The sequence below is a fragment of the Protopterus annectens genome, chromosome 4.part0 (assembly GCF_019279795.1).
Source record: "Protopterus annectens isolate FY-2018-M chromosome 4.part0, PAN1.0, whole genome shotgun sequence".
Classification (NCBI taxonomy): domain Eukaryota; kingdom Metazoa; phylum Chordata; order Ceratodontiformes; family Protopteridae; genus Protopterus; species Protopterus annectens.
The window spans coordinates 5273005-6253004 of record NC_056733.1 but is presented as its reverse complement, the minus strand read 5'-3'; the positions used below and the strand labels follow the sequence as shown (position 1 = coordinate 6253004).

General features: G+C 40.5%; 2 protein-coding genes across 2 annotated transcripts in view; one reads left to right on the top strand and one right to left on the bottom strand.

Annotated features, from left to right (window-relative positions):
* Positions 1-71189: 71189 nt before the first annotated feature.
* CRLF3 (cytokine receptor like factor 3) lies at positions 71190-818113 on the top strand. The gene is made up of 9 exons (XM_044068040.1): positions 71190-71386; positions 361463-361594; positions 498771-498978; positions 556655-556742; positions 665291-665468; positions 667784-668006; positions 711639-711771; positions 724514-724626; positions 816530-818113. Exons 2-9 carry the CDS (start codon positions 361478-361480, stop codon positions 816784-816786), a joined length of 1317 nt encoding a protein of 438 aa, XP_043923975.1. The 5' UTR covers positions 71190-71386; positions 361463-361477; the 3' UTR covers positions 816787-818113.
* Positions 818114-968592: 150479 nt separating this feature from the next.
* The window catches only part of SUZ12 (SUZ12 polycomb repressive complex 2 subunit), a 2970550-nt gene continuing 2959142 nt past the window's right edge, over positions 968593-980000 (bottom strand). The window contains exon 16 of the mRNA XM_044068039.1: positions 968593-973172. Within this exon, the coding sequence (XP_043923974.1) occupies positions 972773-973172 (400 nt within the window). The 3' untranslated portion in view covers positions 968593-972772. The remainder of the gene's footprint in view (positions 973173-980000) is intronic.

The following is a 980000-nucleotide window of genomic DNA, read 5'->3' as shown; positions in this document are numbered from 1 at the left end:
GATGAAAACGTAGGAAGCTTACAATCACAAACTCCCAGAAGATTGTATTTCCTCTCTGGGAAAGTAACCACTTAGCCACCAACAATAACATTACAAATGGAAGCAAATTACAACCACCCAAGTGGGAGACTTCACCCCCCACACCCCCCTACTTAAATATACCAACTCCAAGACTGCACTACAGCAGAGAAAAGGCAAGGTTCACCATGGTGTCCAAGTGCTTACTTTCCCGGAGAGGAAATATGATGTTCCAGGAGTTTGTGATTGTAAACTTTTGATGTTTTTGTGTCCCTGTTTTGAACGTCAATAAAATGATAAGTTGACATTATGAAGGGAACCTATATATGTATATATATATATATATATATATATATATATATATATGTGTGTGTGTGTGTGTGTGTGTGTGTGTGTTTGTGTGTGTGTATGTATATACATATATACACGTGTGTGTATACATGTATATGAATGTGTGTGTATATTTATATATATATATATATATATATATATATATATATATATATATATATATATATATATATATATATATATTGTACATACACACACACACACACACACACACACACACACACACACACACACACACACACACATATATATATATATATATATATATATATATATATATATATATATTTATATTTTGTATGTATATATTGATATATACATGTACATGTAGATACACAGGCAGATATAGAGAGTTTTTCTCTTTTCTTTCATTTCAGAGCCTGTGGTCACTACATCCAGTTGTGACCCCAACAATGGAAGAGCTCCTCCATAAAGCCTAGCCCATGAAAGCTTTCACTGAGAAATTTTTTCATGTTTCTTTTTTTAACACCTTTATTGAGTTATCAGTTAAGACATAGGCAAACATGCATGTATATAAAAGTAAACAAGCCATGTTAACAGGTTCACAATTACAAACATTATACATCACATATATTTGCATATACAATTATTATCAATTTAACATTACATAAATTGTTCCCTTCATACCTTCCCTTAAACCTCACTCCTCCTCTAAAACATTATTCTGCATGTGTTGTATGTGTAGTTCCCACAATTTCCATTCATTTCTTCCTAATTTGCTCCTATACTTTTCTAAAGCTCCAATTATCATTTATTTTATCTCTGTAACAATATTCATTACTTCAAATACAGTTGGTTTAGACTTTGATTTCCATTTTCTAGTAATTGTTTTTTTTAAAGTCACCAAAATAAACGTAACAAGACCCTATCATGTTTAGGCAATTTAGATCCTGTATCACAGCTCGGAAAAATAATTTTCCCAGTTACATCAGTTTGCTCACCCAGTATTTCTGACAGAGTAGTCTGCAGTAAATTTTTAAAGTCTGCCAACTCATTACACTCCCAAAATATGTTCCCAATTACCTCTTTCTTCCTCGTCACACCTGCAACATTTGCTGTGTAACCCAGGAAAAATTCTCTGGAGTCTATTTGGGGTATAAAATATATGTGTAAACATGTCCAAGCAAAAATCATAAATCTTCTGGATTTTGTTGCATATTTGGGAGACAAACATATCTCTCCCATTGTGTCTTTGTGAATTGCTTATCCAATCTCTCTTCCAAATCCTGTCTAATCTCCTCTGACTGATTCTTATAGTTATCGTGCAATATTTTGTATGCTCTACTAATTATTCCTTTTTTAACAGCAGCTTCTGTTCTAGATTCAACTATACACTCTACCAGTGCTGGTCTTTCATTTAGGACCCCCCATATTTATTTCTGTTTGCCTACACTCTAATATCAGTCCTTGATAGGGAGGGCAATCTCTGACCTGCAATCCAAATAAATTCTTGGCATCTTCCCACTCTATTACTTTTCCTCTCTAGATATTTGTTTCCAATATATTGGTTCCTTTGCCAGCTTTCTTCAATAAATTCCAGCTACCTCTTGCCTATTACATGTATCCCCAGTTGCAGTCATCCCTATTGGCAGAATCTTCTTTCTCCATTCCAGTGTTGGCTTAGTTCTTAGAGTACTTTATGCTACTTTAGGAATATAATATTCTGTATGATTATTATTCTCCTTAAAGGGCTGCATCCAAAATCACAGTCTCTCCTTGCTTCATGAGCTTCCCTGTTTCATTGTCATCTCTTTCCACTTTGAATTATGGTTTTCTGCTTGTGCTATTTATAGGAGCCTTAACTGTGTAGCTCTGAAATACCTGTTCAAATCGGGCAATCCCAATCCGCCTTGTTCTGTTGGAATAATTAGCTTACCCCACTTGACTCTTGCCATCTTTCCCTCCCAGATAAAATCATTCACCTCTTTATTAATCGCTATCCACAATTTCTTCTCTGGTTGATAAAAATATGCCTGACGTGTATAAGACTAAAGGGTCTAAAAACATTTTAATTGTTTGTATCTTGCTATCCATATCCATATAACAGAGCTTCCATTTTTTCAGTTTTTGTATTATCCTTAGATGCTACACCAGGATCATTTTAATCCATACTCCTAAATACTTTATTTTATCATGTCTCCATAAATATGAATATTATTGAACGAGTTTGTGTGTGGGTTTACAATTTATCACTATTGCCTTTGTTTTAACTTCATTAAGTTTGTAGCCCAAAAAGATCTGAAACTGTCTCAGAATGTTCCACAACACTGTAATATCCTTTTCTGGTAATCAGGTATAAAATAATATCATCTGCAAATAGAGCCATCAATTCTTGACTACCATACCAATTATATCCTTAAATTTCTGAGTCCCTTATTTTCTTTGCCAGTGGTTCTAAATATATTGCAAATAACAAAAGGGAAAGAGGAAAACCCGGCCTGGTTCCTTTGCTAAATCAAAAATGATCAGGGAGGAACACACCCACTTTAATTTTTACCTCTAATCCCTCGTATATTCTCCTAATCAACCTTATAACTTTATCAGGGGAATGCAAATGCTTCAGTGGCCCTACTCACGAAGTCCCAGCTTACTTTGTCAAATGCTTTCTCTCTATCAAGACCCACCAACAACAGTGGTATTTTCTTATATTCTGCTTCCCTCTGGATCATCAGTTTTCTGTTAATGTTGTCAAATGTTTTTCTCCCCTCCACAAAACCACATTGATCCACATCTATCAATTTTGGCATCATATTTACCATTCTTTTAGCCATTATAGACATACACACTTTATAGTCATGGTTTAGTATTGAAATGGGCCTGTATGAAGCTGGATGTGATGGATCTTTACCCCTTTAGGTATTACTCCTACCACCACTTTCTTCCAGGATGTTGGTACTTCTCCTCTTAACAAACTGTTTAACAAAACCATACAGCTCTTTATCAGTTTTTTCACTCCTAACTTCCAACCTTCCACAGGAATACCATCTAATCCTGGGGACTTTACTGTAGATTGGTTATATATCACCATTTTTATCTCATCTCCTTCTTTCCTGTTAGTAATTGTCTCATCTGCCTCTAACCCTGGCATATTTAATTATTCCATAAACATTTCCATTTGTACCTTATATTGATTTCCATATTTGTCTGCTTTATGCATACTTTCATAGAATGTCCAAAATATTTCTAATACTGCTATAGGATCTTTTGTTATCTTCCTTGTTATAGGCTCCAATCTTTCTAAACTCATGCATATTGTCAAGGTAATCCCTTATTTTCTCTGTAGCATTCTGCAGTTGCTATTCTTCTTGTTCTGTGGGATTCCTCCTATTCTGCAATACTTTTTTGGCTGTCCCTCTAAATAATTCTCATTACTTCTTAATTATATCTCCCTTTCTTTTATTTCCACCCTATTTCTAAACTCCACTTTAATTTTATGTCACTCCCTATCTATATTTTCAGAAGAAATTTCTATTTTCTCTAATAGTTCATGAATAATTTCTACTACTCATTCATTAAAGTCCTCTCTTTTCAACAGATAGGTGGGAAAGTGCCAGTGTCTCGTTTTTATTTCATTGCCCTGCGTTTTTATTTTAGTTATTATTGGCACATGATCTGAGATAGTTATTGGGTGCGTATCTTGACCTTCAATTAAATGCACATATTCTTGTGAAATATAAATTCTGTCTAGCCTATCCCACTTTTTGTATCTTGGGGAATAATATGTAAATTCAGTCCAAACCCCTATCTTCTATGCCAAATATTTTTATAAATCTCTTGAAAAATCTACTATCCTTTGTTATATTTGCCTTCCTGGGCCCCCAGATACATCTTCACTGTTGCAAATCAGATTCCAGTCTCCACCTATAAATAATATTCCTTCCTGAATGCTGATTATTTCTCTCAGAATTTTCTTAAGCTCCATTATAGCAGTTTTAGATGTAATATAAATACATGCCAGTGTAATCTTCCTCCTTTGCCAGTACTGCCCCTTAGTACTACAAATCTACGGATTTCTATTACGTGATCGAACTTTTACAAGTTTGAACGCCATATGAAACAAAACTATTGTAAGCAGGGGGAATCTGCCCTGCACCCCCCCCCCCACACCCCCATTCTTTAAATATACCAACTCCGAGATCACACTACAGTGCAGAAAGGGAAGATTTCCCTTTACTGCACTGTAGTCCTATCTCAGAGTGGGTATATTTAAAGACTGGGGAGTGTGGGAGGTGCAGCCACCCATGTGGGGTGCCCCCTGCTTAAAACAGTTAGTTTTGTTTTTTCTTTTCTTTTTTTTTTATTTTATGTGTTCAAAGTATTGAAACTTCGAACATAAGGGTTTGATCTTATTACATTCGAAGTTTCAATACTTTGATCACATAATAAGAACCCAAAATCTACCATTATTATTTTTTTTATCCTCTTCTGTTACTATTGAAGCTTGTCTTGCAATTAATATAACTACTCCTCTTTTCTTTTGTCCCATGTATTCTGCTGAATAACTATCCTGAAAAACTTTCTTTATCAAACTCACATGTTTAGTTCTTTCTAAGTATGTCTCCTGTAGAATAGATATTTTTCACTCTGCTTTTTTTAATATAGTTCACTACTCTTTGTATTTATCTCTGAAACCATTGACATTTAAAGACATTACAGAAAGCATCATTGTCTTAAAAAGTTATTATTCCCACCTTTTATCTATAACAGCTTTTTTGTCAAATGTCTAGTTCCAGCTTTTGTGTTACATGCATACACTGTTTGGCAGGTTGATCTTTTATACAGTTGTTTATTGTTATATCCATTATGTTATGTCACATCTTACAAAACTTTTTGTTTTATTGAAAGCCCTCAAAAAACACACACCCAATATCACCTAAAACATATTAACTTAATATTAACACACACAACTATGTACATATTCAAATATGGAAGTTTTACCCTCCTAACAGGAACAAATGTTCCAAGCTGACAGCCACAGTTAAAGACTTGAGTTAACCTAAAATAAAGATAATCCATGTTAAGATGCATGGTGCAGCCTGTGCTTCTTCTAAGTGCCGTCTAGTTTTGTCTTATCTTTATAGCTCTTTCAACTAGGAAAACACTTGAATGCTTTCAAAGAACTTTATCCCCTAGCCATTTCCTCTTTATCAGATTCTCTCTTAGAGACATGAGAACCAGATACAAAATTGCTAAGCAAAAATAGCCTTATAATATTCAATATTATTTTTCATTTACTTGCTTTATCTTAAAACTTGTTATTAAATCAAGCTAAGGGCCTTCATCCAGTCATTCCCTATGCAAGAATGAGAAAAAGCACACATTTTTTTCTTTTGTCATACTCTTTTAACCAAATTTCTATTCTTCTGTTTCTTCTTCTTTTTTTTTAAATTGCAGTACCTACATTTCTGAAAACTGAACAAGGAGAAAGAGAGAAGAAAAAAGAAAAAAACATTAACACCTATTTACATTAGTTCTCCATTATACTTAAAAATAACTGAGAAAACTTTACTTCAAAGCATGAAAAGTCATTCACTATTGAAATAGCAATAGTAAGAAAAAAATGTTTTACTTACAGTTAACTTTCTCCCTCCTCATCCCCGCGCCTAAGTATTTTTCTGAACATTAATGACATGAAGTAGGGCATATGCTTTAGAGTCCCCTAGAAGTTTAACAAAGTCCAAAAAAGTCAAAACATTTTCAGATTTTCTTGTTCTATCTTGTTTAACAAATATACTTATTGCTTTGTAATCCCACATTTATCAATTTCCAGGTTACTGGTTGTATTCCTGTTCATCTCCATCTCCCAAATCCTGTTTCTAATTCATTTCCAGTGTACTCTTGATTCTTCTAGTCAACTCTTGTGTTTTTCCTTCACTCAGACATTTTGCATTGAAACATTGGAGAAGGTTTCACTGTCAGTCTCTCTGTGTTCTTTATTACCAGAAGAACAAGAAGCAGAATCCCCTTCTGCTACATAGTTCACTTTTTGTTAGACACACTTTTGTATTTCCTCCTTAGCATGTACTTCATCAAAAATAATTTTGTCCCTCCAGGAACAAATATGTTGAAGATAGCTGGGTACAGCAATTTGAATCTCACACCTGCTTCTTGACATTCCCTGATACTCCTCTTCTGCCTGGTGTACAATGAGGGGTCATTCTCCAGAAACACTCTACTGTCTCCCACTTTTAGTACTTTGTCCTTCTGCCATGGTTTTGTCAGAATGAACTCCTTCTGCTGGTAAGATTGCAACTTTACTATTAAAGGTCTAGGTTACTTTCTCATAGCCAGGTTTGGAGAATACACACAATGTGCCCTTTCAATTAACAATTCCTCTGGTGAAATACCAGTCCAGTTGCTTATTTGTGCTTTCATAAAATTAATACAGTCTGTTCCTTCCAGCTTCTCTGGTGCAGCAGAAAATCTCAGGTTTTCCCTATGTGCTCTGTGCCCTAATTCTATTATTTTTTGAAACATCTCTTCTTGTGTAGTCTCATATTCAGCCAGCCTTTTCTTCATTTGGACCTCTGAGTTTTGCAGTTTTATCTGAATATCTGTTTAAAGCTTCTTCCATTTTTTCAGCCTTTTGTCTGAACTGATATACTCCAGCATTGTTTATTTTAATCAGGTCTGTGTGCAGTTGTCTTATAATTTCCTCTAGGCTACTGGAAGTCATGTCTAAAGATTTCACTGCTTTTTGCTGAACAGCTGCAGTACTTTTCCCAGTCAGTGTTTTTTCCTCACCTTTTTTAGCTGATTTCCCTCACGGTCCTCTGTATTTCTTGTTTCCTAGCATCCAGACAAAGCACTTACTAGCCAATTAATTACATTTACCCAGAAGTCTAGGACCACTAGCTTTCTCTGTTAAATTTCTCTTTTTACACTAGGAGAACTAGAATTAAGCTATTGCTCAATGTATAGCCATTTTGGAAGTCCTGAGATTTAGTCTAATATTGAGAGGAATTTCTATGTTGGAATGTACCTCAATAGACATATTTATTTATTTATTGCATTTGTTTACCGGGAAAGTCTACTGGGCCTTGGAAAGTCCATTTTCAGTGGAAGCCCTGGGAGAAAAGCTCCACATACAAATTATACAGAACATACAGTTTCAGTTACATAAATGGTTAGAAGGCTATACATTAATAATAATAGGCACAATTTTAACACTGTATTAACAATAAGTAGCTGGGAAATGGATTGATGAGGAGAATATCAGTGCAAAAAGACAGGGAGGAATAGGTTCAGGAGTGGTAGTAAGGTAGGCATAGAGAGAGAGGGTGGGTATCAATGTTGGGTAGGTAACAGGGGTAGGCACATCTGGGATGGTTAGAGTGCTGGTTGGTTAGAAAGAGGAGGATGGGAAAAAGTTGGAGAAAAAAAGCAGAGGGGTATAGTCGGGGTAGCAGTGTCTAAAGAGAGTTATTTTTGGCATGGGCATAGCCAGCAAGAGGAGAGATGTTGTCTAAGAGACCTTTTAAATAGGGCAAGACTACTGATGGAGGTTATTGTGGATGGGAGGGAGTTCCAGAGTTTGGAAACAGTAAAGGAGTAGAGCATTTGACCGGCTGTTAGTTGAGGTTTGTCTACTTTGAGCAGGGTTTTATTTTCTGATCTAAGGGGACTATTTGTTTGGTACGAGGTCAGCAGTGAGAAGAGAGAGGGGCATGATGTGGGTTTGTATATTAATTTATGTGCAATAGTTAAGTGTAGGAAGCTGAGACAGAGTGGTAGTTCTAGCCAGTTTAGTTGCTCTAAAGAGGAGCAGTGGTGTGGAGAATGTCCCAGAGGATCTGAACTATGAAGATCACATGTGAAAAGTTTGCAGATGATTGCAAAATGGAAGCAGTCATAGAATCCCCCAAGGAATTAGCATATTACAAGAGGATCTAACACATACAAATGACTGGTGCCAAAGCCACAGCTTAAAACTTAATGCCTAGAAATGCATTATAGTACTTTTTGGGAAGTTGGCCTCATCAGGAAACTATGTCATTGATAAAACACCCCTAAGAGATGACCCACTAGTCAGGGATCTAGGAACACATGTATATAGTAACCTGACCTTCGAACAACATGTATCCAAGGTAGTAAAGAAATCCTTCTATGTTGCTTAGCTTATAAGTAAGTGCATGGCATCTAGGTCTAGGGAAGTCATTGTACCACTATACTCAACTCTTCAGACCCATCATTGAGTATAATGCTCCCTTCACTATGTACCTGACTAGACACATGCAGCAATTAAAATGTCCGCAAAGATTCCCTACAAAAGAATACAGGGCTTAACACAATGTCCTCTGCAGATTGCCTCAAAACCATATCTCTATACTTGGTCTCCTACAGATTACTAAGAGATGATCTATGCCTGGCATACAAGGCATCCCTGGACCACACTCTGATGAACCTTTTGCACATCTGCTAAACAAACATCATTAGAACTACTATATCTAAAGACCCAGATTTTGTCTGTAAAATAATAGGACATTTTGGAGAGACAGATATTTATCTCAGAGAAATTTCTTTCTCTGGAACAGGCTCCCCATCCATGTGAAACAAAGTCCCCCCTAACCCTATATAAGTGTAACTTGGACCATAGGATGGGAATTCAAAACTTCACCCCTGGTGTGCTGCCCACATCTCTGATAGACAGAGGCAGTCAATAAATCATTTTGTAACCAACAATCACCCCTATATAAACATCTAAAACATGTAACTTGTGGATACATTTGGGTTGCATGGCAAGGCTTATTAAGACCCTATTGGTTGTTAGCTTAGTATACACTTATGGACCTGTGAGCCTAACATGCCTCTGAAAACTACTGGATATACTGTGCCTTTCTCATTGCATATTCATCAGAGTTGATGTATGGCTTTCAGCTCCATCTCCATATGCCTGTGGGCCTGGTGCTACTGGATCCATTGTATGTCTACAACTCACAGTGGTTTGTTAATGAACAACCAGGAATATCAGTGTTTACCAACAGATACATAAGACACAATGAAGAGCAACATTCATCAAGAAGTGTCTTTTCCCACCTGTGAAACATTCTCCTCCACAAAATTAAGTCATGTGACACATTATTTTTCCTCAAAAGGAACCAGTATGATTGGATGTGCACTCATAAACTCACTCCATGTTTCACCTAACTAACACACCATGACAGATGGAAGGACAGTGTAGGGCTGTATACTGGTAAGGTGAAAATGGTGGCATTACTCTATTACCCTATATATGATTACATAATATGATGCTAAGATCAAGACAGAACAGTTGTCCTGGCAACAAACAGTAAAAATCAGAAGAAGCTATGAACTTAGATATAAAGATGACTACTGAAACTTGTTAATAACTTCAAATATGTGGAAGGGACGGATAAGGAGAAGGGAAGTATGAAAAAGGACATGTATGCTGCAATCCGTGGTGATGCTGCAAAATATCACAGATGCCAGGGGTACTGGTTTACAGAAATATGGCAACAAAGCTGAACTGTAATGTGTAGGAAAACACTGTTGTGAGCAGTCCTTCTCTGTGCCATACAAAGATGACCACTGAAGGCAAAGCATTTTCTTATGTTGTGGTGATCAAAAGGAAGTGCCTGCTATGGATGTTCAAATCCACACTGTGGGAGAGATAAATAAATCAGGACATCAAAGCAGATGTCAAGGTAGCACTGACTGCAGACAAAAGCAAGAACAGCTTACAGTATTTTGGTGACATGGAGAACAACAGAAAACAATTTGGTAAGGAATATTTTCCAGAAACCAGAATAAGGCAAGAGGAAACAAGGATGTCCAGCCAACATATACATGGAATGCATGACAGAACACCTGCAGCAGTAATGTCTGACTGTCTAGGAAGGCAGGAAAGTAGCACTTATTCCACAGAGGTGGCAACTCTTGCTCAAACAGTTGTATTCATATTCAGTCATGAAAACAAGGGAGTTTGTGATGATGATTATAGTATGTGTGTGTCCATTTATGTATAACATGGACATTAATTGTTATAGCAGCCCCTGTGAATGATGAGAAAATGTCTTGCTTATTCATCACTAACAACACTCATTAAGGCATGAGTGCTTGACATGCTATTAATTTATTTTATTTATCCTTTACTGGCCATCAAGTCCCACTAGGAAAAAGTTATCTTTTTCAGAGGACACCCAAGGTGGAACACCTACTGACTAGGGGAAATTTGATGAAGGGAGCATTGAACTTTTCCTAGGTTTTCTTCAATAAGTGCTGTGAAATCTTGGATATCCTTCTGCGCTACCAGCAAACAAGCCAGATGAGACAGAAGGACTACAGCACCCCCTAATGCTGCATGGTTGTGCCAGTACTGTGAAATCAGTCCAATCATAGGTTTATAGGTTCATAGGTAGGTACTAAGCTATTGGCCCTAGGGCCTATATAAGCCTAGCCAAACTGTACCCTGGCTTTTGCCACCCAAGAAAATTATTTTTCTGTGCCCCTGTCAAGCAGAGCTACAAAAGTGATCCTTGGGGTGAATTTCCTATCTGCCATACAATCATCAAGATTTTTCTTGAAGAGTGCTAATGAGGAGCTTTGTTTGATATAGACAGGTAGTTTGTTCCAGAGTATGGGAAGTCTCTGAGACAAGAATCTATCCCTCCAGCATGTTCTGTTTATTGTGGTGACAAGGTTTAGGTCCCTAGAGCGTGTAGCTCGGAGGGATTGGGATTTCTTTACGTGGAGCATGTCCAACAGCTCTGGGTTTGACATAGCTTTGTATGTTAGGCAGAGATTGCCTCTGAGTAGGGGATATGCGACAGAGTAAAGCTGGAGTTTTTTGAGACGGTCTGTGTAGGGCATCTGTTTGAGGCCAGTAATCCTCTTTGTGAGGTGTTTCTGTGGCCTTTCCAGTTGTTGTAGATGTCTTGTGAGGTACATACCAAAAGGGGCGTTGTACTCTATAATGGGTCTAATGAGCAATGAGTAGAGGGGAACAATGACCTCTTTTTTTCCTTGATGCGAAACCTTTTGTGGTGAGGTGTGCCATGTAGAAAGATTTCCTGACTACTGTGGCGATGTGATTATCAAAGGAGAGACTACTGTCCACCTGTGTCCCAAGATCTCTTATCACACTTTCGGTGTTAAGTAGACTACCGCCTATGTGGTAGTTCATGGGTACAGAGTTTTTACCAAAAGGGATGACAATGCACTTTTTGACATTGAGCTTGAGGCCATGGCTTTGACACCAGGCATCTGTCTCAGTGAGGCCCTTTTGTAGGATGTCCACATCGTTAGGAGATTTGATTATGGTTCCTAGTTTGCAGTCATCTGTGAACTTTGTTAGCCAAAGACCTTCCGTGTTAGCCTGTACTTCAGAGAAGTAGACACCAAAGAGGAGAGGACATAGGACTGAACCCTGTAGTACTCCACTTGTCACTGTTCTGAAGTTGGATTTAGAGTCTGCTACTTTCACAGTGTGGGTTCGGTCAGTGAGCCAGTTGGCAACTCATCTTGTGACATAGGGATTTATACCTAGTTTAGTGAGTTTGTCTATAATTCCAGAGTGGGGGATGATGTTGAAAGCCTTGGTGAGATCTAGATAGGCTGTGTGTACCACCTTACCCTCATCTACAGCTTTGGTGATCGCTTCAAAGAAGTCTATCAGGTTTAGGAGACATGATCTGCCTTTTACAAACCTGAACTGGGTAGGGTCCAGAGTTTGGAGATTACCAATGTCATTGTTTATAAGTTCCATGATGATATGATCCATAGCCTTGCAGACCAGGCTCGTCAGGCTAATGGGGTGGTAATTCCCGGGGTCCATGGTGGCTCCCCCTTTGTGGAGTGGGATAACTGTTGCTGTGTGCCATTCAGTGGGAAAAAAGCCTGAGGTGAGGCTATGATTGAATATGGTACTTAGGTGGGGTGCCAGTTCTTTCTGTAGTTCATGTAGAAAGCAGCATGGGATGTTGTCAGGTCCCATGGATGCTGTGTTCTTGGCTTTGGAGAGTGTGTTTTTTACCTGTGCAGCCATGATTACAGGTACTTTGCATTCTTCTGGTATAGAGATGGGCCCTTTAGCGGATGAGAGAGGGGTAAAGTTAGCACTGAACCTATCTGCCAGGATGTTGGCAATATCAGTTGGTTCTGTATATTAAGTGCCATTGCGCTGTAACTCACAGCAGATCTGAGTGTTGCCATTGAGATTCTTGACATAGCTATAGAATGCTTTGTGGTTGTCTTTAGAATCAGTGGCGATTTTGTTTTCGTAACTAGGTTTGGAGGATTTTATGAGGGATCTCAGCCTCTTACTGAGGCTGACCACAGAGTTCCTCCAATCATGGGGATTTTACTCTTTTTGCAACAGTTTCTTTCTTCTGTTGTAGAGTTTGTTTATAGCAGGGGAGCACCAGATTGGCTTCCTTTTTTTGGAGGATAGCATCTTGGTTCTGCTAGGGATTGCACGATCCATGCACTCGTGTAAGTGCTTATAAAGTGCAATTGTATGGGATTCAGCAGTCGTATCTCTACTGTCTGTCAGCATGGGTGTCGTGAAGTTTGCCAATTCTGTTTTAAGAAGTGTGAAGTTAGCTTTGGAGAAATGTTTTACGGTGGTTTCCCTAATGGGGAGTGGGGCTGGGATGTGGATGTTTAGGGTGATTTGCTTGTGGCCGGATCTGACCAATGAGGAATTCACCTCTGGTGTGGAACACCGGTTGCCCATGTTGGTAATGACCAGGTCTAGGATATTGCTGCCCCTGGTGGGGGTGTGGATAAGTTGATCCAAGGCATTAGAATTTATGAATTCCAGAAAATGTTGAGCACAAGAGTTGGTACTCCCAGTTAATGGTGGGTTAGTTGAAATCATCCATTATTAGGGTGTTAGGTTGTACCCTAATATTTTCCAGTGTATCAAGAAATGAGGAGTGGGAATCCTGGGGCATGGTGGGGGATTTGTAGCAAGCTACAATTTGCATTGCGGTCTTGCCCAGAGTTAGTTGCACTTGGATAATCTCAGATGCATTATGCTGAGCAACTAGCCTGGAGGTGTGGATATCCTTAATGAATATTGACACGCCTCCGCCTTTAGTGCTTCGGTCCAAGTTAGGTGGCTGAAAGGTGTGTTATGAATTATAGCCTGGTAATGCAGGGGTGCTCTCTGGAGCCTTGAACCAGGTCTCTGTCACTGCACAGATGTCGATGTTCTCCATTTTAAGGAGTGCCTCGAGTGAGTGCATTTTGAGGTTTAGACTTCTAGCATTGAGTAGCATTACCCTCAGATTTTGCTTGCTTGTACCTGTTATGGTTGTGAATTTGTCATTTGAATCTTGCCTAAAAAAGGCACTATAGGAGTGGCAAGGGCCTTAGCCAGTATCTGGAATCCCAAGGGTGACAGGTGCAGGCCATCTCTGGCAAAGCATCGTGGTTTGTCGATCATGTCATCCCAGGCAGACAGATACTGGATCCCCTTAGAATGACACCACAAGTTTAGCCAATTGTTGAAGTCAATCATTTTGTCCTTGCACTTTGGTATCATTCTGAGTGATGGCAGGATGCTACTCAGGGCTAGGGTCATACCTGCCTAGGCTACAAAATCAGAAAGCTCCTCCATGTCTCTTTTCATGTAGTCCATAAAGGTATGTCTCAGGTTATTCACACCAACATGGACAATGACAGAGTCATATTTGTACTTGCTGTGGAGTGACCTGAGTGCATGCATTATGTGGCGGATCCTGGCACCTGACAGGCAGCTGACCGTGACTTTCTCCTTGTTTAGCCTTATGAGTGGAACATCAGTGTGCCTGACTATAGAGTCACCTATGACTAGAGTGTTAGGTACGTTGTTATGCCTTATGGGCTGTGGTTGAGTGGCACACTGAGTTTGTGGGCTATGTGTCATTTGGGTTGTGCTGTGGGGTGAAGGTCGCTTATGTTTCTGCTTTGGAGGTCCCTGTTGCTTGGGTAGATTTTTTTTTGAGGGCCTCCATGAATGTAGGTGTGTGTTTTGTGTTTCTATGTGAGTGTTTTGGTTGTGTAGGTTTTGAGGGACTATGTGATGAGTGTGGTGTGGTGCAAGTGTTTACCTTCTTCTCTTGACTGTCTAGTCCAGTCTTGGGTGAAGAGAGCTTTGCTCCCAGTTTGGTTATATAAGTGCATCTCTCACAGGTTGTAGTGTTGGGTGGTAGGAGGAGAGGGTTGCCTGTGTACATGAGGCAATTGCTGCATTTCCCCAAGATGCCCAGATTCATCAGGTAGACAGGAGAAAACATCGGGAGCTGACCCTTAGACATGCCTGAATAGGTGCTTATTTATTAAGTACTAAAAACTGTTTTCCTCTAGACAAGTGAGGAAAGCTGAGTGCTGTAGTAATTTTCTAGCTTATTTAGTGCCTACAATGAGTTCTGAACAAGTGCTGAGCTCAACGAAACAGATTTGAGTGCTGAAACTAGAAAACTGGCTAGTTCTAAGAAACAAAATTAAGCTATAAGGCTTCCCTCCAACACAGAAAGGCTTGGGGGCTCAGAAGCTTACAAACAGTCCTGGATACAGCAAATCTGTATCTGGACTAGACAACTTATAGGAAAGGCAGGAAACAAGCTTAGAATTTTTTTTTTTTTTTTTTACTGGGTTGACCTTCTCAAATGTTCTCCCTGGAATAGGTAGAATGAGGTAATGACACTAGACTGGGAGGAGTGTCCCAGATCAAATTTACAGTAGGGGTGGGCAACTGCAAAGCCGCCAAGTATAAAAACTGGATATCAAGAGGGAGGGAGGGTGGGAAACAAAAATCAGAACAAACAAACCCAACCAGATGCTTAACAATTGTAGAAAATTCTACTTAATACCTCACACACAGTGAGTAAAATAAATGTGCTATAAATAACTGGTGTGGTAGTAGAACCCACAACCTTATGCTCTTCCAGTAGCAAAGATGATTGTGCTACCAGCTGAGATATTGACACCAACTGACTGTATCATGCACATATTAATATGTACCTGAAATATGAGAGCTCAATAAATAAATGAATTATTCTTGAAAAAAGAAATAATAAGATAATAAACATGAAGATATCCTTATGAGCAGAGGCCACTGGATAGCATCACTGTACTACCGTTTACAAAAAAAAAAAAGAAAAAAATATACATTCACATTGAACCAATGATACCTTGCCATGTCAATAAGAATACTGATGAGAAAATGTTGTACTTGCTGGTACATAAATTAAAAAAAACACATCACTACTTCATAAGAAATAACATGTAATATCAGTACTCACAAGTGATTCCAATTAAGTATCCCATTGCTTACAACATTTTCTGGATGGACCAGTAGTACCATCTTGAGAAAAATACTCAGTCTTAGGATCTAAACCGCTCCTGCAACATCAACAGAATGGTTTGAAGGGACAGGTATATCTCACAGAGGAAAGTGCTCCTCTGGAACAGACTCCCCATCCACATAACTTCATCCTTGTCCATTTTCAAATGCTACTTGGATCTATGGATGGGAAACACAGCTTACCCGAGGACTGTCCCCTGTACTACTAATGGACAGAAACAGCTACTATATACTTTATCCCATGCATGGGTCCCTTCAAATTATCTATGATATGATCCCAGTTATTTTTATTAGAGGTGATATATAATTATTAACCATGAGATGGGTAAGGCCAATCTATAACCAAACGGAATATGTTATTTTGAGCACAAAAAGGGAAATTGGCTAGGCTTAAAATGGCCCACAAGAATAGCTAGCCTAGTACTTACGTATGAACCCCATTTGAAGATGTTCCAACAAACACTGGCATCCTTTATTATGAGAACTGCAGAACACTTCAGCTGTTGGTACTTGGAAAAAAAATTATCTTCTGTTTTATCAGAGTTTTAAAGTTGAAATCAGAAAAGTGTGCCGAGTAAATCTGGGAAGAAATCCCACTGCTTAGCTGGTGCCTTGTCATGGCTGGAAAATCTGAAAAGTATGGCTTTATCAAAATGTACATTTCTGCACTCAACATCAACACAGTAAAAAAAAATTATAACTTCTTATATACCAACTTTCTGTAAAGCAAATCAGAATGAAGGATTACATAAAAATGTGAATGGAATACATTGGTATGCCAGAAGCTTGGCTGTCAACAGTAGATGGTGATGACAACAGCGGATAACACCAACCAAGATAACAAAATGATATGCAGATGCCAAACAGTTTTAGCGTAGAGATTCATATATTACAAAAAAATTAGGCAATTTCAAAATCAAATGCCTTCATGCAGCTTTGCTGCTTCATGAGTGAACACACAATCCAATAGCAGTACAAAAACATCAAAATTCTATCAATCACATGTATACATAACATTTAAAGATACTCAGATAAACATTACTTTTGAGCTACAGCTACTTAACATTCACATAAATACAGTAAAAACACTCTAGTCTGACGTATTTTGGAATTAAAATGTGAAATACATTTATAAACAACGCAAACAAAACAAAAACAATTATACAAGGGTGAGCTTTACTGAGCCATTAATGCAGTAATGGACTGTAGAAGTAATCACAACAACCACATGGACAACATTTCCCACTTCTCTACAATTTGTGTTTCCCTAACTTGATATCAACAGAGTAAGAGTGGCTAAAAGAAAATGCACAGAGGTGCAGCTACATTGCCCACAAAGTAAGAAACAAACAATTGAACTTATGAAGAACAGACTGAGTTTTTAAACTAGATCAGAGCACTGCAAGAAAAAAAAAGATAGGTAACAACACTGTGATACAAACTACATAGTAAGAAATGAACAAATGGCTCAAACTTCATTAGTCATGGTTTTAAACGACAAATGCAGAAAATGTTCATGTGAATGCAAGAGACCTATTGCAGCAAACAAATAATAAATATATGCTAATTTGGTAAAAGAACAACAGAGAAATTGGTAACAAATGTAGGAGAATTCAACCTCTTACACACACTAAAGTAATATCAAAAGTCAGATGGAAAATAAATTATTGGAGGAGATGAGATAGAAGTGGTGATGTGCAGTCAGTCTGTGGGGAGGTCTCCATGAGTGTATGGTGTTCCTGTTGATGTTTGGAAGCTGGGAGGCAGGAGCGTGGTGGGATCTGCAAAGTTTTGTTTGGCAGTGTTTTGAAGGAAGGAGAGGCACCAGCATCCTGGGGGAAAGCTTTGGTGGCTGTGTGCCTGGGAATGGTGGACACCAACTGAGTTCAGCTTCGTGTGGGTCCATTTCAATTCTGGACTATGATTGTAAAGTGTTTGTGTCTGTAGTGGCTGGAGGAGTGGCAAAGGTGATGCCAGAATTGATGGATGTGGATCAGTCTGGTTTTGTGGAGCGGAAGCAGACATTTGACAACACTGGTAGAGTGGGGGTGATCCAGAGGGGGCAGAGTGTAGGAGGGTGTCACTGTTGTTGTTGGTTCTTAATGCAGAGAAAGAGAGTTCGGCAGAGTGGTCTGGGATTTTATGAGTGGGGAGGTGGAGGCATTTGCATTCTCTGACAGGAGGGTAAGGTTGATTGGGAAGGTGTGTGAGTGACTGGAGGAAAGGGTTGGGGTGGGGGGGTTCCTCCCTTGTAGGCTTATTTTGGATGGAAGAGTTGGACAGGGGTGTCTTCTTTCCCCTTAGTTGTTTACATTATATTTAGAGCCATTGGTGAGGAGAATGGGGGATTCAGAGGTTCAGGGATATAGTTGGTGTGGTGGTCGGGAGAAGTTGGCTTTGTTTGCAGATGGTGTTCTTTAGGCTTTGGTGGTATAGAGCATTCTGGGATAGTTTCAAGTCTTTTAGAGCTGCAGTGTTCATGAGCATAGAATGGGGGTGATGACTGTGAACTGTGTGCCCATGCACAAGTTTTTAGCAGTGCCTATATTTGTGGAGACATGGTGGGGCGAGATGCTTGCGAGTATGGGTTGAAAGGGATTCTGTTGTGGTAGCTGGGAATGTGTGGAAAAAGATTGAACAGGGGCTGATACAGAAGCTGAGAGACTGGGGGGTTCTATTCTGTGGATGTGGGTGACAAGGTGCAAGCTGCAAAGGTGTTTTTGGTCCTTCTTGTTTTAAATGCAGGTCAGGCATGCTTTTGTTGGCCGGAGAAGGGGCTGCAAATATCAGTTGATGAAGAGGTGGGGGATTTTGTCTGGGGGGAGGACAGGAGTTGGGTGGGATGGGCTGGTCCTCCTGGTGGAGCAGGATGGTTTGGGATTGCCTAATTTGAGGAGGTATTTTAGAGATACACTGTTGAGGCTCCTCTGCATGGTGAAGGACAACTGTAATTCAGAGTGGGGGAACGGTGGTGGGGAAGGGAGAGGCTCAAGAGATGCAGAAAGACTGGGATTTTGGATGTGGATCCCTGGGGAGAGTGACAATAGCCATACAGAGTGTTGTATTCATGGAGTGGCAGAGGGTTTTCTGGGAGCTCTGGACCAGTGTGGGAATGGAGGGCATTCTGCCACTGGAGATGGCTACAGCTGGGGGTGTCGGAGGTCTGTAGGAGGGGGATGGAGTTTGCTCGGGGGGCTGGTGGGGGAACCAGGGTGTTGGGAACAGATGGCTGGAGGGGAGGTGGAATGGGGGGGGCAGGCCAGGGGTTCATTTGGACTGCAGAGGAGTTAGAAAGGTTTGGGAAGTAAGACTGGATAAACAATTCATAAAGAAACAATGGGAAAATATATGTATGACTCCCAAATATGCAACAAAAATCTAAATTTAACATCTTTGTATGGAAGTATCTGCATAGGTATTTACATATATTCCACTGAGAGGCCAGTCTAGACTTCTGTCTGATGATGGTACAGAAAGAAAGACAGTCACAAGATCACACACAAGAGTGGACAACATGCAACTCAGGTAGACTCCTGCTAGTAAGGAAGGGCCACTGGGATAGAATCAGTGATTGCAAATTCATCCCCAGTGAAACAATCGGCCTACACATATCATCATTAAGCAATGGTCAAAGAAGGCTCTTAGGTCAACAGAGAGCCAGCTGAAGAAAGACGTGGACGTTCAGTGGAGAAAATGTACAACAGTTCAAGGAATTACTCAGAGCTCTAGCACACCATGAAGAGGAGGAAACAGATGGCATTGAAGAAGAATGGCAGCACCTCAAAACAGCATGCGTGAGGACTACAGAACAGGTATGTGGCTGAGCCAGGTATGGAAATAAGGTACATAAGGGAAGCTGGTGTTGGAATGCAGAAGTCCAGGAAGGCATCAAAAGAAAGAAGGAGTGCAGGGAAAAAAGGTAAGATAGAAAAGATGGACCAGGCTAGGAATGAATACTGGTTGTCTAACAAAGAAGGTAAGAAAGGAGTTGTAATAGCAAAGAGCAGGGCATCTTGGGCACTCTACCAGCTTCTGGAAAGTAACTCAGTAGTTGGCACAAACAAACAATATCAGGTTGGAAGGCAAAGACAGAAGGATAAAGAAGACAATCAGACACCCTTCATAAGGGATGCCAGCAACAACCTACTCAGCTGTCCACAGGACATGAAAGGCAGATGTAAGGAATACTTCCAGTAGCTTCTGAATGAAGAAAACCCCACAGAAGCTGTACTGCCCCAGAAACAGCCTACGATGAGAGAAGAAGAGGAGCCCACCCTAGAAGAAGTAAGGAAAATGAATTCAAGTAAAGCAGAAGGCTCAGGTAAGGTCACAACAGAGATGATAAAGATGCTGTGTGAGATAGAGGAGAAATGGCTCCTGAGGGTACTAATAGCAGTGTAGAGAGAAAGGCATATCCCAGATGACTGGAGACTAAGCATACTCATGCCAATGTACAAGAACAAAGGGGACATCCACAACTGTGGGCAGTACAGAGGTATCAAACTCCTATCACATTGTATGAAAGTTCTGGAGAGGGTAATTGATAAATGGATAAGCAGAGTAGTAGAATGTAAGATGGGAGATGAACAGTTTGGATTCAGATCAGGATGCAGCACAACTTACCCAATGTTTGCAGTGAGATAGATAGTTGAGAAGAGGTTAGAGATGAGGAAAGAATCCAACTGGGCATTCCTAGACTTGGAGAAAGCATATGACAAGGTCCTAAGAAAGCTAATTTAAGCAGTACTGCAGTGGTTCAAAGTCCCAGAAACATTGGTAGATTTATTGTAGGCTATGTACAATGACTCAAGTATGAACACTGTTCGGTCTCACAGAGGGGTTTCCAGTGGAAGTGGGTGGGCATCAGGGTTCATCTGTGAGCCCACTGCTGCTCATAATGATGATGGACTACATTAGCAAACAGGTTGGAGAGGACAGATCAACAAAGATGCTGTATGCAGATCATGTGGCATTACAAGCAGACTCAGAGCAAGAACCTCAACAAAGGATCTGGGAACAGAATCAAAACTGAAAGCACATGGGATGAAACTAAGTACAGATAGTACTAAGGCAGCAAATTGTGGAAATCAGAAGAGGCTGAGAATTGAGATAGAAGGATGAGAGTGGAACATGTTAATAGCTTCGAGTATCTGGGAGGGGTGGTTGAGGAGAATGGAAGTCTGAATAAAGAGGTCAAAGCTAGAATCAGAGAAGCTGCAGCCAAATGGAATAGAGTGTCAGGTGTAGTATATGACAGAAGAATGTGAAATAAGGTGAAAAGTAAGGTGTACAGCACAGTGGTGCAACCAGTATTACTGTATGGTACAGAAACCTGGGTAGTAAAGGCAGAGCAGATGAGAAAGCTAGAGGTTATGGAAATGAAGTGCCTGAGAAGAGTGGTAGGATGCACACTGTGGAATAGACGAAGAAATGAGGACATAAGAGCAGAAGCCAAAGTAGCTCCAGTTGCAGAAAAGATCAAATAAAACAGATTACGGTGGTTTGGGCATGTGCACAGAAAGGCAAAAGACAATCTGGTGAAGAAGATTTGGGACAGACAGGAAGAAGGTAAGTGGAAATGAGGGCATCAAGCAAAGAGGTGGATGGATTGTGTGACTGAAGATCTGTGACATTCAGACATGAGTGTTGAAGAAGGTAGGAGTGTGGCATTGAATCAAGAGAGATGGCAACAGCTAACATGGCACCCTGACCCATGTAGAAAATAGGAAAAAAGGGGGTTGATGATGAAGATGATGATGTTTGGATAGTAGAGTCCAAAGAATTTTTCTTCAGTTAGATTGCAAATGTTGGAGGTGTGATGAGGAAGAAAAAGGTAACGGGAACATATTTTTTGGGAGTGTAATGAGTTGGCAGAGTTTAAAAATCTGTACAGACTACTCTGTCAGAAATACTAAGTGAGGAAATTGGTGTAACTAAGGAAATGATTTTTTAAGCTGTGATACAGAATTGGAATTGCTTAGACTTAGTAAAGCCTTGCTGAATTTAATTCTGGTGGCTGCCAAAAAAAGCAATTACAAGAAAATGGAAATCAAAGTCTAAACCAACCATACTAGAAGTAGTTAAAATAGTAACAGAAATAAAAGAACTGAAAGCAGAATCTTTAGAAAAGGGTAGGAACAAATTACATAGACAAAATGGGAACTGTGGGAACAATAAATGCAGAATAATGTTTAGGAGGAGGAATGAGGTTTAAGGGAAATGCGGGAATAGAATGAGCTATGTAATGTTTGACTAACAGTGACTGTATAGAAGATTATATGTGATGTACAATGTTTGCAACTGAAAATATGTCAGTATGGTTTGTTTTCATTTATATAAATGTATGATTGCCTACGTCATAAGTGATAATTCAGTAAAGATGTTTCTTGTTTAAGAAAAGACTGCATTAGTAACAAAAACTGAGAAACTGGAAGCTCTTGTCTATGGATATGGATAGCAAGATACAAGCAGTAAAATGTTTTCAGTCCCTTTAGTTTTATACACACTTTAGGCATATTTTTATCAAACAGAGTTGAAGTTGTGGATAGTAATTAATAAAGAGTCGAAGGAATTTATCCAGTGGGGGGAGAGGGCAAGAGTCAAGTGGGATGAACTGGTCCTCCCAAAAGATCAAGGTGGCTTACAATTATCTGATTTGAAGAGATATTTTAGAACTACACAGTTAAGGCTCTTATACATATCACAACAGCAGGAAGCTGCTGTTTGGAGTAGATGGGTGGTGGTGGGGATAAGGGAAAAGTTCAGGAGGTGGGGAGAGAGTGGGATTTTTGGATACAGAACCTTAAGGGAAGTGACAATGGTCATGCAGAATATTATATTTATGTGGTAGTGATGGGTGTTCTGAGGGCTGGGCTGGTGCAGGCTTGGAGAGGAGAGATTCTTCTGAAGTGGGTGGCTAAAGTTGGGGGGTGCAGGGAGTGGGCAGAAGAGGGCTAGAGAAGGGGCTAGGGTGTTGGTGGCAGGTGGTTGGAAGGGGGGAGGTGGAATGGGTGGAGGCCGGGAAGGTGTCTGGGCTGCAGGCTGGAAGCTGCCTTCCCTGTTGGGGGTTGGTATTTGTGGGTGGGGAGGGAGAGATGGGTGGGAGAACTGCACTGGTAGAGTTTTTAGTTGAGTTTGGAGTGGAAGCTGCTGTTGGGGTAGGGATGGTTAATGGGGCATATGAGGTATTACATGGTAGTTGTGGGGATCGATCAGTTGAGATTAGAGGGGATTGAGTGGAGGAACTGGATAAATGGTTTGTGGAGAGGCAGTGGGAAGAAGTGGGTATGTGTCGCTCCCAGGTATGTATTGGGGACTTGAGGATTTAGGATTTTTACTTGGAGCTGTTTGCTTGGGTGTTTTTGTACTCTCCAGGGAGTTTTTCCTTGGATAGATGGCAGATGTTTGAGGTGTGGAAGAGGGGGGAGAGGTAGCTGGGAGGATGTGTTTTGGGGATGTGGTGAATTGGTGGACTTTGGGGATTTCCTGTGGAGTGGTCTGTCAGGGGTGTTGGACAGGCAGATGAGTGTAACAAGGGAGATGATTGTTTTGGGCTGGGATGCAGGATTTTAATTGCCTGGATGTGGTGGGGCCTTATTGGGTTTGGTTCTGGTGACTGCCAGGGTGAGGTTGCTGGATGGTGGAGGTTGAGGTCCGGGCCAGCTGTATTTCAGCTGGTTAATGTTGTAGCAAGGCTGTGGGGGGGATGGGGGGATCTTTGGAGGGGATGTGGGACCAAATTGCATGGAGGCAGTGGAGGTTGTGGGAATGATGCATGTGTGGAGGTGTTTTGTAGGAGGGGTGAGGTTTGGAAGAGGGTGACAGTTGGGTAATTTGTGTGGTATTGGATTGATTATATTGTGTCCAGGAGTGTGTGTGTGATGTGTGCTGTTTGTAGATGTGAACTTGTTAATGCGGTTTCTTTGTTTTGTGTAGGTGTAGGCTTGCCTGTTTCACAGGTGATGATTCAGTGTTTTTTTTTACATGAAAAATAAATTATCAATGAAGGCAGAACTTACTCTAAAAGAAATTGTCAGAGTTACATATATGTAGATGGAAGTAAACGTGATGTGGGGTACAACAAGTCAAAAAAAAAAAAAAAAAAACACTTAAGTCAGCATCCAAAGGACTGCTTATCTTTATACATAGAAAAAAGAGAAAAATCATTCCCGTCATTATCTGTAACTCAATGAACATATGTTAGTAGCACAGAGCATATGAATAATAGGTATCCTAGCAGGGATAGAGGGTAATAAACCTTCAGCCTTTATACAATCCCTGTTTCCTGTGCTTTTTATTGATCTGCATTATTTATAGTATAGGAAGTATATTAAGTTTCAGCTAGGGCGAGGCAGTATGGAAGGGAGACTAATGGTTACCAAAGATTTTCATATGAGCAAGATTTTATAAAAAGTCAGATTGCATGCACCAGGACAAACACCAGACCTTTGAACATTCCACTCTTCCTTATTTATATTATTCCATCTGACAGTGAAAAAAACCTGACGCCTTTGAGATTTACATACAATGGATATAAAAAAGTTTACACACCCCTGTTAAAATGCCAGATTTTTGTGATATAAAAAGAATGAGACCACAATAAACCATTTCAAAACTTTTCCCACCTTTAATGTGACCTATAATCTGTACAATTCAACTGAAAAACAAACAAATCTGTTAGGGGAAAAATATAAAAAATGTACAATAAGCTGGTTGCATAAGTGTGCACACCCTTAAATTAATATTTTGCTGTTTGTGCACACCCTTGAACTGATACTTTGTTGAAGCACCTTTTGATTTAATTACAGCATTCAGTCTTCTTGGGTACACACCTGCCATCAATTAAAGACAGACTGATTAACCCCAAATAAAGTTCAGCTGTCCTAGTAGGAATTTCCTGACATTTACTCAATTGCCTGCTACAGCAAAAGCCATGGTTCACAGAGAGATGACAAAGCAGCAAAGGGATCTCATTGTTGAACGCTATCAGTCAGGAGAAGGTTACAAAAAATTTCCACAGCATTGGATATACCATGGAACCCAGTGAAGGCAGTCATCAAAAAGTGGAGAAAATATGGGACGTTGCAAAGAACTGGACGCCCCTCCAAAACTGATGAAAAGACAAGATGAAAACTGGTCAGGGAGGCTGCCATGAGACCTACAGCAACAGTGAAGAAGCTGCAGGAATTTCTGGCTAGTACTTGTTGTGTACTACATGTGACAACAATCGCCCATATTCTCCATATGTCTGGGCTATGGGGTAGAGTTGCAAGACGGAAGCCTTTTCTTACATAGAAAAACATCCAGGCCTGGCTAAAATTTGCAAAACAATACATCAAGTCTCCCAAAAGCATGTGGGAAAATGTATCTAAGACCAAGGTTGAACATACTGGCCACAATTCCAAAAGGTACATTTGGCACAAAAACAACACTTTGCATCACCAAAAGAACACCATCCCCAAGGTGAAGCATGGTGGTGGCAGTATCATGCTTTGGGATTGCTTTTCTTCAGCTGGAACTGGGGCTTTAGTCAAGGTGGAGGGAATTATGAACAGTTCCATATACCAGTCACTTTTGGCCCAAAACCTTCAGGCATCTGCTAGAAAGCTGAAGATGAAGAGGAATTTCACATTACAACATGACAATGACCCCCAGCATACATCCAAATCAACAAAAGAATGGCTTCACCAGAAGAAAATTAAAGTTTTGGAATGGCCCAGCCAGAGCCCAGTCCTAAATCCAATAGAAAATCTGTGGGGTGACCTGAAGAGGGCTATGCACAAGAGATGCCCTCGCAATTTGACACATTTGGAGTGCTTTTGCAAGAAAGAATGGGCAAATATTGCCAGGTCAAGATGTGCCATGCTGATAGACTCCTACCCAAGAAGACTGAATGCTGTAATTAAATCAAAAGGTGCTTCAACAAAGTAATAGTTTAAGGGTGTGCTCACTTATGCAACCAGCTTATTGTACTTTTTTTTATTTTTTTATCTTTTTCCCCTAACAGTTTTGTTTGTTTTTCAATTGAATTGTACAGGTTATAGGTCACATTAAAGGTGGGAAAAGTTCTGAAATGATTTATTGTGGTCTCATTTTTTTATATCACAAAAACCTGGGATTTTAACAGGGATGTGTAAACTTTTTATATCCACTGTATAACAACTCTTTTCTAATGTAGTTAAAATTAAAAATAGTATATTAAGGCAGACAGGATATTTTCTGGTGTAGACACTCAGAAACTTTGTTAGTATATACAGAAATAAGCACATACTGCCTTGGAATCATTGCATATCCCATTTGTTGTTTTTACATCAATATATTAATGTGCCATGTGCTGCTTTTATATATATTTGTATAGCTGTGGCATGTGTTCTCTTAACATCACTGCATGTCTATGGGCATATGCTCTATTAAAATCAATGCATGTCTGTGGGCATGTGTTTGTTTCCTTGGCATTATTGAATGACTATGGGCATGTGCTGCCTTGGCATTAATGCATTGCTGCATGTACTGAAGACAGATAGCTCATCTAGAACACCAGGGGATGATGGCTTGTCTCTCTACCACCAACGGCTTCCTGTTGCAACATTCCAAATGAAACCTTGCAAGAACACAGCTACTGGGTTGCACTAAAAATAAATTATGATCTGCAGAAGTTTCATGAGCAGACAGAACAATTTGATGTGAGGTTGCTTCATACAGCTTTTGGGGAAGTAGGCTTGGAGCAAGGAAGCAAGCTGGTCGTAAAATGGTGCTTATGCCAAGAAAGGATGAAAATTAGCATTCTGTACTGCATAGCAGCTTCTTAAATAAAAATGTAAGGAATTTTCACATCTTAAAAACACTAGGCTTCTTGGATGCAGCTGCAAATGCTTTGCACTGTATTTATTACAGCACATCTAAAATAAGTATAAAGTCACTCCACAGAATGTTCAATCCTTCCAAATGCACAGTCACCTAAGACAATGCAACACTCCTCCATCCCCAACATTTTAATTCTCCTAACTTTCCTGTTTTACAAACTCTCTGTGCATCATCCTATGTATAATGTGTGCCTGCCTTACAGCTTCATTAAAACAATGCTACCATTCAAGGTTTAGCAGAGGACATTGACCAGAATCGCTTTGGAGTGTAGGACATATTCACTTACATATACATAAAAGAAAAAAAAAGGAGTGAACTAGTCTCCCAGACACGCTCCAAAAGTGTTCCCAAAATGATCGAAGGAAGCAGTGGAACAATAAAATCATTTTATTAAGCGATAAAAACACTGGTAAAATAACTGGTAAGCACTTTTGTTTAATAAAATATTACATTTCATTAGACACCATGTTCTTTACATCACTTCCTTATATACTCAAACAGTTCAAATTCATTGGATGAGAAAGATGCAAATCAATCAATAAACCCACCACCATAGTCTTCTTAAAAGGTACCACATACACAATAAACCCAATGAGTTGTATATATGTATATGTGTGTGCTTTCCAATAGAATAAGCTTAATAAAATAGAATAAAATACTGAATAAGCATTACTAAAACTTGTGTATAAAATATACTGTCTATAAAGTGCTAAAGTGTTTCTCTCCAGTGCTTTTAACCTTAGCACTGGGGTAATGGAGCTATGCTCATTTATCCCTGGCCAACTGTCAGCCTGCAAACAGATTTGCCATCTAACTTCCTTAGATTCTAACAGTCGCCCCCATGTTTTTTTGTCATTAATTTCAACCTGATCAATAAATAAAAATCTAAACCGATGCTCTACATTGTCACGGACATGGTTACCTAAGGCATTATTTAAGTTATGTTTTTTATAGCATAGTCATGTTCATAAATCCATTGACTAAATTTCCTCATCGTTTTGCCTATGTAAAAGGCTGGGCATGAATCACACGATGCTAAGTAAATCACTGCTTTTGAATTGCAGTTATATTTTCCCTTTATGTAGTATATAGAATTTCGTACCATAAAATTGTTTGTTACTTGTATTTTATGGCACCATGCACAAGCCTCGCACTTAAACATACCATGCATACTGTGACTATTCATGAACTGTTTTTCCTTAAATATGTCTTTAAAATTCATTCCCTTTCTGTAGGTAATAACAGGTCTTTCACCTATTTGTTTTCTAATGTTAGAGTCATCTGTTAATATAGGCCAGTTCTTTTCAAATATGGACCTTAACTTTCTAAAGTCTTCACTAAATGTAATAGTTAAAGATCTTGAAAAATCGAAGACTTGTTCAGCACCATACTTTTGCATGCCTGTAGTTATACCAGGCTCTACCATAGAGTGAACAACCTCTTCTACTATTACGTCTGTAGAGTGACATTCATCTCCCAAAATGGGCTGAAAATGTCCATTCATTTTTTTCCTTGTGACTTCCTGAATCAAGTCATCGATTAATTCTACAGGGTATGCTCTTTTAAGGAACATTGAGCGTAAAGTGTTACACTCCTGAATAAAGTCTTTGTATCTGCTGACCATTCGAGCTGCCCTAACTGTCCTTTCACTACAGACCTTTTTTGTTGCTGGGAATGTGAACTACTGTAGTGAAGGAAACAGAATAAGTCTCTTTCCTGTGAATTGTGGTGACATATCTCCCTTTCACTTCATCCTTAAATAAGTGAACATCCAAATAATTAATGAAATTGAAGTTCACATTCGAAGTAAATTTAAAGAATGAAGTATATTTTTACATATACATAGCAGATAGGGTTGGATTTCTGTCACTACCTCTTAACAGCTAATAAAGAGGGGAACTGAGCTGTGCCTTATGCCTTGCAGATGAAATGATCCATGGGTAATGTTCAGGAGTTAAGTGCAGTGATTAAGACTGGATCTTGTGAAATGTGTCAGGTGGAAAGCACTACATGCAAGTAATTACTTACTTACTCAGGGCAAGGAGAAGTGAAACAGGTGTCTTGATCTTTAAATCCTAGAAGGGGCAACCCAGAAGGCTATGGCAAACAGAAGGCAAGTTAGATGTGATGAGTTTTAAAACATCAAAAATGGGGTCAAGACATCAGGCTAAGAAAGAAATAAGAATGACTACTGTAGCTGGATATTATGAATTCCTTAACAGAAACAGGGAACAGAAATGACTAAAGTAAGGAGCACTTCTGTGACTACATTTTTTTGTTACTGTCATGCAGTGAAATCTTGCCTGCATATAATCTAAACTATGCACAATTACTGTTTCATATATTTCCTTCCTTTTCAACATACATGTAGATACGTACACACAGATACACACCCCATTGAATACTGTTGCTTCAAACAAAGAAACACATTAATTCCCTGTTTTTGTTTATTGCATACCGCCCGCTCTCAGCATAAACTAAGAAAAGTTTGATTTTGGTTATGAAGACCAAGTTTATAAAGATAACCATATGCTTTGATGCCTATACTGCAAACAGAGCAGCAGATAAAAAAAAATATCTGTAATCAAAACAAAGACACAATGGTTTTCTTTTTACATTTTTTACCTCAGTCATGAAATGAAACAAAAATTGTAGTGGATATCATTCTGTAATTTGAAATTATGCTGTTCTATGCAAACCAAGTAAGTTTTGGACCTTCTAGCCAGTACTTATGGTCAGCTTCAGTACTGCAAACAGCTGAAATAATGCTGAGTTGTCAGACTTATCGAAATGGCAGTTTCCATACCCAGCAAAAGCCAAGTGTAAACTATTTCTAATCAGAGAAACCTATTTCAGCACAAGGGATGATTTTATGGTATACATGAGAAAACAAATGAAATAAGGCCTGCATACTGCACCAGATTTATAGAGGAAATGATACAAAAATGAAATGCTGAGTGAAGAGGCAAAGGCAGCAGTGTGTCATTGTTTTAATAACTCCTCCCACCCAGTCTGTGCAGTCAGCAACACAACTTCAATAAATGTGGAATATTTTCAGAATCTGCTGGCAACATTTGTTAATACTATTTTCCAGGAATGGTCTTGTCAAACAGTAATATTATTCCATAAAAACAGAGTTTGCAAGCTCCACAATACAAGCTGTGAGATCCTCAGGCTATATTGTCCAGCTTTCTGCTTTCTTTATGTCCCATAACTTTCCTGATTTTCCCTTGCTCCCCAAATTTATTTATTTTAGTATAGCAGCTTCACAATACCTGCATGCACTTTGCATCCCATGCGATTCTGGTGAAACTATACTGTGGACCATCATCTTTAGTTACCAAATCATTTAAACAAAGTTCGCAGTGTTACATTTTTAATAGGTTAAATGCTTTCAGTATATGAAACCACTTGCTGGTAAATTAAAATGATTCTAATTTAGACTTTTGGGAACCAAAATAACGGTGTTATCAACTATTTTGTGTACACTGGAATTTTACTGCATGCAAGAATAAAATATTTTATACAACAAAATATGCTGCTGCAGATTAGATGTAAACAGCAGAAAGATTTTCCTTCATTGGCTTACAGTCTGTAAACAAATTTGAAACACAAAGCTTCCATTTTTGTGAAAAAAAACAACTTTTTTAACTTAATATGTACCAGTCTCTGGGAATAATATATTGTGTCACAAATTAAGGTTAGAGCCCTTTACTTCTAGGGTAATGGTTTTGGAATATCACATAATTCACCCCACCCCTTAACTAAAAGGAAAATGGCATAGTGATATTGAAATTAATAGAATTCCTATATGCTTCTCCCAGGACCTACTTTGGACGTACTTACATGTCTGACCACATTATGTACAGAAATGAGGGGATTGTGAGGACAATCCATTCAAAGGATTTGAATACCACAAGACATTAGAGTGCCACTGTTATGGATAATTATAGCAACGTTTTCCCCCTGCTTGGAAGTACGGCATAAATGAGATGGACGACTGTCCAATGAACAAGCGTGTGAAATGCAAACTGTGTGAGACAAATTAAGTTGTGTTACATAGGAATAATCATCTTTACCCAAGATGTAGTGACCTCAGAGCAGATTATATTAAGGGGGGGGGGGTGCATTGATGAAGTCTCCTGCATGAAGGGGATTTTACCCACAGAATACATAATACCCAGATTGACGCAAATGCCATTCTGCACAGTTTGTTTCACAAAATGTCATACAAACGCTTGTCTTCTGATTTCAAGCTCTAGACTCTCCCTCGCTACTTGCCTAATAAGGCTATTGTTAATGTTTATTAATATTGATTAATCATAATTTTGACATATGTGCAAACATTGCCCATTATACTGTACTGAAACACATCCCAACTTTGCCTAGGTTGAAATAAAGAAACAATTCTTCCTACAGAATATGGCAACATATCATAATGGTTGAAGTTTTGGGCTCCAAAAGAAACTTGGGTTTGTATCCCATCAGCACTTACTTACATATTGTTAAACCCTAAGCAAGGCACTTAAGTTCTTTATACTGTCAAATCACTCTTGAAAAGGAATAACTACACCTCAGTTTTCATTTAATTTATTAATTTGTTAGCCAAACAGTATGATGCACAGGAGGCACTCCAGGTGCAGTTAATCATTGACAAGACCCCTATTCAAATTATAGGTAGCCACAGGCCCCCAAATTTGACTCAAGATGCCCACTCCACCTATCTGGACCTCTTCAAATCTATCAAGATTCAACCCTTTACCCTGATCCTGGGTGACTTTAATTACCCAACCACAGATTGGAAAAACATTTCATGCCAGAACACAAATGCCCAGAGATTCCTCAATTTTATCAATGCAAATGCCTTGGAACAGCTAGTTGATACGTCCACAAGAGGTGATAATATCTTGGACTTGGTATTAACCAACATGAGTAACCACTGCATCATCCCTGCAGTATCATCCTCCTTGGTAAGATCCAACCATAAAATGGTCACTTTTGAAGTCACCATCTTCCCTGACCCCCCCCCCCCCTCTAGCTAGGGTCAAACAAAAAAAAACTTCTCCAAAGCTGATTACAACCTCATGAGGGATGGTATAAACAGCTTCACAACCCCCTCCCCTAGCATAGGAACCGTCACCAATGTCCAAATCTACACCAAGGTACTATACCAGCATATATGTAAATGCATGGAATCTGGGATACCTGACAGGACAAAATCATCCTCTGCAAGGAAGAGTAAACCTGTCTGGTGGACATCTGCAATAAATAAACTATATAACAAAAGGAAAAAAAATTGCTGTCCAGGACCAAGAAGGAACAGGTGCCCAACTGGAAGCAATCTCTCCTTACCCTGAACAAGCAAATAAGAGCACTAGTGAAATCCTCTAAAGCCAACTTCATGTCCAAATTGGCCACATCTACTAGAGACAATCATAAGGCCTTCTTCACATATGTCCGTAATCTCAAAGGAAGCACCCAGATCTGGTCAGAACTGGTGGTCAAGGACACCATATACACAAATGCTGTAGATATAGCCAATCTACTGGCTGACAGATTCAGAGAAAACTTCTCCCCTCTGTCCCCCCCCCATCAGTAAATCAGGACATCCCCAGTACCTGGTCCCCACCCCTTATATCTAGGGAACAGGTCATCACTGCCTTCTCAAAAGCAAAAAAAAAACAGCTTCCATGGGACCCGATAACATCCCAGGCTGCATCCTAAATGAACTCAGGCATGAACTTGCAGCACCATTAGGCAGTCTATTCAACCAAAGCTTGAGTACCAGCTTTGTACCAACTGAGTGGAAGATAACCACTGTTATCCCTTTACACAAAGGTGGAGCATCCACTGATCCAGGAAATTATAGACCCATCAGCCTAACTAGCCTGATCTGCAAGGCCATGGAATGGATTATCATGGACCTCATTAACAGGGACATTAGCAACCTCCAAACACTTGACCTCAGACAGTTTGGTTTTGTCAAGGGGAGGTCATGTCTGCTAAATCTGGTCAACTTCTTTGAGACAGTCACCAAAGCCATGGACAAGGGGAAGACAGTCCACACCACCTACCTTGACCTGGCCAAAGCCTTCAACACTATTCCCTACTCAGGCATAGTAGATAAACTCTCTCATTTAGGCATCAATCCATATGTTATCAGATGGGTAGCAAACTGGCTCACTGATAGAACCCACCTAATCAAAATAGGGGAAGCCATCTCAAGCAGTAGACCCATAATGAGTGGCATACCTCAGGGATTGGTCTTGGGGCCTCTTATTTGGGATACACCTCTCTGAGGTGCAGCCCAAAACCAGTGGGCTATGGTTAACCCAGTGTGCAGATGACTGCAAGCTGGGCACGGTCATCAATTCCCCAAATGATGTGGATGTCGTCCAAGAGGGTCTCACCCATACAAATGACTGTTGCCAGAAACATGGCCTCAAGCTGAATGCCAAAAAATACATCATCATCCCCTTTGGGGAGAGTGACATCCCCACATATTATCACATTAATAACAGTGTCCTAAGTACACAATCAATAGTGAGGGATTTGGGCACCCAGGTTGATAGCAACCTGACTTTTGACCACCATGTTGCTTCCATTCTACGGAAAGCTTTCTACATGGCTTACTTCATAAATAAGGGTATCTCATCCAGGGAAAAGGAGGTCATAACATACCTGTATTCTTCCCTTATAAGGCCAATTATTGAGTACAATGCCCCCTTCAGCATTTACCTCGCAAAGCACATGCAGCAGCTGGAGAGACCACAGAGGTTCCTCACCAGGAGAATCCAGGGCCTCAAACATCTACCCTACACAGATAGGCTAAAAGCCCTGTCCCTCTACTCAGTTTCATGCAGACTCCTCATAGGTGACCTCTGTCTGGCATACAGATCAATCTCAGACCCTGTCTTGGTGGGACTGCTGCATATCTGCAAGTCAAGCTCCACTCGAGCAACCCATACATGCAACCTCAATCTGGTCTGTGATATCAATAGGACTTTGTGGTACAGATTTGTGTCCCAGAGACTCCCCCATCTGTAGAACAGACTCCCTCTTCACATCAAGCACAGTGCCTCATTATCCCTTTTAAAGCGCAACCTGGATAACTGGATGGGAAACAGAAAATACACCCCTGGGATTCCACCCGTGTCTCTGCTGGACAGGGGCTTTGGGTGCTGACTTGTCTACACATGGGCTAAACTCTTGGCTAGGCTTATAAGGGCCTCAGGGCCGATGCCCTAGCAACCTCCTATGATCCTATGAAATAAGTGAACTGGACATGGGCCACAAAGGTGAGAGTAAATGTAACATATAATGAGGACAAATCTTAAGCAATATTATTGTCAATATGCCCAAGAATGAATGCCCACTGCCAGTGATATTCCATCAAATACTTTGAAGAGTGACTGAAACATACATTATTAGTATGATTAGTGTCATATGCTTTTATAGATTGTCACAGGCCTCCCTTTATGCATAACATGTCCACATCTGTCTTTTGCTTCCTGTGTTAATATATACCTCTTTGTTTTCCTGTATTCCCTTATGCCCTGCCTTGGGCCTGCATGCCATCTATTTTGTTATTTTTTTAATGCATTCTTTCTTAGCTCACCTATCTAGCTCTCGTATAATGCTGTAATCTGTGAGTTGTATATGTAGGGGATATGCTTATGGGTTTATTTATTACTTACTGTTTCACTGTAGGAGTTAGTACCCCATACACTGCTTATTACATTTAAGCATTACTTTTCCTCTTACTATTATGAGTCAGTTTGCTGAATTATAGATCTGTCTTTACTGTTACTCTTGCTTTTTCTCATTATGCTGTTAAGCAATTCAAGTTCTGTGTTTATTTTAAATGCTAGACAACTCTGGATATATTTAGTCACTAACTAGTATTTATTCACCAAAGACAGTAAGTTCCTGTTTTTATGAAATGAACAGAACACTTGATCATTTCGAAACTGTTGTATAGAATTCCTGACCTCTAAATAATTTTAAGCTGGTGCACAGTATTTCTCTCTACATTTCTTGTTTCAGGCTGTTTTTTTTTTTTTTTAAACAGTCTCATATGCTGTGATAATGTACCCTTTTGGACATGTCATTGGCAAAGGTGTCTAACAAGGACAAGTCCACTCACTTGATTAAAAAAAAAAACAACATCACATTGCCCATTAATTATAGGAGTATGCATTCTTCTAGACAACATAAGCAAATACTGATCTATATAAATACTCCAGCACATAACTGCTTAATTAAAAACAATCATCCAATCACATAATTGACATCTTCCATTAAGAACTTTGAGCATAAAATATTAAACATAAAAAACACGTACTTATTTTATGCACTTTCAATTTCAATTCTGTTTTAAGGGTAACAACCTCATTATGACTTGGCCAGGCAAAAAGATCTAAAACATAAAATCCACTTAATTTCTTCTCTTTCTGTTAGATTAATAATATCACTCCCTCTAAGATACTTAGAAATATGTTCCAAAATTAAGAATTTAAAGTTATGAGTATTGTCTGTTTCACGTATATATTTATATAATGAGTTTGTTTCTGTACCTCTCCTTATATCTGACTTATGACTACAGATTCTGTCTTTTAATCTTTGTTTGTTTTTCCTGTATAATAAGAGGGACATTTAGTGCATCTGGCCATATATATCAAGTTCTTAGTAGTACAATCCCCATATGCATAAATATAAAAAAACTTATTATTAACTGGATGTTGAAAATTATTCTTGTTTTATATTACATCTGTAAGTACCCATCTACCTATTCGTCTGCTGTTTAGCTTTTTATTTGTTCTTTGTATCATAATTTATTTTTTAATGTTGTACTCCTCTTGTAACTAAATAATGGGTTGCTTGATATGGTTTCCTTTAGCTCAGGTGCCTGTGTTAATAATGGCCAGTATTTTCTAATAATGTATAATATTATTTGTGTTCTGATAATAAGTTAATACAAACCTGCACCGGGCATCTTTTCTATGTGTTCTATTGTTATTTTTCTTAACTTTATTTGTAAAAATGGGTGGATGCAATAAGCCCCTCTCATTTATAATCTCACATTTAATATTTTGAACCTTATCTATATGGTAACCTCTGTTATTAAATTCATGAACCTTATCTTCTAATTGTTGTAATAAATTTGTTTCTTGTGTGTTAAGTCTACTGACTCTAGACATTTGATGTTTATTTATTTATTTATTTATTTATTTGTTTATTTATTTGACATTTGTTAACTGGGTTGGTCCAACTGGACCAGGACCCCATTTTCAGTGGAGAGCCAAGGAGAGAAGCACCAGAGAGTATATAGAAAAAATAATTGTAAAGCAGTCACAAAAATAAATATAGAATTAAAGAGAAAAATAGAAATCAAGATTGCTAATGTTGACAGTATTAAAAGATGGAAGACAAGTTTAATCATTGTTGTACATGCTCTTTTTTAACAAAGGTAATAGGTGATATAAGAATGTTGGAGAGAGAGCAGTGTAAGTGTAGAAAATAGTTAGAAGGCATTCTAACTATTTTTGTATAAAAGGTTGTTTGTAACTGACCTTTAACATCCTTCTTTAAAGTAATATCCAAAAAAAATCTATACTTTTATATTGTACATTCTTTTTAAACCTTAAGAAGGATGTTGTAGTATGGAGGTATGCAGTAAAATCATTAAGATCACATAGACAGCCATCCCACAAAAGAAAATGATCATCAACAAACCTCTTATAAAAAAACTACATTGTTGAAAAAAATATTTTTGGTCTTAGATAGAATAGTCTGTATTTCCCAAGAATTCATAACCAAGTTTGCATATGAATTTGCTTATGTTGTCTGTTTTACAAGCCTGATGAAGCAGTTTTAACTGTGAAAGTTTGTTTGAAGTTCTACTTGTGAATAAACATCTAATTGGGGGATTTGATGTACTTTTAGAGTTGATAGGTTGAATGCCCTAATTCCCTCATAGGCATAAATACTACACTGATTCCCTGTTTATTTGAATAAGTATATAATACTTCTATTACTCAGATCTGACTAAAGCTTTTGTAAGAATACGATTGGATTCTACCTTTTCTTTTTGAACCTATCCAGTATTGGATTAAGATGATGACAGGCTTGTCCTGTTCGTCCTTTGATTGGAGGGCTTTTGGTGCTATTTAAAATGCAATTGGTTAAACATTCTGCTTTTCTTGTAGGGGTGAATAGTCTACTATTTTATCATCTGTTTTAAGACATATCCAACACATGCCCACTGGTTAGATCTGTTTGGTCCTTTATGATGAAAAATGATTGGATAGTATTTTTATTTGATTCATTTTGGTATTAAATTTAGGTGGTGATTGGCTTGATTTATTCACCTTTCTATTGAAAAGTTTGGGTGATTGGTTGAACTTATTTCCCACAGGAGTAAATATTATACTCTTCGGGCATCTATTTGAAGATGTATTTAAGACACGCTTATTGGTTACATTTGATTGGTGCATTATGAATAACTATGACTGAATAGTATTTTTATTTTGATCCAATCAAGTATTAGATTTAAGGAGCTTGTCTGACACATTGACTTGATTGGTGGATATTGTAGACAAGAAACCTTTTGAGGATAGACTATATATTTTTAAATCTTTTTAATGACTGGGATATGTATACTGCATCATTTTATTTAAATACTCTCAATTGGTCCTGAGGTTAACCTTTTTTAAGTAATTGTTTCAACATGAGATTTTGTTTTCTAAATCTGACTGATTTATCTTTCTACTAAATATGTGCTTTGAGTATGATTTTAATGGTCTGATGAAGCAGTTTTGCAGTACTGTATAGGTTCATAGGTTCATAGGTTGGTACTAGGCTATCAGCCCTAGGGCCTATACAAGCCTAGCCATAACAATTCCCTGGCTATTTCTTCCCACACTATTTACTTCCCTGGACCCCTGTCTAGCAGGGCAACTGATGTGATCCCTGGGGTGAATTTCCTTTCTCTCATCCAATCATCAAGGTTCCTTTCGATGAGGACCAAAGAGGCACTCTGCTTGACATGTATGGGCAATCTATTCCAGAGTCTGGGGAGTCTCTGGGTCAGAAACCTATCCCTCCAGCATGTTTTGTTTATTGTGAAGACAAGGTTTAGATCCCTGGAGAGTGTGGCTCTGAGGGATTGGGATTTCTTTAAGTGTAGCATGTCCAACAGCTCTGGGTTTGACATGGCCTTGTATGTTAAGCAGAGATCGCCTCTGAGTAGACGATATGCGACAGAGTATTGCTGGAGTTTTTTAAGGCAGTCAGTGTAGGGCATCTGCTTTAGGCCTGTGATTCTTTTAGTGAGGTATTTCTGTGGCCTTTCCAGTTGTTGCAGATGTCTTGAGAGGTACATACCAAATGGGGCATTGTATTCTATAATGGGTCTAATGAGGGATGAGTACAGTGGGACAATGACCTCCTTTTTTCTGGATGAAAAGCCCTTGGTGATGAGGTGTGCCACATAGAAGGATCTCCTGACTGTTGTGGTGAAGTGGTTATCGAAGTTGAGACCACTGTCCACCTGTGACCCTAAGTCTCTTATCAAACTTTCGGTGTTTAGTGTACTGCCACATATATGGTAATTCACGGGTACATGTTTTTTCCCAAAGGGGATAACTATACATTTTTTGGCATGAGCTTGAGCCCATGGCTCTGGCACCAAGCATCCATTTCTGTAAGGCCCTTTTGTAGAGTATCCACATCATTTGGGGATTCAGTAATGGCTCCCAGTTTGCAGTCATCTGCGCACTTTGTTAGCCAGAGTCCTTTAGTGTTGGCCTGTACTTCAGAGAAGTAGATGCCAAACAAGAGCTGTCCCAGGACTGAACCCTGAGGTACTTCACTTGTCACTTGTCTGGAGCTGGATTTGGAGTCGGCTACCTTTACAGTGTGGGTTCTATCAGTAAGCCAGTTAGCAACCCATTGGGTGAGGTAGGGATTAATGCCCAGCTTAGTAAATGTATCTATGATTCCAGAGTTTGGGATGGCAAAAGCGCTTACTGTCTTAATAAAACCTTTGTTCATTAAGTTGTGGTAGTCTGGATGTTTTTTTGCTACATAGTGATATTATTAATCTAACAGAAAGACAGGAGAATAAGTGGATTTTACATTTTATGTATTTTTGTCTGCCAGGTCTTAATGAGGTTTTTACCTTCAAAACAGAATTGAAATTGAAATTGCATAAAAATAAGTATGTGTTTTTTATGTTTATTATTTTTTATGTTTAATATTTTATGCTCAAAGTTCTTAATGGAAGTTAATTATGTGATTAGATGATTGTTTTTAATTAAGTGATCATGTGCTGGAGTATTTAAAGAGATCAGTATTTGCTTATGTTGTCTGTTTTACAAGCCTAATGAAACAGTTTTAACTGCGAAAGTTTGTTTGACGTTCTACTTGGGAATAAATAGTATATATTCCTCTTTGTAGTTCCGGAATATCAGTTTATATTTATTTGTTTTTCATGTAGTTGCTCCAGATTTAATGTTCCAGGACTCTTATTTAGTTTCTCAAGAAGAACTGATTAAAAAAAAAACAGTGTTAGAAGACAGAGCACACTAAGAAGACCTGAGATTTTCTGCTGTACCAGAGAAACTGCAAATAATAGACTGTATTCATTTTATGAAAGTACAAAAAGGCACCTGGATCGGTGTTCCACAGCAGGATTTGTTAATTGAAAGGGCACATTGTGAGCATGATCCAAATCTGCCCATGAGAGGACAGCCAAGACCAATACTAGTGCGATGCAATCATACCAGCAGAAAGAGTTGCATCAGAAAAAATTATGGTAGAATGGAAAAGTATTAAAAATTGGAGACAAAAGAATGTTTGTCAAAAATGATTATTCACTGAATACCAGGCATAACAGAAGCAAATTTATCCCAGGAATCAGGGAATGACAAGAGGCAGGTATGAGATTCAAGTGGCTGCATCCAGCTGTCTTCTGTTTTTTTTTTTATTGGAGGATCAATGACATATTAATGCAGAACAGTCTAAACAGAAAAAAATGTTTATCCAACAAAGTGTGAGCCAGTAAGCAGAAGGGGACTCCACTTCTCATTCTTTTGACAACAACAAAGCCATAGAGAGACTTTGTCTATGAAATGTTTTCCATTTCCTAAAGGAAAATGCTTGAGAGACAGAAAAAAAGCACAGGGGTTAACTAGAAGAACCAGGAGTATGTTGGAGTTGACCCAGAGACTGTTGTTGGGGAAACTGAGATGATCAGGAAGAAGACCAGTATCACTGAAATTACTAAATAAATTGGAGACCCTAAAGCATCCATCCTACTGAGTATAGGAATAGACGTGAAATATGGTATTGCAAGTAAAAAATGGTTGAGAAAGATGGGAATTTAGTTGACTTTGTTAAACTTGTGGATGAACTATAAAATATGTAGCCCACTTTATGTCAATGATCTTTACAAGGACATTGAATGGAATGAAGAAACTGTAAGGAAATTTTTTTTTTGCTTTTGTTTATATAAATAAAAATCCATACTGTAAATTGCATGTCATACTGCAAAGCAGTTTTGTATAGTGTGCAGTCAGTGTTATTTTAACTCATTCACTCCAATGGAGCTCAGGAAATTTGCACTGTAACTTCCAATAGGCTTAGCCTAAGCCTTTTGATAGAAACAAATTACCTTCTCACATTTTAAACAAATGTTCATATCTCTGGAACCATAGGTGTTATGAAAGAAGTATAAATGGCAAACCCTTCATTACAAACTATTTTTATAGTGGTAGTATTCTTTAAGTTCTAGGTCATAAACTGAATTTTATAAGACCCAGTAAACACTGTGATGAATATGTTTGTAATATTTTGTAAACAACTTATAATATCTCAGCAAAACTCAAGTTACACACATACTATCAGCAGCATTTTATTCATCTAGCTTTCATATGAGGCTAAGGACTTCTGTCTGAGTTACTTGGTTGTTGAAATATTTAGAAAAAATGTGAAACTTATGCCTACATAAATGAATATAAAAAATGACAGTTAATATATCTTTCCCTGCACTAGATAGAAGTCAGATATTAACATAGTTGAGTTTGCCATTGTCTATGCTTCAAGATGAAATATTTTAAAATCTTATACATAGCATGGTTTTGGAATTATTGATGCAAATATGAATTAGCAATATTTGATGCCTAGAGGCATCAGTAGGAGTTACATGCAGCTGCATCTGGAGGCGTAACTCAGATGTAATGAGTTAAAAGTTTGGTTGGGAGTCTTATCAATCAATGCTGTATATGTTAAAAAGATATTAAAGCAAGAAAATACTTTTTCATAGTTGTAAGGTATAGCGACTTTACATTGTTACAAGATAAGAAAGGATGGACAGGAGCAAGATAAAATTAATATAACGTTGTGATCTTGGACGGCTGTGGTGGGTGGATGGGGTATGAAATTGTATCAGTCATATGAGAAAAAATATAATTTTTCTTGTTTTTTAGGGATGGCTGTCTAGATTAATGTCCTTGTTTTAAACTACAGATAAGTTTTTTAGCAAATAGGCTTAAAATGAGACAAAATGATGAAAGGCATGGAAATGGTAAGTTTCTTACATCTGCTTAGTTTTAGCTTTTTTTTTGTCAGTGGGACACAAAATATCTGCAGGTGCAGGCAGTTGGCCAGTGGAAGGTTGTGCATTGTCTTTTTGATATAATTTACAAAGACTTCTTCATGCATCTGCAAAGTTGTTAACTGTTTTTTTCTCATAGCTGGCTGTTTTTACATGGATAGAAAGTGTTAGATTCTAAAAGAGTTGTTCTCAATTCAAGTCTGCCCTGATTCTCTAAGACTTGTTCTCGGTATAAGGGACTTACTTCATTGTAAGGCTTATCTATAAACTGGGGGTCTGATTCCAAAAGACCTGCTCTTAGCCTGCTCTCAGTGTTAAGTGGCCATTTACACTGAGAACAAGTGTTTTGGAATTGGGCCCAAACTGTCTGCAGATGCAAGCAATTAATATTTTTTAAACATCTTTATTAAATTATCTCCAATTATACCATGACCCCCATTAATATTCCAAAACGTGCACGCTGATTGGTCAGCGTGCACGTTGTAAATCGACTTATACTAATGGAAAAAGGTCCGGTTGCCCAGACTTTTTCCATTAGTATAAGTCTTTTTTAAAACACTGTTTCATTATGTTAAAGGAGTTTAACATAGTGAGACAGGTTTTAAAAAAGCAACAGAGATCTCTGTTGCTTTTTTTAAAGCTGTCTCGCTATCTTAAACTCCTTTAACATAGCGAGACAGTGTGTAAAAAGCAATTCAGATCTTGCTTTCTCTGTTGCTTTTTTTTTAAACCTGTCTCTCTATGTTAAATGGGTTTAACATAGCGAGACAGCTTTAAAATAAGCAACGGAGATCTCTGTTGCTTTTTTTAAAGCTGTCTCGCTATGTTAAACCCATTTAACATAGCAAAACAGTTTGTAAAAAGCAACGGAGATCTTGCTTTCTCCACTGCTTTTTTTCAAAACTGTCTCGCTGTGTTAAATAGGTTTAACATAGCAAGACAGCTTTAAAATAAGCAACGGAGATTCTCCGTTGCTTTTTTTAAAGCTGTCTCGCTATGTTAAACCCATTTAACATAGAGAAACAGTAAAAAGCAATGGAGATCTTGCTTTCTCCATTGCTTTTGCCCATAGCTCTGATGTACTGCGCAGGCATACGCATGCGCAGTACATCAGAACTGCCGCAGAATACCAGACAGTCTGCTGCGGAAGGGCAGCAAGGAGGCATTATACAATGCCATTATTAAAGAAAAGTAATTATTTTTTTTCTTAAATAATGTCATTGTATAATAGCAATAACCCACTTCTGGGTGTGGGTAAAGCTGGATTTACCCACGGTTGGCTTTGTTTGGCCACTCGGGCTTCGCCCTCGTGACCAAACCACGCCAACCGTGGGTAAAGCCAGCATTACCCACACCCAGGCATGGGTTATTGCTATAATATACATGTACACATACATTAATAGAAAAGAAAATGGAGCGTATTAACATTTTTGTCATTTACATAAATTATACATCACATATGTTTTCTTTATAACAACTGTCATTCATATAAAATCTGTCAACGTATTAGCAAACAACTATTCTTGAGAGTTCTAAGGACACTTTTTTTTGAAAGAAATGTAGCATTTAAAGCTACAGTGACAATCAGTTCAGTGAGAAATAAAGCTTGAAATTGTGGGATGCAGATAAGAAATAATAGCCTTCCCAACAGCTTTAATACTTTAATGCATGTAATAAAACAGTGAAATTTATTTTATTTATTTAAATGTAACTAACACATTTTTCTTAGGGATAAAATGTAATAGTTACAAAAAGCATGCAAGCTGTTTTTTTCCACATCTTGGAGCAGAATAGAGATAAGAAAATAACAGAGAGCAATCAATGTTAAGTGAATACACAGGCTTTAACACACGCTTTAGAATGAGCAATGCTAATTTTAGATTAGGTAATGCCTGTCCTTACAGACATCAATGGAGCAGCTGTACCTATCTGGTTAAAACAGAATGAGGTTCTGGAAATGTATTTATTTATTTACTTTGTGTGTGTGTTTTTTTTTTCATTAAAGCAGAAAAGTCTTTAAAAATATGATTTAGGTTCAAATGGAGATGAAAAGAAGCAAATGAATAAAAGATAAGCCTGCCAAACATTATTCTGTACATGTAAGTCAAATATTGGAAATATGCATTTAAAAGGACTGTCATGAATAATTGGTAGGAGTAATAGCGTTCTATCTTAATTAATACTGTGGTTATATTATCATGGAATGTAAATAGCCTTACAAGTATAGACAAAAAGCAGAAAGTCTTCAATTATAGTAAGAAATGAGCGTATGAATTTCACAAAGAAAGGTTTTCAGGATGGACATTCAGCAGAATATCAAAGACAAAGAAAAACAGAAATAATAACACTGATTGCTAGAGAGTATCCAGTAGTAATGAAAGAGGAAAAAAACAATAATGGTAGATTTGTGTTAGTAAGAGACTATTGGCAAGGGAGGATGGTTGTGCCTACATGTATGTATAGTCTAACAATAACTGCTATTATGGAGCTTAAGAAAATTTTGGGAGAAATAATTAGCTTTCAGCAGGGAATATTATTTATGGATGGGGAATGATTTGCAATAACTAAGGATGATTTAGGGAGACCTAGAAGGGAAAATATAACAAAAAAGGCAGATTTCTGAAGAAATATATAAGAATACATGGTATGGAAGATGTTATCTCAGTAGCAGGAAATGAAACAGATTGTACATATTGTGACGCCCCTCCTCTGGGCCAGTATTCAAGGAGTTCCCAATCCTCACCACGGACACTGGTGAGGGGTGTTCACTTGGAACATTTCACGATGCAGCTCTATGCACCAAGCACAATTTCCCTTATGAGCACACAGGGAACACATTCCTGTCCTGGGGCTGGGTTTCCCTCTTTATCAACAGGCCCCAAATAAAACCCCACACTGACCACAGCTGTAGAGTTGAGTCCTCAGCTGAGTGTTTCAAGCCAAGTCCTCCACCACCCTCTCTTTGAAACCAGCAGTCTGTGTTCTTGCTCCAAGTAGCTGACACACACACTCTCTGAGATTTGATTTTCACACACACACACACACACACACACACACACACACACACACACACACACACACACACACACACACACACACACACACACACCTGGGAAAAGCTGACACAGATTTACTAGTTATGCCCCCTCTGCCCAGACTATAAGGTAGATACTGCCACCAGAACACTCCAAAGCCAGCTACTGAAAGGCTCTTACAAGGGTACCCAATTATACTGAGTAACATTAATACTAATACAAATTATAGTGTTTGACCAATGCAGCAAGGCTTTCAGGAGTGACCACAGTGTTACCAAATAAATATAAGTGTTCTCAAAGATTAAAAGAGCAGCCACAATGAAAAGTGTAAATATATTTAATAATAAATAATAGAAAAACATGAAAATACTAAATATTTATTTACAATAAACAGCAGAGTACCAGTCATAGGAAATATTAAAATAACACAGATGGATAGATGCACACAGATACAGAAAAACAGTACTTAACTAATCTCACTCTATTTTTCTGACTGATCTAAAGAATTATTATTTTATGGTTACTTATTAAACCAAGGCAAGATGAGGTGGGTGAGTGCTCTTCCTCCTTTGTCGGGTTTCAAAAAGAGACTGCTCTGAGACTTCTGTCTCATCTAGTATTAAAATGTCATTTCAATGCTGAATTACAGAATGACATCACATGCATCTGGTCACTTAACTTCTGGTTCCCTCACTATCCACTTTACTAGAAACTGAAAGAGAATCTAGCACCTATGTGTTACCATACAAGCACATAGAGCTTTGCTAGGATGTGTTAGAGCACCTAGGAGCTATAAAACCATTTCAAAAACATCCAACCATCTATCAGTTCATCCCTGAGGACAATACAGTAGGATTCCTAGTCCTGATTTTTACAGACATTTTGTCTCTCGCTGCAATCAGAACTGTAAGACACAATATTTATGGCCTAAATCAGGTAATTTAATTTCCGACTAGTTTTCAAAGTTAGCTGGATTGAGATTAACCGCTTCTCTTCCAGTATCTTCTTTATATATTAATTTCAACAGTTACAATACAGCCTGACATGCAGTTGTATTTCTTTTCTGTCCAGCAGGACCCACTGTTGGTACATTTCTAACTCAAGTAGCTTTATGAATATATTTCCAATACAAGCACCAGTGCAATACACAATTCCAGCTAGCTATGCTGGCATATGTTACACATCCACTGCCCTACTTCTCTTGGCATAGCTGGCACTACCTCACATCATCACACATATTACTCCCAAGGTACAATAACTGGGCTAGACTGGAGAGAAATTATATTTCACATGATGTGTATTTAATTTAATGCTTTGGAGAGCAGTCAATAATTATTTCAGTGCACTGATAAAAACAAAATAATGATGCAGGAAAATTAAGTAAAAATGAGACACTGCCACTTTCCTACTTACCTGATTAAAACAAGATAAATTTAAGGAATGGACTGCGGAAAGCACTTGAAAGTTATTAAGGAAGATATATATTTCTTCAGAGGGGATTGGTAGTGAGTGGATAGAACTAAAAGAGAAAAATATTTGAAAAATAAGTACTAAGAATTATTTATATGGGCCAACAAAGGTTAAAGTATTGCAAAATAAGGGGAAGAGCAGCAATTGCAAAGTGTTAAATGGAAAATAATGGAGTGTTTGGATAATATGCATGAGCTTAGAAAGCTTGCTGTTAAGCAACTGTTTACTGATAACAACTCCAGAGCATAAAAACTCTTAACACAAAGAGTTAGTCAGCAGAAGTAGAAAGGTTTGATGTTAAACCAAAATTAGGGAGCCTATGAAAAGAAAAATAGTCAGGTGTCTTATGGAGGTATTAGAGATGTTTTGGGAATTTTATAAAAGTTTGCATAAAGCAGAGGAATGTGGAAACCAAGTAAAGGCATAAATGGAAATATTTATGGAAGACCTACTTATGGCAAGGTTAGAGGACATTGAGGCTCAGCATGTAACAGTTAATGCAGGGAACGATCAGATAAAATAGTGATATATAACCAATCAACAGAGATATCTCCAGGGACAGATGGTATTCATCGAGGTTTGGAAGTTAAGAGGGACTAAATTAATAACACTCAAGAAGGTTTTTCTCTATTTGAAGCCTATGTTCCCACAATATGGAAAATATCCCACATCATTCCCCTCCACAAAGGCACCCCCTCCACCGACCTCTCCAATTACCATCCCATTGCTATCCTCTCCCCTCTCTCCAAGATACTTGAAAAATGTATCAACATCCAGGTCTCCAACTACCTCCTAGCTAGTAATCTCCTCTCCAAAACCCAACATGGTTTCAGGTCATATCACAGCATTACCTCCACTCTGCTCTCCTTCACCAACACTAAACTACATCACAAAAACAATGGCCTCTTCTCTACTGCCATATTTCTAGATCTCTCAAAGGCCTTTGACATGGTATCTCATGAGCTACTACTCTCTACTCTCCCCAACTTCTCATTCTCACAATCAGCCTGCAACTGGTTCCACAGCTATCTACATGGATGCCAGCAATCAGTAATCTGGAATGATAACCTATCACTTAGCCTCCCAGTTACTCTCGGAGTTCCCCAAGGGTCTGTCCTTGGCCCTCTGCTATTCTCACTTTTCACTAACAACCTACATACTGCCACCACACGAGCATCTCTTATACAGTACGCAGATGACTCTACTCTCATCTGCTGTGCCCCCACTCTACCAGAACTACAACAAATCACACAGGAATCATTTTCTTCTGTAGAAAGCTGGCTATCCAATGCTCAGCTCCTACTGAACCCAAGTAAGACAAAACTTCTCCTGTTCCAACCTTACAAAGCCACCCAAAACACCCCCCACTTCAACATTCTCGCCAAAGACAATACCATCATCTCTCCATCAGAACACACAAAATTACTTGGTGGGGAAATAGACAACAAACTTAGATTTGACACCTACATATCTCTCACAATAAAAAATGTTCACAAGAAACTTGGTGTATTATATCGAAGCCGCCAATTCCTAACCAAGGTGGCTAGAATCTCCATAGCCAATTCCCAACTAATCTCCACCCTACTCTATGCATCCCTCATACTTACCAACCTTAGACAGACAAACTTACACAAGTTGGATGCTTGTTACAACAAAATTGCTAAATTTGCCACTGGAACCTCCTACCACAGCCATCATTGTATCTCCCTTAAAGAACTAAACTGGCTAGAACTCCCACAACTCCTTCACTTTAATCAACTCACCCTTGCTCATAAACTAATTAACCACCCCCATAACATCCCTTCCCTTCAAACCCTTCTCCAACCCTATCACTCCACTAGGCCCGTACGATCAAGCAACAAAAATCAACTCAATGTTATCAAACACAAAAACTCAGCAGGAGAAGCCATATTTTCATGTACCATATCTAAACTTTGGAACAATCTTCCACCCTCTATAACAACTCTACCTTCCAGCAGCCTTTTCAAGACTGCACTCAAATTCCACTTAAATTTGCACTGGCTTTGTCCATGTTCTAATCCAGACCAACACCCCCACCCTTACCCAACCACCTAGACTCTTAACCCAACTATACTACCACCACTAGTAACCACAGTCAGAATTAGCTAGTCATCTTTACATGCTTTAAAATCATGTCTGACAACTTTGTTACTAATATTATAAACAACAAGAAACTATCTTAACTTGCAACATTTACTGTATATACTGTTGATAGTCAATATCTTGTTATTGTATTAAAGCCAACAACCTGTAATGTTGTTTAATATTGCTGCAACTTTGTATCTCTATTTATCATGTACATGATGTGGAGCTTTTCTCCCCAGGCATCCGCTGAAAAAGGAACTGCATCCAGTCGGAATTTCCTGGTAAACAAATATAAATAAATAAAATAAGGTTTTATTTAATAATATTTTAAAAGTAGGGAAAGCACCAGCATCTTGGAAGTAAGCTGTGATAGCTATATTACCCAAAGATGGTAAAAAAACATAAGACACAGTTTCATAAAGACCCATTTCAATTTAAACCATGATTATAAAGTGTTTATGTCTATACTATCTAAGAGAATGGCAAAGGCATTGCCAAAATAGATATGGATTAATGTGGTTTTGTGGAGGAGAGACAAACATTTAGCAATATTAACAAAACAATGATGACCCAGAAAGAACCTGAATTTAAGCACATATTGCTGTTGTTTGTGGGTCTTGATGCAGAGAAAGCATTTCAACAGAGTCAGCTGGGATTTTATGACTAGGGCAACAGAAGCATTTGCAATCTCTGGCAGAATAATAGGGTTAATTAGGAGGTTATATGAAAGGTTGGAGCAAAGAATTAAGGTGGGACAATACCTTTCTGACAGGCTGCGTTTGAACAGAGGAGCCAGGCAGTGTTGTCCTCTTTCTTTTTTGTTATTTGCTTTGTATTTAAAGTCATTGGCAAAGAGAATAAGGGCCTCACATATTCAGGGATAAAACACATATGATAATTAAGAAAAGGTAACTTTATTTGCAGAGGATATAATTTTGTATTTGGTAAATCCATAAAAAAACACTTCAGCTTTGTAGAACATTTTGAGACAGTTTCAAGTCTTTTTGTGATACAAAATGAATGAAAACAAAACAAAGGGTGTAGTGGTAATCTGTGTATATCACCATGAATTGCTTCAGCTATGCCAATAGTTGTGGGAATAACATAAAATGACTTATTCAGTTGTATGGATTAAAAATAATTCTGTTGTGGCAGATAAGGATGTGCAGGCATAGACTAAACAAAAGATAATAAAACTGAGGAACTGGAAGCTCTTAAATATGGATATGGAAAGTAAAATGCAGGCAGTGAAAAATCTTTTTGCCCCCTTTTAATTTGTTTATTAGTCAGGCATATTTTTATTAACCAGAGAAGAAGTTCTGGATGATAATTAATAAAGAGTTTAAGGAATTTATTTGGGAGGGGAAGAGTATAACAGTTAAGTGGGATAAGTTGATCCCCCCAGAAAACAAGCTGATTTAGGATTACATGATTCCAATGGATACTTTAGAGCTATGCAGTTAAGGCTCATATACATAACACAAGCATAAAGTTATAAATCAAAGTACAAAGGGATGGTAATGAAATGGGGGAGGGGACTTCAAGAAAAAAAGGAGAGAGTAGGATTTTGGATTTCAGATCCTTAAGGAGAATAAATGCAACCATATAGAGTATGATATTCATAAAGTAGATGAACAAATTCTAAGAACTAAGTCAACACTGGAAATTATTTTTTTTAATAAGGATGACTCAAAGTAGAGAAATATAAAATAGGTAAGAGGGGGTAGAATTTACTGAAGAAAACTGGCAAAGAATCCAAGGTATTGGGAGCAAATAACTAGAGAGGGAAAGGTAACTGAGTGGGATGAGGTCAAATAAAGTTTGGACTGCACATTATATTGCAGATAATGCTAAAAATCCACCACAGGAGCCAAGAAAAGATGGAAGACAGACTGGAAAGGCATTTTACAAAGGAATATAGAATGACATTTGTGTGGCTCCCATGTATGCAACAAAGTCCAGAAGGTTTAGGATTTTTGCTTGGAATTGTTTGCATAATCAGTTTATACCCCAAGCAGACTTCAGAGAATTTTCCTTAGGTAGACAGCAAATGCTGAAGTTGTGATGGGAAACCGGGAACTGAACGGTAACTAGGAACATTTTTTTGAGAGTTCAACAAGTTGGCACATTTTGAAAATTCCATACGCAGTATTCTGTAAGAAGTACTGGGGGAGCAAATGGCTGTAACTATGAAAGTGATTCTTTTAAGTTGGAACACAAGATTTGAAATGCCTAGATATAGTAAGACCTTAATAAGTTGAATGCTGTTTGCTGCCAAAAACAGTAATTACTAGAAAATGGAAATCAAAATCTAAACCATCTGTAACTGAAGTACTGAATGCTGTAAAGAAGATAAAAGAACTGGAGGTGAGATATTTAGTAAAGGGAATAAGCAAATTACGTAAAAATAAATAGAATTGGTGGGAACAATACATACAGAACAATGTTCAGGAGCAGTGATGAGGTTTATGGGAAGGCAGGAATTGACCAATTATTATAATGTTGGTGTGAATTATATTTGATAAAAAGAAAGAAAGAAAACATATGTAATGTATAATGATTAAGAATGAAAAATAACAATATGATTTTTTTTGTTTACTATTAATGTATGTGTGCCTATGTCTTAAGTGATAATTTAAAAAAGATGTTTAAAAAAGTAAATAAATACTGACACTGATAAGGTATATTTTCAGTCAAAAGCACTAAATACTGGTTATTATTATATTGGATATTATTATATAACAATATATAATATATTATATATGATATATAATACAGGAATCCATACTACTTTGTTGGCTGCCACTCTAACATTCCTTTTTATTTCTTTTTTTTTTTTTGTCACGAGTTCATGTGTTAGGCTACTCATGTGCAATATCTGACTCTCTTGTGAAAAGACTACTCCATCTAGTTCTTACCTGAAACTTTCATTGTCCCAGTGTTGTAGTTGTATTACTAGGTACTGTCACTTGGAAATATGTCATATTTGTCCCAGTTGTGCTTGTTAACACTGCATTGTAATTTTCAGTCATTTGTTTTGCAAAAAAAATAAGATCGGCATAAGAACTTGTACTTAATAAATGTAAATCCTGTCCTAGAAAACTGTACTTGTTTGTTTGATGTAGCCTACTCTGTTAAAGTAAATTCCTTTCACTTGCAATACACAGCACAAATTTAAGCAACATATATTTAATTTCTAGTCACTCGTACCTGTCTCCCAGAGCTTTGTTTTGTTTTGTCTGTAGAAAGTGCGTGTAATGGACAAGCACGCACACTGATTGGTTACTGTTTAGCCAGGTTCATAAATATTTTCCTATACTGAATGGAACAAATAAATAACCATAAGGAAAACAGTTTTTGCTTTTGCTTGTATAAATAAAAAATCATACTGTCTTATTTCATAGTTAGCCTGACGTGCTGACCCCATTTTTTGATGTTTTATAACCCATTGCAGAATGCCCAGAGCCTTGTTTCAATATGAATTCAGATTTTAAACAACAGAATTCATATAACTTTGGAGGAGACAGAAAGAGACATGATGTCAATGAAACTTTCAAGAATATATACATCCTGTCCTAGGAATCTGTGTACTTGTTTGTTTGACATAGCCCACTGTATTAAGGTACATTCCTTTCACTTCCAACACACAGCACAAGCTTAAGCAACCTATATTTAATTTCTAGTCACTCTTACCTGTTTCCCAGAGCATTGTTTTGTCTATGGAAAGTCCATGTAATGGACAAGCACACACACTGATTGGCTACTGCTGAGCCACATTCATAAATATTTTCCTGAGCTCTCCAGATTGTCCAGAATTTTGTTTCAATATGAATTCTGATTGTGAACAACAGAATTCATATAAATTTGGAGAAGACAGAAAGAGACATGAAACTTTGAAGAATACAGAGGTTTTCACTTTTTTGTTTGAGTATGTATGCTTTCTGACTAATTGATTTTGATTATGTTGCTGTTGATTAATTTGTTTTTCAAAAATTATCTACAGTTTATAAGCAAAACTAAAATGATGGATTTTTTTTTTATAATTCTATAAAGAACAAAACAACTGTGCCTGTATGCTAGGCTAGCATTAATATATTTTTGAATTACTTAATTTTGTGCATGATTTGCACTTGTTTTTTTTTTTCCTACAGTAAAAATTTTCTCTACTGGTATCTGTAATAAAAAAGTACAACTGTGTAAATAAACTTAACATACGAGTAGATGTTCAAATGATCACTGCTGCAGTAGCCTTAGCTATATGGGTTATATCCTGCCAAGAATATAACAGCTGGCCAGCTAACAAAGCTTCAGGGCACCTTCCATGTACCCAAACTGTCAGGCAACTTGAGCTGAGCTGACTAAAAGACAAGTTTGAATTCCAAGCCCTTCAGAGCTTTCCTGCCAACAGAGAGAGGGAGACTGAGCCCTGAAAAGGCATGCTAGGACGAACAAAAGTAAATGACCACACCCTGCATAAACAACACACCAAAAAACTAAGAGGATGGAGGGAGGGAACAACTGCAGCAGTAGTGATCATTTGAACATCTACTGTTATGATGCGTTTACTTACACAACTGCATTATGCTCATCATATTGATCACTGCTACAGTAGCCTTAGCTATATGGGTAGATTAGCCTAGCTTACTATATTTGAGAGGTGGAAGGAGAAGAGTCCAGGAGCCCCTGAAGAATGGTCTTTGCAAAGACTAATCTAGACCTAGAGAAGGAATCAAGCTTATAGTGTTTTGTAAAAGTATGTCAAGAGGATCCAGTTGCAGCTTCTAGAATACTTCCAGAATTGAACGCTTTCCAGAAAGCCATAGGTGAAGCCAACATTGTGGTAAAGTGGGCTTTGACTTTACCTGGAATAGTTTTATTGTAGTGATTATAACAAAAGGCAATAGCCTTAGACAACCATGTGGAAATAGTCTGCTTTGACACAGGTTGCCCCTTCTTTTTACCTTCACAAGAACTGAACAATTGATTTGAAGATCTGAAAGATTTAGTTCTGCCAAGATAGTACCAGAGTTTTCTATGGGCATCCAAGATATGGAGTATCCTTTCTCCATCATTTTTGGGTTCAGGAAAGAAAATTGGGAGATGAATAGTTTGGCTTAAAATAAACTCAGATACCACTTTAGGAATAAAAGAAGAATTATTTTTTAAAGAAATCATGACTCTGTGGAAAATTAGATAGGGTTGACTCACTATAACAGCTTGCAACTCAACTATCCTTCTTGCAGAGGTCAGAGCAATCAGTAAAACTATTTTCCTGTTAAGAATCTCAAGTCATCTAGGTTAGATGGCTCAAATGGAGCAAGTGTTAGCTTTTCTAACACAAAATTAAGATCCCAAGGAGGGGTCACCAGTTTTCTTGGAGGTCTGTTAGGCTGTTATGCAAAACCCCTTTCAAAAACATTTTGACATGAGAATTCATTGAAAGAAGAGGATCCAAGAGCAGACATGCTGAAATGGCCGCTAAATGAACCTTGATAGAGGAGTAAGAAAGGCCATATAATTGTAACTCACACAAATATTATAAAACCAGAAAACAACTAGCCCTGAATGGGTGCTGGTTATGCTGTTGGCACCAGCTAGAAAACTGTTCCCTTTGCTAATATATGATTTTCTAGTAGCAAGCTTTCTTGCCTCCATTAGTACCTACTGCACATCCTCAGAAAACAGGTGCCATAAAGGAGTTAAAACCCTATCATCCAGACAGTCAACTGAAGTTGATTGATGACAGGGTGTATCAAACACCCCTGTTCTTGTGTGAGTAGATCCATTCTGTGAGGAAGCTTGTGATAATTACCCTGACCCTTTCCAAAAGAAGAGAGAGCCAAGGTTGCCTGGCCAATGAGTGAGTCACCACAAAAATCCTGGGGGATCCTTCTGAATTTTCAGAAGTACCCTGGATATTAGTGAAAATGATGGAAATTCATACAAGGACATTCCTGTCCAATGAAAAGAAAAAAATGTCTGTCTTCTAGGCCTTCTTGCATAGGGTTTTGGAGCAGAATCATGCCAGCTAATTGGTCACAGAGGAGGCAAAGAGGTCTACTCGAGTAACTCCCCACAGATGGATCAAAACATGGAAGACCTGCTGATCTAGTCTCTATTTGTGAGGGTCTACCCTTGGCTGCTCAGCTTGTCTACCACACAATTTTGCTCTGACAGAATGTAGGATGCCAGTAGATTAAGATTTTGCTGTGAAGCTATATCCCAAGCTAACATGACCAGTCTGTAGAGGGGGTACAACCTTGTCCCCTATACTTATTGATGTGCTACATGACTGGGGTATTGTCTGTAACAACTTGAAAAGGTCACCGGGACCAAAGATGATTCAAAGAGTTGAGTGCCTTGATCAGGGCAAGCATCTCTTTTATATTTATGTGCTTACATCTGTCCTTGGTGTCTCACACACCTTCCACTTTTAACTCTCCTGAAACTGCTCCCCAACCAAAATTTGGGAAGTCTGTGATGGCTGGCTGCTTTGGAACAGGGAGAGAGAAGAGCAAATCTAGACTGAGGGATATCCGTTGTCTCCACCAAGTTATTTCTCTTCTGACAAACCACAGCACTGGTATCTGGAATGATAAGGGATGTTGATGTTGAGGCCAAAGAAAATTCAGATACCACTGTATCTTTCTCATGTGGCGTCTTGCAAGGGGTATCAAAGAAGCCACAAGACCCGCAATCTAGAATTTTTCCCATACACTAACCAAAATCTGAGTGGAAAACCCTAAAAGTAGATCCAGATATACATCTATTTTTTTCCTGTGGAAGAAAAGCTCTTTGAATTGTGGTATCTAGTTAACACCCCAGAAAAACAATCCTGTGAGGAGTCAAGAAAGGTTTTTGAATGTTCTTTTTGTATCCTAGCTTGTGTGAGATGTCTCACCAAGTGAGAGATTCCTGACACTTTGAAAAACATTCTGCAAAGATAAGCAAGTTGTCTAAATGTTTAAAAATGTTGATACCCTGTAACCTGCTATGAGCTAAACACTAGCTAGACATTTTGTGAACACTCTTGGTGCAGTGGATAGTCCAAAGAATAAGGCAGAGAACTGATAGTGTGATCCACACTCACAAAACATTAAGAAACGCATGACATCTGGATAAATAGGAATGTGATGATAAGCATCTTTTAAATCTAGTGTGCCAGGAAACTTGAATGAGGAAGAATGGGTAACAGGTTATAAACTGACATCATTTTGTATTTGGGTACTATGACAACAGGTTTAGGAAAGAAAGATCCAGAACTGGTCTCTGAGCATTTTCTTTTAATGGCACTAAAAATATCCTTGAACAAAACCCTTTCCCATCTGGGAAGAGGGAACTGGTTCTATCATTCCCTGGACAGCATGTGAAGAAGAACATGTGGAAACAAAACAGTCTGGTCTGGAGAATGATGAATCATTCCCTGTGAAGGAGGAATTTCCTCCCATTACTATTTGTAACCTTAATGAATGATCCTCAGAAAGGAATTTCCTCCCATTGCTATCTGTAACTTTGATGAATGATCCTCAGAAACCATTTGTTTGAAACCATCTGTTTCCAAAGAGAAAAAGTGGATATTCAGATTTCCTGGAAGAAAAAAGGGGTTGCAACAGTGGGACAGTGGCACAAAGTCTCTTAAATATTCTTTCTGATTTATTGGACTATCTTTGGTTTTTAAAGTTTCAGGAATTCTTCTTGGAACCCCCATTGTCATTTCTTCTTAAACATTTGTTTACCTACATTTTGTTGAGACTGTTTATTTTGTTCCTCACTTAAAATGGATATGGAATTAGAGAATCCCTTGGAAATTTTGGAAAAGGAGGGCTATAAAAATCTTAGAGGTTCCCTGTATCAGCTTATCCCTTTCACCACACTTAAAAAAAAACAACTTTATTGAATTCTCACTTGTGACATAGACAAACTTACAGGGTGGAAGTGGTTTCTTAGCTCAGTTGTCTTGTAACTCCTACGATCCCATGAAGGAAGGCTAGTAAAGGCCAAAACAATTATATTTTAAAAATTCCAGTGGAAAGGCTAGAAAAGTATTTTTTACAACTGATGCATTTTGTTCTAGAATAGTATTTGCAGTCTAGAGCATATACAATTGGGTATTTTGTGTTATTCTAGGCATTCTGATACCCTGACTATAACTTTTCTGATGTTCCATGTGGCAGAAAGGTTTGGGAAATAAATGCAGTAGGTAGATGGGCATTTTTTTTCATTAGTGCTCCACTATATTTCAGAACCACGGTTACTGTATGGATCAGTAGAACTCAGCAGCTTGCATTGTTTAGCCATAATAATGTATAACTGACAGTATTGTCTATTTCAGTTTGTAGTAAAGAGAACTGTGGAAAAACAGGGATCTTTTTTAAGCGGCAGGCACTTAAGGCAGCATGCATTTTTCCTGAGCTCAGCAACGTCTATGCATTAGGTTTTACTGAGGCATGTAGCTCTCAACATCTTACTTCAGAAATTATGGACAAAGCTAATAATAGAGACAAAGGCCCCAAATCAGGGACACTTCTAAAATATTATTATTCAGAAAGTTGACAGAATATGTCAATATGTTTTAATATGTGTTTTCCTGACAGTAACACAAATTTTTGAGGAGAATTCAGAGGCATCCCTGATAGTCAATGATAAACATCAACTAGTATTGGACTAGAGTGTGGAAAAAGACACATTTGCTTCTTTGTTTCACTTCAGTGCTGCAGCCTACAGATCAATGTTATTGATGGTCAACACTGATAGGCAACTGGATCATAACGCTGAAAAAAGAAACTAGTACTGCATGGATTTTGAAAGCATCTTTAGGTGTTAACCACTTCAACTTCATTGCCTTCACAGACTTAAAAAAAAAGGAACACTCACATGCACACAGAAAACAATTGTACCTAATATAACATTCAAATAATTATATCATCAGATGTAAAGGAAACTAAAATACTCCTTTTTTATTGCCTTTCTAAATTACATAAGAATCTGGTGGACCCACGTGGTAACCTATTGTAAGTGGTTGTGGTAGTTTCCTTGAAAAGACTAGTGTGTTTTTTAAATCTTTCAGCTTAACCATGGTTTTTAAATGCCCTTCTTTTTTATGAGTCTACTGATTAATTGTGCTGCCAACAAATGAGACGGAATCCAAGCTATGATTGAATTACTGTGGATATTGTTTGCTGATATACATGTATCCAACATCATGATGGATTACAAGCAGCACATTCTTTATTGGGGATTATCCATTTTCTTTTTATATTTTGGAACTTTTAGAATTTTGCTTGAATAATAATTATTTTATGTTTGATGGTGAATTTTATTTACAAACATAAAACACAGCAATGGGGGACCCATTTGTTTGAAATTATGATAATCTTTATGGGATTTTTTTTTAAGATAAGGTTTTCATTCCCATTTTTTAATAATTATTATTAATATGAAAAAAGGAACCCTGGGTATTTTAGCAGTTTCTTGCTGATTAAAAATGATTGTTGATTTAGCATATACTATAAATATGGATAGAATTGTTTTTGTTTTCAAAGTATTTCATAAATATGGTCATGTACATAGAAAATTATATAGAAATCTCAGTCTTACATATTGTTGTATGCATGGCACCAGTTGCCAGCCTAGACAAACTACTACCATTTAAAAGGAATATACAAATAAGATTGCCTTATTAACAAAAACTAGGCTGGGTACTCCCCCCCTTTCACTACACCAATAAGCTAAGAGCCACATTCAAATCTGTAACGTTCTAGCTCCTGTATATATAACCTCCCTTTCACCCCCCTCCTCCTTTAACTTCCCCTTTTCCAAGGTTCTCTACTCAGCTAATCTACATCTTACTCTAATTCTTGAAAGCTATATATCTCACTACAAACCAAGTGCACTTCCTCTCATCTACAGCTGTGATCCTGTTATATATCTCTGAGTTTATAGTATATAATGATTATATTCCAACGCATATTTATGCTGACACAAAATAAATAAGAAAAACAGAACAAAAAATATTGCATTAACATGCATTTTCTGAAGAATAACTAGGAAACATTAATATCTATTATAATTGATGATTATATTCAATGATTTTACAGAAGATAAAACATTTTACATGAGCAAGGCAAAAGTATGTGGCAAATCAGGGACAGTTTTGAGAGCTGTAACCGAAACATCCAGAATGGTCCCTATTGACCATATCAGTGATTTGATGGCTGACGTGCAAAAGCTTTGTCAGAAGATCTGAAACCAGAAGGCTAAATAGAACTTATATACTATACCTCTCAGCCTGTGAAACAGAAGAGCGAAGCGAGTCCAGGAAAACCTCGGAAGGCAAAAATAGTGTAAACGTATTTTATTAGGAACGTTTTCGCTTCTGTGCAACAGAAGCTTCTTCAGACAAAAAGAAGCGCCAAAAACCACTGTTTAAATCCTAAAATGTTGCTACCATGATGTCATTTCCTTAACAACCAGGATAATTGATTCATGGTTACTGAAAACACTGTTTACTAAAAAGATATATACATTTACCATCAAACACAAATGGAATAATATAAAAATCACATTAAAAAATGTTATGTTAACCACTTCAGTAAACAAGAATAATATTGTAAGTTTTATGAATAAAACCAATCTAATAAAAACCGGCTAACGGTATTAAACGCCTTTTTGAAGGCTTGGAATTTATAAAAACATATTGGAAGGGACATACCAAGAAAAAAGTCCTATCTAAACAGGGAAAAAAAGAGAGTAAAAATCTCATGTAAAATACAACTTTTAACAAGTAGAATACACATCTAATACCTAAGGTAACTTTTATATTTTAAAATAACAGAAATGTTGCAGGCTTCATTTAACCCAGGGGGAGGGAAAGCGTTTAATAACAATTGCCATTCCAATTCCTTTATTTCAAGCAAAAGGGGTTGGGGACCCCCTCTAATCCCAACCCTTACAAGGTCAATGCCCATGAAACAAAAACTGTGCCCAACATGATCTATAATGTGCTTCGAAAGAGCATTGTCAACTTTTTTATTTTTTATGGCATAATTATGTTGGTAAACCCGGTCCCGTAACCTACGGTCCGTTTTACCAACATAAAATGCAGGGCAACAGTTACAGAGTGCAATATAAACCACCGACCTAGTGTCACAACTGATCTTGTGATTAATATTAAATTTTTCCCCTTTTATGGTAAAAGAACTCCCTACCCTCAAAAGTCTACACCAATTACAGGCCCCACAGGAGTATGTCCCCGTTTGTCTAGATGTGGGGTGTAAAAAATCTCCTGTTTGCAACAACTCTTTTAAATTATTGCCCCTTTTAAACACAAAAGAGGGGAAGGGGCCCAAAATCTCAGATAGGAAGGCATTGTTTAAAATAAAATGCCAGTTCTTCTTAACAATAGAACACATATTATTAACATGTCTATTGTGTGTAATAATTAAACTAGTCTTAAAATCACAAGCTGGTATGAGTTGACCATGAAAGGGGCTACTAGGTTCATGTTGAATGGGTGCAGGTTCCATGCTACAAGGGGACGCACCCAAAGATTCGGTAGCGCCAAGGGTAACCTGTTTACTACCCTGAAGGAGGGGTTGGTAAAATCCCATATCTCTTTTTAAAGAAACCTCCTCAATTAAATTGTCTAATAACTCAATAGGGTATCCCCTATTCAAAAACATATTTCTAAGGGTGGAACACTCATCTTCAGAGGCCGCTAAGGTGTTACACATGCGTGTAGCTCTAACTAGCTGGCCTTTAACAATTGACCTCCTCTGTTTCCAAGGACGGTTGCTTGAAAAATGTAAGAAAGCATTGCAATAAGTAGGCTTCCTAAAAATACTAGAAAGAAGTCGATTGTTATGAAGATCTTTAACTAATTTAACATCGAGATAATCGATTTCACTGACTGAAAAATGGTAAGTGAATTTTAAAAAGGTACATGACTCATTCATGTATTTAATCAAATTTGCAGCAACATCTAAATCGCCCTGAATGAATACAAACACATCGTCTAGAAAGCGTGTGTAAAACTTAATAACGTTTTTAAACTGAGGGTTATTTAGGAGGAAGGTTTTTTCCCAATAAGCAACCACTAAATTAGCCACACTGCCTCCACAGGGGGAGTCCATGGCAATTCCCCTTTTCTGCAGGTAGTGGCAGTTATTAAAAATGAAAAAATTAGAAGATAGAATGATGTCAAGAAGAAGAGTAACAACATCAATCTCATCTTTCGGCGCTTTTAAATCTACCAGCATTAGCTCAACCCATTCCACCGCCTCTTGGTGTGGTATGGAGGTGTATAAGTCCACCACATCGATGGTTAAGAAATTAAAAGACGGGTCAAAGGGGATGTCATTTATAGACTTTAAAAAAGACCAAGAGTCTTTACAAATTTGAGGTAGTAACATAAGGCATTTACCAATGATGTAATCAACCACTTTGGCACAAGGGTGGGTAATAGAACATCTCCCATCCACTAAGGCTCGCATCGGTGGATCAGACAGGTTTTTGTGGATTTTAGGGATCCCAAACATAACTGGAACTCTTGGAAAAGAGATGTTTATAAAATTGAAGGTGTCAATGTCAATCCTCCCTTCAATAAACAGATCCCTAAAATACCCTTTGATCCTATTATATTGGCCTGTTGTCTCATTTAAGGATGAAATTTCATAAGCAGGAGAGTTCAATACAGTTAACATTCTTTCAATGTAATCATCCTTGTCAAAAATGACAAGGCCCCCACCTTTGTCTGGTTTAATCACCCTAATTGGTAGATTACGTAAATTTTTCAAACTTGATCTTTGGTCAAATGAAATGTTGCTTTGGTAGTCAAACCATTTAACATTTTCAAAAAATTGTCTAAAATCTAGTTCACAAACATTCTCAAAGGTGTGCAGAATGGGGTGTAAAGGAGGATTAAAAGCACTTAACAACTTGAATGGAGGTTTATCCTTTGTTGAATCCCCATTGAACAGCACCTTGAGGTTTAGACTACGTACAAAACATTTAAAGTCTATTAAGAGCTTAGATAAACAAATCTTCTGGTCAGGAACAAAAGAGAGGCCAAAAGCCAGCAGTTCAATTAGATCTTGTTTTATATTGACATGGGAGAAGTTGTAAACTGTGAAGTCTCCCTTAATATTAGTCAAAATAGTAGGTTTAACAAAGGAGGCCACCATAGACCCAAAAGTGGACTCTATTTGAATTTGTTCTGGTTGTTTTGTCGCTGGTAGTTCTTGCGCCCTAAAAAAGGCTTCTGTTGGCCTCTGTAATTAGGGCGGTTACCATGGTTGTTGTAATTAGCCTTGATTCTGTTACTCCTCCTTGGTTCCTGGAATGATTGACCTTCATCCCCGTCATCAATTTCATGGTCATGTTCATCCAGGGCAGCATCAGGGGGGTACCCCCTCTGTCATTAGCACCTTTATTGTGTGCTTCAGACAAGTTTCTGATCCCATTAATGTTCTTATAAAGATTAGGATAAGCAAGACCATTGGCATAGGCTTGCCTATCTCTGGATAGTTTTTTATTTTTGTTAGTTTTAAGTTTAACCAATAACGCATCAATGCTCTCAAAAATCCGATGATAGTGCAGTATGCATGTTTTCTCTCTGTTTATGTACTTTCCTTAGTGCTCTGTTTTCCTCCTACTTGCTTAAACGTGCGAACACATGCATTGCCCTGCTTTATCTCTCTGCAGTCTGCATTATAACTGTACCAGATGGAAAATTAGCATGTTCTCTTGTGATGATAATTTGTATAACCGTCACCAGACAAACCTTGCTTACATCTGCCAGGAGAGCATTTCCTCCTGCAGGAGTTCTGCATGCTTGCCATGCCATATGGAGATCAAAAACCATTGTGCTCTTGTAACAGATTAGCATGTTTAAATACTAAGAGTCCACTGCAAGAAACGCTCCTTCTGCAATGTATTATCATTTTGCATTTGTCAGTTTTTGCATCTGTGGCTGGTGCTTACTATATCACTCATAAATTGATATACTTTTCTACCTAAATCCTGGGAGGACATTAAAGAAGGATATTCCTGAGCACAGCTGAACTAAAGGCTGCTCTTCCCCTAGAGACAAATCTAATTTGCAATGAGTAATAACTGCTGTGCAAATATCATCCAAAGAATTTCTAGATAAAAAGGCTGAAGACGTCACCATAAACCTGGTGGAATGGGTTTTTGGTGGTATTGGAAAAGGCAAACCCACTTTTTCATAAACAAAGATAATACAATCAGCCAGCCATTTGACTAAAGTCACTTTAGAAACTGGTTTGCCCAATTTTGATTTAGGAAAGGAAAACATAATTGTTCAGATTTTCTCAATTCTTTGGTTCTTTGGAGATAAAAATGTTGTCTATGAACACCTAACAGATGTAACATATATTCTCCTTTGTTTGAAAAATTTGGAAGGAAAATTGGAAGAGTGATAACCTGATTAATATTAGATTCTGACACCACCTTAGGTAGAAAGGAAGGTTGTGAAAAATTAAATAAGGAGGTTTAGAAGACAGAGCCTGAAGCTTAAACAGTCTTCTGGCAGAAGTAATATCAACTAAAAAAATAGTTTCCAGGTCAAAAAGTTTAGTTCACACTTTGCCGAATGTTGGGTTAAAGCCTATAAAACAATAGTTAAATCACAAGGGGAAGTAGGATACTTTAAAGGATGTCTAATTAGATAAACCCCCCTGAGAAAAGCTTTACTAAGCTTGGATGAAGCCACATTAGAGTTATCTATTACCATATGGACTTTGGAAATGGCTGCTAATACTATTTTCACCGGCTAGACTTTCACTGAAAACTGAAGTAAAAAAATCAAGAACCTTAGGAATTGGTGCTGAAAAAGGATCTATATTCTTTTTATGTGTTCAGTAAACAAATCTTTTCCATTTAGTTGTGTAAATGTTTCTGGTGGAAGCTTTGTGGAATGATAAAAGAATATGATGGACAGGAAAGGAGAGCCTAGACTGTCTAGCTGTCAAAGGAATTGGAGAAACCATGTGGTCAACTTGAGACCCGATATATCAGGATGAGTCATTCCTGTCAGATGAGACTGTAGGTCTGGAGCTGGATCCAGAGTCTATGGTGGTTGAAGAAGAAGATGAGGCCAAAGGAAGGAAACCAGATCTGGCGAGACCAGTAAGGGGCAATGAGGATAACTATGTTCGTTCTTCAGTAGAGATGCTTTTTGTAGAAATATGGTTAATAGGGGTAACAGGGATAAGCATAAAGGAGACTGGGGGGCCAAACATGAAGTAGAGCATCCCTCTGGGATTCTCTCACTGGGATGATTAGAGCAAAGAACCAGCTGCACTTGTGTTTTTTTCACTTTTATTGAATTATAGGCAAATTTACATTCATATAAAAGTAACCAAACTATATTAACATAACAAACATTATACTTCACATATATTGCTATATAACATATAACCTAAGCAACATTACATACATTATTTAATTCCTGCCTTTTTTAAAACAAGAAACATCTTTAAACCATCACTTACTACATAGGCAATCATCCATTTATATAAATGAAAACAAACTACACCAATACACTCCTAGTTGAAAGCATTTTACACCACTTATAATCTACCCAATCTTACTCATTCAGATATTACATAGCTCATGTAAGTCCTGCTGCCTTTTAAACCTCATTCCTACCTTATATGTATTGTTCTCACAATCCCTTCTGCTGTGTAGATGGCATTTTCCATTGGAGTTCTCCCTCTGTCCCTAAGGGAACTTTCTCCATGTGGATCTTGGAAAGGACCCTAGGATTTTTTGGACCACATTTTCTATCCACCTCATTGGTTCCTAGAAAAGGTCCATTGAAAAATGTATACCCACAGCAGACAGGGTCTTCCCTTCCAGTTCACACCTGTATATTTTACTCTGGGCCAAATAAGGAGGCTCTGTCAAATGGAGCATTGATGAAAGAGAATTTGAAGGTTTCCATAAAATCGCAAAAGCACATCCAGGTATGTCTCCTTATGGAAATGCCCGAACCCATTGCCTGTGAGGTACCTTCAGCAGCATGAGAAATAAGCCTCATGGACGAGTTTAAAATAGATTGAAGGGTAGCCAACTGGGAGGAGATAGTAGTCTCTGCCTCAGAGGAAATGGTCCCAGAAACAGAGATTTGGAAAATTATCTGATCAAATCCCTCTGAAGTCTTGTGAAATGTGCAAAATAATTCAGTGACCTAACAGTGAAAGTTGCAGAAGCATAGACCTGCTTCCCAAATCTGTCTTTATTAGGGGATGGGCAGAGGAACTCTGTTCTGCCAGTTCCTTCTTAGTGGCTGCTGCTACAACTATGGCATCAACAGATACTCCCTTACTCCAGTGCAGTCTATTCTTAGGTGGTGCCAGAATCCTATCTGTTCCCTTTGGAATTAGCTCAGTCATATCAGGTTCCTTCCACTTCCATTTACAGACTAAATCAAGAAGCTTGTCAATGGGCGGAGTCACCCAGGAGGTAGATGGGACAACTGCAAAAGCCTCCAGGAATACCAACTCCTCTTGGAGAGGATTACCAGGGACCAACCACCCTTTGTTTAAGGAGTTCTAAGATGTCTCCAAATGAGATATCATCAGATGGTGATCTGGGGGACCATTCCTTTTATCAAAGTCAGTGCTCTCTGTAACAGACTCTTATGGAGAGTTTAACTGCCTCCTTTTGTTGCACTTCCTCTTCGTGGGGACATTTTCAGTGGGATGCTCCAGAGAAGTGTCTTAAGAGATTACTATACCTTGCTGGGTTGTGTGGTAACTGGTTTGGGCTGGATGTCCCAGTGGAACAGATGACAGAGGCTCTGGACGAGAATCGAATGGGACAAGGTAGTCAGAGCTGAAGAGGGAAGAGTAATCTAAACTCTGAGAGCAGAAAAGGCTCTCTCCACTACCTTGAAGGCAGAATACCATGGAGAAAAGGACACCGATGGATCCAATAAGACAGGCTTACGAACTGTCAGCTCCTTCCACCCCGAAGGCAACTACTCGAGGCGAAGGTTAAAGCTGAAATGTCTAGCACCGAAACTACGAGGGGTAGAGACTGCTCTGACAACTTTGGAGTTGAGTCCAACACTGTACAGCCAGCTCTGATGCTAAGGATCTGAGAGTCCTCTTGCTCTGAAGTACTTGGTGCCAGAGTACCCAGAGACACCATCGGAGTCAAAGATGCCAACATTTTCATATCCAATGCAGATGACTCTAGGACTTTCAGATCCGATGGCTCCAAAATTGAAGATCACATCAAAAGAACTAGTAATGGGGGAGTAGTACTAACAAAGGTCTCCAGACCAGATGGGGTCAGAGCTGGGAGAACTCCCATTTGAATTTGCATCCTGAGGAACTTCCTCATTATCCTATCCACATCAGCTTCTGTAAAGCTCTTGGAAGAATGAATGGATGAGGCCGTGGAAGATCGTCTTGAATGGTGTCTAGTAGATTGTTCCAAAAAGGGAGATGGAAGTCAAGAGGAGATCAGATCTAGCAGAAGTTGAGGTGAAATCATCCAAGGAGATTTTTCAGATCTAGGTTTCGGATATGACTTTTTAGCCACTTTAATAGGAAGTTCAGACACCGGTACCATAGAAGTTGACAGATCCGGAGATCTCTTTTGTGATTCTTCAGAGTGAGAATCTCCTTTTTTATCAACTTCTTGGGGTTTGAGCCCCAGAGGCTGTTGAAGCAGGTTTGGAGGGCAGCAATTCTGTAAGAATCAACTTATTTTTCCTGTCAATCAATGCATGAGAATTAAATCCTTTACATATGTTAAAATCTGAGTCAAGAAGAGATGGGCCTAGGCAATGGACGTACTTACAGTGCGTGTCAGAATTTGGAATTTTATGGCCATAGGTCATGTACTTTTGATAGCCTGAAGGCTTATCAGACATAGTAACTATGGGAGAGAAATAGTTAAGAAAAGTTTTTTTTAATAGTTGAAAGGTAGGAGGGAAAAAACTACCAACAATAGTAATCAAGATACTATAAAATATTACACAAATACCAACAATGATAACTAAGATATACTCAAAGAGTAAAGGATTTAACAGTAACTTTTAAGTTTAATAAAAAGGGAAGAAGAGAGCAAAAATATTAGAATGAAAATAATCCTACCTCATAAAAACAATCTAATGCTCACTCCAGAGTTGTCAGCAACCATGACCATATGCTAAGGTGGCAAAGGTTTTCTGAGTAATGTTATGTGACTAGGGCATTATGGGTATAGGGAAGAGCTCCAGAGTTTTAAGTGTTCCACGAGCTAGAAAAAAACAGTTGAGGACCGAATGAAAATGACATCTGATATGTTGTTACTTGATAATTGCAGGTTTAGGTAGAGTTTAGCAGACACTCATTGCTGAATCATATGTTTGCAGGATTGTCACTTGCAGTCAGAGCAACAAACCAAAGTGTTTCCTATACGTGTGAAAGTCAAGAAAGACAACAACTCCAATAGGATGACAACAAGCTTCAGTGGTAAAATATATAATAATGTGCAATGAAAGCTAAAAAAAAGCATTAAAAGTTTCCAAATATGTTTACAGAGCTTTGTTTAAACTTTGATACAAATGACACTTCCCCTCTACATAGTTCTCATCTTTCCAGTGCCCCAAAATGTGGGAGGACTGCTTCTCACAATGTGGAATAAATTAAATGAGGAACCCTAACACCTTTGATAAGGAAACATACAGCATTGTTAAATGTGCTATTTTATACTTACACTTACTTATTTTGATGAATTCATGTGAGCCAGTATTAGCTCCGCGGTGGTGCATCAGTAGCGTTGTTGCCTCACAACAAGAGGTTCTCCCGTTCGATTCTCGGCTGGAGTGCAGGGAGTGCCTTCTGTTTGGAGTCTGCATGTCCGCCCCGCGGTTGGGTGGTCATTTGAAAGACATGCGTAAATGGGCGTGCCTTCGTTGAAGGTTGAATGTCGAGCTGGCACCTCGGCGTTTATGAAAATCTACTGCCAATCATTAGCGGACCGGAGTTCCGCTGTGGCGACTCCTAACCGAGAAAAGCCAAAAGACAACAACAACATGTGAGTCAGCATTATTTACCAGGAATAAATTGTTAAAAAAACAAATTCTCAGGAATAAATTTGTAACAAACCATTCCAATGTGGAACATGGCATTTTAAAACTTAGAGTTCCTTGTCATGAGGTACAATTGAGAAGTATGCCCAGCAGGGACTTTATGGATCAATAAAATGATCAAAAACAAATATTACCCACATTGTTATGGTAAGAAAAAAAATAAAAAGTACAAGCACAATTTTTTTTTATATAGGATTAATCCACATTTAATAAACAAATAAATATATAGTTACAAATTAAAGAAATCTAATATGGAAACATAAGAAACTATGAACAATTACAATAAACCAAATAAAAACGTTTACACTGTATAAATTCTAATTTAAGAAGGAGAATAAAGAAATTATTAATCACTGAATATATTTGAATAGTAAGATATTTATCCATCAATATCCCTTTTGTGATAACTACAAATGCAATTGTCTTATTAAATGTTTAAAAATCAGTATGTTTTATTGTGGGAGTCCAAAAAATGTCATAGTTTCCATGGAGACATTTTTCTATGGTAAGGGGAAATAAATAAGGAACACTGAAATTGGAACAAATAGCCTCTCAGAATCCTTGTAATCTGTGGCATTTTAAAAAATGTGCTCAGAAGTTTCCAATTGCTAGCAATCTTTATAAAAACAAATTCTCATGGGTAAAGGCTGATAGACTAAAGAAGCACGGATTGGCAATCTAGCTAGAGAACATCTCCAAAGTAAGTCTTTCCAGTGTTGGAATGTAGAATAATATTTTCTGCTGTGGCTTAACCCACAATTTAGATGTATTGAATAAGCTGAATATGCATCTGTAGCATGAAAATTAGTTAAAATACTAAATTACCATTAACAACGGGTCTCTGGAAATGGAGATTGCATAATTGTATATCGAAAAAGTACTAATTGTATATCTTTGAGTTCATCTTGTGTTAATGTCTTATATGTTTGCCAGATAAACTAGATGGCCAAAAGTGACCTGTCACTGCAGGTAAAAGTCGTCCTATTAAGAATAAATCTGGTGTGTGTACATATAAAATTAAAAAAAGAACTAATGTGTGTAAAGATAACACTGGATGTAATAATGAGAAGCCCCCTTTTTATGGAGGGGAACATATTATGCAGTACCTTATGGGGTTTAAGGTTGTTCTCCAAAAAAAAAACTAAAGACTTCAGTCAATAATTGTGATGCCCAAGACAGGGGGAAAAGGTAGACAGAAAATACATATCCTAACATGCTTAGGAAGGCTCCATTTAGAAGATATACTTAGTGAATGATAAAGGAAAGGTGTTCCAAAAATGTAAACATTCATATGTTCGTGTAACTATTGTTCTACATCCAACAGAAACATAAGGGGGGGGTTCCAAAGGGAATACCCAAAATAGTAATTCCCTTGTCTGAAAGGGAAATACCATTAAAGTGACTTGCAGTTAACAATGCATTGGTATAACCAAAGAATTTGGAGTAATTAAGTGTAAGTCCTACAATATTAAAAATAGGTAACAAAACGTTTAACAGTTGTAATAAAACAGAGGGTGTTTCAGCCACAACTGTAATGTCATCTGCATAAGACAAAAATCTTGCAACTAAAGTATTCACACATAAAAATTAATAGGGAACTAAACACATTTCTGCATGCATTTTAAAGAAGACTGCCCCATTATTAATGTTAATAGATAGATGCTTAATGGACAGCCTTGTCTTATACCATTATTCATTTTAATTTTTGAACCTAGCCAACCATTAGTTATTGGGATGACAACAGTATACGAATATATAGAAGTTATGCATTTTTGGAATAATTTTCCAAAGCCAAAGGCTTTCGGTATGTTAAATAAAGGTGGATGGGCTATGTTGTCAAAAGCTTTGAGTAAGTCACAAGATAAAATAAGAGCCATATAAGAGTCTGAAATATAAGATGCAATGGATTTTAAAAGTATTAATGTCTTTCTATGGAAGTCCAGAAATGCCATGTATTCCAGGGTCTAATAAATAATGTATTCGTGAACAAAGTCGTAGTTGTAAAATTTTACGGAAGAGCTTATAGTCTATATTACATAACAAGATGGGCCTCCAGTTAATCAGAAGTTTATGATCTCCCTTTTTCCAGATACATTTTAAAGCTATTTGTAAATAATCAGGATGATTAAGTCCTTCATTTAACCATTCATTAAATAGATTAACAATGGGCTGTAATTGTATATCTGATAGCGAATTATGGAAATCATAAGAAATGCTATCGGTTCCAGGCAAATAGTGTTTTACATATAATGAAGAAATAGCTTTTTTTTAATTTCTTATCTTAACGGGAGCTTCTGTTAAAGCTTTAAATGAAGGCGGTATGGGTGGTATAGGCCAATCATCACTGAGTATCGGTTTGCTTTTATATAGAGCAGACAGATATTTGTTTACAGTTCTTAATATAACTACTTTATCAGTAGCAATGTCACCATCTGCTTTTTTGTAAACTATCAATAAAGGTTTCTTTATTTAAGACTTTCTTTCCTACATAAGATAGGAATTTTTCTCCTTTACCCTTAAGGAAATGTGCTAAAGTTTGCAATTTGGATTTAACATGTGCCATATTATAATAACGGAGTTTGCGTAAACAAATAATAGCTTGATCTACATCAGAATTTAAATATGTCCTGAAATCAGAACACACCTGATTAGTAAACTTCTTCAAATGGGAATGAAAACGCTTTGAAAACCATTTGTATCTCTTAGCAAATTTAACTTTAAAGCATAACCACCAACTGGAATATGATGGATATAAGGGAAGCAGTCTATAATGGTCTTCCCATACCTCTTGTAATACTTTATTCCAAGCAGTTGTAGTTAACTAAGAATCATTAAAATGAGGTAATCCTTTGCCCTTACTAGTAAATAAAGCAGGACCAAAAATGTATGACATTGCTTTGTGGTCAGTAAATGGTAAAACATAAGAATTATTAGCAATACAAACAAATGTCAGAGAATAACAGCCATAATCTACAGTTGTATGAGTATTTCTGTGAAAATACGTAGAACCATTCATACCTCCAACAGTTTACAGGGTAATCAATTACAAAATAAGGCTTTAACATAGGAAAAAGTTTACATCTATCAGTGATGTCAACAAAAGGATAAACTACTACTAACGTAGAAAAACTCCCCTACAAAAGATATCTAATATTAAGACTCTTCCTGGAACAATATGTAAAATACCTCGAGCAATTATGAAAAATTTGAAAAATAAAAATAAAATACCTCTGTCACTAAGGACCAGACTGATCCGTCGCCTCATAGACATTTTTTTAGAAAGGATGCCAGTGTCTAAAAGACAAATAATGTCTTGTTTTAAAGTATTGACCCACTTACATATTTCAAGCCCACAGGACAAAGGAAGCATAATATTAATATTGCAAAATAATAAAAACAAATCAGCCATTAGAGTCTAAAGAGTGCAGGTAAAGCCAATTTGTTGCTGTCTTAGCCCCAGTTTTTTTCCCATTGAGATGCATCTGTCCATACGTGCATTTTCCACGGATACGTCTGAATCAGCAGGGAATACTTCCACTCATAGCCGGCCTTAGGCATAGGCCAACTAGGCGGCCGCCTAGGGCGCTGCTCTAGTAGGGGCGCTTTTCCAGTATTTATTTGGTGTAGATAGACTAGAGTGGGGGCACTGTGGTGCCCTTTTGCCTAGGGTACCAGTTGACCTAAGGCCACTCCTGCTTCCACTGACAGTCCTGTAGTACTTGGTCCTTCACCAGGTAACACTGGATATGAAGTAGAACATTAGGAATAGTCCTCTGGAGCAGGAAGATCCAAATTATAAGTCTTATCAGCTGTAAGCGGGGAGAGACATGAGTTGTTTGAGCTGAAAAATTATTTAAAGTATTGGACGTTGTAATTCCATATTGTTGGTTTTGCTGTGTCGAGGGGGGAGTTACCTGTAAAGTGTGATTATCCACTAAATTTATTCCACGTATAGAAATACTCTTCGAGTTATCCGATTGTTTTACATTTGGGGAAGCAGTGGAAGAAAATATTTTTGGCTGTAATGTCAACTGAAAGATTGTAGCTGTTGCACACTAATCCCCACAAACCACCACCAAGCGTTGCCCGCCACAATTCTGCTCACAGACATTCCTTTCACACCACAGCCCACTTTGAAACCCTCCCACCATCTTCTTAGTTATTTTAATTGGTGTAAAAGAACAACAATCATCAGACTAAACACCTAGGAAGTTATTCATTTTCTGGCTGGTCGATTATTCTGTCTATCATAAGCCACGCCTTCACCCTCTTCCTTCCTATCAGGAGCTTCGAGCGAGAGGCAGAACTTGGCACGGAGCTAAGTAGTGTTTTTGAGTACCCTAATGCGAATTATCATAGCGCAATTTTATCCGTGAACTGCGGGTTATTCATCTTGATGTGTCTTCCACACTGCTTACCCCGCAGAATACATCATTAACCCGGGCTGCTGGGTTAGTGGACGCTTTGGAAGGGGATGCGGAGTGTAGGTAGGAAGTGGCCGTTTTACACTTTTAGCGAAATACTTCTGTCACTTAGTCTTGCCTTCAGAGTTCGTGCATGTCTGCTAGGTGGGGTCAGCATGCTTTAATGTTATTCGACTTGGAACAGGGGTGCTGCCACAGATTTATTTTTTAATGAAGAGTGTATATAAAGTTATGCTGATCCAATAATTAAAAAAGTTTTGTTTGTCATGCCCGTTATCTATGTGTAATATGGAGGTCTAATGGTTTGCATGCGTCAGGCGGAGTTGCTGAAATGGGTATAGACTTATGTGAAAGTACAATTGTAGTGTCATTCAGAGAAAACAAAACGTGCTTGTTGTGACTTTTGAAACATCTTTATAAGAAATACAGATCTGATTATTAGCACTGTAGATAAAAGTCAACGTTTATAGCGTGGATCCGGTGTTTATAGTTGACTTTTGTAACTTTGATTAAACAGGACAACTCGAATAGCTTGAAGATCTATTAAATGTTATTTGAAAACGTTGTGCTGCTGTTTTGACTCCAGTTTCACCGTCCGCTTTTGTGAAATTCGCTTTACAGTTGTTAGCACAGCCACGTTTTCTGTGCAGTGGCATTTTTAGTAACATTTATGACAGATGGCAAATCTCAGGCCCGCATGTGGGGAATCTGTTGGATAAGATGCAAAATCATATGTCATTGCGTACAAGATTCCAGAAGTTAAACTAGATAATTCCACAATTTTGCTCTTATTTTGTTTGAATGACAACTCATTTTCCACCCAACGTATTGAGCTTTCTTTGCTGTATAAAGCTTTTCTTTTTGTAGGGTAGCCCTCATTCAAGGAAATTATACCGTCAAAGCATTTTATAAAAAAAAATGTATCTCTGATTTCTGGAATTGTTGTAGACAGTTCAGAAAGCCAAGCTACGATTGTCTTTTGTTATCTTTCTGGGGTTAAGAAGAGAGAGTCTGCTTTTGAAGCTGATGTTTTAGGCTAAAATAGATTCTGTAGGGGGGACTATGGATAAGTATATTTCATAACAAGAGTCTGAAGGATGGGCGCTTTAAGTTTAGTAGTTCTGAAAGGAGCATCTATAATCTTTGTTCATTTGTTTGTTACATTTGTGGGTAGTAGTATTGCCACCTTTTCAAATGCCCAAAGTGGGACATTTTTGGTACAAGCGTCAGATTTTGCAGGCCAAAATATACCCATGGCCAGTACAAAGGACAGAACTTCACTTTTTTGCTTAAATAAAATCTTATTCTTGTAGCATTTTAGTTGCTTATTCTGTTTCTTATAACATTTAGGTGTTTCAGATAAAGAATAACTGTTTTATGCAACTATTACATAAAATGTAGGAAATGTGTTTGTCTTAAAATCTCAGGACATTTGGCATTTTTTCAATTTCTTTGCAGGACACAACTACCCAAAGAGGGACTGTCCCTCGCAAAGTGGAACATGTGGTAACCCTAGTGGGTGGGTTCCACATGAAGCACTAGGTAGTAGGCCATATGGTAATCACAACAAGAACCTGAAATTTGGGGAAAAGATCATGAGAATTACATAAACCACAGCCAGAGAAGTGGTCGGGAACAACAAAAATACTTATTTTATTAAATAAAAGAGAACAGGATGTGAGCATTCAGTGTATATACAATGTTTGACATTGTTTTACAAAATTGTTATATGCAAACTTGGACATTATTTAAAAATGTTTGTCTTTGGTTGTCCACACAGTTTAATTTATGTTTAAATAGTTAAGTTGCATCACCTGGGTGGTCCTTGTGAATCATTACCTACCAGGCATGTCAGATATGTTCTGTTCTTGAAACCTGTTAAGTGTTTTATGCTGTACTGTTCTACCCATAAAGTTAAGATTGCGTATTATGGAGCAGGACTGAATGAGCAGCAGTACAGTGAGGCTGATATATTTATAGGAAGCACAGAGGCTGGTAGCAAAGGAGGAACAACAAAGAGTAAACAGCTGTGACAGTCCTACACAACTTCTAAATTATGTATAGGTTCATAAGTAAGTACTAGGCTATCTGTCTGAGGGCATTTATAAGCCTAGTCAGAGTGTGTCAACTTTTGCCACCCCATGGATTAATTAACTGATCCTCTGTCAAGCAGAGCCAATGAAGTGATCCCAGGGGTGTATTTTCTGTTACCCAACCACTCATCAAGGTTTTTCTTGAAGAGTGTTAGTGAGGGGCTCTGCCTGATGTAATTTGGAATTTTGTTCCAAAGCATCGGGAATCTCTGTGACAGGAATCTATCCCTCCAACATGTTCTATTTATTGTTGTGGTGAGGTTTAGCTCACTAGAGTGCGTAGCTCGCAGTGACTTGGATTTCTTTAGGTGGAGCATGTCCATCAGTTCTGAGTTGGACATGGCTTTGTAAGTCAGGCAGAGATCACCTCTGAGTAAGTGATATGCCACTGAGTACAGCCGGAGTTTTTTCAGTTGGGCTGCATAGGACATATGTTTGAAACCGGTAATCTTCTTGGTGAGGTACTTTTGTGGCCTTTCCAGCTGTTGGAAGTGTCTTGTGAGGTACATCCCAAATGGGGCATTGTACTCTATGATGGGTCTAATGAGTGACGAGTAGAGGGGCACTATAACCTCTTTATTTCTAGATGCGAACCCTTTAGTAATTAGATGGGCCATATAGAAGGATTTCCTAACGACTTTGGCAATATGATTGTCAAAGGAGAGATTACTATCTACCTTGGTCCCCAGATCTCTTATTACCTCTTCTCTATTAAGGGGGCTGCCACCTATGTGGTAATTCTTGGGTGTTTTGTTTTTCCCAAATGGGATGACTATGCAATTTTTGGCATTTAGCTTGAGGCCATGACTTCGACACCATGTGTCCGTCTCAGTAGGGCCCTTTTGGAGGATGTCCGTGTCAGCCGGAGAGTCAGTTATGACTCCCAGTTTGCAGTCATCGGCGAACTTGGTTAGCCATAGTCCTCCTGTGTTTGCCTGTACTTCTGAGAAGTATATGCCAAACAGTAGGGGTCCCAGGACCGAGCCTTGCGGGACACCACTTGTGACTGGTTTAGAGTCGGACCTGGAGCCCGCTATTCTTACCGTGTGAGTTCTGTCTGTAAGCCAGTTGGCAACCCATCTCGTGACGTAGGGGTTTATGTTCAGGCTGGTGAGTTTTTCTGTAATTCCTGAGTGGGGAATGGTGTCAAAAGCCTTGGAGAGGTCAAGTTAGGCTGTGTGAACCACCTTTCCCTCGTCTATGGCCTTGGTGACTATCTCGAAGAAGTCAACCAGGTTTAGTAGGCATGCTGTGCCCTTAACAAAGCCAAACTGGGTCGGGTCAAGTGTTTGGAGGTTCCCAATGTCTTTGTTAATGAGTTCCATGATGATGTGCTCCATAGCCTTGCAGACCAGGCTAGTCAGGCTTATGGTGCGATAGTTACCAGGGTCAGTTGTGGCCCCTCCTTTGTGGAGAGGAATAACCGTTGCTGTGTGCCATTCTATGGGCACATAGCCTGTGGAGAGGCTGAGGTTGAACAGCGTGTTTAGTTGGGGGGTTAGTTCATTCTGTAGTTCGTGCAAGATGCAGCCTTGGGGCACCGTCTGGTCCCATTGACGCTGTGTTTTTGGCTTTTGAAAGGACTGTTTTCACCTGTGTGTCTGTGATTTTCGGGACACTACACTTTTCCAGTATTGTTGTGGGCCCTTTTGGAGGTGAGAGGGGGGGTGAAGTTTGCATTGAATCTGTCTGCCAGGATGTTGGCAATATTAGTAGGTTCAGTATATTTTGTGCTGTTTTGCACTAGTTCAGTGCATATCTGCGAGTTGCCACTTAGATTCTTAACATAGCTAAAGAAGGCTTTGTGGTTATCTTTTGAATCCTTGGCTATTTTTCTTTCGAAGTTAGCCTTGGATGATTTCATGAGAGGTCTCAGTTTCTTACTGATACTAATCAGGGATGTCTTTCCTTCTTGGGATTTGCTTTTTTTTCTGAACTAGTTTCCTCCTTCTATTGTATATCCTGTTTATTGCAGGGGTCCACCAAACTGGTTTCCTTCTCTTAGAGGAGTGAGTCTTGGTTTTGCTAGGGATGGCACGATCCATGCATCCTTGTAGGTGCTCATAGAGTGCATTTGTAAAGGTTTCTGCATCTTGGGCAGCATTATCCTTTAGCGTGGGGGCTGTGAAACTTATCACCTCTGTCTTAAGTAAGGTGAAGTTTGCTTTAGAAAAGTTTTTTACTGTGATTTCCTTAGTTGGGGGTGGTGGTGGGGTGTGGACATCCAGAGTAATTAGTTTGTGGTCTGATCTAACCAGTGACGGTTTGACCTCCGGTCTGGAACACCTGTCGCCCATGTTGGTGATGACCAGGTCCAATGTGTTTTCACCTCTTGGTAGGGGAGTTTACCAGCTGATCCAGGGCGTTTGAGTTAATGAATTCCAGGAAGTGCTGGGCCTGGGAGTTTGTACTCGAGTAGTTTTCCCAGTGAATGGTAGGGTGATTGAAATCGCCCAATATCAGGGTGTTTGGTAGGACCTTCCAGTGTCTCCAGAAAGGTGGAGTGGTGGTCCTGGGTCATGGAGGGTGATCTGTAACAGGCCACAATTTGCATTGCAGATTTGCTCGATGTTAGTTGCACATGGATGATCTCAGAGGTATCATGCTGTGCCACTAATCTGGAGGTGTAGGTATCCTTGATGAATATGGATACACCCCCGCCTTTTGTGTTTCGGTCAGTGTTCTGTGGCCGAAACATGTGGTATGAGTTGTAGCCCGGTAGTGCTGGGATGCTCTTGCTTCCTTTTTACTTTTGCAAAAATTTGTAGTACTAGATAATTTTTGACTTGGCATGAGAATTGAACATATCTGTGAATGCAGTAATTTTGTCATATATTGGGTTAGATTTGGTACAACATAAGCTGTTAGAGTAGGATCCCAGTGGTTTGATCTAGAAGTTCTCATGCAAGACTTAAGTGTCATAATGCAATTAGTTGCAGAGCTGAAGATGCTCTTGCCTTGATAAACCTCACTCTTGTTAAGTGTTTCATATGACTTCAAGTTAGAAATGTTTGGGAGGTGAAACTCACTCTATAAATTTGTCGGAGCCTGCCCTGTCATCCCCTGGATTGGGAACTGTCCAGTAGTATTCAGCAGGAAATGATTTCAGAAGGTGTATAATACTATTCTGATAATTCTTGCTCATTTAAATTATGGACTTTCTGGATCCTGTTAGAATATAATATTATTTATAAATTTTCTTATTATTTTATTTGTATACCAGAAGCCATTAAGGCAGAACTTGGCTTTTAATGGTTGGCATTTGTGCATTGTAGTTTACAAAGACTTCTTTAAAAAAAGAAGGGCTCATGCACCATTTGTGTTTTGGTTTTATCCTGTAACTTACATGGATGTCCACCACATTTCTCTGTGACCTCACTGACAACACTGGAAGTGGCTTTGGACACTGACTGCAAATACTGAGCTATTATAACTTCTAGTAAAGGTGCTCAAGCTGGAACACAGCTCAACAGACCTTAGGCCAAAATGGCATTAGAACAGTATTTTAAATAGTGCTGAGAGTTATCTTTACATACAGACTTGCAGTGTCTGAACCTGATGCATTATTTGAAACTAGCAGATTAAACTCTGATGCACTGCTTAAACTATTAATAGGTATAAATAGTGAATGCAACATGAAGTGAGAATTTAATTCTCTGATGTCTGGACAAATAACCAAGAACAAGATATGGTCTGTTAGTAAACTGCCAATGTACATTTGTCTTAACATTAGACGTCCTTCTGACAGAAGTAGAAATGCATTGTTTATGTGTTGGCAGGTTCCATCTCATATTTACCACCTTCTCAGTAACACAACGCTGCTTGCAATGGTAGACTTGGTACATGGCTGGTCAATAGAGCATCTGCATCTTTTCTGCAGTGAAACTGGAACTGTTTATAATTTGAGAGTATCACCTTTGCTTTGCTTATTCTCATTAACGGTATTTCAGCTTCATTGCGTTGTATTGCACTTTGTACATAACTTGTATTATTAACTGGTGAATCAAATGCACTCACGTGTATGCGCTATGCTTTTCTTCAGTGCTGAATTGTTTGATCTTTTGTTACAGTCTTATTCTTTCATAAGCATCATGATCTGTTTATATCTGTATGAAGGTACTGCCTTTAAACTTCTCAGTGAAAGGGAACTCTTCTCTTTTTTTTTTTTTTTTTTTTTTTTTTTTTTTAAGGGAATATGTGGACCTGTCCAGGGATTCTTTTCTGCCTCAACTCAGGCCGAAGGCAGACAGTACAGAAAGCATAATATATGGAAATAATGGTGTATAAATTGTTTATACATATTGATTTATTTTTACATATATGTACTGTAGTATAATGTGACTGTTCCCTTTAAATGTGTAACTTTAGAAGGGCCTTACAGCATAATGGTGGATGGTCTATGGAGATTCTTCTTCTTCTTTCGGCTTTTCCCAATTAGGGTTCGCCACAGCAGATCACCTGTCCGCTCATGATTGGCAGTGGAGTTTTACGATGTCGAGTTGCCAGCCCAGCGCCCAACCTTCCACAGAAGGCACACACATGCACGCACGCACTCACACCTAGGGCCAATTTAGAGTGTCCAATTCACCTACAGCATGTTTTTGGGATGTGGGAGGAAACCGGAGCACCAGGAGGAAACCCACGCGACATGGTCTATGGAGATTAACAGAGAAATAAGCAAGAGTGTTAGAGATAATGAGGAACAATTACACAGAGATGTATTTAAAGCTGAATTCCGTAGTGAACAGCAGGTTCATGACAGGTGTGTTTGAGGAAGATCTGGGGAGGACGTTGATTGGAGATGCTTAGACCAGAAGGAAGTCAGGCTAGGGTGTATCCCTATAAGGGAAGGTACTTGACAGTTAAGAGTAGAAACAAGATGGTGTTATGAAAACCTCAGTAGAATATGAAACTGTTTTGTGTTCCCTGTTGCTGGAATTGACAGTGAAGCTGTTCCTACTTGCTGGAAGTGGCAAGAGAACTACTGTGCTGTTTCGGGGTATTTTTAAGTACTGCTTTATGTTTGCCAGCTAGTCTGTAGAGTCCTGTTTAGAAAGGAACACTGCATGTAAGTGTAACTGTTGTACATTAAAAAAGCCTGCCTGAGAGGTGACTTTATATTGATTGCAGACTGACTTATTCAGTAAGAAATACATTTCTTTAAAGAACTTCATTCACCAATAAGTCAGAAAGACACCCCTTGGTTTTTCACAGATCACCATAAATATTATAGTACTTATTAAAAGACATGGATGTAACACATAACAGTTAATAGAAAACTTGCGTCAAGTAGTAGTTGTGATTACCTGGCAGCATGGATTATTCCTGTTTCAGCTACCATTTTTTTTCTAACTGAGGTGACATGGTATAACCTTTTATTTTAATTGAGTTCATTTTTCTTTGAGCTTCTGTTTCATTGGGAACCAATGAGCCTTTTGCTTTACAATCCAAAACAATTGGTTACTAATAACATTTAACTGCACTGTCGGAGAATGTGTTTTTTTCAAACCAAGGAGCATACATGGTATATTGTTTATCTTGCATTCTGAATTCTGAGTGTCCATGGACCTGTGTCTGGATATTGACTTATGAATTGTTTAAAATTCAGGACTGTGAGAATTTAAGGATGTATGTTTATATATTCAGCCGTTGCACAATAGGGAATCTTCCACAGTCTGTAAACTTTTTGTCAGGGGATCTTTGTTATTGCTTTATAGACATTCAACAATTTATTCTGTCTACATCATTGTAATAGCAATGTTCAGGTTTAAATGATTACTTCAGACATATTTAAATGTTTTCTGGTGCATGATTAGTTTCTGCTTCACATTAGTATGCAGGCTTCTGTACTTTCTCTATCTTATTGAAAGCCAGCTAGTCAGTTGTCAATTCTTTGGGCCCAGGGAGTTTCAGCTGTCGATATTGATAAAAATCATCAGTAGTTTATTTTTCTTACAACTTCACTCATGGACAGGCAAAGAAACAAATTAAGTAAAATTACCCATCATGTGGGAGTACCTCCACACCCTCTATTGCTTATATGTGCTAGTTTCAGAGTTGCATAGACCCTGGAAAGGGGAATCCATTCTGTCCAGTTTGTCTCGATTGCCCATAGCCTCCAGTTATATTTAGCTACATTGGACACTCCCTTTCTCTGCCAACCCGGATAATAATTTGTAATTACTTTGCAGTGCAGTTTTTCTGTTTATTTTTTCTGCTAATCTTGTGCGTTTGCACTTCATTTCACATCTTGTCTGTCTCCTTGATTACTTGCACTGTCTCCACTTATACCTACCTTTTAAAATGTTGACACCCCCAGTTACTTATTCTGTCCTTCTTATATATATAGTTTGGTTTACAGATGCATTTCTTATTTTGGGGACTTTGTCTTAAACATCGTAATCTTTTCTTCCATCTCAAAGGTTTGAGATGTTAGTGAATTAATATTTGCAGCTTTGTTTGGTAACTATTTATTTATTTACTGTAAAGATCTTGACTGCCCATAGTTGCATGGCAGCTGAGGATTAAGCTGGCCCACCCTCCTCGCAACTGCCACTTAAGCATACCTTAAAATTTGTAGTTGTCTGGTAAATCACTGAGAATGGAAGTCTCTAAATAATGACATACATTTTAATTTTAGACTTCATATCCTTCTGAAAATGCATGCTAACACAAATCCTATTATTCTAGCAACTTTCTAGGTTTATGAAATCAATATTTAAAATATGTCCCTATTTTTGGGGCTTAGATCCCCCATTATTGCCTGGCTTGGTCCAGCTTTCTTGTGTTAAGAGTTTGAGAGGTATGCACATAAGTTTCAACTACCTTTATTGCCACTGCAACGTTACATCACTTTCTCTTTCCCTTATATCATGCTGGTCCCACTGCAAAACCTACTATACCTCAGTTTTTTATTACAGTTATGTCTTATCAGTTTCACCTGTACTTATATTTTTTTAGAACTTACTGCCTTATTAACCAACCCTTATCTGATGTCACCCTCTCTTATCCATCTACCTGAAATCACACCCTTAATTGTACTGTTTAACTGCTTTGCATTTTTGAAAATATCCGGTACTTATGTATTATCGCAACCAGTTTTTTGCTTTAATACCGCTTGCTTCCCGGTGTGTGACTGTAACTATAAATATATACAGAATCACACTGACAATGTTAACTTTATTAAAAATCATTGTTTAGATAGGAAAGACAGTATAACATGTAAGAAATGAGTGCTTGTTTCAAGCTATGCCTTTCCCCAACATCTTGTCACTGGAAATACATTTTCCTATAGCAGTTATGTGTAACACATGTTCCATATCTCAAGCTGCGAGCCGGTAAATGTTGTTAAAGTGAAACTTTGACATTTTGCAGACAATTTCTCCCCATACTACCAAAAACTGCAACCCAGCAACTGCCATCCACAAGTATGCTTCCCAAATCATCCAGAAAACATCCACAAAGATGCTGCCCACAGCATCCGGAAGACATCCACAAGTATGCTATCCCAAACCTCCAGAAAACATTGCAAGAGTAACTACTCTCCAAAAAAATAAATCTGCTGCTGTCAAAAGCTATGCAAAACATCCAGAAAACATAGCAAGACTAACTAATACGCCAAAAAAATGAAATCCGGTGCTGTCAAATACTACATACATATTTATCATACTGCAACCTAACACCACATGTCATATTCAGTTTAGCCGCCGTCGTACAAGACGTTTACCGCTTTTTAATTGTTTAATCTGTTATTCCGTTTTACTTATATTATTTTGCATAGTTTTTTTTTGTTAAATAAAAGCTTATTTACCCAAAAAATGTGCTGCTCCACATATGTTATTCTTGTACAAATGTACAGACAGTGTTGTAATACTTCTACTCCCAGTACACCAGCAGTACAAAGAAACATTTCCCAGGCGTCCTTGATTCATTTCCTGCAGTATGACAGCAGTGCAACCAGTGTTGAAGTACGCAAAGCAAGATTCACATTTCCGTGTACATTTAGGTTATGAATTTGGGACAAACAAGGTTGTTCCCAACAGAAAACATCACATTCAACCTTATTTTATTCCAACAATCTGTTTTTTCAGCCAACAAGCGTAATACTGCAACCACGAAAATCTGGTTGCGATAATACATAAGTACCAAATATCCTTTAGACAGAAAACTTTTGTTATGTATCAATTTTTCAAACAAAAGATGCATGGGCAACAAATCTGGAAGACTTAAGGAGAAATGGTTTTGGTTGTTGTTGGGTAACTCAGTCCTCTGTTTCCAAAATATCCCTACTTCAGATTTTTATGCCTCCGTGTGGAATATCTGGTAATTTATGCTCAACTTTCATTTGTCTCTAAACAGCAAACCTCAGTAACACTGTCTCTCACAAAGCAAAGTGTCTTCATTGATCATAGGATCATAGTATCATATGAAGTTACTAGGCTAATGGCCCTAGGGCCCTTACAAGCTTAGCCAAGTTCTACCCTTATTAGCATGAACAGCACCTTTTGCCACTGTCCAAGAGGGCCACAGGTGGAACCCCGGGTGAATTTACAGTTACCCATCCAATTACCCAGATTGCATTTGAAGAGGACCAGTGAGGTGCTCTGTTTGATATGAAGTGGGAGCCTGTCCCAAAGATGTGAGAACCTCTAGGAGACAAATCTGCCCCTTTAGCAGGTTCTGTTAATGTCACATACCAGGTTAAAGTCTTTAGAGCAAGTAACCGGTGTAACATTTGACTTGCGGATATGCAGCATTTCCAGTAAAGCAGGGTCAGATATTGCCTTATATGCAAGGCAGAGATCTTCTCTGAGTAGTCTGTATGAAACAGAATAAAGTGGCAGTGATTTCAGATGATCCACGTAGGACAGATGCTGAAGACCTTGAATTTTCATTGTCTGGAACCTTTGTGGTCTGTCCAGTTGCTGTAGATGAATGGAAAGGTACATACCAAAAGGGGTGTTGTACTTGATTATTAGCCTGATGAGGAAAGAGTACAGGGAAGTTATAACTTTTTTTTCCCTGGAGGCAATGAACTTACTTATGAGATTAGCAATATAGCATGCCCTTCTTACCACTGTGGAGACATGGTGATTAAAGGTAAGGTTGCTGTCAACGTGTGTGCCCAATTCTCTCACCACTGAGTGCATACTTAGGGTGTTGCTATTGGTAGTTAGCAGGAACATCGCTCTTATCGAAAGGGATGATAATACATTTTTTTGCATTGAGTTTAAGCCATGACTTTGGCACCAATCATTTGTTTGTGTAAGACCCTCTTGTAGGATGTTGACATCATTTGGAGATTCTATTCTTTGAGTGGCACCAGAAGCTTAGCCAGTTGTTGAAATTGATGTTTTTTTCTTTGTACCGTGCTGTCATTCTTGGTGAGGGTGGGATGTTGCTCAGGGTCGGGGTCATGCCGGCCTGGTCTGCGTGACTGGAGGGCTCTTCCATGTCTCTTTTTGTGTGGTCCGGGGAGGTGCGGCTCGGGTCGTTCGCGTCGGCATGGACAGTGGCATAGTCATATTTGTGCTTGTTCTGGAGTTACCTGGGTGCTTGTGTTGTGTGGCTGATCCTGGACACGACAGGCGTCTGGCAGTGGCCTTCTCCTTGTTCGGCCTGGTGAGTGGGACGTCAGTGTGCCTGGCTATGGAGTCGCCTATTACTGGTGTGTTGGGTATGTAATTCTGCCTTGGGGGCTGTGATTGCATGGCACGCCGGTTTTGTGAAGTGTGTGTTTCATGGTTTGTGTTGGGGGGGGTGGAGGTTGCTTGGGTGTCTGCTTTGGAGGTCTCTGTTGCTTTTGCAGATTTTTGTTTAGAGCCTCCGAGTATGTTTTTGTGTGTATTTATGTGTGATTTTTGCTGGTGCTGGTTTGATGGGTCTGTGTGAGACTGGTGGTGTGGTGCAGGTGTTTTCCTTCTCCTCTTGGCTGTCTGATCCAGCCTTGGGTTGAGAGAGCTTGGCCTCCAGTTTGGCTGTATAATTGCATCTCTCGCATGTATTGGTGTTTTGTGGTAGGAGGAGAGGATTTATATATATATATATATATATATATATATATATATATATATATATATATATATACTTACATATACACACATACACACACACGTATATATAGATAGATATAGATATGCACATAATCTTCATGTGTATCTCTATATTGATACAGATATATAGGAATCTTTCAGTAGCCACAGCTTTGTCTGGCTTTGCTTCATGATTCTCTGATGGTCAAGCAGTGACTGTATGAAAGTATTTTTTCAAACTACTTTGAAAGTTATGCAGATTGCAAAGGCCAGTGACTTAAGTCTTGGAATTGCATTGCCACTGGCCAAAGGTAATTGTGATCTCAAATTTAGAATAATAAATAGGGGAGTGTAGATATGGAGTAAAGACCCTAAAGTGAAAGTTTCTTCTTATGTGACACACACTTTTCACTCAAGGAAAATCCAAGTTTTGTTTTTTGTAATTATAGTCTCAAACAGTTGCATCTGAAAGCCCACGCACACACACGTGTTTGTGTCTGCATCTCCTTTAACATGGATTTGTGTACGTATGCCTACAGGTAAATATGTAAACCATGTTGCATGGCGAAAAGATATGAGAAATGTGAGAACAGGGGGTGATAAATGTCAAACAGAGCACCTCACTGGCCCTCTTCAAGGGAAATCTCGGTGAGTTGTTGGGAAATATAAAATTCACTCCAGGGATCACCCCAGTTGTTTTGCTCGACAGAGGGACTGGGAGCTAACGTCGGGTGGGATGATGCCAGGATAATCCTATTGGCTAGGCTTGTAAAGGCTCAAGGGTCATTTGCCTAGTACACACCTATGACTGCTCCTAGTTTGCAGTCATCAGCAAACTTTGTCAGCCACAAACCTTTAGTTTTTGCTTGTATTTCGGAGAAATAGATTCCAAACAGTAGAGGTCCCAGGACTGATCCGTATGGAACACTACTGGCTGCATGTCTGCATTTGGAGGTGGATTCCCCTATTTTGACTATATGTGTTCAATCAGTGATACATTTAGCGACACATCTAACGATATAAGGGTTGATACCTTGCTGGGTGAGTTCATCAATGATGCCTGAGTGAGCAATAGTGTAAAAAGCCTTGGCTAAGTCTAGGTAGGCTGTATGCACAGATATCCCCTTGTCCAGGGCCTTGGTGACTGTCTCGAAGAAGTCCACCAGATTTTGCAGGCATGATCTCCCTTTGACAGATCCAAACTGAGTAGGGTCAAGTGTGTGGAGATTACCTGTATCTCTGATGACAGGGTCCATGATGATTCGCTCTTTGGCCTTGCAGAGATAGCTAGTCAGGCTAATAGGTCTGTAGTTCCTGGGGTCAGTGGAAGCACCACTTTTGTGCAAGGGAATAAAGGTGGCCATTTTCCATTCAGCTGGGTCGAAGCCGGTGCTTAGACTATGATTGAAAAGAGTACCCAATGGTGTTTTTAATTCTTGTTGGAGCCCATGTAGGACACAGTCTGGGATGTTATCAGGTCCCATAGAGCTGTGTTTTGACCTCAGAGAGGGTGTTTATGACATTCTATTTAGAGATACAAGGTAGGGGACAGGTGGTAGGGATGTCATGGGGTACGTGTGGCAGGGACAAGTAAGTGAAGTTTTCACAGAACCTGTTTATCATAAGGTTAGTTGTGTCCATAAGCTCAGTATATGTGGTATCCAACTACCAGTTTGGCACAATTCTGGGCCTTTCCTTTTAGGTTACAGATGTAACTAACGAATGCCTTATGGCTGTCCTTGAGGAAGCTAATTTGGATTTGTAGTTTGCTTTAGAGGACTTCACAAGAAGCCTTATTTGCTTGTTTAAGCTGAGGAAGGAGTTTTTCCAGTTTAGGGCACGCTCCTTGTTACTCTTAGACAGCGATTTCTTTCTCTTATTGTAAAGCTTGTTAATGTCAGTTGTCCACCAGGCAAGTTTGCTCTTTCTTGAGGATCTTGTTTTGGTCCTATCAGGTACGGCCAAGTCAATGCAGTTATACAGGTGTTTGTAGAAAGCATTGGTGTAGAACTTGGCATAGTTGCCAGTTCCATCTAAGGGGGGAGGTGCAGTGACGCTATTTATACCATCCCATGAGAGGTTATAATCTGCTTTGGAGAGGTTTTTCAGTTTAGTTGCTGCTGGGGTGGGGGTGGGGGTTAGGTGTGATAGTTTCTTTGAATGAGACTGATTTGTGGTCAGATCTCACCAGAGAAGACCTCCCAGTGGGTGTGCTACAGTGGCCTCCCATATTGATAAGCACCAAATCCAGGATGTTGGTAGCCCTTGCAGGGGTGTCAACCAGCTGGTCCAGGGCATTGGAGTTAACGAAGTTGAGGAATCTTTGGGCAAGTGAATTTGTGCACTAGTAATTTACCCAGTCGATGGATGGATAGTTAAAGTCACCCAGACCCTTGGTGTTCGGATGTATCTTGATCTTGTACCTTGATAGACTGAAGTAGATTCAGATATGCAGAGTGGGTGTCCTGCTTCATGGAGGGGGTCCTGTAGCTGGCAGTGAATTGAATAGGTGTCCTACCAGCAGTTAACTGCACCTGAAGTATCTACAGGGAGTCATATTGTTTAATCAATCTGGGGGTGTATTTATCTTTAATGAATGTCGATACACCGCCTCCTTTAGTATTCACGCCTTCAGTTTGTGGTCTGAATGTGTGGAAGGAGGTGGAACCCGGTATGGCTGGGGTGCTCTCCACAGCCTTGAACCAGGTCTCCGTGACTGCACAAATGTCTGCGTTCTCCAAGGTGAGGACTGCTTCCAGTGAGTGCAGTTTCATGTTAAGACCCCTAGTGTTGTTTTAGATGGAGTTTTTACATTGGGAATTTTGTCCTTGAGACTCTGCCTAAAAAAGGCACTATGGTGGTGGCAAGAGCCGTAGCCAATAGTCGAAATCCTAGGGGTGAAGACCATCTCTGGCAAAGCATCATCATCATGTCATCCCAGGCTGACAGATACTGGATCCCCTTAGAGTAACACCAGAATCTAAGCCAGTTATTGACGTCAATCATTTTCTGTTTGTATTGAGGCTTCATCCTACACGAAGGTAAAATATTGCTTAAGGCTAGGAACATGCCTGTCTGAGACACATAGTGTATGAGCTCAGTCACATCTCTCTTCATATAGTCCAGTGAGGTATGTCTCAAGTCGTTCACACCAACATGGACTATGACAGTGTCATAACAGTACCTGTTATTGAGAGACTTGAGTACGTGTGTGATATGGCAGATTCTGGCATCTGACAGATAACTGACCATGACCTTTTTTACCTGTGTGTCTCATGAAGGAATCACCTATGACTAATATGTTTGGTTTTGTGTTTTGTCTTAAGGGCTTGATAGATGAGACACTGGTGTGTGACATATTATGTGTATTGTGTTCTGCAGAGGAAGTATTATGTGCAGTATGCTTGTGTTTGTGTTTGGGAGGTCTCTGGTGTTTAGGTGTATTTCTGGTGAGGACCTCCACATATGTAGGTATGTGTGATGTGGGTTTGGTTGGAGTAGGAGGTGAGGTGTGCATCCTAATAACCCGCTCATTGTCATATGTACTGAGTACTGTGTGAGAGAGCATGGATTCAAGGTTCTTAATATAGTTGCACCTCTCACATGTTGAGTTTGCGTGGACTAGGAGTAGAGGTTTGTTGGTGAATATGAGACAGTTGCTACACTGCCTGAGGATGCCCATGTCTACCAAGTTGGCTGGAGACACTGGGAGAAATTGTCCATTCATAGTGTTAGGTAAATTTATATGGTCAGGAAAAGAGGTCGCAATTAGGAAAGGTAGTGAGTGAGAGGTGTGTTGGTGCCTCTGAAGCTAGGCTTAGTGTTCCACCTGACAGTAGAGGAGGGCCTCTAACAACCTCTGAAAAACCACAAGCAAAGTGCTAAGGGAAAACTTAACAAGCAAAATGTTTGCTTCTATAACCACCAACAGTAACCACCACTGAGCGGCAGTGCATGACAGTGCGCTACACACAAACAAGCTCAAAAGCGGGGCTTAAATAAAACAAGAAATAACCCTTTTAACTCAAACTAGGCAATAAGGGCACTCTCTCTGAGCTGTAGTCCAATCAACCTCAATTAGATGGGAACCAGACAGCACTGTCCTCCCACAAGGGTGCAGAAGGTCTTTCACCAACAAAGATGGCTCGAATTTGATGTTCAGAGGTTACAAAACAGACCCAGAAACAGCAAACCTGGAACTGGGCTATGCTACAGCTGAACTAGTACAGTTGTTGCTGTTGTTGTCTTTCGGCTTTTCCCAGTTAGGGGTCGCCACAGCGGAACTCAGGTCCACTAATGATTGGCAGTAGATTTTCACAGCTGAACTAGTACAGTATACAGTAAAATGTGAGAAAAAACAGTTCAGACAATTCAAACAGACAGCAGAATGCAAATAAAAATTAATAGTGCACTCACTATAATAGCAAAAATAGGCACTTATAGTTAGTTGGAAGCAATGGATGCTTAGCTCTTTCAGTATCTCAGTGAACAGCTGGTGATACTTTACCGGGCATAGTCTCCAGAGATTCTTTTTTATATGCTAAGTAAAGGCTGCATGGTGTTCCTGAATGTTCCCTTTCAGTGCTAGCACTGCCTGGAGGTGGGAGGAATAAGGTGGATAGGGCTTCTGGTAACATTTCCTTTTTTTTAATTGAAAGGGCTCCTGGGAATATATCTTTTTTAGTTGGGGAGGGGGCACATAGGGACATGTATTTTACAGTGGCTATTCCCTTTGGTATTTTTTGTCTTTGTTGATGACTTTAATACAGTTGTAGTGTCTAGGCAGGATAATCATAACTCAAACACTGTTTCTTCTTTCTTTCCAGGATAGGGAAGACTGAGCTAAACACAGTGTAAAGTTTCTGTCCATGAGCATACTGATTGTGAAAAACAGTTGCAAAAAATGGAAATCATGTCCAGCTCCATGGCAAGGAGGGATAAAGCCTTGACTTGAATCCAGACAACCAGGACTTGCTTCACAACCCAGGAAATGGAGAAGTTGGCCAGCTTGGGTAGCAGCTAGTGGTTATGCTGATGCTGCCATCCTGGACTTGTCTCACTCATATGCTAACTCCTGCTGAAAGCCAGGCAGTAGAATATGCACTTGACTATTGTAGCACTTTCACTTTTGGTGTGGGAGGATGATGCAGGCCCCTGCTTCAGCAGGAGCTTATATCAGACTAACAGGATGAAGGGAGAGGGGCTAGAAACCTCCAAACGCCATGCAGATAGCAGCCTTGATCCTTAGGCCTTGCCTCATTCTCGCAATCCCTGTGTGTTGTCTTTCCTTCAGCACTAGATAAACATGGGGGAATGATCAAGGAAAGAACTAGATGGTCAGGACAGAGTAAAACAAAATTCACTATCTGCTACTATTGACTTACTTCCCCTCCTATGCAAAGCTCAGCATTAATGTGAAACTTTTATTTTTGTATTCTTGTCACCTCCCCACCAAAAACAGCAAAATGGTTCCCCTGCTTACACATTTCTAACAGTCTACCCCCGTAGAACGGGGTTTAATATCAAAATGCACGTCATTGAGCTGTTAATAGCGAGATTGCGGTACAGTGAAGATTGGAAAAGTTGCCCTTTCCTCACTGTAGTGCGATCTCGGAGTTGGTATATGTAATTAGTGGGGGGGCTGTGCCCCCCACAAGACTGAGTTTTATGAAGTCCATTATGATATTAAATCCCGTTCGCTTAAATTATTTTTCGATCATGCGATACAGACCCGTTCAGCACACTTTTTTATGTGGAAAGTGTGTGTAAAACTAAAATGACTTATTTCCATTTGATTTGTCTTGTTAACAAGAATGTAGGTTTGTAGTGTTGTTCACTTGTGTTTCAAATGTAGCATTCTGATGCTGTTTTGCCATTTCTTAGCTTTCATGGGATCTTGAGTTTGTTTATAACTACATGTTGAAAATGTTTCTGTAGCATAAACCCTCTTTTTCTGCAGTTAACATATTTAAACAAAGTATACCTTTTGCCTCCAAACAGCACCCATTGGCTGAGGTATAATGGGGAATGAATGGGCAGACTAGTTTGGGGGAAGGGACTCAATTGAGAGTGGGCATGAGGTGCCGAAAGGAGACAGAGAAGTCATAGCAGAAGGCCAGAAAAAAATCACTGTATCCATTTTGTCTACTCCATGGGAAAGGGATTCCTAGCCAAGGCTACAACCCACAGTGGAGTTTAACTGTGGATATTCAAATCTTTTCATTTGTCCTTATTTTCATTGTGTGTGTGGCATCCACAGGGCAATTCAGTCAGTACTGCTAGTGGAGGCACGATTCTGAGCGTCAGAGTTGTTGATAAGATAGTTGTGGAAGAGGAGTTTGAAAATAGTGCATTCCTGAGGGTTATTATTTGGCTACCTGTTAGCTTCACACTTTCCCTCATACAAACTTATTTCACAGTGCTTTTCATATGCTTCCTCTGTTTAGAGTGCCATGGTAATTTGTAGTGTGTGTAAGGGGTTGTGGCATTCTGTGGCTTTTTGCAAATGCCTGGATTGAGAAATTTAATGGATTTGGCCTTAATGCTGAACAAGTACCCAAATTTCCAGAATGTAGGCTGTTGTAGCTGCTAATTTGATGTTATGTATTGAAGATTAAGTGTACAGTAATTTTTTGGGGGAACCCACTGCTTCATAAGGGCCTATTTTCAGGGTCTTACTCTTGCAAGATAAGACTGTTTGTTATATAAAAGGGGAAAAGCAACACCTGGTATAGATATTTTGTTAATGTATACTTGGGGAAACTGAAACCAGGAATGTGCCTTTATGACCTGCAGTCTTTGGTGAAGTAAACATGTAGGTTTTTTTACTAGAACCAGATGTACAAAGCACACTGCATGCAAACTGCTAGTTTGTTGCAGGAACTGGTATTCAAAACCTGACAAGTCAGCATTTTTCTATGTAACAGAATTGGGTGCCCATTTTTGAATAGTGATAGCCATGCAGCGTGCCCCTTGATTTTTGACCAAGCTTATGATTCTGTACCCCTCCCCCCACACACACTTCTCTTTTTTTCTTGTCTTACCGAAAGAGAAACATAAGTAGTTCTCTTTCTTGCTAGTAGAATTATTATTTTTTTGTCAGCTGATAAGGCAAGATCTTCATTGCCAGACTGTAGCTTGGCATGAAAGGAACATGTTTGCATACAGGACATAAGAACTTATCTTTGTACCCTTGTTCATCAAGTGGAACACATCATACCTCAAAGCAAGGTCAGAAGATGGAATATTACCTTTTTATTTTCATAGGAAATGCTGGCTTGACTTAAATTGACTAGCTGTTTTGTAAATTTGTAAACAATCTCTCTAAGAATATATGTATCGCTCATTGTAGCTCATAAGTTTAACAGCCTTGCAGCATTTCAGCTGTTGAGCCACATTGCTCAGTTTGTAAGAGCTTGTGTTCCTGGTAGTAGCATCTAATTTTACTTTTATGTTTTGAGGAAGCAGACTGTTTTTCATTGATGCATGCAGATGTCATTTTTAGTATTGATTGTACTTCATTATCCATTTGCACATCTCTTGAGAGCTTTGCCTCTGGCTAACAGATGCTTGCATTTTTATACAGTTTGCTTTATGTTAGAAGGTTTGATTTCCAGAGGCTAGAGTTTTGCAAATATGTTTTTGCAATTTCTAATGATTTATATTGTGTTTTAATTTCCTTTAAAATGTCATTTTAACTTTCATGAATACATTCTTTTGTTATGCATCATATTTTCATTGCACATATTCCTGCCATTGTGAGCTGCCCATCCCTGAAGATGTGCATGTCACAACTTATTTAGTAAGATTGATGTTGCCAGATGAAGGGTTTAATCCAGCATTGCTGAAGGGTGTAGCACTGTCATGTTTCGTAGCACACTGCAGCTGCAGTAGATTTACAGTGGGTGGTACGTTTACAGACTTTTCCTTCAAGCACGGTCAGCAGAATGTTTTCAAGATTGTAGGCCATGAGAAAGTGTGGGGGAAGACTGGAGAGAGAGAGAGAGAGAGAACGGAGGGAGAAAGTAACATTGATGATTTCATTTGCAAGCACAAACCCATTCGTTTATATCCTATGGTGACATATTTGAGCTGCATAAGTATGTTTCTGTCTTTCTTTTTTTTTCTTTGCTTACCATTAGTAATAAAGCTTTATCATCTTTGGTCATTCAAAGTTTCTTGCCTTGCTTTGTTAATCACATTTTCATTGTCTGCTTTCTTAATACTGAATTTCTTCTTATATTCATTCTGTAGAGTATTTTTGGTAGATGTTTTCTTTTTTGGTTGCAGGGATTTGAAATCCTACCACATTCCATTGCTTTTCATTGTAGTTTTACATAACTAAACTCTAAATGCTACCTTGTAGGCCCACTGTGTACAGCCACAGAGGGGCTCTTATTCCACAGGGGTCAAAGAATCTTGAAGCAAATTGTATTATAAAAAGATTTTGTTGCCACTTAGAGATGACAGTTTTCTGTGAGTTGTAGATTAAGTTAACAGTTGTGAATGAGCCTGTTAACATTTGATGTATGCAGCAGTCAGACCTGCTTCTTCCTTTTCTTACTTTACCAGCATTCAGCCAGGTATCCAGTAACCCAAAGATATCTATTTTACATTTGTACAACCCTTGAGAAAGAGAATATTTGGTTTGTCTTAAAAAGGCGCACTTTTATCAGTATCATAATGTGGCATTTTATATGTGTAATATTCATATGTACATAGGAGTCTGTGTTAATGTAATTGATGTGTGATTGCACTGTATTTTATGCATATCTTGGATGGCTTTTTCTTTATACTTTTGTCATTGTACTCTGATTGGATCTTTTTAATGTTACTATATCTGCATTGAATCTTAACATTATGTCCTGAATTGTACCATTTATGCATTCTGTATATGATATTGTTAATTAGTAAGATCCTATTGTATTTTCTGCTCTTTGACCATGGATCATGGTTGAAAAGGGTTAATAGACCAACCCACTTACCTGTTGAAAAATATCAATTAATCAATCAATAAATACATACATAATTTACAACATAAATGCTGGGGTGGGGGCGGAGCATCCCTCTACATGCTAGTAATTTATCAGATGGAGTAAGCCCTTCATTAATATAAGTAGTGCACTCCAGTAATAGCTGAACAGAATCTATACATTTATCTTGCTTTTTCTAGATAGGGATTGTCACTATCAGACTTTATGGTAGGGAGGAGTCTGGCTTGGCTCACCTTTAGCAAGAGAGAGAGCTGACCTTCTTGTATGGTATATTTATTTATTTTATTTATTTATTTTACATTTGTTGACCGGGATAGTCTAACTGGATATATGTCCATTTTCAGTAGAGGCCTGGGGAGAAAAGCTTCAAAAGTATCACAAAGCAGTAATAAAAAAAGCAGTCTTAACAATAAGCAAAATAATAAAGGATTACAAAGACAGCAAAGCAGTAGTAACAGGAAGAAAAGATTACAAAACAATTGGTATATAGGATAAAACAAAGCATTTAAGAATAAGATACAAGAGATAATTTACAGTAAATAGTACATGATGTTCACAAAAGGTAGTTCATTTAAGTATCCTAGATTACAGTACGCCTTTCTGAAATAGCAAGCAATATTGAGTTAGCATACAAGTAGGATCATGGAGATATTAGTAGTAAAAACAGAAGATTAGTCAGGGTTGCTGCAGGGGCATAACCAATGTGTTTTGAGGTGTCTTTTGAGATTTTGTTTAAAGAGGGGTAGGGAAATAAGTGAAGTTAGTTCACTAGGTAGTAGGTTCCAGTTTTTTCCTGCAATGTTTGAGAATAGAGAGTCCCCTACCAAGTTGTTGGATTTGCTTATGCTAACTCGAAGTTTGTTAGAAGAGCGTAAAGTATTAAGATTTTTGTAGGGGATTATGAGGTTTGAAAGTATAGGAGTGTTATTAGGTTGATTAAGGATCTTATGGGCAATGGTAATTTGGGAAAGTTGTAGTTGGTTTTGAAGTTTGAGCCAACTTAGCTGCTGTAGATTCTGACAGTGGTGGGTTCTGAAGGGGTTCCCAGTGGCAAATCTGGCAATGTTATTGTAGTAGTTGGCTAGTTTGAGAAGGTTATTTTTTTCAGGTTAGTATATATGGGTGAGGCATAAAGAAGAGTTGAGATTAGGTGGGAGTGGGCAATTGTGGTTCTAGCTGTTGGAGTTAGGAAGGATTTGATCTTGTATAGGGAGCCCATTTTTTTGTTTACTGTTTTTATAGTGTTGTTAATATGGCTATCAAAGTTAAGGTTATTATCTATTGTAATTCCTAAGAGTTTGGTGGTAGAGTCAGGGGATATGAGGGTGCCGTTGTTAGAGATGACTGAGAATTCTATAGGGGAGGACTTGCTGGTAGGAGTAAAGAGGAGAAGCTTAGTTTTTTGGGGGATTCAAGAGGAGGCATAATTTTAAGAACCATGTCTCCACCGTGTTAAATACTTTCTGAGTCAAGGATTGCAGTTCAGATGAGGAGTTGGCTGAACATATGAGCGTAGAATCATCTGCATATTGTATACAGGTGGCTTGAGGAATTGCTGTGTATAGGTCATTGATAAAAAGTGAGAAGAGAAGAGGTCCTAAAATGGAGCCTTGAGGGACTCCCAGGGTGACTGGCAAGTGGGATGAAAGATTGTTCTCCCAGAGCACTACCTGCTGCCTATTGCTGAGGTAGGAATTGAACCATTGAATAACCTGAGTGTCAAGAGAAAGGGACTTAAGAATATTTATTAGCAGGGGGTGGTTTACCATATTGAAAGCTTTTGAGAGATCAATGAAGAGTGCAGATGAGAGGATATTATTATTACGGTTTCTGTTAATGGAATTGGTGAAGGATAAGAGGGCAGTAGTGGTACTATGAAATGGCCTAAAGCCATGTTGGCTATTAGCTAGTATGTTGTGTTGAATTAAATGGTCTAGTAGCTGATAATGAATACATTTTTCCATGACTTTTGCTAAGGGTGATAGAAGGGCTATAGGCCGATAGTTAGAATATTCATTTGAGTTACCTCCTTTATGTAGGGGGATAATGTGTGAGATTTTCCAGATGTTTGGGATAGTTCCCTCATTAATGGTTCTGTTTATAAGGATAGATATAGGATAGGCTACTGCTCTGGATCCTTTTTGCAGATATTCAGATGGTAACTGGTCAGCAGAAGGAATACAAGGCTTAAGTTTTTGGATAAGTTTATAGATGAAGATGGTAGAGATGGGTTGCAGTTGGAATGTAGGGAGAGAGCTTGGAATGGAGGTAGGAAGGCTTGGGCTATCTGGGGAAAGCTGACTTGCTAGAGATTGTATGACCTCTGTGAAGAAGGTATTGAAGGCATTGGCAGTTTGTTGGGGAGTATTATGATTGGCCCCTAGAGGGGTTGGTGTACTGGAGTGTCCTGGGTGAAGTAGTCTATTGATACTAGTCCAGAACCTAGACTATTTAAGTTGTGATATCTGCACTGTTACAGGCTTCTTGTCAGTAAGCTTAACCTGCAAGATCAGCCCTATGTCTTACTGTCAATAAGCAATTAATTTACTTGGACCCAAAAAGTAACAGTAAACTTAGGTTGTGTGATTTCTCTACATTTAGTCTAGCTGCATTGTAAAAATCTCTTTACTGTTTAAATGCATGGGTTTTCCCTTATTTTGCTTTCCGTGAAGATCTTGTGTAGATCTTGTGTTAATGCAGTTAGTTAACTGTCGTAATAAATGATGTTTTTTATTTGTCTGAATAAGTTGTAGTTTTATTAATTTGCTTATTGTTCTATGCTACTATGTTGTATAAATTCCTACTCAAGGCAAGCAACTTGAGAGGTCTTGGAGATTTCGGATTTAATCTTTTGGGCTTTCCCAGGAGAAGGGCAACCTTAATCCAGGTGTGCCATTTCAACCTTGCCTTTGTGGTTTGCTGCAGTTCAGGATGTACTAGGGCTTTAGCAGTCTTCATAGCAGGTAGTTTAGAGCATAAAGTGATCGATTAACTGGATACATTGGTGTTTATTTCCTCTGTATGTTAGCTCTGGGTGCCACCACAACATACTTCACAGATTTGTTTTTAATAATTAATTTAGATTTTTCTGTTCCTTTGCTTACAGTTTTAGCTTGTGCAAGTGGTTGATATCAGACAGTTTCTTGAGAAACGCAAGACATCAATCAGCGCAGCAGAGCTTTATGTATTCTAGTTATATATGATGTTCATCTTATGCATCACTACTGCAATAGCTTTAACAAATGTCTTGTTAATGATAAAAAGTCCACCAGCTTCCAAAAATTCAGGGCACCTGAGAAATTCCTCAAATCAATTTACCTCTGTCATTACACTAATTAAGGGCCTCTCAGCAGCTGGTCCAAAAACTGTTATTTTGGGTAACAAACCTTTCAGAGCTTTCCAGCTAATGAAGAGTGCTCCTTTTGGGGATCGACTGTCAGTTAATGCTTTCCATTGCTAAGCAAATAATATTCCTTCAGGGAAGCCTTTCACATTTATTTTTCATGACAGAAGTTGAATTTTTTCTATAAAAAATATTTTTAAACTAGGAAATGTGTTTTTATTGACAATCATGTGACATTTAGTAACTTTTAAACAGGTGCTGTTTTACTTTTGGGGCCTGGGGTAAGTGTTTAAAATGTTTTTACTGTGTTTTTGAGTGGAAAAAGTGACTTTTGCTGCTTACCTGTTTTATTGACTACTACTGCAAGGCTTCCATTGGAATTGGGCATCTTTTTAAGCGAAATCATATAACAACCTACTTGTTCCTCGATTCTTCCTTATCCTAGCCACAAAAAGAAGAAAATTAATAAAACAGTGTTTCACACCGTACCAGGCTGCTAAAGTGCCTTAGCTTTATGTGAGTGACTTTGTGTGAGTGACTTTGCTGTGTCCATTTCTGGCTCTTCAGATCCTTCTTTTTTCCTTTCCTCCCTCTGATGTAGTCCACCCTTGAAGGGTAAGGGAGAACCGGACTTGTTGGTCCTGGGTGAATTGGCTAAAAGCCCATCCTTGGGGAGGTTTTCCCCAGTAAAAATGGGTCTGCTTCAGAAATTCCTGTCAAAAAGAAACAAAAACTTAAAACATATATCTTCTCCTGTTTCTGTCACTTTGGATAAGAATGATTTATTGGGCTCGTGGTTTAATTCTGGCTCTTGACCCTTCCAGTTCATCTCTTTCTGGTAAAAGAAAAAAAAAAGTGTTCTTCATTTGCTGAATATGTTCATGAATTTGAATGGCAAAATGCTTGTGAAAGAACATTCTATTTTGTATCCTCGTGTTTTTGATTCAGATTCTGAGGAGAGTATAGCCTTTCACTTTTTTTTCTGAAATTATTTTCAGAATGAGTCACTTGTTTCAGTGGGAACATAATGACATTTTGATTTATTGCAACTGGATTTTCCTGGACCTACCCCACTTCCTCCTTTCCTTTCGGCATTGGAGGATGTTTTTGTCATGCCCTGTAACTTGCCTGACTGCCAGCCTGCTGCTCCCAAGTATGGAGATAGATTGTATAAAGTTATTCAGTCTCATAAGTTTGTATATACTAATCCTAGATCAGACACAGCAACTATTGCTGTAGTAAACCCAGCTGCTATTAAACAGCTGGTTAACACCTAATCCTTCTCCTTCTGATAAAGATGGGAAGGCTTTTGATAGATTTTGGGGGATAAAAGTGCATTCTACTGCCAGCACTTTTTTTTTTTTTAGAATTCTCAGCTATCAAGCTCATATGTTAACATTTATGCTTGCCTCTTTTATGAACATGAGGAATATTATGCCATCTGTTTATTTTTCTGAGGAAATTTTTTTTGTGTGTAACTTAATTGCTTCTCTGTCTCAAGTAGCTGCCATCCATTTAAAATATGCATATGATTCTGCTGATACCTCGTCCAGGGCTGCTGCCACTGGAAATGTCATGAGGAAGTTTGTTTGATTGCATACTCAAAACCTTCCAGAATATTTAAAGCTGAAGGTTTGAATTCTCCCTTAGACAAAGCATTGTTTTTTGGACCAACTGCTGAAAGTCCCTTAAAAAGTGAAATGACAGAGATTAGCCGATCCAAGAAATTTCTCAATTTTTTTCAGGCCTCTTTCTCCAAATTTACCCAGGTAGTTAATGCTACTCCAAAAACCTATTTTACAAAACAAAATAAACAAACACAGCAAGCTGTTGGCAAACAAACATTTCAAAAGCAATGACAGGGAGGTTCTAAAAAGAAAGGAGGCACTTCCCAGAATAAAGGATAGTCTAATAAGTCTGACTGTTAAGCAAAACTCCCCACCCTGGCAAACCCTTAATCCTTCCCGAAAGTCCTAACCTCCATTTCTCTCTTTGGCAGCAGTTAGTTTCAGATACGTGAGTTTTGAAAGTAATCCACCAAGCTTACAGATGGCAGATGGAGTTTGTCCCTCCTTTTAGAGGGACCCCCCCTCCTATTTGTCAGACCAAACATTTGTTTTCCCATCTGTTCTTCAGCATCAGTCGTTTCAGGGGATGATAAAACTGGTCTCACTTCCCCAACTAGGAGAAGGATTTTATTCAGGAATGTTTCTGATGTCAAAGAAAGAAGATTCATGGAGACCATTTCTGGATTTTTTTCTTTCTAAAACTATTTGTGATAGGTCACAAGTTTAAGATGTTATCTCTTCACAACCTGTTACCTCTCATTTCCCATTTGAGTTTTCTGGTGGCCTTAGATTTGAAAGATGCTTGTCATATTCCTATAGATCCAGATTTCAGACTTTTCTTAAAGTTTTCTGTTTTTGGATCACACTAACAGTTCTCTGTGTTACCCTCTGGTTTATCCACTGTTCCAAGGGTATTCACAAAGTGTCTAGCTCCTGTGATAGCCCATTGCTGACTGCAAAGTATTCACATTTCCTTATTTAGAAAACTTAACCATCTTTGCAAAATCTCTTTCAAAGTGACAGGAATCTCTCACCTGAGTAGGAATCTCCTAACCAGACTGGGGTTCCAGGAGAACATACAAAAGTATTGTGTGACTCCTTCTAACAGAGTTGTTTTCCTCAGGTGCCTCCTAGATACCTCAGTTCAAAGAGCTTTTATTTCACAGGAAAAAAGTAGATCTGTATCTAGATCTGTTCCTGAGTGTTTCCACTCATATTATGGTGTTAGCGAGGGAATATCTCAATACTTTGTGTGTCATGGCTTTTATGATTCTCATGATGCGTCTAGCAAAAGTCCACATGAGAGAAATGTAATGATACCTAAAATCTGTATGGTCACAACATCAAGATCCTTTGACATTCCAGAATTCAGTTTTAGAGGTTTGTGAGAAGTGAGATTTTTTTTGGTGGAAAGACCAAATCTGTCAAAATCTAGATCTCCTATTTTCCCTTCCAGCTCTAGCACAGTCTGTCACCACAGACACCTTGGACTTTGCTTGGGGAACAGTGTTGATGGTGATAAAAATGGAGTGCCTGTCGTTTGATTGACAGCACTTTTGTTGAATGCTGAATTATTGAATGAAAAGGAGTGAAAACAGCTTTTGCTGACCGTGGAGTTTTCTTTTTTCTCCACTGTTGTATGACCTTGGAGTAAGTATATTTAAGTTCAGCAACAAAAAAAAAAAAGAAAGAAAAAATTAAAAGCTCCATTTGTTTTGATTGCTTAACAGTCAGTAAAACTGCTGTCAATCAATCGATATATATCCTAAAAGTGTAGTGTCTTTTGTACAGAAAAGATAGACCAAAACACATAAATGTAAAAGAGGTGCTGTCATTTACAAATGCTCTCAACTGTATCGGTCATCTGTGGTCCCCAGGATCATTACAAGTGTATACAGACTGCTACAGTGACGTGGTACATAAACAGATGGGGTGGGCAGATCTTACCCACTGTGCAGACTAGCCATGTTAATCTGAGGTAAAGCTTTTCAGCACAGTCTCAATCTACAGATACGGAGCACCTCAAACAGATCTTTTCACTTCTGCTCGCAACAATCAGTTGGCAAAATGCTGCTCCAGGACTCCATGCAAGAAGGCCTTCAAAAACAGATGCTTTTTCTTTTTCTTGAACAGTAATGCTTCTGTGTGTTATTTCACCCTTTCCACTAAAATCCAGAGTAATTCTGAAGATTCAGGACTCCCCAAAGATCATTGTGAGGACTCCCTTCTTGCCCAGGCAACAGTGGTTCTCCCTTCTTTTGGAAATACCAGGGGCTGGTACAAGCTTCGTCACTGACTGGACCTACTCACACAGGACAAGGGGTGTTTGATACTTCTCAACCCCAAACAACTGCAGCTAACTGTCTGGATGATAGAATCTTAATACGTTTTAGGTAACTATTTTCTGAGGATGTGGAGCAGTTATTAAAGGAGACAAGAAAACCTGCCTTTAGAAAATCATATTAGCAAATGTAAACATTTTTCTGCTTGGTGCTAAGACAGGAACCAGCACCCTTTCAAGGCTAATGTTTCTCAGGTTCTACATTATTCGGGTGAGTTTTTATCCTCTAGCCTGTCTTACTCCTCTATCAGTGTTCATTTGTCTGCCATTTCAGCATGTCTTTCCATGGACCCCTCTTTTAATGCAATCTAATGTGAAAATGTTTTTGAAAGGGGTGTTTAGTAAATAATCTCCTAGAAAACAGGTGGCTGTTCCTTGGGAATTTTAAGTTTATGTTGGAAAAAATAACTCTTTCTATTCGAACCAACTCATCAGGCTGCCTTGAGGTTCCCAAAAAAGTGTCACCGATTGTTGACCTGTGCAAGAAGAGAAGCTGAGTTGCAAGCTCTTATTGTGGGTCAACCTTATCTCATTTTCCCTCAAAGATGGGGTTTCCTTCAGAATTAATTCTTCATTTATGTCTAAAGTGGTATCTGAGTTTACTTTAAGCCAAGCTATTCTTCTCCCTGTCATCTTTCTAGAACAAAAACAGTGGGGAAAAAGGCTACTTTATACCTTGGGTATCCACAGACAACTTTGTTATTATCTTGACAGAACAAAATCTTTTAGGAGATTTGACCAGTTGTAACTCTGATCAGTTGTTCATTTCTTGTGAAGGTAAGAAAAAAAAAGACAACCCATGTCAAAATAGTCTATTTCCAAGTGGTTGTCTTATTCTTTTACATTTTATTTTGCCCCAACATAACAAGGGAATACCATATAGGGCCCACGGCTCATTCCAAAAAGGGCTTGGCTTCATCTGTGGCTTTTTGGAAAGTGGATTCTAGAAGCATAAACTTGGTCCTCTGTACATACTTTATTATAAAGCACAGTAAACTAGATACCTTCTCCAGGTCTAGGACAGTTCTCCAGCAGCTCCTCCCAGTCAGTCTAATCTGTGGCAGTCTACCCATATAGCTATGGCTACTGCAGCAGTGATCTTAATGAGGAACATAGTACTGCTACAGTAGCTTTGTTACCAGGCTGATATGTACGGATATATAAAAAATATAGTTTATATATATATATATATATATATATATAGGTGTGTGTGTGCATGTGTGAGTGTATATACATATATATGTATGGGTTCCCTTCGGAATCTCGAAATCCTAAAACTTCGAATTTCATATGGTTGAGACCATGTAGAAGGTGCACCATGTGCAGATATATATATGTACGGATGGCTGTTTCGAGCATCCAGTTACTAAAATGAGATATGTTAGTAATCTGTATGCAGATTGCACAACAAAGAATGTCATATACCTAGCCACTTGCCTAGCATGCGACAATTTCTATGTCGGAAAAACGATACGACAGATGAAAGAGAGACTGTCCAAACACATCAGTGATATAAGACTTAAAGACTATAAAAATCCCTTGGCCAAGCATATTAGAGATAATGAAGGATATAGTTTTGTATTTAGAGCTTTACATATTATATATATTTCAAAGAGAGGGGGTGATGTGAATAATAGACTTGAACAAGAAGAAATGCTTTGGATAGGGAAACTGAGAGCACATCAAAAACCTGGGCTCAATACAGCTTTCCCTATGAAACCCGCCCTGAAAGGGCGGAGATTGAAGAGACATCTATGACACGTCAAATTGAAGATAGCTGTTCATTGGTTGAAAGTATTTTAAAAATCAAATACTCGAGAGACACAAGTTATATGGATCTGAAGAAGGGTTGTTTGGAGTAACCCGAAAGCGCTTATCCCTCTACAGTTTTATTGTTTTTATTTCTGCAAGCTGAATAAATGTGTCTATACTTTTAGCTATTCATCTTGGAGCATGTTCTTTATGCACATCTACTGAAATGCTGGCTAGCTGTTAAACTGAGTCATTGGAATTGTTTTCAACATTTGAACTACGCTGAATTTTTTCATTTATGCTTTTGTTCAGCATTTGATACATACGCTGAAGGCATACTGGGACTAGATATTGGCTGGCCCTGGCTTTGTTAGTTGTGCTGTTTGTGCTGGATTTTTAAACATATATATATATATATATATATATATATATATATATATATATATATTTGTAGTATTGTCCTTTTTCAGGACTTTAACCTCCCTCGCTCTGTTGGCTTGAAAGATTTGAAGGGCTTTTCATCAGTACCAATACCTCTCTTTTTAGTCAGCTCAGTTCAATCTGACTAATGGTTCGGTTGTGTGGAAGTCGCCCTGAAGCTTTGGAAGCTGAACAGCTGTTATATTGTTAGCAGGATATAACCCATATAGCCAAGGCTACTGCAACAATCATCATTCAAACATCTGTTGTTATGCTAAGTTTACTTACATAACTGACTTTTGCAGGGTAACTTTATTCCCTTTCACTGACAGAGAGTGAGGTTTTGCACTCCTGAAGTACTGTTCTTTTGATGAGACGTTAAACCGAATCCCTTCTCCATGAAATGTTGGTAGCTCAGTGGGATGTTAAATAACCCATGGCACATACCAGAAAGAGCAAGGATCTTTTTATTAATATATAACTCATAACACAACAGAATAATGAACAGCATAATCAAGCATAAACAACATTATTACAAAGACTTCCGGTTAGGACAGGGAACATATGAGAAGTGCTTGAGCAGAGCATCCTCTCCTTCCATGACCAAAACCGTAACTTAAAGCCAAAAGAATGAAATTGTGAATCGCGATTCATCCCTGAGGCTCCTGTGATGTTGTGGTTTATTAATTCTGCTTGTATGACAAAAAGGCAAAAAAAAGTGAAAAAAGGTGAAAGGTGATTGTAGCAGTTTGGAACTACCACAAGCTCAGGCTTGTCTTGAAACTAACACAAAGAATTTGCTGAATAGAAAGATAATGGGCTGCGTGGAAGAATAGAGATTTGAGTCAGTAATGATGGAACACCATAAAATTTAATACTAATTTTAATACTATTTTTTTTGGACTATCCTAAAAGGTCAGATAAAAGAGTAGAAGAAGTGGAAGCAACCTTGAGTTTTCCTGTTGAGCAGCTGGTAGATTTGAATAGGGAGCATGAAGGAGGTGAGACAGAAAATCAGCATTTCAGAAACAATGTTGGAACTTTTGTAGTCTAAAGTTGTGAATATAGAAGATAGAAACAGTCGTGAAAACCTACACTTTATAGGTATTTCAGAAAAGGCTGAGAGGTGAATTATGTGGTGTTTATGAAAGATATGTTGGTGGAATTAACTGGTCTAGTGAGAGAAGATACAGGAATTGAGTCTCTCCTAGCCAGAGTATCCTAGATTCCTGATACTTTGCTTCCATGCCTGTGAACTTAAAGAAGGACATTTGTCAAAATTGTGGACTTCTAGAAAAGAATTAAAGGTGGTGAAAGAAAGAGTGTGGTGTAATCAGGAGTATTCATCTGAAACAAGGCAAATGGAAGAAGCTTTTCATAATGCAGTTAAGTCGTACAGGAGCTGAAAGTTTGAATTTAAACTACTGTATCTAGCTTATTTCAGCGTGAAGCTTCCTGAGAGAGCAGTCACATTTTATGCTTCTGAAGATGCAAAGGCTAGGTTCCATCCACTGCTTCATGATGGAGGTGAGGGCTCTTTGTAGATGGCAAGTGTTGCAGAAGAAGACTCTCTAACTACTTCAGGGCAGTTGAAATGCAGTAAAATGGATGGTTCCCCTCTTTAAGAGAAGGGTAATAGAAAGGTAGAAAACAGTTTCTTCAATGAATTAGAAAAAAAGTACTACAGAAAGATTGCAGTCAAAACTATAAAATTCTCTCAGTGATCACTGACCTAAGAAACTGACTATTACTTGAAAGGCTGGACACTTGAAATGATGAAGTGTGATTTAAACTGAATGTTGGCATAATAATTGTTTTACCGAAGCTTTCTGGTTGAATTTTAAATAATTGGATATACAAGTCAGTACTGACTTACTGATTTTAAAGCAAGGACAAATATTGCCTGGTCAATGTTTAGGTGAACAGGCACTGTAACCTTCAGACAGTCCAGGGTGTCTAATCACCTTAGGAGTCCAACCTCAACATCGGCCCCTGAGAGATGTAGGCAGCCCTTTTCTACTTATCTGCCTTACACTTTGATAATGTGGTGGTGGTACTGTATATCAGTAAACAGGAGGGGGCCTAGTCTTACCCTTTATACTGGGAAGTCATGGGGATCTAGTAATGGGCCATTCAGTCCATTTGCTTCCTGGTGACTAGCCACCTTCCAGGCTAGGAAAGTTCCATTACAGACAGGCTAAGTCATTGTTGTGTGATGCCCAATGAGTGGTCCCTCAGTTGTTGCTGTATGGATAGAAGACTATTTTATTTATAGGTCAAGCAGCCCTGCAACTTGTGTGCATCTCCAACCAATGTTAAATGCATAGTTTTATTCACTTTTACTCCTACTCTGAAAGGGTTACCAAAGGATGCCATGATCCAGAAAGGGCTCTTAAGAACTCTATGCTTTCTCCATTTCTTCTGTTGACAGTGTTCATTCAGAAAGACAGATTCCACAAGAGCAACTGATTCCAAATAGACCCATACTTGATTTTGACAGATGTGCTCTCCCTGCATTGCCCTTACTTTCTGGAGAATTCCCACCAAAACCCTTTTTCATCCCTCTGGCAAACCTAGCTTGGAGATTCACTTCCTAGTAATAATGGCATGTCTTCTCTAGTTCAGTCTTTCTGTTTCCAGTTGTGTAATAGAGATCCCCACCTCCTTACAAAAGCCTTCTTCTCACAAGATGTACAAGGACAAGTAGACTTTGTTTGGGTGACTCCATGCTGCACAAATTCCATTACTTTTAGACTGTCTTTCCAGTGTGTTTGATTCTAGACTAAGCTGCTTTTGTATCAGTCTAGCTTGCAGTCATTTCCAGTTTCCATTATAGGTTAGATTGTACCTCGGTAACATCACTAGAGAGTTGCAAGATTTTTTTTTTAAAGGAAACATTTCTCTTCTTGCCTTCCATAAGGTATCCTGTTACCCTGTTGAGACACGTTTCACGTTAGAGGAGCTTACGTTGCTCCATTCAAACTAGGCTTTTCAGTGGCTCTCAAATGCCTGTCATGGAAAGTGCTCTTTTTTTTATTTTTAAACACCTTTACTGAATTATCACTTGTGACATAGGCACATTTACATTTATATAAAAGTAATCAAATTGTATTATCAAGTTAAAATTAACAAACATTACGGTTCACATATATTGCTATATTTTAAATAACCTAAGCAGCATTACATACATTATTCAGTTCCTGACAGTTTTTTTAAACAAGAAATATCTTTATTAAACCATCACTTATGACATAAGCAATCACACATTTATATAAATGAAAACAAACCACACTGACACAGTCCGAGTTGCAAGCATTTTACATCACAAACCATACTGACACACTCCCAGTTGTAAATGTTATATATCACTTATAATCTACCAAGTCATTTTCAGAAAAACATTACATAGCTCATTTAAGTCCTACCTTCTTTTAAAATGCATTCCTCCCCTGTATGCATTGTTCCCACAATTTCCATTTTTTCCTATGTAGTTTGTTCCTACCTTTTTCTAAAGATCTCTGTTCCAGTTGTTTGATTTCTGCTACTATATTCACTACTTCTCATATAGTTGGTTTAGATTTTGATTTCTATTTTCTAGTAATTGCTTTTTTAGCAACTATCGTAATTAGGGACAGCAAGGCCTTACCATGACTAGACAGTTCCAATTCTGTATCATATCTCAGAAATATCATCTCCCTTGTCACACCAATCAGTCCACACAGCATCTCCAACAGTGCATTATGCAGGGAATCCTTAAAGTCCACCAGCTCACTGCACTTCCAGAAAATATGTTCCCAAATACCACTTTCTTCCCTGTCGCATCTCCAGCATTTGCTATCTACCTGAGGAAAAACTCTCTGGAGTCTTATTTGGTGTATAACAATATATATGTAAAATTTCCGAGCAAAAATCCTAAGTGTTCTAGATTTTGTTGCGTATTTGGGAGACATGCATATATCCTTCCATTGTTTTTTTGTGAATTGCTTATCCAGTCTCTCTTTCCAATCCTTTCTAACCTCCTTTGCTTGATTCTTACAGTTATCATGCAATATTTTATATACTCTACTAATTATTCCCTTTTTAATGGAAACTACTGTTCTAGAGTCTACTAAAAACTCTACCAGTGCTTGTCTTTTTTTAGGGCCCCCTATTTCTTTCTGTGTGTGTATACTCTGATATCAGTCCTTGATAGGGAAGGCAATCTCTAACCTGCAGTCCAAGTAAATTCTTGGCATCTTCCCATTCTATCATCTTTCATAGGTTCATAGGTGTGTACTAGGCAAATGGCCCTGGGGCCTTTACAAGCTTAGCCCATAGAAGTGCCCTGGCATTTTGCCACCTGTCTTTAGTTCCCAGTGCCTCTATCAGATAGAACCACTGGAATGATTCCCCGGGGGGAACTTTCTATTTCCCATCCACTCGTCAAGATTTCTCTTGAAGAGGGCTAGTGAGGTACTCTGCTTGACATGTATGGGAAGTCTATTCCAGAGCATGGGCAGTCTCTGGGTTATGAGCCTGTCCCTCCAGCATGTTCTGTTGATTGTGCTAATGAGGTTGAGGAGGAGGGATTGGGATTTCTTTAGATGTAGCATTTCTAACAGAGCTGGGTCAGACGTGGCTATGCAAGCCAAGCAGAGATCACCTCTTAGTAGACGATATGAGACAGAGAATAGCTCTCCAGTTATTTGCTCATCATGCAGTATTTTATATGCTCTACTAATTATTCCTTTTTTAATGGTAGCTTCTGTTCTAGATTCTATTAGTTCTTAGAATACTTTCTGCTACTTTATGGTTATAATATTCTGTATGATTATTGTTATTCTCCTTGGAGGCCTGCATCCAAAATCCCAGTCTCTCCTTGTTTCTTGAGCCTCCCCCCTGTTTAAACATCATCCCTTTCCACTTTGAATTATAGTTTCCTGCTTGTGCTATGTATAGGAGCCTTAAATGTGTAGCTCTGAAATGCTCCTTCAAATTGGGTAATCCCAATCTGCCCTGTGCTACTGGAAGAATCAGCTTACCCCATTTGACTGTTAAGTTTTCCCCTCTCAGATAAAATCCTTCAGCTTGTTATTAATTGCTATCCACAACTTCACCTCTGGTTGATAAAAATATGCCTCACGTGTGTATAAGACTAAAGGGACTGAAAACATTTTGACTGCTTGTATCTTAGTAGCCATATCCACACAACTAAGCTTTCATTTTTCTCAGTTTTTGTACTAGCCTTTGTTTAGTCTTTTCCCAAATATCCTTAGCTGCCACACCAGAATTATTTTTAATCCATACTCCTAAGTACTTCATTGTATTATGTCCCCATAAATCAGGATATTGATGAACCCATTTGTACGTGGCTGCATAATTTACTGCTATTGCCTTTGTTTTAGCTTCATTAAGTTTGTATTCTGAAAAGATCTGAAAGTGTCTCAAAATGTTCCACAACACTGTAATGTCTCTTTCTGGTTTTGTCAGGTATAAAATAATACCATCTGCAAATAAATGCAGCATTTTTTTAATACCATTCCCATTATATCCTTGAATTTCTGAGTCCCTTATTTTCTTTGCCAGTGGTTCTAAATATAATGCAAATAACAAACTGGAAAGAGGACACCCCTGCCTGGTTCCTCTGCTCAAGCAGAATTATCAGAAAGGACCCCACCCACTTTAATTTTCACCTCCAATCCCTCATATATCCTCTTAATCAGCCTTACATTTTTTTCAGGAAATGCAAATATTTCCATTGTCCTGCACATAAAATCCCAGCATACTCTGTTAAATGCTTTCTCTGCATCAAGACCCACCAACAACAATGATAGTTTCTTACATTCTGCTTCCCTGTGGATCATCATTGTTCTGTTAATGTTGTTAAATGTTTGCCTCCCCAGCACAAAACCACATTTATCCATATCTGTCAATTTTGGCATTACTTGTGTCATTCTTTTAGCCATTATAGACATGAACACTTTATAATCATGGTTTAGTATTGAAATAGACCTGTATGAAGTTGGGCCCCATGCATCTTTACCCTCTATTGGTATTACAGCTACCACTGCTGTCTTCCAGGATGTTAGAACTTCTGTTTCTCTTAAAATACTGTAAAACAAAACATTCCAGATCTTTATCAGTTTTTTCCCCTCCTAGCTTCAAAACGTCCACAGGAATACCATCTATTCCTGGGGATCTTCCTGTAGATTGATTATACATCACATTTTGTATCTCATCTCCTCCTATCCTAAGCATTAGTAATTGAGCTTCTTCTACTTCTAACCTTTGCATATTTAACTCCTCCATAAACATTTCCATTTGTATCGTTTTGTGATTTCCATAGTTCTCTGCTTTATACAGACTTTCATAGAATTTCCAAAATATTTCTAATACTTCTACAGGATCTCTTGTTACCTTCCTTGTTATAGGCTCCCTAAGCTTGGCGACAGCCTTTTCTGCTTTCTGTTGCTTGATTTGTTGTGCTAAAAGTTTTTGTGCGTTAGTGTTATTATCAAAAAACAGTTGCTTAACATCAGTCTTTCTAAACTCGTGCATATTATCGAGGTAATCCCTTATTTCCTGCTTTGCATTCTGCAGTTGATCTTCTTCTTGTCCTGTGAGATTCCCTTATTCTGCAACAATTTAACATTTGTCATTCCCTCTAATTAATTCTTGTTACTTCTTAACCATAGCTCCCCTTCTTTTATTGCCACCCTATTTTCAAACTCCACCTTAATTTTTTCCCACTGCCTAACTATATTTTCAGAAGAAATTTCTATACTCTCTAACAGCTCCTGAATAATCCCCACTACCCATTCCTTAAATTCCTCTCTTTTCAACAGATAGGTGGGAAGCACCAGTGTCTCATTTATATTTCATTACGCTGTGTTTTTAGTTTTGTTATTATTGGTGCATGATCTGAAATAGTTATTGGGTGAGTATCAAGACCTTCATTTTAAATGCACGTTATCGTGAACTGTAAATTCTGTCTAGCCTAGCCCAGTTTTTATATTTTGGGGAATAATATGTAAATTTGCTCCAAACTCCTATTACTGAATTCACATCTTCCCTATTACACTTAAAAATAACTGAGAAAACTTTATTTATAGCATGTAAAGGAAACCACACACCACAAAAGAATACTACTTAAGAAAAAAAAACTCTTTCTCCCTCTTCTTTCCCTCCCCAAAGCACTTATTTGTACATTAATGACATGAAGTAGGGCATATGCTTTCGAGTCCCCCACAAGTCCAACAAATTCTGAAAAAGTCCAATATTTCCAGATTTTCCTCTCACATTTCACATATATAGTTATTGCATTGTAACCCCACATTAGTTACTGGTTTTATTCCTGTTCATCTCCATCTCCCAAATCCTGTCTCTCTTCATTTCCAACATACTCTTGATTCTTCTAGTCAACTCTCGTGCTTCTTCTCTTCTCTCCAACATTTTCTGTTGAAACATTGGATAAGGTTTCACAGGCACAGTCTCTCTGCGGTCTTTATTACCAGAAGAACAAGAAGCAGAATCTCCTTCTGTTTCACAGCTTACTTTTTGTTAGACAAACATTTGTATTTCTTCCTCAATATGTACTTCATTTCATCTTCAGCATGTATTGCATCAAAAAATGATTTGTCCCTCTAGGGAAGAATACCTTGAAGACAGCTGGGTACAGCAGTTTGAATTTCACACCTGCATCTTGACATTCCCTGAATAGTGGAATAAGTTTGCTTTTCTTCTGCCTGGTGTACAATGAGTAATCATTCTCCACAAACACTCTGCTGTCTCCCACTTTTAGTACTTTGTTCTTCTGCCACCGTTTTGTCAGAATCTATTCCTTCAGCTGGTAGGGTTGCATCTTTACTAGTAAAGGTCTAGGTTGCTTTTTAATGGCCGGGTTTGGAGCATACACACATTGTGCCCTTTCAGTTAACAACCCCTGCTGTGGAATACCAGTCAAGTTGCTTATTTGTGCTTTTATAAAATTAATGCAGTCTGTTCCTTCCATCTTCTCTGGTATAGCTGAAAATCTCAAGTTTTCCCTACATGCTCAATCCTCTAATTCTATTATTCTTTGAAACATCTCTTCCTGAGCAGTCTCATATGTAGCCAGCCTTTTCTTTTATCGACCTCTGAATTTTGCAGCTTTATCACCTCAACTGAATATCTTTTTAAAGCTTCTTCCATTTTTTCCGACCTTTTGTTGTTTGTGTTGATATACTCCAGCAATGTTTCATTTATTTTAATCAGATCTGTGTGCAGTTGTGTTATATTTTGCTGTAGGTTATTGGAATTCATGCCTGAGATTGCACTGCTTTTTCCTGAACAGCTGCAGAACGTTCCCCAGCCAGTGTTTCTTCCTCACTTTTTGAAGCTGATTGTTTTTCCAGGTCCTCTATGTTTCTTTTTTCCTGGCATCCAGGCAGTACACTTACTAGCTAGTTACTGAACTTTACCCATAGACACAAGTTTACTGACCTTCTCTGCTGAGTTTCTGTTTTCACACTGGGAGAGCTAGAATTAAGCTATTAACTCAATGTGCGGCCATCTTGAAGTCCCTATGAAAAGTGCTCCTTTTGGTAGCTGTTAATCCTCCTGCCAAGAGAATCTCTGATCTTCATGATCCGTTAAATTACATATGTGTTCTTTCATAGAGACAATAATTTCACCTAGGGCTAATCTCTATTTCCTGCCAAAAGTGGCCATGCAGATCACTCTAAACCAGAGTTTGAAACTACCTGATCTGATACTCTTTCTTGTCAGTTCCTCAACCAGTTGGTCTTGGATCCAACTTTGTCCACTTCTAAAGACTTGGATCCATAGCACAAGCTCCTCCCCTTACACATAATCCTCCTTTCTTGCCAGAATTACTTCAGATCTCAGTTGACCCATCAGCAATGGCCATTGTCTCCATAGCTCGGTTTTTACCATTGTAAGCAATCTCTTTCCCTTACTGTTTCTTCTACTGTTCTTTTTCTTTTTCTAGGTAGCTGCAATGTTGGATAAGCCGAATGGATTAAAAAAAATAACCCCCTTTGGGCATAAGATTGCCAACTCTGATGCCCACCTGGAGTGGATATATTGCTTGGACTCTGCCCATTTGGACATTAAATGTGAAATAAGTGCAGGTTTCAACCACAGTGCCCTGGTTGAACTCCACAACAAGTTGCTCCTGAAGGGTCTCTTACCATCCATCTCTTCAACTTCTACTTGAGTTCCCCCTTTCAAAAAGCCTCCTGAGAAGGCTAAGGGACAGTCATCAATCAAGGGCAAAGAGGATAGGAAAGGATCCCCCAATTGCTGTCCCTCTTCAGTTTTGTGTTCAGCTCCACTCAAGAAAAACTCTAAACTGTTAAATCCTAAAGGTCCATCGGATCTAAAAATGCATCAACATCCCCTTTGGGGAGAGAGATGTCCCCACAAATTATCTCATTAATAGCAACGTTCTAAGCACGCAGGATTTGGGCACCCAGATTGATAGCAGCCTGACTTTTGACCACCATGTTGCATCCATTGTACTCAAAGCTTTGTATGTGGCCCACCTCATAAGTAAGGGTATCTCATCCAGGGACAAGGAGGTCATAACATCCCTGTATTCTTCCCTTATAAGGCCCATTATTGAGTACAATGCCCCATTCAGCATGTACCTCGCAAAGCACATGCAGCAGCTGGAGAGACCACAGAGGTTCCTCACCAGGAGAATCCAGGGTCTTAAAAATCGACCTTATGCAGATAGGCTAAAAGCCTTATCCCTCTACTCTGTTTCATACAGACTCCTCGGAGGTGACCTCTGTCTGGCATACAAGGCGATCTCAGACCCCGCCTTGATGGGACTGCTGCATATCTGCAAGTCAAGCTCCACTCAAGTAACCCCCACACGTGGCCTCAACCTGGTCTGTGACATCAATAGGAGTTGCTGGCGGGACAGATTTGTATCCCAGAGACTCCCCCATGTATGGAATAGACTTCCTCTCCACATCAAGCAGCGTACCTCTTTACCCATTTTTAAGCGCAATATGGATAACTGCATGGGACATAGAAAATACATCCCTGGGATTCCACCTGTGTCCCTGCTGGACAGGGGCATCGGGTGCTTATTTGTCTATGCATGGGCTAAACTCTTGGCTAGGCTTATAAGGGGCTCAAGGCCAATAGCCTAGTAACTTCCTATGATCCTATGAAGGTTAAAGTCTAAATTCCCCCGCTCAGTGCTCGCTTACCTTGGAGGTGATTTTTTTTTGGATCAATTCACCCTTCCTTCAGGAGCCTCCAAGAAGAACTTCCAGGCCACCATCTAGCTCATCGTTTGTCAGTTCATCTAGGAGCCTAACTGAAACTGATGTGGAAAGGGCGATGAGGAAGTTTCTCTGGGCCCAGATTCAGTTGTGAGTTCTACCATCTCCTTCTCGCATCAGACTTGTGAGCCTGCTACTCTGATCCATCCTTTGGATGTTCTTCGTGTTTCACTTTTGCAGTCATCACCTGTGGGTTATCCCTAATGTGGTAGCCCTCGGCCGGCCTGAATACCAGAGTCAATGTTTTTCTGTGTCGGCTGCTGTCGCTTGTTGACTGACGTCAGGTCATCAGTGCTATAAAGCAAGGCAGCCAACGCCATTACACCAGTCTTTCTTGATGTGGAGCCCATAGCAGAAGTAGTTCGCAAGTGTGCCGGTCGGTTGCTACCAGAGTTCGAATTACAGCTGAAAACGTCTAAAGCTAAGTACCCCGTTGGGGGTCCTTTTTTCATGCACTAACCGATGTCCGAAAAAGTTAACAATATTCTCGCCTGTGGAAAGCAGATCCCACACCGAGACTTCCATTCATACTGTGTCACTTGTTTAGGCCCAGACCACGACGTCCCCTGTTGCTGGTTCTGTGCCCTCTTTCACACGAGAACCATTCATCGTAGACCTCTTATTGTAGAGATAAAGATAGAGACAGGCCACACAAAGCTAAGCCTTCCGAAGACGCTACCGCTAAGCAGGTCGTCAGTTCTCTGGAATTCAATAAGGCACTTTTGCAGCCCCTGATGCCCAATATGATATCTACGCAGGTCTCTACCGAGACCCTTTCAGAGTCCAGTATGCTGCAGAAATCTTCTTCATCTTCCTAGCCTTTGGTTGTCTCTGCGTCGGTTGGGTCCGGAGCCACGATGCAGGCACCAGCTTCCGAGAAGGCCTTTCGCACTACCAATTCTAGACAAAAAATGACGCTTTCTCATCCGACTACATTTATCTCTGACCAGTGGATACTGTTAAGCCTAGAAGCCAGGCCACTCCTAGAAAATCTACCTCTAGCCACTACCTTACTCCTGTTTCAACACCCCAAGCCCAAATGCTTAAGATGGCAGAGGATCTTATCCCTCTTATCAGGGTAGTCAGGCCACAACTTCTAGAAGGAAAGGACACCCATCTCCTGAAATAATGACAGAGCAGGATTCTGTGGAATTTGATTATTCAGATTTTGAAGAGGAACAACAACCTCTGACTGCTTATGAGGATTCAGATGCAGAGGAATCCATTCTCTCTACCTCCCCACCAGAAGACCTTTCCTTTGGGGAAACCCTTCACAGCCTCAGGGAACATTTCCACTGGGAATCTAAGGACTTCCCTCAGTCTAAGAAAAGACTAAGAGAGTTTCTAGATCTGCCCCAGCACAGACCCCTGGCCATCCCACCCCCCCATCTTAAAAGTGGTAGATGATGTTTTCTATGAATCCAGCTTAGCCCCTGACACCCTCCAACCTGCTCCCAGTAAACCTGACAGGTATTACAGAGTACCGGATTCTCACTAATACCTGTACAGAAATCCTGCTGCAGACCTGGAGGTCTTTACATAGGGACCTAAAGGAACTAAGGCTAGTTCTGCAAAGAGTCCTATTCCTTCTGGCAAGGATTCCAGAACTCTGGACAGATGGGCTAAAAAAGTATACACCTCTGCAACCTTAGCTATCAGAGCACTCAGCTGTCAGTTCCATATGTTAAAATATCAACAACACACTTTGGAACTATTAAAGCAAAAGATTTCTGCCTTTCCTGACTGTGCCAATTCGAAAGAGTTAGCAGATTGACTACACTCTACTTGTCAAGTGGCCAAACACTCATTGCACTGTGGATATAACGCCCTAGAAGCCTCAAGCAAAGCAGCAGTGTCAGGATCTGTCATTAGGAGACATGCATGATTGAAGGAACAACCTCTCCCTGATCATGTCTAAATTAATTGATGCACCCTTGGATAAGGACTGCTTGTCTGGAGTAAAAGCAGAAGAGGTGCTTAAAAAGATGGAAGACAAAGCAAAATCTATGCAAACAGTAAAAGATTTCTTTCAAGTTCAACCGGTTCAGCAGGAATTTTCCCTCTAAGCACTGGTCCTTTCCTGCACCTAGCAGACAGGGGCAAGGTAAGCCCCGCAGTGACAGACCACCCAGGCCCTTATCCCAGGGACAGCAGACAACCAAACAGTGGACCACTTCTGCCTCAAAGGCAGGGAGTTCTAAGCCATCCTTCTATGGCAAAAACTCTCAGTGACCCCCCCCCCCCACCCTCCTTTCACTCACCAAAAGCTAGGAGGAAGGCTCTCTCTCTGCAAAGAAAATTGGCTTTCTGTAACAAAGGACCAATGTTTCTTAAAGATAATTTTTCAGGGATACAATTTCTCTTTCAACGAACTCCCAATTCCAAGAGGGTACCCAGACTTACCTCCAAGTCAGTGGGCAGAGGAATTGAAACAAGTCCAAACTCTCATATCCCAGGGGGCAGTAGAACCTGTTCCCGCAGATCAAACAGGCAAAGGTTTTTATTCCAGACTATTCCTTGTTCCCAGAATAGAGGGCACTTGTCGCCCCGTCCTGGATCTATCCATTCTGAACACCTCCCTGATTGTCCCCAAATTCAAAATGCTAACTTTGCAGCAGCTGCTGCCTGTGCTGACAAAAATTGCCTGGTTAGTGACCCTAGACCTAAAAGATTCCTACCTCCACATCCCCATAAGGGAATCCTGCAGGAAATTCCTGCACTTCGGAGCAGGCTCACAACACTTTCCATTCTCTGCGTTACCCTTTGGCTTATCTACTGCTCCCAGGGTATTCACCAAATGCTTAGATCTGGCCATAGCATTTTGCAGACAGAGAAATATACAGATTTACCCTTATCTGAACGACTGCCTCATTCAGGCAGAGTGCAAAGAAAAGCTGCTCCGGGACCTCCTCTTTGTCAAAACCCTCCTAACTTCCTTAGGGTTCACCATCAGCAAGAAGAAATCAAAGCAAACACCCCCCCAGTAGGATCATTTTCTTGGGAGCGCTGCTGTACACAGAATCTCAAATGGCCTTCCTATCCCCAGAAAACCAGAGCTTCCTGCCTTTTTACTTTACCCAGCTGGCTTCCAGAAGTCACCTCACGGTGAGGAAGTTCCTGCAAGCCTTGGGTTACATGGCATCTTGCATCCTTCTAATTCCTCTGGCCAGGCTTCACATGAGAAAACTTCAGTGGTATCTAAAGAACCTTTGTTGTCAGCACTCTCAGCCTCTAGAGACCTCTCTCACTCTGATCCCCTGTATAAGGAATGGGTTTCTCCAGTGGGCAGGGGCCTGTGCCAAGAACAAGGGTCTTCCCTTCATACTCTGCCCTGCCGGCCAGATCGTCACCACCGACGCCTCAGACATTGCTCGGGGCACTCACCTAGCAGGCAGGTGCACCCAAGGTTTTTGGGATGACCAGCACCTTCCCTTACACATCAACCAAAAGGAAATTATGGCAGTACAAAAGGCTCTGGCATCCTTCAAACCCCATTTCAGGCCAGGGGTTCTCCTTATCAAAACAGACAACACCACAGTAATGTGGTACATCAATAAACAGGGAGGGACCCAATCTTACCCTCTGTGCAGGCTGGCCATGAACATCTGTCTGACAGCCTCCTCTGTGGGATTACACCTAATAGCCCAATACCTACCAGGGATCAACAACACCCTGGCAGACCACTTAAGCAGAAACTTACTGGACCCCCACGAATGGCAGCTCCACAGAAAAATCTTTTTGGAAGTCAGTCAGGAGTGGGGAACTCCAGAGTTGGATCTCTTTGCTTGTACCTCAACCACCAGCTAAAGAAATTCTGTACCAGGGAGTATCACCTCCTAGCATGGAAGGTGGATGCCTTGACCTTCCCCTGGAACTCCCTCTTTGTGTACGCATTCATTCCTCTGCCTCTTATTCCCAAGGTATTGATCAAAATAAGGGAGGAGCGACCAAAGGCCATCCTCATTGCTCCAGATTGGCCCAGACAGCATTGGTACCCCTTACTGCACAGCCTGACATCACAGCCTCCCAGGGAGCTTTCCCTGATCTTAGACCTCTTGACTCAGGTGTGTGGGGGGTGATGCTGCACCCAGACTTGCAGACTCTCAAACTGTTAGCATGGCTAATACTCTAAAACCAAACAAGGGGCCCCTGTTAAGCAAACAGGTCCTAGACATTATCACAGAGGCCAGAAGGCCCAGCACCAGAAAGTCTTACGCAGGGAAATGGAAAAGATTCTGCTCGTGGAGTCAGTCCAGAGGGGGCAGTTCCTCTCAACCTTCCATCCCTCTTATCCTGGACTATCTAGCGGAGTTACTCAATAGTGGTCTGTCCTATTAAAACCCATGCCTCAGCCATTTCAGCTCATTTCGATACAGACCAGCCCCTGTTCTTACATTCTTCGATTAAACAATTCCTCAGAGGGGCTTCTAATATCAGACCTCCCAGAACGCCACCCACGCCAGCCTGGGACCTGAATTATGTTTTGGAAAAACTAACCTTACCACCCTTCGAACCTGCTGCTTCAGCAGAACTGAAATACCTCTCCAGAAGACTGCTTTCCTACTAGGTATCACCTCAGCCAGAATGGTTTCAGAACTTCAGGCACTGATGGCCATTGAGCCCTTCATCATTTTCCATGCAGACAGGGTCTTCCTGAGGACTGACCCCTCCTTTATGCCCAGGGTGGTATCTAATGTGACTCTCAACCAGGCTGTACATCTACCCACCTTCTTCCCTAACCCTCAAAACAAGGGGGAAAGAATTATCCACTCACTAGATGTGCACAAACAGCTTAGCTACTACCTGGGCCATACTAAACCCTTCAGGAAAACAGACCAACTTCTTGTCAGCTTTGCCTCAGGGACAGAGGGGAAGCCCATTTCCAAGCAAACCATTTCCAAATGGATATCACACTGTATCTATTTCTGCTACAGATTACATGGGAAACCACCCCCTAAGTCTATTCGTACCCATTCTACAAGGGCAGCCTCCACTTCCACAGCATTCCTCTGAGGAGTTCCCACCAAGGACATCTTGGAACCTGCCACCTGGACCTCTGTCCATACCTTTACAAAGCATTACCACCTACCTCTTTTCTCTAAGGCTAGGGCAGGGTTTGCCTCTGCAGTTCTGCAGGGCATGCTTATCCATGCCTAGGTCTCTACCTAATCCTTCCACCCTTCTCCTCCGCTTTGGGAATCCTCCCACAGGTGATGGCTGCAACAGTGAAACACGAAGAACTTAGTACAGTTGTGTACACTTACCATAAATGTAGATGCTCGAGTGTATTCACTGTTGCAGTCCTGGTTTCCCTCCCTCCTTCCTTCCCCCTTATATCCTCTTTCCTCAGGGAGACATAAGCTTCTTATGGTGGCTTTTAGCCATCAGGACCACTTTACCATATTTCCTTGGGCTTCTAACTGGTTGGGGCAAGAAAAACTGATGTAATGGCGTTGGCTGCCTTGCTTTATAGCACTGACGACCTGATGTCAGTCAACAAGCGTCAGCAGCCGACACAGAAAAACATTGACTGGTATTCGGGCCAGCCAAGGGCTACCACAGCAGGGATAACCCACAGGTGATGACTGCAACAGTGAATACTCTCGAACATATACATTTATGGTAAGTGTACACAGCTGTTCTTTTCGGAGCCACTAGACCCAAGACTCCTGAGTCTGTCTACCTCGGATCTGAAGACTTGGCCTTCTGCGACTCTGTCGACATCTGTGATCAAGTCATCTCTGTCCTTGTCGAAGCCAGAGGGATCTCAGAGTTGATGTGTTGGAACTGGATCTGGGGTGGGGGGGTTAGGGTGGACTCTGATGCCCTTGAAGCTGTCCCCTCCTCTCAGAGCCTCTGAGCTTGTCAGCTGGGCTCCATCTTCTGCCTTGAGAAAGAAAAAGTGTGATGCTCTGAGCCATCCTGGGCAGTTGTCTTTGACTCCTACCAGGGCAGCTTTTGCTTCTGCTATGTCTTTGGCCTTTGAGGTAGGAGACAGAGCTTTTTCCATCTCTGCAGATAAGACGTACATGACCCTCTTTGGACTGCTGCTTCCACAGCTGTCTACCATGGTCTCAGAGCCTTTACATCCTGTCACATCAGGGCAGCTGGCCCGTACAGGCCTTGAGAAGGTTCTCATTCAGGACTGTGCTCACACATCCAAGCCCTGTCTGGAGTATCCCACTGGTGAGCCCCCTCGTAAGCATACATGCAAGAGGAGGCTCTTAGATTCCTCACAGGAATCCCAGACAGAAGACACTGACTTCATTGAAGAGGAAGGGTCCCCCAGATAACCCTTGAGGATATTTCCTTCAATTAAATAATCAAGCTTTGGAGACAGAAAGGTGGTTGGTCTTCTATCCCCCCTTCCTAATAGAAGTCAGTGTTTCTTGAGGCTTTTGGAGCCAGCTCAGCTGCATCCTGGGTAGTCCCCTGGGGGGGGGGGGTGTGAGATGGTGGATCTCATCAGCCACCTGGCATGGAGGATGTCACAGTGCCAATTTCTAAAAGACTGGATAAGTAACTGATTGCACCTGAGGATCGGGCCCACTGGAGCAAGGGTACCCCAGTAGATGCTGTTAGCAGACGATACCAAGAAAGAACTTGCTGAGCAGAGGTCTGCTGTATATCCCCTCCCCAATAGAGAGTCCAGGGCATTGAAAAGGTTTGGGAAGCACATATATGTGTCAGTGACCTTTCCCATCAGGTCGCTGAACTGATTGGCACATATCACATGATTTCAGAGGGGCTTGATCAAAGAGTTTTCCAGTGCCCTCACTGGGTCTATGTCTTTGGGAATAAGAAGACCATTTCTTCGCGACTGGCCACCCTATACTCCATATTGAACACCTCTATGAGACTTATTTCCCATCCCTCAGAAGATGCTTTGAGAGCTGTGGGTTTAGGAATAGCTGTCAGATGGCATGCCTGGATGTGCATCACTGACTTTGCGGAGACTTTCAAGTCATTGCTCATCAATGCTCCCTTTGATGGATCTACCTTATTTGGCTCAAAGGTTAAGGAATCCTGTCCAGGAGTGAACAAGGTGATGCATTTCTCTGCATCTCAAAGAAACTTTTCCTGGAATCAGAGAGGTGGCAGGAAAATGTGGTTCTGGAAATCACAAGGCTCTTCCTAGGACTTCTATGGGGACAGATTCCCCCGTGGCAGAGGGGGGTACTCCAGTAATAGACAGCACCCTTGTGGCAGAGGAGACCTGCAAAGTCAGGGTTTTAGAGGTCCCTTCTCTGAGAAACCCTGTCAGCCCTCCTGAAGGATTGCCCGACTGCTCTACTTTGCAGGTAGTCGGGGGTGCTTATCTCTGCATCCACAAACCTGGACAGCCATGACAAAAGACACTTGGGTGCAGCGGACTCTTTTCAGAGGTTATTACATACCTTTTTCCCTACAGTCCCTTAGTCATTCTACAAAAACGTATCGATGTTCCAGTCAGTCAGAGAAAAGCAGCAGCTGTAGAAATACAAAAACTGCTGGAAAAAAAGAGTTATCCAGGTGATCACCCCAGACCAACAAGGATTCAGAACTTACTCATGGTTATTTTTGGTTCCAAAGAAAACTGGGGACCTTTGAGCTGTCATGGATCTCAGCAATTTAAACCAGTATGTCAAAACGCCCCACAACTATGCATCTGTGTTGTCTGTTTTCCTTCCTCAACCTCCCACCCACCATCCCCCTTCCTACATTTCTAAGTCTCTTAGTTTGACTGAGTAGTAATGTGTTGCCTGTCTGTTTATGAGCTCCAGCTGTTTCCTCCTTTGTTTCCTACTTTATATAGTTATTTCACTGGGATGTTGTTTTACCCTCTCTGTGTTGTTCCCACCTGGTAGCTGTTTTACACACAGTATAGACTGAAGGGGGGGAAAACTCAATCTGAAGTAATTCTGGCTAGAAAGGACGATTATGGGTAAGGAGAGGAGCTCAAGCTACAGATCCAAGTCTTTAGAAATGGTTGAAGTTGAATCTGAGGTTGGATCCAAGACCCATCGGTTGAGGAAGGACAAAACAGACAAGACAACACAGATGCGTTGTTATGGTGATTATATAACTTCTGTTATTTTTCCTGACTGTACTAACAAGGGGAGAGCATCTGTTTTGTTGTATGCGTGTTTAGTACTAGATTAGGTTCTATATTAACTGAACTAAAGGTATATGTAAGGACAATCATTTTCTCCCTATTGTAATGTTAGGGCCCTCAATGCTAAGCCCAAACACGCAGAGAAAAAAAGACAGAAAATCCAGGAGAAGAGGGAATATCAAACATCAGTTTTCCTTTTAACTTGTTTTTTGCAGGAGGAGCTTGCTCCCTGCATCCCCCTAATGTGAGGGGGCAAGACCCCCCCCCCAAATTTGTATATACCAACTCTGAAATTGCCACGCCTTGAAGAAAAGTGAATATTCTGAGAAACTTCAAGTTTCGGACCTAGTGTATGTAAGCCCAGATTTTCAGTCATTCAGTTTACACATTTCGAGACTCAGCATTGCTTGTTTTCTGTTTTAAATGGTTACCAAATCACCTCTTTATGCCCTTTGCTAGCACCACATTAGATCAGAAGGTATCCCAACTCACAGTAGTGGTTGTCTAGCTGCATATTGAAGGTTGTGCGTTAGGCCCGGCAAGCCAGCACGTAAAACTCTACTGCCAATCATTAGCCGACCAGAGTTCCGCTGTGGCGACCCCTAAACGGGAAAAGCCGAAAGACATAAACAAACAAAATTAAAGTATACATTCGCATTTTCTCGCTTATCTTATATACCACGGCATGGGGTACTTTCATTGCTGTGCTGCAATTCATTGCTGTTTGTGCTTGTGTTAAGGCAAAATCCTTAAAGTAAAACTGCCAAAACTCTTTAATTTTCCCTCTGTGATGTCACTGAAAATTACTTTGAACTTTGTCCTCCTTGGTGATGTCATCAGAGAGAGTACATCTGGCTGCATCCATAAATTGTAATAGGCGTACCACAGCACAAATGCAGCGGCAATTCCATTAAAGTCTATGGACGCATCCCCATAAAAGCTGTCTTGTAACATCAGTTAGCGATTCAGTAGAATTTTGTGGACGAGTACTTAAAAAGTTTACAAAGCTTTTTATTAAGAAACTGCCTATGTAATTCTAGTCAGATTGGGTAGAAATATATTGCAGCACTTAAGTTAAAAAGTGCAGAGATGTATACCAAAAGTGTGACTGTGCACTTTAAGCTTGGGAGTCCTGTTCTTCGGGCACCCATTCCACCTCTGCAGCCATCTTCCAGCGTGCACCTTTGGATATCTGTGCAGCAGCATCGTGGTCTTCTGTCAGTGTTGTACCAGGCACTATAAACTAGATGTCATATCCAGGTACAGTTCTTCATTTGGGACCTTGTAATCCAAGTAATGTTACCACAGGGATATCCACTAATCTATACTGGGGACTCTTTCTTTTTGTTTTGGAGGATGAGCCTCCTCTCACCAGATATGAAGTTCAGATACTTACTATAGCAATAAATCTGTAAGATGAAGGGCCACCCTCCATAACATTCCATCCCCACTTCCCTTGCCTACAGCATATCTGGCCCTTCATTCTGTCCTAATGATCGTTTTTTTGCTTCGTAGAGCTTTCATAGAAGATCTGGGAGACAGGGCATCTTTGTACATGATAGGAAGGTGGTAGGATTTGTAACATCCTTAGAAAGTTTTATTGGCTGAGTGGTGCTAACTCCTGTGGCATTATCTGTGTTTTTACAGAGGATAGGCCTACCTCTTACAGATCTACCGTTAGTGATAGTTATATGTTTGACTTGTACATCAGCCTGAGGTGTGGCCCTTGGTATAGGTCAACATTGTAATGTGACTTCATAAGCAGGCATCAGGATACTTGTTTTTGAGAAGTAATTTTTTTTCGGAGGGGCAAGACAAGAGGTGGAGTCAGAGCAATTGTGGCGATGATGGTGCATAAAGACAAATGCTCAGTAAAAATCATTGGATTCAACTTGCTTTTGCTTTGTGAAAGTGGCAATCCTCCCATGTGCATCCTTTATTGCTTGAATAGGCCAATCCAGTGAAACAGGCTCTTGAACACACTGCCAGCAACTAGAGTAGGTTCGTAGTTGAGTTTCCTGAGGTAGAAGTTAATGATAGTTATTCAAATGAAAACCTTTCACTAAAAATGCAAATGGTCTTTACTGAAACACAGTTTACTGAAATAGTAAAGATGTGAAAAAGTAAAATACTTAAACTGAAGAAAAATGCAGTGCAGGGAGCAAGCAACTTGCACTCTTTTTTGGGGGGAGCTTCACCATGTGTCCCCAACTTCAGTTATTATTTTAACTGTAAAGTCTGAATAAGTGTGATTGTTTGCACTTACGAAAAGCTGTTTTTTTTTAATTAACACTGGAGTTTGAGTAAATAAATAAGGGGTTTGGGATGTGAAACCATCTACATTTGGGTTTTAAGAGGGCTTTCCTCCTGCATTATATTCTTCAAGTTTTCCTTTGATGTAAAAAAAGTTCACATTTCTGGCTTTTTATTATTTGTGTGCGTGTTTTCATTCTTGTTTTTGCAGTCATTTGGACTGGTGGACTTGTGAATCAGTGTATTCTTTATCATTAAAATATCTTTGTATGAATGATAGGGTAACTGAACATGTTTTGTTATGTTTTGCAGGCACCTTAATATTTATTGATGTCAAGCTTGAGCTTAAGTTATTTGTTTCTTAAATATAGCCAAACAGTCCACTTATGCTATATTGATAAGGTCAGCAAAAACTAAAAAGCGGCGGCGTGTCTACAGCTAGTGGGGTTTGGCATTACTGGCTTGAATGTACTCATAAAGACTTAAAAAGTAAAAGTCATGAGCATTCAGAAGCCATGTAGCTGAAACACTGGTATGTCCTTAAGTAATCATTTGCATATATTCCATGGGTCTCCACTACAGAAGGTTTAAGGTATTACACAGTGAAGACTAGTTTGGCTGGATCTTTCTTGCAGTTTTTACAGAGTAGTCTGTGAGACCTTTTTACCCTTTCATTTGGATTATACCAGCTTCTACTGATAGTGTTTGCTGCCATCTATTGTTGTGTGCGCTTTGCTTTGATATTTTCAAGAATGTTTTAGTCAAAATTTATCTTTTATTATACCATGATCCCCCCAAAACGTGCACGCTGATTAGCCAGCGTGCCCGTTGTAAATCGAGTTATACTAATGGAAAAAGGTCCGGTCGCCCGGACTTTTTTCCATTAGTATAACTTTTTAAACACTGTCTCGCTATGTTAAATGGGTTTAACATAGCGAGACAGCTTTAAAATAAGCAACGGAGATCTCCGTTGCTTATTTTAAAGCTGTCTCGCTATGTTAAACCCATTTAACATAGCGAGACAGTGTTTTAAAAAAAAGCAACGGAGAAAGCAAGATCTCCATTGCTTTTTTTTAGTGTTTCGCTATTTTAAATGAGTTTAACATAGCGAGACAGTTTTAAAATAAGCAACGGAGATGTCCGTTGCTTATTTTAAAACTGTCTCGCTATGTTAAACTCATTTAACATAGCGAAACACTAAAAAAAAAGCAACGGAGATCTTGCTTTCTCCATTGCTTTTGCCCACAGCTCTGATGTACTGCGCGCTGCGCAGTACATCAGAACTGCCGCGGATGCCAGACATCTGCGGAAGGGCAGTAAACAGGCATTATACTATGCCATTATTTAAGAAAAGTAATAGTTTCTTTTCTTAAATAATGTCATGGTATAATAGCAATAACCCACTTCTGGGTGTGGGTAATGCTAAATTTACCCACGGTTGGCTTTGTTTGGTCCCTCGGGCTTCGCCCTCGGGACCAAACCACGCCAACATTGGGTAAATTTAGCATTACCCACACCCAGGCGTGGGTTATTGCTATACTGACATTTGGTCCTAGGTCCACGTTATCACCTTTGCCATTTTTGGATGTTTTTCTCTTTTCTGTTGTAGTATGATACTTTTTTAACTTTATTGCAGTCTTCTAATGTTAACAGCTTTCTTTTCTTATTTGACTGTTGTTTTTAGGGGAAAGAAAGAAAAGTGTTTTTTTTTAATAAGCTTAGGCTGTGGAATTACCTGCTGTACCACGTTCATGACCATTGCCATTTTTATGAAAAAAAAAACAAAAAACATGTACTCATAATCTTAGTCTGTGAGATTTCCTGTTATTCTGCAGCTTTCTAAGGTTTTGGAGTTTGCTTCTCTGGCCTTCTAGCAGTGGAACTTGTGTATATCATTGGTATTATTAAACTTTGTGTTGTTTGTATGGTGTCTGTCCTTGGTTTTATGGGTATGCCTGTGCAAAGAAAATCCATCACTGGATAAGCATAAGACGGAATTTGATTGGGAAGAGCCCTATTCCTTTTAAGTGTGAAATTTGTGCTGAATTCTCCTCTTCTGCATTCTGTCTCTTGGGGGGCAGATTACAAATTAATTTATATAATAAAAAATGTTTGCAACTCACAGTTCTGACCCGAAAGGTAGTGCTGAACCCAGTACTTCCTCAAGACCAGCTAAGCTTTATAGTAAGATACAAAAATATCTTTAGTCCCTTTAATTTTTATATACTGGTTAGACAAAGGAGAAATTGTGGACAAAATTTAATAAAGTGTTGAAGGAGTTTATCTGGGAGGGGAAGCGGGCAAGTGCTAAGTGGGATAAAATGATCCTTTCAGTAGAACAAGGGGGGTTAGGATTACCTGATTTGAGGTAATGTTTTAGAGCTGCCCAGTTAAGGTTCACATATGTAACACAATATATGTAACACAAGCAGAAGGTTATAATTCTAAATGAAAAGGGATGATGAGGAGGGGGGGGGGGGTCAAGAAATAAAGTAGGATTGTGGATGCATATCCTTAAGGAGAATAATACATACAGAATATTATATTCACAAAGAAATGATTCTAAGAACTAAGCCAACACAAGAATGGAGAAAGAAGAGGAAGGTTGAGTGGGCTAGTAGAGATGCCTGCAAGTAGGAGTACAGAAAATAATAAATTGGTATTAGGAGCAAATAACTAGAGAGGGAAGGCGTTTACAGTGGGATGAGTCCAAGAAGACATTTGGACTGCAGGCTAGAAACTGCCTTCCCTACCAGAGATTCATATCAGAATACAGGCAAAGAAAACATGATAGGGGAGTCTTAAGCAGAAGACCCTCTCTGCTGAAGTTTTTGTTGAATCTAGAACAGAAGCTGCTGGTAAAAAAATGGAATAATTAGTAAGGCTTATAAAATCTTGCATGATAACTATAGGAATCAATCAAAGGAGGTTAGAAAAGCTTTGGGAAGAGAGACTGGAAATGCAATTTACAGGAGAACAATGGAGGGTTTTATCTATGACTCACAGGTGTGCAGCAAAGTCCGGAAGGTTTAGGATCTTTGCTTGGATGTGCTTGCATAGGTATTTTTATACCCAAAGTAGATTTCAAAGAAAATTTTCCTCAGGTAGATAGCAAATGTTGGAGGTGTGATGTAGAGGAAGTAGGTAACTAGAAACATATATTTTGGGAGCGTAATGAGGTGGCAAATTTTAAAAGTTCCCTACAGAGTACTCTGTCAGAAATATTGGATGTGCAGATGTCTGTAACTACAGAAGTTATTTTTCTAAACTGCAATACAGGATCTGATATGCCTAACATAGTAAGTCCTTTTATGTTTAATTCTGTTGTCCAACAAAAACAAAGTAATAGAAAATGGAAATCGTGGTCTAAACCAATGGTATTTTAAGTAGTGAAAATTGAAACAGAGATAAAAGAACTGGAAGTGGAATCTAGAAAAGGGTAGGAGCAAAGTACATAGACAAAATCGAAGTTGTGGGAACAATACCTGCAGAATAATATTTTGGAGGAGGAGTGAGGTTTAAGGGAAGGTAAAAATTGAACAATTTATGTAAAGCTGGATTGGTGATAATTGTATTAAAGGATATGTGTGATGTATAATATTTGTAACTGTGAACATGTTAACATGGTTTGTTTTCTTTTATATAAATGCATGTTTGCCTATGTCTTAATTGATAGTTCAGGACAGGTGTTAAAAAAGCCAGAAAAAATTTTGTTGTTCTTCTTTCGGCTTTTCCCAGTTAGGGGTCGCCACAGCGGAACTCCGGTCCGCTAATGATTGGCAGTTGATTTTTACGGTGCCAAGGTGCCAACTCGGCACCCAACCTTCAACGAAGGCATGCCTATTTACGCATGTCCTTCAAACGTCACTCGACCACGGGGAGGACATGCAGACTCCACACAGAAGGTGCTCCAGCCGAGAATCGAACGGGAGAACCTCTTGCTGTGAGGCGACAACGCTACCACTGCATTGTATTAAGCCATATTAAGCCATTGTCACAGGTTACTAAGGCTCATTTTCCTAGAGCTGTAGTTAGTTAGCTCAGTAGCTATATATTTTTTTTAAATACAGCCCTTGATGATATTTATGTGGTAGCTACATTGTATTTCCTGAATACATTTGCACATCATTATATGCTAGATCTCATTTTCTGGTTTTGATTTGTTTTTGAGGTTATATTTATTAAGGATGTATTCTTTTATGGGTCCCAAGAAAAAAGGTGTGGGACCCTGTCCTACAGGTTTCCAAGAGTGGACTCACTTTTCTCAGATACAGAAGTTATGCATTTGCCATAATATTGGATCTGTAAGAGTGGGTCTTTGCTCAGTAACAACCTAGCCCATCTGCTCCATCCTTAGCTGAGAAAAGTCTTACGTGTGTCTTCTATTCTTTATCTTTAGTGTGGCTAACCTTAGATGTAGATATATGGGGTGTGGCATGGTGCACTACTGAATGGGGAGAGATACTTAGCAGCTTAGGAAAGTTTAGATTGCCAAGCAGTCCTAATAGCTGTGATGTTAGTCCTATGAGCAACTGAGGATGGACCCACTCTTACAGATCTGGTGTTATGCCATTATGGTAAGTACCTATATTTAATTTCCATTTCAAAAGAAGGACTCCAAATGGAAGCCTGGTAAATACTTAAGTTACTTGGAATAACTTAATAAGATGAGTGGAGACTTAGCACAGCAACTGCTTACATACTGAACCCTTACCTCTAGCAGCCTGATGTTGCACTGGTGAATGTATTTTTTGTGGACTTAGTGCACACAACTGCTATGGTACTATGGAAATGTTGCCATTTAACTTTGAAACATACACATGGTAGGCTGAGCGTAAGTTTGCATTGTTTTTAGACTTCTGAATTGTTCCATTTACAATTAGGTGGCACTTAACATTAACAGCCTGTACTTAGACTGTATATGTTCGGACCACTGATAGTCATGTTTATTGTTTTTGACACTTTTCCAAATTGTACCCCAAGTTTTCAGAAGAACTGTTCTTTACTTGCCAGCAAGGGCCAAAGCCAATATTTTTGGAATTATACACCAACTTGTACAGTGTACCTCCAGTTAGTGATTGCGCTGCAATCTGTACCAATGAAAACAATTTATATGAAGTGGTTAGTCTTAAGTGTACATGGCAAATGAACATTGCTGCTTGGGCTGTGACCAGTGCCTACCACAGCCAAATACGGTTTACAGTGTACCACTGGAGAGCTAAGCCATAACCAGTGGCTTTCTATGATTTCATACACCTCACTCCAAGCCAAGTGCCTTTCAGTGCAATGTTAAAAACAGCAGCTGCATCACTCTTTAAATTAATCCATTTACATGCACAGTTATTTCAAGGAAGGGCACTAATAATGTATTTTCAGTGCCACTACAGCTTACTACTAATATAGTAACACACTGCCAACAACCAGACCAATCTGGCATACACATGACATATTTACTATACACTCTTATAATGAGGTAGCTGTACTGTTAACTTATGGCAGCTATGGCTGAACAGTCTGTTAAAAATGATGATGCCAGCAGTTATAATTCACCAGTTTTGTGTAATCACCCGTATATAAGTTAATAAACAACTATAGTACAGGGTCATTTATCCGAACTAATTGGGACCTAGGATAGTTTGGCTAATCAAACTGTTCAGATAATCGAACATACATGGAACAGGATAAAAAAACTTGTAAAATCTTCTGCATGCAGGGAATACACTTTTCAACCTTTCAGCAATTCCAGTGGACAGTAAAGAATATTTTTCAAACATGAGTGGGCTACAAGCTTAAAAAACATGCACAAGTAAATACGTATAAAGTTTACATATTCAGACTTTATGATTTTTCCTACCCAATAACTTTGTAAGGCTACGTTCAGATAATTGACGTTTCAGATAATCAACTCTGTACTGTAGACACAAGCTTTTGAAGTTGATTGATAAAATTCTTTACTTAAAGAAATTAAGCAGTACAGTTGGCATATTAAATATGCAAACGTGTATGTTATTGTATTTAATAGTCAAGTGAAAAGTAGGGACTAACTGACCTGTGTTGCTGTATTAAACGTTTAGGGAAGAGCTACTTTATTTGTAGGATTTCCAGAGGGGTGCCCTGGAGTAAAGCAATATTATAGCAATAACCCACGCCTGGGTGTGGGTAATGTGGATTTACCCACGGTTGGTGTGGTTTGGTCATGAGGGCGAAGCCCGAGTGGCCAAACAAAGACAACTGTGGGTAAATCCAGCATTACCTACACCCAGAAGTGGGTTATTGCTAATTATACAATGACATTATTTAAGAAAAAAAAACTTACTTTTCTTAAATAATGGCATTATATAATGCCTCCTTGCTGCCCTTCTGCAGCTGTCTGGTATTCTGTGGCAGTTCTGATGTACTGCGCATGCGTATGCTTACTCAGTATATCAGAGCTGTGGGTGGAAGCAACGGAGAAAGCAAGATCTCGGTTGCTTTTTACAAAGTGTCTCCCTATGTTAAAGGAGTTTAACATAGCGAGACAGCTTTAAAAAAAGCAATGGAGAATCTCTGTTGCCTTTTTTAAAGGTGTCTCGCTATGTTAAACCCATTTAACATAGCGAGACAGCTTTAAAAAAAGCAACGGAGAAAGGAAGATCTCCGTTACTTTTTTAAAGCTGTCTCACTATGTTAAACTCCTTTAACATAGCGAGACAGTGTCTAAAAAGCAACAGAGATCTTGCATTCTCCGTTGCTGTAAAAAAAGACTTATACTAATGGAAAAAGTCCAGGCAACCGGACCTTTTTCCATTAGTATAAGTCTGATTTACAACGTGCACGCTGACCAATCAGCATGCACATTTTGGAATATTAATGGGGGGTTGTTGTATAATGGGAAATATTCAACCTGCCTTTTCAAACAAATCACTTTTTATGGTTTTGGTAAGTAAGCCTTGACTCATTTCTTGCTGTGTCAGACTTTCAGATTCAAGTAACATCCTCCCAAGCAGAGTTGCTTAGATGACTAGAAAGTTAGAGAGATCTAAGCTCTGTATGAATATGGGTGTGTGTGTGTGTGTGTGTGTGTGTGTGTGTGTGTGTGTGTGTGTGTGTGTGTGTGTGTGTGTGTGTGTGTGTGTGTGCATCTGCTCATGCGTATCTGTACTAGTTTCATTTTTCACAGCTCTACTGCGTTTTTATTAAAACAGCTAGAGGTTTTCTGCAGTTTTTCACCTTTCACATATCTGCTGCATCTTTACTGAAAAAATAACCTCAGGCCTTATACAGATTTTCATAACTCCTTATATGCACAGGCATAGCCCTGGGAATTGTATAGTCAGAGTCCAAGTAGATTGACAGACTTTTCACCTAAATTTCTTAACTTCCTCAAAGGTTGTGCATCCATGGAGGATGTTAATATCAGATAAGGGGAAAATGTCTGATTATCTAGCTGGACTCGGTGCTATAGCTGTAGTCCCATGCTACCCAACCTTGGACTGTGCATGTTTCTGATAGTATACCTTTTCAGTATTGAAAAAAAAAAAACAGACATGGCAGGTTTAAGCAAAAATAAATGTAGCTAACCAGGCATTCTAAAAAAAGACATTTAATAAAACATACAAGCATGAAACATAAACATACAAGCGTGAAACATACTGCTGCGGTGGTACAGCGGTAGCGTTGTTAGCTCACATCAAGAGGTTCTCCCGTTTGATTCTCGGCTGGGCTTGGGAGTGCCTTCTGTGTGGAGTCTGCATAAATAAATGTAGCTAACCAGGCATTCTAAAAAAAGACATTTAATAAAACATACAAGCATGAAACATAAACATGCAAGCATGAAACATACTGCTGCGGTGGTACAGCGGTAGCGTTGTTAGCTCACATCAAGAGGTTCTCCCGTTTGATTCTCGGCTGGGCTTGGGAGTGCCTTCTGTGTGGAGTCTGCATGTCCTCCCTGCGGTTGGGTAGCGTTCGAAAAACATGCGTGCGTAAATGGGCTTGCCTTCGTTGAAGGTTGAGCATCGAGCTGGCACCTCGGCGTTTCGTAAAAATCTACTGCCAATCATTAACGGACCGGAGTTCTGCTGTGGCGACCCCTTACAGGGAAAAGCCGAAAGACAAACAACAACAAGCATGAAACATACTATTGATGCCATGGCCTTTGTTTTAAATTTAATGTTTGGCACTTCACATTGCACAGAATATGAACATATATGTATATATATATATATATATATATATATATATACATGTATATCATTTTTATTTATTTATTTATTATTTTTTTATATAGCACAGCATTGCATATATGGAGTGTGCCTGGCTGTGTCCATGTTTGACAGGCTTCTCAGATCATGAGGAAGATGTTTTTAAAAGTGTGATATGATATCACTTTTCCTGTGAGAATTTGAACATCTTTGGTTTGCTGGGAACACTTGGTAGGATATCAGGAAAGCTTTAACAGAAATTAAGAAATGCAGTAAAGTACATTTTATATATGTCTGTTTGATGTAGGCAATCAGCTTACACACACTTCTTTTGCCCCCATGTATGCAAATATATTTAAGGGACTTTTTGAAATTGAGCATCTTTATAAATTGGAATTTTTTCAACGTCATGTTGTCAAATATTATAGATTTATAGATGATCTTTTTTTATGCAATGAGGGACAAGATTTAGTAGAATCTTTTGTTTGTGAGTTACATGAAAATAGGTTTGGGTTGGCCTTTGATGGTCTCCATGTTGGAACTAAGGTTGTTTATCTGGATGTAGAGTTAAAGGGTCAGAATGTTGGTTTGGTTAAAACAAATATTCATAGGAAATTTAGCAATATAAATCACTATTTGGATGGTAGAAGCTGTCACCCCCCCATTTGATTAAGGCTTTGCCTTTTAATGAATTATTACATATTAGTAGATTATGCAATGATAATGACGTTCTATTTGATGACTTGTTAAAAACTTGCGAGATGTTTAAGAAAAGAGGATATTGAGGCTAAACTTTTTCAAGAAGCGATCGACCAATTGATTTTAGGACAACTTTATGTCACAATATCCTTTAAAGAGATCAAATGAAAGTGTAAATAGGAATTTGGGCATTCATCTCATAAAGTGTTTTTTTGTGACAACTTATAATCTTCTTGCTGATAGAGTAGTAGATATTATTATGTATTATTGGAATTTTCTGTACAGGATAAAAATCTTTGCAAACATTTGCCTAATAGACCTATTGTGTCCTTTAAAAGAGGGAGAAGTGTGAAGGACATGATTGTGCATAGTCGTTTTGTGTTACCTGTACAGTTACAGGTTATGCAGCCCTGTAATTTGGGGTTAATACCCTGTGGACATTGCTCAGTCTGTAGCCACAGGCATACAAATTTTCCCTTATATTAGTAATATTCCGTTTAGCCCTTGTGGGGTATTCAGTTGTAACACGGAATGAACTGTATATATTTTAAAGTGTGACTGTAATTTGTTTTATATGGGGGAAACAAAGAGAACTTTCAGGGTTAGGTTACAAGAACATTTGAGGGACATTAAAAATAAAAGGGCAGAAAGTCCCCTGTCAGTACACTTTGACTAGTATCATGATTGGGATGGTGGCTGCTTAATGGGGAGTATTTTAGAAAAGGTTAAAACTAGCCCTGGTATGCTTTTGAAAAATCGGCTACTTGGTAAGGAAGCAGTGTTTATTCTTAAATTTGGAACACTGGTTCCTGAGGGTCTTAATAGTGACTTTAATTGGAAATTGTTATTATAGTTGTATTCAATTATTGTCTAATTGTGTTAATTGATTTCTTAAGTTTTATGTATTTAACTGTGTTTTAGTGTGTTTACTCACTAACTCTTAAAAGGCATAGTGTCTGAGGTGCTAGAGATTTGATATTTTAATAAATTTCTCTGGATTTATGTGGATTTCTTGGCGTTGTGGTTTTTTAATCAGCTTACATATAGCTCATTTTCAACTGGTGTTTTCTTAAGGGAATTATATCATGACCCATTCCATCTGTAAAAGGCAAGACCTCCTTCTAGAACCTTGCCCCCGACTAAAGCTAATAACCCCCTCAGGCTGCAACATCAGACAACTGGAGCATACCAAGTGAAAACTTGTGAATCTGATGTTATCCATGTTATTATTAATCACGGATGGGTCTTGGATCCGACCTCGGATCCGAGCTGGCAACTGAAAGTAAAAGGACAGCTCCAGAACTCAAGCTCCTCCCCTTCCCATGATCCCTTGCTACCCACAACTGTCAAATCTCATTTGCTGCGATTTCACTCGAATGTGTATTCTGCAGCTCAAGATTCCTGTATTAAGATAAGTACATTTTTTTCTCTTTTTCTCCTTTTTTTTCTCTCTGTTGACCTGCCTTCCTTCTGCCTTAATCTAGTTAGGCTTCCTCCCCTCCTGGTAGTCTTAGGCTCTCTTTTTGAGCTTCTCCCTGGGTTCCCACCCTTCTTTTCTCCGGGGTCCTTTGGGTAGATCTTAGATTCTATGCTTCTTGTTCTTCTATACCCCTTCCCCCTTTTGTGTAGGGTGTGGGTACTGGGTGTTTGTGTGAGTGTGTCTGAGTTATGTCTGAAAAGCCCTCCGGCTTTAAAAGATGCTCCTGTGCGGTCGGAAAATTCCCCATTCTGACTCACATGAGAAGTGTGTTTATTGCCGGGGAGAACCTCACCTGGAGGTTGAATGCAACATTTGTGCCGGATTCAACCCCAGGGCTCTCCTGGAATGCAGGAACAAGCTCCTGCTTAAGGGGCTTGCTAAAGGGGGTCCTGTGGTCTCTGGTTTCCCTTCCAAGCCTTCCTCCAATCCCAAGAGGAAGTCTTCTTCCTCCAGGGATTCTCCCGCCAAAAAGCTGAAGCTGTCAGATCACAGTTCTCTGACTTCGAGTCCAGCCTCCTTGGCTTGGGATCAGGGCTCTTCTGCTCTGAGATCCCCGGCACCCGGCTCCTTCTGTCGGCTCTGAGGCCTAGGAACCTTGGAGGCACTTGGATTTGACTCGACATAGACAATCTTCGGATCCGACCCACCTGTCGGATCCATCCACAGCACCAGCAGCTCCTGTGGAGCCACCCAGGCCTTTGGATCCGACGGTTTTATCGGATCTGATCGCTATTGAGTTTTTTCCCCTCCAGACCCAGGAGTTCAGATCCCAGGTGCACAAGACAGTCTCCCTCCTGAGACCACAGGCCTTCAGCCAGGTCAGGACACTCCTCCGTCTCTTCCAAATCCACCACGAGCTTGCTCCCCTCAGATGTGGATAGGATGATGAGGAGCTCTCTCAAGGCCCAAATCAAGTTGGGTTTGTTGTCATCCCCTGCTCAGTTTCCAAGGGGATCCTCTCCATCCGCAGGACTCATCTCTCCTCATCTGCCCCATCCAGGTTTGGACCCTCAGGATCAGAGCATTCCCTGTGACAGGCCGATGTTGTCTGGCATATCTTCCCTTCCAACACTGTCAGGGTCCCTGGCAGGCTCGGTTCTGTTGCCCTTGGAACTGGCTTTGCCTTGGCCCAGCAAGGTCGATGCTGGTTTCTGGGGGTGGGATCTGGCCCAGAGTTTTTGGACCATTTCCTCCCTCTGGGGGCCTCCCCACTGGACAGCTCAGGGCCAATATAATCTGGAGACAGTGCCGCATCAGGGTCCCCCCTTCCGTCCTGGGTGGCTGCAGCTGTTGGGGAGGAGTGGGGGAGGAGGGGGGGCTTTGTCCAGTCTGTTGGTCTTCCGGGCGGTAGAGAGGACCTTCTCTGGATGGGCAGATATCCCTCCTTCGGCTCTGGGTCCTCCCCAGCTCCTCTTGATGTTGGGTGGTGAGACTTCATCATCCTTCCAGGGTCAGCCCTCCCATGAGTGCCTTCAGACGGACATTAGACCCCTTGGGCTCCCTACCTCTTCCAAGTCCTCTCCAGAGCCCACGAGGCAGGGGCCTCCTTTTAAGAGGACATGCAAGAGGAAACACTTGGACTGCCGTGCAGAGTCCCTTACTGAGGACACAGATTTCGAGGAAGGAGATGGGTCCTCCAGACTTCCATCTGCGGAAGTGTCCTTTGGAGACATGAGGATCCTAAAGCAAAGTGGCAGTTGGTCTTCCCCCACCCTGTCTTCAGAGGAATCCATGTTTATTAAGGCCTTTGAGATGGGCCAGTCTTCTACCTGGGTGTCTCCCCCTGCCAACGAGCTCATACAACTCATTGCCAGCAGGGCGTGGAAGGAGTCCGACACAGTGGAACCAGTTCCTAAAAAGGCTAAGTTTCTAAGTCCCCTGAAAGGTAAGGCCTTTTGGAGCAAGAGCATCCCCGTTGATGCTATTGTAGTGACCACAGCTACTAAGAAGGAGTTCTCTGAGCAGAGCTCCATGGTCCATCCCCCACTGAACAGGGAGTCTCGGGCGATTGGCCGTTTTGGGAAGCATGTGTTTGCCTCAGCTACATTCGGACTGAGAGCAACCAATTACATGGTACACTTTACCCGGCTGCAAAGGGATTTGGTATTGGAGCCCTCCACTTCCCTTTCTGAGTTGCTGCCTCTGGATAGTCTCAAATTGGTCTCCCCGAAGTTGTCCACTCTAATTTCCCTGGCTAATGCTTCGATGAGGTTGATTTCCACCTCTCAAGTAGCAGGCATAGGCAGGCTTCACCTTTGCAGATTTGCGGAACCCTTTAAGTTATCCTTTACTAACACCCCTTTCGATGGGTTAACCCTGTTTGGCCTCTCTGTCAAAGAGACTTTGACCCGGAGTAAGCAGGAAGAAAAGACTTTGTCTGCGGTGGGGATCAGGTTTTCTACACCCCAATGATTCTTTTCCAAAAATCAGAGGGATAGTAAGAAACTTTGGTTCCACAGATCTCAGACTTCTTTCCAGGATGCTAATCAGGAATCCTCTTCCTCTGGTGGGGGCATGGGATTTGATGACAGATGCCGCCCAAGAGGCAGAGGGAGTCCGCAGAACCAGGGCTTCCAGGAGCCCTTCTCAGAGAAGCCCCCTTAGTGCTCCTGAAGTGCTGCCCAGCTGTCCTGCCCTGGAGGCAGTCGGGGGTTGACTCAACCTCCAGTCACTAGCCTGGACAAGTATCACCTCAGATCAGTGGGTGTTAAAGATCATTTCTGGGGGTTACGTCATACCCTTTTTTCAGCCCCCTCCAGTTCAGAGTTCTCTCCAGGATGCTCCACCCCGCCAGAGGGAGTTGGCCCTTCTCGAAGTCCAAGACCTTCTTCAAAAAAGAGCCATCCAAGAGGTCCCAACAGGACAACGAGGGTCTGGAACTTACTCTCACTTCTTTTTAGTGCCCAAGAAAACTGGGGATCTGTGTCCCATTTTGGACCTCAGCAAACTAAACCTGTCGGTCAAGAAGTCCAAGTTACAGATGGTCTCTGTTCAGTCCATTCTGTCTCTTCTGTGCAAGGATGACTGGATGTGCTCAGTATATCTCAGGGATGCATACTATCATGTCAGAATCGACAGATGCTCCAGGAGATACCTGCACTTTCGGCTAGGGGCCAACCACTATCAGTTCAGAGCTCTATCCTTTGGACTCACCACAGCCCCCCCGGGTGTTTACTAAATGCATGGCAGTGGTGGTAGCTCATCCCCTGCTGCAAGGTTTCCAGGTCTTCCCATGCCTGGATGATTGGCTCTTCACGGTCCCCACAAAGCATCAGCTCACTATGACCACAGATTATACTCCGTCTCTTTCAGAATGTAGGCATCACAGTCAACCTGCCCAAATCCATCTTTCCCCGTGTCAGAACCTAGAGTTTAGTGGGGTCCTTCTGGACATAGTGTCAGAGACTGCATCACTTCCCCTAAGCAAAGTTCAGATCATTCGGGACCAGGGCCATCAGTTGCTGGATCTGGATCATCCCACGGTCCACTTAATCTTGCAAGCGCTAGGTTCAATGTTGGTGGCTATCCAGTTAGGGCCTCTCGCCAGATATCATATGAGGGTTCTGCAGTGGACCATAGCAGTACAATAGTCAGCTCATTTTCACCCTATGTCCATGACCATCAGGATTTCTCAGGTGTGCAGACGTCAACTTGCTTGGTGGCTCCAAGTAAAGGATCTCGTACTATTCAGACCCTTCTGTCTTCCCCAACCCAAGGCTGCAGTGACCACGGATTCCTCCCTGTAGGGGGGGCATTTTCGGAGAACGACAGTTCAAGGCATGTGGTTGCCCTTAGAGACCAAATTGCACATGAATGTCCTGGAGATGACAGCAGTCTTTCTAACGTTGCAAGCCTTCCTGGAGTGTCTCCCTCTCGGGACTTATAGTAGTTCAAACAGACAACATGGTGGTGGTCTGGTACATCAGCAGGCAGGGAGGAACACGGTCTTATCCCCTGTGCAGAGAGGCCATGAGAGTATGGGAATGGGCAATGTCTTCCAAGCGCTTTCTTCTTGCAGCACACATTCCTGACAGTTCCAACGTGTTAGCTGACAAACTCAGCAGATCTATTTTGAATCCTCATGAGTGGTCCCTGAATCCATCAGTGGCACATCGGATATTCGACCGTTGGGGTCTTCCATGCTGCAGTCTTTTTGCCTCCCTGGAGAACCACAAATGCAGCAACTACTTTGCCCTGATCTTCCCTCGGAGGAGTCAACCAGGGATGCTCTTGTCTATAGTTGGCTGCCGGGACTTCTATACACTTACCCCCCCCCCCCCAACTCCTCTCATCTCCAAAGTCTTACAGAAAGCCCATCTGAATAATCCACTCATCCTTATTGCCCCCTTTTGGCCTCATCAGGCGTGGTTCTCCCTCCTTTGGTCTCATCTGAAATACCCACCCTTGATATTAGATCCCATTCCAGATCTCTTTTCCCATCCATGATAGTGACACTGGATAGCACAGATTCCAAGTTATGGTAAGTACATAACTATTTTTTTTTTGTTAGATGACTTCTTATGTGCCAGTCACTAGTCAGGTGCCCAGAGCAGTACTTAGAATGCTCATTTTTTTAATATAAAAAGAAGACTTTCGGCTTTTCCCGGTTAGGGGTCGCCACTGCGGAAATGTGATCCGCTCATGATTGGCAATGGATTTTTACGGTGCCGAGTTGCCAGCCAGATGCCCAACCTTCAACGAAGGTACGCCCATTCACGCTCGCACCTACCTGCATGTCTTTAACGTCACTCGACCATGGGGAGGACATGCAGACTCCACACAGAAGGCGCTCCAGCCGAGAATCGAACGGGAAAACCTTTTGCTGTGAGGCGACAACACTAACCGCTGCACCACCGCGGCTTTTACTCATTTTTTTTTTTCATCAATTATATCAATTTTGATTCAAAACATTTAAATTTGATGTTTTTCTTTGCTAGTTTTTTAAGCATGACAGATGTTATCTGAGATGCCTGTTCACCCTTACTCTTTGAAGTTATATTTTGTTGAATGTGCTATACTGTTTCTGTTGATTGTAGTAGAAGTCACTGAATTTATCATAAGTCAGAAAAAAATAAAACAACTGGAATTAAAGGTAATAGTGGCTGTCTAGACCAGTCTACATAGAAAAAACAAAAAAAACAAAAAAAAAACAAAACAAATAAAATAAAAGGCAGTTTCTTTCATCATGAGCTGTTTTTCAGTTTTAGTTTTCAACTCTAGTGTGTCAGATTTCAAGAGTCTTCTGTAAATTAAAAAATTGTATGTTATGGAATTTGCATGCACTTACTAGGCTTATAAAACATGAACTTTGGCATCATGGGTAATGTGTTACTTCACTGAAAGTTTAAGAACACTCACATTCATGTCTTAAGCTTTACTTCACCTCTAGGCATAGTTTTAGATCCTGCAGTATATATATATCCTGTCCTGGCTTCTTCACAGCTAAGAAAGAAATAATAAAAAAAAAAGTAGCATGTAATGCAGAATCATAGTACATAGGAACATCTTCTACCTTTTCAGCTTGCTTATTAAAAAATATTCTGTTTTGTACCTTTTTTTGGATTTCAGTTCTTGTTATCGTAGAAAATTTCTTACAGAGCTAAATTTTACATCTTCATTTTTCAACGTGTGCTTTGTTTCTTTAGTAGTCTGAAAATACCAGTTACAAGAAAATGAAACAACCTAGTCTTGGTTCCTCTTATTTGTGGTAGACGTGAAATGATTAAAAAGAAATGTATAATAATGCTGAAGCCTAAGTTGCAGTACACACAGAATGCCTACTATTATAATTTATATGCTGTTACAGCTTTAGCAGGTGAAAATGAAAAAGAAAAACTTGTAACTTGACATGGAAGTGGTTTTAACTGGAAGTTTCACTGACAGTATGGCAGTACCCTTGTTTTTCTTTGGATTGTCACTTTCTTATTGATTGATTAGTTGAGATGCTGAAGGAAATATGTTAAAACCAGAAGTTGTTTTCGGACCACATTTGTCTTCTCTGCAGTTAAATAGTTTACACACTGCAGTATAAAACCTGGCACTTTTCTGCAACAAATGCAGATGCTACTGTACTTTTGTGATGTAAGTTAAGTGTTCTGTAATATATGGAACTAACTAGCAATTTCATATGTTCAGAATGATATAGCTGCGGAAATATTTTAGTGAATTCACCCTGACAGGCTGTGGATAATTCGGTATTTACATGATTGGCATGGTTTGATCACGAGGATGAAACCTGAATGACTAAACACAGCCAGCAATAAGTACTGTGTTACCCACACGTAGGAGGGGATATGGGTTATTTCTGTTATACAGTAACATTATTTAAGACAGGAATTCCTTATCTTTTTAAAATAATGCCATTGTATGATCAGAGTTTAGTGCTCTTTTGAATTTTCTTGGCCACAAACGTTTAACTGACGCAGTACGCATGCTTTGCGCAGTGCAGCAGTAAGTCTAGCAGCCTAACAATATGCTTGATATTACTTAGGTTCATGTAGTTGAAAGGAGCTAACTGAAGTCTGTAGAAATAAAAGAAACAGCAAAGCAGTAAAGTATGTTATGTAAAAATAACATAAACCCTTCCTAATGCAGAGAATTGGCTGGAAATGTTTTCTGTAATTTTTACAGGGTATACAGCCTGGATTTTTTCTTTAATCAAGATAGTTTGTTTTATTTCTAAAGACATCAACATTACTGATAGGACAACGTCCTGCTATTGAAAGGGTTTCTGTTATTTTTACAGGATGTACTGCTTGCATTTACGTTTGCACTTTATGAGACTGCTATAGCTGGACTTTTTCCTGTCTGTAATGCTCAGTTTACAATAACCACACTGAGGTCTTTGTTGAATCAGTGTGCACATTTCTGAATACTTACTAGTATTCATTGTATAATCTTGAGTCCTCACTGTCAATGGATAAAGTATGTGAGAAATGGAACCTGTCCCCCATTTAGCCGGGATCCAGTTCATTTGATCGATTAAACCAGATTGTTGAACCCTGTATGGTCGACCATTTCATTTGTCAGTCAACTAAAAGAAGACTAACAGCACCCAACATTAAATTTCTGTAGGGGTGCAAGCCCCCTTGAATCCCTTGATAATTATATATACCAACTCTGAGATCACACTGCAGTGGGAAAAGGGCTAATTCCCCAGTTCCTGCTATACCGCAGTCTCAGACACAACGGTTCGATGAAGTGAATTGTCGACCATATGGTCCAATGAAAGGAACCCTTTAACAGATACTGAATTTTGCAACGCTGTCTTATAGCAAGACACATTTAGTATTGAATTTTTTGGGGTTGTAGACTTAATTAAGAATGCTCATTTCTTAAAAATGATCATTAAAGATGAGGAAGAAAATTTGTTGGTCTATGTTTGAAGAGGAAATCACCGATTATTCCTTTCCAAAAGCAAGCTATTGTTCTTGTGATGCTGCTGTTAAAGTCCTTATCTGTTATTGGTTGATTTGTAAAGCTTACCTGTTTGATTTGTTTCAGAAGCTCCTTTAAATTTGTGTTGAGTTTGTAGAAGGCATTAAGTCAGAATGACAGAAAGCTGGATAGTGCTGTTAGACACAGAAGTTCTAAAGTACTCCTTCAAAGCAGGTAGCCCTAAATCACCTTGTTCTATGGGGAGAATCAGCTTATCCCACTTACTTCTTGACTTCTTCCCCTCCAAATAAATTTATTCAGCACTTTATTAATAATCAGTCAGAATTTCTCCCCAGCTGATAAAAATATGCTTGACCTGTATGCAAGATTAAGTTGACTAAAAAATGTTCACCGCTTGCTACTTATCTATAATCAGGAGTTTCTACTTTTTCACTTTTTTGTATTATCTTTTGTTTAGTTTCTTCCCACATGTCCTTAGCCTTCATAACACAATCCTTTTTAATCCATACACGTAAATACTTGGTCATCATGTCCCCTTAAGTATTAGTATTGGTACTGCAAAACCATTTCATGTGTGGGTACGGTTTCACTTCAGAATCTCAAATTCCTGAAAACTCGAACTTCATATGATCGAGACCATATGATCGAGTTTTCAGAAATTTGAAATTCCAAAGTGAAATAAAAAAAAAATCATCAAACACATTGTTTCTGCAGGTGAACAAGCCCCCCTGAACCTCCCATACCCCCCCTACTAAAAATACCAACTCCAACTACAGTGGGGAAAAGGGATATCTCCCATTTCGTGCGGTAATGTAGAAGCGCAGAACAGGAAATTTCCCATTTACTTGCTATAGTGTGATCACGGAGAAGGTATATTTAAGTAGGGAGGGTGCAGGGGGGCTTGCCCTCTCTCCAAAAATGTTATATTTAATTAAATGAAAGTGGTTTTTTTACAGTTTAGACTTTTGAGTTTTTGACAACTCGATCATATGGGCTCGACCATATGAGGTTCGAGTTTTCAGGAATTCGAGATTCTAAAGTGTTCCCGTGGGTACACAATTTACCTCTGTAGCCTTTGTTTTATCATTTTTAATATTGCCAAAAGATTTGAAACTATTTAAAATGTTCCACAACACTGAAATGTCCTTTTTTTTTCCAAGTACAAAATAACATCATTTGCAAATAAAGCTAACCTTTCTTTAGTACCATACCAGTTATATCCTTGAATCTGTGAGTCTTTCATTTTCTTTTTTCAGTGGCTATAAATATAAAGCAAATAACTGTGCAGAAAAAGGACATCCCTGCCGGGTTCCTCTTTTCAAAAACAGATTGTCAGAGAAACGTTTCAACTTAATACTTGCCGCTGACCCATCATTTATCCTCCTTATTAACCCTATTATTCTGCCTGGGAATGCAAATGCTACCACTATTTTAGACAAAATTCCAGCTGACTCAACTGAATGCTTTTTCTGCATCAAGACCCACCAACAAGAGTGGTGTTTTCTTATGCTCTTCTTCCCTCTGGTTCAACTTTGGCAACACCTTTGCCATTCTTTCAGTTAATGTTGATATAAACACTTTATAATCATGGTTTAAAAATGAAATTATTTTATATGAAACCAGATCTGCAGGGTTTTCTTTGAGTAATACAGCCCCTACAGTTTTTTTTTCCAAGATGTTGCCCCCACCCCCCTTTTAAAATGTGTTAAACAAAACCTTTCAGATTTTCATTACTTTCTTCCCTCCTAACTTCCAGATTTTCACAGGAATACCTCTGTTCCTGGAAACTTCCCAGTTGATTCATCACAGTTTTATCTCATCTCTTCCTACCGTAGCTATTAATTGTTGAGCTTCATTTCCTTGGCGCAATTAAGTGTCCCGTAAATATTTCCATTTGTGAATTTTCTTGTAGTTTTTCATTCCTGTGTTTTATGTGCATTTTCATAAAATTTATTATTTATTTATTTATGTATAGTTTGTTTGCCAGGATAGTGCATAGGGCCATGAGGAGCCCGTTTTCATTGGAGTCCTGGGGTGAAAAGCTCCAGAAAATTACAAATTACAGATGTAACATGAATAAGTTATTACAGAAATGTAATGTGCACAAATGAAGCAAAATTAAACAAATAGAAAAACACACATTATAGAGTGCACATATTAGTACAATGCAGTAAGAGTACAATTTACAAACGGTCAAAGTTTTTAACAGTTTTACATAGTAGCACAGTGCAATAACAAAAACAGTCTAAATATTTTAACAGTTATGCTAATTCATGCAGTTAATTTCTAGGCTACAGAATTGTACCAGTCTAGGAGTTATGTTAATTCCTAGAGTTTATTAGGGGTACAAAACAATGGGAGGCAATTGTGAATTATAGCCTATAGTGAGTAGCTATAATGTAGAGAGATTATGTGGGGTGGGAGCAGGAGCATTTCCATAGTGAAGTTAGGTGTGTGTGAAGTAAGGTTTTGAATGAAGAGAGGCTGCTGGTGGTGCGGATGAGAGGTGGGAGGGAATTCCAGTGGCGTGCTAGAGAGAAGGACATTAGATGTTTGCCTGGTGGACTGGCAGGTTTATGCAGTTCAGTTAGATTTTGGGAATTAGATCTCAGAAGTCTGTTTGGTTGGTGCATTTTAAAGGTGGTGGCAAGAGTGGGACAGAGAGGGGGGGGTGAAAATAAGTTTGTGTGCTTGGATAAGTTGAATATAGATGAGGTAATTGGACAGCTCAAGACAATTCAGTTGGTGTAGGGCACTGCAGTGATGGTAAGTGGATCTATGGCTGGTTGCAAATTTTTTTATTTTATTATAGCAAGAGGAATGTTTAGTCTTGAGGGAGGATTGCAGGTTAGTAAGGATAGAGGCACCATATAGGAGGGATGGGATAAGGTAAGTATTGGCGAGGGTGAGCCTAGTGGAGGGAGAGATGTAATGGTTGTGGTGGTAAAGCATGCCTATTTTTTGTGTGTTTTTTTGATATTTACTTATAGATGGTTATCAAACTTTAGCTGGTCATCGATCAGGACTCCTAGTAGTTTAGCATTATAGACTATTTCAAGAGGAATATTATTTTGACTGGTGACTGAGAATGAGGTTTTATTTAGGGTGGTGGTTTTGGAAGTAGTAAATATCATGAATTTAGTTTTAGTAGCATTGAGTGCTAGATGGTTGCCCATCATCCATTGCTCAGTGGAGGAGAAGCCATCTTGGGTTAATTTAACTAGAGTGGGTAGAGAAGAGGCAGAGCAGATTATTATTGAATCGTCAGCATATTGGACAAGGTTGGTATTTGGGATGGCTTGGTAGAAATTGTTTATGAATATCTTGAATAGAAGTGGCCTAAAATTGAACCCTGGGGGACACCTGTGGGAGTACTGAGAAAAGGGCAGGTGACTTTTTTCCATCCGACTGCTTGTTGCCTGTTTGAGAGGTAACTGGTAAACCAGTTAATAGAGGAGTGGGATAGATTTAGTTTGGAGAGTTTAGTGAAAAGAAGGTTATGAGAGATAGTGTTGAATGCCTTAGAGAGGTCAAGGAGGAGAGTGGACATGATGTGGCCAGTGTCACGGGCCTTATTAACTGTTTATAGGAAGGAGAGGAGAGCTGTGGTAGTGCTGTGGCTAGGTCTGAAACCATATTGCGCAGGGGTTAGAAGGTGGTTGTTTATGAGGTAAGGTAGAAGTTGTAGATGGATGCATTTTTGAGAAGTTTAGAAATGGGGGATAAGATAGCGATAGGTTGAAAGTTTGTGATATTATTGCTATTACCACTTTTATGGAGTGGAATAGTAAAGGCCTTTTACCAGAGCTGAGGAACTTAACATACAGCAGTAGATCGATTTATAAGAATGCAGATGGGAAGAAGTATGCCTTCTGTGGCAACTTTAAAGAAATATGATGGCATATCATCAGAGGCATTGGAGCCGGGTTTCAATGTTAGTAGAAGTTTTTTTTTTTTATGGTGGCTGGCTGTAGGGATGGGGTTGAAGGGGAAAGAAGGAGGTTGGGAACAGGAGATGCTAGGGGAGGGAGGGATAGGTGGAAATAAGGGTGGGGAAGCTGAATGGGAAGTGAAAGATGATGTAAGTTTACTTATGGAATCGATAAAGAAAGTGTTAAATTGGGTGGCTAAGTCCAAGTCAGAGGCATCTGGATAAGGGTAGGGGTTTTCTTTTTTGCCAGGGTTGAGAAGGGAGGAGATTCCATGCCAGAATATTTTGGGGTTGGTGTTATGGTTGGTTTGGAGTGTAGAGAAGTAGGCTTTGTGGTCTGAGATAATAAGTTTTTCTTTTTACTTTGTTACGAAGTGTTTTAAATTCATTAAGAGTGGTGATAGTTTTATTTTTGGAGAAACGTTTCCAGGCTTTATCCCAGAATCGCATGGCTAGTAAGGTATTTTTGGTTAGCCAAGGTACAGGATTGCTTCTTATGCGTTTTGTTTTCAGAGGAGCAAAGGAGTCAAGCAAGTTGAGGAAAGTTGAGTTAAAGTAGGTAATAGGATTTTGTAAGGGAAGGGTTTTTAGTGGGTTCCAGTTCATTTTTTTAGTGCATTTGAGTGTGCTAGGATTACAGTTTTTTAGACAGCGAGTGAAGGTGTAGGTATGAGTTAGTTGTATGCAGGAGGGAAGATGATGGGCAAAAGTGGGGAAGTGGTCACCTAATGGGTCGGACAGACTGCCACTATCAGAGATGTAATGTGGATGAGAAACTAGAATCCAGTCCAGGGTGCTTCCAGTAAGGAAGTTTTTGGAAGGCATAGTTATTGAGTTAATAAGCCGAGTGAAGTTGTACAAGTTTATATTAAGTGAGTTTGTAGAAGACTGAATTGTTGACCAGTTAATATTAACATCACCCAGGATTATAGTTTCATTAGTGATGTTAGAGAACCAGGAGAGAATATCTTCAAGGGTTGAGATATTGTCTCCAGGAGGGATATAAAGGGAGACTATGCATATAAGTTTATGTTTGTTTATATGAAGTAGGGCTGGAATTAGTTCTGCCTTGCCAAATTTGGGAATAGGTTTGGTATAGGGGGTAACTAAGTGGGATGATGAGTATAGGAGAGTGACCCTCCCCTCCTTTTTTGTGTGTTCTATCTTTCCTAATTATGGAGTAGTTGGATGGTGTTAGTTCAGAGTCTTTTATATGGGGTTTGAGGCAGGTTTCTGAGATGGACAGAATATCGAGTTGGTTATGGAGAACCCAGGCATGGAGATTAGGAATTTTGTTGCATATGCTCTGAGCATTTACAGCTGAGAAACAGAGGGGTTTACCAGTTGGGGAGAAGGATGGGATTGGGAGGTTGAGATGTGTGGGGAAGAATGGCCAGGGTTTGGGTGAATGTCACCGGAGAGAAGGATAGAAATGAGATGGCAGAAGAGGTATTTAAGTTGCTTGGTATGTAATCTATGGGGTGCAAGCTTTATAGGGATGTGGCTAATATAGATGTGAGTAGAGTGTTTGGGGTTAAGTAAGAATTTGTAGGTGAAGAGCATAGTATTATTGAAGGGGTAGAGACTGGGTAATATGCAGATTGAGGAATATGTGTGCATCATGGAGATTGGGTTAGTTGTATGAAATGGGGGTGGGTGGTTTGCACTGAGAGGTTGGGTGAGATAGGTTATGTAAGATATGGTAATAAGTAGTAGTAGTATTTGAGTTGGAAGTGAAAGATGTTTGATAGACATGATGACTATTCAGGATATAATGGGGAGTGAGTTTGGGAGTAAGTAGATATTATTAAAAATTTAAAGTATGGGTTTGGGTACCTGAGAAGGTAATACGGATAGTCTGTGCTAATGTGATAGGAAGTTTTGGCATAGGAGGGGTGGATTATAATGTCACATATTCAATGTTAGAAGTTATGTATGAGATGTTTGGGGTGTTTACTGGGTATGTTTCTATTGGGTAGTTGCTATTATGTGTGAGTGCAAATGTATTGTAGATAGGTAGTAATTTGTAATGGGAGGGGTATGGCTTGGTCAAGTTTAAATTACAGGTATTGGGGGGGGTGTGGGATATGGGGGCAGGGGGCGGGAGGGAAACGGAACAGGATGAGCCAAGATCCAAGCAGTGGCAAGTTTGTGTATAAGAAACGCTCAGAATTGACCAAGGACTGCTCTCTAGTTGTATGTCATTTCTTAACCATTTCTCAGATGGAAGAACAGGATAACCTTGTATCAGTAGGCTACTGTGGTCTCGGTTTAAATTAACAAACACACAGTATTTTACCAGTTATGGATACTGTTTGCTAACAGAAGGGATAAAAGAGAAATGGAAGATGAGTGTGAGTGTGGGGGTGGGGGCTGCTTACAAGCCAAAGCAGAGTGCTCTCCAGGGGATAATAAATATTAGCTCAAACAGGTAGACATATACATAAAGTTAACTTTAGCTGTTTGTGTTTGCAGACAGTTCAGACCCGGACTGCGCTTTTCTTATAACAATGTATCCACCGATCGTATAAAAGATAAAGGTGGTACAGCAGCTGAATACTTAGAGTGGTGTTAGGTACAAAGTTAACTTTAGCTGTTTGTGTTTGCAGACAGTTCAGACCTGGACTACCGTTTTCTTATAACAATGTATCCACTGGTCGGATAAAAGATAAAGGTGATACAGCAGCTGAATACTTAGAGTGGTGTTAGGTACAAAGTTAACTTTAGCTGTTTGTGTTTGCAGACAGTTCAGGCCCAAACTGCACTTTTCTTATAACAATGTAAAATTCAAAAATATCTCAAATATTTATGTAGAATCTGGTTATTTTTTCTTATCATAAACTCCCAAAGTTTAGCTACAACGTTTTCACTTTCTATTGCCAAGTCGTTTTGCTAAACATTTTTTCACTGTAGAGTTGTTTTAAAAATACTTGCTTAATTGCAACTTTTCTAAAGTCATGCATATTGCCCAAATAAATATGTCATTGTTTTCCCTTTAGCACTCTGCAGTTGCCCTCTTGTTCTGTGAGATTCCACTTTTACTGCAATGCCTTAACCTTTGTGAACCCCTCTAAATAATCTATTACTTTTTTGTCATGTCTCATTTTCTCTTATTTCTGCTGTGTTTTATACTCCATTCCATTTTGTTCCACTCACTAGCTATACTTTCTGAAGTAATTTTTATCTTCCCTAATAATTCTTGATTCATATCCAACACTCATCAAAACCCAAAACAATGAATCCTCTATTTTTAACAGATAAGTAAAAAGCACCAGTGTCTATTTTTCACATGATTACCATGCATCTTGATTATAGTTTTTATTGGAACATGATCTATTACAGTTATTGGATGGGTCTGAAATCTTTTAAGTAAACACATGCTCCCTTGAAATACGATTTCTAGGCAATCTAGAAGAATTATTTTATCTTTGGAAATAATGTGTAAATTGTGTCTGAGTTTCTGAAACTGAATTCACATGTTCCTTACCAAATATTCTCATATATATATATATATATATATATATATATATATATATCTTCAGAAATCAAACCTCCTTTGTTATATTTTCTCTTCCCAGGCCCCCTGATACATCCTAACAAATTAGGTTCCAGTCCCAATCCATAAATAATATTCCCTGCCAAAAGTTTATTATTTCTCTCAAAATTCTCCTAGGCTACATAATAGCAGTTTTAAGTGGAGTACAAATGTACAAAATCTTAATCCCACTCCCTCTGCCAGTAGCCTCTTATTGCCACAAATTTGTTTTTTTCCCTGTTCTATTCCTGTTGAGCCTCCCTTGCAGTCAGTATTATTCTAGTTTTCTTTTGTCCTTAATTGTTCAATGTCCATGCTGTAAGCCTTTCTTAGTCAAATTCATATGCTCATTTCTCTCCATATGTATTTCCTGTAACACTGCTATTGCACCCTACCATGTCTTAGTATAATTCTTTTTATTTGTGTTCATACCTGTAAGCCCATTTACATTCCACATTAATGCTGACAAAGCAGACTTTCTGAAAAAAAGCCATTACTCCTACATCTGTGCCCATCCTTACTAATGAGTGCTAACCCTAACCCTGCCCCTCCCATAACCTGATCCTACACCTTGCCATAGACAATCCTTTTCCATAACACTGCCAATATTCAGATTTGTTCTGAAAATAATGATAAGGTTTTGGTTCAGATATTGTAAAAGGAAACTGTTTTCCTTCTGCAGTCTTTTTGATCTGATGTTATCCCTGTCATTATTCATCACTGGTGGGTCTTGGATTCGACCTCGGATCCAAGCCAGCAACTGAAGGACAGATCCAGAGCTCAAGCTCCTCCCCTTCCCATAATCCCTGTCTGACCTACGACCCCCAGATCTCATTTGCTGCGGAAACACTCGGACGTGTATACTACAGCTTAAGTAACTTCACTTCAGATAAGTGTAATTTGCCTTTTCTTTCGGGGGTTCTTTCTTTTATTACTATAGTTTTAGTGTTCCCTTTCCTTCAGTGTAGTTTGTTTTATTTTTCCTCCCCCTCCCCGTAGCTTTTCTACGTCCTTTTTTGTGGGTTCCCACCTTTTCTTCCTGGGCCTTTGGTAGTGTTTCTCCCTCTGGGGTCTCTTTTTACTTTAGCTGTCCCTCTCTTAGCTCCCTTTCTGCCAGTAAAGTAGTTTTTCTATCTCCTGACCCTGTAGAGAATGCGAGTTTTGTACAGGTGTGTGTACAAGTATGTGTGCTTTATTTCCAAAATGTCTGAGAAGTCTTCGGGCTTTAAAAGATGATCCTCGTGCAGTCAGAAAATGCTCCATTCCGACTCACATGAGAAGTGCATTTATTGCCTTGGACAGAGTCACCTGGAGGTTGACTGCGACATTTGTGCCGCATTGAACCCCAAAGCTCTCATGTTGTTGATGTTCATCGTGCATACAGCTGCAGTCATAACAGAAGGGTTCTCCTGCTTTCAGGCTGGTCCTCGGTCGATTGAATTCCAAAGTCTAGGTCCGGCGTCGGTTGTCGTCGCTTTCTTTCCTGACGTCAGTGCGACAGGGGTATATAAGACACAGCCGACGCCATTTTCTTCAGTCTTTTTTGCCGCGCGGTGCCCGAAGCAGAAGCAGTTCGCAAGTGCTGGTCGGCCAGCTCCTGAAATTACGAAAATTTGGAAACCGAAGTCTTCTTAAAGCTAAGTACCCCGTTGGGGAAACTTTTCTTGCCTCAGACCGATGTCAGACAAAGTTAACAATTGTATTTCTTGTGGGAAGCAAATACCGCATAAGGATTTCCATTCCCTCTGTATACCTTGTTTAGGCCCAGACCATGACGTCTCGGGCTGTCGCTTTTGCGCTACTTTCAATAAACGCACTATTAAGCGTCGGGCGGAGTTCGCCCAGCACTTTTGGTAAAGCTTTTGATTATAAAATGTCGTCGGAGACTCCGACTACCGTTTTGTCCAAAAAACGCAAGGACAAAGACTGACACGCGAGGTCCGCGGTCTCCACCTACACCACGCCAAAACCGGCTACACGTGGTCCGGTTCTCAGCGAGGTGCCTACGCAGCCCCTGACTACCGACGACACTTCTCTGGCGGTGTCTTCTGTAACCGAGACCGCAGGTGCCTCGGCCCATACCCAGACTACAGCTACCAAAGCCACTGTGAGTGTTGAGCCTCCTAATGTGGACAGGTCCACTTCCACCCATGGTGTCTTTAGACCCTCATCTTCCTTTTCCATAAAGGCCTTTACTAAGTCCAAATCAGCCATGCATCCCAAGAGGCCTGTTGCACAGGGCCCATCTCCAGGCCCATGCCTAAAAAGCAGATGCTAAAAATGGCTGAGGATTTAATTACTCTTATCAGGGGTTCCCAGCCCCCTCCACACAAGAGACCCAGAGAGGAGGAAGATTCTCCCTCTTCTGACCAGGGCTCCATTATTTCAGAACATTCTGATGAAGAGGAACACTCGTACTCCCCTTTTGAAGATTCTGATGCAGAGCAGTCCATTCCTTCTGTATCTCCCCCAGAGGATTTTTCTTTTGGGGAAACCTTGCATACCTTGAGGGAACACTTCCATTGGGAAGGCCAAGACTTTTCTGATTCCAAGAAAAGACTTAGGGAATTTCTTTTGCTACCTCAGCACAGACCTCTGGCGATACCTCCTGTCTTGGACATACTTGATGATGTTTACTCGAGGCTTGCCTTAATCCGGATTCCTGCCTCCTGCCCCAGTCAAGCCTGATGGGTACTACAGAGTTCCTAACTCTCACCAATTTCTTTACAAAAGCCATAATGCTGACCCTGAAACCATTTCTCAAGGGCCCAAGGGAATGAAGGCCTCTACTGCTAAGAATCCACTACCTTCCGAAAGAGAGTCTAGATCCTTAGAAAGGTGGGGAAAAAGGTATATACCTCGGCCACCCTAGCCATGAGGGCCTTAAATTGTCGGTTCCATATGCTTAAATATCAGCAGTTTCTGTTATCACAATTAAGGAATAAAATGTCACAACCTGAACAACCAGATTTGAAGGAGTTGCAGGATATGATGCATAGTGCAGAACAAGTGGGTAAACACACCTTACAATGTGGCTATGATGCTCTAGAGGCCTCAAGTAGAGCTGCTGTTACAGGATCAGTCATTCGTAGACATGCCTGGCTTAGGGAACAAACCTTGCCTGATCATGTTAAAGCTAAACTACTAGATGCTCCTTTACAAAAGGATGTATTATTTGGTACTAATGCTGAGGAGATACTACGGAAAATGAAAGAAAAAGCTAAATCTATGCAAACTGTCAAAGCTTTTCTACAGGTTCAACCACCAGCTTTTAGCAGAAATTGGCCTTCAAAAAACTGGTCCTTTCCAGCCACGGACAAGCCCCAAAGAGGTAGATACAGGCGCACAAGGGGCAGAGGACAATCTCAAGGATCATATAGAGGCAGACAATGGCAAACTCCAGCACCAAGAGGTGGTGAAGACAGTGCACAACAATACAGGAAACAAACCCAATGACTTTCCCCTTTTCATGCCAAGCAAGTCTCAGCTGGCAGCACCCTTGGGAGGAAAGCTGGCATTATTTACAAGAAATTGGTATATTATCACAACAGACAGATGGATCCTGGAAATTATAAACAGAGGCTACAGATTTCATTTTCACACTCTTCCAAAAATGAGAGGCATGCCGAACCTGCCACACAATTAAAGGGCAGAGGCTCAAATACAAATTTCAAAGCTCATGGACATGAAAGCTATTCAAGAGGTACCTACTCACGAACAAGGTCAAGGTTTTTATTCCAGACTATTCCTGGTACCAAGGAAAGGAACCGACTGGAGACCCATTTTGGACTTATCCATCCTAAACACATTTCTACTCGTACCAAAATTCAAGATGCTCACCTTACAGCAGCTTCTTCCCATGCTGGGCAAGGAGTCTTGGCTGGTAACATTGGACCTCAAGGAGGCATACCTGCATGTCCCAATCAGACAAAGCTGCAGAAGATACCTCAGATTTCTTGCAGGTTCAATCCACTATCAATTCTCTGCATTGCCCTTTGGCTCATCTACTGCACCCAGAGTATTCACGAAATGCCTGGCATCAGTAATTGCCTACTGCAGACTTCAAAGGATACAAATTTACCCTTATTTGGACGATTGCCTGATCCAAGCGGACAGCAAACACATACTTCTGGAACATCTGGCTTATGTAACGCGGTTATTGAATTCTCTGGGATACACAGTCAACAAAGAGAAATCCAGGCTAACACCATCTCAGAAAATAACTTTCCTGGGTGCCAACTTGGACACAAACACCCAGATGGCCTATCTTACGCCAGAAAAACAGAGGCAACTAACTCAGTACTTCAAAATACTAGCAAGTTGTATCAGGCTAACTGCAAGGAAAATCCTGCAGGCTCTGGGCTTCATGTCATCTTGCATTCTTCTAATCCCATGTGCAAAGTTGCATATGAGGAAACTTCAATGGTACCTAAAAAACCTATGGTCTCAACATAGCCACAGTTTGGAAACAATAATACCAATAATCCCATGTTTGCAAAAGGAATTTCTATGGTGGGCCCAAGCATGCCAAACAAACACAGGTCTACCATTCTGCAAGCCTCAAGCAAATCAAGTCATTACAACAGACGCCTCAGACTACGCCTGGGGGGCACACATGACAGACAGGTGCATTCAGGGCAAATGGTCCCAAAAGGAAAAGCACCTTCACATCAATCAAAAGGAAATGCTAGCAGTGATAAATGCAATTACAGCTTTCAAGGACCTCCTGCATCTAGAGCAATTATTGATAAGAACAGACAACACCACAGTAATGTGGTACATAAACAAACAAGGAGGAACACAGTCATACCCCCTGTGCAGGCTAGCCATGTCACTTTGGAACTTGGCTCTGGAATGGCAAATCGAACTTCAAGCACAGTACCAGCCAGGATTGGAAAACACGCTGGCAGACAATCTAAGCAGAAATATGACAGACCCACACGAATGGAAGTTGCATCCTCAAGTGTTTACAAAGATAATCCAAGCGTGGGGAAGGCCAGACATAGATCTCTTTGCCTCCCACAGGAATCATCAATTGACAAAGTTCTGCTCAAGAACCTTCCATCCAAAGGCCTGGAGAGTGGACGCCCTTTCTTTCAGTTGGGCAGCACGGACAGTTTACGCCTTCCCACCTTTGCCTCTTCTGCCCAAGGTGCTCTTGAAAGCAAGAGCAGACAGACCGAAGATGATACTGATTGCTCCAGACTGGCCAAGACAACACTGGTACCCACTCCTGAGGAGCCTAACACATACTCCTCCCTGGACCCTACCTCTAATGCCTCTTCTACTGACTCAGCACAGCTACAAAACTCTTCACAGTCAGCTGAAAACACTCAATCTGGCTGCATGGAAAATTCCTTAACACCACAACAGACCCTACTCTCCAAAGAGGTGCAAGATGTCATTTTGGAGGCCAGAAGGCCATCTACTAGAAAGGCTTACTCCGCAAAATGGAAACGGTTTTGCTCTTGGAATGAGAAAAAAGGCCAGGATCCTAGAAAACTGAATTTGCCTCAGATATTACAGTATCTAGCTGAGCTGTTGAACAATGGACTTTCATTTTCCTCCATCAAAATTCATGCCTCAGCCATTTCTGCAGAATACAACACTGATCCACCCTTATTCTCTCACACACTCTTAAGACAGTTCCTCAGAGGGGCTAAGAATATAAGACCTCCAAGGAAACAACCAATACCGGCCTGGGATCTTAATTACATTCTAGAAAAATTAACATTGCCTCCCTTTGAACCAGCTGCTTCAACAGATTAGCAATATTTGTCCTGGAAAACAGCTTTCCTTCTGGCCATTACCTCAACTCGTAGGGTTTCGGAACTACAAGCCCTCATGGCTGTGCAGCCCTTTCTCATCTTCCATCAGGACAGGGTTCCCCTACGAACCAACCCGTCATTTATGCCTAAGGTAGTATCTAGGGTAGCTTTAAATCAGGCCATACACTTACCTACCTTTTACCCCAATCCTCAAAACAAAGGGGAAAGGCTGCTACATTCCTTAGACATCCATAGACAGCTACGTTACTATTTGGACAGAACAAAGCCTTTCAGTTTGTGTCCTATGCTGTAGGAGCTCAAGGGAAACCAATTTCCAAACAGACAATTTCGAAATGGATAGGCCACTGCATTTGGTTTTGTTACTCCTTTCATGGTAAATCTGTACCTGCAGGCATCAGATCCCACTCCACAAGGGCCACAGCTACCTCTGCAGCCTTCCTCAGAGGAGTCCCTACCAAAGATATTTTGGAGGCAGCCACTTGGAGTTCTGTGCATACCTTCACTAAACACTACCACCTACCTTTATACTCCAAAACTAGAGCAGGCTTTGCTACTGCTGTGTTGCAGGGCATTCTGGCTCCTCCCAGTTCCACCTAGTGCCTACCACCCTGTGCGTAGCTTTGGGATTCTACCCATCTGTTATGACTGCAGCTGTATGCACGATGAACATAGTACAGTTTTGTACCTACCATAAATGTAGATGTTCGAGAGCTAATACTGCTGCAGTCCAGGTTTCCCTCCCTCCTTCCCCTCTGGGTACAGACCTAGTGGCTAACTCCTCATTTTACAACTTGATTGGGTTATCCTTCTATGGTGTATTTGCTTGCAACTACTGGTTTTTGATTATATTGTAATGCATGATTATATATTATATATATATATATATATATATATATATATTTTTTTTTTTTATATATATTGCCTTCCTTCCGGGGGCACCTGACATCTGGGGCAAGAAAGACTGAAGAAAATGGCGTCGGCTGTGTCTTATATACCCCTGTCGCACTGACGTCAGGAAAGAAAGCGACGACAACTGACGCCAGACCTAGACTTTGGAATTCGGCCGACCGAGGACCCGCCTGACGGCAGGAGAACCCTTCTGTTATGACTGCAGCTGTATTAGCACTCGAACATCTACATTTATGGTAGGTACAAAACTGTACTTTGTGTCTTTCGGCTTTTCCCGGTTAGGGGTCGCCACAGCGGAACTCCGGTCCGCTAACGATTTTCAGTAGATTTTTACGTGCCGAGTTGCCGGCCCTGACGCACAACCTTCAGCGAAGGTACGCCATTCACGCATGTCTCCACACAGAAGACGCTCTAGCTGAGAATCAAACAGGACAACGTCTTATTGTGAGGCGACAACGCTACCGCAGCACCACCACCGCAGTCCCAGGGCTCTCATGGATTGTGGGAATAAACTATTAAAGGGACTTACTATGGGGAGTCTTCTAGCCCCCGGCTCCTCCTCTAATCCCCTGGTGGATCCCAAAATGAAGACCTCCTCTTCCTCTTTGAGAGATTCCCCCTCAAAAATGCAGAGGCTGTCAGATCGCAGATCCCCGGATCTGAGCCCAGCCTCTTTAGTTTGGGATCCAGGCTCTTCCACTCTGAGAGCCTCAGATCAGTTTATTGGATCAGAGGCCTTGGAGACTAGGAGGCCCTCGGATCCTACTCAGTGCAGGCCGCCTTCAGATCTGGCCCATCTGTCGGATCCATCTCCGATGCCAACTAAACCATCTGATCCATCCAAGTCTTCAGATCCAAAGATTATATTGGATCTGATAAACCTTGCCTGATCATGTTAAAGCTAAACTACTAGATGCTCCTTTACAAAAGGATGTATTATTTGGTACTAATGCTGAGGAGATACTACGGAAAATGAAAGAAAAAGCTAAATCTATGCAAACTGTCAAAGCTTTTCTACAGGTTCAACCACCACGTTTTAGCAGAAATTGGCCTTCAAAAAACTGGTCCTTTCCAGCCACGGACAAACCCCAAAGAGGTAGATACAGGCGCACAAGGGGCAGAGGACAATCTCAAGGATCATATAGAGGCAGACAATGGCAAACTCCAGCACCAAGAGGTGGCGAAGACAGTGCACAACAATACAGGAAACAAACCCAATGACTTTCCCCTTTTCATGCCAAGCAAGTCTCAGCTGGCAGCACCCTTGGGAGGAAAGCTGGCATTATTTACAAGAAATTGGTATATTATCACAACAGACAGATGGATCCTGGAAATTATAAACAGAGGCTACAGATTTCATTTTCACACTCTTCCAAAAATGAGAGGCATGCCGAACCTACCACACAATTAAAGGGCAGAGGCTCAAATACAAATTTCAAAGCTCATGGACATGAAAGCTATTCAAGAGGTACCTACTCACGAACAAGGTCAAGGTTTTTATTCCAGACTATTCCTGGTACCAAGGAAAGGAACCGACTGGAGACCCATTTTGGACTTATCCATCCTAAACACATTTCTACTGCATCAAAATTCAAGATGCTCACCTTACAGCAGCTTCTTCCCATGCTGGGCAAGGAGTCTTGGCTGGTAACATTGGACCTCAAGGAGGCATACCTGCATGTCCCAATCAGACAAAGCTGCAGAAGATACCTCAGATTTCTTGCAGGTTCAATCCACTATCAATTCTCTGCATTGCCCTTTGGCTCATCTACTGCACCCAGAGTATTCACGAAATGCCTGGCATCAGTAATTGCCTACTGCAGACTTCAAAGGATACAAATTTACCCTTATTTGGACGATTGCCTGATCCAAGCGGACAGCAAACACATACTTATGGAACATCTGGCTTATGTAACGCGGTTATTGAATTCTCTGGGATACACAGTCAACAAAGAGAAATCCAGGCTAACACCATCTCAGAAAATAACTTTCCTGGGTGCCAACTTGGACACAAACACCCAGATGGCCTATCTTACGCCAGAAAAACAGAGGCAACTAACTCAGTACTTCAAAATACTAGCAAGTTGTATCAGGCTAACTGCAAGGAAAATCCTGCAGGCTCTGGGCTTCATGTCATCTTGCATTCTTCTAATCCCATGTGCAAAGTTGCATATGAGGAAACTTCAATGGTACCTAAAAAACCTATGGTCTCAACACAGCCACAGTTTGGAAACAATAATACCAATAATCCCATGTTTGCAAAAGGAATTTCTATGGTGGGCCCAAGCATGCCAAACAAACACAGGTCTACCATTCTGCAAGCCTCAAGCAAATCAAGTCATTACAACAGACGCCTCAGACTACGCCTGGGGGGCACACATGACAGACAGGTGCATTCAGGGCAAATGGTCCCAAAAGGAAAAGCACCTTCACATCAATCAAAAGGAAATGCTAGCAGTGATAAATGCAATTACAGCTTTCAAGGACCTCCTGCATCTAGAGCAATTATTGATAAGAACAGACAACACCACAGTAATGTGGTACATAAACAAACAAGGAGGAACACAGTCATACCCCCTGTGCAGGCTAGCCATGTCACTTTGGAACTTGGCTCTGGAATGGCAAATCGAACTTCAAGCACAGTACCTGCCAGGATTGGAAAACACGCTGGCAGACAATCTAAGCAGAAATATGACAGACCCACACGAATGGAAGTTGCATCCTCAAGTGTTTACAAAGATAATCCAAGCGTGGGGAAGGCCAGACATAGATCTCTTTGCCTCCCACAGGAATCATTAATTGACAACGTTCTGCTCAAGAACCTTCCATCCAAAGGCCTGGAGAGTGGACGCCCTTTCTTTCAGTTGGGCAGCACGGACAGTTTACGCCTTCCCACCTTTGCCTCTTCTGCCCAAGGTGCTCTTGAAAGCAAGAGCAGACAGACCGAAGATGATACTGATTGCTCCAGACTGGCCAAGACAACACTGGTACCCACTCCTGAGGAGCCTAACACATACTCCTCCCTGGACCCTACCTCTAATGCCTCTTCTACTGACTCAGCACAGCTACAAAACTCTTCACAGTCAGCTGAAAACACTCAATCTGGCTGCATGGAAAATTCCTTAACACCACAACAGACCCTACTCTCCAAAGAGGTGCAAGATGTCATTTTGGAGGCCAGAAGGCCATCTACTAGAAAGGCTTACTCCGCAAAATGGAAACGGTTTTGCTCTTGGAATGAGAAAAAAGGCCAGGATCCTAGAAAACTGAATTTGCCTCAGATATTACAGTATCTAGCTGAGCTGTTGAACAATGGACTTTCATTTTCCTCCATCAAAATTCATGCCTCAGCCATTTCTGCAGAATACAACACTGATCCACCCTTATTCTCTCACACACTCTTAAGACAGTTCCTCAGAGGGGCTAAGAATATAAGACCTCCAAGGAAACAACCAATACCGGCCTGGGATCTTAATTACATTCTAGAAAAATTAACATTGCCTCCCTTTGAACCAGCTGCTTCAACAGATTTGCAATATTTGTCCTGGAAAACAGCTTTCCTTCTGGCCATTACCTCAACTCGTAGGGTTTCGGAACTACAAGCCCTCATGGCTGTGCAGCCCTTTCTCATCTTCCAACAGGACAGGGTTCCCCTACAAACCAACCCGTCATTTATGCCTAAGGTAGTATCTAGGGTAGTTTTAAATCAGGCCATACACTTACCTACCTTTTACCCCAATCCTCAAAACAAAGGGGAAAGGCTGCTACATTCCTTAGACATCCATAGACAGCTATGTTACTATTTGGACAGAACAAAGCCTTTCAGTTTGTGTCCTATGCTGTAGGAGCTCAAGGGAAACCAATTTCCAAACAGACAATTTCGAAATGGATAGGCCACTGCATTTGGTTTTGTTACTCCTTTCATGGTAAATCTGTACCTGCAGGCATCAGATCCCACTCCACAAGGGCCACAGCTACCTCTGCAGCCTTCCTCAGAGGAGTCCCTACCAAAGATATTTTGGAGGCAGCCACTTGGAGTTCTGTGCATACCTTCACTAAACACTACCACCTACCTTTATACTCCAAAACTAGAGCAGGCTTTGCTACTGCTGTGTTGCAGGGCATTCTGGCTCCTCCCAGTTCCACCTAGTGCCTACCACCCTGTGCGTAGCTTTGGGATTCTACCCATCTGTTATGACTGCAGCTGTATGCACGATGAACATAGTACAGTTTTGTACCTACCATAAATGTAGATGTTCGAGAGCTAATACTGCTGCAGTCCAGGTTTCCCTCCCTCCTTCCCCTCTGGGTACAGACCTAGTGGCTAACTCCTCATTTTACAACTTGATTGGGTTATCCTTCTATGGTGTATTTGCTTGCAACTACTGGTTTTTGATTATATTGTAATGCATGATTATATATTATATATATATATATATATATATATATATATATATATATATATATATATATATTTATATATATTGCCTTCCTTCTGGGGGCACCTGACATCTGGGGCAAGAAAGACTGAAGAAAATGGCGTCGGCTGTGTCTTATATACCCCTGTCGCACTGACGTCAGGAAAGAAAGTGACGACAACTGACGCCAGACCTAGACTTTGGAATTCGGCCAACCGAGGACCCGCCTGACGGCAGGAGAACCCTTCTGTTATGACTGCAGCTGTATTAGCACTCGAACATCTACATTTATGGTAGGTACAAAACTGTACTTTGTGTCTTTCGGCTTTTCCCGGTTAGGGGTCGCCACAGCGGAACTCCGGTCCGCTAACGATTTTCAGTAGATTTTTACGTGCCGAGTTGCCGGCCCTGACGCACAACCTTCAGCGAAGGTACGCCATTCACGCATGTCTCCACACAGAAGACGCTCTAGCTGAGAATCAAACAGGACAACGTCTTATTGTGAGGCGACAACGCTACCGCAGCACCACCACCGCAGTCCCAGGGCTCTCATGGATTGTGGGAATAAACTATTAAAGGGACTTACTATGGGGAGTCTTCTAGCCCCCGGCTCCTCCTCTAATCCCCTGGTGGATCCCAAAATGAAGACCTCCTCTTCCTCTTTGAGAGATTCCCCCTCAAAAATGCAGAGGCTGTCAGATCGCAGATCCCCGGATCTGAGCCCAGCCTCTTTAATTTGGGATCCAGGCTCTTCCACTCTGAGAGCCTCAGATCAGTTTATTGGATCAGAGGCCTTGGAGACTAGGAGGCCCTCGGATCTGACTCAGTGCAGGCCGCCTTCAGATCTGGCCCATCTGTCGGATCCATCTCCGATGCCAACTAAACCATCTGATCCATCCAAGTCTTCAGATCCAAAGATTATATTGGATCTGATAATCATTGACAGCTCCCCCTCAAGGTCCAGGAGTTCGGATCCAAAGCATAGGAGTCGATCTCCGTCCCGAGATCACAGGGCAGTGTCAAGGCCTCCGGTCAGGTTGGGACATTCTTTGGATTTTTCAGGTCTTCCAGAAGTCTGCTCCCCACATATATGGATAGGATGATGAGGAGTTTTCCTCAAGGCCCAAATCAAGTTGGGCTTGTTACTATCCCCGGCTCAGTTGCCCAGGGGATCTCCCCCAACCATGGGACTTCACTCTCCTCGTCCGACCTACCCAGGTTTGGATCACCAGGGTCAGAGCATTCCCTGTTAGAGGCAGATGGTGTCAAGTATCCCTCCCTTTCCAATACAGTCAGGGTCACTGGTAGGCTCTGTTCCACCGCCCTCGGAACTGGTTGTGTCTCGGCCCCACAAGGTCTATGCTGGTTCCCAGGGGGGGTTCTCGGAGTTTTTGGACCGGCCCCTCCCCTTGGGAGCCTCCATGTTAAACAGCTCGGTGGTGATATCATCTGTAGACATCGGTGCTGAATCGGGGTCCCTCCTTCCTTTCCAGGTGGCTGCGGCCATGGCAGAGAAGAGGGGGGCCTCATCCGGTCCGACGGCCTTCCGGGCAGTAGAGAGGACCTTCTTTTTCTGGGCATTTACCTCTCCTTCATCTCTAGATCCTCTTCAGCCCCTCCTGACTTTGGGCGGCAAGCCCTCATCGTCCTTCCAGTGTCCTCCCTCCCGTGAGCACCTTCAGACGGGTATTATCCCGCTTGGGGTCACCGCCTCTTCCAAGTCCTCCCCAGAGCCCACCATGGAGAAGCCCCTTGGAAGAGAACGTGCAAGAGGAGGCACTTGGACTTTCCTAGACAGTCCCTCACTGAGGACATGGATTTCGAGGAGGGAGACAGGTCCTCCAGACTTCCGTCTGAGGAAGTATCCTTTGGAGCATCCTCGAGATTCTAAAACAAAGAGGTGGTTGGTCTTCCCCACCCTGTCTTCAGAGGAATTTGTGTTCCTGAAGGCCTTTGGGACAGGCCCAACTTCTGCCTGGGAGTCCCCCCCTGCTGATGAGCTCTTAGAACTCATCACTGACAGGGCGTAGAAGGAGCCGGACACAGTGGAACCAGTTTCCAAAAAGGTGGACAAATTGCTTAGTCCCCCAGAGGATAAAACTTTTTGGAGCAGGGGTTTCTTCATTGATGCCATCGTGGTGGCTGCAGCTATGAAGAAGGAGCTCGCCGAACAGAACTGCACAGTCCATCCCCCGAACAGGGTGTCTTGGGCGACTGACCACTTTGGTAAGCGTGTGTTTGCCTCAGCTACATTCGGACTGAGAGCAACCAACTACATAGCACATTTTACCTGGCTTCAAAGGGATTTGGTCTCGGAACTCATCACCTCCCTTTCAGAGTTGCTGCATCTGGATAGTTTTAAATTGGTCCCTCCAAAGCTATCACTCTAAATTCCCTGCCTAGTGCTTTGATGAGGTTGATCTCCAATGCAGGGTAGGCCATCTCTCAAGTGGCGAGCACAGGCATTGCCATTAGATGGCATGCATGGCTTTGCCTTTGTGGGAATGCAGAACCCTTTAAGGCATCTTTTACTAATGCCCCCTTCAACGGGTCTACCTTGTTTGGTCCCTCCGTCAAAAAGATGTTGAACTGCAGTGAGCAGGAGGGGAAGACTCTGTCCGTGGTGGGGATCAAGTTTTGTACTCCCCAACGATCCTTTTCCAAGAATCAGTGGGGTAGTAAGAAACTTTGGTTCCACAGGACTCAGACCCCTTCCAGGATGCTCCACAGGTATCCTCTTCTACTGGTTGGTGTAGGGGATTCATTGGCAGGTGCTGCCCCAGAGGTGGGGGGGGGGTCCACAGAACCAGGGCTCCATGGAAACCTTCTCGGAGAAGCCCACTCAGCACTCCTGAAGTGCTGCCCAGCTGTCCTGCCGTGGAGGCAGTCGGGGGATGACTTTCCCCTCACTCAGTAGCCTGGACAAATATCACTTCAGATCAGTGAGTGTTAAAGATAATTTCCAGGGGATATTTCATACCCTTTTTTCAGCCCCCACCAATTCTAAAATCTCTCCCAGATGTTCCACCCCACCAAAGGGAGTTGGCCCATTTCAAGGTCCAAGACCTTCTTCTAAAAAGAGCCTTCCAAGAGGTCCAAACAGGACAACAAGGGTCCGAAATTTACTCTCGCTTCGTTTTGGTGCCGAAAAAAACAGGGACCTGCGTCCCATTTTGGACCTCAGTGAGTTGAACCTGTCAGTCAAGAAGTCCAAGTTAAGGATGGTCACTGTACAGTCCATTCTGCCACTTCTACGCAAGGATGATTGGATGTGCTCAGTGGATCTCAAGGACATGTACTATCATATCAAAATCGACAGATGCTCCAGGAGATACCTGCGCTTTCAGTTAAGGGCCAATCACTACCAGCTGAGATCCCTGCCCTTTGGACTCACCACAGCCCCCCCGGGTGTTTACCAAATGCATGGAGGTGGTGGCAGCTCATCTCTGACTGCTAGGATTCCAGATCTTTCCATACTTGGACGATTGGCTCCTCACAGCCCCCATGAGGCATCAGCTGCCTATGGCTTCCAACTATACCCTCCACCTCTTTCACGATCTTGGCATTACAGTCAACCTCTCCCAGTTATATCTTTCCCCGTGTCAGTGCCTAGAGTTTATAAGGGTTCTTCTAGACATGGTGTCAGAGACTGCAGCACTCCTTCCCCGCAGAGTTCAGATCATTTGGGTCCAGGTCCATCAGTTGCTGACGCTTGATCATCCCACAGTCCACTTAATCTTGCAGGCGCTAGGTTCAATGGCGGCTGCTATCCAGCTAGTGCCTCTTGCCAGATATCACATGAGGGTCCTGCAGTAGACCCTGGCAGTTCAGTGATCTGTTCCGGTTCACCCATGTCCATGATCATCAGGATCTCTCAGGTGTGCAGAAACCACCTTGCTTGGTGGCTTCAGACTCAGGATCTGATCCTAGGCAGACCCATCTGTCTTCCCCAACCCAAGGCCACGTTGACCATGGATGCCTCCCTGGGGGGGGGGGTCATTTTCAGGGAAGGACGGTTCAAGGTACATGGTCCCCTGTAGAGAAAAATTGCACGTAAATGTCCTGGAGATGAGACCAGTCCTTCTAATGATGCAAGCCTTTCAGGAGTGTCTCCTTATACATGTATAGATATACAAAGATGTGTGTACATAAGGTATACATACATGCGCACACACACATGCATATGTGTATATATACGTGTGTGAGGACTTAAACTTGTGGTTTGGATCAAAATTCTTTCTACAGCTGCTATAAAAATTGACTAATTTTGTTTATTTACCACTTTTACTGGTTAATACACTGGTCTAAGTACATTTTTTCAGGTGCATCTCAGGCCAAGAAAGCAGGTATTTATAAAGTGAAAAATATGGTATATATTGAGCAGAACATGAAACAGACTAATTTTAGCAGGTAAAAATAGCTGTCTTTAGGCAACTGTAAGCACTATGAATGTAAATTTTGCAAGTACATAAGGGAATACAGGTAATTATTTATAGCTAAAGATACTCCTTCAGAAAAATAAAAACAAAAGAAAAATATATTCTTAAAGAGTACTTAGTTACTATCTCTAGTTACTCTAGTTATGTGAAGGGTACATAGAAATGTGAATCACTTATCAAGCCTATATTGAGAGATGTCTGAAGCTACCCAAGCTTGATGAAACAGTTGCAGTTAGTTGTTTTAAAGAGGTTTTCTTATAGAAGTGATATAAATTGTTGTGAGTTGCTTGTATTCCTGATTTTCTCTGGGAGCGCTTTCCTTGTAGCTGGGGTAATTTTTGAAGAGGCTCTTTTGATTTTTGTTAGTTTGAATGGTGGTCTATATAGTGCAGTATTAGCTTTTTTTTTTTTTTTTTGGAGAAAGGATAGTAGTTGTCATAAATTGGCTGAAAGCTACATGTGTTTAATAAAAAAGGTGTTTCTTGTATGGGAGTCCATTTAGCTTTTGCTAATGTGTTGCAGTGGTGTTTATAATTTCTTAAGGGAGTAGTTTACTGGAGCCAAGTTTTGGAGGCGCTAGACAGAGATGGGAGTAACAATCTGAATGGGGAGGATGTTGCAAGGCCTTATTGTTGATTGACATATTTGAATGACATTTGCAACAGCAGCCTGCCATAGCATAGTGTGCAGATACTGTCTAGTAGTACAGTGCACTGTAGCTGGGTTGAATGCGTGGAAGAGTGCACAGGGCAGCAGTACTGGAAGTTTAAATATGGCAATATGCGTGTTGTCTGATCACCAAGGCAGTGGGGAACATATGGGATACATAATTTACATTGAAGTGCAGAAGTTGATACTGCACTAAAGCTGCTGTGTAGTTCCCTGATCTAGTGACATTTGGGCCTGCGCTCCTGGGTACCCACATCCCCGTGGCAGCCTCTGCTTTGTGTCTGATCCCAAAAGGAATGAGGAAAATATGGGATACACAATTTTCATTAAGTGCAGAGGTTGATGCTGCACTGAAGCTGCTCTGTAGTTCCCCGATCTACATTTGGGTCCGCGCTCTTGGGTACCCATGTACCCTGTGACAGCTTCTGCTTTAAGGGGTAAGCTGGATTTTTGGGTCAGTAGAATGAATGTAGCTGCAGGAGGCAGACTGATAATCAAAGTACCACCTGGAGAAAAATAATAATAAAAAATCATTAGCGGACCGGAGTTCCACTGTGGCGACCCCTAACCGGGAAAAGCCGAAAGAAAGAAAGAAACAAATAAACAAAGTAGAAGCAATTTTTCATGGAGTTCATTTTTAAATGTGCACAGTTTTGATGAGTTTTGGTTAAAAACATTTTATTCCATGTGTAGCACTGGCCCTTGTACAATTTACTCTTAGTGAACAGTAAGTAATTTTGGGTATGATTTTGTTCACTGCTAAACATGAATCATTTAGTTAAGTCACTGTTCCTTTTCATTCAGTTTTTTAGTCAAAAGATGATATCTTGAAGAGGAAATGCTTAAAATCATACCTCTGGTCTGGGTGGAATTTGTCCCCTTTAGTCCCAACATACAGTGAGTTCTCTGTTATTTTTAATAGGGGATTCAGGGGCACAGACACTTGCATGGGGGATGTGGCTGGGACAGCGACTGTACTTTTAGGTAGTACAGTCTGTCATTGCAAGAAGGGCTTTTTGTCTTTGCAGGTTGTTTAAGTACTTTGTGTTTATTTTATTTTCTCACCAGTTCTCCTACAGGCTATTAATTCCCTCCTGCTGGCCACAGAATAGGCTCAATTGTTCCTCCAGGTGAGAACCATTCTGTCCATTCATTCACTAGGTATGAGACTTGAGTATAGCACTGTGCAGTGTTGTTATGCTTGTTTGGGAATTTTTTTCTTTCACGTAGGCCCTACATTCCCTGAGTACATGCCTGTAACATCCAGTGGAAGGGTGTGCAGTGAACTCCTGTGAGGTACATTCACCCATCCACATATGAAGTGCTCATAGCCTCCACCCCTTATCATGACAGCACCTTCAGTAAGATCCCTGGTCTCTTCTAAGGATTGTAACACACACACACTCCAAAATTCCTTCCCCAAGAGTGGGGAGCAGTCATAGTGTCATCTGTTCTTTCCTCCATCAGTGCAAGCTACTTGAACTTAGGTCAGATGAGCAGTAGTCAGGGGCTTATACCTCTGCACCATCAGAGCTGGCATAATGTTAATATTTTTACTAAACTCTGTATTTTATCGGAACAGTCCTTAAAATTTAGATATCTAGTATTATGCTTGGATCTAATAAGGTTAAATAGGTTCATCTTCCATAACTTGTAAGTTCAAGGCCATAGGCATTGCTGCCATACAGCAAACAAACTTTCCCAGAGTGCTAAGCATCTCCCCTCTCCAGCAAAACATCACTCAAGTCTCCGTCTCAAGGTCTTCATTATACAAAAAGCTTGAATGAACTTGCAACATGGCCCCAGCCTTTTCTGCTTGTATTAATTCGTAGAGGTTTGTGAGTGACATTTCAACTCTTTTTGGCTTCTACACTTGTGTAGTAAAATAATGTTCTGTTTTCTCATTTACTTATTTCTTCTCAGAAATCCATTTATTCTGCCTTTGGGAGTGGTCCCCTTCAACTGCAGTTGCAGTTTTCAGTAATATACTACTTAACATTTATCTTTACGGTTGGATTTAGGTTTAAAGATATAGTATGTTTTCTTATAAAAACAATTGTTTTCTTGCTGTGCTTTCTTCAAATGGCCTTTGCCATTTTTGGTAATGATTAAAAAGTGTGCTTCTTACAGTTATGGTTCCATTCTTTTATGGAGAATTTGTTGTGATCTACTGTATTGGTTTTGAACAGCTGCCCCAAGTTTAAAATGGAGCCAGCATTTCACATGTGTATCTTTGGGAATAAAATTCTTCCCCAGCACAGGGATATTCAAAGTGTGATTTGCTTGAATGAGGGTAACACTCCCTCCCTGAGTTTTCCTCCTTCACAGACAGTGACAAGAAAAGACCAGATGGCAGTTACATATATATAAAAATTATTTTTGGAGGTGTTTTCTTATTTCCAAGGTTATGGTGAACTGGACTATTCCCGTTTGTTCTTCAGACCTTTTGTATCTTTGCCTCAAAGCCCTAGAAAGACCTGTCTCCTGAGAGTTAAAAAGCAGAAGCTTTCAAAGCACCCAAGAATCTCATCTCCAGTACAATCAAAAAGTTTCCATTGAAAATTAATAAAGCAGCTGTTTGTCTTTAACAGTGGATACAAAACCTCCAATGTTTAGTGTGGTGGCTTATTCAGCACCAAATAAAGAAGTGGACATTACTATATTATTAATTTTAAATTCCGTAGTCCAAGTCAAGGCCCTCACTTAGTGGTTTTTGACATTAACTATGATAACTTTAGCTATTCCATTGGCATGGACAGATGAAGCCTTGACTACAGTCTGGGTGACCCTGGATCAGGTTATGACTTAGGTGAATGACTGAGGGGCAGAGAGGATGTATGTTGTCCTCAGGGGGGGGGGGGGGGTTATGGTGGGGTGTGGATGATCATGATGGTGAAGGAGAACTGCTTCTGTAGCCCTGGTAGAGGCCAGAGCTAGGAGCAGTGCTGATGCTGGGTGTGTGTGGAATGCTCAGGGAGGTGTGTCTGCCCTGGACCCCACGTCAGACACATACTCACTGCCCATGCCTCATTGAGTAGCCTGCTTCACAAGTAAGACACCACTACGCAATGGGTGGGACCTGAGAAAAGTCCTGGCATGCATGACAACATATATGATTCTGCCAATGATAGTTCTGCTCCCTGTTTCCCCTTCCCAACCCGCCAACAACCAAGGTAGTGTTCCATCCCTGGGGTTAGTACTGGGAACTAGAGAGCAGAGCATTAAAAAACAGCATCATGCAGCTGATGTCGGATGGAGAAATACCAGGATAAAAAAAAAAAAAAAAAAAAAAGTAAGTTTGCAGAAGCCTTTTTCAGGGCTCATCAGAAGTGTTCTAATCCCTCTTCACATTCCATATTTCAGCAGGGAGTGGAACAAGGAATCAACTTCTGTTTACTCTCCAAAACAGGACATGAATGTTTTCTTTGCTAGTGCCTGTGTGTGTGGTAGTGGCCCCCAAAAATACTAGCATTGTTGACCGTGCTACATCACTTTGGATGCTGCACTTATGCTGGCAGCCTTGACAGTGACCCTGTCAGTCTTGACAGTATACTTGTGATCAGAGCTTTGGCTTGAGTTGTCATTGCTAATATTAGTCCACTGCATTTTCAGAGCTGATGTTTGTGTTTTTTATCTTGATACTTACACATTTGACCTAGATTGACTCAAAATTCAACATCCAACTCTCGAGCTCCACCCTCTACCCATAATTCCCCAGTCAGCCTACAATACCTCAGATCTCATTTGCAGACATCGCGCACAGATGCGGATTCTCTCTCAAGAGCTTCATTTGACTTAGTAGAATTTTTTGTGAGTGCAAGTATTTAAAAAAAAAACCTTAAAACTTCTTTAGAACTTCTGTTCTAATCTTTCTACTACCATCACTCTTCTGTTTGGTTAGTCTCCTTGCCATACCACTGATAGTACCAGTCTTTCCTTTTTGCTCCTTTCTTCTACCCATTGCAAGGTACTCTTTCTGGGGTCTACTTTATTTAACCGAAAGCTGATTCTGCAAATCCATCAACACAAATGCATTGAACCGTGAAATAAGTGAACTCACAAAACCACGAAATTACCGCGAAATTCGAAATGTGGAAGTGTTTTGGTTGGCCCATATGAGCTACAGATCTGTAAGGTAAGTGTGCGATAGTTACGGACATTAGGGTGCAGGTTAAGGTAAGTGCATAGATAGGTAATGTAATATGGGTAATGTATTTAACGTTTAGTGTAGGGTTTGAGGTAGGGGTTTGGTTAGTGTCTGTGTGTGGTTTATTTATTTTGTTTGGGTATAGCTCTGTAGGGTAAGTGTGCGGTAGTTACGGACCTTAGGGTTAGGGAGGGGTTAAGGAGAGTGCATAGATAGTGGTGTATGTGGGGTTTAGTGTAGGGTTAGAAGTAGGGTTTTGGTTGATGTATGTTTGTGGTTTATTTATTTTGTTTAGGTGGGTAGTGTGTTTCGGGTGGTGGGGTTGGCAGAGTATGACAAATCGGTATTTTGAGTTTCGCGGTTTTGTGAGTTCGCTCATTTCGCGGTTCGATGTATATGTGTCGATGGATTTGCATTCGCTGGAATCAGCTTTCGGTTAATTAAAGTAGACCCTCTTTCTGTCATTGCTGGTAGTTGTCTAGTCTAAAAAAAAAGTTGTTTTCTCTTCCCTTTTATTTGTATCTGTTTGTGTTGCCAACTATGGCCATGAAACTGACCAGCTTTAAAAAAATGCATTTCTTGTGGGCACAGAATTCCTAATTCTGATGGCCACAGGGAGTGTATTTATTGTCTGGGAGTGGCACACCTGAATAGTGATTGCTTTGTGCCGCATTTAACTCCTGGACAATTTCAAGTAGAAGAAATATGTTAGTCCTTAAGGGCTTGCTACTTCCCTCTTCATCTTCTTCCTCAGGGGCTCAAACCTCTGTAAACATTCTAAACCTGCTTTGGAGACCAAGGAATTTCAAAAGAGATCCCCTACCTGTTCTCCGAAGACCTTGACTACCATAATGGCTTCTTAGGAGCCTACTCTAAAAATCCAAAGAACTTTGGGTGTGACTTCATTGGATCCTAAAAGAATGCTGTCAGATCTTAAATCCTCAAATCCCACTGTGATACTGACACACTCTCCAAATCAGCTGTCAGATCCAAAAACCTGGGATCCGACTATTACATTGTCAAAGTCTTCTCAAACTCGCTCACCTGGGCTCAGAGTTGACCCAGTATCTCCTCGATTCCTATCTCCATTTCTACAAACAACACAGAGGAGAGAGTCTAGACCACAGTCTACAACTTCATCCATCAGATCCTCCAGAAGACTTTCTGAGGCTGATGTGGATAGGCTGATGAGGAAAGTCCTCAGAGCTCAGATTCAGGTGGAGGTTTTTCTGGCTCCATCTCTGATCGGATCTGTGAGCCTCCCCCCCCCCCACACTTCCCATGTAGTGATTTTTCCTTCTCAGATCTGTCCCACGGCTTTGGAGCCCTCAGAAATGAGAGCTCCGAGAGTATAGATGTCTGATCTGAAGACTGCTAGGTCTTTGACTCTGACAGCCTTCCTGACTGGTTTCACTCCTGTCTCCTTGGATAGGGATACGTCTTAGAGCCAAAATGTCGGTGCTGGATCGGGGGGACCAGGGTCTACTCTGATGTTGTCTTGCCTCTCAGAGCTTCGGTGCTAGATAGCTCTGGTCTGACTCTCTCTTCAACGTACGGATCTGGGCATGGTCAAGGCTTGGCTGCTTCTGAGGTTTCTGCCCCAGTGCGGCCTGCTACTGCTTTTCCCAGTACTTCTACCTTTGAGGTAGTGGAGAGGGTTTTCTCTCGTCCAAGAGATTCAGTTACTCTCTCTTTTCCTTGGTCCTATATCTCTTCCTCCAGTGGATTCGAGCTCTGATCCCATCAGACCTACTCCACAGGGAGAGCCCATACCAACTAGCATCCTGACACTCCCTGTAGAAGAACTTCCCCTCTCTTTGGATACTTCTGCAGATCATCCCACTGAGGAGGTTCCCCAAAAGAGAACATGCAAAAGGAGGCACATAGATTCTCCCATGGACTCTCTTATAGAGGATACTGACTTCGATGAAGGAGTAATTTTTTCTGGAAGCTTTTGGTACTGGCCCATCTATGTTTTGGGTGACACCCCCGGCTGATGAGCTTATTGACCTAGTCTGTCACTGGGCATAGAAGGAGCCAGACTCTGTGGAATCAATTCCCTGACACCCAGACAATATTTTGGCACCGCCAAAAGACAGACCCAGTTAGAGCAAAGGAGTCCCTGTTTGATGCAATGGTTGTGACTGCAGCCACAGAAAAGGAGCTAGAGGAGCAGAGCCCCCTTTTCCATCCCCCAGTAGAAAGTTGATGGAGTTGGACAGATTTGAGTAGGGCATATTTGCTTCAGCAACCTTTGCCTTGAGGTTCCTGAATTATTTAGTGCACTTTACGAGACAGCATTGGGATTTGACCAAAAAACTCTCCAAATCCCTCTCAGAGTCCATGTCTATGGAGGACTATAAAAGATCATCTTCACAACTGGCCACTGTATTATCCATTTCCAGTGCATCCATGAGGTTAATATCCCATGCTGCAGAGGGTACCTCACTGGCTACTGGTTCAGGCATTGCCAGTGGAAGACATGCCTAGATGCAGTTATGTGATTTTGCTGAGCCTTTCAAGTCTTCTTTCATCAATGCTCCTTTGGCTGGAACGTTCTTGTTTGGCCCTTTTGTGAAAGAGACGCTTTCCTGGAGTGAACAGGAAGGAAAGACCCTGTCTGCCATAGGGATTTGCTTTTCTATCCCTCAATGATCCTATTCCCTGAATCAGAGGAGGCAAGAAAATGTGGTTCCATAAATCTCAGGGATCTTTCCAGGATTCACATGGGAACAACTCTTCCAGAGGCAGAGAGGGGAGTTCAAATGGAAGATGCCATTCTCTTGGCAGAGCAGGCCCACAAAACCAGGGTTTCCTAGATTCCATTTTGGATAGACTCTTTCAGTGCTACTGATGAGTTGCCCAATTGCTCACCTCTGGAGGCAGTCAGGGGGTGCCTGTCCTTTCTCCCAGAAGCCTGGGCTTCTATAACAAAAAATTCCTGGGTGGTAAAAATAATATCCAGAGGTTATTTCATACCATTTTTCCAGATTCTCCCAGTCAAAAGAACAAAGCTTCCCGACCTACAGCCCAGTCAGAGAAAAGCTGCAGCTCAGGAGATTTAAACGCTGCTAGACAAAAGAGCCATCCAGGAGGTCTCACCAGACCAAAGAGAATTCAGAACTTACCTGAGGTTCTTTTTAGTGCCAAAGAAGACAAGGTGATCTTAGACCAATCTTAGATCTAAGCAGCCTGAACTAATTTGTGAAGAAGTTAAATGTTCTGAATGGTCACTGTTAAGTCCATCCTGCCCTTTTTGCTCAAGGATGATTGGATGTGCTCAATCATTCTTCAGGATGCATACTATCACGTCAAGATGAACAGATGATCCTGAAGATATCTGCTCTTTTGGTTGGGAGCCAGTCAGTATCAGTTCGGAGCCTTGCCCTTTAGTCTCTCCACAGCCCCCAGGGTGTTTACCAAGTGTATGGCAATGGTAGCAGCTCACCAGAGACTGCTAGGATTCTGAGTGTTTCCATATGTAGATGGCTGGCTCCTCACTGCCCCAACCAGGCATCCCTTAGAACAGTCCAGGGACTATTTGCGCCAAGGAATTTTGGTCAACATCTCCAAATCTCAGCTACAGCCAGTACAGAGCCTGGAGTTCATTGATGTCTAGTTGAATACAGTAAGTCTGATTGCTGCTCTTCCTTCACATTTTGTGGACACAGTCAGGTTCCAGGTACAGCAAGTTTTTGTTCATCCTGCTCCGTCAGCCAGATTTGTTCTTCAGACTTTAGATTCGATGACAGCGGCTATCACCTTAGTTCCTATGGCACATTTCTATATGCATGTCCTCCAAGGGACTGTAGCTGTTCAGTGATCTATTCTGCAACATCCTCTGTCCTTTCCAGTCATACTCACTTGAGTATGCAGAAAACATCTTCATTGGTGGATTCAGTCGGATGCGATTTACCTGGGCCGTCCTTTTATTTTGCCCCTCCAATGGGTATGGTGACCATGGATGCCTCCCAGTTGGGGTGAGGGGGACATTTCTTGGGACAGAGGGTCCAAGGCATGAGGCCCCCCAAGAGACCAATTCACACATCAGTGTCCCAGAGATGTAAGCAGTCCTGTTAGCATTGCAGGCTTCTCAAGATGTTCACTCTCTAGGAACCATTGCAGTATAAACCACCAACATGTCTGTGTTCTGGTATGTCAACAAACAAGGGGGAATCCAATTTTACCCCCTTTGTCAAGGGTCAATGAGAGTGTGTCAATGGGCGAGATCCTCAAACTGCTTTCTTATGACAATCCTTTATACCTGTTCCCTTGCTTGGCATCAATTACAATGGATGTGTCAGCTCTAGATTGGGGTGGGGGCATTTAAATGGGTGGACTGTTCAAGGTGTGTGGACTTCATCAGAACTCTGTGTTTTTATATCGGTACATTTGAGATGCATAAAGTTCTGCTGACCCCCCAAGCCTTTCAGACCACCCTCCCACTGGGGGTTCTTCCACATATCAGACATTATGGCAGTTCTCTGGCACATTGGCAAGCAAGGAGGAACTGAATCATACTATTGAACTGGTAAGTTACAAGACTGTGTGAATGGGCAGTGTCCAGCAACCATTTTCTTTTTGTTGTCCATTCAGGGGGGGGGGGGTTAAAGTAATTGGTAAATAGGTTAAGTAGAGTATTTTGCTAAGTAGTTTGTCATACAGTCATTAGCATTGAAGATATTCCAAAAATGGGGAACACATGCTATAAATGTTAACCTTCCTGGATAGCACAAAGTAGAGTGTTTCTTTTTCCTTCAGTCCACCACCATGGAAACATCTGAGGGACACTGTCCCACAAGTTGGCAACTGGACTGTCCAACATTTCCATTATTCCTCTGCTGATAAGACTTTTTCAGAATGCAAAACTCCACAGGGTCCAAGTCATTTTCATAGCTCCTTACTGGCCCTAGCAGTCCTTATTATTGAATCCCTCATGAACATTAGTGGCCCATCCTTCCTGGATGGCTCACTCAGACATCTGTTTTTTGTGGGTTGCTGCTAGGTTTCTCTACTTTCAGTGGTTGCTAGTTATAGTTTTTATGGAAGAGTGGACAAGATCTTGTCCTCTTAAATGCCCAACACAAGGAAATCAAAGATACAGATGGACAAGTCCCAGAGACTTCCCATACTCTGGAATAAGCTACCTATCTATATCAAACAAAGCTCCTCATTAGCACTCTTCAAGAAAAATCTTGATGATTTGATGGGAAATAGGAAATTCACCCCAGGGATCACCCCTGTGGCTCTGCTCAACAGTGGTACAGGAAAATAATTTTCTTGGGTGGCAAAAGCCAGGGTACCTTTTTGGCTGGGCTTGTATAGGCCCCAGGGCCGATAGCCTAGTACCTCCCTATGAACCTATGAACATACTTTTTCAGTTTGGGGCTGGTTTTAGGCTAACACCATGGGCACAAATCCTTTTTCTGCTCCTGTTTTTGCAGTCCTGAAATTTTGTGCAGTCATGTTTGAAACTGGACTGTTATTCACCCATTACAATGCATCTGCTGCCGTTTCTAACTTTCGTTAAAGACGAGATTCAAATTCATTAGTCTTGCTGAAGGTATGAAGTCTCTTTCTCAGAGGCATCTTTTTGCTAAGACCTCTGCTGTGAGACTAATTACCCCAACTGGGTTTGCACTTTATTCTGGAAAAGCTGACTAGCGCTTTTTTTCAAACTTGCAAGTTCAGCAGACAGTTTCTTATGTGGAACACTGTCTTCTTGATAACTATTACAGCAGCCAGAATAATTTCTAAGCTTCATGCCCTTTTGGTTGACCTTCTTTATCAGGCATTTCCTAAAGACAGAGTAACTATTAGGTGTAATTCTGCTCTAATGCCTAAAGTTTCCACAGGGTCAAATCTAAATCAGTACATTCATTTGCCTCTATTCTTCCTTACTCAAATTATGCTAAGTACTTTCTATGCTTCATGGACGTTTACCATCATTTGGGATATTATTTGGACAGAGGAAAGTGTATATACAGACTTCCAATTTATGTTTAATTTTCTTCCAGATAACTAGTCTGTAACTTGTGTAATTTATTTTGCTAGATGACTGCTTGATAAACGTTTGCTATCTTGAGTACAGTAGGTTATTGCCATTGTTCACTAAAGCTTATTGTGCTAGACTGAGGTTTAGCTACTTGGGTATTCTTTTTCAAAAATTCAGCTCTTGGCAACATTTGTGCAGCAGCTGCATTGTCTTCTAATAATGTTGTGAAGCACTACAAGCTGGATTTATCTCCAGATCCAGAGCTTCCTTTGGGGCTGCCATTATCAAGAGTGTATCCTCCTGAGAACTCCACCCCCCCCCCAAGTAGGGAGAGTTTGGGACTGTCTTACAAGTTCGAGATGACGGACCTGTTCTTATCAGATGTGTAATTTATGCACTTATAACTGTAGATCTGTAAGAGTAGGTCCATTCTTGATAGTGAGTTCAGGTATCTGCTCCCATCTCAGAGAAGAGTGTTTTGCAAGTCTTATAATATTTTCTCCAGTGCAGCTAACCGCATACCTAGAGAGGAAGAGCTGCATGGTGCATTATGCAATAGGGGAGGTGCTTAGCAATCTGGAAATGATTTGTTTGACAGACTGTACTAATACCTGTGGCCTTGGGTATATAAGTTACTGAGGCTGGACCGACTCTTACAGATCTGCTGTTATGGGAAGTGCATTTAGCTCTTTCTAGAATCTTTCTTCCAGATTTTGTTTCTAACATTTTAATCATTGTATTCATACCTCTTAGTGCAAAATATCTGGACAAAGCCCAAAATAATGGGGAGACAAAGGCCCAAAAATGGGGACAGATTTCAAATATTGCTCTTATAAATGTAGAAATTTGCCAGAATAACAAGGTTTCTGTTAACATACATTTTTCTGAAGGATGTGAAGTCTGAAACTCAAATGTACATTATTATTTAGTGACTTCAGTCATCAGTGATTTGCCAGAAACCACAAATTTGACAAGGAACAAACCAAAAATATAAGGCAAAATTCTGTATATTCTGTGAAATTCTGAATAGTTGAGAGGTATGATTGCATTCTTTGCTGCTTAGTGATCTGTAAGTGATTCCTTGTTAGTGTGTCTGAGCTTTCTTGTTAGTAATAATATTAGCAGCTTAATGTCACCAGCAAACTTTATGTATTAAATATTAATTGAGAAATGCAGATTAGTAAGGTACAAATTAAATGAAATGGGACCCAAGACCTGTCCCTGCTAAAATCTTAAAACCATATCCTTGGGTTCCCAAGAATCACCACCACTTCATCTTTACTAGTTTCTGTTTTAAACCCTATTCACTTTACACATTCTCATTTGTACCAAGCTGTAATAAGGCGGATATCTACCTGTTATGCCATATGATGTCAGATACCCTGTTCAGCTTCAAACATATTGCAGCCCTTTGAAGACTTTCATCAATTAAGTATCTAAAAAGAAATGAAGTATTGATGGTGAACTCAGTGTGCTAGATCAGAGATATGTGGATCCAAATGATTCTTATTCATTAGCTCTGTTACTCACTGTTGCATGACTTGAGCTGGAATACTTATACTAATTAAATTCTATCTCTTAGTTAGTTCTACGGGCCTTTTTCCTTACAGGCAGAGGCACCGGAAGCTGTTGAAAGCTGGGGGGGGGGGGGGTGAGAGGGGCACTTACTGATCTAAAAAGGGCAATTTTTTTAAAACTATTTACTGCCACAACATAGGTTCACTTGGAGGACATTTTAAGCTTAGCAAATATACCTTTTGTTGCCTGAATTAACGTTTCCTTACCTATCCCATGGCTGATAATTGTCCATTAGCCCTAGTGAGAATAACTGTGATCATACCATAGATAATTTGAGGGGACCCATATAAGGGATGCAGCATTTAGGAAATGCCTTTATCCATTAGTGGCATGAGAGGCAATCCTGGAGTACATGTTCTATTACCCATCCTTAGATCCAAGTTGCATTTGAATATGGACAGGGATGAGCTTTTGTTTTACTTGAATGGATAGTCTGTTCTAGAACAGTGATAGCCTCTGTGATATATATCCATCTCTCCACAACACTCAGTTTAGATACCTGGACTGAGTATTTCTGATGCCATTTGACTTGCTGATGTTCAGTAGGTCCATCAGTATTAGGTCAATGGATACCTTGTATGCCAGACTCAGGTCACCTCTAAGCACTCTGTAGGTTACGGAGTATAGTGGTAAGTCTTTGAGGTGGTCCATGCAAGACCTATTGTTTTAGGACTTTTATCCTTTTAGTAAGGTATCTCTGTGGGTATTCCAGTTGTTGCATGGGTCTGGACAGATACATGCCAAAGTTGGCATTATTCAGAATGATTTGTAAAAGGGGAAAATAACATCTCTAGATCTAGTCACAATCAATTTGTTTATAAGCTGTGCAATATAGAAAGACGTTATGACTCTGGGCACATGTTGGTCAAAAGTTAGGTCACTGTACTCACAAGTTCCCAAATGCCAAACAACTGGGCAGTTCTCAGGAAGTATTGTCAATTTGGCAGTTCTTTGGAGCAGATGATTTCCCAGAGGATGTTTAGTTTCAGTTCATGATTCTGGAGCCATTTATTGTTTGGGACAAACCTTCCTGCATGAATGTTGTCATTTGGGGATTCAATAACTGCTTCTAGCTTGCAGTCATCTCAGACTTAGTCGGCCAAAGCCCTTTGGTATTTCCTTTTAATTTTGAGATGTATATGCCAAACAGGAAAAAGTCTCAGCATCGAACCTTGGGGGACTCCATTGGTGACTGGTCTCTTTCTAGAGGTAACTTGTCCTATTTTGATACTTTGCATCCCGTGTGTAAGTTGGTAATCCAGATAGTGATGTAAGTGTTTGCTCCTAAATTATTCATCTTTTGTACTATACCTGAGTAGGGGAACCTGAGTAGGGGATTGTGTCAAAAGGCTTGGCCAGGTCAAGGTAATGTGGCATGAACTGTTTTACCTTCATCCATTGCTTTGGTGACAAGAGTAAAGCTTAAAATTTGCCCATGATTTTGAGCCTTTCACACTTTCTTCTGATTCTTGGCCTAAGAGGTTGAGAGCTCAGAGCATATGTTTGACAGTCCCTGATTTTGTGCCATATTTTTGGTCTGTTCCTCATGTGTGATTTTCTGGCAAATTTATGAGGATTGCAAAACTTAAATAATGATAGACACTTGAGTTTCAAACTTCTATCCATCAGAAAATGCAGGGTAATGCAAAACCTGTTGTTCTAGAAACAAAGCATATAAGAACAATGCTATATTTAAAATATGTCCCAAGATTCTGGACCTTTGATCTTTATCCTGACCCAATAAGTTTTTGGCTTTATCCCTTGAGCTATGAGGTTTTGAAGTTTAAATAAGAACTGTGAGCAAAAGCTGTTTACCACTTTCAAGCTTGACCTGTTGCATTTTTTTTATTTGTTCAATTAAGTAAAAAAGAAGTGCAACAAAAATTGAGCAACTTGAAAAATAGCAATAGTAATAAATAACCTAACCGAAGGCTTAAAGTCAGAAGAAGCTTTGATAACTTTTTTATAAGCAGAATAAAAATCACACAGTATTTTTATTGTTCTTTTAAATAAATTAATGTTTCTGGCATGACTAAAAATCTAACAAAACTGGGCCAGCTTGCATTAATGACAAAAAAAGAGTTAAGGCAAAGAAGAAACTGTATTAACTTCTGAAAACACAGTAACAGCAAAGTTATTCCAGTTTCTTACCTGCATTAAGTCTTATTTTATCACCATCATCATCATTATTTTTACTGCTGCTACTTCATAAATGACTGCCCAGAATGTACCTGGGTGGGCTGCTGCCACTTCAGTTGAGGTCCACAATCCACAGAACTTCCACTGACGTGTTCAACAATATGACTGTTATTAATTATTAAATAACAGTGAAAACCATAAACTATCAGAAGTTGGAATGAAACAACAAAGTGTCAGTTGTAAAAAAATAAGTGTTTTCTTTCATTTAATGTCAAACACAGAACAAAAGTGCTTATTATTTTTTACAACTGACACTTTGTTGTTTCATTCCAACTTCTGATCATTTATAGTAAACAGTGCAAAATACCAGAGCTGGATCATGATTAAATGGGGCCCTAGGCAGGGTAATAGATTGGGCCTCCCTAGAGCAACCCCTCCTGCAGCAACCCCCTACCACTCCAGCAGCAGCCCCCTCCCCAGCCACTCCAGTGTTCCATTAGTTGGCTATTTCTCCTCAGTTACCATAAACACTGTTCAAATCTGTCAATGTGCATACTGTTTTCTTGTTTACTTCTACAGTAATTACAGAAATTGAAATACAATAGCACAAACACTGAGCCGTTTGCTAAACAAACAATACAGTCTCTCAATGAAAACAGACTTAGCATGAGCAGTAAAGTTCTCTGCCATTGAAACCCACATTCATTTTGCATCTGGCCAGCTTACCTCTGGGCTGTTTTCAAACCATAGGCACCTTACACATTTTAAGGGCCATGCGTACATGTATGCATTCTTCAGTTTAACTTTGTGATTGTATTAATTTATGTTCCATGTATAATACAGCACCACTTGTTAGAATGTGTTTTAAATTTGTAGTTTTGAGTAGTCTTCTAGTGAAGCAAAATGTATGAACCATTAATGACAAAACTACCAGTTTCAGAAAATTTCATCCATAAAAGGCCACTCAAACTTCTGTCATTACAATCCACCAATATCAGTAAATATGCAAAATCTCTGCAGAAGTAAAGGTCATCTAAATAATTCCACATTAAGGGATCTGTAACTAATGAAGAGGTTGCTGCTAGCAAACAACTTTATATTTCATTGTTTCATCTACAAAATAAAGTGCCAGTTGCCCTTGAAAACTAAATTGCTTATGTTACATTAAAAATGATAAGCTAGTAATACTGTAATAGGGAATGGATGGAAACTGATAACAGGTTCATAGTTAGAAGGTAACTCCTCCAAAGGAGGACATTCACAGGACTGCAGCATCCACTCCCTTTGAAGTACAACATAGCATAATAGCAGAGCCATCTGCATACTGTGGGAGTAGAACCCACAGCCTTCTGCATCAAAAGCAACTTTACTACCTGTTGTGCTACTAACAATGCAGACAGGTTTGGCATAAGCAGCACTAAACTTCTCTTCCCCTGAAGCTGTCAGCTCCTTGTAAACTCCACTTGACACTCAACTAAATCTCTCAACTTCGCAGCACAAGAAATATGGAAAAAGCCAAACTTTATTTGGGAACGGGGGACAAAGGCCAAAAGCAGGGACACATTTTAAACATTGCTTGTATAATCTTAGAAAGTTACTAAAATTAAGTGTTTTGTGTCACCATGTGTTTCCTGAAAGACTGAAACTTAAAGGGCTATCATTATTTAGTGAATTCAGTTCTCGCTGATTTGCCAGAAAACCACAAATTTTAAGAGGAACAGACCAAAAGTATGAGCCAAATATTCTGTGAAAATCTGGACCGTTGAGAGCTATGGATGCAACTCCTTGAATGACAAGTGGTAAAGAATTCAGGTGGTTGTTTCTTGTACCTAAGGTACAGGGTTTGAGCCTGAGTAACACTAACCACCAGTTATACCTAACTTGGGGATTTCACACACACACACACACACACACACACACACACACACACACACACACACACACACACACACATACATGAACCCACCAGCATATGTGACAGACACACACACACGAACCCAGCAGCATATGTAACAGACACACACAGGAACCCAGCAGCATATGTAACAGACCCACACACACGAACCCAGCAGCATATGTAACAGACCCACACACACGAACCCAGCAGCATATGTGACAGACAGACAGACACACACACACACACACACACACACACACACACACACACACACACACACACATGAACCCAGCAGCATATGTCACACACACACACACACACACACACACACACACACACACACACACACACACACACACACACACACACACAAACCTAGCAGCATATGTGACAGACAGACCCAAACACACACACAAACCCAGCAGCGTATGTCACACACACAAACCCAGCAGCATATGTGACGCACATACACGAACCCAGTAGCATGTGTCACACACACACACACACGCACACACACACACACACACACACACACACTCACACACAAACCCAGCAGCATATGTGAGCAGAAAACAAAAAAAACTCTCCTTACCTGGAAGCATTTTGGGGGAAAAGTTGTGCCTGAAACACACTCTCCTTAAAATCTGGAAAACTCTCTCCTTAAGAGCTGTACCTTGGGCAATAACAAATGTGATCAGGTAGGCACTTGCTCACACACTTACCTCCCTCAACGGAAGTTTAAATTCTGTGCGTAAGTGTGGACTGTGTTTAAATCCTCCTTAAAGACGACGCTGCCACCACCATGGATTTTTTTATTTTTTTAATTGTTGAAGCTGCCACGGGGGTCCTAGGCAATTGCCTGGTAATTGCCCATGTCACTTAGTGCTGGACCAGGCTAGACAAGATGGTCTTGCAGCTGTAAAAGTGGGGGGCACTCCCTCCCCCTCCCCCTATGGTTCCGGCACCCTAGCTTGCAGGCTAATAAAATTAATTTTCTGCCTGTATTTGAACAGAGCACCATTTTCCATTTATCAGTTAAGAACAACTATTTAACTTAGTATTGCATTACCAACCAAACAGAACAAGTGAACCCTGAGCCTTGTATGGGGAGCGAACCCCAGGACCCCTGCAGTCCATGGTTATCACTGCCACTGTACCAACAAGGAGTCTCAGAACAGCTAGGTACCTGGTTTTCCTCAAGAGCAGTTGTTTCTTCTTTCAACTAGGCAATGACAATGATGGTGATTTTTTTTGAACACTCATTAACTCTTGGAGGAAAACAGGCACCTAACTGTCTAGACTCCTTGTTGATCTAGTGGTAGTGACAGTCACTGAATGATTATGTCTTTCTAACCTTCTTAGTGATTTGTAGTAATCTACTATGGGTTCAGCAGTTTACAAATACTGCATCCAGTACAGCAAAACTGCCCATCTGGAAGAGTGTAGGAATTATTAATCACTGTGATGGAGGGGGCAGAAAGCAGTTTGTACTTTCATCGAAGGTTTGAATCTGTAGCTTACACAGTTCTGAAAAGAGTATACTTTGTGGACAAAAGAGTGAAATAAGATTGCACTGCATATTGTAAAACACTGATAAATGTGGCAGCTTTAGTCATGTTGCTAATTGCATTTCAGTCACTTGTATCCTTTAAGAAGCCTGGAAGTATAGAGCAATATTTCCGCACTAGGCACTCTGCATTAAGCCCTATGAACATTTCATGTGTACAGGTGTAGGATACCAATCTGTGTTGTTGACCTAAGCAGTCTGTAGATATGTCACATGCAGTCTCTTGTATAAAGGATTTCTCTTTAATATTGACTCCAGGTAAATGGAGCTGTTACTGAGATAAGCAAATGTACTGCTGTATTAACACATCTATAACAGTGCACTCTGTCAACATTTAGTGGTAAAGTCCAGTAAAGAACAGTGTGGGTATCATATTTATGTATGTCTAGCCTTTGTACCTCCCGCCCTTTTTTTTTTTTGCAGTTTTTGCCCTGGTTGCCTGCTCATCATCAGACCTTTTCTTAACTTGTCAGCACATATGTTCTCCACCAGGAAGAGCCAACTGGAGCGGGGGGAGGGGAGGTCATCCATTCAGTCATCGAGGGTGGTTTGTGATTTTTCCCTTTTTCTCCTTGACCCTAACTGAGCATATTTTTGGCAAGGCACTAAAGAGGGGATGTGCAACAGGCTGTCTGCAGAAGATGTCCCCTCACTTCTGCAAGGGTAATTGCCTCCAAGAAGCCCTGACCCTCAGTCCACAGCACAAGCAGTGGTCTCTATAATCTGTACCAGGGAGATCATACTACCCTGTATGTTTGTGGTAGCACTCAACCCCACCTTTCGCAAGGCAGAGGTGAGCAGGCAATGTCCCTTCACACCTCCCCTCCTTGCCTGGCTCCTTCAGTGCCAGAGCCACTGATCCAGCCGTGATCACCTGGGTTGCCTTTGTACTTTTTTTTTTAAGCTGTTGCAGAGTTGTGTTAGGAACTTATTATAATTGTAGCTCTTCAAGTATAGTCAGCTTTGCAGTCCCAATTTTCCCCCACCATTCACCCTCTTTTTTTACTTTGGTCATCTTGGGGTTTGGGCGCTCCATATTTAGCCACCCCCCAGCCTTTGCTCTTTACCACATTTCAAGCACCCTCCTTTCTCTAGACTCACCTAAAATCTGAAGAAGTGGATTAAGACTTTGTGGTTAGGTTGCTACTCCCAGTGGATGACTCTCCAAGATCTAGTTGTGTTCTGACACCTCTGCACATGTCTACTGAGCAAGAAAACTTTGAATATATTGTTGCTGATACCCCTCTTGTACTACTGATGTCCTTACATCTGAGTAGGAGGGAATCGGATGAAGCCAGACAGGGGAAGGTATAGCTCTGTTAGTCTAAATGGCCTTTCAGGCTCCCTGTAAGTATGAATCTCGAGATGTCATGACTACAGCAGTAAATATACTTGAACATCTCTTATTACAGTCATTGCAGTTTATCTGAAAATGAAGCCCACACCAAGATTCTATCTCCAAAATACCAAACATGCCTTCTGCATACCCACTATCTGAGAAATCCCTCTCACTCACCACAAGAGTAAACTTCAATCTATCTGCCTTCAAGAAAGATCTCTCCTCCCACTTAAAAGAATAAGCCAAATATACCTGCCTCCCACATTACTTAAACTCTCCATCCTCTCTCTTAACCTGTCTAACCTCTCACTTTTTCTTTCATATTACCCCCCACTCCTTCTCCTTCCTAGTTTCACTCAAACTCAGTGCTCCTTCAACCAGTTCCTTTTACTTATGTTCTAGTTCTTTCTAGAATGCAAGTGAGTACAATATGTAGATGTTATGTCTCCTCTTTGTTGCAAAGTAGCTCATTGTGTACCTGGGGTGTACTTGTAAATGGTCATTGTTGAGTAGTGTACTACCCCAGAAAAATAAATAAATGGAATGAATGAATGAATGAATGAATGAATGAATGAATGAATGAATCTACTGTTATGGCAAGTTTGTCACACAGCTGTACTTTACAAAACAATAATGTAAAACTATCATTGTTTTTGTCAGCAAGAAAAATAAGTGCCTGATAAGGGTATTTACCTTAATATGTAATTGCCAGCTGTCTCCCACTAGTAGTGGACACTGGACAGGTTTCAGTAATGTAGAGGATTATGATGGGGTCTCTGATTGTAACCATGGTATTATGTGTTCAAGACATGGATGCTAAGAAATTCACCTCAAGTGTGAAGGTCGAGAGGTCAATCTTGGCATCCATATCGAGAAGACATAATGTAGGGCTACGATTGTAGATCGTATCATAATTCTTACTACATGGAACTTCATCTGCTCCTAGTACTAGTAGTTACAGAAAAAAATCTCAGAAGTGTTTTGGTGGCTTTCAGAGCTGTAAAGCACTTTGTAAGAGCCATCAAAAAGACAGCGTAAAACATCTTATGCTAGGGAAAAATGTCAGGGACAGATTTCTGGCACAAACTGCAGGCAGAAAGAAAACTGTTTTTAATTCAGCTGCTGTCGTTTGCTGCAGATTTTACTGCCTAGCACAATACCCAATTTTAAGAGCTTAAGCAGGGATACTTAGCAATTGTTAAGTTTGGGCTTCACTCTACAGAAGTGCTTAATTGGTTTGTCTTTTTGTGATATCAGAGAGTGATCATAGTGCTCCATGCATTGCAATAGTATTATAAGTACTAATAGAGAAGTGATCGGGGTTTATAGGTGATTACTGGGCTAATGGTGCAAGAGCCTTTAAAAGCTTAGCCAAATATACCGAGGATATGACAGTATTATGTATTAATTCCCCAAATATGGGATGGGAGTAGTATCAGGGTACTGGGTCTTTGGGTGTTGGAGCCCTGAGTCATTTTACAGACTGACTTAGTCCATAAGGGACATGGGCAGTAACTCGGGAGTGAATTAACAATTTCCCATCCTTTTATCCAAATTCTTTTTGAAGAAAGTGAGGGATGGGCTTTGTTTTACGAAGATGTGAAGTTTATTCCATAGACAAGATAGCCTTTGGGATACAAATCTGTCTCTCCAGCAAGTTCTCTTAGAGTCACTAAAAAGGTTGTGGAACACAAAACCCTTGTTTAATTTTTCTTGCGAATGTGTCACATTTTCATCAAGGCTGGATCAGAAAATGCCTTGTAGGTCAGGCATAAGTCACCTCTCTATAAATGAAATGAGACGGAGTAAAGGGATAGGGATAGTTGGTCTGCATAAGACATGTGTGTTATGTTTTGTATTTTTTTTAGTGAGAAACTTCTGGGGCTGCTTCATTTGGTGTAAGTGCCTGGTTAGGTGCATGCAGAAGGGAGCATTGTATTAGATTATGGGCCTGATGATGGTCGAAATACAGTGGTACTATGACTTCCTTTCACCTTGATGCCATGCTTTTAATTATAAGTTGAGCCACACAGAAGAATTTCCTTACTACCGTAGCTACCTGGTAGTCAATGTTTAGGGTACTAACTATCTGTGTTCCTAGGTCCCTCACCACTGAGTCTACTTTTACAGATATGCTATTAATGGTATAATTTGCAGGGATATCTGATTTACTAAAGGGTATGATTACACATTTTTTAGCATTTAGTCTCAGACCATGGTTTTGGCATCAGTTGTTTGTCATTTTTAGGCCAGTTTGTAGGATGTCAACATCATTTGGGGATTCGATGATTGGTCCCAACTTACAGTTGTTGGCAAACTTGGTGATCTAGAGACCCCTGACACTGGCCTTCACTTCAGTGTTTTTGTAATTATTATATACCAAACAGGAGGGGTCCCAACACCGAAGCCTGTGGACACAGCTGGTAACAAGTTTCTTATTGTAAGCGGATTTGCCTGTCTGGACAACATATATCCTGTCACTTCACCAGTGACAATCATCTAGAGCCAAGGTTTACACTATCAGGTGGCTAGCCCAATCTTGTGCTGAACTAGTGACTAATGGTATCATGCACACTAATCCTGCAGAGATAGCAAACCTGCTGGCAGACAGATTTGGCGAAAATTTCACTCCCTTATCCCCTCTAAACTTATCACAAACCTTACCCCCAAATCCCACCCCCCACCTTACATATCCGAAGAGCAGGTCATTAAAGCCTTGTCTAAGGCAAAAAACACAGCCTCTATGGAACCAGACAGCATCCCAGTCTGTCTTCTAAACAAACTAAAACATGAACTAACATCACCATTAAGTACCCTATTCAATCACACCTTAATCACTGGCTTTGTACCTGCAGAATGGAGAACAGCAACAGTTATTCCCCTCCACAAATGTGGCTTAGCAACAGACCCAGGGAATTATAGACCCATAAGTCTGACCAGCCTCATCTGTAAAGCCATGGAATTTATCGTCATGGACCTCATATGAAAGACATAGGTGACCTCGAAAACCTGTATCCGACCCAATTTGGCTTCGTCAAGGGCAGATCCTGCTTGTTAAACCTCATGGATTTCTTTGAAAATGTGACCGTGACCATTGACAAAGGCAAATCTGCGGACACAGCATATGTTGACTTGGCAAATGTGTTTGACACAGTCCTACACTCAGGCATTGGCGATAAACTTAGCAAACTGTATGTAAATCCCTTTCTTGTAAGACGGGTTGCCAACCGGCTCACAAACTGGTCACACACTATCAAAGTGGGTGACTCCACATCAATCAGCAGACTTGTTGCCCACAGGGTGCCACAAGGGTCAGTGCTGGACCCCCTACTGTTTGGTATGTACTTCTCAGAAGTTCAAGCCAAAACTAACAGGCTCTGGCTGACCAAGTTTGCAGACGACTGCAAACTGGGTGAAATTATTGAATCCCCAAATTATGTCAGCATGCTTTAAGAGGGACTTACACAGACCAACGACTGGTGTCTTAGTCACAGTCTCAAACTGAATGCAAAGAGATGCATCTTCATTCCCTTCGGTAAAAACAATCTCCCTTCACGCTATCAAATTAACAACAATACCCTGTGTACCTACGAAGTGGTAAGAGGTCTGGGATCACTAGTAGCCTGCTACCTTAACTTTGACCACCATGTGTATACTGTAGTAAGGAAGGCTTTCTATCTAGTACACTTGATTAGCAAAAGCACTGTCTCTAGAGCAAAGGAGGTTATAACCCCTCTATACTCGTCACTAATCAGGCCCATAATTGAGTATAATGCCCCTTTCGGCATGTACCATAGAAAACACCTGCAGGAATTGGAGATACCTCAGAGGCTTCTAACTAAGAAGATCAAGGGACTCCAGCATGTATCTTACACAGACCGACTAAAGTCTGTGTCACTATACTTAGTAACGTATAGACTTCTTAGAGGAGACATATGCCTGGCTTACAGAGCAATCTCCGACCAAATCCTAATGAATTTGCTGCACACGTGTAAATCAAACAGGACTAGAGCTACCCATTCCAGGGACCTAAATATAGCCTGCGACTTGAATAGGACATGCTGGAGGGACAGATTTGTCTCCCAGCAACTGCCACATGTTTGGAATAGGCTGCCAATTCATGTAAAGCAGAGCAGCTCTATGACACTGCTTAAAAGGAACCTGGGTGAGTGGATGGGGCACTGTAAATTCTTACTGGGGATCGTGTCCACAACCCTCCTGGACATAAGCAATCATTACTAAATACAATCCTGGGTATTGACTAGAGTATCTATGGTATTACATTAGGATGAAACGACTAGGCTTGAAATAACCTCCAAGTCAGTCTCCTAGTAACATGTTATGATCCTATGATCCTATATGTTTGAGTTGCATGTCTAGGCTTATAAGGCCCCAGTGTTTGTTAGCCTTGTATATACCTGTGATCCTGTAGTGAGGAGAATTAGATGAAGTAACAACTTGTGATAACTAGAACTTGTGACAGATTTTTTTGTTTGTGTGCAAAATACAGGAAATGATGCAGAGGTGATACTTGCTCTGGGGAAGAATTTCTTTCCCAGCGGTTCACCTTGTATCACTAGCTCTCAAGTGACAGTGGGTAGGCATTTCTTAGTTATGTTGTGATTTTTACTGCATAGGATATCAACACGGTGTGAGAAAGTATGGTCAAACTATAAACCAAAGTACGATATGTTCTACCACTGCTGAAAGTAGCTCAAATGAGTCGGTTTGATGGTCAGTGAACTAGGAGTGAGCAACTTTGATGCATTTCAGACACTGTGTTAGTACGAGGTCCTTGCTAATTTGAGTGGAGATTATAGTTTTGAAGGGGCTAGCTATATAAAGGACAAGCTGATCTGCATAAAGGACTGTGCTGAGACGGTCAAGAGTGAGGGACTTGTAGTGATTTCATTGAATGCCTTGAGTAAGTGACTTCAGTTGGGATAGGACACTGAAGAGTGATTGTACAGAAATGTTTGGAGAAGCACTTAAAGCTATTTTGATGGGGTCCATTATGGCACACAGAAAGTAAATGCATCAGCAGTAATATTGCAAAAGGTAACCCGTCCATATGTAGTTTCAGATGATGTCTTTCAGTGAATCAACACTAAAAATGCGTTCTGTTGGGAGAAACCTTTTTGCTCCCCCTTACTTACATATACAAACCCATTGAATACTACAGCTCAAAGAAGGACCAGAATGTACTTTAAAGGGTACGTCTGTGCTCTTTCCTCTTTTTTTTTGTAAGATTCCATGAATTTACATAATTTTCAAAACAACCATTAAATCATTGCCTTGAGCAAGTTAGTAGAAATGTACTTTGGAAGAAACACAACTCAATGAAAACTAGACTTTTTTCATTGTTAAAGGGAACCCTCTGTTTAATGCAGGTTATATTTAGTAAGCACTAGAAGCAACTGGGATGACATTTTATTCAGTCTAAGATTTGTTGACTGTGTTTTATTTTGATATGAAAGATGCATCTGAATCCTACTTGCTACCCTTTAATATAATTTTAAAGGCCCAGTTCACACTTGGAGCAGGACAGAAGCAGAATGAGCAGAATTCTGACATCAGCCTGTTAGTGCCACATGCCCATGCTTGAATATGAACTCTGTTCAGTGGTGAATCAAGAATATCGTTTGTCACACATTTGCTTGTGATGTAATCCAGCTATCCTAATGTGCATTTTGTAACAAACCCAAGCCAGGGTGAGGTTAAATGGGGTGAGTTTGTGTTTTTCAGTTTTTAGTAGACTTTAGATGACTTCCTTTATGCTGTGGTATCATTTCACTAGTAGCACGAAAAATGCTAAATTCTTTTTCAGTATAATTATAAGGGTTAGACCCACTTACTTTTTGTAAAAATACTGCGGAGCTAGAGTTCATGTCAATGGATTTGCAGAAAAGCAAAACTTGGAGCTACAGCCCCCAATTACAGCTAAATGGCACTATCAACATGTGTTATAAATCTTAGAAATAACAATCTTTATTGCTTCTGTCTTTAATTTTGGTACCATTAAAAACAGTGATGGTATTTTTCCTTTCCTCAGGCAATGAAAGATAACAGGGAATGGACATAATATATTTCTCATTAACTCTTGTGGCTTTAAATATTATAGAGATTTCTGCAGATACGTATTGAACAGCATACCTCTCAAGTGTCTCTTTTTTTTTACTCAAATTTTAGCTCTGTCCCTCTTAATCCCTCCTAAAACTGGTGACTTTTGGAGATAAAGTGGCAAATTACACTTAAATAATGGCAATTAGATTTTCAAACTGCTTTAATTCAGAAAATGTGTACTAATTCACATTCTGTTATTCTGTCAATGTCTGCACTTAACACTAATATTTTAAGTGACCCGGATTGTTCCTGATTATTTCTAGATTTTCCCTGATTTTGTTGAGATTTGTCCCTGATTAATTGAGATATATGATATGCAGAAACATTAAGCTCTTCTGGAGTTTCAGGTTGGCACAGCATCACGTTAAGAACAAAAACAGTGCAGAATGCAGTGTCATTTTATACTTAATGTGATGCTGGAACTTGTGCCCTATACATTTTTTTTTGCTTTTCATACTAACACAGGCACATTTAAAAGATGCATATTTGCACTGCCTGTGTTAAGGACAAAACATACAGTATGCAGTCCTTGTGCCTCTGTTTACCATGTTAACTCATTCATGCCTAGAGTGCCAGTTGTGCTGTGTTCTGCTTCATGTCTGCAGTACTGGTTGTGTGGGCTACCTTGTCTCACTCAAGCTTTCATTGTAGACAGACCATACATAGTAATGTTACAGAATTTTTGGTATTCAGTACCATACTAAAGTACCCTAAATATGAGACAATAAATTAAAAAAAGTAAAAACTGATTTACTTATTTTTTGTTAAACGTTTATCTCAGATTTAAACGTGATTGACTAAGAGTTTAAATATGATTGACTAAGAGCTTCAGGTATTTATTTGCAGACTACTAGCATACCAGCAATCAGGAATTTGACACTTTATATGTTTCCTTGCAGGAGTGAATGAGTTAAAACTCAGTCTGCTTGTGGATTTGAAAGTTGCAGCTTTTGCTGATTTTTTTCTGAATAGTAAAACAAGTACATACATATCAATATTGCAAGCCAAGTATAGAATTCTGAAGAAATAGGAAGGTTATAGTTATATGTGTAAGTGCTTTCTGTCTGTAAAGAAATGTTGGCTATTGGTGTATTAGGAGGGACTGTACCCCCACACGCCCACTGACTTGTGTAACAATACTCTAGGATGTATAGGTTATTGAGAAATGGAGAACCACCACCTAGTTTGTTGTTTGTCTTTTCGGCTTTTCCCGGTTAGGGGTCGCCACAGCAGAACTCCAGTCCGCTAATGATTGGCAGTCTATTTTTATGGTGCCGAGTTGCCAGCCCAACCTTCAGCGAAGGCACGCCCATTCACGCATGTCTTTCGGAGGCCACTTGACCGCGGGGAGGACATGGAGAACCACCTAGTAACACTCACCATCTCAGTATGTTAATATATGTATAGATATACACACATACACGGACACACACAAACATGTGGGGATCTGGTTTGTGATATATGAAAAAACAGTGCTGTGCATTTGCATGTAAAATAAATAACACAGTCCCTTATTAGCAATGCATATAAATCAATCGGTCAATAAATAAGCACACTTTCTTATTGGCAGTGGATACACCTAATTTGTAAGTTTAATTTATGTTAAATAACTTAACAATGCTCGTGGATAATAAATAAGTAAACTGATAGATAAATAAATGTACTTCCTTATTAACAATAGATACTGCTAGTTTGTAAAACCATTGATAAATAACTTGCCAAGTCATGCAGCTCATATAGTCTTCTGAATACCTCTTGTTACACTTTCATATCATTTCATAGTATTCTCAATCTCTGATACTTGAGGCTTACAATATAGGGACTGAATGTTTTCAGAATGCAGAAAAGGAACTGTAGAAACTGCAAAATCCATTTCATGTTCTTCAGACTCCACTTCTGTACCTGTTTCATGATGAAAATCAAAATGAAAAGCCACCATAATCTCTGTATTTCAACACATGCAAACAAGCTCACTAACTTCTTCTTCTTCTTTCGGCTTTATCCTGGTTAGGGGTCGCCACAGCGGATCACCTGTCCGCACATTGAATGGCAGTGGAGTTTTACGGTGTCGAGTTGCCAGCCCGGCTCCCAACCTTCCACAGAAGGCACACTCACGCACACCTAGGGCCAATTTAGAGTGTCCAATCCACCTGCAGCATGTCTTTGGGATGTGGGAGGAAACCGGAGCACCCGGAGGAAACCCACGCAACCACAGGGAGGACATGCAGACTCCGCACAGAAGGCACCCCAGCCGAGGATCGAACCGGAGAACCTCTTGCTGTGAGGCGGCAATGCTAACCACTGCACCACCGTGGCCGCCCGCAAACAAGCTCACTAACAAACATACAAAATGGCAGGCAGTATCTCCTTCGGGAAGCATTTTCTTTCCCTATGGTGATATCATCAATTGTAATTAATATTAATGACCTGTGAGAGGACCGGTAAATGCACATGCAAGTGGTCATGTTTAAAACTAAAACAGTAAATAACGTAATAAATTTTTCTAGTTTTGCTTATGAATTCTCTTTCTACATTGGAATTGTTATTTCCCGTAACAATAATTTAAAACAAAGGATGCAGACAACGTCTCAATGAAATGTGTTTTTTTTTAATAATTTGAAGAATGTGAAAAAAATTGTATGTAATTTAATTCTTGGTCTGTCATCCATGGACTTAGTTGTTACCACCTTTTTACCACTGTTCCAATTGAATTGTTTACATGTTTTTTTACTTTATTGTTGTTGCTGTATGCCAGTTATTATAATAAAGTTTAAGCATTTAAAAAAAAAAAAAAACACCGAAATCTATGCCTTTTGACTCAGATAGTAAAATAACTTTTGTTTAAAAACAGAACAAATGGTGCCAGTGACTCTTTATGTATTATAGAAACTTATTCCGGGATTCAGAAAGGTTATTGCCAGCTGTAAGCCCTTTTTACCACTGGCAGCAACCATTTTTGATTCTTAGACACCACTACCACAGTACGTATCTCAAAGAGATGGAGCATTGCTAGGGGCTGTTTGTCTGACATACCGCAAATGCTAATGAGACATTCCGGGAGACAGGTATATGGTAATTAGCCATATACTCTTACCCCCCCCGAAATGCCTCTAGTAAGTGCTTTATGCCACTGAATGATTCATAGAACCATTCGGCTCCATAAATCCTTACCTTCATCTGCGATAATTAATGCAGCCAAAAGCTCAAATTCACTTTCAATGGGTAAGATCATGTTAGACATAAGTGCCGGGGAGTATACAGACAGGTAGTTTTGGGGAAGATATGTGTGGGTTTGTGTGTGTGGCTGCATGTGTGCAATTATGCAGAAGTATGCGTGGTATCAGATGTGTGTGTGATGGGGATGTGTGCATCTCCATAGATTGTCACAATAGTAAGGTTAGGTAGAGCAGAGGCAGAATAGGTGTATGTGGATGAATCAGGTGGGAGATGTATGAGACATGGTGAGTATCTACGCATGCACTTGTGTGTGTGTGTGTGTGTGTGTGTGTGTGTGTGTGTGTGTGTGTGTGTGTGTGTGTGTGTGTGTGTGTGTGCATGAATGCGCGTGCACATATATGTGGGTGTATGGGGTTTCTCTGCCATACCTTGAAACTCCCCTTGAGCAATATGCAATTCCTCCAATACAGGGAGGGGACACTAGACACCAAGGTCAATCTTAAATATTACTCAGATTCACTTAAAAAGTTAATAGAACCTAAGTTTTGCAGCAGGAAAGACATATGGGGGATCACTAGATACCAAATCCCCTTAAAAAGACATATTGGGGTGGAAAGCTAGATCCCAGGAACAGTCTTAAATAATAGAACAGTGATTTTGTGGTACACACATGGAATACCAAGAAGTACAGAAAGCTTCTGGCTAGCATTGTTTATTTATTTTTTAAACACCTTTATTGAATTATCACTTGTGACATAGGCAAACTGCAGACTTACATTTATGTAAAAGTAATCAAACCATATTACCACATTCACATTTGCAAACATTATGCATTATATTTTTGTTTCTATACAATATAATAATCCAACATTACAGAAATTGTTCAATTCCTGCCATCATTTAAAATCATAGGAGGTTACTAGGCTAATGGCCCTGGGGCCCTTACAAGCCTAGCCAAGTGTTTATCCCCAAAAAAGAAATGTCAGTCAACACCTTTTGCCCCTTTCTGTGAGGGACACAGGTGGTACCCCCTGGACAAATGTGTGGTTTCCCATCCACTCATCAAGGTTACGCTTGAAGAGGGTCAGCGAGGTGCTCTGTTTGACATGTATGGGTAGTCTATTCCAGAGATGGGGCGGCCTCTGGAGGACAAATCTGTCTTTTCAGCAAATTTTGTTGATATCACATATTAGATTTAGGCCTTTCAAGTGGGCAATGCGCGAGGAGTGAGACTTACAGATATGGAGCATCCCTAGTAGGGCAGGGTCCAAGATTGCCTTGTAGGCGAGAAAGCTACTGGCTAGCATTATTTATTTATTTTTTAAACACCTTTATTGAATTATCACTTGTGACATAGGCAAACCGCAGACTTACATTTATGTAAAAGTAATCAAACCATATTAATACATTCACATTTGCAAACATTATGCATCATGTTTTTGTTTCTATACAATATAATAATCCAACATTACATAAATTGTTCAATTCCTGCCATCATTTAGAATCATGGGAGGTTACTAGGCTAATGGCCGTGGGGCCCTTACAAGCCTAGCCAATAGTTTATCCCCAAAAAAGAAATGTCAGTCAACACCTTTTGCCCCTGTCTGTGAGGGACACAGGTGGTACCCCTGGACAAATTTGTGGTTTTCCATCCACTCATCAAGGTTACACTTGAAGAGGGTCAGCGAGGTGCTCTGTTTGACATGTATGGGAAGTCTATTCCAGAGATGGGGCAGCCTCTGGGAGACAAACCTGTCTCTCCAGCAGGTTTTGTTGATATCACATATTAAATTTAGGCCTTTCAACTGGGTAATGCGTTGGAGTAAGACTTACAGATATGGAGCATCTCTAGTAGGGCAGGCTCCAAGATTGCCTTGTAGGTGAGACACAGATCACCTCTGAGCAATCTGTATGATACCGAGTATAGTGATAGTGATTTGAGCCTATCCGCATAGGACAGGTGTTGGAGGCCATGAATTCTCTTTGCGAGATATTTCTGTGGCCTTTCCAGTTGGTGCACATTTTTGGAGAGGTACATACCAAACGGGGTGTTATACTCAATTATTGGCCTAATGAGGGATAACCACCTTTTTTTCTGGATGCAGTCCCTTTACTTATCAGATGAACCAAGCAAAAGGCTTTCCTGACTACTGCCGCTATATGATTGTCGAATGTAAGATTGTTGTCAACCTGTGTACCCATGTCTCTCACCACAGGTTGTGTGCTTAGGGGGTTGCCGTTGATGTGGTAATCGGTAGGGACCGTGTTTTTGCCGAATGGCATGATAATACATTTTTTTGCATTTAACTTAAGGCCATGACTTTGGCAGCAGTGGTTTGTTGCTGTTAGACCCTCTTGCAGTATGTTAACTTCATTTGGGGAGCAAGTGACAGCACCCAACGTACAGTTGTCTACAAACCTGGCCAGCCACAAACCTTTTGTCTTTGCCTGGACCTCTCAGAAGTAGATGCCAAACAGTAGGGGCCCCAGGACAGATCCCTGTGAGACACCACTAGTGACAGGTCTGCTATCGGAGGTGGAGGTGCCTATTTTAACCCTATTGGTGAGCCAGTTGGCCACCCACCTGATGAGAAAGGGATTTATGCCAAGTTGTGTTAGCTTTTTGATGATGCCTGAGTGGGGGATTGTGTCAAAGGCTTTGGCCAAGTCAAGGTAAGCTGTATGTACTGACCTTTGCTCATCCAGGGCCTTGGTGACAGTCTCAAAGAAGTCAACCAGGTTCAGTAGACAAGATCTTCCCTTGACAAATCCAAACTGGGTGGGGTCAAGTGCCTAAAGATTGTCTATGTCCTTGTTTATGAAATCCATAATAATAATGTACTCCATGGCTTTACATATCAGACTTGTCAAGCTAATGGGGCAGTAGTTACCAGGGTCAGTAGAGGCATCACCTTTATGCAAGGGGATGACAGTGGCAGTTCTCCACTCTGCTGGATTGAAGCCTGTACTTGGGCTGTGGTTGAATAGGGTGCTAGTGGTGAAGCGAGTTCTTGCTGGAGATGGTGCAGAATACAGCCTGGGATACTATCAGGTCCCATGGAAGTTGTGTTTTTTGCCTTGGATAGGGCCTTCAGCACTTGATCTATGGAGATGTGAGGTGCGAAACAAGTATCTGGGATGTCGATTGGGCTTTTGGGGACGGGGGGGGGGTGAAGTTAGCACAGAACCTATCTGCTAGCAGGTTGGCTAAGTCAACAGGATCAGTGTAAGTGGAACCTTTAAGTACTAATTCAGAACAAACCTGGGCTTTGCCATGGAGGTTCCCTGATGTAACTAAAGAAGGCTGTGTGGTTTCCCTTTGTTTTGGAGGCTAGTTTTGATTCATAACTGGTTTTGGAGGTTTTCACTAGTGATCTAATTTGCTTGTTGATGCTAAGGAGGGAGTTTTTCCAATTTGGAATTTGTTCTTTGTTACCCTTAGACAACAGTTTCTTCCTTTTGTTGTAAAGCCTGTTGATAGAGGATGGCCACCAGACAGGTTTGTGTTTCCTTGAGGAGCAGGTTTTTGTTCTGTTGGGTATAGCTGAGTCCATGCAGTTTTACAGGTGCTTGTATACCACATTAGCGTACTGTTCAGCATAGTTGTCTGCATCCTCTGAGGGGGGGAGGTCATATGAAGCTACTGATATCCTCCCTTAGGATGTTGTAGTCAGCTTTTAAACCTCATTCCTCCTCCAAAACATTTTATTTTTCTGTATGTATTGTTACTAAAATTTCCATTTTTTTTGTAATTTACTCTTAAAAGGTCCCACTTCCCATTTTTTTATCAGTGTTACAATACTCACTTCTTCAAGTATGGTTGGTTTAGACTTTGATGCAAAGTTGTTCAATTTCACCTTCATTCTTACTGATGGGTTCGGAGCTGATCGTTGGCTCAGAGTTGGCCAATTTGCAGGTCTGAAACAGCTCGAGGCCAAAGCCATATCCCACAATGCACCACTACAAACCCCAGATCTAGTTTGCCGCTGCAACTGATCGTGTGTTCTCTACAGCTCTTGGCCATTGGAGAGATAAGTTTACTGTTTTCTTACTAATTTTTCCTTACAATTACCACTTTTACTAGTTAGTTAGGTGACAGCCACGGTGGTGCAGCGGTAGCGTTGTCGCCTAACAGCAAGAGGTTCTCCCGTTCGATTCTCGGCTGAAGCGCCTTCTGTGTGGAGTCTGCATGTCCTCCCCGCAGTCTAGTGGCATTCGAAAGACGTGTGAATGGGCGTGCCTTTGTTGAAGGTTGGGCATCGAGCTGGCACCTCAGCACCATAAAAATCTACTGCCAATCATTAGTGGACCGGAGTTCCGCTGTGGCGAGCCCTAACCAGGAAAAGCCAAAAGAAGAAGAACAACAACTAGTTAGTTAGGTCTTTAACAGTATTGTGCTTAGTACAGGTTATCCGCTTTTCGGATTTATATCCTTGTTCTGATAGTTTTTTATCTCTCTAGTTTTTGGGCTTGGCCCTGTTTGTTCAAGTTAGCCATTTGGCTTTATTGCTCTATCCCAAGCCGAGTTAGGCTTTTGCAGTTTCAGCAATTTTCTGTTGGTTAGCTGGTTAGGCTCTTGGCTGTTTGTTGGCTGTTTTTTTTTGTTTTTGTTTTTTTGTTTGTTTCCTTAGCCTGTTAGGCTTTTTCTATATACAGTCTTAGAGTTTCATAGCAGCTGCGTTTGTATACTTTTATCCGGTTAGGCTCAGTTTTCTTTAGACTAGTTGTTGTTGTACTTGCTGTCTTACAATGCAATGTCTGAAAAGGCTAAATCAGGGTTCAAGAGATAACCTAAATGTAGTCAAAAAATGTCGATTACTGATGGCCACTCTACATGTGTGTACTGCTTGGGTGAGACCCATTTACAGGAGGTTTGTTCCATTTGTCATGGGTTCAGCTCTAGAGTTTTAGCTGAAAGGAAGCGTAAGCTAGTGGAGCAGGGTTTGATTAAGTCTGCTTTCCAATCAGACTTGGATTCTGCTCTGGGTCAACCAAAACCTTCTTCACCAACCTCTTCATCTAGTTCAGCTCCGAAGGTCTCTTCGGTTCTGAAAGCTTCTAAAAAGGCTACGGTCTTGGCTCCAGTGTCCTGGGAACCGACCATTCAGGTTGCTGGTAGGAGCCGGTCCCCAGTCTTGGAACCGGTATCTCCTACCCTGAGGTCCCCGATTTTGGGTTCACCGTCAGTGGTCTCCTCTCGGGCTTCCAGACTTTCTGATTTGGACGTGGACCGAGTGGTACGGAGACTTTTACAGGATCTGGCGCTTGCTTAAAGTCTGTTGGTTTCGACTCTAGCAACTTCGGAATCAATAAAGTCCTCTCCTGTTGTTGCTGCTCCTCCTCTGACTCAAATCGAGACATCGGAGTCGGAGGAGGCTATTCAGTCATTGGTGTAACCGTTGGTACCAGCACTCACTTCTGACCTGTCGGTACCTCTGCTCCGGTGGCGGAATCTGGAAGCCAACACACTCCTGTCGGTTTTGGGGGGGGGGGAGGAGTCGAACCGATACGTCGGTTCCGACTCTTCCTCTTGGAGCTTCAGCACAAATGAGTTCAGCTCCTACCTCGGGCTTGGAGCCGGCAGTTCTGGTGCAGGAGGAGTCTTCAGTGTCTTCGGACCCGGATGCTTCCTCGCATCAAAGCCATGAGGCCTTCGATGCCATGAAGAGGGCTTTGTCCCCCCGGACTTCCACTACCACTGATATGGCCACCTCCTCTCGAAAGGCACCTGCTTCTTCGCCGCTACCACAAGTTCACCATAAGCATAGGGATCCAGAGCCTCAGGACGCTCCTTTGGGGGAACCCGGCTCTTACGAGACCTCCCCAGAGATTCCCACTGAGGAGGTTCCTCGGAAGAGGTTATGTAAGAGGAGACATCTAGATTCCCCTCAGGAATCCATCACGTCGGACACCGATTTGGAGGAATCGGAAGGGTCCCCAAGGTCCCCCTCTAAGGATATTTCCTTCGGGGATATCCTTGAGATCCTTAAGCAGAGGTAAACCCTACCGTGGACGAATCGGTGCTCTTGAAGGCTTTCGAGTCCCAACCCTCCACCTCTTGGGTGTCTCTGCCCTTCGATGAGTTGATGGATCTTTTATCTCGAAGGGCATGGGAGTCACCAGATTCTATGGAGCCTGTTCCTAGAAGGCCCAACAAGTACATTTCAGCACCCTAAGATAAGTCCTTCTTATCCAAACCCATACCTGTTGATGCCATGGTGGTGGCGACAGCCACTAAAAAAGAGATGTCGGAGACTTCTACATCTGTCCATCCTCCTATTAGAGAGTCTAGGATAATGGACAGATACGGGAAGCGCATGTTCAATTCTACGACCTTTGCCCGTAGGTCATTGAACTACCTAGCCCACTTCACAAGACTTCAGAGAGATCTCCTCAAGGAGCTTGGAGATACTCTCCTGGGTGCAGTAGCCGATTCTGTGGCAGACAAAGTGACGTCTCAGCTTGCTACCCTCAACTCCATCATAAACTCTTCCATGCGCCTTATGTCTTATGCAGCTGATGGAACGAGTAGGGCTGTGGGTACAGAAATTGCTTTGCGAAGACATTCCTGGATGCGCTTATGTTCTTTTGTTTAACCTTTTAAGTCATTGTTTGTGAATGCCCCCTTCGATGGTTCCTCCTTATTTGGACCAAAAGTTAGAGACCCTCACCAGATGTGAGCAAGATGGTAAGACTCTATCTGCCGTAGGAGTCCACTTTTCTACCCTTACTAGACCTTATCCCAAAGGTCAACGGGGTGGGAAAATGTGGTTCTGTAAGACCCAAGGAGCCTTTCCGAATTCACAAGGTGAAGCCTCCTCCAGTGGCAGAGGGGGAGACAATGGTGGATGCCCACGCGGCTGAGAGGGTCCGCAGAACCAGGGTGACAGGGATCAGTTCCTTGGAAATGCCCTAGCAGCGCTCCTGAAAGGAGGCCCGACTGTCCTGCTCTTGAGGCAGTTGGGGGACATTTGGCTTTATACGTAGGCGCCTGGCTAAATATCTCAGAAGACCGATGGGTACAAAACGTTATATCCAGAGGATATTCCATCCCCTTTCTCTCACAGCCCAGACCAACAAAAGGAATCCCAGACATTCCACCCAGTTTACGGGATGTGGCATCCACAGAGATCAAGAAACTATTGCAAAAAAGAGTCATCCAGCCAGTCCCAGCAGACCAGCAAGGATCCAGAACTTATTCATATATTTATTTATTTTATTTTACATTTGTTAACTGGGAAGATCAGACTGGATATATGTCCATTTTCAGCGGAAGCCCGGGGAGAAAAGCTCCATACAGTAGACATAAGACAGACAACATAATATACTGTAAAATACAATAGAGAAATACAATCCAGAGACATTTTTACATAATTACATAATGAAACCATTCCATTATAAGAGTAATTCAAGAATAGAGGTTATACATTGTATTTGAAGGTCATTTTCAAAGTTCCCAGGCCAACATTCAAGAGGTGCATATATAATTGTGTTACATAATATACGTTCTAGATTTCACTTAATCACATGGCAGTACAGAGTAATATAGGTAGGATCCAGAGACACTGCTAAGAGACCATAGTTGGGTGAACAATAGCAAAGTGTGGGGAATTAGTCAGGGGTAGACCAAGGACAGAGCCATCGCAAAGTGAAGTATTGAGTAAGATTCTTTTTAAATTGGGTTGGAGAGGGTTGTAAGGTTAGTTCTGTAGGGAGAGAGTTCCAGACTTTACCAACTGAGTTCATAAACAGAGCTTCCCCAGCTGAGTTGTTTGCTTTGAAGGTGAAAACTAACATTATGTTAGAGGATCGGAGAGTTTTAAGGTTATGGTAGGGGGTGATGAGTGTTTTAAGATCGGGTGTCCATTCGAGCTGATAGAGAATCTTGTGTGCGATTATTAGTTGGTTGGTTAGTAGAAGGTTAGGTAGTTCAAGCCAGCTTAGTAGTTTGAGGTTGTGGCAATGATGGGTCCTATAGGCAGAGGCGGTGGCAAATCTGGCAATGTCATTATAGCAGGTTATGAGCTTGTTCAGGGAGGTTTTATTCAGGTTGCTGAATAGGGGGGAGGCGTAGAGAAGTGTGGATAGGAGATGAGTGCGAGCAAGAACAGTTCTGGCAAGGGGAGTTAAGAAAGGTTTGATTCTATGTAGAGAGCCAAGTTTTTTATTTACTGTTTTGATGGTATGGTCGACATGCAGATCAAACTTTAGGTTGTTGTCTACTATGACTCCTAGTAGTTTGGTTGAGGGGTCTGGTGAGATAATAGTGCCATTGTTATCTTACGAGATGGGGATAACAGCAGCAGTTTGTTTTTTTGGGGTTTAATATTAGACGGCGATAGAGGAGCCAATTTTCAACCATGGTAAATGTGTTTTGAGATAGTGTCAGTAGTTCTTCTGGGGTTGTGGCGGAGCAGATCAGGGTTGAGTCATCCGCGTATTGTATACAGGTAGTGTCTGGTATTCATTAATGACTTGCATAAAGTAATACCAGACACTACCTGTATTGTATACAGGTAGTGTCTGGTATTACTTTATGCAAGTCATTAATGAATATGGAAAATAAGAGGGGCCCTAAGATGGATCCTTGGGGGACTCCAAGAGTTATAGGTAAGAGGGTAGATAGGTTGTCTTTCCACAGGACTGCCTGTTGTCTACCTCCCAAATATGACTTAAACCATTGTATAACATGGGTGTCTAGGGAGATTATTTCTAGGGTTTGCAGGAGAAGTTGGTGGTTTACCATGTCAAAAGCTTTGGAAAGATCTAGGAAGATAGCTGAGGAGAGTTTATTGCTATTAAGGTTGTGATTTATGTCATTGGTAAAGGACAGTAGGGCAGTGGTGGTACTGTGGTTTGGTCTGAAGCCATGTTGAGAGTTTGACAAGTGATTGTTATCAAGAAGATAGGCTAGGAGTTGTTTTTGGATACATTATTCCAGGATTTTGGTTATAGGAGAGAGTATTGCTATGGGTCTGTAGTTTGAGATGTCAGTGCAACTGCCTCCCTTGTGGATTGGAATGATATGGGATACTTTCCAGGTAGTGGGAATGGTAGCTTTAGATATGGATCGGTTGATCATAATGGATATAGGGTAGGCTACAGCATCTGCTGCTTTTTGTAGGTAGTCTGCTGGTAGGAGATTAGCAGCAAGGGTAGTTGGTTTTAGTTTTATAATTTAGAGTAAGGATAAATGAAGTTGAGACTGGTCGAAATTTGAAGGTGGTTTGGATAACGGGTGTAGAGGCAGAGGGATTTAGTGGACGGGATACGTTATTGGCTAGGTTTTGGATAGTTTCTGTAAAGAAGCTATTGAAGGAGTTGGCTACCTCTGCTGGAGAATGTGAGTTGTAAGTTGAGGAGACAGGGGTGGTAGATTGTCCTGGATGGAGCAGTGTGTTTAGAGTTGCCCAGAATTTATTTGGTTTATTCTGTTTTTTTGTGTTGTAGGTTGTGATAATAGTTCTTTTTTCGGTAGTGACAGATTTTTTTGTGTCATTCCTTAATTGTCTGTAATGGAGTTGATCTGTGAGGTTTTTTGAGGTACGCCAAGTGACCCAAGCTTTATTTCTTAGTAAGTTTTTGCCTAGTTGCAGCTGTAAGCCATGGGGTGCTTTTGGTTTTAGTCATTTTCGTCTTGACAGTAGATCCACAATTTGTTGTTGAAGGATAATCACTCTTTTGGGAGGGAGCTTCAGAGACATTCCAACTTACTCAGGGTTGTTTTGGTACCAAAGAAGACAGGGGACTGGAGACCTATTCTGGACCTCAGTAGACTCAACAGATATGTGGTAAAGACGAAGTTCCGGATGGTCACGCTTCAGTCCATTCTTCCATTTTTAGGGAAGGACAATTGGATGTGCTGTATAGATCTCCAGGATGTGTACTACCATATCAAAATGGCCAGACCATCCAGGGATCATCTGTGCTTCTGGCTAGGAGACAATCACTTTCAGTTATGGGCCCTGCCCTTTGGTCTCACTACAGTCCCCAGAGTGTTCACCAAATGTATGGTAGTGGTCATGGCTCACTTGAGACATTCAGGAATCAGGGTGTTTCCTTACTTTGACGACTGGCTCCTTACCTCCCCCACCAGGCAACAGCTTATTTGGGCAAGGGATGCTACCATAGATCTATGCTTACAGCTGGGTATTATGATAAATTCAGAAAAGTCTGCTTTATTGCCATCGCAGCATACAGTCTTTATAGGAGCAGACTTAGACACGGTCAGCATGTCCCTGAAGCTCCCTCCCGAAAGAGTGATTATCCCTCAACAACAAATTGTGGATCTCCTGTCAAGATGAAAAGCACCAACATCACCGATTCTCAAACAGTTCGGTACTATGGCAGCAGCGATTATTGCAATACTCCCTTGCAAGATCTCACATGCGCATTCTTCAGTGGCTGCTATTCCCACAGTGGGCATTTCAGGACTTACTGATGAATCACCCAGTTCTGATTACCAACTCTTGCAAGGACGACCTTTGGTGGTGGCTAACGTCCAAGACGGTGACTATGGGCCGTCCATTTGTTCTCCCCACTTCAGTTACTACAGTAACCATGGATGCCTCTCTGATCGGGTGGGGGGGGCGTTATCAGGGATGGACAACCCAAGGTACGTGGCAGGCTCACGAGGCTCATTGGCACATAAACGTCCAGGAGATGAGAGCGGTTCTTTTAGCATTGCAGGCCTTTCAAGACTCTCTTCCCCAAGGCACGATTGCAATCCAGTCGGACAACATGTCCGTAGTCTGGTACATAAACAAACAAGGAGGAATCAGATCTTACCCCCTGTGTCGAGAGGCTCTAAGATTATGGAAATGGGCAGAGTCCACCCAGCATTTTCTGTTAGCAATGCACATTCCTGGGAAATCCAACGTGATAGTGGACAGACTCAGCAGAGCTATTATGTTACCTCACAAGTGGTCCCTCAAGAATGAAATAGCGGAAATGATTTTCCGCAGATGGGGCCAGCCTTGCTGCGACCTTTTGTCACTAAGTGCAGCGACTACTTTGCCCTGATCCCTCAACAGGGAAAACCCCCGAGGGACGCACTCATCCACGATTGACCTCCGGGACTCCTATATGCTTTTCCCCCATTTCCTGGGCACAACAGAATAACATTGACCCTTTCCTGGCATCCATTTTGGATATTTTGGAATTCCTAGCAAAACTGCTCAATGAAGTAGCTGCAGCAGCAACCATTCGTGTCCAACTGGCTGCTATTTCTAATTTTCATTTAGGTGCATCTGAAAATGGTATGTCTCATAAGCTGGCTAAGGCTTTTTTGAAAGGTACGATGCACGTAAAACCGCCGATCAGATCTCCTACTACTCCCTGGAACTTAAATCTAATCCTGTCCAAAATTATTCTTCCGCCCTTTGAACCTGCCTCTTCTTGTGAGCTGAAGCATCTTTCTTGGAAGACCATTTTCTTGGTGGCTATTACATCAGCACGCAGAATTGCGGAATTGCAAGCCCTTTCTATTAAGCCACCTTACTTAACATTTCATAAAGATAGGGTTTCCCTCAGGACAAATCCATCGTTCCTACCAAAAGTGTGTTCAGAATTCACACTAAATCAAAAAATTGAATTACCTGTTTCTTTCCCAGTCATTCAAACCAGTTGGAATGTATGCTTCACAAACTTGATGTCCATCGGCAACTTCGCTTCTATTTGGACAGGACAAAAGATCACAGAAGGGCTGATCAGCTGTTTGTTTCCTTCTCGGATTCTAAAAAAGGCACACCTGTTTCCAAAACTACCTTGTTGAAATGGCTCTGTGATTGTATATCTTATCTACAGTGAAGCTGGTATTGCATTACATAACAAAGTCAAGGCTCATTCTACAAGAGCGGTTTCTACTTCTGCAGCCTTCTTGACCAGGTTACCTATTGATTCAATTTGTGCAGCTGCCACCTGGTCAAATCCACATACCTTTATATCTCACTACAAAGTGGACAAGGCCTCTAGGGACAGAGTTACATTTGGGTCTGCTGTCCTAAAACAGGTACTCCCGTGAGCCACCCAAGGTTGTGGTGCTGGGGACACTACCCAGTAAGAATGAAGGTGAGATTGAACAACTTCACATAAAGAAGTTATGTACTTACCATAACGTTCCATGTGAGTTGTTCTTCTCGCCTTCATTATTACGACCCCCCCCCCCACCTACCCCCTTCCTATGTCTGGAAGTTCGAGAGGTACCATCTTGGTTTTGGTTTTCCTGAGGAGATTCCTTTCACAGTGGCCTGTATGATTTCCTTGAAATCTGGAGTAGGTTTTTACACTAGTTGGCAGTAAACAAGATCTGGGGAATGTAGTTGTGCATTGTGGGATAGGGCTTTGTCCTCGAGCTGTTTGAGACCTCGAGCTTTGCAAATTGGCCAACTCGGAGCCGTCGATCAGCTCTGAACCCATCAGTAATAATGAAGGTGAGAAGAACAACTCACATGGAATGTTATGGGAAGTACATAACTTCTTTTTTTCCATTTTCTAGTAATTGCTTTTTTGGCAGCCACCAGAATTAAACTTAACAAGGCCTTAATATGTTTAGGCAATTCAGATCCTGTATCCCAGCTCAAAAAAAAAAAAAGAAATAATTTCCCTGTTTCACTCATTTACTCACCTAGTATTACTGTCAAAGTATCCTGTAGGGAATTTTTAAAATCTGCCAGCTCATTACACTCTTAAAATCATATGCTCACAGGTACTTCTTTCTCTCCAGTACGCCTCTAACTACCCTAGGAAAATCTTTTTGTCTTACTTGAGGTATAAAGTACCTATGCATACACTTACAGGCAATATCCTAAAGTTTCTATAGACTTTGTTGCATATTTGGGAGCCATACGTATGTCCTCCCATTGTTTATTTCTAAATTGCTTACCTAATCTTTATTGCCAATCTTTCCTGACCTTCTGTGATCGACTCCTGTAGTTATTTTGCAATATTTTATATGCCCTACCAATTAACCCTTTTTAATAGCAGTTTCTGTTTTAGATTCAACTAAAAGCTCAACCAATACAGATCTTTCGCTTAGGATACCCCTATCCCTTTCTCTTTGCCTATACTCTCATATCAGAGAAGGCAATCTGTAGCCAGTAGTCCAAATGTCTTCTTGGCCTCTTCCCATTCTGTTAACTCTCCCTCGCTAACTATTTGTTCCCAATTCCTTGGCTCCTTTTTTAACAAGAAACATCTTTATTAAATTATCACTTATAACATAGGCAATCATGCATTTATATAAATGAAAACAAACCATACTGACAGAATCCTAGCTGCAAGCATTTTACATCACAAACCATATTGACAAAATACTAGTTGCAAACATTATACATCACTTATAATCTACCCAGTCATTGTCAGTCAGTCATGACATAGGTCATTCAAGTCCTGCCTTCTTTTAAACCTCATTCCTCCCCTGTATGTATTGGTCCCACAATTCCCATTTTTCCCTATGTAATTTGCTTCTATCCTTTCTTCTTTTTTTTTTTTTTTGTCCTCTACATCTTGCTCTGTCACACCATACCTGAATGTCCTCTCTTACCACATTCATATAACTTATCTTAGGCCTTCCTCTTTTCCTCTTACCTGATAGCTCTATCCTTAGCATCTTTCTCCCAATATAATCAACATCCCTCCTCAGCATATGTCCAAACCAATGCACTCTCACCACTCTGGCTTTGTTTCCAAACCATCCAACCTGAGCTGACCCTATACTAGACTCATTTCTAATCCTGTCCATCCTATACTAGACTCATTTCTAATCCTGTCCATCCTAGTCACACCCAGTGCAAATCATAACATCTTTAACTCTACCACCTCCAGCTCTGAATCCTGTCTTTTCATCAGTGCCACCATCTCCAACCCATATAACATAGCTGGTCTCACTACCATCTTGTATACCTTCCCTTTTCACTCTTATTGGTACCTGTCTGTCACAGGTCACTCCTGACACTCTTCTCCACCCACTTCACCCTGTCTGCACTCTCTTCTTCACCCCTCTTCCACACTCACCATTACTCTGAGCTGTTAATCCAAGTATTTAAATTCATCCACCTTCACCATCTCTACTCCCTGCATCCTCACCATTCCTCTGTTCTCCCTCTCATTCACACACATATATTCTGTCTTAGGCCTGTTGACCTTCATTACTCTCCTCTCTAGAGCATATTTCCACATCTCCAGGGTCTCCTCAACCTGTTCCCTGCTCTCACTACAAATCACAATGTCATCCGCAAACATCATAGTCCATGGGGACTCTTACTTGATCTCGTCTGTCAATCTGTACATCACCATTGAAAATAAGAAAGGGCTCAGAGCTGATCCATGATGTAATCCCATCTCCACCTTGAATGCCCCAGACATCACCACTGTCACACTGCTGTCGTACATAACCTGTACCATGCTTACATACTTGTATGCCACTCCCGACTTTCCCATACAATACCACAACTCCTCTCTAGACACCCTGTCATATGCTTTCTCTAAGTCCACAAAGACACAAAGCAACTCCTTCTGACTTCTGTATACTTCTCCATCAGCACTCTCACAGCAAAAACTGCATCTGTAGTGCACTTTTTTGGCATGAAACCATACTGCTGATCACTAATCATCACCTCCCTTCTTAACCTAGCTTCCACTACCCTTTCCCATAACTTCATGCTTTGGCTGATCAGTTTTATCCCTCTGTAGTTACTACAGCGCTGCACATCTAACCTTTTTTTAACAATCACAATTCCAGTTGTTTTATCATTGTCACTGTATTCACTACTTCTGGTACACTTGGTTTAGACTTTGATTTCCATTTTCTAGTAATTTCTTTTTTGGCATCCACCATAATTAGACTCAGCATTACTATGTATAGACAATTCCAGTTCTGTATCATAGCTCAAAAGAAATAATTTCCCTAGTTACACTAACTTGCTCACCCAGTATCTCTGACAGAGTAGTCTGCAGGGAATCTTTAAAGTCTGACAACTCATTACACCCCCAGAAAATGTTGCCAGTTAACTATTTCTTCCCCATCACACCTCCAACATTTGCTATCTACCTGAGAAACAATTCTGTGGAATCCACTTGGGGTATAAAAATATCTGTGTAAATATTTCCAAGCAAAAATCCTAAATCTTGTAGATTTTGTTGCATATTTGGATGACATATGTATATCCCCCATTGTTTGTTTGTGAATTACTTATCCTGTCTCTCTTCCCAATCCTTTCTAACCTCTTCTGATTGATTCTTATAGTTATCCTGCAATATTTTATATGCTCTACTAATTATTCCTTTTTTTAATGACAGCTTCTGTTCCAGATTATACTAAAAACTCTGCCAGTGCTGGTCTTTTGTTTAGGACCCCTGTATATTTCCCTCTCTTTGCCTGTACTCTGATATCAATCCTTGATAGAGAAGGCACTCTCTAAACTGCAGTCCAAATAAATTTTTGGTGTCTTCCCATTTCTTTACCTTTCCCTCTGTAGTTATTTGCTCCCAGTGCCGTGATTCCTTTGCCAGTTTTCTCCAACAAATTCCAGCCCCCTCTTGCCTGTTGTCTGTAACCCTAATTGCTGTCATCCCTATCAGCAGAATCTCCTTTCTCCATTCCCATGTTGGCTTAGTTCTTAGAAGACCTTCTACTATGTAGGAATGTTGTATTGTGTATGATTATCGTTATTCTCCTTAAAGATCTGCATCCAAAATCCCAGCCTCCTTATTTTTTGACCTTTCCCCCATTTTATCATCATCCCTTTCCACTTTGAATTATAGGTTTCTGTTTGTGCTATGTTTGGGAGCCTTAACTCTGTAGCTTTGAAGTACCCCTTTAAATCGGATAATCCCAATCTGCCTTGTTCTATTGGAAGAACCAGTTTATCCCACTTGATTGCTGCCTTCATCCCCTCCCGGATAAAATCCTTCAGCTCTTTATTAATTGCTGTTCACAACTTCTCCTTTGATTGATAAAAATATGCTTGACCTGTATATAAGACTAAAGGGATTAAAAACATTTTAACTGTTTGTGTCTTACTATCCATAGCCATATAACAGTGCTTCCAATTCCTCAGTTTTTGTATTATCTTTGGTTTGGTCTCTACCCACATATCCTTAGCTGTCACACTGGAATCATTTTTAATTCATACTCCTAAATACTTTTATCATGTCCCCATAAATATGGATATTACTGAACCAATTTGTGTGTGAGTACATAATTTACTGCTATTGCCTTTGTTTTAGTTTCATTTATTTTGTGTAGAAAAACATTTGAAACTGTCTCAAAGTTTTCCACAACTCTGTAATGTGCCTTTCTAGTTTTACCACGTATAAAGTAATATAATCTGCAAATACAGCCAGCTTTTCTTGACTACCATACCAATTATATCCTTGACTTTCTAAGTCCCTTATTTTCTTTGAAAGTGGTTATAAATATAATGCAAATAACAAAGGGGAAAGAGGACAATCCTGCCTGGTTCCCCTGCGGAAGCAGAAATGATCAGAGAGGACCCCATCCACGTTAATGCTCACCTCTGATCCCTCATATAACTTTCTAATTAACCTTATAATTTTATCAGGAAATGCAAATGCTTCCATTGCCCTGCTCAGAAGTCCCAGCTTACTCTCTCATATACTTTCTCTGCATCAAGACCCACCAACAACAGTGGTATTTTCTTACATTCTGCTTCCCTCTGGATCATCACTGTTCTGTTAATGTTGCCAAATATTTGCCTCCCCTCCACAAAACTACATTGATCCATATCGATCAGTTTTGGCATTCCTTTAGCTATTATAGACATAAACACTTTATAATTATGGTTTAATATTGAGATGGGCCTGTATGACGTTGGATCTGATGGACCTTTACCCTTTTTAGGTGTTACAGGTACCACCACTTTCTTCCAGGATGTTAGTACTTCTCTTCCTCTTAAAATACCGTTAAACAAAACCTTCCAGATCTTTATCAGTTTGTTTCCCTCCTAGCTTCCAAACTTCCACAGGAATACGATGTATTCCTGGGGACTTTCCTGTAGATTGGTTATACATCAACATTTTTTATCTCATCTGCTACTGTCCTAACTGTTAGTTATTGAATCTCATCTACCTCTAACGTTAGCATTTTTAATTCTTCCATAAACATTTCCATTTGTACCTTTTCTTGATTTCCATATTTCTCTGCTTTGTACAGAGACTTTCATAGAATTTCTGAAATATTTCTAATACCTCTACAGGAACATTTGTTATCTTCTTTTGTTGTAGTCTCCCTAAGCTTGGTGACATAGTCCTTTCTACTTTCTGTTGCCTGAGTTGTTTGTGCGAAATGTTTTTGTGCTCTAGGGTTACTATAAAAACAGTTGCTTAACAGCAATCTTTCTAAATTCATGCATATTATCAAGGTAATCCCTTATTTTCTGTTTATCATTCTGTAGTTGCGCCTCTTCTTGTTCTGTGAGATTCCCCATATTTTGCAATACTTTAATATTTGTCAGCACCTCTAAATAATTCTTGTTACTTTTTAACCACATCTCCCTTACTTTTATATCCACCCTATTTTTAAATTCCACTTTAATTTTATCCCACTCCCTAGCTATATTTTCAGAAAAAGTTTCTATCTTCTCTAATAGCTGCTGAACAATTTCCACTACCCATTCCTAAAACTCCTCTCTTTTCAACAGATAGGTGGGAATGCACCAGTTCCTCATTTTTGTTTCATTACCCAGTGTTTTTATTTTAATTATTATTGGCACATGATCTGAAATAGTTATTGGGTGTGTATCAAGACCTTCAATTAAATGGACATGTTCCTGTGAATTGTAAATTCTGTCTAGTCTAGCCCAGTTTTTGTATTTTGGGGAATAATATGTAAATTCACTTCAAAATTTTAGTACTGAATTCACGTCTTTCATGCTGAATGTTTTCATAAATTTCTTTAAAAATCTACTCTCCTTTGTTATATTTCCCTTTCTGGGCACCCAGACACGTCTTCACTGTTCCAAGTCAAATTACACTCCCCACCAACAGTGGCTATAAAAAGTGTACACACCCCTGTTAAAATGCCAGGTTTTCGTGATATAAAAAATGAGACTACAATAAATAATTTCTAAACTTTTCCCATCTTTAATGTGACCTATAACCTGTACAATTCATTTAAAAAACAAATAAATCTGTTGGGGGAAAAATATAAAAAATAAAAAACATACAATAAGCTGGTTGCATAAGTGAGCACACCCTTAAACTAATACTTTGTTGATGCACCTTTTGATTTAATTACAACATTCAGTCTTCTTGGGTAGGAGTCTATCAGCATGGCACATCTTGACTTGGCAATATTTGCCCACTCTTCCTTGCAAAAGTGCTCAATCTGTCTGATGGGGGGGGGGGGGCATCTGTTGTGCACAGCCCTCTTCAGGTCACCCCACAGATTTTCTATTGGATTTTAGTCTGGGCTCTGGCTGGGCCATTCCATAACTTTAAATTTATTCTGTTGAAGCCATTCTTTTGTTGTTTTGGATGTATGCTTGGGGTCATTGTTGTGCTGAAAGGTGAAATTCCTCATCTTCAGCTTTCTAGCAGACACCTGAAGGTTTTGGGCCAAAAGTGACTGGTATTTGGAACTGTTCATAATTCCCTCCACCTTGACTAAAGCCCCAGTTCCAGATGAATAAAAGCAACCCCAAAGCATGATACTGCCACCACCATGCTTCACCTTGGGCATGGTGTTGTTTTGGTGATGCAAAGTATTGTTTTTGCGCCAAATGTACCTTCTGGAATTGTGGCCAAAAAGTGGTCTCATCAGACCATAACACATTTTTCCCATATGCTTTTGGGAGACTTAGTGTGTTGTTTTGCAAATTTTAGCCATGCCTGGATGTTTTTCTGTGCAAGAAAAGGCTTCTGTCTTGCAATCCTACCCCATAGGCCAGACATATGGAGAATACAGGAGATTGTTGTCACATGTAATACACAACCAGTACTTGCCAGAAATTCCTGCAGTTCCTTCAGTGTTGCTGTAGGTCTCCTGGCAGCCTCCTTAACCAGTTTTGATCTTGTCTTTTCATCAGTTTTGGAGGGACGTCCAGTTCTTTGTAATGTCACTGCTGTCCCCTATTTTCTCTACTTTTTAATGACTGTCTTCACAGTGTTCCATGGTATATGCAATGCTGTGGAAATTTTTTTGCCCTTCTCCTGACTGATAACATTCAATAATGAGATCCCTTTGAGGCTTTGTAAGCTCTCTGTGAACCATGGCTTTTGCTGTAGCAGGCAACTGAGTAAATGTCAGGAAAATGCTACTAGGACAGCTGAACTTTACTTGGGGTTAATCAGTCTCTTTAATTGATAGCAGGTGTGTACCCAAGAATGCTGAAATTAAATTAAAATTAAATTAAATGCTGTAATTAAAGCAAAAGGTGCTTCAACAGAATATTAGTTTAAGGGGGTGCATACTTATGCAACCAGCTTATTGTACGTTTTTTATATTTTATATTTTTCCCCTAAAAGATTTGTTTGTTTTCAATTGAATTGTACATGTTATAGCTCACATTAAAGGTGGGAAAAGTTTTGAAATGATTTAGTGTGGTCTCATTTTTTTATATCACAAAAACGTGGCATTTTAACAGGAGTGTGTATACTTTTTATATCCACTGTATAAGTAATATTCCTTGATGAAAGTTGATTATCTGTCCCAGAGTTTTCTTTAGCTCCATCATAGTAGTTTTCGGTTGAATATAACCGGTTTGGGACCATTAAATAATTATTTATTCATTTTTGTTTTGTTGTTGTGCTTTTTACACCTTGGTGCTGGCCGCTTGTTCACCTGTTCCTGAATATAAATACATGCCAGTGTAATCCTCCTCCCTTGCCAGTAGCCCATTAGTACTACAAAGCTACCAATTGTCTTTTTTTCCTCTTCTGTTACTATTGGAGCTCCTCTTGCAGTTACTTTATGTACGTCTCACTTTCTTTGCTCCAGGTATTCATCTGAATACACATCCGGAAAACCTTTATTTATCAAGTTCACATGTTCAGTTCTTTCCAAGTGTTTCTCCTGTAGCATAGCCGTTTGCACTGTACATTTTTTAATATAGTTCACTACTGTCCAGTTGCTTATTTGTGTTTTCTTGAATTTAATACAGTCTGTTTCTTCCAGCTTCATAGGTACAGCTGAGATTCTCAGGTTTTCTCTTCGTACTCTGTCCTTTAGTTCTATTCTTTTTGAAATATCTCTTTTTGTACAGTCTCATATTCAGCCAGCCATTTCTTCATTTCAACCTCTTGAGTTTTGCATTTTTATTTTTTTTTTAAATCATTACATTGCCTATGTTTCTCAAAACTGCACAAAAAGAAAAAGAGAAGGGGAGAAAAATACAAACAGCACCTGTTTACAATCCCCATTACACCCAAAAATAGCATGCAAAGAAACCCATGCAACACAAATACAGTACTATTAAGAAAAGAAAGTGTTTTCTTTACTTACAGGTTAACATTCTCCCCTCTCTTCCCTCCCCAAAGCATTTTTCCGAACATTAATGACATGAAGTTGGGCATATACTTGAGTCTCCCACACAGCAAACAGATTTTGAAGAAGTCCAATATTTGCAGATTTTCTTGTGCTATCATATTTCACAAATATAATTGTTGCATTGTAATCTCACATTAAGTTTTTGATTTTATTAATGTTCTTCTCCATCACACATAACCTGTCTCTGCTTCATTTCCAGCGTACTCTCGATTCTTCTAGTCAACACTCGTGCTCCCTTCCTTCCCTCCAAAATTTTCCGTTGAAAAACTGGAAAAGGTTTCACAGGTGCAGTCTCTCTGTGATCTTTATTACCAGAAGAACAAGAAGCCGAGTCTCCTTCTGTTTCACAGCTCAGTTTTTGTTGGACAAACTTTTGTATTTCCTCCTTAGCATGTACTTCATCAAAAAATTATTTTGTCCCTCCAGGGAAGAATACCTTGAAGACAGCTGGGTACAACAGTTTGAATCTCACACCTGCTTCTCAACATTCTCTGAATAGAGGAATAAATTTGCTCCTCTTCTGTCTGGTGTGCAATGACTAATCATTCTCCACAAACACTCTGCTGTCTCGTACTTTTAGTATTTTGTCCTTCTGCCACAGTTTTGAGAAAATCAATTCTTTCTGCTGTTAGGATTGCATCCTTACTATTATAGGTCTATGTTGCTTTCTTATAGCTATATTTGGAGCATACACACGATGTGCCCATTCAACTAATCAATCCTGCTGTGGAATACCAGTCCAGTTGCTTATTTGTGCTTTCATACATTTAATGCAGTCTGTTCCCTCCAGCTTCTCTGTTATAGTTGAAAATCTCATGTTTTCCCTATGTGCTCTGTCCTCTAAGTCTATTATTTTTTAAAACCTGTCTTCCTGAGCAGTCTCGTATTCAGCCAGCCTTTTCTTCATTTCGACCTCTGAGTGTTGCAGCTTTATCATCTCATCTGAATATCTGTTTAAAGCTTCTTCCATTTGTTCCAGCCTTTTTTGTTTGTGTTAATAGACTCTTATCAGTATTTTATTTTAACCCGGTCCTTATGCACTCATGTTATATCATCCTGTAGGTTATTGAAAGTCATGTCTGAAAGTTGCATTACCTTTTGCCGAACAGCTGCAGAACTCTTCCTAGCCAGTGTTTCTTCCTCACTTTTTGTAGCTGATTTTTTTTCCGGTATTCTGTATTTTTTTATTTGCTGGCATCCGGACACTGCACCCACCCACCAGTCACTGAAATTCACCCATAAACACGTCTACCGGCCTTCTCTGCTGAGTTTCTGTTTTCACACTGGGAGAGCTTGAAACAAGCTGTTAGTGTGCAGCCATCTTGGAGCTCTGGGTTTTGCAGTTTTATCATCTCTTCTGAGTATCTGTTTAAAGCTTCTTCCCATTTTCTCCAGCCTTTTATTGTTTGAGCTGATATACTTCATCAGTGTTTTATTTATTTTAGTGAGGTCTGTATACAATTACTTTATACTTTCCTCAAGGTTACTGGAAGTCATGTCTGGAGCTTGCACTTATTTTTGCTGAAGAACTACAGTACTTTTCCCAGTCAGTGTTTTTTCGTCATCATTTGTAGCTGATTTTCCTTCAGGTCCTCTGTATTTCCTTTTTATGGCATATAGGCAGTGTACTTACTAGTTAGTTTTCTCAGAACTCCAGGTCCACTGGCTTTCTCTGCTAAGTTTCTGTTTTCATACTGGGAGAGCCAGAATTAAGCTGTCACTCAATGTGATGTGCAGCCATCTTGGAAGTGTCAATGCACATCATCTTGAGCTGTACTGCAAATGCACAGTTCTTCAGTATGACTACAGTGCAAGCTTGCACCTAGTAAAGCTGTGGAATGCTGGACCCAGAATAAATGCTGTGCTGTGAAGTAGCAAGAGTAATCACTTTCCTAGGCATGCGTTTTATATTTTAGTTTTTGGTCTAGCATTGCTTTTTTTAGATAGACAGTTATACAGATAAGTAGATAGATCAAGCAGATAGATAGATGTCACAAATATGATTTTTGATAGGTATGAAAAAGCACTAAATGGGTCTAATGTTCTACAGTAATACCTTGAAATAAATGAGCCCCCTGTTGGAGGAGTGTACATCTGGACCTTCTGCCTGTAATGTTCCTTCTGTAGGACCAAACCAACTCTCTACCCTTGGATGGTTTGAGCATGAATCACCTGCTAATGCTCACAGGTTCATAGGTTCATAGATGTTTAGTAGGCAAACGACCACAAAGGCCTTTTTAAGCTTAGCCATGTATCCGAAATCTCGGACAAGTTCTGGTACCCTTGATAAGCGTAAGCGGGGGCTTGGGAGATGAAAAATTTACAAGCATCCATTCACAGCCAACGTCTTTAGTGACTGTGCTGCTGGTTGAACCTGGATATGCTTGACCACAGTCAGGATTTTGTTCCCTTGAACAACAGAGTTTCTGTATTTGTTTCCTGTTTTTTGCTTATCATTGTGTATAGTAAATTAAAAGACCTTTAAGCTTCCTCTTAATTATGTGGAGAGTATACAGCTACCTCAGCAGCTTATGTTTTACATCTTTTCTTGCTGTATGTCCAGAAGAATATAACTGCCTACCCTCCCAGAGTCCTTTCTAGAATTTAAACACCTTACACATCCATAATATACCCTGTATCCAGCTAACTTTTCTTCGGGGTTTTAGGGAATCATATGTTTTCTTTCATTTTTTTCAGAGTGTGAGCATTTTATTAGTAGTAGGAGCCTCTGTTTTTTATCACAGGTTTCTGAAGCTGTGCAGTAATGTTTTATTTTGTGTCTAGATAATCAACAGTTACAGAATACAACTGGAAATGTTTTTTTCAGTTTAATAAAAAAATCAGTTAATATGTCACAGTCCTGATTGGTTTTGAGTCCTTCCACCCTTCTTCCTAAAATAGAAATTCCAGCTGAGAGCCTGAGCCTTTTCTACTTGCTGAGCACTTCATCTCCTTTGTGATCTCTGGGCAGTAGTGTGTCACAGGGGCTACATTCATTTGGTGCTAGAAGTCCACCTTCTTTAGTAGCTACCTGGCAGGTTCATGACTGAAATTCTGTGTGGTGGTTAGGAATGAAACTTGATTGCTACAAGACTTACCAGCATTACAGAAAGGATTTTTTTTCACTGACCTCAAGCCACTTAACCATATGACCCCCTGACTGGCTTTTGCTCCCAATCTCCCAACCTGCTGCTGTCTTGATTGGTGCAGTGAGAGAACCATGGGATATACCATGTCACACTAATGCTAACAAAATAATTTTTATTACACCCTGTGCCTGTGCCTCTTCTACATGATAGTCTGCATTGTGTGCAGCAGATATATCTGTTTGTATTCCTCATTAAGAAGGAATACAGACCCTGACATAGCTGCATGCTGTTAATGGAAGCGAAAAGTGTTTGTGTCTGACAGATGACATCCCATGGAATAGTGTCGGTCTAGTAACACAGTGACAAACCAGCACTACCACATCACCAGTAGACAGAGACCTCCAGTTTGAAAAATCGTTCTTGAATGTTAGATTGCTGGCAATTATGTTTACAGTAGCCAAGACAGGTTGTGGTCAAGCATTGCCGAATCAACTGAGGACATCCACTAAAGAAACAGAAATAAAAAGAAATAGAATTCTCACTGAACTGCAGCCTGGAATTCTGTTCTTCTGCTGCTGGACCAGTAGGTAGTGAGTCGTTTATCATATTGATCACTGCTGCAGTAGCCTTAGCTATATGTGTTGCATCCTGCATAGGATATAATAGCCGTCCAGCTTACAAATCTTCAGACCATCTTCCACGTGCACAAACCATCTGTCATTTCTCACTGAGCTGACTAAAAAAGACAGGCATGGGCACCAAACCATTCAGAGTTTTCATGCTGCAAAAGAGTACACTTCTCTGAGGCTTCTGAGGATCAACAGTTCGCTTGTGCTTTTCCTTTGCTGGGCAGTTAAATTCCCTTTGGGGAAAAACCTTCCATTTAAAAAAAATATATATTTGCTGAATAATACTTTACTGATCTGGAAAGTTTTTTTAAAGTTATGGAGTTTGTGTTGTAATGGACGGTCACAAATCTGTACTATACTTTTAAATGAAAGTGTTCTTTTTTCCTATTAGTTTAAAAGTTGTTTAAAGTAATTGAAAACTATTTTTCTGTGGAGAAATTGGGTTTATTTTACTTTTTGGAGTTGACACAGTGTTTTAAAATGCTTTGTACTGTGTTTTTATTTGGTAAAAGTGACTTTTAAAGAAATGTTTTACCAGCTTTTGGTGCTTGTTTTCCCCAGGAATGAGGCACAATTTTCGGCTTGGCTGTGGAACAGACTGTCAGGTCTATGGGCGGTCCTTTGTCCAGCCACAAAAAGAAAAACTTAAACAGCTGACTAGATTTTGAAGAGCTTCAAAATTCTGAATCTGAACAGGAAGATAAAGGAAGAGATGCTGTGTTTTTTTTCCCCTCAGATTTCTGATTCAGACTCAGAAGAAATCTCAGTCTCTGATTTTCCCTGTGGGGGAGTTCTGATTCTCTGAGACTATTTCTAGAATGTACCAGTCATTTCAGTAGGAGAAACCTGAGGCTTCTTAATCTTAGAAAATAATATGAGCTGTTAACAAAGTAATTTCCTGAACCTTCATCCATTCCGCCAGTTCTGTCAACTTTGGAGGATGTGTGTTACTGCCAGCAATTTTCCCTGATAGTCAGCCAGCTGTCCCTAAAACGGAAGAAAGGAATTATAAAATTCCTTAGTCTTTCAAGTTTTTGTACACTCTTTTCAAATCTGACACAGCAGCTGTAGGTTTAGTAAATGCTACTGCTGCTAAATCTTTAGTTAATTCCAGTCCTACTCTTTCTGATAAGAATGGAACGATTATTGATACTTATGGAAAAAAGTATATGCTTCTTCAGCTTTGCTTTTTGGAATTTTGAATTGTCAGGCTCATATGTTAAAGTTTGTTCTAACTGTGAAAGTATGAGGAATGTTTTGTCTGCAGTTTCTTGTGAAAAAAAGTCTGCTTTAAATAATTTAGTTTCTTCCATTGTACAAGTCACAACTCAGTGATTAATGTGTGTGTGTGACTCAGTTAATACTTCATCCAGAGCTGTGGCCATGGTACCATTTTGGGGAGGTTTGCTTGGCTTGCGTTCAGAACCACCCATATGATGTCAAAATAAGATTTTAAATTCTCCTTTGGATAGAGATTTAGCTTTTGTCCTCTGTGCTGCACAGGTGTTCAAAAAGTGCGATGAAAGGGTTAAGTTGATACAGGGATTTTTAAAGATTTTTCCGCCCTCCTTTAACAAATTTTCTAAGGGATTCTCTAATTCCTCATCTGATTTTGGCAAAACAAAATAAACAATCTCAAGAAACTGTAGGTAAACAGACATTTAAAAAGAAATGGCAGAGGGGTTCCAAAAAGAATTCTGGAACCTCCAAAAACCAAGGGCAATCCAAGAAGTTAGAATGACTGTTTATGGGACTTTGCCCCCCCCCCCCCCCCTTACACAAAGTCTTGTTTCTCTTTGGCAGCAGATAGTTTCAGACAAATGGGTTTTGAAAGTCATTAATAGGTTCATAGGTTGGTACTAGGCTATCGGCCCTAGAGTCTGTACAAGCCTAGCCATAACAATTCCCTGGATATTTCTTCCCGCAATATTTACTTCCCTGGACCCCTGTCTAACTGGTTACATTAAGGTTTCATTAAGGTTACATTAACGTTACAGATGGCAATGAAAGGAAATTCCTCCTTTCCATGGGGGTAATCCCTTAACCACAAGTCCAGACTTCAGACTCTTTTATTTCCATGGTGTGGTTAAACCAGTTAATTCTTCCCAGGTGGGGAAAGGTTTTTATTTATGGATGTTTTTAGTGCTAAAGAAAGAAAATACTTGGCAACGAGTTCTGAATCTTTCTTTCCTGTTTGTAATGGTGCTCAAATTCAAACTGACGTCACTTCACAACTTGTTACCTTTTCTTCCTCATTCAAGTTAATTGGTATGGTAATCAAAAAAAGTTGGCTTTATTTGCAGATGATATTATTTTGTACCTGATAAAACCAGAAAAGGATATTTCAGTGTTGTGGAATGTTCTGAGACAGTTTCTAGTCTTTTTGGGATACAAAATTAATGAAGATAAAACAAAGGCAATAGCTATAAACTATGTACCCACACACAAATTGGTTCAGCAATACCAATATTTATGGGGTCATAATAAAATGAAGTACTTAGGAGTATGGGTTAAAAAGGATTCTGTTATGGCAGCTAAGGGTAAGTGACTAAACAAAAGATAATACAAAAACAGAGAAATTGGAAGCTCTGTTTTATGGATATGGATAGCAAGATACAATAAGTGAAAATGTTTTTAGTCCCATTAGTTTTATACTCAGGTCCAACATATAGTTATCAACTAGAGGAGAAGTTGTGGATAGCAATTAATAAAGAGTTGAAGGATTTTATCTGGAAGGGGAAGAGATGAAGAGTCAAGTGGGATATATTGATACTTCCAATAGAACAAGGAGGTTTGGGATTGTTGATTTGAAGGAGTATCTCAGAGCTACATAGCTAAGGCTCCCATACATAGCACAATTAGAAAGCTATAATTCAAAGTAGAAATGGATGATGATAAAACAAGGGAGAAGCTCAAGAAACAATGACATCCTGGGATTTTGGATGCAGATCCTTAAGGAGAATAAAATAACCATTCAGAATATTATATTCATAAAGTAGCAGAAAGTATTCTAACAACTAAGCCAACTCTGGGATGGAGAAAGGAGATTCTGCCAGTAGGGATGACTGTAATTAGGGGTACAGAAAATAGGCAAGAGGAGGCTGGGATTTACTGGAGAAAACTGAAGAAGGAACCAAAGTATTGGGAGCAAATATTTAGAGAGGAAAAGGTAATAGAATGGGAAGAGGCCAAGAATACATTTGGACTGCAGGCTAGAAAGTGCCTTCCCTATCAAGGATCAGTTTCAGAGTATACGCAAAGAGAAAGGAAGAGGAGGATCCTAAATGAAAGACTAGCACTGGTAGAGTTTTTTAGTAAAATCTATAACAGAAGCTGTAGTTAAAAGGGATAATTCATAGGGCATATAAAATATTGTGGGCTAAATATAGGAATCGGTCAGAGGAGGGGCTAGAAAGGATTGGAAAGAGAGTTTGGATAAGCAGTTCACAAAGAATAAAGGAAGTATATATGTATTGCTCCCAAATATGCAACAAAGTCTAGAAGATTTAGGATTTTTGCTTGGAAGTGTTTGCATAGATATTTTATAACCAAGACTGCAAAGATTTTTTCACTAAGCACAGAAAAAAGAGAAAATTAAAAGAAAACAACAGGCTACTGAGCCAAAAATATTTATTATACACACTTCACTTTAGCACCTCAGCTCAACAGCCTTCAAGAAGTAACAAAAATCCCAAGCATACCCCTTATATATAAAACTAGCCAACAATTACTTAATTATTCAATAAAACAATTAGATCAAATATTTCCAGTTTATTTCAGAATTAAGGCCATAAGGCACTAAGGTATTATAGTTCAATATAAAAATAGATTCCTTAAACAAAAAAATATCTTTTAATATAGAATTATCTCCCACTTTGATTTGTATTTTTTCAAGAATTGTACCTTGCAATAACGAGTAATCACTATTATGATATTCCTTAAAATGGACTGCAACAGTACTTTCCAGTTTTTGTTTCTTGATATCCCTATCATGTTCCTATAACCTTGTTCTAAACATCCTCTTACTTTCCCCAACACAGAATAGGTTACAGAGACATCTAAGGACATAATTAATGCCCTCAGCATTACAAGAAAAAAATCCAGTTGGATAAAATCTAACATTGTTTATCTTTTCAAAACAACATACCACACATTGATAAATATTACAATTACTACAGGGAACAGTACCAAACACCACTAGAGATCTGACAATATTAACATCAGGAGACACAAAATAAGCTTGAACAAGCATATCTTTCAAATTTTGTCAATGTCTATGTGAAATAAAAGGCACATTATAAAATATTTTAGAAAGGTTCCTATCACTAATAAGAAATACCTAATAATATTTAATACTTCCCCTATTTTTTCACTTAAAATTGTATATATAAATCTTAACAAAATACATGTTTTTTATTTTCCATAAACTATGTTTCTGTCCTTGCAAAAAATATTTTTCTTTTCTTGATCATCATCATCAAGACCAACAATCTTTTGTAAGGCCTTATTAAATCACATCATAATCATACCCCCTCTTCAAAAACTTAGTAACTGTTCTCAAAGTTTCATCATGGAGATCATCCTTATTATTACACATTCTGTGTAATTATAATAGTTCCCCATAGGGTAAAAATGCTATTAACTGGAGGGGGGATGCCCCATCTAAAAGGCATCCTATGTATGGACGTACAAATTTCTCCACTTTCAAAACCCTTCAGACATACATCTAAAAATGTAACTTTGCTACCACATTGCAACCCATCAAAAGTTAAATTATATGCATTTTTATGTAAATCAACCAAAACATTTCCTACCTCATTTTGACCATCCTGACAAATAATTAAATCATCAGTGTATCTATAATAATGTAAAACATATTTTTCCATAAACTCATGTTGGCATAAATAATCCATCTCAAACAAGGCCATCACTAAATTTGCATACATGGAGGCAAAAGGTGCCCCCACGGCAGTACCTCGTAGGTGATGGTAAATCACATTATCAAAAGTAAAGTCATTATTCAAAAGACAGAAGTGTACCAGCTCTATAATATAATTGGAAACAGGGCTAGCACCCAAAAAGCAATGTAACACTCTTATACTATACCATCTTTATGTCTAATGTTAGTAAACAAACTTCTAACATCTAAAGTAACCCAATACATCCTTTTATTCCATTTTATCATAGAAATTTTGTTCAGGAAATCAAAAGTGTCTTTAATATAAGAAAAACGTTTTTCAACAAAGGGGAGAAAAAAAAGTATGGACTAAAATGCCTATATTGTGTAACAAATAACTATATATAAATCTTAACAAAATACATGTTTTTATTTTCTATAAACTATGTTTCTATCCTTGCAAAAAGTATTTTTCTTTTCTTGATAATCATCATCAAGACCAACAATCTTTTGTAAGGACTTATTAAATCACATCATAATCATACCCCCTCTTCAAAAACTTAGTAACTGTTCTCAAAGTTTCATCATGGAGATCATCCTTATTATTACACATTCTGTGTAATTGTAATAGTTCCCCATAGGGTAAATATGCTATTAAATGGAGGGGGGATGCCCCATGCAAATATTGGCCCCCCCCATCTAAAATACTTCCTATGTATGGACGTATACATTTCTCCACTTTCAAAACCCTTCAGACATACATCTAAAAATGTAACTTTGCTACCACATTGCAACCCATGAAAAGTTAAATTATATGCATTTTTATGTAAATCAACCAAAAAATGTTCTACCTCATTTTGACCATCCTGACAAATAATTAAATCATCAGTGTATCTATAATAATGTAAAACATATTTTCCATAAACTCATGTTGGCATAAATAATCCATCTCAAACAAGGCCATCACTAAATTTGCAAACAGGGAGGCAAAAGGTGCCCCCACGGCAGTACCTCGTAGGTGATGGTAAATCACATTATCAGAAGTAAAGTCATTATTCAAAAGACAGAAGTGTACCAGCTCTATAATATAATTGGAAACAGGGCTAGCACCCAATAAGCAATGTAACACTCAAACTATACCATCTTTATGTCTAATGTTAGTAAACAAACTTCTGACATCTAAAGTAACCCAATACATCCTTTTATTCCATTTTATCATAGAAATTTTGTTCAGGAAATCAAAAGTGTCTTTAACATAAGAAAAAAGTTTTTCAACAAAGGGGAGAAGAAAATTATGTACTGAAATGCCTATATTGTGTAACAAATAACTGCAAGCTGAAGTAATCAGCCATCCAGGTGGCTTCTTCATGTCTTTATGTATTTTCGGTAAACAGTAAAAGGTTGCAATACTGTAACCCTCCACACTAAACTTCTTTAGAAAAGTAACCCAGTCTCAAATTTTTCTCATATAAGCATTTAAATTTTGTTAATGCATCATTATATAAACTACTATCACTTTTTTCATAAACCCTCTCATTATTCAGATGTTCAAAACACATCTGAGCATACTGGGTATTGTACATAATAACTATCTTATCTTGTTTTATTTTATAGGTTCATAGGTAGGTACTAGGCTATTGGCCCAAGGGCCTAAGTAAGCCTAGCCAACAAGGTTCCCTGGCTTACGCCACCCAAGAAAGTTATTTTCCTGTGCCTCTGTCGAGCAGAGCCACAGAATATCCAATAATTACAAATCAAGCAACTTCTTCTGCTACTACCTGTATACTGGGGAGGCATATTTTGAGGTAATAACTCACAATACTCAGAAAATACAACCAAGAATGTCTGAAATAAAATCATTATGATAGTTTATTGGATTTTCAGAAACAGCACTGGTACTGCAAAACTTTTCAGTGGTACTAAAAATATAAAATCACATCATATGCCATTCACTCAGTGTCACCAAGTGTAAAACTCCACAGACTCCATAGATAAGAATTTTTATAATGGAATGGGTCACTGAAAAATATTCCACTTCCTTAATCTAATTCTTCTATATTTATTTTCACTGAAAAAAAAAAACAATTCTTTTGCAACAATGACTTTTTGTCATATTTTGCACAGGCACAGTAATGCAGCCAGAAAATGTCACTTTATATTTATAATCTCATACTGGTCTACTATTTAAAATGAGTGCAGCTCTTCAAATGTTATCTCCTAGATACTTAATTACTAAATGCATCGTTTCCAGCTACTGGTCCCTACAAAAGAGAGGAGTTTTCAGAGAAGTAATTCTGTTCTAATCACAGTTCATGCTAATCTGCTGCAGACATTTTAGACAGTTGCAGCCATCTTTCAACCTCTGTAAGGTGCAATGTTACCAAGTTATTTAGAAGAAAAATGTACATATTAAAAGTACAAAGCACACAATATCCTTTTTCTGCAACTTAACTTTGTACAGACACCGACTTATTAATTTAAAACATTTTAAAATTGTAGAAACAAAAAAATTGCTTTGATGTCCCCTAAATGTCCACCAAGTCCACAAATACAACAGTGGACCATTTTCCTTTTCCACTTTAGAATTGCAAACAAGAGTCCTACTTGAATGAGCCTTTCTGCAACCACAACCAGAACTGTAAACATCGCATAATTAAGAGAACAAGACAAAGCAGCCTATATTCTATCAATTACTGCACACAATGTGATGTCATAACGTCTTATTTGCCTTATAGCACATGCTAAATAAGCAAGTCTGGTTGCAGACCTACAGCCAAACAAAAATATTTTTCATATAGATTTCAAATGAACTTCCATAAAGACGATAAGATACCAGTCTCAATTTGATCAGTTACCATCACAAGGAGACCACACGTCAAAAAACAGTTATTATTTTCTATGGCGTGTGATTCCCAATGACTTTTTTTTTTGTTTTATGGAAGGAGCACACCATTTTTACCAAAGGACAAATATGCACAACAGTTAAAGCAGTTTGCATGACTTAAGTACAGCTGTTTATCTGTGGCCAACTTACACATCAAATGGAGAAACACTGTGTGAATTAAATGAATATATTTGGCATTAACACTGAACAGACTAATGAAGCACATCTGCTCTGTTTTTGCATGGTTGATTTAAACATACACATGCACGTCTGTACTTGGCAATAACCTGGATATTTAAGAGAGAATTATGATACTCTTCGTAAGGAAAAATACATACAAAAAGGTGCATTACTTCACTGGGTCAGTCATTTCACACACGAGTACTTACATAAGGTGACCCATTGATATATCTTGGTCACATACAGCAAGCAATACAACAGTTCACTTTAAGACTGTAGAATACTAAAAGAGGAGTCCAGAAATAAAGACTACACATACAAAGAATCCAATAGTGACAAAATGCTTTGCACAGAGATTTCTTGCAATAACCGTCAGTTCCATGCTCACAATTCAGGAAAACACACTGGACATGTTATTATAGCTTTAGTTGTTGTGTCTTTTGGCTTTTCCTGGTTAGGGGTTGCCACAGCGGAACTTCGGTCCGCAAATGATTGGCTGTAGATTTTTACGTGCCGAGTTGCCAGCTCTGACGCACAACCTTCAACGAAGGTACTTCCATTCACGCATGTCTGCACACAGAAGACGCTCTAGCTGAGAATCGAACAGGACAATGTCGTACTGTGAGTATTATAGCTTTAGTGACATTCAGAATTCCAGTTCTGATCATATTAACTAAGGATGCCCACGCTGATGGGGTGTGCTTTACCCATCAATCCTCCCCTTTTCTCCTCATTTCAGAGATTTCAGTCTTCCCCATTTCATTTTACTGTGCTCTCTGTTGTGTACTTTGTCTTTCTTTTGTTGGAATACAAGCTCTTACAGGCTGAAGAGCTCAGGAAAACAGGGCAGCTACTATGGCAATGGGGTATGTGACACTCTTTGGCTTGAAACTCCTGAGAGCAGGAAGTTTATGAAGATGCAGAAGCAAAACAAGCATACAAGGTAAATATGTGCCAAACTGTGAGCATAAAGAATTCTGTTATTAGCAGGAAAAGGTAGAGTTTGGGAAAACTACTGCTCTCCAATTTATTCATTTATTTATTTATACAAATAATTTTTCCTTTGGTAGATTGCAAGGGAAGAAAGAGGTAATTGGAAACATATATTTTTTTGAGAGTGTAATGAGTTGGCAGACTTTAACTATTTCCTGCAGACTACTCTGTCAGAAATACTGAGTGTGCAAATTGGTGTAACTAAGGAAATTATTTTTTTGAGCTGTGAAACAGAATCAGAGTTGTCTAGACTTAGTAAGGCCTTGCTGAGTTTAATTCTCGGGCTGCCAAAAATCAGAAACTAGAAAATGGAAATCAAAGTCTAAACCAGCCATATTAGAAGGAATGACTGTAGTAACAGAGGTAAAAAGAAGTGGAATTAAGTGGGATCTTTAGAAAGGGGTAGGAACAAATTGCATAAAAATGGGAATTGTGGGAACAGTACATACAGAATAATGTTTTGGAAGAGGATTAAGGTTTAAGAGAAGGTATGGATTGAATGAGTTATGTGATGTTTGGCTGACAATGGTTGTATAGAAGATTATATGGAATGTATAATGTTTGCAACTGAAAATGTGTCAATATGGTTTGTTTTCATTTATATAAATGTATTGTCACCTATGTCATAAGTGATAATTCAATAAAGATGTTTCTTGTTTTTAAAAAAAGTTTCTTGATAACACTATAATTAAAAGATCATTGTCATCACATCCATGTTCATCCAGAATTCAGGCATATGCTAAGGATGTTCTTCGTTTCCCATTGCTGCAGTCCTTACTATTGGGGTAGTCCGCTATCCAGTCGGCCCGAATACCAGAGTATAAGGCTGACGTCGGTCAGGGCGCATTAGACTGACGTCAGTACGTCAGGGTACTAATGCGCATGACCGACGTCATATCCTCAGTCTTTTTTGCCGCATGGTCCGATGCAGAAGCAGTTTTGCGAGTGCAGGTTGGCGTTCTGAAATATTTCCGAAACCGGAGTTTCAGACCGAATCAGAGTTGGCTAAGTACCCCGTTGGGGAACATTTTGTTTTTTTCTTGCCTCAGTATTTAACCGGATGTCAGAAAAAGTGAATAACTGTATTTCTTGTGGGAAACAGATACCTCATAGGGATTACCATACATTGTGTATACCTTGTTTAGGGCCTGAGCACGACGTTGTTGGTTGCCGCTCTTGTGCTAGGTTTAACAAACGCACTATTAAGAGGAGGTTAGACTGTGCCAGGTTAGTGTTTGGGAAGCGTTGCAATTATAAAATGCCGTCGGATGCTCCGACGCCCGCTTCGTCCAAGAAGCGCAAGGACAAAACAGCGAAGCCTAGGGTTGATGAACCGGCAGTCCCGGACGTCGGTCCTTTAGGAGGCTCAGTGGAGCCAGAGGTTTTGCCAGGAGTTTCTATGGAGTCCCAGGCAGAAACTTTCCTGTTACAGGATGTACCCTCTCAGGAGGCAGGCCAGGCTGAGGGGGCTTCTCAGGTAACTATTCTTCCCTCTCTTCCCAAAGTAGTTAGAGCCTCTCCTTCTGTTGCCAAAACTTCTTTTAGAGGTAGGCCAAGTTCAGCTTCAGTGGGGGCTTCTCCTAGCATTTCGGGTTCTGTACCTAAGAAACATATGCTTAAAATGGCAGAAGATTTGATTACTATGATTAGAGGTTCTATGGGCCCTCCTGATAAGAGGCCTAGGGTGGAACCAGGGTTTGACAGTTTTGAACAGGGTTCAGAGGCTTCTGAGTCTTCTGCGGAAGACTTGCAGGAGTATCCTCCTTATTCTGATTCTGATGTGGATGATGCCACTCCTTCGGCTTCTCCTCCTGAGGATTTCTCATTTTCAGAGACTCTGCATTCCATGAGGGAGCACTTTAAATGGGAAGGCCAGGATTACTCTGATTCCAGGAAGAGGCTTAGGGAATTCTTGTTTTTACCCCAGCATAGGCCCTTAGCTATACCTCCTGTGTTGAATGTGGTGGAAGATGTTTTTGCAGAGGCTTCCCTGAACCCTGATTCTTTGCCTCCTGCTCCTGTTAAACCTGATAGGTACTATAGGGTGCCCGAAGCTCATAAGTATTTGTTTAAGAGTCCTAGGGCGGACCCAGAAACTATTTCTCAGGGGCCTAAAGGTGTTAAAGCCTCTGTGGTTAAAAATCCTGTTCCCACTGACAAAGAGGCAAGGGCTTTGGATAGGTGGGGTAAGAAAGTGTATACTTCTTCCACTCTAGCCATGAGAGCGTTGAATTGTCAGTTTCACATGCTGAAATATCAAAATTATCTCCTTTCACAATTGAAATCTAAGGTGGATGCTTTGGCGGAAGGTATTGAGTGTAAAGAGTTGCTGGATTTGGTTTATGTGTCTGAACAAGTGGGCAAGCATTCTTTGTAATGTGGTTTTGATGCTGTGCAGGCCTCCTCGAGGGTGGCTGCCACTAGTTCTGTTCTTCGCAGGCATGCCTGGTTGAGGGATCAGAATTTGGCTGAGCATGTTAAGACAAGGATTTTGGATGCTCCTTTACAGTCTGATGTGTTGTTTGGTTCGCCTGTGGAAGCAGTTTTAAAGAAAATGGAGGACAAAGCTAAGTCTATGCAAACTGTTAAAGATTTTTTGCAGGTACAGCCACCGAAGTTTAGTAGAAATTGGCCTGCTAAGGGGTGGACATATCCTGCTTATGATTCCCAGTCTAGGGGTAGGTCTAGCCGTGGTAGGGGCAGAGCTCAAGGTTGTTTTAGGCCTAGAACAGGAGTTCACCTGCTCAGACTTCTGGTGAGGGCAGGGGTCAGTCCTTTCGTAAACAGACCCAATGACCTGCCTTTTCAGCTGCCAGTAGATTCTCGTCTGGCAGCTCCTTTGGGAGGACGACTGTCTCTTTTCAAAGAAAATTGGGATTTAATTACTCAAGACAGATGGGTGTTGGACATCATTCACCACGGTTACAGGTTTTATTTCCATACAATGCCCCCTTTCAAAGGCATGCCAGACGTTCCTCCTCCACAAAGAAAAGAGGCTCACAAGCAGGTTTCTCAGTTACTCCAAATGGGGGCCATTCAGCCAGTCCCTGTATCAGAAAGGGGCCTAGGATTTTATTCTCGCCTGTTCCTAGTACCAAAGAAGGGGAACACGTGGAGACCAATTTTGGATTTATCTCTCCTCAACACTTATCTGGACATTCCCAAGTTCAAGATGTTGACGTTACAACAGCTTTTACCTCTGCTGGGCAAAGATCACTGGATGGTAACTTTAGATCTCAAGGAAGCTTACCTTCATGTGCCTATCAGGCTAAGTTGCAGGAAGTATCTGCGGTTTCGAGCTGGAGATTCTCATTATCAGTTCTCTGCATTGCCCTTTGGCTTATCTACTGCCCAGAGTATTCACAAAGGTTCTGGCTCCAGTGATAGCTTACTTCAGGCTACAAGGAATTCAAATCTATCCTTACTTAGACGACTGCCTGATTCTGGCTCAAGAAAAGGAAGACCTTCTACAGCATCTGGAATATGTTATAGCAGTGCTAAGATGCCTAGGGTATTCTGTGAACGAAATAAAGTCCAGTCTAGTACCCTCTCAAGACATGTGCTTTCTGGGTGTGAGACTGAATACAGCAGCCCAGATGGCCTTTTTAACCCCGGACAAACAAAAGAGTCTATCGCTTTACTTCCATCAACTATCTCATCAGTCCGTGCTGACTGCAAGGACAGTCCTTCAAGCATTAGGGTTCATGGCATCTTGTATTCTGGTGCTTCCCAATGCCAAACTGCATATGAGGAAGTTACAATGGTATCTCAAAAATGTATGGACACAGCACTGCCAGGATTTGGACACTGTCATTCAAATAATACCTTGCCTTCAAAGAGAATTTTTGTGGTGGGCTCAGGAATGTCACCTAAACAAGGGACTCTCTGTGACCCGGCCAGAGGCGAGTCAGATTTTAACGACAGATGCCTCGGACATTGCTTGGGGTGCTCATCTAAATGGAAAGTGGATACAAGACAAGTGGCCTGCCAGACTACAGCATCTACATATCAACATGAAGGAGATGTTAGCAGTCCAGTTTGCATTACTGGCTTTCAAGGAGTTACTTCTTCCAGGGCAGGTGTTGATTCTAACAGACAACACAACTGTCATGTGGTACATCAACAAACAAGGGGGAACACATTCTTATCCTCTATGCAGGCAAGCAATGATTTTATGGGAGACTGCGCTACGCTTGCAACTAACTCTTCAGGCAAGGTTTCTGCCAGGAGCACAGAACTCCTTAGCAGATGTGTTAAGCAGACAAATCATGGATCCCCACGAGTGGAAACTGGATCTTCATGTATTTCAGAAATTGACAGTGTCATGGGGAACTCCAGACATAGATCTGTTCGCTTCTCCACTAAACCACCAGCTGCCAAAGTTTTGCACAAAGGGGTTTCATCACACAGCTTGGAAAGTGGATGCTCTGTCTTTCAGTTGGACAAACCTTCATGTGTATGCCTTTCCACCTCTGCCTCTTCTTCCAAAGGTACTGTTAAAGGTCAGACAAGACAGGCCAAGGATGATTTTGATAGCTCCAGATTGGCCTCGGCAACACTGGTACCCACTACTACGGAGTCTGGTAAAGAAGCCTCCATGGCCTTTACCTTTGATTCCACATCTGTTATCCCAGAAGGACGGTCATCTGCTCAATGTCAAGCTTCACTCTCTTCATCTAACAGCCTGGCATATTCTGTGTTAAAACACAGCAGGTCTCAACTTCCTCAACAAGTTTTAAATGTGATTATGGAAGCTAGAAGACCTAGTACAAGGAAAGTGTACGCAGAAAAATGGAAGAGATTTTTATTTTGGAGTAAAGCAAAGAATTTGGAGATTTCTGAGCCTAATTTGAGTGTGGCTCTTCAATATCTTACTGAGTTGCTGGACAAGGGTCTGTCCTTCTCTTCTATTAAGATTCATGCTGCAGCAATCTCAGCTCACTATGATTGTGACCCACCATTGTTTTCGCATCCTTTGTTCAAGCAGTTTCTTAGAGGGGCAAAGAATATAAGACCCCCACGTAGAGCTCCTACTCCTGCTTGGGATCTCAATTTTGTGTTGGAAAAACTTACTCTACAACCTTTTGAGCCTGCGGCTACTGCTGAATTGAAATATTTGTCATGGAAGACTGCTTTTTTGTTGGCTATTACTTCTGCAAGAAGGGTGTCTGAGTTGCAGGCCCTTATGGCAGTCGAGCCCTTTTTGATTTTCCATAAGGATAGGGTATCATTACGTACTAATCCTTCCTTTATGCCTAAGGTGGTTTCTAGTGTGGCTTTAAACCAAACTATTCATTTGCCTACTTTTTATGCAGACCCCCAAAATAAAGGGGAAAAGATTTTGCATACTTTAGATGTACACAGGCAATTGCGTTATTACTTAAGCAGGACTAAGGATTTTAGGCAGTCTCAGCAGTTGTTTGTTTCTTTTGCTTTGAGTTCACAGGGCAAGCCTGTGTCAAAACAAACTATTTCTAGGTGGATTGGCTTTTGCATTGCATTTTGTTATTCCCATCATGGCAAGGAGATTCCAGCTGGGATTAGGCCTCATTCCACTAGGGCTACTGCCACTTCAACAGCATTTCTAAGGGGGGTGGCAACTAAGGATATTTTGGAAGCAGCTACTTGGAGTTCAGTGCATACTTTCTCTAAGCATTATCACCTTCCTATCTACTCTAAGTCTAGGGCTGGTTTTGCCACAGCTGTTTTGCAAGGCATGTTGTCAGCTCCTGCTTCTTTATGATTTGCCAGCCTCCCTTACCTCTGCTTTGGGATTCTACCCAATAGTAAGGACTGCAGCAATGGGAAACGAAGAACATAGTACAGTTTTGTACCTACCATAAATGTAGATGTTCGAGGATCCCATTGCTGCAGTCCAATTTACCCTCCCTCCTTCCCCTCTGTGTTTAGGGGTGGTTGTGTAGGTGAGGTTACATACTGATATTTTTGTATATGTTGTACTTATTTTTGGTACAGGTATTTTGGGCCTTGTCTTTTTAGGGTCTTCTGACATCTGGGGCAAGAAAAGACTGAGGATATGACGTCGGTCATGCGCATTAGTACCCTGACGTACTGACGTCAGTCTAATGCGCCCTGACCGACGTCAGCCTTATACTCTGGTATTCGGGCCGACTGGATAGCGGACTACCCCAATAGTAAGGACTGCAGCAATGGGATCCTCGAACATCTACATTTATGGTAGGTACAAAACTGTACTTTTCATGTGTCTGGATCACATTATCAGTTCTCTGCCTTATCCTTTGGACTGTCCACTGCACCAAGAGTGTTCACAAAATGTCTATCTCCAGTTATAACTCATTGCAGGCTACAGGGTGTCCGCATTTTTCCATAATTAGATGACTTATCTTTGCAGAGTCTTTTTTTCAATGTGTCAGGAATCAATCACTTGAGTGAGAGATCTCTTACACAAGCTGGGATTCCAAGAGAACATTCAAAAGCCTTTTTTGACTCCTTCACACAGGATTGTGTTTCTTATTGACCCCTAAATTCAAGAGCTTGTCTTCCACTGGAAGAAAGAGATCTAGAGTTTATATCTTGATCTGTTTCTAATGTTTTCTACTCAGATTTCAGTCACTGCAAGGGAATACCTCAGACTTTTGTGTTTCACGGCATCTATGATTCTCTTGCTATCCCTGGCAAAACTCCACCTGAGAAAGATACAGTGGTATCTGAAGTCTCTTTGCCCCACCACCATCCTTTGTCTTTTCAAATCCCATTTCTGGGGTTTGTCAAAAGAGAAATCACTTGGTAGAGACAGCAAATATCTTTAAATCTGGGTCTCCCTTTCTCCCTCCCTGTTTCAAACAGTCAGTCACCACAGACATGGGGAGCAGTTTCAGGAGAGATAAAAGTACAAAGTGTATGGGACACCAAGGACAGATGTGTGTCCTTAAATGTAAAAGAGATGCTTGCCCTGATCAAGGCAAACAACTCTCTGAATCATCTTTGGTCTCCAGGACCTCTTCAGGTTGTTACAGACAATACCACAGTCATGTGGCACATCAACAAATAAGGGGGAATCAGGTCATCCCCCATTACAGACTAGCCATGTTAGCTTGGGATATAGCTTCACAGCACAGTCTCACTCTACAGACATCCTGCATTCTATCAGAGCAAAACTGTGTGGCAGACAAGTTGAGCAGGATTCTCGAATGGAAACTGGATCGGGGGGGGGGGTCTTCCAAGATTTGATTAATCTTTGGGAGTGCCTCAAGCAGACCTATTTGCCTCCTCTCTGTACAATCATCTGGCAAGATTCTGCTCCAGGACTCAATGCAAGAAGGCCTAGAAGACAAAAGCCTTTTCTGTCTTGGACAGGAATGTTCCTGTATGCTTTTTCACTCTTTCCACTGATATCCAGGGTACTTCTTAAAATTCAGAAGGAATCCCCTAAGGTTGTTGTGGTGACTTCCTTCTGACTCAGGAAACCGTGGTTTTCCCTTCTTTTGGAAATGGCCAGGGGTAATTACCTCAAGCTTTCTGACAGACTAGATCTACTCACACAAGAACAAGTGTTTGATGCATCCTGACCACAGTCACCTTTATCTGATTACCTGGATGATAGGGTCTTAATTCTCCTCAGACACCTGTTTACTGAGAATGTGCGGCAAGTACTAATGAGGCAAGAAAGCCTGCTACTAGAAAATCATATATTAGTAAATGGAAAAGGTTCTCTAGTTAGTGCCAACATCATTGTCAGCACCCATTCAGGGCTAGTTGTTCTCTGGCTTTACAATGTTTGTGTAAGTTACTGTGCTATGGCCTTTCTCACTCCTCCAGCAAGGTTCATTTATCAGCAGTTTCAACATGTCTGCCCATGGATCCTCCTCTTTCAGTGCTTTCTCATGTCAAAATGCTTTTGAAAGGGGTTTTGCTTAAGAGACCATCAAGAAAACCGGTAGCAGTGACCCTTCCTTGGGAATCTTAATTTTATGTTACAGATGCTAACACTCTCTCCGTTTGAACCAGCTAACCTGGCTGACTTGGGGTTCTTAACATGGAAAACAGTTTTACTAATTGCTCTGACATCTGCAAGAAAGGTATCTGAGTTGTAAGCTCTTATGGTGAGTCAGCTCTCTCTCTGTTTCCACAGAGACAGGGTTTCTTTGAAAAGTGTAATCTTTTCTTTCCTGAACATAAAAATCAGTGAGAAAGGATACTCCATATCTTGTATGTCCACAGAAAACTCAGATACTATTTTGCAAAACTAAATCTTTCAAATTTTCAGACCATATAATCTCTTGTGACGGTAAGTAGAAGGGACAACCTCTGTCAATACAGACTGTTTCCAATCTGTTGTCTAAGGCTGTTAGCTTTTGTGATGCTCACCACAACAAACCTATTCAAGGCAGGGTCAAGGCTCACTATACCAGAGCCTTGGCTTCATCTATGGCTTTTTGGAAAGGGTTGGATTCTAGAAATGTTAGAAATTGGATCTTGGTCCTTTGTACATAACCTTTACAAAGCACTATAAGCTTAATTCCTTCTCTAGGTCTAGATCAGGCTTTTCTAGTACCATTCGCCAAGGGCTGCTGGACTCTTCTCCTTCCACACCCCAAATATAGTATGCTAAGGTAATCTACCCATATAGCTAAGGCTACTGCAGCAGTAATGAATATGATGAACATAAGTACAGTTGTGTAAGTAAATGTACCAAAACAGTAGATGTTTGAATGATCACTGTAGTAGTAGCTGCTTCCTCTCTCCATACAGCTTGTTTTTTGGTGTGTTGTTTATGCTAGTGTGTTGACATTTATTTTTTTGCTTCTCCTAGTAGTGCCCTTTCAGGGATCAGCCTCTCTCTCTCTGTTGGCATGAAAGCTCTGTAGAGCTTGGCCCCCATACTTATCTTTTTAATCAGCTCAGCTCAAGCTGACTGATGGTTTGAGCACTAGGAAGGTGCCCTGAAGCTTTGGAAGTTGGCTGGCTGGCTATTATATCCTATGCAGGATATATGTCATATAGCTATGGCTGCTGCAGCAGTGACCATTTGAACATCTGCTGTTAGGGTAAATTTACTTACACAGTTGTACTTTCTTTTAATGCTTCTCTGACATAGTTGTGCAAATTTTCTTTCTGTACGTTTTTCTTGGCCCCTTGCTGTTAGGGTTATAACAAGATTTGTCCAAAACAAAAAGTACAAGCTGAGAAAGAATTCTAAGGCAGCTGCAAGTTAGGTAAATATACAGTTATTTTTGGCATACAGTTGAAATTCCCAAGGCGTTTACTTGAAATATTTACCCTAATGTCATCTGTAAATGAAACTTCCTGTGACCTACTTTTCTGAATACAACATGAACTATTCACCTTTATGTATTCACATGAAATGAAAGGATTCTTAAGCTAGAAAGTCCTGCTAGATTAGTTTTCGAAGTGTGACCCACTTCACAAAGCAGCTAAACAAATAGCCTGAAAGTGGGATTACGTTTGATATTTATTAGCCAGTTGCAGATTAAGTTGTGGTTTAAAAGTAACCATCTTTAACCTCTAAGTGTGAATCTTACTAGCAAAGGCTCCTTGCCAATAAATGTGTCCTGTGTGAGGTGAGTCAGTCAGTAGAATACCAGCAGTTAGCTGTAGGAACATTATATGGAAGCTTGGTTTATGAATATTGTACAAAACTCAAAAGTAAATTAACATTTATGTTTATCACAGTCTTTGTAGAATAATGATCTCTTTGTTTAGAGATTTGTCTACTGATTATGTATCTACTTATCATTTCATAATACACATTGATATGGGAGAAATTCCATGGATTTGAGTTTTCCTGGAAGAGATTAAGCATTTTAAAGCATTAACAGCCTAATATAAAATATATTGCTGAACCACAGCTTTAAGACAGAACTGCTCCAAATTATTGCAGGTATGTGCTGTTTATAGACCTAAGGATTACTGGAATTGGAATAACTGTATCAGTTACATAATGAAGTGTGTGTGTGTGTGTGTGTGTGTGTGTGTGTGTGTGTGTGTGTGTGTGTGTGTGTGTTTGTGTTTGTGTGTAATGGCATGAAGTGGGGCGTCAACAGAGACATTTCACTTCATAATCTGCTGTACATTCAGGGCCAAATTGAGAAAATTCTTTTTAAGTAAAATCGTGGTATTCATCATAGGTGTTGCAGTTCAGCGCAAATAGGGTTTAAGTAGAAAGACATTAAAACTATAAGACAGCTTTAAATAGACTGAGTATGTGATGCCTGCTGAACTACAAGGTAACTACACGTGATTCATTATAACAAGCAATAAGAAAGTCAATCTTAAAATAACATTGAAGTTAAAGGATATTATCTCTCATAGAGATCTCAGAGCAAAGACCTCTAGCATGTTATGTTGAAGTAACTGCCGCCGGACCAATAACAGCTTTTGGGTAGATAGGTGTTGAGATTTTACTTAAGAGCCATCGCCTTTCATCTAGGAATACTTCAGTATGATGACGTAATTAGTACTTCACTAATTAAATCCTGGAGAAGAAGAGTGCCCTATACATTTGCTTTATGGCATGCGGTTTTGTTGTATGTAATTGTCCATGCACATATTATACTTCAGTTACTTTATTGCACTGCTTTAAAAAAGCATGTTGCAAATGAGTATTTAATGACATCATCCTTTCTGTCCTTATCCTGACTTGGCTATCAGGTCATTAAGCCCATTCTATCATTCTTGCTGCTGGCTTCTGAATCAGCCAGGAGGGATTAGTGAAAGTTGGGGACAGAATGCACTGTTTTTGATGACTCCTTATAAACCTTACTGTATCACCTAGCAGAATCAGTGCTTTGCTTGTCTAGTCCGAGGTGTTTGTGAGTGCATGCTACTGCTTATCCATGATTCTTTGCTAGTGTGAATGCTCTGTTTGGCCAGAGTATTGGTTTGAATTTCTTGTGTGTTGGGAGTAGTGCTGGGCCTTCTCAGCAAGTTTTTCTGCACAAAAGTTAAACATACTCTCTTCCATATGATGAGCAAACTAACTTAATGCTGTTCACTTTCATTTCTGCGTGCTGTTCATGTCCAAGTAATTTGGGGATGTAGTCAGGGCTCCATCACTTTACACCACAAAGACAAGCATACAGCATGTATTATGCATAAATCAATAGTTTTGGAAAAGTAGCATGTGACAAATATGTGCTACCGTATTGCCCACACGTGTACGAGTTAGCCAGTCACTATAAAGAGCACACTATATTTCTGTGTGTGCATGTGTGTGTATGTGTATGCACACATGAAAACTTGTTTGTGTGTGTGTGTATCTGTGTACCATAGAGACATATGTATTACACATGGGATTATGATCGGGTCCCTGATCATGATTATAACTAGTTTGCTAAGTGGTCAAGAAGTGGATGTCAAGAAATTTGACTTGAGAATAGAGTGAAGCCAAGCTTGACGTGAATCTTGATGTTCGCGTCAACAGCACATAATAAGATGTTCATGATCAGTAAGGCACATTCCCAACAGCTTGTAGTACAATGAGCTTTAGCAGCATCGACTTACTGTTTACAGAAAAAAGTACCTGAGCGCAAATTGCTTTACATCCTTGAAATCTATAACACACTTGATATTTCCACACAACCATCAGCTTTAAAAGTAATTAGACATGTCACTCTGCCAAACTTTTACTTGTGTGGGTGCAGAAACTTTAGAATAGCTTTTAAAGCACTTTTGCTACTTTTTACCTGGAAAGTCCAGCTGGCATAAAACCCTTTTTTGGGGAGGCCTGAGAGAAAAGCTCCACATTTAACACCAGTTTTGATGTATACATAAAATACAGATACATGATATCAGAAGGAATACAGCATATAGGTAGGTATATATACATGAGAGAAAAAGTTTTACAGTAGCTTAAATAAACCTCACAACTTGCATACGTATATACAGAGTTGAACATTAATTCATAATAATAATAAGCAAAAGCTTTTATATATATATATATATATATATATATATATATATATAGTTTATATATATATATATATATATATATATATATATAAATATACACATACAAAGAGAGATGTAATATTGCAAAATATACTGTAATATTACCTGCAATTTCTAGCAATCAAAATAGTGAAAAAACAGGGAAGGGATTTGATAATGAAATATAGTATAACAAGTTAGTAAAGCAGTTATGAAAGTATTGTTACATTTAAGATTGAGAAGAAAGTAATTAGGAAAGTAAGAATTGTTGGGGCTACTTGGACTGTTATAAGGAGTATTAGTTTTGGAGAGATAAAGAGAGAGAGGGAAGAAATTGTGACAGAGCGGGAACAGTGAGATAGTGGCTGATGTTATTAGAGAAGAAGAGATTGAGTCTTGTCACTCAGAGGCTTTGATTAATAACATTTTATGTAAACAAAGTCACTCCTTCTGGTTTAGTAAGTACCTTTCTGGCCCAATGGAGAAAAAGGAGGAAGTGGGAAAAGCAAGTATTTGCAGAAAAGTTAGTAGATGTGGCCAAAAAATATTCACATTTATGCTTAGATATTGTTTTAGTAGTAACTTGAAGGTATCTGAGATATTAAGGGTTTTAAAGCTGAAAATTGCAGCCAATGCTGTTCTTTGAAGATTGACATGCATGCTGCATTGTGAGAATTGATCAAAACAGCTTTAAAAATCATTGTTATGCACAGTTTAAACCTGTTATGATCAGGTCTCATGGAAGACAAGTGCATAACCAAATAATCTTTTTCCCAATTTCATAGCACAGTCCATTTACTACATAGAGGATTGTGTTGGGATCTCCAGTTATAACCAAGTTTTTATGTGCCCAAGAAATGTGTTCAGATGCCCTCAGCTCATTCCCAGTGAGAGAAAAAAGTGAACTGCACACACAAATTGCGAAGTAAGCAAATGCCCTGTAAAACAAGACTGACAACTAAATCTGATTCCTAGAAAAAAAATAGAAGAATGAAAAAAATGAAATGAAACAATCTGTAGCTAGCCAGATGGAAAGTGAAAAAACTAACAAATTGGGTATGGAAATTGGAGAGAATGAATGCTATACCTGATATCTTTATGATAACTAGAAACTATAACTAAACTAAAAGATAATAACATAGCTTACACTACAATAATTATAGTCCTCTATGTAGCTGTTGCACTGTGTCTGTGCATGTAATTTAACATGTATGTTCAGCACATTGATGCAATGTTTTTTTTTTGTTTTTTTTGTTTTGTTTTTTTGGCCAAGCAAAAGTTGTTATGATACCTGCTGGGGGGTTGCTCTTGAAGCAGTGCTAGTTTGGTGTGTTGTGTTAATTTCAAATTGCAGATTTGCCTCCTGTCTTGTGATGGCAGCAAGTTATGTTTCTTTTGTCACTTGCTGAACAGATCTTTTCGTGGTGGTGATTATATTTTACCTCTGCTAAAAAGGCTGCACAGTGAGCTGGAAGACACTAAAGGAAACAAGCTCTGCAGTTCATAACATCAAGAAGCTATTTACAGCAGATATGGATGTCCACAAATAAGTAAATAAGCATTTTTTTCAAAGGGACACAGTTTCATACACTGTGCATCCCCTTACTTGGGGGCACACCCTTATTTAACTCATTGCCTCTAGTAGTACTCTGGAAGGTTGCACTTAACTTCCAGTAATCCTTATCACAAAATCAAGTTGTCAAGTTATGAACTCATAGTACACATGTTCATTTTTTTTTTATAATTCTAAGTGATTCAAAAGAAATGAAAACAGCAAACTGATCTTCCCAACCTCAGCTCTACAATTATAGTTTTCATTATAGTCTAGTCATAAAAATGGATTTTGAAGATCAGAAGAAGCACAATAAGTAATATTTTTTTATTGTTTTTTGTAAACAGTTGATAATGCCAATATCTACTTATGCTACATATATACCATCAGCAGCATTTTGTTCACTTTGGTATAAGCTTTTCTGTGAAGCTAACAGTTTCATGTATGATGTTTGGTTGCTGAAATATCTACAGAAATGTGAATATTATAATATGCATAATTAGCAAATTAAACACATTTAATACCAGTGCAATTATAGTAGATAAAAGTCATGTGTCAACTGCAAAGGAAAAATGGTACCAAAGACACGACTGGTTTCCGCATAAAACACAGGTTTAGTAAAAATAAAGAACAGGGTAAGCGCTTTCACACAATAAAATGTGCTTCTTCAGACAGCTCATTGCATAGACAGTTTAAATACCAAATTCATCTCAACTCATGAGCACAATCAACCAATGACAGAACATTCATAATAAAACAATTATAAAACAATTCAAGGACAATTGTTTATTTAAAGAGGCCTCTAGGTTTCAATGCTGGTTTTATGGAGGCTCTCTCATTAATACCAGGGAACCTATCTGCCTGCATATTGATTATCCAAGACAGTTAGTTCCCGCTCTTCTGTATAATTTCTAAGATCCCCACCCCGAACATTGGGGCGTATCATTTCAATTGCCCTAAAGCCAAATATATGTTGCTCCCCACACTCAGTAAAATGCTTCGCCAGTGCATTATGCTCCATATGCTTAATGTTCCCTCATTCTTTAGAGTAGGGACCTATTAGTCTTGCCTATGTAGAAACAGTCGCAGGCCCGACATTTAGCTAAATAAACTAAGTTTCTGCTGTGACAATCAGCTACTACCCTAAAACAATATTTCCTATTTGTGACAGGGTGGACAAACTCAACAGAAGGATCTATATACCTACAAAAGTTGCATCTACAACAGCTTTTCATTGACCGTATGTCCTTAGTCCATTCATTTTTCTTACCATTCCTATAGCATAACTGTCTCTTAAGAGACTTTTTATTCTTAAAACAGAATCTGGGTTCTTCGCACACTAAAGAATGAATATCCTAGTCCGGATGTAAAATGGGCCAGTTGTTCTTAATCACTTTCATGATTTCAGTTATATCAGAAGTGCACAATAGGGTTATAGGGAGAGGTTCCTTAACATGATTAATCCTTCTCTCCTTTGTCTCAGATGTTCTATGTGAATAATAATGTTTCCCTTTTCCTCTCCTGTTTCTATAGGTGAAATTAGTTGCATCATCAACTTCTTTCTCCTTATATCCCCTATCCAATAGTTCCTGTTTAAAATAAGTCACAGCCTTCTCAAAAAGCATGTCCTCATTATTTAATCTAGATAGGCGTAGACATTGTCCCTTAGCAACATTTTTGAAAACATGTGGTGAGATATCCTGAGGAGTCAACCAACACTTTCACATCCAAAAAAATCTAACTCTTTATCTGATATCTTGTATGTAAAAGACAAAAAAATGCTCTGTACCACTACGGTACCACTACTCTGTTTATAAAAGAATGTAGGAAAAATACATTGTTACAGCATAATGCATGTATGCTAAACATGTCATCACTTTCTCAGTAGCATTGTTTAGTACTGAATAAGCATGCAGTTAGAAGTCTTAACATTGTCCTGAAATGAGAGCCAGTAACAAGTCTAGCATGAAGGTGGACTTCCAAGATGCTTGCATACTAATCAACTACTTAATTTCAACTCTTCCAGTGTGAAAACAGGAACTGAGAAAAAGGAGTGCAGTTGAAACTTTTAAATGGGTAAAATTATGTTACTGGCTAGTAAGTACACTGTCTGGATGTCAGCAAAGAAGAAATTTGGAGAACATGAGAAAAAAATCAACCAGAAAAGGAGAAGAGAAAACACTGGCTGGGAAGCATCCTGTAGTTATTCAGCAAAAAGTAGTTCAAGCATTAACGTTAGTTCAAGAAATGGCTTCCAGTAATTTAGAGGAAAAATAGACCAAATGTACTCAGAAGTGATTAAAATAAATGAACCACTGAAGGAATATATCTACTCAAATAAAAGATAGAAGCTTTAACTGGTTATTCAGATGAACTGATAAAACTGCAAAAACCAAGAGGTATTTCAAAAATGGTAGGGTTAGAAGACAGAATGTGTAGAGAAAATCTGAAATTTTCTGCTGTACCAGTGAAACTGGGAGAAATAAATTGTATTAATTTTATGTGAGTGCAAATAAATAACTAAATTGGTGTTCCACAGCAGAATGCATTAATTCAAAGAGCACACTGAGTGCATGCTGCAGACCTGACCATGAGAAAGCACCTATGACCTGTGTTTGTAAAGATGCAGTCATAACAGCAGAAAGAGTTGATCCTGACAAAACTGTGGCAGAATGGAAACTTATTAAAAGTTGTAGACAGGAGAGTGTTTGTAGAAAATGATTATTCACTGTACACCAGGCAAAAGAGAAGCAAATTTCTCACAGCAATCAGGGTATGTCAAGGTATGGGATTCAAGCTGATGTATCCAGTTGTTTTCAGAGTATTTTTTCCTGGAGGATCAAAACCATTTTTTGATGCAAAACAGGCTAAGGAGGAAATAAAAAAAAGTTTATCCAACAAAAAGAGAAATAGCAAACAGAAGGGGACTGTGCTTTTCATTCTTATGATAAAGCTCATAGATTGACTTTGTCAGTGAAAGCCTTTCTAAATGTTCCAAAGGAAAATGCTTAAGAGACAGAAAAAACACAAGAATTGACTAGAAGAATCAGATGCACTTTGGATTTGAACCAGAATCTACTTATGGTAGATGATCAGGAAGAAGACTGGCAACAATGAAGTAGTGATTAAATGGGAGATTTTAAAGCAACAGTCACATGTATGAGTCTGAAAAAAGACGACTTTTTCTGACTTTGTTAAACTTTTGGGTGAACTGTAAAGCGTATACCCCACAATGTCTTTAATGTTTAGAAGGACACTAAAGAGAAAAAAAGAAGTCACTCTAAGTAAAACAATTTTTGTTCTTATTAGTATTTGTATAAAACATTTCATAATATAAACTGCATGATATATTGTAAAGCAGTTTTGTATAGTGTGCAGCCATTAGTATTTCAAAAGTAGGGGTGTCTTCAGTGTCTGTTGTATACTAAAGATATTAAAGTAAATAAAGTATATTTTCATAGTTGTAAGAAATGTACAATTTACAGTATAACAAGAGAAGAAAGGAGCAAAAGTAAATGTAAGTTAATATAATGCTGTGATCATAAGCTGCTGGGGTGGGAGTGCAGTATAAAAGTGTACAGATTATATTATAAGTGAAAATAAAATGATAATTTCCCTTGTTTTTACAAGGGTGGATGCCTGATTAACGTCCTTGCCTTAAGCTAAAAACAAGATTTTTTGTAAGCAAATAAGCTTGAAAAGTAAGACAAAATGATGAAAGCTACAACATGCTAAGTTTCTTGCATCTGCAAAGTTATTAGCTTGTTTTTTTTTTCCATTAACAATTCTTCTCAGAAACAAGACATCTGCAACTGAAAGTGGTTAGCCAGGGGAATTTTTCTGTTCTCGATAAAGTTTATAAAGATTATTTCCATGCACCTGCAAGTTGTTAGCTGTATTTTCTTCTCATCTCTGACTACTTTTACATGGAGAGAAAGTGTCTGCATGTGCAAGCAATTAATCTTGAGAGTTTTGAGTATTCTTTGGTAAGGGAAATGCATAATTTAAAGGTACTGTGACAAGCAGTTTGGTGAAAATAAAAGTTTTAAATTTTGGGACGTGAATAAGAGATAGTAGCCTCTCCATCAGCCTTAATATTTTAATGCCTTTAATAGAACATTTGTATAATTTAGTATTATTTAATGGTAGCCAGTGCACTTTTTCTTTGAGATAAATGTTAATGTTTTCTGAAAGCATACAAGCTATTTTTCATGTCTGGGAGGGGAATAAATATTAAAAAAGAGCAGAAAATAATCGATGCATATGAGAGCATATGCGATAACATGCACTTCACTTTCAGATTAAGTTATGACTGTGAGTGCAGCTATCGATTTGAGGCAGTTTGAATCTGGAGGTTTAAACTTTATTTCTTGAAAATGTATATAGTTTTGCATGCTTGTTCTATTTGGGGATGGGGGTGTTCTGAAAATGTATTTAGTTTTTTGTTTGTTTGTGTGTTTGAAGGTTTTCTTTAAAGCAAAAAGTGTTGAGAAATGTGGCATAGTTTCTGATGGAGATGAAAAGAAATAACTGTATAAAAGATCAGCCTACCAAACATTATTGTGTGCATGTAAGACAAAAGTCGGAAGTACACATTAAAAAAACACTGTTGTGTATAATAAGTGGGAACAACAGCTTTTTATCATAACAGCTACTCTGACTATAATATTTAGAAATGTAAATGGCCTTACATTCCAGAATATATTAATAATTCTGATTAAGAAATGTAGACTGCAAATAGCAGTGCTGCAGGAGATACATTTGGAAAGAAATGAACATGTGAATTTGACAAAGAAAGGATGTCAGGATGGATATTTATCAGAGTAATAGGGATAAAGGAAAATGTAAGTGATAATACTAATTGCTAGATGTCTGCAGTTGTGATAGAAGAAGAATAAAAGACAGTAATGTTCAATTAGTGGTAGTAAGGGGCTGTTGGCAAGGAAGGAAGAGTACGCTGGCATATATTTACATTCCACCAAAAACTGCCGTGTTGGCGCTTAAGAAAATGCCGGCAGACCTAGTCAACTTTCAGAAGGAAATATTACTCACAGGTATGAACTGGAACTTCGTTTGAAATAGTGAGGATGTACCAGGGGGACCTAGAAGGGAAAATATAACAACAAAAGGTAGATTTCTGAAGAAAGTTATGAAAATATTTGGTATGGAAGATGTTAATTCAGTAGTTGGAACTCAGACAGAATTTGCTTATTATTCCCCAGTAATAACTGGGCTGCATGTAGAAATTATGTTTCAGAGGAAATTTAATTGAAGGCTTTGACACACATATCCAATAACTATTTTACATCATGCCCCAAAAAATCTAAGATAAAATGCTGGGTAATGTAGTAAAAATGAGTTACTGTCTCTTCCCCACCTACCTGTTAAAAAAGAGGTACTTAAGGAATTTGTAGTGGAAATTTTTTGAGAGTTATTAGAGAAGATATAAATTTCTTCAGAAGGAATAGCTAGTGATTGAGATGAAATGAAAATGGAGATAAAAATGTGGTAGAAATAAAACGGGGATATGGTTAAGAAGCAATAGGAATTATTCAGAGGGCCTGACAAAGGTTAAAGTATTGTAGAATAAGGGGAATCTCAAAGAACAAGAAGATGTAGAACTGCAGAACGCTAAAGAGAAAATAAGGGAGTATTTGTGTAATATGCATAAGTTTAGAAAGATTGCTGTTACGCAACTATTTTTTGATAACTCCAGAACACAAAAACTTTTGGCACAGTGACTCAGACAACAGAAAGTATAAAGGGTTGTCACCAGATTTAGGAACCTATGACAAGAAAAATAATCAGAGATCCTTTAGAGGTAGTAGATATTTTGGAAATGTTATGGAAATTTGTATAAATCATTGGAACATGGAAGCCAAGAAAGGGCACAAATGGAAATATTTATGGAAGACTTAATTATGCCAAGATTAGTGGAAGATGAGGCATGACAACTAATAGTTAAGCTAGGAATAGATGAGAAGCCCCCAGGAACAGACAGTGATCTTGTGGAAGTTGAAAGGGAAGAAACTGATAAAGATTTGGAAGATTTTGTTTAATAGTATTTTAAATGGAAGGGAAGTACCAGCATCTTGGAAGAAAGCCGTGGTGACTGTATTACCCAAAGGTGGTAAAAGACTCAACCACATATAGACCCATTTCAATTTTAAGTCATGATTATGAAGTGTTTATGTCTTTACTAGCTAAATGAATGGCAAAGGTGTTGCCAAAATTGAAAGGTATGGATCAGTGTGGTGGGGAGGCAAACATTTGATAACATTAATAGAACAATGACGATCCAGAGGGAAGCAGAAAGTAAGAAAATACCACTGTTTTGGTGGCTGTTGATGCAGAGAAAGTATTCCACAAAGTAAGTCAGGATTATATGAGTAGGGCAATGTAAGCATTAAAATACCCTGATATAATAAGGTTAGATAGGAGGATATATGCAGGGTTGGAGACAATAATTAAAGTGGGAGATATTTTCCTATGTGTTAAGCTGTGATTGAAGAGAGGAGCCCAAGCAAAAGTTCTCTTTTGTCTTTATTATTTGCTTTATATTTAGAGCCACTTGAAATCAATATCTAAACCAACTTTATTTGAAGTACTGAATGGTGTAAACGAGATAAAAGGACTGGAAGAGGGTTCTTTAGAAAAACGAATCGTCAAATTACATAGGAATAAATGGAATGTATGGGAACAATGCATGCGGAATAATGTTCAGGAAGAGGAGTGAGGTTTAAGGGAAGGCTGGAATTGAATGATTTATGTAATGTTGAATTGAAAGACACTTGTTATAAAGAAAGAACACATAACATGTAATGTATGTAAATGGAAAAAATGTTAATATGGTTTGTTTTCTTTTCTGTTAATGTATGTGTGCTTATGTCTTAAATGATATTTAAGCAATGGTGTTTTTTTGAAAAAGAAAAGTCTACCATGAAAGTGTATGTGCGATTTGTGGTGGAGGGTTGGATCATCACAGATGGAATTTTGGGTGGAAGTATGAATTTTATCTTATCTTTAAAACAGAATCTGAGACGAATGTAGATGTCAGTTCTGTTCTGGTCTGATGTAAAATATATCTTGTTCCTGATAACATCATATACAGTGCTGTGATGACAACTTTTAATTCTGTCAGAAGTGGTAAAAATGCAGCCCATTCTAGGGACCTACGGTTTCTAACTTTGAACCTGTAACTTCAAGCTTTAGGGTCAATGTTAAAATAATTAGAAATGATTTCCATATCAGACATTTTCTAAGTGCAGATAGTACTCATCAATATATATATATATATTTTTTGAGTGTGTCGTTGGCACCAGTCCGCCCTAGACAACCATCAAGCACCATTCCGTAGTAGTCATTCATTACCTCTCTACTCCTGGCATCCAGGAACATGAGGTAAGGGAAGTGGAAACTGCGAATCATGGGGATCGCTCGTAACTTCCACTTTGCTTGGCTAGAATACAGTGCGGTCCTTGTTTGGGCTCACACCTTTGAGTGTCACTTTCATGTACAGAGCATTCATGTCAAGCCTTTTACCTAGATGCTCCTTTTGCAGCAGGACCTGTACCAACCCCCGTCCTCTAGTATAGGTATCTTTGTTGACCTTTTACTTCTATCCCTTATAGCTGACTGTTCCAGCACCTGTAGGCTACTAGTCAAATCTGGATTGTTTAAGGTGTAATCAGGAGTTCATTCCCCTGTGCCATGGAGCTTGCTTTAGTCACTGAGAATGCTGATTTTTGTTGGCATCCATTTTCTGAATAAAAAACAGGTTGTATAGTCCAACATTATCTGATCGATTAGCACTTTAAATAAAACAACTGGAATTGAGATATTTAGAAAAGGGTAGGAGCAAACTACATAGGAGAAATGAGAATTGTGGGAAAAATACATACAGGGGAAGGCATGAGGTTTAAAATAAGGCAGGACTTAAATAGGCTAGTAATGTTTGACTGAAATGATTGGGTATATTATAAGCGATGTATAATGTTTGCAAATGGGAATGTGCCAGTATGGTTTGTGATGTAAAATGCTTGCAAATAGGATTGTGTTGGTGTGGTTTGTTTTCATTTATATAAATATATGATTGCTTATGTCATAGGTGGTGGTTTAGTAAAGATGTTTCTTGCTTTTAAAAAAGGGGCAGGAATTGAATAATGTATGTAATGTTGTTAGTTTGTATGATATATATTAATTTATGTGTAGTATAATGTTTGTTAATGTTAATTTGTTAATACAGTTTGATTACTTTGTATAACTGTAAATTTCCCAATGTCACAAGTGATGATTCAGTAAAGATGTTTAAAAAAAAGAAAGACATGCCTATGCCTCTGCCAGCTACCAGAAGAACTGTGATAACTGACTTTGTGGATTTAAAGTCCAGAACACAATGAGAGCATCATAACATTTATTACTAAAACTGTGCAATGACATACAGCAGTTTGCCTGAAGGATCTCTTAAAATGACAACCTTGAAAATTGCATATATGCTTTCAGCAGATAAAATACTGTAATATTGGGTAACGTTCAAGTAGTTAAAATGGGCAACATATTTTAACATTATTTTCAAATGATACCAGGAAGTATGCCAAAGCTTAACATTTTGAGCTGAGATTTTCAACATATATGGATCTCTACCATCGGAACTATAACACTGAAGTTGTAGAATTCGTGTCAGAAACACAGTTTGTGAAAACACCTGCAAAACATGTACAAATGGAATTGCACAACAGCACACAACAGTTTGACAGAAAATGGCTACCCTAACAATGTCATTGTGACATTCCACAATTAAAAATTGCAACTGTGCTACAGTCATTTAGTTAAAATGGGCAGCACATAAATTATGGCAGTGAAAATAAAACCACTTGTACTAATTTCTCCAAAGGCTTATGTATGCGCTCTAACCAATGGTAAAGGGCATTACCAACTCATTTCCTTCCTGTTTTTTTGCCTTTTAAAGCTTGACTTCTTATGCCATTAACTTTCACTTTTCTTCTATAGCAGTTAAACAAACTAAATCCCTCGTTTTAAAAATAAATTCACGTAGAGCTAGATTCATCAAGCCACATCCAACTTCTTCAAGTTTGCAGCTGAAAAAATTACAAACTCTGTGTCATATTTTTAACTGGTCTCACACATCTGGCACAGTACCATCAGCCTTTAAACATTCCATAGCCATGCATCTGCCAAAAATCCCTTTACCCACAGAGCTTAAGAATTATAGACCCATTTCCAGCCTCTGCCGACTCACTAAAATGTTCAAAAAATGCTTTACAAATAACTTTTCAAGCATGTAAACTAGTCATGGCCTATGCTGTGATTAGCAACATGGTTTTATAAATTCCTTTAGCACTATGACAGCCTTACTGTCAAGTTGATACTGTTTATAGTATCAGTGATGACCATGTCACAGCTAATGTCTTTCTGGACATGACTAGGACTTTTGAGAAGATTAATCACAATCTTCTCTTGGGTAAACTGAACAAACTAAACTTTGGCAACAACACAGTTCAGTGTTTTTTAAACTGTCTGAAAGATTGTCTCTTTAAAATGTATGCTAACAATTCAGTTTTAGAAATAAGCAGCATTCCTGACATTGCAATGCCCAAGATTCAGTTTTATGGCCTGTGTTGCTGTCACCATTTATCAATGGCCTGTGTTGCTGTCACCATTTATCAGTGATATCACCCTTGATCTTCTTCTTCTTCCGGCTTTTCCCGGTTAGGGGTCGCAACAGTGGATCATCTGTCCGCTTATGATTGTCAGTGGAGTTTTACGGTGTCGAGTTGCCAGCCCGGCGCCCAACCTTCCACAGAAGGCACACACACGCACACACTCACGCCTAGGGCCAATTTATAGTGTCCAGTCCACCTACTGCATGTCTTTGGGATGTGGGAGGAAACCGGAGCACCCGGAGGAAAGCCACACAACCACAGGGAGGACATGCAGACTCCGCACAGAAGGCACCCCAGCCGAGAATCGAACCGGAGAACCACCAACATTGATATCATAATGTATGCAAACAATATACTTATGCTAAAGGCAAGTAAATGCAATACTCCCTTCAAGCTAACCAACATACTAACTTGTCAGAATTATGTAGATGTTTTTATAAAAACAGACTCATAGGCAACTCTGAAGGGACCACATAATAGTATTCTCAACTCCCAAAAAAGTACCCTACCATATCATCCATGTTCATCATTCACATCACTTCAAAAGCATATGGGTTCTGTACCTGCACAAACTCACACTCACAGCTTTCCAGAGTGCAGAATCCCCTCCTTTGACTCTCTGTTGTAGAGGACTGGCTAAGCATCATGGGAAGCCTAACCTATGTCGCAAAAAAATCAGTTCAGTGTTTTAGTGCTGCTGTGGGAGGTACACAGTTGAATCTCTTCAGTAGCTTGCACTGGTGAATTACAGCTAACAGACTCATTGGGAACATCCCTTCCTCTTTATTCTTGTATTCTTTTGATTTCTTTCTGTGTTATTTAAATGTATGTGTATATGTATATAGATATGTATGTATACTTAATATACACACATTTAAATAATACAGAAAGAAATCAGAAGTTTATATATATAATAAATATATATATATATGTATATGTGTGTGTGTGTGTATATATATATATATATATATATATATATATATATATATATGTGTATAGATGTGTGTGTGATGTGTATAGATGTGTGTGTGTGTGTGTGTGTGTGTGTGTGTGTGTGTGTGTGTGTGTGTGTGTGTATATATATGTATATATATATATATATATATATATATATATATATATATATATATATAATATATATATGTATGATACCCAAACTACTGTATGACACAGAATTTATGCAGCTTTGATCCAAAATGTCATATGTGATTTAATAGATGAATAAATATGGCATTTATATAGGGATTTGTGCAAAACACATAACAGATTGACAAAGAGTTTCTAACATGAGTAGTCTAAAAATCTGAAAATTGCATACAAAAAATCCACATATTTAAAAAGTTATAGCTGTGCTTTACAATTAGTTAAAATGTGCGAAGTTACTATTGTAGATTAAAGAGCACCATAAAATGTGTAACTATCCTACATAAACTACTAAAGGTGAAACTCAAATTGAAAAAAAAAAGTAAGTACACCTTTTGTAAGTGAAGTAAAACACTTAGGGATGTACATAGTACAGATATTACCACTCACAATACCCTTGGACATGTGGCAATATCTATAACATTTACACCCTTTTGTGCCCAGTAACCTGTGTGTGTGTGTGTGTGTGTGTGTGTGTGTGTACAGTACCCTTCAAATCATCCAACATAGCTTTTTAACTCCGTCACCAGATACCTTTCTTTCACTGGCTTGTACTGTCAGGAGATGCCCCAGCTGTCTAAAAATTGTAACTTTACCAGCTGTTCTGATGCCTTTGTTAGACATTTTGTGGATTACCTCAAACTAGTCCCTGGGTTACCTGCAACATTTATGTGGAGTGAGGGTAGAGGCCATTGGCATCTCCAGCATCCATCATATTTATTGAGCTCTTCTGTCCTTTTTTTCCACAGGTTTATAGAGAATAGTAGAACCAATGAGTTCTCAGGACTGACTGGCCAGTATGGATGTGGCCTATGTGACAAAGGATAGAGTCAAGGATGAAGTTCTAAACAGACACTTCCAGTTATTGTTCTAAGCTAAATACTGTAGTGGCCCTGGCACTGAGATCCTCTCCCTCCACTAAGAGAAGCTTTTATTTATTTGTTTATTTTTAGTTTGTTCATCAGGCAGAAAAAATACTTATTTTAGCCATGATTCAGACTCTGAAAGCATACAAACAATTGTAGTAGTTGTATAAATTAGGTGCTACAGTACTAAAATATAGTATAGTCGAAGTAATTTACACAGAAGCAATTGACAATAAATATATACAATCTATATTTTAAAAAGCGTACTCTTAACGTGTTTTGACATTTTAACAATACATATATAGTTTGTTTGCAGTTTTTGCATAGTAGTCCATATATTGGTTGTTCTTATTTGTTAGGTCTGTTTACTGCTGTGAACTAAGACTTGAAATACTGAGTTTATATTTATTTATTTTATTTATTTTATTTTACATTTGTTGACCGGGCTAGTCTGGCTGGATACATGTCCATTTTCAGCAGAGGCCCGAGGAGAAAAGCTCCACTATAACTGGTACATTACATAAAAAAACATTACTGTACGATACAACTTATAAGGATTGATGAACTAATTGAATGTAGGATATTAAAGATACAGAAAACATATTTACAGAATTGTACAGTTCTTGAATTACATCATTTTTTACAGAATATGTATAATACTTAAAATACTAAATACTGAGTAGAAATTCCTAATCACATGTTATTAGGAGAAGCAGGAGTAGTAAGTTTTGAAAAGAAAGGAAGAAAGAGGTAGCACATACAAAGGTCTATACTATATAGTATTGACAGCTAAGATAATACATTTGTGCCAGGGCACCAGTTCTAGGAAATAGAATTGCATGGCAGGGAGCAAAGTGTGAGTGTAAGTGAGAGGGTAGATGACAGGATCCAGAGGTGTATTGAGTAAAGAGAAAAGATGTTATAGGAAAAGTAATATCTAAGTGGATGTAAGGTGAGCTATAGAGGAGGAGTGATACAAGTAGTAGAGACAAGCAGAGAAAGTAGAGGAGGGAGTTGTAAAGAGAGTTGGGCAGTAAAGTCAGTCAGGATTAGAACAAGGGCATAGCCAGTTGGATTTGAAATGGTGCCTTAGTTGTTTTTTGAAAAGTTTTGATGAGCCTAGGGAGGTCAGTTCTATGGGTAGTTTATTCCAGTAAGAGCCAACAACATTTGTAAACAAGGAGTCACCAGCTTTATTGTGTGATTTGAGAGTAGTGACTAGCAGTTTGTTTGCTGAGCGGAGGAAGTAAGATTCTTGTAGGGGGTGACAAGGTTATTAAGTATTGGTGTATTATTAGGGTAATGGAGAATTTTATAGGTGATAACTAACTGGTGGAGGAGAATTAGATTTTGAAGTTCAAGCCAGCTGAGTTTTTTGAGATTATCACAATGATGGAGTGCGAAATGGGGAACCTGTGGCAAATCTGGCAATGTTATGGTAGGTTGTGGCAAGTTTCTGAAGGTTTGATTTTGAAAGGTTGATAAAGGATGGGGAGGCATACAGTAATGTAGAGATGAGATGTGTTTGGGCTAGAGACACCCTGCTAGTTGGTGTAAGAAAGGGCTTAAGTCTATAGAGGGCACCTATCTTTTTATTTACAGCTTTGATGGTTAGGTTAATGTGGGAATCAAAGTTCAGTTGATTATCTATTGTAAAACCTAGCAGTTTAGTTGAAAGGTCAGGTGTGATGATAGTGCCATTATCAGAAACAATAGAGAAGGAGAAGGGGTAGACTTAGGGGTAGGTGAGAAAAGTAATAATTTGGTTTTTTTGGGATTGAGGAGGAGACAGATATGTTGGAACCATTTTTCTGCTGCTGTAAAGACTTTTTGGGAAGAAGAATGGAGTTCAGATGGAGATCCAGCAGAGCAGATGAGAGTTGAATCGTCTGCATACTGAATACATGTGGATGTTGGGAGTGAAATAGATAGGTTATTGATAAATATGGAGAAAAGAAGGGGACCTAGGATGGATCCTTGAGGAACACCGATAGTGACTGGGAGCTGAGAAGATAGATGGCTGGCCCAAAGCACAGCTTGTTTTCTATCCTTCAAGTAAGAGTCAAACCAGTGCAATGCCATAGAGTCAAGTGAGAGAGATTTCAAAGTGTGTAGCAGAAGTTGATGATTCACCATATCAAAGGCTTTAGACAGGTCGAGAAATAAAGCAGAGGAGAAAAGGTTGTTATTGCGATTTTTGTTGATATTGTCTGTGAAGGAGAGAAGAGCAGTAGAAGTGCTATGGAAAGGTCTAAAGCCGTGTTGGGAGTCTGCTAGTAGGCTATTATGTAAGAGATGATTTAAAAGTTGTTGGTGTATACAACGTTCCATAATTTTAGATAGAGGTGATAGAAGGGCTATGGGACGGAAATCCGTAAGCTCATTAGTGTTTCCTCCTTTATGCAGAGGAATGATATGGGAGACCTTCCAGAGGGAAGGAATAGTAGATTCAGTTATTGTTCTATTAATTAAGATGGAGACTGGGTATGCTAGTTCTGCTGCTGCTAGTTGTAGATATTCGGCTGGTAGTTGGTCAGCTGATGGAGTGCATGGTTTCAGCTTTGAGAGTAATTTACATATGTAGGTAGTGGAGACTGTCTTAAATTTTAGTGTGGGGGTATCTATTTGAGGAGAAGTCTTTTGAGGGGAAGTGGGGGGAGCCATTGTGTTTGCTAGTGAGGTGACTGTTTCAGAGAAAAAGTTGTTGAATGTATTGGCAATTATGTTGGGAGGGGTTTGAGCTAGGTTAGTTGGAGTAGGTGTTTTGGTATTCCCTGGATGGAGCAATTTGTTGATTCCTGACCAGAATTTCTTAGGACTAAGATTTTGGTTTTGCTGATATTGAAGGTAGTAATTTTTTTTATCAAGATAGGTGAGTTTTTTTGTGCTGTTTCTAAGTTGTTTGAAGTTTTGATGGTCAGTTTGGTTTTTTGTTGTTCTCCATTTTGACCATAGTTTGTTCCTTAATAGCATGGTTTGCTTGGTTTCTTTAGAAAGCCAAGGGGCTGCTTTGGATCCTATTCTGATTAAGCGAGAGGGGGCGTGATGGTCAAGGATATTGAGAAATGTGTTGTTGAATAGGGTAACAGCTTCATCTAGGGGGAGGTATATCCACTGTCTTTAAAGCATTTACAATAGTGGTCTCCAAAAAGAGATTTTTTTTTATTGTTTTTTGAAAGCTTTGATGGAAGTTTAATTTTTGCTCTCTTGGGGAATTTTGTTCCATGTGGCGGGCCTATTTTGGAGAACAATGTTTCTCTTCCAGTTTTGTCAATTGGGGCTTGGTTAATTCATAGCCATCATCTATATTACTTTTTAGGGAATAGCTCTTTGTTTTGATAATGTAGAGAGAGAGGATGTGGGCAGTATTTGAGTTTAGGGATTTTGAACAGTAATATACTTAAGAGTAGGTTGGCTCGATGGTAACAGATAGCCAGTTAAGCTTTGTTAGCAAATCACAGCGATGATTCAGAAGGTCGGCAAGAAAGGCAGATTGGCAAATTTTGTTAACTGCTGTTTGAAATAGATGTGTGTTATTACTGGAGTGTAATTCTGCCAATGGTAGACCACATTCCGTTTTGAGGATTAAAGGTATTCTTTGCCATTGCATTTCTGATCTGTGGAGCTAATGGATGAGAACCCAGGGTTCTGTTCCGGGATCTCTCATGTTGGGCATCTACTTTTCTGAAGTAAAAGCCAAAACCAAAGGGCTCTGGCTGATTAAGTTTGCAGATGACTGTGTCATTGAATCCCAAAATGACTTGGCTATCCTACAGGGAGGTTTGTCCCAAATTAATAACTGGTGCCATAATTATAGACTGAAACTAAATGCCAAAAATGCATTATTGTATCATTTGGGAAGTCATCTACCCCAGGAAGCTGCCACATTGAAAATGCACCGCTAAGAGTTGACCCAGTTATTTTGGATTTGGGAACTTTTGTGGACATAACTTTTGACCAACATGTGTCTGTTGCTGTAAGAACATCCTATATTGCATAGCGTATAAACAATGGGATTGTGTCTAGAGATGTCATTGTCCCTTTTACTCAGCCCTTTTGGCATGTATCTGTCCAGACACAAGCAACAACTGGAATGCCCACAGAAATACCTTACTAAAAGGATACAAGGCCTAAACAACATGTCCTACATAAACTGACCCAAAGCCATGTCAGTATACTCAGTATCCTACAGACTGCTAAGAGTTGACCTATGTCTTGCATACAAGGCATCCTCCGACACATTACTAATAGATTTACTGCACATAAGCAAGTCAAATGGCTTCAGAAATACCTGATCTAGGGATCTAAACCTGTTCTGCAACATCAGCAGAACAGTTTGGAGGGACAGGTACATCTTGCAGAGGATACTGCTGCTGTGGAACAGACTCCCCATTCACATAAAACAAAGTTCATCCCAGTCCATACTCACGCCCAGCTTAGATCTATGGATGGGAAACAGAAAATGTGCCCTAGGACTGCCCTCTGTACTACTAATGGACAGAGGCAGCTCCTAAATGCTTCATCCCATGTATGGGTCCCCTCAAATTATCTGTGGTATGATCCCAATTTATTCCCATTGGGGTAATATATAATTATCTACCTTGGGATGGGTAGGGCCAATCTATACCAAATGGGATAGGTTGTTTCTAGCACAAAAAGGGAAGTTGGCTAGGCTTAAAGTGGCCCACATGGGCAGCTAGCCTATTTACTTACCAATAAACCTTTGAGAAAGTTTGTATCTTGATTTAAGTAGTTATGTAATGCTTGTACTCTAGTTTCTGTTTGCACATTAAAGATGGGTAGGTATCAAGTGTTACGACAGGGCACTTTTGTTAATTAACATTGGGAATTAGATTGTTTTGTTGGTCTTGTATACTTAATGGGAATGAGTACACAAGTTTTGTGGGGTGGCAAACAGCCACCAGTATTCCTGATTTATTGGTGTTACTGATAAAGTTGTTTTGTTAATAGAGTTATAAAGTATTGTAAAATTAGTTTGTAATTCTTCTTGCAAATCTGCATTTTTGTCTAAGCTGAATAAAAGAGTCATCTACAAAGAAGTCAACTTTATGCCCTCTGCATTTTGTGGGGAGCAATGTGACATACAGCGTATCATTAGCAATCTAAAGGCTTTGGTATACTGGCCGGAGGTCAGACCATCCTTAGGAGAAGATCGCTCATGTTAAGAATAGTGCAACAGTGAAGAGAAGGACATCTACTGTTATAGTAAGCTTTTACACAACTGTACTTTTGTAATTCTTCTTGCAAATCTGTACTTTTGTCTAAGCTGATAAAAGAAAGTAATCTGCATAAAACACAAAGTTTAGATATATGTTTTTGATAAGCAAGGAATCCAGAATTGGGCCTATGACCAAGCTTCGGGAAACATCACATTGAAATGTTTCTATTAACGATAATGTGAAATTAACAAGAGACTGGAAAAGATGCTTAATGATTTATAAAGAGCCATCATGAATATTTCATTAGATTGATGGAAGTGTTTTACTGGGCCATCTTGTTACTTGGAAAAAACATCTTGCTTGTGTTACCTCATGTTCTATGCCATTAAGCTGGAGTTGCAGATCTATAATAAGCTTGTCGAATATTAGGCATGTGTGACTCTATTATTGCATTAATCGGCAAAAAAAGTGAAATGCCAACACTAGCTGTAGCTGCACAAGACAGCTGCAGCAACATATCAGGATGGTCTATGTGCATCTAGTGCACAGAAATGCATCAGCACACAAGATATAGACTGCTGGGACGCAATGCTGCTGCTTTACAGATGAACGTTAAATAACTACTTGTATGTACTGAATACACATTGAGGTTACTGAGCCAAACGCTGCTTATTTTCTTTCAGCATAGGATCCGTCAACTTGCCTCCATCTAGCAACATATGCACCTTATGGCTATATATAAGGTTTTATAATTTCCATTTTGAAATAAATAAATACATACCTGCCCCTTATGGCTATATATAAGGTTTTATAATTTCCATTTTGAAGTAAATAAATACATACCTTAATCTGAGAAGTCAAGGTTATTTATGTATGTGTGCATTAATGGAATGGCTAACTACATTAATGGTAGGCAAAGATGTGGAATCTAATAAAATGCATCTTCAGGCTCTGAAGGACCAGGAAGAAACCCTCTCAGTACTAGCCACCCCTATTGAATCTTCCCCACCAAGTCCCAGGAAAGTAGTTTAATTGCAGAAGAATAGAGGACTGTGACTTATCCCACTGCACAAGGTTGAAAGTCTGGAAGAGGAATCAGAAAGTTGCATCTGTTGCTTAATGACATGTTCAGGAATGCACTGGATCATCAGAATGGTGACTATGGCAAGAAAGACTAAGGGTCCAGGCATGGCTTTCTTTATTTGGAGAGCATTGTTTAGTGCCAGGTATGCCTGTGTTGGAATCTTGGCAGTATTGTCTCACAAAAGTCCTTACCAGTGAGAATGTGAGTGGGCACTAGTGTCAGTGACATTACAGATATAGAAAAAAATGACATTCTGCAATCACATGCTGCTTTTAGGGGTCACACACACACACACACACACACACACACACACACACACACACACACACACACACACACACACACGCGCGCTCACACATACACCTGTTATGTGACTGGCTGCCAACATTTCTGTGAGAGGGAGCTTATTCTTTTCAGAAACTCTGTTAAGACTGACAAAAATGGAATCAGTTGCAGGAATTAAAAATAACTGAAAGCTGCAAAGAGAAATAAGTATAGCTGCCTGGCTTCACTGCTTTAGTTAGCAGGTTTGTAAAGCCTTTACTGAGGGAAATGGTCATAATATGTCTGAAATCAAGTGAGCAGTGAGATATTAGACCAAATGGCTTTAGAGTGGATCAGTCTGAGGAGACAATGCAGAATTAATGCCAATAGCAGCAGTTGAATTAAAACATGGGGGGACTGTATTCTGTTAGGAATATGGTGTATCTAAGCAGAGTAAGGATTGGGCTTCATGGAAGCAGTGCTGGCTTGAAGTGTAGTGTTAATTTTTAATATAAAAAGCTGATACTGATGAAAACAGCTAGTTTAGCAACTAAAGGTAATATAGTTATTTCCTACACATGCGTGTTTGTTTGGGAGTACCATTTGGAGAGTTGCTTACATTTTTCTGGTGAGGTAGGGGACAGCATTGTGCTGCTGAAATTTGAGGTATATACAGTACAGCACAGTACAGATATGAGATGTCTCTCCATAGCAATACATGTACAGATAATAGTGTTGCTGCAGGGCTCACATGTATGTGTTGGTATAAGCTAAAGGCAGACATCAGTCCTTCACAAATCTTTTCAGCAGTCTAATATCCCCTAGTGTGTGGTTTTGCAGTGTTAATCCATTGTCATTAGAGGGCATTGGTAGAAAAGACAGCAAACTATGAGGACTTCTGGTATAGCTGTGTGGTAATATGCTGTAAATGGTTGCTGTTTGTAGTTCTACTGGAAAGAAGAGCTGATGAAATGAATAAAAATCCAGCTTTTGTAAAGTAATCATTGTTAACTGTCCACCAGGTAAAGACCTATGAGATCAACATGGAGTTTGAGAAAGAAAAACTCTGGTCTGCTAAGGGAAATTAATAGCAAAGTGAATACTAAGCCTTCTGGAAGTCAAGACCTCATGGCACTGGGGGTGGATCCTAGATGGCCAGCTGAGAGCAGTGAATTTTGAGAGCTCCATAAACTAGTATAATAATATAGGAAAATATTATTTTCAAGTTTAAAACTTCAGAAATCTGTAGATAAACTACTAAACTACATAAATATCAATTTTGGTGGAGATATACAAAAATTTTCCCGTCAGGTAACTTGGAGATATATTGAGTCACTGAATATGAACAACTCAAGGAATTCTCATCTAGATGCTGCTTTGAAAAAAAGAACTGTAATTGATGACATCTACCTTAAAGGAACGATCTTTGAAGATGGATGACTTTAAAAATGACTTAGAAAACCTCAAATTAAATTCTCAAAAACAGACTGATACTCTTAAGGAACTATTACAGCAACACCATACAAAAATAACAAATATAGAGACTTCTCTAAATGACATTGAAGGGCGACTCAAAGAGGAAGAATTCCAAAAAGAATTTCTGCTTAAACAGAATACATGGCTGCTTAACAAAATAGATGACTTAGAAAACAGGGAAAGGAGAAACAACATAAGGATCTTTGGTCTGCCTGAAAACACTAAAGGAGAAGTCATTATTTCATTCTTAACGACCTGGATTCCTGAATTTTTAGACTTGAAAGAGGGACTTTCATTTGGAATTGAAAGGGCACATAAAGCACTGAGGAAACTGCTTCTAACTCAACAAATACTCCACCTAGATCCATAGTTATAAAATGTCTTTCATTTCTGGACAAGGAACTAATATTAAAATCTGCTTGGAGAAAATCACCCTTAAAATTCAATCAAAGCCTGATAAGGTTTGACAATGATTATTCTTCCAGAATACTAGAACAAAGGAAAAAAATCTGGCCAGTAATAAAACTGTTGAAACAAAACAACATTAAAGCACAGCTGGCCTTTCCAGCCAAGATAAAAATACATTTTGCCAATGAGATGAAAACTTTTAATGACTTAGAAGAAGCTATTATATTCATCAAAAACAACAACATAGTGTCTATCCCAGAAGAAATGGAATGGATGGCCCCTACTCTTAAAAGAATAAAAGAAACAAATCCTTGGACTGATGCTAGAAAGAAGAAACAAAAAACTCATTCCCAGATAGCTATCCCAAAAAAATAACGCTTGCAACTATATCTGTCAAAGTATCAACTGATATGGTACATAACAAAGAGGAATATATCCCTCACCACCAGATAAAGCAACTAACGTGTAAAATAAGTACAAAAGAAAGAAGAGAAAAACGTGTTGGTTACACACAGCAGGTTCCTTTAATATAAAACAAACTGAATATACTAGTAAGCGCTTTCATGGATCCACTTTGCTTCATCAGACTAATAAACTACAGAAACAAAATCACACTTAAAAAGCCTCCTAAATGCAAACATACCACATGTATATTGCTGGCATAGGGGGCTCATTAAGTTGATTCTTGATTTAAAAAAAAAAAAGCGCAATTTTATATTTAAAATGTATTTTGGTCCAAACACATTAAGGACTTACATAACAGTGGAAGTCTGACTTATTGTGGAAGACTAAGAGCATTTGGTCTTGTGCAGAATCCTTTGCAGTGGACTGGGAGATGAGCTTGCTCGGACGTGTTGCGCATATGGGGATAGCTGATTCTAGGGGTGTTTGGGGTTGCCGGGAAGTGCTAGAGAGTCATCAGATTTCCTTCGTGGAAATATCTGTGGGAATGGAAGGTTTGTTGAGTGCTTCACTGGTAGAGTGACCACTACATGGAACAGGCTGGTAAAATGGAACAGGACAAATATTGGTTTGGATATTTTAAGAACAGCCTGGAAACACACCACATGAACTAGTGAATGATATTCTGGCAAAACTGGATGGGTATTGTTGCTGATGCTTGAAGTACTGATATGTGTGTATGTAAGGACGGAAATATAACAAATAAAAAACTAGAAGGGTCTCATAATTTAAAGTCTATGGACTGTATAAACATGCTTGGAAGGAGCTAATAATAAAAATAAGCATTACAGCTTGTGGTCTCTCAAATAACTAAGCAACAGCCAAAACAAAAAAAAAACACACAATAGTTATGTAATGTGTGATTTTAGTAAATCTAGATATAAAATATATAATCATCATATAAGATGAAGCAGTCTGCTGAATTTAGATATTAAAGACAGAACTGGCTTATGTATAATAACACTACTGTCTTAACTTGTCATAAATGACATACACTACATTGAACATCAAGGGGATGCATGATGATTTTTGTATATAAGTAAATATGCATAACAAGTCATGTAATTGCTTTAACTTGAATTGTAGTTTTTGTAACCAATCTTGACCATATATAATACTTAAGTGTTTACCAAGGTAACTAATGTTTATACATGACATCAAACTGACAAAGTTGTTTAAGAGAAACAATAGAATGATCCTGAAATGTCACAGAATGTAAAAATCATATTCTGAACAAATAGTATTAAATTGACAATAGACACTCAGTTTAATAACATGGGTTTGTGTATAATAACACTACTGTTTTATCTTGTCATAAATGACATACGCTATGTTGAACATCAAGGGGAAGCATGATGATTTTCTCATATAAGTAAATGTGCATAACAAGTCATATAATGGCTTTAACTTGAATTGTGGTTTTGTAACCCATCTTGATCATACATAATACTTAAACTGTTACCAAGGTAACTAATGTTTTATACCTGACATCAAACTGACAAAGTTGTTCAAGGGAAACAATAGAAGCCTGAACTAGGAATGTCACAGAATGTAACAATCACATTCTGAACAAATAGTATTAAATTGACAATAGACACTCAGTTTAATAACATGGGTTTGTGTATAATAACGCTACTGTTTTATCTTGTCATAAATGACATACACTATGTTGAACATCAAGGGGAAGCATGATGATTTTCTCATGTAAGTAAATGTGGATAACAAGTCATATAATTGCTTTAACTTGAATTGTGGTTTTGTAACACATCTTGATCATACATAATACTTAAGCTGTTGCCAAGGTAACTAATATTTTATACATGACATCAGACTGACAAAGTTGTTCAAGGGAAACAATAGAACCCTGAACTAGGAATGCCACAGAATGTAACAATCACATTCTGAACAAGTAGTATAAAATTGACAATAATCACTCAGTTTAACCTATGCTGATTATACAAAATAGAATGTTGCAATTTAAATCTAAAAGCATTCAGTGTGTGCCATAAAATGGCAATTTATGAATATGGAAAGGGAACTTGTAATCATTAATCACAATAAGTGAATTTGTTGTTTTTAACCTATAATTTCACTCATTTTATAATAAGAAATGACAGCTATGAAAATCCTTATGTGTAAGAAATGTGGGGAAGAGGGATGCACTGATAATTAAAATGCATTAACTTTCATCAATGTTCACATAAAACAAAATTGATGCTTTAAGTAAGTTAGCAACAAACAAAATGATTACTTAAATGCTGGCAAACAGTGAAATATAACTTCTGATATATCCAGTAAAATACATTGCATTATAAACATTAGGTATAAACATTATTACCATCTATTTATATTAAGTAATAAGTTTTGAAAGACGTCATCAATAAAGGTGAATATGTTAAATAACTGTGTGCTATAATCTTTTACTGAGGTTTTATATATGATACATCCTACTTTACTATGATTGAATTGCTTGTCATCTATCTTTCATATAAATATTAATTGGTTATGTGACAAGTAGACATTTATATTGTATTAGAATTCTGTCTAATCTACAATAGTACTGTATATGTTCAAAATAATATAAATATTGCTTATTCCTATTACAAATATTCTCCAGATGATAATTTATTTATTTATTTATTTATTTATTTATTTATTTATTTAAATTTGTTGACCGGGAGTGTCCGACTGGACGTGGGTCCATTTTCAGCGGAGGCCCGGGGAGAAAAGCTCCACAGTCAAATAAACAGACAGTAGTTACATTGGATTACATAGTGATTAACAATTTAACATAGAAATTACTTACAACATATTTACAGATGAAGAACATAGTACATCAGTAGACAACTAGAATCTATATCTGTGAAGTACATAACAGGCATTAACAAATGTATTAATTCAATGTATAATTCAATTTATGGAGCTCAGATGTTCTGGATTGTCAAGGTATGAGTGATAATCTGATGGATTTAGGTTTGTCCATCAGATTAGGATTGATTTTCATTCCATAGCTAGTGTGGATCTTAGTTTTGTTAACATTTATTAATTTAAATTTATTTCAGAAAAACATTTTTAGTATGCCTGACCAAAACATTACTTTATTGGTAAATACTCAAAGTATAAAACTGGTAATTTCCTTTAAAAGCTCAAACATATACTTTATAGTTATCATAAGAAAATGTTTAATAGTCACAATAAAACAAAAAATACATAATCTAAATAACCTAAGATGGATTTAACTTTATTATCTTTAAATACCAATGGCTTAAACAATCCTAGCAAGAGAGCAAATCTACTGAAATATTTAAAATTGAACAAAGCACAAATTGTCTTCCTTCAAGAAACTCATTTCAAAACAAATGACAATTACAAATGGAATCCTAAGGAATATATGATATTGGCACAATCCACTTATAAGACAAAGACAAAAGGGCTAACAATTTTATGGAAAACAAATGTGATTAACCCAAACATCATTTATAAGTATGAAGATAGGGAAGGCCTTATGGCATTAGTAATAGTTAAATGTAATAACAGAATGTGGACCCTAGCCAATCTGTACTGGTTCCCAGGCATTGAAACAGGAACAGTTAAAAAAACTCTTGGATTTCTTTTCAGGTAATTATAAAGGAAACTTAATATTAGGAGGAGATTTTTAACTGTATATTTCATATTTCTGAACTACAAATAAAAGACCGCTGCATACATCTGCTGTATCAAAAGCAGAATCCTTTCATCTTGTAGATACTTTCAGATTTAAAGAAGATAAATCTTTGTTTTCACATCAAGATCACAGATTTGGTACCCAAACTAGAATAGATAAAATATTTGCTACCCATGACTTATCACTCTAAAATCATTAATTTCTCAATCACATCCTGCCCCTTTTCAGACCACAGTTCATTGATACTAAAACTTCAAAATGGGTACAAACCATTAATCTTTAACTCCAGAATTCTAGCTTATATAACTAAAATTAAAGAGTTTAAATCCTGGTTATTATCTTAATTACAGTTCTTCTGAAATAGTAATTACACCACAGACATAAATAAAACAATGATATGGGACTCATTAGAAGCTAACATATATGTTAAAACCCTAACTTGGTATAAAGAAAAAAAATCAGAGAATGGGATTCTGAATGATCAAATCTACAATCCAAACTTTTGTCAGTAAAAGCTGAAAAAAATCAAAATCATTTGGAGATGAAAAAGAAAGTAGAAGTATTAAACAATAAATACAATGAAATTCTAACACATAAAACTAATTTAGCTTTCGAAAAACTAAAAATTAATACCTTGGCCACTTCTCCCAAATATCTACATAATTTATCCACAAGAATCAAAATACAACCAAAAGCTAATAACATTAAAAGTATCTTCCATGAAAAGAAAGGGAAAAATGTCTTGGATATAGGTGACATTCTTGATGCCTATAGAAATCACTATATGGAACATTTCCAAAATGAAAATATACATATCGATCTATTAAATCAAGATGAAAAATGTTCTAATATAAAAAATACCAGAAAAATTAAAACTAGATCTGCAAGCACCCATATCCTACAAAGAAATTACAGATACAATAAAAGAGGGTAAAAATAATAAAGCTCCAGGTATAGAAGGCATAATTATGGAAATATATAAACTTTTTCCTTCAAAGATACTATCCCTCTTCCATAAAGCTCTATTAGAAATTCAGTCACTAGCTTTAATACCACCCTGTTGGAGATATTCCTTAATCACACCAATCCTAAATGAAAACAAATCCCCAAACTTCTGTACCTCATATAGACCTATATCATTATTAAATAATGACTATAAGATATTTATGACATTATTAACTAACAGAATGACTGTGGTGGTGGTGCTGCGGTAGCGTTGTCGCCTCACAGTTAGACGTTGCCCATTCGATTATCAGAGTGTCTTCTGTGTGGCGACATGCGTGAATGGGCGTTCCTTCGTTGAAGGTTGTGCGTTAGGCCCAGTAAGCCAGTACGTAAAAATCTACTGCCAGTCATTAGCAGATGGGAGTTCCGCTGTGGCGACCCCTCACCGGGAAAAGCTGAAAGACACAAACAAACAATTAACTAACAGAATGAAAATACCACTATCCAAAACAAGAAACACACACATGACAATATTAAAAGGATAATTTATCTTATAGATTATGTTAATAAAGAAAATAAACACTCATAATTGCCTTAAATATAGAGAAAGCTTTTGATTCCCTAAATTGGGACTGTTTATTAAAAATCCTAATGCTGTTTGAATTTCCTGCATCCTTTGTTCACCTCCTAAAGAATATATATACAAATAATATAGCGTATATCAAGTTAAGTCCTTTTACCACTGAATATGTACATATAACAAAAGACACTAAACAAGGATGTCCCATGTCACCGATTCTATTTGCTCTGGCTATTGAAATATTGGCAGATTCAATTCATAACAATGTAAAAATCAAAGGAATAGATGTTTATGAACAATACAATTCTAAAGTAATGATATTTGCTGATGACATATTACTAACATTATCTAATACAAAAGAGGCATTAGAAGAATTAGATATATTAATTGACAAATTTCACATGACTTCAGGATTCCATTTCAATAAATCAAAATCAAAATTTTTATTTTTAAATAAAAAAAAGAACTGCAGACTAAGGGGGATCACATCATAGGGAAACAAGAATCTATCTTAAAATATCTAGGAATTGAGTTATGCAAGGATAATAATGAATTAGTCTAAAAAAACTACAATAATATCATAAGTACAGTTAAACTCTCTGTGGAAAATGGAACAAAATAATATTAACATCTGAAGATAGACTACATTTAATAAAAATGGTTTTACTGCCCAAGATCCTATATATAGCCTTGGCAATACAACTGTTACTAGAAAGGAATATACTTAAAGAAATAAATTCATGCATAATAAAATTTCTTATGGTTTCCCAAAAGAAACAGAATAGCTTTAATACATCATATCAGACCGTGGAAACAGGGAGGATTAAACTTTCCTGATATAGAAGCATATATAAAAGCATCAATATCTAAAACAATCTCAAACTGGATAAGTCCAAATTACTCTGCAAATTGGAAAGAATTACTAACTGTAATATTAGTAAAATAATTTGATTTACAAAAAAAATTTCAAATAACAGATAAAAACAATTTGCCATGGCACATATGTATTAGTATGCAATATAGCATAACTAAACCTACTAAAAGTCGTATGATTAATTATTATATTGACTCATTTAGGAAAATTATTAATGCAAATATAGATTTAAAAATCAGGTTTGATCTTTTAACACCATTTATAGTCACAAAGAACTTTCCACATAAAATATGTAGAGAAGTTATTAATTCTTGTGAACAGAAAGGATTTGTTTGTTGGCTCCAATGTATCAAAGAACTAAAAGTTTTAGATATGCAAGTAATAAAAACAACATACAAAATTCCACAAGAGGACTAGCTAACTTTATAGAGTATTCTGTCATATTCACAAGATTTAAGTAGAATAATTAACAATTCTTCATTTAAAGAAATACATAAATTTACAAAATACATATATGAAATCATATATAATGACTTTGACATGGGGAACAATATTTCAAAATTTTACAAAATATTGATAAACTATACAACAACACCCAAAACCTCATATTGGAAATATATAACAAAAGGACACTCAATGTAGTTAACTGAAGATATTAAAACAAATGTCTTATTATCAATAAAATATACATCCTTTACAAAATACTGGAAAGTTTTTAATTGGAAATGCTTGCACAGAGCATTCTTAACCCCAGACAGAATCAGTAAAATTAGTTCTTCCATAAAAGGAATATGTTGGAGATGTCAGTAAGTACACAATGCAGATTGGAACCACATATTCTTTGATTGTGCTAAAATTAAACCATTTTGGAATGGTATTAATAACTTTCTACAAGCTTTACTTAATGAATCATTTTATTTAGCTAAAGCTGTTGTATTATTAAATGTGAACGAAGGTCCTCATTTGAACAGGTCAAACATGTATCTAGTTTGGACTATACTTGCAATTTCAAGGAAATGTATAACAAGGTGATGTAATGCAAGCACAAGACCAACTTTGGAAGACTTCTACAGCCTACTGAAGACCACAGCATTATTGGAAATTAAAATTAAAGAACTAAGAATTTATCCAATGCCATTTATCAACAACCCTTGGGGAAAAGTCTTATCTTTGATTGACACTATACAATAATTGATCAGACACTCTGATAATGGATTGGACATACTTATAAAGTAACTGCATACATTAAGATCTATTATAGTGTCAGGGTAATGTCAATAGTGTAAATAGTTATTTGTTATGTATAAATACTATTATGTATAAATACTATGGAATTCATTCAGATGTATTTGAAAAATAAAAAAAAAATTGAGAAAAATAAAGACATCATGGCACTCACAAGCAGGCCATTTGAACAGACAAAATTAGCTGTGGAGATGGATGATGCAACATTGGAGAAGAAAACTAACAGACATGCACACAGAAATATTTATAATAAACAGCAGACTAGAGGCTTACGTTAAAGCAAACAGTAAAAGCAGGAAGTAGAAGAAGCTTTAAACCGACACAACACTTAATTAGAAAAGCACAGGAAACGGAAAAGTGCATGAAAGACTAGTGGTGTAGGTGGGATTACAGGAGGAAATAAAATCTAAGCAATTTTAACTGGAAGCTCATTCTAGGAGAGCAAACATCAGGTTTACTGTGATACCTGAAAAGACTGATGGAGCTAACAGCAAGCAATTTATGACTGAGGTTATTAGCAAATGGACTGGAGTCCCCTCCTACCAGAGATCCAGGTTGAGAAGGCCCATAGAGCGTAAGTCCCATTTAGCTGGCCAAAAAAGGCATCAAGGCCAACTGAAGCCTTATAGTTAAGCTTCCTTAGACTCTCTTGTCTTTTTTTTTCTTTAAAAAGGGTGTTGCTTACATTCTGACAAATGCATGTTCAAAATTAAAAACTAAAATGAAAAGAAGATCTGTGTGTTAGTCCTGGAATGGTACCCTGACAGCTTTTGGGCTGAAGAGGTGGCCTGTTTACTCAGCAGTCAGGTGAGCAAGGTTTTGTAAGGGAGGATATGTTCAGAGAAGAGAAATTTATTTTCCATTGATGATGTGGTAAGTGTGGAAAGATAGGCAAAAGTGAATAAGATACTTTCCAGGCAAAGTAGTATGACTGAACTTACTGATGACTGAAAATAGAAAGCTTTCATTACATGATTAAATGACTTGACCACCCCCTGGAGGGAGCCTTCAAGTTTGAGCTTAAATATTCACTTAAAGAGAGAAGTAGCTAGTAAGGAAGAGAAAGGAGATTGCAAAGAAACAAGAGCAGAATGTAAAATATGGGAGACTGGGATGATGCAAAGCAGTAAGGCAGACTGCAAGGGATGGGGGGGTGCACAATCATGAAGGAGAAGACAGTGGAGAGGCTAAGGATAAGGACACATTCCTGGGGAGAAAAGTGTGTGACAATTTTAAATGTGCAATAAGAAATCCTAATTTAAGAGGGACTCTGACTTCTAAGGGAATAACCTAGTTAATAAAGATGGTTATACTTAAATGAAAATATGATTGAAAGGGTGTATAGAACTTATAATTGAAATTTTAGCTACTATAAAGACAGATATACATCTCGTTTATGGGTGATATCTCTGAGAATGGAAGTTGAATGGACAGTGCAATTTATGTATATAGTTAATAATGTTAAAAGCGTTTTTGAATGAGATGGATGTTTAAAGCAGATATTCTGCTAGTAGGTGAATTTTTTAGTGTATCATACATTTTTTATTTCTATTCAGCCAGCAGTACTTCAGTGGAAGAGGAAATATATAGCTCAGGGACCTTAGAGAGATTTTAAGCAAATAGAAATTACAAACTAAGGGAGTGGTATGTACAGAGAAAAGGAATGCCACTACTTAATATGATTTTGTGTAATGGTAATAGATTAGTGGAATTGGGGAAAAACAGAAAGTCGTGTCATGTTTATAAGAATAGCTTGCAGGTAGCATTGGTGAAGAAGATATATCAAAATTGATTGAAACACCATTAGCTGGAAGGGAAAAGGGTAATTATTTTAATAAATAGACATGGACATAGTAAAACTGAAGAAGAAAGAGAAGATAAGCAGGATAAGTTTCTGATCGTGAGAGGGTGCTGGGCTGGGAAAAGTATTAAAGTCATAAATGTGTATGTACCATCTAGGGCAAGCACTATAGAACTGAAGTCAATGTTAGGAATGAATACTGAATTTCAACAGGGTCTATTGGTGATTTGGGGAGACTGAAATTTAACTTACAACATAAGAGATGTTGTGTGAGGAACCAAGAAGTAAATATGTATCTAAATAAGGGCAGTACATTGAGAAATACATGAACATGTTTGGACTGAGAGATGTAGGCAGCATCGTAGAAGTAAGAGAATAGATTCCCCCTCCCCACTGTAACACATCGACAGAAGTTAGATTCAGTATCACAGCTGGGGAAATAGAACAGAGGTACAGCCAATTACTCTGTCAGATCACGCTCCAATAAAAATGAATTTGAAAAGTCAAGAGAAGTCTGGGGGACAGAGGCTTTGGTATTTCCCCATTCATTTGCTTAAAGATGCAGGACCTACTGAGTGACATGATGGCTTAAGTTCAAGGGCCAAACGTGAACTTTGAGAGAAAGTGGGTTGAAATAAAAATTAAGTTTAGAATGCTAGTAACTATAAGAGAAGGAGAAACTTGGAGGAATGGTCACAAAATGTACAGGGAGGGATTGACCATTTTAAAACAGCTACAGCATAAAATGGGAAGGTTTAAATCTGGAAGAGCAAGAAACAGACTGCTTTCAGACTGTATTGACAAATTAAATGATGTTAGGAAAACAGCATTGAGGTATTTCTGTTTTGATAGTCACCCAAAGAATGTGAGATACCTGGCACAAAAATTACGACAACAAAAATAGATTTATTATGAAAATTTGTAATAGTAAAGATAAGAGAATGGAGACTGAATTAGAAAATATTGTAGAGGTAATGATGAATTAATATGAGCCTTTGTAAACAGAGGAAGGGAAAAGGCTACAATACAGAGAAAAATGGCATACTTAAATGAAGTGCAGCTACTAAATGTGGAAATTAATAAGGGAGATAAAAACAGGTATTTTACTGCTTGTTTATCTCTTCTAGCTTTAGGAAAGTCCCCAGACTTGGATGGGATACCAGTTTGAGTCTAGAAATTAGGTGGTAGGGTGATGGAGTAGTTGGTTGTATTGGTTAATTATCTTCTGAAAGGGGGATATTCCAGATTCAAAGAAGGAGGCTGTTACAGACACAAAAAGGAGGGGGAAAGATCCATTGGACCCAGGATCTTCTAAGCTAGTTTCAGTATTCAACCATGACTACAAGATTTTATGACAGTTTTAGCTAAAAGACTCTCCCTGATTTTTTAAAAAAAAAAGCTTATAAGAGTGGATCAGTGCAGGTTTATAGAGAATAGACAAATGTTTGACTATATTAAAACTATGATGATCCAGAAAGATAGAGAACAAAAAAAAAAAGAGAGAGAGAGAGAGAAGGAATTAATGTTAATAGGGCTAGATGCAGAGGAGGCCTTTGATATAGCAGACTGAACATTTTTGTGAAATGCCTTGGGTTTGGAATACCAGATAAGTTAATAGAAGTTATTATCAGAATTTATCTAGAGGCATTTGCTCAGTTAAAGTAGATGGGAGACTACCTGAAAGATTAACATTATCAGCAGGCACAAAGTCTGGATGCCCTCTTTTCCTGTTGCTTTTTTCAGTGTGTTTGGAACCAGTAGTGATCCATGTAAGGCAATCAAGCATATCTGGATATTATTTGTCTAGTATACGAGAGAAAATATTATTGAGCGCTGATGATATCATTTTGTACATAACCAATCCTGTCCTAGTCTTACTGATTCATTTTCATCTGTTGAACAGGTTCCAGAAAGTTGTGGAATATTAAATAAATAAAAACAAAACAAAGGCTATAATTATGAATCCCAGCTCTTAACTAGATTTGATAACAAAGTTATCCATTCCTGTGGACGTGAGAGAAATAAATATTTGGGCATATGCATTAAAAGGAAGCACAACAGGCAGCCAGAGTAATGTGGATAGAAGTAAGGATAATGCCAGACAATGGAAAATGTTATGTATGAACAAAGATAGCAAAATTCAGGCAATAAAAATGTTTCTAGTGTCATTTGTTCACTATTCAGGACAATCATATCTCTACCAGCTAAGTGAAAAGATGTGGGAAGTAATCAACAGGACGATAAGGGCATTTTGGGGGGGGGATAAAAAAGGCCTAGAGTGAAATGAAAAAGGCTATTATTTTAGAAAAGAGGCTTGACTCTCCCAGAATTAAAAAAAAACTTTTTTTTTGGCTACACAGCTCAGGTTAGTATATTTAGCATAGTATCAGAATATTTTTTTTTAAATAGAAGGAAATGATGACCATACAAATGCAGACTGCAGAAGCAAAACCCATTCTGCATCTAGACTAGAAATGCATTTTGTATATTTTGAGAAAGTGTGACTGAATAAACGTGTTGCAGCCTCAAGGATGCTTAGAGCAGATAACCCCCTGAAGAAGCCTACAGTGGTAGCTGCTGACAGGGTAACTGGTAAAGTGAACCCTAACATCTGCAGGTAATATGTTGTCTTTATCATAACAGAAATCAGTGCAGATGGCTAACCATTTGCTTATCTGATTAGTTACTGTCTGATATTATTTTCAGTTTGTCTAATAAGTATTGACGCTCTGTGTACATCCGTGCAGTGTAAATTTTTTTTCTTTATTTTCCTTCTTGGTAGTCAAAACTGGAAACTAAATAGATTGAAATCAGGGTAATTTTCGTGCAGCGGTGCAGAGGTTAATGTTGCCGCCTCACGGCAAGGGGTTCTCCAGTTCAGTTCTTGGCTGGGGTGCCTTCTGTTTGGAGTCTGTTTGTCCTCCCTGTGTTTGCGTGGGTTTCTTCTGGGTATTCTGGTTTCTTTCCACATTCCAAAGACATGCGTCTGGAGCTTTTCTTCCCAAGCCTCTGCTGAAAATAGGCTCTGTCTTAGTCAGACATTCCCGGTCAACAAATGTTAAATAAATAAATCAATAAACTTCAGTGTCTTGTTTAGTAGCAAAAAAAAAAAAAACCTTCACTTCTAAGAGTGGTTCAGATCAGTTACGTTGGCTGGCAGAGGTGAGGCAAGTCAGTTTCTATAAAACAAAATTTACAGTTGTAAGCCAGGGCACTGGAGCTAGCTTAATATGTGAGCAATCTTAAACATTAAAGACATTTCAGAAATTGCTTGACCACTCTGTAACTAAAAAGGCTTTATAAGCAGAAAGGCAGAAGTGACTGATAGATGTATTTTTAACAGATGAATAAGCCAAGCCAATCTTAAACATTGTACATGTGATACTGAAGTACCTGAGGAACTGAGACACTTTCTACATTAATGGACATATTCTGACAGCGGAAGAAACATCTGGTCTATTTTGTAAGGCTACGTTTTCTACTATTTGGTCTATAACCTGTTTAAAATTGGTGACATTTCACTAAATAGTTAACAACTATTAAGTCTTAACTTGCAGTCTTCCAGTTTGTTAAAGTAAGAATTTTGGAAGTAGATGCAGCATTTACCTTTCCTTTCCTGCAGGAGCTCCAGTTTTTTATTGGGAGGTAGTGATTAAGTCTTAGCTACTGACATCTGAATTAACAGGCAGAACCATGATGGTCTTGGTTGTAGAAGTGTAATAGGGGTTATATTTTGTTTTTACTCTCATTTTTGGATGCACTTTAATGTTAGGCATGCTGGAAGAAAATGCATGCAGATTCCTTGGAATCGCAAAAGCATGTATTGCCATTTGTCAGAGGTTTAGTCAACTGTGTAATTATTGTGTTGCAGACAGACCAATCTGTGGACAAGCTCCCTTCTTTAATACTTCTGTTCAGAGACCTTTCATGAGAAGTTGATATTTTTTTCCTTGGAGCATCTGCTGTTGAGCTTTCCTGCCTTGGAATGTAACTTGCTTCTAGAACTGTTTTCAACTGTGTTATCTGCTCCCAAGTTATTGCAACCTGCCTTAACTTCTGTAGGAGAGAGTGCCTCTTTGCTGTTTATGTTTATGGGGTAGACATTTAGTGCTCCCACTAGGTGCATCACCCATGTGGTGAGCCAGAACCGCTTCACTGGGAGCAGAAAGTTCGACTGTTGAATCCTACACTAAGGCACTGTACGAGCACATCCACTCATGCATGAATCGTGCCATCCCAAATAGAACCAAGACGCTGTCCTTCAAACAAAAAAAAGAAGCCAATCTGGTGGTCCCCTGCCATAAACAAACTATACAACAGAAGAAAGAAACTGTTGCAGAAAAGAGGAAAATCCCAGGATGCAGAAAACTCCCTTACCAGCCTCAGTAAGAAGCTGAGATCCCTCATAAAATCCTCCAAAGCTAGTTACGAAAATAAAATTGTCAAAGATTCCGAAGACAACCACAAGGCATTCTATAGTTATGTCAAGAATTTAAATGGCAATGCTCAGATGTGCTCTGAGCTACAACAGAATGGCATTAAATATACTGATCCCAAGGATATTGCCAATATCCTGACAGATCGCTGTAGTGCCAACTTCACTCCCCTCTCACCCCCTAAAAGGCCCATCTCAATACCAAAAGATTGCCAAATTCCAGTAATCGCGGCCACACAGGTAGAAACCGCACTCTCCAAAGCAAAGAATACTGCATCCATGGGACTAGATGATATCCCGGGCTGTGTACTACATGAACTACAAAATGAACTGGCACCTCACCTAAGTGTCATGTTTAATCATAGCCTCACCTCAGGCTTCGTGCCCACTGAGAGGCGCACAGCTGCAGTTACCCGGTTTACTCTCAAAATTTCGAACCGCACTCCGTCGACTGTACTATCGTCGAACATGGAAATTCGTAAACGGGAATGTCGAAGTAAAAAAAACAATCTAGGAATGGGTTTTAACATGGGTCGAGGTAGGTGTTCAGTATTATTCCGAACTACAAACATCTCCCCTACCTCGACCCATGTTAAAACCCATTCCTAGATTGTTTTTTTGACTTTGACATTCCCGTTTTCGAACTCCCATGTTCGACGATAGTACAGTCGACGGAGTGCGGTTCGAAATTTTGATAGTAAACCCAGTTATCCCACTCCACAAGGGGGGATCCACCGTGGATCCCAGGAACTACCGTCCCATCAGTCTGACGAGGCTGATCTGCAAGGGTATGGAATGCATTATCATGGAACTTATAAATAAAGACATGGGCAACCTTCAAACACTGGACTCCACCCAGTTTGGGTTTGTGAAGGGCCGATCTTGTCTCCTGAGCCTGACTGACTTCTTCGAATCAGTGTGCAGAGCTGTGGACGAGGCTAACGCACTCCACACAGCCGATCTGGACCTTGCCAAGGCCTTCGACACCGTCCCCCACTCTGGAATCATAGACAAACTTACTAAGCTGGGCATAAATCCCTACGTCACTCGATGGGTTGCCAACTGGCTTACTGACAGAACCCAGACTGAAAAAGTAGCCGACTGCAAATCCAGCTCTAGACAAGTAACAAGTTGAGTACTTCAGGGTTCAGTCCTGGGACCGCTCTTGTTTGGCATCTACTTTTCTGAAGTACAGGCCAACACTAAGGGACTCTGGCTAACAATGTTTGCAGATGACTGCAAACTAGGAGCCATTATTGAATCCTCAAATGATGTGGATATTCTACAAAAGGCCCTTACAGAAACAAATGCTTGGTGCCAGAGCCATGGGCTCAAGCTTAATGCCAAGAAATGTATACTTATGCCCTTTGGGAAAAACCATGTACCCATAAATTACCACATAGGTAGCAGTACACTAAACATCGAAAGTGTGATGAGAGACTTAGGGACACAGGTGGACAGTGGTCTCACCTTCGATAACCACATCGCCACAACAGTAAGGACATCCTTCTATGTGACACACCTCATCACTAAGGGCTTATCATCCAGAAAAAGGAGGTCATTGTCCCACTGCACTCATCCCTCATTAAACCCATTATAGAGTACAACGCCCCGTGTGGTATGTACCTCACAAGACATCTGCAACAGCTGGAAAGGCCGCAGAAATACCTCACTAAAAGAATCACAGGCCTAAAGAAGATGCCTTATACTGACCATCTAAAAAAAACTCCAGCTATACTTTGTGGCATATAGTCTACTCAGAGGCGATCTCTGCTTAACATACAAGGCCGTGTTAAACCCTGATCTGTTGGACATGCTCCACTTAAAGAAATCCCAATCCCTCAGAGCCACACGCTCCAGGCAGCTAAACCTTGTCATCACAATGAACAAAATATGCTGGAGGGATAGGTTCCTGACCCAGAGACTCCCCATACTCTGGAATAGACTGCCCATACATGTCAAGCAGAGCACCTCCTTGGCCCTCTTCAGAAGGAACCTTGACGATTGGATGGGAGATAGGAAATTCACCCCGGGAATCACGTCACTCGCCCTGCTAGACAGGAATCCAGGGAAGTAAATATCGTGGGAAGAAATATCCAGGGAATTGCTATAGCTAGGCTTGTTTAGGCCCTAGGGCCGATAGCCTAGGACCAACCTATGAACCTATACTCCTCTGCAAGCTCCTACAGGCATCTCAGCTGCCTTTCAAACTCAGGTCACCTGTGACATAGTCAAGGCTTTATCCATGCCATGGTGTGGCTCAGAGTTAACATTTTGAACTTTTTTGTTTTTGTATAACTCTGTTCAGATTTCTCAGGTCTCCATTGAGTCTGTTTGCTATAACACAGATACTGACTAAAGTTCTGCTCTTCTTTCTACTTTTAGAACTGATTCTGTTGTTTGGATTTCCAGAAATTCTTTCAGAAATGAGATTGTTATAGCAAGCTGTTTCAGTGTAGAAGGCAACTGGATTACAGCAAAACTCTGGAGTATCCCTTTCACACTTCTGCCCTGATGCTGTCTGTCCCCAGTGAATTACATCAGGAAGTGTAGGAGCTACATCTCGCTTCTAGGTAAAGAAAGATCTAGCCTGGTGGGAAGGGGATGTTTCGCGGTTTGCTTTCTTATTGAATCCTGCTACTTTCTTTGAAACTGCTTCTTATTTCCTAGCTGCAGTTGTCTGTTATGATTCTTTTAAGTTCACCAGTTTTATTGGATAGATTCTGTAATTTTTGAAATAGGAAGAAGTAGTAAAAAACATTTAATTTGGTGCATACTTTTTCATTTTTGCTCTCATTTTTGCAAAAAAGAATGCTCTTCCATCTTTCAGTAGCTGAATGTTCCTCCTTCCCCACCTTTATTCATTCCCCTATCTCTGATCAGTGCAAGTGCACACCACTGATCGTAGATCTTTTATTTTCACAGCATATTGATTATTCCCTTATATACGTAATAGTCTGCTGTCCTACTGTCATCCAGTACTAATTCCTTGCTCCAAAGCCACATCCATCGAGTGCTCTCCTCTCAATCTCTCTGTTCATCAGCCATCAGTTTTCATGTGGGCCATAGTTCACATTCTGCATACTAAAGATTAGTGTAACCTGGGTTGCTACATAATAGAATTCCAATCCTAACCCTTTGTTCTACTGGCAAAACCACTCTATCCCATTTCACTCTTTGCTCCCCTTCTTTCCATATGAAGTTTTTAATTGCCTTGTTTATACTTAACCGTAAGGACTTCCCAGGTCTGTAGAAGTATGCTTTCATATGTGCAGTATTCTGTGCACTATAAACACCTTGATAGCCTGTACTTTCCCATGTAGATCTACGTACATTATTACCATTTAGTAATATTCTAAGTTATCTTTTTATAGTATTTTCCAACATGTCCTTTGCTGCCCTTTCTAGGTCAGCTTGTAGCCAAACCTCCAGTTATTTCATTTTATAATATCCCCAAAGTTTTCCTTTAGTTAATCTTATACTGTACTAGCCCATTGTACTGCATCAAAATATCAAAAAAGTTTTGGATATCAGTTGGTGGGTCTGTTATGTATAACATAACATCATTTGTAAATAGTACCTTATTATGCTGACAGCCATACCAGTTATACCCCTGTATAGAAGAGTCCCTTCTTGTTTCTGCTAATGGTTCAATGTATAGAGTAAATAATAACAAAGAGCGAGACATCCCTACCTGGTATGCCTTTTAAGAGTTAAGCCTCTCAGTACAGCACAGTGGTGTAGAGGTAGTGTTGTCGTCTCACAGCAAAAGGTTCGCTAGTTTGATTCTCGGCTGGGGTGCCTTCTGTGCGGAGTCTGCATGTCCTCCCTGCATTCGTGTGGGTTTCCTCTGAGTGCTCCGGTATCCTCCCACATTCCAAAGACATGCATCTGGAACGTTTCTCCCTGGGTCTCTGCTGAAAATTGGCTTTGTTCCAAGTCAGACTTTTTCGGTTAAATAAATAACCAATAATACATTTTCCATTACTTTAATATACTGTATGCCTTCTCTCCCTCATAGATCATCATAACTAAACCCACTCAATCTTTGGGGAACCAAACCTTATCGGCACTTGATACGGGAATCCTGAGCTTACCCTATTGAATGTCAACACCAGTGGGTGTTTTTTTGTGTGTATGCATTTTACTGCATTAATAGTGTTTTATTGATATTGTTGAATGTATGCATTCCTTCGATAAACCCGCACTGGTCCAAATCTATTACAACACCAAACTTCACTTTGTTATTTTTGTCACGAATATTTTGTAAATCATAATTTAACACTGATGTTGGTCTTTATGAATTGGGGCCTTTTGGGTCCTTTCCTTCTTTTAAGATAACTATTATCACTAATACCTTCCAAGATTCTGGGATTTCCCCCTCCAGTATTTCTTTGAATAACCTCTGCCAAATGTCTAGTAGTATTTTTATTTTATTTTTTTATTTATTTTGACATTTGTCAACCGAGTTAGTCTGACTGAGCCAGTGCCCATTTTCAGAGGAGATGCAAGGAGAAAAGCTTCAGAGCAATTTCAAACATCATTAGAAAATATGGATTGAAACAAAATTTTAGACATAACTTGTGGCATAACTTAGTTGTATAGGCCAAAAAAGATACATAATAATGGAAACATTATAGGAGGCTAATACATCATATCAGAGAAAAAATAACTTTACAGGAGGCAAAAGCAACATTATGTCAGAAAAAAAGGACATTTACAGGAAACACAAAATGAGACAATTCCATATTTAAGTACACAGATGGATACATCATAGTGAAACAGTCCTGGAAGCCCAAGATACAAATGTTTTAATTATTAAGAATAGTTAAGGCGGCAGATATAGAGTATTGTAAAAGGTAAGAACCATAAGATGAGAAGAGAGCTAGATTAGGAGTTGGTGGGTATTTAGTAGAGGTGTTAAAAAGGTAATGGGAAGGAAAAGGGAAGGAGGTAGGGAAAGGAGTAGGGTCGTGGCAGGAACAAGATCCACGAATTTGTGAGGGTAACTGTTAGTACTTTTTTAAAACTATTTGTGAGTGTAGTAACTCTTATGTTGTAAGGGAGTTTGTTCCAGGCTAGGGTTATTGAGTATTTATAGAGAAGTTTTCCAGTGGTTCTTTTGGGCTTATATACATCCAAGAGATGTTGGTCAGATCTTCGGATGGTGCGTTTTGGGGTATAGAGGGACTCTAGAAAAGAGCGAGTAGAGCAGGTAGTGGATTTGTAGAGGATGGAGTGAATTATTTGAAGATGTGATAGAAGGAGTTGTTGGGGGAATTCTAGCCAGTGAAGGTTTTTTAGTAAAAGGCAGTGGTGAGAGGTTTAAGGTTGATTTGAGGCAAATCTAGCAGTTTTATTATAAATTTGTTCAAATTTGGAAGTTAGAGTAGTTTGTAAGTTTGTTAGTATAGAAAAGGTGTAAAGGAGGCTGGGAAGAAGGTATTCCTGTGCCAGTGAGAGTTTGGATTCTGTAGTGAGGAATTTTTTGTTCCTGTAAAGCAGACCTAATTTTTGGTTAGTCTTTTTGATACAGTGCTGAAACGTGTAAGTCGAATTTTAATTGATCATTCTCGGCTGGAGTGCAGGGAGTGCCTTCTGTGTGGAGTCTGCATGTCCTCCCTGCGGTTGGGTGGGCGTTTGAAAGACATGCGTAAATGGGCGTGCCTTCGTTGAAGGTTGAACATCGAGCTGGCACCTCGGCGTTCATGAAAATCTACTGCCAATCATTAGCGGACCGAAGTTCCGCTGTGGCGACCCCTAACCGGGAAAAGCCGAAAGACAACAACATCTACGATAGTAACGAGGAGCTATCTATGGGATTCTGCTTTAATAATAGTGTTATTAAGTGATGAGATAGTAAAGGTAGCTTTGTGATGAGAGAGAGACTTTGGAAGGGAAAAGAAGGTTGTTTTTTTTTCCACACCCAAATTTCATGTTTCCACAGATATTTTATTTATTTTACATTTGTTGATTGGAGAAGTCCGTCTGGGTGCAAAACCCCCTTTTCAGCAGGAGCCTTCGGAGAAAAACTCCAATACATGCAGCGCAATCAAAATCTTTCAAGTTATTTCTCAACAGTGTCATGTTCATAGGTATATACTAGGCTAATGACCACCAGGGCCTTTATAAGCCTAGCTGTGTAGTCCAACCCAATTGTGTCCCTCTGTATCATGTGTATTTATTAGGAGGTTGCATGTTATTTAGAGAGTTTCTAGAGGTTATGTGGGGGGGGGGGTATGTTAGTTTGGGGATTACTGTCTACCTCTGTCTATTAGAGACATGGAGACCAGACCTGGGGTGAATTACTCAAATGGAATGATAGCACTGTGGAGTCTTCAGCAGAAGAGGTATTATCAGCAGTTGATTCAGATGTTGGGACACCATCCTGTTCACCTAAGGCCAAAAAGAAAAATGTAACCCCTTTAGACGAACTAGATGGGCTGGATGCAAGCATCACAACCGGGGCATCAAACTTAGAGACACTGTTGCAACTCATGGTGTCCAAATAACAGCTAATCAAAATGTTCATAACATTTCTTCCATATCATTATCCATGGTGGAAGCCTTCACTCAGGATATTATAACATTATGTAGATTACTAAATTTAAAGTCACAGATAGAGTGGGACAGTTGCACATTTGAGATTAGACCCTCCACGTTTGTTCCCCCTTCGAATAAATATGTGGATGTTTTTATACAACAAATTCTGAGAGAGTTATATTTTTCCTCATTATTCCAACGGAAATGTTGTGAGAAATAATTTGTCTTTATCACAGTGTCAAGCTATGAAAAATTTGAGCAGGAATAGGCAAATTGTTGTCAATTCTGCACATAAAGGGATGCGGCGGTTGTACTGCTGCAGGATAGCTCCTTCTGTGAAACAGCCACCACACCAGTCCCATCTTCAGGTATGAGATCTGTTTGGGTCTCCCCCAGGCTACCGGACCTACATGACTGTCTCCAGCCTGACTGCATGTCACTGCATGCACACAAGGTACTGCATCATCAAAGTCATTCCCTGTCAGGACATCTGCAGGAATATCCTCACACACCTATCTGCTTGCTTCCTCTTCCACTCTGCCATTCAAAATGAACCCTAGCCAAAGCTGTTTGGAATGGGGTCCCTCCCAAAGCTCTGACTGGAGTGGACTGTCCAGGCAAGTACTGCTGTTCTCTAACCACTGCAGGCCTCACAATGGTTATATCAGAAGCTCTGTCTCTCTTAGCAGTAACCCGTTTACCATCTACTAAGAGAGGATACAAATTTTGGTGATAGTTTGGTGCCCTTGTTGTTTCCAGATGATTACCACTGGCAGTTTGTTATCCCCACTTGCTGGCTCGCTCAGTTTTTGTTTCACACCTTGCCTTGATGGACATTTGGTTGCTGTGAGGCCCCTCTGGTCACATTTGAAACATCTAATCCCTAAACGTGTAGTTGGAGTAGTAGTTTTCTCTGTTACTGGTGTACTCTGTTGGAGTGGCTTAGACTGCCCCCCCCCCCCTATGGTTCCCTTATGTCCATATGCGGCATTGGGTATCCCTTTCTTATTCATTGGTACTCTACGTGCTAAGTAGGGATCCCCTTTTCTTCCCAACTCCTCTGCAGAGTTACACTGTCGGTCTGCTAACCAGATTCTCATGTCATCAGGCAAAGTACTGAGGGTTTGTTCCCTCGCCAAAAGATCTGACAGTCCCTCAGAAGTGGTGACCTGACACCCACTCACCCATCTGTGAAAGTAAGTACTTAGACCAGCAATATAATCTCGTACACTTTCATCTGCCTTGCGTCTGTATTCACGGGACTTTTTTCTATAAGCTTCAGGTATTACTTTAAAATGATCAAGAAGACAGTTTTTAATTTTATCATAATTCAAACAATCTACATCAGACAATTTTGACATGGGCTGAACAGCTTTACCATGGAGTAAGCGAATCAGGAGCCAAACCCAGAGCTCATGGTCAACATCATACTGTTTACCTACCCTCTGAAAAATATGAATAAAAATGTCAAAGCCATTCCTATGCCTATATTGTGGAAAAGGTTTGCTGACCTTTACAGCTTCTAGGGTCTGGTTAGTCCCTTCCCCAATTACCTCCATGACCCTTTTGAAGGGTAAGAAGCTCCACTTCATGCCAGCTCTGTCTCTCATTTTCCTCAGCTTCTAAATGCCTCAGTCTGTCTTCTAATTCCAGTTCAAGATGTTTGGCCTCCAGTTGTTGGGCTTCCAGGTGCGGTTTCTCTTCAGTCTCCAGTCGTTTAGCTTCCAGTTCATATTGACACTGTTTCTGTTCAGCCTCCAGTTTATATTGATTCTGCTTCTCCTCAGCCTCCAGATGTTGCATTCTCTCCTCATCCTCCAGTTCCAGTCTCCTTAACCCCAGATAGATTCTCATGTCCTCTGATGAAAATGTAGACTGTCCTGTCTCGGTAGGCTGCACATCCCCAATGCCAAACTGGATATCCTCCGAATGGCTGATCTGAGCTGTGGCTGCAGCTAAGACTGAAATCATTGCTTCCTTAGTCAGGTTCTCATGCATAAGTCCTCTGGCTTCACACTCCTTGGCCAGCTGATTATTTGTCAGCTTGCTACAGTCTTCTGCTGACATCTTTGCCTGATGTCCCTGACTGACTAAAAATAAGTAAAGCTGTGGTGGACTGAGATTCTGTATGTTTACCTTGTGGCTGTCAAGAGTGCACACCATAGTGATAACTACCTTCAGTCTACTGAAGTCCAATTAAAACTCCCACTAAGTTGCCACCAAATATGTGACATGTGGTCAATATCCCACCGCACTGCCACCAATATGTGACATCTCCTGCTATCATGGGTCAGAAATTAAGGAGCTTCATTTCTCACTACTGACTTCATTGAACAGGAGTAATATTTCACAATTTCCCCTAAGAGCATGACAGGAACATGTGCTGTAACCTGGGAATGGGCTATATGTTTCTGTCCACCACAAATATAACTCCTTATTACACACTTCAGAGCAGTGTGTCCCAGTTTAATATCTCTGATACACTCACACTTAAATAAATGTAATCATACACATCCAAACACTTCTGGGAAAGCCTGACACAGACTTCCAGCTGTGTCCTTTTCCCCAAATGATACAGTAAAATACTGCCTCCAACCAGAGCATACACATGCCATTTCAAAGGAGTTTCCAGTTGTTAAAATTAGGCATTAAAACACATGGTAGAAAATTACCTAAAGCAGCCAGGCTTTTCGGAGTGGCCCGGGAATTATCAAAGCAAGTGTAAACACTCTCAAATCACTAAAGAATACACTGATTGATCAGCCACAGTGTAAGATAAAATATTTAATAAATGAGCAAAATTATTAAAAAATGTAGAACAGTAATTTCAATAAACAAACAGAATTCACCAGGAAAATAAAATTAATACTGAAGGATAGAAATCCATCATTTAGAAAAACTCTTGACTAATTAGCTATAATTTCCTATCTAACTGAAGAACACTGTCCCTGATCTAAACTAAATATTACAACAGAACAAAGGCAGGCTTACAGTTCTTGGTGAGTCCTTTGGGTATCCACTGCTCAGTACAGATGTGAACTGAACTCAACAACTACAACTAAAACTGACTTCAGCTGCCTTCAGCAGACTGTTTTATAGACTGTGTTATGTCTCAACTGTTCCAGTTCTTATTTTCATTTCAGTGTTTGAAAATCAACAGAAAGCTGTTTATTAAAGTTCCATCCTGTATTTCAGTCTCTGAAAATAAACACAGCAACTGAAAACATTCCGATGACATCTGTAAATCAGCTGACTCTGAAACAGCCTGCAGTTAGAATTACCTTCACAAACATGCGCAGTTAGACATGTAATAGAACACTGTTCAACTCTTTAAAACATCCTGTAAAACAGAGCATTAATCAACACACATGAACTTATTTACAATATCATAGCATAGCTAGTCAGGCTGGCATATAATACACTGGTTATTCTGAAATTATGTACAAAACTCCAGCCAGACATGCTAGCATAGATGATAGTGACTAATTTCTTCACACACCATACCGTACCTACGTGGATTGTTTGGTTTGTGAGTTGCCAATTTCCCATCCATTGGTCAAGTTTATGCTTAAATAGGGTTATGGACTCTGCTTCACATGAATGGGGAGGCTGCTACAGAGCAAGGAGATCCTCTGAGACACATATATGTCTCACCGGCATGTCTCATTTATACCACAAGCAGAAATTTTAAATCCTTGGATTTAGTGGTTCTGATGCTGTTCTTTTTGTGGATGTGCAAAAGGTCCATTAGAACTGGATCTGAGGATGCCTTGTATACCAGGCAGAGATCGCCTGTCAGTAACCTGTAGCAGACATAGTATAGAGATGGGGCTTTAAGGTAGTCCAACTAGGACAATTTGTTTATACCCGGGATTCTTCTGGTAAGAAACCTTTGTGGTTGTTCCAACTGCATGTATCTGGTCAGGTATATGCGAGAGGAGGCATTATACTAATGATGGGTCTGATAAGAGATGAATAAAATAGCACTGTGACTTCATCGGACCTGGATTCCTTACCCTTACCTATAAGTTGGGCAACAAAGAATGATTTTTTTTACTATCTTGGCCATATATTGGTCAAAGGCCAGATTACTGCCTACATATGTTCCCATGTCCCTGAGTACCAGTCAACTCTTATGAGTATATTTCCAACCGAGTAATTAGCTTGAGTGGCAGTTTTCCCAAAAGGCAATATAATGCATTGCTTAGGATTGAGTTTAAGTCAGTGACTTTGGTACCAGTCATTTGTCTGTGTTATACCCTGTTGTAAGGTTTTTGTGTCATAAGGGAAACTATGATAGCTCCCAAATTGCAGTAATCTGCGAACTTGGTCAGTTAAAGGCCCTTGACATTAGCCTTTACTTCCAAGAAGTAGATGCCAAATAAGAACGGTCCCTGCACAGAGCCCGGAAGAACCCTGCTGGTGACCAGTCTGTTAGTGGAGGTGGTATCACCAATCCTGACTTCCGTGGTCCTGTCTGTGAGCCAGCCTGCAACCCAGTGAGTTATGTGGGGGTTTATGCCCAAGGGAGTTTGCCAACTATACCTAAGTGGGGTATCACATCAAAAACTTTAGTCAGGTCCATGTAAGCGGTATGCAACATTTACCCTCATTCATTGCTTTGGTGACCTTCTCAAAGAATTTCACCAGGTGTAGTAGGCATGACTTTCCCTTGACAAAGCCAAACTGGGTTGAGTCCAGTGTCTGAAGGTTGCCTATGTCTTTTTTTAATGTTTTACCAGATTGATTGATTGACTGACTTAAATTTGTTGACCAGGAAGAGCACTAGAGCTCTGAACATTTGCCAATAGAATTTGGAACAGAGTCAAAACTTAACTAAGGAAAAGGCCCCAAGTTGGGGATGCATTTTAAATGTTGGCACTGTTATCTTAGATATTCTCAAAATGATTTCCAGTTTTACGAGGAATGGATCAAAACTTTGAGGAACATCAGGGGTGTTCCTAAAATAGGGACAGTTGAGAGGTCTGTAGAATGCTAGTACAACATGACCTATTTCAGTCTCATCTCGATTGTATAATATATAAAATGAATGCATAACGATATGTTAAAAAATCATAGCTGATAAGAGCAGTGAATACTTAGTTAAAGCAGTTGAAAAAATGACAGAGAAATGGCTTATCTATGCATCTATTATGTATTTAACAGAACACTAGATTTATATGGTCCAGGACAGAACATAAGGACTGGTCACCTTTCACAGCCATGAACCTCTTCGTAAGTTTTTTTGTTTGTTTGTTTGTTTTGTTTTGTTTTTAACAAGAAACATCTTATCACTTATGACATAGGCAGTCACACATTTATATAAATGAATACAAACCATATTGGAATATTTTTAGTTGTAAGCATTTTACACCACATAAAATCTTCTGTACATTCATCATACATCAAACATTATATAGCTCATTCAATTTCTGCCGCCATCCCTTAAATATCATTCCTCCTCCAAATCATTATTCTGCATGTTTTGTTCCCACAATCTCTGTTTTTTCTTATGTGATTTGCTCTTACCTTTTTCTAAATATCCCACTTCCAGTTCTTTTATCCCAGTTACTATATTCACTACTTCTAGTAATGTTGGATGTTCTTCGTGTTTCACTGTTGCAGTCATCACATTTGGATTATCCTGATAGGGATAACCCTCAGTCAGCCCGAATACCAGAGGCTTAGTATTTCTGCATCGGTTGCTGTCGCTCCAGGACTGATGCCAGTTTGTCAGTGGTATAAAATCAGACAGCCAACGCCATTACATCAGTCTTTCTTGCCGAGGAGCCCGAAGCAGAAGCAATTCACACGCATGCCGGTCGGCCGCTACCTGAATTTTCGTTTCCAAATTGAAGTTGAAGTCTTCTAAAGCTAAGTACCCCGTTTGGGATCCTTTTTCTTGCTCTAACCAATGTCAGAAAAAGTTAACAATTGTCTCGCCTGTGGAAAGCAAGTACCACACCGAGACTTCCATTCTTACTGCGTCACCTGTTTAGGCCCAGACCATGACGTTCCTCGCTGTCGCTTTTGTGCTTTGTTCAACGCTAGAACTGTACGTCTTTGGGCCCTTGCTGTAGTTAGATATTTTCACTCTCAGTCCTCGAATTCCGATATGGCTTCGGTAAGCCATCTGACTACCGATCTTCCAAAAAAGCATAAGGATAAAGACAGAGGTAGACCACACAGGTCTAAAACTGCCGACGACGCTTCCACTAAGCTAGTCGTCAGTTCTCTGGTCCTCGGTGAGGTGCTTTTGCAGCCCCTGATGCCCGCTTCTGTGGATTCACATGCCACTACCGAGACCCTTTCGGAGTCCAGTATGCCGTGAGACTATTCTTTGACTAAGGATCCTGCGGATGTCTCTACCTTGAATGGGTCCGGAGCCGCTGAGCAAGCACCAGCTTCTGAGGAAGTACTCCGCACTACCAACACTCGACACAGACCGACGACTTCTTTCACATCTTCAGTTCTTTCAAAAACTATTGAGTTTCTTAGGCCCAGGGTATGAACTACACCAAAAAAAATGACGACCCAAGCTCAGGTACCTGCTTCCTTGCCTCAAACTCAAATGCTTAAAATGGCGGAAGACCTTATTATTTTTATTAGGGGAAGCCAGGCTACCCCTTCCAAAAGAAAAAGAGACTTGTCTCCAGTAGTTTTATCTGAACAGGAGTCCGATGACTGTGATTCTTCTGAATATGAAGACATGCAACCCCTCTCTGCTTACGAGGATTCTGATGCAGAGGAATCCAGTCCTTCTGTCTCTCCACCCGAGGATTTTTCATTTGGGGAAACCCTTCATACTTTAAGGGAGCATTTCCAATGGGAATGTCAAGACTATCCTCAGTCAAAAAAGAGGTTCAGGGAATTCTTAGTTTACCACAGCACAGACCTTTGGCCATTCCTCCTGTCCTGCATGTTGTGGATGATGTTTTTATGGAATCCAGTTTGACTCCTGACACCCTTCCTCCTGCTCCCAGGAAACCTGACAAGTACTACAGAGTCCCTGACTCTCACAAATTCCTTTTCAAAAATCCTACTGCTGTTCCAGAGGTCATCTGTCAAGGATCTAAAGGAATTAAAGCAACCTCAGCTAAGAATCCCACCCCCTCAGACAGGGATTCCTGAGCTTTAGACAGATGGGGTAAAAATGTATACACCTCTGCTACTCTTGCTATTAGAGCATCAAGTTGTCAGTTCTACATGCTGAAATATCAGCAGCATACAATGGAGCTCCTCAAACAAAAAATATCTTCCGGCTTGTGCAGAAAATAAAGACTTACAAGAGCTAATGCATTCTGCAAGTCAAGTTACTAAGCACTCCTCGCAATGTGGCTTTGATGCCCTAGAAGCATCTTGCAGGGCAGCAGTCAATGGTTCTGTTCTCAGAAGGCATGCTTGGCTTAAGGAACAGACCTTGCCAGACTATGTCAAATCCAAATTATTGGGCACACCATTGAACAAAGACAGTTTATTTGGCACCAAGGCAGAAGAGGTCTTAAAAAAGATGGAAGAAAAAGCTAAATCTATGCAGACAGTTAAAGACTTCTTATAGGTCCAGCCTCCGAGGTACAGTAGGCATTGCCCCTCCAAGCACTGGTCCTTTCCTGCCCCCTCCAGGCCAGCTCAGCCCAGACCCAGGGGAAGCAGACCACCCCGCCCCAGACAGCAGCCACAGGGAATGCAAAGATCTAAGCAATGGAGTTCATCCTCTTCAAAAACAGGGAGTGCAAAGCCACCCCATTATGGTAATAACTCACAATGACTTTACACCTCCACCCCTTACCTCTACCCACTTGTGCCCCTAGGAGGAAAACTCTCCTTCCATGCAAGCAACTGGGCCTCTATTACCAGCGACCAATGGGTCCTCAACATAGTGTTCCAGGGATACAAATTTTATTTCCACACCCTGCCAACCCCAAAAGGGTTCCGAGATCTTCCTCCGTTTATTTCCACACCCTGCCAACTCCAAAAGGGTTCCCAGATCTTCCTCCAGACCAGTTGACAGAGGCTAAAAAGCAAGTCCTTTCCCTGCTCTCCATGAGGGCAATACAGCATGTTCCTGCAGAACAGATAGGCCAAGATTTCTATTTCAGACGCTTCCTGGTACCCAGAAAAGAGGGCACCTGGTGTCCAATCCTCAATCTATCCATTCTAAACACCTTTCTGGTGATTCCAAAATTCAAAATGCTCACCCTCCAGCAGCTTTTTCCTATACTTTCCAAAGATGCTTGGTTAGCCACCCTAGACCTAAAAGAGGCCTACCTACACATCCCAATCAGGGAATCTTGCAGGAAATATCTACGTTTCAGGGCAGGATCTATGCACTTTCAGTTCTCTGCGTTTCCCTTTGGCTTATCCACTGCTCCCAGAGTTTTCACAAAATGCTTTGCTCCAGCCATGGCTTTTTGCAGACAAAGAAATATTAAGATTTACCCCTACTTAGACGATTGCCTGATTCAGGCAGACAGTCAGGAAAAGCTGTTACAGCACTTGACCTTTGTAAAGGACCTACTGACCTCTCTGGGGTATACTATCAGTGAAAAGCAATCAAAACTAGTACCCACACAAAAAAATGTATTCCTGGGAGCAAGCCTGGACACAGCATCCCAGATGGCATTTCTTACTCCAGAAAAACAAGCCTACCTGACAGGCTACTTACTTCTCTCAACTAGCCACCAGAACCCAGTTATCTGCAAGGAAAATCCTGCAAGCTCTAGGGTTCATGGCCTCCTGCATTCTACTCATTCCATATGCCTGACTGTGTATGAGGAAATTACAGTGGTACCTAAAAAGCCTTTGGTGTCAAAACTCTCAAGACCTGAAAACGATCATACCAATGATACCTTGTCTAAGTAAAGATTTTCCTTGTTGGGCAGCAGCATGCAACCACAACAAGGGACTTCTCTTCTCACAACCCCACACTCCCAGACCCTCAACACAGACACATCAGACTATGCCTGGGGTGCACACCTGCATTCAGGGCCATTGGAGCCCAAATCAAATACATCTGTACATCAACCAAAAAGAGATGCTAGCTGTTCAGCACGCCCTGACAGCTCTCAGAACCCTACTCTCCCCGGGGCCTCTACTGATCAAAACAGACAACACCACAGTGATGTGGTGTATCAATAAGCAGGAAGAGACTTACTCTTATCCTCTGTGTAGGCTCGCCATGACCCTTTGACACACGGCCTCAGCCATGCAACTACACCTGCTTGCACATTTCCTGCCAGGCTCCCTAAACTGTCTGGCAGATAACTTAATCAGAAACCTGCTAGACCCACACGAGTGGCAGCTAGACCACATAACCGTCACCCTTGTAACCCCCAAAATGGGGCACCCCATAGGTGGACCTCTTTGCCTCCCACTCCAGTCGTCAGCTCAGCAAATTCTGCACCAGGCAACCTCACAGCAAGGCCTGGAAAGTGGATGCTCTATCCTTCCAGTGGGTAAATCTCTCGGTCTGTGCATTTCTCCCTCTACCACTCATTTCAAGGGTACTGCTCAAAATAAGGGTGGAAAAACCGAGGGCAATCCTGATTGCCCCAGAGTGGCCACGCCAGCACTGGTACCCACTGCTGCACAGCCCGTCACCCCTGCCACCATGGCACCTACCTCACATCCCAATACTCCTAACCCAGAGGAATGGAGAATTCATGCATCTCCAGTTGTAGACCCTCAGCTTGGCAGCCTGGCTTATTCCCTGACCTCTCCTCAAGCTGCCAACCTAAGCAAACAAGTCCTAGATGTTATACATGAGGCCAGATGCCCCAGTACTAGAAAATCCTGTGCTGACAAGTGGAAAAGGTTTTGCACCTGGATCCAGGCTAAGGGGCCAGAACGGCACAGCCCTCCCTACCTCTCATCCTGGATTACCTAGCAGATCTACTACACAGGGGTTTATCCTTCTCTTCTATTAAAATTAATGCCTCTGCCATCTCTGCTCATTACAGCACAAAGCCACCTCTCTTCTCACACCCTCTCATCAAACAGTTTTTAAGAGGGGCTAACAACTTAAGGCCACCCAGAAGAGCTCCTACCCTGGCTTTGGACCTTAACTTTGTGTAGGAAAAACTCACCCTACTGCCATTTGAACCTGCGGCTTCAGCAGAGTTAAAATTCCTTTGTTGGAAGACAGCCTTGCTTCTGACCATCACTTCAGCTAGAAGAGTATCAGAGCTACAAGCACTCATGCCTGTAGAGCCCTTCATCATTTTCCATGCTGACTGGGTCTCCCTCAGGACTAACTCATCCTTCACGCCTAAAGTGGTGTCCAGTGTGGCTCTCAACCAACCCATTCATTTGCCCACCTTTTTCCCTAACCCACAAAACAAGGGGGAAAAGATTCTGCACTCTCTAGATGTGTACAGACAGCTCAGATTCTATCTGGACAGTACTAAATCTTTTAGAAAAACTGATCAGTTGCTAGTCAGCTTTGCAGCGGGGGCAGAGGGCAAGCCCATATCCAAACAATCTCCAAATGGATAGCACACTGCATCCATTTCTGCTACACACAGCATGGGAAACTGCCCCAAAGTGGGTCAGGACACATTCCAACAGGGCAACCTCCACTTCTGCAGCTTTTCTCAGAGAGGTCCCCACCAGGGACATCCTGGAGGTTGCAACATGGACATCTGTTCATACCGTCACCAAGCATTACTACCTGCCTATCTTCTCCAAATCCAGGGCAGACTTTGCCGCCGCAGTCTTGCAGGGCATCCTAGCCAGTCCCCAGTCTTCTTGACTGCCTCCACCCTTTTTTTTCAGCTTTGGGAATCAACCCAAATGTGATGACTGCCACAGTGAAACACAAAGAACATAGTACAGTTGTGTACACTTACCATAAATGTAGATGTTCGAGTGTATTCACTATTGCAGTCCTGGTCCCCCCCCTCCAGCCCCCTTGTCTCTCTCTCTCTTCCTCTCTCCTTACAGGGAATTTTTGGTATTTACTTTCTACTGGTGGTGTTCTTCCACCATAACCTAGCTTCCTATTTGGGGGATCCTGACAGTTAGGGCAAGAAAAACTGATGTAATGGCGTCGGCTGGCTGATTTTATACTACTGAAGACCTGACGTCAGTCCTGGAGTGACAGCAACCAACACAGAAATACTTAGCCTCTGGTATTCCGGCTGACTGAAGGCTACCCCTGGCAGGATAACCCAAATGTGATGAGTGCAACAGTGAATACGCTCGAACATCTACGTTTATTGTAAGTGTACACAACTGTACTTTTAGATGCTTATTTCCAAAAGCAGTTTCTTTTGGCTTTTCCCGGTTAGGGGTCACCACAGCAGATCACCAGTCCACAGATTGATTGGCAGGTGTGTTTTTACAGTGTTGAGTTGCCTGGCGCCCAACCTTCACAGAAGGCACACGCATACACACACGCACCTACTAGCATGTTTTAAAACTCAGTCGACCGCAGGAAGGACATGCAGAGGCTGCACAGAAGGTGCTCCAGCCAAGCATCAACCGGAGAACCTCTTGCTGTGAAGCAACAATGCTAACTGCTGCACCATGCACTGATTTCCATTTTCTAGTAATTACTTTTTTGGCAGCCATCAGAATTAAACTCATCAAAGCCTTGCTTTGTCTAGGCAATTCCGATTTTGTATCACAGCTCAAAAAATAATTTCCTTAGTCGCATCAATTTGCTCACCCACTATTTCTGCCAGAGTAGTCTGCAGGGAATTTTAAAAATCTGCCAACTCGTTGTACTCCCAAAAATAATGTTCCCAGTTACCACTTTTGTACCCATCACACCTCCAACATTTGCAGTCTGCCTGAGGAAAAAATTTTTGGAGTCTGCTTGGGGTATCCCTATGCAAACACGTCCGTGCAAAGATCCTAAATCTTCCAGACTTTGTTGCGTATTTGGGAGCCATACATATATTCTCCCATTGTTTCTTTGTAAATTACTTATCTAGTCTCTCTAATCGATTCTTATAGTTATCATGCAATATTTTGTATGCCCTACTAATTATACCTTTTTAATAGCAGCTTCTGTTCTCAATTCAGTTAAAGACTCTACCAGTCCTTTCTCTTTGCCTATACTCTGATACCAATCATTGATAGGGAAGGCACTCTCTAGCTTGCAGTTCAAATGTATTATTGTCCTCTTCCCATTCTATTACCTTTCTCTCTCTAATTATGTACTACCATTTCTTTGGTTCCATTTCCAGTTTTCACCAGTAAATTCCACCAACCCCCCATTGATTATTCTCTTTACCCGTAATTGCAGTCATCCCTATTGGAGAATCTCCTTCATCCATCCCCATGGTGGCGTATTTCTTAAAATACTTTCTGCTTCTTTGTGAATATAATATTCTGTGTAGCTATTGTTATTCTCCTTAAGGATCTGCATCCAAAATCCCAGTCTGATTTTGTAGCTTGAGCATCCCCCTGTTTCATCATCATCCCTTTCCACTTTGAATTGTAGCTTTCTGCTTGTGCTATGTATAGGAGCCTTAACTGTGTAGCTCTGTAATACCCCATCAAATCAGGTAGTCCTAAAATCACCTTGTTCTGTTGGAAGGAGCAACATATCCACTTGACTCTTGCCCTCTACCCCTCCCAGATAAAATCCTTCAACTCTTTATTATTTGCTATCCACAGCTTTTCTGGTTAATAAAAATATGCCTGACCTGTGTATAAAACTAAAGTGACTAAAACATTTTCGCTGCTTGTATCTTGGTATGCATATCCATAAAGCAGACCTTCCAGTTTCTCAGTTTTTGTATTATCGTTTGTGCAATCTCTTCCACTTATCTTTAGCTACCATAACAGAATTCTTTTTAACCCATACTCCTACGTACTTCATTTTATCATGACCCCATAAATATGGATACTACTGAACCAATTTGTTTGGGGGTACATAGCTTACAGCTATTGCCTTTGTTTTATCTTCATTAATTTTGCATTCAGAAAGACTTGAAACTGTCTCAGAATGTTCCACAACACTGAAATAACTTTTTTTTGGTTTTATCAGTTACAAAATAATATTATCTGCAAATAAAACCAACTTTTCATGATTACCATACCAAATATATCCTTGAATTTCTGAGTCCTTTATTTTTTTTTCCAATGGTTCTAAATATATATAAGTGAGAGGGTGCTGCCTAGTCTTGCTGTTGCAAGTAATACCTCATCTACCTGTAATGGTAGCTGAGGATAAGGTTAAAAAAATGTTGGGTAACTTGCAAACGGTGGGAATATTTCAGGATTCTCACTTGATCAGTCCGTTGCTTTGTTAGGTTGATCCTCATAAGGAAGTTGAAGTTGCTAGGTTCCCACTTTGAAGCTTTGATAAGTGTTTGTTCTATGCTCAGAAAAAAATCACTCATACTAGTCGTTGTGAATTAGAAATTCTTTATTGGGCAGATAAGTGCTGCTCAGAAGACTCTCACACACTTAAAACTTGTTAGATCAACCCAAGGTCCTTAATCCAGTCGTTCCCGTATGCATAAGTAAGGAAGCATATCAGTTTTACTTTTATTATGCTCTTTTGTCAAGGCTTTCTTCTGTTTTTACATTGCAGTGCCTACATTTCTTAAAACTGAACAAGCAGAAAGAAAGAAGGAGGAAAAAGGGGGTACCTGTTTACTTTAGTGTATCTGTTATACACAATAATAACTGAAAAAAGCTTTACAGTATAACATGCAGTATATGTCATGCTTATAAAAATACTAAAAACAAAATTGTTTTACTTACAGTTACTTGTCTCCTTCCTCTTCCCCTTTCCTTAATATTCTTCCAGACATTAATGAAATGAAGTAGTGCATATGCTTTGGAGTCCCCTACAAGTTTAGCAAAATCAAATAAGTCCAGTATTCCAGGTTTTCTTGTTCTGCCATATTTCACAGATGTGATTAATGCTCTGTAATCACACGTTTATTCATTCATTTCTGAGTTGCTGTTTTTCTTCCTGTTGCTCTGCATCTTCCAACTCCAGTCTATGGTTCATTTACTCCTGGTTCTTATAGTCAACTCCTCTGCTTCTTCTGTCTTCAAGCATTTTCCTTTGGAACATTGGAAAAGTTCTCTTTATGAGCTTTATTATCAGAAGGCTTAGAAGCAAAATCTCCATATGTTTGCTAACTCACCTTTTGTTGGACAAACTTTTGTATTTCCTTCAAAAAATAACGTTGAGCCTCCAGGAAAAATATTCTGAAGATAGCTGAATACAGCAGCATGAATCCCACACCTGTTTCTCGATATTCCCTGATTGCTGGAATAAATTTGCTTCTTTTCGGCCTGATGTACAGTGAGTAATAATTTTCCACAAACACTCTACTGTCTCCAATTTCTAGTACTTTGTCCTTCTGTCACAGTTTTGTCAGAATCTCATCTTCCTGCTGGTAGGATTGTATCTTTATTATTAGAGAGCGTGGCTGTTTTCCATACCTCTCAACCTCTTAGAGCAAGAAATCTGGACAAAGCCATCAAAATGGGGGAACAAGGGCCCAAAAATAGGGAGACTTTTTTAAATACTGCTCTTACAAACTTAGAAAATTGATAGAATGACAATGTGAATTAGCATGATTTTCTGAAAGGTATGAATTCTGAAACTCAAATGTCTGTCATTATATTTTGAATTCAACCCTCAGTGATTTGTTAATGTTTTGCCAGAAAACCACAATTTTATGAGAAGTGGACCAAAAATATAAGGCAAAAAATCTGGACATTCTGCGAAAATCTGCACAGTTGGGAGGTGTACAGTGCTTTCTCATGGCCAGGTTTGGAAGGGTGAAGTTTGAGCTGAATCTGTGCCCTTTCAGTTAACAAGTTCTGCTGTGGAATACCAGTCAAGATGCTTATTTGTGTTGTCATAAAATGAATAGTCTGTTTAGGTTCATAGTTCATAGGTGTGTACTAGACCAACAGCCCTGGAGCCTTTACAAGCCTACCCCATAGAAGTGCCCTGGCATCATGCCGCCGTTAGTTCCCAGTGCCTCTATCAAGTAGAGCCACTGGAGTGATCCCCAGGGTGAACTTCCTATTTCCCATCCACTCATCAAGATTTCTCTTGAAAAGGGCCATTGAGGTGCTCTGCTTGACATGTATGGGAATTCTATTCCAGACCATGGGCAGTCTCTGGGTTATGAACCTGTCCCTCCAGCATGTTCTGTTGAATGTGGTAATGAGGTTGAGGTCCCTGGAGCATGTGGTGCAGAGGGATTGGGATTTCTTTAGGTGTAACATTTCTAACAACGCTGGGTCAGACATGGCTTTGTAAGTCAAGCAGAGAGCGTCTCTTAGTAGACAATATGAGACGGAGAAAAGTTGGAGTTTTTTGAGTCTGTCCATGTAGGGCATGTGTTTAAGGCCTAGGATCCTCTTCATGAGGTACTTTTGTGGCCTTTCCAGCTGTTGCAGGTGTTTAGTGAGGTACATGCCAAATGGGGCATTATACTCGATGATTGATGTAATGAGGGAAGAGTAGAGAGAGATGATGACCTCTTTCTTCCTGGATGCAAAACTCTTGGCAATGAGATGTGCCACATAGAAGGACTTTCTGACCACAGTGGCAATGTGGTCGTCGAAGGAGAGGTTGCTATCAACCGGTGTCCCCAGATGTCGTATAACGCCTTCAGTGGTCAATGGGCTACCATCAATGTGGTAATTAGTGGGAACTGAGTTTTTTCCAAAGGGAATGATGGCACATTTTTGGCATTAGGCTTAATGCCATGGTTTTGACACCAGTCGTTGGTCTCAGTGAGGCCTTTCTGTAGGATACCTACATCACATGGGGAGTTTATAATGGCTCCCAGCTTGCAGTCGTCAGCGATATTGGTCAGCCAGTGTCCCTCCGTGTTGGCTTGGACCACTGAAAAGTAGATGCCAAACAGGAGAAGACCCAGGCCCGATCCATGTGGGACTCTACTTGTGACTGGTCGGCAGTCTGACTTGGAGTCTGCTACTTTCACACTATGGGTTCTATCTGTGAGCCAGTTTGCAACCTCCCTAGTGATATAGGGGTTGATGCCTAGTTTGGTGAGTTTGTCAATAATTCCTGAGTGGGGAATGGTGTCAAAGGCATTGGCCAGATCAATGCAGGCTGTATGAACTGCCTTGCCCTCATCCACAGCTCTGGTGACTGACTCAAAGAATTCAACCAGATTGAGCAGGCATAATCTACCCTTCACAAAACCAAATTGCATGGGATCCAGAGTTTAGACATTCCCTATATCCTTGTTAATTAGGTCCATGACGATACGCTCCATGGCCTTACATATCAGACTCGTCAGGCTAATGGAGCTATAATTCCCAGGGAATTTCTTCCAGTTTCTCTGGTACAGCAGAAAATCTTATTTTCCCCTATGTGCTCTATCCTCTAATTCTGCCATTTTTTGAAACATCACTTCTTGAGCAGTCTCATACTCAGTCAGCCTTTCTTCATTTCGACCTCTGATTTTTGCAGTTTTATCAGGTTGTTTGAATATCTGTTTGCAGCTTCTTCCATTTTTCCTACATTTTGTTATTTGAGTTGATATATTCTTTCATGGTTTCATTTATTTTAATCAGCACATGAGCACATTTGACTTATATTTTTCCCTCTAGCTTACTGGAAGCCATGTCTTGCACCAAAGCTGGAGCTTAAACTGCTTTGTGCTGAACAGTTGTTGGAGTCTTCCTAACCAGTGTTTTCTCCTCACCTTTTGTGGTTGATTTCCTTTCAGGTTCTCTAAATTTCTTCTTTGATGCCATCCAGGTAGTCCATTTACTAGCAAGTAACTGAAATTTACCCAGAAAGACAAATTCACTGGCTTTCTTTTCCGAGTTTATGTTTTCACACTGGGAGAGCTGAAATGAAGCTATTACTCAGTGGGCAACCAACTTGGAAGTTGTTGCCTATGTCTTTGCTGATCATTTCCATGATAATTCATTCCATGACTTTGCATAGTAGACTAGTCACCGTAATAGTTCTGTATGTTCCCGTGTTGGTTGACAGTACACCCTTGAGAAGTGGGGTAACTGTTGCAGTCCTCCATTCTCATGGTGCAAACCCTGTTTTGATGCTGTAGTTCAAACGTGACTAAAGTAGTCCTGATGGGTCATTTTTCAAGCTATTTTAGGAGGCATCCCAGGATATTGGTGGGCTCCATTGAGGCTTTGTTTTTGGCCTTAGAAGGGCCATAAGGACCTGCTCCTTGTCAGTAGTGGGAGGGGGTATGCTAGTAGGTATTTCATGGGTGAAGGCGTGGAGAGTTGGGGATGAAGTTTAAGCTGAATCTGTTGGCCAGCAAATTTGTTATGTCGTTGTACTCAGGGAAGGTGGCATCACTGACCAGCAGTTTGGCCCACTGATGTGTGCTGCCTTTGAAGTTTCAGACATAGCTGTAGAAGGCCTTATGGTTGTCTTTAGCCTGTGAGGCTATTCTGACCTCTTAACCGGCCTTGTTAGCATATTTAGTCCTCTTAGTTTCCTGTTTAGCTTAATTAGAGAGCTCCTGTCATTATGGTGGTTGCTCTTCCTGATTTTTCTTTTTTTATATACCCCCTTTGGGCTCCACAGGGTGTAGGCATGTGTGTGGTGTTTGGTGTTGCTTTTGATGAGTGCTTTAGAGATGGCTGAGAATAGGCATTGCCATTTATAGGCTTAAGAGATGTTTGAGGTTTGAGAAGATTGCTTTTTAGTGCTTTGGCATAAGTTGGTCTATTTGTGTGGTGGATGTAGCATCTGTTTTCTTGACAGCTGTATGTGTATGCAAGACTTTTGCCTCCTGTGAAATTGTGTATGTGCATCTCTTGCATACTTTGTTTCTTTAAGGATTAAAAGGTTGTCTGTGAACATGAGATAACTGCTACATTGCCCCAGGAATCCCATATCTACCAAGCTAGCTATGGAAACATTTGGAAATTGCATGTCCATGTTGTCTGGACCTGTGTTTGGGTGGACTGCTGTAGGACGTGGGTTGAGTTGTACAGAAGTCTTCTGAGTGGTCTCTGGGATTTGGCAAAAGACTTATATTGTGTAAGATTTCATAGTAGTGCTGTTTAATGTACAGACTAGCTATGCTAAGCTTGTCTCAGTGCAGTGGCTTTGTTTTAGCCACACTAAGTTACAGGTTTCAGTTCCAAGGGAAGTTTTATAGATAACATTTATTTTCTGGGTGTTTGTGTCTGTACAGGGCACTGCTAACTTCTTGATGTAATAACACCAAGAAAGACTGCATGCAAGTGTAATGCTACAACAAAACAACTTATACAAACTACCTTGACAAGGCAATTTCAAGTATTGGGGGTCTTTAGAATGATGTAAAGGCAAACTCAGCAAATAAAGCAAAAATAAAACAGTAGCACTCTAAACAGTTAACTGAAATGCTGAACAGTAAAATAAAATCTCTTATCTGCCAAGGATGGAGCAGGATTGGCTCAGTACCCCCTCATGAGTGTGGTGATGGTGCCAAGCAGATGGAAGCTCTACGAAAATGAAGAAGAGATATTTTGCAGTAACAGAGGTTTACTCAGGTGCAACATTTTTAGCTGGGTGGGCATTAAGTATTATGGATATATAGAAAACAGTCAGTAGGACAGTACTTAATTAGGTTACACAAAAGATAACTGAAGTGAAAGAGGAAAGGGAATGACTTTGTCACCAGATTAATGTAAAGGGCAAAAGCCAAAGACACAGCCTTTTCAAACCACAATAAAAGAAGGGTGGGAGAGTTTGGGAAAAATTCAGACTTGAGCTCTAGTCATGTTGTTAGAATTTTAGAAACTTTTAGCTTAATGTCTCAGTGAGGGTGAGGCCGGCTCAAAGAATAGGGGAATAATCAGTAGCAAGGTAAACAGAAAGGTACTGGAATATAATTTTAAGCAAGTTTGTATAGCTTTAAAAAATACTGAAGCCTAAACCCTTGATCAAAATTCACAGTACTGCCACCACTGCAACCCTACCACAGACTAAGGCACCAGACTATGCCTAAGTTTACCAGTAACACGGTAGTAAATTACTTCAGTGTGGCTCAAAGCTGGCAGTAGATCACAGTTGTTCCACAACTGTGAAAGAAGCTACAAGAGTGATTGAGGCCCCAGACTGGGTTCAAAATACAAAGAGTTACCTTTTACATGTAATGCTACTTATGGAAATAGAAGTACAATGTAATGCATAAACAATGCTAAAATCTTGCAGTTATATACAATCTTCACGCAACTGCAAATGAAGCTACAAGACTTAAGGTCCCAGAACAATCTAAAAAATGCAAACAGATAACTTTTTTGGCTAAACCGTGGACATAAAGCAGAGAGGTGCAAAAAACGTATTACCACACAGGTCACTATAAGTGCAACTTAAAACATTTAAGCAGAATTTAAATAAAATATTTTTCTTTCCTTTTAAATGAAAAGCTTGAATCTCATACCTCTAAGAGGCAGAATGCAATTAAAATAAATTTTACAATGTGAAAAATACAACAAATAGTAACAATACATACGGTAATAAGGCTTCTTATACTAATTGAAGTCTACACAGATGTAGTTAAATAAATAACTATGCAGTTGGGTAGATGTCACAGTACAGAGTACCAAGTTACTTACAATGGATGGATAGCAAAAGGTTGATTTAATTTTGAGATACAAATGAAATGTATGGTAAAAGAGTTAAGAGAGAGGCATAGTTAGAAGGTAGAGTTGGTGAAGACAGAGTGATAGTCGATAACAGAGTTGAGGAGAGTAGAGGTATAGCAGAAGAGGAGGAGGAGGAAGCAGAGATGATGTACTTATCCGAGAGATGTACAGATACAGAGACAGGATGTCAAATGGTGTTCTTTTGGATGTGTTTTAAATGCCTGTTGGTCTTCAAGATGCCTGAGAGCATGTAGGAGGCCATTCCAGAGAATAGCTAGAGAGTTTGAGGATAAGGAGGCCACAATGTATTTTGGGCCTTAGTGGCGGACGGGAGGACTTTTATCATTAGAGTAAAAAGCTTTGGTAGGATGGTAGTGTTGAAGCATGCTTTTTAGTGCTGGATTCTTCTCAGGGTATTATATTAAGAGTATGAGCTAGTAGTAGCTGACTGTAGAGGAGGTGATGTGGGAGTTCATTCCAATTTAGTTGTTTAAGGGTAGAACATTGATGAGATCTCAAGGAGCCAACTACAGCAAAGTGAGCTGTTTTATTGTAACATTGTTCCAGCTTTGTTTGTGTGAGAGTTTGTATGTTAGCAAAGAGTGGGGAGGAATACAGTAGGATGGATATGGTTTCTCTTGTTCTAGCTGTCTGTTAGGATTTTGTTGTATGTAAAAGGCTAAGCTTTTGGTGTTTTTTTAATTAATACCATTTAACCCTAGTGTTTATGCAGTAGCTTGCTGTTGTACTGCCCCCTTGTTATTTTATTTATTTGACTTTTGTTTATCAGGAAAGTCCTGCTGGGATAATATCCTGGTTTTCTGCAGAGGCCTGGAAGTAACACTCCACAATGAGATAATATGATTACAGTTAAAGTTATTACAAAGCCTAACACAGAAGAATGACATATCAACTAAGCAATAATTTAGCTTCATTTCATACAGTGTGAATCTATAGATACATATTGCAAATATGTGGACACCTATAGCAAGCTGAAAAAGAACATCGTCAATAAAATATTCACAAGTTGCAGTTCATAGAGATGACATTAAACACGCCGAGTACACTCTTTGGAATAGAGATGATTGGATAATATAGACCAGGCAAAAAAGTATTTGTTTTTTGTCTAAGAAATAGATTTTTTGGTTTTATTAGAAGAAAGATACTAGTTCAGCCTGTTCAGCCAGTTCTTTCTAATATCCTTCATCTAGTTTTTATAACCTTGACTCCTTAGGAAAATTTACAGCCTGCTTAGCCGCATCTTCTGACAAGGGTCATCCCTATATATGTTTTCATAGAATTTGCATTAACCCTGTAATATTTTATTCCCCCTGCGAGTAATTCACCTGTCGTAGGGTCTTTTCATTTACTGATACCTCTTCCCACCTTTTCTTGTCTTAGTCTCTGCACCAGTAATTTTGTGTATTTCAGCCTGGAATCAAAATATGCTTGTTCAAGAGCTGTCTTCCAATGTCCATTGTTTCCAGCTGCTCTTCAAAATCATTTTTTGCTTTACACAGTTCCTTCTTTTCACTGTTTTGATATTCACTCACTTTCTCAAGCCCCTGTCTGTAATTCCTATTCCCTATTTCCCTTTCCTGTCTTTCCTTATCCAAGATCAAATGTTTTAACCTTGTTTTTACCCTCTCCCAGGTCTCTGACAAGTCACCTTCTTTTTCAATTAAAGCTAGTAACTGGTGTTGCAGTGTAGTCTCAGTTCAGCTTCTAAATCATGAGTTTTTTTTTTTTTTAGTAAATATGTTGGAAAGCACCAGTGGTTTGAACCGCTCACTGGTTACAGTGTTTTCAGGTGTACCAAAACTGGTGCATGGTCCAGTAATTTTATATGATGCATTTCATATCTGAACACCCCATCTCCATGTTCCTGTGATTATGTAAAATCTATGTAATAATCTAGCGCAGTTCCTGTATTGCTAGGTAAAGTATGGAAAGTTATCACTGCATTCACCTGCCCCTATAATGTCTAGCAAACCAATATTTTTATATACTTTCCTAGAAATCTTCGCATCCTGCTTATTCTGCGTCTGCATGGGTCCCCTTCCTCGCCTGTGTCATCTGGCAGATCTTTGATTAAGTTCCAGTCACTCCAAAACAGTAACAGACGCTGTTGATGTATTACAGTCTCCCCATCCAGCTTTCAATTCTCCTTTACTTTAAGCAGTATATAAACATTTGCCATTGTTAATCTTCTCCCTTTCCAGTTACCTTTTACTATTGCATATTTGTCTTTCTAAGTAATTTCTTCTTCTTCTTCCTCACAAAAAAAAAAAAAAAAGAAAGAAAACAGCCTTTTTCAGGTGGAGTCAGTACTCCTCTGCTCCTGTCCTGTCATTTGGGAGATCTAGTCCCTCTTGTCACTGTTTTGATAAATATGTTTCTTGTAACATGAACACCTGTGCCAAACTCTTACACAAATACATCGTTATCTTTTCTTTTTTAATTTGACTTGTCAGGCCATTCATGTTCCATGTCATGATTTGTAAACTATCCATATCCTGAGTGGCTATATTGCTTTTCCTGTTGTTACTTAACTCCCCTTATTTCCTAGTCCATCCTGTGTTTGCACTGAGAAACAATCCTGAAGTTCCTAACTATTATTGTTGCTGCTTTGTCATTAGCTACAGTAGTACCTTTTTCCACTGTTCCTCCCTGTAACACAAATTGACAACATCACAACACAGTACTATTGCTACAAATCCTATATGCACTCTCCCTCTACGAATCATCATTTCCCAGTGTTGGAGCAACTGCCACATTGATTCAGTAGATTCTTCCAGATTAGCTTCCAGTTGCTTCCAGACTTCTACTAGCTTCTCTCTTCTCTCCCACTGATCACTCCTTGCACTGTTGGCATTAATTTCAACTCAGCAGTATCATCCTGATTCTCATTTCCTATATGTGTAAATGCTTTTAAGTCAAAACATGTGTTATTGGCTGTCTGTAATATCTTATGTTCTTGTCCCCTTAATGGTTATATGGTACTGCTTTTTAGGCATAATGGTTAATTTTTTTAATTCTGCTTCTGTACAAGTTAAATTTAAAGCTTCTCTCCATATCCAGTCTGTCCCAGGGGTCTTCTAGTACTACCTAGCTATATGACCAATCAGAATTTCCATTTTTCTCTAAAACCCACCCCTTTTTTTGTAAGAGGTCCCAATTGGTTCTTTCCCTTTTTGTCACTAGGGAACTAAACACTGACTTGTTCTTATTATGATCTTGCTTCATACTGTTTTGAATCTGTCTAACTCCTAAACATTTTATCTCTTTTTAAATTAAAATAGTGGAAAGAAGGCTAGTGTCATTTAAACCTTACCTTAGCAGAAGCTTGGATATGTCTTAATCTGACCCAGAAACTGAGCAATGTTACATCCACACCCAATATTACTTTGACAGATGAAAGAAGAAGACTTCCACTATGATTCCCTGATGATTGCTATCTTTTTGTTTTACACTTCACAGCACAACATTTAAACAGGCCAGTCATTTGTACCTGGAGAGATTGAGACTTCACACTTCTCACTTTACCATGCCCTACTCAGGCAGCAATGGCAACTGGTCCACCATTGAGGCTAGCATGGTTTTCCTGGAAAACTCTCTCTATTTTTTGTTTGTTTGTCTTATACACTGTCTTAAATAGAGGCATCTTTTCTGCTAAGTAGTTGTGACAGATTGCCACATTCTCTCTCCTGACGTCTCCATTGCTGATGCCTTCCACAGTACCCACCCACACACGAAACTACTTCAGCTCCAAAAAGTACAGTTGTGTACACTTACCATAAATGTAGATGTTTGAGTGTATTCACTGTTGCAGTCATTACATTTGGGATAATCTGCTGGCAGGTTGCCCTCAGTCGGCCTGATTAACAAAGTCTTGGGTCCTGCGTCAGTTACTGTCCCTTCTTCCATGACGGCAGGTCATCAGGGGTATAAAACATGCAGCCGATGAAATATACCTCCAAATAAAAGCAAATACAACAAAAAGGCTTTTGAGCATAGTAACAGAAAGAAGAGGTATAAAAAGGGAAAAGTAGGGGGCTGGCAGGTGGGTAACCAGGACTGCAGCAGTGAATACATTCGAACATCTTCATTTATGGTAAGTGTACATAACTGTACTATGTTCTTCGTGTTTCACTGTTGCAGTCATTACATTTGGGTAGAATCCCAAAGCTATGGTTGGGAGGATGGAATTATACAGCATTAGGAGCAGCTGTAAGACCCTGCAGGACAGCAGTGGCAAAGCCTGCTCTGGATTTAGAGAAGAGAGGTAAATGGTAATGCTTGGTGAATGTATGAACTGAGCTCCAGGTAGCAGCTTCTAGAATGTCTGTGGTAGGAACCACTCTGAGAAAGGCTGCAGAAGTAGATGCAGCCCTGGTGGAATGGGATCTGATCCCCTTGGGGACAGGTTTACCATGGTGCATGTAGCAAAAACGAATACAATGGCGTATCCATTTTGAAATAGTCTGCTTTGAAATAGCCTTTCCCTCTGCTCCTGCAGCAAATGCCACCAGTAGTTGCTCAGATTTTCTTAGAGATTTTGTCCTGTTCAAGTAGAATCTTAGTTGTCTGTGTACATCCAATGAATGCAGAATCCACTCCCCTTTGTTCTGTGGATTTGGGAAAAACGTTGGCAGATGAAGGGACTGATTAAGAGCCACACTAGATACCACTTTAGGCATAAAGGATGGATTGGTCCTGAGAGCTATCCTGTCCGGGTAGAAAATAATAAAAAGCTGCACTGCCATGAGAGCCTGTAGTTCTGAAATCCTTCTAGTTGAAGAGACTGCTAAAAGAAAAGCTGTCTTCCAAGAGAGAAATTTTATGTCTGTAGTAGCAGCTGGCTCAAAAGGAGGTAGGGTGAGCTTTTCCAACACAAAATTGAGGTCCCATGCAGGAGTTGGTACTTTCCTGGGAGGTCTTAAATTTTTGGCCCCTCCGAGATACTGCTTTAGCAGGGGATGAGAAAAGAGGGGAGGCTCTGTGTTGTAATGAGCTGAAATGGCAGTGGCATGGATTTTTATGGAAGAGAAAGATAGGCCCTTGTGAAGCATCTCAGTTAAATATTGCAGAATCTGAGGAATATTGGGCATTGCTGTGCTTATTCCTTGTGTCTGATTCCAGGCACAGAATCTTTTCCATTTATCAGCATAAGATTTTCTAGTACTAGGCCTTCTAGCCTCCAAAATGACATCCATCACAGGTTTGCTGAGAGATGTAACTGGTGAAATTAGTTGATTAGCCATGCTGCAAAATTCAGAGTTTGGAGCTGAGTGTGCAGAATTTGATAGTTCTGCTGAGACAGTAGATAAGGTGTCTGAGGCAGGTATCACGGAGGAAGGTATGACATATTGCGTAGGAGCGGGTACCAGTGTTGGCGAGGCCAGTCTAGAGCAATCAGAATATTTTTTCGTTTTTCCTCTCTGACTTGTAGTAATACCTTGGAGAGCAAAGGCAGAGGGGGAAAGGCATTGACTGATAGGTTTTCCCAGCTGAAGGACAGAGCATCCACTTTCCAAGCTTTTTTGTGATGGATTCTTGTGCAGAATTTGTCCAACTGATAGTTTTGGGGTGAGGCAAAAAGATCTATGTCCTGGCTCCCAAATTTGCGTGTCAACATGCTGAAGATTTGTGGCTCCAGTTTCCATTTGTGTGGGTCCATAAGATTTCTGCTTAGTTCGTCTGCCAGAATATTTTTCTTTCCTGGCAGGAATTGAGCTTGTAGATGTATTTGGTAAGTCAAGGCTGTGTTTCACAAAGCCATGGTTAGTCTGCAAAGGGGGTATGAATGGGTAACCCCTGCTTGTTTATGTACCACATGACTGTGGTGTTGTCCGTCTTTATCAGTAATTGTCCTGGATGAAGAAAGTCCTTGAAAGCTGTCAGAGCATTCTGTACAGCTAGCATCTCTTTCTGGTTGATATGCAGGTGCATTTGATTTGGGCTCCATTCATCCTTAATGCATCTCCCTGCCAGATGCACCCCACCCAAGCATAGTCTGATGCGTCTGTAGTCAGGGTTTGGGTGGCAGGGGGTGGAATGAATAGCAGTCCCTTGTTTTGGTGACAGGCCTCTGCCTACCATAGGAACTTTTGCTGCAGGCAAGGAATGATAGGAATCATTGTTTCCAGGCTGTGACAATGTTGACTCCGTAAGCTTTTTAGGTACCATTGAAGTTTCCTCACATGCAGTCTTGCATATGGAATTAGTAGAATGCAGGAAGCCATGAACCCCAAGGCTTGCAGAATTGGTCTTGCAGATAACTGGGTTTTTGTGGCCACTTGTTTGAAGTAAGTCATCAATTGGATTTGTTTTTCTGGCGTGAGGTAAGTCATCTGGGCAGTTGTATTCAAGCTTGTACCCAGGAATGTAATTATTTGAGAGGGTACCAGTTGTGATTTCTTTTCGTTTATGGTGTACCCTAAGCAAGTTAGAAGCCTTTTTACAAATGCCAGATGCTGTAGCCTGCTTTGAAATGGAGGCATCTTCTGCAAGATTCCCTGATTGGGATATGCAGGTAAGCCTCTTTTAAGTCTAGAGTTACCAACCAGGTATCCTTGCCTAGCATAGGCAGTAACTGTTGTAGAGTCAGCATCTTGAATTTTGGAATGTCCAGGAGTGTATTTAGAATGGATAAGTCCAGAATTGGACACCATGATTCGTCTTTTCTGGGCACCAGGAAAAGTCTTGAATAAAAACCTTGTCCCTTTTCCTTTTTCTGGTACTGGTTGAATAGCCCCCATATTCATGAGGGACATAACTTGTTTCTGGGCCTCTGCCCACTGATTTGGAAGCAGATCTGGCCAGCTGTTTGGAATTGGCAATGTGTGGAAATGAAATCTGTATCCCTGGGATACTATATTTAAAACCCACTTGTCCTGGGTAATTAGATGCCAATTTTGTGCATGAAGTGCTAATTTTCCCCCCAAAGGGGCTGCCAAAAGATAAGTGCTTAGAAATGGCAGAGGAAAGTCATTGAGACTGTTTACTGTAGGAGGTCCCTTGCTACTTCCAGATTTGGAGGTGGAGGCACCCCATTGTTTTGTTCAGTAAGTCCCTTGTGACTGAAACCTGGAGCCTTTGGAGTGTCTGGGTTTGACCTGAGCGGCTCTGGTGGGTATTGGAAAGGACCAATTCTTAGTAGGCCAGTGCCTACTGAACCTGGGTGGATGCACTTGTAGGAAATCTTTTACAGTTTGCATAGATTTAGCTTTAGCTTTGTCTTCCATCTTTTTCAAAACTTCTTCTGCCTCATTACTAAATAGACTGTCCTGTTGTAAAGGAGCATCCAACAATTTTGCTTTAACATGATCAGGCAGATTTTGCTCCTTGAGCCAAGCATGCCTTCTTATCACAGATCCAGTTACAGTGGCCCTGCAAGAGGCCTCCAAAGAATCAAAACCACATTGCAGATAGTGCTTTCCAACTTGTTCAGCTGAATGCAATAAATCATGTAACTCTTTATTTTCCACACAGTCAGAAATCAACATAAGTTTCTGTTTAAATCAGCCCATGAGATGCTGCTGATATTTAAGCATTTGAAATTGACAGTTTAAAGCCCTGATTGCCAAGGTTGCAGATGTGTAAACCTTCCTACCCCATCTATCCAGCGCCCTGGAGTCTCTATCAGAAGGGGTAGGATTTTTAGCAGTAGAAGCCTTAACACCCTTGGGGCCCTGAGAAATTGTTTCAGGGTCAGCAGTAGGGTTTTTAAAAAGGAATTTGTAGGAGTCAGGAACCCTGTAATATCTGTCTGGCTTACTAGGAGCTGGAGGCAGGGAATCAGGAGCCATGCTGGATTCTGAGAAAACATCATCAACAATGTCTAGAACAGGAGGTATAGCCAAAGGCCTATGCCGAGGAAGAAGTTAATCCCTAAGCCTCTTTTTGGATTCTGAAAAGTCCTAACTCTCCCAATGAAAATGTTTCCTTAAGGTATGCAAAGTTTCTCCAAAAGAAAAATCCTCAGGAGGAGAAGCAGAAGGGATGGATTCTTCTGCATCAGAGTCCTCATAAGGGGGAATAGAAAATTCCTGATCTGAAGAGGAATCAGAAGAAATGGAAACCTGATCTGAAGATTCATAATCAGTACCTTACCTAGGCCTCTTAGCAGGAGGGGGTTTGGGAACCCCTGATCAAGGTAATTAAATCCTTAGCCATTTTGATCATTTGTTTTTAGGTATAGGGGCCTGTGCACGTGGCCCAAGCGTCATTTTTTTAGACATAGAAATTGATTTTGGCCTTGGTTTTGAAGATGGCGTTGGTTTAATATACAAATCTTTAGGCCTGAAAACACCCTCAGAAGCCGGTGCCTGCTCAGTGGCTCCGGACCCATCTAAGGTAGAGACAGCCGCGGGTTCAATACTTAAAGTGTCTCGCGGCATACCGGACTTCAAATGGGTCTCAGTAGAGGCCTGCAAATCAAAAGTAGCAGGTATCAGGGGATGCGAAAGTGCCTCACTGAGTACCGGCGAACCGGCAACTGGCTTAGGAGAAGCTTCGTAGTCGGTTTTGGACCTCGACGGTTTGTCTCTGTCTTTTTCTTTGCGTTTTTTTGTGAATTCCGGTAGTCGGATTACTAACTGACGACATTTCTGGATAGTTAAATCTTGAGCCAAAATGTTTAGATGCAAAAATATACCAACGCTTAATAGTGCGTTGGCTAAATTTAGCACAAAACTGACAGCAAGGCACGTTGTGGTCAGGGCCTAGGCAAGGAATACAGTGCAAATGAAAATCCTTATGAGGTATTTGCTTCCCACAAGTAATACAATTATTAATTTTTACTGACATCGGTAAGGAGCAAGAAAAAGTTTCCCCAACAGGGTACTTAGCTTTAGGTTGAAGACTTCGGTTCTGAAACTCAAAAACGAAAATTTCAGGAGTCGGCCAACCGGCACTTGTGAACTGCTTCTGCTTCGGGCACTGCGCGGCAAGAAAGACTGATGAAAATGGCATCGGCTGCATGTTTTATACCCCTGACGACCTAACGTCATGGAAGAAGGGACAGCAACCGACGCAGGACCCAAGACTTTGTTAATCAGGCCGACTGAGGGCAACCTGCCAGCAGATTACCCCAAATGTAATGACTGCAACAGTGAAACACGAAAAACATCTACCTGTTCTGCATCCAAGAAAGTTTTATAGCCATTTGGGGAAAAATATTTTCATAACTGCAGGATACAGCAGCTTGAATTTCAGTTCTTTCTCCTTACTTAGTCTAATTACAGGGTTAAATATATCATCATCGTGTTTGCCATTGAAAAGTCATTATCAGTAGAACTCTTTCTGTGTGCTTATAACTAAACTTCTTATCTTTTCTCCAAAGGGCCCAGTAAGATCTTTTCCTTCAGAGAGTATGTTTGGAATTTCTGACTGGCCTCAGTGCTTTCTTAGAAGGTGCCCTTGAGAATGACACTCTGTGCTCTCTTTCAGTTAGTTTTTCACCCTCCTTTAGGCCAGACCAGTGCACAATTAGCTGTATCATAAAGTCATGCAGTCCAATCCCTCACGTTTCTCTGGTACGTTTTTGTAAAGTGGAAGTTGTCTCGGTGTGCCCTGTCATCTAACTCAGTCATTATCTCAATTAATTATTTTGCTGCACCTCAGGATCTGTTATTTGCACTTTCTCCAGTTCATCAGTGCCCCCACAGTGCTTCCTCCACTTCTTGTAGCCACATTGAAGGGGATTTCAAAGTGACTTATCTAACCAGCATCATACTGGAAGTCCTAAAGTTATAGAAGTTTCAAGGCCTGAACTAGGAATCTGGGGTTAGCATCTGAGAAAAGTGATGCTCTGTTATAGTACAAGTTTCTTCATCTTGAACCTTCTGCAGTTTCTGATGTTCAGCTGAGGTGGGTTGCCACAAACGGTCTTGTCTTCCTCTAAATCCCCAAGAAAAATATGGGTTCTAATGAGAACAGGGGAAGTAGAGGCGGCTTATCTGGGACAGTGGGTGGATGAACCTGAACTCCACCATTTTGCAAGGTAGTGGCAGTACTCAGACAGATAGGCCTAGGAGTACATGTGGCATACTAAGAAGATTATATGGCTCATCATTTTTAACTTTATATTTTTAGAGCTAATCTCCTGCCTTTTTTTGTGCTTACAACTGAATTGTTCTGTACTCACATGATGTTGATAAGGAATTCCTCCCTCCCATCCTTCAAAACCATTCAGACTTCCTAGACAAAAACTGGCTCTGTTTTTGCTCAACACCAGGATAAACTACATTCCTAATGTGAACAAATACTTATTCATGCCTTACATCTCCTTAATCTCCCTTCTTCACTCACTTCCTAACTGCTATTAATTTTCTCTTGGCTCTCTGTCGAACTATACTATAAGCCTGCTTTCCTCTGACTTCATATTGCAATTGCTGTTTGTACTACAGTAACTTACCTTTAATTTTTTTATAAACTGGCTAAAATTTCTGAAACTATTAAATCATTTGCATATAACTTGTATCTATTCTTAACCAATGTTTTCCTGTTATGCTAATTTGGTACAATTATTTAAACTGTATTTGTTTTTGTATTATTTTTTAAAGATTGTAAAATTATTCTTAAAATATTTTGTAATACTTTGTAGCTTTTCTCCCTGGGCCTCTGCTGAAAATGGTCTCCTACCCAGTCAGGCTTTTATGGTAATCAAATGTCAATAAGTAAACAAATATTCTGACTTTTTTAAAGCCATATCTAAATGAGAAGTATATAGTGTACCGGAGGAAACGTCTTGCATTTTTTTATGTTTAGTAGAGGCTGTTGAGACTCTTGGCTGTCCTGGCTATTGCCTTTTTATTGAAGGCTTGCACAGGGAACACAAAATTTTATATCTTCCAACCAAAAAAGGATTTGAAGTTGAGAGAAGTGGGTGGCAGCAGGAGTGCATGTTGGTGACTTTCTCAGAAGTAATTTCATCCTCAAAAGCAAAACTAGTTTTCTTCTTGTCACAGAGGGATAAAGCCTGATTGCAGCCCAGAGGGCTCATGTGTGAGTACTGGCTCAAGTGCTGGATGAAAAAGTGCCAGGAGTTTGGGTGTGAGTGGTCAGTGCCAGCTCACCCATCATGTTAGGGACAGATGGTAGCCTGGTCTGCTGCAATGTGTGGAAGTGAGTAGACGCAGGTGTCCAAAACAAAAGCATCAGACCTGCAACAATGTATGCTGTGTAGCAGGCTTTAAGGCATATATGGAAGCATGAATGCCATTGGGGCCTGCTTTATGGGAACTGTTCTTGCTCATGTTACAGTATGTGTGGTTAGGGACTATATATCTTCCTTCATGCATTATGACAAGAATGTTGCATCACTGAGAAAGGGGGAACTTGCTGGGTAGTTCATTGACCTGGGGGCATTTAGGGTCCACCCTTAAACTCCAATGGCCATGTTATATAGGGGGTGAAGCCAGTCCTACAAATTGATGGGATGTTGGCACCTCTGTAATGTGGTGATAGCTGAAATTAAGGCGTGGTGCAGTGGAATAAACAACCTCCATGACTGCCTGAATTATGACCCCATCCCTATATCAACTCTCATCCCTGCCATGGATAAAAAGGGTGGAGGAGAAAACAAATGGGATCAAGACCTGTTGGAGAGGGTTAATGGTTTGCCAGCATGGCGACAAAAAGAATGTATAAAAAAGAGAAAAAAAAAAAAAGAAAAATTTTTACTAAAAGTATGAAGCAAGATTAATATTGTCAGACTGAGATAGACTGCTATGAGACAAAGCCTAGAACAACTTGTCCACGATGCAAAGCTAACTAGAACAAGCACTGAGTAAAACAGGCACATTGCTCTTCTTTATAATTGAGCTGCATTATAATCGAGATTGCGGTGGCATGTGCCATGGATTATGGCTGCTGAAAAGCTGTGGCTGAAGACTTGAACCTCCGTAAATGTATATATATATATATATATATATATATATATATATATATATAGAGAGAGAGAGAGAGAGAGTGTAGATGTGTACACATACACATTTTATATATTTATAAATATGTGTGTGTGTGTGTGTGTGTGTGTGTGTGTGTGTGACTCATACCTCTCAATCTCTTAGCAAAAGAAATCTGGACAAAGCCTAAAATAATGGGGGGGACAAAGGCCCAAAAATAGGGACAGATTTTAAATATTGCTGTCATAAACTTAGAAAGTTGATAAGAGTAGTAGAATTTGAGTTAGCATGCATTTTCTGAAGGACATGAAGTCTGAAACAAACATGTGGCATTATTTAGTGACTTCAATCCTTATTTGCCAAAAAAACACACATCCCCACAGCACACTCCACAGTGTGCTAGAATAGTGCATTTGATGAAAATTACATTCCCAGAAATCGTCTGATAAAATGATGATCAATAAACTGAGGGAGGATAGAGAGAGAGAGATATATATATATATATAGATAGATAGATAGATAGACAGACAGACATATGGATGCCATTGAGGTGGTCAAATGTTGTGATGATAACACCAAAAAAGCCCTTGCTGTCTGTTTTTTAGTGTAGATCATGAATAGTGGAGAGTGGGCAATTTGCCCTTTCCCAGCTGTAGAGCGATCTTTTAGTTAGTATGTATAATTAGCAGGGGGTTGTAGGGGAGCTTCCCCCCTGCAAAAAAGACTGTTTTTGGGGGGGGGGGGGTTGATTGACCAGTTTGTATCGATCTTGTCGCCCTAGATTATATGAGTATATGACTAAGTGTCTTATGCTCATGTATTATATGTATACGTGCACCCATCTATAAATTTATATACATATAAATTAGTATATGCATATATGTGTGCTGTAGTAGTGATACATGTGGTACACATATTTGGCTACAGCGTAGGGCACACTACAACCACCTTTCTCCAGACTGTCAAGGTTGTATGCCCTTCTGTTTCAGTACAGCCATTTACATTTTTTAAACATGCCGTACAAGTTTTCAGATGTTAGCACAAATGAGTATTTAGCACGTTTATACCGTTAAATTTTATACATCCACCTAAAGTTGGAGAATTAAAAAAAAAAAAACAGTAAAACATAACAGAACTGTTTAATGAGCAGCAGTTGTACCCCACCACCCCATTCTAGGAGCAATTTTACTTATGATTGGATTTTCTTTGCATCTCTTTCTGCACATTTTTTTTTCCCAGCTTGTAATCTACTAACTGGATAGCACGACTGGGGCTGCTGATCTAAAGTATCCAGAGCAGTTTGTGCACTAATTCAAGAGGCTTGGCAGTGTGCCATACATCTGGAGGTACTTCCTTTCTTTTTGTGCAGACATTGAGCTAAAGAAACCACAGGATCAGTTAAGTTCAAATGGGCTTCCTTTCACAACCAGTGGTTGGTTATGTTTAGGGTGTAGTTATAGAACTTATCCTTCCATGCTACTTCACCACATCACATTACAAAGTAGAGTACATGTGTATTAAACAGTCTTGCCTACCACATTCATTCTGTTTTGTCTGCGTAAGAGTTGTATTACTGCCTCTCTCTGATCTCTGGCATGCAACTTACTACAGTGTGGTAATAGTTTGTGACAGTTTGTAAGTATTTATATCTAAGAACACACACTCAATAATGCATTCATTTACCTGTATATACTTTAAGTATATGAATATATTCTCTTTCAGGGAAACATAGCATTATTGTCACTCAACTATTCAGCAAAAATCCATGGACTTCATATTCAGTTGGACAGACTGAAAAACAAACAAACAAAAAAAAATCTGTTTTTTTGCAGGGAGACAAGCCCCCGCCCCCTTTGTCCCCTCAGTCCCTTATTTATATATCCCAACCCCAAGATCTCACAACAGTGGGGGAAAAGGAAAACTCCATAAACCCCTCTGTTAAGAAATTTTGTACAAATTCCATTCCTGCATGTTTGATGATCTGTGAATCAGTTAATTGACTAAACCATTCACAGGTCGACGAAAGCACTCACTCAACAGAAGAAACTGTACCTATGTAAGTAATATATATTTATAGGTTTATAAATTTATATATACACATGCGCATGCATTTTATATATATATATATATATATATATATATATATATATATATATATATATATATATATATATATATACGTGTGTGTGTGTGTGTGTGTGTATAAGTATGTCAGTTAAAAACTGCCTCGTATAACTACTATGCCAACTTATACAGGCCCTACTATATTATTAATCTTCCTTGTTCTGCCTGTCTTAACTCATGTCATAAACTCAGTGTCCAAAGTTTACACATATCTAAATAAATATTGACTGTAACCACATCATGCTGGCCTGGTCTATTAGAATATACCTAGCACAGTTCTATAAAACAATACTAAATTATGTCCTACTACTTAGAAATAAAACTATATGGCCAGTGTCCTGCTACATAAAGTACTACACTATATGCACAGTAAACCGTGGCAGTTGTGTATCCGTTCCCTGTTGTTATTACTGTGTGTCAGAGACATTCAGAGTAACTCTGGACCAAGTACCCTCTTTCTGTCCACTAGTTCAGAAAAACAGTCATTCCATTCACAGTACAGTATGTAAACGTATTAGAAATTATACACCTTAACATCATAAATATATGTAACAAGACTGACCAACTACAAGCCTGGCTTTAACATCATAGCCCCAATATATTAGATTATCAGTAAAAGTTGGCTTAAAACCTCATATTCCCAACTCTTTGGTAAACATGCCTAACTATCATATCTTCAGACATGAGTGCACCAGTAAAAGAAGAGGAGTCTTGGTAATGGTTAAGAACTTGTATCATCATATCTCTACACACCACTCAACCCCACAATATCCCAAGTGTAGAATCTGCTGTAGTTACAGTAACAGTATTGTACAATAAACACCTCAACACCGTCGGCCTATACCTACACCTCATATCAGCTGTTACAGTGCTGCCTACTATCTTAAACTGAATAATTGCACCTCTGAACTAATTTTCCTAGATGATGTTAATATGCGCTGAACTTCACAAACTGAATCATAGAATACAATATTGAGGCTCATGACTGCTCACAATTGCTCAGTTGCCAACAAGCAACTGTGCATGAGTCAAGAAACAGCTTTGGTTTGGTACGTACAAAAAACAAACAAGTTAACAAATAAAACATCATTTTTTGCAGGGGTTGCAGGCACCTTGCACCCCCCCCTGATAATTATATATAGTAATTCTGAGATCGCAAAAATATGGAGTAAGGGAATATTTCCCAACCCTAGGAATTGTTCGTTCATGGATACTTGTTGACCAGCTGTTTAGTCACTTATAAACTGTCGACTAAACAGCCGTTGACCAGACACACACTCAACCAATATGATGAAATCCGTATCCCTCTCTCTGTCTCTCTCTCTCTCTATATACATATATATATATATATATATATATATAGAAAGATATATATATATAGAAAGAGAGAGAGACAGACAGAGAGAGAGTGCAATAAAAACCCATACAAACTAGTGTTTTCACTGTGTGATACATTAAACCTGTTGTAATGGAGGCTCATGGTATACGTGCAGATGAGCACTTAAAGACACGTGTTTCAGCTACAGTACATGGCTTCTGAATGTCTTTGACTTTTTTTACTTTACTTTTTTTAATCGTTATGATTACATTAAGTCTAATAAAGCCAAGTCCAACTAGCAGTGTATATGCATGTTTCAGCCTTTTTATCAATCTCGTCAGCACAGAATAAATGAATAGTCTGGCAATACTTCAGAAAAGCAGAGTCTTTAAACACAGCTGACGTCCATAAAAATTAAGGTGCCTGCAAAATGTCCCAGAAACACCCAAACCAAAGTGTAACAAGGTCACACAGACAAACCATTTGTTGAAAAATCCAACCAAGCTACAGTTTTCAGTATGTGATACCTTAAGCCTCCAGTAATGGAGGCCCATAGGATGTATGCAAATGACCCATTAAGAACATCAAGTGTTTCAGCTGTGTGGCTTCTGAATGTCCATGACTTTTTTTTTTTTTTTTTACTTTTTAAGTCTTTATGGTTACATTCAGGCCAATAAAGCCAAACCCCATTAACTGTGGGCATGTATGTTTTGACCTTTTTTATTGACCTTATCAGCAAAGTTAAAGTTATTTAATCAAGAATATGATCCATATTTGGTGAAGCCGTACTTGTTATATCGGATAACTAATGGGAGGTTATTTCCCATCTATATGGAAGGAGTCCAAAATTATTCCGTGTTCAAAGGAGGTGAAAAGAACACAGCTGATAGTTATAGACCAGCCTATGTCATATGTCCCCTATTGAAGATACTAGAAAGAGTGGTGCATTCTCAACTATTATATTTCATGGTAGTATGCAACAAAGTAAACAAAACACAACACTGTTTCTGCCCTGGACTCATTTCTGCACTGGTAGAAATAGATTGCATTGCATCAGAATGTAATAGAGGCAATATTGTTTGTTATTGCTCTCTTTGTTGATATCTCAAAATGTTTTGATATAATTTCTCATAGTTTACTCTTGCAAAGGCTTCATACCCTAGGCTGAACAGCGACAGTTATCAGCTAGTACAAAAACTACTTGGCAGCAGAAGACAGATTTTTTTAATGGAGCACATCACATTCATTCAAAGCCCACCCTAATACTGCAGTGCCTAAATGTGGCACCGCAGTCTCATTATTATTTACCGTCTTTATTAATAGCTTGTACATTGACACAAGCAGCCTCAAATTAATACAGCATGCTAATGACCGTAGTATAATCCGTAGGGGTCATAATATATCCCATCTTTCCTCACATGTTAAAAAATATTATATTCCTATTGTGGCTTCAGGACGTTCTATAGTTAATCATTGAAAAGAAAGACAAACTTATAATCTTCAGCCTGAAAGACAAAACAGACACTCCCATCCATATAAACAATACCATTATTAAATTAGTTGATCACTTCAAGTAACTGGGTGTAATCATAGATACAAACTAACTTTTTTAGCGAATGTTGTGTACACTTTGCAAGGCATCCACAAAATGTTTGTTGCCCTGTATTGCATAAAACATTGCCTGACTCTCTCTCATCAACAGTACCCTTGCCAAGTCACACTACTATTATCATAAACACTTTATGGAGTAACAGCGATAGGCAATCTCTACAAAAACACATTCTATAAATTAGAATCTACATACTACAAAATAACAAAATTTGTGGCTCGACCACTATGGATTCAAAACACATGATATACTAAAGAGACTGTGATGGATGTCTTTGACTCATAAACTTAATTTCATTTACTTTACACAAATAATTACCTGCAACTGTATATAAACAGTGCTGTCTTCTCACCTAATACATTATAAAGTTGAAAAGCTGTTAAGCTCGTCTAGTAAAAATGTACTGGTGGTGAAAATCAAACATACAAACAGAGCCACCAGCTACTTCCTATACAATTTATGGAATCTTTCGAAAGCGCATACAGAAATTTCATCACAGTAGTATCATGTAGTAAATAGGATGTCAGCTAATTTATTTCTTCTCTCCTAAAGCTTTCCATGTACTTACATTTCTCTTCTCCGTCTGGGTACAAAAACAATCTGTACTAAATCAGAATGACCCCCATATTAATCTTTTTTCTTCAGTTTGCTTTCCTTCCTGATCCCACTCTTTTCGTTTCTGTTCCTCCGTTGAACTAACCGCCATGTTTTCCAGTAACACCCTGAACAATGTTACTTGCCATCCTCAGCTAGAGAATTCCTCTATTTGCTTAATCTTCTCTCCTTTCTTTCCCTTTCTTATACCTTCTCACAACATAGGTATATATTGTAAACCATTTTCTCTGTGCTTGTATATAGAGTGTAAACTGTAGTGTCTATGGTCAAACATTAATGTAATCCACTAGTGAACAGCCACTGCATAACATCAAAGTACATTCCATCGAATCACCTGAACAGGCTATAACATGAGTCATGCAAGGGCGAAAGTCCCATTCTTTATGCAGGATCCAATCCACAATCACCTTTTTTGACATTGGAAACAAGTAACTGGAGTTGGAGAAGTTAGAAGTCTCAGCAATGAAATGGCCACCCTTGAGGCTTACTGGCATTTGGAATGCATCAATGGCTGTGTAGTTACCGATACATGGTTTAAATGTTCAGAAAGTACTCCCTCTGTACCTGTTTTTGCACCTACCGTGCCTTCAAACACATGGCAACTGTGGTGCCATTTCTATATTTGTTAGGAAAATATCACCATGAGGCAAATTCTTAGAGACCCACAAACAGAGCTTATAGGTCTACACATCACACTAAACAAGACCAACTGTCAGTTTATTAACTGTTACAGGACACCCACTGTGTCCTCATGCATACACTAAGGTTGCTAAAGAACTTGACAAACTTCCTATAAACAACTCTTATTCTTGGAGACATTAACTACCCATGTTTTAAAACTTTTAGTGAATGACCATCCGTTAATACCTACAATTTTTGGAATACCCAAGGTGCACAAAGATGTGCACCCCCCCCTACAGATTAATAGTAGTTGGACAGAATAGTTCGACTCACTCCTTAGGGTTTTTTGTGGATCGTGTGGTAAAATGGGCATTGCTCCGGTCACCCATGTATTGAAAGATTCCTGGGACTTTCTAACTAGAATTAAGGGTGATTTTTTTTTCAGATGTTACTAGGTTTTTGACCATTGATGTAGTGGATCTTTTCAGTTCTATTCCACATGAAGAGGGACTGAAATTATTTCATGAGGCATTAAATGAATACACTACTCTAAGTAATACCATGGTGAGTTTTATAATGGAATTAATGGAATTCATTTTAAACAACAACTATATCACCTTTGAGAATGAATATTACAGGCAAGCCAAAGGTGTTGCAATGGGGACAAGTTGTGCCCCCATTTACGCTAATTTGGTAATGGCAAGGTGGGAATTTAACCACGTATTCAATTCTAGATTTGCCCAAGATTGGCTATTCTATGGTCGATACCTGGATGACATTTTTATTTTATGGAAATGTAGGGAGTCCTTAGTTTACGATTTTGTCGAATATATCAACGGAGTTTTCCATATTTCAAGTTTACACACAAATTTAATGTGGATAGTATAGACTACCTGGATGTCACTATTTCCAGGGATATGGACTCAGATACTTTTACCACCACAGTTTATCGTAAACCTACCTACTCTAATTGTTTTTTTAAGTTACAACAGTCAACACCCCCACCACGTGAAAAGAAACTTGGTCAGGGGACAAATGATCAGGGGAGCAAGGATGTGTTCCACATTAGACAACTTTAAAAGGGAACTAGGCAAATTAAGTCAGATGTTTATAGCCAGAGGCTACCCTGAGAATTGGGTTTACCAGACCAGTGTGGATGGTTGGGGGACTACGTTTAAACCACTACTGGGGCAGGATGACCTTCATTTGAGACAGGGTCAGCCTGAGGTTCAGAACACAGCTGAGAGTGCTGTTTTCTCGCAAACTATGTTGAACAATTTGGCACCTTTGGTAAAAAGGTGAGAGATGTTTCAAACAAGAACTGGGTGATTTTGGAATGTAACAATGAACTTGTTAGTTTGATGGGTCGCAAGCCTGCCTTTTCATTCAAGGTGGGAGGTAATTTAAAAGTTTTGTTGGAACACCCTATCAAAATTAAGGACAGTAGAGGAACCAGGTCATGTGGTAGATGTAACTATTGTAGGTATTTGGTGAATGCAACAGAAATGTGGGTGGGGGTACCCCCGCAATATGTTAGACTAGCAGGAGATAATTGTACTACTCCTGGTCTGGTTTACCTGAGTGTTTGTATGGGATGCAACAGTTATTATGTGGGTAAGACCAAGAGGGCAATTAGGAAGAGAATATATGAGCATTTATATGCTATTAGTATAAAGAATTATAACAATGCCCTTTTTAAGCACACTCTGACTTGCCCGTTTTTTTCTGGCTTTAAATTTGGTATTTTAGAAGTAGTAGTTAAAAATGCCAGGGGGGTAACTGGTCAAACCAGATTGAGAAGGTTGAGTTGAAGTGGCAACTCCATTTAAATGCTTGCCGGCCCCCTGGCATGAATGAAAATGTATCTGTTAAGCCTATTTTGGTTGAAAGGGCTTCGACACTTTAATAAAAGTATTTTTATATTCTTCATGCAACTAGTTGTTTTTAATGTTCTGTCTTTTTAAGAAAGGGCTGTTGTACTAATTGGTGTAATTATATAAACGATGTGAAGTTAAACACTTTTGGTTGTGATAAAGTCTGCATTGAGACAGACGAAAGCGCTCACCTACTGGATTATTTACTGCTTGGATTTTTGCTTGTCCTTAACTTTTTATCTACCTACTGGATTGTTTACAGCTTGGATTTTTGCCTGCCATTAAACTTTTTATCTTCATTGGAATACAGGACTACTGAATTTTTTTGTGACTGCTGTGGGATTTTGGCTTCAGGTGTGTTGTTTGTTTTACCAAACACTGGACCCTACCCAATTCAGCTTTGTTAAGGGCACATCATGCCTCCTAAACCTGGTGGACTTCTTTGAGACAGTTACCAAGGCTATAGACGAGGGAAAGGTGGTACACACAGCCTACCTAGACCTTGCAAAGGCCTTCAACACCATTCCCCATTCTGGTATTATAGACAAGCTCACCAGCCTGAACATAAACCCCTATGTCACAAGATGGGTTGCCAGCTGGCTCATGGATAGAACCCACATGGTGAGAGTTGCAGGAGCTAGGTCAGACTCTAAACCGGTTACAAGTGGCGTTCCCCAGGGCTCAGTCCTAGGACCCCTCCTGTTCGGCATATACTTCTCAGAGGTACAGGCAAGCACAGGAGGACTATGGCTGACCAAGTTCGCAGACGACTGCAAACTAGGGGCTGTAATTGACTCTCCAGCTGACACAGACATCCTCCAAAAGGGTCTCACTGAGATGGATACCTGGTGTCAAAATCATGGCCTCAAGCTAAATGCCAAAAAGTGCATAGTCATCCCCTTTGGAAAAAACAAAGTACCCACAAACTACCACATAGGTGGTAGTCCCCTAAATACGGAAGACGTAATAAGGGATCTGGGGACCCAAGTAGATAGTAATCTCTCCTTTGATAATCACATTGCCAAAGTGGTTAGAAAATCCTTCTATGTGGCCCACCTCATCACAAAAGGGTTCGCATCCAGATCAAAAGAGTTCATTGTGCCCCTCTACTCATCACTCATCAGACCCATCATAGAGTACAACGCCCCATTTGGGATGTACCTTACAAGACACCTGCAGCGGCTGGAAAGACCACAGAAGTATCTCACCAAGAGGATCACTGGCCTCAAACAGATGCCCTATGCAGCTCGACTGAAGAAACTCCAGCTGAACTCGGTTGCATACCGCCTACTCACAGGTGATCTCTGCCTGACATACAAGGCCATGTCCAACCCAGAATTGATGGACATGCTCCACCTAAAGAAAACCATATCCCTCGAGCCACACGCTCTAGGGATCTAAACCTCACCACAACAATAAATAGGATGTGCTGGAGGGATAGATTCCTGTCCCAGAGACTTCCCATGCTTTGGAACAAGATTCCAATCTACATTAGGCAGAGCTCCTCGCTAACACTCTTCAAGAGAAACCTTGATGAGTGGATGGGAAACAGAAAGTTTACCCCGGGGATCACTTCAGTGGCTGTTTTGGACAGAGGCACAGGGAACTAATCTAAGGGGGTGGTGAAAGCAAACACATTCTGGCTAGGCTTATAAATGCCTTCGGGCAGATAGCCTAGTACCTACCTGTGAACCTATGAACATATTTAACCTTAGTTTGATAGCTGAATCATAATCATATTCACAATATTCATATTTGTTCTCATATAAATCTGTGGACGTAGGCAAACTATAAATTCATTGTTTAACCTCTGACAAGTAAACTGAAACACTGACTTTTGCCAGTGAGTGAGCTCTGTGTGCAAGGAAAAAAATGTTTTGAAATAGAATTTGGCCTTGAACACAGAACACACTTTTCCTGCCTCTGTGTATCTTAAAGAGACCTTCACTGTCTCATGACTACAAATGGGATCACAAGGTACACATATCAGAGAGTTTGTGATAGTGTTAATTTTGCAGTCATCAGCAGACATTGTCAGCCAAAGTCCCTTGGTGTCATCCTGAATATCAGAGAAACATATGCTTGAAGAGGAGTGGACCCAGCACTGAACTCTGTGGTACATAATAGGTGACAAGCCTTTTAGAAGAAAATGTGCCACCAACCCCACTTTGTGGGATCTGTCTATGAGTCAGTTGGCAATCCAGCAGGTTACACAGGAGTTATTTAAGCTGGTAAACGTCATACCAGAGTCTGGGATATCAGAGACCTTTGGCAGATCAAGGTAGATGGTGTGCATCAACTGACAGCTATCTAGTGCTTAATTAACCTTCTCTAAGAACTCCACCAGGTTCAGCAAATAGGACTTACCCTTGACAAGTCCAGATTAGTTTGGAGTGAGGAACTCAGGCTGAATGTATTTTTATGAATTCTATTAAAACACATTTTGTTACTTTACAGATAATACCGGTAACATTGATGGGTCTGCATTTTTCTCTAGGACAGTAGTAAGACCATCTCTTTAAAGGGGCATTACTGAGGTTATTTTACAAGCCTTCAGCACATATTTAGCAGAGAAGATGAATTTAAAACATTTTACAAGGTGATCGGTGAGGTTATGCTTAGTGCTGACATGGAGATGGCCTGCTATTTTGTTGGACCTTTACTGAGCTAGTGTTTTGGGTTTTGGAAAGGCTTGAGGAAAGAGAACTTGGTCCTCAGTGCTACCACTGAGCCACAGATGAAGGCTGTATGAGTCCACACCTCAGGGGGAAATCAGTCTTAAGTGGCCACTTGACTGGTTAAAAGGGCAGTATTTGCATCATGTAATGCACCTCTTGGACTTATTGACATCCTGTCACATAGATGTCAAGTGTTAACTTGAGTTCTCTCTAACTAAAGATGAGGATGTAATACATTGGGACTATGAGACTACCATCTCAGGGACAAGACTCATCTCCAGGAAGGTGTTAACTTCTGCCCTCAGTTTCTTTTGCCTTCTAATAGGGCTATGGCATAGGCCTGCAGCTGTGCAGGGGAATCTCTAACCACTCCCCATACTAAACAGTCTCAACAGTTATAAAGTTTTTAGAAGTGAATAGGCCAAAATTCTTTCTGTCTAGATTCTTCAAGTGGTTGGTTTCACGTGATGTTTCTCTCCTGAGAACAAACAATGCCAGTACAGGCCTGTCGCGTTTATATTACGCTGTCGAAAACTCAAACTGTCGACAGCATAATAATCGACACAAAAATGTCGAAACCCCCGAACATCGAACATACACCCAAAAAAAAAAAAAACCCACCCAAACACAACACAAGTTGCTCTATGCAGGGGGGCAAGCCCCCCTGCACCCCCCCGCTACTTAAATATACCAACTCCGAGATCGCACTACATTGCAGTAAACGGAAATCTGCCCTTACGGAGATTTCCATTTGCACGCGCAATGACTTTTGCTTTTGACATTTTGGTGCCGACAATATCAGCTTCGACATTGTCGGCCTTAAACAGGGTGAAGTAGACCCGGCCTGTCTTGATGATCTGGTGAGTATGTGAACACTAAGAACGCTAAATTTTTTTAGGCACGTAACACAGGAAATTTTCAACAGTGAGCATCGGGACCAGTATCCAGCCTGCTGGAGAGGCAGAAAAGAACTTGCTGGTGCAGGGGCTGGGCATGCTGTCCTAGTTTGTCATATGATATTATGGTGCATGTGCTTACAACATGAGATCTTCAAAAAACAGTAGCTAAATCCCCAACCATCCAAACCTCATTAGTAAATGTGCATTCAAATTAGAAATGTGCATAAACAGTGAATGAATATGTACCCCATACACCTTTGACATTTGTGAGCACTCTCACCAAACATGTCTCCAAGTTCATTTTTTCCCACATTGATGCTAGCAAAGTTAATTACTTTGAAAGGGAAGCTAGCTCATTTTAATTTGAGTTAAATATGCTTGAAGATTTTTTTTTTGTTACGTAACCATATTTAATGAGTCTGAATCTTTAGGGTCTAATAATTCTGCATTCTGATTTTTTGCGAAGTTTGGACAGCGGACTGTAGAAGCACAGTTTGTAGTGCATGGAGCGTGCTGATTACGCCCCTATATTTGGAAAAAGACAAATGATTTAACGCCAGAATGGCATGCAACCTAACCTTAACAAATGTTAAATACCCCCTACTAAAGTTGTTAAGGTAGGGTCCCATGCTAGGCAGTAAAATCTGTCTGTACTGGCTAGCAAATGACAGTGGCAAACATTTTTTTCTGCTTGCTGTACATACAGTTAACATGTCCCTAACTTCCCGGAAAAACTGGCACCTCACCTAAGTGTCATGTTTAATCATACCCTCACCTCAGGCTTCGTGCCCACTGAGTGGCGCACAGCTGCAGTTATCCCTCTCCACAAGTGAGGATCCACCTTGGATCCTGGGAACTACCACCCCATCAGTCTGACGAGCCTGATCTGCAAGGCCATGGAACGTACTGTTATGGAACTTATAAACAAAGATATTGGACCTCACCCAGTTTGGGTTTGTGAAGGGCCGATCTTGTCTTCTGAACCTGATTGACTTCTTCGAATCAGTCTCCAGAGCCGTGGAGGAGGGTAAGGCAGTCCACACAGCCTATCTGGACCTCGCCAAGGCCTTTCACACCATCCCCTACTCTGGAATCATAGATAAACTTAATAAACTGGGCATTAATCCCTACGTCACTCGATGGGTTGCCAACTGGCTTACTGACAGAACCCACACTGTAAAATTAGCTGACTCCAAATCCATCTCCAGACAAGTGACAAGTGGAGTACCTCAGGGTTCAGTCCTGGGACCGCTCTTGTTTGGCATCTACTTCTCTGAAGTACAGGCCAACACTAAGGGACTCTGACTAGCAAAGTTCGCAGATGACTGCGAACTGGGAGCCATTATTGAATCCCCAAATGATGTGGATACTCTGCAAAAGGGCCTTACGGAAACAGATGCTTGGTGCCAGAGCCATGGTCTCAAGCTCAGTGCCAAGAAATGTATAGATGTTCATCGTGTTACCCTGCTGCAGTCATCACACTTGGGTTATCCTGCTGTCAGGCGGTCCCACAGTCGGCCTGAGTTCCAAAGTCTTGGTCCGGCGTCAGTTGCTGTTGCTTCTTCCCTGACGTCAGTGCGCCAGGGGTATATAAGAGGCATCCAACGCCATTTTCTTCAGTCTTTTTTGCCGCGCGGTGCCCGAAGCAGAAGCAGTTCGCAAATGCCGGTCAGCTGACACCTGAGATTTTCGATTCGAATTTTAGTACGAAGTCTTCAATAAAGCTAATTACCCCATTGGGGAACCTTTTCTTGCCTCAGTCCGATGTCAGAAAAAGTTAACAATTGCATTTCTTGTGGGAAGCAAATACCTCATAAGGACTTCCATTCTTATTGTATTCCATGCCTAGGCCCAGACCACGACGTCACAAGTTGTTGGTTTTGTGCTGGGTTTAATAAACGAACTATCAAACGCCGTTTTGACTTCGAACGGCATTACTTTGGTAGGAAATTTAATTATATCATGCCGTCGGAGCAGCCGACGACCGGCATGCATAAAAAAATGCAAGGATAAGGACAGGCAGCCTAGGAACAAGCCAGACTCCGAGGCCTCTGCTGGGTCTGTCGCTGGTTCTCCGGTTTTCAGTGAGGCACCTACGCAGCCCCTGACGACCGCAGAATTGGAACCCCAGACAGCTTCGGATTCTCAAGCGGAGTGTACTAGGCCATCGCAGCCATCTTTATTAGGCCCTTCCGACACCGGAGCAGAAGGAGATCCCGGTGCAGTAGAAACACCTTCGGTTGCAGAATGTGTCTTCAGACCGACTACACTCACCATTAAATCTTATGCTAAGCTTAAAACTCCATTAAAACCAAAAAAGACTGTACATCAGTCTCCAGTTCAAGGCCCCATGCCTAAGAAACAGATGCTTAAGATGGCTGAAGATTTGATCACCCTAATCAGGGGTTCCCATCCCCCTCCAGATAAAAGACCAAGACAAGAGGAGGATTATGCTTCCTCTGACAGGTTTCTATTTCCTCAGATTCTTCTGAGGAACAGGATTATGCTTTTCCCCCTTATGAATTCTCTGATGCTGAAGACTATTCCCTCAGCATCTCCCCCTGAAGACTACTCCTTTGGGGAAACTTTACATACCATTAGGGAACATTTCCACTGGGAAGGCCAGGGCTACTCTGATTCTAAGAAAAGGCTCTGAGAGTTCCTTTTACTACCCCAGCACAGACCACTTGCTATCCCTCCAGTTTTAGACATTGTGGATGATGTTTACTTGGAGACTAGTCTAAATCCAGACTCTCTACCTCCTGCTCCAGCCAAACCAGACAGGTACTACAGAGTACCTGACTCACACAAATTCCTTTATAAAAGCCCTGTGGCTGACCCAGAAACAATTTCCCAGGGTCCCAAAGGGGCTAAAGCTTCTATGGCTGAAAATCCTGTGCCCTCTGAAAGGGATTCCAGAGCCCTAGATAGATGGGGAAAGAAGATATACACCTCAGCTACTCTGGCTATCAGAGCATTAAATTGTCAGTTTCACATGCTGAAATATCAGCAATTCCTTATGTCTCAATTAAAACAAAAAATGAGCACACATTCTGAACAGTCTGAATTCAAGGAAATGCAGGATCTGTTGCATGCAGCTGAACAGGTGGGCAAACATACTTTACAATGTGGATTTGATTAATTGGAAGCTTCCTGTAGAGCAGCTGTTACTGGGTCTGTCATACATAGACATGCTTGGTTAAAAGAGCAAACCCTACCTGATCATGTTAAAGCAAAATTATTGGATGCACCTTTACAGCAGGATGTATTATTTGGTATCAAAACAGAAGAGGTTTTAAAGAAAATGGAGGATAAGGCAAAGTCTATGCAGACGGTCAAGGATTTTTTACAGGTACAACCCCCTCGTTTCAGCAGAAATTGGTCAACAGAAAACTGGTCCTTTCCAGCTTCTGACAGATCACAGAGGGGCAAATACTGACGCCCAAGGGGCAGAGGTCAGTCACAAGGCCCTTACAAACCTCCCCAATGGGGCACTGCTACCCAGAAAGGAGGAGAAGACAGGCCCCAAGCTAGCAGAAGACAAACACAATGACTCAACCCTCAAACTACCAAGCAAATCTCTCTTGGCAGCTCCCTTGGGAGGAAAATTAGCACTTTTTGCAGACAACTGGCACATCATCACAAAAGACAAATGGGTCCTAAACATTGTCTCACAAGGATACAGATTCCACTTTCATACCTTGCCAAGGATAAAAGGAATGCCAAACATGCCACCAAATCAATGGGCAGAGGCATAAAAACAAATTACAGCTCTCATGGACATGAGAGCCATTCAACAGGTACCTACACAGGAGCAAGGACAAGGATTTTACTCAAGACTCTTTCTAGTCCCAAGAAAGGACAAAGCATGGAGACCCATTCTGGATCTTTCAATTCTGAACACCTATCTGCAAGTACCAAAATTCAAGATGCTAACACTACAGCAGCTTCTTCCCATGCTGGGCAAGAATGCTTGGCTAGTAACGTTGGACCTCAAGGAGGCATACCTGCATGTCCCTATCAGACAAAATTGCAGAAGATACCTCCGCTTCATTGCAGGTTCAACCCATTATCAATTCTCTGCACTGCCGTTTGGCTTATCTACTGTGCCCAGGGTCTTCACAAAATGCCTGGCACCAGTAATTGCATACTGCAGACAAAGAGGAATTCAAATCTACCCATACCTGGACAACTGCCTTATTCAAGCAGAAAGCAAGGACATTCTTTTAAAGCATCTGGCATTTGTCAAACACCTTCTAAGTTGCCTAGGGTACACAGTAAACGAAAATAAATCAAGACTAGTGCCCTCACAAAACATAATATTCCTGGGTGCCAGCTTGAATACAATGGCCCAGATGGCTTATCTCACGCCAGACAAGCAACAACAGCTGACTCAATATTTCAAAATAATGGCAACAAAGACCCAACTCCCTGTAAGAAAAATTCTGCAGGCCTTGGGATTCATAGCATCTTGCATACTACTAATACCATTTGCAAAACTGCATATGAGGAAATTACAATGGTACCTGAAAAGCGTATGGACTCGGCACAGCCACAGCTTGGAAACAATGATGCCACTCATTCCCTGCCTTCAACAGGAGTTTCTGTGGTGGGCACAGGCATGTCACCTCAACAAGGGTCAGCCTTTCACCTTACCCACAGCCAGGCAAACTATGACAAAAGATGCATCGGACTATGCCTGGGGAGCACACATGGCAGGACAGTGCATTCAGCGCAAATGGACTACAGATCAAAGGCATTTGCATATCAATCAAAAAAGAAATGCTAGCAGTACAGAATGCCCTAACAGCTTTCAAGGACCTCTTACACCCAGGACATCTAATAATAAAGATGGACAATACCACAGTAATGTGGTACATAAACAAGCAAGGGGGCACACATTCCTACCTTCTATGCAGGCAAGCAATGACCTTGTGGAACACAGCACTGTCTTACCAAGTTCAACTACAAGCACAATTCCTGCCAGGAAAGAAAAACACATTGGCAGATGACCTAAGCAGAAACATCATGGATCCCCACGTGTGGAAACTAGATCCACAAGTATTTGCAATGATAACTCAAAAATGGGGACGCCCAGACATAGATCTGTTTTCCAACCCCCAAAACTACCAACTTCAAAAATTTTGCACAATGACATTCCACCCACAAGCTTGGAAAGTGGACGCCCTCTCATTCAGTTGGAAAACATTAACAGTGTATGCCTTTCCTCCACTGCCTCTTCTAGCAAAGGTACTGCTGAAAGTCAGATTAGAGAGGCCACAAATGATACTCATTGCACCAGTATGGCCATGCCAGCACAGGTATCCAATTCTAAGGAACATGGCCCATGGCCCACCATGGATTTTGCCACAAATTCCTCACCTGCTCACCCAGCGAGACAATCAGATTCTACACAGCCAGCTCAAGACTTTAAACCTGGCTGCATGGCAAATTACCTAAAAAACCAGCCAACACCTCTATCCAAAGCTGTTATGGATGTCATTCTGGAGGCCAGGAGGCCCAGCACCAGGAAAACCTATTCAGACAAATGGAAAAGATTTTGCGCCTGGAACCAGGCTAAAGGCCAAAATCCCCTTTATCTCAACATTCCTCAGAGTCTACAATATTTAACTGAGATGTTGCACAAAGGACTTTCCTTTTCATCTATTAAGATCCACGCCTCAGCAATTTCAGCTCATTACAACACGGATCCTCCTTTATTTTCACATCCACTCCTACGACAGTACCTCAGAGGGGCTAAGAACATAAGACCGCCCAGGAGAGCACCAACACCCACTTGGGATCTCAACTTTGTTCTGGAAAAGCTTACACTGCCGCCCTTTGAACCAGCCTTTTCAGCTGACTTAAAATTTCTTTCATGGAAAACTGCCCTGCTACTAGCAATAACTTCAGCTAGAAGAGTCTCAGAGCTACAGGCACTAATGGCAGTGGAGCCTTTCCTCATTTTTCATCAAGACAGAGTCTCTCTACGAACTAACCCTTCCTTTATGCCAAACGTGGTATCCAGTGTGGCCCAAAACCAAACAATTCATTTGCCCACCTTTTTCCCAAATCCCCAGAACAAAGGAGAAAGACTCCTTCACTCTTTGGACATTCACAGGCAATTACGTTACTACTTGCATAAAACTAAGGCTTTCAGAAAATCTGACCAGCTCTTTGTAGCCTATGCTGCAGGATCACAAGGAAAAGCTATCTCAAAACAGACCATTTCAAAATGGATAGGACATTGCATACGTTTCTGCTACACGCATCATGGGAAACCGGTGCCTGCTAACATTAGGTCCCACTCCACCAGGGCTACAGCTACATCAGCAGCCTTTCTCAGGGGGGTGCCAACCAAGGATATTCTGGAAGCTGCAACTTGCAGTTCAGTGCACACCTTCACCAAACACTATCACTTACCTCTATATTCTAAGACTAGAGCTGGTTTTGCCACTGCAGTTTTGCAGGGCCTACTAGCTTCTTCTAACCCTGTTTAGCTCCACCACCCATCCTTAGCTTTGGGATTCAACCCAAGTGTGATGACTGCAGCAGGGTAACACGATGAACATAGTACAGTTTTGTACCTACCATAAATGTAGATGTTCGAGTGTTCACCCTGCTGCAGTCCAGGTTACCCTCCCTCCATCCCCTCTGAACTAGCTGGACTTATCTATACTATTCTATCCTATACAACCTGTGTGGTGTATTTGCTTGTGCCTGAAGGTATTGTTTTATTTTTATATATACATTTTTATACAGCTCTATATATATATATATATATATATATATATATATATATATATATATATATATATAATATTGCTACCAATTGGGGGCACCTGACATCTGGGGCAAGAAAAACTGAAGAAAATGGTGTTGGATGCCTCTTATATACCCCTGGCGCACTGACGTCAGGGAAGAAGCGACAGCAACCAACGCCGGACCAAGACTTTGGAACTCAGGCCGACTACGGGACCGCCTGACAGCAGGATAACCCAAGTGTGATGACTGCAGCAGGGTGAACACTCGAACATCTACATTTATGGTAGGTACAAAACTGTACTTTATCCCCTTTGGGAAAAAACATGTACCCGTGAATTACCACATAGGTGGCAGTACACTAAACACTGAAAGTGTGACAAGAGACTTAAGGATACAGTTGGACAGTGGTCTCACCTTCACCAATAACCACATCGCCACAACAGTCAGGAAATCCTTCTATGTGGCACACCTCATCACTAAGGGCTTTTCATCCAGAAAAAAAGAGGTCATTGTCCTACTGTACTCATCCCTCATTAGACCCATTATAGAATACAACGCCCCATTTGGTATGTACCTCTCAAGACATCTGCAACAACTGGAAAGGCCACAGAAATACCTCATTAAAAGAATCACAGGCCTAAAGCAGATGCCCTATACTGACCGCCTTAAAAACTCCAGCTATACTTTGTCGTATATCGTCTACTCAGAGGCGATCTCTGCTTAACATACAAGACCATGTCAAACCCAGAGCTGCTGGACATGCTACACTTAAAGAAATCCCAACCCCTCAGAGTCACATGCTCCAGGGATCTAAACCTTGTCATCACAATAAACAAAACATGCTGGAGGGATAGGTTCCTGACCCAGAGACTCCCCAGACTCTGGAATAGACTGCCCATACATGTCAAGCAGAATGCCTCTTTGGTCCTCTTCAAAAGGAACCTTGATGATTGGATGGGAGAAAGGAAATTCACCCCGGGGATCACATCAGTCGCCCTGCTAGACAGGGGTCCAGGGAAGTAAATAGTGTGGGAAGAAATAGCCAGGGAATTGTTATGGCTAGGCTTGTATAGGTCCTAGGGCCGATAACCTAGTACCAACCTATGAACCTCTGTTGTTGTTGAGTCTTTCGGCTTTTCCCGGTTAGGGGTCACCACAGCGGAACTCCGGGTCCGCTAATGATTGGCAGTAGATTTTTACATGCCGAGTTGCCGGCCCTGACGCACAACCTTCAACGAAGGTACGGACATTCACGCATGTCTCCACACAGAAGATGCTCTAGCTGAGAATCGAACAGGACAACGTCTTACTGTGAGGCGACAACGCTACCGCAGCACCACCACCACAGTACACCAACCTATGAACCTATAAAAAAAAAAAAAATTAAAAGAGAGTTGATGGAGTAACAGTATGTGTGTTCACCCACATAATTTGAAGAATGCAAGTGCTGAAACTCAAATGTATCTCATGATGTAGTGATTTCAAGCCTCAGTGGTTCGTCTGAAAACCAGATATTTTATGAGGAACAGAGCAAAAATATGAAGCAGTAATCTGGATGTCCTGGGAAAATCTAGACAGTTGAGAAATACAGAGGTAAGTGTAAATGTAACAGACTGCATTACTCTACCTTCCTAATGAGTGCAGGTCCTTCTGAGAATGTATTGGATAATTATGAACATACATTATAACAGCCTTTAGAGTTTGATTTGCTAAGCTTGTGGCCTTAGAAGGCAAAACTCCATACTAGCAAGGTTCAGTTATAGAAGGAAGGTATTATAGCAAATAGTTAAAACACAAACACAGATTTTATCAGAATTCAAAGCAATATGGATTGATAATTAATAGTATATGTATTTTTTTGGTTTTAGAATCAACACAGCTATAAGACTACCGAAAAGTGAAACTATGTTGCTGTCCGTAGTAAGAGAAGTTAAAATATTCAAATATTTAGAGACAAGAGATCTGAGAATGTAAGATAACAATCGTTAGAGAGCAGATTAGGCCAGAGGCCTTACCAAGGAAAATTCCATGTTTCCTGATAAGAACTAGATCTATCCATATTCAAACTAGCAGCCCAAGACAGAATGGTAATCAGACGTTAGGGCCAGATTTAATCAGGTCAGCAATTACAAGCTCCTTGGCCATCCCTCTGCTAGCCCAGACGTAGTCAAGTACAGGCAGTGCTAGAGACTAGAATGGAACTCTGAAACAAAGATGAGGACAGTGCGTATGCAAGCTGTATAGGCAGCATTAAAATGGAGGTGGAAAAAGTATGAGTTTTAATCAGGTCAGCCATTTCAAGTCCCTTGCCTAGCCTTCTACTAACATGGATGTAGTTTAGCGACTGGAATGAAACTCTGAAAAAAAAAAGCCAAAAGGAAATACAAGGAACGTGCATAAGCAGGCTGCTTAGGCAACATTAAAAGGGGAGAAAAAAAACATCAGTTTTAATCAGTAAGGATTTCTGGTTTTCCTTCACCAAACAGATGGAGTATATAAACATGTGCTTTTACATAATATTAGTCAATATTTGCTTTACCTACTGAAACCTCTGGTTATAGTTCTGTTGTCCACATTTGTTTTCCTAAGGTTGACAGCTGGTTATCTACCCTCATGTTCCATAACCCTTGCAAGGAAGTGGACATTTTTTTTTTTTGGTTTGGTTTGGTTTGTTTTTTTTAAGGGTAAGCCTGTTCCATGCTGGCTTGTTAAGTAAGCTGGGTAGTTTTTTCACTTCCATGCTCTATCCTCATCCCTCTAACCCCAACATCATCTCCTTTCTTGACAGCTATGTCTCGACATCCCAACTAGACAGGTGCATTTTTTTTCCGGTTTAAAACCCTGCATTTACAACCCTTCCAAACATTAATATATCTCTTGACCCTGTAACATAACTACTGCCACGCCATATACATTTTACTGTAAGTAGCCCTCTACAAGGAATTTCTCAGCTGACTAAAATAACCAACCACCTGTATTTTCCACAACCAAAAGTCAATCTTATGTACTCCAATTACAATATGATATATTATCATATTACATATATAAAATATATTAATATATATTAAAATTAATATAGTAATATTATATAGTATATATTATATTATACAGTATGTCTTCTATAATATGTATGATTATAAGATACATATGATGTATTATTATGTATGTAATGTATAAAAAATATATACATATATATTAATATATATATATATATATATATATATATATATATATATATGTATATATGTATATATATATATATATATATTTATATGATTATATTATATGGTATATCTTAGCCATATTCTCCACTATAACCTCTTGCATCCCTAGTAACCTACCGGCTGTCACAAAACCTTCAACTCCCAGCAAAGGGTACCACTACTGAGCCTACAACTACACTTGACAACTATACCCACCAGATCTGTGCCTCCCTCTATAACTCCAATTATTAGCTGTTAAAAAATGCATTCTTCTAAAACAAACAGATGACTTTAATAAACATAGGGTTACATTCAAAAAGTAATAAACTGTCTGATTAAACCAAACACCTGTACTGCACAAAATTCTAACAATATGTGATGACATACTTCCAAATCCAGTCATTCCACCCTAAGTAACAATCAACCCCCAACCCTCTATACTCAACCAACAATGCATATCCAATTCAACATCCAGCTGCTATAATAGTCAATCCCCCACCCCTCCAAACTCAACCAGCAATGCATATCTAAGTCATCATCCAGCTGCTGTAATAATCAACCCCCCACCCCTCCAAACTCAAGCAGCAATGCATATCCAAGTCATCGTCTTAACTGCTATAATAGTCAAACCTTCACCCCTCCAAACTCAACCAACAATGCCAAGTTGTCATGAAATTACTATATATCCATAGGCCCCCTAAAAGACAACAAACAAAAGCTTACCAGATTAGCTCACTTCGGCTCTAACATGTATAACATAAATGCACACAGCATTTGCAATAAAGTTAGTGAACTTTATCCTAAGATTCTTACCCACTATCTCAACATACTTCTCAACCCGCAGACATTGAAAATAGGTACAAATGCCCTTGAAAATTAGGTACATCCAACCAAAGTTCTGGACATCTAATTAGCATAAAATTTGAATACCAAATAGCACATAACTCTTAAAGCTTCCATTAGGAATGTTGGATACTACTCAAAAATACATATTTAAAGAACAAAGTGACAAAAATGATGGAAAATTTAAGCACATTGTCAAAGAGGCATCCTAACTTTGTGACTACCATCCAACCTACATAATGAGACTTTTTAATCAACAAAGACCAGCACCTAAACTCTGTAAGAAAGCTTACCATCTTAAAACTTTCATTGAGACCATGAAATATTGCAACTAGACCCCACTAAAACGCTACCACTAAATGATGCCATCTGATATTTCGATGTTACCTTTCTACAAGTGTTAAACCAACAGTCACCTCTGTGAGTTAAGTGGGTCAAAGTGAGAACTGCACCCTGGTCAAAATGAAAAATAAAACAATTAATGAAAACTAGGGATAGTACTTGAATTAAGTGGCACAAAGACCCAGAAAAAAAAAATTACCAGAAACTATGGGCTCCTAATAAATGTCACTAAAAAACAGGTCATTCTAGATTAAAAAAAAATATATATATATATATATATATATATATATATATATATATATATATGTAGCACAGTGGCACAGACAACACACTTCAATAATTATAATCCCAAATGGTTCTGGTCTACTGTCTATAATCTGCTAAAGCCAGATACCAAGTCCATCCCTAGCCCTCTTTCACTAAAACTAATGCACCCAGAGCTTGCAAGTTCATTGAACACTTTAAGGCAACTACCTTTCACATTTGCCAGCAGAATGTGAACATACACTCTCTTACCTTAAACTGCAGTACTATTCAGGTTAATAACTTATCATTTTAACCAGTCCCGGTTAGTAAAATAAAGATGTACTTGCACAAATTAAAACCCATCACATTAGCAGCAGATAATGCTCCTCCAGAATATCTTAAGTTAGGAGTAGATGAAATAATCTATCCAGTTTCTATATTAATCGGTAGATCCTTACAAGAATTGTACATGACAGTAATACGGGAATCCTCTTGCATTATACCAATACATAAAGGAGTTACCTCCACTGAACTTTGAAACTGTCAACCTATTGCGATACTTCTACTAGAAGTTTGGGTCCATCATCATATCCTGCATTTTCTCTTAGACACTTAGTTTCCACTGCACAACACTGACTCTGGCCCCATCACAGCCCTGAAACTGCCCTGCTACATTTTCTAGATGCAGTCATCTGAAAATGAAATGTGCATAACTATGTCTTCAGCCTATTTCTGGACCTGCCATTGACATTTGATACCATATTTCACACTATTCTTCTTAACAAGGTCTCACAACTAAGACTATGCAGCACCACCATTGAATGGTTCTTTGGTTTACCTTGACAACCATACCAATCTGTCAAATGTCAGGACTCCTACTCTGCTCACCTGCCATTGCAAACAGGAGGGCTGCAGTGGTCAATACTAGGTCCCCTCTTATTTAACATTCATAAATCACATGCCCTGTCTTATTCATAAATAACGTGGCATTCATGAATATGCTGATGACACAACTCTTGTTTGTTAAGCTACAGCACTATTCCAATTGATCAGCCAAGACTTATTCTCTTTTGAGACCTAGCTAGAACAATCTCATTACCCCAGAACCTCCTCCCAGCCCCCCTAGTCCCCAAAACAACAAAACAAACTTAATCGTATTTACCTCCAGTAACCTCCCTTCGGCTAGCACTGCACTAAATTTAGTCTCATCTAAGAACAACTCACCCATGCCAAGTTACTGGGTGTCATCTTAGATGACAAACTTAAATTTGACTGACACATCAATATTGCCCAAAAAACTCACCACAAATTAAGATTACTTTATAAAGCCATGCCATATCTTACTGAACAACAACAAATCTACATTCAGATTCTCAAACCGAATACCTGAACTGGCTAGAACTACTAGATGTCATATATGCAGGCTCATAATGGTACATACAGTACTGCAACATCACTAAAAACATTTCAGCCATCAATAATATAATAAAATAGTACAAACCCAAAAGGAACCTACAGTCAAAGTATCAACACCTAATATAATCTAAAAAAAGCAGTTCAGATGGGAATTCCTTATACTCTGTAAGTATAGCTAAACTATGAAACAACATTCCCTTTACCATCAGACAAAGAACCTGTTTGGTTTTAACGCCAATCTCAAATTATATCAAAAATCACATTAGAATTTGCAATTGTTCTGAGTCTCCAGGATAAAAAAATGTTCTTCCTAATTGACTTATTTTAAGTAAATAGCATTTCTTCCATGATAAATGCATGTGTTATTCTTCACCCATCAGCTCACTTAGCACAAATATTGATGCACAGTACATTATTTTTGCTTTCATATTTTAGACTGTGTACTGCTTAGTAATGTTGATGTATTTATATTGATAATTTCATGCAGCAGTGACGTTCTGCATTGTATGCCAGTGTTTTTAAGTTCACAGGTGCGAGTGTTCAGGCCCATAGGCCGTTTAACACTTGCTTCTTATAACACTTTATATCTTTTCAGGATAGTTCCTGTTTATTTCATTTTTAATGAATTTCATTATTTTTGTACACTGTCCTTTATTTAGAGTCTGTGTACATTTTGTTACACTGTACATCTAATTTTTGGAGCTTTTCTTCCCAGGCCTACACTGAAAATGAGCACTTTAACATGGACAGATTTTCCCTTTATATAAAAGCAAATAAACAGAATTCTCATTTGCAGAAATATTATAAAATGCTTTGAGTAATGTACTCAAATTGAATCGTATCTGATAAAATCACGGCAGAATATCACCAGTTTGTCTCTGAACAGCATATTTTTGTTCTACATGTTTGATTGCATTAACATTACTAAGAATTTCTAAAACACTTAAGGAGTCTTCTACCTGTGACAGCTTCTCTTTGTCTTGTTAAAAACTTCTTAGCGAGAAAAATCTAAATAAGAAACCATGTAACATCTGAAGGTAGTCCATTATATAAACAAATTTGTACTTGAGAGTTCATGCCAGTATTCAGATTTTTTTTTTATTTTTAGCTCCTGGTTATTTATTAATTTTTATTTATTTATGTATTTATTTACATTTGTTGACCAGGAGTGTCTGACTGGACGTAGGCCCATTTTCAGCGGAGGCCCGGGGAGAAAAGCTCCACAGTTAAAATAAACAGACAGTAGTTACATTGGATTACATGGTGATTAACAATTTAACATAGCAATTAATTACAAACATATTTACAGATGAAGAACATAGTACATCAGTGGACAACTAGAATCGTTATCTGCTAAGTACATAACAGACATTAACAAATGTTACAATAAGAAGTTCCTGCTGTATAATAAGTACTAGGCTTATGAGCATCTGAGCTTGCTATAATCAAGGTAGTTAGTGGGGTGGAAAAAAAGGTAGTGGTTGGATGGGGTGGGTGATATTAGAGTGGGAGTTGCAAGGGCATAGCCAGCATGTTTTTAGGTGCGCTTTTAATAAAATTTTGAAGTGGGTGCATGATGGTATGGAGGTAATTGTGGGTGGGAGGGAGTTCCATAATTTGGCTATAGTGCAAGAGAATAGTGCTTCACCAGCAGAGTTATTGGCTTTAGTGATCCGCAAGTGATTTTTGTTGCTGGATCTTAGTGGTCTGGTGGTGCGATAGGGTTGGAGTAGATTCTGGAGGGATGGGACATTTAGTGGATGGTTTACTAGTTTGTGGGCGAGTGATAGTTGATACCATTGAAGGAGGTGAGGGAGTTCAAGCCAGCCCAGTTCAAGTGAGAGACAGTGGTGACTACGGTAGGATACCCCTGTGGCAAATTTGGCAATTTTGTTGTAGCAGGTCTCTAGCTTGTTTAGATCGCATTGCCTTAGGTTGGTATATATTGGAGAGGCATAAAGTAGGGTGGAGATAAGGTGGGAATTTGCTATAGAAATATTTGCTGCTTTGGTGAGAAGTTGCTTATTTCTGTATAATGCTCCTAGTTTTCTGTGGACTTTTTTATGGTCATGGATATGTGAATGTCAAATTTTAGTTTATTGTCTGTTTCCACTCCTAGCAATTTGGTGTGTTCAGTTGGGTATATAGTGGTGTTGTCTTTTGCTGTGATGTTAAAGTGAGAGTTGTTTTGAATATGTTTGGTGGGTGGAAGATGAGTAGTTTAGTTTTGTTTGGGTTGAGTATTAATTGGGTATGAGATAACCAAGTTTCAACAGAGGAAAAGGCTTCCTGTGTGACTTTTTGCAGTTTGGGTAGGGACTGGACTGAGCAGATGATGGTTGAGTCATCTGCATATTGTATGAGTGTGCCATGTTTGGTGGCAGAGGCTAGATTATTGGTGAAAACAGAGAAGAGTAAGGGTCCAAGGATGGATCCTTGGAGAACCCCTGTGGAGACAGGTAGTTGGGGAGATATGTCATTCTGCCATACAACGGATTGCTGGCAGTCAGACAGGTAACTCTGAAACCAGTTGGTGACTGATTGAGAGAAGGATAGGTTATTGAGGACAGAGATGAGTTGTTTGTGTGGGACCATGTCATATGCTTTAGATAGGTCTAGGAACGTAGCAGAGGAGAGATAGCCATTGTTTTTATGCTGAAGGATAGTGTTAGTAAAGGAGAGTAAGGCAGTGGTGGTGCTATGGTTTGGTTGGAAGCCATGCTGAGTATTGGAAAGGAGGTTGTTAGTAAGGAGGTAGTCTGAGACCTGAGAATGTATGCATCTCTCTAGTATTTTGGGGAGTGGAGAGAGAATAGCTATGGGGCGGTAATTGGTTAGTTCTGTGGAGGGGCCGCCCTTGTAGAGGGGAATTATATGTGATACTTTCCACAGTGTGGGAACGTAACTTTCTGACAGAGATTGGTTAATCAAGATGGATACTGGGTAGGCCAGAGCATCAGCTGCGATTTGTAGGTATTCACTTGGGAGGTTGTCTGCTGCTAATTTGGTGGGCTTAAGTTTAGTTAATAGTTTTTTTATGTTTGAGGTAGGTACAGGAGAAAAAGAGAAGGCATTGGGGAGATTACTAGTTGAAAGTGTGGGTTGGAGGGGAGGGGGATTGTGTTGTTTAGCTAGTGATAGTATGGTTTGTGTGAAGTGTGTGTTGAATGAGGCAGCAATATATTTGGAGGAGTGAGGGATGTTAGGAGGAGGGGTACTGACTTTATCTGGGTGGAGGATGGAGTTTATGGAGGACCAGAATTGTTTGGGGCTGTGTTGGGAGGAGTCTAGGGCAGAGTGGAAGTATTAGAATTTGTCCTGTTTTATTAGCTTTTTAACTCTATTGCGTAGTTCTAGGAATTTCTGTCTAGTTGAGGAGGTTTTGGTTTTGCAATAGTGCTCCCAGGCTTTATCCCTGTTTTTCATTTCTGATCTAATGGTTTTCTGTAGCCATGGGGAGGGTTGTGCTTTCGTTCTGGAAAGTCTTAGGGGGGCATGGTAATTAAGGATCCTCAGGAAGGTAGTATTAAAAAATTCAACTGCGTCATCAAGACTGAGGTACTTTAGGGGATGCCCGTTACATTCTTTGAGGGATAAGATGAATGTGAGTGGGTTAAAGTTTAGTTTTTTACGTATTTGACGGTAGATGACAGGTTTAGCTTGGTATAGGTATTTTTTGCGTAGGAATATTGGGGAGTGATCGCTGAGGCTATCTGATAAGCAGCCTGTTATATATGACTGGGGGCTCTTACTGACTAGTATCCAATCCAGGGTAGTGTGCTTGCTGAAGTTTTTATTTATCCTGGTTGGTTGCTGCACTAGTTGGGTGAAGCCATGAAGGTTTATATGATGGGTTGGATTGTTGCCAGAACAGGATTGCCAGTCAATATTGAAATCACCTAAAATGATAGTTTCTTGGGGGAGATGGTGAGGAGGTTTTCTAGTGGAGGGATGTTTTGGCCAGGTGATGTTGATGGTTTTGTTTTGGTTTATTTTGAGGTTGGTATATATTATTTCTTCATTGCCTATTTGTGGAGCTGATGATTTTAAGATCTGGATGTTTAGATACTGTTTAAATATTATAGCTAGACCGCCTCCTTTCTTGTTTAGCCGGTCTACTCTTAGTATGCCATAACCGGTAGGGAGTATTTGCTCACTGGTAATGTGAGGTTTTAGCCAGGTTTCTGTCAGGATGACTATGTCTGGAGAGTACAAGTCTATGGTGGCATGGAGTTCATGGGCTTTGTTGGATATACTTCTAATATTTAGGCTTAGTAGAAGGAAGTCACTTGGCTTTCTATTGGCTATGATGTGAGAGACATTGTGGTTTCTAGTCTGATTATCAGGATTGGGGTTGGAGATGGTAGGGCCTTTGATTTTGATTATTACAAATCAAAAACTCAGTTATTAATTGTGAGTGATCTGTAGGAACGACAGAATGTTAGCACCAAAGAAGAATGTCTGGGGAAATAAATGAAGTTTAATACCAGCATTTTTTAGTATTGGTTAAAGTGAAAAGGAAGTCAAGAAATAGCCCAATGTGGAGAATTTTTACATTTATTATCTTAATATGCATAGCCCTTTTCTGATGGAAATTTATGTTTGCCAAACATGACTAAGACTGTTCTGCTTATAAAAATAAATAAATAAATAAATAAATAAAAGAACTTTTGAAAGACTTACAGCCCTCTTAGCTGTTCATCTCACATTAATTAATTCATTAGGATGAATCATATGTTAAGTGAGAATTGACATCCTCTGCTAGACTAATAATGTTTACAGAATTTAACGGCATTCTCCAGAGCTTGTAACATGTTTATATCATACAAAAGGTGAATAAATTGACGTAATTGCAAAATAAGTTTGAAAATAACAAATATTTAATGTAAGAATACAACCTAATTGATCCTGAAAGGACTCAGCAACTTCAAACTGTTTGTTATGCAACAAAATCAGCATCTCTGAAGAATTATTGTCATTGAATTTCACATGCACTTGTCAAGAAAACTTACCTCTAAATAATATCTTATGCTTATTTTCTTGTAGAGGTATGTCCTGCAAATACATTTTTGAAATATATTGAATAAAGCTAAAATAGGATTTATTTTCATGTAGTAGTTCAAGTCATTGTTATTAGACTGTGTTTTCATATAAAATAGAAAAACACAATCAGATGGTATGGACAACAAACCAAACCTAGTGTTAAGTACTGTGTCACTGTTGGCTATCCCTCAGTAGTAAGACATAACAAAGTATTAAACTGAGAAATTCTAATTAGGAAAACAATAATAAAAATGTTCACTTGAACTTTCCCAAGACAACTGGCCTTAAGTTCTTTTTAGCATCCGTGACAGAAGAAAAGGATATTATACCATGACCCCCCATTAATATTCCAAAACGTGCACGCTGATTGGCCAGCGTGCACGTTGTAAATCGACTTATACTAATGGAAAAAGGTCCGGTCGCCCGGACTTTTTCCATTAGTATAGGTCTCTTTTAAAACACTGTCTCGCTATGGTAAAAGAGTTTAACATAGCGAGACAGGTTTAAAAAAAGCAACGGAGATCTCCGCTGCTTTTTTTAAAGCTGTCTCGCTATGTTAAACTCCTTTAACATAGCGATACAGTGTGTAAAAAGCAACGGAGATCTTGCTTTCTCCGTTGCTTTTTTTTTTAAACCTGTCTTGCTATGTTAAATGGGTTTAACATAGCGAGACAGCTTTAAAATAAGCAACGGAGATCTCCGTTGCTTATTTTAAAGCTGTCTCGCCATGTTAAACCCATTTAACATAGCAAGACAGGTTTAAAAAACGGAGAAAGCAAGATCTCCTTTGCTTTTTACTATTTCACTATGTTAAATGGGTTTAACATAGCGAGTCAGCTTTAAAATAAGCAACGGACATCTCCGTTGCTTATTTTAAAGCTGTCTCGCTATGTTAAACCCATTTAACATAGCGAAACAGTAAAAAGCAACGGAGATCTTGCTTTCTCCGTTGCTTTTGGCCACAGCTCTGATGTACTGCGTAGGCATGCGCAGTACATCAGAACTGCCACGGATACCAGACAGCTGCGGAAGGGCAGCAAAGAGGCATTATACAATGCCATTATTTAATAAAAGTAATTATTTCTTTTCTTAAATAATGTCATAGTATAATAGCAATAACCCACTTCTGGGTGTGGGTAATGTGGGATTTACCCACGGTTGTCTTCGTTTGGTCCCTCGGGCTTCGCCCTCGGGACCAAACCACACCAACCGTGGGTAAATCCCGCATTATCCACACCTAGGCATGGGTTATTACTATAGTAAAGCCTCCTCATATTTAAGCTCCACAATTGCCAGATACTGAAATGTTGATAAGAGCCGCTTTTGTCATAAGATCCTTCTTATACAAACAAAACCTTCCCTTTGTTGAATTTGAATAACAGCCCGATTAAAGGTGAAGCAGCTAGTAAAAAGGATTAATACTGTGAACTGTTAATGAGCTGACTCATTTAATGCAGGATTTGATTCCCTCAGTATCCATGTACTCACTGAGCAAGTCACTTAACCAGACCTTCCTAAAAATGACACTTATATCCAATGAACTTATCTGGTTAATAAATAAATGGTGGTGCTGCGGTAGTGTTGTCGCCTCACAGTAAGACACTGTCCGGTTCGATTCTCAGCTAGAGCATCTTCTGCATGGAGACATGCGTGAATGGGCGTACCTTCGTTGAAGGTTGTGCGTCAGAGCTGGCAACTCGGTACGTAAAAATCAACTGCAAATCATTAGCAGACCAGAGTTCCGCTGTGGCGACCCCTAACCGGGAAAAGCCGAAAGACACAACAACAACAACAACATTCATCTGAATGAGACAAAAACTCTCAATAGTCCTGTTAGAGCCCTGTTTAAATGGATCAGTTATATGGATAGTGTTCACTGGGATGAAACACATCACGTGAAGCACATGATCAAAAATGTGAATTTTTCTTTAAATGTGAAAATCGGTTTACCTTTACATGTGCGTATTGCACAAGAGTGAACAGCAATTTTCCGAAAGGCAATTTGCAAACGCCAAACGGAAAACAGTTCAAATGTGCAATGAGCGAATGCACAATGAGATTCACTCATTGCACATTCGCCATTCTGGGGCAGATTGCAGTATAGTGGGGATCGGGAAATGGTTCCTTTCCCCAATGTAGTGCGATCTCAGAGTTAGAATAATAAAGTAGGGGGGTGGGGGGTGCAGAGGGACTTGCCCCTGCATTACACTTTATCTAATTATTTTTTCGACATCGATTTTCGAAAATCAGCTAATCGGATTTTCGAACATGTACAACTGTCGCTGCTTTAAGTTTCATGGTTACGATTCGCTCATATGAGCAATCGCACCACTGTGTTTCGCTGTTATGAAGGTAAACTGTAAAAATCTGACCAGTCTAGCTTCTGTGTGTTGTCCCAATGTTCTACCAGCCCAACCAAGTGTAAATTAAGTGTATGAGAATGCAATTCAGGTAGACATTACTAAGACTAAACTTGCATTACTTCTTTCTAATGCTGTATAATATCCATCTACAGCATTTGAATAGCTGATAAAACAGTTTACATCATGTGTTATGCTGTGAAATATCAACCTTCACCATTTCAATACCTGATGAAATTGAGCTATCATCATGTTATTTGTTTATAGTTTGTGACTTCCTAAAGAAAGTCAGAATTTTTGCTGAGAGATTCTAATTTTTGCAACATATTAGAAGCCCAGTGGAGGATGCTTTATGTGTTTTGTTGCTAGTTACCATTCCCAGTTACTTAAGCACATCTGTTAGCAACATTAGGGGAAGAATTGTTTTTTAACTGCAGGGGAAGAAGTTTTATTCTCTAAGGAGAGCAGACTAGAGTTTCAGAATGCACTACTAATTTAATATTGCCTTGGAAGTTGAAGTATTTGACAGTCACTTGTTAACAGTAAAAAATAAATACTACTGTACTATAAGCATACCATTCTTGTGTCTCAGTGACTACAGATACTGGTAAGGGAGCTTTAGAGAGTGCTCAGTCACCCTTGTAATGCTGCTATCCATAAATGGCAAAATGTCCTCGGAAATGGTGTCTTCTGCTGTTGCTGAAGATAGAACACCTGATCAACTCTTCCTTAACAAGGATACTGTTTTAGTTAAACCAGAAATAAACCTTGGTAGTTCTTCAGGCGCCATTGTTTTGACATAGTTGCCACTTAGTTTAGGAGGCCAAGAAAAATCTACGGGTTGTGTCTGTATTATGCTCATTTAGTTTAGCTCTCCCAGACATTTCTAAGGAAGCCCAGAAAAATCTACAGGTTGTGTCTGTATTATGCTAATTTTAGCTGATCTCTCCCAGACATTTCTGAGAACACTATTTATTTATTTGTTTAATTATTTTACATTTGTTGACTGGGAGAGTCTGACTGGATACATGTCCATTTTCAGCGAAGGCCCGGGGCCTAATTATTTATTAAAATTCCCTCATGTTCTGCTTTCATACGTTTAAGAAAGATTCCACTATTTGCACTTTAGGTAGGGACTCTCTGGTCTCTATTGTATAAACATCTGTTTGTAAGCTCTCTGCAGAATTATATACTTCTTATTGTGGTTTCAACAAATTAACACGATAAATTTGCTTTGTTTTTCTTTCTTGGCTGTTGACCACCTTATAGTTAACTGTATTTATTATTTCTATCATCTAACTTTTGATTGCCATTTGGCCAGAAATTTGTTTATCATGGTGGTCGGTAGTAGATGAACTTATGTATTAAATTCTCTGATATTTTTATTACAAACTCACTGTTGCATTTACCGTTTACAAGTACTGCCTTACTAAAAGCATTAGCAGCTTTAATCTAGCCTGCAAATTAACCTAGTAATCTATCATATTTTTAAATGGTGCTTTTTCCAAGTTTCCTTAGCAATGTCAAACATCTCTTGGATGCCTGCCATAAAGATGTTCAAATGGAGTAAAAAAGGTGAAGCTTCTTACGCCTCTGTGATTTCAAACAGTAAGAAATGTAACAGGTGATTTCAGTTTTTAACATCTGCAACCACAGCTTTTCTCAGCATGGATGTCTGTAATTAATCAACCCTTTCTACACCAGTGTTGTGGTGTAGAGGGAGAAAGTCCTGTCTAAGGTCCATGTGACCAGGTCTTGATTAGCAGTTTGGGCATCTGAGGCACTGGTAGGGAAGGAAGGAAGGGCAAACCCATCTTAGGGTGATGGAAGGGCAGGGCTTATGTCCAGGGCACACAAAGCAGTTCAGTCTCCCTGGTAGAGGCTGAGGAAGATACTGCAGAGTGCAGCCAGTGGTGGACGTGGCATCCTGCAGACATCAGCTCCATCAGGAAGTGAGGGGGGTGAATCAGCACTGACTCCCATTGCATGATCCATCCTTGGAACATTGTTGGACATGTGCAGGTGTATAGGTTAATGGGGAAAATGGCAGCATTATGAAACTATACCTGACTGCATCAGTCTCTTCCCTGGTCCCAATCCAGTTCTGGAGGAAGTCCAGGGGAGTTAAGAAAAAAATGTACAACAAAAAAGAAAACTTCTTACTACTCCATCAGCTATTTTTGGTAGACTGTTATCTTCAACTGCTTGACGTTAAAGCATTGACATAACTGATGCAGTTCCCTTGATATAAAGGACATTGGATGGTAAGTGTCTCCCTAGGGTTACAAACTCTAGAGAGTAACAGTGCCAGCTATATGGCAATAGTATTAGCATTTGCCTTGCATAGTGACACTGCTTCAGGAAATATGAAAGTATAGTCCATCATTACTAGATTGTACTGATACCCCTTGCTGGATTTTACTAATGACCCTAAGATGTCCATAGCAGCATTTTCAAAGGACACTTCTATTATAGGCATTGAGATTAAAGGGCTTTTATAGCCTGGGTGAGGTACAGTTTTCTGATGCTCTGGAGAGGAAGCACAGAAGCTCTGTATCTTATTTATTGTGCTAGGCCAGTGAAATCTGGCTAATACCCTTGCTGTTGTTTTGTCCATTCTCAGATGAGGTAATGACCTAACATAGGCTATGGGCTAACTTGATTACTAGTGTCCTGTAAGGTTTTGGCACTAGTAATCTTATGCCTTCACATCAGGGGTATGTTCAGAAGGGAAATTTTGCTTCCAGAATCTAGCAAGGCTTGAATCTCCCATACTTATAAAAATACAGCAGATTTTACTATCTAGGTTGTAACATAGTGACATATGCTCACTCAGTTATCCTAGATGTTGGAACAACCTTAGTTAAAGTATGCATTTCGGTGTTCCCATTTCTGTCAGAATCATTCATTCTAGTGTTAGCAGCACAACATTTTCAGTGTGAGCCTTCCCCCACATTTGTAACAAATTAACACATTACTTGCTGCTTTTTTAACTATGTCATTTTTGCCCCAGCTCCTGTTGATCATCAAGCCTCTAAAGGGTTGTCATCCAGACAACAACAGTGGTGCTTTGTGCTCTCACCAGCATCCCAGCAATAACAGTTTTAGTTTAGGAAACTAATATGCACCTAACCCCCAGAGGAGAAGTGAGCACTTGCATTATCTCGAAAGCCACCTACGTTCCGTTATTCCACATGTCACTCCCCAATGTAAGAGGGGCTACCATCATTATTTTGGGGAGCTATGGCCACACGCTTCCAAACTAGCTCCCACTACAGAGTTAAACTAATAAGCAGACATTTCTTTTTAAATATTGTGTCATTAACTAGTAAGTGTTCTACTAAAGTTTCTACCTAATTAGAGTTTTTATATCACATTGCAGCATCCATTTTCTTATTTTACCAGACAGTGCTATTCTAAATGTGTCTACTGCTAAAATGTCTAACATTTTTGTTGTGGTATTGCTATCACATTCAATATATAGGTTTAAAATATAGGTTAATAGATATGTACTAGACTAACAATCGCTGAGGCCTTTTTAAGCCTAGCCATGCATCCCAAATTTTAGACAAGTTCTGGTATCCTTGGTAGTGTAAGAAGGGCTTGGAAGATAAAGCATTTACAAGCAGAAGCCTAGGATATGAACCACTAACAGGCTACCTGTGTCCATTAGCAGGATCTACTTTGGAGTTGGAAGTTCAAACTTTCAAAACTTTGAACTTCATATGGCCGAGACCATAACATCGAAGTTCTGAAAGTTCGAAACTTCAGTAAAAAATAAAAACAATTTTTTTTTACATTTATCACCCCCACACCCCCATTAATTAAATATACTAACGCCAAGACTGCACTACAGTGAAGAAAACGGTAAATTTCCTGTTCCGCGCTGTATGGTGATCTCCATTTAAAATGTTCAAAGTTTCAAAACTTCAATCTTATGGTCTCAACCATATGAAGTTTGAAGCTTTGAAACTCCGAGCTTCCAAAGTAGACCACCGTTAGAGAGATAGGTCCCAAACCAGGGGATGAATTTCCATTTCCCCATCCAGTTGTCCAAGTTACACTTGAATTGGGTTAAGGAGGAACACTGCTTTACATGGATGTGGATTCTGTCCAGAGAAGGGGTAGTCTCTGGCATACTTACACGTCTCACCAGCAGGTCCTATTTTATATCACAGGCAATGTTTTTTGTCTTTAGAACAGGTAATTCTAGTGCTCTTTGTAGATGTGAAGGAGGTATATCAGAATGAGGTCCAAAGATGCATTGTATGCCAGGCATAGATCTCCCTTCAACAGCCTGTAGGAGTCAGAATATAGGGATAGGGCTTTGAGGCAGTCTGCACAGGACATGTTATTTACACCCTTAGTTTGTTTAGTGAGGAACCTCTTCGGATGTTCCAGTTGCTGGATGTGCCTGGTTAGATATGTACCAAAGGGGGCATTGTACTCAAAGATAGGTCTGATGAGTGCCAAATGCACTGGAACAATGACCTCTTTGGACCTAGATGCCATATCTTTGTTTATATGTTGCACAACATAGAATGATTTCCTCACTAACATAGATGCGTGATGGTCAAAGGCTAGGTTACTGTCTACATATGTTCCCAAGTCTGTGACTACTGGGTCAACTCTTAGGGGTGTGTTGCCAATATCATAATTACCAGGGGTGACTGACTTCCTGAAGGATACTGTTATGTATTTCTTGGCATTTAGGTTTAGTCCATGGCTCTGACACCAGATGTTCATCGTGTTTCACTGTTGCAGTCATTACAATTGGGTTATCCTGCTGGCAGGCTACCCGCAGTCGGCCCGAGTTCCAAAGTCTAGGTCCGGCGTCGATTGCTGTCGCCTCCTCCCTGACGTCAGTGTGCCAGGGGTATATAAGATGCAGCCAATGCCATTTTTTTCTGTCTATCTTGCCGCGTGGTCCCCGAAGCAAAAGCAGTTCGCAAGTGCCGGTCGGCCGACTCCTGATATTTTCATATTCTAATTTCCAATCCGAAATCTTCATTAAAACTAAGTACCCCTTTGGGGAAACTTTTTTCTTGCTCCAGACCGATGTCAGGAAAAGTTAATAATTGTATTTCTTGTGGGAAGCAAATACCTCATAAGGATTTTCATTCTTACTGTATTCCTTGCCTAGGCCCTGACCACGACTTTGCTAGTTGTCAGTTTTGTGCTAGATTTAACCAATGCAGTATTAAGCGTCGGTACGATTTTGCATTTCATTACTTTTTCAGAAGATTCAATTATATAATGCCATCGGAACAGCTGACTACCGGAGTTTATAAAAAGCGCAAAGAAAAAGAAAAGGACAGGCATCCGAGGTCCAAAAATGACGACGAGGCTTCCGCTAGGCCTGTCGCTTGTTCGCCGGTTCTCCGTGAGGTGCTTTCGCAGCCCCTGACGCCCACTACCTCAGAGCCACAGGCCACTTCCGACTCCCACGTGGAGCAGAATAGGCCGCTGGAAACTCAAGGTATTGGACACTCGGAAACTATTCCCTCAGATGGGTCCGAAGCTGCTGAGCAGGCATCGGCTTCTGAGGGTGTTTTCCGACCTACACAGTTATATATAAAGTCAACTTCAGCTACAAAGGCAAAGACTAAAGCAGCTCTAAAGACAAAGAAACAAGTACAGCATTCTCCTGAACAGGCCTCCATGCCTAAAAAACAGATGCTCAAAATGGCCGAAGACCTAATTACTTTGATCAGGGGTTTCCATCCCCCTCCTGATAAGAGACCTAGGCAAGAGATAGAATATGAATCTTCAGATCAGGTTTCCATTTCCTCTGATTCCTCTTCTGAACAGGAATATTCCCTTCCTCCCTATGAGGATTCTGATGCTGAAGAATCTATCCCTTCAGCCTCTCCTCCTGAGGATTATTCTTTTGGGGAGACCTTGCATACTATGAGGGAGCATTTCCACTGGGAGAGCCAAGATTACTCAGAACCCAAGAAAAGGCTCAGAGACTTTCTTTTATTACCTTAGCAAAGGCCCCTTGCTATTCCTCCTGTTTTAGACATTGTAGATGATGTATTTTCAGAGTCCGGTCTATCTCCTGACTCTTTACCACCAGCTCCTATTAAGCCAGACAGATACTACAGGGTTACGGAATCACATAAATTTCTTTACAAAAACCCTGCTGCTGACCCAGAAACTATTTCTCAGGGTCCCAAGGGGGTCAAGGCTTCCACTGCAAAAAACCCTATCCCCTCTGATAGGGATTCAAAGGCCCTGGACAGATTGGGGAAAAAGATTTATACTTCTGCTTACCTTGGCTGTAAGAGCTTTAAATTGTCAGTTTCATATGCTTAAATATCAGCAATATCTTATGTCACTGCTTAAACAGAAAATGTTGACAAATTCAGAATGTGCAGAAAACAAAGAAATGCAGGATTTATTGCATGCAGCTGAACAAGTTGGAAAGCATACTTTGCAATGTGGTTTTGATTCTCTAGAGGCCTCCTGCAGGGCCGCAGTTACAGGTTCTGTCATTAGGAGGCATGCTTGGTTAAAAGAACAGAATCTGCCTGATCATGTTAAAGCAAAACTATTAGATGCTCCATTACAACATGATACCTTGTTTGGTGTTAAAGCAGAAGAGGTGTTGAAGAAAATTGAGGACAAAGCTAAATCTATGCAAAGAGTGAAGGATTTCTTACAGGTACAGCCTCCCAGATTTAGCAGGAACTGGCCTACAAAGAATTGGTCCTTTCCAGTGTCAGACAGGCAACAAAGAGGCAGATACAGACGCCCCAGAGGCAGATCACAGCCCTAAGGCTCATACAGGCCTAAACAATGGGGTGCTTCTACCTCCAAAAGTGGAGAGGAAAAATCACCGCCATACTGGAAACAGTCTTAATGACTTTCCCCTGCCAGCACCAAGCACTTATCTTCTGGCAGCTCCTTTGGGGGAAAAACTAGCACTTTTTTCACAAAATTGGCACACGATCACCCAGGACAAATGGGTCTTAAATATCGTTTCTCAAGGCTACAGGTTCCACTTTCCCACCCTGCCAAGGCCAAACGGTATGCCAGACCTGCCACGCAATCAATGGGCAGAGGCGTAAAAACAAGTTTTATCCCTCATGGACATGAGAGCCATTCAGCAAGTACCACAGCAAGAGCAGGGACTAAGAATTTACTCAAGGCTATTCTTGGTACCCAGAAAGGACAAAGCCTGGAGACCAATACTGGACCTGTCTATCCTAAACACATACCTGGATATTCCAAAATTCAGAATGTTAACTCTGCAGCATCTTCTGCCCATGCTGGGCAAGAAGGCTTGGCTTGTGATTTTAGATCTAAAAGAGGCATACCTGCATGTCCCAATCAGACAATCATGCAGAAGATACCTCAGATTTATAGCTGGCTCAGTGCACTACCAATTCTCTGCACTGCCCTTTGGCTTATCTTCTGCACCCAGGGTCTTCACAAAATGCCTGGCACCAGTAATTGCATTTTGCAGACAAAGAGGAATACAAATATATCCTTCCTTGGACGACTGCCTTATTCAAGCCGAGAACAAGGACACTTTGCTACAGCATCTGGCATTTGTAAAAAGGTTACTAACAGGTCTAAGGTACACAGTAAACGAAACAAAATCAAAACTCATACCCTCTCAAGAGATAATATTCCTGGGTGCAAGCTTAAATACAACTGCCCAGATGACTTATCTCACGCCAGACAAACACAGACAACTGACTACTTATTTCAAAATGTTGGCAACAAAGACCCAGTTATCTGCAAGAAAAATTCTGCAGGCTTTGGGCTTCATGGCATCCTGCATTCTGCTAATTCTATATGCAAGACTGCATATGAGGAAACTACAATGGTATCTAAAAAGTGCCACAGCCTGGAAACAATAATTACCCTCATTCCCTGCCTGCAACAGGAGTTTCGATGGTGGGCAAAAGCCTGTCACCTCAACACGGGACAGCCATTCATCTTACCCACAGCCAGGCAGACATTTACAACAGATGCATCAGATTATGCCTGGGGGGCCCATATGGCAGGAAGATGTATTCAGGGCACATGGTTCGCAAGTCAAATGCATCTACATATCAATCAAAAAGAGATGCTAGCTGTTCAGAATGCCCTGACAGCCTTCAAGGATCTACTTCATCCAGAACAACTACTGATAAAGACAGACAATACTACAGTCATGTGGTACATAAACAAGCAGGGGGGCACACATTCCTACCCCCTCTGCAGACTAGCCATGAACTTGTGGGACACAGCATTGACTTACCAAGTACATCTGCAAGCACAATTCCTGCCAGGAAGGATAAATACTCTGGCAGATGAACTAAGCAGAAACCTAATGGATCCCCACGAGTGGAAATTGGATCCACAAGTCTTCAGCATGATAACAAAGAACTGGGGATGCCCGGACATAGACCTATTTGCCTCCCCTCACAACTGCCAACTACAGAGATTCTGCACAAGGACTTATCACAAGCAAGCATGGAAAGTGGATGCTCTATCTTTCAGCTGGAAAAACCTAACAGTATATGCCTTTCCTCCTCTGCCTCTCCTCCCCAAGGTACTCCTCAAGGTCAGACAAGAGAAGCCAAAAATGATACTGATTGCCCCAGACTGGCCCCGCCAGCACTGGTACCCAGTCCTAAAGAGCTTGTCTCAATGCCCAGCTTGGGCATTACCTCAAATTCCTCACTTACTGACCCAAGAAGACAGTCAGATACTGCACAGCCAGCTCAGGACATTAAACCTGGCAGCATGGCGGATAATGTAGCCATTCAAGACACACCTCTCTCTAAAGCAGTGATGGATGTTATCTTGGAGGCCAGGAGGCCTAGCACCAGAAAATCTTATGCAGAAAAATGGAAGAGATTCTGTGCTTGGAACCAGGCACAAGGTATTGACACGATTGTTCCAAATATTCCTCAGATTTTGCAATACTTAACTGAGATGCTGGATAAAGGCCTTTCCTTTTCATCAATTAAAATTCATGCCTCTGCTATTTCAGCTCATTACCATACAGAACCACCTATTTTTCTCATCCATTACTAAGTCAGTACCTCAGAGGGGCCAAAAACATAAGACCTCCAAGGAGAGCACCAATGCCTGCATGGGACCTCAACTATGTCTTGGAAAAACTCACACTGCCTCCATTTGAGCCAGCCTCTGCAGCTGATTCTTATCCTGGAAAACAGCTTTGCTCCTAGCAATAACCTTCGCTATACGAGTCTCAGAGTTACAGGCACTCATGGCTGTGGAACCTTTTATTATTTTCCATCCTGATAGGGTTTCTCTGAGGACAAACCGTACGTTTATGCCTTAGGTAGTGTCTAGTGTGGCACTTAACCAAACAAGTCATTTGCCTACCTTTTACCCAAACCCACAGAATAAGGGTGAGAGACTTCTGCATTCTTTGGATATTCACAGGCAGCTACGCTTCTACTTGGACAGAACCAAAGCTTTCAGAAAGACTGAACAACTTCTAGTGGCATATGCTGCAGGATCACAAGGAAAGCCTATCTCAAAACAGACTATTTCAAAGTGAATAGGCCACTGCATTCGTTTCTGCTATTCACAGCATTGCAAATCAGTGCCTAAGGGCATTAGGCCACATTCAACCAGAGAAGCAGCCACTTCAGCAGCCTTCCTCAGAGGAGTACCAACCAAAGACATCTTAGAGGCTGCAACTTGGAGTTCAGTGCATACTTTTACAAAGCACTGTCACTTACCTCTCTACTCTAAATCCAGGGCAGGCTTTGCCACTGCAGTTCTGCAGGGCCTGATAGCCTCTCCTAATCCTATTTAGCACCAGCCTCCCAACCTTAGCTTTGGGATTCAACCCAGTTGTAATGACTGCAACAGTGAAACACGATGAACATAGTACAGTTGTGTACCTACCATAAATGTAGATGTTTGAGTGTATTCACTGTTGCAGTGCAGGTTACCCTCCCACCATCCCCCTTTTCCTTGCTGGGACTTATCTGTACTTCTTTATTCTATACAACCTATGTGGTGTATTTGCTTGTAGATGAAGGAAAAGTTGATTTTTCTGTATGCATGCTTATTGGCATAATTTAGCCTACCATTTTAGGGGCACCTGACATCTGGGGCAAGAAAAACTGAAGAAAATGGCGTTGACTACATCTTATATACCCCTGGCGCATTGACGTGAGGGAGGAGGTGACAGCAACCGACGCCGGACCTAGACTTTGGAACTCGGGCCGACTGTGGGTAGCTTGCCAGCAGGATAACTCAATTGTAATGACTGCAACAGTGAATAAACTCAAACATCTACATTTATGGTAGGTACACAGCTGTACTTTATTTGTCTGTGTCAGCTCTTCTTGGAGAACATTAGTGTCAGTGAGGGATTCTGTGACTTCTCCTAATTTGCAGTTGTCTGCAAATTTGGTCAGCCAGAGGCCCTTTATATTGGCATTGATGTCAGAGAAGTGGATGCCAAAAATATGTAGCCCCAGAGCTTTAGAAGGAGTAGGTGCTTTATGTCACATGCTTGTGCACATACAGCTTTAGCTACATTAAAAGTTCAGTTATGAAATTCATATCAGCACTGAATAGAAATTCTTTTTTAAGCTGTCATGGTTCCTGCATTTGGTTTCTTGCATGTCCTTGTATGCTTTCAGTGCCTCTTTTGTCAGCTGAAATGACATGATTTTTGCCCAGTCTGCTCGTCTTCAGTTCTTTGCAGTGGTATAACCCTCAAATATTACTAGGTAAGGTTTTAGGTCATATTTCCTGGATAACTTCTTCAGAGATGGGCAGTCTCAGGGCTGGAGGTTGTGTTGGCCACCAGAATTAGTTTCTTGTTGTAGTTGGAGCACATTTTGCTTATAATTTCCTGCAGTTCTGCTGTTTTCCCCAATAATTCATTAGTGGTTGCAGACACCCCGTAACCATACCAGGAACACAACAGTCACAGTTCTAATGGGAATTTGTAGCCCAAAATATAGTCTTCAGTTGATAACAGAGGTATTGCAAGGATCTAAAATTTGGCAAGTCTCTGACCAACTGTCCATGGACACACCACCAGTATAACTCCCACACCACTGTTTTATAAAAGACACTGGAGGCAAGACTGTGTAAAGCAAAGTTTTATTCAGTACTCCATCAAACCAAAATGTTAGCCCACTTGGTTTTACAGATTCCAGTAAAGCAAGTGGTACCTTATTTCTCATATCAGTGTTCAAACTACTAACCCTTCCAAGATGCATGCTGTTTGGAAAAAGAAAGTGTAACACTGCAGAACATTTCCAAGCCTAGCTTCAGCTGTGTAAATAAGTCCTTTCTCAGGTACAGTCACCAGGTTAGCCCAGCTGGGCTGCCATTCTGTGCTTCCAGATTATTCCTTTAGATGATCTTCTTAGTGATGGACAAGTTTCCTACCTGCTGCTTTCAGGCAAGTTTTATCAACCCTGGCTATCAGTTAAACTATTGTTACCTAGCTTAATACTGCGAGAATATTGCCATGCTGCATACTGCACTATGCATTCAGAGTACATATATTAAAGCACATAGATATTTTTCATAATCATCATGTTACAACAAGTAAGCACCAACACACACCCACATGTGCGTAATCATTAACAAGGTACTTAATCAATTAAAAACAGCAGTTTGGCTAACATTTGTCTCAGTATCTCCATACATAACACACTTGCCTGTGGTGCTGAAGGCTGTGGGTTCTGTTCCCACACCAGGTAGATGGATTCATTTTCAATACTGATAGTGCAGGGCAGAATAAGGAGAGATGCTGTGCTTCCTGAGTGTGCCATCCTTCAGATGAGACGTTACACATAGGCCCCATTTGCCTGATTTGTTGGTATCTCACATAGATGTAAAAGGTCTCACAACACTTATTGAAAAGAGTCGGGTTAGTTCCCCAGTACCCTGGCCAAATTTCCCTAAATCAGTATAATTATCACCTCAGGTCTGTCCGAAAAGAGGTCATTGGACTAGTGAGACTAGCCCAGTCAACAAAGAAGTGCAAGTAAAAGGAAAGAAGAACAAGTAATGTTCTCATTTGTGATTCACAAATTTCTATAGTCAAAAGCATTCCAACATAGCTTGCACTAGTGGTGTAAAGGGCTAAAATCCTGACTGTGTCCCAGGAGACCTGAGTTTGGTTAGGTGCTTCTGAGCTTGAAGGTGTGGGCAGGGGGAGTGGACATGTGCATCAAGGGAGGAGGGATAATGGTCCCAGCTGGCTTATACCACTGCTCTGCTGATACAATACAGCTTCCATCAGGGAACTGGGATGTGTGAGGGTATAGGGAAAACAGTACAGGGCATGGGCATGACTACCAAAGCGGGTAATGGTAGACATTATTGACACATGTGAAGGAGCGTGCATGTGAAGAGAAAAAGATATAGGCAGTCCTTGCAGTGAGACAAGTGCTCACATCTTCAACAGAGGAAGGGGTTAGGCCATTCACAGTAAAAATAAATAAATCACTCATAGACAGGATGCTAACAAGGGCAGAAATAATCAGATGTCTACCTGTATGATGGCCCCCGGACAGCTTTTGCACCAGTATATCTAGGGATGTCCCATCACTAGGGACTGAGTAGACATCCAATAGGGAGAGGCTTGATGGTCAGTAAATTGAGGGGGAAAGTATACAATTTTTAAAAAATCTAACACTAAAACATGAATATGCTACTGTCTTGCTAATTTCTCTGAGAAAATACAACAATTACAAGATTTTAGACAATACTGTTTCAGACAATGCAAAATACAACTCCCAGAAGTCGCATGTAATTGCACATAATCCTTTCCACTGGTAGCTTCAAACAAGTAGACTGGCAAATAGATGCTTCTATAGGCTGTCAAAGTAATCAAGTTTGTATGCCTTCAGTTACTTTAAACACCTTAACATCTACTTTCTGTAAACATTTCTTAACTTTAGAGTTAAAATGTGTTTTCCTTCATAAGACATTTTTAATTGTGCTGGTATTAACTCACAAATACTGTAAGATGTACACTTAACTCTTATTAGTATCAAGAGTTGTACATCTTTTTGCCTGGTGTTGTGTGCCAGTGCAAGTCCAGCCTAAAAAAAAAGAAGAAAGTTAAGTCAAGAAACATAAAGGATGTCATCTTCTTATTGCTGAATGGAACAACAGAACAACATGTCACAATCTGGTAATAAGCACAAAGGATTAAAACTATAAGCTGTTAACAAGCTGCTTTATGTAGGCCACGGTGTGATTCTGTCATTCATTGTTTGCCTACTCTGTGACTCTGAGCAAGTCACTTAATTAGACAGTGCTTTGGGGCAGTTGGGAAGCTGGGCTAGAATCCTCAGTGGTCTCCTGGACTGTTTGTCAAGTAAGTATCTGTGAAGTGTAAACCCTTTTAAATGATGATTTAATATTTAAATAGACTTTAATATTGATTGGAACTCCTGCATAACACCAAAACCCACCTATCACCTCAACCTCTTCAATTTTCAACAAACCATAAACTCCCCAACTAGAATTAACAAAACTACCAATAAACAAGCCATCCTGGACTGGATATTAGTCAACAATAATCACCTCTTGTATAAAAGTGGAACACTCCCAGACAAGATCAGCGACCATCTCCTCACCTACATCACTAAACAAAAAAATAACAATCTCAAACAGGCTAGCTATCGTACTATACGTAACAAAAAAAACTTTAACCTTCCTTCTTTCCGTAATGAACTCAAAGAGTACAACTGGTCAGCTCTAAAACACCACCCCCTAGATGAAGCTGTTACCCTTTTCAACAACACATTTCTCCATATTCTTGACCGTCACACCCCCCCCCCTCGCTTAATTAGAATAGGATCCAAAGCAGCCCCTTGGCTTTCGAAAGAAACCAAGCAAACCATGCCATTAAGGAACAAACTATGGTCAAAATGGAGAACTACAAAAAACCCAACTGACCATCAAAACTTCAAACACCTTAGAAATACGACAAAAAAACTCACATATCTTGATAAAAAAAAATTATTACCTTCAATATCAACAAAATCAAAATCTTAACCCCAAAAAATTCTGGTCAGGAATCAACAAACTGCTCCATCTAGGGAATACCAAAACACCTACTCCAACTAACCTAGCTCAGACCCCTCCCGACATAAGTGCCAATACATTCAACAACTTCTTCTCTGAAACAGTCACCTCTCTAGCAAACACTATGGCTCCCCCCACCTCCCTTCAAAAGACCTCTCCTCAAATAAATACCCCCACACTAAAATTTAATAGTCTCCACTACCTATATACGTAAATTACTCTCAAAACTTAAACCATGCACTCCATCAGCCGACCAACTACCAGCCGAATTTCTGCAACTAGCAGCAGCAGAACTAGCATACCCAGTCTCCATCTTAATTAACAGAACAATAACCGAATCTACTATTCCTTCCCTCTGGAAGGTCTCCCACATCATTCCTCTGCATAAAGGAGGAAACACTAATGAACTTACTAATTTCTGTCTCATAGCCCTTCTGTCACCACTATCTAAAATTATGGAACGTTGTATACACCAACAACTTTTAAATTATCTCTTACATAATAGCCTACTAGCAGACTCCCAACATGGCTTTAGACCTTTCCATAGCACTTCCACTGCTCTTCTCTCCTTCACAGACAATATCAACAAAAATCGCAATAACAACCTTTTCTCCTCTGCTTTATTTCTCGACCTCTCTAAAGCCTTTGATATGGTGAACCATCAACTTCTGCTAGAAACTTTTTAATCTCTCTCACTTGACTCTATGGCATTGCACTGGTTTGACTCTTACCTGAAAGATAAAAAACAAGCTGTGCTTTGGGCCAGCCATCTATCCTCTCAGCTCCCAGTCACTATCGGTGTCCCTCAAGGATCCATCCTAGGTCCCCTTCTTTTCTCCATATTTATAAATAACCTATCTATTTCACTCCCAACAACCACATGTATTCAGTATGCAGATGATTCAGCTCTCATCTGTTCTGCTGTATCTCCAGCTGAACTCCATTCTTCCACCCAAAAAGTCTTTACAGCAGCAGAAAAATGGTTCCAACATATCTGTCTCCTCCTCAATCCCAAAAAAAAACAAATTATTACTTTTCTCACCTACCCTTAAGTCTGCCCCCTTCTCCTTCTCTATTGTGTCTGACAATGGCACTATCATTACACCTGATTATTCCACTAAACTACTAGGCTTTACAATAGATAATCAACTAAACTTTGATTGCCACATTGACTTAACCATCAAAGCTGTTAATAAAAAGATAGGTGCCCTCTATAGACTTAAGCCCTTTCTTACACTGACTAGCAGGGTGTCTCTAGCCCAAACTCATCTCATCTCTACATTACTGTATGCCTCCCCATCCTTTATCAACCTTTCAAAATCAAACCTTCAGAAACTTGCCACAGCCTACCATAGCATTGCCAGATTTGCCACAGGTTCCCCATTTTGTACCCATCATTGTGTTAATCTCAAAAAACTCAACTGGCTTGAACTTCAAAATCTTATTCTCCTCCATCAGTTAGTTATCACCTATAAAATTCTCCATTACCCTAATAGTACACCAATACTTAATAACCTTGTCACCCCTTACAGGAATCTTACTTCCCTCCGCTCAGCAAACAAACTGCTAGTCACTACTCTCAAATCACACAATAAAGCTGGTGACTCCTTGTTTACAAATGTTGTTGGCTCATACTGGAATAAACTTCCCATAGAACTGACCTCCCTAGGCTCATCAAAACTTTTCAAGAAACAATTAAGGAACCATTTCAAATCCAGCTGGCTATGCCCTTGCTCTAATCCTGACTGACTTCAGTACCCAACTCTCTTTACAGCTCTCTCCATTACTTCTCTACTTGTCTCTACTACTTGTATCACTCCTCCTCTGTAGCTCACCTAATATCCACTTAGATATTACTTTTCCTATAACGTCTCTTCTTTACTCAATAGACTGCTGCAACCTGTCATCTACCCTCTCACTTAAACCTACACACTGCTCCCTGCTGTGCAAATCTATTTCTTAAAACTTGTGCCCTGGCACAAATGTATTATCATAACTGTTAATACTACTTATATTGTATAGACCTTTGTGTGTGTTACCTCTTTCTTTCTTTTCAAAATTACTACTCCTGCTTTTGCTAATAATATGGGATTAGGAATCTGCACAGTATTTTAGTATTTTAAGAATTTTACATTTCTGTAAAAATGCTGTAATTTAAGAATTGTACATTTCTGTAAAAATGCTTCTGTATTGTTAATATCCTACGTTCAAATACTTCCTTGACCTTATAAGTTGTATCTTACAGTGATGTCTTTTATGTAATGTACCAGTATATAGTGGAGCTTTTCTCCTCGGGCCTCTGCTGAAAATGGACATGTATCCAGCCAGACTAGCCCGGTCAACAAATGTAAAATAAAAATAAAATAAAATAATGATAGTAACTCTTCTAGTCAATGGAAAAGACTTGCTGCACAGGAGTTCTTTTTGTTAAAAAAAAGAGAGTCAGTGAACCCATCTAGCTCACTTGAACAAAGTGTATGTTTCCAGAACAAACTTATTTTTGATGTAATAAATAAATGTGACAAAATCCAGTACCTGAAAGGACTATAGAAAAATTTATTAAAACACCTGTAGCATCTTGGCAAAAATGCCTTCAGTGGAGTTAAAATCACACAGAAAATCAAACCTTTTATAAACCTTTCTTAAACACATAATTGCTGTGTTTAAATAATTATTCCATACCTAATTAGATTAAAACGTGAGGTGTTTTAATAAAATTTTCTGTAGTCCTTTTGGGTACTGAATTTTGTTGTGTTTATCATTTTTGATATACTGTGTCATCGTACACAAATACAAACCATCCTTTATTAAATTTGCCTAGAATTCCACTTTAGTGAATCTATCTTATCAGTGGCATAGAGATGTGAAGCTACTAGCCCAGGCAATTCACATTTGATTAGTGGTTTGGGCATTTGATGTTGAGCCAGAGAGGATAGGCTGCCTATCTTGGGGAGATAAGGAGTAGGCTGGACATTTCTGCGAGCTGTGACAAAGGCCAAAGTTCAGAGAGGATGACAGCCAGCTGGTAGGCAGGAGGTTAAAGGAGATGTAACCACCCAGTGGGTTCCTGGTGGAAGCACACCCTCAAGCCACTCCCTATTCCCCGACCAGACAAACGATAATGGCATCAGCGTGCCAGGGAGAGAAGTTTGGACAACAGAAAAACCCTTTGAGCTCCAGTATGACTGCGTCTTGCTCGATCCCTGTTCCTTTCCTGGTGCCCTTGTGCCTCGCATCCCTGCTTAACCTGCATATGGGGGACTGATGCATCCCACATGTGGTGACGTCTGCCCATAGGGAGACCTGCTAGCAGAGGGTTTTAGGGAGACAACATGGTTCATAGACTTGAGAGAAGGAATGATGGGGATAAGCCATCTAGGAATTTTAAAGTCAGCATTGGAAGTCAAAATAATAAGATTTAGGGGGGGGCCACCTTCTGTGATTTTTGCACTAGAAATGCCAGCTCTTGAGCAGTCACAGAAAGAGTTCCTGTTTTACTTTACACCTTATACAGCTTCTGGTCTGTCTTCCTCTGAGATTTTTGTGAAACTGAAGACCCAGGCCTGAGCAGCTCAGTGAGAATTGAGTAAGCAAATGGACTCCTGGTATTTGTATAATAATACATCCAGGGATTTCATCTCATTCCCTACTTTTCTCTAGGAGTGAAAGGAGATTTTATCTCCAGTATGGAACAACCATTGCATTTGAAAAAAGGAAGAAAAAAGACCAGTTAAACCCTGATATCCAGCTAGAGCTCAGAGACTTGAGCAAGCATGTTTGCACAATCCAGTGCCATACTGGCACGCACCACTTTTGAAATGTATTTATTGCTTTTAATATTGCATGAGTATGTCAGGGTGTGGGAGGCTGCCTGTGTGCACAAACATGATATTTAATGTCATATCACCTCTCCAGTAGGCAAGATGCTGTGATGCAGAAGAAACAGGTTCTTGTGACCTGTACTGCTTTCTCCATGCTAATTCTGCGTGTTGGGATTGTATCATGTGAGTTCTCTTCATTGTATGAATTCAGGACATTGTTACTGTATATGTGTACCAGTTTGATTATAGGACATTTTCACTCTATTTATACCAGTTACCAATGAAAGCGAATTGAAAGGCATGCAGTAAAATTGGATCAGGGAGCTGTTGTTGGAGTGTTTGAAGACTCCTGGTGGCATGGTGCAGAGCTTTATTTTGTAGAGCATTTGGAGAGGAAATGTTATGGGGTGAAATTAGTACATTAAGTTTCACTTCTCTTGACATGTGAAGTTAATTCTAACGAGAACATTAACACAATGTCTGAAACAAATAAGTATCTTTATGTCTGCCTACTTAAGAATATATTCTGGCAAATATTTTTTTTCTAATGCTGGCTTCATGGTGTTAATGTTTCATTATTAATGTTTAAATTTATGCGTGATATGTAATCTGCAAGAAACATGACATATAAATTAAATGTACTCTCTGGATTTCCAGATGAACATGTCTTAAAATCTGAAGCTTTACAGAACAGAAATTAGTTTCATAGGAGAGGTAAGCAGTAACTCATACATTATTAAAAGTTTGAGTATTTTAAAAGACGTTCACGTTACAGTGAAGCAACTGTGTAATTATAATGCATTAAATGGGCATTTAAGTGTTATTAATATGTCTGGGTATTTTATTTCTCCATCTCTGCACATTCCTCTTTTTTTATTTGGAGATGTACCAAATATGAGAGAGAACCAGGCAATAATATATTTTCTTTCTGCAGGGAGAGAACAGAGGAATGGAAATTGAGGCAGAGTTACTGCTACAAGAGGCGAAGGAGAGCATTGAAGCAGCCAAGAACTATAAACGTGAGCTGCTGCAACGTCTTCAGGGTCTCAACCAAGCACGCAAACAGGTTAGGATAGCATTTTGCTTTTACATCCTTTAAAATGCACTGACATACTTTATGCTTCCTAAAACTGTTAGTTACAATACACTGCATAGTTTTTAGACTCTACCATTTGATAGGTCTCTGAAGTATTGTGAAATAGCTGTAGCTTTTTGAATATAAAATGTAATTCACTTGTTATATTTTGCATTTGTGAATATGTTGTTCTTGTTTTTTTGCAATCATTGCAGCTTACAGTGCAAATCACTTCACATAAGCCAAGATAGCTGGGCTGCTTTGCAGCTGGAAACTGCACTCTCTGCCACCGGATCTGTTATTCCAGAAGAACAAAAGTTCAGAAATAAAAGGGGTGCAGGAAAAAAATATTTTATTCTGTTTTCACAAAATATATGTTTCAAAATGCTAGTTGCAGATATTCGGCTGGTAGTTGGTCGGCTGATGGAGTGCATGGTTTAAGTTATGCTTTTTTATTCCAGGATGTCAGCACTGACTTGTTATGACTTGTTATGATGACACTCTTGTTGAAGGGCAGCAGATTGAGCTTTGGTTGATATAATGCTGAAACTCAGAGGCGAACTCTGCCTAACATACAAAGCTATGCCACACCCAGAGCTGTTGGACCCTTAAAGAAATCCCAATCTCTTCAAGCTACACTCTCTAGGGACCTAAACCTTGTCACCACAATAAACAGAACATGCTGGAGGGATAGATTCCTGTCCCAGAGACTTCCCATACTCTGGAACAAACTACCTATCTATATCAAACAAAGCTCCTCATTAGCACTCTTCAAGAAAAATCTTGATGATTGGATGAGAGATAGGAAATTCACCCCAGGGATCACTTCTGTGGCTCTGCTTGACAGGGGCACAGGAAAATAATTTTCTTGGATGGCAAAAGCCAGGGTACCGTTTGGCTAGGCTTATTTAGGCCCTAGGGCCAATAGCCTAGTACCTATCTATGAACCTATGAACTTGCTTATCAGACTGTTCACGTGTGAAAACCATTTAGCGAATAGTCAAAAAATAGTCAGTTGCACATATCAGCCCTAGGATTCAGAAAGGCATAAGTTATGCACTGTGCCAACCTCTCCTGCACAGGTATTCACAATGTGTTATGCCTTAAGGATTCAAGGACTTCTGTACCTCTGCAGTGGTGCAAAGGTATTGACCTGTAGTGCTACAGCAGTCAAATGTGGCAGTCTGGGGGGGGGGGGTGCAGCAAATGCAAATTAGCGATATGTTCATCCCTAGAAATTTTGACAGCATCAGATTAGCATGGTGGAGCAAGTCAAAGAATAGTTCTACCATGATATTTGAACACTAAAGTGATAACAGTGTCCCCTATCTTTTGACAGCCTATACCCATTCACTTTTGTGGTAAGAATGGGACTGTTAACACTGCCCTGGTTAAGTAGTGTAAAGCTGTGTGCATGCCTATAGGGATATGATTGTAGCTGTGTGTGTGTGTGTTGTGTGTGTGTGTGTGTGTGTGTGTGTGTGTGTGTGTGTGTGTGTGTGTGTGTACATGTGTGTGTGTTTGTGTGTGCGCAAATGCTTCTGTGTACGCTTGTATGTGGTGTGTGTGTGATGTTCATCGTGTTTCACTGTTGCAGTCATGACTGTAGGGTTCTCCCCTGCCGGCAGGCAGCCCCAGGTCGGCTAGAATCCCAAAGTCTGGGTCCGGCGTCGACTGTTCAACCATGCTCCCTGAAGTCAGAGCGCCAGGAGTACAAAGCTGACAGCCGACGCCATCTTCTCCAGTCTTTCTTGCCATGCGGTGATAGCAGTTCGCATTTGCCGGTCGGCGGACTCCTGACGAATTTTACTGATATATTTTGGTCCGAAGACTTTCTTCTCCACTCAAAGCTAAGTACCCCGTTGGGGAAACTTTTTTTCTTGCTCCACCCCGATGTCAGAAAAAGTTAATAATTGTATTTCATGTGGGAAGCAAATACCTCATAAGGATTTTCATTCTTACTGTATTCCTTGCTTGGGCCCTGACCACGACGTAGCTAGTTGTCAGTTTTGTGCTATATTCAATCAACGTACAATTAAGCGAAGGTACGATTTTGCTTTTCATTACGTCGGTAGGCGCTTTAACTACAAAATGTCGTTGGATACGATCCCGGCTACCGGAGTTCATAAACGTCACAAGGATAAAGACAGGCCTCCGAGGTCCATATCTGATGATAGCGCACAAGCGGAGCCAGCTTCAGGTTCGGCCGTCGTCAGTGAGGCGCTTTTGCAGCCCCTGTCGTCGGCCATTTCAGAATCAACGGCCGAAACGGACTCTCATGAGGAGCCAACCAGACCTTTAAATATTTCTGTTGCAGGACCTTCGGACAATGCTCCTTCGGATGGGTCCGGAGCCGCTGTGCAGGTACCGGCTTCCGAAGGGGTTTTCAGGCCTACTCAGCTACTAATAAAGGCAAAGACAAAGGCAAAGACTCCTTCAAAATCAAAGACTTCTACACAGGCTTCTTTTGAACCAGCTCCCAAATCACAGAAACAGTTACTCAAGATGGCGGAGGATTTACTCACTATGATTAGGGGTTCTCATCCCCCTCCAGACAAAAGGCCAAGGCAGGATGTTTCTTATGATTCCTCTGATCAGGCTTCTGTTTCTTCAGTTTCTTCTTCTGAACAGGAATATTCTTTCCCTCCTTATGAGGATTCTGATGCTGAAGAATCCATTCCTTCAGCTTCTCCCCCTGAGGATTTCTCTTTTGGGGAAACGTTGCATGAAATGAGGGAACATTTCCACTGGGAAGGACAGGAGTATTCGGAATCCAAGAAAAGGCTGAGGGAATTTCTTCTTCTTCCCCAACATAGACCCCTGGCTATTCCTCCTATTTTGGATATTGTGGATGATGCCTTTTCGGAGGCTAACTTAACCCCTGGCTCTTTTCCTCCTGCTCCTGTGAAGCCTGATAGATATTACAGGGTCCCTGATTCCCATCAGTTTTTATACAAGAACCCTTCTGCTGACCCTGAAACCATTTCTCAGGGCCCTAAGGGAGCTAAAGCCGCTTCTGCCAAAAATCCTACCCCTACTGAAAAGGATTCTCGATCCTTAGATAGATGGGGCAAAAAGGTGTACACTTCTGCCACTTTGTCCATTAGGGCTTTAAACTGCCAGTTTCATATGTTTAAATACCAGCAATTTCTATTGTCTGTCTTAAAACAAAAGCTTACTTCCATTTCTGCCTGTGCAGAGGATAAGGAATTACATGACTTATTACATGCCACTGAACAAGTTGGGAAGCATAGTTTACACTGTGGATTTGATGCCTTGGAGGCTTCTTGTAGGGCTGCGGCCTCTGGCACAGTCATTAGGAGGCATGCATGGCTAAAGGAACAAAATTTGCCTGAACAGGTAAAGGCAAAATTATTGGATGCTCCTGTTCAGCCTAATGTTTTGTTTGGATCAAAAGCTGAAGAGGTGATTAAAAAGATGGAGGATAAGGCGAAATCAATGCAAACAGTTAAAGATTTCTTACAAGTACAGCCTCCTAGGTTTAGCAGGAATTGGCCTTCTAAAAATTGGTCCTTTCCCACTTCAGACAGGCCTCAGAGGGGTAGATACAGACGTTCCAGAGGGAGGCCTCAATCACAAGCTGCTTATAGATCAAGACAGTGGACTGCTTCCACCCCTAGGGGAGGAGAAGACAGATCACAATCTCAAAGGAAACAAACTCAATGACTCCCTCTGTGGGACTACAGGAACTTCTTCCCTGGAAGCCCCTCTCGGAGGAAAACTCTCTCTTTTCTATCAAAATTGGACTCAAATAACCCAAGACAAATGGGTTTTAGATGTGGTTTTAAGAGGTTACAAATTCCATTTTCATACCTTGCCAAGGCCAAGCGGGTGGCCAGACCTTCCAAAACATCAATGGACGGAGGCCTTAAACCAGGTGGAAAAACTTTTGGCTATGAATGCCATAGAACTGGTTCCTCTTTCAGAGATGGGAAAAGGGTTTTATTCAAGGCTCTTTCTAGTCCCAAGGAAGCAAAACTCATGGAGACCCATTTTGGATCTGTCGGTCTTGAACACCTTTCTAGAGGTTCCAAAATTCAAGATGCTTACTCTGCAGCAGCTACTTCCAATGCTGTCCAAGAATGCATGGATGGTAACTTTGGATTTAAAGGAGGCATATTTACACATTCCCATCAGGCAGGATCGCAGAAAATACTTCAGGTTCAAAGCCGGATTGAGGCACTTTCAATTCTCTGTGCTGCCCTTTGGATTGTGTACTGCGCCCAGGGTCTTCACCAAATGCCTGGCTCCAGTAGTTGCCTACTGCAGACTAAAGGGAATTCAAATTTACCCTTATCTGGACGATTGTCTCATTCAGGCAGACAGCAAGGATGTAGGATGTCTTACTCCAGCATCTAGAATTTGTACAGAACCTCCTCAAGTTCCTGGGATTCTCTGTAAACATAAAAAAGTCAATTTTGACACCATCGCAACAGATAACTTTTCTGGGTGCTCTTCTAAACACCACAACCCAGATGGCATTTCTGACATCCGAAAAACAGTTACAGCTGGCTTCAACATTCAGAACTTTGGCAACCTTAACTCATCTATCTACAAGGAAATTCCTGCAGGCTTTGGGTTACATGGCCTCCTGCATCCTTCTCGTGCCATATGCAAGACTACACATGAGTAAAATACAGTGGTACCTAAAAAGTGTATGGTCTCAGCATTGCCACAGTTTAGACATACTGATCTCCATTCTTCCTTGCCTTCAAAAGGAATTTCTTTGGTGGTCTAGGGCATGTGCTCTAAACAAAGGGAAGCCCTTCCGTCTGCCTCCTGCCTCTCAGATTCTAACTACGGACACCTCGGATTATGCTTGCAGGGCCTTTGGACAAAGGATCAGAAGCACCTGCATATCAATTTAAAGGAAATGTTAGCCGTTCAGAAAGCTCTATTGGCCTTCAGGAATCTTTTACAACCAGGACAACTGTTAATACGGACAGACAACACCACAGTTATGTGGTACATAAACAAGCAAGGGGGATCTCATTCCTACCCCCTTTGCAGACTAGCCATGGATCTATGGGACACAGCTCTATCTTGCAATCTGGACCTTCAGGCTCAGTTTCTACCAGGGAAACAAAACCTTCTGGCAGACAGTTTGAGCAGACATCTTTCAGATCCACACGAGTGGATGCTGGACACCAAAATATTCAAGATGATAACAGCAGTCTGGGGATGTCCTCACATAGACCTCTTTGCATCCCATCTCAATCATCAGCTACAGACTTTTTGCACCAGGATTTTCCACCCAAAAGCTTGGAGAGTGGACGCCCTGTCATTCAGTTGGAGGAACCTCTCGGGTTATGCCTTTCCGCCTCTCCCTCTTCTTCCACGGGTTTTATTGAAGATAAAACAGGACAAGCCCAAGATGATCATCTTGCTGGCTCCAAATTGGCCTCAGCAGTTTTGGTATCCAACTCTAAAAAACCTATGCCTGGAGCCCCCTCGAGTTTTACCTCAGTTCCGAACCTTCTGTCTCAACATCAGGGTCAGGTTCTACACTCTCATGTCAGAACTCTCAGTCTGGCGGCCTGGTTAATCCATGGCCTTTAATTTCTTCTTTACTGCCCAAGCAGGTTATGGATGTCATATTAGAAGCCAGACGTCCTAGCACTAGAAAATCTTATGCAGGAAAATGGAAAAGATTTTGTTCCTGGATGCAGGCTCAGGATTCTGATCCCCTTCTTCCCAACATTACTTTAATTTTACTTTACTTGACAGATCTCTTACATAAGGGTCTCTCTTTCTCTTCCATTAAAATACATGCCTCTGCTATTTCTGCTCATTATAATACAGACCCTTCCATCTTTTCCCACCAGCTCATGCGGCAGTTTCTCAGAGGAGATAAGAACTTAAGACCTCCTAGATCTCCTCCTATTCCTGCTTGGGATCTCAACTATGTTTTGGAAAAACTAACCTTGCCTCCGTTTGAGCCTGCTGCTTCTTCTGACGTCAAGTTTTTATCTTGGAAGACAGCCATCCTGTTAGCCCTAACCTCTGCCAGGAGGGTTTCAGAGTTACAAGCTCTAATGGCTGTGGAACCTTATATTATTTTTCATCAAGACAGGGTATCTTTGAGGACTAATCCTACCTTTATGCCTAAGGTGGTTTCCAAAGTGGCTTTAAATCAGACTATACACTTGCCAACCTTTTTTCACACTCCTCAAAATAAAGGGGAAAGGATCTTACATTCCTTGGATGTACACAGACAGCTACATTTTTACCTGAACAGAACTAAGGACATCAGAAAATCAGAGCAATTGTTTGTTTCTTATGCTTCCAGTTCCCAAGGTAAAGCCATTTCAAAACAGACCATTTCTAAATGGATTGCTCATGGAATCAGATTTTGTTATTCTCACCATGGAAAGCAAATCCCAGGGAGTATACGGACTCATTCCACCAGAGCTGCTGCCACTTCTGCGGCCTTTCTCTGGGGAGTTCCTACCAAGGATATTTTGGAAGCTGCAACTTGGAGTTCAGTGCATACATTTTCTAAGCACTATAATCTACCTCTCTATTCTAAGTCTAGGGCAGGCTTTGCCTCTGCAGTCTTGCAGGGCCTTTTAGCCGCCCCTTCCTCTTTATGACCACCTCCCTTTCTTTCAGCTTTGGGATTCTACCCTACAGTCATGACTGCAACAGTGAAACACGATGAATATAGTACAGTTGTGTACACCTACCATAAATGTAGATGTTCGAGTGTCTTCACTGTTGCAGTCTGGGTTTCCCTCCCTCCTGCCCCCCTTTATTTTTACTTTTGTGTATTTCTTTTTTTCACCTTTCTTCTGAGGTGTATTTGCAAAGGTTATGGGACCTTTTTCATTTTGGGACTCCTGACATCTGGGGCAAGAAAAACTGGAGAAGATGGCGTCGGCTGTCAGCTTTGTACTCCTGGTGCTCTGACGTCAGGGAGCATGGTTGAACAGCCGATGCCAGACCCAGACTTTGGGATTCTGGCCGACCTGGGGCTGCCTGCCGGCAGGGGAGAACCCTACAGACATGACTGCAACAGTGAAGACACTCAAACATCTACATTTATGGTAGGTGTACACAACTGTACTTTCTTGTGTGTATGCAGTTCTTTTGTTGTGTATGTGTATGTGAGTGTGCATGGGTGCCAGTATGTGTGTGTGAGTGTTTGAAGCTGCCTGTGCAACTGCATTGCATAGTCTGGTTGCGGGAACAATAGTTTGGTTAAGTCTAACAACAAAATGTTAAATTTAAAGACATGATAATGAGCCTGTAATGGGATGTTGCTCATTGTGGCATAATCATATCTCTGAATCACAGATTATCTCTGTTGCACTATCGGGTACTATGGCATTGCCCAAATAGTGCTTGTGGCAAGTTGCCATCTAAAACATTGCTGTTTTGAAAGTGAAATCACCAGTGCATTTGACCATGTTGGCCGTCTGTGATCCAGGTTTAAAAAGGATCCAAACTACCAGTAGAGATGACTGGATGAAATTTCAAGTGACCAAATACTACCTCTGATACCCTTTAAGGTGGAGGATGGTGTTGGGATAGAAGTGACACTTGGACCTTACAAAGGCTTGATACAAGTAGTTGATTAGCCTCAAGGGACATGTGCAGTGAGGGTTGTGTGTGTGCTGTAGCACATATGTTATCTAACAGAGCACTGATGTCTGTTCATGTAGGGGTTTATGGAAGATGAGCTTCACGCAGGTTTAGCTGAAGGCTTCACCCTGCATCATTACAGCCAGCTACCTAGATGGTTTTGACATGATTCAGGCATTTGGCATGTGGGTTTATCTTATTGCTGCGTGAAGCACCCACCAAGAGGAGAAAACGCTGAGAGAAGAAAGGAGCCACTTTTGAGATTTTAAGTATTTTTCCTCTGTTTATTTGCTAAGTTTTTCTGCATAGCCGTCTATTTTGAGCATTTTCTGGCTTGTTAAACTTGATTTCTGCATTAGTAACTGTATTTAGAGTGCAACCTAGAGCTGTTTACTGAATTTCCTGTTTGCACTTATTTTAAAATCGTTTTTTTCTCAAAACCTGCATTTTATCTGTCTTTGGCCTAGCACTCTTGTGTGGGGTCATTTACTGCACTGTTATAACTTGTTGATACTTATGAACCTCTGCTATCTCTGAAAAAAAACAAAAAAACCCCAAAAAATCTTGCTTTTTTCCCACTTTTCTGAGAGTTAAAAAAGTTCAGTTACAGGCTTGCTGTTCTTGAACTGTTTGTAAGTTTCTGTGAGGCCATTTTTTGCTTGGGCTAAAGGGAAGTCTCTCTGTTGATTAGTGGCAGCGAAAAACATTGAGCAGCCTGGCTGCCCCTGTGGGAGTGGTTACTGACTTGAAACTGTAGTTTTATTCGCCATTTTGGGTCAATTCCAAAACTCCTTCATCTTCCTCTCTTAAAACCCTCTTTTGCGCGATTTTGCGTGTTTTTGAGCATAGCGCAACAGCGGGCAGCGCCACCTAATTGGGTTTAAACTATTCCTGGCTCCACAAAGTCTGCTCTTCACTTTTTCCCTTAGAACTGCTCTATCTCTCACTTTAAACACCATATTCTCATTCTAAGGCCCTTCACTGGTCCAATTAAGTAATCCTACAAGTTAGCACTATTAAACCATAAGCACTACTTACTCTTATATTCTCTACGATTACCCTGTCCTCTATTGGTCCGTCTTAAATTCAGTTTCCCTATATTACTCTAGCATGTCCAAAGGTCAGTCAATGGTTTCCTCTCCAGTCCAGCTGGTGAATCTGGGAATTTTGAGGCAATGTTACAACTGTCTCATGTACACGGACAACCCTCTCCTCCTCCAAACAGGTTCAAATATATGTGAGAGATGCAACTATTTAGCCAAACTGGAGGCTGAGCTCTCTCATCTCAAAACTGGTGTAACCAGTCAGGAGGAGAAGGTAACCTCACACAACACAATTCCAGTATCACATAGTCCCACCACATCAGTGAACCAAACACATAAATACACAAAAACATACTCGGAGGCTCTAAATAAAAATCTACCTAAGCAACAGAGACCTCCAAAGCAGACATCCAAGCAAACGCTACCTCAAAACAAAACACGCACAACACATAACCCACAACATCAGTGTGCCAAGCAGCCACAGCCCTTAAGGCTGAATAACACACCTGATACTCTTGTAATAGGTGACTCTATTGTCAGACACACTGACGTCCCGCTCACCAGGCTGTATAAAGAGAAGGTCACGGTGAGCTGCTTGTCAGGTGCTAGGATCCGCCACATAATGCAAGCACTTAGGTCACTCCAAAGCAAATACAAATATGACTCAGTCATTGTACATGCTGGTGTGAATGACCTGAGACGTACCTCCCTGGACTACATGAAAAGAGACATAGAGGAGCTCTCTGATCATGTAGCCCAGGCTGGTATGACCCTGACCTTGAGCAGCATCTTACCCTCACCTAAAATGATGCCACAGTACAAAGACAAAATGATCGATTTTAACAAACTGGCTAAAATTTTGGTGCCATTCAAAGGGGATCCAGTGTCTGTCAACCTGGGATGACATGCTCGACAAGCCACGTTGCTTCGCTATGGACGGCTTGCACCTGTCACCACTGGGCTTTCGGATATTGGCAAAGGCTCTTGCCACCCCCATAGTGCCTTTTTTAGGCAAGGCTCAAAAGTCAAACCCACCCCCATAGACAGCACAAGGAACAAGAAACTAAGGGTAATGCTGCTAAACGCCAGAAGTCTTAACCTCAAGATGCACGCACTCAAAGCTCTCCTCAGTATGGAGAACATCGATATCTGTGCAGTGACAGAAACCTGGTTCAAGGCTCCAGAGAGCACCCCAGCACTACCAGGCTATACCTCATATCATGCTTTTGCCCCAAAACCCGGACCGAACCACAAAAGGAGGGGGAGTTTCCATATTTATCAAGGATATCCACACCTCCAGGTTAGTGGCATTGCACGAAGTTTCGGAGACCTTCCATGTGCAACTAACAGTGGGCAAGACTGCTTTTCAGTTTATAGCATACTACAGACCACCCTCTCAAAGTCAGGAATCCCACTCGGCTTTCCTGAAAACATTGGAGAACATGAAGATCTCTCCGAACACCATTATATTGGGCAACTTCAACTACCCAAACATTGACTGGGAGCACTACTCAAGCCCCAGCACCTTAGCCCAAAGGTTCCTGGAAATTATAAACTCAAATGCTATGGAACAACTAGTCACCACTCAACAAGAGGGGACAACATACTAGACCTGATCATTACCAACATGGGGACTCTATGTTCCACACCAGAAGTATATCCCTCATTGGTAAGATCAGACCATAAATTAATTTCACTGGATGTTCACATCCCGACCCCACCCCCAGCCCGGAAAACCACAGTGAAAAACTTCTCAAAAGCGAATTTCTCACTTCTCAAAACCGAAGTGGAATCCTTCAAGGCCCCAGAGCCAGTGGAAACTATGACCCAAACTGCAGAATCCTATATAAACGCATTCTACGGACATCTCCAGGAATGCATGGATCATGCTATCCCAAACAAAACCAAGGCCCAATCATCCAAAGGCAGGCATCCAGTCTGGTGGACCCCTGCCATAAATAAACTGTACAACAGAAGGAGGAAGCTACTACATGATAGAGCGAAATCCCTAATAGGGAAGGCATCTCTGATCAGTACTAGCAAAAAATTACGATCCCTCATAAAATCCTCCAAGGCCAGCTTCGAGAGAAAAATTGCACAGGACACCAAAGACAATCATAAGGCTTTTATCAGTTATGTTAGAAACCTGGGATGCAACTCCCAGACTTGTTCTGAGTTGATTCTAAATGACAAAAAATACACTGAACCCACAGACATCGCCAATATCCTGGCAGACAGGTTCAGTGCAAACTTCTCCACCCCCTTCCCCACAAAAGAGCAAGTATCTATCCCGGCAGAGGGCTGCCTCCCAAACATCTCTGATGCTCAGGTGAAGGCTGCCCTCTCCAAAGCAAAATACACTGCTTCCATGGGACCAGATGGCGTCCCAGGTTGCGTCCTACATGAACTCCAAGAGGAACTAATCCCTCAAATAAAACAGCTATACAATCTCAGCCTCACTACAGGATATGTGCCCACAGAATGGCGTAACAGCAACAGTGGTCCCACTCCACAAAGGTGGAGCCTCTACGGACCCTGGAAACTATCGCCCCATAAGCCTGACTAGCTTAGTCTGCAAGGCTATGGAGAGGATCATCATGGAGATCATAAACAAAGACATTGGGGACCTACAGACACTAGATCCTGCCCAGTTCGGCTTTGTCAAGGGCAGATCCTGCCTTTTGAACCTGGTTGACTTCTTCGAAACAGTCACCAAAGCCATAGATGAAGGAAAGGTAGTCCACACAGCCTAGCTGGACCTTGCAAAGGCATTTGACACAATACCCCACTCGGGCATCGTAGATAAGCTATCCAGCTTAAATATAAACCCCTATGTCACAAGATGGGTCGCAAACTGGCTCAAAGACAGAACCCACAGAGTGAGTGTTGCTGGAGCCATGTCAGACTCGAAACCAGTCACAAGTGGCGTCCCACAGGGTTCTGTCCTGGGACCACTCTTGTTCGATATATACTTTTCCGAGGTACAGGCAAATGTGGGAGGACTATGGCTCACCAAGTTCGCAGACAACTGCAAACTGGGCGCCATAATCAACTCTCCAGCTGACACAAACATCCTTCAAAAAGGTCTCACAGAGACAGATAACAGGTGCCAGCGCCATGGTTTAAAGCTAAATGCCAAAAAATGTATAGTCATACCCTTTGGCAAAAACAATGTGCCCACAAATTACCACATAGGAAACCCATTAAGTACAGAGAAAGTTATTAGGGACCTGGGGACCCAAGTTGATAGCAATCTCTCCTTTGAAAACCACATTGCCAAAGTGGTTAGAAAGACCTTCTACATAGCCCACCTCATCACGAAGGGTTTCACATCTAGATCAAGAGGTAATCATGCCCTTTATTCATCCTTCATCAGGCCCATCATAGAATACAATGCCCCTTTTGGGATGTACCTTACCCGACACCTGCAGCAATTAGAAAGACCCCAAAAGTATCTCACCAAGAGGATCAAGGGTCTCAAACAGATGCCATATGCTGCTCGGTTAAAAAAACTCCAGCTCTACTCAGTTGCATACCGCCTACTTCGAGGCGATCTATGCCTGACTTACAAAGCTATGTCAAATCCGGAATTAATGGACATGCTCCACCTCAGTAAATCTAAATCCCTTTGAGCCACACGCTCAAGGGACTTGAACCTCAGCACAGAAATAAATAGAACTTGCTGGAGGGACAGGTTCATAACCCAGAGGCTCCCTTCGCTCTGGAATAGAATTCCAGTTCATGTGAGGCAGAGCACCTCACTGAATCTCTTCAAGAAGAATCTCGATAGGTGGATGGGGGATCGTAGTTTTGTCCCAGGGATTACTCCCATGTCACTATTAGACAGAGGCACAGTAAACTAAACCTTAAATAGGGCACAATATACTCAAATCAAGGGGTGGCGTAAGCCATACAGAATCGGGCTAGGCTTATAATTGCCCCAGGGCAGATAGCCTAGTATGAACCTATGAACCTATTTGTTAAACAGAAGTACATGTGTGCCACAGAACAGTGGTGCCGTAAAGGAATATAAGTAAATGGCATTGGTGGGCAAGGCAGCATCAGTCATTCATAGGTTCATAGGTTGATACTAGGCTATCTGCCCTAGGCCATTTATAAGCCTAGCCAGAGTGTGTTTGGCTTTCACCACCCTTTTAGATTAGTTGACTGTGCCTCTGTATAGTAGGTCACAGAAGGTAGCCCTTTTAAGGTTAGTTTACTGTACCTCTGTCAAGCAGGGACACAGAAGAGATCCCAGGGGTAAACTTACCATCTCCCATCCACTCGTCAAGATTTCTCTTGAAGAGGGTCAGTGAGGGGCTCTGCCTAACATGGATTGGGATTTTGTTCCAGAGTGAGGGGAGCCTCTGGAATATGAAGCTGCCCCTCCAGCATGTCCTATTTATTTCTGTGCTGAGGTTCAAGTCCCTGGAGCATGTAGCTCTAAGGGATTTGGATTTCCTGAGGTGGAGCATGTCCATTAATTCTGGGTTGGACATGGCTTTATACGTCAGACACAGATCGCCTCTGAGTAGGCGGTACGCAACTGAGTAGAGCTGGAGTTTCTTCAGTCAAACTGCATAGGGCATCTGTTTGAGTCCCTTGATCCTCTTGGTGAGGTACTTTTGGAGTCTTTGCAGTTGCTGCAGGTGTCGGGTAAGGTACATCCCAAATGGGGCATTGTATTCAATTATGGGCCTGATGAGTGATGAGTAGAGGGGCACAATGACCTCTCTTAATCTAGATGTGAACCCTTTCGTGATAAGGTGGGCTATATAGAAGGTCTTTCTAACCACTTTGGCAACGTGATTGTCAAAGGAGCGATTGCTATCTACTTGGGTCCCCAGGTCCCTAATTACTTCTTCCGTACTTAATGGATTACTACCTATGTGGTAATTTGTGGGACTTTGTTTTTCCCAAAGGGGATGACTATGCACTTTTTGGCATTTAGCTTTAGGCCATGGCTCTGGCACCAGTTATCCATCTCTGTGAGATCCTTTTGGAGGATGCTTGTGTCAGCTGGAGAGTCGATTATGGCACCCAGTTTGCAGTCATCTGCGAACTTGGTCAGCCATAGTCCACCCGTGTTAGCCTGTACCTCGGAGAAATATATACCGAACAAGAGAGGTCCCAGGTCTGAGCCTTGTGGGACGCCACTTGTAACTGGTTTAGAGTCTGACATGGCACCTGCTATTCTGACCATGTGGATTCTATCCCTGAGCCAGTTTGCAACCCATCTTGTGACATAGGGGTTGATATTTAAGCTGGTGAGCTTATTTATGATGCCCGAGTGGGGTATTGTGTCAAAGGCTTTTGCGAGGTCCAAGTAGGCTGTGTGGACTACCTTCCCTTCACCTATGGCTTTGGTAACTGTTTCAAAGAAGTCGACCAGGTTCAAGAGGCAAGATCTGTCCTTAACAAAGCCGAATTGGGTAGGATCCAGTGTCTGGACGTTCCCAATGTCTTTGTTTATGATTTCTATGATGATACGCTCCATAGCTTTGCAGACCAGGCTAGTCAGGCTTATAGGGCAATAGTTTCCGCGGTCCATTGTGGCACCACCTTTGTGGAGCGGGACCACTGTTGCTGTATGCCATTCCTTGGGTACATATCCTGTAGTAAGGCTGAGATTGAACAGTGACTTTATATGAGGGTTTAGTTCTTCTTGGAGCTCGTGTAAGACGCAGCCCGGGACACTTTCTGGTCCCATTGATGCTGTGTTTTTTGCTTTGGAGAGGGCAGCTCTCACCTGTGCATCTGTGATCTCAGGAAGGCTACACTCTGTTGGGATAGACATTTGCTCTTTTGGGGGGGAAGGGGGGGGGAGTTTGCACTGAACCTTTCTGCCAGGATGTTGATAATGTCTGTGGGTTCAGTGTATTTTTGTCATTTTGCACTAACTCAGAGCATATTTGGGAGTTGCCTCTCAGGTTCCTGACATAACTAAAGAAGGCCTTGTGATTATATTTAGTGTCTTGTGCAATTTTTCTTTCGAAGTGGCCTTAGATGATTTTATGAGGGATCGTAGTTTCTTGCTAGTACTGATCAGAGATGCCTTCCCTTTTTGGGATTTTGCTCTGTCATGTAGTAGCTTTCTCCTTCTGTTGTATAGCTTATTTATGGCTGGGGTCCACCAGACAGGTCTCCTGCCTTTGGAGGAGTGAGTCTTGGTTTTATTTGGGATAGCGTGCTCCATGCATTCCTGTAGATGTCCATAGAATGCTTTTGTAAAGGATTCTGCGTTTTGGGCCATATTTTCCAAAGGCCCGGGGGCTTTGAAGGATTCCACCTCGGTTTTGAGAAGTGTGAAGTTTGCTTTTGAGAAGTTCTTCACCGTGGTTTCCTTGGCTGGGGGTGGGGGACGGAATATGGATGTCCAGTGAGATTAGTTTATGGTCTGATCTTACCAATGAGGGGTATACCTCTGGTGTGGAACATAGAGACCCCATGTTGGTGATGACCAGATCCAATATGTTTTCTCCTCTTGTGGGAGTGGTGACCAGTTGTTCCATAGCATTTGAGTTTATAAATTCTAGGAACCTTTGGGTGAGGGTGTTTGGGCTTGAGTAGTTTTCCCAATCAGTGTTTGGGTAGTTGAAGTCACCCAATATAATGGTGTTTGGAGAGACCTTCATATTCTCCAGTGTTCTCAGGAAAGCCGAGTGGGGTTCCTGTGTTTGGGAGGGTGGTCTGTAGCAGGCTACAAACTGAAAGGCAGTTTTGCCCACTGTTAGTTACACATGGATGGTCTCCGATGCTTTGTGCAGTGCCACTAACCTGGAGGTGTAGGTATCTTTGATAAAATGGATACTCCCCCTCCTTTCATGGTTCGGTCCGAGTTTTAGGTTCATAGGTTTATACTAGGCTATCTGCCCTAAGGCATTTATAAGCCTAGCCCAAATTTTTGTGGCTTACGCCACCCCTTATATGAAAAAATACTGTGCCCATTAGTTTGTTGTGCCTCTGTCCAGCAGTGACACAGAGATGATTCCCGGGGTAAACCTACGATCTCCCATCTACAGGTCTAGATTTCTCTTGAACAGAGTCAGCGAGGTGCTCTGCCTCACATGGACCGGGATTTTATTCCACAGCATAGGGAGTCTCTGAGTGATAAATCTATCCCTCCAGCATGTCCTATTTATATCCGTGCTAAGGTTTAAGTCGCTTGCTCTAGTGGTTTTGGTGGATTTGGATTTTTGAGGTGGAGCATGTCCATTAATTCCGGGTTGGACATGGCCTTGTATGTCAGGCACATGTCACCTCTGAGCAGACGGTATGCGACTGAATAGAGCTGGAGTTTCTTCAATCTGGCAGCATATGACAGATTTTGGAGTCCCTTTATCCTTTTGGTGAGGAACTTTTGGGGTCTCTCCAATTGCTGCAGATGTCGGGTGAGATACATCCCGAATGGGGCATTGTACTCGATCATTGGTCTGATAAGTGAAGAGTACAGGGAACAATGACCTCACTAGATCTGGATGTGAATCCCTTCATGATCAGGTGGGCAATGTAGAAGGTCTTTCTAACCACTTTAGCAACGTGAGTGTCAAAAGAAAGGCCACTGTCAACCTGGGTCCCCAGGTCCCTGATAACCTCTTCTGTGCTTAGTGGATTGCCACCTATATGGTAGCATGGGGTTACCTTGTTTTTCCCAAAGGGTATGACTATACATCTTATGGCGTTTAACTTCAGGCCATGGCTCTGGCACCAGCTATCTGTTTCCGTGAGTCCCTTCTGAAGGATATCCGTGTCCGATGCACTTTCCACTATGGCCCAGTTTGCAGTCGCCTGCAAACTTTGTCAGCCAAAGTCCTCCCATGTTGGCCTGTACTTCTGAGAAGTAGATGCCAAACAATAGGGGCCAAGGACCGAGCCCTGTGGGACACCACTTGTGACCGGCTTGGAGTCTGACATAGCGCCAGCAACTCTAACCCTGTGGGTTCTGTCCTTAAGCCAGTTTGCAACCCATCTTGTGACATATGGGTTTACATTTAAGCTGGTAAGTTTTTCTACAATACCTGAGTGGGGTATTGTGTCGAAAGCCTTTGCAAGGTCAAGGTAGGCTGTATGGACTGCCTTTCCTCATCAATGGCCTTGGTGACTGTTTCAAGAAGTCGACCAAGTTCAAAAGGCATGATCTTCCCTTGACAAAGCCAAACTGGGTCGGGTCCAATGTCTGCAAGTCCCCTATATCTTTGTTTATGAGCTCCATTATGATCCTCTCCATAGCTTTGCAGACTAGACTTGTTAAGCTTATGGGGCGGTAATTACCAGGGTCCGTGAGGCGCCTTTGTGGAGTGGGACCACAGTTGCCATACGCCACTCCTTGGGCACGTATCCTGTGGTAAGGCTGAGATTAAACAGCTGCCTTATGTGCGGGTTTAATTCCTCATTTAGCTCGTGTAGCACACAGCCGGGGACACCATCCGGTCCCATTGATGCTGTGTTTTTAGCTTTAGAGAGAGCAGCTTTCACCTGCGCATTTGAGATGTCCGGGAGGCTACACTCGGCTGGGATAGTTATTTCTCCTTTAGGGGAGGGGTGGGGGGTGAAGATTGCACTGGACCTGTCTGCCAGTATGTTGGAAATGTCTGTGGGTTCAGTGATTTTGTATCATTTTGGACTAATTCTGAGCATATCTGGGAGTTTCCACCCAGGTTCCTAACATAGCTGAAAAAGGCCTTATGATTGTCCTTTGAATCCATGGCAATTTTTCTCTCAAAATTGGCCTTAGTTGATTTTATGAGTGCTCATATTTTTTTACTAATAATGATCAGGGGTGACTTCCCTTTTATGGATTTTGTTCTATCATGTAATAGCTTTCTCCTCTTATTGTAAAGTTTGTTAATGGCTGGGGTCCACCAGACTGGACGTTTGCCCTTTGTGGAAAGAGTCTTCTTTTTATTTGGGATTGCCTGATCCATGCAGTCCTGGAGGTGTTCATAGAAGGCATTTGTAAGGGCTTCCGCAGCTGGGGTTGTGGTTTCCACTGGCTCAGGGGCCTTGAAGGATACCACACCAGTCTTGAGTAGTGTGAAGTTTGCTTTAGAGAAGTTCTTCACTATGGTCTTTTTTGTTTGGGGTGGGGGCGGGATGTGGATTTCCAGTGAGATTAGTTTATGATCAGATCTCACCAATGAGGGATATACTTCGGTGTGGAGCATTTTGTCCCCATGTTTGTGACAATGAGATCTAGTATATTTTCTCCTCTCGTGGGAACAGTGACTAGCTGTTCCATGGCATTTGAATTTATGAACTCCAGGAACCGTTGGGCTAGAAAGTTAGGGCTTGAGTAATGTTCCCAGTCTATATTCGGGTAGTTGAAGTCACCCAATATGATGGTGTTTGGAGATACATTTATACCCTCCAGTGTCTTCAGGAAGGCTGTGTGGGGTTCCTGAGTTTGAGAGGGTGGCCTGTAGCATGCTACAATTTCTAGAGCAGTTTTGCCTATGGTTAGTTGCACCTGGATGGTTTCCGAAGCTTATGCGTTGCCACCAACCTGGAGGTGTGGGTATCCTTTATGAATATGGATACACCCCCCTCCTTTTGTGGTGTGGTCTGGGTTTTGGGGCCGGAACGCATGATATGAGGTAAAACCTAATAGTGCCGGGGTGCTCTCAGGAGCCTTGAACCAGGTTTCAGTTACAGCACAGACATCGATGTTCTCCATACTGAGAAGGGCCTCGAGTGCGTGCATTTTGAGATTTAGACTTGTGGCATTGAGCAGCATTACCCTCAGTTTCTTCCCATTTTTGTTTTCTAGGGTGGTAGGTTTAGAATTTGAGCCTTGCCTAAAAAGGCACTATGGGGGTGGCAAGAGCCTTAGCCAATATCCGGAATCCCAGGGTGACAGGTGCAAGCCGTCCCTTGCGAAGCGTGGCTTGTCAAGCATGTCATCCCAGGCAGACAGACACTGGATCCCCTTTGAATGACACCAGACATTAAGCCAATTGTTAAAGCTGATCATCTCGTCTCTATATTGTGGCATCATTCTTGGTGAAGGAAGGATACTGCTCAGGGTTAGGGTCATACCTGCCTGGGCTACATAATCAGAGAACTCCTCTATGTCTCTTTTCATGTAGTCCAGGGAGGTACGTCTCAGGTCGTTCACACCAGCATGGACAATGACTGTGTCATATTTGTACTTGCCGTGGAGTGACCTGAGTGCTTGTGTTATGTGGCGGATTCTAGCGCCTGATAGGCAGCTTACTGTGACCCTCTCCTTGTTCAGCCTGGTGAGTGGGACGTCAGTGTGTCTGACTATGGAGTCACCTATGACAAGTATGTTTGGTGTTGTATTTGGCCTTAAGGGCTGTGACTGCTTTACACACTGCTTTTGTGGTTTATGTGTTGCTTGTGGGGTGTCTTGAGGTAGCAGTTGTTTGGGTGTCTGCTTTGGAGGCCTCTGCTGTTTAGGTAAATTTTACTCAGAGCCTCCGAGTATGTCTTTGTGTGTTTATGTGTTTGATTCAGTGGAGTGGTAGCATTATGTGAGGCTGGTTTTGTGGTGTGTGTAGTTGCCTTCTCCTCCTGTCTGGTCTTGCCAGTCCTGAGTTGAGAGAGCTCAGCCTCCAGTTTGGCTAAATAGCTGCATCTCCAAGTATTTGTGTTATGTGGGAGGAGTAGAGGGTTGTCTGTGTACATGAGGCAGTTATAACATTGCCTCAAGATTCCCAGATTCACCAGCTGGACCGGAGAGGAGATTGACAACTGACCTTTGGACATGCTAGAATAATATTGGGAAATCCTTAATTGAAAACAAGGGCCAGTGGGGAGTGAGGGTGTAGTGCTTTTAATTTTTAGTGCTGACTTATATAATTGCTTTAGTGAGCAAGTGCCAGGTAACTTGAGTGCAATGTGTTACAAGTAACTAAATGCAAAAACGACAAACAGTAACTTTCTTTCAAGTGAAACAAGGAAATAAGTACAGTAAGCAATGCAGATATCACTAGTGATCCACAGAAGCGCTGAGAAGTTGCGTATTAGCTGGACTTAGCTTCCAGGGAAATAACAAGCAAACAAACAACAAGCATATAAACAAAGCTAGATTCAGCAGGCCTGGATCTAGTCTATGCTAGAGCAAACAAGGTGTACCAATTTCAGTAAGATACAGTTCAAATATTCAGGCACTATAAACCTTTAACCAGAAATTCCCAGCTCAGAAGGGCAGAGTCCAGCCTCTTCTCCCACAAGAGTGCAGACCACGAACCTTCTTAATGTAAAATAACTGGCCTGAAGCCCAAGTGCCTAAACCAGAACTAATACACTTGGACACTGAGCTCTCAATCAGCAGTTCCCAACTTAGAAGGATGAAAGCTACCTGTCCTGCCACCACAGTGCTTGCCACAAACCTTCCTAATGTAAAACAACTGGTCTGAAGCCCAAGTGCTTAATCCAAAAGACTTGAATGATAGCTACACTTTAATCAAGTTACAACCAAGCAGTAATAAATACCATTGAATACTTTAGAGAATGTCTGGATTAGTGCTCAAGTTACACAAACAAAGCTAGATCCAGCAGGCCCGAATCCAGTCTATGCCACAGCAAACAAGGTGCACCAACTTCAGTAAGAAGCAGTTCAGATATGCATGCACTATAAGCCTTTAACCAGAAATTCCCAGCTCAGAAGGGCAGAGTCCAGCCTCTCCTCCCACAAGAGTGCAGACCACGAACCCTCTTAATGTAAAATAACTGGCTTGAAAGCCCAAGTGCTTAAACCAGAATTAATACACTTTTAGAATAACAGACACTGAGCCCTCAATCAGCAGTTCTCAACCTAGAAGGATGTAAGCTACCTGTTCTGCCACAACAGTGCAGACCACAAACCCTCTCAGTGCAAAACAACTAACTGGTCCGAAGCCCAAGTGTTTAAACCAAAAGGCTTAGAATGAGTTACACCAAGCAGTAATAAATACAATTGAGTATTTTTAAGATGATGCAAAAGTAAAATGAAGTAGGTAGAAACACAAGTACAGTAAAAGCAGATGAAAATTTTTTTTTTTTTTTTTTCTGAACAAGTGCTGAGATCAAAGAAACAGATTTGAGTGCTGAAACTAGAAAACTGGCTAGTTATAAGAAAAAAACAAGCTAGAAGGCTTCCCTCAAACACAGAAGGGCTTGGGGGCTCAGAAGCCTACAAATAATCTATACCACTTAACAAGAAAGGCAGGAAATAAGCTTAATTTTTTTTTCTATTTCCCAGATGCTCTCTTTGTACACAGTAGGAGTGCCTGAAATCATAATATGATCTCACTGCACTCAGTTGAGTGAGCAAATGAGATGGGCCCAGAGGCAGGCTGAGGGGCGGGCAGTTTTGGGGCCAAAAAGCATGGTATGAAGTATAACCTGTTAGTGCTGGGGTGCTCTCAGGAGCCTTGAACCAGGTTTCTGTTACTGCATAGATATCGATATTCTCCATACTAAGGAGAGTCTCGAGTGCATGCATCTTGAGGTTTAGACTTCTGGCATTGAGCAGCATTACCCTTAGTTTTTTTTTCTTTGTGTTGTCTATGGAGGTGGGTTTGTCTTTTGAGCCTTGCCTAAAAAAGGCACTATGGGGGAGGCAAGAGCCTTTGCCAGTATTCGAAAACCCAGGGGTGACAGGTGCAAGCCGTCCCTAGCGAAGCAACGTGGCTTGTCGAGCATGTCATCCCAGGCTAACAGACACTGGATCCCCTTTGAATGACACCAATACTTTAGCCAATTGTTAAAATTGATCATTTTGTCTTTATACTGTGGCATCATTCTTGGTGAGGGCAAGATGCTACTCAAGGTCAGGGTCATACCGGCCTGGGCTAAATGATCAGAGAGCTCCTCTATGTCTCTTTTCATGTAGTCCGGGGAGTTATGTCTCAGATCTTTCACACCAGCATGGACAATGACGGAGTTATATTTGTACTTGCTTTGGAGTGACCTGAGTGCTTATGTTATGTGGCGGATCCTGGCTCCCGACAGGCAGCTTACAGTGACCTTCTCCTTGTTCAGTCTGGTGAGTGGGACATCAGTGTGTCTGACAATAGAGTCACCTATTACAAGTGTATTAGGTGTGTTGTTTAGCCTTAAGGGCTGTGACTGTGTGGCACACTGACTTTGTGAGCTACGTGGGTATTGTTTAGTGGTAGGGGTTGCTTGGATGTCTGCTTTGGAAGTCTCTGCTGCTTAGGCAGATTTTTATTTAGAGCCTCCGAGTATGTTTTTGTGTGTTTATATGTTTGGTTTGCTGATGCGATAGGTCTATGTGAGGCTAGATTTGTGGTGTGTGTGATTACCTTCTCCTCCTGACTGGCTGTGCCAGTACTGGGTTGAGAGAGCTCAGCCTCCAGTTTGGCTATATAGTTGCACCTCTCACATATATTTGAGCTTGTAGGGGGGAGGAGGAGAGGGTGGTCTGTATACATAAGGCAGTTGTAACATTGCCTCAAGATTCCCAGATTCACCAGCTGGACTGGAGAGTAAACCCGAAAATGACCTTTGGACATGCCTGAATAGTATAGGGAACTACTTATTGACTGATCAGAAAGAACCAATAGGGAGCAAGTACTTAAAAGGAGTATAAGAGGGTGTGGTGCTTAAGTTTATTAGTGTTTACCTATAAGTTATACGAGCAAGTGCTGGGCTTTAGAATGAAAATAGAGTGCTTATTTTGAGATTTAGAGCAGTTCTAAGGGAAAAAGTGAATAGCAGACTTTGTGTAGCCGGGAATAGTTTAAACCTGTTTAAGCGGCGCTGCCCAACGCTGCTCTGTGCGCAAGACTGCGCAAAAAGAGAGTTGCAGGGTTTTAAGAGAGAGAAAGATCAAGGAGTTTGGAATTGACCCAAAATGGTCAATAAAACTACAGTTTCTAGGCAGTAACCAATCTTACAGGGACAGGCAGGCTGCTCAGTGTTAACCACTGCCACTGGTGAACACAGAGACTTCCCTTTAGCCCAAGTAAGCACTGGCCTCCAAGAAACTTACAAACAGTTCAGAACAGCAACTCTGTAACTGAACTTTCTTTTAAATGATAGAAAGTGGGAAAATAGCAAGATGTTTTTGTTTTTTTGTTTTTGTTTAAGGATAGCAGAGACACACAAGTAGAAAACTAGTCAGAACAGTGCAATAAATGATCCCAACACATGTGCTAGGTCAGAGGCAGATAAAATGCAATTTTAAGAAAAAACGATTTTAAATGAAGTGCAACACAAAAAATGCAATAGACAGGTTCTAGGTATGTTCTAAATACTGTTTCTAACACAGATATCAACTTTTGCATGCAAGAAAATGCCGAAAAGTAGGCAGCAATGCAGTTTTTCTAAGAAATAAATCAGAAGAAAATACTTAAAATCTCAAAAAGTGGCTCCTTTCTTCTCTCAGCGTTTTCTCCTCTTGGTAGGTGCTTCAGCAACAACTATCAAGCCTGGAAAGATGCCAAAACCATGTGGCTGCAGGGTTTTAAGAGAGAAAGATCAAGGAGTTTGGAATTGACCCAGAATGGCCGATAAAACTACAGATGTTATGTGGTCCTATCTCGCCTACATTCTTTACTCACGGGTTCGGAGCCGAGAATCGGCTCCGACTCGGCCAACTTATTTTTCTAGCACGAAGTCTCTAATTGGCTGGGCTAACTCGGTATCCCAAGATGCACCTCACCCTAGCCCCAGATCTCATTTGCCACTCATAGAGTTAGGACGTGGTCTCGCTTGGCTGTGGCTAAGTACCCCTTTTCAAAACTTTTCATAAGTTTTTAGCAGTCTGTTTCTCGTAAAAAGCTATTTTAATAGCTAGTTTTTCATTGTGAGTGTACTGTGTAGCGAGTAGTGTTTTTTTTTTTGTGGTATCCCTCTGTTTTGACGGGCTAGGCCAAACATTAAATTGGAGGACCTAGTCCTCTCCTGTGTTGTTTTTGTGTAAACTTGTGTTTTGTTTGGTCAGTAGTTAGATTTCCTTGCTGCACCAAAGAAACGTTTAAATTAGAGTTTCCTTGGTTGTTCGTCATTTGGGTTTTCCCACCTTCCTCTTGTGTCTGTCATTGTCGGTTGAGTGGGTGCTGTGAACTACTATGTCTAAAGAGCAGAAAGAGCATAAACCCTCTGGGTTTAAAAAATGCTCAAAATGTGGTTACAAGATGTCCATTACAGATGGGCATTCTATCTGTGTTTATTGTCTTGGTGCTATTCACCTGCAAGAGTCCTGCAGTTTTTGCCACGCTTTTAGCCCGAAGGTACTTCAGGAAAGAAAAAAATAAGTTGATTTTGAAGGGCCTGGTTAAACCTTCTTTTGAGGAGTCCTTATACTCTTCTTCTAGTACTAAGTCTAAGACTTCCAAGGCCAAGAAAAGATCTCTGGCTCCATCTGTCTCATTGGAGCCCCCGGAGAAGGTTTCGAAAGTGGATACTGCCTCCTCAGCTCCATTGTCCTTGAGGCCGCAGGAGGTATCTGTTGTACTGGAGTCGGCCTCGGCCCCGATATTATTGGAGCCTATTCAGAGCTGGTCACCCAGTGTTAGGCCTGAGTCTCTGGGGAGGAGATCCTGATCTCCTTCTATTTCTTCCTTTGGTTCCACGGTTCTCAGGAGTATTTTCCTATGAGCCACCCAGGATAGAGGTGCTGGGGACGCTGTCCCGTGAGTAAAGAATGTAGGCGAGATAGGACCACATAACATCAGGTTGTTATGTACTCACCATAACAATCGATGTATGTGGTCCATCTCGCCTCACATTCTTACGTACCCTCCCACCTGCCCCCTTCCTATAGGATTTGAAGGAAAATTGGCTCTGAGAACCCTTCAGTGTCAGTTTTTTCTTTCCTTTCCTTTCTGGCTGGAGCTCCTTCCAGTGGCGGTTGTGTGTGTAGGGTGTGACTGGAATGGCTGCAAACTAGATCTGGGGCTAGGGCGAGGTGCATCTTGGGATACCGAGTTAGTCCAGCCAATTAGAGACTTTGTGCTAGAGAAATAAGTTGGCCGAGTCGGAGCCGATTCTCGGCTCCGAACCTGTGAGTAAAGAATGTGAGTCGAGATGGACCACATACATTGATCATTATGGTGAGTACATAACTACCTGTTTCTAGGCAGTAACCACTCCTACAGGGACAGGCAGGCTGCTCAGTGTTAACCACTGCCACTGGTGAACACAGAGACTTCCCTTTAGCCCAAGTAAGCACTGGCCTCCATGAAACTTACAAACAGTTCAGAACAGCAACTCTGTAACTGAACTTTCTTTTAAATTAAAGAAAGTGGGAAAATAGCAAGTTTTTTGTTTTTGTTTAAGGATAGCAGAGACAGGCAAGTAGCAAACTAGTCAGAACAGTGCAATAAATGACCCCAACATGTGTGTGCTAGGTCAGAGGCAGGTAAAATGCAGTTTTAAGAAAAAACGATTTTAAATTAAGTGCAACACAAAAAATGCAATAGACAGGCTCTAGGTATGTTCTAAATACTGTTTCTAACACAGATATCAACTTTTGCAAGCAAGAAAATGACGAAAAGTAGGCGGCAATGCAGTTTTCCTAAGAAATAAATCAGAAGAAAATACTTAAAATCTCAAAAAGTGTCTCCTTTCTTCTCTCAGCATTTTCTCCTCTTGGTAGGTGCTTCAGTAACAACGGTCGAGCCTGGAAAGAAGATGAATGCATAAACTACGAGTCCTGGAGGGGGAATTAAGGCAAATATTTAAAGGTATGACCGTGGAGTCGGTCATGAGGAACCAACAGTTCTGACACAACTTTCTGGAAGACTTAAAAAAAATCTATTTAGTTAAAATTGGGTGAAGGCTTGCAACTTATTAATTGTAAGCATTTTACATTCCTTGTTCTACCAAGCCTTACCTTGAGCTCAAGTATATGTTCATCATATTGATTACTGCTGCAGTAGCCTTAGCAATATGGGTTATAGCCTGCATAGGATATAACAGCCAAACAGCTCCCAAAACGTCAGGACACCTTCCATGTGCCCAAACTATTAGTCAGCTCAAGCTGAGCTGACTAAGTGGCAGGTTTGGGTACCTATCCCCAGCTACCGAAGAGTATACTCCTCTGAGGCTTTCAAGGATCGATAGTTGGCGTGTGTGATTCCTTTGCTAGGCAGATAAGTTCCCTTTGAGGAAAAACCTTCCATTTTTTTAACTGCTTGTTTATTAATATTTTCCTGTGCAGGAAAGCTATTTTAAAGCTAGGAATTTATGTTTTAACGAATTGTCATGAGACTGTTTTGTACTTTTAAGTGAGTTCTCTTTTTTTCCATTGGGTATAAGAGTTGTTTAAAGTGATTGAAAACCATTTATTCTGTGGAAAAGATATGTTTGTTTTACATTTTGGGGCTAATAAAGTGTTTATTTATTTATTTATTTATATTTGTTGACCGGGAGTGTCTGACTGGACGTAGGTCCATTTTCAGCGGAGGCCCGGGGAGAAAAGCTCCACAGTTAAAATAAACAGACAGTAGTTACATTGGATTACATAGCAATTAACAATTTACATAGCAATTACTTGCAACATATTTACAGATGAAGAACAAAGTACATCAGTAGACAACTAGAATCTTTATCTGTGAAGTACATAACAGACATTAACAGATGTTACAATAAGAAGTTCCTGCTGTATAATAAGTACTAGGCTTATGAGCATCTGAGCTTGCTATAATCAAGGTAGTTAGTGGAGTGGAAAGAAAGGTAGTGGTTGGATGGGGTGGGTGATATTAGAGTGGGAGTTCCAAGGGCATAGCCAGCATGTTTTTAGGTGCACTTTTAGTAAAGTTTTGAAGTGGGTGCATGATGGTATGGAGGTAATTGTGGGTGGGAGGGAGTTCCATAATTTGGCTATGGTGCAAGAGAATAGTGCTTCACCAGCAGAGTTATTGGCTTTAGTGATCTGCAAGTGATTTTTGTTGCTGGATCTTAGTGGTCTGGTGGTGCGATAGGGTTGGAGTAGATTCCGGAGGGATGGGACATTTAGTGGATGGTTTACTAGTTTGTGGGCGAGTGAGAGTTGATACCATTGAAGGAGGTGAGGGAGTTCAAGACAGCCCAGTTCAGCAAGTGAGAGACAGTGGTGACTATGGTAGGATGCCCCTGTGGCGAATTTGGCGATTTTGTTGTAGCAGGTCTCTAGCTTGTTTAGATCGCATTGCCTTAGGTTGGTATATATTGGAGAGGCATAAAGTAGGGTAGAGATAACATTTAAAGTGCTTTTACTGTATTTTTATGTGAAAAAATAATGTTCAAAGATATTTTACCGACTTTTGGTGCTTGTTTTCCCAGGACAAATGCCCCATGTTCGTCTTGACCTTGGAACAAACTGACAGTCCCACAGTCAGTCATTCTTCCAGCCATAAAAATAAAAAGTTAAGCAAACAGCCTTTGCCACCATAGCAGGCTAGCAATTTGCCTCAGCCACAAGTGGGTGACTCTGTTGTGGCCATTTGTTATACCTCAGATCACTTGTCTTTTACCAGATCCCTCTGGTGTAGCACCTCCAGTCACTGTGGACTGGTGGTTAGCCATGTCCTCTGCAGCTGTTGGGGTCCCGTCAGTGAGCAAGGAAGAACCACTCGTGTCAGTCCTGAGAGAAGGAACAGGGAAGGCTTCCCTGTTTTGTCAGTTTTGTCAAAATGCTGTGCCCATACCTAGGGAAGCTGCTGCTGCCATTAAAAAAATTGTTGGCCCCATTTTCCAAACTAAACATGTATCTACTCCTCCTCCTCAAATTTCCTTAGACAGGAGCAGTTTACTGGGTCTGGGTCAGGGTTTTTTTAATTCAGGCTGCTGATCCTTCTAATAAAGTAGTTTCCAGTAAAAGAAAGAGGGACACCTCTTTTCCTGAAGAGATTCAGGATTGTAAATCTGGACTGGGAGATAAAGGAACAGGTACAGGGTTTTCTCCTCAGGTTTCTTATTCATACTATGAGGAGTCATACTATGAGGAGCTCAGTTTCTGATTCTCCCTTTGGGGTATTCTCTTTCTCTGAGAATATTTCCAGAATGTACCAGTGTTTTTAATGAGGTTTCTCAGTCCCTCATAAAATACTGTGAGAAGTTACAGAAAGAATTTCCCAAAAACTTCACTAACTCCTCCAGTTCTGTCAGCTTTGCAGGATGTGTGTGTGTGTCACTGCCTGCAATTCCCTGATAGTCAGTCACATGCCTGTAAAAGGGAAGATAGGATTTGTAAAGTTCCTCAGTCTTTTAAGTTTTTATACACTCTTCCCAAATCTAACCCAGTAACTATACCTTTAGTTAATCCTACTGCTGCTGTGCATTTAGTTAATTCCAGTCCTACTATTTCTAATAAGGATAGAGAGATGATTGATAGGTATGGGAAAAAGTATATGCTTCTGCAACTTTGATTTTCAAATTTTGAATTGTCAGGCTCATGTGTTAAAATTTGTTTTGACTAATTGTGAAAGCATGAGGAATGCTGTGTCTGAAATTCCTTCCACTGAGGAAAAATCTGCTTTAAATAATTTAGTTTCTTCAGTTGCAAAAGCCACTACTCATTGTTTGGTGGCCACTGGTACCGTTTTTTAGTAGGGTTTGCCTGACTGTGTTCTCAGAACCTCCCAAATGAAGTTAAACATGAGATTTAAATTCTCCTTTGGATAGAAATTTAGTTTTTTGATCCTCTGTTGCAGAAATAATCAAAAGGTGTGATGAAAGGGATAAGTTAATTCAGGGAATCTCTTACGATTTTTCAGCCCTCTTTTTCGAAATGTTTAAAGAAATTCTTTAACCCCCTCATAAAATTGTAGCAAAAAACAAAATAAACAGGTTCAACAAACTGCAGGTATACAGATGTTTAAAAAGAAATGACAATGTAGTTCTAAAAAGAATTCTGGAACCTTCCAAAGCCAAGGACAGTCCAACAAGTCAGAATGACTGTTTTAAGGGACCTTGTCCCCATCCCTTCAGGAACTGCATTACCCCTTCCAGAAAGTCTGAATCTCCACTTTTATCTTTTGCAACAGAGTTTCAGTTGATTTCTGAAGATCATTCGTCAAGGTTACAGATGGGAGTTGGACAAGATTCCTCCTTTTCTGGGGTAATTCCTCATCCACCAGACCAGACTCTTATTTCGACTTGTCATTCTTCACATACAATCCTAGGGAGTGATGGATCCATTTCCTCCTTCACAGAAGAAGAAAGGTTTTTATTCAGGGATGTTTTTAGTGCCAAAGAAAAAAAGAAGAAAAAAAGTGCTTGGAGACCAATTCTGGATCTTTCTTTCCTAAACCTGTTTGTGATAGTGCCCAAATTCAAACTTATGTCACTTCAAAACCTGTTGCCTCTTCTTCTTCATTTAAGTTTCCTTGTAACACTAAATTTAAAAGATGCTTATCATCACATCCCTATTCACCCAGACTTCAGGCATTTGTTAAGGTTTTGTGTGTATGAATCACATTTTCACTTCTCTGCCTTACCCTTTGGACTATCCACTGCACCAAGAGTGTTCATAAAGTGTGTGGCGCCAGTTATATCTCATTGCAGGCTACAGGGTATCCATATTTTTCCATATGTAGACAACTTTCTTATCTTTGCAGAGTCTTTTTCAAAGTGTCAGGAATCTGTCAGTTGGATGAGAGATGTCTTATACAAGCTGGGATTCCAAGAGAACATTCAAAGGTATTTTTTGACTGCATCGTACAGGATTGTGTTCCTGGGGTGTCAGCTAGACACCTCAGTTCAAAGAGGTTTTCTTCCACTTGAAAAAAGTAGGTCTTTATCTAGCTCTGTTACTACAGTTTTCCGCTCAGGCTTCAGTCACTGCAAGGGAATACCTCAGGATTTTGAGTCTCATGGCATCTGTGATTTTCATACCCATGGCGAGGCACTACATAAAAAAATACAGTGGTATCGAATGTCTCTTTGGTTCCGGCACCAGCATCCTTTGTCTTTTCAAATCCCAGCACTGGGGTTTATCAGAAGAGAAATCACTGGGTGGAGACAGCAAATATTCCTAAATCGGGGTCTCACTTTCTCATTCCCTGTTCCTCGGACTTTGCTTGGGGAGCAGTTTCAGAGGGGATAAAAATGCAAGGTATGCAGGATACCAAGGACAGATGCAAGCCTATAAATATAAAAGAGATGCTTGCCTTGATCAAGGCACTCAACATTCTGAATCATCTTTGGTCCATGGGACGTCCTCAAGTTGTTACAGACAATACCACAGTCGTGTCTTATATTAGCAAGCAAGGTGGAACCAGGCTGTACACTTTTTGCAGACTACCCATGCTAACTTGGGATATAGCTTCACAGTACAATCACATTCTACAGGAATCCTACATTCCATCAGAGCAAAATTGTGTGGGAGACAAGCTGAGCAGGACAAGGACAGACCCTCACGAATGGAAGCTAGATGAGGGTGTCATACACGATTTGATCCATCTTTGTTGAGTTGCTGAAGTAGACCTGTTTGCCTCCTCTCTGAACAATCATCTGGCAAGACTGCTCCAGGAATCGATGTATGCTTTTCCACACTTTCTTTTGATATGTAGGGAATTTCTGAAGATTGGGAAGGAATCCCCTAAGATTATTGTGGTGACTCCCTTGTGGCCCAGGCAACCATGGATGTTCTTCGTGTTTCACTGTTGCAGTCATCACACTTGGGTTATCTGCCTGCAGGTAGCCCTCAGTCGGCCCGAATACCAGAGACTTAGTTTTTCTGCACAATCCTCTCTGAACAATCATCTAGCAAGACTCTGCTCCAGGACTCCAGGCAAGAAGTCCTGGAAGACAGATGCCTTTTCTTTTCCTTGGACAGAAAATCGATGTATGCTTTTCCACACATTCTTTTAATATGTAGGGTATTTCTGAAGATTGGGAAGGAATCCCCTAAGATTATTGTGGTGACTCCCTTCTGGCCCAGGCAACCATGGATGTTCTTCGTGTTTCACTGTTGCAGTCATCACATTTGGGTTATCTGCTGCAGGTAGCCCTCAGTCGGCCCGAATACCAGAGACTTAGTTTTTCTGCACAATCCTCTCTGAACAATCATCTAGCAAGACTCTGCTCCAGGACTCCAGGCAAGAAGTCCTGGAAGACAGATGCCTTTTCTTTTCCTTGGACAGAAAATCGATGTATGCTTTTCCACACATTCTTTTAATATGTAGGGTATTTCTGAAGATTGGGAAGGAATCCCCTAAGATTATTGTGGTGACTCCCTTCTGGCCCAGGCAACCATGGATGTTCTTCGTGTTTCACTGTTGCAGTCATCACACTTGGGTTATCTGCCTGCAGGTAGCCCTCATTCAGCCCGAATACCAGAGACTTAGTATTTCTGCATTGGTTGCTGTCACTCCAATTCTGACGTCAGGTCATCATGGGTATAAACACAGGCAGCCGACACCATTACATCAGTCCTTCTTGCCGAGGAGACCGAAGCAGAAGCAGATGTTCTTTGTGTTTCACTGTTGCATTTATTACATTTGGGTAATCTGCTGGCAGGTTGCCCTCAGTCGGCTTGAATAACAAAGTCTTGGGTCCTGCGTCAGTTGCTGTCTCCTCTTCCATGACGTCAGGTCATCAGGGGTATAAAACATGCAGCCGATGCCATTTTAATCAGTCTTTCTTGCCGCACAGTGCCCGAAGCAGAAGCAGTTTGCAAGAGCCGGTCGGCCGACTACTGAAATTTTCGTTTTCGAGTTTAAGAACCGAAGTCTTCAAACTAAAAGCTAAGTACCCCATTGGGGAAACTTTTTCTTGCTCCTTACCGATGTTAGTAAAAGTTAATAATTGTATTACTTGTGGGAAGCAAATACCTCGTAAGGATTTTCATTTGTACTGTATTCCTTGCCTAGGCCCTGACCACAACGTGCCTTGCTGTCAGTTTTGTGCTAAATTTAACCAACGCACTATTAAGCGTCGGTATATTTTTGCTTCTAAATACTTTGGTTCAAGATTTTAACTATCCTGAAATGTCGTCGGTCAGCAATCCGACTACTGGGATTCACAAAAAATGCAAAGAAAAAGACAGAAACAGACGGTCGAGGTCCAAAGCCGACAACAAAGCTTCTCCTAAGCCAGTCGCCAGTTCGCCGGTACTCAGTGAGATGCTTTCGCAACCCCTTATGCCCGCTACTTTTGAGTCGCAGGCCTCTACCAAGACGCATTCGGAGTCCGGTATGCTGCAAGATTCTTCAAATATTGAACCCGCGGATGTCTCTCCCTTGGATGGGTCCAGAGCCACTGAGCAGGTACCGGCTTCTGAGGGTGTTTTCAGGCCTAAAGATTTGTATATTAAACCGACGCCATCATCACAAACAGGGCCAAAACCAACTTCTATGTCTAAAAAACCGACGCATGAGCCACGTGCTCAGGCCCCTATGCCTAAAAAGCAAATGATCAAAATGGCTGAGGATTTAATTACCCTGATCAGGGGTTCCCAGCCCCCTCCTGCTAAGAGGCCTAGGCAAGGCACTGTTTATGAATCTTCAGATCAGGTTTCCATTTCTTCTGATTCCTCTTTTGATCAGGAATTTTCTATTCCCCCTTATGAGGACTCTGATGCAGAAGAATCCATCCCTTCTGCTTCTCCTCCTGAGGATTTTTCTTTTGGAGAGACTTTGCATACGTTAAGGGAACATTTTCATTGGGAGAGTCAGGATTTTTCAGAATCCAAAAAGAGGCTTAGGGATTTTCTTCTTCTTCCTCAGCATAGGCCTTTGGCTATACCTCCTGTTTTAGACATTGCTGATGATGTTTTCTCAGAATCCAGCATGGCTCCTGATTCCCTGCCTCTGGCTTCTAGTAAGCCAGACAGATATTACAGGGCTCCTGATTCCCACAAGTTTCTTTTCAAAAATTCTACTGCTGACCCTGAAACAATTTCTCTGGGTCCCAAGGGTGTTAAGGCTTCTACTGCTAAAAATCCTACCCCTTCTGATAGAGACTCCAGGGCGCTGGATAGATGGGGTAAGAAGGTTTATATGTCTGCAACACTGGCAATCACGGCTTTAAACTGTCAATTTCGTATGCTTAAATATCAGTAGTATGTCATGGGCTTACTGAAACAGAAAATTATGTTGATTTCTGATTATGTGGAAAATAGAGTTACAGGATTTATTGCATTCAGCTGAACAAGTTGGAAAGCATCATTTGCAATTTGGTTTTGATTCCTTGGAGGCCTCTTGCAGGGCCGCCGTAACTGGATCTGTGATAAGAAGGCATGCTTGGCTCAAGGAGCAAAATCTGCCTAATCATGTTAAAGCTAAATTGTTGGATGCTCCTTTACAGCAGGATAGTCTGTTTGGTAATAAGGCAGAAGAAGTTTTGAAAAAGATGGAAGACAAAGCTAAATCTATTCAAACTGTAAAAGATTTCTTGCAAGTGCAGCCACCCAGGTTCACTAGGCACTGGCCTACTAAGAATTGGTCCTTTCCAGTACCCAACAGAGCCGCTCAGGTCAAACCCAGACACTCCAAAGGCTCCAGGTTTCAATCGGAATGATCTTACAGGACAAAACAATGGGGTGCCTCCACCTCCAAATCAGGAAGTAGCAAAGCACCACCCTACGGTAAACAGTCTCAATGACCTTTCTCTGCCATTTCTAAGCACTTATCTTTTGGCAGCCCCTTTGGGGGGGAAACTAGCACTTCATGCTCAAAATTGGCATCTAATTACCCAGGACAAGTGGGTCTTAAATCTAGTATCCCAGGGATACAGATTTCATTTCCACACATTGCCAATTCCAAACGGATGGCCAGATCTGCCTCCAAATCAGTGGGCAGAGGCCCAGAAACAAGTCATGTCCCTCATGGATATGGGGGCTATTCAACCAGTACCAGAAAAGGAAAAAGGACAAGGTTTTTATTCAAGGCTTTTCCTGGTACCCAGAAAAGACAAATCATGGTGTCCAATTCTGGACTTATCCATTCTAAATACTTTCCTGGACATTCCAAAATTCAAGGTGCTGACTCTACAACAGCTACTGCCTATGCTAGGCAAGAATGCCTGGTTGGTAACTCTAGACTTAAAAGAGGCTTACCTGCATATTCCAATCAGGAAATCTTGCAGAAGATACCTCTGCTTCAAAGCAGGCTATTTGCATTACCAGTTCTCTGCACTGCCCTTTGGTTTATCTGCTGCACCCAGGGTCTTCACAAAGTGCCTGGCACCAGTGATTTCATTTTGCAGACAAAGAAACATTCAAATGTATCCATATCTGGACAGTTGTCTAATTCAGGCAGAGGACAAGGACACTCTTCTACAGCATCTGGCATTTGTAAAAAGGCTTCTAACATGCCTAGGATACACCATAAACGAAAAGAAATCACAACTGGTACCCTCTCAAATAATTACATTCCTGGGTGCAATCTTGAATACAACTGCCCAGATGGCTTACCTCATGCCAGACAAATAAATTCAATTGATAACATACTTCAAACAAGTGGCCACAAAAACCCAGCTATCTGCAAGCCAAGTTCTGCAGGCTTTGGGGTTCATGGCATCCTGCATTCTACTAATTCCATATGCAAGGCTGCATATGAGGAAACTTCAATGGTACCTAAAAAGCTTATGGAGTCAGCATTGTCACAGCCTGGAAACAATGATTCCTCTCATTCCTTGACTGCAACAGGAGTTCCTTTGGTGGGCAGAAGCCTGTCACCAAAACAAGGGACTGTCATTCATTCTACCCACTGCCACCCAAACCCTGACTACAGACGCATCAGACTATGCTTGGGAGGCCCATCTGGCAGGGAGATGCATTCAGGGCGAATGGAGCCCAAATGAAATGCACCTACATATCAACCAGAAAGAAACACTAGCTGTACAGAATGCCCTGATAGCCTTCAAGGACTTCCTTCATCCAGGACAACTATTGATAAAGACGGACAACACCACAGTTATGTGGTACATAATCAGGCAGGGGGGTACCCACTCCTACCCCCTTTGCAGACTAGCCATGGCCTTGTGGAACACAGTCTTTACTTACCAAATACATCTACAAGCTGAATTCCTGCCAGGAAAGCAAAATACTCTGGCAGACGACCTAAGCAGAAATCTTATGGACCCACACGAATGGAAACTGGATCCACAAATCTTCAGCATGTTGACACAAAAATGGGGGAGCCCAGACATAGATCTTTTTGCCTCTCCCCAAAACTATCAGTTAGACAAATTCTGCACAAGAATTCATCACAAAAAAGCTTGGAAAGTGGATGCTCTATCCTTCAGCTGGAAAAATCTCAGTCTGTGCCTTTCTGCCTCTGCCACTGCTCTCCAAGGTTTTACTAAAAGTCAGACAGGAAAAACCAAAAATGATTCTGATTGCTGCAACTGGCCTCGGCAACACTGGTACCCGCTTCTAAGGAATATGTCACACTTTCCTCTGTGGTACTTGCCTCAGACACCTCATCTATTGTCTCAGCAGAACTATCAAATTCTGCAAACTCAGCTCCAAACTCTGAATCTTGCAGCATGGCTAATCAACTAATTTCACTAATCACATCTCTCAGTAAACCTGTGATGGATGTCATTCTGGAGGCTAGAAGGCCTAGTGGTAGAAAATCTTATGCTGACAAATGGAAGAGATTCTGTGCCTGGAATCAAGCACAAGGAATAAACACAGCAATGCCCAATATTCATCAGATTCTGCAATATTTAACTGAGATGCTTCACAAGGGCCTGTCTTTTTCTTCTATAAAAATCCATGCCTCTGCCATCTCGGCTCATTACAACACAGAGCCTCCTCTCTTTTCTCATCCCCTGCTAAAGCAGTACCTCAGAGGGGCCAAAAATTTGAGACCTCCCAGGAGAGCACCGACTCCTGCATGGGACCTTAATTTTTGTGCTGGAAAAACTCACCCTACCTCCTTTTGAACCAGCTGCTATTGCAGACATAAAATTTCTTTCTTGGAAGACAGCCTTTCTTTTAGCAGTTACTTCAGCTAGAAGGATTTCAGAACTACAGGCTCTCATGGCAGTGGAGCCTTTCATTATCTTTTATACGGACAGGGTGGCCCTCAGGACCAATTCTTCTTTTATGCCTAAGGTGGTATCCAGTGTGGCTCTTAACCAGACCATTCATCTGCCAACTTTTTTACCAAATCCGCAGAACAAGGGGGAGTGGATTCTGCATTTATTGGATATACACAGACAACTAAGATTCTACTTAAACAGTACAAAATCTCTAAGAAAGTCTGAGCAACTACTGGTGGCATTTGCTGCAGGGACAGAGGGGAAGGTCTATCACAAAGCAGACTATTTCAAAATGGATAAGCCATTGTATTTGTTTCTGCTACATGCACCATGGTAAACCTGTCCCCAAGGGGATCAGATCCCATTCCACCAGGGCTGCATCTACTTCTGCAGCCTTTCTCAGGGGGGTTCCTACCAGAGACATTCTAGAAGCCGCTACCTGGAGCTCAGTTCCTACATTCACAAAACATTACCATTTACCTCTCTTTTCTAAATCCAGGGCAGGCTTTGCCACTGTTGTCCTGCAAGGCCTTATAGCTGCTCCTAATGCTGTATAATTCCATCCTCCCATCCATAGCTTTGGGTTTCTACCCAAATGTAATGACTGCAACAGTGAAACACGAAGAACATAGTACAGTTGTGTACACTTATCATAAATGTAGATGTTCGATTGTATTCACTGTTGCAGTCTGGGCTACCCACCCGCCAGCCCCCTTTTTTCTCTATTGTTATACCTCTCGTTTCTTTCACTATGCTCAAAAGCCTTTTTGGTGTATTTGTTTTTAGTTGGAGGTAAATTTTTTGTGTTCTAAAATACATGTGTGTGTGTGTGTGTGTGTGTGTGTGTGTGTGTGTGTGTGTGTGTGTGTATATATATATATATATATATATATATATATAAAATAATTTTTTTTTTGCTCCCCATATGGGGGGCACCTGACATCTGGGGCAAGAAAAACTGATTAAAATGGCGTCGGCTGCATGTTTTATATCCCTGACGACCTGACATAGAAAAGGAGACAGCAACTGATGCAGGACCCAAAACTTTGTTATTCAGGCTGACTGAGGGCAACCTGCCAGCAGATTACCCAAATGTAATGACTGCAACAGTGAATACACTTAAACATCTACATTTATGGTAAGTGTACACAACTGTACTTTCGCATGAGTGCTGGTCAGCCACTACCTGAGTTTTCATTTCCAAAATGAATCATCTTGAAGTCTTCTAAAGCTAAGTACCCCACTGGGGATCCTTTTTTCTTGCTCTAACCGATGTCAGAAAAAGTTAACAATTGTCTTGCCTGTGGAAAGCAAATACCACACCAAGATTTCCATTCTTACTGCGTCACCTGTTTAGGCCCAGACCATGACGTACCTCGCTGTCGGTTTTGTGCCTTGTTCAACGCCCGAACTATTCGTCGTCGAGCCCTTATTGTCGCTAAATACTTTCGTTCTCAACCTCCATATTCCAAAATGGCTTCTGTAAGCCATCCAACTACCAATCTTCCGAAAAAAACGTAAGGAAAAGACAGAGACAGACCGCACAGGTCCAAAGCTGCCGACGACGCTTCCATTAAGCTAGTTGCCAGTTCGCCGGTACTCAGTGAGGCGCTTTCGCAGCCCCTGATGCCCACTTCAATGGATTCGCAGGCCTCTATCGAGACCTGTTCGGAGTCCGGTATACCGCAAGACTCTTCTTCAACTACAGAACATGCGGATGTCTCTATCTTGGATGGATCTGGAGCCGCTGAGCAGGCACAGGCTTCTGAGGAAGCTCTTCGCACTACCGATATTCGACACAAACCGACAACTTTTTTCGCGTCTTCAGTTCTGTCTAAAACTACCGAGTTTCTAAGGCCAAGAGTATGCGCTATGCCTAAAAAACGATGACAAAAGCTCATGCACCTGCTCCCTTGCCACAACATCAAATACTTAATATGGCAGAAGGCCATATTATGTTGATTAGGGGAAGTCAGCCTTCCCCCTGTTAAGAGAAAAAGAGACCTGTCCCCAGCAGCTTCAACAGACCAAGAGTCCGACGACTCTGAGGTATCTGATTATGAAGACATGCCCTTATCTCCTTATGAGGATTCAGATACAGAGGAACCCATTCCCTCTGCTTCTCCTTCAGAGGATTTTTCTTTTGGTGAAACCTTACATACTTTAAGAGAGCATTTCCACTGGGAATGCCAAGACTATCCTCAGTCCAAAAAGAGACTCAGAGAATTTCTAGATTTGCCACAACATAGGCCTTTAGTAATACCCCCAGTCCTGGATGTTGTGGATGATGTCTTTATGGAATCCAGTTTAACTCCTGATACTTTATCCACTGCTCCTATTAAACCAGGCAGGTACTACAGAGTATCTCACTCTCACAAATTCCTTTTCAAAAATCCTACTGCTGACCCACAGGTCATCTCCCAGGTGCCTAAAGGTATCAAAGCAACTACAGCTAAGAATCCCACCCCTTCGAACAGGGATTCCAGAGCTTTAGACAGATGGGGTAAGAAAGTATATACCTCTACAACCCTCGCCATTAGGGCTTTGAATTGTCAGTTTCACATGCTGAAGTACCAACAACATATTATGGAACTTTTTAAGCAAAAAATAGCTACCTTTACAGACTGTGCAGAAAATAAAGAATTACAAGAGCCTATGCATTCTGCAAGCCAAGTCAGCAAGCATACATTGCAGTGTGACTTTGACGTCCTAGAAACATCTTGCAGGGCAGCAGTCACTGGCTCTGTACTGAGAAGGCATGCTTGCCTTAAGGAGCAGACCTTGCCAGACCATGTCAAATCAAAATTATTAGACGCTCCTTTGAACAAGGACAATCTGTTTGGCACCAAAGCAGAAGAGGTTCTTAAAAAGATGGAAGAAAAAGCTAAATCTATGCAGACAGTCAAAAAATTGTTGCAAGTACAGCCTCCTAAATTCAGTAGGCATTGCCCCTCGAAACAATGGTCCTTTCCAGCCCCCTCAAGGCCATCTCAAACTAGACCCAGGGGAAACAGACCCCCTCAGCTACAGTCTCAGAGTATGCAGAGATCTAAGCAATGGAGTGCCTCCACCTCAAAAGCACTCTAAGCCACCCCCTCACGGAAAGAATTCCCAATAACTTCTCAACTCCACTCCCCACCTCTGCCAACTGCTTGTGCCCCTAGGAGGAAAACTTGCCCTTCATGCAAAAAAACTGGACTTCCATCACCAAAGACTGATGGATCCTCAACATTGTATCACAGGAGTACAAATGTTACTTCCACTCACTGCCAACCCCAAAAGGGTTCCCAGACCTTCCTCCAAAGCAGTGGGCAGAGGCACAAAACCAAGTTCAATCCCTGCTCTGTATAAGGGCAATTCAGCCTGTTCCTGCGGAACAGGTAGGCCAAGGATTCTATTCCAGACTTTTCCTGGTACCCAGAAAAGAGGGCACTTGGCGCCCAATCCTAGATCTTTTAATTCTAAACACCTTCCTGGTGGTACCAAAATTCAAAATGCTCATCCTGCAGCAGCTTCTCCCTATGCTAGCCAAAGATGCCTAATTAGTCACTTTAGACTTAAAAGAGGCCTATCTGCACATCCCTATAATGGACTCATGCAGGAAATATCTACGCTTTAGGCAGGATCTATGCATTATCAGTTCTCTGCACTTCCCTTTGGCTTATCCACTGCTCCCAGAGTATTCACAAAATGCCTGGCTCCAGCCATTGCTTACTGCAGACAGAGAAATATTCAAATTTACCTGTACTTGGATGACTACCTGATTCAGGCAGACAGTCATAAAATGCTGTTGCAGCACCTGACATTTGTAAAAAACCTTCTAACCTTCCTGGGGTACACCATCAACAAAAATAAATCAAAACTAGTCCCCAGTCAAAAAATTGTATTCCTGGGAGCAAGCCTGGACACAGCATCCCAGATGGCATTCCTCACTACAGAAAAAAAAAGCCTGACAGACTACTTTTCTCAAATGGCCACCAGAACCCAGCTATCCACAATGAAAATCCTGCAAGCCCTAGGGTTCATGGCCTCCTGCATCCTACTAATTCCATATGCCAGACTGCATATGAGGAAACTTCAGTGGTACTTAAAAAGTCTTTGGTGCCAACATTCTCAGGACCTGGAAACCGTCATTCCTATCATACCCTGTCTAAGGACAGAGTTTCTTTGGTGGGCAGCGGCATGCAACCACAACAAGGGATTGCCCTTTACTCAACCCCACGCCGCCCAGACCTTAACCACAGATGCATCAGACTATGCCTGGGGGGCACACATGGATGGCAAGTGCATTCAGGGACACTGGAGCCCAAGTCAAATTCATCTGCACATCAACCAAAAAGAGATACTAGCTGTGCAGTATGCTCTAACAGCTTTCAGATCCCTACTCTCACCAGGATACCTGCTAATAAAAACAGACAACACCACAGTTATGTGGTACATCAACAAGCAGGGGGGAACCCACTCGTACCCACTCTGCATGCTAGCCATGGTCCTGTGGAACACGGCCTTGGACATGCAGGTCCATCTGCAAGCTCAATTCCTGCCAAGCAAACAAAACTCACTGGCAGACAACCTAAGCAGAAATCTCCTAGACCCACATGAGTGGCAATTAGAGCCCGGCACCTTCTGCCTTCTGACTCAGAAATGGGAGACCACAGAGGTGGATCTCTTTGCCTCCCCCTGCAATCACCAGCTCAGCAAATTTTGCACTGGGACACCTCACAGCAGGGCCTGGAAAGTGGATGCCCTATCCTTCCAGTGGGTAAATCTCTCAATCTATGCCTTTCTCCCTCTACCCCTTCTCTCAAGAGTATTGCTCAAGATAAGACAGGACAGACCAAGGACAATTCTGATTGCCCCGGATTGGCCACGCCAGCACTGGTACGCACTCCTGCGCAGCCTGTCACCGGTGCCACCCTGGCATCTACACCAGAACCCAACCCTGCTCTCTCAGCAGGGGGGACAGATCTTGCATCCGTAACAGCAAACCCTAAATCTTGCAGCCTGGCTTATTCCTTGAATTCTCCCCCAGTAACCAGCCTAAGCATGCAAGTGCTGGACATCATTCCTGAAGCCAGGAGACCCAGTACAAGGAACTCCTATGCTAATAAGTGGAAATGGTACTGCTCCTGGATTCAATCTAAAGGAAAGGACACAACTCAATTACTTAGCAGGTCTACTCCACAGAGGCCTATCCTTTTCCTCCATTGAGATCCATGCCTCTGCCATCTTGGCTCATTTGTAACTCTGAGCCACCCCTATTCTCTCACCCTCTCATCAAACAGTTCCTGAGGGGGCAAACAACTTAAGGCCACCAAGGAGAGCACCCACCCCTGCTTGGGACCTTAACTGTGTACTGGAAAAGCTCACACTGCCCCCTTTTGAGCCTGCAGAATCAGCAGACTTAAAATTCCTCTCTTGGAAAACAGCATTGCTCCTGGCCATCACCTCAGCAAGAAGAGTGCCTGAGCTACAAGCACTTATGGCCATGGAACCCTTCATTATTTTTCATGCTGACAGGGTCTCCCTCAGGACTAACCCTTCCTTTATGCCCAGAGTGGTGTCCAGCATGGCTCTCAACCAATCTATACATTTGCCAACCTTCTTCCCTAATCCTCAAAATAAAGGGGAAAGGATCTTGCACTCTTTGGACATGCACAGACTGCTCAGATTCTAACTGGATAGGACTAAGCCCTTCAGGAAATCTGACCAGTTACTACTCAGTTTTGCACCAGGGGCAGAGGGCAAGGCCATTTCAAAACAGACAGTTTCCAAATGGATAGCACACTGTATCCATTTCTGCTACAAACACCATAGGAAACCAACCCCTCAGGGGGTCAGAACACATTCCACTAGGGCAACTTCTACTTCTACAGCATTCTTCAGGGGTGTCCCTACCAGGGACATTCTGGAGGTGGCTACCTGGAATTCTGTACACACATTCGCCAAGCATTACCACCTGCCTATATTTTCCAAATCCAGGGTGGGTTTTGCAGCTGCAGTCCTGCAGGGCATACTAGCCAGCCCAACACTTCTTGACTGCCTCCACCCTTTCTACAGCTTTGGAAATCAACCCAAGTGTGATGACTGTAACAGTGAAACACGAAGAACATAGCACAGTTGTGTACACTTACCATAAATGTAGATGTTTGAGTGTATTCACTGTTGCAGTCCGGGTTTCCCACCCTCCAGCCCCCTTCTCTCTCTCTCTCTCTCTCTCTCTCTCTCTCTCGGTCTCCTCTCTGTGTGTAATACTCACCCCTTGCAGAGGTATTGGTATTGGTGTGTACTTTTTACTGGTGGAGATTTTTCCACCATAGCTTAGCTCCCTGTTGGGGGGCTCTTGACATTTGGGGCAAGAAAAAACTGATGTAATGCCGTCGGCTGTCTGTGTTTATACCTCTGACGACCTGACGTCAGACCTGGAGCGACAGCAACCGATGCAGAAATACTAAGTCTCTGGTATTTGGGCTGACTGAGGGCTATCTGCAGGCAGATAACCCAAGTGTGATGACTGCAACAGTGAATACACTCAAACATCTACATTTATGGTAAGTGTACACAACTGTACTTTCTCTCTTCTTTTGGAAGTGGCCAGTGCAAATTACTGCAAGCTTTCTTACAGACTGGAACTACTCACACAAGAACAGGGGTGTTTTATACACCCCATCCCTGATCAGCTTCAGTTGACTCCCTGGATGATAGGGTCTCAATTCCTTTTAGGCACCTGTTTACTGAGGACATGCAGCAGGTACTAATGGGGGCAAGAAAGCCTTCTACTTGAAAATCATGTAATAGTAAATGGAAAAGGTTTTCTGGTTGGTCCTAGTAACATAACCAGCACCCATTCAGGGCTAGTTGTTCTGTGGTTTTACAATATTTGTGTGAGTTACTATCCTATGGTCTTTTTTACATCTCCATCAGGGTTCATTTATCAGTCATTTCAGCATGTCTGCCCATGTATCCTCCTCTTTCAGTGCATTCTCATGTCAAAATGTTTTTGAAAGGAGTTTTGCATAGGAGGCCTAAACAGAAGACCACTCCTTGGAATCTTAAGTTTTTGTTAGAGAAACTAACACTTGCTGTGTTTGAACCAGTTAACACGACTGACATGAGGTGCTTAACACAGAGTATAGTTTTACTGATATTCCTCTGACTTCTGCAAGAACAGTATCTGAGTTACAGGCTTTTACGGTGAGTCATCCTTCTCATTTTCTGCAGAGACAGGATTTCTTTAAGAACTAATCCTTCTTTTATGCCTAAAGTGGTATTCAAGTTTACTCTAAGCCAAACTATACATTTTCCCATTTTTCTTTCCTGAACCTAAAAATGAAGGAGAAATGATACTCCACACCTCAGATATTGACAGAGAACTTGGGTATTATCTTGACAGAACTAAATCTTTCAGATCTTTGGATCAGTTGTTCATTACTTGTGAAGATAAGAAGAAGGGTGGGGTGTTGGCTTAGTGGTTAAGGTCGTCACCTTATGGACAGAAGGTACAGTGTTTGATTCTGACCTCAGGTTATTGACTAGGCGTAATATGGCCCTTCAGAGCAGTCAACCTAGTGCTCACCTATGAAGAGACAACCTGTATCAAAACAGACTATTTCCAAATAGTATACTCACCACAAAAAAACTATTCCAGACCTGGTCAAGGCCCACTCAGCCAGGGCTTTGGCTTCATCTATGACTTTTTGGGAAGGGTTGAATTCTAGAAATATTCTAGAAGCCTCAACTTGGTCCTGTGTACATACTTTTACAAAACGCTGTAACCTTATTTCTTTCTCTTAATCTAGAAGAGGCTTTGCTAGGACCATTTTCCAGGGGATCTTGGACCCTTCCCCTTCCACCTCCCAAATTAAATAAGCTAAAGTAATCTACCCATATATCTAAGGCTACTGCAGCAGTGGTCAGTATGATGAACATAGAACAGTTTTGTAAGTAAACTTACCATAACAGTAAGTGTTTGAATGATCACTGCTGCAGTAGCTGCTCCCCTCCTTCATCCCCTTGTTATTTTTTTTTTAGTATGTTTATTATAGGGTGTAGACATTTCTATATATATTTTTTCTTGTTCCTAGCATTGCCTTTTTCAAGGCACAGCCTCCTTCTATGTGTTGGCATAAAAGCTCTGAAGTGCTTGGCTATAAAACCTGTCTTTTTAGTCAGCTCATCTCAAGCTGACTGACTGTTTTTGTGCGTGGAAGGTGTCCTGAAAGTTTGGGAGGTGGCTGGTTGTTATATCCTTTTCAGGATGTAACCCATATAGCTAGTCAGCCCATTTGTTTCCCATCGCTGATATGAAAGGAGACTAGTAGAAGCCATCATTAAGGCAACCATCAGGGGTGGTTCTTGTTTTCAAGTTATCCCTAATCTCTCTGTGCACTCTTAGCTTAGCACAAGGGAAGGGGATGTGTAGAGGGCAGACCGTGAAGTTGCTGATTCACTTCTGCAAGAGGTATTACCCTCCTGCAGCCAAACCCCATCCCCAAGTCATAGTAGATAGTGTACCCAGTTTCCACCAGAGAAATTGCACCTTCCCATTGTACACCCAAGTTGGGAGTAACCTTCCCCCTCCTCTGGACAGGCAAGTGGGCCTTGCATCTTCACTCCCCTCCCTTCCCACCTGGCTCCTCCTGTTCTGGGACCAATAATTGAACCCTGGACAACTGGGGCCACAGCCAGAATTCCATCCCACTACACAGAACATACCTCTCAAGTACAGTCTGTGACATGAAGCCAGCATGCCTCTCATCTGGTATGCCATAGTAATAATTCTGTGATCTTTGCACTCAGATTTAGCCTTGCTTCTTCTAGGTGAAGTTTCTTTGTAAAGTTACGCCTATTTAAGGGGTCTGACATTAAATAGCTAAATACAAATATTCTTTCCTTCAGTATATCAGGTTTAGTATCTGAAGATCTAGAAAATAAGAAAGTGCTAATTTTTTGAAATCTCTCCTATGATTTTTAAACTCTGCTGCTGTTTTTTTTCACACTTGAGGTTTAGAGAGCTATAAGCCAAATGTATATTAATAAACTTTAAATACTTTGAGACATACCACTGCTGCATGAAGGAGAGTGATGCAACGAAAGAAAAGAGGATAATAAAAGACTGTATTACAGAAGGACTTTTGGTCATTATGTTGCACACATTTTATATTTGTATGTTATTTGTGTACAGACACTTGGTTAATAATAGTTGTGGAGCTGCAGTCTGGTGAAAAGTACCTTAGGGTGGGAGAGATTGAGGAGTTTGCATGACGGTGAATGGAAATGTTACAGAGAGTGTTAAGGCATAATATTTTGGGTGATAGTTTATGGACATGAGAAACTGCAAAGGTGAACATTTCTGAGAACAGTGGAGCAGGTCACAAAGAAGGAGCGATTCTGACACAAGTCTGGTGTAGAAAAAGGACCAGCTAGTACTAGGAACATAAGATGGTTAAAGGAGATATACAGAAAGAAAGAACTGTTATTATGACTGAGAAAGCAATCAAGATAACAAGCAGAGGAACATGGGTAATGATGGAGGGAAGTATATCAGATCTGAGGAAATGGGGCATGGTTAAGGGAAGAAAGAAAAATCAAGGTATTAGGTGTAGTAGATTGATGGAGTGTGCTTAGTGATGGAAAAGTAGGGGTAAACGTGTTTAATCTAAGAAGGAGAAGAGCAGAGAATACTGTAAAGATGATAGACACTGGGGTGGAATGCAGTAGGAAGACTACGAGGGGTCAGTCATCATGTAAAACTAATTGGTGGAAAAGAGATTTGCCAGCCTCAGACATAAGCATGGAAAGTTCCGCATCTGAGATCAGCAAAATGATGAGTATATATGTTATTTCTCTGTGTTCTACCCCCCTCTACTCTTTCCATAAACCAGGAATACGGCAACACCTTTCTCTCTCGTTTGAATCTCATTGAGCCCCACTTGCCTGCAGTGCAACTCTGAGTAATCTGGCTAACATATTTTGCTTCCGTGCTGCCATAAAATGGGATATTTGTGTATCACAGGACTATCCTTGGTTAGAAGAAAGAAAATAACATGAATTTACTAGTCATGTTATGTTCCCACGTAAGACAAGCAGCACTTGACTGAAAGCAGTAATTTGCATTCTGTAGTAGTCAACACCTGCCTAATGACTGTAAAGCTATTTCTGTCTGTATTTAATTAACACGTCTTAGTGTTTGATCACTACTTAAATTGTCTAGTTTTCATAAAACTCCAGTGATGACATATTTTGCTAGTTCTTTTTTTTTTTTTTTTGCATGAATGTTTGTTTTGCTAATGTATAAATGGTTGGGATAAGAAAAGTAGATTTACAAGAACTGGGACACAGTAAGTAGTGTCATACATCAAGTTAAGTAAAGCACTAAGTTAATGTTTTAGAGAGCATGTTATATCTTTTGGACTTCATGTCATAATAAGGAAAGCACAAACATTTTATTTGTTTGTTTGTTTGCGTAGCAGATAGGTGAACTGGACCAGTGATGCTGTATAGAATATGAGTGTCCTCTGGACTGTCATGCAGTCAAGCTCTGCACGTCTTCTCTATTTATTTCGACTGGATGTGCTACCTTCTTCCATGTAGAGAGACCAGCTAAGGGGCTCAATCCCTATTCTTTTTTGACTAATCATTTGAATATCTGGGTCCTCCAAACATAAGTCACTACTCACAGATGCAGACACCCTCCTCTCTGCCAGCAGGCCAGCAAATTGGAGCTTTATTAAAATCTGAACTGACATTTGTATACCCAGAAAAGGCAGTGTAGGGAATAATATAGTGCAGTCATGCTGCAGAGAAGATAGAGAGGGAGGAAAGGGGGGATGGACCACAATGGCCATAGTTAAGGAAACATGCCACAGATAACCTCAAACAGTACCTTTTTGCAGATGTAATATAAGATTAGTAGAAGTCATATAAAGTAAACTGTTTGGACCAGGAATATAGTGACTTTATTTATGTGAGGAGTGTGTGTGTGTGTGTGTGTGTGTGTGTGTGTGTGTGTGTGTGTGTGTGTGTGTGTGTGTGTGTGTGTGTGTGTGTGTGTATACGTGTGTATGCATGTGTGTTTTTGGAAGGTGCAAAGAAAGGTATCTAGCTGTTTAGAAGATAGAAAAATAATTTGCATGGTACTTAGGGGAGATTTCACCACTGCATATCCCAGTGTGTGCTTTGGCCAACTAAGCCTTTCACTTTTTGAGGTAGTAGACAAAGCAGAATGAGGTGTACAACTGGCTACAAGAGACAAGGATGGTAACCACTTTGGAGACATCTGAATGGTTAACCGAGGGAAAAAAAGAAGAAAACATAAAAATATAATGTTTCTTAAAAGAGAGACAGTAGTGTGATACCTTTTTGTTGATAAAACAGGAACATTCAGGATGTCTGCTGACTCTCATCAGTTTTGAGTAGTTGTGATATTTTGCAGTTTTAGAGGAAAAAGAAAGTAAATTCTTGCATAAGATTGTTTTGAAGAGTCAGACATGAAACAGGACAATAATGTGTTGAAATTTCATCTTCAGGTTCAGTCAAAGTATTTCAAATGCACACTATGTTCTTTGAAGTTAGAACAGCTATCTCAACATTGGTAAAATTTGCATCAGTTAAGAACAGTGTACACACACCCGTACATACACTGTTTAGTTATTTATTTGAGAAAGAGCATGTAGGTAACTCACTGAAGTTGCTGATGTTTATCTGGTGGTATAACCAACCCTCATTACAGAAGATGCTTCCACTTGGTGTAGAATTGACAAGTGAAAACATAATCTCTTGTAACAATAGCTACTGAAGAATGTCAGCATTGCCTTAAGAGGAAATTGTACTTAACCGTTCTGTTTCCTGTTTCAGTAGTAACTGTTAAGAGCCTTTATCAGTGAAAACACGCTGCTTTAGAAATTTTGTCATGGTTGTCATCATTTCCTGTACATGTAAAGCATTTGTAGTGAAACGTAATAAAGATTCCTGGCAGAATTATCATTAATTAGTAGCATAATGACTGAGGGGTCTGCAGAAGCCTATCCTTTTAAGTGTATCTTGGTGAAGTGGGGAGATTTATATGTCAAGACTAATGTTTTTTCGTCATTTTCAGTGCTTTTCTGACTTTGAAGTTCCTTTTGTAAGTTGAGTTGGGTGTTTCTTTCTAGCTGTTGAGCTGAAGGGGATATACTTTTGAAGTGGTTTTATGTTCCATGTTTCTTTCTGTAGTACTAAACATTTAAATCGGCACACACTTAAATTCAGTGTTACTGTTCCTTTCCTTAGTGGAAGATTACATGCATATTTTAGGCCCACATACAAACAAATAAAGATGCCAGCAGAAGAAGACCCATGGTGTGCCAGTGTTGAACAAAAGCCGCACCTAGCTTCTGGACCACTGCCCCTCCTCTCTCTTCATCCCGTCTTTACTTTGCTGTGTTCCATTCAGTTATGAAATTTGACAATTTATACTACACTGTTTTCATAAGGCAAGACAATCTCTGTTTCCTTCCACCCTATCTTTGAAGTAGTATTTCCTCATGTCTCTGTCTTTTTTTTTTTAAACAAAAAACATCTTTATTGAATTATCACTTATGATATAGGTAATTATACATTTATATAAATGAAAACAAGCCATATTGATGTATTTTCACTTTCAAACATTATGCATCAATTATAATTTATCGAGTTATTGTCAGGTAAACATTACAGAGCTCATTCAAGTCCTGCCTTTTTTTTAACCTCATTCCTCCTCCAAAACATTATTCTGCATGTATTGTTCCCACAATATCCATTTTTTTATTTAATTTGCTCCTACCCTTTTCTAAAGATCCCACTTCCAGTTCTTTTATCTCAGTTATTATATTCACTACTCCTAGTACAGTTGGTTTAGACATTACTTTCCATTTCCTAGTAATTGCTTTTTTGTCAGCCACCAGAATGCAACTCAGTAAGGCCTTACCATATTCAAGCAAAGTCTGATTCTGTATCACAGCTCAAAAAAAAATAATTTCCCTAGTTATACCAATTTGCTCATCCAATATTTCCGACTAAGCATTCTGCATGGAACCTTTAAAGTTTGCAAACCCATTATGCTCCCAAAAATGTTTCCAGTTATCTTTCTCTTCTCTATCACACTTCCCAACATGTACAAGCTACCTGAGGAACCCCCCCCCCCCCCGAGTCTGCCTAGGGCACAAAAACACCCTTGCAAACACTTCCAAGCAAAAATATCTAATCCTTTAGACTCTACTGCACACCTGTGAGCCATACACATATCCTCACATTGCTTCCCTGTGAACCGCCTGTCCCATGTCTCTTCCCAATCCCCTCCAACTTCCTCTTACTCCAACAGCCATCATGCAGTATTCTATATGCCCCACCAATAATCCCTCCTGTAACAGCAGCTTCTGCTCTAGATCCTAGCAGAAACTCCACCTGTGCTGATACTTACCCCTGGATTCCACTTTTCTTCCTGCCCACACTCTAACATCAGTCCTTGATAGGGAAGAAAATCTTCACCTTGCAATCCAAATGAATTCCTGGTCTCCTCCCATTCTGTTACCCTTTTCCCTCTAATCATCCACTTCCAACACCTTGGCTCCCCCCACCTCTTCTCTCCAGAAAATTCCAGCCCACCCTTGCCTGTTCTCTGTACTCCTACTTGTAGTCATCCATATTGTCTGAGTCTTCTTTCTCTAGTCCCATGTTGGCTTAGTTCTTAGAATACATTCTGCCACTTCATGAATATAATACTCTGCGTGGTTACTGTTGTTCTTCGTAAGGATGTGCATCTAAAATCCCTGTCTCTCCTTATTTCTTGAGCTTCCCCCCTGTTTTCTCACAATCCTCCTGCACCCTGAACAACAGCCCTCTGCTTGTGCCACAAACAGGACCCTCTCCTAATGTCTCTCTTGAACCATTGCCATCAACTGTCACCCGTGTCCTCTTCATTTTATGTGTTCTTCGTCAACTCTACTTTCCTTTCCTATCTTGCTGTTACTGTTGTATAGCCTCTCCCCTGACATTAGTCAGCAAGAGAAGAAAACTGTGTTTATTGAATTTCAGACTTTACCTGTTTGTGAGAAAAGTAAATTTAGGAATTGCTGGGATCAGATTGTTCCACTTGCTTACCTGCAATCTGAATACGGAGTTTAGTGATCCATTGTTGCTTTTTAGAGACCCACTTTTCTGACTTTGCCATCTGGTGTGCAGTGCATAAAATAATGATTTTGCATAAATTAATCTTTGTAATACTAGAGCTGCCTTTGCCTGTAGGTACCACCTGATACCCAACAACTAACAGACTTCATCAACTGAACATCTGAACCTTAACCTGTTTGAGCTTTTGCTGTTCCAAGAAGTGTCTTCTACTTGTTCATATATTACAGTTCCAGTTTATGATTTCCAGAGCTAATATCTAGATTTTCAAAATCTAAGTCACTATTCACAGATACAGACACCCTCGTCTCTGCCAGAAGGCCAGACAAATGGAGATTTGTTGAAATCTGAACTGGTATTTTTTATACCCAGAAAAGGCAGTGTAGAGAATAGTATAATGAAGTCATACTGCAGAAAAGATAGGGAGAGAAGGAGGGATGGACCACAATAAAAATAGTTAAGGAAACATGCCACAAATAACCTCAAACAGTACCTTTCTGCAGATGTTATATATGGTTAGTAGAAGTCGTATAAAGTAAACCGGTTGCACCAGCAATATAGTGACTTTGCTTGTGCGAGGAGAGTGTGTGGTGTGGTGTGTGTGTGTGTGTGTGTGTGTGTGTGTGTGTGTGTGTGTGTGTGTGTGTGTGCGTGTGTGTGGAAGGTGCAAAGAAGAGTATCTAGCTGTCTAGAAGATAGAAAAATAATTTGCAAGATTGGGATGTATGGCTAGGCTTAAAAAGGCTCCAGCAGGTCGTTAGCCTAGTATAAACCTATGAACCTAGGAGTAGGCAAGATTCTGTCTTCATGCTGTAACTTTCCACTGCAGTGATTGGTAAACCTTCACTTCTTACTCAAAATAAGATTATGTTTTAAAATTTTGTCTATGTGGGGCCCTGAAAGAAAAGCTGGGGTAAAAGAAAGAAGATAATGAGTTAAATTAAAAAAAATCAGGTCTTTCAGATTTTTATTTTTTTAATAACTGTACAAGAATGAGCTGGTCAAAGTTAAAAATTGATGAGTTGGCACTGGAAATGCATGCCAGAGTTGCCTCCAGGTTAAATGAAATAGTGGGTCAGAATGAAATGCTTTACTAACTGCCCTATCATCATTCCTATCTCTGCCAAAAAAAAAAAACGTTGATGTCATATTTAAATTATGCGTCTGCTATATCTGTTTTTATTGGTTGGTTTTTAGATTTCTGTGTACTGATTGGTGCAACTCTCTTGATAAGGACTATAGTCTGTTGTCGTGTATTAAGGTCTGGGGAAGTGGTCTTCCGCGAAAGCACTTACCTTTTTGTTATTAAAATTCTTGTTTGATTTCTACTTTAGTTTGTTTTTATTAATCTGCTTTTTGCTGCTTGTTGCTGTTGTGGTCAAAGTCTTCTGTTTGGATTATACTTTGCTGTGGATTTGTGTGACCTTTGCCTGCAGGTGTTCCTGTTTCTCTTTTAGATCTGGTGCAGATGTCTGCTGTGTAAAATAATGGCATATTTAAAATGTTTACCATGCTAGCTTTGCCAAGAGGTGGTTATGCTACCTGTTCTTATACACCATAAGCTTTTGTAAAGCTGGTGCATGTTTGTGATTTACTTGTAGCAAGTTTTTGACAGGTTCCAGATTATTAGTACTTTCTTGCATTTTCAGTCTATGATCTCTGAAATGACCCATATCTAGGTCTGCATGTTCTTTTGCTCTTCTTTCCTTCTCTTAAATGGATATAAAACATTTGTGATTACTGATGCAGTTAAAGAATCCATAGGGGTGCCATCTTGAGTGCTTCTGGGACATCTTCATCGTTGAATTACGTTAACTTGCTTTAACTTCTGGTCTGTCCGTTAAGTACATGTTACAGTCTGCCTCTCCTCCAGCTCTCAACAAGTGGTAAGCCTGCTGTACTAACATCAATGTAAGACTGTGGTGATCCTCAGATAGCAGTTCCACAGCTGTGAACACTGTATACAAATTTATGACTCTTAAGCTACTGCCAATCATTAGCGGACTGGAGTTCCGCTGTGGTGACCCCTTACCGGGAAAAGCCGAAAGACAAACAACAACAACAGCTCTGTAACAGCCAGAGAGCCCACAGTAGACAGACAAAATCTTACTGAAGTTGTACATAAAGAAAAGCAGTGTGCACATCATCAGCTGAGAAGCACTGACCACCAGTTAAGCTCAGCAGTTTCTACCTTTGTCAAGTAGTAGCTTATTCTGACGATATATGCCTTGCTGCTGAAGCTTAGAGGACAGTGAACATAACAAGGGAAAGGATAGAACTGTCAACCAGTGCACAGATCTAATATTGTCCATTTCATTCATTCCTCAACTGATGGGTTTGGATCTGGTACTCTGATCCGACTTGGCTGCTTCTACCAGATAATCAGATCCTATTACTGTAGAGCTCCTTCTTTTACCCATAATGCCCTGCCAACCTAACGTACCTCAGATCTCGTTTGCTGCCATTAGGTATCAGACATGGATTCCTTAGCTCTCAAGTGTTGTTTGGATATTATCCATAAAACAACACAAAACCAGTCACCAAGTGCAGTGGACCACAGCTGTATTCAAGATATAAGCCAAGAAACTGCCACGGCACGTTTCCTGTGAGCAATAAACTTCATTCCCATTTCATTGCAGTTTCCAAATATGGACATAAGAAAGAAGCCAAGACCTGTGTTAGTAAAGGTGCAAACCTACCAGCAGAAGTAATTGAAAGTGACAAAACTGTGGCAAAAGGACAGAGTATTAAAAGTTGGAGACAGTAGAGTGTTTCTAGAAAATGATTATTCACTGTACACCAGGCAGAAGAAAGATGCATTCCAGTAATCAGGGAATGTCGAAAGGCAGGTGTGAGATTCAAGCTGATGTATCCAGATGTTTTCAGAATATGTTTTCCTGGAGGATTAAAGTCATTTTTTGGTGCAGAACAGGCTAAGGAGGAAATGCAAAAGTTTGTCCAACAAAAAATGAGCCATCAAGAAGAAGGGAACTCTGCTTCCCATTCTTCTGATAATAAAGCATGTAGAGAGATTTTTCTAGTGAAACCTTTTCCACTGTTCCAAAGGAAAATGTTTGAGAGACAGAGAAAAAGCACAGGTGTTGGCCAGAAGAATTGGAAGTACCTTGGAACTGAACTGGAATCAGGAGTTGGGAAATGGAGATGAACAGGGAAAAGACCAGCAACACGGAAATTAGTGAATAAATGTGAGACTGCAAAGAATCAATTGCATTGGCGAAATATGGCTATATAAGAATAAGTGGAAGGAGTGGACCTTTGTTGACTTTGTTAAACTTGTGGGATACTAAAAAGCATTTGCTTTTCTTCTTGTTGTTAATGTTTTGGGAGGACCTAGAGGGAAGGGAAAAAAATGTATCTGTAAATAACAGTATTTCTATTAAATGTTTTACAATATAAATTGCATATTGTACAGTAAAGTATTTTTAGTTGTTTTTGTATGTGGTAAACTTGCTGAACTAAACAGATGCCTTATTTTCTTCCTCCTCTTCTCTTTCTTTTTTTCTTTTTGGTATTATGAAATGTAAGCATTACAGTGCAAAAATATAAGAACAGCTAGACAAAAGCATATTTAAGTTAATTGGCTATAATTTGGGGTTGTTGAGGTGGGGGATGGGGTGTAAAAGTACACCAATCATAATATATATAGAGCTGATATGTATTCTCTCACTGTTGCACAGGTAAACATCTGGATTAAGACCTTTAGCTTAATCTAATAACTTTTAAGTAGAAACAAGTAAATATGAGAACACTGAATATATGGAAAAGTTTTCCTTTAGCAATAAATGTTTCAGCTTGTCTTTCAGGCTGCAGCAGAGGGTTACATTTTTTTCTTTTTTCTCTTAAGTTTCCATGGAGACAAGTTGATAAAAAAGCTAGCAAAACAGAGAACACTGGTTTATCCAAGGCTAACAGCTAATAATGTCTGAAAGCATGCAAGTTTCTTACACATTGTGGGGGAGGGGGTAGAGATAAAAAAATAACAGACACCAGTTAAACCTTTGAAACTCTGGTTCTGGGGTTTTCCCCCCAGGACTCTGCTGAAAATGAGCTAACACCCAGGTGAACTATTCCACTTAACAAAAGTAAATAAATAAATAAAATAAATAAATTAGTGTAAGTAGAAGCACAGGCAACAACATACATATTAGCATGGATAACCTCATTTTCAGGTTAATTAGGGCCCGTGTTAGCAGCTGTATATTTGGCCTAAATGTTCTAATAGGAGGGTTACATTTTATTATTTGAAGATGTACATAGTTATGTGTGTTCGTATTAAGTTAATGGGTATGGGGCATTCTGGGGGGGGGTCTGTTTTTTTTTTGTTTGCAGATTTTCATTAAAACAAAAAGTCTTGTAAAATGTGACATAGGTTTCGGTGTTGATGATAAGAAACAACTGTATAAAGAATTAACCTGCCAAACATTAATGGGTGCATGTATCATGAAAGCTGGAAATATACATTTTAAAATGCTGCCATATTTAATAAGTGGGAATAATGACTTCTTACCATAACAGCACTTTCCATATTGTCTTGGAATGTGAATGGTCTCATAGGTATAGACAAAAAGGAAAGAATACTTAATTATATTAAGAAATGCAGAGTGCAAATAGCAATGCTACAGGAGACACATTTGGAAAGAATTGAGCATGTGAATTTGATAAAAAAAGGATTTCAGGATGGATATTCTGACAAATATTAGGGCCAAAGGAAAAGAGGAGTACTTATATTAATTGCTAGAACAGCCTTGGTAGTGTCAGAAGAGGAAAAAACATAATAATGGCAGATTTGTGTATAGTAAGATGCTACTAACAAGGGATGAGGATTACACTGGCAAGTATTTGTATTCTACCTAAAACTGCTATTATGGAGCTTAAACAAAATTGGGAGAAATTATTAGCTTTCAGCAGGAGATATTACTAACAGGTGGGGACTGGAATTTGATTTGCAAAAATGAGGATGTATTTGAGGGGCCTAAAAGGGAAAACATGACAAAACAAGGTAGATTTCTCAAGAAATGTATAAAAAATATTTGGTATGAAAGACATGAATTCAGCAGTAGGAACTCTGAGACAATTGACATATTATTCACTAAGGTACCATAACTGGGCTAGACTCGACAGAAATTGTATTTCACAGGATCATGGGCATTTAATTGAGAAATCTGGCACACATCCAATAACTGTTACATATCATGTGGCAGTAATTAGTAAGATAAAAATGCAGGATAATGAAGTAAAGTTGAAACAATGGCTCTTCTCTACCTACGTGTTAAAAAGATAGGAATTAAGGAATGGGTGGTGGAAATTATGCTGGAGTTATTAGGGAAGGTAGAAAATATTACAGACTTTAGATAAAATGAAATTGGAGTTTAAAAATATGGTAGAAATAAAGGAAAAAGAGATTCGGTTAAGAGCCAATAATAATTGTTTAGAAGGGCTGACAAAGGTTGAAATATTACAAAATAAGGGGAAATCTCACAGAACAAAAACAGGCGCAATCGCAGAATGCTAAATAGAAAATAAGGGAGTACCTGGATAATATACATGAGTTTAGAAAGATTGCTATTAAGCAACTGTTTTTTTTTTTTTATATATGCCAGAGCACTAACACTTGTGGCACAACAACTTGGGAAACAGAAAGTAGAAAGGGTAGCTACCAAACTGATGGAGTCTATAACAAGAAAAATAACCAGATATCTTGTAGATGTATTGCAGATGTTTTGGAAATTTTATGAAAATTTGTATAAAGCAGAGAACTGGGGAGTTCAAGAAAATACACAAATGGAAATATTTATGGAAAACTTGAATATGCTAAAGTTACAGGTAGATGAAGCTCAACAAGTAACAATTAAGATAGGAGGAATGAGATAAAAATGGTGATGTAGTAACCAGTCTGCAGGAAAATCTCCAGGAATGCATGGTATTCCAGTGGAAGTTTGGCATCTAGGAGGGAAGAAAATGATGAAGCTCTGGAAGGTTTTATTTAACAGTATTTAAAAGGATGGGAGGTACCAACATCCTCTATAGGAGACGCTCTCCATAGTCTCCCACTGTTCACTGGAAAAAAGCTGTAGTGACTTTAATACCTAAAGATGGTAAAGATCCATCTGATCCAGCTTCATATAGTCCCATTTTAATTTTGAACAATTATTAGCGTTGCCTCATAGCAAGAGGTTCTCTCGTTCGATTCTCGGCTGGAGTGTGGGGAGTGCCATCTGTGTGGAGTCTGCATGCCCTCCCCGTGGTTGGGTGGGTGTTCAGCAGAGTAAGCTGGGATTTTTTGAGTAGGGCAGTGGAAACATTTGCATTTCCTGATACAATAATAAGGTTAATTAGAATGATATTTTATTTTATTTTACATTTGTTAACCGGGGGTGTCTGACTGAGCCAAAAAGGACCTTTTTCAGCAGAGGCCCGGGGAGAAAAGCTCCACAAAGAAAAATTACAGATACATTTAGTTAGACATGATCAGTATACACACAAATTACAAAAGACATGTTTTTACAGTGGTATGCAGCACATCAACAGTTACAGTGGAGAGAACAAACAAAAAAATATTAATTTAAAAATAAAGGTAATTAATAGATTTGTGGTGTATGTATGGATGTATGGATATATGAGGGATCGGAGACAAAAAGCAGACTGAGAGTGTTCCTGTCTGATATGCTGAGTCTGAACAGTGGAGCCAGGCAAGGGTGTACTCTTTCCTTGGTGCTATTTGTGTAATATTTAGAACCACTGGCAAAGAAAATAAAGGACGCAGAAATTCAAGGATATAGTCGGTATGTTGTTCAAGATCTGCAAAGCTGATATAAGCATATATTTTTGCATTTGCTGTTTCCAGTGTTATTTAACACTTCTGTGCTGCATTTATTTATTTCGTTGAATTTATCACTGTTTTTCAGCCTGCACTTGTAAAATAAACTCCATCTGTTTGTTACTGTACTGCTCTTAAGTTTTTTTAACAGTATGATATTTCCTAATCTCCTCTGTTACTGCAAAAGCTGTTTTTGAGTTTGCCAAAGTTCTCCTGAGTCTGCCAAAATATTTCTAGGTTTTGGAAAGTTTTTGTATATTGTGAAAATTTCTCAGGGTTAGTGAACTTATTTCCAAGGATTCCTGCTATTGCAGGTATTCTTCTGTTCTAAAGCATTTATTACTGCAGTTGCGCTCAAAGCCAGTTTGTTTTGCATTAAAAGGGTTCTTTTGCTCTCTGGTGGGAGCAGCGAACTAAATACAACCCATCCAAGGTGGGAACTACTGGTTGATAGCTTATTGTATTTTTATCTTACTGGCCTGTGGCTTTAACTTTATAGAAGTCTTTCATCCTGCTGGTATAAAAGCCTCACATTTGCACATCAAACAGATTTGATTCCCCATGCTTGCATATAAGCTTCTCCAGTTTAAAATCCTCTAGAGGAGATGCTCTCCATAGTCTCCCACTGTTCACAGTTGCTCGAAGAGGTGCCAGTTTGTGCAAAGAGTGGTACCACTGTAGTTCATCCAATAGTATACTACTAAACACTCTCACTTTGACGTTTAAGTGACTCTCCCTTACTCCTTCCCATCTACAAATTGTGTTTCCGTGCCTTACATAGCATAGGCTAGATTCAGACTTGCTAAATCTAGACTGATATCACTGTGCTCTTAAACCAGCCATGTCACATTAAGAGGGCTTCCCTGCACCCTTCTGGCAGAAGTGTGTAGCTCAGGACCCATCTTAGTGGGGAACTGCTGGGTAAAGGCTCTATTTGGGTCTTTCTCATTGGTAGTTGTGGTAAAACTTTAAATTTGCCTGTATATAAGCCTCACGCATTTGTGCAGGTTTGTGCTGAGTTTACCGGAGCTGCTCAGCGTTTAGCCAGAGACCTGGAGTGCATCTGAAATCCAAGGCATCCACTAAAAAACTGAAAATAAGTACATTTTATGCTAGCACTGCACTTTAACTGTATTTAATTGAATTACTGCTTCATTTTTGCCGTTTGTGATCAAGTCCAGCTAGCCCATTTCCTTTGCATATATCACATTCAGAAAAATCCTGCCACAATGGACAGGTAGTTTCCCATAATTTCTCCTGCCAGCTTGATTGATATGAGCATCATGAGACAATGTAGGAATTGTTTCATGTATACTGACAACCATTTACTCCTAAAATAAACTAACACTCTTTGTGAGAGATGCAAATACACTGTGGAATTAGAGTCAATAATCTCATGTAAAAACAAACCGGACATCAGATTGTCAGTACACACGCTTCACCTCTCATGCATAACTCACCTCTCACACAGAATAAGGTCACGACACATAAACCCACATAAGTGGAGGTACTCACTAAAAGCCTACCAAAAGAACAGAGATCTCCCAAACACAGCACCACCCACACTTACCACTAAGCAAAAAGAAATCACTATACATTTCAACAGACACACTCGTGTCTCAACAAATAAGCTGCTACGGCAAAACACATGAAATGTCTTGGTCATATGCAACTCCATAGTGAGACACACAGATGTCCCCCTCATCAAACTGGACAAGGAGAAGGTCACAGTCAGCTGCCTATCAGGTGCCAGGTTCCAGCAAATCATGCATGCACTCAAGTTGCTCAAGAGCAAGTACCGTTATGACTCTGTCATAGTCCATGTTGAAGTGAATGACTTGAGACTTTACCTCTCTGGACTGTATCAGCCAGCTGAAGAGACCAGAGGTTTCTCAGTAGGAAAAATGCAAGAATTCCAAACCATGACCTACATGGACAGGCTGGAAGTCCTGACACTTTACTCTGTATCTTATAGGCTGCTGAGACATCAGTTGTGCCTGGCCTATAGGGCAATCTCCAACTCAGCTGTAGATCCATATATGTGTGTGTATATACACCTTTAAGAAGCTCTACAAGGGATTGTATAAGTGTATAAATATTGTGCACGTGTAAGCTAGACTGCCATTTTGTAGTTAGCTGTTGAGATGTAAGCATGTATGTATGTAAGGTCTGTCTGTTTGCCAGTTTGTGTGTATTTAATGATGCTGCTATCCATCCTGTTGTGTTTCTATGTATTAAAGCATTTAAACGAAACCCCAAGCCTTCTTGTCATGTGTTAGAGACGAACGAGCGACATGGTGTCAGTAGCGGCATGTCTAAAGGACATGATGTCAGAAAGGGATCCAGAAGCAAGACAGAGAGACGCACAGCTAATGTAAATGAGTGAGTCATCCCTAAAATGTGTATACTTCGCAAAACAGGTCAGAAATGAATTTCAGATATTAAAACTTGCTCAGCACTATTTGTTTTCGCATAATATGAAACGAGGCATACGGAATGTTCTAAATGATATTCGCATAAGCCGATATGTACGATATTGATAAAAATATTCAAATTACTACAGAAAACATTTGAAATAAAGTCCATATTGCATAAAACAAATAACATAAGGGGAAATGACTGCATTTTCACAAAGCATGTATTTTTTGTATTAAGCAACAATATCTGAGTTACTAGAAGTGTATAAAGTGTTTGCATGTCTGTGCAGTGTTACAGTAAAGTTATTTTGCAAAAGTACAGCCATTGCAAGGCATTTTTCACAAAGTACAACCATTACAGGGCAAAAGTACACTATTTCGTAGAGTTTATTGTGCATTTGAATGTCGTTACTAGCTCACAGAACAGTTTATGCATAACTACAAGGGCCATATTTTAGTGTGTTTGTATATACTTTGTGGGCATGGCAGATGGATTTCGAAAACCCAGTGCACTTCTTTTTGACAGTAATATTGCTGAGAACTGGAGAGTGTTTGAGGAAAAGTATGACATTTTCATACAGGCTGCATTTTCTGATAAAAATAGACCGTACAAAGGCATTTATTATGCTTAATTTATCTGGGTCAGAAGCCATTGAAAGGGAACATTCATTTGTGTATGCACCGGCTGTCTATACAGGATGGGGGGGGGGGACTGTCATGGAGGACTTAGAGTGCTTAAAACTTTAATTTAGAGAAGTGTGCAGCACCCAGACAAATGTTACAATGGAAAGACACTTATTTTACTCAAGGGGTCAAAAGCCTGATGAAACTTTTGCGGCATATATAACTGACGTGAGAAATAAGGCTAAAACGTGCAGATTTGGTGACTTAAGGGATGAGTTGATAAAAGACAGACGTGTGTGGTATAAAAGATGATGCAAAAGACAGAAGTGTGTGGTATAAAAGATGATGCTGTGAGAAAGATTTTGCTTCATGACAGTGATTTTACTTTGAATAAGGTAATTGAGATTTGTCAGATATACGAGCTTACAGGAAAGCACACAAATATGCTTAAAATTAGAATAGCTCTAGGAGGCACTGTGGCAAAGCTCATGTTGATAGTATGCAGCATGTGGTTAAGAGAAACAGGCCCAAGCACATGGCAGCACCTGTAACCCCTGCACCACTTACTGGTAATTCCCAAACTTTCTAGCACATTCCAGAATTTGCACAGTCTCAATGAAGCATAAGAGTGAGTCAGCAAAATCAAAGCATGGACTCCAATCTACTTTCATTGCCAACTGTCGTAGTAGTGGTGGAAGTCATGAATCTAAAAGGGAAAATGTTTAGCTTTTGGTCAGCAATGCCACAAATGTAATAAATGGAATCATTGCAAAAGGTTTTGTAAATCAAAAGGGAATATTTTAAGAAACGAGTTGATCAGTTAAACGGTAGCAGTCCTACTCTTTATGTTGATGTGCTTTATGAAGAGGTCAGTGCAGTAGATTTAAGGGCAAAGAATTAAGTATTTTGCACTGTTCGGATAAATGGCAAACCCATAGAGCTCAAAGTTGGTACAGTTTCCAAGTGCAATGTTATGTCAACAGAAACATTTGCTAGAGTATGTAATGGTGAAAGGCTTCATATGGCAAGGTGTGCCAAGTTTGTTGCTTATGGAGGTGAAGAAATTCAGACCGAAGGTTCAGTAGTGCTTTCATGTTACTCTGCTGAAAGATGCTCCGACTTATTATTTTAAGTGGTCAAGAGGCACATCCAGTCATTGTTAAGGCTCAGAGACAGTTTGAAAATGGGACTGTTTTCATTTAATAAGGAAGTCTACCATGTTAACTTGAAAGACCACTAGTCTAATTTTGCCCAGCACATTTTTTCTACCTATGCTGATCTTTTTGAAGACAAACTAGGCAAACTTCCAGTTATGTACTCCATGAAGTTAGACCCAGAGGTCAGTCCAGTTATCTGGCCAGCACGTAAAGTTCCAATAGCCATGGACAGAATCAAAGCCAAGTTGGATAAAATGATGCAACAAGCTTTGATTTGTCCAGGTGAAACTCCAGCTGAATGTGTATCTTTCATGGTGGTAGCTCATAAGAAAAGCTCAGATGATACCAGAATATGTATTGATCCATGACATTTGAACAAAGCACTAAAAAGACCTCACCATCCAATGTGCACAGTCGAAGAAGTCAGCGACTTAATGCCAAATGCCACTATTTTTTCTGTCTTTATTAGGGATAAAATGGCTGGTAGCTGCCAAAGGTGAATAAAGTAAAAAGCCAAACTTTGTGAGACAACCACAAACACCACCACAGACTGCAACGTTCTTTAATTACAAAATGCACATGTAAAATGGGTAAAACCCTAAAAACAAAAGAAATGAGGTAAATCCCCTGATACTTCGTCAATGATAAGCGCTTTCGGATTAACCTTCTTCAGATCGTTTCCCCACTTCATTCATTATGATCTGAGGGAGGATGTAGATCAGTGTGTGTGTGTGTATACCTTCAAGAAGCTATCCAAGGGATTGTACAAGTGTATAAATACTGAGCACGTGTAAGCTAGACTGCCATTTTGTAGTTAGCTGTTGAGATGTACGCATGTATTATATAAGGTCTGTCTGTTAGCTAGTTTGTTCGTATTTAATGATGCTGCTATCCATCCTGATGTGTTTCTATGTATTAAAGCATCTAAACGAAACCCCAACCCTTCTTGTCATATGTGTTAGAGACAAGCAAACTATACCAGCCTTAATGGAAATGCACATCCGCAAGTCAAATGGGACAAGAGTCACTTGCTTTAGGGATCTCAGCCTAGGTTGTGACATTAACAGAACTTGCTGGAGAGACAGATATGTTTCCCAGAGACTGCTGCTTTTCTGGAATAGACCTCCTATTCACTTAAATCAGAGCTCCTCACTAACCTTATTTAAACGCAACCTAGATAATTGGATGGGAGACCGCAAATTCACCTCTGGGGAGGCACCCACATCCCTCATGGACTGAGGTAGCCAATGTTGATCACAGACCCACTCTGTTCATAAATTCGTTCTTCAAACTACCAAAAAAGAACAAATGGGGATGCTTGGGATTAACATTAACAAATGGTGGATTTGAATTACAAAATACCCGAAGGGGCGACAAAGAGTATAATAAACCAGATTTTTATCAGGACATGGATTTTCATAAGTGGCTAAACCAGTCGCTTAATTCTCATGTTAAAGAAAAGAAGAATGTATTGACGGGTAGCCTGTCATACAATGACAAATGTAAGACTTTTAAAAATTTGTTACTAAAATACAAAACTTTGGTTGTTGAAAATTGGTACTTCGATAAATGTCTAAAAGACAAGATTGTACCGAAAGGACTGAGATTGAACAAATTTCCAGATAATAGTGCTGATGATAAAATGTTTTTTTTAAAACAGTGTGTGATATATTAAATGACTGTGGGCTGGCAATAATTAAAGTAATGATAAATCATAATAATGAGATTATAGAAGATATTAAGAAAGAGGTAGATAAATTGTATAATGAGATTAGCAATGATCTTTTATTTTCAGTAGACGAATACAAAAATATGTATTATAGGGTGCTACATGATATTGACTACAATATTAACACCAACATGAACAGGAAATTAAAGAAACTGGAAAGGGACCTGGATGAATATGAGAGGGGCCTTGCCTACTATAGTGAAATTAAAAAAGGTAGGAAATATAGTGTGGACCAATATCGTAGCAGTAATAGAGGTAACAAATACCAAAACAGTGGAATAGACAGGTATGATAGACAGAATCAGAATAGTAGTGGATACAACTTATACAATACTGAACCACATTTTGAGGGGAACTACAGAGATAGTAATATGGGGGATGTCATCCCTTTAGAAATGGAAGAACCGGGGAGGTCCGAGAGAATACGGAATTGGACCCAGCAACCCTCGTATGCGCAAGTTATGGAAAACAGGAACACCAAATACACGGGGAGGACATACAGATAAGGGAAATAGACATTTCATTTTTGAATGTCGAAAAAAATGTAACACAAGTGATAGAGGAAAATAAACAAGACAGTATCATTAACACCTCCAATAATTTTAACATTTTTAACTATACAGATATTGTTATTAATGAAAATGATTTTAATTTATTTATAAAAGGTTTTACCTTCGTGCCTGTAAGCAAACCTAGGATAGAAAATATTTTATTAGACATTAAAAGTTTTACTCGTAAACTTAATTTTAAGTATATGTATAAGGATAGAAAACTAAAAGTAAAAGAAAATAATTTAAAAAGATCAAGTACATACAACCCCCCACTCCATTATGAAATTATGAATTTTGAGAAATGTGTTGCTAATAGAATTAGGAAAGATTACAAGAAGGAACATATGCTAGACAATAATTTGACAAAAGCTGAAATGGAATTGCTCAATGAACTAAGTAACAATGAAGGAATTAGGGTAATGAAACCCGATAAGGGTGGAGGGGTTGTAATTATGGACAAGTGGGATTATACTAGAAGGATGATGGATATTTTGGACAAGGACAACCAATATGAACTTGTCTCTAGGAATGAGATAAATATCTCCTATAATAAGATAGATCTGATACTGGAAGATAACTTATTACAAGGACTGATTGACAGGGGATTTATATGACTTTTTAAAAGTACCCAGACCAGCCATACCTGTTATTTTCGGTATTCCGAAAATACTTAAGTCCTTATATGATCCACCTTTAAGGCCGATAGTCTCCTCACAAGGTTCCAAGACCCAACCTTTAGCGATATATGTGGATACTAAGTTAAAGAAACTTTACAACAATCATACACATATTTTGATTGATTCATGGGACTTTTTGTACAAAATTGGGCAGAGTCCATTTAAAGATGATATTATTTTTATTACCATTGATGTGAGGGACCTTTTTTCAGTCATTCCCCAGATGGACGGATTGACATGGTTTGAAAGGATGTTGGTAGAGACGGACTTTTTAACAGTAGATGAATATAAGCTTGTCCTAGAAAATATGGAGTTAGTCCTTAAATACAATTATGTATATTTTCAAGGGGATTATTATCACCAAAAAGAAGGGGTTGCAATGGGATCGGCATGTGCCCCAATATATGCCAGTATAATTATGCTTTGTTGGGAGAGGCAATATGTGTTCAATTCGGAGTTTAGCCAACATGTTATTAAATATTTTCGTTTTCTGGACGACATTTTTGTTCTATGGAACGGTTCCTATGATAGTATTGACAAATTTATAGAATATATCAATAACACTACTAGTTTTTTACAATTTACATACCAAACAGGGGAAGACACTATACACTATTTAGATGTTAAACTAGAAAAAGACTACGTAAATAAATGTTACAAGTCCAATATTTATAGAAAGGAACATTATTCAAATTCCTATTTACATTTCAAAAGTGATCATCCTTATCAATTAAAAGAGACTATAGTCAAGGGACAAATGATTAGAATGGCTGGAATGATCTCTGATACAAATGAATTTTTAAATGAAATTAATAATATTGAAAAGATGTTTTTGGAAAGGGGATACCCATTTGAATTTATCAAACCCATTAAGGAATATGTCCAGCTAGGAAGGGGCAACAAATATGTCCCCCTGTTGAATAATGGCAATTTGATAGTAGATTCCAACCAGGATGGGAGGAGAAATATTTCTAACAGGCAGGAATCCAACAATGTAGACATAATACCATATTTAACTTTGACTTATTACAAGGGAATTGGATGGTTAAAAAGATGCATAAATGAAATATGGGAAATGTTCAAAAATATGCCTACTAAAACCAATGTATTTCAAAGTAGGATAAAATACAGCTATAGGAGGAGTAAAAATATTAAGAATATTATTGAGAGTAATAAGAATAAGGCAGGAGGGACCTGTGTTAAACTTGGAACCTTCAGATGCGGGAGATGTGCACAATGCACCTATATTGCTGGATGTAAGGAGGTTAGTATTCCCAGTTTGGGAATGATTCTAAGGGCAAATAAATATAACAGTTGCTACTCTAAAGGAGTAGTTTATTTGGCCTTCTGTAAAACTTGTTGGAGTTACTACATAGGAAAAACGGAACGTCATCTTAGGACTAGAATCTATGAGCACATTAGAGACATAAGCAAACACAACGAAAGCAATGCATTATATAGACATGCATTAATATGTAAAGAGGCCAATTATAAATTCTGGGTAATAGAAGAAGTTAGTTACCTAGAAAGAGGCGGTGATTGGGAAACACAATTGGAATTTCGTGAGATGATCTGGCAATTGAGACTTGATGCATGTTGTGGTAAAGGCCTCAATGACCATATTTCCATCACCCCCGCATTAAAACTCCTTGCAGCTGATCCGAACAAACATGGGTGAAATAATACTATATTATACTATATACTAAACTATATAATTATAGTAATTATATATTATATTATATTATATATTACAATTTTAACTTCATGCAAACATATGCATGAAATATTTATATATTTATTATATTTGTACATATTCACACATTCTATATATAATATGCATTTATTCCTCTATATTCCCTTATTGGATCATACTATTCATTACTATTTATTATTATTTATTACTATTTATTCCTATTACTATTATATTACTATATCACTATATATTATTATTTATTGTATTATTTATTAAATTAACTATATATATATTTATTACATTATGGTTCACATTCAAGGTTTTAACTACATGCTATACTATTTATATTTATCTTTATTTATATATTTTAACGTATTTAATGTATTTATTCTGTAATTCCCCTATAGGGTTCGATTGATATTGATTTTGGTTTTAGAAAACAATTTAGAGGAAAAGCTACTATAAGAAATGAAGAAACAACTTGATTGCTATATTCTATATTCTGTATTTTCATTTCTGTATCTCCATTTTGTGTGTCTGTACGTTCTGCCTTTACATTTAAATTAATAACTTCAATTACTTAGGTTATTAAACGCCAGCCAATAACACTGTTTTAGAAGTTGTATAAATACTGAAAACTGTGGTGAGACACTGATTCTGATGAAGTCTCCTGATTGGAGATGAAAGCGCTAAATCAGTGAAATTAAGTTTTATATTGTTCTTTATTTTTTGTGTTTTAGCCTTTGGGCTTTTTCAATAAATAGTTTTTGATAGACCACCTTGGGATCTCGATCTTTTTGGACATTTCCAGTCTAGGAATACTTAAAGACAGCCTTCATTGTACCGGAGCAGTGTCCTGTATTTCGTGGGTTACCTCAGTGTGATCTTGGTTACTAGACTGCCATTTTGTAGTTATCTGTTGAGATGTACGCATGTATTATATAAGGTATGTCTGTTAGCTAGTTTGTTCGTATTTAATGATGCTGCTATCCATCCTGATGTGTTTCTATGTATTAAAGCATCTAAACGAAACCCCAACCCTTCTTGTCATATGTGTTAGAGACAAGCAAACTATACCAGCCTTAATGGAAATGCACATCCGCAAGTCAAATGGGACAAGAGTCACTTGCTTTAGGGATCTCAGCCTAGGTTGTGACATTAACAGAACTTGCTGGAGAGACAGATATGTTTCCCAGAGACTGCTGCTTTTCTGGAATAGACCTCCTATTCACTTAAATCAGAGCTCCTCACTAACCTTATTTAAACGCAACCTAGATAATTGGATGGGAGACCGCAAATTCACCTCTGGGGAGGCACCCACATCCCTCATGGACTGAGGTAGCCAATGTTGATCACAGACCCACTCTGTTCATAAATTCGTTCTTCAAACTACCAAAAAAGAACAAATGGGGATGCTTGGGATTAACATTAACAAATGGTGGATTTGAATTACAAAATACCCGAAGGGGCGACAAAGAGTATAATATACCAGATTTTTATCAGGACATGGATTTTCATAAGTGGCTAAACCAGTCGCTTAATTCTCATGTTAAAGAAAAGAAGAATGTATTGACGGGTAGCCTGTCATACAAGGACAAATGTAAGACTTTTAAAAATTTGTTACTAAAATACAAAACTTTGGTTGTTGAAAATTGGTACTTCGATAAATGTCTAAAAGACAAGATTGTACCGAAAGGACTGAGATTGAACAAATTTCCAGATAATAGTGCTGATGATAAAATGTTTTTTTAAAACAGTGTGTGATATATTAAATGACTGTGGGCTGGCAATAATTAAAGTAATGATAAATCATAATAATGAGATTATAGAAGATATTAAGAAAGAGGTAGATAAATTGTATAATGAGATTAGCAATGATCTTTTATTTTCAGTAGACGAATACAAAAATTTGTATTATAGGGTGCTACATGATATTGACTACAATATTAACACCAACATGAACAGGAAATTAAAGAAACTGGAAAGGGACCTGGATGAATATGAGAGGGGCCTTGCCTACTATAGTGAAATTAAAAAAGGTAGGAAATATATTGTGGACCAATATCGTAGCAGTAATAGAGGTAACAAATACCAAAACAGTGGAATAGACAGGTATGATAGACAGAATCAGAATAGTAGTGGATACAACTTATACAATACTGAACCACATTTTGAGGGGAACTACAGAGATAGTAATATGGGGGATGTCATCCCTTTAGAAATGGAAGAACCGGGGAGGTCCGAGAGAATACGGAATTGGACCCAGCAACCCTCGTATGCGCAAGTTATGGAAAACAGGAACACCAAATACACGGGGAGGACATACAGATAAGGGAAATAGACATTTCATTTTTGAATGTCGAAAAAATGTAACACAAGTGATAGAGGAAAATAAACAAGACAGTATCATTAACACCTCCAATAATTTTAACATTTTTAACTATACAGATATTGTTATTAATGAAAATGATTTTAATTTATTTATAAAAGGTTTTACCTTCGTGCCTGTAAGCAAACCTAGGATAGAAAATATTTTATTAGACATTAAAAGTTTTACTCAGAAACTTAATTTTAAGTATATGTATAAGGATAGAAAACTAAAAGTAAAAGAAAATAATTTAAAAAGATCAAGTACATACAACCCCCCACTCCATTATGAAATTATGAATTTTGAGAAATGTGTTGCTAATAGAATTAGGAAAGATTACAAGAAGGAACATATGCTAGACAATAATTTGACAAAAGCTGAAATGGAATTGCTCAATGAACTAAGTAACAATGAAGGAATTAGGGTAATGAAACCCGATAAGGGTGGAGGGGTTGTAATTATGGACAAGTGGGATTATACTAGAAGGATGATGGATATTTTGGACAAGGACAACCAATATGAACTTGTCTCTAGGAATGAGATAAATATCTCCTATAATAAGATAGATCTGATACTGGAAGATAACTTATTACAAGGACTGATTGACAGGGGATTTATATGACTTTTTAAAAGTACCCAGACCAGCCATACCTGTTATTTTCGGTATTCCGAAAATACTTAAGTCCTTATATGATCCACCTTTAAGGCCGATAGTCTCCTCACAAGGTTCCAAGACCCAACCTTTAGCGATATATGTGGATACTAAGTTAAAGAAACTTTACAACAATCATACACATATTTTGATTGATTCATGGGACTTTTTGTACAAAATTGGGCAGAGTCCATTTAAAGATGATATTATTTTTATTACCATTGATGTGAGGGACCTTTTTTCAGTCATTACCCAGATGGATGGATTGACATGGTTTGAAAGGATGTTGGTAGAGACGGACTTTTTAACAGTAGATGAATATAAGCTTGTCCTAGAAAATATGGAGTTAGTCCTTAAATACAATTATGTATATTTTCAAGGGGATTATTATCACCAAAAAGAAGGGGTTGCAATGGGATCGGCATGTGCCCCAATATATGCCAGTATAATTATGCTTTGTTGGGAGAGGCAATATGTGTTCAATTCGGAGTTTAGCCAACATGTTATTAAATATTTTCGTTTTCTGGACGACATTTTTGTTCTATGGAACGGTTCCTATGATAGTATTGACAAATTTATAGAATATATCAATAACACTACTAGTTTTTTACAATTTACATACCAAACAGGGGAAGACACTATACACTATTTAGATGTTAAACTAGAAAAAGACTACGTAAATAAATGTTACAAGTCCAATATTTATAGAAAGGAACATTATTCAAATTCCTATTTACATTTCAAAAGTGATCATCCTTATCAATTAAAAGAGACTATAGTCAAGGGACAAATGATTAGAATGGCTGGAATGATCTCTGATACAAATGAATTTTTAAATGAAATTAATAATATTGAAAAGATGTTTTTGGAAAGGGATACCCATTTGAATTTATCAAACCCATTAAGGAATATGTCCAGCTAGGAAGGGGCAACAAATATGTCCCCCTGTTGAATAATGGCAATTTGATAGTAGATTCCAACCAGGATGGGAGGAGAAATATTTCTAACAGGCAGGAATCCAACAATGTAGACATAATACCATATTTAACTTTGACTTATTACAAGGGAATTGGATGGTTAAAAAGATGCATAAATGAAATATGGGAAATGTTCAAAAATATGCCTACTAAAACCAATGTATTTCAAAGTAGGATAAAATACAGCTATAGGAGGAGTAAAAATATTAAGAATATTATTGAGAGTAATAAGAATAAGGCAGGAGGGACCTGTGTTAAACTTGGAACCTTCAGATGCGGGAGATGTGCACAATGCACCTATATTGCTGGATGTAAGGAGGTTAGTATTCCCAGTTTGGGAATGATTCTAAGGGCAAATAAATATAACAGTTGCTACTCTAAAGGAGTAGTTTATTTGGCCTTCTGTAAAACTTGTTGGAGTTACTACATAGGAAAAACGGAACGTCATCTTAGGACTAGAATCTATGAGCACATTAGAGACATAAGCAAACACAACGAAAGCAATGCATTATATAGACATGCATTAATATGTAAAGAGGCCAATTATAAATTCTGGGTAATAGAAGAAGTTAGTTACCTAGAAAGAGGCGGTGATTGGGAAACACAATTGAATTTCGTGAGATGATCTGGCAATTGAGACTTGATGCATGTTGTGGTAAAGGCCTCAATGACCATATTTCCATCACCCCCGCATTAAAACTCCTTGCAGCTGATCCGAACAAACATGGGTGAAATAATACTATATTATACTATATACTAAACTATATAATTATAGTAATTATATATTATATTATATTATATATTACAATTTTAACTTCATGCAAACATATGCATGAAATATTTATATATTTATTATATTTGTACATATTCACACATTCTATATATAATATGCATTTATTCCTCTATATTCCTTATTGGATCATACTATTCATTACTATTTATTATTATTTATTACTATTTATTCCTATTACTATTATATTACTATATCACTATATATTATTATTTATTGTATTATTTATTAAATTAACTATATATATATTTATTACATTATGGTTCACATTCAAGGTTTTAACTACATGCTATACTATTTATATTTATCTTTATTTATATATTTTAACGTATTTAATGTATTTATTCTGTAATTCCCCTATAGGGTTCGATTGATATTGATTTTGGTTTTAGAAAACAATTTAGAGGAAAAGCTACTATAAGAAATGAAGAAACAACTTGATTGCTATATTCTATATTCTGTATTTTCATTTCTGTATCTCCATTTTGTGTGTCTGTACGTTCTGCCTTTACATTTAAATTAATAACTTCAATTACTTAGGTTATTAAACGCCAGCCAATAACACTGTTTTAGAAGTTGTATAAATACTGAAAACTGTGGTGAGACACTGATTCTGATGAAGTCTCCTGATTGGAGATGAAAGCGCTAAATCAGTGAAATTAAGTTTTATATTGTTCTTTATTTTTTGTGTTTTTAGCCTTTGGGCTTTTTCAATAAATAGTTTTTGATAGACCACCTTGGGATCTCGATCTTTTTGGACATTTCCAGTCTAGGAATACTTAAAGACAGCCTTCATTGTACCGGAGCAGTGTCCTGTATTTCGTGGGTTACCTCAGTGTGATCTTGGTTACTAGACTGCCATTTTGTAGTTATCTGTTGAGATGTACGCATGTATTATATAAGGTCTGTCTGTTAGCTAGTTTGTTCGTATTTAATGATGCTGCTATCCATCCTGATGTGTTTCTATGTATTAAAGCATCTAAACAAAACCCCAACCCTTCTTGTCATATGTGTTAGAGACAAGCAAACTATACCAGCCTTAATGGAAATGCACATCCGCAAATCAAATGGGACAAGAGTCACTTGCTTTAGGGATCTCAGCCTAGGTTGTGACATTAACAGAACATGCTGGAGAGACAGATATGTTTTCCAGAGACTGGTGCTTTTCTGGAATAGACCTCCTATTCACTTAAATCAGAGCTCCTCACTAACCTTATTTAAATGCACTATAGATAATTGGATGGGATACCGCAAATTCACCTCTGGGGAGGCACCCACATACCTCATGGACTGAGGTAGCCAATGTTGATCACAGACCCACTCTGTTCATAAATTCGTTCTTCAAACTACCAAAAAAGAACAAATGGGGATGCTTGGGATTAACATTGCTAGGCTTGTAAAGGCTCTAGGGCCACTAGCCTAGTAACCTATGAACCTGTGAACCTACAAAAGAAAAGTTGGCTTTATTTGCATTTGATATTATTTTGTACCTGATGTAACCAGAAAAGGACATCTTAGTGTTCTGGAATATTCTGAGACAGTTCTGTTTTTTTTTTTTTTTTGGGGGGGGGGGTAATATACAGTTAATAAAGGTAAAACAGATACTATAGCTATAAATTATTTACCCACACATGAATTAGTTCAGCAATACTCATATTTATGGGGACATGATAAAAGTAAGTGTTTAGAAGTATGGATTAAAAAGGATTCTGTTATGGCAGTTAAAGATATGTGGGAAGAGACTAAATAAAACATAATACAAAAACTGAGAAACTGGAAGCTCTTACCTATGGATATGGATAGCAAGATGCAAGTAGTAAAGCTGTTTGTAGTCTCTTTAATTTTATACACAGGTCAGGCAAATGTTTATCAACCATAGGTAAAGTTGTGGGTAATAATTAATAAAAAGTTGAAGAATTTTATTTGAGAGGGGGGGAAAGGGTAAGAAACAAGTCTGATATGTTGTTCCTCCAAACAGAATAAAGAGGTTTAGGATTACCTGATTTGAATGGCTATTTTAGAGCTACACAGTTAAGGCTTTTATACATAACAAAAGCAGATAGATACAGTTTAAAGTGCAAAGGGGTGATGATGAAGCAGGAGGGTAATTCAAAAAATAAGGAAAGAATGGAATTTTGGACGCAGATCCTTAAGGAGAGCAACAGTTATACAGAATATTATATTCATAAAGTACAGAATGTATACTAGGAACTAAGCCAACAGTGGAATGGAGAAAGGAGATTCTACTGATAGGGGTGACTGCAATTATGGACACAGAGAATAGGCAGGAGGAGGGTTGGAATTTACTTGAATAAGCTGACAAAGGGACTAAGTTATTGGGAACAAATAATTAGAGAGGGAAAGGTAATAGAATCGGAAGAGGCCACAAAGACATTTGGACTGGAGGCCAGTGATTGCCTTCCATATCGGGGATAGATGTCGGAATATAGACAAAGAGAAGGGGCTAGGGGAATCTGAAATGAAAGATCTGCGCTGGATAAGTTTTTCATTGAATCAGAAGAGGTCAGAAAAGATTGGGAATAGATATTAGATATGCAGTTCAGAAATAAACAATGGGAAAATATATGTATAGCTCCCAAATATGCAACAAAATCTGGAAGATTTAGGAGTTTTGCCTGGAAGTGTTTGCATAGATAGTGCTATACCCCAAGCAGACTGCAAAGAAATGTTCCTCAGGTTGATGGCAAATTGCTGAGGTGTAATGGGGAAGAAAGTGGTACTTAAGAGCATATGTTCACGGAGTGTAATCAGTTGACAGGCTTTTAAAATTCTGTACAATGTACTCTGTCAGGAATACTGGAGGAGCAAATGAGTGTTAACTAAGGAAATGATTTTTTGAGCTGGGATGCAGAATCTGAATTGTCTAGCCATATTAAGGCATTATTAAGTTTAATTCTGGTGGCTGCCAAAAAAACATTTACTAGAAAATGAAAATTCATATCTAAACCAACTATAGTTGAAGAAATGAAGAACAAACAACTGACCAGGAAGCCAAAGACCACAGCAAATTAATCCAACAATGAATGGTAGAAACCACTCCAGTTCGCAGTTGTTGTAGAAAGAAACAATCCTTTACTGGCAAAAATCACTACAATCCACAGTTAAGCTCTTTCGTCTAAACATAGATTTCTTCAGAACCATGAAAAAGTTTTGAAACTTCGAAACTGAAATAAAGTAGATAAAACATGTTTTTACGTTGTCCCGCTGCACCCCCCACACCCCCTGCTAATTAAATATACCAACTCTGAGATCGCACTACAGTGAAGAAAATGGTAAATTTCCTGTTTTGTGCTGTACGGCGATCTCCATTCAAAATGTTTAAAGTTTCAAAACTTTGATCATATGGTCTCTGCCGTATGACGTTCAAAGTTCTGAAAGTTTGGTAATCCAATAGGGACCCATATATAAATTATGTATACTGTTTGTAAATGTGAACGTAATATTCTGTCATTACTTATATATAAATGTAAGTTTGCCTGTGAGAGAAGTGCTAATTCAATAAAGTCATTTAAAAAAAAACAGTAAAGCTATCTGCTTACCTAGTGCATACTGTAATCCTATATATATATATATATATATATATATATATATATATATATATATATATATATATATATATATATATATATATATATATATATATATATATATATATATATATGAATGGATATACTTAAATGGATCTACTTGTGTCAACCAAATATTCCACTAAATCAAATACGACAATATCAAAATATTAGTATAACGAAGGTTCATATCTTTAATCCGGGAAAGGAGGCAGTTATAAATATATATACATATATTATTATTATTATTATTATTATTATATGTATAAATATTACAGATCACATACAATCTGTCAACTAGTCGTTTGTTCAACAGAGCAATGTGTATGGCAGTTTAGTCGAGTGTGCTTTTGGTTGAGTGTACTTGTGTGTGAATGTTTTCAATCTCGAAAAGACGACATTAGAATTAGGAAGATAAGTATGTGTCTTTGATGCTAATGTTGCAAGTGTTGGATGTTCCAAAAGTTTCAGTGGTTGGGTGAAAATGTATTTAATGATACTCTCTGAAAAAAGAATCATGACTTTTTAGTTCACTGGTCATGTAAGCAGTTTTTGACCTAAAGGTGCCATCTTGTGACCAGAATAGGCTAACAGTGTCTGTAGGTTCTATGTATATATGCACTCACATGTTTTCTATATCTTTTCTGGCACAGAGTCTGCAAGATAAAGCAGCTCAGTGGTGACCCTCAAGAATGTTTCCACATCTGTTGTAAGCATTAATTAAAATGATGTAAGCAAATTGTCCTCTGTCCTGGACACTTGCATGGTTCTTTTTTTGGATTCCTTACTTTTAACAATATATCTTGCCTTTTTTTCTCATTTGTGTTATTGTTTGATTTACATTTTATTTTGCACACATTATTACACAAGTATAGGTTTTGGTAAGATTGTGAGTGTTTCTCTTAAAAGCCTACCTCTTGTTCATCATTTCTTGCAGCACAAATTAGTCTTTCTGTTATTGGTGAATCATGCAGCTCATAAGATTTACATTTTTGCCTGTGTTCTTCAGCTCAGTAATATGGTCATATGTACAAAAAAATATTTTAAAGGTCCTTAATATTGTACTGTTAGCTGATAGTTGAGATCTGTACTTTTGAGAAGCCTTCCAGGCAATATTAATGTGTAATTAGTTACTTTGTATTTTTTGCTGGTACTTAATTGTTTAATTTCAACACTTTTGGCCCAGCGAGTCTACCCTTTTACTCGATTGCATGAAGAGAAACTAGTTTGTGCAGGAGCAAGCAGTGCCCCACGTGCTTAGGAGCAGATACTCCCGTTACTAATCTTCACTCCTGCAACAACTTACTGACTGCCCAAATAGGGCCAGGAACCATGGACATGAACTTTCTTGTTATCTCCATAGACAGCTTGGTGGATATGGACATCCTGATGCAATGTAGCAATTGGCTTATGTTTACTAACAATAAGCTTATTCTCAAACAAACTGATAAGGTATATGAGAGATGTATTTACATGTCATTGGAGGCAAAGCTCTCACATACAAATACATACAGTTATGGCTCAGACGCACAGACCCAAATATGCTGAGACTCATTAAAGTAATCTTTCTAAATCCCAAAGACCTCCCAGGCATTTGACCTACAACAGATGTCCAGTAAAAAAAAAATCACCAGAGTATTGGAGGAAAAAAATGGATCAGTAGGAGTTTGTGTCAGTTAAGTCCAACAATCGGCAAATGGTGAACCAAAAGCATACCTAGGTTCCCATACCTGTCAACTGTCCTGATTTCCACAGAATGACCAGATGTTTGCCTCATGTTTATTGGTCTGTTTCTCTTAAAATGATTTTTTTTTCTGACAAACTACAGAGGATTGAAGTCACTAAATAATGACATACATTTGAGTTACAGACTTCATATCCTTAGGAAAATGCAAGCTAACACCTGTTATTCTAACAACATTCCAAATTTTGAAGAGCAGTATTTAAAATCTGTCCCTATTTTGGGTGTTTGCCCCCCCATTATTTAAGACTTTGCCCAGATTTCTTATGATAGGAAGTTGAGAGGTATGCCTATACTCACATAACTAAATCAGCAAAAATGGGTGCTCAAGTCACACCCATTACCACTCCTTCCAATTGCTTGAAGTATTCCCCTTCAAAATCTTCAAAAAAAAAAAAAAGTTGTTCTTCAAACAATCCCCAACCAATCACTAGTCAGAACTAATTAATTACTATATCTGGGAAGATCTATACTGTAACATTTAAAAATGTCTTATTTCAAAATTAATTCAAGTAGATTAATTTCAAACTGATGTTTGTTTTATTTAGATATTTAAGATTATCATTGTATTCTAAGCATATACTTCATGAATTTTGAAGTAAGAATTAAGACATTTTTAAATGTTGCAGGATAGATTTTCCATCAGATAGTGCTTTAATGTTTAATTGATCCCGATAGGTGATTGGTTGGGGGATGTTTTAAAAAACAGATGGTTTGATATGTTAAACTGTTCTTCTGAAGTCCTGTGTATGGGATAGAAGTGCTTAGCTTGAGTTGTACTTTTTAAAATCTTTTAAATTATTAAAATGTTAAACTGACACAAACTCCTACGGCTGCATTTTTCACTCCAGAACACTGATGATTTACTTTTGCAACAGCTTACCTTCTATCATCACTACTTTTTGCTTCCCCCAAACTAACTAACCTTAAATCAGACCTATTATGTAAACTAAGTTCAGGTTACAATGAAATTTCAAAATTTGCCATTAACCTCCCATCCTAGTCCCACCATTATCATACACTAAAAAAGATTAAAATGGCTAGAATTAGCAAATCACTTAAGCTATTGGTAATTAATCACAGATTATATCCTAATATATCGACCTGAAAACTCTCCTTCACTCCAAAGCACCTTAATAAAGTACTCACCAATTAGATCACTGTGCTGCACTTCTCAGTCACTCCATATTACTACCATATCAGAGATCTCAGCAGGTGACTCCATCTACTCCAGCTATGTCACTAAATTATTGAGTGTCATCCCTTTGCATATAAAGCATTCTTCAAATCTTGCTAGTTTTAAACTTCCTCGTAAAGAACATTTCTCACAAACATGACTGAGCCCTTGTCACCACTAACTTAAATGTTTCACTGCACTTGTCTCTCTCTCTCGCTCTCTCTTCCTTGCTCACCTAACCCCTTCCCTCATGCTCTTTTATGTTTATTTTCTCATTAACTCATTACTAGTCAGCTACCTCCCTTCCATTGACCCTGTGTGCTCAGTATCACAAGTATTTCTTAATTGCTGCATGTAGTGCCTTAAATGTCACAACATCTAACACAACTGAAAATACATCTCTTTGCTTATCTGTGCAGCACAGTGGTGCAGCGCCTGACAGCAAGAGGTTCTCTGGTTCGATTCTTGGCTGGGGTGCCTTCTGTGCGGAGTCTGCATGCCCTTCCTGCATTTGCGTGGATTTCCTCCAGCTGCTCCGGTTTCCTCCCACATTCCAAAGAAGTGTCTGGAGCATTTCTCCTTGGGCCTCCACTGAAAATGGGCTCCGTCCCGGTCGGACTTTCCTGGTAAAAAATGTTAAATAAATAAATAAAATTAATCTCCTTTTTCTTTTCTCCTCCCTCTTTCCTTTAAGTTGTGGTGTAAAACATAACATGATTTTATCTTAGTTCTCAGTATTGTATAAAAATATATGTGTGTATATGTGTGTGTGTGTGTGTGTGTGTGTGTGTGTAGAATTAACAGGTGTGCTGTACCTTTAAGAAGGATTTCTAATTCTGTGTGTGCATATAAATTCCAAGCACATTATCTTCAATGCCGTTTTGAAGGTGCAGCTAGAGTGTTAACATCTATGTGCATGATAACTAGTTTGTATATAAGTTAAAGTTACTTAGCTCATTTATGATGTGTTTGTATGTAATAAAGCTGCTTGAACAAGGACCCACAACTTTTGCTTGTTTTTTCCTGACCTGGCAAGCGACATGGTATCAGAACCAGGATTGTGAAGAGTAGTCTTCAGAGCCACGAGGTGTAGAGGTAACGACTAAGGCAAACTAAGTGAACTGATAGCAAAGAAGGGCCAGAAGCAAGCTACAGGTAAAGAAAATACGCACAAAAGGTTTATTTATTAAAAGAGATAAAACTGAGCATTACAAGGGCACAAAACATATTATTAAGCAAACGAATAGCAGAGAAATGTTTACTAAGCAAAAGAAGCATAAAAAGCTCAATAATCAAACAAAATGTTTGAAACAAGGTTATTTGATAAAACTAACATGTTTAAAGTAAAACAAGCATGTCTAGAGTTAAAATGAGCACAAGAAAGTATAAATGGCACATTAAGAGATTAAATGAACAAAATGAATATAACAGAAGGGGCAGAAAAGGGCACATTGAGCATAACTAAAGCAAGGCGACTGCATGTGTTTTGGCAAATTACTGTGTTTTCGCATAAATTACTACGCATTGATCGAAGCCTTGAGTAGCATAACTAGAGTTATTCAAAGTATCTCAAAATGTGTAAAAGTGCTTAAAGTGTGTGTTTATTACTGTGCATTTATTCCAAAGAGTTTGTTGTGTGCAAATGCAACTATTTTGTAAAGTGCAGTCAAATACAGCCATTTTGAAAAGTTTCTTGTGCATAGGTGTGCCTTTTCGCAGAGTGCTGCCATTACAGAGCGTTTCTTGCACTGTACTGAGTATTTGGCAAAGTGCAGCCATTTTGGGAAATTTCAGTGTGCCGTGTACTGTTATTCTTAAAGTGCAGTTGTTTCAAGGTGTTTCCCACTCTGAGCTTCTTCTGCCCAGTTTATTCGCAAAGTATAATTATTTCGAAACAGTTTATTCTTAAATTGCAATTACTTTGAAATAGTTTATTCGTAAAGTACAGTTGCTACTAAATGTTTCTTGCCCTCCACATCTATTGTCCAGTTTATTCGCACTATGCAGTTATTCGAAAGGTTTCTTAAAATGGTGATAAATTAATTTTCCAGTCAAAAATTTCAAGATAAACAGCTCATACAGTAAAATAATTTCAAGACAAATTGCAGTGATTTCAGAGTATTACAGTGCTCAGGAGACTTATTTCGTAAAGTTCAGTTATACAGAGGCTTATTGTGCTATTGCAAGTACTGGCATAGATTTCAAACACATGTGTATGTGTATGTATAAGTGTATGTGTTTGTGCATATTTGCAAAAGTCTTCACTAAGATATGTTAATATGGCAGATGGATTTCGCAGGTCACAATCACTTGTATTTGATCAGAATATTGCAGAGAATTGAAGAATATTTGAGCAAGAGTATAATATGTTTATAAAAGCAGCTTATTCTGATAAAACTGCATGCACCAGGGATTTCATTTTGCTAAACCTAGTAGGGTCAGAGGCCACTGAAAGGGAGCATTCATTTGTATATGTACCAGCAGTGTATGAAGGTGAAGGAATAACTCATGGTGGTGGTGTGCAGGCTGAATCAAGGAAAGACCCCGAGTATTTGAAGCGCAAATTCAGAGAAATGTGTAACCCCCAGACTAATGTCACATTACAGAGGCATTTGTTTTTCATGATAGATCAAAAGCAAGGGGAAACTTTTGCAGCTTACATTACTGACCTAAGAAACAAAGCTAAAACATGTAAGTTTAGTGATTTAAAAGATGAGTTAATAAAGGACAGACTTGTATTAATAATGCTGCTGTGAGAAAGATTTTGCTTCGCGACAGTGATTTGACGCCGAGCACTGCCATTGAGATTTGTCAGATCCATGAAGTTACAGAAAGGCACACAAGTATGCTTGTTAGTGATAAGAGCATGGTTTCAACAGACTCCAGATCTAGACAGCATGCAGCATGTAACAGGGAAAAGCAGGCCTAAGCACATGGCAGCAGCAGCCCCTGTGGGACTTCCAGGTAAAACCCATAGTCTTCTAGCAAATTCCAAGCCTAGTGCAGTTAAAGAAGCATGCTTTGTGCAGAACCAAGGTTTTCCAGTGCAGAACAGATGCTTCTCAGTACAGTATAGGGGTGAATCATCAAAACCCAAATCAAGTTTTATTGTTAACTGTAGAAATTGTGTGGTGCCAACCATGAGTCCAGAAGAGAAAAGTGGATAGCATTTGGTCAGCAATGCCATAAATATAAGAAATGAAACCATTTTCAAAGATTTTGTAAATCAAGTAAACCTAGCACAGTTACAAAGAAGGGTAAGTCAAAAAAGTAAGTTGATCAAGTAAACTTGCAACAGTCTAATTTCTATGTAGATGGTGTGTCAGTGATTGGTAAAAAGATGGATGCAGTAGATCTATTGGCAAGAAATGAAGTGTTTTGTACTGTTCGGATCAATGGCAAATCCACTAAGCTCAAAGTAGACACTGGTTTAAAGTGTAATGTTATATCTGCAGATAACTTTTGCAAGGGTCAGGGCTAGTGAACAGTTAAATGTGACTCCTTGTGCAAAACTTGTTGCTTATGGAGGTGAAGAAATTAATACTGAAGGCTCAGTAGTGCTTTCACATTATGTGGCCAGGAACTGTTATAGCCTATTATTCTATGTAGTTCAAAGACCTGTGCAGTCATTATTGGGTCTCGGACAGTTTGAGAATGAATCTGCTTTCTTTTACCAAAGAAGTTCATCAAATAAGCACGTGTCCCAGTTCCAGCTTCACTAGCACTATTTTTTCCGTGTATGCTGATGTTTTCAACGACAAGTTGGGCAAACTTCCAGTGGTGTATTCTATGAAACTAGACCCAGAGTTCAGTCCAGTAGTCAGACCAGCAAGAAGAATTTCCATAGCTGTGCAGCATAAAGTCAAAGCTAAGTTAGATAAAATGGTGCAACAAGGTGTAATTTGTCCAGTTACAGAACCTACCAAATGGGTGTCGTCCATGGTAGCAGCTCATAAAAAAGGCTAAGATTAAATCAGAATATGCATTGACCCAAGAGATTTGAACAAAGCATTGAAGAGACGGCATCATCCTATGCGTACTTTCGAAGAGGTCGCAGGCCTGATACCAAATGCCACTGTTTTTTCTGTCTTTGATGCAAAGAGTTCATTTTGGCAAGTGATGCTTGATTGCAGATCTTCAATACTGACTACGTTCAGTACTCCATTTGGAAGATATAGATTCTTCAGGATGCCATTTGGAATAAATTCTGCAAGTGAAGTCTCTCAGCATGCAATGGAGCATATTTTTTCAGGTTATCCTTGTGCCATAATAGTAAATGATTTACTGGTCGGAGGCAGTGGTGAGGCATGACAGAAATCTTTTAAGAGAGTTCTAGACAGAGCACATCAAGTGAACTTACCCAGACTGAGGTGCAATATGCTCAAATTGAGAAAAAACTTTTGGCAATAGTGTTTGCATGTTCCAACTTTCATGATTATCTCTGTGGTCGAGATATCCAGTTTGAAACTGATCATCAGTCTTTGGTTACTATTTTAAAGAAGTCTATGCATTCAGCTCCAGCGAGATTACAAAGAATGATGCTTAAATTGCAAAAGTACAACTTCAAAATGGTCTATACAAAAGGCAGACTTCTTTATCTGGCTAATCCCTTATCCAGATCACCCAGAACTACAACGAAACAGCTTGACGCAGAGAATTTTGACTTTGGTGTCATGGACGTGCATAATTATTCTACCACAAGACTTGATGAGCTACGAGATCATACAATGACTGATGCAGTTTTGCAAAAGCTCAGTCACTACATCAGTATTGGATGGCTGTCAAAGCAATCCAGTGTACCTACAACCTCACTTTCCTTACAGAGATGAGTTGTTGATGGAAGATAGCATTATTTTCAAAGGTCGTACAATTGTTGTTCCTGCTTCCTTACAACAAGAATATATTTAGATTTTGCATTGTGGTCACCCAGGTTCTGAATCTACTAAGAGAAGGGCGAGAGGACTTGTGTTTTGGACTTCTCTAGTGAAAGACATTGATAGAGAACTTTCTTCCTGTTCAGTATGTAATAGTACTAAACACATTTGCAAAAAGAATCACTTCAGCTAAGTCAAATCCCTGAACTTCCTTGGTCAATAGTAGCTACTGACATATTCGAGTGGAACAATCAACATTACTTAGTACTGGTAGACTCTTATTCGAATTGGTTTGAGATCGATCTACTTACCTAATCTAACTTCTACTACAGTCATTACTAAGTTGAAACACCATTTCTCAGTTCATGGCAGTCCACAGAAATTAATCTCTGACAGTGGTACCCAATTTACCAGTCAATTGTTTGAGAAATGTGCAAGAGAGTGGAACTTCGTACATGTTACTAGTAGTCCAGAGTATCTGTATTCAAATGGACTTGCTGAACGTGCAGTACAGAATGTAATGCAATTACTTGAGAAGTCAAAGTGTGATAATACCATTTTTTTTTTTAATTTATTCAATCTCAGAAACATACCCTGTGACAATATACTTGACTCACTTGCTCATTAACTTCTATTCACGCAAACCAGAACAACATTGCCTATCAGTTCTAGTTTATTGAGGCCTAAATCTAAACACAGGAAAGCCATTAGAGCCCAGTTATTTAAAAAGCCTTCTTTTCAAAAGTCCAGCTATGGCAAAACGAGCAGATATCTTCATCCATTGAAAGAAGGAGAGACAGTGAGGATATAAATAGCGAAAGGTTTCGACCGAATTGGTCAAGTAACAAGTATATATGCAGAGCCGAGATCCTATTTTATTAAATCCGAGGGGTGTGGAGTACAGGAGAAATTGCGGACATCTTCTTCCTGTAGCAGAACCAACATCGCAGCATTGTTCCTATGACAAAGACTCTAACTCTCAGAGCAGTCCAGATGATATTACTGTTCCAGAACGTGTCTTGACTCCTGATACTGTTCTGGTGGATGGCCCCAAGGTTACTAAGACTGAACAGTCAGCAGAGACAATTCCAGTTGCTAAACCAGATCGCAAATTTTATGTCACACGATATGGTCACATCTCAAAGCGTAGTGTGAAATACACAGCAACTTGGACATAGTTGTATATATGTACCTAGTTTTGTATAAGTTCATGATGAAAATTATTCCTGTGTAAATTGCATATTCATTAATACCAGTGACAATGTCTGACTCATTTCTCAAAGAATGAGGATGTAGAATAACAGGTGTGCTGTATCTTTAAGAAGTATTTCTAAGTCTGTGCATGCATGTAAAGGGTCTATATCAGAACATTGAAGTATTAAAACTTTGAATGTTCTGATATTGAACACTATTCAGCGAACGCTAAGAATAGCGAAGCTGCAGAACAGCAAAATCTTTCCTCGGGAAAGAATTTGGTCGGTACGGGTTGGGTTCAGGTAAGTGTGTGATTGTTTGTACGTTAGGGTTAGGGGTGGGTTAAGTGAGTTAGGGTTAGGGTGTGGGTTAGGCATGTGTGCGATAGTGACAGACTTTAGGGTTTGGGCGGTTTAAGTGAGTTAGGGTTAGGGTTTGGGTTAAGGTAAGTGGGTAGATAGTAGTGTATGTTTAGTTCAGTGTAGCATTAGATGTAAGAATTTAAGTGTATGTGTGTGGTTGCTGTTTGTTTGATATGCTTGTGTTGTGTGTATGTTTCAGAGTTCTGAATGTTCGATATTTTCATGTTTAGATGTTTTGGGGCCGATGAAATAGCGTTCACTGTTTTCATCTTTTGATAACGTGATATAAACGCCATATAAATACCAAGCACGTGTTAGCTTCAGTGCCATTTTGAAGGTGCAGCCAGAGTGTTAGCATCTGTGTACATGATAGCTAGTTTGTATATAAGTTAAAGTTACTTAGCTTCATTTATGATGTGTTTGTATGTAATAAAGCTGCTTGAACAAGAGCCCACAACATTCGCCTGTTTCTTCCTGACGTGGCAAGAGACAGTATATATAGCTTTTCTCCCAAGGCCTCTGCTGAAAAGAGGCTTTGGTTGTTATCCCATTAGCTAACATGATTCTATCCATGTTTTCTGTTTAAATCTGTTTTGTGGAGCTTTTCTCCTAGAGCCTTTGTTGAAAAGAAGTTTGATTGTCATCCCACTTCGACTGTCTTAGTAAACAAATGCTAAGTAAATAAATAAAATAAATAAAATTCAATGTTGACTTTAACTACCTCACTTTAAACTGGGAATCATGCACAACCCCAAACCTGCAGGCCCAGAGATTCCTGGATTTCATAAAATAGTCCGTATGCCCACTAGGGAAGCAAACTTATTGGACATGGTCCTCAAAAACATGGGAGAACAGTGCACCCTTCTAGTGTAATATCCTCTCTGGTAAGGTTGGACCATAAAGCTCTCTCCTTTGAAATAAAAATAAAACCTGTGACTCCTAGCTAACCCTGTAGCATTTAGAAATTGTTCAACGACAGACATCGTATTTAAGTGACAACCTGACAAAATTTCACCCCCCCCCCAAACCCTGAGAACACAGTTGCCTATATGGAATTGTTCACATATACTGTGTACAATCAAGTTAATAAATGCATAGAGACACCTGTACCTACGAGAAATAAGCTCAGAACAAACTCAAAAAGCGAGCCACCCTGGTGGAATCCAGCAATAGACTGTACAAAATAAAGAAGAAGGTCATAGAAAAAGTTTAGCTATACAATGTTCAGCAGGATAAAAACTCTCTCATCAATTTTCACAAATATCTCAGAAGGCCATTCAGGTCTACCAAAGCCAGTTTTGAGGTAAAATAGCCTCCCAGGCCAAGGACAACCACAAGGCTTTCTTTAGCTATGTCTGTAACCTCAAAGGCTCTACACAACAATGTGCAGAGTTAATTGTGAATGACACCACCTGCATCGAGCCAGAATATATATCAAATCTACTGGCTGACATGTTCAGCTCCAACTTTAATCCCTCCTCCCAGTAAACCTTAAAGAAATACCATCGGACATAATACCCCCAACTATAACTAGGGAACAGGTTCTAAGCACACTGTCCAAAGCCAAGAGCACCTCATCAGTGGGCCCTGATAATATCCCTGGATGCCTCTTAAATAGCACGAAACACAACTTATCAGGACCACTTGAGTCACTATTTAACTATAGCCTCCAGTCTGGTTCCATACCACACAGATGGAGACCTACAGCAGTCATCCTGTTGCATAAGGGCAGGCCTTCTACGTTCTCTGGAAACTACAGATCCATTGGTCTGGTTATTCTCATATGCAAATCCTTGGAAAGAATTCTCATGAAAATGATTAAAAATAACATTGGAAACCTCCAGACACTGGATACAACCTCATTTGGATTTGCCAAGGGAAGATCGTGCTTACGCAGTCTGGTAGACTTCTTCTAGAAGGTGACCAAGACAGTGGAAGAGGGAAACGTTGTGCATAATGTTTACCTTGGCCTGATACCCCTCTCAGGTATTGTAAACAAACTCATGAAATTAGGCATCAACCCCACTGTTATATGTTGAATTGCCATCTGGCTCTCATATAGGACCCAGGAAGTTAGGACAGGGGAGGCTAGTCACTAGTGGAGTCTATCAGGGAGTAATGCTGTGTCCTCTCCTTCCTTGTGTCTACTTCTCAGAAGTCAAGGCCAACATCAGGGACTTCTAGCTGACCAAGTTTGTAAATGATTGCAAACTGAGAGCAGTCATAGAATCTCTACAAGACACTAATGTCCTCCTAAAAGGGCTAATACAGACAAATAACTGGTGCTATACACATTGTTTAAAACTCAGTGCCAAGCAGTGCATAATAGTACCCTTTGGGAGGTCAGCTACCCCAGGAAACTACCTCATTGATAACACACACTTATGAGTAGACACAGTAGTCAGGGATTTGGGGATGTATGTAGACAGTAACCTGGCTTTTGACCAACATGTGTCTAAGGTGGTAAGGAAATTATTCTATATTACTCAACTTCTGAGCAAGGGTATGGCACTTAGGTCCAAGGAAGTCATCATTCCACTGTACTCGGCCCTCATCAGACCCATTACTGAGTACAGTGTCCCTTTCCGTGTGCACCTGACCAAGCACATGCAACAACTGGAACGTCCACAGAAATTCTGCACAAAAAGAATACAGGGTATTAACAACATTTCCTGTGCAGATTGCCTCAAAGCCTTATACCTATAACCTCTCTCCTACAGACTGTTGAGAAAGGTGATGTATGTCTGGCATACAAGACATCCCAGGATCCCACTTTGATAGACCTGTTGCTTATTTGCCAAACAAATAGCATCAGAGCTACCCAATCCAGGGACTTAAACTTTGCTTGGGACATAAATAGGATATGTTGGATGGATAAGTGTGTGTCTCAGAGAATACTCCTTGAATGAAACAGGCTTTGCATCCATGCAAAGCAAAGTTCTTCCCCTGACCCTGTTCGAGTATAACCTGGACCAGTGATTGGGAAGTGGAAGTTCATCCCTGGTCTGTCACCTGTGTCTCTAATGGATAGAGGCATCCTTTAAATGTTTGACAACACATGCTGTAGCTTACACTTATGCCTAAAATAACCTCTAGGGGATCAGACTTGTTGGATACATTTGGGATGCAGGGCTAGGCTTGAAAGGACCCTTGTGGTCATTTGCCTAATATATACATATGAACGTTTAAAAGAAAATACATTGATTGCTTCTTCTCAATTAACATATAGTACTGTAACACATGGAACATTTTTTTACTTTTTATTTCCACATTTTTAAGTATACACTTTTATTAAAGAATATATTGAATTTCTATATACAGGGTTTTCAGCTTTCAGCCAGATTTCATTCCAGTGAAAGAATTCCAGGAGGGACATTTGAACAATATTTCTACTGTTAATTATATTTCTTCAGTTCCAAAACACAGGAACTCTTGAAAGTAAATATATTTATTTGCTTTTGCAGATGTATTTCTTCTGTTTTTGTAGGTACTTCACCACTCTGACACCATGTCATGATGAGTGGCTTAAAATACGTCACACAAACACAGTACCTCTATGAGATTTGTATTCCATCTTCATACTGTTAGCCACATGAAATGCAAATCACTCTACTTAATAGCCTTAAAGTTATATACCCATAAGTGACAGACTGTCTTGATGTTGGTAAGTTGGACCCTCTCCCAGCACCCTACCTGCCACCATCTTTTTCAGCACTGGCCCTTCCAAAGTCAGTGGCTGCTTTATAGGTGTTTCTGGCATTGACTTTTTAGTGATCCGTGGTTTTAGCTAGTGGGTTCTTACCATCATTTTCTCACACTCAAGTGATATTAGGGACAGGGTTCCTGGCATCAGCTCCCCTGACACTGGTACTTTCTATACAGAATAGTGTCTTCTGTCCTGTCTGTAAGGCCACATTAGAAACCACAGTTGAAGCCACAGTCTTTCTGGTATTCACCCTCCCAGGCTTGTATTCCCAGCCACAGTCTTCCTTACCTCTCCCTTCCCCCTCCCACGTTCAGTACCGTCTAGCCGCACAAGTTTCTGAGAATCCAGTTGAGTCCATTGAGTTTGAGCCGTCCACAAAAAGAATCAAGCAATGCCTGTGTAAAACTAAGTGCACATGACACAGTTTTGATTTTCCGGCAGAGGATATTGACAGTCAAAAATGAGCAAACTCCTTTTTGTGCCTCCCTTCCCCCAGTGATCTAAAATTTGAAGAATTTCTTAAAAGCATGGATGTGTGAGGGTGCTGAACAACTGAACCTATTTGTTTTCCAAAAGACACTGTAGAAAGACATTTTTTTACTTCTCTCAAACATCCTGGGTGGTCTCTGCATTACTGGACATCTTTCAGGATGCCACCATATTCGTGTGAGAAAATCCTGGCACTATATCCCCTGTACATTGGAAGACAGACAAGACTATCTAATGTCTAGAGTGTTCAGTTTGGACAGAAACACAAGAGCTGGATGCCACTGTTTCTGGTACAGCCCTAAAAAGAGCCCTTAATGCATAAACCTCTGCTAACCATTCCCTTGTTAAGGAATTCAGGACAGTGGACATATTGAAAAACCGCATCATTGCCACCTTGTCCTTGCATGCTTTATGACAGAGGAACACCAATATGTTGTGGAAGAGATGCTGGAGAGTTCATTGAAAGAGAGGATTATGAACCAGACTTCAACTTCATCAAGTCTTAACAGTCTCATTGTCTACATGGCCTGTAACACCACAGAAGAGACTGATGAAGAAGTGGGATTCAAATGTCCCTTCCACCAGCTCCCCTTCAGAGTTTCCCTCCTGTTTGCACTCACAGTGAAGGAGCTTCTCAAAGGAATAAAACAGATAGTACAGATCCTGACAGGTCCACGGGTAACGTTTCACCCTTGCCAGTGTTCCTTTTCAGGAATGCAAGGGAGCCAGGATTGGATTTAGTTCTGGTGTAGCCCACTGCAGCAACAATAGGCAGGAGCAGGTACTCTCCCCCAGCCTGCATACCAGCTAGGGCATTAAACCAGCAGTTGTTTTTCCCAACAGCCCTGATGACATTGGTGAGCCCCAAAGCAGGTTGTAGCAGTCCTGACTACTTGCCCAGCTGTCTTCTTCAGGTGACAGTCAAAGGAGTTTGTGTTTCAGTATGAACAAAGATTTCCAAGGATACATGGATCAGAGTGTGTTCAAAGAGTACTCAGTCCCATTCCACACCTCACCCTGGAATATGGTGTTACCCTTTCCTGATACCCTATTCCTTTGAAAAATAGTGGCAAGGACAGAGGGGTAGAAACTGTTTGACAGAAGAGCAATCCTGGCAGAACCACCCAACCATAAAGGCTTAGGACATCATTACAGATTTTTTTCTGATTCAGAAAGACTAAGAACCTCAGGCCCTTTTCAAATTGTAAATCTCAGTGATCTAACTATTTATTCCCAAAGCAACCATTGGAATGGTTCTGGTGCAGTCCATCCCTTCGTGCTTGTCCAAAGGAGACTTGTATGCTATTTCAACTTTTAAGATGTCTACCACCACATAGAGATTGCCTAGGAATCATAAGTGTTTCAACAGTTTTGGGTTAGAGCTCATATTACCAGTTTTGGATGTTTCCATTTGGCCTCACCTCTGCCACCAGGGTATTTGCCAGATTTATCTCTGTAGTAATAGCAGTCCTTGACTGCAGGAGAACTCACTGTTTTCCCCTCATTAGATGACTGGCTCCTTGCAATTTTGACCTTCACAGGACATTCTTCAGCAGAGTGAGATTGTGTTGAACCTTTTCTGCTTTCTAGGAGTTGCAGTGAACCTTGCAAATCTTGTATATGCCCAGCTCAGATGGTGGTTCTCATCTGGTGTTCCATAAGTACTACTTTTTTTTTATTTTTTTTATTATAATTTCATTTATTCAGAATCAGGTACATGGACTAGTTATCATGGACTCTTTTTAGCCATAATCTGGGCCAAAAAGGGATGGGAAAGTAATATATAAGTATATCTCAAAGTAAAAGAATTACTAAACAAAATTAGAAAAAAATAACATTGACCACACACATTTTGAATTCACAAAATGGCAGCAAACAAAAAAAAAAATCACCTACATACGGAGAAGGTGTTCTTTGCAGAAGGGGCAAGCTCCATACACTCCCCAAACAATATATATATATATATATATATATATATATATATATATATATCCATACACACCACCACCACAGTTGCACAAACTTGAGCAAGAGAGAAATCTTCTTGCAGCAGCTGTGGATACCTATTTCAAACAGCAACTAAGACTGTATGTCATGGGCAAATAATCCACACACACACTCCTCTCGTAAATAAATACAAAGAAACAAACCCACTAAAATTAGCAGTTATACAGAACATAGCCAACTAAATGTGCAATCAGTATTTTCCTCAGTTGACATTTCCTTCCCCTAAAAATTGGTCAGGATCATTCTTTGGTCACTGTATCCCATGGCATGCACACACACACACACACACACACACACACACACACACACTTGCGTCTATATGTGTGTGTGTGTGTGTATATGTGTGTATATACATACATATATATATATATGTTTACTATCAATGTTCAAAAACATTTTTGCAAGTAATTACTTACTCGAAAAACATTACTGAAGTTAATAGCGACGAATCAAAATAACAAAACAAAAACAATTCAAAATCAAATTGTTATTTTTCGAATTTACCTTAACATCCGGTGATGTTCAACACAAGTTTTGCAGGAATTCAAATTAAAAACTTAAAATAAAAAAAATCTTTTCTCACTACAGCGAGGAAAATGGTAAATATACCATTCTGTGCTGTACGGCGATCTCCATTTAAATGGTTCAAACTTTCAAAATTTCGATCTTATGATCTCGACCATAAAAAATTCGACGTTATGAAAGTTTGAAATTTAGAAGTAGACCATATACACACACACACACACACACACACACACACACACACACACACACACACACACACACTCACTCATTTCAGTGTTGGTAAAATCAGCTCATAAGAATTGAAAAACATTACATCAGCACTTCATTCTGCTTGATCTGAGCATAACCTCAGAGCATGCAAAACGTAAAGGTTGTTTTTTGCAGGCAGGCAAGCTGTCCAGCACCCCACAATTACACTTCCGCTAATTAGGGGAAGAGACATTTTCCCCACCCCAGGGACCGTAAGTCTCACACAACTGTAGCATATGGTGTTGGGTTTTGATTTTATATATATATATATATATATATATATATGTATATATATATATATATATATATATATATATATATACACACACACACACACACACACACACACACACACACACACACACACACGGGTCTATATTATAACATCAAAGTGTCTATATTATAACATCAAAGTGTCAAAACTTCGAATGTTATAACATCAAACCCAAAACCACAAAAGCTGAAAACCCCAAAGACTGAGAACAGCAATTTTTTTCCCTGGGAAAAAAAATCGCTGTTCCAGTATAAAACACGAAATACATAAACACTACAAATATTTCTAATGTAACATGGGGGTTGTGCTTCCCACATCCTCCTACTTAAATGTACCAACTCCAAGATCGCATCACAGTGGAGGAAATAGCGAAGCCGTGGAAATGGCCCACCGAATTCTTTCCCTGGGAAAGAATTTGATGTTCCGCGGCTTCGATATTTTCAGTCTTCGAGGTTTCCGGTTCGATGTTAAAAGATTTGAAGTTTTGACACTTTGATGTTATGACATAGACCCTATACACACACACACACACACATATGTGTGTATGTATATATATATATATATATATATATATATATATATATATATATATATATATATATATATACACATATGTAAAATCTATGTGTGCATCTGGGTGTGGGTTGAGCCTAGTTGAGAAGGTTGAACATTCACTTTATTGACGTGTTTGCACTGGTGTGGGAAATTCTGAATGCACATTATGTCATACACACTGCACAGTATGGTTGAAGTGCTCTTTGTCCTAGAAGTTGTGTTTTGCAGTAAGTAGTTTTTTTTTTTACAGGAAGTGTGGTTACTTAGAATGTGCAAACAGCGATTCATTTTTTCAAGGACATTTTTGCCATCTTTGAATTTGTCCAAGCATGCAGTTGGTATATTAGATGTCTGGGGGGCTCCTCCCACAAGGATGTGTAAGGAGGCTTACTCTTCCTAGAAAAAAAAAAAACTTTTTATTTATTTTTGTGTGTAGGGATATTTAGCATACACACACACACACACACACACACACACACACACACACTTACACACAATGGAAGACATTGCAGGTAATCAGGTCAGTCCCCTCGTTCCATGAACAATTGTCATCCCAGTGATTGGTAAATGAATGGAGGGTACTAACTGCAACTAAATGAAAAAAAAAATTGAAGTCCAAAGTCTTCTGGCAGCTGCCACCACAGATAGATCTGTCCTGATGTCAGAGGAGTATTTAATTGGGTAGACATTCCAAGGTTGATTTTGCAGTTGGTACTGTTTTTCTTTTTTCTCCAAAAAGCTGCTTATTCATGTTTTCTGTGTGTAGGTCATTATTCTGGATATTGATGATTCTGTATAGACTGTTTAAACTTTTCGTATATCATTAGGTCTGTGTCATCCAGGGGAAGGAATGGGAAGAAACACGAGAGAAAAAGGTTCTGTCCTTAATGCAGACTGGAGTTAGTTGGCATATAGATAAAGGTGATCTCAGACACTCGATTGATAGTCTGTATTGAAATTCTGTTACGTGTTGGTATTTGTGTCATTGTTATCAAATATTTCAAGAGCTTTGATGTCGCAATGATATAGTTTTTAGTTGCTTATTTATGTGCATTCCAGTCTCCTAAAAAATTTGTTTCCGAGCTTTAGTTTTTTCTGTTCACTTTTTGGCTTGGAACAGAGCAGAGTTCCTGTTTTGGGTGCATTTCATTCTCCTAGTTTGTAACCTGTAGTACTTCACACATCAGTCATGTATGCTTGTCCTCTGCTCAGAAAGTGGGTCCAAGTTACTTGGACTGTTTTCACACCAGAAACAGCTATGGGTATTTTTTAGCCAACCAGAGGTGCCGGAGCTGTTGAAGGCTGGGAGGAGTGGCAGAGGGCAAAAGAGTCACGTAGTAGGCTTCCTAACTTTCAGTCAAATGCCTTCTAAGCAAATGTCAATTTATCATACTTAATCGAACAATTACTGCAGTGATCATTAAAGACAGAGACTGTAGAAGCTTCGAGCAGAAGGTAAATACTGCAGGAACAAAGACCATAGGTAAAGAATTAAATATTGCAAGAACCTGGAACATCAAGCAGGTAAATAAATAAATAATATTAATCGTGTAAATAACTAAAAGCATAAAGTAGTGAACTTGTCAGACATTAGGTTTTCAGCAATCTTATTATGGAGTGGGTCCACATTTGGCCAGATTAAAAAAAAACACCATAGCTTGGATACAATACAAACCCCAATTGCCTTGCTTGGAAGTCTGTAGCTGTAACCACTACAGTAAAAAGCAGCTGCCAGCAATCTCTGCAACAGTCTGTCTTAGCTTACACTAATAGTACCTCTGTCGCACCACCTTGTAGTCTAGTTTTTAATTCCTGATGTTCCTGCAGTCTCTGCCTTTAACAATTGCTGTAGTGAATGTTCAGTCACTTCTGTAAGATAAACTGGCATTTGCTGAGAAGGGATCTGACTGAAAGTTATGAAGTTAGGAAACTCACTTAGTGATTTAAAAAGAACAAATGTTTTTAAAAGTATTTACTACCATAGCAGAGGCATATCTATGTGATGCATACTAAGTAACATTGACTGCACAGAAATTTCTTAGTAAATTACAAGTAAAGCCAACCACCATTTTGGTGGGTGACATAACAGCAGCAGCACTTTTAATTTAGCTTGCCATTCTGAACTATTCACTGTTAGGCTGTACACAAAAGGGTAATGGAGGAAAAAGCTGACAACAGGAATGAAGTAATTTAATTGCTATGTCGTATTTGTTTGCTACAGAAAGTCCCTTATTTTTGTCTCATATTTCTGGGCTGTTTCTCTCAACATTCTGGCACAGCATTGAGGATTACAGTGGTTCTTGAGTTCAGCTGTCATACTGGTGGTTCGATTCCAGAATGTTCTGGTTTAGTCTGATCATCAGGACAAAACAGTGTTGGAAATATAAATGCCCCCCCCCCCCCATTTATATACAGCCATGCAACATTCACTAGCTGATTACTAGTCCATTAAACTGTAGTGATATTTTGCAGTACTTCAAGATGTGCAGTTTGCTGATAAACAGTTATGTATTTGTAATGAAGTCTATATTGTATACTTAAGCATTAATATTTGCACTCTTGTAAATGTTGTTTAATGTTTTATTTATTCACTAGCATTAATAATATTTGCACTCTTGTAAATGTTTAATGTTTTATTTATTCAGTGTCACACCTTGCTGTGCTATGTGTTATACATGCAGTCTTTGTCACGTGCCTTTGGTATGTTATTCTGAAGTGCATCTCTTGCTTGCTGTTGCTTTTGCCACTGTAACCTAGGTCACAGCTGAAAAGTGTCCCCGCACCATTTCAGTAATCCAGTTAATGTATGGATGGATGAATTAATAAATGAATTACTTATTTAAATTGGTTAATTAAAAATAGTCTTATTACACAGTGACAGACATCTAAGCTTCAGATTTCATATGTTATAGTCAATTCATGGTAATGTTTAGCTATCATTTTAGCAACTTTATAAGCATATAGGATTAGTAATTAATATCTGCCTCTGCTTTTGGGCTATTCCAACTCTCTACCATTTTTGGGTGTGTCCCTGATTTTTGTCCTAAGAAGTAGGAAACGCTGAGATTTCCCGTTGCTCCAAAGCAGTGTCTTGAGTAGGTGATTTTTTAAGCACACAGCAGGCAAATAAAGGTTAAGGGAATCAAACCCTGCACCTATTAATTCATGGTGTATAACATTAACCATCTGTTCCAATTTTCCGCTGCCTCTGGTTGTGTGTCACAGTTTGTGTCTGTTCCTTGCAAAATTAGTGTGTGTGTGTGTGTGTGTGTGTGGGGGGGGTTCTGGTAAATCTTTTGAGTATTTCAGTCATTGAGTAATGACAAGAGATTTGAGCATTAAGAGTATATTCTTTTCATCCTTCAGAAAATCTGTCCGAATGTAAAAGCTGTTTGTTAAAGCAACTAAATTATTGTATACATTTCAATATTTGGGCAAATTGCATGAAAATAAGAATACTTAAAACCAAAATCATTGTTTCTTGCCTGCCTTTATTGTGCTTTAAAGAGCGAGTTTTTTTTGCCTATATCTTTACTTTATTTTTTACATTTGTGCTGGTCTGAGTTGACCATTTTTCAGGCTCAGCCCAGGGTCTGTAACCAAAACAATTTTTTTTCATTAAATAAGCAGTCTGATAGGTCTCAACTGCACTGGTTTTGCAGAGCATTCCATTTTGTATCCTATTGTACACACGCACACACACACACACACATACGTGTGTGCGCGCACACTTGCATGTGTGTGCACATGTATGTGCATGTGTACGTGCACGTGTGCGCATGTGTGTGCGTGCGCGCGTGAGTGTGTGTGTGTGTGTGTGTGTGTGTGTGTGTGTGTGTGTGTGTGTGTGTGTGTGTGTTTGTGTGTGTGAGTGTATTTCTGTCATAAAACAATGAGGCTTAACAGTCAGAGTAATCTAAACATTAAACTTTCATACTACTTACACCTCAGAAATTAAAATGCATGTTGATGACACATGTTGTCATATGGCTTTCTTTGTGAATTAGCGTAATATTTAGAAACTGCCCATGATTTTGACATCTTGTTCCTTGTTCATTTTTCCTTTACCCCTAATTCATAAGAAAAAAAAGAGAGAGCTGAGCCAACATTTTTTTCTAAGTGAAGTACACTAATACTTAGAAACTGTGCCTGGTTTTGAGAACCATCATCCATCATTATTTTTTGGCATCATTATTTTTTGGTATGTCCCTGATTCATGGAAAAAAAATTGAGAGCTAATTCTTACCAGTGTGTAAGACTACAGTGGAAATAGTTATAAAATCCGTCTGTATCCGACTGTATCCGTCCGATGTCTTTCTCCTCAGCAGTATGCAGTAGTGCTCCAGAAAACAAAAAAAAAAAAAAAAAAAGCAAAGGGGAAGAAAGTAGCACACCAAGCAAATTTCAAAGACATTAGCCATGCCCCACACACACACACACAAAAATGTTTTGGCTACTCTCCTTTTCCTAAAAAGCACCCCCACACACACACCATCACCACATATTCCAGCACTATTCCTTTCAGAGCTGTCATTACTTCGCACCTCATGATACATGGGGACGGGGATCATCCATAACAAATGTCTGTTGCCAAATGTCCGTTGACTGTTGTTAGCAAATGGAAGTGGAAGAGCAAGTCTTTTTTTTTCTGCACACACATCAAAGGCATCTTCCTGCAGTAGCGTGCCCCAGTGTGACCTTCTGCCAACAATCTTCCCTGCTATTGCCACTGTAAAACACCACAGCGCCACATCCCTCAGCTTCACTCCCTAGTATAGGAGAACTAGGCATCATCCTACTACTGCCACTCCAAGCTGGCCTTCAGCTCAAAGACCTGCATGAAAAACATAGGTCACTTGCACAACAAAAAGACACTGTATCATGGACTTGGTACTTAAAGATCCATTGCTATAGAGAGTTATTCAGCATTTTTTTTGCGTCTATTTGTTTTTAGTTGGTCTGCATGAATCCTTTTGTCAAAGTATGCATCTGTGCATCCTTAACAGAGATGTTAATGGTAGCAGTAAAGGCCTCTCTCTGTAGTTCATCCTGGGTAGATGACTTTCTGTCCAAACCTGTTGAAAAATTGTCAGGAAAGCATATTTCAGCGGGTCCTGTATTTTAAAGATCTGTGCTCTCTTAAAGATTTCTTTTTATCTCAGATGTTAATTTCCAGTCCAGATTACCATGAAGATGTATAAAGCTTCGAAATGTTTTGAAAAAGAGACATTCACAGTCTTTTTTTTTTTTGGAAAAAAGGGTTTGCTTGTGTGAACAGCAGTTCTTGACAAGTGTTACTCGACAGACCTGATTATGTGTTGTTAACAGATATTTCCAGAGTTAAATGAGTGTAGCTCATACTTGTAGGCATAGTTTTTTTCTGTGTTTTAGGCTTGTCGTTATAAAGAAATGTTTTCTTGCCCAGGTTAATAATCAGTTTTTAAAGTTTTAAGATGTGAGTATTCAAATGATGACATTATCATTTATTCTGAGGTAGCAGACTGTTCTGTCAAGCCTGTATGCTTGTACTGTGAATTAATATAGGCCGTGGTGCAAATTTTGGACTGCAAGAATAATCATGTTAACAGCTAAGCCTATACTGTAAAATGTGACTTCTGACACAGCTGAGTCAATACAGCTGCTTATGTTTTGTGCTGTAACATTTCATGCAGGACTGTGTTTTGACCTGAAAACAAATTTCTCACATCAGCTGCATTGTTATTTTTCCCTTACTGTAGTTGAATTTAGAAAAATATGTAAAATACATTTTTGTTGTAAGCACATTGAAAATATAGCATTTTCTTTATTTATTTTTTTTTTTGCAACTGTACTGAATTTTCACATTAAACACCCTTGACATTTGTTTCTGTTAATTATCAAAGCAGGCCCTTCCCCTATAATTGCCCTCATAGTCATGCTGCTAAAGTGCCAGCTGTACTAGTAATGCTTTTGTGACATCATCTGCAGAAAAGATTGCTGTTTTTAAGTCAAGTGAGATGCAATCAAGGCAGAACTGGTGAATGCGTTACTACTGGAATTGCTTTTAAACAAAAATTGACACATCGTGGGTAACATTGAAAAACACAGGTACATGGTAATTAGCCTTTTTAATGTCTCTGTGTCTTTTCTTCTATGGATCCAGCCCCTTTCTGCAGCAGCCCATTCATTCCCTTCCTTGGTGTTAGAGAACTTAAAGGTTAAAAATTAAGGTCTACAGATGTCATCAGGGATGGCACTGGGTGTTATTTTTATCCATAATCTCTCCCTTGGCAGCTTGATGTGTGTGCCCACAGATGCAGGAGCCTATAGTACTATCTCCAGTGCATGTGCATGTTTTTACAGATGGCTGCAGAGTTCCCTGTTCATAGGTTCATAGGTTCATACTAGGCTATCTGCCCTAGGGCATTTATAAGCCTAGCCAGAGTGTGTGTGGCTTTCACCACCCCTTAGGATGAGAATACTATACCCATTAGTTTGCTGTGCCTCTGTCCAGCAGTGATACAGAGATGATTCCCGGGGTAAACCTATGATCTCCCATCCACTCGTCAAGATTTCTCTTGAACAGAGTCAGTGAGGGGCTCTGCCTCACATGGACTGGGATTCTGTTCCATAGTGTAGGGAGTCTCTGGGTGATGAATCTGTCCCTCCAGCACGTCCTATTTATATCCGTGTTGAGGTTTAAGTCTCTTGCTCTCGTGGCTCTGGTGGATTTGGATTTTTGAGGTGGAGCATGTCCATTAATTCCGGGTTGGACATGGCCTTGTATGTCAGGCACAGATCACCTCTGAGCAGGCGGTATGCGACTGAATAGAGCTGGAGTTTCTTCAGTCGGGCATCGTATGACATATGTTTGAGCCCCTTTATCCTTTTGGTGAGGAACTTTTGGGGTCTTTCCAACTGCTGCAGGTGTCGGGTAAGGTACATTCGAATGGGGCGTTGTACTCAATCATTGGTCTGATAAGTGAAGAGTACAGGGGTACAATGACCTCTCCTGATCTGGATGTGAATCCCTTCATGATCAGGTGGGCAATGTAGAAGGTCTTCCTTACCACTTTGGCAATGTGAGTGTCAAAGAGAGGTTACTGTCAACTTGGGTCCCCAGGTCCCTGATAACTTCTTCCGTGTTTAATGGATTACCACCTATGTGGTAATTAGGGGTTACCTTGTTTTTCCCAAAGGGTATGACTATACATTTTTGGCATTTAGCTTAAGGCCATGGCTCTGGCACCAGTTATCCATTTCTATGAGACCTTTCTGGAGGATGTCTGTGTCTGATGGAGTGTCAATTATGGTGCCCAGTTTGCAGTCATCTGCAAATTTTGTCAGCCACAATCCCCTATGTTTGCCTGCACTTCAGAAAAATAAATGCCGAACAAGAGGGGCCCAGGACTGAGCCCTGTGGGACACCGCCGTGACCGGCTTAGAGTCTGACATGGCACCAGCAACTCTAACCCTGTGTGTTCTGTCCTTGAGCCAGTTTGCAACCCATCTTGTGACATATGGGTTTACATCTAAGCTGGTGAGCTTTTCTATGATGCCCGAGTGGGGTATTGTGTCGAATGCTTTTGCTAGGTCAAGGTAGGCTGTGTGAACTGCCTTACCCTCATCAATGGCCTTAGTGACTGTTTGAAAAAGTCGACCAAGTTCAAGAGGCAGGATCTGCCCTTGACAAAGCCAAATTGGGTAGGATCCAGTGTCTGTAGGTCCCCAATGTCTTTATTTATGAGTTCCATTATGATCCTCTCCATAGCTTTGCAGACAAGGCTCGTCAAGCTTATGGGGCGGTAATTTCCAGGGTCCGTAGAAGCACCGCCTTTGTGGAGTGGGACCACAGTTGCCGTCGCCATTCTTTGGGTGCGTATCCTGTAGTAAGGCTAAGATTAAACAGCAGCCTTATGTGTGGGTTTAGTTCCTCATTGAGTTCGTGTAGCACACAGCCGGGGACACCGTCCGGTCCCATTGATGCTGTGTTTTTGCTTTAGAGAGAGCAGCTCTCACCTGGGCATCTGAGATGTTTGGGAGGCTAGACTCTGGTGGGATAGATATTTCTCCTTTTGGGGAGGAGGGAGAAATTTGCACTGAACCTGTCTGCCAGTATGTTGGCAATGTCTGTGGGTTCAGTGATTTTTTATCATTTTGGACTAATTCTGAGCATATCTGGGAGTTTCCACCCAGGTTTCTAACATAGCTAAAGAAGGCTTTATGATTGTCTTTTGTGTCATTAGCGATTTTTCTCTCAAAGTTGGCCTTGGATGATTTTATGAGTGATCGTAGTTTTTTGCTAGTATTGATCAGAGATGCCTTCCCATTTAGGATTTTGCTCTGTCATGTAGTAGCTTTCTCCTCTTGTTGTAGAGTTTGTTTATGGCTGGAGTCCACCAGACCGGGCGCCTGCCTTTGGTGGAAAAGGTCTTGATTTTATTAGGGATTGCTTGATCCATACATTCCTGGAGGTGCTCGTAGAAGGCATTTGTAAGGGTTTCAGCAGCGTGGGTTGTGGTTTCCACTGGCTCGGGGGCCTTGAAGGATACCACTCCAGTCTTAAGAAGTGTGAAGTTTGCTTTTGAGAAGTTTTTCACTGTGGTCTTTTTTGCTGGGGGTGGGGGTGGGATGTGGATCTCCAGTGAGATTAATTTATGGTCTGATCTCACCAATGAGGGATATACTTCCGGTGTGGAGCATTTTGTCCCCATGTTTGTGATGATCAGGTCTAGTATATTTTCTCCTCTTGTGAGAATGGTGACTAGTTTTTCCATAGCATTTGAGTTTATGGACTCAAGGAACCTTTGGGCTAGGGTGTTGGGGCTTGAGTAATGTTCCCAGTCTATGTTTGGGTAGTTGAAGTCACCCAATATGATGGTGTTTGGAGAGACATTTATACTCTCCAGTGTCTTCAGGAAGGCTGTGTGGGTTTCCTGAGTTTGAGAAGGTGGTCTGTAGCATGTTACAAACTGTAGGGCAGTTTTACCTATGGTTAATTGCACCTGGATGGTCTTCGATGCTTCATGCGTTGCCACTAACCTGGAGGTGTGGGTATCCTTTATGAATATGGATACTCCCCCTCCTTTTGCAGTTCGGTCCGGATTTTGGGGCCGGAACGCATGATATGAGGTATAACCTGATAGTGCTGGGGTGCTCTCAGGAGCCTTGAACCAGGTTTCAGTCACAGCACAAACATCGATGTTCTCCATACTGAGGAGGGCTTGAGGGTGCATCTTGAGGTTTAGACTTCTGGCATTGAGCAGTATTACCCTTAGTTTTTCTCCATTTTTGTTTTCTAGGCGGTAGGTTTATCATTTGAGCCTTGCCTAAAAAGGCACTATGGGGTGGCAAGAGCCTTTGCCAATATCCGGAAGCCTAGGGTGACAGGTGCAAGCCGTCCCTTGCGAAGCAGCGTGGCTTGTCAAGCATGTCATCCCAGGCAGACAGACATTGGATCCCCTTAGAATGACACCAGTAATTAAGCCAATTATTAAAGCTGATCATTTTGTCTCTGTATTGTGGCATCATTCTTGGTGAGGGTAGGATACTGCTCAGGGTCAGGGTCATACCGGCCTGGGCTACATAATCTGAGAGCTCCTCTATGTCTCTTTTCATGTAATCCAGGGAGGTACGTCTCAGGTCGTTCACACCGGCATGGACAATGACTGAGTCATACTTGTACTTGCTGTGGAGTGACCTGAGTGCTTGTGTTATGTGGCGGATTCTAGCACCTGACAGGCAGCTAACTGTGATCTTTTCCTTGTTCAGTCTGGTGAGTGGGACGTCAGTGTGTCTGACTATGGAGTCACCTATAACAAGTGTGTCTGGCATTGTGTATGGCCTTAAGGGCTGTGACTGTTTAGCACACTGACTTTGAGAACTATGTGTTGCATGTCTTATGTCTTGAGGTGGCAGTTGCTTGGGTGTCTGCTTTGGAGACCTCTGTAGTTTTGGTAGATTTTTGATCAGTGCCTCCAGTATGTCTTTGTGTGTTTATGTGTTTGTTTTGCAGTTGTGATAGTTCTATGTGAAACTGGGTTTGTGGTGTGCGTGGTTTCCTTCTCCTCCTGTCTGGTCTTGCCAGTCCTGAGTTGAGAGAGCTCAGCCTCCAGTTTGGCTATATAGTTGCATCTCTCACATGTATTTGTGTTTTGTGGGAGAAGGAGTGGGTTGTCTGTGTACATGAGGCAATTGTAACATTGCCTCAAGATGCCCAGATTCACCAGCTGAACAGGAGAGGACGCTAGCAACTGACCCTTCGACATGCTAGAAAAAGTGAAAAAGTTTGCTGTGTAACTGAGTCAGAAGGGACCTATAGGGAAATGGGTACTCAAGGGGATTCTAGGCTAATGTAGTACTTTGTTTAGTATACAAGTACTTTACCTATATAAAAATGCTTTAGCGAAAGTCCGTTTAAGCGAATCCGTAAATGTTGACACGTATTACGTGAACCGGCATTACAGTGAACGTCCAAAACCGCAAATTTGGAAATGTCGAATTACCATGGTTGGCCCGTCTGTGGTATAGCTCCATAAGGTAAGTGTGCGATAGTTACGGACCTTAGGGTTAGGGTGCAGGTTAAGGTAAGTGCATAGATAGTTAATGTATGTAAGATTTAGTGTAGGGTTAGGAGTAGGGTTTTGGTAAATATGTGTATGTTGATTATTTATTTTGTTTGTGTATATTTTCGTAAGGGAAGTGTGCAGTAGTTACGGACCTTAGGGTTAGGGAGGTGTTAAGGATAGTGCATAGATAGTTGTGCATGTGGGGTTTAGTGTAGGGTTAGAAGTAGGGTTTTGGTGCTTTACTTTAGGGTTAGAAGTAGGGTTTGGTTAGTGTATGTATATGGCTTATTTATTTTGTTTGGGTAGGTAGTATGTAGCGGGTGGTGGGGTTGGCCGACTATGACAGTTTGAAATTTAAAATTTAACGGTTTAGTGCGTTCGGTATTCTCGCGGTTTGCGCAATTCGTGTTGGTGTTTTGGTATTCGCTCAAAAGGAATTTTGCTCTGGTAATATAGACCCAACTGCAGCACTAGCACACAGCTTAGCAGATAGAAATATATGTCCTGGCCTGCTGCATAATTTAGCACCAAGCCTCCACAGGTGTCAGTATAGCATTGGAGTGACACCGTTTTCCTTTCTTCTCTCAGAATGTGCACCAAAAACGCGGCAAGGACACTGCTATTCCTTAAAATCTTTATTGCACATAAACACAAGATGAGCGCTTTCGGGACTTCTCCCTTCATCAGATAAAATTACAATAAAACAACCCCTTCTTTTAAACTAGTGCATATCCAATAGGATTCAGTAAAAAGCCCGCCTTTTTTGAAGGGTGGGCTTAACAGGTATCACATCATTTAAACCTGGTGTACGATTGGCCATAAGCTCAATGATCCATCTGGATTCTGCTAATTCTGTCAAATGCTTCACATCACCCCCTCTAGTGGTAAGCCTTATGTTTACTATAGCCCTGAAAGTGAATTTGTGTGTTGCATTATCCATCACATGTCTGCTCAGAGCATTATGCACATCCCCATTCCTAATGCTTGATAGGTGCTGTAATATCCTTGTCTTTAACATCTGGTTAGTTTTCCCTACATAAAAACTAGGGCAATGGCTACGCTCAGCTAGATATACTATATCCGTCGTTCAACAGGTAGCCCTCCCTTTTAACACAAATTGCCTACGTGTGACAGGATGCTCAAAGTTAGTCTTCTTATTAATGTGGCCACAAGCTTTGCACCTCCCACACGGGAATGTGCCCGTCGTTATTGTTGCCACTGTATTTTGACTACTTAGCCTTTCTTTGCATAACAAATCCTTCAGATTCTTGTTTCTTCTATATCTGAAGTTAGGTCTACAACCTACTATATCACTCAGCCCTTCATCACTAGTCAGAATGTTCCAGTTATTCTGTACAACATTACAGATATCACCTATGTTGCTACTGTAGGTAAACATTAACTGGGGACTCCTTACAACTGTGGGTCTTTTATTTTTGTCTATCTGGGCTGGAGTGCGTCTAAGCCAAGGTTTATATTTGCTTTCCTAAAGCCTTTGCTGGTGTTTATCAGCTTATCCACTTTATCTTCGATAACCGTCTGTTGTAAACAGCCCTTAAGTGTAGCTAGTTCTTTGTCATAATCACCATTATCCAAACATAACCTGGAGATCCTACTCGCCTGCCCCTGTACAATGTTTGAATATGTATAACGTGGATGCATGCTATCATATGACAGTATCGTGTTCTTCCAACATTCTTTCTTGTATAGTTTTGATGTGAAACCATCTACACTCTGTGCTAAGTTTACATCCAAAAATTCTATAGATTCAAAGGAGGCTTTTAAAGTGAACCTAAAGAATGTTTTGGTCGAATGTAAAAAACTCACAAATTTCTGTAACATGTTCAAATTTCCATTCCATAATATAAAGACGTCGTCCACAAAACGCACATACATCTTTATATATCCCTTCCATGCATCATTACTCAATATGTGATTTTTCTCCCATTGGGCAAGGACTAGATTAGCATAAGTGTTGGCACAAGGGGTGCCCATGGCTACCCCCTGTGCCTGTCTATATAGACTCTGCTCCTATGAAAATATTGTTCTCCAATACCAATAGCAGAAGTTCCTTTATTAGGCTAATCTTGACCTCAGTAACTCCTAGGTCGTTCAAGAGGGTACTTAACATATCCAGTCCATATTCATTGTTAATGACTGTGAATAAGTTGTTTATATCTAGGGTGGCCATCAATAACTTATCCTTCTTATCCATATAATCTACCCTACCCAACTTCATCAAGAAATCACCTGTGACCAACAAAATATTCTCAATCCCTTCAACATAGGGTTTTAATTGATGTTCCAACCATATAGAGATATTCTCAGTCACCCACCCCCTCCCTGAAACTATGGGTCTCAGGGGTGGGTTAACCAGGGACTTATGAATCTTAGGGAGTGCCTTGAAGACAGGCGTGACTGCTTTTTCTAACCAAAGAAAGTCAAAAGTATCATCAGTAATTCTCATCTCAAACTTCAGCCTTTGCAGGGCATGATGTACCCTATCTATGGCTTGTCTCACTCCCAGTGGATTAATCTGGGTATATGTGCTTTCGTCTTGGAGTAGTTCTCTCAATCTACTATTATACCAGGTTGTATCTAGCACAACAACCACCCCACCCTTATCCGCCGGTTTTATTGTTAAATCTGTATTATTACATAAACTCTGCAATGCTGTCCTCTGTGTTTGAGTAAGATTGTAAAATCTGCTGGTATCTCCTTCAATGAAGTATCTTATCAAATCTTGCTCACATCCCCTAATGAACAAATTCAGGGTGGGTGTAAGTGGTGGTACAAAACTACTCGGTTTCTTTAAGGTCAAATTACCTCCATCATTATCCCCATACATCATTTTCAGAGCTACATTGCGACAGAAAAGCATGATATCCATTATTATTTCATTATATACACTGCTATTGCTGGGCACAAAGGTAAGCCCTTTGTTAAGTACTGCTAACTCATCACTATTTAAAACATATGTAGATAAATTAAAAACAATACCACAGTCCACATTATTAGTCAGTCCAACATTTTCCTCCTTTTGTCCACGCTCCGGTCCTCGCTTAACGACCTTTTCCATGCACCTTTTTTCTTCATAGGTGCTGGCAGCATCTCCAAAAAATGCTGTTTCCCCCGTTGTGTTTTCGGTCGTGCCCCCATATTGCTTTCTCCTGATAGTAAGTCATCCATCGGCGTAGCTGCTGTAGCGCAGGTTACTGGTGATACTTCCGTGGAATGAGCAATGGAGGCCGAGTTGGTAATGGACTCTGCTGGTCGCAAATTGTTGTCATTTCTATCTGGCAGAGATTCTTTCGATGTCCCTGGCAAAGTCAACTGGACCTGCTCGCTAACTGTACTTGGTTCTGGTGGATCTACGTGAAATACTTCTGCCTCTTGCTGATGCATTACAACAGTACTAGCATTCCGTCTCACACTAACCTGTTGGCGTGCTTTCTCCCATCTGCGTACATTACCATTGGGCTGAATATCGTTCGACTGTACTCCATTGGTTCTGGGCCAAACGAAGATACTACCTTTGGTAAAATCTTCAAAGTCTCTCTGTATTTTACCCAGTTTTTGCTTCTTCAAACGTTCATCATTATTATCAAAAGTGGCATACAATTGATGCAGGCGTTCTATGCTCCTTCTATCTACATAGTCTTTTTCCAGCTTACTCTGAAGCTCAGCTACTTCTTTTTTCAGCTTTTCAATATCCGGTGCAAAATAATCATTCAGCAACTCCATGTATTTGAAACTGGTGTTGATGTTTAGTGATTGCCACTTAGCCAGTAAATCCGGATAACGATCACCCTGTGTTGGCATACAGAGGATAGTACTGCTGTAATGCATCAGCAAGAGGCAGAAGTATTTCACGTAGATCCACCAGAACCAAGTACAGTTAGCGAGCAGGTCCAGTTGACTTTGCCAGGGACATCGAAAGAATCTCTGCCAGATAGAAATGACAACAATTTGCGACCAGCAGAGTCCATTACCAACTCGGCCTCCATTGCTCATTCCACGGAAGTATCACCAGTAACCTGCGCTACAGCAGCTACGCCGATGGATGACTTACTATCAGGAGAAAGCAATATGGGGGCATGACCGAAAACACAACGGGGGAAACAGCATTTTTTGGAGATGCTGCCAGCACCTATGAAGAAAAAAGGTGCATGGAAAAGGTCGTTAAGCGAGGACCGGAGCGTGGACAAAAGGAGGAAAATGTTGGACTGACTAATAATGTGGACTGTGGTATTGTTTTTAATTTACCTACATATGTTTTAAATAGTGATGAGTTAGCAGTACTTAACAAAGGGCTTACCTTTGTGCCCAGCAATAGCAGTGTATATAATGAAATAATAATGGATATCATGCTTTTCTGTCGCAATGTAGCTCTGAAAATGATGTATGGGGATAATGATGGAGGTAATTTGACCTTAAAGAAACCGAGTAGTTTTGTACCACCACTTACACCCACCCTGAATTTGTTCATTAGGGGATGTGAGCAAGATTTGATAAGATACTTCATTGAAGGAGATACCAGCAGATTTTACAATCTTACTCAAACACAGAGGACAGCATTGCAGAGTTTATGTAATAATACAGATTTAACAATAAAACCGGCGGATAAGGGTGGGGTGGTTGTTGTGCTAGATACAACCTGGTATAATAGTAGATTGAGAGAACCTACTCCAAGACGAAAGCACATATACCCAGATTAATCCATTGGGAGTGAGACAAGCCATAGATAGGGTACATCATGCCCTGCAAAGGCTGAAGTTTGAGATGAGAATTACTTATGATACTTTTGACTTTCTTTGGTTAGAAAAAGCAGTCACGCCTGTCTTCAAGGCACTCCCTAAGATTCATAAGTCCCTGGTTAACCCACCCCTGAGACCCATAGTTTCAGGGAGGGGGTGGGTGACTGAGAATATCTCTATATGGTTGGAACATCAATTAAAACCCTATGTTGAAGGGATTGAGAATATTTTGTTGGACACAGGTGATTTCTTGATGAAGTTGGGTAGGGTAGATTATATGGATAAGAAGGATAAGTTATTGATGGCCACCCTAGATATAAACAACTTATTCACAGTCATTAACAATGAATATGGAGTGGATATGTTAAGTACCCTGTTGAACGACCTAGGAGTTACTGAGGTCAAGATTAGCCTAATAAAGGAACTTCTGCTATTGGTATTGGAGAACAATATTTTCATAGGAGCAGAGTCTATATATAGACAGGCACAGGGGGTAGCCATGGGCACCCCTTGTGCCAACACTTATGCTAATCTAGTCCTTGCCCAATGGGAGAAAAATTACATATTGAGTAATGATGCATGGAAGGGATATATAAAGATGTATGTGCATTTTGTGGATGACGTCTTTATATTATGGAATGGAAATTTGAACATGTTACAGAAATTTGTGAGTTTTTTACATTTGACCACAACATTCTTTAGGTTCACTTTAAAAGCCTCCTTTGAATCTATAGATTTTTTGGATGTTAACTTAGCACAGAGTGTAGATGGTTTCACATCGAAACTATACAAGAAAGAATGTTGGAAGAACACGATACTGTCATATGATAGCATGCATCCACGTTATACATATTCAAACATTGTATAGGGGCAGGCGAGTAGGATCTCCAGGTTATGTTTGGATAATGGTGATTATGACAAAGAACTAGCTACACTTAAGGGCTGTTTACAACAGAGGGGTTATCGGGAAGATAAAGTGGATAAGCTGATAAACACCAGCAAAGGCTTTAGGGAAAACAAATATAAACCTTGGCTTAGACGCACTCCAGCCCAAATAGACAAAAATAAAAGACCCACAGTTGTAAGGAGTCCCCAGTTAATGTTTACCTACAGTAGCAACATAGGTGATATCTGTAATGTTGTACAGAATAACAAGAATCTGAAGGATTTGTTATGCAAAGAAAGGCTAAGTAGTCAAAATACAGTGGCAACAATAACGACGGGCACATTCCCGTGTGGGAGGTGCAAAGCTTGTGGCCACATTAATAAGAAGACTAACTTTGAGCATCCTGTCACACATAGGCAATTTGTGTTAAAAGGGAGGGCTACCTGTTGAACGACGGATATAGTATATCTAGCTGAGTGTAGCCATTGCCCTAGTTTTTATGTAGGGAAAACTAACCAGATGTTAAAGGCAAGGATATTACAGCACCTATCTAGCATTAGGAATGGGGATGTGCATAATGCTCTGAGCAGACATGTGATGGATAATGCAACACACAAATTCACTTTCAGGGCTATAGTAAACATAAGGCTTACTACTAGAGGGGGTGATGTGAAGCATTTGACAGAATTAGCAGAATCCAGATGGATCATTGAGCTTATGGCCAATCGTACACCAGGTTTAAATGATGTGATACCTGTTAAGCCCACCCTTCAAAAAGGCGGCTTTTACTGAATCCTATTGGATATGCACTAGTTTAAAAGAAGGGGTTGTTTTATTGTAATTTTATCTGATGAAGGGAGAAGTCCCGAAAGCGCTCATCTGTGCAATAAAGATTTTAAGGAATAGCAGTGTCCTTGCTGCGTTTTTGGTGCGTATTTGATTTTGGAATCGTAGGCTGGACTTTGGTATAGTACTCAACTTTTTTGCTTTGTTCTCTCAGAATGTGTGAGCATGCAGTAGTCTCTCGTCCTCTCCACCACCACCACCATCCCCTGCTTGTACCCTCTTGTGCCTGTGTTGCTTGTTGCACAAGACATCTGTGTTGTATTCAGGAATTCATCACTCAGTGCCATGATAGTGCTGCGGTGGTGCAGCGGTTACCGTTGTCTCCTCACAGCAAGAGGTTCTCCCGTTCGATTCTCGGCTGGAGCGCATTCTGTGTGGAGTCTGCATGTCCTCCCCGTGGTTGAGTGATGTTAAAGACATGCAGGTAGGTGCGTGCATGAATGGATGTGCCTTCTTTAAAGGTTGGGCGTTGGGCTGGTAACTCGGCACCGTAAAAATCCACCGCCAGTCATTAGCAGACCGGAGTTCCGCTGTGGCGACCCCTAACCAGGAAAAGCCGAAAGACATTACTTTATCACTCAGTGCCATGATGCTAGCAGGTATACTTCAGTCTGATTTCCAGTTACATTAGAGCCAATGCTCTAATCCAGACTAATCCATTTTTTCCCCCATCCATTTCCACAGGAATATTACTTTCTTCATAAGCATTAAGCCAACTACTCTCTACAGGAAACTAATAAAATGAATGTCTTGTTTCTTTTTTATAATTGTTATTGTACATACTAGTGTACTTGTTTCTCATTTGTGTATTAACTGTATAATCAACAACTGTATGCTATTTGTTATATATTATTGTAACCTTTTTGTCCTATTTGGAGCTTTTCTCCCCGGGCCTCCGCTGAAAATGGACATGTGTCCAGTCGGACTATCCCGGTCAACAAATGTAAAATAAATAATAATAAATAAATAATATTATCCTACTTACATTTGACAGTTTATACATTTGTATGTATACATTATTATTTTCTTAGAAGGATCCCCATTACTTTTAACTTTCTCTGTAGCTTATCACCTACCAGAAGTCATAATTCTCTTTGTGACATTACAGGCTGTTACAATAAGAGTTGCTGTGGTATCACAGTCCCTGCACTGTAATTGCTGAGTGGAGAAGGAACCACAAACTGATAAATTTTAAAGGCTCAAAATGCTGTTTTAATATTTGTTGTTGTACTGATAAATAACAGAAGACTGTTTACAGTTCCTAACTTATAGTAACAAGCTGAGCTGTCCTATTTACTGAATTTTAAGTGTTTTTATTTATTCTTTTATATTGGTTAACAAGGTAGGTGAACTGGTTTGAATACCCATTTCAGCCACAGCCCAAGCCAATGTTGTTGTATCTTTCGGCTTTTCCCGGTTAGGGGTCGCCACAGCAGAACTCCAGTCCACTAATGATTGGCAGTAGATTTTTACGTACCAAGTTGCCAGCCCTGATGCACAACCTTCAACGAAGGTACGCCCATTCACACATGTCTCCACACAAAAGACGCTTTAGCTGAGAATCGAACAGGACAACGTCTTACTGTGAGGCGACAACGCTACCACAGCACCACCACCGCAGTTCCCACAGCCCAAGCCAATAAGGTAGCAAAAACATACATAAAAATATAACATGATATAATATATATATATATATATATATATATATATATATATATATATATATATATATATATATATATATATATATATGTGTATATATAAATCAAAATAACATTCATAACAGTAAAAAAAATCATCATCAGAAATCATCACATAAAACAGAGAAGTGAAGGCATGTAGCAGCAGTCTTTACACACAGGATCAGAACAACTATCTCCCAAGCTCTCAAGGAGTTAATATTTATAATCTTGTAGATGCCCTTGAAGTTTTCTAATAAACTTCACAATGACTCATTTATATGTTCCATAAGGGTGAAGGTTGATTGTACTAGGAGTGGTCTCATCATCCATTAGGAGGAATATTTATTAATTTAATTATATTTCTTTAACCTTTGCTCTTCTCCTGTGCATGCTCATTGGTGTTAAAGGGGTTTGGTGTGCAGTAGGTATTTGCTGTGGCTGTCTACACCTCCACATGACATCAAGAAGCCCCCCTCACACACACACACACACACACACACACACACACACACACACACACACACACAAAGACAAGCACTTCCATGCAATCCTCATTCTGCATCAGGGATTATGTTGAGCATGTGGCCCCATCACTTTTTCCAACGAGAAGCGAGCAGGCTAAACTTCATCGTTCCTCATGTCTTCCTGTCCTGCTTTAACAGGTTCTCAATACTTTAATCAAACTCAGCCTGCCTAGGTCATAGTGCTTTCTTTCTCCTTTTGTGCTTACAGAACTGGATACTAAACTCCATATAGTTAATGATTATTAATAGTTGTTGTAGCAGGCTGTCCTGTGATGCATGTGCTGTCAAGGAACAGATGCTTTCATTGAGGGACAGATAGAATCCAGGAAATTTAAAGAATGGCGCTCCCAGACTTCTTGCTCTCAGAAGATTAGACAGTATTTCTAAAATGCAGTTTCTTTGTTATTTCTTTGCTAAAGGTGGTTAGCACAGATTGTATAATAATCAGCTTGAAAAGCAGTGAGTTAAACAGTAGTGTAGTTGTAACCATATCCGGTAGCCATTTGACTTTAGGCAAGGACAGACAGTGTTCTCTGTCCTAGGAAAGGGTGTTAAAGCAATAGATTTTATTTTTAGCAGTTTATTTCAGGAACACATTAAGTAGTGTACCCTTTTGAGCCATTACCCAGCAGTGCAACACAGATGGTGGTAATACAGATCATGTCAGATATACTCAACAAAATGGGTGACATATAAACTCACTAACTTCATGAAATAAAACTTGCTAATGATAATTCCTCTGCAGGAAGAAAGCAGTTGAATTTAGCTTTACTTGCAAGGAAGCCTTCCCATCGTGCATTCTGACCATTAGCTGATAACTGACATCTTATCCCATTTGCTGTCTGCAGAGTTAGAGACAGCTGTAGCATGGCTGTTGTGCAAGCAGTCTTCAATGGATTGTTGTTATTTAGCCCTGTGCATGTCGCGTAAGTGCTCAGAAGAAGGATATAAAGTGCATGCAGTGTTGGTCTGTCACTCACTTCCGTGAATGACATAGCCTGTTAGGCTACCTTATCCCCTCACTTAATCAGATGGATTCTGCCGAATGCCAGCTCTCCACTGTGGTTTCATTAGTGGGAGACCCACCCTGCAACAAGACGCTCAGCTTTCCCAATGGTAGAGGTGAGCAGGCATCACTTCATCACTCTTCTCCCTCCCTAGCTGTCTGCTGCATTGCTTGCACTGCTATCCGGATCTTTTTCAGCTGCATTGTACTCAGGACTCCATCCTTGTATGTCAGGAAGAAAGCAGTGGCAAGGTTTGTGTTTGAAAATGTTTAAGTCAGGGACTGAGCGAAATCAGGGAAGTTAGAAGTTTCAGAACCTTGAAATTGGGTTGAATGCCTATTTGATTAAATCCAAAATAATTTAATCCAAATTGTTGAAAGTCCATTTAGTTAAATTCTCATTTGGTTGAAAGTCCATTTCGTCTAATGTGGGATAGTTAGTGTAATTCTTAAACAGAGAAACAGAAGTATGTAGAGATACATAATTTTTGCTAATGTGATTCCGATTTGTGCCTAGACAGTGATTCGCTGTGAGTGATGTTTCTTTTTCTTCATGGTTTTGCAGTTATTGAATTAGTGCATTTAAGTAAGGGAGTGTGGGTGGTGCAGGGGCTTGCCCCTCTTCAGAAAAAAAATCTTTTTGAAACATTATCCTTTTTGAAACATTACCCTTTGGTGATTGATGTTTTAATTACTTGGGATTCAAAAACCAAATCACCAAAGTTGCCCACAAAGCCATAAGCAAGGTAAACACTTGCAGAAACTGGGTCAAGAAACGGCACACACAAAAGAAATGTTTCAAATATTTATTAAAAATAGTTAAGTGCATTTGTCCCTATCATCGAGCAAGGACTTCATCAGAACTGTTTGATAACCACATGTTAAATGATGATACCAAATACGAAGGATCACTTAATAAACAATTACAGATGACGATTATTAAATATGGCAGTGGTAGTAATAATATTAAGGAAGTTATTAAAAGCAGCTGGAAGCTTATTGAGAATGACAGTAATGACAACAAATATATGGGTAGTTGTCCCCAATTTTTTTATATAAGATGTACTTGAATTTAAGAGAGAGATTGAAGAGGGGCAACACCAGTTATGATCCTGTTAGGGTCAACAAAATAGGTAAGGCATGAGGAAGAGTGGCTCATGTCAACAGTGCAAGTATATCTTTGAATGACATAGCCTGAAACTTATGAGTTACAGTTATGATTTTAAGTTACAATATGCCTGTGACTATAACTCAACTGGTTTGGTATATATTGTATTTTGTGATTTTTGCCATTTTTATTATGTCAGTAAGAGTGAACGAGCCTTGAGAAGGCCGGATATATGAACATTATTACAGTATGGGTAATTTTAACGTTAATAATATCATTTGTAAACACAGATTATTTTGTACTGAAAATAAAAATGTTTATTTCTTTGTCTTGGAACAAGTATTACCCAATCCAAGAGGAAGGGCATGGGAGCATAGGCTTGATTACATGAAGTGCTGTGACAAATAAGGTTAGATGCTAGTTAGTACCCAGGGCTCAGTCATATGCTATCTATAAGCAGTGTGTGAAAGTTGTAGGTAGCTTTGACTGATTTTTCATTGTTATAATCAATTTTTATTAATTTTAGCAAAATGTCCAAGTTTTTACTGTCTATTTATTCATATAAAGATGGATATGTTGAGTGTTTTTATTTATTATGACTTTTAAATGTTCATTTTTATTCACTGTAATGTATTTTAAACACAAGATTAATGATTTAATTTGATTTGTCGATAATATCATATGACTTTAATTAATGGTCTTATAAATTTGTATAACATATGGTTAACCAACAGTTCTGACGAAGTTCTGACAATAATAGGGACAAAAGTACTTAACTATTTCAGTAAGTGTTTGGAATGTTTCTTTTGTGTACGCCATTCCTTGATCCAGTTTCTGCGAGGATTTCCCTTGCTTGTGGCTTTGTGGGGAATCTCGGTTACATTTGCTTTTGGTGTTGCAATTCTCAGGCTCTTATTCTCTCTTGTATAGTGGTTATTAATTATTTGGGATTTGACTAAATGGTGTTTCAGTCAAATGGACTTTCAGCCATTTTGATTTAGTCTATTGGGATTAAGCCACATGGTCATTCAACAAAGTGTCATGTAATTAAAGTTCCATTATTTATCCTGAAGAGAGGGTTTGTGGTGAGATATAACAAGAATTATGAAGCAGAGTAGGGAAATATAGGTGTCTGGAAGAATTTAAATGTGTAGAATAGTGCAGAACAGTACTTAAAAAAGTTTGTAAAAAATGTTGTTTAAGTGTAAGTAGTAAAACAGAGAGCAACAGGTGGTCAGGTAATTGTACTAAGGGATTTGCTGTGCCTGAAGTGGTTGACTTGAATTTGGCATAGTTTAAGAAAGAAACTGAGGAAATAATGAGTAATGTGTTCTCAGGATCAATAAATATCCATTTTACCAAATATAGAGTGTGCTGTAGAAGAGAGATTACAAATGGAATAAACAGCTTTAAGTAAATTTATTTTATTTTATTTATTTTATTTTACATTTGTTGACCGGGCTAGTCTAGCTGGATACATGTCCTTTTTCAGTAGAGGCCCGGGGAGAAAAGCTCCCATAATTAACATAAGTATAAGTTTTTAAATATATACAAGAAATTGCATTAAAATAAAATCCAACAGTAATAACATCTAAGTATACAAGCTGTTAGTCTGGTAAACATTTGTTGAGATGGCCAGATGTCATAGATACCTGAGGAGATAGTAAGATGCTGGATAAAGAATTGTGAGGTAGAAAGGAATTAGATACTAATGGTCCTGTGGGAAATTAGTCAGGATTGGAACATGGGCATAACCATTGAGACTTAAGAAATTCTCTGAGATTAGTTTTGAATTGATTGAGTGAGGTCATGAGCCTGAGGTTGTTGGGAAGGAATTCCATTGCTTTCCAATGGAGTTAGCATAAAGAGCATCGCCCATGTTATTAGATTTGATGGTTAATATCTGAATACTGTTTGAGGATCATAGGCTACTTAAGTTGGTGTAGGGAGTCAGAATTTTGGTCAGCGAGGGGTTTTCTCTGGATGATTGATTATTTTGAATGCTTCGGTGAGTTGGTTTAGTTTAAGCAGATTGGGCAGTTCCAACCAGCCAAGTTTTTTGAGGTTGAGGCAGTGGTGGGTACGATAGGGTGTAGATGTTACAAATCTGGCAATATGATGGTATGTGGTAGAGAGGTTATTAAGATCACGTTTGTTGAGGAAAGCTAGTATTGGTGAGGCATATAGTAGGGTGGAGATGAGATGGGTACGAGCAATGGTTAATTTTGCATGCGGGGTAAGAAAGTTCTTTATTTTGTACATTGACCCAAGTTTCTTGTTAACTGTCTTAATAGTTTGGGCGATGTGCATGTCGAATTTAAGCTTATGGTCAATAGTGACACCAAGTAGCTTGGTATGGGGGACGGGCTCAATGATGGTGCCATTAGAGGATTCCACAAAAAAGGACCTGGAGTTATCAGGTGGTAGTTCTTGGGGTAGGGAAGTGGTGGACGTGGGGAAAAATAGAAGTAACTTGGTTTTAGTCGGGTTGAGTAAAAGTTTCCGGTCAGAGAACCATTGTTCAACTTTGGCAAAACATTGCTGGGTAGCTGCTTGGAGATGTTGAAGAGAGATATCAGAGCATATCAGGGTAGTGTCATCTGCATATTGAATACAGGTGGCTGCGGGGTTGACTGTGTGCAGATCATTTATGAAAATAGAAAAAAGAAGAGGACCAAGTATGGAGCCCTGTGGAACACCAATATTATTTGAGAGCAGATGAGATATATTATTTTGCCATTGGACTGCTTGTTGCCTACCTGCAAGGTAATCCTTAAACCAGTTTAGGGCCAAGTTGTCCAGATGAAGGGTTTGCAAGGTATATAGTAGTAGTTGGTGGTTAACCATATCGAAAGCTTTCGATAGGTCAAGAAAGATGGCAGAGGATGTTAGTTTTTTGTTATGGTTACTATTGACTGAGTCTACAAAGGAGAAGAGGGCAGTGGTAGTACTGTGGTGGGGGCGGAAGCCATGCTGAGTTGTAGACAACAGATTATGGAGGGTAAGGTAGTGTAGGAGTTGTTTGTGAACACACCGTTCCATGATTTTAGCTAATGGAGACAATATTGCGATGGGTCTGTAGTTAGCTATTTCTGTGGAGGAGCCTCCCTTGTGAAGTGGAATGATGTATGAAATTTTCCAAATGGGGGGAACAGTGGCTTCAGTAATGGATCTATTAATCAGTATTGATACAGGATAGGCAATGACATCGGACTATATTTGAAGGTATTCCGCTGGGAGGTGATCGGCCGCTAGAGTGGTCGGTTTCAGTTTTTTTAATAGGGTACGAATGTAGGAGGTAGAAACTGGTTGTAATTTGAAGGAGAGAGTAGCTGTGTCATCAGGAAGAGTTAAGGAGGGGGAAGAGGTGGGTAGTTGATTTGCTAAGGATTGGATGGTCTCAGTAAAAAAAGTGTTGAAGGTATTGGCTACTATTTCTGGTTCTTGACCAGTAAGATTCTCAGGGGTTGGGGTAGTTGTTTTTCCAGGATGGAGGAGGTTATTAAAACCAGCCCAGAACTTTTTAGGGTTAGTCTGATGTTTGTCCTGGAGGTGACAGAAGTACTGTTTTTTATCTCGAGTTATGTCAGTTTTCGTGGAGTTTCTAAGCTGCTGAAATATTATACGGTCTAGGGGAGTTTTGGTAGCTCTCCATTTGTGCCAAGCCTGGTCACGGAGTTTAATTTTTGCTTTGGTTTCTTTTGTTAACCAGGGAGCAATGCGGTCTTTGGCTCTAATTAGTCTATTTGGGGCATGAGAGTGGAGAATGTTTAAGAATGTGTCATTAAAGTATGACACGCTCTCGGCAAGGGGAAGAGTATTTAGGATAGACCAATTGCAGGATTTTAGTTCATAAGGAATAGTTCTGGGTTGAAGTTTTTCTTATTTCTAACAAGTTTGTATAAGGGTGGGTTGGTGCAAGAAAGTTTGTGCTTTAAAATGTAAGTGACAAAGTGGTCGCTAAGGTCGTTAGGGAGGGTACCAGTGGCATAGTTGATTGGATCTTTATTAGTGAGAATCCAGTCAATCGTGCTCTCTTTTTGCTGAGTATTACCAATTCTAGTGGGAGATGTAATATTTTGGGAGAAGCCATATAGGTTGATAAGATTGGGATTTGACTTAGCGGAGCAGTGGGACCAGTCTATGTTGAAGTCCCGTAGAACTATGGTTTCTTGAGGGCAGTTAGTTGCTAACCAACTTAAAGTTTGTTCAAGGTTTTCTTGGTTCTTCCCTGGCGGAATATAGATTACTACAAGATTGATACATTTTTGGGTGTTAATACAAATCTTAAGTGAAATAAGTTCTAAGTTACAGACCTGGGGAGGATGCAATGGGTTCATAATGATGTTAAACGTGTTCTTAAACATGACAGCTATTCCTCCACCTCTTTTGGTTTTTCGATCCCTCCTTAAAATATTATAGCCAGGTGGAAGAATTTCTTCATCCTTTGTGGCAGGTTTGAGCCATGTTTCTGATAAGCACATGATGTCTGGGGAGTGTGTAGCTATTATAGCATGTAGGCTATGTATTTTGTTGTTAATACTTCTCAAGTTGAGGTGAAAGATGAGGAGGGAGTTAGTGGGTCTTTGGGGTAATGTTGGGGTGACAACAACTCGATTGGTGTTAGGGCCTGGATTCGGGTGAATGTCACCATGCTGGGTTATACAGAGTTTTAGGTGCTCTAGGAATCTTTGGAGTTTGAACAGTAATTTGAGGTGGGATTTATTTTTGGTTGGGCTAGGGTAGTGAAGGGTTAGATGAGTTTTAAAGAGACCTTGTGTTTTTGCAGGGTGGAGAGTGGATGCTATGGTGTTTGGGGAAAGGTGAATGTATGGGGTAGTGTGAGCCTTGGGAAAGGAGATTTCTAAGAGTGATTGTTGTTCATACCTTGTTAAAAGGTATGGGATAAGAAGAAGTAAAGTTAGTGAGAAGATGAAAGAATACATAGTTTTGACCATGACGGGGAAAGAGAGGTAGCTTGTGGACTGGGATGATAGGAGGGGTTTCTAAGTTTTCTGGGAGTTGTCTAGTAGTGAGGGAGGAGGATAATGGGAAAGATAGTCATATGGTAGAGGGAGAGAGAGAGAGAAATTTAGCCAAGACCTAGATTGTTCAGTTAATGTTTCTTTTGGTACAGATGCAGAAAACAGTGACTGTAACACTTTGATGGGACTTTCTGAAGCTTATCTGCTGTGCCAGATACTGTTTTTGTGAGTAATCTTATGTATATACATTTTCTGAATAGCCAGATGACAGTGTAGCAAGCGCAAGACGAAAATGGATGAAGAGTGGGCAGTGGTAGCTCTGGAAAGTACCAAGTCAACAACCTTAAGTATGAAATAGTTCAAGACGATATGGGGTCAGGGAACTAAACTAGGCAAGATGGCAGTGCAAAAAACAGTGCCCCAATGTGGTAAACTTTGCTACTAATTAACTACAGAGGTTCCATCACTGTACAGGCCTTAAATACCTCAGCTGGCTTGAACTACCAAACTATCTCACTTACTGTCAAGTAATTGTAAATCACAGCATAGTCCATAAACTGCAGGATTATCCAACTTTAAAAGATGTCATTCAGCACTATTCTGCAGCCAGATCCTTCACTGAAAACAAACTGTTTCTCACAACACCCAAGTTACTCAACTCAAATTGTTAACACCTTATACTCCAACTGCATTTGTAAAAGTATCTGGGGATTAGATTGGATGCTAGTCTTTCTTTTTTTTAACAAGAATTATCTGTATTAAATAAATTACCACTTATGACATAGGCAGTCATACATTTATATAAATGTAAACAAACCATACCGACATATTTTAGTTGCAGACATTATACATCACCTACAATCTATCCAGTCATTGTCAGTCAAACAATACATGGCTCTTTCAAATCCTGCCTTCTTTTAAACTTCATTCCTCTTCCAAAACATTATTCTGCATGTATTCTTCCCATAATTCCCATTTTTCTATGTAATTTCCTCCTGCCCTTTTCTAAAGATCCCATTTCCAGTTGGTTGTTTTATCTCTGTTACTATATTCACTACTTCTAGTACAGTTAATTTAGAGTTTGATTTCCATTTTCTAGTAATTGCTTTTTTTGCAGCCACCATAATTAGACTCAGCAAGGCCTTACTATGAGTAGGCAATTCCGATTCTGTATCATAGCTCAAAAATAATTTCCTGAGTTGTACCAATTTTCTCACCCACTATTTCTGATAGAGTAGTCTGCATAGAATTTTTTAAATCTGCCAATTCATTACAGTCCGAAAATAATTGTTCCCAGTTACCTCTTTCTTTCCCATCACACTTCTAACATTTGAGGAAAAATTCTTTGGAGTCTACTTGGGGTTTAAAAATACCTATGTAAACACTTCCAAGCTAAGATCCTAAATTTTCTAAACTTTGTTGCATATTTGGGAGTCATACATATATCTTCCCAATGTTTCTTTGTGAATTGCTTATCTAGTCTTTCTTCCCAATCCTTTCTAATCTCTGATTGATTCTTACAGTTATTATGCAATATTTTATATGCTATACTAATTATCCCATTTTAACAGCAGCTTCTGTTCTAGATTCTACTAAAAACTCTACCAGTGCTGGTCTTTCGCTTAGGATCCGCCAATATCTTTCCCTTTGCCTATACTCTGATATCAGTCACTGGTAGGGAAGGCAATGCCTAGTCTGCACTCCAAATAAATTCGTGTCCTCTTCCCATTCTATTATGTTTCCCTCTGTAATTATTTGCTCACAATACCTTATTTCCTTTGCCAGTTTTCTCCAGTAAATTCCAGCCCCCTCTGGCATATTGTCTGTAGCCCTAATTGCAGTCATCCCTATCTGCAGAATCTCCTTTCTTCAGTCCTGTGTTGGCTTAATTCTGCTACTTTATGAATATAATATTCTGTATGGTTATTGTTATTCCCCTTAAGGATCTGCATCCAAAATCCCAGTCTCTCGTTGTTTCTTGAGCTTTCCTATTATTTCTTCATCATCCCTTTCGACTTTGAATTACAGCTTTCTGTTTGTGCTACATATAGGAGCCTTAACTGTGTAGGTCTGAAATGCCCCTTCAAATCAGGTAATCCTAAACCCTTTGTTCCGTTGGAAGGATCAGCTTATCCCATTTGACTCTTGCTGTCTTCCTCTCCCAGACAAAATCCTTCAACTCTTTATTAATTGTTATCCGCAACTTCTCTGGCTAATAAAATATGCTTGACCTATGTATAAAACTAAGTGGACTAAAAACATTTTGACTGCTTGTATCTTGCTATCCATAGCCATATAACAGGGGTTCCAATTTCTCAGTTTTTGTATTTGTTTAGTCTCTTCTCACATATCCTTAGCTGTCACACTAGAATCATTTTAATCCATACTCCTATGTACTTAATTTTATCATATCCCCATAAATATGTTTATTGGTGAACATATTTATGTTTGGGTACATAATTTACAGCTATTGCCTTTGTTTTAGCTTCATTAATTTGTATCCCAAAAAGACTTGAAACTGTCTCAAAATGTTCCACAACATTGAAATGTCTTTTTTTTTTTGCTTTTATCAAGTATAAATAATATCATCTGCAAATGGAGCCAACGTTTCTTGACTGTCATACCAGTTATACCCTTGAATTTCTGAGTTCCTTATTTCTTTGCCAGTGGCTCTAAATATAAAGCAAATAACAAAGGGGAAAGAGGACACCCCTGCCTGGTTCCTCTGCTCAAATGGAACTTATCAGAGAGGAACCATCCCACTTTAATTTTCACCTCCAATCCCTCATATATATTCCTAATTAGCAGTATAATTTTATCAGGAAATGCAAATGCTTCCATTGCCTTACTCATTAAATCCCAACTTTCTCTGTCGAATGCTTTTTGTGCAGTAAGACCCACTAACAACAGTGGTATTTTCTTACATTTTGCTTCCTTCTGGATCATCATTGTTCTAGTAATATTGTCAAATGTTTGTCTCCCCTCTACCAAACCACATCGATCGGTAGCCTTCAGTTAAAGACATAAACACTTTTTAATCATGGTTTAAAATTGAAATGGGCCTTTATCATCTTGAGGTATTACAGCCACCACCACTTTCTTCCAGGATGTTGATGCTTCTCCTTTTGAAATATTAATAAACAAAACCTTCCGGATCTTTATCAATTTCTTCCCTCCTAGATTGTAAATGTCCACAGGAATACCATCTCTTTCTGTGGACTTTCCTGTAGATTGGTTATACATCATCATTTTTATCTCATTTCCTCCTATCCTAACTGTTATTACTTGAACCTCATCTACCTATCATCTACTAATAGAGCCAGCTTTTCTTGACTACCATACCAATTATATCCTTGAATTTCTGAGTCCCTTATTTTCTTTGCAAGTGGTTCTAAATGTAATGCAAATAACAAAGGGGAAAGAGGACCCCCCTGCCTGGTTCTTCTGCTCAAGCAGAAATTATCAGAGAGGACCCCACCCACTTTAATTTGGGTCTATATTAGAACATTGAAGTTTCAAAACTTGTTCTAATATCGAACCCTATTCAGTGAAAGCTGAAAATATCGAAGCAACAGAAAAACAATTTTTTTTCCTAGGGAAAGAATTTGGTTGTCCGTTTCTGTTGCTTCGGTATTTTCAGCGCTGTGGTGGAAAGTTACAGGTTGGGTTCAGGTAAGTGTGCGATTGAGTGCGGGTTAGGGTAGCTAGGGTTAGGATGTGGGTTATGTATGTGTGTGATTGTGTGGACGTGAGGGTTAGGGCGGGTTAGGTGAGTTAGGGTTACGGCGTGGGTTAGGTATGTGTGTGATTGTGTGGACATGAGGGTTAGGGCGGGTTAGGTGAGTTAGGGTTAGGGCATGGGTCAGGTAAGTGTGTGATTGCGTGTACATGAGAGTTAGGGTGGGGTAGATGAGTTAGGGTTAGGGCGCGGGTGAGGTGAGTGTGCGATAGTGACGGACCTTAGGTTTAGGGTTTGGGTTAAGGTAAGTGGATAGTTAGTGGTGTGTGTATAGTTTAGTGTAGGGTTAGGTGTAAGATTTTAGGTGTATGTGTGTGGATTGCTGTTTGTTTGCTGTACTTGTGTTGTGTGTATGTGTTTTGGAACAGCAAATTTTTTCCCTAGGAAAAAATTTGCTGTTCTGTATGTTCGATGTTTTCAGCTTTCGCTGAATAGGGTAAGATATTAGAACATTCAAAGTTTTGAAACTTCGATGTTCTAATATAGACCCTTTAATTTTCACCTCTGATCTCTCATATATCCTCCTAATCAACCTTATAATTTTTTTTCAGGAAATTTAAATGCTTTCATTACCCTGCTCATAAAGCCCCAGCTTACTGTGTCAGATGCTTTCTCTGCATCAAGACCCACCAACAACAATGGTATTTTCTTACATTCTGCTTCCCTCTGGATTATCAGTTCTGTTAATGTTGTCAAATGTTTGCCTGGCCTCAACAAAACCACATTGATTCATATCTATCAATTGTGGCATTACTTTTGCCATTCTTTAGCCATTATAGACACAAACACTTTATAATCATGGTTTAGTATTGAAATGGGCCTGTGTGAAGCTGGAGCTAATGGATCTTTACCCCTTTAGGTATTACGGCTACCACTGCTTTCTTCCAGGATGTTGGTACTTCTCCTTCTCTTAAAATACTATTAAACAAAACCTTCCTATTTTTAATCAGTTTTTTACCATCCATTCCTGGTTTCTTTCCTCTAGATTGGTTATACATCAGAATGTTTATCTCATTTCCTCCTATCCTAACTGTTAGTAATTGAGACTCATCTACCTCTAACCTTAGCATATTTAATTATTCCATAAACATTTCCATTTGTATATTTTCTTTATTTCCATATTTCTCTGCTTTATATAGATTTTCATAGAATTTCTGAAATATTTCTAATAGCTCTATAGGATCTCTTGTTACTTTCCTTGTTATAGGCTCCCTAAGCATGGTGACAGCCCTGTCTACTTTATGTTGCCTGAATTATTATGCTAAAAGTTTTTGTGCTCTAGGGTTATTGTCAAAAAACAGCTGCTTGAAAACAATCTTTCTAAACTTGTGCATATTATCAAGGTAATCCCTTTTTTCTGCTTAGCATTCTGCAGTTGATCCTCTTCTTATTCTGTGAGATTCTCTCTATTCTGCAATACTTTAACATTTGTCAGTCCCTCTAAATAATTATTGTTACTTCTTAACCATACTTCCCTTTCTTTTATTTCTACCCTATTTTTAAACTCCACTCTAATTTTATCCTACTCCCTAGCTATATTTTCAGAAGTAATTTCTGTCCTCTCTAATTGCTCCTGAATAATCTGCACTACCCATTCCTTAAAGTCCTTTCTTTTCAACAGATAGGTGGGAAAGTGCCAGTGTCTCACTTTTGTTTCATTACCCTGTGTTTTTATTTTAGTTATTATTGGTGCATGATCTGAAATAGTTATTTGGTGAGTATCAAGACCTTCAATTAAATGCACATGTTCCTCTGAAATGTAAATTCTCTCTAGCCTAGCCCAGTTTTTATATTTTGGGGAATAATGTGTAAAATCCCTCTGAACACCTATTACTGAATTCACATATCTTCCATGCCAAATATTTTCATAAATGTCTTTGAAACTCTATGCTCCTTTGTTATACTTTCCCATCTGGGTCCCCCAGACACTTCTTCACTGCTGAAAATCAAATTCCAGTCCCCACCTGTAAGTAATATTCCTTGCTGAAAATTGATTATTTCTCCCAGAATTTTCTTAAGCTCATTTATAGCAATTTTAGGTGTCAGTGTAATCTTCCTCCTCTCTTGCCAGTAGCCCCTTAGCAGTACAAATCTGCTGTCATTATCTTTTTTATCCTCTTCTGTCACTATTGGAACTCCTCTTGCAATTAGTATAAGTACTCCTCTTTTCCTTTGTCCCAAATATTCCACTGAATAACCATCCTGAAAACCTTTCTTTATCAAATTCACATGTTCAGTACTTTCCAAGTGTGCCTCCTGTAGCATAGCTGTTTGCACTCTACTTTTTAAATATAGTTTACCTTTCTTTCTTTTTTGTATTTATCTGTGAGGACATTGACTTTTAAAGACATTACAGAAAGCGTGATTTTATTAAAAAGTTATTCACACATTTTATATATAACACCTTTTTTGTTAAATGTCCAATTCTAGCTTTTGTGTTACATGCATACACAGTTTGACTAGTTGATGTTTTATATAGTTTCTTGTCATATCTATTTGAGCCTATGTTACATCTTACAAATTTTTTTTTGTTTTATTGAAAGCCCTCAAACAAAAAAAAAAAAAAACAAACACACCCCAATACCCCTATAAAAACAATTAATTTAATACAAACACACCAAACTGTGTACATCTTCAGATACTGAAGTGTTACCCTCCTAATAGGAACAAATGTCCCAGTCTGACAGCCACACTCATAGACTTGAGTTAACCTAAAATAAAGGTTATCCATGTTAAGACACATGGTGCAGCCTGTGCTTCTACTAAGTGCTAACTGGTTTTCTGTTGTCTTTATAGCTCTCCCAGCTATGAAAACCCCTGAATGCTTTCAGAGAATATTATCTCTTAGCTAGTTTCTGTTTTCTTTTTTCCCCAGCTAGTCACTTTCCACCAGACTGTAACCAATTTATCTCTATCAGATTTCCTCCATGGAGACATTAGAACTAGACAACCAGTTTCTCATTTTCAGATTGTGAACACAGAGACATGAGAACCAGACAGTCAATTTGTTTTCATCAGATTGTCTCCATGGAGGCATAAGGGCCAGATACAGAATTGTTGCTAAGTATACATTAATTTGCTAGAAAAAGCCTCATAATATTCAATATTCTTTTTCATTTACTTGATTTCTCCTAAAACTTGTCACGAAATCAAGCCAAGGTCCTTAATCCAATCATTCCCTCATGCAAGAATGAGAAAAAACACATTCATTTTTTTCTTTTGTCATGCTCTTTTAACCAGGCTTTTTTTAACATTGCAGTCCCTACATTTTGTAAAACTGAACAAGAAGAAAGAGAGAAGGGAGAAAGAAAGGGGGAAAAAGAACAGCAGCACCTCTTTACAATCCCCATTACCATTAAGAATAACTGAGAAAACTTTTCTTTATAGCATTCATAGAAAAGCGTACACCAGAAAAATAGTACTATTAAGAAAAAAAATGTTTTCTTTACTTACAGTTAACTTACTCCCCTTTCTTCCCCTCCCCAAACCATTTTTCCGAACATTAATGACATGAACTAGGGCATATATTTTAGAGTCCAACAGATTCTGAAAAAGTCCAGTATTTCCAGATGTTCTTGTTCTGTTATATTTTACAAGTATAATTATTGCATTGTAATCACACATTAAGTTACTGGTTTTATTACTGTTCATCTCTCCCAAATCCTGTCTCTGATTCATTTCCAACGTACTCTCAATTCTTCTAGTCAGTTCTTGTGCTCTCTTCCTTCTTTCCAACATTTTCCATTGAAACAGTGGAAAAGGTTTCACAGGTAATGTCTCTCTGTGGTCTTTATTACCAGAAGAATAAGACGCAGAATATAATTCTGTTTATCAGCTCACTTTTTGTTGGACAAACTTTTGTATTTCCTCCTTAGCATGAGCAGTTTGAATCTCACACATGCGTCTCGACATTCCCTGAATAGTGGAATCCATTTACTCATCTTCTGCCTGGTGTACAATGAGTAATCATTCTCCACAAAAACTCTGCTGTCTTCCACCTTTAGTACTTTGTCCTTCTGCCACAGTTTTGTCATAATCAACTCCTTTTGTTGGTAGGATTGCATCTTTACTATTAATGGTCTAGGTTGCTTTCACATAGCAATGTTAGGAGCATGCACACAATATGCCCTTTCAACTAACAACTCCTGCTGTGGAATACCAGTCCACTTGTTCATTTGTGCTTTCATAAAATTAATGCAGTCTGTTCCTTTCAGCTTCTCTGGTATTGCTGAAAATCTCAGGTTTTCCCTACTTGCTTTGTCCTCTAATTCTGTTATTTTTGAAACATCTCTTCCTGAGCAGTTTCATATTCATCCAGCTTTTTCTTCATTTCATCCTCTGATTTTTGCAGCTTTAGCACCTCATCTGAATATCTGTTTAAAGCTTCTTCCATTTTTTCTAGCCTTTTGTTATTTGTGTTGATATACTCCTTCAGTGTTTTGTTTATTTTAACCAGGTCTGTGCGCAGTTCTGTTATATATTCCTGTTGGTTATTGGAAGTCATGTCTGGAGGTTGCATTGCTTTTTGCTGAAAAACTTCAGAGCTTTCCCCAGTCAGTGTTTCTTCCTCACTTTTTGTAGCTGATTTTTTTTCCAGGTGCTCTGTATTTCTTTTTTCCAGGCATCCAGGCAGTAAACTACTAGCCAGTTACTGAAGTTTACCCATGAACACAAAACGTCTACTGGCTTTCTCTGTTGAGTTTCAGTTTTCACACTGGGAGAGCTAGAGTCAAGCTGTTACTCAGTGTGCAGCCATCTTGGAAGTCTCTAAATTAGCAATTTTAGTGTCATTTTCTTAATACTCCTTGTACCTTCTAATATCTGTTATTAGCTGGTAAGTTACTTAATTAAAGAAGCCAGACCCAAAAAGGTCTGAATGTCACGAGGAGCTATAGGTGTGAACTGGAAGAAAACAAAAAGGTTCTTTGCTTTTGGCTGGTGGTCAATCATTACCAGTTTTGGGCTCTGCCCTTGGTCTCATCACAGCTCCCTGGACTTTCACCAAATGTATGGCAGTAGTGGCAGCTGGGTTCAGGCTGCAAGGTTCCCAGATCTTCCTCTTCCTTGACAGCTGGCTGCTGACTGCTTTCACAAAGGCATCCCTAATCAAAGCCTGAAATTCCTTGCTCCATCTGTTTCTGTCTTTGGGCATGACAGTGAATTGCAAAAACTCCAGCCCAAAACATGTTTAAGCTCTAGAAAATTTCTGTTGCCATTTGGATATGGTTACTCAGACAACCAGACTACCATTATCAAGACTGAATTCTGTATGTCTACAGGCTTCTCACAGCTCGCATGTTTATAAACCTTCTGCTACTTCACTTCTTCATCTCCTTGGGCACATGGCTGTCTGTGTTTGTCTGGTACCTTTAGCGAGATTCCACATGAGAGTAACACAGTGGACTCTAGTAGCGTAGTGGTGCAATCTAATGCATCCTGTGGACTTTCCAGTAGTACTAACAAATGTTTTTCCTCATTACTTTCACTGGTGGTTGGAATCCCCACTAGGCATGGCAGATAGACCTTTTATTCTTCTCCAATCCCAGGCCACGGTGACTATGGATGCTTCCCTTCTAGGTTGGACATTTCAAGGGGAAAACAGTCCAAGCTACATGGTCGAGGTACAAAGCCAGCCATTATATCAATGTCTTGGAGATGAAGGTGGCCCTTCTAGGATTGCAGGCCTTTCAGGACCTTCTCCCCAAGGGTATGATTTCCATCCAGACTGAATACACATCTGTGTTATGGTATTTGAATGAGCAAGGAAAACTGGATTGTATTCTTTGTGAGGAGAGGCCATAAGGGTTTGGAAATAATGATGTCCTCTCAGCTGTTTCTGATTGCAACTCTCATCCTTTGGAAATCCAGCATCCTGGTGGACAGTTTGACCGGTAACTTACTTATGCATCATGAGTGATTCTCGAATCTGGAAATAGCAGTGCAGATTTTCAGCAGCTGGGGCACCCCCTGCTGTGACCTGTTTGCTTCCCTGTTCAACATGAAGTGCAGTGTCTTTTATGCCCTGATCCCTCTAGAGGGACATTCACCAAGGGATGTTGTCTAGCATGCTTTGCACCCAGGTCTTCTTTTACAGCTATCCCCGACACCTTTGATAATCACGTTTCTTCAGAAGGCAACCCATTGCAGAGCGACTGTCATCTTCATGGCCTCATTAAGTTTGATTCCCCTTACACTGGCCTCACCTGCTTCACCTGCCCTGTGTACTAGACCCAGTTCTGGGTCTGATTTCTCATCCCTTGGGTCTACTCCTCCTGAACTTTCACTCCCTCAGGCTAACCTTATTGTTTCTCCAGTTCCAGGAACCCCAAGCTCTCCAAGAGAGTTATTCAAATCCTTTCATCCTCCTAAAAAACCCTCCACCAAGAAGGTTTATGCTAGTTAATGGAAGCATGTCTCTATTTGGGTATCTTCCAAGAGTTTAGATCCCTTTTCTGCACCGTTAGATACCAGTGTGGTGTTGTATTCTTTTTCCATCCATCTCAGCCATACCTTCCCCCCTTTGTGCCCCCCCCCCCCAAATTGTCATATTTTAGTGAGAGCCTCTGATCGGCCTTGCAGTCCGGCCTCAAAGCCTGCGTAGGAGGGTCCATTTTTGATATACTCTATTCCCTGTTTACAAATTGATCATACCATTTATGATGGGTTCTATATTTCCAGGAGTTTGCATTGGGCAAACTCAATCTGAGGAGATAATGTTAGAGTAGGGTGTTATGGGTAGAAGAGGTAAAGGTCTTGGATTGAAGATTCTTGTCAGATCTGATAACCCACAGGTTGTAATGGACAGAGGAAGACAACATGGATCTGTTGTTATGGTAAGTACATAACTTTTGTTTTTCTTGTACTTACCATGTTATATTCATGTCACATTGGTGCATTACGTATCCTTTTTTTTAAGGCTTAGTAGCTTGCCATTCTAAGAAATAAAATTTGTTTCAGCTTTTTTGCCAAGTAAATGGATTTATCCTTTGTACCCTTTCCTGCTACAACCTGGACTTCAATAGTAAGGGAAGAAGCAGTGTGCATGAACAGTTTAGAGTGGTCAGTCAGCCCAAGCAGCTTGCCTTTAGGAGACCCCGCTGCCCATGGACATTCCACTCAGAGTTTCAGGATCAAAACTTTGTCATTGGCAGGGCAAGCAAAAACACAAACCATTGTGCCAGCCACTTTAACTTGGTTAGCTAGGGATTTGTGAACTTTTAGCAAATATTTATGAGAAGGAACTCTAAATGACATTGTCTTGCAGTTCAGTGCAGAGGATTTAGGTTACAAGCTAATAATATTCATCCATTAATCTTGGATTTGTGTTCCTCAGTCTTCATTTGCCTACTCAAGTGACTCAGGGCAGTCAATCAGACTGCTGCTGTGTCTTCCCTGAAAAAAGGCATTTGTGTCTAGTGACCCAGTTAACAAAATAAAATATAAGTAAATAATAACTGATAGTGCTACAGAGAGGAAGCAATGAAGTTATTACTCTATCAACGAGGTTATAAAACTGAGAGGAAAATGAAACAGAGGAAACTGAAACATAACTTGATAGTCAAGGGGTCTAGGATAAAATACTTTCTGTGCATTGAAGAACAGAAGCAGTGAATGATAAAGACAAGATGGGAAGCACTGAGGAAAGCAGTGTCACTGCTTTATGAAGTGCCTTACCTCAGACCAGTTTCTAAGACTAAGAACCTGCACTGTGAGGGTAGATTAGGTGAGTGTGGGATCTAGTTGCTGAAACTAAGAGGAAGTGAATATGATCCACACTTTATAAGCTAGAGTTTAACAGTAATATTTGTAAGGGTTGGTAAGATTTCTTTGATGTTAACAGTGGGAAAATGAGATTCACAGTGAGAGAGCAAGAGTATAACTAACATTTCATAACTACACTTCATTCAGGCATTCTTGTGTGGGCAGTTTTTGTGCTATTTCTTTTTATCAGTTTATCAATACTATGTGCACATGTATTGTGTAAGCTGGCTGCGTACTTCAGTGCCTTTTTTCACTTTGTCCTACTGTAATGTAACCGTGAAGTTGGTATGTATAAGTTGGGGGTGCAGAGATGCTTGCTTTCCTGCAAAAAATGTTGTTGTGCTTTTCTGCTTTTTTCAAGTGGTGCTGCGGTAGCGTTGTTGCCTCACAGTAAGACGCTGTCCAGTTCGATTCTCAACTACAGCGTCTTCTGCGTGGAGACATACGTGAATGGGCGTACCTTCGTTGAAGGTTGTGCGTCAGGGCTGGCAACTCAGCACGTAAAAATCTGCTGCCAATCATTAGCGGACCGGAGTTCCGCTGTGGTGACTCCTAACTGGGAAAAGCCAAAAGACACAACAACAACTTCTTGATGATAAAGAAGTGATGAAATGGGACTCGTTTAGAATGACTCAACAAAACATAGAGGAAGCTACTAAAACTAACTGTGCAAAAGAGAGATCATAATTTTTAAAACTCTTAGTTATAAGGGATGCAACAGGTGTGGGATTCAAATGTGAATATGAATTACTAACTACAAGGATCGGGGAGGGTTTGAAAAGCAAACAGATTGCCTTTCGGTGTTTGGGGGATAGTTATAAGCATTTCACGACACAGTAGAATTGGTTTAGCCCAGTGTACATTTTGGAGATATTGGTTAAAACCTAAGAGAACTTTGGAAATGAGTGACATATCTAGAGGTTATGTCAGATTTGCAGGAGCTGATAAGATCAGGGATTTATATGGCCATGCAGAGTGGTGAAAAAAAAATTTTTTTGTTTTTTTTTTTTTAACTTTCAATGTCATGATACTTTTGTGATAGTCCAGAACGTAGAAGAATACAGAATGTAACAATAAGACACTGTATCTATACAAAAGGCAAACATTACTTTGTAGAAGTGCACTGTAACACACTTGTTTAACAAAATTTGGATAAGTGAATGGAAAACGTTGAAATAGCAGTGTAAGGCAGTCTGTCATTTTTTTGTGATGCAGAACGTTATTCTACACTCGTAGAAAGATGCTGGTAAGTTTGCATTACAGGTCTACAATAGGATGGATGCTTAAAGTAAAGAATTAAAAGATACAATTGATGGAGTGAGAATTCAGACTTAAGTAACATAGGCTGGTATAACTGACAGCTAGGGAGAGATGCTTCCCAACACAATTCTCAGAGAGGATAAATTCACTTGGAGAAAGGCAGATGTTTGAGAAATAAATTTAATCCAGGAACAGGAAGTGTAAAGGAAAGCAGGAAGGGCCTAAATAGTAGGAAAACTTGTTAGGAGACGATTACTGGCTCCATTGTGCATGGGAACTTGGGAAAATCTTGAGCCACAAATGACAATCCCTTCCAGGTTATTCCTTTGGTGCCAGAAAAGAATAGTAGTCGGAATGGGACTGTTCAGGCTCAGAGCCGTGCTTGAATGTCAGACTTCTTAAGGACAGAGTACACAGTATGTTATAATCCAGAAGGAAGAGAAAGTAAGCTTTAATAGAACTCTCCTAACATTTAGGATTTTCTTTTCTCCCCAGATTCACCTAGACCACCTGCCTGTATTTTTTCTTTCCTATTGTCTCTATTCAAGCTGAAGATGCAGAAGTCATTGTTACCTTTATTCCCCTTCCAGCCGACAGCTCTGTCTACCCTCAGAGCTCATCATCTTGGGATTCTTCCTGGCTCTGTCCTTTAAAGGGCAGGGTGACACACATTCAAAGCTATGTGCGTGTTGTAGCTTAGTACAGCCATTAGTAGTGGAGTGGCTAGACAGGGTCATCACATAATGGTTGACTTTGTGGCAGATATGCTGAAAGATTGAGAACCCCTGCACACACAAATGCTGCTATCCTGGTAGAGGCCACTGCATTCTATGAGACATGGCTTTGTATTACCAGACTCTAATCAAACTAAAAAAAAAACTCAGAGGACAGATAAAGTCTACCAAAGCCACATTTGAGGTACATTTGGCCTCCCAGACCTAGGGCAACCACAAAGCAGTCTTTAGCAATGTCCACAACCTCAAAGGCAATAAAGAATTGAGTGCAGATTTCATTGTTAATGGAGCCACCAACACCGAGCCAGAAGATGTATCAAACCTACTGGCAGACAAATTCAGCTGTAACTTTACCCCTCTCTACCTCTCAACCTCCCTTCAGGGAATACCATCAAATATAACTCCCCCTACTATCACAAGGGAACAGGTCCTCATTGCTCTCTCCAATACCAAGAACACTGCATTGATAGGACCAAACAGTATCCCAGGATGCCTTCTAAATAGCGTGAACATGACCTGTCAGGCCATCTGGAATTGCTATTTATCTGTACCCTCCAAACAGGCTTCATGCCTCACAAATGGAGAATAGCAACAATCATCTCTCTGCACAAAGGTTGACCATCTACAGACCCTGGAAACTACAGACCTATAAGACTCACTAGTTTTGTATGCAAAGCCATGGAATGAATTTTCATGGAAATGATCAATGACGTAGGAAACCTCCAAATAGTGGACCCAACCCGATTTGGTTTCGTCAAGGGCAGGTCATCCCTACTCAGCCTGGCAGATTTCTTTGAGAAGATCACCAAAGCAGTGGATGAGGGCAAAATTGTTTGCACTGCCTACCTTGGCCTGGCCTAGACATTTGACACAATACCTTACCTGTGCATTGTTGACAGTGTCAAGAAGTTGGGTATAAACCCTTATGTCACCCAGTGGATAGCCAACTAGCTCACAGACAGGACCCAGGAAATGAGAATTGTGGAGTCCACTTCTACAAAGAGGCCAGTCAGAAGCAGAGTCCCTCAGGGATCAGTTTTGGGACTGCTGTTTTTTGGCATTTACATTTCTGAAGTCAGTGTCAATGCAAATGGCCTGCAGCTGACTAAATTTGCAGATAATTGCAAATTAGGAGTAGTCATAGAATCCCTCAGTGACACTGATGTTTTTCAGGAAGGGCTGACCCAGCCCAGGAACTTGTATCAGAGCCATAGACTAAAACTAAATGCCAAGAAATGCATAATGGTATCTTTTGAGAAGTCATCCATCCCTGGTAACTACCACCTTGACAACACACCCCTAAAAGTTAAAGCAGTAGTCAGGGACTTGGGGACATGCATAGACAGTAATCAAGCCTTTGACAACACATATCTACAGTAATGTGGAAATCATTCTATATTATGCAACTTCTAAACAAATGTATGGCGTCTAGGTCCAAGGAGGTCATTATTCCATTGTATTCAGCATTCATAGGTTTATAATAATGTATTAGGTTAGCTGCCCTTACGGGCCATTTTGAGCCAAGCCAATTTCCCTTTTTGTGCTTGAATTAACCTATCCCATTTGTTATTTATTTATTTATTTATTTTACATTTGTTGACTGGGATAGTCCGACTGGATACATGTCCATTTTCAGCGGAGGCCCGGGGAGAAAAGCTCCACACTTACAAACAGATAAAGACAAGCAAGTTACAGTATATGCACAAACATATTATATTAGCATACAAGTTACGGTCTCATATTTCAAGCCTATGAAGAATACAGTTTATATTTAGAAATATATACAAATATGTTACAGTTTCTCTTATCAAACCTAGAGGTGTAGCTATATACAGTGTATCTGCAAAGATGTTACAGTTTCTCTTCAAACCATTTAGTGTAAGAGGTACGTCGCTGTGAATAAAAAATTGCAGGGATATTTAGTTTATTATTGACTATCCTTACCCATTTCATGGTCAGTAGTTGCATATTGCCCCTAATGAGAATAACTGAGATTATACTATAGATCATTTGAGCGGACTCATGCATGGGATAAAGCATTTAGGAGCTGCCTGTGTCCATTGATAGTATGGGGTGAAGTCCTGTGGTAAATTTTCTGTTTTCCATCCATAGTTCCAAGTTGCTGTTGAGTATGAATAGGGATGGATTATGTTTTATGTTGATGGGGAGTCTTTTGATATTGCAGAAAAGGTTTAGATCCCTAGACTGAGTATTTCTGAAGTTATCTGAATTGCTGATGTGCAGTAAATCCATGAGTATTGGGTCTGATGATACCTTGCATGCCAGGAAAATTCTACCTCTTAGAAGACTGTAGGATATTAAGTATAGTGGCAGGGCTTTGAGTCTGTCCATGTAGGGCATGTTGCTTAGGCTTTTTATCCCTTTATTAAGGTATCGTTCCAGTTGTTCCATGTGTCTGGACAGATACATGCCAAAGGGCTTATTGTATTTAATGACTGGCCTAACAAAGGCTGAGTAAAGGGGAAAATGACATCCCTAGATCTAGACACAGCCCTCTTGTTTATAAGCTGTGCACTATAGAAGGAATTCCTTACAACAGTGGACATGTTCATCAAAAGTTAGGTCACTGTCCATATTAGTTCCCAAATCCAAAACAACTAGGTCAAGTCTTACTGATGTATTGTCCATGTGGTAGTTCCCTGGGGTAGATGACTTCCCAAAGGATACAATAGTGCATTTTTTTGGCTTTCAGTCCTTATTTATTTATTTGGGGCAAACCTTCCTGCAGGATGGCAGAGTCATTTGGGGATTCAATGACTGCTCCTAGCTTCCAGTCATCTGCAAGATTAGTTAGCTGGATCCCATTGGTATTGACTTTTACTTCAGAACTGAATTACTGATACAATGGCAGATTAAAAGAACTGTGTCTTCATTACTTCAGACTATTTCCTTGGGAGAAATCCCTGTTGTCAGAGAAATATACTAAAATTAAGCCTCCTGCTAAACATTCTAAGATCAATTAACTTATCAAACAAATGTGCGTGCCTGATAGGCACAAATGTAAAATCTTTTTAAATAAGTTAGCATGTATTGTTGATACTGTCATGTCACTGTAATTGTAGACTTCAAAGTCACATCCATTATTAGAAATAGTGCTCACAGTCCTCATCTCCGGCTCCCTCACCTATGACCACAGCCTCTGCATTGATTAGTGGTCCCCAGTTAAGTTGACCAGGACCTTGATTCCTCTCTGATATGATGTCCAGTTATCTAGTTTCTGATCCATTCTGATCGTCGTAATCAGACCTATCACTGAGTACAATGCCCCGTTTAGTATGTACCTAATAAGGCACATCCAGCAATTGTAAGGTCCACAAAGGTTCATCACTAAAAAAATACAGGCAGACCACCTCAAGGCCCTATCCTTGTATTCTGTCTCGTACAGGTTGTTGAGGGGAGATCTATGCCTGGCATGCAAGGCAATGTGAGACACTACCCTGCTAAAATTGCTTAATATCCACAGAGCAGACAGCACCAGAATAACCCATTCTAAAGACCTAAACTGCCTGTGATATTAATAGGACCTGCTGGAGAGACAGGTATGTATCCCAGAGACTACCCCTTTGCTGGAGCAGACTACCCGTTCACATGAAGCAGAGTTCCTCCCTAACCCAATTCAAGTGTAACTTGGACAGTCGGATGGGGATCAGGAAATGCGTCCTTGGTTTGGCACCCATGTCTCTAATGAACACATGCAGCCTGTAAATGGTTCATCTCCAAGGCCCCTGCTTACACTTATCAAGGATACCAGAACTTGTCAGGGATTTAGGATGCATGGCTAGGCTTAAAAAGGCCCTTGTGGTCATTAGCTTAGTGCACACTTATGAACCTATAGACCAGACCCAAATTCCTTAATGTGAGATGTCTTTCCACTCCCATCCAAATGCCTGATCCAGTTCCATTCTAAGCAGTGATTTCCACTGGGAGTATAGAATGGCCCACCCAAATCAGTGTATTGCCCCAGAGAGAGAGTCAGGTAGCCTTATCATTCATCTCTTTCCATGTGCCAACTCCTGTAGGTGCCTTTGCCACTAACTGAAGTTATCTTGCCTAGGTTATAGCCAGGGCTTTATCCTTCTAAGCCAGTGGAGTGGTTTGTCCACTGTCATTTAGGAGAAGGTAACCAGGGATTGTACCAGTAATAATAGTTGACCAATTTCACCTTGACATAAAAGATAAACAGTGAAGGAACAAAAAGGTGACATTGGGAGTTTCTTCCATGGATTAGATAGAAGAACAGGGACAACAGAAGGGTAGACAAAGTTGAAATATAGGGATTGGTTTAGTATGAGAACAGAAAAGACTTTGGTAAGGAAAGTAAAAAACAGAGGTCTGGATGATAAAAGTAAAATTAAATGGTTATAAGCAGGATATGTAAGAAGGGAGACTGATGAATATTCTGACTAGGAAGCACAAGACAAACAAAAATAGTGCAGTTGTAGTTAAGAATCAATAAGTTTGACGACATATACATAATTTAGACTTGGATAACAGCTTCCCCTAATGCTTGATAACAGAGCTGAACAACCTTTCAATTTTTGCTTACAGGTTAATTTAACAAACAGTCCTGGGTTGTTTGAGGATCAGCTCTGGAGTGTAGGTCTAGATATTTGTAAGACTTCTGTTATCTGGGGAATTTGAAAATTGTGTCACTAACCTGATTCATGGCAGTAAGTGCATGGTATCCCTACCTATTTTTTTTAAATAAATTGATTGGAGTTTTGATTGCATAAGACATTACCATAAACTGTTCAACTAATTAATAATTAGCTTTTGTCTAAGGGTAAGGCAAAGCTCCAGCATCCCACTATTAAATTAACTCTGGAATTGCTGCTGTGCCCACTCCCACAAGCAGCTAATCTCAAGAAATCAGACTTTTGACAACTATGTTGAAGTTGCTAATTCAGAGAGTCTTTCCAGAAAGTTGTCCTGCTGTGAGTGGATGGTACATATGTCTAGTTTTATGATGATGGGAAGACTTTAGTTTGTGCAACAAAGCATCCCTGTTAGAACATTGAATGTTCATAACAGCGAACCCAGAAGACTGAAAAGACACAACATCGAAGTTCCATAACACTGAAGTTGAAAAGATTGAACTGTGCAGGTGAATCATTATGCAAGGTCACTGTACAACTGCTTTTGGGATTTTGTCCATTCCCAGCAGCAGTGCAGTCTTAGAATCGATATATATATATATATATATATATATATATATATATATATATATATATATATATATAGGTCTAGGACACATGCTCGACTAGCATATGTCCGAATCACAAAACATCGAACACACACGCACGCACACACACACACACACACACACACACACACACACACACACACACACGCGCGCTTAACATCGAAAAGCGCTTCTGTGTATGTATTGTTCAAAAAAAAATAATCTACGTTTCTGCAGGGCACCTACACCCCCTACTTTATTATTCTCACTTCGAGATCGCACTACAGTGGGGAAAAGGGAATTTTCCCTTATCAGCACTGTAGTCCGATCTACAAAACAGGCATACATACACGGAAGCACGTGTCGATGTTAAGCGCTTTCGTGTATGTGTGTTCGATGTTTTGTGATTCGGCCATATGCTAGTCGAGCATGTGTCCGGCTCCCATACACATATATATATATATATATATATATATATATATATATATATGTATGTATGTGTGTGTGTGTGTAGCAGGGGGTGTGGGGGCTCAGCCCCCCACATAGAGGGTACAGGGTGGTTTGCCCCCTTGCAAAACCTTTTGTATTCAATGTTTTCAGATACGGTGTTTTGGCACTTCCATGTTGTGCCTTTTCAATCTTCTGGGTTTGCTGTTGCAAATGTCGATGTTATGAACAATCGACGTTCTAATAGCAACCCACACCAAGATATAATTTCACTTCCTGCTGATAGGATAGAGGGGTTTCAGCTGATCTGGTGTGACACTTGCAGGTTCCCTGATAATGAGTCTTGAGTTAGCCTCCTTTTGTATCCAGTGCCCAATAAGACCAAATTTCTCAATGAAGAAAGTCCCTTTCTGAAGGAGTGCAGGCCTGCAGCTACTGGGGCACATAGGTTAGAAAAGCTGTCATTGTGTTATGACTCTTCAGGACCAGGAGCTGCCAAACAGTGATCTCAGTCTCTCCTTTTCCACCTTACCTTGATATAGTACTGTACTTTCTTCTCCGGTTTCTTTAGAATGCTATGACACTCACAGAGGCTGAAGATCCGGTGTGAAACGTGTATCCAGGGTTGAATTTTTTTTTATGTGTTTTCCAGTGAATGGTGAAGATTTTTCCTTCTTGTGTACATAAACAATGGATAAGAGATAACAAATGAATAATATTGATGGTTTTGCCAAGTAATCATACGATACAGTTTGATTTTCTTTGTTTCTTGTTTTCTGTAATCCAGATCAAAGGAAGTGCACTTCAGACAAGAGAAACACTCCAGCAACATTTTAGTGACTTAAAAGCAACTTTTACCAAGTTGCTGAATGACAGACTTGCATGTTTGCTGCAGGAGGTTGATTCAATTGAACAGCAGAATATCAAACCCCTGGAAGACTGCCAGAAGCTAATCCAACATGGAGTTACTGCAGCAGATGATCTACTTCGAGAAGGTAAAGTAGTCAAAGTTCACAAAAGAGGAAAGGGAAGGAATATTAATTATGCATGTCATATTCTGAACATCGGTAGCTTGTAGTTTTAAAATTGTCTGCTTTGAGGTATGGTATTTCATAGCTGTAATTTTAGTTTAGTTTTTGCGTTAAGACTTTTCTTCTGTATCCTTCTCTCACATTACTTGTGGTAAACAGATCATGTTTTGTCTGTGTACTTTCTTGGCACTGAAACTGTGTGTGTGTCTGTCTGTGTGTCTGTGTATATATTTATATATAGTTGTTCAGTTTTCTGGCATTTTGCAAGTCCATTTGAACTTCCAAATGTATTTTTTGCGTAATCCTTTTTTGTTGTAGAAGAGAAGTTGCTTGACCAGTGTCTTTTTAGGGTATAACTGATTCCACAAGTTACTTTTTGTATCATTTCATGTACAGTTGAGAGTGCCTGTGCTTTGAGCTTTTCTCTTTTCAATGTCCTTCATTAAAATACAATGTTAAGTTGTCTATCTCGCCTTCATTCTTGCTGGATGGGTTCGACCACTCTAAAGCGAGTTGGTTCCACCGGCTCGAGGCTCCCCTTATATCCCACAATGCTAGGCGAGTTACCTCAGATCTCGCTTTGCCGCTACAGCTTCGAGGTTGGTTTTCTACGGTTCCTGGTAAGTTTTAGCTTTTCTATAAAAGTTACTCTTGTTTCCCTTTTTTTAGTTTAGTTATTCCTAAATTAGTGTAGTTCTTTAAACTCTATCCCAACCTATTTCTTCCGTTTCTTGTCAAAAGAACTTTTAGTTCTTCCCTTGGGCCTTAGGCCTTCCTTCCCTAGGGAGTGTTTGTGTAGTACTACTGCTTATTGTACTTATTTTAGTATATTTTGCTATAATTGTGTTTTGACAGGGTATAACTGGTGTGTTTGAGTGTGTGTTTGTGTTCACCAGTTAGGCTATGTCTAAAGAAGCAAAGGTCTCCGGATTCAAGAAGTGTGATGCGTGCTGTCAGAAAATGTCTCTGACAGACGCTCACACTTCTTGTGTCTATTGTCTGGGGCCTTTGCACCTGCAGGACTCCTGTGCTGTCTGCCATGGCTTCAGCCCCAGGGTCCTGCAGGAAAGAAAAAACAAGCTCATTTTGAGAGGCTTGTTGAAGCCTGAGGATTCCCTGTCTGTCTCAACAGGGAAGCCCTCCAAGGCATCGAGGTCTTCGGCTTCTGAGCCGAGACCTCAGGTTGTTCAACCTTTGCCTTTATCGGCTCCGGCTGGAGCCGATAAGACTCAGTCCACAGTTTCTGTGGCTCCCTCGGCGCGGGGGGCAGGAGTTATCGAGTACCTGTCGGCTCCGACAAGACCTTGAGCCGACAACCAGAAAGAGGTCTAGGTCACCTTCTCTTGGCTCCGTTCATTCGGCTCCAGGTTCTCCCCTGCTGTCTGAACGGGCCAAAGGTCTCATTCCTCTAGGTCATCGAGGTTGTCCGATCATGACCTTCAGAGGGTGGTGAGACGACTACACAAGTCAGAGGCACTGGCCCAGATGCTTCAGAGCCCGACTCATCAGTCGGTGCCTGTCCCGTCCATCAACTCCTTCCTCGACAATTGTCTTCGGCTCCGCTTTCTTCCATGGAGGAATCTCGGCGGACTTGGGTGAGTGGCATCGGACCCTTGTCCGACCCCTCTCCTCTCGGTGCCGGCGCTGGTGAGTTCGGCTCGGACATCGCCTCGGAGCCATCACTGTCGGTGCCGAGGGGTTCTCGGCTCCTGCGCGGGACCTCTGGCTCTGCCTGACAGAGGTCATGCGGAGTGTGTTAGAGCCTGGCTCTACTCCACAGTCGGCTCCGTCAGCCCCCCTCTATGCTGCCTCAGGGTAAGTCGACTCACTCCCTCATCCCGGACCGCAGAGAGCCAACTCCTCAGGAGCCCCTGTGGGATTTCATCCTCTTCCGAGGCCTCTCCTGATTTGGCAGAAGAGCCTCGGAAGAGGAAGTGCAAGAGGAAGCACATTGACTCACCTGAGTCTATCACGTCCGACACAGATCTGGATGATCCTGAGGGTTCCCCCCGTTCCCCTCCTGAAGATGTCTCTTTTGCAGGCATTCTGGGGATCCTTAAACAGAGCGGAAACTGGCCAGCCCTCAACCCTTCGGAGGACGAATCTGTGTATCTTGAGGCGTTTGGCTCTCGCCCTTCCACCTCCTGGGTGTCCCCCTTGACCCCCTCATCCAGGTGGTTGCTAGAAAGGCATGGACGGCTCCTGATTCAGTGGGCCCCACTCCCAGGAGACCCTCCAAATTCATCACAGCTCCAGCAGACAAGGAATTTTTATCAAAAGGAGTCTCTGTGGATGCTATGGTGGTAGCTGCCGCCACAAAGAAGGAACTGGCTGATCCTTCAGTGCCTGTCCATCCACCTAACAAGGAATCTAGGTCCATGGATAGGTGGAAGCGGATGTTCTCCACAGCGACATTTACTATGCGTTCACTGAATTACCTGTGCCATTTCACTCGTCTTCAAAGGGACTTGATCAAAGAAGCGAGTGAAATGCTAGACCCTACAGCTCCGGGTTTCAAGAAAAAATGAACACGCAGCTGGCTATCCTTAATTCTATTTCCAACTCCTCCATGCGCCTCCTCTTATGCGGCCGATGGAGCGAGCAGAGCAGGAACAGGGGTAGCCTTACGTAGGCACGCCTGGATGCGGCTATGCAATTTTGGAACCTTTCAAGGCGTCTTTCACGAACTCCCCTTTGATGGATCATCTCTTTGGTCCACAAGTGAAAGAAACCCTGACTAGGTGCGAGACTGATGGCAAGACCCTTTCTGCCGTCAGTCCGTTTTCTACTCCTTCTAGGCCTTACCCCAAAGGCCAGAAGGGGAAAGATGTGGTTCCGTAAACAATCCCAAGGGACTTCGCCTGACGACAGAGTCGGTTCCCGCCAGAGGCAGAGGGGAACAACAATGGTAGACGCCCTAGAGGCAGGGGTCCAGAACCAGGGCAATCGAGAAACGTTCTCCGATAAGCCCTTTCAGCATCCCTGAGGTGTTGCACGACTGCCCATCTTCCGGGGCAGTCGGGGGGAGATTGTCACTGTACCCAGAAGGCTGGCTATCCTTGACACAAGACAAATGGGTACAGTCCATCATTTCGAAGGCTATTCTATCCCCTTTCTTCGTTTCCAAATCAGTCAAAAATCCCTTCCAGATGTCCCACCCGCTCAAAGGGATATAGCAGCTTTGGAAATTTCAAAACTGCTTGCAAAAAGAGCTATTCAGCCAGTGCCAGCAGACCAACTAGGATCCAGAATCTACTCAAGGTTCTTTTTAGTTCCAAAGAAAACAGGGGACTGGAGACCAATTTTGGATCTCAGTATCTTGAACAGATCGGTCAAGAAAACAAGATTTCGAATGGTCACGCTGCAATCCATTCTTCCCCTATTGGGAAATGGAAACTGGATGTGCTCTATAGACCTTCAGGACGCGTACTATCACATAAAAATGAACAGACGCTCCAGAAGATTCCTCCGCTTCAGGCTGGGAACCAGTCATTTTCAATTCAGGGCCCTGCCCTTTGGTCTCACCACTGCCCCCCGGGTGTTTACCAAATGCATGGCAGTGGTAGCTTCTCACCTGAGACGACAAGGATTCCAGGTGTTTCCATATTTGGACGACTGGCTCCTCACAGCTCCCACCAAGCATCTCCTTTTGATGGCCAGAGATTACACTTTTCGCTGTCAAGAACTGGGTATCTCAATAAATTGCGAAAAGTCTGTTTTGTCGCCTTGTACTATTACCTACATAGGCAAATTTAGATACTGTAAACATGTCTGCAACACTAACGAACCAAAGGATATCAGACATTCAAAATTGGTGTCTCTTCTTCTCAACAACAACAGAGCCAAGGCCAGGTTAGTTCTAAAGGTGTTGGGAATCATGGCAGCGCCATACCTCTCCTCCATTGGCCAGATACCACATGCGGATCCTTCAGTGGATGCTTTTTCTCAATGGTCATACCAGGAACTTCCAATGTCTCACACCATTATGATCACGCGTGCAAAAAGCATCTCAGGTGGTGGATGTCTTCCCCCCAGCTCCTGTTGGGGAGACCATTTGTCCCACCTCCTCCGGTTGCTACTCTGACAACGGATGCCTCCCTGATCGGGTGGGGGGGGGCATTATCAGGGCAGGACAGTCCAGGGCACATGGCAACCAAACGAATGCCACTTGCACATAAATGTTCTGGAGATGAGAGCAGTGCTTTTAGCGTTGCAAGCCCTTCAAGACTCTCTTCCCTTGGGAACGATTGCAATCCAGACAGACAATATGTCTGTAGTGTGGTACATCAACAAACAAGGCGGAACCAGATCATACCCCCTGTGTCGAGAAGCACTCAGACTGTGGCAATGGGTGATTTCTTCTCAGCGTTTTCTGATAGCAACGCACATCCCGGAAGTCCAATCACATTGCGGACAAGTTGAGCAGAGCTATTCTCATGCCTCACGAGTGGTCTCTGAAAGACTCTGTAGTGAGAGATATTTCTCAAGTGGGGTCAGCCTTGCTGCGATCTTTTTGCTACTCCCCAAAACAGCAAGTGCAGAGAGTACTTCACTCTATTCCCTTTACCAGGCCAACCCAGCAGGGACGCTAGTCCAAGTTTGGCCCGGGACTTCTGTATGCATTTCCTCCTTTCCCACTGATCTCTCAAGTAATACAGAAAGCTATCGCTCAGAAGGCCTCATTGATCCTCATTGCTCCTTACTGGCCTCGACAAGTGTGGTTCCCCTTTCTACATCGATTTCTTTTGAGCGACCGTGGAATCTGGACCTAGTTCCAGATCTTTTGATCCATCAGTCGGGTCAGTTTCATCGCCCTCCCTCTCTGAACCTCACTGCTTGGTTCCTCCACTTCCAACCGTAGCCAGGCTTCCTCAATTATCTCACTCTGTTAGAGATATATTGATAGCTTCCCATAAATCTTCCACTCGAAGATTTATTTGAGTAAGTGGAAACGCTTCTCATATTGGGCACAAGGAAAGGACATAGATCCTTTCACCGCTTCCATCCAACTAGTCCTTGATTTTCTAGCTGAACTCTTCCATGCAGGTTCATCTCCATCTACTCTTAAGGTTCAATTGGCAGCTATTTCTAATTTCCATGTGGGTATTTCTGAATCTGCCCTAATGTCCCACAAACTCTGCAAAGCCTTTTTGAAAGGAGTTTTTCTTCTCAGACCTCCTGTAAGAAATCCTCCTTCTCCTTGGGACCTAAATTTAGTTCTTGCTTCTTTGATTCTCTCCCCTTACGAACCTGCAGCTTCATGTTCCTTAAAGTTATTATCATGGAAAACTCTCTTTCTGGTGGCTATCACATCAGCTAGAAGAATTTCAGAACTTCAAGCACTCAGTTGTCGTTCTCCTTACCTTGTGTTTCATAAGGACAGAGTTTCCTTACGAACTAACCCGTCCTTTTTGCCTAAGGTGGTTTCAACATCAAATCTAAACCAATGCATTGACCTTCCTGTCTTTTTCCCGGAGTATTCAAATAGGTCTGAACAAAAATTACACTACCTGGATGTTCATCGTCAATTAAGGTACTACTTGGACAGGACTAAACTATTCAGAAAATCTGATCAGCTGTTTGTCTCCTATGCGGAAAGCAGAAAGGGACTTCCAGTTTCAAAGGTATCTTTATCCAGATGGCTAACATCTCTGATTACCCTTGTTTATGAGATTAGACACCAAAACTGCCTAATAAACCTAAAGCCCATTCCACCAGAGCTTTGGCTACTTCTCTAGCCTTCCAAGACAGACTGCCTATTGACACCATTTGTGCAGCGGCTACTTGGGCTACTCCTCACACTTTTATTTCCCATTATAAGTTGGATTTAGCTTCTAGACATAGAGCTAATTTTGGTTCCACTGTTCTCAGGAGTCTGTTCCGTTAGGCCACCCGGGACAAGGTGCTAGGGACGGTCCCATCCAGCAAGAATGAAGGCGAGATAGACAACTTAACATATAGAAGTTATGTTCTTACCATAACGTTCCATGTTAGTTGTCTTCTCGCCTTCTTCTTCCACCCTCCTTCCCCCTGGCCTAGACAGACCTAGAGGAGTTGTGATCGTGACCTCTCTTTCTACCACCTCTTTCTTAAGACATATGCCTTTGGGCATATTTTCTGGGTCAGGATGTAGGTCACCCTTCTTTCTTCCTGTTGTTAGAGGTGGACTCTGTGTTACAGTTATTCTGTTACTATTATAAGCTGGGGTTAGCTTACAAAGGAGATCTGAGGTAACTCTCGCCTAGCATTGTGGGATATAAGGGAGCCTCGAGCCGGTGGAACCAACTCTCGAGCTTTAGAGTGGCAGTCGGGCCGAGGTCGGCTCGAACCCATCCAGCAAGAAGAAGGCGAGAAGAAGACAACTAACATGGAACGTTATGGTAAGAACATAACTTCTATTTTCTTCGTCCTTTCTTTGGCTTCGTGTTTCTGGCTTTCTTGTTTGAGACCATTTAAACTCAGGTCTTGGCCAGTTATAAAACTTGTTTTTTAGGTGGATGTCTTGATTTGTTATTATTTTGCTATGTTATTAACCCTGTTGCTCTTAATGTGGCTACATCTCTTTTCACTGTACATACCAGGCATGTAAACAAAATGATCGGCTTAGGAGTGAGAACTGGATAGGCATGAGACAGTGGTGATACAGTTTTCATTGAAGAAAGAAACAATGATGAGTGGGTTATTGCTGTGACTGGTACTTGTATTTATTTCTGACACCTTTGAAGATTTAGCAAGGAAGGCATGCATACCATTAGTATGTGCAGTAAAATTAGCACTGTGGATTCTGTAGACAGAAGGAACAGTAGAGCTGAACAAACTTGAGAAGTGGTTAATAGTAACTTTTAATATGAGTAAATGCAGATTCTGCACTTGGGTCCAGGGTCAGATAGCAAAGAGATGTGTATGTGAGTGTCTGTTGGTTGGGGGGGCAGTGTTTGGGATGACAAAACAGCAAAGATACCTAGGAATATCTTGTCTTACAGTACAGTATAACAAGGTGGTGCAAGATGCAGTGTTTCTGCAGCTTTCCCACTTAAAAATTTTTCCTTATTTCCTCCAACACTACTCAGGTGAGCCACCTTGTAACAATATGCAACTTTCCATCAGTTTAGCACTAGACGCTCCCATTCCCCTTTCTACTTCTGAGCAATTAAAACAAAAACTACAGAAAAGTTGCGAGATCAGATACCAACACATATCCTAGTCACTCGTCGAGCAACTCTGCATTCTGAAGACTAATTGCATCATGCCTACAAAATGGAAAGAAGTTAAGCCACTTCCTAAAATTCTTAAAGCCTGCAGTAGAAGTGACTTCAGACCAACATCAATATTACCAACCCTAGGCAAAATCATTGAGAAAGTAGTATTCTACCTTCTGTCAGAATTTATCCAATCCTGCCAAATTTTCTCACAGTGACAACTGTAATAACAACAACATGGGTTTTGGTCTGCTAGGAGTACAGTGAAACCCTGTATGCGCTGGCAGCTGACTTACTTCAAAACACAAGAAGTTTCTTTGTGGGGGTTGACATAACAGTTAAGGTTTTTACCTCACAGATACAAGGTACATGGTTTGATTCTGACCTCTGATTATTGACTAGGCTTATAATAGTCTGCTGACTGATAATCTAGTATTTACCTGTAAACCTATAACAAGTACCCTCTTCAATGACCCTACAGATGCCTTTGCTTTAGTCAACCACAAGTCCAGTTTAGACCCTGTACACTGGACATAAACCTAAATACAGTACAGTGATTGAAGGACTTCCTGAATAGTAAATGGTCTAAAGTCAAGGTAGGTATCACCTTTTGTCAACTATTCCCCATATCAAAGGAGTCCTACAAGGATCAGTACTGTCCCCAATATCTCCAGTCTTTCTTGCCACGCGGTGCCCGAAGCAGAAGCAGTTCGCAAGTGCCGGTCGGTCAACTCCTGTATTCTACGATACCGAAGTCATCAAAAAAGCTAAGTACCCCGTTGGGGACCTTTTCTTGCCTCAGCCGATGTCAGAAATTACTGAAAAAGTTAACAATTGTCTTTCTTGTGGTAAACAACTACCTCATAAGGATTTCCACTCTTACTGCCTCCCTTGCCTGGTCCCAGACCACGACGTCTCGGCCTGTGTAGCCTGTGCTCGCTTCAACAAGCGCACTCTCAGGCGCCGGGCGGAGTTCACTGAAGATTTTTTCGGCGATAATTTTGCTTACACCATGCCGTCGGATCTTCCGACATCGCAAACTCCCAAAAAGCGAAAAGACCGGGACCGACATCCTCGGCCCGCGTCTACCACCGACTCCACGCCAAAACCTAGCGCGAGTGCTCCGGTTCCCTCTGAGACGGTCTCTCCACCGCTCTGAACCGAAGACACCGCATTACCGACGACTCCGATTCCAGACATTACTCCGACGCCAGTTATAGATTTTCCTCCGGATACCGAAACCGAGGAAACGCCCAAGACCATTGCTGTAGACAAGGTCACTCCTGCACGTGGAGCTGCCAGGCCCCCTATGGCCATGTCTATTAAGGCCTACACTAGGGCTAAGGCAGCCAGCAAAACAAAGCATATTACTTCTAAATCCTTTCCTCAGCCGACTCCAGAGACACAAATTATGTCCAATGCTGCTGATTTGATTTCCATGATTAGAGGTTCACAGGCCCATCCTGACAGAGGATCCCAGCCTCCTCCTGATAAAAGGCCCCGGGTTGAACCCTCTGATCCTACTCCTTCAGATGAAGATTCTGAGGGCTCTGTCCACTCAGATAGCCAGGAAGAGCTCTTCCAGACCTATGAGGACTCGGATGCAGAAGATTCCATCCCCTCGGCCTCCCCTCCTGAGGATATTTCTTTTGGGGAAGTTCTGCACACCATGAGGGAACATTTCAAGTGGCAGGGTCAGGAATATTCTGATTATAGGAAACGCCTTAGGACTTTCCTTAAGAAGCCTCAGCACAGGCCCTTAGCTATTCCTCCTGTACTTGATGTTCTGGATGATTTGTATTCTGACTCTAGTGCTACCCCTGATTCTCTTCCTCCTGCTCCAGCCAAGCCAGACAGGTATTACAGGGTCCCAGAAACTCATTCCCATTTATTCAGGGCCCATTCTGCTGATTTGGAAACTATTTCACAGGGGCCTAAAGGAGTTTCAGCCTCCACCTCAAAAATCCTTTGCCCTCCAACAGGGAAGCTAGGTCATTAGAGAGATGGGGCAAAAAGGTTTACACATCCACTACCTTATCTATGAGAGCTTTAAATTGCCTTTTCATATGTTACAATATCAGGATTATCTGTTAGAAGATTTACAAAAAACATTAGCCTCTCCTGATCCTTTAGACAGGAAGTCTTTGCAGGAAGCTGTACATAACACTCAGCAAGTAAGCAATCACTTCCTGCAGTGTGGATATGATGCACTGGAAGCTTCATGTAGGGCAGCTATGACAGGGGCAGTCATTCGTAGACATGCTTGGTTAAAAGATCAACCTCTACCAGATCATGTAAAAGCAAAACTTCTGGATGCACCTTTGGAAAAGAACAAGCTTTTTGGTGCAAATGCTAAGGATGTGTTAAAGACCATCGAAGAAAAAGCAAAATCAGTTCAGACTGTGAAAGATTTCCTCCAGGTTCAGCCCCCCAGATTCAGTAGGAATTGGCCTTCAAAAAACTGGGCCTTTCCTAATCCAGAAAAGTTTCAAAGGGGTAAGAACAGACGTGGCGAGGAAGAGGCCAATACAGAGGCCCTTACAGGGGACGACAATGGCAGCCAGGAAACCAAAGAAGTGACGCAGGGGTTTCACCTGCCCCACAACCACAATCTCAATGACTTTCCTCTACTACCGCCTACCAGGGAACAACTAGAAGCTCCCTTGGGGAAATTATCTCTGTTTGCAGAAAACTGGCACAGACTGACAAAGGACAAATGGATTTTGGACATTATAGACCGAGGGTACAAGTTTCATTTTCATACCTTACCAAGAAAACAAGGCATGCCAAACCTACCACAAAATCAGAGGGCAGAGGCTATCAAGCAAATCACTCTGCTGACTCGAATGAAAGCAATAGAAAGAGTTCCACAACAAGAACAAGACCAGGGGTTTTACTCAAGACTGTTCCTTGTTCCAAGAAAAGAATTTCAATGGAGACCAATACTGGACTTGTCCGCATTAAACACATTTCCCATAAATAACTTCAGCTTATCTCTCTCCAAGGAAGTTCAGCGGATACTAACAGAGGCTCGGAGACCATCCACCAGAAAGGTCTACTTAGCAAAGTGGAAAAGATTCAGCAATTGGAATACCAGCAAGGGACATGATGCATCATTGTTGAACATCCCACTCATCTTGGAATATTTGGCAGATATGTTAAAGAACGGCCTCTCATATTCTTCCATAAAGATACATGCATCTGCTATTTCAGCTAGATACAACACTGATCCTCCTGTTTTTTCTCACCCCTTACTAAGGCAATTCCTCAGGGGAATCAAGAACGTTAAGCCACCAAGAAAGGCCCCAGTGCCAGCCTGGGACCTCAATTTTGTCTTAGAAAAACTGACTCTACCTCCTTTTGAGCCAGCAGCTTCAGTTGACTTGCAATTTCTCTCATGGAAGACAGCTTTCCTGTTGGCAATTACCTCAGCAAGAAGGGTTTCGGAGCTACAGGCCCTAATGGCAATACCACCCTTTATTATTTTTCATAGAGACAGGGTTTCATTAAGGACCAACCCTACTTTTATGCCAAAGGTGGTATCTAGGGTTTCTTTAAATCAAGCCATTCATCTGCCTGCTTTCTTCCCCAATCCTGAGAATAAGGGGGAAAGACTGTTGCATACCTTGGACATTCACAGACAACTTCGATACTACCTGGACAGAACCAAGGCCAGTAGGAAGTCTGAACAACTTTTTGTAGCTTACGCTCCTGCAGTCCAAGGAAAAGCAATTTCAAAACAGACTATTTGTAAATGGATTGGACATTGCATCAGATTCTGTTATTCCTTTCATGGAAAGACTGTTCTAGCTAATGTCAGACCACATTCCACCAGAGCTACAGCCACCTCTACAGCATTCTTAAGAGGGGTGCCTACCAAGGACATTCTAGAAGCTGCTACATGGAGCTCCGTGCATACATTCTCCAAACACTACAATCTCCCTCTATACTCCAGATCCAGAGCAGGCTTTGCTTCAGCAGTCCTGCAGGGTTTGATTGCCACACCATCTTTTTCCTAGAGCATTCCTCCTCCCCCAGCTAAGCTATGGTATTCTACCCACATGTTATGACTGCAGTTGCATTCTTGAAGGACATAGTACAGTTTTGTACCTACCATAAATGTAGATGTCCGATAGACATGCAACTGCAGTCGGATTTTCCCTCCCTCCATACCCCTCTATGCCTAGGGTCCACTCCTATCCCTGTTACTCTTAGCTGGGGATATCTGTTATGGTGTATTTGTTTTATTGCTCATTTATTTGTTTGGAATCCTGTTTTTGTCTTCCAATTTGATTACAGCCTTCCTTGGAGGGCACCTGGCATCTGGGGCAAGAAACACTGAAGAAAATGGCGTCGGCTGATGCTTATGTACTCCAGCCGCTCTGACGTCGGAGAGAAATGCGACATCAGCCGGCGTCGGACCCAGACTTTGGAATCCGGCCGACCGAGGGCTGCCTGAGGCAGGACAACCCACATGTTATGACTGCAGTTGCATGTCTATCGGACATCTACATTTATGGTAGGTACAAAACTGTACTTTTCTTGTTTTCTGTAATCCAGATCAAAGGAAGTACACTTCAGACAAGAGAAACACTCCAGCAACATTTTAGTGACTTAAAAGCAACTTTTACCAAGTTGCTGAATGACAGACTTGCATGTTTGCTGCAGGAGATTGATTCAATTGAACAGCAGAATATCAAACCCCTGGAAGACTGCCAGAAGCTAATCCAACATGGAGTTACTGCAGCAGATGATCTACTTCGAGAAGGTAAAGTAGTCAAAGTTCACAAAAGAGGAAAGGGAAGGAATATTAATTATGCATGTCATATTCTGAACATCGGTAGTTTGTAGTTTTAAAATTGTCTGCTTTGAGGTATGGTATTTCATAGCTGTAACTTTAGTTTAGTTTTTGCGTTAAGACTTTTCTTCTGTATCCTTCTCTCACATTACTTGTGGTAAACAGATCATGTTTTGTCTGTGTACTTTCTTGGCACTGAAACTGTGTGTGTGTCTGTCTGTGTGTCTGTGTATATATTTATATATAGTTGTTCAGTTTTCTGGCATTTTGCAAGTCCATTTGAACTTCCAAATGTATTTTTTGCGTAATCCTTTTTTGTTGTAGAAGAGAAGTTGCTTGACCAGTGTCTTTTTAGGGTATAACTGATTCCACAAGTTACTTTTTGTATCATTTCATGTACAGTTGAGAGTGCCTGTGCTTTGAGCTTTTCTCTTTTCAATGTCCTTCATTAAAATACATTTCTTCGTCCTTTCTTTGGCTTCGTGTTTCTGGCTTTCTTGTTTGAGACCATTTAAACTCAGGTCTTGGCCAGTTATAGAACTTGTTTTTTAGGTGGATGTCTTGATTTGTTATTATTTTGCTATGTTATTAACCCTGTTGCTCTTAATGTGGCTACATCTCTTTTCACTGTACATACCAGGCATGTAAACAAAATGATCGGCTTAGGAGTGAGAACTGGATAGGCATGAGACAGTGGTGATACAGTTTTCATTGAAGAAAGAAACAATGATGAGTGGGTTATTGCTGTGACTGGTACTTGTATTTATTTCTGACACCTTTGAAGATTTAGCAAGGAAGGCATGCATACCATTAGTATGTGCAGTAAAATTAGCACTGTGGATTCTGTAGACAGAAGGAACAGTAGAGCTGAACAAACTTGAGAAGTGGTTAATAGAATTTTGGGTAACTTTTAATATGAGTAAATGCAGATTCTGCACTTGGGTCCAGGGTCAGATAGCAAAGAGATGTGTATGTGAGTGTCTGTTGGTGGGGGGTGGGGGGGCAGTGTTTGGGATGACAAAACAGCAAAGATACCTAGGAATATCTTGTCTTACAGTACAGTATAACAAGGTGGTGCAAGATGCAGTGTTTCCACAGCTTTCCCACTTAAAACTTTTTCCTTATTTCCTCCAACACTACTCAGGTGAGCCACCTTGTAACAATATGCAACTTTCCATCAGTTTAGCACTAGACGCTCCATTTGAATTCCCCTTTCTACTTCTGAGCAATTAAAACAAAAACTACAGAAAAGTTGCGAGATCAGATACCAACACATGTCCTAGTCACTCGTCGAGCAACTCTGCATTCTGAAGACTAATAGCATCATGCCTACAAAATGGAAACTCGGAATAGTTAAGCCACTTCCTAAAATTCTTAAACCCTGCAGTAGAAGTGACTTCAGACCAACATCAATATTACCAACCCTAGGCAAAATCATTGAGAAAGTAGTATTCTACCTTCTGTCAGAATTTATCCAATCCTGCCAAATTTTCTCACAGTGACAACTGTAATAACAACAACATGGGTTTTGGTCTGCTAGGAGTACAGTGAAGCCCTGTATGCGCTGGCAGCTGACTTAGTTCAAAACACAAGAAGTTTCTTTGTGGGGGTTGACATAACAGTTAAGGTTTTTACCTCACAGATACAAGGTACATGGTTTGATTCTGACCTCTGATTATTGACTAGGCTTATAATAGTCTGCTGACTGATAATCTAGTATTTACCTATAAACCTATAACAAGTACCCTCTTCAATGACCCTACAGATGCCTTTGCTTTAGTCAACCACAAGTCCAGTTTAGACCCTGTACACTGGACATAAACCTAAATACAGTACAGTGATTGAAGGACTTCCTGAATAGTAAATGGTCTAAAGTCAAGGTAGGTATCACCTCTCGTCAACTATTCCCCATATCAAAGGAGTCCTACAAGGATCAGTACTGTCCCCAATACTCTTCTCTTTGTTCATTTAAAAAACTGTCATCTGACCTCCCCCACATCCATATACTTTTATATGCAGATGTCATGGTGATTCACAAAGGCCTTTCCTGTTAATGAGGCATCTTGTCAAACAACATCAAGCAATGTCTGCAGATTTATAAGCCCCCCCCCCCCCATCCACAAAAGACAGCACCATTGTTCTGTACTTTGAAGCACAAACTGGCCTGCAATGCAATACACTACTAATAGCCTCTGTTATATATATAGACTAGTCAATCTCAACTGCTTCCCATTTTTTTGCTGATGGACCAAGACAACCTCCTCATAAACCTGAGATCCCGCACCCCTTCCATGCCAAACTCACCCCCCCCCCCCATAAAACACTCCTCTGCACAGAACATCCTTTCTTAGTGCTAGCATCCTAAGTTTGGGAATCCCTTCCCACTAATATAAAATCTATTGATTCATACTTGAAATTCAGGCAACCCCTTAAAATTAAAATTGTGTGTTTAAAGATGCAAAATAGAAACGCTTTCCAGACAGCAGTGCCATCTAGAACATAATTAAAATTCATAATACACTCTAACTATTCTGTGTTGTACCATGGTTTAAATATCCAGCTGAACAGCTTGCTGTTCTAGCTTCTTTGTCCCTTATACCACCACCTTACCCACTTACATTTTTTTCTAATCTGTATAGCTTAACCCCTGTTCTCTACAACTGACTTCCTGTGCTATTTTCAATTAAAATATATTCTCTATAAAACTTGTACGTGATGTACATTGTAAATATAAACATTTGATATCTTATACCTTGTTATATACAAGTACTAAATCTCAAGATTAGTGTCTTTTCTGTGTGTAAACACAATTACTTATTTGCCTTTTTGCTGTTTGTGAACACAGATAAACAATAAGGTACATTGGAACTGAAGCTGAAGGAAGAGGAAGGAAGTCGCAATGATGATTTTTTTTTTAGCCTACTACACTTTCCCCTTGCATGCACTGAACCTCATCCCTTGTGGACTCGTTTGTTCCTTACCTGGAATCAGCATTGAAACACAAAATAAGGGAGGGGGCCAGTGCCACAGAATGCAGCGGTTGCGTTTTGGGGAGTTAGGTTATGCAGCTCCTACAGCCTTCCTCCTAACAACTGACAGGAGTGATGCTGTACCAAAGCCCAGGATTGGTGCATGCTTCCACATGCTAGCTGCAGTTGGCTAGAGTGTAAGCAGTCTCTGGCTTTCACTGCTGAGCCCCTTTGTACATGGAATACACAGCTAGTTTTCCCAAGACGGTGCTTCTGAGATAGGACTAAGCAAAGCCTTTTCCCTTGAAATGGATAAACTGGCATCAGTTGCTAACTGCCATCTTTTCCTGATTGTGTCCTCCATTGGCCTGGGTGCTGATCGAACCTATTTGGCTAAGGTATGGTCTGGGCTTTATTGCTGTGTGCCACGTTACTGGCACCATAACTGGAGGTATGTGTTAATCACATAAAAAATGGAGTAGATGCAGCCAAAAAAAACCCAACAAACTAAATCTATGTGTATTGAGAGAAGAACATCTGTATGTACACTCTGGAACAAGATAAGGACAGTAAGTTTACAATTTTTAAACAATAGAAAAAAATGTAAAAGTTACTTAAGGGGGTATCTTTTTTCAGAGAAAAATGTCATCCAGATAGTGGAGGCAGGTTAGATCATGAAAGATTTCAAAAGTTAATTCCTAGAAGGAGTTGACTTCAGCAAGCTGTTAGAATGCAAAGTTGACTGTGATACTTCATTTGTTTTGTAGCCTAAAGGAGCTCAGTTTATGAAACTCTTAACAAGCCAGAATAATTCTTAGCTGTAAAATTAACTGCAATATAAGACTTTCTTAAAATGTAAGGTCCTTTTACATAATAGAAGTTGCATGTTTTGAATATAGATCAGTGGAATTCAGCTGGCTGTTTACTTTTGTAGCTGACGAATGGGGAATGGGTCAAACGTTTTGCTTATTAATATCTAGAGATGAAGAATCTAAAATTTCTCTGACTGGAATTTTTTCACGCCTTCCATCTTTCTTGTCAGTGGAACTGTGACATCATCACCTCAATAACTGTAGCTGGCACTGCTTGATGGTGGCTTAATGGTAATTAGTCCGAAGATGCAGATGTGCCATAGTATGTGTATACGCAGTTTGCATCAGTTTCTGTGTAGGTGCAGGCATATACTACATGGAATATTTACTGATATTAACACTTCAGAACTACTGGTAACAGAGTTCTGAGCCTGGATATGTGTACAGTGTGAAAAATAACTGTCACCATTTCCTTTAAGAGGCTTTGCATCCCATGACAACCTATGCAGAGCTTCTCCTCCCTGCATCATTTAATTATTCTTACCGGAGTCACTGGAACTTGGGGTAAGAAGAATTAATTTTGGTCTTTCAGTATTCATGTCCAAGATTCTGTTACTGTCATTTGCAGTCCACAAACAATAACACATACATTCTACTGTGTAATGGCTCACAAAACTAAACTTTTTTATATTCCCATTATCTGACATATTTACCATCCAGTACAAGGATTTTCTGCCAGGTACCATCAGTTTTGCTTTATCTTTGTTCTCTGTTTTATGTGGATCTTTCTTTTTAGGGCAAACTGTGGGCACCAGGAAAAAATGTTTTGTGCATGTGTGTGTGTGTGTGTGCGCGCACGCATGTGTGTGTGTGTGTGTGTGTGTGTGTGTGTGTGTGTGTGTGTGTGTGTGTGTGTGTGTGTGTGTGTGTGTGTGTGTGTGTGTGTGTGTGTGTGTGTGTGTGTGTGTGTGTGTGTGTGTGTGTGTAAAGCTGGTGGCAAGAGGGTGTTTGGGGACTGTTGTTTAGTTGGTGGCCATGTTATATTTTTTATTCTCAATGCTCCTTCCCATAGTAGTGAACAGGCAGTCCCCAGGTTAAGGACAAGATCCGTTTTTGACCTTAAGTCAGATATGTATGCAAATCGAAACACGTACTTATGGTTCTTATTAAATGTCACTTAGTCAGATGTTTGCCTCAGTCTTGTATATTATTTTACTTTTCTTTGCATGTAAAACACTTTACAAACACTTCCAAACAACAAAAACAATCTTAAACATAATACTGTATACTGTAGTTATGCTTCCTTATTTCCTATGAGCTATGCTTCATTACTTCCTGTCAAGCAAAGCTGGTTTAAGGCAACTTGTTGTTAATTGCAGTGTTTATGAGGAGTTTTTCACACACACACACACACACACACACACACACACACACACACACACACACACACACACACACACACACCTCAACTTTACAGATTTTCACAGAATGTCCAGATTTTGGCCTCCTATTTTTGGTCTGCTTTTCATATACTTCTGTTTTTCTGGCAAATTAGTGGTAAATCATTACACATTACATGCCTAAAGAGTAATTCCTACTCTATATTATTACTGCTTCCTACAAGGCATACTTTTTAATTTTAAACATTATTACTTGTTGTATTTTTATTTTTATCTTAATCCCTGTGGATGATTTTCTAAGTTGTATAACTGCCGGAGCTTTTCTCCCCGGGCCTCTACTGAAAATGGAAATATATCCAGTTAGACTAGCCCGGTTAACAAATGTAAAATAAATAAATAAAATAAATAAATATTGCAGTTAGAAAACGACAGACATTTGAGTTCCTGACATCATATCCTGTTATTCTATCAACTTTCTAAGTTTGTAACAGCAATTTTTAAAAATGTTCCCTATTTTTGGACATTTGATCCACTTTTATTTATGGCTTTGTCCAGATTTCTTGCTCTAAGAGGTTGGGAGGTATGATGACAGACATTTGAGTTTCAGAATTTATACCCTTCAGAAAATTCATGCTAATGCAAAACCTGTTATTCTATCAACTTTCTACATTTGTAACAGCAATATTTAAAAATTGTTCCTATTTGTGGGCATTTGTCCCACTTTTATTTATGGCTTTGTTCAGATTCTTTGCTCTAAGAGATTTAGGGGTATGACACACACACCCATACTCACACACACCCACACTCTTAACCCTACTTTACCTATTCCATAACTGACCCCCTCCCCTTATGCAACCACCCACCTATTAACTGCTGCCAGAGGATCACTCACTCTCTTTCACTCTTCACTCTGTCTCTCTCATACACACAGTGTCTTCCTCATTCATACCTGCATTCACTCACACATTGCTCTCACTCTCATGATCTCACACACACAGCCCCTTTCTCATTCATACCTGCATTCACTCACACACGATCACTCTCACTCTCCCAATCTTTCTCTGTCTGTCACACAAACACACACACACACACACACACACACACACACACACACACACACACAGATTTGGGCAGCTTTTAACTGTTTTTATTTTTCTCACATTATTTCTGACATTGTAGCAGCCCGTTCGTATCTATGGATTGTCTGCATGTCAGATGTGCGTTACCTGGGAACTGCCTGTAGTTTGTGTTATCATACAGTCATGCTGGAGCATATAGTGACTCTTATGACTGGAGGCCTCACTGATAAACCAGCAGTAAGACATTATTTTTTACTGTAGAGGAGGATTCAGCCTTGCAGACGTTAGTGTTTGCTGTCCAAGACTGTTTAAGGATATCCTAAACATGCAGCCTATAAGGTGTTGCTCACTAAAATAATGCTAGGTGTTACTGTTACTCTTGAATGGAATACCAGTGTAACAGTTAGAAACTGAGTATCATACAGCACATCAAAAATAACAGTGAAATACTAGTGCATTTAGAGTAATACCAAATTTAAGGTAAATGACCACTTCGATTTCTATTTTCTCTATGCAAGTACGTTAAACACAACTATTTCAGAAAGATAATTATCATTGCAAGCCGCAGTTTGAACAAAGCTGCATGATGAATGAGACTTTTACAGACTGAGAGAAAGATGGTTTGTCTTGTAAGGACTTGCTGCAGTCAGCAGCTGTGAATTCCTGCCTTTGAAGCAACAGGAGAGCAAAACATGCAAAGCATTTTCTTTGTAGAAGGCCTGTTGTCTTATGATACCATCTTATGATACCATGCTTCAGTGCCAGGTGCATATTTTAGGCCATTCAGTCTCAGGCTGCTGACTTAGAATCCAAAAAATGTAGTACCTGGTTTGGCCTATCATGACTTGGACCGCTAGCAGTGGAATCCAGTCAGCAGTATTGGGAGGAAGACTAGCACAAGTCTTTGGAGACAGCATAGCAGTTGGACTTCACATCACACAGAACCACTTCCATGACTTTTACATTATATTTCCTTAGGAGTGGAACATGTAGTAATAGAGATGTCTGCCCCATCTCTACACAGAAACAAATTACTGCATTGCTTGTGTGAATGTACCTCAAGTTTCCAGCAGAGGTTGTTGTAGTAATGATGGTTGCATTGATTAATTACCTCCAAGGGTTGGTGCGCTTACACTGGCCAGTAACTTCCCAACCTAACCTACTCTTAGTCATCCAAGTTCATCAGTGAATTCTGTTCAGTGACATTGCAGGTCGGAATTCAAAAACCTTACTAATGAGGCAGCTCAAAGCTTATTGCAGCAATTCACTGATGGACAGAATACACTAAATGTGCCTGAGGTGACCTGATTGTTTCAGATGTAAATGCTTTAGTATCTGGGCTTCAGAAAACACTGGGGAGGGAAGTCTCTATGTCAGTATTTTTGATTCTTTCACATTTTTGTATTTTATATGTAACTTAAATCCCAAATGATTATTAGGATGCATAATACTACAGTGCACAGGAGTTTAGCCATGGTGATCAAACCCCTAGAAACAGACATGAAGAGATTTACATACTGGAGCATCAGTAATAGCGCTGATTGTGTAATTGATGGTCTGGGGTCACAGATTAATTTAGGGCATGTGAGGGATGTTTTGTGGACAAGAATGGCTGATGACCAGTTGCAGAATGTAGTAGCTGTCTGATGGAAGAATAGATGGGACTGAGGAAGCAGGGAGAGGGAGTGGTTTTGATCATACGTTAACTAGATGATGACATGCACTTTATATGGACCAGGGAAAAAAGCTAAAAATACTAGTAATCACACAGTTCCAAGTGTACAGAGGTCCCTCCCCTTGCCTCGCCAGTGGATCTTCGACCAAAATTCTAAATCACAAACTGAGATGTGTTTTGGCAGTCACAACAACACATGTTTGGGAGTAAGCTCAGAAAGAAATTTGGTTGATAGTATTGTCTTTGTACATATTAGAGTGGAAGGTGAGTATCTCTGATAAGTGATTTCAAGTTGACAGTTGAGTACAAGTGATAAAGCAGAAGACAAGTGGAAAATGTCATAGACAATGATAGTGTCACATTTGTGAGAAGTTCACATTCTGCTGTGCGATTACAGAAGATGCAGTCTGTTTTGGCTATATGTATTGACTAATAAAGTACGCTTCCGTTTCATCCTCATTTACTGAACTTAAACTTTAAAGGTCTCTTTGGGTCAGCACAGTGTTATATGTAATTAGTCAGTAGCTGTATTTTGCAAATACTCTTCTGATCTTTCTGCGCTGAGTACTTAACCGAGTGAGTTGTATGTAGTAAAATCTGTTAAAAGTAAAAATCTTGAGGCATGAATAGCCATATTGCTCACACTTACTCTGTGTTGACAACTAATTGAATCCAAAAACTAAAAAATACTAGTGCAGGAATTATAGTGAAATAATTTATTCAAAGTCAGACGTTTTTGTTCCAACACACTAGAACTTCATCAGAAGAATAGCTATATTTTATATTTTGTAAAAGTCCATTATTAAAAAAAAGTAAATATATAACGGTACTTATATTCAATACTGAGAGAATAAGTTGATCACAAGAAAATTGAACTTAAAACTAAGATGTTATTTTTGCAGGGGAGTTTGCCCCCCCCCCCAATCCATTAATTAAAATAGTGTTTGTATTACTAAAAAGTAAAAGGAGTGCTTGATTTACTAGCAAATTATTATGTTTACTCCAAGGTTGGTGGTTATTACTTTACAGTAAAAGGAGTACATTTTCTAGTCAAGTGTTTTGTTTACAGTAAGGTAGTGTGATCTTAGACTTAGTATAGTTGGTAGAGGATTTGGGGACACCTCCTTTATTCTGCAGTGCAGGTGAGGATAGCCCCTTGCAAGAATGTATTTTGTTTTATGTTTCTTATATTATGGCAGTTACAACAAAGGTTGTTTGGGAAGCCTCATATGTTGAGATGATTATTGTAATAATTCCCTTGATATTTCTCCAGTGTCAGGATAACCAATATGCACTATTTTCTTTTATACAAATACATTTATTTAAGTTTTGCTTGGATCTACTGTTCACAGAATGCAGAATAAAGTTTAGTTAAGCTTATAAAATAGTGATTCCTGCCTTTTGACTAAATAACTAAATGTGTACAAGAGGGAACAGATGAGGAATTCTTAATTAACCTCACAGATGACAGGTAGAAGCAGAGGATGTCTTAAGTTGTACTTCAAACCTTTTGCATATTCTCTTTATGTAGAGCTGTGAGGGAGGGAGTTTACATATAGCTTTATAAAGTGTGACGCTTTTGAAAGTTTAAATTTGGTACATGAACATCACTGTTGTAAATATTTATAATTTGAGAGTCACACATCTATTAGGTACCATCCGTATTTTCACAAAAATATATATATTTTTGTCAGTTAATGAAAAAGTGGAGAAGTCAAATCGGTACTTATGTATTATCGTAACCAGATTTTTCACAGCAGTACAGGTTGCTTCCCGATCATGTAATCTGTCCATTAATTTTGTGAAAATGTGAAATATTGTGTTTTCTTTTGCAGTACAGTTTGTTTTCTGGAGTGTTATCAATCATATGTTAAAAACAGTGTTGTTGCTTCTTTATTCCCTTTACTGACAACGTCGCTCATTTCTTTTTTCACGACATAGACTTTTTAAAGGTGAGCAGTGCAGTAAAGAAGTACGGAGCAAGAGGTAAAGGAACTACATGGGGGTTTAGATAGGATATGCAGTCATACAGTGATAGTGTACTGTTAAATTCTTAATGTAATAAAGTATTACATGTTATGCACCCAAGTTGCAGTTGGTGGGGGCAGTCATTAAGTGCTGGAAGTTTGCAGTGTTGCACTTAGTAAAACTGACAGGGCTGACACTGACTCTACTGTTTCACACATGCAGCACCGCTCTTGTTAAGCGGTATTTGTCTTTTATGCAATAAATGTCTGATTTTTAAATCTGTGAATGCTCGGTAGTCCTAATTGTATGGCACTGTTCTGCTTTGCCGTTCATTTTTTTACTTGTTTGTAGAGGTTTCAGAAATTCCGTTTCTAAGCGGTGTTTACTAATCAAGAATGGGGTGGGGGGACTGCAAACAGCCTTTCAGATTGCGCCCCTAGCCCAAAGTAAGGAAAGTTGCATTGTGTTATTTTAGTACTGAACTGCAAGTGTGACTGTGAGGGAATGTGCAGTATACCAAGTCCGACATTGTGACCCCTCCCCCCCACATGCCCTTTTCTGAGGTGCACAGTATTAACAGTATATATACTTGGAAGGAAAGCAACAGCTTTATTTCTAGTTTATGGCAAAGACTCCTTGAAGTGGGAAAGTAAATCTTCACAACTACTTAATGATCTGCCCCAAAGGGCTACACAGACCTCTTCAGTAGCTCCGTTTCCGTTCGTTCGAAAGAGAGCATCCATGACAAATCAAGCATGCGAATGTAATCCATGCAAAACAGGAAGAAGGTTTTTTGAAATGTTTTCCAAGCTGAAGGTAATCCTAACTTATTTTTCTGCAATAAGGACTTCGAATAACATCTAACAGTGTTTACTGAAGTTGTTTTGATTCCAGGAAGGCAATTTCACAACCACAAAAATCTGGTTGCGATAATACGCACGTACCGTCAAATCTTGTGTCAGAGAAGCCACCATGATAGCCTATTAGATGATTTTTCAACATAAAGACTAGTCAAATATGCGGGACTGTTCTACAAGTATTGTAACCCATTAAACAGTTCTGAGAATACTTTTTCCATTTCCTTAACTTTTGATGAAGCTGTTTGGACAGGTTATTAAATATAGCAAAATCTCCCAAGTCTCCATTTCTGTTTGCTAACTGAGTGGCATAGCAGCATTGCTATCAATTCTATCGTCTGTAATTTGAGTCTGATAAGCAGGCTCTGGGCCAGTGGGACAACATCAGAGGCTAATGCCCAACTCTGTTGCAGGGCAGGATTTATGTCAGATGGAGACCTGCAACAAAACAGTCTGGGATGATCCCTAACTGTCATGAAATAGATGCCATTCTGACTTATGCGTGGGGGGAGGGGACTTGCATACTTTGCATTACAAGGCTTCAGGGTGGCTTTATTCTTCTTTAGTTCCTGGATGTTCTTCGTGTTTCACTGTTGCAGTCATCACCTTCCTGGTTTTCTTTGAAGCATACTTGCATGGCGTCAAGGATCTGTTTGTGCAGTCAGCTTAAATCAAAACTGTAGACACATGCCATTTTCACCGTATTGCATTATCAGTGTGTCATGGCTGTATGTTGACCCAGGAAGGACTCAGCCAGGACATTACAGCAACCGCATGCACATATTTTCATGATGCTTTGCAGTTTGAGATGCTAGAATGTTATTATATTGTCCATACAGTTTATGATAATAGTCTTCTTATAACAGTTTGCTTTGGAAGTTTTTTTTGTGCTGTCTTTAATGTATTTTTCCCTTAAAGTAAGGAGTATGATCTGTTATAAAGTTCTGATTGGTTCCCTCCTTGAAGTATGGCACAGTGTAGATCCTCCAAAAGACTGGTGCCCTGATGTTCGCTGGGTGCAGTAGGAAACTCTTTGTTACCATGTATTTCCAGTTAAACTGAACTCTTTTTATAGAAGTATAAATAAATTCCCAGTTTGATTTGCATTTTAAATTATATGTAGTTAACATTGTTCTTTTGAATTTGACTCCGTCTGCTGAATTTTATGGTACAATTTTCCACAAACCAGTTGTTTGGGTGTTCTGTCTGTTTTCTTCCTTTGCTTGCATTTCTGAAGCATTACCTGTCCATTGATACGTCCTTAAATTTCATCTGGTGTCATCTGTGCTGATCAGTGAGTGAGTTAGTTGGCACTTCATGAGTCCAGTTTACCCACCTACTTCTGTTTTGAGCTCTGTAAATGACAATTGACATGTTACTTAGTGCTAATTATGATTTTCTACTACAACTTAAGAAACCGTTAGAAACAGCTGTTGCTGTCTTGAATGATACTGAGCATTTTCTTAGCACCTTGGGTGGGTTTGCTAGGACGCATGGTCCTTTTACAAATTATACCATTCTTGTCAGTATGGATGTGCAGACACTTTTTTACAGTAATACCACATGATATGGGAATACTGCGGTGGTGGTGCTGCGGTAGCGTTGTCGCCTCACAGTAAGACGTTGTCCTGTTTGATTCTCAGCTAGAGCGTCTTCTGTGTAGAGACATGCGTGAATGGGCATACCTTCGTTGAAGGTTGTGTGTCAGAGCCGGCAACTCGGTACGTAAAAATCTACTGCCAATCATTAGCGGACCGGAGTTCTGCTGTGGTGACCCCTAACCGGGAAAAGCTGAAAGACACAACAACCACATGATATGGGAATAACATCTTTAAAGAATTGTCTTATGGATAATGCTGATTATTCACCAGAATTGATAGACTGTATTGGTGCATTAATGGAAAATAGTGCTTGCAATAATGTCTTTTTATTTAATGATGTTGTTTACAGACAAAAGATTGGTGTTGGCTGGCTGGGAGTGCATGGCAGTCCTATCGCAGCATGAATTCTCTATGCATCTTTTGTATTATAAACGTTTCGTGGATGATATTTTTATTTTATGGCATGGTATAGAATCAGATTTATTGAGATTTGTGCAATATCTTGAATCTACTAGTAGTTGTTTTAGATTTGTTTTGAATCATTCACAAACATGTATTGAATTTTTAGATACTAAGGTTACATTGACTGATGGTGCTTTATCTAGCTCACTTTTTAGGAAAGCTTCTAGGAAAATGCATTATTACATTTTAACAGTATGCATCTGAAGCATATTTTTAAGAACATTGCCAAAGGACAGTATTTGCGCATGTCTAGATTACATACAGATGAAGAACAATTTAAAGAAGCTAAGCTATGTCTCAAGGGTGATCTGCTTGCTAGAGGATACAGTCAGGAATCCTTTAGATAATAGTTTTACTATGGTGACTGATATGTGCTGTGATAAAGGTCGACCCTTTTTTAATCACCCCTACACTCCTGTTAAAGGTAATTTGCTTGACACTGCTTCTACCAATGTTAGGTTGTCATTAACATATGGAAATAATGTGCATCAAGTATGTGATGTTGTGAAGAAATATTGGCCTGTTTTGCTTTCAGATGATAAAATTAAGGGAATTGTGGGTGAGAAACCAAGTTATACTTTTAAGAACAATCTCTCTGTTAAGAGACAGTGATGTTATAAATCAACTCAGTTACCACTACCCTTGTCTGAACGTCTAGGTACCTTTCCTTGTAGGCACTGCAAAGCCTGCAGGTTTATATCCTCTGTACAAGAGTTTCAACATCCTGTCATCAACTTTGCATTTAAACCATGTTTTTATGCTGATTGTAGGTCCAAAGGATTGATTTATTTGGCTAGGTGTAGGTTATGTACATCTTTCTATATAGACAAAACTGTCAGGATGTTGAAAGAATGCATCCTGCAGCATGCAGGAGATGTCAGGCGATTAAATACACTAAATGCCCTGGCCAAGCATGTTTCTTCTGCACCAGGGCATTATTTTATGTTTAGTGTTTTACAGTTAGTACATGTGAGTAAAAGAAAAGGTGATTATAACAATAAGCTGGAGAATGCAGAGGCTAAATGGATTGTGAAAATGCAGGCAGATAAACTGCCAGGAATTAATGCTGCTGTACCCTTAAAACCGATCTTAAAGAAGAGAAGCATACATCAGTAATTGTCCCTGTCCTTTGGTTGGTTGATTAATTATTGTTTTATTGTATAAATACATACACCTGTGATGTTTTTTATGGATCTGATGAAGCACTATGTGTGAAAGCGCTTATCCTTTGCATTAAAAGTTTTTTATTTTATCGGCTCTGGCGGATGCTTTTTTTTTTTTTTTGCTGCTGCTTGATTTTAATTCCATACCGGGTGACCTTTGTTAGTTGGCTATATTTCTTTTTCTATTTATCATATTAAAGCAGTTAATTAACTACAAGTGCTACAGTGGAATCTTCCTCCATGCTAACATTATCATCTTTTGCCAAGTCCAGAGTTCCTCCTCAGGGTATGTCAAGATGGGGACTTGTCTTGAGACATATCATTACTTTATATGTAATATACAGCATTCAAGTTTATTGAACCAAGAACTTGCAATACAAGTGATTTGATGTCAAGAGTACATAATGGAAGCTTTCGATGTTCAATAAACACACTGCCTTACTGGTATATAGGTAGTAGTGCCCTGCTATCCTCCATCTAGCAGTCTATCAAATATCAGAACTCCTTCCACTGCCTGTCTGTGGTTTAGAAGGACCAGTCATCTGGTAGGACCAGGACTGTCCTTCACACTTATAGATAGAACCCTTTAAGTTTTCATGTGCCACAGTCACAGAAAGCTCTCTTGAGATATTATTTCTCTCACTTGGGGTGATATCAGCTGCAGAGCTCTGATAAGTAACTCCTTTTGGGTTTTATTTCCTCCCTCAGCCTTTTTCTGTCAGTGTTGGAATAGTATATTTTGCCGATTTCCTTTTTGTTTAAAAATTATATTTACATTTAGTGTAATTTTATCTTACAATACAAGACTTGCACTGTTTATTTTTGAGCTCTTTCTGAGTTTCTGTGGGCTTTTAACCATGTTAAAGCATTTTGTGGCTGTTTCTGAATCTTTAATTGAGTTTCTGCACTAAGGCCATTTTAGTGCAATTCCTGTCATTGCCTCATGCTGCCAGAACCACAAGTAATTTGCTGCTGTTATTGCCATTGATTAAAAGCTTTTTTGAATGTTTTGACAGGGAAACTTACTGGTTTTGCAGTTTTTTTTCCTTTGGGGCTATGATTATTTGAGGTCACCGAGCACATTTATAGCATTTTATTTTATTTTTTTGTCTAAATTGTGATTTGGGAGACATTTTGTTTTTGAAACGTTTCTGACAGGAATATTTAATTCCTTGTTTAAAGTTTGGTTAATTGTTATGTGATATATTTGAGTAGATTTACAACTTTTAAAACAAATTTCTTATTTAAATTGCGAATTTGGTGACATTTTGTGTATGTGACATTTCTGAAAGGAATTTTAGCTAATATTATATTTAATTCTTGGTCTATGGCTATTTTAAGCTGTTTCTATTTATTTTAGGCTAAAATAGATTTCATTTATTTATATTGGGGGTCTTTGTGATGTGATTTTTGTGCTTTATGCTGAAATTACTGAAATTAATGAATTTTTCCACAGTACAGTATTTAGTAGAGTTTCCCTATAGAAGTAGACTTCAGTTTGAGAAGGAACTTTGTGGGATTTATCCATTTGATACTGGGCTGACTGTGCATCCAGTACTTTGTATTGATCTGGCTAGTTTTTGTCCCATGTCTTAATGGATTCAGATATGGTCCCTCCCACCACCGTCACCATCGTTTCCTTTTGCACCTAAAAATGAAGGAGTAAATAAAAAATTTGTCTTAGATAATGGCTTGTGACATTACAGTAGCCTTAGCTTCAGGCAGGTTATTGGTCCACTTGCCTTCTCTTACCTCCATCCTAGTGTGGGCATAGTATCACGATTGTGTGTGACATGAGGTTCATTCCTTATTAATCACTGAGGTCAATGACCGTGACAACAACCATATTAGTATTGATCTGAGGAACCGTGAGGGTGATAGAAGAACCCTAGGACCAACATATTCAAGGTCAGCATTTGTTACGTCGTACAATAGGTCTAGCAGGGTGATTACTGATATCCTGTACAAGAATTGGGTGATTATTTCATCATGTAATGATATCACAAAGTGAGTGGGTGGGAGACCCAATGTTATATATAGAAGAGATAAGTCTCTTAAAAATACCTTTGAATCTTGGGTGAAGGGGCCTATGATAGGTTATATGAGAAAATGTGGGACTTGTACGTCCTGTACTCATATCCTTGAGGGCCCATCCTGTGTGATTAATAGTGTCAATATAAAGTTTAAAAGGAAGGGTTCATGCCAAATTGAAAGAGTGGAATCCCAGTTATCTGTGCTGTCCTTCATCAGATGAGAATTGGTGTTGGAAAGAATAGTTGAGTATCATTCCAGGGCTTCCTTTGTCCCCTCCAATGCCAGTACAGTCTGTCCAGATGGATTCATCGTACTTCTCCTGGGGAGTTGTATCAATGCAGAAGCAAGTGCAAGCCACTTGGGTGCCCAAGGATGCATGGAAACACATCAGTATCAAGGAGGGGCTGGCAGTGATTCATGCGTTAATAGTCCTTCACCACCTTTGGACTGTAAGTCCTCTTCTGTTGATTACAGACAACACCACAGTTATATGATACTTAGACAAGGGTGGTAAGAGGTCTTTCCTTCTATGCCGGTTGACAATGATAGGTTGGGAGAAGGCTTCTCAGTATTCTCTGACTCTTTGGGCATCTTATATCCCATCAGAGCAGAACATTGCAGTAGACAGTTTAAACAGATCCTGGGCAGACCCGCTTGAGTGGAAGCTCAAGGCATTGGTGTTCCAGGATCTAGTGCAGATATGGAGAACACCTCAGTAAGATCTGCTGGAGAAATTCTATTCCAGACATCCTTGCAACCATTCTTAGAGGACAGACACATTTTCATTCCCTTGGACAGAAGTTTTCTTGTTTGCGTTGTTACCCTTTCCCCCTTTCCACTGATTCATAAGGTACTTCTGAAAATTAAAAGAGAAATGCCAAAGATCATTATAGTGACCACCACCCCCCCCCCCCCATTGGTCCAGGCAGTCTTGGTTCTCCCGATTAATGGTATTGGCCAAGGACAATTACCACCAACTTTCCCATACACTGGACTTGTTCAGGGTATCTCAGGGGTGACTGGTGCATCCCAGTATGGAGAAACATCAATAAACAGCTTGGATGATTCAATCTTGACTTAATTTTGCACTTGTTTCATAAGGATGTGCAGCAGGTGTTAAAGGAAGCCAAAAAACCTGTTACTAGAAAATCTTATTGTTTACAAAAGGATGGGATTTTCTAAGTGGTGCATAAATGGAAACAGAAGGTCCATTAAAGGTAATATCCATCTGGTCTTGAAATATTTGTGTGAGCTACTGCAGGATCACTTATTGTATGCTTCCATTAAGGTGCATTTAGTGGCCATCTCTGCTTGTCTGCCAATGGAACCCACTCTTTCTTCTTTTCTTTTGGTAAAACAGTTCATGAAAGGGAGTATTGCATATGAGACTCCCTTCACAAGCAAATTCCTCCTTCATGGGATGTTCTTGAAAAATTTACCGTACCACCTCTGAACCAGCAGCTCATACTGATCTCCAGTTCTTAATATGAAAAACTGTTTTGCTTATTTCTCTGACATCTGTAAGGCGAGTTTCTGAACTGCAGACTCTCATAGTGGGACAACCTTACCTTATTTTCCCCAGGGATAGGGTTGTGTTGCAAACTAAGCCATGTTTCATGCTGAAAGTGGTTTCAGAGTTCACTCTCAATCAGTCTGTTAATCTCCCTGTGTTCTTTCCAGAACCTAAGAATAAGGCAGAGAGGTTACTTCATACCGTGCATGTGTATAGGCAGATCAGGTACTACATTGACAGAACAAAGCCCTTTAAGAAAGCTGAAAGGCTTTCATTTCCTACACAGGGGCAAAAAAGAGTTACTCAGTCTCTCAGCAAACCATTGTCTGTTAGTTGTCATCTGGTATTCATAGCCGGCTTTATGCACCAGTGAACCCTGCAGTCGCTGGGGACCCCCTGTTCCCTGGGGGCCCCCAACCAAAGCAAGTTATCTTATCCTGATATTTTGTTACATGTCTGTCAAATCAACAAAAGCTAGTACACCATTCTTGTATACTTAATAAACCACATGGATAATAACTATTATTTATACCTCCTTTAAAATTCAAAGATATTTCTGGTTGTAGAAACAGGTTTTTTTGTCAAGTAACAGGCATCAGAATTCTATTAAATATTTTACCACTAACATACTGCCCGTGGCTTCGTTAAATCCTGCTGTTGGACATTTTCTCCACTTGCTATACCCGTGGCTGCAGGGGGGCCCCCCTTAATCATCCTTGACTGTGTGGGGGTCCCACAAAAGCTGCTGCAGGTTGGGGAAAATGAGGAAAAAAAAATGTATTAATTTACTAATTATGCTCTTTAACCTGAAGAGGGCTGTGAAATGACCCTGTTAGGATGAAGCTGATAATGGGCATGAGCAACGTAAGCACTTGAGAGATCAGCAGCCCAGAGTGATTTATCTAGGTGCAAATTTTGGATTTTAAGAAGAGCTGATACTTCTGATCATCAGGGATGGTTTTCTCTTTCAGAGAGTTTTATAAATACAAGCATAATAATTCCTTTGCTTAAGTATACAGTGCAGTCCCAAAAATAATAGAATAAAAGCTCAGAATCAGGACTACATTTTAAATATTACTCTAATGCACTTAAAATGTTAGTAGAATAACACCTTTTGCATCAACACGTATTTTTGGACAATAGATATAAAACTCGGATTTCTGGATTGATTGACTATTTGCAATCCTGAATGATTTACCAGCAAATCACACTTTTTGCAAAGGAGAAAGCAAATGTATGAACAAAATCAGAGAAGGTCTGTGAAATCAGGGACAGTGACAGTCATGCATTACTGCTCAATGAGGTAAATAAGTCACTTACCTCTGCTGCTATTTGACGACTGCTAAACAGCAGTTACTGATCTGATGTGGCAGTACCAGTGTGTTGCACAATATATTGCTGTTTGCTGAAATAACTACAAAACTAGCACTGCTATGGCTTATGCTTGTGTGTGTGTAAAAATATCACTGATTTTTGTATGTGCATTTACCCAATAATGCCAAGACACAGACATTATTCTTCTGTGTATCAGTAAAAAATGTACTTAAGTAATATATTTTTCAAAAGTAAGACACAAGATATATCACAGAACATTCAGACACTTAGGTCTTCTTGGAGTCTGGTGGCCCCCACTCAACAGACTGCATAAATGGATACTGGGGGCTCCCTTAATCATCCTTGACTCTGTGGGGGCCCCACAAAAGCTATTGCTGGTTGAAGAAAAATGAGTACAAAAAAATTTATCAATTTCCTGATTGATCTGTTTAACCTGAACAGTGCTGAGATATGACCCTTTTAAGATAAAGCTAATAATAGCCTCTGGTTTCAACCACACCAATTCTAAAACCATCCCTGCTCAAATGTGTGTGTACAGAAAGCTGCTGTAGGTTATGGGGTCTGGGGATTGTGTGGTTATTACAACTTTAATTTTCTTCACAGTCAAACCTTAAAGGTGCGCACAAGAAGTCATTATAGCTTGTGATTGAGCTGAGGGCAGTGTGGTCATTGTTTATTTACTTTTCTCACAGACCTCAGAGGTGTAAAAAGAAGGGTACTAAGGGTGGTATACTGTCTAAGAACAACACATTAGAATATATTACTGAAATTAATCTCACAATCACACATCAGGCACATATACATGGGGCTGACTTTGAGGGTTGGGGGTGAGGAAGCATTTTCTGTATACATATATCAGCAGTCATTTGAAATATATGATTAAAGCAAGTTAAACCTCTGCTTTCATCCTAGTCTAACACCAGAGGGGTGTATAGGCAGTGACTGTCTTTTGTGAGGGGTTAGGGAAAGAGTCAGTATTCCCAGATAAGACCTATGTATTCCCACAACTGGCATGTTAGTTTATTGTGAGCTGCTATTTTGTCAGCTTTGAACATTAAGCCTTGGGCACAACTTCTGTCTTCCTTGAAAGAAAAAAATAAGACTGAAATTATTTTCTTTTTCATGATTTTTGTTTAGGCCACCAAGGGAGTAAAATGCTGAGAAAATGGTCTAAAATGCATCCCAGGGCACATATATAACCCTATGGCTTTGGGGGCACCAGCTTAATTGAGTTATTTCCTAAATGGTTATTACTGTACTGTCTTAGTCAGGAAAGGTGCTGAAAGGATGCAAGGAAAACTAAAGTTGAACAGCAACAGTGGATTTCTTTTCTTAATAATAATTTGTGTTCAAGCCATTATTGGATGAAAAGTTTGTGTAAAAAGAAATAAATAAATGTTAAAATGCACTTCAGATTATGTAGAAAGTTATGGCTTCTTGAAAAAGCTGAGAGTAAGACAAAATGTGAGAAAAGGAAGAAAAAAGTAATGTGTATGGTATGGAGAGCCCAAAAGGGGGTGGGGATCAGAGGAGATGACTGGAGGGTGTGTGGGGGAATGTTGAAACGTTAGGCTTAGTCATCACTTCATTTAAGTCCAGACCTGTACATAGAGTTGTTGTAATGTATCATTGTTGCAACTAAATGGCAGTAACTGCAAGTGTCCCTTTGTTAGATAAGTCAACAAAGTGTGGTATGTAGGCCTTTTGTAATGTAACAGATTGCAGCCAAGGTCTGTCTGTGTGTACTACTCCTAAAAGTTTGCAGCAAAAATTAAAAGGTTTCTTAAGAGGTGTGGCATTGACAGGATGACACTTATACAGTAAGTGCCTAGGGGCCCCCAACTTGACATTTGCTGGGGGCCCCCAAAACGCTAACACCGGCCCTTCTGGTATTGTTTTTTTTGTAACACCCGGCATGGTAAGTTGAATCCAGGCAAGTTAAAGGCACATTCCACCAGGCCTTTTTTTCTTCAGTGGTTAACTGACAAAGAGCAGATTGTAGAATTATTCTAGTGGCAGTAGCGTGGTCCTCTATCCAAAGTTGGTGAAGACTAATGCCATGTGGGTGTTTCAATCTGAAATTTTACGAAAGAAAACATACTGAAATAGTTTTCTACACCTTGATAGTGCTCATCCCTATAAACAAAAGAAGGCGGTCGTGAAGGGCCAGCTTGTTAGGGCTGCCCGTATGGTTACCAGTTTTGATGCATTTTTGAGTGAATGTAAGTTGTTGAAAGAAATGTTTTTGAGGAGGGGTTACCCGTTTTGCCTTATTACTGAAGTATTGAAGTATTGAATAAGAGAGAAAGGGGTCATTTTAAGACAATTCTTAACAAAGATTCGTGTGATTCCTTATTAATCACTGAGGTCAATGACCATGACAACGACCATATTAGTATTGATCTGAGGAACCGTAAGGGTGATAGAAGAACCCTAGGACCATCATATTCAAGGTCAGAATTTGTTACATCCTACAATAGGTCTAGCAGGGTGATTGCTGATATCCTGTACAAGAATTGGGCGATTATTTCATCATGTAATGACATCACAAAGTGGGTGGGTGAGAGACCCACTGTTATATATAGAAGAGATAAGTCCCATAAACATGCCTTTGAATCTCGGGTGAAGGGGCCTATGATAGGTTATATGAGAAAATGTGGGACTTGTACGTCCTGTACACATATCCTTGAGGGCCCATCCCGTGTGATTAATGGCATCAATATAAAGTTGAAAAGGAAGGGTTCATGCCAAACTGAAAGAGTGGTGTACTGTGCCTTATGTTCGGTTTGTCCCTCTTTTTATATTGGGAAAACCGAAAGGAAATTAAGATGTAGAATTTACAAACATTTGAGGGATATTATATTGGGTAAAGACACAATTACACTGGCCAGACACTGTAAGGAATGTGAAGGGCACAGTTTTAAATTTAATATTATTGATGTGCTTGACATTGATCCAAGGGGTAGTCCGTGGACCTTACAATTGGAAAAACAGGAAACATTGTGGCAAATAAAAACAAATGCCACAAACTGGCCAGATATTAATGATGCTCTTTCCTTGGCCTATTTCCTTAAATTGAAGGCATTAAACAGATAAAATAAATGATAAAAGATTAATTTTATACTATTTTAATATTTACTACTAGGATAGTGTTTTTAAGTGTGTTGTTATATGGATGTTTAGCTCATTTGTTTGTTTATGATTGTTTGCGAAGCTTTTAAATATCAGATGGGTGATTTTTTGTTATTGGATTTTATTGGCTTAATGCTGATTAAGGGGTGGATCGTTTAGTTTAAATTCAGTTCTCTGACAGTATTTGGTATCCTTGAAAAACTCTCTGAATGAACAGAGATGAAAGCGCTTGGAAATATTGTTGCCTGGATTACTATTTTATTATTTTATGTGAATAAAAGTGTCCTGTTCATCTATAACTTGCTGCTGTTTTTCCTGAACCTCTGCTGCTGTGGTTTTCGTTTATTTGGTTTGTGTTGCTACATCGCTTTTGCTACATTGTACAAGCAAGCAAGTAAATGAAAATGAGTATTTATTTATTTATCTTTATTTATTTTACATTTGTTTACCGGGATAGTCTGACTGGACCGGGTCCATTTACAGCAGAGGCCTGGGGAGAAAAGCTCCACATTTACTTAACAATCAGACAAAAAAATCAGATAGAAATGTAAAACAGACAAATAGAATATCAACACTATATGAAGTAATAAAAAAAATATATGGTTACCAAGGGAAATTTCTTGCTAGAGATAAAGAAATTAGAGTTGTGGTACTGTAGCATATATACAGTAAGTAAACTAGGAAGGAAGGTATATGAAGAAGCAAAATAAATGATCTGAAGTAGGATATTCATTTGTCTGCAACCTGTGGGTTATGGATCCGATATCGGATCCGAACCGGCATGGTTTTCCAGCTATGGATCCAAGCTCTCAGCTCCTCCCCTCACCCATAATGCCCTGCTCTACCCTCATGACCCCAGATCTCGTTTGCCGCTGGTGACTGGATTGGTATCTATAGCTCTCAGCTAAGTGCTAGTTTTATATCTGTTAATTCAGAATTTTGAAGTTTTTTGTGCATATTTGTGTGAAAGTTTAGGTATCCCTCTTTGATAGTTTTATTTAGAGTTAAATTAAGTATTTTTTTTCCCTCCCCTCGCTGTTGGCGTAGTGTGTGTGTGTTGGGCCTGTGTGTCTGTATTTGTTTTAGTTACTTTTAATTAGTAGCTGTATAGATTTGGATGGCTGAACAGCCCAAATCTGTATTCTCTAATACTCGAGTGTGGCCATAAGCCCTCCCGGCTGATGGCCACACTCGGTGTTAGTGCCTGGGGTTGAACACCTCACATCTGGATGCTCCATTTGTGCAGGGTTCAACCCCAGGGCACTGAGGAGCGGAGGTCCAAGCTTGTCTTGGCGGGCCTTTTACCGCCGGACTCGGCTCCGGCCTCCGCTCCTTCGGGAGTAACCGTGGTTTGGTTATTCCCTCCGTGGCACCCCTCCTGCTCCTGGGACTCAACCTCCTGTTTCTGGAGAGGAGAGGGATGCTAGGAAAAGGACCGGAGGGAGAAGCACCAAGCGGCGGGCCGAGACCTCTGTTTCGCCCCGCCAGCCAAGCTGGCTTCTCCCGGCTCCGTTCGGCTCGGCCTCCTCCTTCTCGGCTCCGGTCCCCAGTGTGCTTTTCACCGGGTCCTGAGGAGGAGGAGACCCGATCTCCGTCGAGGCTATCGAGGAGGCACTCCAGGCCTACCTCGGTAGCCTCGTCGAGATCCACATATAGCCTTTCTGATGCTGATCTGGACCGGATGATGAGAAGATTCATCCAGGCCCAGATGCAGATGGGAGTGCTCTTGCCTCCCCCCCCCCCTCTGGGGGGGAGCTCAACACCCTTTTTAAACCTATTGCTCCTTCTCCGACCCGCTATCCGGGTTCGAGCAGCTGGAGCCGAGCAGCTTCGGGCGGGGGTGGGCCTGCGCCGATAGTACTTGGTACTTCGGATCCGACCCTGCCCTCGAGTGCGTCGGATCCGACCTCTCAGAGCCTGGATCCGAGCCTCGGATCCGGGGATCAGTGCTCCGGCGCCGTCTGTGTCGGGCGCACTGTCCCCGGATCCGGCGCGCGCCGGCTCCGATCCACTCCTCGGGTCCGGTGGGGAGCCGATTGTCGGATCCTTTGGCCGACGTCGGTTCCCTTCAGCGTTTGATGTAGTGGAGAGGGCCCTGTTGAGGGTCTCCGGACCCCGGCACTTGTTCGGCTCCGTCCCGCTCCCTCTGCACTGGGCCAGGCTTCCACCATCCGGCCCCTGGGACAGCCCGCTTCTGTGCCCCAAGTTGCTCCTATGGAACAAATTGCTGCTTGTGAGGACTCCTCTGACAGCCCCCAGAGGATGTCCCTGCAGCATACGTGCAAAAGGAGGCACATTGACTCCCGAGTCTCTAACAGAAGACACGGACTTGGAGGAAGGGAAGGCTCCCCACGGTCACCCCGAGGATGTCTCATTTGGAGACATCATGGAAATGCTCCGTATAAGGGTAGTCTGCCCCCAAGTCTTCCTCGGACGAGTCCGTGTTCTTGGAGGCATTTGAAGCAGGCCCGTCTACCTCTTGGGTGTCCCCTGCCGACCCCCTGGTGGACCTTATTACCACCAGGGCGTGGAAGGAACCGGACACCGTGGAGCCAATTCCTAAGAGGCCAGATAGGATCCTTAGCCCACCGTCCGACCGTGCCCATTGGAGTAAGGGGCCTCCGGTAGATGCCATGTTGACGGCGGCGGCCACCAAGAGGAACTGGCTCAGGAGAGTCCCTCAGTCCACCCCCCGAGCAAGGAGTCTCGGATGATGGACCGCTTGGGGAAGCGGATGTTTAGTTCAGCGACCTTCTCGGTAAGGGCGCTGAACTACTTGGCACATGTCATTAGGATGCAGCGAGATCTTATTAAAGAATACGCTGCATCCCCCCCAGAGTCCATTTCGGAGGAGGACAGGATTCTGCACTCCACCGTATGGCCACTCTTAGGTCAGTTACTAATACCTCTATCGGCTACTCTCCCACGCCGGAAGGCGCCGCTAGAGCTGAGGACAGGACTAGTCACTAGACGTCAGGCCTGGCTCCGTCACTGCATTTTTCTGAGCCCTTCAAAGCGTCATTTGCGACGCCCCTTTGATGGTTCTGCTTGTTTGGCAAAACCGTTCACGAGACGTTGACCCAGAGCGAGAAGGACGGAAGACGCTGTCTGCCGTCGGAATCCGCTTCTCTGCACCCCAGAGGCCCTACTCTAGGAACCAAAAGGGTCAGAAGAAGATGTGGTTCCGAAGTCGCAGCAGTCCCAGCCTGCTCCGGACAACCAGTCCTTCCGTGGCAGAGGAGGACAGGGAGGACGCCGCCCTAGAGGCAGAGGGGCTCCCAGAAACTTCGGGTCCAGGGAACCTTTCTCTGAACGGCCCGCAGCAACCCTGAGGGTTGCCCGACTGCTCCACTCTGGAGGCAGTCGGGGCGTTCTGGGCACCTAGCGGCATGGGAGTCCATAACATCAGACCGCTGGGTTCTCCAAATCATATCCAGAGGATATCGCATCCCTTTCCTTCACCTTCCAAAGTTGAAATCCCTCCCAGGCGTCCCACCCGGTCAACGGGAGGCCGCTTTGGCAGAAATTGGCCATCTGCTAAAGAAAAGAGCCATCCAGCCCGTCCCCAGACCAGATCGGATCAGGGTTCTACTCCAGATTCTTTTTAGTGCCAAAGAAGACGGGGAACTAAGACCAATCCTAGACCTCTCTCTCTTGAATCTGGCAGTCCCCAAAGAAAAATTCGAATGGTCACTCTGCAATCTATTCTCCCTTCTGGGAGAAAATCACTGGATGTGCTCGATAGACCTCAAGGACGCGTACTACCACATCCTGATGGACAGGCGCTCCAGGAGGTTTCTCCGCTTCGGCTGGGAGCCAGTCACTACCAGTTCCGGGTCCTTCCCTTTGGTCTCACCACAGCCCCAGGGTGTTCACCAAAGTATTAGCAGTGGTAGCGCCCACCTGAGGCTTCAGGGGTGCAGGTCTTTCCCTACCTGGACGACTGGCTTCTTACCGCCCCAACAAGGCATCTACTTTTATTGGCGAGACTCCTTTCTCCATCTTGCTCCTTTTCTGGGCATCACAATAAATACAAAGAAATCCAACCTGGCGCCCACACAGCTCTTAGATTTTATAGGGGCCAGGCTAGACACAAGGAGTTTATGAGCCTTCCTCACTGCGGACAGAGTTCAAAATCTGCAGCTCCAGGTGCGGGCCATTCTCCACTCAAGTTCTGTTCCGGCGGAGTTGGTCCTGAGGGCTCTAGGGTCCATGGCATCAGCTATAGCACTTCTTCCTCTTGCCAGGCTCAATATGCACATTCTACAGTGGACGCTCTTAGTACAGTGGTCATACCTTGCTCTCCCCATGCATCATCCCATAGCGATCAGCAAGGCTTGCAAGCGGTCCCTCTTGTGGTGGCTCCACTCCCCGGATCTCCACAGAGGCCGCCTATTTTGTGCTTCTCCCCCTCTCGCCACGGTGACCACGGACGCCTCCCGCCTCGGGTGGGGGGGGCACTTTGCGGGCCGGACCGTCCAAGGCACGTGGGACGATTCAGAGACCTTACTGCATATCAATGTTCTAGAGATGAGAGCAGTGCTCTTAGCGTTGCTAGCACTTCAGGACTTTCTTCCCTTGGGAACAATTGCGATTCAATCGGACAACATGTCTGTTGTCTGGTACATCAACAAGCAAGGGGGAACAAGGTCTTACCCTCTTTGTCGAGAAGCCATGAGAGTTTGGGAATGGGCAATCTCCACAAACTCTCTGAATGAACAGAGATGAAAGCGCTTGGAAATATTGTTGCCTGGATTACTATTTTATTATTTTATGTGAATAAAAGTGTCCTGTTCATCTATAACTTGCTGCTGTTTTTCCTGAACCTCTGCTGCTGTGGTTTTCGTTTATTTGGTTTGTGTTGCTACATCGCTTTTGCTACATTGTACAAGCAAGCAAGTAAATGAAAATGAGTATTTATTTATTTATCTTTATTTATTTTACATTTGTTTACCGGGATAGTCTGACTGGACCAGGTCCATTTACAGCAGAGGCCTGGGGAGAAAAGCTCCACATTTACTTAACAATCAGACAAAAAAATCAGATAGAAATGTAAAACAGACAAATAGAATATCAACACTATATGAAGTAATAAAAAAAATATATGGTTACCAAGGGAAATTTCTTGCTAGAGATAAAGAAATTAGAGTTGTGGTACTGTAGCATATATACAGTAAGTAAACTAGGAAGGAAGGTATATGAAGAAGCAAAATAAATGTTATGTAATACATGGACATAGCCAGGTGTTCATAAGATGTGATTTAAGTGAGTTTTTGAACAGTGTGGTAATGGATGCAGAAGTCAGAGAAGAGGGGAGGCTATTCCAGGTTCTAGATATGGTGTGGGAGAATGGGGCTTTCTCAGCATTATTGTTAGCCCTTGAGATACAGAGTAGTGATTTGTCAACAGAATGGAGAGGGCAATTAGCTTTGTAGTGAGTGAGAAGCTGACTTAGCGCTGGGGTTTTATCAGGATATTTCAGGATGTTATAGGCAATGATTAGTTGAGGAAGTTCTAGCCATTGTAGGTCCCTTAGAGCATTACACTAGTGGGTTCTTAAAGAGGAGTTGTTAGCAAACTTGGCAATTTTATTACAGCATGACTTAAGTTTCTCAAGATCAAGTTTTCTGGTCAGGGTAAGAATTGGTGCTGCATATGGTTTACAGTCAAACGGTCAACATTGATATGTCTGACAGCCACCTCCTCGACCATGGTAGGAACGTTGACATTCATGTATACGTCCGTTTAGAAGGATGTACACAGGGCAGGGATTCACATCATTGCTGTGAATGGGGGATTTAGAAACTATGGTCGACAGAATTTGTCAACTTTGTTGCGTCGACCATTCAACCTACTTAATTTGTATGAGTCAACGTTATTTGTCGCGGAAATCACCATTCACGTAAGTGATTTTCGTGCTTTTGATACTAAACCGCTGCGTACATTAGTGTGAACAACAGGTGAGTTTGGGCTAGGGTGATTCGTGCATGATCTGAGAGGAAATTTTTGTGTCTGTATAGTGTTCCCATTTTTTGTGTACTTTTTTGATGGTTTGAGAAATATGGACATCAAAGAGGAGGTTTTTGTCTATTTCTACACCAAGGAGTTTAGTATGTGTTGAAGGAGAGATGGTAGTGACATTTTGGAAGTGATGGTAAAGGAAAGATGGGTAGTTTTCGATTTATTGGGGGTGAATAGGAGCAATTTAATCTTGTTGGGCTTTAGGATGAGTTGGATATCAGTAATCCATTTCTCCACAGAGGTAAAGGATTCCTGAGTGAGTTGTTGTAGAGTGGTGAGAGATGGGGCAGACCAGATTAAAGTTGAATCATCTGCATACTGGATGAGTGTGGCATGTTGGGTGGAGGTATGCAGATTATTAATGAAAACAGAAAAAAGAAGTGGCACTCCAGTGGTAGTAGGTAGTAAGTAAGATAGTGTGCCTTGCCATTGGACGGATTGCTGCATGTACGATAGATAGTTCTTGAACCAGGCCACAGTAGAGGGGACAAAGGATAGGGAGGCTAGAGTATCTAGTAGTAAGGAGTGAGAAACCATATCAAAAGCTTTGGAGAGATCTAAGAATATAGCAGTTACAAAGTTATTGTCATTTCTGTGTTGGTTGACCAGATTAGTAAAGAGAGAAGGGCAGTAGTTCTACTATGGTATAGCCGGAATCCATGTTGTGTGGTGGAAAGAAATTTGTTTGTTCAGGAATTGCATAACTTGAGAATGAATACATTTCTCAAGTTAGATAAGGTTAGTAAAATAAATAATAAAAAATAATTAAAAAATAAGATTACTGTTGAATATTATACGGCTTTTTTAGCAAATAAATGTATGCTTAGTACCAATTCTGTATCTGGTTCTCATGTCTCCATGGAGACAATCTGATAAAAAGAAAATGGATAGGAAAAAAAGAGAGAAATTAGCTAGGATATAATGTTCAGTGAAAGCATTCAGGTGCTTTCCAAGCTGGGAGAGCTATAATGATAAGACAAAAACTAGACAACACTTAGCAGAAGCACAGGCTGCACAATGCGTCTTAGCATTGGGAGGTTGGAATAATGGTTAAAGTGTTTACCTTGCATGGATAACCTTTCTTTTAGGTTAACTCATGTTTGTGATTGTGGCTGTCAGTTTGGGACATTTCTTCCTATTAAGAGGGTCAAACTTCAATATTTGAAGATGTACACAGTTTTATCTGTTAGTATTAAGGTAATAGGTTTTAGGGGTGTATTGGGGGTATGTTTGTTTTTTTTTGAGTGAGGGCTTTCAGTAAAACAAAATGTTTTTGTAAGATGTGACATAGGCTGAAATGGATATGAAAAGAAACAACTGTATAAAACATAAACCTGCCAAACAGTATATGCATTTACTATAAAAGCTGGAACTAGACATTTAACAAAAGACCATTATACATAAAAGGTGGGAATAATAACTTTTTGATACAGTGATGCTTTCTATGTCAGTGGTCTCACAGATAAATACAAAAAAAGAAAGAGTAGTGAACTATGTTAAAAAAATGTAGGGTGGAAATAGCTATGCTACAGGAGACACACTTGGAAAGAGATGAACATGTGAATTTGATAAAGAAAGGTTTTCAAGATGGTTATTCATTGAAATATGTGGGACAAAGGAAAAGAGGAGTACTTGTATATTAATTGCAAGAGGAGCTGCAATAGTGATAGAAAAGGATGAAAAAGATAATAATGGTAGATTTGCAGTACTATGGGGCTGCTGGCAAGGGAAGAGGATTACATTGGCATGTATTTATAGTCCACCTAAAACTGCTATAATGGAGCTTAAGAAATTTCTGGGAGAAATAATCAGCTTTAAGCAAGAAGTATTACTAATAGGTGGCGACTGGAATTTGATTTGCAGCAGTGAATATGTGCCTGGGGGGTCCAGAAGGGAGTGTATAACAAAGGAGAGTAGACTTTTGAAGACATTTATGAAATTTATATATATATATATATATATATATATATATATATATATATATATATGTATACACATTTGGAGTGAATTTACGTATTATTCCCCAAGATACAAAAGCTGGGCTAGGCTAGGCAGAATTTACATTTCATAGGAAAATGTGCATTTAATTGAAGGTTTTGATATGCACTCAGTAACTATTTCAGATCATGCACCAATAATAACTAAAATAAAAACACAGGGTAATGAAATAAAAATGAGACACTGGCGCTTTCCCACCAGTCTGATAAAAAGAGATGAATTTAAGGAATGGGTTGTGGAAATTATTCTGGAGCAGTTAAAGAAGATCGAATGTTTTTCTGAAAATATAGCTAGGGTGTGGGATAAAATTAAAGTGGAGCATAAACATAGGGTGGAAATAAAAGAAAAGGAGAGGGAGATATGGTTAAGAAGTAACAAAAATTACTTAGTGGGACTGACAAATGTTAAAGTATTGCAGAATAAGGGGAATCTCACAGAACAAAAAGAGGAGCAACTGCAGAATGCTAAACAGAAAATAAGGTATTACCTCGATATTGTGTATGAGTTTAGAAAGATTGCTGTTAAGCAATTGTTTTTTTTTTACTAACTCTAGAGCACAAAAACTTTTAGTGCAACAGCACAGGCAACAGAATGTAGAAAGAGCTGTTGCCAGGCTTAGAGAGCCTATAGCAAGGAAGGTAAGAAGAGATCCTGCAGAGGAATTAGAAGTATTTTGGAAATTCTGTGAAAGTCTGTATAAAGCAGAGAAATATGGAAATCAAGAAAATGTACAAATGGAAATGTTTATGGAAAAAGTAACTATGTCAAGGTTAGAGGTAGATGAGGCTCAATTACTAACAGTTAGGCTAGGAGGAGAGAAGATAAAAATGGTGATGCATAACCAATCTACAGGAAGGTCCCTAGGAATAGGTGGTACTTTTATGGAAGTTTGGAAGCTAGGAGGAAAAAAACTGATAAAGATTTGGAAGGTTTTGTTTAACAGGATTTGAAGAGGAGGAGAAGTACCAGCATCCTGTAGTACCTAAACAGGGTAAAGATCCATCGGATCCAGCTTCATACAGACCCATTTCAATGCTAAACCATGGTTATAAAGTGTTTGCGCCTATAATGGCTAAATGAATGGCAAAAGTGATACTGATATTGATAGATGAGGATCACTGTGGTTTTGCAGAGGGGAGGCAAACATTTGACAACATTAACAGAACACTGATGATCCAGAGGGAGGCAGAATGTAAGAAAATACCACTGTTGTTAGTGGGTCGATGCAGGGAAAGCATTTAACAGAGTAAGCTGGGACTTTACAAGCAGGGCAATGGAAGCATTTGCATTCCCTGATAAAACTGTAAGGTTGATTAGGAGGATATATGAGGAATCAGAGACAAAATTAAAGTTGGCGGGGCTCTCTTGATTAATTTTCTGCTTGAGCCAGGCAGGGGTGTCCTATGTCCCCTTTGTTATTTGCATTATATTAATAGCAATTTGCAAAGAAAATGAGAAACTCAGAAATTCACGGATATAATTGGTATGGTAGTCAAAGAATGCTGACTCTGTTTGCAGATGATATTGTTTTATATCTGACAAAAGCAGAAAAGGATATTACAGTGTTGTGTTACTGAGCTGACTGTGTGTCAGGTAATGATGGAAGATGGCTATATACCTCATGTAAGCTTTATGTAATAAATCTCGATTTGTATGTCTACATGTGTTAATGAGTAATGATATTTTACAGTCATCACCACTATAGACCTTACTGTGATATGTTTATTTACCCCTGTGCCTTTTCTCCAAAGAACTAATATGGTCATTGATGTGCCATGCTGACCTCTGGTGATAAAGCTGGGTTCAGGTGCCTAGACAGCGAGACATTTCCCTTTGGTACATTTGCCTGGGACACATGACTGAAGTGACAGCTGCAGAGAAATACGGCTGTTTGCAAATTCCCTGTGCGCAAAGAGAAGAATGTGTTGCCATGCCCAAAACTTCAATAATCAAATGCACAGGGGGAAAACTATTTCTATGGTCTCCAAGGGAACATAAGACAGCAGGCAATATGGCAGGTATCAGCAGCAGGCTGGCCAGAAGGCATGTCAGTGGCAGTAAAAATGTAGTGCACAATGGGCAGTGCCTTTATAATCGGTGTGTGTGGACCACTACCCCCTTCACAGTGTTTAGGGAACATTATCTACAAGGCATGCTTTAGCACCACAATCATTATATCTCTCCCTCTACCAGGCTCATCCTAGCTAACACATACTTTATCTCATCCCTCCTACATGGTGCCTCTAGCCTCACTAACCTGAAATCCTCCCTCAAGACAAAACTGTCCTCTCGCTACAATAAAATATCAAAATTTGCAACAGGCCACAGATCCACATCCCATCACTGTACTGCCCTACATCAACTGAATTGGCTTGAGCTGCCCATTTACCTTATCTACATTCAACTTGCCCAAGCACACAAACGTATTTGCAGCCCCTCTCTATCTCCCTCCCTAGCCACCACCTTTAAAATGCATTGACCTGATAGACTTGTCAGATTTAATTCCCAAAATCTAATTGAACTACATAAACCTGCCTGACCTCCAGGCAGACATCTAATGTCCTTCTCTCTAGCACACCACTGGAATTCTGTAGCATCTGTACCACTAGCAGCATGTCTTCATTCAAAACCTTACTTCACTCACACCTAACTTCACAGTGGGAATGCTCATGCTCCCATCCTACATAATCTTTCTACACTATAGTTACTCTCTAAAAGCTAAAACATCAGTAAATAGCCTCCTATAGTTTTATATCTCCAATAAACTGTAGGAATTAGCATAACGTTTAAGAACTGGAGGAATTAGCAGTTAAGTTATAAATTGTTGTAACTAGGATAATTCTTCAGAACTTGACTGTTTGTAAAAATTCTGCTATTGTATTGTACCAATTTGTTCCTTAATTAATTTTACTTAATTTTGAGACAGTTTCATATATTTCCAGGATACAGAATTAATAAAGGTAAAACAAAGGCAATAGCAGTAAATGATGTACCCACAAACAAAGTGGTTCAGCAATGTCCATATTTATGGGGACATGATAAAATGATGCATTTAGGAGTATGGATTAAAAAGATTCTGGTGTGGCAGCTAAGGATATGTGGGAAGAGACTAAATAAAAGATAATACAGAAACTGAGAAATTGGAAGCTCTGTTGTATGGGTATGGATAGTAACATGCAAGCAGTTAAAATGTATTGGTCCCTTTAGTCTTATGTACAGGTCAGGCAGATTGGGATTACCCAATTGAAAGGGGTATTTCAGAAGTACATAGTTAAGGCTTGTATACATAGCACAAGCAGAAACCTATAATTCAGAGTGAAAGGGATGATGATGAAACAGGGGGAAGCTAAAGAAACAGAGAGACTGGGATTTTTTATGCAGTTCTTTAAGGAGAATAACAATAATCATACAGAATATTATATTCATAAAGTAGTGGAAGGTATTCTAAGAACTAAACCAACATGGGAATGGAGAAAGGAGATTCTGACAATAGGGATTACTGCGATTAGGGATAGAGACAGTAGGCAAGAGAGGGCTGGAATTTATTGAAGAAAACTGGCAAAAGAACCAAGGTATTGGGAGCAAATAACTAGAAAAGGGGTCCCCTTTGAATGGTCGACATTTCACAATGTCAACATTCATATGGCCAAGACCATATGATCGACATTTGAAAGTCCATGGGGAACCGGCATCTCCCTGCAGTGCGGAATGGAAAGATTTCCACTTCCGCACTGTAGTACGATCTCAGAGTTGGTATATTTAAGTTCCGGGGAGTGTGGGGGGCGGAACCCCCCTGCTAGCAAGCGTTAAGGTACATTTTGTTTTGTTTTTGTGTGTTCTACTTGTATGGACGACATTTCAAATGTCGATCATATGGTCTCGGCGATATGAATTTCAACATTGTGAAATGTCGACCATATCAAGTAGACCCAGAAAGGAAAAGTTAATAGAATGGGAAGATGCCTAGAATTTATGTGGACTGCAAGTTAGAGATTGCCTTCCATATCTATGATTGATATCAGAGTATAGGCAGAGAAAGAAATTGGGGGGGTCCTAAACGAAAGACCATCACTGGTAGAGATTTTAGTAGACTGTAGAACAGAAGCTGCCGTTAAAAAAGGAATAATGAGTAGAGCATATACAATATTGCATGGTAACTATAAGAGTCAATCAGAGGAGATTAGAAAGAATTGGGAAGAGAGATTGAATAAGCAATTCACAAAGAAACAATGAGAGGATATGTGTATGTCTCCCAAGTATGCAACAAAATCTAGAAGATTTAGGATTTTTGCTCGGAAGTGTTTACACAGATTTTTTTTATACCCTAAATAGACTCCTGAGAATTTTTCCTCAGGCAGACAGCAAATGTTGGAGGTATGATTTGGGAAGAAAGAGGTAATTGGGAACATATCTTCTGGGATTGTAATGAGTTGGCAGACTCTAAAGATTACCTGCAGTCTACACTATCAGAGAAACTGGGAGAGGAAATTGGTGTATCAAGGGAAATGATTTTTCTGAGCTGTGTTACAGAATCAGAATTGCCTCTATATAGTAAGGCCTTGCTAAGTCTAATTATTGTGGCTGACAAAAAGCAATTACTAGTAAGTGGAAATCAAAGTCTAAACCAGCTGTACTTGAAGTAGTGAATATAGTAACAGAGATAAAAGAACTGGAATTGGGATCTTTATAAAGGGTTGGAGCAAATTATACAGGAAAAATGGGAATTATGGGAAACCGTACATATGTAGGAGTGAAGTTTAAAAGAAGGCAGGACTTGAATGAGTTGCCTAATGTTTCACTGACAATTATTGGGTAGATTATAAGTGATGTATGATTGCATCTAGGATTATGTCAGTATGGTTTGTGATGTAAATTGCTTGCAGCTGGGATTATGGCACTATTGTTTGTTTTCATTTTTATAAATGTGTGATTGACTATATCATAAGTGATATCTGCACATTAGAAGAAGAGCATAGTTAATGTGCAGGTGGTATTTTTATCAATACTAACAAGTGCAGATAAACTTGGAGAATTAATTCATTTGTTAATTGAATTATTTAGAGATTGAGGATATCCTTTGAGAATGCTAAACCAGGTTAAGAAAGAAATACTTGCAGGCAGGAATACAAAATTCAAGTACATTCTTGGTAACCTTGATTTTACTTTACCAAAGAAGGCAAGTGATACAAAAGAAATTGGTAATACCATGATGCATTCTTTGGTTATTCCTTTTTCCAAAGATGCAGATAGGAAAAAGGATATAGTTAACAAAACCTGTGATTTAACATTTAATACTGAATTGAAAGAAAAACTAGGCACAAACCAATTACTGAATGTAGCAAAGGAAACAACAGCAAACTTTTTTGGAGAATAAAAGTAGGAGAAAAGTGGGATTATGTCAATATTGTTTGTTTTCATTTTTATAAATGTGTGATTGCCTATATCATAAGTGATAATTTAATAAATATGTTTCTTGTTTAAAAAACACAGCCCTTGACAATCAACAATAAAGTGAACGGAATGTTGGAAGATCATTTTCATTTTTCGAAAGATTTCTGCCAGTTTTTGCAAAATTTGAATTCTGATAAATTCAGCAATGGACTTTGACTTGTTACAGTGGACATTATAAACCTATTCACCTCTATGATTCATGACATAGGTGTTGAATGTTTTTCAGATTTTTTATTTGAGGAAACCACAGTGCCTAATAATTAGGTTTATTTAATATCTAAAATTTTGAAAACATTGTTGCACAACAATTTCATTTTCTTTGATGATGAACATTTTCTTTGTGCCGGTCCCAAACCCGGATAAATGGGGAGGGTTGTGTCAGGAAGGGCATCCGGCATAAAAATTCTGCCACAACACTTATGGCGCAAAAATTTCATATTTCCATACCGGATCGGTCGAGGCCCGGGTTAACAACGACCACCACCAACAGGGTGCTGGCGGAAATTGGGCTACTGTTGGCCGAAGGAGAAGAGGAGGGTGAAGGCATGCCCAAAGGCAGGAAGAGAGGAGGAAGGTTAGAAGTGTAGCAGTGAGGGTAGGAACTTTGAATGTTGGCAGTATGACTGGTATAGGAAGAGAGCTAGCTGATATGATGGAAAGAAGGAAGGTTGATATATTGTGCGTGCAAGAGACCAGATGGAAGGGAAGTAAGGCCAGGTGTATAGGAAACGGGTTCAAATTGTTCTGTCATGGTGTGGATGGCAGGAGAAATGGGGTAGGTGTTATACTAAAGAAACAATATGCCAAGAGTGTTTTAGATGTGAAGAGAGTGTCTGACAGAGTGATGTTTATGAAGCTCGAAATTGATGGTGTAATGATGAATGTTGTTAGTGCATATTCTCCACAAGCTGGGTGTGCGATGGATGAGAAAGAGAAATTTTGGAGTGAGTTGGATGAAGTTGTGGTGAGTGTACCCAAGGGTTTGAGACTAGTGATTGAAGCGAACTTTAATGGGCATGTTGGTGAAGTGAACAGAGGGGATGAGGAAATGATGGGTAGGTATGGTGTTAAGGAGAGGAATGCAGAAGGTCAGATGATTGTGGATTTTGCAAAAAGGATGGACATGGCTGTGGTGAATACGTATTTTAAGAAGAGGGAGGAGCATAGGGTGATGTACAAGAGTGGAGGAAGATGCACACAGGTGGATTATATCCTATGTAGGAGGGCCAGTCTGAAGGAGATTGGAGACTGTAAAGTGGTGGCAGGGGAAAGTGTAGTTAAGCAGCATAGAATGGTGGTCTGTAGTATGACGTTGGTGATCAAGAAGAGGAGGAGGAGTGTGAAAGCAGTGCCAAGGATTAAATGGTGGAAGTTAAAAAAGGGTGATTGTGAAGTGGAGTTTAGGGAAGAGTTAAGACAGGCACTGGGAGGCAGTGGAGAGTTACCGAATAGCTGGGTAACTGCAGCAGAACTAGTAAGGGAGACTGCTAGAAAGGTGCTTGGTGTGACATCTGGACAGAGGAAGGAGAACAAGGAGACCTGGTGGTGGAATGAGGAAGTACAGGAGAGTATACAGAGGAAGAGGCTGGCGAAGAAGAAGTGGGATTGTCAAAGAGATGAAGAAAGTAGACATGAGTATAAGGAGATGAGGCGCATGGCAAAGAGAGAGGTGGCGAAAGCTAAGGATAAGGCGTATGGAGAGTTGTATGAGAGATTGGACACTAAAGAGGGAGAAAAGGACCTGTACCGATTGGCTAGACAGAAGGACAGAGCTGGGAAAGATGTGCAGCAAGTAAGGGTGATAAAGGATAGTGAGGGAAAGGTACTCACAAGAGAGGAGAGTGTGTTGAGTAGATGGAAAGAGTATTTTGAGAGGCTGATGAATGAAGAGAATGAGAGAGAGAGAAGGTTGGATGATGTGGGGATAGTGAATCAGGAAGTGAAACAGATTAGCAAGGAGGAAGTAAGGACAGCTATGAAGAGGATGAAGAATGGAAAGGCTGTTGGACCAGATGACATACCAATGGAAGCATGGAGGTGCTTAGGAGAAATGGCAGTGGAATTTTTAACTAGATTGTTTAGTGAAATTTTGGAAAGTCAGAGGATGCCTGAGGAGTGGATAAAAAGTGTTTTGGTACCTATCTTTAAGAATAAGGGTGATGTGCAGAGCTGCAGTAACTACAGAGGGATAAAATTGATCAGTCACAGCTTGAAATTATGGGAAAGAGTAGTAGAAGCTAGGTTAAGAAGGGAGGTGATGATTAGTGATCAGCAGTATGGTTTCATGCCAGGAAAGAGCACTACAGATGCAATGTTTGCTCTGAGAGTGTTATTGGTGAAATACAGAGAAGGTCAGAAGGAGTTGCATTGTGTCTTTGTAGACTTGGAGAAAGCATATGACAGGGTGCCTAGAGAAGAGTTGTGGTATTGTATGAGGAAGTCGGGAGTGGCAGAGAAGTATGTAAGAGTGGTACAGGATATGTACGAGGGTAGTGGGACAGTGGTGAGGACTGCAGTGGGAGTGACAGATCCATTTAAGGTGGAGGTGGGATTACATCAAGGATCAGCTCTGAGTCCTTTCTTATTTGCAGTGGTGATGGACAGGTTGACAGATGAGATCAGACAGGAGGCCCCGTGGACTATGATGTTTGCAGATGACATCGTGATCTGTAGTGAGAGTAGGAATCAGGTTGAGGAGACTCTGGAGAGGTGGAGATATGCCCTAGAGAGCAGAGGAATGAAGGTCAGCAGGGCTAAGACAGAATATACATTAGAAGAAGAGCATAGTTAATGTGCAGATGGTATTTTTATCAATACTAATAATGCAGGCAGGAATACAAAATTCAAGTACATTCTTGGTAACCTTGGTTTTACTTTACCAAAGAAGGCAAGTGAAACAAAAGAAATTGGTAATACCATGATGCATTCTTTGGTTATTCCTTTTTCCAAAGATGCAGATAGGAAAAAGGATATAGTTAACAAAACCTGTGATTTAACATTTAATACTGAATTGAAAGAAAAACTAGGCACAAACCAATTATTGAATGTAGCAAAGGAAACAACAGCAAACTTTTTTTGGAGAATAAAAGTAAGAGAAAAGTGGGATTATGTCAATATTGTTTGTTTTCATTTTTATAAATGTGTGATTGCCTATATCATAAGTGATAATTTAATAAATATGTTTCTTGTTTAAAAAACACAGCCCTTGACAATCAACAATAAAGTGAAAGGGTCAGTTTAATTGTGAAGCTGGGGGGAGGGGTTATATAACTCCGTGTTCTTTTTGTCCCGCCTGATTATGTAGGGATGGAAGACCATCATTTCAAAGGCAGAATTTGTGAGCATTCTTACGACATTAAAAAAAAGTAAAAATACCATTGCCCTATATAAACATTCTATAAAGTGCAATCTTTTTAAAATGTTCACATCTTTTATAAATAGACAGGGTATATATTAGTGATAGAGGCAGTGAGTGGGAAACTTTGTTGGGACACAGAATTAATTTGGTAAATACACTTAAAGGCAACAATACACCCTAGTTTGTACAACAATATTTCTGTAATAAGCATATTAAAAAGACGAGAGCAGCCAGGTTATGAATTATTGGAACTTAATTATGAATAACAACAATATATACTTCATTAATTTAATTTAGATCTAGATATTTTAAGTTTTTTATGAATATATTTATTGCACAATATGCTGCTTTTTGAATATGAAGGTTGTGTCTGCAGTGGTCACTACAGAGTGTTCTTCCAGCCTGATATGGAGTACCAGTATGCTATTGTGTAGCATGTAGTCCACAGAAGATAATGTAATGAGCTTTAGGCATCAGAAATTAATTTGCATTTCATTTTGTGTGTGAGTTGTGCAGGTGTGATCTTCTGACTGAAAACCTCAATCTCTGGTACAGAGAACAAGATGAAAATTCAGAACATCTGTTGGATGTTTGTCTTTAATGGTGGATAGGTCACTGTGTATTGAATTGGTTTCAGATCTTTATAGTGTTACTGAGTAGTCATTCTTGGCTTAGACTGATCAGATGATTGCTGACTCCTGGCATACTTGTGTAGTAACAGTAAGAGTTTGTCAGTCCGCAAACAGTGGGAAGTGGGCATTCCTTATAGTGCAGGCTGTTCTTGCCCTTTCAGACAAGGTTCCCTAACTAGTCTTACCCTGAAGGTCATACTGTTGCACTGAGTGTGCTGAGACTGCTGATGTTTCTGTGGTCCGGTGGGTGATGTGCCATACATCTGGAACCAGTTTGGTTGGTAAACTGGTATAAGGATCTAGAAATGTTAAACTGTGGGGAACCATGAATAATAGAAGAAAAGAAGCAAAAAAAAAAAACTACTGTGCTACTGCTGCAGCTGGACTGTATTTGTCGTGTGAGCACCGTGAAGTAAGTTGATTCTGCAGTACTATGGATGTTTTTCATGTTTCACTGTTGCAGTCATTACATGTGGGTAATCTGCTGGCAGGTTGCCCTCAGTCGGCCTGATTAACAAAGTCTTGGGTCCTGCGTCGGTTGCTGTCCCTTCTTCTGTGACGTCAGGTCGTCAGGGGTATAAAACATGCAGCTGATGCCATTACATCAGTCTTTCTTGCCGTGCGGTGCTCGAAGCAGAAGCTGTTCGCAAGCGCCGGTCAGCCGACTCCTGAAATTTTCGTTTTCGAGTTTCAGAACTGAAGTCTTCGACTTAAAGTTAAGTACCCCGTTGGGGAAACTTTTTCTTGCTCCTTACCGATGTCAGTAAAAGTTAATAATTGCATTACTTGTGGGAAGCAAATACCTCATAAAGATTTTCATTTGTACTGTATTCCTTGCCTAGGCCCAGACCACAACGTACCTTGCTGTCAGTTTTGTGCTTTATTTAATCAGCGCACTATCCATCGTCAGTACATTTTTGCTTCTAAATATTTCGGTTCTCGGTTTAATTATCCAGAAATGACATCGGTTACCCATCCAACTACCAGAATTCTGAAAAAAAACGCAAAGAAAAAGACAGAGACAGGCCGTCAAGGTCCAAAACTGCTGACAATGCTTCTCCTAAGCCAGTCGCCAGTTCGCTAGTACTCAGTGAGGCACTTTCGCAGCCCCTGATACCCGCTACTTCTGACTCACAGGCCTCTACTGAGACCATTCGGAGTCCGGTATGCTGCGAGATGCTTTACCTTTGAAACCCGCAGATGTCTCTACCTTGGATGGGTCCGGAGCCGCTGTGTAGACACCGGCTTCTGAGGGTGTATTCAGGCCTACAGACTTGCATATTAATCAGACTCCACCTTCTATTCTAAGGCCTAATCTATGACTAAAAAACTGATGCCCATGCCACATGTTCAGGCCCCTATGCCTAAAAAACAAATGATCAAAATGGCTGAGGATCTTATCACTCTAATCAGGGGTAGTCAACCCCGTCCTTCTAAGAGGCCTAGGACTGAACTTGATTATGAATCTTCTGTTCAGGACTCTGTTTCTTCTAATTCTTCCAATGACCTGGATTTGTCCTTTCCTACTTATGAGGATTCTGATGCAGAGGATTCCATTCCCTCTGCTTTCCCCCTGAGGACTTTTCTTTTGGGGAAACTTTACATACCTTAAGGGAGCATTTCCACTGGGAAAGCCAGGAATTTTCTGAATCTAAAAAGAGGCTTAGGGATTTCCTTCTTCTACCTTAGCATAGACCTTTGGCTATACCTCCTGTACTAGACATTGCTGATGATGTGTTTTCGGAATCCAGTATGGCCCCTGATTCCCTGACTCCGGCCCCTAGTAAACCTGACAGATACTGCAGAGTTCCTGAGTCCCACAAGTTCCTTTTCAAAAATCCTGTTGCAGACACAGAAACCATTTCTCAGGGGCCCAAGGGCATTAAGGCATCTACTGCTAAAAATCCTACCCCTTCTGATAGACACTCCAGGGCGCTGGATAGATGGGGTAAAAAGGTTTATACTTCTGCAACCTTGGCAGTCAGGGTTTTAAACTGCCAATTACATATTCTAAATTATCAACAGCATATTATGGGACTGCTTAAACAGAAAATGATGTTGATTTCTGACTGTGTGGAAAATAAAGATTTACAGGATTTATTGCATTCAGCTGAACAAGTTGCAATGTGCTTTTGATTCTTTAGAGGCCTCTTGCAGGGCTGCTGTTACTGGGTCTGTGCTTAGAAGACATGCTTGGCTTAAGGAGCAATCTCTGCCTGATCATGTTAAAGCAAAGTTGTTGGATGCTCCTTTAAATCAGGACCGCCTGTTTGGCATTAAGGCTGAAGAAGTTCTAAAAAATATGGAAGATAAAGCTAAATCTATGCAAACTGTGAAAGATTTCTTACAAGTGCAACCTCCAAGATTTAGTGGGCACTGGCCTACTAAGAATTGGTCCTTTCCAGCTCCTTCCAGATCCTCTCAAGCCAAATTCAGACACACCAAAAGCAACCGGTTTCAGTCCCAAGGGACTCTCAGAACTAAGCAATGGGGGGGCCTCCACTTCCAACTCTGGAAATAACAAGACACCCCCCTATGGTAAACAGTCTCAATTACTTTCCTTTAAAATTACCAAGCACTTACCTTTTAGCCCCCCTTTGGGGGGAAAGAGTGCTCTTCATGGAAAAAACTGGGAACTCATAACCCAGGACAAATGGGTTTTAAATATAGTGTCCCAGAGTTACAGATTTCATTTCCACACGTTGCCAACACCAAACGGGTGGCCAGACCTGCCCCCAAATCAGTGGGCAGAGGCACAGAGACAAGTACTTTCCCTTTAAACATGGGGGCTATTCAACCGGTACCAGAAGAGGAAAAGGGACAAGGTTTCTATTCCAGGCTTTTCCTGGTACCCAGAAAAGACAAATCATGGCGTCCAATTCTGGACCTGTCTACTCTAAACACCTTTCTGGACATTCCAAAATTCAAGATGCTGACTCTTCACCAGTTACTTCCCATGCGAGGCAAGGATGCCTAGTTGGCAACTCTAGATTTAAAAGAAGCTTACCTGCATATCCCAATCAGGGAATCTTGCAGAGGATACCTACACTTCAAAGCAGGCTACTTGTATTATCAGTTCTCTGCACTGCCCTTTGGCTTGTCTACTGTGCCCAGGGTATTCACAAAGTGCCTGGCTCCAGTAATTGCATTTTGAAGGTAAAGAAATATTCAAATATATCCATACCTGGACGATTGTCTAATTCAAGCAGAAAACCAGGCCATACTTATAAATCATCTGGCGTTTGTAAAAAGGGTTCTAACTTGTCTAGGGTACACCATAAACGAAAAGAAATCACAACTGGTACCCTCTCAACAGATTACATTCCTGGGTGCAAGCTTGAATACAACTGCCCAGATGACTTTCCTCACGCCAGAAAAGCAAATTCATTTGGTAACTTACTTCAAACAAGTTGCCACAAAAACCCTGCTATCTGCAAGACAAATACTGCAAGCCTTGGGGTTCATGGCCTCCTGCATTTTTCTAATTCCATATGCAAGACTGCATATGAGGAAACTTCAATGGTACTTGAAAAGTCTATGGAGTCAACATTGTCACAGCCTGGAAACAATGATTCTTATCATACCTTGCCTACGCCTAGAGTTCCTATGGTGGGCAGAGGCCTGTCACCAAAACAAGGGACTGCCATTCACACTACCCCCTGCCACCCAAACCCTAACTACAGACACATTAGACTATGCATGGGGGGCTCACCTGGCAGGGAAGTCCATTCAGGGCAAATGGAGCCCAAATCAAATGCACCTACATATCAATCAAAAAGAAATGTTAGCTGTACAGAATGCTCTGACAGCCTTCAAGGACTACATTCATCCAGAACAACTCATGGTAAAGACGGACAACACCACAGTTATGTGGTGCATAAACAAGCAGGGAGGTACACATTCCTACTCCCTCTGCAGACTAGCCATGGCATTGTGGAACATGGCCTTGAGCTACCAAGTGCAACTACAAGCCCAATTCCTGCCTGGAAAACTGAATACACTGGCAAGCGGATTAAGCAGAAATCTCATGGACCCACATGAGTGGAAACCGGAACCACGGATTTCAACATGTTGACAAGCAAATGGGGGAGCCCAGACATAGATCTATTTGCCTCCCCCCCAGAACTACCAGTTGGACAAATTTTGCACAAGAACTCCTCACAAAAAAACCTGGAAAGTGGATGCTCTGTCCTTCAGCTAGAAAACCTATCAGTCTACGCCTTTCCCCCTCTGCCTCTGCTCTCCAAAGTTCTGCAAAAAGTCAAACAGGACAAACCAAAAATGATTTTGATTGCTCCAGACTGACCACGTCAACACTGGTACCCACTCCTGCGCGGTGTGTCACAAATTTCTCCATGGCACCTGCCTCAGACACCTTCCTTACTGTCTCAGCAAGAGAACCATTTTCTGCACCCTCAGCTCCCAACATTGAACCTTGCAGCTTGGCTAATCACTTAAATTCACCCTTAGCATCCCTCAGCAAACCTGTGATGGATTTCATCTTGGGAGCAAGAAGACCTAGTACTAGAAAATCTTATGCTGACAAATGGAAAAGATTCTGTGCCTGGAATCAGTCTCAAGGGATGAGTACAGCAGCGCCCAATTTACCTCAGATTTTGCAATACTTAACTGAGATGCTTCACAAGGGCATGTCTTTTTCCTCCATTAAAATCCACACCTCAGCCATTTCAGCTCATTATAACACAGAACCTCCCCTCTTCTCTCATCCTCTGCTCAAGCAGTACCTCAGAGGGGCCAAAAACTTGAGACCACCCAGGAGAGCTCCAACCCCTGCCTGGGACCTTAACTTTGCACTGGAGAAACTCATTCTACCTCCTTTCGAGCCAGCTGCTACTGCAGACTTAAACTTTCTTTCCTAGAAAATAGACTTCCTTTTAGCAATCACTTCAGCTAGGATATCTGAATTACAGGCCCTTATGGCAGTGGAGCCTTTCATCATCTTTCATGCGGACAGGGTGTCACTCAGGACCAATCCATCCTTCATGCCCAAGGTGGTATCCAGCGTGGCTCTTAATCAGTCCATTCATTTGCCAACTTTCTTTCCCAATCCACAGAGTAAAGGGGAATGGATTCTGCATTTATTGGATGTGCACAGACAACTTAGATTCTACTTGGACAGGACTAAATCTCGAAGAAAATCTAAACAATTGCTGGTAGCATTTACTGCAGGGGCAGAGGGGAAGGCTATTTCAAAACAAACCATTTTTAAATGGATAAGCCATTGCATTCATTTCTGCTCTAAGCATCATGGAAAACCTATCCCCCAGGGGATGAGATCTCATTCCACCAGGGCTGCATCTACTTCTGCAGCTTTTCTCAGAGGTGTTCCTACCAGGGATATTCTAGAAGCTGCTACCTGGAGTTCATTTCATACATTCACCAAGCATTATCATTTACCAATTTTCTCTAAATCCAGTTGCAGGGCCTTATAGCTGGTCCTAATGCTATATACATCCATCCTCCCAACCATAGCTTTGGGAATCTGCCCAAATGTAATGACTGCAACAGTGAAACACGAACATAGTACAGTTGAATACACTTACTATAAATGTAGATGTTCGAGTGTATTCACTGTTGCAGTCCTGGTTACCCTCCCTCCAGCCCCCAGTTTTTCTCTAACTATACCTCTACTCTCTTTTACTATGCTTAAAAGCCTTTTTGGTGTATTTGCTTTTGGTTGGAGGTATATTTTTGTTTTTAATTTTATTTTGCTCCCCATTTGGGGGGCACCTGACATCTGGGGCAAAAAAACTGATGTAATGGCGGCTGCATGTTTTTTACCCCTGACGACCTGACGTCACAGAAGAAGGGACAGCAACTGATGCAGGACCCAAGACTTTGTTAATCAGGCCAACTGAGGACAACCTGCCAGCAGATTACCCAAATGTAATGACTGCAACAGTGAATACACTCAAGCATCTACATTTATGGTAAGTGTACACAACTGTACTTTACTTTTATATATATAAATGATGTAAGTAACCTCTGACCCAACTTGAAAAATTACAGCCAGTTAATATTATGAAGAGTTGAAGTAAAACAATGCCAAACTATGTGCATGAGAGGTGTATCTGTGTTTATTTTTGGGGGGGCAGTAGAGTTAATCACTAGCAATTACAAGCAAAATCTGAATGATATTTTTTCTTCTTTCTTTTTTTTCAGGAGAGGTTGCTGTGCAGTGCAACTCAGGGGATAAGAAAGACAAACTTGGAAACTTCACCAAAAAGGCACTGCAGATTCAGCTGGATAGGTAAATGCCTTTTTACATGTTTTACTGAAGTTCTGGTTGCGTCAGTGCAAGGGTATAACATTTTTTTCAGAGAATTCAGGTGGTAAAAAATCCCAGAGTAAATATGAAGACCTAGATTATGGAGCTACAGTCATCTTTTTTCACTTTCTTTTGTATACATTAGCCCTGTTGGGCATAGTTCTTGCATTGTTTTCTTTCTAAATACTTCTTTTAGTGACATAAGGATCCTGTAAAGTTGCTGGCTGAAAAGTGAGGAGCTGAATGCTGTTAGATGCTTCTTTGTCAGTGGTCACTTGAACTGGACTGAAGGAGGTAACAACCTTGGACCAAGACTGAATAAAATAAAATAAAAAAGTGCTATCCTACCTTTAGGGGAGTTCTGAAGTGGATAGGTCTAGCTAATGAAAACTTAGTTTTCTTTTGCTGTGTACCCATCAGTAAATCTCTGAATGTGCTTGTATCACCAGTGCCTAGGATAAAAGGTATGCTAATGATTCAAGTATTCAGTTCTTTCCTTTTGTTTATACTGTCTGTGTCTATACCTTATAATTACTTTAGGAAAGTGTCTATATGTGCTGAGAGCATAAAAGTCTGTAGACCTTTACATTTCAGACATAGGAAGTGGCCATGTTGTTTTCAGAAAGGACCATCACCAGCTTTGCTTGATCAGTCTTTTGCCTTTATGTGGTGACTCCAGCTGCCATTAGTGCTGATGATTTAACATTGTCACTGCTATTTCCAGTCAGATCTCAGGATGTTCCTCATTACATTACAGAAATGGAACTGTGAAATTTGTTGAGAAAGGAATACCAGTAGAAAGAATGTTCAAATGCCAACTGTGAAACTTGAAATGTCCTAACCCCAGCTTTTCTGTCTTTAAAGAGGCAGGTCTTCTTTGTAAGGCAAAATCCTTTTTCTTTTAATTTCTGTTTTTGGTCCATCTTATTTGCTAACAACAGGCTCCACTCTTTTCTGTTTTTTTCCCATCATGACTTGTATATTCTCGGTTTCAGTTCAGGACTTAGGGGGATCCAGGAGCCACTATACTACTGACATTTTGAGCAATTCCTCTTTTATGATGTAACCTAGCTGCACACACAGGAAGAGAAGCCAAGACATTACAGTAATGCATGGTCGTGTGCATTGAGTTTCCTACTAACTTTCTTCTGCCCAGATCTTGCCTTGTAGACTGCATAGTTGTCCTGTGCCAGGAAATCCCTTACTCTTCCGTGCCTCCAGACATAGAAGAGTGGGATGTAGGCCATTCAGGCTTTCCTTCTCAAGCTAGACCTTTGGCTCCTGGTCATTAGTCAAACCTAGTTCACTTTCTCATTTTAGAGAAGAAATAAAGGAAGGAGAATTTATTGTTGCCATTTTTGTCCATAACAGATATTAAAGAAGTCCTAACATGTGGCTTCTCTATTTCCAGGCAGTGAATCACATTTCTTGGAGAAATTTAAGAGAAACTGTACAATACCCAACTTAATGTGGAGATATTTTAACTGCTTGTCTTGTATGGCTCATGTTCATTATATACCCATTTTCTAAAGTGATTGTCCTGGTGAGGGTCACTGTGGTAGCAAGCTCAGTCTCCAGCTCATCCTGTTTGATCCACTGGCAAGCTGAGAGATATATAATGCCTCTATCATGTCTTGTGTTTGCCCTGGAACTCTTCCAAGTAGGCCATGCCTGGTACACTTCCCTTGAGGGGCACCCAGGGAGCATCCTCACAAGGTGTCCATATACCTTAGCTAATTCCTGTCATCATGGAGAAGCAGTGGCTGTACCCATAGATACTTTTGTCCTGTCAAACCCCTTATCCTGTCATGGAGAATACACTCAGTTACCATGCGAAGGAATCTTATTCCTGCAGGTTATGTCCATTGCCCTGTCAGTATGCCCAGGTGTGACCATACGTGAGGATGAGTTCACATACAAGCCCATAAACTGAAAACTTTGACCTAAAAGTCACTCCTTATCTCACCACTACAGTGTGCTACAGCATTTGCTGCACTGCCATCAATGCAACTCTTTGTTGGTCAGTGTCCTAATCCCTTCTATGTTCACTTTTGAACTAAAACCCCAAAGTAACTTAAATTCTGCCACCTGAAGTAATTGCTTTCCCTTGCCTGTAGAGAAAAGTCTACTCTTTTTCCAGCAGAGAACCATGAACTCTGATTTGAAGGTGTCAGTTTTCATCTCACCTACTTCACACTTAGCAGCAAACTGCTTCATTGCATGCCAGAGTTCACTGTCACTTGAGGCTAACAAGACATAATTATCTGCAAACAGCAAAAGTGTAGCCGTCACATTCCCAAACTGGGTACTTTCCAGAACCTGTTCCACTTTGATATTTATCTGTTTGTCTGCTTGTTTGTTTATGGGTTTGTTTAATGCTTGCTAACTGGGTATCAGGCTACCCCAGAGACCATACTTCCCAACCGTACCGAATTACTCGTTTTTTACCGAGTTTTGGGGTCCAAATAATGGGGTACCATGATTCCTGAGTGGCACCCCTTCATTTCCAACTTTTCCCAAGTTTTTATTTTTATTTTTTTTTCTCCGTTTATTTTTTGGGCTGACGTCACCATGTGTGTGATGACGTCAGCTCTATCAGGGCTACTAGCCTGTCGGAATTGAGCTCAAGGGCTCCACTGCACACATTTTTGTTTCTGTGATTGCTCTGCGAGTGCGAGCAGCAGGAAATAGTTTTCAAAACGATTCATGGTTATTCAAATGAGTGTTGGCTCTAGCAGGGTCCAGGAATTAGCGAGCGGATTGGATCTGCAAGCAGGCCGGGGAGCTAGTTTATTCTTTTTTAATTCTTTGAAGAATTACTTGAATGAGCAGCTGAATGAAGGGTCGGGAAGCGCTAGCAATTCAATGAGCAGCTGATATGAATATCAGTAAGTCTCTAACAGTTACTGAACTAATGAATATCTTTTATTTATGTAACTTTAAACTGCATAATACATAAAGAACTCAGAGCAGAGTGTTTCTATTGGGTAAATTGCTTTGTTTAAATGTGAATGGGAAGTGGATTTCGATGGCATAAAAGGTACAAATACTGTGTGCATTTGAATGTTTTCCAGTACTTTTCCATTGACACAGCTGTACTAATATTATATATATTGTGATGCTGGTAAAGTAAAGTGTTGCTGCAGATTCAAGATAGAGTGATGTAAGTGTCTTGATAAAGAATTTTGCAGACCGGCACAAGTGTACTCCATTTATGAATGAGAATAGAAATTTCGATGTGCATAATGAATGTGCATCTGTTTGCGTGAAGTGAACATGAATACTTTGATTTTTGTATGTTAATCAGGAGCCACATAAGGTGGAATAATGTATTATCAAGATGAGTTTTTCTCATAAAAACTGTAAACCTGTATTATTCATCTAAAGTTGATTTTTTATCACCTCCAGGCACATATGCTTTATTATAATAAGTGTGTGTGTGAGTGAAAATGCCCCCACTGTGATATACCTGGTGGCTATAGATACTCAGGCTCAAACTCTGTACCTTGGGTACAGGGTAAAAAGAGCCTAAAGTCCCTAGCCGCCACCAACACTTGTGAATTAAAGCCTTATATCTTTGATCTGTTCCTCATAAAATCTGTAGTTTGTCCCTAGCCACCACCACTTGTAAAGTAAAGCCTCATATCTTTGATCTATTCCTTATAAAATCTGTGGTTTTCATGATTTGTGGCAAATCACTGTAGGATTGAGTTCACTAAATAATGACAGGCATTTGAATTTCAGACTTCATATACTTCAGAAACTAAATGGTAACACAAAACCTTTTATTCTAGCAATTTTCTAAGTTTATAAGATCAGTCTTTGAAATTTGTCCCTATTTTGGGTCTGTATTCCCCCATTATTGACTTTGTCCATTTGTGCTAAGAGGTTGAGACTAGAGCTATGGTGGGAAGTGAGAACTGAATTCACTAAATGATAGCCATTTCAGTTTCAGTCTTCCTGTCTTTCAAGAAATTGCTGATTTGGCAATGGCATAGTGGTATGTTGCTCTGACTGTAGTACACAGGGTCCTGGGTTCTAGACTTGATTGAGGTAACACATTTTATTCTAACAACTTTCCAAAATGTTTGCCGCCCCCCCACAAAAAAAAAAACTGAAATTGAAAATAAGTGCAACAAGCTGTGTAAGATGCCTATGGCTTGCACTACTGTCATTATATATATATATATATATATATATATATATATATATATATATATATATATATATAGTGTGTGGGAGTGGAAGTAAACTTTTATGATGGACATGTTCTAAATTGGGCAGCTTTGTCATTATTGGTTCATGCATTTTGTTTCATTGCCTTCTGGAAAAATATTCAAGCAATAAATTTAAAATGCGCTCTGTCTAACAAGTGTGCTGCTGTATTATATCTGTCTAACATGTGTGCTGCTGTATTATACAAGGAATATAATTTAATAAAGTCAGGAAAGTGTATCAAAGAACACATGTATGTTTCTTGTTTCATGTGCAAGGGAGCCAATGATTTGAAAACAGCCCGAAGGTAATCTTTATCCACCACTGGTCAGATGCATTTTCTTTGGATGTGGTATGTGGGTTTCAATGCTGTTTCAATGAACGTGAGATGTTGTGTAGTCCAATCTCGCCTTCATTCTTACCCGTGGGTTCGGAGCCAAACCTCGGCCATACTCTAGCTCGAAGTCTTCAATTGGCTCGTGGCTAAGAGTTATCCCATCATGCAACAGGTCTATTCCCGATCTCGTTTGCCGTTCATTACACTCAGACGTGGTCCCGTTTTTGGCCGTGGCTAAGTATACTGTTTATAAACCTTTTATAAGCTTTTGACTTGTTGCTCAAAAAAGCTATTTTCATAGCTCTCTGTGTGTGGTAGTGGTGTTTTACTGCCTTTGTTTTGCTTCTCTTGCTGTTTTTGTGGCGTTTTCGTTGTCCGTTTTGGTATCCCGTTTGTTTCCTTTCTTCCCACGGGCTAGGCCCGTTTCAGTTAGAGGACCTAGTCCTCCCCATTGTTTCCGTGTGGTTTTTGGTTTGGTGCTCCATTCTTTTAGCTTTTTGTGTTGTCATATCTGGCTAGTGGTGCTATCCTGACTTTGTTTCCCGGCTAGCCCCATTTAAGTTGAGGACCTAGTCCTCCCTGTAGTCTTTTTCCCACCGGTTACTCGGCCGTTTTTAGTTAGAGGCTCTAGTTTCCCATGTGGGGTTTAGTTGGGTCCAGTGCGTGTACGTTTCGCTTTGTACCTGTGTGTGTTCTCCTTTATTCAGCATGTCCAAGGATTCTAAGGAACACAGGCCTTCAGGATTTAAAAAGTGTGTTGAATGCAACAATAAAATGTCTTTGACTGATGGGCACTCTGTGTGTGTGTACTGTTTGGGGGCTATTCACCTCTAAGAGTCCTGCTTATTTGTCATTCCTTCAGTCCCTGTGTACTACAGGAGAGGAGGAACAAGCTCATTTGGAAAGGACTGCTTAAACACTCCTTCGAGGAAGACTTGGCTAAGTCTTCCAGTGCCTTAACCTCTCCAGCTAAAAAGGACAAAAAGACTTCTAAGAAGCACTCTCCGGCTCTGTCTGTTTCCTCGGAGCCACCAGAGAAAGTTGCTAGAACAGCTTCTCCTTCTTCGGTTCCAATGCCCTCGGTGCTGACAGAAGGTAGTGTCTTGACTAAGTCCGTATCGGCTCCCAGTCTTTCGGAGCCAGTCATGGATATTTTGGTTCGGAGCCGGTCTCCAGTTATTCGACCAGTTTCTCCTTCACACAAGTCCCCTTCTGTAGGGAGATCCAGCTCTCCAACTATATCCTCCAGGTCCTCTAGGACCCTTTCCGATGAGGATGTTGATGGAGTGATGAAGAAACTGCTTCAGTCATCGGTGTTGGCCAAATTGATTTAGGCTCCGACCCAGTCGGCACCGAAGCCTATGGCCTCTTCATCCTTTGTTGTTCCTCCTCTGAGCCTTTCTTGGCCCTAGGAGCCAGAGTTGTCAGTTTCGTTGGGTGCCGTTCTGTCGGTTCCAGTATCCTCGTCTGGCCTCTCAGTTCCGATTTCTGCTTTGACTCCGTTGGCTCCGTTCATGGGGTCGATGGTCCACGGTTCTCCGGTTAGACCCAAGGGGAGAGCTCGGATCAATCTTCATCGGTTCCGAGCCTTCCTCTCAGTGCTTTGTTTCGAGTGAGCTTGGACCCGACATCTGCTTCGGACCTCATTTCCTCGGCGCTGAGGACTACTACTGTATCCTCTACAGTTAGTCGACCTTCGGAGCTGGGGGGATCAGCCTTTGAGGTTATGAGGAGCGTGCTGGCCAGGTCGTCAGCTGCATCCTATGGCACTGATACTCTGCAACCTCTGGCACGGGGTGTCAGTTTCGGATCACCCTCTATCTCTGGGCAGTGGAGACCCTAAGTCTCAGGATATCTCCATGAGTGGTCCCCAACTGTCTGACGTCTCCCCAGAAAGAGATTGTGTAAGAGGAAACACCTTGACTCCCCAGATGAGTCTCTCATGTTGGACACCGACCTCGAGGAGTCAGAGAGGTCCCCCAAGTCATCTTCTGAAGATATCTCTTTTTCAGATATCCTTGAGATCTTGAAGCAGAGAGGCGGCTGGGCCTCCAAATCCCCTTCTGATGAGGAATCGGTGTTCCTGAAGGCTTTCGGGTCTCAACCCTCCACCTCTTGGGTTTCTCCCCCTTTCGATGAGCTACTAGATCTTGTTTGTCGAAAGGTGTGGGAAACTCCTGACACTGTGGAACCCATCTCTGGGAGTCCCAATAAGTTTTTGTCCACCTCCACTGACAAGGAATATCTAACAAAAGGCGTTCCAGTAGATGTCATGGTGGTGGCAGCAGCCACCAAGAAGGAACTTGCTGAAACTTCATCTACCGTCCAACTGCCTAACAAAAAGTCCCGGGCTATGGACAGGTATGGGAAGTATGTGTTTACCTCAGCGGCCTTTACACTGCAGTCGCTAAACTACTTGACGCATTTTACAAGGCTCCGTAGAGATCTCCTAAAAGAGCTAGGAGATTCTCTACAGGGTAACATTTCTGATGCTGTGGCACAGAAGGTCAATGCACAGATGTCTACCCTAAATTCCCTTACCAGCTCCTTCATGAGGCTGATCTCATATGCAGCCGACAGCGAGTAGGGCAGCGGGTTCCAGAGTCTCTCTTAGGAGACACACCTGGATGCGCCTGTGCAATTTCGTGGAGGCCTTCAAGTCTGCGTTCACCAGTGCCCCCTTTGACTGTTCATTGTTGTTCGGAACCAAGGTGAAGGACACTGTTACTAGGTGAGAGCAGGAAGGAAAAACCCTGTCTGCCATGGGAGTCCATTTTTCCATGCCTTCTAGACCTTACCCCAAAGGCCAGAAGGGTGGGAAAATGTGGTTCAGGAAGTCGCAGAGGTTTTTTCAGGAAGCACAAAGTGATTCCCCCTCCAGAGACAGGGGAGGGGTGGAAATTCAGGTAGACACTGCTTTAGAGGCACAGGCGGCCCACGTAACCAGGGGGACCGTGATTCCTTTTGTAGTTCTCCCTACCAGCGCTCCTGAAGGGAGGCCTGACTGTGCATCTCTGGAGCCGGTCGGGGGTCGCATTTCTTTTTTCCCAGAAGCCTGGCAAGACGTCACCCAAGACGAGTGGGTATTAAAGATAATTTCTAGAGTTTATCATATTCCCTTCTCTTCTCCTCCCCTGCCAACCAAGAGAATCCCAGATGTTCCACCCAGTCACAGGGATTCCGCAACTTTAGAAATAAAAAAGTTGCTTTCAAAGAGAGCCATCCATCCTGTCCCCGCAGACCAAGTAGGATTAGGGACTTACTCCAGATTCTTTTTGGTGCCGAAAAGAACAGGGGACCTGAGACCCATCTTGGATCTCAGCCGATTGAACCTTCATGTACAAAAGTCCAAGTTCCGCAAGGTCACCTTACAGTCAATACTCCCTCTGTTAGGGAAAGATGTGTGGATGTGCTCCATCGACCTCAAAGATGCTTACTACCATATCAAGATGGACAGGGCATCAAGAAGTCGTCTACGCTTCCGGCTGGGGGCCAGTCATTTTCAGTTTCGCGCTCTGCCCTTTGGTCTCACCACAGCCCCCAGGGTGTTCACCAAATGCATGGCAGTGGTAACGGCTCACTTGAGACGTCAGGGATTCCAAGTGTTTCTGTACCTGGACGACTGGCTTCTTTCTGCCACCACCAGGCATCTACAGTTACAGACCAGGGATGCCACCATTACACTGTGCCAAAGGTTAGGAATTACTCCAAATTGGAAAAAATATGCCTTGTTGCCCTCGCAGCATGTCACTTTTATCGCGCCGAACTAGATACAGTGCTCATATGGGCCTTCTTACCAGAAGAGAGAATTCAGGCTCTACAACAGCAGGTCTACGCCTTACTACCATTGAGGAATGTCAAGGCAAAAGTGGTCCTCAAGTTATTAGGGACCATGGCTGCCACGATCATGCTAGTTCCACTTGCCAGACTACACATGAGGGTTCTTCAGTGGCTGCTTTTCGCCCAATGGTCACTACAGCATCTTCCACTCTCCCATTCTATTCTGATTACGGACACGTGCAAGGAGGATCTATGCTGGTGGCTTCAGGCAGCAATCTCAACGTGGGCAAGCCTTTTGTTCCATCTTCTCCAGTTGACACGGTGACCACGGATGCCTCCCAGATTGGGTGGGGGGGCATTATCTCGGCAGGACAGTCCAAGGCATGTGGCAGGATCACGAGACCCATTTGCATATCAATGTCTTGGAGATGAGAGCAGTGCTATTAGCGTTGCAGGCACTTCAGAGCTTTCTCCCTCTAGGGACAGTTGTAATCCACTCAGACAACATGTCAGTGTTATGGTATCTGAACAAGCAGGGAGGAATCAAATCATACCCCCTTTGCAGAGAGGCACTTCGAGTTTGGCAGTGGGCGGTGTCTTCCCAGTGATTTCTAGTTGCAATGCATATACCAGGGAAGTCCAACATGATTGCCGACAGGCTGAGCAGAGCTATCCTAATGCCTCACGAGTGGTGCCTGAACAAATATGTTGCGGTGAAGATATTCCACAGATGGGGTCAGCCTTGCTGTAATCTATTTGCCAGCCCCCTCAATGCCAAATGCAGCAGCTACTTCACCCTTATCCTCCCGGAGAGGGAGACACCCAGGGACGCTCTGGTTCACGATTGGCCCTCCGGTCTTCTGTATGCCTTTCCACTGTTACCTCTGATATCAAAGGTCATTCAGAAAGCACAGTCTTTGGGAAGCAAAATGATCCTCATTGCCCCACACTGGCCTCATCAGATTTGGTTTCCCTTCCTTCAGCTCTATCTAATGGACAAGCCCTGGATTCTGGACCCAGCTCCAGATCTGCTGACTCATATGTCAGGACATTTCCATCCCTCCATCCAGACCCTCAAGTTGACAGCTTGGCTGCTCCAGTTCCGTCCTTAGTCAGGCTTCATAATTTTTCCCCGGACGTGGTCCATATTCTATCATCTTCCCACAAGCCTTCTACCAGGAAGATTTATTCCAGTAAGTGGAAGAGATTTTCTATTTGGGCCCATGAGAGACATATTGATCTTTATACAGCGCCTATTTTGGCAATATTAGAATTCCTTTCTCAACTGTTAGTCAGGGGTCAGCTACAGCAACCATTAAAGTGCAACTGTCAGCGATTTCTACTTTTCACATTGCTAATGAGCCCGACCTTATGGCTCATAGGCTTTGTAGGGCTTTTCTGAAAGGGACATTGTTACTCCGACCTCCAGTCTTTGATAAAGTAATGCCATGGGACCTCAATTTTGCATTACAGAAGCTCACCTCAACTCCCTTTGAGCCCGCAACTATGTCTAACATTAAATTCTTGTCATGGAAGACAGTATTCTTGGTAGCCATAACTTCAGGTAGGCGGGTCTCTGAACTCCAAGCATTATTGATTAAGCCACCTTATTTGGTGTTTCACAAAGATAGAGTCTCCTTAAGAACCAATCCTTCCTTTGTTCCAAAGGTTGCCTCTGTTGTCAATATCAACCAATCCATTGAGTTGCCTGTGTTTTTTCCTGAATTCTCCAACAAAGCAGAATTTAAGTTTAATCAGCTAGCACAAAAGATTTCAGGAAATCAGATCAAATGTTTGTCTCGCTTTCAGACACTAGACTTGGAGTTCCTGTTTCCAAGGTAACCTTGTCTTGCTGGATCTCCGATTGCATCTCATTTATTTATGCTTCCAATGGCAAAGAATTACCCTTTAAAGTGAAGGCTCATTCTACACGATCTGTGGCTACCTCAGTTGCGTTTCAGGCTAGGTTGTCTGTGGATGATATTTGTGCTGCAGCAACATGGGCTTCGCCTCATACCTTTATTAGTCACTACAAATTAGATCTGGTCTCTAGAGGCAGATCTTTCTTTGGTTCCACAGTGCTCAAGAGTGTTTTTGACTGAGCCACCCAAGAGCAAGGTGCTAGGGACTGTGTCCCACGGGTAAGAATGAAGGCAAGATTGGACTACATAACATCGAGAAGTTATGTACTCAACATAACGTTCGATGTATGTAGTCCATCTCGCCTCACATTCTTACTAACCCTCCCTCCTGGAGGACCTGGAGGTATAGTCTCTAGGTGTCAGTAGTCCTTTCTGTTGGGGTTGTTCTTCTTCTCAGTTTGTGTGTGTGTGTGTGTGTGTGTGTGTGTGTGTGTGTGTGTGTGTGTGTGTGTGTGTGTGTGTGTGTGTGTGTGTGTGTGCTTGCAGCATACAAGATCTGGGGAATAGACCTGTTGCATGATGGGATACCTCTTAGCCACGAGCCAATTGAAGACTTCGAGCTAGAGTATGGCCGAGTTGGAGCCGAGGTTTGGCTCCGAACCCATGGGTAAGAATGTAAGGCGAGATGGACTACATACATCGAACGTTATGGTGAGTACATAACTTCTTGTTTCAGTGGCAGAGAAGTTTTAATGCCAAGTCTATTTTCATTGTGAGACAGTATTGCTTTGTTTAGCAGATGTCTTAGTATTTGTGCATTGTGCTATAAAATGTAAAAATAAAATCCAAATAATCATTGTAGAAGTAAAGCAGTGTGCACACATTGGTGTTTATGGTAAATGGGGCGAAATAAACAGGTAATGGGACATTGGAATGGCTGCAGGGGGACTCTGGTGCCATATTTTGGTTTTCTGTTCTTCAGTTTGCATTTGAAAGTTGGTATCCCACAATTCCATTGGAGTGGGCAGGGTTACTTAATGATGTATGCAAATTTTATGTTAATCAGCGTACAGATTTATACCTCTTTCTCATGGGCATTGCCCAGATTTTTGATGTTTCCAGGTTGAGAGGTATGTCAGAGACCCATTTTCATCCACAGCTTGGGTCAAAAGGCAGACAAATTATAATAGGGATTGGTGAAAGTAAGCAGCCAAATGTTGGCTTCCCCAGTGCCAGAGTTCATCTCAGTACTTTCCACTTGAGCTCCAAAATGGCTAAAAACTGCATGATAGTCTCATGTAATACATATGAATCATGCAGCCTACCAAGGAGTGCTAGCAGTCTAGACTGGGGGTGAGGAGGCAGACAGAAATGCTCATTCTTATCTGTGGGACAGATACTGTAGGTTGTAATGCACCACTGGATGGGAGGGAGGAAGGAGTTAAGTCACATATAAAAAATCATAGCAAAGCTTTGAGGATGATGTCAGACCATGGGCTAACCCGTCTTTCCCTCTGGCCAGTTTTAAAATTGAGGCCTGTGTTAGTAGGTTCCCATCCCCAGCAGAAGTGACCTCTGTCTAGTAAGGTAAGTAGGGCACTCTGAACAAAGGAGGGAGAGGAGATTGTCTGGATGCAGGTGATGGCTACAGCACCACAGAGCCAGAAAAGTAAAAATTAAAAACAGCAATAATACATAGATCTCTAGCTACACACACACACACACACACACACACACACACACACACACACACACACACAATTAGTAACAAATAGTATGACATCTAAGATCTGCCTTGCTGGGTCCTATGGTTGGTGTTATCCTTTTCACAGTCACTCTCCTAGAACTTGTCACTGAAGATACCACAGTCAAGAATGCACTCATCTGGTGTCAACACATCATAGCATCAAGGAGTGTAGCAAGTAACAGATATTCAGCTCTGCTGTTCAGCTGTGCTGGGAGGATAAGCTACTGATATATCTTGAGATTAGAGAGGATGGTAGTAGGTGAGAGGTCCTGACACAGGAAATAGAAGGAGGGTCCATAGTGCAGCCTCATCCATCAGTAGGAGCATCACCACAGTGACTAACGTTGAGAAAATACTTTGCAGTCTAACCTTCATGGAGGTATGTCCATGACTAATGTATCTTCCAAAAGCCACAGATGCTGAGCTTATACGTGACAGTTGAAGACTTGGGCCTGCACCACTTCTTTGCTGTAGTGAAGACTGAGGAGCCCAAAAGTGACAAGCTCTTGGCTCACATACTGGAGATAGTTTGCTTTGGGGTTCTGGTGTTCCCTAAACACAGAACACACTGCAGAGCAGCCTCTCATGTTACCCAACCAAGTTCTGTTATCCTAAAATTTACCCCCCACACCACCACCAAAAGCACAAAAGTCCCAGTTGGCCAATCTTGGCTGAAGGAGTCCATTAGGTCATCCCATGTCAGAGCTCACAACTCAAGGTCTAGATGTTAAACATGTGTTTGTCTGCTGGGAGCTTGAGTTATGTGTGTAGACTACACTTTAAGAAATACAGCCTGGTGCCAGAGCTGAATGTGTCAAGGCTTCTGTCTCCAATGCATCACTTTCACCAGGTGCATGCTCATGCATAGTTTCCATACCTCCTGTTACCTGATGATTGGTGGTATTGGGAACATGGGACTTCTCCTTTCTCATGCTGCTTCGAGAAGCCAGAACACACAGAGGTTATTGTCTCTGAAGTGGAGAGAGACAGTAATTTTTCCCTTTTCAGTACCATCCCTTTCCAGTGTCAACTGTTTTGGTGATATCTTAAAGATCATTAGGTGTCATCCCCCCCTTACCCCAGAAAAATACTTTGCTTTGTTTTTGAGGAAGGATTTGGAAGATTTCTGGGTTATTCCACTCATGAAGCCAGTTATCAAGGATGCTATCTTGGGAGTCTAAAAGCCCCCTGACACTTCTCCTGTGGCCCCAATTAGGGTGAACAGATGCCCTTTACAAGCCACCTACAGAATGAGGAGAGCACTTTCTCACTTATCCTCCTAAGGCTGATCTTATATGATCTATTTTACCCTGTGCAGGTCTCACAGTCCACAACACATGCCACCCTGCTGCCTGAGAAGGAATCAAAAGGTTTAAGTGGGAGTTGTAAGAGTTTATTCCGTTGCATATTGGGGCTAAGACTCTTCAGCCATCTCTCTCCTTTCCAAGTTCCACTTGTGTCTAATGGATTGGGCACTTGGGAAATGTTGAAGACTTCCATGAGTCTGAGCTTAAGCAAGATGTCATTCAGACCCTGTCATCAGGTTGAAATGTTGGCCTCCATGTGACCTGCTATAATTTTGACTGTGAATGCTGTGTCCAGGGTCACAGGCTAAAGCATATGCCTGCAAGGGCTAGCATGCCTGAGTTTGCTGTCATTAAGGGATTACTTAACAGTAGTATGTTGCATATGCATTTCAAACTGAACATGCTTTTTGCCCAAACCTTCCAGGAAACTGACTGATAACATCAAGAGGAGGAAACAAGACCTTCACAATTGTCCTCCAGTTACCTATACATTTTTAAAGCTAATCCAACCACAGATTATGAAATTCTATTGCAGAAAGGCATTAAATCACAACATAGTGTTGCTAGGTCTGCCAAAAAGGGTGAATCTGCCAGTACTGCTGCATCATTCCTGACTTCAGTCTGAATCTTCTTTTCAGAGATGTTCTCTTTGAGTTCATCTAGGGTTGGAGGATCACAATACACCAGTGGGTTTTGAACATAGTTAGTATCAGGCATACCTGGTAGCTTGTAACATTTGTGTATTCATGATGGTATAAATCATGAGATGAAGACTGTATGCATCATCTGCATGTATTTCAGATTGTGCAGTAATACAAGATACCAGGCTGTGTAGTGCACATTTTTGACCTCTTGCATAGGCAGGACATGTCATCTTGACAAAGCTGTACACATTACACTGTATTTTGAAGTGAAAGATTCCTACTCTAATCTGTTATAGTTTTCAATTATAATGCAGACATTTGATAACAAAAACTGCCACAGTACTTATTGCTACATTTCAGTGCATTGTCTTAGTACATTATCATATTCAGGTTTGTTCAAATGTAAGAACATTTCAGTGTTTCTTTATTTTCAGTTTTAATGCAACAAAATCTAGAAAATTTAGGATTTTTGCCTGGAAATGTTTGCATAGATGTTTTTATATCCCAAGTAGACTCCAGAGAATTTTTCCTCAGGCAGACAGCAAATGTTGGAGGTGTGAAAGGGAAGAAAGTGGTAATTGGGAGCATATTTTCTGGGAGTCTGGTGAGTTGGTGGACTTTAAGGATTCCCTGTGGGGTGCACTGTCAGAGATGCTGGGTGGGCAGATTGGTCTGATGAGGGAGATGATTTTTCTGAGCTATGATACAGAATTGGAATTGCCTAGACATGGTAAGGCCTTGCTGTGTCTAATAATGGCGGCTGCCAATAAAAGCAATTACTAGAAAATGGAAATCAAAATCTAAACAAACTACATTGGAAGTAGTTAATATAGTAACAGAGATAAAACAACTGAAATTGAGATCTTTAAAAAGGAGTAGCAGCAAACTACATAGAAAAAATTGGAATTGTGGGAACAATACATACAAGGGAGGAATGAGGTTTAAAAGGCGGTAGGACTTAAATGAGCTATGTAATGTTTGAGTGAGAAAAAATGGGTAGATTATAAGTGATGTATAATGTTTGCAACTGGGAGTGCGTCAGTATGGTTTGTGATGTAAAGTGCTTGCAACTAGGATTGAGTTGGTGTGGTTTGTTTTCATTTATATAAATGTATGATTGCCTATGTAGTAAGTTGATGTTTCTTGTTTAAAAAGGGCAGAAACTGAATAATTTATGTAATATTGCTTAAGTTATATGATATATAACAATATATGTGAAGTATAATGTTTGTTATGTTAATAGTTTGATTACTTTTATATGAATGTAAATTTGCCCATGTCACAAGTGATAATTCAATAAAGGTGTTTGAAAAAAAAAGACATTGCATTGGCACAACTACAGCATATAGGTTCATAGGTTTATACTAAGCTAATGGCCCTGGGACCTTTACAAGCCTAGCCCATAGAAGTGCCCTGGCACTCTGCCGCCCGTCATTAGTTCCCAGTGCTTCTATGAAGTAGAGCCACTGGAGTGATCCCCGGGGTGAACTTTCTATTTCCCATCCAGTCATCAAGATTTCTCTTGAAGAGGGCCAGTGGGGTGCTCTGCTTGACATGTATGGGAAGTCTATTCCAGAGCCTGGGCAGTCTCTGGGTTATGAACCTGTCCCTCCAGCATGTTCTGTTGATTGTGGTAATGAGGTTGAGGTCTATAGAGCGTGTGGTGCAGAGGGATTGGGATTTCTTTAGATGTAGCATTTCTAACAGAGCTGGGTCAGACATGGCTTTGTTGTAAGTCAAGCAGAGATTGCCTCTTAGTAGATGATATGAGACAGAGAATAGCTGGAGTTTTTTGAGTCTGTCCATGTAGGACATGTGTTTAAGGCCTAGGATCCACTTCATGAGGTACTTTTGTGGCCTCTCCAGCTGTTGCAGGTGTCTAGTGAGGTACATGCCAAATGGGGCATTATACTCTATGATTGGTCTAATCAGGGAAAATTAAAAAGAGATGCAAAAACCTTGGTAATGAGATGTGCCACATATAAGGACTTTCTGACCACAGTGGCAATATGTTGGTTGAAGGACAGTTTGCTGTCAACCTGTGTCCCTAGTTCTCGTATAATGCCTTCAGTGTTCAGTGGGCTCCCATCAATGTGGTAATTAGTGGGAACTGAGTTTTTCCCAAAGGAAAGGATGACACATTTTTGGCATTAAGCTTAAGGTCATGGTTTCGACACCAGTCATTGGCCTCAGTGAAGCCTTTCTGTAGGATGTCTGAATCACTTGGGGAGTTAATAATGGCTCCCAGCTTCCAGTCGTCTGCAAATTTGGTCAGCCAGAGTCCCTCCGTGTTGGCCCGGACTTCTGAGAAGTAGTTGCCAAACAGGAGAGGACCCAGGACCGATCCCTGTGGGAATCCACTCATGACTGGTCGGCAGTCTGACTTGGTATCCGCTACTTTCACACTGTGGGTTCTATCTGTGAGCTAATTTGCAATCCACCTAATGATATAGGGGTTGATGCCTAGTTTGCTGAGTTTATGACTAATTCCTGAGTGAGGAATGGTATCAAAGGCCTTGGCCAGATCGAGGTAGGCTGCATGAACTGCCTTACCTTCATCCACTGCTCTGGTGACTGACTCAAAGAAGTCAACCAGGTTGAGCAGGCATGATTTACCTTTCACAAAACCAAATTGCGTGGGATCTAGAGTTTGGAGATTCCATATATCCTTGTTAATTAGGTCCATGATGATGCGCTCCATAGCCTTACATATCAGACTTGTCAGGCTAATGGGGCGATAATTTCTAGGGTCTGTAGTCGCTCCTCCTTTATGGAGAGGGATGACTGTAGCAGTGTGCCATTCAGTAGGGACAGAGCCTGAGGTGAGGCTGTGAGTGAACAGAGCACACAAATGTGGTGCCATTTCACTTTGTAATTCATATAGAACACAGCCAGGGATATTGTCAGGCCCCATGGAAGCTGTATTCTTGGCCTTAGACAGTGCAGATGTAACCTGTGCTGCAGTAATGCTGGGTGCCTGGCCTTCTTCTGGTATTGAGGTTGCTCCTTTTTGGGGTGGGGGGTAAAGTTGGCACTGAATCTGTTGGTAATATCTGTTGGCTCAGTATAGGAGGTACTCATTGTGCAGTAACTCAAAGCAAATCTGGATATTGCCATGGAGATTCCTGATATAACTATAGAAGGCTTTGTGGTTGTTTTTAGTGCCTGTCACAGTTCTGCCTTCATAGCTGTCTTTGGAGGTTTTGATGAGGGATCCCAACTTTTTGTTGAGGTTAATAATGGAATTTTTCTAGCCTTGGGACTTCACCTTTTTCTGCAACAGTTTCTTCCTTTTGTTGTAGAGTTTATTAATGGCAGGGGACCACCAGACTGACTTCCTTTTTTTGGAGGAGAGCATCTTGGTTCTGTTGGGTATGGCTAGTTCCATGCATTTATGTACATGTTCGTACAGTGCATTGGTGTATGTTTCTGCAGTCATGCATCTATTTTCCATTGGCATGGGTGCCATGAAGTTAGCCACCTCTGTTTTTAGGAGTCCAGAGTCAGCTTTGGAAAAGTTTTTCATGGTGGATACCTTTGTGGGGAGTGTGGGTGAGATGTGGATTTCCATGGTGATTAGTTTGTGGTCCGATCTAACCAGAGAGGAATTGACTATTGGTGTAGAGCAACGGTTGCCCATGTTAGTAATAACCAGGTCAAGGCTGTTGCTACCTCTAGTGGAGGTAAGAGTGAGCTGGAATTGATGAATTCCAGGAAGCTTGGGCATGAGTGCTTTGGTGCATGAGTAATTTTCCCAATTGATGGAGGCGTAGTTGAAGTCACCTAGTATGAGAGTGCTGGGTTGGATCTTAATAGTTTCCAGGGTGCATAGGAATGTGGAATGAGAGTCTTGGGACATGGTTGGGGACCTATAGCAGGCTATGACCTGAATTGCCGTCTTATCCAGTGTTAGTTGTACCTGGAGTATCTCGGATGCGTTATGCTAGGCTACTAGTCTGGAGGTGTGAATATCCTTTATGAAGATGGAGACACCACTGTCTTTGGAGCTTCGGTTCATGTTCATGTATCAAAAATGTAATTCAGTGATGTTTCAGCCCTTGTCACTGACTAGATTACTAGCTTTCTCAACAGTTTTCCTTATTTTCAATATTTGCGAAAGTATGTTGTTTCATTTCTGATACTAATGCAGGAATTGCTGACAGTCTGTTGGAATGTCCTGTTCTCAGATGAACACTTATTGGATCACTTACTGATACTTCTGGAAATGTGTAAAAAAACAGTTGGATATCTGTTTTGACATTTCTGAATGAACTTCTTAGCTGGAAGCCTGTCATTGAGTCTGTATTTCAAACAGTCTGTGTAGAACATTTCTGCTTTGAACACATATTTTTTTTTTCTTCTCACTAGCTTTCTGCCATGGTTATGAACAACAGAATGCTCTTATGCTATAAATGATTATGTCATATGCTCTTGTCAGGCATTCTATGTCTTGAAAAACACAAGTTTAAGTGCATTAATGACACCAGCAAATGTAGTGCCTCTGAATTCACAACCCCAGATGAACATTGAATAATAGTGTTCATAAATCAAGTCCACACTGTCATGAAGCTGAAGCAAGTCCACTTCATCTTTGCTCCAGAGTTTTCCCAATGTTGAGTAAGGAATCATCTCCTCTCTTGGATTATTGTTGTGATATACATTGCATGCACAACAGTTTTGAACCTCTTGCATTAACACGTTTGACCAGTGTAACACATAACAAGCATTTTCTTTGCATCTCACTTTTCGTAAATGTGACTCGTTTTCTTGCCAACAGTCCTTTCATTCACTGGTTAAGTGTTGTTATTTTATGTGCTTTAAACACCAGACATTATCTACAACTAATTCTTTCTTTAAATGAAAACTAAAGTCCGGTTCCTTTCCTCACAGCAGACTTGTTTTGGTTAGCTGTTCTAATATCACAATGCATTCAAATCTCCTGAATATTCTGAGTACATTTTTGAATATTAAGGTTTTTTTTTCATGTTGTAGTCAGTTGTGAAATTATAATTTAATTTCCAGTTCTTCTCAAGGGCATCATGTTTTTGCTCTGGTAGATGCAAATGACTCAGCATATATCTTCCACATACATTTCTTTTTCTTGTTTATACATCACAGTGAAGTCATACTTTTGCAGACTCAGCTTTCTTTGCAGTCTTGGTGGTGCCTTGTACAATAACTATTTAAATATACTGTGAACCATGGATTGTGGACTGTTTACATCAACATACATTAACAAATGGTTTGCCTTCTTTGCAGATCACTGCACTGGTACCATTCTAACTGGCATCTATTTGCAGTGTAATTCGCTTATTCACATTAGAATACTTTATTGTGGATGCTTCAGTTATTTAACTGTTTAAGCATTTCAAAAATCTTTTCTTGCTCTGTACACCAGTAGCTGTCTACTCTGTATTCCATAATTTCCTTTAAAAAAATCTCATGTCTGTTAGATTTGGAGTAAACTATGAAAGATACTGCATTATCCCTAGAAATCTGAGCACTTTTCTTTTGGCTGAGGCCTCTACAGTGCTACTGTTACATTGCCAGAACCATTTTCATGCCTTTAGATCTTAAGATATGACCCATTTTCCACTTGTGTAACTCTGATTTTATATTTACATTTTGTGAATTAACATTACTGCTTTAGACATTTCAGTAACGCAGGCTCACATCATTCTGTTATCTGGTCTCATTGTATACCAGTATATCACCAGTGTTATTAACTTCATAAAACCCTTCAACTCTCTGTGTAACAGATTTCTGAAAGACTTCTGGTACTGACAGAATGCTAAATGCAAGTCCTTAAGTCCATAAACAAATGATAAGACCTTGCTGACTAGTATGACTACCTTTAATCTCAAGTAAAACATCAGTTACTGTATGTCAGTTGCTGTTAATTGCTGCCATGCCTTTTGAGTCATTATTTAGGCTAAATCCTAAATGAACTGCTTACTAGGAATGTATCTACTGTCTTTTTCCATCCGTACAATGAATGTCATTAAAAATACTGTATGAGTACTACCACCTCCTACCCAGTCTGTAAAAAAATATTCTCTGTATATTACTAATTACTAAGAGATTCTATGTAAAAATATGTATTCTGTTTTAATGTTGCAAACATTTTCTTGATGTACAAGAATGTTCTGTATTCTGTTTTAATATTGTAAACATTATCTTAAACAATTTTTGAAACTGGAACTGGAACTTTTCCCCTGGGCCTACAGTGAAAATGGATTTCTGACTCAGTAGACTTTCCTGGTCAACAAATATCAATAAATAATAAATAAATTAATTTAAAATATTATACATTCTCAATGGTGAATTAAAAGTGTACAACTTGAAATTTTTTTATTCAAACCTTAGTTGCCAAAATCTTTAATTTGAATTAAGCACAAACAACACTTTGGCCCTGGCATGACAGACAACTCTGTTTCAGTTGTATAAAGTGAGTACAGATCTCATTTTATAATATTATTAGGATCTTGCCGATATGTGCATATTTTGTATAGCTTCACAGTAGCAGCCATGCTGCTGAGTCTTTCACTAGTGTGTGTGTGTGTGTGTGTGTGTGTGTGTGTGTGTGTGTGTGTGTGTGTGTGTGCGTGCGTGCGTGCGTGCGTGTGTGTGTGTGTGTGTGTGTGAGAACCACAGCTATTTTCTCCCTGCATTTAATTTCTTCTTGAGTTTAAGCTGCAAAGCTATTGGAATGTTCATTGGAGTGTGCAGCACTATAGGATATGTGAAGTAATTCACCATAATATGATTGTGTCTTTCGGCTTTTCCTGGTTAAGGGTCGCCACAGCGGAACTCCGGTCCGCTAATGATTGGCAGTAGAGTTTTACGTGCTGGCTTGCCGGGCCTAACACACAACCATCAATGAAGGAACGCCCATTCATGCATGTCACCACACAGAAGACGCTCTAACTGAGAATCGAATGGGCAACGTCTAACTGTGAGGCGACAACGCTACCGCAGCACCACCACCGCAGTACTATTCTCTAATTCAGATTTTAACTATGCATTCACATTGTGAATTATATTCCCAATGCCAAGCCCTTGACAGATCACCAGGTCAGATGACACAGTATCGATGGTGCATTCATTGTTATCACCTATCTGGGACTGAATATTTATTCATAGTTATATTTATACATAATTATATATTCAGTCATACCTCGTCTTTCCCAAGTAGCCCTCAAAAAATTCATCTTTTTTTTACCAAACTCCTTCTATGACTCTGAATACTAACATATTCTTCTTATCCGCTCTGCTAATGGTGTTTATCTACCTGTAATCCGTCCTTATGTGGAACATGTAAATCAGATTTTGCATTTTAATATATTGCCTTTTTGTATATTACTGAGTTGTAAAAACTAGAGGTTCTGCTAACTGGTGTGTTAAATTGTATTCCACAATTTAAGATGGGAATGTGATTGTTCAGAAGCAGTTTGTCAGTCACTCACAACCAGTCGTAAAAACTGGAATAGCACATCCTTATGGTGCACATCTAAAACATGTTTTTTTTTGCAAATTTACACTAACATCTTTGTTGCATAGCATTGCAGAAGGGAGAAACACCCCAAAATGACACACAGTGGTGTCAATCAGTTTTTTATCTAACATTTTTGAATACGTTATTTTCAACCCTCTGAAGATAGGAAACTCAGAACAACCATTACAGTGAAACTGTTGTAAACCATAGTAACTTTAACTGTTGCAGTTTATATGTATATTGTGAATACTCTGCCTAAACCTTTTGTGGTTACTGTCAGTACTCTAATGGTAAAATACGAGCATCACAATCAGTATCAAAAAATCTCTACTGGAACCAACTCAGTCCTTACAGTTCATTGACTGCCATCTGGACATGGTTACCTGTGTAGTTTCCCTGCCCTCAGAAAGAAAACAGACTCTTCACAAGGCAATACAAGATCTTTTGCAGTGCAACAAACCTCCATCTTAGTCCTAAGGGTCCTGGGTCTAATGGCTTCTTTTATTCTGATGGTTCAGTTTACTCATTATCATTTGAGAGTATTACAGTGTTTACTGAACATTCAGTGGTCGCAGTTGACCCACAGTGTCAGATTTTCCATTATTCTAAACAATACTACACTACTGTCTCATTCTAAGTAACGATCACTTGACACTGCCACAGGAGCAAAAAAACTGAAAAATTTCTCCAAAGCAAACTACAGCCTACTAGATGATGGTATAACAAGTTTCAAACCCCTTGCTAACACAGCTAACAGTGTTTCCTATGCAGAAGAGTGCACAAATGCCCTGTACAACCACCTAAACAACTGTACAGACCTGGCTGTACCTGACTGGATCAAAACCAGGTCCTCTCAAAAAAAAAAAAAAAAAAAAAAAACAGGCCACCATGGTGGACCTCAACTATAAATAGTTTATATAACAAAAGGAAGAAAGTGATATCTGAGAACAAGAGGGGACTTACTCAGCAGAAGAATACCTTCCACAGCTTGAAAAGCAAATCAGTTATCGTGTAAAGTCCTCTAAAGATAGTTACAAAGCTAAATTAGCATCCCTAGCTAAGGATAATCATAAGGCTTTTTTAGCTACACCCAAAGTCTAAAAGGGAATGCCCAACTGTGTGCCAAACGTATAGTGGCTAGTGTCTCTCATACTGACACTGAGGAAATTGCCAACCTGCTAGCTGACAGATTTAGCACAAATTTCATCCCCCGTCCTCCCCAGCCATGCCCCAAAGCAGTCTTCTACCTAGTATCTCCAAAGAGCAGGTCATGTCTGCAGTCACCAAGGCCAAAAACATGATGTCCATGGGACCAAGTAATATTCCGGGCAGCTTTCTAAACAATCTAAAACAAGACCTAGAGGAACCAATCGGCACTCTGTTTAACCTCAGCCTGAGCACTAGCTTTGTTCTAGCAGAGTGGAGAACACCAGCAGTAATCCCTTTGCACAAAGGGGGTCCATCAACCTATCCTGGGAACTATCGACCCATAAGCCTAACCAGCCTTATCTGCAAGGCCATGGTAATAATCACCATGGATCTTATCAACAAGGATGTAGGTGACCTTCAGACTCTTGACCCGACTCAGTTTGGTTTTGTTAAGGGTAGATCATGCTTATTGAACCTGGTGGACTTCTTCGAGAATGTCACCACAGCCCTGAATTAAGGCAAAACAGTACATACCCCCAGTCTTGACTTATTGAGGCTTTTGACACAAATCCCCCTCTCAGATATCACTGAGAAACCCTCCCAGCTGGGGATTAACACAGTTTACATCACAGCATGATGGAACAAGTCCCCACAGTAAGGAGAAATATGAAGATCAGGAAACATCTGAAGAAGGAATATGTACATGGGAAAGAAAAAAAGATTTAATATGGTGTGATAATCTATGCAAAGGAGAAAGCAAAACTAATCAATATAAAAAGAGCAGCACCAAAGATATTTGAATAGAAATATAGGCAAAGGAATCCAGACATGGAAAACTTTACAATACAAAAAATAAGAAACAAAGAGGAAAAGTAGAAAAGGAGATTAGTAAAGGGGAAGTTAAAGAAATAAAAACTGATTTTATGGAGTACCTGCAAAGTGAAGGATTCAGTGTAAAGAATCTACTTCAGAAAGCACCACAGCAGGACAGAGCAATGGACATCCAAATTAAGAGGAAACCAATGGAACAGGAAGCAATTGGTCAGGTGCCACATGAAGAGATTTTGGAGTCTTCCACAGGAAACCAATAATGTGATAGTGTTCAATCTCGCCGTTTGTTCTTACACATGGGTTCGGAGCCGATCCTCGGCTCCGTGCCGGCCTCTTGCAAGCTCTGCATCGAGAAGAAGCTCGAGACAATCTAATACCCACAATCCCCCTCTGCCTTTACCTCAGATCTAGTTTGCCGCTGCTGCATACGCATCGTTGGGAGCTAGCTCGAGAGTTTCTAAGCTAAGATATAACTTTTTTGTTGTATTTTATTAAGGATTCTTAGTCTAGTTGATATTATCAGTGTTAACAGGTGTGATTGTGTTGTGGTTCCGTTAATTCTTTGGTACCGTTAACCTTATTTATCGGTATTTTTGTATCGGGGCCTACACCCTTCATATCTTACCATATTGAGCCTCGAGTCTTGGAACCGGTGATGGAGCTCCCTCCTTCGGCCATATTGAGGTCGGCTCCGTCTTCGGTTCCTTCGACCCGTTCTTCCTCCAAACTTTCGGATGTCGATGTGGATCGCGTGGTGCAGAAGTTGTTGGAGCATTCGGCCCTCTCTAAACTTATTTCGGTTTCCACCCAGTTGGTGTCGAAACTTGAAGGCCTTCCTGTATCTCCATCCATTCCTCCTCCGAGACCGATTCAGTCTTTGGAGCCGGAAGAGGCTGATCTACTGATTGTGGAGCCCTCGGTCCAGAACCGTCTTTCTCGGTCTGTTCCTCACTCGACTCCGTCGGACCTGGTACCGAGTCTCGAGCCGACGGTCTGTTCTTGGTTCCGGGGCCGAGAGTCAAACCGACGTGTCGGTTCCGACTCTCCCCCTCGGGGCCTCGGCACGGATCGATTCGGCTCCGTCCTCGGGTCGATGCCTTCGTGCCCGTGTCGGGATTCTTCCCATTTCTTCGAACCGGGAGACTCTTCGATGCGGGACCCGGGAGCGTTCGACCTGATGAGGAAGGTGTTGTCTACCCAGACAACCACATCAGTGGAAGCAGTCTCTCCTCCCCATAAAGGGCCTTTGTCTTCATCTGCACCCACGGCCACATCCAAGCGTCGGGCACCAGTGCCTCAGCCACCCCTGGAGGGTGCCCCCTCTTCCTCCGAGGCTTCTTCGGATGCTCCCCACGAGGAAGTTCCTAGGAAGAGATTGTGTAAGAGGAGACACTTGGATTCTCCACAGGAATCCTTGACATCTGATACTGACTTAGATGAGTCAGAGGGGTCCCTTAAGTCACCTTCAGAAGATGTCTCTTTTTCAGACATTTTGGAGATCCTGAAACAGAGAGGTGACTGGCAGTCCCTTCCCCCTTCTGAGGATGAGTCAGTTCTGCTGAAGGCATTTGGTGCTCGCCCTTCCTCCTCCTGGGTCACTCCACCCTTCGACGAACTAATGGAACTTATTGCTCGAAGGGCGTGGGAGACTCCTGACACAGTGGAACCTGTTCCAAGAAAACCGAACAAGTACATCACAGCACCTCAGGATAAGTCCTACCTTACAAAAGGAGTTCCAGTAGACGCTATGGTGGTGGCTGCAGCCACGAAAAGGAGATGTCGGAGTCTTCTTCCTGTCCATCCGCCTAATAAAGATTCTAGGACGATGGATAGATATGGGAAGCGCATTTTTAGTTCAGCGGCTTTTTCCATGCGGTCCCTGAACTATTTGACCCATTTTACACGTCTGCAGAGGGATCTAGTCAAAGAGTTGGGAGATACCCTCCAGGGTGCTACAGATGCAGCTGTCTCAGACAAAGTGACAGCGCAACTTAATACCCTAACATCGATTGTTAACTCGTCCATGAGGCTGATTTCCTACGCAGCCAAAGGTTCGAGTAGGGCAGCAGCTTCAGCGATTGCTCTTCGTAGACAATCCTGGATGCGCCTATGCTCCTTTATGAAGCCTTCAAGTCTTCCTTTACAAACACCCCATTTGACGGTGCCACTCTTTTTGGCCCCAAGGTAAAGGAGACCCTTACCCGTGTGAACAAGAGGGAAAGACTCTGTCTGCTGTCGGAGTCCGTTTTCCACCCCAACCAGACCGTACCCCAAAGGGCAACGCGGTGGAAAATGTAGTTTCAAAACCCCAAGGGTCTTTCTCAGGCACACAGGGTGATGCCCCTCTAGAGGCAGAGGAGGGGCAGAGGTGGAAGACGCCGCCTGGCGGCAGAGGGGTCCACAACATCAAGGTGACAGGGAAACACTCCTGGTAAACCTTTCCAGCACTCCTGAGAGGAGGCCCGACTGTCCTGCTCTGGAGGCAGTCGGGGTCGCTTAGCTTTATACCCTCAGGCCTGGCAAGATATAACTACAGACAAGTGGGTAAAAGCGTAGTTACCAGAGGTTACTCCATACCCTTCCTATCCTATCCCATTCCAAAGAAAAGACTCCCAGATGTACCGCCCCATCTGCGAGAGCCAGCAGCTTTAGAAATTTCAAAGCTGCTAGAAAAGAGTCATCCAGCCAGTCCCAGCGGACCAGCAAGGATTCGGGACTTACTCAAGGTTCTTTTTAGTTCCAAAGAAAACAGGGACTGGAGGCCCATTCTAGACCTAAGCTACCTCAATACTTTCGTCAAGAAAGAAAAGTTCTGAATGGTCACGCTTCAATCGATCCTTCCATTCTTACAGAAGGACGAGTGGATGTGCTCAATAGATCTAGAGGATGCATACTACCACATCAAAATGGCCAGGGCATCCAGAGATCATTTGCGCCGGCTGGGAGCCAGTCACTTTCAATTTCGAGCCCTGCCCTTTGGTCTGACCTCAGCCCCCAGGGTCTTCACCAAATGCATGGCAGTGGTAGCGTCTCACTTGAGACATCAGGGATTCCAGGTGTTTCCGTATCTGGACGACTGGCTCCTTTCGCCACCACCAGGCCAACTACTGCAGGCCAGAGACTATGTTCTTCAACTGTGTGTTCACCTAGGGATCTCCGTAAATTTCGGAAAATCCTTACTTCAGCCGTCACAAAATATCTTGTTCATAGGAGCAGAGTTAAACACACGTCAATTAATTCTGAGGCTTCCCCCAGAAAGGATATTATCACTGCAGACTCACATACGTCTTCTACTCTTGTCAAGGAAATCTCCTGCAAAACTAGTACTGAAGGTGTTGGGCCTCATGGCAGCCTCCCTTATTGCAATTCCCCTGGGAAGGCTGCACATGAGAGTCCTACAATGGCTACTGTTTGCTCAATGGTCATTTCAACAACTACCTCTAACACACGAGATTCTTATAACAAAGACTTGCAAAACAGATCTAAACTGGTGGCTTCAAACGTGCAACCTTTCCCAGGGAGGCCGTTTGTGCTACCCACGCCCACAGTTACGGTGACCACGGACGCTTCCCTGATAGGGTGGGGGGGCATCTTTCAGGGACAGACAGTCCAAGGCGAATGGACCAATTTGGAGTACAATCTGCACATCAATGTTCTAGAGTTGAGGGCAGTGTTTCTAGCGTTGCAACACTTTGCTCCCCTTCTTCCTCTAGGGACTATTGCAGTTCAGACGGACAACATGTCGGTAGTCTGGTACATAAACAAACAAGGGGGAACCAAGTCCTATCAACTATGCAGAGAGGCCATGAGAATTTGGCAGTGGGCGGAGTCCACGGGTCGCTTTCTAATAGCAACGCACATCCCGGGTCATCCAACGTCATAGCCGACAGGCTGAGCAGAGCAATTCTGTTACTGCACGAGTGGTCTCTAAAACAGTCAGTGGCGAAAAGGATTTTTTTCACGTGACGTCAGCCTTCCTGCGACCTGTTTGCGTCTCCAATGAATGCCAAATGCAGGAGCTACTTTGCCCTATTACCCCTCCAGGGAAGTCCCCAGGACGCACTGGTTTACGATTGGCCCCGGGACTCCTATGCGGATTTCCCCGAGTTCCCCTGATATCGCAGTTTCTCCAGAAAGCCAGGAACCTACACAGGACGATAATCCTCATTGCTCCATTCTGGCCTCGTCAAATTTGGTTTCCCTTCCTGAAAATACACTGCATTCGGGGACCCTGGATTCTGGACCCAGAGCCAGATCTATTGACTCACTCGTCAGGGGTTCCCCATCCCGCGCTCCTGTCACTCCATCTAGCAGCTTGGCTGCTCCAATTCCCAACTTAGCCAGGTCTGATCTTTTGTCGCCAGCAGTCCAGGATATATTAGTGGCTTCGCATAAAGCTTCCACTACTAAAACATATACTAGCAAATGGAAACGGTTTGTATTCTGGGCAAATACACACCATGTGGATCCCTTTATAGCTCCTTTGAATAAGATATTGGAGTTCTTAACAGACTTATTTCATCAGGGTGCTTCTCCTGCTACTCTAAGAGTTCAATTGGCTGCCATTTCGAATTTCCACGTGGAAGAATGTGGAGCTCCTATTATGGCTCACAGACTTTGTAAAGCCTTTTTAAAAGGAGTTTTTCATATTAGACCACCGGTCAGATCTCCTACGTCACCTTGGAGTCTAAACTTGTTGCTATCTAAATTAATGTTGCCCCCTTTTGAACCTGCCTCTTCTTGCCCATTAAAATTTTTGTCCTGGAAAACTCTCTTTCTGGTAGCCATTACTTCTGCTAGACGAGTGTCTGAACTTCAGGCTCTCTCCATCAAGCACCCTTATTTGATCTTTCACTCTGACAGAGTTTCTCTTGAACCAATTCATCCTTCCTCCCTAAAGTGTGTTCTATTAACAATATTAATCAGTCCATTGAATTACCCACTTTCTTCAAAACCACTCCAACAAAATGGAGTATATGTTACACAAATTGGATGTTCACAGACAGCTAAGGTTTTATTTGGATAGAACAAAAGATCACAGGAAAACAGATCAACTCTTTGTGGCTTTTGCTGATAGCAGGAAAGGACTTGCAGTTACCAAAAGAACTCTTTCTAAATGGTTAACGGATTGTATAATCTATGTCTACGATTCTGCAAATCAACCCTTTACACAAACCCAAAGGACATTCCACAAGGTCAATATCTACGTCTTTGGCCCATGCAGCTCGCCTACCTCTGGATGCTATTTGAGCGGCTGCTACCTGGTCTAAGCCACATACAGTTATTTATCAATTTAAAGTGGACAAGCTTTCTAGGACTAGGGCAACCTTTGGTTCCACTGTGCTCAAGAACGCCCCCGTGAGTTCCTCAGGATCAAGGAGCTAGGACGCTACCCATGTGTAAGAACAACGGCGAGATTGAACACTATCACATATAGAAGTTATGTCCTTACCATAACGCTCCATGTGGAGTGTTCATCTCGCCTTTGTTCTTACAATCCCACCAACCCACACTTAGGAAGAACGTTCTTTGATGCCTGGCCAGAAGCAATTTTTGCTACTGTTATTATTCTGTGTACATAGTTGGTATACACATATATTTTTATATGTGTCTGTTTATATATGTATAGGTGTATAGCATGAGTGTGCTATTATGTAGATTGGTTTGCTTGCAAACTAGATCTGAGGTAAAGGCAGAGGGGGATTGTGGGTATTAGATTGTCTCGAGCTTCTTCTCGATGCAGAGCTTGCAAGAGGCCGGCACGGAGCCGAGGATCGGCTCCGAACCCATGTGTAAGAACAAAGGCGAGATGAACACTCCACATGGAACGTTATGGTAAGGACATAACTTCTATTAAACGTTCACTTGAAGCTGGACAGCATGGGAAGGAACAGGAAACTGTGGAAACTCTGAAGCAGTCAATGTTGAAGAGTGATAGGCCAGTGAGTTCCCATATGACAGAGCAACGAGTGGCACAGGATGAAATTAAAGAGAGTGTACCACAGGAAGATGATATAGAATTTTCTATAGAATGTCCACAGGAAATGGAAAACAAAAAAGTGCACTCAGTTTAGACGAACATGAGCTAAGACAAGAGTTGCTTGATTTAATAGAGATAGATAGACATAGCAAGATCAGTGAAAGAAATAGACTGCAGAAGATCAATAAAATCTAAAAGTCAGAATTTGATAAAACAAATAAATACGGGAATACGGACTGTCCAAAGAGATTCATGCAGTATAACATAAGCAAATTGGATATATTATTGTGCAGCTAAATTAATAACTGATACAGGGAGGGTGGCCTAATGGTTAAGGTGTTTGCCTTGCAAGCACAAGGTGCAGGGTTTGAGTCTCACAAGGATGGGCTTAAAAGGCTAAAATGGCTAGGTAAGTAGGCAACAGTTAACGCGGCCCTCATAGTTCTACCACAAGAACACAGGGTACTGAGGGAAAGGAAGGGGAGAAATCGAATACCATCATGGAAGTATCAAACAGAGAAAACTATAAAGCAATTAAGACAAGAAATGTCACTGTTAGAAGACTATAGAAGAGTGAAGAGATCAAGAAAAATCCTTAGAAAGATAGACGTGATAAAAGAAATGCACAGTATTAGAACAAATCAGGATCCGTGATGCACTATCTCAAATAACAAACTAAAAATCTAAGCATCGCTGTAAAAACTTAAGAAGCTACACAGATAAATATAAAGGAAAAGTGCAAAACAGCAATTTATTGATGACCCAAAAAAGTTTTATAGAGAATTGGGAAATAAAGTAAAAGTAATTGAAAGGCCACCAAAAAAAAAAGAAGAAATAGATACATTTTGGAGAAGTATTTATGAAGGTCCTGTGGAACATAACAAAGATGCTAAATGGATAGGAGAAGTAAAAGAAAGAATAAGAAGTTTAAAGGTACAGGATATGAATTGGGATGAAGTAACAGCCAGAGAGATTGAAACAAAGTTAATCAAAACCTCTAATTGGAAACCCCCAGATGTAGTACCTAATTTCTTGTTAAAAGTGTTAACATCTTTGCATGAAGATTTAGCTATGAGTAAGAACTATTTATATGCGCACCCCAAAAAGACACCAACCTGGCTAACAAAAGCAAAACAATGCTCCTACTTAAGAGTGAACCTGCAATCTACCCTAAAAATTATAGACCAATAACTTGCCTTCCGACAACGTATAAACTATACACTGGAATTGATGCCGACAGAGTTTATTGTCATTTAGAAGAAAACTCAATTATGAAAATAGAACAAAAGGGCATTTGTTGTTAAATAAAGTCATAGTGTAGAACTGTAAAAAGGGGAAGAAATTGTTCAACGGTTTATGATCGCCATTTTTTTTTTTGCCAATTGTAGTAGTGACTGGGTGGTGTATTTGGCCACATGTCATTGTGGCTCATTTTATGTTGGCCAAACCTCTCGACCTTTTAGAATTAGAATTTCTGAGCACATTAGCAACATTAAAAATAAGAAGGCTAATAATGCACTTTATAAACATCACTTAGTTCATAAATCTGCTAAGTTCTCTTTTATGATTATTGATATTATACAAGGGAATAGATCAAATAAGATAGGGTGGCATTCCATTTTAAATACCAAAGAGAAAAAATGGAATGTGAAACTGGGTGGATTATTCCCACCTGGTCTGAATTAATATTTTTAGACACAACCAATGAGATTATAGATGGGTTTACTTAAGGTTCAACAGTGGATGTTTTTTCTTTACACTGATGAAGGCTGTGATTTAATCTGGCCGAAACCGGTCTGAGTCTTTTGTTGTTTTTCATGGTTTTTTTTACCAATAAACTGTTCCAGGTCACTGTATGCTGGCTTGTTTTGTTTTTGTCTGACCATTTTGCAATTAAGCCATGATAAAGGACAAATTATTATTCCAGGGATCAAAGGAGGATATTCCAGGGTGACTCTCTGTCACCGCTGCTATTCTGTCTTGCCTTTAACCCATTAAACTGTCTACTTAACTGCTTAAGCCATGACTATAATTTGGCTCCTAGAAAACAACTAAGTGTAAAGACCTCATCTTCTCTTTGCTGATGATTTAAAACTGTATAGCTCATCAGATGAGGAACTAAAAACACAACTGCCAAGTTGTCAAAACTTTTTCAGATGATATAAGAATGTCATTTCATCTTGATAAATGTGCAGAAACAACCTTTAAAGCAGGGAAACTGCAGCACCAAGAGAACATCAGTTTGGGACAAGAATGTGATATAAAAGAACTTGAGCAAGAGGGAATGTATAAATATTTGGGAACTGATGAAGGATCAACAATAAAACATGAATAAATGTGAATAAAACTTAGTAAGGAATACTTTAGAGGACTTAAGCTAATCCTGAAAACAGTGTTGACGTCTAGGAACAAAATTCAAGCTGTTTTGGTGTGATTGACTGGCCCCAAAACATGGTGGATAGATTAGACAGGAAAACAAGAAGGATGCTTCATGCTCAACAAATGATTTATGAAAAACAGTGTATACCAAGATTATATATTCCCCGTTCCCATGGAACTGATTACATGTATAGATCTGCAATCTTGGGACTGCGTACATATCTGCTGACCTTACAAGACCCAAACATAGTGAAAGTTTTGAAACATGACCAGAGTAAATCTAAGATGATTTCTCTGCTTAGCATAGCAGAAGTATTTCGGCATCAAGCAGGAATGGAAATCAAACCAGACGTAGATAAAAATCAGGAAGCAACTGAATGTGCCAAAAAACAAAAGAAAGAATATAAGGTGAAGGACCAGATGAAAAGGTAAGAAATGTGGAAAATGCATAAATATAGTTGCAAGTATAGAAAACTTCTGGAAGAACCTCATGTTGATCAGGATCGAATGCAGGAATGGTTAAGGAGAGGCAAAATTAAACCAAGAGATGAAAGGTTAATATTGGCGGCCCAAGATAGTGGGCAATAATGGGCTACATACATGTTGGTTTACAATGTCCATTGAACATGTGGGAGAAATAGACAAATGTATGTTTTGTAAAACAGAATTGGAAAATGTTGCACACCTTGTTGCTGGTTGTGACATACTAATGGCAGAAGGGCTATATACTGAAAGGCATAATAATGTGGCAAGACTGTTGCACTAGGGATTGTGCAAACATTATGGTATTGAAGTGGCTGAAAAACAGTGGAAACATGAGACACAAAGCATCATAGAAAATTATGAAGTCTACATCACATGGGATTACCCACTACCAACATTTCAAAAGATAGATGCTAGAAAACTGGATATAGTGGTCCATGAAAAGAAGACAAAAGTAGCACTGATCATTGAAATCACCACACTCAGTGACTACAGTGTCTTGTGTACAAAGAGAGACAAAGTCATAAAATATCAGGATTTGCAGGCAGAAATGAGAGCAGTGTGGAAGAAAGATACTCAGACAATTCCAACAGTAGTAGAAGCAACAGGTCTTATAAAAAAGAGTCTACAATCGTATTTAGATATGTTACCAATACATGTAACCTCATACGAATTGCAGAAGAAGTCATTACTGAGCACATTGCGGGTGCTGTGAAGAGCACTTCTGGCTGACATCAAAGATTGAAAGAGTATTAATTTCATGAACTTTAATCGTACCATGACTGAGGAATGGGGTCCATTCCCGTCATGGTATTAGAAACCCAAAAGTTTTGGAGAAGTTAGAAAACTGGGGATTAATCCATATGTCATTAGATGGGTAGCCAACTGGCTCACCGACAGAAAGCATACTTGTCAAAGTTGGGAATTCCACTTCTACCAGTCGACCAGTTACCAGTGGTATACCACAAGGATTTGTGCTAGGTTCTCTACTGTTTGGAATCTATTTCTCAGAGGTCCAGCTGAAAATAGATGACCTGTGGCTTACCATGTCTGCTGATGATTGCAGACTGGACCCAATTACTGAGTCCCCAAATGATGTTAACATATAACAGAAGGGACTGACACAAACAAATGATTGGTGCCAAAGCCACAGGGTAAAGCTTAACAAAAATAAAATTACATTATTATCCCCTTAGGTAAAGAGGAAGTCCCTACAAATTACAATATTGACAGCATCCCCTAAGTTCAAACCAAGCAGTACAAGATTTGGGAACACAGGTTGATAGCAATGTAAACTTCGATCAGCATGTGTCCACAGTGATAAGGAAAGATGTCTACATTGCAAATCTCATAAGTAAGGGCATCACATTCAAGAATAAGAATGTTATATCTCCTCTGTACTTGACCCTCATCAGACCACTAATAGAGTACAGTTCTCCCTTTTGCGTGTACCTCACCAGACACCTGCAGTAGCTGGAGAGACCACGTAGGTTTCTCACCAAGAAAATTCAAGGCCTTCAAAACATGACCTACATGGAAATATTGAAAGCCCTGTCACTGTACTTTGTATCCTACAGGCTGCTGAGAGGCATCTTGTGCTTGGCCTATAGAGCAGTCTACCTGCTCTAATAGAAATGCTGCACATCTGCAAATGAAATGGGACAAGAGTCACTTGCTTTAGGGATCTCAACCTTGCCTGTGACATTAACAGAACATGCTGGAGAGACAGGTATATCTGCCAGAGATTGCCGCTCCTCCGGAATAAACTCCCAATTCATGTGACGGTGTAAGGTCAAGCACAACCTAGACAATTGGATGGGAGACCATAAATTCACCCCGAGAGTGGCACCTATGTCCCTCATGGACAGGGGCATTCGGTGCTTATCATAGACTCGCTGTGCAAATAACAACTATCTAACCAAGGTGAACTAGGAAACATGGGTATAACATGGCTAGACTTGTAAAGGCCCTAGGGTCATTAGCCTAGTAATCCCCTATGACCTTATGAACATAATTGTTCAGAAGCAGTTTGTCAGTCACAGCCAGTCATAAAACTGAAATACCAGCCTTATGGTGCAGATATAAAACTTTTGATATAACTTCTTCTGCAATTACTTCATACTTTGTTTTTCAAAAGGATGGAGTTCCCCTCTGAACCAACCCACAATAATATTTATTTTGATTTATAGTTTATTTTTACCTGTTTTCCACTATTTGCAGGAACAAAGAGATAACTTGCAAACAGGAAGATTTACTTTGTTTTATATTTTGTTGTTTTATCTCTAATTTTCACTGTTTGTTGTTAGAAAGGAATAGATTTTAGACAGGCAGACTCTAGCCATCCCAAGAGGCTGAGTCAGCTTTAAATTTACACAGACTTCAGAGAGAACAATCCAGAGTTCATCTGATTCAATCTTGTTTTTTGTGATTTTTTACTATTGTGATGAGGTGCGACTGTGAGTGAAAGTGAGAGTGTGATTTAAAGGAAATCCAGCTTATGTGTGACTGACACAACTGGTACTGTAGGTCAGTGACAACTTTATTGTACTTAATGTAATGTTTAGTCTTGTATTTATGTGATTGTTCTCATAGAAGTTGACTTAAAATCTCGCTGAATTCTGTGGTAACTGATTTTGATTATCCTTTCTTTAAACATTCTTTATTCATTTGTAGCTGACAATGGATTCCTTAAATTAGTATGTCATTAACGATTTGCCAAATCTCAAGCTATCTCATACAGTGTAGTAAATGCTATGTATATTTAAAGGTAACCTCTAATAACACTGGTGACAGGTGTTCCTTATGTCAAAAGTTGCAGGATTTGCTTACCATTATTAGTATCAAATCTAGACTTACTGATGACGATTGCACTTGTGCAATTGACAAAGCTTGGAGAACTGTTGTCACACATACTAGTGACTGGACTGGACTGATAAGATGAACAGCATCAGTGGAACTGCAAATAGAACACATTTAGAAAAGGAAGTGTCTATTTTTAGTAAAGACCACTCAACCCTATTAAACATGGGACAACTTTGAAATTCAGGATATAAGTATTTAGTAGTCTGAAGATTCAGAGTATGTAGAAGAAAAAAAGAAATAAAGGAAGATGTTCACAACAAATAGCAAGGAATAAAAATAAACTGACAAATGTCTCTAAAGAAAAGAGAATACATACTAAAAAGGACACTGCTTTATTAGGTAACACACAAGAGTACAGAGAATGATAATACTGACCTTCGTCATAGTCAGTGTTTCAGTACTGATTCTTGAGTCTTCATGCCATGAAGAAGCACGCAACCAGCCAAATTTCCAGAGTCTTTACATCATCTCTAGCCAATGGACTTCTGAAGACCAGCCTCTGGACATGAGTGAGAGTCAGCAAAATCTTCAGTTCTTTCTAGTCGTGTAGTCCAGTACACTTCACATGTACAATACGCTCACAGTCCATCGGTTAGCTCATGTTTCCAGAGTACCTTCTTCTTCCAGTCAGATAACTACCCTGTTGGGGAAATTTCTTTACTAATTTAATTTTTCAGAAAAAGTAAACAATTGTTTAAAATGTGGGAAGTAAATCCCACATAAAGATTTTCACTTGTTTTGTCTGTTTTCTGCTTAGGGCCTCAGCACATCTCTAACTTTCCTGACTGTATTTAGTGGTAAGCACTAGGTAACCCATCTACCACAATAGGAGTGGTTTCTGGCCCAGAAATTGTAGTTTATTGGCCGTCTGGGCAGTTTTTCCATCTCTTTCAACTCTCTGGTTTAAAAGCTTGTGTTTGCACTGGTTTCCCACCTTTCCTGTAATTAGTCTAGTCCAGATACAGATTTGCTGTTTTCGGGACTGTTTGTAAGCTTCTGATACCCCCAAGCCTTTCTGTGTTGGAGGGAAGCCTTCTAGCTTATCAGTGGGAATGGGGTAAGCACTAGGTAGCCTATCTACCACAAGAGGAGTGGTGTCTGGCCCAGAAATTGCAGTTTATTGGCTGTTTGGGCAGTTTTTCCATCTCTTTCAACTTTCTGGTTTAAAAGCCCGCGTTTGCACTTTTCCCGCCTTTCCTTAGTCTAGTCCAGATACAGATTTGCTGTATCCAGGACTGTTTGTAAGCTTCTGAGCGGTGCCAAAGTCTGTTATTCAATTTTCCCTTAGATGTGCTAGTTCTCTCCTCTCCTGCACTTTTACTAGCTTATTAGTCTAGCACTTTACCAGACTTCTTGTAGCAATTCTTGTAGCACACAAAAGTGCTACCAGCACTAAACATTCTACAAGGAAACAGCTCCAGTACTTATTATTAATGCCCACCCCTCTAGGCATGTCTAAAGGTAAGTTCCGTGAGCTTTCTCCTATTAACCTGGCGAACTTGGGCATCCTGAGGCAATGCAGCAATTGCCTCATGTACACTGACAACCCTCTCCTCTTACCTCCCAACGCTCAGACTTGTGAGAGATGCACTTATATATCCAGATTGGAAGCCATGCACTCTCCAGCCAAGACCGGAATAGCTGGTCAAGAGGAGAAGGTCAGCACTTGCACCACACCACATGGAATGCATAGCCCTCCAGAACACACACTAGCACTGCCTTCACATAAAAACACAAACCACACAACCACCAGAGGCTCTCAATAAAAATCTACCCAAACAGCAGATACCTCCAAGGCAGAAATGCCCTCGACCACCGCAACACAACACTAATCAAAAGGCACATAACTCTCCCAAACAGTGTGCCACTCAGCCAAAGCCCCTAAGGCAAAACAGCATGGCCAACACACTAGTCATAGGTGACTCGATAGTGAGGCACACTGATGTCCCATTCACTAGGTTGAATAAGGAGAAAGTAACAGTCAGCTGCCTGTTAGGCACCAGTATCCGCCACATAACACACGCACTCGGGACCCTCAACAACGGGTACGAATACAACTCTGTCATTGTACATGTGGGTGTGAATGACCTGAGATGTACTTCCCTGGACTACATGAAAAGAAGACATGGAGGAGCTTTCAGATTATGTAGCCCAAACGGGTATGACCCTAGCCTGGAGCAGCATCCTACCATCACCCAGAATGATACCACAGTACAAGCAGAACATTATTGATTTCAACAATTGGCTTAGTTTCTGGTGTCATTCTAAGGGGATCCAGTATCTGTCTGCCTGGGATGACATGATTTACACACCTTGATGCTTTGCCAGAGATGGCCTGCATCTGTCACCCCTGGGCTTCCGGATACTGTCCAAGGCTGTTGCCACCCCTATAGTGCCTTTTTTAGGTGGTGCTCCAAAGACCAAATTACCACCGTAACAGCTACAAACAAATGCAGTCTCAGAGTCATTCTGCTAAACGCTAGAAGTCTAACTCTAAAAATGCACTCTCTCAAAGCACTCCTTAAAATGGAGAACATTGACATTTGTGCCGTAACAGAGACCTGGTTCAAGGCAGCAGAAAGCACCCCTGCATTACCAGGCTGTAATTCATTCCACACCTTTCAGCCCCAGAACTTGGGCCGAAGCTCCAAAGGCGGTGGTGTTTCCATATTCATAAAGAATGCTTACACCTCCAGATTGGTAGCCCAACATAATGCATCCAAGATACTTCAGGTGCAGCTAACATTGGGTAAAACAATGATTCAGGTCGTAGGCTGCAATACGTCCCCAACCATGTCCCAAGACTCGCACTCCATGTTCCTAAGCACCCTGGAGAATATTAGGGTCGAACTAGATGACTTCAACTACCCCTCCATTAACTGGGAAAACTACTAATGTACCAGTACACTTGTCCAACGGTTCCTGGAATTCATTATTTCCAGTGCCCTGGACCAGCTCATTCTTACCCCCACTAGAGATAGCAGCATCCTTGACCTGGTCATTACTAACATGGATGACCATTGCTCTACACCAGTAGTCATCTCCTCCCTGCTTAAATCCGACCACAAATGAATCACATTGGAAATCCACATCCCTCCCACCCCACCGCACGCAAAGGTAACCACCATGAAAAACTTCTCCAAAGCTAACTTTGTCTCCTAAAAACAGAGGTGGCTAACGTCATGGCACCCATGCAAAAAGAGAATAGTTGCATGACCACCGAATCATACACCAATGCACTGTACGAACACGTACACAAATGCATGGATCTCGCTGTACCCAATAGAACCAAGACACTCTCTGCCAAGAAAAGGAAGACAGTCTGGTGGTCGCCTCCCATAAACAAACTCTACAACAGAAGGAGGAAACTGATGTGGAATAAGGTGAAGTCCCAAGACTGGAAAATTCCCTTATCAGCCTCAATAAAAAGTTGAGATCCCTCATCAGATCCTCTAAAGCTACCTATGAAAACAGAACTGCAGCAGATAGTAAAGGCAACCACAAGGCCTTCTATAGTTATGTAAAGAATCTCCACGGCAATACCCAGATTTGCTCTGAGCTACTGCAAAATGGTACCTCGTATACCGAGCCAGTAGATATTTCCAATATACTGGCTGACAGATTCAGTGCCAACTTTACCCCTCTCTCCCTTCCCAAAGGACCAGTCACAATACCAGTAGATTGTCAGGCACCCTGTATTACTGCTGCACAAGTTAAAACAGCACTGTCCAAGGCCAAGAATACAGCTTCTTTGGGACCTGACAATATTCCTAGCTGTGTTCTGCATGAAATACAGAGTGAATTGGCACCTCACATGTGTGCCCTGTTCAATCACAGCCTCACCTCAGGCTTTGTCCCTACTGAATGGTGCACTGCTCCAGTCATCCCTCTCCACAAAGGAGGAGCGACTATGGACCCTGGGAACTATCGCCCCATTAGCCAAGTCTGATATGCAAAGCTATGGAACACATCATCATGGACTTAATAAACAAGGATATAGGGAATCTCCAAACTCTGGATCCCACACAGTTTGGTTTTGTGAAGGGTAGATCATGCCTGCTTAACTTGTTCATCTTCTTTGAGTCAGTCACCAGAGCTGAGGATGAAGGCAAGGTGGTTCATACAGCCTACCCTGTTCTGGCCAAGGCCTTTGATACAATTCCCCACTCAGGAATCATAGAAAAACTCATTAATCTAGGCATTAATCCCAATATCACTAGGTGGGCTGCAAACTGGCTCACAGGTAGAACCCACAGTGTGAAAATAGCTGACTCCAAGTCAGACTGCTGACCAGTCATGAGTGAAGTCCCACAGGGTTCAGTCCTGGGTCCTCTCCTGTTTGGTATCTACTTCTCTGAAGTCCAGGCCAACACGAAGGGACTCTGGCTGACAAAGTTTGCAGACGATTGCAAGTTGGAAGCTATTATTAACTCCCCAAGTGATGTTCACATCCTACAGAAAGGCCTCACTGAGACCAACGACTGGTATCAGAACCATGGCTTTAAGCTCAATGCCAAAAAATGTGTCGTCATCCGCTTTGGGAAAAACCCGGTTCCCATGAATTACCACATTGATGGTAGACCACTGAATACAGAAGGCATTATAAGAGATCTGGGAAGGCAGGTTGACAGCAACCTCTCTTTTGACCACCACATTGCCACTGTGGTCAGAAAGTCCTTCTGTGTGGCACAACTTGCATCCAGGAAGAAAGAGGTCATTGTCTCTCTCTACTCTTCCCTCATTAGGCCAGTCATTGAGTACAATTCCCCATTTGGCATGTACCTCACTAAACACCTGCAACAAATGGAGATGCCGGAAAAGAACCTCACAAAGAAGATCCTAGGCCTTAAACATTTGTCCTATATGGACAGACTCAAAAAACTCCAACTATTCTCTGTCTCATATCATCTACTTAGAGGTGATCTCTGCTTGACTTACAAAGCCATGTCTGACCCAGCTCTGTTAGAAATGCTACATCTAAAGAAATCTTAATCCCTCCGCACCACACATCCCAGAGACCTCAACCTCATTACCGCAATCAACAGAACATGCTGGAGGGGCAGGTTTATAACCCAGAGACTGCCCATGCTATGGAATAGACTCCCCATACATGTCAAGCAGAACACCTCACTGGCCCTCTTCAAGAGAAATCTTGATGAGTGGATGGAAAATAGAACATTCACCCCAGGGATCATTCCAGTGGCTTTACTCGACAGAGGCACAGGGAACTAAGGTTGGGTGGCACAATGCCAGGGTAATCCTATGGGCTAGGCTTGTAAAGGCTCCAGGGCCATTAGCCTAGTACACACCTATGAAGCTATAAAATTCCATACGGAAACTCTCAAACATAGGGCTGAGGTACTTGCCATTCACATAGAGTCTTCTTCTTCAATTTCCTCAGTGGTGATTCAGTCCACTGCTACTGTAGGGCATTCACAGACTCTGGTTTCAGCTAGTGTTGTTCCAGAAAACAGAAAGACAAAAAAGCAAAGGACCATGATGTTTCCAAAAGAGCTCCAACTATATATCTTAACTTATTCCTTCTAGTGGAGGTCTGTGAGTTTACACTGTAAATTCCAATGGGTGGGGTTTAAGCTTTTTGACAGGATCAAATGATGTCCTAACATTTCAAACACATGTTCATATCTCTGAAATTATAGGGGTTACTAAAGAAGTGTAAATGGCAGCTTTTTCAGCACAAACTGTTTTTACAGTGGTAATATTCTTTAGATTCTAGCTCTTAAACTAGATTGTATAAGTTGAGGTAAACTTAACTATTAAGCCTGTAATATTTTGAAAACAGTTTACAATATCTCAACAACCACTCAAGTTACACACATACTCTCAGCAGAATTTTGTTCATCCAGATGAGAGCTTTCATAGAGGACTAGGCAGTTCTGTCTCTCTTACTTGGTTGTCAGGATATTTGGAAAAATGAAATTTATGACAATATAAATAAATATTGTACATACAACAGTTAATATCCTTTTACCTGTACTAGACAGAGGTCAAAGCAATACAGTTGTGTTTACCACTGTGTAATCTTTCAGATAATTTTTTTTAAAACTTTGTATGTAGCATGATTTTGGAAATATTAATGCAAACAGGAACAAGCAGTATTTCATGGCTAGAGACATTAGTAGGATGTAACTGCAAAAATACCTGGAGGTGTCACTCGGCTGTAACAAGTTCAGTCAACTGATGACCTAAGTGAAGTGTCTTTGCAGCATGGGTGTTGGCGACCCCCCTCTGGCCCTCTGGCACGAACCCTCAAGAGGCCACCATGGTTTCCAGCCTAGCCTGGCTACATGGTTCACCATGGTTCACATGTGAAGTCGGCTCTGAAGTTTGCTGCTTCAGCTTCTTCTGTCTTCACCATAGCTCTCAAGGGAGACATTGTCTTTCCCAATTACCGAAGCCACAACTAAAGTTTTGGTCGTTGCCATCTTCCTTCACCCAGTCACCCAAACAGAAAAAAAAACAAAAATCCTTGGTTTAGTTAGTTTCACACTGGCTCCAACTCTTTCACCTCTGACCTTTTCCCCAACCCTTAAAATAACAAAGGGAACTCTTGGCCAAATCTAGATCCTAGCTCTGCCTCTCTTATGCTGCATCAGTCCTCTCCTCCCATCTAAAGGAACAAGCTTTTATTTAAGAGGAAAAGAGAGCAGAAGCTTAGGTTGAGGAGGAGGTTGAGTTGCTGGCCACTTACTCGACCAAGCGTGCGTCACTTAGACTCAGATCCTACCACCACCCACCACCACCACGAGAACCTTTCCTTCAGAGGTACCTTTGATAGAAAGAGACCTTTTCTTCAGAGTTCTCCCAAGCAGAGTGACTCCCAGGTCACACACCCTACTCAGACAACTACTCTTCTCCCCCTCACCCAGACCACTACTGTCCATCACTTCGAACTTGGATGATGTCTTCTTCGAACACACAGGACTCTCCGCTATGCCTTTCCATGCCCAGCAAGGATTTAGGTAAACCAGACAGGATTTATACTGTTATAAAATCCAAAAGCACATCATTAAAATCAAAGAATCGTTAATCCTGTTGTCTTCACTGAATACCAAAGAAGGTTGATTCTTTTGTGGCTAGAACCTTATCCAGGGAAATCCAGGAGATAGCCAGAACAGCCTTACAAGTCTTCAGACACTCCCTAAAATGTGGCTGTGATGCCTTAGACGCTTCTTGCAAAGCAGCTGCCACAGGTTCTGTCATCTTTAAAATTCCATGGTTCAGGATCCACCCCGTCAGATCAGGTGCAGGCTGAATTACTAGGTGCTCCATTGGACAAGGAATTTCTTTTTGATGTTCGTCATGTTTCACTGTTGCAAGCCTGACTTGTGGGATTTCCTGCTGTGAAAGCCCTTGGCAGGCTGACTACCAGAGAAATGATTTCCTCCTGCTAAGGCTGGCAGATGCCCTAACCAACTTCAGTATGCTTGGGTATATGGGGTGCCCGCCTACGTCATGAAATCAGTCTTTTCTTGCAGTCGGAGGCCTAAGCAATGTTTCAGTGTGTTGGTCAGTCTGCACCAGAGAGAACTCGTTAGAAATATAAGTACCCCATTGGGGAGCTCCTTTCTTTTGCTTTAAACACATGTCAGATAAAGCAAATAATTATCTCCAGTGTTGTAAGCAAATCCCGCACAGAGACTTCCAGTCACTTTTGTGTCACCTGCTTAGGCCCGGATCACAATGTCCCTAGCTGCTGCTTTTGCTCCGACTTAGGACAATCAGACATAGAGCTGATATTTTAGCTAGATTCCTTAGTCTTGAATCTTCTCATCAGAGTCGGTAGCATCCGCTGGTCATCCAGGGGATGAGCAGCTTAGGCATAAGTGGGAAGAAGAAAAGAGACCCAAGCTTAGGCCCTCGGATGACCACCAATCTCTGTCTGTCTCCCCATCTAGGCTTGTGATTGTTGAACAAGGCAAGGCGCTTTCGCAGCCCCCTTCTTTGTCTGACGTGGTGCTGCAGGCCTCGGTCAATATCCTTTCGGATTGTGACATGCCATTGGGTCCTCTACTTCTGCACAGGCCCTTGCTTTCAGCTCTTTGGTCAGGTCCAGGGCTGCTCAGCAGGCCTCAGCTTCTGAAGAACTTCCCTGTGGCGCTTCTTTGTGGATTCAGTCTACAGTGGTTCATCTTTCTTCCAGAGAGACAGGCGTCAGGAAGTCGGATGTCCCAAGACCCAAGGCTAGAGTGACTCTTAAGAGAAGTACTGCTGCAGGGCCTTCACTTTGGCCTACTGGCTTCCTTTCTCAGGGATACCAACAGGATTTAAACTAGCAGAAGACCTGATCTCCATAGTTAGGCCTAGACAAGCACCCAGGAAAGCCTCCCCAGGTAAAAGGAAAAGGGACCCTACTTTGGAAGCCTTCCCAGACCCTTCTGAATCTGATGAGGATTCAGACCTAGAGAGATCTGGTTCTGATGATGGACCCTCTCTTACATATTTTGAGGTTTTAGATTTAGAGGAGAATCTGCCCTGGGCCTCCCCCCGAGGATATCACCTTTGGAGAGACTCCATGCTATGACAGAACATTTTCAGTGGAAGGCACAGGAATACCCTCAGTCAAGAAAGAGAGTGAGGGAGTTCCTGGAAATGCCAGAGAACAAACCTCTTCCTATTCCACCCATTTTAGAGGTGGTTGAGGATGTCTTCCAGGATTCCGACTCTCTTTCCCCAGCCCCTCGTAAACCAGATAAGTTCTACAGGGTGCAGGATTCCCATAAGTAACTTTTCAAAAACTCATCTGCTGATCCAGAGGTGGTCACCCCAGGGACCAAAAGGGTTAGAGCCAGTTCCTCCAGAAACCCTTTACCTATGGATAAAGAGAGCAGGGCCTTTGACAGATTTGGGGAAAAAAGTGTATACTTCAGCCACCCTTACTATGAGGGCTCTCAACTGTTGATTTCACATGGTTAAATATCAACAAACCATTCTGGATCAGCTAAAACAAAAGGTCTCTTCTTTAGAGGACAAAAACCTTTCTAAAGAACTTTTGGATCTCTGCCACTCCAGTTCTCACATAGCTAGGCATTCCTTACACTGTGGCTATGATGCTTTGGAGGCTTCTAGCCAGGCAGCTGCCACTGGCTAACTTATTAGAAGGTATAAGTGGCTTAGGGAACAATCCATTCCTGACCATGTTAAATCTAACCTTCTTGATGCTACCTTGACAAAGAATTCTCTTTGGACCTAAAGCTGAGGCTGTATTTAAAATAAATGGAAGACGGCTATGTCTATGCAGACTGTGGAAGACTTCCTCCAAGTTAAGCCTCCTAAGTTTAACAGGAACTTTCCCAGTAAACACTGGTCCATTCCCTCCCAGCCTAGAGACAGACAGAGGAAAACCCAGTGGGAAAGGACTCATAGGCAGTGACAGTAGCTGCAAAGATCCAGACAGTGATCCTCAGATGCTTCCAGGCAAGGGAGTTCTAGGCCCCAGGCTTCTGCCAGAGAGCAACAATGACTCACCGACCCCGCTCCCCCCCACACACAAGACTAGGAGGAAGGCTGTCTCTGTTCAAACAAAACCGGACTCTCATCAGTTCTAGACATTATTTCAAATGGTTACAGTCTCACTTTCAAAGAGCCTTTAAAACACTCAGGCTGTCCAGATATTCCTCAAAGTCAAAAATCAGAAGCCCTTCGTCAAATCCAGAATTTGTGTTCTTAAGGATCACTGGTACCAGTTCCAGAACATCAATAAGGTAAAAGGTTCTACACCAGGTTATTCCTGGTTCCAAAAAGAAGGCTGTTGGCGGCCTATCTTAGATCTGTCCAACCTCAGTCTGTTTCTCTGGGTACTAAAATTCAAAATGTTGACACTTCGGAAACTTTTACCAATGATAGCCCAAAGTGCCTTTATGGTTTCTCTGGATTTATAGGATGCCTACCTGCACATCCCAATCTAAGAATCACACAGAAGCTTTCTTCGCTTCAGAGCACGTTCCAGTCACTTTCAGTTTTCAGCACTTCTCTTTGGCGTGTCTACTGCTCCAAGGGTTTTCACCAAGTGCTTAGCCCCTGAATAACCTTTTGCAGCACAAGAGGGATCCAGATATACCCCTACATGGACGATTGCCTGATACAGGCCACAAATCTGTCAAAGCTTCACAAAGATTTGAAGTTTACCCAAGACCTGCTGTCTTCCCTGGGCTTCACAATAAATTTGCAAAAATCAAACACTCTTCCAACCAACAGGATAGTCTTCCCAGGGGCGCTCCTGGACTCTTCACTTCAAAAAGCCTTCCTTCCTCCCGACAAGGTCTCCTTTCTGATCCACTATTTTCAAAGAATCCAGCATAAATAATCCATCTCAGCCAGAGAGTTTCTCTGAGCACTGGGATACATGGCATCTTGCATCCTCATAGTTCCCCTGGCCAGGCTGCACATGAGGAAACTACAGTGGTACCTCAAAAATGTATGGTGCCAGCACTCTTAGTCCATGGAGACTGAGATACATTTGATCCCTTGTCTCAAAGATGAGTTTGCATGGTAAGTACAGGCTTGTACCTAAAACCAGGGCCTTCCATTCAGATTCACTCCCCAAGGTTAAACTCTCAGCACAGATACCTCAGGGACAGCCTGGGGCACTCACTTTTAACACCTCCAATCCCAAGGGAAGTGAGAGGCTCAGTTCAGGGACAGGCATATAAACTGGAAAAAGCTTATGGCACTGCAAAAAGGCCTGATAGCTTTCAAAGAAAAATGGAAACCAGGGGTCCTGTTGGTCAAAACAGACAACACCACAGTAATGTGGTACATAAACAGGCGGGGGGTAACCATTCTTGCCCTCTGTGCTGCTTAGCAATGCAAGTCTGGGAAACTGCTCATTCTCTGGGGTTGCACTTCCTGGCACAATACCTTCCAGGGGTTCAAAATACTCTAGCAGATCATCTCAGCAGAAAGTTGATGGACCCCCAAGAATGGCATCTGCATCGGGAAATATTTCTCAGTATTGCCCAGAGATGGGGAGTCCCACAGGTAGACCTGTTTGCCACCAAGGAAAACATTCAACTGAAAAGTTTCTATTCCAGGATCAAACAGAAATCAGCATGGAGAACAGTTACCTTCTCCTTCCCTAGGACCCATCTCTTCATTTATGCATTCCATCCCCTATCCTTACTACATTGAGTGCTTCTAAAGATAAGGGAGGAAGGCCCAAGGGCAATACTGATAGCCCAAGACAGACCCAGGCAGCACTGGTATTCTCTGCTTCTTGAACTAACTGACCAGAGTCCATGGCTGCTGCCTCAGAGAGTCAACCTTCCTTCTCAGGACAAGGGAAGGATGGAGCACCCCAACCTGTAGACCCTCAGCCTTTCAGCTTGGATAATCCCACAGCATTCACCAGCAAGCTTAACCTAAGAAAACAGGCCCAGGATATTCTTAAGGAATCCAGAAGGCCTCGCACAAGGAAATCATACTCAGCTAAAAGGAAAAGAATTTCCATCTGGTGCCAGCAGCAGCACCACAATCCTGATTCAGTTTTGATTACTATCATTCTAGATTACTTGGCTAGTCTGGTTGATAAAGGCCTTTCTTATTCCTCCATTAAAAGTCATGCACATGCCATTTCAGCCCATATATCTACTCTTCCTCCTGTCTTTTCCCATCCCCTGTTAAGACAATTTCTTAGGGGAGTCATTCACATCAGACTGCCCAGGAGGCAACCTACCCCTCCATGAGACTGTAACTTTGTTGTGGAGAAATTGACATTGACTCCTTTTGAACCTGCAGCATCTGCCCCACTGAAGTTTTTAACTTGGAAAACTGCCCTGCTGCTGGCTGTCACCTCAGTTAAGAGGGTTCCTGAACTGCAGGCTATCATGGTAGTGGAACCATTCCTAATCTTCCACCCAGACAGGGTTTCCCTCAGAATTAACCTTGCCTTCATGCCCAGGGTAGTCACTGACACTTCTCTAAATCAAGCCGTTCACCTGCCCACATTCTTTCCCAACCCACAAAACAAAGAAGAAAGAATATTTCATTCCTTGGATGTGCATAGGCAGCTCCATTACTTTTTTGACAAAGCAAGGGCATTATGAAAAATCTAACCAGCTCTTTGTGACCTTTGCTTCTGGCTCTGAGGGAAAGCCAGCTTGTAAACAGACCATCTCAAAATGCCTCCCCACTATATCTCTTTCTGTTATAGCTATCATGGCAAGAAATCACCTGAGGCTGTCAGGTCACACTCCACTAGGGCTACTGCAACCTATTCTGCCTTCTTGAAAGGAGTCCCTACTAAGGACATCCTGGAAGCTGCCACCTGGTCATCTGTGCATACTTTCATCAAACATTACCACTTGGCAACCTTTTTATAGTTCCATAGCAGGATTCACCACTGCCTTCTTGCAGCACATTATCTCCTCTCTTTCAGCTTTGGGAATCTTCCCACAAGTCAGGACTGCAGCAGTGAAGCATGAATAACATAGTACAGTTGTGTACATTTTCCGTAAGTATAGATGTTAAGAGTGTTTTCACTGTTGCAGTCTTCTTTCCCTCCCTCCTTCCCCCTTAGCCTACCAGGTAGTCTACTTAAAATTTATTTTTTTAGCTAAGAGACCCCTCTTAGCCTTTCTTCCTGTAGGGCTTCTCTTCCTCAGTTCCCTACTGCTCACTTGGGGCTTCACCTGGTAGGGGACAAGAAAAAAGTGATTTCATGATGTAGGCTGGCTTCCTATATACCCAAGCGTACTGAAATCGGTTAGGGCATCCATCAGCTTTAGGAGGAGGAAAGAATTTCTCTGGTAGTTGGGCCAGCCAAGGGCTTTCACGGCAGGAAATCCCACAAGTCAGGACTGCAACAGTGAATACATTTGGATATCTATGTTTGTGAATAAGTGTTCACTACTGTACTTTCCTCCAGCTGAACAAGTTTTTGAGAAACTGGACAAAAAGGAAAGCAAATTGAAGTTATGAAAGACTTTTACCTGTCTTTGACCCTGAGTTATAATAGGATATAATTATCCTTCAAAGCCTTGGCCTTTCCCATCTAGACAGGACAAGACAGGGGGAGCTCTCCCCATGGTAAAAGACCAAGACAATCTAGGAGATGGCAAACAAAACAATCACAAAAGCCAGGGGGATTCAAAGAACCCACCCAGCACTGAGGGCAACTATGTCCCATTCTTTGTAAACCTCTAGTAGGAAGACTGTCCTTTTTCCTAAACCAGTGGAAAACCATCACCAGGGACCACTGGGTACTCAACATTATAGAGAAGGGGTACTGTATTCAGTTCATAAAAAAATACTCTTCTTGGGCATACCAAAACCACCAAACAGCAAGAAAGCCTTTTACCACCTATCCTCAGGAGCTCCTTCAGCAAAGATCAATCCAGCCTGACCCTCCCCCAAAATAGGAAGGAAAAGGCTTCTATTCAAGGGTGTTTTCAGTCCTAAGAAAAGAGGCACTTGGAGACCCATCTTGGACCTTTCAAATCTAAAAAGTACATCAGTATCAAATAACTCAGAATGCTTAAGTTGCAAAAATTACTGCCCATGTTGTTGTATCTTTCGACTTTTCCTGGTTAGGGGTCGCCACAGCGGAACTCCGGTCGGCTAATGATTGGCAGTAGATTTTTACATACCGAGTTGCCAGTCCTGACGCACAACCTTCAACGAAGGTATGCCCATTCACACATGTCTCCACACAGAAGATGCTTTAGCTGAGAATCGAACCCGACAGCATCTTACTGTGAGGCGACAACGCTACCGCAGCACCACCACCGCAGTGCGCAAAAATTACTGCCCATAATCTTCCAAAATGCTTCCATGTTCACCATAGACCTAAAGTATGCTTACCTCCATGTCCCCATAGCAGACAGTCACAGAAAGTACCTAAATTTGTAGCAACAGGTTCTCACTTCCAGTTCTGTGCTTTACCATTTGGGCTATTTACTGCTCCTATAGTTTTCACAAAATGTCTAGGTCCTCTGATAGCACATTGCAAAACTGTAGAGGTTCATAATTACCCATATTTTGATGACTGCTTCATTTAGAGAAGATCCACTTCAGAGTCCCTAGACACCATACATATCACTGTAGACTGTTTTCAGAAGATAGGTCTCACCTTAAATCTTCAGAAATCTCAAACTCTCCCTGAGATAAGGATCCTCTTTCTCGGAGCCTTTGTCAGCTCAGTTCAACTCAACAAAAAGCTGTCCTTTCACAAGATACACATGTTTCCTGGACAGGCTACTTGACCAGTCTGCTTCCAAAACAGCTCATCACTGCAAGAGAATCCCTAAAGATACTGGGGTACATGGTATAATGCATGCATGCATGATCATACATTTTCACAATCCCACTTGCAAAGTTGCACATGAGAAAACTTCAGTGGTCATGAAAAATATTTAGGAACAGCACTTTCATCTCCTGGAAACCCTGCTGGTCTTCCTTCCATGCCTGAAAAAGGAACTCTTGTGGTGAAAGAACCCTATACAAAGGAACACATTAGCAAATTTCACTTTTCCTGAAGTAGACAGACTATTACCCCAGACAGCTCAGATATAACTAGGGGAACCCACTTAGATCCCCTGATGGTACAGGACATTTGGTCCCCACAGCAAAAGAAGTGGCATATAGATCAAAATGAGTTAACTAGCAGTATACCTGGCCATAAAAGCCTTTAAGCAAAACTTAAGCTCAGGGACACTGCAAATCTGGCCAGACAATGCCACAGTTGTGCGGTACATAAACAAACAAGGAGGAACTTTCGCTCTCCCACTGTGCAGCATTGACAGAAAAATTTAGATGCTGGCTCAAGAGATAGTATTAACCGACTTCCGAGATATCTCCACACTGTTCAACACCTTAACTTCAGCTGTCCCAGTGTGAACACAGACATTGAAAAACGTTAACTAGAGATATTGTCAGCTTGAGAGAAATTTGGTTATTGGCTAGTAAGTACATGGCCTGGATGCCTGCAAAGAAGAAACTGAGAGAGCCTGAAAGAAAATCAACTAGAAAAGGTGAAGAGGAAACACTGACTGGGAATATTCCTGCATCTGTTCTGCAAAAAGTACTTGAAGCTCCAGCTTTAGTGCAAGACATGGCTTTCAGTAAGGTAGAGGAAAATATAAGTTAAATGGGCTCAGAGTTGATTAAAGTAAATGAAACCCTGAAGGAGTATATCAACTCGGATAACAAAAGGCTGGAGAATGGATGAAGGTTTAAATAGGTATTCAGATGGACTGATAAAACTGCAAAACTCAGAGTTTAAATGAAGAAAAGTCTGGCTATGAGAGTGCTCAAGAAGTGATGTTTCAAAAAAATAGTAGAATTAGACAGAGGACAGAACAGTTAGAAGGAACAGACTTTTATGAATTAAGTATTGCTTTTATGAAGGCACAAATAATCAACTGGGCTGGTATTCCACAGCGGGAACTGTTATTTAAAAGAGCACACAATGTGTATGCTCTGAATATGACCATGAGAAAGCAGTCAAGACCTTAATTAGTAAAGATACAAACCTACCAGCAGAAAGAGTTGGCCCTGAGAAAACTGTGGCAAAAGGGCAAAGTATTGAAAGTTGGAGACAGTAGACTGTGGAAAATGATTGCTTACTGAACACTGGACAGAAGTGAAACCAGTTTATTTCAGTAGTCAGGGAATATCAAGAGGCAGGTGTGAGATTAAAGCTGCTGTATCCAGATATCTTTAGAATATTTTTTACTGGAGGACCAAAGTCATTTTTTGATGGATAACAGGCTAAGGAGGAAATGCAAAAGTTTGTCCAACAAAAATGTACCATCAAGCAGAAGGGAACTCTGCTTCTCATTCTTCTGAAAATAAAGCACACACAGAGAGAAGCTATTCCAGTGAAACCTTTTCCACTATTCCAAAGGGAAATGCTTGAGAGACAGAGAAAAGTACAGGACTTGACCAGAGGAATCAGGAGCACTGTGGAATTGAACTGGAATCTGAAGTTGGAAGTTGGAGATGAGCAGGAAGAAGACCAGCAACATGGAAATTAGTGAATAAATGGGAGACTGCAAAGCATCATTTGGATGTGTTAAACATGAATGCATAAGTATTAGTAGAAAGAGTGGATTTTTCTTGACTTTGTTAACCTTATGAGGAACTGAAAAGCATTTGCCTCACTTCATATCATTAATGTTTAGAAGGACTCTGAGGGGAGGAGGAAGGAAAAAGGTAACAAACTAAAACAATTTATTTTCTTAGTATTTCTATGAAATGTTTCACAAATGCAAATTGCATAGTTTAAAGTAAGGTATTTTTAGTTGTTGTATGTGACAAAGTTATTAAGGTAAAAGATGACATTTTATGGTGTCTTCTTCTGTTTCTTCTTTTTGGTATTAAGAGATGTAGCTATTATAGTGCAAAAAAAAAGAAGAAGAAAAGCTAGACAAAAACATGTTTAAGTTAATAGGCTGTAATCCAGGTAGTTCTGGTGGGGAGTGGTATGTAAAAGTACACAGATCATAATATGTGTGGAGCTGATACATTTTCTCTTACTTTCGCATAGGTGGATGTCTCGATTAACCCCTTGGCTTAATCTAATAACAAATTTTAAATGGAAACAAGTAAATATGAGAACACCAAATATAATGAAAACTTTTTCTTTAGCAGTAAATGTTTCAGTTTGTCTTTCAGGCTGCAACAGAGGATTACATTTTCTTACTTTTCCAAGCTGAAGCTAATAAAAAGACAGAACACTGGTTTCTTCCAGGCTAAAAGATAATGATTTCTGGAAGTATGCAAGCAGCTTTCACATCTGGAAAGGGAGAATAGAATAGACCCCAATTAGTGTAAGTAAAAGCACAGGTAATAACTTGTGTCTTAGCATGGATAACCTCAATTGCAGGTTAAATAGGGCTTGTGGTAGCAGCTGTCTGCCTGGCACAAATGTTCCTATTAGGAGGGTTAAACTTCATCACTTAAAGATGTAGTTAATGTGTGTTTATATTATGTTACTTAGGTTATGGGAGTGTTCTGGGGGTGCATGTGGATTTTGTTTGAGGGTTTTTTATTAAAAAATAGTCTTGTAATGTGTGACATAGGTTTCAATGTTGATGATAAGAAAAAACTGTATAAAGAATTAACCAGCCAAACATTAATGGGTGCATGCATCACAAAAGCTGGAAACAGATGTTTAAAAAAGCTGCCATATATAATAGGTGGGAATAATGACTTCTTATCATAATGGTGACGCTTTCCATATTATCTTGAAATGTGAATGGTCTCACAGGTGTAGACAAAAAGGAAAGCATACGTAATATGTTAAGAAGTGTAGAGTGCAAATAACAGTGCTACAGGAGACCCATTTAAAAAGAATTGACCATGTGGATTTGATAAAGAAAGGATTTCAAAAATGGATGGATATTCTGCAGACTATCCGGGGAAAAGGAAAAGAGGACTACTTATATTAATTGCTAGAGGAGCTCCAGTAGTGATAGATGAAGGAAAAAAATAATAGTGGCAGATTTGTAATAATAAGGGGCTACTGATAAAGGAAAAATATTATGCTGGCATGTATTTATATTCTACCTGAAACTGCTGTTTTGCAGCTTAAATTTTTTTGGGGAGAAATAATTAGCTTTCAGCAGGAAACATTAATTATAGGTGGGGACTGGAATTTGATTTGCAACAATGAGGATGTATCAGAGGGGCCTAGAAGGGAAAATATAACAAACTAGGGTAGATTTCTGAAGAAATTTATGAAAATATTTGGTATGAAAGACATGAATTCAGTAGTTGGAACTATCAGACAATTTACATATTATTCCACAGGGTGCAATAACTGGGCTAGACTTGACAGAAAGAACTGTGATACACATCTAATAACTATTTCAGATCACACACTAGTAATTACTAAGGTAAAAGTTTGGGTAATGAATTAAAGATGAGAAACTTGAGCTTGCCCACCTACCTGTTAAAAAGAGAGGAATTTAAGGAATGGGTAGTGGAAATTACCCGTGAGTTATTAGGGAAGATAGAAAGTACTCCAGATGTTATACCTAGCGAGTGGGTTAAAAGTAAAGTGGAGTTTAAAAATAGGGTAGAAATAAAAGTAAAATAGATATGGTTAAGAAGTAACAAAGGTTAAAGTATTACAAGATAAAAGGAATCTCTCGGAACAAGAGGAGTCACAGTTGCAAAGTGCTAAAGAGAAGAAAGGCAGTTCCTGGATATTATGCAGTTCAGAAAGACTCCTGTTAGGCAGCTGTTTTTTTTTTATAACAACCCCAAATCATGAAAACTTTTGTCACAATGAGTTAAGCAACATAATGTATAAAGGGTTGTTGCCAAATTTAGGGAGCCCATAACAAGAAACATAACCAGAGATCCTGTGCAGATATAGAGATATTTCAGAATTTTTATGAAAATTTGTATAAAGCAGAGAAGTAGGGAAATCAAGAAAAAGCACAAATGGAAATATTTCTGGAAGACTTTAATGTCCCAAGGTCAGAGGTGGATGTGGCTCAACAATTAACAGTTACGCTAGGAGGAGATGAGATAAAATGGTGACATATAACCAAGCTACAGGAAAGTCTCCTGGAATAGATGGCATTCCTGAGGAAATTTGGAAGTTTGGAGGGAAAAAAGTGACAAAGAGCTGTAAGGGTTTGTTTAAATGTATTTTAAAATTAGAGGAAGTACAAACATCCTGGAAAAAAAAAGCTATGATGGCTATAACATCTAAACACAGTAAATGCTCATCTGATCCAGCTTCATATAGGCCAATTTCAATTTTAAATCATTATTATAAAGTGTTTGTCTGTAAAGGCTAAAGGAATTGCAAAGATGATGCCAAAATTGATAGATATGGACCGATATGGTTTTGTGGAGGGGAGGCAAACATATGACAACATTAAATGAACAGTAATGATCCAGTGAAAAACAGAATGTAGGAAAATACAACTGTTATTGGTGGGTCTTGATGCAGAGAAAGCATTCAGCAGAGTAAGCTGGGATTTTATGTGTAGGGCAATGGAAGCATTTGCATTTCCTAATACAATATTGAAATTAATTAGAAGGTTATATGAGGGATCTGAGGTAAAAATCAAAATGGAAGGGTTCCTGTCTGATAAGTTGTATATGAACAGAGAAACAAGGTAGGGGTGTCATCTTTCCCCTTTGTTATTTGCTTTGATTTAGAACCATTGGCAACGTAATAAAGGACCCAGACATTCAAGGATATAATTGGTATGGTATTCAAGAATTGTTGGCTTTATTTGCAGATTATATTACTTTGTACATGATGGAACCTGGAAAGGACATCTCAGTGTTGTGGAATATTCTGCGACAGTCCATGTTTTTTTCAGGATATAAAATCAATGAAGATAATACAAAGGCTGTTGCTATAATCTATTTACCAACACATAAATTGCTCCAACAATACACATATTTAGGGGACATGATAAAATGAAGTATTTAGGAGCATGGATTAAAATGGATTTGGTTATGGCAATTAAGGAGATATGAGAAGAGACTAAACAAAAAGATAATACAAAAACCTGTAAACTGGAAGCTTATGTTTATGGATATAGATAACAAAATACAAGCAGTGAAAATGTTTAGTTCCTTTAGTTTGATTCACAGTTCAGGCAAATTGTCATCAAACAGAGGAACAGTTGTGAATAGTAATTTGTAAAGAATGGAAGGATTTTATTTGGAAGGGGAAGAGAGCAAGTATCAAGTGGGATAAGTCCCAACAGAACAAGGGGCTTTAGGATTAGCTGATTGGAAGAGATATTTCAGATGTACACAGTTAAGGCTAATATACATAACACAAATAGAAAGCTACAATTCAAAGTGTAAAGGGATGATGAAACAGGGGTGTATTTTCAAGAAATAAAGAATGGTATGGCAAGCCTGTCTCCAAACAATCCATCTCTAAATGGATAGCTAACTGTATTAAGTTCTGTTACTCACACAATGGAAAGGATTTATCTGGGCACTTTAAAGCCCACTCCACCAGACATGTGGCAGCTACCACAGCTTTCCTCGAAGGAGTTCTCCCTCAGGCCATTCTAGAGGCAGCCCCATGGAACTCAGTGCATACCTTCACAAAACATTGTAACCTAAGCAATGTCTCCAGGGCTAGAGCAGGTTTTTCTTCTGTTATCCTGCAAGGTCTCATTTCCTAAGGTCAGATAGATGACCCACCACCCAACTTTTAGCTTTGGGAGTCCTCCCAAGAATCAGTATTGCAAGACTGACTATGAAGAACAAAGTACAGTTGGGTCACAGTTACCGTAACTGTAGATGTTTGAGTATTTCAGTGTTGCAGTACAAACTGCTACCCTCTATCTGATGACCAGTTGTCTCCCCCATGCTGAGTACAAGAGGCAGATGATTTTTTCCTTCCAAAACTCCTTTTATTATCCATCATCCCCTCTCTGCCTCCTATGTTTTCCCTCCTTCTCACTTAAGTCCAGACAACTGGCAAGGTTGTGCTGTCCTCAGGTATCAGACTGTTCATTCGCTAATTGAAAGACCGGAAGATGGCACTGATGGACATCCTTCTTATACCCTGATGCCCAGATATCAGTCTTTGGACATCCTTCTGCTAGGGAAGATGTAAAGACTCTGGAAATCGGGATGGTTGTGGCTTCTGCATGGCAGGAAGACCAAGAATCAGAACTGCAACACTGATTTACTCAAACAACTATGGTTATGGTACACAAATCTACTTTCTATCAGAAAACATTCAGTCTACAGAAAAAGGCATAATTTTTCCAAAAGAGAAGGTAGAAAAAAGAAGCAAGAGGCAGGTAAAAACAAAGAAATTAAAATTGAACTTGGAAGGATTGGAAGAACATTACTGTAAGAAAAAAAGGAGAAAAAACAAACTTGACAACATGGCTTAAGCTGTTGAAGTACAAGGTCAGCTGGATGAGAATTGCATGCTTGCAAATGTAATAAGCAATGAAAACAGTGGGATTAATAAGACTAATGGTGATGAAGACCATTCCTTTGTAACATCTGATAGAGCAGATATTACTGAATTAGCAGATGGACATTCTTCAGATCTGGTCAGAAGTGATAAACTTTTAATAGGAAATTAATTTATTAGTGGAACTGACACTTTAATTTGCAGAGAAGGTAATAAACACCAAATAATGTTATACTTGCCAGTAGTAAAAATACAGGATGTGAGAAAAGCCTTAGAATGCCTTAATGTAAACAAATAGGGAGTTGTTTTTATTCATGTTGGTACAAATGATCTCATCTGCAAGGACTCATTGACTGTTAGTAGGGAACTTATAGCCCTCTTAAATAGCATAGCTTGTACAGGCGTTAGGATGTATTTTTCACAAATCACATACAGAAAGGAGAGTCAGGTCACAGTTAACAAAAAGATTTTTGGGTAAATACCTACATGAAAAATGGCCCATTTTAAAAAGCCTTATTTGGCGAACAAATTTGTTTAGACAAGATGGTATGCAGTAGAAAAGAACAGGGAAGAGAATTTTTGCAGCAGACATGTTGCAGTATTTGCCAAACTCAAGACAGGATTTTACTAGGATGAAAATTTAACAGTTCACAGATAACAATATTTGATGTATCTCTGATAGTTGTTAAAGCTAGGAGCATTAATAATAAAAGTTTTTTTATTAGAAATTTGTTATGTTCTTCCAAGATTGATGTTATTGCTTATGAAACATGGTTAAAGAACAATTATTGGAAATCAGTTCTGTCAGGGTATAATAAATGTTTTTATTGAAACAGACATGCTAATAAAAATAAGGTGGAGATGCTATAATAGGGGTTAAAAATTGTTATGAGATCTGTGATAATTACATGTTCAGCGATAACACCAATATTGTAGATTGTTTAACTGTGACAATAAAGACAACCCTGGAACATATAGCAATTGTTGGAGTGTATAGATCACAAACGTGAAGTGCTGATGACATAGAGGAATTCATACATTTCTTGCATGAAACACAGGAGGGAAGAGTAATAGTGGCTGGGGGCTTAAATTTACTAGAAACAGACTGGAATATTTTTGATTCAGCAGCATTGGTAAGGAAATTATTTACAACATATGTTCAGAAACAACAATTGCTTCAGAATGTAAAAAAGCCTACCAGGGAGTAGAACATACTGGGCACTGTTTGTGTTCCTAAGGAAATGACTGTTACTTCATGTCAAGTTTTACCACCATTGATGTGCAGTGATGAGGGGATTACAAAGGTTAAATCGTTGGTAGATAATTCTGACAAACTAAAATCTAAACCAATGTACAGAAGATTAATAGATTATATGGAAGCAAAACGCTCACTATGTAAAATTAATTGAAGTGATGCATTCAGTGCAAAAATTGCAGAATGAATGTGGCAAGTGTTTAAAGAGAAATTCTTTGAATGCAGAAAGTCAAAGCAGTGTTTAACGTCAGTATCTAGACACACAACATCAGGAGGATATATTTCCATAAGAACAAGATATTTGATTAAGGTTAGAGACAGAAAATTTAAATGAAGGAAAAGAGGTTGAACTATAACTTTGAAAACTGAAATAAACAAATTAAACATAGTGTGGGATAATATCGAGAAAATTTTGAAGTATATATATATATATATATATATATATATATATATATATATATATATATATATATAAAATGATACACAGGACAACCAACAAGAAAAGCATAAAATGGAGCAGAATAAAATGATGGCCAGCAGTTATAAAAGTAAAACGTCTTTAATGGAATCCAAACGTAAGCGCTTTCACAGTTACAAAAGACTGCTTCTTCAGACGGGACTATTAGTCAAGAACCTTCATCCCTTATATACATTGTTTAACATTCAAATGCACTACCTTCCTGATTGCTTGTTTCACATTTAAAGAAACACCATCGTTGCTACTGTAAAAACAGCTAGTAGTAAATGCATTTGCTAAAACTAGTTACATTCACGGCTGTATAATAAAATATGGAGCTATAACCACATTACCTATTTAGTATATGCATCTATACAATATACAAATTATATACAAACAACCTATAAAAAAAATAAAAAACTTTTTGTAAAAAGCATGTGTTACCCTGATACCCCACCATGATACACATATTGTTTAACATCCTATTAAGACTTTGTTATCTACACAGAGGTCTAGCTTTCAGTATGGGTTTGATTGGGACTTTGTTATTCAGACCACTGCCACTATCAGCTCTTAATTTAATAATCCAGCAAGTTTATTTATTTCTGTCTTGTTTTTAACATCTCCACATCTCCCATCCAGTCTAGTTTTTCCCATGAGTAGGAAGTGAAAGTTGTGTGTGCCCCCTTTATGAGTAGTAAAATGTTTAGCTAAGGCATTAGTGCTGGTTCTGGTATTGATTTTATATGTTGTGATGCCTGTGCACTGGCCCAGCAATCAAGGAGCCTCAATCCTCACCACTAACACCAGTGAGGGGCATCCACATTGGGATGGATAACAAATAAACACAGAGTAAAGTACAATTTCCCTTAAAAGCACACAGAGATCACAGTCAGTCTGGGGTTGGTTTCTCCCTTTCTGTCCAGATCCCCAGTAAGACTCCCCACTGATACAGCTATAGGGTCCAGATCTCAGCCTAGTAGTTAAGCTAAAACCTCCAGCACCCTCTCTGTCCAACCAGTGCTTTGTGTCCCTGCCCAGGTAGCTGACACACACACTTTGAGATATGAGTTATATACAAACATGCAGACACTCCTGGGGAAGGCTGGCACAGGTTCTCCAGCTATGCCCCTTCTGCCCAGACTACATGGTAGTACCACTTGCCACCAACCACTAATATCAGCTACTAATAAGGCCCTTATCAAAGGGGGTCCAGTTACTGCTGTGCAATATTATTATCCAATTAGTAAGTGTGACCAGAACGTTTTAAGGCTTATTGGAGTGGCTTGGCCAGTGTCACTAAATACATGCAATGTACTCTAGAGCTTAAATTATCTCTACACAAAACAGCCACAGTTGAAAGGTTTAAAAATATTTAATATTAAATAATAAAAACACAAGACAATACTTTTTACTACACAGTGCTAGTCAAGAGTTAAGAGATCACAGGAAATTGCTTAAAATAATACAGTAGAATAGTTCTGACATCAGTACAGAAAACAACTAGTTTAATCTTCCTATTTCCTAGCTATTTCTAAGAGAGACACTAAAGTGTAAGATCGTACTGACATACAGAGCACAGGCAGAGTGCTGGTGAGTTGGATGTTCTCAAGACAAATGCAAAATGCTCTCTCTCTGTCTCTGAGAAAGTCCTTTAAATTGATAGTACATCATGCTGAGCTGACTCATTTTAGGTTACATCATTCTTAACAATTATCTGGTTCCTAGGCTGACAGAAACTCTACATTAACATTTCTTAGTAAGCTTGCACTTGGTCAGGAAGCTACAGCAATTAAAGACATTATATATGTAAAATCTAGCAATTAACTCTAGTCTCATAATAATAGAAAGACTCTGGTGGTTGAGAGACCACGGCTCTGGGCCCTGAGATGAAAAACAGTCGTAAAATGCGTGACTTATAAGCTTTCTTACAGCAGAGTGCACTGTTGTTACATTTTTGCAGTTCAACATCCAATACAGTCTTTTCACATTTAAGAGAACAAGCCTGTGGCTTATATTAATATTTACAAATGACAGAATTATCTACAAAATTCTATGTAGCTAGGCTGGCAGCCTTCACATATCTTTACATATGTATTTTCCTTATCCTGTCATGTAGTCTCTGATCAGTTTTGGCCACATAAAATGAGCCACAGCTTATGCAGTGGGCTAAATAGACCTCATTTGTAGTGTCACATGTAGCTGCAACATTAAATGTAACTGTCTTAACAAAATCTGGAGGATAGAACTATCCTGTTGGATTTATGTATTCACAAAAGTTACACCTATTACAGGGACCAAGTACCCATTCCAAACTCAGTATTGTGCTGAGTGTTCCTACCCACTAAATAACATAACCTTCTTGTCAGGGATTTCATATTTTTATATGTAAAACTTGGGTTATTACCAACGATGCCTAGTATCTTTTCATCAGCTGCTAGAATAGGGCAAAACAACTTCTATATATTAGTGGCTATTCTAGCATTACTTGAGAAATAAACAGGTAATCTCACTATGTTGTGCGTATTATTACCCCGCATTTGAGCTTCCATCCCCTCAATTACATCAGAAAAATAGGGATGTGCCTTCTCTCTTAGTTTTTCCTTGACCTCCTGAATAATATGCCTAACTTTGTGTGCGCTATATCCCCTGCTTAAAAACCCGTGCTCCAGTTCTTCCATTTCTGTCACAAAAACCTCATCCTTTTTACATAACCTGGAAATTCTCATAACTTGTCCCCTTACTATATTGTCAAATATATGTGGGGGATGCGTACTTACTTTAACATAAAAGAAACCTGACTTCTGCTTCAGAGTCGTCGTTATCTAATGTCATCTTTGTTGAATTTGTTAATGTATGGCAACTTTTGATGATCTTTACTCACGTAACTATGAGTATTGGGTTGATCCTGTGTTTTACAGGTCACACTATTTTAATGCCAGTGATATTAAAGCCTTTCAGTGCAGTTTGTACAATATATAGAATTGCAACTCAAGCATTTTACAAACTGACTTTTTCACCATCTTTGAATTCTTCATAGTAAAGGATGTGTTATGGACATATTCTTGCTTTTTACTACCCAACAGTGACATTCAATATTTTACATTTGTATTTTGATAGTCTGATATTTTAATTTACGACATTTCTCCTTGTAGTTGTATTCACTGAATGTAGTCTATATTGCTTACAGTGTTAATTTACTAAATAGCACTTTTTAGCTGTAATATTACTTTTATTTCTTCAGTTTTCTGCATACTTCTTGTGTAAAAAGTTTAGGTTGCAAGCTGTATAATGGAGATTTAGAAAACTAAAAGAATAAGCAGGTTCTTCATCACAGGATAAAGAAGCCCCAGGCATGTTTATTGCATTTTTCATGGTTAGGTCAGGAAAGGACGCTACTCGGGAAGAGGAATTGTCCCGTTATTCCTCTTCCAATGTCATAAACAATGTGACAGAATAGTACAGAAGAGTTTACACACCCCTTTTCAAGTTAACATACATTGTTTCATGAAAGCATTACAAATTAAGCCAGGTTACAAATCTGGTTGCAATAATATGCAAGTACCCAAATTTAATTATATTGAAAACGAACTATGCAAACTGGACCCAAACAAAGCAAAGGGAGGAGACAGAATTAGTAATAATAACCTGAGAACATGTCTGCATGAATTTATAGTACCACTATATCTGTTATTTACTAGGTCATTTAAATATGGGGCGATTCCTTAAGATTGGAGGCATGCACTTTTGTTAAACCTGTCTTTAGGGAAAAGGAGAGTAGGACAGACCCAGAGTCATACAGATCTTAAGTTTATTTTCATGTTGTGGAAAAAAAACGGAGAAGGTTATTTTGGATAAATTATTACCAGAATTTGAAAGGTTGGAACTGTGCATGAGTATGTATATGTTGAAAATAGATGTATAACCACCTGTATCATAATATACTATAACAATATGATAACAGTTATAAATGAAAAATTGGACTGTGATGTAATTTATGTAGACTTAACTTTAGCATTTGATTGGGTCATACACAAACACTGATCAGTAAATTAGAGCAACTAGGTATTGATGTACTGTTGGCATGATGGATAGCTGCATGGTTTACAAATTGGAAATGGAAGCATCATACAGCAAATGGACAAGTGAAATTCTAGGTTACAGTCAGGGTGCCCCACAGGGTTCTGTCCTAGTCCCATACTTGTTTAGGTTGTGTCTTTCAGATCTTTTTCATTTGAGGTGTTGCACAGTCTGTATGCAGATGTCTTGAAAATGGGTAAACTGATTACATGTGTTATATATAGGGCATGTCTACAAAAAATTTGATTAAATTGGCCATTTGGGCACAGGAGAATAATATGCTGATTAATGCATCAAAAACTAAGCAGATGAGATTTGGAAGACATAGATTGATAGGTGAATATTTAATACAGCACACAGAGTGATTGAAATTGTAGAGTCATTTAAAGAGCCCAAGTATATGTGTAGGTCCAGGTTTGAGTTTTTCTAATCATATCAGAAAATTCAATAACGATAGCTGTAGAACTATAGGTTGTTTAAATAGGTTTATAAAGTCTAGGGAATCAAAAATGATGAAGTGATTGTTAATTACATTAGACACAAACATGAGTATGGAATAACAGTATAGAAGACTTATGAGAAAAGAAAAGCATAGGTAAATTGGAAAGATTATAGTGGAAGTGTACCAAGGACATCCATGGTTGTGAAAATTTAAGTTATTATGATTGCACATTGTCTCATTTAGACATTTAAGATGAGACCCTTTTCAGTTATATAGGTCATTCAGAGACATCTACCTCTGGGGAATGTTCAAAAAGTAGCAGAGAATCATCAGACAACCTATGTAGAAGATTATATAGGAATGAAAATTGTACTAATAGGTTTTCTGAGAGAGTAGCTGATTCATGGAATAGACAGCTAAATTACATTAAAGCAAGCACTACTTTAGATATTTTTAAGCACAACCTGGATGTTTATTATGGGAATAACGTTTTGGTATATTGGCAGGCTATAGGGCATTGTTGCTTGTGCCTCAAATATTTGTATGTATGTGTATATATATATATATATATATATATATATATATATACATGTAGGTCAGTAATGTCATCTAACTTTCAGTCCTAAGGTGGCACATCTGAATCCAATTTGAACCAAACTATTAACCTTCCAGTATTCTCTCCTAATTATTCCAACAAAGGAAAATATACCCCTCTTAACCTTGGATGTTCACAGGCAGCTGAGGTTTTTTTTCCACCATAGAAAAGGACACCTTCCACAGTGAGCAGGCATCATTTTAGAAGGAGCCTGCATTTTGTTCTGAAAGTGGTTTCTGGGTTTTCCCTGAGAACCAGTCGATTCATTTTCCTGTATTCTTTGCCAGAGCAGAAACTGGGGGAGAGAGAAAGTTTCACACTCTGGGTGCTTACAGTGCAATCTCGGACTCTAACCGAAGTGGATTTGAGAATTTAAACACCTATATTAAATTATCAATTAAGATATAGGGAAACATACATAGGATCATAGGATCATATGAGATTACTAGGCCTAGCCATGAGTTTATCCCCAGAAAAGAAACCACAATCAGCACCTGTCACCCCTGTCAATGAGGGACACAGGTGGAACCCTTGGGACAAATTTGTGGTTGCCCATCCACTCATCAAACTTGCGCTTGAAGATGGTCAGCGACGTCCTTTGCTTGATGTGTATGGGGAGTCTATTCCAGGGATGGGGCAGCCTCTGGGAGACAAACTTGTCTCTCCAGCAGGTTTTGTTAATGTCACATATTAGATTTAAGCCTTTTGATCAGGTACTATGCAAGGAATTAGACTTAACAGGTATGGAGCATCTCTAGTAGAGCATGGTCTGAGATTGCCTTGTAGGCGAGACACAGGTCACCTCTGACCAATCTGTACGATACAGAGTAGAGTGATAGTGATTTGAGCCTGTCCACATAGGGCAGGTACTGGAGGCCATGGATTCTCTTTGTGAGGAATTTATGTGGTCTTTCCACTTGGTGCAGGTGTTTGTAGAGGTACATACCAAACGGGGAGTTGTACTCAATTATTGGCCTAATGAGGGAGGAGTACAGAGAGGTAATAACCTCCTTCTTTCTGGATGCAATCCCTTTACTTCTGAGATGAATCAAGTAAAAGGCTTTTTTGACCACTGCCGCTACACGATAGTCAAATGTGAGATTGTTGTCAACTTGTGTACCCAGGTCTCTCAATACAGGTTGTGTGCTTAGGGGGTTGCCACTAATGTGGTAATCAGTAGGGGTCGTGTTTTTGCTAAATGGTATGATAATACATTTTTTTTGCATTTAACTTAAGGCCATGACTTTGGCACCAGTCATTTGTTGCTGTGAGACCCTCTTGAAGTATGTTAACATCATTTGGGGAGTCAATGACAGCACCCAACTTACAGTCGTCCACAAACTTGGTCAGCCACAGGCCTTTTGTCTTTACCTGGACCTCTGAGAATTAGATCCCAAACAATAGGGGTCTCAGGACAGATCCCTGAGATACATCACTATCGGAGGTATTTTGACCTTGTGGGTCCTGTCAGTGAGCCAGTTGACCACCCACCTGATGAGATAGGGATTTACGCCAAATTCTGTTAGCTTTTCGATGATGCCCGAGTGAGGGGTTGTGTGAAAGGCTTTGGCCAAGTCAAGGAAAGCTGTGTGTACTGACTTTCCTTCATCCAGTGCCTTCAGTCTCAAAAAACTCAACCAGGTTCAACTGGCAAGATCTGCCCTTGACGAATCCGAACTGGGTGCGGTCAAGTGCTTGGAGATTGCCTATGTCCTTGTTTATGAGGTCCATAATAATATGCTCAATGGCCTTACAGATCAGACATGTTAAGCTAATGGGACGATAGTTACCAGGGTCAGTAGTGGCACCACCTTTGTGCAAAGGGATGACAACGGCAGCTCTCCACTCTTCTGGAATGAAGCCTGTACTTAGGCTATAGTTAAATAGGGTGCTCAATGGTGAAGCTAGGTCTTGATGGAGATGTTGCAGAATACCGCCTGGAATACTATCAGGTCCCGTGGAAGCTGTGTTCTTTGCCATGGATAGGGCCATGATCTATGGAGATGTGATCTGTGGGGCAAGTATCGGGGATGTCAAATGGGCCTTTGTGGGGACAGGGGGGTGGAGTTTGCACTGAACCTATCTGTTAGCAGGTTGGCTAAGTCAACAGGCTCAGTGTAAGTGGCATTATTAAGAACTAATTCAGAACAAACATGGGCTTTGCCATGGAGGTTTCTGACATAATTGAAAAAGGCTTTGTGGTTAGCTTTTGTTTTGGAGGCTTGTTTCGATTCATAATTGACTTTAGAGGTTTTCACTAGTGACCTAATTTGCTTGTTGAGGCTAAGGAGGGAGTTTTTCCAATTGGGAATTTGTGCCTTTTTACCTTTGGACAACAGTTTTTTTCCTTTTGTTGTAAAGCCTGTTGATAGAGGATGTCTACCACATAGGTTTGTGTTTCCTTGAGGAGCAGGTTTTAGTTCTGTTGGGTATGGCTGAGTGCATGCAGTTGTACAGGTGCTTGTATACTGCACTGGCATACTGTTCAGCATATTTCTCTGCATCCTCTGAGGGGGGCGGTGGTATGAAGCTAGTTTTTGAGAAGTTTTTTTTAGCCTGGTTACGGCTGGGGGGTTGGATGGGATAGACACTTCGAATGAGACAGACCGATGGTCTGATCTCACCAGTAAAGAACTTACTATGGGGGTGGTGCAGCAGTCACCCATGTTGGTGAAAACCAAGTCTAGAATGCTATCTCCCCTTGTGGGGGATGAGACAATCTGGTCTAGCGCATTACAATTGATGAAGTCAAGGAATCATTGGGTGAGTGCATTAGAGCAGGAATAGTTCACCAGTTTATGGTGGGGTAGTTGAAGTCACCAAGGATCAAGGTGTTAGGGGGTACCCTGATGACTCGAGTAGGTCCAGGTAGAAGGAGTGGGTGTCCTGAGTAATGGAGGGTAGTCTGTAGCTGGCTATAGCTTGGATGGGTGTCTTCCCAATTGTCATTTGCACCTGGAGAAGGTCTAATGCATTATGCTGGCAAACCAGGATGGAGCTTTGCTTGTCTTTAATGAAAATAGAAACTGCACCACCCTTATTCTTCCTGATCTCATTCTGGGTTTGGCATGTGTGGAATGAGGTATAGCCTTGTAAGGCAGGGGTGCTCTAAGCAGCCTTGAACCAAATTTCCATGACTGCACAGATGTCAGCATCTTCCAGTGCTAGAAAAGCCTCCAGTGAGTGCATTTTTAGGTTAAGGCTCCTAGCGTTAAGCAGCATGACCGTCAATTTGCTTTTTGACAGATCTTTTATTTTGGAAGTTTTGTCTGTGAGACATTGCCTAAAAAAGGCACAATGGGGAGGCAAGAGCCTTGGCCAGAATCCTGAATCCCAGGGGTGACAAGTGGAGGCCATCTCTGGCAAAGCATTGAGATCTGTCGACCATGTCATCCCAGACAGACTGATACTGGATCTCCTTGGAATGACACCAAAAACTAAGCCAGCTGTTCAACTCAATTATTTTTTGTTGGTATTGTGGTATCATTCTTGGTGAAGGTAGGATGCTGCTTAGAGCTAGGGTCATACCTGCCTGGGACACATACTCTGACAGCCCAATCATGTCTGTCTTCATATAGTCCAGGGAGGTACATCTGTAGTCATTCACACCAACATGAACAATGACAAAGTCATACTTGTACCTGTTGTGGAGAGACTTAAGTACGTGCTTGATGTGACGGATTCTGGCACCTGACAGACAACTGACTATGATTTTCTCCTTGTAGTGCCTGGTGAGGGGGACATTGGTGTGTCTCACAAGTGAGTCGCCAATGACTAGTATGTTTGATTTAATGTTATGGTTTATGTGCTGTAAGAGTTTATTGATGTTAAGTTGTCAATCTCGCCTTCATTCTTGCTGGATGGGTTCGGAGCCGATCCTCTGCTCCGACTCTGCACTTGCTAAGCTCGAGAGTCACTTTTACCAGCTCGAGGCAGCCCCATATCCCATGATGCAAGGCGGCAATTACCCAGATCTCGCTTTGCGCCGCTAATGAGGTCATCTTTTTTACCAGCTCCTGGTAAGTGATATTTTTCTAGCTATTTGTCAGGTTTTTAAGAGCCCAAAACCCTAATTGTTGGTCCCTTTAGTATTCATTCTATCCTCTGTGTATTTTTCACTTAGCTCCATACCCCTTTTTGTCCTAGTTCTTCTAGTTAGTTTTTCGGGCCTTAGGCCTTTCCCACCCTCACAGTTCCTGTCAGGATTCCCTCAAGTGTATGTGTGTGTTGTGTCACTCTACTTAATAACTAATTTGTTAGTTATTGTTAATATATTTTTAGTTGTTAGTGTATTGGTTGGACTGATTGGGTGTGTGAGTGTTTAAGCACCTAGATATGTCCAAAGATACTAGGGTCTCAGGTTTCAAGAAGTGTGACTCGTGCTGTCAGAAAATGTCTCTGACAGACGGTCACACTTCTTGTATTTATTGCCTGGGACCCCTACACCTGCAGGACTCCTGTGCTGTATGTCATTCCTTCAGCCAGAGAGTCCTGCAGGAACGTAGAAATAAGTTGATCCTTAGGGGTCTACTTAAACCAGAGAGCTTCCCGGCTAAAGTCGGCTCCGGGAAGCCCTCTAAACCTCCCAAGACCCAGGCTTCGGTGTCCAAGTCTGTGGTCTTGGTTCTGACTCCGCCGGAGTCGACATCGGCTCCGTCCGGAGCCGATCCTTCCTTGTTGGAAGCCACTGTGTCGGCACCGACCGTTATCGGCACCAGTACCTTGGATTTGGCACCAGTGTCGGCTCCGACTGGAGCCGACACCCCAGTGTCGAAGCATGTCTCGGCTCCAGCTGGAGCCGAGATATCTTTGTCTCGTCACGGAGCCGACAAGTTGTCAGCTCCGTCTGGAGCCGAGCGTTCCTAGGCTCCGATGGCTCCATCCAAGAAGAGGTCTAGATCTCCTTCTTTGGAATCTATTCACTCGGCTCCAGCATCCCCCTTGCTCTCGGAGCGGAGCCATCGAAGCCGATCATCGAGGTCTTCCAGGCTTTCAGACCACGATTTAGAGAGAATGGTAAGTAGGCTATTGAAGTCACAGGCACTAGCCCAGGTGCTCCATAACCCGTCTCATCAGACGTCAGCTATCATACATCCCCCTGAAATTCCTCCTTCGACTCTCCTACAGAGCTCGGAGCCGGAGAATATTGGTACCGTGACTGTTGCTGCGTCGGAGCCGATACCACTCCTTCGGCTCCTGCCTCGACTCCTATCTCCTCCTTGAGACCTTCCTTGAGGGATCCGGCCTGGCTTCCTGGTTGGCTCCGAGGGGGTAAGTGGCATCAGACCCTTGTCCGACCCCGTTCTCCCTCTCGGAGCTTCGGCCTTGGTGAGCTCAGCCCCGACATCTGCTTCGGAGCCTTCCCTTTCGGTGGGACCAGGGATCCCTGTTTCTTCGGAGCGGGATCTCTCGGTTCTCCCTGGGAGGGGAGCCTTCGAGGTGATGAGGAGTGTGCTAGCCCCAGAGCTTAGCCAGCAGTCGGTTCCGTTAGCTCCTCCCTCTACGGTGCCTGTAGATGCCTCTTCCCGTTCTCTTGCTCCCAGACCCAGAGATCCATCACCCCAGGTCTCCCCATTGGGAAGAACTTCCTCTTCCGAGGTTTCACCTGATCCTTCAGGTGAACCCCCACGTAAGAGGACTTGCAAGAGGAAGCACTTAGACTCCCCTGAGTCTACAACCTCGTATACCAATTTAGATGAGTCGGAGGGGTCCCCAAGATCCCCCTCTGAGGATGTCTCCTTTTCAGACATCCTTGAGCTCCTGAAACAGAGGGGAAACTGGCCCTCCATTAACCCCTCCGAGGATGAATCGGTATACCTGGAGGCTTTTGGATCTCGACCCTCCACCTCCTGGGTGTCTCTGCCTTTCGACCCTCTTATGGACGTCATAGCTCGAAAGGCGTGGGCATCTCCTGATTCGGTGGAACCAGTCCCTAGGAGACCTTCAAAATTTATTAATGCCCCCGCAGAAAAGCAGTTTCTTACTAAAAGTGTCCCGGTTGATGCCATGGTGGTGGCGGCCGCCACTAAGAAGGAACTTGCAGATCCTTCCGTACCAGTCCATCCTCCTAACAAAGAGTCCAGGACTATGGACAGGTATGGTAAGCAGATGTTCTCCTCAGCGACCTTTGCTATGCGTTCGCTGAATTATTTATGTCACTTCACCAGACTTCAAAGGGACATCCTTAAAGAATTAGGTGAAGTAGTACAGGATCCTTCAGCAGCAGGGGTTCAGGAAAAGATTGCTTCTCAGCTGGGAATCCTTAACTCCATAACCAACTCCTCCATGCGGCTCATTTCTTATGCAGCCGATGGGGCGAGCAGAGCTGCAGGCACAGGAGTGGCTCTTAGACGTCAGTCCTGGATGTGGCTCTGTAATTTTGCAGACCCCTTTAAGGCGTCCTTCACAAACTCTCCCTTTGATGGGTCAACTTTGTTTGGTCCTCAGGTGAAGGACACGTTGACCAGGTGTGAGCAAGATGGTAAGACTCTTTCTGCCATAGGAGTCCGTTTCTCCACTCCTTCTAGACCTTACCCCAAAGGTCAGAAGGGAGGGAAAATGTGGTTCCGGAAATCACAAGGAGTCACGCCTGACGCACGTGGTCAGTTTACCCCAGAGGCAGAGGGGTAATAACAGACGCCCTAGGGGCAGGGGGGTCCAGAACCAGGGCTCCAGAGAGCCTCTCTGACAAGCCCTTCCACCATCCCTCAGGTGTTGTGCCACTGCCCACCCTTGGCGGCAGTCGGGGGAAGATTGTCGCTGTACCCAGAAGCCTGGCTTTCCCTCTCTCAAGACAAGTGGGTACAGTCGATCATATCCGAGGGTTACAAGATTCCTTTAGAGGAAAGCCCCTTCCCTCAAAAAGGTTCCCTTCCAGACGTACCACCCGGTCTAAGGGAAATTGCAAGATTAGAGGTGTCAAAGCTTCTAAGCAAAAGAGCCATCCAGCTAGTACCAAAAGATCATTTAGAGTCCGGAATCTACTCAAGGTTCTTTTTGGTCCCCAAAAAGACGTGAGACTGGAGACCAATATTAGACCTCAGCAGACTAAACAAGTCTGTCAAAAAGACGAGATTTCGGATGGTCACTCTTCAATCGATTTTGCCCTTTCTGGGCAAAGACAACTGGATGTGCTCTATAGACCTTCAGGATGCGTACTATCACATAAAAATCCACAGACGCTCCAGAAGGTTTCTCCTCTTTCGGCTGGGGACCAGTCATTTTCAATTCAGAGCCCTGCCCTTTGGTCTCACTACAGCCCCCAGAGTGTTCACCAAATGCATGGCAGTGGTCACAGCTCACCTGAGACGTCTAGGATTACAGGTGTTTCCGTATCTCGACGACTGGCTCCTCTCAGCCACCACCAGGCATCAACTCATCCGAGCCAGAGACTACACCCACGCCTCTGCAGTCAATTGGGAATTTCGCAAACTTCAAAGTCCTCCTTATCACCCTGCCAATCTATTACCTTTATAGGCTAAATCTAGACACTACTCAGATGTCAGCAAACCTAACAAGTCAGAGAATCCTAGATATCCAAAACCACGCTCGATCATCCTTGCCAGCAAAAGGTACAAGCCAGGCTGGTTTTGAAAGTGTTGGGCCTCACGGCTGCTGCCATCACACTTCTGCCTCTGGCCCGCTTTTACATGCGCCTTCTACAATGGATGTTGTTCACACAATGGTCCTTCCAGCAGCTTCCCATGCCACAAGATCCTAGTGACACAGATCTGCAAGAACCATCTATCCTGGTGGATTTCCACCTCTAGTCCATCAGGGCAGACCATTTGTTCCCTGGCCCCGTAGCCACGGTCACTTGGATGCCTCCTGATCGGGGCATTATCAGGGCAGGATGGTTCATGGCACGTGGCAACCGTTCGAATACCACCTGCACATAAATGTCCTAGAGATGAGAGCAGTGCTTTTAACGTTGCAAGCCCTCAACGACTTTCTTCCCTTAGGAACTATTGCAGTTCACACGGACAACATGTCCGTGGTGTGGTACATAAACAAGCAGGGCGGAACCAAGTCCTATCCCTTGTGTCGAGAGGCTGTCAGACTTTGGCAATGGGCGATCTCCTCTCATCGGTTTCTGGTAGCAATGCATATCCCTGGAAAAACCAACATAATAGCTGACAGATTGAGCAGAGCTATACTCATGCCTCACGAGTGGTCTCTCAAGCAATCCATAGTGGAAGAGATTTTTCAGAAGTGGGGCCGCCCATGCTGCAATCTTTTTGCTACTCCTCAAAACAGCAAATGCCCAGACTTCTTTTCTCTCTTACCACTTCCGGGCCATCCCCCCAGAGACGCTCTTACCCAAGATTTGCCCCAGGGACTCCTTTATGCTTTTCCCCCCTTTCCATTGATTCCACAGGTACTCCAGAAAGCTTCCGTGTTGAGAGCCAAAATGATTCTCATTGCCCCTTATTGGCCTCGACAAATTTGGTTCCCATTCCTTCATCGCCATCTCTTGGTGCAGCCTTGGCATCTGGACCCAGTGCCAGATCTTCTGACCCACCAGTCGGGTCAACTGCACCGGTCCGTTCCTTCCCTCAACCTCACAGCTTGGTTGCTCCATTTCCTTCCTTAGCCAGGCTTCCTATGATCTCTAACCCTGTTAGAGACATCATAGTAGCTTCTCTTAAGTCCTCTACCAGGAGGATTTATTCTAGTAAGTGGAAACGCTTCTCCCTCTGGGCGAAAGATAAGAACATAGATCCCTTTACTGCCCCGGTTCAGTCAGTCTTGGATTTTCTAGTGGAAATTTTTCACTCAGGTTCTTCGTCTTCCACAGTCAAAGTTCAGTTGGTTGCAATCTCCAACTTTCATGCCGGGTTTGCAGACCACAATATTATGTCCCACAAGCTTTGTAAAGCTTTTCTTAAAGGAGTGTTCCTCCTAAAGCCCCCTGTTAGGGATCCTCCACCACAGTGGGACCTAAATTTAGTGCTGGCATCCTTGATACTTCCCCCTTTCGAACCGGCTGCTTCATGTTCATTGAAGTTTCTTTCTTGGAAGACACTCTTTCTTGTCGCCATTACCTCGGCTAGAAGAGTGTCGGAACTTCATGCCCTATCTGTTCGTCCCCCTTATTTGGTCTTCCACAAGGACAGAGTATCCTTGAGAACCAATCCATCCTTTTTGCCCAAGGTTGCTTCTAAGACAAATTTAAACCAATCCATTGATCTTCCCGTATTTTTTCCAAATTACTCTAACAGGGCAGAACAAAAATTGCATTACCTTGATGTTCACCGCCAACTTAGATATTACTTGGACAGAACAAAGCAATTTAGGAAATCTGATCAACTCTTCCTTTCTTATGCTGAAAATAAAAAAGGTCTCCCTGTTTCTAAAGTAACCTTATCCAGATGGCTATCTTCCACCATTTCTGACATTTATCAACTTAGGGGCAAACAACTCAGCTCAAAACCTAAAGCACATTCCACAAGAGGCCTAGCCACTTCTACAGCTTTTCAGGCTAGGCTACCCTTAGATACTATTTGTGCAGCAGCCACTTGGGCCACTCCTCATACCTTTGTTTCTCATTACAAATTGGATTTGGCCTCCAGGGATAGGGCAAGCTTTGGTTCCACAGTTCTCAAGAGTCTGTTCCATTGAGCCACCCAGGATAGAGGTGCTAGGGACGTGGTCCCATCCAGCAAGAATGAAGGCGAGATTGACAACTTAACATTTAGAAGTTATGTACCTACCATAACGTTCCATGTTAGTTGTCTTCTCTCGCCTTCTTTCTTGCGTCCCTCCCTCCTGTCCCCCTTGCCTGGACAGACCTTGCTCTCCTCTTTCTCTGGAAGATTCTTCTTCCTTGGACACCAGTTAGTTGGCCATGATTACCTGGTTTCCCTTTACAGCCTTTAGGCTAGTTGTTCCTCTTTCCTTAGTGGAAAGTTTTTTGGTAGGCAGTTTTCCTCTAGATACCAAACGAGATCTGGGTAATTGCCGCCTTGCATCATGGGATATGGGGCTGCCTCGAGCTGGTAAAAGTGACTCTCGAGCTTAGCAAGTGCCGAGTCGGAGCCGAGGATCGGCTCCGAACCCATTCAGCAAGAGAGAAGACAACTAACATGGAACGTTATGGTAGGTACATAACTTCTAATTATGCCTTATGGGCTGTGTTTGTGAGACACTGATGTGTTGTCTGTTGTCTGTGATGTGTTTGGTGTTGTGTGTGGAATGTCTCTGAGTGTGTTTTGGAGGTCTCTGCTGTTTACGTAAATTTTTATTGAAGACCTCTGTATATGTGGGTGTGTACTGTGCTTGGATATGTGATATCGGTGGTGTGGTGTGGTGTTTGTGTTGGCAATCTCCTCTTTGTTAGGGGTACTGACTGACAAAGAGGGAAATGGAAATCAAAGTATAAACCAACTGGCATTAATATAAAAGAAACTATTTACTGACTCTGAGAGTTATTGAAGGTATCCATGAGGACATTTGTTAGTTGCACTGCGCAGTTCCTGAGCACACACCCTAGGATATTGTCATGCCCAGCTGCTTTTCTCGGGTTAACTCTGCACAGTGCCCTCTGGACATCAGCTTGGTTGAGGGTGAGCATATTCTCATTATGGCCGATGGGCATTTCCTTTGCTGTTGTTCTGTTCCCTTCCTCAAATCTGCTGAAGTAGACATTCAGCTTATTTAGGAATTCTTTGGTGTCCTAACATTGTGAAGATAGGGGTCTGTAGTAATTTATGGACTGGATAGCCTTCCATAGGCGCCTGGGGTCTTTTTGGTCAGAGAAGTAGCTCTGGATCTTTCTGCCATAGGTGCATTTTACTTCCCTCACTGCCTTGTTCATATTTGCTCTGGCTATTCTGAAATATAAAAGGTGTTATAATTAAAAGTTTCCATATCTTCTTTATTTAAGAGTTGCACAAAGCTTATGCAACAAAACGGACACCTAACAAACTACAGAGCTAGTTTGACAAAAAAAATGGAATGTTAAGCTTATGTATGCATTTCATTACATTTTCTAAACTCCAGTCTGTCAGGTGAGAAGCAATTTTGTGTACAGTAATGTTTCACTGAGAAGCAGTGGAAATGTAACCAATAATATTATTAGCTCATCTTCATTACATGTGCAGTAGTTCTGCGACTATAAAATACATCTGCATTTGTGTTATCGTTTTAGTAAAAATGTACGGTTGAGTAAGACCCACAGTCTTTTTTAAATTCAGGGTTAATGCAACAAGTATGGGAAAGAAATTTAAGAAAGTTCAGTCGATATTCTTTAGCAGACGTATATTTTTATAAAAGTTTATTTATTGTAAAGTGACACACTATTAAGCAAATAATATGAGCATGGTACTGTCATAGATACAGAGGAAAGTGATGAATTTCCTTGTATGAAAAAGTATCTGCAATAAATGATAAAACTTTAAGAAATTAGTTTCTTCTTATGGCCAGCAAACCCTGCATACCCTGCCTTATATGGGGGCTTAGCATCCAGAACTGTGGCATCTAAATATGCAAACTCCGTAGTCACACTACTTCAGTGTAAACCTAACACCTGGTTTGATGTAAAATCAGGTATTTTCCTGAGCACAGTCTCAGAGTCAATGTATTTAGTTAGCATCGGTATTTGGGTACATCTTCCACCCCTGGAGACATATAAGGGCAGAGACTTCCTCCTTTTTATTCTTGAACATATTTACTCATGTGTATATATATATATATATATATATATATATATATATATATATATATATATTTATAGAGAGAGAGAATGAATATCTTTAATATTTGGCTATTATTAGCTGTTATGAATGATTTGAATGATTTCCAATGTTATTAGATTATATATATATATATATAGAGAGAGAGAGAGAGGGAGAGAGAAAGAGAGAGAGTGTGTGTACTTTAATTCTTCAGCTTCAGTTTCTGGAATTTGAGTTTAGACCAGTGTAATTTATAGTAGATACCCAGTGATACCATATTTCCAAGCCTGGTTATTCTGTCTCACAGCCCCATATGCTTTATTACATTGAAACATGGCCACACTGCGAGTAAGCCAATATGAACATTAAAATTTAGTTTACACTTTTATTCTAGGCATAAACGAAAAAATTTTGAAGTAAAAAAACTGACTGAAAAACCAAAGATTGCTGTCCCAAAGCCGAAACCAAAAAATGCACAGACACTAAAAATTAGTGCTTTCATTCACTTTAATAACTGTGAACTTCCTCAGAAAACATTCAAACCACCCATAAATAATTACAGTATCACATGATTAATGATGTCACAGTGACACAAATACTCTTTTTCATAAAAATATTAATAAAAATGCATATATAAACATAATTCATATCTAATATACATTTAAAAAATAGTTCTAACGAATTATTTGTTATTTAGCAAAATAATATAATATACTTGGAAGTAATTAAAACTTTTCTACTTAATTTGCAAAAAAACATTTTATATTAATAATATCATTCAAACAATGCATGATCTGCACCCAGGTAAATTTGCCACAAGGATTCCTTACATTCTAAGCATGTCTTAAAATCACCAGAAAACATTTCTTGGCTAACACTATCTATCACAGAGAATACAAACTTTTTGAAGTTGATGCAAGTAGCAGCATGTCTTGCCAAAGCATTTGTCGGTTCTTTTCTCTTTATTGCTAAAGGATGTTCGTAAATTCTTCTTTTGAGACTCCTGACAGTTTTTTCTATGTAATAACATGGACATGAAAAACACTGTGCAACATACACAACCATTTCACCTCTACAAGTGTAATATCCCTTAGACCAAAAAATTCTTTTAATGTGACTACATTTAACTGAGGATGTGTTACTGATATACCTACACTGTCTACAAAAGAGTAACTACCTTTTTTCTGAATACACATGGTATTGGTGTCATTCTTTGTATTGGTACCATGTTCAAGTAAACTCTTAATATTTGTAACTTTTTTGTAAGTAAACAGAGGCCACAAACCTATGATTTTAACTAACTACATTACCTAATAAAATTTTCCAGTTGTCACTGATGATGTTTCTTATGGTCCACATTTTGTTGACTATAGGGAGGGGAAATGGACAGGAAAAATTATTGCTATTTTTCTGCTGATTGTAACTTCCCTGTCCCTGAATCTGTACAGTACATTGGATATGAAATCCAAAAATTGGAATTGGCTTACCCTCTCTTAGAGTCAAAACTTCTTTTTCTATTTTGTCCAACCATAACTTTTCATAACCTCTTACCTCAAATAAAGATCTTAAAATGTCCATTTCTTTTAAGAAAGTATTGTCCGAAGAAGTTAATCTACTTAGCATAATAAGCTGTCCCTTCACTACTCCTTTCTTCATATGAAGTAGGTGAAGGCTATCCTTGTGTAGATATTGGTTGGCAAAAACTGGCTTTCTGTATATACTACTAATGAACTGTTTGGACTGAAAGTCAAAACTTAAATTCAAATCCAAAAAGTTAAGACTACAGCCAAAACCACCAATGGCAAATTTCAAAAAAATCAGTAGAGTTGTTTAAATCAGAAACAAAGTTTACAAATTCTTCATGACTACCTCTCCAAAGAAAAAAGAGATCATCAATGTAGTGGCGATGTATCAGTATTCTTATCAAACAACTAATGTTTACTGAGATAATTACTCTCCCAGTTTGCCATTACAAGATTGGCAAAAGCAGGGGCAACTCTAGCCCCCATTGCCACACCTGATGTTTGTTTATACAACTGATCATTAAATTTGAAAAAGTTGTTATCAAGGACAAGGTCCATAAGTGCACAAATAGTAGTTATTTTAGAATGATCAAAATCAGTGTTGGTACTCAGATATTCTCTTAAATAATCCAACCCCACTTCCTGATCAATACAGGTATAAAGAAATACCACATCAAGGGAAGCAAAATAAAATTGACTACATTCTGGTTTAAAATCTCTCAGTATTTCTAATAAATGCCACAAATCCTTCAAATAATACTTCAAAGCCTGCATCACTGGATTTAAAAAGAAATCTAGCCAAATAGATAATGTTTCTATCTTAGATTTTGCAGCAGATATAACAGGTCTGAAAGGGGGGTTAACATTATTCTGTTGTACTTTTGAAATCCCAAAAAGTACTGCCATTTTAGGAAACTCCATTTGTAAATACGTATAAGTTTGGTGATCTATCTCCCCTGGAAGAAGATATCAAACAACAGGGTATCTAGTCTTGAATAACTATTTTTTATAAAAGATAGATCAACTCTCTTATATACACCATCATCTTTCAACATATTTTCTATAGATGTAATATAATAATCTGCGTCCATAATGGCAATCTCCCCCCCATCAGCTTTCATGACTCTTAACTGTTTGTTTGTACACAGGCTTTTAAGTGCCTTTCCTTCCAAGTCAGTTAAATTATAGACATTCTTATGAAGTTTTAACTGCCTAAAACTTGATTCACACATGTTTTGAAATACCTGCAAAGTCGCCAATACAGGTGGATTTTAAGTACTACACCTATTGGGTACTTGGGAATCAATGACTTGGTCATCTAAATTCACATTATGCATAATGTAACTCAGATTCAGTTTTCTAAGAAACAGTCTAAAGTTAACAATAACTTTTGCCAAGTTAACAGAGTTCCCTGGTATAAATGAAAAACCTTTTTTTAAGACATCAAATGCCTGTTCTGGTAAACTCACATGAGAAAGATTTAAGACTTCAATACTATACTGTGAATTTTCAGAACTCACTACCACCTTTTCTTGTTCTTGCCCCTTCCTTTCCTTTGTTTTGTGCTGTTTTGGACCAGGTTGGTGTTTTTTTTGTTCCCTTATTGGTCCACTAAAAAGAACCCATATTGTTTGAAGAACTGGAACCATCCACAGCAGAGACACTAGACCCCTTGTTAACATTGTAAACACTATTAGTGTTATTGCCATTACTAGTATTAACATTGTTGACATTATTTTGACCGGAAACACTTTCAACCAACGTGTTGTTATCATAAACATTATTATTAATCATGTTTCTTTCAGTTGAAGTTTCTGACACAACACCTACAACCTTATAAGCATTGTTAACATTAGTCAATTGTTTGTTAAAATCATGTACTGCATAAGCACTTTTGTCTGCATAAGCCAAAGTGTCTCTCCTTAATTTACCCTGTTTCCTCGTAACTATTGTTGCCCTGTATCTATCTGCTTTAGCTGCAATACTGCAATACACATGATTAAACATAGTGAAACAAGTAAAGTTTTTAATTTTCAAGTCCAAATCGCTCATGGCGACTTTAACTTCTTCCATCTGTTTCTGACAGTGTTCCACTAAAATCCGCATCATGTTAATAGCGGATTCATTAAAAAGTTCAACCAATTGGCTATGCAGTTCATCTCCAAATTTCACGCAGTTATGAAATTTATTGAAACTCAAACATTGCGGTACAACTTTTCTTCTTACACACTCTACAAGGTAACTTATTTCAACATTGAGCATCACATATTTCAAAGTTAATTTTTCAAAATTGGAGATTAGATGTTCTTCATTCCACATTGCTGCAGTCCTAACTATTGGGTAGTCCGCTGTCCAGTCGGCCCGAATACCAAAGTATATGGCTGTCGTCGGTCACGGCGCATTAGACTGACGTCAGTACGTCAGGGTACTAATGCGCATGACCGACGCCATATCCTCAGTCTTTTTTGCCGCATGGTCCGATGCAGAAGCAATTTTGCGAGTGCAGGTTGGCGTTCTGAAAGTTTCTGAAGTCAGAGTTTCAGACCGAATCAAAGTTGGCTAAGTACCCGTTGGGAATATTTTGGTTTTTCTTGCCTCAGTATTTAACCGGATGTCAGAAAAAGTGAATAACTGTATTTCTTGTGGGAAACAGATACCTCATAGGGATTACCATACTTTGTGTATACCTTGTTTAGGGCCTGAGCACGACGTTGTTGGATGCCGCTCTTGTGCAAGATTTAACAAACGCACTATTAAGAGAAGGTTAGACTGTGCCAGGTTAGTGTTTGGGAAGCGTTGTAATTATAAAATGCCGTCGGATGTTCCGGCGCCGCTTCGGGCAAAAAGCGCAAGGATAAAGCAGCTAAGCCTAGAGTGGAAGAACCGACATTCCCTGACGCCGGTTCTTTAGAAGGCTCTGTGGAGCCGGAGGTTCTGCCAGGTGTTTCTTTGGAGTCTCAGGGAGACTTTATTGTTACAGGATGTATCCTCTCAGGAAGTAGGCCAGGCTGAGGGGCTTCTCAGGTGGCTGTTCTTCCCTCTCTTCCTAAGGTGGTTAGAGCCTCCCCCTCTGTTTCCAAGGCTTCTTTGAGAGGCAGGCCTAGTGTAGCTTCAGTGGGGGTTTCTCCTAGTGCTTCAGGGTCTTTGCCTAAGAAACATATGCTTAAAATGGCAGAGGATTTGATTACTATGATTAGAGGTTCTATGCCCCTCCTGATAAGAGGCCTAGGGTGGAACCTGAGTTTGAGAGTTTTGAGCACTGTTCGAGGCTTCTGAGTCTTCGGCTGAAGACTTGCAGGAGTATCCTCCTTATTCTGATTCTGATGTGGATGATTCTACTCCTTCAGCTTCTCCTCCTGAGGATTTTTCATTTTCAGAGACTCTGCATTCCATGAGGAGAATTTTAAATGGGAAGGTCAAGATTTCTCTGATTCCAGGAAGAGGCTTAGGGAATTCTTGTTTTACCCCAGCATAGGCCTTTAGCTATACCTCCGGTTCTGAATGTGGTGGAAGATGTTTTGCAGAGGCTTCCCTGAATCCTGATTCTTTGCCTCCTGCACCAGTTAAACCGGATAGGTACTATAGGGTGCCTGAAGCTCATAAGTATCTTTTCAAGAGTCCTAGGGCAGACCCGGAAACTGTCTCTCAGGGGCCTAAAGGTGTGAAGGCTTCTGTGGTTAAAAATCCTGTTCCTCCTGATAAAGAGTCAAGGGCTTTGGATAGATGGGGAAAGAAAGTGTATACTTCTTCCACTTTAGCCATGAGGGCATTGAATTGTCAGTTTCACATGTTAAAATATCAGAATTACCTCCTTTCACAATTGAAATCTAAGGTGGATGCTCTGGCAGAAGGTATTGTGTGTAAAGAGTTGCAGGATTTAGTTCATGTGTCTGAACAGGTGGGTAAACATTCCTTGCAGTGTGGTTTTGATGCTGTGCAGGCCTCCTCCAGGTGGCTGCCACTGGTTCTGTTCTTCGTAGGCACGCCTGGTTGAGAGATCAGAACTTAGCTGAGCATGTTAAGACAAGGATTTTAGATGCTCCTTTACAGTCTGATGTGTTGTTTGGTTCGCCTGTTGAAGCAGTTTTAAAGAAAATGGAGGACAAGGCTAAGTCTATGCAAACTGTTAAAGATTTTTGCAGGTGCAGCCTCCAAGTTTAGTAGAAATTGGCCTACTAAGGGGTGGACTTATCCTGCTTATGATTCCAGTCTAGGGGTAGGTCTAGGCGTGGTAGGGGCAGAGCTCAAGGTTCTTTTAGGCCTAGGACAGGAGTTCACCTGCTCAGACTTCTGGTGAGGGCAGGGGTCAGTCCTTTCGTAAGCAGACCCAATGACCTGCCTTTTCAGCTGCCAGTACATTCTCGCCTGGCAGCACCTCTGGGAGGAAGGCTGTCTCTTTTCAAAGAAAATTGGGATTTAATTACCCAAGACAGATGGGTTCTGGATATCATTCACCACGGTTACAGGTTTTATTTCCATACCTTGCCTCCTTTCAAAGGCATGCCAGACATTCCTCCTCTACAAAGAACAGAGGCTCACAAGCAAATTTCTCTGTTGCTCCAAATAGGAGCCATTCAGTCAGTTCCTGTGCCAGAAAGGGGCCTAGGATTTTATTCTCGCCTGTTCCTAGTACCAAAGAAGGGGAACACGTGGAGACCAATTCTGGATTTATCTATCCTCAACACTTATCTGGACATTCCCAAGTTCAAAATGTTGACGTTACAACAGCTTTTACCTCTGCTGGGCAAAGATCACTGGATGGTAACTTTAGATCTCAAGGAAGCTTACCTTCATGTGCCTATAAGGCTAAGTTGCAGGAAGTATCTGCGTTTTGAGCTGGAAATTCTCATTATCAGTTCTCTGCATTGCCCTTTGGCTTATCCACTGCCCAGAGTATTCACAAAGGTTCTGGCTCCAGTGATAGCTTACTTCAGGCTAAAAGGAATTCAAATCTATCCTTACTTGGACGACTGCCTGATTCTGGCTCAAGAAAAGGAAGACCTTCTACAGCATTTGGAATATGTTATAGCAGTGCTAAGATGCCTAGGGTATTCTGTGAACGAAATAAAGTCCAGTCTAGTACCCTCTCAAGACATGTGCTTTCTGGGTGTGAGACTGAATACAGCAGCCCAGATGGCCTTTTTAACCCCGGACAAACAAAAGAATCTATCCAGTTACTTCCATCAACTATCTCTTCAGTCCGGGCTGACTGCAAGGACAGTCCTTCAAGCCTTAGGGTTCATGGCATCTTGTATTCTGGTGCTTCCCAATGCCAAACTGCATATGAGGAAGCTACAATGGTATCTAAAAATCTATGGACACAGCACTGCCAGGATTTGGACACTGTCATTCAAATAATACCTTGCATTCAAAGGAATTTTTGTGGTGGGCTCAGGAATGTCACCTAAACAAGGGACTCTCTGTGACCCGCCAGATGCGAGTCAGATTCTAACGACGGATGCCTCAGACATTGCTTGGGGAGCTCATCTAGATGGAAAATGGATACAAGACAAGTGGCCTGCCAGACTACAGCATCTACATATCAACATGAAAGAGATGTTAGCAGTCCAGTTTGCATTAATGGCTTTCAAGGAGTTACTTCTTCCAGGGCAGGTGTTGATTCTAACAGACAACACAACTGTCATGTGGTACATCAACAAACAAGGGGAACACATTCTTACCCATTGTGCAGGCAAGCAATGATTTTATGGGAGACTGCGCTCAGCTTGCAACTAACTCTTCAGGCAAGGTTTCTGCCGGAGCACAGAACTCCTTAGCAGATGTGTTAAGCAGGCAAATCATGGATCCCCACGGTGGAAACTGGATCTTCATGTATTTCAAAATTGACAGTGTCATGGGGAACTCCAGACATAGATCTGTTCGCTTCTCCACTAAACCACCAGCTGCCACAGTTTTGCAGAAGGATTTCATCACACAGCTTGGAAAGTGGATGCTCTTTCTTTCAGTTGGAAAAATCTTCATGTGTATGCTTTTCCACCTCTTCCTCTTCTCCCAAAGGTGCTTCTAAAGGTCAGACAAGACAAGCCAAGGATGATTTTAATAGCTCCAGATTGGCCTCGGCAGCACTGGTACCCATTACTGAGGAGTCTGGTAAGGAAGCCTCCATGGCCTTTACCTTGATTCCACATCTGTTGGCGCAGAAGGACGCTCGCCGGCTCAATGTCAAGCTTCACTCTCTTCATCTAACAGCCTGGCATATTCTGTTTTGAAAGACAGCAGGTCTCAACTTCCTCAACAAGTTTTAAATGTGATTATGGAAGCCAGAAGACCTAGTGCAAGGAAAGTGTACGCAGAAAAATGGAAGAGATTTTTATTTTGGACTGCAGCAAAGAATTTGGAGATTTCGGAGCCTAATTTGAGTGTGGCTCTTCAATATCTTACTGAGTTATTGGACAAAGGTTTGTCTTTCTCTTCCATTAAGATTCATGCTGCAGCAATTTCAGCTCACTATGATTGTGACCCACCATTGTTTTCACATCCTTTGTTAAAGCAATTTCTTAGAGGGGCAAAGAATATAAGACGCCCACGTAGAGCTCCTACTCCTGCTTGGGATCTCAATTTTGTGTTGGAGAAACTTACTCTACAACCTTTTGAGCCTGCGGCTACTGCTGAACTGAAATACTTGTCATGGAAGACTGCTTTTTTGTTGGCCATTACTTCTGCAAGAAGGGTTTCTGAGTTACAGGCCCTTATGGCGGTTGAGCCTTTTTGATTTTTCATAAGGATAGGGTATCATTACGCACTAATCCTTCCTTTATGCCTAAGGTGGTTTCTAGTGTGGCTTTAAACCAAACTATTCATTTGCCTACTTTCTATGCAGATCCCCAAAATAAAGGGGAAAAGATTTTGCACACTTTAGATGTACACAGGCAATTGCGTTATTATTTAAGCAGGACTAAGGATTTTAGGCAGTCTCAGCAGTTGTTTGTTTCTTTTGCTTTGAGTTCGCAGGGCAAGCCTGTGTCAAAACAAACTATTTCTAGGTGGATTGGGTTCTGCATTGCATTTTGTTATTCCCATCATGGTAAGGAGATTCCAGCTGGGATTAGGCCTCATTCCACTAGGGCTACTGCCACTTCAACAGCATTTCTAAGGGGGGTGGCAACTAAGGATATTTTGGAGGCAGCTACTTGGAGTTCAGTGCATACTTTCTCTAAGCATTACCACCTTCCTCTCTACTCTAAGTCTAGGGCTGGTTTTGCCACAGCTATTTTGCAAGGCATGTTATCAGCTCCTGCTTCCTTATAATTTGCCAGCCTCCCTTACCTCTGCTTTGGGATTCTACCCAATAGTTAGGACTGCAGCAATGTGGAATGAAGAACATAGTACAGTTTTGTACCTACCATAAATGTAGATGTTCGAGGATCCACATTGCTGCAATCCAATTTACCCTCCTCCTTCCCTCTGTGTTTAGGGGTGGTTGTGTAGGTGAGATTATATTCTGGTACCTTTGTATATATTGTATATATTTTTTGGTGCAGGTATGTTTGGTGTGTTTTGGCCTTGTCTTTTTAGGGTCTTCTGACATCTGGGGCAAGAAAAGACTGAGGATATGGCGTCGGTCATGCGCATTAGTACCCTGACGTACTGACGTCAGTCTAATGCGCCGTGACCGACGTCAGCCATATACTTTGGTATTCGGGCCGACTGGACAGCGGACTACCCAATAGTTAGGACTGCAGCAATGTGGATCCTCGAACATCTACATTTATGGTAGGTACAAAACTGTACTTTTTTTACATCTACTTTGATCAATAGCAGAGTTACATGAATCAACAGTACTTACTGACTCGTTGTTCGTTGTATCCCCAATGTCCAAAAACGATAAGCATGAGTTTGAAAAACATGCTGTAAAATGCTGTTGTTAGGTAAAGTTGTTTGTTCAACCTGAACGTCCTTAACTGAAATCGCGTTGGTTTCACTTGACGTGTTACATTGTTGACCGGAAGAAGTAGAGTTGTTATTGGAAGCATGCCAAAATCCACCTGCCCTTCCAAGCTCTCTGTTGACTGCAGTTGTAATTGCTGCTGTAATTTGCTCAGAAAATGAAGCAAACTTATCCGGTACTGGATGGATGGATAAATCAAGTAAAGTGTCCTGTGAAGTGCCTTTCATAGTTTGGATCAGAGCCAGCCTCAATACAATAACAACAAACGAAAAAACTTTGAAGTAAAAAACTGACTGAAAAACCAAAGATTGCTGTCCCAAAGCCGAAACCAAAAAATGCACGGACACTAACAATTAGCGCTTTCATTCACTTTAATAACTGTGAGCTTCCTCAGAAAACATTCAAACCACCCATACAGACGTTTAAATACTTAATTACAATATCACATAACTAATGATGTCACAATGACACAAATACTCTTTTTCATAAAAATAGTAATAAAAACATATATATATATAAACATAATTTGTATGTAATATACATTTAAAAATAGTTCTAATGGATTATTTGTTATTTAGCAAAATAATATAATATACTTGGAAGTAATTAAAACTTTTCTACTTAATTTCCAAAAAAAATTTTATATTAATAATATCATTCAAACCCGGTGCATGATCTGCACCCAGGTAAATTTGCCACAAGGATTCCTTACATTCTAAGCATGTCTTAAAATCACCAGAAAACATTTCTTGGCTAACACCATCTATCATAGAGAATACAAACTTCTTGAAGTTGATGCAAGTAGCAGCATGTCTTGCCAAAGCATTTGTTGATTCTTTTCTCTTTATTGCTAAAAGATGTTCGTAAATTCTTCTTTTGAGACTCCTGACAGTTTTTCTATGTAATAACATGGACATGAAAGACACTGTGCAACATACACAACCATTTCACTTCTACAAGTGTAATATCCCTTAGACCAAAAAGTTATTTTAATGTGACTACATTTAACTGAGGTTGTGTTACAGATATACCTACACTTTCTACAAAAGAGTAACTACCTTTTTTCTGAATACACATGGTATTGGTGTCATTCTTTGTATTGGTACCATGTTCAAGTAAACTCTTAATATTTGTAATTTTTTTGTAAGTAAACAGAGGCCGCAAACCTATGATTTTAACTAACTCTACGTTACCTAATAAAACTTTCCAGTTATCACTGATGATGTTTCTTATGGTCCACATTTTGTTGACTATAGGGAGGGGAAATGAACAGGATATACAGGATATTGTAATTAAGTATTTAAACGTTTGTATGGGTGGTTTGAATGATTTCTTTGTTTTTTATTCTAGGCATACAATCAAAAATGCAGAAAAACATTTGGTACCATAGTACAAATATTGGTATCCTTAGGGTGCCCAACCCTTAAGGGAGGTGCCAGATTATGTTGATAAATATCTATGTCCAGATTTGTAATGGTCTAATAACATCTCAAGGGTCTTAAAATAAAATGATAGTCATAAGATAAAATAGAATCAAATACAAACACAGAATAAAGTTTCTCTGAGCAAATCTAGCCAAACAAGTCACAAAATCCAGTAAAATAAAGTTCTGGAACCACAGAGTATTTAATGAATATAAAATTAACCAAGCTTTCACACAATATTATAACTTAATTCAGCACTGAATCAGTTAAAAATCACAAGATCATTCTGTTACATCACTTTATACCCTACTTAATATTTCTATAAAACGATTAAAACATATTCATTTCTTTTATTTATTATTTACGTGTTGTGAATTTGCCTCATTTTCAATACTGGCTTTAAACTAATGTGGACAATTAAACATGAAAAATTGTATGCATGTTCATCCAGGTAGCCAGTAAGCACTTCTGTGACATTATTATTTTCTTCTAACCAGAGGAGCTCATCTTGTCAGATTCTCCTGATTTAACAGTGATGTCTTTCACTTTGTTATACTAGTAGAGTGATGCATCTGTGAGAATTTATATTTAATTCTTGAGTTATCACAGTCGTCCCATGACTCTGGTCCATACCTTCCAGAAATGTCCTTGGAATGCACTTTTCAGTTCTTCTGACAAATTCTGTCCAAAAGGTGATAGATTTGGTACTTACATATTATCGCAACCAGATTTACAAAGACCCACACTTTGTAATCTTTTCAAGAAACCATGTCTGTTAACCTGTCAAGGGGTGTGTAAACTCTGTAATTATTGTGTCAGATAATTTTTCACACCGGAAAAGGAATAATGGCAAAATTCCTCTTCCATGGTAGCATGCCCTGCCAACCTGTACACCTGACTGTTGCTAGCCAGTATTCGTTAATGTTACAACTCATGACAGTCACCACATTCCCAGCAAGACAAGGAGTCAGGAACATGGCTCGTTGATATAAAGTGACCCACTTCTTTTGAAATCTCCTTTGGCAGATATCTGAGCAGTTGTCACACACCCCTGTTGCAGTCCAGTCTTTGAGAAGGCATGTTAATTCACTTTTAAGTCGGAAGTACTGATTTAAAATTTTAGTTCTGTTTGCAGTGGTTACTGGTTTATAGACATCACTCCCTGCCGTTTTCCCTGTAATGATATTTACTTGCTGTGAATGACACAGCACTTGCTAAATGCTGTACTGACTTAAAAAAACAGTAAAACCCATTTCTTTTAAAATGGTAATATACATACAACCCTGTGCACTGGAAACAGTTATGATTGGTAATCAGGAATGCAAGCTTTGTACAGCGGTCTGCCACTGCGAATTTCAAAGAAGACATGAGGCGTGCCACAGAGGACTACAAAATTTCACAGTCATTCCTCTTGCTGCCTCATACTTGCTGTGACCCAGTACTACTTAGTTGTTTATATACAACCCTTTTCAGGTTAACATTCCTGTTTTGCACTAACATAAAGAATTAGGGGTCTTCGTAAATCTGGTTGCAATAATATACAAGAACCAAAAATTCTAATACACTTTGGTGAATCTTTTGGAAGCTTTTCTTCTGCAAACTTCTTCAAATCTTCTACCCATCAGATGTGCTTTGGGTGTTACTCCTCTTGGAGTTTCTTTGCTAGTACACATCACCAAGTGAAGACGTATTTTTGGACATTATCAACTTCTTTAAAATCATCATTGCCTTTCCACTTCTGTATCTCCTGTTTCACTGGCTCAAATGATATGCCCCTAATTCAATAGTACATGTTGCTCTGTATGTGAATCTAAGACTTTATCTGTTCATTTTCTGGTTTACCAAGAATATCTTTTACATTGACATGTCAACAGACCCTTCTGTGCCAGAAATGTCAAATGAATGTAAAAATTTCAAGTTATACTGGTTCTTGTTTCTTCCTGTAGCTTTACCACTCAACTCTTAAGATTTCATCTCTGTGTTGTACAATTTTTCTGTGTCCCAAACCTTATGGATTGTCCTTTTCTGGGACTGATGCTACTACCTCACTGCAGTATCTATAAAAGCCTCACTCCATAGTACCAAATGCTTCCATACTCAACTTTGAATTCTCCACTGCATCTTTATTTTCATTTCCTGAGTTCTTTGGTAAAATTTCCCATTCGTCTGTTACTTTGTCTTTGTCATTTTAGTAACATGTTAGACCGCCATTTCAGTTTTCATTTTAATTTTAATTTTACACAATTTGGAATGATGGACCCTTTCACAACTATCACCATGCCTGAGGAATACCACAACACTGGCTCCTTTCATTTATGTAATGTTGCTTAGGTTATATGATATATAACAGTATATGTGAAGCATGTTTGTTAATTTGAACTTGTTAATACAGTTTGATTACTTTTATATAAATGTAAATGCGCCTGTGTTACTAGTGATAATTCAATAAAGGTGTTTAAAAATAAAAAACATTGGCTCCTTTCCATTCTGCACTGTCAAACCTTTTTTTTTTTTAATGTACCTTGTCTCCCATTTTATGATTTTCATTTGTTGTGCAGAGTTGTTCTCTAATTCTGTCTGAACATTCCACCTCAGCAATTGCTGTTTTTAATGCTGTGCTTCTTCTACAGCTTTGCTCCTTCTGACCCCTTCTAGATCAAGCAATTTATCAGTCAGAAAAGAATGGAGACTTTGGTTCCAACCGCACACATTCTGAAATGTACTTGAGCCGTAAACATTATGCATAGTATTTTTTGCTATCAGACCTAGTCTGATAGCATTTTCCAGACGGATCCACTGCTAGATTTTTACTTATAACATTATTTCTGTTAGTGTTTGATTCTGTCTTTTTAGGAGTCTGTTGTGCCAAGGACTATATGTCAACATGGTCTTAGTTTCAACATGGAGGTTCTCTGCCATATCTCTAATGATATCATTAAGATGTCTAATTACATCATTAAGATGTCCTTCCATGATCTCTGTTGCAGTATTATTAACAGTGTGCTGTTGAATGAACAGACCACAGTGCAACTGTGTTGAGACATTTTTTCCAACTCACTGCACATTGACAGCCAGCTGCAGTCTCATGAGTGTGCTTCATCTGTTTGTTGTCTGTTGGCACAGTGGCAGAGTCATTGTCCATTCACTAGCTAGTGCACAGTACACGTGGTGACTCTAAATCCATCTGAGAGAAAGTGCACAAAACATAAAAGAATAAATGAACCACGTACATCCATTTTTAATTTTCACATCTGTAGGAAGCAAACATACATGTTTTAGTTTTATACGGTCACTGAGCAGTAAAGAAAATAATAAACAAAACAGTGTTTTACTGAACTGTGTCTTTCATTGGCCACAGCTAGAATATGAAGAAGGCCACGTGTAGTGGCACCATACATTGCATTATGTTTCCTAACAGTGGCTGTTTTGATGTGTTTTTTCTTTACTAACTGTGTCACGTAATGTGGTAGTGCCAGTGGCACTGCTCCTCCATCATTCTTCTAACCTAACTTTTGTTTGTAGCAGCCCAGGTAAGTAACTGCCTGTCCTAGGTCCACTCTTTGAACCTGTATCACTACTGTTGCAACCTGAGATACTGCCAAAGAACCACTGGGACAGATTATGCTTTTTGCTCTGTTTGACTCATTCTCTAGCAACCCTGAGACAGCAGCAAGCCACAGGGATGAAGTATATTTACTGAGGGTTTGTGATAGCATTGGAGACAGGTATTGTGTTTAGATGCAGTAGACTGTGGCCTGCCTTACTGTTCCCCAGAAAAACTTGTGCTGTGTTTGAAGGCTACTTAGATACTTACACCATCAAGGAGGTCATATTTGGCATAGGACTTCTGTAGCAGAACCCTGAAGAAAGTTATCTTTCCTGCATACTTAGAAGAGCCATCACATCAGATGTCTGGCTGTTGTTGCCTATCAGTCAAGGCCATAGTCTGTAATTAAGCTGGGCTCCAAATTTTCACCCATTTCAAACAGCCTGTCATTAGAGATATATTGCACTGCTATGGTAAGAAGACTGCAACTGTGTTCCTTTCAGCATTGATGGAGGACTATACTGCTTTTAGTCAAAGTGGATTTTTGCACCACTCATCAACAAATCCATTTGACCAAAAAATGCTCACTCTCTTTTTAGAGTATTTTTCAAGTAAGGTTTCTAAAGACCGGAATTCAATTTTCTGTGACCAACAACAACCTCAGGGAGAAAAATAGTTTAGGAGATGCAAAAGGTATAGCCCTCTGAATAGTTGGTGTGTTGGTTTAGTTTCCTGCTCCATACAGAATAACTCAATTATCTGCAGATCAGACTTACTTCAGTTCCTAATTTTCATGTGATGTCTGCACATCACTTAAAATTGTCATGTTTAATAAAGGTGTTTAAGAAGTGCATCATCATCATCATCTCAAGATAATTCTGAAGATTCTATCATGGTCATTTGTAGACCATCTAAACCAAAGTTGTCACTTGGTCCCAGTACAGCAACGTTTTCTTCAGTAAATCCTCAAAAAAAAAAAAAAAAAAACAACTAAATGGCTCAGTCACAATGTAAAATACAACAACCTCAACGCAACTACTGTGAAACAAAGACGAAGTGGCTTAAAATAAGTTCAATTTAATGATTGTTTAGCGCTTTCGACCTAGAAATGGTCTTCTTCAGAATGAATAACAATAGTGTAAACCTCCCTTTTATACCATGTAGGTGAAACAAGTTTCCCAGTTAAAAAACTTAATCAGTTAACTCACATACATTCTTAAAAAAAAGTCATGCGTACAACAGAACTAATAATATAGTAACCGAATACATAATACTGAACATCATTTATATCTGTCAAAATATTTATGTCTTTCAAGCACCACTTTATAATTCACATTACTATTTAAGCCTGGAATATGGTAGGCATACAGCTCAATTTGCCATTTAATTTCTCTGAAATCGAATTTTCCCTCCCTGTCACCATTGAAATCACTTTCAACATGATCAGTGACACAAAAATAAAATTTCTTGAAACACACAGAAGCATGTTTGGCTAGTGCGTTGATGTCCTTCAAGAATGCAACTGCAGTCATAACATATGGGTTGTCCTGCCTCAGGCAGCCCTCGGTCGGCCGGATTCCAAAGTCTGGGTCCGACGTCGGCTGATGTCGCATCTCTCTCCGATGTCAGAGCGGCTGGAGTACATAAGCATCAGCCGACGCCATCTTCTTCAGTCTTTCTTGCCGCGCGGTGCCCGAAGCAGAAGCAGTTCGCAAGTGCCGGTCGGTCAGCTCCTGTATTCTTCGAATCCGAAGTCAACAAAAAGCTAAGTACCCCATTGGGGACCTTTTCTTGCCTCAGCCGATGTCAGAAATTACTGAAAAAGTAAATAATTGTTTGTCTTGTGGTAAACAAATACCTCATAAGGATTTCCACTCTTACTGCCTTTCTTGCCTTGGCCCAGACCACGACGTCTCGGCCTGTGCCGCCTGTGCTCGCTTCAGCAAGCGCACTCTAAGGTGCCGGGTGTTGTTCGCTGAAGACTTTTTCGGCGAAAAATTCAATTATACAATGCCGTCGGAACTACCGACATCGCAGACTCCTAAGAAACGAAAAGAACGGGACCGACATCCTCGGCCCGCGTATTCCTCCGACACCACGCCAAAACCTACCGCAAGTGCCCCGGTTCCCTCTGAGGCGGTTATTTAACCGCTCCGAACCGAAGACACCGCATTACCGATACCACCGATACCGGAGACCACACCGACGTCAGTTATTGATTTTCCTCCGGATACTGAAACCGAGGAAATGCCCGACACCATTGCTGTGGATAAGGTCACTCCTGCACATGGAGCTGCTAGGCCTCCCATGTCCATGTCTATCAAGGCCTACACATGTGCTAAGGCAGCCAGCAAGACCAAGCACCTTACTGCTAAAGCCTTACCTCAGCCTACTCCTGAAACACAAATCATGACTATTGCCGCAGACTTAATTTCCATGATCAGAGGTTCACAGGCCCATCCTGAGAGAGGATCCCAGCCTCCTCCTGATAAGAGGCCCAGGGTTGTACCCTCTGACCCTCTCCCTTCAGATGAAGATTCTGAGAACTCTGTTCACTCCGATAGCCAGGAAGAGCCCTTCCAGACCTATGAGGACTCAGATGCAGAGGACTCCATCCCCTCGGCCTCCCCTCCTGAGGATATTTCTTTTGGGGAAGCTCTGCATTCCATGAGGGAACATTTCAAGTGGCAAGGCCAGGAATATTCTGATTCCAGAAAGCGCCTTTGAACCTTCCTTAAAAAGCCCCAACACAGGCCCTTAGCTATACCTCCTGTGCTTGATGTTTTGGATGACCTATACTCTGACTCCAGTGTTACCCCGGATACTCTTCCTCCTGCTCCAGCCAAGCCAGACAGATATTATAGGGTCCCAGAAACACATTCTCATTTCTTTAGGGCCCATGCTGTTGATTTAGAAACTATTTCCCAGGGACCGAAAGGGGTTTCAGCTACCACCTCCAAAAATCCTTTGCCTTCCAACAGGGAAGCTAGGTCATTAGAGAGATGGGGAAAGAAGGTTTACACCTCCACTACTTTATCTGTGAGAGCTCTCAATTGTCTCTTTCATATGTTTCAATATCAGGATTACCTGTTAGATGATTTACAGAAAACATTGGCCTCTCCTGAACCTTTAGATAGGAAGTCTTTGCAGGAGGCTGTACATATTTCTCAGCAAGTTAGCAATCACTTTCTACAGTGTGGATATGATGCATTGGAAGCTTCATGTAGGGCAGCTATGACAGGGGCGGTCATTCGTAGACATGCATGGTTAAAAGAACAACCTCTACCAGATCATGTTAAGGCAAAACTTCTTGATGCACCCTTGGAAAAGAACAAGCTTTTTGGTGCTAATGCTAAAGATGTGTTAAAGTCCATTGAGGAAAAAGCCAAGTCAGTTCAGACAGTCAAAGATTTCCTCCAGGTTCAGCCACCCAGATTCAGCAGGAATTGGCCTTCTAAAAACTGGTCCTTTCCTAATCCTGAAAGATTTCAAAGGGGCAAAAGCAGGCGTGGCCGAGGAAGAGGACAATACAGAGGTTCCTACAGGGGACGACAATGGCAACCAGCAAACCAAAGAAGTGACACAGGGGTTTCTCCTGCCCCACAGGGACAATCTCAATGACTTTCCTCTACTTCCGCTGACCAAGGAGCAAACAGAAGCTCCTTTGGGTGGAAAATTATCTCTGTTTTCAGACAATTGGCACAGACTGACAAAGGACAAATGGATTTTGGACATTGTAGACCAAGGTTATAGGCTCCACTTTCATACCTTGCCAAGAAAACAAGGCATGCCAAACCTACCACAAAACCAGAGAGCAGAGGCTATCAAGCAAATTTCTCTGCTTGCTCACATCAAAGCAATAGAAAAAGTTCCACAACAAGAACAAGGCCAGGGGTTTTATTCAAGACTGTTCCTTGTTCCAAGAAAAGAAACTCAATGGAGACCAATATTGGATTTGTCCGCATTAAACACTTTCCTCATAGTACCAAAGTTCAAAATGCTGACTCTACAGCAACTCCTTCCCATGCTGGGCAAGGGGTCTTGGCTGATTACTCTGGACCTCAAGGAGGCATACCTGCATGTCCCTATCAGACACAGCTGCAGAAGATACCTCAGATTTCTTGCAGGGCCAGAGCATTATCAATTCTCAGCATTGCCATTTGGCTTATCTACTGCGCCCAGAGTATTCACGAAATGCCTGGCTTCAGTAATTGCTCATTGCAGGCTCCAGCGGATCCAAATTTACCCGTACCTGGACAACTGCCTCATACAAGCGGACGACAAACTGATTTTGACAAAAAACTTGAATTATGTCATACAATTGCTACAGGCTCTGGGATACACAGTCAACTTCCAAAAGTCAAGACTACAGCCATCCCAGCAAATAACCTTCTTAGGAGCCAATCTAGACACAGCCTCTCAAATGGCTTACCTGACAGAAGACAAGCAAAAGAAGTTAACTCATTACTTCAAAGGTTTGGCAAAGCTCACCCAGATGACTGCAAGGAGATTCCTACAGGCCCTGGGTTACATGGCATCCTGCATTCTCCTGGTTCCATTAGCAAAACTACACATGAGAAAACTTCAATGGTACCTAAAAAGCTTATGGTCTCAACACAGCAACAACCTAGAGACAACCATACCACTCATTCCATGCCTACAAAAGGAATTTCTATGGTGGGCCTCGGTAAGCCAGGCAAACACAGGTATGTCGTTCAAAAAGCCTCAGATAACACAGACCATGACCACAGATGCCTCAGACCTTGGATGGGGGGCGCACACGGAGGGCAGATGTATTCAAGGACAATGGTCTCCAAAGGAAACACATCTGCATATCAACCAAAAAGAAATGCTGGCAGTAATGCATGCCATCGAGGCCTTTCGGCAACAACTTCAGCAAGGCCACCTGCTAATACGGACAGACAACACCACTGTGATGTGGTACATAAACAAGCAGGGGGGCACCCATTCTTACCCCCTTTGCAGACTGACAATGAATCTTTGGGAAAAATCACTGAGCCTAAACATACAGCTGCAATCCCAGTTTGTTCCAGGCAAAGACAATGTGCTGGCGGACAGCCTAAGCAGGAATTTCCTAGACCCCCACGAGTGGAGGTTACATCCAGAAATATTCATACGACTCACCTCGACATGGGGCAGGCCAGAAGTAGACCTATTTGCCTCCCACCTCAATCATCATCTACAAAAGTTCTGTTCAAGGACATATCATCCACAAGCATGGAAAATAGATGCTCTCTCATTCAACTGGAACTTCCTAAAAATCTATGCATTCCCACCTCTGCCACTGATGACCACAGTATTACTAAAGATCAAAGCAGAGAAGCCCAAGGGGATCCTAATAGCTCCAGACTGGCCAAGACAACACTGGTATCCACTACTATGGAGCATATGTCACAACAAAATGTGGGCCCTTCCCCAATGGCCCCAACTTTTGACTCAACACAACTTCAAGACAGTACATCCCAACATTCAGACGCTGCAGCTAACAGCTTGGGAGATCCCATGAATAACCTCAATCTATCTCTCTCCAAGGAAGTTCAGCGGATACTAACAGAAGCCCGAAGACCATCCACCAGAAAGGTTTACTCAGCAAAATGGAAGAGATTCAGCATTTGGAATACCAGCAAGGGTCATCATGCATCATTACTGAACATCCCACTCATTCTGGAATATTAGGCAGATATGCTACAGAATGGACTCTCATATTCTTCCATAAAAATACATGCTTCAGCTATCTCAGCTAGATACAACACTGATCCACCTGTGTTTTCACATCCTTTGTTAAGGCAATTCCTTAGGGGAATCAAGAATATAAAGCCACCAAGAAAGGCTCCAGTACCAGCTTGGGACCTCAACTTTGTCCTAGAAAAACTGACTCTACCCCCCTTTGAGCCAGCAGCTTCTGTGGACTTACAATTCCTCTCATGGAAGACAGCTTTCCTGTTGGCAATTACCTCAGCAAGAAGGGTTTCGGAATTACAGGCCCTAATGGCAATACCACCGTTCATAACCTTTCACAGAGACAGGGTCTCCTTACGAACCAACCCTACCTTTCTGCCAAAAGTGGTATCTAGGGTTTCTTTAAATCAAGCAATTCACCTGCCTACCTTCTTCCCCAATCCTGAGAACAAAGGGGAAAGACTGTTGCATACCTTGGACATTCACAGACAACTTTGCTACTACCTGGACAGAACCAAGACCAGTAGGAAGTCTGATCAGCTTTTTGTAGCTCACGCCCCTGGAGTACAAGGGAAAGCAATCTCCAAACAGACTATTTCAAAATGGATTGGACATTGCATCAGATTCTGTTATTCCTCCCATGGAAAGAGTGTACCAGCCAATGTCAGACCACACTCAACCAGAGCTACAGCCACCTCTACAGCATTCTTAAGAGGGGTGCCTACAAAAGACATTCTAGAAGCTGCTACATGGAGCTCCGTGCATACATTCTCCAAACACTACAACCTCCCTTTATATTCCAGATCCAGAGCAGGCTTTGCTTCGGCAGTCCTGCAGGGATTGATAACTACACCATCCTTTCACCACCACCTCCCCCAGCTAAGCTATGGTATTCAACCCATATGTTATGACTGCAGTTGCATTCTTGAAGGACATAGTACAGTTTTGTACCTGCCATAAATGTAGATGTCCGATAGATATGCAACTGCAGTCGGGCTTTCCCTCCCTCCTTCCCCTCTATGCCTTGGGTCCACTCCTCTCCCTGTTATCCTTAGCTGGGGATATCTGTTATGGTGTATCTGTTTATTGCTTATTTATTTGTCTGGAAACCTGTTTTTGTCTTCCAATTTGATTACAGCCTTCCTTGGAGGGCACCTGGCATCTGGGGCAAGAAACACTGAAGAAGATGGCGTCGGCTGATGCTTATGTACTCCAGCCACTCTGACGTCGGAGAGAAATGCGACATCAGCCGACGTCGGACCCAGACTTTGGAATCCAGCCGACCGAGGGCTGCCTGAGGCAGGACAACCCATATGTTATGACTGCAGTTGCATATCTATCTGACATCTACATTTATGGTAGGTACAAAACTGTACTTTCTGGTTCCCCACCTTAATGGCATACATGTGCTCATAAATTCTCTTTCTAAACTGCTTGTTTGTATTGCCTATGTAAATTGCCTCAAATGAGGAGGACTTAGCCAAATAAACCACAAATGAAGAACTTAATGTAAAAAAATCCTGGTACTGGATATGTTTTTATACTCCCTGCAATTTCAAAGTTAGGTCCCTTAAAAATATATTTACAAATGGAACACTGGACACATAAATGTTCCTCTTCTTCCCACTAAAGTTTTATCTCTCGATTTTTCCAACAATGCTTTAAAATTCCTAGATTTTTTATTAATAAAACTGGGAATTTCTCCCCCTACTACACTAACATCCACACTAGCCCCTAATATTCTGCAGTTGTTTCTAATGATACGTTTGATTGCTTCATTACCTAGAAAGAATACTAATGGCATAGAGAAGGACTATTCGCTTTTCTTACCTCTCAAATATTTGCCATCTACTATTTTTTGCTCTCCTGGGGTCTCTTGATTGATTATCTTATCAATAACTTCAGTAGGATATCCCCTACATCTAAGTAGATGGGCGTTTTAACCTTACTAACTGCCCCTTAACAACATTGTGCTTAACATAGGTGGGATGCGTGCTAAAGTAGCAGCATAGCATTGCTGGACACATTCTTGTAGCTAATAATCGAGTTCAAAGTCTTACCATCATTGTTTTTTCCCAACTCTAAATCTAAAAGCCAAGTACTTGTTAAACTGTACTGGTGCGAAAAAACTAAAAATTCTGTGCTAGAGTTCATGGTTTTGAATAAAACTTCTAATTCTACAATGTCCCCTTTCCATAAAAAAAATCATCTATAAAATGGAAATATGAATGTGTTTTATTGTAACCTTCCAGTTTAGAGAACAAATGGGTTTCCCAGTACATCATAACCAGGTTGGAGTAGTTAGGGGCCATTCATGCTCCCATAGCTACACCCCCTTTTTTATGGTAAAATTCTCCTTCAAAACAAAAATAATTGTTGGACAACACTTGATCAATGCTTTCTAACAAAAATTTACACTCCCCTAATGTGTACTATTCACTTTTGCCTAACATAAACCCTGTCCACTCCAAACCAATGTCATGTGGAATGGATGTATACAGTGCCTTAATGTCCACTGCGACCAATAAATCTTCCTTGTCCACTTCCACATCCTTGATTTTCTCTAGAAAACCAAATGAATCTTAAAGAAAGATGGTGATTTTTGGATGGCGCAGTGATGCAGCGGTAGCATTGTTCTCCGGTTCGATTCTCAGCTGGGGTGCCTTCTGTGTGGAGTCTGCATGTCCTCCCTGCATTCATGTGGGTTTCGCCTGGGTGCTCCAGTTTCCTCCCATGTTATAAAGACATGCATCTGGAGTATTTCTCCCCGGGCCTCCGCTGAAAATTGGCTTTGTTCCAAGATGGACTTTCTCAATAAACAAATGCTAAATAAAAATAAATAAATTGTACCACCCCTTCAACAGTGCTGCATTTACAAATTTAGACACTGCCTCTAGCTTAGAAGCTCTGTACGGAGGTTTCACTTCACTTTTTTGTGTATTTTTGGTACTCCAAACAACTGCCCTATCTTTGGTTTGGAGACATACCTCCCAACTGTACCAAATTACTCATTTTTTACCAAGTGTTGGGGTCCAAATAATCGGGTGCCACAATTCCCGAGTGGCACCCCTTCATTTCCGGTATTTCCCAGCTTTTTTTTTTTTTTTCGCTTTTTGAGCTGATGTTATCACATGCGCGATGACTTCAGCTTCGTCAGCCTACCAGCCTGTCGGAATTGAGCTCTGCGAGCAGGAAGGAAGACTGCTTGGATTTATTTTTCAAGGACTGCTGCTTCGTGAATAAGTCGAGCAACTGCTTGAATGGTAATATATTATCTGTTCTGTTTATGAGCGACTGCTTGAATGTTAATATATTTATTATCTGGTCTATTTATTTGTGATGTGAGTAGAGGTAGTGAAGCTTAATGGTTGCTTTTTATAATGCTTACGTGAGCTGCTTGAATGGTAATTTATTTTATCTGGTTGAAATCTGAAATTTCGTGAACAAACTTAAAGTTACCTTTTACTATCTGGTTGAACCCCGTGAACGGACTTGCAGTTCTTGAGCTAGTCTGGTCTATTTATTTGCAATGCGAGTTGAGGTAGTGAAAATTTCAAATTATTATCTGGTTCTGGTTGAAATCCAGTGAATGGACTTGCAATTTCTAGTGAAGCTTTTCAAATCCATTTTATTATCAGATTCTGGTTGAAATCCCGTGAAGAGACTTGCAGTTGCTTTTTATAGCGCTTGCGTGAGCTGCTTGAATGGTAATTTATTTTACCTGGTTTAAATCTGAAATCCTGTGAACGGACTTGCAGTTGCTTATTGTATTATCTGGTTGAACCCCATGAATGGACTTGCAGTTCTTGAGCTAGCCTGGTCTATTTATTTGCAATGCAAATTGAGGTAGTGAAGCTTTTCAAATCCATTTTATTAGAACTTGATTACTTGAGCTGTTTGAATATTTTATCTGGATGAAATCTGTTATTTTATTATCTGGTTGAACCTGGTGTGTGTGTGTGTGTGTGTGTGTGTGTGTGTGTGTGTGTGTGTGTGTGTGTGTGTGTGTGTGTGTGTGTGTGTGTATGTGTGTGTGAGTGAAAATGCCGCAGGTGAATACACTTGGTGGCTAGAGGTACTCAGGCTCAAACCCTGTACCATGGGTACAGGTAAAAAGAGCCTAAAGTCCCTAGCCACCACCATTTGTGAATTTATGCCTCATATTTTTGTTCTGTTCCTCAAAAAATTTGTGGTTTTCAGGATTTTGTGGCAAATCACTGAAGGATTGAATTCACTAAATACTGAAAGGCATTTGAATTTCAGACTTCATATTCTCCAGAAAATAAATGGTAACACAAAACCTTTTATTCTAGCAATTTTCTAAGTTTATAAGGTCAGTATTTGAAATTTGTCCCTATTTTGGGGTTGTATTCCCCCATTATTGGCTTTGTCCGGGTTTTTTGTGCTAAGACGTTGAGAGCTATGGTTAGAAGTGAGAACTGAATTCTGTATTCCCCCATTATTGGCTTTGTCCAGGTTTTTTGTGCTAAGACGTTGAGAGCTATGGTTAGAAGTGAGAACTGCATTCTGTATTCTCCCATTATTGGCTTTGTCTAGGTTTTTTTGTGCTAAGAGGTTCAGAGCTATGGTGAGAAGTGAAAACTGAATTCACTAAATTATAGCCATTTAAGTTTCAGTCTTCTTATCTTTCAGGAAACTGCTGATTTGGCATAGTGGTATGTTGCTCTGACTATAGTGCACAGGGTCTTGGGTTCAAGGCTTGGCAGTGAAATGCATGGTGGTAAAACAACATTTTATTCCAACAACTTTCCAAAATTATACAAGCAATGTTTAAACTGTGGTGCAGTGGTAGCGTTGTCGCCTCACAGCAAAATGTTGTCGCGTTCGATTCTCAGCTAGAGCGTCTTCTGTGTGGAGGCATGCATGAATGGGCGTGCCTTCATTGAAGGTTGTGCATCAGGGCTGGTAACTCGGCATGTAAAAATCCACTACCAAACATTAGCGGTCTGGAGTTCCGCTGTGGCGACCCCTAACCGGGATAAGCCGAAAAGACAACAGTGTTTAAACTGTGTCCCTGTTTTTTGGCCTTTTGTCCCCCCCCCAAAAAAAAACAAGACTGAAATTGAAAATAAGTGTGAGAAGCTGTGCAAGATGCCTATGGCTTACACTACTGTCTCTCTCTCTCTGTATGTGTATGTATATATATATATATATATATATATGTGTGTGTGTGTGTGTGTATATATATATGTGTGTGTGTGTGTGTGTACATTATATATTGTGTGTGTGGAAGTAGACTTTTATGATGGAAATGTTCTGAATTTGGGCAGTTTTGTCATTATTGGTTTATGCATTTTATTTCATTGCCTACTGGAAAAATGTTCAAACAATAAATTTAAAATGTGCTCTAAGTCTAACAAGTGTGCTGTATTATACAAGGAAAATAATTTAATAAAGTCAGGAAGGTGTATCAAAGAACGCATGTATGTTTCTTGTTTTGTGGGCAAGGGGCCTATGATTTGAAAACAGCCCAAAGGTAATCTTTATCCTTCACTGGCCAGATGCATTTTCTTTGGATGTGGTGTGGGTTTCAATGCTATTTCAATGAGTGTGAGTTTCAAGGGCAGAAAAGTTTCAGTGCTAAGTGTATTTTCATTGTGAGAGAGTATTGCTTTGTTTAGCAGATGTCTATTAGCGTTTGTGCATTGTGCTATAAAATGTAAAAATAAAATCCAAATAAGCATTGTGGAAGTAAAGCAGTATGCACACATTAGTGTTCATGGTAAATGGGGCGAAATTGCCAGGTAGTAGGACATTGGAATGGCTGCAGGGGAACGCTGGTGCCATATTTTGGTTGTCTGTCCTTCAGTTTGCGTTTGAAAGTTGGTATCCCACAATTCCATTGGAGTGGGCGGGGTTACACAATTATGTATGCAAAATTTATGTTAATCAGTGCACAGATTTGTACCTATTTTGCACGGGCCTTGTTCAGATTTTTGATGTTTCCAGGTTGAGAGGTATGTTTGGAGATATGAAAAAAAGTATATATTTTTTTCAGAAATAACCCCCTCAGACAGGGCTTCAAACAAATACGAATCTATGGAAATGTAGGCTTTGAGTATGTCATATTTGCTTACCTTTTTGTAGAATTCCTGATCTTGTAATAAGTTTAACATACTGTTTACATAGTCACATTGATTAACCACCAACATAGCATCACACTTTGTCAGCCTTCATAATTATATGTTAATATCATCCTTAAATACTTGAAAGTTTTGCCTCTCCACATCTGTGAGATTGTGAAACTCTTTTAACACTTTTTTTCTTGAGTAAATCCCTAATCTCCTTTTCACAAATGTCTTCAAAGGCTTTTATAGTGGGGTGGAGCAGTGGATTAAATGTACTGGGCATAACAAAATTACCCTTTTCAACATAATTGTCCCCTTTGAAGAAAAAACTTTTCATTTTCTAACATAATCTTTAAAGTGTGTAACTGTCTGTAATATGTGAGACCTAGCTGCAGGAGCAAGAGAAAAAACTTTTTTCAAAACCTTGGTTCCCCCCTTCATTTAAAAATCTGTCAGCATGGTTGTAAATTTTAAAGTCTGTAGGCATTACCTTACAAATGTCCTTTGCATGTTCCTTTTTGTTTGCTGAAAAAGTGGATACGGGTTCTTCCTTTCCGAAGTATTCACTACCTCTGTCCAAGATTTTGTTGCCGGAATATTGTTGGTTTCTATTTGCAGTGCTTTTTTCCCTTGTGGTATGTTGTTGTAATGAATGGTATAATTGGTCGTCGCTGCTGCCCTTTTTGATTCCAGTCTCTTTGATCATCTGGGTGATAAAAAAACCCATTGTACTGGTTTGACAGTCTTCATTCCAATGCTCCTGGCATTTGTTCACTCACTCCATCCTGTCTGCTAACAGTCAAAGTTGAATCTCGTGTTGTGTGGCTTTCATCTTCTGTAAAATTTAAGGTAGTCTGCTTGTTCGCTGCATATTTTTGCCGATCTCTAATAAGCTTCTTTTCTTTTCGCATTTTTAATTCACTGTCCAGTTTGTTAACCCTTGTTCCGATGCTCTTTAATCTTTCCTCTATTTCTTTGGATGGTGATGCTAAACTCAACTTCCCCATCAAACCATCCACCCATTTGGGCAGTTTAACGTTCTCTTCCATATGATACTGCCTTAAAAGTTCAATAATAGCCATCCCTTTGGCTTCACAGATGTCCTGCCACTTCTTTAAAAAAGTTTGGTGATATCAGCCGCTCTGTTTGTTTAATACTTTAAGTCCCTTTGGAACTCTTTTAACTTTAAGGTAGAAATCAGAAAAAGCCAAATCCAATTGGATTTTTAAAATTTTTAACAACAAGGCTTCCAAGTCTTTGAAGAGCCATTCCTTATCAAGAATGACTCTAGGAATGCCCAATGGTAATTCAACACTGACTATGACATCATTAAAGTTGAAAACTGGTGCTGTTAACATATTATTAATGGTGTTCTTCCATATTCCTACAAATTCTGTACTATGGGTCATTCCATCTTTGGAAGATGTAGATTCACTTGTACTGATACTCAAGTCCATGGGATTAGGGTTGCCACCTTTTCAAATGGCCAAAGTGGGACATTTTCGGGATACACATCAGATTTTACAGGCCGACACATACCCACGGTCAGTACAAAGGATAGAACTTAACTTTTTTGCCTAAATAAAAGCTTATTCTTGTAGCATTTTAGTTGCTTATTCTGTTTCTTGTAACATTTAGGTATTTTAAATACAGAATAACTATTTTATGCAACTATTACATAAAATATGGGACATAATTATGTCCTACAATCTCAGGACATTTGCCATTTTTAATATGTTTTGTCAGGACACAACTGCCCAAAGAGGGACTGTCCCTCACAAAGTGGGACAGGTGGTAACCCTACATGGGTTTATGGTGGATGGTTAAATGCAGCAAAACATCCTCTTCACTTCCTTCTTCACTAGGCATAGTGGTTGTAAAAAACAAGAAACTCCTCAAAAAAACAACTAAATGCCTCAGTCACAATGTAAAATGCAACAACCTCAACTCAACCACCGTGGAGCAAAGAAGAAGTACGAAGTGGCTTAAAATAAGTTCGATTTAATGATTGTTTAGCACTTTCTACCTAAAAAGGTCTTCTTCAGAATGAATAACAATAGTGTAAACCTCCCTTTTATACTATCTAGGTGAAACAAGTCTCTCAATTAAAACACTTCAATTAACTCACATACATTCTTAGAAAAACAGTCATAAAAGGCAAGAAATTACAAAAGCCATAAAAATTGCTTACAATAAAGCTAATAATATAGTAACCTAATACATAATACTTACCATCATTTACATCTGTCAAAATATTTACGTCTTTGAAGCACCACTTTATAATTCACATTACTGTTTAAACCTGGAATATGGTAGGCATACAGCTCAATTTGCCATTTAATTTCTCTGAAATCCAATCCTCCCTCCCTATCACTACTGAAATCACTTTCAGCATGATCAATGACACAAAAATAAACAATTCTTGAAAGTCTTACACGCAGAAGCATTTTTGGCTAATGTATTTCCTTGTTCCCCACCTTAATGGCATACAAGTGCTCATAAATCCACTTTCTAAACTGCCTGTTCGTTTTGCTTATGTAAAATGCCTCACATGAGGAGCACTTAGTCAAATAAACCACAAGTGAAGACCTGTATGTAAAAAAATCCTGGTACTGGATATGTTCTTGTACTCCCTGCAATTTCAAAGTTAGGTCCCTCAAAAATATATCTCCACATGGAACACTGCTGATCACTTTCTTCAGTAGAAGGATGGTATATACCAATTTATACCCTTGTCAAGAAACACTGAGGTTTTGATAGGCCTCTGGAAGAGAAGAGTTGCTCAGGAAATACTAATGCTAATGGGGAAATTTGCTGTTTTATTCGTACTTGTGTGGAAGTTGTATATTTCTGACAATTAAGGGGGAAAGCAGGAACCTTTAGACACAATCTAGATTCTATATAATTACTCCGATGCGCATATGCATAGGGAAAGAGGATGTGTGTGGTTCAAGTTAAGATATGTTTGCCTCCTGCAGTATGACTAGCTCTAAGGATAATATTGCTGATCCCAGATATTGCCTTGTGGCTTTTCTTTAGATGTTGCAGATTGTCAGTAACTGTGTAATGCTGATTACAGCAGTCATTATTACAAGCAGCAGTTGTAGATCTTAGCTTTTTAATGGTTTGAATAGTTTGTTTAAAATGCAGCCCTTGAAGCAATTCTGCTATGAGAGATCATAACCTGATCCTACACATATAAAGTGCTCATTCTTACCAGCCTGAAAGCTGTCTGCTACATTTAGAGAAAAAATGACGGCTTGAAATAAGTGTGTTTGCAGGGGGCAAGGGCAACCCCTGTCAACCTTCCCCAGTCTGATATATTGTATACCAACTCACACAGTCATACAGCTTTGGGTAAGGGAGAACAATCCCCAAAACAGCACACACCGGTCTTGAGCAAACACACTCCTTCCCCGTAATGTGAGTAAATGATTTCTTCACTTTTGTCCATTAAAGACACATGGGGAAGCCTGATTGTAATGATTCCAGTGTATTTCAGTACTTATGTATATGTTGCACCTTGATATAGGACTTGGATTTACCTACATTGCCTTGAGCATAGCTGCTGTAAAGCAGCTGTGTCACAGAAAAAAGCTATTCTGAGGTTACTGGATGTGATAGTTTTAGTTGTTAAACAGGCTGCGTATATATATATTCCATAGTGGAAATGGAAGGTTGATTAGGGTAAGTGCAGCCATTAATCCAGAACAACTTTCAGAATCCTTGTCATTTGGTAAATTGATGTTATGGTGGGCAGAGCCCCACAATTAGCCCTTACTGTTTTTCTGTCTTCATTCCATAACTTTGTCACGTTTTCACCCCTTTCAGATTTGGGTTGTTGGCTCATTTTGTGGCTTACTTAAGGGACATGACTGTAATGGAGACTGCAGTTGCCATCAGCATCTTGTAGATGATGAATATCCTGCCCATCTTTCATAAGGATTTCTGATAATTTAGCCTTGTAAAATACATATAACTTACTGCATTATCAGAGTGAATCATTTAGTCTTTCAGCAGAGAAAATTAAGACAGTTTGGCATTACACTCAAAAATTTAGTCTTCAATTAAGAACCATGTTCTTGCTGTTTAAAATAGCTTGACTTGCTTAGCTGGTAATGCTGATAAGTATGCGAATAGGAATTCTGTTAGTTGTAAATTACCAGTTAGCAGGCCATCTCATGTGGAGATTAACCATCGTTATTCACTGCTCCTGCTGTTCTGCTTATTTGCACCAGGTCTTAAATATTCTGGTGAGTAGCTTTGTGCCCTTCTAAGAAGGTTTGGATTCTTTGCAGGTATGTTTCTTCCCTTCTGTCATCACCATGATTTGCAGGTCAAGCCATTGACAGAAGGCTTCACTCTGGGTCATCACTGCCCTCATTTAGGTGTAACTTAGAGCAGTGTCTGTCAAACCTTCTGGAGATGTAAACACATTCAAGAATTTGTGATAACACATATATCACTTTAGCATCTCTTAACTTTGCTTGCTCTGCATTCTTACGTGACTGTACCAAATGCTGCCATGGCTCGACCTAGGGGTGCCATAAGTTGGCAGATGGCCTGCTAACTGCTAGGAGGCCCCCTAGAGTACACAGTAATTCTACCTTGTTGTATTGGCATTTTTTCATTGATTGGCCCTGCCTGCTTGTCAAGCAAGTCACTTTCTACACAATTTGCTGTTCCTTGAAGGCCTTGTGCTAACGTAGTCAAGATTTGCAAGTACAACTTCAAGAAGATCTTTTATCCTTTACTACATGGCTTAGTTCCAGTAAACGTGTACTGAATTCCAAAAAAAGAAAATTAATTTGTGATATTTGAAACCCAACAAAAAGAGGTATCCCTATACCCTGGACATAAAAGATCAAAACATTCTCCTGAGACAATATTTTCATTCATATCCCTTGGTATCTGTCTGGATCAGAGTCTAAATATTAAAAATCGCATTGAGCAAACTAGACTAAAAATCAACTGTCTACTGTTCTGGACAAGTAAAATGTCCCTCTTCTACTCCATCCCAGTTAGAGCAGCCAATAGGAAAGGCATCCTTCTTGTCCAGTTAGAATGTGGCGTATACATAATAGATGCACCTTTAGTAAAGAACACTATAACCCTGCATTCAAGTTACAACCTGCTGCTCCATAACCAACTCCCCTACTCACCCTACTGTCTTACAATTAAGAAGGCCAACTGGCTTCCCATTAAACAAGAGCCAACCTCCTGCTCAGATCGGTTCTATTTAAGCTACTAAGCCGGTATGCTGTTACTCCTGTTTCAGCTAAACTCATTCCATACATCCCATCATACAGTCATAGACATTCATCACGGTCAAGGCTTACATTGCAAACACCTAGAACAAACTCTGCACTAACCACAGTTTTTATTTTCTAACCACAAAACGTTGGCAAGGAACCCCCCTCAAATATAAAAGAACTCTTCTCATACAGTAAATTCAGACTCCTCTTCAGAACTCACCTTATCAACCAAAGCCAATGCTACTGGCTTAATGTAGGCCACATCTCATAACTGTCCCATTACTCACCACTGGCCATTTTATTTAGATCTGTCTTGTCAAACACCCAGTGTAGATTTTAAGCATCCTGTATATATATATATATATATATATATATCTCCCTTTTCTTCTTAAACTGTATATGTAATCTGTCATATTTTCTGAAAACACTTGCCGTGTCTATCCTGGGTCAGTTTCACTACTTCTTCCTTCATCTGCTCAGTCTAATTTAAGACTGTATACTATTTTTGTATATGTCCAAAGAGCCACTGTAACGTTTTTGCCTGTAAGCAATTCTCTTTGTTTGCTTTTGGTAGGAATGTACCATAGGATGAGTCTGAAATTGGTCAGTTTTTGATGAGTACCATACTCAATTAAACTTGAATAAATAAGTAAATCAAAATAAGTAGCATGAGTATTTAATGTCTCCCATAGTTCAAATGATACTATTCAATACTCCCATCTGAAACAGTTTTTTGTTAAGTGAACTGAGTGATACATTTTTTTTTTTTTGCTTTTGCTCACTTTCAGTCTGTTGCGCAGTGTTAATCATCCTCTCCCTCATGAAATGCATTAGTGTGGTTATAGTTACGTCTATCTGAATGTTAGGTGAGATTTCAGGCTCTGATCCATTTGCATCTTTCTCCAGAAAGATATTTTTGCTAATAAATCATATTGTTCCCATTAAGTTGTGCCCGACATTTACAGACTGTCCATCAATTTATTTTCCCATCTGTACCAGTTCAAGTTAACCATTGCCATACATCATAATGCAGCAGGAGTTATTTGCTATGAGTACACATTTTAAAGACTGTTGGAAGAACCCACAACAGTTTCTTTTGCCCTTGATATGAAGGGCATAACAAGCTCTGTAAATTGTATTTTTTCAAACAGCTGATCAGCTGTATTGCTGCTTGTCATGAGAAGAATGGTAAGTAGTTTTTAATGTTACAGCTGATTATTCAGTCATTTATGGGCATTTTCATTGCATGTTTGTTTTCAGTGCTGGATTTTATGTACGTTTTACTCATGGATTATTGTAAATAATGTTGGTATTGTATGCTTTATGTTCACTCATTCTCTGACACCTGATGTATGTAATCAAGTGTTTATGTGAGACGTAGCAACCATGCAGCCAGGCAGTGGATGCTAGGCACAGAAACTAACCGTGCATAGAGATACCATCGCAGGATACACACACACACACACACACACACACACACACACACACACACACACACATCCCCTCATACTTTGTATGCACACCTATGAACAATTTGGAGGATTGCAAGTCCATCTATGGCATGTCTTTGGGATGTGGGAAAAAAATACATCACCTGACAAAAGTCCACATGGACACAGGGAGAACATTCAGACCCCACATAGAAGGCACCTGATTTAGAACCAAACTGGAGAATCGAGCAGCGTGAGTCAACATTGCTAATTGGTGTGCAACTGTGTCTTCCTGTACTCTGTACAGAAAAAACAATATTATTCCTATGTGTATATTTTCTAACTGAACACTTTGGCATTTGTTACATTTATCACTGTTCAGTTTTATCACACCTGTATATTTTGTTTTATATTCTGATTGCTTTAACCTTCCTATGTCTTCCTTGCAAGAGTGAATAGTGCAGCTCACTGGAATTGCCTTGTAAAAGGAAAAGAAGCTGAAAATGATTGAAAACGTGTTACGTTTCTGTTGTTGATCTATATTTCTCTAGGCTGAAGTACAGCTGTTCATAGCTTAATTACACACTTCACTCCTGGCATCCTGCCCGTGATGAGGAAGAGTCTCTTACATATTAGCAAACTTTGCCCTCTTCTTTTAAGCTGATATTGTTTCTCTGTGCTTGGGATGTGGTCCTTGAGTGCAGTGCAGTGAACAGAGACCATAGAGAGGATTCATTGCATCAGGACAAAAGGTTGCAGCATGACTCCTTGCATTCTGAAGCATAAAAGATTGTTTCTTCACTTTCATTCTTTATATTAACGTATAAATCCCACCAGGTCTCAGCAGGAATCATATGTATATGGTCTTTAATCAGAAGAGACGAGGTCTGTCATACTTATATGAAAGGAATATTACTAACGTCAAAGTAGTGCACAAGACATACTGTAGACCACAGATGAAAATGTCTGGGTGCCCCTGATATTTCTTGGTTGCAGTTATTTAACTATAGCCACTGCACACACTTTTCTTGAAGTACTTCTGTTATACTTTATTCTCTGTAACTACATTTTATTCTTTTATGCATAGTTTTAATGTCTTACCCCATTTCTTGTTTTGTCTTGTGCCTTATGTTTTTATGTAGAAATATGCAGTTGAACGTCAGGATTACACGCTAATGAAATTTGTTTTACTCTTAGTTTGCCAGAAGTACCGTCACTAGTTGAAGTGCCTTGCCTGTCCGCCCAGCTGGATGACTCATTCCTTGCTATAGTGAAAGACAGGATTGTTGTTCATGGTACAGTAGCATCTCACCCCCCTGTACAGATTGAAGAGCTTATAGAAAGGCCAGGAGGGATTCTTGTTCGGTGGTGCAAAGTAAGTAAAGAACCTGAGTTATTGGTAGATATTACTGAGCACAGAGACCCATAATCAGGATAAGTGCTTTGCATATGCTATGTATTTTACTATTCCTTTTCTGTTTAGAATATTTTCTATACATCACTATTGAATTTATAAGATCACTTTTTGGTCTGAAATTGTCTGATCTGTGTATATATACTGTATTGTGTGCAAACTGTATGTGCCAAAGGTGTACCATAACAGGCACCTTAAATGAGCAATTGTGCTGCATTTCAGAACACTTCTGTTATAGGTATGCTAAAGCTGACAGGATGCATGCTCTTCAGAAAGTGATGCAGGGCACATTATTTGAGGAAAAGTCATATTTGTTCCTTCTTCCTTGCTGAGCTTGTATGACTTGAAACCTCCCTAGTAACTGTGTTGTCCAGTAATTCCCCTTTAGAGGTACAGATGGCAGGGAGAGACTCAGCAGCTATCACACCATAGTGATGAGAGGATGAAAGGGACCTGACAGCCATGGGGTAGAGAGGGGTGTTTTGTTTATGCCTTACCCAAGATTCTCTTCCTTAAGTGCACAGTTGTGGATTTTTAATAGTGGTTCTCCCCCAAATATCTGACTTGGGATTTACCCAGCAGTGCCAAAGCCCCAGCCCTTTCCCGTAAGAATGGAACTGTGACTTCCAGCTTGCTTGATCTTTTTATCTCTGCTAGCTGGCCCTGTGGCATTTATACTAGTACTCTGGCCTGGGCTGCTGCTGTTACAGGGAAAAGCTTGCATTTCTACAAACTGGGTTTTCTTCTATCCAGGTGTGTCTTTCTAGGGTGGAGGATGGAGGAAATACAGTCCAGAAATATTTAATCAAATTTTGCTTTTGGTCAGAAAAAAGCAGAATTAAGCCCTTTTTTCCTGTGGGGCAAAGCCCTTCACATCCACGGAACAGGAGGCTTTGTCACATGCACCTCACCCTTTATATATATAATCATTAGCAGAAGTTGTTGAACCTTTGCCATGACCTGCATTTAAGTCTGACCAGTTGTGTACTGATATATGGTTATTGCAGTTGAGCTGTGTCTCTGTTTGTCACCCCCCCCCCACACGCACGCATGCACACACACACACACACACACACACACACACACACACACACACACACACACACATCAACACGCTCGCGCACACATACATACATACATATACACACACATACACGCGTGCGCACACACACACACACACACACACACACACACCAACACGCGCGCGCACACATACATATACACATGCACGCACACACACACACACACACACACACACCAACACGCGCGCGCACAGATACATACATACATACATGCGCGCACACACACACACACACACACACACACACACACACACACACACACACACACACACACTCAAAGATTTACTTGTTCCCGGCTAGGGTTTCTGATTAGACTCTGATTATTTTAAAAACAGAACTGCAGGACAAATGCAGGCAGTCATGCCAGACAATGACATCCGGGAGATGCTTTACAGAAGGGAAGCTCTAATTTCTCTTGCCTTTTAGGCATAGCTATTCCTTGTATTTGATGACTTTGCTAGATCCTATGCAGAGCATCACATGAATCAGCTATTACTGCAGCTGTTTACCTTGCAAGAGAAAGCAGCTGTTCATGCTTATTCTTTTCCTTTCCAGCTTGTGCACTAGGTAGCCCACGTTTGTTGTTGAGCCCTTGTCATTAGCATTACAGGTGAAAATCCCACAGTTATTTCACAAAGGCAGCCGTAAAGTGTTTTCCTAAATGTACTGGCTGTAATTCTTCAATAACACTTGAAACAAAAGGCTACTTGTCAATCATTTCTGTTTTCATTATACCTGTAAAACTTGTATATATACATTTGGGTTTTTTTGTGTGCTAAAGAAACTTGGCCTTCTTTCCCGAGTAAATGAAGAGCATAGAACTCAAGCACTTGATTAGTGTTTGCAAATCACCATTGACTGCCAGTTTGAGAATGCAGTACAGCTTTTGAAGACAGCACATTTAACAGTGTTGTTTGTTTGGTAAGTCTATTTTTCATCACCAGAATAAATTATTAAGAAAATTGCTCAGCATTTTTCTTGTATTTTTTAGCCAGTCTAGACTTTCATGTGTACGTTGGTATTTGCATAAGCTTATTTTTAGGCATGTGGCAGCTAAAACTAATAAAGAATATTCTAGGTTCTACAAATGGTTTAAAGAGACTATAAATATATATATGAATTGTTGTGTAAATAAGCCACTAATAATGAGACAGTATCTTCAACATCACTTGTCTCATCTTTTCATGCTTTAAGGTTGATGATGACTTTGTTGCTCAGGATTATCGACTTCAGTATCGTAAAAGCATCTCAAGCCATTATGAAGATGTGTATGTTGGACCAGAAATGGAGTTCATAGTTTTGCACATTGATCCCTTTGTCGATTACCAGTTTAGGGTGTGTGCACGGGGAGATGGTCGTCATGAGTGGAGTCCCTGGAGTATTCCTCAAACTGCACAAACCACACTTGTGCCACATGGTACATGCTTTGCCTTTTTTTGTCTTGTATTTCATTTACTAGTTGATGGGGCATAGCTGGTACATTTGCAAGAAGTAAAGAATAGATGCTGATGTACTTGAGTATCAGAACTGTGCAGTAAACAAGTGCTGCATACATATGCAACAAAATGGTTTTGGACATCTCTGACAAAGTGTTTTGTCTAACTCACTACCTGCTTAATTAATATCAAAACAGTGTGTGTGTGTGTGTGTGTGTGTGTGTGTGTGTGTGTGTGTGTGTGTAAACGTGCACATAATCAGGGACCAAATGGTCTGATTGCAGCTGCCCACCCAGAACTTGTTAAGAATGAAGAGTGCATAATTATTCTGGGTGGGATCACTGTTTGTTCAAGAACTCTTGCACTTCAATGATAAGCTTCTCAATTCTCCAGTGCTGAACAACTGTATGTAAGTATGGAGGATGCAGGAGTTTGCATCCAGCATGAGGTTGCAAGGGAGCTTGCCTCCCAGGAAAACACTTGATCTGATGTTGTCAGTCTTTACCTATTCTTGATTCTTGGGTGTCAGTTCCGATCCTCTGAACCGGTCCGGCTGTTATACAGCTTGCACCAGCCAAAAGTCTCTCAAGCTAATACTCTGTCCACATTGCCCCTTTCCCATTTACCTAATATCTCGTTTGCCGCTCTTATAGCAAGACACGTCAGCCAACTCTCATCTCGCAGCTAAGTAATTTTTAAAATATATTAATCTTTCCACCTTATTTCCTATGAAACCTTAATATTCTTAATTTCTGTACCCACCTTTTTCACTTGTGAGTCCATTTCCATACCCATTGGTATTCTTTTCCGTACCATCGCTGGTAGTCATCCTCTCTCCCTTTCTCTTTACCATTTTGGTAGTTCTTACTACCATTTTGGTAGAACTTCCTCCTTTCCAATCTGTCCTTGTGTGTGTGTGTGTGTGTGTGTGTGTGTGTGTGTGTGTGTGTGTGTGTGTGTGTGTGTGTGTGTGTGGTGTGATTGTTGACCTTCACCTCTGCCACTTGTCAACATGGCAGAGAAGTCCAAAGTCACGACTGGATTTAAGCAGTGCCAGAACTACGGCGGAAAACTGCCTAATTCTGACAGGCATTCGGCTTGTATTTATTGTCTAGGTGCTCCTCATTAAGACATAGTGTGCTGTATCTGCCAGGCTTCAGTACTAGGGCCTGGGTATAATGTCGAAATAAGCTTATTGTTAAAGGGCTTCTTAAGTCCCCCTTTGAAGAAGCTTTATCCAAGGCCAACAAGTCTCCTAAGGCCTCCGGTTCCAAAACTAGTCTGTAAGTGCTGAAGTCTCCATTGGCACCAACATCAAGAAAACAAAAGTCCCCTTCTGTTGCTTCCTCCACTGAACAGAGAGCTAAGGTTCCAAAGCTCTCTGAACCGATTCCTTCTTTGGCACCAGTCACTTCAGTGCCTTTGGCACCAACTCCAACACCAGCACTGGCTCCTGCACAGCCACCGGTGTCAGCACCGACTTATTTAGCTTCCATGTGGGTGCCAACATCTCCTTCTGCACCACAAAAGGTCATACCTCCCTTTTCAGTGCCCAAAATTGATCCTCTATATACACCGAAGACAAAGTATTCCACTTCCATTGACCCCTTCTGTGGTCAACTTCCCAGGCCCTTTATAGAAAGGCCAGAATCTCCTTCTGGATAGTCTGTTTGCTCCTCCAGGTGTCTCACAGAAGGCGATGCGGTGAGATTGGTGGACCAGCTCCTCACGGCTGGGGGTCTGTCTTTTTCCCAACCCCCCTCTCTCCCCTGGAGCAGGGATGTTTTCTCCCTGGACTCCTCTGGTTATTTCTCCTCTGACCTCCACAGAGGCTTTAGAGCTTCCCACTCTGACCACTCCTGTTGCTCCGGCACCAACAACCCCCTTGCCTTCTGTTCAAACTTGGCTCTGATTTCCTCAGTTCCTTCGGAACCAATCAATTTCCAAGATTGTGGTTCCACTGTCAGGCTTGATAGGTTTGAGTCGAATCCTGTATTTTATTTGGAGTCATCCTTACCTCTGGGGACTACGGCGGCTGGGGGGTCTTCCTCTGCTCGGGCCATGGAGTTGGGTCTCTCTGGGTGGGGTGTGACCCCAGTTCCAAGTTTGTCTTTCTTGGTTCTGAGCTCACATCCCTCCTCGAGGGGCCTGCTTTCCAGGCTATAAAGAGAGCACTGGCCACTGCAGGTTTTCAGATGGCTTCTGCTGTGTCGGAGTTTCACCCACTGACCCCTTCGTACCAGGAGCTTCAAACAATCTCTGTGCCTAGGCAGTGAGCACTAAGGTTGCAAGGTATCCCAACTCAGGACCACGTTCTTCCGAGTCCTCCTCAGACATTCCCACTGAGGAGCCTCCTCGGAAGAAAATGTGTAAGATGAAACACCTGGACTCCCCTGAAGAGGCCATAACTGAGGACACTGATTTTGATGACGGTAAGGGTTCCCCCCAGTCACCCCTGGAAGACCTCTCCTTTGGAGACATTCTTGAGATCCTTAAACAGAGGGCTAACTGGAAGCCCAAAGACCCTACCTCTGAGGAGTCTGTGTACTTGCAAGCCTTTGGTTCTTGCCCATCTACTTCCTGGGTGACCCTTCCCACTGATGATCTCATCAAATTGATCACTCAGGAGGTTTGGAAATCTCCTGACTCCATAGAACCGATAGCCAGGAGACCAGATAATATCCTTTCTGTACCTGAGGACCACCAACTTTGGGCTAAAGGGCTAGCAGTAGATGCCATGGTGGTAGCGGCGGCCACCTAAAAGAAACTCACTGAGGAAATTTCCTCTGTTCATCTCCCTAACCAAGAGTCTAGAGCAATGGACAGATTTGGAAAGCGGGTCTATGCATCATCAACCTTCACCTTAAGGTCCTTGAATTTTATGGCACACATTACTAGGCTCCAGAGGGATCTGATTAATGAACAATTGAACACCCTGGCGGAAGGTGTATCTGATAAGGTCCAAGAAAAACTGGCCTCTCAGTTAGCCACTCTGGAGTCTATTTCTAACTCATCCATGAAGCTAATTTCATATGCAGCTGACGGGACGACCAGGTCAGCTGGTTCAGGCGTTATTATCAGATGACACACCTGGATGCACTGTGTGAGTTTGCAGAGCCATTTAAGTCTTCCTTCATCAATGCTCCCTTTGCTGGATCTTTTCTTTGTTTGCCCCAAAGTTAAAGAAACTCTAGCCAGGTGTGAGAAGGATGGGAAGAATCTGCTGTGGGCATACGTTTTTACACTCCCCAGTGATCCTATGCTAGGAATCAAAGGAGTGGGAAGGTGTGGTTCAAAAAGTCCCAAGGACCTTTCCAAGACACACATGGTGAAGGCTCCTCTCAGGGCAGAGGGGAGAGTTTTAATGGAAGACTCAACCCCGAGGCAGAGGTGGCCCACAGAATCAGGGTTCCAAAGACCTTCTCTGGCCAGCCGTACCATCGCTCCTGAAAGGGGGCCCAATTGCTTACCTCTGAAAGTGGTTGGGGAAAGATTTTCTCTGCATGCAGAAGTCAGGTGACAGATAACAACAGATGTTTGGGTGCAGAGAATTATTACCAGAGGTTATCCTATCCCCTTCACTCTTTATCCCAGATCTCTCACAAGTCTCCCAGTGTTCCTCCCAATCAGAGAGACCAAGCAGCCTTCGCAATCCAAAAGCTGCTAGAAAAAAAAAGTCATCCAAGAAGTCCCACCAGACCAGAAAGGATCCGGATTTTACTCTAGGTTCTATTTAGTGCCAAAAAAAGACTGGGGACTGGAGACAAATACTGGACCTCAGCATTCTAAACACATCTGTTCAACAGTCCAGATTCCAGATGGTCACGGTTCAATGTATACTTCCCTTTTTGGAGGAAAATGGTTGGATGTGCTCTACAGAATTTCAAGACACGTACTACCACGTAAAAATGGACAAACGTTCCAGAAGTTTTCTCCACTTTTGGCTAGGAGGCAGTCATTTTCAGTTCAGGGTGCTGCCTTTGGTCTCACCACAGCCCCCAGGGTGTTCACCAAATGTATAGCAGCAGTGACAGCTCACTTGAGACTGCACAGATTCTGGGTGTTTCCATATCTAGATGACTGGCTCATCACCGCCCCCACCAGGCATCTACTACTTCAAGTAACAGATTTCATTTGCATTTGTTTCCTAATTGGGAATCACAGTCAATCAAACAAAATCTCAGCTAAGCCCCTCTCAAGATTTAGGATTCATAGGAGCTCGTTTGAACACTATTTCTTGTGTAGCCTCCCCTCCTCAGCACAGATTACAAAAGCTAAAATCCCAAGTACATCCTATTCTTTGTAGCGCTACTAGTCCTTCAAGCGTTGGGGTCCATGGCAGAAACCATCACTCTAGTCCGATTAGCAAGGTTCCACATGTGCCTATTACAATGGCTTCTAGCATCACAATGGTCTATTCTAACCCATCCAGTGAACTACCCCATATTAATCACCAGTGGCTGCAAAAAAGACCTATCCTGGTGGATGGAATCCGAGGAAGTCCTGTTAGGCCATCCATTTGTTACTCCTCAACCCAAGGCCATAGTGACCATGGATGCAGTCCAGATGGAGCGGGGGGGGGGGCATTATCTGAGAAGAACAGTCCAAGGCACTTGGTCCCTAATAGAGGCCAATCTGCATATCAGTGTTCTGGAGTTGAGGGCAGTACTTGTGGTGTTGCAAGCCTTTCAATCTGTCCTCCTCCTGGGGACCATTACGATCCAATCAGACATGTCTGTATTGTGGTACATCAACAAACAAGGGGGAACCAAGTCTTCTCCCCTGTGTTGAGAAGCCCTGAGAGTGTGGCAATGGGCTATTTCCTCCAACTGCTTTCTGATAACAACACACATCCTGGAGAGTTCAAATGTGATAGCGGCAAACTGAGCAGATGCATTCTACTGCCTCATGAGTGGTCTCTTAATCCCGAGGTGGTGAAGAGGATTTTTTGTTGCTGAGGCCAGCCTTGCTGCAACCTTTTTGCTTCACCCTGAAACAAGTGCAGAAGCTATTTTGCCCTGCTCCCCCCCCTCAGGGGGAGTCACCGAGAGATGCTCTTCTTCTCAATTGGCCTCCCAGGACTTCTCTATGTCCCCCCCCCCTTCTCCTCTAATTCCACTTTTTCTCAAGAAAGCAGCCAAACTGAGAAGCAGAGTGATCCTCATTGCATCCTATTGGCCTTGACAAGTTTGGTTCCCCTTCCTATGGCCTCATCTAGTTCACCGTCCATGGATTCTGGACCCAATTGTGCTAGTCACCATGCATAATTATATAGCTACCCCAGTGCAGAACATTCAGATGGCTTCCCATAGACCATCCACCAGGAAACTCTACCTTAGTAAGTGGAGAAGATTTTCAAACTAGGCTTATGATAATGATCTTGATACTTTCTCCACTCTGGCGGGAAAAGTTCTAGAATGTCTAACAATCATTTTTGATCAAGGAGCCTCCACCTCTACAGTTAAAGTTTAATTAGCTGCCATTTCTAATTTCCGTAATGGTTTCGGGGACCTTCCTCTAATTTCTCGTAAACTAAGTAAAGTGCTCCTCAAAGGAACTCTGTGCTTGAAGCCTCCATTTAAAGACCCTCTACCCCCATGGGATATGTCCATTGTTCTTCAGTCTCTGCTGCTTTCTCCTTTTGAGCCAGCAGCAATATGCAGCCTAAAGTTTCTTTCATGGAAAATGTTTTTCCTTATAGCTATAACTTCCTCAAGACAAGTTTTTCTGAGATGCAGGCTTTATGCTCAAAATCCTCTTACTTAATTTTCCACAAGGATAGAGTTTTACTCAGAACCAATCCATCTTTTTTCCAAAGATGGTCTGAGAATCCAGCATTAATCAAACCATACTCTTGCCTGTTTTCTTCCCGAATTTTTCAAACAAAGGCGGGTATTGCCTACATTTGCTAGATATTCACAGACAATTACATGTCTATGTCAGCAGAACTAAAAAATTTAGAAAATCAGAACAGTTTGTTTCCTTTTCCGGTCCAACTTTAGGGAAGTCTGTTTCCAAAGTTACCTTGTCAAAATGGCTAAGAGACTGTATTACTTACATATATAATACAAAGAATCTCAAGTTACATGTACCATTGAGAGCGCATTCCACCAGATCAGTGGCAACTTCAGATGTTTTCCATTCCAAGGCTTCCATGAAGTATGTGCAGCAGCAACGTGGGCTACTCCACATACCTTTATCACTCATTACAAATTGAATCTGATCTTCAAGGGAAGACCTTCCTTTGATTCTATGGCTCTCAAGCATATCCTTCCAGAGGGCCACCTGGGATCTAAAGTAGCTGGGGATCTGTCCCAAGAGTCAAGAATAGATGAAGATTGACAACATCAGATAAAGAAGTTATGTCTTACCATAATGTTCCATCTGTGTTGTTGATCTTTACCTGTTATTGGCATCCCACCCTCCTTCCCCCTCCTGTGAATTCCTGGAGGAGTGAACTTTTGTCCTGGGTGCATTGTTAGGGTTCACCTTGGACATGGCTTCTTCATATTTGCTAATAGTTCTTCTGGCTTTCTATAAGTCTGCAAATTCAATCTGAAGTAAATGGGAGAGGGGCATTGTGGGTAGAATATTAGCTCAAGAGATTTTTGGCTGGCGCAAGCTGTATAACGGCTAGACCGGTTCCAAGGATCAGAACCGACACCCAAGAGTCAAGAATAGAAGAAGATCAACAACACAGATGAAACGTTATGGTAAGACATAACTTCTTTTTTCTAGATTGGTTTAAAGAACTGAAGATCCTTGCTATGTTGAGACTGAGGAGAGTGCGTGTGTGTGTGTGTGTGTGTGTGTGTGTGTGTGTGTGTGTGTGTGTGTATCTCTATATATGCATTTTATGCTCAACATCTGAGAGACTTGCTTGGCTACAAACATCTGCATTAGAAGCTGAAGTGAAGTGAAACTTGCAGTAGTGTATTTTAGTCTTCTGTTAAGTACAAACTTGCTGTTTTAAAAGTACTGTATTTTCATTTTTTCTGTTTCCTAATTGTGTGTTTCATTGAACAGTGTGCTGTGTGGCTCTCTGCAGTTAGTTCCCCATCCACCCTCCCTGTTCTTGTGTTGGTATTAGTGTTGGTGGCTCTGGAATTGCTCGCCCCTCTTGTAAATCTGTATTAGAACACTCCTCCTGGGTCGATCTCATTTGCTAACTTAACCGAGTACAGTGAGATCATATTCTGAGTCTAGTGTTCACTCTACTTAATACAGAGAGAAGATTTGAGAAGGCCAACCCACTTAGGTTCTTCCTTCCTCTCTCCTTGCACTTAAAAAAAAATTTGCACTTTATTCATCTGCTTTTACTGTATTTGTGCTTCCTCCTACTTTATTTTGCCTTTGCCTCTTCTTAAAAGTACTCAGTTTTATTTATTCTCCTACATTTATTACTGCTTGTTAGTTAGATTAAATTGTAACTGTTATTCTAAGTCTTTTGGTTTAAGCACTTGGACTTCATACCGGTTGTTTTACATTAAGAGGGTTTGTGGTCTGCACTGTTGCGGCAGGACAGGTAGCTTATATCCTTCTAAGCCGGGAATTGCTGATTGAAGGCTCAGTGTCTGCTATTCTATAAGGATATTAGTTCTGGTTTAAGCACTTGGGCTTCAGGCCAGTTACTCTACATCAAGAAGGTTTGTGGTCTGCACTCTTGTGGGGGGAGTGGCTGGATTCTGCCCTTCTGAGCTGGGAATTTCTGGTCAGAAGCTTATTGTGCCTGCTTATTTGAAATGTTTCTTTCTGAAATTGGTGCGCCTTGTTGCTGTAGCATAGACCAGATTCAGGCCTGCTGAATCTAGCTTTGTTTGTATAACTTGAGCACTGATCCAGGCCATCTTTTTTTTTTGGAGAAGGTTCCCCTGCACCCTAGTAGCAGGAGTGTGCAGTTAGAACTTGTCTGATTGAAGACTGCTGGAACAGGGCTCAGTTTTGAGCTTTTTTCTGGTTAATTGGGTAACTTGTTTAAATCAGTTTGTTCGTTTTCTATTATATATATATATATATATATATATATATATATATATGTATATATATATATATATATATATATATATATATATATATATATAGACATAAAAATGCACTTTCTTCATCTGCTTTTACTGTATTTGTGTTTCTTCCTACTTTATTACTAGGGGCATTGACTACAACTCTGATCTGCAATATATAACAATAAGTATCCTTTTCTGTGCATTTAGTGTTTTTTTTTATTGTATCTGCTTTATCTTCTGAAAAAAAAATGTATACTTGTTTCCCATCTTTCTAAGCTAGTATAGTCCAGTTTTCAGGTTAGTGCTGAATTTAGGACTGTGTTACAAATCTCTGTGTTTGCCCATACCTTACTTGGATAGAAGGAAGTTTCTCTGTTCATCTGTGAGAGAGGGGAGCTTTGAGCAGCCTATCTGTCCCTGGAGGAGTGGTTTCAGCCCAGAAATTAGTAGTTTATTGGCCATGTTGGGCTAATTTTTATCTCTTTCATTTCCCTGCTATACGTACTGCATTTGCCCGGTTTTGCACGCCAGGCAGTGCCGGTTAGCTAAGATAAAACTATTCCCAGCTCCACAACACAAACTTTCAACTTAAGCACTCAAGCCATTCATTTCTCAGCCCGGCACTTGCTCAAAACTCATAGAAAGCACTTATAAACCCTAGCACTAGACCCTCCTGTACTATACAGAAGGACAAGGCTCTCTCTGTTCGACCTTACCAGCCATCCAGTAAAACAGTTCACTGTACCTATCCAGGCATGTCCAAAGGGCAGTTTCAGATGTACTCTCCAGTCCAACTGGTGAATCTGGGCATTTTGGGGCAATGTTATAACTGCCTTATGTACACAGACAACCCTCTCCTCCTACCACCAAACACTAATACATGCGAGAGATGCAATTATACAGCCAAACTGGAGGCTAAGCTCTCTCAACCCAAGACTGGATCAGACAGTCAAGAGGAGAAGGGAAATACTTGCATCACACCACTAGTCTCACATAGACCCATTAAACCAGCACTGGCAAAAGACACACATAAATACATGAAAACATACTCGGAGGCTCTAAATAAAAATCTGCAAAACCAACAGAGACCTCCAAAGCAAACATCCAAGCAACCTCCACCCCCCGACACAAACCGTGAAACATATACTTCACAAAACCAGTGTGCCATGCAATCACAGCCCTTAAGGCAAAATAACATACCCAACATACTAGTAATATGGGACTCTATAGTTAGGCACACTGACATTCCACTCACTAGGCTGAATAAGGAGAAGGTTACTGTTAGCTGCATGTCGGGTGCCAGGATCCACCACATAACACAATCACTCAGGTCACTCCAGAACAAGTACAAATATGACTCTGTCATTGTCCATGTTGGTGTGAATGACCTGAGCCGTATCTGGACTACATGAAAAGAGACATGGAAGAGCTCTCTGATCACATAGCTTAGGCCGGTATGACCCTGACCCTGAGTAGCATCCTGCCCTCACCAAGAATGATACCATGGTATAAAGAAAGAATTCTCAATTTCAACAATTGACTAATTTTCTGGTGTCATTCAAAGGGGATCCAGTGTCTGTCTGCCTGGGATAACATGCTTGACAAGCCACGCTGCTTCACTAGAGACGGCTTGCACCTGTCACCCTTAGGCTTTCAAATACTGGCCAAGGCTCTTGCCACCCCAATAGTGCCTTTTTTAGGCAAGGCTCAAAAGACAAACCCACCACCGTAAATAGCACAAGTAACAAAAAACTGAGAGTAATGCTACTCAATGCCAGAAGTCTAAACCTCAAAATGCACGCACTCGAGGCACTCCTCACTATGGAGAAAATCAATATATGTGCAGTAACAGAAACCTGGTTTAAGGCTCCAGAGAGCACCCCAGCACTACCAGGCTACAACTCATATCATACTTTTCAGCCACAGAACCCAAACTGAAATACAGAATGTGGGGGCGTATCCATATTCATCAAGGATACCCACACCTCCAGGTTAGTGGCACAGCACGGTGCTTCAGAGATCATCCGCGTGCAACTAACAATGGGCAAAACTGCAATTCAAATTGTAGCTTGCTACAGATCACCCACCATGTCCCATGACCCCCATTCCACGTTTCTGGAAACACTGGAAAATATAAAGGTCCTACCAAACACCCTAATATTGGGTAATTTCAATTACCCAAACATAAACTGGGAGAACTACGCAAGTACTAACTCCCTTGCCCAACATTTCCTAGAATTTATAAACTCAAACACCCTAGTTCAACTGGTCAACACTCCCACCAGAGGTGACAACATATTGGACCTGGTCATCACCAACATGGGCGACCAGTGTTCCACACCGGATGTCAACCCCTCGCTGGTTAGATCTGACCATAAACAAATCACTTTGGATATCCACATTCCGTCCCCACCCCCGGACAAGGAAACCACTGTGAAAAACTTTTCAAAAGCAAACTTCACGTTACTTAAGACCAAGGTGGAAAGTTTCAAAGCCCCCATGCTGAAGGATAACACTGTCCAAGCTGCAAAATCCTTTACTAATGCATTCTGCGGGCACCTACAAGAATGCATGGATCGTGCCATCCCAAGCAAAACCAAGACTCACTCCTCCAAGAAAAGGAAACCAGTCTGGTGGACTCCTGCCATAAACAAGCTATACAATAGAAGGAGGAAACTAGTACAGAAAAGAGTAAAATCCCAAGAAGGGATGACATCCCTGATCAGTATCAGCAAGAAACTACAAACCCTCATAAAATAATCCAAGACGAGCTTCGAAACAAAAATTGCCAAGGACTCCAAAGATAACCACAAGGCATTCTTTAGCTGTGTCAAGAATCTAAGTGGCAATGCTCGGAATTAGTGCAGAATGGCACAAAATACACTGAACCGACCGATATCGCCAACATCCTGGCAGACAGGTTCAGAGCAAACTTCACCCCCAAAAGGGCCCATAACCATACCAAAAGAATGTAGAGTCCCTGAAATCACAGACACTCAGGTTAAAACAGCCCTCTCCAAAGCCAAAAACACAGCATCAGTGGGACCGGACAGTGTCCAAGGCTGCGCTCTACACGAGCTCAAAGATGAACTAACTTCCTCACCTAAACACACTGTTCATACTCAGTCTCTCCACAGGCTATGTACCCATAGAGTGGCGCACAGCAACGTTTATTCCGCTCCACAAAGGTGGAGCCACAACAGACGGAACTATCGCCCTATAAGCCTGACTAGCTTGGTCTGCAAGGCTATGGAGCGCATCATCTTGGAACTCATTAACAGAGACATTGGGAACCTCCAAACACTGGACCCTACCCAGTTTGGCGTTGTTAAGGGCAGATCATGCCTCCTAAACCTGTTGGACTTCTTTGAGACAGTTAGCAAGGCTATAGACGAGGGAAAGGTGGTACACACAGCCTACCTAGACCTCGCAAAGGCATTCAACACCATTCCCTATTCTGGTATTATAGACAAGCTCACCAGCCTGAACATAAACCCCTACGTCACAAGATGGGTTGCCAAATAGCTCACCGACAGAACCCACATGGTGAGAGTTGCGGGAGCTAGGTCCGACTCTAAACCGGTTACAAGTGGCATTCCCCAGGGCTCAGTCCTAGGACCCCTCCTGTTTGGCATATACTTTTCAGAGGTACAGGCAAGCACAGGAGGACTATGGCTGACCAAGTTCGCAGATGACTGCAAACTAGGGGCTGTAATTGACTCTTCGGCTGACACAGACATCCTCCAAAAGGGTCTTACTAAGACGGATACCTGGTGTCAAAATCATGGCCTCAAGCTAAATACCAAAAAGTGCATAGTCAACCCTTTGGAAAAAACAAAGTACCCACAACCTACCACATGGGTGGCAGTCCCCTAAATACGGAAGACATAAGGGATCTGGGGACCCAAGTAGCTAGTAATCTCACCTTTGATAATCACATTGCCAAAGTGGTTAGAAAATCCTTCTACTTCGCCCACTTAATCACAAAAGGGTTTGCATCAGGATCAAAAGAGGTCATTGTGCCCCTCTACTCATCACTCATCAGACCCATCATAGAGTACAACGCCCCATTTGGGATGTACCTTACAAGACACCTGCAACAGCTGAAAAGACCACAGAAGTATCTCACCAAGAGGATCACTGGCCTCACACAGCTGCCCTATGCAGCTCAACTGAAGAAACTCCAGCTGTACTCGGTTGCATACCGCCTACTCAGAGGTGATCTCTGCCTGACATACAAGGCCATGTCCAACCCAGAATTGATGGACATGCTCCACCTAAAGAAAAGTTTATCCCCTCGAGCCACATGCCCTAGGGATCTAAACCTCACCACAACAATAAATATGACGTGCTGGAGGGATAGATTCCTGTCCCAGAGACTTCCCATTCTTTGGAACAAGATTCCAGTCTACATTAGGCAGAGCTCCTTGCTAACACTCTTCAAAAGAAACATTGATAAGTGGATGGGAAACAGAAGGTTTACCCCGGGGATCACTTCAGTGGCTCTGCTGGACAGAGGCACAGGGAACTTATCTAAGGGGGTGGCGAAAGCCAACACATTCTGGCTAGGCTTATAAATGCCTTTGGGCAGATAGCGTAGTACCTACCTATGAACCTATATATAAATATACATATGTATGTATATATAATATATATTTATATATATATATATATATATATATATATATATATATATATATATATATAAAGACACACATATATATGTGTGTGTGGGTGTATATGTGTGTGTGTATATATATATATATATATATATATATATATATATATATATATATATACAGTACAAATATTTCCCTATTGGTGCACAGTTACAAAAATGATAACCAGAAATAAATCCAGCAGTTGAAGTAATGTCCAAAAAAGGGGTGGGGGGGTTATTAGGGCAACAGCTTCTAAAACATACAAACTGGTTTCACTATCGGGCTTCATCTGCTTAATAAAACAAAATCAACACTTTATATAGATTAATAATTGTATCACACAGTCGCTGACCCATTAGTAAAAAACTTCCTGTACTTCTTTAATAAACAATTCAAAAACCATAGAAATCCAAATAATATAAAGAAAAATGAAAAGCAATAAAGGAAATTTGAAGTATATTTCATAGAAAGCATTTTCTCATTTTTAAAGTTAAATACATTGAAACATACTGGTTTAGAAATCATAATAACTCAAAAAAATATTTAAAACACCTTTATTAAATTATCACTTAAGACATAGGTAAACACATTAATATAAAAGGAAACAAACCATATTAACATGTCTCCAGTTATATACAGTGGATATAAAAAGTGTGCACACTCCTGTTAAAATGCCAGGTTTTTGTGGTATGAAAAAATTAGATCACGATAAATCGTTTCAAAACTTTTCCCACTTTTAATGTGACCTATAACCTGTGCAATTCAATTGAAAAAACAACAAATCTGTTAGGGGAAAAATATAACAAATAAAAAAAATGCAATAAGCTGGTTGCATAAGTGTGCACACCCTTAAACTAATACTTTGTTGAAGCACCTTTTGATTTAATTACAGCATTCAGTCTTCTTGGGTAGGAGTCTATCAGCATGGCACATCTTGACTTGGCAATAATTGCCCACTCTTACTTGCAAAAGCGCTCCAAATCTGTTAGATTCTTCAGGTCACCCAAATGATTTTCTATTAGATTTAGGCCTGGGCTCTGGCTGGGCCATTCCAAAACTTTAATTTTCTTCTGGTGAAGGCATTCTTTTGTTGATTTGGATGTATGCTTGGGGTCATTGTCGTGTTGAAAGGTGAAATTCCTCTTCAACTTCTGCTTTCTAGCAGACACCTGAAGATTTTGGGCCAAAAGTTACTGGTATTTGGAACCGTTCATAATTCCCTCCACCTTGATTAAAGCCCCAGTTTCATCTGAAGCAAAGCAACCCCAAAGCATGATCCTGCCACCACCATGCTTCACCGTGGGGATGGTGTTCTTTTTGGTGATACGAAGTGCTGTTTTTGCACCAAACGTACCTTTTGGAATTGTAGCCAAAAAGTTCAGCCCAGGTCTCATCAGACCATAACACATTTTCCCACATGCTTTTGGGAGACTTGATGTATTGTGTTGCAAATTTTAGCCGGGTGTGGGTGTTTTTCTGTGTAAGAAAAGGCTTCCATAATGCAACCCTACCCCATAGTCCAGACATATGTAGAATACAAGAGATTGTTGTTACATGTATTACACAGCCAGTACTTGCCTGAAATTCCTGCAGCTCCTCACTTGTTGCTGTAAGTCTCATGATAACCTCCCTAACCAATTTTCATCTTGTCTTTTCATCAGTTTTGGAGGGACATCAGTTTTTTGAAATGTCACTGTTGTCCCATATTTTCTCCACTTTTTGATGACTGTCTTCACTGTGTTCCATGGTATATCCAATGTTGTGGAAATGTTTTTGTACCCTTCTCCTGACTGATACCTTTCAACAATGAGATGCTTTGTAAGCTCTCTGCAAACCATGGCTGTTGCTGTAGCAGACAACTGAGTAAATGTCAGGAAAATCCGACTACAACAGTTAACTTTATTTGGGGTTAATCAGAGTCTCTTTAATTGATGGCAGGTGTGTACCCAAGAAGACTGAATGCTGTAATTAAATCAAAAAGTGCTTCAACAGAGTATTAGTTTAAGGGTGTGGACACTTATGCAAGCAGCTTATTGTACTTTTTTTTATATATATTTTTTTCCCCTAACAAATTTGTTTGTTTTTCATTTGAATTGTACAGGTTATAGGTCACATTAAAGGTGGGATGGAGCGGATGTTGAAGCAACGTATTTATGAGCACTGTTACGATATACGGGGACAAAAACTACCAATACCCTATATAGACATATTCTGGAATTCCCTGAACACCACTTTAAGTTCATTATAATTGAACAAGTGCAAAAGAATACAAGAGATGGTCCCTGGCAATTGTTCTTGGAGAACCATGAGCTGTATTGGATTTTGCGCCTGGATGCAGTGGGGTTCCCAGGTTTAAATTAAATTGCATCTATAGGATGTATGTTAAAAATGAAGGCAGAAGTGAGATAGCATAGATTTATACACATAAATATGTGTTAATGGACTTATACACACATTTACATTTTAGTTGGTTTTAAAATATGTGCTTTTTCACATTCATATTTATGCATTATTTTCATAAATATATATACATTTTTTCTGGGGAATCTACTAAAGTTTATATGTGTTTTTAAATGTGTTTCTAACTGCTTTTATACATTTTTATGCATTGTTGCTTTAATTCATTAATTGGTGTTTGTCATGTGATTATGCAAGTCATATATATGGGTCCATTTGAATGTTGGCTTTTATCTGATGAAGTTATGTATTTTATATAACGAAAGCGCTTATGTTTCTTTTATTTTGTGGTGCAATAAACTGTTGGTGAACTACAGCTCCAACCTTGCCTTGTGTGTGGTTAAAACATTTATGCTTTTCTGTGGAATACAGTTGGTTTAACCTTGATTTCCATTTTCTGGTAATTGCTTTTTTTTGGCAGCCATCATAACTACTCTGGGCAGGCAATTCAGATCCTGTGTCTCAGCTCAAAGCAATTATTTCCTTAGTTACACCCTTTTGTTCACTCAGTATTTCTCTGACGAGTACTCTGTAAGGAATTTTTAATAATAACTTCCCATGCTTTAAAAAGTTATCTGTGTTACTGCACTTCCTAAGCAGGAGATCAGTACATATTAAAGAAAAACAATAAGTATCCTGTTCTTTTTGCTTATTTTTACTAGTCATTGCTTATTCTAGATAATTATAGCACTTTTTGTTGTCTGCTGCATACTTTTTACTGTATTTTATAGCTATAAACTAATTGGCACGGTTGTACTAAAATTGTCTGCCTTACAGGGCCTGATAAAGTTTTATTGTCACACTGTTTGTAAATCTTTTCTAACTAGTTTCACTGTGTGTATGGTATTAACTGGAAATGTTCTTAATTTGTTAAACATCTGTTTTTTCTGATTTCCTAACAAGGAGTGTATCATATAACTGATTTAGTTTCCCACCCTCCCTCGCTATTGGTATATTGTTCTTCTACTTGGTGGCTTTGTTGTTGCCCGCCCCTACTGTAATTTTGATCTGGGACACTCCTCCCACTCTAGTGTCATTAGCTCATTCTACCTAATACAGAAAGAACATTTGAAGAGGCTAACCCACTTAGTTTCTTAACCTTGAATTATCTCTGTTCCTACTTTCTCCCTTTCCACTTCACTAAAAAAAAAAACAAACAAAAAAAAAACAAAACAAAATAAAAATCTACCATTGCTAGAATCTCCTTGTTTTCTGAGTGTGCTTCTCAGTCTGGTAATACAGAGCTGATAAGTATATTTTTTGGTGCTTTTAACTGTTCAGAGTTGAATAAAACAATAATTTAATTCAGTTCAGAATACCATTTGAATAAATTGCATTTAATATTGCTATAACTCAAGTGTTCTAGCTTGCACTGCATTTGAATTGTCTTCAGTGCTGTTTTAGCTGCTTTCCAGAAAAAAAAATGTCTAAGCTTGTTTCCTGCCTTTCCTGTAACTAGTCTAGTCCAGAAACAGATTTGCTGTGTCCGAGACTGTTTGTAAGCTTCTGAGCCCCCCCCCCAAGTCTTTCTGTGTTGGATGGAAGCCTTTAAGCTTATCTGTGGGAGTGGTAAGCACTAGGTAGCCTATCTACCACAAGAGGAGTGGTTTCTGGCCCAGAAATTTTAGCTTATTGGCAATTTTTCCATCTCTTTCAACTTTCTAGTTTAAAAGCCTGCGTTTGTGCATGTTTCCCCCCTTTCCTGTAACTTGTCTAGTCCAGATACAGATTTGCTGTATCCAGGATTGTTTGTAAGCTGAGAAGTGCCAAAATGTCTGCTCTTCAATTTTTCCCTTGGATCTGCTAGTTTTCTCCTCTCTTGCACTTTTACTAGCTTATTAGTCTAGCAGCTTACCAGACTTCTTGTAGCAATTATTGTAGCACAGAAAAGTGCTACCAGCACTAAACATTCTACAAGGAAACAGCTCCAATACTTATTATTAATGCCCACACCTCCAGGCATGTCTAAAGGTCAGTTCCCTGTGCTTTCTCCTATTAACCTGGTGAACTTTGGGCATCCTGAGGCAATGTAGCAACTGCTTCATGTACACTGACAATCCTCTCCTCTTACCTCTCAACACACTTTCAAGAGATGCACTTATATATCCAAATTGGAAGCCACGCACTCTCCAGCCAAGACCAGAATAGCTGGTCAGGAGGAGAAGGTCAACATTTGGACCACACCACATGGAAGACCACACATAAAAACACAAATCAAACACCCAGCTTCGCAGAGGCTTTCAATAAAAATATACCCAAACAGCAGGGCCTCCAAGGCAGAAACTTACTCGACCACCACAACACAACACTAATCATGAGACACATAACTCTCCGAAACAGTATGCCACTCAACCAAAGCCCCTAAGGCAAAACAGTATGCCCAACACACTAGTCATAGGTGACTCAGCAGTGAGGCAAACTGATGTCCCGCTCACTAGGTTGAATAAGGAAAAAGTAACGGTCAGCTGCCTGTCAGGTGCCAAGATCCACCACATAACGCACGCACTCAGGTCCCTCAGCAACAGGTACAAATGTAACTCTGTCATTGTACACGTGGGTGTGAATGACTTGAGACATACCTCCCTGGACTACATGAAAAGAGACATGAAGGAGCTCTCGGATTATGTAGCCCAGGCGGGTATGACCCTAGCCCTGAGGAGCACCCTACCATCACCCAGAATGATACCACAGTACAAGCAGAAAATTATTGATTTCAACAATTGGCTAAGGTTCTGGTGTCATTCCAAGAGGATCCAGTGTTTGTCTGCCTGTGATAACATGACTGACAGACCTCAATGCTTTGCCAGAGATGGCCTCCATCTGTCACCCCTGGGCTCCTGGATACTGGCCAAGGCTCTTGCCAGCCCTATAGTGCCTTTTTTAGGCTGTGTTCCAAAGACCAAATTACCACTGAAACAGCTACAAACAAATGCAGTCTGAGGGTCATGATGCTCAATGATCGAAGTCTAATCAAAATGCACTCGCTCTAAGCACTCCTTAAAATGGAGAACATCGACATTTGTGCTGTAACAGAAACCTGGTTCAAAGCAGCAGAAAGCACCCCTACACTACTGGGCTATAACTCATTCTACACCTTTCGGACTCAGAACTTGGACCAAAGCTCCAATGGCGGAGGTGTTTCCATATTCATAAAAGATGCGCACACCTCCAGACTGGTAGTCCAACATAATGCATCAGAGATACTTCAGGTGCAGCTAACATTGGGTAAGACAGTGATTCAGGTCGTAGCCTGCTATAGGTCCCCAACCATATCCCAAGACTCACACTCCACGTTCCTAAGTACACTGGAGAATATTAGGGTCCAACCTAACACTCTCGTACTGGGTGACTTCAACTACCCCTCCATTAACTGGGTAAACTACTCATGTACCAATACACTTGCCCAACGTTTCCTGGAATTCATTAATTCCAATGCCCTGGACCAGCTCGTTCTTACCCCCACTAGAGAGAGCAACATCCTTGACCTGGTCATTACTAACATGGGCAACCGTTGCCCTACACCAGTAGTCAAGTCCTCCTTGGTTAGATCCGACCACAAACTAATTACCTTGGAAATCCACATCCCCACCCCCACCCCACCCCCGCAAAGGTAACCACCATGAAAAACTTCCCCAAAGCTAACTTTGGGCTCCTAAAACAGAGGTGGCTAACTTCACAGCGCCCATGTAAATGAAGAATAGTTGCATGACTGCCGAATCGTACACAATTGCACTGTATGAACACGTACACAAATGCATGGATCTCGCTATACCTAATAGAAACAAGACGCTGTCCTCCAAAAAAACAAAGCCAATCTGGTGGTCCCCTGCCATAAACAAACTCTACAACAGAAGGAAGAAAGTGATACGGAATAAGGTGAAGTCCCAAGACTGGAAAAAACTCCCTTATCAGCCTCAACAAAAAGTTGAGATCCCTCATCAAATCTTCTAAAGCTAGCTATGAAAACAGAATTGCAGTAGATAGTAAAGACAACCACAAGGCCTTCTATAGTTATGTAAAGAATCGCCACGGCAATACCCATATTTGCTCTGAGTTACTGCACAATGGTACCTCCTATACAGAGCCAACAGATATTGCCAATATACTGGCCGACAGATTCAGTGCCAACTTTACCCCTCTCTCCCCCCAAAGGACCAGTCACAATACCAATAGATTGCCAGGCATCCAGTATTACTGCTGCACAGGTTAAAACAGCACTGTCCAAGGCCAAGAATACAGCTTCTGTGGGACCTGACAATATCCTCGGCTGTGTTCTACATGAACTACAGAGTGAACGGGCACCAGACCTGTGTGCCCTGTTCAACCACAGCTTTACCTCAGGCTTTGTCCCTACCAAATGGCACACTGCTACAGTCATCCCTCTCTACAAAGAGGAGCGACTACAGACCCTGGGAACTATTGCCCCATTAGCCTGACAAGTCTGATATTCAAAGCTGTGGAATGCATCATCATGGACCTAATAAACAAGGATATAGGGAATCTCCAAACTCTGGATCCCACACAGTTTGGTTTTGTGAAGGGTAGATCATGCCTGCTCGACTTCTTTGAGTCAGTCACCAGAGCTGTGGATGAGGGCAAGGTGGTTCGTACAGCTTACCTTGATCTGGCTAAGGCCTTTGATACCATTCCCCACTCAGGAATCATGGAAAAACTCACTAAGCTAGGTATCAACCCCTATATCACTAGGTGGGTTGCAAACTGGCTCACAGATAAAACCCACAGTGTGAAAGTAGCTGACTCCAAGTCAGACTGCTGACCAGTCACGAGTGGAGTCCTACAGGGTCCTGGGTCCTGTCCTGTTTGGTATCTACTTCTCTGAAGTCCAGGCCATCACAAAGGGACTCCGGACCATGGCCTTAAGCTCAGTGCCAAAAAATGTGTCATCATCCACTTTGGGAAAAACTCAGTTCCCATGAATTACCACATCAATGGTAGTCCACTGAACAGAGAAGACGTTGTAAGAGATCTGGGAACACAGGTTGACAACAGCCTCTTTTTTGACCACCACATTGCCATTGTGGTCAGAAAGTTCTTCTATGTGGCACATCTCATTACTAAGGGTTTTGCATCCAGGAAGAAAGAGGTCATTGTCTCCCTCTACTCTTCCCTCCTTAGGCCAGTCATCGAGTACAATGTCCCATTTGGCATGTACCTCATTAGACACCTGCAACAACTGGAGAGGCCGCAAAAGTACCTCAGAAAGATGATCCTGGGCCTTAAACAGTTGTCCTATATGGACAGACTCAAAAAAATCCCAGCTATTCTCTGTCTCATATTGCCTACTTAGAGGTGATCTCTGCTTGACTTACAAAGCCATGGCTGACCCAGCTCTGTTAGAAATGCTACATCTAAAGAAAATCCCAATCCCTCTGCACCACACGCTCCAGAGACCTCAACCTCATTACCACAATAACCTAACATGCTGGAGGGACAGGTTCATAACCCAGAGACTGCCCATGCTATGGAATAGACTTCCCATACATGTCAAACAGAGCACCTCACTGGCCCTCTTCAGTAGAAATCTTGATGAGTGGATGGGAAATAGAAAATTCACCCCTGGGATCACTCCAGTGGCTCTACTCGACAGAGGCACTGGGAACTAATGTCAGGTGGCACGATGCCAGGGTAATCCTATGGGCAAGGCTTGTAAAGGCTCCATTAGCCTAGTACACACCTATGACCCTATGAAATCCGATATGTATCCCAAAGGAGAAGCTAACTGAAGAAATGGTGTTTTTTGAAAAACAAAAGTAAAAACATTTTTCTTTTTAAGACCAGCAAAAAAGTAGCACTGAAATTACCTTTGCTGCCACCATATGGTCAAAATTGATAATACAAGCAGCCACGTATTCCAAAAAAGGGCACACCTAAAGAAATAGTGTCCTTTGAAAAACATAAGTGAATCCTTTTCTTCTGCAGACCAGACAAAAGTAAGTAATAGTTCAATCACGGTTGCTGATGTATTTTCAAAAACATGGCAACAATCCATTAAACAAATACATTATGTGCTCTAAGTGCAAAAAAATTAAAATTAAAATAACAAGTATAAAGATCCCTTCACAAAAACATTCATAGTAGTAAATGTTAATTTTATTCCATAAACAAGTAATCAGACTATTGCGGTGGTGATGCTGCGGTATCGTTGTCGCCTCACAGTTAGACGTTGCCCATTCGATTCTCAGTTAGAGCATCTTCTGTGTGGCGACATGCGTAAGTGGGCGTTCCTTCGTTGAAGGTTGTGCGTTAGGCCGGCAAGCCAGTACGTAAAAATCTACTGCCAATCATTAGTGGACCGGAGTTCTGCTGTGGCGACCCCTAACCGGGAAAAGCCGAAATACACAAACAGAACAGGTAATCAGACATGGATAGGAGAAAGTCCATATGGGGTAATCAGACATGCTCATTTAAGCCTGAGTGATTAAAAGCATCTAAAGTCACAATCTGGTGACATTCCTTCTTGCATAAAAGATTGTGCCAGTCACTTTTGGGTATACTCTCTGTAATCAATTTGTCAGTGTCAGTGAAGGTAAATCACAGCACCAATTACCAACATAAAATGATTGAAACTGAAAATTATGATAGTTCAACATACATGCTCCAAATCGCAAACTTAGAACATGCAAATGAAGATAATGCATGACTTTGCAGGGGGATAAATTCCTTGCCCTCCATACTACTTATATATGCCAAATCACATATTGCAGTGTAGCAGGGAAGTACATATTTCACTTTCCTGCTGTTATATGGATCTTGCACCAGAATCTTCCATCAGCCGATCCGTCAACCAAATGAAGTTGAGAGAATAGCTGTCAAAGAAATGCAAAAAAATCTCTCTCTCTCTCACACACACACACACACACACACACACACACAGATACGTACATCTGTGTGTGCGTGTGTATGTGTATGTGTGCATATATATCTATATCTATCTGTATGTGTGTGTGTGTGTGTGTGTGTGTTATAGATATTCATATATATGTGTGTGTGTGTGTGTGTGTGTGTGTGTGTGTGTGTGTGTGTGTGTTACAGATATTCATATATGTGTGTGTGTGTGTTATAGATATTCATATATGTGTGTGTGTGTGTGTGTGTGTGTGTGTGTGTGTGTGTGTGTGTGTGCATGTACGTGCATGTAGTGAAAACAGGTAGGGTGTTATAAACAACAGAACAGTCTCTGGAGCTAGTCCTTCTGGTTAATGTTAAGTTATTGGCTGAATTCATGAACACCTACACTTAAGTGTACATGATCTGTATTCAAAAACATCCCTATCGCATTTTTTGCGCTATCTATTCTCTCAGAAAGATTAGACTAAGTGTAGATGTAGTCTGCTCATTGTAACCTTTATGAATCTCCCTCAGTATTTAAGGTTGCAAGAAAATCTATAGGAAAACTAAAATGAGGAAGAAGGGAGTTATGCTTGTATTGTCTATTCACTTGGAATGGTGTACACTTGGTGTGCAAGTAGTGTAGATATCAATGAATCCAATCTATCAGGCTTATTCTTACAAAGACAACAAAAAGAAGAAATTTTCCACTTTTAGACTTGGTGTGGGGGGTAAACCAAAATAAGACACACAGTTTACTTCAGAATTCCAATTTGTGCCACAACACATCTCCAAATGAGAAATACAATACTTACAGGAAGTTAACAAATTGCATAGGATAACAGTCCAACAGTCTTTCCATCTTAGAGATAGTAGCATACTAGTACACTGTAGAAATAGTTCTGTAATAGGCTTGTTTCTTTAAGTCAACATACTCTTTCTCCCACCTGTCCAGGGTTAAAGAACCAGCAGGCTTCCTTCCTTATGCCAGAACACTCCTTCTGACTTTTTCAGTTACTGTTCTCCTTTCCTGTCTCTTGGTTGAGACACCTTTCACCCCTCTGTAGTAATCTGAAGTGTTGCTGTTCTAACACTCTTAATGTTCAGCTCAAGGCAAGCTGTTTCTAATATATAGGTCACCTGACTCCTTCTGTGCTTCCTTTCTACAGGGAGTGCTCTATTTCTTCCTTACAGTAACCTCTCCCCAGGAAGTACTACTCCAGTTGTTAAGTGTACAGTTGATAATATTTCTGGGTTCTACATAGTCACAGTAACCGTATGTCTAAATATATATATATATATATATATATATATATATATATATATATATATATATATGTATATGTATATATTGTGCGTGTGTGTGTGTCTATAAAATGCAAAATAGAACATCCTACATACATAATCCATGAATCCCTGATAACCCAAACTGCCAACACTCAAAATCCCAACAAACATATACAAACACCAGAACCTAAACCACAGACTCACTAAAATATACCAATTTGCATTTATTTTTTTGGAAGCATACCCCCTTCACCCCACAAGGAGGCAAACTCCACCCCCACAAACCTAGGAATCATCAGTGGCACAATGTTAAACTGCACAAGCAGTGATTTCCTTTGCAAATCATTCACTGGCCATCCCCATATTTCTCCATTGACTAACACGTAAGTAATGTTTGTGTGTGTGTGTGTGTGTGTGTGTGTGTGTGTGTGTGTGTGTGTGTGTGTGTGTGTGTGTGTGTGTGTACATGCACACGTACAAAGTCACCTAATCTATCTCAACATGTAGTCAGCATCTTTCTCTATTCATTGTTTCCAGCTACATGGAACACCTGTAGAACAAATGAGTATTCAGCATTCTACAGTGTGTATATATATATATATATATATATATATATATATATATATATATATATATATATATATATATATAGACACACACACACACACACACACACACACACACTGTATTAAGTGATGCCCCTCCTTAAATTAGACCTTTTGGGATGAGCATTATGTCCCAGCCAGATTCCACCTTGGCTGGTCTACAAATTCCATGGTACTGGTTTATTTTTTATGGTATGTAGCTCTCCACTTCAGATGCCATCTGGATATATGTCCAGTCTCGTGGTAGACATAGCCTCGTAGGCACCCCTAGCCACAGAGATTCCTTTTTTTCATTGATCTGTCATGCTAATGTATCAGATTCATCAAACAGTATATTTCTGGTATATTTTCATTATCAGACACTTCTTAACAATGGTTTCTTTAGCTTCCGCACTCAGAGTGTCACAGCTGTTTTCTGTATTAGTTGCCTCTGTCAACTTCAGGTTCCTGTGAGTGTCTTCTTTCTACTTCAGGGAACTATATTGCTTTTACTATTTTGTTATAGCAGTATAGCTTTTTTACTTCACCTCAACATGAAAAGCAACAGCTGACAGATATTTATTATTTGCTTCCTTAAAGTATCTGCATTCCTTGTTACTGTCATCCATCAGATTTTACAGTATCATACTGTTCATTTTTTTGCACTCCAGTTTCTTCTTTCTTCCTGCAGCATAGTATTAAAATCTTCTTTTGGCATTTTTGCTTCAGTGTATGGATATATTGATTAAATGCACACAGACCAGTGTTACTACATCTCTGTTTTTCTTTTTATGTAGCCTTTTTAGGTTCCTCATTGATCGATACCAGCTGTTTGCTTTCAGTAAAATTTACAGTTTTCTTTTACTGTTTTTTTAGGCTGGACTATTTATTATTGTGAACAGAAAGTCTGTGTATATTTCTTAGCTCTGCTTTCAGCCTTTTGGAGTTATGCCTTTAGTGATTCATTCTGAGTTTGCATATTCTTATATTTTACTTTTTGATTAAGCTTGTGTTTGTGTTTAGGAGGTCTCTGGTGTTTAGGAAAGTTTCTAGTGAGGACCTCCTCATATGTAGGTATGTGGGATGTGGGTTTGGGTGGAGTAGGAGGTGAGGTGTGCATGCCTATGTACTGACTGGTTTGTGAGAGAGCATGGATTCAAGGTTCTTAATATAGTTGCATCTCTCACATGCTGAGTTTGTGTTGTCTAAGAGCAGAGGGTTGTTGATGAACACACTGTCACAGGATGCCCATGTCAACCAAGCTAGCTGGATAAACTGTGGGAAATTGTACATCTATAATGTTGGGAAATTTATATGGTCAGGAAAAGAGGTCGCACTTAGGAATGGCTAGTGAATGAGAGGTGTGTTGGAACCTCTCAGGCTAGGCTTAGTGCTCTACCTGACAGTAGAGCTGAGCTGCGAAAGACTTCTGGAGACCACAAGTAAAGTGCTAAGGGAAGATTTAACATGCAAAATATTTGCTACTATAACAACCAACGGTAACTACCGCTACGCACCAATGCACGATGGTGCGCTACACACAAGCAAAGTGCTAAGGGAAGATTTAACAAGCAAAATGTTTGCTATTGTAACCACCAACAGTAACTACTGCTATCCAACTGTGCACGATGGTGTGCTACACTCAAGAAGCGCAGATGTGTGGCTTATATAAAACAAGCAATAACCTTTTTAACTCAAACTAGCAAATAAGGACAGAAATAGACTTTTACCTTAAATTATCAAGTAAGGATGCACTCACTGAGCTCAAGTCCAATCACCCTCGATTAGATGGGACCCAGAGAACACTCTCCTTCCATAAGGGTGCAGAAAGGCCTTCTCCAACAAGGATGGCTTGAATTTGATGCTTCGAGGTTACAAAACAGACCCAGACACAGCAAGCCTGGAACTGGGCTATGCTACAGCCGAACTAGTACAGTATGCAGTAAAATGTGGCCAAAAACAGTTCTAACAATTCAAATCAAACAGACATTAGAATGCAAATACTAATTAAGAGTGCAATATAAGAGCAGAAACAGGCACTTATAGTTGGTTGGAAGCAATGGATGCCTCAGATCTTTCAGTATCTCAGTGAAGAGCTGGTTTTAGTGCTCAAGTGATACAAGGCAGTCTAGATTCCGTAAGACTGAATCTAGCCTATGCTAAGTACTGAGATATTTTAAATTTAAAGTGCTTAAAATCACAGTCATAACAGGAAAAAAAACAGTATAAAGCAACAATTCGGTAGAACAGTGTTCTCAGTGTAATCAGGCTATTAACAAGCAGTAATAAAAGAAGCAGTATAAATGCAATTGAAGTTTTAAGCACAGCAGCAAAAGCAAAATAAAGTATTAAAGAAGGAAAACACGTAGTTTAAGTAGAGTAAAACACAATAAAAGCAGCTGAATAGAGTGTAAACATTTTTTTTTCAAGGTTCAGAACTAAGGGGGTGGGCTTTCCCAAATAGTCTCACTGTACTCATGAGAAAGAGCTGATGCAAAGAGACTGGAAGAAGTGTCCAATAAATTTATAAGAAGAAGCAGGCAAAACCAAAGCCACCAAGTTATGCGAATCTTTTATAGCAGTAGGATGAAAGACTAACCCTCAGGCAAATCAGAGAAGGACACAGATAGCTATTTTCCACCTAAATTAAATGGAGCCAATCATACTAAATGTTCACAAGTGAAACAGAAACCAGTTTATTACACAAACTTAGCAACACTAAGGAAATAATTATTAAATATCACTGAAACAGTTATAGCAAGTGCAAAAAATATATCAGCTTCATATGTCAGATGGTAGTATTCCAAGCCAGGCAACAGGGAAAGAGCTCTTTAAATATTGAGCACAGTCTTGCATATATATGAATCTTTTATAGTAGTAGGATGAAAGACTTAACCCTCAGGCAAATCAGATAAGGACACAAATAGCTGTTTTCCAGCTAAATCAAATGGAGCCAGCCAGAGTAAGTGTTTACAAGTGAAACAGAAACCAGTTTAACACACAAACTTAGCAATAGTAAGCAAATAATTATTAAATATCACTGAAACAGTTACAGCAAGTGCAAAAAATATACTTATGTCAGACTTTTATGTCAGATGGTGTTAGAAGTATTCCAAGCCAGGCAACAAGGAAAGAGCTCTTGAATATTGAGTACAGTCTTGCAAATTGTAAATCTTTTATAGTAGTAGCATGAAAGACTAACCCTTAGGCAAATCAGATAAGGACACAAATAGCTAATTTCCACGTAAATCAAATGGAGCCAGCCAGACCAAGTGTTCACAAGTGAAACAGAAACCAGTTTAACACACAAACTTAGCAACACTAAGCAAATAATTAGTAAATATCACTGAAACAGTTATAGCAAGTGCAACAAAGATAATTATATCAGCTTTGTATGTTAGGTAGTGTTAGAAGTATTCCAAGCCAGGCAAGAACAAGGAAAGAGCTCTTGAATATTGAGCCATAGCCAGTGAAATACTTTTCCTCATAACACTCAACTATACACACTTGTCAAAATAGATAGACTTGATTTTCTTCCAAAAACCAGTGTAACGGTTTTCATTACATCATTGTTTTTGGAACACTGTCTTTTTCCTACCATGGAGTTTTTCCAACACTTTTAAATCAGTTACTGCTTGAATTTTTGTATGCAAACAACTTTTCCATACTTTGTATTTACTAACAAGGTTTTCTTTTAGGCACGGCATTTTCCCATCCTCTGCATTTTCAATGGGAATTTCCCCAACTCTTCCCAAGTCACAAGTAATTTGTAACCCCAAAACTTTTTAGTTGCTTGGTTTTAATTCTACATTTAAAATGCAGTAAACCACTTTTCCACCTTAGAAGCTCAACACAGTATTCATTACCAGCTTCAGTCATTCTTTCTTCAGTACTCTTAAACACATGCTTCATACTGCTACAGCATTTTCTCAAGTGTTTTTCTTTTAGCAGCATACTACCTTCACAGAACACCTTCCAGCAATTTGCTGAGCATTTGCTTCAGCAGTTTCATGTCACTTTGTTAATCAAGTCAACAGTACTTATTCTGCCACCATTTTCATGATCTATAATTCTTTTAAACTCAGTTTAAGAAGTATTCTACTTTGCTCTCAGAATTTTGCATCTGTGACTGGAGGAAGTCCTGAATAAGGTACAGATGACTTTGGCACTGGAGGAGTCAGCCAAGGAGGGGTGAAGTAAACAGCTGACCACTTATCTCAAGGGAGGGAGTTAACTCAAGACTCATCACAATTGCTGCTTGATGAAGACTCAGCTTGTATTCTAACAAGCACTCTAGCCAAACATCATAGGTGTTTGGAAAGTTGCACTTACAGCAGGTTGGCATAACCAGGCAGTACACTGTGTCTGCCAGCCAAAAAGGAAGGAGCTGTCAGCAGCATCAGAACTCTCCTTGCTTACCACATAATGATAGAGGCTGTCCTTAGCTTTTGCCTCTCTCTTGCCATATCTTTTGATAGCAAGAAAGGATTCCATGAGCAGGGAATAATAGGTAGGCCAACTGCAGATATAATGTACAGCAAAAACAGTATTATAGAAAACTGTTCATCTCCTGGCTAACTGTAAATGTCTACAGAGTAAGAAATGTTCCTTTTGCACTGAAAATTAATTTTTTTATCTCCAGAATGGCATGAGTTATATTTTTTTCTTTTTTCCACAAATAAAAAGTTTTTACAATACTTAAAAAAGCTGGATTAATGGCCTATACAAAGAGGTATGATTGATATCATGTACTGTAGGGAGTACATACTTCTCCTGACCTTTGGCTTAACCAGTCATGAGGTAACCTGTACAGCTTCTCCTAGTTTTACAGAATTCGAATGATGTATTGCTTCACAATCATGTATCACCACTATGTACATATGTACTTCAGAATAGTGATAGGGAGTACTGTGGTAAGCCAAGTTATTCTCCTGCGCAGTTGTTGCAGTTTATGCTGGCCTCAATAGTGAAACCAGAGAGGCTGCCATAAATTAGAACATAAAGTTGCAATAGCAATCACCACTGTTGTCTGTTTATGTATGTATATGTGTATATATATATATATATATATATATATATATATATGTGTGTGTGTGTGTGTGTATATATATATATATATATATATATATATATATATATATATATATATATATATATATATATCATACACACTAGCCCTGACCCAAACACTCACCTACCTGCACCCTAACCCTAACTCACTTACACACCCCTAGCCCAGTATATGTACCTGTCGGTCATCTGGTGTGTGTGTGAATGGGACCCATATATATATATATATATATATATATATGTGTGTGTGTATAAAATCATGCTACTGAGATACTAATGTCAAGGAAAAACACATGCAATACTGCCACAGTTGTTCTTTAAGTGAAGTAGTTACAGAACAATTTCATATGTGTTAATTAAGAAAATTCTTAGCAGGGACACTATATGTGAAATATGTCATACCCTACAGCAGGTAATAATAATAATAATAATGCCCAAATACCACTTAGGGACAAGTAGCATGAATAAATAAAAGTGTTAAATTTGCTGTTTCTAATCTTTTACCAAGTTTGCAACTGTTGTTCTCATTGCAACTGCAGTCTTGGTATTTTTATTTAAATTTGAGTTTGTATTACACCTAGTAAAACTTCACTGTAGAGATACATTTCTGCATGTGAAGCAGTTAGATCATTCTCTCACTTTCCAGCTTGCTCCCTCTCCAAGGCAGCCTTCAGTCAAAATTTGCGGTGATCCTTCTACAGGGAAGTTCCATGGCCTTCTGATCCCAGCCCTGCTGTATTTGCTTAAGTTAATCAGTGTCACTTGTACGACTTGCTTTGTTTAATGCATATGCTTAACATTTTTGGCTTCTGTTTGACCCCCCCCCCCCATTCCATGCATTCAATTTTGGAAGGATTTTTGTGTCCTAAGACGACAGTCATTTTCTGTATAGTTGGCACTTCCTGGTGGTCATATTGAGAACTCTTTCCTTCAGTATTTTGTAACTGTTGCCACCAGATAATCAGTCCATTTTTGACTAAACTTCATTCTTTATGGTACTGCTGCACATTGACAGACCCTGTCCAACTCTGAATCACAACCCTTTTGTTTGTGAAGTCTGTGAGTCACTTCTGTGATTTTTCCATCACTGAAACAAACTTTGTGGCTATGCTGTAACCTTAATTGTGGTTGAGGTTATACCTCTTGCAGTCATATTCTGGATTATTCTGGCCAGCCAGGCTTCCACCCATTTGAAGAAGAGGAACCCAACCTCCTGTACTCTCCATTAGTCTTTATAGGCCCTAACTCAGAGCAGTATGAAAAACTTTAGCAACATCTGGGCTTGGTATGACCACCTTTGATTGTGATTGAGTACTAGCGATCCTTTGAGGCTGAACAGATAAGTCAACCTCTGGATAAGACCTTCCACTATTTTATTTTTTTTGAGAAAAACAGTGTTTTTTCGGTTTACTATTATATTTTCGAATGTAACTCCGTCAGCTGCACTTTTGTCAAACACAGAAAATCGAAAACGGTAATGTCAAACTCCAAAAGCCAACCTAGGAACGGGTTTTAACATGGGTCGAGATAGGGGAGGTTTGTCGTTTGGCAATAGCAGTGAACACCTATCTCGACCAATGTTAAAACCCATTCCTAGGTTGGCTTTTGGAGTTCGACATTACCATTTTCGATTTTCTGTGTTCGACAAAAGTGCAGTGGACGGAGTTGCATTCGAAAATATGATAGTAAACCATTTTTTCTGTGCAACTAATGCTTAATTAGGAAATTTATTTTGTTTAGACTGTCATTCTGTTCCAAGGCATTGTATTAGTGTGAAAGTTTGTGGAACCATGTTTAAATGTGTTTTTTAACATTTTATACTATTCTGGTATAGAATTTGTGTTAGGTGCAAGACTTGGTACTTTTGGCGACTGTCGAGGTGTTTTTTACCTCACTGATTTGCACTGATTTTACTGACTCTTATAGGCTCCAATAACCATCATTGAGGCTTCCTTCGCAGCTGGTCTTATGGAGCAGTTACCAGTGTCCTTGTTTCTTCGTTCTCCAGTTGTCAGGAAGAAGTAGAAAGTTGTTAGGAAGCCTTTAGGTATGAGGCCAGGTTCAGTGTTGCCTCAGCTCTCAAGGGATGATTTTGCTGTGCCTGGATTTGGTTCCTTTGTTCGCTGATCATCTTCTACCAGTCCCTCTGGTGTAGCACCTGCAGCCACTAAAGACTGAGAGATAGACATGTCTTCTGCAGATTGTAGGGTTGCTCTCCATGGGCAAGGGAGAACCACTCTTGTTTGTCTTGAGGTAGGTGGGAGAACATGTAGTACATATTTAGGAAAGGAAGCCTGAGCCCTGGGATAGTGTGTTTTCAAGGGGACTTCCATGGTCTTCTCCTATATTTAGCCAAGAGAAATCACCGTAGGTTACCTCACAGAGTGGACCTCCTCACACAAGACAAAGGAACCATCATCCATCCCCACTTGTCAACTCTTCAGTTGATCCTGTGGGTGATAAGGTACTAATCCCTTTCAGGTACCTATTCTCTGAGGACGTGCTCACAGTCCTGCAGGATGCCACAAAACCAAATACCAGAAAATCTTATTTTGCAAAATGGAAGACTGGTGTCTGAAATAAAAGCATGATCCAGTACCAGTGGAAATTTCCCTGGTTTTGACTTATTTGTGTGAATTGCTCAACGCTGGTTTGGCTTACTCTTCAGTAAAAGCTCACGTCAGCCATATCTCCCTGTTTGCCTCTATCTCCGCCCTTAGCTGTCAAATTTAAGGCAAAACAGTTTCTTAAAGGTGTCTTGCACATTAGGCCTCCCAGGAAACCTGTTCCACCTCCCTGGGACCTAAACTTTGTTTTGGAAAAGCTGATTCTCCCACCCTTTGAGCCAACTTCTTCAGCTTCTCTTCAGCACTTTTCCTGGAAAACTGTGTTAGTCCTAGCCTTAACGTCAGCCAGATGAGTGTCTGAGCTACAGACCCTTATGGTATCTGCAGCCTTCTGGTCTTCTACGATGACAGGGTCTCCCTGCATACAAACCCATCATTTATGCCTAAGGTAATCAATGACCTATGTCTAAATCAGTCCATACATTTACCTACCTTTTTCCCTTCTCCCCAGAACTGTAGTGAGAGGGTCCTTCATACCTTAGACATCCACAGGCAATTTAGATGTTATTTGGATAATACCAAGGCTGTTAGAAAGTCAGATCTGCTTTTTGTTTCTTACCACCCCAGGATCTGGGGTGGGCTGCGTCCAAGCAGACTATTTCCTCTCACCATGGTTAGACTCTCCATTCCCGTGTTAGGGCTCATTCCAGCAAGGCTGTTGCCTCATCTGGGTCCTTTTTCAAGGGATTGGACACTAACTTAATTCTTGAAGCAGCTACATGGACTTCAATCCATATCTGCACCAAACACTATAAATTAAATGTAATTTCTAAATATAGAGCAGGGTTTGCCAGAGCCATATTGCAGGCCTTCCTGGAAAGCTTCTTGGCTACTCCCTTCTCCTTTACTTTGAGTTTTGGTATTCTCCCTCATGTTATGAATACTGAAACAGATGAATAGAAGGAAATAGAATAGTTGTATAAAATCTTACCATAATGATAGATGTCCTTCTCTTCTGTGTTGCAGTATTCCTGTCTGTCCGTCCTTCCCCCTGGCCTTGCTTCTTCTTGGATGATTCTTACCCTACTTCCTTAGGCTGGCATTCCTCCTCAGGCAATCAGTTCTGAGGATGGTACATGCATGTGTCACTTTTATGGCCTATGTCTGATCGCAGCCTATGTGCGATGTACCACGCACCCTACAGTAGTGAAGTGTTTTGTATATTGGCTGACTTTGAGTTGCCTACAGCGGGGAACTTCCTCATCTTATGAATACTGCAACAGAGAAGAGAAGGACATCTATCATTATGGTAAGATTTTATAGGTTCATAGGTTCATAGGTAGATACTAGGCTATCTGCCCTAGGGCATTTATAAGCCTAGCCAGAGTGTATTTGGCTTCCACCTCCATATTAGATTAGCCTACTGTGCCTCTGTAAAGTAGGTCACAGAAGGTACCCTTTTAAGATTAGTTTACTGTGCCTCTGTCTAGCAGGAACACAGAAGAGATCCCAGGGGTGAATTTGCGATTTCCCATCCACGCGTCCAGATTTCACTTGAAGAGGGTCAGTGAGGGGCTATGTCTAACATGAATTGGGATTCTATTCCAGAGTGAGGGGAGCCTCTGGGAAATGAATCTGTCCCTCCAGCATGTCCTATTTATTTTTGTGCTGAGGTTTAGGTCCCTGGAGCATGTAGCTCTAAGGGACTTGGATTTTTTGAGGTGGAGCATGTCCATTAATTCTGGGTTTGACATGGCTTTGTACGTCAGGCATAGATCGCCTCTGAGTAGGCGGGAAGCATCTGAGTAGAGCTGGAGTTTCTTTAGTCGAGCTGCATAGGACATCTGTTTGTAGCCCATGATCCTCTTGGTGAGGTACTTTTGGGGTCCCTCCAGTTGCTGCAGATGTCAGGTAAGGCACATCCCAAAAGGGGCATTGTATTCAATTATGGGCCTGATGAGTGACGAGTAGAGGGGCACAATGACCTCTCTTGATCTAGGTGCGAACCCTTTCGTGATAAGGTGGGCTATATATAAGGTCTTTCTAACCACTTTGGCAAAGTGATTATCAAAGGAGAGATTACTATCTACATTGGTCCCCAAATCTCTAATTACTTCTTCCATACTTAATGGATTACCACCTATGTGGTAATTTGTGGGCACCTTGTTTTTCCCAAAGGGGATGACTATGCACTTTTTAGCATTTAGCTTGAGGCCGTGGCTCTGGCACCAAGCATCCGTCTCTGAGAGACCCTTTTGGAGGATGTTTGTGTCAGCTGGCGATTCGATTATGGTCCCCAGTTTGCAGTCATCTATGAACTTTGTCAGCCATAATCCCCCCATGTTAGCCTGAACCTCAGAGAAGTATATACCGAACAAGAGAGGTCCCAGAACTGAGCCCTGTGGGACGCCACTTGTAACTGGTTTGGATTCGGACATGGCACCTGCGATTCTGACCATGTGGGTTCTATCTCTGAGCCAGTTTGCAACCCATCTTGTGATATAGGGGTTGATATTTAAGCTGGTAAGCTTATTTATGATGCCCGAGGGGGGTATTGTGTCAAAGGCTTTTGCGAGGTCCATGTAGGCTGTGTGGACTACCTTGCCCTCATATATGGCTTTGGTAACTGTTTTAAAGAAATCAACTAGGTTTAAGAGGCAAGATATCTGTCCTTAACAAAGCCAAATTGGGTAGGGTCCAGTGTCTGGGGGCTCCCAATGTCTTTGTTTATGAGTTCCATGATAATACGCTCCATAGCTTTACAGACCAGACTAGTCAGGCTTATGGGGCGATAGTTTCCGGGGTCCGTTGTGGCACCACCTTTGTGGAGTGGGACCACTGTAGCTGTATGCCATTCTTTGGGTACATATCCTGTAGTAAGGCTAAGTTTGAACAGTGACTTAATGTGAGGGTTCAGTTCTTCTTGGAGCTCATGTAAGACACAGCCTGGGTCACCGTCCGGTCCCATAGATGCTGTGTTTTTTGCTTTGGAGAGGGCAGCTTTCACCTGTGAATCTGTGATGTCAGGGAGGTTACATTCAGTTGGGATAGGCATTTGCTCCTTTGGGGGGGAAGGGGGGGGGAGTTTGCGCTGAATCTGTCTGCCAGGATGTTGGCTATGTCTGTAGGTTTGATATATTTTGTACTGTTATGCAACAATTCAGAGCATATCTGGGAGTTTCCGCCCATGTTCCTGACGTAATTAAAGAAGGCCTTGTGATTATCTTTAGTGTCTAGGGCAATTTTTCTTTCGAAACTGGCCTTTGATGATTTTATGAGGGATCGAAGTTTCTTGCTAATACTGATCAGAGATGCCTTCACTTTTTGGGATTTTGCTCTGTCATGTAGTAGCTTCCTCCTTCTGTTGTATAGCTTATTTATGGCCGGGGTCCACCAGACCGGTCTCCTGTTTTTGGAGGAGTGAGTCTTGGTTTTATTTGGGATAGCACGATCCATGCATTCCTGCAGGTGCTCATAGAATGCATTTGTAAAGGATTCTGCAGATTGGGCTGTATTATCCTGTGGCCCAGGGGCTTTGAAGGATTCCACCTCAGTCTTGAGAAGTGCAAAGTTGGCTTTTGAGAAATTCTTTACAGTGATTTCCTTGGCTGGGGTGGGGACGGGATATGGATGTCCAGGAAAATTTGTTTATGGTCTGATCTTACCAATGAGGGGTTTACCTCTGGTGTGGAACATAGAGTCCCCATGTTGGTGATGACCAGGTCCAATATGTTGTTCCCTCTTGTGGGAGTGGTGACCAGTTGTTCCATTGCATTAGAGTTTATAAATTCAAGGAACCATTGGGCGAGGGTGTTTGGGCTTGAGTAGTTTTCCCAGTCAATGTTTGGGTAGTTGAAGTCATCCAATAACATAGTGTTTGGAGAGACCTTCATATTCTCCAGTGTTCTCACGAATGCCAAGTGGGGTTCCTGTAATAGAGAGGGTGTTCTGTAGCAGGGTACAAACTGAAAGGCAGTTTTGCCCGCTGTTAGTTGCACATGGATGGTTTCCGATGCTTCGTGCAGTGCCACTAACCTGGAGGTGTGGTATCTTTGATGAATATAGATACTCCCCCTCCTTTTGTGCTTCGGTCCAAGTTTTGGGGCTGAAACGCATGGTATGAGTTATAACTTGGCAGTGCTGGGGTGCTCTCAGGAGCCTTGAACCAGGTTTCTGTTACCGCACAGACCGATTTTCTCCATACTGAGGAGAGCCTCGAGTGCGTGCATCTTGAGGTTTAGACCTTCTGGTCTTCTACGACTATTCTTTCTCCCTTCTTTTAAAACTGGCACCTGGCAATTACCACAGGCTTCTCCATGGACTGGATTTATTCACACAAGATGTGGGTTTGATACACCCCAACCTGAAATCTCTGAAGTTGACTGCTTAGATGGTAACTTTGATATCCTTTAGGCACTGTTTTTTGAGGATGTGCAGCAGATACTGAAGATTGGTTAAAAAATACTAGAGAATGATACATGTCTAAGTGGAGAAGTTTAAATAGTTGGGGCCACTCTAAGGACTGGGACACTTAATGCCTATCTGTCTCTGGTTTCTTGGTTATTTGTGTGGGTTGTTGATGTCCTTCAAGGATGCATCTGCAGTCATAACGTATGGGTTGTCCTGCCTCAGGCAGCCCTTCGGTCGGCCGGATTCCAAAGTCTGGGTCTGGCCTCGGCTGATGTCGCACTTTCCCCGACGTCATAGCTTCTGGGGTATAAAGGCATCAGCCGACACCATTTTCCTCAGTCTTTCTTGCCGCGCTGTGCCCGAAGCAGAAGCTGTTCGCAAGTGCCGGTCGGTCAGATCCAGAGTATTCAGCTACCGAAAACTTCTAAAAAAGCTAAGTACCCCGTTGGGGACTCTTTCTTGCCTCAGCCGATGTCAGACAAAGTAAATAATTGTTTAACTTGTGGGAAACAAATACCTCATAAGGATTTCCATTCTTACTGCCTTCCTTGCTTAGGCCCAGACCACGACGTATCAGCTTGTTTAGCCTGTGCCTCCTTCAACCGACGGACTCTTAGACGTCGGCCGGAGTTTGCAGAAGAGTTTTTTGGATCCGCTTTTGCATATAAAATGCCATCGGAGACTCCGACTACACATTTAGCCAAAAAACGCAAGGAAAAGGACCGACACTCGCGGCCCGCGGTTTCGGCTGAAACCACAGTTAGGCCTACCGCGAGTGTCTCGGTTTCGGCTGAAACTGAGTCCTCGGTTCTTGCTTCTGCCGAAATCATACCTCCGACAACCGAGGCCAGAGAGGCCCCGGCTGAGTCGACTTCAGAAATCCCTACCGAAGAAGCAAGCGCACAAGAATTGTCCGACACCATCCCATTGGACATTTCTACTCCTGCACGTGGGGCAGCTAGGCCCCCTGCTTCTATGTCTATTAAGGCCTTCTCCAGGGCTAAAGCAGCTAAAATTTCAAAAGCTTTACCTGCAAAATCTACTTCTCAGAGACCTTCCTCAAGTTCACAGATTCTCAGCCTTGCTGAGGACCTTATTTCTTTGATTAGGGGTTCCCAACCTCACCCAGACAGGGCCTCCCACCCGCCTCCTGACAAAAGGCCTAGGACTGAACCCCCTGAACCTCTCTGCTCTGATACTCCTCGGATGGATCAGATTTATCAGACCATCAGGAAGGGGCATATTCGCCTTATGAGGATTCAGATGCAGAAGACTCCATTCCTTCTGCCTCCCCTCCAGAAGAATTTTCCTTTGGGGAGACTTTGCACTCAATGAGGGAACACTTTCAATGGCAGGGTCAGGATTTCTCTGATTCTAGAAAAAGACTAAGGACATTTTTACATTTGCCCCAGCATAGGCCTTTAGCCATACCACCTGTGCTTACTGTAGTTGGTGATGCATATAATGATGTCAGTTCTGCCCCTAACTCTCTTCCACCGGCCCCTGCCAAACCTGACAGATATTACAGGGTCCCGGATTCTCACTTCCACTTGTATAAAGCCCATGCTGCAGACCCAGAAACTATTTCTCAGGGCCTGAAAGGTGTTGCAGCTACCACTGCCAAAAATCCCCTTCCCTCTGAAAGAGAGTCAAGAGCATTAGAGAGATGGGGAAAAAAGGTTTATACATCTGCTACTCTTTCTGCCAGGGCATTAAACTGTCAATTCCATATGATACAGTACCAGGAATATTTGTTAGATCAGCTGAATAAAAAGCTTTCTTCTCCTGAACCTTTAGACCGTAAGTCCCTTCAGGACTTGGTACACAACTCTCAGCAGGTCAGTAATCATTTCTTAAAATGTGGCTATGATGCACTGGAGGCTTCATTTAGATCAGCTATGACTGGGGCAGTAATTCGAAGGCATGCCTGGCTAAAAGAACAATCCTTGCCAGACCATGTCAAGGCTAAACTCCTAGATGCTCCAATGGAGAAACAAAGTTTATTTGGCTCCCCTGCACAGGAGATTCTAAAGAAAGTGGAAGAAAAAGCAAAATCTGTGCAAACAGTAAAGGATTTTCTGCAGGTTCAACCTCCGAGGTTCAGCAGAAACTGGCCTTCAAAGAATTGGTCCTTTCCAGACACCTCCAGAGCACAGAGGGGCAGGAATAGATGCCCAAGAGGCAGAGGTCAATCAAAGGCTGCCTACAGGGGTCGTCAGTGGCAGCCTGCCAACCAGAGGAGTAGTGCCACAAGTGCAACTACAACCACTTCCACAGGACAGACACAATGACTTGACTCTGATTCCGCCTACCAGGGAACAACTGGAAGCACCCTTGGGCGGAAAGCTGGCTTTATTCTCAAAAAACTGGCATTGCGTTACAAAAGACACATGGACATTGCAAACAATAGACAAAGGATACAGGTTTCACTTCCACACTTTACCAAGAAGGAGCGGAATGCCAAACCTGCCACCAAACCAGAAGCTAGAGGCTTTAAGACAAATCAACAATTTGCTTCAGATGAAAGCGATAGAAAGGGTACCATCTATGGAACAAGGCCAAGGATTTTACTCCAGAAAACCAATGGAGGCCTATTCTCGACTTGTCCGCACTAAACACATATCTCATTGTGCCAAAATTCAAAATGCTGACCCTACAGCAACTTCTTCCCATGTTGGGCAAGGAGTCTTGGCTGGTGACTCTAGATCTCAAGGAGGCATACCTGCACGTCCCTATACAACCAGATTGCAGAAGACACCTCAGATTTCTTGCAGGATCAGAGCATTATCAATTCTCAGCATTGCCCTTTGGCTTATCTACTGCACCCAGAGTATTCACGAAATGCCTGGCATCAGTAATTGCACATTGCAGGCTTCAGGGAATTCAAATCTACCCATACCTGGACGACTGCCTAATACAAGCGGACAACAAGACAAAACTAATAAAGGATTTGGCCTATGTCATACACCTGTTACAGGCCTTGATATACACAGTCAACATACAGAAGTCAAGACTAGTGCCATCCCAAAGGATAACATTTTTGGGTGTGGATCTGGACACAATAACTCAGATGGCTTTTCTCACAGAAGAAAAACAAAAGCAACTCCCAGTCTACTTCATGGCTTTGATAAGACAAGCTCAGCTTACTGCAAGGAAAGTCCTGCAGGCTCTGGGTTACATGGCATCCTGCATAATCTTGATCCCGCATGCCAGGCTACATATGAGGAAATTACAATGGTACCTAAGGAATGTATGGTCTCAACACAGGCACAGTCTAGAAACCATGATACCAATCATTCCATGCCTGAAAAAGGAATTCCTATGGTGGGCTCAGGCCTGCCAGTCCAACAGAGGGTTGCCTTTCAACAAACCACAACCAAGGCAAACCATCACCATGGACGCCTCAGACCTAGGATGGGGAGCACACATGGAGGACAAGTGTATCCAAGGCCTATGGTCTCAAGACCAGCTGAACTTGCACATAAACCTAAAGGAGATGCTGGCAGTGAAGTATGCAATCGAGGCATTCAAATCATTCCTCCAGCAAGGATATCTGCTGATAAGGACAGACAATACCACAGTCATGTGGTACATAAACAAACAGGGAGGCACGCATTCCTACCCTCTATGCCGGATGGCAATGGATCTGTGGAACCTAGGCCTGAATCTCAACATCCAGCTGCAGGCCAACTTCATACCAGGAAAAGAGAATTCACTAGCAGACAGCTTAAGCAGAACTACCACGGATGCTCACGAATGGATGCTGCATCCAGACATCTTCAAACTCATAACAAGCAAATGGGGAATGCCAGAGATAGACCTGTTCGCCTCCCCACTCAACCACCAACTGAAGAAATTCTGCTCAAGGGTATACCACCCACAAGCCTGGCGGGTGGACTCTCTTTCTTTCAGCTGGAATGCCCTAACAGTGTATGCATTCCCACCTCTCCCATTGATGTACAAAGTTCTACTGAAGATCAGGGAGGAACAACCAAAGGTGATACTAATAGCTCCAGACTGGCCAAGGCAGCACTGGTATCCGCTACTGAGAAGTATGTCTCGGGCGAACTCATGGCCTCTACCCCTATGGCCTCTTCTTCTAACGCAGAACAACTTCAAGACCTTGCATCCAAACTTGAAAACACTGCAGCTAACTGCCTGGAAAATTGTTTAAAACAAAACCAAACTGTCTTATCTCAGAGGGTCAAGGGCATTATCCTGGAGGCTCGCAGACCCTCCACAAGGAAGACATACTCAGCTAAATGGAAGAGATTCCTCATTTGGAGCACATCAAAGGGTACAGATGTCACACTGGCAAACCTAGCACACATCCTTGAATACTTAGCAGAACTGTTTCACAATGGCCTGTCCTATTCTTCCATTAAGAGTCATGCTTCAGCAATTTCAGCAGAGTACAACATGGATCCTCCTATCTTCTCTCACCCTCTCCTCAGACAATTTTTAAGAGGGATCAAAAATGTAAAATCTCCAAGGAGACCCCCTCTGCCTGCATGGGATCTCAATTTTGTGCTGGAAAAATTAACACTACCCCCTTTTGAACCAGCAGCATCAGCAGACTTACAGTTCTTATCTTGGAAAACTGCTTTCCTTCTGGCAATCACTTCAGCAAGAAGAGTATCCGAGTTACAAGCACTAATGGCAGTGCAGCCTTTCCTTATTTTTCACCAGGATAGAGCGTCTCTGAGAACCAATCCTACTTTCATGCCAAAGGTGGTATCCAGGGTATCCTTGAACCAAGCTATTCATTTGCCTACGTTCTTCCCTGACCCACAGAACAAGGGGGAAAAGCTATTGCACACCTTGGATGTACACAGACAACTATGCTACTATCTGGACAGAACTAAAACCAACAGAAAAACTGACCAACTTTTTGTAGCATATGCAACTGGAGTGCAAGGAAAAGCAATTTCAAAACAGACAATTTCAAAATGGATAGGAAATTGCATTCGCTTTTGCTACTCTTTTCATGGAAAGACAGCTCCTGAAAATATCAGGCCTCACTCCACAAGAGCCACAGCCACCACTACAGCTTTCCTACGAGGGGTGGCTACCAAGGACATTTTAGAAGCTGCTACTTGGAGCTCCATGCATACATTTGCCAAGCATTACAATCTACCTTTATACTCCAGATCCCGAGCAGGTTTTGCAACTGCAGTTTTACAGGGGACCATCCTTATCTTAGTGCCTCCTCCCCCAGTTTGGCTATGGTATTCTACCCATATGTTATGACTGCAGATGCATCCTTGAAGGACATAGTACAGTTTTGTACCTACCATAAATGTAGATGTCCGATAGGTATGCATCTGCAGTCAGGATTACCCACCCTCCTTCCCCTCTGTGGTATTCCTAGGGTGCTTACCCCTCTTTCAGCTAGCTGGGGGAATCTATTATGGTGTATTTGTTTGTATGTATATATGTATTTATATATATATTGTTTGCTACTGTTTGGAATTTTACAACATTTATCCAAATTTAGCCTTCCTAGAGGGCACCTGGCATCTGGGGCAAGAAACACTGAGGAAAATGGCGTCGGCTGATGCCTTTATACCCCAGAAGCTATGACGTCGGGGAAAGTGCGACATCAGCTGAGGCCAGACCCAGACTTTGGAATCCGGCCGACCAAAGGGCTGCCTGAGGCAGGACAACCCATACGTTATGACTGCAGATGCATACCTATCGGACATCTACATTTATGGTAGGTACAAAACTGTACTTTCTGTGGCTTTTTTTTTTTGTTCTTCCATCAAGATTCATTTGTTGGCCATTTCTGCTTATCTGCCCTTGGATCCACCCTTTTTCCTAATCCCAAGACAGGCATTTTTTGAAATGGATTTTAAATATCCAGACATCTGGAAAACAGGTGGCTGCTCCTTGGGATCAGAATTTTTTCCTTCAGAAGCTTACTGTTTTTCCATTTGAACCAGCTCATCAGGCTAAATTAAGGTTCTTAACATGAAAGAGACTGTTTTACTCATTGTCTGACTTCTACTGGAAGAGTACTGCATCTGACTTACAACCTCTTATGGTGAGTCAACCTACTTCATTTTCTTAAAGGGCAGGGTTTCTTTTAAGAACTAGTCCTTCTTTCCTGCTATTATGCCTAAAGAGGGTTAAGAATTTACGTTGAACCAGTCTATTCATTTCCATCTCTTTTGTCCATAACCCAAAAGCAATTGAGAAATAATTCTTCATACTGTGGATGTCCACAGGCAGCTCAGATACTACCTAGAAAAAATACAGTCCTTCAGGAAAACCAACTATTTGTCTCCTATGAAGGTAAGAGTAAAGGGCAACCGGTGTCAAAGCAAACTATTTCTAGATGGTTGCCTCATGATTTTTTCCCCACCATAACAAGCCATTTCCAAACAGGTTAGACCCTGTTCCACCAGTTCTTTGACTTCTTCTGTGGCTTACTGGAAAGGTGTGTACTCTAAAATTACTCTAGAGGCAGCACCTTGGCATTCTGTACATACTATTCAAAATGCTATAAACTGGATTCCTTTTCAAGGTCCAGAACATGCTTTGCTAAGACCGTTCTCCAAGGGCTTGTGGATTATTAATTTTCTTCCTCATCCTTTTTGGTTTCCAAGCTATGGTACTCTATCTTAATAGCTTAGACTACTGCAACAGTGATGTCATGTTGAACATGGTACAGTTCTGTAAACAAGATTACAGTAGCAGTAGCTGTTCTAATAGATCACTATTGAATTAGTTGTTCCCTCCCTTCAGCCCCCACCCTTTTTTTCTGTGTTTGTACTTCTGTGTATAGTTTCTCTTATTTTATGTTTCTTAGCATTTTTTCTTTTAGGGCTGTTGCCTCCCTTCTTGGGGTAAGAAATCTCTGAAACTTTTCATTCCCTAGCTGCTTTTTATATGGAGCTCTGCTGAAACACCTGGCAGTTAAAGCATGTGAAATGCACCATTTAGCCTTGATAAGCTGGACAATTGGTCATATCCTTAAAAGGATATAACCCAGATAGCTTCAGCTACTGCAACATCAATTAGAACACAACTGTACTTTTATTAACACCCTGATCTGTTTTTATTTTTGTTTTGTTTTATTGACCATGTTTTTATCAGTACTTCTTCATCGGGACCATGTTTTTATCAGTGCTTCATCGAGATGAACTGACCTATTTGGAAGATTCCTGAGATGGACTTGACCATTTCTATTGTATTGTATTGTCTATGCAATATATGTACCCTATCTGTTTTTTTGATATTATATATATAATTTGTATGACAACATCTGCTTTTGTAATCCTACTACTTTTTTGTAATCAGTTATAATTTTTCTTTATACTGGAGCTTTTCTCCTCGGGTCTCCACTGAAAAAGGGTCATATGACTCAGCTGGACCAACCCGGTTAACAAATGTCAAATAAATATAAGTAAATAAAATAAATATTGTTACTGTTTTGGAGATACTTAAAAAATCCCTATTTAGAACACATTTCCGAAAGCATCTTTGAACATACAGTCATCAGCTTTTATCACTAACATGTTTTCTGCTGATATGGCTATGTCACAGACTCCATGTTTTTGTAACCATCACATCACATTTGGATAGCTAGTTTTAGCAGGTATATATTTAAATATTAACTACAGCGTTTTAGCTGCAGCTGTCTTGGAGTGGATGAGTTTGCCTTTTTTTTAATAAACTCTTGCATTTGTTCAAATTGTATGTATGTGTTTATTTTTAAAGAGTGGCTTCCTGGCGTTGATGGGTACAGCTTAAGCAGTCGAAGAAACATAGCACTCAGAAATGACTCACCAGCCAGTGGAGTGCTTTATTCAAATGCAGCTACCTGGTTATGTGGACAGACATTAACATTCAGGTATGTGTGTCAGTAATGTAATTACAACAGTGGTGAAATTCATACGTAAGAGATGTTTGCACCTGGAATGATGACTTTATTACGATGGGTAGAGTAGAAGGGTCCTAATGTAGTCTTTTACAATGATTTGTAGGATAGAAGGGCTCTAAAGAAGGAGAAGGATGGTCAAATGTTGCAGACCAAATGGCACGGATTTGTATTGTTGTAATTTGTTTTGTTAAAATTGTCAAATTTCACCTTTTGAGTTTTTGTCTGTCCATTCTGTCCTCTCACTACTAATGCTGTTGGTGTGCTACGTCCTCAGTCTGTTGAACCAAGTGCATTTTACGTAAAGATTTTCAGTAAAGCACCTGAGTTATACAACAGTAGCCTAGTTATTAAAAGGAAAAAAAAAAGACTTGGAGAAAACTGATGCAACAGGAAACAGCCTGATTGCATCAGATGGTTCTCTTCTTGTTCCGTTTCTTTTTCCATCAGTATACAGTGTGGATATAGTGGAACTTCCCAAAGTATGCTGGTTTAGTCACTCTCCTTAATTAACATTCATGACAGTTCTCTTCATATGAAATATTGGTTTGAATATTTGTTATGCTGCATTTGTTTTTATCAGTACTTCTTCATTGAGATAGGCAAACGGACCTTCTATTTGGAAGATTCGTGAGATGGACTTGAAGTCAGAGTTTTAACTTCGGCCTACAAATCACTTGTGACACCAGTTCAAGCAGAGTTTGTCAGAAATTGAACCAGGACATGGAAAGAAATGGAAAGAAATCTTATAGTCAAAATGTGCCTGCTGGAACTAAAGGAGGAGTAATAGCTATGAACGATCCTTTTATTCTTAAAATATTTCCACCAGAACTGTCCACAACTCTAGAACCTCACCTGTATAATACTGAATTTTTTAGGGTATCCCAAGTTTTCTTTAATTCATCAACCAACCATGTAAGCTTCTCTGGTGGGCACTGTTTGCACTGGGTTGCTGAATCCCATGGCCAAATCACCCTTGTTCTTTTCAAGGACAGCTCTGGTTCTAATAAGACCCAAATAATCTTTTGAGCTAGGTAGCAGTGGCTTTGGTGTTATACTGTTCATCCCTGAAATCCTTACAAGTTTCATTACCAGTTAAAGTCCTTAAATGTTACTTCCAGTCATTGCCCCATGTCAGTAGTGCATTCTTCATGGGGTATGGCTACTGTTATTTTTGTTATCACTTCTGTTTACCCATTTAACCCTCAACAGTTTCACTGCCCAGTAAATGCCTTCATTATGGGGTGTGGATCATCTCACATATTTGATCACTGCCCCCTCCCCCTGTCTTCTAATGAGCTTTCAGCGGAGAAGATCACTTTTGATGACATTAAATAAGGGTATGCCCGCTGACTCCTAATTGGGAAAGTCTGCTGATCTAGTAGCTTAGCTTTCTTACTTGATCCTTTGGAGCCACTGCATGATCCTTGCTGTCTCTTTAGTTGGTCTAAGTATGCTACTTCATTTTCATTAAGTCTCAAAGCTAGTTTGCCACTTGGTGGCAAATGGTGGGAAAGACTGTTCACAAACAAGTGACAGTGCAGATGAGCTCAACAGTAGAGAGTGTAGCTTCTTCCTACCTAAACATCAGTAATCACAATGAGCCATCATCAGTAAGTGAACTAGGTCCTCCTAGCTGAGAAGATGCTGGACAAAATCGGCATTTATCCCTCCCATCTAGTAGTGTTTATGGTGAATCCTGAGGGCAGGAACTGTCTTATGTGAAAAATGTCTCCCTTTTAGGCATGTTACCAATAAATAATAGATACGAGTAGGATTCCTTCTGCACATATGTTCTGTACCACATGCAGATCAATGTGGAATGGCATAGGAAGAACCAGAGTATTATTTGAGCTGGTGGACACGTTTGCCAGCTGTCATATCTTCACATCTGGCTGTCATTGAAATGGCTGACCTACACACTAGATATCTTTTCGTATGGTAGAACGTTGGTCTTACAGTACAGGACTGAGGACAACCATAACCTCTGCAAAGAACACCAGTTTTTTAGTTTGATGTCATCCAAATGTATGTCTACCAATTCATATTATAACTCAGAATGTGTATTCGCCCAATACCAGTTGGAATGGGCCCAGCTCAATGAAGCTGAAGATGGTGCCTTCACTGTCCCACCAACTTAGAAGTTTAAACTGAACAGCCTGCTATACCAGCTATTATCACATTTTCTCCAAGCTGTTGCTTCTGCAAAGTTAGTATACTTAGAGAAAGAGGATATTGAAGAACATCCTTCACATCAGGGAGTGCAGAAGGCATATTCTCCTTGCAGAAAACATTTCATGTTTTGTAGTCCTATCTCACCTGCATTCTTACATATGGGTTTGGAGCCTATCCTCGGCCGATTACAAACCTCAAAGTCTCTTAGTTGGCTCATGGCAAGGCAGGTATCCCATAGTGCACTAGTAAAATCCCCAGATCTCATTTGCCGTGTGTACGAGTTCAGAAGTGCTTCTTGCTTGGCCGTGGCTAAGTTGAAAACTTTTTTCTTTATTATTGTATATTTACTGATATTTCTTGACATAAATAGCTGGTTATACTTAATATTAGTGATAGTTTTTTCATAGGTAGTTTATAGAAGTGTTTTTTGCTATTTACTTAGTTTTGAGAACTTGTAGGCCATTGAGCCCTTGTTCTCTGTGTGGTATCCTGTGTGCTAGTTTCTGATATAGTTCACATTACTGTAGGTCCGCGTTTGTGTTAGGGCCTTGTATTTTGACATTTTTTCTATACTAATATTGCATGCAGTGTTGTTTGCTATTTTCAATAGTTTGCCTGCTGTTTAAGATTCTGGTATTTTCCGGCTTAGCTTTCTTTCTTTCTTTTTCCCACAGCTAGGTCCATTTAAGTTAGAGGATCTAGTCCTCTGTTTAACTTTGTCTCTTTCCCAACAGGGCTAGGCCGTTTTAAGTTAGAGGACCTTGTCCTCCCTTCTTCTTATTTTCATAGAGCTCATTATAGTCATGTCAAAGGAATCCAAAGACCATAAACCTTCGGGTTTTAAAAAGTGCCTTAAGTGCTCCCAAAAAATGTCAATTACATATGGTCACAGTAATTGTGTTTATTGCCTCAGAGCCATTCACCTGCAGGAAACTTTTTCTTTCTGCTACTCTCTCTGGAGAGAAAGAACAAATTAATTCTGAAAGGTCTCCTCAAGCCTTCCTTCAAGGAGGACTTAGCAAGCTCTTCTTCATCTTCCAAGTCTCATTCATCAAGAAAAGAGAAGATCAAGTCAGCCAAGAGACATTCTCCAGCGCCAACTATTTTGTCTGAACCTCCTCAGAAAACATTAAAACTGGATAAAGCTTCTACCTCTTCGGCTCCACTGTCCTCTGCGCCAGTTGAGGTGGTCGATGTTGACACTACAGCATCAGCCCCAAGTTTTTCGGAACCGACTACTGAAAAATTGCAATGGAACCAGTCCAGAGAGCTTTTGCCGGTCTCCCCAACTTTACAATCTCCCATTTTACAGAGATCCAGGTCGCCTACCCTGTCATCCAGATCCTCCAAGAGCCTTTCAGAAGAGGATGTAGAGAGAGTAGTGCTTAGATTCTTGAAGTCATCTGCTTTGCCCAAATTGTTGGCTCTGACCCATTCGGTTATGGAGCCATCTGAGTCCATTCTCCCTGTTGTGGTTCCTCCTCCGAGCCGAGTCGGGCCTTCAGAGCCAGAGAATTCAGTACCGCTTGTTGTGGAACCCACGGTTCCAGCCCCCCTGGAGCCAAGTTCCACTCCGACACCTTCGGCACCGTCCGTGGTGTCTAAGAGCTGAAGCTCACCGGTTGGCCCTGACAGGGAAGCTTGGACCTGAACGTCTTCAGTGCCAAGTCTCCCTCTCGGTGCGTCAGTTAGGGTGAGCTCGGACCCTACATCCATCAAAGAGCCGATCACTTTGGAGCCGAGGACTACTTCCATTTCCTCGGAACCGGGGCTGTCTTCGGAGCCGGAGAGATCTACATTCAAGATGATGAGGAGCATGCTGTCTCAATCATCAGCTCCGCACAAGGGTATCAATACTCTCCCCATCGAGCACCGACCTCTGTCTCAGCACCTTCTCTCTCTCTTGGCAGCAGAGACCTGCAGCCTCAGCAGCCCCCATTGAGTGGCCCCCAGTCTTCTGAGACCTCCCAAGAATACCCTTCTGAGGAGCCCCCTCGGAAGTGGACATGCAAGAGGAAGCATGTAGACTCCCCGGATGAGTCCATAACCTCAGACACTGACCTCGAGGAGTCAGAAGGGTCCCCCAAGTTGTCCTCTGATGATGTCTCCTTTGTAGACATCTTAGAGATCCTGAAGCAGAGAGGCAGCTGGCCCACTGTCACCCCTTCTGATGAGGAGTCAGTGTACCTGAAGCCTTTCGGGTCTCAGCCTTCAGCCTCTTGGGTGTCTCCACCTTTTGAGGAACTCATGGACCTGGTTAGTCAAAAGGTGTGGGAAACTCCTGATGCCGTGGAGCCAGTCCCCAGAAGACCCAACAAATTTCTATCGGCCCCAAAAGAGAAAGAGTTTTTGACCAATGGTGTGCCTATAGATGCCATGGTGGTGGCGGCGGCCACTAAGAAGGAACTAGCGGAGACTTCTACATCTGTCCAGCCACCGAACAAGGAGTCTAGAACGATGGATAGATACGGGAAGCGTATCTTCTCTTCAGCAGCTTTTACCCTCAGATCGCTGAACTATCTCACACATTTTACTAGGCTTCAGAGAGATCTCCTCAAGGAGCTAGGAGATGCTCTTCAAGGTACATCTACTGAAGGAGTCCCTGAGAAGGTGACTGTTCAGTTGTCCACCTTAAATTCCATTGTGAACTCCTCCATGAGGCTGATCTCTTATGCAGCTGACGGAGCGAGTAGGGCAGCGGGTTCAGGAGTTTCCCTTAGGAGACACTCCTGGATGCAGTTATGTAATTTTGTGGAGCCTTTCAAATCTATGTTTACCAACGCCCCCTTTGACGGTTCTTCTGTGTTTGGACCAAAGGTAAAAGATACACTCACCAGGTGCGAGCAAGAAGGGAAAACTCTCTCTGCCATGGGAGTACGTTTTACCGTCCCTTCTAGACCATATCCCAAGGGTCAGAGAGGTGGTAAAATGTGGTTCAAGAAGTCCCAGAGATTTTTCCCGGATGCACAAGGTGATCCCTACTTCAGAGGGAGAGGTGGAAGAGCTAATGGTAGACGTCACCCTAGAGGTGGGGGGGATCTGCAAAACCAGGGTGGCCGCGATTCCTTTCGAGGCCGACCCTATCAGCGCTCCTGATGTGGGGCCCGGATGTGCTTCACTGGAGCCAGTCGGTGGTTGTTTATCTTTGTATCCAGAAGCCTGGCTAAACATCACCCAAGACAAATGGGTACAAAGAATAATCACCAGAGGATACTCCATACCCTTCTTTCTTCCACCCCCACTCCCAAGAAGATCCCTGATGTTCCACCCAATCACTGGGATCAAGCAGCTATAGAAGTTCAAAAGTTGCTGTCAAAGAGAGTCATCCAAACTGTTCCCGCAGAACAGATAGGATTTGAAACTTACTCCAGATTCTTTTTAGTGCCAAAATGAACAGGGGACTGGAGGCCCATTTTGGACCTCAGCAAACTAAACGAATCCATAAAGAAGGCCAGGTTCCGGATGGTAACACTACAGTCTATACTCCCTCTGTTAGGGAAAGACAATTAGATGTGCTCCATAGACCTCCAAGATGCGTACTACTGTATAAAAATGGACAGGGCATTGAGGAGTCATCTACGCTTCCGACTGGGAGCCAGTCATTATCAATTTCGTGCTCTGCCCTTTGGTCTCACCACAGCCCCCAGGGTGTTCACCAAATTTATGGCAGTAGTGACAGCTCACCTGAGACGTTGTGGATTCCAAGTGTTTCCGTACCTGGACGACTGGCTCCTGACCACCACCACCAGGCAACTACTCCTACAAGCCAGGGTTTTAACCATCCAGCTCTGTTCCCAGCTGGGGATTACGATAAATTGGGAAAAGTCTGCCTTATCGCCCTCTCAATTTGTGACTTGTATAGGCACAGAAATAGACACAGTTGCCATGCTAGCTCATCTCACTGCAGACACAATTTAAAACCTCAGACAACAGATTTACAGCTTGATTCCTCTACAGAAAGTCAAGGCAAAGACAGTGCTGAAACTCTTGGGGACCATGGCCTCTACCATAAGTCTAGTCCCACTAGCCAGATTACATATGCAAATTCTTCAATGGCTTCTTTTTTCCCACTGGTCTCTCCAACAACTGCCTCTATCTCATCATATTCTCATAACAGAGTCTTACAAAAAGGACCTTCGTTGGTGGATTCAACCCGATCAACTGACAACAGGAACTCCATTCCTCCCTCACTAACCCATTGCCGCTGTGACCACGGATGCCTCACAGATGGGGGGGGGGCATTATCTGGGCAGGTCTGTCCAAGGCACATGGCAAGATCATGAGGCTTACCTGCATATCAGTGTCCTAGAGATGAGAGCAGTGCTTCTAGTGTTGCAAGCACTTCACGATTTTCTTCCCTTGGGGACAATAGCAATCCAATCTGACAATATGTCAGTGGTATGGTATCTAAACAAGCAAGGAGGAACCAGATCTTACCCCCTTTATCGAGAGGCTCTTCGTGTTTGGCAGTGAGCAATTTCTTCTGAACGCTTTCTAGTAGCAATGCATATCCCGGGGACAACCACTGTGATAGCCGACAAGCTCAGCAGGGCTATATTGATGCCTCATGAGTGGTCTCTAAATCAGAAAGTAGCAGAACAGATTTTCCACAAATGGGAACAGCCTTGCTGCGATCTCTTTGCCAGCCCAATCAACGCCAAATGCAGCAGCTACTTCTCCCTTATCCCCCCTCCGGGGAGTCACCAAGAGACGCACTTGTTCACGATTGGCCCCTGGGACTCCTTTATGCATTCCCCCCCTTTCCGCTCATATCCAAAGTGATCCAGAAAGCAAAGTTCTTGGAAAGCAAAATTATTCTGATCACTCCTTACTGGCCTCGTCAGATTTGGTTCCCCTTTCTAGGGCTTCATTTCCTAGATGATCCATGGACTCTGGACCCAATTCCAGACCTCTTGACACACATCAGGCTCCCTTCACCCCTGCCTCCACACCCTCAACTTGACAGCGTGGCTGCTCCACTTCCATCCCTAGTCAGGCTTCATGATTTTTCACCTGCTGTGACCCATATCCTTACGTCTTTGCACAAACCTTCCATTAGGAAGTTATAGGCTAGCAAATGGAGAAGATTTTCTGTCTGGGCAAAAGAGAAAAATGTAGATCCTTACACAGCATCCATCCCTGTGGCATTAGAATTTTTGACTGAACTTTTCTGTCAGGGATCAGCTGCTGCCACAGTTAGGGTCCAACTGGCAGCGATATCAAATTTTCATTTGGGACAACATGAGCCAAATCTGATGTCCTACAAATTATGTAAAACCTTCCTTAAAGGCACTACCTTGCTCAGACCTCCCTTTCAGGAACCTGTACCTCCATGGGATCTAAATTTCGTTATGTCCAAACTAACTTCTCCACCTTTTGAGCCCGCACATTCGTGTCAATTGAAGTTTCTGTCTTGGAAGATTCCGTTCCTAGTAGCTATCACATCCGCTAGACAGGTATCAGAGTTGCAAGCACTGTCAGTCAAGCCTCCTTATTTGATTTTCTACAAAGACAGAGTTTCCCTTCGTACAAATCCTTCCTTCATCCCTAAAGTTTGTTCTCAGACTAATTTGAACCAAACTATCGAACTGCCTGTATTTTTTCCCTAATCATTCCAGCAGTGCAGAATATAAATTTCATCAACTTGATGTTCACAGTTGCGGTTCTACCTTCATAGGACTAAGAAACTTAGAAAATCAGACCAATTGTTCGTGTCCTTTTCTGAAACTAGACTAGGTCTGCCAGTCTCTAAAGTGACTTTATCTAATTGGATTTCCAACTGTATTTTCTTTATTTACTCCTCCAATGGAAGTATCGTCCCGCTCAAGATTAAGGCTCATTCTACAAGATCCCTGTCCACATCTGCTGCCTTTCAAGCCAGAGTTCCAATTGAAAGTATTTGTGCAGCAGAAACTTGAGCTACCCCTCATACCTTTGTTACTCATTACAAATTGGATATTCCAGTGAGCAACCTGAGATAAAGGTGCTAGGGACGCTTCCCCATATGTAAGAATGAAGGCACGATAGGACTACAGAACATAAAGAAGTTATGCACTCACCATAACATTCCATGTTTGTAGTCCATCTCCCCCTTCATTCTTACGAACCCACCCTCCTACCCCCGTCCTGGCAGGATCTGAAGACAGGATAGTGTTGCCTTTGGTAGGGTGGAGACCTTTCATTATTGTTGTTCTTTCTGGATAATCTTTCTATCTCTTTTATAGTTAGCAGCAAACAAGATCTGGGGATTTTACTAGTGCACTATGGGATACATACCTTGCCACAAGCCAACTAAGAAACTTTGAGCTTTGCAATCGGCCGAGGATCGGCTCCGAACCCATATGTAAGAATGAAGGGCGAGATGGAGTACAAACATGGAACGTTATGGTGAGTACATAACTTATTTTTTTCATCACTCTAGACAAGCAGGAATCATATTTTTAATTTGACATTATAGCCATCACTTCCAGTTTTCTCATTTTTCCCCTTAAACTGCATTTGACACCTCCCAACTTCATTCCCGCCATATCATCCATAACATATTTTAATTTTTTAGAAATGTGTTCTCTTTATACTACAGTTAACATTAATGGGCCTTATTTTTACTCTTGTATGCAACAAATTAGCTTTCCCTGTTTGTGTTGTTACAGCATCCAAAATATTAATATTCATATTTTAAGTAAAACACACTGCATATTATTCAAAGGGACCTACTGTCCATTTTAACTTCATTTTCATTATAAGCAGTACCTAACTTTTCCATAGAACTTGAAATAGCTAAACAGCTTTCCTTTGTTTTCTAAAATGTAATGTACGTCTAACAAATACATAACATCAGCCTCTGTACTTTCACACCATTTCAAATTTAACCACCTGTATACATGATTTTACATGCTGTTTACTTTCAGTTGTACCACCTTAGTGTTATCCCTTATCTTATAGGGTAACAATGTTTGGTTAATGCTTTTTGAATTAATTTTCTCTTCTGCCCCTTCTTTTTAAATGTTTCAATCTCTTTATCATCTTGAATGGACAGTTCTTCACTGTCCTTACCTGTGCTTAATAGGGAATATATGTTTTTTAAAGTAACTTCATCTGTGTTTGGGTATCAAATAAAATAATAGTATCATTCAGCTCTTACACTTGCAATCCCTCTCTTTTATTTATGTTATATTCAATCATTGTATGTCCAAAAAGTTAAACTTCACTCTCGGCTGTTTACCCCATTATATCCATTCCCATTTCATTTCCATTTTCACATCATGCATCATCATGTTTAGCATTTGGATTGTCAGATCGTAAATGTATCTCAAATGTTCTACATTTAAACTCACAGTTCTTGTTGTTTTGTCAATTTCTTTGCATTGAGCTGATCTCTGTTTAGAACAATCAGCCATCAAATGTTGAATGTACCTGCAAAAAAACAACTTCAGTCGGTTGCAATAACTTGACACCTCCTTGTCATTGATCATAACACTTGACAAGTAGCACAGTTTATCAACTTTCACAAGTAGCAGTATATAAACTTCCCACCCACCAGTCCAGATGTCCCTTTCATCATTCATATCCTTAACTTCATAATCTATACAGCATTATTAATTCAAATACACCTCAGTGCCCTCTTTTCTGATATTATTGGTCCTGGATTGGAAAGGCAACTTTTTTAGGCTGGTGACTATAGTTATTTGTAAGGTAAATACACCCACAAATTCATTCATGCTTTATTTGAAAGGCCATAAGAACTCATGAATCTTGCTGAAATGACCTAACATGTAAAAAAGTTTCTTTCCTAATATGAATTACAGAACACATTTGTGCACTGTAAAGCCCAATGGCTTTATCACCATGTTCCAAATCACATATACGTGTACACATCTTTTGCAGTAATCTGCATCATAGCTCACCTTTTTGGGTTATAGTTGCTGCAGCAAAACTCTTTTGCTTTCTGGGTGCAGATTTGCCTTCACTCAGTGAAGTATTCATGTCAGTGCGCTACTCTTGTGAACCATGAATCGCAAACTGCTTCTCAAGATAGCATCTACAGACAAATTATCTTGTGATTGCATGCTTTCCAACAGGAGTTTTCATTCTACAAACTTTTCCCTAGGTAACTTTGCACTATCAACCAAGCCATTGTCTTTTAATGCAATTTTTTTTGTGTAGTCAGTCACTAGAACATAATTCGTTCTAATGCATTATTTTCCTTACCAACTTTTATTTCCATGTTCTGATCCAGAGTCATTCCATTCTTGCACTGTCTTGTGTAACACACAGAAATTTACTCTGAAAAGGTGTATGGGTTTTTCTCCAGTGCCCTGTCCAGATTTCCCAAGACTGGTATGAATACCACACCCCTTTTCACTTTATAACATGGGGTCAGGGTGTCACATCAACATTAGTCAGTATGACCAAAACACTTAGAGCCAGTGTTTACACTACCTTGAGCCTCCCCTGAAAACAGGCCACAAGCGTAAGTGGGACAGTCTTAATCAATAAAACAAAGCATCCTTTACTGTGTACCCTTAACTTTGTATATTTAATTTATCAGTCTCTCAGGCTATCACTGTTGTGTGAAAGGAAACAGCTTGTCCTTCCCCCTCCAAAATTCTCTGCTAGTAAGGTGGTTTCAGATTATAGGCTTGTCTCCTCGCTGTGCTGTCTGAAAAAAATGCTTGAGTGTTTTTTTTTTGTTTGTTTTTTTATAGCCAAACCTTTAAATAGATATAACTGTTTAAACATAAGGAAAAAAACTTATCTAGACTTGCCACAGATCCAAGCTGTTAAAGATTTCTAATGCTGCATCTGTGCCTTCATTGAAAATAAGCAGACAAATGTAGTATGCTTGCATGCATTTTGTTAAAAGATTGTCAAGCAGTGGCCAGTCAGAAGACATTTAGAGTTAATCTGTTAAGTGCACCATGTATGCACCTTGTCCTGGAGTACCTTTTCCTTGATACAAAACAATTCCTACACTGCTGCTTACAATGAAATATGAATTAGTTATTTCAGGCCTTGTTTGAAATGTCAATGTTATAAATGCTTTTTCAGTGTACACTGTGATGAGTTTACATGAAATAACATGACATTTGCTTCAGAAATTTGTCTACCTGGCTTACACATCATACACCCCATTACATTTAAGATTTCTGACCCAGGAAAATCCTATATAGAAAGGTGTTTAAAGCATTCCCATCTTCTACTCCAGATGGCCCATAAATCTGTTGTGTCTCTGAAGCTGCAAACTTACTGTGAAAAGATAGTTTTTTTTTTTGTGTGTTCTTTTTTTTACAGCTGAGACTGAATGGCATGAAATGTGTGTAAGACCATTCTGTTTCTATTCAAAATTTTAGTTCTTAAAAACACTTTTTATAGCTAAAAGAAAGGGTTTACTGTAATGTTTGTAAAGAAGTCTGAAAAATGCAGACTTTTCAGAGTCACTTGAAATACTGAAGTTGTGAGAGGAAATTCTAAAATTAAGTAGTAATTCTGAGTTCTGCTGAACAGAACACTGATCTGTAGCAGTAAGCCCAAGGAAAATATAGTATGCTTCGGTTATAGCCAAGACAGTCAGTTCTTTGTACAATTTGTTTAGTTTCCAAATATGTGGCACTTTGACTCCTACAGCTGACAGTGTGTCTGTGCAGTATCATGTTATACGTTAACATAAGGACCTTGGGGAATCAGTTACTAAGTGTCTGAGTGTTAGTGTGGCACTAGTTCTCATTTATATGCAGCAATGTTGCAGTTGATAGCATGTATATATGTGTTCACTTGTATTACCTTTTGTAAACCAGGAGCTATTCAGTTTTTTGTCACTATATTGGTATTAAGAAAATGTTTGTATTTACAGGAACTAATGTAGTAGGTGGTTTTGCAGCTGCCGTTATCCTTTCACCTTATAGATTCCACGAAGCAAGCTACATTCAATATGTACATTGTAATGTTGCTTTCACTTAGTCCTGAGTCTGATTTTATCCTCCCCTGTTTTGCTATTGCAATTGGCCACAAGCCAGTCCTTTGGGCAACTGTGAAACCTCCTACACCATGAGACTATGTTACAAACAGTGTACATGTAAAAGTTAAAACTCCTCACTGTTTGATCTGATGAAGTCTTTGGATATAAGCACTTATCTAAAATAAATGAAACCATATTATATGAAAAGAATGCGAAGCCTCAGAGTTTCCTTGTATTTTGTTTTTGTGTGGGACTAATTAGTGATAGATTATTTGCCTTATGCTTCTGCATTTACTTGGTTTTAGCCTGCTGAGATCTGTATTAACAGGCAGCGCACCTAAGTATCGAAAACAAGTTATTTCCCAACATTAAGGTGCTAAGGAGACTGAGATAGAGGTTAGCACCAACTTGGAAATGCACCCTTTGTTGATGTTTTATAGATTTTTAGAATAGAGACTGCACTTCAGCTGCCTTTTTATTTCCAAATTTCCATTATCCTGTTAGTACTGCATGGCATAGAATATGTAAAATTAAGAAATGGTTCCATAAATGCAGCTTTTACTAAACACAGCATTTATTCTGCAGGATTGAAGGTATTGGGCAACCAGACAAAAAAGATAGCATAGGTGTTTGTGTGGAGTGCCAGGACGGTTATGACTCTTTACAAAGAGACAAAGCAGTGTGCATCAGTACAAACGGTAAGCACTCAGTACTGCTATCATTGTTTTGTTCGTTGCTTACACTTATATGCTTTGTGCTTCTTAAGTGCCTGCTTCTTAAATGGTATGATGCTTTGACTAAGAAAACTCCTCTATGGCTGAAAGAGAGAGAACACAAATATATAGCTCATATGTTGTAGGAGGTTCTCAGTATAAGTGGAGTGACATAACCAGGAGAATAAATATTAATCGTGAGTACATTATGTAAGGCAAACCAAGATAGCTGTATTCCTGAAGACATTTTTATACGTATTTTGATTGACTTAACAGGCTCACCATCTTATAGAATCTTGGAACTGACAGTTTTAATTAGGCCTTAGAAGTCACGTACAGACCCTTGCCAGTCAGTTTGAAAGGTTGAGAGTAGGCTAAGGTGCTTTGTCAGCTAATGCATAGTGCTTTAAAAGATTTTTTTGACATAATGAAGTGATTGATCACTGCCACTGGAACAGTGTTCATCATTAGATCATTGTTGCCATAGCATATAGCTATATGATGCATATCCTGCTGGGGATCAGACATCCAGCTAGTATACAAAAACTTTTGGGCATCTTCCATGCACATCCAAGGAAGCACAAAGGCATGCTGTTATAAAAGAAGATAAACAGGTGCCAAAAATCAGAACTTTCTTGCTGCTCGCTCTTCTCTGTATCTTCAGTGTTTTATTGGCCAGCTTGTTCAACTTTTGGGCAGATATGTACCCCTTATGGGACTTTACTTCCTTTTTTGAATACAAGTCTGTGAGAAACATTTTTCTATATCTAGGAGAAAAGGAGCATGCCTGATGCCATATAAAGATTCCCACACAGCCTGTTTTGTCTGGGAGAGGAACATGGCATTTGTTACTGCCAGATTTGCTTATCTTACTGTCAGATTTGTTTATCTTTTACCTCCAGGAAGGTCTGGAATCAGTTTAACAATCTTAGCATATTCCTCAAAATGAATCGCTGAAAGCCCGTATTCATTCATTAATGGTTACTGGCTCTACTTCCTCAGATACCTTCCTTCCGATGTTCACTGATACTCTGGTGGATGCTTTCAATTCTGCATGTATCCTTCCAGATAACCAGCCAACTGCACCCAAAATGCATTATAGGCTTTATAAAGTACCCCAGACTCACACATTCCTATGTTGTAACCCTCTTACAGATCTTGCTGTTGTTTCAATGTCCAAAACCTCCAGTTCTAAACAGTTAACTACTTTGAATCCAGTTCCATTTGACAAGTATAGGAGGGGTTTTGACTAGTATGGGGAAAGAAGTTTATACACTTTCTACCTTAGCCTTTAGGATAATGTCTTGTCTGGCTCACATGACCAAATTTCTTTTTGCAACTTTTGCAGATGTGTGTAAAACCATTGTTGATTTACCAGATTCTGAAGGAATGTCGTCTATACTTAACATGATTTCTTCAGTGTCTCAAGTAACCAGCCATACCCTAAAATATCCATAGTTTCACAGGCATCTGCTACTGGTTTTGTTATGTGCAGATATACTTGGCTGAAAATGAAGAATGTAAAGGAGCAGGTACTTAATGTTCACTTGGACAAGGAAGTTTTAATTCACATTTCTTCATATGAGGTCTTAAAATGACTTCATAAAAAAGGAAAACGTATTCAAGGGGTTAAACAGATTTTTCAATTTTCCATACCAAAATACAACAAGAATTATTCGCAAAGTACAAGTCCTTTTTTTAGGAAATAAGCAGCTCCAGCAAAAAAAAAAAAAAAGATAAAACAACAGTGTAAGAAAAAGTGACAAGGGGATTCAGAGATAAAAGGGAGTGGAGCCCAACCTCCACCCCATACCAAAATAATGCATGACTATCTACTCATCCACCATCCCCCACCCCATCAGGCCATCCTCCCAATCTAGAAAACACTATTTCCCTTTATTTTCCCTTTTAGAATAGAATCACATCAGATTCCAGGGTACTGGAAATAGTTCAAAAAGGATACAGGTAGCACTAGAACTCTTTCCTTCCAAACCTAGGAGTTTCTTCACACACAAAGAATCAGTTTCATCTGTTTCTTCCCATTTTATCCCAGATGTTATCTCAAAGTGCTATAGGGGTTGGGAGGGTGGCCTAATGGTTAAGGTGTTTGCCTTACAAACACAAGGTGCAGGGTTTGAATCTCACAAGGGATAATTGGCTAGGCTTAAAATGGCTCGCAAGGGCAGTTAGCTTAGTACTAATCTATGAATCTATGAAATCCAGTTCCAAAATCTTAACAAGGTAAGGAATTTAATTCCAGAATATTTCTAGCATCCAAACAAGAGGGAACCTGTGGACTTGTGTCAGTTCTGTTTCTTCTCAATCAGTTCATAACAGTCCCAAAATTCAAAAATTCAAAATGTTCCCCCTTCAGCCACCCCCCCCCCCCTTTAGTCCTTCCACTTTATTTTCGGTGACTATGAATCTCAAAGACATCTGTCATCACATTCCTATTCACAGAAACTTCAGACCCTATTTAATGTTTTCAATAGATGGTTTATATTTTCGGATCTGAAGTTGTCTTCTTCCTCAACATTTGGGTCAGGTCATTGGATCCAGCTAGGATCCAACTTTGGCCACTCTCTTGGATCTAATTCTTAGGCTCTTCCCCTTACCCATAACTCCCTACAGGGAGAGAATTACCTCAGATCATGTTTACTGTTCATTTGCAATGGATGTGGTCTCTTACTCAGGCATGTTTTTTCAAGAGAAGTGAAATTCCATTGTGATTTTCTCTGTTTCTTCACTGAGATTTATCCTCTACTCTTTTTTCTCTCACCCCCCCCCCCAAAAAAATTACGTTTCAGGATATATTTCTATAAATCCCATTTTTCACCGGTTGGCTCTCTGTAAGTGAAACTTTGGTAGTTAGTGTTTGGAATATTGAAGTGTTTTCTAGTGCAGTACTTTTTATTGTGCATTTAGAGTACTTTTCGAGGTGATAATTAGAGTAAACCACTGTTAGAAATTAGAGTTCTCCTTATGGTTGTGTAGTGTTTTTTGCTGGCTAGTTTTTGTGTCTGTTGTTGTGGCTGGATTTGTCAACTATGTCTGATAAACCTTTGAGTTTTAAAATATGTGTGGCTTGCAACCTCAAAATCACCAATCCAGCCACTCATGCCAAGTGTGTCTGTGGTTGAGGGATACCCACCTGGATGAACAGTGTCCAATTTGTGTTGGTTTGGGCACAGAGCTCTTGTTAAGAGGAGAAACAAACTTGTTATCAAGGGGCTCCTACCTGCCTCCATGGGAGAGGTTACCAGTTCTCACTCCTCTAAGTCCTGTACTATTTCTCCTTAGGCTAAGAAGCCTGTAACAAAATCTAGAGTTGAGAAAAGTCATGATGAAGCCAAGGATAAAGAGAAGTCCAGCGAACCAAAAGAGCCATCCTTGGATTGCTCTCCTTCTTCAGCTTCAGCTGCAAAGATTTCAAAGCCCTTGGATCTGACTGTTACATTGGAACCTACTCTCATTGGATCCATTACTCCTCCCTTGCCGCATTTTTCTCCAGAGCTGATCTCTCCCAGGCTGTGGTCTCCCATCCACTAGGAGATGTCTAGACCTTCCCCCACTAATTATTCACTCAGTTCAGTCCTCCAGGAGTTTGTCAGAAGTGGATGTTGATAGGATGATGAGAAAGTTCTGCAGGATCCAAATCCAGCTGCAGATTCTTCTGGCCCTGACCATTTAAGTGGTCGTCCTACAGTTTCAGCACGTAAATATTTTCTTCAAAATTTGGGGGTGCTCTTACATAAATATTTGATACAGTATGTAAGTCAAAATTCCATTTTGTATTAAAAATACATCAGATTTCTTGGAGAAAATTCAAGGAATAAGATGGAATAGAAATATATATTGGTTACTGATGGATGTTAGAAGCCTGTATACCAATATTTGCACATATTCATGGGATTCAAGAATTATATTATTATTTGGGGGATAGTCCCCTATCTAATTATGAGTTGTTATTTTGCTTAAAAATTATTTTTTTTATGCTTAATGATTAATTTTTTCACCAAATTCGAGGTACAACAATGGGAGCTCCATTCTCCCCACTGTATACGAATATTGTAATGGATAAATTTGAGGTATCAGCATTCCTTTTTTTAGAAAAGAAAAGCTATTAAATATTTTTGTTTTATTAATGATTTGATTTTTATTTGCCAGGGGGCTTGTGAGGATGTAGATGATTTTATTAATGATCTTCAAAATAATAGGTTTGGATTTAAATTTGATGGAGTACAAATGGGGAAACAAGCATCCTTTGTGGATTTAGATTTGGTGGGTTTGGATTGTGGAAGAATTTTAGCATCTGTACATAAAATGTTCAAGGAAAGGAATGTCTTTTTGTATGGCACTAGTTGCCATCCCCCTAATCTTATTTCTCCATTTCCCCAATGGGGAGCTTATATGTTTAGATAAACTTTATAGTCAAGATGAAAAATTTGGGGAAGAGGCCCAGCGTACAGCAGAAATGTTTATTAAAGGTTATAATAAAGAACAAGTAAGAGATTCCCTGAAAAAGGTTTGGGACAAGCGTATTGTGAAAGAACAAAATGTAGTTAATAATAATAGTAGTAAACAGTATGAACGAGAAGGTAGCATTGTCTTGTTGGCCCTGTAATAGGCATAAGATTAATTTTGATGCAAGTGCGAATCTTAATAATAAAGACATATTTTTTGTTACATTTAATATATTGAGTGAACAATTAGTAGATTCTTTGAAATATTATTGGCCCATTTTGTTTAAAAAACATGGAACTTTTTAACTTAATTAAGAAATTTCCATGCATTTCTTATAAGAGAGGACAAAATATTGCTGACATGGTAGTGCATAGTAGATTTATTCCCCCATCTAAGAGGCTTAATAGGCAGCTTTCTTTTAAAAAGTGCACATTTGAATGTGGTAAGTGCTCTGTATGCAAATATATTATAAATACATTTTCTAAGATTAATGGTATTAATTTTTGTCCCAATATAGAATTTTCATGTAATACTGAGGGGATTGTGTATATTTTAAAATGCTTGTGTGAATGGTTTTATATAGGGGAGAGCCAAAGGTCATTTAAGATTAGGTTGCAGGAGCATATTAGGAACATCAAGAATCAGCATCTTGATAGTCTCTTAGGAATGCATTTCATGCAATTTCATTCCAGTAATCCAGATTCTCTTAAAGGTAGTATTTTGGAACATATTTGTACAAGGGTGAAGGAACATGTGGATCTTAAAGATAAGTTGTTGCATAAAGAAACCTTGCATATATTAAAATGTAACACAGTAACACCGATGGGTTTGAACAGTGAGTGTAACTGGAAATATGTGATTTAGTAATTAACACTTGTTAAGTTAATTAGTGTATGTGTTTTGGGAATATGTATGTGGAGGCAACACAGAGATTTTTTCTTTACTCCTTGAAGGCATTTGTACTGAGGCCCTAGAGAGAATACATTTTGTATTCTATTCTTCATTTGTGTGGTTCTCATATCTGTGACAGTTGTATTTGCTTCATTATTGGACTGTTTTCCATGTGGTTTTGCTCTTCTAGCCCTGACCCCTATCAGTGCTGGGGGCATGGTTCCATCCCCTCATCAGCTTATTTCTCCTTCCCTAATTCATCCACTGGACTTGGGGCTGTTGATTCTAGGCATTCCCTGGGGTATGTCAATGTCGGATCTGAAGATACTGGTCTTTGTCAACTCTGGTAACATCTCTGATCTGTTCGGTGCTGAGTGGCTTGGACCTCGATGGATTTTGGAACCGTGATGCCACCATTGGACCTGGATGCTAGCCTTAGCTCTGAGGTTCCTGGAGCCATCCCTTCAATTTTGGGTGTCAGCGCTGGCAGCTTGGCTCAAGCATTCAGCTTCAGTGCCAAGCCAAGTAGGACTTTGAGACCAATCCTTTTGTGTGCAACTGCTCCTATAGGAGGGGATTTTAGTCTTGGCTTGAGCTCTGCATTCAAGAAAGTGCTCTGTCCTCCTAAGAAGTGGACTTTCCTCTCAGGCTTGGATCCATCCCTCCCCCATAGAATTTATATGGGTTCTAATCCTGCTCTTTCTATGCTGTCAGGACAGCCAGCCCCTAAAAGCCTTGAGTCCGTCCACATCAAAGACCCCCAATCAGCTTTTGAGTCCTCCCGGGAACATCCCACTGGGGAGGTTCAGCAGAAGCATGCATACAAAAGGAGATAGAATGAGTTATCCCAGGATTCCTTAACTGAAGATACTGCCTTTGATGAGGGGAAGGGTTCCACCAGACCCCCCCCCCCCAGGATGTTTCATTCAGTGAAATCCTGCAAACTGCTCAGACAGAAATAGGGGTGGTTCTCAGAAGCTTTATCCCAAGAGGAGTCACTATTTCTCAAGGCTTTTGGGGCTAGCCAGTCTTTTTCTTGGGTGGTCCCATCCTGCGGATGAGATTTAATCTCTAAGTAGGCATGAAAGGAACTGGATGTGGCAGAGCCAGTCCCATGTTAACCTGACAAATTCATTGTTTGCTCCCAAAAGACTGTCTTTATTGAACCATGGGTCCTACACTTGATTCTGTGGTGATGGTGGATACCAAGAAAGAGAGTTCCACTGTCCATCTCCCTAACAGGGAGTCATGGGCACTGAGAGGTTTGGGAAGTAAGTCTATGCTTCAGAGCCTTTACACCCAGGATGCTAAATTATTTGGCTTGTGTTGCACACTTCCAGAAGGATTTGACCAAAGAGTTCTCCAGATCTCTCAAGGTCCCTGTCTGCAGAGGAGGAGAAGTCTGTTAACTGATAGATGGCCACCGTTTAGTCCCTGCTGAACGTCTTGATGCAGTTCTGTGTTAACACCTCCTGTGATGAATCAACTGTTTGGTCCAAATGTTAGAGATGCTATCCAGGAGTGAACTTGATAGTAAAAACCTGTCTGCTGTAGGAATCTGATTTTCAACCCCCCCCCCCCCCAAGAGGACATTTTCCAAAAACCAGAAGGGAGGGAAGAAACCATGGTTCTGCAAGTCCAATTGGTTTGCTCCTAATACTATTGGTGTAAGATGTGGGTTGTCAGATGTGATGGGATCCAACCTCTGTGCAGATCTCAAAGCTTATTGGCTCCAGAGCGCAAGCTTCTCCCCTAACCATAATTCCTTAGGTTGCATCTCTGATACTCCTATCTCGTTTTGACATGTGGAGAGCTCTCAGCGAATCAAGTAGGATTTTTCTGTTTTTTTTTTTTTTTGGATATCTACAGTCTTCTCCTACCGTGAGAGTTTTTAACTTACTATTTTGTCTCTCATAGCTTTTCTTTTAGCTAGAATTTAGTCAGTCAATAAATATTATTATTATTATTATTATTATTGTAGTTATTCTGTTGATATAGCTAGTAGTTTTCTTGGTAGATTTTAGACCTTTTCTTAACAGTGTATTTTCTAAATATGGTATTTTTCAGATTCTTCCTTACTAGATATTAGTGTATTTTCATATTTTCCAGTTTTTTCTAAAGGTGTCGTTGATTCTGTAATAAAAAACAAAACTCAGGCTTAGAAATGCAAGTAATAACTTTTTAATGTGTTGGACATTAAAAAGTTACTAGGTGAGTTTGTAAACCTGAGTTTTGTTTTTTTGTTTTCTGAGTTACTACACCTGAGGCTTAGTTCACTGTAATTTATGGTCCATTTGTTTGCTGTATATTGATTCTGTAATGTCAGAAACATCAGGATTTAAAACGTGTTTGTGGAGTGTGGGTGTAAGTTACTTCCTCAGGACCCTCACTGTAAATGCGTCTACTGCCTCTATGCCTCTCACCTGGACATAGAATGTCAATCATGTGTGGCCTTTAGTGCTAGATCCCTCTAGACTAGAAGGGACAAATTAATGTTAAAGGGGCTCCATCTGGCACAGACAGGGGCTACCCCTTCACCGTGCTCCCTTTCAAAAAAAGAGAAATAAAAGTCGAAGTATCAAGAGAAAGGTAAAGTAAATAGAAGAGAAAAAGAAAAGAGCAAATCTCCTTCAAAATTTACGAAAAAGAGATCTCCAGAACCATCAACATCAGTCAGTAATGAATCAAAGATTCCTAGAAGATTGGAATTTTTGTACAACTCGACCCCAATCTCCATCTCCTAGACCCAGCTACTCACCAGGAAAGGTGAGTTCCAGACTCCAATCACTCATCTTTCAAGGGGAAAATATATTCTCAACTTCCTTCAGTAGCATCATCCTCTTGATCATCTAGAAGTCTAACAGAGCTTGTCATTAACAGGATGATGAGGAAATTTCTGAGTATTCAGATGCAGCTTGGGGTTATCCCAGCACCACCCCATGAAAAAATACCGAGTGTTGGCCACCGCCCCCATACAATACTGATCCAGCCCTTGGCTTTGGGTTTTTAGATCCGATTGGAACCGTAGCTCCTTTGTTGGTGCCAGAACTTCTTGCGTCTTCGACGTCGACTGTATCCCAGTCTCTCCTGACTCCAGTACCATCGGATCAAGAAGAGACTCTGAGTCAAAGCTGAGCACCAAGGGAGTGAATCAATGCCACAGTTCTTAGCGCTGTCTCTTCCCCTTGGGTTTTCGGCCTGAGATAGCATGGATCCTAGGTCCACTTTGAGACCAGGCTGTGTTGATGCTGAGGTTTCTATCTCCTCTTCGGAGCAGAGGGAATCATCGGCACCAATAGCAGCCTTGGCTTTTGAAGTATTTGAAAGGGTTTTGGCAACTTCCAAAGACACGGTAGCTTCAACTAATCTGGTGACACCCAAACCCTGTCTGCATTCTGCTTCTTCACCTTAATCCAGTCGTACAAGGACAGTTGTAACCAAGGGCTTCTGAGGAAGTCTGTTTCATCAGTTCTTCATCTGATTCTGACCTTTCTACTGAACCTCCAGAAGGTGTCCCCAGAAAATAGACATACAAGAGGTAGCATGTAGACTCATCACCAGAGTCTTTCACTGAAGATATAGACCTAGAGGAAGGAGATAGTTCCCCTGACTCCCTCTCTGAATTTGTCTTATTTGGTGACATCCTAGAGTTAATGAAATAGAGAGGGGGAATGGACATCCCAAGACCCTTCTCCAGATGAGTCGGTATTCTTGGAAACCTTTGGTTCTGGACGAGCATCGTCCTGGGTGGTACCCCTCCCTCCATTGATCCACTCATTGATCTAATGGCTGAATGGGTATGGAAGGATCCTGATGTGGTTTAGCCCAAACCAAAGAAAGCTGATTGCATATTATCTGTCCAGACTGACAGGAAGCACTGGAGTAAGAATCCACCTGTAGATGCTGTGGTAGTGGCAGCAAACACCAAGAAAGAGCTACTGGAAGAAAGCGCTTCTGTTCATCCTCTCAGTAGAGAATTCTTAGGTGATGGACATATTTGAAAAGTGAACCTGTGCATCAGTGACTTTCACCCTGAGGTCACCTTGCCCACCTAACAAAATTCCAGAGAGACTTGACCAAGGAGATTTCCAAGTCTCTCTCAGGGATATTGGCAGCAGATGTAAAGGAGACAGTGGGCTCCCAGCTTTCCACCTTACAATCGTCTTCTAATGTGGCCATGTTCCTGGTCTCAAATGCAGCTGACGACACAGCCAGAATAGTAAACACTGGCATCACCATGCTCTGCCATGTCTGGATTCAACTATGTGACTTCTCAGAAGACTTTATGTCACCCTTCATTATTGTTGCCTGCTATGTTTCCTCCTTGTTTAACCTAAAGTCAAGGATATACTTACCAGGAGTCAGCAGGATGGCAATACTCTCTCTGCAGTGGGAGTACACTTCCCCACCCCTCAAAGAACATTCTCTAGAAACTAGGTATCAGGAATAATATATGGTTCCACAAATCACATAATTCTTTCCATGACTTCTAAGGTGACAGATCTCACCATGGCAGAGGTGGAGGTAATTTTAACATACAATGGCCAAGAAGAAGAGGCGTTCTGCAAAATCAGTTTCTGCAAAATCAAGGCCTTTGAGGTCCATTTTCCAAAAAAGTTTTTCCTCACAACTGAACAGTTGCTTGACTACTGCGCTCTGGAGGCAGTCGGGGGGGAGGGGTCTCTCCTTACACACTCAAGCCTAGCAAAAGATAACAACAGATTAATTGGTACTAAAGATAGTATCCAGAGGCTATTTTTTGAAGAAATTTATGAAAATATTTGGCATGGAAGATGTGAATTCAGTAACAGAAGTTCAGTGTGTATTTACATATTATTCCCCAAGATATAAAAACTGGGCTAGGCTAGACAGAATTTACATTTCGCAGGAACATGTGCATTTAATTGAAGGTCTTGATAATCCTCACCCAGTAACTATTTCAGATCATGTGCCAATAATAGCTAAAATAAAAGCACAGGGTAATGAAATAAAATGAGACATTGGCGGTTTCCCAGTATCTTGTTGAAAAGAGAGGAATTTAAGGAATGGGTAGTGGAGGTTATTCAGGAGCTGTTAGAGAGGATAGAAATTTCTTCTGAAAATATAGCTTGGAGGTGGGATAAAATTAAGGGGGGGAGCTTAAAAATAGGGTGGAAATAAAAGAAAGGGCACTAGGGTTAAGAAGTAACATGAATTATTTAGAGGGACTGACAAATGTTAAAGATAATCACAAGGCCTTCTTTAGTTATGTCAGGAACATGGGTGGAAACTCCCAGATATGCTCTGAATTGTTGCATAACGGTACAAAATATACCGAACCTACTGACATAGCCAACATCCTGGCAGACAGATTCAGCGCAAACTTCTCCCCCCCTTCCCCCCCAAAGGAGCAAATGCCTATCCCAACTGAATTTAACCTCCCTGACATCACAGATGCACAGGTGAAAGCTGCCCTCTCCAAAGCAAAAAACACAGCATCTATGGGACCGGACGGTGTCCCAGGCTGTGTCTTACACAAGCTCCAAGAAGAACTGAGCCCTCACATTAAGTCATTGTTCAAACTTAGCCTTACTACAGGATATGTACCCAAAGAATGGCGCACAGCTACAATGGTCCCACTCCACAAAGGTGGTGCCACAACAGACCCCGGGAACTATCGCCCCATAAGCCTGACTAGTCTGGTCTGTAAAGCTATGGAGCGTATTATCATGGAACTCATAAACAAAGACATTGGGAGCCTCCAGACACTGGACCCTACCCAATTCGGCTTTGTTAAGGGCAGATCTTGCCTCTTATACCTAGTGGATTTCTTTGAAACAGTTACCAAAGCCATAGATGAGGGCAAGGTAGTCCACACAGCCTACCTGGACCTCGCAAAAGCCTTCGACACAATACCCCACTCGGGCATCATAAATAAGCTTACCAGCTTAAATATCAACCCCTATATCACAAGATGGGTTGCAAACTGGCTCAGAGATAGAACCCACATGGTCAGAATCACAGGTGCCATGTCCGAATCCAAACCAGTTACAAGTGGCGTCCCACAGGGCTCAGTTCTGGGACCTGTCTTGTTCGGTATATACTTCTGTGAGGTTCAGGCTAACACGGGGGGATTATGGCTGACAAAGTTCGCAGATGACTGCAAACTGGGGGCCATAATCGAATCTCCAGCTGACACAAGCATCCTCCAAAACGGTCTCACAGAGATGGATGCTTGGTGACAGAGCCACGGCCTCAAGCTAAATGCTAAAAAGTGCATAGTCATCCCCTTTGGAAAAAACAAGGTGCCTACAAATTACCACATAGGTGGTAATTCATTAAGTACGAAAGAAGTAATTAGAGATTTGGGGACCAACGTAGATAGTAATCTCTCCTTTGATAATCACGTTGCCAAAGTGGTTAGAAAGACCTTCTATATAGCCCACCTTATCACGAAAGGGTTCACATCTAGATCAAGAGAGGTCATTGTGCCCCTCTACTCGTCACTCATCAGGCCCATAATTGAATACAATGCCCCTTTTGGGATGTACCTTACCCGACACCTGCAGCAACTGAAGAGACCCCAAAAGTACCTCACCAAGAGGATCATGGGCTACAAACAGATGTCCTATGCAGCTCGACTAAAGAAACTCCAGCTCTACTCAGTTGCTTACCGCCTACTCAGAGGCGATCTATGCCTGACGTACAAAGCCATGTCAAACCCAGAATTAATGGACATGCTCCACCTCAAAAAATCCAAGTCCCTTAGAGCTACACGCTCCAGGGACCTAAACCTCAGCACTAAAATAAATAGGACATGCTGGAGGGACAGAGTTATTTCCCAGAGGCTCCCCTCACTCTGGAATAGAATACCAATTCATGTTAAACATAGCCCCTCGCTGACCCTCTTCAAGTGAAATCTGGACGCGTGGATGGGAAATCGCAAATTCACCCCTGGGATCTCTTCTGTGTCCCTGCTAGACAGAGGCACAGTAAACTAATCATAAAAGGGTACCTTCTGTGACCTACTTTACAGAGGCACAGTAGGCTAATCTAATAGGGAGGCGGAAGCCAAATACACTCTGGCTAGGCTTATAAATGCCCTAGGGCAGATAGCCTAGTATCTACCTATGAACCTATCTACCTATGAACCTGTTGCAGAATAGGGGAGAATCTTACAGAACAACAGCAGAATGCTAGACAGAAAATAAGGGATTACCTCGATAATATGCACGAGTTTAGAAAGATTGCTTTTAAGCAACTGTTTTTTTGATAATAACACTAGAGCACAAAAACTTTTAGCACAATGACTCAGGCAACAGAAAGTAGAAAAGGCTGTCACCCCACTTGGGGAGCCTAAAACAAGGAAAGCAACAAAAGATCCTGTAGCGGTATTAGAAATATTTTGGAAATTCTGTGAGAGTCTGTATAAAGCAGGGAAATATGAAAATCAAGAAAAGATACAAATGGAAATGTTTATGGAAGGTTAAATATGCCAAGGTTAGAGGGAGAGGAGGCTCAATTACTAATGGTTAGGATAGGAGGAGATGTGATAAAAATTGTGATGCATAACCAATCTACAGGAAAGTCCCCAGGAATAGATGGTATTCCTGTGGAAGTTTGGAAGCTAGGATGAAAAAACTGATAAAGATCTGGAATGTTTTGTTTAACAGTATTTTAAGCGGAGAAGAAGCACACCCTGTAAGAAAGCGATGGTGGCTGTAATACCTAAAGAGGGTAAAGAACCATTGGATCCACCTTCATACAGGCCTGTTTCAATACTAAACAGTGATTATAAAGTGTTCATGCCTATAGTGGCTAAAAGAATGGCAAAAATAATGCCAAAACTGATAGATATGGATCAATGTGGTTTTGTGGAGGGGAGGCAAACATTTGACAACATTAACAGAACATTGATGATCCACAGGGAAATAGAATATAAGAAAATGCCATTATTGTTGGTGGGTCTTGATGCAAAGAAAGCATTCAACAGAGTAAGCTGGGATATTATTAGCGGGGCAATGGAAGCATTTGCATTTCTTGAAAAAATTATAAGGTTGATTAGGAGGATTTATGAGGGATCGGAGGTGAAAATTAAAGTGGGTGGGGTCCACTCTGATAATTTCTGCTTGAGCAGAGGAACCAGACAGGGGTGTCCTCTTTCCTCTTTATTGTTTGAATTATATTTACAACCACTGGCAAACAAAATAAGGAACTCAGAAATTCAAGGATATAATTGGTATGGTAGTCAAGAAAAGCTTGCTTTATTTGCAGATGGTATTATTTTATACCTGACAAAACCAGAAAGAGACATTACAGTGTTGTGAAACATTTTGAGACAGTTTCAGAGCTTGGGATACAAAATTAATGAAGCTAAAAGAAGGACAATAGCAGTAAATTATGTGCCCACATTCAGATTGTTTCAGGAATGTCCATATTTATGGGGACATGTTAAAATGAAGCATTTAGGAGTATGGATTAAAATGATTCTAGTATGGCAGCTAAGGATATGTGGGAAGAGACTAAACAAAAGATAATACAAAAACTTAGAAAGTAGAAGCTTTGTTATATGAATATGGATAGTAAGATACAAGCAGTTAAAATGTTTGTAGTCCCTTTAGTCTTGTACACAGGTCAGGCATATTTTTATCAAATAGAGGAGAAGTTGTGGATAGCAAGTTAATAAACAGCTGAAGGACTTTATCTGGGAGGAGAAGACAACAAGAGTCAAATGGGATAAGCTGACTCTTCCAGTAGAACAGGGCCAATTGGGATTACCCAATTTAAAGGGGTATTTCAGAGCTACACAGTTAAGACTGCTATACAAAGTGGAATAGGATAAAGATGAAACGGGGGAAGCTCAAGAAACAAGGAGAGACTGGGATTTTGGATGCAAACCATTAAGAATAACAATAATCATACAGAATATTATATCCATAAATTAGCAGAAAGTAGTCTAAGAACTAAGTCAACATGGGACTGGAGAAAGGAGATTCTGACGATAGGGATGAGTGCAGTTAGAGATATAGACAATAAGCAAGACAGGGCTGGAAATTATTGGAGAAAAACTGCAGGTTAGAGATTGTCTTCCCTATCAGGGATTGATTTCAGAGTAAAGGTAAAGAGAAAGAAATAGGGAGATCTTAAATGAAAGACCAGCAGTGGTAGAGTTTTTAGTAGAATTTAGAACAGAAACTGCCATTAAAAAAGGGATAATTAGTAGAGCATATAAAATATTGCATGATAACTATAATGATCAATCAGAGGAGGTTAGAAAGTATTGGGAAGAGAGATTGGATAAGCAATTCACAAAGAAACAATGGGAGGATATATGTATGTCTCCCAAACATGCAACAAAATCTAGAAGATTTAGAATTTTTGCCTGGAAATGTTTACATAGACATTTCTATACCCCAAGTAGACTCCAGAGAATTTTTCCTCAGGCAGACAGTAAATGTTGGAGGTGTGATGGGGAAAAAGAGGTAATTGGGAACATATTTTCTGGGAGTACATTGAATTGGCAGACTTTAAATATTCCCTGTGGGATGCACTGTCAGAGATTCTGGATGGGCAGATTGGTCTGATGAGGCAGATGATTCGTCTGAGCTATGATACAGAATCGGAATTGCCTAGCTATGGTAAGGCCTTGTTGTGTCTAATAATGGTGGCTGCCAAAAAAAGAATTACTAGAAAATGAAAATCAAAATCTAAATCAACTATACTAGAAGTAGTGATTATAGTAACAGAGATATAACAACTAGAATTGAGATCTTTAGAAAAGGGTAGGAGCAAACTACATAGGAAAAAATGGGAATTGTGGGAACAATACATACAAGGAAGGAATGAGGTTTAAAAGGCAGCAGGACTTAAATGAGCTATGTAATGTTTGACTCAAAAAGATTGGATAGATTATAAGTGATGTGTAATGTTTGCAACTGGGAGTGTGTCGGTATTGTTTGTGATGTAAAATGCTTGCAACTAGGGTTGTGCCAGTGTGACTTGTTGTCATTTATATAAATGTATGATTGCCTATGTAGTAAGTGATGGGTTAATAAAGACGTTTCTTCTTTAAAAAAATGGCAGAAATTGAATAGTTTTGTAATGTTACTTAGGTTATATGATATGTAGCAATGTATGTGAAGTATAATGTTTGTTTTATTAATTATAGTTTGATTACTTTTATATAAATGTAAAATTGCCTGTCTCAAGTGATAATTCAATAAATAAAGGCTATTCAGTTCCCTTTATTCTCACACCACAGAAAAAGAAGAAAGTTCCTGATGTTCCACATGGTCAGTGGGATGTAGCAGCCATAGAAATTTTAAAACTGATACTAAAAGGAGTGATCCAGCCAGTCCTCCATGACCAGTTAGAATCCAGAATATATTCCAGGTTCTTTTCAGTGCCAAAGAAAACTGGGGATCTAAGACTCATTTTAAATCTCAGTCACATAAATTAGTTCATAAAACAGATAAAATTCTGGATGTTCACAGTTCAGTCCATTTTATGTCTTCTGAGGCAGGACAACTGGATGTGCTCTGTAGATCTCTCGGATGCATACTATCACATCAAAAGAGTGAAGCACTGCAGGAGCTTCCTCCTCTTCCAGATGGAAGCCAATCATTTCCAATTCAGAGCTCTGCCATTCAGTGTCATCACAACCCGTAAGGTGTTCACCAAGATTATGGCAAGACTAGTGGCACATCTACACCTAGTGGGGGTCCAAGTTTTTCTGTACCTAAATTACAGGCTTCTCACTGCCCATACCAAGCATCTCCTACTCATGCACCAAGACCATGTACTTCAGTTGTTTATGAACTTAGGAATCTCAGTAAACTTACCAAAATGTCAGCTGACTACAGCTCACGCTATAGAGTTCATAGGATGCCACCTGAACACCAAATTTCAGATAGTCAGCCTTCCTCAGTCTAGGGTCCAGTCACTTCACCTGACAGCCCTTCAAGTTCTTTGTCACCTAAAACCAAGTGCTAGGTTAATCCTACATCTATTAGGTCTCATGGCATCAGTGAGTCTTATAGTTCCTTTAGGAAGATTTTTCATGAGAGTTCTGCAATAGACTTGAGCAGTACAGTGGTTTTAATCCACTCACCCTCTATATGCAAAAATTCAGATTACCCAAGTGCGCAAAAACCACATCGCTTGGTGGATAACATCTCTATCTGTGACCAAGGGCCATCCTTTCAAAATGGATTCACCAACAGCAACAGTAACCATGGTCGCATTCCTTCAAGGGTTGGGGGGCATTTCGAAGGGAAGACTGTCCAAAGTACATGGTCGACAACAGAGGCCAATCTTCACATCAGTGTGTTGGAGCTGAGGACAGTTCTCCTAGCATTGCAGGGATTTTCGGACCTTCTCCCCATGCGTATGATATTGATACAGACAGACAACATGATGTTTCATGGCACACCAACAAACAAGGAGGAACCCATTCTTATCCTCTTTGTCTGGAAGCCATGAGGGTTGGAATTAGGCGATGTCTTCACAACACCTTTTGATAGCAGCACATATCCTGGGAACCTCCAGTATACTCACAGACAAATTGAACAGGATAGTGTAAGCCTCACAAGTAGTCCCTCAACCCTGCATTAACACAAGCAATTCTCAGTCGATGGGGCCAACCCTGCTGTAACCTATTTGCCTCCTACCTAAACAAAAAAATACAAGAGTCATCGAGGGATACTCCCGTCCACAGTTGGACCCCAGGTCTCCTGTATGCCTCCCCACACTTACTACTAATGAACAAGTTCATACAGAAAGCAAGGCAATACAAGGCTGGGGTAATACTCGTTGCTCCCTTTTGGCCCTGGCAAACATGGTTCTCCTTCCTATAGCCTCTTCGAGTACATCCTCCATGGATGTTGGATCAGTATCCAGATCTACTGTCACATCCAGCTGGGTTGCTTCCTGATGATCAGAAATCCATGAAGCTAACTCTGTGGTTCCTCCAATTTTAACCATTGCCAGAGACACCAGATTTCTTCCTGCAGTAGTCAGTGTTCTTTATGCTCCACAAAAAAGTATACTAGGAAAGTTTACCCTTAGTAAATGGAAAAGATTTTCAATTTGGGCCTATTCCAGGGGTTTGGGCCCCTTCTCAGCACCATTTCCTTCCATATTTGAATTTTTGTCTGATGACAAACAAAGACTGCAGTTTTGCAACTATAAAAATTCTGTGGGCAGCTATTTCCAGTTTTCATGTCAGAATTAATGGTATGTTGATTGCATCCCTCAAAATCTCAAAAGCCTTTTTTAAGGGTGCATTTATGTTGAGACCTCCCATAACAGACCCAGCACCTCCATGAGACATCACCATTCTGTTACAAGCTTTGACTCAACCTCCTTTTGAACCTGGTAATACAGTAGATTTAAAATTTCTTTCATGGAAAACAATTTTTCTAGTCACAGTAACATCAGCTAAATTAATACCACAACTACATCTACAACTTAATACCACAACTACATCTACAACCTCGCATCTAAGTCCCCATACCTGATTTTTCAGAAGGATGAGGTTTCCCTTAGAACTAATGCATGCTTTATTCCTAAGTTGGCATACAATATTAATTTAAATAAATCTATACATATTCCTGTTTTTTTCATGAAACAGTCAATTAGGAGTATCATGGAATAGGAGAATATTTCCTACATTTGTTAGATGTTCACAGACAACTCAGATTCTGTATTTGCAGGACAAAGGACTTCAGAAAGGATGATCAAATATTAATTTCCTTTGCTAGGCCAAAATGAGGAAAAGCAGTTTCTAAAGTGACCCTATCTAGATGGGTCTCAGTTTGCCATTCCTTCATATTTTGAAGGAAAATTTGACTTTAACAAGTAAGCTTAAACTACATGCAAAAAGAGCAGTTTCTACCTCTACAGCCTTCAGTAGAGGATTGTCAATTGATGATATTTGTGCAGCAGCTACATGGGCAACTGTAAACACCTTTGTGTCCCAGCAATAGCCTCGTATCAGACTTTGTGCGCACTGAATGGTGCACAGCAACAGTTATCCCACTCCACAAAGGGGGAGCCATCACTGATCCTGGGAACTATCGCCCTATTAGCCTGACGAGCCTGGTCTGCAAGGCCATGGGAAGTATCATCATGGAACTCATAAACAAAGACATTGGTAACCTCCAAACTCTGGATCCCACCCAGTTCGGGTTTGTGAAAGGCAGATCATGCCTCCTGAACCTGATCGACTTCTTTGAGGCTGTCACCAAAGCCGTGGATGAGGGTAAGGTGGTTCACGCAGCCTATCTTGACCTCGCCAAGGCTTTCAACACCATCCCCCATTCTGGAATTATAGCTAAACTCACTAAACTAGGTATAAATCCCTACATCACAAGATGGGTTGCCAATTGGCTCACTGACAGAACCCACACTGTAAAAGTTGCAGACTCCAAATCTGACCTCAAGGCAGTGACAAGTGAAGTGCCACAGGGTCCCTTCCTGGGACCTCTCCTGTTTGGTATCTACTTCTCTGAAGTACAGGCTAACACAGAAGGCCTCTGGCTGACAAAGTTTGCAGATGACTGCAAACTAGGAGCCATAGTCAAGTCCCCAAATGATGTGGACATCCTACAGAAGGTCCTCACTGAGACAGTTGCCTGGTGTCAGAGCCATGGCCTCAAGCTCAGTGCCAAAAAGTGCAGTGTCATCCTCTTTGGTAAAAACTCTGTACCCATGAACTACCACATAGGCAGCAATCTACTTAACACAGAATGCGTGATAATAGACCTTGGGACCCAGGTGGACAGTAGTCTCTCCTTTGATAGTCACATCGCCACAGTAGTCAGGAAGTCCTTCTACGTGGCACACCTCATCATAAAAGGATTCTCATCCAGGAAAAAAGAGGTCATTGTTCCCCTCTACCCGTCACTCATTAGACCCATTATAGAGTACAACGCCCCTTTTGGAATGTACCTCACAAGACATCTGCAGCAGCTGGAAAGGCCACAGAAGTACCTCACAAAGAGATTACTGGCCTCAAACAAATGCCCTACACTGACTGCCTCAAAAAGCTCCAGCTTTACTCCGTAGCATATTGCCTACTCCGAGGTGATCTCTGCCTAACATATAAAGCTATGTCAAACCCAGAGCTGTTGGACATGCTACACCTAAAGAAATCCCAATCCCTCCAAGCTACATGCTCTAGGGACCTAAACCTTGTCACCACAATAAACAGGACACACTGGAGGGATAGATTCCTGTCCCAGAGACTTCCTATACTCTGGAACAAGCTCCCCATCTATGTCAAGCAAAGTTCTTCATTAGCATTCGTCAAGAAAAATCTTGATGAGTGGATGGGAAGTAGGAAATACACCCCGGGGATCACTTCTGTAGCTCTGCTGGACAGTGGCACAGGGAAATAACTTTCTTGGATGGCGTAAGCTATGATACCTTGCTGGCAAGGCTTACGTAGGCCCTTGGGCCGATAGCCTAGTACCTACCTATGAACCTGTAAGTATAAGCTACACACATGATCAAGATCACAATCATCTTTTGGTTCCACCATACTCAGGAATGTCCTACCCTGACATCACCCAGTTTGACAGGTTGGGATTCTCTCCCATATGTTTGAACAGACAAAGATAAGCAACATTGGATACAAATGTTATGTACGTACCATAAATTTAGATCCATGTTGTCTGATTTTCATCTACTTCGAACTCCCTCCCTCCTATACCCTTCCAAATAACAGTATGCTTCTACACAATCAAGTGAAGATTACTCCCTGTCTGTGCACTGTCTCTCTAGACTGATATGCATTTCATCAATCATTACAGATTAATGGGTTTGACCTCCCTCTGCCAAGGTTTTTTTATTTCCCTAGGCAAATTCACAGCTGTATACAAAGATAGATACACACACACACACACACACACACACACACACACACACACACACACACACACACATACACACACACACACACACACACACACACACACACACACACACACACGCGTGTGTGTGTGTGTGTGTGTGTGTGTGTGTGTGTGTTTACGTACAGTGGATATAAAAAGTGTACGCACCCCTGTTAAAATGGCAGGCTTTTGTGATATAAAAGAATGAGACCACAATAAATCATTTCAAAACTTTTCCCACCTTTAATGTGACCTATAACCTGTACAGTTCAATTGAAAAACAAATCTGTTAGGGGAAAAAATATAAAAACTAAAAACCGTACAATAAGCTGGTTGCATAAGTATGCACACCCTTAAACTAATACTTTGTTGAAGCACCTTTTGCTTTAATTACAGCATTCAGTCTTCTTGGGTACACACCTGCCATCAATTAAAGAGACTGATTAACCCCAAATAAAGTTCAGCTGCCCTAGTAGGATTTTCCTGACATTTACTCAGTTGCCTGCTACAGCAAAAGCCATGGCTCACAGGGAGCTTACAAAGCATCAAAGGGATCTCATTTTTGAAAGGTATTAGTCAGGAGAAGGGTACAAAAAAATTCCACAGCACTGGATATACCATTGAACACAATGAAGACAGTCATCAAAAAGTGGAGAAAATATGAGACAATACTGACATTGCAAAGAACTGGCCAACCCTCCAAAATTGATGAAATGACAAGACGAAAACTGGTCAGGGAGGCTGCCAAGAGACTACAACAACACTGACGGAGCTGCAGGAATTTCTGGCAAGTACTGGTTGTGTACTACATGTGACAACACTCTTCCCATATTCTCCATATGGCTGGCCTATGGGGTAGGGTTGGAAGACAGAAGCATTTTCTTACACAGAAAAACATCCAGGCCCAACTAAAATTTGCAAAACAATACAGCAAGTCTCCCAAAAGCATATGGGAAAATGTGTTATGGTCTAATGAGACCAAAGTTGAACTTTTTGGCCACAATTCCAGAAGGTACGTTTGGCACAAAAACGACACTTCACATCACCAAAAGAACACCATCCCCACAGTGAAGCATGGTGGTGGCAGTATCATGCTTTGGGGTTGTTTTTCTTCAGATGGAACTGGGGCTTTAGTCAAGGTGGAGGGAATTATGAACAGTTCCAAATACCACTCACTTTTGGCCCAGTACCTTCAGGCATCTGTTAGAAAGCAGAAGATGAAGAGGAATTTCACCTTTCAGCATGACAGTGACCCCAAGCATACATCCAAATCAACAAAAGAATGGCTTCACCAGAAGAAAATTAAAGTTTTGGAATGGCCCAGCCAGAACCCAGACCTTAATCCAACAGAAAATCTGTGGGGTGACCTGAAGAGGACTGTGCACAAGAGATGCCCTTGCCATCTGACAGATTTGGAGCACTTTTGCAAGAAAAAGTAGGCAAATATTGCTAAGTCAAGATGTGCCATGCTGATCGACTCCTACCCAAGAAGACTGAATGCTGTAATTAAATCAAAATGTGCTTCAACAAAGTATTAGTTAAAGGGTGTGGACACTTATGCAACCAGCTTATTGTACATTTTTTATTTTTTTATATTTTCCCCCAACAGATTTGTTTGTTTTTCAATTGAATTGTACAGGTTATAGGTCACATTAAAGGTGGGAAAAGTTTTGAAATGATATATTGTGGTCTCATTTTTTATATCACAAAAACAGCATTTTAACAGGGGTGTGTACACTTTTTATATCCACTGTATGTGTGTATACACACACACACACACACACACACACACACACACACATATAAATATATATGCATACATACACACACACACACACACACACACACACACACACACACACACACATAGATAAGATTGATTTTTTTTCACTATTGTAGGTATTGGAGGTGCAACCTAGGGAATTATGGATAGGGGAGGAGTCAGAGCTGTGGAACCGAAAAGCTTTAAGACTGGTGAAGAGGTCAGATCCCACTGGAACCGACAATCCACATGTTGGAAGTGGACAAAAGTCAGACAACATGATGTACCTAACATTATGATAACTGTATAACTTTCATTTTTTTGGGGGGGATCATTTCTCTGATATGCCTTACCTGCCTTCCTGAACATTTAATGACTGCTGCTGTCTGGAGGCAAGTATAGAGTGCTTATCCTTGCATCCCATGGCCTAGACATCATCACTCAAGATGTTTGGGAGCAGAAGATCATAACTAGAGGCTAATCCATCCCCTTTATTTTCCCTCCTCTGTGCTTAAAGAAACTTCCTGATGTTCTACCTTCCCAAAGGGAAGTAATAAAGAAGAAATAATAAAGCGAGTCATCCAAGGGGTCCTACTAGACAAGCAAGGATATGGAGTTTACTAAAGATTCTTTTTGGTGCCAAAAAAGAACAGGGACCTCAGGCCAATTTTGGATCCAAGTCGTTTGAACAGATTTGTGAAGCAGATGAAGTTCTGGATGGTCAGTGTACAGTTCATCCTTCCATTGCTAAGGAATGATGATTGGATGTGCTTGACAGACCCTCAGGACACATACTACCACATAAAGAGGGACAGATGCTCCAGAGGATTTCTTTGCTTTCGTCTGGGAGCCAGTCATTTCTAGATCAGAGCCCGGCCCATTGGTCTCAGCACAGCCCCCCGGATATTCATGAAGTGTATGGCTGTGGTTGCAGCTCACCTCAGACAGCGGTAGTTCCAAGTGTTCCCACACCTAGACAGCTGGATTATAACTGCCCCCTTCAGCATTGGGTATTACTGTCAATACAGCCAAGTCCAAACTTCACCCAGTCTAAATATTTAATGGTGCTCATTTGTACAAGAAAATTCAACTTGCCAAGCTTCCACAAACCAGGATTTCCACACTGCTCAAACAGGCATTAGCTGCCCTTTCCCATCAGAAGCCACCTGCAAATTTGATCCTCCGTCATCACGACATAATGATGGCTGTCATCACCTTGATTCTTCTTGCCAGAGGGTGCTTCAATAGACACTGTCAGCTCAGTGGTCAGTCAGATGCCAGCCCATGAGTTTCCAAGTCTATCTCACAAAAATATGCAGGACACTTATTCAGTGATGGCTAGAGTCCCAGGTAGTTTCTCAAGGTTGACATTTTGTACTACCATCTCCCCAAGCCATGGTGACTATGAATGCCTTTCAGCTGGAGGGGCATTTCCAGGCTTTTCTTTCCAGTCTTCACATCAACATCCTGGAGATGAGGGCAGTCTTGCTAGCATTGCAGGCCTTCAAGGATGTTCTGCACTAGGTGTGATTTCAGTCTAGACAGACAACATGTTTGTAATCTGGTACATCAGCAAACAAGAAGGAATAAGATCTTCCCGCTTGTGTTGAGAGGCTTTGACAGTGTAGTAATGGACAATGTTTTCTCAATGCTTTCTGATAGCAGTACACATGCCAGGGAAGTCTAGTGTTCTAAAGGACAGGTTGAGCAGGTCTATCCTTCTCCCTCATGAGTAGCCCCTCAGCTCAGTAGGTTCATTGGTATATACTAGGCTAATAACCACCAGGGCCTTTATAAACCTGACCATGCAGTCCAGCCTGAGTCTGTCCCTATTTATCGTGGGCATTTATTATGAGGAGGTATGTTAGTTAGGAAGTTTCTACAGGTTATATGAGGGTATGTTAATTTGGGCATTACTGACTGCCTTTTTCTAGACCTGGTGTGACTTTCTGATTTCCCATGCATTGGTCAAGGTTATGCTTAAATAGGGTTAGAGATGGATTCTGTTTCTCGTAGCTGGGGAGCCTGTTCCAGAGCATGGGGATCCTGTGTGACACATGGCTGCTTCACCAACATGTCTTATTTATGTTATAAGCGGAATTTAAATCTAGTAGTTTTAATTATGCTCATTTTGCAGATATGCAGAATGTCCATCAGAGCTGGATCTGAGGATGTTTTGTATGCCAGGCGTAGATGGCCTTTCAGTAACCTATAGGATACAGAGTATAGAAACAGGGATTTAAGGTGATCCATATAAGACAATGTGTTTATAGCATGTATTTTCCTGGTAAGGAACCTTCGTGGGTATTCCAGCTGTTGCATATGTCTGGTCAGGTACATGACGAAGGAGCATTATACTCAATGATGGGTCTGATAAGGGCCAAATAATGTGGCACTATGAGTTTTTGGACCTGGATGCCATGCCCTTACTTATAAGTTGGACAACATAGAATGATTTTTTTACTACCTTGGCCACATATTGGTCAAAGGCCAGATTATTGTCTACTTATGTTCCAAGAGCCTTGACTATTGGGTCAACTCTTAGGGGTTCTTTATTGATGGAGTAATTAGCCTGGGTGGTACTTTTCCCAAAAGGTACTACAGTGTACTGCTTAACGTTCAGTATTAATCCATGACTTTGACAGCAGTCATTTGTCTGGGTTAGATTATCTTGTTAGATGTTTGTATCATGGGGGAATAATGATAGCTTCCAATTTGCAGTTATCTGCAAACTTGGTCAGCCCTTGACATTAGCCTTTACCTCCAAGAAGTAGATGCCAAATAGGAGTGGTCCAAGCACAGAGCCCTGAATTACTCCGCTGGTGACCAGTCTGTTAGTGAAGGTGTCACCAATCCTGATTTCCTGTGTCCTGCCTGTAAGCCAGCTGGCAATCCAGTGAGTTATGTGGGGCTTTATGCCCAGTTCGGTGAGTTTGTCAGCTGTACCCGAGTGGGGTATTGCATCAAATGACATAGCCAGGTCTGGGTTGGCAGCATATATTTTTTCCCCATCCATTGCCTTGATGACTTTCTCAAAGAAGTCCACTAGGCTTAGTAGGCATGACCTTCCCCTGACAAAGCCATACTGGTTTGGGTCCATTATTTGAAGGTTGCCTCCATCTTTGTTGATCATTTCCATGGTAATTAGTTCCATGGCTTTGCATATTAGACTAGTCAGAATAATAGTTCTCTAGTTTCTGGGGTTGGTTGATGGTCACCCTTGTGAAGCTGGATAATCGTTGCAGTCCTCTATTCTTATGGTACAAAGCCTGTTTTGTGGCTATAGTTGATGTGACTCAGGTGGTCTTGATATGTCATGTTTCAAGTTTTTTAGAGGCATCCAGATGCAAATCAGATTTTCAGCCATTGAGGCCAACTGTGCTACGATCTTTTTCACCGATTCCTACAACACCAAGTGCAGCAGGTGCAGGAAGACTGCAGTATGCCCCCCCCCCCACACACACACACACTCCTTTCATTCCAGAATTTATTCAAAAATTGTCAAGAAAGACCAGGGTGATCATTACTCCTTTTTGGCCCTGAGAGCTGTGGTTTCCCTTCCTGTGGTCTTGTCTGCTTCATCCACCTTAGTGTTAGATCCCACTCTAGATTTTCTATCTGTCTCTCTCTCATCTGTCCAGGATGCCTCATCCCGACATTCAACACATCAAATTGAGTGCATGTTTTTTCCAGTTCTAATGATAGCTAGACAGTCCATGCTTTCTTTCCAAGTCATTTACATTTTGACCTTCACAAAGAACTTTCACTTGAAAGATCTATATAAGTGGAAGAGATTGTCTGTCTGGGCCTCCAGCAAAAACTTAGATCTCTTTTCAGCCCATTTTCCAGCTATCTTGGACTTCCTGGCATCTCTCTTCCATTGTAAGCTAGCTATGCTACTATTAAGGTTCAACTAGCAAGCGTCTGTAGTTTTTATGTTGAGGACAACCATTCTCCCATCACTTCCCTTTGATTGGCTAAAGCTTTCCTTAGGGATTCCTTCCTTCTCTGTCCTCTACTTAGGGATCCTGGCCCTCTTGGGATATTACCATTTTGTTACAGGCATTGACTATACCCCAAACCTGCAGTTAAGGTTGGCTTAAAATTTTTGGTGTGCAAAACAGTATTTTTGGTGGCTTTCACCTCTGCTAGGATAGTTTCGGAGTTATATGCCCTGTTTAGTAAACCTCCTTATTTGGTCATCTACAAGGACAGAGTTCCTGTAAGAACTAATCCTTTCTTTCATCCAAAGATGGCTTCTGAATCATCACATAATCAGTCTATCAATCTTCCTATTTTCTTCCCAAATTTATCTTATTAAGGGGAATAAATCTTACACTTGCTGGACATATATTGCCAGCTTCCTTTTTACTTGCATTGCAATAAGATTAGAAAGACTGATCAGTTGTTTCTTTCCTTTCTACAGCCAAGTTGTGAAAATGAAAAGGGGGTATCTAAACTTACTGCCTGTCATTGGTTATCTGACAGTATTTTACATGTCTACAGAGAGAAGGGCTTATCCTTACCCAAACCTCGTAGGGCTCACTTGACTAGATCTGTGGCTACATCCACAGCCTTTTTCTCTAGAACAGTACTTAGTGACATTTGTGTGGAACCTACTTGGTCCAATGCCCATACCTTCATTTCTCTGTATAAGCTGGATTTACAATCAAGGTCAAGAGCTTCCTTTGGTTCAGTTGTGCTGTGGAATATCCTTCCATGAGGCCTCCCAAGTTTGATAGAACTGGGGATTCTGTCCCAACCATTAACGAACGGATTGAAGAGACATCAGATATGAACGTTATGTACTTAACAGCAGATCTGTGTTGTCTGCTTCCATCCTTCCTACCTTCCCCCATCTTTGAATTCCTCCATGACTTCTGAAGTGACTGTACTGATACCTTGGCTTGATCATGTTTCACCCTTAGGTATTTAGGTTTATATGTCATGGGGTAATTTCCTTTACACCAGTGAAGGGGCGAACTCAGTGTGAAGTAATTCTCTCCTTGCAGGGTTTATGGGTAAGGGGAAGGGCCTACATATTGGATCCAAAGTCCGAAAGTGGCCAAAGTCGGAACCTAGTTGGATCTGATAAACTAAACCAACTGTTGAGGAAGGAAAGATGCAGAAAACACAAATGTATCATTATGGTAAGTACATAACTTTCACATATTTTCTTTACCCTTTCAACTTTCTGTAACTCCAGGGGTGTTCATGAAATGTCTAGCTCCAGTAATTGCTTATTGCAGGTTACAGGGAGTCCACATGTTTCCCTGCTTGGATGATCGCCTTGTTTACAGAGACATCTGTGTTGTCTGTCTTCATTCCTCCTCAAGATGGAGTCTCGGATCCAGTCCTCGGATCTGGCTCGGCCACATTCTCCAGACTTGGATCCGACTCAAGCTCCTCCCTCTTACCCATAATGCACCACACCAGCCCAAGCCTCAGATCTCATTTGCTGCTTCAGTGTCTGAATGCAGATCTCTGCACACTCGAGTTATACTTGAGTTTCTTAAAAAAGTCAGGTTAGTGATTATTTCAATATCGTTAATGTTGTAAGTGACCTCCCTCTTCATAGTTCTTTCTTAAAACCCTTAGTGTGTGTGTGCTTGTGAGCATTTTTCTCTCTGCTTATCTTTCTTGTCAAAAAAAATAAATAAATTAGAGTAGTTAGTTTTTTGTGTTTAAAAGTTACAATTAAAGTTAAATTAGAGATGTAGTTCCCCTGTAAGTTTAAAGTCTATGGTTAATTACCTTTTTTTCAGCCCTTAGCCTGTTGTTTGACTGTCCGTTGATTTTTGGTGGGCTTTGTTTGATAGTATGTCTGACGAACCTTTCCCCGGCTTTAAGCATTGCACTTCTTGTGGGCATAAAATCTGTAATCAGGATGCCCACAAGGAATGCATCTATTGTTTAAGTGCAGACCACCTGAAAGCAGAGAGTGTAGGCTGTGCTTCCTTTAATCCATGGGCCCAAGCAGACAGACATTACAAGCTGATACTGAGAGGTTTCCTTCCATCTTCGGCTCCTGAGACTCAGACCCCTTCCTTGGCTTCAGCTTCTTTTTCTTCTACGAAAGAAGCAAAAAAGTGGTCTCTCCCTGCCTCCCTGAGAGATCCTCGGGAACTGAAAGCCATGTCCAGGAAAACTTTGGATCTGACCACTTGGATCCAAAGAAAATGTTTATTCCATTGAATCCACCAGTATCCTGAGATCCATGGGAAATAATGTCTTTGTCACTTCCTCCACTGTTGGCTCCGGTGTCAGATCCATTGGCTCGGAATCCGAGAGCTTTGAGCAGATCTCCTGCCCACTCAGTCAAATCCAAGCATTCCCAACCCCCTCATCGGCTTTTCCATATCCTCTAGAAGCTGGTCTGAGGCAGTCATGGACAAGATGATGAGATTCTTCATGGCCCAGATCCAGTTGGGGTAGTCTCGGCCCCATCCCTTGTCAAATTCATGAGCTACCCGGACCACACCATCAGGACTCCTTCTCTGTCTGACCTTTGATTTCTGAGTTGCAGAGTTTGGGACTCCTGTGTTTGCTGGGTTCAGTGCAGGGGACGCTCTCTTCCTCAGTGCCGATGTTACCCTTGATCAGCTCTGTTCCTATTCCCTTGGAGCAGAGAAAACCGCGGAGCCGAGGTGTCGGTGCTGGGTCCAGGGGACTGAGATTGGCTCTGTCTTTGTCAGAGCCATCTCTTCCCTTAGGTGCCTTGATCTTTGACAGTTTGGGTCCAGTCCCTTCTGGAGGCCATGGATCTGGTGTGAGTCCTAGCTGCTTTCCCCTTGTGGCTTCAGCTTCAGCGGAGATGGAGAGGAACTCTCCCAGTCCATCACCTTTTCAGGTAGCAGAGAGGGTTTTCTCCCAGAATGGAGATCCATCGCCACATGTCCTGTAACCCACCACTGTACCCCCACCTGGTCAGGGCCTTGAGGCTATTCGTCCTGTGCCAGCCCATCCTAAGGGCCTCCAGAATCTCCCTGTCCAGGAGGGATCCCCTTCTTCCAATACTTTCCAAGAGTATACCACTGAGGAGGTTTCCTGGAAGAAGATATGAAGAAGGAGGCATGTTAACTTCCGATGGAGTCATTAACCAAAGACACCGACTTTGATGAGGGGGAAGGATCCCCACCTGAGGACGTCTCCTTCTGAGACATTCTGGAAATCTTGAAGCAAAAAGGTGGGTGGTCTGCCCAAACTCCTTCTTCCAAAGAGTCACTGCCCTTGGAGGTGTTTAAGGTGAGTCCATCTACAACCTGGATCACCCCCCCCCCCCAATGGATGACCTCGTTGATTTGGTTTCCCACCAGGCATGGAAGGAACTAGACACCATTGAGCCCATTCCTAAGCACCCTGATAGGTTTCTGGTTCCACCAGCAGATAGAAAGCATTGGAGTAAGGGTGCTGTAGTTGATGCCATTGCGGTGTTTGCAGCCACTAAAACAGAACTGGCAGAAGTGACTGCCAGTGTCTATCCACTTAACAAGGAGTCTAGAGCATTGGACAGGATTGGGTAGCATGTTTATGCCTCAGCCACCTTTGCACTGAGGTCGTTAAAAATTACCTAGCTCACTTTGCCCGGCGCAAAGAGATTTGATCAAAGAGCTTTCAGCCTCTCTCTCTGAGTCCATGCCTGTGGAGGAATTCAAGAAAGTTTCTCTCAAGCTGACCACTCTATCTTCCGTCGCCAATTCCTCGATGAGGTGAATCTCCCATACAATGGAAAGTACCTCACGAGCTGCCGGTTCAGGACTTTCCCTAAGTAGGCATGCCTGGATGAGGTTATGTGATTCCGCGGAGCCCTTTAAGGCATCCTTTGTGAATGTCCCCTACGATGGCTCTTCACTGTTTGGGCTGTCAGTTAGAGATGTTCTTAACCCGCAGCGAAAAGGATGGGAAGACCTTTTCTGCTGTAGGAATCAAATTTTCCATGGCTCAGAGGTCCTTCTCCAGAGACCAACATGGAGGTGGTTTTGTAAGTCCCAAGGGCCTTTCCAGGAGACGTGCAGGGAGCCATCTTCTAGAGGCAGAAGAGGAGGGTATAATGGTAGGCACCGCCCTAGAGGCAGAAGGGGCCTGCAAAATCAGAGACACCTTTTCTGACAAGCCCTATCAGTGCTGACACGATTCCCAACTGTCCATCTCTGGAGGCAGTTGGGGGGTCGATTCGCATTGCTTTCAGAAGCCTGGACCCATTTGATTCAAAATCCCTGGGTGCTAAGCATACTATTCAGAGGCTACTACATTCTGTTTTCCCTTCCTCCTCCAAACTCCAACAAGAACCTCCCAGACATGCCACCCAGTCAGAGGGAGCAGGCAGCACAGAAAATTCAACAACTGCTGCAAAAGAGTCATCCAAGAGATCCCAACCAAACAAAGAGGATTCGGAACCTACTCCTGCTTCTTTTTGGTGCCGAAAAAGACAGGGGACCTAAGACCTAACACCCATTCTGGATCTAAGCAAGCTGGATTATGTGTAGAAGTTGAGGTTCTGAATGGTTATGGTCCAGTCCATTCTGCCATTATTGAGCAAGGATGATTGGATGTGCTCAATAGATCTCAAGGATACTTACTATCACATCAAAATAGACAGGCAGTCTAGGAGATATCTGCGCTTTCAGCTGGGAGCCAATCACTTCCAGTTCAGAGCACTGCCCTTTGGACTCACCATAGCCCCCTGGGTGCTCACCAAATGCATGGCAGTCATAGCAGCTCACATGAGACTCAAAGGATTCCAGGTGTTTCCGTACTTAGACGATTGACTCCTAACTGCCCCCACGAAACATCAGCTTATCCATGCCAGAGATGACTTAATCTAGCTTTCACACTCCCCGGGTATCATTATAAGCCTAAACAAATCCAGTCTGGCTCTTGTGCTGAACCTGGAATTCATAGGAACTCAGCTGAATATGAGAGATCTAATAGCTTCCCTCCCCTTGCACCATGTAATAACATTGAGGAATCAAGTCCAGGAATTATCTCACCAGTACTCCCCTGCAAGACTAGCCTTACAAGTCCTAGGATCCACATTAGCAGCAATTCTATTAGACCCGCTAGCAAGGTTCTTCATGCGGATTCTTCAGTGGATATTGGCAGTACAATGGCCCATTCTGTATCAGCCTCTGTCCAGTCCCATCAACTTGACTCTAATTTGCAAACTGCACATCAGGTGGTGGATTCACTCATACACTCTCCTTCTAGGCAAACTTTCTTTAACCCCCCCCCTCCAGTAGCCACAGTGACCATGGATGCCTCCCAGTTTGGGAGGGGGTGGGCATTACAATGGGAAGATGGTCCTTTGAACCAGCTGCCAATATGACGTTTTTGTCATGGAAGATGATCTGTTGGTGGCTATAACTTCAGCTAAGAGAATTTCCGAACTACAAGCCTTATCCTCCAAACCTCCTTACACAATTTTTATAAGGGCAGGGTCTCTTTATGTATCAGTCCCTCTTTTATGCCTAAAGTAGCCACGGAAAACAATATCAGTTGGTCCATTCACTTACCAATGTTCTTATAGGAAGTTAATAGGAAGTCACTAGGCTATTGGACCTGAGGCCCTTATAAGCCTAACCAAGAGTTTAGCCCATGTTTAGACAAGTCAGCACCTAAAGCCCCTGTCCAACAAGGATACACGTGGAATCCCAGGGGTGTATTTTCTGTTTCCCATCCAGTTATCCAGGTTTCACTTAAAAAGGGATAATGAGGTACTGTGCTTGACGTGGAGAGAGAGTCTATTCCACAGATGGGGGAGTCTCTGGGACACAAATCTGTCCCACCAACACATTTTTCTAATAAAGGGGAGTATGTTCTACATCTTCTCAACTTTCATACACAGTTATATTTCTATCTGCACAGAACTAAACAACACAGAAAGTCTGACCAACTGTTTGTAGCCTTCTCGGCTAACAAATTAGGCCAAGCGGTTTCCAAGATTACTTTATCAAAATGGATGACTGGTTGTATCTCTTTTATTTACTCACAAAAGGGCCTAGAATTACCTCAACCTCCTAGAGCACATTCCACCAGGGCTGTGGCTACTTCTTTCTCCTTCTCTTCTAGAACATCCATTGATGATGTTTGTGCAACAGCGACATGGTCTAACAGTCACACCTTTGTGGCACACTACAGGTTGGATATTGTTTCTAGGAGCAGGGCTTCCTTTGTCTCTATGGTGCTATGGCATATCCTTCCATGAGGGCCACCTGAGAATTACATATTTGTGGACTCTGACTTTATCATGAGGAGGAATGAAGAAGACAACATCAGATTAAAAAAGTATGTCTTACCATAATTTGGCATCTGTGTTGTCTGTTTTCATTCCTCCTCACTTTCCCACCTAGCCAACCCCGCCTCAGTCTTCTAGAGGATCGTGGTACATGACGGAATGAATAGGTCCCATGTCTGAGCCTTATCTGCCATTCTTTTGCTGTCTGGGTGTTGGATATATAGAATCAACAAACTTGATCTGAAGTGCTTGGGTGGGTGTAGTGCATTATGGGTAAGAGGAAGGAGCTCGAGAGTTGGATCCAAGTCTTTTAGAATGTGGCTGAGCTGGATCCGAGACCCCATTGTGAGGAAGAATGAAGATAGACAACACAGATGCCAAATTATGGTAAAACATAACTTTTTATTTTCAAAATTGTCAAAAAATCTCTTCTTTTTGTCATTAATCTGTTTCAAAATGTAGGTTTTCATCTCAATCTGGAGAAATCTTCTCTTTTCTTTTAACGCACAGAATGAAGTTTCTGTGATGCCTCATTGAATCCAGGTCTTACTATGCATCCCCACTCTCCTCTACTTGTAAAAATGGCTGTATCAGACTTTGTATGGGAAACAGTATCCATGGAAGCCAAATTACAAGGGGTTTCGGTTCAGCACTTCAAAGAAAAAAACATAAACCTCTAAGAAATGATGGTCTTGCTAAATGCTTTGAAGACCTTGATTTATTGTGGACTCAGGACCTCTTCAGGTAATCACAGACAACACCTCTGTGAAATGGTACCTAAAAAACAAGGGACAACCAGGATTTACCCCCCCCTGTGCAAACTAGCCATGATAGCCTGGGAAACTGCAGCTGAGCACAATCTTTCCCTCACGGCTACTTACATCTTGTCAAGCATTACACAGTGGCAGACGCATTGAGCAGATCTAGGACAGACCCTCACAAATGAATGTTACACCCAGAGGTCTTTTATGAGATTATCCAGTTGTGGAGAATTCCCCAAATAGATCTGTTTGCCTCCATTCACAACAGACAGCTAAAGAAATTCTGCTCTGCAACACTTACCAAGGGGCCTGGAAGACAGATATCTTTTTTCTTCCCATGGACAGGAATGTTCCTCTATGCCTTCCCCCCTTTCCTCTGATAACCACATTTCATTTAAACGTCCAAAAGGACTCTCCAGCAATCATATCTGTAACTCCCTTTGGGCCTAGATAGCATTGGTTCTCCCTTCTAATGAAAATGGCCCAGGACAATTACCTCAAACTTCGTCACATAATGGATCTACTCACACAGGACAAAGAATTACTAATCCATCCTAACCTGCAATATTCACACCTGACTGTTTGGATAATAGAATGTTGATCACACTTGGGCATCTTTTCTCAGTGGCCATGCAGCAGGTATTAAAAGAGGCTAGAAACCTGCCACTAGAAAATCCTATTTAGCCAGCAGGAAGGGATTTTCTAGTTGGTGCTACAAGAAGAACCAGGATCCATCCTCTACAAAGGTCCCCCGGTTCCCCAATATCTATGTGAATTTGTCAAATCGGGCCTTTCTTATTCATCTGTTAAAAATTATACTTCAGCCATTTGTGCTTGTTTGTCTTTAGACTCTCCTACACACTTTCTTCCTTGTTCTAGATAAAACTATTTTCGAAAGTGTTATTGCATATCCATCCACTTGAAAACAGATGGCTCCTCCTGGGGATCTAAAGTTTGGCTTGGAAGAATTTATTCTTCCATCCTTTAAACCAGCTCATCAAGCTAATTTGAAGTTCTTGACATGAAAAAATTGTCTTAGTTGCTTACTGCTCTGAATATGGCTAGGCAAGTATCTGATATGCAAGCCCTGATAGTGGTCATAGGGATAAGGTACCCGTAAGAACTAACCCTTCCTTCATGGATAAGGTGGTCTCTAAACTTATTTTAAATCAACTTGTTCATCATCCATGTTCTTTCCTGAACAAAAAAAAAACATTCAGAAAGAACCCTGCATACTCTGGATGTCCACAGACTGAGATACTACATTGACAGGATAAAGGATTTTAAAGCTTCTGAGCAGCTGTTCATTTCATTTGACAGAGAGAAAACATGGCAACCAGTTTCAAAGCAGACAGTTTCTTTATGTTTGCTTCATTCCATACATTTTTGTTATTGCCATGTTAAGTCCCTCCCTTAGAGGCTCACATCTTTGGCTACTTCTAGGCAATTTTGGAAAGGAGTGGACTCTAGAACTCTTCTGTAGGCAGCAGTCTGGTCATCAGACTCATTTTTCAGGGTCAAAACAAGATTTGTTAGGTCTGTTTTCCAGGGGCTTCTGGACTGTTACCCTTCTTTCTCCTGCCTGGCTATCTAGGCTTTGATAATCACCCCGTATAGCGATGTGTTACTGCAGCAGTAATCTAATGATGAACATAATACAGTTGTGTAAGTAAACTTACCATATGTTGCAGTACTGCAGGCCTCCCATCATAGCCCTCTTTTTTTTTTATTTTATTCGTCTATTGCTACCTACTGGATCTTATTCCTTAACCTTCTGTCTATTGGCCAGGGCAGGGTTCCCTTGTCCCTATCCCTTTTTTCTCCTAGCACATAACTATTCACATTTTGGAACTTGGTCCTGTTAGTTACATGTTGCAGCTTCCTTTTTTTGTGAGAAAGGTATGATTTTTGGCACCTGTTTATATGCATTTATAACAACATGCTTTCTCTGATATATTGTGCACGGAGAAAGTGCCCAAAAGCTTTAGTACACTGGCTGGACATCTGATCCTTGACAGGCTACGCCACATGAATATGTATGCTACTACAACAATAATATATTCAAATACCTATTGTTATGGTAAGTTTACTTACACAACTATACTTTCTTAATAAATAGGTTTATCACGGGTAGCTATCAGTTCTTCTAGAATAAACTGTAAAGTAGCCAGATATCTACTAGTTGGATTTGGTTTTCACCCTATGTCAGTGACTACAGCAGGAAACCTGGCTGTAAAGAACAGAGCACCCTACATCCTTTTTCTTTTTTTGCCTCAAGAAGTGAACACTTAGTTGTTTGTACTGGTCCAAGCAGCTTCTAAGAGCGGTAAGCACCCCAATGTAGATTAGAATTTTTTTCAGCTTTGTATGTATATATTAGTACGATGTTCTTCATCTCACATTGCTGCAGTCCTTACACTTGGGTAGTCCGCTGTCCTCGGTCGGCCCGAATATCAAAGTATAAGGCTGACGTCGGTCAAGGCGCATTTGACTGACATCAGGACGTCAGGGTACAAATGCGCATGACCGACGTCATATCCTCAGTCTTTTTTGCCGCATGGTCCGATGCAGAAGCAGCATTGCAAGTGCCGGTTGGCGTTCTGAGATTTTTCGATTTCGAAGTTTCAGACCGAGTTCAACGTTGGCTAAGTACCCGTTGGGGAATATTTTAGTTTTTCTTGCCTCAGTGATTTACGGATGTCAGAAAAGTCAATAATTGCATTTCTTGTGGGAAACAGATACCGCATAGAGATTATCATACTTTGTGTATTCCTTGCTTAGGGCCTGAGCACGGCGTTGTTGGCTGTCGCTCTTGTGCTAGATTTAATAACGCACTATAAAGAGAAGGTTGGATTGTGCAAGGTTAGTCTTTGGGAAGCGGTGTAATTATAAAATGCCGTCGGATGCTCCGGCCGCTTCTTCAAGAAGCGCAAGGACAAGGCAGTTAAGCCTAGGCTAGAAGAACCGTCTGTACGGACGCCGGTTCTTTAGAGGTGTCGGTGGAGCCGGTGGCTCCGCGGAGGTTTCTTTGTGTTCCCAGGGTGAGACCTTATTATTGCAAGATGTGGCCTCTCAGGAGGCAAGTCAGGCTGAGGGGCTTCTCAGGTTACTATACTCCCCTCCCTTCCTAGGGTGGCTAGGCCCTCTCCTTCTGTTTCAAAGGCTTCTCCCAGGGCAGGCCAGGTTTGGCTTCAGTTGGTGTTACCCTAGCTCTTCAGGTACTGTGCCCAAGAAGCATATGCTTAAAATGGCAGAAGATTTGATTACTTTAATTAGGGGTTCTATGCCCCCTCCTGATAAGAGACCTAGGTTGGAGCCTGAGCTGGGGGGTTTTGAGCAGGCTTGGATGTTTCAGAGTCTTGGCTGAAGACTTGCAGGAGTACTCTCCTTATTCTGATTCTGATGTGGATGATTCTACTCCTTCTGCTTCTCCTCCTGAGGATTTTTCTTTTCAGAAACTCTTCATTCCATGAGGGAGCATTTTAAGTGGGAAGGTCAGGACTTCTCTGATTCCAGGAAAAGGCTTAGGGAATTTTGTTTTACCCCAGCATAGGCCTTTGGCTATACCTCCTGTTTTGGATGTAGTAGAAGATGTTTTTACAGAGGCTTCTCTTAATCCTGATTCTTTGCCTCCTGCTCCTGTTAAGCGGATAGGTATTACAGGGTGCCTGAAGCTCATAAGTATCTTTTTAAGAGTCCTAGGGCTGACCCAGAAACTGTTAGTCAGGGGCCTAAAGGTGTTAAGGCTTCTGTTGTTAAGAATCCGGTTCCTGCAGACAAAGAGGCTAGGGCCTTGGATAGATGGGGAAAGAAAGTTTATACTTCTTCCACTCTTGCTATGAGGGCTTTGAATTGCCAGTTTCACATGTTGAAATACCAGAACTATCTCCTTTCACAATTAAAGTCTAAGGTTGATGCCCTGGCAGTAGGTATTGATTGTAAAGAGTTGCAAGATTTAGTGCATGTTTCTGAACAGGTGGGTAAGCATTCTTTGCAATGTGGTTTTGATGCTGTACAGGCCTCGTCTAGGGTGGCTGCCACTGGGTCAGTTCTTCGCAGGCACGCCTGGCTAAGGGATCAAAATTTGTCTGAACATGTTAAAACAAGGATTTTAGATGCTCCTTTACAATCTGATGTGTTGTTTGGTCCTCCTGTTGAGGCAGTTTTAAAGAAAATGGAAGTCAAGGCTAAGTCTATGCAGACTGTTAAAGATTTTTTGCAGGTCCAGCCTCCAAAGTTTAGTAGAAATTGGCCTACTAAGGGGTGGACGTATCCTTCTTATGATTCCCAGTCTAGGGGTAGATCTAGACGTGGTAGGGGCAGAGCTCAGGGCTCTTTCAGGCCTAGAACAGGGAGTTCTCCTGCACAGTCTTCGGGTTAGGGCAGGGGTCAGTCCTTTCGTAAACAGACCCAATGACCTATCTTTTCAGCTGCCAGAGCCTTCTCGTCTGGCAGCACCTTTGGGAGGAAGGTTGGCACTTTTCAAAGAAAATTGGAGTTTAATTACCCAAGACAGATGGGTATTGGATATCATACACCACGGTTACAGGTTTTATTTCCATACCTTGCCTCCTTTCAAAGGCATGCCAGACATTCCTCCTCAACAAAGAATAGAGGCTCACAAGCAAGTTTCTCTGTTACTCCAAATAGGGGCCATACAGCCGGTCCCTATGCCAGAAGTGGGCCTAGGATTTTATTCTCGCCTGTTCCTAGTACCAAAGAAGGGGAACACGTGGAGACCAATTTTGGATTTATCTACCCTCAACACTTATCTGGACATTCCCAAGTTCAAAATGTTGACGTTACAGCAGCTTTTACCTCTGCTGGGCAAAGATCATTGGATGGTAACTTTGGATCTCAAGGAGGCTTACCTTCATGTTCCTATCAGACTAAGTTGCAGGAAGTATCTGCGTTTTAGAGCTGGGACTTCTCACTATCAGTTCTCTGCATTGCCCTTTGGCTTATCTACTGCGCCCAGAGTATTCACGAAAGTTCTGGCTCCAGTGATAGCTTTCTTCAGGCTAAAAGGAATACAGATCTATCCTTATTTGGACGACTGCCTGATTCTGGCTCAAGGAAGGGAAGAGCTTCTTCATCATTTGGAATATGTGATAGCAGTGCTAAGATGCCTGGGGTATTCTGTGAGCGAAATAAAGTCCAGTCTAGTACCCTCTCAGGACATGTGCTTTCTGGGTGTGAGACTGAATACAGCATCCCAGATGGCCTTTTTAACCCCGGACAAACAAAAGAGTCTATCCCTTTACTTCCATCAGCTATCTCATCAGTCCGGGCTGACTGCAAGGACAGTCCTTCAAGCCTTAGGGTTCATGGCATCTTGTATTCTGGTGCTTCCCAATGCCAAACTGCATATGAGGAAGCTGCAATGGTATCTCAAAAATGTATGGACACAGCACTGCCAGGATCTAGACACTGTCATTCAAATAATACCTTGCATTCAAAAGGAATTTTTGTGGTGGGCTCAGGAATGTCACCTAAACAAGGGACTCTCTGTGACCCGGCCAGAGGCGAGTCAGATTTTAACGACAGATGCCTCAGACAAAGCTTGGGAGCTCATCTAAATGGAAAGTGGATACAAGACAAGTGGCCTGCCAGACTACAACATCTACATATCAACCTGAAGGAGATGTTAGCAGTCCAGTTTGCATTAATAGCTTTCAAGAATTTACTTCTTCCAGGGCAGGTGTTGATTCTAACAGACAACACAACTGTCATGTGGTACATCAACAAGCAAGGGGGAACACATTCTTATCCTCTATGCAGGCAAGCAATGATTTTGTGGGAGACTGCTCTCAGTTTACAGCTCAATCTTCAGGCAAGGTTTCTGCCAGGAGCACAGAACTCCTTAGCAGATGTGTTGAGCAGGCAATTATGGATCCCCACGGTGGAAATTGGATCCTCATGTATTTCAGAAATTGACAGTGTCATGGGGAACTCCAGACATAGATCTGTTCGCTTCTCCACTAAACCATCAGCTGCCAAAGTTTTGCACAAACAGGTTTCATCCCACAGCTTGGAAAGTGGATGCTCTTTCTTTCAATTGGAGCAATCTTCATGTGTATGCCTTTCCTCCTCTGCCTCTCCTCCCAAAGGTACTTCTAAAGGTCAGACAGGACAAGCCAAGGATGATTTTAATAGCTCCAGATTGGCCTCGACAGCACTGGTACCCATTACTGAGAAGTCTGGTACGGAAGCCTCCATGGCCCTTGCCTTCGATTCCACACCTGTTGTCACAGGAGGACAGCCATTTGCTGAATGTCAAACTTCACTCTCTTCACCTAACAGCCTGGCATATTCTGTTTTGAACCATAGAGGGTCTCAACTTCCACAACAAGTTTTGAATGTGATTTTGGAAGCTAGAAGGCCTAGTACAAGGAAAGTGTACGCAGATAAATGGAAGAGATTTTTATTTTGGAGTGCAGCAAAAGATTTTGATGTTTCTGAGCCTAATTTGAGTGTGGCTCTTCAATATCTTACTGGGTTACTGGACAAAGGTTTGTCTTTCTCTTCTATTAAGGTTCATGCTGCAGCAATTTCGGCTCACTATGATTGTGTCCCACCATTGTTTTCTCATCCTTTGTTCAAGCAATTTCTTAGAGGGGCAAAGAATATAAGACCCCCACGAAGAGCTCCTACTCCTGCTTGGGATCTCAATTTTGTGTTGGAGAAACTCACTCTACAACCTTTTGAGCCTGCAGCTACTTCTGAGTTGAAATATTTATCATGGAAGACTGCTTTTTGTTGGCAATTACCTCTGCAAGAAGGGTTTCTGAATTGCAGGCCCTTATGGCAGTTGAGCCTTTCTTGATTTTCCATAAGGATAGGGTATCATTACGTACTAATCCTTCCTTTATGCCTAAGGTGGTTTCTAGTGTGGCTTTAAACCAAACTATTCATTTGCTTACTTTTTATGCAAATCCCCAAAATAAAGGGGAAAAGATTTTGCACACTTTAGATGTACACAGGCAGTTCGTTATTATTTGGACAGAACTAAAGGGTTCAGGCAGTCTCAGCAGTTGTTTGTTTCTTTTGCTTTGAGTTCTCAGGGCAAGCCTGTGTCAAAACAAACTATTTCTAAGTGGATTGGGTTTTGCATTGCTTTCTGTTATTCCCATCATGGCAAGGAGGTTCCAGCTGGGATTAGGCCTCATTCCACTAGGGCTACTGCCACTTCAACAGCTTTTTTGAGGGGAGTGGCAACCAAGGATATTTTGGAGGCAGCTACTTGGAGTTCAGTGCATACTTTCTCTAGGCATTATCACCTGCCACTTTACTCTAAATCCAGGACTGGTTTTGCCACTGCTGTTTTGCAGGGCATGTTGGCAGCTCCTGCTTCCTTGTAGTTAGCCATCCTCCCTTACCTCTGCTTTGGGATTCTACCCAAGTGTAAGGACTGCAGCAATATGAGATGAAGAACATAGTACAGTTTTGTACCTACCATAAATGTAGATGTTCGAAGATCCACATTGCTGCAGTCCAATTTACCCTCCCTCCTTCCCCTCTGCAGTTAGAGGTGGTTGTGTGGGTTGGGTTGTACATATTGTGTATATTGTATATATTGTACATATAGTTAGTGCAAGGGTGGTTGGTTGGTTGTTTGCTGTCTTTTGGTTTTGACCTTTATTTTTAGGGTCTTCTGACATCTGGGGCAAGAAAAGACTGAGGATATGACGTCGGTCATGCGCATTTGTACCCTGACGTCCTGATGTCAGTCAAATGTGCCTTGACCGACGTCAGCCTTATACTTTGATATTCGGGCCGACCGAGGACAGCGGACTACCCAAGTGTAAGGACTGCAGCAATGTGGATCTTCGAACATCTACATTTATGGTAGGTACAAAACTGTACTTTTATGTGAGTTTGAATTTTGTGATTTTGGGAGATACGATTGGTCACCCATGACATCTGCAGAAAGTCACCAACAGCTTTGCTGATGGAAGTCAAATTCCTCTGAAGGACTTTAAAATCAAATGCTTGAACTTAGTTGTTGAAACACTATCACGGCTAACTTGCACCTCAGAAACACACACAGAAAGGTTTGTATTCTAAGAGCTTTCATTCTGCAGTGTCTGTTGGGCAAAGTAAAGATGACCCAACTCAGTTAGATAATTCTTCAAGGCTACAGGAGAGCACTTTTGAAGTAATAGCTAGTAATTCAAGGCAAGATCTTGATTTTGACCAAACTGTTCTTGCAGCCTCGCTCCCCCTTTTTCAAAATGCTGCTCAGTTAAACAGAGCAGGCAACTTCAATTATCAGAAGGGGAAACGGAAAAAAAAGGAGGTGGAAAGGCAAGAGAACTTGAGCACCAGTTATGCTGTTGTTAATTTAAGTAATTTTTAATTAAAATCTGAACATGTTGATCTACTCAAAGTTTAGCTTTATTCCCTCAAACAGGGCTAACGTGGTAAATGTTTTGAAAGATTTAAAGCTCTATGTATGAAAACTCATCTTTCATTTTATTTTAAATGACATTAAACAGTTTTCTGATAATTCAAATTATGGAACAAAGAAAAGAAATACATTCAACCGTGCATTACATCATACTTTATATTTTTTTTCCGAGACCTGTGAACAAGAAGACATTAGAAATATTGCCAACAAGCCTTTAACAAAAAAAAATTATAATTTAAATTCTGTTGATAGAAATGCATTAAACAAATTGAAAAATGAGAAACATTTATGTGTAATGAAGGCAGAACAGATTTGTGGAACTATGTTAATGAATACTGAACAGTATAATTAGAAACTTAATGACATTCTAAGTGATAAGAAAAGTTATGAGCAAGTTACAGTTAATAATATTAATGAAAGTTATAAGAAGTTAGATGTGGAAGCTGCGGTGGTGCAGCGGTAGCGTTGTTGCCTTACAGCAAGAGTTTTTCCCGTTCGATTCTCAGCTGGAGCGTTTTCTGTGTGGAGTCTGCATGTCCTCCCCGTGGTCAAGTGGCGTTCGGAAGACATGCGTAGAATGGGCATGCCTTCGCTGAAGGTTGGGCGTCGAGCTGGCACCTCGGCACCTATAAAAAATCTACTGCCAATCATTAGCGAACCGGAGTTCTGCTGTGGCAACCCCTAATTGGGAAAAGCCGAAAGAAGAACATAAGAAGTTAGATGTGGAACTGTTAGACTTGTTACATAAGGTACAAACTGATGATTCATTGTATGACTTTCTTAAAGTAGAACAGCTAAAGATGGCATGCCTGCTTGGAATTCCTAAAATTCACAAAAGCGTTTTGAACATAGAACAGTTAACTTTTCAACTAATCATTGCAGCTGATTTTAGTAGGACAAAAGCCATGTCAGTGTTTTTGGACTCTATTTTAAATCCAATAGTATAAAAGTCCAAATTGTATTTAAAGGATTCCTGGACTTTAGTTAATGTATTGCATCAGTACAATTTTAATGGTGAAGAGAATCTTATGGTAACTCTTGATGTTGTGTCATCATACATCAGTATTTTACAAGATGTAGGTAATGACTATCTTAGAGACTGTGTAGGGAAATTCACAGATTTTTTTTCTAATGATTACATTAATTTAATTTTCACACTCACTGAATTAGTGCTTATAAACTTTTTGACAAGAACTACTTCAAACAAAAATGTGGTGTTGCAGTGGGTGCCAGGATGGCACCATCTTTTGTGAATATAGTAATGAGTTGGTGGGAGGAAACCAAGCTTTGCACTCACAAGTTCTTTCATAAAATATATTTTTATAAAAGATATATTGATGACTTGTTTTTTGTCTCGAGAGGTAGTTTGGATGAGTTAAAATGCCTGATTTCAGATTTAAACAATAGTACAAGCTTTTTTATCATTTACTAAAGGAAAGCAATGTACTTTAGTATTTTTTTCTTGATGTGGAGATTGAAATGGACATAAGTGGTATACATAGAAAACCAACGTATGTTAATAACTACCTAAATTCAAACAGTCAACATCCAAAATTCATGAACAAAAAACTGTGTAGTAAAGGGGCAGTTTGTAAGACTTAATTGCCTCACAATTAACAATGTTAGGTTTGAAACTGAAAAAAAAAAATCTTAAAAATCTGTTTATGGAAAGAGGTTACTCAGAAAAAGACCTAGACAACATTATCACTGAAGTTTCAGGTTTAAGAAGTGCCAGGTTTTCACACATCATTACATCTGATCTCAAGAAGACCGTTGAAAGGCAAAAAGATCAGGAGAAAGTCTAAGTGCATTTCCTCTCCCTATTTCACTAGACTCGGGTAAAATAAGGGAATCATTGCAACAACTGGAAAATTATACTCTTTAATAAAAATGTGTCTTCTGTAATTGGTACAAAACCAAAGTTTACATATAAAAAAACTTACAATCTTAAGAATTTATTTGGGAGAGCACAAGTAACAGGTATTAATAGTAGGTGTGGAATGTTTAAATGTCCTAACTGCAAATACTGTAGATATATAAAGGAAGGATCAAGTGTAGTTCTGAAGCACTCCCAATAGCACATTTGGGCAAAAGAAAGATTTACCTGTAATTCATGTTAGCAGTTTACTTTGTAACATGAATCATGTAACAGTTTTTATATAGGAAAAACAACTAGAAAAATATCAAAGAGTGTTTAGGAATATACTTTGGCCATCAAAAATATAGAATTTAGTAATGCATTGGGAAAATACGCTTTTTCTTGACAAGATTTTCGAAAATTCTCTTTTTGTTGTTGACCCTGTTGCTTATAAGGTATATAGTAGGGATATAACAACAGGCATAAAATAAAGGAAGTCAGCTGGCAAATAGTGCTGTAGATAAAAGTCCAGGTTAAATGAAAACGTTAATATCAAATGTTTATTAAAATTGCAAAGAATTTAATAGCTAATTAATAGTATGTCACAAAATTTTATCTTATGGTTTTAAAATTTGTAAATAAAATGTTTCATTATTATGTAGTTTTTTAAAAATGTGTTGGAGTTAATTGATTAAATTGGTCACATGTTTAAAATTTAGAGTATATAAATTATTTAAACGTTTTGTATTAGCCCTGATGAAGTTCTATTAAAAGAACAAAAGCACTTAGCATACAAATTTTCTGTCTGTTTTTGGAGTACAAGTTAGCTGTGATAGTGTTTAAGTGACCACTAAGTCCAAACATTTGCTTTTAAAGTTTTTTGTTTGCAGTTGTTAAGCAGTGCTTTTAGATTAATTGTTCCCCTGAAGGACTCTCATTTGAATGATAACCAGTAGGTCACATGTTCCAAACAGTGAAACATTTAATCTGAAACTCTGTTCCATGGAACTCATGATCTTAGCTTAGGAACACAGAAAGCTCATTGTGCTAGGACCAGGCAAATTCACCCCTCCTTCAGTTGGAGAACATTTACCAGCTTGTAAGGTAAAATGAAGCACATAGAATCCCACATAATAATGCATAGGCACCAGCAAATGGAGGAAGAAACTAAGAAAAGGGCCCCTAAAGAGTTAGCAGGATACACTGTGTGTGGCCTTGAAAAATCTACCAGTTCAGTGTAAGCCTGGGGGTCCTTGACCTAGAGAGGCATAGCTTCATTCACTGCCACCAGGCCAGGCTGCTGTTTTAACAGCATCCCTACTTTTGATAGTCCTCTGAAGGCAGATAGTGAAGTGCAGCATCAGAATTAAGCCAGATCTTGTTGTTAACTTATTCACTCCAGTGGAGCTGAGGAAGTTTGAGCTGTAACTTTCAGTGGGTGGAGCCATTATGTTCTCACATTTCAAACAAATATTCATATCTCTGGAACCACAAGGGTTATAAAAGAAGTATATAATGGCAAACCCTTAAGAACAAACTATTTTTATAGTGGTAGTATTCTTTAGGTTCTAGATCTTAAATGAATTTTATAAGTCACAGTAAACACAGTAACTATTTCATTTGTAATATTTTCTAAACAACTTATAATATCTCAGCAACCACTCAAGCTACACACACTGTCAGCAGCATTTTATACATATTTCATTTAAGTCTAAGGTATTCTGTCTGTGTTACTTGGTTGTTGAGATATTTAGAAACATGAGAAAATTATATCAATATAAATTAATATCATAAAAAAACAGTTAATATATATTTAACTGCAACAGAGGTCAAACATTAATACAGTTGATTTTACCACTTTGTAAGTTTTAAGATGAAATCTTTTAAAATGTTGTATATAGCATGGCTTTGGAATTATTGATGCAAATATGAACAAGCAATATTTGACACCTAGAGGCATCAGTACGAGTTAACTGCAGATGTACCTGGCGGCGTCACTCGGATGTACATCATAGCCAGATGCAAGTTCCTGGTCATCTGCGAATTAATCTTCTTTCTCTTTGACCAAGACTCAGCCTTTTCGACTTCCAAGATGGGTGTGCACTGATCGACAGCTTAACTTCATTTCTCCCAGTGTGAAAACAGAAACTGGAAAACAACAGCCAGTGATATTGTCAGCTTGAGTAAAATTTAGTTAGTGGCTAGTAAGTACACTGCCCGGATGCCAGTAAAGAAGAAACTAAAAGAACATGAAAGAAAATCCGGTAGAAAAGATGAAGAGAAAATGCTTACTTGTAAGAATCCTGCAGCTGTTTAGCAAAAAGCAGTTCAAGCTCCAGCTTTGGTGCAAGGCACTGCTTCCAGTAATCTAGAGGAAAAAGTAAGTCAGATGTGCTCAGAGCTGATTAAGATATATGAAACACTGAAGTCAAATAACAAAAGGTTGGAAAAATGAAAAAGCTTTAAGCAGATATTCAAATTAACTGATAAAACTGCAAAAAAATCAGAGGTTGAAATGAAGAAAAGGTCAGCTGAGTATGATACTGCTCAAGAAGAGATATTTCAAAAAATGGTAGAATTAGAGGACAGAGCATATTGGGAAAATCTGAGATTTTCTGCAGTATCAGAAAAACTAGAATAAACAAACTATTAATTTTATGAAGGCACAAATAAGCAACTGGACTGGTATTCCACACCAGTAACTGTTAATTGAAAGGTCACAGTGTGTGTTTGCTGCTGATATGGCTATGAGAAAGCAGCCAAGAACTTTATTTGTAAAGATGCAAACCTACAAACAGAAAGAGATGATGCTGACAAAACTCTGACAAAAGGGCAAAGTATTAAAAGTTGGAGACAGTAGATGATTATTCGTTGAAACACATTTATTCCAGTAATCAGGGAATTTTGAGATGCAGGTGTGAGATTCATGCTGTTGTATCCAGCTATCTTCAGCATATTATTTTCTTGGAGGATCAAAGTCATTTTGAATAGAGAGATGGTAACAGTTGACATGACACCCTGACCCATGCAGAAGATGGGAAAAAGGGGGTTGATGATGGTGGTTCATCTCCCAGGCTCTAGTTTGTAAATGTTTCATCTCCCAAGTCCCTGCTTACACTTATCAAGGGTATCAGAACTTGTCAGAGATTTGGGATGCATGGCTAGGCTTAAAAAGGCCCTTGTGATCGTTAGCCTAGTAAACACCTATGAACCTATGATAATGATCAAAGTCACGTTTTGATGCAGAAGAGGCTAAGGAGGAAAGGAAAATTTTTGTCTAACAAAAAGTGAGCCATCAAGCAGAAGGGAACTCTGCTTCTCATTCTTCTGATAATAAAGCGCATGGAGAGACTTTGCAAGTGAAACCTTTTCCAGTTGTTCCAAAGGAAAATGCTTTAGAGCCAGAGAAAAGCACAGGAGTTGACCAGAAGAGTAAGGTGCACTTTGGAATTGAATCGGAATCTGGAGTTGGGAGATGAAGATGAAAAGGAAGAGACTAGCAACACAGAAATTAGTGAATAAATGTGAGATTGCAAAGTATCAGTCGCATTTGTGAAATACGTCTGTATAGGAATAAGTAGAAAGAGCGGACTTTTATTAACTGTTAACTTGTGGGGAACTGAAAAGGATTTCCCTTATTTCATGTCATTAATGTTTGGAAGGACTCTGAAGGAGAGAAAGAAGAAGGAAAAAGTAACTGTAAATAAAATTATTTCCATTCTTAACAGTATTTCTGTAAAACTATTCACAATGTAAATTTCATAATTTATAGTGAAGTATTTTCAGTTGTTTTTGTATGTGATAAAGCTGCTAAACAGATGCCGTCCTTCATATACTTCTTCCTTCTTTCTTCCTTTTTTAGTATTAAGAAGTGTAGGAATTACAGTGCAAAAAGAAAAGCTAGACGTAGGTATGTTTAAGTTGAATGTTGAGGTGGAGGATGGAGTGTAGAAGTACACAGATCATAATATATGCAGAGCTATGTTTTCTCTTTCTTTTGCATAGGTGAATGTCTGTATTGAGATCCCTGGATTAATCTAATAACAAATTTTAAGTGGAAACAAGTAAATATGAGAATACCAAATATAACAGAAATTTTTCCTTTAGCAATAAATGTTTCAGCTTGTCTTTCAGACTGCAGCAGAGGACTACTTTTTTCTTTTTTTTTTTCTCTTACATTTCCACAGAGAAAGCTGGTAATAGGGCAGTAAGTGACAGAACACTGGTTTCTTCAAAGCTAAAAGTTAGTGATTTCTGAAAGAATGTACAAGTTGATTTTACATCTTGGGGGGATAAATATAAAAAAAGAACAGACACTAGTTAGTGTAAGTAGAAGCACCGTCAGTAACATGCATCTTGGCATGAATAACCTAAATTTCACATTTTATTAGGGTCTGTGTTAGCAGCTATCTATTTGGCAAAACTGTTCCTATAGGGGGGTAACCTTCATTATTTGATTATGTACATAGTTATGCATGTTTGTATTAAGTTAACAGGTTCTGGAGGTGTGTTTGTTTTTTGTTTGAGGGTTTTTATTAAAACAAAATGTTTTGTATAGTCTGACATAGGTTCCAATGTTGATGATAAGCTGCATAAAGGATTAACCTGTCAAACATTAATGGGTGCATGTATCACAAAAGGTGGGAATAGACATTTAAATAGCTGCCATATATAATTAGGTGGGAATATTGGCTTCCTACCATAATGGCGATACTTCCATATTATCTTGGAATGTTAATGATCTCACAAGTATAGACAAAAAAAGGAAAGAATACTTATTTATATTAAGAAATACAGTCAGGTAACAATGCTACAGGATACACATTTCGAAAGAAGTGAACATTTGAATTTGATAAATATTTGTAGAATGTGAGGGACAAAGGAAAAGATGAGTACCTATATTAATTGCTAGCGGAGCTCTAGTGGTGTTAAAAGAGGGAAAAGAGGTAATAATGGCAGATTTGTGGTAGTAAGGGGCTACTGGCAAAGGTTGAGGATTATGCTGACGTATCTATGTTCCACCTGAAACTGCTGTTATGAAGCTTAAAACTTTTGGGGGAGAAATAATTAGCTTTCAGCAGGTAATATTACTTACAGGTAGAGGCTGGAATTTGATTTGCAACAATGAGGATATGTCAGGGGTGGCTGGAAGGGAAAATATAACAAAAGAGGGTAGATTTCTGAAGAAAGGTGTGAAAATATTTGGTATGAAAGACTTGAATTCAGTAGTAGGAACTCAGAGAGAATTTATATATTATTCACCAAGGTACAATAACTGGGCTAGAGAGAAATTATATTCACAGGAACATGTGCATTTATAGGTTCATAGGAAGGTACTAGGCTATCGGCCCAAGGGCCTACGTAAGCCTAGCCAACAGGGTTCCCTGGCTTATGCCACCCAAGAAAGTTATTTTCCTGTTCCACTGTCGAGCAGAGACACAGAAGTGATCCCCGGGGTGTATTTCCTATTTCCATTCCACTCATCAAGATTTTTCTTGAAGAGTGCTAATGAAGAACTTTGCTTGACATAGATGGGAAGTCTGTGGGACAGGAATCTATCCCTCCAGCATGTCCTGTTTATTGCGGTAACAAGGTTTCGGTCCTTAGTGCATGTAGCTCGGAGGGATTGGGATTTCTTTAGGTGTAGCACATCCAACAGCTCTGGGTTTTTACATAGCTTTATATGTTAGGCAGAGATCATCTCGGAGTAGGCAATATGCTACAGAGTAAAGCTGCAGTTTTTTGAGACGGTCAGTGTAGGGCATTTGTTTGAGGCCAGTAATCCTCTTTGTGAGGTACTTCTGTGGCCTTTCCAGCTGCTGCAGATGTCTTGTGAGGTACATTCCAAAAGGGGCATTGTACTCTATAATGGGTCTAATGAGTGTCGAGTAGAGGGGAACAATGACTTCTTTTTTCCTGGATGAACCCTTTTATGATGAGGTGTGCCACGTAGAAGGACTTCCTAACTATGTGGTGATATGACTATCAAAGGAGAGACTACTGTCCACCTAGGTTCCAAGGTCTCTTATCACACTTTCGGTGTTAAGTAGATTGCTGCCTATGCGGTAGTTTATGGGTACATAGTTTTTACCAAAGGGGATGACACTGCACTTTTTGGCATTGAGCTTAAGGCCATGGCTCTGACACCAGGCACCTGTCTCAGCAAGGCCCTTCTGTAGGATGTCCACATCATTTGGGGACTTGACTATGGCTCCTAGTTTGCAGTGATCTGCAAACTTCGTTAGCCAGAGGCCTTCTGTGTTAGCCTGTACTTCAGAGAAGTCGATACCAAACAGGAGAGGTCCCAGGACTGAACCCTGTGGTACTCCACTTGTCATTGGTTTGAGGTCAGATTTGGAGTCTGCAACTTTTACAGTGTGGGTTCTGTCAGTGAGCCAGTTGGCAACCCATCCTGTGACGTAGGGATTTATAGCTAGTTTAGTGAGTTTAGCTATAATTCCAAAATGGGGAATGGTGCTGAAAGCCTTGGCGAGGTCAAGATAGGCTGTGTGAACCACTTTACCCTCATCTACGGCTTTGGTGACTGCGTCAAAGAAGTCAATCAGGTTTAGGAGGCATGATCTGCCTTTCACAAACCCGAACTGGGTGGGATCCAGAGTTTGGAGGTTACCAATGTCTTTGTTTATGAGTTCCATGATGATACGTTCCATGGCCTTGCAGACCAGGCTCGTCAGGCTAATACGGCGATAATTCCCGGGATCAGTTGTGGCTCCCCCTTTGTGGAGTGGGATAACTGTTGCTGTGCACCATTCAGTGGGCACAAAGCCTGATGCAAGGCTATTATTGAACATGGTGCTTAGGTGGGGAGCCAGTTTGTTCTGAAGTTCGTGTAAAACGCAGTCTGGGATGTTGTCCAGTCCCATGGATGCTGTGTTTCTGGCTTTAGAGAGTGCAGCTTTTACCTATGTAGTTGTGATTACAGGGACTCTGCATTCTTCCTGTATAGATATGGGCCCTTTGGGGGGGGGGGGGCAAAGTTAGCAGTGAACCTATCTGCCAGGATGTTGGCAATATCAGTTAGTTCTGTAATTTTTGTACCATTGTGCTGTAACTCAGAGCAGATTTGGGTGTTGCCATCGAGATTCTTGACATAGCTATAGAATGCTTTGTGGTTGCCCTTAGAATTAGTGGCATTTTTTTTTCATAGCTAGCTTTGGAGGATCTTATAAGGGATCTCAGCTTCTTACTGACCACCAGATTGGCTTCCTTTTCTTGGAGGATAGCATCTTGGTTCTGTTTGGGATAGCACAATCCATGCACTCGTGTAAGTGCTTATAGAGTGCATTTGTGTAGGATTCAGCAGTTGTAACTGTGTTGTCCATCTGCATGGGTGTCATGAAGTTCACCACTTCTGTCTTAAGAAGCATGAAGTTGGCTTTGGATACATTTTTTACCATGGTTTCCTTAATGGGGGTGGGGGCAGGATGCGGATATCAAGGGTGATTAGCTTATGGTCGGATCGGACCAACGAGGAGTTGACTTCAGGTGTGGAACACCGGTCACTTGTGTTGGTAATGATTAAGTCTAGGATATTTTTGCCCATGGTGGGGGTGTGGATAAGTTGATCCAGGGTAGTGGAGTTTATGAATTCCAGAAAGCGTTGAGCTAATGAGTTGGTACACGAGTAGTTTTCCTGGTTAATGGTGAGGTAGTTGAAGTCACCCATTATTAGGGTGTTTGGTTGAACCCTAATATTTTCCAGTACATCAAGAAAAGAGGAGTGGGAATCCTGGGGCATGGTGGGGTATCTGTAGCAAGCTACAATTTGGATTGCAGTTTTGCCCAGAGTTAGTTGCACTTGGATAAGCACAGATGCATTATGCTGAGCAGCTAGCCTGGTGGTGTGGATATCCTTAATGAATATGGACATATCCTTAATGAATATGGACACACCTCCGCCTTTGGTGTTTAGGTCCAGGTTACATGGCCTAAAAGTGTGCTATGAGTTATAGCCTGGTAGTGCAGGGGTGCTGTTTGGAACCAGGTCTCAGTCACTGCACAGATATCAATGTTCTCCATTTTAAGGAGTGCCTTGAGTCAGTGGATTTTGAGATTTAGACTTCTAACATTGAGTAGCATAACCCTCAGTTTTTGCTTGCCTGTTCTTGTTACGGTGGTGAATTTGTCATTTGAACCTTGCCTAAAAAAGGCACTATAGGGGCGGCAAGAGCCTTAGCCAGTATCCAGAATCCCAGGGGCAACAAGTGCAGGCCATGTCTGGCAAAGCATCGTGGTCTGTTGACCATGTCATCCCAAGCAGACAGATACTGGATCCCCTTAGAATGACACCAGAAGCTTAGCCAATTGTTGAAGTCAATCATTTTGTCCTTGTACTGCGGTATCATTCTGGGCGATGGCAGAATGCTACTCAGGGCTAGGAACATACCTGCCTGGGCAACAAGATTGGAGAGCTCTTCCATGTCTCTTTTCATGTAGTCCAGGGAGGTACATCTCAGGTCATTCACACCAATATGGACAATGACAGAGTCATATTTGTAGTTTTTGTGGAGTGTCCTGAGTGTGTGGGTTATGTGGCGGATCCTGACACCTGACAGGCAGCTGACAGTAACCTTCTCCTTGTTTAGCCTGGTGAGTGGGACATCAGTGTGCCTGACTGTAGAGTCACCTATGACTAGTGTGTTGGGAACGTTGTTTTGCCTTATTGGCTGTGGTTGAGTGGCACACTGAGTCTGTGGGCTATGTGTCATTTGGGTTGTGTTGGGGGATGGAGGTTGCTTGTGTTTCTGCTTTGGAGGTCTCTGTTGCTTAGGCAGATTATTATTGAGAGCCTCCATGAATTTTTTGTGTGTTACTATGTGTGGATTTTGGTGGTGTAGATTTAGTGAGACTATGTGATGAGTGTGGTGTGGTGCAAATGATTACCTTCTCCTCTTGACTGTCAAGTTCAGTCTTGGTTGGAGAGAGCTTTACCTCCAGTTTGGCTAGATAAGTGCATCTCTTCACAGGTTGTAATGTTGGGTGGTAGGAGGAGAGGGTTGTCTGTGTACATGAGGCAGTTTCTACATTGCCTCAAGATGCCCAGATTCATCAGATAGACAGGAGAGATTACTGGGAGCTGACCCTTGGACATGCCTGAATAAAATAATATTTACCTCTAGATTAGTGAGGAAAGTGAGTACAAGAGCTGTTTTTCTCTAAGCAAGTGAGAGAAGTAAGTACAAAAACTGTTTTCCTCTAGGTAATGAGGAAGGTTGAGTGCTATAGTAATTAGTAGCTTATTTAGTGCTTACACGTTCTGAACAAGTGCTGAGCACGAATAAGCAAATTTAAGTTCTAAAACTAAGAATCTGTATCTGCACTAGATGAGTTACAGGACATAAACAAGTGCAAATGCAGGCTTTCAAATCAGAAAGTTGAGAGAGATGGAAAAGATTGCCCAAACGGCCAATAACTACAATTTCTGGGCCAGAACCACTCCTTATGTGGTAGACAGGTTACCTAGTGCTTACCACTGCCACTGATAAGCTAGAAGGCTTCCCTCCAACACAGAAAGGCTTGGGGCACTCAGAAGCTTACATACAGTCCTGGATGCAGCAAATTTATATCTGGACCACACTAGTTACAGGAAAGGTAGGAAACAGGCTTACAGTATTTTTTTTTTACAGAAAAGTAGCTACAACAGCAGTAAAAACAATTCACATGCAGTGCAAGCTAGCACACTTGAGTATGTAGCAATATTAGACCAAACACAGTTTAAAAAACGCAATTAAATTAAAAGGACTAAAAGCAAGTGCAGAAGGAGGTTATTAGGTAGAATGTGGTAAAGAAATGGGACTGGGGGAGTGTACCAGATCAAATCTACAGTGGGGCGGGCAACTTCAAAAGCCACCAAATTTAAACTACAAGCCAGAAATAGGGAGGGTAGGTGGGAAAAACACTTTTAGCAGAGATCTGAAAAACTGTAAGCAGCAATTAACAGTACAATCTCTAAAACCAAAAAAATATACTTAGCTCTGTATATGTCCAGATAGATTGAAAAGCAGTCTCTCAGAACACAGGTTCCAGCAATGAAATGCAGGCTGTTACTAACAGGTGTCATTTTATGCAAGTGATCCTTGAGTTAGATAACACACAAGCTGTAAAAAACAGGTATACCAACTGAAGACAGTTGAATTAGTTAATTGAGAACTTTAATTGAGAGTTAATTGAGAACTTTGACACACATCCATTAACTGTTTCAGATCATCCCCCAATAATTGCTAAGATAAAAATTAACAGTGATGAAGTAAAGATGGGGCACTGGTACTTCCCCTCTTACCTGTTAAAAGGAGGGGATTTTATGGAATGGCAGAAGAAATTATCCAGGAGTTAAGGGAAGATTGAAAGTACTCCAGAAGTTATAACTAGTGAGTGGGGTAAAATGAAAGAGGAGTTTAACAATAGGGCAGAAACAAAAGAAAAAAAAGATCTGGTTAAGAAATAATAAGAGTTAAAGGAGCTGACAAATGTTAAAGTATTATAAAATAAGGGGACTCTCGAAGTACAAAAAGAGAGGCAATTGCAGTTTGCTAAAGAGAAAATAATATAGTACCTGGATAATATGCCTGAGTTTAGAAAGCTTGATGTTTAGTAATTGATAACTCCAGAGCACAAAAACATTTAGAAAGTGAAGGGTTGTTGCCAAACTTAGGAAGCCTGTAACAAGAAAAATAACCACAGATCTTGTAGAAGTATTTAGAGATATTTTGGAAATTTTATGAAAATGTGTATAAAGCAGAGAAGTTGGGAACTCAAGAAAAAGCACAAATGGAAGTATTTATGGAAGACTTAAATATGCAATAGATGAGGGTCAACAGTTAACAGTTAAGACAGGAGGAGATGAGATAAAAATGGTGATGTATAACCAATCTGCAGAAATGTCTCCAGGAATGGGTGGCATTTTGGTGGAACTTTGGAATTGATATGGGCCAGACAATAAGAGCCTCATAAACCCAAGAAAACCAAGGAAAATGTGGATCTGGCCAAGCAGATTAAGCAATTTATTGAACGTAAAAGCAAATAAAAGGTGCTGATAAAACGTAAGATAAGGGCTTTTGTTTGGACTATGCCAAACTTCCTCTGATAAAAGATACATCATTTCCTTTAGTTTAAAATACATTGTCGTACTACAAAAAGACTCTCATTGGTTCATTCTCTTCCATCAATGAAGTAGCGTAGCACTCCCCCTTCACAAGTGAAACAGCAAAAAGCAGTTACAAAATCTATACATACATATGAATAAATAAAAAATATATACATACTTTAAATTCATATAACACAATATGTAAACCACTTGACATAATAAATAATTTTTATATAAGTATAAATAATAAATATAAGTGGGATATAAATTTAAGATGATTGTATATACATATAACTTTTTCATCTATCTAATGATTTTAATTTTAGGACACTTCCTAAAGATAGTGAACCGTTGAGTCCTGGCCAAGAATGTGCGTTAAGACATATTTGCCATCCTAGTTCCATTTTTTCTAGGATGGCTTGCCAGGCTCCCCCTCTGCTGTAACTTTTTAGTGTCCAAGATGAAAAATTTAAAAAATGTGTATGATTTAGATTAATGTGTTTTATGAATTTAAAGTATGTATACATTTTTTATATATGTTTTATTTATGTATATGTATGTGTAGATTTTGTAAATGCTTTTTGCTGCTTTCACTTGTGATGGGGGAGTGCTACGCTACTTCATTGATGGAAGGGAATGAACCAGTGAGAGTCTTTTTGTAGTATGACAATGTATTTAAACTAAAGGAAATGATGTATATGTTATCAGAGGAAGTTTGGCACAGTCCAAACGAAAGCGCTTATCATACGTTTTATCAGCACTTTTTATTTGCTTTTACGTTCAATAAATTGTTATTCTGCTTGGCCGGATCCACGTTTTCCTTGGTTTTCTTGGAATCGATATGGGAAGAAGCTAATACAGACCTGGAAGGCTTTGTTTAACAGTATTGTAAAAGGAGGGGAGGCACCAACATCCTGGAAAAAAACTCTGGTAGCCGTAATGCCTAATGGTGGTAAAGACCCATCTAATCCAGTTTCATATAGGCCCATTTGAATTTTAAATCATGATTGTAAAACATTTATGTCTGCAATGGCTAAAAGAATTACAAAGGTGATGCCAAAACTGATAGACGTAGATAAATGTGGATTTGTAGAGGGGAGGCAATCATTTGAGAATATTAATAGAACAATGATGATTCAGAGGAAAACAGAATGTGAGAAAATACCGCTGTTATTGGTGGGTCTTGATGTGGAAAAAGCATTTGACAGAGTAAGTTGGGATTTTATGAGAAGGGCAGTGGAAGCATTTTCATTTCCTCATAATAATGTAATAAGATTAATTAGAAGGAGAAACTGGAAGCTCTTGCCTGTAGATATGGATAGCAAGATGCAAACAGTAAAATGTTTTCGTCCCTTTAGTTTTATACACAGGTCAAGCATATTTTTATTAACTGCAGGAGAAGTTGTGGATAGTAATTAATAAATAATTGAAGAATTTTATTTGGGAAGGAAAGAGAGGAATAGTCAAGTGAGATAAGTTGATCCTCCTGATAGAACAAGGTTGTCTAGGATTGCCTTTTTTGAAGGGATATTTTAGAGCTACAGTTAAAGCTCTTATACATAACATAACACAAGCAGAACTCTAAATTAAAAGTGGAAAGGGATGATGATAAAGCATGTGGTAATTGAAAAAATAAGGAAAGTATGGGATTTTGGATGCATTTCCTTAAGGAGAATAACAACAGTCGTACAGAATATTATATTCATAAAGCATCAGACACTATACTAAGAAGTATGCCAACACGGGAATGGAGACAGGAGATTCTGTCAAAAGGGATGACAGGAGTTACGAGTACAGAGAATAGGCAAGAGGGTGCTGGAATTTAATGGAGGAAGCTGGCAAAGCAACCAAGGTATTGAACACAAATAATTAGAGAGGGAAAGGTAATAGAATGGGAAGAGCCCAAGAAGACATTTGGATTGCAGGCTAGTGATTGCCATCCCTATCAGGAGTTGATATTAGAGTATAGACAAAAAGAAAGAGATGGGGAATCCTAAATGAAACACCTGCACTTGTTGTTTTTTTAACTGAATCTAGAACAGAAGCTGCTATTAAAAAAGGGATGATTAGTAGGGTATATAATATTTTGCACAATAACTGTATGAATCAGTCAGAAAAGTTCAGAAAAGATTGAGAAGAGAGATTATATATGCAGTTCACAAAGAAACATTGGGAAAGCATATGTATGGCTTCCAAATATGCAACAAAATGTAGAAGATTTAAGATTTTTGCCTGAAAGTGTTTGCATGGATACTTTTATACTCCAAGCAAACTCTAAATGATTTTTTCCTCAGGTAGATAGCAAATGTTGGAGTTGTAATGGGAAGAAGGAGGTACCTGGGAGCATATATTCTCTGAGTATAATGAGTTGGCAGACTTTAAAAATTATTTACAGAGTAACTCTGTCAGGAATAATGGGTGAGCAAATAAGTGTAACTAAGGAAATATTTTTTTGAGCTGGAATACAGGATCTGAATTGCTTAGGCATAGCAAGGCCTTGTTAAGTTTAATTCTTGTGGCTGCCCAAATAACAATTGCTAGAAAATGGAAATCAGAATGTAAACCAACTATACTTTAAGTAGTGAAAATTGTAACAAAGGTAAAAGAACAAAAGTGGGATCTTTAAAAACAATAGGAGTAAATTACATAGAAAAATGGAAATTGTGGGAAAAATACATGTAGAAAAATCTTTAGGAGAAGGAATAAGGTTTAAGAGAAGGCAGGAACTAAACAATTTATGGAATGTTGCTTTGATTATATGATGTATAATGTTTGTAAATGTAAACTTGTTAATATGTTTTGATTACTTGTAGATAAATATAAGTTTGCCTATGACACAAGTGATAATTCAGTAAAGTTGTTTTAAAAAAAGACTTAGCCCTCCATTCTGTCTGAAATCCCCTAAATTTAGTGAATCAGTCCTCTGAGATGGGCTCAGCAACAGCTGTTAGGCCTTTTCCAACACTTTCTGGGCCTTCTACTATGCAAACACAGGACTGTCACATATGGGTACCACTAATACTTGCCTCAGTACTGCCTTCCATGGCTACAAGAAATTCACTGAAGAATATATAGTGGCCTGGTAAAGTGCTGATGTTTATCATTAGATCATGGCTACAGTTGCCTTAAGCTGTGTGGAACATCGTGCCAAGAATTAGACCCAGATGGCCAACTTTGAAAGCTTTGGAGCACCTTCCACATGCCCTAGCCACTGACTTGCACAAGGGAAGCTAGATAAACTCAGTGGCTAGGGTGCCAAAGCCTAAGAATCTCGGACTTCCAAGATGGCTGCACGTTGAGTAATAGGTTCATAGGTAGGTACTAGGCTATTGACCCTAGGGCCTATATAAACCTAGCCAAACAGTACCCTGGCTTTTGCCACCCAAGAAAATTATTTTCCTGTGCCCCCGTCAAGCAGAGCCATAGAAGTGATTCCCGGGGTGAATTTCCTGTCTCCCATCCAATCATCAAGATTTTTCTTGAAGAGTGCTAATGAGGAGCTTTGTTTGATATAGATAGGTAGTTTGTTCCAGAGTATGGGAAGTCTCTGAGACAGGAATCTATCCTTACAGCATGTTCTGTTTATTGTGGTGACAAGGTTTAGGTCCCTAGAGCTTGTAGCTCGGAGGGATTGGGATTTCTTTACGTGGAGCATGTCCAACAGCTCTGGGTTTGACATAGCTTTGTATGTTAGGCAGAGATCGCCTCTGAGTAGGCGATATGCGACAGAGTAAAGCTGGAGTTTTTTTAGATGGTCTGCGTAGGGCATCTGTTTGAGGCTGGTAATCCTCTTTGTAAGGTATTTCTGTGGCCTTTCCAGTTGTTGTAGATGTCTTGTGAGGTACATACCAAAAGGGGCATTGTACTCTTATAATGGGTCTAATGAGTGATGAGTAGAGGGGAACAATGACCTCTTTTTTCCTGGATGAGAAACCTTTTGTGATGAGGTATGCCATGTAGAAGGATTTCCTGACTACTGTGGCGATGTGATTATCAAAGGAGAGACTACTGTCCACTTGTGTCCCAAGGTCTCTTATCACACTTTCGGTGTTACGTAGACTACCGCCTATGTGGTAGTTCATGGGTACAGAGTTTTTACCAAAAAGGATGACAGTGCACTTTTTGGCATTGAGCTTGAGGCCATGGCTTTGACACCAGGCATCTGTCTCAGTAAGGCCCTTTTGTAGGATGTAATATCTTAATTCTAGTTTTTACAGTGTGAAAACAGAAACTCAGCAGAGAAGGCCAGTGGACTTTTGTGTTTCTAGGTAAATTTCGGTACCTGGACAGTAAGTGTACTGCTTTGATGGCAGGAAAAGAGAAATACAGAGGACCTGAAGGAAAATCTGCTTCAAAAGGTGAGGAAAAACACTAACTGGGAAAAGTACTGCAGCTGTTCAGCAAAAAAGCAGCGCAAGCTTCAGATATGACTTCCAGTAACCTAGAGGAAAGCATAAGACAGGTGCGCACAGACTTGTTTAAAATAAATTAAACACTCATGGAGTATATAAACTCAAACAATAAAAGGCTGGAAACAAATGAAAAAAAACTTTAAACAGATATTCAGATGAGGTGATAAAATTCCAAAAGTCAGAGGTCAAAAGGAAGAAAAGGCTAGCTGAGTATGAGACTGCTCAAGAAGAGATGTTTCAAAAAGTAACAGTTATAGAACAGCGCATGTAGGGAAAACCTGAGATTTTCAGCTGTACCAGAGAAGCTGGAAGGAACAGACTGTATTCATTTTATGAATGCACAAATAAGCAACTGGACTGGTATTCCACAGCAGGAGTTGTTAATTGAAAGTGCACATTGTGTATATACTCCATGCCTGGCTATGAGAAAGCAACCTAGACATTTAATAATAAAGATGTAATCCTACCTGCAGAAGTACAAAGTACTAAAAGTGAAAGACAGCAGAGTGTTTGTGGAGAATGATTACTCATTGTACCGCAAGCAGAAGAGGAGTTAATTTATCCCACAATACAGGGAATATCTAGAAGCAGGCATGAGATTCAAACTGCTGAACCCAGCCATCTTCAAAATATTCTTCCCTGGAGGGACAAAATCATTTTTTGATGAAGTACATCCTAATGGAAGAATTACAAAAGTTTGTCCAACAAAAAGTGAGCTGTGAAACAGAATGAGATTCTGCTTCTTGTTCTTCTGATAATAAAGACCACAGAGAGACTGTGCCAGTGAAGCCTTTTCTAATGTTTCAGTGGACAATACTGGATAGAAGGAAAGGCGCAGAAGAGTTGATTAGAAGAATCAACAGTACATTGGAAATGAAGCAGAGACATGATTTTTGAGATGGAGATGAACAGGAATAAAACCAGTGACTTCAAAACTGACAAATGTTTTTGTCAGTGAAATCTGGAAATATTGGAGTTTTTTGGATTTTATTGGACTTCTGGGGAACTCTAAAGTATATGCCCTACTTCGTGTCATTAATGTTTGGAAAAATACTTAGGGGAGGGGAAGAAGAGGGAGAAAGTTAACTGTAAGTAAAACATTTTTTTTCTTAATAGTACTATTTTTATAGTGTATTATTTTTGTTGCATGCTATAAAGTAAAGTGTTCACAGTAGTTTTTAAGTTTAATGGGAATGGTATTGTAAACAGGCGCTCCTGTTTTTTTTTTCTTTCTCCCTTTTTCTCTCTTTCTCCTTTTTCAGTTTTAAGAAACGTAGGTACTGCAATGTAAAAAAAAAGTCTGGTTAAAAGAGCATGAGAAAAGAAAAAAATACTGTGCTTTTTTCTCATTCTTGCATTGGAGAATGACTGGATTAAGGTCCTTAGCTTGATCTAGTAATACATTTTAAGAGATAGCAAGTAAATGAAAAAAATATTGAATATTAGAATGCTTTTTTATAGCAAATAAATGTGTGCTTAGTAGCAGTTCTGTATCTGGTCCTAATGTCTCCATGGAGACAATCTGATAAAGAGAAATTGGCTACAATCTGATAAAGAAAAACTGGCTAGGAAAAAAGAGAAATTGGCTAGAGATAACGTTATCTGAAAAGCATTCAGGTGTTTTCTCAGCGGGGAGAGCTATAAAAGTAAGGCAAAACCAGAGAGCACTTAATAGAAGCACAGACTGCACCATGTGTCTTAGCATGGAGAACCTTTCTTTAGGTTAATTAAAGTCTACGAGTGTGGCTGTCAGTTTGGGACATTTGTTCTTATTTGGAGGGTAAAACTTCAATATTTGAAGATGTACATAGTTTTGTGTGTTAGTATTAAGTCAGTAGGTTTTAGGAGGGTAGTGTGTGTGTGTGTGTGTGTGCGTGTGTGTGTCTGTGTGTCTGTGTCTGTGTGTATGTGTGTCCTTTCTTTTAGGTTAATTAAAGTCTAGGAGTGTGGCTGTCAGTTTGGGACATTTGTTCCTGTTAGGAGGGTAAAACTTCAGTATTTGAATATGTACATAGTTTTGTGGGTTAGTATTAAGTCAGTAGGTTTTAGGAGGGTATTTTGTGTGTGTGTGTGTGTGTGTGTGTGTGTGTGTGTGTGTGTGTGTGTGTGTGTGTGTGTGTGTGTATTTTTGAGGACTTTAAATAAAACATTTTTTTAAGATGTGACTTAGGCTCAAATGGATATGACAAGAACAACTGTATGAAAGTTCAACCGGCCAAACAGTGTATGCATGTAACACAAAAGCTGGAACTAGACATTCAATAAAAAAGCTGTTATACGTAAAAGGAGGGAATAATAACTTTTTAGTAATAATGTAATGTCTTTAAATGTCAATGGTCTCACAGATGAATACAAAACAGAAAGAGTAGTGAACTATATTAAAAATGTAGAGTACAAATAGCTATGCTACAGGAGAGATACTTGGAAAGAACTGATGATGCAAATTTGATGAAGACAGGTTTTCATGATGGTTATTCAGTGGAATATCTGGGACATTGGAAAAGAGGAGTACTTATATTAATTGCAAGAGGATCTCCAATAGTGATAGAAGAGGATAACAAAAATAATAGTAGATTTGTAGTACTAAGGGGCTACTGCCAAGTGAGGAGAGTTACACTGACATGTATTTATATCCCACCTAAAACTGCTATAACGGACCCTAAGAAAATTCTGGGAGAAATAATCATCTTTCAGCATGGAATATTACATATACGTGGGGATGGTATTTGATGTTTAGCAATGAAGCTGTGTCTGGGAGACCCAGAAGGGAAAGTATAACAAATGAGGGTAGACATTTGAAGACATTTATGAAAATATTTGGCATGGAACAGGCAAGCCAGCAGGTCTGACATGAAATTGGCACCTCTGTCAGTCAGTATTTATCTCTGGAAACCTACCATGCTGACAAAGCATTTGCCACCTTCTCTGCCTCGATGGAGAGCAGAGCCAACGCCTCAAGGTATCTAGTAGCATATTCTACTATCACCAGGATATACTTCTTCCCTATGGAAGTTGTGGTACTCAGAGGCCCCACAATATCCATAGCTACCCTCCGAAAAGCTCTTCAGTCACAAGCAAAGGCATCAATGGAGCTTTGACCTTGTCCCCTGTATTGCCTACCTTTTGGCACTGCTCACAGGTCCTACAGTACTTTGTTACATCCTTTCCAATCCCAGGACAATAAAAGTTCTGCATAATATGTCTCTTGGTATGCTTTATGCCCATATCACCTGCAAAAGGAATGCCATGGGCTACAGCTAGAAGTGCCAGATGGTAGGCTGTGGACACTACCAACTGCTGTATTACCTCACCCTCTAGCCCTTCCTCAGGAGTCCACTCTCTATACAGTAACCCTTTGTTCCAGTATATAGACCCCCTTTTCCTTGAGCATCTGGTGTCTCCTTAGGTACCTCCCTCAAGATTTGTATGGTAGGGTCCAAAAGCTGAGCCTGTCTCAACTCTACCTTTGTTACCCCTCCCAGCTCCCCTTCCGCAGGAAGCCTAGTATCTTCTGACAGTGATGCATCACTGTCAGCCTGGTTACTACCACTCACCTCTGTCCTTGCAGTCACCTTGTCCACAGGAACATCAGCACCTGCCAGGTACCTATAAGGTAGCTCCCTCCCTGAAATAACCACATCACCAGCCCCAGCTTCAGGTGTGGGGTCTTTCTGTGTCTCCCCAGGCTACCAGACCTACATACCTGTCTCCAACCCTGACTGCATGTAACTGAACCCTGGGCAAAGGTATTTGTAATGGGATCCCTCCTAAAGCTCAGATTGGAGTGGACTGCCCAAGCAAGTACTGCTGCAGTTTAACCATTGCAGGATTCACAGTAGTTATGTCAGAGGCTGTCTGTCTTAGCAGTGGCCTGTCTTCCACTCACTAAGATAGGTTACAAGTTCCTGTGATAGTTTAATAGGCCTGTTGTTTCCAGACAACCTACTACTAACATGGTTATTCCCACTTGCTGGCTCTCTCATCTTTTGTTCCCCACCTTGCTTCAGTGGACATTTGTATGCTACATGGCCCCTCTGGTTACATTTAAAAATCTAACCCCTGATCCTGGCCATGTAGCTGAGCTAGTGGCTCCCCGGTTTACTGGTAGACACTGTTGAGGTGATTTATGCTGCCCACCATGGGTTCCCTTATGTCCACGTGCAGCACTAGGTATCCCTTTCTTGTGCAGTGATGCCCTGCTTGCTAAGAGAGATTCCCTTTTCTCCCTTGATCATCTGCAGATTTACCCTCCTGGTCTGCCAACCAGATTCTCATGTTGTCAGGCAAAGTACTAAGGGCTTATTCCCTTACCAAAAGGTATGCCAGTCTTTCAAAAGTGGTGATCTGACACCCACTCACCCAACTATGAAAATAAGTGTTTAACTCAGCAATATAATCACATACACGTTCATCTGCCTTGTGTCTACCCTTCCCTTCCAGAATTATCTGTTTAAACATATACATTGAATCAGTTACAATAACACTGTTGACAAATTTCTAACACAAGCATCTGTACAAATCAGTGTGATAGCCAAATGTCACAAAATCCTCCACAAAACTCCAGCCAACTATGCTGGCACATGTCACACATGCACTGCCCTATTCTCCCTGGCATATGGCAATACCTCACATCATCACAGCTCTAATAAAATATTTTTATTCTCTGAACAATGTGTCATATGTCATATCCAGACCCTCTGCTAGTGTTAACAGACATCACAGTGGTGTGTAGCATAAATAAACGGGGTAACCAGGTCCAACCCTCTTGACAGAGTACTGCATTCTGTCAGACAAAATATTGTTGCAGACAAGCTAAGTAGGACCTAGATAGACCTTCATGAATGTATGATGAACCAGGGGGTCTTCCAGGAATGGGGAGCATCTGTGAGGATATTCTCAAGTAAATATGTTTGCCTCCAGCTATAGCAGACAGTTAAAAAAAATTCTGCTCCAGGACTCCTTGCTTAGGCCTGTAAATCAGATACCTTTTATTTTCTAAGCACTGAAATGTTCCTTTTTGATGATCTGCTCTTTTTTCTGATAACTCGGGTTCTTCCAAGTAAAGAAAACATCAGTGGCTCAGCAGCCCCTCTTTATTGCCATACGTTCTAGCACTTCTGTTCAGACAGCCTTCAGAGGAAGTACAAAAAGCACAAGAACATGTTTAATTTACACAAAGTGATGTAAAAAGATCCCACCCTTATACCAGTTACAAAATGAAAAAAGTAAACGTGAATATTTTTACATCTAACATTGAAAGTGGTGTCAGATTACTGAACTGTGACAAAAATTCAAATTTACATGGTCTGAACCACCATCCAGAATTTTTATTCAGTTCTTTACCATGGTGACAATTTTTAAGAGCCAGACTTAATTGAAGTAAATGATGCTGGCAACCACTGTAGTGGTGGCTGCAGTTTGTGTACCTTTATAATAATTTGGACATTTACTTTGAATGAATAAATATGAGGTGAAGTTATGTCATATTAATTTTAGTGACAATAGTAATGTAGTTTGTTAAACAGTGTGCTTATCGGAAAGTGTGTTTTGAAGAAGAAAAAAAAAAGAGAGACATTTTTCTCTTAGACTAAATGACCTTTGCAGAAATATTAAAAATTGGAATTGTAAGAGTCCCGTAGCTGAGCATTTTGGGCACTTGTCAGAATTCAGAATATAAAAATGTCTAACCATGGGCGGTTTATAGTTTTAATAATGTCTGAAGAATTGATAATGATGTTAAACCTGTTTTAAGATAAAAAGAGACTTGATTCATATTGCAGTCTTATTCCATTTAGACTTAGTCTGGAGATTAATTGGAACTGAGTCATTGGTTAAGTGGGATTTTTAACTGGCATTTGTTTTTAATGTGGGTGGGATCTTTTTACATAATTTTGTATAAATTAAATGTTTTCTCGTGCTTTTTATACTTCCCCTGAAGGCTGTCTGAGCCAAGATGCTAGAAGATATGGTAATAAAGAAGTGTTGCCGAGCCATTGTTTTATTTATTTTATGATACTTGTAATTTTTAGTGGTTTGCTTAGACTCTTGCCTCCCTTTTGCATGGATTTATCACAAGAATTTCCACGTCAGACTGGACTTTTTACTGATAATGGAACAATACAAGTAGAATTCCAAGACATAACTGACTATCTGCAGAAGGTGAGCAGTGAGAGGCCGAGTCATAATATAGATTTATTTAAAATCTTTGAAACAACAGTCAGCCAGTGGTGAGTAGTGAGATCCAGGATGAGTTAAATGTTTTTTTAAAGACTTCTGTATAATAAACAGAATGTATATTACAGTGCTGTAACATTAAATAAATATTTGGAACTTAAGATAACACTCTTAAGGTTTGCATGCATTTAAACCTCTATCCGTTCCTTTCACCGAGTCAGATGAATATGAACAAGAACGTGAAAATGAAGTGGACGCAAGCAGCACATGCATCTGCAGTTGAATGGATTAAAATCCAAATAGCCTGCGATATTTAAAAAACAGAAATTAAACAGAAGAGATGGCTGGACCAACATGTTCCAAAGCCGCATTTGGATAATATGGACCATGTGTTCAATTAAAATTTATCAGCAGCAGAGGAAACCCTAATTTTTAGAAAAGAGAAGAAGAAAAGTGAGAGATTTGAGGGATGTGCCTTTTGTCTTTTTCAAGAAGCAGTTCATGAAAAACTTTACTATAAGGTGGGGAAGTGAAACATCGGATAGTATTATGAGGGCAACATCAGGGGATATTGCACCAGAAACCGAAACAGAGAGCAATATAGTGATTGAAAAACAGTGGCATTCTCCTCTGGCTTCATAAACAAGATCAAGAAATAACAGTTCTTATGGTAGATCTACCTCTAAGTTTAGACAGAATAGCAGTTGGAGAGGGAGAAAAACACAAAATGATGGAATATTCAGGGTCTGTAGCAAGAATCATAACAACACCTTCCCTTTCATGAAAACAAACAATATAAATGCTGGTAAGGTAAAATTTTCTGGTGATGTTATCACAACTGTCTTGCCATCGGCCTGTATAAGATACTGATTTTTTTCTGTATACAACTTTCAGACTGGACTTGAATTGTGAATATCGAATAGTGCACAGTGTAATGTTTTGCCTTTAGAAATTAAATTTGTTCCTATGGCATAATTTCTATACTGAATTATATAACTGTGTTCACAAGGTATATCTAAAACTGTATTTTAATAATATACAGAAAGATTAATTTGGTCTATTGATATGTCAGTAAATGATGATACCACTTCTTACACAGAACTTTGTTATATAGATTCACGCAATGATACAGAGTATAAAGGTTATGGTCCATTAAGTGTCCATTTTAATTTTAAAAGTAAATTTACTCCTTTTAATAATTGTTATTAATTCTTTTCGTAATATTTTTTTAAGAAAGTTGTATAAGTTGACATAATATCACTAAAATAATGGTTGGCCTTAAAAGAATTAGGACAGAATAAAAACATTATCATTAAACTGGCCAATAGAAGAAGTATAGCATTATTGATGTTACTTCAGTATGTGCAAATGTGCTTTGAAAATTTAAAAGGCAATAAGACATATGAAAAAAGTAGCATAGCTCCCTCTTGTAGTCTTGGCACTACAAGCACAGTCCTGTCAAATTAACCCATTCCCTTACCTAATAAAACTTACAGTAAGAGCCTGCTATCATGGACAGGCAGACATGGGCATCCTGAAGCAATGTAGCAATTGTCTAATGTATACTGATAACCACTTACTCCTGAAACAAATATTTTATGTGAGAGATGTACTTAAAACTACGAAATTGGAGATTGTCACATAAGGACAAATCAAATGCCTAACAGGTTGTCAGCACATACATACTTCCCATTCTAAGTAAGGACGCAACACATAAACCATGTATGCGGAGTTACTCACTAATAACTTATCTAAAGATCAGAGGCCACCCAAACAGAAACCACTTACACATATAGCAGTGCAAAAAACAATCATAACACACAATAACACACACACCACTGTCCCAACAAATAAGCCCCTAAGGTGTAACACCATAAAACCTAATGTATTGGTCATAGGTGACTCCATTGTGAGACACATTGATGTCCCCCTCACCAGACTGGATAAGGAGTGAGTTACATTTAGCTGCCTGTCAGGTGCCAGGATCCATCAAGTCATTCAATCACTCAAGTCATTCAGTATCGGTATGACTCCATTGTAGTCCATGTGGGGATGAATGACTTGAGACTTACCTCACTGGACTATTTGAAGAGAGACATGACTGAGCTCTCTGATTATGTGTCACAGGTAGGTATAAGCATAGCCTTAAGCAGCATGCTACCTTCTCCAAGGATGATGCTACAATACAAACAAAAAATGATTGACTTTAACAACTGGCTTAGCTTTTGGTGTCAGTCCAAGGCGTTCCACTATCTGTCAGCCTGGGAAGACATGGTCGACAGGCCACACTGCTTCACCAGAGAGAGTCTGCACCTGTCTCCTCCAGGCTTTCGGGTACTGGCAAAAACATTAGCCACCCTTATTGTACCTTCTTTAGGAAGTATTAAAATAACCAACCTCCCAACATAAGAAAATTCTGTCTAGATAAACTCAAGATACTGCTGCTTAATGTTAGGAGTCTAAGCAAGAAACTGCACTCCCTGGAAGCACTCCTTACTTTGGAGATGCTGACATTTGTGCAGTCACCAAGACATGGTTCAAAGGCACAGAAAACACCCTGTCTGTGCAGGGCTACAATGCCTTCCATATGTTCAGACCACAAACTCAGTATGAAAGAACCAAAGGAGGAGGTTTATCCATCTTCATTAAGGATAAGTACACCTCTAGACTGGTCAAACAGTATGACTCTCTTGAGCTACTCTGTGTCCAATTAACTATAGGCAAAGCCCCCTATCGCATCATAGCTTACTATAGGTCCCCCACCATGACCAAGTAACCTTCTATGAATCTATGAATCAAAGCACATTATGCTAAAGCTAAAGAGGAGCTGAGAATTTTGTTAGATAAGGAACAGAGATTATATTTTTGGACAAGAGTACACCTGTAAAAGATTTTTATAAGCAAACTCTAATACCTACTTTGTACTGTATACCCAGTATACATAGCGATTTACATAAGCCACAAGGAAGACCAATTGTAAGTGGGTTTCAAGATTATTTAGAGAAGGTGGGTCAAATTATTAGTAACTTTCTGCTGTAGTATGTAAAGAAGCTTGGCTCTTATGTGCAAGATAATAGGGATGCGACAGAAGATAGATGGCATAGTGTGGCAAAATGATTTTATTTGAGTGACCACTGATCACTGACATTATGTCATTATATGCAAGTAGGGTTGGAGGCACTGAATTAATGACATAGGGTTGGAGGCACTGAATTAATGACATAGGGTTGGTGGCAGTGGATTAATAGCACAGGGTTGGAAGCACTGGGTTAATGACATAGGTTGGAGGCACTGAATTAATGACATAGGGGTGGAGGGAGTGGATTAATAACATAGGGTTGGAGTCAGTGGATTAATGACATAGGGCCGGAGGCAGTGGATTAATAACATAGGGTCAGAGGCACTGGATTAATAACATAGGGTTGGAAGCACTGAATTAATGACATAGGGTTGAAGCATTGGGTTAATGACGTAGGGTTGGAGGCAGTGGATTTATGACATAAGGTTGGAGGCAATGGATTAATGACATAGGTTGGAGGCACTGAATTAATGACATAGGGTTGGAGGGAGTGGATTAATAACATAGGGTTGGAGTCAGTGGATTAATGACATAAGGTCGGAGGCAGTGGATTAATAACATAGGGTCAGAGGCACTGGATTAATAACATAGGGTTGGAAGCACTGAATTAATGACATAGGGTTGGAAGCATTGGATTAATAACATAGGGTTGGAGGCACTTGGTTAATGACGTAGGGTTGGAGGCAGTGGATTAATAACATAAGGTTGGAGGCAGTGGATTATTAACATAGGGTTGGAGGCACTGGATTAATAACATAGGGTTAGAGGCAGTGGATTAATGACATAGGGTTGGAAGCACTGGATTAATGACATAGGGTTGGAGGCGCTGGATTAATGACATAGGGTCAGAGGCACTGAATTAATAACAGGGTTAGAGGCAGTGGATTAATAACATAGGGTTGGAGGTAGTGGATTAATGACATAGGGTTGGAGGCAATGGATTAACGGCATAGGGTTGGAGGCACTGGATTAATGACATAGGGTTGGTGGCACTGGATTGATTAATAACATAGGGTTGGAGGCAGTGGATTAATAACATAGGGTTGGAGGCAGTGGATTAATGACATATGGTTGGAAGCAGTGGATTAGTAACATAGGATTGGAGGCACTGGATTAATAACGTAGGGCTGGAGGCAGTGGATTAGTGACAAAGGGTTGGAGGCAGTAGATTAATAACATAAGGTTGGAGGCAGTGGATTAATGACATAGGGTTGGAAGCAGTGGATTAATGACATAAGGTTGGAGACACAGAATTAATAACATAGGGTTGGAGGCACTGGATTAATGACATAGGGCTGGAGGCAGTGGATTAGTGACAAAGGGTTAGAAGCAGTGGGCTGTTTCTTAGGCTCCAGTCCAATGGCTAGTTATATTTGTGATTTAGTATGGCTTCATCAGAACAATGTATATTTTTATGTTTAATGGCATTATTTATAGACAGACGTGTGACACTACAATAGGTGCTAACTTTGCACCGTCATATGTTAACTGTAATTTTGTTTGAGTTAGAGTATGTATGTAGCACCACTTTTTGCAGAAATATTGTTCATATTTTCATTATACTGATGATTTATTATTATGTAGAAATAATGAATCAAAAATGTATAGTTTTTGTGAAGATCTGAAGGATGACATGTTTGTTTTACAGTTTACATCTGTAGTTAATAAAAATTAAATTATTTTAAGTCTAACAATGAAAGCAGTGTCAGATAACTGTATTGTTCCAAAACCGCATCACAAAGAAGCTAATGCAAATACTTTTTTACATTGTCTCAGCCACCATCCAGAATTTTTGTTAAATTCTTTGTCAGGCAGTAGATTTTTAAGAAAAAAAAAACACCATAAAGCCAGGCTGTTTAATCTACTGTTAGGTTTTTAATAACCCGTAATTCTGGTACCAAAGCCTTTCACCTTCTTGGAATAACTTAATTGCATACAACTAACTCAACGAGCTTGAGCAATAGCAATGTCGATGTTTAATATTCACATCTGGTACCTCAGCATTTCACCTTCAAAGGATAACATACTTTAAAATCAACACCATTTATATACCCCACATCACCTACTGATCCACAGTGACTAATTCTTAAAGTGCTCAACCTAAATAATGCAACTCAACAATCTTAAAATTCTACAAATATACTCAGAGCGCTGGAGTTGGAGCATTTGGGTGATATTCGTAACAGAAACATGAATAGTCCTGTTGCAGCGCATTTTGTTACAGAACATGGGAGCTCCGACAATACATTATGTTTTAGTGTGGTGGGTCAACCCATGTTGTACAGAGGGGGTGATCAGGTTGGAAGGTTATTAGAGTTGGAAAGCAGGATGATTTTAAATATAGGACATTCCACCCAAAAGGATGATTTTGAACTATAGGACGTTGCACCCAAATGGGCTGAACCTTGAGGTCAGTTTGACAGTCAGATAAATCAATGTGTTAGAGCCTAGGGGTGGTCATTCAGGTTAAAGCATGGAATTCATAGTTGTTTAAATTAATAGTGAAATTAATCGTGAAACATGAAATAATGATATTTATGATGTTTAAAACAAGCAGATTCAAATGAGAAATGGGTATATTTGTAGAATTTTATGATTGTTGAGTTAATTACATTATTTATGTTGAGCACTTTAAAAATTAGTCACTATGGATCAGTAGGTGATGTGGGGTATATAAATAGTGTTGATTTTAAAGTATGTTATCCTTTGAAGACAAAATGCCAAGGTACCGGATGTGAATATTATACGTCAACATTGCTATTGGTTAAGCTCGTTGAGTCAGTTGTATTATTCATTTTGGTTTGTGGCTGATGTTTTAAAAACAACTTAATTACATCAAACAGATCCATTTATACAAGTGCTGCCAAATGATTAATTACAGAATTAAATAATTGGTAGATATTAATAAGTTAACAGTGGTGCAAATGCATCTTACAAAGTACATACTACTTAACTTTATACAAGAAATCTAATATGAAATACAAAAAAATTCAATTTCAATTCAAACAAGGTATTGAATATCAATAAATTATTACTCTAAAAGCTCAGATTGACTTTTAAATCCAACCCCCTAGTTGCATAGTCCTATAATTAAGAATTAACTTACTTTCCATTTCTGTTAATCTACAAGCAGTCTCCCCCACTGACCAACTCTGGTTTTGGTAATTTACTAAAGAAAAACTTTCATCCAAACCACAGTGAACTTGGTGAAAGTGCTCTGATATGGGACTTTTCGAATGAACATTGCTGATGACTTCAAGATGCTCTAAAATAAGAACTTTTACCGTCCTCTTAGTTTGTCCCACATACCACTAGATTTTTAAGAGCTAGAGGTAATTGCAGTAAGTGGAATGACTTTTTGGGGAAAGCAAAATATTTGATTAATTTATTAGAAGGGGTTATAGGAAGGAACACATACTAAAAGCATATAGGAAAGCTTGTGTTATTAATAGATGAGAATTGATTTGAACCAATGTATGTAAAATTGTAGTTAATAACAACAGATTTAAGGTTTTACATTTGATTACCTCATATAATACTTCTACTGAGGTTTTATTGTAATCAGGAAAAGAATGTTGGTGATTGATTAGACAAGATAAAGATTTGAAATATGTCACTGCAATTAGCTTTACAATCTTCTTAGATGACAGATAGCTGTATACCTTGTGTACTGGTACAGAGTCCATTTCAAAGACCAAAAATAAGTTGGTGGAGTTTAAATTTAAAAGAAAATGATGCAGGGAACCATTGTATGTGGAAAAATGACACTGCTTCTTTGGAAATGTGCTCATGTGTACATTTGTGATAAATGAACTTGAACTTTGCATTAATAAATATATGGTGAAACTGTCCAATGTTAATTTTTGTATCAATAATATTGTAATTTGTTATACAGAATGTATGTGGAAAAGTGTATTTTGGAAAAACTAAGAGAAAGGCTTCTCTTAGATTAAAAGGCCATTGTAGATATATTAAAAATTGGAATTTTAAAAGACCCCAGCTGAGCATTTTACACTTGCCAAAATACAAAAATATGAAATCAGGGGTGGTTTACATGTATAATAGTGTTTTAAGATACAAAGAGATTTATTTCATATTGCATTATAACAGTCTTTTTCCGCTGGGTCTTAATCAGGAGGTTAAGTGATTAAGTGACATTTTTTCATACATTTTAATATTCATGCCTCCTGGTTTTAAATAGGCATTTGGTTTTAATATGGGTAGGATCTTTTTGCATCATCTTGTATAAAAATGAACTGTGTTCTTGTGTTTTCTGTACTTCCTTTGAAGGCTATCTGAGCTAAAGCACTAGAAGATATGGAAAGGGTTGCTGAAACATTCTTGTCTCCTTTATTTTATGTAACTTGTCATTTTTAGTAGAGTTCTACTAAAGATTCAGAAGGACTCCACAATGATAATTGTGGTGACTCTCTTCTTGCCCAGGTAACAGAGGTTCTCCCTTCTTTTAAATATGACCAAGGGTAATTACCACAGGCTTCCTCACAGAATGGAATTAACTCATACAAGATAAGGGTTGTTTGACATACCCCAACCTTTAATTTCTTCAGTTGACTGCTTGGCTGATGCAATCCTGAGACCTTTAGGCATATTTTTTTTTCCTTGGGGGCAAGCAGCAGGTATTAAAGGAGGCAAAGAAGTCTACTACTAGAAAATCATAAATGGATAAGTAGAAAAGTTTTTATAGCTGGTGCCATTTCTAGAACCCGGGCTCTTTTAAGACCCAGAAGTCTATGGTTCTGTAGTATTCATGTGAGTTATTCTTCTTTGGTTTTGCATACTCATCTATCAAGATTCACCTTTGAGCCATATCTGGTTGTTTGCACTGAGGCATACCTCTCAACTGTCCAGATTTTTGCAGAATGTCCAGATTTTTGACTCATATTTTGATATGTTCCTCATAAAATTTGTGGTTTTCTGGCAAGTCAGTGTGATGATCTGAGGGCTGAAGTCATTGAATAATGACATACATTTGAGTTTCAGACTTCAAATCCTTCAGAAAATGTATGTTAAATCAAATCCTGTTACTCTAGCAACTTTCTAAGTTTACAAGAGCAATATTTAAAATATGTCCCTAATTTTGGGCCTCTGTCCCCCCATTTTGTCGGGCTTTGTCCAGATTTCTTGCATTAAGAGGTTGAGAGGTATGCACTGAGGTCCCCTCTTTCTTCCCTATCTCAATTCACAGGTTTTGAAAAGGGATTTACATATCCCCATACTTTGAACACTGGTGCCTCCCTCTTGGAATCTTAATTTTGTGGGTGGAAAAATTGCACTGTTTCCTTGGAACGTTACCCATGAGGCTGATTTTAATTTCTTATTTTGGAAAGCAGTATTACTTGCTCTGACTTCTGCAAGAAAGGTGCCTGAATCACAAACTGTTATGGTGAGCCATCCCTCTCTCATTTATTCCAAGACAGGATTACATTGAGAACAGATCCTTAACTCTGTGTCTAAGGTCTATTCAGACCTTTCTTAGCCAGGCTATTCACATCCATATCTCTTATTATAGGATCATAGGAGATTACTAGGCTATCAACCCACAGGTCATTTCAAGCCTAGCTGTTTCATCCCAATGTAATACCATAAAAATGTTAGTTAATACCCAGGATCGCATTTAGTAATGGCTACCCATGTCCCGGAGGGTTGTGGGCGCTATGCCTGGTAAGATTTTGCAGTGCCCCATCCATTTGTCCAGGTTCTTCTTGAACAGTGCCATAGAGGTGCGCTGTTTCTACAAATAGGTAACCTTTTCTAAAGATGCAGTAGTCACTGGCAGATAAATCTGTTCCTCCAGCATGTCCTGTGTAAGTCGCATGGCATATTTAGGTCCCTGGAACGGGTAGCCCTAGTCCCATTTGATTTACAGATAAGCAGCAAGTTCATTAGGTTTGGGTCTGAGATTGCTTTGTAAGCCAGGTATTAATCTCCCCTAAGAAGTCCATATGATACAGAGTAAAGTGACAGGGACTTTAGTCAGTCTATGTATGACACATGCTGGAGTGCCTTGATCTCCTTAGTTAGAAACATCTGAGGTCTTTCCAATTGCAGCAGGTGCTTTGTATGGTACATGCCGAATGGGGCATTATACTCAATTATGGGCTGGATTAGTGGTGAATACAGAGGGGTTATAACCTCTTTTGCTCTCGAGGCAATACCTTTACTAAAAGAGAAAGAATTTTATATGCAGTGCATGCTCTTAGGTAACTCAGTACATTGACAGGACTAACACTTTCAGAAATGCTTATCAGATGTTTGTCTGCTATGAAGGAAAGGAAAATGTGCAAGTAGTGTTTAAAAAGACAGTTTCTAAATGTTGTCCCGTGCTATTGTCTATTATTATTCTCACCTTAACATATCACGTCCAGACAAAGGCATGGCTTATTTTCCATATGTTTTGCTACTTTTGTGACTTACTGGGAAGTGGTAGACTAGAAATATTCTAGAGGCAACTTCTTGGTCTCCTGTGCTTTTCTTTAACAAGCTCTACAAATTTTTCTTTAGGTCCTTTGCAGGGTTGCTAAGACTGTTCACCAGGAGTTCCTCGTCACCAACTCATCTGCCTCTTCGCTTGCATTCTAAGCTGTGGCACTCATCCCATGTAGCTTAAGGCTACTGCAGCAGTGATCAGTTGATGAACATAGTAGAGTTGCATAAGTAAACCTACCGTAACACTAGATTTTCAAATAGAAAACTGCTACAGCAGCCAGTCCATCCCCCATCCTCAATTTTCCAATTTTTATGGCAGGAAATGTGATTTTTATTGGTATGCATCTCTTTTGTCAGGGCTGTAGCTTCCCTCTTCAAAGGCCCTTTACTGAGTTTATCATGCTTCCCTCATGCAGAGCAGTGTCCAGGCCATATAGTAGGTGCCCAAAACCCTGGAAGCTGGCAAGCTGGGTCCAGTCCTTGATAGGATGTCCCATATAGCTTAAGACTAGTGCAGCAGTGATCTATCCAACATCTGTTGTTATGACAAGTTTACTTACAGAACTGTATACTCCCTTCTTTACCGTAATTCAGGCATGGCCCTTTAAGCTAAAAGAAATAGGGACTGTTTACTGGAATCTTTTTTTGGGTGTGACCTACAAGACATGGCTTACTGTGACAAAAATCCATTCTGCCTTAGGTATAACACCGAAGATGAGGAACTACTGCTTTGGCGTCTTCTGCAGAGGATGTTTCATTTGGGGAGACTAACCCTAATGGGAGCATTTTCATTTTGGGGAGTAAGAGCTGCCGGACTCACAGAAATGATACCTCAAGCTTCTGGATGAAGACAAACCTTGAATCACAGTGGTTGTTCAGGTCTCCGAGGGTGATTTGAGAGCTTCTTTCTAGATATGGGTTTAAAGTCTGGAAGGTGAAGCAGAGGGTTAGGACTGTGAGCTGTAGTTCCTGTGGTATAGGGTTTGATTCCATCAACCCTTATTTGTCTACTGTGTGACCTTAAGCAAGTCACTTGAACAGGCAATACTTCTGGCGCAGCTGCAGATTTGAGTTAGGCAAGTCAATGGTCTCCTGGACTGCAAGCCTAGTAGCTACTACCTTAAGCCCCTGACTTATAAGAAACCCAGCTGTTTCTGCAAGCTCTATAAGTTCTTAAAAAGTCCAAATATTTATATAAAAAAACTCTTGCATACCCCACCTTGGTCTTTTTGCATGCTGTTAAGGCATCCAACTCAATACCCTCCCCAGTGACTAGGAAAGAGGACTGTTGAACAGATTTGAAAAATGTCTACTGTTTGCCACCCTTAGGATCATGGCTATCAACTTTGAGACCCAAATGAGCTGATACCAATGTGACATCCTTAAACAGAATAAGGATGTGGCAAAAGAAATAGAGAGAGAATGACTAAATATCCTCAGATTGGAACTAAGGTGGGATTTATGCCATCAAGTGCACCATAGGACAGCTAGGGTCATGATGGTTATGACATGCCTGGTTAAAATTCAGGCACTCCCTGAGAGTATTAAGGGACCATTACTTCCTGCATAATTTGATAAGGACCTGTCCTTTAGCCATCCTTCCTTGGACATATTTAAAAAGCTGAAAAAGAAAGCAAGACAATAGAAAAGAGCCTTTGCAAAAAAAGTCAACAGTCTTGGAAGAGCAGGAAAATAGGTTATGGTGTCAGGGGGCAGAGCCCCTTAAGTAATGGTGGAAAGATGCAATTCTTACTACTTGACCACTTTCCCTACACTTTTCATCACACCTCCATATATTTTGGGCAGGAGACTTTTGTTCTTTCTCAAAACTTGGTTGTGTTTGGAATATTGGTGGAAGAAAGTTGCATTGTCAAGTTGAAAATTACAGTTAAAGAAGAAATATTTTCAAAATAATACTAAAGTCGGACAATTTGATGTGAATTTTCGTCTAATGATGAGTAAAGGTGGTATCCCTTGAACAGTGTTACAGCAGAGAGAAGGTGTATAAATATTTGAATATATATGAGGGAGATGGCATTAAATGGAAAGAAAAATTCAGGAAGTTTTGTTCCCTGTGCCAAAATAGCCTAAACAATTGTTGAGACTGGATGTTAAGAAGGTCACAAGCAATTTGAAAATGATTGAAGTTAAACTATGGAACTTAAAGGAGGACTGCTTGATGTGTTTCTCAGACATTTGGCACTGGTTGGTGGTGATGAGGTGGAAAATATAAAGGAAAATCAGGAAGCCATGGGGCTTTTTTAAAACAAAACACCTTTATTGAATTATCACTTATGACATGGGCAAATTTGCATTTATATAAAAGTAATCAAACAATAGTAACAAGTTCAGATTTACAAATATATAATACATATATTGTTCTATACCGTATAATCAAAGCAGCATTATACATCACATATATTGTTCTATACCATATAATCAAAGCAACATTACATAAATTGTTCAGTTCCTGCCTTCTCTTAAACCTTACATAAATTGTTCAGTTCCTGCCTTCTCTTAAACCTTTTTCATTGTCTAAAGCATTATTTTCTGCATGTATTGTTCCCACAATTTCCTTTTTTTATGTACTTTATTCCTAACCTTTTCTAAAAATCTCACTTCCTGTTCTTTTATCTCTGTTAAAATATTCACTGCTTCAAGTATAGTTGGTTTAGACTTTGATTTCCATCTTCTAGCAATTGCTTTTTGGCAACCACCAGAATTAAACTTAACAAAGTTTTAGTATTTCTAGGCAATTCAGATCCTGCATCCCAGCTCAAAAAAATATTTTTCTTAGTTACGCTCATTTGCTCACCCAATATTTTTGAAGTCTGCCAACGTATTACACTCCGAGAACATATGCTCCTAAGTACCACTTGCTTCCACCTTACACCGCCAACATTTGCCATCTATCTGCTGAAAATTATCTGGCATCCGCTTGGGGTATAAAAGTACCTCTGCAAGTACTTCTAGGCAAACATCCTAAGTCTTCTACATTTTGTTGCATATTTGGGGGCCGTACATATGTTTTCCCACTGTTACTTTGTGAATTTTCTATCCAGTCTCTCCTCCCAATCTATTCTGACCTCCTCTGGTTAATTCATATAGTTATCATGCAGTGTTTTAATTTTCTCTAGATTCAAATAAAAACTCAACTAGTGCAGATTTTTTTTTATTTAGGATCCCCCTGTACCTTTTTTTGTCTACACTCTGATATCAATCCCTAACAGGGAAAGCAATCACCAGCCTGCAATCCAAGTGTCTTCTTGGTCTCTTCCTATTCTGTTACCTTTCTGTCTCTAATTATTTCTTCCCAATACCTTGGTTCCTTTGCTAGCTTCCTCCAGTAAATTCCAGACCACGATTGCCTTTTCTGTGTACCCCTAATTGCAAGTCATCCCTATTGGCAGAGTCTCCTTTCTCCACTCCTGTGCTGGCTTAGTTCTTAGTATGCTTTCTTCTATATTATGAGTATAATATTCTGTATTACTGTTATTTTCCTTAAGGAACTGCATCCAGAATCCCAATCCTTCCATATTTCTTGAATTAACCCCCCTCCAAGCTTCATCATAGTCCCTTTTCATTTTTAATTGTAGTGTTATGCTTGTATTATGTATAAGAGCATTATCTCTGTAACTCTAATATATCCCTTCAAATCAGATAGTCCTAAACCTTCTTACCTCCTCCCATTTGACCCTTGCCCTTTTCCCCTCCCAGATAAAATCCTTCAACTCTTTATTAATTACTATCCACAATTTCTCCTCTAGTTGGGAAACATGTGCCTGACCTGTGTATAAAACTAAAGGGAGTAAAAAGACTTTTACTGCTTGTATCTTGCTATCCATATCCATAGGCAAGAGCTTCCAGTTTCTTAGTTTTTGTATTAACCTTTTGCTTATTAGCTGCCATAATAAAATCCTTTTTAATCCATACTCTTAAATACTTAAGTTTTATCATGTCCTAACTAATATGGGTATTGCTAAACCAATACGTGTGTGGGTACATAGATCATATCTATAGGCTTTGTTTTATCTTCTTTAATTTGATATCTCAAAAAAAAAACTTAACTGTGTCAGAATGTTCCACAACACTGAGATGTCCTTTTCTGGTTCCATCAAGTACAAATTAATATCATCTGCAAATAAAGCCAACTTTTCTTGAACGCCATACCAATTATATCCCTGAATTTCTAAGTCACTTATTTTCCTTGCTAATGGTTGTAAATGTCACACAAATAACAAAGGTGAACGAAAACTCCCATGTCTAGTTCCTGTTTTCAGACACAACTTATCAGAGAGGAACCATCCCACTTTGATTTTTGCCTCCCATCCCTCATATATATCTTCTATTTAACCTTATCATTTTATCAGGAAATACAAATGCCCTACTCATAAAATCCTAGCTTACTCTGTCAAATGCTTTCTCTGTATCAAGACCCAACAACAACAGCAATATTTTCTTACATTTGCTTTCATCTGGATCATCCATATTCTAATAATGTTCTAATAATGTTGTCAAATGTGTGCCTCCCCTCCATAAAAGCACACTGATCCATATCTATCAATTTTGGCATCATCTTTGCCAGTCTTAGTCAAGCCATGGAGCTAATCAAATAACAGCTGACAGATCCAAGAAAAGCAGACTGACCAAGTGAAGCAGAATATAATTGCTGTGGAAGGGAGCTCAGAAGGACATACCTGATATTTATGGTGTATTGAAGGAAAAAGAACAGCTGGATTTGCTGGAATGTGTTAAAAGTAAGATGCTGGTTTGGACTAAATTTACTAGAAAATCATTAGTCACTGAATGTGGCAAAAGGCTGGATATTCCATAAACTGAGTTGTATTGTGAAAAACCTGGATTGTTTTGGGTGGCTTGTGTACTGTTTTATGAAAAAGAGCAATATTGCGTTGATTATGACAGCCAGGGTGTAGCCTGAGTGCTGTAGGTCAGTCAGTATTTGTGTAGCAGGATTATTCGAAACTGACATTGCAGCACAGAATTAATTTTATGGTCATGATTTGAGAGTGTAAAATGAGAAGTTGGAACTTTAAATTGTCTTTCTTGGTGGTGTTGATAGTATACTGGAATAGAGAAATATTCAGCAAATCATGAAATGGCCTGTATTTTTGACTCAAATATCAGAAAAATGAAGAGTCTGTGAAATTGAGGTGTGAATTCATCAGTAGAGGTTGATGATGAACAAAAAAAGAGTGACTGAACAGAGAAGACAGTGCTGTTCATGTATGTGTACCCAGGGTCAAAACAGTTGGACAGGAAGAAAGGAGCTTCACTGAATTTGTTAAGAAATGGAACATAGGTTGAAAGATTTATAAAGGGCCAGAAGAATGAATAACCACTGAAGGAAGGACTATTACACTTATAGGGAATAGGAACATTAGAATTAGTTTATTTGAATGTAATGGTATGGAGATTCTGGCAAAATACATATGTTTGTTTTTTTTCTCTTCTATTTAAACTTGGGACTGTGGGGTAAGTAAACAAAAGGAACATCATCAAAGTTTTGAGACACAAGTAAAGCAGTTATTTATGTGAAACAACATAAATGATATACTTGTTTCTTGATGTAGCTCGTGAAGCTGGAGTAGCTATTTTTTCAACTAAATAAGTATTGCTTTAATTCATTTATCTGATAATATGTGCAATGGTTGAAAATATATCACTGCTTCTTTAAACTGAGACAATTATGTAAGTAAAATCTGGACTATAACAGGTACTGCTAATTGTACAAATCCATTTACCACAACATGATTACACCAAAAAGCACTTTATTTAAGCTGCAGTTTGCCTTTTTCTCAAGGGTTGTATGACCACGAAGTTAGTGTATATGAATCATTGTCTGTGGGGCTCTTGCCCCCTGCAAAAAAGTTTTATTTCAGGTTTGCTGAAAGAGTTTTCACTGTAATCTTTTTATGGTAAGTGGAGTCACAGTAGCAACATTCACAGACTCATCACCAACTTGTAAATGGGAAGAGCATTATTATTGACAGGAGACATAGGTAAAATAAATATTTATGAAAAATAATATAAATGTTATACTGTTGTTTGAGGAAGCACATATGAAACTAGAACTGACAGTTTATCAGCTGGAAAAATTAATGGCGTTTGAATTTGTTGATTTGGTAGTAGCTGTACAGTTTGAAAATATATTACTGCTTCATTCGAGTCTGTCAGGTTTATTAATTGTGATATATTAGTAAGATCTCTTAGAAGTATTCCTCCCACAACACACACACACACACACACACACACACTACTACAACACATCTTGGGCCTGTATTTGCTTTTTTATAGATTCTTAGTAAATACCCACTACAACTATCATTTACTAAACCGGTTCCTATAGCTCTCCTTTTCTGCTGATCTCCCTCCTCTCAGCTCTCTTCGCTCTGCAATATTAATATGCCAACTTAAACTGTAAATTTTCTCTTTCCTTTCAAAATTAGGCACTATGTACTTAAATCATAGATGTGCCTAACACACTACCTCTGCATCACCAAACTGTTCTTTCAATTTCTTGTCTTCTTCAGAAGAATAACTTCCACATGTCTTTGAAATGAGTTGTTGTTGTTGGTCTTTTGGCTTTTCCAAAAGCCAAAGGTTAGGGGTCGCCACAGCGGAACTCCGGTCCGCTAATGATTGGCAGTAGATTTTCACGAATGCCAAGGTGCCAGCTCGACGTTCAACCTTCAACAAAGGCACGCCCATTTACGCATGTCTTTCGAATACCCACCCAACCGCGGGGAGGACATGCAGACTACACACAGAAGGCAGTCCCCGCACTCCAGCCGAGAATCGAACGGGAGAACCTCTTGCTGTGAGGCAACAATGCTACCGCTGCACCACCGCGGACTATGTCTTTGAAATGAGTACATCCGACAAGTGAAACAAGGAAAGTACGCTTCTTCTTCTTGTCAGCTGAACATTTGGAAATTACTGTACATTCTAGACTATATTTCTATAAAACACCAAGGTCTCATTGTATATAAGACATGTTTTGTAAATCCAGCCTGTTTGTATACTGTATATAGGACATGTATTTTGCAAGTATTGTTTAACTGTTTATGTACTGTATACCGTTACAATATTACTGCCTGTCAGAGCTATTGAAACTTTTCTCACGTCTCTGCTGAAAAGGGAGTTTTCTTAAAACACAGTTAGACTTTGCCATTAAATAAAAAGTAAAATAAATAACAGACAAATCCAATACACATATGAAAATGTTATGTTTGGTGGTTCAGAATGAATATAAAACTATAATGAAATATCACATTATGAAACGAAATATGTATTTTGTTTAGAAAATACTTGAAATTAACAAGTGTCTTTAAAAAATAGGATTTATTTACATATTTATTTGTTTTATTTGTATTTTTGTTAACCAAGAAACGGGTTGGTCAACATACCCTTTTCAGGCATGACCCATGCCTGATAATTAGCTTGCATGTTTAACCTTGGTTAGACATGAAATTATTTTTTAGATTGGAATGGTTGAACAATTAAGAAAGAGTGTTCAGAAAAAATATTCTGAAAATGGTGAACTTCAGACTTCTTTTTCCTTGCATAGGAATTACTTTATTTGTTTAGATTCAAAATAATTTTTGGAGTTTTGGCAGATTGATTGTATTTAGTATGATTTGATAGCACATGTAAAGTCTGAAATATATTAGTGTTACTTTTAAGTTTGCAGTCACTGTGATGTTATTGGTATGCTTAGAACTAGGCACAATTAATGTATATGAGACAGTATATATGTTTGATGCCTTAGAATGAATATAAAACTAGAATTTAATAGCACATGCTGAAACTATTAATTGTATTTAGAAAACACATGGGGAAGATAACCAATGTCTCTGAGAAAGGGTTTATTTATATATGATAGTCCATATCTTTAACTTGGACTAGGTTTGTAATTATTTTCTGTAATGGATTGGTTGAATTAAGAAAGATTATTCACAAAAGATTTCTGCAGCAGTGGTGAAATTTAAATGTGTTTTCTTATATGGTAGCTATATTACAGTAAATGATTTGAATGTGTTTTAATATGTTGTTTGATGGTACTAAAGTGATGCATTTACATCTGTAACATATGGCTAAATGTATTTGTAAAGACAGAAGTGAAAGCTGAATAATGTGATATTAGGGCATGATGGATAAGTAGCCTTATGTAAAAGAATGTAAATCTAGAAGACAAAAGATACGCAAGTAATGCTGGTGAGAACTGATGAATAAAGTATGATGCCTGTAAAATGGAATTGGAATTATGATGAATAAATGATGTGATAGCGTGGCATATTTTATGCTGATTGAATACACGCATATACTAAACAGGAGGAAAATAAATTGTGATCTGCAATATGGTGTCAGTCTTGCTTAGAATCCTTTACTGGCCATAAAAATGGCATTGATAAAGGAAATTAATATGCATTTGGTGAAGGTGCATATCTCCTGACTGGTCATTGTGCTGATGGGAGGCAAGGGAGGTGCATGTCTTTGAGTAGAGGCATGAGTAAGCTGGAAGAGGACATTTGCGCAAATTATGTACATTAAGTAAGGAAAGAGCGAGAGGTTTGTAGATGACGTTTTTGGAACAGAAAAGTGATGAAAGAAGCAGAATATGTATTAAGGCAATTTGCAGTCTTATAAAGAATAATAAGAATAAAGAAGAATTAGTAGTGGAAGATTTGATTGGAATTTAATATTAGGTAGAGGTGATCAAAATAAAGAGAGGACAGCATGCGGAAGGTAATAGAGTGGGTAAACCTGTGCTATCTTAGGTAGTATTATGGGTAGAAGCTTACCTTTGAACTAAATGAGGCTCTTTTGGAGGAAAGGATTTAATTGCCATAGATGATAATTAAGAGGTGGAAATATATATTTTTATTAGGTGAGAACTATAATAGAGATGACTTAAGCATATACTGATTAAAAATTGATTTGTTTTATGTAAGTTCTGAATGTTTAAGTTGAATACTATGCATATTAAGATGATTGTTGGGTAAAGGGGTTGTTGATTAAAGGTTATTCGGCTTGTATTATACCTAGAATGTAATATGTGAGTCAGGAGTGTTAATGTTAATGGAAAGACGCAAAGACAGGCTGGAATAATTTATAATGTAAATGTGAAGACTTGGGGCGAACTTCATTATTTGAAAATGCTCATAGTTTTATTTTTGTTTTGTTTGCTTAAGTTACAGGGGGTAGGGTTTCTAAAAATCTAGCTTTTAGTTTGTGTGTTTTCATTGAAGAAAATGTCTTGAAAATGTGAAATAGGTTCAAACCATCCTACCAAACATTGGTGTATGCATGTAAGTTAGAAAAAATAGAAATATGCATTCAAAGGAAGTGTCATGTATAACAGGTGGGGGTAATAGCTTTTTATTATAATGGCTACTCTGTCAGTATTAATGTTGTTGTTGTTGTTTGTCTTTCGGCTTTTCCCGGTTAGGGGTTACCACAGTGGAACTCCGGTCCGCTAATGATTGGCAGTAGATTTTCATGAACGCCGAGGTGCAAGCTCGACGTCCAACTTTTAACAAAGGCACGCCCATTTACGCATGTCTTTCGAACGCCCACCCAACCGCGGGGAGGACATGCAGACTCCACACAGAAGGCACTCCCCGCACTCCAGCCAAGAATCGAACGGAGTACCTCTTGCTGTGAGGCAACAATGCTACCGCTGGCCAAAAAAGTATAATGAAAAAACAGAGTATTGAGTTATGTTAATAAGTGTAAGGGTGCAAGTAACAATGTTACAGGACAAAGTATTTCAGGGTGGACATTCAGCAGAATATCAGGGATAAAGGAAAAGGTGAGTAATACTACTGATCGCTAGAAAAAAGGCAGTAAAGGTAGATTTGTGGCAGTAAGGGGTTATGGGCAGGGTGGAAGATTATGTTGGCATGTATGTATATTTAAATAAAACTAATGTTGTGGAGTTTACGTAAAATAATCAGCAGGGTATATATTTATGAGTGGGAAGTGGTGGGTTGACTCAAAAGGGAAAATATAACAAAAGTGAGTAGATTTCTGAAGAGATATATGAGAATATTTGGTATGGAAGATGTGAATTCAGTAGCAGGAGCTCAGACAGAAATTACATATTATTCCAAGGTACAATAATTGGGCTTGTCTGGCAAAAAAAAGTATATTTTACAAGAATGTGTATTTGGTTGAAAGCTTTGAGAAACCTCCAGTAACTATTTCAGATTATGTACTAACAAAAAGTAAGATGAAGGTGCAAGCTAATGAAGGAAAAATGAGACACTGGAGCTTTCTTACTTATCTTTTAAGAGATGAATTTAAGGGATGGCTAGGGGAAATGGTTTGAGAGTCATTGGAAAAGATAGTGAATGGCATAAAATGAAAATGGAATTTAAAAGGATGGTACTCAATAAGAAAGAGAAAAGTTATGGGAAAGAAGTAATAGGCATTACATACAGGGGGTTGACAAAGTTTGAAGTATTGCAAATTAATGAGAATCTCAGAGAACAAGAAGAGAAGCAACTGCAAAGTGCTTAAGGGGAATAAGCGAGTGTTTAGATAATTTGCATGAGTTTAGGAAGGTTACAGTTGTATTTTTGAGCACAAAAACCTTTCGCACCACAACTTTGGCAATAAAAAGTAGAAAGTATTGTTGCCAAACAAAAGAACTCTTTTGACAAGAAAAGTAACCAGAGAGATATTAGAAATATTTCAGAAATATTGTGAACATTTCTAGAAAGCAAAGGAATTGGAAACCAAGAAAAGCCACAGATGGAAATATGTGTGGAAGTCTTAATTATGCCCTTTTAGAGGAAAATGAGACTCAACAACTAATAGCTGAGACAGGAAAAAACAGAAAAAATACAATGCTGTATAATCAGTCAGCATGGAAGTCTGCAGAGATGATGCTCCTTGTGATGTTAGCAATTTAGAAGGGAAGATAGAGATAAAGATCTTGAAGGTTTGGATTAACAGTATCTAAAAAAAAGGTAGGGAAGTCCAGCATCTTGGAAGAAAGCTGTGGTGGCTGTGTTACCCAAAGAGGGTAAAGTCCCTTCAGACCCAGCTTCATATAGACCCATTTCAGATGTCCTTCAAGGATGCATCTGCAGTCTTTACAAATGGGTTGTCCTGTCGTCGGGCAGCCCTTCGGTCGGCCGGATTCCAAAGTCTGGGTCTGGCTTCGGCTGGTGTCGCACTTCACCCGACATCATTGCGGCAGTCATTCGGGTATAAAGGCATCAGCCGACGCCATTTTCCCCAGTCTTTCTTGCCGCGTGGCGCCCGAAGCAGAAGCTGTTCGCAAGTGCCGGTCGGTCAGAGAAAGTTAATAACTGTTTATCTTGTGGGAAACAAATACCTCATAAAGATTTCCACTCCTATTGCATACATTGTTTAGGACAGACCACGACGTAGCAGCTTGTCTAGCCTGTGCTTCTTTTAACCGACGGACGCTTAGACGTCGTTTCTCTGACATCGGCTGAGGCAAGAAAGAGTCCCCAACGGGGTACTTAGCTTTATAGAAGTCTTCGAAGTAGTATTCGGTAGTAGTAATCTCTGGATCTGACCGACCGGCACTTGTGAACAGCTTCTGCTTCGGGCGCCACGCGGCAAGAAAGACTGGGGAAAATGGCGTCGGCTGATGCCTTTATACCCGAATGACTGCCGCAATGACGTCGGGTGAAGTGCGACACCAGCCGAAGCCAGACCCAGACTTTGGAATCCGGCCGACCGAAGGGCTGCCTGACGACAGGACAACCCATTTGTAAAGACTGCAGATGCATTCCTCTCGGACATCTACATTTATGGTAGGTACAAAACTGTACTTTCTAAACCATGATACACAACTCAGCAGAATGGCAAAGACGTTGACACAATTGATGGCTATGGATCTCTGTGGTTTTATGGAAGGGAGGCAAACATTTGATGTTACTGCTTTTCTCTGGATCATCATTGTTTTAGTAAGAAAATGCAGGTACTGCTGGTAGGTCGTGATACAGAGAAAGCATTCTACAGAGCCAGGTGGTACTTTATAGCACCATTTGCATTCCCTGACAGAATAATTGGGCTCATTAGGAACATAATTCTTGTCAGAGGTAAGAATTAAGAGGTGGGAGAGATCTTCTCAGACACACTGTGTTTGAACAAAGGAACCAGGCAAGCATATCCTGTTTCTCCTTCGTTACTTGCTTGTTTTTAATCCCTTTAGTTTTATGTACAGGTTAGCCATATTTTTACCAACCAGAGGAGAAGTTCCAGATGATAATTAACAAAGAGTTGAAGGAATTTATTTGGGAGGGGAAGAGAGGAAGAGCTAAGTGGGATAAGCTAATTCTGCCACAGAACAAAATAGGTTTGGATTACCTTATTGAAGGGATACTTTAAAGCTGTACAGTAAGGCTGATATGCATAACTCAAGCAGAAGGTTATAACTCAAAGTGGAAAGTGACGTTGATGAAATGGGGGGGGGGCTGAGAGATAAGGAGATTAAGATTTTGGGTGCTGTTTTTTAAGGGAAATAACCATACGTAATATTATATTCATAATGTAACAGAAAGGATTCTAAGAATTAAGCCAACATGAGAATGGAATGAAAAAAGTTTTTACCAATAGAATGCAAATAAGGGTATAGAAAATAGGGAAGAGGTAGGCTGGAATTTACTGGTGGTAATTAGCTAAGGAATTGTTATTGGGAGCAAATAACTAGTGATAATAGGGTAGGATGAGGCTGATATTGAATGCCTACGCACGGGGAAATGCAAATGTCAAACATCACTCTTATTTTAATTTGTTTTTGCAGTGGTTCAAATTCCCCTGCATCCACAGTGGGGCAAACCACTCACACACACCCCCAAACATATTTATACAGCTCTGAGTCATACCTCAGAGAAAAGGCAATATTTTGAGAAATGGGAATCTTGGACTTGGTATGTGTAAGTCTGAATTCAGCCATGCAGTCTTCTCATTATGGGACCTGGCATTCTTAAACTTAATCATTCAGTTACCTTGTCCCTCACTTGCTGGGAAAAATAGTAGCCACAAAGAATGTAAGAAGCAGGCTTCAAAACCCCTCAGGACGGGTCTATATTATCTTATCGAAGAGGCATTGAAGCAAATGCCTCTTCATCGACCCCTAAAGAACAAACCGCCAGTTCCGTGGATGGCCGATTCAGCGATTTTTTTTTTCCTAGGGAAAAAAATCACTGATCTGGCCAGAAATTAAACATCACTACAAACACATAAAAGTGGGGGACTTTGCCCCCACACCATCCAGTGTGGGGGACTTTGCCCCCACACCCCCTATCTAAATATACCAACTCCGAGATTGCACTACACTGGAGAAAGGGGCAAATTCACGCTGATGACCAAGCGATTTTCGCTGTAATGCCTCTTCGATAAGATAATATAGACCCCCCCGGGACATATTTCTAGATCTGAACTCAGGTCAGGAAATTTCCTTCCTCTGCCTCTTTTTGCCACTTGTCAGTGAGGGTTATGATAGTTCCAACAGACTTCTGCATCTAACAGATGAAAACGAAGATGCAGCCAGCCAGATGAAGGAAAGCTGAAATCTTTAGTACTCCCACGAAAGATTTAGCACGTTTGTCTGGTGTATAATAAACAGACTTTAGCAGAATCTAAGCAACTGTAAATCACATTTAGTTTAAATAACCCTCTTGAAAAAATCATGTTAGCAAAAAACAATCAAAAATGCTTTCCCCCACCACTATATACACATGGCTAAACCTAATGTTAAAATATTACTTAAAGTGGTGATACTTTATATATATATATATATATATATATATATATATATATATATATATATATATGTATATATGTATATATATATATATATATATATATATATATATATATATATATATATATATATATATATATATATATATATATATATATATATATATATATATATATATATATATATATATATATATATATATATATATATATATATATATATATATATATATATATATATATATATATATATATATATATATATATATATGTATATATATATATATATATATTTATATATATATATATATACATATATATATACATATATATATATATATATATATATATATATATATATATATATATATATATATATATATATATATATATATATATATATATATATATATACATATATATATATATATATATATACATATACATATATATATATATATATATATATATATATATATACATATATATATACATATATGTATATATAAAACCACTGTTGTCACTTAGAGCAAGAAAAAAATCTCTACTGCAATAGAGTAGGTTGAGCACTTTCGATTTGTTTATTGTTAAGATTTTCTTCATATTAATATACTGACATTGTGAACACATTACATTTCGTGGTCCACCCCAGAAAAATTGACATTATCTATATTTGTTCTCTCATATATTTTTTAATAAATTACATATTTACAATGGAACTATTTTAAGTGTGTTTTGATATTTATTTAATTGAATAATCATGTTAAAATTGTGTCTTTTTTAATGATTGTGTGGATACTGCTGTAAGTAATCTAAACACTTGATACAAGCATTATATTTAAATTGTTTATGCAACAATTGTGGTAGTTTTTGGTGAAGTCTTATGATAAACAAGACGAAAGCGCTCAACCTACTTTATTGCAATAGAGATTTTTCTTCTGGCTATGTGTCGACAGTGTTAGTGGTTTATTTTATCTGTCTTGGTTTTGATTCTGTTTTCACATTCTTTGTGTGTGTGTGTGTGTGTGTGTGTGTGTGTGTGTGTGTGTGTGTGTGTGTGTGTGTGTGTGTGTGTGTGTGTGTGTGTGTAATACCTAGGGAGGGTGGGTGGGCCATTAACAGTTTGCACTGTAGATCTCATTCCAGTCTTATGTTTCTAAAGCATGGAAAACTGTCTGCATTTCTTGGATGAGAAAGAAATTGTAGATGAAACATATAATACTGCATCTAAGGAGGAATGCCATGTAGAGTATAGTACTCTCACCAGACCAGGTGATATAGCCTGGTTTTGATTATCAGTGTCTGTCTCTGTAGCGTATGATTTACCTCCTCTCAGAGGAACTGTTCTCTCTAGACACCAGTTTTTGATGTGAGGTAGTTTTTCTTGAGCCCACCCAGGAATTCATTGAAGATCTCAGGATGAGGGATAAGACATTCAATATTACATCACTGTTTTAGTAATCTAAGCTGTTTGGGTCAGATCCTGCTTAGGATATGACCACTGGCCATCTTTCAAAGGTCCAGACACTTTTTGTTTACCTTAACTGCCAGGGGCTCATTTAGAGCCACAGAATGCAGTTTGGGTACCAAAAGCTTTAGCGCTTTCTGGTCATGATTTCTGCTTTTTTATCAGTTATGTGAAGTTTTGGATGGTCACCTTCTAAGCACTCTGAGGGCTTTCAGCTGGCAGAGAGAGAGAGACAATGGATTCCATGTAATACATCAGCATTTACATGCTGCACAGAAGGTTCCTAAACTTTCTTCTTGGTTGAGGGCAGTATTTTGAGTACTATCACTGAACCACTTCTTCAATTTTAGCGTTAACTTTGATAGATTCAGGTAACAGTCAGGTCAGGTAGTAAACTCAATGCTAATGGCAGGACTGACAAGCAAATAATGACCCCCCCCCCCAAAACAAAAGAAGAAATGGCTGCGGCTCTCCAGATGCATGAATTTTGCAGCTATCTGTCCCCAGATGCACACAGGAATTGTACCCCCCCCAAAAAAAATATATATATATTTTTCTCACTGTGGATTACTTCTCCTTACCCTAAAACTAAGCAGAATCATTTTCACAAAATGGGAATCCAAGGGTTCCTAGAATGGCAAGTGGAAACTTCTTTTCCAGTCTTTTCTTGGTAGCAGAGATGAGTGCACTTTTAGTAAATCTTGGATCTAAAGGATTTCATTGCACATATCAATTAAACAAGGTGAAGGTGCTATAAAGACAGAGACTGTTAAGCTGTCTCCCAGGCCGGGCTGTTTATTTGAGAAGCTCTGTGTTTACTGTAGAATATGGCCTTGAATTTAAAGTTTTGTGATCTTTATTTTGGTAAGAGCTCAGCAAATATTTTTAAGTATTTATATGTAAATTGGATGTGCCAGAAGTGTCCCACAAGAAAGGGAAGTATGGTCACATCTTCCGAAATGCACTGAGGCTAGTGGTTGATCTTGACCCAGTGAGGGAGGAGAAACATGACTAGCTGGTGTGGGTAGCATTACTGGTAGCCACAATAATATGCCTGCTAAACATAACTCCGTACTGGTTACAATGACCCAGTATGGCAAGAATGTATTAAATGTTAAGAGTGAGCAGGTAAGGGGAAGTGGATGTTAGCTCTATTGTGCAGTAATGGTCTCTTACCGAGGACATTTGCAAGCTGTGGAACTAAGGGAGAATATTTGGCAATCACTTCATCTCAAAGGGGTGGAGCTTCATGAAGGCTTAACCATCATTTTTTTCTGTTTTTTGAGGAATCTCAGAAGTTGAAAGTGGACTTAGATCTTGTTGTGTATATTTTAGATTAACAAATTGTAATTTAATTTGCTGTTATAGTGTTAGAACTCTGTTATAGAATGGTAGTTTGCGCAATGGGATGACTACATGTTTTGTTGTTGCTACAGATCCATTTTTTGTAGTGAGATACGCTGCATGTTGCCTTTGTTTTACAGACAGTGACTTAGTAGGTGGTACAGTAATAAAAGTAAATAAGGTAGGTATGTTTTAGGAATATTGTAATATGAATCCCTAATGCTTGATGGCTGTTTCTGTACTAACATAGTTTGTTGCAACATCTTTAATGGTATGTACCCACCTGCGTTAAGAAGGGGGGGTGGCTGTAATGGTGTTTTGTTGCAAAAAGGAAAAAAAAAGAAAATATTGCAGTTTAAAAAGGCTTGATGTTTTCTTCTGTTCTGTACTGTCACTGGGAATGATAGAACTGATGACAGGGTGGTAAAAAAAAAATGTAAGGTAAGCAAGGAGAGTTGTGCTGTAATCAACAACACCTAAGCCAGACCTTCCTGTTTTGTGATTTCATATTTGCTTAGCTGCAGGAACCAGCTTCTCTTTATGCCAGATGCATTTGTCACAGAACACTGATTGTTGATTCAAGTACTACAGCTTACTTTTTTTTTTAACAGCTTACTTAATGTTATTCCTTGAGCAGAATACCCTAGATTGAACAGTAATTCCAGGATCTGCCTTTTTTTAGGTATCTGGGGTTAGGTAATTAAAACCGTTACAAAACTATATAATCTGTTAAACATGCTGTCAAGTTTCTACACTGCCTTGGACAGATATAACTTTTGAAAAGCTTATTACTGCATAAGTACAGTTAAAATTAATGAAAGATTTTTGGTTTGATTTTAGGTACGGTTTTTGTTAATGGGAAAGAGATGACTAACCAACTTCCTATGATTTCTGCTGGATCAACAATCACTTTCGACTTGGAAATTGTCAATATATGTTTATCCAATGGAACAGAAGGTGAAAGCTTAAAGCTTCGAGTAACTATCAGTTCTGGGAACAGAGAAGTTGTGTTTGATTGGTTACATGACCAGCCATGTGACTCACTTTATTTTGGATGTTCATTTACATATCCTGGATGGAAAGTGCTAGTATTTTAATCCTTTTGGTGGATATTATAGAACTTTTTCATTTTCCTGTGAAATAATGCCATTTAAATTTTAGCAACACAAGTATTATTTTGGGATTCGGGTGGTGTGAGGGTGGGCAAAGAATTGACAAAATTGTAATGAAACAGTTAATTTTGAATTTCCTTAGAGGTCACATTAAAGTGAAAATCTTTTGGAGCTGTTTTTAAATGTTGCATTTTCCTTTTTGTAAGATGCAATGATTGCATTACAGTGAGGTAGCGCTGAAAGCAAGTCCTTAGAATAACACATCTTACTAAGTTAAGGAAATGTTGTTACAGAAGACATAATTGTTTTCCAGAACAGTAACTTTTAGAAACATCAGATAAAATAAACCACTCAAAATGCATATGTAGCAATTTTGGTTGAAGAATGCCAGGGTTACATTATATGTTTAAAATCTACAGCAAAATCAAGTTTATGAAGTAAAATTTAATTATTATTAAGCATTGTTCAGTGGTTTACACAATGTACACTGAGTACTCCATTTTATTTTACAGCCTTGGGAGTTGCTGCAGATTCTTTTTAAAACATAAAACATATAATTAATGTTTCAAAGGTACATTTATTTTCCTATACCTATGAACTCAACAGCTGCTCAGGGAATCCTAAAATTTAAACCAGCAGTGCATTTTAAAAAAAATAAGAAAAAAGTCACTTGACAGCTAAAATGTATAATAACTATGTTAGTTATTTCAATTTTATTTTGTATTTTGTACTTTGAAATCAACACATAATTTTCTTTCAGACCTGTTTCTAGTTAAAAGCCAGCTGAGGAAGTTTGATAGTACTGTGCTTTTACTTCAAGAGATATTTCTGCAGTAGGTGTTCTGAAACTTCTGATGGTGTTGTCCTAGCTCAGGAAGGTTTTTTTATAGGCAATCTTTTAGTGACCTGCCATCTGTCACTGACAGGTTTCTTTGTCAGATGGCCTCACAAAGAGGTAGAATCTACCCACTCATCAGTCCTTTTCCATTAGGGTTACACTCTAAGTCATCTCAACTTAGCTCATTGCTGAACGTTTAGTTTGTTAATTTGACAGAAAGAAATAGACACAAAAATGCAATTTTATGGGGCACTTGCAGGGTAAGAACGTCATACTTGATGTTTCTCACTTCTTCTGGCATCACGACCCAGGTACCAGCCCTGTCCATTTTCAAATAGATGCTGATGCCTGAAAACCATGGAGGTTCATCTGATCATTAAAAAAAAAAACTTTCCCAGGTGGAGAAATCTTCTGGTCATCCACACTAAAGTACAAAAGTGAGACAGCTTCTACTTCTGACAGGCACATGCAAAATATATATATATATATATATATATATATATATATATATATATATATATATATATATATATATGTAAAGAGAGAGATAGTAATATATTTTTATGGAAACAACTTCCATCCTGTATCACGTATGCTCCCAGTGTAGGCAAAGCTTATGATTTTTTTGTGCTTCTCTCTGCAGTCAGGAATTCTCCAGTTACCTCACAGGTGACAGTGTAATTGACACGTTCCCTGAACTGGTAGTTTTTTTTTTTCTGGTGAGATCTGCAGCCATAAATTCATTGATAGTTCTGCCATAGGGTATTATGGATCCTTTGTAAAACCACCAACCCCATGTCAGTCTAGGTCTGACAGTAGGTTGAGTGCTCGTATCCAGACACCCTTGGATCAGATCTTTGCCTATGTAGTTCCCACCTTATCTCTAAACCTCTCTGTTAATGGTTGACCTTGTTGCATTGAGCACAGTGGCAGTTTAATTTGTTAACCAGTTTAGTGAACTTCTCTTTTATAGACCCTTTCAGCCATGACCTGGGCCATATGGGCAGTTTAAAGTAGTATTTAACTAGCATGTTTTTAGGAGTTGGGAGGAAACTGGAGTGTAGGTAAAAACTCCACACAGATAAAAGAATAAGATGTGAATCTTGTACTAACAGTATCCAGAAATCTAGGTGACCTTTCTCGACTGAACCCCAGTTCTGTAGCCATGAGGCCAAATCCTTAATGACTAAAGCCACTCATTTGTTCCAGTTTCTGTCCACTACAGCTGTGTTTGGTATACCAAAGTTCTGTTACAGTTTATGGCCTATCGACTCTGAGGTTAAGTTAATGTAGAGTGGTGACATATGACTGAATCTCTTTGGGAACCTTAACTTGCTTTGTTTTTGATAACAGGACTGGATATATAAATACATCTCCATAACAGCCCATAGCTGAAGTTTTCTAGGATGTGATCTCTTTCACTTGGAGACCTTTTTCTCTTCTGGCATGATCCTCATTTTGGTCTCCTTCCCATAAGTCAAATGGCAGTCCAGCTTCTTCCTTTTCGTATAAGAAAGGTAGATAAAATGTCCTATGCAGCTTCCAGCCTATAAATGTGCCATTCGAGGAATTTCTTAGCATCATGTAAACGTGAAGAAGAAAAGAAAAAAAAAAAAAACAGACAGACAAACCTAGGTTGGCCTGCTAATGAATAAGGACTCAATTAATGGAGGCAAGTCAAGCTCCTGGAGATGGAAGGACGTTCTTGTGAAAAGGCAGTAGGACTCTTTGGAAACTCCCCGATTTTCTCTTCTGGTTCTGTCTTCAGTTTGTCCAACAGTAGTCACCCATCACCATTCTCGTGGACTTCAGATTCCCATCCTTCAGACAACAAATACAAAGTTATGTGTTGGAAAATTATTATTTTTTGCTTCTGCATTCAAAGATTCACCTTGTTAAATGAATGTCTTTCTTATATGCCCTTCTTATATAGGCGGCAGAAAACCATGTGAAGAGCTTCCTGAATTTATATGAAAGATTTAGTTTATAAGCTTCTAGCTTTGACCTCTAGAGTGGATTTTTTGTGTTGTCTGAGGAGTCTACAGTGCACATGAAATTACATGCTGGATACCAACTAGATGCACCTGCTATTGCTCCTCCTATCATCTTATTAATTTCCTAGAGAAGTTAAGAAGCAATATTGTGGATGCTAATTCCCATGGTGATGTTCTTTTGGGTCTGATACCTTTTCATATCACCAGAAGAAGGAAAAGTAACTTACCTCAGTGAAGGAACTTTACTCACTTCTGTAAACTTACTATGACTAAGTCTGCAAAGGAAGATATCCAGCTCTTCATAGGAGAATCCTTACAAAATGGAGGGCGACCCATCTCTCACTTTCTAGATTCTCTTTTGAGGGTTTAGTGTTGGCAGGGGATGGTCTCTTTCAGGATTGGCCACAGAGCTGATGCCATCAAGAGCTTCTTGTGCCAGGCGTGTTAGGTGGTAGGAAGTAGGTCCTCTTTTTTTATTCCTTTAATTGAAAAATTTTGGATCTGCAGGATCAGACCAATGACTTTCCCTTCATCCACACAGTTGGCCCATTCTTTCCTGAAGGAAAGCAAGAGCCAGGCTTCAATAGTCCAAGGGAGCCCCCTCCAACCCATTTGTTCTCTGACTGGTGAATCTTATCAGTCCATTTGACTCCCCAAGGAAACAAGAGTGAAGTACTAAGGAGCAGGCCAGCTTCCAGATCCTCGGGACTGTGGTAACTCCTCCAAGAGCAGCTTGCATGCTACACAGTGGCTTCTTCCAAGAGGTGCCTGTGTGCTATCACGTCTGGCAAGTCCGCTTCTCAAAGCAGTGCTCTGCTTGTTCTCTTGCAGATGTTACCAGTGCAATGAAATTAACCATGGTTTACAATCTCTTCTTCAGCTCTCTGTGTGTCGAAAATTAAATATCAAAAATCTTCAGTTTGTCCACCCGATCCAATATTTTATCAAGTGTTTTGAGGAAATAACACTGTTATGTGCATAAAAGGTACCCTTAGTTGTACCTTACTTGGTTGGCCAGCTTCTAACAAGAGCTAATTTTGAAGCTTCATTAGACTCGTCTCTTGTTTATGGAGTCTTTAGGTGCTAATTTCAGATTACTAAAATTCAACCCTCATTTTCTTACTCGGGAGAATTATTTTTATCAAAACTGTCTTGGTAAATTGCATTCTTATCACTGAGCCAGACCCTGACTATCCAGTTCCTTTTCCGATGGAGAAATCCCCAGTGAAAATTTTTTTTTAATCTTGTATGCCTTATGTCTGTCTATGTAGTGATTGTCTGTATGGCAAGGCTACATAATGGCTTGCAGTTATTTATTGCTCCCAACAGCTGTAGGATATAAAACAACTCACTTGCGTGGCTATTCATGCAAGTCCTTACTCCTGTGATAGCTAGACTTAAAAAATCTGGAAGTCCTTTTCTTCCTACATTCATTGATTTATTCTCTTACCACATATGCTTGCATAGTGCAGTCAGAGTTTTTGAGTGACTGCTGGACTTTTTTCTCTGTTCATATCCTAGGGCTCTGGGGGTCCTTAATGACTTACGGTGTTTGGGGAGACACTTTCTTGCCCCTGGCCTTATCTTAATTCTAATCAGACAGAATGGATGTAGTATGCTACCTGAAAAAATGGGGGTATGAGATCTTACCTGCTCTGCAGAGAAGCAGTGAAAGTATGGCATTAGATTCTGTTCTGTTAGAGATGGTACAGATCCCTAGCAGTAACAAGCAGTTGAGCAGACACTTTCAACTGGACCCTACCCTAGTCTTTAAGAGCTGTGGGTTTCATGGTATTTACTCACTGAGGAGGACGTCAGTGGACCTTGTGTGCCATGGTCCATCCTGCTAGATCCCTTGTTTAGAAACGGACAAATTTCCATACTTTGTGGAATAACTTTCTTTGACTTTTTTTCTTTCCTATATTCAGAGGATCCTAGTAATAATTTACATGGAGTAAACTTTAGTGAGCCTATTGTTTCCCTGTTGGCAGATACATTTTTATTACCCAGTAATAAATACTAAGTCTGACAAAGTAGACTCACCTTCTTGTTGAAAGGATTTTCACATCAACTTCAGCAGGAACACACCTTAGGAGACAAATAAGTAGTAGTTGAGCCTTGATTCAGTGTGATACTTGCTTTCTAAAACATTTGGGTCTTGGTACATTCTCTTTTAGAGCATTGTGTAACAGCCAAAAAGTTATCTGCAGGATCTGCTTTCATGGTTAAGTTGATTTTTTTTTATCTAGACTGTGTTTTGGGGTCTCTGACCTTGGGACTTCATTATTACTACTGTCTTTGAGTACTTTAGCTGCTTATATCCCACCAGATTGGCTGACTTTTTTTTAATCACAGTCCATATTTTAGCCTCTTGTGTAGGCTGAAAATGTGTACCATTAGTGTAATTAGTGTAGCACAGGCTGTTTAACTAGTGTCTGAGTGTGTGTGTGTGTGTGTGTGTGTGTGTGTGTGTGTGTGTGTGTGTGTGTGTGTGGTGGTGGTGGGGGGGCTGCACATCTTAGCCCTCCTCCAAAAAATTCATCTCCACTAAAACTGTCAAGAATTGGGCCAACTATTCAATTATTTTTTTACTGGTAGACAGTAAGGGGCCTTTCTCCATTCAGACTCTGAAGTAGCTAGTCCACAACTCCAGATTAAGTCAACAGTGGGAATACATACCTTTCTGCAGTACTTAAACATCAGTCCTTTAGATGCATGTGTCTGGCTCTGCTGTCTTTTTCTCGATTGCCCTGGCTGATGCCATCTGTGTTGCTTCTTTCTAATTGAATTTCAGTCTATATGTTCAGCAGACATGGTAATGCAGCTCTGCAGAAGCTCATTTCTCGATACATCTCCACCCCCACCCCCACCCTTTCTCACTGCTTCCTGTGCCTTTTAGTCCTACATGATAGAGATATGTAGGGTTTTAAATGCTGTCCAGGAGAAAATTCACTTCTCATCTGGTTGCCCTTTGTAACTTGTTTTTTTGTTTGTTTTTCTTTTTTTACCTTCTGCCCTTCATGACTGGAATAATTCATATCTAGGCTGCTCTGACCTCCTGAGATTCACCCATGACTCGAAAGAAGTAGAGACAGACTGGAAACCAACTCATGGGAACAACTGATGAAAGTACTTGCATCATGCTTCAGTGTCAAGGGTAGGTCATTCAGTGGACTGCTAAGAAAATGCTTGCCAAACTGCTGTTGACATCTTTGGGAGTTCTGCAAAAAATGAAAATCCACAGAAGCTTGCCCTGAACTTAAATATGGTTGAGGACTAGTATATTTGTACTGTCTGTGACTGCCATGCAGTCATATTTTTTTATTATATAAATGGCTTTTATGTTACTGTGCTCTCATTTGGAGGATGCAGTAATATTGTTCTTACCACTATACTCACTATCATTTTGGATTCGAGGGTGGAACCACATGGCAGCTCAGCAAACAATAGGTCGGTGAGTCCACATCCACGAGTTGAGCACAGAATGAGTTGAGAACTGGTTGAAAATGCAGTAACTGTACAGTCACTGAAATAGTTATTAGTTCTGTTCTCATAAACTGTACTGAGCTGACTGCTGGACACTACTAACCTCAGCTAGATTTGGGGGAGGGTAGTGAATCTACATACCAGCACATTCTAACATGTAATCACGGTTATATTTATGTTTTTATTGTTTACTTACCTACAGTACCCTGTTAATTGCATAGCGTATTCTGTTATTTGCTAGTCTACTGTTTTTATTTCTTTATGCTATCCTGAGTTTTATTTTTTGTTTTTGTTTGGTAGAGGCTGATTCACTGTTTAGTTTTACACTGTGCCAATTCTTCTGAATTACCGTTGCTTGACGAATGTTACCGTCATTTTCTAACCTTATCCTAACACTGTGTCTAACAGTTTTTCTGAACTACTGTTGGCTGCTGAATTCTACTGCCATTTGCTTTACCCTATTACTGTAAACTGCTGACACCTAATTGATTTATCAGTCCCCCATCTCTCTCTCCTTTACATTGGTTTACTAGTAGTACAAGTTAGCCTACAATATCGTAATGTTTTCTATTTTAACTGTCTAACATCTCTTCTCTTGAGTCTTTTCTTTTTACAGTCCTACTCACTATTTCTAGAGTGCGAGTGCCCCCCCCCTACTGGTATGGACACCCTGAAGCTTCCACTGCCTTACTTCAAGATCGCAACTTAACTGGACACCCAACAATTTACTGCGGTGTACATTACGTCCCTTCGTAAGCATTTGTTATTTATCTTTACTTCTTGCATCTGAAATATAGTGTAGTAGTGTGCACACTAACTGGGAAGCTGTAGCTATTCCTCACCATAGCATAACTTAGTATTGTTAAATGCTAGTTCTTTTCCCGCTTAATAAACAAGAATTGAAAGATAAGTCGAGGTTAGAGAACTGTACTTAATTTGAGACTGAACAGGGAAACTACCTGCTTGCACTGGCACTAACCTGTGGCATTTCATTCGGACTGATAGTTTTTTTTTCTGCTACTTGGTCTCCTTATGGTTTGGCCCACTCCGTTTGTCCTTGCTTCACTTGGGCTCACTCCAGAAAAAACGGGTAGGTGTTGCTATTTTATACTCAGAACAACTATCCCTCCACCCTTTACCTACTACTCCACCTAACATTCACCCAGCAGAAATCCTAATTGTTAACTGTAAACTAAATAAGCACAAAAATCTTGTCAACACAACCATCTACATTCCACCCAGTAATACTATCCCCAGTCTTGGAACACTTTCTGTCCTGGATTTCAGAAATAATCACTGCGTGACATTAACCAAGACTGGAATGCCCTAAATGCCTACTTTCCTAACAGTAGCATTAACCTCTATGGCTTCTCTCAGCTAATCTCATGCCCCACACGTCTTAATAAACACACCAATGTCGGCAACACACTTGATAAGATCCTTACCTCTAACCCAAACCTATAACACAATGCCACTACTCTGCCTGATTCCCTAAATGACCATCTTCCCACCCTTGTCCTAAAACACCCCCCCAGTTGTACAAACCTCACCTTTATAAGGACTGTTGCAAACTCACTAACTTTAACTCAGATACTTTCAACAATCTACTCTCCGCAAGTAACTGGTCTTTCCTCCATGCCCTACCACTTGATGAAGCCTTCAACAAATTTAATAACATTTTCCTCACAACCCTAAACTCCCTGGCCCCCACCAGAAAAATCAGAGTTAAATCCAACTGTGCACCTTGGCTAAATTAAGCCACTCATAAACTTATGCTCAAGAGAGACAATGCCTGGAAAAACAGGAAAAAACCATATTCTCATCTCCAAACTTATAGGGAACTCAGGAATCTTGCCAAGAAGCAAGTCGACCTTGATAAAAAAAAAAAATCTATCAAACACCACTAAGCAACCCTCACTCCAAACCCCAGACAATTTTCGTATAATATCAACAACCTCCTACATCCTGGTAACCATTCTACTCCTATCTCCCATCCCAATACTTCTGACTTGGATACAGCCACCTTTCTAAATTCCTTCTTCATTGACTCTATTAAAAACTTGACTAAAATAGACAATACTACCCTCCTGACTGCTGATCCTATTCCTTCTACCCTACTACCCCCTTCTGTCTTAACCCCTCCCCTACAGCATACATTAGATCATTTCTCAACAAACTTAAACCATGCTCCCTTCCGCTGACAACTTACCTCCACTGTTTCTCAAACTTGCTGCTAAAGCTATTGCACATCCTGTCTCTATATTAGTCAGTAGATCCCTCCAAGAACACTCAGTTCCCAGAGTCCGGAAAAAAATTTGTGTTATACCCCTTCACAAAGTTGGTAATTCTACCGATCTCTCTAACTGCAGACCTATTGCAATACTATCCCCTATCAAAAATACTAGAAAAATGCATTCACAAGCAGCTCGTTAATAATCTCTTATAGGAAAACCTCTTAACCCCTACCCAACATGGCTTTCACCCCATCACAGATAATCTACTGCACTCATTTCTTTCATACAGACCGTTGCAAAATCTCGTGACAATAAACTAGTCTCCTGTCTTTTTCTTGACCTGTGTAAAGCCTTTGACACTGTTTTCCCATAAATTGCTTCTGTCTAAGCTTTCTAGCCTTAACCTCTCCTACTCTACAATTCAGTGGTTCTCCAGGTACCTTTCTAACAGATTCCAGTCTGTCAGATGGCTCTCTGCCTCCTCCCTCTTCCTTCCTGTTCAAACAAGGGTTCCTCAGGGTTCCATTCTTGGAACTCTGCTTTTTAAAATCTTACTAATAACCTGTACACATCCTGCTCTCACTCCTCATTAATGCAGTGCGCTGGTGACTGCACAATTATATCATGCTCTGACAGTCTCTCCCACCTCCTTACCCAAGAATCACTCCTCTCTGTAGAAAAATGGCTAACCAGTAATCATCTCCTACTCATCCCTAAGAAAATCAAACTTCTCTTTCTCCCAAAATCTCTACAGCAACACAAAAACACCTTCACTGTTACATCCCTTAATAGCACAATTACCTCAGTCGAACCTCATACAAAACTGCTTAGAGTTACAATTGATTACTAACTAAAATTTGATATCCACATATAACAGGCTATCAAAAAGACCCACCAAAAATTAGGGATGTTGTATAAGCACAAAAAATACCTCACTAATGTCACTAAGCATTCTCTAGCCCAGGCATTTCTATTGCCCACCGTATATTATGCTGCACCTATACTCACTAACATACAATCCAATCTGTCAGCTAAACTTGAATCCACTTATAACAAAATTGCTAGATTTGTTGCCAATCTTCCCTCCCGCACCCACCACTGGTTTAGCTTTAAGAAACCTGCAGTGGCCTGAATTCCAGCAACAACTACTTCTTCCTCAGCTCCACCTCACTCACTCTATCCTAAATGAACCTTTCCTCTGTCCTGCCCTTTCTACCCTCATCTCTCCCTACACCCCAAAACGTACTGTCCGCAGCAACAATCAACACCTCGTAGAAATTCACAAGCCTAATAAAAACATAGGTAAACTTCTTTACAACTATTCAGTCGCTAATGCTTGGAATAAACTTCCCCTTTGCTTAAGAACAATCACTAACACTTATAGCTTCAAAAAAAAAAAACTCTCAAAGACAACCTGGTTAAATCTTGGTCTTGCCCCACTCCTACCTAACCTAGTTCTTCTGTTCCTCTCACTTCTTCTTTGGGATCTCTGTATATTTTGAGTTTCTACTACATATATAGGTTCATACTAGGCTATCTGCCCTAGAGCATTTGTAAGCCTAGCCAGAGTGTGTTTGGCTTTCGCCACCCATTTTAAATTAATTTTGCTATGCCCTTTTTCGAGATTAATATACTGTGCCTCTGTCCAACAGTGACACAGAAGTGATACCCGGGGTAAACCTACGATCTCCCATCCACTCAAGATTCCTCTTGAAGAGAGTCATTGAGGGACTCTGCCTAACCAGGACTGGGATTTTATTCCAGAGTGAAGGGAGCCTCTGGGTTATGAATCTGTCCCTCCAGCATGTCCTATTTCAGTGCTGAGATTCAAGTCTCTCGAGCACGTAGCTCGATGTGATTTGGATTTCCTGAGGTGCATCATGTCCATTAATTCCTGGTTGGGCATGGCTTTATACATCAGGCACAGATCGCCTCTGAGCAGGTGGTATGCCACTGAGTAGAGCTGGAGTTTCTTTAACCGGGCAGCATATGGCATCTGTCTGAGCCCTTTGATCCTCTTGGTGAGGTACTTTTGGGGTCTTTCCAGTTGCTGCAGGTGTCTGGTAAGGTACATCCCAAAAGGGGCACTGTACTCAATTATGGGCCTGATGAAGGATGAGTAACCTCCCCTGATCTAGATGTGAATCCCTTCATGATTAGGTGGGCTATATAAAATGTTTTTCTAACCACTTTGGCCACGTGGTTGTCAAATGAGAGAATGCTATCAACTGGGGTCCCCAGGTCCCTAATTACTTATTCCGTACTTAATGGATTACCACCTATGTGGTAATTTGGGGGCACTTTGTTTTTGCCAAAAGGGGATGACTATACACTTTTTGGCGTTTAGCTTGAGGCCATGGCTCTGGCACCAGTTGTCTGTTTCTATGAGGCCCTTTTGGAGGATGCTTGTGTCGGCTGGAGAGTCGATTATGGCGCCCAGTTTGCAGTCATCTGCGAACTTGGTCAGCCACAGTCCTTCCGTGTTGGCCTGTACCTCCAAGAAATATATACCGAACAAGAGAGGTCCCAGGACTGAGCCTTGTGGGACGCCACTTGTAATTGGTTTGGAGTCTGACATGGCTCCAGCAATTCTAACCATGTGGGTTCTGTCCTTGAGCCAGTTTGCAACCCATCTAGTGACATAGGGGTTTATATTTAAGCTGGTGAGCTTATCTATAATGCCCGAGTGGGGTATTGTATCAAAGGCTTTTGCGAGGTCCAGGTAGGCTGTGTGGACCATCTTCCCCTCGTCAATGGCCTTGGTGACTGTTTCAAAGAAATCGACCAGGTTTAAGAGGCAGGATCTGCCCTTAAAGCCGAACTGGGTAGGATCCAGTGTCTGTAGGTCCCCAATTTCTTAATTTATGAGGTCCATGATGATCCTTTCCATAGCTTTGCAGACCAAACTAGTCAGGCTTATGGGGTGATAGTTTCTAGGATCTGTTGAGGCACAACCTTTGTGGAGAGGGACCACTGTTGCTGTACGCCACTCTTTGGGTACATATCCTGTAGTAAGGCTGAGATTGAACAGTAGTTTTATGCTTGGGTTTAGCTCTTCTTGGAGTTCATGTAGGATGCAGCCCGGGACACCGTCTGGTCCCATTGATGCTGTGTTTTTTGCTTTGGAGAGGGCGGCTCTTACCTGAGCATCTGAGATGTCAGGGGGGCAGCAGTCTGCTGGGATAGATATTTGCCCTTTTGGTGGGGGGGGGGGGGAGAAGTTTGCGATGAACCCGTCAGCAAGGATGTTGGCAGTATCTGTGGGTTCGGTGTATTTTTTGTCATTTTGGACTAATTCTGAGCATATTTGGGAATTCCCACCCAGGTTCCTAACATAACTAAAGAAAGCCTTATGATTATCCTTAGTGTCCTGTGCAATTTTTTTCTCGAAGCTGGCCTTAGACGATTTTATGAGTGCCCGTAGTTTTTTTGCTAATACCGATCAGAGATGCCTCCCCTTTTTGGAATTTTTGCTCTGTCATGTAGTAGCTTCCTCCTCCTATTGTATAGTTTGTTTATGGCTGGGGTCCACCAGACAGGACGTCTGCCTTTGGAGGATTGGGTCTTGGTTTTATCTGGGATTGCATGATCCATGCATTCCTGAAGGTGTTCATAGAATGTGTTTATAAAGGATTCTGCGGTCTGGGCCATATTTTCCACAGGCCCGGGGGCTTTGAAGGATTCCACCTCGGTTTTGAGGAGTGTGAAATTTGCTTTAGAGAAGTTTTTCGCTGTGGTTTTCTCGTAGGGGGTGGGGTCGGGATGTGAATATTCAGTGAGATTAGTTTATGGTCTGATCTTACCAGTGAGGGATACACTTCTGGTCTGGAGCAGAGAGTCCCCATGTTGGTGATGATCAGGTCCAGTATGTTTTCCCCTCTTGTGGGAGTGGTAACAAGTTGTTCCATAGCATTTGAGTTTATAAATTCTAGGAACCTTTGGACTAGGGTGTCGGAGCTAGAGTAATGCTTCCAGTCTATGTTTGGGTAGTTGAAGTTGCCCAATATAATGGTGTTTGGAGAGACCTTCATATTTTCCAGTTTTCTCAGGAAGGCCGAGTGGGGTTTTTTTTTTTTTTTTTGCAGGAGTTCATTTTTTAATATAGAAAGAAGTCTTACATCTCTCCAGGCTTGCAGATAAGTAAATTAAGTCTCGGGGAAGTGATGAGATTTATTTAGGATCAAAGAGAAGGTTCAACTTTACAGATACCTAAAGCCGTTCATCTGCAAAACTAAGGATTACTGTTTTTCCAGTGGGGAGTCCATTATCAAAAATTGCTATAGACGTTATATGCAGAGATGAAGATCACAGCTACAAAGCAGTTAGATAGTAACCAGATCCAGAAAAGGCAAAGTCAGAGTTTAGAAAATTGTATATATCTCCATTGCTTACAGCATCATGGGAGGGTCATGGAAATATGTTTGCATCCATGTGTGTGTGTACAAACACTGCAGCTTTTAAAAGCAATGGCTATGTTAGCTGACAGAATTACATTAATAATTAATATAATTTATTAGATCATTTTAGTGAATTCTTTGCATTAAAAATGACTGGGATATCCCATTTTAATATTTATGATGTATATTTTATTATTTTTCATTAAATAAGTTAATTGCTGACTTTTTCACATTCCTGCCTAAAACCACTGAGAATTTTAATTCTAGCCATCGATGGACATGCATTAGTATGGAAGAGCTTATAGCATTTGAGAAGGCAGTTTAGAGCTAGCTCACACAGGGTTTATGTGCCTCACCGCTGTCTCCAGGAATGGCATAAGAAAGGTGTCCTTAGACACTAATTGATGGGTATTATGGCTAGTTAGCTTGAGGTTTCCTTTTGCATACAGCATGATGCTAATATGACCTCATAGTCATATAAAGCTGACTGTAGGTAGTAGATTTATACAGAACAGCTAGCAAGCTGGTGTAAAATATTTTTTGTTGTTGATACAGACTTGAGGGGAGCAAGGAAATATATATATATTTTCAATGTGACTTTGCAGATGATACTATTCAAGTGCCCTGTAAACAGTATCATATGGCTTCACAGATGATACTGTTTATAGGACACTTGACTTCACCTCTTTTGGATGACTTCTTCTATGACATTTCAGTTAGTTTGATTCCCCCCACCCAAAAAACCTTGTTTGTCAGCAGAAGTTGGCAGATATGAATGGTGCCTGTCATGTGCCCTCCAGTTCTTTCCTGCTTCTGGAATAAGTAACCTGGTTTGTCTCTTCTAGTCTCTTGGCAGATTTTTCTCAATCTCCTCTCAGAACAAAGCCAGCTCGAGCAGTAATAGAGACAGCTTTCATATCTGACATTACCCCTCAGATTTCAGATACCTTTTATCATCCACACAGAACATGACATGCCTGCTTCTTTACATTGAGCCACACAATAGAAGGATCAGCGGACTCATTCATCATCCTATATTCATAAAGTTCTGTGCATTTCCAGCTGGTTGAAAAATTGATTATACAAAAGAAAAAGAGTCATTTCATTCAGTAACACCTTTCTGGCCACAACTGCATTGACTCTCATTGAGAAGAATTTCATGAAATAATAAGCAACAGTTAATTACCAGTGTCAGTCAAGTATTACTGAATTTCATGCCATTACTCCTCATTCGATAGCCATCTTAGAAGTCTTCAGACATCACCAACCTCCCTCAAGCCTGGCAGGAACTGGTCCATGGAAAAGCTACCAACAAAGTAGTAATGTTGTCTCATTAGGGTTGCTTTTTTACTGTTTCAAACATTACTTGGCCCCATCGGAGACATTCTACTGTACTGAAACTCATTCTTTGACTCCACACAATTCTGTTTGTCTGCTTAAGTTTGTAAGACAGCTTTGCTTAGTTTCCACACAGGGTTAGACAGCATTATGGTTTTCCAAGCAGATCTTAATCAGATCTTTCACTGGTCACTGCCGCTGAGAAAATGTCATTCACACATGGAATTTTTATGATCAGACAACCCACCTTAACTATATATGACCTAAAAATCTCATAAGATGTTTTGTATTGGAAAATGTTTTTCTTTGGCAGTTTGCCTTAGCTAAAGGAATTTCAAAGTATAAAGCCCTTATGGACTGAGTCCCCTTTTACTGTGGAAACATTCATAGGTAAATAATTTAAAATCTAACCAGTTCGCTTAATGTTTTTTTTTTTTTTTTTTTACCTTTTTTAAGTCATCCCTTTAGTGAGTTGAGTGGCTTTTTCATACACTGTTAATCTCCTTAGCAGTTATGTTCAAATCTACCTATAATCAGACCTTCAGTTAATCTTGTGTTTTACAAATGACAGTGAAGGCAACAACATATTAAACCAAATACAGGATTAATCAAGGGCTGTTGACATCTTAATTTTTATTTTAGGAATATCCCCATTGATATGATCTTTGTAGCATTTTCCTATTTCCACTTTATAGATTCATTCATCACAGCAGAAGCTGCAGATTCTTCTCTCCCTCCGTTTATAGCCATTGTATTATTGCTGTTTGCATTGTTTTCTGGTGGCAGTAACTGCTCAAGTATCACTTTGTATGGTTTCTGGGATACTGCATTTTTAGGAGGCACTCACCTTAGAAGTAAATCATTGAGAGTCATTCTTAACTGACTTCTGCTTTTTTGTTCATATGAGTTTGTAATGCTGTCAGTTAGTGTTGACTGCTGATTTAGTCGATCCATTCTCCAATCAGTTTACAAAAGCAGTAGCGAGTATGATGTTGCCTGGTAACCAAGCAGAATTATTTTTTGTGTCTGTGGTTAAGGAAAGAACAGGAAGGTACATGAAGGGATGCTCAGGGGTGTCCTCAGTCATTAATTGCTGTAGAAATTCATCCGAAAACCAACATCTGACTACTGTGCCTCTAATAAGTCATTATCAAGTAAATCTATTATGAGGAATACCTTGGTTAACAATACATATTCCACTAGTGAAGTAGTGTGGCAGGTATTTTTGTTTAATATTTTTGGGCGCTGTTGATGGTTATTGTATTACATAGGTCCATTTGTCTAGTGACACAATCACAAAGTCCTGTTACTTTTAGGGAACTTGGACTGTTTTAACATTCCACTAGCAGTTCCTGACTAAGAATATTCTGTGATGGTTGTTCAAGAGCAAGCTTGCTGTAATGCTTATGTAAAAATGGCACTATTAATATAGTTAGTGAAAATGTTTCTTTAGTCAGTTTTGGAAGATACTTTTGAATTGAAAACGAGTTTTATATGCACATCTGTTCAAGAACCACAGCTGCTAAGCAAGTGTTATAACTGGTCAAGTCAAACTTAATTCTGTGCTGTGATATTATGTATGGTTTCCTAAGTTTTGTTAATGTATTCTGCCTGTGTTTAACTTTTAAAAAAAAATTTAAGAAGAGTACTTTTAAATGTGAAATATTTATTGTGGAGAATCTTGATATATGCACATCGTCATTTTATAGTGTTCTGCTCAAAACAGTTTTTGATCAATAAATACAGTCACATTGTGAACTTCTGAAATAAGGTGGAGAATGTTACTGTGTGCTTTAATGTTTATGCTTCATTTTTAAAGGACGGGGAGTACATATCCTTTTGGCAGCTGCTTATAAATATCTTATTTTTAAATTGGTCCAATAGTGTCTTGAACTTTTGACCCACTGTATGGGTGTGAGCACAATTTCATTTTATACATTTTCATTTCATGGGAACCATGATCTCAGTTAACTGCCTTGCAGATTTTGTATCTCTGTGTAAGAAATAGCTATTTTTTTTCTATAAACAAAGCGTAATAGGATACATTTTACAAAGAAATGGTGTTGAATGTATTTAAGGAGAAACTATTCGTTGTAAGGATCTGTGGAGCAGTATGCTTTGTCATATGTAAAATTACACTGCTAGGCAGATGTGCAATGATCTAGCCTAGCTTCCAGAGTAGGACTGCCCATTTAATGATATAGACTTCATTAGGATGCCTACCCGCGAAGGGAGGAACACCTGCACAATCGACCTGCCAGGGCCAAGTAGGAGCTACAATATTTACCCAGTTTGGAGATTGTAATCATTAATTAATCTTCTGCATTGCATTCCGATTGATTTGATTGCTTGTATATTTTGGAGATCTTTCCAAGACCAGTGGCATCCTTTGGACAGGTCACCAGTAAGTGTGATTGTACTCTACAGATTCTACTAAGAGACTTGTCACCTTCAATGTCTTTTCTGCCTTGGTCCTTTGTATAATGTGTCCGTGTGTAAACTCTGTGCTTCTTTTAATAAGACCCACTTTTGAGAGTGCATGCTGTCAGTGCTTTCCTGGAGCACAAACATCTGCTAGTCTTAGGCAAAGGGGTACCTTTTCCAGAATCATGGGAATGTTATCTCACACAAAGAAAATTAATAAAAATTTGGCTGTGAAAGCTTTTGCAGGTAGAGCATGTGAGTCTTTTGTTATCCCATCAGTTCTACAAGAGTCTAAGGGTGTCATTTCCTTAGGGGCACTAGCTGGCCAGCTCTCTATCACACTATCTGTTGTAATGTCTCTGTGGAGGCTAACAGCTGAAAAAGGGCACCTGAAATTAGCCAGACCTGTCAAGGATTAAGTGCTGCTTTACTGATGGATGCTGGTTTCTAGGCATCTGCAGCTGGACAGCAAACACACACAAAGTGAGAAGTCTCAGTTTCCATTTGAATATTCCTATTATGTGCGTTCTTGAGCCGTATGGTCTTAAGTAAGAGGCTGCCATTTCTATTTTGGACCTGAAACCAAGTCATACCAATCCATCAGTGACTGTGTCAGTCCCTTCCATCACCAATTACATACAGTTCACTACAGAACATATGGACACCTGGTAGAGAATCCCAGTGGCACCAGTTCCTTCATTAGAACCCTCTCACAACAAAGAGATAAGAAAAGAAGAAGAGGATCTAGTTTATGCATTTTGGATTATTATGCCAGCAATGAGTCTCTGTCTTTTGATTTGCCCACTGAGGATGTGTCCTTTGGAAAAACATTATATTTAATGCAGGAACACTTTAAATGGAGAATGAAAACTGTGTGACTTGTACAAGTGCTGCTTGGAATTACTAGGGATAGGGGAGCTTAAACCAATGAATATTTCATCAGTAATACAAGCTTTGAGTATACTTTTGAGAACTTCTCATTGGAGTCCGACTCAGTATCTCAGATGTCTAGGAAGTCTGACAAGTTGTTCAGAGGTGACCACAGATATAAGTACCTGTACAAGTAGCATTGGCTAACACTGCCATCGTTTCTCTAATCCCAGCTGGTGGGTCAGAGATGGCACCAGCTAATAATATTGTATCTAGTAATATGAAAAGTTGAATTCTAGGCAAGTTTAGAAAGAAAGTGTATACTTCAACAACATTAGACATCAGGTCTGTAAACTGCCAGACACAGGTGCTCCATTATGAGAGAGACATTATAAAACAGGTAAAAGCCATTGCAAGGAGGTACCAGATGGCATCTTTAAACACTGCTTTTCGAATATTTTACAGACAGCCCTTCGAATGAGTAGAATAAACAGGCACACAGTTAATTAAGGTCTTCATATCACTGACACCTTTGCTGGGTAATGATCTCAGGTGCTATCATCAGATAGGAGTACAGGGAGACCATCAACAGCACTTCTGCCACCTGTATACTCACCAAATCCTTCCATTTGTTGTACTCAGCTGAATAGCACACATGGCAAAAAAGGCAGTTTTGCCAGTTTGTGGGCACTTGTCTGTGTTTCATTGCTCTGTTCCCATAGCTGTATATGTCCCTTAAAATCAAATCTCAAAACACACATTACAGTTTTTTTAAAAAAAGACACACACACACACACTCTGTGGGAGATGTAATATATGCATTGTTGTGAACTTAAAACATTTGTTTTTGATTATGGCAGAGTATGCTTCTTTCTGTATGCCTGCAGTGAGTTTGCAACAGCCTTGTCTGTCTGCAGATAAGTCACTTCAGCCGTGTGTCCCCAACCAAACGTACTGCAGGGAAATGTCTAGCTGCATAGCAGCATGAACCCAAAAAGTACAGTTCATTGGCTGAGTCTGTATGGCACACTTATTGATGGCCTTCCAAGACTCTTAAAAAAAATCATAAAATTAAAAAAAAAGAAACTGAAGATGATGCAAGCACCTCTTTCCTTTGTACTGTATACCTTCTGATTTCTATTATTTGAGGAAGGTAGACCTATGCGGAGATGTTGCAGTGCACTGCAAGTTCGGTCTGATGGTTGGATGTCTGCATACGAGCTTAATCCCATATGTAATGAATCATAATACAGTAGCTATCGTACTCAAATGCACATAATTAAAGTGAGTATGCTCACATGACTGCACTGTGTCTGCAGAAGAAAAGAGATTTTTCTTCCATAAGAATGCTCACTGGGGAAAATGCCTAAAATTGTAGATTGTGCTCACACTTTTAACCAGTTCCCATGATTTATATGGATGGCAGTGTATTCCCACTTCGGGGCTTCATTGAGTTAGCCAGTTCCTTCTCCTTATGCCTACCCTGCCCCAACATTTAGCATATACACTAATTTATTTAAGGACGAAATATGTTACAGTAATGTTTGATTTATTCATTTGTTTTCTATTATCCATTTATGGTCACTGAGACCTATGATTTATCCAGGCATTTAGCAGACATAAGCTAAAAAAAATTCTTAAATGGCATGCCAACTCATCACAAGAATGACATGAGCATGCACACACACTGTACTTGGATACTAATGGGCATTTCATAGATTTGCCAGTTTAACCTTCAGCATATGTTTGGTATGTGGAAAGAATCAGAAACCCTGGAAAAATGCAGACCCTTCACCAGGGATATCCCAGCCAGGAACATATAAGAAAAAAAAAGTGTTGCAAGGCATACCCTAGTGTGGAACCAAATGTGGGGATAAAATTCTGTGATGCAGTAACAATAACCACTGTACCAGTGTTAATAAATAATCAACAGATAATTAACAGAATATTGAATTTGCAAGATTACTGCAAAACATTGTTTGAACCACCATTTGGTAGCTAACAAAACTATTCACTTTAGTAAAATTCACAGAGTTGTGTCCATTTGGAAATTCTATTCAGAGCATATACATGGTCAAAATACCCAGGAGTGGATGCTTTCAGTTTAGCAGCAATTTTCTTCTTAGAGACAAATCTGCAAGGCGCCCAAACCCTGTCAAAGAGAAATTAGTTAAAATTCAGGATTTGGGTAATTAAAGCATAATGTTATTTCCTATAAACAAACATTTGTGGAAGCTTCTGTTATGCAACATTTTCCTCTCCTTTTAGTGTTTTAGCGTAAGACAATCCTAATAGGTTCTGTAGTAAACACAATAATTCTATATCACAAATGGATTTGATGTAAATTTTAGATAATTCTTAATTTTTTCATCCTTAGACAATCTTGAAAATGTTCTTAAGAATGCAAAGATAAAATGTATTGCTTGAAATCTGTATATCTGTAGTGAACTGCCAAATGGGCTACACTGGTATGAACAAGACTGTTAAATAGAACCTTGAGGGTGGAAATGGAACTTATCAGCATGTGAATACTTGTGCCATTTTATTTCTGAGTTTTGCTAGATTTATGAAAAATGTTGTTAAATGTTAAAATAATGTAACAAGTAGCTGTTACCTACAAATGTTGTAGTTGCATCTTAGAAAATGAATAACATATTAAACAAGCTTGCTACAGTGTTAGTTGGAAAATTCCAAAAATCTCAAATTTGCCTGCTGCCTAACCTTTCCATTGACTTGTTGTTTCTTTGGTAAATAAAGCCTTTATACAGTTTGCTGTGTAGTCTTTATGGAGCAAAATACATTTGTGAACCCTTGATTCTTGTGGCATGTTGTACATTATTATTTTGTCCACTTCTTGGTATCAGATGTGTCTGTTTTAGAAGAAGAGTTGTTGTAGAGTTGTATTATTTTCTCTAAGGTGATTTGGAAAGCTGTTCCAATAATAATAATAATAATAATAATAATAAAATATCTGGTATGTAAGTGACTGAGTACCAGATTGGATGCATGTCATCACTTTCTTAGGCAGACTAGCTTAAAGTAGTACAAAGTGTGATATCCATCCAGATCTAAACAGTTTTGATGATTCTGGTGCTTAGTAAATTTGACAGTATGTACAACTGTAAAGATATATTTTAGTACATCATCTGAGATAAAGCTGCAGAGTTCATTTTGTCTGTTCTTGTGGTGTTTCAATTCTACATAGATGTCCTCTAATGTTTGCGCTATTTGGTACAAACATTATTTCACTACATGAAGTCCCTTTCTATATTTTTTCTTTCCATTTCACCTCATTAAATTTGTTTTAGTATGCAACCTCAATTTTGGGTAAGATTTATTTTTTAATATTTGGCTGAAGATAGTATCATTGCAGCTGTTCCTGGATTCAAACATTTGAGGAGCATATCAATGCAAATGGCTTCATAGAAGGTCCAGTGTACCATGTTTTTTCATATTGCATGAGGGGAAGTCATCAAGGTGTTTTTCCTCCAAAGAAGGAAGAAAGAAACAGATTTGCAGGGCTTAAAACTAAATTCCAGGCATGTTGTAAGCCAGAGAAGAATCTTCCCCGTATAAGACATTTAATCTTTACAGGGTACAAGAGACAATTTTATTTATTTATTCATTTAAATTTTAACTTTCAAACCAAGTTGATTACATAACAAAATGTATAACATTTCTTCTGTCTTGGCCAACAAACTACAGAAGATAAAACACCACTTGACAGAGTTTGGTGGTCTTATGGATGCATAGGACAAAAGTGCTAAACTTACTGGCAAGAGGTGTTTTTGGTTGTATTTGTTTAGTTTTTAAATTCTAAAGTATCTAAAACTACTTAACACTGATAAGTTGTAAAGAAAGGCACTGAGAAAAGAAAAAGAAAAACACTAGTTTGCAGCATATTTCTGTATGAGCATGTCAAATTGCTTCATACACAAAGATGAGTACAGTGGTGCACACAATAACATGTATCTGATTACATCTTCTGATTCTTACTGTTTCAAAAAGAAAAGAAGTTGATGATATACTGATTACATCTTAAAAGGCATCAGTTCCCCTGACTCACAGGTATGGTAGAAGTGTTTCCCTCTCATGCACAAGTTCTAAAGCTATGTAGAGTATTGCCAATTATATACAGTCATAGAAACTGTTGTAAAATGTCCACATAGAGCCATTTGTAGTTTTAGCTAATTTTAAATCATTGAGTTCACTCATTAGAGCTTTCAAGCCTGCTGTATGTCGGAGTTCACTTGTTCTGCATCTCCTTGTTATTTATTGATTTTTTTTTTGGCAATCAGTATAATGAAAGCCTCCAAGTTCCTTTCATGTTTGGTCCTCTTTTCATTCTCCGGATTTCTTAGTAGGAATTGTATGAGGGTGACGATCATTCTTTCTGGCCAGAGGGTGTCTACAGCTGACTATAAGCACTGCCTAAATTTGCCTTGGTTCAGACAGTCCAAAATATGTGTCCATGTATCCCTAGGTCTGTTACCACAATGCCTGCAGGTGGTAGTATCATCAGGGTAAGATACTTGTGTAGGCTGTTCCACCCAATAATATGAAAGTTCCTTATTTGATGAAAGCAACTTTGTTGCATACTTGGGAGATAAGTAGATGTTTTTCCACTAGCCTTGTTAAAGTTTCCTGTTCAGCCATCTCACCTACTCAGCCTCTTATGCCTTATTCATCTTTTTCTTTGAGTAAATAAGTTGTCTCCATAATCTGTTAACTTTTTGCAAGGCCATCCCTGTTGTCACATCTGTATGAAAAATTGCTTAGGGAGGTCTGTGTGACCATGAAGGTTACATCCTTATTAATTAAATGAAAGTTTTTGACAGACTTATGTAAGAGAGGGACTTCCAAGATGGCTGCACACAGATCAGCAGCTTAATTTCAGCTCTTCCAGTGTGAAAAAAGAAACCGAGAAACAGGGGACAGTAATTCTGACAGCATTATTAAAATTCAGTTAATGGTTAGAAAGTACATTGCATTGATGCCAGCAAAGACAAATGTAGAGAACCTGAAAGAAAATCAATTACAAAAGGTGAGGAGAAAATACCGCTTGAAAAGAATCATGCAGCTGTTCAGCAGTAAGCAGTTGAACCTCCACCTTTGGTGCAAGACATGATGTCCAGTAATGTAGAGGAAAAAATAAATCAAATGTGCTCAAAGCCTATTAATATAAATGAAACATTGAAGGAGTATATCAAATCATATAACAAAAAGGAAAAATGGAAAAATCTTTAAACAGATATTTAGATGAGCTGATAAAACTGCAAAAATCAGAGGTTGCAATGAAGAAAAGGCTGACTGAGTATGAGTCTACTCAAGAAGAGAATTAGAGAACAGAGAACATAGGAAAAACCTGAGATTTTCTTCTTTACTGAAGAAATTGGAAGGCAAGGACTATTAATTTTATGAAAGCACAAATAAGTAACTGGAATAGTATTCCACAGTAGGAGTTTTTAACTGAAAGGGCACATTGCTTGTATGCTCTAAACCTGGCCATTAGAAAGCAGCCAGTATCTTTACAAGCAAAGATTATATCTTACCTGAAGAAAGAATTAATTCTGACAAAACTATGGTAGAAGAACATAAGAACATAGTAAAGGTTGGAGACAGTAAAGTGTTTGTATAAAATGATTATTCACTGTACACCAGGCAGAAGAGGAATACATTTCCATTGATCAGGGAGTGTTTAGCACCAGGTGTGAGATTCAAGCTGCTTTATCCGTTTGTCTTCGGAATATTTTTTTTCCTGGAAGGTCAAAGTCATTTTTGATGCAAAACATGCCAAGAAGGAAAGACAAATGTTTGTCCAACAAAATGTGAGCTGTCAAACAGAAGGGGGGATGATTCTTTTTATTCTCATAAAGAGACTATGCCAGTGAAACTTTTCCAATATTCAAAAAAAAAATGTGAGACAGAAAAAAGCACAGGAGTTGAATAGAAGAGCCTGGAGTATGTTAGAAATGAACCAGAGACTGGATTTGGGAGAAGGAGATCAAAAGAAAGAAAACCAGAAACTAATTAATGAGTACATGTGAGATTACAAAGCATCAAATCACATTTGTGAAATATGGTGGAATGAGAAAACTTGGAAATATTGTACTTATTTGGCTTTGTTAAACTTGTAGGTGACTCCAGAGCATATGCTATACTTCATGGCATTAATGCTTGGAAGAACATTGAGAGGGAAAGAGGTAACTTTAAGCAAAACAATTTTTGTTAACAGCATTTTAAAAAAAACACGACATATACTGCTTATTATAAAGCAACGTTTTGTGGTTATTTTTGTGTATAATAGGGATATTAAAGTAAACAGGTGCCCTTTTTCACCTTCTTTCATCTTGTTCAGTTTTACGAAGTGTAGGTACTGCAGTGTAAAAAAGAGAAGAAAGCATGGACAAAGGAGGAGCATGATATAAGTAAGATTTATATCTTTTTTCTTAATTTTGCATAGGGGAATGACTGGATTGAGGGCCTTGGCTTGATCTAACATTGAATGTAATGAAACATTATTCTCTAGCAAATAAATTTTCTCGGTACAGCATAAGAAAATTGTAGACAAGCTGATAAGGGCAATAAAAATAAAATACTCTTACTTCCAGTGGCTAAAAGATAATATTTTCTGAAAGCATTCAAGTTGTTTTCTACATATGGAAGAGGAATTAGGATAAGACAAAACAGATAGCATTTAGTTTAAGTAAAAGCACAGGCTGTACCATGCATCTTAGCATAGATAACCTTCATTATAGGTCAGGTCAAGCCTGTGAGTGTAGCTGTCAGTCTGGGACAACTATTCCTATTAAGAGGGTTAAACTTCATTATTTGAAGATGTACATAATTGTGTGTGTTCGTATTAAGCTAATATGATATGGGGTGTTCTGAAGGTGTGTTTGATTTTCTTTGATTAAAACAGAAAGTTTGTAAGAAGTGACATAGCTTCAAATGGGGATTTATTTCGAAATCCTGATGCCCTTATAACCGATGTTCATTTACATGAGATGAAAATAGCAAAAGATGAAATACCCAAACAGTGGAATTTTTCCAGGGTAAGTAAACACTTGCCCAAATGTAAACAAAACACACACCAAATTAAGTAAAGCCCATCTAAGTGGAGGGCTGTACCCCCACCCCCCCCACACACACACACACAACTATATATACTAACTTTGGGACTGCACAACAGTGGAGAAAAGGGCATGCTGGGCAAGGGTTTACTTACCCTGGGAAAAATTCGCTGTTTGGGTATTTAAGCTTTGCCTGTTTTGGTCTTGCTTAAATGAACATCAGTTATATGGGTGTCTAGATTTTGAAGTCGACCCCTTCAAATGGATAAGAAAGAAACATATGTATAAAAGATCGACCTGCCAAACATTAGTGTATGCATGTAACACAAAAACTGAAAGTAGACATTAAAAAAAGCTGTTACACATAATAGGTGGGAATAATTTTTTAATATAATGACAGAACGTTCTATATCATCATTAAATGTAAATAGTTTCACAAATATATACAAAAAACTGCAGAGTGCAAGTAACTATGCTACAGGAGACACATTTGGAAAGAACTGAGCATGTGAATTTAATAAAGGATTTCAGAATGGTTATTCAGTGAAATATCTGGGATAAAGGAAAATGGGAGTACTTGTATTAATTGTTAGAGGAGCTCCGATCGTGATAGAAGAGGGAAAAAAAGATAATTTTTTTTGTAGTAGTAAGGGGCTACTGTTAAGAGAGGAGGATTATATAGCATGCATGTGTATTCCACCTAAAACTGCTACAATGAAACTTAAAATTCTGGGAGAAATAATCAGCTTTCAGCAGGCAATATTACTTATAGGTGGGGACTTGAAATTTATTTGCAACTTTGAGGATGTATCTGGGGAGCCAAGAAGAAAAAAATATATAACAGAAGAGGGTATATTTGAAGAAATTTATGAAAACATTTGGTATGGAAAATGAGAATTTAGTAGTAGGAGCTCAGAGAGAATTTACATATTATTCCACAAGGTACAAAAACTGGGCTAGGCTAGACAGAAGTTATATTTCACAAGAACATGTATATTTAACTTACATTTTTGATAAGCATCCAGTAACTATTTCAGATCACTCACCAGTAATAGCTAAAATTAAAATGCAGGATAATGAAATAAAAATGAGTCACTGCAGCTACCCACCTATCTGTTAAATAAAGAGGAAATTAAAGAATGGGTAGAAGAAATTATTTGGGAGCTACTAGGGAAGATAGAAATTTCTTCAGAAAATGTAGACAGAGACTGGGATAAAATGAACGTGGAGATTAAAATTAGGGTAGAAATAAAAGAAAAAGATACATGGTTAAGAAAGAACAAGAATTATTTAGAGGGAAGCTTAAAGTACTGCAAGAAGTGAAATTGCAGATTGCTAAAGAGAAAATAAGGGACTATCTTAATATTATGCATGAGTTTAGAAAGACTGCTGTAAGCAACTGTTTTTGACAGCATTTCAATTCTAAACCATGATTATAAAATGTTTAATGGGTAAAAGAATGACAAAGATGATGCCAAACTTGATACATACAGATCAGTGTGATTCTCTGGGGGGGGGGGGTCATTTTGACAACATTAATAGAACAATGATGATCCAGACCAAATCATAATGTCAGAAAATACCACTGTTGGTGGGTCTTGATGCAGAGAAGGCATTCAGAGAGTAAGCTGAGATTTTATGAGTAGGGCAATGGAAGCATTTGCATTACCTGATAAAATTATAAGATTGATTAGGAGGATATATGAGGCACTGGAGGCAAAAATTAAAGTGGAGGGTTCCTCTCTGATAATTTCCATTTGAGCAGAGGAACCAGGCAGAGGTGTCCTCTTTCCCCTTTGTTATTTGCATTATATTTAGACCCACTGGCGAAGAAAATTAGGGACTCAGAAATTCAGGGACATAATTGGCATGGTAATCAAGAAAAGTTGGCTTCATTTGCAGATGATATTATTTTGTACCTGATTGATTGTGGGCCACGGTGGTGCAGCGGTTAGTGTTGTCGCCTCACAGCAAGAGGTTCTCCTGTTCGATTCTCAGTTGGAGCACCTTCTGTGTGGAGTCTGCATGTCTTCCCTGTGGTTGAGTAATATTTAATGACATGCTGGTAGGTGTGTACATGAATGGGTGTGGCTTCTTTGAAGTCTGGGTGTCAGGCTGGCAACTCAGTACCATAAAAATCAACTGCCAATCATTAACGGACTGGAGTTCCACTGTGGTGACCCCTAATCAGGAAAAGCTGAAAGAAACTATATTATTTTATACCTGATTTAAAAAAAAAAAAACAGAAAAGGATATTTCAGTGCTGTGGAACATTCTGAGATAGTTTCAATACTTTGACATAAAATTAATTAAGTTAAAATAAAGGTGCTGTAAAATATGTATCTATACACAAATTGGTTCAACAATACCCATATTTATAGACTTCCAAGCTGACTGCACATTGAGTAACAGCTTAATTTCAGCTCTCCTCATGTGAAAACAGAAACTCAGAAGAGAGAGTCATTGAAATTATTTTTTGGGTAAATTTCAGTAACTGGCTAGTAAGCACATTGCCTGAATGCCAGCAAAAAATAAATTCAGTGAAACTGAAAGAAAATCAACCACAAAAGGTGGGGAAAAACAGACGGAAGAATTCCGCAGCTGTTCAGCAAAAAGCTGTGCAAGCTATAGCTTTGGTGTAAGACATGAAACCCAGTAACTTAGAGGAAAAAATAAGTCAAATATACTCAGTGCTTATTAAAATAAACAAAACACTGATGGAGTATATTAACTCAAATAACAAAAGACTGGATAAAATAGAAGCTTTAAACAGATATTCAGATGAGGTGATAAAATTGGAGGTTGAAATGAAGTAAAGTCTGGCTGAATATGAGACTGTTGAAAAATAGATGTTTAAAAAAATAATAGAATTAGATGATAGAGAAGGGAAAATCTGAGATATGCAGCTACACCAGAGAAGCTGGAAGGAACAGACTGCATTAATTTTATGAGAGCACACATAAGCAACTGGACTGGTATTCCACAGCAGGAGTTGTTAGTTGAAAGGGCACATCATGTCCAAACTTGGCTATAAGAAAGCAACCTAGACCTTTAATAATAAAATTGCAATCCTATCAGCAGAAGGAATTAATACTGACACAATTGTGGCAGAAAGACAAAGTACTAAAAGTGGGAGACAGCAGAGTGTTTGTGGAAAATGATTACTCGCTGTACACCAGACAAAAGAGGAGCACATTTATTCCACTATTCAGAGAATGTAGAGATGCAAGTATAATATTCAAACTGCTGTACCCAGCTGTCTTCAAGGTATTCTTCCCTGGAGGGACAAAATCATTTTTTGATGAATGACATGCTAGGGAGGAAATACAAAAGTATGTCTAAAAAAGTCAGCTGTGAAACAAAAGATTACTCTGCTTCTTGTTCTTCTGGTAATAAAGACAACAGAGGGACTGTACCTTTAAAACCCTTTGACATTTTTTCAATGGAAAATGTTGGAGAAAAGGAAGGGAGCACAAGAGTTGACTAAAGGAATCCAGAGTATGTTGGAAATGAACCAGAGATAGGATTTTGGAGATGAACAGTAATAAAACCAGTAACTTAATATGGGATTACAGTGCAGTAATTATATTTGTGAAATATCACAGAACAAGAAAATCTGGAAATATTGGACTTTTTCAGAATTTGTTGGATTTGTGGGGGACTTGGAAGCATATGCCCTACTTCATGACATTAATGTTTGAAAATTTGCTTTGGGGAGGAGGGAGAAAGTTAACTGAAGTAAAGATTTTTTTCCTTAAATAGTACCAATTTTGTGGCATGTGGTTTTCTTTCCATGCTATAAATTTCAGTTATTTTTAAGTGTAATGGGGATTGTAAATGTGTTGCTGTTCATTTTTTCTCCCTTCTCTCTCTCATCTTATTCAGTTTTAAGAAATGTAGGTACTCCCAACGTATTAAAAAAGCCTGGTTAAAAAGCATGATAAAAGAAAAAAATAATGTGTCTTTTCTCATTCTTGCATAGGGAAATGACTGGATTAAAGACTTTAGACTGATTTAATACGTTTTAAAAGAGAGCAGGTAAATGAAAAAGAACATTGAATATTATGAGGCTTTTTCTAGTGAACACATGTATGCTCAGTAACTATTCTGAAGCTGGTCTTCATGTTTCCATGGAAAAAATCTGATAAACAGAATCTGACTGCCTAGTTCTCATGCCTCCATGGAGATAATCTGATAAAGAGAAACTGACTACAGTTGGGTGGAGGAAAAAAAGAAAATAAAAGATAAATTGGCTAGGAGATAATGTTTTCTGAAGGCATTCAGGGTTTTTCCCAAAGTAGCTAATGTTTTTTGAAAGTATTCAGGGGTTTTCCCAAGGTATTTAATGTTCTCTGAAAACATTCAGGGTTTTTCCCAGCTGGGAGAGCTATAAAGATAAGACAAAACCAACCAGCACTTAGTGGAAGCACATGCTGCCTCATGTATCTTAGCATAGATGACCTTTCTTTTAGGTTAACTCAAATCTATGAATGTGACTTGTCAGTTTGAGACTTTTGTTCCTATTAGGAAGGTACTGCAATATTTGAAGGTGTATATAGTTTTGTATGTTAGTATTAAGTTAATAGGTTTTAGGGAGTATTGGAGGTGGGGATTTTTTGCTTGTTTTTGTTTGAGGGCTTTTAGTAAAACAAAACGTTTTAAAAGATGTGACATAGGCTCAAATGTATATGACAAGAAACAACTGTATAAAAGTTCAACCTGCCAGTGTACACCTGTAATACAAAAGCTGGAACTAGATATTTAACAAAAAAGGTGCTATACATAGAAGATGAGAATAATATTTTTTTTAATATAATTATGCTTTCTTTAATGTCTTTAAATGTAAATGGCCTCACAGATAAATACAAACAAGAAAGAGTAGTGAACTACATTATAAAATGTAGAGTGCAAATAACTGTGTTACAGGAGACACACTTAGAAAGGACTGAACATGTGAAGTTGATAAATAAAGGTTTTCAGGATGGTTATTCAGCAGAATATCTGGGACAAAGGAAAAAGAGGTGTATTTGTATTAGTAGCAAATCCACTACTGATAGAAGTTAAAAAAGATGATAATGGCAGATTTGTAGTGCTAAGGGGCTACTGGCAGGGGAGGAGGATTATACTGGCATGTATTTACATTCCACCTAAAACTGCTATAATGGACCTTAAGAAACCTCTGGGAGAAATAATCAGTTTTCATCAGGGAATATTACTTACAGATGGGGACTGGAATTTGATTTGCAGCAGAGAAGATGTGTCTGGGGAATCCAGAACGGAAAATATAACAAAGTAATTTTTTGAAAAAAATTATGAAAATATTTGGCATAGAAGATTCAGTAATAGGAGTTCAGAGTGAATTTACATATTAAAAACTAGCTAGGCTAAACAGAATTTACATTTCACAGAAACACATATTTAATTAAAGGTCTGGATAACTACCCAAAAACTGTTTCAGATCATGCACCAATAATAGCTAAAATAAAAACACAGGACAGAGGATAATGAAATAAAAATGAGACATTGGTGCTTTCCCACCTTTCTGTTGAAAAGAGTGGGATTTAAGGGATGGGTAGTGGAGATTATTCAGGAGCTGTTAGAGAGGCTAGAAATTTCTTCTAAAATTATAGCTAGGAAGTGGGATAAAATTAAGGTGAAGTTTAAAAGTAGGGTGGAAATAAAAGAAAGGGAGCTATGGTTAAGAAGTAACAAGAATTATTTAGATGGGCTGACAAATGTTTAAAGTATTGCAGAATAGGGGGAATCTCACAGAACAAGAAATGGATCAACTGCAAAATGCTAGGCAGAAAATAAGCGATTACCTGGATAATATCCACAAGCTTAGAAAGATTGCTGTTAAGCAACTGTTTTTTGATAACACTAGAGCACAAAACCTTTTAGCACGATGACTCAGGCAACAGAAAGTGGAAAGAGCTGTTGCCAAACTCAGGGAGCCTATAACAAAAAAAGGTAACAAGAGATCTTGTAGAGGTATTAGATATATTTCAGAAATTCTATGAGAGTCTCTATAAAGCCGAGAAATATGAAAATCAAGAAAACATACAAATGGAAATCTTTATGGAAGAATTAAATATGTCAAGGTTAGAGGTAGATGAGGCTCAGTTACTTAAAATTTGGATAGGAGCAGATGAGATAAAAATTCTGATGTATAACCAATCTACAGGAACGTCCCCAGGAACAGATGGTATTCCTGTGGAATTTGGAAGCTAGGAGAAAAAAAACTGATAAAGATCTAGAAGAATTTGTTTAACAGTATCTTACAAGGAGGAGAAGTACCACTGTCCTGGAGGGAAGTAGTGGTAGCTGTAATATCCTAAAGTGGCTAAAGATCCATCAGAACCAGCTAGTACTAAATGATGAACCTATGAAAAGGAGGGGTGTGTTCTGTAATTGTTTTCATCACCTCAGGCTATGTACCCACTGAGTGGTGCACAGCGACAGTTATCCCACTCCACAAAGGGGGAACCACCACAGACCCCGGAAACTACCGCCCCATTAGCCTAACGAGCCTGGTCTGCAAGGCTATGGAATGTATCATCATGGAACTTATAAACAATGACATTGGTAATCTCCAAACTCAGGACCCCACCCAGTTCAGGTTTGTAAAAGGCAGATCATGTCTCCTAAACCTGATAGACTTCTTTGAAGCAGTCACCAAAGCCGTAGATGAGGGTAAGGTGGTTCACACAGCCTATCTAGATCTCGCCAAGGCTTTCAACACCATTCCCCACTCTGGAATTATAGATACTCACTAAACTAGGTATAAATCCCTATGTCACAAGATGGGTTGCCAACTGGCTCACTGACAGAACCCACACTGTGAAATTAGCAGACTCCAAATCCAACTTCAGACCAGTGACAAGTGGAGTACCACAGGGTTCAGTCCTGGGTCCTCTCCTGTTTGGTATCTACTTCTCTGAAGTACAGGCCAACACAGAAGGTCTTTGGCTAACTAAGTTTGCAGATGACTGCAAACTAGGAGCCATAATCAAAAGTCCAAAAGATGTGGACATCCTACAAAAGGGCCTCGCTGAGACAGATGCCTGGTGTCAAAGCCATGGCCTTAAGCTCAATGCCAAAAAGTGCATTGTCATCCCTTTTGGTAAAAACTCTGTACCCATGAACTACCACATAGGCGGTAGTCTACTTAACACCGGAAGTGTGATAAGAGACCTTGGGACACAGGTGGACAGTAGTCACTCCTTTGATAATCACATTGCCACAGTAGTCAGGAAATCCTTCTACGTGGCACACCTCATCACAAAAGGTTTCTCATCCAGGAAAAAAGAGATCATTGTTCCCCTCTACCCGTCACTCATTAGACCCATTATAGAGTACAAGGCCCCTTTTGGTATGTACCTCACAAGACATCTACAACAACTGGAAAGGCCACAGAAATACCTCTTAAAGAGGATTACTGGCCTCAAACAGATGCCCTACGCAGACCGTCTCAAAAAACTGCAGCTTTACTCCATTACATATAGCCTACTCAAAGGCGATCTCTGCCTAACACACAAAGCTATGTCAAACCCAGAGATTTTAGACATGCTGCACTTAAAGAAATCCCAATCCCTATGAGCTACATGCTCTAGGGACCTAAACCTTGTCACCACAATAAACAGAACATGCTGGAGGGATAGATTCCTGTCCCAGAGACTTCCCATACTCTGGAACAAACTACCTATCTATATCAAACAAAGCTCATTAGCACTCTTCAAGAAAAATCTTGATGATTGGGTGGGAGATAGGAAAAATTCACCCCGGGGATCACTTCTGTGGCTCTGCTCGGCAGTGGCATAGGAAAATAATTTTTCTTGGGTGGCGAAAGCCAGGGTACCCTTGGCTAGGCTTATATAGGCCCTAGGGCCAATAGCCTAGTACCTACCTATGAAAATACCATTATTATTGGTGGGTCTTGATGCAGAGAAAGCATTTGACAGAGTAAAGTGGGAATTTATGAGCAAGGAAATGGAAGCATTGGCATTTCCTGAAAAAAATTATAAGGTTGATTAGAAGAATATATGAGGAATTGGAGGTGAAAATTAAAGTGTGCAGGGTCCTTTCTGATAATTCATGCTTGAGCAGAGGAACCAGGCAGGCCTGTCCTCTTCCACCTTTATTATTTGCATTATATTTAGAACCACTGGCAAAGAAAACAAGGGATTCAGAAATTCAAGGATATAATTGGTATGTTAGTCAAGAAAAGCTAGCTTTATTTGCAGATGATATTATTTTATACCTGACAAAACCAGAAAAAAGACATTACAGTGTTGTAAAACATTTTGAGACAGTTTCAAATCTTTTCGGTATAAAACATTAATGAAGCTAAAAGAAAGGCAATAGTGATAAATTATGTACCCATACATGAACTGGTTCAGGAATATCATATTTATAAGGACATGATAAAATGAAATATTTAGGAGTATGGATTAAAAATGATTCTAGTGTGGCAGCTAAGGATATGTGGGAAGAGACTAAACAAAGATAATGCAAAAACTGAGAAAATGGAAGCTTTGTTATATGGATATGCATAGTAAGATACAAGCAGTTAAAATGTGTAGTCCCTTTAGCCTTATACACAGGTCAGGCATATTTTTATTAACAAGAGGAGAAGTTGTGGGTAGCAATTAATAAAGAGCTGAAAGACTTTATCTGGGAGGGAAATATGGGAAAAGACAAGTGGGATAAGCTGATTCTTCCATAAGAACAGGGCTGATTGGGATTACACAATTTGAAGGGGTAATTTCAGAGCTACACAGTTAAGACTCCTATACCTAAAACATAGCACAAGCAGAAAACTATAATTCAAGTGAAAAGGGATGACAATGAAATACGGGGGGGGGGGGCTCAAGAAGCAAGGATAAACTGGGATTTTGGATCCAGGCCTTTAAGGAGAATAACAATAATCTTGCAGAATATTAAATCCATAAAGTAGCAGGAATTATTCTAAGAACTAAACCAACACAGGAATGGAGAAAGGAGATTCTGCCAATAGAGATGACAGCAATTAGGGATACAGACAATAGGCAAGACATGGCCGGAATTTATTGTAGAAAACTGCCAAAGGAACCAAGGTACTGGGAGCAAATAACTAGAGAGGGAAAGATAATAGAATGGGAAGATGCCAAGAATTTATTTGGACTGTAGGTTGGAGATTGACTTCTCCATCAGGGATTGATATCAGAGTATAGGCAAAGAGAAGGAAATTGGGGGGGGGGGGGTCCTAAACAAAAGACAAGTACTGGTAGAGTTTTTAATAAAATCTAGAACAGAAGCTGCCATTAAAAAAGGAATAATTAGTAGAGCATGTAAAATATTGCACAATAACTATAAGAATCAATCAGAGGAGGTTAGAAAGTATTGGGAAGAGAGATTGGATAAGCAGTTCACAAAGAAACAATGAGAAGAGATATGCAACAAAATCTAGAAGAGTTGGGATTTTTACCTGGAAATATTTACATAGATATTTTGATACCCCAAGTAGACTCCAGGGAATTTTTCCTCAGGCAGACAGTAACTGTTGGAGGTATGAATGGGAAGAAAGAGATAGCTGGGAACATACTTTCTGGGAGTGTGGTGAGTTGGTGGACTTAAAGGATTTCCTGTGGGATGCACTGTTGGAGATCCTGGGTGGTCAGATTGGTCTGACAAGGGAGATGATTTTTCTGAGCTTTGGTACAGAATTGGAATTCACAGGTTTATTGAAGCGCTTTTAGTTTGCCTCTTAGGCAAACTTCTTCAGAACTACTAACAAACAATGCAATGTGCTTAAATAGTATGACCTCATAACTTAATTAACATCAATTCAATTAATTAACAACCAACACAGTCATCTTACTTGAAAAAAAAATATATACATAAATCTTACCCAAAAAGTTTTTTATGTTCGGGGAGAACTTTTATTTACAAAATATGGGTGTTGCCATGGGTTCCCCTTGTGGTGTGAGTGTGGCAGATCTGGTGATGGCTAACTGGGAACACCAATTTGTTTTTGAACAAACCAGTTATGCCGAAAACCTTGTATATTACACGTGTTTTTTTGGATGATATTTTTATATTATTCAAAGGGAGTGAAGTTCAAGCAGGAGAATATGTAACTTATTTAAATGGCACAACTACATTTTTGGAATTCACCTCTAATTTTAGCACCACGAGGATTCCCTATTTGGAAATTATGTTAACTAAGGATACTGAAGCAAATTGTTTCACAGCAGAAATCCATAGGAAACCCACTTATTCCAACACACTGCTGCATTTCACCAGTTGCCACTCGTTTTTGCAAAAAACGAGCGGTAATTAAAGGTCAACTGGTCAGAGCTGCCAGGATGATAAGTAGGGATACGGATTTTGTTGAGGAATGTTCATTATTAAAAAAGATGTTTATGAGCCGGGCCTACCCTTCTAGTTTGATTGAAGACCTTATTGGTGAGGTGTCACAGAAAAGGTCTACTAAGTTTTATGAACCTCCACTGCCTGTACTAAAGTGTATTGAACAACCTAATTTGACACCCATCACTGAAGAGCAGAACATAAGTGGGACCTTGGTACCTCACTCGTTCAATTTTCCCAGATTTACAACTACCTTCACGGTGGATAGTCCTAGTTTGTGGTTCATTATTAGGAAAAATTGGCAATTGTTTAGGGCAGACCCAGAGGTGTCATCCAAAATGGGACCATTTCCCAAGGTAACTTATAGAAAGGGTAGGAATTTTTAAATCATTGTTCGAGCAGAAACCTTTGTTAACCAGGTCCCCTGGCATGCTTAAATGCCAAGCTTGTAATTGGTGTAAGTACATTATTGAATCAAATAAATTTGTAGTTAACGACCATGTTTTTAGATTAAAATGTAGGGTTAATTGCAATTCTAACATGCTAGTATATTTGGCTCAGTGTCAACACTGTGCCGGCTTTTATATTGGTAAAACTGAGCGTAGGCTCAAAGATAGAATTTACGAGCATATGTATGCTATAAGGAAATGTAAAGAAACAAATGCATTAGCAAAGCACATAATTGACCACCCTTCCCATCAGTTCAAGTTTATTGTCATTGAGCAGGTTGGAAATGATAGTAGAGGTGGACCTGTACAGCTCAAATTATTAGAAAAGGAGTTACACTGGCAGATCAGACTTGAGGCTTATCATTCACCAGGTTTGAATGAAGCCTGCACTATTTCTAGTGTTTTAAGATTAATTAACTTAAGAAGATAATGAATCGTGTTTTTTATGCAACTAGCCCCTTTGTGTGATTGTTGGAACTAAGTAGTTTCAGCCTTTTGTGTGTTATAAATTTTATAATAATAACACACGAAAGTTAATTTAATTCGAAGATCATTTATTTCCTTGACATTACAGTTGCAATATAGCTGTCTCCAACAGCATTATTGCAACTTTAATGGGTATGGTCAGCCATACTAGACTGTTGGTGTGGGTTTAGCCTATTTGATTTTTATTTTGATTTTATTCTATTAAGTGAATAATTCGAAGTGACAGTTAATGTAATTTCTGCATGTTTTTTATGTATTTTTCTTCAAGTAAGATGACTGTGTTGGTTGTTAATTAATTGAATTGATGTTAATTAAGTTATGAGGTCATACTATTTAAGCACATTGCATTGTTTGTCAGTAGTTCTGAAGAAGTTTGCCTAAGAGGCAAACGAAAAGCGCTTCAATAAACCTGTGTTTTCCATTTTACTTAGTGGTGGTTACTGGTGAATTTACGTTCAAAGACACTTTTCTGAACAGTAGTTCCAGTGTATCCTGGTAGTTCGGTTTTCCATCTACTGGTTCGCATTTGGATTTATTGGTTTGTGTTTCTTTTCTAAGTTACATAATTGGAATTGCCTAGACATGGTAAGGCCTTGCTGTGTCTAATAATGGTGGCTGCCAAAAAAGCAATTACTAGAAAATGGAATTCAAAATCTAAACCAACTATAAACAACTGGAACTGAGATCTTTAGAAAAGGGTGGGAGCAAACTACATGGGAAAAAATGGGAATTTTGGTAACAAAACAAACAAGGGAGGAATGAAGTCTAAAAGGCGGCAGGGCTTTAATGAGCTATGCACTGTTTGAGTGAGAAAGATTGGGTAGATTATAGGTGATGTATAATGTTTGCAACGGGAGTGTGTCAGTGTGGTTTGTGATGTAAAATGCTTGCAACTAGGACTGTGTCAGTGTGGTTTGTTTTCATATACATAAATGTATGATTAACTGTGTTGTAAGTGATGGTTTAATAAATATGTTTGTTGTTTAGAAAAAAAGGCAGGAATTGAATAATTTATGGAATATTGCTTAGGTTATATGATGTATAGCAATATATATGAAATATAATGTTTATGTTAATTTCGTTTGATTACATTTATATGAATGTAAATTTACCTGTGTTACAAATGATAATTCAATAAAGGTGTTTGAAAAAAAATACCTACAAGGGAGGAGTGAGGTTTAAAAGAAGGCAGGACTTAAATGAGCTATGTACTGACAGAAAATGATTGGGTAGAAGGTAAGTGATGCATAATGTTTGCAACTGGGAGTGTCAGTATGGTTTGTGATGTAAAAGGCTTGCAACTAGGATTGTGTTGGTGTGGTTTGCTTTCATTTGTGTAAATGTATGATTGCCAATGTCATAAGTGATGGTTTAATAAAGTAAGACACAGAATTTGAATAATTTATGCAATGTTGCTTAGGTTATGTGATATATAACAATATATGTGAAGTATAATGTTTGTAAACATGAAACTGTTAGTACAGTTTAATTACTTTCATATAAATTTAAATGTCTATGTTACAAGTGATAATTCAACAAAGGTCCCATAATTCAAAATGTTGTCTCTTCAGACCCTGTCACCTCTTTCTTCCTTTTTATCTTCCATGGTAAAGCTAAAGTTAAAAGACACATACTATCACAAACATTTCAGGTGTTCCTTAAGATTTTCTGTATTTCTGTTATGCTGTCGGTTCACTTTTTTCACCTTTGGATTCTGTACTGCTCCAAGTGTATTTAAAAAGTGAATAGCTCCAATAATTGGTTATTGCAGACTTCAAGGCATTCAGTATTTTCCATATTTAGATGATAGTCTTATATATGCAGACTCTTTATTTTTCTTGTTGTCAAGAGTCCTTGACAGGAGTCATAGTTTCCTGCTTAGTCTGGTGTTTCAAATGAATGTCTAGAAATCTTTCACCCTTTACACAAAATAGTTTTCCTGGGATGTTTGCTAGATTCTACATTAGGCTTTTGTTTTTCCCTCCAGACAAAGGAAAAATGTACAAAAAGATTTTCCTGAGTTTTTCCTGTCAAACTCTGATATCTACCAAGTCATTTCTCAGATTTTTGGGATACATGAGTTCCATAATTCTTATGATTCCCATAGGCAATACTTGACATGAGGAAAATTCAGTGGTACCTCAGGTCAGTCTGGACTCAGCATCAACACCCTTTATCTTTTTAGGTCCCTCTGCTGAGCTGCATAAGGAGGGAGATTCTGTGCTGCATGGACCAGTTCTCTGATTCGAGCATCCTCCTCTTCAGTTTGTCACAATGGATGCTTCAGACTTTATTTGGGGGGAGCTGTTTCATAAGTTGTGAAAGTGCAAGGCCTGTGGAACAAATAGGACAGACAAAAGCATATAAATCTCAAAGAGATGACAGATGTAATAAATGCTTTGAAAGCCTAAAATTATTTCTGGTCTGAAGAACTTCTGCAAATTGTTACAGACAACACCACAGTGATGTAGTACATATGCAATCAAAAGGGTACCAGATCTTACCCCCAACGCAAACTTGCTATGCTAGTTTGGGAGGTCACAACTCAGCTCAGTTTGACTCTTCAGGCTTCATACATTCTGTCAGAGCACAACATTTTATCATGCAAGCTAAGGAGGACTAGGAGAGAGCCACACAAATAGAAGCTACATCTATGGGTCTTCTAGAATCACACTATGGGGAATACCTCAAATAGATCTGTTTGCTTAATTTCAAACAGACAAAGAAATTCTGTTCCAGGACTCCTTGCAAACAGGCCTGGAAGACAGGTGTCTTCTCATTCCCTAGGGCAGAAATGTTCTTCTCTGCTTTTCCATCCTTTCCACTGATATCCAGGGTTCTTCTAAAGAACCAGGAGGATTCCCTTTTGGCCAAGGCAACAGTGGTTCTCCCTTCTTTTAAACTGGCCAAGGATAGTTATCACAAGCAATCCTCACAGACTGGATTTACTCAGAAAATACAGGTTTTTTGAAACACCTCAAACTGACTGCCTGGGTGCTAACACTGCCTTTATGATTGTGAAATGCACCAACATTGCTGGGCAGATTTTGACCTTTTTTTTTTTTTTTGCTGTGCATATACATTTTTAGAAGAGCAAAAGTTATTGTTCATTAGTAGCCACTTCTGGATAATGTAGTACCCATATCAGCTCAGAGTCATTTCATAAGTCAGAAAGTTAAAATGTGTGTGGTGCTTTCCCCAGTTTCATCTGATCCATAAACAGGGATACACAGACACCAACACATAGGAAGAGAAGAAGTAAAGGAAGAATCCACACAACTACATTATAAACTTGCAGTGAACATTGATGCATCAACAAGAGATGCAGGAAACCTCCTGCCTCAAGATTTATAAAAATAGTTTTTCATTGTATATACAATGTCACCACACTGTAATACAAAACAGAAACAGCAAAACAATCCATATTAGCAGGAGGTATTTTTTTCAATGCATTCAAGCTTTGCTCATGATCGTTAAGTGATCTCCAAACTGTTTATAGCCACATATCTTCCCTGGGGTTATTCACATGAGATGCAGCCTGGAACTGGCTGTTTGAGGCTAAGCATATCACAACACCCCATTTCACAAAGCCCTCCATGAAGGAAACAGTTCCTCCTTATAGCTACCCTAACTAAATTGGGCTTAATTTTTTGTATAAATGCCAAAAATTCTAACATTAATCTTTTAACATTTCATGATAATAACTAATGTCTATCCTCTGGCCCCATGTTCCTTCTACATCCATGTTCTGTAGAGTGAAAGTCTTCTGCTACTTTCTTATTTTTTTTAATAGAAAAAAATAAAATAAAATAAAAAAATGTCTCCAAAGCAAACTATCGTCTCCTAAGCAATAGAGTAAAGGGTTTCAAAGCCTCTGATAATGTAAGCAACAATGATTCCTATGTGGAGAAGTACACAAATGCCCTATGTAGCCACTTAAGCAAATGTAATGACTCTGCAGTACCTGACAGGACTAAAACTGGGTCCTCTCACAAAAACAAGCCACCCAGGTGGACTGTGAGTATAAATCAGTTATATAACAAAAGAAAGAAAATGATATCTAAGGACAAGAAAGAACATACTCAGAAAAAGGAAGACTACCCTACACAGCCTAAGCAAGCAAATCAGAAAGCTTGTAAAGTCCTCCGTAGCAAGTTATGAGACTAGACTGGCATCCGTAGCTAAAGACAATCATAAGGCATTCTTTAGCTTTGCCCAAAGCCTCAAAGGGAATACTCAGCTGTGTGCTGAACTTAGAGTGGATGGCACCACTCACAGAACCTGAAGAAATTGCCAACATGTATGGTGACAGATATGGCGACAGTTTTGCCCCTCTGTCCCCACCAACCATACCCATAACATTCCTGACACCTGTCCTCTACCATTTATCTGCAAAGAACAGGTCATTCAAGCCACAAATATGGCCTCTATGGAACCAGATAACATCTAGGCTGCATACTAAACAATCTAAAACAAGACCTTGTGGATCCACTTAGCTGTCTCTAACTACAGCCTGAGCACTGGTTCTGTACCAGAGGAGTGGAGAACAGCAACAGTAATCCCCTTGCACAAAGGGCATCTGTCAGCTGACCCTGGGAACTATAAACCCATTAGCCTGACCAGCCTTATCTGAGTTTGCTTATTAAATCCGGTGAACTTCTTTGAGAAAGTCAACAAAGCAAAACCACAGTAAAAACGAACAAAATTCAAGAACAAGTGATCCGATCAGCAGTACCAAAGACGTGATGAATGGCTTGATGCACAGCTGGGAGAGTTTCTCAATGATCCCTGAGTGGGGAACTGTGTCAAACACCTTGGTTAAATCAAGATAGGCAATTTGTACTGTTTTACCCTCATCCAGGGCTTTGTTGACTTTAGGAAAATATATATAAAAGTATGTAATTGCACGAATCCGCCAAACAGATGAAAAATCACGTAGTTTATTAGAAACTAAAATCCAAACAGTACAAACAGGTAGTTAAGCGCTTTCACCCAGGTTCAATCCCAGGCTTCCTCAGAACAAAATTCAGTGAAACCAATGGTGGGTTTAAATACCCAAAGTTTGAACATGTGACATTTCATAGATGAAGTTAAATGCATTCCAATCAATTAAAATACATTAAAACTTATAAAAACATAATAAATGCTGTTAAGCATTGTCCCTTTTTTTTAAAAAAACTTCCCTTTCAAGTATATATTCTTATATTCTTAATAATTGATTACATTAAATTATTGTAATTGAATTTTAGATACTTTTAAAGAAAAATATATGTTATAATATTAGTTAAAAGTTAATATGTTGTTGTATTTACAATACTTCTATTCCCCTTCTTAATAATATATACTGTTTAAATTGTGTGTGCATTTTACCATATAAGTAAATAAAAGATAATCAATATTAAATACAATAAATAAACTGTGTAATTAAATTTCTACTCAGTATGTACATGAAAGAATGACCCTTTAGAATTCAATCAAGTGGACATGTATCAAGCATAAACCACAATGGTCTATGCCTATAGTCTTGCTGCTCTCATTCTCAAAACACTACTAATATTAATGTGGTCATTCAACCCGGGGGTCCTCCCGGCATCCAGTTTTAATTGCCAAAACAATTCCCGGTATTCTAGTTTGGTCTCCCAACTCCCCCCTCTAGGGTCCACTTCAACCTGTTCTACCACAAAAAACTTTAAATTCATGTTGGGACAGCCAAGGGAATGTTTGAAGAAAGCGTTAGAATCTTTCTTGATTCTCACATCGTATAAGTGTTCGTAAACTCTTCTACACAATGATCTTTCTGTCTTCCCAATGTAAAAACTAAAACATGAAGTGCACCATCCTAAATACACCACCCTGGATGATTTGCAAGTAAAATACCCCTGGACCATTGGTTTCATTGAATTTTGTTCTGAGGAAGCCTGGGATTGAACCTGGGTGAAAGCGCTTAACTACTTGTTTGTACTGTTTGGATTTTAGTTTCTAATAAACTATGTGATTTTTCATCTGTTTGGCGGATTCGTGCAATTACATACTTTTATATATATTTTCCTAAAGTCAACAAAGCCCTGGATGAGGGTAAAATAGTACAAATTGCCTATCTTGATTTAACCAAGGTGTTTGACACAGTTCCCCACTCAGGGATCATTGAGAAACTCTCCCAGCTGTGCATCAAGCCATTCATCACTAGATGGGTAGCAGACTGGCTCACGGATACAATGCACACTGTTACAATTGGGGAATCCACCTCCACAGTAGACCAGTTACCAGTGGTGTACCACAAGGATATGTACTGTGCCTTCTACTGTTTGGAATTTATTTTGCTAAAGTCCACTCAAAAGTTGATAGCCTGTGGCTTACCAAGTTTGCAGATGACTGTAAACCGGGCGCAATCTTAGAGTCCCCCAATGACATCGGCAAATTACAGAAGGGACTGACACAGACAAACAATTGGTGCCAGGGCCATGGACTGAAGCTAAAAGCAAAAAAATGCCTCATTATTCCCTTTGGCAAAAAAGTAGACCGTGGTAGTTACAATATAGACAGCATCCCTGTAAGCTCAAACACAGTGGTGCATGACTTGGGAATGCAGGTTGAGAGCAATCTAAACCTTGATCACCATATATCCACGGTAGTAAGGAAAGCCTTCTACACTGCCCATCTCATAAATAAGGGCATCACATCCAAGACCAGGGAGGTCATTACTCCATTGTACTCAACCCTTATCAGACCACTGATTGAGTACAATACTCCCTTCTGTATGTACCTCACCAGACAACTGCTGCAGCTGGAGAAACCACAGAGGTTTCTAATCCAGGGAATTCAGGGCCTCCAAGACATAACCTACATGGAAAGACTGAAAGCGTTATCACTGTACTCTGTATTGTACAGGCTTCTGAGAGGTGATCTGTGCCTGGGCTGCAGAGCAGTCTCTGACCCTTCCCCAGTGAAAATGCTGCACATCTGCAAATCAAATGGGACAAGAGTCACTCACTCCAGAGATCTCAACCTGGCCTGGAACATTAATAGAACTTGCACAAAAGACAGATATATCTCCCAGAGACTGCTGCTCTTCTAGAATAAGCTCCCATTTCATGTGAAGCATCTCAATGACCCTATATAAGCACAACCTTGACAACTGGATGGGAAACCACAAATTCACCCCAGCAGTGGCACTTATGGCCATCATGGACTGGGGCACTCAGTGCTGATCAAAGTATCATTCTGCAGATAACGACCATCTAACTATGGTTGCTAGGGTGCTCAGGCTTATAAAGGCCATATGGCCATTAGCCTAGTAACCTCCTATGAACCTGTATAAAATAACATTATCTCTGAGGGCCAAAGGAACTTTTCTACAACACTGACAGATCATATATTAGATATTTACAAATATGACGAGTTATTGTAAAATGAGCAAACAGAATCAAATAATGCACTTTCTCAAATCTACTGACCCAGACAGGTTTAAATTTCCCAGTATGTTTCCTGTTGGCATCTCCTGTATAAAAGTCAGCATCACCTTCATAATTCTCAATTTTAAAACTAAACCCATTTGTAAACTCAGTTACCTTTAGATAGTTTTAACCATTGACCTTTGCAATGTGACTGGTTGGCTGCAACTCCTTTGTCAGGCCTGAGCATTACTAAATGATGCTGCTTATATGGCACATTTACAGGCAGGAATAACAGATTTGTATTCATTATGAATGATTCCTGTGCATAGTCAGTCTAGTGTATAGCTTCTGACTTATTACTGGTGGCCTATAATTTGTTTTGTAACATGCTAGCAATGACCCATAATTTTCCTTTTCAGTAACTTAAGAGAACAAAAATGAGTAGGAAAAGGAGCGGCCCAACATAAGGCGAAAAGACGGAATGGCCTACATAAAGTCTAATACCTTCAGAGTTTACCAACATGTACAACTTTTTAATTTCAAAAGTATCTCTGTCAATCTGTTATCCAGCTGCATAATAGGAATAAGGGACCCTGTTTACAACTGCTAATATTAAAAAGAAAGCCATGACTTAAGGGTAGTAAATATGTGATGTGCCTGAAATGACTCACATTTTTATTGTTTTGAAGACTAATTTCTACTAGCATGTAATCAAATGAGACAGTGTTTTTTTTAATTCAATCTCTGAGGATCATAACCATCCCCTTAGGGAGCCACTTGCCTTGCTATATTTGTATGTAACAAATGTTGCTTTTGACCAGTGTGCTGTTTTGAGCTTTTACGGGTTATACCACCTTGCTATAACTTGACCATGTTTGTGCGGTCTTGCACTCAATTGCTATGAACTCAGTTGAATGCTAATAACTGTGACTGAATAACTGGATTTGAGGTAACCGAAAACATATTTTCTGAGAGTGTAATGAGTTCGTAGACTTTAAAGATCCCTGCAGACTGCTCTATCGGAGATGCTGGGTCAGCAAGTTGGAGTGACTGGGGAAATTATTTTTTGAGCTATGACACAAACTTGGAATTGCCTAGACATAGTAAGGCCTTCCTGAGTCTAATTATGATGGCTAACAAAAAAGCAATTACTGGAAAATGGAAATCAAATTCTAAACCAACTTTACTAGAAGTAGTGAAGATAGTAACAGAGTTAAAACAACTGGAACTGGGATCTTTAGAAAAAGGTAGGAGCAAATTACCTAGGAAAAAATGGGAACTGAGGGATCAATACATACAGAGGAGGAACGAGGTTTAAAAGAAAGCAGGATTTGAATGAGCTATGTAATGGTTGACTAACAATGACTGGATATGTTAAAAGTGATGTATAATGTTTGCAGTTACAGCTGTGTCACATGGTTTGGAATGTATAATGCTTCCAAATTAGATTAAGCTGCAATGATTTATTGTCATTTATATAAATCGAACATGGCCTATGTCATACATGGTAATTTTAATGTTTGCAAATGAGACTGTGTTCCTATGGTTTATTGTCATTTATATAAATATAACATGGCCTATGTCATACATGATAATTTAATAAAGATGTTTCTTGTTTAAAAAAAAACTGTTATTGATAGCATGTAAATAATGTAGCTGTGCATTGCTGTCCACAGCTGATCAGAGAGCTGCAGAAGCGGATTGACCCTACACCAGCTGTGGTTTTTGAAGTTGTTGCTATTCTCTTCTTACTGTATACTGTCCTACTATCAGTTGCCCTGAGCTGTGTTGCTAGCTGTTCTGTGTTTGTTGCTATTAACTCTTCTGATATTATTGTGACTTTGTTGTTGTCACTTTTTGGTTGAAATGGCAACCTCTTTGTAACAGCTGCTGTTGTAATTATCTCACACTTACTGCTGTCGATGTTCATCATTTGATCTCTGCTGCTGTAGCTTTACCTATATGGATTATACCCTACATAGGATATAACAGCCAGTCATCTTCCAAAGCTGAAGGGCACCTTCCACATGCCCTGACCATTAGAAGCTCAAACAGAACAAGTGGAAAATTGGCAGTCTGGGTGCCAAGCCGTTCAGAGATTTCCTGCCACCAAAGATCACTCCTCTTGCAGGCTACATGGATCAACAGTCAGCTGATGTTTCTCCATTATTGGGGAGATAAGTTTCGTCCAGGGAAAAACTTTCCACATTTTATTTTTAGGACTAAAACATGCTTTTTCTGGGAATGGCTACACATTGAGTAACAGCTTAATTCTAGCTCTCATAGTGTGATAACATAAACTTAGCAGAGAAAGCCAGTGGACCTAAATTTCTGGGCAAATTTCAGTAACTGGTTAGTAAGTGCAATGCCTGGATGCCAGGAAAAAATACAGAGGACCTGAAGGAAAATCAACTACAAAAGGTGACAAAAAAAAAAACACTGACTGGGAAAAGTACCGTAGCTGTTCAGCAAAAAGCAGTGCAAGCTCCAGACATGACTTCCAGTAACCTTGAGGAAAGTATAAAGCAACTGCACATAGACTTGACTAAAATAATTGAAACACTGATGGAGTATATCAACTCAAACAATAAAAGGCTAGAAAAAATGGAAGAAGCTTTAAACAGATATTCAAATAAGGTGATAAAACTGCAAAACTCAGAGGTCAAAATGAAGATAAGGCTGGCTAAATATGAGACCGCGCAAGAAGAGATGTTTCAAAAAATAATAAAATTAGAGGACAGAGCATGTAGGGAAAGCCTGAAATTTTCTGCTGTACTCAAGAAGCTGGAAGGAACAGACTGTATTAATTTTATGAAAGCACAAATAAAACACTGGACTGGTATTCCACAACAGGAATTGTTGACTGAAAGGGCACATCGTCTGTATGCTCCAAACCTGGCTCTGAGAAAACAACTTAGACCTTTGATTGTAAAGATGCAATCTTACCAGCAGAAGGAGTTGATTCTGACAAAATTGTGGCAGAAGGACAAAATACTAAAAGTGGGAGACAGCAAAGCGTTTGTGGATAATGACTGTTAATTGTACACCAGATAGAAGAGGAGTAAATTTATCCCATTGTTCAGGGAATGTAGAGAAGCAGGCATGAGATTCAAATTGCTGTACCCAGCTGTCTTCAAAATATTTTCCCCTGGAGGGACAAAATAATTTTTTGAACTGAGGTGGGCTACCAGTCATAACTCTGACCTGAGACACCAGACGACTAGGGGCTTCTGGACTTCCCCAAAACCATAAGTTGCCTATTTTTTATAGTTAATTGTACTATTTACTGCACTTTTAATTGTGTTCTGCTTATTTAATACTGTATACTGTCAACTAAGCTGCACTGTTTATACTGCATTTGTCTGCCTTACTGTGCCAGTTAAAGCATATTTTGTTGCTGTTCTCACTGACATAAAGCAATTTGTTTTGCTATTTTCACTGTTTGCAAAGTAATTGTTACTTTTTATTGTTTGTAAAGCATCTGCTCTGTTTGTTATGTTTTCCCACTAAGCATTGTTTTAAATAACTGATTTGTTTGCTGTTTAAAAGATTCTTTAGTGTCTCCTTGCTGTTTTTCTGCTGTTTAAAACATTTTTGTGTTTCCCGCCTAAATGAGTGTAGCTAGCAGCTCTAGCATAGTCCAGATATAGGTTTGTTGCATCTGGGTCTGTTTGTAGTGGCTGCTGTATCCTGAGCACATTTTCCAAGCCATCTTTGATTGGAAGGGGCCCTTATGCACCCTTGTGAGAGATGTGTGCTGATTGGAACCTGTCTGGTGAAGGGTGATTGATCCAGGGCTTGGTGTAAGCACTCTCATTGGTTCTTTTGATTTTTTTTTTTAAGTTTTTTTTTTTTAAGTTTTTAACTTCTGGTCTTTAAGCCCTTTTCTGCTTGTTTGCACATCATGCAGCACCGCCCATTGCCACACAATTGTGTGCTATAGCTGGACAGATAATTTTGACAATTTTTTTCCTTACATATAGCTGTAGTACATTAGTGTAGTCCTCATCTTTAGTACACCTTGAATCTAAGAACTATTGCTAGTGATCTGTGACCTATTAAACCACAAGCCAAAACTCCATCAGAAATATCCATCCTAAATCAGTCCTGAAAGCACCCCTTTGAGATAACAGTTCCACAAACCTAGTATTATGGACAGTTGGACCACCCTTGTTTCTCCTGACAGCCTTGTTGAGTCTGGTTTCCTGAGGCAGTGTAGCAACTGCCTCATGTACACAGACAACCCTCTACTAATAACTTACTCTAGTACAGAGTGTGAGAGATGCATCTACACCAAGATATTCAAAACAGTAACACTGAAGAGGTTGTCAGCTCACCCACCACTACTCATGCACATAGTACCACTACTCATACACATAGTATGCATCCAACGCATAAATCAACATATGAGGAGGTTCAAAATACTTACCAAAACACAAGAGACCTCCAAAACAAAAGATTGCTACAACTAACAGTTCCAACTGCACCAAAGATGCATTGTAACACCATTGTCTCACCTACCAAGCCCGTAAGGCATAACACTCAAAAAAAAAACAAATGTTCTATCACTGGAGACTCCATAGTGAGAGACATGGATGTCCCACTCACCAGGTTAGATTAGGAGAAAGTGAAGGTCAGCTGCCTCTCCGGTGCCAGGATTCATCAGATTATACATGCACTCAGTTCTCTCAGCAATTAATACCATTATGACTCTGTCATAGCTCATGTTGGAGTGAACAACCAAAGGCATACCTCATTGGGGTATATGAAGAGAGACATGATTGAGCTCTCTGATTATGTGTTCCAGGCAGGTATGTCCCTAGCCTTGAGCAGCATATTACCCTCACCTGGAATGATGCTACAGTTTATACAAAATGATCAATTTCAATAATTGGCTTAGTTTTGGTAAAATTCAAAGGGGATCCTTTTTCTGTCAACCTGAGATGACATGGTCGACAAATGTCGCTGCTTTGCCAGACACAGTTTGCACCTGGCACCAGTAGGTTTTTGGCTACTGGTAAAGGCTGCACACCCTGGAAGCACTTCTAACACTGGAGGATGTAGATGTCTGTGCACTCACAGAAACCTGGTTCAAGGCCTCAGAGAGTACCCCAGCCTTGCAAGGCTACAATGCCTTCCACACCTCAAAACTAACATATGAGAACTAAAGGAGGCAATGTTTCTATCTATATTTGAGATAAATTCACCTCCTGATTAGTTAGACTGGACAACTCAATGGAGTTACACCATGTTCAGATTACTGTGGGTAAGATCCCCATTCAAGTCATAGCTAGTTATAGATCTCTCTCCATGGATCATGATGTGCACAAGACCTACTTGATCAAACTGGAGTCAATCCAAGTTTTGCCAAACACTCTGGCCATGGGGATTTTAATTATCCCACCATCAAGTGAGAAACCTACTCTAGCCCTAACTCACTAGAGCAAAAGTTCCTTGACTTTGTTAACTCAAATGCCCTGGAAGAAATTGTTCAAACCCCCCAACAAGAGGAACATACATACTAGATCTGGTCCTCACTAACATGACAAACAGATGCACCATGACAACTGTTGGACCCTTATTAGTTAAATCTGACCACAACTCATTCACCTTCGAAGTGGCACTAACATCAGAACTCACAAAGGGTGAAGTCAGACTAAAAAACTTCACCAAAGCAAACTATATACTCCTAGGGGAAGGTATAAATGCATTCCAAGTCTCACCCCCCAGCTGGAAGTGGTAACTACACCAAAGCTTACACTAAAGCCCTGTACAGTCACTTGTATAAGTGTGTAGATTTGGCTTTTCCAGAGAGAATCAAAGCCAGAGACGTAAGTAAAAAAAGTCACCCTGGTGGACATCCAGCATCAACAAACTTTACAACAAACACAAAATAGTTGCTGTCTAAGAAAACTAAGGCTAACACTGGAAAAGCACCCTCCTCAGACATGTCAAATCCACTGAGTAACTTTGAGAAAAACTTAGAAATAACAGCCAAAGATAATCATAAGGCCTTTTACAGCTACATACATAACTTAAAAGGTAGGACCCAAGCATGTGTCGAACTAGTGACTAATGTTATCACACACACACATCCCGCAGAGATATCAAACCTACTAGCAGACAGATTTGGCAAAATTTGCACTCCCTTATCCTCTTCAAACTTATCACAAAGCTTTCCACCCCCAACCTACATATCCAAAGATCAGGTCATTAAAGTCTTGTCTAAGGCAAAAAAAAAAAAAAAAAACACAGCCTCTATAGGTCCAGATGGCATTCCAGGCTGCCTTCTAAACAAATTAAAACATCAACTATTAAGTACCCTATTGAATCACAGCCTAACCACTGGCTTTGTTCCTGTGGAATGGAGAACGGTTATTCCCCTCCACAAAGTTGGTTTAACAACAGACCCTGGGAATTACAGAGCCATAAATCTGACCAGCCTCATCTGTAAAGCCATGGAACGTATCATCATGGACCTCATAAATAAAGACATAGGTGACCGACAAACCATGGACCAACCCAATTTGGCTTCTTCAGGGACAGATCCTGCCTGTTAAACCTGGTGGATTTCTTTGAAAATGTGACCAGGGCCATTGATGAGGGCAGATCTGTGCACACAGCATACCTCGACTTGGCAAAGTCCTTTGACACAATCCCACACTCAAAAATGTAAGAAGTGCAGCAATATGAATACGACCAATACAATCCAGAAAATATCTCTGCAGTCAGAGAAATGGACTCTATTAGGTTAAAAGCACACACTTTCATAAAATTCGAATAAAATAACAAAATGAATTGAGCACTTTTGTCCCAACAAACTGGGACTTCTTCAAAATCAAAGACTACTAAACATCTCCACATTTAAAGGATTCTTAATTACATAATTGACACTCTTACAGGTACCATGAATAAGAACACTTAGTGTATTAAAAAAATGATGAGAAAAGTATAAAACATATATTGTGAAATAACAACTCTGTCTGCTGAAACACATAAAAGCCTTGCAGACTTAAAAACCTTATGGATCTTTCACAATATGGTTCTGTGGATTCACTAGACAATCTCGTTGTACTGAAATGCCGAATTTCAGTACGTCGAGACTGAATAGTGGAAAGTGCAGTTACGCAAACCTGCACTATGTCGAATGCAGAAATGTTGAATCCGCTATCGTGGTGTCGCGTTTGTGACGTGTGGTGCAGTTTGTGGATTTATCTGAGGTTTTAGGTAAGTGGTGTTTGTGTAAGGGTATTGTGTAGGGATTTTAGTGTGTGTGTAGTGGTGTTTTTTGTGTGTTTGCATGTTTAGTGCGACCTTGGAGTTAGAATATATAGGTGGGGGGGTGCAGGGGGTAGGTGTGTTTGTGTGTTATATTGTGTTCGTGTGTGTTGTTATGTTTGTTTTAATGTGGTTAGGTAGGGGTGTGTGTGTGTGAATAGTCGCGATTGTGCTATTCGTGGTTTTGCGTTTTCCACTATTCAGTCTCGAAATACTGAAATTCGACATTTCAGTATTTCGAGATTGTCTAGGTGAATCTGGTTCTGTTATTAAGAATAGGTAACAGGGTAATGTTCTCATTTATTCTGGGGAAATGTGAAGCATATAGCTGTACCTACCACCTCAGTTCTGTTTCCTCCAGTTTAGATTTAAAATCACCACCCCTGAGATTTAACGTAATATGCTCGAAGATGCAGAAACCATAATTCTTATAAGAGGGACATTTTAAAGAATGAGCAGGGCATTGCTATTGTTACGATTTGTAATTTGATACTGATGTTCATAAGTTCTGTCACGGAGACGTCTCTCTGTTTTCCAAACATAAAAGGCAGGACATCCTGAGCATTTAACAAGATAAACCACACCTGTAGTTTGACAGTTACCTCTACCTCTAACAAGTTTAATATTTGACCGGAGGTCATTCTCTAAAAATAATTCTGTTGCCTCCATAAGAAAACTACATTGCGAAAATCTTCCACATTTTGATGTCCCTTTCTTAACAGTACTATTATTGTAGTTAAACAAATTACCCTGTTCCAAGCTTGCCTTAATATTGGTGCCTGTTTTATACACAAATGAGGGATGTGAACCAAGAATGGAGTAAACTAAGGGGTTACTCTTTAATATGTTCCAATTAGCTGAAACAATATTTTTTACATCACTTGCCAAAGGTTCATATGTAACTGTCAGGGCTCTCTCATTCCTACTATTTCCTTTGGGGGTCTGGTTATCTTGGAACCCAATCCCTAACTCAGACATTACCGATAAACATAGCAAACTGAATGTAAACCCCTTTGTTGTTGGCTCACAAACCAGTCACACACTGTCAATGTGGGTGACTCCACATCAACCAGCAGACTTGTCACCAGGGGGGTGCCACAAGGGTCAGTGCTGGACTCCCTACTATATGGTATATACTTCTCAGATGTTCAGACCAAAACTAAGGGGTTGTGGCTGACCAAGTTTGCTGATGACTGCAAACTGGCTGCAATTACTGAATCCCCAAATGATTTCAGTGTATTCAGGAGGGTCTTACACAGACGGTCTCAAACTGAATGCAAAGAACTGCATCATCATTCCTTCAGTAAAAACAATGTCCCTTCACACTATCAAATTAACAACAATACCCTATGTACCTAAGAAATGGTAAGATATCTGGGATCACAAGTAGACTGTGACCGTAACTTTGACCACCATGTGTCTACTGTAGTAAGGAAGGCTTTTTATGTAGCACACTTGATTAGTAAAGGCATCAATTCTAGAGCAAAGTAGGTTATAACCTCTCTATACTCGTCACTAATCAGGCCCATAATTAAGTATAATGCCCCTTTCATCATGTACCATACAAAGCACCTGCTGGAACTGGAGAGACTTCAGAGTTTTCTAAGAAGATCAAGAAACTCCAGGACATGCCTTACATAGACCAACTAAAGTCCCTGTCACTATATTCAGTATTGTATATACTTCACAGGGGAGACTTGTGCCTGGCTTACAGAGCAAACTCCAACCCAAACATAATGAATTTGCTGCAGAGCCATAAATCAAATGGGACTAAAGCTACTTGTTCCAGGGACCTAAATATGGCCTGCAACTTGAATAAGATGTGCTAGAGGGACAGATTTGTCTTTCAGTGACTGTTGCATCTTTGGAATAGGCTGCCAATTCATGTAAAGCCGAGCACCTCTATGACACTGTTCATAAGAAACTTGAACGAGTGGATAGGGGCACCATAAATTCTTACCGGGGATAGTGCCCACAACCCTCCTTCCTGGACATATACAGTCATTAATAAGTACAGTCCTGGGTATTGACTAGAGTATCTATGGTACTGCATTGGGATGAAATGGCTAGGCTTGAAATTACTTCTGGGTCAATAGCCTAATAACCTTCTACGATCAAGTACATGCTAAGGAAGAAATACAGAAGTTTGCCCAACAAAATGTTAGCTGTGAAACAGAAGGAGATTCTACTTCTTGTTCTTCTGGTATTAAAGACCACAGAGAGAATGTGCCTGTGAAATCTGTTTCAGTGGAAAATGCTTCAGAGAGGGAAAAAACATAAAAGTTGACCATAAGAATCGAAAGTACTTTGGAAATGAAGCAGAGATAGGGTTTGGGAGAAAACGATGAACAGGAATAGAACAAGAAAATCTGATATTGGACTTTCTTGGACTTTGATAAACTTGTAGGGGACTCTAAAGCATACACCCCTCATCATGTCATTAACATTTGGAGAATAAAATCAATAACTTGGAAACTGACAAATGTGGGATTACAAAGCAATAGTTATATTTGTGAAACGACAGAACAAGAAAATATGGAAATATTGGACTTTTTTAGACTATGTTAAACTTGTATGGGACTCTAAATCATGTGCCTTATTTCACGCAATTAATGTTCAGAAAAATACTTAGGAGAGGGGAAGAAGAGGGAGAAAGTTAACTAAGTAAAACATTTTTTTTTCTTAATAGTATTATTTAAATGGTGCTTGATAGAAAGTAAAGTTATTTTCAGTTATTTTTAAGTGTAATGGGGCTACTAATGTAAATAGGTGCTCCTGTTTTTTTTTTTTCTTTTTTTTTTCTTTCTTCTTTCTCCTTGTTCAGTTTTAAGAAATGTAGGCAAACATTTGACAACATTACCAGAACAATGATGATCCAGAGGGAAGCAGAATTTAAGAAAATGCCACTGTTGTTGGTGGGTCTTTATGCAGAGAAAACATCTGACAGAGTAAGCTGGGACTTTATGAGCAGGGCACTGGAAGCATTTGCATTTCCTGAACAAATTATAAGGTTGATTAGGAGAATATATGAGAGATCAGAGGCAAAAATTAAAGTGGGTGGAGTCCTCTCTGATAATTTCTGCTTGAGCAGAGGAACCAGGTAGAGGTGTCCTCTTTCCCTTTTATTATTTGCATTATATTTAGAACCATTGGCAAAGAAAATAAGCCCCTCAAAAATTCGAAGATATAATTGGTATGGTAATCAAGAAAAGCTGGCTCCATTTGCAGGTGATATTTTGTACCTGACAAAACCAGAAAAAGACATTACAGTGTTGTGGAACATTTTGAGACAGTTTCAGATCTTTTCGGGATACAAAATGAATGAAGCTAAAACAAAGGCAATAGCAGTAAATTATGTACCCACACATGAACTGGTTCAGGAATACCCATATTTATGGGGACATGAAAAAATTAAATATTTAGGAGTATAGAATAAAATGATTATACTGTGGCAACTAAGGATGTGTGGGAAGAGACTAAAAAGATAATACAAAAACCGAGAAAATAGAAGCTTTTTTTATATGGATGGAAAGATACAAGCAGTTAAAATATTTTTAGTCCCATTAGTCTTGTACACGTCAGACATGTTTTTATCAACCAGAGAAGTTGTGGGTAGCAATTAATAAAGAGCTGAAGGACTTTATCTGGGAGGGGAAGACCGCAAGAGTCAAGTAGGATAAGCTGATACTTCCAGTAGAACAGGGCAAATTGGGATTACCCAATTTAAAGGGGTAATTCAGAGCTACACAGTTAAGACTCCTATACATAGCACAAGCAGAAAACTATAATTCAAAGTGAAAGGGATGATGATGAAACACGGGGGAAGCTCAAGAAGCAAGGTGAGACTGGGATTTTGGATGCAGGCCTTAAAGAACAACAATGATCATGCAGAATATTATATCCATAAAGTAGCAGAAAATATTCTAAGAACTAAACCAAGATGGGAATGGAGAAAGGAGATTCTGCAGATAGGGATGACTGCAATTAGGGATACAGACAATAGGCAAGAGGGGGCCGGAACTTATTGGAGAAAACTGGCAAGTGAACCAAGGTACTGAGAGCAAATAACTAGAGAGGGAAAGATGATAGAATGGGAAGACACCAAGAATTTATTTGGACCGCAGGTTAGAAATTGCCTTCCCTGTCAGGGATCAATATCAGAGTATAGGCAAAGAGAAAGAAATAGGGCGGTCCTAAATGAAAAACCTGCACTGGTGGAGTTTTTAATATAATCTATAACAGAATCTGCCCTTAAAAAAGGAGAATCAATCAGAGGAGGTTGGAAAGGATTGGGAAGAGAGACTGGATAAGCAATTCACAAAGAAACAATGGGAGGGGATATATATATATCTATATATATATATATATATATATATATATATATCTCCCAAATATGCAACAAAATATAGAAGATTTATGATTTTTGCCTGGAAATGTTTACATATTTTTATACCCTAAGCAGACTCCAGAGAATTTTTCCTCAGGTAGACAGTAAATGTTGGAGATGTGAAGGGGGAAAAGAGGTAATTGGAAACATATTTACTGGGAGTGCGATGGATGCATTGTCGGAAATGCTGGGTGGGCAGATTGATCTGACGAGGGAGATGATTTTTCTGAGCTATGACATAGAATTGGAATTGCCTAGACAATGGTAAGGCCTTGCTGTATCTAATAATAGTGGCTACCAAAAAGCAATTACTAGAAAAATAGAAATCTAAATCTAAATCAACTATACTGGAAGTAGTGAATTTAGTAAAAGAGATAAAACAACTGTAGCTGAGATCTTTAAAAAACGGTAGATGCAAACTACATACAAAAAATGGGAATTGTGGGAACAATACATACAGGAGAGGAATGAGGTTTAAAAGAAGGGAGGACTTAAATGAGCTATGTAATATTTGACTGAGAATGATTGGGTAGATTATAAGTGATGTATAATGTTTGCAACTGGGAGCGTGTTAGTATGGTTTGTGATATAAAATGCTTGCAACTAGGATTGTGTCCGTGTGCTTTGTTTTCATTTATATAAATGTATGATTGCTTATGCAGGAAGTGATGGTTTAATAAAGATGTTTCGGGTATATATTATATCATCAAATGCTTAAAAAAGTGAACGCTGATTGATCAATCTAATTTAAGCGAAAGCTTACAATCTCAAACTGTCAGATCAGCGATTTTTTTCCCAGGGAAAAAAAAAATCGCTGATCCAAAACACATACACATAACACAAGCACACCAAACAAACAGAAATCCACACACATACACCTAAAATCTGATACCTAACCCTACACTAAACTATGCACACACCACTAACTACCCACTTACCTTAACCCAAACCCTAACCCTAATGTCCGTCACTATCGCACACTCACCTCACCCACTCCCTAACCCTAACTCACTTAAATCCGCCCTAACCCTCATGTCCACTCAATCGCACACACACCTAACTCGAGCCCTAACCCTAACTCACCTAAATCACCCTAACACTCACATCCACACAATCGCACACTTACCTGAATCCGACCGTTAACTTTCCACCATAACACTGAAAATACCGAAGCAACAGAAATGGACAACCAAATTCTTTCCCTAGGAAAAAAATTCGAGTTTCTGCTGCTTCGATATTTTGCAGTTATACGAAAATAAGTTCGATCAATCAGCGTTCGCTTTTTTAAGCGTTCGAGGATATAATATAGACCAGATGTTTCTTATTTAAAAAAAAAAAAAAAGGGGGGGGGCAGGAATTGAATAATTTATGTAATGTTGCTTAGGTTATATTATATAAAGCAATATATGTGAAGTATAATATTTGCTAATTTTAACTTAATACAGTTTGATTACTTTTGTATACATGTAAATGTGCCTGTGTCACATGTGATAATTCAATAAAGGTGTTAAAAAGAAAAAAGGAGTGGTCCCAGGGCTAAGGCCTGTGGGACACCAATTTTAACTGATACAATTTCAGTGAAAGAGTTATTGGTAGAAAGTTGAAAAGTTATGTTCTTTAGGCAAGATGAAAAGTTCAAGGTGATGCTGCCAAAATTAAATTTTGCCAAGTTATTCAATAGCTATTCATGACTGGCTGTTTTAAATGCTCTTGTCATATCTATGAATATGCTCTCAGTAAGTTGACCATCATTCATGTTACAATATGTCATTAGTTACTTTATACATGGCTGTTATTGTTGCTAAAAACTTGTAGAATTCATGTTGGGCATTACTTAGTGATCTATATTTACTTCTGTTCAAACAGATGTTTATATAGTAATTTTAAATACATATTTTGGCTACTGGGGATAGGTATGATAGGTCTGAAGTCTTTACTGTCCTTGGTTGCATTTACTTTTTAAGATGAATCTCTGTGTTATGTTTAAAGGGTTTAGGGACTATGCCTGTTGTTAAAGAGAGATTGGTAAATGTGTGAGTGGTTTACATATATTGTTTGCTACCAATCTTAGGAAATTAGGTTGAAGTTGAGCAAATTGTGCACCAAATGTGGTATTTATCAGCTATTGGAACTTGGTTCCTTGTTAAAAATATGCCTTCGGTAAAAGGGTGCACCGTGTTCTGCTGGGGGATATTGTGAAGTGGTGTCTACATTATTTTGGTATTGATGCGATAAAGACTGGCATTTTACTAATAATATTTTCAACAGACTCAGGGAGGAAATGTCTAGATTACATCACAAAATGTGAGATGTTGCTACTACAACCTGCATAGCTTACTGTTGCTGTTGTAGTTCCAGTAAAATGTTTTATCCCATTCCAGAAGTGTTTTGGGGAAATAGTAAAAGCATTTTGCCTTTGAGATAATTTATTTTTGCAGTATTTATGGTTATTCTAGTTGACTTTTTAAGTTGCTGCTTAATATTATTGGGTTCCATTCTTTGCAAGTATTCACCCTCTGTTTCAAGCATTTCAAGTCAGATATTAGTCAACAACAACTTTTTACTCGGCCTGTGTTTGGTTATAGGAAGATGGTGTCCTGAATTTGACACAAGGTATTGGTAAAGTATCTTAGAGCTTTATTTCCATCACTGAGGGAATAGAACTGTTCCTAATTTAATGTTTGAAATATAGATTCTAAAACATTTTGTTTAATAGCCTGTGGTCATTACATCTGACCTTGTTACTGCAGGAGCTCTGCTACAAAGTCCTACACCTACATGTTTACTGAGAATTTTGACATTGCTTAATCTTAGCATCTTTATCATGAAAAACCTTGCTGTGCATTAACTTTAATCAATTAAATACAGGCCTGCTCTGTGAAATAGTCTTTGCACTCTAAGGACCTTTTAGTAAGTTGGCCACTGTCCCCTTTTGCTTAACCATTAGACTGTACTACATATGCCAATTACTGAGTCTCAGGATATGACAGAGAACCTGTTTTATTTGCATCTCGTTGTTAATTGCTTTGTTCTGGCTATAAGCAGATTGCCCTCAGTTATTAATTGAGCTGAGGGTGGGGTTGTCACTGTAGTAGAATTTATTGCGAAATATCCAGTCAGTGTTGTATCCTCTTACAATTTCCACACACTGCACCAAACTTATTTAATGTTGCCCCTTACCTTTATTCCAAATATAGACTGATTAACTGCACTTCAACTCAAACCAAAACAAAATTAAGTGCAAAAATACTCTCCAAAAAGAAAGTATGCATAATTCCCAATATACTAAAATCCTTCTAGGAGGAGATATACACACTAATCCTGGTTGCAGCAAATACAAAGGTAATTCTTTTTCACACACTTCTGTAACCCAACAGCAGCCAATCCCCAATGCAGGTGATCTAATTTTTGCTACAATAAATGTTAAAAGAAATAAAACTGCCGAACTACATGCCTGGATTACTCAGCATAAGCTTGGTGTTTTCACTGTAGCTGAAACCCAGCATAACTGACTTGGAGGCTATACTTTTGGCTGTCATATCATCCATAATGATCATGTACAGAGTTGGTGGTATAGCTTTATTTCCCAAAACTGTAAGAAACGTGTGTGTGTGGAATATTTTCAATTCATATGTATATATATATCTATATAGTTAATCAATGTATATTAATAAGATCAGGTAATGGTAGTAGAACAGTGGCAGATCCAGGAATTTACAAAAGAGGGGAGCAGTCTGGTTAGTTGACTACCATGGTAGGTGTGGAAAAGTGGGATTCTAGGTTTGGTGGCTGTGGAAAGAATCACCTTAAGAAGCATGTAATGTGTGGAAAGACAGCAATATACATTCAGTTGCACATCATGTTTTGAAGGTCTCTGAGGTTTAGGCAACTTAATCTTTAGAACATCAACATAAAATGGATTGTGTGTATTGTGATGGCCTTGAAGAGAGGTGATGCACTGCTGACAATTTTGGTATTTCAATTTACTGTGTGAGATTTTTTGTCTCCAATGGCATTATATTTGTACATCTCTCTCACACTATGTAATGCTGTTTGATAGACAGCATGAGACAATTCTTACACTCAGTCAGCCTGGCTACAGAAGTTGTGGGGGGAAGTGCTGGTCTATGATAGATTCTAACAATAACAACTCTGGGGGCAAAGGTAACTATAAATGATTGGAGTTCGGTTTTAAGGTGTTTGGGTGCACTTGCTACTGGGTATTTAAAGTTCAATACAAAACTACTAACATGGAAACCTGCTTCTTCTGTTCATCTGTTACCAGCAAGACAGTAAACTAATTTTAGTAAAAAAAAAAAAAATCAGCGATTTAATACTAAATCAGTGCAATCAGTATCATAATCAATATTAAGCAATGTTGTCAAATGTCTTTTAACCTATTGAGTAGTTAAGTGGCTAGACTTTGCAAAATACTTATGTGCTTTGTCAACAGCCAATAAATGGCAAGAGGGAGGGAATTATGTTGTCATTTTCATAAGGGACAGGCAACAACAGATACACTTTAAGAACACAACTACGACAAGGTGGGTGAGAGGGAAAAACAATTATACCTTTAGCTTTGAGATGACTAGCCCGGAACTCCACTAATGCAAAGATTAGTCCTAAACCAGCCTGACGTGCACTCAGTACATAAGAATGAAACTAGGAGATTTAATACCAACAGTTAGACCACTTAAACATCAAAATACAATGCAACTATGTACCAGGATAACTATTATAAGCATTAAATCAGTAGCTAAAGCAGATGCAGCCAGATAAAATAAATGAAAAGTTAGATCAAGAAATGAAAACACTTATTTTTCTTTCTTTTTTAAGTTTGTTTCAAGCGGTCTGTCTACATGCCTATCATAGGTTCATAGGTTTATACTAGGCTATCTGCCCTAAGGCATTTATAAGCCTAGCCCAAATTTTTGTGGCTTACACCACCCCTTATATGAAAAAATACTGTGCCCATTAGTTTGTTGTGCCTCTGTCCAGCAGTGACACAGAGATGATTCCCAGGGTAAACCTACGATCGTTCTCTTTACATAAAATTAAGGTAGACTTTATGGGGTGAGAGAGAAAGAAAAACAGTGATGTGCTTACCAATCAAAAAAGACAATGCTTGTATAATTACACTTTTGTCATTCAAGACACATACTTGCATAATGCCCAATGTTTATATAATAACCAAATGGTGGAGAAAGTGGCTAGGTTCAAAACTACTGTCAGCTACGTTTCATGCCATCATTTAAACATGGCCTGACACTAAGACAACAGTACATGTAACCCTAAGAAGAGACTGCAGAGTTGAAAACAACTGCAAATACAAACATTAGCCAGATCTTTAACACTGTAGTTAGACACTATTTTACACCTTTTATTTCAGTAATACTCATATGCAAGTAGAACTGCAGTGGTGGTGCTGCGGTAGCGTTGTCACCTCATATTTAGATGTTGCTTGTTCGATTCTCAGTTAGAGCGTCTTCTGTGTAGCGACATGCGTGAATGGGCATTCCTTCGTTGAAGGTTGTGCGTTAGGCCCGGCAAGCCAGTACGTAAAAATCTGCTGCCAATCATTAGCAGACCGGTGGCGACCCCTAACTGGGAAAAGCCGAAAGACACAAACAAACAAACTCATATGCAGGTAGAATATCAAACTACAGATTGTACAGCAGGGCAGAGGCCCAGTTAACATCCCATGAAACAGTTCTGCAGCACTGCCAGCACTTAGCAGTCCATTTGAAATGTTTAAAAAACAAGTGATGGAAGACCAGGCTGTTTCATAAACTTTACTCACTTATACTCCAGTGAAGAATGTGGCTGATACCCCCCACCCTGTGATACAATGTGCTTTGGTAGGACCTTCAAATGAATTGTCTGCACTGTCACAGCCATAATTACCACAGTAAGACAAATAGAAACAGAATGATTTCCTAGCAAGGACTCCCAAACTTACTTTGGACAAACAGAAGTTGACTGGATGTTCTAATATTCTTGGTCCTAGAAAAACATATGCACAACAGCCACTTGGATGCGAAAATAGAGTAACCTCTTCCCTGGCTTCTGGTGATTTGTGCCAAATAATGATTACATTAAATAATGGTTTATTAATCAAAACCACTCTGTGTTTACAAAAACTGTAAAAGGTTGCCAACACAACAGCATCTGTACTTCAGAATTTTTACCAGCAAGTGAACAGTCCCATATGTAGGGAGAGGGGAGATATTGATGGAAGAATAGACTGGATCAAAAGCTGACTTGCTCAACTGCTGTTAAACAAAACTGAAGTCTTACAAAGGCAGCCATCTCAACAATAGGGTGGGATGGGATAAAACTATCACTATGACTCAAGTTCAAATAGCATCCGACAAAGTGAGGGATGGTGAATCTATGACTGCCTGCACACCCAGACTGGAATGAGGGCAGTGGTGTGGCATACTATGAAACATTATAAAATGGTCCACCTGATGCATGTCAGCTATGGAAATTTATACAAGGATTGGGTGTGCTGTCCCTGTGGCCAGAGTGACTCTTACCAGTTAGGAAATTGCTCTTTGAAGGTGACATAGCTGCAAGTTACTCTACTTAAAGACTGCCATATGGCTAGTCTTATGGTTAGGGTATGTCAACAGCAGAGGAATTCTACAAAGTTTGTTTGAAAAAATGTAGATCTGATTTCATTAGGTGGGTATAACTCATTTCTCGCATCCTGAAAAAATATCATAAACAAATGAGCTATGCCCATTGAATAGGAGTAACCAATACCACCCTTACAAGCAACAAGCACTATTGTAGCCAGAGCTAAACACAAGAATCCATGTGCCAAAGGGCCAGTATTGCAAAGTGCACAATATCTGAGAGGGAATTGAGGAATGGGGTTAAAGCAGAACACATGTATTTCCCCAACATACTACTAACCACCACCCCCTTCCCCCACTTCCAAAGACTAGCAACACAGACCTAGTCTTTATAAACTTTAACCTCCATAGTATCATAAATAAAATTACTGAATTCCATGCAACCCTAAACTCCTACTTACCTGACCTTGCAGCAATAACCAAAACCTGGCTAAAGCCCCACATCAAAGACAAGGAAATTATTACAAATGGATATAACATAATTAGATTAGACAGACCAAACAAATGGGGCAGTGGTGTCACTATTATGTATAAAGACACACTCAAACTGGAACTATTAAACTGTTCCCCACCTGACCTACCTAACTCTGAAATCCTAACAACATGCCTAGTAATAAACCCTAACAAATCTATTATTATCATAGCCACCTACCCCCCGGCAACAACCTACCCATAATTGAGATTTTCTCACCTGGACATCAACTAATTTCAGCCAGGAAACCATTATCCTGGGTGATTTTAACCTGGATTGGCATTCCTGCAACACCGACAACCCCTCCAATTTCCTAAATGTCTTCAATTTCACCCAAACCATATCCTGTCCAACCTGGCTAGACAAACACTCTGAAAAGCAGTCCACACTAGAATGGATACTAACAAACCCAATCTAGGTTATTCAGCAGGCTGCCTTCCAGACTCCCTCAGTGACCACTCACCTACCTTCCTGTACAGAAAATGCGCTCAGACACAAACCAACACAATAAATAAATTTATCAGAAACAAAAAAAACTTATCCCCCTCCACTTTTAACCATCTTCTTCAGTGAAGTAACTGGTTACCTCTTAGAAACCTCCCACTTGATCAGGCAGTCCTTTACTTCAACAATACCTTTCTTAAAATACTCAATAATCTAGCACCCACAAGAAAAATAAGAACAAAAACTAGGCACATACCTTGGTTATCTAAGGATACCCTAGCACTGCTGAAGCAAAGAGACAGGGCATGGTCCACTTACCACACTACCAATAATAACATAGACCACACAACATATCAGCAGCTACGTAACCAAACTGGGAGACAGATAAAAATAGACAAGCAAAACCATTTCCTTTCAGATCAGCAAACTCACCAATTTAACTCCAGAAAATGTTTGCAAAACATTAACAATCTTCTCAACAAGGGCTATACTCCTACCCCCCCCCCCACTCACCAACTCCAACTCAATCACATATCTTCTTGGTAATCCGACTAATCAACCTCTCACTGTACCCCTTCCCTCTTCTGACTCCCCCATCTCCTTCTCTTTCACCCCAATCCAAATAAACTACATAAAATCTTACCTTTCCAAACTCAAACCCTGCTAACAGCTGATAAATTACCGAATGAATTCCTTAACATTGCTGCCCCCCCTCAATCCCATATCAGTCCTAATCAACTGTTCTACAATATGTACCCCATCTATGGAAAATATCCAACATCATTCCCCTACACAAAGGCGGCCCCTCTAAGGATCTAACTAACTACCGTCCCATAGCCATACTCTCCCCTCTAGCCATAATCTTTTCCCAACTCCTTGCCCACCTCCTTAATTACAAACTCCTCAACCCACACAACATGGCTTTAGGCCAAACCGTAGTACCAGTACTGCCATGCTATCTTTCACAAACACCATTCAAGATCTTATAAACAGAGGCCAAATGGTATCCTCCATATTCCTTGACATGTCAAAAGACTTTGACACCGTCTTCCACCAAATCAAACTAAATGAACTATAATCCCATGGCCTCAAAACAACAGCCCTGTCCTGGTTCCATAGTTATCTCTCTAACCGTCAGCAAGCCACCAAATGGGAGAACACCCTGTCCCCCCCCTTCTACACATCACTGTTGGTGCACCCCAAGGATCCATACCTGGCCCCCTTCTCTTTACAATTTTTTTACTAACAACCTCAGCTCTTCAAGCCAACTAGCCTCCATAGTCCATTACGCCTATGACTCTACATTAATCTGCACAGCCCCCACCCCCCAGGACCTACAAACAAAAATGCAAAACTCTTTCCAGGACATAGAAAACTACCTCACTAGCCATCAACTCATACTTAACCCCAACAAAACCAAGTTGTCTTCAATTACAATAAACCCAAAATGTGTCTGACTCCACTTTCTGCCCTTTCCACAAACAGAACCAAAATAGATCCCACCAGCCAAGTCAAACTTCTAGGTGTCACAATCGATAATAACCTATGGTTTGACACCCACATCTCCCTCACCATCAAAAAATTCCACTCCAAACTTGGCACCCTTTACAGAATTAAACCTTGCCTTACAGCCAACACCAGACTAGCCACTGCCCGCACACATCTACTTTCCACCTTCGTCTATGGCTCCCTAGTATTTACAAACATTTGTAAATCTGACCTAAATAATCTTGAATCATGCTACAACAAAATCGCCAAGTTTGCCACAGGCCACCATTACAGAACCCACCACTGCTCTGTACTCTCCCAACTTAAATGGTTAGAACTACCAAACTTTCTAACATTTAACCAACTGTCCATAGCCCACAATATAATTCACAAACCTAACAACTGCCCAGCCCTCACCAATCTAGTCCAACCCAACCGCAATCCTAGAGCTCTAAGATCCTCAAATAAACTATTGTTAAAGATTACCAAAGCCCATAACACACAGGGCACTACCCTTTTTTCCCATAAAATTGCCAATCAACAGAACATCCTGGAGGGACAGGTTCATAATCCAGAGACTGCCCCATGCTATGGAACAGACTTCCCATACATGTCAAGCAGAGCACCTCATTGGCCCTCTTCAAGAGAAATCTTGATGAGTGGATGGGAAATAGAAAATTCACCCCGGGGATCACTCCAGTGGCTCTACTCAACAAAGGCACTGGGAACTAAGGTCGGGTGGCACTATGCCAGGGTAATCCTATGGACTAAGCCTGTAAAGGCTCCAGGGCCATTAGCTTAGTACACACCTATGAACCTATGAACTGTGGAACACTCTTCCTCAACCTATGGCTAAAAAGCCCAGCGTTCATGAGTTTAAAACCTCCTTAAGGAACATCTAGCAAAACACTGGCTCCTCTCCTGCCATACTCCTGGTTACGCTACCTACTACTCCCTTACATTACCCTAAACTAGCTCATTCTCATAGCTACAACTATTAACTGAAGGCTATCTTGATTCTACACTCCGTTTCAGTTAGCAATGTATACACATATACTGCTTTGTCTTTAACTGTTATGTAGACTGCATTTCTCTATCTTACAATTACTGTATCACACTGTTCTCACTATTAACTCATGCGGTCAGTTTTTATGACTAACTGCGCCATTTTTTTGTTAAATTTGTTAATTATTTGCTAATTATTGTTATATAACTAATTTCTTTACTGACTTGCTTTGTACATTGATTAGTACATGTTCAATCTGTTTGTTTAATACTGTCTATTTGTATGTATAGAGCTTTTCTCCCCAGGCCTCTGCTGAAAAAAAGAAGTTAAGTTCTTACCATAACGTTCCATGTGGAGTGTTCATCTCGCCTTTGTTCTTACACATGGGTTCGGAGCCGATCCTCAGCTCCGAGTCGGCCGCATAGCAAAGCTCTGCATCTTAGAGAAGCTTGAGACCAGGCTATATCCCACAATCCTCCCTGCCATTACTCAGATCTAGTTTGCAAGTAAACCAGACCAACCAAAAACCTCAGGTGCTAAGGCCACACACTGCCACAGAACTCAGAGACACTCTCTCACTTAACAAATTAACTAAGGGTAGTGAAATATACCCCATGAGGCAAGAAACAATATACCCGGAAGGGGTTAAGGCATTTCGACCAGACTCTAGTCCTACTCGTTCTTCCAAACACGTGAGGGAGGGAAGGGAGGGAATTAAGAACAAAGGCGAGATGAACACTCCACATGGAACGTTATGGTAAGAACATAACTTCTTTATGTGAGAGTGTTCAATCTCGCCGTTTGTTCTTACACACGGGTAGCGTCCCTAGCTCCATCACCCCGAGTGACTCATGGAAGAACCTTCCTAAGCACAGTGGAACCAAAAGATGTCCTGTCTTTGGAGGCTTTGTCAACCCTATAATGAGCGATGAAAGTATGTGGTTTAGACCACGTGGCTGCTGCACAAATCGTGTCCAAAGGCAGACGAGCTGCATGAGCCAAAGAAGTGGAAACGGATCTGGTAGAATGGCCCTTAGGTTTGGCAGGCAAGGCCTGATTCGACTTAGAATATACAAAGGCTATACAATCAGTAAGCCATTTAGATAGTGTACGTTTTGTAACTGCCATGCCCTTTTTATTGTCTGCAAATGCGACAAAAAGCTGATCTGTTTTCCTGTAATCTTTAGTCCTATCCAAATAAAATCTTAGTTGTCTGTGGACATCCAACTTGTGCAGCATATACTCCAACTTGCTGGTATGGTTCTTGAAAAAGGTAGGGAGTTCTATGGACTGGTTAATATTCGTGACAGAACATACCTTAGGAAGGAAAGACGGATTTGTTCGCAAGGAGACTCTATCTGGGTGGAAAATTAAGTAAGGCGGCCTGACTGATGGTGCTTGCAGCTCTGAAACTCTCTGAGCTGAAGTAACAGCTATGAGAAAAAGTGTCTTCCACGACAAGAACTTCAGGAGGCAAGAAGAGGCTGGTTCAAAGGGTGGCAAAATTAGTTGTGACAATAATAAATTTAAATTCCATGGGAATAAAGGGTCTTTGACGGGCGGTCGAAGATGGAAGGATCCTTTCATAAAAGCCTTACAAAGCCTGTGGGACATAATAGGAGAACAGTCCTCACCAACATGGTAGTTGGATATGGCCGCCAACTGTACTCTTAGTGTGGAAGTAGAGGCTCCTTTGTGAAAAAGGATGGATAGAAATTCTAGAACTTTATGTAAAGGAGCTACTAGGGGGTCCAAGTGTTGGCTAGATGCCCAGTATACAAAGCATTTCCATTTACTTCTGTAGAGTTTTGTAGTGGAAGCTTTATGAGAGGCAGCCAGAATGCGTTGAACTGCCGGAGAAAGTAGATCAGACCTGGCTAGGCAGGGAAGTGGAGCAGCCAAGCTGCTAGTTTGAGGGATAGAAGAGACGGGTGAGGAACTCCCGATGAATGGGTCAGTAGATCTGGTACTGGGTCCAGGATCCATGGTTCCTCTGTTTGATGGGCTCGAAGAAAGGGGAACCATATCTGTCAAGGCCAGAATGGGGCTATGAGTATAATTGTCCTTTCCAGGTTCCTGGCTTTCTGAAGAAATTTGGGAATCAAGGGGGTAGGTGGAAATGCATATAGGAGACCCGGGGGCCAATCGTGTACCAGTGCGTCCCTGGGGACATCCCCCGGAGGGGGTAGAAGGGCAAAATAGCTTCTGAATTTGGTATTCATTGGGGAAGCAAATAGATCGCAGCAAGGCTGGCCCCATCTGTGGAAAATTCTTTCCGCCACCTGTAGCTTGAGGGAGCACTCGTGAGGTAACAGGATGGCCCTGCTCAACCTGTCCGCAATGACGTTGGATGACCCCGGGATGTGCGTTGCTATCAGAAAGCAACCCGTGGACTCTGCCCATTGCCAAATTCTCATGGCCTCTCTGCATAATGGGTAAGATCTGGTTCCCCCCTATTTGTGTACCAGACTACAGACATGTTGTCTGTCTGAACTGCTACTGTTCCTAGAGGTAGGAGGGTTTGAAAGTGTTGCAACACCAGGAACACCACCCTCATTTCCAGAACATTTATGTGCAGGTTGTACTCCATGTTGGACTATTCCCCTTGGACTGTTCTTCCCTGAAATAGTCCCCCCACCCTATCAGAGAAGCGTCCATGGTTATCGTGGCCGTCGGATTGGGTAGAACAAATGGATGACCCATAGTGAGATCCTGACTGTACACCCACCATGAGAGGTCTCGTTTGCAAGAATCTGTTATCAGAATCTCGTGCACTAGGGGTAACTGCTGGAAAGACCACGCAGCCATTGGAGGAGCCTCATGTGCAATCCCCCCCCTAGGAACTGCAATCAGGGACGCTGCCATGAGTCCCAAAACCTTCAACACTAGTTTGGCCGGGGCTTTCCTGCTTTGCAGTAGAAGAAGAACCTGTTCCTTGAGGGATGAAGTCCTTATTAGAGGGAGCTTTACCAGTGTTAAACATGTATCTAGGTCTGCTCCGATGAATGAAATATGCTGTGAGGGCAGTAAGGCAGATTTTTCGAAGTTTATGGAAATCCCTAGGTGGGAACAAAGGTTGACTGTATAGTCTCTGGCTTGTATGAGGCGACGCTCGGTGGTGGCGGTGAGGAGCCAGTCGTCCAGATAGGGAAACACCCGGAATCCTAGATGTCTCAAGTGAGATGCTACCACTGCCATGCATTTGGTGAATACCCTGAGGGCTGAGGTGAGCCCAAAGGGCAGGGCTCGAAATTGAAAGTGACTGGATCCCAGCCGGAAGCGCAGGTGATCTCTGGACGGTCTGGCCATTTTGATGTGGTAGTACGCGTCCTTGAGATCTATCGAGCACATCCAGTCGTCCTTCTGTAAAAATGGAAAGATCGATTGAAGCGTGACCATCCGGAACTTTTCCTTCTTCACGAAGGTGTTGAGATTGCTGAGATCCAAAATCGGTCTCCAGTCCCCTGTCTTTTTTGGAACTAAAAAGAACCTTGAGTAAGTTCCGGATCCTCTGGTCCACCGCGACTGGTTGGATGACTCTTTTTTTGAGCAGCTTTGAAATTTCTATTGCTGCTGGGCCTCGCAGATGGGGTGGCACATCTGGAAACCTTCTTTGTTGGGGTGGAGTTGATATGAAGGGGATTTTGTATCCTCTGGTTACAATGCTTTTTACCCAAGAGTCCGAGGTAAGAGTTAGCCAGACCTGTTGGTATAAAGCCAAGCGACCCCCGACTGCCTCCAGAGCAGGACAGTGGGGCCCCCGTTCAGGAGTGCTGTAAAGGCTTACCAGGGACAAGATCCCTGTCGCCTTGGTTCTGCGGACCCCCTCTGCCGCCGGGGCGACGTCTTCCATTTCTACCCCCCCTGCCTCTGGGGGGGGGGGGCATCACTCTGTGTGGCCTGGAAAGATCCCTGAGTTTTACAGAACCACATTTTTCTGCCTCATTGTCCTTTGGGGTACGGTCTAGTTGGAACGGAAAAACAGACTCCGACAGCAGACAGTCTTTCCTTCTTGCTCACACCGAGTTAGTGTCTCCTTCACTTTGGGCCCAAAGTGAGTGGCACCATCAAAGGGGGTGGGGGCATTGGCAAAGGAAGACTTGAAGGCTTCCGCAAATGAGCACAGCCACATCCAGGATTGTCTTCGTAGAGCAATCGCTGAAGCTGCAGCTCTACTCGCTCCTTCAGCCATATACGAGATGAGCCTCATGGATGAGTTCACTATGGAGGTAAGTGTGTTAAGCTGTGCTGTTACCTTATCTGAAACAGCAGCATCTGTGTTGCCCTGGAGGGTATCTCCCAGCTCCTTGATGAGATCCCTCTGCAGACGTGTAAAATGTGTCAAATAGTTTAGAGAACGCATGGAAAAAGTCGCTGAACTAAAAACGTGCTTCCCATATCTGTCTATAGTCCTAGAATCCTTATTAGGAGGATGAACAGAAGAGGAAGACTCAGGCATCTCCTTTTTAGTGGCTGCCGCCACCACCATAGCATCGATCGGGACTCCCTTGGTGAGATAAACCTTGTCCTGGGGGGTGGTGATAAATTTGTTCGGTTTTCGAGGGACCGGTTCCACTGTGTCCGGTGTCTCCCAATTCAAGCAATTAAATCCATTAACTCATCGAAGGGCGGAGTAACCCAGGAGGTAGAAGGTTGAGCACCAAAAGCCTTCAGCAGCACCGACTCATCCTCAGTGGGGGCTAGGGACTGCCAATCACCCCTCTGTTTTAAGATCTCCAAGATGTCCGCAAATGAGACATCCTCAGAGGGGGATTTTGGGGACCCGTCTGCCTCATCCAAGTCAGTGTCAGATGTTAGAGATTCCTGCGGGGAATCTAAGTGCCTCCTCTTGCACAGTCTTTTTCTCGGAACCTCATCTGAGGGGGCTTCCGGTGAGGCCTCCGAGAACAGGGGGCACCCTCTGGGGGTGGCTGAGGCAATGGTGCTCTACGCTTTGGATGGGTCATGGGGGCAGAAACAGAGAGCGGCCCCTTAGGGGAGGGAGAAGACGCCTCTGATGAAGTGGTTGTCTGTGCAGACAAAACCTTCCTCATAAGGTCAAAAACCCCTGAACCCCGGGGCCGAGGACTCCTCCGGTTCCGAAGAACATTGAAGCATCCCAGACACGGGGGCCATGGGCCTCAACCCCGAGGATGGAGCTGAGCCAATCTGCGCCGAGGCCCCGAGAGGGAGAGTCGGCACCGAAAGGTCGGTACGACTCTCAGTCCCAGAACCGAGGAGAGATCGTCGGCTCCGCGACTCACCTACAGGTTCCAAAGGAGTCGAAGTCAATGGTGTTGATCGTGCAATGGACGGTTTCCGCACCAAGGGCTCCACTATCATCGGCTCATCCTCTCCTGGCTCCAAAGACTGGATGGGTCTCGAAGGAGGACCTGTTGGAGATAAAGGGAGGCCTTCTAGTTTCGACACCAATTGGGAGGAAACTGCAATCAACTTGGAAAGGGCCATGTTCTCCATAAGTTTCTGCATGACATGATCCACATCTGTATCGGATAACGGTCTGGAAGATCGGGTCGAAGGGGCCGAAGATGGCACCGACCGAAGAATGGACGGTGGCGGTAGCTCCGACACCGGTTCCAAGACCTGGGGCTCAGTGAAAGACAAACGTTCGACACTCAGCCCCAAAGTCTGTGGAACCGGTGAACAAACCTTTGAAGATGAACTCAGAGCCGATGACATGGGCTCCGACATCTTCGACCCCTTCGAGGACTTAGAAGCCTGGTCCGATTTGTCCAAAGCCTCCTGGAAGGCAGGCTTAAGTAGTCCCCTATCTATAAGTTTCCTGTGTCTATCTGTCATGACCCTCCCACTGAAGGAATGGCATATAGAGCAATCCTCTTGCAGGTGGAGAGGGCCAAGACAGTAGACGCAGGAAATGTGGTTGTCAGTGATGGACATTTTCTGTCCACACTGACATCTTTTAAAGCCGGATTTGGCTTTTTCTGACATAACCGGTAGAAGTAAGACACTCTACTATGAAAAATTTTAAGACACTAGCTATAATAACTAATAAGTAAATATTTATATATTTATATATATATATATATATATATATATATATATATATATAAGTATTGCTATAAGTGGGAAAAAAAAGAGGTAGGCCACAAAAGGGGACCTATAAAACTATGACAGGATTAATTATAATAACACACACACACACTCACTAGCACTATATCAAAAACTAACTTTCAGAACTTTAAGAACTTTTTAAACAAGAAAGATAAGAATCTTATCTGTAATATAACAAAAATCTCCTCTCTGGTCCGAGCTGTCATCGATGTGATCCGTTGCAGTGGCAAACTAGATCTGAGTAATGGCAGGGAGGATTGTGGGATATAGCCTGGTCTCGAGCTTCTCTAAGATGCAGAGCTTTGCTATGTGGCCGACTCGGAGCCGAGGATCGGCTCCGAACCCATGTGTAAGAACAAACGGCGAGATTGAACACTCTCACATTGGGCCTCATGCCCAGTCAGACATTACCCGGGCCGGTAAACAAAATAAAATAAGTCAAGAGGGCTGATGATCAGCAGACAAGGAAAAACATTTTTAAAAAAAATTCTACACATGAAGCTTCTTAGGATGCACTGCCTGCCTTTGCTAGAATTCCTTTTATTAAAAGTTTAACTGTGGGGTTTCAAAAGGCTATGAAGTCTGTCAGAGAAAGGTTAGCCAAAAAGGCAAAACAATGGCTATAGAACAAACAAGACAGATTTAAGAGCAACAAATGGGTAAGACAGCTAAGGACCAAAAGCAGTTCTGCCTACAAAGGAGAAAGGCCTTACTTATGGTATTGCACATAAAAATTTATACATCTCAACCTGCTGTAGGCCTTTAAAAATCATAGCACAGGAATAGGAATCACATGTTTTTGGAAGGGATCTCCAACTATCAAACACACAGTGACAAGGGGTCTTTATGTGAGCTTTGACTTGTTTTTAACAATGTTTAACCTTTTGGGAAAAAGTCAGCATATCTACAAGGAAAAAAAGACAAAATCATGCAGAAAAAAAAATCACAGCACTACATCCAAAACAGCAGTTGAGAGGTATGAAAACACCTTATTTTGTGACAGCTAAAATTTCTTAGCAATAAGCTTTCTGTGTTTGAAAACAAAAAGTGAAACATTCATGCTACCAAGGCAAGATGACAGGTTTTCCTTTCCTGTTGTTGGGATCAGATCTTCCCCAGTATGCAGCAGGGACATGCTGTGACCAAGGAGCCACTAGAATTAACTCAATATTTTCTTTCCTTAACGACAGACCTTAATTTACAGAACACTGCTCTTAGTACTAGCCCCTAAAAATACATGGGCATCCCTCCTACAGAACAAAGTCCATTCCCATTTACCCAAAATGCCAGTCTGAGCTTAAAAAAAAATATTTTATTCAATGCAAGTGCTTCCTAAATAAAGGAAGCATGTGGAATTAGTATTATTTTATTATCTCGTTTCAGTTGTGTTTGCATATGTAATAAAAGTGTTCCAGTAATTTATACTTCACTTCTGCTCCTTCCCTTTTTCCTTACCCACTTTTATAAATCTTCACATTATTCTGTTCACTGTATGCTGTAAAGGTATATGCCATAAACAGTGAGTTGTGCTACTACCAAGCAATGTTTATCTAACAATAGCATTAAAATATACTCCTTACAACAATATATTTTTATATAGCATTCTTGATTGCTCTAACAATTGTGAACCTAAAATGAACCATCTAGATCAGTGTTACACCCCTGTTAAAACATAAATACAAAAACATACAGAATACATTTCACAATTTTATGGCCAGGAATGGATACACATGTGCAACCTCCCTGCTGCAGTTCCACCAGTCTGCAATGGTCTTCTAGGCAACTGCTCTTTCTAAAGAATGCCAGGCTATCATCCCAGAATTGCAGTTCTTACAGAAACTCAAATGACTACCTATTGTCAAGTCATCAGAGCATAAAAACCTTCCAATTTGACACATATGGGCAAATTCCTTAAGCCCCACCAATCACTGACAATTAATTGATTTATGGTTTGCAAAACTCTGGGTAGTGTCGTGTAACCACACCATGTAATGCCACAATACAATGCCAGTAATTCTCCTGGTTGCATCTCACCTGCCTCCAACAAACTCATCACAGGCGATAGCCTTCTCCAGTGGTGCAAAGTTTTAAAGGGCCTAAAATTAAGGGTCAGGTACTCCACACTATCCGAACAACTGTGGCCAAATTCCACACTGGGTGATAACCTTTGCTAGCCCTTTTGGGGGCAGAGATACAACAGTGCATCAGGACCCCTTCTATAATCTCAATGGGGAGTGACAGACAGTCGACACAAACATAGATGAAGACAGGTTTGCTTAAAAAAAAGCCAGGGCCGTGGCACAGGAAATAATTGCGACAAATATATGCATGTGCAGTTCACAGAGAGAGTCTCTCTCCCTCATTCTCACCATATGTGTATTCAGTCAACACATTTGAGACTGGGCATGGAGGACTGAAGTCACTAAATAATGAGATACATTAGCATTTAGGTTTGGGAGTTCATTATCCTTTAGAAAATATATGCTAATTTGTCCCTGATTTTGGGCCTTTGTTGTCATCTCCCACCTTATTTTTAGCTTTGTCCAGATGGGGGAAAATGATAGTAACCTAAAGTCAGGACTGAACATTAGATGCTGGAACTGTGGTGCTGAAATACTGAGCCATACTACACCAAACCAGAGGTGCTGGAGGGGCAGAAGTTCGGAGGGCATGTAGTCACTTGAAAAGGGCATTTTTTTACGTTTTTTCTTCTACTGTTAACTGTGATAAAAGATATACACATATGTGTTGAATAGCTGCATATATAAACAACTGTTGTTGCATTAAGAATAATTCCATGTAAAATTATAAATTAAGCTACTGTCTTTCATCACCCCATTCCAAGCATAAATGGGACATTTATTTTACCTGAATCCCTGGCCTTTGAGCATACCATTCAAAAAGACTGCCTGTGCGCTAAAAACCTGAATAAGTAAATCAAAGGAGAACAGAAGTTTTAACAGATAACATTAAACTCTGGCTTCTGTGTGGTATTTAGGCATTACAGCACTTAAATGACATACTGGTGAACATTTGTAATTGCTATATGGCATGGGCTCTATGGTTTCAGTCTGCTTATGGCCATAGTCCAGACAGGCTAATGTACACTTTATACTGTGAAAGTAGATATAGTGAAGGCAGGTTGTCAAGTTCAAAATTCAGAATAAACATTATACACTGAGCTGTCAGAAATAGACTAAAACCAGAGTCCATACTTCTGTTTCCTCTGGTATATCCTAGAGTGTTGGGGATGAAAATTACTGGTTTCTGAGTTTTATTAAAGTAATACACACACATACGAACAGCCACAGACTTTGCTACTTAAATCTACATTATGAATTTTCAGTCCAACTAGTACTTCAACTGTAGAAAATGATATTGAAACAAGATGCAAATGTGCATCTAATCATTTTGGGTTGTAGAAAAGTACAGCTGTGTGGGTAAATTTACTAAAAAGGTAGATGTTCATACGATCCCTGCTGCAGTAGCCTAAGCAATACGTTTTATACCCTGCAAAGCTTCAGGGCACCTTCCACTCACCCGAACCATTACCTTGAGCTGAGCTGGCTAAAAAGATAGATGTGGGTGTCAAGACCTAGAGGGCTTTCATGGCCACTGAGAGAGGGAGGCTGAGACCTGAGAACACATTGCTAGGAATAAAAAAATAATGCCCACACACTGGAATAAGAAACACACCAAAAAACAGGGAGGGGATGGAGGGTTGTGGCTACTGCAGCAGTGATCATTCAAACATCCACTCCCATGATACAGTTATTTAGACAACTGTACTATGTTCTTCATATTGATTATTGCTGTGATAGCCTAAGTTGTATGGGGAGATTACCATAGCTTAGAACAACTGGGAGATAGAAGGAGAAGGGTCCAGGAAGCCCTGGTCCTAGCAAAGCCTGACATAGACCTGGAGAACGAATGTGGCTTGCTGTGCTGTGTAAATATGTATAGAGGATCAAGATGCTGTTTCTAGAATACTATAATTCAAACCATCTCAAAAAGCCATAGATGAAACCAAGACATGACAGAATATGACTTGACCCTACCTGGAATAGTTTTGTTGTGGTGGGAATAGCCCATCTATTTGTAAATACTCTGCTTTGACACAGATTGCCCCTTTTCCTTACCTTAACAAGAAATGAACAACTGAACACAAGTTCTGAAAAACTGTGTAATATCAAGATAGTACCCAAACTGTCTGTAAACATCCAAGCTATAAAGTATCCTTTCTCCCTCATATTGGGAGCAGAGCCACAGAAGTGATCCCCGGGGTGAATTTCCCATTTCCCTACCAATCATCAAGATTTTTCTTGAAGAGTGCTAATGAGGAGCTCTGTTTGACATAGATAGGTAGTCTGTTCCAGAGTATGGGAAGTCTCTGGGACAGGAATCTATCCCTCCAGCATGTTCTGTTTATTGTGGTGGCAAGGTTAAGGTCCCTAGAGCATGTAGCATGGAGGGATTGGGATTTCTTTAAGTGGAGCATGTCCATCTGCTCTGGGTTTGACATAGCTTTGTATGTTAGGCAGAGATCGCCCCTGAGTAGGCGATATGCGATGGAGTAAAGCTGTAGTTTTTTGAGACGGTCTGCATAGGGCATCTGTTTGAGGCCAGTAATCCTCTTTGTGAGGTATTTCTGTGGTCTTTCCAGTTGTTGTAGATGTCTTGTGAGGTACATACCAAAAGGGGTATTGTACTCTATAATGGGTCTAATGAGTGATGAGTAGAGGGGAACAATGACCTCTTTTTTTTCTGGATGAGAATCCTTTTTTGATGAGATGAGCCATGTAGAAGGATTTCCTGACCACTGTGGTGATGTGATTATCAAAGGAGAGACTACTGTCCACCTGTGTCCCAAGGTCTCATCACATTTTCGGCATTAAGTAGACTACCAGCTATGTGGTAGTTCATGGGTACAGAGTTTTTACCAAAGGGGATGACAATACACTTTTTGGCATTGAGCTTCAGGATTGCGGTCTTGCCCAGAGTTAGTTGCACTTGGATAATCTCGGATGCATTATGCTGTGCAACTAGCCTGGAGGTGTAGATATCCTTAATGAATATGGACACGCCTCCACCTTTAGTGCTTCTTTCTGGGTTAGGTGGCCGAAAGATGTGGTATGAATTGAAGCCTGGTAATGCAGGGGTGCTCTCTGGAGCTTTGAACCAGGTCTCTGTCACTGCACAGATGTCAATGTTCTCCATTTTAAGGAGTGCCTTGAGTGAGTGCATTTTGAGGTTTAGACTTCTAGCATTGAGTAGCATTACCCTCAGATTTTGCTTGCTTATACTTGTTACGGTGGTGAATTTGTCATTTGAACCTTGCCTAAAAAAGGCACTATGGGGGCAGCAAGAGCCTTGGCCAGTATTATCTTCGTATCTTCTGAGTCTTTCCACCTGTTTTGAAATTTTTAGTTTATCTCCAATAGTGCATAATAGATCCTGGTCTGTTCTAATACTGTGCATTGCTTTTTATCACATCTATTTTTCTTAATATTTTTGTTGATCTGTACCATCTTATATAATCCTTTAACAATGACACTTCTTGTCTTAGCTGCTTTATAGTTTTCTCTATTCAATATTTCCATGATGGTATTCACTTTCGACCCCACTTTTCCCTTGCTACCCTATGTTCCTGTGGTAAAATTGTATCAGTTATTAATTTAGCAGCACAGTAATATATTCTGTTTACTTCTGTTATACCGCATGGATCTCTATCACCTGACCTGTTGCTTCCTGTTCCACTTGTTTCACCTTAATTTGGATATCCATTGCTCTATTCTGTTGTGGTGCTTTCTGCATTTGATTTTCTGCACTGAATCCTTCTCTTTGCAGCTGTTCTATTACCTCGGTTTCTATTTATTTGACTTCTCCATTACTGATCTCTTTCTCTACTTTTCCTCTTAGATTTCTTATTTTTTGTATTGTAAAGTTTTCCATATCTGGATTCCTTTGCCTATATTTTTCTTCAAATATATTTGGTGCTGCTCTTTTTGTATTAGCTAGTTTTGCTTTCTCATTTGCATAAATATTACACCACATTAAATCTCTCTTCCTTTCCACTGTCCATATTTCTTCTTCACGTCTCCTGATCCTCTTGCTTTTTCTTATTCTGGGGACTCACTTCATCATGCTGTGATGTAGTCTGTTTTAGGCCTTCTGCATTAAATCCTTCACTTCACAGGCACTCCATAACTTCAACTTCTATTTCTTTAACTTCTACTTTACTAATCTTATTTTCTACATTAAATCTTTGTGCTTTTAGTCTTTTTATCGTGAAATTTTCCATATCTGGATGCCTTTGCCTGTATTTTTCTTTAAATATCTTTGAAACTGCCTTCTATATGTTAGTTAACTTGGCTTTCTCCTTTGCATAAATATTGCACCATATCAAATCTCTCTTTCTTTACCCTGTCCATATTTCTTTTTTGTATTTTTCAAAATACCTCTAAGTTTTGTTGTTTATATTTTCTCACTTCCTCAGAGGCTTCTTTTTCCAAAGAGATCAAAGTTTCTTGATGCATATATTGTTTTTCAAAAAATTTGTTGTATTAATGAAAGTAAATTTTTATTTGAAGCTTGTGACAGTTTTTCCTGTGGAAGTATTTTTCTTTCCTCTAATTTCTCTCAATCATTTTGTATATCTTGTGCCTGGAAATTCTGGGGTTTTACATAATAGTAACAATACATAATTTCTTTCTTAGCCTCAATAGTCCACTCTGTCGTCTTTATGGCTCTTCTTTAGCCAATCAATTTTTGCCGTTTTTGTGGATGGACTACTTCCTTCTACAACAGGGGGGCCATCCTCCCCCTGAGCCCAGCCTGGCCCCATTGTAGGATTGTTTCTGTATTTTGAGGATTCTACACTGTCAATTTTTTCAGTCCTGGCAACAGTGCGCCTACCAGGATTGGGCACTTTTTGTATCCTTGGTCTTGTGCACCCAGCTATCTTTTTTATGTGATTTACTTCTGTCCATGATGTATGCTATATAAACACAGTCTATATATCAGTGTCTTTTATATCCCTCCTGGTGATAATACAGGCATACTGGAAAATATCCTACATTGGATTTCCATAACATTTCCACAAGAAAAAATATCACTGGTGATGTGAATGTCATTTGGGTTGGACATAAACTCTAGCTACCCTACATCTAGCATGAACTTATATGGTTTCACACAACTAATAGCCCCACACATTATAGCAAGACATCAAATTCTCTATTAGACTGGATACTAGTATCAAACTCTACCAAATACTCTACCACAGGTACAATGTCAGACTCTCTCAGTGATCTCCCAGTCTACGCGACCAGACATCTCACATATCCAGCTAAACAGCATATTTATAAAACAGCACACAACCTTTCCAAGTTTAACCCAGAAATGTTCATTACTGCACTATTAAATGGAACTTCCTAAAAATCCTCCCCTTAGACTATGCTATAACTGAATTCAATATGGCTTTTCTAAATAGCCTTGTACCTCCTAGAAGGAAGAGACTGAAAACAAATAATGCAATTTGGCTATACAGAAAGAGTTGAATACTAATGCAGGATAGAGAAAAAAACACGGAAAGAATGTCAAAAATATACAACTCCTCAATATCTTGAAAAACTTCAGAATGCTTTAAAATTGTACTAAAAAGCAAATAAATGAAGACAAAAAAAAACTATACAGTAACAACGTTGAGTATAATACTAAACACTCCCTAAAAAATTTTGGATATCCATTAAAGAAATCTTACATCCTGGTCAGAAGTTCAACCCAAACCCCTCTCCCGAAATCCCATTACTCGAAACAGCAATACAGTTCAAATCATATTTTAAAGATAGTATAGCATCTCTAACCAAGGATTCCTCACCATCTAATTTCAACCCTGTCCAACAGCCACATATCACCACATCCACTTTAACCTTCAAACCTGCGCCCACACCTAAATAAAACTACTTTTAAACAAACTTAAACAGTGTTCTTCTTCAGCTGGTGACCTTCCAAGCGAATACCTAAAAATAGCGGCCAATAGCATTGCCTATCCTGTCACAATCCTTATAAATAGGTCAGTCCAGGAATCCGACATCCCCTCTCTCTGGAAAAAGTAACATATTATACCTCTGCACAAAGTAGGAAATTCAACAGATATTAACTTTAGACATATAACAATATCTCCCCTCACCAAAATACTTGAACATGTATTCAAAAACAATTGCTAGACTATCTCCTGCAAGAAGTCATCCTATCACCTACACAACATGACTTCTGCCCTTCCCATAGTACTAGCACTGCCCTGCTCACCTATATAGATTCTGTCAGTAAAACTAGAGATAACGGTAAACTAGTCTTTTCCTTATTTCTAGAATTGTCTAAAGCCTTCAGCACAGCAAGCTTCTACTTCAGATGTCCTCACTAGGTCTCTCTCAGCCCACCTTTCTGTAGTTCAACAGCTACCTGCCCAATAGGCATCAGTCAGTAAAATGGCACTTCACACTCTCTCCTTACCTCCCAGTCACCACCAGTGTACCACAAGGCTCTGTCCTTGGACCCCCTCCTCTAACATTTTCACCAACACCCTCTACACATCAACACAACAGGCTGCCCTTACACATTACGCTAAAGATACCACTCGCATTTGCACATATGACAACACGGTACACCTCCACAAATTTATTCAGGAAGCTTTAGCAGCCACTGAAACATGCCTTCATAACTCAACTCATGCTCAACCCAAAAACGACTAAACTACTAATAATTTTTCCCCAAATCCCACTCATGAATAAACAAAATTTAAAGTTCTCTCTCTTGATAACACAATAATTGAAGCCTCTTCTCTTAGCAAACTATTACCCCTGTGATAGTGGATGATAAATCTTACATTTGACCTGTATATACAAAAGTGCACATGAAAAACTCATCAAAAACTAGGGGGTGCTATTGTTTGTGTCTTTCGGCTTTTCCCGGTTAGGGGTCACGACAGCGGAACTCCGGTCCGCTAATGACTGGTAGTTGATTTTTATGTACCGGGTTACCAGCCCTGACACACAACCTTCAACGAAGGCATGACCCATTCACGTATGCCTCCACACAGAAGATGCTCTAGCTGAGAATCGAACGGGACAATGTCTTGCTATGAGGGGACAACGCTACCGCAGCACCACCACCACCTTAGTGCTATAGAGCCAAAAACTCTCTCACCAATGCAACTAAAACTACGCTTACCACTACTTATTTCTTCCACACTCTTTTTTATGGTGCTTCCATCCTTACTAACTTCCAGGCTTCACAAAAATGAAAACTTGAATAATGGCATAACAAAGTTGCTAAATTTGTAGCATATACTCCTTTCAGAACCCACCACAGTATAGCACTGAAAAGCCTAAATTGGTTAGAATTGCAACATCAACTAACATAATACACAGCTTCTTATCACCTATAAAATAATCCAGCATCCATCTGCCTGTCAAGCACTAAAAAAACATTCTGCACAACTATGTTCCCAGCCAGTCATTGCTATCTAGTGACCAAAAACTGTCTGTCTACAAACTTATCAAATCTGCTGGGCATTGTTTGTACTCAGGTCTACTTCAGATGATCAAACTTTCAAATGTTCGCTTTCATATGGCCGAGACCATATGATCGAACATTTAAAAGTTTGAACATCTAAAAAAAAAAATTTTTTTTAAAAATTAACTGAATGCTTTTAGCAGGGGGGGGCAAGACCCCCACACCCCCTATTTAAATATACCAACTCCGAGATCATACTACAGTGCAGAAAAGGGGAATCTTTCTGTTCTGAGCTGCACAGAAATCTCGGTTAACGTTCGAACCTTTAAATGTTCGATCATATGGTCTCAGCCATATGAAAGTCGAACATTTGAAAGTTTAATCATATGAAGGGGACCCCTGTACTCATACAAGGTTGCTAAGCCCTGGAACTCCCTACCTGTATCCATCAGGTCTATATCCTCCCTTCCCATCTTTCAAAACCATTCTGAAAAACTTCCTAGCTAAAACCTGGCTTTGTTCTTGCTCAAAACCAGGATACACTACATCTCTAAATGTGAACAAGTTCCTTTTCATTCCTTATGCCTCTTTAGTCTCCCTTCTTCCTTTACCTCCTTATTATCAATTTTTTTTTCCCTGACTTTTGCTCTAAATATACCATAAGCCTGTTTTCGCTCACTTCATATTGCAATTCCTATTTCTATTTAACTTACTTTTAATTTCTCTACAAACTCGCTAAAATTTCTCAAAATGTTAAATGATTGGTTAAGAATCTGTACACGGTATATGACGATGAATTTATTTTGTGTCTAATTTGTTGTATTTAAACTGCAGATGTTTTTGTTTTATTTTTGAAGATTGTAAAACTACTGTTCTTAAAATGCTTTGCAATAATTTGGAATTTTTTTTCCCTGGCCGCCTCTGAAAATGGGCTTCTACCTAGTTGGACTTTCCCAGTAATCAAATGTCAATAAACAAATAATTTTTGCTTGTTATCTTAGAAGGGCATATATATTACAATATGTGGTGGAATTCTTATTGGTCAATAACTGGTTCTTGTATTGTCTTTTATTAACTGGTCTCATCGCTTGTGGTTATGCAGATGGTATGCCTTAGGTTCTGTGGCATTTATACTACAATCACCAAGAACTATAGTATTGTGTGCTATGCTATTAGGAAATAACTCTTTTAAGGCAGAGTAATTAGATGGTGCTTCCAGGAGGAAGATTATAAACAGAGGGACTATGCAGTTACATGTCTCCATTCAAGGCAAGTTTTGTAAAAACTAAGTTGGCATTTGAATCACGGTCACTGAAACTTATTGTAGTTACCATCTTATGAAGGTAGTTATATTTTCTCTCTTTTTTTTTTTTTTTTAATAGGTATTGATGCACCACCTCCATAATACCTTGTATAAAGTCATCATGTAATTTGCCTGTAGGAACTGAGAAGGGCTAAAGCTGTCCTTCAACTAAGTACTGGAGACAGCTATGATGTGTAATTTATTTCACTGCAAGCCATACTTTCAGCACTGCCCATTTGTTATATGGACTGCGGAAGTTTAGACTAGCCTTTTTTTTTTTTTTTTTCTCCAACTAGAAATTGGTTTTGCCATGCACATATATCACAAATAGCTGCAGATTAGCAATGAACAGTAGTATGGACGCGAACAAAACACTTCTCAATATATACAATTGTGCTGCTTAAGAACCGTCAAATCACTGGGAATCAGCTTAATGAAAAGTCTAGATGAAAGAGGGTAAGTATAATAACTGCACACACTATATTACCCTTAGGTCAAAACTTAAACAAACAGGTGGGGGGGGGGATTAGTATTAATCTTGAGCCAACTTTTGCTTAGGATAGGGATAAAAAGGGGGGAATAAAGGAAGGAATTAAATAAGTATATAGGTGAGTGGCATTTTGTAATGATGAGGTAATTTAATTTATAGTTGTTAGCTGTCAGTCAGTAGCTCAAATATGATGTTCCAGAATTTCTGATAGTAAGCCTGCTTGTGGGGGTTAGTTAACAGTTTTTGTGAAGTAATGTATTTAACAGACAAACCCCTAAAACCTCTGCAAGACATCTTGGAACCATCTATCCAATGTTTGGTAAAGCAGAATTTAACTAATAGACAAAGTGTTAAGATATGCAAGTTTAATTTAGATATTTTAAGGTTAGTAACATGCAGCAATGCCATTTCCCATGAAAGGGTTGATTTATGGTATCACATCTTGTCAAGTCTCACCTTGAGACAGCACCAAATACTGTGGGAATATCTACAAAACCATAAAATATGTAGGTTGTCTGCATGGAGATAGAAGCAGCAGGGACATGAAGTGGACACATTTGAGTTAAATTTGTTTAAGTGGACTGGAGTGAAGTATAAGTTGTTGGTAACCATAAATTGTGTATAAGTAAGCTTTTTGAATGGGGAAAACAAAAGTGTGGATTTAATAGCTGATAATTTCTGATCTACTAACAGGTTTCTCCCTTGTTGATCCCGGTATTCTGCGTATACATTTTTTTCCCGATATAGAATTGAGTTTATAAGATAAGGACAACATACTTTTCTTGCTGGCTAAGCTTGGCAACCAGGTTGCAGTCAGAATCAATAATAGTATGGCCATGAAGTAGAGATGCAATAATTTCCCTTATCTGCCTCAAAATTATGATGTATTGTTTAGCTAAGTTTAAGAGCATTCAAAGTTCTGTTAATGATGAGTGTTTATGAATATCCCATAGTGTATACTCCCTTACTAGACTAGCTATTTTCATCAGTTTACTAGAGGGCAAATTGAAGGTGGAGTGATTTTGACCAGAGTTAATTTTTACAACTCCTGATGATTATTAAGACTGCAAAAGTTTAACAAGTATTTAACTGCATTTGGACTTCTGTTTGTTGTAAGGCTATTGTCTGCTGCATAAATTACTTTATAGAGGTTGATAATACTAGGTCAACTTCTTTTTACTATAACCTACAAATGTGCTCAGTGTTAAAAAGGGTTAGAAGACTAGCTGGTTGCTATGTGGATGGCATTAGAGACAAGCTAGTAGAAAGCAAAGTATCGCTGTGGTTGAGGAAAAGGGGCAAGATGAACATAGTGAAGTTCATGTGAAATTGTAAGTTGTTTTGGGTAGAGAAGTGTAAGATTATAAGTTTGTTTAGATAATGAAGTACTACCAATATCTTTAGGTAGTAATACAAGTGTGTGTGCTGGGGACGATTTTGTGTGTGTGTGTACATGGAATAGCTAGAAATGTGTGTGTGTGTGTGTGTGTATGTGTGTAGGAACAGATATCAATGAGACATATATAGATTAGTGACAGTCTAACTGCCCCTTAGAGTGTTTATAAGTTAGATGAGTGGGTATAATCTGTTTGCCACCTAGATTGTGAAACAATAGTAAAGTATTTGGTGTTGAGGAAGGTATGTGTGAAAGGGACAGTAACTTCTAATCAAATCGTCTGAACGGTTAAGTGTAGACACACAACCAAACTGCCATTCAGAGGCTCTACAGGCAGGGCATTGGAAGTAAAGTGAAGGATGTAGACAGCAATGTGAATTGGGGCAGTTGGACCACCACCAAATTGATTTTAAGGTACAGCTGTGCAAGGAACCAATCTGCCACCTAGTTTGTACTTAAAAGTAAGGTATAAGAATGAGATTTAGAGTTAGAGACAGCTTATTGCTACTTAGTCTGTAAAGTAAAGAGGTGGGGGAATACGATGCATCACAGGCTCTTTTCTTATTCATCTCCATTTTGCAAACCCTGTCTCTGCTTCATGTCCAGTGCACTCGATTAGTCTAGTCAACTTGTGTGCTTTTCCCCCCTCAAGCATTTTCCGTTGAAACACTGGGAAAGGTTTCACTGGCACAGTCACTTTGTGGTCTTTATTACCAGAAGAACAAGAAACAGAATCTCCTGTTTCACAACTCACTTTTTGTTGAGCAAACATTTGTATTTCTTCCTTGGCATGTACTTCTTCAAAAAAAAAATCAGGTACAGGAGAAAATATCTTTTCCTACATGCTCTGTCCTGTAATTCTGTTTTTTAAACAACTCTTCTTATGCAGTCTCATCATATTCAGCTAGCCTTTTTTTCATTTCAACCTCTGAGTTTTGCAGTTTTAGCACCTTATCTGATCTTCTGTTTAAAGCTTCTTCAATTTTCCCAGACTTTTATTGATTGAGTTGCTATACTTCATCAGTGTTTAATTTATTTTAGTCATGTCTGTACGCAGTTGCTTTATACTTTCCTCAAGGTTACTGGAACCCACGGTGGTGGTGCTGCGGTAGCGTTGTCGCCGCACTGTAAGACGCTGTCCGGTTCGATTCTCAGCTAGAGCGTCTTCTGCGTGAAGACGTGTGAATGGGCGTACCTTCGTTGAAGGTTGTGCATCAGGGCTGGTAACTTGACACATAAAAAATCAACTACCAATCATTAGCGGACCGGAGTTCCGCTGTGGCGACCCCTAACCGGGAAAAGCCGAAAGAGACAAACAAAACTGGAAGTCATGTCTGAAGCTTGCACTGTTTTTTGCTGAACAGCTATAGTACTTTTCCCAATCAATATTGTTTCATTGCCTTTTGTAGCTGATTTTCTTTCAGGTCCTCTGTGTTTCTTTTTTCCTGGCATCCAAGCAGTGGACTTATTAGCCAGTTACTGAAATTTACTCAGAAATCCAGGTCCACAGGCTGTCCCTGCTAAGTTTCTGTTTTCAAACTGGGAGAGATAGAGTTAAGCTGTTAATGTTCAGCCATCTTGGAAGTCCATACAGGAACATTCCTGATGAAGGGAATGACAAAGCATCTGCTCTCTATGCTTGGCTCCAAGGATATCTTGAGTAGATCTACTTGAGTTCTGGAACATGCCTGTATTGAGTTTCCACTTGTAAAGGTGTATCCAGGATCTGCAGAGTCTGTCTGCCACAGTGTTTGCTCAGACAGAATACTGGAGGCTTGAAGAGTCAGAGAATGCTGAAGTGCCAACTCCTAAGCCACCAATGCCAACTGGCAAAGGGTATGATCTTGTACCACCCTGAATGCTGAGATATCACATCACTGTGGTGTTGTCTAACTACCTGTGAAGACTGCCAGCCCAGCTAGCTGGAATTTTGTAAATAATTCTGTCATTTCTGAACAGTAGTATGATTTGTATGCTTGTCCTACAAATGTAAAAAAAACTTATGTGCTGAACTTCAAGACTGTAACCACACTGTACCCTACTGGAAAAGAGCAGAGTTAACTTGCAAAACTAACAAAATAAACTGACAAGTGAAGAGTTTGATGATTGTGTTTACCACAACTAGAAGATAAAATGTCTGCAGCTAGAAATTCCTTCTATTGTCTGGAAACAGAAATAATTACAGGCTTCTAAGATAAATCTGTGCAACTGTTCTAGGACTTCCAGGCAAGCTTCTAGGAGATAAGTTTTTATGACACATGAGTGCTAACATTTAAGTTTCTGTTAGCCTGGAAACAGAAGGCAGAGGTGACAAGAATGATGTAATTGGAGATAACCCAGCAGAAATGTTTGATGATAATTTAAGAACTGTTTCAGAGAGTGAGTCAATGCATTTTGTATTTGTCTCTGGACCTGTAAATATCCATTCAGCACTTGTATTTGCTTTGCTCTGTAAGAAAGACTTAGATCATAGTATCTTTCAGAGATGGATAGGAATATAGTAAGATCAGTCTAGATGTTTTCTGTATTTATGTGAGACTGTCCTGCAATGTTGTTTTAAAATATTTCCTGTGATTCTGAACTCTGTTGTCACTGTGTTGAGTTAATGAGCATTGTCTTGTGCTTTTATTATTACTGAATACATTTAAACCTTTTAATTGTGGCTGTTTTGTTTAGAGATATTTAAGCTCTTAGAGTACTTGCAAATGTATTTGGTAACACTGTATAGGCCCCACTCCTAAATAGCCTTAAAAGTTTGGTCACACTTACCATTTGGGTAACAGTAACATTACACAGTAGATTTGGTCACCCTTTGGGAAGGGCCTTATAGTAGCTGATAAGTAAGGTGGTTGGTGGCAGTGATTACTATCTTGTAGTCTGGTTAGAAGGGGGCATAGCTAGTAAACCTATGCCAGCCTTCCCCAGGAATGTCTGTGTATTTCTATATAAATCAGATTTCAAGGTGTGTGTGTGTCAGGTACTTGCACAGGGATACAAAGCACTGGTTGGACAGAGATGGTGCTGGAGGTTTTGGCTTGACCACTCGGCTGAGATCTTAACCCTATAGCTGTGCCAGTGGGGATTCTTACTGGGGATCTGGAGAAAACCAGCCCCAGACTGACTGTGATCTCTGTGTGCTCTTAAGAGAAATTGTACTTTACACTGTGTGTGTATACGTTTCATCCTCCCAATGTGCATATCCCTAACTGGTGCTAGTGGTGAGGATTGAGGCTGCTTGATTACTGGGCCAGTGCAGGGGTGTCACACCACCTGTAAAGGGCCAAGAGCCCATAAGTAGTGCAGAATTTTCAATGCATGAATTAGTAATAGCATTTCCTTGATGGCTATTTGCTTTGGCCTATCCGAAGTCTCTGATTGACTTTGCACTTTTACTCCCATGGAAACTGCACCATGAGCATAACAACCCAGCCCATCACTCCTAATCCTTTGCCCAGTTTACCAATTCCCATTTCTAAAATAGTCATTTCTCCTTATGTTACAAGCCACTACACTTGTACAAGATAACTTACCACTGGCCTTCCTTAAATTAGTAGCTAATGCTTTAGCCTATCCAATATCCATTCTAATTAACAGATCTGTACACGAAACATGTCCCCCTCATTTGGAGATGATCTTTTATCATTCCATTACATAAAGGGGGCTCTATCAATGACCTGACCAACTTCAAACCCATAACTATCATATCTCCACTCTCTAAAATCTTAGAAAGATGTATCCATTCCCAACTACTTCAATATCTCCAAACTAATAAACTTCTCTCATCTCCACAACATGGTTTCTGCCCTATCATAGTAGTCACTGCTCTCCTATCTTTCACTAACATACACTACCATAGAAACAATTACAGTGTAGTGTCTTCTGTCTTCATGGATCTTTCAAAGGCTTTCAGCAGTCTCTCATATCAAACTACTCATCAAGCCTAACTTAGGACTCTCTTCTAAAGCTCTCAAATGGTGTCAAATACGAGTCAAAGTGTTAAACAGCACTTTGATAAACTCACTTTTCTCTCCACATCAGTAGGTGTCTACGGGGTTCTGTTTTTTGTTCTCTACCATTTAACATATCCATCAATGATCTACCTCTCCATTCCAGTCATGGCCCTATGATCCAATATGCAGACAATTCTACTATCGTCTGTAATGCCAGATCAAGTCCCAAACTTGACAACAGAACCCAGCATGCTTTCACTGCAGAAGAATCTTGTCTCAAAGATTCTAGCGTAGTGCTCATTGCTAAGAAATACAAAATGGACTTCCTTCCTACATCCATATCTGCTACAAAAACGAACCTCTCTCATCTTAGCAAATGGCACTCAGATGCAGTCTCTGAAACAAAATTATGCGTAATTGATGGGTAACTGAAATAAGATATTCAAACTCTGGAAGTGACCAAAAACATCAGAAATTGGGCATGTTATAACCAAGCTAAGAAATATGGAAGGGGAGCCTGTTCCATAGACAGGGAAGTCTCTGTGATACCTACCTCTCTTTCCAGCAGGTCCTATTTATATCACAGGCAAGGTTTAAGTCTTTAGAATGGGTAATTATGGTGCTGCCTGTTTTGTGGATATGCAGAAGGTCCAGAGTGGGGTCTGACAATGCCCTCTATGCCAAGCATACATCTCCCCTCAAGAACATGTAGGAGAGGGAATACAGGGATAGGGCCTTGAGGCTGTCTGCATAGGACATATTACTTAAACCCTGTATTCTTTTAGTGAGGAACCTCTGTGAATGTTCCAATTGTTGGATATGCTTGGTTAGGTACATACCAACAGGTGCATTGTACTCAAGGATAGGTCTAATGAATGCAGAATACAGTGAAACAATGACTTCCTTGGAATTGGATGCCATACCTTTGTTTATAAGTTGTGCAACATAGAATGATTTCCTCACCACTGTAGATACATGATCAAATGCTAGATTACTGTGCGTGTGCCCCTGACTACTGGATCAACTAAGGGGTGAATTGTCAATATAATTTCCAGGGATGGATGATTTCCCAAAGGATATTATTATGCAGTTCTTGGCATTCAATTTTAGTCCATGGCTCTGACACCAGTTGTCCGTGTCAGCCCCTCCTGGAGAATGTGAGTCAGTGTGAGATTCAATAACAGCTCCTAATTTGCAATCATCTGCAAATTTAGTCAGCCAGAGGCCACTGACATTGGCCTTGACTTCTGAGAAGTAAATTTATTTCTTTTATTTTTTTTATTTAACATTTGTTGACCGGGATAGTCCGATTAGGTTCAATAGAGCCTGTTTTCAGGCCCGGGGAGAAATGCTCCAGATGCCAAATCAGATTTTTTTCAGATCTTAAATGCCAAAAAGGAGCAGTCCAAGGACTGATCCCTAAAGGACTCCACTTGTGACTGGGCTCTTTGTAGAGGTGGACTTCCCAATTCTAACTTCCTGGGTTTTGTGAACCAGTTGGCTATCCACTGGGTGACATACAGGTTTGTACCCAACCTGTTGAGTTTGTCAACAATGCCCGAGTTGGGTAATGAGTCAAATGCCTTGACCAGGTCAAGGTAGGCTGTGTGAACAATTTTGCCCTCGTCCATTGCTTTGCTGACCTTCTCAAAGAAGTCGACCAGGTTGAGTAAACATGATATGCCCTTGACAAAACCAAACTGGGTTGGGTCCAGTGTCTGGAGGTTTACTACATCTCTATTGATTATCTCCATGATAACTCTTTCCATGGCTTTACATATAAGAATAGTGAGACTTATGGGTCTGTAGTTGCCAGGGTCTCTAGCTGGCCCATCTTTGTGCAGAGGGATGACTGTTGTCTTTCTCCATTCATAAGGGACAAAGCCCGTTTGAAGGCTACAGTTAAATAGTAATTCCAGAGGTCATGTTTCATGCCATTTAGAAAACATCCTGGAATATTGTCCAGGGCCATTAATGCAGGGTTCTTGGCAGAGAGAGCACATTAAGGACCTGTTCCCTAGAGATATAGTAGGGGAAAGTTATATTTGATATTTCCTGAGATAAGGTTGAGGGGAGACAGGAGTAAAGTTGGAGCTGAATTTATCAGCCAGGAGCTTGGCTCTATCTTCTGGCTCAATATAGGTGGCTCCATTTACAGTGAGCTCTGCACACAACTGTGTATTGCCTTTGAGGTTACAGACATAGCTGAAAAATGTTTTGTGGGTGTCCTTGGCCTGGGAGGCTAAACTTACCTCAAATTTGTCTTTGGTAGACTTTATTTGTTCTCTTGAGTTGTTTATTTAGTTTGATGAAAGTGCTTTTATCCTGCTGGGTGCTGCACCTCCTAATTTTTGCCAGTTTTCTTCTTCCTGTTATATAGCTGATTGATTTTGTGATTCCACCAGGGTGGCTTGTTTTTTGAGTTAGCTCTGTACTTCTTCCTGGTGGGTACAGCTGCTTTTATGCAGCTATTCCTCAAACAATGCTCCCTCTAACTACCAGGAACAACTTTTTCCAGCTCTACTACTCCTGTTACTACTAAGCTAGATAACTATCCATCAATAACCTCAGGGTGAATACCTTATCATACCCAATGCTACTTTCCACCTATCCATCATCTCTCAATATTTCTACCAAGTCCTACTTAGTACTAATCTACACCTATCAGTTTGCAAATAATCTACTTCTTACCACTTGTTTGTCAAATCTTACAATTTCTCCTTCTACTACAAACTAGCAGATTACTTCCTTCTGCTTCATATACATTTATCATTAGCATATCTGTATCTTTCCACCAACATTCTTTTTTCTATAGCTCCATTTTCATTTTCAACCAATACGGTATCTTTCCTTTTTAATAAATATACTCAACTCATATGAATGTAATTTAATGTATTCCTGCACATTTTTTAATGTTTTTATGTATAATGCTAAGTGACTGTTTAAAATACATGTAAAAAACAGAGCTTTTTTCCCACAGGCGGCTGCTGATTTTTTTTTTTTTAAATATAAACACTAAACTCAGTCGGACAAAACCCAGTAAACAAATGCAAATAAATAAATCTGAAGAATCAGTCTGGACAGATTGAACTGGGGCTGGAAGAGAGAAAAGGACTCCTGGATTAAGAAACATTTGACCCATCCACTACTGCAATTCTTGCCTCACAAAGTCCAGCACAGGGATCTGAAAGTCCAAGGGCTGTAGGTGCTGGGTTCAAGAATTTAGGTAGACTGGATTTTTCTCATGAATAATCTGGCAAGTGGTATCATGAGACTCAAGGAAACCATCAGGCCTAGAGTCCAGAGAAATTCTCTTGCAAGGGCCTGAAATTGTTCAGAAAACTCAAAGATCTGATGGTAAGCTATTACATTTTCTTTTAGAAGGAATGCCTATTTCCTGTGTGTATCTATCCAAAAAGGCAATTTTGCGTGCATGCAAGACTTTTGTAGACTCAAGTGAAATCGCAGATGTGACAGAAGGTTGGATACCTTTGTTAGGGATTCAAAACACCTGAGAGAAGAGACTGTACAAAAGCAAGGTGTCTAAATATGGAAACCTGTGGATACCCTGCAATCTGCAGAGAGCCACCACTGGGGCTAGGCACTTTGTGAATGCTTGAGGTACAGTGGAGAGCCGGAAGGATAATGCAGAGAACTGATACTGTGATTCAGATACAGCAGACCTTAGATATTTCTTGAAACTGTAAGCAACAAGTGTGTCATGGCAACCATCTTTGAGATAGTACAGTTGTGTAACATATAGTAGATGTTCTTTTCACAGTTACAGTATTTTTCATCTAAGGGATCTCCTGACAAGGATAGCCCAATGTTCAGACAATATACCAAAGCCTTCAGCTCTTATATGTGCTGTATATTTCACACATGCTCCCTGTGCATGACATGGGGCATAAAGGTGACATATGGATACAGATACTCAGAAATGAAAAAGCCCAAGGAGGAACAGAATACTCTCAGGGACAAATAGGAACATGTGCATTCCAAAGGAAAAACAAAGGAAGAAAGAAGGGCCTATCGGCCAGGTGAGCAACCAGAACACAGGGCAAGATTCAGGACAGAGGGATAAGAAAGGAAGGACCGAATACTGCAACACTGAAGAGTAGGACATAATACAGTTGTGTAAGAATAAGAAGTTATGTACCTACCATAACGTTCCATGTTAGTTGTCTTCTCTCGCCTTCTTTCTTGCTTGATGGGTTCGGAGCCGATCCCTCGGCTCCGACTCGGCACTTGCTAAGCTCGAGAGTCACTTTTACCAGCTCGAGGCAGCCCCATATCCCATGATGCAAGGCGGTAAGTACCCAGATCTCGTTTGATGACAAAGGGCAATAGCACCAAGCATAACATACTTCCCAAAGGAAGAAAGAAAACTACAGATGGAAGAAGGACCAGGTCTGAATGGTCTTCAGCATAACAGTTTCTTATAACAAGGTCTGTCCAGGCCAGGGGAAGGAGGAGGTCGAAGAAAGAAGGCTAGAGAAGACAACTAACATGGAACGCGTTATGGTAGGTACATAACTTCTTAATGTTAAGTTGTCAATCTCGCCTTCATTCTTGCTTGATGGGACCGCCCCTAGCATCTCTATCCTGGGTGGCTCAATGGAACAAACTCTTGAGGACTGTAGAGCCAAAACTGGCTCTGTCCCTGGAGGCCAAGTCCAATTTGTAATGGGAAACAAAAGTGTGAGGAGTGGCCCAAGTGGCCGCTGCACAAATAGTGTCTAAAGGAAGTCTAGCTTGAAAAGCTGTAGAAGTAGCTAAGCTCCTAGTTGAATGTGCTTTAGGTTTTGAGCACAGCTGTTTTCCCCTGAGCAGATAAATTTCAGAGATGATGGAAGAAAGCCATCTAGACAAAGTCACTTTAGAAACAGGAAGGCCTTTTTTATTATCCGCATAGGAAACAAAAAGTTGATCAGATTTTCTAAATTTTTTTGTTCTGTCCAAATAATATCTAAGTTGACGGTGGACATCAAGATAATGTAGCTTTTGTTCAGCTCTATCTGAATAGTTAGGGAAAAATACAGGGAGATCAATGGATTGATTCAAATTGTTCTTTGAAGCGACCTTAGGCAAAAAGGTTGGGTTAGTTCTCAAAGATACTCTGTCTTTGTGAAAAACCAAATAGGGGGGTCGAACCGTAAGAGCTTGAAGTTCAGACACCCTCCTGGCCGATGTAATGGCCACTAGGAATAAAGTTTTCCAAGAAAGATATTTCAGGGAACAAGAAACAGCTAGCTCGAAGGGGTGAAGAATCAAGGATGTCAGCACTAAATTTAGATCCCACTGAGGAGGAGGATTCCTGATTGGAGGCTTTAGTAGGAAAATTCCTTTCAAGAAGGCCCTGCAGAGCCTATGGGACATAATATTATGATCTGCTATCCCGACATGAAAGTTGGAAATAGCAGCCAATTGAACTCTGACTGTGGAAGAAGAGGAGCCTGCATGAAAAATCTCTGCTAAGAAGTCCAGGACTGCCTGAACAGGGGCAGTAAAAGGATCAATATTTTTGGCCTTAGCCCAATAAGAGAAACGTTTCCATTTGCTTGTATAAATCCTCCTGGTAGAGGATTTTAGCGAAGCTACTATGATGTCTCTAACTGGGTTAGAGATCAAAGGAAGCCTGGCTAAGGAAGGAAGTGGAGCAACCATGCTGTGAGGTTGAGAGAAGGGATTGACCGGTGCAGCTGACCCGATTGGTGAATCAGAAGATCTGGCACTGGGTCCAGATGCCACGGCTGCACCAAAAGGTGATGATGTAGGAACGGGAACCAAACTTGTCGAGGCCAGTAAGGGGCAATGAGAATCAATTTGGCTCTCAAAACGGTAGCTTTCTGAATAACCTGAGGTATCAGAGGAAAAGGAGGGAAGGCATAAAGAAGTCCCTGGGGCCAATCCTGGGTCAGAGAATCTCTGGGGGGATGGCCTGATGGAGGGAAGAGGCAGAAGAAGTCTGGACATTTGCTGTTTTGGGGAGTAGCAAAAAGATCGCAGCATGGACGACCCCATTCCAGAAAAATCTCTTCCGCTATAGATTGCTTGAGAGACCACTCGTGAGGCATGAGAATAGCTCTGCTCAATCTGTCCGCTACAATGTTGGTTTTCCCAGGGATATGCGTTGCTACCAGAAACCGATGAGAGGAGATCGCCCATTGCCATAGTCTGAGCGCTTCTCGACACAAGGGGTAGGACTTGGTTCCGCCCTGTTTGTTGATATACCAAACTACAGACATGTTGTCTGTGTGGACTGCAATTGTCCCTACGGGAAGAAAGTCGTTGAGGGCTTGCAACGTTAAAAGCACTGCTCTCATCTCCAGGACATTTATGTGCAGATGGTACTCGAGCGGCTGCCACGTCCATGAACCATCCTGCCCTGATAATGACCCCCACCCGATCAGGGAGGCATCCGTGGTGACAGTGGCTATCGGGGATGGGGTACAAAGTACCTGCCTTGGTGAACCTGAGGAGATGTGATCCACCAAGCAAGATGCTCTTTGCATGTCTGTGTCACCAGAATCTGGTGACGCATTGGAAGTTGTTGGTATGACCATTGTGTGAACAGCATCCACTGAAGAAGGCGCATGTAGAATCGAGCCAGGAAGAAGAGTAATGGCCGCAGCCATGAGACCTAAAACCTTTAGAACCATCCTGGCCTGTACTTTCTTGTTGGCCAGAATGATTCTGACATGACTCTGAATGTCTGAAACTCTTTGATCTGTAAGGGTAGCTGACATCTGAACAGTGTTTAAATTTAGCCTATGAAGGTAATAGACTGGCAGGGCGATAAGGATGACTTTTCAAGTTGATCGAGATGCCCAAATGAGAACAAAGGTTTATTGTGTAATCCCTGGCTTGTATAAGCTGATGCCTGGTGGTGGCTGACAGGAGCCAGTCGTCGAGATACGGAAACACCTGGAATCCTTGACGTCTCAGGTGAGCCGTGACCACTGCCATGCATTTGGTGAACACTCTGGGGGCTGTAGTGAGACCAAAGGGCAGGGCTCTGAACTGGAAATGACTGGACCCCAGCCGAAAGCGGAGAAATTTCCTGGAGCGTCTGTGAATTTTGATGTGATAGTACGCATCCTGAAGATCTATTGAGCACATCCAGTTGTCCTTCTGTAAGAAGGGCAGAATTGACTGAAGAGTGACCATTCGGAATCTTGTCTTCCTGACAGACTTGTTGAGTCTGCTGAGATCCAATATTGGTCTCCAGTCTCCTGTCTTTTTGGGGACCAAAAAGAATCTTGAGTAGATTCCGGGCTCTGAATGGTCTGTTGTAACTGGCTGAATGGCTCTTTTTTGCAGTAGTTTTGAGACTTCTAACTCTGCAAATTTCCCTTAGACCGGGTGGTACATCTGGAAGGGAACTTGAGGGAAAGGGACTTTCCTCGAAAGGAATTATGTAACCCTTGGATATGATCGACTGTACCCATCTGTCTTGAGTGAGGGAATGCCAGGCTTCTGGGTACAGTGATCATCTTCCCCTGACTGCCTCCAAGGAGGGACAGCCGGGCAACATCTCAGGGATGCTGAAAGGGCTTGTCAGAGAGAGGCTCTCTGTTTCCCTGGTTTTTCGGACCCCCTCTGCCTCTAGAGCGCCTGTTGTTGTTACCCCTCTGCCTCTAGGGGTAAACTGACCACGTGAATCCGGCGTGACTCCTTGGGATTTACGGAACCACATTTTCCCACCTTTCTGTCCTTTGGGATAAGGTCTAGAAGGGTGGAAAACGGACTCAACAGCAGAAAGAGTCTTGCCGTCCTGTTCGCACCTGGTCAAGGTTTCCTTCACCTGAGGGCCAAACAAAGCTGACCCATCAAAGGGAGAATTTGTGAAGGACGCCTTAAAGGGATCCATAAAATCGCATAGCCGCATCCAGGCTTGGCGTCTAAGAGCCACACCTGTACCTCGGCTCTACTAAGCTCCATCCGCAGCATAAGATATTAGCCGCATGGAGGAGTTTGCAATGGAATTGAGGGTTCCTAGCTGCGAAGCAATTTTTCTTGAGCCCCTGCAGCTGTAGGATCCTGAACTACTTCACCCAGCTCCTTAAGGATATCCCTCTGGAGTCTGGTGAAGTGACATAGGTAATTCAGCGAACGCATAGCAAAGGTCGCTGAGGAAAACATCCGCTTACCGTACCTATCCATGGTCCTAGAGTCCTTATTAGGAGGATGGACGGGTACGGAAGGATCTGCAAGTTCCTTTTTGGTGGCCGCAGCCACCACCATGGCATCAGCAGGGACACCCTTAGTGAGGAATTGCTTGTCACACGGGGCAGTGATAAATTTTGAAGGCCTCCTAGGGACTGGCTCTACAGAGTCAGGAGCTGCCCACGCCTTCGTGCAATAACCTGCATAAGGGGGTCGAAAGGCGGAGACACCCAGGAGGTGGAGGGCCGAGATCCAAACGCCTCTAGGTACACTGACTCATCCTCAGAGGGATTGTTGGTGGGCCAGTTTCCCTCTGTTTAAGAAGTTCTAGGATGTCTGAGAAGGAGACATCCTCAGAGGGATCTAGGGGATCCCTCTGACTCATCAAAGTCAGTATCCGAAGTGACAGACTCGGGGAGTCTACATGTTTCCTCTTACAAGTCCTCTTCCTAGGAGGATCTCCCGAAACATCAGGAGAATCCTCGGAAGAGGGGAAATTCCCAATGGGGAAACCTGAGGTGGAGGATCTCTGGGTCCTGTAGCAAGAGAAGTGGCAGAGATGTCAACAGGTACTATAGAGGGGGGAGGTACGGGGACAGCCTCCTGACTGTTACCAGGGGCCAGCACACTCTTCATCACCTCGAATGCTCCCCTCCCAGGCAGGTCCGAGAGAACCCGTTCAAGAACTAGGAACTCCAGGGACCACCGAAGGGAAGTCTCGAGGCAGATGTCGGAGCCGAGCTCACCAAGGCCGAGGCTCCAAGGGGAAGAGCGGGCTCGGACAAGGGTCCGATGCCACTCACCCCCTCGGACAAGACCATGGCAGCCCGACCACCGAATCCCTCTAAGGAAGGTCTCGAACAGGAGATAAGAGTAGAGGCTGAAGGAACAGGAGGGGGTATCCGTCCTCCAGCCGTAGCAGTAACCATTCGAAGACTCCGAACTGCAAGCTCTCGGGTAGAGTTGAAGGAGGAACTGTAACGGCGTGTCGACCAACGGTCGCCTGTTGACACGGACTATGTAACATTTGGGCCAGTACCTGTGACTTAAGTAATCTGCTGACCACTCTCTCTAGGTCATGGTCTGACAGTCTGGATGACCTTGAAGATCGGCTCCGATGGCTCCGTTCGAAGAAGAGGTGAAGCCGAGCCGAAAGTATCGGCTCCAAGGAAGGAGACCTCGACCTCTTCCTGGAATGAGCCATCGGAACCGATACTGTAGATCCTGTCGGAGCCGAAGACTTATCGGAGCCGACAGGAAGCCTCGATGTATCGGCTCCAGCCGGAGCCGATACAGCCACCAAAGTAACGGTGTCGGAGCCGATCGGAGCCGACACCGATGCCTGTGCCACATGGGTGTCGGAACCGATCGAGCCGACAATCGAAGTGTCGATGCAGATTCGGCACGATAGCCGCGCCCGGTGTGCGAAGGCTTAAGCCAGAATCGGCTCCAGCGGAGCCGATCTCGACTCGAACGAAGTGGAGCGAACCAGGCTTAGACACAGAAGCCTGGGCCTTGGAAGATTTAGCTGATTTTGATGGAGCCGACTTAGCCGGAGAGCCCTCCGGCTTAAGAAGACCCCTAAGTATCAGCTTGTTGTCTTTCCTGCAGGACTCTCTGGCTGAAGGAATGACAAATAGCACAGGAGTCCTGCAGGTGAAGAGGCCCCAGGCAATACAGGCAAGAAGTGTGACCGTCTGTCAGAGACATCTTCTGACAGCACGAGTCACACTTCTTAAATCCTGAGACCCTCTCCTTTGACATGGTGCTTACAAAAAACACACACACACACCAGTCAAAAAATTAACTTAAATAAAATACCAAAAGGTATTCCTATAAAACAAACACACACACCCTAACAGGGAGGGGATGGGATGGGTAAAGTTTGACTAAAAAAAAATTAGAAGAGACAGGGATTTTCTGTCAGAAAATGTAAATAATTAACTTATAACTAACAATTAAGGGTTTTTTTACAAAAAGGGGCTTAAATATCAAAAAAGTGAATCACTTACCAGGAGCTGGTAAAAGGAGGACCTCATAAGCGAAGCGGCAAACGAGATCTGGGTACTTACCGCCTTGCATCATGGGATATGGGGCTGCCTCGAGCTGGTAAAAGTGACTCTCGAGCTTAGCAAGTGCCGAGTCGGAGCCGAGGGATCGGCTCCGAACCCATCAAGCAAGAATGAAGGCGAGATTGACAACTTAACATCTTACATTAACAGTAGATGTCCTACTGATTACTGTTGCCATATTCTTAACATGGATTTTGCTCACTGACTTCCAGCCAAATTACCATAATTTTACTGACGTAAATCTGGACATAGGCCTCTAGGTATAATAGTCTGAGGATCTCGTATGTACATCTGCTATTTCCAAGTCAGCATTGGGCTGAAGAAGACCAAGGTAGAGAAAGGTCAGCTAGAATGGGCTTAGATTGAACAGGTATGCAAGTTTCCCATCTAAAATAAAGATCCCATGGTGCAGAATGTGCTTGTGTATGTGTATAAAGGTGAAATGTTAGTACCACTAAGAGGTGAAGGAGTAAAGAAAGGGGGTAGGAAAGGAGTACCGCAAAAGTGATCAATAGTACATCTACTGTTATAAGTTCTCATACAGCTGTACTATGTCCCAAACTGATTCACTGTTGCAATATTCTTAACAGATGGGGATCCCCAGAGCTGTTGAGAAAAAAGGGGGATAGGTTTAAAGAAACCAGAAGGGGAAGAGTCCAGACAGAGTGGTTCTGGCAACACACTGCTGTGAACCTTGAGAAAACATCCAACTTGTAGTGTTAAGTGAAGGTGTGAACAGAAGACAACAAAGCTGTTTCCAAAATGGAAAGGGTAGTCTTTCCATGGTGAGAATAGCAGAAGGAAATAGATTTTGAGATTCAGGAGGCAACAGATTGGGAACTGGTTGGCCTAATCTGGATTCCATGAAGGAAGTAAACAGTTGATTTGTTTTTCTGATATCCTTGGTTTTATCCAGGTAAAATCTACACGGTCTCTAAATGTCTAAGGAGTGGAGTATTCTTATTCCCCTCTTCTGGGATCAGGGAAGAAGGTAGGCAGGCTGATTGCCTGGTTAAGTTTAAGTTCACTGACCACTTTTGGCATGAAGGATGGAATGGCCCTGACATTTACCCTATCTTTGTGTAAGATGAGGAAGGGAATAACTGCCATGAGATCCTACGGACTTGAGTCAATGCCAAGATTAACAATGTTTTTCAAGTGAAGAACTTTAAGGTAGCTGGGGCAGCAGACTCAAAAGGAGGTAAAGTTAGCATTTCCAAAACAAACGTAATGTCCCAAGGAGAGGAATCGGTTTCTTTGGGGGCTTAATGAGTAAAACCCCTCTTAAGAAATGTTTAATCTCTGTCCTGGACATAAGATGAGGCTCCCAAGGTAACAGGTATTAATGGCCAATAAGTGAGTTTTAGTGGAAGAGCAGGACAACCTTGAATATAAATGAACACACCAGTATTGTAAGACTATAGGGGTCTATTAAAAGGGGATGGACTTTGTACTTAAATACCAGACAGAATTTTTTTTCCACTACGCCATGTAAGACTTTCTGGAATTAGGTTTTCTGGCTTCTTGTAAAATCCGAATCACCTCTTCAAGAAAACTGTCATTATCCACAGGGTCAGGCTGAGAGAATTGAGACTGGGGTGAAGGAGCAGCCCTTTCTGTTGGGTGATTAGGTTTGTTTTTTGAGGAATTCTCTAGAACTTTCCTTTTGATAGGTAAAGTAGGAGAGTAAACCAGTATTGTCTTGGCCAGAATGGTGCCAGATGTAGACGTTTTGGGTATTCCTTCTGGGCCATGGTAGCAGAGGTAGAGGTGGATAAGCATAAAGGAAACCTGCCCATCCATGTGAAAGAAAAAGTGTCCTCCAAGCTGGAGGTGTTGGGGTCCTTGTGCAAAACAGGGAAAGATGGTTTATAGGGAAAGGCAAAGAGGTCCACCTGAGGGGGTCCCCCCCATCTGTGAGCGATGGTATTGAACACCTTCTGTCCATTCATGGGAATCTTTCAAGCCTCTGCTTAGAGAATCTACCAACACATTCTGTTTGGAGGGAATGTAATTGGTTAAGAGAACTGGATTCATTTAGGAGGCTAGATGCTAAGTCTCCAGTGCTGGTCTTCACAGAGGGTAGGATCTTCTGCCTCCCTGTTTATATACCACATCATTGTGGTGTTGTCTGTGTGTACCAGTAGAGTGTCTGGTCTCCAAATAAGAGAGAAGGTCTACAGTGCTTAGGTGCCCTTCATTTTCTTTTGAGCTGATGTGTTCCTTTAATACATGGGCTGGCCACTCCCCCTGAACTCTGTGGTTCCCTGTCAAAGCCCTCCACACCCTGTCTGAGGTACCGATAAACAGAACTGGATTGCGTAGGGCTAGGATAAATGGGAAGCCTGGGTCAAGTGTAATGTGGCTGTCTCCACCAAAGGAGTTCCTTCTTGATACATGGAAGAAGGGTAATGCTGGCATCAAGAAGTTAATGGTGCTGAAACCATGCCGATTTCAAGTACTACTGCATTTTCTTCATGAGATATCTGTTGAGGGGTAACATAGGGATAATGGCAGCCATGAATCCCAAGGTCTTAACAGCTTGTCCAGCGGAGCAGTGATCCTGTGTGGAAAGGAAAAGAAACTCAGCTAGAGAGGTGACCTTCTCTTGAGGAACGGAGGCATGCATGGAAGATGCGTCTAGATGGCATCCCAGGAAACTCAGTTGCTGTTAAGGGGTGAGCTGGAATTTTTTTGTAGTTAATAGTGAACCACAGAAAGGCCAAGAGTTGCACTGTGTAATGAAGATGCTTTAGAAGAATGTCCCTATATAGAGCCTAGAGTAGAAGGTCATCCAGGTATGGGAAAATTTGAATGCCCTGTGTGTGACAGAAAACCACTACTGGGGCCAGACACTTTGGGAACACCCTCGGAGCCGTAGAAAGAACAATGGGCAGAATGAACTGAAAAAAAACTGACATACTTCCTGCAGGAAGGGCAGATGGGAATCTTTTAAGTCTAAGGATACCATGAGACCCTGAGGAAGTAGAAAGGGTAGAAGAATGTGTATGGACAGGAAAATGTTTAACCTGAAGAAATTCAAGATGGTCCTCCAGTGACCCTCATTCCGGGGAACAAGGAAGAGTCTGGAATGAAATCCCTTTCCCATATAGGATATGGCAACTGCATCTATGACTCCCCGAGATACTAAGTCTTTAACTATAGGCTGTATGAGATGTACCTGGTCAGCAGGAGGTGAAAGGATACCCCCTGAAATTGGATTGTTCTCCCAGGACATGGAGTGACCTTTTTTGATAATGGTTAGTACCCCACTTGTCTGAGGTTACTGTCTCCTAGACAAGAGAGGAGATAAGTCTTTTTTGAGAGTGCAGTGGCAGGGAGGGGATTGGAGGAAAGGAGTGGAAAACAGTCACAGTGGCCCGTTACTAAAATCATCTCTTGGGAGCTTACATTTGTCTGTGAAGTAAATCCCTTAGCAAAACAGGTGGATTTAGCTAGATAATTTATGTGGTACTTAGACATCAGGATTTGGTGGCAATCTTTCATAGTTTCAATCTGCTCCTACAAAACATTGACTAGGCTAGCAGATTGGGGACCAAAAAGGAGACTGTTATCCAAGGGACAGTCCAAAATCTTAGATTTTAAATCTAATCAGTGATCTAGCGGGAGTTGTCCTGGAAGAAGCATCCACAGCATCATAGCTACATTTAATACTGAGCTTAGCTATTTGAGAAACCCAGGTCACTAAAGACTGCATAAGCTCTTGAGTCTGGAATCTGTGGCTTTGTGATAACCTTGCTTAATGAGTGTAAGACTGACAGCAAGAATTCGGTCATTTGAGTTGGATAATTAATGGCCCCAAAGGCTATTGTGGATGAAGTGTAAATTTTATTGCCCTACTTGTCCATTACTTGACAATCTTTGTCATTAGGAAGAACATTAGTGCCAGGAAGCAACTTGGAAGGTTTATCCAGAGCTAGAGAGACTGTTGCTGGATCTGCCACAGTATTTTTGCATTGGTATTTAAAGTTCATCAGGAACTTTGAAGAGCCTATCTAGTCTTTTTGTCATCAGTGGCTGAGTCATGAGCTGAGGAAGAAGCCTGAAGGCATCCAGATAAACCTCTAACAGGTGGGACTGCAGGGGGGTAGGAGTGCCCACCCCCAATGAATTATATCATCTTTTTAGCACCTCAGACACTTATAGACTGGTATTCAAAATGCTTCATCATGCTCTGTAAGGTTTCCCCCCAAAGGAGGCCTCTTCCAAGGGGGAATCTGGAGAAAGGGCATCTACATCTGAGGAAATCTGTTCAAGACTGCGTATGTGGGAGTAAGTAGTCTAGGAAGAAGGCCAAATTCCTATCTGGTTCCTCATCAGAGGAACAGGAATGCAATGGCTGCTTATAAGGTGTGGTTTGAGAGGTCAAAAAGGGACATGATTGCCTTGAAAAACCCTTGAGAGAAATCAATACAATCTTTTTCCTTGGATGCACACAGTGATGTAGTGTGTTTGAGTTTTTTTTTTCTTTTTAGGGGGTGATGTCCACCTTACCTTAGGAGGCTTTGAACCTTGTCACATTTTTGTGAGGGATGTGGGAATCTCTTCCCTCAAGTATGAGGTATTTCATGAGGTCCTTCTGAAACAATTACCCATGGTTTGGAGGATTCTGTCATCTATGGGGCTCCAATGGGGTCACTTTGGTACCCTGGCCAGATGTCAGGGAGCAAAATCCTTTTGTTAAGAATACTACAACAGTCAGAACACCTACTGTTATGTTAAGATTTTACTCAACTGTACTCTGCCCTTCTGTATCATTCTTGCAGTATTCTTCACCTAAGGGCGAGTATAAGAGCTCAAGATGAAGCCAGGGGAGAAGGAAGGCAGAGAAGATCCCTTCACAAAACCACACAGGATAGCCCTTGCAAAACCTATACTAGCCCTGACAACATCCAACTTGTAATGTTTAGTGAAAATTTGAAGAGAGGACCAACTATCATCCTCAAGGAAAGAATTGGTATCCAGACCCTTGAGAAAGGCACCAGAGGAGGCAACTGCCCTAGAAGAATGTGCTTTACAGATGAAGAAATATATTTCCCAAGAAAAGAATAGGAAAATGAAAATGTTTTAGAAATCTAGTAGGAGATGGTTTGCTTAGAAACAGCCAAACCAAAAGTCCTAGGAAGAAAACAAAAAGCTGCTCAGATTTGTAAAAAAAACTTTATTTTTATCTAAACATCTGAGCTGTTTTTGCAAATCTAAGGTGTGAAGAACCTTCTCACTGGCAGAATATGAAGGAAAAAAGGAAGATGAATAGACTGATTAAGGGACAACCCATTTACCACCTTGGGCATAAAAGGATTATTATGAAGAGACACCCTGTCTCTATGAAAAACTAGAAAGGAGGAATAGCCATGAAAGCCTGAATTTCAGACACCCTACTAACTGAAGAGTGAGCCAAAAGCAGAACAGTCTTACAAGTACAATGTTACAAGGAAGCAGGCTGAAAAGGAGTATGGGTCACTTTTTTAAGTATAAGACCAAGGTCCAAGAAGGCAGAATAGGCTTCCTGGAAGGCCTGATAGGAAGGACTAAGTAACTGCTTCATCTCAAGCCTAGAGGCCAGAGAAGGATTCATGGTCAGGCAAGAAGAAGTTGCTGACAGGTGAGCTTTCACTGAAGAATATGCCAACCCAGCATGGACAGAACTAACTACCTTGCTGTAACTGTGTCACATCATTGGAGGATTTAAATCTAACATCCATAAGAAGGATACCTGGTGTAACAGCTATTTACACTAGGATAGCTGTCACCCCCAGTTTCAAAAAATAGACCCAGTGAAGGGTCAAAGCTGTTAGGGCTGGTAGGATGACATCTGACCAGAATGAACCAGGGACATAATTAAATAAGCTTAAAGAAATTTTCATTAACAGGGGCTACCCTAGTGAACTGGTCAAACTTTTGGAGGACGTTCTCAAAGTATGGTGTACCAAATACACCCCCCCTTTTGTGGGTGGGGCTTGATACAGAAAACACTCAGGATTCAGAAAGAGAGTTTAGTAAAGCATTTATTACGGAGTTTAACCATTTTACCAAACCTGTGAGTGATATACTACAAGCTAACTGGAACATTTTTAAAATCAGTAAAGATCTAAGTGAAATAGTGGGTGACAAGTCCTGGTTCACCTACAGGACAGGAAAGAATGTTAAGGAACTCCTTGAGTGTGATAGACTCAAAAATGGGGAAGTGAGATGGGTGATAACACCTTGTGGAACATGCTACTTTTGTTCCTACATCACTGATGCACGAAATCTAACCTTAGAAAATGGACTGCAGTGTAAAATGGATTTCAAAAAATGTAACTGTACAACCTCCAAATTGGTATATTTAGCAAAATGTGGGGTCTGCCCAAGTTTTTACATAGGCAAAACTGAGAGGGTGGGCGCTCAAAAATAGAATTTATGAGCACCTTTACAACATAAGAACAAGAAAAGAAACTAGTGCCTTATATAAACACTTGGGAGTGTGTCAAATTTGGGGGCTTCAAGATTGGTATCTTGAATGCAGTGAAAAAACTCAAAAGGAGGTAATTGGAAATTAACATTAATAAAAAAGGAGTTGATATGCCAACTTAGGTTAAAAACCACCTTCCCCCCTGGTCTGAATGAATATGCATCTGTTAAACCCATTTTAAGGGAAAGGGCAGCTATTATAGGATGACTGGAGACTTAAATATGTTTTGGTTCTGTAATTCGTGGTACTATATGCATAAATGAAAAAATCATTTATTTTAACTTTTTAAACTTGTGGAAAAGGTTATGACACAAGCTTGGTAAACATTTTTTATTAACGCTATATATATATAATGTGAAAGGCTATTTTATATGACGTACTGGAAGGGGTTAATTAAGCAGAAGAATTCATTCATGAGCTTGTGTAGTGTACCTGCTGTCAAGGAGTCTGCCACTAGATTGTGCTCTGTGGGAATGGAAATTGCCTGAAGATTCACTTGACACTGGATAACTAGATCCTAAACCTGAAGAGCTAGTCTGCAAAGAATATAGGAACTAGTGCCCCCCTGTTTGCTGACATGCATCACTGTGGTATTGTGTGTGAAAACTTTGAAGTGCCTGGGATGAAATGGAATGAAAAGCCTGCAGAAGCAGAAACCTCATTTCCTTTATGTTGATGTGATCTGACCTGTGATGAGGAGGCTAGAGACCCTGTACCTTTAAGAAGTCACAGTAGGCACCCACCCCCTATGGCATCTGCAAAGAGCTCATGAGTAGGAACTGGAACCTAAAAAGGAAGCCCTGGGTTGAGAGAAAGTTGATGAATCTACCACTGAAGCTTGAGCCTGAGACAGGGAAGAAACATACCAGGAAGTCCAGGGGGTGGCAATGCTGAAGCCACACCGATTGTAGGTACTACAGATGTTTCCTCATCGGGACCCTCATGAGAGGAAGCATGGAAAGGTAGAAGCCATGAACCCAGAGAAATTCCTTGGCCATGGCAGATACCAGAGGAAGACGGGATTGGAAAAAGATTAGAGATACAACCTTGGGACCAGGCAGAGATGCCAACATGGGAACAGTCTGAAGTCTGCAGAAGAACAAAATGATACTGGCAAGACATCAGAACTAATTTCTGGAGGTTTATGTTGAACCTCAAGGCTACATAACATAGTAGTAGTAAACTTGAGATCCTGAAGCAGACTGCTGGGGGAAGGAGCTTGAATAAGCAGAGCATCTAATCAAGGTAAAATCTGAATACCTCGAATCCTGCAAAAAGCAGCGACAGGAATGAGGATGAATAGTCATGGGGCAGCAGGGAGGGCAAAGCAAATTACTGAAAATACAAGGAAGAGAGAAATGTAAACATTTCTTAAAAACAGGATGGATGGGGATTGTAAAGATATGCAATCTTGAGATCCAGACATAGCAGAAAGGCCTGGGGAAAAGGAGGAAATAATGTCTGCAGAGAAAACATCCAAAAGGAAAGAATCCTGAGAAAGGCTTTCAGCTGGGAAAGATCTGCAGTTGGTCTCTATGCTCCCTTCTTTCATGGGACCAAAAACATCTTGGAATAAAATCCCTCCCCCAACCTGGGCTGCAGGCATGGCCTGAATAGTGCCCTGAGCCAAACGATATTGAACAGCATCTGGGAAATGAGAAAGCTGTTCCCAAGCAGGATGAGGAAGGCCTGAAAAGGGAGGGAGGCGTTTTCAAACAATGAAATATCCCAAATGATAATGGACAGAACCGCAGTTTGAAGTGATTTGTAGCCCATTTGGGGGAAGAGAGAGACAGAGGGACATCTGGCTTGTCCTGAAAAGAAGGTTTCTGGGAGGCAGGTGTCTGAGTAGACATAGGAGGAACATGCAAGAACCCTTCTTGCTCTTGGGAGGAGAGTGAGATTACCTATGAATAAAGGCAGATTTGGAGGGATACTGCCTCTGAAATTCAGGAATAGGAGAACCAAAAGTATGTTTCGGTTCTTGCAAGGCTTTGCTCTCGTCCTGGACAGACTTGAAAAGTTTAGCAGTAGCTCCAAAATGCTTTTGTTAAACAAAGAAGCATTCAAACATTTTGCTTTAATGTCACCAGGCAAGGCCTGAAGACTAAGCAAAAAAATAACACCTCATAAGTGAACCAAAGGCAGCAGCCCTGGAAGAGGCATCAGCTGCATTGGACTGAATGGCGGTCAACTTGAAAAGCACAGCCTAGCAGGGAGAGGGACAAGGTCTTCCCCACTGAATCAAGGAGGTCATAAACTTCCTTGGAAACCTGAGAAAGGAGGGTCAAAACAAGGTCATAAACCTCCTTGGAAACCTGAGAAAGGAGGGTCAAAACATACAGAGTATATGAGTCTGGCAGTTGATGGCTCAAAGTGGCAACAGTGTAAACTTTCTTGCCCACTCCTTCCATTGCCCTACTATCTTTTATCGGAAGGCAACAACTTGGATGGCTTGTCAGAAGAGACTGACACTACAGAAGGGACAGCAGAAGGGCATTTATAAAGAAATGTGCACCCCTGAGGCACTTTACAAAACCTATTCTGGCTTTTTTGGTACAGGAGGCTGAGAGTCAGGGGCTACAGAAGCTGCTGAAAGGAATCCAAAATGACAACCAGAACAGGAAGAATATTAGATGGTTTGGGAGACTATCTGTAGAAGCTGATAACACCTTTTTTTGAATATCAGAGACTTGTGAACAATCCCACTTAAAACAGTCTGTCATACAGGCAATGGTATTCCCAAAGGAGTGCTCTTCCAAAGGGGAGTCTGGACTTAAGGAATCCTCCTCCTCTGAAATGAAGTTCAAGTGGGAAGGGATTTGGTAAGAATAAGCCAGGGATTCTTCCCCTGAATCCAAATAGTCATCTGAGAAATCTAATTCCCTAGGCTTGAGTGGAGTGTAAGACCAGGGAGGAACAGGAATACCAACCTCTTGAGGTGGCTTCAAGGCCATCAAAGCATTAAAATAAACCTGTAATGAAATCCTATCACATTGGGGATCCTTCACAACAACGAAAATATGCTTGGTCTTTTGTTTCTTTTTCTGTAGGATGCCAGCTCAAAAAACCCTGAGAGGGTCAGACCCGACAAGATTCTATAACGATTGTAGGAAACTCCTCCCTTATCAAGATCTGAATAATTCTCCCTTGGTCCTTCGGATGTAATCCATCAAAGTTTTCCCTTAACCTCAGGCACAGATGTTTGAAAAGTCTCAGTGGACATGCAAGAAGCCCAAGCCATGCTGGCCTCTGATGCTGCAATGCAAAGGAATCCTAGGTAATCACTGGATGGTTTTCTGGGCTTCCACCAGCCTTTACAGAAATGTCTGAGGGAGGATCGACAGCAGCTGGATCAGGCCCAACTTCTTTCTGCCTTCTTCTTGGCATATGGTCATCCCTTAAAAGAGGAGGATTCTGCCACAGAACCCTGAGCCGACTTAAGACAATGGTTTTCCAGGTGCATGGACAAAAAGGAGAGGCGACTACATAGGGTCTTAGATAAAAATGCCTAGCAGATAAAAGTGTGTAGAATTGTGGGAAGCACACAAACAAGTCACTGGTCATGATGGCCTTTATAGAAAATCTGCTTCCGACACTGACATTTTGCCTTTCTGGATGACATGAACATGACAAGAAAAGGAAAAGAAGAAATCCCAATGGGAGATATCTGAAAACATGGCTTGGTAACCAGCACAGCAGAAGAGCATTCAGACAGATGTTCTATAACGGCATTCAGACTGGCGGCAAAGAAGTTCCGAGTATCTGCATTCCTACATCACCTTTATGCCCTACATCATGCAAAGGGAGAGTGTGTGTGACCTACGGTGCCTATGAGAGTTGAAGGCTTACATTTACTGGCCAGATGTTGGGCTATCCTTGGCAGGACATCCCTTAGGTGAAGAATATGCAACAGTTATATGAAAGGAATCTTGTGTTATCATAAGACAATATTTTGAAAGCAGTGCAAGCACTGATTATAAGATAAACATTGTAAATTTTGGAACTCCTACATAAAAGGTTGAGAAAAGACCATTCTAACAGGTCTCCACATGTGCTCCTTATTTGGTACCAAAAATATCCTGGAATAAAACATTGATTTGTAAGAACTGGTTCTATGACCCCCTACTTCTAACATAGTTGTAGTACTGACAGAAACAGGTCTGTCTAGTTTGGCAGATGTGGGATTCTCCCGAAGGAGACTCCACCCCCTTCCTGAATCATCTTCAACACCATCTGTCCAAAATCTTCCCACATAAAGGAGCTGTGGGTCAGTGTTACAGAGGTAGGGAAACTGGGACAAGCGGTGTGGGTATAGTTATCAGGTTCCCAGCAAAGTCAACCAGCAAAGTCAATCAGTAGCTACAGCTTGATTCTTTGGGAAGTCACTTCTTTTGTTTAGTTTGAAAGAATTTTCCTCCTGCCATTTTCTTTTGGGGGCCTGCTTGTTGCTAAGCTGGGACTTCTGTTTGTTCTGCCCTCTAAAGGATAGAGAGGGTCTTGTTAGGGTAGAACCTGGGTACCTGAAAAATTCTAGAAACCCCATGCATCAATTTACATCTGTTAATCTACTATTTAAAGATCTGTGTAGACGCAAGTCCTGCAGATATGGGCTAAGTGGAGAGTTAAGAGTTTCAGACTTCTGATTACAGAATCAAACAAATCTCAAAAACACATGCCATAGACACAGTGTTGGCACAATCATACACACTTCTCAGAGCAAGTTAAAAACTTGAGTGAAGTTAGAAACAATCTAATTCAAGTATAATCTGCCTTCTGGAGACAATGAAGCATCAAATTCTTTCAAACTAAAAGCACATTTTAGCACAAACTTCTACATACTACTTTAAGATCCTAAAGGCTAATGAAGTAGAAAAAGAAGTTGTTTTTCCATAACATTCCATGTGAGTTGTTCATCTCGCCTTTGTTCTTACACGTGGCTATAGAGCTGATCCATCATCTCCGAGTCGTTCGCTTTCCAAGCTCAAGATCTTTGAGTAGCTCAAGGTACAGTCCCTATCCCATGATGCTCCCTTACCAACCCCAGATCTAGTTTGCTGAACCCAGCAATACAAAAATACAACTAAGCACCAAAAATACAATATGTACATATGTATATAGCTATTTACAGTTAGCTAAGAGATATTCTGGCTGGAAGGAAGGACACTAGTCAGACCAACTAGACCACCAGTCATACCCGTTCTTCCAGAACCCGGAGGGGGAAGGTGGGAGGGAGTGAAAGAACAAAGGCGAGAAGAACAACTCACATGGAACATTATGGTAAGAACATAACTTCATGTGAAGTTGTTAAATCTCGCCATTTGTTCTTACACGTGGGTAGCGTCCCAAGCACCCTAATCCTGGGCGGCTCACGGGAGTACATTCCTGAGAATGGTGGAACCAAAGGAAGCCCTGTTCACTTTGTAATGAGTTATAAACGTATGAGGTTTGGACCAAGTAGCAGCTGCACAAATGGTGTCCAAAGGTAAACAACCTGCGTGAGCCAGAGACGTAGAAACAGTCCTGGTAGAATGAGCTTTCACTTCACATTCTAAAGGTTGGTTAGCTGAAAAATATTCAAATTTTATACAATCAGAAAGCCATTTAGACAATGTAACTTTGGATACAGAAAGACCCTTCTTATCTGCATAGAAAACAAAGAGTTGATTCGATTTTCTAAATTCCTTTGTTCTGTCCAAATAAAACCTCAATTGTCTGTGAACATCAAGCTTATGTAACATGTATTTCAATTTATTGGAATGATGTCTGAAAAAGGTGGAAAGCTCAATAGATTGGTTTAAATTAGCCTTGGAGCAGACCTTAGGAAGAAAGGTAGGATTTGTTCTGAGAGACACTGTCTGGGTGAAAGACCAGATACGGAGGTCTGATAGAAAGTGCTTGTAGTTCAGAAACTCTACGCGCCGAGGTAATAGCCACCAAGAAAATTGTCTTCCAAGAAAGAAACTTCAGAAGACAAGATGATGCCGGCTCAAAGGGAGGAAGCATAAGTTGAGACAGCACCAAATTTAGATTCCAGGGAGTAACAGGATGTCTGATGGGTGGCCTAAGGTGATGAGTCGCTTTCGAAAAAGCTTTACATAATCTGTGGTACATAATTTTAGAACCTTTGCATCCCACATGTTGGATATAGCAGCCAACTGAACCCTTATAGTAGCAGCTGCCACACCATCATGAAAAAGCGAAGTCAAGAATTCCAGAATACTATGAATAGGAGCGACATAGCGATCAATATCATGCTGAGAAGCCCAATGAACAAATCACTTCCATTTGCTGTTATACAGTTTCCTGGTGGAGACTTTATGAGAAGAAACTAGAATATGTTGTACCGCAGAAGACAATTTACATGACCTGGCTAGGTTGGGAAGTAGAGCAGCCAAGCTGTCAGTTTGAGGGAGAAAAGAGAGGGGTGAAGAACTCCCGACAAATGAGTCAGGTGGTCTGGCACTGGGTCTAGAACCCAAGGTTTTTCCACTTGTTATTGCTGAAGGAAGGGGAACCATATCTGCAGAGGCCAAAACGGGGCTTCGGAATAACAGCCCCTCCCAAGCTTTTGGCTTTCTGTAAGAATCTGGGATCAGAGGGGTTTGGTGGAAAGGCATAACGGAGACCCCGAGGGCCAATCATGTATGAGCAAATGCCTTGGGCTGTCCCCCGGTGGAGGGTACAGGGTAAAGTAGCTTCTGCATTTGGCATTCATCAGGGATGCAAAAAAAGTCACAGCAAGGCTGGCCCCATCTGCGGGATATCATCTCCGACACTTGTTCTTTGAGGGATCACTCGTGAGGCAACAGAATGGCTCTGCTCAGTTTGTCCGCTATCACGTTGGATGACCCCGGGATGTGCGTTGCTATCAGAAAGCACCCGGTGGATACAGCCCACTACCAAATTCTCAGGGCATCTCTGCATAAGGGGTAAGACTCGGTTCCCCCTTTTTTGTTGATGTACCAGACTACCAACATGTTGTCGGTCTGTATTGCAATAGTCTCTCGAGGTAGAGAGTCGTGAAAGTGTTGCAACGCTAGAAACACTGCTCTCAACTCTAGGACATTGATGTGCAAATGGGATTCCATCTCTGACCAAGTGCCTTGGACAATTCTTCCCTGAAACAACCCCTCCCTATCAGGGAAGCATCCGTGGCTGAGGGAGGGGGATGTACAAATGGGCGACCTACAGTTACCTGGTGGCTGTTCAACCACCAAAGAAGATCCTTTTTGCAAGCATTTGTTAGTAGAATCTTGTATATCATTGGAAGCTGTTAAGACCACTGCATGAAGAGTAACCCTTGGAGTATCGTCATGTGCAATCATCCCAGAGGAACTGCTATGAGCGTTACTGCCATGGTGCCTAACAGCTTCAGAACCTGGAATGCAGGAACAAGAAGTTATGTACTCACCATAACGTTCAATGTATGTAGCCCATCTCTCCTCACATTCTTACCCGTCGGTTCAGACTCGGCCAAACTTTTCTAGCTCGAAGTCCTTCTATTGGCTGGGCTAAGAAGTTATCCCATGCTGCATTGCTCTATATCCCCAGATCTAGTTTGCTGCAAACACCAGCACTCATTCTCCATGCATAACACCACCCAAGGAAAGGAAGAACAAACCAAGAATGAAGGGAGCTCTGAAACCAGACCTAACCTCCAGATCCTCCAGGAAAGGGGAAGGAGGGAGGGTAAGTAAGAATGTGAGGCGAGATGGACTACATACATCGAACATTATGGTGAGTACATAACTTCTTGATGTTATGTAGTCCAATCTCACCTACATTTTTACCCGTGGGACAGCGTCCCTAGCACCTAAATCCTGGGAGGCTCATTGGAAAATACTCCTAAGCACTGTGGAACCAAAGGAAGACCTGCCCCTAGACACCACATCCAACTTGTAATGAGTAACAAAGGTGTGAGGAGATGCCCAAGTAGCCGCAGCACAAACATCATCCATAGACAATCTGGCCTGATAGGCTGTAGATGTAGATACAGACCTAGTAGAGTGAGCCTTCACTGGGAACAGTAGATTTTTACCCCCTGAAGAATAAATGAAAGAAATGCAATTGGAGATCCACCTGGACAGCGTGACTTTGGAGACAGGAGACCCAATTTTATTTTCCGAAAAGGAAACAAACAACTGATCAGATTTTCTGAGGTCTTTGGTTCTGTGCAGATAAAAACGTAATTGTCTGTGTAAATCCAATTGATGAAATTTAAATTCTGCCTTGCTTGAGAACTGGGAAAAAATACTGGCAACTCAAAAGATTGATTAAGATTACTGATAGATGCCACTTTGGGAAGAAAAGAAGGGTTCGGCCTAAGAGAAACCCTGTCCTTATGAAATATCAGGTATGGGGGTTTTATTGATAGTGCTTGAATCTCTGAAACTCGTCTGGCTCATGTGATGGCTACTAAAAAGACAGTCTTCCAGGTCAAGAATTTTAAATCACAAGTAGCTGCAGGTTCAAAAGGAGATGAAGTAAGAGCCTGTAGAACAAAGTTTAAATTCCAAGGCATGATAGGTTCCGACACAAGAGCAACAGAGTGCCCTTCAGGAAAGCTTTAGAGTCAGAGAGCCATCAGACTAGGCTCATTAGTGACATAAAAGTTAGAAATCACCAATTGGACTTTTATGGTGGCTGACGCTGAGCCCTGGCGAAAAAGCATAGACAAGAACTCCAAAACAGATGAAATCGGAGCTGTGTAAGGATCAATCCCTTGGGAATGAGCCCAGATTGAAAATCTCTTCCATTTGCTGGAATAAATCTTCCTGGTAGATGGCTTATGAGAGGAAGATAAGATATGAACTACCTCCGGCGAGAAATGATGATGCTTAACTAATGACGGAAGTGGAGAAGCCAGGCCGTCAACCAGAGGGTCTGCAGAGAGGGATGGGGATGCCCTGACATGTGTGTCAATAAGTCTGGTTGTGGATCCAGAATCCAAGGCATGTCCACTAGGTAGGAATGAAGAAAGGGGAACCAAACCTGATGAGGCCAGTGTGGGGCAATCAGAATCATTCTGCTTCCCAAGGATTGCGCTTTCTGAATAACCTTTGGCAGCAAGGGAACCGGAGGAAAGGCATATAGAAGACGGGAGGGCCAATCGTGGACTAGAGTGTCCCTGGGTGACTCCCCCTGAGGGGGGATCAACGTGAAGTAGCTGCTGCATTTGGCATTGAGGGAGCTGGCAAAAAGGTCGCAGCAAGGCTGACCCCATCTGTGGAAGATCCGTTCTGCAACTTGACTGTTCAGGGGCCACTCGTAAGGCATCAGAATAGCTCTGCTTAGCCTGTCTGTGATCACGTCGGACTTCCCTGGAATGTGCGTTGCCACCAGAAAACGTTGGGAAGACACTGCCCACTGCCACACTCACATGGCCTCTCTGCACAAGGGATATGACTTGGTTCCTCCCTGTTTGTTCAGATACCACACCACTGACATATTGTCCGAGTGGATTGCAATAGTCTCGAGAGGGAGAAAGCTCTGAAGTGCCTGCAACGCAAGGAGCACAGCTCTCGTCTCCAGGACATTGATATGCAAATGTATCTCATGCTCTTGCCACGTGCCTTGGACTGTCCTGCCTAGATAATGCCCCCCACCCCATCTGGGAGGCATCCATGGTCACCGTGGCAATTGGGGGTGGCGTAACAAAGGGTTTTCCCGTGTCCAGATTGCTGGTGTAAAGCCACCAACTGAGATCCTGTTTGCACCTGTCCATGAGAATAATGGGGTGAGAAAGTGGAAGCCATTGGAGAGACCACTGGGCAAAGAGAAGCCACTGAAGGAGTCTCATATGTAAAATTGCTAGAGGGACTAAAATAATTGTCGCATAGTCCCCAGGAGTTGGAGAACCCATCTTGCCTTCACTCTTCTCAGAGGGAGCAGGGCGTGAACTTGTTGTTGTAGGACTGATTCTTTCCTGTGGTAGACATGCCCACATGAGGACGGTGTCGATGCACCTATAAATGTGACACGCTGTGAAGGTAACAAGGCAGATTTTTCCCAGTTCAATGTTATGCCCAACTGTTGACACAGAGTTATGGTGGCGTCCCTAGTCTGAATTAGTAGATGCCTGGTAGTGGCAGTGAGGAGCCAGTCATCCAGATAAGGAAACACCTGGAATCCTTGACGTCTCAAGTGAGCAGTCACCACTGCCATGCATTTGGTGAACACCCTGGGGGCTGTGGTGAGACCAAAGGGCAGGGCTCAAAACTGAAAATGACTGGCTCCCAGCCAGAAGCGTAGGTGACTCCTGGATGCCCTGTCCATTTTGATATGGTAGTAAGCATCCTTGAGGTCGATGGAGCACATCCATACTTCTTTTCCCAACAATGGAGAATAGACTGTAATGTGACCATTCGGAACTTGGACTTTTGTACATGGTTGTTCAATTGGCTGAGATCTAATACAGGTCTCAGGTCCCCTGTTCTTTTCGGCACCAAAAAGAATCTGATCTGGAGGGGACATGCTGGATGGCTCCTTTTTCTAGCAGCTTTGAAACTTCTAAAGCTGCGTAATCCCTTTGACTGGGTGGAACATCCAGGATTTTCCTGACTGGAGCGGGGGGGGGGGGTCTGACTAAAAGGGATGACATAACCTCCGGAAATTTCTCGTAACACTCATTGGTCCTGGGTGATGTCTTGCCAGGCCTCTGGGTATAACGATATTCGACCCCCGACTGGCTCCAGAAACGCACAGTCGGGCCTCCCATCAGAAGCGATGGTAGAGAGAACCGCAAAAGGAATTGCGGTCTCCTGAGTTACGGGGGCCTCCTCTGCCTCTAGGGCAGTATCTTCCTGAATAACCCCCCTCCTCTGCCTCTGGAGGGGGGCTCACCTTGTGCACCGGGAAAAAACTTCTGTGATTTCTTGAACCACATTTTTCCGCCCCTCTGGGCCTTGGGGTAAGGCCTAGAGGGAAGGGAAAAAATGGACCCCTACAGCAGAGTTTTTCCCTCCTGCTCGCAGCTGGTGAGGGTGTCTTTCACCTTGGTTCCAAACAAGGAGGAACCATCAAAAGGGGCGTCGGTGAATGAAGACTTGAAGGCCTCGGCGAAATGACAAAGGCGCATCCAGGCCTGCCTCCCAAGGGCGACTCCTGAGCTTGCTGCCCTACTCACTCCCTTGGCTGCATATGAAATCAGCCTCATGGAGGAGTTAACGATGGGATTGAGGGTAGACATCTGGGCATTAACCGCCTGGGTCACCGCCTCAGTAACGTTACCCGTGAGAGCATCTCCAAGCTCCTTGAGATCTCTCTGGAGCCATGTAAAGTGAGATAAGTAGTTCAGCGACCGTAAGGTAAAGGTCGCTGAAGAAAGGGTATGCTTCCCATACCAGATCATGGTCCTAGACTCTTTGTTAGGAGGATGGATGGTGGAAGACGTCTCGGCTACTTCTTTCTGAGTGGCCACTGCCACCACCATGGCATCCACAGTGACTCCCTTGGGCAGAAATTCCTTACCCGGGGGAGCAGACAGAAATTTATTGGGTCTCCTGGGGACTGGTTCCACAGAATCAGGGTTCTCCCACACCCTTCGGCAAATCAAATCCAGGAGCTTGTCGAAGGGTGGAGACACCCAGGAGGTGGAGGGCTGAGCACCGAAGGCCTTCAGGAAGACTGACTCCTCCTCGGAGGGGGGCTTGGACGGCCAGTCACCTCTTTGTTTCAATATCTTTGGGATGTCAGAGAAAGAAACATCCTCAGAGGATGACTTGGGGACCCCTCCGATTCCTCAAGGTCAGTATCTGAGGTGAGAGACTCATCCTGGGAGTCTCTGTGCTTCCTCTTGCACGTTTTCTTTCTAGTGGGCTCCAAAGGCAAGCACTCTGAGGGGCCCTCAGAAACTTGGGGACTGCTCATGGGGGTACACTGAGGCCTTGGGGCTCCGCTGTCTAAAGATAGGTGGTGATCAGAGACCCGCACCGGAGTGGTAAGGGACATAATGACCGACCCACATGATGTCGCTGACGATCTGGCTAGTGCACTCCGCATGGCCTCAAAGGCTGGTCCCCCCTGTGTCCGAGGAGTGACCAGCCTCCAAAGCCCGCGCCGAAGCACCGAGAGGGAGACTAGGAACCGAAAGATGTCCTGAAGTCTCTCCCTCGGGTCCGACTGAAGAATCCAGAGTCCTGAATCCGGTGGATGGCACCGACGGGGTCGGAGCTGATGTCGGCACCGATAAGCCAAGAGGGGCCATCGGAACCGACCTGGAAACATCACGCGGAGCCGAGGACACTGGCTCCGAAAGCTGGGATGCGCTCGGAGGAAGAATCGAAGTAGATTGCAGGATGGGCTCCGGAGCCAACTGGGACGGAGCCGAGAACAACTTCCCAAGACCAGTGACTGAAGGAGTCTCTGCACCACTCTATCGACGTCCACATCCGATAATGCCCTGGAGGATTTGGAGGGCAGGGAGGGAGATTGAGATCTCCTCTCAGGTGATACTTGCCTAATACTAGGCGATCGGCTCCGAATAGGTTCCAATATAATTGGAACCGACGCCGGTTCCATCACAACTGACAGTTCCTGCGGCCTTGAAGACAGTAGAGCCGAGGATGTTGAAGCTGATTTAGCTACTTTCTCTAGTGGCTCCGAGGAGACTGAAGGAGCCGGAGACCTCTTTTTTGATTTAGTGGCTTTAGCTTTAGAGCTGGAAGCAGATTCCAGACCCTCTACGAAGGAGGGTTTCAGAAGTCCCTTCAGAATCAACTTATTCTTTCTTTCCTGAAGCACCCTGGGACTAAATGCATGACAGAAGCTGCAAGACTCTTGTAGATGGATTGCTCTCAGACAACATACACATACCAAATGTCCATCGGTAATGGACATTTTATAGCCACACTGAGCATTTCTTGAAGCCTGAGGGCTTGTGCTCCTTAGAATCTTTAGACATCGTAAAGGATTAACAACAGTCACCAAGACACAAAATCAAAGGAACGGAACAGACTGGAAAAAACAGCCACAGACCAACACCACACTTAGCGCGGGAAAAAACTACCTCTAACAAACTATCCTCTGACACACACGCAATAGAGGGATTGGGACTAAAACCTCTAAATTAAACGGTTTTAGGCCGGAAGTTGGAACACAGGGAAGCAAGGGGACAGACTAGGTCCTCTAACTGAAATGGGCCTAGCCTATTGGAACAGCTAGTGGGATACCACAGAACAATCACACACACACCACAAAAATTTTTCACAAAATAACACCAAAGGAGCAATAGCTATTAAAATAGCTTTTTGTTTGTAATAAATTCTCTCAAGAAGAAAAAAGGGTACTTAGCCACAGCCAAGAGCAAGACCAAGACCACGTTCAAGCTACACGAGCAACAAACGAGATATGGGGATATAGAGAAATGCAACATGGGATACCTTCTTAGCCCAGCCAATAGAAAGACTTCTAGATGGAAAAGTTTGGCAGAGTCAGAGCCGACATTCGGCTCCGAACCCACAGGTAAGAATGTAGGCGAGATGACTACATAACATCTCCTCTTTCCATTAACAAGTGGGATACTTGAATTCTTAGAGAGATTACTCTTGCTTGAGGCAATCTGACCAAGGCAGTGGTGGTATCTAGAGCTGCTCCTATAAAGGAAATATGCTGCAACGGCAATAAAGCAGATTTTTCAAAATTTATGGTTATGCCTAACTGGGAACACAGGTTGATTGTGTAATCTCTGGGACTAATCAGTTGATGCCTAGTGGCGGCGGTGAGGAGCCAGTCATCTAGATATGGAAACACATGGAATCCTAAACATCTCAGGTGAGCCGTGACCACTGCCATGCATTTGGTGAACACTCTGGGGGCTGTGGTGAGACCAAAGGGCAGCGCTCGGAATTGGTAGTGACTGGCCCTCAGCCAGAAACGCAAGTGATCTCTGGATGGTCTGGCCATTTTGATGTGGTAGTACGCATCCTTGAGATCTATAGAGCACATCCAAGCGCCTGTTTCTAGAAACAGTAGTATCGATTGAAGCATGACCATCCAGAACTTTTCCTTTTTGGCAAAGGTGTTGCGTTTGCTGAGGTCTAAGATGGGCCTCCAGTCCCCCGTTTTCTTTTTTTTTTTTTACTAAAAAGAACCTGGAGTAAGTTCCAAATCCTTTCTGGTCCGCCTGGACTGGCTGGATGACTTTTTATTTTTAGCAGCTTGCGAATTTCTATGGCTGCTTGATGCCGCAGACTGGGTGGAATGTCTGGGATTCTTGTATGAGTAGAAGGGGATTCTGAAGAGAGAATGATGTAGCCTCTGGTAACTTTGCTATTTACCCAAGAATCTGATGTAATTCCTAGCCAGGCATCTGGGTATAAAGCCAAGTGACCCCTGACTGCCTCCAGAGCAGGACAGCCGGGCCTCCTCTGAGAAGCGCTGATAGGGTTTGCCAAGGAACTGCTCCCTATCACCCTGGTTCTGCGGACCCCCTCTGCCGTCTGGGTGGGATCTACCATTATAACCCCCCTCCTCTGCCCCTTGGAGGGGGGTTCACTACGTGTGTTTGGAAAGATCCTCGGGGTTTCCGGAACCACATTTTTCCACCTTTCTGCACTTTGGGGTATGGTCTAGTAGGGGTGGAAAACGGACCCCTATGGCAGATAGAGTCTTTCCCTCCTGCTCACACCTAGTGAGTGTCTCCTTGACTTTGAGCCCAAACAAGGAAGAGCCATTGAATGGGGTGTTGACAAAGGAAGACTTAAAAGCTTCCACAAAGGAGCATAAGTGCATCCAGGATTGTCTCCGCAGAGCTATCACTGAACCTGCAGCTCGGCTCGATCCATCGGCTGCATAAGAAATGAGCCGCATGGACAAGTTCACAATAGAATTAAGGGTGTTAAGTTGTGCCATCACCTTCTCAGAGACAGTATCATCTGTGTTGCCCTGTAGAGCATCTCCAAGCTCTTTGAGGAGCTCTCGTTGAAGACGGGTAAAATGGGTTAAATAGTTAAGTGATCTCATTGCAAACATTGCAAAACTAAAGATGTGTTTCCCGTATCTGTCCTTCATCCTAGAGTCTCTGTTAGGAGGATGGACAGAAGAGGAGGTTTCTGACATCTCTTTCTTGGTGGCCATCACCACCACCATGGCATCAACGGGACCTCCCTTAGTAAGAAAAGACCTGTCAGGGGGGAGGTGATAAATTTGTTGGGTCTCCAAGGGACTGGTTCCATGGAATCAGGAGACTCCCACGCCCTTGAGCGACCAAATCTAATAATTCATCAAAGGGCGGAGAAACCCAGGAGGTGGAAGGTTGAGACCCAAAGACCTTCAGGAGCACTGACATCCTCGGTAGGTGTAAGGGATTGCCAGTTGCCCTTCTGCCTTAGTATTTTCAATATATCTGCAAACAAGACATCCTCCGAGGGGGACCATGAGGACCCTTCTGATTCCTCTAAGCTAGTGTCTGATGTTAAGGATTCCTGAGGGGAATCCAAATGCCTCCTCTTGCACACACTCTTCCTAGGGACCTCACCAGTGGGGGGTGTCTGGTGAACTCTCTGTAGAGCAGGGGTCACCTGAGGCCCTGGGTCTCGATGCTTGCTAGGAACCTGTGATGTAGAGACAGAACACGGCCATTTAGGGGAGGAAGAGGAAAGATCCGAAGAGGTAAAGGTCTTTGCAGACATGACCCTCCTCATGGCATCGAAGGCACCGGTGTCTCGGCCCAAGGAGTTCACCGGCTCTGAGGAAGATGGCAACCTCCTCGGGGCCGAGGCCATGGGCTCTGAACCAGGACAGAGCTGAGCTCATCTGCACCGAAGCCCCGTGAGGGAGAGTCGGAACCAAAGCCTCGGTTCGTCTCTCCCCCGGAACCAATGAGAGAGTGTCGGCTTCGAGATTCTTCGATTGGAACTGAAGAACTCAAGGTCGACGGGGCCAAGGGCACTGGAACCGGCCTCGGCTCAGAGGGTTCCACAACTCTCAGATCTTCTCTTTTCAGCTCTGAAGGCTTGACTAGCCTCGGAGGAGGAGGAGAACTCATAACATGGAGGATCACAGGCTTCAAAGTCAGTTGAGACTAAGCAGAAAGCAATTTGGCCAGAGCCAGGTTCTCAAAGAGCCTCTGCACCACACGGGCCATATCGATGTCTGAAAGCGTCCTGGAAGAATGGGTCAAAGAAGCCACCGACCTAAGGAATGGAGACTTCAACTTTCCGACACCGGTTCCAACACTGAGATTTGGCACCGAGATACGAGTTTGGTGCATGGCTCCGAAGACTGAGGAGCCGGCGATAGAGTCTTCCCAGAGGTGCTCGGAGCAGAGGACCTGGGCTCCTAGGACACCTTTGAAGACTTCGACCCCTTCGAGGACTTGGATGTCTGGTCAGTCTTGTCCAATGCTTCCTGAAAGTTTGGCTTCAACAGCCCTCTATCCACCATTCCACCAACTTCGTTTGCCTTTCTAACATAACCCTGCCACTGAAGGAGTAGCAGATAGAGCAATCCTCTTGTAAATGTACTGGTCCCAAACAATACACACAAGAAACATGATTATCAGTAATGGACATTTTCTGGCCATAGGTACACCTCTTAAACCCAGATTTCTGTTTTTCAGACATGACAGAATCACAACACAAATTATCAGATCCCTGATAATCTATATCTAAATAACAGAATTATCAGATAACTCTAGAAAGTTCAGATCCCTGAACAAAAATCTAATAAGATTAAAGTTATATATATCTTATCTCAACAGATACCACCAGTATGTTCAGATCCTAAAGAAATAGTCTAAATATGCACTCTATGTGACAAACAACAATGGGATAGGGAAAGCAACCTGACAAAGCCATGTCAAGTAAAACACCAACTAAAGGACGGCCAAAGGCCTAAGTGCAACCATTCCAACTTTTAGAAAGAAAAAACAAATATAACACTGCAGTTAACTCACTGAAAAAAAAAAAAAAACAAATAGCTGAAATATATCTAAAGAACAGTATTATCAGATCCCTGAAAACTATATTATATATAAAAAAATTTGTCCAAAGACAAGAAAAAAATGTTACTGGCCCGAGCTTCTCCAAAGATTGTGCGATCCATTGCAGCAGCAAACTAGATCTGGGATTGGTAAGAGAGCATCATGGGATAGGGACTGTGCCTCGAGCTACTCAAAGATCTTGAGCTTGGAAAGCGGCCAACTTGGAGCCGATGGATCGGATCTGTATCCACGTGTAAGAACAAACTGTGAGATTGAACAACTTTGCATGGTAAGTTTCTTACCTTGTCTGCCCAATCCCTTGCCCTCCTTATCACAGGAATATTGCTTTAGCAGAAGCCAAAAAGTTCTTGTTAGCTGCTGGAGTTAACTGCAGCAGGGACAGCTGACACTTGAAAATAAACACATTTGTAATCTGAAGATACCTTATCCTGCTTATTAGCTTTCTTTAGAACTGCAGCCAATGAGTCAGGAGCCTTGCAGGCAGATTTTTACCCATTTTCTAGAGCTTGCAAAATGGGGGGAATACAGTGGATATAAAAAGTTTACATACCCCTGTTAAAATGCCAGGTTGTTGTGATAAGAAAAAATGAGACCACAATAATTCATTTCAAAACTTTTCCCACCTTTAATGTGACCTATACAGTTCAATTGAAAAACAAATATGTTGGGGAAACCATATAAAAAACATACAATACCCTGATTGCATAAGGGTGCACACCCTTAAACTAATACTTTGTTGAAGCACCTTTTGATTTAATTACAGCATTCAGTCTTCTTGGGTACACACCTGCCATCAATTAAAGACAGACTGATTAACCCCAAATAAAGTTCAGCTGTCCTAGTAGGATTTTCTTGACATTTGCTCAGTTGCCTGCTACAGCAAAAGCCATGGTTCGCAGAGAGCTTACAAAGCATCAAAGGGATTTCATTGTTGAAAGGTATCAGTCAGGAGAAGGATACAATTTCCACAACATTGGATATACCACGGAACACAGTGAATACAGTCATCAAAAAGTGGACAAAATATGGGACAACCGTGACGTTGCAAAGAACTGGCTGTCCTTCCAAAACTGATCAGGGAGGCTGCCAAGAGACTACAGCAACACTGAAGGAGCTGCAGGAATTTCTGGCAAGTACTGGTTGTGTACTACGTGACAACAATCTCCCATATTCTCCATATGTCTGGACTATGAGGTAGGGTTGCAAGATAGAAGCCTTTTCTTACACAGAAAAACATCCAGGCCCAGCTAAAATTTGCAAAACAATGCAAATGGTTAGATGAGACCAAGGTTGAACATTTTGGCCACAATTCCAAAAGGTACGTTTGGCACAAAAACAACACTTCACATCACCAAAAGAACACCATCCCCACAGTGAAGCACAGTGGTGGCAGTATTATGCTTTGGGGTTGCTTTTCTTCAGCTGGAACTGGGGCTTTAGTCAAGGTGGAGGGAATTATGAACAGTTCTAAATACCAGTCACTTTTGACTCAAAACCTTCAGGTGTCTGCTAGAAAGCTGAAGAGCAATTTCACCTTTCAAAATGGCAATGACCCCAAGCACACATCCAAATCAACAAAAGAATGGCTTCACCAGAAGAAAATTAAAGTTTTGGAATGGCCCAACCAAAGCCTAGACCTAAATCTAATAGAAAATCTGTGGGGTGACCTGAATAGGGCTGGGCACAAGAGATGTCCTCGCAATCTGACAGATTTGGAGCACTTTTGCAAGTAAGAGTGGGTAAATATTGCCAAGTCAAGATGTGCCATGGTGATAGTCTCCTACCCAAGAAGACTGAATGCTGTAATTAAATCAAAAGGTGCTTCAACAAAGTAGTTTAAGGGTGTGCACACACAACAAAGTATTAGTTTAAGGGTGTGCACACACAACAAAGTATTAGTTTAAGGGTGTGCAGACTTATGCAAACAGCGTATTGTACATTTTTTATATTTTTCCCCTAACAGATTTGTTTTCAATTTAATTGTACAAGTTATAGGTCACATTGTTTGTTGTTTATCTTTTCGGCTTTTCCCGGTTAGGGGTCGCCACAGTGGAACTCTGGTCCGCTAATGATTGGCAGTAGATTTTTATGGTGCTGAGCTGCCAGCCCGACGCCCAACCTACAACGAAGGCATGCCCATTTACGCATGTCTTTCAAACGCCACTTGACTGCGGGGAGAACATGCAGACTCCACACAGAAAGCACTCTAGCAGAGAATTGAACAGGAGAACCTCTTGCTGTGAGGCAACAACGTTACCACTGCAGCACCGCAAGGGTGGGAAACGTTTTGAAATGATTTATTGTGGTGTCTTTTTTTTTTTATCACAAAAACCTGGCATTTAAACAGGAGTGTGTAAACTTTTTATATCCACTGTAGGTGCAGAATTAAGGTAGCCATCATCTAACAGGTCATAAAATATGCCCAATTTTGGGAGAAAGAATAGTTTTGTAAGAACTTCCCATAAGCATAGATGTCCTTCTCTTCCATGTTGCAGTATTCATAACCTTAGGAAGTTGCTGCCTGCAACACCAGATATCAGGCCAGTATACCAAAGTCTTGAAAGCAGGGACACGTGCAACACTGCATGTAAGCACCATAAACTGATGCTGCCTATATCTGTGAAGTTTGCACGTACCCAATTCAGAACTGTCTGCTGCACAGAAATAGCCCTCAGGAATAGGAGTAGTAAAAGGTAGTATAAAAACCCTTCCAAGACACAAGGTCAGAAGTTAGGGGAAGGACCCAGTGTATAATATGGTCAAAAGAGACCGGGGGTAGGTAGGTGAGATTGAATACTGCAACATGGAAGAGGACATCTATGGTTATGGTAAGTTCTTACACAACTATTCTATGTCCTTCTATTCCCATGTTGCAATATGTATTCATAACCTGAGGGAGAGTACGAAAGCTCTCTAGGTAGTAATGTGGGTGGCAGGTAGGGAAGCAGAGTCTATGAGGCCCTGCGGAATAGACCTAGCAAACCCTGTTCTAGCCCTGGAAATGGAGTCCAACTTGTAATGCTTGGTGAAGGTATGTACAGAGGACCAAACTGCTGCCTCCAGAAGAGAAGAGTAATCAACGCCCTTGAAAAAGGCTGCTAAAGAGGAAACAGCTCTGGTCAAATGGGCTTTGACAGATGAACTCAATTGTTTTCCATGAAAGGAACAGCAAAAGGCAACAGCCTTAGAAATCTATTGTCTGTTTTGACACGGCCTTGTCTAGGACCCTAGGATGAAAGGAGACAAATAGCTGATCAGACTGTCTGAAAGATTTGGTCTTTCTAAGAAGAATCTCAGTTGCCTATGAACATCCAAGAAATGCAAGGTCCTTTCTAAGGAGTTCTGTGGCTGAGGGTTGAAGACAGGCAAATTAATGGTCTGGTTTAAGGATATCTCATTAGCTACTTTTGGCATGAAAGAAGGGTTAAGTCCTTAGGGAAACCCTATCCTTATGGAAAACAAGGTAGGGAGGTGAAGCCATAAAGGCTTGGATCTCAGAGACCCTCCTGGCAGAAGTGAGAGCCACTAACAAAAACTGTTTTTTAAGTACAGAACTTGAGATAGGAAGAATGGGCTGGCTCAAAGGGAGGTAGTGTACGTTTTTCCAGCACAAAGTGAAAAGGTCTCAAGGTGGGGGAATGGGCTTACAAGGAGGACTAATATGAAGGACCCCTTTCAAAAACAGCTTGACATTAACCTGGAAGCCAGAGGTGGAGTCAAGGGAAGGCAAGGAGAAATGGCAGAGATGTACTTCTACTGAAGAATGTGTCAACCCTGAATGTAGTAACTCACACAGGTAAGAAAGGACCACTGGACCAGAAGCTTGAGAGGGGTCCTGTTTACTCTTATGGCACCAACTGGAGAATCTTTTCCATTTAAATAGTTTCTCCTAGTACTTGTTTTTTTGGCCTCCTGCAGAACACAGAGTATTGCCCTCTGAATATAGGTGCCTAGAGGGGATCAGAACTCTATCACCCACAGTGTCAGACTGAGATTGACAAGGTGGGGATGAATAAGGGACCCCTTGTCTTGTGTAAGTAGGTTGAAGCAGTGAGGTAACCTGTGGTGATTGCCCTGGGCTAGATGGAAAAGTAGGGGAAACCAATGCTGTCTTGGCCAGAAGGGAGTCACTAACAGGATTTTTGGTTTGTCCTTCTGTATTTTCAGGAGGACTTTATGAATCAAAGGAAATGGGGGGGGGGGGAGACATAAAGGAACATTCCCTCCCATGTAAAGAAGGCATCCACCTTCCAGGCTTGTGGATGGGGAAGCCTTGTCCAGAAGAGGGACATCTGTCTGTTCTGGGAGGAGGCAAACAGATCTTCCTGAGGAATACCCCACCTGTGAACTAGATCCAGAAACACCTCCCTGTAAAGCATCCATTCGTGGGAGGGTGTTAAGGTCCTGCTGAGGGTATCTGCCATCACATTGTCTTCAGATGGGATGTAAACTGCCTGCAAATGAATCTGTAGTGCTGTTGCCAGGGACCAGATTTGAACTGCAAGACTGCAAAGAGGGTAGGATTTTATTCCTCCCTGTTTATGTTCCACAGGATTGTCATGTTGTCTGTGATGACCTGCAATGTGCCTGGCAGAAGGATCTCTTGAAAGGCTTGTATTGCCAAGAAAAGGGCCCTTAACTCTTTTAGATTGATGTGGTTCTTTCTTTTTTGAATGGACCACTCCCCCTGCACTTTGTGCTAGATGTTGGTACTGTGAAGGATAGCCCCTCAACCTAGATCTGGTGCATCTGTGTAAAGATGCTGTTTGGGTGGAGGAATCTGCAAGTGCACCCTTTGATTGAGGGTGATAGTTGAGATCCACCAGGTGAGTTCCCTTTTTAAGCAGGGGGAGAAAAGGAAGATTTGTTTCCAAGGGATGAACATGTTGGTTCCAGGAATTTCTCAATACCTGCTGAAACTTCCTCATGTGCATCCTGGCTAGAGGGATCACGGGAATCGAGGAAGGTATAAATCCCAGGAGTCTCAGAAATTCTCTGGTGGAGATGGTTGGTAGTGGTAGGAGGGATTGTAAAATTGGGTGAGAAATTCCACTTTCTGGGCAGGGACAAAGACTGACATCAAGTCTGTCCTTATCCTGCACCCCAGGAAAACCAGATCTTGTGAGGGAGTCATTTGGGACTAAGTAATTCACAGTGAAACTAGCTTTTGCAAAATCCTGCAAACCCAGTCCAAGTGTTGAGACAGGGTGAGATAATCCTGGTGTAGGATGAGGAGGTCGTCCATGTAAAGGTAAATTTGTATGCCCTGTAGTCTGCAATATGCAATGACTGGGGCTAGACATTTGGTAAATACTCTTGGGGCTGTAGAGAGTCCAAAGGGCAAGGCAAAGAACTGAAAAGATCAGGAACCCACTGAGAAATGAAGACATTTTCTGTAAGTGGGATGAATAGGGATGTGAAGGTATGCATCCTTCAGATCCAGGGAGGCCATTAAGGCTTGCTGAAAATAAAGGGAAGATGGTGCTGTAATGTGAGCATTTTGAAGGTGGGCACCTTGAGGAAGAGATTGAGGAAGGATAGGTCAAGAATGAGCCTCCAAGGACCATCTTTTCTTGGAAGCAAAAACATTGTGGAGTAAAACCCCTTGGCGAATTGATCCTTGGGTACTACTCCTATAGTGCCCTGACAGAGTAGTTTCAGGATAGTGGGGAAAAATGAAAGCTGACTGGGTGGATGTTGTAGAACTCCCAGGAATGGTGGAGATACCCACCAAGTCACGAAATATTCTCTCGATGATGGAGAGCACTCACCTGTCTGTGGTGATTTTCTGTCAGGAGGGTAGGGACAGGGTTAGGCATAGGGAGAGGGGGGTTGGGGTGGGTAAGGGACGACAGTCACAGCGGAGGAGCTCTATCTGGTTCTGGCCGTCTCCGAAAGGAAGAAGGTGCTGCGGTGGATGAAAACCTAGGAGCGGATTGTTTCCTAGGTTGTCTTTGTCCCCTGGAATGAGCAACAGAGGAATGGGAGGACTGCCTCTTAACTAAGCTGGGTTTTTGGAGGTAGCTCCTATGGAACCGAGGGAACAGGAGACACCAAGAAATGTTTCAGATTCTGCAAGTCTTTTCCTTTTTCCTGCAGTGACTTAAGTAACTCTGCAGAGGCAGCTTCAAAGAGTGCTGACTTATTCAAGGAGGCATCTAACAATTTCGCTTGGACATCCAAAGGCAAAGGTTGGAGCCTCATCCATGAGAACCTCCTTAAACAGAACCAGATGCAGCCAATTTGGAAGAGGTTTCAGCAGCATCATAGCTGCACTTTAGTGTCTAGTCACCGGGATATTGTGGACAGAAGGGTGTCGAATGAGCCTTGACTAGTGAGTCAGGCATGTCAAACAGCAGAGTAGAGGCCTTGATCCAGGAATCCAGAGCGAACTTGGCTGTATGAGTCTGATAGCTAATTGCTCTTATGGCCAAGATAGAAGAAGTATACATCATCTTCCCCAACCTATACATATAGTATCCTTATCAGTGGGAAAAAGAGAAGATGAAGGTAGTTGCCTTGAAGACTTGTCAGCTACTACTCCTCCTCCTTTGCAATCACTTTATAAAATCTGTCTGGTCTCTTGTCAACAGGAGCCTGTACCTCTGGGAAGCAGCTAAGAAGGCATCCTGGAAAGCTGGAAGCAAAGGTGGAGGGCTGCTCCATCTGCAGGAGTTCAAAACATCTCTTCTTGGTCTCAGAAACATCTGAGGCCTCCTACTTAAAATGCTGCCAAAGTAGGGGAAATAGTATCCCCAAAGGAGAAATCATCCAGGGGAGTCAGGAGTGAGGGTCTCTCTTTCTTCAGGAGTAGCAAATTCCTTAGGGGATTCCATATGAAAACAACAGGTCAGGGGACTCATCTGAGGAGGAAGACTCTTCCTGAGTAACAAGAGGTTGGTCTGACTGGGGAATCTGGCTCGGGAGCGTCTGACAGGCCTTGAATAAAGACTGGGAAAAGGTCTCCTAAGCTGGAGTAGGATCTTTAGCCCTGTGTTTCTCTTCTGTTTTCTTTTTAAAGAGGGAGAAGGAACAGGAATAGTAGTAGGTCTGGGTGCAGATGTTGGAATGGATGGGCAAGGCAGTAGAAGGCCCCTCTGATGCCACAAGCCGTGGTTCCCCCTCACCACCAGAAGCTAAAAGCCTCAGCGGAAGTACTCTGGATACCTGCAGTACCAGCTTCCATTTTGGTTCCTGTTAACAGCAAAGTATCCGAAGTCTGGAGCGATCCTGGGCTAACACTCGCCTTGAGGCTCCCACCGGATTCCTGAGGCACAGCTTGGATGTTGGGCCTAACTTTTTTAGCCTTATTCCTTGGCAGCTTGTCAGAGATGCTGCTGCTCCACCTTCCATTTCAGATGCCAAGCATTGGAGGAGCTAATTCTCCAAATAGAGTTTTAAAGCAGACAAATGGCTTCTAAGGGTTTTGGGGACAAAAGATTGGCAAGTATCACAGGACTCGTAGTCGTGACCTACCCATAAACAGAATGCAAATTAAGGAATATATAGCAGAAACCTGAGAATTCTGACATACAGTTTGTTGTACTTCGAGGCTAGAGCTTAGTTTCGAGAATCCGTGGCTTAACCCTTCCTTTTGCCTGATATTTTTAATGTATATCAAGATATTTACTAGGTGTTGTTAGAGCTGCAAAGTATTTGGCAGACTCAAAGTACGCTACACCTTGTCTGCGTGCTATTAAGAGAACATGACAGTTTATATCATTTTTAGTGTAACTGCTGAGTCTATTCAATGTAACGCTTAGTTTTTAGGGCTGCTACGTAATTGTATGATGTTAATTTAGCTAGATCTTGCCAGCGTGCTACTAATATTAACATAATACAGCTGATTTCAGTGCTTGCACAGCGACCGGAACTTGCATTTATTTTGAAGTGTTTGTTTTCCATGCCAATGTTTGTAATAATGAAAGTGGAATTTCCTACTTGTTAATGTGCCTCCAACTCTGCTGTCATTCTTGGTTTCCCTGCTCTTTCACCTTCCTTGACTTCTTTATCATCTCTGCCTCCTCATCCTACTCCTCTCTGCAGTATACCCGGCCTCGCTCTTCTTTTCCTGAACTACCCTCCCCTTTCCTAAATGTCTAATTCTGTTCTCTCTCCTTCTTTACAGCCATACTCCTCAGGTGCCCTCTCTGCTAATTAATAGCAAGGAAGTTCTCCCTCCATTTCCAAAAGGATGCCCTGAACTGCCCGTTCTCTGTTATCCTGAGAGCTACCTGCCATCTGGAAACCAATAAGGGAACCTCTGTGTAGGGGTCCTAAACAAACTCTTGAACTCTGACGGTTACATTTGTTTCCCTGCAAACTCGATGTGTGCTTGCAGCCTTCCACAGCCATTTATCTGCCGCTCCCCGCTTGTAAAGCTCCTTGTATCCTAAAGCGTATATTCTGCTTTAATGACTAGCTATTACCCCTTTTTTGCCACCAAATGTCAGCACTCCCTAAATAAAATATTTAACTAATCCTATTTTGTATTACTGTATCGCAAGAGAAAGAGATCTAATTCTGCTGTTCCTCAATAGTCCCTCATTAAACCTTGATATTTGGGCCTTAACATTACCCCAAGCATGACACTTACCCCATAACTGCAGGACCAGCCATAGTCCATAGCTTCTCTCTCTCAGATTGTTTTCTCACAGGATTCTCTTCTTTGCTCTGCCCGCTCCGTTTGCCCTAAGGGCTCACTCCGCTCCCCTACCCTGCTTCTAATTCCCACCCACCCACCCCCACTACTCCTACATTTATTCCAACCATAATTCTCTTCCATTCCTCCACCCCTCCAATCACTTGCCTCCTCACATAACCCCTCCCCTTCTCATCTCCATCAATTATAAGCCACTCCCCCTCCACCTACAGTCTGTATTCTAATCTACACCACTTACTTCAACCACTCTCTAATACCCTTTGAAAAGCACCCTGTTGCACTACTGGAGGTAATGTAGAAAAATATATAAAATTTCGTAAGAAAATTCTTCGTTCACCACCAGGGCTGAACCTGTTGTAGTTTAAAATAAAAACTTTAATGCAAAAATAAAATTCTATAGAAATACTATTAAAATATATAGAGCACAAATTCCCAACGATAAGGACTTTCAGCCTAGTTAGCCTTCATCAGATCATGGTTATAGTTCGTGCTCTCTAATATTTAAATCTAAAAAGCACCAATTACTGCCCTCTTTTGGCACACACCTTCCTTATTCGCCCAATCATAATGTTCTCCAATCAGAATCTCAAAACTGAGCGAAGCTCCATGGCTTAAACCATTCCCTTTCTTCTAATTCTTTGCCTATCAACCAATGGCACTGACATCTCTTTAGCCAATTGCACGTCCATTTCCTGATTTATTCGTCCTATCAACTCTGCAGAGGACGATCTATTTCTGTCCTCTTTTGGCATGCACCTTCCTTTGTCAGCCTATTGATATTCTCCAATAAGAATCACAAAAACGAATGAACCTCCATTGTTTGAACCAATAGCACTAGCTTCTTTTTACCCAATTACACAGCCATTTCCTTCTAATTCTACGATAGTATTTACCAGCCATAATTCAACTTTATTACCATCCAATCATAATGCAAAACCAGTCTGTTGGACCAGTCACCTATTGGGTGGGAAGGCTATCAGGGCCTGTAGCTCAGAGACTAATCTAGCTGAGGCATGGGCAACTAGGAGTACAGTTTACCAAATGCAGAATTTGAAACAGATTCTTCAGGCTCAAAAGGTGGAAGCGCAAGTTTTTCCAGAACAAAGCTGTAGTCCTACGGAGGTGGAACAGCTTTTCTAGGAGGTTTTAGGTGGACAATGCTCTTCAGAAACTGTTTTACCTCTACTCTAGATATCGGTTGGAGGTCGAAGGTTAAGCAAGCAGAAATGGCTGAAAGGTGTACCTTGGTAGAAGAGTATGCTAACACAAGCTTTTAACAGCTCACACAAAGATTAATAATGTGAGCACCCCCATTTGTATACAGTTCTGTTTCTGACCATCACATAAAAAGGAAAATATTTTCCATTTAGCTACGTAAGATTTCCTTGTAGCAGGTTTCCTTACTCCTGGAAAATCTGAAGCATATCCTCAAAAAAATTGGTGTCTGAAGGAATCAAAATTGTATTATCCAAAATGTCAGGTTGAGAAATGACAGGTTGGGATGAAGAAAGTACAGTTTTGTACCTACCATAAATGTAGATGTCCGATAGGTATGCATCTGCAGTCATAACATATGGGTTGTCCTGCCTCAGGCAGCCCTTCGGTCGGCCGGATTCCAAAGTCTGGGTCTGGCCTCGGCTGATGTCGCACTTTCCCCGACGTCAGAGTGTCTGGGGTATAAAAGCATCAGCCGACGCCATCTTCCTCAGTTTTTCTTGCCCCAGATGCCAGGTGCCCTCTATGAAGGCTAAATTTGGATAAAATGCCAAAAAATTGCAAACATAATGCAAAAATATATACATATATATATATATATATATATATATATATATATATATATATATATACATACAAACAAATACACCATAACAAATTCCCCCAGCTAGCTAATGCAGGGGTAAGTACCCTAGGAATACCACAGAGGGGAAGGAGGGAGGCTAAACCTGACTGCAGATGCATACCTATCGGACATCTACATTTATTATTACAGGCTAATATTTCCAATATTAAAGCCTTTGACTAGTACGTTTGTTTGTGACAATTGATTTAATAGATATCATTTTTAGTCTGCAGTATATGCGACTTGATGAATTTTGTTATTCAAGCCTTTGAATAATGTGCAGGGAAGTACCAATACTGAAAATAACTGAATACTGAAAATATGCATATAATTTATGATGTATAAATTTTATTTTTATAACTTTATTAGTGATAAATTATAAAACTTCATTGACAATGAATTTATATGCCTGAGTATGGGCATTGGTAACCTTTAAGAACCTCTGTTCCTTTAAATTTCAGAACTATTATAGTTTTAATTGTTTAATTACTGTTTTATTGATTGCTTAATTGATATTAGTTTTTGTATATAAGAGAAAGGTTTTTTCTGTCTAATTGTAACCTGAGGAAGCGCACCTGTGTGTGCGTGAAAGCGCTCGTTTCACATTAAACGTCTTTATTATTCATGGTGGTTCCTTGCAGTTCTTATTCATCTTTAACATCTACATTTATGGTAGGTACAAAACTGTACTATGTCCTTCAAGGATGCATCTGCAGTCATAACATATGGGTAGAATACCATAGCCAATCTGGGGGTGGAGGTACTAAGAAAATGATGGTGTAGTTAAGAGACCCTGCAGGACTGCTGTAGCAAAACCTGCTCTGGATCTGGAGTATAAGGGTAAATTGTAATGCTTGGCAAAAGTATGCATGGAGCTCCATGTAGCAGCTTCTAAAATGTCTTTGGTAGCCACCCCTCTTAGGAAGGCTGTAGTGGTGGCTGTGGCTCTCGTGGAATGAGGCCTAATATTCGCAGGAACAGTCTTTCCATGAAAGGAGTAGCAAAAGCGAATGCAATTTCCTATCCATTTTGAGATTGTCTGTCTGGAAATTGCTTTTCCTTGTGATCCAGCAGCATATGCTACAAACAGTTGGTCAGTCTTTCTGTAACTTTTAGTTCTGTCCAAATAGTAGCGTAATTGTCTGTGGATATCCAGAGTGTGTAGAAGTTTCTCCCCTTTATTTTGTGGATTTGGGAAGAATGTAGGCAAATGAATTGCTTGGTTCAAGGATACTCTAGATACCACCTTTGGCATAAAAGTTGGGTTGGTTCTTAATGAAACTCTGTCCTGATGAAAAATAAGAAATGGCTGGACTGCCATTAAAGCTTGTAACTCAGATACTCTTCTTGCTGAAGTTATGGCCAGAAGGAATACAGTTTTCCAGGATAGAAACTATGGATCTGCCGATGCTGCTGGTTCACATGGAGGGAGCGTTAGTTTTTCCAGCACAAAGTTAAGGTCCCAAGTAGGCAGAGGTGGTCTCCTTGGAGGATTGATGTTTTTGATTCCTCTGAGAAATTGTCTTAAGACAGGATGCGAGAAGACAGGAGGATTTACATTGTATTCTGCTGAAATAGCTGAGGCATGTATTTTAATGGAAGAATAAGACAGGCCATTGTGGAACAATTCTGCTAAATATTCCAGTATATGTGACATGTTCATCACTGTCACATCAAGGCCTTTTGTTGTGTTCCAAATGAGAAATCTTTTCCATTTTGCTGAGTATGCCTTCCTTGTGGAAGGGCGGCAAGCTTCCATAATAATGTCCTTTACCCTCTGGGATAAGCTGTCCTGGGAAGGAGTCATGGTATCCTCCAGGCAGTTAGCTGCAAGGTCTTTAGGTTGGGGTGCAGGATCTTGTAATTGTTCTGCGTCAGAAGAAGAGGCCATAATGGGAGAGGCCACGGTTTCGTCTGTGATAAGCTCTTCAACAGTGGGTACCAATGCTGCCTTGGCCAGTCTGGAGCTATCAGAATCACTTTTGGCTGTTCTGCCCTGATCTTCAGTAAAACCTTGGACAGTAATGGGATTGGTGGGAAAGCATAGACTTTTCGGGCTTTCCAGCTGAAAGAGAGAGAGAGTCCACCTTCCATGCTTGTGGATGGTATGTCCTTGTGCAAAAAATTTTCAGTTGATGATTGTGGGGTGAGGCGAACAGATCTATCTCGGGCCTTCCCCATGTCTGTGTTATGAGTGAGAAGATGTCTGGGTGCAGCATCCATTCGTGTGCATCCATGGTAGTTCTGCTTAGGCTGTCTACCAGAGTATTGTCTTTTCCTGGCACGAACTGGGCCTGTAGTTGTATATTGAGTTTCAAACAAAGATCCCATAGATTCATAGCCAGTCTGCATAGAGGGTAGGAGTGCGTGCCCCCTTGCTTGTTTATGTACCACATAACTGTGGTGTTGTCTGTCCTTATTAACAGGTGGCCTTGTTGAAGGAAAGGCTTGAAAGCCTCGATTGCATGTATCACTGCCAGCATTTCCTTTTGGTTTATGTGCATTTGCAGCTGACCTTGACACCATAGCCCTTGGATACATTTGTCCTCCATGCGTGCTCCCCAACCTCGGTCTGAAGCGTCCGTGGTGATGGTTTGATTTGTTTTTGGTTTGAAGAAAGGCAACCCTCTGTTGGTCTGGCAGGCTAGGGCCCACCACAGGAATTCCTTTTGAAGGCAAGGTATGATTGGAATCAGAGTTTCTAAGCTGTGACTGTGCTGAGTCCATACACTCCTTAGGTATCATTGCAGTCTTCTCATATGTAGCCTGGCCTGCGGAATTAGTATTATGCAGGATGCCATGAAACCCAGGGCCTGCAGGATTTTCCTTGCAGTTAGCTGAGTTTGTCTTGTCAGATTCTTGAAGTAACCTGGTAGTTGTTTCTGTTTTTCTTCTGTGAGAAAGGCCATTTGGGTGGTTGTATCCAGATCTGCACCCAAAAAGGTTATCCTTTGGGATGGCACAAGTCTTGATTTTTGGATGTTGATTGTGTATCCCAAAGCCTGTAGTAGCTGGATGGCATAGTCCAAGTCCTTTAACAATTTTGTCTTGCTGTCTGCTTGTATCAGGCAGTCGTCCAGATATGGGTAGATTTGAATCCCCTGAAGTCTGCAGTGTGCAATTACTGATGCCAGGCATTTCGTGAATACTCTGGGCACAGTAGATAAGCCAAAGGGCAATGCTGAGAATTGATAATGCTCTGATCCTGCAAGAAATCTGAGGTGTCTTCTGCAACTTTGTCGAATGGGGACATGCAGGTATGCCTCCTTGAGATCTAGAGTCACCAGCCAAGACTCCTTGCCCAGCATGGGAAGAAGCTGCTGCAGGGTCAGCATCTTGAATTTCGGCACAATGAGGTAAGTGTTCAGTGCGAACAGATCGAGAATAGGCCTCCATTGATTTTCTTTCCTTGGAACAAGGAATAGCCTTGAATAAAAACCTTGGCCTTGCTCTGAGAGAGGAACCTTCTCTATGGCTTTCATTTGTAGTAATTTGGTGATTTGCTTCAAAGCCTCCACCCTCTGATTTGGTGGCAGGTCTGGCATTCCTCTTCTTTTTGGCAATGTGTGGAAATAGAACCTGTATCCTTTGTCTATTATTTGCAATGTCCATGAGTCCCTTGTAATGTAATGCCAATTTTCTGAAAATAAAGAAAGCTTTCCGCCCAATGGTGCTTCTAATTGAGCCCTGGTTGGCGGAGTCAAAAGTAAGTCATTGTGTTTGTCCTGGTGTAGCAGTTATTGTTGCTGTTCCTGCACTACCTCTCTGGTTGGGTGGCTGCCACTGACGGCCTCCGTAGTGGCCTCTAGCTTGCCCCCTACCTCTGGTACGCCTGCTCCTGCCTCTCTGTGATCTGTCCGAGTCTGGAAAGGACCAATTCTTAGTAGGCCAATTTCTGCTGAATCTCGGTGGTTGTACCTGCAGAAAGTCCTTGACTGTTTGCACAGATTTTGCCTTTTCTTCAAACTTCTTTAAGACCTCCTGGGCCGTGGAACCAAATAATTTTTGTTTTTCCATTGGAGCATCCAGGAGCTTAGCTTTAACATGGTCCGGTAGAGATTGTTCCTTCAACCAGGCATGCCTTCGTATAACTGCCCCTGTCATTGCTGACCTACATGAAGCTTCCAGTGCATCATAGCCACATTGCAGAAAATGGTTGCTAACCTGCTGTGAGTTATGTACCAGATCCTGAAGAGATTTACGGTCAAGGGGCTCAGAGGAGGAAAGTTTCTTATACAATTCATCTAACAAATACTCTTGGTACTGAATCATATGGAATTGACAATTTAATGCCCTCATAGAAAGAGTTGCAGAAGTATAAACTTTCTTTCCCCATCGCTCTAAAGCTCTAGATTCCCTTTCAGAAGGTAAAGGATTTTTAGCAGTGGCAGCTGCAACCCCTTTAGGGCCCTGTGAAATGGTTTCTGGATCTGCAGTGTGGGCCTTGTACAGGTGAAGATGAGAATCCGGGACCCTGTAGTACCTATCAGGTTTGGCAGGAGCCGGAGGGAGAGTATCAGGGGCAGTACTAGCATCAGAGTACACATCATCAATAACATTCAAAACAGGAGGTATAGCCAAAGGCCTATGCTGAGGCAAATGTAAAAAGGTCCTTAATCTTTTTCTGGAATCAGAAAATTCCTGGCCCTGCCACTGGAAATGCTCTCTCATAGAATGCAGTGTCTCACCAAAAGAAAACTCTTCAGGAGGGGAGGCCGAAGGAATGGATTCTTCAGCATCAGAATCCTCGTAGGCCGAATAAGCCTCCTGCTGGTGCTCTGACAACACGGATTCATCCGTAGACTCATCTGAAGAGTGGGGGTCAGAGGGTTCAACCCTGGGCCTTTTGTCTGGAGGTGGAAGAGAGCCCCTGTCCGGTTGAGGTTGAGAACCTCTAATTAAGGAGATAAGGTCCTCTGCTAGGCTGAGGATTTGAGTGCTGGTAGAGGGCCTCTGAGAGGTAGACCTGGGAGGCAAAGCTTTGGCTAGTTTGGCAGCTTTAGCCCTAGAGAAGGCCTTAATGGACATGGATGCAGGGGGTCTGGCTGCACCACGTGCAGGGGTGGACTTGTCTAAAGGAATGGTGTCGGACAGGTCCTGGACACCTGTTTCCGTAGGTAGTTCAATAACCGAATCGGCCGGAGCCTCCAAAGCTGAGGTAGTCGGTTGTAAGGTTTCGGCAACAGGAAGCACCGAGGACTCTGTTTCAGCCAAAACCGAGACACTCGCGGTAAACCTGACCGAGGTTTCAGCCAAAACCGCGGGCCGCGAGGGTCGGTCCTTGTCCTTCAGTTTTTTAACTACATGAGAAGTCAGAGTCTCCGACGGCATTATATATGCAAAGTTAGCCCCAAAATATTCCTCTGCAAACTCCAACCAACGCCTAAGCGTTCGTCGGTTGAAGGAAGCACATGCAGAGCAGGCTGAGACGTCGTGGTCTGGGCCTAAGCAAGGGAGACAGTAAGAGTGGAAATCCTTATGAGGTATTTGTTTCCCACAAGTTAAACAATTATTTACTTTATCTGACATCGGCTGAGGCAAGAAAGAGTCCCCAACGGGGTACTTAGCTTTTTCGAAGTCTTCGGTAGCTGAATCAAAGGAGCTGGCCGACCGGCACTTGCGAACTGCTTCTGCTTCGGGCACCGCGCGGCAAGAAAGACTGAGGAAGATGGCGTCGGCTGATGCTTTTATACCCCAGACGCTCTGACGTCGGGGAAAGTGCGACATCAGCCGAGGCCAGACCCAGACTTTGGAATCCGGCCGACCGAAGGGCTGCCTGAGGCAGGACAACCCATATGTTATGACTGCAGATGTATCCTTGAAGGACATCAGAGTCCTTCTACTGTGTGTACAAATCCACTTATTGGAGGGTACTACTAGGTGATAGAGAAGGGGAACCAATGCTGCCTTGGTCAAAAGGGAGTCACTAGTAGAATTTTTGGGTTGTCTCTGCAACTTTACTATGACCTTTAGAAGAAAATCAAGTAAACGGAAGGCAGGAACCTCCCTCCTCAATGAAAGTGCACAGCATCTGTTTTCCCATGCTTAAAGATAAGGAGTCCTGAAGCAGAAAACAGAAAGCTGTTTGTTGTGGATGGAGGGAAAAGTACAGTTATGTACACCTAGAATAAATGTAGATGTTCGAGTGTATTCACTGTTGCAGTCATCACACTTGGGTTATCGGCCTGCATACCAGAAATTTAGTATTTCTGCGTTGGATGCTGTTGCTCCAAGACTGATGTCAGGTCGTCAGGGGTATAAAAATAGGCAGCCAATGCCATTACATCAGTTTTTCTTGCCCCAAATGTTAGGAGCCCCCAAAATAGGGAGCTAGGTTATGGTGGAGAAAACACCAATAAAAAGTAAATACCAATACCCCAGAAGGGGTTAGTAATAGCCATAGATAGGAGAGGGAGAGAAAACCAGGGGGTTGGAGGGAGGGAAACCAGAACTACAACAGTGAATACACTCAAACATCTACATTTATGGTAAGTGTACACAACTGTACTATGTTTTTCGTGTTTCACTGTTGCAGTCATCACACTTGGGTGGATTACCAAAAGCTGAAGGAGGGTGGAGGCAGTCAAGAAGAGTTAGGGCTGGCTAGTATGCTTTGCAGGACTGCTGTAGCAAATCCTGCCTGGGATTTGGAAAAGATAGGCAGGTGGTAATGCTTGGTGAATGTGTGTATAGATGCTTGGTGAATGTGTGTACAGAACTCCAGGTAGTAGCCTCCGGGATATCCCTGGTAGGGACTCCCCTGAGAAATGCTGTAGAGGTAGATGTTTCCCTAGTGGAATTTGTTCTGACCCCTGAGGCTTTGGTTTCCCATGGTGCTTGTAGCAGAAATGGATGCAGTGTGCTATCCATTTGGAAATGGTTTGATTTGAAACAGCCTTGCCCTCAGCCCCTGTTGCAAAGTTGACTAGTAACTGGTCAGATTTGCTGAAGAGCTTAGTCCTATCAAGGTAGAATCTGAGCTGTCTGTGCACATCCAAAGAGTGCAGGATCCTTTCCCCTTTATTTTGAGGATTAAGGAAAACGGTTGGCAAATGGATGGACTGATTGAGAGCCACACTGGACACCACTTTGGGCATAAAGGAAGGGTTAGTCCTGAGGGGAAACCCTGTCAGCATGGAAAATAATGAAGGGTTCCACAGCCATGAGTGCTTGCAGCTCAGACACTCTTCTAGCTGAAGTGATGGCTAGAAGCAAGGCTGTTTTCCCAAAGAGGAATTTTAACCCTACTGATGCAGCAGGTTCAAAGAGGAGAAGTGTGAGCTTTTCCAGTACAAAGCTAAGGTCCCAAAGCACGGGTGGGTGCTCTCCTTGGTGGCCTTACGTTGTGTGCCCCTCTCAGGAGCTGTTTGATAAGAGCATGCAAAAAGAGAGGTTGCTCAGTGTTGTAATGAGCAGAAATGGCTGAGGCATGTATCTTAATGGAGGAGGAGGACAGGCCTTTGTGGAGTAGATCTGCTAGGTAATCCAGGATAAGAGGCAGAGAGGGCAGTGTTGTGTCCTCTCCTTTAGACTGAATCCATGAGCAGAACCTTTTCCACTTATCAGCATAGGATTTTCTTGTACTGGATCTTCTGGCTTCAAGAATTACGTCCAGCACCTGTTTGCTTAAGGTTGCTGGGGGAGAATTCAAGGAATAAGCTAGGCTGCAAGATTTAGGGTTTGCAGTTGTGGATGCAGAATCTGTCCCCTCCTGCTGAAAGAGGAGGGTTGGATTCTGGTGTAGGTGCCAGGGTGGCACCGATGTCAGGCTGCGCAAGAATGGGTACCAGTGCTGGTGTGGCCAGTCCAGGGCAATCAAAATTGTCCTTGGTCTGTCCTGCTTTATCTTGAGTAATACTCTTTAAAGGAGGGGCAGAGGGGGAAAGGCATAGATTGAGAGATTTACCCACTGAAAATATAGGGCATCCAATTTCCAGGCCCTGCTGTGAGGATTCCTGGTGCAGAATTTGGTGAGCTGGTGGTTGTAGGGGGAGGCAGAGAGATCCACCTCTGGGGTCCCACATTTCTGAATCAGAAGGTTGAAAGTTGTGCTCCAATTGCCACTTGTGTGGGTCTAGGAGATTTCTGCTCAAGTCATCTGCCAGTAAGTTTTGTTAGGAATTGAGCTTGCAGATGGACTTGAATGTCCAAGGCCATGTTCCACAGGGCCATGGCTAGCCTGCAGAGTGGGTAGGAATGGGTTCCCCCTGCTTGTTGATGTACAACTGTGGTGGTGTCTGTTTTTATTAGTAGTTGTCCTGGAAAGATTAGGGATCTGAAAGCTGTCAGGGCATTCTGTACAGCTAGCATCTCTTTTTGGTTGATGTGCAGATTAATTTGACTTGGGCTCCAGTGGCCCTGAATACATTTTCCATCCATGTGTGCCCCCCCCCCCAGGCATAGTCTGATGCGTCTGTGGTTAGAGTCTGGGCGGCCTAGGGTTGAGTAAATGGTAGTCCCTTGTTGTGGTTACATGCTTCTGCCCACCAGAGGTACTCTGTCCTTAAACAGGGTATGATAGGAATAACTGTTTCCAGGTTCTGAGAATGTTGGCACCAAAGACTTTTTAAGTACCACTGGAGTTTCCTCATATGCAGTCTTGCATATGGAAACAGCAGTATACATGAGGCCAGGAACCCTGTGGCTTGCAGTATTTTTCTTGCAGATAGCTGGTGGCCATTTGCTTGAAGTAGTCTGTCAGACTTGTTTTTCTGAGGTGAGGAATGCCATCTGGGAAGTTGTGTCCAAGCTTGCTCCCAGGAATACAATCTTTTGACTGGGTACCAGTTTTGATTTCTTTTTGTTGGTGTACGCAAGGAGGTGAGAAGGTTTTTCACAAATGTCAGGTGCTGCAGCAGCAATTCCTGACTGTCCGCCTGAATCAGGCAGTCCAAGTACGGGTAAATTTGGATATTTCTCTGCCTGCAGTATGCAATGGCTGGAGCCAGGCATTTTGTGAACATTTTGGGTGCAGTAGATAAGCCAAAGGGAAGTGCACAGAACTGATAATGCATAGATGCTCCCCTGAAACGTTGACACTTCCTGCATGATTCCCTTACGGGGATATGCAGATAGGCTTCCTTTTAATTCTAGGGTGACTAACCAGGCATCCTTGGCTAGCATAGGAAGAAGTTGTTGCAGGGAAAGCATTTTGAATTTTGGTCCCACCAGGAAGGTGTTGAGAATGGAAAGATCCAGGATTGGGTGCCAACAGCCCTCTTTCCTAGATACCAGGAAGAGTCTGGAGTAGAATCCTTGACCCCTCTCTGTTCTAATGGATCCGGCTGAATAGCTCCGATATTGAGTAGGGAAAGAAGTTGGTTTTCAGCCTCTGCCCACTGGTTTGGATGAAGGTCTGGAAACCCGCTTGGGGTTGGCAGTGAATGGAAGTAAAATTTGTACCCCTGGGATATAATGTTGAGGACCCACCGGTCCTGAGTGATGGACATCCAGTTTTTTGCATGAAGGGTACGTTTTCCTCCTATTGGCACAAGCAATTGGGCAGGGCTGGGGAGTGGAGTAAAGAAGTCATTGTAAGCTTTTTTGTAAGGAGGTGGCTTACCACTCCCTGCTTTAAGGGTGGGGGCAGTCTGCTGCTTAGATCTCTGCATACCCTGAGACTGTAGTCTGGGTGGTACGTTTCCCCTGGGTCTGGTTTGAGAAGGCCTGGAGGGGGGCTGGAAAGGACCAGTGGAAGGGCAATGCCTACTGAATATAGGGGGTTGCACTTGTAAGAATTCTTTAATAGTCTGCATAGACTTAGCTTTTTCTTTCATCTTTTTAAAAACCTCTTCTGCTTTGGTGCCAAACAAACTGTCTGTATTCAAAGGAGCATCTAGTAACTTTGATTTAACATGGTCTGGCAAGGTCTGCTCTTTCAGCCAAGCAGGACTTCTCAGTACAGAGCCAGTGACAGCTGCCCGGCAAGATGCTTCTAGGGCATCAAAGCCACACTAAAGAGTATGCTTGCTGACTTGGCTTGCAGAGTGCATAAGCTCCTGCAATTCTTTATTTTCTGCACAGTCTGAAAATGTTGCCACTTTTTGTTTACTAAGTTCCATAATATGTTGCTAGTACTTCAGCATGTGAAACTGACAATTCAATGCCCTAATAGCAAGAGTTGCAGAGGTAGATGATCAATTTCAACAATTGGCTTAAGTGTTGGTGTCATTCAAAGGGGATCCAATGCCTGTCAGCCTGGGATGACATGCTCGACAAGCCACGATGCTTCGCTAGGGACGGCTTGCACCTGTCACCCCTGGGCTTTCGGATATTGGCAAAGGCTCTTGCTACCCCCATAGTGCCTTTTTTAGGCAAGGCTCAAAAGACAAACCCACCTCCATAGGTATCACAAGGGATAAGAAACTAAGAGTAATGCTACTCAACGCCAGAAGTCTAAACCTCAAGATGCACGCACTCGAAACTCTCCTTAGCATGGAGAACATCGATATCTCTGCAGTAACAGAAACCTGGTTCAAGGCTCCCGAGAGCACCCAAGCACTACCAGGTTATACCTCATACCATGCTTTTCGGCCCCAAAACTTGGACCGAACCACAAAAGGAGGGGAAGTATCAATATTCGTCAAAGATACCCACACCTCCAGGTTGGTGGAACAGCATGAAGCATCAGAGACTATCCATGTGCAACTAACTGTGGGTAAAACTGCCTTCCAGTTTATAGCCTGCTAAAGACCACCCTCCCAAACACAGGAACCCCACTTGGCCTTCCTGGGAATACTAGAAAATATGAAGGTCTCTCCAAACACTATTATATTGGGCGACTTCAACTACCCAAACATAGACTGGGAGCATTACTCTAGCTCCAACACCCTAGCCCAAAGGTTCCTAGAATTTATAAACTCAAATGCTATGGAACAACTTGTTACTACTCCCACAAGAGGGGAAAACATACTGGACCTGATCATCACCAACATGGGGACACTATGCTCCAGACCAGAAGTGTATCCCTCACTGGTAAGATCAGACCATAAACTAATCTCACTGGATATTCACATCCCGACCCCACCCCCTGCCCAGAAAACCACAGTGCAAAACTTCTCTAAAGCAAATTTCACACGCCTCAAAACAGAGGCGAAATCCTTCAAAGCCCCTGGGCCTGTGGAAAAAAAGGCCCAGACCGCAGAATCCTTTATAAACGCATTCTATGAACACCTTCAGGAATGCATGGATCATGCAATCCCAAATAAAACCAAGACCCAATCCTCCAAAGGCAGACATCCTGTCTGGTGGACTCCAGCCATAAACAAACTATACAATAGAAGGAGGAAGCTACTACATGATAGAGCAAAATCCCAAAAAGGGAAGGCATCTCTGATCAGTATTAGCAAAAAACTACGGGCACTCATAAAATCGTCTAAGGCCAGCTTCGAGAGAAAAATTGCACAGGACACCAAGGATAATCACAAGGCTTTCTTTAGTTATGTTAGGAACCTGGGTAGGAATTCCCAGATATGCTCAGAATTAGTCCAAAATGACAAAAAATACACAGAGCCCACAGACATTGCCAACATCCTAGCTGACAGGTTCAGTGCAAACTTCTCCCCCCTCCCCCCACCAAAAGGACAAATATCTATCCCAACAGAGTGCTGCCCCCCTGACATCTCAGATGCTCAGGTAAGAGCCGCCCTCTCCAAAGCAAAAAAACACAGCATCAATGGGACCAGATGGTGTCCCCAGGCTGCGTCCTACATGAACTCCAAGAAGAGCTAAACCCAAACATAAATCTACTGTTCAATCTTAGCCTTACTACAGGATATGTACCCAAAGAGTGGCGTACAGCAACAGTGGTCCCTCTCCACAAAGGTGGTGCCTCAACGGATCCTGGAAACTATCGCCCCATAAGCCTGACTAGCTTGCTCTGCAAAGCTATGGAAAGGATCATCATGGACCTCATAAATAAAGATAGTGGGGACCTACAGACACTGGATCCTACCCAGTTTGGCTTTGTTAAGGGCAGATCCTGCCACTTAAACCTGGTCGATTTCTTTGAAACAGTCACCAAGGCCATTGACGAGGGGAAGGTGGTCCACACAGCCTACCCAGACCTCGCAAAAGCCTTCGATACAATACCCCACTCGGGCATTATAGATAAGCTCACCAGCTTAAATATAAACCCCTATGTCACTAGATGGGATGCAAACTGGCTCAAGGACAGAACCCACATGGTTAGAATTGCTGGAGCCATGTCAGACTCCAAACCAGTTACAAGTGGCGTCCCACAAGGCTCACTGGGACCTCTCTTGTTCGGTATATATTTCTCGGCGGTACAGGCCAACATAGAAGGACTGTGGCTGACCAAGTTCGCAGATGACTGCAAACTGGGCGCCATAATCAACTCTCCAGCTGACACAAGCATCCTCCAAAAGGGCCTCATAGAAAGAAACAGACAACTGGTGCCAGAGCCATGGCCTCAAGCTAAACACCAAAAAGTGTATAGTCATCCCCTTTGGCAAAAACAAAGTGCTCACAAATTACCACATAGGTGGTAATCCATTAAGTACAGAAGAAGTCATTAGGGACCTGGGGACCCAAGTTGATAGCAATCTCTCATTTGACAACCACGTGGCCAAAGTGGTTAGAAAAACATTTTATATAGCCCACCTAATCATGAAGGGATTCACATCTAGATCAGGGGAGGTCATCGTACCTCTTTACTCACCCCTCATCAGGCCCATAATTGAGTACAATGCCCCTTTTGGGATGTACCTTACCAGACACCTGCAGCAACTGGAAAGACCCCAAAAGTACCTCACCAAGAGGATCAAAGGGCTCAAACAGATGCCATATGCTGCCCGGTTAAAGAAACTCCAGCTCTACTCAGTGGCATACTGCCTGCTCAGAGGCGATCTGTGGCTGACGTATAAAGTCATGTCCAACCCGGAATTAATGGACATGCTGCACCTCAGAAAATCCAAATCCCATCGAGCTACACGCTCGGGAGACTTGAACCTCAGCACTGAAATAAATAGGACATGCTGGAGGGACAGATTCATAACCCAGAGGTTCCCTTCACTCTGGAATAAAATCCCAGTCCAGGTTAGACAGAGTCCCACATTGACTCTCTTCAAGAGGAATCTTGATGAGTGGATGGGAGATCGTAGGTTTACCCCGGCTATCACTTCTGCGTTACTGTTAGACAGAGGCACAGTATACTAACCTAAAAAAAAAAGCATAGCAAAGTTAATTTAAAATGGGTGGCGAAAGCCAAACACACTCTGGCTGGGCTTATAAATGCCCTAAGGCAGATAGCCTAGTATGAACCTATGAACCTATATACTTTCTTACCCCATCTGTCCAAAGCTCTGGGATCCCTGTCCGAAGGGATGGAATTCTTGGATGTAGTAATCATGATACCTTTAGGCCCCTGGTAAATGATCTCTGGGTCAGCAGTAGGATTCTTGAAAATAAATTTGTGTCAGGTACTCTGTAGTACCTGTCTTATTTCCTAGGGGCAGGCAGGAGGTAAAGTGTCAGGAGTAAGACTGGATTCCATAAAAACATCATCCACAACATCCAGGACATGGGGTATTGCTAAGGGCCTGTGTTGAGGCAACTCTAGAAATTCTCTGAATCTCTTTTTGGACTGAGGATAGTCTTGGTATTCCCAGAGGAAATGCTCTCGTAAGGTATGCAAGGTTTCACCAAAAGAAAAATCCTCTGGACAGGAGGCAGGGGAAATGGATTCCTCTGCATCTGAATCCTCATAAGCAGCTAAGGGCATGTCTTCATAATCAGAAATTTCAGAGTCATCGGACTCCTGGTCTGTAGAAGCTGAAGGGAACTGGACTTTGTCTCTTAGCAGGGGAATGCTGACTTCCCCTAATCAGCGTAATAAGGTCTTCTGCCATTCTAAGCATTTGTTTTTGTGGCATGAGAGAAAGTGCATGCTCTTTGGTCGTTGGTTTTCTAGACATAGTGCGTACTCTGGGCCTAAGAAACTCAGTAGTTTTGGTTAAAAAAGTCGTTGGTTTGAGTCGAACATCAGTTGAGCGAATAACTGCCTCAGAAGCCAGTGCCTGCTCAGCGGCTCCAGAAACATCCGCTGGTTCCATAATCGAAGAAGAGTCTCGCGGCATACCGGACTCCGAATGGCTCTCAGTAGAGGCCTGCGAATCCAATGAAGCAGGCATCAGGGGTTGTGAAAGCGCCCCACTGAGTACCGGCGGACTGGCGACTAGCTTAACGGAAGCGTTGTCAGCAGTTTTGGACCTATGCGGTCTGTCTCCGTCTTTATATTTATGTTTTTTCGGAATATCGGTAGACGGATGGCTTACCGAAGCCATTTCAGAATACAGAGATCAAAAGCGAAAGAATTTAGCAACAAAGAGAACCCAATGACGAATGGTTCGGGCATTAAATAAGGCACAAAACTGACAGAGAGGGACTTTGTGGTCTAGGCCGAAACAGGTGACGCAGTAAGAATGAAAATCTCTGAGAGGTATTTGCTTTCCACAAGCAAGACAATTAACTTTTTTCTGACATTGGTTAGAGCAAGAAAAAAGGATCCCCAATGGGGTACTTAGCTTCAGAAGACTTCAGGATGATTAAATTCGTAAATGAAAATTCATGTAGTGGCCAACTGGCACTTGCGAACTGCTTCTGCTTCAAGCTCCTAGCTCCTCGGCAAGAAAGGCTAATGTAATGGCATCAGCTGCCTGTTTTTATACCCCCTGATGACTTGACGTCAGTCCTGGAGTGACAGCATCCGACACAGAAATACTAAATCTCTGGTATTCAGGCCGACTGAGGGCTACCTGCAGGCAGATAACCCAAGTGTGATGACTGCAACAGTGAAACACGAACATCAAGTCTGTCTGTGGGACACCCCACTTGTGGACCAAGTCTAGGAAGGCCTCTGCTCAACATCCATTTTTACAGGTCTTTCCATGTTCTGCTTAGAAACTTTGGTAGGACACTATCCTGTGACGGAATGTAAATGGCTTGAAGGGGCAAATTTGCCTTTGTGGCCTGATCCCACACCATAAGAGCTAGCCTGCAAAGCTGGTAGGACCTGGTGTCCCCCCCACTTATTTATACACCACACAACTGTGGTGTTGTCTGTAGAAAGTGCTAGAAGGCTGTAGAACTTGCATCATTTCCCACACCTCCTTCAGGTTGATGTGCTCTGACTTCAGACTGGATGGCCGCTGATCCTAAACTCTGAGATCCTGTCCATGCCCCCATGCAAACTCTGAAGCATATGCGTGCAATTCTTGTTGGGGTATATATATAATTTAAAGGGAAGGCCTGGGTTAAGGTTTACCTGTGATAGCCGCCATTAAATTTCTTTCTTTAAGCAAGGGAGAAGAGGGATCTGTGTGTCTAGTGGATAACAGTGCTGACACCAAATGGATTTCGGGTACCAACCATTAGATCTTTCTCATGTGGAGTCTGGCAAAGGGGACTATAGGTATGGTAGCAGCCATGAACCTTTATGCCCTGAGAAATTCTCTTGCACTGCATGTCTAAAGAGGTAGAAGAGAGTGAAAGTAACTGGATAAGATTTGTACCTTGTCCAGATTCATGAAAACTTACATGAGTTTAGTGTCCAGTTTGTAGTCCAAGAAGACTAGGTCGCCAGTGTTTGCTTCAGACTTGATTTCTTGAAGTGGATTGTGAACCCCAGACTTTGGAGTAAGGGCATAGTGAAGATATGATGGAGCAACAGGGTTTGTGGAGAGGATGCCTGTATCAACACGACTGTCCAAGTAAGGGAACATTTGAATTCCCTATGTCCTATAGAAAGCAATGACTGGAACTAGATACTTTATGAAGACCCTGGAGGCAGTAGAAAGTCTAAAAGACAAAGCAGAGAACTGAAAGTGTGATGAGTAAGCTGAAAACCTCAGGAATTTCATGAAGGAAGGGTATCTAGGGATGTGGATATATGCAACATTTAGATCCAAAGATGCCAGAAAAGCTTGTGCAAGAATGAATGATAAGAGTTTGCAGGAACAGCATCTTGAAAGAAAGGTGTTGCGAATGGAGAGATCCAGTATAGATCTCCATTAGCCCTTTCTTGGAACAAGGATATACTTGGAGTAGAACTCTTCTCCCACATATTGTTGTTGCACAAGTTCTATAGTGCCTTGGACAAACACTGTTTGTTTGATGGGAAAAAGTAGGTTCATCTGACTGTGAGGTGAAGGAGGGATATCCAAGTCATTCTATACTGGAGAGAACCCATTTATCTGTAGTAATAAGCTCCCACTTTCCTACAGATGAGGAAGTAAGTCTTTTGGACAGGAGGGGTTTGGACTGAGATGAGAGAGTGAGAACAGAGGGTAGACAGGCAGACTTATCTGGGGTAGGCTGGCGTTCCAGATTAAGAATCCCTTTCTGGTTTGTCATGGAATCTTTTCCTCTACATTTTCTTGGCCTTAAGAGAGGACCTGGGTTTCCCTAAGGGCAAAAGAACTGGACTTATTAGAGTAGTTTCTCTGGTGGCTTTGTACTGAAGAAAGGAAAATTTGTCTGCAATCCACTATTACTTTCCTCTGCACATGTAAGGTTTTAAACAAACTGTCCGCATCGGGACAAAATACTAGGACCCCATTCAAGAAGAATCAAGAAGTTTGGCTTTAATGTCCTCAGGGAGGGTTTGAAAGTGTAGCCATGCATACATTGTAAAAACTGAGCCTGTGGGCAGCTGCTATGGAGGAGGCTTCCACTGCATCACAGCTGCATTTGATGATACGCTAGGCCACTTCTGAAGCTTGACTAACCACAGGCATTGACTTGTTGCCAGTTGGCTGGTCCTTCCATTGTAGGTAAAACGTTGTTTAAATTGCTCAAGACAGCAAATATTTTGTCAATTAAATCTGATAGTTCAGACCTTTTAAGGCTAGGATGAAAAGGGTATATACCTTTCTTTCCTAGTCTATCCATTGCTCTGCTATCTTTATCTGACGGAATGGCATTTGCAGCAGGTGTGAACTTAGAAGGCTTGTCTTTAGCCATACAGAAGATGTAAGGAACTGCTGACAGGTTCTTGTACAAGAACGTTAACTATTCAGGCACCTTACAGAATGTATCAGGCCTTTTGGAGGCACGTGGCTCAGAAACAGCAGCAGTGGATGCATATGTGAAGGCATCAAGAAATGCCTAAAAGACACAAAGGACAACAGCAGGAGTGTTTAGCTCTAACAGATTATATATATATTTTTTGCACATCAGAAATATGTTTTGATTCCCATTCAAAATACTTCATCTTGTTACAGTCTTCCCAAATGAAGCACCTTCAACAGGGGAATCTGGAGAAAGGCAATCCATCATCAGAGGCCACTTGGCCTGAAGAATGCATCTAAGAGGAGTAGGCCAAGGAGTGTTCATCAGAGTCGGAATCCACGTCCTCCTCAGAAGATTCTAGAGGTCTCTTTTGTGTGGTGACAGGAGCAGCAGCGGCTGAATCAAAAGATGGAGGCTTGAGTATTATAATGGCACTAAACAGGTCCTAGGAGAAATTCATCCTCTCTTTTCCTTGCATGTCTGGGTGGTAGTGGTAGTTGTGGACATGAAACATTTGAGTTTTTTGTTGTGATGTCTGCTTTGACAAGATGTGGAGATTCCTACCCCTGATGTACTTCAATAACCCCGGTACCTCTTCTCTAACTAAAACGTGCTTTATAACTTTGGGACCTTTTCCATCTAATTATACTGGGTTCCCTCTTCTCATCAGCATCAGTAACAGTCATTTCAGTTGTATGAACCTCAGATGCCGTATCAGCCTCCATTGGGGTCATGGCAGTGGGCACCTGAGCAAGTTTTGAATGTACTGCTGGCTCCAAGATCTCAGCGGGCACATCTTATTCCAACTGGGCAGTCAATGCCAGGGTTAGGTCTCATAAAATAATTCTTTGGTAAAGACAGGATGTCAGGGGTGGAAGAGTCTACCAACAAAGTCAGGGCTAGGTGCTTAAAGCACTGCTTACAAATGCGTATTTAATAAAAAAGTTGCATTCATAGGTTTTTGGGTACGAAGGACTGGTTACTGTACAATTTTTAAAACTGTGCTCTGAGCCTAAACAAAAGAAGCACTGGGAGTAGATATCCTTCTAAGGAAATCTGCTGACCACACTTACACTTTTCCCTCCTAGCTGGCATCTAACAATGTACCAAACAGCAATACAAGCAAAAAAAACAAGGAAGGTTACTCAACGGGGCACTTATCTGAACCAGTGAAGGCCAATTATACCAACAGCCATGCGTGAGACAGAGGAGTTTATGACGTGCATTCGGACTGGTAGCAAAACAGTCTGAGGTTTTATGCTCACACATTCACTTATGTACCCTTACCCCCCCAGGCCTTAGGTCACACACTGGACATATGGCAATGTGGATGATTAAGGCTTTGGTACCCTGGTCATATGTCCAAGCTATCTGGAGAGATAATCCAACAGTCTGGGACACTACAATAATGATCTAGGGAGGACATCACATACATTCCAACTTTAAAAGTGCAGCCTAAATACTTAATATTTCCATAAAATTATGATTTCCGACACAATATATTTTTTTTAATTTTCCAAGTCAACAGTGCAGAAGCACGTAAGAAATATCCCTGAATAAGGCCAGTTAGAGGACATCACATACATTCCAACTGTAAAAGCACAGCCCAAATACTTAATATTTTCATAAAATTATGATTTTCTACACTATTTTTTTTTTAATTTTTTTCCAAGTCAACAGTGCAGAAGCACATAAACATCCCTGAAAAAGGCCAGCATTCTTAAGATGGAACAACACAAATACCTGTTTTTAATATGTTAACACAGGCCAGAAAATAATACAAAAACATTCGATTAAAAACATTTATAAGAGGAGAGGGTCCTCAAATATGGTCTTATCTGTTAAGCAAAAGCTTTTGACCAACTGCTGTTTCTTCTTGAGCCAGACAGATGCTGGTCTTCAAGATGGCAGTAAAATTCCGATGACTAACCTTATTCTGGTTGCCAAGAACTTCCCTCCAGAAAGGTGCAGCCTATTAGCAGCAAATGTGAGTGGAGTTAAAGCTTTTGCAAGCTGGATGGCTGTTGTGTCCATGGCAGGACGCTATCCATAGGTTAGTGCAGCAGTGAGAATGGAGACGATTATAATGAATCCGATTAAAAAAAAAGCTCTTTATAGTTTCTTTTCTCTGGTATGTATAACCTACTGAAAAGGTGTTATGTGAAATGTACAGATGCAACAGGGAGTTGTCAATAAAAGAAAAAATCTAATTACTGCCTCAAACATTTTCCTTGAATTTTCTTTTTCAGTTAAAAGAGTTATGCAAGTTTGCTACTCTGAACCTTCAGTTAATTTTAAAGGTAACAGTTTAAAATACTGTGACTGAAGAGACAAATATCTGAACACACACTGAGCCTGAGACTGCCATTCCTTGGAATTACTCCTTTTCTCAGAGGTACAGCAAACTGACTGTCGTAATCGGTCAAGGGCTTACCTCTCACATCAAGAGATGCAGGGGGCCTTGGTGTCCTGCAAAAAAATATACAGTTTCAAGGAGAAAAATGATGTTTGATATTCACTAATTTCCTGCAGTTTTGACATTTTCCCCCAGTTTGCTGGGACTTGGCATTGTGAGTCCCAACATTTAACAGGGAGCCCATTTGAAAGTCACAATGTAGCATTACTGCATGAGGTTATGACTTCACTGAAAGACTTCCCAAATAAATGCAGTTTAAGTGGGAATACATTTCTGTCAAAGAATTTAAACTTTTTTTTTTTTTTTTTTTAACTTAAGCAGCTCAGACATATTGAAACAGTTACTTTCATTCAATTCAACATGTCACACAGAATGTCACTGAGGCACAAATCAGTGAAAAAAAGCATTTATATCCAGTTCCTAGTAGAATTTTAAACTCCACTGAATAAGCGTGAAAAAAAAACTTCAGGAGAATAGAAAAATGTACACAGACTCCCTCAAGTAAAGATTTTTACCACATGAATTCTTTCATTATACAGCTGGTATGACAAAGTTTCTTTAATAAAAATCCAAACAGAAACTTGAATAACCACAAATGTTAAAAACCAGCATAAGGTTTCTTTTCTGACTGATACAAACTAAGCAACAGTTTTGAGGTTAAGATCCTGAGAAATTGCTTCTACCTCATTTAAACAATTTTGCTAACTGCTGTTCCTCTCAGTGCTCTGTCAATGTGCCAACTGGAAAGTCACTGATTTTATAATAAACATTTTTATACTTGTGTTGCCAGAGAAATTCAAATTAAGAATTAAAACTTCCAAAATTAAAAACAAAAAATTCAGGCCTTAAGATGAAAAGTTAACAACTAATCTGGTTCAAAGAAATACAATTTCCCACCACTCAATCTTTAGTTAAGGAACTCTTCCATCCAGTAAGCTCCAGCCCATCATTCCAAAATATGATTAATTAGGAAGGAAATTTCATTGTATTGGACTACATAGTTGGACGAATGCTCAAGACACAGTCATTATCAAAGCTCATTACTAATGAGCAGAGTAGAAATTAAGGAAGCAGCAATATACACTTTTCTTATAAAATAACAAACACACAAAAAAATCCTAATTTTCTGTGACACCACTTCTTTCAACCACCTCCTTCTAAGTGCAATTTGTTTTGCAGATAAAACTGCCTATGGAAATACACACACCGCATAAGAAAATGCAGTACCAGAAGACTTCTACAATACTCCCTCAAATAAACTGTTCCACAACAGGACCCTACACAAAAAGGGTCACACCATGTTGATCCACCATCAAAATAAACTCCTCAGTCATCACAACTTGTGATACTTTGCTGCTTTTGGTGGTCAGGATGCATTCTAATTCAGGACCACACTACTGAAGTTCTACATGTCAAACAGATGTTATATCACAACCATATTAGCAAAGTTTCGACCACGCAGAAGCCCTCATAGCGAAGAGCACTCTAATTGCTTAAAACAAAACCTGCTATGAACTAACTTCTTTTTATCCAGTCATTAGTGTCTTCCACACTAAGAAGCCTAATTATATTACTAGTCCTTCCTACAATATAGCACCAAATACTCTGTAAACTATATTTGACTCTCTTTCCTGAACAAAAGTTGTGAGAAAAAGATTATCAAAGCCAGCACTATTTAGTTAACCCCTACTTGTCTTTCCTAAAAAGTAATGTAAGAATGCATTATATATTTTACTGCCTCTTTACAACAAAGGGATTCTAAAACATATCAAATGTTGTCTTTGTTAAGTCATGAATCACATTCTCCACAACTAAGCTTTGTGTGGGTCATGGGAAGAGGTTGGTGTGATGAAAATAACTGACAGATAAAATAACAAAAGAAAGCAGATCATGTAGCCTTCATATTATTAGGGATGGCTGAAATACCAACTTAATATACTATAAATTTATTACAGGGGTTGGTAATGACTGGAAGGAACAGGATGCTATTGATACAACATGTATGTGATATTGGTGTAAGTGCTGATGTCACTGCAATCGGATGAAGACTGACTAGCCTGGAGTACTGTAGTAGTTGGAAAGAGGCACATAAAGCACAATGTTTTTGATGCACCATATCAACTGACTGTGCTGGACAGCATTTTATAATCAAAATACAGGATATCTACCTACCTGATCTTCCTACACTACATACAGTGAAAACAAATGCAAAATCCAGACAGCTTAAATTCTCTATCCTTTGCCTCATAGTCTTTTGCACTTTCAACTCTGGAAAAGTCAGTGTGACTAATAGTTTCAGTTAATTAATGCAACACAGAAGGACTAAAACTAGGTCTTGAAGAATGCAAAGGTTAAGAGAAGAGTTGCAGTCAACTGAGATTTTGCACAATGTACTGACTGAAAAAAAACACAATGAAGATATGCTTTCAAAATGTTGTCTAACACAGTTTTCTAAAATGCACACTTTACAGAATTTTAATAATACAATATCAATAATTAAATTTTACATATCAATAATACATTTGTGTGCCTTTTGGTTTAGAAAACAATTGGACCATCTTAAATAGATTGCCATTCACCAAACTATTAACAAAACCATTTATAAAAAAAAAAACAGTTACACCTGAGACATAACTTTAAACTAAAACAATGCACAAAATAAAGACTCTTGAATTGTTATTACCATTTAAAACAAATCCCCAGCCAGTTCAGATGTTATCAGGACTACTGGGACATGACTATTTTAAATATAAAAATACTACATCCATGACTGACTTTTTTTAAATTACAAATAAACATAAGACAGTGTGAACCTGAAAAAAATAAAATCATAAAATTTAATTTTTAGTTTTGGGCCATCACCAGATATGTGCAAATAATGGCAGCCTTCGTTTAAGCATTAACAGTATAACCGCTGGAAAAAAGCAATAACTCAAACTACAACTCTTCCCTAAACCAGTCTATTTTTATACATGTGCACAGCTTTAGCAAATTAAAGCCATATTTAATGAAATGTTTCACCTAATATCCTTCGTAAGCATTAAAAAATTTGTACAAGAACTAATGTCTCAATAGCTGGCAAATTAATGAGTCTGCACTTAAAGATGCAATTTCCCCTTTTTCAGCAAATACATAAATATAAAAAAAAATGAATTTAATACTGGATGAGAAAGCACATCCATGCCAGTGTGCGTAAACAGTCATGCAATCAATTAAAAATATGACTGGCATAAGTATCTCAAAGTAAAATCTAAGTCTACCTATTTTCAGAAGAAAATTAAAAAGATTAAAACAAAAATGAAAAACTGCACCTTGGACAGACAGAATGAATTGTGCAACTGACTAACAACATACCTGTATTCAGAGCAGCATTATTTCTTTATAAATAAAGATGACAATTTAAACAAAAACACAACGTGACGTCACTCAATCACATTGCAAGCTGGAATTAAAAACCTTCATTGCTGTTAAGTAGCTGCAAAACCACTATTTACTGGAAAAATCTGTAAACATGTGCACTGTTTTTTTAAATGCAGCCCAATACTGCTCGAAACTAATAGAATGCAGTTTGCAGCGTCTGTAATGAATTCCAAAATGCCTAGGACAATCATCACAGAATACTTGCATAAGTAACAAATTCTCAGTTTTCCAGTGCATTTTACCATCAAGAGCGACAGTTCAACAGCCCAAGCTTAAAACTTCTTGAGCAGTTCAACATTAACACGAATTAAATTTGCGTTTACATATACAACCTGAACTTCTGTTTTGGTGCTGTAACCAACAGGCATGTTGTTCAAGTTTCAGGAATACACAGGGTGAGCATTGCATCTTGAATATCCTCAAAAAATAACTGCCAGCCACTCAAAAGACAATCAGTTATCAACAAAAAAAGTGAAAAGCCAAGGTTTCTCCAAACAGGCACTATGGAACACTGAAGTGCTGTTAAAAGAACTGAAATGGATTTAAGTGTGCAACAAACTGCCACAAAACACGTTCTAGTCATCCAGCCTTAAATGGTCATCTCCCACCACACTGGCTAGAGAAATGATTTAACAAGGAACAAGTATCCAAAACACTTTTTTTTAAAAACAAGTACAAATATTTTTAACATCAATTTTTTTTAACTAAAAATAAAATTAAGTCATAGTATTTAATAAATATCCGGACCAATGTAACTATCCAAACATGATCAGAAATAGGTTGCATAACTATTGGTGGGAGACTGCAAACATCCACAGGTTCAAAATATACCTATCAAAATTGCTTCTAATATATCTTTGATATTCATTTGTACATACAAATTTCTTTAGTCTGTTAAACACTAATATTTAAGAAATGACAAAATGTACAAAGAAGAAAGCTTTTCTGATGTATTGCCTTATCATGATAAAATGCAATATTGCTTTAATTTACATTACCGGACTACATCAATATATAAGTAGCACTCAAAAACTGATATGAATGTAAAAAATACAGCCTTGTAATGTCCCTTGTTGAAATCATTTTCTTGATAAATCATGCCTGTTTGGAACCTGAATTCCCATTTTTTAACATAGCACGTTTGGCTCCCTCAATTGCGCCTTAAATTTCCGTCCACAGAAAAAAAAGGTTCTTCTCTCAAAGCTTTTGTTTTTTTGCTCTGTTTTGTGACTCCTGAGATAAGACTATCAGTTTCTGAAATTTTGTCCTTTGCACTTAGTTCAGCATTTCCATTTGCAGCTGTTCCATCCAGTTCCTTGATTAAATCTTGACAAGAGTTTAACTCAGTTTCACCTCCTTCAAGTCTCTGGTTCATTTCCCGGAGCTTCATCATTGCTTTATCTATTGTAGATATATTAATAAGGTTAAAATCGTGCATGCTAACCAGGTGAAGCATAAAGTTCCGGCATAAATTCTTTTCAATTATTCGCTGTCCCATTTGCTCCACAAACAGCATACAAGCATGATTCATCTGATTGTCTGCTATGAACCTGCAAAGTTGAAAAATAAATATTTAAAGCAGTAATATAAGAATTATTTTTATGATTAAACTGCAAAAAATGTCAATACTAATACAGTTAATAACAGTTGAAATGAAATACCACTGCAAAAGTGACCTTGTACTTCCATACAAATTGATGACATGAGTCTCTCTCTCCAGTGCAAGACTTTTTTAATCAGAGGTTTACCAGTGTGCGTTGGGGAAACACAGTTGTGTGAACACCCTCTTTATAACAGTAGAAACTGCTGCAGTGCTGAAGATCAATGGGAATAATCTATAGGTCGACATCAGTCCTACTGGCCCCACCTCCCACAGCTCTGCAGATGCCTTGGTATGGGCCAACTCTTTCCCAACGAGGAGATGCAGGCTAATAACCTGGATAAAACTAGCAAGTCAAGCCCAAACCGTTTCCAATCTTTTTTGCTAGTGAAAGAAAAAAAAATGGACTGGGACGGACTGCCCCTTCCCATCTGTTATTTTCCTAGAACAGGAGTACTGGAGACCAAGAGATTCCCCCACTTTACACAAGAAAAGCAGGAAAGTGCTTCTTTCATCTGTACTTAGTCACCTACAGCTTTCTCATCTGCACTTAGTCACCTACAGCTTTCTGCATAAAAAGTGTTTTCTTTCAAAATTTTACTGCATTTTCAATTTGCTTGACTGAAAAAAAAACAAAGAAATCTGCTGTTGTATACATAGTCACTTGAGTGTTAAGTATATAGTATAGTATATATAGTATATACTGTTATAAGTACAGTTATGTGTCCCTCAGTATTGTAAAAATATCTTTCTGTTGTTAAAGAAGCTTTTTCCCTGCTTTAATTATATCTTGTAAATTTAGTACAGTTCTAGACAGGTCTGTCCGCATTTGTAAGCTGTTTAGGCACTATTAGTTAGTTTGTGACAATGGAAAATTTGCTGTTTCTGTTTCTAGAGAGGTGCATTATGGGCTGAAAGTCCTAGCTTGCTTTTTCATTTTTTATGCCCTGCTTTACATTGTGCAGAGCATGACCCCAAACAAGGCTGTACTAGACAGACACATGCAGTTATATCTTCAATTTTACACTAATACAACCCTTAGGATGTACCACATAAATTAAAAGCTTAGTTCAGCTGGATAAACCAGTGTTATTCCATTTTGTAGGGCTGTGCTCCTTTACAAAATAAATTTAATTGCTGTGTAAAGTAAAACAAATTAGATTTGCATCCTGGAAAAATAAACTGTAGTGTAAACTAACATTTTACTTAAATTAAACCTGCATACTCTGCTTATTAACTAGTCTGTTAAATGTGAACAAGTTCTGAATCCCTGGATGAACACAGCCTGCTCGTCTTCCATCTGTTGCCAGCCTTACAGCACTTGCTATCCTCAAGCAGTGCAGCAACTGCTAGTTGCTCATAAACAATGAATTCTTACTCAGCAAAAAGTAATCTATTTGTGAGAGATGTAAGTACTTAAACACAAAGGCAACCATCTTGAAAGCCTTCTAAACTCATTAGGACTAATCTTTGCAAAAAACATACATATCACTAACTGGCACAACTACAACAGATGCTCACCAGGACGTAAAACTCAAATCCACTACTCCAATCAATACTGCCAATAAAAACATCCTAGTGATCAGTGATGACGTAGTCAGGCATACTGATTCAGCTTTCACTAGCCTGGACAAGATCAAGGTGTTGATGAGCAGTCTTTCAGGTACCAGGATCTTTGACATCTCAAGGGTGCTTAAGGCTCTTATAACTAACAAATATAAGTATGACACTGGTAATGGTTCATGTGGGAGTAAACAACTTGATAAGCAAAACCCTGAGGGAAATATAGAAATGTGCCAGACCTTTTCAAGGTCTTAACTGCATTTGTGGCATGCAGGGTCTTAAGTGGAAACAGCCTGGAATGTGATGCTGGACAATCCTATTTGCTTTGCTAAGGATGGCTTGCATCTCTTGTTCCAAGGCTTCTGCATACTTGCTAAAGCCTTTGGTGCTCCAAAGTGTCCTTTTTTAGGTAGTGTCCAGTTAATGGATCTCCCAACTTAACAAAAAACAAGCGCAGGATCACAAGGAGACTCTACTCAATGCCAGAAGTCTCAATAACAAAATGCTAGACCTGCAGGCCTGCCTGCAGTTGAAGTACATCTGTATATATACGTGCGCGTGTGTGTCTGTAAAATAACAGAAACATGGTTTAAATTTTCAGATAGCTCTCCATCCATATCTGGACTTTGTGCCTTCCATGCCCTTGGACTTGATGGTATCTGTGGTGGAGTCGTCATATTAATGAATGACCACATCACCTTTAGGCATGTTCCTACAGACCCACAAACAGGAAACACTGACATACAAATCACACTAAATAGGACAAATTATCAGCTCAAAGCCTGTTACTGGACCTCCTCTATGTCCTCTGAAAATTACACTAAGTTTCTAAATATACTTGAAGAACTTCCCTCAAGTAAAACCCTCATTATTCTGGTTGACATTAACTTCTCGTCTATAAATATGGGACACTACACTCTGAATATAGGATATGCCCAAAAGTTCCTACATTTTTATAAACACAAGCTCCCTAGAGCAAAAAACTCAACAGGTCAAAGGTCAAGATATCCTAGTACTATTTCCCCTGATATTTCCCTCCCAATTAAGTCTGATGATAAACTGGAAACCTTTACCTTTAAAATCTCAAAACCAATGGATGCTAATGTAATGGAATGCAACGATTTCGAATGTACTAACCTCTAATTCTATGACAAAATTTCCATATTTACAAATACCGAACATGATGCTGATATAGCAAATAGCTACATACAAAAAAATCTATGCTCACCTAGATAAATGTATAAATGTAGCAGAAACAATTGGATCCAAGTATTACAGGAAGTTTAAGAGCAAACCACACTGATGATCTGCTACCAAACTGTACAAATAAAAAAAAAAAACTCAAAGCATTCAGTAGAAGAAATCACCCTCAAATCTAGGTTAATATCAAGAAATCGTCAAAAAAATAATCATCAGGAAAACCAAGGCAGCCCAGAAACTTACACTAGCATCAGAAGCTAAGGGTAATTACACGTCATTCTTTAGCTATGTCAGGAAACTAATAAGTAACATCCAGTACTGTTCAGAACTTGTTCAAAAATGGCATTAACTACTTGGAGCCAGAGGACTGCCAACATACTAGCAAACAAATTCAATGCCAACTTCACCTCCAGAAACAACTATGCAAAGCCCGCCTATCAATGAAGATCTTGGATCTTTCATTATCACTAAAGTATATATACTGAAGGTGCTTTCTACGAGTAAAAGTACATCCTCCATGTAAGCTGATAATATACCTGGCTGCATAACAAACATTAAACATGCATTAGCAGAGCCATTTCTTTAACATTAAACATGAGTTTAGCCACTGGCTTTGTTGTGATGCCACTTCACAAAGCTGTCCCCGTCACTTATCCAGAAATTATAAATCCATTAGTTTGACAAGTATCACCTGCAATGTCATAACTGACCTCATATATTTGAAAATGAGTCTATATTACCAGAGTGAAACTCCTTTTGAGCGAATACCAAAATACCGACACGAATTGTGTGAGCCGTGAGAATACCGAATGCACTAAACCGTGAAATTTTACATCTCAAACTGTCATAGTCAGCCAACCCCAGCAACCGCTACATACTACCTACCCAAACAAAATAAATAAACCACATACATACACCAACCAAACCCTACTTCTAACCCTAAAGTAAAAGCACCAAAACCCTACTTCTAACCCTACACTAAACCCCACATACACAACTATCTATGCACTATCCTTAACCCCTCCCTAACCCCAAGGTCCGTAACTACTGCACAATATCCCTATGGAAATATAAACAAACAAAATAAATAATCAACATACATACATTTACCAAAACCCTACTGCTAACCCTACACTAAATCTTGCATACATTAACTATCTATGCACTTACCTTAACCCGCACCCTAACCTTAAGGTCCGTAATTACCACACGCTTACCTTATGGAGCTATACCACAGACGGGCCAACCATGGTAATTAGACATTTCCAAATTCATGGCTTTGGACGTTCGCTGTAATGCCGGTTTGCACAATACATGTCGACATTTACGGACTCGCTTAAACGGACTATCGCTCTCGTAATAGGGAACCTAGAAAACGTATCAGACTAGACCAACAGCAGTTTGGCTTTGTCGAGAGTAGATCTTGACTAAAGAAAACGGTCAACTTCTATGAAACAGTAAAACAGGTTTAGAATACCTGGCCAAAGCATTTAAATACACTTTAAACATCTCCCTATGTAGTAGGATGGACAGCAAATTAGCTAAAATATAGAAATTACCCAATCAGGGTAGTGGGTATGCCCTCAGAGAGCATGAGACTGACCAATGGTGTTCCACAGGGCTCGGCAAGGCAACCTTTGTTGTTTGACATCTACATGTGGATCTCCAGATTGAACCAAAACCTCTGGTTAACCAATTTTGCGGATGATTGTAAACAGGGTTTGCTCTCGTGTCCCTCTGATGCCCAGGCCTTCCGGCATGAGGTTTACATTTGTCAATACCTGCCATATAAATAGATTCAAATGGAATGCAAAAAAGTGCAATATTACTGTGTTCAGTAGACAAAGTTCCTCCCAGCTTAAAGCATACACACCATCCCACTTCAACAAGAAAATGTACTTAGAGACACTGGAACATCAGTTGATAGTTTCCACTCCTTTGATCATACTATTGCTTCAGGTGTCCAGAAATCCTTCTTGCTGGTTGCAAAAGGATTATGACCCAGACCTAAAGAAGTAATTTCTCCCTGATATCCTGCATTGATTATCCCAACCACAAAATACAATGCAATCTAAGGGGTGTGCCTCAATAGACATAGCAAACAACTGGAAAGACTCCAGTGGTTCCAAACAAAAAGATCACTGGCTTAAAAACTTTAAGCTGCCAAAAAAGATTGGAAGGACTCTTCCTTTAGTCGATGTTCTACAGACTCCTGATGGGTGATCTGTGCCTTGCCTTCTGTGCCATTAGGAAACCAGTAGTTTAAAATCTCTTGTATCTACATTAATTAAACAATCACACTGACACTAAAATCTCTCCACCTGTGCAACAGACTTCCACAGCAATTTAAGCAGTGCAGCACATTAGATTCCTTCAAACAGGAACTAAATGACTGGATGGATATTAAATTCAAAGCTGGCTTGACTGACCTAGCCCTCCTTGACAAAGGAGGTAAGGTTTATGGGTGGGTACTGGCAAGGTGTAAATGGGATGACATGCTCAACAAGCCCAGCTGCTTCACTAGAGACGGCATGCACCTGTCACCCTTAGGCTTTCGAATACTGGCCAAGGCTCTTGTCACCCATAGGCTTTCGAATACTGGCCACGGCTCTTGCCACCCCCATACTGCCTTTTTTAGGCAAGGCTCAAAAGACAAACCCACCACCGTAAATAGAAGTAACAAAAAACTGAGGGTAATGCTACCCAATGCCAGAAGTCTAAACCTCAAAATGCACGTACTCGAGGCACTCCTCAGTATGGAGAAAATCGATATATGTGCAGTAAGAGAAACCTGGTTTAAGGCTTCAGAGAGCACCCCAGCACTACCAGGCTACAACTCATACCATACATTTCTGCCACAAAAACAGGACCAAAATACAAAAGGCGGGGGCGTATCCATATTCATCAAGGATACCCTCACCTCCAGGATAGTGGCACAGCACGATGCTTCAAATAATAAGGGATCTGGGGACCCAAGTAGATAATCTCTCCTTTGATAATCACATTGCCAAAGTGGTTAGAAAATCCTTCTATGTGGCCCAGCTAATCACAAAAGGGTTTGCATCCAGATCAAAAGAGGTCATTGTGCCCCTCTACACATCACTCATCAGACCCATCATAGAGTACAACTCCCCATCATAGAGTACAACGCCCCATTTGGGATGTACCTTACAAGACACCTGCAAGCTGGAAAGACCACAGCAGTACCTCACCAAGATCACTGACCTCAAACAGATGTCCTATGCAGCTTGACTGCAGAAACTCCAGCTGTACCCAGTTGCATACCGTCTACTCAGAGTTGCTCCCTGCCGGACATACAAGGGCATGTCCAACCCAGAATTAATGGACATGCTCCACCTAAAGAAAACAATATCCCCTCGAGCCACAAGCTGTAGGGATCGAAACCTCACCGCAACAATAAACAGGACAAGCTGGAGGGATAGATTCCTGTCCCAGAAACTTCCCATGCTCTGGAACAAGACTCCAATCTACATTAGGCAGAGCTCGTCACTAAAACTCTTCAAGACAAATCTTGACGAGTGGATGGGAAAAAAAACATTTCTACAAGACAGAGGCATAGGGAACTAATCTAAGGGGGCAGCGAAAGCCAACACATTCCAACTAGGCCTATAAATGCCTTTGGGCAGATAGCTTAGTACATACCTATGAACCTATGGCCACTAGGTTCAGTTTCCTCATATTTCCTATGAAGAGTCCTAAGCGTAGTTCCTATTGGGCCTCCTCTTGCAATTAATATAAGTAGCCCTCTTTTCCTTTGTCCCAGATATTCCGCTAAATAACCATCCTAAAAACATTTCTGTATCAAATTCCAACATTCAGCTCTTTCCAAGTGTGTCTCCTATAACACAGATGTTTGCATTCTACATTGTTTAATATAGTTCACCATTCTTTTTTGAATTTATCTGTGGGAAAAAAAGGCCAAAAGAAAAAAAAAATTTAAAGAAAAAAAAATTTACAGGACAGAAATTTTTACTGTTTTTTGAAAAATTTATTT

What these genes read in the sequence shown, in the direction of transcription:
- CRLF3 (XM_044068040.1), top strand. Translation starts at nt 361,478, where the DNA reads ATGGAAATTGAGGCAGAGTTACTGCTACAAGAGGCGAAGGAGAGCATT. An exon ending in TCAACCAAGCACGCAAACAG is followed by an intron (nt 361,595 to 498,770) that starts GTTAGGATAGCA and finishes TCTGTAATCCAG; the next exon opens with ATCAAAGGAAGTGCACTTCA. An exon ending in TTCTTGTTCGGTGGTGCAAA is followed by an intron (nt 665,469 to 667,783) that starts GTAAGTAAAGAA and finishes TCATGCTTTAAG; the next exon opens with GTTGATGATGACTTTGTTGC.